Consider the following 1,153,433-nt stretch of genomic DNA (forward strand, 5'->3'; position numbering starts at 1 on the left):
TCAAGAAATTGTTCTACAGATGGAGTGGCCTGTGGAACATGACCAAACACTGGCCAGGCACTGGTTATTTTTATGAAAGATACCTGGCTTTAAAGAACCCTTAGCAACCCGCATGCATTTTCAGCACTTACAGATTTTATCAGCATCTGCTTGAGGACCCGGTTCTAAAAAGTGTCAAGTGCTCCTAATGTGTGTGTGTTGACGTCAGTAGCAGTAGTTGTATGAAAGGATCAATACTTGGATGGGGAAGGCTGGAGCCAGGCAGAACTGTAGCCCTAGCTGGTATGTACAGACATTCACATTAGCTTTTAAGTGTTCCTTTTCCAATCATATTTAGTTTGAAGTCCATTTTGCAAGATATCAGATATATCGGCTGCCTCTGAGAAAATTTGCTATCTTCAGGATCAAGTCCTGGTGGTGCCATGTCCCTCACCTCAAATGCCAACACTCTGGTGTGCTGCACAAATTTTGTCTTGTATTCTCCTGTACTCTCTTGCCTAAATTATCCCTTGATACAATACTACAGGGAGCTGTCAAGAAATACAGTTGTATAGCTTTATCAAATGAACATTCATGAAGGACCAAATTAATTCAAAAGGGGAAATCTTCTGTTCCTGCAAGGCTACTATGGTGCTCACTAACAGCAGAACTAAATGCAAAGTCTAATACTAGATGACTAACCCCATTAGATGCAAAATAAAAAGACTGAGGTTTAACTATATTGCTGGATATCACGAGAACTGATCCTGGAACTCCATATTCTGAAAATGTATTATAAAATACTTTATTTGTGTATTTTTTTAGCATATTATGTTGTCTGAAACACTGGGCAGAAACACTCAAGAAATGGTGCACTGATACATGAAGAGGAATTTTATCTCCTCTTTAGTGGAATGAGAGAGAAGGGAAAAATAGAAAAAGAAGAAAAAAATTAAGACCCAAGGCAATAATTATAGCAGGCAATAATTCCAATTATGTTGTCCCAGAAAGTTCTATAACATGAATTTTTAAACATTTGCTTTCATGCAGTTGTGTTCCTTTAAATATATGGCAAAAGATTAATATATCTTGACTGCAATAATAGCAAAAAAATTTTTTGCAACTGACTTGTGCTCATGTTGTTGATTTTATAATTCCCTCAGGAACCATTATTTTGTGTTTAGCTTCACTAAGTCTCATTCTGAAACGGTGCACCATAATCTGTATCACATCCTTTACATAGTGTGGTAGAGCTGGTTCATAGATCTTGGGATTTATTTTAAGTATTTATCCATTTTAGAAATAAAAAAAAAAAAAAATGAAAACAAAGCTGAAAACTTTGAGAAAAACTTTCTAAAATATTTTCTTAGAGGCTGCAGTCTTCTTTTGTATGGTATAAAAAAAAATTATTATGATTTTATATGGTCCAAACATAGTGATATATTCATATATTCATCTCAGTGATTGCCCAATGCTGTTGTACACTCAGTAGTTTTGGAAAAGGGATTTCAGCTTCTTGAGTAGTGAAGCTTCTGGCACCATTCATGTGCACTACTTTCACACATCATTGCTTCCACCTTAAAGCTGAGAGATAAGCAATAACCTTGCCAATTTCAGTTTGATTTTTATCAGTTCAGGACTAGCCTTTCCCACTTAAAATCCTCTTGATTTTCCACTGAGAAAATGAAAAGGAACATATGGGGAGGGGAGGAGTTTTTTCTAATAGCTAAATTTCCTCTTGCTCTTAATTCCTTTGTGTGAATTCACTGGTTACCAGTAGAGATTAATAAGTCTAACCTTATTTGGCTACTGTAAATTCCTGCCACAAACTGAAAACTAATTTTCTGAATCCCATGCAAATAACATACCTCTAGGCCATCCACTTTTATTATCACCTTTATTTCTTTTATTTTGCTGTTGAAGGTATATTGAGATCTCACATTAAGCCATCTGTCAAATTCAAAAGGTGTTTCTCGTAAGAAAGGATATTGTCTGAGTGTCACATCTAACTAATATTTTTTATCTTTTGGCTTACGTTATTTTACTACCTAAATCAACCAGCTACCCTATGAAGTGTTCTTGAATATGTTTTATACTTCTTTCTCTCATAAGCAGGAAAGAAAACAAACACATATGATTATTATTGTTATGAGCATTATTCTAAATCTTTAAACACAGAAGCAGCTCTAACAGTTTGTTAGAAAAACAGCTACCTGAGGACCTGCTTTCTACAGATAAATATAGATTTTGTAGGCAGACCTATGGGCCTTTTGGGCATTCTAGGCTCTTCCCAAGGGGACACTGCTGTCAATCCATGCAAGTTTTGGTTCAGGGGACATCTAGTGCATCAAAACCACAAACTGTATCCTGGGCTGCATGAAAAGGACTTTGACCAGTAGGTCAAGGAAGGTAATTGCCTGTATTCCACTCTCATAAGACACCACCTGGAATGCTGTGTCCAGGTCTGAGGTCCCCAAGATAAGGAGGATGTGACGTTTTAGAGTCCAGGGGAGAGCCATGAGGATGAGGAGGGGACTGGAGCACCTCTCCTTTGAAGGCAGGCTGAGAGAGTTGGGGTTCTTCAGATGACAAAAAAGTTCCAGGAAGACCTTAGATCAGCCTTCTAGTACATAAAGGGGGCTGACAAGAGATCTGGAGAGGGTCTTCTTGTGAGAGCATGTGGTGAGAGGGCAAGGGACAATAGCTTAAAACGGAAAGAAGGTAGATTTAAATTGGCATTAGGAAGAATTTATTTGGTATGAGAGTGGTGGGGCACCAGAGCAGGTTGCGCAGGGGTCTTCTGTCTGCCCCATTCCTGGAAGTCTTCTAGACTAGGTTGGGTGGTGCTTTAATCTTGTCTTGTGCGTCTCTGCCCATGGGGTTGAAACTAGATGGTCTTTAAGGTGTCTTCCAACTCAAACCATTCTATAATTCTGTGATTCTATGAAAATTGCCTGATTTAGATGTGTACACCAGCTTCATTTTGGTTGTTGACAATTCTCAAGATTCCCTTCTTCCAAAGTTTTGGAAGAAGGAAATCTTGTTTTGCCTGTTTAAACTGTAGCAAATTATTAATCACTGCTTTTTAAACATGAGAAAGTGTACTCATTGTAAATTTATTCATTGTTTTACCAGTAATAATTAAGTCATATGTAAGCAAGAAAAGAGTCCTCATAGCAGGTCCCAAAGTGCCATTTAAACTGGTGATGGTGTGTACTCACTGGAGAAAGACTATCAAAGTCCACTGGAAGACTTGAGGAAATCCTTATCACTGTGAATAAGAATGGATAAGGAATCATCAGTAAGTCACAACAGGTGAAGTGCAGGAAAATAAATATATGTGTGTAGACATAGGTATACATAGACATATACAGACACATCTATCTATCTATCTATCTATCTATCTATCTATCTATCTATCTATCTATCTATCTAACCATGTAACTGTAATGACTGCTGAAAATAGCTCTGGAAACATGCTTGGGAGGGAATAAGAGCAGTTTTTAAACTATCTCCTAAAAACTTAGTTTGGAGCATTCACCATATTACTGTTCTTTTCTGTTGTACACTGCAGGTTTTGTGACTTTGGCAGTAGAGGTGCCAAAGCTTCTTCATTGCAACAGAGGGGAAGTTGTGTGACTCTCAAAATGCAATGTCTATTACACAAATGACTGTGATTTCTGAGGATTGAATTTTTATTGATAGATCCAGCTGAAAAGTGCTTGTTAGTGTAACAACAAGCACTCCTGTTAGTGCAGGAGGTTGGGACTATGGCTGGACAACACAGCAGAACACTTTTTTTGAACTGTAAGTGCATTCTTAAGACTCCATCTGTATTTCATCTGCCTTGTTAAGCTTTCAGTTTAGTGGGAGTCTAAAGGGCTGGAGGGGAACTTACACAGAAGTGTCTGTATGAAAAGCCAGATAATAGTTGTAACTGACTGAGGTCAGAAGTAAATTTCACTACGTCATCTTGACTTGGTTTCTCTTTGTATATGCACATTTGGTCCATATTCAGCATGTTCTGTTATAAAAGGCAAAGTTGCAGCAAGTAGTGGCTCCATCTGAGAACAGTCATATGTTCCTAAAGGCTTTCAGAGGTTTTCAAAGACAGCTTGGATGAACTAAATACAGAGCAAAGATTTGCTGTATTTCACTTCTAGCTGTCTTCTTATGACAAAAACATGTAGCAGATAAAACAGATACAGTAATTATTGAACCAGCTAGCAGAGAAGCTATTTTTGACAAACACATTTAAGTGTGGTAGCTATGCAAAGTATTTCTGTGCCTTCTCCAAAAGATAACCCAGTAATTTTTAGGGATAATGTCTAGCCACCCACTAGATGGTGGCAAGGAGCATAGTTAGGTAAAATTGTATGTACAGCAGTGTGTGAAGTTTCTTCTCAGCAGCAGAATCAGATTAATCTGCCACCAGGTTCTTCCTCATAGGAAGACATAGAGCCAGTCCTGCTGAACAGTAGGAAAGTCTTTGTAATAGTGGTCTGGGATAATAGATTTTCCCAGTTAACTATGCTGTAGAGCACCAAGAAAAAGAATAGTTGGTGGGTGTGGGATGTTAAATGGTACAAACAGTTCTACTGTTGAGATAACTCCAGCAACAGAATTATTTCCCAGTGGTAGCTGTTTCATAGAGCTCCAAAAGTGCACCGATATGTTCAGAAAAACAAAAGAGAAATGACAGCAAATGTTGTTTTTCCTAAGACAGAATAGTCATCCTGGTGAGTTAGAATATCAAAACAAAGGCTGTGTGACAGCTGAAGGGCCTGCATGTGCTTTCCCTCTCTCTGATCTGTGCTGCATCTCATTAGTTCCCTTCTGCAGTGGGAGGTAGGTGCCCCTCACAGGCACACAGTCAGAACGACCAGCAGCCAGTCCAAACAAACTCTTTCCCAGAAGGCATTTTCCACAGTATGCCTAGAACACCACCTTCCTCTTTAGTTACCACAGGGGTGGTGAAGTTAAGGGAAGTAGTAAGCAGGGAAGAATCAGTACCTGACTCTGGAGAGCTGAAACTGAGCACAGAGGGCACCATTACTATCTGCACATGCCCTGTTATAAAAATGAGATAGCTGCCCCAGAAGGATTCCCATGTTCTGTATCATCTGCAAAGGGCTAGTTTGTGTACCTCGCTGACAGACTTGATTGGGAACACAGCTGTGGAACTGATAAGGGATCAGCAGAATTCAACACCAGAATTTTGCTTGCACCTTTAAATTGAGTAGGGGTACCCTTCCCAAATCCTGCCCCACATGGTAGGTGGGTCATAAATAACAAAATAGCATAACAAAGCTGCCTGAGAGTCAGAGTATGTGCGAATGCATTTGGTGAGGACTGGCTGCTGCAGGCACTGGCAGAGGCTGAATATAAGCCAAGCCAGCCTCACACAGTTTAAGGGGAAGGATGTGCATTGGTGGAAGTTTTTTTTGCTATAGTCTACAGGAGGAATAAAATACATAATAATAAATTCATAAATTCAATAAATAATAAATTTATATAAAATTCATAATAAATGAGTATAAGAAAAGATATTGTGCATGAAATACTTAACCCTAAACCAAATGTTTGCTCAAGGTTCCCAGATTTTGGTTCAGTAGAAATGACCACAGTAAACTTTATAGACATGCAAAATTTCCTCATCACTCCAAGAAGTGTAGAAAAGCAAGCTGTCTGAGAATGGTACTTTCTCACTACCAAGTGATTAATTGAATAAGTGAGTTTAATAATGAAAGAAGGGGGAGTATGTTGAACAGAGTAAAAGCAACAGGGAGGTTGTAACAAAGAGGGGAGGATTCTTTTGATTCCGCTTTATGTATTTACATTGCAGCCTGCATCCTCATCTCTCCAGTGAGTGCCTAATAGAAAAGCTGGATTCTACTTTCCTACCATCAGCATATTTTGGCAAGGGTGGAGTAGAGTGTGATTTCACCACTTACCCAATTATAGGGTGCTGAGTAGAGCGCTCTCCTGTCTTCTTCAATCCCATGTTGCAAGCTGCATCTTTACTCTGGATGATTGCCAGGTAACATTGTGCATCCTGACCTTCTTGCTAGACTTGCAATCCCATATTTACCCCAGATTTACAGAATGGCTCTTTTTTTGTTTAGTAGAATTCTTTCAACATTGCACAATAGCTGCTGTAAACTTAGTCTGCTGCAGTCTGTCTGCTTAGTGATTTCTTCCCCTTAAATACCTTGCTAAACTGTAGATGCTAGCAGAGTGACTTCTGTTACAGGCCTTCTTAGCACCAAGCATAGACAGAAATAACCTAGTTTGATTGAAAAAAAATCCTACTTTACTTTGTATAGTTTTTAAACCACCAGTGATGCACAGGGAAAGCAAATAAAAGGCTTTATAGATTGTCTGTCTGGGAATCCGTATGTTCAAAGCTCTTGTGATGTTTTTTCCTAGCACACAATTCAAATACATTAAGAAAGGCTGACACCTGCAGTCACAGATAATTAGATCAAACAAAAACAACTATAGGATGATGAAGAATGAATTAGGAAGGTCTCTGCTTCAATCACAATGGCTGCTTAAAGTCACAAAGGCTATAAATAGCCCTCAATTCCACTCTGCATTAACATCAATCTAGAAAAGTTGCCCATGCCCTTTATTGCATGCTAAATTTAAGATTAAGAAAGCCCAGCTCTCAAAAAAATAATAAAAAAAAACAACCCAAAAAAACAAAAAGGAGAAACAGGAAAGAACAAGTGCTTTTTTGTTCTTATGAGCAACAGAAATGTGACTTTGACAGCACTGCCCACTGCATTGAGAAAACAAGTACTGTGTTGGACTTTCAACCAGACTGTGTATTCTGAATGACCCTTCAGAATCAGACCCTTCTGTGCTCAACTTCACCTCTCCAGAGTCAGGTACTGATTCTTTCCTGCTTACTTCAGTTAAATTTATGCTGCTGACTGAAGTGTATAACATCTTAAGCAAGTCACACTGCTAAGTATGCTGAAAGTTTCAGAAGAGACTAAGGTGTAGATTTGCTATTGCTCTTTGAGTTTGGGTCTGATTTAGATCTAAAGCTTTGGATCAAAATAATTTGTTTCCATACAACTCCTAAAAAGGCTAGGGATTTTCTCTCTGCAGTGGGAATGCTGCCAAGGTAGAATACTTTGGACAGTCATTCATTTTCAGATCATAACCAAGTGTGTCCAAGAGATGCATTGGAAGCAAATCAGTGACTTGAGGGCTATCAAGACTAAATTTATGTGTCAGGCAGACCAGTCTGTCAGTGTGAACTTGGTGGAACATGGCCTGCAGATCATTTAAAAGCCTACATTTTATCTCACATTTGCTTGATCAGTGTACCTGGGGACACATGAGCGCAGGAAGCTATTATGTACACTGTAAATGAATGGAAGGCAGAACACACTGTGCTTACAAGTGTTCTTACACAGCATTAGAGACAACTTTTTCTTCTCTTGCTTAAATTCCACACAAACTCTTCGTTTCACAGTTAGCTGCTGAATGTTCCTTTTGTACCTGTTCTCAAGCTCCAGAGAGGTTTCTGGTTATCAACAGGCTATGTAGAGTAAATACCTGTTTTAAAGTGCCCTATCTTTGGCATAGATTGTACCCCCTAAGGAATTTCCTGCTTAAATATGTTATCCTAATTGTCTCAGAATTTACAATTTCTCAAGCAAAGTAATGTCACTCTGAAAATTTTAGTACCTTATCAGATTGGTAGAATTGCAAATTCTTGCAGAACACAAAATGTCCTGTTCATTCCTTTTCCTCTCTGCTGGAGCTGCTCCTAAAGATGTGGAGTAAAGTTTTGAATGGGATTTATATTTCCCCTTCGAAGAAGACCTTTAGACAACAGACAGAGGTAAATTTACAGCACTTGAAGTGAGGTTGATTTAACTGATCTCATGCAGCTCTTTATCTACATCTGAGCTACTCATTCTGGCTTCTTTATAGTCAACAGGAAGAAAAAAAAGCACGCATAGATCCCCAGTCTTATTTTAGAGATTTGCATTGGCAGAAGCTTAAATGTAATATAACAGCCTGTCTCCTTTGATGCTAGAAACTGTGAGCCATTTTTTGGTCTTGTGATCCTTCCAAAGAGCATTCCAGGAGCCAGCCCCCGATGAATGTCTCTCAGGGTAACAAATATATTTAATTTTTACTAAAGACCTTAAATACATTATAGAATACAATAATGCAGAAGAATACAATGCAGAAAGAACATTAAGAATTCATATCTTCAACAATATGATATATATTATAAATTATTATTACAATAATAACCAAGGGATAAAAACAAACAGAAAGGAGAGATTAGAAGATTGAATTCAAAATTTACATTTTACCCAAAATAGTGTTATTAGGTAGTTAACTTATTTTGGATGAATCTAATTTACCCAAGTTTAAAGATGAAGAACAGCTTCAGATAATCTGCAGATGGAAACCCCAGCATGAGCACTGGCTCAATAGCAAAGTACTCCTGCAAAGCATAACTCTTCTATTATTTTAACTCTGATATAAACCAGTTTAATATATGTAATAATTTCTTATGAATGCTAAATCTATAAAAGGTAGATGAGTGAATTACTGATAATACAAAACTGACTGATTCTTACATGAGGTAAATATTAAAAATTCCATTTGTGAATGAGCTGGCTTCTCTAGCTTTTTTCATAGGAGGCTCTGACACGTCTTGAATATGAATGTTTTCACTAGCATAAAAAGTTTCTATAAAAAAAAAAAGTTTACCATAAAAAGTTTCATCCATGAATTTTTTAAAGGGCTCCTTTTGTTATTAACCCACAGTATTTAATAAACCAGGCTCTGATATGTGAATTAAGATTTATTGGTAGGTCTGTAGAAGCCTCTACATTCTACACGTCACACCTGTTTCTGTAGTGCTTCTGAATAAAACCACAGATCCAAAGCTTTGAGGGCTTTGGGGTTGGTCAGATAGGAAAAAAAAAAAATCCAGAACAACTCTATAGTGTTTTCAAATTTGCAGTTTAGTCTCATCTCTCATTTTAACACCAATTATGTACATGATCTTGAACATAACTTTTCATCTCAAGTCCAAACCTCTGTGGATAATTTCACCTACCTTATTTTTGCAATCCAGCATTGGTCCAAAATACATTGGCTTCAGCAAGAGCTTTTCAACTGACTCTCAAATGAGCTTTGGATCAGTTCCTCACTAAACACAGATCAAATACAGGAAAAAACAGTTTCCTAGAATGTTCTCTGTCAGGATTCTCTGTTTACCATTACATATTATAATGATAGTCTCTTCAGCTTTTTACACAGAAATTGCTTTAGATCAGTTGAAAGACCTTATTCTCTTGTCTATAGAAACAAATTTTAAATATCTCTTGAAATCTGGTCTGCTGACACCAGCTGAAAAATATGCTATTACATTATGCATGATTCTTGACTGTTCAGACTGTGCCCCTCCCTACTATACTCTTTTAATTATTGGAATGTTATGCTAAATGTTTGTGGTTTATTATTTCTTATAAATATGGCAATCAAGTGATGAATATGTGTTGTTAATAGGAATACCTATTTAGTATTAATAAAGCCAAATAGAAATTAATTTACTAAGCATCAGAGAGATCATTTTTGAGTGCATCAGTTTGCAAAGAGGCTTCACAATAAAGAGGATTTAGGGAGTGGAAGTTGTTTACTGCTCTGGTGTTATGTATTTCTAAGTAATTTTACATTCTCCTCCTTCCAAGTTTTCAGATTTTAATAGCTATTGTGATTCACTGGGTGTAAAATTAATGCATAATTGCATTTATAGCCTTTACTAGTTATTTCAAAGCTGGGACTAAAGACACACAACTGAAGAGTTACAAAGGGGGAGTACATCCCTTTGAACCATATCTAGTAGTGAATCTCCTGTGCTCTAAACTTCTGGCATTGCTTGGGATTAACTTTCAGAATATCCAGCACTTTACAAGAAAATGTAAAATATAAGCATAAAGAAAAGAAGTTCAATATTATGTAGTATATAATAATGTATAAATAAATTCATAATATTAAATAAAAATTAATAAAGTAGAAATTGGAGTGAATGCAGAAAAAATCTGCTTTGCAGATTGGAGCAAAACTCCTTGAGGTTAATTGATTTAGGGTGAAAGTATTGAGCAACAACAGACCTCAAATATCATCAAGTATAACACCAAGAGTATGCAAGATAAAGTTATGATGGAAAGAATAATATGACATAAAGGTAAAAGAAAATGGTATAAATTAGAATAAATTTTGTCAAGTGAGACTTATGCCTGAATAACTGAATTAGTTTCTTTAAATAACAGGTTTTATAAAGCAGAAAGACATGAGGGATCAAATTTGTTTAGTAGTGAATGATGGGGTTGATCTGACTAAATGCATGTGTCCAGTCTGGTGACCTCTATTTCTAAACTACTCACCTCATGCTCCCTTTTTTTAGCAGTGCCAAAAACTAGTTCCTTTTAGGGTATGATTCATCCCATCCTGAAATAAATATCTAAAATAAACCAGATGAATCACACCTGTAAGTGCTTATTTCTCTCCATTGACTGCAAAATTAGTCAGGGGTGACTAGCTCAGATGTAACTGACCACTCTAAAGACATCTGAAGCTAAATGGAAGTAGCTCCACTGAGCCAGACTAATTTACCAGCAAAGCACCTGAAATTATGCCTGTAGGGAAGCGCTCATTAATAACACAGAGTTACAAACTTTGAGAGAGTTAGGGAGTTGTTTAAAGTGGAGATGAAAATGAACAATATTGAGAAAAATATGCAATGGGCTGAAGGGAACTACTAGCACCATTTTTCATGGATCAGCCTTGGAGTTCATCTGCGTATTTTCTTTAATAATTTTGGCATGAGAAGTAGGATTGAACTAATGATATCTAGTATGGAACTGGGTCACACTGTTGATATGGAAGACAATAAGGATATATGAAAAATTAGATGAGCTTGATAACAATAAAGTGGGAAAGAGGTAAAATTTAATAAAAGTAAAATATTTTTGAAAAATATGAAAATATTACCTAGGTGCCTAAAGGGTATTTTGAAAAACATAGATATCTAATTATGCAGGAAAATTAAAAAAAAATTAATCTGTTCAACCATCCCTGTAACTAAAAAGCAATATGACCTCCAGAGTTTTTCTATTCTGCATAGTTAAGAATACTGCTACTGTGGCTGAACTGAATATTTGGGAACTTGTTCTCTGCCTGGGTTTCTTTAGGGAGTTGAAGGTCCCTGAGGACTGCATTGTCTCAAAGTTATTTCTAATTATACCTAACAAATTAACAGTCAGTATTGCCACATTTCAAAGTCAGCAGATAGAAACAGAATGGACAAGCCTATTTCCTGGTCAATGGCATAGCTGCTCACATGCCCAAGAGGTATGCAATGCAACCCGAGCAGAACTTAACCATCTGGTTGTGAGAAAGGTACTCTTTATTCTTCAGGGGCAGCAAAGAATTAAAAAGTCAGAGAGGTTAAAAGGGTGTGCTAAGAATGTCTTGCTTGCCAGCAGTGTTTTTTAATGAGGACCAAAGACAGGACCTAGCTCTAACTTTAAGTTTTGTTGCTCTATTTTAATCATGATTGTTTCACTCAGGGAAGTGCTGACAGGAATCCAGATGACTGTAATTCCATTTCAGGTGTATTGCTACTGGCTTGCTCCTATTATTTGCTTGAACTGTGGCCCACCTGTACTAAGAGATGAGAGATTAAAGTTCCCTTCTCTCAGTAGGTTACAAACACAAACACTGGTCGCTGGGGGAAAAATGACTTTCAGGTCTCCTACTGATCTGGTAAATGCTGTAATAATTAATCTCTTCCTGATCTCAGGCAAATTGTTTCATGACTATCTTTTCAACCTAATGGGATGATGAGAGTCATATTTTGAAATGTTGCCCAGAGGCTGCAGATGCCTCATCCTTAGAAATATTCAAGGTCAGTTTGGATGGAGCTCAGAGTAACCTGGTCTACTTGAGGATGTCACTGCTCTCTGCAGGGGGGTTGGAACTAGATGAGTTTTAAAGGTCTATTCCATCCCAAACTGATCTATAATTTTATGGATACAAAATTTAATATCTGAACAGTTACACAGAATCACAGAACATTCTGAGTTGGAAGGGACCCACAAGGATCAATGAGTTCAGCTCTTAAGTGAATGGCCCTAATGAGGATCAAACTGGTGAGCTTGGCATTATTAGTACCATGCTTTAAACAACTGAGCTAATCTGTTGTCTAGAAGCTATCTATAGGAGTGCTGAAAATGTGATTTGTGACTTGGTTTATCTCATGATCGATGCCGAAAAGTAGACAAATTAATCTTTCTGGGAGTGCTCACATCTCTCCCTTGAGAGTAAATGGAACCTGGCTATCTCATCAACATGTAGATTTTATAGGTAAGACATTACAGGTCTGTATATGTGTAACTTTGGTGCTTCAGTCGAAAGATGTTTTTTTTCTCTGAATCCCTTTCACATTCGTTCAATGATTTCATTCCAAATCCAAGTTCTGCAAATTTCCCCATTCCTCTCACTTGGCATTGCTCATGGTGCGGTTTACATATTGTTCCTTTGTGGTTTGGCTGTTACAAAGCTCATACAGACCATATACCTTTTCTACAGACTGCAGACACCTGACTAAGATTTTTGGAGGTCACTCTTGGTGGAAAATTTCCAGGTGATGAAGTGCTGAATATTCTTATTGCTCATAGACAAATGAGGTATCAGGGTGTCTCAGCACTTTTGAAATGCAGGGATCTAGAAACTCAGTCCTGGTGAGAGTTCAGCCAAGAGCAGATGGTGAATATTCCGTACCACTCTGACATAGCATCCTGCTCTGTATATGGCACAGAGGAAAACGTGAAGACATCGGAAACTCAGCTCCTTTGTGAAACTCTCATTCCTGCCTCTCAGAAGTGGAACCCTGCTTTAATGTACAGACTTTTGACACAAAGCATCATTTTTGAAATTGATCCATTAGAATTCTGTGTCCCAAAAGTTAGCGGGGAGGAAGTTAACCTTTTCTTTTTCCACATCAGGCTCTGTTTCCTTCAGCCTTATTCTTCGTCATAATCTCTTCAGTGTCAGAAGTTGTTTATTCCAATCAGTCACCTGCAGGCAGTAGGGCAATGATTTTGTTGTGTGGTGATTTATGAGGGTGAACAAAGAATGACTTGTTTTTTATGGCTTGTATTTCAGAAAATTTTGAAGGATGAAAGTAACCCAAGTGAGCATACAGAAAACAATGGCTCTGGTGTTTAAAACAAAACAAACCAAAACAAATTTTCAACAAATTTAAAAGCAAGTGAAACAAAACTAGCACAGGGTGGCTGATAATTTCTGTGCCTTTCTGAATGGCAATTCATACTCAACCCTGCTGGGTATATATTTTGGAGAAAAATTTAGAATACCTCAAGCTACTTTCCTTTTTTTGCTCACTTCTCATCTACTTTCACCAAACATCCCTACTGTGTATTTGGTTCTGAGGAGAAGGGAATTTTTTAGCTCTAGGTGAATGCCTTGATGGGGTTCAGCCATCATAGCAAGAATAGGAACAGATGATTTTTAATGCCATTTTCTTGTTCTTTTGAACTCCACATCACTCCTGACATTGTTACACTAGAGTTCAGAAAAGCTGTCTGTCTTTTACATGATGGTAGAATGGAAGTCCAGTTAAACTTTTTCTTCTCCACTGTAATTTGCCATTTGCTTTCCTTCTCAAAACTCATCAGCTTTTCAACAAGGTTTAGGTAAAAATTTTAACATACCATTACTCTTATAATGCCTTTTGCAATACCAGCTATTGTCATGAATTCTGAAAATCTGGACTGTCTCCAGAAGAATGGACTGAAGCATTGGAGAAAGTCACTGAAGCATCCTTTTACACTGCTGCACTGACCACAGCAGCTCTGCTCTCACCTTTTCTGTGGTAGCTGCTCTTCGCTGCCCCAAGCCATAGACCTCAAGCTGACAGAGGGAACTGAACCTGTAGAAGAAGGTGAAGACACAAGCTGCCTGCTGCTATCAGCAGCTGTGGGGGAAGCCAAGCTGCTCCCAGCTGTGGGCAGCAGATGCTCATGAAGTTACTGCCAAAACAGTGTTTGGGGAAAGAGTACTTGTGTTACCTGGCACCAGAGTACCAGTGAAGCCAAGAGGTTGCCCACTTTTTCACTCAACACAGTGACATACAGTGAAGTAGAAGGTGCAGCCCCAAAGTCCAGCAGAGGATAAAGACCTAGGAATGATTTCCCAGTCCTGTCAATTGTGTATCCTGTGCAAAAGCTGAGTGGAAATTATTCTAAAATAGTGTACTGCATATATAATGCATGGGAAAAATCCTAAACTGGTAGAGTATATGTAAGAATTACCATTTATCTTCTTGTTAAAAAGAGTGCCCTTTATCCACTTCCCTAGGCTGCCTATATAATTTCTTGCTCTTAAGAACTTTGGCCATCTCAAATGTGTTTTATCCAAGTAGTGAGAAAATTGCTCTGGCTCTGTTCTTTTATTCACATGTGACATGTCAGAATAGAAAGGTGTAACTTGTTTAAGATCTTCTATCAAAATGCTTTTAAAGTGCGCTTGTAAGTAAAAAGGTTCCATTTGGCTTCACTTTTTAAACACCATAATTAAACATAAATAAAAATCAGATGTCCTGTAATATTTAAAGTGCTAATAAAAGCTGGGAAATTCAGAACTAGGATTTAATGCCCAGGGTGAATGCTCCAGAAGTTTCCAAGCACCATCTAATCTTATGTAATAGCTCTGGGGATTTACTTTGTCTCCTAAAGGGAATAAACCCTTCTCATTAAAAACTACATAAATAAAAATAAATAAAATTTGGGATGAACAGTACATTTTTTTAATACCAAGGAAAGTCTAGTTTCATAGTGACACTAAAGGAAATTCCCCATCCATGTCCTTTCTTTTGTCTCTCTACTTGAATGACTGCAAGTCCCTTCTCAACACAGCCTTGAGAGGGCATTGGATGTACTTTTTTGACTCAGCAGTCTGTTTAGACTTCAGTCAAAGGATTTTTCCTTGCTTTTTTAGCTTTTTCCTGGCAACATTTGACCAATGGCAATCATTATCTGGGTGATGGCAAAAAAGTAAGTGTCATCCTAGGGAAGCCCACGTGCCTACCTGACAAACCACAACCTTTCTGAAGCTACCACAGGAGATTTCTTCTAAAATACCCATTGCATTTCTTGCAGCTGTGGTCACTTGGAACTGCACCAGAACCCCAGCATTCCCTCAGTAGTGTAAAATATCTGAATTCTCCTTTAGTAACTATTTAGGGCTTCATAAATGGTGAAAACAGAAAAATGTATTCAAAACAAAATAATGTGCTTTGTTTTAATTTTGACTTGTCACATCTAAGCATGGAGAGAGGAAGTGTCTGCATTAATTCAGAAGAATGGTGTAATTTATTTTGCCAAATTTAAGCCATGGGAAAGAAGGACAATCCCAGGCTGGAAGATCTCATCCCAGTCCCTGGAAAGGTGTTGGAGCAGCTAATCCTGGAAAGCTTTGCCTAATGTAATAAGGACAAGAAAGTGATTTGGTTTAGATGGCAAGGATTTATGAAGGGGAAATCATACATCATAATCCTAAAAGCATTCTGTGATTCCATGACTGGCTTGGAGGGCAAGGAGAAGAGTAGCAGATCTTGAGGTTATGTCCTGGGTTGTAAGATAAGCTTGTATTCCATTTGCCATCTGTCGAAGGCGAACCGGTTGGACAGGTTTTTTGTTATCTCTCTCAGAGACAATGGTTTGTGTATACACCTTTGACTGATTCAATGAAAGGCTGAAAAAATGTAACGCCGTGAGGGGTCCCACCCAGAGGGGGGAAGCAGCTCTCTCACTCTCTCTTCGCGGGATTCCGAGAGAAGCAGCTCTCCCTCTTCTTTGCGGGACTCCGAGAGAAGCAGCTCTCTCTCTCTCTTCGCGGGATTCCCGGGGAAAGCAGCTCTCGCTCTCTCTCTCTTCGGCGGCACTCGCAGCGAAGCAGCCGGCGCGCGCAGAGGCGACGGCAGCGGAGCTCAGAGGCAACCCCGGCGCAGAGGAAGACCGGCCCCCACTGCCACCAGATCTTCAGAGGAAAATTATACCCTTCTAAAGATCACCACTTCAGCTGCAACTCATCAACTATTGCAAGGGAAAGCAATTGTCCCAGCAAAACCTGATACTGGCATTCCTCAGGTTCTAGACTTTTTCTTTCACTAGTTTTGTTTGTACCGATTGCATTTTCCTTTTTAAATTGTTGTCTAGTTTTCTCCTAGTAAAGAATTGTTACTCCCACTCCCATATCTTTGCCTGAGAGCCTTTTAATTTAAAGATCCTCGTAATTCAGAGGGAGGGGGGTTTGCCGTTCTCCATTGCACAGGAGGCTTTGCCCTCTTTCACAGACTCCTGTCTTGTCTAACCAAGACAGAATTTGGCGCATCAACGTGAGGCCCGAGGGCATTGAGAGGGAAAAAGGATTAACAGTTCTTAAGTAATTTGGTTTTGTTGTGTGTAAAAACATCTTCAGCATCACCATGTGGTCTAGTTTACCTTGGTTTGGGTGGCATGTGATCGTAGCTATACTTTTCCCATTTGCAGACCCTTATCTAAAAATGGGTCCTATGACTAAGGCTACGGTGTCTGTTATCAAGTTTGGCTTCTGGGTTAATTGGGTGAGGAATTCATGGATCTTTAATTTCCTCTGGAAGGCAGGTACATGGATTCATAGCTATCACACGTTAACTGTATGTTTTTGGGGTTACTTTAATAACGGTACCTACTGCGAGGAAATAGCACCTGGGCAAACTTTCTCTCAACCTTTTAACCATCTTTTTGGGTCTGTTCCACCAGTTCTCAAAGGGTTAAGATCCTTTATAAGTGCTAATGATACCATACAATGGGTGGTGTTGCTGATAGTCCTGTTATATTTAGCATTCAGAGATAAGGGAAGATTAACCTGGATAACTACCCTCACACCTACACCACAGACTCGAGATGCTGCTGCTCCAGAGCCTGACCCTGCCCCACAGCCCACCTCAGAAATGAACCGCCCAGATTGGGTGAGGGTTCTGGTTAAGGAGATACGAGAGATGCTGAAGGAGTGCATTTCCCCAGCTGGTGAGAAACCGGCCCTTTGCCTTGAGGAGGGACAGTCTAATAGTACAGCTGTGGAACCCACTAATGTTACAACTGTCCAGGTTCCAGCTGAACCACAAGGGCAGTCACGGTCAGCAGCAGTGGCCCCGGTAGAAACAAGGAAGTCTAAGGTGAAAGCAGAGCACCCTGCAGATAGGGACAGGAATGGAGGAACCTCACAACCCACAGGGGAGCCAGAGATTGCTATCATCACCGAGTCCCTGACGTACGAAAGTCTTCGCAATCTGCATAAAGACATTGTGCGACGAGGGCGTGAGGCTTATGCTACCTGGCTACTCCGGGTTTGGGATCTTATGGGTACAGGCGTGCAGCTGGACGGTGGTGAGGCAAGGAACTTGGGACCCTTGACCCAGGACTCGGGTATAAATCAGGTTTTTGTAAGGGAACCAGGGTCCCTTTCTCTCTGGGAGCGGCTCTTAATGAGTGTCAGGGAGAGGTTTATCCACAGAGAGAGAATGCAAGAGCACCATCATAGAATGCGCTGGAAGACCCTCGAGGAAGGGATCCAACAGCTGAGAGAAGTGGCAGTATTGGAGGTACTCTTTGGGAGGGATGGACGACACAATAATGACCCTGACAAGGTCAGGTGTACGGGACAAATGCTGTGGAGTCTGGCAAATCTTGGGCCATCTCAATACGCCACCTTCATTGCAACGATCAATGCTGACACCCACCGGGAGACAATAGGTTCTGTTGCCAACAAACTTAGGAATTATGAGAGTATGATTAATGGCCCAATGCAGGCTCATATCTCAGCTGTGATTAAGGAGTTTAAAGAGGAGATGAGGGAGGAGATAAGGAAGGTTAATACAGCACCCGTGAGAGTCACAGGCCCCAGAATCAGCACCCAACAATCCCCAGCTAGAGAGAGAGGGTACACCCCAAGGGCTAATCTGTGGTTCTTCCTGCGTGACCATGGGGAAGACATGGGGAGGTGGGATGGGAAACCCACCTCTGTCCTGGCAGCACGGGTCCGTCAACTCAAGGAGGGAAACTCTAACCGGGGGAGTTCCACCAAAGTGAAGGTAGCCTCAACCTCCCGTGACCAAGCTTGTGGGTACGATCTGTCAGACCCCCTTGAAGGGACCTCTAGTATGTATGCCCAGGGAAGGAATGATAACCAGTGTTAGAGGGGCCCTGTCTCTAGCCAGGGAGAGGCACGGGAAAACCGGATCTTCTGGACAGTGTGGATCCGATGGCCTGGCACATCAGAGCCACAAAAATATGATGCTTTAGTTGATACTGGTGCACAGTGTACTCTGATACCATCGGGACATGTGGGGGCAGAGCCTGTTTCCATTGCTGGTGTGACAGGGGGATCACAACAATTGACTCTGGTGGAAGCTGAGGTGAGCCTGACTGGGAAGGAGTGGAAGAAACACCCTATAGTGACTGGCCCAGATGCTCCGTGTATCCTAGGTATAGACTTCCTCCGGAACGGATATTACAAAGACCCAAAGGGACTCAGGTGGGCTTTTGGAATAGCCGTTGTAGAGGCAGAAGACATTAAGCAATTGAACACCTTGCCTGGACTGTCAGAAAACCCCTCTGCAGTAGGACTCCTAAGGGTGGAAGAACAACGCGTGCCAATTGCGACCTCGACAGTGCACCGCCGGCAGTATCGGACGGATCGAGATGCCGTGATCCCCATCCACAAAATGATTCGGGAGCTGGAGAGCCAAGGGGTGGTCAGCAAAACCCACTCATCCTTCAACAGCCCCATCTGGCCTGTGCGCAAATCTGACAAAGAATGGAGATTGACTGTGGACTATCGTGGCTTAAATGAAGTGACTCCACCGCTGAGCGCTGCTGTGCCGGACATGCTGGAACTCCAGTACGAGCTGGAGTCCAAGGCAGCAAAGTGGTATGCCACCATTGATATTGCTAATGCGTTTTTCTCCATTCCTCTGGCAGCAGAATGCAGGCCTCAGTTTGCTTTCACCTGGAGGGGCGTGCAGTACACCTGGAACCGACTGCCCCAGGGGTGGAAACACAGCCCCACCATCTGCCATGGACTGATCCAGGCTGCACTAGAAAAGGGTGAGGCTCCAGAACACCTGCAATACATTGATGACATCATTGTGTGGGGGAGCACAGCGGCAGAAGTGTTTGAGAAAGGTGAGAGGATCATCCAGATACTACTAGAAGCTGGCTTTGCCATCAAGAAGAGCAAAGTCAAGGGACCTGCCCGAGAGATCCAGTTCCTGGGAGTGAAATGGCAAGATGGACGGCGCCAGATTCCCACTGAGGTCATCAACAAGATCACAGCTATGTCCCCACCAACCAGCAAAAAGGAAACACAAGCTTTCCTGGGTGCCATAGGTTTCTGGAGAATGCACATTCCTGAGTATAGCCAGATTGTGAGCCCTCTTTATCTGGTTACCCGAAAGAAGAATGATTTCCACTGGGGCCCTGAGCAGCAACAAGCCTTCACCCAGATCAAGCAGGAGATCGCTCATGCTGTAGCCCTTGGCCCAGTCAGAACGGGACCAGAGGTCAAGAATGTGCTCTACTCTGCAGCCGGGAACCATGGGTTGTCTTGGAGCCTTTGGCAGAAAGTGCCTGGGGAGACTCGAGGCCGACCACTGGGATTCTGGAGCCGAAGTTACAGAGGGTCTGAAGCCAACTACACTCCCACAGAGAAGGAAATCTTGGCTGCCTTTGAAGGAGTTCAAGCAGCCTCGGAAGTAATTGGCACAGAAGCACAACTCCTCCTGGCACCCCGACTACCGGTGCTGGGGTGGATGTTTAAAGGAAAGGTTCCTACTACCCACCATGCCACTGACGCCACATGGAGCAAATGGATTGCCCTCATCACTCAACGCGCCCGTATTGGAAACCTGAATCGCCCTGGGATTTTGGAGATAATTACGAACTGGCCAGAAGGTGAAAACTTTGGTCTCACTGATGATGAGGAGCAGGTACAAGTGGCAAGGGCTGAAGAAGCTCCACCATACAACCAACTACCAGCAGAGGAGACCTGCTACGCTCTTTTCACTGACGGTTCCTGTCGCATCGTAGGGATGAACCGGAAGTGGAAAGCAGCCGTATGGAGCCCCACACGCCAAGTTGCACAAGCTACCGAAGGAGAAGGTGGATCGAGCCAACTCGCTGAACTCAAGGCCGTTCAGCTGGCTCTGGACATTGCTGAAAGGGAAAAGTGGCCAAAGCTCTACCTTTATACTGATTCATGGATGGTAGCCAATGCTCTGTGGGGCTGGCTGGGAAGGTGGAGAAAGGCCAACTGGCAACGTAGAGGAAAGCCAATCTGGGCTGCTGATATATGGAAAGACATTGCCTCTCGGGTGGAAAAGCTGACGGTGAAAGTCCGTCATGTAGATGCCCATGTCCCCAAAAGTCGGGCTAATGAGGAGCACCGGAACAACGAGCAGGTAGATCAGGCAGCAAAAATAGAGGTGTCAAAGATAGACTTAGATTGGCACCATAAGGGGGAGTTGTTCCTGGCTCGATGGGCTCATGATGCCTCAGGTCATCAGGGCAGAGATGCCACCTACAAGTGGGCACGAGACCGAGGGGTGGATCTAACCATGGACAGTGTTTCCCAGGTTATCCATGACTGTGAGACGTGTGCTGCCATCAAACAGGCCAAGAGGGTGAAGCCCCTATGGTATGGTGGGCGGTGGTCCAAGTACAAGTATGGGGAGGCCTGGCAGATTGACTACATCACACTGCCCCAGACACGCCAAGGCAAGCGCTACGTGCTGACCATGGTAGAAGCCACCACTGGATGGCTGGAGACTTTCCCTGTACCTCATGCCACTGCCCGGAACACCATCTTAGGCTTGGAAAAACAAGTCCTGTGGAGACACGGCACCCCTGAGAGAATTGAGTCTGACAACGGCACCCATTTCAAGAACAGCCTTATCAACACCTGGGCCAGAGAACATGGTATCGAATGGATATATCATATTCCCTATCATGCTCCAGCTGCCGGCAAAGTTGAACGGTGCAACGGACTCCTTAAGACTACCCTGAAGGCACTCGGTGGGGGAACATTTAGAAACTGGGAAATTAACCTGGCAAAAGCAACCTGGATGGTCAACACCCGGGGGTCTGTCAATCGAGCTGGCCCTGCTCAGTCAGAACCCTTACACGCAGTAGATGGAGATAAGGTCCCTGTAGTACATATGAAAGGTATTTTAGGGAAAACTGTTTGGATTAATCCCACCTCAGGCAAAGACCAACCCATTCGTGGGATTGTCTTTGCTCAAGGACCTGGTTACACTTGGTGGGTAATGCAGGAAGATGGGGAGACCCGCTGTGTACCACAGGGAAACTTAGTCTTAAGAGAGAACTGGGTGTAAGATTTCATGGTGTGCAGATGGAAATAGAATAAGGGGTGGATAATGTCCTGGGTTGTAAGATAAGCTTGTATTCCATTTGCCATCTGTCGAAGGCGAACCGGTTGGACAGGTTTTTTGTTATCTCTCTCAGAGACAATGGTTTGTGTATACACCTTTGACTGATTCAATGAAAGGCTGAAAAAATGTAACGCCGTGAGGGGTCCCACCCAGAGGGGGGAAGCAGCTCTCTCACTCTCTCTTCGCGGGATTCCGAGAGAAGCAGCTCTCCCTCTTCTTTGCGGGACTCCGAGAGAAGCAGCTCTCTCTCTCTCTTCGCGGGATTCCCGGGGAAAGCAGCTCTCGCTCTCTCTCTCTTCGGCGGCACTCGCAGCGAAGCAGCCGGCGCGCGCAGAGGCGACGGCAGCGGAGCTCAGAGGCAACCCCGGCACAGAGGAAGACCGGCCCCCACTGCCACCAGATCTTCAGAGGAAAATTATACCCTTCTAAAGATCACCACTTCAGCTGCAACTCATCAACTATTGCAAGGGAAAGCAATTGTCCCAGCAAAACCTGATACTGGCATTCCTCAGGTTCTAGACTTTTTCTTTCACTAGTTTTGTTTGTACCGATTGCATTTTCCTTTTTAAATTGTTGTCTAGTTTTCTCCTAGTAAAGAATTGTTACTCCCACTCCCATATCTTTGCCTGAGAGCCTTTTAATTTAAAGATCCTCGTAATTCAGAGGGAGGGGGGTTTGCCGTTCTCCATTGCACAGGAGGCTTTGCCCTCTTTCACAGACTCCTGTCTTGTCTAACCAAGACAGGTTAGCAAGGTTTTCAAGCCTGTCTTCTATAAAAGCCTGGCAGAAAAAAATTAAGAAATACAGACTAGATAAAGAAAAAGGTGGGCTGAAACCTGGCTTAAGTATGAGTCTTCAGGGGCTGGGGTCAGCAGCAGCACAGTGTCTGCCTTGAGAAGAGCCATGTACCACCATGGGTACTGGGACCAGTGTTGTTTAACATTAGCATTGATAGTCTGGATGTGGGACAGAGTGCAGCCTCAGCAGATTTGCAGATGATAAAAAGCTTGGAGGATTGGTTATTAGATGTGGTGGTTGTGCTGCCGGTTCATAGGGACCTCAACAGGCAGGAGAATCAGGAATTTCATGAAATTCAGCAAAGGTAAGTGCAGAGTTCTTTGCAGAAAAGGACTTGGGGATCTTCACAGACAATATTTTCTTGCATCAAAGAAAGCCAAAATTTCCCAGGGCTGCATTAGGAAAAGCATTGCCAGCATATCAGAGTAGCTAATCTTTCCCCTCTAGTCAGAATCTGGAGCACTGGGTCCAGTTCTGGGCTCCTCTGTACAAGAGACATATGGACATGCTGGAGTTAGTCTCAAAGATCTCAAAGAGGATTATGGAGTTGGAGCATCTGACGTGTGAGAAGAAGCTGAGAGAACTGTGATTGTTCTGCCTGAAAGATTCAGCTGGGGTCTTATCAACGTGCATAAATACTTGGAGGGTGCAAGGAAATGAGCTGCAGACTCTTCAATGTGGTGTCCAGAGACGACGGACACAAATTAAAACAGAGCAAATTCCATTTAGGCACAAGAAAGCACTAATTTCCTGGGTGGTAAGCCCTGTAAAACATAAGAACAGTTTGCCCAAGTAGTTTGTGGGGTGCCCATTCTTGCAGGCATTAAAATCCTGACTGGGCCTGCTGAAGGGCTTCCACAAGTGGTCACGCATCATAACTTCTTATTCCACCAGTGCCATCTGCTGTATGGGAACTAGAAACAAACACCTCAGGAAAAATGTTAATTTTCAGAAGTACGGTTCTTTGCATATTTACTAAATCATTGGATTCTGACTGGAGGAATTACAAAGAACAGATGCTTACTGATACAGCAGCTCACACCCTACCGAGAGAATAATGTAGCAGTCCTTGCTGTACTTGCTAAAATATATTTAATTTTAAAATGGCTTTGCATAGTTTCATTTCTCTGTGTTATAATGAACATTCATTTCAGTGAATGATCCAATAGAAAAATTGGCTTTAGTTTTTACCCAAATTTCCTGAGGGCTTCAAAACAATAAATGCTTTGGCTACATGTATTGGCATTTACTGCACACCAGGGATATGTTCCTCCCATTCTGCTACACTGAGGAGGAAGAATATTATCACCCACATATCTCATTGTACTTCCATTACAATTGCTCTCCGGTGATGCAATTCAGAAATGAGGCATTTTTCATTAATTTAGTTTACCATGGAAACACATGTGAGATAATCTACTTCTGCTGCGTCTCTTGGTAGTGGAGAGGACTTTTTTCTGAGATATGGCTTCCAATGAAAGAAGAATTTATTCCAACTTCCCTTCCCTTCCCTTCCCTTCCCTTCCCGTCCCCACACTCTTTTGCCAAGTGTTATTTTTGGGCTTTTAAACTGTCTGCAATAAGGCTTAATTTTGAATGACTTTGACCTGGATCAGGATTGGCTAATAAAGGTCTAATGTAATGTAGCCTCCACCTCATCTAGGCCGTGGTTTTCAGGCAAGGTAACTTAAATGAATTAATCCTATTGGATCTCATTGATTATATTTAATTTTTGGCAAGTTCTTATATAACATGTTTTCCTCCATCTACACCAGGGAAAAGGTGAAATTTAAACTAATTCATAACTAGAGAAACTTGGGCTGCCTCTTTACTGGAAACAAAATCAGTGGTGCAGCAGCTGGGAATTTAAACATGGGGTTAGTGCATTTCTTTAATGGCTAACTCATCCTTTTCATATAACAACTGATATCAGAAGATATCTGAATTTAAAGTAAAATATATATAAAAGAACACTGATGTTATATTTCACCTGCTAATGGATAGCAGACAAATTCTGAGAGAACTTCTAAATCTGTCATTGCTGGTTAGAGACAAAGTTTTTCACTGAGTAGTGACACTGGACAAATTAAAAATTAAATATTTGGTATAGCTTTGCACCCTTCATCCCTTCCACTTGGAGCATGCACACCTCTGCAAGTTCCTGTGCCATTCCGTGTGGTGTTGCCCTTCTCCTTTCTGGTTCTCACATTCACAGTATTATAAATATCCTCAGCACCTCCTTTTATGTTCCCTACAGTACTTTATTGTCACCAATAAAAGAAGTACTTATGAAAATTGTGACAAAATGATAATTTTTGATAATAAAGGATATCTTAAAAATATGACAGATAGGTCTATCTGTGGTCTGATACAATAGGGATTGAAATTGTTGCTCAGAAAGGCTGTTCAGAAATGCTGCTTTGTATCTCAGTGTCTGCCTGATGCTGAGACCTGGAAGCTATGACTTCAAATGTACATCTACTTAAATATTTACTTATTGACTTTTTGCATTATATAATTCAGGAAACATACTTCATTATTTCCTAAAATAGAAGCTTAGGAAAAGCTGTTTATAACATATTATTTTGCAATGTTTTATTCAGTCAAACTACAGTTGTCAGGACTTGGAACATTCTCCACAGAAAAATCATGATCTTTGCTCTGGATCAGAGGTTCAGTTCTCCTCACAATAGGCTCTTGTTGATAAATCTTGCCTAAATGGTTTGTAACACATTTGTTTACTTCTCTCTCCACTTCTTGATTATGAAAAAAATGAGGTTGTATTTACTTTTAGGTTGTGAAAAGGTCCCCCACCAAAAAAGACAGAATGATTTTTCTTATTTCTTGGATTTTTCTTTCCTTAGGGAACCAGTAGTTTCCTATGCTTTAATTTTCATTTATTTTACATTTTCTGTGCCCTCACAATGGTCCTCGTGGTACTAATTCACAAACCTTGTGGATGAGAATTCTTGCTGGACAGCTTGCAGTACAAGAACATTATTCAGCCCTCTCCCTTTCATTCTGGTAAGACTCAGCCCCTGGCTGAGCCCCCACACTACACGTATGGTAAGGTATTTCCTTCATTGCTGTGCTGGTACCTTGCCATTGTTGGTCTCATAAAAGAAGGCTAACACTGCAGTTAAAAGGGAAGTAGGAAAAGAGGCAAAATACAGGTTCTTGCATCCAGCCAATTAAAATATATTGCTTCATGTAGCTACAGGATGATGAAAAGAATTAATCTTTCACAAATCACTTTTTCCGTTCCCCTTTTGTGGCCTACATCTTATGCACTCTTGTAATTTCTTTTAATAAAATGATAGTTTAAGTGTCTGGCTTTGCACCGTTTCATTTTTTTTCCCTTCTTGGCATACAACACAAAGATGTTCTCTGGTATCAGAAGAAAGTGGTTTCCTAATTCTGTTCCCGAGATTACTCTTGTTTGCTAGGCAATTTATTAAAAGCACTTATATTCCTATTCTAATTCTCTCATCTCTGGCTGGCAATGAATGCCCACTTTGAACATAGTTATTGATCAAAAAAATGGTTAGCAAATCTAAACAATGACCTTATTAATTTGTCTTGTCAGAATGCAAATAATGAAATGCATTTGACAAAGCAGATAAGTGGTGTGACCCTCACAGAGATTTGAGCCAAAACTAAGGCTGTAACATAAATCTAGAGATCTTGGTTTTGACAAGATAGGCAGGGTCTTTGTTAATCCTTACAATAGAAAGGCTGTAAACAATTCAGACAGCAAAGGGTAAGCAAAATATCAGGGAAAGAGATTTCTAGAGGATAGCAGGGCAATCTCCTGCCTGTGTTTCAGACCAGTAGACAAGTCATACACAGATATTATGCATAGCAATTTTTTTCAGGAAACCAATAAACATGCCATGTTAAAGTATTTTTTCACTCCCTTACAGACAAAAAATAATATAGGATTTAGGAAAGGAAAGATTAAACAGGTCATTTTGTCTCTCTTATTATAACCAAAATCTTCCTTCTACTCAAGCCAATGACTACTCAAGTTTTTGCTTGGGCCAATGACTACTCAAGCTTTTGCACTGGCTCCTCCTAAAATCTTGGTCATCTTGTCCTATACTAAGTGTACCTCTAGCAATAAAACATTTACATGTATATAAGCTTGTTGATGAAAATTAGTGGTAGGATTTCCCTAATTTTCTATATGTAAATTTTTATTATAGAAATGGAAATTAATGAGGTTAAAAAAAGCAAAGAAGCTGGCCATGTGTCTCTAATTTATCAGAACAAGAACACATGAGCTGGAGTATGTTTTTAATTGTTATGCTTTGCATGTATCTCCTGTACGTACATTGGCCTTTTGGCAAGAAACAGCAGAAAACTGGAAGCTACCAAGAAAATTTATTTTTCTCAAAGTCACAACTCCAGTAACACCAGGGTTGGTTCTGGATGGACCTAACTGTCCTGAGCATCCACACCTGAAATCCCCACCTGTGCATCCTCCTTCCCATAGTCCTGGAGCCCTATTTTAACTCAGCTGTGGGCACTTAGCCCTGACCCTAAGCTATACTGTGAGTTTTGGCTTATTGCTTACCTTGTCAGTCCATGAACCCTGTCCCTGGCTCTGGCCTCTGTACTGAGACCCTGTGGGATGGTGCCCACTGGGGAGAGCTCAGTTCTGCTCAGCTGTTGGCTCAGCTCCCACCTGTACTTCTGGTCCCTGACTGCACCCCTAAGAAGAGTGGCTTTAGGATTAGTCGATCCTCTCATCCTTTTTTATGGCATTGTGTGTAGACCCTTTGTTTAGGTCTTTTTTTCCATCAGTGATGCTGGCTATAGGAACAGATTATTATCTCAGTGAGCACTCCAGTGAAGACAACATACAGCTTGGGAAAATATTCTGAGAATTATGAGCAACCAAGTAAGGTGCTTGCCATGTGTTTCTAAATACCTGATGGTTGTTATTGATTTCTGTTTTTGTGCCTGGGTCATCAAATGAAAACACCAGCATCTAGACAGGTTATGGAGATTTCCTCAAATCATACCTTGATTTTCAAGAGAAAATATTTTCCTCTCTCTAGAGAATGTTTCTGGGAAGGTGAATGTTATTAGCTCTGTGCCAGTTTTTCTTTGATGTAACTGAAAAGTAACATAAATTAGTTTTCTAGACTGAGCTGATTTCTTAGGAACTGTTTTTCCTAAACATCACCTTTATCATATAATGTTAATCAAAGAGATCAAACAGTAGACAAGGAGCTCAGAGGTTTATTGCTCTTTGTTCAACACTCTGTGCACTTGGCTAAAACTGAATCAGCTCTCTCAGAACCCAAGTGATTCTCTATGAAAAAGCACAGCAGAACCTACAGGTTAAATGATGGCCCAGATTGTAAAGAACCAGCATGACAGCAACAGAGGAAGCAAAAATTGTAGTTCTCCAGGCATCATTTCTCTGGCTGAAAATAGTCTTTTATTTGCACTGCCAGATTTCATTTTGTGTAGCTTTGTATGAATGGGAGGAATTACCTTCCAAAAGAATAGTATCTTGCAGATTATTATCACTTCAAACTCCAAAAGATATTGGCTGATTTAAAGAAAATAGCGGCTGCCTATAGGGTTTTACTTTTTTCTGTTATATTGTCAGGGTTTTTTTTTAATTTAATTATTTTTAGTGCAAGAAGGTGGCTTTTTTTTTATTATTATTATTGAACTATTTTAAGAATGTGGTTTTGTTTTTGTGTTTGTTTTGTTTTGTTTTCTCATGTGGTAAGTGTACCAAGACAGAACAACATGTAAAAGTGACAGAATCATGGAATCAGTAAGCACATCTCTTCAGATTACACATTTATTTCAAAGGAGGAGGCGTAGGAGGGAGAGAGGGAGGGAGAAGGTAGTGCTCTGTTCTCATCTCCCTGCTACCTGGTGTTCCCATTTCCCCCCTAAGTGATCTGAATTTGGGGATGTGACTTTGGGGCACTAGCAGGAAGAGTACCAGCTGTTTTGTCTGCCTAATATGATCAAGCAAGGTAGGTGGGTGGTAAATATGGATAGGCTGAATTTGTCCTCAAGGTCACACCCTGTGTGGCAGTGTAGAGACAGCATTCAGCCTCTTCTGTTGTAGCTGCTCCAGTTTATGAATTGCATCCATACCTAAATTCAAGCTCTTGCTCCAATTTATATTTAGAATATTGCTGAGGATGCTTAGGTTCATTATCCTCTTCATCATCTCTTGTAAGTAATTTGGATTGCAATGTCTAATCCCATTTGTTTCTTGTTTTGAGGCAGCTTGCCCTTGTAGTAGAGCTCTTGTGAAGGCAGAGGAGCTCCTCCTGGACAGACACACTGCCTCAAGGCTGGCCTGGCCTTGCGGAATGTGTGTGTTACAGCCTTTCATATTTCAGTGTTCCAGCCCCTTTGTAAGTTTCTTAAGCATATAGTTCTTGTTGAATAAGTTTTTAATGCAATAGGTACTGCTTTATGACAAACCTGAATAATGACATATCTTGGAAAGATGTGTATGGCCAATAATGAATCATCTCATCTTTCATGATCATTAATTACTTGCTAAATTCTCAAGGGTCTAACTAAGAAAATACCTAACTGACTGCTATTGCAGTGGCCAGCAGAAAATTCATCATTACTTAAGCATAACACATTGCTCTCTGGAGTATTCTATGAATAGTATATGTCTTCAACATGTTTTTCAAAGAGTATACACAATGGTTTGTTGAAGCAATTAATTTACCATTTATGTTTTGTACCAGAGCAGAATGCTTTTGTACCATATTTTTGCAAATGGAAGTACATAATTTAATCTTGTCCCTTTTGTTAGAATTTAATGATCAAAACAAAGAACAAACTCCAGAGCCCTGGACACCTGTTTATTTTAATGTTTTATATGCCTTAACAACAATGCATCAATGTATATAATGAATAGATGAATGAATAAATTAAGAAAACATACTGTCCTTCTTTATTTCATATTCATTGCAATGATTTATCTCATCTCCATAAAGTGCTGGTTACTGTTGCTGAAAATATTAGTTCTTCACAGAATGAAACATTCAGTTGTTATCATGGCTCCAGGCATTTTTTTCACATCTGAATGCTAGGAAGATGTACACAATTTATTTTATGTATGGGAACACATACCAGAGTCCAGTCACAAGAATACTTTTTGCACCCTGTTATTTCTGCACACATTATATTGCACCTTTTGTATTGAAATTTTTGCTTCTGCACCAAAACATTATTTTTCTTATTTGCTACTTATCTTATATACTGCTGATTAATTGATTCATTTTTTTTCATTCACATTACTGATTTCAATTGCCAGTAGTTAGCTGGTAAACTATCTCAGCCTGCTAAAAAAGTCCTAGGAGTGTACTTCAATTATCAGGGCTATTGAGCATGTCAGAAATTACAAGGGGAAATGAGATTTTTATGGCTCTGGATCTCAACATGACAGGTAATAAAGTTGTTTCTGGGACAGTATCACCTTTCATAACCAGTCAAGTGTGCTGGTTTTGCCTAATTCCCGTAATGGAGGAACTTTTATTGTCTCTTTCTTTTGTACTGCTCTGAATATGTAAGCTATTAATTTTCTGTTGTGAATACTCACATACCATCAAGTGTTTGACCTAAAATATACATTGCACAGCTGCTCAAGGGCATGGAATATTACCCATTTTTTATATTGTATGATAAATGGGAAAATGTTTATAATAATGTACAGAAATCATTACTTACTCTGTCATGACTCAATGAGCCTGGAAACAGAGAAAACCTAAGAGAGAACTTACTCCCGATACTGTTGGAACCAATGGGATATTTCATTAGAGAACGCTTCAAAGATTTTTTTATCTATTAAGGAGACTTCAATTACATGGCAGGAGCTACTAACCAGCTGTGCTATAATATTATGCAAGGTTTTTGATTGCTCAGAGAAGCAATGCCATACACCATATTTAGTTATTTGTGATTTTATGCTAAGTTTTGCAATCTGGTACTGTCATTTGTGTTAATGAATTAAGAATTTGAATATTCATGTTGGCTCATGCAGCTGCAATTTTTGTTTTTCAGATATGATAAATAAAGCCTACTCCCATAAAACTGCATTAACTGTGAGGTAGTGATACTTAGTACACTGCTGAATATCTACCCCCACCACTGACATTTGCTAGGTAACTTAAGAACTCTCTTCCACTATGTGTCATTTAATAGGTGGCATCAGGTGACCTTCTCCAAGAGGAACAGAGGAACAGAATTAGTTGCTAATTATTCATTAGTCTAATGGATAATTGGGATAAGCTTTATGTATTTCATTACAAATAGAAGACTATTTAAACACTGTGGTCATCCCTTGGGCCCTATACATAGATAGTGTGTCTCTCTTGCTTTATTTTTGATTCCAAGTTTTGCCAGAAGAAATTGAGGATGATCTTGTACTGGTTTTGCTCTGTAAGATTTTGGTGCTCATAGGAGCTACTGGATCATTAGCATAAGCTGATATTACAAGTAATCACCAAATCTTTTTTGCAGCTCAGGCTATAGCACAGATTGCTTTGACCATTATCCTGTCCTTACCACTATTTGCCTTGCTTCCAGGTCACCCTTTGTTAGAGTGCATGAGTTAGATCTGGACAGAACTGCTGGACAAAAGCTGCATCACCAAGAAATAATTTTCATTTGCAGAAATATAAACAGATGTTTTATAGAGCTTTTCTACATTCACATCTTTGGAGGAACACAGGCCATGATTAACACCATGAGTTTCTGTGTATAATCTTTCATCCTTTTCCTCTGTGAACTGGGAGGTTTTTATGTGCTTTGCTTTTTATGCTGCATAGTGCCTGCTCCAATGAGTAGATAATGGTTCCACAAGTATCTTACTAGAAGCAGAGGAGACTTGCTTCAGACAAAGTGTGTCAGGTGACTATACACACAACAACAGCTCCTCTGAAAGTCATGGATCTCTCTTTGGTTTAGTCCTAATGCACAGTCTGAAGCTAGCTTGTATGATCATGTGCGAGTACTTACAAATATTTGGGTGTGAGTCTGACCATTTACAGGCAACGCCTTACCTGCTCAGGATCTGTGGAAGCTAATGTTGTATTTCTGTGAAGCAGCGTCATCTGGCAGCATGTCCCAGTGCTATTTGGGATTGCTTACATGAGTCAAAGAGAGTAGGTTTTGATTTATTATATGGCCATGTCTCTTTCATACCTAGCACTGTGCTAGCAGGTTAGCACAGTGCTCTAGCTCAAGTAAGATATGACATGCACTATCTTCATCTTTATACCATATCTTGGACATTGTTTGTCATCAAAGCCTTTGGCACAATCTCCTCTGGCATATTCCTCTGAAAGCTGGCAGTCCACAGCTTGGACAGGGGCACTCTTTCCTGGGTTAAGAACTGTCTGGCCGGGCCCAGAGAGTGGTGGAGCATCCAGCTGGTATCCAGTCACTAGTGGTGTTCCCCAGGGCTCCCAGTTGGCCCAGTCCTATTTAATATCTTTATTGATGATTTGGATGAGGGGATTCAGTCTACGCTTAACAAATTCATGGACAATACTAAGTTGAGTCAGCTTTCGGTCTGCTGCAGGGCAGGAAGACTGCAGAGGGATCTGGAGAGGCTGTCTGGATGGGTTGAGACCGACAGCATGAGGTTCAAAAAGTGCTGAGTCCCCATGCAGCACTATAGTTTGGGGTCAGAATGGTTGGACAGTGGCCAGGCAGGAAAGAACCTGGAGGTGCTGGTCAATAGTGGCTGACCATGAGCCAGTGTGTGGCCATGAACCAGTGGGATCCTGGCCTGTATCAGGAATAGTGTGGCCAGCAGGACCAGAGCTGTGATTATCTCTCTGTACTCAGCACTGCTGAGGCCACACCTTGAATCCTGTGTCAAGTTCTGTGCCCCTGAATTCAGAAAGGACATTGAGGTGCTGGAGTGAGTTCAGAGAAGGGAAGTGGAACTGGAAAAGGATCTGGAGCAAATCCTATAAGGAGAAACTGAGGGAGTGGGGTTGTCTAGCCTGGAGAAAAGGAGTCTCAAGGGAGACTTATTGCTCTCTACAAACACCTGAAAGGAGGTGTAGGCAGGTGGGGGTTGGCCTCTTCTCTTAATTGACATGAGAAGAGGAAACTGCCTCAATCTGCAGTAGGGAAGGCTTATGTTGGACATTGGGAAGAATTTCTTCACAGAAAAAGTGATTAGACATTAAAATGGGCTTCTCAGGGAGTTGATGGAATCACTGTTGATGGAGATGTTTAAGGGTTAAAGACTGGATGTGGCATTTAGTGGCATGGACTAGTTGACATGATGGTGTTTGGTCATAGGTTGGACTTGATGATTTCAGAGATCTCTTCCAATCTGGTTTATTCTGTGACCCTAAGGCATCTTGAGGAGATATTAAGGGTCAAGAAATTCTACCTAGGATAGACATAGCCTAGGATGCCCTAGCTTTTCCTATTATTCACATCTTTCCCTTTTGTTTCATGCAAGGATGGCATAAGGCATAGGCCTAGTATCTGCTATCCTTCTACCTTCATCTACCTTCCATTCCCTCTATAGATCCTTCTGAAGGCAATTGTTCATATTTTTGCTATCTGAAATGTGGGTCATTTGTTTACATTCTGCTGGCATTTTCTGTGACTGCAATTTTGCTAAATTTTTAATTACTTTGTGCTATTTAACATTATGTTAAACAAAGCTATTTCAAATATTGCACACTACTCTGAAAACCAAATTACTAGCACTAATAACTCTAAGGTGGATTGTTGTTTATATGAAGAAAAGTTTTTTTTCAAAGATGGAAGAAACAAGTTTTTGCACATGAAGCTTCTCTTACATTTTTCTACTGAAATGTAGGATGGGTAGAATCTTTGCACTGCTGTTGTGAGATCTTGATTCCATTAATCTAGCTAACTGTGACATCACCATGGATTGGAGCTTTCCATGCTGAAACTCAGGCATCAGTACTAATTTCCTGACACCTTACCTTTCTTTCCTGAAACCAGGTCACTGTGCTGTTATCTCTGATCTTGAAGTGGAAAAGTTTGATTGTTTGACCCAACCAAATAAGATTGCAGTGAATAAACAGAGTTCTCCATAGGAGAACTGGGTCAGATGAAGGCAAGCACAATTAAATCAGATCCCTTAGTCTCAAAGAATGTTTCAATCTTAAAACTTCCTTGTTCACCTACTTCTTTGGCCTCGCAGAACAACTGCTTGCTGAGATATTTGGATAAGAACTTAGTACTTGCATGTGTATGCCACAGGGAGCTCTAATCTTGGTGGTTTATTTCTATTAAACTGGATGTAAGAATCTTTGAATTTAATTTCTATCAAAGAAGAAGGAAGAATGATTTATTTCCTGCATTTGTATTAGAGCTTTTACTGTTTTTTTTTTCCTTACTCCTAGTTTTATGCAGCCTTTCTTTCCTCTATAAATTATTGATTTTTAGACAAATAACTGTTCCACTGCCAGAAGTTGTGTCTTTTTCTGCCAGGCATATGAGCTGGCCCTCAGCTTGAGCTCTGAGATTCAGTCAAGTAGAATTTATGCACAATAGAATTGATAGGCTCTCTTTGCATGACTACTTGCCCATGTGGGTTAAATACCCAGAGAGTAAACTTTGAAATACATGTGTGTGTTGAAACTAAAAAAAAATATAAGTCATCCAAATGCCTTAGCAACTGCTTTTTCCATTAAAACCCCTGCTCCCTGTTGGAGGCTTGGCTGCCTCACTTCAAGTTTCCTGGGGAGCATGCAGATCTCTGAGCAGAGCCCGCTCTTCGCTGTCAGTGTCGCAGGTCGAGTAGCAGTGGTTTGGAGAAGTGAAAAACCCAGAGGGGAAATGAAAAGCAGGGAACCATTAGGGTTAGAGTGACAGGTGGACAAAACCACAGTGACTCCTCTCATATTGCTCCTGTATTTCAGTAGGATATTGTGCACATTTCAGCTTTCAGTGTGGGTAAATCTGGGTCAGGTGGAAAGTGCTCTGTTCAAATAAGGCTCCTCACTCAAAGAGAAAGGCAACAGTATTAAAAGCACAGGCTCACTCACACGTGTGACAGCTGTGGGTAACTGGGAAGATTTCTGATAAGATAGTTTTATTTTACAGCTCACCTGTCGAGGTGTATGTGTAGAGTGAGTAATGCTAGTTGCAGAGAGTTTTCAGTGCTCTAAAACCAGAGGAGGGAATGTAGAATCAATGTGGATACAGATGAGTGGATACAATGTGGATACAGAAATGGGGGAAGAAAGGAAAAGAAAGGAAAAGAAAAGAGAAAAGAGAGAAAAAAAGAAAAGAACCTACAGACTGGGCTGCCTAGAGCCAATTCTTCAGTGGAAATATAATTATGTTGAGGAGTAGAGGAGGTTGTTAAAATCCACCTCCACCTTATATAAATTGGAGAAGTTTCTATCTACTACAATTTTTCCTTTAAATGGTTGGTTTGAATGTGAGAATTTCCTTCAGCTCTTGATCACTTCCAAATTTAAAGTTTCATTTTACCTGCTTTCAGAGGTTTGCTTACTCAAGGTTTTTGTGGCAGCAGCCTCATTTGTAAAGTCCTTCTCCATCTTTCTTGTATATCCATTTAAGCTCTTCTTTGGAATTAATCTGAAAAAATTTCCCTATCTTTCTTGGTTGTGGTACTACTGGGAATGTGGGTCATGTTTGATGTTCCAGGCATCTCCCAGAGTATGGCTCCACAGACGCTGTGCTGATGCACCATGCATGCCTTCATAATTTCAAACAGTGAAATTCACTTCTGTTTTGAGGTTCTGTTGCCATCATTTGTATTAGCTCAGAGTCCTGTTCAGGAGACATTATCCAAATACTGCAGTTGTGTTTGAGTAATTTATCTCAGATCAGGTTGTGAGGAAGTTCAGAGAGCGGGTATCACGAATGAGTGAATGAAAATAACTCGAAATCCATTTTCTGCCTTATTTTCCAGTTACTTCTTCATGTGCCATTTTAGAGAGTAAATTGGCTCAAACTTGTGTACATTTCTCCTATTAATATTCAGATTTCCATGGCATTTTTGAAACATCTCTTCCTTTTATAAATTACTGATCTTGTTGATAACAGACTGTTATCTTGAGAGATATTAAATCTCTGCATTGCAAGAGTCCAAGCTGCTAGACACTTGAGTTGGATATCAGCATGTGCTCAAAGGGTCATGGGGATACAAAAATATTTTTCATCTTGGAAAGCCTACAGAACCACTGGCAGGGGAGAAGAGGAACTAATTTTCTTACTCCAGTGAAAATATCAGCATTCCAGCTGTGGAGGGAGAACAGATCTCAGTTGGTTTTAGTGCAAGACTTTTTTTTCTTAAGTACTGCTGATAAGCACAATGGTGATATAATCATCTGTGATCAGCACCTTGGTATCTTTGGTTAACATTTCCTCCCACTATATTGCTGGACCCTTTGTCTTCATCCATGTGGTGATGCTTGTGACCTTGTAACAAAAAAGAGGAAAGCTGTGCTATCTTCATGTCCAGGAGGATAATTGCCAGCTGACTTGCAACTCTTTCATCAGCTTTCATCATCAATGTTAATTTGATGTGCTCCATTTACAGTCCCTGAAACTGCCCATTGCTCTCTCATGTTTGATAACACTTTCTTAAGTAACTTTCAACACAGCTGTCACTTGAGAGTTCTGCTAAACACACTTGGTTGAATTGCTTGCATTTCATCTGCTGTATATTGTGGGAGAATTTGAGGCTGTACTTGTTACAGTTCAAGGAAACAGTCCAAGAATGATTCTTAGCAGAGATGGAATTCATCTCATCTAATGATGGCCTTCTAAAACCAGGCATGTGCTAGACCTAATTGTCTTGTACCTCCACTGGCAAGATCTGGGATTAAGTTTGTGTTATCTACCTTCCTACAAGCCTATTCCATGCTCAAATTCTTCTAATCACATAATGATTTTTTCTATGGTGCTTTACTGTGAATATGCAAACACCTCAACTGTCTATTAGTATCTCCAAGCTCAGGCAAAAAACTATAATTCTCTGGGTTTTCAAAGTATTTTTCACTTTGAAAGATACGATCCAAACTCCTTTTTCAGCTGTCACCAAAGTCTGTGGAAATAAACGGAAACTGCGCACAAAAGATCATAAGGTAATGTAAAATGGATATGGTATAAAAAGAAGGAGGTGCATAAAGAGACAGGCATGGCTGAAGGAGGGTAAAGGAAGAAAGCAAACTTCCTCCCACATCTGTCTTTTAAGATTTCAATATTTAATTAAACATTGAGTATAATAACCTGTAATAACCATAACTTGGACTAATAAAGTCCTTGTCCTTCAGCCATGGAATCTATTAGTCCAGATTATGCATATTACCTTATAAATAAAATGTACCCTTAAGTTATTATTATAATTGGGTTCTTGAGTTGTTAATTTCCACTATGGAAAAATGAACAGCAGTGTGTTCAGCTAAGTCCAAAAGCTACAAAGTAAGCCAGAATGAGTGAGATGATTAGGACTTTTCAGTATGAAAATGTCCAGGTGGATGCTCTGTCTGTATATAATGTTTTCAGATGTTCAGAGTCAAGCTCTCTTTTCAAAGATACTGGATAACATTTATTCAGTTGGAATGTTGATCTAATGAGTGTGGTTTGTTCTGGCCCTATTTCTCTGAAAACCCTCCAGGTACTTCTGTGTGCTTGGATTGGCATAGTCTTAGGTTTTAGGGCTTAAGTGTACCGCTTGAAATAATCAGAATGGACACTTAAAGTTTCTTTTCTAGTTTCTCTGTCTAGTTTGCCTATCTCGTTATTTAATGTGGGTGTAGAAATGTGATAAAATACCTTCTCTTAAAATGATGCATTTCTTGTATATATATCAATGTTGCTGAGGTCATATATTAACTATAACGAACATTCTTCCTCAATGTCATGTCTGTGTAAAACAAATGAATTTTGGTATTCTTTATTCAAGTGGTTTGCAGCATATTTTCAAATAATAAATATACATTTAATGTCCACTACCCAGGAGGAATATTGACTTCCATCAATTTAGTGTCATAAGTACTGAGTGCCGTGAAATTATTTCTTCTCTGTAGTGATATTTTTTCTGGGTTTAAAAATGTAAAAAATACAAAAAACCTAAAATTTTAAACATAATTAAACTACAATAGAAAATAATTGTTTGTTTGATTGCACGACAGGATGTAATCTCAGTTCTTTTTGACCCAATATTACTACTCTTAACCAGGAGTCCCAACACTGCAAGAAGTATGTTGATTCCTTTTCAAATTATGATACTGGGGATTTGTGGTTGTCATGGTTTGACACTGGCACAATGCCAGTGCCCCCATGAAAATGCAATCTCTCAATTGAATGCTGTGAAGTGGAATCGAGAACAGAGCAAAGCAGGCCCAAGCTTAATAACAGAAAAAAACTTTATTAAGAAAGGAAAAAAACCACACAAAGATCAAAATTAAAACCTTGCAAAGCATTCCTCCTCCCACCACCCAACTCCAACAAACCACAGTGAGACACAATCTGGACCCCAGTCAGGTTTCCACCCCCCAAACAATCAATACTCAGGCCTTCGAGGGAACAGAGTCTCTCCTGTGCCACAGACCCCCCAAGAAAACACAGCTGCCACATCCTGTGCTTCCATGTCACACATGGCACCGCCCGGAGAAAAGTTTGCCATGGTGACCCTTCTTCTTTCCATGCACAGTGCTCCCACCACCAATGCATGGGTGGTCAGACTGCCTTTAGGATTTTTCCTTTCAAGGATGCCCTGCCAAGAGGGGAGAAAACAACAGTTCAGTTTTTCATTTTTGGGACCACAGTTTCCCCTCCCCCCCCCCCCTACCATTTTCCCCCTGGGGCCGAGGGTCCAAGAACAGAGATCTTCTTCTCTTCTCCTTCTTTGGGGACAGGGGGCACCACCACAAACCCCCTAACTTTTCTCTGTTTGCTCCACTTCTGTCTTTTCCCAGCTGAAGCAGGTCTCTTGGTTCACTGGCATCCTCCTAAAATTCAGTCTCTCTTGGAGGAGAAGATTGATTCAGTCTGTGGCTACCAAGGAGAAAGTCCAGCCAAAAGCCACTCCATCATCCTCTCCCATCTAGAATTTCTCCTTCTAACATCCCAGGGTCCAAGCTGTCTTTCTTCCTCTCTTTCAAACTGAGGAGGAGAAAAATTTCACAAGGCTTTCATTTCTCAAGGAAGGGTTAAAAGTCCTGACTCCCAGGGATGGCTCTCTGCCCAGGCTCCAGCTCCCATGGCAGCTGGGCACCTTGCGGCCCCCCCCGCTCTTCTCCTTCCCCGCTGATAAAAACTGCTGCTGTCTCTTTCTCTCTCTCCCGAGAGAGAAACTCTGGGGGAAGAATGGAGACATCCCAGATTTCTCCACCCTTCCATCTGCAGGGGGTTCCAGTCCCTCCACCCTTGGGCCCACCTCAGTCAGGTCATGGGCCACGGCCGGGCAGGGGAGAGGCTGCACTGCAGCTGACCGGAACCAGAGAGAGCGAGTTCCCCTGAGAATTCTGCTTTTAACCCCTCTGTGTTCTCAGAGGCATGTCCACCTTCAATTGGTCAACATCCAAATTGACCTCTTCCTTCCGAGAAAATTATTTTTCCGTGTCAAACCATGACAGTGGTTTTATGTTTCTTTTATATGTTTAAGTGTTTGAGAGTGAAACTGTAGAGATTATTCATTTACTTTGCCCATAACATAGCACAGTATAGCTGAGAAAAACCAAATTCTTAAAAGCATGAAAACCTCATTAAATTCAATAAAAAATAATTTGGTTGAACAAACAATGAATATTTTAGATAAATCCCCTAGCTACAATATTTAAATACAGTAAATGAAGATTGTTCCACTGAGATCATTCTACTGCCAACATTAAAGTGACTTTGGATATAACATTTCAGGCATGTGAAAGAGGATCATCCCTTCACTCAGACTTACCTGAATATGAACAATTGCACACAATATCCTTTGTCTTAATCTTCAAAAAATTTCCATGCACATGTGTACTGTCTATATTTTTTTCCAGGTCTGGAATCTGTCTCTTGAGACTGTAACAACTCTCACAGATACTGTGCTCTGTTGTGGAAATACCACCAGCTACTCTCATGGTTACTCAAAGATTGTTTGCTAATTATTGAACACGAACAGTAAATGTAGTATGAGTAATTTAAATTCCTTCTTACAGTCAAATGCAGTAAATTCTATAGATTGTTTTTCATTATTTGTGATAGTAGAAAGAAATCCAGAAAAATATCTGCTTATTTCTCAGTTCCGGAAGCTTACATTTTCTCATATATTGAATCACAGATATTCTTTGCTTATAACTTTTAAGCAGACAAAGCATATTTTGTTCCTACAAGACTCCCATCTTCCTTTGCTGTTGCATACAACATGTTGGTGCATCTCTTCTACCATCTGCTCTTTTATAAATTCTCTCTTCATTTCTTGCCAAACCGATGGAGAACCAAAGTCTTTTTTGTTGACAATTTGGAATACTTTTCTCCTAGGACAATTTATAGCTTATGTAAATAAAGGACTAATCTGCTTGCCCAACAATTACAGATGAACCAGAATGTACAGTGCAATCTCTGCATACAATTCCATTAATAATCCCTGTAACATTCTATTATATCCCTGACTTTTAGCTTCATGAAACACATATGCTTGCCAAGAAATTTTCAAATGTCTCTATCAGGCACTTCATAAATTGCTGGTTGATAAAAATCAAGTGTAATCTATAAAGGGAAGGCTCCTTCTCTGACACCAGAACGAGAATTCCCAATAATTTAATGCTGTTTGGTTGCTGTTGGTCAAAACTCTGTGGCAGATATCAGGCTTTCTTTTGCAGAATACACTAAGTTGCAAGTTAGCTCTTATACATAAACTCAGCCTACTGGCAAAGAGAACACTGTAAAATTTATCTTCTGTCAGGACATAACCTGATTCTACATTCTTCTGCCAAATTGTGCTGTTATTGACTGAGTGAAATCATTGCTCTTTGCAGCATCAAGTATTCTTCACAAGTACTTCTGTTTGTCTATGCAAGAATAATTTAGCAAATCTATGCATCCCTGAAGATTACTTTGTTCAAATTCAGAAAGTGCTATAAGCAGTGCAAATTCTACTCCCAGCCCCGAGTTGCTAAATTGCATACGCTGCAGTTCTCACCTTGGCCAGTTTTGTGTCCATTTGAGTGCATTCTGCACTGGATCACTTTGTACCAGCACAATTCTGTCAAATATGTGGGAACTTGTGAGGTTGTGCCCTGGGGCACAGCCTGAATAGACTCCTGGATGCACACCTGTGTGTCAAGTGACCTGATGGATGAGCCTCTCCTTGTGTAGTAGCAGAGAACTGAGCTGTAGCATCAAGCTGTTGCAGTTCTTTTCTCAAGGACGCTACGGATTTGATGCAGTTAATTGGAGGGTCCCAGGCCTGGCAGCAACTTTGCACAAGCACCTGCTACTGATGCCACCCCTGGTGTGACCTGCTGCTGCCCTGGTATGTGGCAGTACTCTCTGCTGTGCCTGCACACTGCAGCAGCAGAGCATCATTCAGGGAATGGCATCTCTGCTGCTGCCCCACAAAATATTTTCACAAATTCTTTTCAAGTTAAGGGTGAAAGCATGTCTTATGGTCCATGCAATTTCATTTTCTTGCACTTGTGTGGTACTTCCAAATAAAAACTGGATTGAAATATAATATGGAAGGACTTTGAGCAGCAGATTTTTGCTGTTAAGTAATTTAAAGCTCAGATCTGACTTTTATTTGAAAGTAGCCTTCTTGAAAATAGTGGGTGTAGAATCTTATTTTTATGCACTCACATTAGTGATTATTATTTTTGATGCCTTCCAAAGGTGTATTATGTTTTGTCTAGTTTTAGAAATAATAGCTGTAATGTGTCATAAGTATCACTGAGCTTAAGTGGGTAAAACCAAATACAGTAGAATATTGGGGATGAAAAAATTGAAATATTTATGGAAACTGGAGTTACAAACTCTGAAAGAATATTTTGTCATCTATCCACTAGAAGATCCTGCAAATTAGTACTTGGGTAGGCTGACCCTCTGTGGGGTGGTTGATATTCCCTGGAGATATAATGGCTACAACTAATCTGTAATATGGCTGAGAAAATTAAATATTGATTTAAGGCTAGGTCTGATGTTGTACAGTGTTATTAAATTCAATTCAGTGGTGTTAATTCTACATTTCACACTTTCTCAGATGATTACACCATCATTTTAGTTTCCCCAGCAACATGATCCTTGGATTCTTTTTAATCAGAAAATCTTGTGAAAAAATATGAGTAAATAGAATATATGCACATTTATACGCAAAAACATTTTTCTTTTAAAACTGGTCATATTAGGACTCGTTTTTTCTTTGATTTTCTCATATCAGAGTTACTCTATAATTCCTTACTTATGAATGCTAAAGATTTCTTTCAATCTTTCTTTACAGTTTTTCACTGTTCACAGATAGTTGTGGACTTGTGCTAAATGGGAAATCTGCTTCTAAGCAGATAAAGCTGTTAGTAGTATTTTTGTCTTTAAAAGCTATGTTTAAGGTCTGCTTTCTGCCCTGAAACCTCTGACAGCTACAAGATGCCAGCACACATCATTGGTGAATTACAGTTTGGTTTGGCATCTGTTTGTCCTGTGTCCTTTCACAGGCAGGCACAGAAGTGGGCCCCACATCCTTCTCAAAGTCGGCCCAAATGTAATGAATTTGGCAATTTGGCAATTTATCTGTTCTGGTTTACAGTTATCCCAGTGAACATCAAACAACTAGGTAATAATTAATACTTCAGCCTGCTGGGTTTGCTGTCTGCCAGTGTGATGGGGGACTGGCAGCCCAAAGGGCAGCACCCATTTCGGAGGCTGCTGGTGGCTCCTGCTTCTCCAGGAAGGAAAGTGAAGTGAATGTTGTGAGGAAGAGCTCTGCCTTCCTCCCTGGCTGTGCCCATGCTGCTGATGGTGGGAGGGTGAGGATCATTCCCGTGCCATGCTGCCTCCCCTTGCTTCTCTGGGCAGGGCAGCTGCTTCCTCTCTGTGCTGGAGTTCTTTGCCTTTAGCATGACCCTCCTGAGGTCCTCAAATGCAATAAATATTGGGTCTGCTTTTTCCAATTCAAAGACATAGAAGTAATGTGAGGTTGTGGTATTTTTAGAGCATGAATGTAAGTGTGTATTTTATCTGTTCCAGGATGTGGTGTTAGGATCCTGAGAGTGCAGAGCCTTCTAGGGTAGCAGGAGGCTGCATGGATAGAAGGTGGCAAAGCCAATGTGTATCTTCTTTATAACTACATTGTGAGATCTTGGGGGCATATTATACCCTGAAATGTCCCTGGACATTATCATGATGGCAGTTTTGCATGGTGCCCCAAAACAGAGCCAGTGGAGAGGGAGCCAGAGCCACTCACTGATGGTCCCAAGATCAGTGCTTGAATTTACTCCCTAAAAGAAGATGTGCTTCTGTTCTAACAGGAGGTCAGGCATTAAACTTATATGCTCCCATAGGCTTTTTCCCCTCTTTCTCATATAGAAACAAGAAAAAAGAAATCTTTATTGTGAGAAAGACTCTGGAATTATCTCAGGTTTTCAATACCATGTCTATATAGTTTGAAGTTTTTCTTCCACCACTGTTGCAAGATTTATCTGTTTCTGTAATTCCAAAAGGCAATATAAATTTTGAAAATAGATTTCCCAGCCTCTGAAAACAATTGTTGCCTTGAAAGTGGAGACAACCTTGAATGAAATATATGTGAGGAACAGAGCGAGGGAGAGATAGTGAACTTCATTTTACAATTCGGGCTTCTGCTGTGTGATCTACAGAGATAAGAGTGAGGTGAGAAAAAATAAAATGTATTGTTCTTGCTAAATTACTGACTGAACCACATGTTTTGGTAACAAATAGTAGTATTTTGTTTTGACTAATTTTATGTACACTGGGAGCTGAAATGAGCCCATATGTTTGATGTGTTGTAATAACCTCTTAAAATCTAAGGAATTGATGTTGGATTAAAACACTGTGCTTAAAGAAAGAAATAAATATTTAAGAGAGTGATACTTTAAAAGAGACAGAGAAATTAAAATAGCAACCATTAGAAAAACTGTTACAATATTAAAAGACCCAATTGAACATGTCAGCTGATCTTTTAAATATGGAATGCTAATAAGACCATCCTGTTATTATGAGTGCATGTTATTATGAATGGTATCTGGGTATAAAGAATCCAGTCACATAAGCAAATGTATTTTTAAAAACTACCAGCAATTGCTACAAAGGGAGATGTTATATAATAAATCTTTAATGCAGTATTCACACATTTGTCCCTGTTTTTAAAATACTGCTTTCTATTCATAGACCTCTGGATTCATGGTCATTAATATTTGGTATTTTCACAGAGCTATTTTTGAAAACATAAGAAACTAATCTCTTAAATGTTTTGTTTTCCACCTTGATGTTCCTTTAGGCTGATGTAAATCTGTACTTTTCACCTCACCTCATCTGTGTCTATCACTGACTTGACAGAACAGTGGGTTTACAATCCTAGCTCAGCTGTATTACACTGTAGTTCATGTACCAGAGAGCCATCAGCATGTCCAGCCACACTGAACTGTCATAATTCTCACTCCTAGCCTGGCTACCCTTCGTAGAGCAGCTCTTCAGCTCAGCTTCTTCAGCTTGCTTCTATGATACAGAAATGCTCAGGTATCACTTCCTATAAGGAAAATAACCATCCCAGGTATAGGTAAATTGCTGGTGTTAAACAGCAGATATCAGGCTATAAGGAATCTTTAGCAAAATGGGTCTCCAGGTGGATGTGTGCTGAGTACCTGTTTTTCATAATTTATATGCACATATTTTCTGACAAAATTTCTTAATTTCTGTGTGGTTTATGTTAGTTGTCAAAGACAAATACAGGGGAAAGGGGAGACTTCAATTTATTATTTCTGAAGCTGGAGTTTCTATTTGGGAGTACTGGGAGAGTGGAATAAAAAGGGCAGAATTCATCTGTCCCCAGATGGACATCAAGTGTTAGGGCCAAGATGAGGTTGGCTATTTATCATATCTACACAGTGCTGGTGGATGTGAGAGGTAAGATCCAAGGGGGACCAGTGTCCTTCTGGAGATGTAGATGCAGTGCAGGTGTGATATTACCAGAGTATTGCAAATGGTGCTTTGTTTGGGCAGCTAAATCAGGCCTCAGCAGTGCAGGATTCCTCTAAGTATTTTTTCCTCTCATTCTTGGTTGAAAAGCAGCACTAATGAGACTGAGACTGCTACTTCTCTCTCGCTCTTTTCCTCTCTTGCCTTACTAATGGAGACACTAATGGCGGTTTTAGTCCTGCAGTAATTATTACTCTGACCTGAAGCACAAGCTCATTGAGTGGAGTCAACTGGTAATGACTTTCAGTCACAAGTGATTTGAATGATTTTGAACCAGTGACCCAGCTGCTGAGGTGAAAGTTGCTATAATTATTCCTCTGAGCAATTTTATTTCCTCTGGATTAGTTTGTTTTTCTATTCTTCTCACAGTTTAATGAAAGGAATAAGAGTTGCATGTCTGAAGGCAAGTCTAAATGGATAGTTATTTAATCTCCCCACCTGTGTCTATACATGAAATGGAGATGTCTGGAGATCTGAGACAGTGAATCATTTACTGCAGCACTACATGCAGCTAAACACTTCCCACTACTGAATGTTAGTGAATATGTGCCCAGATCTGCTCTGCTGAGGTCTACAAGAAGTTCAGCTGCAATGTTGCCCCTCACTATTGCAGGTTTTTTCTAGCTCAGGTGTCTCTTCACTATGCTCTCTTTCCCTGTGTGGCTGCATTGCCTGTAATTTTGCCTGTGCTGTCTTATGTCATGAGTCCTGTCCCTCTTTGGACTCCTTCATTTTAGTAATGTATCAGGTCCTTCTGTACAAGATGCAGACTTCTCCTGTTGCCTGGAACCACCTCTGGCATCCTGGTGTCACCTCTTGCTTGCCTGGTTTTGATTGACAAGTTACTTGTCAGCCTGACAATGGCTGTGGTGTTTATGTCCATATGTTTGTGGATGTCTGTGAGGATAGTGTTCAAACACTGAGAACTGCAAACATGAACTTCCCCTAAGATACCTGTTTTCCAAAGATGTGGAAGGCTAGAATTGTAAAGCTGCAGGGTTTTCTTCTAGAAATGCATTATTCTAAAAAGATTTAGGCAAGATTTTAATGCCCACAAGATTGTTTTATTCCCCTTCTCCTTCATCACCTGCAGACAGCACTGGCTAAGAGGTACAGGCTGAAAATTTCATAGATGTTAGGAAATTCACCCACATATAGATGTTCTTCCCTTCAGCATTGCCATGGGAGGCATGGGTTCTTTCTGGCTTGTGAAATTTCTTTTGACACCCTTTCTGGGTTAGGAAGCTGTACAACTGCTTATAATGCATTGTCCTGGATTTCAGAGGAATTTCTCATTGCTCGTTGCAATCAGGTTTTAAACCATTAGTGTAGGAATCTGTCCATGTTCATGTAGTTTTTAGCTGTGGCAAGCTGTACAGGTTTTTCAGTTAAAGCACTGACATTGCAAATGTAGATTCAAATTAAAATTACATTATGTTTATTTGGATATTTCATTATATTGCTTTGCTTTTTTATATTTTTTATTAAATTCAATAATATCTTTGGATATAGCAGTGGCTTTTTTTAAAATTTTTTTTTTTTTACAGTTGGGTGAGCAGACTGATGCATTTAACAAAAAGTGAACTTTAACCACTTGCCAACATGAACAATGAGGGTGTTAATGAGGTCAAATCTACCAACAGCAAAACTGTGGAACCTCAAAAATGCTGTCCAAACAAAGCCAAATCAGTGAACCAGTTTTGTAGTTCATGTTAAAAAAAGCAGTGACTCAGACAAATAAAATGGGAAACGGGATGTGAACCAGAAACTGGAAACCAGGGTTCTTCCACTGGGGCTGAGAATCATGCCCTCTTATTCACTGTCTTTGTCTTGCTAAATTTGAGAGTTTCTTTCTACAAAGTGGAACACTTTCAGTGGCAGAAATAAGGAAAATTTACTGTTTGTTTCCACAGCTCAAAATAATCTGTAGAATTTTGGATGAAGCCTAAAGGACAAGACATATGGAGTTCCTCTATTCAAAACATCTGCTATTGAAGAAGAGGATGGATGTGAGCTGTTACTCCATATGCTAAATGACTGCCCAGAAAAGACGGGTAGTTTGAAAATTAAAGATGCCCTTCATTCAATCTGCTGCCTTTTGGTACTTCACTTGATGTCTTTTCAAATGGAATAATCAAATTTACATACGTACCTGTTTAAGACTGGCTTTCTTGGATTCCAGCTGTATTCTGCACTACCCTATCTCTTAAAAATCTTCTATCTTAAATAATTCATCAAGGATAAGATAAGGTTTTTTTGTGCAAGTAGAGACCGTACACATGTGATGACCAATTGAAACCAGTAACTCATTGAAAAATTACCTATGGAAATTGCTACCTCCAGAAGATCCACTCCAAATGTCTTTGTTTTTAGGATTCTGTTTGAATATCATCTTGTGAAGGACTCTTGATATCTATCTACATTTGATTCCAGGATGAAGGATGGTCTGAAGTGGAAGACATCAAATGCGATATATTTTACAGAGTTTATTCCTGTTGCATGTCTTGCCATCTAGTCTATGACAGCCTGGAAATCTGTGAAGTCTGTAAGTGTAGATTATGAAATAGCCTGCAGCCTGGAAGTCCATGAAAATTATCTGTTAAAAAAAAAAAAAGTGGAATCTTGAAATTACCAAATTTTATTTAATCTGTAATAAATTCCTTCTGTTTTTACAAATTGGGAAAATGAATTTGAGTAAATTGAACACTGTTTGTTTTTCAGGTAAATTACATGTTCCAAGGAATTTTCTCTGAGAATTGAAAAAAACAGTAGTTGACTTTTGTTTCAATAACATCAGGAGCATTTTAGTCTTTTCTTTTACTTTTTCTTTCCAGTAAAGGTATTTGAAACACCCAAGTACCAGAGAAATGTAACCAACATTTCAGGTCCCACAGAGTTTTTGAGTCAATTTCCTGGCTTTGAGGTTTGGCTTTCATATAGGTGTAATTGTGTATTTATATGCATGTGTGCCAGTTCATGCAGACTAGAGTCAGTACATTTCAGAAATAGAGGTTATTTGTCCTTCTCTCACCAGTAGCTGGGAAAAAAATTGTATTAACTTACTCCATTATTGTAGCAAAGGTGTGGCTGTTAAGAGAAATCATGCAGGTCCTCATTGGAAGGGTGGCAGAAAAGAGGGGGACAGAAGTGGTAGAAAATTTTGACTAAGGAAATTCGAAAGCCAAGGGAAAGTATAGAGGTAAAGAAGAGAGTGGCAAAGATGTTTGTGATAAATTTGCATACTCTTATTTTGTATGAGAAGCTGAGTACTGGCACATTAAACATTTTATTTTATACTGCAATTGAATTTTCAGACTTTTTCAGTTCTTATACTTACATAAATATTTTTAAAACTGAAACTTTTAACATTTTGCAGAAAATATATCAGGAACAATTTCTCCAAAGATTTCTTTATGCAGAGTTATTTTACAATTTAATTGTTTCCATGCCTGTGAATTAAGTAGGCCAAGATTCTCCCCAGAGGCGATTTTTATTGTGAATCTGACTGCCTAATCCATTTTAAATTGGCAGTTTATAACTGACACTTCATTAAATTGCAACTTTTGCATGCTGCTACAGTTGGTGCTTCAAGTTGGTTAGTTGGGACCTGGTCCTGTACCCTTGCTTACACAAGTAATATTACAGAGGTATCATCATTCATTGCATAAATGAGGTCTCCAGGTCTACAGAAAAATATATTTTGATTAGTTCAATAATTGCCTGTAAATGTTGCTGGTCTTTTATATGTGACTCTGCTTTTGGATTTAACTGTATAATTTTGCACATGTATTAGTCCTTCATTAACAGTCACAATAAATTGTGCAGCTGGTATGAGATAATTGCATCTTTGGGCCATAGCAACATGCAAGATAGATATGCCAATTCCCTGAGGTTGTGATTAGTCTATAGGAACCATTCTCCCTTGAGTCTTCTTTTGGAATTAGCCTAAATCTTTCTTATAGGAAAGACTCAGCATAATAAAAAAATTTGTAGTTTCAGTTCAAAATTTTTTAAAAAAGTTAGGCAACAAAAGTGGGGGGTGGGGGAGAAGGCAAAATAATTTAACTGCTTACATGTCACATTTCCTTGTACCAGAAAGAAGAACAAAGAAAAATTTGTTCAAATGAAATATCTACTGACTTCTGCTAAGGATGCTATGTGCCTGTGAATGTGCCTATACAGCTTCGAGTCTTCCTACCAAACTGACACTCACGTCCCTCCATCTGAAGATGGGCCATTCTCGCAGGCTAACGTAGAAGAACATTATTCATTTGTTATCAGTGGAAATGCACAGAGGGAAGACAACATTCATCAGAGTAATTTACTGAGTTCAGACATATTTCTGATTACTGTGGAATAGGCTGTGACCCTCATGGATACAGTTTTTATGCCACTTATCCAGATAGACTTACAAATTCTTTACACCATTGTAGCTGTCAGCGATGATGCACAATTAGGGACAAGTTCAAGCAGTCTGGCAGACCAGACTGCACAGAAAGATAATGTGAAGATACTTCCTGGATTCACTTATTTAGGTTTACTGATGATATTGATGACTGAGGACACTCCAGCTCAGAGGATGACTCCACTTCCATCAAATTATCAAATATGTGTGCTCTCTGTATGACATCTGGAAAAATGTATGCCCTAGTCATATACAACAGCTGAGTTACCTATTTTGCAGTAGTGAAAAAATTAAAAACACTGAAAACCAAGAATAAGCAAGGTAATGAGGTCTGCCCTTGTAGTTTTAGTAAACAGGTCTACAGTAGGATATTTTCTTTGTGATTTCCTGAGTGTGCTGGGGTACTTGCCAAAGCTAATGTTTTTTTGGTTTTTTTTTGAAAGCTATGAAAGTCTTTTAATTAAATGTTCAGGTGCCAAAAGATTAGAGCAGAAATGCTCTTTCCTTCCAGATTTTACGATGAAGACAGAGAAGAATCTCATTAATACTACAGGAGTGAAAACTTCTTGAAGGCAGGGATGAAAGTTTGCCTAGCAAATAAAATAATTCCTGAGAGTACAAGAAGCATTTGAATCTTTGAGAAAGTTCTTCATTATTAGGGGAATTTTTATGGACAGAATACTTGGCATCATGTACATAGCAGCTGTATGCTTTACTATTCATGGAAGCCATGTATAAGTCAAGAAAAATATTACCACTTATTTAATCCTTTTACAGCTCCATAAGTGAGTGTCAGATTTGTTGAAAAATATTGAATTTTTTACAGTCTGTTAAAGGATTGAGTCTCACTTTTCTCTGTCTCAGGAAGAATGTTTCACCAGAAAGTCACATTTGTACATATTCAGAGGACAAAGCAAACAAACAGAAGCACAGTTTATACTTGATAATGTAGTCAGGTCAACTGTGTTTGAAGGCCCTTCAGCTGCAGCAATTTTTGACAACCTTCACTGCTAAATTAAGCTGGATTTCTTTTGTTTCTTTTCTTTGGAACCATTAATATATAAACAGCTCTGAAAAGTAGAGCTACAAATGGAAAGTTTCCCTCTTGGCCTCTATGTTGACTTGTGTGAGATCTTACCTTTTGAACTCATGCCTCATTACCTTGGAGGTGCATGAAGCCAAATCACCGAAAGTTTAGGCAGGCACTAGTTTATTCCAGAATCTCTCTCTCTCTCTCATCAACTTCTCACACAATGCACAAAAATTCCCAGAACTGCACAAAACATTCCAGTCAGTGGGAGCTGTTTGACTCAGACACTTTTTTGAGAGGTGGGAGGTGTTGACCTGATATTTGACTGTTTTCTCCTATGCAGACAGCTTCAGTTTCAACTTATGTTCACTGGAGGCTCAAAAAATACCATGTTCTTTACTTCCAAAATATCTAGTTCTCCATTGTTCTCGAGGAATTTCATTCTATTATGTCTATGGTATTTTTTATACCGGTTTCCTGATGATGTTATAAGCAATCTCACATTTATTTTTTGTGAAATTACTTTAAAAACTTGGTCTTTTGATTTTTTCACACATTATTTCACAAAAGCACAGCATAGATTTTAACTTATCTCAGCATAAATGTCAATGCTCCATGTTAGTCTTACTAAAATGAGCAGTTGCAGTTGAGGAAATAGAGAAAGAGAGGGAAATTATAATAACAACTGTACAGATGGCTTGATACTGTGTGGTATCCACCACCACACTTTTAACACTCAGTTTTATCCTCTACTGGTTACCTGCTCTGGGAATGACTGGCAATTTAACTTTGCCTAAAAGTTTTGTCTTCTCAGTTACAAAAAAAAAAAAAAAAAAAAAAAAATTAAGAAAATTATGGAGTTAATTTTGTACTCAGTCTACATAACCACAGGCCTGCATAGTGTTTTTCTATCTGTTAAAAATGTAATAAAATGTATTCTCTTCTCCTTGAGGCAGCACTAGGGAGAAGTCACTTTACTAGGTTCTTTGAAAGTAGGTACCTAAAACTGTAAATTGTTCCTTTCCAAATACTAAGATAGTTCAGTGCCAGAGTTTTTTAGGACATTTCTTACAGAGTTTATTCCTGTTGAGGATGTCTTTTTTGTCTTTTACCAAATTTGTTCATCACTGATACTGATTAGATTTATCTGTGTAGAAACCTCTATGAATAGGGGCAGGAGTGACAAAATCTGGCCTGCAGTGAAGAACAAGTTATTCAGAATTAAAAAAAATCAAGTGGCAAAACTAAGCAGACACAGAGTGTCATTTGTGCTGACAATTGAACATTCAGGCATGAATTATTTATGTCAACCTCATGCAAAATCCTGAGGAACTTGTTATATAACATTAGGTATTTCATTAGCAGTCCAAAGTTTGAGCACTGTGTATATTGCCCATGATAGCTGAACAGCCTCTTCACAACTGAATGTTTATTTGGAAAGTGAAAAGCTTGTTAAAAGCCTCAGAATAAAATAATGCAAACTTTTTGTTATAGATTTTAAAGTCATGATGGTTAACAAATCATTTACCATGTTAATATGTTAGTAATTCCTATCTGAATAGATCTGGCTGAATAATTGTTGCAAGACATCATTCATTTGTATTGCTCCAAAGAGCACACACTGTCTGAATTCTGTTCATTAATTCCTTTCCACTTCACACATAAATATGGTACTTGACATGCTGTCCTTGGTGATGTATAATAGCAATTTGCTTCTGACCTCAAGGTCACTTTCTTTTTGTGTGTGCTACAAGCTGAGATTTTGGGAAGCGCGTATGAATGCTTATAGTAGAACTTGTGCTCTGTAATAACCCCTCTTGCTACGTGATGAACAGTTAATTACTTCTGAGGTGATCTGGTATTCTGAAGATACAGACCTTTTAAAGTTGTGCTTGCTGTGCCTCATGTATGCCAAACTTTATTTCATGGACTGGAAGGAGATATTGACCTACTTCATTCCTTATATACTGAAGCACTTCATACTGAGTTCGAGGTACTCTTTGCAGATTTAAAATTTTTATTACTGTTTGTTTCTTATTCCCCAGAATGAGTGAGTAGGATCAGACTAAGGAACTGCCTGAGAGAGACTGGCTGGAAGGCAAGTGAAACCTCTCCAGTGGGAAGGCATAATTTTTTATCAGAAAATGGACTTTACTGTAACTATTGTAATTTAAAATAGGACTATGGTATACAGCTTTTAACCCACATACTCAAAATTCAGTAAATATTGTAAAACCCTGACATGAATTTGTAAGCTAGAGAGTTTTAAAAGCATGATAGAGAGGAAAAATAAGATGTGTCATGGGGTCTGGAGTGGTGGCTGGCAGCCCTGTCCCAAAGGACGTTCCAGATACAAAGAAGAAAGAGATTAGAAGTGATTGTTGCCTTTCCCAAAGGCTGGCCAGTACACATACTGGTTGAAATTTCTATCTATCCAGAAGAAAAAAGAAATAAACAAGGCAACTGTCTGATGGGAAAACTGAAAGAGCAAGGAACCGTGGGTGATGTTATTAATTATTTGATTGTACAAATATAAAAAATGCTAATAAGTGGGAAAAAATATTTTTTCGCTGAGAATCGCATACATTGACATGTGAGTCTGCTGTGTTTAGAGATGGGCCTGAAATTATAGACAGTAGTTCCAAGAGCTGTCAAAGGAAAACAAAAAAGCTAAAGGAGAAGGCTTCAACAACAGCCTCCAAAAATCTCCTAAAAAAACAAAACCAAAAAGAAAAAACCAAACAAACCCAGCTTTTGGTTTAGGTCATTATGACCTGTTGATCAATTCTTTGCTTCAGTTTTGCTGTTACTCTCTGCCATCCACTCATCACATGTGCCAATGACACTTCCTTAGCCCTTTTGATGGTTTTCCAGAAGTATTTGGAGCAAGGGACTGATGATTTATATAAATTTCAGAAAAGTAAGTTTTCTGTCATCTGAGAAAGACTTTTTAGGGATCAGCTTTGAGTTGGAGCACTCAGGGCACAGAGAAAGTGCACCACAAACTATTAAGAAGTGTGACCTCAACAGACATGCATCTGGCATTAACTTCTGTAGGCTTTGTGATTTTCTTTATAATTGTATAGTTCTTTATAGTATTAAATTAGCATGATTTGAAAGGTTTTAAGCTATGAAACCTCCCACTTTTTATGTGCATTTCTAGTCTTTAATGTTTTCAGATGTTTTCTAAACTGTCTGGTCATCTCAAACGTTTGACTAATGTATGACGGAGGGAAGAGATTATATACACTTGCCTGAAATGAAGGTTAAGTACCTGAAATGGGGGACCACAATTATTAGACTCAAACTTTTCATTTAAGACATTTAATTTCAGATTTTATAAAACTAGGGTCAGGATGCAACTAAACAGATGATGCGTGCAGCCTCTAGTCTGTTTTAAGGATGAATATTAAAAAAAAAAAATCTTCAGGAATTTAAGAATGGTAAGCCATATTGATTAAAAAAATGTAGAAACAGCAGACCAAATAAGGGCAATAGTCTGTGACTGCTTTCCACTCTCGTGGTTCTGATTGACACTGATAAACAGATTTATATTTGTTGCTTATTTGGAAATCTCTAAAAAAAATGGAGAGCAACAGAAAATGGAAGTGTGAAATTCAAAAGAACAGGGAAGAAACAGTATGGTGGCAAGAAAGAAAGTAGTGGGGGCCTTTTCAAAGTGCTTATTCGCCAGCAAGCAGTACTGATCAGGAAGCTGGAGAAGGTTATTCACTTCTGCCTTTTTATTTTTCTTCTCTTTCTTTCACTATGGATTTGCATCTCTCTTGACATTTAAAATCAAAACTGTCTGGCAAATTCAAGCAAAATTCAAGGATTACTTGCTCAATAAAAAAATGCTTCTTGGCAAAATTGTTGGAAGAGAGAAAAAAAATTCCTATGCTCCAGCTCTTAACTGTGCTGCAGCAGCTTAACAGGAGGGTATACGTAATTGGTTGTGTATAATTTATATACAATGTGAATCTGTGTTTCATACAACCACAGGAGCAGACACTACAACTGAACCAAGTATGTTTTAATCATTTTGTCTATGGTTAGAGGGCATCAATTACATTTATAGCTGTAAAGAAAGAGAAGGAAATATGTTTGTTTTCCAACATTATTTACCACACTGAGGCAGGTCCACTTTTTTCTTTTGTCCTGTTGATTTATATAGATGGAATATTAATTCTCATTTTGCAATAAGAACAATCAAATTTTGTATTGTCTATCAAGTGCTAAGGTCTAATATTTAATCCTGCCATGAGTTTTCAAATAATGGAAGAAAGTGTTTCTTTAGGAAAGAAATTACTGCAGTAGTAACTTGCAAGATGACTTTACTGGGAGGATGAGGACTGTTTAGAAGGACCATTACAGTAGAAAAGGTGAATTTGTTTTCCCTGTTCTTGTTTGCATTGTTGGTGTTAAGATACTAAGCTGAATGAAATCAGGTCTTTTTGAGTTTTTTGTGGATTTTTTTTTTTTTTTCTGCCAGACAAGGAGAACCATGTCTCAGCATGGTAAAAGAGAGCTTTTGAAGGAAGAGAAAATTGGTTTTAGTTGCTTATATATTTCCTGGCAACTCTGCCTAAGGAAGCTTGTGCTTTTCGAAGATATCCCTTGACCTGGTCTAAAAAATGTAAGTAATCTTGATATGGAAGATGTGACAACCTGAAAGTGTGAGACTCTTAGTCTTAGAAAAGCTAGTAATCATTTCTGTTCTTTAGTGCCATGGCATGAATAGCCAAGTCACTTTGATGACATCAAGACTCTGCTCTTGCAGATTCAACAGCAGTGAGACTCCTCTTATGAGGGCTTCCTCTTCTGTTAGGAATTTTTCTTTCCCATTGACAGCCCTGAGGAAGTATCTAAACATTTTTCCCATCACTACAAATGAAGACAACTCTTACCTACTGCAGGTCTCTGTAAGACTTAATTAGATACTATTTCCAAAAGATTTGGACAATGCTGTAGTATCACAGAACAAGAGTGGTTTAATCTTCTGTTTCTGAATGCTACCAGGTTAAGGCAGGGGTGATATCTCTGGCATGAGCAGTGGGATGAACAAAGTTGTTCTACTTAGGACTTGCATATCAGTATGTCATACTGCACAAGGCTCCTCTGTGGATGGCACCAGTTTGCTCCTGATGCCATATAGATGTGTAGCCTGTGATTCTATGTAGTAATGCCATCCTTTGTGCATTTTGCATTATACTCTTGATGTTATTTTTGTGCTGATTTCATGTTGCTGTAATTCCATCAATTTCAGCAACACCTCTTTTATAGCAAAAAGTGTAGAGGCTGTGCAGTCCCTGTATATGGTTTGAATTCAGCCTAATAGTCTTAATTTTTTGTCTTTATAAGAGTAAGTCTTTTCTGCTTTCATTTATTCTGTTCAGTGTTACCATGCACAGATTGTTTGATTGTTACTCTTACTATGGTGGATGATAATTGCTATTATTAGTGTTTCTTGCTGGGGTATATGGGAGGAATGCAAATGAAAAAGCCATACTCTGGAAGGCTGAAATGACTGAATTAGTTGTACTTTTAAAGAATGCTTTCAATTTTCCATAGAATCAGATTTTGCTTCTATTTTTATTGTGCTTTCACAGACATACACACATTTTGACCTGTCCCTTAAAACTTTAACAGCACTTACTAAATCCATCAGTCTGCTTGTGCTTTACATCAGTCAAGAAATGTTGAAACTCTGGCAATCTTCACAAATTCCACACCATGTTTGTCCTTGCTCTTGCAGTCTGTGCCAATTCTGGCAATGGCCCCAAAAGCCATCAAAATCACTTTTTCATTTAGATTATTGAAACTATCAAAGATCTCTGCAAATATATCTTGGAGCCCTTTCTTCTGCAAAACCAGACATGGTAAAAAGGCTGAAACAGCTGCCACTTGCTATGAAGTGGATGGAGAAGAAAATTATTAGAAAGCATCAATCCGGTGGTGCATGCATTCAGCCATCTGCTACAGGGACAGGGAGCTTTGCAGGCAGGAAAGGAAGATATTTTCCACTTTCCTTCAGATTCCTGGCTTGCCATAGTGACAGTGCACAATGTTTGGACCTTGCTGTAGCCTTTCTTAGTGATCTTTTTCTGAGCAAAATATGGGATTCTTGTGTTACAAGAAAGAACATTTTAGTATAGTTCCTGAATTCACTAATGATCTGCAAGGATTCAAAACCATGAAGAAAAAACTCCCTGCTCTGCTTCTGCAGGTGCAGAGCAGCATTTCCAATTCTGAGAAGATCAGTTTAGTTAATAATAGAATTTAGGTCAACTAGCAGTTTCTTCAAGTGACACAGAATGTAGTCATTTTTTAATATTCTCTAAGTGGATTCAGTACAGAATAGACAGAACAAAAAAAGTGACCATCAAACTGATGTAAGACATATTCAAACATTCATCATTTTCAAACCTCTCAGTTGTCTTACAACTAAGAAAATCTGCCTTTGCAAAATCTACTTTCCTCTGGTTATGAGCATCATCCTTGCTCGATGCCTTAGTCTTTGAAATGCTTGTGGCTTCTTTCTGCAGCCCTTTATTAGGACTTTTTCTGTTGTAGGTCTCACGCTGTTGTTGTGCTGTTATTTCCACCATGCTACACCTGCAAAACCTCCTGTTCAAGGCATGGTTGGACAGGGCTCTGGGCAACCTGGTCTAGTGGAAGGTGTTCCTGCCCATGGTGGGAAGGTTGGAGTTAGATGATATTTAAGATCCCTTTTATCCCAAACCATTCTAAGAGATTTTATGACTGTTATGACAGATTTTTCATGTGAAGAAATTACTACCTGTGTGGAATTGGCTCCTTTATAGCCACATTCTCATAGTCCTTAATTTGAGGCTTTTCATTTACCTTAGAGGAAATATTAGACTTATTAAGTAATAGTGTAGATAATAATAACAATTAATCAATAAGGATTCCTCAATGATGTGCATGCACAAAGATTGACAACAGATGTCTATGCAACACCTGCAGTTGATCAAAATGTTCACCAGTCAGTGGGAACAGTCAGAAAGAGTTCTAATAAAAAGTATCAGAACTATGGAAAGGACCTGGTGAAAGACCAGGTTTTTTTAACTTTTTTAGTTCTTGGTATCGACCTTGAAGTCAATGGAGGCAATTAGGCAAAGACCCCACAAATGAAAATTTGTACTTACAAGTCTATCTAAACATTCTATTTGTGACATTATAACAATTTATGCCAAGGCAGCATTCAAGCCCAGGATGTTTCATTGATCTGTATGAATAACGCTTCTGTTCAATAAGTCTGACACCATTAAGCCTCAGATACCCCTAATCCTTTAAAACAGGAAGGAGACTCAGCCCAGTAACTGAGCTCATTGCTTCAGACCCACTGGTGCAAAAAGGGAACCACTTTGGTAAAAGAGTAAAAATTGAGTCTGTGGTAGTGCTTGACAATGGTCTGTAGGATAAATGTGATAACATTAGAGAAGAAGGAATAGTACAAGGGAGGGGACATTATAGAGCAGGTAAATTGTATAATCCAACCAAATGAATTCAGAGTGTATTTCCTTTACCTAAAGAAAAAACACCCTCCAGGTAAGTCTCTGGCACTGATAAACAATTCAACATGGTTGATAAATTTAATCAAGGAGGATTTCTCCTTCTTAATTGTAGTTTTCAGAGTGTCAGGTACGTGTATAGCTAGATTTAGAACAAAAGGTGGACCCATTAAAAATCAGCTGGCAGGCCTGCACAGGTATCCCAAGGGACACAGTAAAATAATTGAAGTTCCACTGTAATTTAGACTTGGGAACTCTGTCCTTGTAAATTTTTAGAACTGGATTCTACTTTCCCCCTCAATGTTTGCTAATGTACTAGGCAGAATGGAATTGTGGGGTTTGTATTGATTAGGTCTATTGAAAAGCTTACCAGCTTTCTTCATGATGAAGAACGGTCTGGCTTTGAAATAGGAAAGTATGGACACCCAAATTTCCACAGATATTGAGCATGAGGGGTAGCCGGTTTTGGCTTTGTGAGCCCTGTCACTGTACCCTGCCTACATGTGACTAATAGAATCAACATAGCTGCTGCTTCTATTTCCATGTTGCCACATTAATTTTATTTTGGGGCTGATAACAAACATGTACAGTTGGGTTATCAGTGCTACTTTCCAAATGGTATTAAATGAAGTGATTTTCAATATCCTGGTATAGAATGTGATTGGAATCCCTTTGTGGCTACACTAAAATTTCACTTTACTTCAGATCTGAACATCTTGCACCACCATGCTATGACTAGGAAAGTCATTAAATTAAATGCTGATGTTTAGCTGCTCCTTATTTAAGCAAAGAAAAAGGATGAGTGTCACTTTTGGAGTTACCATCCTTCTGTTTTGATCACTTTAAATGTCTCTTCTTCCCTCAGAATAAAAATTAGGCAGGCAGGCAAGCAAGACACCCAGATGCCAGCTGAGTATCTCTGGGGTTTTTGTTCTTCTAATCTTCTGGTTAGCACAATTGAAAACATAGTTCCCTACAAGTCTCAGTGAAGTGAGCTGAAGTGCTTGGCTTAACACAAGCCTGATACACCACGCTAATAACAGTTGTCTTTTCCCTCCATTGCCATTATTGCAGCATCTTATGCTTTTTAGATACCTTTACTTACAAAATACTGAGTTTCAGTCTTCTGCAAGAAAAAAAGGCAGACAAGACACCAAAATGCAAACTCTGAAAGTAGACTAAATGGGAGAGAGGCAACAGATGTTTCCAAGTATTGGAAAACTTGAATTTTTGTTTCCGTTTGAAGACAAAACAGGAAAATAGCTATTTCTTGTCCTATTTGCACAACTGCTGTCACATTTTGTTTTGCAATCATCAGTGCTAGCTAGAGCATATATTTTTACTCAGTCTAGGGCATTATGATTGCAAATGACTCTTCTTAATTTTATGAAAAGTACTTTGAAATTATTCTGTCTGAAAATTTTGTAAGGCAGGTGTCCTAAAGGCCTCCCTTGTGAACTTCCTCATTCAGTCTATGAGCAGTGTTCCTCTGTAGCTTGTAAAAATAGGATTATCCATTACATTAATGTTTAATTACCTCACAAAACTGGATGCTTTGAATCTGCCCTCTAGGCCATTTGTAACATCTGGGAGACTCACTAAGTAATGTGTCTGAATGACCAGAAAGATTAATACAGGAATATGAAAAGCACCCATAGGCCCTTAGCTTTCTTTATTACAGAATATTATAGACAAAAATTCTGTTGCTGGGAAAAAAAAAAGGTATTTAACTCGACAAGAGTCTGTAATCTCTCTGTCTTTGCAATAAATGCACTTTGCAATTGTCCCAATCTGCAGCAAATAATATATTATTGTCACTCCAGCTGACAGCAGAGGGATGCTGTCTCCAGTAATAACAACTGCCACAGGCCAGGTAGCAACAGTATTGTTATTATTACCCTCCACTGCTATAACTGTGTGAGGATGGGTTGAGGTGTTCTTGATCAAATTTCAGGCTTTAAGATAAGTATGATGATTTTTTTCTATAGGAAGTCAACAGTTCCCCCATTTCATTAAGATTTTTTTGTTTGTTTTTGTTTGTTTTTGTTTTTCCTGAAGAAGACAATACCATAAGGCCAAAAGGAATTTTTTAAATCTGCAAAATTAGTAGCCTAAATAAAGAGAGAGGCCAAGCAGCAAAAGATGAAAAATGTGTGGTAGACCTGGCAAGAAAATAGAGGACCACACTGAATCATTTATCTCTACAAGTTCAGGCACACTGAGTTTTTTGCCAGAACAGCGTGATCCCTTCCTTGTGAAGCTAACAGTCCTAAATGTCCCTTTTAAGGTAAATAGAAACCTGAACAGAAAACTTATTGTATCTTGAAAGAAAAGGTCAAAAAAATTGATTGTTATTTTTTGATTTTTTTCCCTTTAAAATCATGTCTAAATTCAGTCATAATAATAAAAAAGTCCAAACAAATATCAGTCAGCACAGAGCCTGGAGCCATTCTGGACTCAAGTCTTCTGACAGTGTTTCTCATGAATTTCTAGTTTTCATCTGCTAGGAGAGAAAGGATTCCTTAAGCCTTTCTTTTGGATTTTACCCAAATATATAACTTATTATATAACTGCAATCAAATATTGTTTCAAAGTTTCTCTCTTTTAGGAGGAAGAGGGCCACTTTTTCTGTAACTAGACGCCAAAATAAAAAACCTGAGAGAGGCTTACTATGGCAATGGTGGAACTCCTCATCCCAAACCCTCTTGAGAGACCCATGCAAGGCCTCTCATGCTGTTCCTCTCTCCTCACACTTCTGGTGTTCCCTCCTAGTCTGCTTTCCAGTGACCATATGTAACCATAGTCCTTCAGGCATGTTCCTTGATTATGAGATATAGTAAAAAAGGCACCCCCAACTGTGGGAAGAAATGATGTCTGGCTCCAGATCAGAAGGCTGAAGGATAGCTTTATTAAACTTATACTACATCACATTAATATACTATTTAAAGAGAAACTACCCTATTCTACATACATGCTTCTTACTTACTTATCAACTCACTCACTAACTTGTGACTTCTCTGCTGAGAGTCTGAGACACAGCTGGATCTGATTGCTCATTGAACCCAAACAACCTTCACCAGAATCCAACCCAGCAATCACTTCAGGTAAACAATCTCCATACCAAATTCCACATGGGGAAAACAAAGGAGCAGAGGTAAAGATTGTTTTCTCTTCTTCTCTCTGTGCTTTTTATGAGAGACAGAATTATGTCTCTCTGTCCAGAGAATGTGAATGTCACATTGAGACAAGGCAATGCTTTGTCCTAAGCCTGCCTGCATGTTCTGGCAGCAGCAGGCAGTAGGTGGGCACGATCCTCAAAGCTGTGACTTAATTCACAGCTTTTAAATTTGTCAAAGTAACGTTTAGGGCTTTTTTGTCATTTTAAGGAGTTCTACAAGAATTTGGAGGCTGAAATTTTTTTGGCTCTGCCAGTTGAGTCAAAATGATGTAAATTGAAGAAAACATACTAATCGTACCAGGTGTTACTAAACCCCTTCCCTGTCATTTCTGCCATGGAAGTGAGGCAGGGAATAGCTATGGGAAAGGGTGAAGGGACTGGTCTTTCAGCTATCTACTTCTTACCATTTCTACCCCATAAAATGAGCCTTGAGCCTGAACCCATGCAAAGTTAGGATTACCTTGAGCTCCTGTGGACATTTACTCTCTTCTAGTCTGTTTTTACATTCTCACACTGTGATATATGTTATCACAGTGTGAGAATGTAAAAAACATTCTGTGGTGTACCCTCCATTGCATGATGAACCACGGTTCTCCTGTCTGGTCAGTCTGGTCAGCAAATTAATTTATACTCTTATTTTGGGCATACAGCTGCTTACCTATGAGAAGGGAGAGGATGTCTGAGAAGGGCTGTGTGCTTTTCAGTTAGCAAGCACACAGCTGCTGCAGCTGCCTGTCTGGCAATGACTTCCTGGGTAGCCTGAAGGTGGAAATAAACAGTATCTATGAACTGTGCAATGTGGAAGAAAATAAAACTAGTTCAGTTTAAGCTTCTCCTGTATATTCATTCCTCTTTTTGGTCTGTGTCTGAGCAAGGTGGAGCTCAGCATCTGAGTGAGATTGATTTGCAGCTCTGTGAAAGAATCCTGTGCCAAATAAACAAAGCAGCTTCAGAAGTGGGAAGAGCTAATGGCTTCACTTTTCAGAGCAGTCACTACACTGCTTAACAACTACAGTAGAACCTGACAGGGCTGAGAATTTTGCAAAATGAGATCATGACACAAACATAAATGAGTGGATATGAGATGGTTTAGTAATCCATGTATTTCCTTGCTCTCACTGGGCTTCTGATTATTCCTCATCTCTTCTGACAATGTATATTAAAAAAGGTGTTTATTTCAGACTATAGTCCAACAGGGGCATTAATTCATATCTGAAAAGCTTGTATGTGAAAGCCTGAAACGAGGCATTTTCAGAAGAATCTTCTGCCTGTTTTCTGCTACTTTCTGAGACTGAAAATATGAAATGTCATTAATTTTGGTATTTTTTCATATTTCTACCTTTGTCCATCCACATCTAAAAACTGAAAGGATGTGGAAAATAAATGAGGATCAACAGAAGATAAATAAAATTTAATTAAGCCCTATAAAAGGCTTTGTTTACTTGGGGCCAATCAGTATGTTGATTCCAGCTTTTGACCAACCAGACAATGTTGTTTTCTGATTTTCAGACTGTTTATTCTTGTACAAACAGATGAGAAATCCTCGTAGCAGCACTGGGGAGGAGCTGCTAATTGAATCAGTTTATCAGAAACGTGGGAGAACTGCAGCCTGTTTACAAGCCTGTGCCACTGCCTAGCACTATTTAGCACAGTGCTGCATTTTAAGACTCGAAATCAGGAGAAAGAGTGGATTTGTTCCAAAGATTTGCCTCTACCTAGTGTGGCACTACTGAGGTTGGAGATACTCATCTTGTTTCAGCAAAATTACTTGATGCTTTGTCATTCCCAAATGGTGAAGAGCTACTTGTCATCTCCTGCCTGCCAGATGGAGGGCCCTTGGACCCACTGCACTCCTTGTGTTTTTGGTCTCTAATTTATCCTAGACAACATATGCCAGATATCTTAAGCAAATTAACTGCTAGGTCTTTGCTAGTTCAGCTCCTCCTTCCAAAGGGAGCAGATTGGCTCAGCCCTGCATCCTCCATCAAAAAGCAAGGACAACCAACAGAATGTGAACAAGGGAGGGAGAGATCTTCACTCAGCACATCTGGAACCTGCTGAGGATGTGTCACAGGCAAATTCAGATCCTCTTATGGTAGAGGGAAAATATTTCTAGTGTTCCAGAATGAAGATTTCTATCCCTGGGGAGGTGTATGGAAAAAGAAACTTGCAAAAAATACATAGAAATTGTGGAGAAGGAATTATCAGAAATAAGGAATTCTGACTGCTCCAAAATTCTACTGTATTCTTCATATTGCTTTGAAGCTCCTAAAAGATCAAAGTCAGCATTGCTAAAGCTGCTTGGGCATGAACTCTTTCTGTCTCTCTTAGGCCAATAACAGCTACAGGGATCCAACTTATAACTGAGGGTAGATGGGTGGATTTTTCAGGAGATTTTTCTGAAGAAAATGGGGAAAAACTTGTGACATTAATGCACTGAAAAGATAAGAATGGTACCACAGCATATAACCAAAGTTTCAGTTTGGCAGCTCTGGGGCTGGGTTAATAACCTGTCAGAACAGGTTTCCAAACCTCTCTAATCACAGTTTGTGAAGTAAGGTGGACTGTATGTCATGTGTGAAAGGAATACAAAGGACACGTAGCAAACATCTGGAAGAAGAGCTACAAGGAGGCAAAGCCAGACACCAAGGAAAGTATAAACATCAAGAGGTAGAGAGAGGCAAGCCTTTGTCAAGGAGTAAGTTTCAGATACACTGGGGGTAAATGCTCAACATACAGGGAGAAGGCTAAGGACATAAATATGCCAAGAAAAGCCAGTACCCAGCAGAGAATTAGAACAGGAGAAGCAAAGAGCCCATCAAACAAGAGTGACAGAAGGAAATTCTAGCCTATTCTGAAAACACAGGCAACATTAGCAGCCCTGAGGCAGCAGTTTGCTGGGTTTCAGGATCCCATTCATGATACTTCTAGAAAAAGCTCTTCCCCTGCTTAAGTCTGTTGCATTTCATGTGCCCCAAGACCAGCCAGAGAAAATTCTGGATAGCTGTATGGGTGCTGTGGTTACTCAGCACCTCTGGGAAAGCAAGGGGACAAGAAATGCCAAGCCAGGTCAAACTTGCAATCCACCCAACCCTCTGTGCTACCTTTCTCTACTGTCAACATTGGATGCTTCAAAAGGAGACTTGAGATGTGTGGAGCTGACAGCAGGTAATCTCTCCCTCACAATATTGCTGTGAAGGATGACATTATTGCCCTTCTCTTACCAGCAGCAAGAGATTCTAAAATGTCATTTCAATGAAATATAATGTGGCTCATGACATCCACGTTTTAAATGCTGGCATGAATCTCTAGGTGTCTTCCAATGGGACAATAATCCTCAGTGACCTTTCAGCTGAATTATAATACTGACTAAGCAGTGTGGATAGGCAGCACACTAAAATTTTGCTGTTTACTGATTAACATCTATATATAGAGAAGAAGGGACATGAACATATCTGTACTTATCTCACCTGGTATCTGCAGGAATTGAGAGTGTTGTCTCTGGCCTCCAGCCTGCAGGCACCAAGCTTGGGATGGTGTATTCTGAGTATCTCAGCACAGGGCTGGCCTGAAAAAAACCCAACAAAACAGATTTGCTTTTCTTTTTATTTGCACTGGAGATACTGAAATCACTGCTATTTAACAGTAGAGGGTTGAGCAGACTTTTGGAATGAGTGGATGAATTAGAGTGGTCTGAGTCATGGTTAAGTGTTGACGTAAGTACTTTGCCCTCTGTTTCTCTTGACTGATTTTGGTAGTTTTCTTTTTAAAGAGCAGAGAAACCAAAAGAAATGAATGCAAAACTAGGATGCTTAACTCTGAAGAGCTGAGCTGCCATCCTCTGAGTGAGATGAACAGCAGCCAGCTACAGATGTGAGCATATGAAAATGAATCCTGTAAACTCAAAGAACTAAATCTAAGAACTAGGAACTTAATAATTTACAAAGAGTGCTTGTGAATAATTTAAAGGTTACAAGAGAGCCATTCCTTGGCCTGAAATCAGTTAGCCTAGTTACCTTCTCCAGGGTGGAGATTTGGCCACTGTCTTGTTCAGCCCCCAGTGAAGCCCAAGTGTTGGGAGGAAATAAAAATAAGAAATCAATGGGGCCAGCAGCTAAGAAATAGTAACCCCCCAAAATAAAAAGGGAGGTACTTCCCGCTGGTCCAGGGAAGCATAAACCTGTTTGGAGTGAACAATCAGGGCAAGACAAGATTTCTCCACTCATTACATGGCCAAATATTGGGAAAATTTCAGAAAGCAAAAATGTCACTTTGACCCCAATGAGATAATTTCCATGATAATACCAAGCTCTTTTTAAATATCTGGGACACTACACACCATCACAGATTCCTAAAATAAGAAATTAAGGTGGTGTCATCCTTTCTGTCCCCCTGGCTCTTGAGACAGATGGGTGCAATGGGCACTGCCTATGCCATGATGGTCTGTCAACAGAAGTAGGTACTGGGTTGCAAAAAGGCCATCCCAAGAAGTTCAAGTCAGGCAAAGTTTTAAGCAGCCAAAGAATGGGGGAAAAAAAATCAGGGAATCTTGACTTGGACTTTGTTACCAGGACTGCCTATACTCCTATTTCTCTTTCCTCAGAAGATCAGAGGTCACTTTTCTCAAAAACAGGCCTGTCTTTTTTTTTCTTACAGTTACAGGAACACAGCAGTCATTGGACTCAACCCTCTTCCTTCCTTTCCTCCTCATCTTAGCAGTTAGAGAATCACAAAATCCAAGTTTTTGCTTTTCTCAGGAGGTATAAATTCTTCTAAGTCAGCAATGAAAAGAAATCACAGCATGAGAAGAACAAGTGTTCTTTAGTAGAAAATGTTATCTCTTGAATCAAAAGCAAACCCAAAGTTTAAACATTTATGTTTAGGACAGGAGCATGCTGTTAGGAAGTATCCATGGTGTGTCCTGACTTCACAAGTTACACTTTGCCTGGCATTCACAGTTTTGTGCAAGGCTGTCAAATCTTCATGTATGAGCCCATTCCGGTTGCTTCTTTTCCCTGTAAATTACTTCTGGACATCATTGACAGCTTCAGTTGTTTTGCAAAAGGATAAACATTCCAAAGGTCATTGCACTTCTTTGAACATTGTGAGGGTGGATACTGGCTAGAGAAGTCCTCTCGAGGCCCAGACGGTGTGACACTGTGCTTTACTGACACCGTAAAAATTAAACAGGAGAGATGAACTATAAATGTCCCAGTTTTGACAATAGCTCCACTGGTGCTTGCAGCCTCTTAGGGACCAAGATTAGTCAGCTACAATGTTCAAGTCTGACAGTAATCAGACTTTATTAGCATCTCACAGGACCACTTGTTCCTTCCTAATGTCTCCTGAAATCGGAACTTGAAATATTTTGCAGTTGCTGTCCTGAATATTTATGTGCTACTGCTGCCCATGTGTAAACGCAAATAATCTCATGTAAAAATGTCTGCCCTAGTATGTAGATAAAAAGACATCTTTATTGCATATCTGAAAACATAACATGTTTTTGGTATTGTTTGTTATTTAAATGCCACACAAGATCAATATTATTATGGGACAGATGAAAAATATGTGTAGAACTTGTTCATTAGCTGTTGGCAGATAAAAATCAGAGTGGGTGGACATGAAATAGCACCTTCAGATGTTGACTGCTTGATAAATATCAGGATTGTAATTGCATCTCCAGAAATCAACTCTAAAAATAGAGTGAGACAAAAGAAAATGAGATGTGAATAAGAATTTATAATAGTGTTTTGTATAAGGTCTCCTTCATTAGCATCCATCTGGACAGAGCTGATTAAGTCTCTTAGCACACGTCACTAGGCAGGAGAGATGAGGATGAAAGGATATTCAACAGCAGACAGCCACAAAGTTGTACCATCAGTACAATGAATGCATAAACATTGGCAACCTGCAGGCAGGCTGCATTGCATTTCCCCTGCTTTACTTCTCTCTGGTGCTGTGACTTGTGATTCAAAAATGAGGCTTCAACCTGGGCTTGCCCACAATTCCCCTCACTGGGTAATGAATGCAGAGGGCAATGCACACCCTCATCAAAGCTCAAATCCAGGCAGAAGGGCCAAAGTTGACAGAGGTAATTCTAAAAGACTGGGGAAAAATGCATTCTGTACAGACAACAAATAAGAAAAATTGGATATAGTATTCAGGCTGCTGTGACAAGCTGAAAAACAAAAGAGCACAGGATAGATTTTCAGGTAACAGGCAATTCATTATCAAAGAAACATATTTCACATTGAAAAGATTTACTGTCCATAATAATCTTTTTGGATTAATGGCTTTAATTAGCAGAAAAACAGCAGACTCAAGCATGAATCAATCTGCAAAGATCCCCGACTCTCTTTGTTAATGAAACAGTTTTTAACTTTAAAAAGAAATCAGGCATGGAATGAGGCTTTTTTTTTCTTTGCAAAATCTTTCCTTAAAATATCAAATTAAAAATCAAATCATTATAAACTCAAGCAGATCATGCATTCTGAGATATACAGGGTTAGTCAGAAATCAGGTGGAAAATATCTTTTTGTAGGAAGCATTGGGAGAATTACTGTAAAACTACTTAGGTCAGAGGGGGTGTCTATACTTCTAGCATTACTTTCCAAAAGAGCTAAGTCAATGTGAACTCTCTGTGACTGAACTCAACCCAGTGTGAATCCTGAAAGTCTCAAAAGTAATAAAGATCCTGAGTTTCCTCTAAAATAATGCTTTAGCATAATTTCTCTTCTCCCTGGGTAGCTGAGGCACCACCCAGAAGAGATATCTGTTAAGACCTCTAAGAGAGGGAAAAGCTTTGTTTAGAGCTTGGAGTTTCTTGCAATCTAAAAGTGGACGTGAAGGGAAGCCCTGCCTGTGAGGAGGAATCTGTCTGTGCCTCATGATGAGTATCTGCAAATCTACAAAGGGAAAAGTAATTTTGAATGCCAATGATGGGATGGCACAGGAGCCCTTTCCATTCCCCTTTTGGGACAGAGAGCATGTTAGTGAGAACGGCTGATTTCCAGGGCTTCTGCTGCTGGCAGCTGAGCTGAGCCAGAAGGTTTTGGTGTCCCTCTCTGCTTTGCCAACAACTGCTGTGCAGAGTTTTATTAGTCTGGATGGTGTAGCAGAGTTCATCTGCAAATACCTGATCCTGTTTCGGGAGCTCCAGCATGGCTGACCCTATGCCATTCTCCTCTATGCCATCCTTTTCTTAGCAGTCTTGACAGCTTTCCCCATTGGAGGGAGGCTGGCTCGTTCCCAGCTCTTCTCACTCAGGCTGTAGCTGTGCTAACCCACACTTTTTTCCTGAACATTTGTATCTTGATTTCCCATGGAAACAAGCCTGGAATGATCTCTTCTTCTGTCTGCAGGTCTCTCTCTTCACTCTTAATAACTCTTGAACTCAGTAGCTGTTTTCAGCCAGTTTTGACAGAGAGGCAGAGGTCTCAAAAGTAATTATGTTTTTTACCAGTTTTATAAAAATGGGCATTTGGGTGGATGAGAAATGGGAGTATGAACATTTGCAAATTCACCCCTGGCTTTTGTCTGATCCCTCTGGCATCTTGGCATCGCTGAATGTGTCAGACCAAGGATCACTGCCAATGTATTTTGTGGGAAGACTTTGGATGTATTTGTGGTGTTAATGGAAAGTACTTGTGTAATTTGGCAAACACAAATGATATCAGAGGACACAAATAGCAAAAAAATGAGGCTGTGTCACATCAGATGCTCATAGAATTACTTATCCTGCATGAGTGAAAGACCACTTTGCAGCCAACATTAGAAAATATGTATCTGTTCATCAGTTCATCTTTAGTCTTTGAAGCTGTTAATCAAATTGCAGGCCAAGTGAAAGGTTTCATAGCAAAAGTATCACAGAATAAGCTGAGTTGGAAGTGATCCATAAGGATCATTGAGTCCAACTTCTGGCCCTGTACAGGACATCCCCAAGAGTCATCCCATAACACCATGTGTCCAAGGGCATTTTCTAAATGCATTTGAGCCAGTTCCAGTACCCAAACCCCCTCTGGGTGAAGAATAATTTTCTAATATCCAACCTAAACCTCTCCTGACACAACTTCAGGCCATTCCCTTGGGTCCTGTTGGTGGTCATTACAGAGATCAGTGCCTGCCCCTTCTCTTCCCCTCACAAGAAAGTTGCAGACTGCAATGAGGTCTCCCCTCAGTCTCCTCCAGGCTGAACAGACCAAGTGACCTCAGCCTCATATGCTTCCCCTCAGGGTTCTTCACAATCTTCATTGCCCTCCTCTGGATACTTTCTAATAGTTTAATATCTTTCTGATATTGTGGCACCCAAAACTGCACACAGCATTCAAGGTGAGGCCATTGTAGTGCAGAGCAGAGGGGGACAATCCCCTCCCTTGCCCAGATGGAGATGCTGTGCCTGATGCACCCAGGACACACTTGGCCCTCCTGGCTGCCAGGACACTGCTGGCTCATGTTCAACTTGCCATCAACCAGGATCCCAACATCCCTAAAATAATCTGATCAGTGCTGAAATACAAGGCAGGCAAAAATTCAGAGAGCAAAAATAAGGGACTTCTGCATGGTTAATAGTTGATTTAGAACCAAGGGGGAATGGTATATCCTGAACTAGGAAGTGTCACTATTCCATTACTCCTACATCTGCTGTATATAATAAGGATTGATGATCTAATAATGTGTTTTGCAGATAGGTTGCTTATGACACCATCCATCAGAAGAATGAAACCCTTTAGACAACATCACTGTAAATATCTCCCAAGCAGCACCATTCTGCTGATGCTTACTAGAAAATTTGATTGTGTTCAGGATGGGGACCAGACATGTCTGTGAGCAATGAGTGCTCTGAAGCTATCTTTTTCTACATAGAGACCCAGAATTTCTTAGAGAGAGTTACATAAAGAAGCAGCCCATCTATTATCCCCACAGTGAAGCATAGAAGCAAAATCATGCTACTATGTAATGAGCTATTTATGATTACAGATCAAAAGAAAGATCTCTTGTAGTTGAGCTGCAAACCTGCTTAAATGGTGATTATGAGCTTGCAAGTTGGTGTTGCCTACTCTTCTTGTTGAAAATTGCCTGCTATGAAATACAAATATCCTTCCAGCTTTCCCTGTTTCCATGAAAATCTCCAAAGCTCTGAAAACAGAAATGTTGAGAAAGAAATGCTTTATATCATTATAAATTTGCTGACATAAATACGTACTAATCAGAGTGATAAATTTCTGTCTGATCCAAGCAGCAAAATAAAATAAAAAGGACGTATTTGTGCCAGCATATATCAAAACCCCTTGAGCTGTGCTCCTCTGTCAGACTTCATAAATACTGGATCTGTCATCCCAATTCCACTGCAGCACTGCAGACAAGACTGTAGGAATGTATTTATTTGATATGATTATGATATAAACTTCATGTCTGATCCTTCTCTCCCTCATAAAGTGGAATATTAGATTAGACGTTACCATGTGTGCATTGTAATCAGCTGTCTTTTCACTGACTTCTTTTTGATCGATGAGAGAACAATTTTACTTATTTTACTCAAGCCACGAAAAAGCTAATTACATTCTTTTCTGAACAAGTGATGTTATTAAATTGGATAGAATTGGCTCCAAATAAAATACAGAACTTGGAAAAACAATTATTTCTATTATTAGCAACAAGGCACATTCACTCTGCCATAACTGTGGAGGCACTTGAAATAATCTGTCTTCTTGTCATTATTGTGTGAGGCAAAGTGAAAAGCCCCAAATTGCTGCACTTGAGACAGGTGTACTGCATCTCTACCAGCACTGCAACCTGTACACCAGCCACTTGACTTAAGGTAGTTTGGGAGGGAGATCCTCAGAGGAAAGAGAGACAGACAGTTAAAAGGTCTCTCCCTGCATTCACCTCCTTTTATCTCTTCTCTGGTGTCTGTTTTTATCTAATCCCTCCCTTGGCAGTAGGGCAGCATGCTAATGAGCAACTACCTGGTACAGCTGGGGCTGTAATTGGAGAATAATTAATGTTGGTGTCAAAACCCTGTTCTGTGGTTTATCAAGCAATGTGGGGCTATGCATGAGTACATAGGAGCTCATCTACATGGGAGGATCAAGAAAAGAAACTAAATATACTTTTATTTCTCAAGCCCTGTAATGAAACAGTAAACACCTGACATACGGATGTTGATCCGGTTCAGCTCTTTGTCCCTTTCAAAAACTTACTATTAAGTTCAGCTTCTTACAATTACTTCTTTATGTGGTTTTCTATAGAGTAGAACTTTGCATTTGCAGTGGGGATGCAAATTTCTTCTGCTCTCACACCAGAATTTTTTTCAATGTATCCTTCTAGAGAAAGGCAGCGACAATATACTGAAGTGAACAGTCAAAGATATTTAAATTGGCATCCAGATAAATGCAAGCAAATGTCAAGGTCACAGCTTGCTGGTGTTTACAACTTCATCTTCAAGTGTTGAACTATACATTTTATCTATTTATCATGTATTCTTGGGACAGCTTTTAATTTACTACCTGCAATGCAAATGATGTTTTCTATAATATGCAGACAATATGTGTCCTCTTGAACAGCAAACTGAAGTTTACTAGTTTAAACAAATATTTGGCTTTATGTATTCCAATTTTTTTTTTTTTTTTTAGAAAATTGTCCGGGATTCTTTCTCTAGAAATGGGGGTCTTGCCATTAAACAGAAACAGTATTTTAATTTCAATCAACAGAACATTTAAAAATATGATTTTTTCAGAAAATTTATTTTTTATTTGCTACAAATACCTAGGAAATGGTTACTTGACATTATGGACTTGTAAACTCCTTTTTAGCATTTTATATAATGGCATTTCTGAGCTCATCTAAAATATCTGTAGTGGAAACAAAGCCCCTGTACTAAGCTGCATTTGTACCATGAGGAACATCCAGTGTCAAAATGCACAATCTGGACAATGTCATAGCTAGAACAACACGTTCTTATTATAGAGAACCTATTTGCATAAATGAAAATTACATGTGTCCTGGTACAGTACCATTATTTGATATTATATAAATATAGCTTATTCAAATAGGTTTAAGGGCAAGCATGTATGATAACCTCCCACTATTTAATTCCTATAAACAAGCAAGTACTCACACACCCTTACTGGCAGTAATCTGACACAAATTAATAAGGAAAAAAACAATTTTTTTTCTGAAAGATGAATAAAACATGTCACACAGCACACATCATCTACTGTAGCATTAGTTAAAAATTTTGATTAATAACTCAGTGTCAGTGGCCACAGCTATTGTGCACCTTGATTTGGTCAGTAACATGGTGGGTGTTTAGGGGCATATCTGGGTAGTCTAATCAACCATCAGCAAAGGTTTGGATGTATTTAAAAGTCACCCTGCTGGCTGGGTGTAGAAAAGAAGGAGAAAAATTGAAACTAGAGTGGTAATTGTCAGAATGTAGGTTCTCTGTTGGGGGGGAAGGAAAAGAAGTGGGATTTTGAACATGTAGCACATACACTAGAGCAGGGCTATACTGCTTGGTGTTCCCAGCTTGTCTTCCAGGGTTCAAACAGAGGAAGAGTCTTTATGAGGATAAAAGGAAATCAATACATGAGAATTAAACTGCAACAATTGTGTTTTCTTTCCTGTGTGAGCAAAATGGCCAATGTAGTAGTGTCTTACAGTCAAAGCATAGTTTAAATGAAAGCTTTAAGAAGAATTCAAAGCAGGTTACCAGAGGGTAGGAAGGGTTTGCTCATTTTTAGGAACGCCATGTGGAGGCAGAGCATTTGTGCAACCCCTGCATTGGGAAGGGAGAGCTAACAAGTGATGCTGATTTGGTGATTTAGAGGAAATTATTATGGACAGAAGGAGACAGACCTCTGTAGCAGTGGCAGGGCTTGCTGGCATATCCAGCAGCACTGGTGCTGCAGTTCTACTCCTCAGGTCATGGCCAGCAGGTTCCTGAAGCTGCCTTCCCTCTGCTAGATGTTTGCAGGAGCTGCTCTTTCTCTGACCTGATCTTGAACTTAGCTCCTGGCTCAGCCACTGACCAGAGGCTGGGATCTCCCCATGCTTTGCTATTTCAGAGGTGCCATGTCAGAGTCTCTTCTGCTGCCCATCTAGCTTAGCAGCCTCCCTGCAAGAGACCTACACAAATTCCTTGTTGAGGTGTTGGTTCAACTGCTTCTTGGGAGAGATAAAGCAAAGTGGTGCATCAGACCCTGCAGTGGAGGGTGGCAAAAGGGCGGGTGCAGAGGTGAGTGCTGATTTCATCTACCCAAAACACTGTACTTCAGGCCCTTGAGAAAATCCAGTCATGGTGGGTCACTCAGGTGAGGTTATCTTTTCTTCCCATATGTGATGCTTTAATCCTTTACCTGAAGGGCAGAAAGATTTGAGTTAAATACCAACTAATATCAAATTCCTGGCCACTGAGGCACAATTTCTCCAGCCAAACCAGAAAAGCAGCAGAATTCTCCCACTCAGTCAGAAGAGAGGGAGAGAACTAGCAGTCCCTCGCTTTCTTTTATTTCAACCCCTGCCAGGTGGAAGGAGATAAAAAAGAGCAAAACTCAAGTATTTCCTTTCTCCCCTGCCCTTAGTGCTAAACTAAATAGAAAAATAATTTCTTGATAACTAAGCAGAGCCCCAAACTGGCTCTGGCAAGTCATTATAGTATGTAGATTTGTTTTCTTTATACACAAAACTAGAATCAAAATCCCATATAAGCTTCTTTTGGCAGTATCTGAAATTACATGCCTGATCTTTTTATGCAGCAATCCCTCACTGAAAATGGTTCTGCAATTTAAATGCAGTGTGAAGCATTTACTGTTCATACTCTATGCAAAGGTCTGAGGGGGAAAACAGGAATTTATCTTATTGGAGTCATTAATGTGACTGTCTTCAGCTAAGCAGAATAGTACTGTGTTCTGGTTAAACTGGAGGCTCAAACTGTATTTTTTTATGGTCAAATATAAACTGGCCCATAATAGCATATCAATAAACCCCAATTACACTCAGGAAAATACTAAAAGCAAAGCTCAAGTGTAGCTCAATAAAGTCTACAGGCAAATTAGAGCTGTGTGGAAAAGTGACATCCATCTGGTATTTTTCAGTGACTTCTAGTCAATTACTACATTTCATCATATGTAATCCTCTTTTATCTTCTGTTCCTGCTGCTACAGTAATTCTCACACTGCCACATCTGTGGCTTTACTGTGAATTTTTATCACCTATGGGTAAGTGGACCTTTTTTTTTGTTCTTTCCACTAGCAGTTGTGCTGTACATGCTTGGGGAAGAAAAAAAAGAGCAATCAAAATCCAACCCAAGAAAAAGAAGGATTTAATTGCATGAGAAGTGAAACATAAACTTAAAGACTGCAAGGTAAGAACATAAAATAAGTAAATTCAGATATGGTAGATAATATTGAGCATGGCAAAGGTAACTTTCCACTCAGAACATGAATTGTTGAAAACATGGTGTAGATTGAAGTGTCTGGGGTGACATGTATTTTTAACAAGCTTTTATGATTTGATCATATCTGTGACAACCCGTTAAAAAAGAGCATTCTAAAATAAATCATAATTGTATTTTTCTTAGAGAAGGAAGCCTTGGCTGTCATGTTCTCATGGCAAACACTAAATCCAGAAATATATTATTTGTATATGTTGAAAAATAGAAGGTTAAACCTGCAGCAGAAGGTTGATTTTACAGCTCTAGTACTCTGTGCTAGTCTATTAACATGTTAAACCCCAAAAAGGATTTTAGTGATTTCCCTGCAGATGTGGAGCCATTTCACAGCTCTGTGCAAAAGACAGGCATCACATAAACCTTTATATCGGGAGTGACTGTTCTCTTGGGGCTTCAGACAGAGAAACCAGGCTTGATGTAAACGATGAGTTTGTCTGTGGGAATATTGACTGATGCATGGAGCCATCTTCACAGCTGCCTTAAAATCAGGGGACACTTCTAGATAAGTAATCAGCTGAAAGAGTGAAAGTGAGAATAGAGCCACAGAGGAAAAGTATAGGAAAACTAGTGAGGAATGCATAGTATGGATGCATGCCCTGGCACTTTTGCATTCTTGCAAGCACTCATTTTCTTGATATTTTCAGAGGGTTGACACCACTTCTCCAGAAAGGCAAGTGAAAATGTTATCCTGTGGCATGTTTTTTTTCTAGAAAGGTAGCTTTATCTTCCAAGTACAAATTCCCAATGGAGCACAGCTGCTTGTACATTTTTGTTTGGAAGTGATTTGGCTGAATATGAGGTAAAAAAAAACTAGACCTGAGCTTTCTGAGCCAAGTGACACAGAGACTGATTGCTGTTTTCAAGTACCTCAGGGAAAAAGGATTCTGTAAGGCAGAAGACAAGGCAGAGAGCAGAACTAAGAAATAATAGCAGGCTAGTACTATATATCATCTTCAAATTACTAGGTTTCTAAACAGAGGAAGAATGAGAGTCTGGAGCTGTTTCCCCAGGTCTGAAGTTGCTTCCCTATAAGAACAGAAGCTGCAAGAGGCCTGAGTAAATTTAAGATAGAGCACAAACAGCTGAAGAAAGAAATAAAGTGACATGATTGAAAGATGCAACAGGAAACAGGATTTGTTTGTGTAAGAAGTTCTTTTCAAGCCTATGAAAAATGCCTTTTTAACTTTAAAAACAAGAAAAACTGAGTGAAATATTTGACTTTGTCTATATCTCCATTTTGGATGAAAATATCATGTATAATGTCAGAACAAATTACAAATGAGAAATGGTTTAAAATGCATATATTGCTCATATTTTAAGTTCCCAGATTATTCAGGTTCAGGAAAACTTCTCCCCTCCAAATGCCAGCCAAATGAAATGTGGCAGAGGGACACTGCTTCCCCAAGGATGATGGTGCAGCAGTACTTTTGGTGTAAGCAGGACTACTAAAGCCCCAGAAAAATGGCTCCTCTTACCCCTAGAAATCACTCTGAAGAGTCAAATCTATGCCTCTGTTGTGGTTTGCTTGGGGCTGGAACCGAATGTCACCCAGTTGTCATGAATGAGGTGCTAGAGCCTGGAGCTGGCAGGAAGGATGGCAGAGCTCCCCAGAGCTCCTCTCTGCTTGGATGCACTCATTCAAATGTCACTCAGTTCCCACAGTAAGCAAATAAGCAGCTGCCATGAGAGAACTGATAGATGCTTTAAGTCCTGGTTATAGAACTTGTTGTGTATTATTTACTCAGCACTGACAGCTTCTCTGCACTGTGCACACAAAGCAGTGTGCTCTCTGCCTGTGGGAGCTTTTGATCTCAGGGATTAAAAATCCAAAGGTTCAGGAGACATTCTGAATCTGGATTACTGCACCCATCATCCTGGCCTGCTGCTGTCTGGACTGCATATTTCCTCTCCAATGCACAGCTGTTAATTTCCTCTCTGTGGAAACCAAGATGCACCAAGGGATCTTGACCTTTCTGTAGTTGGGACAATGCTGAGGTATGTATCCAAGTACCAGGAAATGGCTCAGATTTTTAATCTATACATAGTCTTAAGCAGCTTTATATCCAATGAAAGCAGAATACCTGGAATAACTGAATCAGTTATTCACAATTTGCATATAACTTTTTACCCACATGTTTCAGTGTTCCTGTGTATTTTTTTTCTCCACAGGTCTAGTTATCCCACAAGAGAATTACAGTGATGTGCACATCAAATGTCTGTCTCAGAGATTGCTCAAATACCTTCACAACATGGTATAATGAAATTTGAAAATATCCAAATTCAGTGTCTCCAAATGACATCAAAACAAGCTGGCACAGAGACCAGGAAAGCCTAAAGTTAGCTGAGAGGATGTGCCAAGAACAGAGATATCTGAATCCCATAATTCTTCAAAACCTTGGTTGCTACTTTTTTTCCTCTTGTCTGGCACCTTATTTCATACAAGAGCATTTGATCAGTGCTTAACCTGGACTAAGATCAAAGGCATTCCTCAGCTGGGGCAATGTCAGATGTACCACCCAGCTGGCTAAACAAGGATCTCAGCACTGTGGCAAAAGCTCTCTTCTGTAGTCCTTGACTGGCTGCATTGCAAAGCAGCCTTGCTAATTTCTAAAGACTGTGGCATGATTCAGCACATGCCACATTCAGGGTCTGAAGGAGGGTGGCCATTCTGTGTACAGAGGGCAATGGATGAAAGAAGTGGAAAAGGAAGAAGGAAAGAAGTTGAAATAACTGATGGAGCACAGGGACAGGAGGGAGAAAAAAAGGAAAGAAGGTGAAAGGAGCTGCAAACAATTTAATTAGTATGCTGACTCTGAAGAGCCCTTTTGAAAATGAGCAAAATCAGTGGGAATTTATATTTTTGCCCTTTTTGTGTGTGTGTGTTTTGGGCACAGTGGCGGTTGCTGGGTCAGCAGGATTGGGATTCAGCTCAACAATAAACTCAAATCCAGGTGTCTGTATGTGTCTCTACTTGTGAGCTGTAAGTACAAGCTCCTGCTACAGCCAGTGAAGGTCTAGGGGAATGATAGTTGCCTATGTGTAGGTGATAGATTAGTGTATTCTGAGATGCTATAGAGTATCCCAGATAATTTGCAGGTATCAGGTGTACCACACAATTTATTACACCTTGAAAATCTGCTCAGTCACCAAGATATCTCAAAATTATTCCAGATACCTAAGTGTGAGCAACTAAATCATGCACCTGATCGACAGAATCTGAGAGATCCAAAAAGGTGTTTTTCTAACCCTTGCAAATGATGCTCAGGGCCTGTCTGGACATGACTGTCCTAGCTGAAGAGGAACTCAATCCATCACATCAACTTAAGCATCACCAGTACCCTGAGGAATCTCTCCTGACATCACTGGGTGCTCAGCAGTCTGTTCTGTTCCTCTTCCTGTTCTGGTTGTTTTAGGTACAGAACAATTTTCAGGTCTTTCTGCTTTCTCAATTGTCAAGAAATAGTTCCAATAATTATGTTGAAACCCTCTGCTATACAACACAATTAATCTTTGTGAAGTTGTAGTTAGAAGGCCTATAGGCATCCATTAGTTGCTGCTGATTGATGTAATTCTCTTTATTTTGACCACCCCGACCTTTATTACAAAATTAGAGATTTTTCAAAATGCTGCAGTCACACAGCCCATGGTCCCAGGTTTAAGTGATGAGATGGTCCTTCGTCTTTACTCTCAAAGTTGGCTTCCCAACCAGTGTTGGGTCAGGTGAGATTAACAGTGCTATAGAGCAGTACAAAATGTGGTGCTCTGATTTCACAGTTTTCACTTTAGTATTTTAGGCCAAAGCATTTTAGGGTTCAGAGCTACAGAACAAGGAAATTCTGCTGCCTTTTTTAAAAGCTATCTCATGTTCTCTAAAAAGATCATCATTCTTCTGTCCTTTTCCATGTCCACTGTCCTTCCATTCACAATTTGCTTTTCTGTGGGGAGCAGAGTTGGTTGTGGTTTCAGCTGAAGATGACACATGTTTTTATTCAAGAGGTGACTAAAGAAAACACAACAAATGAATGCCTTATGTCCTCTGCTGAAATCAAACCTTTGGAAACATAATTGTAAAAAGTGTGGGCTGATCTAAAACAGGCTGTGAAGGAAAGCTGATGTCAGGAGATGGGATCAAAGGCATCTAAGTTGCAAAGGCCAATCTTATTTATGCCACCTTTTTCAGCATTAGACAAACTGCAGCAGACAGGCTAAGCTGACTTTAGCCTTCATTTTGCAAAACCTTTTGATACAGATTTTGTATCAGAACAATATGAATCTAGGTTTGCATTTATTCAGGATGTAAATGTCAGGGTCAGGAAGGGAAAGGGATGCTTGAAAAGACAAAACTAATGTTTTCTTGGTTGATTTCTGCTCTAAGCCTCAAGTATGTGATTAACCTTTGTAATGCTCCTGCCTGATTGTCAAACTATTGAGGAAGCCAGGCACCTTGTTTTCCTCAGTTTTGTATTTAATAAGGTTGTGTACATCTGTTAGAAGTCTCGAATCAGTCAAACTTGAACATATGGTGAAGTAAAGTCAATGAGACTATTTGCAAGCTTACAGATAAGTGTGTGGATGGGAACTTTGCTGAGTCAGGGCCATATTGACTCACAAGGCAAACTGGCACATAGATTGATATTCAGCTGTTGGAGGCAAAAATAATTGCCTGCTTATTCCTAACTTTTTTTTTCCTTTCAGTAAATCTCTTTTATAGGAAAGATGCAAACCTATAAACATGAATACACACACAGGCAAAAGAGAAAGCAAATTCTGTCAAGAATTCCAAGAGAGGAGTAAAACCTAGGGAATTTTATCTGAAACTACTGAGCTGCCATTTGTTCTCAGCTTCCTCTGACAGTTAACTTTCCATATAATGCCTTCCAGAGTGTGCCAATGAAGTCCATGTCTTATAATTTGGTATAATGAGAGTTTTTTTAAAACTTGCACGATGTGTGCAAACTGAATCAGTGGAGTATGGCTGACTTGACATGAACCAACAGTCACTTGGTTGTTGTTTTCATAACCCACACTGGAATTAAGCACTCATACTGAAGATGCAAATATTTGTTCTCAAAGACATGTAGAGAGATGAAGAAAGTGAACAAAAATTAAGTGAGAGAAGCAAAGAATGAACAGTTGGTCAACTTTGAAGTGAACACGTTGGGATAAAAATGTCAGCTCAGCTAAATTAAAGAAACCAGGAATAGGAGAAAGTGATAGCAAAGTAGGGAGTTGAGCCTGGGAGCAGTATTTCTGTCAGAGGAGAGAGTGCTACTGACATCAAAGTAGAGCTTGAAGTACCTGAAATTGTGATGAGAGGGGGTGCTAACTGTATAGCTCTGTATAGGTCTGTCCAAGAATGTAGTGATAAGGGACAGCTGTGGAAGGAAGGTTGTGTGCTCCTTCCCAGTGCAGTCACCTGTGGAGGCCAGGTATTTGGTCAGTTGTTGGAAAGGATGGATAAATATAATTGCCTGGCAGAAGATTCACAATAATACAGCCAGGATGAAAACAATCCCCCCTACTAGCTGGACAATACCCTTACATACAGATAGGTTCAAAAGTCAAATGGACTGCTCTATCTCAACCCAAAAAATGTATGGTTCATCCCACACCTGTAACCCTCCCCTGAAACATCAGGTGTCTGTGACCCCATTGGCCCAAGCCTTGTTCCAGCCCACCTTGAAGCCCCCTGATAAGGGGTCTCTGAGGGTCCAGACGCTCTCTTGGATCTTCCCCCCTCTTGGAACTTCCACCCTCTCCTAGAGCATCCTCTCTACCCCTTGTCTCTCCCCTCCCCCATCCCCTCAGGCCTCGCCACGTGCTGCGTCTGGCAGCTCCAAGCAAGACCTTTCTCCATCCCTAATAAACCTGATATCCTAGGAGCAGCCTTCAGAGATCTCTTGTCTCCATTCACCTAAACTGTCCTGGAGCACAGCTTTCCCTTCAGTCAGTCTAAGGAATTTGCTGCCCAGTGCTTTGTGTATCTAGTCCTAATACCTGTTTCCAAGCCTGGAACCATATTTCAGAAGGGTTGTGTGCACCTGATGAATGGAGAAGGAGGAATTTTGCATTTTGGGTAATGGAGAATTTGAAGAGGTTCAAAGGCATAGTGGTAGATCTGTTCATGAATTGGGAAAACCTTTGGGGAGACTGACTATGGACAAAAAAAGCCTGGTGATTCAAAATGGCAAAGCCCACTTCTCACACCTCTCTATTGAACACCATGATGTTTGGGTTTTGGATGACATTACACTGCTGAGCCACTCTGGGTCTGACAGTGCCATGTTATACTACTGATGTTCTTCTTGACAGAAAATCATGTACATGGCAGCAGCACAGCATTGGAGCCCTGCTGGAGAAAGGGCTGTATTCCTCCTGTTCTGGTTCCTGTCACCACATTCATTTCTTCAGCTCTTGGCTGGACTGGGAAAACTCACCACTGAGGACACAGGGGAAAACTGGATGTCATACCCAAGTGTTATTACAGCAGCAAGTTGCAGTTGATACATTTTATTTTCTGTGTCTTTTACACGTTTGTGTATTGGAGCATGGAATAAGACAGGAAAATTAGTCTCAAAATCTTCTATCAACAAGCAGTTACATTTTAAGTTTTTATGGCCAATCTCATTGATTAACAAACCGAACATGAGCTCCTACTGTGATGTGCTAGCTGAGAATGTAGAGGTAGCCAAGGAGGTGTAAACAGCAGGATGTCATGCAGATATGGAGTGTGTATTTGTCCCCTGCTCTCCCATGCAACAGAAGCAGAATTGTTTGCAGAATACTGTGCCACATGCTAGTAACAGGCTTAAAAAAAAAAAAAAAAAAAAGAAGATGAAAACTGGAGAGATTTTAGAAAATATAATTTTAGGAATCTAAAGGGATTTTAGGAACAAACATCTGAGATTACAAGCATGGAAAATATACTTTGACATAAGGGTCTTGTGGAAGCAGCACCTTTATCCTGAAAAATAAGATTTGAAGCTGAGCTGAGAGCAGCCTTTGAACACCCCTAGAGAGGATGGGAATATCTGACACCAGTGAATTGGTAGCCCTGTGGAAGAAGCAAGAGCCTGTGTATGTGCTTGGATTGCCAGCCAAAGCTTGACATTTTGAGGGGGATTTGCAGTTTTAAGTAGCAAAGGTAATTAATTGTTGGAGTGATCTACCAAGGGATGTATCTTTAATTCAAAAATGATTTGGCTTCAGAAATATACTGTTTAACTCAGACAGGAATTAGCCTACTGTTTTGTAGGAATGTGAGCCATATAATCAGAGCTGCTTTGATGACCTTAAAATCTATTGAACTATTATATTTTTAAATAAACCCAGGTTATCTTTTCTCAAATATTTTAGTTTCTAATGCAATCACCATCTTAGGGGAGTGATTCATAATTATGGAGCAGAGTCTCCTCTCAAGGGGTAAAAGGTAGAGGCAGCGCTTTCTTTCCATTGTTTAAATAAGTCAGAGCTTGGGTAGAGGAGAATGCATAAGAAATAGCAGCTGTATTCAGTGAGGTCAATCTAAAAGGAGCCATAGCATAGCACCAGTTTTAGGAAAACAAAAATTAAATCTGGGGGAGACTCTAGGTTAGTAATGCTTATTTCAAAGAAAGGACAGCAAAAAAACTTATTGCCCTTGTAAAAATGCACAATGCATGTTCTGACTTAAAAAAAAATGAAGACAACAACACAAAACAAGTCAAGTCAAAACAAAACAAACCAGATTTGTTCACATTTTATGTAGAACAGAGACTCCAGAGAAAGATGAGAGATATCATGTGACAGTCATGGCAAAAATAACACACTTTATAGTTCTGAACTCAAAAACAAAGTAATTTATGTCAGAGAAAATAGAGTTCAGTTTGAACTATTTCTGAAGTGGATGTAAGTAATGAAAAAATGTCAGTCTATGAATTCTGCATTTCCAGTTAGAGAGTAGGCAATGGCATAATGTGAATATGTGAATAATAAGATACTACAGACACTTATGGAAGAAGAGGGGAAAGCTGAAAAGTGTTTTTAGATGTGATTCTGAATTTGACTGACTTTTTAACAACATTCACAAAGCCTACCATTTTCATAGTATGCCTAATATTTCATGTCTGGTGCTGAGTTTTACACTGAGATTAATATTAGCAATAATACACATTTGAACTGGAGGAAGTGAAACAAACTATGTGAAGATCACATCTACTGAGGACTCACTTGTCTTATTACTCATCCCAGCTTCCTGTACTCAGACCATTGTTTACGGTTCCCCAATAATTACATATTTCCTGTTTGAAGCAGTAAAAATCTTTCATGAAAAACAAAGCCAAAGCAGCCCCTCCTTCCCCACTTCAAACAGTTGTGAGGTAAAGGTGATGATGCTTCAACCCATTCCTTCTGCAATGCGCAGTCCCTACATTACTTTGCAGTGCATTTGCAAAGCAATACTGATGCACCGAGTAGGTCACAGAGCTTATTGATGCTGTGAGTTGCACTCACACAGTTAGTCATTTTGGTATCAGTGAGATTCCTTGCATGTATAATATCTACTCAGTGGGACTGAGGCTTCCAAGATGGGACTTGGAGGATATAAATGGCTTGTGCCCTACAGCAATAGCTGCAGTGCCCTGGTGTGGATTTGCAAAGTGTGACAGAGACTTCAAATGAGGGACACAAAAAAATTAATTATGCAGACAACTGAAATTGCTGAGGATCCCTTCCTTTAGGGAAAAAATTATTTCTGGTACCAGAGGCTCATGATTATTTATTTCTGCTCATAATTTTCCATTACAAAAGTGTGAAGACACTAATCTGTGTCAAAGGGAGATGGTTTTTGAATTAAAATTGTAAGCATCCTCAGGAGGCGGGTGGATATGTGCTTAAAATGTGGCTTGAGGGACAAAGATAGAAAAGAGTACTTGGGGAAGAAGACTACTCCCTTAGAAGGGGGGTAATAATGAAGAGAGTCAGGATATGTTTAAATAGAAGTGCAAAAGGGAACTGCCCCATGATCAGCTTCCCCAGTCAGTCACATGGGGAAAGCTGCAAGTAACTCTTGCTATTTTCAAAGCTTGCCTTCCTGCAAAAAGCAAGCACAGGGACAGGAGAGACAGTGTCAGGTCAGGTTTTGGTTGCTGCTTCAGCATGCTGCATGACCAGAGTGAGCACCTTGAGCAGGGCTTTGAGCCCCATTGAAACCTGGGGATTGGCCTTCCCCATGCCAGGAGGAAGAGGCAGCAGTCAAATTCTTGCCATAAGTGAACGACTCCAGAATAGTCTGCAAGCTGCCACATGCCCAAAGCATTCCCATGTCTGTATCAAAGATATATAAATGCACAGTGAAGAGGCACCTCACATGAACAGTGCATTACACATATGTACAAACCTAATTAGCTCACCTAGGTTTTAAACCAAGAATACAAAGGATGCTATCAAGAAGGTCTTAATATTTCAAGAGCTAGGGAAGCAAGAGCATGCAGAACAAGTGAGGCTACTTATGAATTCAGTGGTAGAGTGAGTGTTATATAATTCTCTGTATAGGAATATAAAATTGCACTAATTCTTTGATTTAGGTTCCATTATTTTCTGAAACAGAAATGGCTTGCTTGTAGTTTGTTCATGTTGTGAACTGATAGAGAAGCAGATAATTTTGGCCTACCTGAATATATTATCAGGCTTATTCATGTCACTGAAATATTTTGGCTGAATTGGCAATACCTTTGTTTTCTAATTTCAGAAAGATCAGTCTGGCTTAGCATGAGTTGCTTTCCCCATCTTCCTTTACTGAGAGAAAGCCTTTTTGTCTGATTTATAGAAGAAAAAGTCAAAATGCTTCTCATTCTGGGGTTCACCTCCCTTCACGCTTTGCTGGGTTAATTTGTGTAAAGCCAGAAGAAAACTAGATGACACTGGGTTTCCAGGAAGCTTTAAAGCCTGAAACAGGAGCTGAAAGGGAAATGCTGGAGAGCATCAAATACATCAGCTTTGTGTTTGACATCCAGATACCAGCATCAGCTTTAGATACCTGCCCTTAAAGAACATGGTTTGGCTATAAATATTCCAGTGAGAATGAGAGGTAGGACGGATGTGTCACAGCTTTGATCTTCTCTGGGTGAGCTGAAGAAGACAGCTTGACCCTGTGCCTGAGCTCTTTGCTGATGTGTGCTCAGCAGCAAAACACATCTACAGAACCCAGGAGTGAGTGAACAAAACTCACACAGTCAAACTTTCAAGACTTCACTGAGTAAAAAGGAGCAAATATAAAAAAAGAATTTTTTAAATACAATTTAAAGAAATATTATCCTTTAGGCAGAATTGTTCCAGGATTGACAAGTCTCTGTCACACTATCCTGCTGTGAATTTGGAGAGCTGGACTGGAGGGATTTTGGACCTTCCATAGACAATTTAGTAGTGCAAATTATTATTCACAATGATATTACATTGGTACTTAAGCATGCACTGCAAAAGATTGCCTCCATCCCCAGGGAAACGTTGATGTCAAGAGACAGAATAATCACAGAGCTTGAGAGGAGACACAGGCAGGGAGGACGACGTCAGTGGCACAATGCTACACAGCAGCTCAGCAGCAGAGGATCACAAACTTCCAGTCCCTGACCTGGATTGTGCTTCCTACCCAGCTCTCAGCCTTGCAGCAGCAAGAGGTTTTCCACCCTTAGTGTTAAGTCTTAAAATAAACAACATGATAGCATCCCATATGTGGTCCCTGAATTAGTGCATAATGGAAACTGGTTTTACAATCTCTTCCATTGTTACCCTGCTGTTGCTGTCACTTTTCAGCAAGATACCCCAGACAGCAGTCTGGCTCACCAATGACAATTTCAATTAAAAACATTTGTTTTCACATCCTTTTAAGAGTTTCCACATGGTGAGAAGTGCCTCTTCTCCCCATGTGAATTTGGGGTGTAGGACAGTGAACAAAACATATTTCTCTCTTCATTCCATTGTGGCTTCATTTGGCCTTGTGCTGTAGCAGAGCCAGGGTGTTGCACTATTGTGTATCTCACAGTGCTAGTATCAGGGAGTTTATTTTCTCTAAGCAAATATTCTCTGTTTAGCCTTTTTCCAATATAGTAACAAAAGTAACTATCATACAAACAAAAATGAAGTAAGTTTGTTTGCTATGATATCCAGCCTCTAAATATGCTATTACTAGTTTGTAGATCATATTTCTGCAACATGTGGGGTTAAGTACACTTTATGTTGCTGCACACAGATTTAAATAAGTTGAGACATTTTATAGTTAAATGCCCTGACAGTGCAAAGTAAACATATTTTTCTCAGCTATCTAAGAGGGTTTTTTTCCACAATCAGCACGGTAGATTTAAGGAAATATTTGCGATGTGCTGCAAATATATAGATTTTTTAAGGAAAATTATAGGTTTTGTCCATTAGCAACATAATCATCTTCCTCCAAAGAGCCTATTTCTCTGCCAGTACTCAAGTTCACTGTGTTTCACAGAAGTCACAGCAATCAGAAAATAGTCAAGGGATCAGGACCTGCCTTGCATTTGAAAATGATATGCAGATATGTTCATGTTTGATGTGAGAGGCAGGTATGAATAAAACTGTCCTGGCGTTTTTGACCTTGGAGGAAACAATATTTACTAGCAGTGATTAAAACCTATCCTGGGGTGAGACAGCAGGCTGGTCTCTTCCCTTTGCAGAATTGCTTGATACCTTTTTATTTACCTCAGCTCTCTAGATAGCTCTCTACTTAATTTGAAAGGTACTCTGGTGTTTATTATTAATTGTCTCTGAACAGTCTCCCTGAAATTACTGTTTCTTGGGACATGGGTACCTACTTTTTTCCCCTAAAGCTATGTAGCAGGTACTTGCTTAAATTCCTGCAGAATGACAAAAGCCAGGTACATTCAGACTCTACCTGCATCATAACATCTCTCACCCTGCATGCAGAGGCCTAGCAACTGCAGCACTCATCCAGAGTGGGAGAAACTCAAAAGGAATGATCAAAAGGCTGAGGCAAGCTCACCTGAGGGGATGGTCCTCTCCAGCCATCACTGAGACAGACAAGAATCTGGTGAGATAACAACTTACTGCTGACATTGCCTTGGGTCCTTATGTAACTCCTGCATTTCTAATGGAAAATGGCCAATTACAGCTCAGATCTTCCCAGGCCAGCACTAGGGGCTGTTTATTCTCAGGAGGACACATCTGTGACCTGACCAAGAAGCTCAATATTCCTTTTGTTTTCTTGTGCTTTCAATAGAAGCATTAAATATTTACCAGAAAAGGATTTAATGTGTTTTATTTCCTTACATGAGAAATGCATGAAAGTCACTTTCCAAGCGTTCTGGCAGCTACGTTGGGTGGAAAGACCATCCCCTCTCACTGAGTACCAAGAACTTCAGCTACTTCTGAGACATACTTAAGTCAGGCACCAAAACCAAGCAGACTGTGGAAAATCATGTTCTTTCTCTCTATTGCATCAATTACACTGATGTGTTGCCTGTCTGAGTTCAGCAACTGCTGTGGGACTGGAGCCAAGGACCATCCAAGTAAAATGCAGAGACCATATTATTCCATATGGATCCAGGATTTTTGTATAAAGGTGAAAATAGTCTAAATATAGAGGAAGTGATGGGAAGAGGTGCTGGGATCAGTATAATTTTAACTGGACACTTATGTTTAGATATTACAGTCATATAACCAGCTGCCTTCCTTTTTCAGGAGGACACTGAGCCCTGGGCAGAGGACACTGAGCCCTGGGCAGAAAGTAGCTTAGAAAAGGCAAAAACAGGTGACAGAAATGGGATGAGCAAATAGGATATGGAAGATGGCAGAGATTGGTTGTACTTCAAGGAACACTGAAGAGCAGAACCCTTATGGCACAAAGTGGCAGATATAAAAAAGAGAAGAGATGAAGAATTTTATTTAAAAGACAACTCTAGACAAACAGATAAGTGAATGCAGCAAGTCAAGGAAGCCAAATGGATAGTTGTGTTAATATGACATTTCAAACAGTGACAATAAAATTTTAGAAAAATCACCCTGTTTGTCTTATTCAAATGCAGTGGGATTCTGCTGATCTCCATGGGACAAACATCCTGAGGAACTGCTGTTGAATCCTGAGTCTGACCAGGTTTTGTGGCATATGCAAGAGTAAAGGATGTTTCCCAATCAGGAAAGTTAAATTAGGTAATGAGCAAGTTTATTTTTCGTGCTATTTTCAAAGTCCAGTAAATAGTTCTGGAGTTTTCATGTTCAAATGCACACATATTCTATCGGCATGTGGTATTACTTATTTTGTGGGTATTTCTTCATATTTTTCTCTTTCGTCCACTGCAAAATGGGTCAGCTTAAAGTAATACACATATTACAGCACCTGCTATTTCATAGAACATAAAGGTCAGTGTCCCAGAACAAAGAATAAATAAAAGCTTCTTTTTGACCAGCTAAATAATATAATCTGGATTAATTAGCAGTGGAAACAGGATAAAGTGAAAGTGAAAGTGAAACTGTCTGTATGACTGAAGTTTTAGTGTATGTGAACAGTGTATGGCACAGCTGTGGAAGACTTGAGGCTGATTTGACTTTTCATTGACTTCAGTGGCTCCTTGAGAATATCCATTAATCAATAATTGAATAGATTAAAACAAGAGGTCTCCAGAAAACAAATATTAGAAAACTGTCCAGTGTATTGGCAATATAGCGATTTGACCTTGGTATGAGAACAAATATATCTACCAAATGTCTGAGTAAATAAATTTGTTTGTCAGAATTGTTGGTAATTTTACAGAGCTGGGGTCATGGTAAAATCTCCTTATGTGTCCAAGAATAAGGCATGGACTAAACCAGTTAAGAGGGAGATTGAGGTGGATGGCTCCAGGGTTCATCTCAGTTAAGACAAATACTTCAAATGCCTGAGATGAGCAGAAGGACCTGGACATTGAAAGTGCCTGCTCCTTTCTGTTAGATGGTTATCCTTGTCTAGATGTGTAATCAGCAGGCAATCAGAGTTAAATAATGATCTTCACCACTGGTGTTGCTGTTACACAAAGTTCTAGAGGTGGAGGAGAGATACACATCACCCATGACTGGGAGACCTTAGCACCTGCTCAAGTGGGCAGCAGAGAGAAATGATGACAAATATACATGAAGTGACAACTTCTAATGTCCAACAGGCATGAGAACTCCTTTTCCTCACTGGCCACTTGAGGAACTGACATTGGGAGCCCTGGGACTATTCAGCTGAATCATTCTTTGGTCTCTGGAGCTCAGATGTGTTTGCAGTTACCAGGATCATTAATTTAAGTAGTATCAAAATGGCCCCTAAGTAGTCAAAAAATAACAGTTTTCAGATGACAAACAACTGTTTATGTGAATGACATCTCTCAGAATGACATCATCACAGAAATACCCTGTGTTTGTACAAAAAAATCTGGATTGAAGAAGGGCCTAGAATGGAGATGCTACCCTGTACAAGATTGAAATCTCTTTTTTTCTGGTAAATGAGGAATTCCTAGAACTCAAGTTGGTAGCCCACAAAATTCTGGCCAATTTGAATTCTCTCTTAGAGACCTGTGTAGTTAGTTTTTGAGTGTTGATTAGTTTTTGTGGTAGAGAAGATAATTCTCTGGAGAATGGTGATGGTAGAAAATCAGATTTTTTCAGGCTGTTTGTACCAACTTCCTTTTTTGTGTTATCCAAGACTGTGTTACACTGTTAGCACTGCATAACCAAAGAAAGCTTGTGAACTCATTGTCCCCTGGGGCATGCCCATCCTTGACAGAATGATTAATTAATTTCTACTATCACCTGCTGTGCTTGGGAATGTTTATCTTGCTGTAGCTGCACAAGTTAGAGGGAGGCTGGCTTGTCTGGAAGGATCTGAATGGAATTTAAACAGTGATCAAAATCAACATTACCTCTTTCTGTATTGACAGAGAAATGGGGAAAACAATGCTAGAGCTGCTCTCAGCAAAGGCAGGAAAGGGGAACAACTGAATGTACTCTAGATCCATAAGAAACTAGCTCTTACATTCATAGTGTCCCACAGAACTGATGATTTTCCTTCAGTTTTAGAAGTAAGTCAGGCTGAGAAAGCCAGAAAATAACATAATTTGTGATCTTTTATGATGACTGCCTCCTTACCACTCTCATAATGGTACTTGCCGCTCATTTTCCCTTTGTAGTTTGATTTGTGGGGGGTTTTAAAATGTCAAAACACAGTTTACCCACTTTTTATATACTCATATATCCAAATAAATAATAAAATAAAAATTAGGTCATTTATTCAGTCACTTTTCAGTGTAGAATGTCATTTTAAAAATACAGCTCAGCTGCAGGGTAAGCAATCTTTCAGCATTATGTTTCCAATCTGTCAATCTGATCAGAGCTTAAAGGACTCCCATTCTTTCTTTTCCATAGAAAAAAAACACTTGCTCAACAGTAAATATAGTTTAATCTGCCTAACAGACAATATGCATCTCTGCTTCTCCATTGTCATTATCTTGGAAAATTGGCCAGTTGTCAGCTGAATGGACCTTGGTACCAGGCATTTTGAAGGTCATTGAGTGGTTGAGTACAGAGGATTTGGCAGCACAAATATTGACAGATTCTGGAGGAAATATGTGTCAGGGACATATCTCATTCCACTTTTGTGATCATGACAGTCTTCATATATCTGCACAAGTATATAACCCAAAGTTAGATATCCTGAGTTATGACTTAGGCCTCATCTACTTTACAAGATCCCTTTTCAGCGCTGAAGTAGATCAATACATTTAAACTTCCTCACTTTATGGCTAAGGCAGTTCTGTCCTGTTCTACTTTTTGGACTTCATAACACTGGTCTCAAAGCTGGTTCTTTGTTTCAACAATGCTGAAATAAATAACTACAGTGGTGTTATACTACAGAAAGAAAGAACACCAGTGTTGAAATAAAGAACTAGAGTGCTATATTAATTCTTTTTTCATTATCACAGTTTTCTATATCAAATCTCTAAGAGGAAAAACGTCTTGGCTCCAGTTTCTTGAACACTGTGGTTGTAAATAATTAATGACAGGTCGCAAGATTTTAACTTGTCATGATTAGAAATGCATTGTGGATGATCTGTAGTAAGTAGAGTTCTATGAGGCAGCAAACTGTGAGTTGCTTGCTGACCAAAAGAAAATATAATTTCTTAAATCACAACAGCTGAAACAAACCTAAAAAACCTGCAGAAATTCATGCTGCCTAATTTCATTTATTCCAGTGTTTTTGTCTTCTTTTGCTTTGTTAAGTTTTTAGCAGAAAACAGTAAAACTTCAATTCATTTCTAAAACCACATACAGAAGATGTTTCAGCAGAAAGGCCCAGAGTTATTATTTGCCCTGGGAGATGTAAGTCAGATGCCTGGAGAAATAAATATCCTAGCTGCATTCCTCAGAGTAAAGAAATGGTACAATTTATTTATTTTCTGAGTTTGGTATTAGCAATTCATCTGTTATTTCTGGGTGGTCATGAAGTTTATACTGAAAAGATTATTCTATGACTATAAAACAAAGCCAAACCACAAATATTTAAACAGCTAAGAAGATTTTATAGTGAGAGCCACCAAAAAAACCCTATTTTGAAAAGTCTGTCAATGAAGGAGACAGATGAAAAATTTTTGAAAATGCCTCCAGAAAAAGTTTAGACAAAGTCAATGAGAAACTCTCTGCCATCTGATGTACTCAAGGTAATATTTGTAAATGTTATGATTGTAGTTGGATGAGTTTATAGTTTTATCTCGGCATATTTTTTCCTAAAATAACAAGGAGTGCTAGTCACTCCTTTCACACTCCTTTCATACATGACGTTTAAAATTAGCTGATGTTCAGTATAATTTTCCAGCAAAGTGACCTTTTCTAATAATTGATATTTCCTCTTCCATACTTGCTAGTGAAGCCTACCAGGGAACATAATCCTACTGTCCTTACTTAAGGGCTAGGTGCTGAGCAGTACTTAGTAGCACCCAGTACTTCGAAGTTTGCAGTAGCAGAAATTGGCTTAGAATCAGAAGTGCATTTGAGCATCTAGGAGCATCTTTGTCCAGCTCACCCTGGTGTGGAAACAAATCCTTCAGCTGACTTCAAGTGAGCAACCTCCGTGCCGCACGGCTGCGATGCACAGGGACACTGGGCCTGGCTGTGCGTCCCCTGTGGGACCCCAGTGACATCCCTGCTGGGTGCCCATATGGATATAGCAGTTCACCCAGGGCTTGGCTGAAGATCTCTGTTTTCCATCCCATGACAGAAACAGACACTCGTCCTCCATGGTAGGAAAGCACCTGTGATGGATGACAACAGCCATTCCACAATATTGGTGTTGTGTCCTCAGCAACCTCTGGACACAAGCTTATTCAGAGTTAGGCATCCAAATGCGAGTATGAAAGATTAATTTTTAAAAGATACACAAAATTCTCTAGACCTATTTTCTGGCTTGATTTTCAGGAAATTAAAATAATTTTAAACTTTGCTGATTTCAGGGGAAACAACAGTTGAGACTTCACTCCAGAAATGGGGTTCACATAGCTAGGATTAAGTGTGATCTAAATGTGGGTTTATGTCTAGTATTTTTTTCAAGGAAATTATAAAGAAGAGGAGAAGAAATAAAAGCCCAACATTTTAAGGACTTCTGGATCTGTAAATAGGAAAGCTAGTTCATAAAGAACTGGAGAGACTTCAATAAATACCAGTCCAGGACATACATTTTCTTTTGGGCAAATAAGTTTAAAGTGATACAATTTTATATATCACTGGGGCTGTTGGAAAAAAACATGAAACAAACTGTGTCATGTGGAATTTATCTCATCCACCAGGAGACATAGAAAAATTAGATGACTGTTAAGAGCTTATCATTTAGGCTCATGCTGTAGGCAGCAAAGTCATACCTTCCAGAGGACTCCATATCCCCCTGTCTTTGGCACCTATTTTCACATGGGATAGTTTTTTCTCTGAAAGTGTCTTTATTTCTCTTCTGACTATAAGGAAGATTTAAATAACTTGATTTCATTTGAAGCCTGCTGTTTGCCAGTTCTAGACAGACAAAACAAGACTGAAAAATAAAAATGGAAAATATGTAAATACATATAAAAATGATGAAGCTACAAGACAGAAAAGATGAACCCGATGTATATGGTCTTTGTGGAAATAAAACTATTAATTATACTTACATTGAAGGATGAAACCAATAAAAAATAAGTTAACTACAAAAAAAATAAAAACTATCTCTAAATTGCAAGACCTTTACATTTAAGAAATCCACTGGCTTCTCCTTTTATGACCTTCTTCTTAGATAAAGAAAAAGATGGCACATAATTTTAACTATGGCTTTGGTTTATATTTTTGGGTTTGATTTTTTTTTTCTGACCCTGAGTCACTAATTGCGAGTAATCTGCAGCTGGATCAAACAGCATTGTTTCACAGTGGTATTTTCATGGCAACCAAAAAGCCTCTCTGTGCTTTGGAAGAAAGTCTTGGAGCTATATAAAAACACCAGAGCATTCCAATTACCCATCAAATTATGTTTTTTCTTCCTGATCACGCATTAACATAATCTCTGTGACTCGCCCTTCAGTAGATGATGTACATAATCACCTACTTAGGGATGTAGGAATATTAAATATTAGTGTGGTATCTTGGTCTTGTCTTTTTACAAAAGTGTCCTGGTTCTGCATGTGCAATATGGTTCAGCAAGATACCAAGGAAAACTTAATTTCACCATAGCCTGTCACACTGGCTACCTCCACTTCCATGAATCTAAAGAGCAATCTTTTCAGGAAAATCTGCAGAAGTAAAATAAAATCAAAATAGGTGGTGGTCAAGCCACTATATCCCCTTTACAAAAACTGTATTTTGCAGAGAATGAAAGACACAGAAACCATACTGGGCACGAGAGAAGAATTCCTTATGAATATATGAATGTTAGTTATTCAGACAGGGAAAAGCTTGTGTTTAACCACATGATGTAAAGCAAAACATCTGGGGACTTCTGTTTCCTGAATAGCACGCAGATTATGGCGAACTGTAAATAACCATGAACAAAGAATATCTCAGTAGCCAATATTTTTCTCTGTTGGTATCAAATGAAATTCATTTGGTATCAGCTGGAGTTTTTATAGTCCTAATGGAAGTTATTTTCAGTTATCACGTCAGCCCATAAGTATACAAAGGCAGCAATTTTGCTGGTAATCTGGAGATCAGTTTGTATGTAGGGGGTATACTTTAGGCTCTTTCTGCAATGCAGACTTTTATCTTAATAAATGTAGTGAATCATAAATAAAAAGGAAATGATAAAAAAAGAACATTCAGCTGGGGCTAAGGTTGGATTTAGAAGCATTTCATAGCATGAATGTCTGAACTCCTAAACATGTTGTCCAGTAAGCCCTGAGCTCAGTGGAGAACCAAGGTACCTGAGGACTAAATATAACTGATTTTTTCTTTACAATAACTCCTCTGATACTCCTTTAACATATCACACAAGACAAAATCTAATTGAATTCTGTTGGGATGCACAACATACATAAAATTACCATTCTTTTTAATAAACTCATGAATTTTAGCACATAGCAAACTGCCAAAGGATTAAGTAATCCAATAAATAAGGAAGGGTTTAACTCTGTTTTTTTAATAGCTCTGCAAATCCTATCAGCAATGCCAGTCTTTAATTGTGGTATGTTGATTAGTACTTCAGTACTCTTTGTTAAGAGGTAAATTAATTCTCCAAAATTGCACTTTTAGAAGAGCTTTCATATTTCACAGCTCTGTTACTCATTTTCTCTAATGACAATTTTAACAGTAGCTAGTTAAAATTTATCTAGTGTAATTCATACACATTGCTTAGAAGTTACAGAATGTGTTGTTACAGCATGCACAGACAATTTGGCTGTGCAAGAGAGTAGGGCTGGGCTCCCAAGAGGTAAAACAGCTGAATTTTCTCATATTGATTAAAATGTAAGTGACTGTCAATGCTAATGGCCCTTAAAGATGAACTGTAATTTTCTAATGCCCATCAGCCATTACAGCTATGTGAGGAATGGATTGCTGTCTTACACAGTGTTCCCTGGCTCCAGGGATCTGGCTGCTGGATCCAGGAGCTCCAGCTGTCACACTGGGACAATTGTCATGGTACACAAAAATTCCATCCAATCTTGACCACTAAAAGACTTTCCCACTGAAAATAGAGTGAAGTGTGAGAGTACATGATATAGACCAAGTTTAATTTTGTTTCATGGTTGGGTCTCAAGTGGAGTTTCATCAGATGTGGAAGTGGTCCCATACCCCACCCTCTGGCTGCAGGCCTCTGATGCTTGTTGCAACAGCTACTTGCTTATTGCCTATACATTTTTGTGGGGAATATATTTTTATTCACGATATAATTATGTGCACTATTTCTTCTTTATGATGCATGCTATTAATGCTGATAATGTAGCACAGTCTGTCAAAGTGTTTATTGATTTTACATAATTAATGTAGAGCCTGATCAGCTAATGAGAAAAACAAAAGCTACCAGCTGAACACAGACCACATTGCTATGGGCTTTTAACAATGTTAAACTTCAACATTTACCATTTTTTTACTACTTCAGGTAAAATTTGAATCATAAAGAAGGCACACCCTCTAATTTTGTAAAGAATGAAAAGTTCAAGGTAATACAACAGTTCAAATGCTTTCTTTATTTAGTGAAAACCACTCACTACTACTTCAAGCTGAAATGCAAAAAAACCAAAATAACCCAACTGGATAATCCTAACCTGTCACAGATTATCAGTCCTTTTGAATTTGAATCCCAGTAGTGAATCCATTTTTATGTAGTTGTCACAATAGTTACAGGGACATAACTTGTAACCAGCACTAGATTCATAATTTTCTATTTAGGTAACAAACCTTTTTGATGCAATTGCTTAGTTATACCTCTTTATTGGCAACTATCTTTGCCTGTGCAAATGGTTAAATATCAGCCCACATTCTTTTTGCTATTCTAGGGAAACAACTGAGTCATGAAACCTACCTAAACTGACAGACAAAGGCAAACTTTCAGCTGCTGTATGTAACTAAGATGACAAGAACATTTTCCCCAGCACTACTGAGATTTGGATCTTCATTGCCTTTCCCTTCAAGCAGTCAGTTCCACTTTAGAAAAGAAGCTCCAAGACTGTTAAAATCCCAGCATCACCATGACATCCATGCTCACTTTCCATTCATGACTGTAAGGCAGTACAGAATTAGGATTCTTCTGGTGAGTATAGGTGCTCTCATTTCACACTAAGGACCGAAGGGGTGAAGATCAATGTCTGCATTGATATTAAAGCAAAACCACTGAAGTGACATCCTGAACTGCATTAAATACCAAGTTCCTTGGCTAGCAGACAGTCCTATTCTATTCTATTCTATTCTATTCTATTCTATTCTATTCTATTCTATTCTATTCTATTCTATTCTATTCTATTCTATTCTATTCTATTCTATTCTATCCACTCTCCTGTGGTGTGCTGTGCTCTTCTGTCCTGTCCTAGTCTTTATAGTAGTCAAACTATGAAAGGAGGTCCAGCATTTTTTCAGATGTTTATTAAGCACCATACTTAACATCTTTCATGCTGAATTACTTTTTCTTGTATTTTTTTTCTCTGGGAAAAGAATAACATCTGCAGTGGTATGTTTATTTGGGTGGGACACACTTGGAGACTTTCTTCTGCTTTGCAAGTCAGCCTCTATTTGCTCTAAAGAGACATGCAAGATGCAGCAGGTGTTGAGTTCTGTGACAGTCTTTATTTTCCAAGTTAGCTCAGTCTATGTAGTCCTGCATCCTCCAGTCCCTTGAGCAAGTTTCCTGTCTGAAAGAGGAAAGCCATACACTTATAATAGAAAATCCCAGCAGAACAGAATTGTCAGATATGTAGTCAGCCTGAAACAGGCTTAAAGAGAGGAAGCCTTAAAGAAGAAGTGCAAGAACTTGAGCCTTATATGTTTTTTTCTAGGATGACAATCAGAAAGCAGTAAAATGTTATTATATGCTCCCAGGATACTGTATTGCTGAAGTTTACTGCTGAATATTCTGTCCTAGTTGAAGTCTAGGTTATTTTATTGCTTTTGTCCATATGGAAGCAATAAAAGCATTTATAGGAAAGGAAAGATCAGTAGACAAATGACGGGATGCATTCTCATAACCACACAGAACTAACTTGACTTCTTAGGAATGTTACTACAAAAGAGCTTAGTATCTGTAAAGAAAACAGTGTGGGGACCTGAATTAACTTTTGTGGAGGTGAACCCCCTGCTCTGCAAACCTTTCAAAACATTTTGCTTTGCTTTCCTATCCAATTGATTGTTTAGCTAATAGTTCTAAGTAAATGATGAATGTGAAATGAGTAAAAGTAAATATTGCAAGACACTGAAAAGGGAGATGGAGTCTGCTTTTGCTATGCTTCAGGACAGATTTAAACTGATTTAAAAAACCTTTTGAGTCCTACTTTGAGAAGGCATCACCACAGCTCATTCTATGGCCAAATGCTGTAGAGCAATCCCAGCAGATGGGAATAGCATTGAAAGCAGCTGATCAATCACAGGCAGTACTGTAGCTATTCCCACTCTACCTTGTTGCCTGCATCCACAACTGTCTGTTTGCAGGTAATAACTTAAGCTGAGCGTGTAGTTAGCCTTTGCCTCATTTCTGTTTCTGCTTGATTAGTCTGGAGAAGCTGGATGTTGGGCTAACAGCAGGATGAATCAATACCATCTTCTTCAAGGATCATCAAGCAGCTGGTTGTGACAAAGACAAGGTTCTTCTGCAGAAAGTGTTCTGGTCTGACAGCCTAGGCTGGCTGTGGCTCTCTTCCAGCAGCCAAGAGACAGCTCGTGGCTGCCCAGTGAGGTTTCGGTCTCAGCCTGGGGTTGCTTTGTGAATGTGCTGAGCCCTGGCAATGAAAGCAGGATGGGAGCCTGATGGATCCTCAGTAAGAAAAAAGTGACCCATCAAATGTTGTCTTCACCTGACACTTCCATATAGGAATTTACTGTAGTTAACTTGGGGCTCTTCTGTGGTCAGGACAGTTTAAAATAAGCAGGTGATGCACAAGAATAGGAATGGACAGTCATATTACCCTCAATTATAACATTAACCATGTCTTTTAAGACTGTGTTTCAAATATTGATAGACCATGAACAATGCAATAAATGCAATACCATTCTAGTAATTAGTGGCCCCAGGCTATCTTTCAAAGAAAGCTGCATTTAGAGCATTTATGTGTTTGCATTCTGTGAAATTGTACTTGACACAGAATTTCTAAGAAATGTACAAAAGATTGAGACATGATTGAGGAACTCCCCCTTGTCTCCAGTTTCCCTTATAATTGACCTGAACTTCTTTTAAGTTGACAGGAAGGTTGCTGTGATGACACTGAGTATCCTTTAAATCTGAATTATCAATTCCACTGAGATTACTTGCAGATATTAAGGCTGACTAGGTATTTGCAGATATGAGCTGATGTTTATCAAATATAAAACTGCAGTAATTGTTGGAAGCCTAAAAAAATTATGATTCTTTTCCATTGATGAAGAAAAGAACTAATTTTTTATGGGTGATGCAAAGCTTGCAGTGCTCAAACTAAAAAAAAAAAAAAAAATCCAAAGCTGTAGTACAGACACTGAACACATTCCAAAACTATAAAAATAAGCAGAGTAAAACAGTAAATAATGAATATTGTAATTACATCCAGAGTAACAGTAAAATTTGAATTTTTATAGTGTTATTATGCTGAAAAAACAGTTTGAATTATTAGGAAATTACCATATTTTTTCTAAATAGATAAATTGCTGCCTCTACCTCCATCCAATTCTACATTAAAAACCTCATGAATTAAGTAATAAGAAAGGGGAAAAAAAAATCTTTTCTTAACAAGTGTTTTCTGTGCTTTGCAGTAGACATCTGTCATGGCTGAGTATATCTAATAATGAAAAAGGTACAACCACCATACCCAGATGACAGAATTTTATAAACTGTCTGCTGAAAGCTTGGGAAGAACATACAATTATCAGGTTTCCAAAATGAAATTTGGTTTTCCTGTCCTGTTCCATCACCTTTTGTAGAAGTTCAAACTAATTTTCTGTTATCTTATTTAGTTATTGTCAACATATTTAGTTATTTAGTTAAATTATTTAGTTATTGTTTTATATTATCTGTGTCAGCAGCCTTTCCTGTCTTCTAGAGTAGCTTTATCTAATGTTTGCTGAGTGTTTTTTTATTAGCAGTAAACAAAATGTCAAGTTTCACTGATTTCAGAGCTGGATTCTTACTTCTTTTCATTTCCTTAAGAGACCATTGCATTCCTACTGTTTTATTGAAGCACAAATCATGCCCTTTTCTATTCTAGAAGTTGCTTCTTAAAAAAAAAGCAACAACAAAAAATCAAAATACAGCATGATAAAATAATGATCCTAAGCATCAGTATGTCATGAAGACAGCTTGGAAAGAATATCTTGCCTCTGTAACTGAGCTAGCATCTGCAGTGTCTTTCCAATGGAAGTCAACAGAGATATATCAGGCAATTGGTGGTGTTTTTTTTTTGTTTTTTGTTTTTTTTTTTTTTTAATTGACTCAGTTTTGGGGTTTGTTTTACATTTCATCTTTTATGAAAGGAAGAAAGAAACAACTGACACACAGATAAAATGCCTTGGCATTTAAGTATTTAGTAGACAGAGAACAAATCCCATGATCATTTCTTTGATGTTCACTTCCTGATGTTTTGGAGTTCTTCATTCTGCATTCCAGAAGGAATGTTTAAAATAGCCTGTTTATGGACTCTTTATGGACTATTTCAGAAGGAAACCCACTACAGCTCCATTAAAACCAAAATAAATGAATACATTGCAAATGTTTAATCTGTTGGTCTCACAGCAATTCTTTATTGAATTAATGCAACCAACAACTTCTCTAGAACTGATCTTGTAATAAAAATTTCTGGATGACATTAGACACACTGAGGATCAAGGTTTCTAACATATAGGCAAAAAAATCTTAATAGTGGTCTTTGTTTTCACCTTCTCTTCATGTTATAAGTTGAACTGAAGAATTTTTGAAGGGATTCTTCTTATCTCTTTTTGTCTTCCTTTCAAAAGTGACCCATACATTTAAAATAAGTGTTCTGTGAGCATGCTGAGTCTGTAATAAGAAAGAGGCAGCTGTAGCAGATGACATTTCTTGTTCTCAGGTGATTGTCAGGTAGGTAGGATGAGCTGCCCTGGAAAGAAATTTCTTTCTGTGATTTGCCAGATGGGTTTGTAGAGAAGCACTTGTACCATCTTAGCTGAAGCTATTCACACACACACAAAAAGACCCAGACACAGGGTTCAGCATAGGATATCCTGCTGAGGTCTTTGCTTCTGACAGATCTCAACAATAGCAAAAGTATCTGCTTTTCAAATGTCTATAAATATTTTATTTGATCTGCTGTGTTAATAGCCAAGTACAGAACAAGTAAAAAAAAAAAAAAAAGAACATTTGACATAAACACTATAAATATGTTGCAAATAGCTGCATATTTTTTTTTCAGTGTCATTTTGATGTTTTCTCCAAGTGAGAGATTGAGAGATTCAGAAATCACAAAGAATATAGGGGAGAAATGGACCAAAATACTTGTCAATGCTCTGGTGCATATACATCATGTTCTGTGAAACCAGGAGAGACCTGTGGCTATCCCCCAGACTGCTATTCCAACCGGTGCCACTAATTCCAGACCTTTTCTGACAGCTGAAAAGGTGTATTTGATAATGATGTATTCCCAGGTTCTTATTCTGTGGTCTCAGGTGCCAAGAAGATATGTGGTCATTTCAGGGAAATCAATGCAGTCTTCAAGATTATATTTCATAATAGACACTAACCTATTGACCATGACATCAGTTTTAATCAATTTTCATAAGGGTTTTAGTTCACATTTAAGGAACTTGCATGGAGGCAGAAAACTTACTGGAGATTTAGAGAATTATATGATCATGCAATAAAAATGTCAAAATATTAGTAATAAAAAAAATTGATCTCACCTCCTGTTAATATAGGTTGTATTTTTCAGAAGATAGCTGTTTTTAAGGGACTCAGTGCTCACTCAGTCTTCACTACTGTCCTGTGAGACAGGATTAATGGGAAATAGTCACTTCCTATATTGGAGTTACTAGAGACACCTCATGGGTCTTTGAGTTCATTAATATCACTGAAATCCCTTCTGAAATGTAAAGAGTAGCAATGATGTTCTAAAAACCTGAACTTACTTTTGCATTTGGAGGCAGAACACATTCTGTGATTTATTCACTGAATGCTTTATAAATGTAATTACAGAACAGTACAGATCACCTGTCTTCAGTCATTGTCCCCAGTGCTGAAAAAGGCATTGTTTACTCCTCTACTGTGAAGAGTAAGCTTAAGACAAACTCACATCAAGAGAATGATAAAATACACATCCTTTGCATAGAGGAGAACTCATATTTAAGGCAGTGTCAGACGGATAGGTAAAGAACTGTACAGAAAAAGGTTTTTCTGTATTTAAGGCAGTGTCAAAGGTATAGGTAAAAAGCTGTACAGAATTTTTTTTTTTTTTTTTTTTTGTATCACACAGAGACAGTGAACTCTTTCTTATTCTTCTTGGGCAACCCAGACCTGCATCTATCTTAACTCGCATAAAAGTCAACAATATTTTTATGTCTTGATTTTGCATGCTGAAAATAAACACTTGCAACTTTCTGAAGGTATAGAATTCTCTCCTGAGAATAATTTTGAAGGAATGATGTTATTTTGCATATTAAATGTCCACTATTTTGTTGCAGTTTTTGTAGATTAAGAGCATTTAATCTTGAAATGTAAATTAGCCTTTTAAAAGTAAGTCCTATCTTAACGAAAGAAACAGCAAAATTTTTTTCAGTGAGTCCAAAATATTATTCCTACTTCAGCCTTCAATAGAATAGCATCTATGCAGGAATTTGGTTATCATTACAGCTCTGTGAAGTGCAAACATTTAATTGCCTGTGAGGTTACATGACAGAGAAAATAGTATCTTAAATGTTAATTATGGCCTTTTCTTTATTGCAAGTTTTTTTTATCTGAAGAGAAAAATCCCAGTAAAGCTTTTTCATTTAAAATAATTACGTATATTATTAGATCCCCTAATGTCATCTGACGACTCACAATGAAATTTCTCTTCTATGGCCAATTGACACCAAATAGCAAGAACAGACCTCAGGGCAGACTGAGCAGATTACTTATTTTTAGAGCTGAACTCAGGCAGCACACCAGCTGTGTCATTCCACCACATATCCTAACTCCAAGGCAAATCTGAACATACTTTTTTCTGAAGGTATGTAGTGCAGCACTACAAGGCTTTCAGACCTTGGCCCCTGAACCAAAACTGTATGAAGCTTCAGTACTCTGATCATACCTTTAATAAATAAGATATCTGATAAACAGGGGACCCTCTGCACCAACCTTTACACTGTAGAAACAACTCACAGCTTCCTTTCATTTTCTGTGATTGCATTCTGAAGAAAATATGTCTAAAATGGAAATTTTCAGGCAAAAGCATTAAATGAAAGAAATAATCTGTCAATCTAGAAAACTATCCTCAGCTGAGAGTTGGTACCTTCTGCTTGATTAGTTATACCAGTCTCAGTGCAGTCTGTCACTTTAGGAGATTTCCCTCTGCAGAAATCAGAGCACTACATCGCTGGCAGAGTGAATGGCCCCAGCCAGGCCTGCATGAAGATAATCCCTGTGCATTTGCAGAGGTGGCCATCCAGCATAAATCTTTCTCTTCCCAGGCCACAGAGGTTTCATCAGCCAGGATTTAATAACTTCGTATTCAGAATGGTAACCTGGAATTCCCAGTCACATTGCACTTCACTCACACTCACTCTCCAGACAAAACTTCCTAGTGTCTCCTTCCCTGTCCACTCCCAGCCTGTAAATGCACCCACTCATTGGGGTTTGCTTGCAGCTCACGCAAAGTTTCTTCTTTCCAGGCTTCAGAGCTTTCTGTAATGTAGTACATATGCTATTGATTTCAGAGGGATCACTCACGTGATTAAAATGGCCATGTGCTAAATTGCCTACAGCACCAACTTCCACTCTGAGCCATTTTCCATGGCAGCCTGGAGGTTCAGACTCCCACTGCAAGAATATAGGGACCATTCTGGTCCCTATACAGGTTCACTACCTGCACAGAATCTGTGCAGCTATCTATCCTCTCTCTGACTACTGACTTTCTCTGACTACTCTCTCTGACTTTTAGGTGGCTAAATCAGTATTATTTCCTGGTAGAGTATAGGAACATGATGCTTCTCTGAATCCTCTACAAGCCTGTGATTTCTAGGAGCCCAGAGGAGAATTTGAGTGAGTTATAGTTACCAAGAATTTAGTAGCTGTCAGTGGATTTCCTTCCATGACCATAAAAAGTGTCCTGAACTTTTAGTAAGTGCTCCATCCCAGGGCAATGAGTTCTTCCACAGCTCAGTTAGGACCTCTCTTTTTTATGCCTACTCTGCATGAGTGCTGCTCATCACATTTTGTGTAATATAAATTCATTTGAAGTAGTTTTCTAATTTTTTGTAAGGGTATAATGTATAATAATTATAATTAACATGTATTGCATTATAACTGCTGATATTATATTATTTATCATATTTTACTTCAACATAGTGCATTGCATTGCACATTTGGAATTTTTATAACCTACATAACTATGAAAAATAGTAAAGCCAGTTAAGTCAGATAAACTATATACAGTTAGGCCCAAGATAGAACCACAACTACTTTATGAGGTTCCTACACACATCTTACAGTGCTTCAGGGTCTCACATTTTACCATCTTAACTATTTTACCACTGAAGTTATGAGACTTGTCACTGGCTTCCATGGGAGCAGTACTGAGTTACCTATGAACTATTCAAGGTCACATAGGTATAAAGCATCAGGCACAGGAAATGAACCTGTATCTCCTGACTCCTTATGTATTTCTTTAGCCTCAAGGTAAGCCTTTGTTCCCTTGCTTTTATTTAAGAAATATTTTTAGCAAAACATATTAGTTAGTCCATGATATTGCATGAATAATTCCTCTTACAGTAAAACTTGGTTACTTTTCTCATATATTTTTGATCTAGAAAGAAAAATAACATGCAGTAACTTCCAGCTTAATTCTTTGTTGAAAAAATAATGGATTAATTTTGTATTTCCTATTGATCAATCTTCAGGCTTGTAAGCCAAACGCTAGTCTTACAGGAATCAAAATCTAAAATCTTGTTCCGTATTTGCCCACCATTTTGGACACTTTTGCATAAGCTAAGAGTAAAGTGAGGACTACTCCAGGGCCTGGAGGAGTTGAACACAGGCAGAATATATGTTGGCTAGTTAGTTGGTGCCAAACCTTTGCACTCAGTTATGTGCCCTGGAACATGTGGAAAGATTTGATTAAATCCATGATCTCCTGTTCAATTTATGATAACATATTGACAAAAGATGAGAAAAGGGGCTGTGAAAAACACATTTCAGTGACTAAAATACTTCTAAATCCATCCCCCAACACTTTCCCAAACAGCCTCGGCCCTTTGGAAAATGTTTTCCTCATATCTTTGCATTGAAGACTGTAAGGGACAGCCAGCCAGAAACATGGAAGTCTTCTAAGGGCAGAAATACTATTTATAACAGAATGTTCCTATGCTGCCAGATAGGCCAGATTCTATGGCAAGAGAAAAATAACTTAAAAATAAAAGGGCAGTAATCTCCATTTTGATGTTTGTCTCTAAACATTCTCTGAAGACATTTTATAAACCCATTTGCAGGAAATGAATCCATACAAAATATGGGATTAGTGAAAACAGCATAAGCTACTATTTATGTACACTGACCTCAGAAACTATATTAGATTGGCTGTCAGTCTCTGTGGAGTAAGTTGAACAGCCCCTGACAGTGGGGATTTATTCCTTTGCTGGTGCCATTTTGTTCCTGGAGATAGCTGTGGAATTACTTCTGTTTGCTGTCACTTGCAGAAGTGTGGCTATCACCTCGCCAACATCAAGAAAATATTATAAGGAGCTGAATTAATTAAAAAAGAAAAGCAAAAGGGAATGATGAATTTCAATGAGAAGTACTGCTAGCTATGATGTAACATATGTGGGAGGTATAAGATACTACAATTAACATGTGGGATGTGATGTAGTACAGGATTTGCATCACTAGCCAAGCACTTTGCAGGTTTGGACTGTGCCAGGACTGACAGCACAGGTCTGGCACCTTTCTTTGTTGCTGCATTTGCTCTTTGCTGTGGTGCTGGTGGAAAGAGCAGGATATAGAAATGTATTTCTCATGTTGTGTCTGGTACAGGATGAAGCATGTGTTGCTTCTTTCTTGTCAGAGACAGACAATCCTTTTCATGTTCTGTCATTTATCCATAATGTGTTACAGTGACACTCTTCAAATAACTTTGAAATTACTTTCACAGCACTTCCACAGGCAGGCAAGATTATTGCTATATAGAATGTGAACACGTTTGAAATCATTCAGTTACAATGAACAACATTGAAGCATTGGTTATAAGTGTAAACTTTCAACAGAAATAAACACTGAATAGTATCAAACCTTTATAATTGACAATTTTATTTTGATTTTAACATGATAATAATAGTAGTAATTAGGAATTAATATGTTCATAATTATATGCTATTGTGTTCTGTGGATCTAACTCCATCTTATAGAGTTAAAAGAAAAAGTTCTCTTAATTCTTTGCTCGGAGAAGACTGTTATTGAAGCCTTGTTAGCAGTGATATAGATTATTACAGCATTTTCACTTTGTTTCCTTTTCAGTACTGTCAGTCTATGTCTCCAGACTTTCATAAAATGATTTTGCTTCTTAAAACCATAAAAGCTGTCTGAAGATTGAACATTTCTAATGTCCGTGTTTCTACCCTTTGAACAATTTTCATGCTGTTTTTCACAAACTGTCTGACTGCATTTTTTAGGCTTTTAACTAGAATTTTGTCCTAGCTCTGTATCATCTTAATGGTTTATGATCCCATAGTTCAGTGAACTTCTGCATTGTCTTGATTTTACTTCCAAGCCTTGAATCCTGATCTGAGTCTGTCTCCTCTGCTCTGAGTCTTCTAATTGCCTTTTTCTCTAATCCCCATTATACTCTGCTTGGGAACTCCACAAGAAAGACTGTATGTCTAACACTGGAGACATGACTTTGTCATTGCTTCACAAAGGATGCTGAGCCGGGTTCACACGCTGAAAGACTTCTTATCAGAATCTGTAGCTAGAAACATATATAGGCTGTAGTCCTGAAAGTTACTTTGGGGGAAAAATATTAGAAATAGAAGAGAGAGCAAGTAAAAAAAAAAACAGAAAGGCTTTTCTTAGGTCCATCCAGGAGAAAAAGTGATGAGACTCCCTTGTCAAGCACTCTCTGCAGATACCCTTTCCAGTGCATCAGGAAAAGTCCCCCCGAAAAAGTCTCCTAGAGTGACTACATTTTCTTTTTTCAGAACCTGATTAAACTGTCTTTTGTCTTGCTTACAGTGCCATTAGCAGTGATAAGAATACACTTTGATGAGGAGTAGGTGCTGCTCTTGGTTGTAAAGCTCAGTGCACTTGTATTATCACAGAATCATAGAATGTTAAAGGGTTGGAATGGATCTTAAAGAGCATCTAATCCCAGCCTTTCCTGCTATAGCAGGCACACCTCCCACTGGACCAGGATGCTCAAGGCCTGATCCAAACTGGCTCTGAACACTGCCGGGGTTGGTGCTGGGGCATCCACAACCTCCCTGGGCAGCCTGTTCCACTCACTCCTCTTACCACTGTGCGGCTTCTGGGTCTCTGACCACTCTGCTTGTCAGAGAGCCGAGTCCTCGAAAGCCGGATAGCGTAATGAAATCTTCCTCTATGAAGGCGGGACGGCTCACAGGCGGCTTTTTTCCAGGAGCGTTTATTGAGGAACAGCAATTCAGGGAGCGAAGGGAAAACAACCACTCCGGGAGGGAGCTCGCTCTGAGAGCGTCGAACAGGGGGCGGAATCGGGATTATAACTGGGACAAGAGAGGGAGGGTCCAGGCATGAAGCGTTCAGTGAAGGAAGGCTTCGGGGGCAGAGTCAGGGTCGAGTGGCAGGGTTATAACCAATGAGGGTAAGGGGAAGGAGCGGCTTCAGGGAAGGAACCAATGGAGGTATAAAGAACAAAGAATTTTCTAGCACCAAGGGATGACAGACATACTGATTGATAACAGGGGAGGCAGGGAACTACACACCTGTCACCTCCCAGGGTAATTCGGGGGGACAGTTTCCCAAGTCCCCTCCCACATCTCCCCCGTTCTTGTTAATTAAATAAATATTTGCCAAAGTCTTGGTAAGCGTCTTTTTGAAGATGGTTAAGGCAACTGAAATGAGAAGGATAATTATGAAAATCCAAAAGAGTCCTTTTAAAATGGAGGCTGCCCACCCGGGAATGCCCCACTGCATCAATAGTTTGTGGACGGGGTCCACAGCCGAAGTTTCCGTTTTGATGTCCTGTACTTCGGTCCGGATCCGCTGGATGTTGGCTTGGATGGAAGTGCTCCGTGATGTTAAATTGAAGCAACACAATCCTTCGAAGTCCTCGCAGCTGTGGCCATGGGCGAGCAGCAGGAAATCAATTGCCGCTCTGTTTTGTAATGTGGCTTGCCTGGTGGTTTGCTGGTCTGCCAGAAGATCGGAGAGGGCGGCAGACGAGGCGTTGGCATGCTTACTTATCCAACACTCCAGGTGAGAAAGCTCACCGAGGGCCTTAGCTGCTGCATACCATGGTAAAAAGATGGATACAGCGACCCTCTTTGTTTTTCCCCAATCGTAAATTTCGGAGTCACAATTTTCGTCGAATTGAGCATATGATCTTTTGGTGCGTGCCAATTGTCTCTCTTTTTTCCAATCCAGAATTTGAGTTCTGTTTGGAGTGAGGGTAGCAAGCTTGCCAAGGCTGCATGGGCCTCCCTGGAGCCGAGATGGAATTCCTGACCATACTCTGTCCCCACAGATAAGAAACATCCCCCTGGGCAATGTCTTGGGATGAGTGGATGAAACCGAAATCACCTGGCTAGTATAATTGCACCAGGTTTGGCTGTTATATTTTTTACTGATAGGTGTTACATCTTTCCGGTATGTGTCTTTGGCCAAGTCAATTCCGTGCCAATTTTGACTTGGCCTCCTATAATAGAATTTGACACAATATCTAGCTGTGGAGGACCCCAGTAAGTCCAATTCTTGGGGTTCCTCTTTGCTGTTGGGCAAAATTTTGGTCCACTCATCCCAAGTATCGACCGGGTTAGGCCTCCTACCCGTGGTTCGGAGCAGGTCGGAATTGGATACCGGCCAATCATCAGCTACCAAGGGGACCCCTACCAGGCAAGTGGACAGGGGATTGTCCACGTTGCCCATGGCCAGACATAGGTTATCCTGCTGCAAGGACTTTGCCAGCGTGATCCAGACGTTTTCTTTCGGCTGTGGTACCACCCAGCCATCTGCTACATGCAGCCACAGGAGGATGGAAAGCGTGGCTGCAACCAGCTGGGCGCAGTGGGACATCTTCTGTTGTTCCTTTTGGGTGAATGATGTTCTGGCAGCCATCCTAGTACTAAAATTAAACAAAACAATATTACCAACATACATTTGGTTCCCTCCCCTCCCCCAGCTCCCCCTTTTGGGTTAAAATAAAAATAAATTTCAGGACGGAGGGGTAAAGGGATGACGGGTTAGGTATGAGGGTAGAGGGAACGGCACAGGAGGGGATGGGGTGGCGGAAGTTGTTAAGTCTTGCAGAGGTAGGTATGTCCTTGTGATGAGGACCCGGGAGACGATGTTGGGTGGTCTTCCGGTCCTCTTCTTTTTTCTCCGTCGCCACGCCACTGCATTATCTGGTGGTGATTGTGATGGGGTCGCTGGGTTGCTCCTCGCTGGGGGGTCCGTGGTAGTGCTCTCCAGGTACGGTTTGACGTATTTTCCAGGAATCCATTTGGGACCCTGGGCTGTGGAAACACAAGCGTACCCTCTCCCCCACGTTATCAGAGGGTACGGCCCTGAGATGATTTTTGATTCTGGGTCTCTGATGAGGACTGGCGGACGCTCTTTCAAAACTGCTCTGGTGTTATTGCAAAAGTGTCTGAGTGCAGGGGGATTCGGCTTTCGGTCAGAACAATTTAAGAAATTAAGAACATAAAGTGCCTTGCATAATCTTTCAACTGGTGTCATGGCCAGAGCCGAATCGTGTTGTTGTTCTAGCAGCCTTTTTAACTCTTTGTGGGAGCGTTCCACTATTGCCTGTCCTGTGGGGTTATGGGGAATGCCGGTGGAATGGGCAATTCCCCATTGTTGTAGAAATTGTGCGAATCTTGTCGAGGTGAATCCAGGCCCATTGTCCGTTTTGATGGCTTTTGGGACTCCTAATGTGGCAAATGCCATGAATAGATGTTTGATGATATCTTTTGTTTTTTCACCAGTGTGGAGTGACGCGAACACGGCCCCAGAAAATGTGTCTATGGACACATGCAGGTATTTCAGGCGGCCAAAAGGATTATAGTGAGTGATGTCTGTTTGCCACAGCTCCAATGCTGCCAACCCTCGGGGGTTTATCCCCGTTGGCAGCGGTGGAAGGGCGAAGGACTGACAGCTTGGGCATGTGGCTAGTATGGCTTTGGCTTGTTCTTTTGATATTTTAAATTGTCGGGCAAGGGCAGGTGCATTTTGATGGAAAAACGCATGGCTGAGCCTTGCCTGTGCAAAGATGTCTGGTAAGGTTAATGAAAGTGCAGGTGCAGAGTAATGAGATGTCATTGCAAGGAGGTCGGCCATCCGGTTCCCCTCTGCAATAGCTCCTGGCAGGTCTGTGTGAGCCCGGACGTGCATAATATAATAGAGTTGCTCTCGGTGGGAGATCAGCCAGATTAATTCTGTGAGCAAATCGAATAACTGTTTGTTTTGAACTTCTTTGAGCAGGGCGTGTTCTGCCCGTTCTGCTGCCCCGGCAACATAAGCCGAATCTGTTACCAGATTGAAAGGTTGCTGAAATTTTTTGAATGCTCTCACGACCGCAGCAAGTTCTGCGATCTGAGGGGAACCCTCAACCAGTTGGATGTCAGACTCCCACTTCTGACTCTCCGGGTCCTTCCAAGTGATCACCAATTTGTGGGATTTTCCCGACCCATCGGTGAACACCGTGAGAGCACCTTTAATAGGTGTTTTATTTTTGAATGACTTTTGGGCCAAATATAACGTGTCTTTGAATATTTTATGTTTAGGGTAATGAATGGAAATCTGTCCAGGGTAACTGTCTAAAGCAATTTGCAAACTTTCGTTTGTCTGAAGCAGGGATTCCAATTGTTCCAAATTAAGAGGTAAGTAAATGCACGCCGGGTCACACCCTGCGAGGGTCCGGAGGCGTTGTCTGGCCTTTATTATTATCCTAGCCATCAACTCTGCAGGAGTTGAAATAGTTTTCGCTGGCTGGTGCGGGAGAAACAGCCACTCAATGATAAGGAGTGGGTCCTTCCGCCCAGCGTCCCATTGAAAAAGCAGACCATGGAAGTTTGGGCACTTACCCAGTATGGCAAGGGTGACGGGAAGGAGCCGATCCACACGGTGGGCCTGACGGGATCGTATGGCCTCAGCGACTCTCTCCAGGGCTCCTTTGGCGGCAGGTGTTAGCTCGCGAGGGGAAGCTAGGTCGCCATCTCCTCGTAGCAGGTTGAAGAGCGGCGCCAGCTCCTCCGTGGTGAGTCCCAGGAGAGGTCGGATCCACGTGATGGTACCGCAGATCTGCTGGAGATCCCGCAGGGTCCGTGGGTCGTCTTTGACGGTGACAGATTGGGGCGCGACAGTCCTTCCCGTAATGTGAAAGCCCAAATACTTCCATGGCGCTGACAGCTGGATCTTTTCTTCAGCAATTTCAAACCCTGCAGCTTTAATGGCTTTAACAGTTTTGGAAAGTGTGATCTGCAGATAAGCTTGTGTTTCAGCGCAGATCAAGACATCATCCATATAATGCAGGATGATCGCTTCAGGGAACAGCTTTCTGATCGGCGAAAGCACCTGGGCCACAAAAGTTTGGCAGAGCACCGGAGAATTTTTCATTCCCTGGGGCAAAGTGGCCCATTGGTACCTCTTATAAGGCTCCGCCCTATTGATGGAAGGGACAGAGAACGCGAATCTGGGGGCATCTCCGGGATACAATGGGATGTTGAAAAAGCAGTCCTTGATGTCAATGACTGCGAGCTGCCAATCCCGGGGAAGCATGGAGGGTGAGGGAAGGCCAGGCTGCAGGGGGCCCATGTCCTCGATTACCTCATTGACCCTGCGCAGGTCTTGGAGCAGGCGCCATTTGTCTTTGCCAGGTTTTTTAATAACAAAGACAGGAGTGTTCCAGGGGCTGGTGGAGGGTATTAAATGCCCCAGGCGGACCTGCTCCTCTACTAATTCATGGAGCGCTTTTAATTTCTCCTCCACAAGGGGCCACTGATCCACCCACACTGGAACATCGGTCTTCCAATTCAGCGGTGGGGAGGTGCGCTCCGCAGTGGCCCATACTAAAAATCCCATGCAGGGCTAGGGATATCGAGGCGGGCACCCCATTGGGACAAAACGTCCCTGCCTAATAACATGATGTTAGATGAAACAACAAAAGGCCGAATGGTGGCAATCTGTCCCTCAGGGCCCTCCACACTTACCAGGTGTTTGCTGCGCATGGAGTTGACAGCTCCTCCCACTCCGGAGATTGTGCCACAAGGGGGCACCAACTCCCAGTCGCGGGGCCACTTTGACCGGGGAATGATGGTGACGTCTGCCCCGGTGTCTGCCATCAGGTCCAGTTTGATGGACTTTCCCTGAAGCGATAAAACAGTCTCAATCATTGGTCTGGATTTGCAAACATTTTGTGTGAGGAAGACAAAATTGTCTTCCCCGGAGTCATGTCCAGCGAAATAGTCCTGTACTGGTGGATCGGTGAGGTCGGCCACGTCGAGGAGGTACATGGCAGCGAAGGGGAGCCCCTTGGTGATGGTGCAAGGTGGTTGATGGCAGACGACTGAGACGGTGACCTCGGACCCCGGCTGAAAACACACCACTTCAGGAACGACGGTAACACGGTCTGGTGTGAGCCTGCAATCTCCGAGTATTAACACTGTTACCTCACAATTACGGTAAGGGGGTTCCAGGAACCCAGCGGGAACTGTCACCAGGTCCTCATCCTGGAGAGTCACAGTGATGGAGCTTTTGAGGACCCGGTGAGTGTCTGAATTTAAGTTGCGGATTCTACGGAAGAGGCGGAGCCCGTCGTCGTGGCTCCGCCAACCCTCCGGAACTGTCCGCTGGGCCACCGGTCCTCCCGGATGGTGGGGAGGCCTGGGCGCTGTGAGGGGCCACTTGTTGTCCTTGCGCGGCCCCTCCCCGCGCTCCGCGACCCGTTTCCCGCCTGCTGATGGTAGGGCATCGGGTTCCTGGGTATTGGTCTTGGGGAGGGTGTGTACGAGTAGTGTGGTTGCTCCGGGGGCCAGTATGGGCAGTTGGCTTGTATGTGGCCCATCTGGCCACACCCGAAGCACCGGATGGTGTTCATCGTCAACATCGCCTCCCCAATCCCCTTACTTACTGCAAGGGCGACAGTGGTCTCGGTGGAGGCGGCTTTCGTGCAGGCCTCCACCATCTGTGCGATGGTGGGTTCGGGGTCCTGAGGTAAAGTCCTTAATATCTTCTTTGTCTCGGCTGTCGCGTTGGTCATGGCCATCTTTCTCAGGAGCTCTTCCCTCGCTGCAGGATGGTCTATCTGCCGGTCGATGGCCTCCCTCAGCCGGTCCACGAATTTTATGAAAGATTCCTCTGGGCCCTGGGTAATAGCTGAAAAGTTCTGGAGCGGGGTTTTCCCATCGGGGATTTTTAACAGTGCCGCTCGGCCAGCCTCCTTGATGTCATCTAGGACCTCCGTGGGTAACAGTATTTGGTCCTCTGGCTGGCTGAACTCCCCCTCCCCTGCCAGGGCTTCTATGGCTTCCTCTCCCTCTCCAATTGCCTCTGCTAAATTGTGTTTTTTCAGAAGAGGCTTGAGGAGCTTTCTCCATTGAATGTCCCACAATAAAAGCTCGGTGGGAGTGAGCAGGGACTTGGCAATATATTTAACGTCATGCTGGACCAATGTATGGCCCGAGAAAGTGAGGTCCAATACATTCTTAAAGAAAGGAGAGTCTCGACCATAGTCTTTGGCAGCTTTCCTCAGTTCTTTAATCTCCACATATGGGAGTTGCTCCCAGTGTGGCCGCTGCCCCCTGGTCCTCACCACAGGTGCTGCGAACGGCCCCAGATCTCTTGCGAATTCCAAATCCCCATCCTTAATTGCCTCTGCCCTGATCCGGGCCCACCCACCTCCCGGCCTAGGTGTGGGCCGGGGGCTGTCGCTGTCCTCATCCTCATCGGAGGATGAGGCAGGACGGGCAAGGGCTCGGACCTTCCCCTTGGCCGGTGGGCTTCGGTGGCATGAAGCCCGGCAGGCCAAGATGGCCTGCTTCCGGCCAGGCCGACTCCCGGTTCCGGTGGCGTGGGAACCAGAAGGGGCCTGAGGGGAGGCGTGGCCAGGCTCACCCACCGGGGCGTGGCCTTCCGGCAGGGGGTTCCCTCCCGCCGGGGCGTGGCCTTCCTGCAGGCCGGTCCCTCCCGCCGGGGTGTGGCCTTCCTGCAGGCCGGTCCCTCCCGCCGGGGGCCCACCCAGGGGTGTGGCCATGGGGGCTGGAGGGGCGGGTCCCGACGACGTAACAATCGACGCGGTGGTAGGGGCGGGACCCGACGCAGGGGCGGCACTCGACGGAGGTGGAGCCTGAGGGGGACTGGCAGGGGCCCGAAGGGAGTGAGGAGGTGGAGAGGAGGCGCCATTTTGTCCCTCGGTGGCGGGCTGCTCGGCCATGTGGCCGGCGCCATTTTGTGAGGTGTGGTGACAGAGATCAGGAATCGAATAACATGGTTTTAAACTGGGTACAGGGGTTTGAGGGCTTTGGGGAGAGGAAAGAGTCGCACTGGGATGGCCAGTCCCAGGACGAGGAGAGGACAGAGTGAGGCGGGGAGCAGCAGGGAGACGGCAGCAGCCCTGTGCCTGGTTATGGCAGGATCTGCTGCCCGACCCACCCTTAGGGGAAACCGGGTTAGGAGTGGGGGGGGCGGAATGAGGGTTAGGAGAACCGGGGACCCAACTCTCACCCTTTTGTTTAAATAAAGTGTAAATAGAATGAAAAAGTGGAAAAAAATGCCCCACAGAAAAATTCCCCTTTACTTGTAATGCGTATAACAGTTTCCCAATATTTCCCCAGAAAATAAGAGAAGAAAAATCATCCCTGGAGGTGTCAGGGAAGTTATCGAAAATAAGATTAACAAAAGCTTTAAGGTCCCTCTTTTTAAAAGAAATGTTCCCCGAAACAAGGGAGGATTTAACGTGGAGGTAAAAATCCCGCCGGGCAGGAGACAAGCGGTTGCCCATTCTCACTGCAGAAAAAAGGGAAATCCCCAAAGAGACAAAGAGAGAAACGAAAAGGAAAAGAGACAGGGTCGGGTGCCAGACAGGGCACCAGGAACTCACCACAAAAAGACCGCTGTCAAAACGAAAAAGCCTCTGAGGGGGAGAGGAAGCGCTGCAGGTCTCGTCCCGTTCGGAGTCTGCTCCCAAACTCGAAGTCGAACCAGGACGAGGTGTCTGCAGCCCGCGAGGTAGGCGATCTTCTTCAACGAAGAGCAGCCGCTCGTGGAACTGGCGGCGAACGGCGCTTTTCGTCCTCGGGCAGCCGGATCACAGAGCCGATGCAGCCGAGGAGACGCTCTGCGGCTGACTCCTGAGAGGGGCCAGTCTGTTCGGGCGCCAGTTGCGGCTTCTGGGTCTCTGACCACTCTGCTTGTCAGAGAGCCGAGTCCTCGAAAGCCGGATAGCGTAATGAAATCTTCCTCTATGAAGGCGGGACGGCTCACAGGCGGCTTTTTTCCAGGAGCGTTTATTGAGGAACAGCAATTCAGGGAGTGAAGGGAAAACAACCACTCCGGGAGGGAGCTCGCTCTGAGAGCCTCGAACAGGGGGCGGAATCGGGATTATAACTGGGACAAGAGAGGGAGGGTCCAGGCATGAAGCGTTCAGTGAAGGAAGGCTTCGGGGGCAGAGTCAGGGTCGAGTGGCAGGGTTATAACCAATGAGGGTAAGGGGAAGGAGCGGCTTCAGGGAAGGAACCAATGGAGGTATAAAGAACAAAGAATTTTCTAGCACCAAGGGATGACAGACATACTGATTGATAACAGGGGAGGCAGGGAACTACACACCTGTCACCTCCCAGGGTAATTCGGGGGGACAGTTTCCCAAGTCCCCTCCCACACCACTGTGAAGAATTTCTTCCTAATAACTAACCTACATTTCCCCTCTTTCAATTTGCAGCCATTACTTATCATCCTATCACTACAGTTCCTGACAAAGAATCCCTCTTGGGCTTCCCTGCAGGCCCCTTCAGATACTGAAAGCTGCTATGAGGTCTCCACACAACCTTCTCTTCTCCAGCCCCGACTTCCTCAGCCTGCCTTTAATAGGGAAGATGCTCCAGTCCTCTCACCCACTTTGGGGCCCTTCTCTGGGCTTGCTCCACGATTCCATGTCCTTCCTGTGCTGGTGGTACTGGAGCTGGATGCAGTGCTCCAGGGGGAGTCTCCCAAGAACAGAGCAGAGGGGAGAGTCACTTCCTTTGACCCACTGGCCCCACAGGTTTTAATGCAGCCCAGGATTAAGGATTTAATTGTCTTTCTGGGCTGTGGGCTCACACTGCTGGTTTATGCTGGGTTTTTCATCAACCACCAACCCCAAATCTTTCTCTGCAGGGCTGCTCCCAATCACTTCTCTACTCAGTCTGTAGATATGCCTGGGATTACCATGAACCAGGTATAGAACCTTGCACATTGCTTTGTTGAACTTCATGAGTTTTGAATAAACCCACCTCTAAAGTCCCACCTCAAGGCCCCTCTGAATAGCATTATTGTCTCAATGTAAATCAAACACTACAACTAAGGGTAGGAGACGGGGGGAAAGAAGGTGGGATTCTCATGCCAACAACAAAAAGAAGAATCTGTAATACACTTAGCAGAGTTTGGAGATGCAAGGCTTGTGTGAGAATAGCAACATGAGAGCAATAGTATTAGAGCAAAAAGGGAAAAATCCAGCCCTGGAGAATCTGGAAAATGCTGCCTTTTTAGCCTGAGTGAGAGGGTACAGAGCTGGCAGGGAAAGGCAGGCTGCAGAATTGTGACTGCAGCACCCACAGCAATGTAAAAGATATTTTGGGCACTGAACAACCTTATGAAGTCCAAGAGTTTCCCTACATTTTTCACTTCTTATATGGTAATATATTTCAAGTTCCCTTCTTTATAAGATTATGATATAGTTCAAATTTCTTTAATACATCCTGATAATTGTCCTGCTCTTCCTCACTTAACTGCAGTGTGTTAAACGGAGCTTGAGCTTCTGACAGGAAACATTAAAGAATGGCTTTCAAGCATGAGGAAAAGATGGGTTGTTTTTCATTCTTCATGTGCTCTAAAAAGTTGATTAAGAGATAAGTTAAGAACATGTCTGTAAAAGTAGGAGAAGAGCTTGTACTACGAACATCAACTAAGTCTAATAGATCCTGTTCACCCCAGCATGATGGATTTTCTAATAAGCCAAGCCAGGAGGTAACCTACTTTTAATGTTTGCCCTCTCTCTTTGAATATTCTGTCTAGGACCCAAAAGAGGAACTACCTTTTAGATAAATGAAGTCTCAGTAATCTTCGACATCTCAGAAAGTGCAAATCTTGATCTCCAAGGAGAAAAATAAAAATCTATCATTTCTAATTTGGTTGTTAGGTCTTACTTCATGCCTAAACTCCATTTCTTTTTTTGTAAGGAAGAGTCTTTCCCCTTCAAACCTTGCCACTCTTAATTTGATAGATTTGAAAAGGCCCTTAGGTCTATCTCTACATTGCCTCAGCTGCCTTGGTGGACATGGCAGAAATTCCTTTCTGTGTGTCCTGTACCCACCTATTACAAACTCTGACCATTTGAAGGTTGCCTGTTCTTTCCTCAGGAAAGAGAGCAATTTACAGACCTTTGTTGACATCTCACTGAGATAATGGAAATAAACCCGTAGGTATCACATATGTAGCATGGTGCAACACTCTCCAAAAAAGTTTTGAGAGTAACTCCAGGGTACCAAGAGTTTCTTCTCAGGAATGAGAAGGTAATTCAAAATCTTGAGTCCAGATGAAGACACATACAGTGGCCATGATTGCCCCCTGCGGATGGTGGATCTGGCAACACCAGCGGGCTTCATGTCACACACCATAACTTCTTCCACTGAATTATAGCCACCAAATGTAGGAGCAGGTGGTGCAAAATTATCCAGTCCTCTTCAACTCTCTCCTGATGAAGTTGCCTCTGTTCCCACCATTATAAGGAGAGAAGGACAGAGGTGAGCTCTTTACATGTTCTCTGTTGCCCAGTATAGCTGCAATACAGTGGGATAACAAGTGTTGCTAACAGAGCAACAGATCCTAACAGATGAAAGCAGACATTTCCATTTTATGCATTTAAAAATATCCAAGGGAGGCATTTATGTTAGAGGAAACTTTGGGACTACAGACCTGCAAAGCAACACACACGTGTTTCTTAATTTGCTACAGGCAAAATCGGTCAGGTAATCGTCAACCAAAGATTTAAACTGTCTAAGACAATCAGTCTGAGTTTGCTTGAGAAGAATTATGGCACTGTTCCACTGTCACACTGGGCAATGGTTTCTGACAAGGGGTAGCCAGCCACTTTAGAGGTGGATAGGGAAAAGAAAAGCATTCCTGTTGCCTAAAAATGTTTGTACAATTCAGCCTTTGGGAGGTAGTGTCACTTCCAGGCTGATGTCAGAACCTCACTTGTAGCTGTGTTTGGCTGTAGTAAAGGAGGCAAGCTGATGTCAGTTGGAAAATATACATGGCTATGTAGAGATTTCATGGCATTGATATTAGTGTGTGTCTTGGCTTGCTTGCAGTCAGTTCCCTAATAGATTTAGGACACTAATGGAATTCACTAAGGAAGCTTCTAGCATTATTTAAAGCTTCTCCTGAGGTAAAGTACATGGTCCTAAGGGCAACACCAGGCCTTATTATCATCCTGGAACCATCCACCCAGGATCCTGGCCCCCATTTTATCTCAGCCATGTCTCATCCCAGCTCCAGTAAAGCTGCAGGAGTATCTGTACTCAACCCTGCCTCTCTGATAACTCTGGCCAGACTGGGAGCCCAGCTTGTTGCTTCCCAGAAGTGTCAGAGGCTGTTGGTGTCTCTGTTACTGGCCCCAGCTCTACCCAGAACACTCACTCCTGAGGTCCCCACAGCACCGTGCTCCTCAGTTCCATGGGAGCAACCTTCACTGGTGATCTTGGATGTTACGTTTCTTGTGTAAAATAACTCTATCTGCCAACACCAGTTAGCAGGTCTGAAGGATTCTTTCCAAGCCAACTGTGCAGTGCACTGGTTTATACTGAACCCTGTACTGCCATCACACTTGCTCTGCCACTCTGGGTATGAGTCTCACACTTTCAGCTCTTTACATTGGACTGCTTTCCAGAGTCTCATTCCCCAGTCAGTATATACATCCAGGGTATTCCCACCCCAGGTGCAGAATCTGAAACTTTCTCTTGTTAAATTTCGTATGGTTAGTGATTACCTAGGCCTTTAATTTGTCAAAGTCTATCTGCAGGGCCTCTCTGCCTTGGAGGGAGACAACAGCTCCTCCTAAAACAATTGTCTCTGAACTTGTACAAATATCTCCTGCTATTTGTAAAAAAATGTTGTAATTCAGCTGCCAATTACAGAGTAGGCATCCTTTAGACTGCAGTACTTCCTTCAAGGTCCTGACAACACAGATTGTCCATCAAGGTAATACAAGTGTTGTAAGAACACCCTTAGGAATGTCAGTCCCATGCTTTACCTGTACAAGCTCTCTTTCAGTAATGAACACACGTTTTATTTCCTTGTTTAGATACCAGCAGAGAGATGTGGTTTTGCATTTCAGTAAGTGTATGCAATTCCATTAACAGTAAGAGAGATTGAAATGTACAGCAAGAGAGACTATATCCTGAGGCATTCATCTCTCATCTCTGCTGGAGAATTGTGCTGTGTTTATCTAGGAGTACAGAAATTTCATCCTGGTCTTTTTGTGTAAATTCTATATTAACTGATAACTAACTAGTGCCATTTTTTCCCTTGAGATTTTTAAAATGGTATTTTTCTCTGTTTACCAATTGTGGGATATCAACAGGTCATAGATTACCGTAGATTACCTCCAAATTCCAAAGGAATTTATTAGATATGAGAAAAAAAACCCCAAACAATGTGGTTATGACAGAAAGGATATTTTGTCTTACTAATAGATGTGAGATTTGATGGGAAATCACCTACATCTCACTTTACTTGGGTGTGCTTAAAAGTGCTGTAAGAATTCATAAAATGATGAAGAAAAGAAATCTGTGTTAAAATGGAAAAAAATGTATTTTATCTCTATGTGTTTCCACCAAATATTGAAACTTGCAAGCCAGCCTAAAGGTAGGCTTGTAACCAAGTATAGACATTGATGTTTGAATCTGATTTTCAAAGACAAGTTCTATATACACAGTTTTGAAGTATGTGGCTTTTAAGTAAAGGTACATTTTTCTCTTACAAAGCTGGAGAGAGTTATAAAAGTGGGATTTCAAAAATTGGCCACAATCTGTATTTCACATCTATAATCTATGAATGAAATGTCTCGGAAAATGTTTCTGGGAACTCTTTATTCCACTGAGAGAGAGATTAGAGAAAATGAAAAGCTGAAATGGGGCTGCAGGTAAATAGGACTGGCAAATTGTCACTGGTGTGGGACCAGGAGAGCAGAGAGTGACACTGGGGCTGAAACACTGACAAATGTCTTCAGAGTGAAATTAGCAGCCACGTATTTGACAGAAGTGAATTTTCTTCCTTTATTCAATGCTTTTGTGTCAGAAATTGGAAAATGCAATGGTCCAATTATTTCTTTATTGTATTGGTATGCCTTCAATTGACTGCCATTTCATGCTGATTGAAGATTATAGTTGCTAACTATGTTGCTGTAGAAATTGCAGAAGCTTTTCCCCTTCCATCTGAAAATGTTATGCTCAACACAAATAGTCATTCTGTGCTAGGAGTTGCAGTTCAGAAGTTTGTCCCACAGGTTTTCTATTATACTAAAGCAGTGAGATCCAGGAAATAAAGAAAGAATGAAGATACAGAAGAAAATTATTTCCCAGTCTGACCCTTGTGACTAAAACACTGGAACACCTTGTTCAAGTCACTGTGCTCTTTATGCATGTTCAAAAGGAAATAACTTTCCTTTCATTCGCTGTTGAAGTGCCTTATAGTTCACAGTGTTTTAATTGGAAAGAATGACCTACATGCAGTCCAGAGATTCAGTGATGGAAAACAAAATGTCAAAGGCTGAAGTAAAGCTTGTATCATCACTTCACTCTTTTTTTTTCTTTTTTTTTATTATGTGCTAGGAGTATTACAGGCTAGGAGACTTCCTGAAACACTGATTCAAGTGTGAAATAAAATGCAATAATCTGTCATTTTATCAAACTACCCATGCATTGTTAAATGGCTGCTGGGGATGGTAGAGCCTGAATTAATTTATACGTTCATTGGCTACAAAGATCTGAACTACTCTGTACTTCTGCTATAAAATAATTTGCATATGAGTTTAATTAAAGCTTGGTTTTAGAGTTATTCATTATGATGGTTTTAGAGTTATTCTTTATGATTTACCATGCTATTATGGTTAATTGTAGATGTTTCATTTGAAAGGAGTTGACAAATTTGTGTCTGGAAGAGATGGCATTTTTAATTTTGCAGGTGATTAAAAGTATAGGCCAAATTCAGTCCCTAGATTTCACTTAATTCCTCTGGGATAGAGTCTGGCTTTAGTTTACAATAGACTTATGCAAGTCTTCACAGAAAGCTCATTTGCAGTGTTGAAAGGATGATGTTCTACAAGGTATATAAAGCAGTACAGCTTGTCTTTAACAGTAAACAAACTCATGTACGTTCCAGCTAATTACTTTTTGGCACTGAGGGACCTGAAGTCTTAGTTGCTTGTTCTGAGCAGACACTTATAAATTAACTGCCAAAAGACCCCAAACTTGTGTGAGTTCTGTAGCTTATTACTTCAGCCAAAGGCAGCACAAAAGCTTCATATATCAATTTGTAAATACATGTATATTGTCACTTGAACTCTCGGTAAAACCATAATTTGTCTCAAATTAAGTTCACTTTACCCACTTACATTTTTAAAACTTGGTGCTGAGGTACCTAAGCCTAGGCAACTACTGGAAAAACTCCTTAGGCATACATCTTACAAAGTCAGAAACTGCTTAGCTGAGACAATATAACAATTCCTGGTTAGAGAAATGGGTCTCCCATTGACATAAAAATGCTCAGGATTGGACCTTCTGTGAATATATTTGGATTCTTATGGACTTCCACTGCTTTCCCCATACTTGTCTGAATTGTGTTTTCTATGTTACGAAGGGCCTGACTGTAAATCCAGAATAGACCCAGATCATATTTTACTTGACTACACATGAAATGGTTTATGTTGCATTCTAAAACAATATAAATTAAAATAATTTAATTTTGAGGTCTGTTTTTTTTATTTCTCTCATTGATTCCATCCAAATGTTAATCTCTGAATCTATATGTAGACTAAAGAAGAAAGTTTCAAAACCAAGTGACTGGTATTGATTTCAGACGTCTGATCATAGTTAGTCAATTGGAAAGCATTCACCTGAGATACCTTGTACTTTGGAAGATTTCTCATGTAATAACTATTTGAAACCTGATTATGCTTCATTGCAAATGGTGTTATTGACCTGTGTATGGAAAAGACTTTTCTTCAGAGAATTTTTATTTAATATATTCCTCCTCTGCTTTGCTTTGCTTTGGTTTTAAAATGTATCTTTAGGGATTTTCTGAATTGGCTAGTAACTAGAAAAATATTCCTGTGTCTTCTCACATATACAACTGTCTTGCTACTCACTATTATTTGGAATGCAGACAAATGAATTATTAGTGGCAATTGTTCAGTTGATGATTAATGTCTCAGCCTTCAGAAATGGTGGGATAGAGCCAATAACTGTTAAGTTATAAAAGGCATTTCATGAGGCTATGCATGCAGCCTTACAGAAAAGTATTTACTCTTCTCTCTCCTGCTTTAGATCCATGTCTGCTTTTATTTTATCTGCAAGCAGAAAATTGAAAGCTGTTTTGTTGTTTTACTCTCTGTTGTTTGAGGGTGTCACTACTTGATCTGGTGCCAGCATCTGAGCAACTACTAGTCAAACTTGTGTATTCAAGATAGCCTTTTTTTTTTTTTTTTCAGAAAACTCAAATCAAACATGAACGGAGCTTTCTCACTCATTCAGATTCTGGCAGCAGATACTGCAACAGTCTGATTTGTCAAAATTTCAGCACCTTTGTGAATACACATTTATGCCTCTAATATCTAATTTGTGCCTCTAACCATAATAGCAGGGTAATAATTTGAATTTTGCTTGTTCATTTCCTCCATTTCCTTTTTCTCAGTATATGGTTATCTTTTTTCTCAGTCAGTGAATATGCTCTTTGTGATACTATAGTTTAGTCTATGAATGGTAGAGCAGTGTAGAAAAGGAGGATCCTCACAAGAATTCCCACCCACCCCCAAATGAACTAATGTTCCGTTAGGTTTCACTTACCCTAGTGCAACCAAGATATAAACAATCCAAGTGGGTGGAGTTGAGAAAGGGGCATAAGTGAGGTGAGAATCCATCTGAAAGGATTCCATCTGATCTCCATCTTGCTCCATCTGAGCAAGGTGCTTCAGAAATGTCTAAGGTGCATAAATTACTGTGTCCCTGTTTTCAGATTTCTTATGAAAGATCTAATTACAGATCTGATTTGCTTCCATAACAGAACACCAGCTAGAGCTTATGGAAATACATAATTTCTGCAGTCTGCATGTCCAAATCTAATGCTGAAAAGATGCCTCTGTAGCTGTAACTAGTGATCACTGAAGAAAATTTTGTATTAATCAGATTCGAATTATTAAAATAAGGTGCAGGGAATGGGTATATTTTACTTGTAAGACTTTAGTGTGTGTGCAATCCACAAGCAGACAGTTGACTGGGAATTTGCAGTCAACCTGGAGAGCTGAGCATCACTGCATACCTTCCCTGAATGCTGCTGCTGAGCAAACCACAGAGGAGTCCCATTGAAGAAAATGGAAAAAAAGAAAAAGTTAATTCTTTACAGCAGGTAAGCAAATGTTCCCTGGAGCATTCATTTTGCCCCTCCCTGTGGAAAGGTGAACTTCCCTGGGCAAACATGCTGAGAGAACTGGTTTTCTCTCTCAGGGCATCCTCATTTTGATTAAGCCTGGATGAAATTTTTTCAACTAATCTTCACCATCTATGGGTTTAATGCATAAATTTAAACTCCTTTTGAAGTCAGTAGAGAGGAAGAGGCTCTGAAGAAGGTAGCTCATCCCTTCTTTGGACAGTGGTTTGAAAGTGCAGCGTCATGATCAGCCTATGTGAGATGTGATGGTGTTGACATGAGGGGCCCCAAGCCACCTTCTGTCCCCAGCCTAGAACCTGTGCTGCCTTCCCTGCAGTGGGTCTAGACAACCTTCCACAGCTAGGATGAATATCATTCTGGATCCTCCTATCTCTTTCCTGTAACTATCGGAGATGCTTATTCTTAGATGATATAAACTGGGTGAGATGAAACTTCCCCTTTGACTGGGAAAGTAAGAGTAACTTGTTATGGACATACTGCAATTCTTGGCTTAATTTTTGTACAGAAAAGCATCCAAACTACAGTCTGACAGAAGATGTTAATAGCAATAGAGGATTTTGGGGAAGCTATGACTAGCCGCTATGCATTTCTTGGGAATTTATCCAGTATTTGGTTCCAAACTTTCATAGGATTTTCTGGAAGTAAATATAAATTTTTGTCTCTCTCTTCTTCTCTTAATATTTTCATTCACTCCTCATTCTTTACTTTCCTAATCTTCAGCAAACACTTTATAAGATTTTGAATAACAATGCTGTCTTCAGGTGAAACCATCTAGGTGACCTGGGAGCCCAGAAACTGAATCGTCCTTTCGTTATAGATTAGCAGAATCCTGAATATCTTAATTTTTTTTCATGGAAATCTCAAGTGATTAATTCAGGTGCAAACACTTATATTGTAATGTTAAGTCTTCCAAGGCTAAGTTTACTCTCACCTTACTTACTGAAGGTTTATATCCATGACAGATGTCCCATTTTGGAGACAATTTGTCCCTGCTCACCTGAGCCTTTTGCCAAATTACACCTATGTGGTTTCTTTGAGGCCTGCAAATGGAGGAACTTTGGCAGCAGCCTTTCTCTTGCTTTTTATAATTACAGGATTTTCTCCTTTGCTAAGTAGGCTGATTTCACAGAAATTATAACCAACTATAAGAAAGATATGTGTGCAACCTGCAGTTAGGTGGGTTGGATCCCATCTAGACTAGTCATGGAAGATTGCCTCCACAGAAAGCCAGAAAAAAGCTGAAATGGGTCAGGGATTTAAAATAATTGCTATCCCTATGTTAGTCTAAATGAGCATTTAAAAACAATGCTAGAGTTAATTCTGCAGCAGCACAAAGTGCATTAATTGTGTGAGGGGAATACACATTTGAAAATTTCAATTAGACTTCATTGAGGGTTACCAAAAGTTCAATGTGAATTGGAGCCTAAATATTGCAACTGGGCTTTCCTCTTAACTTCATCTCTACAGGATTAAGTCAATGGATGTTATCAATTTGATTACACAACAACTGACTGTTTCACTTAATTACCTGCAGCATTATCCTAGTTGTAAAAGATGCATTAGCAGTACATACTTGCTTCCAAAACAGACAACCCAGTCTCTCTAAAATCACATTGAAACTGGGGTTAAAATACCTTTGTGACACTTTCTCATGGCTCAGTGAACTCAGTAACAAAACAAACCTTATCTCTCATTTTGCCAGTTTGAGTGATGCCTAATAATCAAGAATGTCAAGTTATATCTTGGCACAGGAACAGAACAGGCTGTGTAGTCCTGTTTCTGAAAAGGCATGACCAAATGTACCTACAGCTAACAAAAAACTCAATAATTAAAAAAGCAGGTTTTCTTTTGTCCAGTTCTTCCAGCATAGTTATTAATACACATCCATTTCTCAGTTGTTTCCTGGGAATAGCACAGCAGTTTAAACAAAAATAGCTCCATTATATTTCTGCATTGCTTTTCTTTGTCTTTATTTTGTTCTGGTGACAAGTTCATTTGAAGGTTAAGAAAGTCTAATCACATTAGCTGTAATTGTTAACAGTAAGGAGTAGTTGGATGCAATGATTTTTCTGGTGATAAAGCTGACTAAAGAAATTCCTACCTCCTCTCAAACCCATCAACACATACCTGTCCTCTGGAGGCAAGCTAATCCCCTCTTCTGAATTTTGTCCAGAAAGCTGACATAAATGTATGTTTATGCTCTAAATAGGATGAAGAAAGTGATGTAGATTCTGAAAAAAAATTCAAAAATACATTTGTGGTTTTTTGTTAATTTTTTAAATCTTCACTTGCTCTATGTTTATAGTTAAATAAGAAATTAAGATGTTCAGACCAACCAATTCAAACTCATACACATTCAATGAAATAAAAAACAGGATAAAAGGCAAACCCATAGAAACTTGATATATTTCTGCTTTTTATTAGCTAGGTGAGCCTTGACCTTCATTCATTCAGTTTTTAAAGACAGCACCAATGATTTTTCTTAGCATAAAAAGTTTTCATTTTCACGTTTCTTCATTATAGATATAGAGGATGTTGTGAATTACATTTCTTCAACGCCTCAGTATTTTTCCTGATTGATGCTGAGATTCAGATGATCTTTTAATAACTTCTTGCAGAGAATTTGCTGGGATTAGCAAACCATCACAGAACAGGCATAACCAATAACTTTTATTGGTTAATAAAAGACCAACAGAAGTGGGTGGTCTTTTAGAAACAGTTTTATTTGTCCTGATGGTTATGGAACACAGTGGTGAGGGTCTGGTGAGATTTGACCTCAGCCAGAAGCTCAGGCACTTGCAACCACTCAATCAATGCCTTGGTGGGATGAGGGAGAGAATCAGAAACCACAGAAGAGGTGACACAATTCATGGATTGAGATAAAGGCAGTTCAATAGTTGAAAAAAAAGCTGTGCACACAAGCAAAGCAAAGCAAGGGATTTATTTGCAACTTCCCATGGGCAAGCAGGTCTTCAGGCATCCCCAGGTAAACGGGGCTCCTTTATCTGCAGAGGTGACTTGGGAAGAAAAACAGCATTATTCCAAACATCACCCTTTCTTTTTGCTTCCCCCAGCTCTATATGCTGAGTATGATGCCAAGTGGTTTTGGGATATCCCTCTGGTCAGTTGGGATCAGGTGTCCTGGCTGTGTCCCCTCCTGGCTCCTTGTACACCGTCACTGGTGGGGTGAAAGGCAGAGAAAGCCTGACTCTGTGCAAGCGCTGCTCAGCAACAGCTGAAACATCCCTGAGTTATCAGCACTGTTTGCAGCACAAATCCAAAACAGTCTCATACCAGCTACTGTGAAGAAAATTAACTCTACTCCAGCCCAAACCAGCACAGGATCATATACAACTTGCTGACATTTGATTGCGAGGATTTTCTCAATGCACATCCAACTTCTTTAATCAAAGGTTCCCACTGGTTGAATTCTCTGGCTAGACAGCTGTACTTGACCATAAAGTCTGCTATAAAGAATGTACTTTGTACCTCGTACCCCATAATCAGGTTCAAGGCTCCTCAACAGTTTCAAAGCAACTTCAGTAGTAGCAAATTTCTGCTTACTTTTCATCCAGCTACTCTCAGCAAAGATGTGGTGGGTGGAGCAGTCCTTTGAACTCAGACAGGAAAGCAGGACATATGCAGCAGATTTCCTGCACAAGTGTTTGGTTTATATATCAGCTAGACAGTGCCTATCTTTGCCATTCTTGATACAAGTTTTCAGTCAGCTCCTGCTATGGACAAGATGCCAGAATATATTTCTTTTAGATTAGGTGTTTCATTAGGAAAATCTTGTGTAAGGAGAGGAACCATTTTGTTCCCAAGGATGGTGGTGTGCTGCTTTTGTTTCTTTTTCCTCTTCTGAGAGTGAATAGAACCTCCTAACTTCAATTTATTTGAATTATACAGTAAGGATACAGAAATGATCTGTTCAGATCTGCAACGACTCTAAACCACAATGGCTCAGAGGCTTTGTGGCCACAAGACTTGGCTCAACCAAAATCAATCCGTATCCAATAATTTTGCATTTTAATCAGCATGATCAGAGTGGTCTTCCCCACTGGTCTGTACTGCAAAATATCTATTTGGTGGAAAAAAAGTCATTAAGCACTTAACAGTAGTTCTTATGCTACATGACTCACGTACTTCTGCTCTGTAACTTTTCTGGGGTTGGTAGGTTGTTTTGTCCAAAGCTACATTTGAAAAAAAATTTTAAAGCAATCTCAGGTTGAAGTGAAGACTGGAAGTTTCACTCAAATGAAGTCTCTGATTTACTGTTCTGCCTTAAAAAAGATGAATAGCCACTGGGTTTAATCATGGCCTTGATAAACTCTAGAAGCCTATGGCTCAGACACTGCTGCCTCAATCTTTCTTTGGGATGGCTTTTTGACAAAGAATTAAGTGGAATCAATTTGGTATGTAACAGGCCACAGATAATTTATTTTTCTGGTCTTCAAAAAATAGTCAAATGCAATGAAGATTTACAGTAAGATTAATGCATGTTCTGTTAATGCATCCCTACAGTCTTAATTTCAAAGCTTTCATAGTTCTGTCAGTCAAATTTATTCAACTTCATAATAAAAGTAAGACTAATTTTCCTGGGTTTCAAAACACTTTATGGTCAGCAAATCAAGCTTGCAATAACAAGAATCAGAGTCACAGACTATCAGTGCACAGTAACAAATGAATCTGCCAGGGTAAGTAGTCATCTTTCACAAAGGGTGCACTGATTTATCTTTGATAAGGCATGGAAACCTACCACAACACATCACACTTGACCATTTACATGTCTACCTTCCAATTTATATCTCTGGGTCCCTCCATCAATTAGGACAGATGGATTAACCTCATTTTTTAAAGTTACCAAAGATTTAATTTTGGCTTTTTTTTGATTACTGAAAATTTTCAAATGCTTCTATTTCTAGAAACCCCCTTTAAGAACTCAGTGGAGCATTGCTAAGGGCTTAGGCAAGCATTCCTTTGCAGAATCAGGTAGGTAAAAATAAAAATTACTCAAATATTTCTTTTCTGCCCTAAGGGGGTGGAGCGAGAGAGACAGGCAAAATTGATGAGGCATTTTCAAGTTTGGTGTGATTTAAAAAGAGACCAAGTTTTAAGTGGCTGTATATGAAATTACATGAGATGAGTGAAAGAGCTTGAGGCTGTGCGTGGAATTTGGCAGAGAAAGAGCATTTGCTGAAAAGAAGCAACTATGCTTGTTTTATGAGGAATTGGCTTCATTTGACCAAGCTAAAAGCCTTGTCAAATTATGAGCTGTAGCTGTAAAATATGCAGCTTTTAAAAAGTGCTCAGCTCACATATGCATGGCAAACTTACTACATAATGAAAAGTCTAGTCAGGTAAATTGCTGCAATTCAGAGAACACTCCTTGAAAAAGGTACCTAGCAAGCCTTGTCAGGCACTAAATGACTGCTTGTGCAAGAAAGGGCTCCTGCTGACTTAGTAGGAGATGTTATGCTGCACTTATACCTCCTAAGGATATATTGATTCCTGGCTATTGTCAGGGACAAGACAATGGATGAAATAGGACTTTGGTTTAGTTCTGTGTGGCAACTCCTATATTTCTAAGAATGCAAATTTTACCTAAAACTGAAAATCAAGTATTGCAACCTGGGTTCTTCTAGGCAAAGCTCATTGCATTACAGAATAGAAATAATATTTAGTGTATCAAGTTTTGTCATCAGAGATTTTGCCATGCTGCAAGGAAGCCATGGGGCCAAGATCCCTGTTAATTCTCATAACTATCAGTAATTATGGGCATTTTCCTTTGCAGGCCAAATTCCCAGATGAAGGCTCAAGGATGGCTTTTTCTGCATCTGTATTCTGAGTCTGTGGGCTAAGCTGTCCATACAGCTGCTCAGTACTGCTGCTGCTTAGCACTGTGCATCGGCCTCCACATCAACTATGTAGTGATTTCAGTGTCATTTCTCAAATCTCATCAGAAACAACAGACTGGGCTAAATAAACTTTTGTTTAAAAAAGACAACAGACAATGTCAAATTAAAAAAACACAACTCTGTAGAAGCTTTCTGTAGGAATATGGGTCTTATTATCAAAGGTATTTGGGAGGTCCAACAGAAATAATATCTCAAGTTCCCATTTATTTAATCTGAGGAAAAAAGAAACAGCTTTGTATTAGCATATTAGCTTTATACACTTACCTTCTTTTGGTCTTGATTCTTACTTAAAATAACTCCTTAAAATAACTCCTTAACTGCACTCTACTTCATATTACATATGCTTCCTCTTTAATTGCTTGCCATCAATTCACATGGAAGTTCTATCCAAAACATCTGCTGAAAGTACCTACTCCTGAGAGCACTAATCTCAATATTTACTTAGTTATGCACTCATACTAACCATCCCCAGCTAATACAAAAGGCAATTAGTTTGCTGATTCATGGACTTTTTTACTTCAGTTTCAGCTAGGAGCAATAAAAATTAAGGTTGGATGTGCCTTTGAAAAGGCAGTTTGGTTTACATGAAAACTTTGAGCTGAATGACGATTGATGTTTTGTTCAGTACTGGTGCAGGTTTCTCCTCTGGGCAGCTGTTGAGCTCCTCGAAGAGAGAAAACCATTTAGAAGGGTTGGCCAAGCAAGAACCACAGATCCCAGCAGCCACATTACAACAGGGGAGTACCTGAACCCAAATGCCTACCACACAAAAAAATCCAGCAAACAGCACAGGAGAGCTGGTCCTGGTTTTGAAGGTGACAATTTGGTTAAGAACAGCACCAAGGAATCCTACGATATTCAGCAAGCTGATCATTTATAAAAGAAAAACTTTGAGGAAACAGTCATTTGAGCTGCTGTGTGTTTCAGCTCTTAAAAGCAAGCAGGGCATGATGCCATATTTCCCTCTCTCTGGGACTTGTTTCAGGAGGCTGACTCCTGAAGAGCTGTCAGCCAGCTGTGCTTCTTAGAAATGGTGCTGAAGCATTGACTCAGGAAAGGAGGTAGGAGGCATTTAAATCACTGTCTCAGGCTGCCAAGATCAAAGCAGAAGCTGCACATTTTTAAAAGTGTAATGTGGCAGAACATCTAATAGCTGTAGCATGGCAGTGCAGCCACTGCTAGGAGTGCAACATATGAGTGGCCCTTGCCTGGGACACAGCTGGTGGCACCAGCAGGAGTTGCCTACCCCAGTGGGAGAGTGAAGGGGGAGAGACCCAGAGCCTTCTTCTGGGAGGGCTGCAGCAGGAAAATGAGGTTGACACTGTTCTGCAAAAATAAGTCAAAGAAGAGGAAGAGAAACATCACTCGATCACTCTAAGGACCTGGAGAAGGAGCAAACAGCTCCAGGTTTTGACTTCACAGTGCCATTAGCTCTTTAAGGACCCATGCCCAGAAACTCTCAGTCACCAGAGGGCAAAATAAATAGACTTAGTATGGTGCCCACTCTTAACTCTGTTGTTACAAAATTCAACTGATTGAAATTGCTGCTGACACAGGGAAGAAAGCAGGGTAATTAGGCAGCCATGTCACTACTCTTGTTTAATTTGTATTACCAAAGCAGCCAGAAACAGGAGGCATTTCTCTGTCACTGTGTGTTACACAAATACAGAACAAAGAGATGGTCCCTTCCCTCAAAATCTCAAATTTTAATATCCACAAACAAGAGACCTTAAAGAGACAGCAAAAATACTGAGATACATGAGAGGTAGCAGGCCAAGCATTTTCCCAGGACCTGCTTGTGGTGAGGGAGGGAGGAGGAGGAAGAGGAGGCTGCAGAGGAGGAAGGCATATACTACTTCTGGCTGACACAGCAGAGCTGCTGAAAGGTTTTGTGGGCTGAGTGAAATGGCAAAGTCATGGGGTCAGGGGGAAAAACCTTTGTGGTGATGTGCTGGCCTCACAATAGCACAAGGTGACATTTGTCATTTCTGCGGCAAAATCTGTTGCACTGGCTGAGACAAAGGATTTTAATGCTGAGAGAAAGTCAGGAAAACAGCCAGCACATGTACAAGCACATCCCAAACAGTCTGTGTCACCTCTGAGGAGCAGAAAGCTGGATTGCAGGTAAGGACAATGGGGCTTGGGTAAGTTCATGGGTTTGACAGTCAATTGTAGCCATAAGCATTTCCTTAAAAAACAAACCAAACCAAACCAAAACAAAACAAAAAAAAGCCCACGACAAAAAATACAAACCCAGACAATTCTCTCACTGCTACAGGATTCAGACCTTGCCAAAGATGTCAGTCTGACAGTCCTGGAGCCTGAAAACCCTCTCATTATCCACAGAGCAGGTGCAGCACAGGGAGCAGAAGGACAGGGTTTTTGGTGCTGATCTAAAAAGCCTGCCTTTTGCAGTAAAATGCCGCTTTTCTGTGACAGATAAATTGTTGGTCTCCTGATGGAGTCTGCAATTTGTTGGTAGGAGCAGTGGAGTTCAGAGACTGATTGCGCTCTTATTGAGAGCTGAGGTGAGGCAAACCACCTGCTTTGGATCTCTTGAGTGGGAAGTCTGTTAGGAACAATGCCTTACAGTCAAAAGACATTACAATGTCATTTAAGCCAGCACCTCACAGACGAAAAATTAGAGCTCTACTTAAACATTATGTCTTCGTACCAAAGTTCTTTATGTTGGCTTTCAGACCCTTGAATAATTCAATATCTTCAAAATTCCTCCCTTGGACCTAATTATCCTTCCTGACCTGCCTCAGTAACTAGGCGTATGAAGATTTTAGGAGAAACTATTGAGAAGGGCATGACAGAATTCTGATGTAAAATTAGCAGAGCCACCTCACATGGATGCTGCACCCAATCATATGTCCCTCCACCTGGAAGTGTTTTTCATTGCTTGTCATATGGTAAAATGCACATATGCACCATGGTTCATCTCTCAGGGTCTCCCACACCAGGTAGCTCCTAGAATACCTGAAAAGGGCTTCTTCTTTCTGACTTAGGTATGAGAATGTCTCTTCTCAATGTCATATTTTCCTACAACTCCATTCTCTATTCCTAATCTATCTCCATGGGTAGAGCAGAGTTTATAGATTGTTAAATCATAGGTTTATTCTAAACTAAGGACTTAGCACTTTTAGGGAACTTGGAAAACACTGGTAAATCAAAAACTCCTCATGTCTTAGAAATGTGTGATAGATAGGTACATAAAGATTTTTCGTAATTTTTACTCATGTCTTGAACATTTTTACATCTCCTTCTCAGCCTTTAAATACTTATTGGCAGAGCCCACTGCTAGCCATAGTTTAACTCATGGTTTTAGTTTGTTGTCTTCTGTTTTTAAATCAGTCAAACCAGCTTGTAAACCCCCTGCAGTCACTTACCAGCTGTAATTACTCTGGTTGTTCTCACGAGTTTCACTAGTTTTACCAAGTCCCTGAAGTACGATCAGTATTTTTCAGGATAACTGTACACCTTTTTGACTTACATTTTGATATTCTGAACTGCCACTGCAAATGTCAGTACTTTCCAATATCAGTTCAAAATGAAATGTTAGTTTCAGGAAGGGCCTTCTGTACTTCCTTCTCAGATATAGATTATCTCTCTTTGTGCAACATAAAATGTGAACTTTATAAAATACTTCCCCACCACCCTTTTTGATGTCATAGCAGCATTCTCCATCTGCATTAAATAGGCTGGATACCTCTTCTTGTCTGATTTAAAATGTGGAACAAGATGTAAAATGAATATTTTTATACCATTGCTTTCCATTTTTGTCATTTGCATCTATAATATTTGAAAGAATGCTTGTTTTCTTCTGAGTATTGTCTTCTGTTTTGAATGGCTTTTAGTGCCTTTATCAGTATTGACTACTTTTCTTATCCATATTTGTGGCATTTCATTTAATTCAATCTTTAAACATCTAGTCTATTGATTTACTTAATTTTTTTTTATTAAATATCATTGCTTAACCCTTTTTTCAAAGCAATGGGTTTCTTGCCCAGAAGATTTCTGCAAACTTTATTTTTAGAGCATTTTTGTACCAGATTTAAAATTATAAGCTATGCCAATAGTTGTTTTAATTTTTAGAAAATCTGCTTTCAAAGACATATCTTTATACAGCATCTATGTGTATTCTGTCTGTTTGTACAACACATGTGCAATTAGATCTTTATCACTGCTACCTAGGCAACAGTTAATTTTTGGGTAATTTTGTACTAGTGATTGGCTCATAGAATACTGCATCCCCTGGAAACAGGCATTTACTGCTCTGTGTGAGAAAAAATTCTCTGCTCTAAACAGCAGCTATTTACTGTCAAATGTAAGCAATCGCTGTAAAGTCATATAAAAATATAGAATGCCTTTAAGCAATGGTCCTCAAATTTTCCTAACATGGACTATTCTAGTACCTCAACAAATTACTCATCCAAGTAACTTGGATAACTTCTGAAGTTATCAGTAGCAAATGATCAGCCCCCTAGAGTGGGAAGACAGAAAATGTATCAGCTCAGAATATCTTGTTTTGTGAAGGATTCAGTCCATTTGAGTCACATACACCCTAGGGGAAACACATGGGTTCAGGAACATTCTGTTGTTTCTGGACTGCCAGCTTCAAGACATGCATTTCTCCTCCCTCCTGTGTAAAAGTGAAGTGTTGTCAGATGTGACTAGGACATGAACTCAAGGCTCTGGACTTTGTGGAATATTGGTCTGATCCTGCCTGGCAGTTCTGTTTTTAAGGAGGAACTAAATGAGTGAGCATGATGGCTTCTTATTCTACAGAGCTCTGAAACTAGAGCTTGGAGTCTGCTGAATAGCTGCTGTTCCCTGTTTTGCTCTTTTCTGGATGAGCTGACACCAGCTAACCACTCGTATCATCACTGAGACCATGTCAAACCCTCACAGGAACATTACTGTTGTCCAGGGTGGCAGAGTCTCATTCTGATGTTCTGCATCCAGTGACTGGAAAATCTGCCTCCGTGTACCTTTGGTTTAGGAAGAAGTCATTAGGTCAGATTATATTGCCATTTATTCATCTTTAAGAGAGGAAGATGGGACTTTACATGTTAAAGGACAGAAATTGTACATCTATTTCAGCATTAAGTAGGATAAACCTCCCCAGAGAGATTGTTTACACCCCATTCCGGGAAGTGTTCAAGGCCAGGCTGGATGGGGCTCTGAACAACCTGGTTTAATGGAGAGTGTCCCTGCCCATGGCAGGGGAGTTGGAACTGGATGATCTTTAAGGTCCCTTCTAACCCAAACCAGTCCATGTGGTTCTGTGATTCTATGAAACAGGATATAAATTCCCAACCTTAAATATTTGAAACACTTGGGTAAGATAACCACACAGCTTTTTAAGTGGTTGCCATTGGAGGAAAGAGAAATATTTACCTGCAGTGAAAGAGAACTAAAGCAACTCTTGTGAGGTACTGTTCTGCATTATCTCAGGCACTTCAGTGTCAATGGGGAATCAGGCATGGCAGGCATCCAAATGCTCAGCTTTTTACTACCGGTGATATTCTCTTTAATGTTTTTGTCTTTGAGGGAAATTCATCAGATATAAAACCTGAAGATACATTATACTGTTCTGATCATCCTTCATTATTGTTGTTCCATATGTGTTTTAATACAGCTGACCTCAAATGCTCAGATTTCAAAAATCACACTCCAGTAAGTGATCTTGAATTAGAAGCCAGAAATTTTAAAAACAAAAAACCCTGAAAATCCCTTCCCTTCCCTTCCCTTCCCTTCCCTTCCCTTCCCTTCCCTTCCCTTCCCTTCCCTTCCCTTCCCTTCCCTTCCCTTCCCTTCCCTTCCCTTCCCTTCCCTTCCCTTCCCTTCCCTTCCCTTCCCTTCCCTTCCCTTCCCTTCCCTTCCCTTCCCTTCCCTTCCCTTCCCTTCCCTTCCCTTCCCTTCCCTTCCCTTCCCTTCCCTTCCCTTCCCTTCCCTTCCCTTCCCTTCCCTTCCCTTCCCTTCCCTTCCCTTCCCTTCCCTTCCCTTCCCTTCCCTTCCCTTTTCCCCTTGTTGACAGGGGTCTCAGACTGCTCTTTAGTTGCCTTTTTGAACATTTTCTTTTGAGGAATGATGCTTCTTTTTCTCCTTCCTGATTAAGAGAAGCCCTGGATAAGGAAGATGTCCTGCTCCACTTTATCTGTCTTAGCTTTGTACACTGAGCAGAAAGACTGTGGGCATTTATCATGCCTTGCTTCAGGTCTTTGAAGTAGGGAGGATAATTTTGTATTTAAGGCAAGGCAAATATATGAGAATTTTCTGGCTTCCTGTGAGCCGCATCTTAAAAAATATTATTAAATCTGTTCTTTTTATTAATTTTCTTTTAATGAACACAAAGGACCCTTGACTATTTAACATAACCTTTAAAAAAGCTCTTTTTGGAGGGCTGATCATGGAGGTTAAATTCATTAAATTGAAGTGTCTGTCTGTGCTTCAGTGTCTGCTTATGTACTGTGTGTCAAGCCTCTGTTACAGAGAGAATTCTGGGGGGATTGCCTTGGATAAGAACAGTACATTTTAGTAATTTTATGTCAGACAGTCTCCGGAGTTTCTTCCAGAAAGAGCAGTCTTCCATAAGTTTGAGCTGTGTCTGCCCACCCTGTGTACTTATTTGGGATATTGATGAGCATCCCAGCCCCTTATGGGATCTGGACATCTGCAATTGGTGAGGTGATGTGTGGGTGCCTGATGAATCCCTCTCCACACACCACTTAAGGAGTGGTTTGTTAAGGTGCTCTAAACACAGATGTACCACATCTCTGATGCTCTGAAGTATCTGAGACACCTAAGCTGGACTGACAGAGCTGATGTGATGCTCATTCTTTGAGGTCATGGTGTGGGGGTAGTTGAGATGCCCTAGTGCATCTCCCGTGAAACCAGAGAACAGAACATGGACAAATTAATCTATTTCTAACCTGTTGTCCAGATTTCCATGGAGTTTATTTGGAACTAAGAGATGCAAGCTCACACCTTGAACTGTCTTAAGCTGTGAACAGAATCCATGTTTGGTTGTTACAAGGTGCAAACATGTGCAATTGAAATCTCACATAGGTATTTCATCCAGTGGTATTTGTACTACAAGATGTTACATCTGTACAAACAAAAATGAGACATTCTCCTTTGTGTAAGAAAAAAAAAGGGTAATGATTGCATAAACAATGGCTGGGTTTGTTTTTTGGCTCAGTTTCCAGGTTATTAATTTTTGTCTTTGCATGTCAGTGTTTTCTTTCAGTTCAGTGATGTATTTTGAAATCTGTATTGCACACTTTCTAAATTCTCACATGAATTATTAGAGAAGCACACCAAATTATGGGATTTCAATGGAAAGATGGATATCTGCCTCTTTGCATATGCATTTTATGTAAAAATACTAGCATGCTTCTAATTTGCTCGCTACAGTGTGACCTTTGTATTATGGTTTTGCTATGGGAGTTTCAAAACTTGTTTCAGACCAGTGGATCATGTCTGAAGGAACAAAACAGCAAATATATTGTAGCTTTTTATTAAGGCTAATGCATGCTAATAAATGCTAATGCCATTTTCTAAAGTACCAAATTGTGATATTAGACTCCAGCATGAGAATCTCTGGATTAGTCTCAGGTAGTTGAGAGACGAGAAAGACCTCTAAGCTTAAAGATCATAGTCAGGAAAAATGGAAAACTCAGGCAAGAAAGCATGTATTTTAAAACACTAAAGTCAGACTGCTTTTGTTGATGTGAGTGTCCGTCCAGATCTTTGCTGTTTTTCCATAAGGCTCACTTGTCTGTAAGTCTCGTGCTTCTGCCAGCCCCACAGGATCACATCCAGTGCCTGCTGGTGTGTGAAACAGTGGTAGATGCTTGGTGTGGACAATCAAACTGAAGGTAAAAGCTTGAGGTTTCGCTGTTTGCTGAGATCATTAGGACATATTTGGCTTGGCTATGCTGCTTTTACCCAGTAGACATGTCTGGTGTCCTCCCTGTGCTTTCTGAACATTCCCTCCTGATATTTGAAGGATTCCTCTGCTCCAGAGAGTCCTGGGATATTAAACTTAGGTACCTTTGAGTCTTCCTAGTATCCCTGAAAGAAGCTGTGTCTTCCCCTGTGTAGTTCTGAAGGTCACTCTATTTCATGAGGGAAACACCCTAGTCTAGTCTTCCCAGCACATAGACAGGGAGGGTTTACTCTGCCTTGTAATGATAAAACAGAAATCTGCCCTGATCAAACTGGAATCCCAGAAGTTAAGTATACCTATGAACTAGAGCAAAAGAGATGGGATTTTCTCAGCATGAAGTCAGTCAGCGATGAAAAAAATTCTGCAAAGGATAGAAAAAAATTAATGCCAAGGATTGAGTTGTTAACTGAGGGGCTAGCAGCAATTTCTACCATCTCTGAGGTGAACAACAGAATTGTGAGGGTTTTACAAGTTCTATTCTTCTGGCTGAGCCAGACAACTGGTTGTCACAAGAACTCTTATTTATTATACTCCAGGGTAGAAGTGAATGATGCATGAATATAGTTCTTTCTGTCTGCTGTAATTCTGAGACCTGCCCCAGCAGGCTGTGGCAGCACCTGCCTGCCCACAAACACAGAGCCATGCGACAAGCCTATTGTGAAAAAGATTAATTAATTGGATTAATTGTATGATTACATAGACTCAGAAATAATCACAGGGAAACAGAAATCTCATGACTAGCAATAGCTATTTTTAAAAATTGTCACTTCATGAGTGACAGAGAAGAGAACATAGATTTCCACTGCAGAATTAAAAAAAAACCAAACTATTCAAATATAAACTTTAAAGTTGATGTCTTAGAGGAACTTGGGTGAATCTGAGCCCTGCTCATGCCATGCAGCCAGCAAGTGCAAGCCTTGGCTGCAGAAACCTCTTGTGGTGTAGCCATCAGACACACTGCAAAAGCTGGAAGTGAGATTCACTGAACATTGAAAGAAGGAGCTGTCACTATCTTTCTGTCTCCCTTTATTATTAGTAAAGTATTTGGAAGAGGGGAGTTGCTGTAAGCATTTTCCAGCCTTTTCTTAGCTTTATTACTACCCTTCTGTCCACTTTTAGAGTACAATAACAGCACAGTTGAAGAGACAGGATGTTTTTGGTTCCTTAAAATCAGAGGCTTCCTGTGTCTGGCTAGTATGGCTACTCAGTAGCCAGGGGAAAAGTTGATAGTTTTGCTTGTCTGGTACACTGAAAAATACCTCTTCCAAGAAATTAGAGAAAGAAAGTAATGACTGAACATACAAAATAGCCAACAAGATGACAGCTAGATGATGACAATAATATGTAATCTTCAGAATGAATTTTGTTTGCTAAGTCTGCAGGGATCTCACACTCAGTTGGTAAAACAAGGTCTTTAAAAATGGACAGAAATACTAAAATGGCCATAATACTTGCTTTTGTAACTGATGAAGCAATCATCTTCAAACATTAACCAAGGCTCTGCAATGTGACTTGGGTCTGTGTCTGACAAGGACCTAAAAATATGAGCTCCTTTCAAAAATTATTTTCACTGAAGAGTTCTGGAATAAAATGATGAGAATAAGAGAAACTGAATCTCTCTTTAAATAATACAGAGAAACAGTTGTATTTTTTGTTCTGCTGTTATTAACTGCATTCTGTATGCTATCCACTTTTTAAAATCCTCTGGAGATGCTCTTTTTTCTTATACTGTGTTTCTATTTCTGAAGTGAAAGTCTGGACCCACTGAAATCTACAGAAGTCTTGCCTTGCCTGTTGGCAAGGAGTCATTTGTGGTTCACCTCAGCAGCCCAACAAAAAGCCATGCTTTTTTATATATCCAAGCGCTTTGTTTTTCCAGATAACCCTTATTCATTCCTTTGCTGTCATACTGAGTAAATTTGTTCTCGTTCTTCCATCTTCTCTGATAGTACTGGCAGTAGGGGCAAGAAGGTGCTCAAGGAGCCCAATAACTCTGGCAACAGATGTAATTATCTCTGTTATTGACACTATTGGCAACTGTGTAGTGAGGGTTTATGTGCTATTTGGAATATGATGGAGCTGAATAGCCATGTTTGCAGGCAGAGAAAACTAACTTTATCAATCCACATATTCTCCTTTTTTTTGTATTGAAATGACTTTTTAAGATTTGTCAATAAATGATAGAAACACGTTGAGGGATTCAGTCGTTCATTAGGTTGGAGTGGCATAATTTTATTCATATGAGGTGCCTTTGCACAAATAACAAGAGACAAGAAAACCTGGGTTTATCTTTAATTTATACTTGCAGTAGTTAGATGTTTTTTTGCAAATATGTGGAGTAAGGAAAGCCAATCTTCAAAGAAAATGGACAAATATAGTTATTGCACAAAGACCTGTTAATGAACAGGCTGGGAGAAGGACAAACAAGTTAAATGTTATGGGCAAAAATCAGTCAAGCCTGTGTAAACTCATCAATTAAACCTTGCGGAGTCTGGTGGGGGAGTTTGCATGGGAGCCGTGACCTCTGCTGTTACTGACTGAAACCAGCCTTTTCTAATTAACATGACTCTCCAGGGACCACTGAATTGGTGATGAGTTTTGTGCAGGTACCTGATCACCATTCCAAATAGAAGCTCAGAAATTCAGATTGCAGGTGCTTTGCTCTGTACTGCTGAGATGAATTTTCTCTGTGCATGCAAAATGTGGAGTCCTACAAAACTGTTGCCCAGGCACTGCTCTGAAAATTCAGCCCACAGAACTCAGCTTCTTTTTAATTCAACCTTACTGAGACTGTGACCTTCCCTTTATATGATTTTATTTAAGCGATAAATTGCCTACTCCACGAGAGTGTATTTTCTCATACACTCTTATGATTTCCAATAGTATTTAAATACACCAGAGGTTTTTGCTTTGTCTACTTCTGGTCGGAGGTTGCTGCATATGGGCACTTTTGCCTCAACAGAGGAGAGGAATGCCTTATTAAAACTGATAGTTTCTACTACACAATCTTTTCAAAAAGCATTTTACATTTTACTTAAGATTCTCAAGAATTTGAAAGGCTGTATTCACATTACTTATCTGTTCAATTTAATTTTCTCACTCCTACCTTGAAACATTTAGAAACAGGGCTTCACTCTAGCTTTGAAGAAGAGACTAATTCTTATTGGAATGAAAACAGGACATTCTCAGAAACAACATTATATCCTTACACAATGGACATACAGGTGATGAGCAGTGCCTAAATAATCTGGGCTGCCTTTCCATTATGAAAATTAGAAGTGTCAGAATTTTGGCCTATGCCAGACAACACAGAGGAGATCAGTTTCAACAGCATGGGCTGGCTTCAGGCTTCACGTACTCCCAAGCAAATAGGAGAGTAAATACTCTCATTCTTCTCAATTTTGTGTTGTAATCAAATTTCAAATACCTCTTGGAATAAAATCACAGGTTAAGCACCTCAGCCAAGAAAGCTGTTCAGAAAAGGAAAAGGGTGTTGGAAGTAAAAGGTGTAAAGCTGGAAATTTGTCTTTGTCTTTGCTACAGTAAGGTGAAGTCGGAGATACAAGTGAGGAGATGTCCCGCAACAGCCAGATGAAATCCAAGAGGGAGGGAGCTGGCAAAGGGCTACACAGATCAGGGGTTTCAGCTGCAACAGAAATCACAGGGGAAAAATAAAAATAGAAAAAGAAAGATTATGTCAAAAAGCTTGGACATACAATGGTTTGGTTGTAAAGTTGAGATTCTGTGAGGAGTCCCACTGAATATTAACCCTTGGTGAGGCGTGGAGGTCCTCAGCAGCCTAATTCACATGTTGATGCAAATTTGCTGATATCATTCAAAATGCCTGGTGTTCATTTCTACAATGGCATTACCCCCATTTTCTGAGGAAAGGAGCATGTGGGATGAAGGTAAAGAACAGTGAAAAAAGGGTTAACATCCCTGAGAACTTCAATTTAATGTTTCTTTCTCAGAAGCCCGTTTCTGGTGTCATGCTGGGATGCTAACAGATGAAGCATGTCTGGACCCATGTCCCTTAATATTTCAACCTTTTATCTTCTAGTCCAGTGAAGAAGTGGTGCAGAACTGAAATGCCACCCATACTGTGACAATTCAATTGTTGTTTTATATTTTAAAAATGTCCTGTTGTTCACGGAAATATGACACCAAAAAAAACCCAATAGGAACTAGATGGAATTATTTACTAGCCTAAACCACCAGCTTTATCTGCAGCAAATCTGTGTTTCTTTTGTAAATATTTGCTAGTGATGGGGCCAGCTGGATTAAAATAATTGAGGACTTAAAGTATCAACCCAGGAAAATAGTGCAAGGCCAAAAGGAAGCCATCCAAATAGGTCACCATTGATCCTTAACTTTCATATCTTAGAATACAAAATGACGTTTGACATTAAATGACATGCACTAATCCCAGAAGTTTGTGTACTTATGTTTGTAAAGTTTATCAATTGCATATTTTTCTCTTTTTTTATGATACTGGACTTTTACATTCCCATCTTGGCATTTCAAATATGTTTGCTGCAAGTGGAAGGGATGATGGCAAAACACTTCAGAATTGCTTCCAGTTATATTGACCTTGAATTATAAATCCTTTTCTGGCAGGATAAGTTGGCTACTGCTTCACTTCAACTAGGGCTGGTTGACCAAGAGCTTCTAAACATGAAGGTGAGTAGTAGTGGGTGACATTATCAGTATGTGCATGTACAAGGCTGAACCCACATCTGAATATAATTCAAGAAATATGTGGTTTGGTGTCCTGAGGGATTGTGTATGTCACATGCATTCATTTGATACTGTGAACAAGTAGTAATGGAACCCTAAAAAACCTCTGAAACAAAATAGGAAGAAGTATTTGAAACAAACTTTCCATTTACAGCAATAATTCTGCATCCTTTCCTATGCTATATAAAAAAGAGTTGTATATCAACTATGTCAGAAAGAAAAATTGCTTTTTTATAAAATAACTGATTTTGAAATTGAAGAGCGAGTAAGAACAATGTATGTTTTAAAAATAAATTTGTAATGTAAGTGTTCTCAATAAAAAAGGACTGTTATTTTTTCAATAGGCTTTTATTTCTGGAGTTGCTAAGACCTTTACTACTACATTGCAGAAAGAGAAAGCCAAGTGATTATTGACATATACTCTACTTAATCATTTTCCCCTTCCAGAACTATGTTAGCATCATCATTACTCCTCTTTTAATAACAGAAGATGAAAAAATAGGCATAATTCAAAACTGCTGCTTAGTATAACATGGATGGGGGTTAGAAAACCAGACGAAATCAAGCAGACAAGCAGAAGTAAAATGATTAATGATTTCTTCAAAAAACACCATTGATTTAATAATTTGGGGTTGAATGTGGTGCATTTTGGAAAGCCCAATTAGCTGCTGGTTAGGAGGAGATAACTGTCTGGAATGCCCTTGCTGAGTGCATAAAGACAGTGGTTTCTAAAGGTTAAAAATGGATGTAGGAGAAAATACTTGGAAACAATTCAGGGCTGAACATGCATGAGGTCAAGTGTGAAAACTGCTTCCTGCTTATTCTGTTTTTTATCTCCAAGCAGAGAAGAAATCAATAAACCTGTATAGTGCACACTTCTGAATAAGAACTAGCTACCCCATCCTGAGTAGTCCATTCACATGAGCTCCATGCATTGACAAGAATAAAAAGGGAAAAAAGGACCTTTTTTCTCCATTGCCACAAATTAGGAACAGTATTTTACCTCTTCCCTTTGGTGCTGCTTTAGACACGGGTTAGCTCATGGCCATTGCACACCTGAGAGGGACACAAAAGGTAATGTTCAGCTATTTGGATATAAAATGAAAATACATCACACAAACTGGTTTGACTTAAGCAGACTCTGCAGGTGAAGCTGAAACATCTCAGAATGGACAGAGTACTTACCCTAATTCATGGAGCAGCATTCTACCATCCTCTTATCTTTCTTTCCTTCTTTTTAAACATAGTTGATTGCCTATAGGAGTCAAGGCAGGAACCACAGACCCCATTCCATGAGTCAGTTCCTTTCAGTGCAGGTAATTTTCTTTTCTCCAGCAGCAAACATTGATTTTCCTAGTTTTGTTTCTTTGGACCTATACGCTGCAAGGCTCCACCTGCTCCCATTGTGTTCCTGCAGATCATCAGTAACATAAAGAAAAACTCTGAAAATAATAAAGGCTACATACCTGCTGATTTTGAGCCAGCAGAGAAGGCACAAAAGCACAAAAAGATGCAGAATAAAGATGCTCTGGTGGTTAATACCTTCTTAAAACCTCCCTCTATTGTGGTGCCAGCAGCAAAACTTGACAGTGGTCAGGCTGTGGCTGGGCAGAGACCTCTGCCCGACGCTGTGGTGGAAAGTATAATTTCAGCTGGTGGTCTCTTGTACTTCTCCATCTGATTTGCCCATCACTTGCAAAATATTTTATGTAGGCACCATCTTTTCAACTGCTATGCCACAGGGAAAGGCCACACTGTGCTGTTTAAATCCAATCTAGATAAAAGAGACCTATTTACTTATTATTGACATGTAAGTAACAAGAAACCATTAAAATATCTATTCAAGAAAAATGCAACAGTCAAACCACAGCACTAGATGTTGAAAAAAAACCAAAAACAACAACTTAATGAATGCCCAGAAATATTTGAAGATCTTTCTATAACAAACCCAGGATGTCTTAGTCCCATGCCATCCCTCAGTCCCCACGGTGCAATGTGTGGGTATCTCAGCCTCATGGGTAGCTCTGCTGCTCCCCCCAGCCTGCTGAACCACAACCCCAGGCCCTGGCATTTCCAGAGAGCCATCTCTGCTGTTTAACTTAACCCAGGGTCCTTAAAACATCAGGATGTGATTGTCATACCTGTGTCCTCATGTAACAAGGCTTAACATGTGTGTTATTTTTCTGTGTGCTTTGTAGCCCCCACTGATCAATCCAGAGGTGCTGATGTGCTTGTGCTGGAACTTGGGCTTGGCAACACAGTGGGGGAAAAATTCTGGTTTGATCTCCTGTTTTGCAGGGAGAGCAGAAAATGATTGAACTTTTTATTTTTAATTGAAGTATTTCAGGATTTAGCTACCACTGCTACAACAAAAGGTTTTTGCAGAACCATCCTTTTTCTGAGGCTTAGAAATATATGTTTAATTTCCATCCTAAATTTATTCATGGCCACTTTTTACCCACCAGTGCTTGCACAAGAAATGTTCATTAGTCTGAATAACAGCTATTTCACAGGCTGCAGCACTGGAGGCCTGGTAGGAAGCTCCAACAGCCAGGCAGACTTGTGGGCATCCTAAATCCATTTTTCAAGGAATTCATCAAGGCTGGAGGAACAGCTTGGTGTGATAGCTGCATGGAAGCCAGACTCTCAGCTGGGGAGGAATGCTAGCAACAGTAGGAAATATTTCTGGATGAAAACCAATAAATGCATTGTTACACAGGATTTTACATGCAGTGGGACACAGCTTCATGTGAGAGTAGAAGCCAAATTTTCCTTGGCCACTATCTATCTCCCACACCTGATGCAAAATGACTTCCAAGGGAAGAAAGAAACTCTTCTGAAGGAAGTCAAATCTTCATCTGGATATTTAGCTACACTAACATAGATTTTATTAAAAAAAGGAAGAACAGATTATTGCTTCAGTTTGCATGCAAGAGTGCTTAACTCAGCATGGAACACTTTGCCAGTGTCCATGTGGCATCCCAGGGGAGCCTCTTTGATAGCTCATGTGATAAGTGAAGAAGTAATTTGTGGTTTTGTATCTGTGAACTGGTTGTGCTCATTGATATTCCTGTTGGGAAGTAGCAGCCTCTCTCTCTGAACACAACCTGCTCCTCATTGCTGTGTCTTCTTCTGACCAGGGTCACTTGAGAAGTTTTCAGCGTCCAGATTCTGCAGATGATCAGCAAAACTCCCATGGAGGCAGGGCACCAGCTCTCTCCTCTCAGCGTCTTAATTGGTTCTCAAATGAGGAAAAACATATCTTTTTCATGCATGGCTAAATCATATAATCAAAGACTTCCCTGGCACAAAGAGTGTTGATGCTGTGCTCTGTTTTACTTCCCATAGGCTGGGACATTATCCTGCCTAGGTATCTCCAAAATTTAGTGCAAGATGTCAAAGTTAAGTCACAATTTCTTTTTGCCACTCCTAGAGAAGTCCTGGAACTGCTACTGCTCCTCCTAAACTGCCATAAGCCTGGAGGAGCTTTCATAGACATTCCCTATTCATACTCAATTCATTTCCGTTTTTTAAGTGTTCTCAATTTCTGCATATAGCATCCAGTTTTGACTGTTTGCCTAACAAACAGTCAAACAAACAGTCAACGCATTTTCTTACCTAAGGATAGTGAATCAACTTGCTGTACCTCAGATGGAGAAAATAGTTTCCATAATTTTCATGTCATCACCTTTTCAAAACACATCAAGAAAATAATCTAATTATTTATAATTTTTTTACTATATTTATATAAAGTGCAAACATTCACTGTTAGCTTTAGTTTTAAAATATTGCCTTCTCAGAGTTCACTGATGACTTTCAGATAGTTGGGAGCACATTATGGCTCTGGCAGACATCCTGGGAAATTTATGAGTGCAACAAATCTCCAGTTCTTCAGGGGTCTTTGAATAAACTTACATGCCAGCATAATGAAAACAAGCAGCAAGATGCTGTTGGTAGTAAGGGATTTTATAAGACTGCCCTGGGGTAGGAGGTTCTGTAACTTAGTAACCTTTATACTCTAAGTTCTGCTTTTAAAATGTAGATGCAAATAATTGTGTGTGGATATGAACTGAGATCAAAAAGAATGAACTATGGAAAGAGATTTATGTGTGTGAGTCATTTCTCAGCTTGAGCAGGGCAAGTCAGCTGGATGAGAAGTGGTTTTATTTAAAAGCATATGGCAAATTAGGAAATATTCCTGCTGAAGTTGGACTGACTCGTAACATTTCAGATTAGTTCAGCAGATGATGCAGTGCCAGGGCGGTGTCTTTGAGGAACAGACCACTTAGCTGGAAGTCTAGCTAGTAGTAGGACAGAACTTATGCATGGATGCAAGGCAGTTTTTCTCTGTTCAGAAGCTGATTAAACTGTCATGTTTTCAGGTAGCCACCTATCAGAGACAAACTTCTTTCAAGATGATTTGTGTTGTTTATGCACATTCTGCATGTCAGATGGGGCCCATGCTGGTGTCACACAATGATATTATACTTCCATATGGGATCCTGTGATGATGGGGATTGGAAGTGGATGATATCTAGGGTCCCCTTCCAATCCAGACCATTCTATGGGTTTGTGAGGGTCTGCCTTGGTCTGTTACATAAAGAAGAAGGCCACATGATATTTGGCTGTTGTTGAGAGAGTCAATGTCCAAACTGAGCTTTAAACATGGACCTGTGCCACAGATCCCGGATATTTCTGTGTATGGGAGGACACAGAAGGAGGAAGAGCCCTAGTGGCAGAGGTTTGTGGAGTAGGAAGCACCTGGGTAAGTCTGCCACTCAGCAGTGGCATTGTCTGGTAAATTGAGAACCCCACCCAGTTGAGTTGTGTCAAGTTTACCCCCATAAACTGCAGACTGCAAAGGGACAATCCTCAGCCACTACACAGCCACAGGTACCTTCAGACTTCTGTAAGTGAAAACTTTTCCATAGCTTTTCATAGGCACTTTCTGCAGCCCAGGGATGAGTGCTGAGATGTCTTCCAGTGCTTCAATTTTGCTAAAAGACATTTTTAGTTGATAGTAGGCACAGTGAGCTTTCCTTTGAAGCAGACAGGAACGAGGCAGTAGTGGGGCTGTGAGCATTACCTAACATTTTGACAGGGCAGGAGCACTTCTGCTCAGGGATTTGGGAAAGTTCTCCTAAGCAGCGGTATCACAGAACCCAGTTCCTGGAGAGGCACTAGTCTGTGGAAGCTGAAGAAGCTTTAGAGCCTGGCACACGTGAGCAGGGCATGGGTGTCACTGGGAACCTTGTTTATGGCATGTGTGATCTGCAGCACTGCCTTGTGCCAGTGGCTCTTGCAGGTGTTTCCTCCAGTGCCTGGACACCTGAAAGCTGTGTCCCATGGGCTAGACACCTCTGCAACAGCATTTCAAAAAATGCTCCATTCCTGCTGGTGTTGAGGCTCTCCACGCCTACAGTGGTGTGGCCCCAGGGCTTTCTCCACAGGAATTTAAAGATTCTGAGCCTGAAAGTCCTCTGGGGAAAGATTTCCTCTTTCTATGCATTTTAGAGCATAAAGGAGACCTGAGCTTAGCAGAAGCTGTCAGATAAAAAGCACTGCTTTTGTGTGTCTCCCAGATATATATAGAAGAAAGTACCATTCTTGGCAAGGAGAGCTTTCTCTGAAAACAAGTAGGTGTTAAAATAATTATTATTTGGAGCCTGAAAGGTTTGACTTTGCAAACTCAGAGTAATTTTAAAGCAAATCTACTCTAAGGTTTGTTTTAACTGGGTTCTTTCATCACTTATCTCAGCAAAAGAACAGTGGCCAGGGCTTTCATGTTTGGTAGCTCATATTGCGTTTATTTTTACATGTCCTGCAGTGCCCCTCATCAGTAGGAAACAGTAAAATAAAAAGGAAATAAAAATCTGCTTCTATGATGCCTTGTTTCCTCTGTTGTTACTAACAGAGATTCACAGGATAAGAGTAGCAATTAAAAACTGCTGGAGTGATTTTGGGTCAATTTTTATTATTTGTGACACTAGGAATGAAATGCTAATAACAGGTTGATGTAGCAAAGGTTTACTACTCTTGCCAGAGAAGCCACAGCCATATTTTCACTGAGATCATGCAGTTTGTTGCTTCAGGGAGGCACCATGCCCAAGAGGACAGGCTGCCTCAGGTGAGCACACTAAAGCCACAGGACACATCAGGTATGAAGGTATTTGGGAAAGATAAGGAAGGACCCATTTGTGTTGGTGGTAGCTTGGTCAGAGATGTTTTAGCTAGTGGACAAGAAACATTTGAGACCTTCATAGCACAAACAAATGCAAGAAAGAAACTTGTTGCTGCTCCTCTGTTTGGCAAATGATGAGCCATTGGTATCCTAAATCACCCAACCAGCTTCATGGCAGCTGGCTTGCAAGACTCACAAAACAAGGTGAAGAAAGAGACAAAAAAGCACATTTCTGAAATCAGGAGGCCACACATCCAGTCCCTGAGGAGATCCTGTCAAATGTCTCTGGGAACTGTGCAGTCTTTTTAGGCTTTTTTTTTACGTGTAGATCAGAGATTTCTGTTGGTTAGACCCATCCTTTATTCTGCTCATCTCAGTAAAAAGGGAAAAGGCTTTTCCACAATGTGCCTCATAACACGAGAACTATTGTTCACAATAGTAGTTCACAACAAACTGTACCAGCAAAGGCTTGTCTTCTACTTTATATGGTATTTCAATATATGTTAATTATAGTTCTATGAAATATTGCTATAATATAGTGGAAATTGCAAATACTGCTAGTAGAATAGTTCTGATCAATACTGTTGCATCTCCCTTGCTTACTACTTCAGAAGACCAAAAAAAGGCACAAATACTATTGAAGGATTTTTTTCCACTCAAGTATTTAAAGTTTTTCTTGTAGTTGTCATTACAGACCTAACCATAAAACCAGAAGATTGGCTTCACTGAGCCAATCTAAAGATCCAATATCCTGTCTTTGGCAGAGAGCAATGACAGATGCTTGGAGAAGGAATTTAAGAAATTGCACATTTATAGAGTGATCTTTCCTCTGGTATGCACTCACCGTTCCCAGCAAAAACCATTTAAGAGTTTGCCATGCCAGCTGTGGCATCCAGACCATCCTGTTTAATGAGGAACTCCTCTCACTGGGCTTTCACCAGGTTGTTGTAATTAGGTCCTGAGTAACTCTGTGTCATCTGGAGCTGGGCAGAGTCCAGCTGCCTCCTGAAAAGGGCTCCCAGGTGCAGTCCCTGGGGCAGACCTCCCACCTGGCACCCTCCTGCAGAAGGTGGAGCTGCCACTCATCCACTCCCGGGCCGGCGGCGTGTGCCGAGACCCAGGCCAGCCTCCAACCCCAGGCACAGGTGCTCTGCTATGCAGTGCTGCTCCTTGGGGTGAGGTGGGAATTGAAGAAATAAAGGAAGAAATATGAAACATAAGCCTTTCCAAGAGCCTTCCTGGAAACTTTTACTGCTGGTAAGCTGTAATTGTGCAAGTTTCAGGAAAAAGATGTAAAACTTATATACACTTCCCTTTCCAGGAACAGAACAGCCTTCTTTGTGAAGATGTAAGGAGAAGGCCACATGGTTTGACTGAATGAAGGTGATGGCCTTAAACTGAAAGAGAGTAGGTTTAGATTAGATATCTGGAAGGAATTCAGTCATATAGCACAAGAACAGTTTGCCCAGGGCAGTTGTGGATGCCCCATCCCTGGAAGCGTTCAAGGGTACTTTGATTGACTTTGAGCAACCTGGCCTAATGAAAAATGTTCCTGCCCATGTTCCTTCCAAACCAAACCATTCTATGATTCTATAAGTCTATGATTCTTGTTTCACCTCACTGTGGAAAACAAAGGAGGAAAAATGTATGACACATATAAGAGACAGCAGAAAGCACCTTCAATTAGAAGACTGTCATGCTGGAGAATTGCTGCTTTTGCTTTCAAAATTTTCACCCAATTGCTCTGTAACAGAAAATCTCCAACAGAGACCAACCTCATATTTTCCATTATTTCAACATATCCCAGACTCATCTTCAGTGTTTCTCCTTCTCACCTGACTAATCTCTATGCTGACAAGCTTGTGCAGCTTCAGCCAGATTCCTTTGTTTGAAGGAGAGCACTTTTATTGAAGAGGTTCATACCTGAAATAAAGAAGGGTGTCACAGCTCCAGTAGTGCCTTTGGCTTTCTAGCAGCCTAAGATACCTAATACACCGTCATCTACAAGAGGGAATGTTTTCCCTTTGTTCTCTAAGGAATTCATTCTCCCTCTGATTATTAATTTTGCAGTGTACTATGCACTCACTTGCAGGTGTTAGTGAAGAAAATTTTTGTGCCAATTAAAGCTCTTACTTGGCACAGAAATGATACAGCTTTGCAGGTTGCTTTTCTCCTGCCTGGAGAACATATGTTTCCCTCTTATTTCCACACCTCAGCTTTGGGGACAGCACTGTGATAAACAGTGGCATGACCTGTCTTCCTGAGCTATTCCCTATGACTTTAAACAGAAGTTACTGGAGACACATCTGAGGCAACAGTTATGCCTGATTACCCAGTCTTGCACGGCTGATGTGTGAACTCACCCTCACTACCAGGTGTGACTCTGGTCCCAGAATGGTCCCATGTCCTCTGCAAATAACCCCTAAAGCCCACTGGCTACCACAATGACCCTTGAGTTGGGTACCCCTTTCACAGCTGCACCCCTCACCACCATGACATCCCTGGCACCTTAAGGACCAGCCCTGTGCCAGCTAACTACCAGTTAGTAATGGCAAAGGAACAGCAGGCTCCTGTAAGGCCCTGTCTACTCACTTCTAAAGATGGAAAGAAAACTAAAATCTTCGGAAAATTCTGTAGATTTCCTGAAAAATTATTTTACTCATCTTACATTCTACCTTTGCTTCTGTCCATTGCACAGCTTTAGGACTTGCAGCCATTGCAGGGCTTTCTCAAGTAGAATCACTCAGGAAAAAGTCATCCAGACCCTCCTCATCCTCTTCTTTGTGGGTTGAGGAAGGTGATGCATGGGAACAGGTTGCCCAGAGACACTGTGGATGCCTCATCCCTGGATGTGTTAAAGGCCAAGTGTGATGGGGCTTTGAGCAACCTCATCTAGTGGAAGGTGTCCCTGCCCATGTCTGGTGACATTGGAACTAGATGATCTTTAAGGTTCCTTTCACCCTAAACCATCCTATGATTCCATGACCTTTCTGTCCTTCATCTTTCCTCTGTGCCTTTGCTGCTTCAATCCTCTCACCACTGCACAGCTCTGATTTTGCTGCAGCCTGCTTGCATTTATCAATAGAATAATCACAGAAATTTCCAGCAATTCTTCCACATGGGCTGATCCTCAGCTCCTCCCCAAATAAAATGTTGGAAATGGAAAGAAACAATAGAAGTTTTTACACTGATTTGGGCTCCAGATTACATTTCCTGCTGATAAGTGTCCCAGTACACACAGGGAAGAAAAATCTCTCTCCCTCTCTCGTTGCTTCCCCAGCACACAAAAGCTGAGCAATGCAGGCAGTGTTTAACTGTGATGCCAGATGCAAAAGACAATCATAAGAGCAAACCTGCCTTCGCTGCAAGGTGTCAGTGCCTTGTGTGCTCACAGGTTGTGGGCTGCTTCCTGGGCACCACTTTGCAGTGCTCTTGCAGCAATTTCCAGATGCAGATCTGCACTGGAGTTTTCAATTGAAATTCACACACAGTTCAAGTTGACTAATCTCTTGTTGAGAGTTTACCTGGGAAATGTTTTGATGTGGCAGAAAGTCTTGTGGTTCATGTTAGATGAACCCTTGAGGAGGAAGCCCAGAATGCAATTAGAAGTGAAGATGTGGGAGTGTACCTGAATGTGGGTGAACCACAACTAGAGAAGTCAGTGCACACAGCTGGGAGCTGCACACATGTGGGCATCTGAATTGGAAATGAACCACATTAGTCCAAAGTCCATTGCATCTGTCCATTAGAAGGGACACCATGGGCTGACTGCAGGTGCAGGGAAACTTCATGCTGCTTTTAGTGGACATTGTGCATCATTCTGTGCTTTTCTTCCCCTCTTTTCCTCTTACTGTAAAAATTGTTATGAAAAAAATTACCCCAAGTACTCCCTGTTTTCTTGACAAAGCACAGAAAGCAAGCTGTACTTTCAAATATTTCTCAAAATTATTAACTATCCATCAACAAATATAATCTGTTATGGTATTTCTTGTCTAACCACAGCTTGTAAATGAACATATGTGAATACTTGCAGCCAGGCGGAGAAAATCCAGAAACAAAAGGCAGGCATCATGACAAGCAGGCATCACTGTTCAAATTATTGAGCAGAATTTCTGTGTCCAAGAAGTGAAACATGTTTATTTTGTGGCATAAGGCTTTTGCCATCCTTAGCTTTTTGTTTCTTCAGCTTAAGTATCTGGATTTTGAGAATTGTCTCACTCCTGAATTTTCCTGAGAATTGATATGCAAATTTCAACTGCATGCCATCTGACATGCAAATATCATAGTCACTGGAGATACAGAAAATGGAATGCTGTTGCTAACTCAATCTTCTATTACAACTTCTGTGCAAATCATATACAAGTGGGAATTCAAATGTCATTAGTTTCCCAAAAAGTCATGCTTCCACAAACAAAATCAAGCAGCTTTTCTAGAAGTCCTATAAGGTCAATGAAAGGTCCCTTGCTATATAGTGATGGTAGAAATATCTTGTCACTGCAGTGTCTAAACACTCTACAAACCAAAATAATTAAACCAATATGAAACCACTATGAGGATCAAGCTACTTTATCTTGTGTGAATGTGTGTAGAGACCAATGTAAAGTAATGCCAGTCCTCTAAGAGTGTTAATAAAGAGTTTACATTTGTCATAGTTCTATGATACCTTGGTAGAAGGCTCAGCTATCAGAAATTGTTGAGATGGTCTGTTTTTGGCAACTCTGCCTGTCCATCTCCAGGGGTATATAATGTTTGATTGTGACTGGGGATGATATGATATTAAATTGCTGTAATTAGATTAGCTCAGAAAATAGGTCTTTGAGATTGTACTAAAACCTTTTCCTGATGAAAAGAACTGGTTTACTTAAAAATATAAAGGGTTTGGTGGAAGCAATCTGAACCCAAGTCGACTGTTAGTGTATAGACATGCGCTTTGTTCAGCTCAATCACCTGGGATAAGGCAAGGAACGTATCTCAGCAGCCATAGTGTGAAACTGAGGATGTCCTGCATGCACTGTGCCATGGCAGGAAGGCTTGTAGAAATATTGGGGGTTAGAGAGCTGCTCACACCCCCTCCAAGGACTTCACAAAGTGGAGTGAGTCATACCCAATACAGACTCATTTGAAATTACTCCTCATGGGTGGTTCTTCGTGTAAATTGCCCCAAAATGCCCAGGAAATCAATCTTGTGGCAAATCAGTTGGAGTGTCACCTGGCAGAGCCAGGGCTGCCCTGGCACTGGCTTCCATGGATGCTCAGGCAGCAGGGAGACAACTGCTCCTGAGACAGCTTCGAGTTATCATCTCAGTGGCTGCCAGAGACTATAAGAAGGAACTCTTCTAGCAAAGGACTTAGCACCACATAATTAAAGGTGTGGGTGTTAAGAGGGCTGGAGTGTAGACCTATGGGAGCACTCTTGCCATTAGAATAAAAGTGAGGTTATTTGGGTTTAAACATAGATCAATATAAAAAATCTTTAAACTGAAATAAGCATTTCCACAGGTATTCAAAGTGATTTAGACAAATCAATTTGCAATAACAGGTTAAATTTAAGCTTGTGCAACTTCCTCACATAGATAATCCCTTACAGATACACACTGAATTGATGAATGGATATGAAGCTGAAATACATTTGTAGGCCAGCATCAGATAAATATTCTTGCTGTTGCTGATGCAATTAAGATGAAGGTTTTAATGCCTAGATTTTTAAATCTGGGGCATTTTACAGAGGTCAGAAGAAGCAATTGGGGGAAGAGTAGACTGGTCAAGTTCAGAGTATTGTACTTTCTGGTGGAAGAGCTGGGGCCAGCTACGAACAACTGCATTTGACACCTTCTTAATCACAGCAGCCAATCCTATTACTGGATCACACTCTCAGGATTGTCTGCAGTATAGAAGTGGATCAATGATAGACCTAATATCACTGAACTAAAAGTGTTGGCAAGAAAGCCTAGGCAGGCCTTTCAGTGTCTGTTAGCTGCTCTTGGCTGCCCAAGCACCATGGGGACAGAGGTGACACTCCCCTCGCAGAGCAGCCTGAGGGGACCTTCATCTTCTCAGCCACTGATGACATTTTTAGAGCTTTAACTCCTCTCCACTGTGGGTACAGTGAAAAAACAGAGTTTTGGCCTGGAGGACAGAGGCACAGCTGCATCTACCAGCTTTGAGAAGGAAGTGGTTGTCTCCAACAGCTGGGTGGCCAGGGCCAGCAGCACCAACAAGCAGTTTAAAACTCACCACCAAGTGTCTGGTCACACTGGAGGACTTGGCAGGCAACTGAGAAGGAACTGGGAAGTGATTTGACTTGGAAGGGTCTTAAAAGATGATCTAGTTCAAGCCTCCTGTCATAGGCAGACACCTTCCACTAGACCAAGTTGCTGAAAGCTTGATCCAACCTGGCCTTGAGCACTCAGGGATGGGGAATCCACAACTTCTTGGGCCAACATTTTCCAGTTCCTTACCACCTCAAAATGAATAATTTCTTGCTATATCTAATTTAAATCTACCCACTTTCAGTTTAAGACCATTAACCCTTGTCTTGTCACTACAGGCCTTGATAAAATGTTTCTCTCTGCCTTACTTATCATCCTCCTTTAGGTACTGGAAGGTGCTATAAAGTCTCCCCTGAGTCTTCTCTTCTTCAGGCTGAACAGCCCCAGCTGTTGTCATAGGAGAGGTGCTCCAGCCCTCTGATCCATCTTCATGGCCCTTGTCTGGATTTGCTCCAACAGATCCATGTCTTGTTTGTGTCAGGGGCCCCAGAGCTGGACACAGCACTCCAGGTGGGATCTCACCAGAGCAGGGTGGAGGGGCAGAATCCCCTCCCTCTACCTGCATTTGCTACAGCCCAGGATACCATTTGCTTTCTGGGACGGAAGCTCACATTCTTGGGTCATGACCAGTTTTCAGCCAGAACCATTTCCTGGGGGACTTAAAAAAAAATTGGGTGAGTTTTTATGCATGATAAAAATTGATAGGGAAAATCAGTTTTTCATAACAAAAATATTAGTATTTTTTAGTCAAATACAGGAAATAGGTTTTGATGAGATTTCAAAATTAAAATTAGAGACAAAATGTGAAAGCTCTTAATTTCAAAATAAGTGCATTTGAAAATTGGAGACTTTAAGAAAAAAGTAAAACTTTATTTGTTTTCTTAGATTGGTCAGAACAACCGAGAAGCTTGACTTTTCCAGAAGCAGAGATTTATTTATTTTTAAATAGCTGCTAAAATAAAGAAGGAAAACCCCCAGAAACTAAAACCCAATGCCCAGGTAATGACTTTGTATTTTTTTTTTCTTTTTCTCTTTTTTTTTTCTTTTTCCTGTTTTTTAATATTTTTTCACTTTTATTTCTCTCTGTTTTAAAATGTGCAGTGAACAGATTCCCCAGGCAGTGTGAATTTAGAAGATCTGAGAGGAAAAATTACTTGATCTGTAGAACATGTAGTTCTATAGAATAAGTGCTGAGACAAAAAAGCAATACTTACTACTCTTGTAAACTGGCATCATATACATCATAGTGAAATTTTAACTGTTGAATCTCTCATTTCTTGGGAGGACATGCTGAAAATGGAGAATATGCTTAGATGCTGTCCACCCTACATGAAATTGGACAGCAAAACAAAAAAGGGAACCAGAAAACAGGGCATGAGAGAGGATGTAACATCCAGCTTCTCTGCCAATGAACTCAAGGGCCAACTCTCTACCTTTGGGGGAAGATGTACAGCAATACCACCAGAGTGACTTCCAACATGTGGAAGACCCAGTCAGAACCTGACTGCCTAAGTCTCTGTTAGCTACTGATATAAATCAGTTTGTTTCCAACCTCAGTAAAAGTTCTCCTGAAATAAAGTAACTTCTACTGAGACACTGGAGGCTTCTGCCATGTTTGGTTGATGCCCGAATTCAGAAAGAAGAAAAGGCTAATGTCAGCAGCTCTTCAGGTTGATGGATAGTGTTTGGGGTTTTCTTTTTCCTTTTCTACCTGTACTAAAGACATTTCTTGTGTTTCCAGTAAGACACCCTTGTATGAAACACACTTTTGTAGGTGCTCAGGTAAGTCACCCAAATTCCCCAGGGCAGATATGCAAGTCAGGTAAAAGTATGAAACCAGTAAGGGTACTGGAATAAGTATCTGAGACAGGAACCTGTGGAAAGGGGATAAAGTGCCACTACCCATACACTTAGCTCACTGATGGGTTAATAACTTCATGCTTAGAGGTTCTTCATTGAGAACAATGGGCAACAGCTGCTAATAGGTTCTGACACCAGCGCCCTTGGGATGAAGAGGAAGGTTAATTGAATTCTAGTGAAGCTCCCTTTGTGTTTCAGAGCAATTGAACAAACCAGGGCAGCCAACTTCCCAGCATCAGCCTATGCATTGTGGCAAGTTCATCTGCGGTGTGACTAAATTGCCTTCAATAGCAGGAATGAATTCAGCCTCTGAAAGCCAGATTCAGGGAGAGTGAGATAATCCTATTGGAAATTCTGATTGACAACTCAGACCAGTGTTTGTTTTCGGTTGTGGAAGTATTGCAGAAGGAATGGGCATTTTGGATAGGAGGCTGCTTGCTGGTCCTCCAAATTTCCTCTTACAACAGTGCAAACTCTTCTACTTCAGTTATTCATGGACACTCTAATCTGCATGGGAATGTTGTGAATAAAAGAAGAGAACAAAATAGATGATTCTCACAAAGTTATTCACTTGCTCTTGCCATTTAATCTTCTTTGGCTTCTCAGAAGCTGATACTGATCTTTGAATGCAGACAATACTGAATGTAATGTTATTTTGAAGATGTTTAAGCCTGATTGCTCCACATTAGTTAAAACAAAGATGGTATTTTCAGGTTGTAAACACATACTTTATGTTTTCAGTTCATAATTCAGTTGGATGTCTTCCAAAAGCAGATGGTTTCAGGTTATTAGTTTCTTCATTAAAAAAGTGATTGTCTGAAAGCTGACCTGACTTTGGAATGATATTGACATACATCTTTGCTGTGTGTTCTCAGACTTCCCACAAGCAGATTTCTATTTCAACACTGACAAAAAGCACTACACTTTTTGTCCAACAAAGCCATGAACACTTTTACAACTTGCTTCCTATGAAACAGATATTTCTTAGTGGATGAAAAGAAGTCTAAACAACTTCATTTTTTCATTTGTATAGGGTGACTCTGCAGGTGGTAATATTTCCCGGGCAATTTTTTGTTTACCTTTGCTAAGGATCTATTCCTAAGGCTTTTCTCTAAGGCTATTTGGACTCTCTGACTTCCTGACACACTGTTTCCTCTTTGTGTCTCTCCATTGTTGGTGCAATCTCTTTGAAATCCAGTCATTCTTCAACTCTCTTCTCTGCTTTTCACCTTCATGTGCAAATGTGCATTGGTTTCTCTGCTGCAGAGTAGGACCCTCTTTAGTTATGTTGGCAGTGCTGTGCCAGGTGTGCCTGTGTATATGTTATTTTCATATCTTTGTAACTTCACTTCCTATAACTGCAAAAGTAAAATGGTGCGCGCACACACACACACACACACACTCACATCCAGGCTCTGAAGCAAAGAAATAATGGGTTAAATAAAAATAAAAATAAATAATGAACAGTCCTATTTAGTGCCATCTTTTGACTGAGACCCCTTGTGGCAGTACTGATGAGGTCAGTTGCTGGAGTGAAAAGACCAAAGACCCTCAATTGCAAGAGGTTAAAAGCACCTCTACATAATCATGTACAAATCACAGGGATTGTTACAATGCAGCATTGTCATGGATGAGCCACATACAGCCAATGCAGTTACAATGAAAACCAGAGGGAGGAATATTGCTTAAAGCAACTCACTTTTATTGACAGTATACTGTAAGGCAAGGAAAAAATGTTTGCCAGATTTTTTAAAAAGAAGGTTTGCAGCAGGAGTGATCTGCAGTTCAATGTATTATTGAACTGTCAAGATACTCGCTTTTATAAATCCAATATTTATCATTTTGTTATATATACAAAAGCTCAACTTAAACAAGCACAAAACAGAACAAAGTAATGGATTTGCATATGAAGTTTTGTTGATGGTCCATGATCTAGTAAACAAGAGAATGCACATATTATTTTACTATAGAGTTACAGTTGACCAGATTTAAACTTAATTATACCCCAAAACACATAACCCCCCCGCAAAATACAGATGAGTTCAATATGATTATTTTAGAAAAAAAATCTAAACAATGTTCAACCATACACTGGGAAAAACACATTGACAGATGCCAAGAAAGCTGTATTTCAGAGTCAAAACTAATTTTTCTTTTTTGGTGAAGGCATCTGTGTGTTTTCACTGTTGTATTCTGGCCACTTTAGATTAATATATTGGCCAGCAAAAAATTGCAGAACACTGGCTTTTGTCTGCTTTTGAAAGGATATATTTTTGAAGTGGTGATGTAAATAAACCGTGAGCCTCTTACAAGATCTCACATCAGGCCATGTTAGAGCAAACTATCATTTCCATAGGAAACAACGGTAACAGAAAGGTCCCAGCTCTGCTATAAAACCTAGTCAGGGGCCAAGCAACAAAATCTGCAACCTCTTAGTTCTTCCCTGAGGGAAGGGCATAATTTTACCCCACATTTTTTGGCAGCCTTAGATTCTGAAACTAGCAAACACGGTTGTGTTTTGTGGCTCTCCTTCTCCACCTCCATATCCGTATAGCATTTCACTGGAAAAGCTTTTATGAAAGCGATAGCTGCTTTTTCACTGGCGATAATGTAGTGCTATTGGTGGCTCGTAAAACAAGTGAAGGCTAACATGTCATATATGTGCTTGCATAAAAGTGACAAAGGTACTTAGTCACAGCACAGTGCCTTGCCTTACCTTTGCAGGCCTGCAGCATGAGCAGTACCATGGGTAAGTACAATTCTACCTATGCAGGCAAAACTGAAAGTATTTTTAAAGATGTACAATACTATTTTGTAATTAGAATCCCCAACATGCTAATTTTTATCACAGACAAGAAGAAAACCTTAGGAGTACACAGGAAAAATGGGACCCAATTAAAGGAAGAATAATGACACCACACATATATGTAACCAGTATATGCTGAAAATGAAGCATAAACCCATATTTTTCATGTGAAAGTCTTCTGCTGGATGCTTAAATGCACAGTTTTTAATATATTTTTTCCTCTCCCCACCCATTTTCTCTATGAAAATCAAGCTCTTTATGTAATTAACCAAACTTCAAAAATATTTACATTTTAAAAGCCAATCTTTCACCTTCTAATTTTAAAATGAATAATCCTGTATCTTGCATATTTTAAAAAAAGGTCCAGTGAAAGCTTAGAATTGTAATTCAGTATCACTACTTAGTAAAAATACTTCCCTTGAACATGAAGTCAGTGCTGACCTCTTCAGGTCATTTGTGAATAATAAAATTTTTCTAAAGAAATATTACTAAGTAAGGAAAACCCAACGACAAGAAATACATTACCCCTGGATTGTAAAGTGCTGCCACTTTAAAGCATGGTAAAGGTTGAAGGAAAACACAGAGGTGTGTATATCAAATTTTCACTATAGTTTTACAGAACACATGAAATCTTTCAATGATCTGTCTGCTAAAGGCATTGTAGTCTTCCTGGCTTTGTTAGTACTATAGTATACAAGTTTCTTAGAGTACAGTTAATACCTACAGAAGTGAATTCTAACACAGAAGTGTGGGCTACACTTCATATGGCAGGAGGATAAGCGTAAGAGAAAATTATTACATTTATTTTAAAGAAATCATACATCACAGTATCTTTAATTCTAAACATAGAAAATCCGATTGTGGTATGACTTAAATGTTTCTCAGATATCAAGAAGGTCTTCTCCACTCTCATCACTCTCCACAGTTAATTGTCTTGTCCACCATTTCTTGACTTCTGATCCACAGGAAGCAGCATCAGACATGGGATTCATTTTGCATGCAACAGATTTCATAGTTGAACGTCCACCAAAACGGAGGTTGACTGAAGACACTGAATGGCTTATTGGTTTGGGGGCTAGAAAATGAAACAGAAGGTTCTGACAGTTCTGTATTAGAGTAGATCTGCTTCTTGAACATTTTTGCTTAGAATTCAGGTCTAGAGAACTAGCTAGATTAGGGCACCTTTAAACTGATTTAGTTCAGAAAGGGTAGAGCTTTGTTCTAGTTTGTTTGTTGGTTTGTTTTCACAGCTCCAGATGTTCACACTGCTCCCACTAATCTGCTGGCAGAGCAGTTTAACTGAGCAGTGCCTCATTTCCTTCTGCTGGGATAACTGATGCAAAAGATTTCTTCTTATCCAGCTAATTGCAGCCTAAATGATTTAGGCAGTACTTACATGAGCTAACCTGCTGGCAAAATAGTGAAAGTAGTAAATGTGAGGAAGGGGGGGTGGGGAGGTGCTTTTAGGATTGGCAGCTACATCTAGAAAGGGATACTTTACAATGGCCTAGGGGTTGAAACCAGTACAAGTTGCTGGTATAGCACTAAACCACATGTCCAAGTACATAAGCCCCACAACTGATCTTAATTATGCTATTCATGATCTCAAATACCAGTCTTTGCTGGACTGGAGGCAGAATACTTATGTCTCAGCTATATTGTACAGGGAAATGACCCTCTTTTTTGGGACCATCCACTGAGGAATTTTCAAAGCTGACACAGATCAGCACTGAGAAAGGAAACTCTGGGGCATTAATTCTTTTAAGATTTCTTACTTGAAAAACCTATGCAGTTGACTACAGTAGTATGACTCCTCCTTAGTATGCTTCCTCTCACTCTTTCTCTCTTTTCCAACAAAATGTTGATCTTTACTGCTCAGTGATATTTAAATTGAAATCATGTATTGAAAGCTTTCTATAAAATTATCCAGTTTCTTGGACAAGTACACTGGCAACACGAATAGGGTCAATGGTAGTCAACAGAACAGCATTACTGTCTCTCCTGCTTCCACTTAGATATGATTAGGGTCTGAACAGTGGCAGCCTTTGAGCACTCTGATTCAGAATAGGACTGACTCATGTAAAAGATCCTGAGCAAATGTGTGAAAAAGTAAAAAATGTAACCACTTGCATGGGGCAATGCTTGAGCCCATCTTCCAAACTTCTGAATTGTGAAGAAAAGATAAAACTGCTTTATTCCAACAGGCATGAGGACAGGAAAGCCCTGATGTGGGTGCAAGCAGCAGCCAGGAGGAAGAATTGTGAATCATGAAGCCTTTCTTGGCCTTGTTATTGCACAACAGCAATTTTGCATGTGGGGATAAACCTTTTTCACTTACCTGATGGCAAGCGCCATTGTCCAAATTTCCGCTGAGGTTTCCCAGCATCTCCAGCGTCTTGTCTATAGCCACCTCTGTCAGAAAGTGTTGGGCTAAGGAGCTGCTGCTGGCTACTTGTCTGAACAAAGAAAAAAGAATCTCAGTCATAGCTCCCCTAGGTAACCCTAGGAAGAGATACCTTTCTATTATTTTTTGAGCTTTATCAATGAATATCAACAAAACATATTGCCATTGGTTAGGGCAGCATGCTTTCTGCTCTTTAATACCCCAGAAAACTACTGCTAACAGACAAAAGCAAAAACATCCTGTGTGCTCTCAATGCTATTTGTCCTATTGAAGGGTATGAAATTATTCTCAGCCTACTACAATCATTGTGGAAAGCAGCCCTTATGTTGTGCCTTCTATATTTCCTATCCTGGAAGAGTCCAGGATTGCTTCTCAAAGGTCCCAGCATGCTCAGTGTTCTCTCTCACAGTGTAAGCACCACTTCAGAATGCCTGAACTGGAAAGCTGCACATCCCCAAGCCTGCACACAGCTCATGCAAGAGATGAAAGCTGGGGCTGCCATAGTTGTACAGCTGAGTTTGCCCTTTATGGTGATAGCAAGACAGCTAAATATGTTGGGGAATTTCTGCCTTAGAGCATCTTGCCTTTACATATGATGTCAAAGACTGAAGTAAAACAAGGTATTATTTTAAATTTTTCTTTCAGTTAAAATGATGTTTAAAATAGAACAAATAAGAAACATGGAAGTTTTCTGAATTTGTTATGAGTTGCTGATGTTTTTTCTGGATAACATACCTCTGGCTGTGCACTGTTCTCTTGATTAAGAGCATTCATATCTTCACTTGGCTGTGTTGTCTCAATGCTGGGAGGATTCAGAAATCGGCTCAACTCCTGCTGTTGGCTTTCTCGTAGGCTATGGATAATGCTGCACGACTGCTGCTGTTTCTAGCAAGGTACAGTATGTGTTGAAAAATATGTTTGCATTGCTCTGTCACACCAATGTGTTTGATTTTTTTTTAAAGCATTCCAGATATTTAACTCAACAGTGAGCACCAGCTGTGGATTCCAGGTGCATTGATAAAGATCCATGTATTAGATGTTGCTATTTAAATAAAGTGAATTCCAGCATATTTCTAACCTTTAGGGAATAGAGGATGAAATTTATGAACTACATTAAGTGGAAGGCATGTTGCTCAATTGTTAGTTTAAACCTAGAGTTTAAACACATACAAAGTTTTGAATTTATCAGTTAAAAGTTCTTGCAAAAAAAAGAAACCAGGAAATTTGTAGAGATTCACAGGGAATTACATAGATTCATAGGGAATTACATGAAAGCAATAAAAAAATTATGATTTCTTTCATGGACTTTGAAGAAGGTTGTCAATAAAACTGAATAAAATAGTAGTGAAAACCTTGGGACTAAGTATAGGTTTACAGTACAAATAGAAAAACAAACCTACTACCATTACAATTATACAATCTAATTTGCTTTTAAATTAAAATAAACAGCACTTAGGAAGGGTTTCACTTTCCTGGGTAGTTTTCACATGATCCCTCTAGGGATACTTAGAGAATAACAAGAGAATTTCAAAACATATCTTAACTTCCATAATTACATTCAGTTTATAAAGGTTCATAGAATGCGAAATGATTTGAACCATATTATTAGAGTGAAATGAATAGCATATTTACTTTAATATAGTGTAGTTCAATATCATAATCAAATGAACAACAGAGTTGAAGAAACCCAGAACTGAGAGCTGAGATTAAATTTACTGCCATTATTATAAAAGAGATTAAATCAAAATGAAACTATGTATCATTGAACACTGATGTTTCAGCTGGAATGTACACGATATTCAAAATGTCCAGCTAAGTATTTGTATAAATTTACAAACAGAAAACAGATGACATAACAGATCACTGTGGAACATCTCCTATCATAAGAAGTAATGTTTTATAAAAACAAAAAATATACGTTTCAAAACCTGGAGTCAGACTCATAGTAACTGAAAAATTGGTCAGCAATGCAACCAGGTTGTGACTTGGTACATAAACCTGCTTTCCATGTTAGCCACACTGCTCGTTTGCAAACACAGTAAGTGTAATGGCTTACTCAAATGATTTATCTTAATACGAGCTCCATCTGGAGAGTCATCTACAGGTTTCTCATCTGCCAGCAGAGGCAAGGAAAGGAAGGATTAGGCCTATGAAATTACATCTAATTAAATTATTTTTTTCTTTATTCCTTTGACTTTGGTCTCTGCATATGAACCTTTCTGTTTTATTGGAAAGACAGATAAAGTTTGGACAGGAAGACAGTTTTTGCCTTCAAAAGATGCTTAATTTTGTAGCACTGAAGAGCTGTAATAAACAGCTCTATTTTTGTACAGCTGTAACAAACTTTCTTTTGCTCAGTTAGCAACTGCTACATACTTCAAATAAGTATTATCATAACTCCAAAGTAAATAAAGCATAGGAACACAGATTCCAGCATTGTTGAGCAGTTCAATTTATGCAACCATTTAGAACTGCTTTAGCTTGACTTACTGCTCTGATTCGCTTTAAGCACTTTTTCAGCCACATTCGTATGGTTTGTTTGGCCACCTCCTCTTCTATGGTATATTCCAGTTGCTCCCTGGCAAGTAGCTCTTCCAGTTGAAGACTTTTTCTGATATCAACAGACCTATATGAAAGCATGCTGGAAGAAACACAATTTATTTATTTTTAAATTCTGGTGTGTTTGCATTTTTTAGAGAATCAAAGCTCATACTTAAGATCTTAGTGTGAAAATACATAATTCAGACGTGCACAGTAAATTCACATTTGAAGCTGAAAAAATTGCCCAGATGATTCTAGAAGAGGCTTGCTGTGCTCAAAACAAAGACATTATCACCTACATCCAGCTATCCAATACAGGTGAACTGCTGAACTGTAAGCAATTAGGGCATTTGTGGTGGTTTGGGTTTTTCCCCCTGCTAAGTGTTAACACTTCAATAATGTTCCCACTTCTATTTTATTTCTAGTCAAGCTCACTGTCATGTTGCTACACTTGAAGGTACATTAATTTAGTTGGGATACAAGAACATGTGACTAGTTTGTGACAAGCCTCCTGCAATCAAAATGTTAAAACTACTTAGAGCTGATTCCCTAGGACCTGCGTTTGCCACCATTAATATTTTTGTAGGAAAAAAAGGGGAAATCTAATTTTTGTAAAACATTTAATATTACAGTGCCTCTGTGGCTACCAGTCTCACCTTCTCCTGAGCCTAATGGCTACCTCATAGCCTGGAAAGAAACACTGGCTGTTACACCTGTTCTAAAAATGTGGAGAAAATCTCAGTGTACCTGAGGACGTCATGAAAAGTGACATCGCCACCATTGTGGAGCCGCTCCATTTCATAGCACATGTGCTTGAACAGCAGCTTGTCCTTGTCAAGATCCACCTCCAGCCTGCCTCGCAGAAGCCTCAGCAGGAATTTCACTCGGAAGGTAGGGATTACACCCTGTGTTAAATTGCATAATTGATGGAAATTATTACTGTGAACTAACAACCAACTCAGACATTCAACTTGATCATGAGAGAAAAACTACTTCTCCTAGCATATTTAAGTCACTGTGAACACATTGCTGAAGAATGAGCACATTCAGCCAGTTCTCCAGCAAATTCACAGAAGTCTTTGTGATTATTTGACTCATATACAATGAGAATCTATGCCATTAATTTTGGCAGAATTTTTCAAAATTGCTTGGGGATTTAGTTTCCCCTTTTGCATTCATCTGTAATTAGAATCATGCTCCCAAAGAGCCGCCTTTGTATAATGGAAATTAAACTATAGTTTAAACACTCATAGCCATGTCTATAATTTGTTGTAAACCTGTGCCCTTCTGTGTGCATCTCTGAATGAGCAAGAGAATGTTGACAGTTTACTGGCTTTTTAAAGGTTATCTGCTCTAAGAGGCAGCACATCCTGCACTTTTGGTGACAACAACTTCTATCTGTTGTTACAAAATTAAGACTGTACTTTTCTCTGAAACTGTGGTATTCACAATCTTCAAATATCCACATCAGAGAGATTTTGTCAATGTTGGGCACCATGGATTCAGAACTTTCTACCCTCATGAGTACAGACTGCAGCTTCCCTCTCCAGCATAGTCATGTGCCAACTAGAGACAACCAACTACTTTCACCATAATGCTGTTTGCATTCAAATCTCAGTGATGTCATGAATCATTCAGATGATGATTTAATTTGTGTGGGCATCTGAGCCGCTCAGTCTCCCAGATGTTATTCTCATTTCAGAATCACAGAATGGCTGAGGGTGGAAGGAAACTCTGGACCTCACCTTGTCTCACCCCTCTGCTTAATCAGGGTCTCCTAAATCCAGTTTCCCAGGATCAGGTCCAGATGGCTTTTGAATATTTCCAAGGATGGAGACTCCACAAACTCCCTAGGAAAACCTGTGCCTGTGCTCAGTCATCATCACAGTGACAAACAGTTCTCTCATGTTGAGAGGTAACTCTTGTGTTTCAGGTTGTGCTCATTGCCTCCAGCCCTGTCACTGAGCATCCCTGAGCAGGGCCTGCCTCTGTCCTCTTTGCACCCTCCCTGCAGGCATTTGTATACATGGATGGGATTCCCCTGAGCCTTCTCCAGGCTGAACAGTCACAGCTCTCAGTCCTTCCTCTCAGGAGACTGCTCCAGTCTCTTCATCATCTTTGTGTCCCTTTGCTGGACTCTCTCCAGTATGTCCATGTCTATGTGTACAGAAGAGCCCAGAACCAAACTAGAATTCCAGCTGTGGCCCCACCAGTGCTGAGCAGAGCAAAAGGATTCTCTCTGCCTTGGCCTGCTGGCAATACCCTGTCTAATGCTGCCCAGGATACCATTAGCCTTCTTTTCTAAAAGGGCAATGGTGGCTCATGTTCACCTTGGTGTCCACTGGGGCCCCCAAGTCTTTTACTGCCAAGTTACTTTCCAGCTGGGTGGCCTCAGCACGTACTGTGCCTTGGCTTATTTTTCTCCAAGTACAAGACTTTGTAGTTCTCCTTGCTGAACTTCATGAGGCTTCTGTGAGCCCATTTCTCCAGCCTGTGAGGGTCCCTCTGGATGGCAGCATGACTCTGTGGCATATCTGCCACCCTGTCCAGCTTGGTGTCACCAGCAAATGTGCTGGGGGTGCCCTCTGCCACTCTGTCCGTGTCATTAATGGGGACATTGAACAGGACTGGAGCCAGTATTGACCCCTGGGGCACACAGCGAGTTCCTGGCCTCCCACTAGAACCTGTCCTGCCGACCCTCACCCTCTGGGCCTGCCTATGCAGACAGTTTAGAGTTCACTTCATCTCACCCAGCCCATACTTGATTAGCCTCCCTCTAAGAATTTTGCAGTGCTGAAATCCCAGCAAAGATCTTCTGAAGATCAGGCACAAAAAATGGATATGAATTTGTAGACTTCCAAGGGAACAACTCTCAGGGAGCTGGGAGGAAAGATGCTATTATATTGATCCTATAAATAGGTATGTTTGTTTGCAAAACTGCTATTATAAGCACTTCACAGAATCAGGTTAGTATCTGAAGGGCCATGAACAACATTAGATCATGCTCGCATCTCAAATTTGAACAGTAACTGCTCAGAGAATTTTGTCACACTTTACCCCCCTCATGTTATGTTTCAAGAAAAACTGGAAGTTTACTGTATCTCTTCTTATTACCAAGAAATTATTACTTCTTACCTCTCTTTTGTCATCAACCATGTTCCATATAATTTGAAAATGCCTTAGGTCATTATAACTTAAAAGCTGATCTTCTTCAGTTGAGTAAAACAATGAGAAATTCTCCACAATGATAGCTGAAAACCACAAGAGGAAAATACACCCTAAAGAAAGCCTGTAGTTACATTGTAACATCTAATCCTGTTGTGCAAACTCCACATTAACAAATGCCTGTATGCTAAGACAAGGATTTTGAATGCATAATATACTGTCTTGCCACACCAATATCACCATGCTTTTTAAAGATCGTATCTCAAATGCTGGTGAGATGCCTCATCTAACATCTAAGATCAATTAAGTGAATTCCAATGATATTTGAACAAAGGTTAACTGAAGAAATAAAAGCTTAGAAAACAGTGTTCTGGAGGGCAACTCTACTCTACAAATAGAAAATATCTCCTTGTTCCAAAAGCTTTAATTCCCAAACTTCCTGAGATTTAGCATTCCCATGCCAAAGAAGTATCAAAATCACTACATGCATGCAAGGTAACATTGAAGGTACAAGATAGCCTCATACCTGAACAGCACAACAGACTCACACCTAACATACTACATGCCAAGATGTACCTTGCTGTTGTTATTGTCTATTTTCACTTACCAACAAGCAAATTTAACATGATGTATGCAATGATGACATAGAAAGAGCAGAAATACATAAGGGCACCAGCATAATTTCCACAGTCTGTTTTCCAGTAGGTGCTGTTATCTGGTGTACAAAATGGAGGCTGAACCTTCAAAACAGAAGAAAACAAAGTAAAATAATAATAACAATCAAATAATAATAATAAATATAATATCTAAGACAATTATTTCTTGAAGGCTTCCCAATTAGGAAATGGTACTGTGGGTATTATTGTGGGCAGGTTGTTTTTCTTCCTTTAGTAGACAGAAACCAGGAAAGAAAGAGAGGTATGACAAAAAAGGCTAAGGCATAGATCTTACTACCACACAGAGGAAGCATTGTGCATTATGCCACTGTACAGAAACAAGCTGGTGCTTTGAAGCACAGTGATTTTCAAAACATTTCTTCCCTGCTCATTAATTTTAAAAAGGCAAGGCATATGATCTTCCTTGCAATGTAAAGCACAAACATTTACTTGGGCAAAATATAATGATTCTAAGAGGAATTTTGAGGTCATCAAGACTATCATTCACATGGAATAAACCAAAGTGCAGGAATGAAAGGCAAGGTAAATCTGAAAAGACACCCTGCCCCAGTCAAAGCAGAGATAATAGTGAAAAAGTGAGTTACTGCATTTCTGACTTTGAAATAATCTATTTATTTTTGGTTTTACATCATGTAATGGCCTAGCTCCATGAAATACTATACTGTGAGTATGAGACTGGAACTGCAATTTGTGCATCATTCTGAAGTTTAGTGAACATTATTTTCTTGAAGAGATAAAGGCAAGCTCAACATTCCTTGTACAAAGCTAAGATACTGAAAGCAGTTTAAGATGGAGGGGTATCTCTCATTTCTTGTCTACTTATCTCTGGCAGCATTGTAATTACCATGCAGTCGTGCATAATTTTGTTCCAGTCTTCTCCAGTAACTATTCTGAAGAGTACAGTAATAGCCTTGCCAGCTGATGAAAAATTTGCATGTCTGTTTTAAAGAGGGAGAGAGAAAGATTGAGAGTTAGAGATCATTTCACTTCCCAGAATTAAAACATTGACAAGAAAAAAGACTTCAATTTTCTACTGTTCTTCTATTTTAAAGTAAAAAGGATTACAGTATTATTTGAATGAGCCCATTGAATTATTTATTTAATGACTTAAGATACAATAACTGAACTCTAGCTCAGACAGATGTCTGAGTATTTTAGCTCATTTTATCAGAGAACTAAAGAAAACTCAAGGCCAGATCCCATTTCCTGTCTCCATTTTCTTTGGTAAGACTGACGATGACTGGGAAATCTCCAGCTAACAACCAGTTCAAACAACTGCCTCCTTTCTGTATCAGTCTGGTGGATAGATCCTGTTCCTGGGTGATGCCAGTAAGATACAGTAGGTGCACTGTGTTTCAGCATCTTGTGGGCTAGCACAGTACTGCTTTCAAGCATATTTCAGCTGGCATAATGAAGAACAGTGCTCAGTCTGCTCTGGGTTGGATCAGGTGTCATTTAGTCCAATGCACAAGGACTGGAAAGATGGCTCAGTGTCTCCTATCAGAAATTCTGTTTAGAGCTCTTCAGCCAGACCTGCAGATCTGTCTGTTTTTTACCACAGATAAACTTCTCTAGCAGAATGTGATTTCTTCAGACTGTTTAAAGAACATCCCTGTGAGGTGGGAATTCCACACTGTACCTGTTAATGTTCTCTCCGTATTTCACTGTACCAAATAACACCACTCCAGCAAAAGCATAACAAAGAAGCAGTAAGAACATGCCCACTATGATGAAGAAACTCTTGTACATGCTGACAACCACAGTCAGGAGAAGCATTTTTAGTGTTACCTGGAAAGACAGAGAAAAAGCAATCCATGACAGCATTCAGGAAAGCAACGATAAAACATAAACATGAGTTCTTGGACTTGCCATTTTGACAACAAATCCTTTAGCCACATTCATTAGTGGATGAGCTCAGTAAAATGGTACATTATGAATGTGATTTGAACTGTGTGTGCTTTTTACCTGTTAATGACATCAGCATATCTTCCTCATTTACAAGGAAATCATGATCAAAATGTTGCTTCTCAAAAAGTATACATAGGATAGTTCAGTGTAGGATATTACAGTGATAGTACAGCATAAGCTTAACTGTAATATTCTAGAATCAGTATTGTCCTGAAGTATCAGCATTGGCACTGCATGAACAGTGGTGCAGAAAACTACACTGAGCTTATCTGAAAGTGATCCTAACTGTTAGACAGAAACCACAGCTACTGCAGCCTACCAAAAGGAATACTTTCATGTATAGAGAAAGAGATTTCCTTAAGATCAGGACACCTTCTCTAAGCTCAGTAATTTCTCATGGGAGTTTGTGAAAGACCAGGGACACCTTCCAGAAGCCTTCCAGTACCTAAGTGGGGCTGATAGGAGAGCTGGAGAGGGATTTTTACAAGAGCATGTAGTGACAGAACAAGGGCAAGGGGCTTTAAGAGGCTGAAAGAGGTGAGGTTTAGATTTGGTATTGGGAAGAAATTCTTAATTGTGAGGGTGTCGAGGCACTGGAACAAGTTGCCTAAAGAAGTTGTGAATGCCCCATCCCTGGAAGTGTTCAAGGACAGGTTGAATGGGGTTTTGAGTAACTTGGTCTAGTAGCAGGTGTCTCTGCTCATGGCAGGGGGTTGGAATGAGATGATCTTTAGGGTTCCTTCCAACCCAAACCACTCTGTGAGTCTGTGATTCTGCAAAGTTGGTCAAAGAACACAAAATGAGAGCATAATTTTGAAAATGTCATAGACTGTGGGCCTTGATAATAGATATTTCTTTTCAATGCACATATATTTTACATTTTATTCTTGATAAATTTATTGCCCTAGATTGTCATAACACGTTAAAATAGTTTGGATATGATAAAAAATTGCCTTTAATTGGACTGAGGGTGTTATTTTTCTTTATAATCATGCCAAATTCCTGCTGACCTTTATTCAGCATTTAGACCATTGCATCAGGATGGGTAAATTAGTGAAACTGATACAGCTGGTAACATAAAAGTACAAATGACTAGGTTAAAACATTGAAAAAAACTTTAGAATCAATCAGAAACCTTTGGAGGCAATCACTTGGCCTGGCTGCACAGGAGAAGTAAGGATTTTTCATTTGACTTCCAAGACTCAACAGGCTCTGTGTAGTGTGATCTTTTCTTTAAAAAGATTTAAAATAAATTTTTATCTGAACAAACCCTTTGAATTACTGTTCTTAACCCTGCAACCTAGTACAGCAGTTTTAAAATCACATTTACTTTAATATGTCAGACTTCACGGAAAATATTTGGATAGTCTAAAGAAGTCCTACAGCAAGGGAATGCAGTGTCACCACTTGTTAAATAAATGTGTTTGTTCTCTGCTTATGCTTATTCTGCCAGTATATTCTCAATAACAGCAGAGGAAATCCAAACGCAAAAGAAATGTAAACTTGAGAAGTGACTTGCTTTGTCACCATCTCAGTGTTTCCTGAAGAACATCTTGGTCCAAAATTGTTTTTAAATTGAATATAAATCCTTTATTGTAACAAGATATACATTGTAGAGACAAAAGACACCAACCTGCACTCTGGAAAACGAAACTTTTTAAAGAGAGCACTGTCATAATATGATGCATTCAGCTACCACTACAACAGTCTCAGTGAAAATAAATAAAGAACAGGCCTCACTGAAATGGAAAGGGCTGAAAGTAGCACAGGGTATGTTCAGAGTTGCAGAGAGCATTTTTAAAAGCTGTGGTATAGCAGCTGCACTTTGTTTTCTGAAAAAAATTCAGCTCTTCCAGTAAGCATAGCCCTATTATACAATCTACTTAAAATCCTGACATTTTAAATACTTTAAATACAGCATGTAAAGTTGCAGACTTCTGTTTGGCTTTTTTTTTTTTTTTTTTTTTTTTTTGCCTAGGAAACAGTCTTACAGAATTTGCATGAGAGATGCACAGCATCTAGTCCTTTAATCGATACATGAGTACTGCAGTCATTGTAGTTGCTAATTTATACTTACATGCTTCCCACAAATGGAGAAAAACCTGAAGACAATTACACATGCCCCCATCATGTATGTGTATGCATTCTGGAACAAAAACACAAAAGACTTAAAACATGGTCCCCCAAGAATCTCTTGAACAGATCAGGATAACTGATTTTTTAGTAATATAGGGCAGTCCCCATATTAAATAAATCATAAACTATTAGCAACAATATAAAGATCACAAACCCAATCTCCCCACACATCAAGCAAAAACCCTTCAGTTCTCTATTAATCATGACCATTAAGCCCAGTTTACTTGTCCAGGAAGCTGCTGGATTACAGAAACTCGTCAGGCCTTCCAAGCTACTTAGTAGCAGGGAGAAACTGAATGTCAGGGCAAGATGACTAGTCACATGAAACAAGGTTTTTCTTCAAACAGAACATGGGGCAGACATGAGAAAATCCTGCGACAACTTGTGACTGATAACAAGTATCAACCATCCCTTCTCCTTCCCCTGTAAGTAAAGAAACCAGGAGTGTAGTTAAATTTTAAAAATTGGTGTGAAATGAAGGGAGAGATGATTTCCTCCCCTCTTTCCTTCATGTCTTGAATTAAACACTGCCTCTTATCCAAAACCAGTGGTACGGAATCACTGTTGGGTTTGAGAGGGTTTGTACTGTTCAGCAATTTTGAACCTATGCCTTCTTCCAGTCCTCTGGTCCTGTCTGTATTCTGTATCTTGCCTCTTTCTTCCTTCGTGCTCATAAGACCTTTGTTAGCAAGAGCTCTCACTCTCCTCTGTCTTCTTCCTTTTCTCCCTTACATTCCTCCTAAAGGTTTGTTTCCTACTGTGTTTACAGACTCTAGCTTGCATCTGTAAGACAATTTTGCACTACATGACTGTAGAAGACAATCATTCTTCTTAGGATCAAGCTTAGTTTCTTTCAGACATATTTCAGCCTTATTAAACTCTAAAGATTTACCTGGATATATAGCAGCAATCCTTCTGCTGGAGCCTCGAGATAAAATAATTTTAATCACTGGAATTGCATTTTGTATATCTTACCAGTAAGGCAAAGTGAAGTATGACCCATATAACTCCAAGAGATGTCACCAAGAGATCATACCGGTTTCTTCTGCTTTGCCAGAAGCCAGAAGGTGACATGGCAATAATCTTCATTGTGACCTATGAATAAAAGAACTTCTCACTTGTAATGAAGAAATTATTATTCCTTGCCATGAGATCCTCTTCCATTCCCCAAAATGTTTGATTTGGTTTGTTTTATGAAATAGTTTCAAACAACAAGGGGTGGGTTTCATGTCAGCAAAATATTCCCATGTGGAATAACTGGATAATATTAGCTTCACTTAGGTGGAGGAAAATTGGTACACAGATGACCAAGACCAAAGAATGAATAGCATTCTGAATTGTCCTTCATCAAGTATCAAAGACAGGAGTGCAGCTAAGCACCTCAAACTGAATGTTTAATGTATAGCTTGCTGAGGTGAATGCGGGGTTAAAATAGCTTGAAGTTAAACAAGTCATGTCAATAACATGTAGCCAAAAAGATAGCAGTATCCTATCTAGCTAACTGTCTGTAAGCACACTAAAATCACATAAGCAGGTCTGAACTCAGGAATATAATTGTGTTCTGCAGCACCTAAATATCAAATGTATTAAAAAGATTTTCTATATTGCAAATATTAGTTGCTTTAAGGAATACTCTGTACTCAGCAGCATGAAAGAGAAAAAAGCTAAGAACAGTAATGGCAGTATATTTGACAGTGTACCTGGTAAAAGACAGCTTCCAGAGTGCTTGACATTTCCAATTTAAGTAATAGGAATGCAGATGAGAAGCTCAAGAATAAATACTAATAGTTACAGAAATAGTCATATCAGGTAATGGATACCAAAGTAGAGTGATGCATGTAGAGGGAACACCTAAGAGTTTCTCACACACAAGTTGTATTAAATCTCAGAGCAGGTTATGAGTTAGTTTATAAAGGCTATAAATGTCAGGCATTCATTATGTTATTTTTTCTATCTCACCTTGCAACCCTGCCATTTAACATGTCTGAAAACAAAACCAAATATAAGAGGACACTAGCTTGAGGTGAAAGCCTGATTTTCCAGTTAGCTTTTTGCCTTATAATGTTTTCTGAAGCCTGACTACAAAGTGAACAATATGGTCTCTGAATCTCTAATTGCCATTTGAGTTACTGAGGTATCTTGCCTTCAGTTACCTGAGATGCTCTAGAGAATTGAAGATGGATCGATGGGTCTGGGAGGGATGACATAAGACCTGTAAACATCCCTGTCCTTCTGGAGTGGCTAGTGGAAGTAACTGAATCTCACCCTTCATATCCCTCAATCACAGTAACAGCTTAAACACCTACCTCACATACAGAATTTAAACACCTAGCTTCAGGTGTCCATAATCCTGAACTGAATACCACACCATGGAAATAAAAAAATCACATCTCCCTTTACTCTGTCATCATCAGTGTGGTAACAAAAGTGAGATCTACAAATTCTTCCTATTTTCTATACCACATACATATGATGTAAGCAGTAGAGGTTTAGGGCTGAATCAGAAGTTGTTCGATTAGACATAGGGCCATCAGCTATGCAGACAGCAGACTCTGACCAGACTATGCTGCAGTAAGGGCCATCTTGAGCAGGAAGCTGTTTCCTCTCTCCATAAATTGTGTGCATTCACAGTGTGATAACTTGCCTGTTGAGACAGTCAACAAAATTTTTCCTAGCTCTGACGAAGTTCCTTTGAAATTCTAGAAGTGTATTTGTTTCCCCTGGCAGTACAGGAGAAAAAAGTATTTTGAAAGACATAGTTACTAGGTAAATTAAAACCTGCCCATGTATGACACAAATAAAACTTTTCTCTGTTTGCTCAGCCTCTCCAGACATACTGATTTCTCCTGGGTAGGGAAAAAAAGAAGCAACAACATGGACATACTCTAGCTACAGCTGCTACAAGGTATTCACTTCATTTTTTATTCATCACTACTGGCAAAACCTATCAATGGAACATAGGAACTGTCAGATTGGATTAGAGCAGTGGGAAATGTAGTCTACTATCCTGTTTCTGATAGTGGTCAGTATCAGCTATTCAGAAGGGACTGACAAGAAAAGTAGTCAACCAAAAACTTTAAAGAGTACCATCCCAACCACAGAGGAAACATCTTTAATCTTAAAATGGAAATCCTTATATATTTAAAAAGCATGTGTTTTCCAAAATGTGTTCAAATCATTAGATTCCAGTCTCAAGAAAACAGGCTAAATACACCTTGCAGAATTTGTAATAATATTCTCATAGATAGAGAACTGCTACCACACTGGAGCCAGACTTGTGCAGCAAAAGATAGATGATACTGGAGCTGGGGTGCAGCTTATAAAAAAAGATATTAAAATGAAGTATAATATTTAAAAAAAAACAAAACTGAGAGAGGTTTGATTTTGTCACAGGTACAGAATAGCAGGAATTAACACACCAGGTAAAACATAAACGGATAAAGCAGAACTTCTGTGAGGCAACACAGACCTTTTGTTGTATAGAGGGAATGTAATATGACATTTTCTACAAGAAAAGAGTTCACTGTGTTCACCAAAGCACATTGTTAAATATTCAGCCTTGAATATATATAAAAAGACACAAAGCTCAAGGTTGTAGAGAAGTATGACTGTAACACATTAAAAGTTTCTTCTTACAATACATGTTTAAAAACAAGTGATACGGAGAATCCTGAATGTACACATTCAGAAATAAACACCCTAGCGAAGAATAAGAAACATCCCTAAAGATAAAATGAAATATATAGATACAAGCCTTAATCTCAAGAAATCAAAAAATATATTACTTTACCTCAAGGACAAAAATGAAGGTGAAAACAACAGACATTGTTGCTAAAGGCACAGTTACTGGATCTGCAGCATCCCACTGAAAAGCAAGCATAATCCATTAATAGAAGAATAGATGTTAAACAGAATAACTGTTCTCTTCATTGCCTTAACTTTTCTTAAGGGTTTTGTCAATGACTGAATTTCCCTTTAAAATATACTCAGAAAGGAATGGCATTTTGGTGTACTCTTCTGTCTTAGATTTATACCTTAACTAGAAGTTATAGATAGTGGACCAGACTACAAAAAGGCAGAAACTGAGCTCCACAAGTTACAATTAATCTACAGTGATCTATGCCAACTGATTGCTGTATCTAGAAATCACATTTCCTTGCATTCATCACACTAATGACTCAACTGATCATTAATTGGTGTTAGGAAATGTGCAAACACATGCTGTACTACTACAATGTAGTGCTTAAAAGACACACAATTACCTTAACTGATAACAACACAGACTGGGCAAGAACAAGTACAGCAATAGTTCTCTTAAAAAATGGATGCTGAGTTATATCATACATCTTTGCTCTAAAGCCATCGTTATCTGAAAAAGAAAGAGTTTGAGGAGAGTTAAATACACAGCCATCCTCCCCTGTTTCTTGACATATTTTCAATATTCATTAGAGGTAAAATAATCCTTTCCCATTTTCAAAATAAGTTTCTAATTTTCTGCCACAATTTTCCATCTCAAATAGGGCTTCTGAACATATAGTTTCAAATACTGAACACCAGTGTTGCATTAAAGCTTTAGTACTTTTAGGGCAAGTGCATCATTCAACTGCTGTCAGGTTAATACATTCCATTCATATCATTACAGCCAACTGCAAATATTTTTCATTTAGAAAATAAATTTTTCATTAAGGCTTATCCTAAAACCATTGAAGCACAACCTTTTTAGGGTTGATTTTAATAGCCTTATGGAGAGATCTGTAGTTGGAGCCTGTTTCCACATTAACTTATGCACAACCTCCTAGTGGCCTCACGATTACAGTTTTAATTTGAATTGCAGACTCCTAGGGTGTGGGAACTCAAAATGTCTCTCAGACATTTTTAGAGGTTCCAGGCCTTGGTCAGAAGCATTCTAGACCCTGGCAGACAGCTGAAAAACAACTGTGATTTTGAGTTTGAGCCATGGAATGAATTACCAACTTTGGAGGTGGAACAAGCAATCACAAAAGGTTAGATAGTATAGTATAAGTAGTTACGAAGTAGAGGGGAAATTTTTTTAGTATTGTACAGGGGGGTTTTAGTGCATGTACAGGGGGGTTTTTACTTTGTACATGGGGGTCAGAAGTTCTAAGATGGAGGAAAGTGGGCTGAACCCATCCTTCTTCCTTCTTCTTCCTTACCTCCATGTTCTTGGTGATGTTGGCACTCACAGATTGGTTTAGAGTAGAAAAACACTTGGCAACGTAGGTAGTAGGTATTGGGGAATAATTGTAAACATGTTATACGTAATATATCTTATAAAAGATAGCAGCAACCCTGGGCGGAGAGAGAGACGAAGACAGCAGATAGAGAGGATGTCAGGGTGTGTGTGTGCCTCTACCCAGGCCACTGATCAAATAGCTGCAGTCCAAGAACATAATCTGTTAGATAACTAGCAATAAACTGCCTTGAGACCGAACAGCTAAGCCTGCGGAGTTTTTCTTTGGAAGCACGGGTTGGAGGAGGAATTTCACCACCACATGTGGCCCCAAAACAAGGCTGGGGTTCCCACACTAGGGAATTACGAACGCTACGGCTCAACATGAATAAAATCAAAATATCTTTGATACCCGGACGAGGTGGGAGATGAAGAGGTTGTGCTATCTTCAGTCTGCTTTTCAGATCTTCCCATCGTCTCTGATCTACCGTCAGTAAAGCTGTCCCCTTAATAAACAAAGAGAAGCATATAAAGCTTTTGTCACTTAACAGCACTGCAACATGAAAACAATATTCTCTTTGGTGCCTGAAATAAAGTTACATACACAACTTCCTTTAAATAACACACTGCTTGGGGAAAGGAGTCTGAAGTATCAGCTGTTACTCAAGAGGATTTCTGGGTGCATTAGCTGTGAGTTTCTGGGACTCAACTCAGCAGGCACAGTTGCTGCTCTTTGCAGCAGCAGCCCCGTGTGGGCAATGAAACACTGCAGGAGGTCTTCCATTTGACTGAACACCATTTGTCAGGAAGCAGAGTGGTGGATTTTGTCTGGACTTTGCAGTAGAAAATCCTGTGGCTTACTAGTGCCACTAGTTTCTTCAGGAGACCACTGCTGGTCTCCACAGCTCTTCTGCTTGGACTGTAATTGAAATAAAATAATAGTATGCTATGAATCTACAAGAGCTTTCCACGGAGGAAGAATAGAGAGGTGAAGACACATCTTTAGGGTGCATGGTGGTAGCTGGTAATGTGTATAAATGTCCACATAACATAGAAAACTTCAAACAGAATTGAATGTTATCTAAGATGACCTTCAAAACAAAATTAGTACCTTATGAATTTAGAGAACTGTAAAATCTCACAGAAGGGTTCTAGAGTTACAAAAACAAAGGAGACATTTTCAAGGTAAATGTCAAAATCCTGTCTCCCAGACACTTGGCTCCTGTCCCTGTCAGAAAGGAGCTGCACTGAGCTGGGTGAGGGCTGGCATGATCTTCACCCTTACCTAGGCACTGGCCTGTGTAGATGCTGGAACTGTGCAACTGATAAGGTCAGGATTTCTCCCTCGTAGTGAACATGATCTCTTTATGGAGCTGTGTCCCTAGATGGTACCCTGGGAAGAGGTACCTTCCAACATAATGTGGACGAAGTGAAGATGTAAAGATGCTGACTACTCCTGTCAGACCCAAACAGCACCATTCAGAAACAGATTAAAAGGCAACACATTAATCCCAAGGAATATGCCTGGTTTATATTCTTGGACAGTCTTCACTACAAAGAAGATAAAAGGTGGAAAAAAGGTGGACTTTTGTAAAATCTAGTGGTGCCAAATTACTTTGTTGCTCAGAAACTGCCAGTTCCACAAGCAGGATCACCATAAAGGAACCACAGAGCAGAGCACTGTGAGCAAGTCTAGGGCTGGAGGAGCTGTGCTTGCATTTGGACTTCAGCTCAAAGTGACAGCTAATACTTGAGTCCTTCACATCTTCACTGCTGACTGAACTCCTTCCACTTGGGAGCTGTGACAAGCGGTAGTTGGGGACTGAAATGGGGTTGGGGGTTGGAATAATTTGGGCTATTTCCTTGCCACTGGGACAACCAAGGACAAAGCCCAGAGCTTGCTGTTGTACTTCCCAGTCCAACATTTCCACACTTGCAGTTACAACAACTCACATGAAAAACTAGAGCCTATCTGAAATGATTATAAATTTTTCTTTTTAGAAAATTGTTTGTTCTCATGTAAAATAGCTTGTTCAGTAATTGCCCAACTCTGATCCTCATTAACAACTCCTGTAATTGAGAACTCCTGTTAGAACTCCTGTTCTAACCATATATCAGCCATGAATTTTCTAAAGAAAATATCTATTTTAAACACTAATACCTTGGTCAACTAACTAGTTTTAAGAAAATGTGAGTGAACCTCACACTGTGGATTGTTTTGCTCTCTACTTTCTGGGCTAGTTGCCAGCCATCTCTGTACATATTTTCTTTAGTTTCTGGACATTTCTTCACTCTACTTGAGCATTAATTGGGCTGAAACTCTTTTCCATTTAATTAACATTAATCTTTTCAACTCAAATCTGAAAACATTTTATTTCTCTATAGTAAACACATAAAAAGTAATGAGTACTCAAAGAAAAAGAAAGAAAAACAAATATTACATGCAGGTTACTAAGAAACAACTGAAGAAGATGAACCAGAAGAAATAAAAGATTTATACTTTAAGTATCATGTGAATTCTATAGAAATATTGCCTGATGTGTCTTTTCAATGTAATTTACAGGGAACTGTTACTAGTGAGCAAGGACAGAAAGCATAAAGCTTCCTATATTCATCTGTGTATTGAAAGATTTGAAGGAAAAGTAATATTGCACAGCTGAACAAAAAGTAACAAAAACATTTATAAAAATCCAGTGGAGTTCTCATACTGCAGAAATTTCAGCTTTGTTAATCACAGTCAAAATTTAGTTAATAAGAAAAGAAATTATTTGTACCTTGCTCCTTGTTCTCTAGAACAGATATATTTTAACAGGAAGTACAGCACTTCATCTTACCAAAATTATACCAACGTTTTACAAACATAAAAATGCCTTCAGAACAGTAAAGGTTTTAGGCTATTTATTTGGCTCAAAACATGACTGACCCCACTTCATGATGCCTTGCTTGCCCACATTAATGCACAGTAACATGCTGCTTGGATCCCTTCTTGAAGGAGTTAAGTGGTTTCCCTGATGAACAAACTCAATAGTTGTGTTTGCTACTGGGCTTGGGTCAGGGCCAGAGCCAGCACCCAGCTCCAGAACAAGCACACCAGGGTGTCACACATCTCCATGCCCCAGAGCACGTAATCATCCTTTCCCTTCAGAGCCACGAGTAGTAAAAATATCATATCTCATTATTTTTGTGACTTTGAAGTGAAAGAGGAAAAAATTAATAATTTTGTCTCTATGCCTCAGAGGCACCACAAGAAGCTCAGAAAAACCCCTCAGATTAAGGTTCTGAAGTGTGCATGCAGCACTTCCATCCAGAGGATTCTACCTTTTTACAAGTGTAGACATGAGCTGCTCTGAAGCAATTCCCTTGAGGTCAGGTTTTTCTACTTTTCAGGGTAATCCAAAAAGCCCATGTGAACTTGCCTAGAACAATAGCTACCTTTTTATTTGAGTGATGGGCAATTATTTTTACAATATTCTCAGTGGTTTGTAAAGAAAAAGCCACACAGCTTTACTTTGGATCTGAAATACTGCAATGGCAGGGTTCTTAAGAGACCCCTTCACTGCAACACAGGCAAGCATAATACATCTTTTTATCTACCATCACATGTATACCTACATCAAACTAAGCAGCATCTGTAAATACATGGTGCTTTATGTTCAATCTCCATCTAGCAGCACAGCTGCACTAAAAATAAACTCTAACAGCTTTGATAGAGTGTGTGATGGATTGCTGTCATCACAGGCTTCAATTTTCTAATAAGTATGGCTCAGGTGTATCTGAAGCCATATTTGCAGTCTTGCAAAATGTAAGATTGGGAAGTCAGTACTAAAGGCAGCCTTACCAGGAAATGTAGACAGTGTAATATCAGTTTCAGGTTTCTCAGAGCCAGTTCTACACTCAATAAATCCTCTCACTCAGAATAAACCACCTCACTTAGTACCTTGTTTTCATTAAAATTAGCGATGACAACTCCAACAAAAAGGGTCAGTCCAATCATGCAGCCAAGGAATACAAAAACGTGGATGTAGATTCCATGGATCTGAATAGACAAAAATAAGATTTTTAAGATTTTAAGTTAAAAAAATCCCCATAGTTATTTTTGTGGAATTCAAAGAGTCTGATGTGTTTCCTTACCGGCCCAACACGATGAATGATAACATCTCTGACTTCCACCCAGCCTTTTAAGGACAGAACTTCAAATAGTGCCAGCATTGCATTGCCCACATTATCAAAATTAAAATTCCGAGGATTTGCCCTGAAATGCAGTACACAAATAGGTGTAACCAGCAGTAAAGTTGTTCTATTTGTTACCTTGATTCTTCATAGTTTAACATTTAAATACTTTCCAAAGTTGGGGTGAAAGCCTCTGAAACATATCAAAGCTCCATATCAGGAATAAGAAAACAATAGCAACAGCAATAAATATGTAAACATAATTTTTTAGGTCCCTTTGTGTTTTATTTTGTTACTCAGAATCTGACTCACAACAATAAAGCTTATAATCTGTTCAAGGCCGGGCTGGATGGGGCTTTGAGCAGCCTGGTGTAGTGTGAGGTGTCCCTGCTCATGGCAGGGGGTGGGGCTTGAAACTAGAGAATCTTTAAGATTCTTTCCAAACCCAAAATATTCTATGACTTTATGTTGCTTCATTTTAAAGCTTTTGCCAATGAAATAAGAAAAATACATCATTCATGGAAAAAGTTGATCTGATGGCACTGGTCAGATTCTAAAATAAATTTACCTGCAGGAAATAATTCTCTAACCCACATAAAAGATTTAGACTCTATGGTCAGTGAGATTTAGAAAATGCTGTTCCCTATTTCATTATCATGAAGACCTGATAGCATAAAGCAAAACATACTTAGAGAACAACACATCTTCATGGCTTTCCTATACCATGTGCTCTGATCTTTTTTATCAGCTGAGATTCAAGAGAATGTTTCCAGCTGAATATTAAAAGTGCTCTCTTTGGGCTAGGTTAGCACGTTGCTCTTTCTCTACAATCCAAGCCAGATAATACAGGGAGCCCAATGACTTTTCAGTAGTTTATAAGGTAAATAGTTGTATTCCAGAAGAGTTATTAAGTATTTGGTGCTTCTTGAGTCCAACCATTCAGTGAAAAAAGAGTTCTCAGTTGTATAGTTCTTTTAATGCAGTCCTTATATTGACATCTGGCACTTGAAAATCTGGCCTGACAGCCAAGAGGTGTTAAAAATGCCTTTGTGTTAAAGCATTTTTCTGCAATAACAAAACATTCCCCAAAGTTTACAGTTATGCTGATCAAGACAGTTTTTGCTTATTTCTGGACCAAGCTGAACAGGATTGAATTTGCTTACTTGAGGAAGAATTTCTGTGAAGCATACAGAAACAAAGACTTCTGCAGATGTCAGAGTTTTACTGACTGTTCAAATCACAGCACATTATTTCATTAGTGTAGGGTGGCTCTCAATCTACCACTGCTGGTACATTCTTTATCCACACACATGGCAAATTAAAATAATTGTGGCTGTTAAGCTGAATCTGCAAAATGCCAACCAAATAAAAACTAAAAACAATCAAAAAGAGTGAGTTTTGCCTGTTCAGGTATTGGGAAATATTAAATATATCAGAGTACTAAAAAAATCCATACATTAGCTTTTAAATAAGTTTTATTGCACTTCTGCACCAGATAGACCACAAGGACTCCCTGCACAGGAAAACGAAAGAAATTGCTGGCTGGCATGGTTGATGGCCATAGAAGAGAAAGGCTGTTTTTAGACATGATATAATAATTTGTTTTTATGGATAGCTGTAGGCAGGTTGATTTCTATTTCCTTTCCTTCCCATCTTTTCCTATTTATTCTTAGGTTCTGTTATTGCTTTATGGATCTCAGGTTGCCTTCATAATAGTACTAAAGAATAACTAAGTGATTATACTTTTCAAGAAAATAACTCCCACTGTAATAATAACCAAATCAAATCTAATTCCTATATAGGTTCAGTACCTAGAGGGTTTTTTCCTTCCTTTCTGGTTTATGAAATGGAGTTTAAGTCTGGAAAATTTCATATATCTGGCTTTTTACCAAATATGCCAGAATTTTTACTCTTAGTATCATTTGAATTACAATAAAACCCCTCCATCAGTGATTTAATGTCATCACATTTGAGCCATTTTTTCTACACCAACAGTTGCATTTTTGAAGCATAGGCCAAAGTGTAGCAACTCACCAGACTCGTGGCACCCAAAATCCAGGCTTTTTCTCTCCAGGTCTTAACTTTAAATTGAGATTTTTGGAAACACTTACATTTATTCTAAAGATGCCATGACAATCCTCCTATAGTGAAATAAACCACAGCCTGAGATTAAACAGAAGCCTGTGAGAGATGCCAACACGCCAGCATAAACAGAACATTTGCCATGATGGGAAAGCAATATACAAAGAAATGAAGGATTATTTTAGTCTGTGATTAATAGTTAGTAATAGACCTTTATGCAAATGAAAAATGCATCTTAGTATGTCTTCCATATACCCCTTTCCTTCAGGACTGACAGTGCTTTTCAATTTGCAAGACTGTGTAGCCTTTTACATCTTTCTTAAAGACCGCTGCTCTCTTTAGGTCATGATATTTCTCCAAATGGAGTAAGAAACACAGGTAACTTTCTCCATGTAACCCCCATGGCATCCCCATTGATTTGGACCTCTAGCAATCTAAACTGTTTTTCAGTTGTGGACCTAGGAATGCAAAGGTTATTTTCCATTACTAATTCCATGTGCTATCCAGTCCTTTGAAGGTAACACGACATTAATTTAACAACTTTTTTAAAGACAGTCCTCAGTATTGGCACCTGCTTTAGTTTTTATATGGAAACCCATCCTGACCCTCCTTTGCTGACCTCTTAATCACTTTCCCTCCATCATCCTGCTTCAGAACAAGAAAGTGTCCAATACCTCTGTTTCTCATATGATAGCTCTAATTGCCCCTCTTGCTTTCCCCAGCAGGCAAAAATGGCACTAGATACCATTATTTTGAAGCAGAAAAGCAGTTCTTACCCTAGAGATGATGTGAGGGTCATTGCATTTAGCCAGTTTTCCAGCAAACAGCTGCACTCCAAAGCTTGCAAAAACAAGCATTAACGTCAGCAAAAGAATAGAAACCTGCAAAGATGAAGTTGGACTTGTTAAACTTTTCTTCTGCAGACTTGAAAAAGGGGATCATCTTGCTTGGTGAACTGCAGGGAGGATCATTCTGTGGTATAAACCTGGAGATACGGCTTTGGTGACAGACATTTCTTTCTTTAGGTTCTGGTCCAGTAACCAGGTCCTGTCTTATTTTTAACATAGGATCTAAGAATTGCAGATAAGGATAAAAGCTTTTATGCACTCAGTGTACCATCTCGCTAAATTCTGTATCCATAAGAATTGCCACTCACTTTAAAGGAACTATTTGAGTACTTGCATATGTGCTGCTGCTGTTTTGCTGATTCAGGCTAATTAATCTGATTAAGCCATTGTTAGATATTTAATTCCAGGATAGCTCCAATAAAGATAAGCATGAACAAATGAAGATGTAAAAATCTTTAACAGAATACAGTATTTATGAAATGCCAACTAGCTTTATACTTTTTGTCCTTGCACTATCACTATCTGCAAATATTTATATCTGCAAATGTTTTATAACAACCTGACCTAACAAAGCATTCTGTTAAGGAATAAGATGGCTGTTCCTTAGGCTGACCAATACCACATATGGTCCCAAGACAATAGATTATGTCTGATCAAGCAATCACAGACTTCACTGTTGTTCTTATTACTGTAAGTGTATGGTCATGATCATAATAATAACGATATAAAAATGAGATCCAGATCTGTGATGAACAGCTGTATTGTTTTTGGCTGCCTCTCAAAAAGCTTGAAGGTAGAGACCTGCAGAACAGAAACCAGGTTTACTTTTGTTCTTGCAGAGTTTTCATACACTACTTCTCATATTCCTTGACCAACCAGAACTGTGAAAAAGGGGTAGATTTTATTTCAGTAGTCTTCCTATGTAATTATGACTAAAACTATGCTAAATAAATAGTCATTAGTTCCTTATAGTCATAGTCATTAGTTTCTTAAAGAATTATTACAACAGCTTTACTCAGTATGAGTTACTTATATTCTAATTTTTAGCCTCTTGTGTGATCATCTGCAGTGATACCACAATGAAAAATAAACAGAAAACAATGGTGAAAAGAATAGAAAACATGAATTTTATATCAAAATGTTATCTTATTAATCCTTCATAAATTTTCACAAGAAAAAAAAAATTGGTACATACCAAAAAAATTTCCTTGAAGCCACTAAACAGCTCTCGCACCACTTTCCTCATCTGAGGGACCAGTTTGAAAATTCGAAGAGGTCGGAGGCAGCGGAGCACCATTAAGAGCTGAGCTCCGGATTTGGCAGGGACATTCTGAGGCATCCAGCACAGGAATATCAAACTCACCTGGAGGTGACAGGACAGGAAGAGGCAAAGAAGGGTCAGTCTTACAATGTCTTACTTGGCATAGACACAGCACAGAAGGTCAAAGATGGTCCCTACCTTAAAATTAAAGGAAAGAATAAGGCAAAAGAGCATCTAATTTAGAAAAAGGGCTTAGATCTCTTATGTTCTGGCTTATTGTCCTAACTAATGGGCATCAGCTTATGTTTGTTTTGTCCTTTGACTCAAAATCCATTTTATATGCTTAATTAGATGGAATAGTTCCAAAAGGAGAAATCAATTTGGCTGACTCAAAACAGAGACACAAACTATATTCTTGGAGCAGGCAGCATTATTTCTCTCCTCCTTCTCATTTCAAAGATTCTATGCTGGAACTGAGAAATCCTCACCTGGAAAGTCTGTTAACAGTTTTCCTGACAGTTTTTCCTACCACTTTGTTACAGGCATAAGTGGTTTTGTCACCATGTGGTTTCATTACACAAATGTTGTGTTTTTGGAAGTGTTTTCAAACAGCATAGTTGTGTTGTGTAACCTGAACCATCTCTGACAAATTGTTCTTGATTTAACGTCTCCTAAGTGCTTCTTATTTTTTAAAAGCCAGTGTTATCATAGGGGGACAGAGGTGAGAGTATTATAAAGAAGTAAGTGCACAAAAACTGGAGGATCAAGATGATACCACCAATTATTTAAAACTTGATATAATTTGTTAAAAAGAAAGTGATAAAAGGCAGCCACTGCACCAAAACAAACAGATTTAACAGTCCTTCTGACTTTCTTCCACAATCTTTGAAGACCACTGCAGTCACATTCGGTGGAGTCACCACTCCATGGAATTTGTTCCTTCAGACAAGCAGAGGGATTCAGAGAGATTTCAAGACACTAAAGCACACAGGAATTATGCATACTACAGTAGGAGTTTTGCACAAGTATGCATATTTTTATTTATGCTAACAATGGAATCTTTGATACAAATTGATCGTGACAAATTTTATGCAGCACATCTGCCTGGTGGATTAATCTCTGAAAGATTTAAACTAAATCCATCAAAGCCATTTTTCTCAGTAATTTCTTCAGTAAGAAAATATTTCATATTTTATTATACTGAGCACTGGTTTTGGAACATTCTATGGTGTTTACCGTCATATGTGAAGAGGAAATGGACACCCTACTATTGTACTTTAATAGAATGCAAAAGATTTCCCAGAAACTCTTGAGAACTGTTGAGAAACTTTTTTTTCTGAGAACCACTACTGATAGAGATAGGATATAGGTTTCTTTGTTTCCTTCTATAGCAACACCAGCAATAAAAATGTGCCTTATGTCAAATGGTAAATGGTTTTGAAATACCTACAATAAAGCCAGAATACTCTTGAGAGGGAACAAGCTATTAATATCTATGAAAAAGATAAAATTAAGATTCCCCTGCATAAAAATGCTGCAATGAGCTCAGAGTTCTCAAGTTTACTCTGAAGGAAAATCAGATCTGATACTTAAAACGTATCAACAAATAAAGAATTAAAAGGGGCCATACAACGACCCCACAATAAATTGCCAGGTATTTATCACATCCATGTATCAATATTTGTATCAGGGTATAGAGACAAATTTCTTCACACTACTAACCATTTATATAACCAAATCTATCAGAGTTAAGAATGCCACAAAAACCTTCCATAAATAAAAAACTTACAAGATATATAAATATGTCCATAACTCCTCCAAAGTCCCTAATGACAGCTGTTGGAGTAAAGAACAAGCCATCTGCCATAATCTTCAGATTAAGCTCAATGCTCATGAATATTACAAAAACATATTCAGCAATCTGAAAACAAAAGCAGAGAACAACCATAATTTAGGAACAGGCAGTGGAGAAAAGCAAGGTGACTATGATTCAGTAATTGTAAAATGATTCAGTGACAGTACCTGGAGTGTTGGAGCATGCATAACTCTTCTAAAAGGGGATTCAAACATCATGGAAATGCAGGAGCATATCGTAACAATGATCATGACCCAGTCCAGGTAAGTAACCAAACCCAGCAAGTCACTGCAAATGATACATAAGGAAATGCCATTACAGAAATGTCCATAGCTCTTTGTGCTTGCTTTGTGCCTACACTACAGTTAAGTGCTTTCCTAAGAAAAATAAATTGAGTTGAGAAGTGTCAAAGATTTTAGTATTTAAGAAATGTGTAGTAAAACCAGAGAAGTAGCATGCAAGTGAAGAAGAAAAGTCTGATTAAAAATCCTCTTCCAGTTCATTCTTCTCCCCAGACAACTCCATGGTAAGAAAAAACCTTTTGGGAAAAAAAAAAAAAAAAAAGAAGACATACACATGTGCATGCACATCTACACACATCCATGCACATGTGTGCACACACACTTATACTGCAGGCTTATGAGACCAAGCAATGTTACTTTTCCAGTGCTTACTAAAGCTGATGGTATTTGGTATTTTTCACAGCTCCAGTAACAGGATCTGTTTTAGAACTATAAAAAGAAGAAAAGATACAGTCATTTACATTTTATTTTAGTCAGCATTATAATTATACCATGCATCCATCAACTCCACGTAATTTCTGTCCAAAATCAAGGCTCCACATTTTATTCTGTCTGTATTTTAAATGTCTGTATAAGTTTCATTTAATTCTATGTAACTTCAGTCATATTATCAACACAGCAAGGATCACTTTAACTTATTGTGTACCTGTAATTCCTCTAAGATTCTTTGAACTGAAAAGTGTTTTTGGGTCTTGATTTTGTAAACAAGGACTTAATCTTGTAATTTTCTTGGGAATAAGGGGGATAACCTGCTACTGAATTTTAGGTACCGAAATGCTCTTTACTTCAAAACTTCTTGTACCATGGCTGGGTGAGGGTCTGAGCAACCTGGCCTAGTGAAAGGCATCCCTGTCCAAGGTAGTGGGGTTGGAACTAGATGGTCCTGAAGGCCCCTTGCAACTGAAACCACTCTATGATTCTGTGATCATATGATATCCTCAGTTAACACACACACACACTGACACACAAACACACACACACACACACACTGACAAACAAACACACACACACACACAATGGCTCCACCTGCCATTAGGCAGTCAAAGAGTTACTCTATAAGTAATATGCACATATCTAGGTGACATGAGTTAAGTTCCTGCTGCAGCAATTATTTATCAATTTCCTACAAAGCAGAATGTCTTCTGCGGGAGAAGCTACAAGAATGTTTTCCAGGAAGCCTCCCCTGACCCACTGGTTATAGGCACTTTTACTTATCTTCCAGCTCCTGTAGGAAATCATGCCAAGACAGGATCCGCACTGACATATCCTATATTTCGTCAGAGGGCTCTAGCCATTGGGATGTGAAATTGCCACTAATTCTTTGCTGAGCTTAAAGTGAAAAATGGACTGAAAAGACTTCAGGAATTACCATCAGAGAGATTTCATGGTTATGAATTACAGGAATGCACCAGACATCCAAGGAGAATGAGAAACATATTCCATGGCCAGGTTCACCCTTACACCAGTAAGCACAGAGAACATACTGGATTAGGTGCCTTCCCACTGAAGCCACTGATTTTTGCTTCTTATACTCATACTTCTCCCTGCATTGTACATAGCAGCATTCCTCAGCCTTTTTTTCATTAGAAGAAAATATATATCCTATCAGTTTGAAAAAGATATCTAGAATATCTCACTTGATACACTAGTTGGAACAACAAATAAAGAAGGGAGAATTTAAGTAAATGAAAAAAAAAAGAAGACTGTTCAAGAAAATCAGTTTATTCTTATAATTGCAAACATTTTATTTAAACTGTTTTAATATAAATATCTTGTTACCACTGGGCACTTTGCAATGCTAAAAGGCATCGACAAATACTTGCTAAGTGGATTTGATTGACTCTGTTTTTTTGTTTTTTCTGTTTTAATATGCAACTGCTTCATGGACCAGTGCACCACAATCAAGTTAGCAGTTGCATAGAAAAGTGGGGATGTAGCTCAAGGACATGTCTTTTCTAAGGTGGCAGAAACTTGAATATAGGTATGGTTAAAACTGAGTATCTAACCATCCTGTCATGCCAACTAGAAGTAATTTGTTGAAGGGCACAGAGAAAATCAATGGTAAAGCAGCTGCTGAAACCAGTTCTTCTAAGTGCCAAGCTCATGGCCTTGAGCTATCTTCTGTCATAACACTGCTCTATGCAAGGTGACTTGCATTAACCCTTTAAAATCCTGGTGCCAGCGAGAGACAGAGGTTTAAAAGAAGAGTTGTGAGATGATTTTAAACAAAGCTTCTCCTACATGGATTTCTATCTGCCACACTCACATATACCTACAGCTTAGTTGCTGAGTCTTCCCAGTTTTCATTTGATTTCAGCTTTTCTCCTTTTATCTCCCACAGCTGAACACCTCACCAGCCCATTCTGAGTCCCTTTTTATGGTGAGCAGAGGTGCAATTAATTCCTCTTCACCTTTTTCTGTTTTATGAGTAACTGTTGGTGTATAAAAACTTCTTGCCTTATGATGAGGAATAAGAAGAGAATAGCAAGTTGATTCCCAGATGTCTAAAAGTGGAAAACATTTCCTCTTTGAGCCTTTCCTCTCAGCTCACACCTACAGTTTTCCCACATTCTTGTCCATCTCAGCATCAAGGACTCCTCCAACATGTCTGCCCTAACAGCATTTTATTTCTTCCTTTCATCCAGCAGCAAGACTACACCATAGACACTAGCTGCCAGCTTGTGTGGTGACCACACTATATGCAGTTTTCCTTGGAAAAGGAAAGTTAGAGCTTGGCTGAGGAGATGGAGGTAAGCACGTGTGGAACCAACGCTGCTATGAAATGAACTTACGCATTAAAGCGAGCCCGTACCACCACTCGGCAGAAGTTCCTGAATCTGTGCTCACGGCCAACTATGAAAAGGGGTTTATCGAAATACGGGTGATTCTCTCGCAGCTCCTCCTCCTGGACTTTCCTTTTGAAAGAAAAGAATTTATTCAGTGTTACACTTCCCTGGCAAAAATATCCCTTTCACTTTGTTCTTTTTGTTCATGTTGACTCTTAATACTTTTAACTTCATACAGGGAATAGTTAATACAGAAAATGTACACTCAGACTTTTAATTTTTAAATACCTTTTCATTTCTGCTTGTTCCTTTTTCTCTTGGATCATCTTTATCTCACTGTCTTCTCTCTGTGCATTTCTGTATCTCACTGTGTTGGAATGCTAGAAGCAAAATTATTCCTTTTAATCGAGGTCTAAGGGTTGTTATTCTTTAATGTTTCAGATGAAAGCAAGGTATAGTATTTTAAATAGAAATATACAAATAAAAGATCTTTATTTCCAAATGTACTGCACATCAACTCAGTCAAGCATACTGCACAGTGTTTTCTATCTACAGCAAAGGCTCCTTATTTTCATCAAGGTTAATTTCAGTTCTAATTTCATGCTTGAAGCTCTATCTAATCTAACTTTTAACTTTAAAAACAGAGGTCCTGTAAGACCAGCCAACCTCTCTGAACTGGAATGAATACAATCAAAGTTACTAAGGGCAAAGACTGGGAAAGAAAAGGCTTTAGACACCCTTTCATCTTCTCAAGCCTGCTGCATGGCTGCCAGGCTGCAAGGCATGCAGATCATACAGGTAGTAACTGCTGAGTGCAGGGATGAGGGAGGGAGGGAGAGTAGGAGGAAAGGAGGGAGGGAAGGAGGGAGGCAGGATGCTGTCTGAGCTCATGCAGTGGAGGGAACAATCAGCATGACCATTCTGAATTATGTGAGTCTTTGAAGCACTCCTGGTGGAGTAACCCTGGTGGGGTTATCCTTACTGTTAGCTACAAGGAAAGCCACATCTGCTTTAGTCACCTTTATAGACTGAGATAGTCTTGAAATGGGTGACTAATATTGTATCTTGAAATTTCATTGCCACAGAGATCCACAAAATATCATAAGAATTTGCAGAAATGAAAACGCACTTAACTGCACGAAATTACACCACAGTGAAATCCATGATTACTATTCTCACTTTCAGTCTTTGTCCCTTTGTCTGACAGTTGCTGCTTGGAAAATATTGCTAAATTTCCATCAGAAATTTTGAACTGCTCTTTTCCCAGCTGGAGTGATTTGTATAATTCCAGAGTAACTCTTTTTAAGGTGTACTGGGTAGCATTGCTGTGTTCCTAATGCAGTGTCAACAGATTCAGTGAATCTATCTCAGCAAGTGTTTTATTTTGAGGATAATTCCAATGCAGTTACAGCATTTGTCTTACAACTTCCTTTCAAGATTTGAAAAGACAAATTGCAAGCAAGTTCATAAATAGAATTAGTCTTACACAAGCATTTATTTGATAGTATATATTCTAACTTCTTATGTTCTCAAATTTAAACCAGCATTTCTATGAGGACTTACATCTTGAGTCAATGTTTCAAGAGATTTTCCTCTGCTGATTCTCTGGCTGTTTGAACCATGTCTCAGTGACCTGAAACAATCATAATCAATTTAACAATACATGTCAAGATGCAATTTTGACCTTTATGAGGTGACCATTATAAAGCACTTCTCTCCAGCCACACAGTATCTCTAATTCTTATCATTTTTCTCTTGCTAACATCAGAAGCTTACATGCTCTTCAATTGTTTTCAATCTCATCTAACATAAGCCAATTTCTGTCCTTCTGATCTTTAAATTGATAGCTTTGTAGTTGGCAAAGGAAATTACATTTGAAATAAAAAGGCATTTTTCCATTTATACAGTACAATGAATTTCATTATGGTTACAATGAAGAATGTAGAATTCAGTTCTTTGTACAAGTAAGTAGTTTTGTCTTTTCATGTGTTAGGGGTTGCTCAAATTTAATTCCCTTTATTTTAAGAATATTTTAAAACCATCCTTCCTGTCCATTTTTACCTGCGTTCTTGTCGTATATGATGCTGGACACTAAGTATTGACCTTTCCTTTGCTGGCTGCCCCTCAAATGATCCACTCAGCATGCGCTGTCTAGTGCAGGCCCTACAAAGAAATGTAAAGATGATGACACAGTTTTCCATATAAATGATCATTTCAGAGGTAGCACATTCAGAGAAAGCAGCCTGGCTTTGTGGGGAGCAAGTACTTCAAGAACAATAGAGAATAACAATACAAGAGCAATGGACTTTCCATGAAAATATTTCCCAAGCAATGGACCTCCCCTCTGCAATACAACCTGTCATCCGATGAACCTTCTCCATGCCTTAGCAAGAACCTTCTATGACTTTTTTTTCAGCTTGCTGTAGAATTTTTGGTCCCTCAAGACTTCACAAAGAGTGAAAGGCATCAAGCAATGCACTAACCACCAGTAAAACCAGTTTCTCAGCAATAAAGAAGAAAATTTTAAAGAACAACAATTTTAGTCCCTTTCAGGGCTTGGCATACACACTTAGGATCTAGAACATAACTTGGAGTGTTCAAAATAACTGGAACCGTATCCAGTATGAAATGAAAACCTGCACATTGCTGATATTCTGTAATATGAAATATCTGTTCTCTGGGAATGCAGTCAACTTGCAGCATTTTGTTGTGTGGGTTTTCTCACTTGTTTGCTCATGGTTCATTTTGTTTTTTGCTTGATTTTGGCAAACGCATTTTACACATTTTGGCAAAAAATAGCATTTTTTGGCCAGTAAGTGTGCCACAGCTAAACAGAGCATGTATATCTTTATCTTGATGGCTACAGTGAAATTGATTTGCTTATGAAAAAGACAGGTTTCTACTAAAGAGCTCAGACAGATCCCTATGATGGCTGAGAAATGGAATTTCAACATTGGTAGCATGTTTTAACTTTCCAGAATGGTTCAACTTAAAGTTTCCAGTATGCACTCCTTATTGCTCATTTTGTGTTATGAGATCATTCAGAGAAACACAAGACCCAGATGGTAATATTCCATACTTTTTATTGAACTGAATCGTCTTTTTTTCTGAAAAGATGAAAAAATGATACACCCTTTGTGTAACCACTCTATCTGACAGTCTGTAAGGCTTAGATAAATGCTTTGATAGCATGGGATGATCATGCTTGATGGCAAAAGGTGTCCATGACATGTTCTTTCCCCACCATGGCTTTGTTTTTCACTCTTCTCCACTTTTTCTCCTTCTTTTAGATTTAAACATGTAAATTATACAAGTAGGAATCCCAAGTGATATCTGGAATAAAAATGAGAAGCTTAGAATGCCTGTCAGTGCCACCACTGCCAATCAGATTAGCATGCTAGAAAAATACATTGTGCTACACTTGTTATAGAAAGCATTAGGTTATACTACACTGAACTAAAGCATCATGACATGCAAGAAAATTACTGCATTTCTTATAAAACATAGCTCATCTTAGACAAATCATGAATCTTTTAATACCGAAGGATTTAGTGCATTATATTGTGGAGGATGACACCACATAACACTGTTAGAAAACAACTGAGATGCTTGAGTACCTTTGCAATTTTTGATTGAATAAAGGGGAAAAAAAATATTTCCTAAAAATAAATCCTATCTCACTCCATTAAAATGACAATCCAGTTTTTCCCGGAAGAGACCATGAAAAGTTCTGGGATTTGAGTTCTGTATAGAGTCTTCTTAGAGTGACAAAGAGGCTAACTTATCTCTGTTTTCCCCTCTAGATATAAATTATTATGCTTTGCTTCTAATAGCTAAAAATTATTTTCTTGACATCAAAATGTAACTTGTACATCAACTTATCATGCTTTTTATGTAGCAAATTGAATTCCAAGTCACATAAACACTTAGTATTCATAATAAAAGACAGCTTTAAATGCTCAAGCTATGAATTCTTTACCTGAATAATGAACAAGATGGCTTATTTGATTGTTAATAATATTGTAAAATAGACATAGCCATATACTATGGGCATACTATGGCAGAATGGGCATGCATAAAAAGTAACACCTGCAGAAAGACTTTGTATTGTTCATGATCTCCAAGTTAGATTTCTAAATCTGTATTTAGCCTCTACATCCACTGCCTCATTTTCAATACCTCTGGAAGTCCTGTAGCTCTTGTGAAGTCAACAGAGAAATAATGAAATATCAGTTGTTTAACACAGAGATCAGAAATTTTTATCAGATAATTGCAAAGAAACATTTATGCATCTCCAGAGAAGAAGATCTGCTGAAAAGTCCTTGTCTGCTTTGGACAGCCTCTCTCCTGGCATTTTCCACTTAACGGGAATTACTGCCTTGGGAATTAATCTTCCTTGTATGAACTCTTAGTAAGAGCCATGCTTAGCCTTTTGACTCAGAATCTGGATAGTTTTCAGCTGCTTAGACACCAAGAGTTGCAGATCTTTGGGGACTTTTGAAAAAGATGGCAGGTGCCATGAATTTTTCAGAATTGCAGAGTTGCCAGTTTTAAAGCCTGCAATAGGGTTTGTGTTCTCACCGTAGACATGTACACATATGTGCTTCCTCTCAGTGTCTTCCTGTGAGCCACATATCCAGGCTTTTAGCCAACTCATAGCCAATGGAGATGCAGGACCCAGTTAAATTTGCTGTACAGAGTTGGCCAGAATCACCTGCCACGCCTTGGAGTATTTTGCTTTGCTTCCAGCTGCTGCTACAGCAAGGTACAGTACCCCTAAAAATTTGTATATTACTTGCTATCTTACAGAAGATGTTTTGGACATCCTCTGGCATCTCACTAATTACTATATATGTCCATATGAGAACAACTTCATTGAATGCTTGGTCAATTAATTTAATTAATGATGTTTGGAAGGTATTAAAGTAACCATAAAGTGGGCATCTAAAGACAAAGCACAGTGGCCATTTTTCTTGCCTTGATACATTTTTATGTAACTGTAGCTGGTTAGAACCTTTTGACCTTTCTTCAAACAACAGAGGCAAAATTACCCTTTTTATCTAAAATTACCCTTTTCATCTTCCTATACCACCTTTCTGAAATATTAGATAGGTTTAGTTTCACTTATGGAAGAAGATGGAAGGTATAAAACAAAGAAGAAGAGACAAGAAATATCTCAAGCTTCTGGACTTTGTACTCACCTTGCAGAACTCTGAACATAGTTCAGCAGCTGCTAACCACATGCTCCAAATTTGCCTTGAAAAGTGCAAATATAATAAAATGTCCTGAAAGAGAAAATGCAATTCCTTAGGTAACCAGAAAGCCAGATGAAGATCACATGGAACAAGACAATACTAGGATACCATGCAGTTTGTACCACCTAGTTTGTCTAGTTTGTATTACCTGCAACCAATTAGAGGTCCACATTTTTGAAGTCCTTCAAACTATTTCATGCTTTAGAATTCCTGAAAAACAAGTCATGAACAGAGTGCTCAAGTAGTATTCTTTGACCAAATGTAAAATGTTAAAGGCTTGGATCAATAATTCAAAATACTATACCTTTCATGAATATTCTGAGGTCTCTTGCAGAGGTAAGCATGTGGCTCACACTTGGATTTTTTAGTCAGGCATTCTTTCTGCAACAAGTGCTCACTCATCTTGCATTCCAATATAACAGTGTTTTGGGTTTTTTTTTTCTGTATTTTAATGTGTGAGTATTTATGTAGTAATTATAGCAACTGTATCTATTACTATGTACTTTTGTTGTTCTCTGTGAAACATGCTCACACTGAAGACTTAGTAGTGTGGTGCACTTCAGTGCAGTTACCAGCATAATTCAGCACTGTTTTCACTCTCTATGACTCTATCCTTACTAAATCTTTCTATGCTCACATTATAATTCCACAGAACTTGGAATATATGGTTAACTGTAGCAGCCTAAGATTCCTGGGGAATCCACCTGAGAGGCATTGTAGTGTTTCTTTCTTTAATTTATAAATTTAATTTAATAAGGCACTTTTTGAACAGCCAGCACAATGCACATTTTCATCACATCTACTCTACTGTTCTTTGTAGGAAAAATATACTATTTTCTAAGAAATTTGAATCTGGCTGGTGAAATAAAATGGATTATTAATGGAACTTGGATAACTCAGGCTTTTTTCTTTTCCATGTTTTTTCTTGTTTCCTTCCATATATCTCTAAAGCAAAAAATCAAATAGTCACTAATTTTCTTTAGTGACCACTCAGGCAGGAGCTATGGTAGAAGACTTTCTTTCCTTTGGCAATTTTTATTGTGATTATCATTCTTGCCTTGATGTTTCAGCTTCTCTTCTCACAGATGTTTATATAATAACAATTCTTATTGGAGTGTAGAAGAATCAATAAAAGCAATGCAGAAGAAACCTCAAGTAGTTACCACCTCTCTCAAAATGGATCAATTCCATACCTTCAGTGTTGGAGATCCCATAGCCTCAAAATCTGGCTTCACAACTGTGCTTTGCAGTAATCCATAACAAGGTGTTCATTTGGCACAAGCCCCATGAAACAGAGTAACTTCTTTCCAATGGATATGTGCATTCCAGTATTTCTTTTGGTTTGTCTTTGCATCAGGCAGGTGAAATTCTGTGATGTTGTATACTTGTAGAGATTTAAGTGGTGACTAAGTCTGGATTTTGCATAGATGACAAAAATAATCAATGGAACTTACCTGGAACATTTGTTCTGAGAAATGCATGGGGTCAAAACCTCAAAGTTATGAAGAAAAAAATCATACTCTTAAGAGGGAAAACAAAATATATGTCAAGAAATTTGTTGCAAGTCAGGACCAGCTAATACAAGTCAGTTATTTAACAAAGGCAAATTTTTAATAAAGGGTACCAAAGGTACATCTTCTAGGATTATAGAATCATAGAATCATTTACATTGGAAAATATCTTTGCTCATTCTCTGTATTAATGTTCAGGGAGATTTTATTTAGAGATAAACTTTATAGCTTTCTTAGAAATCACTGTATTTTGCAGAAATACTTGTATGAACAAAGTCTGAATTATCTTCTAGCATATTAACAGACTAGAATAGGATACTTAATTCTTTCTCCCCTTTCTCCCTTCCCCATGTTCCCCCTCCCCCAGCATTCTCAGTTAAGGATAAATGCACTTCCAGGAAGTTGTTTATGAAATGGAATGTTCCACTTAAGCATGAGTTAAGCACTACTCCCTCAGGACCACATCAGACAAATCTTGTCTAGAACAGTGAAAATCTTATTGCACACCCCTAGCATCAGTTGACTATAGGATCAGCTGTAATGAAAAGCAAATAAAATACTGCCTATTTGAAAAAAAAAAAAAAAAAAAAAGGTTTCCAAACTGTCACAATATATATTTTATATATACATTATAGAGTCTCCTTCCCTGGAGATATTCAAAAGGTGTCTGGGTATGGTTCTGGGCAACTTGCTCTGAGTGGTCCTGCTTGAGCAGGAAGGTTGGACCAGATGACTTCCAATCTCAACCATTCTCTAATTCTGTAAAGCATGGTTTAATGCACACCAGAATCAGGTTTTGCACTATTGACACTTTGATTATGTTTTATACTATGTGAGATCACTTTTAATTTGCTCATTTTCCCCACCATTCTGGGCTGTTTACAACTTATCCTCAGCACTGCAGAGAATGTAGTGATTTATATGTGTGTACATTTTGACTGGGCCTGCTCTACTCTCTCTACTTCAGAAAGCCAGTGGGACTAATAAAGACCCCATTCTTAGATAATGATGGAGCAAGGAATGAGGGTCAGGAGAACTACAGGCACAAAACTTGCTTTTAAGAGGAAAAGCAGTGCTTGCATCAACACAGAGTGAGAGAAAAGTGTGAAGCACTGAAGATATGCAGGAGCAAGTAAATTTGTGAGAAGTGGTTATTGCTGCTGAGGGAAATGGACTGTAATTTTCAGAAAGGAATGGAACTGTTTGCAATTCAGAGGCACTAATAAAATGGATCTTGTTTTGAAAAAGTTGTTCTAAAGGTCTCTAACTTGTACTTTATTTCATTTTTCAAGGTTGAAGTCCCCATCTCAGAATGGGTTTATGTGAAGGGTTAAGGCCTTCATGGTCTGCCACGGGCAATGGTGATGCAAAGCACTGATCAGAGTAAAAGTACCAGGATAGTAGTTGCTACATCCTTGACTTGGTTCCCATGTCTAATTGTGCAAAGACCTCAAGGAGGCAAGGTGAAGACTGGCTTCTAAACTAGGATGCTCGGAAATGCTCCCTGGAGGTGTGGTAAGAAAGCTGCAGGAAAACAAAGATACCCAAGACATCAGATTTCCTGTATAATGTAACAGCAGATGAGCAGGTGAGACACCTAGGACCGAGTGCATGAACCATCTCTCTTGGTGGTCAAGGGCTACTGGTGTCCTTCTTCCTCATCTTGGGAAATAAGATGTATAGCTGCAGCTCAGCATATAAAAGGGGAAAAGTTTGGATAGAGAAGGATGCACAAGAGAGACATGAAGGTACCTATGTGTAATACATGGTCCTCCTATAGTTGGTTATACTGAAACATTCATGATTTGATTAAAAAATAATTTGGCAAGGTTTAAAAACTAGGGGGGGGGGAAGGTCAGAGGTGGACTTAAAATTCCCTTTCAGCACAGCAATTTTATCAAGTTGAAGTTGCCCATGGGCAGCTTTACTATATAGAGGTATTGCTTTGGAAAAATGTTTCTTAATTGAGGTAGACAAAAATGAAGATTTTGCTGGAAGCAATCTTTTCAGAAGGGATATTCTGAGTTATCTCTTATTGTTCTTGGCATAAATGCCATTTCTTCTTTTGTAAGATACTTTGAATAGCTGAGAGTCATCCAATTTTATGAAGGAGTTTACAGCATTTACAACTAAAGCATAAATACAAACTAGAATCTCTCATGTGTTGAGAGTTTGAATTCTCCTGTGTTATTTCAACTGAATCTTAAGTTTCAGCTGTAAGTCTTATCACTTCTTTTTCTGTTTGTTAAATTCCCATGCTGTCAACAGTTCTGTCACTGTCATTAACATGGAAACACTGGCAGTGCTCAGGACCAGCCAGCCCATCACTGGCAATCTCTATCAGTTTGCCTACCAGATATGCCATGAACACAATCTTCCCATGCTGGAACAGGTGCATTGCAAGTGTCATAAAATCAGAGCTTATTTCAGAATTTTGAGTTAATAACAAGGAGCAATAAACAGTATTTGTTCTTTTTCTCAGGAGAGAGAAGACTCTTTGTAAGACTCTTTGTAAATTACTTACAAACAGCCCAAGAAAGCATTAGAGGACATGTAATCTGTGTTTTTCTTACTTGACAGAAGTTCCCTCCTTTTCTCTGTGCTCCTCAAAGTTTATTGCTGATGATGCAGGAAATAGATTGGAAAACTCAGTAAATGTAGGTTAAATTATTAGAGTAAATAGATAATTAAAAATAAAATAGTAAATTAGTAAATGAAAACTTTATTCTTCTGCCTCTGAAACTTCAGAGGAATTCAGGTGAACTGATAAGAAGTTTTTTTACGTACAAGACTTTGGCAGAAGCCATGAATTCAGCAGGATTGAAACTGGCAGGACTGCTTCCTGGTTCTGTCCTTGTATCTCTGAGACCTTAGTAAGTCTAAACAATGGCTTGCTTGGATTCTTCTCCTGCTATTTCAGACTTCTCCTGAAAATGAGGAAGTTCCATGCTGATGGAAAAATTATGAATTTCAATTTCCAGAATGGAATTTTCTTCTCCTATCTAAGAAAGAATGGATGATATCAGGGATTAAGAAAAGCAATTGAATATATAAAAGTAGGGTTTTTTCTTTTGTCTATGTTTTTCCTCTGTAGTATAGTGTATGAAATACACTAAGCAAACTGACATTTGTGGAACCCTGGAGGTGTCAATAAGATTTCACAGTTCTCATATAACAACACAGAATTTCATTACAAATGTTTTACTGAAACACTGCCAGGATGCCTGTATCTAAACCTGTATTTTTAGAAGTATTTTCCCTAATCTATCTGTAACATTAATTCCTGTAAAATCAAGGCACACAAGTGAAAGAAATGCTTACAAATAGTGCACTAAACTTTGTTAAGATAGAATACTTACGGTATTGCATTTACATTTATCAATAATATTTTTATAATGAGTATTCATTTGAATTAGTAATTGTTTATGTTGTCATTATATGGGTTTAAAGATAGAAAAAGTTTCAAGTTAAGTTATACAGTTCTCCTGTGCTGTGTTCTTACAGAGCATTAAACAGAACCAGAGCTGCAAAACTTCTCAAGAAACATCATGATCACAAAGAACCCCTAGTTCACTGCTCCTTATAAAACATTTTCTTACTTAATCTGTACTTTTTAGATCAGGATTCCTGTTAATACTGTGTATTTACCTAGGACCTCTCACTGACAAAATGCACACATAAATGTAAAAACTGTGACCTATAAATTGTTTTCGTTATTAATGCACCCTCTGTTGACAATAGTCATTCTGATGTAAAACCAACAGTGGCATGAAAAACTGCAGCATGGAGTTACCTAAATGATAACTTTAGAAATGGGTCTTGGAGACTTAGGCTTGCATTATTCACTTACAGTACTGCGTAGTTACTTGATACAGAAGACCAAAAGGAGTGATCATTATTAAAACATTCAAGAAATCTTTATACAGAAAGAAGTCATGGTTCTGAAATCTTTTTCACTGTCCATTTGGTACTTGGAATATGACTACCTGTAGTCCATGATTTCTAGTGCACTATCCCTGCAAACATTTATGTACAGATATTTGCAAAAAACAAACTAGAATTCTTTAGGCAAAATAACACCCCTTAGGAACACACCACAGTTCATTTAGAAGGAAGAATTTAAAAGAGCTGAAACATGATTTTATTGCATGATACAATTGAAATATATACTGAAGAAGTACAATCCTTGTCTTTTTGCTGTTCAAGCATATAAAATAGCCAAAGAGCAATTTATCTTTGCTAATGAAGGCAATAGATGTACTACAAAGAGATACACTATTATGAATATTATACATCCAGTAACATTAGTAATAAACAAGGTTGTGCAAAATCAGATGACAGTCAAAACATTATCAAATCGCATCTGACACTTACCTTAGAATTTTATTGATTGCTGTCTCTTTTTCCAGAAGGTTTCTTGCTCTGATGCTGAAAACAGATTTGCGGAGCTATAAAATTAAGAAAAAGACAGCATAAATTTTAATTGTCTTAAAATAGAACTTGTATATGTAACAGACCAATTAAATATTACGATGCTGAGTGCATAAAAAGGATGGTGGAAAACAATCAAATGCTTATGTACATCTTTTGGCCTTCCAATTTGACCCAGAAGTAGATTTGCTGGCTAGCACAAAATTGCTTTATTACACATTTCTGCTCCAATTGGCCAAATCACACTGTTTTGCTACTCCTTCTCCACTTTGGATTTTGACTAGATTGGATCATACTCTGCAGATGCCTTGCTTGTATAAAAGAGCCAGCAAACAAAGTTCAGATGTATCATTTCAATGACATTTTTTTCCCCACAGATGCAGAGAAAAAATGTGTTGAGCAAAAAAATGTTTTTGTTTGCCTCTGGTCATGAACAGTGTTTCAGGAATCTTATTGTGAACAGGAGTTCCTGAATGGGAAATGAAAGGACTGAGATACATGAAAAACAAGCAAGTGATTAACAAACATGGTAAATCAAGAAGCAAACTACAGCTGAAGAATTTAGCTCAGGAATTGCACCTGTGATGAACAGAAAGCCTCTGGCACATTGTAAGATTTAAATCTGTCAACTGTTTGGAGATCATTATCTTGAAGAAAATGGTTGAGAGAGATTTGGAAACTCTTAGCAATCTGTGTCCTGGTTTTGATCAATCTGAAATGGAATCTTTAAGCACATTTCTTTACATGTTCTTTAAATTTTCTAAAACACTACCTCAAATCCAGTCATTTGACAAATAATTTTGCCAGAATTTCTCTGAAGACTCATAATGACTATGAGTCATGGCAGATCTTACTTTGTAGATAAACAGAAGCTTAGAAAATTCCTTAAAAACTTGTTAATTACACTGGCTGTACTTAATAAAATGGATTTCACTTTTTAAAGCATAAACAACTGCTACAGCAAGCCACAATCTCTTTCCTACCCCTTGCATTTACAAGTATGGCCCCTTTAACCTTTCTCATGTCTCATCTCTTCTCTATACAGCCTGTAGAAGTAATAACTCAGATGATTTGAAAACATCCCTACTTTGAGAATCTGTGGGCTCCTTAACCAGCAACTTGAAAATGGAAATGAGGTATGCAACATTTCAGAATGTATTTTGGGAAATAAAGTATTGGAATTTCAGTTAAGATTATAGAAAAATTAATAAACTTGTTGAATATTTGAATATAAACAAGAAAAATTTCCATTGCCTGGATATGGTAAACATAAAAATAAACTGAAAATCCTAGTATGAGATATACCTGTTGTGGACTATATCCAGTGCAGGCAGCTGGGTGTGCAGCTGCAGTGTGAGCTGCAGGTTAAGCTCTGGGGGTGCAGGAACCTGAGCCCAAGGCAAGAGGCCATGAACTGATGACCCTTTGCTTAACAAAGGCCACAAAGACACGGCAGGAGCTGACCACCCCAGACTTTTGCTTGTTTAGACTGTGAGGGTACAAATGTCCAGGGTGCCTTTGCTTGGGGGCCTCTCCTTCAAGGCACCCAGCTCAAGCTGCTATTTTGTAATTCAGTTGTTGTACCAAGACTAAATGATTTTAAGAATCTAGATGTCTGGCAGTCTGCTTTGGGAAACCTGGCGTTGAGCTGGTGAGGAAACCTGGTGTGACTGTGTGAGTTTGGGGTGTGTAGCTGGGGAGGGGACTTGGCACCAGCTCAGGTGATGCAAGAGTGACTGCTAAAGTGGCTCCTGGATAGTCAGACAGGCAAGTAATATAGCATTATAATAAATATACTCTAGGTATAAATATGTCATATATTGAAACACATTTGTGTAGGTTTTAACTAATTTCCAGTATCTTGACACAGGTTTGGTGAATTTATCAGGACTGTACATTATTAGAGTTCAAACTTATGGGAATAATGAGGGTGGAAAACCAGAAGTTTGATCTCAGTTCTTTTTTCCTGCTATAAATAAACACTTTAGAATAATTGCAACTACATGAAACATCAGAGGGAAAAAGTGTGCTACCTAGTAATGTGTTTTGTCCATTTATTTCTAGTAACAATTCCTGTTAACATCTTAGAAATTGAAAATATTTAAAATATAGGAAGTATTAATTTTCTACAATTTTTCTATTTTTTGCCCATCTGATTTCAGTAAAAAAATCTGAGTCATATACATTTTTCCTGACAGTTTCAATACAGCTCCTTATCTGTCATAGACCACTTCTTTCCAGTGTTTAAATTAGGTGACAGAACACTTTGGCCTTAAAGGTTGTGGCCCAAACAAGGAAATTCACCCAGGTCATCAACAAGGGAACATGCCCTAGGAAAGCAGGAATGAGGAGTCTATGTATTTCTAAAGACTCCAAAAGGATGTTGAGAAGTCCTTTAGTGCTTCCACAAGCCAAATGTTAAACTACCTAGTGCCAGCAAGAAGAAGAATGTCTGAAGAAATGCTGGCAGGTCTAGGACCAGGGACTGCTGAACCTCGATCTAGGCAGCAAGACTAACAAAGCAGACAGTGGTGTATGTTCTGCATAAAACCCCTGCTAAATCCCTATGCCACCCCAGCTGGAAATGTTTGGCCCCCTGTGCTTGATGCCTTCAATGAACACCGTAGTTGTGCTGATGATGTGCAAGAGCAGTGCTGTACTATGATATTTGGCTGTCACACAGCCAGAGGTGCATCAGCCAGAGAGATGAAGGGAAGCTGTAGGAAGAAGTGCATGTCTGGAGTCACTGAGATGGGAGAGAAAAGACTGGGCATTTTCAAAGCTGTTCATGAATTTTATTTAGTGATGCTTGAACAAATATATAATAGAATTACAGAATCGTGGAATGTGCTGAGTTGGAAGGAACCCAAAGGATCATGAAGTCCAAATCCTGGCTCTGCACAGCACACCCCAAGAATCACACCATGTGCCTCAGAGCATTGTCCTAACATTTCTTGAGCTCTGTCAGGCTGGTGCTGTGACTACTGCCCTGGGGAGCCTGTTCCAGAGCCCAGCCACTCTCTGGGTGAAAAACCTTTTCCTAATATCCAACCTAAACCTCTCCTGACACAACCTAAGGCCATTCCCTCTGATTCTGTCACTGGTCACCACAGAGAAGAGATCACTGCTTGCCCCTCCCCTTCCCCTCATGAGGGAGTTGTAGACTGAGATAAGGTTTCCTCTCACTCTTCTTCTCCAGGCAGAAGAGTGACCCCAAATGCTCCTCATATGGCTTCCTCTCCATGCCTAAGAAGTCACATGAATGGGGAAAGGTATGAGAACATCACATTATTTGTGCAGAGTGTATTTACTTTTCCTTCACACTTTTTCACGACTAGCTGTGAAACTTGCAGAGGAGACAGGACATCCTTGGGCCTAAGCACACCCAATGGACTGCAGCTTAGGTGAAGTTTTGAAGTTTTTTTAACAATCACATCTGTACCTGGACTGTGATGGAATTTAGATTGGAGTCAGGTATCCATTCTTTAATTTAGGAATACATAGGCATATACAAGATCCTAGAGTTTGGTCTCAGTGGTCCAAAATGGAATTCACAAAACAACCTAGGTACTTGCAAGGATTATGACTTTTGAAGACAATGGTCCTCCTTTCTTTTTCTGAAGGAATCAGTAGCCATTCCTTCAGCAGAACACTGGTGAACTTATCTTGAGTTAAAAATATGCAGAAGAAGCAATACATGAAAATACTTTTAGATAAGAACAATTGATCTATTTCTCATATTCAAAGGATCAGTAGTCAGTCAAATAGCAACATACATATGTCAATATGCATGCTGAAGAAAATCAAACACTATAGGTTTTTAAAATATGCATCCTTATTTCTATATTAGATAAATGAACTAAACTACTTCCCATTTAATCTTCCAAATTTGCATAGCACACCAGGCAAATGCAATGGGACTGTACAAACAGAAAAGGGACTGATGATCCATATTTTGTTTAATAATGTGTAGATGCTTCATGCTGGTGTAGAATGAGGCTAGCAATTAAAACTTGTGATACCTGCCGAGTTCTGGAATGTTGCAGAGGAAATTATAAACAGTGTTAACATACAAAAGAGATTACTCAATCAGACAATGTGAAATTAAGTAAGTACAGTACACTCTACTGAGGTTATTTTAGGGTGTATCTGTCTAGCCTGCTGGGTTTTTTTATTACAGATTGTGCTGCACTGTGAGGACACCCTCAGTGTATCTTTATTAGCCTTTATTTATTTATTTACTTCTCTCTACAACCTATAAGTACACTTCATGCAGAAACTACAGTGTCATAAAGCTTTCTGCTAAAGAACATTATTTTTTAGCATATGACACTGTCTCAAAATCACATAACAGCATCCGATTACTCTAAAATATGTTTTCAGAAACACACTTTAAAGAACTCTTGCACTTTAAACTGCAAGGACCTGATGTGGCAGGTCAGCAAATTCCCAGTGCTATTTCCTGAATGGAAAGGTTTTAGATGGCTACAATGTGCTGCTGATAAACCATGAATAAAGCTTGTTCTTTATTGTCTTGGTTCTTACATTTCTTTGAGATTATTTACACAAACCACAGAATTACAAAATCTGCAGGTAGTGCTTCTCTTACACAAGTGTTGATACCCTATGCTGCTGTTGGCAGGACAGACTTTAGGCAGACAAAATAATTCAGTTCAGTCAGAGTGAACTTGGTCTAAATGCTACATCCCATGAAATCCTATTTGTCGACAAGGACAAAGCAACCATTGTAATATAAGCTAAATCACTGAACATTGTTGCTCTGCAAGTGCCACCCGCTGCTGTGAAAAGGTACTGCAGACACTTTCAATAACTTTATTTAGTAGTGTATTTCAAAAATCCAGGCTTTCTACCCTGACAGAAGAAAATCCTTGGCATAAGATCAAAAGCAAAGCAACACAAGAAAATACCTTTGTGAAGTGTCAGGAAATGACTGTGGACCAGTTCTACATACTAGATGTACTGGCACAGCAGTGCTGACTTCAGGGCAATGTTTGCCAACTTACACCAGCTAAGACATAACTGAATGGTTTTATGTTTTGAGAAATGCTGTATATTTTTGTTTGCTAAGGTTTGATGTGTTTCTCTAGAAACATGTTTGTAGTGCCTAGACCTCAGCAAATGCTACATAAAGCAACTATTTTCAACTTGAATTTGATAAAAAATTGTATTATATCAACAGGTAAAATCTGTGGTGATGTGCATAATTTTTGTATCAGACTGCTTCAGAGCTGGCAGAAGAAACAAGTGTTGGTGGTTGTTTAGGAATACAAAGTGACACAAGGTCATACATAAATCATGAAATATCTGAAATGTTTGCTTGACAGTAGAAAAAAAACCAACAGTGCATGCAGTGCATTTCCATAAGGTAACTTCTTAAGTTTTATATGAAAATAAGGAGTTTTGGCCTAGTGCTGTTAATAATGCTCTTACAGGCAACAGCAGGACCATATGGGAATAGTCTGCTGTGCCATGCCAGAAATTCCAAGGAAGGAAAAAAAAACCTCCAAAGCTTCTGTTTTATTTTGGAATTTGTTGTATGCCAATACAATATAGACTTGAATGAACAGATTGTCAGGTACTGTATTGTTATTTAAACATGTACAGCTTCTAGGGAAAATATGAAGAGTTGGTACAAAAAGCAATGTATCAGAATAATTTTTATGAAAGAGCAAGGAAATATTTGAGAAGAATCTGTTCAAAGCTTGAGCATTCCATAAAACATAGGCTACTCCTGTCCCACAGGAATTTGCTGTGTACCCTCTCAAATGCAAATATTTGTTCAACAACATTCTGCATCTTTGGTTTGAAGAGATTGGACTCTTTGAAAATGAGTGTGACAGAAGTCATATGAAGAGTGATGGAAGGCCAGACTGCAAGTTTTTGGTAGGTACCTAACAAAATGTTCACAAAATTTTAAGCAAGTTAAGCGACTATAGAATTTCTTAAGCTCTCTTGAAAAATTTGCATAAAGGCTGAAATGATGAGGGCGCTCTAGAAATCACTAATCCATTTCCCTCTGTCAAAGTAGAACTAAATATCTTCATTTGGACTTTGAAAATCTGGCCCTCTGTGAGGTTGTCCTATGTAAGAAATACGCTCACTACACAGTCAAGAAAGTGGTCTAGCATTAGATAAGTGCCCCAAGAACTGAAAGATTGTCCCTTTGGATTAGATGTCTAGAATGAGAAGTGGCATAATTGCCTTAACTCCTGGGAGTCATTGACCTGAAACAGCCTTGATTCATTTTGTAGCCCTTGATTGCTGCCTCTCCCCTAAGGAAGGTAAAATTCTTTTAATTAGCTGACTACTGTACTGGAAAATCTACACAACTTTTCATAACCAAGAACTTTTTAAAATTAGGTCTGAAAATGTGGACAATGCTAATATTAGCACTCATAAAATCTCGAAAGACCTAATGGGGGGATAGTCCATCTCAGACACATGGAAGAGCAACTCGAGGGAAGGAGAAGGATCCTTCTCTTTTATGCCTTATAGTAACATGGTTGTTTTTTTTCCACTTTGGTATACCTGAGTTTTAAACTTTCATAGGTTTAATGGGTAGATTTTTTGTAAAAATATAGAATGGTTTGGGTTGGAAGGGACCTTGAAAGACCATCTAGTCCAACCCCCTTGCAATGTGCAGGAACATCTTCAACTAGATCAGGTTGCTTAGAGCCTCATCCAACCTGAAACTGAATGTTTTCAGGAATGGGGAACTCACCATCTTGCTGGGCAAATTGTTTCACTGTTTTATCATTGCCATCATAAAAAAGTTTTCCTTATATTTAGCCTGACTCTACCCTTGTTTAGTTTAAAAGCATTACGCCTTGTCCTATGGCTACAGCCCCTTGTAAAAAAAGTCTGTCCTCGTACTATAAGTCCCCTTCAACTACTGAAAGGCTGCTATAAGGTTTCTCCAGAAGTTTCTTTCTCCAGACTGAAAAACCCTCTTTCAGCTTGTTCTCATAGAAGAGACAATCCCTCTGAAATTTTGGGAAGTGCAGCCTTGGACAAGTTTGCTTCCTTTTGTTTTCTGTCTTCTCAGTGCGGGAGTCAGGGAGACCCTGTGAAGAGCTGATAAAGAGCACAGGGTAGATTACTTGTGGCAGCCAACAGCAGATGGAATGAAGGACACCAGGCCAAGCTGATGTAGGGTTTTTATACATTTGGCTGGGTGTACAGTGCTGGAGGAGAAGGCTCCCCTCTGCACTTTGAGCTGGGGATCTTGAAGCTGTAGGGAAGAAGGGACTGTCCGACTGGGCTGGACTGAGAATGGAAGATATGGACAGGGAGCTTCAAGGGAGAGGTAAGGAAAACTATTGCTTCTGGTCGTATAAGCACATGTACTTGCCTATGTTAGAAAGTAGTGATCATTACTGTTATTGATCAGTTCTTGTGAATTAGTCATGGAGGATGCAGGAGGCTGAAGGGCCTGGGAATGGAGATCTGTATTCTTTGGAAGATGCAGGAAAAAGTAATGTAGAAGGTTCAAACAGAAGGGCCTTCCTATAACTCAATTCCTCATTGTCTCTTTCCTCCACACCAAACTAATGTGTGCTCTTTGTTAAAGTACAATTGCACTAAAACATTTTCATGTTTGTATTATGTTTGATTAAAGAAAAAAGAGAAGTATGATCATATAATTGTATTTTAATACATCTTCACAGCCTTTGTATCAAACACTTTAGTGTAAAACTCATGAAATTCAGGAGGAAGTCCTGAATTATGGCTCTTTTTGAAAATGGCAAAGTATCCTTTCCCTGGCCTCCTTTCTTTCAAAATGCAATTGAAAACTGACATTTTTTCAGGCAGACTTTTGAACATACTATGCAGAGGCAAGAGTGACAGAGCAATTTAAAATCATCAGAAGTCAGAGACAGACCACAACAGAACAGTCTTGCTACTGTTGCAGTTGTCTTCTCCACTCTGAAGGCAAACATGCTCAGAGAAGTAAAATATCACCAGCTCAAATGTGTATTTGGTAAAATGCTTAATGAGGAAGAAATCTATAAATTAGTTATTTAGACACAGGGACATTTTTATATATCTATTTTATATGAAAACAAGAAAATCTTTAAAATGCAAAAGAGATAAAGAGGTCAGCTGATTTTCAGTAAACCTGAAATACATCAATGTATTTATGTATATTAACTTCATTAGAAAGAACTGATGAGAACAGATAAGGCACAAAAATCATCTTTGAAAATCATGACTGTAATGAGCAAGAAACTGTTGGATCCATAAGCCAGTATCATTCCAGCAGGTAAATTGTTTTAATGACTTTTCTGAATGTCATAACAAGATAGATTTTGGCATTGTCCTGTGAATGACATAAATAGGTAAGACTTGAAGTACTTGGCTGTGTTTATTTAACAAGTGCTATATGGAAACATAAATTATAGAACAGAATTCAATTCAGACAAACTAAGAAAATTAAGAAAAAGTTTGAATGATTTTTGTTAATATGTATGAAATTCTGTAATAATTGCCTCAGAAAAAATGTAGTATTTAGTAGTATTTAAAAAGAAATAATCCTTTCTATTTGGAACACATGTGCAATTACACTTTATTAGTTTCTGCTATATTCAAAATTAATGTCATCAAATTATTCTTTCAAATTACTTACAGAAAAGAATAATAAGGAACACAACACTATTGTATCTTTTGTGCCAGAATTCTTCTTTTCACAACTGAAAGCCCAAAATAAAGTTCAGAGAGGTTGATTAACTTGGGATATAAGTTTATTACAGTAAGAAAAAGAAATTCTGAACATTGTAATTTGAGTAAATATTCTACCCTTAGTTTTAAGGAAGAAGTACAAATAAAATATATGAGCATGTCTTCGCCCTTGATGGTTTTTTGAAAGGTATCTTGGGACATCCTGTCTTCCATACTAAAATATATGCCTTAGAAAACCTGAAAGGCTATTTCAGCTTTTGCAATTACAAACACCTTTTACAAGGAAAAATCCTTTTGGAATGCTCTCAGAAGTTTGGGGTTTTTTTCCTCAAGAAACAGAATAGTTAAAGAAGCTGAGCACAGGTCAGGAAAAACATAGAACATAGAACATATATCCAAATTAAACAAAAACATCTTATGAAGTATTAGGTGGCATGTCTCAGCAGCTCACAAAAGCAGTATCTATGATATTACCAAAATATGTTAAACACAGATTCCAGCATGAGGTCTGCCGCTGAATATTCACAGTCCTCCATGGTAATGGCTCTGGCTACTTCTGAGATCAGCTCTGACTTCCTGACCACAGCCTCCCTTCACAAAGGTACATTCTGCTGTAAGCAGAAATGGAAATCAGTGGGAGAGCCATATAGTGTGGGAGGTCAAGCTTTCCCAGAAGCTAGACCTTAGTGCTGCACCTGGCTCCCACCAGAGAAAGGAATGGCTACTAACTGCACTGCTTGCAGAACTAAAACCAGAACTCATCAGGGAATCAGCAAAGAAACAGGATGATAGAAGGGAGAGAAAAGAGAAAATATGTTTGCTGCTATCAAATTAATCTTATAAATGGAGAAATAAGGGAGCTGACTTGATTATATTCCTTCAATTAAGTGGGAGATGTTCCAAGCCTGAATTATAAAATACTTGGATGTATTAAATGCTCTCGTGCTTTCATTTGCAATTCACTCCTGCTTTGCCACTGTTGCAGACATGCACATGGGTTGTCTGTACTATCTGTGCATATTGAACCATAAGCATTTTCAAAGTTCATCTCATGAGTCTGTCAGTTTTGAACTCTAATCTAACAGCCATGTGCTGTGTCATATGCCAAGGATAAGTAACCAGTTCAGAAGTGCCCATCCCACAAAAATTTTCTCCAAGGTTTGCTAAAACTTGAATGTCTCTTAGGAAAGCATTTTGAAGGGTTTCTGTGCCCCTCTGATTCCAGTCTTGATGTTAAGAAGGTAAAGCCAATGCTCTACAGCCAACTCAGATATATTTCACTGGACACCTGATTTGTTCTAAATCTCACATTAATTCTTTGTCCCTCTGAAACTTGGTGCAAATATACCTCAGGCTATGTGAAAGTCACAGAGATGTCCGTATTTTCTGCCAACTTCCTTTCTTCTTATCCACCCACTCACACTAAAATTACGTTTCCATACTTCATCCAGTTCTCCCGGCCAAGAATTTACTGAAATATTGGTTATCTAAGGAAATTCCCAGCATACTGTGAATAATTTTCATAAAAGTGTAGAAATATAAAAGAACACTTCCCTCTCTGTCCCTAAAACTCCCCTTGTTCCTCACCTACAATGTACATTTAATACCCAAAATCTCTCCTTTAATCTTGTACTTTTTCCAATAAGTCTTCCTTCTTTCACCAGAAAATAACTTCACAGTGCTTTCTACTACGACAAGGGAAATGCTCACCAATTGGAACAATCCTGGTTTCTCTAATTTGACCATGGGTTCTTCAATTGATGGCCTGCAGACCACATCAGGACAGACTAGATCAGCACACAGGGGGTAGGTCTGTGGCAAGATCACTGAGTTTAAGTCAATTTGCTCTGTAGGACCTCAAGTGGAAAGAAAAAATTAACATCCTGCCTTTCCAGCAGTGTTACATTCAGAGAATCCCAGAGAATCTCAGTTTTAGACACCAAGTGTTACAGATAATAATAAACAACTCAAACAAAGCACAGTGCTAAGCTGCCTATCAAGCATCTGTTTGTGGGAGAGCCCAGGTGTTGCTGTCATTCGATGTAGAAGGAAGAAGATGGTACAATCTGTATCCACACACCTACTCAGATGCCACACATAAAATGTAAAGGGTATTTGGGTATCTAAAAATGATTTTTTAGAGTAGTGTTTGGTTAGTTTATAACTTTCACAACAGTTAAAAAAAATTGGAAGGGAAAAAACCACAGAACTCACAGAATGACTAGAAAAAAGGAGTATAGCAGAGAAATCTGTTTTCCAAAGATGTTCTTTTGATTTGGATAGATGAAAATCATATCAAATGGATTGTAGCCATGGTTACAGTTATTTACACCAAAAATAATTTTCCAATTCTTTTGAGACGGTAGAATACCTTGGGAAAAAAAAAAAAAAGGAAGAATGCACTCCCCCTTTACACCTTAAAAAAACTTTTAAACAAAGTGGCTAATTATAATAATTATAATACTGAAAACACTAATTAAATTCATTCTATGAGAAAACATATATAAAATCTGCTTTATTGATTGGCACAAATAATTGGGCAGATTGATTCTAAACATAAAACCATATAGTGGCAGATTTTTAGAGAAAGAAAAAAAAAGAATATTGCTGAAGTGGAAATAAGGAAAAAGTAGGGGAATGTAAGGGCTTCCTATCAATTAAGTAGGTGTGGAACACAGAGATACTGACTTAAGTCCAGGAGTAACTGGAGGGACTAGCCACAGTTCAGCTGCCACAAGAAGGACAGAGTCAGATCTGCCAGCAGGATCTCAGCTTTTGATTCTACCTTTTAATTCCACTTTTTTCTTAACTACAATGCAAAAGCATCTGAAAAGTTTCTGAAGCCATCCCACTGTTAATAGGAGCAGTGAGAAGGCATCCTGCCAGGCAATGAGATCAGTAAATGTTTTGTCATGTTTCTTTTTTTATAAAGAATAGTAAAGTATGAATATAAGGTTAATACTTAAGCACAACCAGTCATTCTAAACTTGTTTTAAGAAGATCTGATCATACAAAAATGAGGTTGCCTTGGAAACTGTAAATATAGAAAGTTAGAATAATTACTTTCAAAAATCCTTCTTAGCGCTTTCTCCTCTTAATAGGAATGTGTAAATACCCTGTTTTAAGCTAAATTTATCAGAAGTATTACTTATCATTGTTTTTATCCTTAAGGAATTAGAATCCTAAAGTATGTGCCTAAAGCAGGTTAAATAATTCAAAACCAATTTGCAAATGCTTATTTAAATTCAAAAATTAAAGTCAGATAATGCATATTTGCTTTTGAAGGGAAGTAAAAATTTGAAAAGAATGCAGCATTCTCTTTTCATACTGCAAGATCTCATTGAATAAACTGTGCCACGTATTCATCTGTCTTCAAACACAGTAACAATTCTCTTTGGTAAACAGCAAGCAAAAGGAATTAAGATGGAATTTAATTAATTTATCTAAATTATATTCATGTAAACAGATCTACTGAGCCAATGCACAGCTCTGCATTGCATACTGTGGACTTACCTGTGTGGCTGAGACAACTTTAAGGTCTTTGTTCATCTCTTCATTACATGGTAGAAATGTACTCTGATTACCCTGGCATAGTGTTTGAGATCCATTATTAGTAATATTTGGCAGAGTTCTGCTTGCCCTTAGGCTTGTCATTTAATAACTTATCCAGTTTTCCTGCTGTGCTTGTTAAAGCAGATGATGTCCATTTAGGATTCACTCCTTTCTACAGCCTTCTGGGCCAGATATGCCATATTTTGCCACAGTCCTCCCTACCAGGTCAGGCTGTTCAGCTTTGGTTTACTGATGCCATAGAATACATCAATCACAAGAATGGGCTCTTGCACAGAACTAGGGATGGCAATTAACACTGCTTTACAAATTGCCTATTTGCATTCATTATCAGAAGAGAACTCTTTCCCCCAACTTTCCTTTTGCAATTTTGCCTCCCAGCTCTGCAACTCTGCCTGTATGAATGCTGCCCTGGGTTATGGTTGCAAACACACACTAGGAAAGCCAGTTATACTATATAACAACAATGCATAGACTCTTTTTCTTGACTGTGATTCTGTAACTTAAAATATATTTCAAAAACACAGATGTTAATATTCAAAGAGGATTCAACAGTGGACAGTACTCAAACAATACTGAAACATAATAATACTGAAAGTACTTTTCTTTTGTCTATAAAAATGTCACTAAATTATGAAATTTACAAGTGGTCAAGGTCTGATAATTCTGTAGATCCCATTAGAAATCTGGGAAACCACTTATCTTCCATGATACACATGAATATTTTTTTCCACCATTTCAGTTTCAGAAGGTATCAGAAGTCAGATACATCTGCTTATGCTGCTGCATTATCATCATCATCATGGTCATCATTCCAAGCGATGCTAGTATTTTTTCAAATCTAACCATCCATGGGAGACTAGCACCTTTTATCACAATGGGCATCAAATATATCTGTTCAGAGTCTGTTTTCTAGTGATTCCCAGGATTACAGATTGGGTAATATCTTCTAAATAATTAGAGTAATTTTAAAATTTTTACTCATCTTCAGTGATTACACAGAGATATTAATAACTTATACAATTTTTACGCTCTGCTTGTTAAAGTAGATGATGTCCATTTAGGCTCTATTCCTTCCTTCACACTTCCTCCACACTTCCTTCAGTTAAGTGTATTTTAAAGGTTCCAATAGTATCAAGACACTCAAAAATCCAATGTGATATTCAGAAACTAATTCTCCACTAGCTTCTCAGTGATTAACAGCAGAACAGTTTCAAAAAAACTGCTTCAGATGATGCACGCATTAAACAACTAATGTATCAAATATTGAATTTTGAATTCAAAGGAGATGGGAAAATTTAAACCAGAAAAGGATCTGCTATGATGTCTGTTTTAGGCTGAATGAAACATAATTGTTTAGCCTATGTTCAATCATCCTAGCTTCTATTCAGTTTTGATGTTGTTTGACAAACTGAATAATCTGATTCCTTTTCTCACAATACTCTAGGCAAGTTATATATTACCCTATACTCTTGATTTACCTTTTGATCAATATATCTATTTTCTTCAATTGCTGATCTTTTAGAGTGGTCACATGAGGAAGAAGATGCTGAAGGAAGTCTTCGCAGCAAACAGCTGGTATCTTGTTGCTGGCGATCAATAAACTGCTTCATAAAACTTTCCCTTGGGAACAAATAGAGGATATTGACACATTAAAACCCCAAGAAGAGTTAATATTTGGTTTTCCTTCTAACATGTCAAAATCCTTTAGTGCTGAGATGCATAAACTCATGAGAAAAAGTTGTACTGGGGTATAGATGCATAAATGAACAGAGTGCCAGAACAACTGACAACACCTGAATTCATTTATTAAAGAAACCCATAACTGAATTGTGAGTTGGATCCCTTGCATGTAGGTTAAAAAAAAAATTGCTTTTATTATTTATTTATTTACCAATTAAAGTGCTAAATATTTCAAGTGCCTTTTGCAGTTTTCAGCTCTTTTGAGCTCATTAAGCAGCAAGTTGTTACTTCAATGTAAATCAAATGCTGATATAATCCAAAGGAAACATACTCTCTGCATGAAATTTGTTCTTGAAGATTTCAAACAACATCTGTTCATATAACCGCTTTGAATGTCAGTATTAAGGCGCTTCAGCAATTCTGTGCCTCACATATGCCATGTTTAAAAAGCAGAAGCATTTCTGTTCACAACAAATATACATTCATCTTGCCATATTTTAGGTTCAGTAGAGTTGCCTCTTTCAGTGTGAACTATGTCAAAACTAATTTTTCTCTGGAGAGATATTGCTACATAGTACAATAGCTTCAGATTTAAAGATATGATTTGCTAGTGCTTGTTTGAAGTCTGTTTCAGTAGTTAATAGGATCAGGAGTGAGTACAGAATATGCTGGGAAAAACACAACTAGAAAGAAATACCAAAAACTACTAAGACTAGGAGAAAAACACCCTCCATATATAACAAAAGGGTACTTTGATACTAAAACATCTGTGATTATTTTCTTGAGGTCTGGAAGGCTGCTTTTCCTGACCCTTCTGACCAGCATTATTCCTTTTGTTCAGATAAGGTACTACAAACAGGTCAAAGCAATAAACTTAGCTTCCTTGTGAATTTAATCAAAAGAAATGTAACCTTGGTAAACTCAGAACAATGGCAGTGATCCTTCACATCAAACTCTCTTCTGGCATGTGCTTGTTGAGGATATTGACACGGGCATGGAGAGGATCTGTTCAGCCAGCTTGTGGCGTTTCTGCAGACTTTGCAGCCTGTATATGCTAAAGCAGCCCTTGGATTTCTGTCACACTTTTTTGACACTAAGGAAAGGTAACTGTACTCTAACTGATGATCAAAGGTTTACAGAATGGTTTGGTTTGGAAGGGACCTTAGAGTTCATCTTGTTCCACTCTGCCTGCCATGGGCAGGGATACCTTCCACTAGACCAGGTTGTTCAGAGCTTCATCCATCTTGGCCTTGAACACATCCAGGGGTGGACCACCCACACAGCTTCTCTGAGCAACCTGTCCCAGTGCCTCACTACCCTCACAGTAAAGAATGATCTAGCAGATCACTGAGCATCCGATCTTTAGTTAAGGTGAATTTCACAGGAAAGAGGTCACCACACAAATACAAATACGGGACAAGGTCATCACAGGCTAACTGGTATTAGATGGTCTGTTTAATCCTCTCTAACGATTTGCTGCCATTTCACACTGGCTTTAAAAACCTACATGAGAATCCATTAGACTGCTAGTCATCTATTGAGCCATGAAACTAAAATGCAAAGGAAAGACGAGAAACAACACACTTTTCAATTATATTGTACTTGTGTCAGTTCTGATCAATCTAGCTGCTTTCATCAATATGGTATAAGGAATGCTAGGATTGGTTTTCCCCAAATGAGAAAAATGAGGTTTATCCAAAATGCTACATCTTTTGAATGTCTATGTTAATTCTGTTTAATTTTTCATTTTCTGAACTACCTGTCTAACACAATAAAAAAAATGTTAAATATTTTGGGTGTTATGTGACCCCAGAAAACTTTACAGCATGCTAGCAAAGGAAATATTTCAATACCTTATTTTTGGAACTGTAAAATCTGAAGGAAGCTTCGAGATTTTCACCATTTGTGGCCTGTTTGGAAATTTTTCAAAGATGCGTAGACGCAAGGGAAGCTTCTCCTTTGTATCTGCATTAGCTTCACTTTGCTTTAGCTGAAAACAAAGAGATAAACAACAATAACAGAAAGGGAAATTTTGCTCTGTAATATCCCACTCATGTTTCAGAATTCAAATAACAACGGCAATTATTTAAAGGAACAGAAGATGGCAGCAAAGACCTACAGAAGGTAAATTTGATACGTGTTAGTTTCTTGTGCTAGATTACAAATGCCTAACAATACCATGCCTTTAACTGAAAGACATCAAATGGGATGATTACTAATAATTTTAATTTTAAAATAAAAAGCATATTTGTGCCCTATTCAATATGCTTATTTCTATGTTTTCTTCATAGATTCTAACACTTTGCTCAAATAAACACCCAAGACCTTTTTCTTATAAGGCACATCTTTCTGTATATGCTGACAGCTCTCTGATACGCAGAGACAACACAGCACTTTAAAAGGCAAGAAATTTTAAGAGAATCCAGATTCCAGAACACAAAATAACAGGACAATTACATTTAGATGAATATTTAAGTAATGACAAAGAACTCAAAAGAATCCACATACATCAGTGATACTCAGCGACGGCAAATCACATAACAAATAATTACCCAAAACCAGTCATTCAATGGAATATCACTCATCCAAATACAGAAAAGGCAGATACATATATCTACATGGACAAGTGATGGCTAAATAAATAAGATAAATAGATATGATATAGAGATATGATTCCTGAACACTGATTATCTTATGTTGCAATTCAGGCATGTTATTGAAACAAAATACCAAGTTAAAAAGAAGCAGTGAAATTAATTTTCACATTTATTTTAAACTGCATGTGTATTGTATACTATTTCAGCAAGCATCCAAGTGAAATTCCAATTCTTCTTCTCATCCCTGATTGTAAGCAAAGGATTAGAAGCTTAAATTTTAAAAGACATTTTCACCATCAGCATCTGCAGAGGATACTGTTGATAGACATCAGCTACAGATTTTTACCAGGGGCAATTGTCTAGGAATTCAAGTAAAGCTTTAATTCTCACTTGCCCTGCCTAGTGAAATGCATGCTCCCACAGCATGCTATAGAAGAAAAACTGCTCTGCTGCACTGTCATGCTATCAGCCACACCACCACTTCCAGCCACAGGACAGCTTAAACTGAAAATCAACTCATATTCAGTTGGATAGAAGTTGTCACGTGGGCTGAAAAATGCAGAAAACTGAACAGCTACAAACAAAGACTAATGATTAATGGTAAAGCTGATTCAGAATAAAAGGGAAATGTTCCATAAATCTGTATTGTGTCCAGTCCTGTTTCATTGCTCTATTAATGATCCTTAAAAGGAAGAAATTATGACATTAGTGCATATGATATTAAAATGTGAAGAGCTGCAAATGTCACATTGGACAACGAGAGGGACACTTTAGAAACGGGAAATAAGAGACTGAGAAAATTCTAGATAAAGAATAAGATCAGAAACTAAACAAGAACTTGGACTTCAATACAGCATCAAAAGGCCAGTTTGGGCACCAACTGCATTACCAGCCAAAGGTTATGTTCACAACCAAGCTCTGTTGGTTAGATATTACACAGGTATGAAAAATGATACAGAAGTTCCCAGCTTATCGCCGTGCTGCTTGAAGAGAACATATCTGGGTATGCATTAATTTCTAAGTGCTATTTTACTGTTTTTTCACTGACAAGACAAAATAGTGCTGAGGAGAGTCATGAACCAGGGGAGGGTTGTGTTAACCAACTGGGACAAGAGAGAAAAAAGAAGAGAAAGACTAAAGGGTCCTATTATTTACTCCCCATCTACCATAACTGATAAAGTAAGAGCAGGGGTGATGAAGTAAATTTATGTAAGAAATATTTGAAAATAAATTACTTCAAAATACAATAGTGTACACCAAATAAAGGAATGAGAAAATGATATTCAGCCTTATGGTTATATATGTGAGCATTCAGAGAGATCTCCAGAGGGAAGTGCCTTAATCATTTCAAAATCAGACTAGCCAGAACCCCTGAAATGCCAGAGTACTGCCAAAAGAGATCTTTCCCTGAAAAGGAAATTAATTGGATAATCTAACAGGGCTTTTCTGCAACACTGTACTGTTGAAAGCTTTGGGAAGGGATTATTTTTAGAGGAAAAAAAGGTTTCCAGATTCTGATACTTGTTTTTCAATAAGAAAACATTGCATAAATATGCGTATTTTCAGCACAGACAGCTATGAACTCCTGTTTTCATAAGTCAGTGTATACAGAATAGAAAGCACCGCAATGCTGTTTGAAGTCTAAGTGCAGAAACAGAGCACAGAGAGCCTGAAAGCAGAAAACTGTAGTTCAAAAGGTAACGAAGGGGATAGGAGAATGATTTAAGATAGACTTTAAAATAACCTAAAGTCAAGGTAGTTCTATAGAATATCTCCAATTACTCAAGCTGTGCTAATATTACATATTGGTGAGTGTGAGGCATTTAGCTTCCCTGAGTTCTTCTCCGTGCACTTAGGGTGTAATTGTTGCTCCACATGACACACATACTGTTTTGTATTGCTGCTTAGAACCTTTATATTTCAACTTTCTCTAACACCTGACAAACACAGATTTTTAAAGGTACAGGATTACTTGAAATGGGACTATGATGGTGCAGAATGAACAACATTCTAGCAACAGCTAGACCCAAATAACCCAATCAACTCAAATAAAATATCCGGACATTCTTCTCTATGATTTTAATATTTTATTTACTACTTCTACTATTGATAAGGAAATGCACACTGGCGTGATTTGCTCTGCACATCCTCCATCTGCAGCCCAAGAGCCTATTGGAAATGCTCAACAATATTTTGTCAGGCTGGCCTGGCTAAATTCTCCTGTGGATAGTTAAAAAATTTAACATCTGTAAAGCCATTGAAGAAATTTTTGTCTATCTCACTACTTACATGCTGCTTGAGCTCACAAGAGCAGATTTAATGGCACAAAGCATACAGTACGACTGTCCACTCTGAACACATATCAGATGCACTTTTCCAAATATCACCTAAATGGTGAGAAATGTCAGAGAGGATATTTTAATTTTGGATTCCTGTGGTTGTTTGAATAATACTTACAGGTCCCTGAACACCAAGCTCTCCCTGGTCTGTTCACATAATTGTCTTAGATCAATCAAAAAGACAGCTGTGACGAAAAGCTGAAGAGAATGTGAAGAGAATGTTTGTGTGATCCTTTTCTCACAGAAAGGCATTATGGCCATGTCTCCATTTGGTTTGGAGCAGTTTGAAATCTGAATCAACACTTTTTGTTTTCTGGTTGAGTTTATGTGCTGTGCTGGTAAGCAAACCAGATTCTTCTTGGAGGAAGCAAAACCACAGGCTCCACCTTGGTTACACAAAAATGCAGTCTGGGCTTAAGGATCCCAAGCAATGGCTGGTCCTTAGGGTGGCTTCGAATCCCATGTGTGATGGGACAGATAGTCCAGTCTGAGACTGAATCTCTTCCGAAGAAAACCCTTCTGACCTGGACACACTGTGAATGGGGTGGCAACAGACAATGCTTTATTGTCCCAATTCTCCCCAATGGCCCAGGTGTCACGTGGTATAGTCTTACTCATCCTACTTATTGCAGCTTCAGTTGTAAATTTATTTTTGACTTCAAGGCTTCCTTACAAAAATGTGATTGCCAAAGTCACCTTTGGTATAATTAAGATCTGGTCCCTTAGAAATGAAGAGAACTTTTAAGTGGTTGTCCTAAATACACACAGTAGGAGGAGTGGTGGTAAAAGTGGAAGACTGAGAAAGGCAGGGCACCAATAAAGGAGACAGCAGGTAATGACTGTGCATGAGAGAAAAGGTCATCCAAATAGAAATCACTGTAAATGTGGTCAGGGTGAAAGTACTGAGCTCTTTTAAAGTACATACTGCAACTCCTTTAATACCAGAGTTGCTGAAAAATCACTTAGAGAATTGGAATGAGACAATCATCAGGAGCTGATTAGGAGAGCTGCATTTCCATAATCCCTGTGTTTGGCAGAAGAAACATGCCACATTGCATTTCAGATATTCAGGTGAATGCAAGGCAGTGTCACACCACCCCTCCAGCTGGCATCCTCTCTTGTGGAAGTAGGATGTGAAAAGTGTCTACACATTAAGAACTCTCATGATTTTCTCAGGTGGGAGCTGATGGTCTGAAAGGTGGGAGTGCTCTCCAGGGTCTGGTAATATGAACAAGATGACTTGAACAGTTCAAAGAGCAAACTAACATGAGTATTTCTTAATATCACTGATTTGCATTTAGGGACAGAAACAATCTCAAAAGTATTGATCTTTCCAAAACAAACAAAAAGCTCAAATTTAATACAGTCAGTGAGCTTCTAAGATATCAACACTTTGGTAAGAACATACTAAAGGGGATACAGAATTAACCATATGTAAAGGGTAAGATAACTTTTTGTTTTGTTCTCTTTTCATTTAGTTTTCATCATGGAAGAGGAGCAAGTAACGAGCAAAACTGAAAGAGTGAAAGATGCAGTTTTCATATGGTGTATGAGGCAAGTGTATGTGAAATTCACTTAAACGCTCTGTAAGTATTTCAATGAAATCAAATTATTAAAAAAAATACAGCAATGCTCTAATGCTTTCATTTTAGTTGACAGTCTGAAATGAATAATTCCAAATTAAAAGGTTTGCCACTGATGTCCACACAACCTACTTAAAAACTGGCCAGCTGCCCAGAATATTTTCATGGTGACTGAAAAGTTCAAACCTTTAGCCAAAGTTCAGGAGGTTTCACTAGCAGGAGATTTAAAATTAATATTGTTTGGTACATTACAAGGCACTGCTAAATATCAACATTTTTCACTGCAAATCTACTTTAGGGGCTGTATTTGAAGAATAAAATGAATACATCCAGAATAAAACTAATACATCCAGAATACAATACCTACATTGCATGCTTAGCAGGATATCATGTGTTCCAAGACCAGAGACTTTGAGCACAGAGTGCACATTGGTGAAAGATATTACAAACTGATACCAGCATTCAACCAACAGCTTTGCAGAATTATTTATTCATTTATACAAGTTCTCAGATTTACCATCACCTTTGGCTTGTCAAAAGGAGCTTTGAATGAAACCCAAGTTATTAGCATTAAATTACATTAATTAAAAAACTAAAAATCAGAAAAGCAGATTAAACGAGATTCTTTTCTCCTTTCTGTTATTCTGAAATCCTGTGAATCTGGCAGACTTTTGGACATGAATGAGCTATATTAAAAGAAGATATGCATATGGGTAAGCTGTCACATTGCACTCTCAGATTTGGCATCACATTGTAACAACATTTTTGTACTTGCATTTGATTTAAAATTCAACACAAATCATATGTTCAGTTAACGTTATTAGCACCTGCAATTTCTTCATTTACAATGAAGAAAAATGTTGATTTTGTTTTAGCGACCTGCATTATGAAATAAAAGCAAGGTAAAATCAACTTGGAAGTTAATGAAAAAAATTGGATAAATAGAATTTGGGTAAAACTAACATGCACAGTGTCAAAAAGAAGTATTTCTGAAGTGTAGATCTTATTAGTATGTCTACAGTGCTATACAAAAGAATGACAAAAGCCTAACCCTTTGCCTAAAGTCATATGGTGATTTCAAGCCATAATATTTGCCTCTTGGTTCTTCTAGGCCCTGTGTGGTGACCCTGGAGATAATTACACCAGTTATTTTTCTCCAGCTTTTTCAATTCTTCAAGGCATCTGAAACTGTAGTTACATGTAGTTACATGTCACATGTAGTCACATGCAGTTACATGTGAGCTTTTTTGTGGAATTCTGCACAGAACCTCTGTAGGATGACATTGCCTCACTGAGAGGCAGTTTGGCGGCAGGTGGGAGAGCACTACAGATTTGTGTGTCTCAGAATCCAACCTGGTGGAGCCTTGTCTCTTCTTTCTTTGAAAGCAGTCTCTCAATTAAAATACTACTTGAACTATATCAAAGCATTATCTGGAATAAAGTACCAGGAGCTACAGGAGAGAGCCAGCACTGAGGGAAGAGTTTTGCAGTGTGCACAGACAAGGTACGTTTAAGCTTGCTCTCTTGTCCTCTTTTACTGCTTAGATATATCCAGTAGTGAATTTCCCCCTTTGGGTTCACCAAAACAAAGGGGATGTTGCAAGCAGTAAAAAATTCTCCCATGTAGGTATGGTTAAACAAAACCCAAACTGATTTTAACTGTGTTCAGCATTGCCATCAGGAATTTTCAGTGAAATATACCAGAAGCTATGATCACAGTGGTGCTGGCATTCAGAGTAGAGACTGCACTGTTGATAAAATAAGAGTAAAATAAACTGAAAAAGTTCCTGACAGATGGAGGAACCAGACTACATGCATTTCCCATAGGCACAAGATCTGTTTCCTTAATAAACAAATTCTCTCTGCAACAAGGTTTATATGCTATGTGTAGTATGGTTTGGTACTGTAACTGCTATACCCTAGCAAATAATTTAGATAACTTTTCTAAGTTTTGCATTAGGTCTTCCAAATTTAACAGATATTGAGTAAGATTTCACAAATGTGTGATTTTTAATAACTTCCTTCCAATAACTGTAGCTCCTATCAGTTCTTCAGGAAAAAATGCTGCTGACAAGATATGATTCAAATTCAAATAGTGGAAAATTTATCTAGCAAAATTCGGGAAGATATAGTCTGTTTATCTAAAAGAAGACAGGAATCCTAATTTTCATAGTTTCTCTGTGATCAGCTGAGGTAAAGAGGATAAATTTTTCAGAGCTATTACTTCATATCAACTACAGACTACCAAAAATTGTTACATGGTTTACACTTTAGCCTTATTTCCAAATATTTTTGCCTCTGCAGGGGCAAGTATTATACAGTTAAAGGAAAATGGGCAATCCAAGATTCTGTCCAGTCAGAGTTTGTAATCAGGACCCAGGAATAGGCTTACCAGACCAGATTCAACTGGTCAACCAGATTCAACAGGTCAATTTGGCAACCAGATTCTGCCTTTAGACCAAAGTAGCCATCTAAATTCATTTAGTTATGTCTTTTTATAGGCAAAAGTGAAGAAGAGACACTTGTAGAGGTCAGTTCAGATCTTGGGTTGGCTATTTATTTCACATGTTTACTTTGTTTCCATTGACTAAATAGGGAACTTGAATCCAGTATGTTTAAATCAGCTGCCTGAATTCCAGTGTTAGGCAGGATGAATCCAGGCCACAGCATCTATGATGGCATTCATCTCAGCTAATGACAGTCCTCTAGATGGGAAGCAAATGGTACAATCTTCTAGGCACTTCTATGCAGCTGGAAGAGGAGTCTCCAGATATTGGCTCATCCTATACTAACACATACGTGAGAGAAGCCAGATGGACTGTCACCTCAGGGTCACTGCTTCACTGGATACAGGGGCAGGGTACACCTGTGCCAATAGCGTGGGGTATGGGCCTAAGAACTGGAGTGAGATCCCCCACTGTGCTATACTGTTAGCAAGAATGCCTGCACGCTTTTTGCCTTGGCCAGTAGCACTCTCCCTGATCATGTCTGAGTTTGGCACTTATTCCAGCTGGGAATGTTCCCTGTAGGCAGTATGGGCACTTTCATTTAAATGGTAGCTGGTTTTGGGAGAGGAAAATAACTTTGCTGTATGCACAAGCCAGGCTGTGCCAGCTGGCCAGCTATAAGGACAGAGAGCATGTCCTGGACAGCTTTCTCTCTTGATGCAGATTAGCTAAATTACTATCTTTGAGAAGATGCTCTAGTGTAAGGAAGATGAAATAGTTTATAGATTCATAGAATCATTTAGATTGAAAAAGCCCTCAAAGAGCACAGAGTCAAACCATTGACCTAATGCTGTCAACTTTTATCTTATCTTAGATAAGATAAACCACGCCTATATTTTAAAACAGTTTAGGGGTAGGTACAAATTTTGACAAATAGTTTAAAATAGACAATGAAAATGAAACATAAATTTAATGCTAACATGCCTAACTCTTATTTTAATAGCTATTTCACATATAATGCCATAATGAACATGAAAAATAAAATTTTCATATTCACTATTTTTCTCTTGGCATAAGTAGCAGACACATTTTTGTTTCTATCCAAAGGTTAGTGAGTTACCAAAAAATATCCATTATAATAGAAAATGCATTACATGCTCCATTTCACCAGGGGAAACTTGGAACTTCATGTAAACTAGGTATCATTATTTGTTATGAACAATATATGTGATGAAGAACAAGCAACTAAAATATTATCAAGTGAACAAAAGCACAAGATGTATGACTTCTGCTCTGTACAAATGTAAACATTCAATATTGACTAGTTAAAATGTGTTCATCTTCAAAATTCAGGGTAAAATACATTACAGTCTGAAAGGGTGCTTCTGCATGGGAAGCAAACAAATTACTATTACAAGACAACCCAGAGACTCTTGACATTTGCTTTCCTATTCTAGTGTCTACAGAAAGGAAGATCCTAGAGGTAGCTTTGCAAATGGTCCTTACATAAATGTAGCTGAGACACACATCTTCATCTGCCCTGCCAGGTTCACTGGAAGACAGAGCCAATCTGGGAAATGGTAATTTTGGGGGCAGACTTTCAAAGGTTCTCACCACAGCCATCTCCCATTTACGTATAAAAGAGCTGAAGACACTCAGTGAACCAGGTCATGATTGACTGAGGAAGTCATCAACTTGACTTTCTATCAGGATACAGACAGTGAGAGGTATTTAAAATGCTGAAGAGCAGAGAGGTCATAGGGCTAAATGATTCAATCTGCAGAGAATGTGTATGTCCCTGCCCACAGTTTAACATGGAAGATAACTTTTATCTAGGTCTTCTTTGTACCTAAGTATAGAAAGCCTGAAACTTTTCCCATACATGCAAAACTTTTATTCCATGTGATTTGTATAGGCTGCTCTATGCATTGTATGGGGTATTACATGAGCTAGACCATCATTAAACTGGAAGGGACAGAAGGCATATCCAACTTGACTCACTACTTAATTTCATCTGCATGGTAGGAAACACACACTGTGGTTTTGGCTGGGGTAAAGGTAATTTCCTTCATAGTGGCTGACATGGGGCTGTGTTTTGCATCCTCACTGCAAGCAGTGCTGACAACATAGGGATGTTTTCCTTATCACTGTGCAGCACTTCAAAAGAATCAAGGTCTCTTCTGCCTCTCACCCCACTCCACCAGTGAGGAGGCTGGGATGCACAAGAGGTTGGGAGCTGACCCCAGCTGACCAAAGGGATATTTCAAACCATATGGCATCATGCTCAGTATATAAATCTGGGGAAAGAAGAAGAATGGGGGGTTGTTTGGAATGATGGTGTCTTTTTTCCCATGTCACCATTACATGTGATGGAAGATTGCTTTCCTAGGGATGACTGTGCACCTTCCTGCCCATGGGAAATAGTGAATGAATCCTTATTTTGCTTTGCTTGAAAGTTTTTCTTTACCTATTAAACCATCTGTGTCTCATGAATTTTCTCTCTTTTATTCTTCTGATTCTTAAAGTGAAGTAGCAACTGTGTGGCTGGGGTTAAACCTCACCATGTACCTTTGGTATGTGAACATGATTCCGATTTTCAAATTCAACCTACGTGACCCATATGAATTGTGCTGCTTGAGGTGGAAAAAGTTTTGTGTAGATGCTCAAAAATATTTATCACAGACTGTGATTTAGGTGCTTGTGCAGCAGATGACATTTTGTTGGCTGTGGCAATGCAAACCTATGTTTCCTTCTTTTAAGGTGTGCTATAGTGTGTTTGGACACCCTTGTAAATGGATAGCTGGCACAGGCCAATATTACCATATCTTCTTACACACAAATGATCTCTACAAAGACCAAAAAGATAACATACTGTAGTTAGGACAAGAATGTTTCATTTGAAACATAGAACACAATTCAGACGAGACACCAGATAAATATTCCTAAAAACTCACTTACATGAGTTCCAAATGTGATAATGAGTTCATTATTCTTGCTCTTATTCACAAGAGTAAGCAAACATCAACCACAGTGCACAGTACATTTTTAAGACTTTTTTTCCAAGTGCTTTTATTATAAATACCATTATGATGTGCATTTGTTTCCTTAAATGTATTCAGCTAAATATGCATGTAGCTGTACACTTGATCTGATCTCCATGTAATTTGATTTGTTTGGGATTGCCACATTGGAGAGGGTCTGTGGAGGGCCTGAAGAAATTTCTTCTGTAATGTAGTTCTAGAGAATATAAAGGAACACTCTTCACAAAGAGGCCTAGTCACAAGACAGGAAGCAAAGAATAAGTCATTTGCTGACAAGCCAAGGAAATTTTATCACTGGAGATGTCCAGGAGCTTACCTGATAGGACTCAGTGTAACCTCATCTAATGTCCTGTTCTCAAAACAGGTTGGACTAGGCGCTCTTCAGAAATCCCTTCCAGCATAGACTTTTATGTGATTCTATGATTTGCTGATAGCTATGAACTGCGGGACAACAGATAATTATGTTCTTCAGCTTTACTGTTGTGCATAGGTATACATCATCTCTTAATAACTTGTACTTTTTTCCAAATCATTACTGGGTTCTAATAGATTCTCTGAGAAGATAATGAATACAACTTAGATTTGAGTATTTGCCATCCACATAGTGGAGTAATTTTTACAATCAAATATCCTTATTTAGAAAATGCAACTGAAGTTGAGAAAAAATTCACAGAAGTAGCTGAGGCCAAGATCCAGGACATTTCCTTAAACAGGAGAGGCTTTTGTCTTAGCACAAATTAGCTGCCCCTTGCCTTTTTGTGGATGGCTGGTTTGCTCATTTAGAACTAGAGGCAGAACATTTAACTTGACAGAAGTGGCCTGAGTTTTACATACATTACAGTTACACAGTATTTTTCCAGTACAGAAATTCAGATAGAAGATTTATTTTACTAAAGGACATACAGAGACAAACCTATACAAGTGGTAATTGGGAGGTCACAAAGGCTGATTGATCCTAACTACTTCAGAAACCTTGACTGGGCTAGATGAAAACAGAAATAATTTGATATTACTGGCTGCCCTTTCTCCCACACAATTTTGCTGATGAAATTTTAGTCAGGGTCCTGAGTGCTGTTATTCCTGTTCACAAGAGATGGAGGCTCTTTTCTTTGTATTCTTGTGGTTATGGGCTGTTTCTTTAAAGAGAAAAATATGTGTAAGAATTCTCCCTTCATTTCGAAATAGTGCTCCCACTCACTGGATATTATGCAGGAAAACCCTGCAGGCTTCCTCATCTTCTGTCACATTTTTAAAAGAGTAGCTGGTCCATTCTTGAGGAACTATAGAAGGAGAAGTCCTCTGAATTCTAAGTGGAAAAGAAGTGCCTGTCTTAGACTCTGGTTCCAAAAAATGCAGGAAAAAGATAATTAATCAGTCCTTCTAAGCTGCTAGCTCTTTTTAACAAAGCAGGAATTAAATCTCATACAGAGGCCAGGTCGCTACTTTTTTTTCAAGAATGCAGAAGTTAATTACAATGTGTACACAAGTGCATAGATTCACAGGCTCCAATGGGCCTAAAACACAGTTCAGAAAAGGCAATGCAGACCTCTGTGGCACAGAAGGGCACAAAGGCAAACTCAGCATGGATTTTCATGAATCCAACTGCTATAAAATAACTAGCAATTCTACATAAACTTGTCATTCCAAACTGCTGCAGGACTGTACCTTAATTCAGAGGATGGAGCATCTAGAATTACCTACGTGTCCTGACAATCACTTGCATTTTCCTTTGCTATCAACTGATTAAAACAAAAAAATTAAATTAATTCCTGGTGATATAAAAGCTAGGTAAGCATTTTATTCCCTGGTGATATACATGAACTAGCAGAAGCTTACATTTACATTTTTGTTACTGCTATTCCCACATTCACAGCAAACACAACTCCCATCCCTCCTCCTTGAAAAAATGTGTGCTTTGAACATGATCCTTGGCAAGAATATTCAAAGGTCTCTATTTTATACCATTTTATACCATAAAAAATTTCTCCAGGATAATTTTTTGAGTTTTTTTTGGCAGATTGCATATACCAGGAATGAGCAACTTCTGAATTAATACTTAGGTGTTTTTTCACCATTATAAATAAAACATATCACCCAGGATTTGTGATCCATTGATGATGTTTTTTAAAAAGGTGACAGATGAGGTAAGAGGTAGAAAAAAATGCAAACAACACTGGTGTCTTGAAGTTACAGCCATCAAAGGACTTTGAAAACTTTCTTAGTTATTAAAAAAGAAACAGTCTAGCATGAGTAGATTTCCAGATGACCTTATTTTCCAGTCTCGAAAGGCTGACTTATCTTCTAGAAACTGACACAGTCTCTGTAAAGCTTACTACTTTTGAAATAAAGCCTATTTAAATGTTTTTCACATGTCCCAGGAATAGGGGACCAACTTGAATTTTGTGAAAATTGTATCTTCCTTCTATGATGAAAAGAAGAATTTTATGCATTTTATGTAGTACATAAAATTCAATGTGGAACCATTATTGTACTTTTCATTGGTTAATGAAATTTGCTTGACACTTATCTTCCCTGTAACTTGTTATAAATCCATTCACATGGAATCAGATATATTAAAAAGCTAATTTTTCATTTTTATCCTATTTCATAGTTATTTCCCATTTAGAATTACCTCGAGCACTGTTCTCAGAATAAAAATACTCTGGAGGCAAGTAACTCTAACTAGGTTTAAAAAAAGCTCCTTGATTTTCACACACAAATTCACATATATAAAATTCTATGCCAAATGTGTTTAAATTAGATATACCAATTATAACACCTTGTTCACACAATATGTTCATGAAAAATCGCTATGCTGAAACTCCCACTTTAATGCTGAAGCCTCAGCACACAAAATTTGGAAGTGATGCAACTGCTGAAATTGTCAGTGGCATCTTCCTGGATTTTTTGAATGCCTGGAGGTGCTGGGTGAAAGGCACAGGGCTCTGGCAATGTATTCTGACTAAATGTGTTCATCATCCCAAATCTCTTTTCCAGCTCCTCCTCTACTGACAGACAAAATGTCAGTTCTGAGATATCACTCATCATAGCTTTTGAAGCCATGTACCTGAAAAGCCAATTACCACTGTTTGACCTGTCATTGTGGTATCAATTAAAAGCAGTAGTGAACTATGTGCTCTGCTTCTACTTAATAAGAATCAGGGGAGAAGGGAGCAGAGGAGAAGAAAAGCTCCTTCACACTGAAAAGTAAAATTGGGTCATAAAGTGTAAGTACAGTTTTGCTCCTCATTGAATAAAGGAGTTAATAGGTCTGTCAAAATGACATAATTACCAGGATAGTGAAACTCATTGGTATTAACAGAAGCAACATCAGAACTGTCTTCTGAATTAATAAGGACTGTATCTGGATGGCCTGGACTGCTCCTATAAACACCTTGCTTTCAGATACTAAACTGCCTCACCAGAAAAGAGATATGAGGAGAGCAAATAAAGACAAAGGGAAAGCAAAAAAGCAAAAAATTAAGTCCATGAAAAACAGGACCAGTAAAGCATCAGCAAGCTAGCTGCATGCAGAGAGACAGGACTTCCTAGTAATTTTGCTATTATGGACTACGTATTTTGAATTCTTGTCAAAAATAAAACAATAAAACCTTCAAGAAAAGATATTACAGAAATTTTAGACTAGTAATTTCACATGCTGACTTATTTACTTTGAATAAACAACAATAAGAGGGGGTTTGTAAGAAAAATGAAACATGAATTTTTCTAAGATGTGTTACTTTAACAGCCAAATTTTCTTGAAAAAGGAGACCACTGAAAATAGTCACCTAGTGAAAAGAAACTTTGGTCTGATTCTCAAGTTAAATGTACAGGTGCAGAAAGAGAGAAAGCACAGAAAGTAATAACAGGCACTGTAGAAGACAGAGCACTGAAGAAGCATTTGACTGTAATGACTGAACATCACAGGCTAGAGGGCATCAAGTGAAAAATTCAAGTGGAAGGCTCATTAGTTGAAAGAGAAATATCTTTTCACAAGGTGCATTTTGAAATTTATCTTTGCTACTGAAGGCAATAAATGTTAGAATATATACAGATTTGAAAATAGATATAACAGGCAAGAAAAAAATCCATCAAGAACTACTAAACAAAGATACACCACATTGGACACTGGAAAGTGACTATCACTCAAGTATGAAATACCACCAGAGAAAAGAAATACCACTTTGTGATTTCAGTTTTCTTGTGTTAGTTCCTAAACATATTTTTCTGGCCACTGTCAGGAACTAGACATTGATCCAGGAAGACCTTTGCCTTTGTCCAGCAAACCTGTTGGTTTATTCCAAGACAAGAGATTCTTCCTCAGTAAGCTTCATAATAAATTTTTGTCTTGGTATTTTGCACTGGGTTTTTTTAACCAGAAAGGTATATGGTGAAATTCTACCAATCACTGGTCACAAGGAACTGCCAAACAATTGTGAATGCATTGGCTCTACTTTCAGGTGACACTTATAATGATAGAGCACAGTGCCAATAATGCTAAGGTTGCAGGTCAATCCTAGTATGGGCTATTCTCTGTTGGACTTGATGATCCTTGTGAATCCCTTCCAGCTCAGAAGAGCCTGTGATTTAGTGATATAACTGGAGCTATTAGAGAGGCATGAAGCTATGGGTTACTAGGATGTGAGGCTTTCCTCTGATGTCAGTGACCATCATGTTGAATACCAAGCAACACCATACTTAAGGAGAAGTTATTCTAGGGTAGAGGTCTGAAAGGATTTTCATTCAAACAATGTAAATACAATTGTCTGAATGTAAACATTCAAGGTATTAATTGTTTGAATGTTTACAAACAATTAATAAAAAACAATGCCAATACAAACAAGATATATAGTTACTCCGTATCATTACTGAAAATGGATAAAATAATTTTGTGGAATTAAGACACGCTCAATGGGGGGAAAAAGTGCTAAACAGAAGGAAGCTGATTAGAGGCACTACTGAACATGTTGAGGACTTAAGGATTTTGTTTTAATGAAGAATACAAGGCATACACATACATTTTCAAGATCTGAGAATATATTCAGCACTTTCATAAAATTGGAATAATATTAAAGGGGATTTCTTGTTGTTCTGCAAACCGTAAAAATTGATCACTTTGAAAAACTCTGCATATTTGACAAGTTTGTTATGTGTGGGTGCATGTGTGCACACCTGCATTGACGTATGCATGTGTACCAAAAGTATTTGCAGAACCTGAAATGCAGAAAAACTTTAATGATTCTGAAATGGTTTGCACATATGTGTATGTCTGTGTAGTTCCAAAATCACAGGCTGCTTGTATTAGAGAGTAAAAATATATACCATGTTTTTAGGGTAAATAGACCCAAAATAAACATTTAGGGTATGATAATCAGATGCATAGAATAGAAAAACAAGCATCTGCAAGTACACTCAAGAGGTTTAAAATTTCTTATACTCTTTTCAAAGAAAATGGAAACAACTGCAGAAGGAAGAGCTTGTCCTGACATTTTGATCAGAGCCTTTTTGCCCTGAACATAATTGCTTATACTACTGCCTAGAGGGTACCTCATCCTCCCTGAATTCATGTTATTTTTAGTGCAGAATGGAATGTAGCACACTGCAAGCTTTTTAACTACCCCAAGACATGGTCTGTGTAACCAAAATACATATGATTCAGAGTTTTTTTTGTATGTTTTAGAAGATAAATATTAAGACTCTTTACATTTTTACTCAGGCAAGAGTCTTGGACAAGATGATCTTCCAACCAAAATGATTCTCTAGTCTCACTGTGAATGATCTTACAACTTTCTCCTGCCTCTGCTCATGCTTAATCAAAATTGTCACATTATTGTGAGCTTAGGGAGAGCCACGGAAATTTCCACACATAAAAATATGCATTCTCAGCCATACCTTAAAGACAAACAAGTATCTGTTGAAATTCTTGCCATCTCTTACAAATTGCAACTTTCAAAAAGTTTCCACAAGCATTTTTTTCCCACTTTTCTTCACTAATACTTAAATATATTACAGGTTTTCAAGTTAGCTTTTCAGGGCAAACACATTAGAAACAAAAAGAAAATAAGATTGGTGGCAAATATAAATGTAAATCACATTGTGGCTCACATGGAGAAAATCTGCTACAACTCCTGAACTCCTGTAGGAGTTCAGGAGTACAACTCCTGAACTCATCTGCAGTTTCAGCAAATGAGCTCTAAAATTTGATCTTCTAGAACTGAAGCAGAAAATAATTTTCTTCTGATATCAGGAAGGCTTTTTAGAGAAGCTTGATCTGTTGATAAAACAATTCAAAGATTAAAAATAACAGACACCATTAACAGTTTCAGTTCCTAGAGCTATTGCAAACAGCTTGATTATATTTTCTCAACTCTTAAATCCACATTAAGAAAAAGCTTTTATTTTTGTATTGTTTCTGGCAACCCATGATGCCATAATTATACATTCAATTATCCTTCATAGCAGACAAGCTTTCTTCTCCTACCAGAACCAAGGTTAGGTAGAACTTGGCCTCACTCATAGTACTGGAGAACATGGACTCCACTTTGGCAGACAGTCAGATTTTAACTCATCATCTTTCTATGACCAGTTCTGTGGAGGACACATTTCTGTTAGCCCTCATGTCTGCAAGGCTCTCACAGGGGCTTAATTATGAAGACTTCTTGACAAAAACAATGGATGAATGCAGAAATATTTATTCTTAGAAGCTCACAGTTAAAGAAAAATAAGTGGTGCACTTAGTTCAGGTTGCTCCCTTTATTTGTTCTACAGACAGTAATATAAAAAGGCAGCAGCAGGAGCATCTAGCAGAAGCTATAAAAATAGCAGGTATTTTCACTAGAGAAATAAAAAATAGCATGTATTTCCACTTTTTCAGTTGTTTGAACTGCTTTACATGAACATGTTATGAATATCTGAATGGCAAGAGTGTATAGAAACCAATTTTCACAGCTAAGTATCTAGAAATAGTGAAAAAAGCCAACAAAAAATCAAAATGCATAAATATACAGATTGACTGCTTCACCAATCATCATAAATGTATACTCAAGAGGTCTTCTCTTCCTGGTATCTAATTTCAACAGAACAACAGCAAAACCCTCAAACCTCAAAATGAGTTAAAAATCTGCAACCATCCCAAGTACTGAAAGCAGAAAGATGCTATGTGTGCAAGAGACAAAATAGCTAATGGAGGATTATTAGGTTGCAGACCTGACTTCTATATTTCATTCTTGAAAGCATTATTAAAACATTTTTATCTCTTTATCAGCATGACTTTCATGTTGGAAACCTGGTTTGTGTGAAAGCTTTGTCTCACATCATGAATTTCAACAATAGGTATATGCCTGGGACACAAAAACACTTATAAAAGATTATTAGAAGGATGTTTTAGTCCAAAAAAGAGTGGAGTAAACATTCCCAGAGCAAGACCCAACTTGAAAAATGAGAGACACCCTTAAAAGTGAGAGATTCAAGGAAACCAGTGCTGCATCTGTGGAGTTATGGAAGCTCTCCTAAGAAATAGATTATTCTGTTGCGAATCTCCAACAGTGGATGGATGAGTAAATTCCTTTGACAATGACCATGGAGAGGTGATCATTGGCACTACGAAATATATTTTCTAATGTATAGAAAAAGATGGCACTAACTGTTTCTGGATGTGAAAGCGAAAGAGCAGTAGCTGAGAAAATGGGATTCATAATGGTGGTGGTGAGTGGAGAAAGGTGATAGGACATTGGCAAGAATAATACTGGAAAAACATAGTAAATGCAAAAAAAGTAATTCCAATATCTTGGTATTGATGCAGCAACATTTCTTAACATATCATTGAAGAGAATATAAAATGGATATCCTCAACATCATTGGCACAGCAGTGAAAGCCACATTCTCTGGGGAAGCAATTATTTCTATATTTTGTCTTTTAAGACCAAACATAATTATAAAGTCTTAGTAGGATACATTAAAATGTGTGACAGTAACATTTTTGACCAATTCCCATAGCAAATGGTGAATGTCTGGTTTCACACAGACCATGCTGCTTTTGCATCTCAGCATACCTTTTGCTCCACAAGTGAGACAGGGCCTTACTGCTTCTGAACCAACTCAGGTGGAGGTCAGGAACCTCTACAAAGACCCTGTCAAATTTGTGCCACATTCTCTTAAAAAATGAACTGAAGTGCCAATGCCAGGCACCTGCTATTCTATGAACCTAAATTCACAAATCCAGGCTTTGTTTTCTGCTGTGAGTGGAGAGAGATCACCAGCTTTCAATGTTGACTTTTATCCTTCTTTGTTGTCATTATCATCTAAGTCCCTAACCTAAATTAGGACCCCAGCCTAGGCACTTCAGTAAGGTGCCTGCTGTTACACACTATGATTTTTGGCTTCATTAATGTGAAAGCACCCATCTGATTAAGTGCCAATGAAATACAGGTTCCTAATTCATTAAACTTGGGTATTTATGTAGTTTAATGTTATCCACTGAAAATCAGGCATTTTGGCTAATTAACTGTCTAGACTTCCCCTGTAACAGAAAAAAGAGAGCACCCTACTTGGATGGGATGAATCATTCCCTGGAGGGTAACTATGACTACAGGCAAGTGCAGATGACTAGCTTACACTACATGCCTAACTTTTTGCACAGTTAACAAAGTGACATGAATCTTGTCCCTTGACACTTTATAAAATTCCAACCTTTATCTAAATGAATGAGAATTTTTTTCCTTGAATATAAGTCTTCAAAAACTCGAAGATAGTTGGTTCTAAACTCGAGAGCTGGATTAAATATAAAACCACTAAAACTTTTGTTATGATGCTTACTGCATAAGCATAAAGTATTATCTTGCTTCATTTTTTTTTCAGTGTATGTCAGAAGATAATCTTCTTTCTTAAAAATAATTGCATTTAAGTGCATAAAGTTTTTTACTCTTGGGAGATTTCTTTTACATGGATTAAAAATGTGAATCCAATTGCTCTGAATTAGCAATGAAAAACACAGACACTGGAATCAAAGTAATAATTGCAAAATCAACAAATGATTACACATGAATTTAGGATCAAAAGTACAAATTTTGCTTCTTCTCTTCACCTTAGAGACAAACCTGAATACTATAGGAATCACAGTAAGAAACTTTTATGTTTGCTCTGGGGATGTAAGTTTGCATCGTTTGGCATATAAATACTGCTGTAGTTAATAAAAAATCCAACTCTATAAGCAAACAAGTATATGTGAGTTTTCAAAAATTAACAGGATACTGTGATGATCAGCCATGCAACAATAAAAACTATTTTATTCTAATTAATATAAATATTTGATTTGCAAATTCTATTCAAATGCACTTTAGAAAAAAATGTAGCAGGACTTATCACTATCTCTTTAGAGACTGACTTGCTTTGTCTTAACTAAAATGAATCAAAATTCCACTTATGTATTCTTGCATAAAAGGGAAGTAGTGTCAAATTCATATTTAGAATATAGAATACATGTCCCAGAACTATCTTTACCAATGCTCAGAAATCAGATACTCTCCCTTTAGATAGTAGGCCAAAAGTCTTATTATAAATTAGGGATTTTTAAATTTGAGTAGTGAAGAAGAAAAAGTAGCTGTGTAGTGATAACAAAAATGGATTAATTGCTGTGTTTCCCTGACAGCAAGAACAGAAAAAAATAGAGTAGATAAGAGGGATTAACACATAAATATTTATTAGGTTTTTAAAATTCTTTTCAAAGATGTCTATCCTGTGGTGCCATATTCTGGACAATTAGGTGGCAGTAGATTCCAGTATAGACTTCCACATTTCCTCCATCACCATCACCATCACCACCAAAAACTTCTAATCTTTATAGAATGAGACTCCATGATAGCTCTGCCATTTTTTACGACACTCAAATCCTATTCTACTCAAATTTTATTCTACCGTAATTGCTCTTTCTTATGAGACAGATTGCCCAATGGATTCCTTTTATTTCTTTTATGCTTTTGCAGTAAAAGCTCTTCAAAGATCTCTATAGTTTGCTTAACGGTTTCTTTTTTCCAAAGCTTCTAAGCATTTCAAAATGTGACTCTGAACCACTGGCATCAAATTGAAGTGTTCAGACATTAAAAATTGTTGAAAACAAGAATCTATCTTAACAGACAAAAGGAGAAAATAATCTATCATTATCTCCAAGCTTATTTATGAAAATGTCTGTTTTCAACATCAAAGAGTTAAAAGTGAGATTTAAGAGAGAAAATGAACATGGCAAAAATCTGTTACTTTTCAAATACAATTCTAAAGGCAGCTCATTTAAAAAAATATATATGTATACTATATGTAGAAAAAAATACATACCATTATATATAGGTGTATATACCTTCATATACCATCATATATAGGGGTGTGTATGTATATATATATACACCAGGATATATAGGTACATATATACATATATATATATATACACACATACCTGTATCAAAGCATTTGCTGCTTTGATATGGATATAAGAAAAAAAAATATTATATGTATTTCATGGTGTGAACCAGAACTGGAGGGAAAGGAGCATGTACATTTGACAAGTAGCTTCATTGGTGAGTGTGTGAATTTAGTCAAATTAGAAGCAAAATGTCCCTGCTGCATATTGTTGTTTACTCCTCCAAGAATTTCTGTTGCCAGGTAGTAAGTATTTTTTGTAATGGATACTATTTGTACTAAAGTTGTGAGCGTGCACTAGTGAGCACAGACATTACGTGTGTGACATGACAGAAATCTGATCTTAATGGATTTTCTAAGTGCAGAGAACTACACTTAGACTGAGATTTCAACCATTTAAAAGTGGATGTATGTTCCTGATTGACTCAAGGGGCCTAAGACCTAAACCCAGCTTTTTTTGATTCCTCATCATACTGGAAATTTGTGCATGAACCTAGGGATGTCACATCAGCTTTGATTTTCCAGTAGAAAAATAGGGACACAATAATCTTGTCTGACACAAACTCTAAACCCTCCAAAGTTGGTAAGCTGGGTTTATTATCACAAACATAAGGTAAACAAATAAAATTTTAATATTGTTAGAATTATATAATTATATAATTATATAATTTATTTAATATAATTTATTTTATGGTGTAATTCCAGGAAATAGGATTACAGAGGTAAGATTACATGGTCAAGAAATCAAACCGTGGCTCATTCTCAGATGGCTTGAGATGCTAGTTCTTTCCCTTGTAGAATTATAAAACAGTAAAATGACCATGCACATGGTTTTAGCCACCAATGGATTAATCCTTATGGTATTTTCACATTTTTTCTGAAATCCAGTTCAGATTATGAAATACTAGGGGTGTAAGAATGAGTGCACTAGGTTAGATCAAAGGTCCATCTGTCCAGTACCCTTTTGCTGACAAGGACCAGCCAAAGGGTTCTGAGATACAAGAACAGATCAAAGACAGTCTGGTTTTATTTCCCATCTGCTTTCCCAGGAAAGGTGGGATATGCACGTGAGAAGCAATGCCATAAAGGTTTCATTGCTGTAAATCACAGATTATGCTGCAGATGAAGGAAAGATAGTTCATACAATGAGGATGGCTTGGGGCTGGCTTCAAATTTTCCTCTAGCTGCCCTATAAAAAAATGTATGTATCTCAAAATTGCCCTCCAAAAGTACCTGCTACTCTTCAGTGACTAGAGAAGGAAATCCAACTGAATATTTCAAACTGCACATACAATGCTATAATATATTGGTGAAGTGAGATGAATTTTACCCCCATGTTCAAACTTTCATAAAATTTTAAGGAACTTCACTGGCTGCAAAAGCTGTTAAAGAAGCAGGTACTAAAACAGTAGAGTAAGCCCAGAATGGAGGAATCAACAAGGCAAATATGAATTTCTCTGTACAGAATGAAGCTATGGGGAACCTAAAGGTTTATAAAATTCTGATTTAAAACAGAAAAAACGTAAAAAATAAAGCCATATTAAGGAGAGAACATAAAACTAGACAAGAATAATACATATACAGGCTTTTATATTAATAATAAAATTTAGAAACCCTCATAGTTGCATTAGAATTTCTGTTACTAAAAACTCCACAATGCTGACACAAAACACATTTCAGAGGCTTGGCAGAAGTAACAGGCAGTAGAATCCTTCAGAATCAGACTGTGCAGAATAGGTGATGTATTATCCAGGTGGAGAGTACCTGGCAGCAGTGAAAAAACTGATGATACATGTTACAGAAATTCTTCAATCAATGCAGTGAATAAAGTAAATGCATATAAAAGCAGCACAGGATCCACGTGCATTGAAACTGTGTCTCGAACTGGAAGAAATATTCTGCACATGTGTAAATGAGGATTATAAAATAATTTCAAAATGCAAAATAGTATTCAAAGCTGAAAGACAAGCAGTAATAACGCTGGGAAGCCTTTATTTAACCTCATGTATGTTTAGGAAAGGGAAGAAGAAAGTTATTAACTTTTTACTCATAAGTGACTCCTTGCTGACTTACATAGCCAGAGAACAGAACACCTAAGTGAAAAAGTATCTCATGGTTTACTACTGAGCAAGAGCTATTTCATGGCATAAATATCAAAAAGCTCTTCTGTAACAGTGATAAAGATGGTCTTATATTCAGATCTTATTTTACAAGTAGAAGGTCAAATCTATCTATTACACTGACTTTCAATTAAAAAAATATTTTAAATCATAAAACTTTTGAAAATAAATTTAAAGGAATGGACAAATGACAGAAACTGGGAAGGGTGGGGGGTGTATGGAGTAGCTTTAAATATCCTGTTTTATTAGCAGAGATATCATGTTTTATCTACCAGCTACAGAAAAAACTCCAAGAAGGTCAACAAGACCAGCAATGTCTAATTGAGTGCAAATAAGACTTAAAAGTAAATGGATATGTTTCAGAAAAGAAAGACATGTGCTAAGCAAAGAATAGAGAAAAAAAAAAATCCAACATAAATTTTAGTGCTTTCTGGTATAAAAATAATGGCAGATCATGAAAGACTATGAGGGAACAGTTTCTAAAGAAATGAACTCTAACAACAAAGCTTTTAAGGACATAAGGAAAGCAAGAAGTCTAAAAGAGAAACAGACTATTAAGTGATTGTGTTCCAAAAAAATAAAACCAAAGCAAGAAATTAAAAAAAGTGTTGGCCATAGACAGGGTCAAAGAAGGCCCTAAACTGTGCAAAAGACTGATCTACAAAAATGTCGGAAAAAACATAAAAGTTTTTGGAAGATAACTGACACAAGGTCAATTTGTTACTCCCTAACACCTGATAGCACTCTCTTAAGACTTCTAAAGGATCTCAGAGATAGCAAGGCTGACATACATAGATAATTTGTAACCTAAATAAATTCTGGAGTGATAGGAAAGGAAAGTGGCAAATGTGACTAACTTTAAAAGAGGGATTCAGGGTAAAGCATGAAAAGTGAGAACCTAATCAGTCTGACTTCATATCTAGGCAAATTGATAAAATGGAGTCAGTAAATATGTGGAAAATATAAGGGGAAAAGTTCAAACAGCTGCTTCAAGAGAACGTCATACTTCAAGGGTGATGAATTTCTACAAAGAAAATCAATGCTTTATCACAAAAGGCAGAAGACATCAAAGAAATCCTCTCAGTTTCTTTTTAACTTCGGGACAACAGTTTAGGGAGAGTGTGGAGAAGACAGGCATAGATGAGAAAGAAGTCGGGATTGTAGCTGATAGATTTCTTGTGCCTAAATTCGATATAATCCATATAACTGCTGATATAATCCATATAACTGCTGTACTGAATGGCAGAGGAAAGGGCCTCATGGCAAGATGAGCAGGATCAGTGTCATACCTGGAGACTCAGTAGTGTGTTGTTGTCAGTCTGGATCACTGCAAGGGTCAAGTTTATTGTACAGATAGATGGTGACTATGAGCTATAGCACAAACACTTTTCACTTGAGCTATGATGGCAGGCATAGACAAGAGTATGAGATGTGGCAGAGGTTGGGAAATGCACTGCAAATAAATAGAGCTGTAAAGATACAGAGAACGATTCTGTTCTTAAACCAGCTGAACGGTGTACTGGAAAAGCAGATTCTATTCTTCTGTGTACCTGTGCTGTTAAGTAAATCACTTAAATTAATCTTTCACAAGTTTTATGTCTGATCTACATACTTACGAGGGGTACCATAAAAAAACCCAAAAAAACCCAAAAAAAAACCAGAAAGGAGATTAATAGTTTTGTCTTTGTAGTAAAACCTGAATACTGTGCAATAAATAATGTACAGGATCACACAATGTACAATAAATAGACTAGTGGCTTATTAAAATGAGCTCTATCTACTCTTTGCACTGAGTCAAGCCTTTTGGAATTATTATTATGTAATAGGGTAATTAAAAACTGAATTATGATTTATATCCTTAACTAAATTGGTACTGGCATATTTAATTCTAAAGGTTTACTTTCTTTTAAATAAATTATATTATAATCATATTTAGAATCTCCTAGTCTTTTAATGCATTTTGCTTTTGTTTCTTAATATTTAAATACATTTACTGAAGCAACATGAATATCAAGTGTTTACATACTATTTTACATTCTAGAGTACATTGCAAATATTAACTAATTATTCCTTTATTAATAATCTGAAAGTTAAGTAATAAAATCTTTCTTATCAAGTTTCAGGAAAGAAATTAAGTCATAACTAAAAAGAACACAGTTCAAAAGGGATTATTAGGCAGGTGTGATTTCTGGCACAGATATATTCTCCTTCCTTCCTAGAAAATCATTCAGTCTTTCATCATCTGAAAATGCCCTGGGACTTGAGCTTTACAACACATAAAGACAGGAAAAAACATACATCCCCAAGGATGGAGAACATTACAATTTCATCATTTTCAACCAATGAATGTCTTTTACATTAACAGCCTGAAATTTGACTTCTCTCTTAGAACACCATTCTTCAATCTTTTAATTATAGATGTCAAAAATTTTTCAGTGCAGCAATAGATTTATTTTTTAATAGAAATAGTCTTGATTAAAACATAACAATTATCTTGCAATCCTGCTTCCTCTTAAAGTCCATTCTTAAAATTGAAAATTTCAAATATCATTCAATTAAAAACTCCTTTTGTTTTATTTTCTGAGATAAGACAACCAATATTTTAACACAGTAGAGCACAGTTACCATCAGCATTGAACTTGTGATACCATTGTATTTACCCCTCAGGAAATCTCTTCTGTTCTAGACACATAAGCAGCTGTACATTCATTCCAGGAACCTCATATCACTGAGCTCCAGGAACTGACCCCTTGCCTCTTTTCACCTTAGGCATTTTTAAAATATGCAACACTTTGTACAACATTAATTTCTTTGCATAAAATACCAGAAGGGAATGCATTTAATAGAACTGAGTAATGCACTATGAGAAGACACTACTGCTCAAGAAAACTTTTCAAACACATAAGTACAAACGAAACAGTGTCAGCCACTTTGGACATTTTCATGCATCAGAATGGTGTATTATATGAATTATAATGCATGTAGAACCCATATACCATTATGCCAGTCAACCCAGCTGATATTTCCAATGGCAAAGTGCTGTGCTCTGGTTAAATTTCCTCTTGGGCCATGGAGTGGCGTGGTAGCTAGAAGATCTGGTGGCTGAGGCAGCAGTTTTTTTCTGGCCCAGCAACACTCTGATGTAGTTATACTGCTACAGTCTCAAAGATATGAAGTTGAGAGATTTTAAAAAAAGTTATATTAATGTCTCGCATTTATGTGTTCTCCATTACTATAACAGAGACAGAATTCCTACCAGGCTAATAAAATTTCATACTGAAATGTGGCAAGCATTGCTAGTGGTGGTCTCTCATTACTGCTCTTTGTTCAGCACTTCCAAAGCAGGTGGCTGAAGCACAAAGTCATGCTGCTGCCATTTAATAAGCAAAGGTATGGACTTTTAAAGTGGTTTATCAATCAAAGATGTTTCGCGCAAAAGCCACTGGATTTCACATCTCAAGCTCTTCACTTTGGAAAATTGATTTGTGCTCTTAACTCATGCAGATACTATGAAAAATTTCCTATAATGATATGACATTGCTGACCATACATCTGAGCCATTTTCATTTCAGATAATTTTACCTCTTGAGACTAGTAAAGAGAAAAATGAATGCCTTGATTTGGCCTATTCAGTTTGCTTACTCAAGACTGTCCTGCCATCCCAAAATCATCTGTAAGATCTTTCACTTATGTAAACTCATGAACTGAAATCCAGTATTTGTGTTTAATTGTCACAGAAAATACTTGTCCTATAAATTTATTTCAAGTTTGCAATACATATAGATATTTAATACTGCATCAGCAAAAGCAGTATTGGTTTCTGCATTGAATTCTATAATGAAAAAATAAAAGTATATAATATTGTCATGTAGAACTTCAGTGTAAAATATCTCAATTGTCTGGGTGATTATCTTTCAAGAATTGAATGAACAGAATTCTATGGCAATTGCTAATGCACATGAAAGCAGCAAATAATAGCTATAAGCCAAATATTACAGAAGAAGTTCCCATGTGTTAGCTCATGCTATTTCATGAATGAAATAGGAAAATGATGACTTTTCCTCTCTTTGTAGAGATTAAAGTACAGTTATATATTTATTTAAAACTATGGATACCTTCCTCTCTGGTGTGCACAAGGTCAGAAAGGCCAACGTGAATCCTTTACTTACATTTGTTCTATGTGATTGACATTTGGGGTTTCAGGCATGAGAGAATGACTTCTTGCTTCCGAAATGAGGAGAATCAATCAAGCAACCTAACTCTTCCAAGCATCTTTAGCCCTCCCCTAATACATTGACCAGAGTGTGCTCTACTGCTCCCTAACTGGACTCTCCCATTACCCTTCCCTGCAGTAGAGCTGCGCTGTGCTCAGAAAGCATGGGCAGGGATATTTTCACTAGGTCATAAGCAAAAAGATGGCCTAGCTGTGATTTGATTTTTGTTTTAATTGCAAGAGTACCTAAATTGAATTTGGTTGAATACTAAAACAAATTCTTACATCTCTTTTACAATATCTTAATTTTTCCTTAAGGTTGCGTGATAGTACAGAATCTAACAAAATACTGCTATTCACTTCCACATGTACTGTTTTGTTCACTGTGATAAAGGTGTTTCCCATCTTTTACTAGATAAAATACCATTAAAGTAAAATGCCTTGTTGAATCTACTTTCAAGTACAATAAAAACATGTTCTTACTTGTTTAAGTTTCTTTAGATCTTCATCAAGTTCCAAGTTGTCCAAAATAACAGCAACAAACAAGCTGAGTAGAATCTACAAAACATTTGTAAATTATTTGTTAAAGCTTATCTTATTTTTCTTAAGAAATATTATTCAATAACATGGAAAAATGACAGCCCTGCTGATGTAAATAGGATTCTTGCCTTTGACATCTGTTGAACTAATATCACCTGCTACTACATATCTGCTAGCCCTTTTGCAAGTGTAAACTTTTTTTATCTTTACAATTATTATGATTTTAAAAGTGCTAAATTCTAGGTTTTATGACCAATGAATTATATATATTTAAGAATATACTCATTAAAATTTACTTCACGTGAAGAGAAAATTAAATTAATCAGAAATAATAACAACAAACAACAATAATAAGAACAATGATAATAAGAGCAACAACAATAATAAAAGAAATGCAAAGCAAAATCCTAAAACATCTTGTAAAGCTAAGGTGGTTTTCAATTAACGTGTGACATTTTAGTCACCTGACAGTCATTTACTTTATGGCTTTCCTTTATGCTCTGAGTGCTTCTGTGAAAAGTAGCTAACTCCACTTTGGAAGATTTGCATGCATCACATATATAGGAGATTCATGTCACAGAAGAGGAAAATAAAGTGCCTTGATTTACTCAACATTAAATATTATTTAGATATGTTTCTAGGAGGAAGAATCCCAGGGAGAAAAAGAAGTTGTATTAGTATCAGATTATATTTCCCTTGTGTACAGATGCTGAACAGAGGCCAAAGAAGCTGAAAATGTCACTGATACAGCTGAGAAGCAGACAGAACTAGGAGTATGGTGGGTAAGGGAGGATACCACTGTTCAGCATATATTATCAGGCAAATTTTATCTAAGGCTGTACATATATGTACACATGCATAAGTTAACAGCTGCCAGCAACTGCCAAGGTTTTATTCTCTGAAGTTCAATGCAAACATCCTCAAATGCACAGAGCTTCTACAGGCAAGCATGAATTTCTGATATACCAGAGAGGTACCAAAAGGTGTCCTAATTCTTTTTTTAAAAAGAGTTATAGGCCTAGAATTTTTCTGTGGTCTTGGACCACTGAGTGACAACTAGAGCAAACATATCCTTCCACCAGTACTTGTAAATGAAGTGTAAGTTTGCCTGTCACACTGGAAATTTATCCCCTACCTATACAGAAGATGAAATTTAAGTTATTTAATATACCAGACAAGGAGTTTGGAACTTAAACTGCATCTAAGTTGAGCAGACCTTATTCCAAGGCAGGATTTGCTTTCGCTCCATAAACTATAAAGGTACAGAAGACACAGGAAGGACTCAGGCCCATAAATTTTAAAAATGTCATTGCTAAGAAAAAAAAAAGTTCTTTTGACAGAAGTTAGTAACTTTGTGGCTTTAGCAGCACACAGAATTTGCTGCAGCTATTCAAAGCAACATATTGTATGTGCCACATAAACAATACATCATATAATTTTCAGCGATCCTACTATGACACTACTATGAACATTGGAAGTAAAGATGGCATTTAGAATAGCAATGCAAGGCAGAATTCTGATAAAATACATAATACCTAGCACCATGTAGGGCCCAGCGAAGTTGACTTTAGTTTCAGGATAGTCTGTGGTGGTGCACGCCCCCATCCCATTCAGGCCACACTATGATCTGAGAAATGCTCATTAGGCCTCAGCCTGGATGAACTGCACTTGGATTAAGCCCCTCTTGAGCCTATCAGAAACACTGTCTGCTCCCAGGAATTAACAGGTGTCTATCAAGCACCTGATTTTAAGCGAAAACATGGGAAACACATTTTCATTGCCTGCCAAACAACCAAGAGGAATAATATTTCTGTTACTGAATGTTCAAAGAAAGTTTTTCAAATTATGGCCAGCATGGAAAATTACTATGACTGAAGCCCACTCTGTAATGATACTATAAACAGTGGTCCAAAGCAAGACCCATCTGAGCTCTCAATTCTCAGAAGAAAGGGTGAATAAGTGTGTCTCACAAACTGATAACTGGAAGGCTGTGGAGCCAGCCAAGGACTACTAGTAATGACAGGCAAAAATCATTGGTAATAACCAAGAACTATAGGTATTAAAATGCCATGAGTAAGAACAAGGTTTGATGGAGAACAGGTTTGAGGCAGAGATAGGGCAGCATTTTTCCACCAGCTAAAATATGACACAGTACAGTGCAAGCACAAGATTGAGTTGGCATGGACATAGGCATGGCATAGGCATGGACTGTAGGGTGGAATTGACACCACCAAAGACCCCCAGAGCCCTCTAACCCATTTCCAGAAAGTCCTGAAAGAACAGACTATGCATGATAATTAATTAGCATAGAAAGAGAGAAACTTGTCCATAAAAAGGCTCCTCCCTAAGCCCAGGCAGCACCCTCCAGTACCCTGAACATCCCAGTGGCCATACCGACACAGACAGATCAACTCTTACTTGCTGGATAGGCACCCCCAGGATCCTGGACATCCCATGAGCTAGACTGGGGCTGCTGAAACCAGGCTCAGTGTCCCCCCAGCTGGATGAATAATGGAAGCAGCACTATTGATCTCTTTTGCTGTCTTTTTCTGTCTCTCTGTCTTTAATTCATGTATACCTCTTTAATGTCTCTTTTCCCTTTCACCTTACTCCATTATCCAAAACCCACTGCCACAGTAGGTCAGGGGCAAACATTTGGCTAACATGTGAAATGGAACTTTCTGATTGTGGACCCTCTGACTTTTGTCATTCCTTTTGACCAACAAGCATTTATGAAAACTACTTCAATCCCTAGTTGCTAATGAAGAATTTTGCTATAAATTTGTTAAGATTTTACAATATGGTGTTTTGCTTCTTTAGATAACCTGTTCATTCTATGATACTCAATACATGCTGCTCAAAGCATAGCAGTTAAGGAAGTGTACTTCCATGCCACAAAGAAGAACAGTACTCATTAAATCTATCAGCCCTTACCATCTTGCTGATTCATGCACTGACATATATTATGGCAAGACTTTCATTAACTCCCTTTTTGCTTTTTTCCAACAAAAACCAAAGAAAATGCACCACAAAAAAAAACTTAAATGCAAACTTGTTATTTGTTTAACTTCCTCTGCCACCATCTCAACTAATTACAGTCCTTGTTTCCAAGAGAGTGAGTCTTTTTTGAGCTTCAGTTTTTCTTTGCCTTCTTATGTGAAACCTATTAATTTCTTTCCAAGTCTCTACAGTCTGCTATGCCAAATGCCTGCAATTATCATTCTCAATTCTAATTGTCCCCCTTTTTCTGGTTGGTGAAAGTAATTTCTTCATTTGACTTTGCTCTTATTATTCTCTGACGGCTGTTTATTCTTAGAATGCTTCTTTTTGGTTTTAGTAGCAGCCCAACCATTTTCATACTCCTTTACCAGTTCCATGTTATTTTGTTTTAAATTTCTTTTGCCTATAGACAAGTCTGTCCTACATAGTTTCCCTTCTGAAGTTTAAGGAAGATCTTAGAATTGAACCCAAAATTTCATAAGCTCAGATAATTCTGCAAAGTTGTCTTTGCAGAGTTTCTTCATTCATGTAGAATTTGCATAGGTGAATGAGAACAAAAGTGTACCCTTATGGAGCAAAGCAAGGACTGTGTATTTAAATGCAAATTCCCTGCAAAAGGACTGAGGATGGTGTACAGAAAAGTGACTTCCCTCCTAGCAAAATCAGTGCTTTCAGTAAACAAATAGAGAAGTCCCAGATGATTCTTTCAAAATAAGGAACATAAAACAGAATACTAAAATTGCTCTTACATCTAAATTATTTCTCAATTAAGATATGAAAATTTAGCAAAGAGGTCACTTGACACAATTTTCATTTACGGACTTGCTTAATAATCATCTGAGAAGTAAAAATGAATTATGATTACAAAGCACTCTTGAAGAATCAAAAAAACATCAATAAGATTCTCTTACCAGTAAATGCTTTCAAATCTATGACCAAAACCACACCACAATTATAACTTCAATTTCCAAGGAGTTTAAAAAATCACTCCAGCATGAAAAATTGTATTTTCCGTGAGAAAATTACATGTCCTATATATCTTCTGATATATACATTTGTTTGGCTTATACTTTGATGTGATTAAGCAGCTCTAAGAGCAGGAAATGCACTTTATTGCCATTTATAAAATAGTCAAGTTTTGAATCCATATGAAGGAATCCATTGCACCCACAACTGTAGTCCAACTATTCAGTCTTTAGAAGTGAAATGGGATATAGTGTAAAGTAAAAAAAGTAAATGGAAGCTGGCAGAGATTGTAGAAATGCAGTTAGTACCTTATGTAAGTAGACATGTAAGCAAAGAAAGAAAATTGAATGACAAAGTGAAAATAAGACTATGTGCATCAAAACCTGCAGTGAATGGAAAATAAAAAATGAGCAATAGTAGGAGTGAATTAAGGGGGCATAAAATGGTTATTTTCCTGATTGTGGTATTTTCTCTGTGTTAGTATTAAAATAGAGCAACAAGCCCTTATTGATACATGATAATCAAAGAGAGTTTTCCTTCACATTTTCTCTATGAAAGAATGTAATAATCATGTTTGAAATATATACAGAAAAAAAGGTTGATTTTTGGTTTTTATATAATCCACATTTCTGTTTGCATGCAGGAACTGCTGTATTAGTTCTCATAATTTATTGCTTAATATACTATAACATATATTTTCCATGCACTGATTTTGTATCAGGCAACAGGACAGTAGGGATGACTAGTTAAGGGTTTATATTGTAAGGTTTTACACTTCTCACTTTAATTGCTGTTGCAAAGAGAATGCAATGAAAGCTGAGGAGACCACTTCTACATGACAAATAAATAATCACTTAATTCTGAAATCATTAGAGCTGTGAAGGTACAAGGCAGATAACAATTATATTGTTAGCCTGGCAGTGTGACTTGGATCTAAGAAGAACAACACGTCACACCAGAACAAAGGCCACCACCTCATGTCACAAGGCTGAAGGGTAAATTTATTCTACCACATCCGCAAACTAAAATCTTCCTATGCTAAAAATGAGCATCACAATTATTTTTAACTAGTTGAAAACAATAAGTAATACAAGATCTATGAGAGTAGTTCAAAATTAAATGAAGCACAACACATTTGCGACTGAAAACTTACCAGAGTAGCAAAAAGATGATATAGTATAAAATAAATAGCAACCACTGGTGCCCACATATGTCCTACAGCATTCAGTGTCTGATCCATAACATCGACCCACCCTTCCTGTGTGAGAATCTGAAACATTGACATGAATGCCTGCAAGAAATAGAGTTGCAAACATATTAACAAATTATACTGATATGGTTTTATTGACACATTTCTAAAACTGATTTAACAGAGGTGCACACCTGTTTTGGTTAGCTTTTTAAACCTTATCAAATGTGTTTAACTTTTAAAGCCAAGTAGAAGGCTAAAGGAGAAATAAATAGCTTGATCTTTGTCAGAACTGTAATCTTCAATTTTTAACACAACCCTAGCTTCATTAGCATATACAAAGAACCTTTTGGTTTCCTTCATGGCTAAAAAATAGGATAAATATTCTAAGCATCATAGATTATTGTTTTGAATATTATACTGTATTGTAATTTTTTGATTATGTTCTTTCTTCCATGTTTCCTCTCTCTAAATTTATCTATAATAAAGTGCTATAATTAAATGTGACCATAAATTATGTTATCTTAATAGCAGAAGCATCTGAGGCACTCCACAGATGAGACTAACCAACACTTGGCAAGGTCTCTGCACCTGCACTTGATTCAGCCAGTCAGACTTTTCCTCTATATTTTGTGGATAGCATTTTTTGTGGAACTATTCCTGCAACATTTTCAAATTCCTTGAGACCAGGTGCACGTGTCAAAAGCAGAGGAAGTAATGGGCATGGTTCAAACAATTGATTTATTTAGTGATAGGAAAATATTAAATCAGATAAGCCTAGAAGCCAGACACCTTTGAAACGTCAGCTGGAGCCTACAGCACCAACAAGAATTGAAATCAACATGAACAATGTGTAACTACAAGATGTACATCCTACACAGACATTGAGGAATGCACACTGCCTAAGAAAAAGAAGTTTGAGTATAGTATCAAAGTGAAATATCTTGACTGTCTCAATGAGGCCAAACTATTGCACAAGTTTCTTTTGCTTTTGCCTGACATTGAAAGCATTCTCTTTCCAGACAGTAAGGATCAAAGCTGAAGTTTATGCAAAACAAAAAAAGTGTTAGAAACTGGAAACAACAATGCAGCTTACAGCTAACAGGATTCCTAGAATTCAAAATGTTAACACAGTTACAAGGATGTATTACACCTGTGCTCAGTGTGCCCAGCAGCAGCAGATTAATACATTAATGCAATGGCACAAAGAGAAAAGGATTCTTCTTGTCAAACCTGTGAGAAAACAGTATCCAGGCAGCCCTTCACTGCAATTTACCCTAAGCCAAAACCTGTGCTGGAAAAGCTGAAAACACATAGCTATACAAACTAATGTGCTTGGGAAACAATTAAATGGTTCTAATTAATTTTTAAAGATGCTGGCAAAAATAACTGTGTGGGAGACCTCAAATTTATATTATTATTATAAACCACAGGCAAATACTTTGCTTGGGCTCTTTATCAAATTTATAGAGTTTTTCAAACAAAACACTGATTTCTCTAAGATGTTTCTTCCAATAGTTCTTCTAAACCAAACCATTAAGGTTATATCCCCACCCTTAGGGGAGACCACTCCAGATTGTGACTTCTCACCTGCAGTAAAAGCAGATTTACTCTAGAGAAGACTGTCCATGTGCATGCACACAACACTTGGTTTTGCCCCTGTGTAATGTCCCCATGGCTAACAATCATTAATATTTGGTGACAAGAAGCTGGTTCAAACTATATGAAGCAGGATGTGGCATGACTCGTATAATGAAAGCAAATGTATATCAAGGGCTATGTTCTTAAAATTTGACAGGAGGGCCTGCAGTTACAAAGCATACTGAGATGGGGTAGCAGGGCTGGGTAAGGCAGAGACAAGCTAATCCAGTACATCTTGTTATGCAGGCACTGCATAAAAGACTCTGCCTTTCTGGAGTCCTTTCTGGACTCTGCCTTCTCAGTGTGAGAGGACAATTTCCACATCTGTACCTGGGGATTGCCTTGGAGAAATTTCACTGGAACCAGAAAAGAAGTTACAGAAGACACAAAGCAGTATCAGAAGACCACTGATACTGCATGTCCATTCTTTCACTGACCACTGATAAGGATCCTAGCACTAAGGCTTTTTCTCCTCTGTTGGTTTAAATACTACATATCTTAACATGCAGAAAGTGAATCTTGTTGCCTCCAGGTCATAGTCAGAGGAAGAACTATGAGTTTTTACTCTATTACAGAGTTCACAAACATTTAGCTTCTGAGTGTTTTATAAGTCATTTGCCTGATGATTCACACAAAAAAGCCCCTCATCAAAGTCCAACTTGATTTCTTATTGCTTCTGCGTTCTGTGGCACTCTGAAGCAGACAGAAGCACAGACACCCTGCTAGGTTAAGACCAAGAAGTTGAGTATTATTTTTACAGTTGCTTTTCAGAATTAACTCACACTAATCAAATTTTCAGAGATACTTAAACCTACAAGACACAATTGCAAGAAGTGAAGCTGAGATGAACATGGAGCAGACCAAGGCATCCAAATGAGAAATCACACATGTTCAGAGAGAAGTTAAACATCAGAAACATCAGACTTTTATTTCTACACCAGAAACATCCTGACCAAATGTAAAGTCCCAGGCTTTCTTTTGAACACAAAGGACAAAGGCTAGCATGAACTAGAAGCAGCAGAAAAAAATGCTGGCAACTAGTTTTCTGTAAATTCTTTAGGGTGTTTAAAGTCTTTGGTATGCCATATATTTGGAGAGGCCAAGCACAAGGGCTGAAATTTGTACAGTGCCCTATGCTTTATGTTTTTGCCAGTATTTTGGCCTTAACCAGCAGATTGCCAACGTGCAGCCACATTCTCCCTTCAAATGAGTGCCCCCTCCTAGCCATGTGCACTGACTCTACATTGCACAAAAATACAAACTCTTAGTACTAACTCTTCTCCTTATTATAAAATAATTTGCTCCTCATGCAAGACATGGAGAGTAAGAAACATTTGGGATCTTTATCTAGGAAAGGCCTTTTGTAGCCAGCTCAGCATGCATGAAAGAAGCAGAAAATTCAGCCCCCTTTAGATCTACCAGGGGTGCTTTAGGGTGAAGAAGACAAAAACCCCATCAGTGCTCAGCACTGCTTCTCGGGTCTCAGCTTCCCTTTGTGATAGGAAGCTGAAGATAAACCAGGCAGCTGTGATTGCCTGCACTCAGAGCCAGTGGCCATCGTACCTGATTGGTGTGGCACTCCTTGCTGAAGCGTAAGGTGGGCACTACATTAAATAATACACCCCACTGCTGGCTTTAAAAATACCTGAGGGACTGGATAACTGAACTAGTGCAGTATCCTTTCTTTTGAATCACATTTAATTACCACAGCTTACTGCTTAAAAAAAAAAATATATATATTTTACTTAATTCTTCAAGTTTATATTTCTTAATTCCTCAGGTTATAGAAATAGCTTCAGTACTACATTGTGGACTCATCATTAATACAATTAATAATAGATTAATATGGAGAAGATATTAATTTAATATAAAAAAATCTAATCTTCCATCCAAATGTTTGTCAGGAATGCATATAGTTTTATAAAATGGCCTTTCAATATAATTTAAGCATTTTATTATGCCATTAAATTTCAGTATAATTCAAAACATTAGTATTAAGTAAATAAGGCAGTGCACAATGAATATGTGCTTTGCACCAAGCAATCTTATTTGGAGCAAGTTATTTTTAGCTGAAAGGTGTACCTCCCACTGTTTATTTTAAAATTAATTTGAAATGCAACTAGCTGACAGAATCAACATCTGTGAAAACTAGACTTAGATATTTATGCAAATGGTGATTTTCTGAATTAATTTGTGTTATAGAAAAGATTGTTATTTTCTTTGAGTATTTATGTCCTATTACTTAATGAGCTGTTTTGATGATGGAAGTCAAACTACCTTTTTATTTATAGTGAAAGATTGGCAAAGTTTTGGTAGAATAGATGAGCCAAAGTGCCATTTCTGACATCTTGTCCAGCTGTTACAGGGGTGGTGCCACACAAATTGCTACTTACAGTTATAATGTACTTGTCTTGTAACGGATGCTTGTCCACAAAATTTTAAGGACCAAATCCCACTGGCCTAATTCATAGAAGCAGTTCTAAAATCATAGGGATTTCTTCTGCAAATTAAGGTCATGGGATTAAGGACATTGCTGTAACATCCTGCTACCAGCATAAACTTATGTTTTCCTCCTGACACAGTCAAAAGGGCCCAGTAATACCCTGAAAGAAGAGTTGCCATCCTTTAAAAATGTGTCAGTGATACTCTGATCTTAACTGTATCAGAGAATTAAGACTGCATTGCTCATCTTTTTTAATGGGTGTTACTTAGGTTGAATTAATATCTCACATAAGAACCTTTTCTCAAGGTTAAGGCTAGGAGCAAACACTTGGTTTTGTGAAAACTGGGGAATTGTTGTGATCACTTGGGCCTGGATTTCATCTTGGGTTGACCCATTTAAAAGAAGGGCAGCATTATCAACTTTGCCAATGGAGACAGAGCAGTCAGCACATGGCTGCAAACTTCAAAACAAACCAGGGAATGGAAGTCAGAGACAGTAACAATGTGTTTTGTTCTCCATACTGTGAATTTTCTTAGCAACTGCCTTATACCTATACCTTCTTCAGGGGGCCCAGCCACCCCTGTCCTTCCTCATGGCTCAATATGTGCAGCCCAAGAAGACATGCAAAAATAAGAGATAGCAGATGGTTAAAAACAGTAAAGCAAATATCTATATTTTTGTACTTAGTATTAGAGAGAAAGCCAGTCCATTTGGCAAGTTGTAATAGCCAAAAGAAGGGTGAAATTAGTAGCTATGGCAACAGTGAGCTTGTGCCTATTGATTTTCATCAGGAAACCATGTGAAAACATGCAATTTAGAGGCATTAGCAAAAGGAGGAGGTCTATTTGTTCCAAAACCCATACTGTGCCTTCTTATAAAGCACTTAGTTTCAAAATGATTTTAGGTTTTGTCTGTTTCAATGTAGAAAGCACTTTAATGTAGAAACTCAAAATTTAGCCTTTAGTGTCACCATTTTTGTTGTCATGCTTTCCTCCCTGTATTTTTAACTGAAAAAACTCACAGCAACAATCCTGGCTATTTAAGGTTTGCTCTTCTTTGAAGGTAAGCTCCTAATAATTTATCTTACAAATTCTGGTATTGCAGACTTAATATCATCTCATATGTTATATAGCATGTCTTCAGTCATGTTTTGAAAATAATTAGAATTGCATTATTGCAAATTGATTCAGTGTTATTTCTTCAGGGAAGAAAATTTGAGAACTCCCAGACTTTGCTAGGAAGAACCTACTCCTTCAGAGGAATGCCACAATTTCACACCACCAATCACAATTTTGAGTACAAAATTTTCACTGACTTTTAACCTAATAAGAGATGCTTCACTATAAAACTACAAAAAGAAACCACATACTGTAAATGTTACACTTCTGAGCAAATATAACAAGGTGAATATGAACACATGAAAAAATTAATGAACTCATGCTTCTGGCTATCATATGAAAAATATTGAAAACATTTCAATTCAGTATTGCTGGAATGTTAATACTCTTACTCTTAACTCTGCTGTTAACAACTCTTTTATTGTTGTTAACAGCTCTTCTCTTTTTCAAGTACTTAGGTTAGAAACTAGAAGACCAGTAAAGACATGCCCTGTTTGTCAAAACACTGTATAATTTGCTTGAGAAAATATTTTCTCACTCTTAAAACATGTATTTAGTATTTACATATACCTGTTAAAATTCAATATGCTAGAAGCCCTTGTTGAAGTTTAAATGGAAGCAGATTAAAATGCTCAAAATAGTCCAAAATTTTACTAATGTATTGATATAAATTGGCCATTTTTAATTTCAAGTGGATCTTTCTCAGGTACTTATATAACTTTATCTAGTTAAAACGTGAAGCTGATTGCAATCCTATCTTATTTTTACCATACTACAATTATTCTTTCAGGACTTTCACTGACATTTTGCATAAATAATAAAATAATTCTAAACCAAAATTCCATGGTGATTTTAAACCTGAAGTTTTCTTCAGAAGTTGTACATGAGAATTGAGAATAGAATATGGTGGTAATATTACCTGATTTAGAGACTTGACTTAATTAGGAAAGCTTAAGTTTTATTTTATTTCTTTTCTTCACATTTAATGAATGATACTGAATATCTAATCCTAGTGGCTGCTTTTCTAAGAATATTTTCCAAAATAGAAAGCACGGTGTTACACTATTCCCTGTGGGTAGGCATTTTTTTGTCCCAAATTGGATGGCCAGCTTCCCATAGATCCCATAGACCAAGATCAGCTTGATAATTACAAATTGTTGTTTAGGCATTTTCTTTGCTAAATACATGACCCTTGAGGCTGCCTTATTCATTGTTATTTAATTGTTCCATCCAATGCACTTTCACTAAAATAGATACATTGGATAACCAAACTGGAATGACAGAAACAAATAAATTGTCACTGGAAGCAATCCATGTACACTCAGTCTAATCCGCTATTACAGAAATTGCACTATTTTCATTCAGAACAGTGTGCTTCAACAAACATGTTAGCTCCAATTTCCACTGATTTTCAATGTTCTGTTCTGAATTAACATAATGCCCATAAATATCCATTATTTATACCCAAAAAGCAAACACTTATTTTGTCAATGTAGACAGGTTTTATAGCCCTGTGTAAAACAAGCATTCTTGTACAAATCAAGAACAACCACTTTGCTAATATGAAGATATAATAACTTATATATGTTTTATATAAATTCTCAGGCTAATACTCATGCCTGTGGACATGAATCCTCTTCCTGTAACATGACAGAGTAATGTTAAGCCATATGATGTGTTGTGTCATCACCACAATGCATGGGCAAAATTTCTGTGTTCCCTTGACATCAGAAATAGAATACCTACCACAAGGAAAGATGGTTTTCACTACAGAAGGACTACAGGAAGGCTATTACATCCAGAAAATACCTTTTTTAAACTGATACATATGGAGATAAACTGCTTCATGTTTCTAAGAAGGAAAGGAAGACTGCTAATGTAATAAGAAATATGATAGACTCTGTCCTGGTTTGGGCTGGGATAGAAATAATTTTCTTCCTAGTAGCTGGCACAGTGCTATATTTAGGGTTTAAGATGAGAATGATGTTGATAATACCCTGATGTTTTAGTTGGTGCTGAGCAGTGCTTGCACAGTGTCATGGGCTTTCCTGCCTCTCACCCCACCAGTGAACAAGCTGAGGGTGCACAAGAAGTTGTGAGGGGCAGGACAGGTGACCCCAAATGACCAAAGGAATATCCCATACCATATGGCATCATGGTTACCATATAAACTAGGGGAAAGCTGGTTATGGGCTGCAGACTGGAAGCTGGAAGAACATGTACTGAGCAATGGCACTGTGAGGCACTGATTTTGTATATTCTAATTCTTTTCTCACTATTGTCTCTCCTTCTGTTTCTGTCCTACTAAATTTTTTTTATCTCAGCCCAAAAATTTTACGTTTTTCCCCCCTCAATTCTCTCCTCTATCCCACTGCAGGGGGAGGATTGAACAAGTGTCTGTGGAATGTTTAGCTGTACTGGCCAGGTTAAACCACAACAGAATCACAAAATCATTAGGATGGAAAGGACCTTCAAGATCACTCAGTCCAATCATTTACCAAACACCGCCAGTCATTTACAAACACTACCATTAATGGTAAGAAAATATCCATGATAAGAAAATAGTGACAAGCAATAAGTAATCAGTCCTTTTTATACTTGCCCTTGGAAAGGTTGTAAATCTATCCAGTTCTTCCACAAAGCAAAACATCTGTAAACTGATTGCTGACATTACGATCAAAAGGCTGGCAGTAAATACTACCAAACTCCCAAGTTTTTTTCCTGGTCCAAATATCTTATACACAAAATCCTCCAAAGCAGGAGATATCTTTATAAGTCGAACTACTCTGAGAACCTGGAAGAAAGAGAAAAATGCAACTGTATCAATTTTTTGATTATCACATTAATCAAAAACTTTCAAAATACCAGACATTCATGGCCAAAAAGGGACCTACAGTCTTGTAAACCAATAAATATCAAGTTGCCACCACTTGTAATAGATGACAAGTTGTGTGTTAGGTTAAAACCACAAAACCAGAAACATAAACAGCATTGAGGCATACAGGCATGGGAGGGCCCAAGGTCTCCAAGGCTGTAGTCAACTCACCAATCACAAAGAGTCATTACAGAAATGCAATTGGTGAAACTGGCTTTGGGGTAACATCAGGAACAAAAATATAGACAAAACACACCGCAGATATTAAATATGAATGTAATGTGGAATTAAAGATCAAAGTAGTTTTATAGTGTGTTACCAAACATGAGAATGCCCTCAGGCAAGAGACAAGTGCATCAGCCTGAATTTAGCAACTGAGAATCTACTGAAGTACTAGGTAAATGGCTCCAGTTTGATTATCATAATTTGTTTACATTTCATTCTTGTACTAAATGGACAGGGTTTTGAACAGGTTTTGATGAAAGCTCTGCTTTGAGCAGCAGGCTCAATGAGATGGCTTTGAAAGGCCACTTACACTTAGATTTCTCTGATTTTATGATGTTTATTATACCAGGTTACATATTCACACAAAAAAACTGCCAAGTCTTCTTCCACAGATCACCTTTCAATTTCAGTGATCTGAAGCAAAATTATTTGGCATTATGTACCACAATAACCTAGTAAATTTGGTAATGAACATATTTTGCTATTTCATATTATATATAACATAGGAAATTTTGGGTTGTGTTTCTCAGTATCAGAGAAACTCAGTATCTCACAACAGCATTGTTTGCCCCTGACATATCTAACACCTCTCAGTACTGGCAGCAAAACTTTGATCTTGTGTGGAACTCCTGGCCCATTCACTGCTGAGTCTACTTTGAAAGAGCTGCTGACAGCTCTGATTCTCCTATTTCTGCCATTGATGTTGACACAGTGACATGAACATCAGTATCAACAAGAGGCAGTGGCAGCAGCATTAGTTTCTGAAGACAATGGACAGCAGCATATGGGGCAACTGAGAGTCTGCAGTGCTTAGGAATAAAAAAGGCTCTCTATTGCAAGGTATCACTTGGGTTTCCACAAGAAACATTGAAACTGAAAGGTAGGAATTACAGTGCAATTATTGTTTGACCTTATCTATAGGTCAAACTGTTTTTGGAAAGAAAATAAGTTGTTCATACATTGAGCTCACGGTGCCCTGTAGCTTGCTAATAATGTACACCTTTGGATTTTACATGAAGCTCATCTCCCTACCCACTTGTAAGGTATGCAGAATATGCTTGTCATCTAGATTTAACTACCAAAGGAGTGGGGGGAAGAGAGTGAGTCAACTCAAGAGAGCAACTTATTCCAAACATACCAGAGCCCTTACATGAGATGGGATAAGCATCCACTGTCTTCAGCGACAAGGGTCCTGGATTCAGAAGTTACACCAGACAGCTTAACTTTCACAACATTAGCACAAGGTGAGATAAAGTCCTTTCTTTGATATTGGTATAATGACTACATTACATATAACCTGAGTACTGAAACTGGTTACCAAGGCAGATAGTGAGATGAGTGATATTTACAAGTACTATTAAAATGTAAAAATGCTGCCTTCTTACTTACAAGATTTACTCATGGTGTAAATGTTAGCTCTGTTCCCATCAATACTAGTTTCAGCACAGACCCCAGTGGGGAGAAGATTTCATACTAGCTGGTATTCTGAGTGGTGTTTTAGATAAACTCAATTATCTGCCTTACTTTTTTCCCCTTTCTTTGGGGAACTTTAGTTGACCTTTAAGCCACACACTAATCTTATTGATACTATTTGGTTTCTTCATTTATTTTCATTAGGTAACAAATTGAATCTAGCAAAAGTACATTCTAATGAATTTATGCATTTTGTGTAATTGGATTGCAAATTGTATTACATCGAGGAGCTGTAGAAGATGCACTATTTGGATTAAATATAAAAATATATTAGAAACAAATCAAAATTAATAATACAAAAAAAGAACCACCACTTTGTTACAAATAATGGCTGAATCTCCTGCAAGGGATGACAGTTATTCAGAAAATGACCCAGCAGTATTTTCCCCAAGCACAAATACAGTACCATCTCTTCAGTCCAGTAGAGGTTAAATTCTGTTTAAATCTCTCCCTTTTATGCTGGTTCATTACACATCTCTGCAATAATATGCAAAATCTGTAACTTCTCCACTAATTTTATGTCCTACAGATATAGCTATGTAACAGTCCTTTGCTGTAGCCTTTCACAGAGGGCTTGCAAAGCAGCTTGAATGAATGCACAGTGAAAGCAAGGAAGATAGGTGGGAGGGTGGACAGTAGCCAATGTAGTAAAGACTGAGTGATGTGTTGGCAAAAGGTAATGATACAGACCAATGAATAATGCAAACTGAAATGAATGCAAGGAGGACTAGACAACCCAAACAATAATTCTTGCTTGCTATCCTGGAATGTGTCAAGAAGGACTTCTGTTTTCAGTAATCTGTTTTGTTGGCTGACAAGGAACACATTTACCCTGTCATCATGAATATCTAAACGCCTGGAAATCTGCCTAACATTAAGATGCATTCATGTGGAAAAGACATTTTGACCTTGGTTGATTTGAAAATGTACTATCTAGCTTGCCCAGAACTTAAGTGTGGAGGAATATGGTGTGTATCTTACATGGTGACTTCAAAGGTATTCTGCAACCTTCCAATCATTCACCTCCTAGGGTACTTGGATTGCAAAATACAACCCAAATCTTTCAGTGTAGCAGGTATTTCTGCTTGTAAAATGTATGTCTTTCATAGATATATATATAAAAAAAAAAATCACTTCTTGACATTTTCTGTCATAAAAGCTAGCACTGTGTAATTAAAAAAAAACACCACCACCACTGCTCCACTAAACTAATTAAATCCATTAAAAAGAAAATACTTATTTTTTTATTACCAGCACCTGCCTACATTTTAATCAAACTTTCAATCTTATGAGTTAGTGATGATGTCATCTATTTAGTCCAACATTCATAATTTATGCTGAAAATTCTTACAAATAAACCACCAGTTGTAAGAGGACTATGTCCTAATAAATACGAACCAATTATTAACTAAGTTGCTGACTGCTTTAACTGACAGCTCCCAGCTACTTTCTCTGTGCTTTTGACACAAGAGAGCAATTGCATACTCCTGACACATCCTCCTTCCTTGCATCTTAGATGCATCATGCTGCATTGAGTAACAACATTCTACATTTTGGACAGCAAAATCAAAGCTATAATGAGTTAAGAGTCTTCAAATTATATCAGGTGAAAACAAAATATATTTTTTTTCATCCTGAAAGCTTTCTTGAGGAGGTTTGCAGAACCATTTAGAAAAAATAGAGGATGACATTTGCAGAAATCTGAGAAGACCATTATGTTTCAACCCACACTTCGGGAGACTGCTTCGCCCATGCTGTATTCATGTTTACAGTATGTGTCACTCTAACTAATCCCATTTATTGACAGAACACTGTCTGATGATTTATTATTTTCCCTTATTGAGTATTACTTATTCACCATGCTAATCCATTGCTGAATAATGTGCAGATGTGAATTCTTTAATATATATATATTCTTAAAAAACCTCTTTATTTGGCCCTGGGGAACCTAACACATAATGAATACCAGTGCTTTTGCCCAAAACTGGACCAACCAACCCTAAGCACTTGAAGGAAGATGACTGGAAAATTGGTTGGGCTGGCTAACAAGAAGAATCAGCCAGAATGATAAATCAGAATTAGTGTTTTTGCAAGAAGAGCCTCAATAAACACACTCCCTCTAGATAAGGAATGGCTGGACATCTAAAAACCCAAGTCTAAGATTTTTTTTTTTTTTTTTTTTTTTACCTCAGAAGACCCACAGTAACTTAGCTTAGTATGTGACTGCCCCAGAGATGATTTGGAGAAACACCAGCAAGTGAATTAAGGCCTCAGGGAGAGCAGCCAGGAAAGCAGGGGTGGACACTATGGGAAGGTGATGTTGTAAACAGCTGTGTAAAAGGTCAAGGCTCAGTGAATAACAATGAAGAAACAAACCAGAACCTACTGAAGAGTACAGCTCAGATAAGAAATGGGAATTTCTGATAACAGAAAGGACTTCTCAGCAAAATTAGAAACAATATTATTTTTGTATATCCACCCAATGAACACAGTTAAAACTAGATATTTTTTATTTTAAAGTTATTCTCAAAATGAGCCAATACTGTGAGAAAATTGAATTTTGTGTGAAATGTGGTTGGGTAACATTTTAATTTGGTATATAGAGTAAAAAGTAAAAGTGGCTGATCATACCTGAAAATATGTAAATTGAGAGTGATAGAGATCTGGATAAATATGGAGAGTGGTTCCAATTACAAGCAGCAACTCAAACTTGTGAAGAGATGAGCTGATGTATCCTGTGAAACCCAAACACCAGATCTTCAGTAGAGCTTCTAAATCAAACAGAACTGTAAAAGCAACCTAGATGGATATATAAAATAAGAAAGATGCATTCAAAACACTGAGTTAAGTCAGAAGTTTCTTTGTCATGATGTCTATCAGGGCATTGTATGGCAAAAATAAAGATCTTTGTAATACTTAACAAAACCAACCATATTCTAAACAGAATAAACAATAATAGATTTCACTTCATAAAATTTTCTAGACTCAAAAAAGACAGGTAGATTTTATGATTTGGAAAGCATGAAGTAATAAATCTATCCAGACGATCATTCACTTTAAATACATACATAAAAAAGAAAATATGATGACATTACTTTTTCAAAATATGAAGAAACACATATGAGATTTCTGAAGAATTTCAAGAGATCTAAGAAAGACACCACAGTTTGAAAATTGCTACTTCAATTTTCTAAAACATCCATAGTTATATGACAACCAAAACAGGTAGAAAAGAAGTAATGGTTTTTAAGCATCTAAACCAAATTTTAAAAGGAGAGGAAATTTAAAGTCAGTCCAGAATTAATTAATTTTCATAATGATGTTAAAGAACTTGGACATGGTGGGAAGTTACAGGGGAAGAAATCTACTTGTAGGGAATGACTTTGGGATTCTTCCAGAGGCCTTTCTTGAAATATTTGCATAGTAAAATGCATAATGTTCCGTTTGAACAACAGCATAGGTGTACATCTTCAAGATTTATTTTCTCTTATTTCTCTCACTACCAAAAATCATTCTGGCTAGTCACACTTCCTCATGTGCCTTCTCAGTTTACCACTGTATATACAGTAAGATGTTCTTTTCCACAGTTTCCAACAGCCAGGATATGCAATGGAAATGCTTTTCTGTGACTCAGAAATGTTCCTTTCTGACCCTTTACACACACTGAGGTTTAAAAGAGGGCCTACAATAACACTAGGTCATATCTAATTGCAACTAATACTTTCAAAGTGCAGTACAAATAAAGAAAATACAGCTTAAATCTCCTTTGAGGAGAAGCATTATAGGTCTGTTAAGATGAAGAGACGAAGTGACTGTGGGACACTAACTGACTGTGGGACATGTGATCTACTGAATTTGGCAGGCGATAAAAAAGTTAGAGACTAAGATTTTAATCCTGACCCTGACAATGAAAATTTCTGGGATGCTGTCTTAAGTATTTATGTGATTTAAAATTTAAACTCTGCAGTCCATCAAAAATATATTTATCAACATGAAAGATGGAAGTTGTAAGATAGCTAAATAAAATTTTCCATATTTTATGTGTACAGGACTGTTACAAACAGGAGTGGAAATGGAAATTAAACACTGATGTTTATGCCAGACAGCGTAGGGACACATTTATGCTCTTATCCTCAAATGGATCTGGCCAGTTTTACAGCCTGTGTTCCAGGATCTTAAAGAGGTCTAGAACAATGAGCCAGGTTTGAAAAGACTACTTCTTTACATGAAATTCTTTAAGACACAAGAAAAATGTTTTAGCAAAAAATCTTAAAAGTAAAGCTCACTTTTAATGACACAGCATCTACTGAGTCCTAAAAGAAGGCCATTAAATTAGGCAAAATGGAGCAGTGGTTAGAAAGCAGCTGGGATTCAACTCAGAGCAGGTGGAATAACAATGCCATTTAAATACACACATACACACTTCAGAGCACATAGGCTTCCTATTAGAACAAGACTAACAAATATGATGTTAAGTGTATTTTAATTTATTCTAAAAATGTGTGGGCAGGATCATTTGCATTTCACATACTTGTCAAATGAATTCAAACCACTGGCACTTAAAAATGTATCAAATGGTTTGCATAACATCTGATTACATTTATACACCTGTCTTCCTGCTGACAGAGCTTGTATTTTTTTCCTTCCTTGTAATTAATTACAGGAGAAGATTCAGAATATCTGACTAGAACTTTTTGTTAGGTGTGAAATGCAATACAATTTTATAGTTTTGTGGGGTTTTTTTAAAGCTGGAATAATTCCTTTCATTGTGGTAGAGACAAGGCAAAAGCAAACTCATACAAGAAGCCAGAGCAGAAAAAGTAGATATAACACATAATTAGTCACCAAGCAGCCACCCTCGAGGAGCAATGGGCCATTTCCCTGATAGTCATGTCCCTTTTGGTCACCTGGAAGCTTTCTGGTATTAATCCCACCTTCATCAACATTACCTTTTGCTAGTAGCCACTCAACACATTTTTTTTGGCAGAGGCAGAGCTCACTATCAGTCAGCATCCAACAGTGACAGACTCTTTTACTGTGTTTTACTTGAAAGGTTACCAAGCTGCCAAGAAAGATAAGAATTCTTCCAAGAAGGATCAGTGGGATTAAGGGCACAGACCTCTACCACTTCCCTCACTACCAGATGTGACACAGCATTCAATCCTTCCTTCATCCAGTACAGGGCAAAGGCTACTCAAAGGCAGCAGTGCAAGGGGACAAGTTACAAAAGAAATGTAGGAGAAATTATAAAGGAACACCTGGTTTTGAACTCTGGTATTCAGACAGTATTTGTAGGAATTGTATGCATACGACAGCTAGTATGTAACATGTTATAATGGAAGACCCATATGAAAACCAGCATCCATAACTATTCTGTCTAGGTATTGAGCACTTAAAGTCAGCATCCTCATTAAAAATTACCAAAGTGTGTTTGAAGCTCTACTCTTTCCAGGATACTGCACTGAAGTTTTGAGTCATCCTGTTAAACTTCTGGTTTTGCTTAATCTGCAGGACTGATGCATACAGGTTAAAATGCCTATCAGAACCTCTTATTTGCTACTGGGTATACAAAATTATGCAAATAATGGATCTGGGTATAGATTAATTTCTTTTATCTTCTTGTTTAGCCTTTGCCTTCTTGAGTTTGTCTTTTCTTTCCAACAATGAAAATAGGTTTCTTTTCTTAATATGGAGCATCTCAATAAATTCATTTAGATTTGTTCACTGAGTTTAAATGGATGTATTTCTACAATTCTAGGCCACTACAATGTGTGATACATAAGACAGACCAAATGAGATATTTTATGAGACATGTCTTCTCCTAAAGCCAGCAGCTTCCAAGATAACTTCTAGAAAACAGATCAGAAAGCCAGATATACTTGCTGTAGTCTATCTGGCCATTTCCTTTAGCAAACTGAATCCTCACTGCTCTTGGCTGCTCAAGTCAGCTCCCATTGAAGAGAAAGCTTTCTGTAGACTACTCTAATGGAAAAGACAGAGCAACAGCAGTACATCCTGCTCCAACTAGTCTTCTTCACCAAGAAAACAAACATTGTGGAATAACCTGCATTGTCTGAGTATTCAGCTTTTTCAAGGCTTTTAAAAATATTTCCTTTGTACACCCTTTGTGCTACAAAGAGCAAGTTTCACAACAACCAAATAGGAAATTACACCAGCTTATCGACTTTTCCTTTCTCAGGATTTTTTTATTCTTATGCTCCTTGGATACTTTGTTCCTCCTTTTATAACAAACTAGGGTTTTGTTGGTTTGATTTTTATAGTGCCTCTAGTAAAAGCATCACAGGATTAAAAAAAGGAGAATCAAAACTAGAAAATCCAATAAATGGACATAAGAAATGCTTTACAAATAAAAAATCCCACCTTTCATTATCATAGAATACTTTACCTCATATACTTGGAAATGTAAAAAGGTAAACAAATGAGTTTTCTGACAACCTCTCCACTAAGAAATCAATTATCTAAGTTATGCAGAAAGAGAAAAATGTATTGTTAAAGAAAACTGGACATTGCTTATAGGACAGAATTATAATACACTAGTCTACATTATATACTCACCTCAAATAAACACTGGAAAGCATTTCTACCGGAAAAAAAAAAACCAACCCTACAAACTTTATACTTAAAATAAATTTTGAAGAGATTGTTTCTAGCACTGATTAATAAAAACATAATTATACCATATATTCAGAGCCAAAATAGAAATAGGACATGCAATGTTTCCTATTTTGAATATAAATAGAAATAATGTTATTTTGTTAAGAATCCAGTCTCTGCTTGCTGTATTCTGGGCACAAAGCAAGAATGCCTGCTGTGCAGAGTTCATGGCCTCAGGTTTTAATGCTGACTTGATTATTTGTTTCCAGCCAAGGATATTGTACTAGATTTGCCTGTGTCAGGGTTAATTTTCCCCATCATAGTCTGTATGGTGCTATTTGGATTTGTGCCTGACACAGTGTTGGTAACACAGGGATGTTTCAGCTGTTGCTGAGCAGCTCTCAAACAGTCAAGGCTTTTTCTGCCTCCCATCCCACCAGTGATCAGGCTGGGGGTGCAGAAGAAATGGGGAGGGGAAGCAGCCAGGACATATGATCACAACTGAACACAAGGATATCCTATGCCACAGGCATTGTGTCCAGCATATAAGGCTAGAGGTAGCAGAAGGAAGGGGGTGGGGGGGGGCGCATATTTAAAGTGATGCTGTTTGTCTTCCCAAGTTACTGTAATGGCTGATGGAGCCTGGCTTTCCTGGAGATGGTTTCCCTGCCCATTGGAAGTGGTGAATGAATCCCTTGTTCTGCTTTGCTTGTGTATATGACTTTTGCTTTACCTATTAAACTGTTTTTATCTCAACCCATGAGTTGTTTCACTTTTACTCTGACCATTCTCTGCCCCATCCCACTGAGGGAGAGTAAACAAGAGGATGCATTGGGCTGAGCTGCTGGCTGGGGTTAAACCATGATGGAGATCAAAGTGAGTTTCCCTGTCCTCAATTCTACTCTAAGATCTGTGGAGCATTTTGTAAGACAACCCAGTATTTGCTGGTTTTATTCCAATGTCTTATTTTCAGGATAATAATTTTCATATTCATGGTGTTTTTCAAATAGTCCTAGAACTTGAGATAAAACAAAGATATTGCATTTCACAATTATTCTTGTAATTGTTGTCCATGCCAACATTGACTCAATATTCATACAAAATACAGCAATCCCCAGCAACATGAGAGGCAGTGAAGAATGATGCATCCCTGCTGTCTTTATAATTTGCACTTTTTAAAGGTTTGGACTCTGGTGCTGTTTATAACAGGTTTTTTGCTTTTATTTCTGTCCCAGAACTGGTGAACTCTCAGCTTCATATGATTTTAAGATATCAGATACAAATTCAAAAACAAAGATTAAAACCAGATATAAATTCAATCTTAAAAAAAAGGAGATTCATAAAGCATTGTACTGTTATGGACTAAAGTGTTTAAAGTTGGACATGTGACTCTGAATATCAAACATATTTAAACATAGAAAACCACACAACAACCAAAACCAGAGAAACAACCAGGAACATTCTGCTATCATTCCCTCTAGTCTAAGAATGACCCCTCTGGCTCCAAAGGACTGTGTGACTATTGAAGCCAGGGAAACAACAGTAAGCATAAAGTAGGTATGTGCCCAATCCAGGCAAGGTTCTAGGATCTCTAGTGCATGCTTTACATAAGATCCTTGACCGGCTAATGACTCAAACAGGCTCCCTGTCAGAATGTCGCTTGTACCTCCACTTAACTGGTTCAGGAGCACAGACTTCTCCTTTGCAGAATTCATGACTGCATAAATGTTATTTTTTTGTAGTGTGCTCTTGAAATTGCTGAAGCCAGAATATTTGTAACACTATTTTGATTGTGCTTAAGGACCTTCTGTCAGCTAAGTATATATAAAATACAGATTATTTAGGAAGAAGTTCTATATTATATTTTTTAAATATAATGTTTTGTCATCTTTTTAAAGTTAAATTCTTCTGAATGCTACACTTCTGATAGAAAAAGATAGCAACTCAGCAGCAATGCATTGCCTGCAGATGTTATACTTAAGCCTCAGCTCACTACCACTAACATTTTGTTTGAGGAAATTGCCTTTCAAAAGGTTGTAAGATAGGGCTGTCAGCCATTGTCAGACAGAGGAAGTTGAACAAGTTAGCAAAGTATTCTTGGAATGCTTCAGGGAATAAAAAATTACACACTAAAATGTTCTTGACAATCACATTTTTTACTTTAGCTTATCTTGAAAATTACCCAGATAGTTGTTTTACCATACTCACCTCAGCAAGGTAAAATTCATCATATTGTCTCTTGAAATTTTCTCCTTTATAGTAGTTGCTAGCAGCAACAATCACATCGACAGCAACCATACTTAGTATGAACATATGAAATACAGATGATCTCATCATTTTCTACAAAAGAAAAAGTAAATTTTATAATCGAGTCCAACCATGTGCATTTTAAAGTTATTACATTGTCAAAACATAATCAGCTGTAATAATATGCTATTGTAAAGCATCTTTATATTATTTTCATGTATTACTCTTTAAAATAAGTTACTTCAACTGGTTTATATGTGCAGGTTTTGAGATTTCTTTTGTACTCTTAGTTTTTATTTGCCAATTGAGTTCTTACTGAAGGTTTATAATTTAATATGATATTTATTACTTTAGTATGTTTTAAAGCATGAAGAACACCTCTCTAGTCATTTGACCTTGTTTGATACTCCTGCATTATGATTTATTCATGCAAATCTCGATGGCTTATCTATCAGGAAAAAGTTACATCAATTCTATCTTGTGCACTGCTTTTGCTCAAGAAACGTGTTTTATGGTATTTACCTGATGTCAAACTATTGCCTAAATGAATAAAATACATCTACATATAGTAGATATACCCATCTGAGCCTATGACTATGAAGTACCCACAGATAATTCACATATCTGTGTACTTAATGCATTGTGTCACTGCTGCTGTAGCCACACAGAAGAGAGACAGGCACAGAGCAGTGCCCAGAAGTTTACATCTGTGAGATGCCAAAATATTACTGATATGATACATAAGATGTATTCAGAAGTTCAAAGAAGTAACTTGTAAGCACCCATCACAAAGACCATGCACTTATGATTTATCCTAAAAGCTAAACCACCTCCCTCACTGGGTCAGCCACAGTAGAAGCTAGAGTCAAACACAGAACATATTGTTATTGAACATACCGTTCTGTTCAAAAAAGAATATACTGCTATTTTATATTAAAAAAACTTTGAATGAATGGTCACTAATATTGATATTGTTTTATACATTTCCACAAGTAATAGAGTTCAGGTCTTTAATATGAGTAAGTTATGTACCATTATAGCTCCTTGTGTTTGTGTGTAAGTTGTAATTACAGTGGAAAAGGCCATTTTTATTTGTTCCTGAGTTTGTATGTAGAAGTGCCTAACAAAAGTTCAGGAAAAAGAGAACTAAAAATTTAGAAGAACTCTGCCTCCTTTCATCTTTTCCATAAAGATTCTGTGTACCTGTACTAGCTTATGTACACATAATCACACAATTATTTAAGTTGGAAGTGACTTGAGATGCTCTAGTCTGGTGCTGTCTGCTTAGGAAAAGTCAGCTAGAGCAGGTATTCCAGAACTTTGTTCAGTCAGAGTTTGAGTATCTTGACATATGAAGGCTCTGCAACCCATCTGTGCAACCTGTTCCACTATTTGACCACCTTCACAGTGAAAGAGTCTTCAGTTCATCACAGCTCTAGACTTTCTCCCAGAACTCAGGGGCTGGAGATTCCTGAAGGTCAGTCTTACCTACCAAGATGCATGAAAAAGGTCTCAACCATTTCTATGTCGCTGCCTTGCCTTGCAAGGTCTCCTAATCCTTTCAACAGCAGGCTCATATTTCTCTAGTCTTCCTTTTAATTCTCTTATACGTAGAAGCCCTTCTTGTTGCCTTCCATGTCATGGCAAATTCAATCCTATAACTCCGCTCTCAGACTGGGTACTTGTACTCCTCCTGGGCCACTTGGCCCTGATTCCATCTCTTTAATGTTTCCTTTTCAATTCCGAGTTTTTCCCAAAGCTACTGGTTCAATTATGTGGACCTCCTGTCACGTTTGATTGATTTCCTGTACTTTGAAGGAGACCATTATTCAACTTGAAGGAGGAAGATCCTTGAAAACCAACCAGTTCTTCTGGAACATTTAATCTCTATTACTGTCTGCTATGGGATTCTTCCAAGCAGACACCTGAACGTGAAAAAGTCTGAATACCAGGGTTGTGGTCCTATCTTTTGGCATTGTTCCTTCTTTGAAGGTTCCTGAACTCCACATTCTTATGGTCATTGCAAAAAAAGATGGCTCCTGAATCTCACAACCAGACCAATTTCTCCTTCCTGGCAAGTATGATGTCACTCCAGAACACCTGATCTCATCAGTACATGTTTTAGGAAGTTACCACCCCTGCAATGCAGAAATCTGGACTGTTTTCTGCTGTATTGTCCTTCTAGCAGAGTAATTACACTGCCCCAGGAGAACTGAGGCATGTGAAACTCATAGAATCATGGAACTGTTTAGGTTGAAAGGAATCTCAAAGATCATCTACTTCATAAACATGCAAAATTTAAGAAACACATATTTTTAAATTGGTAAGATATTTTAACACATTAGAAAATTCATATACATAGTTGTAAAATACTGTCTCAGTCTTTAAGGAGCTGAGATTGTTATATTCATTAAGAATTGTCAGTATTGACATTTTATGTGTAACCCTGCTTGAAGCTCAGAATCTTAATTAACCCTTCACATAGGGTTGTTGTGTGGCTCTTTTTTTGATGAAATTAGAACATAATATGGGATGTGTTGGAGGCTGGAAGGACTAATATTTGTTCAGCTTTTAGCAAAGCCTTGTGCCTGTCGACTGAAGAATTCATGCCCTCTTGAATTCCACTGGAGTTTAAGATAGCTTGCTTAAATTGAAGATGAATGGAGACTAGACACATATTTACAAGCATACAAGCTGATGGAATTGATTCTTGTCTCTTAATATCTGGATTTTTTTCTGTGAATTACAGGTAGCATTGCAGACAGAAGACAGCTCAAACACTTCTCATGCAAGCTGGCTTCCTTTTGACCTTAGTGACATAAAATGGTTGTACAATCTATTCTAGAAAGGGAGGTTCAGGAGAGAAGTCTTACATTTAGAAATGTACAGAATCAGCAGGGGTTAATAATACCTAAAGCACAGGTAAGTCATCAAAATAGTGGCTAAATAAGGTCTTTGATTTTTAAACCACAAGGCAAGCTATAAGAATACAATAATTAGATCTAGGGCTGCTGGCATCAATCATGCATTTTTTTCAGTGCTGTGATTCAAAACAGGTGTCATTCTATCCTTTACATTTCCATTTCACACAAATTCTAACCAGATAGTTAGTCTCTCTGCATATTTTACACTGTATTTTTAATGGTGTCAAAATTTCCATCATAATAATGAAGTATTCTCAATTGTGAAAGTACTTGCTAAAAGAAACTAGTAAGTGAGGTGGCAAAAGGCACTTTTATCTCCTTTCACAGGGAAGCAAAATGGTAATACAGGAAAAATAAAAATGCATAAACTGTCTTGATATACATCTATATATATGCATCCTTTATCATCTAGTCTGTACCTTCAGAGATTGTGATGATTTAGGAATGCTACTCCTCAATTTAGTGCTGCCACTGATATGCTCCAAACCACACTTGCTCACTCCCCCTTTCCCCCTCCCCTGCTAGTGGCTGGAGAGAAGAATTGAAGGCACAAAAGGTAAAGATCATGGGCTAAGAACAACTTACTGGAAATGGCAATGAGATAAGGAAATGAAGAGTTACAGCAATAACATTAATAACAAGCATACAAAAGGGAGGTGAGTGAACCACACACAAAATGTTCAGAACCAGCATTACCCGAGCACTCTGTCACTCTCTCCAGAAGGAAAGACTCCTTCTTGCTGCAAGAGACTCCTTTCCCCCTGACCCCAGCAATGACATGAGGTGGTATAGAATAGCCTCCAGGTTCTAGCCATGCCCTGTTCTGGCCACTGCAAAGACTAATCTTGTTCTGGCCAGAACCAGAACAGACAGTCATAAAAAGATTTTGCTGTGCACATTTAATCCTGGAAAATAAATAGCAATAACAGAAATAATATCTTAGTCATACTTTGGTTCACAGAATCACGGAATGCCTAAAGTTGGAAAATACTTTTAAGACCATCAAGTCTAACCTAGCACCACCACCATGTTTACCATTAAACTGTGTCCTCAAGTGACATAGCCACATTTTTTTTTTCAAATTCCAGGGATGGTCACTCCACCACTTTCCTGAGCAGTCTATTCCAAAGTTTTACAATCCTTTTCATTAAGCAATTTCTTCTAATATCTAATGTAAACCTCCCATAGTGCAACTTGAATCCATTTCTTTTCACCCTGTTGCTTGTAAGCTGGAGAAGAGAATGATCCCCACCTTACTCAAATCTCCTTCCATATAGCTAGAGAGAGGAATAAGGTCCTCCCTGAGCCTCCTGTTCTTCAGGCTAAACATCCCCAGCTCCCTCAGCTACTCCTCATAAGACTTGTGCTCCAGCCCATTCACCAGGGTCCTTGCCCTTCTCTGGACTCTGCAGCATCTTTTATTTTTCTGTGAGATTCAATAAAGCTTGTTGTCAAGGTCGCCTTCCCAATGAAACAGAAAGGAAACTATACACTAACAGAAAGTATTACACTGGCATAATATGACTCAGAGTTAAGATAATAAGGAAGGAGGCTCAGAGAGGACTCAAGCCAGGCACAGGCAATGTAAAGACAGAAACAGCTAGCTGAGGCAACAAATTAAGAGACAGCTGTGGTGAGGAACAATAAAAGCACCTAGGTGCTGGCAGTGAGACAGAGCACACAGGGCCAGCAAGATGGAGGTATCTGTATAAATACCTCCACTTCACACACAGCAAAAAAGCTATGCTGAGGAGATTAAAAAAAAAAAAATCATTATTTTTAAATCCCAGGTCTGGCCAGTTCATGGGGGCCAGATTGGTATCTGTGTTTCTTAATTTTTTCTATGTCATGTCACAAATGCTGTGCACGATAAGCAGCTTTCCTGTTGGCCTCTTAGACAGATTGCTGTATCTTTAGGAGATCAATCACAGTGCTCTAACCCACACACCTACTGTGCCCAGCTTCTCCCCTACTCTAATCTGCCTTAGTTTGTTCTTTCTGCATCACAGAATTTTAATTTGTATTTGTACCCTTAAAACACTTTAGACACACCTCTGCTGCTATGTTCAACCATGAGAATCTACCATGTCTTTACATTTATCTGTATTTGGAATGAGGACTAAATGAAAGTTGAATTTAGTCCACAGCTCTTGCCCAAGCCTTGAAAGTCATTCTGGATCATAAGATCAGCAGTGTATCATTTGTATTACAGCTCTTTTCAGAGCACATAGGCATGGAAAATTCTCCATGCAAACTTGAAGAGGAGACATAATGCCAATTTTTGTTCTTGTTTAATTTACTGACCTTTTTTTAGCCCTTGGATGTGTGTTTCTTAAGCTGTGTAGGAATGAGATGAAAGAAATGTTCTGTGTTGCTGTCAGCCAGACACATGGTAAATTGTATCTAATATTAAATTGGATTTAAGATTAGCTGTGTTGAAGAAGTCTCAAGTGAAATGCCCTGCTGCTGCCATCGATCAAATATAACAGTGGAGAATTTCTGACATTTACTGTGAATTACCTATAATGCTGGCATCTGACTTCATGCAGGATGCTACTTCTCAGTGTCCAGGACACTGAAGAACCTGCATGGCACAGTGCATTAGAGATGCAGCGGCCATAAAAACAAGTACATGACAAACTGTTAATCATCCAAATTCTTTCATTGTTTAGATATACAAAAAGGAACCAAGGATTTGTTTTGTGCTCAGATGGGAATTTCATGAATACAAAAAAGACTTCTAACATACTACTCATTTATTTAACACTATGCTTGGTGCAGCAGAGGAACTCTGAATGAAAAACTGTATTAAATATCTGGGATTCACTCAAAAACTCAAGTAATGACGCTGCAATTGCTGATAGGTAGAGACTACCTAGTCTTACAGAGCATGGCCTAAAGCAGTCTTTTGTCACTCTAGTAGCAACAGAATGGGGTACATTGCTTAATACTCCTCCCACGTTCCTGCATGGCAGAGGAAGGATGAGTGACACAAATATGCCTTTGCCAGCTCACTGCCCTGGAGAAGATCCACAGCAGCTGCCAGTTTGTACAGCCAGAGCCACAGACACTGGCTCAGGAAAGCAGTGGTCCATGCGAAATGCAGTCACTAAGCAAACTGGAATTACTGAATATGAAATTACCTTTTCCTAATGCTAGATTCCTTTTGGGAGCTTGATATGTACAGCAGGTCACTCTTTGTATCACCATCCTTCATGTAGGATTTTTCTTTCAAGTCCATAATAGATCTTACTTATTAAACAAGATAGTAAATGTTAGCAACTTTTGGATTCTGACAGACTTAATAATTAAAGAACCCATGGGCCATATTATCCTGATAGTACTCAAAACTGACCCAGCTGATAATGTTTAATATTATCATGTGAACATATATCTTTTCACCTTGAAAGAGGTGTCTTCAAAAGGCTCAATGGTTTCAGTTTAGACCTACAGAAATTTAGACTGCATCTGATAATACTAACAGTCTTGTGGTCTAAGAAAACAAAAAACTTGAGGACAAATAGTCTTGAAGAATAAAAAATTACCTACACAGCCATCAAACTTATTAGTTCTGAGCAAGACATGGTAAGGATCTGATAAGCTTTGCTTATTTTGGCTATTTAGCATGTGAAAAGCTTAGAGTGCATAATTGTCAAACTGGCAGGGTAGCTCTTGAAAGTACCAAACCAATTAATAAACAGTGTAAACATCATTTACCTAAAAGACTTTGTTAATCACTACATGGGTAAGCAGGTTTCTTTTCAGATTTTGATACTCTTGAATTGTGTGTTCATCAATGGTAAAAACACAATCATATCTGTATTTCTTTATATTTCATATACACTTTAATACTTCATAAACCAATAGTATGTCCTCCTCTGCGTTATAATGCAATGGCTCTGGCAAGCTTCTTACTCCCTTTTAGCCTTCATTGGATTTTGCTATTTGCATAAGGAAAAGGAAGCTAGATCCTGCTAAGAGACTGGCCAAGCTTCCAGCTATACCTGTTTAAAGACCTTATACTGAATACATGATAATTGTGGTTAAGTTTACCCCTACCATGATAATGCCATATGTTACTTGTACTCCTCTCTATACACACCTACTGCAAGACCATACTTTCTGGTAGTTGGAAAAAAATTTTGATTTGTTAAAGCTGTTTAGATGTGCACAAAATATTTGGGTGATATTATTAACAACAATTGAAAAGTTTACATTTGTGCTAATCCAGTCTTTCTTACTTATGGGCTTATTGGAGCCTAGATCCTACCACTGCAGTGACACGAAGGCTAATGCGAGTCCCAGCTTTATTCCATGCACACAATCACCGCGATGTGTGGAGAAGCACTCTGGAACAGAACTGCAAATCTTACGGTACCCATTCACATCATAAAGCGCAATTACCTGGAGCTATGTGGGAATCACAGAATACAGAAATCTTGTTCAGAAGACCTAACAAAAGCATGACTCAAGTTCATTATAGCAGCTTGGAAAACACTAGGTTAAATAATAATAAAATTAAAGTATTGCAAGTCAATTCTCATTCTTTCTGGACATTTCAGATGTTGGCTCATAACTCCTAAATACATATAAGGGATTTTGGGTTTTATAGAGCAGGGCCAGTTTAAGGTGCATAGAATTTATAGCACAAAGAAAGGAACATGATTGCCAGTCATTTTTGATTAAATGTTGAAATCAGGACACATCAAAAGCCTCAGAAACTATTATAATGTATAAGACTAGAAATAGAAAAATCCCCTTGACTTTAGGATTCTATGACACAAGATTTCTAAGAGTCACTAAGCAAAGATTAAATCCTGGCCTAAAGAAAAGGGCAAGCTTTTTTATCCTATACATGTTTAGTATACTTATGGTGTTTATTTAGTCTGCTTTTTTTTTTTTTTTTTTTTTTTTGTCAAAGTGCTTGAAGATACCTTGAATATGAAAGAAGCTTTAGAAAATCACATTCTATACACTGCTAATCACAGATAATTCATAGTGTGAATAGGATAAATTTGATTTTCTTCTTGTTGGTTAATGGCCATCTGAGCAAGTACAAAATTGTGAAATTGCAGAAATTTTTCCCTTTTGTTTTCAGGACATTGTAGAGCATTTTACAAGCTATGTAACTAATTTTCTATAAACCATTTTGCTTTCAACTTACTTTATGACTGCCTGACAAATATATGCTTGTGAGGATAATTTAGCAATTATTCCCATGCTCTGCAATATGAACACTTATGAAAACTATTAAGCATTAACCAGAAATTTTATGGTAACAAGCTTTTAAAAACCTTATATTGATGCATTTATATATCAGTGTGGTACATTAAGAAACACTGTAAATCTAAGAAAAATCTACTGTATTTGAGAGGAATTTCAATGCTAGCATGAATTCAAATAATGCAACCTCATTGAGTAAGCAAGGTGAAGGATGAGTTTTAAAGATGCTGGAAGAAGTGGCATTTAAATGCTGCAAAGGAAATAAGTCAGAAGCCAAAACTCAGATGTTTGCTGATGTCAAGGGGGCAGTCTTGGCTTTACAGTATGGGCCAATTGTCCCAGTGCAATGAGAGCAGGTGGTTCTTCAGCAATTTTGTCTATAGAGACTTGCTTTAATATTTTTATGACAGTAGAGAAGAAGTTCTTAGGGTAGTGATGTAGTAGAGATGAATGTAAAGACCCTTTAAGGTCCACAGTCCAATGAAAAATCTGCTTAGAAACTCTGTGTTACTTCAGGTCACTTTAGCTCAGAGAACCTCTGTTATCAGCTGCAGGAGATAATTTAGGTGGTATGGTGATAGTCAAGGGAGTTTTTTGTCTCCAAAACACAAACGTCATAACTTTTGCAAGTTTTAGAATATGCATTTGGAAACTTTTCTATAAATGTTTTCTGGCTGCACCAGCAGTAACACTGGCCTAGCAGAAAGAGCACTATAGACAGTAAACTGTCCTGCCTAATAAAATATTCTACAAGTTTCACTTTACCGTGCTTCTCTTTCCACCTTTTACTGCATCTGATTAGGATACAAAACTCAAGGTAGCCACTGTATCTGTGTTTTCACAGGGTCTCCTACCAAGCAACCTCAAAACAAGCTGGAAATGCCTACTGAATAATGGCAACATTTCAGGACATGCAAATATGCTCTCCAACCAGTAAGCATAAGATTCTTTGCTACTACAATAAGGTTTTAAGGCAACAAATGTAATTTTCAGATGACACAGTATAGCTAAAATGATAAAGAAATAAGAACTAGTTAAGATCTTCCGGTATTCTAAATGTGTCTTTAATATTTGAAAATACAGGTGAGTCATTGATTTGTCATATTTACACAGACTCTTCTGCCTTTTAGCATAGCTAATTTTGATTTGAAAATTAAAAGCTACTTAAAAAAAAAGGCAAACTGAATTTTGATCAAAGGAACAAAATACAGCAAATAACAGCAAGAATGAGAAAATATACACTTAGGAAGTAAATAAATAAAAATAACAATAGAAAGCCTAATGAAGAGAAACTAAAAACTCTTATCTTAGAGTTTTTTGAGTAACCAAGCCTTTAAGGCTAAAGTTTCTGTCAGAAATTAGATAATCTTTTCCCTTACATCCTAGATTTGAAAGCCAAATTTCTATTTTTGCTACAAGGGTAAAGAATATGTTGCATATGCCTCTTTCAGACTAGCTGAATCCTGTTAATTCACATCCTGCAAAACAGAATAAAGCAGTAGCAAAGATACATTTCTGTACGCCTCTTACTAACAGCAGCCACTTTTCTCCTCCCACAAACTTCTAACAGAACAGTCAAAAAGAAATGGTGACTCTTCTGCCCTAAAAATACATTAAATAATGGCTTCTTTGAAACTAAACAACCCTCCTCCCCACCAGTTTATAAATCAGCTAACACAGTATGTCATTTTCTTTGCAAGAAAGAGAGGAAGTAACCAGCCTTTCAGCAACTGCAATCTGACTTAGAAAAATTGAGAGCAGCTGCTGCAACATAAAAGAAATCTAAAAATACTAGTTAAGTTGTTCACAATAACAACAATGCATAAAAATTGTTACCTACCTGTCAGATTTTTAGAACTGTTAATAAGTATATCATCACCTCAGCAGTAATTTTCTCTAAAGCTACATAGTATGAAATGCAAAACATAACCCAAATAATATGAAGTTTTATTCTTTTTCCTAAATATAGCCATACAGATCAATTCAGAAAATGTGAGTGAAAATAATTAATGACTAAAATGTGAAATTAAATAGGCAAAATTAATTTTTGTTTTATATCTAGTGACTTCATCAAAGCTGCAAGGTGGACATTCACTCTCTACTAAGGTGTGATTAATCACACCCCTGCCCTATGGGGATTAATACACTACCTAGTCCTAGAGTATTTGCAAAGAGAAAGTGTAAATGCTCTTTTCCTCTGACAATAAAAAATACCAAACTAGCTTAAAGTCAAACTCTAAATGCATTTATTTTTAGTGCATTTTATATATATTAAAAGTCATTTAACCTTGATGCATTTTATGTTAACTTTAATGCAGTTAACCTGTGTGGGTGACCACACACTGAAACAGGTTGCTCAGAGAGGTTGTGCAGTGTCCCTCACTGGAGATATTCGAGAACCCTCTGGATGCAATCCTGTGCAACATGCTCTACTGTGATCCTGCTTAAGTAGGGAGGTTGGACTAGAAGTTCCATTGTGTTGCTTTACAACCTTAGCCAGTCTGTGAACCTCAGGTACAGGAAGAGGTGTAGGCACATTCCCACCTGCTCACACTATGGATAAACTCCACATAACCACATAATTATATAAACAATATATGTATTTACATAAATAGACACTTATAGGCCAGGCCAAATTTATAGCCAGTTGCTGATGCTGTCTTCAGACAATCACTTTATAATGGATGTACTTGAGATTTTTAATCTGTATTTTCTAATTTCTTCTCTGAAAACTCCAGCTGATTCACTATAGGCATTACAGCATTCTGTGTTTACACACTGTTGCCAAATCCTCTAGATATAGTATTCTATTTTATGTATGTCAACAATGTTGACATTTCCTATGTTTTCATATTTATATTTTGAAAATATGTTGACTACAAAAGAAAAAAGTAATAATGCTGGCCTGACTCTGCAGCAAAATAGCTCTATCTCTAATACTAAATCTATTTGCTACTATTTAGAAGCTGTGCCATTTATGACCTGTGATACCTACTATATTGCTCACTCCTTCAGATGCACACTAAACATAATTTTGATATGTAATTGATTATTACAGGGGCTTCCATTTCCCCCCAGATTTCAGGGAAGGTGAGTGGCAATGGAAAGAATGTGGACCCTACCTGTGCTGTAATTTTTTTCAATGCCTTCAAAATTTCTGTAACTTTTACATTTTAGAACTCTAGGAACTTAACTTCCAACAAATTTCAATTAACATTTGTTCCCTGAATTATATGCCTTTGAAGATTTCACCTGAAATTGCTTCAATAGACTTCATTTACCTACATTTCAATACAGGAATCATGTCTCTAAAATGTCATTTTGTAACCAGGTGTGAATCAACCATTTTCACTGCCTCTGTTTTCCTTGGCCTTTTATTTCCCAGTTAATTAGAATAACTTTTATTTTTATGTTATTGCAGTACTGTAGATTTACTAGCTGTTTTATAAATGTGAAGGAAAAGGTTGCTGTTATTATAATGATTAACTTATGAGCTGAAAGAGCGGTAGACCATAACGTAAGCATTGCACCTCATTTTGCAATTAGTACTTAGGATCATCATAAAATCCTTCAGAATTCTTTATATTATTTTTAGGAAATTTCCCATGTACCAAGACAGGTGCAACCATGCTAGAGAGTGGTGAAATACTCTGCCTGCTCATCCCTTTTTTGCCCCCTCACAGTTTAAAGCACATGCTCAAGAATTCAGCGCAGCATCTGTTTCAGCGTGGCCTCGTGGCTGTGTCAGCTCCAGTGAGCGAGCTGCTCTATCAAAGTTGGCATCTCCTGACTCTGCAGAGCTGTGCAGGGGACAAGGCTCAGTGCTGGCCACATGTGCTGGAACCCAGCTCTCCTCACAACAGTGCTCATGTCTCATGGATGTCTTACGTGGGTGCTCTGCTGATAGTATAAAGTGACAGGAGGCAGGAGAGAGCTTACAGAACTCAGAATGTGTTGGAGGACTGAAAATGTAAAACCTGCTGTTAGGAAGACTTTAGGGCATATCTTTTCTTTCAAGCTCATGAAAAAACAACATAGAGAGCAATAAGCAGAGATTGAATTCCTATTTCCCTGCAACCTCTTGTACAATGATGAATCACTATTTTAAATTCCCAACTACTGAGAAAGCACTAACAATCTAACAATTTAACAGAAAAGAAGAACAAGAAAAGAAAAAAAGAGAGATAGGGAACAATTTTCTTTATATTGAAGAAGTGATGGTGAAATAAAATTAAATCCAAATTCTTCAAGGAAGCTTTTGCTTTTCTGACATGGAAACAGCAAACATATGTCCACCTAAATTTCTTCTCTAACTTCAAAATATACATGTGGAAGCACCTAGCTCTGTCATTGGACAACCTGCTGTCAGTGTTTCCAAACAGCATGAGAACCTTGAAAATGCGATTCTAAAAATGCAATTATTCATGAAAGGAAACACTTTTTTAGTGGGTTTTCTTCTTGCTATCATTGTATTTAATGAAAAACACTCTAAGATAAAACCCTCCTTAGTGGAAAAGTTTTATATACAGCTAGAGCTCCTTATATTTGCTTGGTACTTATTCCAGATTTCTATCTTAGTACAATGACTATTATAACATGTGTGCTTTGAAATTCTATAGATGGCTGAGCTAAATTTCAGTGCTTTTTCACAGCTTTGGTATTGTTGAGCTGTTTAAAACTTAGAGAAGTACTTGATCAGCATTAGAAAAATTATAATACTTCAGTTCTTTGATAACTTCCTTCCTGAACTAGAAACTGTCAGATGTGTGCTTTAGGCAATTAAGACAACTCTACCCAGAACTAATGAAACTATTTTCCTGGGTCAGACTGGCCATTTGTATGTACTATTGGTTTCAGCAATTAAGTAATTAAGACAACTCCAATTAACCTGGAATTAATAAAAATCTTTTCCTGGGTCATAATGGTCATTTGTATTGATTATTGACTTCTGATTGCAATGCCTTGCCACACAGAGTAAATTAATCTTGTTGGTTCCTGTATGTACTGCATTTGTCTTGGGAACATGGTGTACAGTGTAGTTCAGACTGTCAATTGCTACCTCCTTTGGAAGCCTATATAAATAAATATCAAACATTCTAATAGAATTTCCACCTTTTGATTAGAACAGTTTTTCCTTGCATTTTCCTTGCATAATTTAATTAGCACACTCTCAAACTCATGATTTACATATAAAAAGCAGAGATTACTTTGAAATAAATCAAATGCGCCATTAAAGAAGTGATCAGATGAATAATTAGAAGCAAAAAACCAATTTTTTGCACTTAGGCTCAAAACCTACTTTCTAGTAAAGTGGCTTCCAATCAAACAAAATTTAATACACAGAGAACCACAGAAGTATTTCTCCCTACCTGAAATAGAATTGAAAACTGTGCACAATTTAGGCACTATTGCCTTGGGCAGAGGGATAGCAGAGCTAATCAGAGATTTTGATTGCCATTTATTCAGAGGGCAAGGGGCAGTGATTGGCTTTACAGTTCCCTTTTTTTTGAAAAGCATCTGGTCTCCAGCTCCATCTGCCAGATTACCTTTACTGCAGCCAAGCTGTGATATCCCTTCTTCCTTCAGTAAGGTAAAACCAGTGGATAGACCGATCTAACCAAAAGGATATGAAAGACTACTCAGTTTAATGTGGCTTGGATGAAACACAGTAGCATCCCAGAATGAAAATACATTGCTTGTTTTTAATTGCTTCCATCGCACAGGTAGTAGTGGAAGAAATTATTTACCTACTTGCTAAAAAAGTCATGTTGGTAAGGTTGTATTTGAACTGGACCACATAGGAACTGTATCTTGTAAATCTCCTGGAAATGCTGGAGTCATAGGACAAAGGAGACTGCAACCTTCTGGTTATAGTCTAGAAATAACCAAAAAACTTCCAGTATTTTTTTCCCCTCTAAATAAGATTAAGAAGACTTCAAAATTTAGACGGCATATAAGAAGAAATAAGCATGATGTGTAGTGTTCATAACTATGGTCATACTTTGAGCATAAAACCAAGCAGGTCCTACAAATGACAAACCAACAGCTGCACGAAATGCAGATCTTCTTTCAAAGGCTGGGAGATGGTGTGTAGAGGGGTACAAGGCAATTTTTGGACTCCTTTCACCATTTCAGCTTCACAGAGCTGTACTAACTTCTGCTCATCTATACTCGGCAAACTAAAAGAACAGTAGTTGCATGTAGAGCTGATTTTTAACACTGAAAGCTTTAATGCTACCTAAAAAAGAGCTGCCTCACTGAATGCTACTAGGGATGGATGGGATTACACAAAATAAATAGGATTGATCAAGCAGTAAAGACAGTAGAGACATATAAGGTAATGTGTGATTTTGGATGAAAATTATAATTTCTGAGGCATGCCCTGAATGACAAAAGACATGGATAGAAAGAAGTTGATTAAGTAAGGGGGAGTAAAGAAAATACATAATTTTCCTTTCCTAAAAATTCCTGAACTCTTAAAAAACCCCAAAACTTCTTCTCTCTATAATTTATCCTTTCAAAATTTATTCCTATATGTCCTTTAATGAATTTTGCCTTCAGAAATACTTTCTTGATGTGAAAGCATATAGGGAGGGATTTAATAAAAGTTCACACCAGGGAAGGACAGAAAAGCAGAATATGAGTAAAGGAGGAAAAATGAGTTTAGTGCCATGGTGAACTTTGTAAGAGTGTTTGACAAAAATGTGGGGGGATCTTGTATGGAAATTGCTGATCATGGGCCTTGAAACTCATTCTACAAAAAGGATTTTTATGAGCCTCACTTCTAGCTCCTGTTCTTCAGCTAGTGAGTGCATTGTCTGCTGAAAACATAGAGCATTAAATCACATCAGGTATTAATAAGAAAGAAAATTAAATAAAAGAAGAAGGCAGGTTAAAAGTTTGCCATCAGCACATATACAGCTGTTTTTAAAAGTTTAATTAATAAAAATTCTATAGTTGTGATTTGATTTTGTTATGTGCTAAATCAAAATGAAGCAGCTAATTAGTAAACTAAATCTCATCTGGTCTGTATGGCAAGAGTTTCTATTGAAGTGAACTTCAAAGGATTTATTTAAAAATACGAGCATCAAACATTTTTTTGAACAACAAAGGAATATCCTTTGAAAGAAAAAATGCTGTTGTCCTATATTTGTAACATATAATTCTTATTTGCTAATTCTCAATGGAATTCTAAGGTATCTCATAATACTTTAGAAAAGTAGAAGTATACTGTAATTAAATGATAAAATAAACTAATAACATGCCTGACAGTATTGGTGCAAGTTCTGCAAATTTAGATGTTTTCTTATTTGAAAATAATTCAGCTTATTTTATTTTTTCCAAAGAAGATCTATAACACTTTTAAAAATTGTCACATTAATATATATCACTGAATAACATTTTCATCTATAGTCATTCCTGAAAAATTGGAAATACAGAAATTCCAGATTTTTTTAAAGTGACAGATTGATATAATTTTGACTATATCAAGTATGAAGAGATTTGTCCTTTTTGAAAACCATCTCTTTAATTATGGAACTGAAATACCTCCAAAACTCAATGCTTCTCATTAGGACCATGACGGCAGTTTAGACCTACAGGAAGGCTTACTGAAAATTCATTGCCACAATATAGTATTCAGTATTTCCACTGTGAATTCAGACGGAATCAACATTTAAATGACCAAGGTTTTGAGTTATCATCAATGACTGTCTTAAAATTCCATGAACCTCTTGTTGATGCCTTCATTTGATTATGAAGCGCCTAAGGTGATCAACTCCCATCAGTACATTTAATTGCAAGAGTCACAAGACTGCCAAATAAATGCCATTCCTTCTATGTCTATGTCCTTCTATACCTATGCATAGCTCTTGCCCTCATTCCCACTCCTAAGGCTTTTAAGTATTTTTTAATTAATTTCTAGTTAATATTACTATCCCACCAGTGCAAAGAGTAAAATCATTAAAATTAAAATGGTATCTATCACTGCCCTACATGCCCTTCTAAGATGCAGTTTTATTCCATTATTCACCCTTTGCACACTGAATCTTACTATTCTTTTAAACAACCAGCAGGATTAACCTTACTGGTTGTATATATAATGATTAATGCTGAACTGAAACAGTGGGTACAGGTTAAACTGCACATTATATTTACAATGTGGGGAGAAGTTTTATGTCAAAAAGAAACTTCATGTAGTTTCCCAAGCAATCTGCAAAAGTAACTACACCAGTTTAGCATCCTATCATTTCAGTGATGATGAAAGTTCATGTTTTTTGTTGAATATGCTTGCATAATCACAATTTAAAAAAATAAATAAGTTTGTGTCATACAACATGAGTTGTACATACACTTACCAGTCTCTATATATAAACTCCTTATTGGTTTATGAAAACACAGCACACTTACATGTTGAAGAGTTTTCTTAGAGGTCAAGAGTTTCAAAGCAGTCAAGTGGATTTAGACATGTAAGTTCCACTTAAGTAACGAAATAATCAAAAAGCAATTCTTGGAATTGCTGAAGCATAGTACATCATTAATTCTGAAAACTAGGCCATATTCTAGAAATGTGTTCCATGTTAGAAATAGGCAGTAAAGTAAATTTAAGGAACTCCCTTTTTTCATTATATTTTTAGCTGGAACAAATAGTTTCTCCCATGCATCCCTAAATCTTCATGTTTTTAAGGAGGAATATTTAGCAAGTGCATGACTCTTTCACATCATGGTTTTTTGACTTTTTTTTTTTTTTGTTGTTTGTTTCAAGACTGTTTGATATGTAACTCTGTTTCAGTCTGCCATTTTTTAATGACTACAAACCCATTAGCCATTATTCTATATTTAAAACAACAGAAATTAAATCCTTCTGCAGAGCAGTCAGTGGCAAAACTCTCACCAAGTTTGATGGTGCAAGGGTTCTATTTCTTCTTTTCTGCGCTTCCCCTAAACAGAATGGGAAAAATATATGGAGGAAGAGTGGAAAAAGCCCTGTGCTAGTCTCATCTCATGCACTTCCCTCATCACCTCCTCTGAGGAACAGGTAGGCAGAAGAAGGTCAAGCATTAGTGTTGGACTCAACTTAGCTCTGCAGTACACTGAGAAACCCCCCTCAATTTCCTCTCAGAAACCCAGTAAAAGAGCAGTGAATCATCCTCTTTTGCAGCTCAGTGAATAATAACCAGCCTCAGAATATTCAGCTGTAAGACTGACAAGGCCAAGTTGGTATTTCTGTATCATACACATACAGAACAGACATACATTTGCACAAGTATTATTGCAGGCAGATCTTTCCTGCAGGTTTGGTTTTAGTTTACTCAGTGGCAGTCTCAGCTATAATAAACTCCACTCAATTTTCTCTATGCTATAGGAAGTTACTCCTATCACTTCTTGAAGGGTGCTACTTACTGCCACCTCTAAGTCTCCTGACATAAACTGGAACATGATAATGTTGTAATACAGTTATACCTTGCCTGACTTCATCCACATCCTGTGCATCCACATCATTTGCAATCTTCATGTGCATATATTCAGTAGTATCCTTGAAAAAGAAACAGTATCTCTTCCCATGGAGATCTTTCTAAACTGGTAGCAGCACAGGAGCCATCATGCTTCCACAAAGCATACAACAGGCAGGAATTCAGCAGAAAAGCAAGACCCCCACCAGAAGAAATGGTTCAGATTATCTTCCAGAGACAGAATATGAGATTGCACACCCATGACAAACTCGCTCAGAGAGCTCTTCCAGTAGTTTGCATTGTTGCTGTCCTGTTTCTATCAGTCCTGTCACTTTATGATATACATAAAGTTGTACAAATGTGTACATGTGTGAGGGGAGGAGCACGTTAAGTTCTGATTAAGTGGCAGCAATTTAAAGGGATGAAGGAGAGTAGTTCTAAGCAGTGGAGGTTATCAGCCTTGGCTAAAGACAGATATCACAGACATCACAGAGTTGCTGAACCCTGTCTAAAGAAAACAGAAATAATAATTTAATGGTCTGTGAATAGATCTTTTGGTAGTGGCTTCTGTACTATGAAGCATTGGGAAATTTTACTTTGGGCAGAGGGTAAAATGGACCTACTGAGTGTAAAAATAGTACGATTTCTCTTGCAAAGAATTATGAATAGTCAGTGGCAGGGAGTTTTTCAGTAAAAGAGAAATGGCTTAAAGGATACTGAAGAAAACAGATATTCGTGATGATAGTTCTGAGCCAACAGAATAACAGACTGGAGAGCAAAGGTTTATGCAGCTAAAGAGAGGATGAGGGATGCACAGTCTGCTTTCACTAATTAGGGTTTCAGTTCTTCTCAGTTATGTAGGATCAGGAAAGCGAAGGCCAGAAATTAAGAAGCAGAGAACATGTACTGCCAACTCCACTATATTAGCAGTCTGTAGTAAAACACCTGAAATCAAGCCCACTAGTGCATATATTTTCTTTCCTCAGCCAAATCTTCTGAAAAGCTTATGACAGAGAAAAGGAAATTATTTATATACACTCTTGGTAATGGGCAATTAATAAAATGTCACCACATATAATATATGCACCAGGTGGCATTAATGGCAAAATAATATGTAGCACTTAAATTATGATATTTCAGGCTACTATTCAAAGGATGAGGTGAAGATTCAATGAAAATAACTGATCATGGAAATTAATTATGAAAGTTCCTTGAACACCACAATTTAAATATGTTGTGGGTCTAGGCCTATCAAAATGGAAATTTTTTTCACAATTATTCCCTTGCCTCTAGTGGTAGTCAGTCTGCATTCTCTGTGTTTCTCATCTTCTGAGTTGGTGAGTTTATGGGGTAGATGGGCCATGAGTTGGTTATCGTGATCTCCCCCTTCAGGAATTACTCTTTACCCAGTCAGAGCTGATTTCAGCACAGTTGCTGAGTTGGCTTTCCTTGTGGTTGCATTTTTATGTACATTATCAGAGATGCATTCTCCTCCCCCAGATTTGTTTACATTCTCCAAGGTTTGAGATTGCACTTGAACAGTAGTACCACCTTTCTCTTATCTCAAACAGCTTGAAGATTTGAATCTACTGTATTGCACTGCAGCCTTCAGCTTGTTAAAATGCATAGGGCAGGTAAAGATGCTTCTCTTCAGCTATTACTTTAAAAATTCACAAAGGATAGAGGATATAGACTTTGACATGTTTGTACAAATACTCTCTGTAAAACAGCTGCATTTATGTGAATGAAATCACTCATAAGAAAATATGATTCTGAAAACTCTAGGTACCTTCTACTGATTTCAGTAGAATTTAATAATTGTAAAATACTTGTGAAAATCCAGTATACATGTTTGCTTACTGGATGCATCTTTAAATACTGGATTTTCTTTAAATCTTCACATCAGAAATATACTATTAAGGCCTACTGAAGACAAAGGAGGTAGACTTTGGCTTTAGTGATTCACACAAAAAACACTGGCACACATGAAACAGGAAGGTAAACACCTGCAGTACAATGCAGTCTGTAGAGTGATGGGCACCACTGGATTTAGATCCTCCACTGCCCTCTGGCAGTGCTCATTGCTCTCCACTGGCTCTGTATCACTATGGTCCTACCACTGGTATCTGCTTGGGGCTTAAGGACACATAAGTGCAGAACACGCTGATTCTCAAAAATCACCTAAGAGACCCCAAGAGTAACAAAAAGATATTACAATGTGATTTGCTTTAAACGGTTTCAAAAATCTAAAAATTACTCTAAATTAAAGAGCAAACTAATAAGCTATAGAGTTGTAGTACAGCATATTCTTTGCAGTCCTAGTGAAAAGAGACCTTTCTTTGTGAAATATTAGAAATATTAAAAATACTGTGGGGTAAAACAGTCTGCATGAAGCATACAAACCAAAAGCCTGTTAGTTCTGTTCTAAGACTCTGCAGTCTTCCACTTTGCTCAAATTTGTTGTCCAAGCTACAGCTCCAAAAGAAGTCATGCTGCTCCCACTGCTGCTCCTAACACTTTGATTGCTCTAATTGTGCTAAACACAGAAAAGCCACATGACGATTTAAATACCTGTTTTCAACTTTATAGGATTTGAAACACTGGACATATTTAACCCCAGAAGTAAGTAAAATTTTCTAAAGAAAACTCAGCTGAACTTCAATTTTAGTGGCATTACTGAATAGCTCCTATAATCCACTGATATACATGTGCCCCAAAATTTCTAAATGAAAATTATGAGTACAATCTGTACTGAAGTCCATTTCTAAAAAGAATGCTAGAAAAATGGCATACTCTGCCTGTTTAGGTCAGAGCAAAAAGATTGAAGTAAAAATAAACAACAAGGAAAACACTTAACTGAAGCAGTCTTTAAAAATATTAATACAATTTGCATATTTTTATTTTGGCTTATTAGTTTGACTATGATGTTGTAAGAACTGAATGTCACTGCCTAATGGGTGAACTGTTGTGGTGGATTGACCCCACCTGAATACCAGATTCCTAGTGACCCACTCTATCACTCCCCTCCTCAGCTGGGAAGAGTGGGGAGAGAAAAAGCTCATTGTTCAAGATAAAGGCAGCTTAATGAAGTACAAGCAAAAGCTGCCTGTGAAGGCAGAGGAAAACAAAAGATGTATTCTCTACTTATCAGCAGGTGAAGTCCAGACACTTCCTGGGAAGCAGAGCTTCAGCACACCTAGCAGTTCCTCTAAAAGACACATTTTGTAATACCAAATATGTGTGTGTCCTCTCCTTTCTCTTTGCATTTATAACTGAGCAGACATCCTATGATATAGAACATCCCTTTGGTCCTCTGGGGTCAGATGTCCTGGTTGTGTACCCTCTCCAGATCTTGCCCAGCCCCAGCCTACTGGTGAGAGGGAGAATGTTAGAGAGAGCCTTTATGCTGTGCAAGCAGTGCCCAGCAGCAGCCAAAACAACTTTCTAACAAAGCACAACACTATGAGAGCTTCTGTGGGGAAAATTGCCTCCATCTCAGCCAGATCCAACATGTCTGTACAGACCTGTACAAAAGAAGGTCAAGACTTATAAAAATTCCTTATATAAAATTTATTTCTTCTGGAGCAGTTTTCTATGGGCCCATTTGGAAATCACGGGCTACACAAAAGGTTCTACTGTAAATTTGTCAAAGTTTACAGTAGAACCCAGGGCTCAGTGCTGGGGCCAGTCCTGTGTAATATTTTGATCGATTAACTAGACAAGGGCATTGAGCAAACCCACAGTCAGCTCACAGAAAACACCAAGTATGGTCGTGTAGATCTGCTGGAGGGCAGGAAGGCTCTGCAGAGAGATCTGAACTGGATGGATCAATGTTCCAAGGCCAATGGCATGAGGTTCAACAAGGCCAACTGCTGGGTCCTGCACTTGGGTGACAACAGCCCCATGTAGCACTACAGGGCTGGGGACAAGTGGCTGGAATATTGCATGGCAGAAAAGGACCTGGGATGCTGGTCCAGAGCTGTTGAACATGAGTCAGGAGTGAGCCCAGTGTCATCCTGGCCTGCATCACCAATAGTGTGGCCAGCAGGACCAGGACAGTGATTGTACTCAGCTGTACTCAGCACTGGAGAGGCTGCGCCTCAAGCCCTGCGCTCAGTTTTGGGCCACTCACTACAGAAAAGACACTGAGGTGCTGGAACACATCCAGAGAAGGGAACAGAACTGGGGAAGGGCTTTATGATCAAAGGCTGAGAGAGCTGGGGTTGTTTCGTCTACCTGAAACAAGGTTGTCATGAGGTGGAGACCAGTCTCTTCTCCAAAGTGACAAGTGACAAGATGAGAAGAAATAGCCTCAAGTTTCATCAGGGGAAGTTTAGACTAGATATTAAGAAAGATTTCTTCACAGAAATGGTTCTTGGTCATTAGAACAGGCTGCCCAAGAGAGCAATGGAATCACCACCCCTAAAAGCATTCAAAAAAAAAAACCCCAAAAAACAGAGGAAGTGAGGGAAATTGCTTAGAGGTGAACACGGCAGTATTGGGTTAATGGTTGGAGTCAATGATCTTAGAGGTCTTCTCCAGCCCTAACAATTCAATGATTATATGATATAACTCTGACTTACAAAGGTTTTTGAAAACCTACTGCCCGAGATAAATTCAAAATACTTGATCCTAAATCTCCCTAGAAGATGCCAAGGACCTGATGTGACCGAGTTTTCTGCTGCAGCAAGCTCTCCTCTAGTAAGAATTATTGCCAAGGAAAACCCACACCCTTTTATAAGCTTAATCATAGTTAAACACCTGTCCATTTTGTCTTTTTGATGTGATTCCAATCTTTCAAGTCTGAAGGAAAATTCCATGCTCAAAGTGAGTAAGTCATGCTTTATTTTTTCAAATGCAAATCAGTGAGAAAAATAACATGTTTTTTTTCTCTTTTTGTTTAGTTTTGGGATGTATATTGCTACAGACTGTAGCTAGTAATTTACTTTGGTTGCAATGAACAAGAACAGACAGTTCAGTAAGTACACAGAAAGCTATGGAGAAGAAACCATGAACTGTGTTTAACTCATTGTTAATGTATGTAATTTGGTATAATAGTTACAAAGAAAAAGACAGGCAGGCAAGAAAGAGGAAGGAGGGTGATTGGGAGGGGGGCTGTATACCTTGCAAACTGGCAATATGCATGCAGTTCTGTATCCCCCTTTTTAAGAAATTACTTTTCTTTTTGATGCATGTATGCAACAGCAGAGAAACAAAAGCATAGACAAAATTACAGTAGGGATGTAATAACTATTAATTAATATTTGTTAATGTCAGAATGTTGTTTATGGGAAGATTTAAAAGTTGTCTTAAAAATGACAGTCCTGTCACCAAATACAAAAATGTCTTTTTATAAAGCTCCTTACAGATATTCAAAGTCTATTTCCCTTTCTGATGTTTCCTCAGCTTTGGGAGTTCTATATTTATACACAGGCACAAACAAAAAGCAGCCATATCCCATGGTGTTTATAGTCCTCAGACACTCCTGCCTGCCCTCTTGTTAGTGATTGCATGTTACAACAGCCTGTGCTCCTGAATGTCAAGTTTTGTTGTTTCAATTCTTTGTTTTATTGAAACTGATCACCCATCTCAAAATTGCAACCAATAATCTTTGCACTGTTTTGTGTTATTTCTGCATAATTTCAGGAAATTTATTTCACTAATCTGGAACTGTAATCAATTAAAAGGCTGCATTGTAACTTTATGTAACTTCCTCCTACAAACAAGTTCTGGAGGCCAAAATGATAAATGGATTAAAAAAAAAAAAAGGCTAGACAAGTAGATAGGTGATAAATTCATCAATAGATACTAAAAATAATGGCCTTAATTTAACATCCACTTCAGAAAGTCCCTAAATGACTTACTGCTGGAGTGCAAGACAGGGAATGAGGGCATAAATGTGTATACAGAAGTTCAGAGAAGGATGAGCTATATATACCTGTTTCTGGGACTGGACAATTTTTAAGACATGGCAAATGCATTGTTTATCTACTAGTTTTACGAGGAATGCAGGGTTTCCAGTAATCTATGACATTGCTGGATATCCATCCAAAAAGAGAATCAAAAGGAAAGCAATGTGTTCAAGCATTATTTTTTTTTTTGGGATAGAACCCTAAATAGGTTTTAATCTTATTAAATATGAATTATTAACCAAAATACTGTGAAAATAAAGCAAAATCTTAAAATCTGGATAAACTCAAACATCTTACTAATCTCGCTGCGAATTATTGTTTCAGTTCTATCAAACCAAACTAAAATGAAATTAGACTTCCTAAAAAAATAATGCACTTAAAGGTTTTGCAATATATTGAAGGCATTCTTTATTTATTAAGACTCTAGTGAGAGATGTGTTAGCTATTTTCAAAGGGTTTGGGTGAGGGTTTTTTTTTGCTCAGGAACATGGTGCATAAATTTGAATCTACGAAAGAGTTAATCAGATTGGAAAATATATATCCTGCCTTTAGGACACATTCAATTAATATGCATTCTTCTGACCTTTCTTAGCTAAGTATATTGTCACTCAATATCCTGTGAAGGACGGAGTTCTTAGTAAAAGATAGTCAAGACTCTCTACTGCCCTGTATAATTTTAATTAAAATTTACAGTAAGTTTGGTTTTATTAATTCTTCTCTGGGCTTTGCAAACATTACTGCTCCAAAAATGAAAGGAAATATTATTAAAAGTTCTGTTTCAACAGTTGCATGAGTCTGGGCCTGTTCTTTGGTGAAATTCTACTTATTCAGTGTACTGAGTTATTTAGAACTCAGTTCCTCAACACACTATATTGTGCATTAGGAGAGAAAATGTCCGAATGGCTAAGGGAATGGAGAGGGACTCTGGAGATCTGGGTTCAGTTTATTACCTAAGCACAAAATTCCTGTAGACCTTGAGGAGACTACTTTATAGGTTTCTTGCTATTCACATTCCTTATTGTGAAAAAAATTATCCCTGTGAGATTTGGCTACTGTGGTATTTAAACATACTAACTACTTGAGAGGCACTTCAATAAAATAGGACTGTGTTGAGTTGGGAAATAGGTATATCCAGCTCTCTAAAGCAGGGAGTGATGGAGGAAAGAATAACTTGATTTATGTGTGGTATGTTTACAAAAAACCTTCCCTAATACATGCTTTAGAAGACACTTAGAATCATAGAATACCTTGAGTTGGAAGGGACCCATAAGCATAATCAAGTCCAGCTACTTCTAGCAACAACCACTTTCCATGGGCTAGCTAGATCTATTGGGTTTTACTAGTTTGGTCTTTGTATAATGATGCTTATTCCCACAGACCAGGGCAGGGTTTCACCTCTCAGGCCTCGCTAGCTGAGGTAGAAGAACATTGCAATGGTGTGTGGAGCAACGCAGGTCTGGTGCTATATCTGAGCAAACAATAATTCAGACAGAGATACCCTACAGGGCTCTGTGCAGAGCCTCTGTAACTCGCTTTGTCTCACAGAAACGTGTGGTGCTCGCACCAAACTGCTCAATTAGGTAAAATAAATGGGGAGGTTAACCATGTCTTTACTTCTGTGGCAGCTGATCTACAAAGAGGTTTTACAAAGGAGTTCCAGAATCCCACCTGGTGAGTAGTGTATAAGTAGTATGTCTAACCTGTTGGGTAGGTGAGTGACACTGGGATTGCCAAGATACCCCTCTTGTTTCTCCCAGGAGCCCACCTGCCTGTCCTCAGGGTGCACTGCACAGGGGCAGAGCAGAACTAACATGCATGGACAGATACGAGGTCTGCAGGGGACTCTTGCATTCAGCAGCATGGTAGCTAACAGTCAATCAGACTAAACCATGACACGAGGGCAAGAAAAATGGGCACTATTATAGTCTTTTGAAGAACTTTAATTCAGTCATCTAAGTTTTCCTTAATTTTACAGAAGTGGCTGGAAGTGACAACATGAAAAATTAGTATGGTTTCTGATTATGACACATCCTAATGCAGGCTGTGGAAGCTTTTATTTTGGTATAATGGGTTTACATTTATTGTATTTTTCTTTTGAGTGTACCCAAAGGTGCTTTGTGGTCTTTTGTTACTTGTTCTCACTGTTCCCTATGACAGGTATTGATTTAAAATATTGATTTTCTTTTCTTACTGAAAAATAATCTTTGTGTTTTCCATTTCAACAAGAATCATTTAGCACAAATGCATGCTGAGGCTCCATGTTGCCACATTATTTCGCTGTTGTTGATATTACTTTAACATATTGTAGTGTGTTAGAACTTCCTGCCTACCTTGAGTTACTCCTACAAACTCAGTAGGAAGTTCTCAGTTCACAAATAAAGAAAAACTGAAGACTAGTTTTTGGAAAAAAAGCCCTGAAAAATTCTTTGAGCAAGTATTTACCCTTTAAAGGCACATTGTATATCTTATTTTTCTTTTCCTATTAATTTTAGAAACTGCTAATAACTTTGTCAGTACTTTTTTTTTTTGCAAAAACTTGTAAAGTACACATACTCATTTAAAGCTGACCTGGAAAGATTCAACTCATATCTTCCATGAAACTGTGGTTGGTATTACTAAAGCCAAATAATGGCATTTTCAGCTTTCACAATACACAGTTTTGTAATGCACAGAAAAATTATGAACAGTTTCCCACTGTGGCTCCTGTGGGAAACAACAAGCCAGACAGCAATTCCCTGTTCACATTAATAGCTTGGGCAAAAGTGAAATGCACAGCTAAGGACAGAATGATACTCAGAAAAAGCTTGAGGACACTGTGTCTGATGTGTCAGCATGAATGGAAGTGGTCACTTACAAACTCTATGTGCACTCTTAACTCTGACAGTGAAATCTTCAACAGATAAAAGATACTATATTCACTTTTATTCATATGTGCTTCACCTAGGAAAGAAATAGAAGGTCACAAAGCTATGATCTGAGCAAGTAAGTTGCATTATTACAGGACTTTTGAACATATGATTAGTGTAAAAAACTTAAGCACATGTTTTTGCATCAAAAAAGGCCAGTCCTTCATGCTACATATTATCTCAATTTGTTAAAGAATTCTGTAAAATCACAAAACTCTAGAGAAACTTGAAGGAGACTAAAAGATGAAAAGCAATGTCCAAAGGCGTAAAAAAACCATAGAGGGTGGAGGAGTCATGGCCAGAGAAGAAAGAATTGAGTGTTTTAGCAGTTTCATGATGGATATATTGAATACGAGAGAAAGACATGAAGCAAAGCAATACTTAGGGATTTTCACTGCAGGAGCAACAGAAAAGAATACACAAGTGGGTTTTCTCTTCTCTTTCATGGAAAATAATTATTGGTGAACAAGAAAAGTTGGAAGTCTATTTATATACTAATTTGATCTTTATTACAACTTAGGAATTGACAGCAGAAGGTGTGCCTACTCTGTCCTATTTCCTTCTTACCTACAGTGGCTTTCATTAAACTATGTACATGTATTTCTTCCAATTAACTGGGATCCTCTCTTACAGTGGAAGAAAAATCTCTTTCAGTTTGCTAAAATTAAGTTTGGAATTGAATGAGTTTATTATTTGAGTACATGAGTTTATTTAGAAGAAGATTAACAGATTCTAAATCCTAAATTCCTGAGGCTGCAATTAAAAAATACTTCATCTTTATGTTATGCCCTGTTCTCATTTAGCAAGCCTAGAAATTGCATCAGTTGACAGAAGCGTGGACACTTTAGTGATGCACTTACCACTTAAACAGTACTGAAAACCAACCATATTAGTTTTACTGAGGAGACTTGGAGCAGAGTATGCCGAGTGTAATGTAATAGCAAACTGGTAGTTTTGGTGAGGTAAAAACAGAAAATTAGGAGGAATGGAAGGCTCCGCAGAGAAACTAAACATGTAGACAACAGAAGAACATACACAATATAGGCCAGCCCCATACCATCTTGGTATCCTCAGTTGTATATGAGGAGATAATAAATGCTAGGCATTATTGGAAGAAAATTGTACATAGAGTATGGGAAGAAATGATGAAAATGTGTTGAATAGTGTGTAAAGGTATGGATACTCCAGTGTCTGGCTAACTCTCACAAACTGGCTGGGGATTCACAAATGATCTGCTGTTTAATATGTGCTCAGTTTTAGCTTTATGCTACTTCAGATGAGGAAGCTAAAGCTGTTACCATCCTCTACTGTTTGCTTGCTTTGTTTTTTCAGAGGCCTGAACCATAGTAGCAGCTGAAACTGAAGGGACAGTATGGGGATTGACTGACAAGGACTTTGCTTATGCCAGCAAAGCAAAGCTCGTTTATTACACAATTTACCAGTATTTATAGGTCAATACATCTGTACAAAATTTTCTACTGATCCTTTTGTCCTGGTCTCCTTTAGAAACACAATCTTTTGATTCTTCTTATGCTAGTAATGTCCTTTGTTACCTCTTTTACTAATAAAGTCTTTGTTAGTGTTAGAGTGTCAGAGTGACCAGACATGATGTCTTCACTTCTGTTCTTGCCTTGAGTTTATCTCTCCTTTGGTTTTCACTGTACCAGGGCCAAAAGGCCTGTGATGCTACCAGTTCAGCTTCTGTAGCTGTCTGATCGCCAACAGGACAGTAAGCTTACTCCTGGGACACCTCAGTTCCCTGTCTTGTGATAATATAAACTGGCATCCACTTCAGTTTATGTTATAAAAGAACTTATGAATTCAGATGGCTGAAATGATTGCAGTTCATTCAACTCGAGGAAAGAGGGGATGGGACAAATACAATGTAAATAAAAGTGGTAAGAACTACTATCCTTTTCTGTTATGAATGAAAAAGATAATCTCATAACACTAGAATACCAAACATATTTTGCCTGTATACTTTTCTTTTTGCATACTGTAATTCACCATTTTTTATTGAAAGAGACCAGAAAAACAGTAAACTCCTCAAACACCTTGGAGCCCCTCTGTTGAACTTGAGTTCAACTTGAGCTGGTTTATCAGTATTCATATTGTACCAGGGGCCCAAAACAGCCACAGTATCTGAGCAACAGGAGGTAACTCCTTGCACACAATGACCGAGGCTCCTGTCAACCTCATCTGTTGCTAGGGAAGGCTGCTGGCTCCTGTTCAGCATGCTGCCTGCCGAGACTCCCAGGGCTTTTCAGCAAAGCCCAGCCTCAGCTTTTGCCACAGCTGGTTCCTCCTGAAGTGCAGCCTGTTATTAGTGAATTTAAGCTAATGTCCCTGCTGGTCCTTTCCCCAGGCCTGCTTACTTCTCAATGAATAGCAGCTCTGCCCTTAACTGTTTCCTTCCCAATCTTGCAGTATGGACAAACATGTTGCATTGTGCCCTCACAGACATTAATCTACCATTTAAAGATGTAAATTTGTGAAGGATTCTTAAATTTTAAATAGATTTGTGGCTTGTCATTTGATACATGTGAAGTAAAGAGCAATCAAAGGTTAGGCAGTGTTTTTCTATCCCAACTGAAGGCTCATTCTTACAGAGAGTGAGGTTATGCATTACTCTGAGATGGGAGGAGAGAGAATGAGACTACCGGAACCTGCCCTTCAGTACATCAGAATCCCTGTCGCAAAAAAAATGTCAACATGAAACATTTGGGATAGAGAAAGGCTGGTGCATGGGGAAGAGTCTGAGCACAGTCCTGCACTTACATGAGCACCAGAAAAAAATGTTATGCATTATTTTTCCCATAAAATTATTACCTAATAGTCACAGATACTATCTCTAGAAAGGTACTAATATGTTCTCATAAAATCAATGAATCACAGAATAGTTAAGTTAGAAGGAGATTGTCCAGTCCAACCCACTTCCAAGTCAGGGTCACCTAGAACATTGACACAGGAATGTGTCCCTTGGGTTTTGAATGTCACCAGAGATGGAGTCTCCATGACCTCCCCAGCAGCCTGTAAAAAATATGTTTTGCAAGTTACCTGTTTTGTCTATGACTTTGGTTCTCAGTCCGTAATGTTACATAACTTATATTAGTAGTCCTGTGGACTTAAATTTTGAATTGGTTTTAATGTCTTTTAAGAGAAAAGAGGATAAGTCTGCTGGGGATTCAACACAGACTTTAAACAAAAAATTTACTGTCAGAATCAGATGTAGGGCAGAACTCAGGGGCCATATCCCACAGCAGTCCAATATAGCCATTAAGACTCTGCAATATCAACATGTTTAAGAAAGGTTTAAGGTTTTATTAAACAAAAAACCCCACCTTCTCTGCTGAATTCAGTGTTATGCTTCTTTATCTTTATTTTTCCATGTACTATACAGTTGCCTACTGAGACAATAATGCACTTTTTTTGTAGCTTGTCGGGATATATACCCTGAAACAATTAAGGAACTAAAGGACACAGGGTTTAGCTGAATTCTTTCACTCCCAAACTTATTAATAATATGTAATTTCTGCCAGAGTTTGGTTTCAAAGATAATATCCTGCCAAAATAAGTGTCATCTTACAACTCTCATAGCTATCTCTTTTGTTTTGCAGATAGTCTTTACATATGTTGCCTGGAAGAAGGTAAGAAGAAACTTCAAATTTGCTTATAACACAGCAAATTTGACAGCCAAAAATCAAGTGCATCAAGCTTTGTCAGCCAGCCTTTGGTATTTATCAGAAATTGTTTGGGTTTTTTTTTCCCAATTACAATCAGGGTCATTCCCTAAGCTCCAAACACATGGAAATATCTACTTGTAGGACCTCCTAACAGAGAGAATTGAATCAATGCTCATGGCATAGCTGATCACCTTCAACACACAAGTTAAGATCAGATGTGGCATTTGCAATTCTCATTTACAATTTCTCTTAGAAATTGTTCTTATTTTCTTTTGTTAAGCAAGAAATGTTTGTTTTCTAATTAGCAGTCTCACCAACATTTTTATGTGTAAAGCAAGCAGTTACTCATCCTAGTAATGCAGTGGAGGAAGGAAAGGTGATGGTAGTCAGTCACAGACTGTACATATGGTTATAAGGTACTGTACTTAGGAGGTAGAAGGCTCCCTACATAATGTCCTTTGTCATCCCACTGGGGATATATTTACACCATTTGTCTTGTCCTGTTTTCTTTCCAAATCACTATTCCTCAGTGTGCCATAACACATCCCTAACTCAGCATCTTCTGGTGGGGAGCCCACAAGAATGGAGGAAGACGGGTTGAAAGAACATACTAGGTACAGTCCACATCTATTCTGCCTATCTGAGGTGAAGTGTGGAACAGTTTTATTCCATGCACCAAAGCCAATCCTCCAATACTGCCTCCAACAGCCCTAAATCTTCCCCATGAATCATACAACCCATGTACATCAGGCTCAGGTCTTCATGCCACCAAAATCACCCAAGTAGGGACACTGAGAGCCAGTTTCCCAGGACAGCTATTAAATATTCCCAAAGATGGAGATTCCACCACTTCCCTGGGCAATCTTGCCGGCACTTAGTCACCCTCAGAGTAAAAAACTGCTTCTTGGTGCTCAGAGAGAACCTCCCACTGTTTAATGCTGTGCCCATTGCTTCTGGTCCTGTCTGTGAAAGAGGATGTTAATGCTTTTGCAGGGCACCAAGGCAATGGAAGTTAGTTTATATATTACATTCCAGTGTCTAACTAAATGGGTAGCACAGGACAGCCCCTGCAAAATCTCTGGTTCATGTCAGGGAAAATATGAGTATGAAATGCAGGAATTGCAGAGATGTCCCCAGCAACTCATTATTAAAGTGCTTGGCACTAGGTAGGTCTTTAATCTCAAATGTGTGAAATATTTTCTCCAGTTAACTTGACAAGTATTTTTCTACTAGAATTTAGCCTGCAAACCCACAAATCTCAGAAGCACAAGCCTTTAAAACTTTGCTGCTTCTATTTAAAACTTTGCTGAGCTGTTGTTTAAATTGTTGCTACATCTATTTAGTTTCTTTACTCAATATTATCAGCTGTTATTACTATACCACTACTACCAGATGACACCTCTGAACCCCATTAGGCTCCTACAGGTAGCTGGAACCTATCCATGGCCATGGAGAAACACATCTCCATACCACCTCTATATTCCACACCTCTGCACCCCATCACTGTCCTACAAATAGTTAGAATGAACCATTAAATGTGTGTGTATACATGTATGGAACATGACATATAAAAATATACATAAATAAAGTGCACCTAAAAATAAATCTGAGAGCTGCACAGAGGAACTTGAGTGGTTGGAGGCCACCAGTGCTGAGTATTTTAGGGGTTTCTAGGAGCTGGCTGCATAGGCTAACAGACCAGTCACCTCTTTGATACTGGCTCAGTACAAAACAAGACGCAAAAAAATTTGATATAACTGATTTTTATAGTAATTTCCATATGTCTTTAAAAAAACCCCTGGATTGAAATTTATTGTAGTCACGCTTTATAGCTCACTGCTGCTGAAGGAAGCAGTTCTCACATTCCTAGACTGCTCCTACTAATGTTCTGGGCCCCTTCTTGTGTCAGAAAAAACATTTATGCAGCTACAGGGAGTCTGATCAATAACAAATTCACTTTTCTCCTCCTGCCAACTTTAACTCCATTCCCTGAACAAATGCATAAATACAGTGCCAGCTCAGGCATGTAGTGATGGGGAAGTATAGCAATGAGGAAGAGTAAGACTATCTTCTTTCTGCAATTCTCACATTGTGATCTGATGCAGAACAAAAAATCCATTTCTCAGAACATTTAAAAATCATTAGATCACCTTAATATGTAGACCAGCAGTTAAAAAAACCACAAAAAGTATTACATCACAAGAATACTTAATGAATGCAGAGGTGTCTAATGCATGGAAAATTCAAATTATACAAAGCAAGTCTTACAGCTCAACTCTTATTTCTTATATCTAAAAGTTAGAGGGTGCATAAGACACATAACACATAGAACAGCAGTCCTGTTTACTGCTTCCATGATGACACCAACTCAACACAGCTTATTAGTCAAGAGAGACAGTAATGCCATGAAGAATAAACTTCCTAATGGAAATTAGACATGGACTTCATATAGTTACTGGACTATTGGACTAATGAAGAGCTAATGGAGTTCATTTAGTTTAATGTCTTAAAATGGGTGCTAAAGCTTTGTTTCAGAGCTTCTCCTATTTCATGAAAGGATGAAGAACAAGAGGAAAACTGCTGGTGTATATAAATATGCAAACATAAAAAGCTGAATGCATGAGATTTATGTCCACTGGAACACAATGTACTGCATTCACATGATTCCTAAAAGGGGCAAAAATGCAATACCACAAAGGTAGACCAGGTAACTCAGATGGTATCTTAATTTTTATCTGAAGTTTTCACTGTGAGTTCAGCTACATTTTATCCACATACCTGACACTGTTACTTGAGAACATCACAAATGATGCTCCTGTTGCTGTCAAAATCAAGAACTAGATTTGGGAATATGAATGATCTGTTAAGACATATGCTATAATAAAATATATGGCAGTAGTTTGGAAAAGAAGAGATATTTGAGAATGAACAGCTTGTGGAGGCGATTGAAGGTGCTTGCCAACTTAGGGTTCAGCAATGTACATGCTGCCAACAAGAACGTGTATTTAGCTTACACAGTCAACCAAACATAACCAAAATTGCCAGAAAATGCTATAGTAGATTTGGCTTTCTATTCTGAAGTTTGTTTTATCTAGAAATTACATTATTTAACTCGCAAATAAAAATTTGAGCTGCTGTACAGTGGTCTGTTCTAAAAACGGTTTTATAAAAATACTACTTAACTTAGTCTGGATTTATTTAAACAATGAGGACAGAGATTTACAAATTAACTTATATCCAAGTAGAAGTATCCAGTCTGGAAGTTTCAAACACTATATGGCTTGTTCCCTACGTACTTCTTCTCCCTTTTTTTGTGAGCCTATTTTCACAAGGGAACAAGAGAAATTAGGTATTTCTGTGTTTATTATGATTAGTAATGCTTCTTGGCATATGTTATTGTATTTTGCATTCAATAAACAAGCATTTATGATGCAAATATCCTAGGAATGGAATATTTTTGTATACAAACCCAGAGCAATAGAACATAATTAACTATTTTGTTTTGTATTTTAAAATCTGAAATCTTTCTCTCATTAGGACACAAAACAGAATCTTATCAGGAATGATTTTTCCAATCTTCTCCCTTTGGATGTGGTACATTTTATTTGTTCATCTGTAATTTTCAAGAAAAATTTATACACGACAGAAAGCAATAGATTAAAAAAATACATTACTAAAACTATGGTAGCTATTTTTCAGCATAATTTTCTTATAGCAACATTTGAGTGATGCTGGTCACACACAGAGATTTATTAAAAAGCAATGTCATACCTGTAGACATGCAGGAGCTCTGCCTTGGGGTTTATTCACATCAACAGCCACAAGCTGCCAACCTCCAGCAGCATCTTCATGAAACATCTTGAAAGGGAAAACTGTTGTCAGAAATGTTTTATGTGGCAATAAATACAAGTGAGATCTAATACATTCCCCTTAGGAACCAGCATGCATTTTCATGATATCTAGTTTAAAATAACAGAGGAATGATTCTTTCTGCTACAGGAAAAAAAGTAACATGCTTTTTCCAACAATTGTCTGAAATTTACTCAGATAACATCAAACAATGTATCTCTATTAGTCCTAATATAGAAAAAAATTCAGTTCTGACCAGCATCATTAGATGGTAGTACCTGTTCAGAATAATTTCCTTACTAAGGTAAGCCTATCCTAAGAAAAAAAATACATTGTGACAAACATAAATAAGCTTCATGGTGCATTTGACAATAGCAGACAACATCATCTTTTTTATGGCAAGGACAACTTTGTTTTTGTTGCACAGATGCATATCAAGAGTAGCTGGACAGTCCTTTTGTATTGTTTCACAGAGATTAAAATTCCTGAAGCAGCTGAATGTTTCCAAGCCCTAATGATGGCAATGGAAAAGGCTCTCTTGACCACAGTGGCATTCACATTTTATCAATAGCCTATGGAAGAGTAAACATAGGCATTCTGTTTTGTTGGGTTTTTTCCTCAGAAATTAGGACACAAAATGATGCAGACTGCTGGACATAAGGAACAGCGAGATACCACATCTGAAAGTGATTAACATTGTCCTTGAAAATGTCCTTGAAAGAAAATGAATGGTTCTAGCATTTCTACTTGCCACCTGCATCTACCATGTAATGAAGTGTGGCAAAGTTCCTACCTCACTCCCACCTTTTCCTTGACACCCAGCACTCAAACGAGTCACCTCAAGAACACAGCCACAGGAGGGGTGGTTGAAGTTAAAAAGTCATCCTGAGAGAAGTGCTCATTAGTCTGGAGACAGTGTCACCCAAATGTGGTTGCAATTCTTTCAAGACTTTATTTAGCATCTCTGCACTGGGAAGAATTGCCAACTAAGATCAGCACAGTTACTCCTCTTTTTACAATGCTTTAAAGTGCTAAAGTGCTTTAGAAGAACCTCCTTTTATCCTTTTCTAGAGACTCCTTCCTAGACTTCAACTCCTGGATACTTGTTTTCTTTTCTATAGGACTAAGTTTGGGAAACACCTTAGCAACGTACGAAGCAGGAAAATTAAGGCATAGCTCTCAAGACTACTTCATCACAAAACATTTTAACTTTAACTTTAAAACCCTTAACAAGTGTTTTAACTTTTGTCTGGTGCTTTGAACAAGAAATCATGAAAGTATTTTCTGGCCTTCTTAATACAGAAAAAGATAAATAATTTTTGCAGTTTGGCAACCTGGACTCTCTTGATATCCTATTTTGTCACTGACTCAAGGAATGAAGCAGTCATGTCTGCATCTAGCAAGTTATTTTTCATTTGCGTGATGCAGATTATATTAAACATGTTCATGTTCTTTGGCATCATGACATTAATTTGGATATTTTAAACGTTTTTAATGTTGGCTGCTTTTTGTGTTTCCCTACATTGAACTCTCTGTTCCATCCACTATCTCAGAGTATGTTGGATAAGACTATATGGCTCAGGATTTGTCCTACGAACATTAAGATCTCAAGGCTAAGCATATGTCATGTAGAAAAGTCCTTTTTTTTTAGACTTTAAATTGATATCACAAAGTCTGCTTTGACAAAGACATATATAGAGTAGAAATTATTGCCAGAAAGTCTATCTGAGGCAAAAAATGTAGCAGCCGGCAGAAAAGGACTAGATTTACATATGGACTACAGAAATATCGAAAAGAATATAAAACATATTCAATAGTTATTTTTGAAAACTTAAATCCTTTGGCTTAGGAAAATAAATAATCTCCAGCTCCATGGTTAGAAAAAGTTCCCTCGTGGGTATGTTTTTCATATCTGTCTTTCTAAGAGCTTTTTGCAGGCAGCTGGTGCTGGTTCTTCTCAGAGACAGCAAACTGCACTATCCTGGAAAAGCCTGGTCTATTGCCCATTTGGGAAAATGGGCAATATAATGAGTGAGGGAATTTAAATCTCAACCCAGTAGCTCTTCTTTTTCCCACTGGGTTCTTTCCCACCACCCAGCCCACCTTTCCTATCACGGCTTCTTCTTACTTGTTATTTCTATTCAGGGGTCTCACTTCCTGCGACTACCCCAGCTGTGAGCATGGCTCTTTCCTTGACCTACAACCTATTTTTCCTTGGTCTCAACACACCCTTCTCAGTTCCAGGACCCTAAACACTTCAGCTTCCCTAAACAATTCAGCTACCCTCTGACCCCTCTTCTTCCAGCTACAACTTTGGGATTTCAGCTCTTATTTTTTAGTACAGAAAGTGATATCCAATAGCAACTCTGACTTCAAACCACATAGTGGTTCAATTACATGATAAAAAAGCATTATCGTACTTTATTAAAAATAATACAAACACAGCAATAGCATACCTAGCCATATAGGAAACTGTATTATGGTCTTCTCTATTATTCCTTTCTAAAAAAGACTAGCTATATAATGCAACCAAGAATTTAATTTTTTATCAAAATGCATATATCACGTTTAGAATACAGTTAGCACCATGCAAAGTCAAATATATCATATATGACAAGAATTTTTTGCTTACTGTTAATTCATAAACTAAACCAAATCAAATCCCCAAAGAATCTTAGAATCTCAAGAGCTTCACCTGGGTGGTGGCAGTTGAAGTAGTACTGCTCCTGGACCCCCACATCTGCTGGAACTGCACTCTAATTTCTGCAAACGTTTCAATGATGACTGCAATAAAAACATTCTGGAGAATGAAAAAGAAAGAATGGCTGACACAAAGCTCAGCAAGCAGAAAAGAGAAGAAATTAATTCTAATATGATTTATATTTCAGACCAATTTAAAAAGACATATTTTTCAGTACCTTAACAAGCCAGGCCAGAAAGAAAATTAAGGTGATGAAATAGAAATATGAACGCCATCGGGGAAAACTGTCAATTGCTCGATACATAAGGAACACCCAGCCTTCCTGGGAAGCAGCTTCATAAACAGTAAATATACTTGTGCCTGTCAGAGGAAAAAATGAAAATGTTTGGCATTACATCTCCATGAAAGTATTCAGTATCAGCAAACAAACTTTTATCTATCCTATTTTTGTTTTCTCTAAAGGGTGTCAGCTCTCCTCTTCTCATTCAAAGTTTTTCAGGTGCATTTCTACATTTCTTCCTTTTGCAATTGAATATTAATTGGTTTTGTATCAGATCAGACTGACTCCATTCCCTCCCTAGACAGACATGTAAAATCCTTTAAAAGAGTTCACCGGCAATATACAAATGTCTCCAAAGGCAAAATTTGCATTCAGCAGCATCCCTGAGAAAAGGCAGATCTAACAAGGATCAACATTCAGTAGGTCAAAGAAATCACTTTTAATATCAGCAACACTGAGCAAGCAGCAATACATCAAGAAGGTGCCCGACACTAGCCAGTACAGGTAAGCATCTACAGCAAACTACTGAACTGTTTTGAAATCCATGTAGTAGCTATGTTAACATACATATGTTACCTTAAGAAAGCATTTTAAAGTTGAACTTGCTACCACTCTGAGGGTGGTAGAGAGAAGATGAAAGGAAAATTATGAGGCCTTTTTGTGCAGAAACCACTTTTGAATAACAGCTATAAAGCTACTAATTTTAAACATAAAGTTGAAACTCAGCCTACTGTCTGAGTGATAATATGCTTTAGCCAGCTTGGCCTTCTTCCTTATCTCTGCAATGAAGGCTTCAAAATATAGACCAGTTATGGCTTGTAAGTCATTCTTGTTTAAAGCAATTTTTTGTTCCAAGAAGAAACACAATTAAACTGTGAAATTAAACTGTGAAATCTCACAAACTGCTGTGAAATCACAGAATTGTCCTATAGCCACCCGCCAGCTCTGCTCCACTACTGCTTCGTTTTACGGAAAGTCTTCGATAAAAGAGAGGGAGTATGAGGAGCAAAACACAGCAGCTGCCAGCAACATAAAGATAGAAAGCTGACTATCTGATCCTTTTCACAAAGAAAGAAGTGGTTCTGGGCAGAAATTTCAGAATCCAGGAGTTTCCCAAAAAATCACAGAAGCCTGTAAGAAGCTCAGTACTACTATTTTCGTGCTGAATTTGCAACATCTATATCCTTTTGTCTGCTAACAGGGACTGGATGAACCTGGAACCAGTTTTGTCTCAGGGTGTCCCTTCTGCAGATAAATCTTCACTGATGAGAGGAGAGAGGAAAAAATTGATTTTTTTCTGTATAACATGTACTTTTGATAGATAGGTGTCAAATGGCTAAGATGGGCATGGTGGGTAGTAAAAACTGTTAGGTTTTTTAGTTATTGAATTCCTTGCTTATTACTGCATATTGTTCTCAGGACCAAGGGAAAGAAATGAAAATAAAAGGAAAGGAAAATCATTCAAGCATAGAAAGCAAAACCTTTAATATCTCTTTAGAAGAAAAGTGGTCTCTATCAATGCTGAAATATTCATCAGAGATTACTTCATGGGTATTTTACATTTCAAAAATTCAAAAAGTAATGGTTCAATTGTCTAATAATATACTGTTGCTGAACTGATTAAATTATTGAACAAAACAGTGCTGTTGAGGACAGGCAGAGATTAAAGGGAAAAAAGAGACTCTATTAAAAGTTGCTGGCTAGGAAACTGCCATTAGTCATTACCAATGGGAAAGTCACAGTGAAGATTAATAAAACAGAGGGGCTGTCATGCAAAGTATTTATAACACATCACTGGGCCATCTGCCACAGTAAAGCAATACTGTGAATGGACAAAAATACACAATTAACCCAATTAAAATGAGTTTGCCTGTGACACTAAAGTAAAAATATCTCTATGGTGTTTAACTGGTAGAGGTACACTTAAGACTGTTTGAAAGCAATCCTTCTTAAGAATATACATTCTTGCTTAACATATGTGACTAGAAAGTAATAAAACTCATTACTGATGCCAGGGACCATGCTGTTCACTGTCTCTTGGAAATCCTCTTTCATACAGAATAAGGGATGCAGAATAAGGGATGTAACACCATAAAAAGTTTTGCCTTCAAAAAGAAGAGTTATTCTTAGTGAACATCAAGCTTACTGCATGTTGTTGCTCTTCAGTTTTTTTCTGATTATTTCTTTCATTTTGGACTACATCTTACTAAAGCCAATGAGTAAGTTATTAAAAGACTGTCCTCTCACAGCAACATACTCTGTTTTTCTCACCATGTTCAAAGCCATATGGACGGTGAGAAAGTATCAAAATTTTAGGTGATGGTAGGATACATCCCAAAAAAAACAGACATGGGAATACTGCCATAAATGAAACCTAACATATGCCCCTCAGATCAAATGGCAAATTTGTTGTTTTCCACAGATGTATGTATTCTATCAGTGACAAAGTGTCTTTTCCTACTAGTTCAAAAGGCTTAAGTAATGACAGCAGAGTGCTGAGAGTCTCATGGTTAAGGCATATGAGCACACAGATCCCTCTGCAGCAGGAATATGGGTGCCACAGGGAATGAGGACTTGAAACCTGCAGGGCCTGGCTACTCAATACACAACAGGCTCCACTACTTCAGAATGCAGTCACCTCTTGTCAAAGTCCTGAATGTTAGGACCATCATTTATGCAATCTAACTGCAGGCATCAGCAAGACTTTTTAGCCATGAAAAAGCTTTGAATAATGAAGAGAATTAAACACATGGTTGTTATGACACTGCGCATCAGGTTAAGCATGTTGGCATGGGCAACTTGCTGAATATGAGATATAAAACTATCTAGGAAATGTTTATGATCATTTTCCTATTTATTTCAGTAAATGGTTAAACACTGAAGGCATTCAATATTAATTTGGGAGGAACTTCCTGATGACAAAAGTGGCAAATAAAGCAACTTGCTTTGAAGTTTTTGTGTTTTGCTTGAACTTGTCTAATAAATTCAATTTTGATGTAATGATAAGACAATTCCTTTAAACACATTGATAGTTAAATAAAAAAAAAGGAAAACATTTCTCAGTAGAGATTAAAACTCAATAAATCAACATCGTAAGCTCTATCAATCTCAAATTACTACTTTTATCTAAGCAAGAAACACCTCTACCATTGGAAATGTACATGGCTAATACCAAAAAGAAAATAAAAAAGTTTAGAAAATGAAATATTTTGTGAAATACTGGGAAAGAGATTGAATCTTGCTCAATTTATGTGACATTTTCACTAGCTCCATACTGTATAGAAGACAAGACAGCAATCAGAGACAGACTGTATCCTTACTGATAGGGTACGTTTAGTATATGGGGATTCAGGATCAGAGTGCAGGGGGCTTATTTCTTCTTCAATACATGTGCCTTTCATATCTAGAAGATGGGAACATTAGTCTGAAGGGGTGTGGAGAAAATAATTGCTTAAACACCTAAATAATTGTAATAAAGTTCTAATGGTATCTGTGCCTAATCAGGAAGCAAAGTAACCTGGCTCTTCCATGCTCTGCTGATGAATAGATTACCAGGGAAGCAAAAAGAATTAGAAGAGCCAGGGAAAAAAGTGATGATTTTTCTTAGGGGAGTTAAATCACCTATCCTGACAAACCCTATATTTTAAATGACTAAGGAATATAGACAGTGTGTATTTTTTAAAAACAAAAGGACTCAAAGTTAACAGAAAAATAGTATTACTATGCAGGGATGGTCTTTAATGTACTGTATTTTATATTTATGCACATTTTGTAAACACACAGGATTTTCTGTTTGTTTCTGTGACTCTGACACCACCATGCTCTGCAACACCATCTCTTTCTACATCCAGTTCATTCTGCAAATGAACATCATGAAAAAGGGAGTACACTGAATAACTCTGTAGTTTTATAACAGCAGAATTAAAGGAGCAGAGAAAAAAGAGCACAAGAAAAATTCACTGAGTTGGGAAACAGAACCCTTTCCTCCTAACTCAATGAAGCATTCTTGCTTCTTGATTCAAAATTCCATATTATCTGAGGAAGAGAATGTATGGTGCTGAGGACTTATTATCTTTGTGCTATGTGTAGCTATTTCAAGTGAGATGCAAAAACTGAAAACTTAAGTCTAGTTATGCATTAACACCAGCAATTTCTGCATGTGTAATTTATGTTTATGGCTTACCATGTTAGGATTTTCTCAGATTTCTTGTGACTGCTGTGGAGCTGCTGAGAAAGAAAATCTACAGGAGGGTCACTTTATGTAAAAAAAAAAAAAAAAAAAAAAAAACAACAAAAAAACCCCAAAAACAAACAAACAAACAAACAAACAAAAAACCCCCAGAAGTTTTATTTCTTAATTTCTTGTTTTTCTTTAATCAGGGATTATTCAGGCAAGTAAAAATCCGTGCGTTGTTAATAAAAGCTTAAGCCACTACCCAGGGCCACGCATGAAACGCACCAGATGCCAGGCAGTGCGGCGCTCCTTTCCCTTACTTTAGAGCAGCCGCTAGATGGGAGTCGTGCACCTCGGGCACATCTGGAACATCAGCCGGCGGAGCGCCCACCCGGAGAGCAGACTGTGTCAACCTCTCGCTGCGCCGGTACAAGGGTTGATTCTCCTATTTGCCGGCAAAACGAAGCCGCCTTCTGGCAGGTGCTGCTGTCTAATTTCGCTCTGTTGTGCTGCACGCTGAAACGCAGCCTTCCGTAACACGGCTCTGGGAGTGACTGCTCATAAAGCAATGAGCTCTGCCCCAGCTATGGAAATGTTATCATGCCTGTTTCTGCCCTGCTTACCTTCACTTATAAAATCACAAAGCTGGATGTTTCGTCAGGGCATGGGTATTTCAATTGATCAGTCGGCTTTTAATTTATCTTTCATTATTAAGGTATTTGTAAAACAGTGCATGTGGTCAGGGTTTTCCAAGTGTTTTACACTATTGCTTCAGTGAAACTAGAAAGGACTAAAAATTGTCCAGAAATGCAAGGACAAAATTGTTACCATCTCTGGGATGCAGCTGGCAGACAGGACTGAAATCAACTAAAAAATCAACTAATCCTGAATGGCTTCATGGGGTTGCTTGCCCCTGAGTGAGCAACCTATTTTACTTTCGCAAACCAACTCTCACCAGCCAGTCTGCCAGCCAGAAAAAATCAGGAGGAAAAGAAAAAAGCCTCAAAACATGCCAATGCTCTTCTTTGTTGAAACCTCAAGCCCCAGGGCCATTTTCCTGATACTAAGCTGCTGAAAAACTGATTTACAACAGCAGAAAAAAAACCCACACTGCCAGTCTGAACAGTCTTTCAATCCTTGCTAAGCATAGTGACTTAAAATATACAGTAGTGATGTGTCACTGATTTTTCATTTTGAAAATCTATTTGCTTAAAAGAAGATGAACATTTTATGTATGAGAAAAGACTATAAACAGAGACTGTACAGATAAAAGCATCAATACGGAAATAAAAGTTCTAGGATCAATGCAATCTGATCTATAGACTTGGTAATGAAAAGACAGAAAATCACAGAATTCACACAATCACTAGGTTGGAAGAGACCTTCACTATCATTGAGTCCAACCCATACCCTAACACCTCAGCTAAACCAGTCAACTTCTGGGAAAAAAAAAATTAACTTGCCTGCACTGCTTGCAGGTATTTTAGAAATGTGTACAATATTCAGAAGTCAGCTTACCAATATGAATGTAGCAATGCTGGCCACATGTATTGACTGCACAGAGTTAAACAGGAGCACGTTTCGGGTAAAGAAGTCCACTCTTAGTTGTACCATTAGCGTCTTACATGTGATAGTACTTAAGTTCCCTGATAATATTTTATGCTTTGAAAAGAGAAATCTGCTTTACATTTTTGAACAAGTCCAGGGTGTAAAGAAAGATGAACATTCTTCAGAATGACTTTATGTGTACTTTGTTTATGGACATTTAGCAGAACAGCATTTATATCTGCTTTTCTGTAATAATTTTTTAATGAAAATAGCTATAGATTCATAAATAACTTAAAAAATAGTAATCCAAAATGTCAGCAGAGCTCATAATCTGTCTTTATGTGCAGAAATACTGTCTGCTTTTTCCTTTTGGCAATTAGACAGCTGTAGGACTGTCTGTCTTACAATCACTTTTGTAAGTGTGGGGAGGCAACTTTACAAATTTAGTGGCAGCTGATGAGAATCAAGTAAATGTTGAGCTGCAGCACACATAGCTAGCTGGAAGCTCTGCAGCACAGTCAAGCCTCCCACCTCTCCTTCGCTCTAGAGAGTATTCTTAAGGACACAACTCTTCTCAGACCTCTGGAGTCTCATCTTCAACAAAATGGGCAGAGCTTCAGGCTGAAGCCTAGAAGCATGACTCCGCCATAGCTGGGCTTTTTCTTATCAAACTGTAAAAATACTCTACAGACCTAGAAACCAAGAATACAGAAATCCTTAGGCCTTGGCTTTGAGTGATGAACACTGTGAAGATGGGCTAGCCACCACCTCAGTCTTTCCAAACGCCTCTGATTTCAAGTACAGTCATAGTGGAGTCAATGCCTGTTACAGTAAATGTTATGACAACACTGTATAATATAAAAAAAGTTCAATGGAGGAATCTCTATAATTTAATAACTTATTCCTTTGAAAATGAACTGTCTTTTTATAAGACTATTACTTCTTTCTTTAAAATGCATTACATATGTAGACACATTTATAGAGTAAAAGTGGCAGCCCGGAAATCAGAATTTAGAAATTCCCCAAGATTGTTACATTTCAAATTTAAGGAACACTTTAAGGGTTATCATATTAAAGAGAAGAGTTTAAGGCAGAGTTCTTAGTACAGATATGATGTATTTGGATTGCCATTCAGCCAAATGCTGGGAATTACTATTAAAAACAAGGTAGTGATAGATTACTTTGTTAGAGAGAAAACAACATATGCAAATCTTTTTTGACATAAAGCATGCAAATTCAGCACTTAATTTTATAGACTGTTAATCAAAACTATTCACTTGTTACATGCTTTCCCAATAGTGACAGACAATCTAATTTATTTTAAATACAATCATGAAACAGCAAAGCTGCTTTGTCCTAAAGCTCTATTTCAGTTTTGTTTGATTCCTCTGGGCATAACCTATGAATTGCAGGTGCTTCTCTGAGGATGTACTTGCTGTCTCAAAATGAAGAGGTCAGCGCCTTTCTTTTGAATGGATAACATTTTCAAAAGCAGGTGCACAATCGGTGGCAAAACTGCTGTCATCTTAAATAATATGCTTTTAAAAATCCCCCCACAAAGAATCAAAATTTGATTTGCTTTAGCTATAGTGCACATCTGAACAAGATTTTATTCTTGTATAAAAGTTTCACCAAAGGGTAACAGTAGAAAATCCCAACTAACAAGACCTGCTGAGCATTCAATGAGCATAAGACAGTAGCAGCACTTAGATCAATGCATTTCTCTAAGAAAAAATAACAGACAATAAAGCTGGTTAAGTAGACATTATAAAAACCGATACATGTTAGAAATCTCATTAGCCTTCATGCATCTGAATAACAGCAGCAAATATACAGTGTCAAATGCATCTTAACATACTAATGCAACTGAAGAGAGACAATAACTTTCCCTCCTAAATGGAAGGAACAAGCTCTATGATTGACTGTTTCAAGAAAACCCAAATGAAATTCATTCAATGACTTGTTTATCTGTTACTAAGTACTCCCTGGTGCCTTTTACATGCCACTAGAAGGAAAATAATTCATCTACTTTGTTGATGTGAGGGACTGGTTTGCCCACTATCCTAATACATGCAGTAAGAGTGTGGAGACACAGACAAATGGTTTAGTGAGCTTATAGCACACTGAATCCCACAGCACCTTTATGAGATAAGCATATTGTCCTGGTTTAGAGATGGCTGTATTAAGTTAGGGACTCTGAGACTCTCCTCAAGCAGTGACACAATCAATGTCTAAGATGAAACTATCTTAAAGATTTCTGATTTTAAAACAGCTGGGTGTCAAAAGACAAAGAACCTGTTTGTTTTTAGTTTTTTTTGTAATAAAAAAGTACATGGATGTCAGCAAAAAGCCATCAACTTTTTTTCCTTTCCTTCAGAAAACAAAATACTAAATTGGAAAGAAAACCAATTCTTGTAACATCTGACTTTTTTTTTTAATTCTGAACTGTCTTAAAGTATTTGCATGACCAGAGATCTACTGATTATCAAAAGAATTCTTGGAAGACTAGCACTAATGGAATAAAGCAGCTGGTAGGTTTATTAGGAGATGAAAATCAAAACCTTTGGCAAGAAAAGCTGTATAAACTGCCAGGTATTTCTTGGGAGAGAGAATTTCCAAAGTTTTAATACACTCTGTTTAAACCTTGTTTTCAGTATTATCTGCTTTTGCAGAACTTCTTTCTGATCTTTATGCACTACTGAAAATAATCCCACACACCCATAACAGAAATTTCTGGGATTTCTCACTGTCAAATCAGTGTGGGTTTTTTTTTTATCAGATAGGCCTTTTTCTTTTTTTTTTCAGCATCAAGTTTACCTGCAAAGATGTTTATTCTTTGAGTAGGTGTGTGTCAACTCTGTGCTTTGACTCAAAGCTGCATTAATTTTCTACAGACCAATGATATTTAACATATTTTTTCTTCAAAGCTTTCTGCTAAAGTGGGAATGTGGCATTTTGTACTGAGACACATGAACAACATGTGGTTTGAGAAGAAAGGCTGTGTATGAAAAAATAAGTTTTGGCATTGCTCATTGAAGCAGTTTCACAAGAAATACACATCAGACCTACTCTGAGTAATTTTTTTATCAAAGGATGAGGTAAAGAGATCTCATTTTCCATATGAAAATAATTTTCAGTGGGTGAAATAAAATCAGAGCTTTTAGATCTGAAGGTGCAAACAAGTACTATGCATAAATTCAGGGCTGATTTTCTTCATGTCATTTACTTCACAGTGACTACCTCTTTGTCTACTCTTCAATTAAAAAAAAAAAAAAAACAATTTTGGAAGTCTGCCCACTCCCTTCACCGAAGTCAAAGGCACCTCTAAAAGCATATATAAAGATATTTGGTGCTGGATGTTATAAACATGTTATTATCCTCAGCAATGTGTCTGCAAATGCTACCATGGCTTGGGTAGAAATTTTGTGTTGTTACATTATGACCCCATATTTTTCATAACAAGAAACAAATCCTAATCCTTGTAAGTTTTGCCAGTATATTTTTGTAATATTTTGGAGAAGAAAATTATGTTCCAAATTTTTCAATCATACTGCCTAAAGTCAGACATGTGAGCTGATATTCAGACAGCTGGATATAGTCAGATTCTTTGGGACATGGAAGGACACAAATTAAAAATTTTCAACCCAGGCCTAAATGCTACTTGAAGCAAAAGAGGAATTTATCATTCCTTTGGTAGAAACAAGGTTAAATTTATGGTTCTGAGATTCTACCCTTTAAATGCCCACAAAACATAAAAGATGCTGGGAAAATGGTATATTTTATCAACATGGTGTTTGCAAAACACTTACTAAATTGCCTGCCACATTAAAAAACCCACAGATTAATAGTATGAGATGCAGTCATGAGGAAAAAAAGCACAACTATTTCCAGACCCATTAATTCTACAACCTCTCGGAAATGGGCTTCCTAAATGAAGAAAAATGTGACACAAGAACCACAAAGAAATATCTGCTTCCAAAACTGACCGTCAGGCAGATCTCTGGTACCCTGGCACTAAAACCCTTGCAAGTTATTTTCCTAAGAAGCTTGCAAAACTACCAACTAAGCGCTGTTAGTAGGATTCATGTGCTCGCGTCAGAGATAACTATAATAGAGAAGAAACAATTGCTAGCAGACAATAACAAGCACTGGAATAACTGAGAGTTTGTCTCCTTGGAATTCTTTAAGAACACATCAGCTAAGCATCTGTAAGGAACAAGAACAGGTGACTCAATCCTGGAGTGGCCTGGCAATGAGCTTGACCTTCAAATAGATATCTTGTTTAGGTTCATACTAATTTTCTCTAATTTTCCAGCAATAAAGAATTCTCTAAAGCCAGTGCAGCAACTTTACTAGTTATTAAAAAAAATATATATATATATATTAACATGGATAAAGTAATCGGTATTTGCTTGGGCTGCACATAGACACTACAAAGAAATGAAGATCAAAATTCAAAAAGCACCTTGCACTAGGGTTTTGCCTGGAAAGTATTGTAGGAGTGGTGGTGCCAATCCAAGTTCCATTGCTTCTGAACTGGTTAAATCATATTTTTCAGCAAATAAAACATTTGTATTTTTCTTCCATAAAGGAAGCATTCATGAGTCATAGGTTGTGGTTCTAACTTCTGTAAAGTAAGAGATGTAAAAAACACTGGGAATAAATAAAATGTCACGCAGGATGTGATTTAATGATAAATTAACTCTGTAATGCTCTGACTACTGTGTTAAATGCACCACAGCCATACAACACAAAGTACTGATTTCCTATAAGCTGAGTCTGCCTCTTAAAATCACCCTTTTGTTGAGGGCTTAATGTTGTAATGATACGTTGAACACCTTAACTGGCATTGCCTGTCTGCACCCTAGCTTGCACCAGAGCTCTTTTATTTCCAGCATAAAGTTGTCCCAAAGGCATTAAGCTGGTATAATTTCATCATTCTGTACCACCCTCAGTGACACTGACAGTAACACATTTATGTGCCCTGCCTCATCCTGAGCAATTGCTGCTTGGGTCTCATCACATGTCAAACCACAGCCTGAGGCTACTCCAAAGCAGCTCTCCTGTGGGCACTTATGGAATGAAACACTGTAGCTACAGCTCCCCGATCTTTGGATGGATGTGCCTGCACCAAGCCCGGCTCCCTCCAACCCGAGCACACACCTTCAGCACTATCCCAAATAGGCTCACATCCTTAGCATCTTGCACTGGCTGACATTCCCACCTGCCATACATTCCTTCTATACTGGGTTATGAAATCACATCCTTGGGATGTGATGCAATGCTCATGGAAACTTTGGACTGAAAAGTCTCATACTTTTGATTTACCTTTAGGGTCACAGGGGTGACTCACAGGGTCAGTGGAGATCAAGACCAACTCCTGTACATATAGATATCAACCATTCAGCTCTAGAATGGACCAGGCTACAGTATTGTAAACACCTGTCAGCTCACACCATAGGGAAAAATAGCACTATGCACTTGTCTCTGGCCATAAAGAAAGGCAAAGGATAATACTGGCATTGAAAAAAGTAGACATGAAATTGAGATAGGCTGAATTCAGGTATTTTCCAATCATCAGAGAAATGAAGTCCTGAAAGAGTTTTTAATCTTGTTTTGCCTCTTTTTCTAAGTCAGGACTTCACACTTCCAAGAAGAATTAATATGACACAGTTCCCTATGGTCACAAGACGGAGTAGACAAAAGCACCATCAAGGCCAAACCAAACCCTAAGTTCAAGAGAGTCCAGTTGTTTTAAATAATACAGGCTGAATCCTCAAGTAGAAAATAGTACAAAAATAAAATTTCATTTTTATTGGCTTCCTGACAGAAGATTTCTAAGAATGCTTCTAATGAAGTTATGAAGGAAGGATTAACACTGTGGTCTGTGCAGGAAGAACTCAGCAATGTGGCTGATTTAATAAAGTACTGCACAACAGCTGGGGAAAGTAATTCTTTAGTACAGTGTCTGGTTTTGCTACAAAATACATGTTTACTTTGAACTAAAACAGAACACTGAAATTCTCCAGTGAAAACTCAGTTCCTGAGTTGCTCCTTCCCCCTTGTGCCTGAGGACACTGTGGACATAGGTCCACTTGTGCATCTGTCTGTGGAAAATGAATTGCATATAAAACTAACACTATCTCTATACTTTGGTCAAAAATGTTCACTGCAGAAGCTCTAACAATTTGAACATTCTAAATACTGCTGCCAGTATAGCAGGTCAAACCTATTTATAATTCTAATATTTAACTGAAATGGAAGACTACTTAAGGACTGATGGAACCAAGCATGTATTTAGAAGGGAGGAAAAAAAAAGAAAAGGAAAAAGAGGTCAAAGCTCTTGAAGATACTAAGAGTCCACAGGTCCATGAAAGCATGTGTGTTGTGGATTTCATTGCATTTCTAAGGAATTAATTAAATCAGAAAACATCTGGAGCATAACATGCAGATAGAGACTTGTTTGTCTGGTATAACATAAAGCATCATATCTGAAAAATTTGGTAAAGTATTTGAGCAGAGAATAGAAACAGACAGGTATAAAGTAACTAAAAGCATTTATTTCACTTAGGTTCAAGACACCTGTGAAACTGCTGTAGAAAACAGGTTAACCACAGTCTGGATAAGTACACGGTAGAAGAAGCGTTCTTCATTGGATAAAATGACCAGGTAAAAGCTTGTAAAGACTAATCTGATTTAGAAAAAAACATACAGACATCTATTAAATTAATCCTACAACCTTCCCAGAGCAACTATTCAAAACCAATGTTCTCCTGTGACACTCCAAAATTTCTTCAGAATTTCTCTTAATGCTCAAATGACTGCAGTCAATATCCTCAGCTATTTCCAGAGCATTTACCATCTTACTTTGTGAATGTCAGTAAAATACATATTCATGGCTATGGTATAATAATGGTAGAGTGCTGAACTTTTAAATGTTTTTCAAAGTATGCAATTTCCATTCATTGCTACTACCCTTCCATGAATCCTCATTATTGCGCCATAGTTTTGTATTTGATAACAAGGACAAAAAGAATATATCCAGGTAATTACAGAATTATGATTCTACATTAAAAAAAAAAAAAGAAAATAGGAGAAAGAAAATGCATATGAACTTTGCTCTAGATTAAACAGTAATTCAACTAAGGCTTTTTGCTTCAAAGAGAAAGGCAGGTAAACATTTAATTAATTGTCATCACTTCAGAATTCTAATTAAAATGCCAAAAAACAGATGTAAATCAGATGTAACACAAATATAAGAATGTTAAAAGTAAATGTAAAAAAATGTTAACATGTACAGTATAGCAATGGCTAATACAGAAGGATATGTAAGTAGTACATATACCAGTATAAAAAACCATGCAAAACCAGCCACAGGCAGGTAATTGGAAGAAAATACCACAGTTTATCAGAAGAGACATACAGAAGTCCTGTTGTGACTAATCTATCTTATTTGAATTTGTCAGCCCCTGGGTAACTTCCAGCTACGTGTAGAGTCAGCTCCTCCAGATATAGAACAGATTTCTGAAGGTTTTATCTTGTACATTTTACCACAGAGTATCTATGCTTCATTAACAGTTAGATGCTCCCTGTTTCAGTCAGGACTGGCAAAATCTTCTGACAGTAGATTTGCTAAGTGTCTTCACTTTTTTGAATTTTATGCAAGAAATAATTTCAATTCTTTCAGTATCATTAATTTAAAATGTGTGCAGCTTAGCTGGAAATGAGCTCAAAGTCATTCAAGTTCACTGTAGCTGTTTAAGTTAAGTGCCAAAATTTGGAGCTTAGTTACTGCAATATTCTTCATATTGGAAAGAAAGGTCATACTGTTGTATGGCTAACTCATTTTCAGATATGAACTGATATACTTAACTTGAGGGTTGACACAACAACGAAATGAGATGAAGTAGTGATCATTATGATACTCTCCACAGCAATATGGCAATAGCACAGATTTGTTGGAAAAGTAGATAATAACCTTCTAAAAGACTTTTTGGATGTGAGTGGAAAAGGCTGACTGTAGTATGGGAGATGTATGTTGACATTTCTCGAGATGGCTAATCAGACCTTCCCTGGAGACAGAATTGCCTATCTTCAAAAAGTCTTAAAATCTGCTCAATATTAAGGAGTACCTACAAAGCAGCTAGAACAATTAAGCAGTCTGTTGACTGAAAATATCTGTAGATATTTTAAGAAAAACAGCAATTATTTGCATAGTGAAACAATTCATAGAACAAAAATGTCCCTATGGCAAAGAGATCAAGATGTATTTCTCAACACTGTGCCCTAAGTATAGAGTAATAGAGAAGTGGTAACTATTTTTAAGATGTGTTTAAAATTTATGAAGCTTTTTTAATAAGTTTAAGAAATATTTCAATATTTCACAGCAGATCCAAAATATTATACTATTCTTTTAGCTTGTACCCTAGATCTTTTCCAGTACCACTCAATGCATACTAGATATTGTGTAAGTTTCTTCACTGGGCAATGTCATGACATTGACAATGGAGTAGAATACAGTAGCTACTGCAAGTCTCTAAGAACAATAGAGAAAAAGCACTTGGGAAAACAAACATTCGATATTTAAATATTTGAGTAATAGAGTAATAAGGTGAGACTGTGCACTATTTACTGAAGAACGAGCATGCCATTACACATTTGCTGCAGGGTAGCAGCATGTATGAAGCCAGTTAGCACAGACAAGCTGATGTGCTGGAGAGTCACACCTAAGCTGCTGCTCTGTGTGTGCTCCCCCCTCTAGAGCAGCCATCTGTGAATTAGATTTTATGGAGTAGCATTATTTCCTCTTATTCCTCAGTAGAAGTGAGAGAGTCAAGCTGGAAGCTGGCCCTGTGTTATCAAATAAAGGTCTTAAATCAAAAATTATTTGGTAAACTGCTCTAGAGTAACAGAGGGCATATTGCATGAGTATTGCACATTGTATTTCTAGCAGTTGTTTTTGCTCATTTTCACCAACTTTATGAAAATGACATCTAGGATAAAATCATCTAATCTCAGGAGACAAGGTAAAACCCACACGTCCCACACATTGCACAAGTGCTGAAGGTCAAAGCCTGCAACTCTTGTCTGAAAGTGAAAATCTTTCACTGTGAAAATAATTACCTCTACTACCTGGTAACTGCAGCTTTCATTATGCAGCACTATATTGTCTTAATGGCACCGACTGATAATTAAACCAATAGGATCTAATTTTCTTGGTATGGAATGACAGGTTTCTAATTGCTTGACTTCATTCTCTGTCTGTTGGCAAAGAGTTTTCTGCTCCTTAGCATGGCTGAAATTAGTCACACCTCGTGTTTCTAGGTTGTTCACACACCTGTCACACCTTTAATTCTTCTTTCTATTTTTCACATTGTTCTTCTTTCCTTGTCAGATTTTGAGTTGTTGAGTAGCTATCCACACAAATAGCTATTGTCTTTGACATAAGCCTTTCTTCAACTCTCATGCAGAGTGAAAACTGGTGGTCTGGGAGGTTGGTTTTGCATGAAGCAGTTCTTTCTATTTGTTGTCTTAGAAAATCCCCATTAAGGAAATTATCTTTGCATTTATTCCCTTTTGACCATGGTATTCCTAGCACATGGTATTCCTGGTTGCTTTACTTAGCCTCTCAAAGTTGTCTGACCCTTTGGTTACCATTCTGCACTAGGGGAAAAAGAAATGTCACTATAGATAATAGACTTGAGTGGTTTATCTTATGCTTTCCATAGGAATTGTAAATAAACTGTAGCAGCAGTACAAAAGCAAATTTCCTCCTCTTCCTTCACAGTCCGTGTACCATAAAATCATGCTGGGAGGCCCAGCTGTGCTAGAGAGGGGGCAGTAGAAAGTAAGCGTGAGAAGGCCACTGTGGAAATACTATTTACACTGCCTGTAACTCACACATGGGCACTGGCAGGTTGAAGGGTTTCCAGGGGATGCAGTGCAAAGGCTGTTCCCAGCTAGGGGTGCCCCCTGAGAGCTTGGATCCTGCAAAGCCAGCTGGAATGTCTTCAGCTCCGCATTTCCCAAAAAGGCTTCAATTCATCTGAGGTGATATAGCTTATAGTTAAAAAAAAACCTAAGATGATGCAAAACTTGCATTTAACCTGCCTTAACTTTTATTTTCTTATACTCTTCTAATAAGTCTGCCATTCTGCCACATTGTGTTCTTTCACCTTTTTCAGCTTATGATCAATGACAGTTTATGGGCCTTTTACCTAACATCAGAAGTATGAATTACTATTTTTTTTAACATTGTCATCTTTTTCATCACTGGAACACAAGTATTTATTAGATAGCGTATTATAAAGGAAACTTCAAAAATAATTACTTTGAAAATTAAATCTAACCAAAATATACTGGTTCAGTGTGCAAAAAAACTCTTTCTGCATTCTCAGGAGCAGATGGAAATGAAAGAGAGATAGAAGGAAGTGCACAGTACAGACATTGGACAGCTGATCAAATTCTGTGCAGCATACCATAACAACACAGGTGATGTATTGAAATAGATATAGTAGCAAAAGATGCCCACCAGGAAAGGTCCACAATTTCAAATAAAATAGAGAACAAAAGAAAATAATGGAATAAAACATTTTTTTATTCCATTATAGAAATTTGTTTTATTCCATTATAGATCCCATTTAGCTTCCATTCCATTTAGCCACCAACAATAACACAGAACACCCTGAAAAAACAGGGGAAAAAATGTTCCACTGAAGATTCTCAGCAGCAGTAAAGTTTTCTGTGACTGTCAATACAACTATACTAATCTATTCACATTAGTTTCACCTGATATTGCCTGGTTTCATGCAAGACTCAATTACTTTGGGATTAACACAGCAATAAATTAAAATTCTGGAGGGCTGCTCAAATTCCTCTAAGTTTCCAAAACTCTACAACTTTCCATACACCATTTGTTAGTGTAAGAGCTAACTCTACAGACATTATTTGTACAATTTTTTCCAAATCCATTGCTTAAAAAGTCTTAATTAACTAGGAAACAATAATGGCTTAACTGAGAAAAATGAAGCCTACAGGAACATCAAATTTTAAGGAAGGGGGTTTTATATTTTTGCTTTGGTAAGGGTTTTTTGTTTATTTGGTAAGGGGTTTTTGTTTATTTGTTTGGGTGTGGGTTTTTGTTTGTTTTGGTTTTTGTTCAGGTTTCTTTGCTTGGCTTTGTTTGTTTGCTTGTTTGTTTTTTAATTCAGGCCACTTCTTCCACTGTCCAAAATCAGAAGTATTGTCTTAGTATCCTCTGTGGGTTTAGGTATCCCTAACAGAAATTCAAAGTGCTCACTGTGACCATGAGTAAAACCCAGGATTTACATATCAGTCATGTCTGTGGACCTACAGAGTACAAGCAGTTTAAGAAGTCAGTGTGTGCTATGGAGTGACAGGATAATGGTGCCTCAGCTGCAGGGAAGTGGGGCAGCAGCTGCCTTCTTGCATGGCTTTCTCCCACAAAAATCAAGCAGGAGTACTGGTATAGGGTCACAACAGTAGGTGGCAACAGACACAGAATAGAGAACCAAGACCTCAGACATGCAAGCTCACCAGCTGAGATATAACCTTTAGTAAAAGCCCACTGCTTTTCCACTTAATATTCAGGGTTGAAACACCTGTTCAGTCCTATAGCAATAATAATCTCGCCATGTGCCACAGAATTTTTGCTAAGCAGAGTTAATTGCCATTCACCTTAAAATTTCTATCAGTGCCACATTGTTTGGTAACTACCATATCACACCTTTAGCAGGAAGAAATAGTGAATCACATGCATTGGCCTGCTTTTTATAAACCTTTTCCATAAAAACTGAGTATGAAAAACTGCATTTTTAAAGTATCTATAGCGATGGTCACTTACATATATAGTTAATGGAGGGTTGTGATCCCTGTCCTGTCCGGCTACATGAGCAAGTGATTTACAAAAGATAAACAATATATATATATATTTATGACCAGTGGAAGTCAGTAAATAAGGGCCAATCAATCCCTCAGTGTCTGCTTAGCAGAAACCTCCATACTGAGGATATCAGCATTTCTAGAACCAGGCTGCTGCTAGTCATTCATCCTGGGAAATGCCTTAAGACACATTAGTGTGATTATAAGGCTTATGAAACCTCAAATAAACTTACATCTAAATGGAGAATACAGGTATAATGAGGACAGAGTCATCACCAAATGAAGAAAAACTTTTGTGGTGTCAACAACCCATTATGAACGTCTTTGGGCCTTGCCAATGTAGCAGCACAAATGTTCTCACAGCACTGTATCTGAATAGACACCTCTATTTGGAGCTGAGTTAAAGTTCATAAAGAAATGAACCATAAGCATTCATTTAAGGGGGTCAAGGATCAAACATAAGGTGGGACATCCTTGCCATAGAAGCAGTGGACCACCACCATCCGATCCCACAACAGCACAGCTGTGGAAACTACAGAACTGATGAGCCACTTGGAAAATTATGTGGCTAATTTTAAAGCTCCTTCTAATATTTCTGACCCAAAAAGTACAGAAATAGGATCAAAACATAATGTCTGTTTTGCAGAATGTGGGGATAGGCTGAGGGAAAAAAATATTGCTGTCTGTTGTCTGTAAGGTATTGGTTTACTAGACCCTGCTTTACCATGCAATACAAGATAGGCACATGCCATGGACACTGCCAAGGCTGGGAATATTTGTGTCCTCTAAGCACACTTTGATAAATTAAGTTTGCCTAGTCTTCATTTTTGTTTCTGCTCATAAGCAATAGTCCTCCCTTGGTGCACCAATTGGAGAATGAAATAATATTCTTTTTCTGCTAAGACAAGTCTGAGTATTCTGTAGTAGCAAAATTAATTTTCTACACACGCATTGCAAGATCTTTGTTTTGTCAGTTCAAGATTATATCAGTTTTATTTTTTTATTTCAAGGTCAAGTAATCAAATAAACTATTGGGCATGTCAGCACTGGGGAAAGGATGGACCAAAATGCTTGAAACTGTTCTAATTGTTCAGTTAGTAAGTTAATGGTATTAAATGCACATGGAGGATAAAAAGGCTTCTCTTTTAAGAGGCCTTCTAGAGGAAAGTAAAAAGTGTTAACTCAGTCACCTAAGATGACATAAAAGCATGACAGACAGCATACTAACAAGGCATCAAAAATGTCATGACTTGGCAAACAGAATAAAAATCTTGAATTTCTAAGAAAAAAATCATCAAGGATATTATATGCTTATTGCTTTGGTTTGTGACAAGCGTACCCGAAATGTTTCTACTTGATGAATCAAGAAACTTCAGTGTGAGAAAAATTTGATCTAAAACATATCCTGTAACCTGTACAAGATTTAACACTAACAAAACCACAATCAAGCATAATGTAAGACGGAGCTTCCAATGCTTTCTGATTCACCTGATGGCAAAAATTACACATTGTACAGAACAGCATAATAGAAAAGGAGCTTTGTAGGTAAAATCCTTATAGAAAGATGGTCTGAAGTTTGTTCAGAAGCTTATCTTTCTGAAGCTAAGCTTCTAAACAAACTGACATTTGGAACCTCATAGGAAAGAATGCCTAAACAGTGAGTGGAGTCAAAGGTGAGCATCAAGATAAGAGAAAATTATCCAAAAATGCAGCCTTTTTGTATTCTGTGAAAACTGCATATATTGTAGATCTGCATTTTTCACTACAGGGAGTGGGTTTCGAATTTTTAAATGTCTGGGGAACAGGAACATATCAAACCAGGCTTAAACACCCCCTGGTCCTTTTCCGCTGTGTCATCTTGTCATACAAGGAGATCAAGTCGGTCAAGCAGGACCTTCCTTGAATTTACATCTCATCCTAAATATATCTGTCCACATTCAACTACCAACCACTGAATTTCATTAGTATCTTTTCTGCCAAATAAAATAAATTCCCAAAGCAAAAACAACTCACATAGCCTTCTGTTACTACAATATTTTTGATGAGAAACTAAACATGGCCTTGTAACCAGGTCCTTAAGGAGCAGAAATCAGTGAAAACAGTATAGTACTTTAAGCCCAAACAGGGATTTGTTAGTTGACTCACTTTCAATTTGTTCATTATCTCCAAGAAACAAAGTGAACTTATTTACCTTATTTACATAACCATGTCACTCCTTACAGCATTTGCATCCATTGTAACTAGAATTACTTCCCAAGATGAATAGTACAATGAGCACTGCAAACTTTTCTCACCTGCACAGGGAATAGAGACTGTTTTCTTTGCGTCTCAGTGCTCACTCTGTATAACCTTCTGAAGGTGCCTACCTAAATATGGTTGTCTTGTGTAAGTTTATTTAGATGTCTTCAGTGAGCACAACTAGTAGGCTTTGGTAGTAGGGGAAACTCCAGAGCAGGGACAACTGTTAAGGAACTGCAGCCCATGGGTAAGTCCACTCTGGAGAAGAGGAAATGTTTAGTAAGGAAGGAGCAGCAGCTGAAAAGAAAGAAAGAAGGGGTTGCAAAAAAAATTTAAGTATTATGTATCTACTCCTGATTCCTGCATCATCCCCCACCTTAGGTGCTGCAAGAGCAGAGGAGTGGGGTCTAGGACATTGGGGGAGATGACTGAAGATGAGACAGGCAAAGGAGGAAAGGTATTTTCCTTCTCTAAGCATCTCATAACTGTTTGCCTTCCTTATTTCTTAATACCCAAATGAGTAATTATACTATGTTAATTGGCAATAAAACAAATAAGTGAAATTCACTGAGTGGAGATTTATCCACAGCAGTGGCTCAGCTGGTGTCAGGACTCTATTGTTCTCTGTCTGCAAGGCCTAGGAAGGAATTCTGGTGGGAAAAAAAAAAATCTATCACCATTTTTGAAATAATGATTTCTAATAGTTTCTCAATCAGTGAACTAATGGGGCATGCTTTAAGTCATTTTGGCTCACATTTAGAAAATATGTGTTTTATTGCTAGACAGTCTGAATGGCTTCCCTAACTACATTCTGACACCTTCACACATTAACATCACTATCACTTCTCATGTTACCACATGATAACTCCGCAGGTTGAAGTCATGGATGAAGGGCTTCCTACCAGACACTGTGCATGAAAGTGCCTGAATCCAAGAGCTGCATTAGTGGAATGAATTAGACCTGTTTATCAAAGTATTTAATACTATTATATACTTGCTAGGATAAACAGAGCAAAAAAGACTCAATACATGTATCAAGCATACATATCATCCATAGATTTTTTTAAAGAGTCTGACTGAAAGTTTTGGTGAAATTACTATTGAAACAATGATTATTTTGTAAGACCTCAACCTTTCAGTCTTTAATGAGTACAATTAAATGGAGGCTCTGACTAAACAATCACATCCCCTCACTGCTTTCTATTATCCCAGACACAAAATGCCTTAGAGCCCAGGGATTCAGGCTGCGGTGGTGATGCTGATCTGCATTTCTGGCCCTCTATGTCTGTGCAAGATGACACCAGCATCATTCAGGAGACATGATTGTGTGAAAGTGCAGTGTAGGGAAGAAGGACTCGTGCTGGGAATCTGATAAAAATGTTGCAATCCTTTTCACTATCAGCTATATCTCCTACTTTGAGCAAATAACCTGCTAACATAAATTTTATTTTATTTATTTATAATTTATTTATTTATTTATAATTTTATTCTGTTCATCAACCCATAATTAACTGCTTTTCATGGATGCTGAAGCCTCAAAACTGGTAAAGAAGTTAGTTGCTTAGGACAATTAATCAATCGTAATCCACCTACCCCTCTTGCATATGCCAGGGACTTGGAGAGACCAAGTGTCTGCTAATACTGTCACCAGGAGCCAAGCTGCCTGGGTCAGGTGGGTAGTGACAGAGGAACTAAAAGGTCAGCTTCTGCCACCAGTGAAGGGCACTTTTCACATCCAGAGGCAGCTGGAATGTCAAGTCAGATTTTCAAGCATTCTCTTTCATCTTGGTATGCCTTGTTAACATTCAGCCTCCTAAATGTTAAAGGTGGCTTCATCCATCTTGGGGTGAGCTGGTCCATGGAGAAAAACTGGAAATAATTTCACAGAGAATGATGAAGAGCAAATCTTTGCAGAACTCCCTATATAAACTGCTTCCAGTTGCTTGCTTTCCTAAGGTGCCTGTAGTGGGAATTCCTGCTGCCACAGACTCAGAGGAAAAAGGAAAGAACCAGGCTCTGCTCAACCTGTGCAGAGAGGTTAGTAGGGCATCCTTCCAGAATGGAGGTCTCTTGCTTCGAGCACTGCACTACTAAATAAAAACATGGGTCACTTCTACTTTAGCTTTAATAATTTGTATCAAATTAATCATACAGATGTCCACATAAACAAGTGGACTTGTAGCTCTGAATGCTTGAAGTTTCTAGGAATACCTAATTTGGCATCTGATTTAGACTCACTTTTCAGCTTTTATTTTAGGCTGGAGTTAGCATTCTCCTTCCTTCTCCAGATTTTTAAAAATGTTTATGACATAACACCACTCAACAAACTCTGTGGGCATTGTGAATTCCAAACCAAGAGCTAGATACCCAATCTCCCGGAAACATTAAAATCTCTCATGGCAAATGTACTTAATGGATTGTGGCAGCTCCAGATTCACAGCACACTAACTTAATCTTAATTCTTTCCTTATGAACAATGGACCTAATGCCACCTAATCTTCCAGTCCAAGAGTAATGCCTTTGCAATGCCAAAGGGTTGCACATGCACAAGTATTTCCCCATGCTATGAGAACTTGTAAGAAATCCAAAGTAACTCTCATGTTTGGATGATAAAATTTAAATTTGTGCATAAACAAAGGGGTTATTTTCATCATTGCATGAGTATTTTATTAAAACAATACCTATAAGTGAATTGAGGAAATTCGACCCCACTGTGAAGTTTCCTTTCACAAACATTAAATTAGGTTCACTTTTAATCTAGCCATGGCAGACATTTTTCTTAGTGATAGATAAACTTTTTTCATATAGTTATTAATTTTAAAAAGGCCCTTATATATAATTTCTGGGTCCCACATTATAAGGAAGACGCCCTTTTAATAAAAGCAGGAAATATTGGAGACCCAAAGCTCTGTTGCTGTTTTACAGGCTATGGCCTGTAAAACCTCAGATGATCAAAAAATCAGATGATTTTGCTGGCTCATTGTGGCAACGAACAGTAGATCTACTGAAAGATGAGTAAGCTTTAACACAGATATAGTCTTTGAATATGGGCTTTGAAGCACTCCTCACCAGCAAAATTAATTTTCTTTGTGATAGAATATGTGTTTATGTCCTATATGAAAAATGGCCATTAATATGGTACTCTTTGTTGAACACTCTTTGCAGGTACAAGAAGTAATTAGTCTCAGTTAATAGGATACTGGCCCTAGCAATTGGTAGATGGATTGATGACAAGGATAGAATTAGATCTTCTCCTTTCAGAACACTCTCTCATCGACTAGAACTTCCCTTGCTTACTTTGTAGAATATTTTTAAACCTTTAGATATCTTTATTCGGGACTTCCTTTCCTTTTGAGACTATTTGAAGCAATATGTAACAGTTTAAATCATGAAAAAACCTTCTCCAGAATTATGTGAAGACTAAAATCAGTGATGTGCTGCAAGTCTACATCTGTAGATGATTGCAGATGATTGCACCCATGAGGCACATGGAATGATTACTAGCTGATATAACAAAAACCTGAATGCAAAAGACTCTGTACTGTGTGGAAAGTGCAGGTAAAGGAGAAAATCTGTACAGGATCCAACAACAGGAGGAATTCTGGATCCAAAAGGCACCCTTTTCAACAACACCCACACAGACAGCTCTGCCAGCATCCTAAGTGTGGCCCTGATAGCAGTTGCTGCCATGCTAAATATTGATTAAAGGTAGATGCACACTCAGATAAACAATGAGATATAAGGTAGAAGTACTTGTCACAGCTCTCCAATTCCCAAGACTTGTATGCTCTAATTTAATTCAACTAATATATTTATGCTTTTTAGGCATATCAGATGCAAATACATAAACAAAAACAATTATATGACTAATAAGTTTTACAATTAGTACAGCCTGTTCACAAAAAAATGTAATTTTTCTCAATATTTAGCTTAACTTTTTTTACACACTTCATAATACTGTCACACTCTCAGCTACACCCTATGTAATTAAACATAGCTAGGAAAAATACAGAGAAGAAGAGAATAAAATCAAAAATAAGAAACAGGCTAGCTGTGAATGTACCAGATGCTCTCAGTGGGAGACAAGGCTGAAGGCTGTTCTAAGATGAAGAAAACATCAACCTTTTTATAGAATCCCAAATCAAAACCGGCTAAGAAGCCTGAGAAAGAGAGAGCTTGACAGTACCATACAGTTATAGACAATAGTAAGGAATTTTGCCACCCACATCCACATAGCCAGCCAAGCCTTTCATTCATATCCTTTCTCCTACTTCCACTCAGCCCCACAGGTAGCATTCAAAAAAATCTTTCAGGCATCTTCAAGAATAAAAGATTCAATTTTATATTAAGGCTCACACTGTGTAAGAACAATGACTACTTAAGAAGTTAAGTTCTGTGTCTAACTATTGGAAAGAGTACTTGGGTTTCCACTGAGTTCATAAGCAATTTACTATAGGAAAGCAGGAAATTTCTGTAGCCTCCCATCAGGTGTAACCTGAAACAGCTGAAGTCAGCTCACCTAGAGGGATGAGCTTTTCTTTCCTTACAATTCCTTCCTCCCATTTCAGAACTTCCTAAACAAAAGCTATGAGGGTCTGTGACCTTAGCTAATAGGCTCATATTTCATTAATTCTTCAGTTTCACAGTTATGAGATAGACCTCTGTGACTTTTGCTTGTAACTTTTTCAGAGGTACTGCCAGACAGAACTTCCCTGGATTTTAGTCACTCACTCTTAGAGATGACACATGCAAAGTTGGCAATACTAATTGGTGTCTATTTAATGCAATCTAGAAATATGTACATTAAAGGACAGCAGCATTAGCTGTAGATATAAGCTGATGTGGCCCACGTCAGAAAAATGATCTTCACAAGTGTCCTGTGTATGTATCATGTAATTAAAGCGTACAGGCACTTGAGAACCTATGGCACAAATCTGCCTGTATCATTGCTGTACAAATGTAGAATGGAGTCAAGTTTTGTAAAGAGAAAGGAAACACTACATATTTTAAAAAGCTTTTAAAGGCTTTTATGACATGACAACACACAGGAATATGGCAAGGTGACATTGCTGTGTGATGGGTGCAAATCCATTTGTTAGGTGTCCTTACAAGCAGCTATTAATGAAACACTGCCAGAAAAGAAGACACTGAAACAAAGTTCCAGAGTCCAATCTTGGTCTGGTTCTATTTAATTTTTCACTCTTGATCAGGTTGATAGAAAATATATACTCATGTAATTTCAGATAAAAGTAAATTAAAAGGTGGTGCAAGTGTCAGGAGGAGAGAATTGAAACACCTGAAGATCTTGCAAATGGAAGAAATAGTCTGGAAAAACAAAAGTAAGTATGCTATTCAACAGAGACAAATGTAAGGCTTTACATTTAAAAAAAATATAAATAAACAAGTAAAAGATGGGAAACAGTGATGGCAGCAGCTCTTTCAGCAGGACACAAGGGCTGTAATAAATTAGAAAAACATGAATCACTCACAACATGCTATTCTGAAAACAGAAAACATCTCACTGGGATGCAGAAATTGTAACAGAGATGAAAAGCACATAAAAGAATGCCTCTGCTGGGGTATTCTGACAGTACAGCATTTCAGCTATGTGCTGGACCAGCCAGAGAAGGTCTAGAGAAGGAGAGTAAAAACAATTTAAGGTATAAAATATAAGTCTTATATTAAAAGTCTGAAACATATAGAGCCATATGGAAGGCACGATGAAAAATGAAGACAAGCCATTTTTTTAGGTTTTGTCTATGCCAATAGTGAATTAGGTCAGAAATTATGATCTTAAATTCCATAAAGAAGAAAGATTCAGGTTATACTTTATTAAAATCTTCCTGAGAGGACAGACAATGAAGAAACACAATAAGTTGTCTGGAAAGATTATGAAGTCTGCTTCTCATCAGAAGGAGATGGCCTAAATCATCTTGACAAGATGACTTCACATTTATCAGTAGTCTATAATTATGTTCTTCCTTAAATATATACACATATAAACATATATATTTGCATGGAAACATACATAAAAGAGATCAATAGAACACCTCAAAATTAAAAATAGAAAACTTAGGAAATAAATATATTTTATTTAAATAAATACCAAAACTTACACTATCATCTTTCCAATCTTCATCCTTTAATGTCAAAGCCAATTGTAAAAATGGGACCAGGGCATGGCCAAAATAAAGGTATTTTCCAAATATGTAGCTATCTAATTGGCATATTCACAATATTAAAAAGTCTAATAACTTTTATCTGATTAGGACAGCTTGGTGTTCACCCAGTAATAAAATTGTAAAAATCCCTCCTTTTTTCTTTCAAGAGAAGAAAAATAACAGAAACTATCAAATTCAAATATTCATAGCTTGTACTTATATGCCATAAACTAAGAGTTACTAATTACACAGTAGCTGCCAAACTGATATGCTTTTGTGATTTTTGTAATGATAGATTTGAGGATCCAACAGGACAGGCTGCATCATAATATCTGCAAATGAAATATCAATGAATGTACCAAAAAATATATAATTACAAGAAAATGCTTATTTAATTACTTACCTGTTAACTACACACAAAGGTGCATAACAAAATGGATATTTAAAAAATATTGATGAATGTGCTGGTTATAATACTGTTTGTAACAATCCTAATTTGAAGAAGCTTATTTAACATTTTTTGGCAAAGTTTCTGTGTCTTACCCAGTATTTTAAAGTTTAGCTATCAGCCTTCAATTGATACTCAATTTAACTTCTGGCTACTGTTCTGAGGGGTGTTGTATCCTGCTTACCTATTTCTAGACAAAAACAACTTATCAATTATAAGTCTTCTAGTCTATTAGCAATCTCTGACCTTTAAAATGCAATACTCAGAAATAAATATTGATAAGGCATAGCACTGTGACTCAGGAGACCAGAGTTTTAATACTGGTTTTTTTTTTAGCTTGTTTTGCAGGCATCCATGGACAAACTATTTCACCTGTCTTTGCCAACCTGCCCCCATCATTAAAAAAAAAAAGCTGATGTCATTTTTTAAGCACTCTGAGTCTCGTTCAACCATTTTACCCATTGAAGCTTATCTAAGACACTGCAACTAGTTTTCCCTGGTGACCAGGTGGGCAGCTGGAACAATACCCTTCAATGCCATTAAATACTTTTCTCATAACAAGAAGGATGATTTCAATCTGAAGCCTAATTATTCTGGCAATACCCCTATCTCATGCTGTCCTCCCAAACTACTTGTAACTACAGAACTTGAATGTGGATGGTTTTAGGTTCTAGTGTGAATTCAGCCCATGTTCATCCAGGAATGACAGTAAATCTGAAGGCTGAGTGAGAGATAAGACAGAATTATCATTTTAGATCTACAGAAGAAAAAAATTATGGAGGATTTGGTATATCTACAGTGTTATCCATCTAACAGTACTGGAACAAATGGTATACTTCTGACTTGCAGATGGAACAGAATGTAGCTTGGCTGAAATCAGGTTTTTCTCCATTTTCACAAGTAAAAAAAAAAGGACATAATTGGCAGTTCTTGTTCAATAATTATTAAATATCCCAGAGTACTTGTAGCAAGATTCTGAGACTTCCTTGAAACCCTGTAGCTCATTGTGCATATCCAGAAACCTGAATATTCAGGAACCAACTGAAGCAATTTCAGCTACAAAGGCTTTCAATACTCAAAAGTTTTTTTGGGGTTTCAGGTCATTAAACCTTTTCATTTCCTTCAAATTTAGCTGAGGCTGGGATAACAGTCTGGACCTCAAGCCAGAAAAATAAAAAAAAACCTTATCAAGAGTCAAAGCCATACATCAGAAAGAATTCAGCCTGTGGGTATGCCCTGTCATTTGAAGGTACTTCCCTACCTGTCCTGAAATGAAAATTTACAGCTGCAGGCTTCTGTTGCACTTTTGTCTGCTCAATAAATGTGAAATAACCACAATGTTTTGACATAGTAACTGAAGATTTTCCATTTGAATGTGGATCTTACCACAGCTGCCCATGCTCTTGCCACCTTTCCTGATTTTGTGTTCTACACTCATTTCCTCATGGGGATGGCACAACACATTGCAGCTGTCAGGCAACATATTCTCCTGGTAACTGCAGTGTTTTGCACAGAACACCTGTATTGCAAAATCTGCCTGACTCTCAATCATTTTTGTACCTGATGTTCTGACTTACACAGTTTGGATCAAGATTGCCACAGATACATTATAGCAGTTTTTCTCATATCTTCTGCTTAGTAACAAGATGATTATCAAAGTAATTCTGGATAAAAAAAAAGACTTTTTTCATGGGGATTACTACTAAAATTAGACAAACAGAAGGGATTTCATGCTCTAAAATGAATCAAAAATAAAACAGAAATTAGTCATCGGATTTGCATACTGGTGATAATCAACTGTTGACTCCTTATAAAGACATGTTTTAAAGGTATTTAAATGCTGGCATTCCAAGAAATGTAAAAATATATAATAACTGCAAAGCAAATAGTACAGCTTCTCTTTCTTGCATGTGCTCTACTTGAGTAGAATACTGACTGCACTTGATGTCTTTTCAGCACACACATGAGCTATCTGTTCCATTCATTTCAAAAACAGTTTTAAATGGATACTGAAATGGATTTTACCAGTAGGACAGACCTATCTCATTAAAGCCACTGTAGCCCAGCTCTTGCCTGCTTAGTCCCAGATCTTCAAGGTCCATGCATTTAAATCCAGGTGGGCACTGGTAACCTTCTTCTAGCTCTCTGGAACAGTGGGTGTCTGGGATAGCTAAATTATTCCAGGTTACATTTCTGTGAAAAATACAAAATTAAGTTGTTACATAAACTCAGTCCATAGAAAAACTAAATATTTGAAAGTGAGAGGACTAAACAGGAAAAGTTCATCAGCTGTTTTTTTTACTATCTGATGTTCTTTGGTATAAACTGTTTTTATTAATTAAGCAATTATTGTAAAGGGCAAGCTAACACACTACTGAAACTTCATCCTTATGTAATGACAATACAAATACTACCAGCAGAAATTTCATACTGATGCCTAGAGACCCCATAAAAATGGAGACTCTCCAAGAAATGGAAGTTAACATTCAGCAGCTCCAGCTGCTCTTTAATGCAAGTTGAAGACCATGTTTCAGGCTGCTTTGCTGATCCCGAGTGTGTTTATCTGTAGTCAGTACTATGACTTTGACTTAAAATGGAATTACCTGTGCTTGCTTTGACACTCCTTAGAAGGATCCTTGTGGATGACTTGTCAGTCACCAGAATATGTATACAGCTTCTTGTAACTTGGTCAGAACAGGTTTCCACCACAGATGAAGGGTCACAGGAAAAAGGTCAAATCACTACATGTGTGGTGCAATTAGTATCTAGGCACTGTTGTGACTGAAACAGATCTCTTTTAGGTCACTCCAGTAATGAATTGGTATAAGAGGTGAAAAAATTTGAACTGGTTTGAATTGGTTCAAGCTGATTTATGTAAGTGACTGTAACATTTTAAAATAGAAAGATCATGAGACAAGGGCCAGTGCCATAACACAATGTCACAGTGTTGGCCATTTTTTATTGTCAGAGGCAACACATCACTTGTTTTTCCAGTTTCTCTGGCAGCTCTGGTTGAGCTACTGGAGGCTTTGTCACACTGGACCACAATTGGAATTTAGGTAGTTGCAGCGCTAAGGGCCATAGAAGCTAAAAGAAGAGGGAGGACAAGTTTGTTGCTCTCTGCTCTATTAAATATATACCTCCTGCATGGACACATAATTATGGGTTATTTAAGTAATCCCAAACTTTGGGAAGGAGAAGCCCAGGCAGTTGATTTCCCCTAATCACTTACAGTGGCTAGTTAATAATCACAATACACACAGGCCTTTGCCACAGACTTATCACTCCATTCTCCCAGAAGTAGTTAAGTGGTAACCTTAGGAAACTACCCCCTCCACCCTGAGCAGTTCCCTGCCAGGGTCTGCAAAGCAACACAGCACAGAAGTGGGGATTCACGTTACTTGAGCTATGGGGCCGCTGGGTAAACCAAAGAGAAGAAAGGTCCAAATAAGGCTCCAACTCTGTTGAATGTGTACACAGCTAAGCAACAACTGTTCTTCTCCCTGCTCGTATTCTCTCATCCAGCAAATGAAAAATCCTGATTTTTGGTTCAGTTCTAGGGTAATTTCAAATCAGACATGAAAAGCTAATCACAGTGATTCTGGTCTGAGAAAAAAAATAGTCAATGGCATTTTCCATTCATGTTCAGGTTGATTTTGACTTCCTGGTTACAGCACAGACTTTTGATATAAAAACACCCAAAATGAATTGCTGGAAGTTATGAAAAAAATGTTGTAGTATTCACTCTGTTATCCTGAGGCATCAACTAGTGTCTTAAAATACATCATTTAAAATCATCTTGCTTGTCTGCAGAAAAGGTGAAACTTTTCAGCCTGCCATTCAATATAATTAGCATCTTATTGTTCTTCTGAAAGTCCTTTTCCTTTAATCTAACTCACAGATGCATTTTGACAACTAAACTGGGTGAACAGAAGCTTTAATTACCTTATTTTTATTGCTTTTATGCACTCCATGGAATAGCATTACATTATTTGAAATCTATCAGTGTAAAACCAAAACACCTTACATTTTTTTTCCTAGGCAATTATAAATGCAGATAAATAATAATTGTGGCATCCATACTGTAATAATTTCTTTATGATACCAGAGAGGTATATATATCTGCATGGATGTGCACACAGACATGTACAATTCCAGATGGAGTTTTAAAGAACACCCTGAAATTTAGCAATGTACATAACTAAAAAGACAGACAAATACATAAGCATATGTGTATTTGTTCCATGTTTGTAAACATGCTCAGCACATGTCACTCAAGCATTTCAAAACTGATCTGTTCACCCTAATTCCTTTAAACTAGATGTTAATTCATACTCAGTTGCAGGCTTTATGTCAGATTTATGATAATGCCACCCAAAAGCTATTATCATATATAGGGTTAACATAAAACAATATTTTACATATATTTTTAGAAACTAAAATTAATTCATTGGCTTAGGCAGATTCAGAAGCCCAGCTACTGGTAGCTAATGAATTACACATTATGGCTTGCATCAGAAAATCCTTCAAATCCCAAGAGGGCAGCAGAGTGAGGGCATTTTATTAAAAGCATTGCTGGCTCTCAATCACTGCAATGCAAAGCCTTCATTTAAATGCTTTATTTAAACTTAGTTAACATTTTGGATTTAACCTCCTCTTGAAGGGAAAAAAAAAAGCTGTCTGCGAGCACTTAGTATGATTTAGACTAAAAATGAAGTCTCTGCTTCTAGTACACCTCTACAGACACAGGCCTTTTTGGATCACTGTCACTTGGCAAATTGTTTTCTGCCTCAATACAGTAAATAAGCATAGAATAGTACACATGGAATATCTAGAGAATATCAGATATCACCAGATGTTTTCAATATAAGATGATTTAAATTTTATTCCTTCATTGACCGTACTCAGTATCAATTAAGGACTGAGATACTGATTCAGCCCATAATTAGTTTAAAGCATCTCAAAAGTTCAATTAGGCAATGTGCTTAAATGTCTTGCTGAACAGGATAAATTGCCTGGATGAATTTATGAACAAGAAATAATTTACCCCTATAGTTCAACAATATTTCTGTGCAGAGTGTTCAATGTCTGTGGAGTGCAGCATCAACCCAACAGATGAGCTGAGAAATTACTTCTCCACAGGAATGCCAAGGATGGGAAGGACATAATTGACTCCACTTCACTTGATAGGCATCCTTCAATAACAAGATTGTTGCAAAAGGTATAGGACTGTTAGTCTAACATGTTTTTAAGTTCCTGAAGAATGTTATGATTACATACATATGTATACCACACGAAGGACACGAATTGATGTCTCTTGGGAGTACAGTGCCTGTTTTCCATGGCATCTGTTACAAAACAGGACTTTCAACCACCATGTACTCATGTGAGAACAATCCCTCTTTTAGCACCTTCTCCTTATTAGGGCAGTTCTTCAAAGAGGGGTTTTCATACCTTAAGACACAAATTACCATGGTAGCTTCTAGCTTCCTGTTTTCTGCTAGCCTGACTTTCTCTGCTGAAAATAAAGATGGGGAAAAAAGGGGATTTTTTAATTCTGGTATTCTACTAATTTTCTAAGATATCACCAGAAAACCATTCCAAAACAGAAAGCTTCTTGTGCAATTTCCAGATCCAGAAAATCTAAAAGAAAAAAACCCAAACCAAAACCTAAGTATTATACTTATTGATAAGGATATAAAAAATAATTTCAAATGGCTGATTAGGTAAAGAAGTTAATAAGTAAGAATTACTTAACTGGAGCTAAAGGATTTTCTGTATTTGTTAAGAGGAACCCTATGTCTGTCCCTGTACAAAACCAGGCACTGCCCAGCTGCTGACTGGAGATCTACTGCATGTTAAAAATACTATAGCAGACCTAAAAAATGGCAGGTAGGTCATGACGTAAATAAATAGCAGTGGTGCAGCTTCCACAGAGGGAGCAATACATTAACTGGGGCTCAGAGGAATTGGCACTGTGTTCTGCACTATCCATTTTCATTACTGACCTGGGGGACCCTATGAACCCAGCTCTTCATCAAAACACACCAAGCATATGATGAAGGATAACAAAAACCTTTGAGAACAGAGGAAGATTATGCAGTTCTGAAGACTTTAAAGGTTACTCTCAATAACTATGATTTAATGTCAAGCAACAAATTCAGGAAGTGATGGAACCTAAACAAAAAATGGACACTGCTGTATAGAAAGTATTAATACAGAAATAAGCTTAGATCATGCGACTGATAAAAGATTTTTCTTTTAGATAAGAATTATAGTTTTTTATTTTGCTAGATGTCAAACTCTGAACATACAATTCTGAAAAAAAAAATCCAATCCTGTAAGTTTTGGAAGAGATGCTTCTGCTTTGCCATATTGCCAGAACACAAGGGAAAAGCATCAAGCTAGTGAGACTCTAGAAAAAAACTTTAAATAAATCCAGAGAAGTCCATGCTACACAGACCTTGTTCCTAAAGCTCAAATTAAATGGATGATGGGCTAGATTCTCTCAATAAATGCTTTCTGATGAAGTAATACTGTGTTTCTACATTGGCTTTAGACAAGTTATCTGATGAATATGAATACACTGCTCTCTTACATATATTGGTCAATGATATCTGATTAATTGGTCTTTATTCTGAAAATCAGGGTGATCTACTACTATAAAACAATTTTCTCTCACCATTCAATACAATTATTATAGTCCACGAACCTATTTTTTAAAACTTTACATTTTATCTTTTATCAGTATTTTATGAAATGAGATGTAATTTACAAGCTGAATTCATACTGGTAAAGTAAGGTCAGCTGTCATAAGCATTCTGTTTTTAACAATGTTTGGGTGCTTTTTGTGAAACAACAAAATATAAAAGCAAAATATTTAGAGATGTATATTAATGGTAGTGGAACCTCTCAGGTCACAAATCTGGTATAGCAAAAGCTAATTTCTAGGGTAGCAAATAAAAACTTCTTTATTACTAATATATTTATAATTCATTAATTCATGCAAAAGAACAGATGCTCACACCAAATGCAGAATAAGTTGTTTAGTCACCAACACTTCACACTATTGATTTAAAGTTCCCTCCCACAATAAGTCCCATGAAAATAGCCAAAATTTGTAACTCAATTTTATTTTCCTCACACTGGTTATTCCTGTCTTGGGGATGCCTCATGGTAGCCCTCAACATTTAGATGGTGATCTAGGAGGTTGCAGGTCTCTGAGAGCCCTGTTTCCTAATTGAACATCTTGGATACCTCAGTGACACCAAATTCCTGCCCCTGGGTAAGTGCATTAAGGTGAAACTCCTTCAAGTTACAAATAAATGAAATTTCCTATGATCAGCCAAGCCATCAGCCTTAGATTGTTTTCCCCCTGTACCTTCAGTCAGTTATAGAGCATATAACCTTGTTTGCCGAACAAAATACTTTCCTTAAGGAAGAGAATTTACAGAGATAAAAAAAAAAAAATACTCATGGCATAACTATAATTAATAGCTGTAATTTTTACCAATAAAAATGAGAAAATCTGTGATTCAGATTTGTATGACAATATTATACAGAAACATTGTGCAGAAAAGAAGTTTTAAATTACCTTTCTAATTAGAACTTATCTTCTTAAAGGCTCAAATCTTTCATAGCAATTGCTATACATTTGATTATCATTAGGTAGTAAAAAATATTTTAATTTTTATTTAATATTCCAAGTTATATTTGTTTTCAGAAACTCTGGGAACTTGAAAGACAGCAAGCCTAGATGGAAAATTGCTTGGTTTTTACCTGATTCCTTGCAAAAAGTAAAATTGAGAAAGGTTAAAGTTTATTTGTTGCATAGTGACCATGAAAACTATCTAAGAAACCTAGGCAAATTTCCTGTGCTTTTCCCTTTTATGTGTGTCTCTTATTCCCAAAGCCATGTCAATTATTTTTCTCCTTCTTCTTTTCCTTCTCTAAGTGGGAAACTGTATATACAACTGCTGTTAAGAGATGGCTCCTATACTACTTCCTTACACTAGAGCTGTTTTTACAGGCCTAACAATAATAACAGCTGGTCTTGCATGATTGTTAGAATAATAATAATAATATCATGCTATAATAATTGTAACAGTTTTATTTCTATCACAAAGTCTTCTGTTTACTATTTTCATAATTATTACCCCATTATGACCTCAGCCTAACAAGGAAAATATTAATAAATAAATCACTAATATTGATATTTCTAAAATTTGCAGTCGTAAATCATTATGACTGAGCATAATTTTTAAAATGTGCACTCAGTGTGAGCAAACTTTCCTGTCACTGTAGTGAGACACATACATAATTGTTAACTTCAGTGAAATGGCCCCATACTGCAGTTGAGTTCTACTGATACACCTTCTAATTTGTGCAGAAAGAGCTGGCAACTTAAAACCATGCTGCTGCTGGAGCCATTACAGGTTCTGGAAAATCCAGTAACTGTCATCCAAAATCACCAGTAAAAGTGAAAAAAATGTCACAGAGTACCTCTCTGGTTTAAGGACTGCAGATTTGTTTGGGCACAATCCTTCCTCTGATGTTTTATAAGCTTAGTATTCCTGAGGGTCATTTTTAAATGTCATGTTTTACTTTTGGTAAAAAGTAAAATCTTTTTACTTTCATGTACCATACTTTCAGAGCCAGTTTCCTGTTTTTAATCCAATAACAAAATCTGTGTTATCTTTTAAACTGTAAGTGCGAAATTTTCATCCATATTTAATGTTTCTCATAATTGTATCTGTAATTATAACTAAAGCTTTCAACTGTTTCTGGTAACAGATTTTCTCTTCTATCTATTCATTACTTTTATCATATTGACAGATAGGGCATGCTTAAGGACTTGTGGCTTTGCAAACAACATAAACACAAAGCTTAAGCTTTGGCAATGTTCCATATTTTAGCTTGGCAAACACAGATTCTACTAATCAAGAATTAGTAACTGAAGAGAATACCAGACAGCATCTGCTAGGGATAATTATATTCAAATCAACAAGCCCAAATAACTGAGGGCATCTCTTCCATTAATTTTTGATAAATCTTGAAATAGCAGGGAAATTCCGGAAGAATGCTAATGTGCCATTAATTTTTACTAAACAAGCAGCCCAAGTGCTTAGCCTAACATCAAGCAAGACAAAAGAAAGAGCAAGCTGATAAAAAGTCTAATTGCCCAAGAGTAAAGAACATTAATGTAATAAATGGCAGCCAGAATGGATTTAGAGAAAATAATTCTCATCATAGTAACATGATTTTTGTATGATTACAGATTTGTCAAATAAAGTTGCCTATCTTGGACTTTGTATAGCAATTCATTTGGTAACACATGACTCATTAAAAAGTTGTCACCATATATTATCTATGAAGTACCAGCTAAATGGGCTAAAAACTGATTAACTGACATGCCAAAAAATACTTCCTAGAGAAATGACCATATTGATCTACTAGAATCAGTGAGGGAGAAACATACAAAATTAAGAATAAGGATAGAAACATAAATAACTATAAGAACAAGGTATTATGACAACTTATCAGAATTACTTGGTTAGCTTCATCAAACAACTCAAAATGTGCTTTAATACAGTCAAATGCAAGGTTATAATGGCAGGATTCCTAAAAAAAAATTTTATGACCTATGGCCTATGGATTAAAAGGGAGAAGAGGATGGAAATACTGTGTTATAGAATATATGTGCCACATAAAAGTTTGAGATGAGGGGATTTAACAAGGCATTCTCTCATAGTCGTCCCAATAACATCATGGAAAAAGAAAACCTGCTTCCTCAGACTGTACACACAAAAGCAATAATGAATTAATTTTCCAATAATGAATTAAATTTCTTTGTGTATGAAATTCATACAAATTATGATTTGTATTACGTACATATTTTTGATCACAGTTTAATATTTTAAAAACTGAGGAAGCCATAGAAAAAAAATGAAAATGATAATACTGAAGATGGTTTGCAGTAGAAGACCTGATGAGCTAAATAATGTTAGTTTATTGAAAAATATATTGAAAGGTGCTTCAATTTTTTGTAAGTGGATTCACACAGAGGAAATACTAGGAATTAAGGTTCTGTGTAATCTGGCATAAAAAAAATATAACAAGAGTAGAAAGCTAATAGTTGAAGCCAGACAAATTAAAATGATGAATTAGGAATTTTTTTTTAGCAGTGAAATAGTTTTTGTAAGAAGCAAGAAGTTCCCTTGCCTACGACTGTTCTTCTGCAAACCAGTCAAGAATAAATACACACTTAGGAGATGCACTGGAGTTAGACACAAGCTATAAAGTGTCATAGAAAGGAAGCAAATTGAAGTCTGACTAGATGATCCAATAGCTACTTTTAATTTTAAATTCAGGACACAGATATTGTAATATTTTACTACTACTAATATATATTCTTTCAGTAATTTTACCCAACATAAATGACTTTTTTAATATCTGGCAATTCAGTTTAGATCTTTTATCCACTATTTATCTGTTCATTTTCAGGTACTGGGGTTTGTTTTCTTTTTTTTTTTTTTTTTTTTTGCCAGTTTTCACAATTTTGTAGTGTTTAAGTTGGAGTTTGTGTATGGAATTGAGATATTCTTACTTTTTTTTTTTTTGCCAATTTTAGAAGAAGAAAATTATTTGCATGTTGATTCAACAAATTAAGAAAAGTAATGGTCTTACACAATTTCTTCTCCTGCCCATATTCAGAAATAAGGCATCATTACATCAGACTGCCTATTATGTGAGGCAGCGATACTGAGTAAAGTTGGGTTTGATTTTGATGGTAGTACTTTTTTCATTTCACATGTGACCTAAGTTAGGATCTAAAAATGTGCCTTTGATGTTCCTTCTATTGCTACTTAATGCACAGAAATTTTGAACAGATTCAATCACCAACCTTATACTTCACGGTGCAAATGTTCAAAGATCCAACATCTCTTTGCTGAACCCCTAGAAGGAGCTACACAAGTAAAGACTGCAGCTCTGATGTCCTGACTTACCCTACTTCATTTTAGGCAAAGAAGACAGAGAGGGAGAAATACATCTCCAGAGGTTCAAGGTCAGTGGGTTCATCCACACTCCTGAGGCATCCTTCTCTCTCTGACAGCTAAGAGAGGAAATTCAGGGTATTTAAATTCCTAGCACAGGTGCTAACATCAAAGTCAGATGATTCTGTCCTCATGGCAGATCACTTATGTTACACAAAGGTAATAGTGTCATGAAATGAAATAAATAAGAGTGTCCAAATGAAAACATGATGTTTGCAGATACTCAACAAATTTGACAATCTATAGGTTTGGTCACTTGTTACTGGCATTAGAGAAAATTAAATTCAACTTAGCCATTACCCTTCAAAGTAATTAACTCACTGAAGCTCACCACAGAAAAATGAGTAAAAGAAGAAATATATCCTATGGAAGGTGTTGAAATGTACATAAAAGCACTAGAAAAAAACCAAGAAAATGTCAGAAGTTCCAGTATGCATTTTTTTATAAAGTAGCATGCACAAACAGTGCTATTTTGAGATTTCATCAAATTCCACATGACATAACAACTCTACGACACTCCATTTTTGTGACTTCAACAGTCAATCCTGAGAGAGCTGAATTCAAATGGCAATTGCATGATATGTATGCTAATGCAAACCTTGTTTCAGAAGAACCAAAACAATATTAATTAATGGCATTTACACAATGAAGGAGGCTGTCCCTCTAATACACAGGATATAAACAGGAAGATTTAAAACCAAATCCAGCTAGCTCGCATGAATCTGCATCTCACTGAGGTATATTAAATTAGACTTATTTTCAAGTTGAAGTGATCTCATACATATAGTACTATTATAATCCAAAACAGCATTTATTTATAGAATTTAAAAGAAAGAGTAAAAAAACACCTCTCTTGTCTTTTAAATTGCAAAGTCATGAACTGAAATTTGTATAACAATCTAAGCTAAAGACTGTATCCAAGTTGATTTTAAAGTATGTTCAGGATCACTTAAAAAAATTCTAAGGTTATATATTGGAGTCCTCTGGATGAAATAGAGAAAAGTATCTTCCAAGTTGCTGTCTAACCACTATGGGGAAAACACAAGGCCTGCACTGTAGGATTTGAAAATACCAAGATTAAAGTTCATCTGTTCATCTGAAGTTCCATCAAATCTTAAAAGAATTTTTAGATGCCTCACCCAATAAGCAGAGTTAGCTACAGCCAATGAGTGGGGAAGTTTTTCCTGACTCTTTCTTTAGACCACTGCAACATGCAATTTTATCTCACTAGACTTTTTCCTTAGGCATCAGATAGGGTTATCTTCGGCATGATAAAAAAATATTGCCCTGAATCCAAATCTGAACTACATGCAAAACTAATTCCTTCCTAAAGGTTGTGTTGCAAAGTGTAAAGACCATATACAGGATGCCTTCATCAAATGCATTTACACACACCAGTCACAAACATCTGAAATGGCAAGAGATATGAGCTAGCCCAGCAGAAGGGGCTGCTACCATTGAGCACATAAGAAAAAAATTTCAACATCATCCAGTCAGCTCAAAAAGGAAACTATTCAGCATTTGGTCACTGCCCATCTGAGGAAGCCCATCTGCCAAAGCTCTCACTTTACCTGGGAGAAAGCACCTTGATATCTCCATTCGATAGCATGACTGGTACTCAAAGTAGGCAGGAAGACTTACTGCCAAAACTGGATTGCTGTTTTATCTGGTGAAAGGGCTTCTCTGTCAGGGCATTGCAGGAACAAGTATCATTAAAATACACAGCTGCAGACCTACAGTAAGCTCAAAGAACAAAGAACTTTTTCAGGGATCTAAAATATTGTTGGGTTTCCAAGAGACCCAAATGTAAATCTCAAACTGGTCTAACCATCAAGCCTACAGGCTACCTCCAGCTCTAAAGAAAAATTAAATGAGGCATTGACAGTCTGTAACCAAAGCTTTGTCCTCAAATAGGAGCTGGAAATTCCTTCCCATTAACCAGCCAGGTAGAAGGTGTACAATAAGTTGGTTTGGAGTGTAACTTTAATACTGCCACTGTGCTATGGCCACAACAATCAAGAAAAGAGGCAGACAGCACAAAAAGCTAAACTGTACCAGGTTTCTGTACTCTTGTTCCTGCTGCCTTGGCAGGTGCCCCTAAGAAGGAGAAGACATGAGGGCTCTAAGCCTTTATTTGAGGCAAACTGGAGATGAAGACAAGGAGCTGAAAGGAAGAAGGTGGCAGTGATGTACGAATTTGTGAAGAAAACTGCTCAAATCACACATCAGTGAACCCAGCACAGCTTGCTATAACAGGGACAAAAGGGTGGCAAGTATTTTAGGCACTGGAAAAGAGCAAATGTACTATACCTTTGTGTCAAGTACAAACAGTGTAGCTCACTAAGTATAAAGGTAGGTCTTCTACACTAAGGAGTGATGTTGGATTTGAGGGCTTTTTTTGAAATTTATTAAACACTCTTCTATCTTACATGAAAGAGGAAGCAGGGGAGTGAGGGGCCAACTATATAAGGGGCTAAAAAAGCAGTGATAGGAGACATAATGTAAAGATTGAATACAAACATATTTTATGTAACTGGAACACTAAAATTAATCATAGCACCTCTGATAGCAAAAAGCATGTTTTGGTGGGAGGTTTGAACATTCCATGTGGGGTAGAAAAAATGAGGTTGGAATATTAATGAATAGGCTTGCACCTAAGTTGGTACACAAAGGAAGAGAAAACAATAACTGTAGGAAGCCACTCTCTCACTTCTGTCCTAATGTACAATGGCTCTGTATCCAATCCTTCTCACTTCCAATGTATCTCCCTTTAAAAGGGATGTAGCAAAGGCAAATAGCTCTTCAGATGCCCAGGATAACAGTACCTGACCTTTTGTTATGTCAAGAAGGACCACATAAAATCACAGAAAAATAAGGTTGGATACAAACACTCAACAGGACATTAAATATAGTTCTCTGCCCCAGTCTATTGCTACTTTTCCCAACAGAAGTTCCCACAGGCTGTTTTAAAGATCCTTGGGAATGAAACTGGGAGCCTGTTTAAGAAATAGGTGCAACTTTATACCTACCACTGCAAACTTTTTTCCTAATGTCCTGTCTAACATGAAATTTTAATACTGAAATTTTGTACATGTACTTTTTATTTTAGTGTATCACAGAAAGAGCGACCAGATTCCCTTACTCTGTGCAAAAGTGCTTATCCATGCAAAACCTGTGACATGTCCACTAATTTTTTAAATTTAGAAAACTGCTGAACACTCTTTATCAGCTCTGCTCTCTCTATATATACATTTGTCTCCTTTAGACTCTCTCCAGACCATGCCTATATGTTGTAAGATACTATAATGTTACGTTTTTGCAAGAGCACAGTACTGTTGATCTCTGTTCTTCCATTATGCTTCTAAAACACTTTATGAAGAGCTACCTTTTCCACATGACTCACAATGCTGTATTTGTACAGCTGGTTTTTCGTAAGTGCAGTATATTGTCCCTGCTGCCTTTCATTCAACTTTTCAGAGCATGTCTTCAACTTTTCAAGACCATTTTTATTCTAATCTTGCTTTCTGAAATGTGTGCAGTCCTTCCCAACCTCACATCATCCCCAGTGCAATGTGTGTTATATGTGCTACCATGCAGGATATTAATGAAACTCCAAAAAGCACATGGCAGACTTATGTGGATCCCTGTTCTTTCTGTTCTGACATTAATAGCATCTCACTGAGCATGTTTTTTAAGCAGTTTTGGACCTATTCTATGATTATCTTCACCTTAACCATGTTTCTACTACCAGTTTACAAAAATGTCCTGTGAGACTGCTACAAAGCCTTTCTAAACTAAAGAAATATGACATTCAATTCACATGGCTGTTATGCTGCCATAGGCAATTATATTTGTTTGACATGGTTTACCATTTAGAAATCCATATTAGCTCCTACTCACTTCCTTGTTTTCTTCCAACTGCTTACACAAGTTTTGTTCATTCACCACAGAATTCTTTCAGGGAAAGAAGTTAAGCCTATAGCATTCCAGATATAATTCCCTGGCTTTTCTTGTCTTGTCTCCTTCCTCCTTTTCTAGACTTCTACTGTTTTCCTGCTTCTCACCCACCCTCCACAAGTTCTCAGAACTAATAAAATAGCTGAGATTACGGCTTCAGTGTGCTCACAAACATCTCGGGATGGATGAATACTCCAGCATTTCCCAGGCCTTACTGAATTGCATTAATCCAAGGGATTGTGAGAGGAATAGTATTTAGGCATCACATTCAGCTTCCAAACAACAATACAAAACTGAAAGCAGTCCCCTGGTTTTCAAAACAGTGTATGAAATAGATCACTCATGGAATGAAATCTGAAACAACATGGAAACAGATTTTCTTTAAAGATTCTTTCTCAGTATTCCTTATAAATTCTTTTTCACTATTCTTTATAAATGCTTGCACATCTAGAAGTGATTCTTTTGCACAGCATTTCAAAATTAAATTAGATGTACTGCTCAGTAATAACTGCTATTTAACCTGTGAATGTCAGGACATCCACAGCCTTCTCTATCAGTTGCCTGGATTCCTCTTGCAATATAAAGAACAGAACTTTCCTAGCTTCTTTTATGGTTAAGAAATCAAACACTACCTGATCACCCATCAGGCAGATTCAATGGAGATCACTCTTGGGATTCCATTTTTCTGGGGATGTCCAGTCTTTCCCTCAATTTTGTGATACACTGGAAGATACTCTGACTTCTTGAATCCTGGTCTCCTGCAGGTTTCCGTGGAAAGCTCAGTACTCACCAGGCCTTATTTCTGTACCGTGATTATCAGATAAAAATCTTATGGCCCAATATAAAACTTTCCCTACAGCAAAGAGGAGATTATGTTATTCAAGTTCTTGTATTTATAGTAAGCCAATTTCCCAATAATGTACAAAATCCACTCCAGTTTACTCAAAAAGATTTATTCTTTAAAAAATCTCATAAAAATTGACAGGCTGAGAAGAAATTCAATCAACTTTGATGTCTACACTGAGACAGAGAATTCTGTAAACTTAAATTGCTCCAAATCTTAATACAGACAAGTACATGTCATTACTGAGCTACTGGGACCTGAAGTAATTGGGTTCTCATCATTCTATCCTAGACCATCACTAAAAGGTCACCTTTTTGTTTTAAATTGAGCTGGAAAAACAAAAACAGTGTAATATCTGTGTTAAATGAATCAACAGTGTAATTACGTTGGATAACTATCTGTATAACAATTCCAATAAAAAATAGAATTTCTGCTCAGAAATCACATGTCCCCTGAAAGTGAAAAGAGCCCAACTCCTGAACACTCTTTCTCCTGGGCACCAATACTGCTCACCACATCAGCACTCTCATCCATTCTGCTGACATGAGTCCATTTAAACTGAATTACTTCCCTTTTTGACAGATGTTGTATTTTAATTTATTTTAGTTGGGGTTTAAAAAAACATCTGGCCTGGAAAACTAAATTTTTCCCATTTCTCTTGTCCCTGAGGAGTTTATACTAGAGCTATGCTACCAGTAAGAGAGATGGAAAGTCCCAAAGACAATATTAAAGAAGATCTTGTTGTTCACTAAGAACAAGAAATTAATATGCTCTGTTAAAGAAGTCCTATTACATTGATTTTTTGAGCTTGAGCTTTGATTTCTTCCCTTTCTCAGAAATCTAATTACTCATTCTTACTTTCCCACTGCTGATGTAAGACAGAATCTCAAATTCCTTTTGTTCTTTTAAATTCTATTTATTTCCTCTATTAGATATTGTGGTGAATGTTCAGCTTCAGTCTTTGAAGCTGTTTTCTGACATTTTCATGGCCTATTCATAGATAGATGGAAAGATGACCAGAAGCCTCTTAGATCTTTCCATTACTCAGTAATTATTTTTCTTATCTGTTTTCCTGGGCATCTCCTGTTTTAAACAAGAAACTTTGCATTTTAAATTGACTTCCATGGTGACAGGCAGACAGGCCTACAGAAATATTCAGCCTATACCTTATCAAAAGTGTTAAAAAAAAAAGGCAGCTTAAAGAATGACTTTGGGAAAATAAATAGGTAAGTACTACAATTGATGGCAGTTACTCATATTAGTTTTTTCTCTTTTGATTATGCTTCCTTTTCCTTAGCTCCAGTGCAGACTAAGATTTACAAAAGGAAAATTTACTGTTGTGGAATACATATAAACTGATCACGTGCTTTGGAATTATTCTTGTGTAGTCAAACATATCTTGGGAGTAAAAATAAAGAAAGCACTAAGTAGCTACAACAATGATTTAGAAAAAAATTTTCTCTCCTGTACTGTGTAAAAGTATCTTTTGTATACTGGAGGATACCAAGAGTAAATGACAGTAAATCTGGGAACACAACTATTTTCCCCTCATATTGTATATCTCTGAAGTTAATCTCAGATATAAGAAAAAAAACCAATCCTGTCAAGCTGTTTATAGTACATCAATTTATCAAGATTGGATTATATATTATATACATTTCAAACACACCATCTTAAAGCAACTAAAGAAGATCCATACTATGGAAATTCACATAATACACCAGTTCTTGACAGGAAAAGATAAATTAGTTGGAGATTTCATCAGGAAAAAGTTTTTACAGCATAGTTGAAAAAGGAAATAGAGTAATAAAATTGTCTAAGAAGAAGACAATGTTCCTTATGGGGAAGACGATTGTAAGAATACAGGAAAAAAAGGATTTATCAATGAAAAATAAACTCTTCAGCCTTTGTAAGCAAGTTAGATTCTGCCAGTTTCTGACAATGAAAACTCAGATTGTCGCTAGCTCACTTTAGTAGTTTTGTTTGTCATAGTTAACGTCAGAAAATTACTCAGGAGGTGGAGAGACAGGTCAGGCAAATGTGGGCATTGAGAAGGATGGGAAGATAAAAGAACTTGCTGCAAAGAGGCAAGAAGTTTCTGATAAGGATACCATGTCCTTTCAAATTAAAAAGAATAGGAAGATTTTAAGACACTATATTCAAAAGAAACTTGACTTCATCATAATAATAATTCATAAGGCAGTAGACTTAAGAGTGATTTCAAAAATGTCAGAAATAGATGAAGTCTTGACCACAAAAGTAAGATTTTACTCTTCCTGCTTGCCATGGAGTTCTGCATAATAAGAGGCAAATCACCTAAAATTAAAGTTCTCATAGGTGGTCCCTAATTGGATGCATTTCAATTTTCTAATCTTGACTTGGGAGCCAGGGATCTGGTTTGATAAAATACTGAAAATTTACATCTGTGGCTCATTAAAGACAGAAGTTATTTAAGGACAAGTACAGCCAACTTTGGCCACTCTCCACTGCCTGGAACTAAGCCACCTGAAACAGAGAGACAGACAGACAGACTCAACCTCTGAGAGGAATGTTTAACCCTCATTATAAAATTGAGAAACTGAACATCAAAGACAAAACTAAAATTTGGCAAGACAACTTTCATACTTCTGTGCTGCATTACATCCCAGCCAATAAACTTTCCTGGATTCAGAAGTGACATGTCCCCTTCTTTCTGACTATATTTTGGACCAATAATAATACATCTGTCCATATTGGGCAGATGTAATTATCCTCTTTTTGCACCAGAACTGTTATTTCTTTCCCTATATTTATTATTCTAGCACATGGTGGGAATTATAAATTCTGGAGCTAATTCCAGGAAAGTCAGTCCTGATCTATATCAGGAAGATACACCCTAACTCCAACCTGACTTTTTGCACTGCAATCCTCAATATTTAAAACATGAACAAATAGGTATAAGTCTTCACAACATATAATGATGAGTGTTATAGACAAGAAGAGGAAATCAGTATTTTCAGAGTAGGAATGAGCAGTATGCCAAAACTGAGGCATACCTCCACTTGTCAATAACAAAGGAAAAAGTATGTTGTTCTTTGGAGGAGCACCATTCATCAGAATAATTGGAGGAACCCTTTCAGGGAAAAAAAGTGGTGTCAAATGTAACTGTAGTCATCATACACAATCATGGGAGTAATTTAACATTATAAGTCTGGCCTGGAGATGGTAAAAGTGATTAACTGCTTACTGAAGGTGCCTATCCCGGGTACCTAAAAAGTAACTTAAATTAGATTTCTAATACCTATACAGCTAAAAACATATACTTGATGATATTGAAAGAAAAAGGTTAAGGCTAGATATTCAACCTCAAGTCTGAAATTCCATTAGTTCTGCATACTTGACTTTTCCAACTTTAACCCTATGTGAGCAGGTTTTAAATTTTATTTTATACACTGGATATTTGTCCCTTTTAAGGTTTTTATGTAATCCAGCCTTTCAAAAACCTAAAAATGAAGGGTTTCTGTATACCATTAAAAAAAAACAAAAACAAAAAAAACACTAATGCCTTATTCAGAGAGCAGCTCAACACATGTAGAAAAAATTAACAATATTTTTATGGGCAGCCCCAAAGATACAAAAATTTCCATATGGCAAACAATGTGACATTTCATCTTTTTCTGCTGATTTCAAGGAAAAGTTATACCATGACACAATTACATGCAATTACATGATGCCAAATCTTTCCTGCATTGTGTATTCCACTTGTTTTTTCAAGCAACATTCTGTAACTCACAGAATTGCAGACTTTCTCATTACCACAACCAAATTTTTTTGCACAGAATTTTTTCCCCATGTCTACAGGAAACTGTCAAAATATCTGTGCTATAAAGATTTACTCTTAAAAAAGAGTGGAACAGTTAGATTGTTAGAGTATATGTGCATGACGTATACAAAGATTAGCTCCATCTTTTACTATATTATTGATTATATAATTAGGAAAATGTCCCAAAGTACTTTTCTTTTTAATTTAACAAAATACCATATTTTGATATTTGGTCTAGCATATTCTCAAATAATTTTATAATTTTTTTTTTGTATCTGCCACTTCTAATTTTATATTTAATAGTTTTTAGATTATATTTTAGAAAAAGCTTTAACACAGAGTTTTGCAATCATCAGAAGTTTTATCCAGCTCACTAGCAGAATAAGTGGTGCTTTGCTTTCTTACAATGCTTACTCTATTAATTTCTTGTTCTGTCAAATTCAAAACAGGAATAAAATGATCCAATTTTGACTAAAATAAAGGCTACAACTCCAGAGCTCACATCTCCATATCAAAAGGAACAGTATCCAAAGGAACAGGGACCAAAGAAACAGAATAGAGTATCACAATGTAATGGTATCCAAGGACACTGTCAAGCCCTCAATGCAAAACAATAGGTAAACATACTATCTGTGATTTTATGAGCCATATCAGTGACTCAAGAGGCTGTACTGTACTTTGAGGTAATCAGGTGGTTAAGTACATGTTGAATCAAGAACATGATGTATACTCAATTACCAGGGTAAAATATTTATCATCAGTATTTTGCAAAGGCTGGGAAATAAAAGGGTGTTTGAATCTGAGCATCAGGTCGCAGAGAATTATTGATTCAGAAAGGGCCTGAGATACTGGAAGAGGTTCCCCAGAGAGGTGGTGGATGCCCCATCCCTGGAAACATGCAAGGTCAGGTTGGACAGGAGCTCTGAGCAAGCTGATCTAGTTGAAGAAGTCTCTGCTCCCTGAAGGAGGTTGAACTAGATGACTGTTAAAGGTCCCTTCCAGCCTGAACTATTCTGTGACTCTATGATTCTAGGGCATCTTTAGGTCTGGCCCCATAAAAAGACATCCTAGGAAAAGACAGAGGAGTGCAAAAGCTGACTAATCATCAGTTACCCAAGTCAGCCACAAGTGGCAACGTTCTTCTTAGAAGTCCCCTCTGCTTTCCTGCTCTGTTACCTCCCTGCCCCACCCAACATAAAGTCATGCAGCCCCCTAAGTCAGACTGTAGCCAAATGCCACAAATTGTAACGTCTCCACAGTTAAAATTTGGATTTCTCATAATTCTTACTATTTTTGTTTCCTCAATTTGCCTTAGTGCATTTTGCTGGACTGCTTTTAATCTATTAAGTCCATTTTACATCTACTGATGCCAACTAAAATAAAACATATGCAATGAAAGAACAGGCCCATGTCACGCCTGCACAGGCGAACTCACCCTGGCTGCGTGTCATCAGTCACACAGTGATATGTAAAAGTTCCAAACATCTGCACTCCCAGGATCCCATACAGGAGAAGAAAGAACAGAAGGAATATTGAAACGCTCCATATTTGCTCTCCAGAACGCCTGACAAAAAGATAAACAGGTCACTGAAAGCACAGGCAATGTGAAGCCTCCTTTGAAAAGAATAGAATCTATGGAATAGAAAATATGCTCATGCAAAGGGAGCAGTATTTCATCCCGCAGAACATTTGTCCTTAAAACTGTTCTCTCACTCTGTGCACAAATAGAAAAGGGGGCTATGATTTATTTCTAAACCAGGGTAATTAAACCAACTGAAAACTGCAAAGGGTGGAAAAAATACCCAAATTAAATGTGTGAAATATGGCTTTTGTAAAATAGTATTTAATAGCTCATACAGACAAGATACAGTAATGAAATAAATTTGATATTGAATAAAGACCAAAAACTCTTTCACATTACCATGACATGTATTTTGTCATTACATCTTGCACCAAGCACAATTACATGTGTTTCTTTGCATCTCTGTATATGCACCAATATAAGCATATTAGTAACTGGAATGGTCAGGGCATATGCTTATGTAATGTTATTTATAAATATTACCCTGCTACGGGTATTCACTTTGATTATTAAATGGCCATATTAATGGAACAGAATTTACTGCCACTAGTTGAAAATTGCTGGCTACATTTATTACTAAAATACTTTAAAATTTATTTAAACATTTGAAAGTTCTGATTGTTCTATAAAACTTGATGATTCCTTAAATATCAGAAACAGCAAGAAGTTTTTGGCCAGAACTAAAACTCAGGAGAAAAATGCCCATTAAGCATGAAGGATCACTGATTAACTACACAGTCAGTTTTCTAAGTCAAAACTTAAATAAGCTCTGTTATTTTTCAGACAAGAGACTTACTTCAAGATATTTGTTATCCTAGTCCTTGGCAGCTCAAAACGAAAATATATTCGGAATGCTCGAATCATAATGAGTGGTCGTGGAATCCGTAACATGCCCCAAGGTGACATTTGGTCAACTATTTCAGCTATTTCAAACACCTAAAATGAAAAGAATCAGTATATTGTCTTGAAGACCCTGTCCTGCACCTGTGTTCACTTCTAGAGCTTTTAAAAGTATTAATACTATACACATTTTTTATTTTAATTTTTCATCTTGGCTTACTTTACACTTTATTTCTACCCCATTTTTAAAAAAGAAAAGTATTTGTAAATACTTTAATTCAGTTCTAAATTACCCTAATGAAAATCACAAAATATACTTTATCCATGTTCATAATGTTTGAGTCTCAAACAACTCAAGAAGACAGTGCAAGCTTGTGCCAGCTGCCTGTTTCTGTGCCAGTCCTACCCCACGTTTCCCACAACATTGTTGGAAGTATTAATATATTTCCAATATGAAAATCAGTATCTGTTAACATTGCACAGCACTAAGGTTTTTACTATGATATAGATGTACATGTACACAGACCGCCTATGAGTTGCAACATGATTATAAATTGTCCATTTAATTCAAAGTGCATGAAAAATTGTACATAATTTCCTAGACTCCATTTACAATATAAGTTTCAGCCAAGGCACAGAACAGGGAACCATTTCCTCAATACACTGACAGGTTATGCAGTCAATAAAGAGTATTTAGCTGAATGATTGGGTGCAAATATCTAGTTTTAATCCTTGTCTCTCACTCTCAGAGAGTAACTGCTTGATTTAATTCTTGCTCAAAGTACTATGAAACTGGAGAGGGAACGTGGCAATGCATAAACTAGGTAATGTACAGTTCTTATCTGTAACAATCAACCTTCATGCTGCCTGTGTACAAGGTGTACTGTACTAAAGTCTCCCCTGTGTAAAAAGCAGAAAATTACAGTGTGTCTTAAATTTGTCAGAAATTTTGTAAGTGCCTAACAGCAATCACTACTGAACTTTTACAATCCTTATGCTATTGTAAACTCAATGTCAGGGTTTTCAAGCTGTGCTTATCCACAAAACCTCCTACAGTTAAGGACTAATTGATTTGCAGGACAAATTTTCACCTATACCTTAACACTGAAATTTTTTTGCAGTATGTCTAAGTTCTCTTCTTTATAAAAAAACCATCAAACTGTTTCCAAATGTTTTGGGTTTTTTTTCATTGTACTTTAACATGAGTTTTAGAAAATGTTTTGTTAGGTATGAGTGATACTGCATGAAACCACTCCACTCACTATATCATTACAACTATAGAATGGCAAACATCTACCATTGGAATAATTCTCCCTTTAGGTGCCTGAGCTAGTCACCATGGCACCCTATTAGACTCACTGGAAGGAAATCAGCACAACTATTATGTGGAGTAAGAGAGAAATGTCTCTCTGAAAATACTCTTTCTCCTTCTGACTGCACAGGGTTTATGCTAACAAACTTTAGATTAAATAAGAAAAAATAATCAAGATAAATTCTACTACTAATGTAGATATGCTGCAATGTGCAATTATAAATCTGTTGAATTCAGCATGGTTTCTTAAAACAATTTTATCCATGGTCAAGTCTACTTCCACAACTCACGTTTATTTGATTGTGCCATGTATTTTTCACAATCAAGGAACTATTCATTGTAAAAGGAAGTGAAACGATTACCTGCAAAACCAGTGACACCCAAAGACAAAAGACCATAAATCCATCAAACACACACCAACGATCTTTTACGTAGGAGCTATCACCCTACAAGAAAGGAAAGATAAGAGGTTAATTTTTGTTTATTGTCAGAATTTACAAACATCATAAGTAAGAACTCTTGGAAGAAGGAGAAGTAGTCTTTCCTCTGCACTTTCAAGACACTACTTTTGAAAGACTCCAAAAGCCTAATATCTGGATTAGAATATGCTGGAAACACATATACTCATTGTGTAGGTAAATAAATACTAACTTAATTCCCGCGTGACATTTCTGTATCCAAAAAAACTTTAAAAAGACTGCTGTAAATCAAAAAACACACAAAAAATGAACACTAGACTTACTTTTCCATTGTATTTCCCATTACAAAATACTTACACAGGAAGATCAGTGTAAAATGCTAGCAATCTATTGTGCTATTCAATTATTTCAGTATTGTTGAACAGCTTCAATTAAATCAGTATCATTTTACATTCATTTCTTCATAAGTTTTCAATCATGTTCTGCACTCTGGAGAAGCCTTGCTATTTCAAAAACACTTGACAGCAACCACTGTAACATCAGAGTATGGTTTTGGTGACAGTCCAATCCAGATATCACTCCTAAAAAGAGCATGGAGAATTCTGCATCCAAGCTCAGCTTTCTTTATTCTGCACTATTCTCAATCTCTGCTCCAGTTTGCATGTTTCAACATCCTCATGTTTCACACCATTCCTGACAACATGCAACACAGGCCCTCTACTGCAAGCTATCAAAACACTTCTTTGTTGGGCTGCTAATGCCTGACACTTCACTTCGAACACTGAACTCAAAAATATGTACATTTATTAGATAGATTATGGCTGAGTGTTAGATAGCTCTGTGTACCTCATGGAGCCCAGTGGAAGTTGGGGAACAAATGCATGTAGAGAGAGATAAAGCTCGTTGAAAGGAAGACTAGACAAAAATACACCTAAGGAAAGTGGATATCCCATTCATGTAGAAACATCTGCAGAGACAATGACAGCACATCTCAGGGCACAGAATTGCACCTTTTTAAATGAAGTTTCCCACATCAGATTTAATATAGCCTTCCCTGCCTTATACACTCTTTGAGTGCTCTTAAGTGATCTCTTGGTGCAAGAGGCAATGTTTGACATCCACTTTTCACAGCTATAATTGGGGAAAAATTACCGTCATGTCTCAAGAATCTTGAAGCCATTGCTGGACTTTGGCCTCATATGTGAGTCCTGCTTTTATAAATATTTTTCTTTATCTCAGCTATAGTTATTTCAATACTTTTTTTAAGTCTAAAAGCACAGACAAGATGTTTTGTTTTAATCTAACATTTTCAGTGACATATACTATCCTAAAAATGATTTATTATTTCTTGCAGTAGGTGACAGCATAATATATTGTGCAAATAGAGACAAAATACTTTTCAAAAATTTATTTCAGTTGCAAAAATTCTTCAGGGTAGAAGTGAACTGTTAGGGAACCAGGAAAATACATTTAGTGATTTTCAAATCAGAAATAGAGGACAGAGAACTTTGGCACTATTTTCAAACAAAGATTTTCTAACACATAAGGATGTTAAAGTTCTCAGTTCAAGAACTATGAGGAGGAAGACTGCAAATCAGGGAAGCAATAGAACAGGAACTTTTGCATCATATTTTTAGCCTGTCCTTCCTGAAGAAAGTAAACTTAGTTCCCCACATAAACTATGAGATAATCAGTAACTCTTCACTCAGGGCTGGGAAAACTCAGCTATTTAGTGGTTATGCTCAGTACCTGTGAAGCATAAACATGTTATTTCCCCACAGAGATTAGCTACTCACACTCTAAATCTCTTACTCCGGAAAAAATCTCCAATGAGATTTGCATAAACATGCTATTTGAGTCCTTCAATTGTGGCTCTGAACAAAAATGCTGATTGGTCTTTCTCTTGCTGAAGAACCCCTTGAAAATTACTTTTCTTCTCTTAAGCACCTTTTGTCTAAACAAAAAGTCTTCCCTGAGTTGTGCTGTGCAGATGCGAGCACGAACTTAGGCAGGAGTTCCTGTATTCATCCTCCTCTGAATAACCCACCAAGTTCTCACTGAAAGCCAAATCTTTTTTCAGAAACTGCTTTTTCTCTCCACAATAGGTGAGATATGATTGAAGCAGCTTTGCTGTTTTCTCTTTACAAAGGAAGACATCATGATCCTTTCCAGTTTTCTCACCAGTCAGGCTGCTGCACCAGCTCACTGCTCTCACTGTCACACCCAGCCTGCTTCCACTGCTACACCCTCCCAGTAAGGGCGGTTTTCAGTGGGTCACCCACAGAAACTCAGTGCACCCGAATTACATCTGAAGAAATTACTCCTTTTAGGGGAGCTTCTGGGCCTTTCCACTTTACATGTGAGAGGCTTTGGCCAAATCCTATTAATGTCATTTGCCATTTGTCTGGCAGTGGATGTGGTGGGGAATCTTCAGTGCTTTTATACTGTCTATTGACATGTGGATGGATGTTAGTTGCTGTTGGAAGCATTTTTAAGGCAGGACCACATTCTGCTTAATGCAAAAATCAGAATATATGTGCTACTTCCATGAAAAATCTAATTCTGGCTAAACACAGGCTAGAACTTCTTATTAATAGCAATGAACAGTGATTTTCATTCACATTTGAAAACATCTTTAGGCTGAAATACCGCACTCAAGGTCAATGACAGCTCACACCTGGAAAGGCAGACAAATAAATGACATTTAAATGCCTTTGGTGACATCGTACCTAAAATAGCTGAAGTCTTGCAATGTGTAAACCCCACAACCTTTTTCCATTGTATCTGCTGAAATCTGAGAATTATTGACGAAGTTTCATTTAGTATTTTTTTCTGAACACTATTTCGGAATATGAAGGATTAGTACTGCAGACAAGAAGACTTGTGCAGAGACTAATCAAAAGCTCTTAAGTCATTAAAATTGCTGACTTCCTACTGCCTACAGTGGATAGGAGATTCTTGATGTGCACAGCAAGTCCTGAAAATTTCTCCAGCAACATGATTTACAGCCTATCTAGACAACAAAATCATTCGCCACTCCTCCAAAACAAAGCACCACAAGGCACCAGAAGTTCCACTTTCTCAATTGTGCTGAGCACATTAAAGATAAAATGCCTATAGCCATTATTAGGTACCCTGAACAATCATTATACAAGTACACAGGGGAAAAAAAAATTAAGACCTAACGCATTGAAAATGTGAGTCAGTACAAAATACAGAGAGAACCACAGACAGAACTAATAACACTTGAGGCAGTCACTCCATGAGAGCCATTACAGTTTGACTCACATGAGAAGGGAAGACTAGACAGACTGCAATTCTTTAATAAATGCTTATTTCATTATCAACCTTGCTGAAAACAAAATACTCTATGAAATTAATCCCCAAATTGCATAAAGCAATCTGTTTGACTGCTAATTTTCTCAAGCAATTTCAGTATCTCAGTGGCAAGGTAGACAGCTTAGCTAGATGACAGCACAGACATCCCCGAGGTCATTTCTGCCCCGCTTGTCTCATAACACCTCAAGAACACCTTGGGATGAACAGAAAGTCCCTGCAAATCAACAGCCTCCTCTGCCTCCTCGCTTGCCTTCAGGAATTTTTCCGTCTTTTTCATCCCTGACTACAACCTGTTCTCTCAACCCTTCCCTCCTGACTCTTTCCAGCTCACTCTGTCTGAAAGCTAAATAAAAGAAGTAATATGATATTTGCCCTGAATAATCAGATTTACCATCATTTGGAAAGGAGTCCTGCAGCACTGGCTCTCTCATTAGAACCCTAGTCTCCCACTTTTCCTCACAGTCTCTGGCAAACAGGATAGCTGAAAAAATTCAGAGACCAGCAAGCTCAGTAACAATAAGCTACTGTGCCATTCTCTCATGATCACTGGTAGTGGTAAACAAAGCACATCATCAACTCTGGTACACCCTTCAGATCATCCTGTGGGCTACTTTATAAAGCACTACAAACAAGCATTAAGGTATGGAGGCTGACATTTATGGAGATTTTAGGAGCAACAAAAAGAGCACAGGTTGAAATAGAAGGAATAGAGGGAATAAGAATTTGCAATTTTTTTTTTTTTCCTCCAGACGCTATGCTCATTATAAAAAAAGCAAGCTAGACGAGAGAGCACAGCTGAGTTAGGGAAACCAACCTTCCCTCCCCTACTCTCTGATTCTGCACAAACACTGCTGGGCACAGAGGCTTGAGTGGGACACAAAATTAAATCAGAGCTCAAGGGAGCACCTTGCCTAACCTCTCTCTCCTTGCATATGCAGATACATATACACACACAGAGGGTATATATCTCCTACCTGGTCACAGACTATGCATACATTTCTTATATTTTTGGTTCATCTTCAAACTTTTCTATTTACTTAAAAACCGTCAGTTTATAGTCTGCTTAATAGCAGAACAATATGGACAATCCTGTCCAGCTCCCAGCCTGACAAACACTTTCAATATTTTACTCACACAGTAAAGACAATGAAGAAATATGGCCTAATCAAGAAGGAAAACTGCATCTGACTGTTCTCAATTTTTCATCCCTGTTCTTTTCCATCCCTCAGAATAAAACTATTTCACTAATGTCCTCATGTGTCAAACAAAGGTTGGAAACAAAGGGCGGGAAACAAAAGAAATTGTGAATTGCTTAGTTAGGACCATGCCAATAGCTAAAGAAAAACGGAAATGTTTTAAATGGGTGGTTCACCTCTAAGTTGTCCTCTACAACAGTGATAGGATCACTTCAAAATAACCCAAAACATATTTACTTTAAAAGTCTGTATTAAAGGGGGAAAAAGAAACAATGTATGTGTGGGAATGACACAACTTTTAATTTTCTGCATGTCTTCTTTATGATAAAGTCTCTTCATTCATAATGAAGGAACTTATTTAAAATAAACTCACATAACAGCAACTGATTTGAAACAGCTAATGGAATTACATTTTCTGTGCAAAACTTAACTCTGAATGGCTACAACGAATATAATATCATCACTTTATTATCATTGAACTAAATAAGTTCAATTTGTAAGTACTCATGCATTGTACTGAACTGCTCCACCATCAGATGCTTTAAGTAACACATTCCATATTACATAATTTGTCTTTTTCTTAACAGATAATGTAATATTGAGAGTACTCTTGCATTCTATCCTAGAAAAACATTGAAAAACCATTAGATGTTACAGCACAAATCTCAAAATTACTCTAATTAATAAAATGAAACACAGCTCTTGCTGGTCCTTTGGGTAGGAGTGATGCCACACATGCTACGGACACACAACAACATAATTTCAATTGATCATTACAAAAAACCCTATAATCACTAAAGAACCACTACTTCATCCTTTGCAATCATTACAATAATTGATTTTGAATTGAATTTGTTGAGATTTTCAGATTGTTTTAAAAAACACCAATAAATGTGCAAAGCTAAAGAATTATTCACTAAAGAACTGCGTTGTTGTGTCTTTAATTTGATATTTGTTTAATATCTGTTTCCCCCCCCCCCATCCCTAAAAACCCCCTCATCTCCAAGTTGCCAATCCTCCCTTTCCCTGCCCCTTTCCCTGGAACCTTCCCTGTCATGTTAGTTCTGCCCTAAACTCCTCCCCTGCTATTCCCTTAGTGGTTACTGTTCCTACACCCCTCCTCCTGAGTTCTGTATAAAACCTCTGCTCCCGCCCCCGAGGGGGTCTTGGGGCTCACTGAATAAAACCATCCCGTTCACCCCCTAAGTCCCGTGTCGCCTTCGTCTGTCCCCGCGCGCCACGAACTGAACTGCAGAGCTTGCAGGGGGAAGCGGCCGCCCGTTCTCTTCCCTCACCGCCCAGCCCGGCACGGCTCGGAGTGCCGCGGCGAGAGGAGCGCATGCCGCGCCACAACATATGGTAGCAAGAGGATGGTTCCCTCCTTCGTCTTGTAGAAAAAACGGGCAAATTCGTGGGGGCGCCCGCCTCACAGAAGAAGAAGGAGGGAAGAGGAAAATCTACGGCCGTAAAAGCTCTGCCGGATGCTATGAGAAGCTGAGCGCCGAGCGAAAAAGATTGAGGCTCCGGGACCTCTTTGTTCTCGCCATATACCCGCCCTGGAGCAGCCGCGCTGCACGGGCAGCCGGGCTGCAGAGCTTTTTGGCGGGCAGACTTACCCGAGGACACAGAGGGCGGTTTTGGCAGCGGCTCGGGGGAGCCTGAAGAAAGGCTGACCGAGAAGAGGTTCCTCGGTCAGCAGCTGCAGTGAGACCACCGGAGGCTGATAGTGGCTGAAACCAAGGCTTTGGGGACAAATCTTGGTTTAACGGGAACACCCAGGCCTCCGGAAGGGCCAAAACCGGGAAGGAACATCCCCAGTTTTTAGCGTGACTTTTCCAGTGAGTCGAAGAGAAGATTCAAGCCATCTCCGTCCGAGCCTGCAAGGTAAGGTAGGCTACACGGCGTGGGGATCGCCCCGACGGGCGGCTGGGTCTGCCACTTTTTTTTTTGCGTTTTAACCCCCGTCTGCGCCCAGTCTGGGGCTGTAGCCTTGCATGTCCCTGGCAGGCGGGTGGGTTTTCCTTTTCTGGGGGAAGCTAGCACTGAGTGCTATTCTTCGCCTAGTCTTCTGTGGGGACCTAGATTGGATCGCTTTTTCTTCTCCTCGAAAATGTTGTCTTCTCTATCCTCCCCTCCCCATTCTGGGCTGGACGGAGGGGGTAGAAAAGACACCAGTAGGGAACAGCTAAGAGGGCGACACGTTAGCTATAGGAGAGTTGTTAAAAGAGACCCTTTACACCCACGCATTGCGCCGACATCCAGCTGCGTTGGGGCCCCCCCCCCCCCATAAATTTCCCCTTTTTGCTTCTGTGAAGCTCCCTATGCCCCCATCCCCTCGGACTTTCCTAAAACCCTTTCCTATCCTCCCTTGGGGATTGCTGTGGCCAAGCCGCCCCAAGTGCCCTGCCGGACACTGCTCAGGCCAAGGGCAGTGTATCTGGCACCCCCTCCCAAGATGGCGCTGGCCACGCCGCTTGGAACCCGCTTTCCCGCCTTGACCCTTCTTTTCCGCCCCTGGTTTCCCGCCAGTCCCATCTCTCTCCCAATGGCCCTGCACCGCCCCTGCACGAGGCTAGTCCCTATTGTGGGGAGGCGGGGTTGGATATTCCCCAATCCTTCTTCTGGCTCTTCCTCCGGGGGGAAGGTCGGGAGGGATCTTCTTCCGAGGAAATGGAGCCGAAACCCGGGACTGAGGATCCGTCATTTTGTCTTCCCCCTGAAATGGCGGCACCCCGGTCCACCCCTTACCGATACCCCCTGTTAATCATGGCAATCACTAATTAAGTGATTGTCTGATTCCCCTATCCTATTCCTTAATGTACCCTACCCAATACTCCTTTTTATTTAACTACGAATTCCTCTTTTTGCTTTTAATTATTTTTTGAATAATCTATTTGTTGAGTTATATTTTATAGAAAGAAATACCATCCCAGTTAATTAATACTCAAGATATTATGCCCACCTCGCAAACAAACATTCAAATTGAACAAACCACATCGCTGTCCGCTGACTCTGCTTTAAGACAAGCGCCGTTATCCGCTGACTCTGCTTTAAGAATTTAAGAAGCTGAACATCGCAAACGCCGTAACGAAGCAAGTTTTAAATCAGATGAAGTCACAAATCCTGCTGTGCTTTGTACCCTTAATTTGGACTTTCGTTTAGGACAATTTTATATATTCCAGATGAAGTTTTTATATGTTTCATATGTTATAATCACAATTAGTTTATCATTTTTTGATGTCTTTCAACTTATGTTTTTTTTTAATAATATGTAATGTTACAATTTGATTTTATATTAAGTTGTTTTGTTATAATTATAATTAATTCAGTCTTTTCTAATATTTTTTGACTTAAAGGCTGTGTTTTTAACCATTATTGCTACAGGAATCGCATAACTAGTATATCGCTTCAGGCTTGCTGCATTGCTGCAAAGTTTAAAAATTTATTAGTTATATTTAGTTGATCTTTTATTATATTTAATTCCAATAATTCCATTTAATTATTTTATTTAAATTAGATAGTTGTAATTTTAATCATTCTAATTAAATTTTTTAGTTTAATTTCTGTCAATTATTTCATTCTATTTCAATAGTTTCAATTATTTACATTGTTTTAGATTGTTACTCAGAGCAGCAAACCAGCAAGTTTTGTACAGTCTTATGTCTGATTTAGGCTGTTACTACTCTTCCTGCCCTATAAATGCAATAATGTGTCTTTCATGTCCTTTAAGTAATTTACAAAGTTATCATATAATTTTATGTTATATTAATTTGTTTAAACCACAGAATTCTCCGTCCTTTTGTACCTTTTGTAAAAGAAAAGAGGGAGATGCGGTGGTGTGTCTTTAATTTGATATTTGTTTAATATCTGTTTCCCCCCCCCCCATCCCTAAAAACCCCCTCATCTCCAAGTTGCCAATCCTCCCTTTCCCTGCCCCTTTCCCTGGAACCTTCCCTGTCATGTTAGTTCTGCCCTAAACTCCTCCCCTGCTATTCCCTTAGTGGTTACTGTTCCTACACCCCTCCTCCTGAGTTCTTGTATAAAACCTTTGCCCCCCCGCCCGCCGGGGTCTTGGGGCTCACTGAATAAAACCATCCTGTTCACCCCCAAGTCCCGTGTCGCCTTCGTCTGTCCCCGCGCGCCACGAACTGAACTGCAGAGCTTGCAGGGGGAAGCGGCCGCCCGTTCTCTTCCCTCACCGCCCAGCCCGGCACGGCTCGGAGTGCCGCGGCGAGAGGAGCGCATGCCGCGCCACAACAAAGAACAGTTTCAAACTTGTTTTTAAGGCAGACTAGATTATTATGTAGATTATAAATACTAAATTTAGTAATTCATGTTTCATATCATATTGGGTGGCTATTAAACTACAGTTTCACATTTCATATGCTGTTTTTAACAGAAAAAAATCAAACAAAAACACTGTAAAGGAAAAATCAATTCTGGTTGTGAAGCAAAACTCAAGACTTTCAGACAGACAAACAAGGACCATTTTACTTGCTAATAATCCTATAGCAGTGTTTTCAGTAAAAAAATGGGGTGGGGGAACTAATAAGAGTTAAAAAAACAGTGTTTTAAACTAAAACTGTTAAGTTAAACAAACAAATAAACAACCCCAACAAAACAAACAAAAAGAAAATCACACAAACCTCCCCCCACAAACCCAAACCAGGGACAAGCATTAAAGTGTTATACAACTCACTTCATCAAGTACGAAACTATTGAAGGGAATAACTGTTTCCACAAACAGTGGAAAGGAATGCCACAACACAACATCTGTGTTGCCCACAACATTGTAGAGTATCTCAGTTCAACCCAGCGTCAAGTACTTTGGATTGACCACAATTGAGAGCCTCCAGGCACAGTCTTCATATCTAGCCCATAGAGAAGAGATGCTGATGCCCAACAAAAATACGGCTCCTAAGCCCTTGAGGAAGGGAGCTTTGCTGCTCTGTTATACAGCTGCTCTCTTGATACACCACCTCACCATTGCAGGTGGGTGCCAGTATGTCCTGCAGAGTTTTTATGGGTTACTGCACTGAAAGCCTGAATTTCATTTCCCTCTCCATCTGCTCATTAGCCATCTGTATTCAGTGCCCCAGGTATTGTCTTACTAGCTGACTTGGCTTCCCTGGATTTGTTAAGGGTTCATCAAATTTAAAGGTGGCTGATCAGGAGGATTAATAGGATTCCCCTACATGTAACAGCACTCACTGTTTCCAGAAAGTGCACAGAAAAATATCTCCACTGTGAGAACAGTCAACCCGATCAAGTTGCCCAGAGAAATGATAGTGTGGGAAGGGTCACACTCCAGCACAGTGTGGGTGGAGGGAGGCAGAGATCTCTGAAGCTTGCTCTTGGGGAAAGAGGTTTATTGGGGGTCCAGGAATGCCCGAGCCTCGTGCTCTCAGGCAGAGCTCGTGGCCGGGCTTAAGAGGACGGGGGAGGGGAGAGACAAACGGAGGGTTTAGGAGAGGGGAAGCCCCAGGAGGGGAGGAAGTCCAAGAGAGGGGGAGAGGTTCCAAGAGAGGGAGGAAGTCCAAGAGAGGGGGGAGAGGTCCAAGAGGGGGAGGAAGTCCAAGAGGGGGGAGAGGTTCCAAGAGGGGGAAGGGTCCAAGAGCAGGGAGAGGTTCCAAGAGGGGGAAGGGTCCAAGAGACCGCATGGCCCCTCGGAGCTCCCTTATCAGGAGCTCCCAGGTGGGCCGGGACAAGGCATGGGCCAATGGGGTTACAGACTCTGATGTTTTAGTGGCAGGTACAGAGGTGCAGGATGAGCCATGCATCCTTTGGGGGTGGGATGGAACAGTCCATTTCACTCCAGGATTCATCCAAGGGCAGAAGTGACATCCAGCTAGCTGAGAGAACAATCATATCTATCTATCATCTGCAATATGATAACATATTTTTTTTCTAGAAATATTTAAGACTCAATATCCTAGAATCCTGGCTTAACAACTCTGAGTCCTGCTTTGAGCAAGAAGTTGGTCCAGACCATCTCTTCAGGTTCCTTCCAACCCAGACTGTTCCCTAGTTGTAGGCATCTAAGTCAATCTCCTCCAAATGCTATTTTTTTGGCGTTAACTCCAGTTCTACATCTAGTTCCACATGTATGGACATCTGCTCATTCTTGGAGGCACTCTGCAGTCTCACAGAGGTGATGTGAAATAGACACTGCTGGGCTTCATTCAGCAGTATTCTGCCCTCTCCTAGCTCCACTGTTTATGGTGGATGCAATGGGCAGACTGGGATCCAAATGTTTCAAGGTGAAAGCTTTTACTTTGCAGTATCAAATATCACCTGGAGGCTGAAGAGGGAGTTTTGATAGGCAAACAGTCTCATCTAACATGACAAAACTCAGATTTATGATTGACACTCAGAGCTTTCATTCAACAGAAGAAAAATCCACAATGATGAGAGTTGGAATACATAAGAAGAAGGCACATTCCAGAAAGAGGATTGTATCATTTGGTAATCGGCATTATAAAATGCCGAAGAATAATTTTTTTTACTACAGAGACCAGAAAAAGTTTATTGAAACAAAAATCCTAGTATTGCTGTGAGAAATCCATATTTATATTAATGGTGGAGAACAAAATACCATGAAATCAAATTTTACATCCACCTTATCTCCTTAAAAACCCCACACAAATTTCATAATTTTCATGAAAATACAGCTGCACAGAAATGCTCTTATTCCCTTCAACAGGGATTTGGATGACATTAAGATTTGTTTATTGTCATGTCTTTTTTGATCCTCTCAAATTAAGAGAGGAGACAACATGGGAGTAAAATAAAATAAAATGGAGTTTTTTAGTTATAGCACACTTCCTTGAAAATGCAAATTTCAACACAGAAAGGCACATTAGGAATTAATTTCCCTCTTTTGCTACCTGAAAACATGTTATCCAGTATGCTGCTTTCACTGCTTTTTACATGATATGTACCATTTTACTCTAACATGAAGTAATATATTTAAAATATCCCTCAATAATAGCTGTTTTTATGAAGAATAACAAGAAAGTAATCCTTTAAAGTGCTATTGGAGAGGAAAAAAATAACATTACCAAAAAAGTAAAGTTTTGTTAATCTAATTGGTCTGTATATTTCTAGCTACCTTATGAAATTCAGTGAGCAGTATAGTTTTTCTTAGTAACTTTTAGTTAAATTTTGATCACTATGGTAAGTCACTAAGTATTTTTTTATATGGGCACATAATTCAATCCATGCCCAGAATAATTTCTCGCTTAAAACTTCCATGACCCCTTGACCAGTTATAATAAATATAATTTTTATTTTAGAAATACTGCTTATGTACTTTCAACCAAATAATTTAAATGCATTTGATTTCCTAATGTGTTAATGCAAAAATGGTGCAAAAAGCCCCACTGTGTAATATGAGTCATTACTTTCCTGTAATAAACACTCCAATAAAACCAGACACAAGTAACCATAGAAACAGGTGCGTATATTCCAGTACCATGGTCTCTAACCTTCCCTGGTCCACAGGCAGTAACACCCAACTAGCAGCATGCTGCAGGCAACTTCCAATTTCTTTTCCTCATGATAATCAGTTTTAATTTCTTTAATTTCCTGTGACTGGAAACAGCATCAGAGCATTTTACAAGCAACTCAATCCCAGTATCCTGAGAACAGATGTCCTTACGATGGTCGTAGACACTTAGCAAAGCAGCAATAAACAGAGGAAAAAGGTGAGACAGAAGAATCAACTTTTGTAGATGCTCATATTCAAATAATGGATATAAATACTTTTTATATTACATAATATTTAAAACTAACAATCACAGCTCCAACACTAAAATATTCCAGTATTAAGTTCTAAAACAGTTTAAAATAACATATTCTTTGCCAACACAGTATAGCATAGAACCTGCAGTACATATCTAGGTCTCCAACACAGTACAAAATTCAATTTTTTAATATAAATATATATATGTATTTTAATATATATCTATTTTTGTAAAATAATTTGTCATAAGAATAAGTAATTTTCATCTTATTATGACAAGGTATAGGGTAAAACAGAAGCTCAAACCTTATGATAAATGGTCTTTTTTGTGTTTGCTCTGTGAGCTTTTTATGACCACAGGCATGTAGTTTTCTCTATTTTTACCCCTTCACTCTGTTTAGTCAAAGCATCTCAAGATTTTCTTATCTGTGCCATTGATTCCACTAGTTATGTCCCTGCCCTCAAGGTCAAGGTTCCCTCTTTTGTTTGTGAATTGCACATCCCGAGACAGAGCTTTCAGCAGAGTTATCATAAGCACATCAGAGCATCTTATTGCTGGATGACAGGAGCCACATATTCTGTTTTATTATCCAACCTTTGAAAATAACACAATTTCTTGATCCTTAATTCATTTATGAACTATGGGTATACAGCACTTCTAAAGTAATGGAGTAAAATTAATTTCAAAATTTCAATCTTCTATTTTCAGTCTGTAATGCAACAGAAACACCCTTGACAAAGTTACCAAAAGCTGGTAAGCCAGTTGACAGTGTTTCACCATAATTTTATTATTTCCATCACTTATCAGAAAGATTAAACTAATTCCGTAATTTCTCCATTCTTGTTTGGTAAAAATGGCATGTTAATTAATATTAAAACTACTGAAAATAACTCAAAAGAGAAACTTGTAATCAAGTGCAGTAACCATCAGTTCTGTAATTGATAAGACAAACTTATAAATTAGGATGATTATGGAAGAAGTTCATTTAAGCATAACTCAGTTAATGTCACAAGTATTAAAAGAGAATTTAGCATCACATTGTGTGCATACTCTACCTGCCTACCTGTCCGCTGACAGTAAATATATGACTTAGAGAAATTGCTGACTGACAGGTGAGGTGTTAGCCTGTGTACTTTAAGCTTTCCTTTCTATCAATGGAAAAAAAACCAAAACAGATCAATTATCCTTTGAAAGAGCCTACTTTAGACATAAACAACTAATTGCAGACCATTGCAGTCCCTCAAGTTAGTGCTGATTAATATTATTTTTCTTCTCCTATTTAAAGTCAAAAAATCTATTTTTTGCATCCTTAATTCTCTCCTCTTGAGCAGACAGACAGCAACTACAGCAACCAAAACACCTATCAGAAAAATAACAAGGAAATTATGAGGAAAATGTTTTCTCTGAACAGCACAAATGCTGCCTGGAAACACCCGACATGCTGGAAAGCCACTGATTTCAGTTAACTAAGTAATTTGTTGTCTTTAGTACTAGACAGAAGCAAGCTAAACTGCTCCCATCTATTTGTGACTGTTTCTGTAGCAGAAGCTTAGTTCCAGTTCCTGTCTAAATTCACCAAGAATGCAGAAAGCTAATTGTGTAACCATTCACTTCTGCGCCTTGCAGGAGTTCTGAAGTCAGTCAAGAGCATGCAGCACTACTGAAATAAGACTGACAAATCCACTCACAACTACTTCAGTAAGTACAAAAGTTTTGCTGTAAATGTAATTGTTTTAACAATGGGAAAATATTAAGGACCATTACATATGACTTTTTGCAATATCCTTTGTTAGCTGACATGTGTCACAACTGCACAGTAAAAAAAAAAAAAGATATTTCTATTAAATTCAGTGTAGTGCTTGTGTTGTATAAAAAAACATTTGCATTTTCAGCATTAAGTGTCAAAGAGGCTTTTTTAACAGACAGGAGAATGAACTCTATCCTCTTTTTTTACAATGTAACTCTCTTAATGGAGGAGTAGGATAAACCATGCCTCCTTTTCACAACATGATTTCAGTGTAGGTTCTCTCATACCATCATGACAGTGATTAGAAGCTGCAAGGAGGATGCAGTCTAATGAAGAAAATTTCATATACCCTAACAGTGTCTGTGCAATGAAATGATATGCACTCATCTTTCATTCCCTCAAGGCCGAATTATCATCTGAGATAACTGCTACTTGGTTTCTTTTTGTTATAATTTTTGGCACACTTTCCTTTTTGATTATTTTATTATACATTATGCCACCAGTGCAACTGTGTCAAAAATAAGCAATTTACCTGGAATATTTCTGTCTCCCCATAAACAAGGTGAAAATAAATACTTCTAATAATGGTAAAAGATACCTTTAAAGTAAGGTATCCTTACCTCAGTCATACCCATGTGAGATGAGCTTCAGGAGATGCATTACTAGAAAGCATAAGGTAATTTTTTCATTCTACTGATTAAAAGAAATAAAGACCTTCTGTCACAGGTTAGGATGCCCTATTTCTTTGAGAAGTCCGATGCCCATCTAGCAGCACATCTGTTCTAGGCTTGAGCATTATCCTTCACTTCTTCAATTCCACCCTAGCTCCTTTTTCAAGGAGGCCATAATTTTGGAAAGTTTCCTTGAATCAGAAAACAGACTTGTGTCAAGCACATACAGTCATGCTCTTAAGTGACATATGAGTGGGCACATCAATGTGAGCTTTGATTCTGAGGGACCGTAAGACTTGTCAGTTAAGTTCCAGGTTGACTCATGAACTATTTTGACAGACCCAAAGAGTAGTTCCTTCATGGTGCTCTCAGAAGCCTGTCAATCAATCACTAAGTTATGCACTAGACAAACTGCATGTAATTTGAAAGGCACTTTAAATTTTATTGATAAAATGAGAGATGAATCTGCTTTCATTTGACAGACAATACTTCCTTAATGCAACTGATTCTTGCAAATCGCCTTCTGACCAAGGAGCATGAAACATGACAGGAATCAGAACCAAAGAGTCACTGAACCCTGTTTACATTCTGGGAACTAAAGAACTTGAGAACAAATATGGGATCAATTGAAGGAAGTGGAATTCTGAACTGAAAAGATCATGAAAATACCAATGTCAAATTTAATTCAGTAAGCTTTAACTATGCACTATTACATTTTTTATTACATTTACTACCCCAAGCCATCATTCATCAATATAAATTTTTTTTAAAATCTTCAATATATAAGATTATTGTTTAGAATGCAAGCATAAGAATATGTCCTAAGAAACAAACTGACATGCTCTAATTCTGTCTCTATCTTGTTGAGTTGTGTTTTCAATGTATATCCCCTCATATTGGTTTATCCCTCCATATCCCCTCTTTGTACCTGTGTAGTCCACCCCAGTTTTCCCCTCCTTTGCCCCCCGAGAGCCACTCCCATGTCCTTCCCCCGTTGGCTGTTCAGTTTTCCCCATCCTCCCTATATCTGGCTGCTCTGGGCGGGGCTCCCTCTCTCGGGAGGGCTTTCAAAGCTACATGTGGCCTGGGAACTCTCTAGGCTCTCATTAAACTTTGGAACTAATCCTGAGGGAGGGCACCTCTTTCCTTTGCTTGTGGGACCAGCTCGTCTTTGGACTCACGAGGGAGCTTCTCCAAGCCCCCCGGGATCCAAGGAGAAGTTCCTTCCCTCTGCCCAACTCGCCCCACTGCCCAGCTGGCCGGGCTCCACAGGCGTTTTGTCCCTGTGGATTTGAGGGAGAGATACAGCACTATCTCATATAAAACTTCACAAATTCTTACTGCTTGTGCATGTATTTTTTACAATGTAGACAGACATTAGCCAGACTGTCCTAGAATGTTGTTTTTAACAATATTTTAATCAGTATGAAATTACAGCCTGAATTTAATTTTTCAGATACAAGTTTCAAAGTAAAGACAGATGTATTAATAGCATTAGCTCACTTGTTCATGACATGTGAAAGCAACTGCATGGGCAGCCCAAAGTTTGGATAGATTTTACTAGCCCAGCAACAATAACCCAGAAGGAAACACGAGTAATAAAAGATACAATACCACTGCAAGATTTCACTTTAACTTTCCTTCTGGGATAAGAAAACATTTAGATGGAGGTATTGGATTCTTTTGTCACTTAGTTTACACAGGGAAAAGGGGCACTTTCTACAGACAAAAGGCTAGCAGTTTCAGAAACTACTTTTCCAAAACACCCTAGAACCCAAAGAAAGTGTATTTTTCGTTTGTCCTCAGAAGGTGTTAATTAGACATTTTCAAAATCTTTCTAGCTCAGCTATACTTACATTGTAATTAATTAGGACTAAAGTGGATGGTGCCTACCTTCTCCATAAATTAGGTTTCTCACTGGACTGTAATTTTGCATTAATTGTAGTTCAAAGTTTTTTTAGCATTTGAATTCCTCAAGTATTTACAGAAATACTGATTCATGGTAAAGTTCAGTAGAACCATATGGCAATGCATTCATTGATAGTATGCTCACTAAAAGACTTGAATTCATTTAAATTACAACATTGCAGTAAAAAATTGCCTTATATAAAGATGTTTCATATACAAACATTTTTAATAAATGCTAACAAGTTTCTAAGCAGTGCCTTATTTACTTCATTTGCCACTATCTTTGGCAGTCCATGGATCAATGCTCTTGGCAAAATTATATTAAACTAATATTTTCCATAGAAACAATAATCCAAAGAATAAGTAAAATAATTAGCTAAAAGATATTATTCACTGAACAGCATTGAAATAAAAATGGAAAATTTTGATTAAGCATTACCAGAAATATTTTTTGCATAAGGTTGGTCAAGCATTGGAATAAGCTCTTTAAAGAACTTGTGGAATCTTCATCCTTGAAGGAGTCTGAGATTTATCTGGACAGCCCAAGCCAATGTCAACATTATCTAACTGGACCTGCTTTGGGCAGCGGGTCAGACCAGGTGACCTCTGGTGGTCCCTTACATCCAAGTTATTCTACAGTTCCCCAAATGGTACCAAAGAAGGTACTCCATTTCAGTGTAATTATATTTACTGATGAATGCTACAAGACATTAGGTATTAAGCAAATCCTCAATTGTAAAAATAACAATAAATGCAGGCATTTTCAACTTAAGCTCTTTGCATAACAGTGGTTATATCTGTTTTACTGTATTTTTATCTAATAAATGAAGAGCAAAATGTCAGTGTGCAAAAGAAATTATCTGTGTTGTTATTTATTCATTTGTAACATGAATTGAGGCAATGGGACCAACTCCAGACAGCTATTAATTCTGTGTACCCAGACTCATCAGACGTGCTTCAAAGACAAGCTCATAATACAACAATCAGAGACAAGTTCATCCTGAGCAGAGCAGCTAAGGACTGTAGGTCAGTCTAGTTCAGAGAACACTCTACAGCTTCCTGAAGGGGGGAAGTGGAGAATGAGGCGCTGACTACCCTGGTACCTTGTGATAGGATGTGTGGGAATGGTTCAAAGCTGTGTCATGGAAGGTTCAGACTGGTAATTAGGAAGCATTTCATAAAAAAAGGTGGTTAAATACTATAACAGACCCCCTAGAGTGATGGTTGATGGCCAAACCCTGTGCTTAAGAGACATTTGGACAGTGCACTTAGCAAAACACTTCTAGTTTTGGTCAGCCCCAAATTGGTCAGGCAGTTGGACTAGACTGTAGCTCCCTTCCAATGGTCTCTTCAAACTATTCTAGTCTAGTCTAGTCTATCACAGAATCAGCTGAGTTGGAAGGGAACCATATAAGGATCACTAAATCCAATTCCCAGTCCTGCACAGGACAGCCCCAAGAGTCATGCCATGTGCCTGAGAACATTGTTCACATTCCTGTTGAACTCTGTCAGGCTGGTGCTAGTGATCACTTCCCTGGGGAGCCTGTTCCAGTGCTCAAACACCCTCTGGGCGATAATATCCAACCTAAGTCACCCCTGACACAACTTCAGGCTATTCCCTCAGGTCTGTCACTAGTTACCAGAGAGAAGAGATCAATGTCTGCCTCTCCTCTTCCCCTTATGAAGAAGTTGTAGACTGCAGTGAGGTCTCCACTCTGTCTCCTCTTCTCTGGGCTGAACACACCAAGTGCCCTCAGCCACTCCTCATCTTCCCCTCCAGGGCCTTCATTATCTTTGTTGTACTCCTTTGGACACTCTCTGTTAGTTTAATATCTTTCCTATAATGTAGCACTCAAAACTGACGCATAAAAATGCTGACTCATATTCAGCTTTCTGTGGACCAGGACGCCCAGGTCCCTTTCCATGGCACTGCTTTCCAGCATCTCATTCCCCAGTCTGTACTGTACATCCAGGGCTGGCCCATACCAGGTACAGAGTCCAGCATTTACCCTTGCTAAATTTCATATGGATTTTTATTGCCCAGCTTCTGATTTAGTTGAGGCCTCTCTGCAGGTCCTCCCTGCTCTCAAGGGAGATAACAGATCCTCCCAGTTCTGTAGTGTCTGTGAACTTGCTCAGTATCCCTTCCAGTCCTGTGTCCAACTCATTAATGAGATGTTGAAGAGCACAGAGCTGAGGAGCCCTCTGGAACCCCACTAGTCACAGGTCACCTGTCTGATGTCACCCCATTCATTGTAACCATTTGTGCCTGACTCATGAGCCAGATGCTCACCCATCACATGATCTGTTTGTCCAGTTGTGTGCTGGCATTTTGTCCAGATGACTCCTGTGAGAGACAGTATTGAAAGCTTTACTGAAATCCAAAAATATTACATTACTGGCTGCCCTTGATCAGCTAGGTGGGTTACCTTTTCATAGAAGGAAATCAGATTTGATAAGCAGGACCTCCTCCTTACAAAGCTGTGCTGACATTGTCTTTCAGGTGTTTTTCAATACCTCTGATCTTCTCCACAACACCAGACACTCAAGTGAATCTGAAAGGTCTGTAGTTTCTGGGATGCCCCTTTTTTGCCCTGTTGAAAATCAGGACAACATTCGCCAGCTTCCAGTCATCTGGGACATCTCCAGATTCCCAAGACCACTCAAAAATCAGAGAGGTTTTGTGATGAAATCAGCAGCTCTTTGAGGATTCTTTAACATATCCCATCAAGCTCCATAGATTTGTACGGATAAAGCTGGAGCAGCAGATCATGAACATTTTCAGGGACAACTGGGAGATGATCATTCTGACAGTCATGGTCTCCAGCTCAGAGGCTGAGATCCCCTTGGTCCATCAACCATGTTGAACACAGAGGCAAAGAATGTGTTAAATGCCTCTGCTTTGTCCATGTCCCTGTTTGTGAGGTGATCCTTCTCATCCTGTTAAGGGCTAATGTTATTTTTACACTTCCTATTGCCATTAATATACTTGAAAAAAAACCTGTCCCCCATAGTTCTGGCAGGTTTAACTCCAGCTGATCTTTGGTCCATAAATTTTCTCCCTAGAGTAACAAGCAGCATCTTCACAACTTCCCTTGTCACCTGACCTTGCTTCCACTGGTCACACATCTTTCTTTTTTCTCTTTATTTCCAAGAGAAGACTTTGTTCAGCCAAGCTGGCTTTCTGCCTTGTCTGCTTGACTTCTGACATTTGGGAATTGCCTGGTCCTGTTCCATTAGGACATGATGTTTAAAAAGTGACCAGAACTGATGGACCTCAGCATCTGCAAAAATCATTTTCCCAGGGGACCTCACTTAGTAATTTTCTGAACATCCTGAAGTCTACTCTTCTCATGTCCAGATCTGAGGTTTTGCTGTCATTTTTCCTCCTGTTAAAAGAAGTTTCAAACTCTTGCCAAGACAGCTGCCAATCTCCACTTCATTCATGAGATTGATTTTGCTGACAACAGTAGATCAAGGAGAGCATCTTTCTGAGTCATCTCCCTTAGGACCTGCTCCACAATGTTGTCATCCAGGATTCCAGGTTGTACCAGCTATATGATGCTCCCAAGTAATTTCTGGCAAGCTGAAATAAGCTGCCCTTATTGTCCATAAGGACAATAGCAATCCTTAACATTCTTTTCTCACAAACCCACAAATTTAGACAACCCAGTAAAGAGAATAGGCTATGCAGCAGCATATCTTTCATGGCCCCTAGCTGTTGACTGTGAGTGAAGTTGGTATTTGCATACACAAAAGCTCAGAAATCAAGCCTCGTAAAAAAGTCACTCTGTTGGGCACCCCTCTCTCTCTTCATTAATATCTACATTTCCTTTTCTCTGCAAAGGTTGTACTGGTTGTAATATTTTTATTCCCACACTGTTCAAATGTTCATGATGGTCACTAAATCCCCATGCATAATCCTGAACAAGAGCTCAGGTATCAGCAAGAAACAGCACTTCACAAAGGATTACTCTGGCTTTACACAGCCCATGACAATTTTCTCAGAATCATCTTATTTCTGTAACTTTTAAAATATTAATATTAATGACAATTAAATTTTCATTATTAATATTCATTAAGTATGATGACACAATACCTCAGTTATTCTGAGTTTGCTATCTGTAAACTTATAAAAAATTAAGAACTTATGTACAGATGTCTCTGGAGTCACCAGACATTTAAGGAGTTAAAAGCAAGGATAACAACACACATTATCTATTATGTGCAGCAGTGCCATAATTGGATTGTCAGTAAGGTCTGCAAATGGATTTTATACATGAAAACCAAATGTGTATGTTTTTGTGGAAGGCGAGAAACAATCAATAAAATAATGGTACCAAATAATAATTACTAAAATACTCTGCAATTTTGCAGCCTCCAATCCACTTACACAAATTAGCCCTGCAACAACATTAGACGTATCATAAGAAAAGTATTTTGTTTACCAACGTGGACTATATCAAGGTAAAAAATATTCAAAGTAAGATCACTTTCTCCACTAGCTCACAGTGACTCATGTTCTTATTTAAGTGAAGTAGCCATACAACAACACACCCAGCCATATGAAATGGAAATCAAAATTCTAAATCCATAAATGGACCAAGAGATTTTTAATGCTATTGTGTATGTAGCTTATTTTTATTTTATTTCTTTATACTAATAAAATGAAACTATCTGTTTTCTCAATAGGAAACCTTTATTATGAATGCTTGCATTATATTTTGAGGGAATTAAATATGCAGTAAAGCTACATCTTTATCCATCTATCTTTTCAGTTTATACACCATGGTGTTGCCTGCAGTTAAAAACAATCATAGCAAGAAGAGATGGCATGCTAAAAAAACAAACACCAAATGTCATTAGCATACATTCAGATCACTGGGAGCATACAGAGAATACTGTTCAAATGCTTACCTTAACTATCCCACGAATATGCATTTTTGCTATCATCTCTGCAGTGTAAAGAAACATCAACAGAGTATCAAGAGCAAATGTCACATACTGGAGAGGCGGATAATGCTCAAAGGTTTTTGGAGTGTTCATACACACAGAAATAACACTGATGATGGCACAAATTCTTAGTAAAGAGTGCACCCACTGGAAAAAAGTAAAAAAAATAAAACAAAAACAAAACCTAAACATGAGAAATTACAAGATTGCTTTGATGTTCAAAAAACCTCAAATATTTACTTTCATAACTTATCCTGGCAGTCTTTTGCAAATGCATGTCTGTGTCCTTTTACATCACAATCCACATATTAAAGGTCTTCAACCAAAAATAAGCACTCCTAAATTACTTATACATATATAGACATGTATATACTTTTATTAGATAGTGAGGTGGTATATGTCAGAAAATACAAATTAAGAGCCATGCAACTTAGAACAAGGATTCTATAATTTCTGTGGCACTTGCAATTCAATTTCTTTTCAAATGACAACCCATCACATTTATGGGTAGACAATAGTCAGAATTAGCTGAAGCTGGGAGGATGGATTAAATAAAATATTTGCGGAAAAATTTAGCTCAACACTTAAGAAGAAATTATTTTTAAATCAGAGTCACGGGATTAAAAACATCCTTCTGATTATGAAAATAATAAATATAAAAAGAATAAATATAAAAGAGACCATGTCACAGACAGCTACTTCTTTCAGGATTCACTTTTGTTCCAATCAAGTTCTGTTGCTATAGGAGAACAGTTCATTTTTATTACTAATTAGGACTCAGTCCCACTCCTCATTGCCAGTCAGAGAGGGAGGTGTAACTGAAAAGCAGAATGTATCAATATAGAGATTTAGGGTTGGATTTTTTCCTTTTAAATCAAAATATGATTGAAACACCTTGAAGTCAGGCAAGTATAATGAATCATAGTTGGTAAGGTCGTACCTTACCTATGTAAGATTGCAACAAAAAAGAAAAGATACTTCAGCAAAAAAAAAAAAAAAAAACTTTAAACAAGAAAACCTGAAGCATATTTATCAACATTTTTCATCTGCGGAAAAATTCTACACTCATTTACAGTAAACCTCAGGCTTTTTGATATCCAAAAGACTCAAGAACAGCCATCTAATTTAATGCTCACTGTTCACTCACTTAAATGTAATGATATCTGTCATGAATTGAATAGTTCTATCATTTGCATACTCTGAGCTCAGATTAATAATTTGGAAGCAGAAGGCACCTTATGAATGATCTCCACCATCCTGTTAACATCCACTTTGTTTTGAACCTTGTTTCAACTGATACAATTAACATAAATATTAAAGTGTGGCTGATACAAAACTTGTTCTCTGACACAGTAAAATGCCAGTACTAAAACACTAAGCAATATACAACTAGTCCATCAGCATGAGAAGAAAAAAATTATTCCATGAAAACCTTATGCATTGTGTGATGAGAAATGCAGGTAAATACCCATCATATATTTCTGCAATGACATTTTGAATTTATTACAGCAACCAATACAAACATTCTACTTAAATAACAGACAGACAACACCCATATATTAACTCATGCTAAATAGTTTTAGGTGTTAAAACTCAGCAGCAAAGCTGAGAGGACCTGGCATCCCTACTACAAATGCAATGATTTTTTCCTTAAATGATTGCAACGCTAAGAACAGGTATTATTTCAGAATATTTTACTTCCTGCTTTCAAAAAGTAAAAAATTATACACTAAAAGAAATGTGAAAATGTCTTCTTTGCAAAACTAGAAATCATTAACAATATTGGAATCCTGAATCCATGCTCACTCCTGAGCAAATAATTCTATCATAGTAACTATATTTACATGGTGAAGACATTTTCTTAATACTGTACAGGCTATTAATAGCTGCACTCCTAATGAAATTTTCCCCAGTTTCAAGTTGCCAGACACTTTTACACCTCTCTTTTTCTCAAGGCAGGTTTTAGGTTAAATGGTATGAGAAAAATGAGACCTGTACTTCAAAATAAACATCGAAAATAACAACACTTTTATATTCATAAATGGATTAAAGGAGAGATTTGAAAATCAAAAGTGCTTATTTATGGCTACCACTTCAGCAACAAAATCCTTCCTTTAACATCCTTTTCAAAAGCTCATTTTATGAACTTGTAATTTCAATGAACAGATTAGAAACCAGAGACCTTGAAAGGATGGCTGTTTTAAAAGAATCAATCAGATGAACTGGTTGGAAAATACTGATTCATCAATCCCATAATTTTGGAACAGCCGAAATAAACAATTTTATTTCGTCTTTGATGTTTTTTCTAAAAATTAACTGGTACACAAGCAACTATAGCTCAAAACTTGTTTCTGACTAACATCTAATTCAGAATTTTTGTTGAAGTCATGTTTCAACAATTCAAGTTATTTAAAATTAGTAATTACATAAAGAGATACCTACTGGTTTGTTAATCCATAGAATATCTGCATTGTCTGACAAAGATTCATCGGGACCAAAATCCGTAACTGGCTGGGCTTCCACCCTTGAACTCTGTTTCCTTTTTAGCATCCTGAACTTAAGTTCTCTTATCTATAATCGTGAAACCTCCTTGAAAAAAAAGACAGAAAACATTAATTCACTTGAGAAATTTTACAATGCATTTTGAACTGTTTTATAAATAACCTAAAGCATTTTGTTTTCATGTGTACTTCTTTTGTACTTACTGATTAATAGGATATTGATATTATTAAATATAAATCACTGACATGACACTTGTTAGTCTACAAAAAAATTGCACAAAGGTATGCAACACAATTACCAAAACCTTAGCAACACTGACAGAAAATTTGTTCTAATCTGCAAAGAATGCTATTGCTGTGAACTTCAACAGAGAATAATCATTGGGCAGATTTCACCTGGAGCCATTTAATTAAATGTTGACATTTCCATTTATTACACTAGGCTAAGATAAATCCCAACATGCCAAAGGCAAAAAGACAATGTTAAGCAGCCAATAGATGCTAATGTTATTTACCGAAATCAGAAGAGCCTTTTTGCTATATACTAGTATCAACATGTATTTTTCTAATACTTTTTTTGATGTTAACAATTATCTATCCAACAGCCAGCCAGCTGGCTGTCTGTTGGGCATGTGTTGGCATATGGAAGGACTGAGGAAAACGTGTTGTTTCCACAAGGTCAGGCTGCATCTGGACAGTCCTGCATGGGTGGCACTGACTGAGCTTTCTGAATGCTCAGCCATGTGAGCCACAACTAGGGCACAGCAGCAAGGTTGAGTTAGATCTTAGTATTGACTTTCCCACAGACAGTTCATGAACCCCAGTGTCTAAAGAAATTAAAACAGTTGAGGAAGATATATTCTCCTGAGAAGTAGCTGTCTGTCCATGAAATACAATTCTATTGTTCATTAATTACAACCCCTTAGAGATTTATTTTTTTTTCAGCAAAGTTGGGGAGGAAGAAAGCAAGATCCTGGGACCTTGTTCTGGACCTTTACTTTGAACCAAGTGTTTGTAGGTGACACTGCCCTATAACAACCAAAAGTTTGTCAAAACTAGCATAAGATAGATTCACAGAATGGTTTGAGTTTGAAGAAACCTTTAAAGATAATCTAACCCAACTTCCATGTCATGGGCAGGGACATCTTTCACTAGATCAGGTTGCTGAAAGCCCTGTCCACTTTTCAATGATAGGGCTATCACAAGTTCTCTGAACAGCCTGTTCATATGTCTTACCACTTTAATTTTAAAGAATTTCTTCCTCGTGTCCAACCTAAATCTTGCTCTTTTCCAGTTTAACTCTGTTGCTCCCTTATGCTGTCACTGCAGCCCCTGGTAACTACAGCCACAAGTATCACAATGACGTTCTCTGACAGGAACACAGGAAACATTGGTCCCGATTAGCTAGAGGCAATAGCAGGCTCAGGACTGCAGAGCTGCCCGTGTGCTTGGTCTCAGCTAGCCTTTTCAATCCCATGGGCTGCTGCTTTATGTCAAAACACTATGCTTGCATCCTTGTCTGCATCTTCTTTTTAGCTGTTATGGCAAATGTAAACCCTTAATCTTATTCCAAGTACCTCAAAGTCTACCCCTCCTCTCTTTTCTCTTTCAGATGCAGGAGGTTGGTTCCTGTCTCTGTAAGACCAAGTCGGAACCATTGGTCTTTGTATAAACCACACAATAACAGGGCTGAGATCTTATACTAATGTTCCCAGCTGGAGGAGCTGACATTATGTAATAAATGATTTTTAAAAACAAACAGGAAGAATCTAAGGGCACAAAATAAGGGACAACTTCTGACACCTATATTCATTTTAAATGGTCATTCACAGCAATCTTAGCACAAGTAAAACTGGTAAGCTGTCACTAAAAATATGCAAATACTTTAAAATGAATATTATATATTAATAAACATTCTCTAGCAAATGAAGAATGAAATAATATCCAGAGAGGCTGCATGCTTTCTCCATGTTCATATTCAAGTTTCATGCTCCCACTTCTGTTTTGTAACTTCCTCCTTTTCAGATTTTTTTTCCCATTTTCTCCCATTTATTTCCCAGTGTAATGGATTGACCTTTTTTCTCTACTTAGACCAAAGCACAACCAGAAATCCATCAAGTCTCAGAGCCGCTAGGGTGCCTTTTGAGGTCATGAAACCTTCAAATGGCTACATTTAGCATAGTGGTAAGAAGTTACTGCAATGCCTTGGGACCTGAATATCTCAAAACCTTACAGGAAAAAAACTACTAAATGTTTCTTACAAGTATGTTCTTTTGTAAATTGTTACTCAAAAGCTAATCAGTGAAATAACAAAATAATTATTTTATGTTTACTATTTCTGGTAATAGCTATTACTGTGCTTTAGTAAGCTTTTAAGAAAAGATGTAGCAGTATACAGAGAATTAATAAGTGCAATCAATAATTATGAGAAAAGGTTAAGGATATGAAAAACTGATATTTATTTAGCCAGTTACTGATTTTTTTTTTTTTTTTTTAATAAATGACGGTTTAAATAACAAGTTATGTCCATTTGGGTAAAAAAACAAATAATTATCAACAGTCTATTAGAAAAACTATGTTGTTTTTATGCTTTTCTCAGTATTGCTTATTTATATATTTGATATGTGGAAGATCAGCCATACCCTTCTAATAAAATTCACACTTCTCCTTTTACCCAGTGCCTCTTTCTTTGTTCTTGGTTCAGGCAAAGAAAGTAACATGCACTTTAGATGTTCATAATAAATGTCCATAATAGATTCAGTTCACATACTTAAATCACAGCAATCACAGAATATTCTGAGTTGGAAGAGACCCAGAAGGATCATCAAGTCCAACTCTTAAGTGAATGGCACATATGGATATCAAACCCACAGCTTTGGCATTACGAGCACCATGCTCTGACCAACTCAGCTAATCAGTGTTGTGACTAAAAAAATTAGAATTCTTGTTTTTGAGATGCAGCCTTGAATAAACAAATTTCCATGTATATAAAACCAAATGGAAGGGAGGAAATGTTATGGAATAAAAGAACTAGTTTGCTTACTTCTCTACTTGAAATGACCAGAAATGCACACAAAATTTCAGAATAAAGATGACAAACCAATATTTTGTAAATGGTCTTTAGCAAGATTATTCAAACTACAGCATAGTTGCTTTCAAGCTTTTATGCAACTATTTTTGCTGTTCTCACTACTTTTAGTTTTTTTCTGTGTGCGGCAATTTTGGAATTCTTCCATGTATGTAAAGAATTTCAACCCTTGGACTACTAATCCCTTCTGCACTTGTTTTTTCAGGGATGAACCAGCTGAAGGATGAAGAGAAGGGGAGCTGTGCACGAACTCCTTCCAGCATGTGACATGCAGCGAGCAGCACACCAAGCTGTGCCAATGGGGAGGATGTAGCCCTCCCTAACCCTGATACAAATCCACCCCTGCAGTTCCTGCGTTGATTCCGACATACGTCATTAGGTCTTTCTTTGATCACAACCTGTTATTAATGTGAAAGGCTTAATACATTTCCAAGGATGTATTTCTAGCTGCAATGCAGGGTGCAGGGCAAAGACAGGTTCTTAAGACAGGAAAATATCATGGAGCTACAACCACTTCATATTTCTTTGCAGTACCTTCTTTATAGCAGCAATGAAAATTCACATTGCAGATGTCAGCCTTTTCAGGGAGCAACGTACTGTCTTTTAAATTTCCCCTCTATTTTTAGAAGAAAAGGCAAATTAAAAGGAATAAAACTAAACATAAAATTACTCACACTCTGAGCCCCTCAGATCCATTAGGGCAGCCTTGTTCTCTTCCTTTCTATCTCTGAACTTGAAGGCATGTTCTGCAACCTCTACACTTTCCAAACCACCCCCATCCACTAAATTTGCAGTTTCTGCTAAAATGAAAGTGTGCCAGGACAATGGTTGGGGTGAACATAAGACCCACTGTGCACTTCGGAAAAAAAAAGGAGTCAGAAGAAGGTATAACCCAGTTTGCAATATTCCCACAAAGTGCAAGACACTCCTGATGGAAATATGCAGTTCCTAAAAAAAAAATCAAAAGACAAATTTTAAAAAGTAGCTGATCCTCCACAGCATCAAAAGCTGAGAAATCTGAGTCTCACTTATAAAGCAAGCTCACTGCATATAGCATAATCTGCTCAAAAGATCTCTATCACAAAGTCAGGAAAACATGCTTATAAAGGCTCTGGCTAACAAAGAAGGCAGCTGAAAAATGACTTCACAGAAATATCAACAGGAAAACAAAGCAGATATTCCTACCTACAACTTACAGAGAGAGAATTCAAAAATCAGATAAATCCTTGGAAGGCCTGGCTTCCAACATACTTTTTTCTCACTGGCTATTGATTTTGTCACCTGAGATCATGTGAGCACTGCCTGAATGTCCTCCAAAGGCAGGCCACCAACAAGCATTCTTTTCAATTTTCTCTTCTTTGAAAATGTCAACTCTGCTTCCAGCTTCTCCCAGAGCACAGACACAGAATGTGGCACATACACTTGAAGACAATAGTTAGAAATGTGAGAGCTAAAATGGGTGACAGGAAGATGATGTGAACACCCATACACACAGCATGATGACAAAACCCCATTTCCATACCATACATTTAAAAAGCCCCAAAGTACAGGCTACCTTAAAGAAAGTGATTGCTCTTAACTTCACTATGCATGACATGGTTATAGAAAAAATTTAAGTTCCCATTCTTTCATCAAGAGCCTTCTCCTTTCCTTTATTGCAAATTGACACTGCCTCTCTATTGCCTTCTCCCTGCATCCACAGATTCTTCCATCCCTGATTTTGGGTATGGGTACAGTTAAATGGCATTTCAGCATTTGTTTTCATGTAGCAAAAATCTAAGTGAGTAAGCTGCATGCATAACAGTATAGATATATTTATTTTAGAAAGGTAAAGACAGTATTCAAGTGGATACGATCACACAGCACATTCCACCACAGATGCTATTAACTCATAACTAATTTCAAGTAAGTGCTTATTTCAGTACTTTTTCTCTGTGTGGTATCATTATTGTATCTGATGAAATATCTGAAAGATAGTTCTGAAAGATCTCTTTGTTATTTAAGCATGATATACTACTAATAACTGACCAAACTTTAGTATTTATTAAAAACAAAGCTGTTTGCTCACAAAGAAGATACACTAAAGGAAATATTCTAAAAATCAGTTACATTCATATTTTCAAATCATTTGGATACATGTAAGAAAGAATGACTGATATCTTGTACTAACAGGATCTCAGACCAAAAATACCAGGACTGAGGTTCACAATTGTGAAAAGTTTAAAAATTTCTTGAGGCTACCAATGTAATAACATCTAGCCTGAAAACAGACAGGTGTTCAGACTTCAGCTCTTCGCTTTCAATGCAATTCTTGTTTTTTCCATTATTGGTGGCTAAGGACAATGCTCTTACAATATTTATTTCTTATATGTAAATTTTTCCTCTCAGATGTCGCCAAAATAATACCCAGCAAGCAGAATCAAATATCTCATTGCATAAAAGGCAGATCTCTTGTGAGTCAGATATACAGTCTACTGCTACCATCACATAATATTGTTCTTTTTACTTTAACCCTTCTAACATCTGCAATATACAATTTTGAAGAAACTACAAATACATGTACATGGTGCAGTGATGATGCCACAAACAAAACTTTTAAATTTTAAATAGAATTGCTTAGCTCTTCCACATTTTTTTAAATTAAGAGATTTAGTTGACTAAAAAAAAAAAAAAAAAAAAAAAAAACAAACCAAAAAGCCAGAATAACTGAAGATGATTTTTTAAATTATGTTTACATCACATTCCACTACACTTCTTTTACATACAAAATAGAGATCCAGGTACACCAAAGTGACCTTTGTAGTAAAGAGCAGTTCACATTTCAAAGTCATAGCTCCCCATGTATCCCAAAGGTGGAACACATCCAAGCATGAAGCAGCTACTTCCTGTACAAGTAGCCAGCTTTTGCTTTTCAGTGGAAACCAAGACTGGTGAGCACCCTCCACCTCCCCCTAACAGGCTGGTTGTTGGCATGACTGGACAACACAACAGCTTTCCAAGTTCTACAATTATACTTTCAGAATGGCTGATATAATGCTAAAATGTAATGATGGCCACTGAATGCACAGTAATCATATGTAGCGAAAATACCAATGGCAATGTATTTCCTTCCCAAATACATTTTTACAGTTTAACAGCTGGTTTACTTTGAAAGTTCACTAGGACTGTGGGCCAGCTCCCCACTATTTTCTCACCTAGGATGTGTCAACTGCAATGTAGTTGATATATGTCAGAGTCCATTGCTAACAAAAAGACACGTAGCAAGGTCCTTAGTAAAAATCATGCTGGATTAAACTGGAGTGTTCTGGAATTTTCTTTTGCAGCATAACCCATGTCCAGGTGGAAAATGTATTTAGTCCTTTATGAACATAAGGGGATAGGCAGTGCCAGGTCATTGATTGAGTGGATTCAGGGAGCAACCTATACTCTCTTTATAATACCCCACATTCAGTAACATGCTCAGAGTACTGTGGATCAATTTTTCAAGGTTTTAAAGGAAGGAATTCCTTCTCAGAATGATACACAGGTGGAAAGGAGCTTCTCTGTAGGCAGATGGATGGCAGCATGCCTGCTTAAGTGATTATTTTAATGTTTCTATGATTTTGTTGTATCATTAATTATACGCTAGTATGCCTACAACCTTGTATATCCATCTTCTCACCATTTAAATACATAAAAATTAAAATAAATGGTGGTCATATTCTTTTAGATTTGTTACAATTTTTGCTAAAATAATTATTAAAGAAACTGAAATATTCTAGATCATCATTCCTTGACAAATTCTTCCTTTTATATCCTTTAAGAAACTGCCAGCAAAAAAGTTAATGCCTATATACCTTAAACTTCGAAGTCCTGAAAACAGAACGAAGACTTTTTCTTTTTTTATCCTCTTACCTTCCCTTTGAAACAAACTTATTGACATGCCTTTGCTGCAGGGCAGTTCCTAGAAGTTGCACCATAACCTCTGGTACTTTATTGTACTGTACGCAAAGGCTTTATTTTGGAGAGAAGATAAAAAAGAAAGGAAAACTTTTTCATAGAATCATAAGTTAGTTCAAGTTGAAAGGACCTCAACTCTGCTCTTGTGAGACCACACCTAGATTCTCCAGGGACCCAGGTCCAGGGCCTGTTGAAATGAGTCCAGAGGAGGCAACAAATATGGGCTGGAGCACGTCTCCTCTGAAGATAGGCTGAGAGAGTTGGAGCTGTTCAGCCTGGAGAAAGCTCCAGGGAGACCTCAGAGAAGTTTTCCAGTATCTAAAGGGGGTTACAGTCCTTGTGGAGGGACTTTTCACAAGTATACATAGCAACAGGACAAGGGCAAATGGCCTTAATATGAAAGAGGGTAAGTTTAGACATTAGAAAGAAATTCTTTACAGTGAGGGTGGTGAGGCACAAAAACAAGTTTTCCAGAGAAGTAGTGCATGTCCCATCCCTGTCAGTATTCAAGGCCAGGCTGGACAGGGCTTTGAGCAATCTTGTCTAGTGGAAGTTGTCCCTGCCCACAGCAGCGGGGCTGGAACTAGATGACCTTTAAGGTCCCTTACAACCCAAACCATTATTTGGTTCTATGATCTCAAAAGGTCTCCAATCGTACCTCCTGCTGAAGCAGTATCAACTCTGGTGACAGCCCAAGCTACTGCAGTTTGCTCAGGTTACTCCAGTCTGGTCTTAAAAACCTCCAGCAAAGGAGGTTTTTTGAGCAATTTGTTTCACTACTTGATTGTCCTCACCATGAAGGGGAAATAAAAAAGTGATAAGAGATGAAAATATCACAGACAATAAAGAAAGGAAAGATAAGTTACCTAGTAGAATCAAGACAATTTGCAACTGTAGTTTAGCAAGATGTTCAGCAGTATTTAACCAATCCAGGAAATTTCCCCTGAAATAAAAGATGCTATGAAGGTAAGGAAAGGGAGAACAGAGAAAGGTTGAAAGGGGAAAAAAATATGATTCAGCCTCTAACACCCACATTAGGCTGACTTTTCTCTTTATCCCCAAAAGATTTTGTGCTCAAAACCTACAGGAGATACAATCATGGAAGCATTCTATTAGTAACACGGTAAAAAATATTTTTGAATGCAATACCTCTAGTTTATTCATAAGCACATCAGAAATCTTATTTGTAACAAACTGAACTCCTAAATACCTAGGCAGGTGGGGAGAAAACCAAACTCTCCAGAAGCCAGAACCAATTCTATCTCATCATGAGGTACTCATGCCTCAAGAAGACATTCTTGTCTTTAGAAGTCTTCTAGGGCTAGGTGCAGCAGCCCAATAGTCCCTACAACACAGTGTGATAGCATTCATCTTCTACTGTGAAGGTTTAAGACACAAAAACTCTTTGACTCAAAGATAGGTTTGGATGAATGCCATACAGATCTACATAGTGCTTATGGTACCAGCAGTGTCCTGGAACTAGAAATAAGTCAAAACAGCTTAAGTTATATTTCCAGGTGGTATAGCTCAATTAAGTGTGATGGACCACATTTCAGATTAAAATAAAACAAATGCACCAAACAAGAAGAAAAAAAGCAGAAATTATATGCCAATTGTTACAGTTTTGAAAGTTACCAAGCTCAGATGGTAAAGCAAAACAAAAAAAAGCCAACGACCCACCAAATGAAAATAAACCCAACTGTTCCTAAAAGTCTCCAAAGGCATATGTATATACTTGAAGACAGCCGGAGACTTCCAGCATCCAGTTAGACCAACTCGAAGAGATGTGGTTTGTCATTCCCTTCCCGAAGTTAAGAAATTTCAGCTTTGTGATTCAAGCACAAGAGCATAGTTCTTTGTTAATATGTATCATTTCTCTATAGATCACTCAAAGGGCAGGTGGAATGGGGCTGCTGCGGAAAGGAACAACGAAATGAACCAGGCAATTGATGTTTAAGATAAACACAAAAGACTCAAATAGCATTTAGTTAGTGTTTTCTGGGTGTAAATATTTGCCTGGATGCAACAACAGTTACCTTACCAAATCATAGATGACTCAAAAGCCACGTTTGCGCATTAAGGCCATCAGAAACCTTGATCCTTTCTAGAAATATGTCTCTGATTTTATTAAGAGTACTAAAATAAATAGATGCCAATAACAAAAAAATATTAGGCATCTCTCTCTGTTCGATGTACGAACCCCTGACACTGCAGGTTGAACAGATGTAGTCCAGGCCTGGGAACATCGCTCCCTCCAACCACGCCAAGCCCGCAGCCCCTGCGAACCAGCTGAACCTCCCTCGGGGAGGGACCGCTCCGCGGCCACCCCCGTCCCCATCCTCGACCACCCCACTAAACGCGCGCCCCCGAAGAGGCCTGCCGGCCCTCGGCCCCGCTCTGCCGCAGCGGCGAGGCTGCGGAGGGCCCCGGGCCGCGGGGAAGGCCCCCGGGGCGCGCCCTCCCTCCGCGGGGCAAGGAGGGCCGGGCCGGGCGATGCGGAGGGCGCCGCCGCCCCTTCCCCTGCCGCGCCGCCGGCCGCGCCCGGCCCTTCCCTGGCAGCCGCGGCGCTCCGGGCACGGCCGCGGCGGCCGCCGGCGCCCGGGGGCCGTGGAGGAGGGCGGGGAGGCGCGGGGCCCCCCGAGCTCCCGGAGCGAGCCGCGCCCGCCGCCTCCGACCTACCGCCAGCATCTCCCTTCATGGCGCGGTCGGGAGCGGCCCCGCGGCTGTGCGGGCGCTGCGCTGCCGTGCCGGCCTCGCACGCCGCCCTCCCCGCGATGGATCGGGGCGGCGGGGCCCGCCCGGCGCCGGCCGCGTTCAGTTTCTCGGCAACGGCGGCGGGGGCGGGCGGGGAGGGAGCAGGTGCGGAGGAGACGGTGCCGGCCGCGCACGGGCGCCTCGGAACTAACAGACCCTCGCCTTGCTCAAGAGCCCGGCTGGGAACAGAGGTGGCTTGGCTCCGCCGCCGGGGGTGATCCCCACGGCGGTCCCGTCTCGCAAAACACCCCCACAGCGGCCTGGAACTGTGCTCGCTGCGCCCCGAAACGCACGAGTGGTCCCGGCCCGGGACGGAGCCGCCGGGCGGTCCCTCGGGCTGAGCCGCGCTGCGCTCTGCCGACAGCAGCGCTGGCCGAGGCAATGCTTGCTGCGGCGGTTTTGTGGGGCTTTACTTCGGGCTTCAGCTTTTTTGGTTCTTGGCTGGTTTGGGGTTTGTTTTTCAATTTCTTCTTTATGTTTTTCAAGTGCTAGGATAGGTTATTTATTTTGGTAAGAAACCACCCTGTTTGTACATCTTAGGGCGTTTTTTAGTGCTGGCGAACTTCTTTGCCCCTGCTTCACTGGGTGGTCTGGTTAATTTTGAAATTGCTGAAGAGCCATGTAAAAACCCAGTCTCGAGCTCCACGGTGAAATAAATTCATAAAAATGTCTTCACTTGTTGGGGTAGATGGTCTTAGGGGTCTTTTCCAGCCTAAATGAGTCTATGAAAGAGATACCTCAAATAAACAGATGAAGAAATACTTGGAAAATTGTTTCTGTAAATCAGGTTGACATGTTCCAATCTGTATTTTATCTTCTTGAACAAATTAAAAAAAAATTTCGTGGGAAATTTATGTTTAAATTAAACTGTATGGTAGGGAATGTGAGCCTATAACTTTCTGGAGATAGTAGATATGTGGAATAGGATTTGAAAGACAAAGCCCTTAGCAAAATACCCCAGAAAGCTGAAGGAAAGTATATGGCATCAATTGTATTAGGTTCCTTTAAATTATATCTATTTGATGCTGGCAACCAAAACTAATAAGCCAGTTAGGGAGTTGGCTTCGGGATTACAGATGCAGTCCTGCCAACACTACTTACATGTATTACCAGCATTAGCAATACCAGTAAATTTAAGCACCTAATTTTAGTGTTTGCAGTTTTTGATAGCAGTCAGATGATGTTTCATGAGAAAAAATTTGTAAAGCAAGACAATTTAAGAATAAATGTGCTTATAAATAATACTCTTCCTATTTTGTCTCTTCCTCCCCACTTAACGTTTCATTACTTGGAATAAGTTGCTAGGCAGCGTTATGCTGTTGGTGATAGCATCTCATAAATGAAAGCTGACAGTTGCAAACAGTGAAACATTGCAGCTATAAGCTAAACAAAAGAAATGAACATTTGCCAGCGGATGTGACTTTGTGTTAACATTTTTCCTATGGATATACTGGCCTCTGAAAAATAACTCTCGATATAACAATTTTCCAGTTGGAAGGGACCTCAGGGGGCCATCTGGTCTGACTGATCTGCTTAAACCAGGCTCAGAGATGAGATCACACCAGCTTGCTCAGGGCTTTATCCGGTTTGGTCTTGAAAACCTCCCAAGACAGAGACTGCACAGCCTCCCTGGTAAACCTTCTGTACTGGACCATCCTTGTGCTCAAAGATTATTTCCTGACGTGCGCTTGGACCCTCCCTTGTCAGCAGTCTCTGCTCCTGCAAGGCACCCTTGGGAATTGCCCAGCGTTGTCCTCTTGACAGCTTCCTCAGAGAATCTCTCAGACTGCTCCTAGGTGTCCCCAAACCCATCCTTCCTTCAGGCTGAAAAAGCCAAGCTCCTTCAGCCTCTCCTCATGGTGCAAGTGCTCCAGTTCCAACTGCCTCGGTGGCCTGACACTGAATTAATGTATTAGCACCTCTCATGTGTTGGAGAGAGGTTCAAAATATGCTGCAGGAATTTAGATATTGTTTAATGAGTTTCTAAAAAGATGGATTTATTTCCTTACTCGTGGTTTGTATTGTATAAAATATGTTTCCTTATGTATTTGGCACTTCTTTTACCTGGTGTTGTATTAGGTAACATATTTTTACTATCTGCCCTTACTCTGTGAAGCATGAGCTGCTAATGGAGACCCACACTTTCAGCAGAAGACTGGATTCTCTCTGACAGCCTGTCTTGAGCAAAACTGGCATCAGATGATGTTAATGCTGGAAGAAGGGATTTAGCCTTTGATACTTTGATGTAGCTGCCTGTGTGCAAAGACAAAACAGTAGTCTTCAATACATAGAATTGTGCAGATTCTGAAGGTCTTCTGTTTGCAAGGAAAAGCCCTTTCTTGCTTTTCTATTTAACCACAAATTTACTTTCAGATGTGGAACATGAAAAATAGAATTTGAGTGGCGTACAGGAGACATGTGAGGACAAAATTTAAATATCTATAAAATTGTTGATATAATTTTGCAAAGAACCTATTAGTCCTTTAAAGTCTGCAACAATGCTTAATATTTACGACTGAAGTATTTTTTAATTCTGATTTAGGAAATTCACACTGACCTACAAAGGTAGCCATAAACATATAGATAAAAACAGAATTTGGGAGTTAATCTTACAATGTTACTTTACAGTAATGTTAAATAGGTCAAAAGAAAATATATTTCTTAATAAAGATTTACCTCTCATCTCTATAAATAAACCTGATAAAGGAATTTCCTTTTTCATCCTTCAAACTTCAACACGTTTGAAATTTGCCATGGCAGAATGTCCATTTAAAAGAAAATTTAAAAAGGAAAATTCAGAAGATTTAAAAAGGAAATTCCAGAAGAGTGGTACTGAGAATTCAAGGGGAAAATTCTCAATCTTACCTATAGCTTTTATTTCTGTAACATAATCTGGAAGCACAACAAAAAAAAAAAAAAAAAAAAAAAAAAAAAAAAAAAAAAAGGGGAATTCAAAGCATCTATTATTCTACATGTTTCCTTAGAGAATTTGTATAGCACTCAATCCTTGGTTTTACTTCTGAATTTATTTGAACTTTATTTGCTTTATTGTCCTTACTTTCCCTAAGTATCTGTTAAATAGTTGAAGAGTAATGTAAACAAAATTAAAAAATATGCCAAAGAGCTGATCTTACCAGGATTGCCATTGTTGGAATTTGATTTACCTCTTATGAAAGAACACAGTGTTTGATCAGATCTCAGACTGTCTATAATGACTAAAAGAATTAATGAAATACTAATTTTGAAATGATGCTTGAGCTTTTAAAAAGGGTCACAAAAATATCATTTAGCAATTCAGAATTAAACTTCAGACCCAAAGGAAGATTTCATAATTTTGGCATAGGATACAAGTCAAAACATGCCAAATTACTGCCTGTTGCTCTTTATCCTCAGGTTGCCCAAGTCCTTAGTCATCTTAATGATGGTTACCACAAAGTTCTGCCATAGTCTGGAGTCCTGCTCTGCACATGCTGAGCAGCTCCCTGGTGTTAGTGGGGCCCCATGTGAGTCAGATGAGCTGAGCAGCTCAGTTTGCTTCCACCTATCTGCCCTTTATGGCCCTGGCTAGTGGTGGTTTCGCTCAGAAGCCTGTAATAAATAACAGAAATGGTCACAGAGCAACATCAGACAAATGACATCAGCAAGAGAAACTCAGTTAACACTCAGGAGTGACTTTGATTGGGATGGGTTAAAAACTGTCATTTTTGAGTGTCTGTGACACTCAAATCAACAATCAATGTGTCAACATTGATCAGCCAGAATAAAGAACATGGAGTATGGTTTTCTTAATTTAACACCTTTGAGGAAAGGCCAAAGTCTGCTGCTAACTGTGTGTAGAATTAGTTTGCTTTCAATAGGTACAGAGTTCTCAGAAGAAGGTCAATAGTGGTGTTTTCCCACACTTCATTTTTCTTAGTTTCTGTCTCTCCTTCATTTTTGTTATAACGGCAAGCAGTGCAAGACAGAGCATTGAAACAAGATGGTTGCTGTTGCCCTGGAGAATCTGGTGTGCATGTGTTCAATTAAGGCACTCAATGTGAGTTATTAGAGTTCTGCCCTGAAGAAGTCAGCAACATCTATTTTTTAAATTTGCTGTCCTTAGGAGCAGCTCTTTGGTCAAAATGATGAAAATGATCCTTCATTGTAACTTATTCAGGTAACTAGTTAAAAAGATCACAAATAAGATAGTCTTTCCCACTATTTTTGATTTTTCAAGATTCCCAGCATCAAGAAACCTTATCCCTTTGAGAAATGAGGCACAAATTGAACAGAAAGTAATAATTTATGGTGAAAAAATTTTTACGCCTTTTATTTCCTTTCTTGGGCTCTTCACTATTACTGTTAGCTTGGCTTATGACAGAGCTTTACCTGCTTTCTGAAATAAATGCTAAATGCATTTTGCATTTACTTGCATCTGAAATAAATGCATTTTAAAACCCAGTCTACTGCATTTTTAACTATTTAGCATTTATTTCAAATGCAGTAGACTGGGTTTTAAAATGCACTATTGTTGCTGGCATTTTGGGCTTTCTTGCAAGACCATGCTTAAATATATTCTGCTTCCTTAAAGCCTCTGCAAAAGTGGGGTATTATTGCTGTGTAGGGGAATTCACTAGCAAACACTGAATAAACAAAAGACCTACCAGCTATTTAAAATTTCAACTGAGGCATGAAGGAGTAAGCTAAGGTTTTACCCTAGAGTATAACAAAATAACATCTTGATTAATGTTGGCCTATGAACTGTTTGGGTATCTAATATTCTGTACTATTCAGGCCAGCTACATTCAGACCAGCTCAGCTTTTATCTTGCTCTAGCCTTGATCTTGTAACTCCAAAAGCTATTTGTATTCTCTGTGTGATACCATCAGCTGTCCCAGATTCCATGTCATGTCAGCAAAATTAACAAGGTTTTCAGATCTGTACAGCTCTGGTGTACTCTGTCTCCTGCCCCCTTCCAGGGATGGCATTGACCAGCACAGTGATGGCTCTCAACAGTTGCACGCAATTCTGAACTGTTCAATTCAGACATATTTTAGTTAACTCAATCAAATAGTTTTTGCTGCATGACTGTTAAAGTGATTTGCATAAGATCTTTACAGCCACCTAGTTTAGTGATTGTATATCTTTCACAGACTAATCACTCAACACTTAAAATTCTCCTTGTTCCACATTTTATGGAGGAGAAATAACTTGCTTGATACATGGGATTTTTAACTTCTGGTTAATTTTAGAAAATTTTAATGTAGCTGAATGCCTCTGCATTTAAATGCTTCAGTCTCCACTCTTACAAACCCATGCTGTTACTGAAATGGCTTCAATGGAAACCCAGGAGGAATATTTGACAGATTTTGATGGTTTACATTTTTTTTTTTTTAAGCTTAGACTGTTCACTTTATGTGCATTTTGATTTATTTTATTAAAAAGAAATTCCATAAGAATGGCATGGAATGTGTTTTGCAAGGCTGATGGCCTTATTAAGTGACAACAAAATTAAAATGTTCACTGTAATGAAGTAGTAGGCAGAGTCCAGCTCCCTCTCCAAACTGAATAAAAGCTTGCTCAAAAGCACATTATGCCATCAGAGTTATAGAATTATGGAATATTTGAGGTTGGAAAGGATCTCTGGAGATGGCCTACTCTAACCCACCTGCCCAGAGCAGGACAGCCTAACGTATGTTGCCCAAACCCTGTCCAGATGGCTTTTGACTATGTCCAAGGGTGAAGATCTCACAACATTGCTGGGCATTCTGCTCCAGCATGAGACCACTCTTAGAGTAAAAGAGCTTTTTTCTTTTTTTTCCTCCTTATTTTTTAATATTGTTCTTATTTATAATGAAAACAATTCTGGAAAAGTTGAAGTTAAGATACTGTTTGCTTTAAAGGAATCTAACCCCAGGCTTGAAGCTTAGTTTTGACACAGTTCACAAGACTATGAAATCACAAAAATAACCTTCACCAGTTTGGATAGGAAATTACCCTACTGGTTCCTCTACAGGTCAATAAAATTGCAGAGAAAAAGTTTATCCCAATGTCTCTACCTAATCCTCCAATCTTTTATCAGGAACAGTAACAGGAACAGACTTGAAAAATGAGGTTCAAGTGTAAGTGTGCTTAACAGCACCTATTTTTTTTTATTCCATGCCCTTATTTGAAGTAATTTTGAGTCTGACAAGTATTTTTCAAGCCTATGCCTATTTTGAAAAGGCAATTTAGTATTAGCAGGTGCGTTCCAGCATCTCCTTCTCATCAGCAATATGTTGACTTTCTCTTTTCAACCTTTATTCTGCAGGAAATGGCATTACCAATTGTAAACTATACATTTACCAAGCACCTACAGGTCTAGAGCCTTAGTCTGAGACTCCAATACATAGGAAAATATGCATTTTACAAGCACTGTGCTTCGTGTAGGTGTATGTTATCCAGCAGAGAACAAAGCTCCTTGGGGTTTTGTACAGGAGTGGCTGAAATGAAGTGAGCAGTTCTCAAGGCAGCATGTCAGGTTCCCCTTTAGAAAGAGACTGACTCCTTTTAAATTGAATTGAATTTACAGCCTGTTTGGAAGCCAATTAGCTCCTGAATACATACACATCAGGTGTGTGTGCATATATATATATATATATATATATATATATATATATTTTTTTTTTTTTTTTTTTTTTTTTTTTTTTACATTCATGTTTATACATGCATGCATACAAACATTCTAGGCTTAAATGATTCAACAATGATCTGATAAAATGTTAAAATCTATTAAGGGAGCACTGAGATATTTTATTAGAGACAGGTACATATTGAGAGCATTTACTAAATTTAAGCTCTGACTGCACATTTCAAATACTGCATCCTTCAACTGTGTAAGTATGCCTTCTCCAAACTCAAAAACTCCACAGCAAAAAGGTGTGTATTTCTTCAAAACATGACAGATGTAAAAAAAAATAAGACAGTGATAAGTTCATCATATCATGGTGAATGTCTTCTTCTCGTACAGTTTGTAGTCCGCTTGAAAGTCTTCTAAATACCCGTCAGCAACAGTCTACTCAGGGAAAAAGGAGGAAGATGAACAGATGGCAGCCTTTAAAGTTGTGGATTAAAGATAAATTTAATGCTAAAAGGGAATTACTATTGTTTAAAATGCAAAGCTTTCTCTTTATTCTTCTCTAAATTGAGACTTCAGGCAGTACAATTTCTGACAATCACATTGTTCTTAAAAGTGCTCCTTTCTGTAATCTAAAGGGTTTTAATTTATGAATATTTTTTACTGCAGCATTATAAATACATTTCAAAAACTATCACACAGCTAGAACACATAGTGCTGCATTAAGTACGGACTTCAAAGTTCAAGGACTGTCAGAAATAAATATTTATTGATTGCCCTGCCAATATTACTTCCCTTTTCACTAGATCCATCAGAGCAAGTCAAACACATGGGGTTAGCAGGACTGTAAACATTCACAGGACTGAAGCCAACATATCACTCAATGCAGGATTTTTATGATTTGCATTGCTTGAGAAAGTATTTTAACACATTTGTAATATGAAATATACTACAAAGGGTGGCAAAACTGGTAAAAAATGGATTTGGTATGCAACAGCTGCATATGGGACTTTTAGATTTTTTTGTGTTCTAATTCTACTTGCTTGTATTGTGTCATAAAGAAGGTAGTACACTATGGGTAGACAGTTGAACTTCGCAACTTCAAGATAACTTACTAAAGTATGACAAAAATCTTGTGTTTTAATGGTCCATTGGAATAATATTTGGGTATTCCTGTATATCTTCAGGGGCTAATAATATATGTTTACAAATATGCTAGAGCAGATTTTGTCCAGTCTTTTCTTTTGATTTTTGATAAAGTTTTATCCTCCAATGAAGTGGGTACATGAATGAAAACAGGCCCCAAACTAGATTTTAAAGGTTCTTTTTTTCATTTATAAGGCCAGCAGAACAATGTGAAATGGTTGATGCTTTTTTTTTTTTTTTCCAGGAATATAACTAGCAGAACTAGTTATGTTAGCAGGAATGCTGTGAATTGTAGCCTTGAGTTCACTATGTAAAATATAAGACACACAAACTCATGGAAAAGGCAGCCTCTGAGTCAGAATTTTAATTAAATCTTAAAATGTTTTCTGGAACAGTATAATCATTGGTGTGTTAAATATTTAGTGTGAAATTAAAACAAGAGTTTTGCATTCTGAGAAAGATACTAAGGGCTTTAATCTCCAATACTGGCTTCAAAACCAGTGAAAGCCTCTTTCAGCTGCCTGCTTAAAAAAATGCATGTGTGTGTGTAGACTAGGACACCTCTAACTTACCATCTTTTGTGGTCAAAGTTTGTTTCTTTAAAAGCTTTCCATCTCAGGGATGTATCAGGCAAGCAGCAATTTCCCAGGACAGCCAGAGAGATCTGAAATTTCCTGCAGCATAAAGAAGTGCAGTGGCCATATCTGCCAAAGTTGATTCATTTGGAGAGGCTATCCTTCCTCTTAGTTTTGTTTTAAAGCAATTCAAAAAGCTCCCACTGCTGAGATGAAGTATTGGACTGTGTTTTGATAAGGCATTAGGAAAAGGCTAACTAATAATATTTTAATGTGCAGTCACTCGTGCTGGTGCAGGTTGGCAGCCTGCAGGGTCGCACGGTGCTGTGACGTGAGCAGGTGACCTCAGGGTAAGGAGGGAAGGGACGGACCTGGGGAGGCAGGCAGGGATGCTGCAGCTGGGGAGCGCCGCTCCTGTCTCCCGGTCGGTCCAAGTTTCACAGATTATCCCAAGCCGCCGTCTGTCAAGGGACAGGGGGATACACATACCTCAAATATTTACAGTGCCTCTACTTTGAGAACGAGACAGTTCGTTCACATCTGTGAACGGGCCACTTTTAAAACATCAAAATAAACCATCTGGCTGCGCAACTGTTTCTAATTACTTCCCTGCCTAGACTGTAAACTTCGGGGTTTGGCACCGGCCTCCTTCCCAGAGTGCTGCCCAAATCCCGCTCCCAGGCAGCTAATCGGAGCCGCTGCAGCACGGGGGGAGCAGCGCTGGAGCCGGGCTTGTCCAGAGCAGCTCTCCGCGTGCCTGCCGGGTCCGCCCGCCCGTCCGCCCGTCTGCAGGAGCGCCCCAGGTGCGGCTCAGCACAGCTCGCACCATGCTCGCCCCGGAGCCGCTGGGGCTGCTGCTGCTGCTGCTGCTGCTGCTGCTGGGCCCCGCGCTGCCGGCCGCGCCCCCGGCCCTGCGGTAAGTGCGGCTCTCATGTCCCACGGGGGGTGCCACTGATTTTCAGGTGCCAGCAGTGTGGGAGCTGGGCTAGCGGAGGGAGCGGTGGAGCACTGAGTTGGCTCTTCCTCTGCCTCCTTCGAGGTGACACTGAGGGAAGCGCTCTGGGTCACTGGGAACCTCGAGGTAGGGGCATGTGCAGACTGCAGAGGTATTTGCAACAATGCATTTGATGCCCAAAATGCAAACTCTGAAAGCACTGAAGGAGGAAGAGCTGGCTAGTTATGACTCTTCACACCCAAACCTCCAGATTCTGCTGCTTGAGTGGAGCAGGCACCTAACCACAGAACCCTGATTATTGCTGCACTTCGGTGCAGTGGCACAGTGAGGTGCACTGCCCTTCACTCTCCACCTCCATCACAGCCAGCAGCTCCTTTGCTCCAGAGCCTTGCAAAATCTATTTGAGAACTGTGGGTTCTATTACTCTACATCTTCAGTATTCCTTAGTGTTGTGGAGACCTGTTTTTGGCCTGAGCAGTCCTTTGTCTTTCTTCCTATGATTCAGCTCCTGATGAGACAAAGTGTGATTTTCCTTGAGTATGTCCTGAAAGTCCTGATCTCCATGTGCTCCCATGCATGGCACAATTGCATGGTACAATTGCAAATCTACAGATCTAGAGCTGGATTCTGTCTTTATTCAAACCACAGCCACAACCTACAGTGTTGCGTGGAAAGCCATAATTACTTTGGTTTCCTTTTCCATTGGAAGCATGGACATAGATGTCTGACAACCAGAAGGATTACTCTGGCAAACATATTTTATTAGAATCAACCTTAAATGTGCTGTATGATATATATTCCTGTTATGCTCCCCAGGTGTTTGGATGTATATGATGTCTCTAAACTTTTTGAAATAATTAAGACCAAAATGTTTCATGATGGATAATCAAACTATAAGTGTCTGTGCATATATATCAGATATGCCTGATGGGAAAGTAGATGAGGCCAGTGTAGTTAAAAAGGTAACTAAAATAAAGTATAAGCATTCTTGTGGGTAGCAATGAGGTTTCAGATGAAAACGAAGAAAACTGGGTGATTTGAGGCAAGTAATAATTTGCAACTGTAGCTGAAGAGGTGGTAAGAAAATATTCTGGGTATTGGCTGAAGCCAATGACAGAGTGGTTTTAAATGAGCCAAGCTCTCATCAGCTCTGAGCTGCAGCCCCTGGCTTGGCTGTTGCTTATTCTGGTTGCTGTCCCCCACAGGAGCGCTTTGGGAATTCCTGCTTCCTGCCGGCTGTCCCGGGCTGAGTCGGAGCTCAGGTGCCGTGTCCCAGGGGGGAAGCTGTGCAATGACAGAGGCAGGTGTGAGTGTGGAGTCTGCATCTGCCAAGTGACTGAGTCTGGCAAATACTACGGTCCGCTCTGCGAGTGCCACGACTGGGTGTGCGAGACCTACGATGGGAAAATCTGTACAGGTAAGGAAGCCCTGATGACGACAGAAGCTAAAAAATTAGGAGTATATATTGAAACCAAGAACACAGCACACTGATAGAGCAGGGACATGATTATATATGGATCCCTGAAATAATGACTCTAAATGGAATTTTGGGTGCATCCAAGGATTTTGCCAGATTAAAGGATGCAAGTTAAATGCACTGTGTCTGCCATAAAATGGGACTTAGCTTAGAGCAAGATTCATCTGCATCAGGGGCAAAAGGAGAAGTTGCTTTGGGCTGGAGGCTCTGCAAACTATGTTTTAAAATATAGGCAATACAACTATGTTATATTGATCACATTTTAATCTATTTTTTTCATTTTAATTGCTTGCCTAATGATGGCTTATGGTATCTACCCTGGCTATGGTATCTACCCTGGAAGTGATCAATTTTGTCCCATGGTTATTATTTTTTTTCTTCTCCAGCTATAAGAAAAAAGACTTACTGTGGTAAGATGTACCACAGTCATATTTACTATTTAAACATGCAAACTCTGTTTTTCTCTAAGTAATGATAATACTTTTCAAATAATGACTTTAAACAATGTAATTGTATTGTGGTTTCAGGGATTTCCCCACTGATATGGTATTTCTTTAATAACATATATTTCTTGGACAAAATTTAGTTCCTGCCAGTTGTTGGAACATGTTGCTTGGTTTACATCTAAACATTATCACTCTTTCATCTTTCCAGCTGTCTTTACTTAAGTTTCTGGGTTATTCTGGGTTATTTTGGTCAGATTTTTTTTTTTTTTAAGCAGCTTAGAATAGGATTTTAGAAAAAAGCAGGGAGAAGAAATGCCATCACATTCCTAAGGGGATTCAGCCTGGAGCTTGATGAAAGGGGCCAGAAGGGCACTTCATTTCTAGTATCCCTGTTTCAAGAACTTTACCAGATTCACAGAAACGTGTCATCTTTTCAGGCCAAAACTTGCATTTAGGTCAATGGGAATGTTACAGAAATTCTTCTAGTAAGAGGACAATACAGATGCATTCCAGCAGATGGTTTGGCAAATTATGTAGGAAAAAAGACCAAACTTACTTTAGCAACAATTTATCCAGGAAGTCCAGTAATAACATGAAAAGACCAAGAATGGGATTATGAGAAAAAGATTTATATTTGGCACCTGTGGCTTAAGAGTTCTGTAGAGAAACTGATTTATAGACTCTGCAGTAAGTAGTGTTAAATCCCCCTACATAAGAAATATCATAGCATTTCACTGCTTTGCTGTCTCAAACATGAATTTTTTTATTAGTAATGTTATTTCAAAGTGCTTGCTGTTGTTGCTGGGTTAATTGCATAAAGGGAAACTGAAAGCTACTTCAATTTTAATAGTCTAATGTAAATTCCACCATCATGTTCCTGTTAATATCATGAACAGTGGCTGCAAGTTTTGTAAGGGCTTTGGTGGTAAAGTAGCACTTCATGCAGCAGTTCAAAGATGTGAATGCTAAGTGATTAAATGTTTTTTTGAAAACAATTTTCTGTACTTGTCACTTTGTCACTCCTGGCTGGAGTATTGAAGCCATGTTACCATGTTACCACTGATATGTGAAATAATTTGAATTCTCTCTTCTGGGAAAAAAGAAAAAAAAAGTAGTAAAAAATTCAGTACAAAATCCTGGGGAGGCAAACAACTGTGAAGGGTACAGGAGTTTCACTTTCTTCATTTGGGTTTATCAACAATTGTGCTAAAAATCCAGCTGACTTTGTTGCAGTCCAGGGCTGCCCAGCAGCCCCAGGTACTCTTTTGGAGCTGGGATCCAGTTGGTGAAACACCTCCTTTCAGGCTGTACTTGTTGCCCTCTTCATTTTTCCCCCATGTTTTTAGTCATTGAAGTTGTGTGTATGTGAGAGGAAGGGAGCATAGAAAAGAAGGTCAGATCTAGGATAACAGTCAGGAGGAGACTGTATGAATATTTTCCCTTACCCAACTATTCAGTAAACTGCATCCAGTGATTTTTCTTAACATTACATCACCAGACCAATTTCCAGTGTATGACATATTTCTCTTTCTTTGCATTTTTTTGGGCCATTTTTTGACTTAATGATGAAGTTGTGTTTCCTCCAAGTGAATTGTCATAATGTCTTAGTGCAGTTCTATTTCTGTTCCTGCTTTAATTTTCTTTTTCATATTTTTATTTTACATTTGCTGTCCCTTTTAATTGCGGATCTCTCCTGACATAGACAACAGCAGTAACTGCTGACTGGTACCACATGGAGAACTTCTAGGCACTCTTTCAACCTCCCTCTAGGAAAGCCATGGTAATTGAGGCTAATGTGGTGTAAAAAAAGCTACTTTTCAAGCAGCCAGAGTGATTCCTTTTTCAAGTGATTGATGTCTCATCACCAGTGATGTTCATATGCAGAGATGGACAGGCAAAGCTGTTTGTGTCACAAATGCCAAAGATAGCTGTGTTTCCCTGCCAGTCAGCTCAGACATACCTCCACTTCCCTTGCCTGTCCCAAGGTAAACAAAAGATTTAGTTGCCCAATATGCAGCTCATTCTCTTAAAGGCACTTTATGTGTCAGATCCACTTTTTGGACCAGTTGTTGAACAATCATATTCTGAAAAGAGAAGGCCTGAAGTGAAAGAAAATATCAGATATCCAGCTGATTGATCTGCTTTTTCTAATAAACCTTTTATAAAAATGGGAAAGAGATTATGCTATGAGTAATGAAGAGCAGATTTAAATGTTGCTGTCCTTTTACTTTCCCTTGAGACTTTGCTGTATTTCTCTCCCATTATGATCCCAGGTGCTTTACAGGGAGTTCCAATAATTTTCTTGCCTTTTATCCCACTGGGATTGATAACAGGTAACAAGTGATCCCTCAAGGAGTCAGAAATAAAGGAGAGAAACCAAGTACTGTGTGTGGTCTGAGTCACTGAGTCTCCTGTCCTCCTGGCCTTTTTATTTGCTTTATTTATCATGGGGTGTAAAGGAAATCAAGTAGATACTGTCCTGTCATTCTCTTTGCAATATCAGGGACATCTTTATTTTATCTTTTGTGTCCAATCTTCAGGGGAATGAGCTAAGAGGAGGAAAACTGAATCAAAACAACCAGATCCCCAAAGGATTTATGCTTCATTCAGAACAGACAATATACTTGTTGCTGTTTATTTGCAGATAGTTGTTCTGACCGCAGACAGTTGCATATTGCCTCAGGCTTTCTTAGCATAAGTGGAGCCCATATTGTGTGCCAGGGAAAGTGGAATAAATAATAAAGTGGAATAAAAATTAATTCCTGTCACATCACTGCTTGATGCCTATTTCTCTGTAGGGTTTTTGCAATATAGTGGAAGATCAATTTTAGTGATTTTTTTGTGGGGTTTGTTTGTTTGTTCATTTGGGTTTTTGTTTGTTGGGTTGGGTTTTTTTATTTAATCTTTTTTGCTGTGTCTGTGGTTAATGGAGATAGAAAAACTAAACTAAGCATAGACTTCCTTGGCCAACTGAAGTGGGAGCACTTTAGATGTTCTTAGAAAATGTACCACAAGAACTGCCAGCTGGGACATCTATGATTGCACTGCTTGGAGTTGGTGAGATCAAAAGACAGATACAATTTGGTGACGACATAGGCAGCAACACATGAAGATTTGTCTTTGCTCAGGTCTTTATTTATCTTATGTTTTTTTAATAATTATTAAGATTTTACAAACCTTTTTCTTCCAAACTGAAGTACCTTTTACACCTACTGAAAAATGGTGAAAATGGTGAAAAACAGTCTGATTTTCCAAAGCAGTTGCTATGGCACTTGCTGCTTTTCATGCCAATAAAAGGTTTTTTCCTGTTTCTTTCTCCAAAGCTGTAGTCGCTGTGGGTGCTGTACCTATTTTAAGACTAGTTCAGCAATATAATACTAGTGTTAGTTGTAGGTATTTGCAGCCAGAGGTGTTACCATACATAGCATGAAAGACAAAAAAATTTAAGTGCCATTATTTCCTGATCTGTAAGGTTTTAAACTATAGAGAACACAACTGAAAAATTAAATTGAGAAGGAGTAGATGTAAAAATAACAAGATAAATCCAAATTAAAGTATTAATGTGATACATGGCTATGCATCCATGGGAGTTTATTGGATGTATGGTACTATATACCAGTTTGAGAGAGTTAGGAATTTGAAGATGGAATTTGGAGAACATTTTGGGATGAGGACTGCTCTTTGCACAAAAGCTGAATAGGCAGAGCTGTTGAAGTTGAGCTAGAAAGGCTCTAACAAATGTGCTTTTGTATTCATACTGAAGGGAGGTCTGACATGCTGATTGTTCATTGAGCAGCAATTCTTGCTAAAAGTGTGAAGAAAAGTCAGCCTGTGACCTGCATTGGTTGCCATTTGATCCAAAGTGAAATTCAAAGCCCTGGATTTTGAGAACAGGTATAAGCCTCTTCTCTGTCAAAGGCCATGTTTGCAAAGATTCAGCTGTGGCACATCTGGCCATTGGAGACAAAGCCTCCTTAAAGACCAAGTTAAAAATAGGACAGGAGGCTACTGATGAAAATGGAGGTTGCAGTTCTGCTCTGACCTAGTTTGCTTTAGTCCGGACTTCAGATCTTGGCATTTTGTGACATTTCCTCCCAGAGCAGGGGTGTGTAGGTGTGATAGTAGCATCCATATTCATCTCAAAACTGGTTCCTCAGGTTCTAGTAGAAGTGAAATCATGATAGCATAGACCTCATTACAGGTTCATTTCTTTGCTAAGTGCTTGAGGTCCCAGCAGACACAAAAAGCACAAGCAAAAGCCTGTATTATTCTCAACTTCGTGCTGTTGGTACCTGATCTAGGTAAAATCAACCAGTCTTTGATACATTGACAATTGCCATTCCAATTGCAGTGTGTGGGTTCATAGCAATGGTGAGTGAGGCAGGAGGAAACTTAGACACAAAAACGGCAGGGGGGATTAATGGAAGGGAAGCATCTTAAAAGTAACTTATTGAATTTTATGTACCTAGTTGCTTAGCCCTCATTTTGAGCACCTTTATTTGTAGATGCTACCAATGGAAGATAAGCGTTAGTTTAAAAAGTAAAAGTGAGTGTGTTGGGCATGTAGAAGTGAAAGACTTTTACAGCACCTAGCAGAGATGGAATGTAGCCCCTCAGACTGTCACCAACAGCAAAACAAAGTGGGGAGCAGCATCTTCTTCACCTTTTGTCCTTCTGTAGTCTGGGGTGACATGCTTAACCATTGCAGAGAAAAAAAAAAACAAAAAACCAAAAACAAAACCTTTGTGCACTTTTGTCAATGCAAATAAGTGTTCTGAAGTGTGTTTGAATTTTTATGATACAGGCTGATAATGAACTGAAATATATTTTTATGTATTTGAAATGAAAATGGAAAGCTCTTTATGAATAGTAAGTTCTTCATAAAAAACTGGCTTACACAGACTGTCCTTCTATTAACATTTGTGTTTCAATATCATTATTATGAAAAAGATATGGTGAATAGAAAGTAGATGATGTATTTAATGTTGCAGAAGTGTTTATTAAATTTTTTACCTGCTTTATCAGTGGATAGGTTTCAGTATGTGTTCTTATGACAGCCTATTTTGGAAAATCTGACTTGGTATAATTTTCTATGCTTTTTGAAAGTTTTATTGTTGGTAGTTGGTCCTGTAAAGAATTTCAAACAATCATCACTTGTGGCACTGCACTGTAGACCTTTCAGTTTTAGTGTTCCCAAGTCTTGGAAAAGAACATGTCACTGATTACAAAAGTTCCTGTGAGCTTTTCTGAGAGGAAAGGACACATTGCTAGAGCTGTCCGGGAAAAAGGGTGATTTCTGCCTAAAAAGTTCTGGAGTTTGACTTTGGCCATGTAAAGAAGGACCCCATAGTATATATGTAGTACCAGAACTTTTCAGTGTTCTAACTGGAGGGGTGTGGTGGTTGAGGCCATGTTATGGTGTGTTCATGGTGTACACAGTTGTACTGCTGGACTCAAATTTCTTTTGAAGATGGAAGGACTAAGAACAGAAAAAAATCTGTTCTTGTTTCAAACACTATTTTAAAAGGTTATTTAGAAACTTCATTCTTAGTGAAGGAGGGTGCAATTTTTACAGATAGGGGTTTGTGTAGATTTCATATATTGGGAGTAGGCTGGAATACCAACTTGAGCAGTTTCATGACCATATTTTTGTATGTAGAAGAATAAGGATCCAAGAGCCTTTAATTGGAGTTGCAGCTGTCCCCTTTCTTGAGAAAGCTGCTTTGCCTTGCTACCTGTCCACCTGAGTAGCATCAGTGATACAATCTGGGACACCTTCTTGTCAGTGACCTAAAGAGTGGCAGTCTGAGCTTTTGGAGTAATTTCTGGGTCATTTTTATGGGGAAGCTCACTGGGAGTGCCAGCTCTGACACTGACAGGAGTGAGCTGAGTACTAACTGTGATTTGGAAAACATCACAGCCAAATGCTGTTGCCTTGGCAGCTCCAAGCAGCAGCAGATGTTCTAACTAGAGGACCTGGTCACAGTGTTTTGTTCCTGGGGTCAACTCTGGGCTGGGGAGATTGTGGAAAGAATCCTCCCATGGCCCAAAGAGACTGCCAAAATCTACCTTTCTCAGGTATGCTTTTTCCAGTTGTCTGCCTCCAGCAGGTCCTGTTCAGTCTTTTCAACCAGGTGATGTCTGTCATTTTAAATATTGGGGATGTTAGCTTTTATAATCCAGAGTTAGAGGCTACTGAATGTAAAAATAGCTCATTTAAGTATTTTTCCTGGTTTTCATATAATTTCCTATCTAATTAAAAAGCTGTATTAAAGTTACTTAAATCCCGAAGCTGTGTGGTTGACAGCTAAGAAATGCTGAATCTATCTACCTTTTGTGAAGAGTCCTGTGCATTTGCAGTATTATGTATCTTTTAATTTTATATTCATTATGGTTTTCTCCAGTGAATTTATGCAGCAACAACAGGAAAATTGTTGCTTCCTGGTATTTTAATTGGTTTAGTTTACAAACTTGGTAATATGTTGAAAGGAAGATAAAATGTTAATAATTTACTTTAGTCCATTCATTTGCCTGAAATGTTGGGAGCACACATGACAAACAGTTTGGTAATACAGCAGTGTCATTTAACACAGGTTTCTTGGCCCCCCATTTCCTTACTTCAAGTGTTTTAAACAATATTTTTGAAAAGTAACTGGATAGTTGCGAAACTCAGTACAAGCTCATTGAGTCTCAGAAGCCAAAAGCCCCTCTTCTTCAAAAAACCCTGTTCCTCTCCACTTCCTGAAATGTCCAGACTAATTTCTCATCTGTCCTTATCCCTTTGGAGATTAGTGGATACAAGGAGAGTTGGTATAAATTTTGAATATATTTTCAGCAGATGAAGATACGGGCATTTTTTAAGAGATGAATAATGAATGGTATTCTGTGAACAAGAGCTAAATTTACATAATCCAAACCATTTCTATGTCTGTATCTCCTGTGAATAATGTGATTCCTTCCCAAAATGCAAGCCCCACTTCAGATGTGGGGAAGATGCCTCATATATGGAACTGAACTGTGATGGTCACAGGATCCAGCTCTCATATCTACCTTTCTTTACAATTCTTGCAATGAATTACTAGATGGTATGTGTTTTTCTCCTGATATTGAAGAGATGGGAAGTTGAGGCTATACCTCCTGATCATCTAAGGCTGATAATGAAACTCAGAAGAGAACCCAAGTGTCTGAGTCCTTCCTAGAGAATCTCAAACCACATGGAGAGTGTAGGAGGTATAGCAGTGGGTACAACTACTTCCCATTTATGTGAGTTTGCCTGCAGTTGGAATTTGTGGAAATCCTTTTGTCCAGCAAACCCAGATAGAGTGAATTTCTTTCTCTTTCTAGAACATTTTCATTTCTCATTCACAGGGCTTTAGGGCATCATCCTACAATGAGAAGTACTGGGATATTTCTTACTGCCTTTTTTTTACCCCCAAGGCCACTTAATTAATCAAAGCCTAGCAGAAAAATGTTAGAGAACATCATTGGCATTGGTCATAAACAGAGAGATTTAAATGTGGCATAGGTTTCTGTATCAAAATAAAAAATAATTGTCTCTTCAAGTTTTATCGTGTTAAACTTCCTACAAGCTTTGTGTAGACATACAACAAAAAATTGATTGGAGATGGGATTGGCAAAATTACCAAACCCCACTCATGTACTTTGTTGGATTTAGGAGTGGATCCTGTCATTCATCTCTACTCTTCAAGTTAAAAATATGTTTTAATAAAAGCAGATGGTGTGGTTGCTTTTTTTTTTTTTTCCCCAAAGCTAAACAGAAACCAGTGTTTTCTGCTGACAAAAGTCTAACGAAATCAATAAAGTTATGCCAACAGAGAATTGGTCTCACAACAATTCTGGTCCTTGCTTGGCCAAAATCTCTGGGTAATAGCAGATGAAATTACAACAGCAAAATACAGAACCTGTCATTTACCTGCAAGTGGTAATGGTAAAACAATAATGACAACAATAACATCTCCAAAATTTTGAATGCTTTTAAGCTTTACAACATTTTACAGTATTTTCTGTTTTATTTTTCTTCTGTGTATTGTGCTACTATAAAGATTAGTGGTAGTTTGACAGGATATTGACCAAATTAATTTTTCTCCAAAGTGTCAGAGTTGGACTTAGCAGGAATGAGAGTTATGTGAGAGAACATTCTGATAAATGAAAATCCATCTTTCAAAGATTTAGACTCAGATGTATAAATGAAGGAATTATTTACACTGAGACATCTATCCCAAATTTTATTAAATGGAGAAATTGTTTACACTGAGACATCTATCCCAAGTTTTATTAAATGGTCTGTTAGTTTGGAAAGTCATAATAAAATTAAGATTTTGTAATTGGATGAGCAGGGCAAGTCTCAACCCCCTCTCTTGTCACCATTCTAAAGCTTTTGTATGTGACTTTTTGTAAATGAGGAAATTCCATTCTAAATGTGTCAACTACTTTAAATGTATGTCTGGTACACTTACATACAGGTTAGAAAAGCTTTTATTTACAGATATTGTCCAGAAAATACAACATGATTTCTCTGTAGGTGGTTTCAAAACGTCATCTCACATGAGAATTTCTGAATTAAGTTCTTGCTGGATAATATCTTAAAGGATAATATTTAAATAGTACAGTGACCACAGACTTCCTTTTATTTCATGGATGCCTATCAAAGGAACTAAGAAGTTTGTAAAACAATCTTATTCTTTTTGGAATGTCATGTATCCAGCTCTTTCAAAAAGATCATAATTCCTCTGCCTTTCATGGGCTTCCAGTTCAATGCATTTTTGCATCTCAAGTGTTGTCTTGGCTTTTCCTCCATCTTTTTCTGCATGAGCCATGGTTACCACTCCTGATTGGTTATATCCTATTGCCAATTTGTTATAATAATTCCATTCCCTCTTGACAGAGTAATTTCTTCCTTTTGGGTGGTCTGTATCTGGCTCAGTTCCTTGGCACTGCTCCTCACAATTGTCCTATTCCATTCCTCTGGCTTATCAAAAAACAGTTGTTTCCACGAGGACCTGGGTGGAAGTCAGATCCACCTGGGCTCTCTTTACACTGCCTGTTGGCTCCACCTCCAACCAAAAACCTCTGCTCTTGTGTCCCAGGAATCTTAAAGGAGACGTCATCAAGAGGAGCTGAACTGCCTTGGATATTCACAGATTTTGTAGAAGTAAACCACAGTTCTGTGTAATCAAACACTCTTTCTTACATCATGCTTTATTCATGCAGGTTGTTCAGTTGTAGGGGAGCTTGTTAGAACATGAATCTAAACCATAGAAACTTTAAAATAGGCATAAATCAGGTGTACACTCCTGTATCATCATTTCTGCTTCCTTCACCCCTTTCTCATCCCTAAGCAGACTGCAATTTTACAGTTTGTTTTAGTTTCTCCAAACAATCTGTTCATTGTGCTTCTTATTCCTAAGAGATGGAATGGTTTTAAGCATAGTAAAAACTTGTCTTAGGGAGACTGTGGAATCTCTGTGGCTTGGTGTTTAAGAACAGATTGGACAAGTCAGGAAGGATCAACACACCTTTGTTTATGAGTCCAGACAAAGAAATGGACTAGATGATCTCTTCCAGAGGTCTCTTTGAGGCTGATTTTATTTGATGCTGCTGTGAAACCAATTCTCAGTTTGATGCTCTGCCTTAGTGGGGAGGAACTGTGGTAGTATAAACACAGTTTGTGTCATGCTATAATGTTTCTAAATGTAATAATTTATTGAAACTGATGCATAACCATTCATTTCATTCTATTAATACTAAAAACTTTCATTTTCTTCAGTGTTTATAATACGTTATAAAATATGAGTGCTTTTCAAGTTCTTACTGACCACGTTTTTAAATGACCACTATGGAGTCTCTAAGTAGGAGTGATTCTGAGAACAAGCATGCTTGTCTGAAGTTTAGACATCTTTTCAATAGAAAGGCATAAATTATTGTTTCTAGATATACGTGGTGGGTGGACTTCTGTAACAAGCTCAGAGTAATGGAAAACATGTTTTATCCAATTCTTGAAATTTGATGGAAAAATGACAGTAAGAGCATTGAACAGAAACTTTTATATTTTTTAATTTGCTTTGTTTTAACAAGTGAATTCTTAGTCAACTACTGACCTTATGGAGTTATGGCAAAGTGAAAGTGAATGGTTGCCCTGCAGTTTGATGTACACCAAAATAGACCATGTTAAAAATTATATTCTAGAAACTCTTAATTCTTGTTGGGTCCATTAAACATCAAATAACATAGTTCCTATTTAAACAGGAACCACATCTGTTCTGCATTTTTCACTGGAAGCAAATAGGTAAAAATGTTTTGTAAGGTAATGAAACAGGGGAAGCAAGTAGTAGTATATTGGCTTTTTTTTAACTGCTGCCATGACAATGTGTATTCCCTATTTTGTCTCAATGAAAAATTATAACTTCTAGAAAGTTAATTATTCTTGAACAGTAATGAACTGAACCCTGTATTGATAGCTGAAAACATTATTTAGATTTATGACAAGTCAAAAGATGTTGCCATTGTTGGGGGACAATACTTCCATTCCTTTAATATCACTTGTCATTGGGAAATTGCCCCTACTATTCCCTTCTTCAGCTAAATCATCCATGTATACACAGGATAATTCTATATACACAGCACACAGCACAGGTCTGGATGAATATTTCTTCTTCCTTCTTTCATTCTCTCGATCTTCCTGCATTCCCTAGGCATATGGTATTCATCACACTTGTGCACATTTGTAGGAAGGAAATGGGGAATTCCACCCACAGAAAGCTTCATCAGTCTTCTCCTTTTCTCCTGTATCCAATGAACATGAAAACATTACTGTCTACCTTCTCCTTTTGCCCAGTGTTCCCCACATCCCTTTGGAAAGCCCTCCCTGGGCTGCGTTCTGATCTGGCTGATACTGTGTCATTCAACTGTTGCTGCTGAGAAGCAATGAAATCAAAAAGTGCTGCAAGGGAAGCATCTGCATTTCTGGGCTGTGAATTCTATAAAACCAAATAACTTTGTGGTGCTTAAAATTTTTTGTTAGGTTAACCCCAGAAGAAAAGCAGTACTTTTAATGGGTGATGCTACTTCATCTGTGCTATGTGACAGAACTGTCACCTCACCAGTGCAGTGACGGAAGCTGATGTTGAGGAGTCCAATTGTCTTCACATAATGCACATTCCCACTGTACCCTCTTGATCTGTCTTCTCTCCCCATGTGAGTCACATAAGTGGTTTTAAATGTCTTTCAGTGAGTCATACAGTTTTGCTAATTTAGTCCCTGCTTTAATGTCACTGTATACAGGGTCACTTCCTTACCTAAACGCTAAAGTTTCATTTGGTCATCTACTTGACACCTTTATAATAAATGCTTGCTTTACTTAAGCAAACTTTTTTTAGTTAGTTTTTTTTTGTTGTTGTTTTTTTTTTTTTTTTTTTTTAATCATAGCGGTGTCAAAACTTGAAGCTCTTGTTTCGATTCTGAACTGTCAGTTTGGATTTTTAAATCCTTTCTCAAAAATGGACCAGACGGAGCATTACATTGGCTACATACCTCCTAACACCTTCTGGCAAGCGTCAGAAGCCAAGAGTTCCACTCTGCTGTGTCTTACTGCTTGGATGAAAAAGAATCAAAATGCACATACAAAAATTTAATGTGGTGAAAGTGAGAAGAAAAGAATCAAAAGCTGGAAACAAATGTAAAAACTTCATATACGATGGGCAGCTGGAATGTATGAAACCTCATGCAGTACAAAATGTTCCTCACAACAGGAAATTGTAGGTCTGTTATAGCAGCAACAGTTTTTAAACGGTAAGTTAAATTTGTGATGGTAACATTCACAAAATTCTTAGCTCAGTGGTTTCATTCTGCCTGCAAATGGAAGAGACAAATGCCTGAAGACATTGTGCATGTGGTATAGAAAAGAGAGACTAAACTGGCAGATGCCAAAAATCAATAGAGAAATACTTATGCCTTTCTAGGCAAACAGCTAGGCTGGGAAATCCTGTTTTAGACATTTGGATAAGCAAGATTTATTTCTCGAAGAAATGCAAGAGAGAGCCAAAAACGATTTTGTTTGACTGCTGTGTTAAAACATATTGTATTGGCATTATATGTTTTAACATTAAAATATAATGAGCAAGGAAATAAGCATAGTTCAATATTTTCATTTCTTTCCCCCAGTACTAGATTCTTCCAAAGCAATGCTTTAATAATTAAAGCATTTTCATACTCTTTATATAATAGAAATGAAATTTAAATTAAGTTTTTTTTCATTCCCCACCCAAAATACTGGAATGTGTCAAATAAACATTTCAAAGTAATACTTGCACCATAGCTTTTGAAACTTACAAGTTTGAAAACTAAACCAGATGCAGTCTGAATGCACTGGAGTGACTTGGTGAGCAGAGCATCACCATCTGAAAACTAAGTCTTTCGTCTGGTTTCTATAGAGACAAATCAGTGAAGTCAGACTTCACTTTTTTTTTTTTGTTGTTTTGAGATGCAAACCTTAAAACAAAGATTTATTGATTTTTAAATGCAATATAGGCATCTTTAATGGCTGTAATGGCCATCTGTTCTGCTATTCTTGCATGCAGTTTTCTGTTGCTGCAGTCTGTACGTTGACCAAACGTACACTTTGATATACCTGGCAAACAGTTCCAAAGGCAAGATTAGTTCTGTCAGGAGCTACTTGGTCTGCAAATGCATCTTGAAACCACTTGGTTTTTTTTTTCTTTTCAAGGTGTTTTTCTACTGATGTGTTAATCAGTTAATCCTTTCTGCTAATTTCCAAACATGTAATAGCAGGATGTGCTACAGAAGGTTCTCTGAAGAGAGTGTATTGCATACCTTTTATATCAGTTCAGCTCTTGAATTGTGTGTTTTCTGTCAAATATATTTCCACCTGTGTTTTAGTATGACTGAGAAATTTGATCACTTTTGCTGTTTTGCAAATAGTGTAAGAATGCTCTCTGATTTACAGATCCTGGGGAATGAAAAGTTATGCAGAGCTGTACAGTCTGCTGAATATATTTGTGGGCTTGTAAATATTTTGAGCTAGTATTGCCACAAAATTTCAAGGTGTATTTTTTGGTTTCTGAGTAATGAGAATTGATCCTCAGAATCTCATAAACAATTGTGCAGTTGGTAAATTAGCAGAGAATTGACATAAACACTGGTATTGGAACAAATTGTATAGAGGATGCCTAGAAGTAATTGTTCATCCTGCAGGATGATCAGGAGGATTTCATCAGATGATGAAAGAGAGAATTTAATCATAGAGAATAAAATGAAGGGGAAGTAGAGAGGAATCAATGCAGCTGTTAATACCTATTAAAAACAACAATAATTTTGCCTCATTGCTCTGCCTGCAAAACTCCGGGTACTTTGCCTGCACTGTTTATAGTGGTCACAGTAAAATTGGCACAAGCAGAAAGGAATTAAATGCAAGTAGTGAAGGGTACATTGGTATTTGTTTTTCAGACAGCAGAAATGGCAGGTTTAGGAAAATTAAACTTCTGCAATATTACTATGAGCTGTGATGAGATGGAATTTTCAGACTCTTCTTCATGCTGCTGTTGGGAGCAGTTGTCTTTGTGTCAAGGTGTTGATTGTGGCACACACTCAATATTATGGGCAAACTAAACTTCACATTCAAAAGAAGAATTTTCATGCTCCCTTCTGAAATTCAGATGTACAGCTCCAGTTTTACTCCCCACCAGGAATCATATCACATCAGAATTAATCACTTGGGTTTTCTTGGTTTTGTTTTTTGTTTGTTTGTTTGTTGTTTGTTTGTTTTGCTTTTGTGTAAAATGCTGGTTCCGATGGTCAAGCAGAAATATTGGCAGGAGAAAAATGGAAAGAAGTATACATGAATCAGAAAGCTCTCTGAAGCAAATATCTTTTTCTATGTATCTTTTATTATAAATGTACAATAATATATTTTTGCAGTACAAAGTAAGCCTTGTCTAGAGATTTTTTTTTGCCATCTTTTTTAGCAGCATTAGGTAAATGGTGAAAACAGAAAGAATGGTCTGGTTTGTAGCCAGTTTACCAGAATAGGATCAGAAAATGATTTAGGAGGAGATTTGTGGAGATTGGCCAGACCAGCCTCCTGCTGAAGGAAGGTTGTCTTCAGAGTTGCTCAGGGTTGTCATACACATGAAGTCAAAGTATGTCTATGTGACAAGAAAAAAAAAATCAGAAGCACAGATTAACTTCTGTTGAAATAATGCTTAATTATCTGACTCATTTGTCAAAAATTAGGAACAGTTAAAAATAATTTTTGACATGAGGAGAGGTGGCTTATGAAACTAAACTGATTTATTTTGCCATTTTAAATGAAAAGTATAATAGTTTTATCCTGAAAGGTTTCTTCTTTTTTTTTCTTCCTTTTTTTTTCTTTTTTTTTTTTTTTTTTAATAAAGTTCTCTATTTTACATCAGGAAAAAAGCAAGCACAGAAAAGGAAAAACTCCTGTGGATTGTCTTTTAAGGAAAATCTGTTAATTAAGGTAGTTCTGCCTACCTCATTGTCACACAATTAGTCCATCTGTCCCAGGTTACTTTGTGTTTCTCATAGTTGTTTGACCTCTCAAGCCACTAGGAGACTTGGCTTTTGCTATTGCATATATGCTAACTGCAGTGATTGTTCCCAGGTTTCTCTGTGGAGTGTGTGATGCACATTTGGGCATTTCCTGTTAGAAGATGAGTGGTAGATGGTATGTGGCACATGATAGAAAGCAGAGGGTTAAACTTGCTTACTGGTGCTAAGCAGTTTTGAAGTTTGAAGATTCTAAGAGTTCATAAATTGTAAATACACTGAAGGGCTGAATGTGAAAATCTCAAATGAAAAAAAAAAATCAAACAAGAACATTTGGGTTTATTGCTTGGGTCCAAATATATCCCTGTTGGCAGAAGATGAAGTCATAAAACTTTGTCCCAAACTTCATGCCTAGTAGGATCATGCCTTTATCAAGCTGGCTTGTCACTGGTCACAAAAGGCTTAAATGACTCCAAGACTTACAGTTTCTGGGAGCTTCAGTCAAAGGTTTTTTCTTAGCACTTGATTACAGCTTAGCAGAGGCAGCTGCTTTGACACTGCTTAAAACATGATTAAGATTTGGAAGGTCTTGTTGCCCCAGCTCAATTTGACTGTGGGAGAGGTTTAGTTAACCTTGTGCCTCATCCTTCCTATTATAAAAGGGACATAATTACCATCCTTCCATTATAAAAACTATTTTGCATGGTGGTTGAAGACTTCCACAGAACTGTTTCATGTTGAAAAAAAAATGCTCAGTCTGGTCCTGTCTGTTAAGCCTGATTTCATGAATAAATCTGCCAGAAAAAAAAAGTTAAATAAAAAGAACCACCTAGGTGACCCTTTGCTCTATTCATCCATCAGCAAGGAAGTAAACAGTTTGTCTATGATTGCCTGTCTCACTTATCTATTACATTCTGTTTGTTCTTCCTACCCTGTAATTACTCCATTGGATCTGCTGAAATATCCTCTGATTCACATTCAAACTATTTTCAGAAACACCCTTTAATTCTGGCGTGATATTTCATTGCTCAGTAAATATGAAGAGGTGCTCAAGATTTGCTTTATTAAAAAGTTCTGGATGGCACTGTGAACTTATTGCTGTGTGAGATTCCAGTTTGGCAGCAACTAAAAACTGATTTCCTGCCTGAATTGGAGGCAGGAAGAGTAGGTGGCACTAACTTGCTCCTCCCCAGTACTAAGAAGCTAAGCCAAGGCAGTGCCCTTTCAGGGGGATGTTCTAGGTGGCTTCCCCAAGTGGACCAGATGTTAAGACTGTGAATAAATTAACACTTCCTGCTGTAAGAAAGTTAATGGAAATAACCAAAAGAATAGGTGATTGTTGGGCTGCATCACACATGCTGAAATGAAGGTGGTGAGCACACAAAGCCACCTTGGGGCATGGAGTTTTTTCCTTTTTTTTCCTACAAAGGCAGCCACCTTGGGGCATAGAGCTTTTTTCCTTTTTTTACTATTTGCATTTATCTTCTAATTCTTTGTTTGATATTTCTGAGATATAGTTCTAAACCTTGCTTTAGCATTATTGGATATATGCTGTCATTTACTATTGGAAATTGACAAGATGCTCCCAGGGATTTCTGTGTACAGGTTTTTGATGTAAAACAGAGTACTGCAAAGTTACGGGATAAAAGTGTAGCAAAACCCTTGCCAAGTCAAGTAGTTACATTTAGGTCCTTCTCTTATCCTTACCCTAATGCCATTTCAAGAAAAGGTTTAAAAAAATGTCTACTTTATATATGAATCAGTTGAATAAAACAAAGGTATGTTTTTCCCAGCTTTGAAGAGGAAAGCAAAAACTGTAGTGCTCAAATATTCAGAAATCTACACTACTTTTAATAACAAAAAGAAAAAAAAGAAAGAAAAAATACTGATATTAACTTTAGAAAAAACAGTAGATTGAGAAAGCCGCAACAGGCTTTACAAAATTATCACTTCAGTTTCTTGAATGTAGTGTAATGAATTTATATGTGGATGTAAGGCACGTATAGCACTTTTGGAAAATGTGTCAGACAGAAAACTGTCAATAAACATTAACAACTTTTTAAAGGAAAACATTTAAAACTTATTAGAAAGCTGGGCTTTACTCTCCTTTAAGTAATGTGTTTTCCTTTGATGCTACTTGGTTTTATTAAACACACTTACAGACCATTTTATTGTCCTCACAGCTGTCAGTCTATTCACATGAAGCATGCATAAATTAAAATTCTGACTCTTGCCAGTTATATCTCACACTTTTCCTGGAAAAAGATAATTTTTACCTTACTTGTTTGAAAGTGAACATACTTTGCATTATTACAGCTAGGGTAATGCAAGGAATTGCATATTATGCCATTTTTTCACTGGATTATGCAAATAAAGACCAGAGAAAAGGCACCTAATTTAGATACTCTAACTTTATAAAGCTTATTTGTTGTTCCTTTTTTTTTTTTTAAGTTGCATTCATAATTCTCTTTTACCTTATTGATTTAAGATTTAATCTACTTTAACACAGATTAAGCCCAGGTTGCTTTTGTTGGTTAAACCTTTCTTCCATTTATTGCCTTGGCTATTACTGTAGACTGAAGTTAAATGTAGTTGTATTTAGAAATATGGCCCTAAAATAGTACTAAAATACTTTCCAGCCAATATGAGATAGCAATAGAACTGAATAAAAAAAGTAAAATTGGTCGACAGTCTAATTAAAATATATGTAGCATTACAGTCTTATTACTATGAAAAAATTTAATACAAAATCATTGGCAAGTATGAGAAAAATAAATTCATAGGTCAAATAGTACCTTGAGAGTGAAAGAAATTTTAACACTCCACTGTTTCCTTTTTCCCTCATCCACTTCTTTCCCTTAAATTAGAAGACATTACTCCTTACCTAATTTAGTCAAGACAGACAAAGATGAAACATAACTACTGAAAGACTTATTGCTTGCAAGTTTAAACAGCTTTGATGTGTTAAATTGTCTACTAACATTAAATCAAAATACTTAAAGTAAAAATAAAGCAGGTAAATAGTACACAAGGCTACAAATTTAAGCAGTTTAATTTATAAGTTGTTTAAAAAATTCCCCACACTACTTTTGATACCAAGAATTGTTCACAGGAAAGAGAGGTAACACCTACTCCTATACAATTTTATGTCGTTTACAAATAATGTATCTGTCCCACTACCGCAGAATAATATATAATTAAATAGAACAATACCACAGTGACCGCCACACTGGGAAACAATTTGAAAATAACACATCTTTCAATTATTAAAAGATTTGTTATTTTTGACTATGGTAGGTAAAAATACATCTTTTTAAGAACACGGTGGCAGTTCTTAGCACTGCTGAGTTCTTTGGAAGAAAAAGCAAATTTGTTCAATGAGTATTAATGTTCTGTATTTGGAAAGAGTGACAAACTATCATATGATGAATAAAAAATACCATTTCAACCCTTTATTATTAAGGGCCAAATTAAACATTTTTTTAGGAAAAAGCATTTTGAGATTAAAATTAAATGCTTTAAAGTTTAAGTGTGAAAACTTGCACACCAGAATTATAAGGCAATGCTCAGTTTACACATTATTTTATTAGAACTAAAGATGATATATAATAGTAATGTTAAAAACTCTAAATTGAATGATCCAGGTGACCTGGGATGAAATAACAGAAGGACTGTTTTGGGACTGGGTTAATAAAGAATTACAAATAAGAGTATAATTTATAATTGTCAACCTGATTTTATGGATTTTTTTTTTAATTAATTTTCTTCAAATTTACTTGACTTCATTCTTTAAAGAAAATACTAGTTTGGTTGTTCAAAGTGATTGTTTAGCTGGGACACCTTAATTTTGTTTTGCATTTGTTTTGTTACTAAAAGTCTTCCAATTTAGATGAAAATTTTATCATCAATAATGTTTACATTAAGCAGTCTCTGAAGCACGTTCTTATTTTTTGAATGGATTCTCATTTTACTGATGTATTTAGAATGAACTTCTACTAACAGTCATCAATTTATTTTCTCAAAGGGACCTGCTGATTTAAAAAGGCATTGGATATTGATTATAATTTACAAGACAGCAAGACTGGCAGAATGGTTGATAAAGATATTTTCTAACATTACTATTAGTACATAATCAGGGAAGCATTAAATAGAATTATAGGAATTCACAATTCAAAAATAATGTGCAGTAAAGCGAGCCTGAGTAGAAGGATCAAGAATGATGCATATGGTGGGGGAAAAATAATGATTCCCTAGATAAAATCAGATTTTATTGAATTAACAAGATAGGAGTTGTTTTTGTTAAAGTGTATTAACAATTAATTAATACCTTTTTAAAGATATTAATTTTAGAGGAGAGATGACCACAGATGCATATTAAAGTCAGCCCTTTGAAGAGCAGAGAGGGTTTTCTTCTTCCAAATGCCACTTTTCTGGTTGAATTGGCTTGAGTCATTGACTCCAGGACTGAGGGAGTATTTTAAGTCAGCACCTGGAAATAAATGTGGAGCTACCTGGGACATGATTGCAGGTTGTGCCTGCACTGCTTTGTTCACCCTTAGATAAAATTGGTATTTGCAGTTGCTATCCTGTCTTTGTCAGTATTGTGCCTAAAATATGTGACATAAAAGTTCCAGTTTCCTTACCTGTGTGTTATAGGAGGCCTCCCTCTACATGCAGTCAGCTCAAAGGACCTTGTCACACAGCACAGCAACTGAAGTGAGCCACTTGTGAAATTATGCATGGTTTTGCTTCTCTTTTTCTTTGGCAGAGGTATATTGGAGGACATAGTGGACACAGTTTTGCCAGTCCAGAATCATGAGTTCCAGCCATCAGCATGGGTATGCCTTAAGCACTCAGGCTTCAGAGGTTATTCTGGCTTAGGTGAAGTGACTCTTCAGTCAAGGATAGGTCCTTGAGTACAGGATCAAGTACATCTGGTCTCTTCAATTCAGGGTTAAAGATCTCCACTGTAAATCTGTGAGTCTACTGAATATACTCCTCTCATAAGGGGAAAGCAGCTTTACAGCATTGCCCTGTAGATAACCAGGGTTCTTTATGTTTTATTTACCCTCAAGAGATCTCTAAGTTTTGTGAGTCAGGATGATCAGGGCATATAACACTAGAATAGTGATATGTCTGACTCACCAAGGATGCTTATGTGATCCATGTTGTGCTCATGGATCTGGTGCTTGATGACTGGGGGAAATAGGTCTAAAGGGCTAGGATGCTCAAGAGTAATAAAAGAAGTGGCAAAAGGACCAGAATTTTTTTTTTCATCACTAAATTTGTAATATTGACTTGGGGTAGGGAGTAGGGAATGTCCAGCTTTAACACCCAGAGTATTCTTTACAGAGGCAGACATAAAATAAAGTCTGTATCTTGCAAGGCTGTCATGGAAAATGGCCAATGTGTGGACATTACTTTCATTAACTCATAAAAGAATCCTTGAAATATTAGTATTTAACAACAATTATTAAAAGAAAGATGATTGCATCCTACTGATATGCTGTCTATGGATTCTTTGAGAAAATTAGTTGGCAGTATGAGCAGAGGGAAAAACACTGATTGAAATTGGCACTGACCATTCACAGTGGACTGTCTGTGTATATCTAGAAAGGTTGCACATTGCAAACTGATTATGAATGTAATGAACTACTGAATATGGAAATTGGAAGTGAATATCTCACTGAATAAAAATGAACAAAACCTAGCCTTAAATTTTATGTCTGAATTGAGAAAATAATAATGCTGTGGTAATATAATTAATTTTTTATGGAAAAAAAATGTGGTTTTGTGATTGTGATTTTGTTATGTAATTTAATTAGTTTGTGATTTTGTTATGTAATTTAATTAGTTTAACAAGGCTAATGAATAAACTTTCAAATTTTTGAGATACTATTCAACTAGATTCCATAGGAACAGTGGAAAAAAAACAGTATGATAGATTATGGAAATATTCAAATATGTTAAATTGATGGATTAATAGATAGGGACTGTTGTTGAATCCTTTGTGAAAAAAAAATTGTAGTAATCTAGAATGAAATATAGTGGCATCTGCTTCTAGATGCTTGTTTCAGAGCCCAAGGGAGAGAATACAAGTGATGTGCTATAGAAGCAAATAATTAAGTTGCAAATGCAGTTAGTGGGAGTGGTGGAAAGAGGGGCAGTAGAAAACACTACCTGGGGAGACATTCTGTGGTAGAAAGCCATCACTTCCCTTCCCAGCCAAGGGAAGGATGGGTGAGGAGCCAGCTTCAGGGAGGAAATATGGCATTTTCAGGCCTGCATCATCCTCATTATTATCTCAGTTTCTCCCATATTTCAGCTCAGAGGTTATTCCTCAGAAGTGACAAAAGTAGGTATATAGTAAAAGTCCCAACCAGTGGCCTTTTCACCAATAGTTGGTGTCCCAGCCTTGCCCCAGGGCCAGTTTGTGCTTTCTAACTGAGATGAAAAGAAAATTAAATCTTGCTTGTGCAAATTGGAATTTCTGGGTTAGAGCAGCACTTGCAGTTCCTAGGGAGGGAGGGAGGAGGTGTGGAAAAAAAAGCGCTCATGGCATTGGTTTTAAAACAGTGGCAAAAGAAGGATTTTGTTTGAGGAAAGTACATGTTGGCTGTTTAGGAGGTGAGCATGTGTTAATGCTTTGCAGACCTATGCCTCCCTTGGCAAATAGATTTACAAGGATATTGGGCAAAGTGTTTCCATGGCAATGCTCAGGCCTTTTGTCAGCATTTTTCAAATGAGGATAGAGAGGTGCAACACTGGGCAGTACAGGGCAAACACTTTTGCTTCCAAGCACCCAGAGGAAACTGACCCTTCTGAACTTCTGTGAGGCATGAAAAGGCAAGAGGCAACAAGGTGTTGGCTGTGGGAGGCTTTTTGTAGCATTGTCTATATATCATTCCAGATAGAAAAAAGCTTGAGACTGCCTTTTCAGGGAGTTCAGACAGAACTTTGATGCTGATGGAAGGAGAGAAGCCACAGAAGGAGAGCTAAAAGCTGCTTCTGCAAAGGACTAGCTGTTTAGACAGTACACAAGAATAATGATTTAGCCAGATGATTACTGGCTGTTGGACTTCAGACCTGAACAAAGTCTGATCCATGGGACTGAAGGGATGATTATATACTCAAGTACATGCAGACAAGCAGATAAATTCTGCTCCTATTTAACTGGTTTTTTTTTTTTTTTTCAGCTGTGAGAAGTAGTAATTCCAGTGCATTTGAATGAAGGATTAATTTTGCTTAGTGTCCTGTCCAGAGTTCTGAGATTTTAATCTTTTTTTAATTTTCTTTTTAAGCCTGAGCTTGGTGGTAGTCCTCTGCCTGATGCAGGCTAAACAAAGGATGTGTCCTGGAAGATGATGGGGAGGAAGGACACCTGAGTCCTCAGTAGAGTCCTCAGTGTTGCACCATAAACAGTTCTGTAGACTTTTGGATTTGCCCAAAAATTCTCACAATGGGCATTGTTGGAATACTGTTACCTGAGAGTATCTTTGTGTGAGTGCTGGACCATGAAAAAGCTTTTAAGTTGGTATATGAAAAAATGTGTGTCTTCTTGATGTCTCTAAATTCACAATTTAGACTCTCTCTTAGCTGAAGAAGTTGATGACATCAGTGGATGCAAACTTGGGGAAGTCACAAGTCAAGCGGGAAAGAACATTTTCACAAAAAAATCTAGTTCTGGATGCTGTGTATATTTTTATATTTATCAGGGATACACTTTACACCACCACCAGCCTCTCAGTAGATATTTGTGTTAGTTTTAGCTAGAATTTATGGATATGCAAATAAATCCCTCACATAAGCTGAGAAAACACTGCAGTAGTAGGTGCTGTCACAGTGGGATGATGGCAGTGAGACTGAAATGAACTAGGGACACCATTTGGAAGAACAAGTTGGGAATCGTGACTTTCTTTTAGGGGCTCACAGGCATTCTACTATGGAGCATACAGGGCATACTCAGTGTTTTCAATGCAGATCATGAATTTATTGATTCACTAATCAACCCACAGGTGAATGATGGTAATAGGACTGCTTCTGCATCAGGCTCAAAATGGTAAGCACACCTTTTTGATGTTAATGAGCTATCAGCAAACTGCAGCAAAACCATGTGCTGGGTGCTGGTGGTGATGCACCACAGGGCTCTGTTGTTATCAGCACTGACTGGAGAAACTATTTCTGGAACATCAGAAGCCTTAGGACAGACAATGGTCCCAAAAGGGACTGCAGTTCTCCAAGTCTGGGGACACGGTGCCCTGAGCCTCTCACTAAGGCAGGGGCTGGGGAGATGGCGCCCTTAGCTGCAGGTGGAGGGTGTCACCAAATAAAGGAGCTGCAGGAGGAGGTCAGTAGCTGTACAGCATCAGAGATGATTAAAGATTAAAAAAAAAAAAAAAAAAAAAAAAAAAAAAAAAAAAAAGGCCAGATCTTAGATCTCTCCCATGCCATGTAGCTACAGGAACCAGGGTGTACAGCTGTACTGAAGGAGACGCAGGCAGAATCTGCATTTTTTTATGACTGGAAAATTATGATAAAGCCCAGAAACGTGTGACTTCTGGCACTCACAGAAGATGATCAGTGCTGTGGTAGCAGATGAGAAGCTGGGAGTTATCTTAAATTACATACTGAGGCACAGCAGCACCAGGAGAGAGTGGCAAGACATCTCTGTGGCAGGGAATGGAGGTCACAGTCTGGTGGCCTAACCTGCTGTCAAGGGTTGTTTGTTGTTGGTCAGAGTTATGGACCTGAGGTGTGGGGAGAGTGCTGAGTCTAGTCCAGCTCTCAAGTTATTGACCCTGCTGCTCTTCCATGTGTAATGGGCAAGACCTGGGGCTCCAGATCTTACTGGTGAAGGATGAATGGCCCTTATTTTTAAACAAAGATCTAAATTAATTTTAAAACCAGATTCAGTTATCCCTCTAGTTTTCATGACCTCTTTAGAAAACTTGTAGAATCTTTGTAACTAGAATAAACTTCAGTAAGTTTTAAGGATCTTTTAAACCTAAGTTTAATGTATACATATAATGTGCAAAAGTACTGCACTCCTAAAAGAAAAGTCCATGTCAATGAAGTTTGAAAATCCATATCTCTTTTCTTTTCCATGCTAGGACATTTTACTCACAAAGGCCTTCAGAGTTTATATGAAAGATTAGGTCTTAATTTTTTTAATGGTCATTGGGGATCCAAATTATTGTTTCTATTTGCTTGAACTCACTTCTGTTGTACTTTATTACCATTATAAGATTTGTCTCTTTTCCCATAGAAAAGTATAACTACTTCAAACATTAAATAAAGAAAAAAGCTCATGATTCATGTTTGGTAATTAGAGGCATAGGAACTCAAGCTAGGTTGTAGGCTGTCTTAGCATTATTAATTATATTTTGCCAACAAAAGATATTCAGCTTGTACTGCTGCAGAGAACAGTGAATGAGTCACACCAATGACCACTACAATCTCTACTATTTCACTGCAGAGAAAAGCAAGAATGAAAATTAAGGGTAGTATTTCTAATTTTGGTTCATTCAGATGGCTGTAGGAACGTGTCCTGGAATTTTATCAAAAAAACAATTCCCATAGATATCACTAAATGCTGTAATTTTGCAAAGACTGTAAAGTCATCCTCTGTCATCAGTCTCTCAACTGATTTTCTAGTTGTCATAGGCAAATGCTGTAGTCTAGAGTTCATTCAATATTCCTGTTACTCTACAGAAAAACTGGTCAACTTTGTTTATTTATTTTTAATATGGTTATTTAGTTATTTTAATTTGATTCATCTCAGAAGTCTTTTTTATGTAGTACAGAAATAGATTTCTGTTTCAATTACTTCTTACTGTGTGACAGTGGTTACAATGAATTAAAGATGCATTTATCAATTAGTTGTTTGGTAACTTTCTTTCTCCTGTGATTATTCTAAACTTTCTTGACATCACTTGGTGAAAATATGGTCTGAAATGAACATTTTTCTCTAGATTAAACATTGATCATTAATTTTGTACTACAGTAAGTTCTGGTAGGATTCCTGTGCTGAGTTTTGGGTGCACTTGTGTAGCAGAAACATCTGGTTATTTGGCAGAATCTTCAGACAAACGTGTTTCCAGCTTCAGAGCTGTCTCCTCATTTGCCTTATGACTTGGCTTTTCTTGGAAGATTGACTCAAATTCCTTAATGCCTTTCTTTTTTCCAATTTTCTTTTTATGGTAGAGGCAATAATTCAAATATTTTAAATCAATATTTGTTCACTGGACGTTCATCTTGTAATATCACTGAAAGAGCACAGGTGACTGGAATGAAAAGTCTGGATGTAGTATAACTTATTCAGTTGAATTAAAGATAAAAATAACTGATTTATGTTTTGCATGTAGCATACAAAATAGCTGAAAATTTTAATCAGTATGATGACATGTGCTCTCCAAACTCTAATAACTGTGATACTTACTGTGCTGAAAGGCATTATGTTCTGACAGTATTTGCACAAAATATATCTCAGTATACTACTGTATGTAAATTCTTGTAATTGCAGCCACCAAGGCCCTTGAGAAAGCCCCAGGACATGTGACAACATTTTTCAATGCATGCTGTATGCTGAAAAAGTAAAGTAGATGTTCAGAAAAAATAACTGGCTGAATGTGAGAAAGTTCTGATAAATAAAGTTCTGTTCTGTTCGAATAAAGCTGATCAAAAACAAATATCATGGTAATATACAATGCCTGGAAACTATACCCAGCTCTGTCAAGAACATTATCTACTCTGAGCACACTGACAAGGAATAATAGATACGTTCATGCATTTTCAACATCACAGATGGTTTCAATTTGCTAATATTTTCCAACCAAGTTCCCTATCAATTGATAATTTCTTATTGACAGAATACTCCATATAATTTTGTTCTGTACACCTACACTGTTCTTTTATATGGCTGTTCCTGGAAAAACACAGGGAGGTGTTCTTGGAAAAGCAAGGGGAGTTGAGTGCCTTATGGCCACATTTGCTTTTACAAATTAGGTTTGTTTATAACGATTATGGCCTTTTAGCCTGTGCTTACTTATTTTTTTATTATGGTTTCTGTAGTGAGTTCTTCTTCCCCCTGACAAAGATGAGTAACATAATGCTGCTGGAGATATAAATTTTGATCTCTTTTGTCTCATTTTTATAAATGCTCTCAGGGAGGGTTATTTGCTTCATATTAGTTTGCTAGAATAAATTTGACTAGCTCCAGAGGCAATATTAATCTCCTCTGATGCAGATTCCTTTTCAAATGCCAAGAGAGGTGGCAAGGCTTGGTATGAATGGGATTATAAGGATTTTAGGTTGTTTCTTCAGCATGAAATTCCTTAGCCTGGTTTAGTACAGCCAGAACATTCATCTGGTTACATCCACTGAACATCCATCTTCATGACTGCGCCTGCTATTTCTCTCCCATTTTGCAGCAGAGTGCATGCAAAGTTCCTTCATGTTTCAGGGCTGAATAGACGCTTCATCTGAGATCCACAAACCATGATTTGCCTGTCCATAAAACTGTTGAGTAGCAGACAATTTCTAAACTGTGATAGCTAAAGATTTATGTAAATGGTACATAGTGAAAAAGCAGGAAGGCTGGAAAAGGTTTTCTGAGGACCTACAGGCTTTTTTCAGATTTTTATAATGAAACTCGATTCAGTGATTTGCAGTTTATCTGCCTTTAAAATTAATTAATATTAATATTTTAAGTTGTTTGAAAGGTATTCTATTTGGACCCAGTGATCCTAGAGACCTTTTTCAACCATAAAAAAAGCTAAGGTTCTATGACTTGGCAGGACTCCCATCTCATCTGTGCATAAATGTGTGCTGTTCTGCAATACTTAGAGAATTATCAATGGATAGAAAAGCAGTGTTGGAGCAGGGTCAGATATATTCAGATTTAGGAAGGATGAAAGAAACCCTGTGTTGCCACTTTTGTTCCTTGTGGTGCTATGAAAATAGTTGTGTCCTTAGCATGACTGCTGCAAAAAGTGATGGACAAGCAGATGCAGCTTTAATTTACTTTTAAAACACTATACAAAAACCTTTATGATAACTTCCTTTTTTTGGACTATTTTATTTTATTTCTTTTTTGAAAAACATCCTCCCTGTTCCACTTCTAGGCATAGGTGCTTCAGTATAAATGAATATTGATGATGAATTAATTCAGTCTACAGTAGATATGCATAGAAACCTAAAAGTAGGTTATTGTAAAAAGCTCCAGTTTCTTGCCAAAGTGATAACTTGGGACCAGAAGAGGTACTAAAGTGGAATGTGACACTAAAAATTAATATGGCTTTTTAAAACTGTCTGTAAAATGTCACTGTAGCATTTTATTTTTATCTCCTATTTGTCTATCACTATCTTGTTTACATATTTTCCATATTTATCTTATTCTCTCACCTTACTATTGCTCTTTAAAGGTATTGACTTTGACTTAATTTTATTCTTTTGAAATAAATTGGGGGTTTTTCTGTCCTCTACATTGGGACAGCTGTAATTTTCTCATACATGCTACTAGAATTGAAGTGAGAGAAATAATTCATCACTGGATTTTGAAAGATACATAAGTATGAGCACTCAGGATTCATGCCTAGTAGGGCAGTGCTGCAGGTATTTATTGGATGGAGTCTCAGACTAAAAGTTAGAGAAAAGTATCATGTTTTGTGGCTTTCAAGGTAATGAATAGGGAGCCAGAACCACAGAGCCACAGCTGTAGAAATATTTTCAGAATCCAAAGAAGCCAGTCTAAGGGACTTCTTATAAACCCAGTTTCTCACTTTTTTGAGAAGAAAAGGTATACATACTTTTTTTTTTTTTCTGTATAATACAGTAATATTAAATAGGTATGTGTGTACTCCAACTTGTAAGAACTGTGTTAACTAATCTGTATCATACTGAAAATGAGGTGCTTCATTCATCTTCCAATATGTGAACCTAAGTAAATTCTAAGTGTTAGAACCAATGGAAAAAGAAAAATACATATTGCGAAATTGTGCCACTGTTTGTGGTAATGTTCACATGTTAAACTTGATATCACTATAACTATTAAATTTTTCTTTGCTGAATCCTTGCAGAAGTTAATTATCCAGTTTGGAAGTTTAAGAAAACCACTGACAGTGAATTTTTCTAGCAGGTTTTCTTAGGTGAGGAAATATGACACCCTCTGCCCTTAGAGGCCAAAAAACCATGGAATACAAACTACAAAAGCTTGACTTGCACAGATTTGTGTAGTCTACCTTACTAATTGCTCGGAAATTCCTCATTGGCTGCTGTATTTTTATAAGATGAAGAGAAAATTAGTGTGCCATTGCAATTTATAAATAATTCTTGCACATTTAACTCGTAATTTTCATCATTATTCAGGAAGCAATTAACATTTTAAATGCTAATTTTTAGACTATTAAAGAAATATCCGCTGATATTAGACTGCTGAGATGGGGGAGTGCCATGGAAGATTATTATAGTTTGAAGACTGTAGAAGAGAATACTATATGTTTCAATTCAGTGTCAGCAGGAAGTCATATGGTGCAATTCTATAGAAATCTGGGAGATTTATTTTAACCTCTGGAGGAAATATAGCAAAGCAGAGTAATATATAAAGCCTTACCTGAGACAAAGATTTAAATGTAAAGCAAAGCAAAAGGCATTTTGTCAGAGTTCTATTTGTTTTTTTTTAAGCAGGACATTTAGATTTGTCCATTTTTGAACATCTAGCATTAGAAATTTTTCCCTTGTAGTCTTTTCCTGTTTTGAACTTACAGAGGTCATGTTAAAGTGATGACATCTGGATATCTTTGACACTCAAGGCTAATAATTAGATGTAAGCAGACATTCCCACTGATGGGACATGCCAAGGACTGGGTTTCCACTTTAATCTCCATATTGCTGTTCATTCCAGTCATCAGAGGAGAAGCTTAGTAGGAAAAAATAAAGTCCAAACCAGTAAAGACAAACATAAACAGCTGGAAGTTTAAAACATTTAAAAAAATACCAATGATGCATTAATTGAAACTCACTTTACTGGAGAAATTGTCCTCTCTAGAACACATCTAATGTTGGATTTACCTGATTTCCACGGCATGTTACAATGGAATTATTTCACTGGTTCAATACTTGGAAAATTAAACATTGTCTAAAATTGCAAATTTATACTAAAAAGATGAGAAAAGCCACTGAAGTGTTGTAGCAGGCATTAGGTTCATATGTGTGGCTGCAAGAGTTTGCAAGGCCAGAAAATTACGAATAGCTGCAGACTCTCGTGCAAAAACTCATGACTGATCCATACAATAAACACCTACCTTAAAATCAAATCATTTTTAAAAAGTCACAAATGCAGATGCCAGGTAAAATCAGTATGTACAGCCCTTCTGCCTTTCTTACTGGTGTAAGCTCACAGTGAGCCCTCACATTTTCATTTGAAACAAAAATTTCTTGACTTTGGCAAAGGAAGAGGCTCCGCAGAATGGCCTGTCCTCTCTTCTAGGAGCCTGTAAAGTTACTATGCATCAATTGACACTCATGACAGTTGCAGACCATCAGATAAGTAAATTCTTGGAAGAGAAATGGAAAGCTAGAATTGTGAGAGATATTTCTGTCCTGGACTAGTGAAATCAGGGTGAAAACTGCTCCTGAAAATAGCATGATTTTTGTTCCCTGGTGTTTTGTCCTTTCTGTCTGCTTCAGAGAGACTGAGCTAGACCAGGACTGAATGTGCTGGGATGTGGGTGACAGAAGATCATAAGGATGATTTCAACAAGACTATTTTTTATTTTGAAAGCTTTCACTGTAAATGAAAGCCATGGCATAGGAAGTATTACTTCACCTTGGCTTTGTAGCTTAATAGCATGTGGGATGTCTCCTGTGTTCAGGTCAGCACAAGATCACGCAGACATCTTTATTCAAGTCCTGGTGTTCCCTTCCTTCTAAGTGGGTTAATATGTTTAGAAGAATTTTCTCACTGATCTATTTTTGCCAGAAATGGTAAAAGGGAGTGATTCTGACTATGCAGTATGGGAGGGGAAAAATGCATTCTGAAACAGCTTAAACAAAAAGAAAAAGGTATTACAACATGATTAAGAATATAGTCTCCATTAGCTGCTACAAATGTATGGAAGAATTTGATTATTGCATCTCAATCACACCTTCATCCCAGTTTGAAACAAGCTGCATATCCAGCTCTGTGCATTCAGCATTCTCCAATTTACAACCTGCAATGTCTTAATGGTATTGCTGTTCTTAAAAAGAGAGAGTATTTTGATACTACTTACTCCTACGCATATTCCCATGTGTAGCCCAACCTAAAACATCCTGACCTGTTATATGTTATTACTGGAAGGTCTGGAGTTATTTTGCAAAACTGCCCATACTAACACAGATGAAAAGCACTTCCAAAAAGTCAAAGAACATGAGAATTCCTTGCCAAGCCACTTTCCAGTGTTTACCAGCAGCCCTGGCTAACCAGGGGGTCCAGGCTGACTGGAACTCAGCAAATGTGATGTCCATCTACCAGAAAGGCTGGAAGGAGGATGTGGAGAACTACAGGCCTGTCAGTCGGACCTCAGGGCTAGGGAAGACCATGAAGCAGATCATCCTGAGTTCCATCACCAGCATGCACAGGACAACCAAGCCAAGCCAGCATGAGTTTAGGAAGGGCAGGTCCTACTTGACCAACTTGATCTCTTTCTATAGCAAGGTAACCCACTGTGTAGATAAGGGAAAAAGGCTGTGGGTATTGACTGTCTGGACTTCAGTAAAGTCTTTGATGTTGTTTCTCACAACATTCTGACTACAATTGCTAGATCAGAAACTCTTGAGTTTTCAATGCAGCTCTCTTTTGGAAAGTGCAGAGACAAAAATCAGTTTAAAATGCAAGTTAACTGATTTGCATGGTTCTTTCAAGGCAGCCATTGTGTGACGAAGGAAGAGAAAATACTTCCTATATTGAATTAATAAATAAAAAAAATATGCATAATAAGATCCTTTTGTCATTCACATTTGATCTCTCAATTTCCTTCCAAAGAAAAGGTAGTTTAAGAAAACTCATTGCAAAAGTGAAAGATTCAAAAAGAATGTGCTGAGGAAGAAACAAAACTCAATTTGGTCTAACTGCTTTTCTTGAAACCTGTTAAAGATTTGTACTGAAAAAATGCCCACTTTTTATTTCAAAAGAATTTTAAGCAGACCCACCACATTTTTCTGCTTTACCCATTATTGATGTTTGGTGGAGGCTTATTTTCCTAATGTATTTTTACAGACCTTTAAAAAACTATTTTGACATTTTATGGCAGCATGTAGAATGGCAAATATGTTTTAGACTTCCAATTTAGTTATTTCCTATTCTTCTTGCAAAACCTTTGCCAAATGTATTTTTTGTGCTAATTAAAGTATATTTATTTTTATAGGTAAATATGTACCTATATTTTATATGTGTGGGGAGATGTACATATCTGTATATGGAAATTATTTGTCTGAAAAAGCATTGGAAAAACTTCTAGGTAACATTTATGACTTGCTTAATGCCAGAAGAACAGTGTGTAATATTTAGCTCTGTCTTCAAAGGCTTTATGAACTGTTCTTTCTTTTAAACATCTGTGGAGAAATTGAACACCAGATACACGTATTAAAATGCTGAATGGGATATTGTGTACTCTCCCTGACAGTGCTTATTTTTATTTAGATTATGAACTTTAATAATATCACAAATTATTATTTCTATTTGTTATAGAAAGTTATCATGAAACAGATATTACCTGAAGAGCAATAAACTCTTAAATTAAGGTTAAATATTTGTGGGGGGCTGGGGATAGGGAATGTGGTTTATTTGTTGCTTTGGAATTTTTTAAACTTCAGAATAATAACATTATTTGGCTGGTGATGAGAAATTCCCACTTGATAGATCTGGAAATGCTCTGTTCAAAATTAGCATCTTCCTCTATCATAGGTCCCAATGGAGATATCATCTCTTAAATTGAAGAGAAATGCCACAGCATTATCTGGGAAAAAAAGATACATTTCAATTCTTTTAGGTAGTTTTATTACCTTTGCTTCCAGATGATATCCCCGATAAAAAGTTATGTATGGATGTGGGAGGATGGATTGTAGGAGAATAGAGATAGTGCTGAAGGCAATCTTTTCCCTGAGGAGTTGCAGCTGAGCTAATTACCAAAGAGTAGGAACAGCCTTGCCCTTAACAGGTCACAGCTGTGTCCAGTAAGGATGGGTGTTATAAAAGAGTGGATTAGCTGGGTGAGTTGGAGTCAGTTGGTTGTGCTGCTGTGAGGAGTAAGTATCAGGGGGTCGTGCTAGGGACACTGAGGGTTAGTATGTCTGCTAGGGACAGGAAGAAGTCAGCTGGCTGTGTGGAAGAAAGAGAAAAGGAGTCACTTCTGCGAGGAGCTGCCTGTGAGTACTTACAGAGAGAAGGTGCAAAAGTTTTGCAGTAAGAAAATAAACTAATGGTGACAGTCAGTTCCTATCCACCAGCAATTGGTGGCCCATATGGAGACAAAGTTATGATGACTTTTGATAACTTAGTAATAGGGAGGAGCACAATCCTGCAGATCTCTTCTGTTTATAACTTACTTCTTTCCTGAGTGTTTTTCCTACATTTTTCTCTATCACCTGGGCAACTTACTTTTCAGTTCATGCAGACACTGAAAAGATACTGAACCACTATGATCTTTCATTCCAAATCACTGAAGAACTAGATACCCACCTACCTAATACAAAGGCTAATATCTAGACCACATGATCCACCTAATTAGATATTTTCTAAATATTGTTTTAGTTTCTTTTTGAATACAGGTGTTTCCAGACCTCTGTTCTTTCAAGATATTGAATTTCATGCAGAATATTAATCCTAAAATATTTTCACATTCTTTGTTTATGATTGATAGTTCCTGTCTTTATTAAGGAATAATCTGCTTTTATACTAAAATTTTTTGGTTTCTGTTACCAGGCATTATTTTTCACCTAGAGTTATCTTCAAACTCTCAGTGCACCAATAAAAATTAGTATTTGGTTAGTTCCCTGCAATATTTATGTATTAGCAATTTTCTACTTTACATTCTGAATTTTCAAATAATTTTTCTGTCTGTTGCAGTTTCCTTGGAATCTAGGTATGTTGGTATATTGGCTTCTCATTCTAAATATGTGTTTTTCTAAGTATTTTTGCTAATATCACAAAACCATAGAATCGCCTAGATTGAAAGGGACATTAAAAACCATCTAGTTCCAGCCCCCCTGCCATGGACAAGGACATCTTCCACTAGATCTGATTGCTCAGAGCTCCATCCAGCCTGGCCTTGGACAATTGCCGGGAAGAAGCATCCACAGCTTCTCTGGACAACCAGTTCCAGTGCCATCACAGTAAAGATTTTTTTCTGAATTTCTAATCTGTCTATTCTCTTTTAGTTTACAGCTGTTGTCTCTTGTCCTATTACTACATGCCATTGAAAAATGTCACTAAGTAATATAAATTTTCCTATGGAAAGCCAAAAGCATTTGGAGAGGAAAAGCAGACCAAAAAACCCTCACATGTTTATCTTTAGAAGCGTTCATCTGTGTAAAGAGATTATATAAAGTATTTGTATGTAATATATTTTGTGCTGAGCAGCTGCTATAATTCCAGCATGCTTAAACCTGAAGCAATTTATGGACCTCTATTGTGTGTGCAGGAAATGGAATGACATCTGGCACTTGTTGCTAGGCAAAATGTGCCTACCAAATAGCACTTAGAAGTAGTCTGGCAGTTTAACTAGCAGGAATGCTAAATTGCTTCCAAGGCAGTTTGCCTGTGATGTATTTCTAAAATGAATATAAACTTCTTTTCCTAACCAATAATTTATGCCCACAAAATGTAAACCCTGCTGCTTATGGGGGCAGATAGCCCCATGTGGGGAAAAAATCCCAGCATCCTGGGGCAACTTTTTTCTGGGATGTACCGAGCACCTGTCAAGAACATTGATTTCAGTTGGAATTAACAAAATACACAATTGCTTTGTAATGTCCAAAATTAGCGTCTTGAAAATCAGCACCTGTACACACTGTGAGGCATGTGGATGTAGGCAAGGAATTTAGCCAGTCTTTTCAATGGGTTCAGCATTTACTTCATCTCTGTTCCATCCCATGGACACCGAAGTGAAAGAGAAATGATTACGTGTTTGTGATGGTGGACTGGAGAAGTCCAGGCAAGGTGTCCTTCAGGGTATTCCTGGCACAATACAAAGTAGCAATAATCTGTAGCAATTGTGTTTGAATATTGCATAAGTAATCAGGTGAGTCATGTAGAAGAAATTAGAAACATGTGTGATAACTTATATCTTTGCCTGATCTTAAAGCCTTTCCAAGATTTAATAAAATATCCACTGTCTAATTGGGTTTAAACCAAGCAGTGTTCGTAACGAATTTCTGAAGCTGCACCTTTTCCAAACAAATCACACTATTATATTTTTTTATTTGAAAAGACTTGTAACAGCAAAAGATTGGCTAACTTACATTCAAATAAAAAATAAAAGTTTATTTCATTAAGATTTAACTTGGTTTTTAGTTATTTTTAGGACTTCTCTATTGTAGATAGGTCCTGAAGACCCCAGTTGAATACATATTGTAGCTTTGATTGGCAGCTGTAGTATGAATGAGATTCTGCTTTGCACAGTGATTGTCATTCACACATTCTTTGCAGAGAACATGAATTTGAACTAATGGCAAGAAAATTAAACAGTTCTTCTATTGATTTGTTAATTCTTCTTGTTAAAAAGGCATTTCCTTTAGGGAAATTGTGTTCTGTTTGGGAATATCTTCTGCAAGGCCTGAATTGATTCTTGATGTGATCACATCTCATCCTTTTGACTGACAAGGTTGAGTCTTTCTACCAAGGTTTTTTATGTTTTTTTTTCTTTGCATTTTTCATGTCATTGCTCTCTTCCTTCTTTCATTTCTTTGAGTATATGTTTTAACAGTTGTCTGTATTTCCTCACCTTTGCCTTTTTTGTTTCTTCTGAATCCTCTCTTCAGTCATGTGGTTTTATTGTCTGTGGTCCACATTATATCCCAGTGTTTTGTACTCACCTGGTATTGCCTCTTTTTCTCTCCTTGGTTTCTTTATTCATTTCCTCATACTCTTTAATTTCTTCATTTGCTTCTAGGTTCCTTACACATGTTCTATTTAATACCCCTACTGCCACAGCCATTTAAAGCAATTGCCATTTTCACCTGGTTTCTATCCCTTCCTCCCCTTTCCAATATTTTGCATTCCCGTTTCAGCCTGTACTTTTGTCTTTTTTCCTATGACTAAAAAAAAAAAAATTAAGAGGGAATATGTTCATCTTAGCTCTTAAAATTTTAAATACTATTTACAAAGTAGTTATGTTGATCTTGTATTCATGTACACATTTTTGTCTAAGCCATCATAGTCAGTCTTAACTTAATCCATATTCATAAGTTTCAGTATTGGCATGAATTTGTTGTCCTTGTCTAATCTATCTTTCAAATTGATCTGCTTCTTAAAACAACTAACATATCCATAGTAAACACACATTATTAATTTCTCTGATAATTGATTTTCCACAGAGTATGAAAGCTAGTGAGGGTTGCACATTGGGGAAGCTCTGGGAAACAAAGCTGTGCTCCACAAAAGGAGAACAGGGGCACTTGGATTTGTTCTTGTTTTTCAAAGTCCTGTTTTAACTGTTATTAATTGCATTATTTTTTTGGTTTTGTGACTTTAGTAAGATTTTTTCAAGTTAAGTTTTTGGTCTCATTAAAAAATTGTATCAATAACCATTTAATTCGCTGACTAGTCGAGGTCTTACCGTAACCAGAATGGGTTTGTGATTATGTCAAGCTTGAAGAGGCAATGAATAACCAGCATGGACAGAAAAATTGAGTGCAGTGCATGTTGTGTTCCTATTGGTGTGTCTCAGTTGGAAGCAAAAATAGCTTGTTTTTATCCTTGATTTCTCAACTGTCTCTACTTGTTCCTTTTAGAGTTTCTAGACCTTTTTACTCCCACCTTCTTCCTCAAAATGTTTTAAAAGTGTAGAAGTCCTAGGGAATAAAAAAATCAATTACTCTTCTATTATCAAGGCAGCTTTGTGAAACTTCTTAAGTGTTTGGCTCCTTTTTTTTTTTTTTTTTTTCTATTGTGTCCTTTAAAATGTTCATTCTCTTAATCTCAAACTCAGAAGAGCAATGAGAGTCTTGTTTACAGAGTCCATAATTTTAGAGGGTTTTTTCCTCTTCTTTTTTTTCATTTATTGCAACAAAAGTTCTTAGGAATTTTATCTTTTGAAAGGTGACAGAGAATCTGCCCTTTTGTCTGTGCATGTAAGAGATTTGTTATCAAAAGGCACCTATCATGCTTTGTTAGAACAGCCTTCCTTTCTTGCTGCTGTGATTGAGCTTTTGAAGATCCTCTGATGGTTTCATTAGATGAGAGGACACCTCTGTCATGAGCAAGAGTGATTAAACTAGAGATTGAAACCAGACATGATAAAATCAATGTGAATTTTCCCATTGCCTTCATCAGGCTAGTCTCTTCTGTATCCTTCTCTGCTTATAGTATAGTACTCATTCTGTATGCTCTCTTCCATTCCTTCCTGGCTACCTATTCTTTAAGAAGGAAATGCATAGTGCAAAGAGTAGGGACAAGCCCACTGAATTCTGTGTTCTGAGTGTAAAGACAGTGACTGGCTTACCTTGAATACCATGGAGAAATTAGCTAAACTCACTTGTTTTACATGTCTTCCAGTATGATGGAGAAATTAGCTAAACTCACTTGTTTGACATGTCTTCCAGTATGTTTTATTCCATATCCATAAAACCTGGGTAATTTTTTTTGCCACAGTTTCTGGGCATGTGAATATAAATGTCCACACAAGTACCTAATTATTGATTGTGATATGCTAAGATAATATGGTAATAGGACTATATAAATATCTGAAATGAAAAGAATTCAGGATTTCACCTGAAATTACTTCAGAAATTTGAGCTTCAAACTTTGTAAGGAATGGAAAATGTCATTCAACTGTTTGGATTTTTTTTTTTAATTCATTACTTATTAGCACTACATTTAAATGTGCATTGAGGAGAATAACAACATAAAGAGACTGAGAAGCTCAATTATACCACCTACACCTGGAAATAATCTTTTTACACTAAGAATCTGGAACAATGTTTTAAAAGCAAATAAAACAATCTGTTCACCTTCTATCCATTATGTTCTTTTAATTGAGAAGATTTCCCTGATTTATTTTGAACCAAGACATAAAAATAGAGTTAATTTCAGTTTGCCATGAATTGCAGTCTCTGGTATTTTAAAAATATATAATACTGTGCTGATTACTTTTTATCTAAAAGGATGGTAATCTGTGCACACTATCACAGTTGGAGCTCTATTCCCACCTGCCAGCTATTTTCTCACCATTTCTCTGGGCAAGGAGGTTTTATTGTGTTGCTTTTAAAGTAATTTGATGCAAAGAGTAAGTAATATAATAGCTCCTACTCTGCAAAAGCCTTTTCCTAAGTTTTCTGACCTTTTACAGAAAGGTCTGAGCTCATTCACCTACCCAATTATGGTGACATACCCAAAGTACTTAAGTTAGTAACCTCTCTGTCTTACTAATATGCCTAAATTGTTTTTCAGACTGTGCTGTGCAGAACTGTGAGGTGCTATGAACCATATATAAAGTTTTCAAAAAGGCAACTGAAGAAATCAGTTCTAATATATATTTCAAAAAATATGAGTTTTCTGAAAATGATCATGTTATCTGGGAAATGTCTAAGGGTCTAAAAAGCAAGAATGTTATATCCTAGTGAAGACTTTTCCCCAAGTGTAAGCTCTAAATCAAACCAAGTTGCTTGTTGGGGCCACTGGCTGTAGTGCTTTAATAATTGTCTCAAAATAAATTATCTATTTTTATGCAATTATATTACTTTAAGTAACTTATTTATATAAATCTATTAGGCAGTGTCATGGTTTGACACTGGCACAATGCCAGTGTCCCCATGAAAATGCAATCTCTCAATTGAATGCTGTGAAATGCGTTAGAGAACAGAGCAAAAGCAGGCTTAAGCTTAATAACAAGGGAAAAAACTTTATTAAGCTACTACTACTATACTACTATAAAAGGAAAAAAAAAGGGAAAAAAATAACCACACAGAATTCAAAATGAAAACCTTCCAAAGCATTCCTCCTCCCACCACCCAACTCCAACAAACCACAGTGAGACACAACCTGGTCCCTAATCAGGTTTCCACCCTCTAGACAATCAATACTCAGTCCATCAAGGGAGAGAGGAGTCCCTTCCATGCCACAGACCCCACAAGAAACACAGCTCCACATCCTGTGCTTCCATGTCACACATGGCACTGCCCGGAGAAAAAGTTTGCCATGGCGACCCTTCTCCTTTCCATACACAGTGCTCTCACCACCAATGCATGGATGGACAGACTGCTTTTAGGATTTTTCCTTCAAAGGATGCCCTGCCAAGAGGGGGAAAAAATAACAGTTCAGTTTTTCGTTTTTGGGACCAAGAACAGAGATCTTCTTCTCTTCCCCTTCTTTGAGGATGGGAGGCACCACCACAAACCCCCTAACCTTTCTCTGTTCACTCAACTTCTGTCTTTTCCCAGCTGAAGCAGGTCTCTTTGGCTCACTGGCATCCTCCTAAAATACAGTCTCTCTTGGAGGAGGAGATCGGTTCAGTCTGTGTCTACCAAGAAAAAGTCCAGCCAAAAGCCACTCCATCAGCTCCTCCCACCTAGAATTTCTCCTTCCAACATCCAGGGTCCAAGCTGTATCTCTTCCTTTCTTTCAAACCGAGGAGAAGAAAAATTTCACAAAGCTTTCATTTTCTCAGGAAGGGTTAAAAGTCTGGACTCCCAGGGATGGCTCTTTGCCCAGGCTCCAGCTCCCATGGTGGCTGGGCACCTTGCGGCCCCCGCTCGCTCTTCTCCTTCCCCTTGGTGACCTGCTGACAAAACTGCTGATGTCTCTTTCTCTTTTGAGAGAGAGAGACTCTGGGGGGGGGGGGGGGAATGGAGACATCCCAAATTTCTCCACCCTTCCATCTGCAGGGGGCCATCCCAGTTCCAGTCCCTCCACCATTGGGCCAACCTCCAAAGGCCACATGGCTTTTCCCCTCTCCCACCCCGCTCGTCGCCGGGCAGGGGAGAGGCTGCACTGCGCGCTGACCGGAACCAAAGAGAGCGAGTTCTCCTGGAATTCTGCTGTTAACCCCTCTGTGTTCTCAGAGGTGTGCCCACCTTCAATTGGTCAATATCCAAATTGACCTCTTCATTCCAAGAAAAATTATTTTTCCGTGTCAAACCATGACAGAAAGTGTCCAAAGAAGGGCCTGGAGGGAAACCAATGTGAGGAGTAGCTGAGGTAATTTGGTTTCTTCATCCTGGAGAAGAGGAGACTGAGGGGAGACCTCACTGCAGTTACAACTTCCTCATGATAGGAGAGGCAGGGCAGGTGCTGATCCTGTTAGTGACAAGAGACAGCACCTAAGGGGATGGTAAGAAGCTGTGTGAGGGGATATGAGAAAAATATCTTCACCCAGATGTGGTTGGACAAGCTCCCAGGGAAGTGGTCACAGCACTAGCCTGACAGAGTTCAAGAAGAATTTGGACAATGCTCTCAGGCACATGGTGTGACTTTTGTGGTGCTCCTGTGCAGAGTCAGGAGCTGATGATCCTTGTCAGTCCTTTCCAACTCAGAATATTCTATCATTCTATGATTCTGTGACCCATCCAGACAAAAAGTAAACTTTTTTTCATCCTTGCTGCCTCCTTCTATCTGGTAGTCTTCCTATTTGTAAAGCAAGTGCAATGAATTATTAAAGAAACCTCTTTTGAATGCCTGATTTCTTTACCATTCCTCCTATTATTGCTGAGCTTTTCTTCTGATGGACTCAACTTGCTAGATGAGCAATATTTTCAGAAGTGAGGATGCTGCCAATCCAGACCTGACCTTTTCTTGAAGACACGCAATTGAAATATATTTTAGCCTCTGTTAGCTCAGGAATTAAATTTCCAAATACCTTAGACCATGTTTTGGAAAGTGAAGTCTATTTTGGTTTCACTGAGGAGCCAGTGCACAACTTGGTGAATTGGTAAGTCTGTACTTTGAAGAATGTGATAACAGGTGCTGCAGGAGTTTTGGCTGCAGAAAAACTGTCAACCTGAGGCATGTTCTAGGAAGCAAGATCCAGCTTTATTTTGCTGAACTTCAGATTCTTCTTAAAACTGATAAAGAAAACACCATAATCTCTGAACAGGGTAAAACTTCACAAATATTTATCTTTTCTAAAAGCATAGGGAAAGAATTTTAGTGTTGAGAGATGATTAGTATTCAAAAAGCAAGGGAAGACCTAGTACCTAGCTGTACAGGGGGGAGGAGAATAGCCAATACAAATACTGAGAAGCATTTATTTAACATTTGGCAGTAGATAAATGAGGGCACAACTTTACTCAGAATTGTATTTAGTTTTTGATCCATGATCTTCATTGAAATATTTAGGTATAACCCTTATATGTGTCAGACATTTTCAGAACTTTTGAAAATGAGATTTTGAGGCACCAATGTTTTTTCCTCTACTAATGATCTATTAAAACTATATGCAATACTCAGTTTCTTTTTAAATTTTAATACAAGCTTGAATACTCTGGTTTTTTACACCTCTTATTTTGTAATGAGTTTTCCCCCTATGCTAGCAAAAGTTTTGGAGACATTAGTGACTCAATTTCAGGATTACTAGGTGGTATTCAACTATTTAAATCTGTGACAAGCTGGTGTTTCCCATTTCTGTTTTCTGTGTTGTGTGTATCTGCATTGTTTTGAAGAGAAAGGGGCCACGTTTCCTGCCAGACACAATTCTAAAGAATGTGGTTAATTATATTTATGATCGTGAGCTATAGGAATGTTCAATCCCTAATTTTCTACATATGTAAAACCACCATTTTTAAACTGTTAAATCAAATTATCAATTTAAAATTAACTAGTTATATTTATCATGAAATTATGGATAAGTTATTTTGTAAAGCATATACAACTTTGATAACAACTATTACTATCTTTAACAGGTAACACTTAATATAATTATTTCAGATAAGAAGACATCATCTAGGAGATCCTGCCTTTGAAAATCAAAGTCTTTGGATCACCAGTCAGTCATTTCTTAATACAATTACTGAATAACAATAACTTTCATGATGGTGATAGATTTATTTGAAGTATAGTCATTGTAGGAGGCTTGTAGTTTTGTGAGGGTATGTCCCCTTCTCTGCCCTCCAGCTCACAATGCAAAGGAGATAGAGCATCAAGTTTTTAGCTTCTGACTCAGTGTTGGCTACCTGGTCATCAAACAGGCCTTGTTCAGTGCAGTGGCTTTAATAAGGTGTAGGTTCTCCTGTGTGCAGCTCAGGACTGTGCCAGACTTGTAATTTGGACACTTTGGCCACTATGTTTGCCATGCTGTAAATAGTATTTGACTCGCTTTTGTACTCTTTGGAGCTGTCTTACCCAGCTGGCTTGCTCCATGTAATATTTCTGTAACTGGCATGTTTAACATGGGCTTTGTTGACCAGCAGATTACCAAAAATGTTAGAATGTCTGGAATTTCAGTAGAGAATGCTAAAGAGAATTGTAACACACCTGTGCTAGAGTTTGTTGTTAATCCTAGTAATAAAGGCTCTCAGGTGCCATAAGGTGTTGTTTAAAATAGCTATTATTGGTGTCTTTAATTGGTGATAACACAAGAAGGGCAAAAAGGAACAGAACAGACCTTACACCTTACATCTCTTTACGTTGTGCAGCATCAGGAGGACTTCTAATCAAGGCATGTCAGGCTGCCTGAATTCTGTCTGCACTGAGGTTCACCAGTGGTGGCCTTCACACCTCATATAGGATATTCTCAGAGGTAACCATTATGGATCACTTTGACTGCCAAACAAAAGGATGGAGTTGTACTGGCTTTTTTGCTTTTGTGAAGATAGATGATTTTCCTTACAGTAGTTGGTGTGTGGCTGTGGTTTGTATCTGTGCTGGAAACAGTGTTGACAGCTCAGGGATGTTTCAGCTGTTGCTGAGCAGAGCTTGCACAGTCAGGCTTTCTCTGCCTCCCACCCCACCAGGGAGCAGGCTGGGGCTGCACAAGGAGCTGGGAATAGGACACAGTCAGGACAGCAGATTCCAGCTGACCACAGAGATGTCCTGTATGGTGTCATGCTCAGCATATAAAGTTTGGGGAAGGAGGAGGGATGTTCAGAGTGATGGTGTTTCTCTTCCCAAATCACTGAAGCAGAGAAGCTTTCTGAAGATGCCTGAACACCTGTCTGCCAGTGGGAAGTGGTGAATTAATTCCTTATGTTGCCATGTTTGTGTGCACAGCTTTTACTTTACCTATTAAACAGTCTTTACCTCAACCCACAAGTTTTCTCACTTTTACCATTCCAGTTCTCTCCCCCATCCCACGATGAGTAGCTTCTCTAAAAGCTATCTCATGAAAAGGAATTGTTCATCCCTCAGGTATAATTTTGTTTGACATATGCAGTATCTGTGTAAAAGTCTACACTGGGACAGTAACATATGGGAAAGAAGTCTTCTAAAAAAGATAAAGAATACTTACTCTGCCTATTTAAAGATCTTCTTACTTAGAAGTTGATTATTTTAGATCCTCAAAAAAGAAAAAAAAAGAGAAACCATTTGGTTAAAAATGAGTAGGAAATCTTTCACAAAAAAATTGAATTATTAATGGAAACCTTGACTCTAGACTGTTTTGATGGATAAAACTAATTTATCTCTGTCTCCCTGAGATATTTATATCATCTGTCTAAACAGCATGAGTCACATTTAAAATGATATCAATTTGTGCCACCTCCAGGATAACAAACTGGAGCTGATTCAGCTGAGTGTTGCTTTCCTTCATTTTAATTATGCAAAATATCAAATTGATTTTATTAAAATTCAGTCAGTTCACTGTACAGGGAATTTGAATCTATAGCCAAGAGGGGAAAAAGAGATGTCACTGATCAGAAGTAAAATTTATGATTTCTTGTCTCTTGTTTTTAATTCTTGAGGTACATGTATGTACATATAGGCACAAACTTTTTAATCCTAAGTACACATGTGTAGTAATAAAACACATAGGATTTTTTTATAAATGCAACAGTGGGTTTTATATACACTTCAAGTAAAAGATTCAAGCTATGTGAAAGACCATTTGGTCTCAAAACACTGTCCAGTACCTGAGTGCTAAAACTATGTATTACCCCCACCATGTATTGCAACTGGAAACAATGAAATTGGAGTAGAAATGTTTGGAAAACTTTTATCTCTTGCCCATTTTTTATTTTTTTTTCCTTAAACAATAATTAAAAAATTATTTTAGAATTTTCCATGAAATTAACCTCTGAAAACTTTTTTTGTCATCTGGAATTCTTTAATATTAAGAAGAATTATTACACATTATGCTTTTATCATATTTATTTGCTGAGAATGTTAGTTTTTAATACCTTGGAAGGCATTTAAGCAGAAGCAGGATGGAGACATAGAAAGGGTTACACAGTTGTATAACCTGACACAGAGCTGTGTGCAGAGAAATTTTAAATTTCACCTATATCTATTTCTTGCCGAGATAGATATTTGAGAGGGGAAAAAAATTCAAAAATTTATATGGAGTAATAGACCATGTAAAAGAGTAAAAATCTTTTCTTGCCTCTCAGAAATTATTGCTCTGAAATACAGGATTAGAGTAGCATATATAAAAACAATTCTATAACCAGTGTATGCAATAAAAATCTTTCATAAGCATTACTTTAATTTAACTTCTAATCTTATCAGTGGAATTGTAATTGTCAGTAGGTATAGTTTTAAATTCCAAGACTAAATAAAATCATTCATGATAGTGGAGAGTAGTCGTACTTTCCAGAGGACCTCATTTTTTTTAAATTTTGGTTTAGTTTTCTAATCTATTTTGGTTTCTAAAGATACTGATTTTAAAGTATTGTTTGATCTTATCCATAGATTGCTATTAATATATTTATCTATGTCCTGTATGATGCTGGTTTAAATTTTAAATGTTTCTTAAAATAACTCTTCTGCAAATGCTAATTTAGCATCTCTGAATTTAGCAATAGTGCTTTTAAATCAGCTTATTTGCACAACTTGTATTCAGAGATGACTGGAATATTTATAAACTTCTGAATTCACATTGACACAAGTCAATATGAAACAAAGATTTTATTGCTGTAAATAATACTTTAGATTATGTATAATAGAAATAGCCACTGTGTCATACCCTCACACCTATCTCTGGTAATTTTTATATATTTTAATGTAGGTTCTGGTTAATTTTTTCATTTTAGAACACTATTTGATATTTGTTTACTAAAAACATTGTTCTAAGCAATCCCTGCAACACATGGCACAAATGCAAGAGGAATTTTTTTTTTTTTTTTGCTTTGCCATAGGAAGTATCTACAGTCATTTGTTTAGATTTAATCCATACCTCTGCTGGAGTTATGATTTAACAAAATTTATGATGTTTTCATTGTCAGAGTGCTTCCAGTAATACCTAGATTAGGATGGTTTGTTGTAGAAAATTTCTGCCTCTCCAGGACGGTGTAGATGAATTGAGACGAGATCTCTCAAGGCTGCTCTTGGGGAATGAGGTTTATTGGGGATGCAGAAAGGTCCTGCCTCGTGCTCCCAGACGCAGCACGTGGCGAGGCTTGGGAGAGGGGAGAGACAAAAGGATGCTCAAGGAGAGGGGAAGCTCCAAGAGAGGGGAGGGAGTTCCAAGAGAGGGAGGAAGTTCCTAGAGACCATGCAGCCCCTGGAAGCCCCCTTTTCAAGGAGCTTCAAGGTGGGCTGGAACAAGGCATGGCCAATGGGGTTACAGGTACTTGATGTTTTAGGGGAGGGACAGAGGTGCGGGGTGAGCCATACATCTTTGGGGGGTGAGATGGAACAGTCCACTTGACCCCAGGACACATCTGTAGGCAGGGGCGTTGTCCGGCTAGCTGGGAGAACTGTTCTCATCCTGGCTGTATTATTTATGGATAATCGTATTTATCTATCTTCTGCAACAGTTTGTCATCAGTTTTCATTTTAACTCTAAAAATCCATTTCAGATAAACTTAAATGCATGTGGGAAATCCAATCACTGCAGAGGCAAACTGTGCTGCAGACCTTGTGCACTCTTGTCAGCGTGACTCAGTTACTCAGGCTCCCCACAGCCCAGTGCTCAGTGGTTTTGTCTCTTACTGTGGGCTACTCCAAGGTCTGGACACCCTAAATAAATGTGGATATGTTTAATGGGAGAGCAGCCAAGTTCCAGTGAAGGGGGTTTTCTTTTAATTTTTAATAGCCTTTTGAGAAATAAATAAGATTAAATTTATTTTCATCCTTAAAGGTCTCTGGACCTACTGTGTTGCTTTTAAAATCTCTGATGAAATTCTTACCAGTACTGTGTTGTTGATAAAGGAGCTTCTGTGACAAAATTGGCTTGAAATGTTCTATTATCATCAGACTGCTTTCCCCTTGAAATTTCCCCCTGGATTTTTTTAGCATTGTTTCTAAATTCCAGCCAGTTCCCTTGGTCAACCCATAGTTTAACCTCATTCTGTCACCACAGGGAGAGTAACAAGTGGTTGTGATGTGAAGGATGATGCAGGATTCTTGTGAAAACCCCGTGTTGCTAAATCTCCTTTCAGCAGGGGCAGAATCCCTATAGATTCCTGCAAAGGTCAAGAAGACTTGGCTTTTGTTGGAGGCAATGCAACATAAACAACCAGACCCCAACCCTAGAAAGAGATTAATTAACATACTGAGACAGAGATAAAAGTAATAATACCACTTATTTTTTCCTCCCTGAAACTGCAACTCTAACAATTCTGAAAAAGGAGATTCAGAGAAACTCTTAATCTGAGTTCAAGTCACAGTTATTGAAAATCTCAAATACAGTTAAATAGAATAGTCCATTTTGCAAATCCTATCTTAGTGTAATCTGAAATGTTTTCACTAGCTTTTCATTGGTGTAGAGTAGTACAATCTATTTCACTAACTACTGGAAAGAAAGTTATCCATTGGGAAAGAAATATTAAAAACATCCTCACTGGGCTGGTCTAGGTTGAAAGAGTAGAACAATGTTTAATTTTTTTCCAAAATTTTCCACTCTTACAATTAAATTATTCTTCCTACCTAATATCCTAATTGGAATTTTGAATCCATAACAAAAAGTTCTTCATATTTTTTCACCCATTTAATGAATTAGTTTTTTCAGGTTTAAAAAGCACTTCAGAAATCATTCAGGAGTTGCTAAAAATGCATAGTAATGTACCAAATTTATTTATCATGCCAGCTGCTGATTTTCTTCTGATTACTAACTTCATGCTTGAGAGAGAAATCCTTATCTTAGCATAAACTTCTCACCTGCCTGTAGAAAATTGATTCCATTACAATTTTAAAATGGGAACTGCCCTCGGTTGTGTTCTTACGTAGAATATTTGGGCTTTTGCTATCAAAAACATGTGGCAGCAAGGACATCTGAGTGTATTTTAGTGTCTGGCCAAACAGCCTGGATCTTTGCACTCAAGTAAGATGCATCTTTTGATGTGAGGGTTACTTTGCTGTTACTAATGTGGCACAACAACATAAATAGGTATTATTCCAAAGCAAATATTTCCATTTGTGTTTACTCAATGAACCAAGAATTTATTTAAAAGCTTTGGCAGTTTAAAAATCACATAGCCATAGTTTCACAGTTCCTTTAGACAGGGAGGGCTCTTGCTGACAAAAATGTTGACTGTAATTTCAAAGGTAGCTTGTTGCCTCATTGGGCTATTTGTTTTTAAACTAGCTATGTCTAGTCACACATAACATCTGAAAGCTCTGAAGTACCAAGATGTTTATCCTTACAAAAATTTATATGACAAAGTCAATTATCAATATTTGCTTTATAAAGAAGAGTTTTTAAGCTCACCACTTGGACTTCTGGTGATTTTGTTTGTGTGGGAGAGGTTATCCAGAAAATTAAAGATACAGGAGTAAAACCTAGTCACCTTTTTTCCAATTCAAGATCTTAGTATCAAATTGTTTTTTCTTACTTTTTCTTTCTATTAAGAAGTCTACATTTTTGTACCCCACCACTGCTCTGTAGAAAAGATAGTCATGGCAGATAAACATGCATAAATTCACACATGCTCTCAGCAAGAGCATGGGAGGTGACAAAACCAAGCAGTTTGTTTTGACTGATTTCATTGCCTATGGAAAGTTTAAGCACAATAATGTAGCACATTTTAGTCACATGTAATAAAAAAAATTAAAGAAAACTGGTACAAAGGTGAATAGAATCTTTTCCAGTAAGATGCACAAAAAACCCCTATAACACTGATGAATGCTGCAATTTCTGCAAGCACATAAAATGAAAGCAATGTTCAAACTTAGTTTCTGGTCCATCCAGTAACTATTTAATATAGTTGTTTTTATAAGGTGATGCAGTTCAACCTGTAACTGAGCTGACATTGTGCTCCTTTTTTATTCAAAATATGTCAGAATATTTAAACCCTGATTTTGAGTATTGTATAGATGAGTGAAGAAAAAGAACATAAATGAATGATCTGTGTTTGCATGCAAAGGTATCTAACGATGCATCAAACTCCAAACTCCCAGCTTCCCAGCAGTTTAGTGAAAAAAGACAACCTCTGAGCTCTGTTCAGCCCACACAGGACCTGAGTCACTCTGCAGAAGTGCCTGTCTCTCATGATGGATTACACACAGAGCTCAGCAAAAGCAGGCTTCCAAACTGATGCCCTGAATACATGCAATGCAGATGTGGATTCAGAACTTTTTATCAGAGATTTTACCTTTGTATCTTTGCTCTTGGACCCATAGGCATGTAAATATATAGTAGAAAAGTATTTTTAGGAGGCACTTAGGTTGCGGTCAAGTGTCTAAGCAGAAAAGTATGTGATCAGAGCCAAATGCTTCTGTTTTAAATTACCGTCTTTCTGCTCAGATGTTTTAATTCCCAGCCACTTGTAAGTCTGCAAGTAGCTAAAATTCTGCAAATGTTTTCCCTGGATAACTTGACTCAGTCTTCCAATGTTTAGAGACTTAATGGTGGTTTTCAAGGATAAACTGGGCTCAGGACCATATCCCATATATTGTGTGAATAATTTCAAATGCAGATTTGTTGCCACTTCCTGTCCCTAGTGATATATCCTCAATGGGTACATCTCAGACACTTGTCAGCTAAAGGCTTAGTCACACCATGTTTTCAGAATTGATGTCAATACGCAGTCACATTCTTCCTCTTTCCAGCTGGGGAGGTATTAGACTATATTTCCTTGTCCCTAGTGTGTAATCTTGTGCTTGTATTTCCAGTTTCAATCCACTTTGACTACTTCAGTCCTTCAGGTTGTCAGTCCAGTTATTTTTGTATGACCTTTCATCTTCACCTCTCTTGTGAGGATTTACAGGTTTGTTATTGCCAAATGTTGTTTTTGTTATTTGAATTTCTTTATCAGAATCAGTAAAACAGAGTTAAACACAGAGAGTTCCAAAAACATAATTTGAAACATAGCCAGACATCATCTTCTATTCCAGTAATATGCCTTTTTGTCCCGATGTTGTTTCCTTCCTTTAAACTATGCTGTGATTCTTTTGCATTTCTAGAGCATTTTGTCCAGAATATTTTTCCTTTCACGGGCTGCATTATGTCCAATATATATGATCCTATCACATGGATTTCCTATGTTATTTTTCTTAAAATATTCATTATCTCAAAAAAGAGATACCAGGTTATTTTGGCATAATGATAGTTATTTTGGGGTAAATCTGTTATTCATTATATTCAATTTTCAGTACTTCAGTGTCTCTATCTATGCAATGTTTCATAGTTTATGTCAAATCCTGGCACAGCTTGAGATCACAGGTATTTGTTTTTATGTTGTCTAAATCATGTACACTCCTTTTGCTTAAAAGAAATAAAAGCTAGGTTTTATTTCAGACATTTGATTGCCTGATAGATTCATTAAAAGTCTTTGTTGCTGAACTGCCTTTTTATGTGCAAGTATTTTAAGTACTCTCAAATGGAGGCCAAAGGGTCTTGCCCTCTTGGTCTAGACACTTTCTTAAAAATAGTGTCATGTCTCTGTTTTCTTCTCATCTTAGATGAGTAATTTTCATTTCCAGAGAGCATGTCATTAGCCACACTGCATTTGCTACTGGTAGTCAACATCCCCATATTTTTTGTAGTTTTGTTTTGTACTGCCTAAAAATCGTCTTTAATCTTAACTGGTTTTTGCTGCTTGAAGCCACTCTTTTTTTTGCTTTCTTTTTATTTGGATGATGAAAGTACATTTTAGTGCTTGAAATTTTGCAGGATCTGACCCTGCCTAACATTTTCTGTTCTCACTTTCTTTATATATTTTGTGACATCTGACAGTTTTCCTAGCATATTAATTTTGTGTTCCACCCTAAAAGCTTCCTGCATAGTCCAGATATACTCTCTGAGGTGATTGCTCATCTAGTTAGAAATTGAGCCCTTTGTTATAAAATGTTTCTCCCAGTGTTTGAAGTTGCAAGTTTTTCATAGTCCTCAGACAGTCTTTTTCTTAAAGGAATTACTACATTTTCTTGAGTCTTCCTTATTTACTTGCTTTCCGGATTTTTTGTTGATTTTTTTTGAGTATGTTTTTTAGTGAACTTCTGATTTATTTGTGTTTAGCATTTATTTGTGTTAGTTATTTTTTAAAAAATGGAATGAGTGTATCATCACTTTGAGATGCAGCTTTCTTGACCAACTATTTAGTGAAGTTTTATTCTTCACTTTTCTTATGTTCTGTGTCACATTCTCAAATACCCGGGTCTACCGTTTATTGCTAAAATTTATTTTATGGGAAGATGCATTCTCACCTCATAGCTTTCATAGTGATAGTTACTCCTTATTTTCTATTTCCTAACATTATTTGCTTTCTAAATAATGCAGAAATTTATACACAACAAATAGGATCCTACAAAAACCTTTCTGAAAAAAATCTAAACCCAGCAGGAAAACTTAGGTGCTTTCCCTAATTTTCTTACAGTTTATCACATACTTGGTTTATACTTTATCACATCTTTTTTTTTGTCACGAGGAAGGCTATAGTGTTGGTACACCTGGGTGTGGGAGAAAAGCAAAAGGATTCCTGTTTCAAACTGACTTGCAGATCAATTGCATCATCCATGTGACAGAGAAGATGCAGGGAGATGCACAAGTTATTGCAGGCAGTTATGGCCTTCTGCATTTCAATATAGACCTTTCACCCAAATTTTTGGGCAGAATATTGCCATTGCTTTGCAATTAAAAATCCAAATGGCAAAATTAATATGTTTTAATTTTGGTGAAAATCATGTGTGCAATCTTACAAATTCATGAGTTAGATTCCTGATAGTTTTTCTGTTGCATGAAAATAATCTTCCATTACTTCTCAAAGCTTTATTAATTACATTATTTTTGTGTTTTCTTGTTAAAGGCGGGAGACTCCTCTGTATAACCTCTCTCTTGAAAACATTTTATTAATTTTCTTTCAACAATGTTGCTTTTTAAGTGAAATTATTTATTTCCTTCATGCATCATGTGTTAGATTAGTGCATTTCTGAGAGAGGTTAGTGCTGGTGGACCATTGCTAATAACTGATATGAAGTGACTTCTGCCTTACTCTGTCATTTAGATATGGGAGTGGGAAAATTAGTCCCACTTTTATTAGAGTATCTTTTCTTCACCAGCAGACATCACACTGTTAAATCACGAGAGTGCCTAACACAGAGAATGCAGTCATAGTGACAAGCAATCCTTCAAAGAAAGGAAAATGGTTATGTTTTTTCTTTACTTTTTTTTTCTAAGCTAACCTAGGATTTACCACCACTTTCTGAAATAGTTTTATGCTGTTGTCTGTCAGTGAAGCAGAATAGTCACTAGAGTAGGTTTTTTATTCTGTATTTTATATCCTTTTTTTTATTGTACTTTACCAATGAAGCAATTCAGCATTTTTTAAGATGGCAACTCATGTTTTAAAACAAGAACTAACATGGTTTCTTATGTTTTTGGTTTATGTTTTTTGTAGCTATTAAACTGTATCTTGCCTTAGGACTATGTTGAAAGGCAAGCAAAGTTTTCTTGAGCAACAAAAAAGACAACCTTTTCTAATTAAAATTGTAATTTACAATACTTATTTAAACTCCTTCTTGCTGGCAGTAGACTGGGCTTGTATTTTTCAGGCAGCTAATTCTAATCACAGGAACAGATGCATTTAAAATAGACTGCAATTAGATTCTGGTTTTAGGATACAGTGATAGGATGGGAATATTCTGTAATCAGATATATATTCAAAAGATATTTATTTTAAAATTTAATTCTCTGTTTAAAAGAGATGCATTTTTTTTTTCACATTTGCTACCTAAAATTGTAAAATGCTAAAGAATGAAGTACTAAAAATTCGCTCCTGGAAGTTAGTGTAAAAAAATGATACTTTGTATGCAACATAAATAGTGAAAATTGTCCAGGTGCTCATCCACCAGCCCTCCCCAAATCCTTTTGGGCAGGGTTGCTCTTGATCTGTTAATCCCCCAGCCTGTGTTGATACTGGGGGTTGCCCCAGCCTAGGAGCAGCACGTTGCATTTGGTCTTGTTAAACCTCATGAGATTCCAAGGGACCTTTCTGAGCCTGTCCATGTCCCTCTGGATGACATCACATCCTTCAGGTGTGTCAACTGCACCACTCAGCTGCAAATTTGCTGCGGATGCACTTGATCCTTTTGCCGTGTCATTAGGAAGACAATCAGTATAACACTGGCTGCAGTACCGGTCCCTGAGGGACTCCAGCTGTCAGTGGTGTGCTCCAGGACTCTGCAGTTGACCACTGGCCTCTTGATGTGACCCAACCAAGTCCTTACACACCTAACAGCTCACCCATCAAACCCATCTCTCCAGTTTAGAGAAGGATGTTGAGGGGGACAGTGTCAAATGCTCTACAGAAGTTCAGATAAATGACATCTGTAGCTCCTCCCTCGTCCACTGATGCAGTCACTCCATCATAGAAAGGCACAGGTTGGTCACGCAGGCCTTGTCCTTGGTGGAGCCATGTGTTGGCTGTCTCCCTGCTATTTTTAATTGCATATGAACTGTGTTAAGTTAATCTGTTAGTCATGTTCATTTAAAAATGTAATTGATGGAATCTATTTTAAAAGCTGGATAAGAAAATACCGCTTTCTGAATGAGAAAAGAAGGGTCTTGACACACTCTTTCCTTCTTTTGCTAGGCCATGGAAAGTGTGACTGTGGGAAGTGCAAATGTGATGAAGGCTGGTATGGTGAAGCTTGTCAGTATCCAACTACTTGCAATCTTACACGGAGGAAAAGCAATGAAATGTGCAAGAATTCTCAAGATATCATCTGTTCTGGTGCAGGTAAGATGTATTTTGTTGCTTTTGATACCTTAGTGCTCTCCCAGTGTTATCTTGAGAATCACTGTGATTTCTAAGTAGTAATTTTGTATAGTATGTTTCAAGAGACTGAGATGTAACTGTAGGCGTACTAAAATGTTTAATTTTTCTATAGGCTTATTTCTGTGTATATAATGTACACTGATTAGGAACACCTACTTTAGTGCTCTGATTTATCTACAGCTGTTTTGCGTTGATGAAACTGCAACTGTGTCATTTATTTTCCTCATCAGAATGTTGTTGTAATGCTACTAACACAGAAAATGATGTGATTTCTATCAAGTGTTTGTGTTTACAGAATGCAGAAATGACACTTTAAAATATTTTTATAAGCATTTATGGACATTTATAAGCTGTGCAACTTCTTGAGACACTTTTGAATTGTACCTGTGATTATTAAAATCAGTTGTAGAAGATGCGTTGAATCATTTAAAGGAGCATTTCCATCTTCACTGTTCTGATTTGGTAATGCTCTCTTCTCTAATTGTTTAGTTTTATGACATCCTAACTTAAATAGGTCTTTTCCTAAAAAAAAAAAAAAATTCAGAGGTAAACCAAATGGCCTTTTAGAAAACCTCATTGAATAATGGTACCATTTTAAAGGGCATTTTCTACCAATTAAGTTTTGAGACCAGAAATTGCCTTCTGGTTTTTCTATTACGTTGACCTCCAAATGGAAAAATGTTTCAAGAATGCCACTTCTGCTTACTATTTCTTTAATTTCTGTTGGAATCCACACAAGTAAATTTCTCACAAATTAATTGCTGACATGAGCAAAGAATCCCAAGGATTTGTGGGACTTGTTGGAGAGAAGGTAGTACAGGGTAAGAAACCAGTTTAACATAAAACTATTAGCACTCAGCATACTGAGTAAATAATATACTCAATTTCTAACAATAGATGTATGAAACTTGCTATTGAGAGAGCCATGAGCGGTAGCTAAATGAGACTCTGACTTTCAAAAATAAGTATAGTTCATTCTACTTAGTCAAAGTTCTTAAAAAAGAGCCCGTTTCTTTCCTTGGTTAGAAGTGGCCCCAGTCTTCCCAGGAGACCACTGACCACAAGGCCCCAGTAATATAATATTGCACAAAGTTCCCACCCTTTCAATTTTATTAAAGGTTGGGACAAGGTTTTTTTTATATCAGTGGCATAGTAATACTTTTGTTTCTAATGTCATTTTAATGCAGTTGTGATTTTCTTTTTTTTTTTTTTGATTGTGGAACTCATTCATACAATTATTTAAGATCTCAGGTTGGATAGACCCTCTGAGGGAAAAGAGGGGATTTTTCTTTCTCAGGGAGCAATAAAAGAATTTCTTCCTATTCAGGAGGGCAGGTCATGGAAGGAGGGAGCCACTGAGCTGAGGGGCAGCTCCCCTCAAAACACCAAGGAGCAAATGTGTGACATGATGAGCAGACATCTGGTTACAAATCCTTTTGCATCCTTTACTGCATTGCCTGAGTGCTCTGGCTTTTCATTATGTCAGAAAGTTTTTTTGGTTTTTTTTTTTGTTTGTTTTTTGTTTTGTTTTTTTGGGGGTTTTTTTTGTGTGTGTGGTTTATTCTGTGAAAAAAAAAAAAAACCAAAAAAAACCCAGTTTTACACTTCCAAGGCACTTGAATGCTCTATCTCTGTACAGCTAAGATTAGGCTTTTTGTTGATATGGATAATTTCTGTGTCTGTCTTTATTTGTGTGGATGATCTTCAGATTACAGCCTTCTCAGAAATAAAATATGAAAATATGTACCATCTCTGACACACTAATGAAATCTTTCTATAATCTGCAATCATTGGGTAATGTTTCTTAAATGTTTACAGGCACATGTCAGTGTGGCAGGTGCCAATGTGCTAACTCAGAAGAAAATGGACTGGTATATGGCAAATTTTGTGAATGTGATGACAGAGAATGCATTGATGATGAAACAGGAGAGATTTGTACAGGTATGTAAGTTAATGCCTGCAAGAAGAGTGAAGATGATTAATATAGATTCTTATTTAATTGCACGGTTCTACAAAATATCTTTACTGAATATATGACTTAAAATAAAAGTAACTCTATTTGCAAGACTTCACGCTGCAAATTCTAAGTGCAAATTTCAGATGCAAAAATGAGCTAACCAAAAGGTTAAAGAATGAATAAATCCTGTGACATTCTCCTCTTTTGGGAAGAACTGCAAAGAGGATTGTACAAGATAATTCACTAAGGTAATTCATAGCTTAGTGTGTCTGTCTTCAATAGACTATATGAGGAATGTGAATGCTTTGTGGCACATATGAGAGAGAGCAGAATTGATATCATATGAAAAAAACCCTAGGAAATAGATTATTAGAAATTTTGTCAAGGAAGCAAAAATTAAAAATACCAGGAATAAATGTAGGATGATAAAAGCAGGAAGATACAAAGAGAAAGGAATGAATAATGAATTTAATCTGTGATAGGAAAGGCAGGAAAATAAGATGGAATGAATTCTGCTGATGGATAGAAAAGAACCAAAATTCAAACTGTTCTTTCATGTCATTATAAGGCAGGAATGTGGCAATTAAATATTGTGCAATACACACCATTTATGGTATTATAAATACTGTTGCCTATGTTGAGAAGGAGGCTTGTCCTTGAGCTGGAAGGTACTACAAACATTGTTCAAGCTACACATATGCAAATTGTGTCCATATGCCGACAAGAGTGTTCCAGTCTTGTTTTTTTTTTACTTCAGTTGAAACTTTATCAGTCAACTAACCATCACTTTTTTTTTTTTGAGGTTGCATACACTTTGGAGTCAAGTTGCAGCTCTTTTTTGAGAGTATAATATCTTCTAGCTAAAATTAAATTCTGGTCCTGATATTTTTCTTAAACTAAAGCTTTTTTACTCTAAGGGAGTGATTTTTTTTCTTCTGCCAAGAGCAAGAGGCAAATTTTATCATTTAAATGATATTTATCTGAGAAATATCAAAGTGTGAGAGAAGAATGAGGTATTGATATTTTAATCTGTGAAAATTGCCTCTAGATTAAATCATTATACTCCTTTAGTATTTTCCCTCCTCTTTTTTGCTACTGTTCATGATCAACCTTTTCAAAATAATTATTTTTGATTCTCTATGTTGTATTATTTAATTAAATTACTTGGTTTTTCACATTTAACCAAATGTAATGAAAATTCCATATATAGATGCAAAAAACAGGAAAAATTGTATTCAATAATTTGCAGTCTTGATAATTAAGACTATAAATTGACCAGATTGTGATAGAGATAGCCAGGTCTACTAAGCTCAAAGGAAGAAAGTACAAGATCCTGATTTCATCCTACTATTAAACAGTTAACTTTTGGCTCTAGGATTAGTAAAAATTGCAACTATTTAATTTAAAAGCTTTTTTCTTTGAAGCACATGGCACATGTGCCTTAGCAGATGAAAATATTCTGGATCTGGTTTCACCCCGATGATGCAACCATCTTTTTTTGGGATATGTATATTTTGTTAAATGAACATCTGAAAGAATAATTTTGAAAAGAAGTCTCCTTGATGAACTGGTTTAGCCATGTTTGAAAATCTTCTTGACAGAGGGGAAGAAGAAGGGAAGCCATATACAACATAGTTGGTGTGTAATAAATCAAGATGTGTTTACTTCAGGTAGCTGAGGAGTCAAGAACACACAAGGTGTTCTTAGACATGCCAAGTATGTGTCCTACCTTGATGTGTAAAGCTATGCTTAAATTTTAACTATTACAGTCTTCAAGAATTACCCATAAAGTAAAAAAAAAAAAAAAGTTTACAGGTATAAAAATTATGTTGTCTATTAGTGTTTCTTGATTAGACTTAATCTATGATTAAAGGAAAATCCCCCTCTAAAATAGAGGGGAAAAGTATAGTTCTGATGTCCTTTGATTTTATGTATTCATACATGATCTATAAATTGTTTCTATTCTGAATCTAGCAGTAAAACTTTTTAAAGGAAAATATTAAAACAGTTACATTGTTAATGCCTTTTAAAAACTTGCTTCTTTCTCACTGTACAAAATTTGTTTTGGCTTAAGGCCACGGAAAGTGTTACTGTGGAAACTGTTACTGTGAGGCTGGTTGGCATGGAGATAAATGTGAATTCCAGTGTGACATCACCCCCTGGGAGATCAAGAAAAGATGCACATCTCCAGATGGCAAAATCTGCAGCAACAGAGGTGTGTCATTTGCATGGACCTTCTACACGTGTTTATAGTTGGCTTTTATTTCACTCTATGCATTCTCTACAGTAGGACATAGACTGTCTTTGCCAAGTTTCTACTTGTTCTCACCTATTTCAGCTCTGGAAATACACTTGCAACTGGGCAGATACCTGTGTTTAGGTATAAACTTACACAAATCCACATCCACTTCTTGATTAAGCAAATTCAATTTGTTCCCATTCTTTATTTTTGTAGTAAACTGAGAAGGATAATTTGTTATTTCGTACATATTTGTTTTGCTAAGAGGCTTAGTTTGCAAAATAAAATATTACCAGATTTTTGACTTTGAATGGACTGGTGCTGTAAGGTCACAGAACTATATGTCAATTCACACAATGGCATTGGGAAAATGAAAACATGAAGCATTTAATTTCTACTACAACCAAAAAAACACCTGTGAAGTATGCAGTAACAATGCTGTGGAATGTATAGAGATGGAAAAGTAGACTTCACACAGTTTCCCTAACTACATAAGGTTTTATCTGCACACAGTTTTGGAATTTGAATTTTACCTTATACTTGTGTCTAATTTTGCCTTTTTGGGAAAAAAAAACAACCATAAAACCCCACAAAATAAGGTTGCCTTTCACTAGCTGCTGTGAACAAGTAGGTAAAAAAAAAAAAAAAAAATAGTGTTTTTTTGGCAATAGACCAGAATAATTACAGTAATACATAAGCAAGAGTCACATAGATACCTCTCCTAAAAACATCTCTACTGAAAAAACATGCTTGCTGTATTGTGAACATCTAGTCGTCAAGAGAGCATTTAGAAAACTCTCTTCTCATAACTAGGCTGAAATTGAAAGTTTGGCTCAAAAGCAGAGATCATGTAGGCTCATTTAGTCGTGGGACTTCAGCATAAAATTTTTGTGTAGTTCTAGAAATAATAGATATCAAAGTATCTTCATATCAGATGCTTTCTTTGTGCTGAGAAAGTAATTTCTTGGCAAAGAATTTCTTGTCAAAGCAAGCTTTTAATCAAATTTGAAATTTTAATGTGCGATTATTTCTTTAAACTGGCATTGCAATAGGAGAAATTGTGTGAATAGCATTGCTGATAGTCTGAGTAGCTGCAACCTCCAATACAAAGGTACATTTGTGTGATACTTCCATGCCTTTAGCTTTTAATGTATTTGTGATTTTATCTTCATAAGAATTTCATAGGCTTCTGATATGGTGAAGTTACTTTCCAACAAAGTATTTCTGCTCCATTTGGTCGTACTTACCCAATTTTCTGTACTTATACATCTTGTGATATAAGTACGGTTCATCTTGTCAGTCTTGAGCCTTCTAAAAATCAAATATCAAGGCAAACCTTGATGCTCACCCTCCTTCAGCTAAGATGGATAAATTGTTCTAATCTTTTCCCCTGGGCTATCTAGTCAACCAGTTTAGAACACATGTGAAAATTTAGATTTTTAAACTTTGGTGGGTTTATGTTCTGCATTCTGACATCCAGGACAGCTGATCTAAATTAACTCTGAAGTTGTTTCTGGGAGGATTAATCACTCTCCAGAGGCATTTCCTGGTTCTGTTTGTTTGTTGTTTTGTTGGTGGAATGGTTTTTTTCTTCTTCAGTAATGTCACTGAATTGTGAAACTATTAAAAATTAGGCACAAATTTCTTGAGGGCTGTCTCAGGATTTTTAACAGACTAGAGGGCAGAAGCTTTTTGTGTTCATATCATGCATGCTGGGTTGTGTAGACCCGCTCCTTTTATTAGAGAATGTGCCTATATCTATGTGTACTGTTTAGGCATCCTGTCCTGGTGTGTCAAATATTATATTATATTGTTTAGAATAACCTAAATAAGATGGCAAAGGTGTTAGCAGAGTAGCAGAAGGTGAAGCCACTCTACAAGAAATGAGCTCTGTGCTTCTACGAGCCTTTAGCATCTCAAAAAAGTAGTGAGTGTGCTCCCTGAAGCATATTTGAATTTCTGAATAGGGAAATATCTTTTTTTCTTTGGTTAGGGGTTTTTGTTCAGATTTTCCTTAATAAGTAGGGTGCATATTCTCTGCATATTAGTAAAATATGCACATTTGTTTTCTGTTATTCACATTTCTTCTTATTGTAAACAATGGGTGTGGTCCTGAATATTGACTTGGGAAAGTGGAGAAGTATCCTTTCATGTAGATCTGTGCTGCTGTTCTTAGGTACAGAATGACCTCCTAGACTTTTTCAGCTGTGTTAGGTTTGGATTCTCTTGTAGTTTAAATGTTTATGCTTTAACAACCATTAATTATCACCTGTGCCCAAGCCCAAGTCATTTAAACAGAATTGATTTTTATTGTCATTACTGACAGGGCAAATTACTGTTGATGTCAAAGATGTACAACTGTTCTGTGAGCTACATTTTTGTTGACTCCTAGCAAGGCTCAACAGCAAAAATAAACATGAGGAAGCCAATTAGTTTGTTTAAATTATTGCTACTAAATAATTAAGAAAGTTTCAAATCATAGAAGATGAGCACACACTCAAGATTATCCCTTGCAAAATTGCATTATCACTTTGAAATTGCATTTCTGTGAGAGCTGAAAATTCACAAGTGTAAATTCCTGTAATCAAAGTTACTCTAAATTACAAAGTTAAACTTCCATCTCTGTGTTTTTTTCTATTTTTTGGTGCTTTTTTAATTGTCTTTTTTTTTTTTTTTTTTTTTTTTACATTTCTAGGCACATGTGTATGTGGGGAATGTACATGCCATGATGTGGACCCAACTGGTGACTGGGGAGATATTCATGGAGATACTTGTGAATGTGATGAAAGAAACTGCAAAGCAGTGTATGACAGATATTCTGATGACTTCTGTTCAGGTAAGATTTGTGTATAAAGGGGTCTTAGGTGTAGTTTTATAAAAAACCTCCAATTGGTCTGATCTTCCTCTTCCCTAGTGCTCCAATTCTCATTTTCCTATCTTAAAACATGCCAAGCTTGGGTGGCAGGAGGAGGCCTTTTAAGTTAAAAACATATTTCTATACTTTTTTTTTCCATACCACGTAACAAAATCCTGTTAAGTATTAGATTCTTTTAGGTGCCCATCTCCCTTCTAATATCCTTGTGTTCAGTGTAACCTAACATGAATTGGATAATGATTGAAAATTAAAAATATACATATATACTTTCTTGGGAAAATTTGATTTTGAAAGTTTTTTAGATCAGCTTATGTTTGTTATTTCATTTTTATATGACAGGGAGATGATAATCAAGAAGAAGAAATTCAAGGAAGAGTAAATAAATGAGTCAATGAAAAACAGTCTCCTGAGAATAAAAATTGACATAAGAACAAGTAGAACATCAATACTTGAAAAATATGAATATGTGGCTCAGCTGCACTTCTGTAGCTGTACCCTCAACTGTACATCTTAGACACATCCATCTTCTTTTTTCTTCTACTTGGACTTGAGAGCATTATACCCAAAATAGTTGACATCCACCAATCCATCAGTCCATGGCTTTGCAGCTTAGATGTTCCATGTACCAGCTAACAAAAGCTGAGATTCTGAGAGAGACCTTGCATGCAATTTTGTGTGGATGCTAATAAAGATGCCAATACTAGGCAGGAGAGAAGGACTTTGTTCAATACAGCATGCAATTAGTACACACAGGAATCCTCCTAAAGCAAATTAATGTGATTTCAAAGGGATTTTACAGATTGGAGGATGTCAGCTTCAATGCATCCTGTAGAAATCTGATCTGGCCTAATTGATAACAGGAAGAATGTAGTCACATCAAGGTGACTAATGATGATGTGGTATATTTTCCTCCTATTCCTAGAGTGAGGTATGTCCCATAGAAAGATCATTGGAGTTGTCTGTAACAGAGAAAGAAAGCTGAAACCAGCATGATAAAGAAAATTTTCAGTCTTTTCTTTGCCTGTTTAAAAAGTGAAAAGTTTCTAAACACTTGTGGATTTTTTGTGTGTTTTTTTTTTTGTTTGTTTGTTTTGTTTTGTTTTTAATAATTTTAGAGGAATTGCTAGCTAATAAAATGGGAAAAGAAGCTTTTCCAAAAACTTAAGTGACTTAATTTGCTAGTTACTGTTCAACCACTTGCAGATATTATATATTTATTTAATGGTTTATTTAATGAGTAAACTAGAATGATGTAGAGCTGTGTGCAGTCACGAAGTCCTGAGAGCAGCAGGAAGATTGACTTTGTTGTCAGTTTTTGAATGTACCACCGTGTTACTATCAGGGTTTTTAGCACTTTGGGACTAATCAAAACATCAGCATCTCCTAAAGAATGTAAAGCTACAAATCAACAAGGTAAATGCATTCTGTAGTTAACAGTGAACACAAGAGTTTAAAACTGAATTAAATTAAAGCATACCTTTGGCATCTACAACTAATGCTGTACAAGAAAAAGTCATGCTTGAATTCCCCCTTTCCCGGACATTACTGCCTTTGCAGCTGCTGCTGCCCAGGTTGGTAATGGTTGTAAGAAAGCAGAGGATAAGAATGTACAGACAGTTACAAAGGAGCTTGGGGGAAGATATTGCCATTTGGCATTGGATTAAGGACTGGTATATTGTTCTCTATTACTCAGACATAACTGTAAATGAGGAAAACTTAGATATAAAAGGAGGGACTTTTATGTCTTTGCTTAATGTGACTAAAACTCAAGTTGAAGTATAGTTTTATTTTTCCATCTACTCATCAAAAATTTTAGTACTAATTATTTTTATCCATTCCCTTTCCATTATGTTTTAGAAAAGTCTAATTTAGTCTTAGCTGGCTATCCAAATATACATTCCTAAAATAGATTGTGCAAAAAAATCTATTTGCACATGAAGCAATGTGAACAATGTCTTCTAGTCCTGCTGTTTAGTCTTGTTTCAGAATGAGAAAAGATGCATAAGTTTTAATTTTGGTTTATTGTGGTAGGCAGAATATGCAATTAACAGAGAAATTGTAGTGGGACAGGTTTTTTAATTGCTTGTATGAAATAAATTTACTTGCTGCACAAAGTGTACATGCATTAGGTGTATCTGCAAAATATCCTCGTTGTTTCTCACAATTATTTGTAAATTGATTTGGGATGAATCCAAGAGTAATTAGTTAGATTAGGGAAAATAATCCATCTCTTAAAACCTTCATCAAACAGAGATGATACAAAATTTTATTTTCTTGTTCTGTCTACCTAATAGGTAGAGACAGGAAACCACTTTGTCCTGAGTCGCATGGAGAAATTATAGGAAATCCTGTTTTCATATAAAGAGTTTTACTGTGACTGAATGAAATTTTATGTTTATTTAATAAAATGCAAATGACAAGAATTGACAGTTCTGATGTGAGGATTTAACATCCACAAGGGCAGCTCCCTCCAGAAGCTTCATACGGCTCGAGGTGACTGTTATTTCACAGTACATCATATTGACAACTGGATGCCTTCTTTTAACACCTGAAGTGCCATTCAGAATATTCCTGAATTATTGTCTTCCAGAAGTCTTCTTGACATTAAAGTGATTATCTTCATTTAAAGAGATAATAGCTTTCAGGACTTGATACAGAAAGAAAACATGCTTCCATTAAGAAAATGTGTATGTTCACACATTTCATTAGCTCCTTTGCTGTGGCTTTAGCAAAGAAACTATTGTATGAAAGTACCTAATCCTCCTGTAAGTATCTGTCTGGGTCAGGGATCATAAATCCAATTCGCAACCTGTCAGCAGGTATACATGAAAGCAAAGGAAAGAATCATGACATCAGATAATGGTTTTTGTTGGAAATAACCTTAAAAATCACCTGGTTCCAACCACTGCCATGGGCAGAGACACCTTCCAGTAGACTGGGTTGCTCAAATCCCCATCCAGGCTTCCCTTGAATATTTCTAGGGGTGGACATCCACAGCTTCTCTAAGGCAACTTGTTCCAGAGCCTCACCATCCCCAGTAAAGAATTCCTACCTATCCAATCGAAACTCATCCGCTAAACAAGAGGAAGCCTGTATGCTTTTCACGGAAAACAAATAACTAATGTAAAGAAAAAGTTATTTTGTGAAATTAATAAGACTTATATTCTGGGAAGTAATCTGATGACACCTAGAATGATTGTTTGCTCCCATTTTCTCATTGTGAACTAATAAATAAATATGTTTTATAAATTGGTACTAAAGGGCAAGTATGCTTAAAAAGAGATATAAAATCTCTTACTATGGTTTTCAGTAAGAACACGGATAGAAATGTGGACATGGGAGCATGCTTTGGTCCTGGGCCCAATGAATGATGACTGTGTGAAAATTGTGAGAGGTCTAAACTGCTGTCTGAGCTCATGAAAATAGATATTTTATTTTGTGGCAAGGAACGTTGTTTTGCTGATTCTCAGGCTTTTCTCAGGTACATTTTGCGTTGTCAGAATCTCAATGCTTTTTACAGAGAGCATAAAGAAAGAGAAGGACAAATGTATTTTTTCCTGGTTTTTCTTGAGAAAAGCTCAAGAAAACTTGCATATGTTTGCATTTATATAGAGGATAAAGATATATAGATACCAAAAACCACATCCAACTGTCCTATTGGAATGAGACTTGATCATGTCCAATATTTCACTGTTTTAGTATTTGTATATCACTGTTTAGTAGAAGGTACTTGTTTGAGGCTTGGAATTGATGTGACAATGCTTGTCTCTAGTGGATCATGTTGATTGCAAGTAGATAAAAAATAGTATTGGTATATTTCTTAGAGAATATGCTGTAACCATGGTAGAAAAAGAACATAAAAATAAATGAAATATTGCCTTATGACATTGCACTTTTCCAAACAGTAGTAAAATGTGTATTTTTAATCTCTGTTCCAACCTTTTGCATTTGATCATGTGTGAAGTGGCTAAACATTCCTTAAGGAAAAAACAGAAAAGGGAATATGGCTTAAATTGAATGGTTTTTCAGAAACAAAAGTAGATATAGTGGATTGGTTGTATTTTTTTGCCAGTATCATTACTGGCAATGAATGAAGCCCCAACTTTGGTAAAGTTCATCCAATTAAGAGTTTTTTATACCTCATCAGAATGGAGGTTAATCTTTAATTGTATTCATTATAAAGGTCATGGACAATGTAATTGTGGAAGATGTGACTGTAAAGAAGGATGGACTGGGAAAAAGTGTGAACATCCACATTCATGTCCAATGTCAGTTGAAGAAAGCACTAAGAAATGCCAAGGAAATTCTGATTTACCTTGCTCTGGAAGAGGTAAGCATATTTCTGGAAGAATTTTCATGTCCTTTAAAGGTACTTCCATTAAAACAATTCTTATAGGTGTCCAGCATCACAAGTACTGAAAAATGTGTTCCTTCTTGGCTTACCATGCATGAATCACACCTGTACAACTTGTGAGTTAGGAGGGAAGAGAATACAAAGGTCACCTATTTTTCGTGCTTTGTGTTTTATTTTAAATGTCTTAACATTTATTTTGGAGGTTTTCAAGGGTGCATTGAAAATTGCTGTAGATATATTAAAAATGTGGATTTATACTGTGTGTTTTTTGACAAAAGCAGCATGAGATTTTTGGCCTGTGTAAAATGTTATGGCACCATTGTGATAAGGGCTGTTTGGATTTACTCTGACTAAGAAACTGTCCATTAAGTGCAGGACTGACTTCTCTAAAATGCAGCTGTGCTTCAGCATAGTTTGCTAGTTGGCCATTGACTTTTAATTTGAAAGCATTTCTTTTTGACACTGTAGCCTTGTCAAGAGCTTTGACTAAAAATATATACTAAGTCACACACACACTTAAAAGATACATTGCAAGCAATTTTTTTTCAGAAGGAAAAGGACCTGCTAATTTGTCACTGAATGAATTGTAGTTTTCTGCAGAGATAAGAGAGAAAAGTAAATACAAGACAGAATATTGCTGGAATAGGTGATTAAAATTGTTATGAATTTTGCCCATTTAAGTGTTTTCTGGGAAAGGCCTAAAGCTTCTCTTGAATTACTGCATTTGATCCTTGATGTCAGTAAATTTGTGATTTATTCTTTCACTAATACTATCTAACATAGTCAAAAATTGTAGGCTGTCCACCCAAGTTATCTCTGTGATAATTGTACTTTTTTCCCTCTGTAGTTGTGTAGCAGCTCATTTACTTCTTAACTGTAGCATTAGGAGTATCTTAAAAAAACAATGTATTAACAGACAGTTGCTTGTTCTTTTCTTAATTAAGATGCAGTTTTCCAGTTAATTGTCTGTCTCTTTTCCTGATAAAATTTTGCAACAGAACTTTTTGCTACAAGTTAATTGGAGAATGGGCATCTGTAAAGAATTAGCTGCATTTTATTTTTTCATGTTTGCAAGAAGGGAGCTTTGACTTTTGATTTAAATTTTTATTAAAAAAAGAAAGGAGCATTTACTTTTGATTTGATTTTTAATTTTTTTAATGCAGGATAATTTTTTTTCCTGTCCTTGAGGGTGCTGAATGTCTCTTTCATCTACATCACTAAAAATTGTGTATCTGGAGAGCTTGGAGTCAGTTCTATGATTTAATTGCATTGCTCCCTATGAGGACAGAGGAAGTATAAAAATCATAAAAACATGTTTAATTTTAATAAATATATAGTATTGAATTTTTAAAATTAAGTATAATAAGAAGAATAAATGTAGTAATTTTTAAATTAATGACAATAATTCTACCCTTTTGGCCTTCTGCATAAATACTTGATGATGTGTTCTCATTAGTGTTCTCCTGTTGAAATCGTGGCAGTGAAATAGGTAATTTTCAGGTGAAATAATTTGACTGAGTTGGTCAAAAATTTGATCTGTTGGTCAAAATTTTCAAAAGCATTATCTATGGGAACAAAAGACTTAATTAATAGTGGCTTTCATTGAACTTTGACTTCCAAACTAGAAGAGATCGCTAAGGTATTCAAGGAGTGAAAAAGGCTCATATGTGGATTTGGGACATAGTGTGACAAACAGCTGGTGTAATGAAGGAACCAGAGATTCTACATTCCCAGCTTAAAAAAAAAAAATCCCCATGAAAACACCCATTTAAAAATGGAAAGCAGTATCTTGCTTTAGTTTTATGAACAATTTTGTTTAAAGCATTGGAAAGATATTTCAGTCTACTCATCTGTGTTTTACTGTTTTTGTTGTTTTTTTTTTTTTCCTTGAACTCCTTGGATTTTCCCTTCTTCCATGATACTTTGGATAAAAAAAAAAAAGTGTAAGCAAGTTTGTGAACTGCCAAACAATCTATTTCAAGTCTGAAGGAGTGGGAAAGGCCATAGGCTTGTAAAAACATCCCCAATTTTTTTGATGTCCTTAGAGAAGATAGTGTGATGAGGAAAGTCTGAAAAGGAAAAGGAGATTTTTTTTTTTTTCCATTTGAAAATGATGGTACAAGAACAGTTTTCCTTGCCCAGGTCAGTAATCCACTGTACTGCCAAAGAAGTGGAGTACTTAATGTCCTTATTTAGTAGGACCTTTTGGTAAAGCAGTTCATGTATGAAATAGGATACACAACAGAATTCTCAGAGATACAGTTGCATGACTTTATGATTTTGCCATGTATTGTTTCCTTAAAGAATATTTTCTGTTCATCTGTACCTTTTGTTTTTAGATTTAGATACTTTTGTTTATAGCAATGGGAACCAGATTTTGAGAATCCTGTATTCCCTTAACTATCAGTTATGAGATCTGAGCAAGAGAAAAAAAAGGTATAGAAAAAAAGAACATGGAAAGAAAGTGGGTTTTTGTAACCTTTAATGTATCAGGGGTATATAAAAGTTGTCTTAAAAATTATAGAGAATTGAAAGAGGTTATGAGGAACACAATTAGATAATCACTCTCTATAAAATGCTATAAATTATGATTTCTCAGTCTATATTGTACTTTTCTGAGGGTAGATGAAACAGTGACCTTTGTTTTCAGATTGTAATTCCATTCCTGATTTTCCCCACTCACAAGAGTAGCAGGCTGTTTCATGGATGCTGCTCAGCATGTGGGGATATCAGAGAGGCTGCCAAAATAGTATTACACCATGGTCTTATATTTCTTAGCTGCTCCAGTAGGTGAAGGAGAGAGAAGGCTTCTATTGACATGCTGAGTAGAAAAGGAAAATGTCTAAATGCTGAAATGGTGGTATAAAGGCAGAGCAATTATGAATTCTTTTGGTTACATCAATCAAGTTGTCTATACCATCAGTAGTTCCTGCTATATATAAGGTGACAGAAAATCATTAGAAAATTTTTGGAATAAAAACACATTAAGTACTTTCCAAAAATTACTTTTCCTACAAAAGTCTTTGGAGGATGAGGAGTATTTCTAGGCATTGTAATTCATGTAAAGTGAAGAATTCCTTGTATACTCTTTTTTAACAAGAGTGTTGCTTCTTTTTTTAACTTGCTTCATGATTTGTAGCTTAGATGTAAAACTTTCACTTTTTTCACAGTGAAAATCAGTTACTTTTAAGGGAACACTGTACATCAAGACCAGTGTGAGACTTAAAGGAAAAGACATACCAAAAGATCATTATGGTTTGAAATAAAGAAGTACTATATTGTTGTCAGGATTAAGAGAAAAGACAAACCAGTTTTCTCTTTAAAATACACATCACTCACTTGAGTTTTGCCTTCAGGTACAAAGCAGATTTAAAAATAATTTTAATAAAAAAGCCTCTAGGTAGATAATTGAAAATTAAAAGAGTACGTTTTGAGAATAATAGATGAGAGGATTTTTAAAAAAATAATCTTGTTTTCCTCACTTACCCTTGGTGAATGCAGCCATTCCATGGCAGATTTATAAAGCCAGATAAATGAGAAATCGTCTTATTATCTTTTAGCATTTAAATATATTTTCTAAAATTGCTTTTATTTATTTGCCACACGGAGAAAATGAAACTATTTCTTTATGGGTGAAATTCCTCCTTAGATTTATGCTCTAGCATGGACTAACAGAAAAATGAAGGTATTTTTTGATTCTGTACTTGAAAAGATTTCTGTTGTTTTTAAAAGGCCCCTAAGCCCCATTTTCAGAACACCAAATCCTTAGTTCAAAATTGTGTGGTATTTTGAAAATTTACCAACAGCAGTAACTTTGCTGTTTTTTCTCTATTTAAAATTATTAGGTTTTGATTGACTTAATGGAAGAACAACAGTGTTCAATGCATTCTTAAAGATTCCTTGTGGTGAACTAAGACAATGTGTTGTAATCCCTTGTGTTCTGAAATGCTGTTGCCTGTCTGGCCAGACACCATCTCCTGAAGTCTGGAAGCAAAGGTCAGTGATGACTCTGAAGAGCAGAGTCACTGGCCACTGCTTCCTGCTAAGTGCTTGCTGCTGTATTGTATGATACACAATTTATGCTGCTCTGAAACATCTCATTGCATACAAATTGTTGTATCAACTGCTGTAGATTTGAGTTGATACAAGGTGGAGAACACAGAAGGAAAGAGAAACACGCATGAGATAATCCTGTCTGTGTAATGACGAAAGTGGATGGAACCTAGAAAAAACCATGTGCTAAATAGCTGCCTGAACCTTTGTGAAGTCTTACATGACTCATAGAAAATATGACACAAAATATTCAGCTTGTAAATAATTTTGGGTTGGATCATTAACTAACATATCTTCATACGAATCTTTGAATGACATCATTCAATATATGTTCAAGATTTTTAAATCTATACAAACTGTAACGTGGTAATCCTGATCTTTTCACCTCTACAGCAGGTAAGTCCCTACAGAGGGGTATGATGCCTTAAAAGGGTAGAAAGGCTGCTGGTAGCATATGTCAAATGATGAGACCTATTTCTGTTCTATTACCACTGGAACCTCCTTGAGTATAGTTCCATAACCTTACAGTTCTGGTTCTTTTCTTCTAAGTGAAGTTATTAGTTAAGGACTTTGGGGTCTCCCTCTAGTACGACATTGCCAAAACTGATAAACAAAAGAAATTTCCTGCTTCTATTAGACACTTATAAAAAAGCATTGCTTCTGAAGCCTATGGCTTATTGACTTAGTAAGGAGAGATGATAGTAGAAGCTGCTATTTGAATAATTCACTATACTTTCTACATGACAGGATGGGGTCAGAGCAGAAAAGTGCAAACAATCCTAAGGTAAAATCTAGGTTACTAGCCCTGCTACTAGCTCTTTACTGCAGCCCCTTATTATGCAAATTGTGCTGTTTAATTGAAGTGTAAATTACTCTAATGTACATCATCTCTGAATTTAGCATGCTGTTTTCATTCATTTTGAATGACCCCTGCATTCTGAAGGAGGTCTTAATTAAAGCACTATAGTCAACAGCCTGGCAGCAAGTAGCATTATTAGCTGGTGTAACAAGAACAGAACACAAATTCAAGTCATGTGTCACATCTCTAGCTTTCATCTCATCAACTTTGAGATCGAGCCCTTCTACATCTGTGTGCTTCAAGCAGAGAGGCACTCTTGCTGTGCTATTATTTTAGTGCTGAACAAGCTGGCATAACAGCATTTGTTATACAATTTGGAATACTCATACGCTGGACTGGCACTCTGCACTTCACTTTTTGTCTGTTGAAGTCTAAGAAAAAAAATAGAAATAAATAGTTTCATGCCACTCCTTTTAGATTTGTGTATCCATATTTTAGATAATTGATTTTAAACAGCTCCTCTGATTCAGGCTCTGTTTGAGCCTTACTCTCTTAATAGAAGCAGGATCCTCTGGAAGCTGTCTTTGTTAGGAAAACTTCCAAATTTTCAGTGTTAATTTTTTCTGGTTGGTTTTTTTTTTTTTTTTTTTTTTTTTTTAATCAGAAAGAGAATCAGGAGCTTATAACTTCAGTTATTCTCTATAGAAAAAGGCACTTATTTGTGACCCACCTACAGCATTCCTTGCTGTTCCTTTTTTTTACCTCATACTGTTGTATTTTTGGGAGACATCAAGTAGGGATGAAGAAACTAAGGGAAGAGCATTTCATTTCTTCAGTGAACCCTTACTTGCACTGCTTATAACTCTGTAGTAAAAAAAAAATGTTCATAAAGTACTTTGTTTCTGCATAAGTGCTTTCTTAATCTCTTCTGGTAGAAGCAGGGTGTGTTAGAAGAGGTCTGTTTCTGAGATATAGGTGATATTCTAAGAGTGTGGTAATTTTCTAATATAATTTTTTTACTGTTCTGAATTCTCTCACTTGTTTTCATGTGAGAATTTTGAGAAGCAGTAAAGAATTGAGGAAAATTAATTTATCTGGTTTAGGATAATACTTATGAGTGAAGGCTGTGGGATAAAAGCTCTGTATAATAAAGGAATCTTTAAATCATGGTATCAGTGGCTGGTAGAGTAACAACCATGGATTCCACCTCACCAGTAATTTAACATGCTCTTTTTCAATACAGCATGTTTTCATTAAAATATATTTCATTTTATTCTCATTATTCTAATGAGAATAAAATATATTATAATTTTATTCTTCATTTATTGCTTTATTCTATTTCATTTACCAGTAAATAAGGCAGTAAAGGACAAAACAAATTCTGATGCTTAAATGAATATGCAAGAGGCCAGATCAATTATTTACATATGCTATATCTGATTATTAATTTGTGATATATTAATTAGTTATTATGAGTGTGGTAGGTGTCTGGTACAGACCATCTGATCAAAAAAGGATGTAAAAGAAGCTTTGCAGTCTTAGAGCTGAAGGAAGCCTCAAGGTTGGAGGCCGTGCTAATCACAGCTGGTTTAGATGGGCTTTTTTCTAACTATCCATATGCCTGTTGGAGTGTGCTTGGAAGCACTGGTTTAGGTAAGGTTAATCTGAAGGGTAAGAATGGTTGGGGTAAAAATGGCAAAAATGTATAAAATAGGAGACTTACTGCTCAAGTGTTTTTGTCATGGCTGTAAGCACTGGCCACGTGAAAGATACCTCTTATTTTCTCAGTCAGTGCCTCTGAAATGCTACCACCTCTGGACACTTTGCAAACTTCTTTTTGTGTGTGATGTCTTCCTCATTCTTGTTTCCTTGATCATAATTCTTTCTCCAGCAAGGACCTCTTTCATCTGTAAAAGACATCTGTGAAAGACCTTGAAGGCCAGGACTTCTTGCTGACAGCTAGTTATCTTCTGTACATAGTGTCTTCCATATCCCAGTCTTTATTAATTCTCTTTACATTTATCTCCCTATTTCAATTAGTGTGACTTTCTGCTCTAAAAGCCAGTATTCAGTGATGGTTAGTGTATCTTTGACATAGTTGACCTTTTTTTCAGGCACCCCTTTTTTTGTTTTTTCAAATTTTTGAATCTGATTTCTTTAGATGAGCAGGGAACATAATACAGAATGCAAAACAAGGGGGAAAAAATAATATTTACCTACTTATTTAATTATATTTACCTATTTTTTATATAATATAAAAGTCTCAATATTGAAATTGTTATCCAGAAAACCAGTATGGGAGAAATAATAGTTTTACCTAATACTATGTGAATTTGAGTTAAATTTTCAATACTTGTTCTATTTGTATTCCAGTGAAATTTATAGCTGTAGATGATGATATTTTAGAAGAATTCACCTATATATTAATATTTGTAATAGATCACTGTCCATAATTAGCAAGCGAAATTATGCTGTTTACAACTGAAAGAACATGGTTAGGATTCAAAATGTTTAGGCATAAGTGGATTCCTGCAAGTGCTACACTTTGCTACAGGCTGGCAATTTTAGAATGTTTTCCAGTAGTGGATTGCTGTAATTATCATAATTGCTATTACCTAATCAAAGACTGGACTGACACTCATTTATGCTAGACTTCCTCTAAATCTGTTTTCTAGTCTGTCTCTTTCATTTGATTAGATAGTGAACTACAGATACACCCACAACACATCAAGGCCTCTGATGAATGGTATGTGCTTGTAAGAGCCTAGAAAACAAATATATTGTTGTCAATTCTGGACAGAGAAACTGCATGCTCTTAAGCACTAAATGCTGACCGTCAGAGATTTGAAGTTTATTTTGTTTCTGCTGAAAGATGCCTAACATACATGAAATATATTTCCTTTTTATACAATAAACTGATTTAAGGAGGTAGAATGTAAGCTGTGCGTTCCAGTCAGTGAAGATATAAATAATTTAAATTAATAATAATTTTTAAAGTAGCTTAGATTTTTGCCATTCCAAATTGTCATCCTGTTTTGGTTCACATCAGAAAGTGATGTCTGACCAGAACTCAGGATTTAGGAATGCCTTGAGTACTTGCAGAGATATGGAAATAATTCACACTGATGAAAAAATTATTCATTGCAATGTGCAAGGGTAGTTGTAAGAAGGAATGATTTTGCAATGCATACAACATGAGACATAGATGCAAGATCATTTTGCATTTGTGCAAATGACACAGCTATTTAAAATGGAAGTACCTTTAAGTACCTTCTCTCTTGACTTTGGTATGTCAAGTATTCTTAGTTTAATCACAGTAACAGACATTCCAAAAGAATCTTTGTTGGTAAAAAGGATCATCTGAGATATGTGCATGTGTTTATGTGAGAGCTGGTTAGATTTCACAGCTTGTTTACTAGAACAAATATCTCCTGTAAAGTCATGAAGTTGTACGATGCAAAACTGAGATTAAGGTCTGTATTGTCCAAAATATTTATTCATCACCATAAGGAATGTATGTGTATTGAAATATTAGTGCATGAGTCAACTTGCATTTAGAAATGAAGAACTGACTTGTGTGTGTGCACAATGGAGTCAAGTCATCATGTTAAATAGATGCTACCTATTGTAAACACAGAAGAATGTTCTGGGTGAGATCCATCTTAAATTTATTTAGACATAAAAATATGATACTTCAGCCTTGGATTTGGTGGAATGATAGTATTTCTAAATCAGAAATTATTTGCCTATTTCTTCTATATTTCTGTGTTACTGTAAGATGAGTTGTCATAATTCATACTTTATCCTACTGTCCTCAAAAGAATTACTATCAGTCTAACCTTTAGATGTCTGCATTTGGGTTCTGTGAATCATAGCAATTTACCAAATTATTTACCCCAAATGTAATGTTTTAATACAGTATAAATAAAGGTAATAGAAGTCTGCTGGAGCAAGGAACCTCTGCTGTTGATACACAGATAAGAGTGCTTTTCCTGAATTCTTGTAGAGAGTGTTTTGAGCTGCCTTGGCAGTGACATCTTTACTAGGAAGTTAAATATTCCTATGGATCACCCCAAGGCACTGAAACATGCTTGTCTAAAGCTGGATTGATAGAACAGCCACTGGGCCACTTTTGCCCTGTGCCAGCTAGTATTCTCTCCAGACAATTCCTGATAGTAGTTCAGGAGTTAGTGTGGGCTAGTTACTGGTCCCAGTAGGCAGTCTGGATGAGGCTGCCTTCATGGAAGACACTTCAATAGTACAGATGCCTTTTCTTCCATGCCACTTGGCCTCAGTGCCAGGGAACTGTCCCAGTCCAATGTAATTCACAAGTAAAGAGACATCTATCAAATACTGTACTGTGGTTATTCTCATGAAGGTTGAATTTCTTTCTGCACTGAGGTTGGTGTGGTATCTAGGAAACCTTTAGGAAAAGATGAAAGAAAAAGTTCCCAGCACACAATGCCAAGGACCCACTGCTTACTCTGAACCTGTTATTTGCTCTGTGCCTCCTTCAAGGCAGCAACTTGTGTAAAATAAATGGATCAGTTCTGACCCAAAATTGATTTTGTATAATGTGATAGATGATTAATCAGTTCCTAGGCTGATTGAGTAATTTGATTTCTGCCTTTATGCTTATGAAAATTTTTACTTAAAATACCTGAAAGATCCTGAAAGTTCAAATAAAACCTATTTTTAAGCTGGAAACTGTTAAGAATTGCAAATATTCAGATTGTTGGTAAATACCATGTTGTGTTCTTCTAGGATTTGCTTTTTGGAAAGGAAGTCTGGACTTGATAGAGTAATTTTGGATGTCCAACTTTCTGTGGGAAAAATGACACACCACCCTTTTTCTTAACTAGATTTAAACCTGACCAGGTTCTAACCTAATCAATGCTTACTTGCTTATCTGTTTCATAATTTCTTGTTTGAGGAGTTCCTTATTTTTTTGTAAGTGTTTTGTTACGTTGTATTTATATTACAAAATAAGTTATTTCACTCCCATGGTGACTGCACATCAATAGGGTATTTGAAGCACATAGGGACAAAGATTAAAAATTTCTTTAAATTATATTTGGAATAGAATGGAAGGCAATAAAAGGCTAAGCCAACTTTATTTTTCTGGTAGTCAAAAACAGACTTGCATGTTTATATTAATAGTTATGTTCTGCTATATTAAATTCTAAGGTGCTTTTAGCCAGCTTTGCATGAAGCACTGACTGGTGCATTAGAGATACAGGTACAGAGTCAGAATACTATAAAGGTGATTTATTAAGGAATTTAATCTCATTTTCAATGTAGTATTTCCTATCAAGAACAAAAGTCCATCTTTCTTTCAGCAAACTTTTAGGAGTTAATAGATTCTGAATTCAAATCAACTGACCTTGATATTTAAGTTAAACTTCTGTATTACTTTCAGAGATTGCTTTTGTGTGAGCATACATAGTGACCAATGTATGATTTATAAGGAAAAAATCCCAATATCTTGCAAAAGCATTTTCTTTTCTGGTAAAACTAAAAAGTAAATGCTGTAAGTTGCTGTTAAGTAAGAATGTCTGTAAAAAGATGTTCTTTAGAGTTTTGGAAGTCCATCAAACACCTATTTAAAAAATTCTGGAACATTTTCTTGTGGATAGTGCTTTAAAGTGTTTTGTTCCCTGTGATTTTGTAAGCATTTGTATCCTTGCTTTGTATAGAAAAACTAAAATGAAAGCATAAGCCCCCTGAGAGAGATATAGATGGAATTGTTTCCCTACTTTTACATGCTTTTAGAGATATTTGTATATAGTGAGACCCGAGTAGAGACTGGACTAAATATTTTAAATGGAAGCAAGGAATATGGAAGGGAGTTGGGGGAAATACTGGCTTTTGATCTCTCATTGAGAGTTTTTTGCAGTTATCAGTGAATAGTGGGACGAATAATTAACAAATAAAAGTGTAATTACTTTTAAAAATATTTGTTAGCTATAAGTCTAAATATTTATATGAAATCTTGGGGAATAACTCTAAGATAAATTTGTTTTCTGCAATTTATGTTTGGAGAGAACTTGTGCAAAATTCAGGGACAATTCAAAGCCAGGAAAAGTCAGGCTGAAAGCTGATCTTCATACTGAGAAATTGCTACCAAAAGTATTCTTCCCAGTCAAAATCTTTGGTCCAGAATTTGTGGTTCTCTTTCTGAGCAGGGTTTTCACAAAGAAGAACTAGAAAATTGCTGTAATACATTATGTAGTTTTGTTTCCTGAATGCCACAGTTCTTTTACAGGAACTGCTGAAGTTTTTCTAGTAGGCCTGTGGGTTCAAATGTTCTGCTCTTTCCTTTCCACCTTCATTTATTTGTCCAGTGCTCAGAATACTTTCAGGAGACAGCTCTGTCAGTTCTGTTAGGAAAATTATTTTTTGGCATACTTGAAGTCAGATATTTGTCTGTGTCTTTGTTCTTTTTAGTTTGTCATCTAAATCACACTTCATAAAGCCAATAAAGGAAGACATGACCCAAAAAATAAGTGCTTCTGATTAAATCATACTTTCAGTAAAATTTATTGTTACCTCAGCTCTCCAGTTCTAAAATTTAAAGTATAGTGTTGGGTAAAACCAAGCAAAACAACTGTCTTACATTACGCAGCTTTCCAGAATGACAGATAAGTATGAGATTCAAGAAGATGCTGTTTCATAAAAATAATATCCTTGCTGAATCTGGTCTGTCTGAGACATAGAAGCAGATAGGGTCAAGAAAATAGATAATAACCATTACTGGCATTATTTGAACCTTTGGATTGTTTGGTTGTTTTGGATTTGTTTGTTTGTTGGTTTGTGTTTTTTTTTTTTTCCTCTCATGAATTATAGTTGTGGTTTTAGAGATCTGAAGATACGCTACTCCTAATTATTTATAAAGTGCAATATGTACACCTTTCTTTCTCACAGGTACTATAATAAGTAATTAGTATCCACTTTAGTTCTTATAAATCAGTCATAGCCTAATTACATGTTTTAAAATGACAGCACTTTAACAATTAATATTTTTGAAAATTTGTGGAACAGAGTATTGAATGTGAAACTATGTGTTGGGTGTGGTCCCTTTATCACTTTACTCAAGAATCTTTTAAAAGCATTTTCTATCTCATTGATGGAAGCCACCACAGGAACTTGGTGTGTTTGGAGTTAATTTGTTAATAACATCCTTTGATTGCTGTACATGTCTCTTCTCATTGTGAGAGGCATCCATTTATTAGCTATGCTGGTACTGTGCATATAAGGCTGTGGGACCACACTCACAAAAAATCCTTCTTGCTGAGTAGATTGTGAACCCAGTCTGTTAATTCCCACTAGGGACTTGTTTCCAAACATAAGGCAATGATTAAGAATAGAGGTTCAAGAGGAACCTGGAACATAACACCTTCTTTCAAATGTAGTGGTTTATTTTTAAAGAAATTACCTTAGGCCTTGTTTGCAGTGTGTGAAAGTAGCAACCTTACCCCACCTAGCAACTCATAAACAGTGCTACTTATTGTTATTGCCGGTAGATGGCATTCTTTATATTAACTAAATAACTAAGTGTTTGAAAGTTTTTTGTCAGAATTTTTTTTTTTTGGGAGGGAGGGTGGATCATAGACATTTGCTTTTCAGGGTATTCATGGAAATCATACATGCCTGCTATTTTGAAATGTCTGTCAGAATTCCTTACTTTAATTCAGCAAAGAAATCTTAGTGTTTTTTGTTTTTTCCAAAATGAAAGTAATTTTGGAATAATGTAATGATACAATTAACTCAGTAATTTTTACTTTTATTTTGGGTGAGGAAGAGGAAAGGGTTTTTCTTTTCCTCTTTTGGGAGCTAGAATATTTAATGGAGAGTTTAGAGTTATATACTTTCATTCTAGACAACTTCAAAGATTTTTTTTTCTCCCCTATTGCTTACTAGGCTTACTGCCTACAACACCTACAGATGACAGACACAACTATTTCTCCTGTCGGAGATCTGTGGAATTGCTGAGGGAGTAACTTGGTGATCCAAGACCAGGTGTAGTTTATAGCTCTTCAAATGTTTGGTGGGTTTTTTCCCTGTTTGAATTCTCAACCCGAAGTCCAGTAAAGTTAACAAGGAGATGTACATTGGCATAAAAATTTTTGTGAAATTCTGTTTCAAAGCATACTGAAATAAGAGGGCTGCTCTCAAAGAAAGGTATGTTGATGGAATCTAACCAGAAGATTTTTCATGCACTAATCATATTGGAATCCATGACTTTTGCAATGAAAAATAAACAACTGGAGTGTAGAAGATATTTTGAGATTCATTGAATTCAAAATGTATTGCATTTTCCAGTACATAATCCAGATATTGATCATTGTGGCTTTTGCATGTGCTGAGTGTTTATTTATTTCACAGGCACCAATGAGTAAATAGAAGCCATACACCCCTGAAGGTGTGTGGACTAAAATTGTTATTTTCCCAGCTGGGATACTGGAATAGAGTACACTTGGTTCAGTTTGCTATCACATGTGGACACATTACATCACTTTATGCATGTAAAAGTGATCTCTACCCAGATGTGAGCTCAAGGTGAGTGTGAGCAGCAGCCTCTCATATTCTGGGCAAATGAGGCTTCTCTGTTTTGAGGAGGTACTGCCAAATGTAGAACACTTTCTAGTTGCTGACTATTAGTGGCAGTGAATATGTATCTATGAAATAATGCGTTCATACCAGCAATGGCTCAGTTTCTAAACCTAGCCTTTGCAGTGACTTTCAGCCCTTAATAATGTACAGCTGAGTCAAACCAAATAATTAAGTTGGAAGACCTTCTGTGTCACCAGGTCAATTGACCTGGACAGCCTTACACCCTCTAACTTGGAAGAAAGAAATTAGACTTTTACTTAACTGCACATTTGTGCTTACTGGAAGAAAAATATGTTATTCCCAAGACTATCAGAAATCCTGTGGGTTGTGACCTGCTTGCAGTGGTGATTCTTGTCATGATGCTGTAGTTAGAGGACCAAATTGAGAGCCAGGGAAGAAGAAAGATATTTTAACTATGTTTAAGATTATGGACAAAATGCCCATGGAAAGAATACTCAGGTCATCAGTAATGCTCTGCTACCTAGGGGTTATTCCATTTACCCAGTCTTCATTGGAAATGGCCTTCAGAAACTGTATTTTCTTAGAGAAAATAGTACCTCAACACACGAGGAATCACATTAATTTTATGTAGAGAAGTAAGGTATTTATCCCCTACTGCACAAAGGTTCTGATTTTTATGTAAAACATGCACTGGAGCATAACTGAAGAGTAGCTCTAAGTGTCTCCCACACTTTAAAACTTCATATAAGCTTTGAATGAATTCTGAAAATAAAGGGTTTTAATATAAGCCAGAAATACCACAAATAAATGCAGACATTTCTAGGTATGTAATGACATACTAGAATTCTCTTTTCTACTTATCTGTTGAATTAGAGGTGCAATTTAATATTTGTCAACTAATTTTGATTTCATATTCTAATCCATGCCTTTGCCAAAAAGCACAGACTAGTAACCTGCTTTATCATTATTGGATTGCTATTTAGCTTGAGTTGGCTTGCAAATGTTATGAATTCTGGATCTTTTATTCAAGTTTTTATGTCTAGTAACAGTTTTTGAGCTTATGCCCAGATGACTAATAGTTTTGTTTTAATAGTTTCAGTATGTTTTAATACATAAAAGCTGTTACCATAAGCAAGAAATATGCTGATCTTTTCCCCTCTTCTGGATGTAGAAAGAATGGGATATCTAATCTGAACTCTCTAAACTTTGTTTGGTATTACCTATCTTCTTGTTGCACATCACAGATTTTGAGATATTTTTTGATACCTCTGTGTGATCTTAGCTGATCCCTTAGCAACTGGAATGTGATGCATCATTGATAATCATATAATGCAGATATTTGCAAGATGTAATCAACTTAGAGGCTTCTTGGTCTTGTATGAATGAAGCAGTCAGTTTGTTTATTGGCTTTCTACACTGACTATTCCTAAGTGACTCATTTTTGACTGGAGATATCATCATAATCTTATGGTCAAGAAAATATTTGTCCAGTTTTTGTGAGGATACAGAGGAATGGTAATTGAATAATAAATATGCAGTCACAACTTTATAAGAATTTTCAGTAACTAACACAGCAAAAATGATAATGGTGAATAAATCATAAGAAGTGTAAATATGGCTCTATAATTTCCTAAGCCTTAAGAGTTCTTTGGTGCCAATGTCAACCAAGAAAGATGCAGGGGAAAAAAAAAAAAAAAAAGATCCAAAAAGACAGAAGGAAGGGCATTACAAATATAAATACAAATGTATTAACTAATAATAACATACATTTTCCAGAGGCCTGAAATTGAGTGTGTTATGATGAACAGTTGCACCTAAATCAAAGAAAGTTGTGCAAAAATCTGTCACCTGTAGAATTATCTCACACACCAAACTTCAGATATTAATTACAGTTCCACTCTTGGGTCATCAGTGAATATATTTACAGTAGGTCACAGGAATTTCAGAGAAAACCTCTCATTCCATTCATGATGTTGAGCACTGTCAAGCTTATGAGTGTCTTGCAGAGATCATCAATCTTCTGGGCAGGGAGCTTGAACATGAATAAACCTGCACATTGTATCAGTTTGTATTAAGATCAGATAGATCATTTATCAGATGATAAACTTTCAAGGATTATCTAATAAGCAGGTCCTCTGTATAAGGAAAAGGATCTATGAGGATTCATTCTGATCAGCAGTTTTCCTTGCTTCTATGCTTAACTTGTAACTACTTAAGGCTATTATCATTGCAGCAAACAGTTATGAAACTTCACGTGATGTTTGGGTTAGGTAGATCTAGCTGCAATGCAAATAGCACATGCAAGCATAGCCAGTGGTAAGCAATATCTTACATGAGATCTGAGGCTCCTTTAAGTGTGAATGATAACTCACACTGAGTAAATGACCTTATAAATAGTGTCCACTGATGTGGAATTGAATGAATGGGCTGTCATTTTGTCATATAACACATATCTGTATTTCTGAAGAGCTTTTTTTTGAGATGCTAAATGTGGTTCTTTCTCAATGGGAATTACTCATATAATATAATCACAAATTTGATATTGTGACATTTTTGGGTATTATTCCATCTTGTCCATCTAGTTTGGTGTTATAGTCTTCAGAGTGTTATACATTGACTGAATCAGCAAGGTGACATAATCTCTTCTAGATTAATGTAAAAGGATTTTGGAGCAATAGATCATTTAGATAATGGAATGCTGTAATGATTTATGCTACTTAAAATCCTGTAAATTAGAAATTTCTGTCCTTAGAGAGGGGTGACTTCTTGACAGCTATCTTTTATGAGCTAGAAAAACACTATATCACCTCCAATACAGCAGGGTTTTTTTGGGCATTAACATGCCTGTATTTCCAATGCTGGAGCATTTAGTCATAGTTAGGGTGGATGACTGTAGGCAGTATAATTTTAAATGTAAATCCTAATTTTTATTTATCTGGCTTGTAACTCTATAAGAATTCATATTTGTGAACAGATGAGTGGAATTATACAGACATTCACAGAATCTCAATATTGCTGCACTTTTATTGTTTTAAATTTAGGACAAAACATGTCTCAGAAATCCAACAGAATGTTTCAGTTTTCTTCCAGAGGCCAGTAAATAAACCAGTCAGGGACCTGATTACAATGTTAACATAAAATTACTTTGTCAGTAAGGATTGTGCAGTGCTAAAGGCAATGAACTCTGCATTATATTACAGAGAACATGTTACGGTTTCTAAACTCTTTGGTCAGAATCCTAAATGTGTTGTGCTCTATTTTTTAGTAATTTTTTGTGAATTTTCATATCAATGATGTGTTTCTAGGATGTGATTTGCTTAATAATGGCAGAAATGTTTCAGTGTAAGGCACTATCATCAATCACAAAAAGTCATGTAATCCATGTATGATGTAAATCTTCACTCAGCTTTTTAAAACTCCTTTGGAGACAGTGGAGGCTGAATGTAGAAACATTTATGAGAAGCTGAAATGTTCCTGCTATATGTGAATATTTACACACAGCTCAGTAGTAAAGCGGTAAAAAAAGGATAAACTCCAAATAATGTAAAATAGACTTTGAAATTGAAATGCAAAAATACTGGGAAAATATCCATTCTCTTTTTCTCCTGTGCTGGTTGCAAATGTCAAAGTGGTGGTGGGGGTTGCAGGTACAGCCTCTGTGAGGTGGGGGTCAGTTCCAGGCAACTCCAGGCAACCCACCTCAGGCCCTCAGACACAGGGGTGGTGCTGCTGGGAAAGTGTATTTAGGAAAAGTCGGAAAATGATGGGCAGGGAAGAGGGAAACAACAAGTGAGGAGCAGCAGTGTGAACACTGTGGTTAGAGAGGGAAGGAGAAGGAGGTGCTCCATGGCAGAACACACATCCACTGAAGCCCATGGAGGATCCACACTGGAGCAGGAAAAAAATGTGAGGAGGAAGGAGGGAGAAATGACCTGACCAGAACTTCGATTGCCCTTTCCCTCATGCCTCTTCTAGCAGGGAAGGAGAGAAGCCTCCTGAGTGCAGTAGTGAAGCTGAACATGGGAAAGGGATAAGATACATTTAGTTTTAATGTTTGCCTTTTTGTTTCCAAGTACTCAAATGCGTAATTAAATATCTATTTATTATTACCAGTTATTAAATATTAATTGGTAATAGATAAATATTTATATTATTTTTATAATGAAAATTTTCTCTAAGTTGGGTCTGTTTTGCCCACTGAATTTCACTTTGAAAAAAGAATTCACAATTCAGAGGTTTGGATTCCATACAGACATATACTAAGGTCATTAGTTTCTGTTTTATTTATGAATGAAGGTGTATGTTCTAGAAAAGTCTATGACTCTCATTTGCAAGGTGAAACCAGCACTTTCTCTGACTGCATTTTGATTTTAAAAGACTTTTCTTATAAACATTTGCAATCAAATTACCTGACAAGACATTGATACTGTTTCCTTTACTCCAAAAAAGAATTAAAAAATAAATAAACATTAATTCTGGGGCTAGCCCACTTGAAAAGAGAAAAAAAGGTTCCTTGTTCCCACAAAATCAATGCAGTTTTAATTGATTCATTTGTAAAATGGTAGTTATCCTTAATCAAGATGAAATTAAGACTAAAAATAATTGCATGAAATTTTGTATACTGGTAGTGATTGCTGTTGTGGACTAAGACTGAATAATGACTACTAATACCTGGTCTGAATGATTCAGGTACAAACTGTCAATACTGTCATGGAATTTCATTACAACTATGTTCTGCATGGACTTGGTGTCACACTAAAAGAAATATCTGGGTATTCAAAGTAAGCAATCTAAAAATCATCATTCAGGAGGTGTGCTTTCAATGCACTGTATATTCATTGCACTTGTTTTTGAGTACTGGCATATTTGAAATCAGGTCAAGTAGTAACAAAGTCGGCATTTCTTTACAATTAGTGCTAAGTAGCTAACAGGATAGGAAAGAATGGTAGATAAAAAAAATAAGGAAAACATTTCTAACAATAGTAAAAGATGATGCTGTACTAAGCATCACTAAGTGATGTGATTAGTGGAACCTGTTCTCCATTCCAAGAGGCCCCAAATAATATTGATTCTAACGATCTGTAGCAAAGTTTGCCATGCAATTTTTACACTTACAATGTATGCAATGCTGTGAATTTCATGAAGAAATACACCACAGGATAGTTTTGTGTTTCGCAGTTAGCTTCAAGGTAACCTCTTGCTTCAGACTGAGTTAGCTAAGATCTCTTTTAAATTTGCTTTCAAAGACATCACATTAGTGTTAAGGAAGGATAAAATACTGCACGGTGAGTCTTTTAAATGTCACTATTTGTGTGAGAGTAGATGCATAATGGCAGGCTAATGTTCTACTCTGTCTATATGTTCAATATACCAAAGTGAGGTTTATATTTAGGCTCTGCATTTAGTCACCAGCTTCATTTCAATTACACAGTCATCATTTGTATTCCCTTAGTACCTCTGCTCTCCACTGGGGAGTTTTAGCAGTATTTTTTTTCAACACTGCAAGCCTATGTGGCAACAAGTGATGACTTCTGTCTGAAGAGGTTTCTTGTGTAAGGAAGGACTGTTCTGTTCCACTGTCAACAATTAAGGGCACATGGGAACAAAAGGGAACATTCCCTTCTCAGGATGAGTGTACCTGGGATTTTAACTGTTCTCTTGTCTTCTGTGTCATAATGTCACTTTCTCTGCTCTGAGATTTGACAAACTATATGTTTTATTGTGAGGCCTGATATTCCCTTGTAAGCAATATATTATCAGATATTTTAAAAAGCACGATGGAATATTTTCAACTTTTAATCTGAAATACTGAGCAACATCTGCTTTCACGGCCCATAATGGGGTTCAAGAACCTTTATAATTGCCTACCATCTTAATGGATCCATGAGGAGCAATTACAGTAATTGATATTTCAAAACAACAGATTAATTAGATTGCACCATACATTTATTGCTAGCTTCATATTTACTCCTTTAGGAATTTTTTTCACTGCTTTTTATTTAGTGTGATTTGGGTTTGTATTTGGTGTCATGAACACTTTTGACAAAGAAATAATGGGCAGTTCTAGTAATGAAGACAGACTTGGTACCTGGATGAAAAATTTCAACATGGTTGTATATTTGATTTTTTAGTTCATGCTTTATAACTTCTGTCAGTTGATTCAATGAGGCTTTTGGATACCATAAGGAACAGCAAAATTTTCAAAACAAAATGAAACCTCTTGTCGAATTATTTTTGAGTGCTATTTGATGGCAACTGAAAGACATATCTTCATTTTATAAGTGCAAAGTGCAAATGCATCAATGGCAATTATGTTTTCAATTTAACCTACAACATCAATGTATGCAAAATCATGTAAGATTACATATTCATAGCTGCATTCAAAACACTGTCCATGATGATGATTGTGTTTCCATTCTTAGGAGTCAATGAGAAATGTCTGCACCTCTTTCAGAGTTTTGACCTTCATTTGAAGGTGTTGAAATGATATTTCTGATTGTTTTTGGAATTCTTTGGGGAGAGATGGAGAAAATTTTGAGGATGGAACAAGGCAAGGAGTGATTACCCCCTGCTCCCCATTTTTTCCCCTTTCAATTTACCTTCATGGAAGCTTACTGCTTTGACACCTGGAAATAAATGGGCATCTTTGTACCTTCAACCAAGCAAGAATGATAATAATTCATGAATTATATGTGCCCATTTCTCATCTGTTTTTTTTTAATAATTATTATGCTTGCTTTGGGATCTATAAGCAATCTTGAAGAGGTCCTGCTCTTTTGTGAGGGATGCATGGTAGGGAGCTGAATTTTGTAATAGAGAGTTTGTCATAACAAACTGAATTATTATGAATCTTCCAAAGCTCTTCATGGTTAGTGAAGGGATACAGAATCAGATACACTAATTTTATGCTGAATCAGAATCTCTGTGTGTTTCTGTAGATTTATTCAAACAAATAACAGATACTCCATGACAGGTGGTATTTCAGCTTCCAATATATAAATGCAAAAGTCTTTCAGTGTCTTCTGTAAATATAAATAGATTATGTCTTCCATCAATATCTATTGTGAGGTTACAGTCAAACTGCTTTGTGTAAATGTGACATCTGAATTACTTCTATGGATAGGGAAAAGAGAAAAAAAAGTGCAAAACATATGCATGTATTCCTCAATCAAGTTGTTGGGTGCAGAAATATCTAAGCCTATTTACTTAGACTTTTTGTTCCTATTGAAACGATTTTTTTTACTGAATCACTGCAAAATCTACATTTTTCTTCTCAACTATTTCAGACACATCCTGCAGATACAGCTAATTAAGAGCCAACCACTAGTTGGAGTTTCCCTCAGAGCTTTCCACTGATTTGTTTTTGTTTATGATGTGCTTTGTTTGCTTCATTTCAGTGATACATTTGTGCAGTCTTATTTAGCCTTTTGAGCATCAAGTTACTGGAGCATCAGTGCACACAGCATGAAAAGAAATGAGTCATTCACCCATTCCCAATCTTTTGTTTCCTCAGCTGATTGAAGGGTTCAATAAATTACTGTGGTTCATAATGACTATAAAAGTTAAACACTATTTTTATCTATTCAGCTGTGTTTTAAATACAGCATTGGGATCTATCATTCTGTCATGGAGAGAGGCTCTGGAAGCATTTGACAACTTATAATCTTTCCTCCTTCACATATTCATGAGACAGAAAAATTATGCATGCAAGCAATAACTTCACACATTAATTATTGAGTCAGATATCAGGAAGACCTTAACTTTATCAAAGACAATGCATAGAAATACTTTGATTTGAAGAAAAGATGAAGTTCAAATTAAAAGATCCCAAGGTTTGAATAACAACAGATAATTTCCTGTCCTTCCTCCTCTACGTTTTATCTAGGCCTTGGGCCAGAATATCTATATTGTGAAATTCCCTAAGGAAGAGCAGAAGTGAGCAGCAGGAGATCCAGCTGTTCACTGGGCTCCTTAATGGGCTTGGGCAATGCCTGACTGGCGCCCATTACGGATGGTGTAATGAGATCCTTCTCCCACTGAATCAGTTGTGTTTCTTAGTGTGCTGCAGGGAGTCAGCAGGGCCATGACACTATCACTTTCTATATTCCTTTCTTCCTGGAAAGAAGATGAAGCCAAACAACTGCTTTGCCCAGACCATGCAGTAAGAGTTGTGGGCTTCTGCCACATCCTTCTGCCCTCTATATTCCCTTATTATTTGGCTTAATGAATCAATGCACCTTTCTCAGTATATTGAACAGTGATAAGGTGATAAGGTAGCTTCCTAATGTGTTCATGACTGTTGGTGATTCATACTACTAATTTCAAGTAATTCAACTAGATGTATTGTGGAAGCCCCTGCACTCATTCTTAGACTGTTACTGGATTTTTTTGATGCTAGCATTTATAATTCATCCTGGTATTATACAGGAATAATTCAATGAAATACTTAGTTCAAAAGAGAGAGAAAAGAACACTTCTATTGCCTTTTAATCTACACACTGCAACACAGAAGCAACACTTAGTAGGAGTTAACCCATGCTCCTGAATAATCTTTTGCAAATTAAAAAATTGCTCAGGTATACTGAGCAATTATTTTCATTCAAGTGACATTTGAATTTGACACTTGCCACAGCCCTTTTTATTCCAATAACATGGGCAGGATATGAAATAAATTTAGTGCAGAATGAAAAATGGCTAATGTCTTTAATTTGCAGAGTCTCATGATAATCTCTATAGATTAGGGTTCTTTGCTTTAAAATAATAAATACTCTGTTTTAGTGATTTTAGTTTTTTTCTATATATTGCTTATGATGAGAACAAAAGATATGCAGTTATCTGTATACTTGTATGTAAGTGAACAAATACAGTGGCAATGACAGTTTGGCATCATTGCACAATTTTTGTGTGTTTAGCTATATATACTGCTATACAAAGCTCAGATAATATCTGAATTTTGTTATTTGGAATTGCTAAGCTTTTGATTTGAGAGACTTTATTCTAGTGTCATGCTTCTCTTGCCAGAACTTGTACTTGTGTCTCCTACAATACACTTTTTTTTTTGTTTTCTTCATTCTGCTGGAAAAATTGGCTGTTCATAACTTGGATGGCTGCACTCTTCACTGAGTGAAAAACTGGCTGAATGGCTGGGCCCAGAGTGTGGTGATGAGTGGAGTTACATCCAGTTGGTAGCTGGTCACCAGGGTTGTTTTCAGTACAGGGTCCATTTAGTCCTGTTCAATATCTTTATTGAGGAGCTGGGTGACGGGATCGAGAGCACACTCAGTCTGTTTCCTGATGATACCAAGTTGAGCAGGAGTGTTGGTTTCTTGGGGGGCTGGAAGACTGCAGAGAGGTCTGGACTGACTGGATTGATGAGCCAAGGTAGGAAGGTCAGCAATTCAAAGTGATGAGTCCTGCCCTTGTGTTCAAAACAACCCCATGCAGTGCTACAGGCTTGGGTAAGAGTGGCTTGAGAGCTGCTCAGCAGAAATGATTTATGGTGGCTGACCATGAGCCAGCAGTGTGCCCAGGTGGCCAAGGACATCAGTGGCATAGTGGCTTGTATCAAGAATAGTATGGCCAGCAGGACCAGGATCATTTCCTTGTACCTGGCAATAGGTGAGGCCACACCACGAGTATTGTGTTCACTTCTGGGCCTCTCTCTTCAGAAGGGACAGGGGGGTGCTGGAGTGTGTCCACAGAAGGGCAACGGAGCTGGCTAAGGGTCTAGAAAACACATGCTGTGATGAGCAGATGAGGAAAGTGATGTTGCTCAGAGAAGGTAAATATTGAGCTCAGAGAGGACCTATTTGCTCTTAAAACTACCTGAAAGGAGGTTGTAGTGAGGTGGGAGTCAAACATCCATCATACATCTCTCAAGTTAAAGGAAAAAAGGAAATTGTATTAAATTGTACCAGGGGAAGAAAAAAAAAAAAAATCTCTGCAAAGTGGTTAGGCATTGGAATAAGTTGATGATGTCACTGCCTCTGAAAATGCTCAGGAGGTATTGGAATGTGGCACCTGGGGATATGGTCTAGGGGGCATAATGGTTGTGCTAAATTGATGGTAGGACAGATGATTTTGAAGGTCTCTTCCAACCTTGATGATTTTGTGATTCTCTGAACTTGTCTTGAGATCCTAGAGTAGAACTTGTGCTAGAGCATAGACAAACCATCAGGTGTTAATTACAGTCAGTGCTACTGACTGACTCAAAATGAGAACACTGAATATCTTTTTATGCAAGCTATTTGATTCTTTGATCAAAGAAAACTGAAAAAAATAAGTTCAAATATCTTTACAGAGCATTTAGGAATATTAATGCTTTCTTAGTTTCATTCTTGGCTAATTTCTGACGGGATGTGTTACAAACTTTCATCTTCCCTAGGAAATATATTTATAGTAAATGTGGAGACCAATTTTGATAAGAGTATTTCTTTCTAGATGGGTGCCATTTCTAACTCTGAGGTTTTTTTTCTGAGGTTCCTATACCCAGTGGGGCAAGAAAAGTAAATTACTTGAAGTGCAAGTATCACTGTTTTAAAGGTAGCTGGCAGAAGCAAACTTCATATAAGCTTTGAATGAATTCTGAAAATAAAGGGTTTTAATATAAGCCAGAAATACTCTTAAGAATTAATTAAGAAACACTCTCAAGAATTAATTTCTGTGTTACTTAGAAGTGAGTAAAATATGTTGCTGTATTGATTCTGGTCCTAATTTATGTATTTGAAAAAAGCATAGCCTCTTATTAGCAAAGAGTATAAAGCCTTTGCAAAACAAATACATAACTTAATTTCCAAAGATTAAAGTAGGGTGGCATATTGAGTTCCATAAAAAATTCAATTTCCCAGATTATTTAATTTTTTTCTTTGATGAACACTTTGAGAAAGTGTTAAATGCAAATGTGTATTGTGTAGTTCCACCACAGCTTTTGGGAAACCTATATTTGTTTTTCCCAAAACTCCCTCAAGGATCACTAATTAATCGATAAACATTTTTTTCTTCACCTCCTATAGGAGAAATATCATAATAACTCATCTTGAAATTCTGTAATTTTCTATGTAATTGAAAGGCATGAATATCTTGGTGCCATGGTAGTCCAGCAGAGGAAAAAAGTTTAAAATTAAAGAAAATGTTTTAGTGTGATCACACACACTGGAAAAGGTTACCTAGAGATTTTATGTGATCTTTGCCTTTGTAGTCGTTCAAAACCAAACTGGACACCATTCTGGGCATCCAGCTGTACGTCACCCTGTGCTGAGGAGGGGCTTTGATTGAATGGTCTCCAGGGGTGACTTCCCACCTCAACTATTTTGTGATCCCTGTTGATGACACTATGACTTAGATTAGCTGAAAAGACTTTCCCACAAGGACACATTAATCTGTTGAATTTTGCAGCATGGCTTCATGGTAACAGTTTCATTTTTCCATTAATACAAATGAATTAATTTCAATTAAAGATAATGTATTGCAGTCCCATAGGAGTAGAATATTTCGTCCATCTCTTTTCTAATTTGAGATGGTGTGAATTCATTTTAATAAGCTAAGATCTCAGGGTTGTTGTTATGTGTGTCAGTGCAAAGGAAGAGCTCAGTGTGTGTATCTCTCTGATTTACATACTTATGCAGATATTACTGTTAATTTATCTTGTGCTGTGTTTCCTTTTTTACTTCTGTAACGAATACATGAAAACTGGACGGTCACTCATCACTTAACCACTCAGGAACTCATCACCACTGCCTGGACCTAACATTCACAGCAAGGGGGGAGTTGAAGTGGGGACTGAAGAGCTGCTCCTTGTTTTTCAGGTTTTGGAAGCATACATCCCTTGATGGTCAGTTTATGGTTACATTAGCCTTTTTACTGCCTAGTGGGGCTCTACTTTGCTGAGATATTTGGAGCCACAGGCATACTTAAATTTGAGTTTATTTTCATTGAGTATCTATATGCAAAAAACAAATATATGAGCTTCCACACAGCTTGAGTTCCAGATACATCTGCCTAGTTACTGCAGACTGCATCTAATCAAAGTCTTTGTATGGTATGTACAGCTGTCTAGGAATTAATATGATTCTTCTGACAAATTTATAATTTCATTAGGAACATAGACAATGAATGGGCTCAAACTCTTCAGTATTGCTAGTAGTTTGTCCATAGGGTTTTCTGCAGAAAGTCCTGAGTTTGTGTTTCCTAGTGTTAGCCATGTCATGCAAGATCCAGCTCCAGAGATGAAACCACATTAGCACAGCATCATGCTTGAGTTGTGGAACTCTGCTAAGCATCTATGTTCATGCTGATAACTTAGTTCTGGATCCAGTTTTGTTCGGAAAGATTGTACAGATCAATCATTATAGCTTTTATATACTTCCAAGCAGAAGCTGAAGGACGAGGTGAAGGCTGACATGGAATTTCTTACACTTTAGTGTCAGGGCTTCCAGGGCCTGTTCTGTGAGAAACTTTTTACAAGAATAGGTAGTGATAGGACAAGGGGAATGGCTTTAAAGTGGAAGAGAGTAAATTTAGATCAGATGTAAGGAAGACTTTCCTGCAAGTGTGGTGATGCACTGGAGCAGGTTGCCCAGAGAAGTTGTGGATGCCCCATCACAGGAAGTGTTCAGGGCCAAGTTGGACAGTGTTCTGAGCACGTGGGTCTAGTGGGAGGTGTCCCTGCTCATGGCAGGGAGGTTGGAACTAGATGCTCCCAACCTGAACGATATTGTGATTCTGTGAAACTCAGAATTGCACCATTTGACTTGTGAGCAGATTTCATAATGTTGCAGATCTGTGTGCAAACACTACTGTATCTACCATTCCAAATTTTTCTCTCTTTGTAAGTTATTTTAATTTGATATTTTTAAATGATGGTGGGGTTATTTTCCTTAGAATTATATTGATCTTCTGTGTCACAAGTCCTGTGATTGTGTGATTTTGATACAGCATGCTGTGAAAGCTCAGCACATTTTCACATTTTTCCTTTAAGAAACACTTGCATGCATGTGGTCTCACATGAGGTTTACATAAAGAAAATACCTGCATACATATGTACTACCAGTTTTCAGATCAAGTTCTTCTGGGGGAAAAATACCTATGAAAATGATTGCATTTGCATTATGGAATCAGAAGCATTGAATCATAGACTCATTTGGGTTGGAAGGGACTTCTAAAGGTCACTTAGTCCAACCGCTTTGCAATGAGCAGAAACATTTTCAACCTGTTCCAATGTTTCAACACCCTCATAATAAAAAATGTCTTCCTTATATCTAATCTGATTCTACCCTCTTTTTGGTTTAAAACCATTTCCCCCTGTCATATCAAAATATTGCACTTGGCTTTTCTCGACATTTGAGATGGGTTTTTTTTGTTTTTTTATACTGATTTTATTGGTCTTCTGAACACTTAACTGCTCTACAGTGGTGGCTTTTTTTGGGTAAGCCTGGGTTGTCTTTCAATTAGATACTAAAATGAGGCAGGATTGTGTGTATGGTTTCATGTGTATTACTTACACTGTGTAAGCTATTCAGATTGTCAATAGTTTTCCATCGTGCCATGAAACTTCTTAGGAAAATACATTTCTTTTTCACTAACTCCAGCTATAAATAAAGTAGTGGAGAAACAGAGATGGGTGTAATATTTCCTGTTGTGATCTTTGAGACAAGATGGATGAATGAGTCATTCATTTAAGTAGCAGTGCTGATAATGAAGGCTTCAGGGAAGATATTAAATTCTGTCATTGTGATCTGCCTGTGCTCAGGCTCTGGATCCTAAAAGTGACACTTCCAGACTGTCCAGGTCTGCTGCAACAAAGCCTGCTCTGGCAGTGGCCTGCCTGTTGACCCCTTTTACCATGAAAGTTTCTGAAAGCCAGACTATGACTGTGCAAAGTGGAGAGTCCTGATGTCTTGGGCAGTGACACTGAAATGCACGCAGCCTCGCTGCTGGGGAGAAGGCAGGGCTGCTGCTCTTGGGAAGGAAGTAGAGACAGGTAGACTTTTTAAAATAAATGCTTCATTTCTGTGTTTGTGTGTGGACTGCAGGAGTTTTGGTGTGTTTTGCATGCTGCTGATGTCACAGTACATGTGGTCGCTGCTTATTTTCAGCTGTCTCCACTGCTCTTTTTCCCTCTCACAACTGAGTATCAGCTTCTGCCCTTGTCTGATCTACAATTTCCACCCCTGTAACTTATGCCTCCCACTATTTCTCACAGAAAAATAATGAGTTCTGCTGATTATTTTCCTTATTTCTTCCCACTTCCTCAGCACCAAGCCTCACTAGCCTTCCCACTCCAGGAATGGGGAAATGAAAATAGCAACAAAATTAGTAATAATTCTGTGCAGACTCTTATTTGATACTGTCAGTGCTCTGCCATAACTCAGATTCCTGGGGAGAAGGGTTAAAATCCAAGCAGTTGCTGGAACCTTACATCTTGCTGCACAGGAATCTAACACACCAGTTTTTCAGTTGCATGGAGCTACTGAGGGGGAGGCTTAAATACAATTTCCTTTTGACTGTATTAGCAAAGAGGAGCCAAACCACATTCTTTGAAGAAACAAATGCCCTTTAGATCATTACTGATTACTGTTATAAACAAACAGAGTAAAACAAAACAAAAATTTATTAGCTTAGACAACCGATTTGTAGAATTAATTGCTTTTTAAATAGAGCATTAAACTGTTGCTTTTATATGCCTGAGTGTCTAGAGTGCTTTTCTCTAGAACAGCAGTAAAAGGAGACCACACATTCATGCTGAATTTAAAGCAATTTTCAGAACTTTGAATTGGTAACATCATGTCCATTTTGTTTCTGTAATAAAATGTTTATAGCAAGTATGGAATACTCCATCGAGGCCTGATTTCCAACTGAAATCAGGTATGACAGAGATTGTCAACCTAATGTGTTCTAACTGGTTAGCTGTAATTTTGGGTAGGTTTTTGGTTGGTTGGTTGGATTTTTTGGTTTCTTGTTTGTTTGTTAGGGTTTTTTGTTCTCTTGTTTGGTTTCAGTTTTTTTGTAAGTTTTTGGTTTTGTTTTTTTTTTTTTTATTGTATTTGCTAAACAGAACACTGGCATTTCCTGGAAGAGGGCCAAAATGAATTTTTGGTAGTCTGTAAAAATCCATATGAGCAAGCATTGGCTTTAGCATTAATTCATGGCATGCCAAACTCAGAGATGTCATCCTAGTGCTGGAACAATGTTTCTAACCACTAGGATTTGCCTCCTGCCTGTTCTTTCATATAATTTCACTCTCTCACAGCGAAAGCCATTAAAAACAAATGCTACTTTACACATGTTGCAAAACTTTGTGGTTCATCTCCAGTGGTTGTTGTGAACTGCAGTCTGGGATTTACAGTTGGGTTGGTCTCCAGGGATAGCTACCTTCCCCTTCCTGGGGGAATGTGGGAATATGGGTTTTTTTCAGAATGCCACTTCACACACTGACTGCTTTTAATACACTGGCTCCAAGTGCTCTGCTTCTCAGGGGCTGTAATCCTGTTTCTTGTGGACAAGTGAGTAGATTGCTAATGATTGCCTGAATTCAGATACAAGGTGGAATTCAGAAGGTGGAACCATGCACCATGATCCTGAGGGTGGCTTGGTGCAAGTATGTAAGAAGTAGAGTGGCCATAGCAGTGACAGAGAAATTGTTCTCAGACAAGAACTGGTAAAGCTGGTAAATTTTTGAAACATGGTGGTGCAGGAAATAGTGTTTCTTTCTGTTGGCTCAATGGTCTATAAAATGATATATTGCTTCATACTTCAGCAAGGAGGATGCCTTGAATAATCTGAGCAGTCTTGATGTGGAAATGGAGTCTGATTATGTATTATGGAAAACATATTGGTTCTTTCTATAGATAAAGTAATTTTGATTTGCAAAGAAGTTATTTTGCTTTTAGAGGATAAGATAGCATTTCACTCTCTTCCTACCACTGTTTGACCTAGCTATTGTGTTTAATTCTCTTTTAATGACACTTTTCTTCAAACTGGAAAAATTTTCCTGAAATCACCTGGGTTTCCATTTGCTGAAACATCTTCTGCAGAATTACTCATCCTCATCCCTTTGGCATACCTTTGTAGTTTTGAGATTAATTCGCCTCATTTTGTGACGTGTCAGTCACATCCTCTCCTTCTTACTTTGTTCTTTCTTTCGGCTGATCGCTTCACTTTCTGTTCTCTCTCCATTACCCATTTATTCTTCTGTGAGCTCTGCTGCTTACCTGCCTCCCTTGCCTGTTCCTCAGGGATGAGAGCAGATCTCATCACTCTCTACAACTAGGAGATTGTAGCAAATTGGTCTATTCTCCCAAGTAACAAGCAGAACAAGAGGAATTGGCCTCAAGTTGCACCAGGGAAAGTTTTAGACAGGATACTAGGAAAAGTGTCTTCACTGAAAGGGCGTTCAGGCTGCCCAGGGAAGTGGTTGAATCATCATCCCTGAAGGTATTTAAAAGACATAAAGCTGTTGCACTTAGAGATGTGTTTTAGTGGTGGCCTTGGCTGTGATGCATTAATGGTTGGACTTGGTGTTCTTAGATATCTTTTCCAACCTAAATGCTTCTGGTAATTCAGTCACTTGCAGGCACTTTTGTTCTTCTTTTCTTCCATTTTGAATCTTAATTTCTCAGGATGTTTGGAGCAATCCAAACTTATCCTTCAAGCTTTATTCCTCTGTGTAGAATGTTTTGCTTTTGTGTCCTGACTTCATGACAAAAAGTTTTCCATTCATTTCATCAAAGTATGCACTGTAAAAATCTTTTTAGCCAGATTTATAAGTTTTGGGTATAATCTAGCCTTAACTCTAGTCTCATATGATTTCATTACTCATCCAAATGAAGCCTTTGTTCTTATCTCTGCCATTAGTCTGGAAATACTTTCTTTGGTGGAACTTAGATTTCATTTCTTACATCTACATATTCCAAAGCATCCTTACGATATGTAAGAGGTTGTTTTAATGGTCTTCTCTTCTTATCATGTCCCATCTTCTGCTCCCTCTGAAACCATTCAGATAACTTTTTCTGCTACTACCTTTAAGTGTAAATGCACTAAAAAATAAAGAAATAGCTCCCAGGAACTTCTCCCACTTTTAAATAGACATCTCCATTGTGTTTCTACTTTGTTGATTTTCACTGCTTTACCAGTGAGCTTTAATTAAAGTTAAAAATGTACTGAAATAAAAATTTTTAGGGTTTATTTCAAAAATGTGAGTTACATGAAGGGTTAACCATTGCTAACCTTAACCCCAACCCTTTCATTCCTCTACCCTGGAATAACCTTGCTCTAAAGTTGTGAAGAGCTGTTCCTAAATAGCTGGAGAGGGTAGGGAGTTGCATTTGCCTTTAGAGTTCTGTAATAGTGACTGCTGTCTCTGGGAACACTATGTTCTCCATACATTCATTAGTGGGAAATAGGCAGATTTAGTTTACAGTTTACTGGACGCACTTAGAAAAAGTACTTTGTGGGAGAAAAGGTACAGAAATTGCTACAGGAGGTAGCTTTGATGCATTCTTTCTCTATGCAGAAAGATGAAAACCTTCAAGGTTCACTGGATGGGCCCAGATTTCTTTGCTCAGTTCTTTGGCTTGGCAAATACTTTTTTGCTAGATTATCACAGTGAATATTACTTTTTCCTTGAAAAGATTGCTTTTTTTTTTTTTCCCTAGCCAGCAATCTCATTTCTGATGAAGTTTTAAATATTTAATAGAGCAATTGGTCTGTGGAAAGAACTATTTACATTGTCTTTGTATTCTTACATGATGACTGAGGAAATTGACAAAGCAGTGCTTTGTGTAGCATCTATACTTATTTCCAAAACAGAAGAGGATAAATGTTTTCAATTTAGCATAGAATTCCCTACAGTACTTATCAGGCTTTACAGTCTTAACATTTTTAATCAGTTGTAAAAGATCATCTTACTCTCTGATTTATGTAATAGACCTTAGTGTTTCTATTTTGACTTCAGAATGTTTCCAATGCTGTAAAAAATTGGCATTTTGTTAATTGTACTTTCATCTTTAATTTTTCCATGTATCAATGTTGATAACAGTATCACTTTTTAAATGGTGACTTTTAAACACAGAAATTATTATTCATAAACTAGAAGAGATACAATATTTAATATCATGCATATGATTGAAATTTTCCTCAACATCTTGTTGACTGAAGTTTTCAAGGGAATAATGACTGGTCCAGGGTTTTGAAATCTCCAGCTGCTGGAGGGCTCTTAATATTTTCTGGGGAACACTGGGGACTCTTCTTTCTCTCTCTTCCCTCTTGAGAGAAGCTATGGGAGGAATTGAGAGTTATATAAAACTTCCCTGCACTCCCAGAAGTTCTTATGTGGTGTCTAACAGTTTCTGCACTAATGGGAAAAATACTTTCTTGCTCCCTGGTTTCCACTCAGTTTCAAGCACCTCTTTTGCCCATTGATGGTGTTTCCTCCTATCCTGTCCAGTGCTGGCACTGGCCAAGGGCTTGAAGCTCTTCCGGACACCACTGTTTTCAGTGGGCTTCCCCACTGAGAACAGACACAGAGCAGCTGGTGGCAGAGTGGGTCAGGACTGAAAGCAGGTGGTAGAGAAGAGACAGGTTGGCTGCAAGATTGCTGAATTTTGCGTCTACAACTCAAACACACAGGTTAATCTGTTGATTGTGACTGACCAGCAAAATAAAGGTCCGTTCCAGACAAGACAGAAATTTTGGCAAGAGCACATCTTCTTTAGCAGTGATCCTTCTAAAAGCTTTAGGGCTAATTCACACTGTAAACCCGAGTTTTTGCTCTCACAATTAGCAAGGCTGAATACAAATACATGGCTCCTAATTATACCTATGCAACTCAGTCTTACCAGTGTTCTTGCCTGCTCATGAGGCTCTCTCTTGACAGGTGAGCAAAGAGGGAATTACTTTCAAGGACTTTAAACAAGTACACACATGTAGAGTGATACATAATGTGCCTGGCTGGTCCTTTGAGAACCTTTGGGTCACTGGTTTGTCATTGCTATGCACTCTTCTTGAAATCTGCAAACCCAGGGTTACTTGCAATGAAGCATTTACTACTAATACTTTAAATCATAGAGTGGGGAAATAAAGGATTGTGTAGTTTTCTGAAGGTAAACTTTGCATTTAAAAAGCTGTTACTCCTTCATTCAAACTCCTTCAAAAGCTGTTATTTCTTCGTTCCATATTGGATACTTCTTCACAGAGCCAGCCTTTTTGGGTGCTGAAAAAGCATTATTTCACAGATGTCATTAAATTTGGGGCAATGATTTTAAAAGCCATAAGACAGTGTCTCTACAGCAGATTAGAGAGCCTTGTAACAAGAGGCTAATGCACAATCTGGCCAGTTGGCAGCAAAAAAGGAAAAATTTGCTTAAGAGTCAGGGTAAGAGCATTTTAGCTTGGAACAACTCAGTAGATGATGCAGTTGCTAGGAAATGTCTTTCATTTCTGGAAAAAGTCTTGAGGTGAAAGCTAATCAATAAGGTAGATACAGTGTGATGTCATTTGTTGCCATGGTTTCTGAACTTAGGAGTCTGTTATCTGCAAATAGTATTGATGGTTGCTATGCAGTTGAATATTTTCAAATTGTTGTTTTACCATTATTAAGCACTTTAATCTTAGCTAAAGCTTCAAAGACCACTTAGGAGTTTAAATATTTTAATAGATAGGCTTCTATTGCAATCCTAAAATATCTTGAATTTTGCTATCTAATAAACAACAGGCTTCAGCAGGAAGTGAACAAGATTAACATTTTGGTGATTAAATTTTGAGAAAGCAGTTGACATTTTCTGGTAAATTAATCTGCAAATTAAATAACTCTGTGGAATTAGTGCTATGACTCTTTATGTGGCAGATCACATAAAAAAAAAGGGGGTAAGCAGTCAGTCCTCTGGATGATAAGGCAGTCAAATGTATGAAGCTCTACATGCCTGAAAAGCTATCATGGCTTCTTGAGCAATGGCCTTGTGTTTCATGTATCTTTCACTATGGGATTTTATGTCTTTACTATGTTTAGCTTTTGCTAGAAAATATTTTGTAGCAGCTTATGCTAAGCATCAGGCAGCTGAATAGGCTGAAAAGGAAACGAGACTTATTTTTCCTGATAGTTGTCAAGGTGAAGAGAAAACATTTTTAGGTCAGATACTTTAAATCAAACATAATTTCATTTTTAATGTTATATGGAGATGTTAGTTTTAGTAGAATGCTTTGTATCATTTGCTTGATTTAGTGGCATCTCTTTGCAGTATTTTTTCTTCATAGTTTGAGTTTTTGGAAGCATTCTGGGGGGAAAGATGAAAATGAGATGAGCAGAGGAAGTGAATTTAAAAATCAGATGATGGCTTGCTGAATTCTGGGGTTTGTACATCTTCAGAATGAAATTTGCCATGCTGTCTATTTTTCTCTTTTTCCCCAATGTATTCCTTCTTCTCCCCTTCAATTTCCACTGCTCTCTGCCTTAACAGCACATTTCTTTAGAAAGCGTTTTGCCACCTTCTTTCTTGTCTTCTTCACACATCTCTCCTCTGTGTGGTGACTTTGACTATCACCTTTCTTTCGAACAGAGGAGTAATTGCCTCCCTAGTCCTACTTGTTCCCTTAATATAGGGAGTGAACTGTCAAGGATGCACCCCAAGTGGGAGAACCTGAGGAAGATGTCATGGGGAAAAGTAATGCTTATGGCTAGAATCCTGCTCCTGCAAAGTGGGCAGGGGTGTTCTGGATGTCTCCTCTCCTGGAACTCCTCTAGAAATTCCCTGTTGGCTGTGCAGAAATACAAAAGGAGCTTTTGAGAGCATCCTCAAAGCAGGGTGACTTGGAGCAGGCAGATGGAGGAGACATGTCAGCTTGATGATGATACCAGATGTCACGCTAACAATCTGAAAAGGAAGCTCACAGTGCCACGGTACCTCTTACCAAAATTTTTAAAGACAGGGAGGGAAAAAAATGAAAAACCAAAAGTAGAAAAAAAAGTAGAAAAAAAAAAAAGAAAAGCAGCATGGTAAAGGACATACAAATCAGTATTGCTGACTGGCAGGAGCTCTGAAAGACTATCTGATGCTAAATCTGTAAAGTGGCACTATTGAGTGGAATTATCTAAAGAAGAATTTCACTATTAAGCTGTCACAAAGGAAAAGCATTTACTTCAGGTGCCAGATGCCAACTGTGCAATCAGACTTCCAGTCATACATCCTGTGTGTTCTAAAGCTGGGGGAAAGGTCTCAGCCGTTTGAAGTCGCTCTTGCATGACACTTGCTTTTACAATACTGGATTCCAGTTGCTTGCACTGTTGTGAAAGTTGTGTTGTTTGGGATAGCATACTTTTATTTCTTGTTATCTTTTTATCTTAGGGTTATTTGGGGTTTTTGTGTTTTGAGGCTTTATACCCTTAAGGACAAACTAAACTGTCAGACCTTTTTTGGTGCTCTTTCACATCATAAAACAATTCAATTTTTAAAAAAACTAAAAGAAACATACTTAATCTGTCTAAGAAAATATGCCTATGGTACCTATTATATAAGGGAAATCTTGTACTTTGTACTAGTGAACAACTTGATAAAACACACAGTAGTGGGAAGTCTCAGACATCTTTAACAAAAGACTTTCTTAATTTGTGAATTTCTGCTGTTTTTCTTAGGCCAAATATTTGCATACATTTATATCTATTTATTTCAGACCTGTTGACAGTGCTGAATGTAGTAGCTGATGCAGTTATTGAAGCTGAGAGGTGACCAGTAAGACTAAGAAAAATACAGATATTTATCCAATTTTATATGTCAGCTACTGTTCATGTATTTATATAAAAATCTCAGAACTTGATGCTAAAAGTTTACTTTAATGCACAAAATTCTTGAAAAAAAAGAGCAGAAAATTCTGAAGTTTAGAAGTTACTTTAGATTTATTAAAGCCATTTTAATTTCATTTTATATTGGTATGATTCAACTAAGCCCTTCTCTGGAGCTTTTATATCTTTAGTTGAGGTCTTGGGTCAGTCATGCTGCAAATAATCTTTTTATGAGTAGACTCAAGGAATGTTTACTTTCTGTACACTGATTTACAAAGAGAAAGCTAGTTCTCAATCCAAACCCAAACAAATAGTCATTCTTGTTATAACTGCTGAATGTTCTTTCCTATGTATGAGGAGATAAATGCATAAATTTATTTTTCATAATGCATTACAGAAAAAAAAAAAAAAGCTTGTTGCTTGAATGTTTTGTGGAAAACCCAATTGTCACCCAATTTTCAAATTATCTTCAAAAACAAGTCCTTCACCCAAAGCAACAAACAGTTTAGTAGAGAAATCCTGTGCAAAAAAAAAGAAATCCTTTGTGGTGGTTCTGTCTTGTACTGATATAAGTTCATAAAGCTTTTTCAGAAGAGGAAATTTTTTTCCATCATAGCTGCAGGTACATGTTTGTATCTTGCTTTCCTGAAGTCCTTATAGGAAACTAATCCCCAGATTTTGATTATTTGGGTGAGATCAGTCAGATATCCATGCATTTAAAGAGATTCTAGGGATACTTTTGTACGTACTCAAGATGCTTCCAAAGGTTCCCTTTTTCTGACACCTTATAAACCCAATGAACCAGATCCAAGAACTGCCAGCATTTTAAAACCCAAGGATCTTTTGATGTATAAGGCAGAATTATTTTTTATCTAGTCAATATTATTTTTATTTTTTAAAGCTATTCTAGATGGGAATTAATTCTGGGCAATTTTTGGAATAGGACATACAAAACACACAGTGCATAGCCACTAAACTCTGTAGCTGTTTCCTGCTTGAGTCTAAATTTCTTCACATTGATCAAGCTCAGCTGGAGTGTGCTGCTCTGAACGCCTCAGACTGAGGAAGGCCCCACCCTATTTTTGGCAAGTGTTGCAATTTTTTTCCAATTTTGTGGTTCTGTTTGTCCCCTTTAGTGGTATTCTATTCCCTCTGCCACTCAATCAGTGGATTTTCTTTTGCCTTACTTGAATCTGCTACCTGCTATTATTTCCTTCAGCCACATCTGCTTCCCCTCACCCTTTATGTCCACTGAAACTTTGTGATCTTCTGTACAAATCTTTCTATCCCCCTTCTTTGATTTGCCATTTCTGAACACTGTTTTAGATCATCTTGCTCACATCCAGCATGAAATGAGTTCTGTTGGCAGAAAGACACAGCAGCTTTATTGAATGTGCTCAGGTTGCTTGAGATTATGTGATAAAAAAGAAATTGCAGTTTCTGATAGGTAATGCTTTCAGATGTTAAGCCTGGGACAGCCATGGGTCAGAAAAGTCCTTACTAAAGGCAGATTCCCTCCTATTTATCAGTAGCCTGAAGCAACATTTTTTTAATATGCCAAATTAACCTGACTTGCTTTTACCGCAGTCTTAGTGCAATTTGGCACTGTCTTCCTTACACAAAAAAAAACAAAAACCCAAAAATAGAAGAAAGGCTTTGTTTATTTGTTTTCATTTAAAAGATAAAAAATAATCATTCTGCACAGAAAAATCCTTTATGTTATAGAATTACAGGTGGGGAAAGACAATGAACTATATCTTATTCTATTCAGTGTTTATTTTTACATTGAAAGCTGTTACTATCTCTTCCTTTGCTGGCAAAAACAGAGTAAAAATGCTTTATTAAATAAAAGTATATACTTCTAGCACAGATTTTTAAAATTACCTCTAAAAAGGAGACTTCCAGTCAATCCATCTAGGCAACTGGAAAATTGTTTGAATGCAAGCAGCTAATTGTCACAGTAATTTGCATGTGAACAGATTTAATGTAAATCTAGAAACTGTTTAGTTATGTTTTTATAAATGTTGGACATGAGGAATAAAAAAAATTCTATAGTAAATGGGGAATAAAATCAAAAGCTAAAAACTTATGGCATTTTTCTTTAGAATTCTAGAGTTAGTTATCTAATGAACTTCTGTTTTGATGAGATGTGGCACTTTAATTCTCTTTAAAAACAAAAAAAAAACCAACCTAAGCTGATCTTTTGTCACTCTTCAAGCACTAACAATTATTAGTGATAAGTTAATACTCCTATTGACATCAATAGGAGGAAGAAGTGTGAAGAAATATTAAGACTGTAGGCAAATAAATGTCTTGTATAATTACTCTATTCTTAGCATCTTGCATTGAGGTAAGTAGCTTAAGCATTTCAATGCTAATAGCTCATGTAACTTCCATCATAAAGCTTCCTTCATCTGAAGCTGTCTGATAATGACATTTACCCTCCCTGTTTAGTGAGGAAGAGTGGAAGCCACTTGCTGTAAAATGTCTGAGAGCAGCTGGTTTCTTTTTACTCATTAAGTATAGCTCTTGCACAGATGGTTGAGAAGGTGCAGAACATTACAGTCATCCAATGTTTAATTGTTTCTATATGCCTTAGAATTTAAAGAAATTTAGCATGTATGGCAGTAGCTTTCCCTGTATAATCAGGTTGCTATGGTAAACCTATTATTCTATACAAAGAAGCAGTATGTTTAGTAAAGTGCTTATCCCTTTTCAGTAAAATGTGAGCTTCAAATTACTTTCAAATGATTGAATTTGTTTGGTATTTTATTACAATAGCTAAGAGGAGATCACAGAATAAGGTGTGGCTTCTGATATTTCAGCAGAAGATACATGCTATATAGTTAGCATGTTCAGAAGCAATAGGATTTTAATTATTTGTTAAATTATCTCCTTTGAGTGAGCCAAATTTACATAATCTAACTAAAATATCACTACTTTTGGAGGTAGACTATTTTTATAGCCAAAACAAAGCGGCAGTTATTTAGCAACACCATTAAATTAATTCCTCATGCTGATCCTGTAACTTTTGTAAAAGTAAAGGAACTAATAATTTGAGTATCAATTCCAGCAGTAGTGTAATAAACTACTGTAATTGTATTTCTGAATATTTAAAGTTAAAGAAATCCTTTTCCAGAGCACTTCCTGACTGAAGTTTCTATTTTCAAGACACTTTCAATTCTGCTGACGTCTGCAATTGGATGATCTAGACCATATTTAGGTGGAATTTAGGTGAGAGCCAGGCAAAAAAAAAAAAAAAAAAAAAAAAAAAAAAAAAGTGAGGCACAGATTGAGAAACTAGGGCCTAAATTCCCTTTGATCTTGTATCTCTTACATGACAAAAATGTGCTCAATCTGTCTAGGGATGGGTTTCCCTCCATTTTTCTGTTGGTGAGACTGTTGCACATTAACTAAAATGAATAAATATTACTTGCAGCAGGGACTGAGAGGAGCCTGTTCCCATTGCAGTGCAAGGAACCAGCCACTGGACTCTGACTTATTAAATTAAGCATTACAGAAGATAATGCTTAGTTACAGAACATGCAGGATCCTTGTTACAGGACCTTCCTTTACTCATTCCTCTTGAGGATTTTCCATTCTCTAAAGACTCCTCTAGTCAAAGCAGTTTGCTTAAAATGATTTTGCCATCTTCAGACATCCTTATTATAGCAAAGGCTGGCCAGGAGGCCACTGCTGAAGATTCTTCTTTTGTTTATGTCACAGTCTCCACAACAGATGGGTCCTGTTCATCAGGTGCCTCTCAGCCTACGGGTTCCTTACTCTTCCTTGGGGCAGGCTGATGTGGCACTTTTGCAAAAGTGACCAGGTTGCCTAAGGTGAATGCATGAAAAGAGACAAATTAGACTCAATAAAATTCTCTGTATATTGAAGCACTAAGGATTTTTCTTTTCTAGCTTCTACTGTGGCTGTCCTTGACAAATAATTAGAACTTAAAGAATGCAGGCAAATATAATAACTTTTTTCTGTGGACAATCATATCTTAAATTTTCACATGATTACTAAACATAACTCTATTTCATGATGTGGTAGATGCACTTCCAATAAAAAGTTTCTTTCTCAAACAAGTATCCTCATACAATTGACAATGAAAGGTTTTTAAACTATGCATATAATAAAGGTATTAAGATGTTTTTACTCTAATTCTCTTTATCACTATGTCTTTTCCAAAATTCTTGCACTTTATGTCCTTCTGGTTTGAATCCTGGTGCATAAAATGTCAGCTCAGAAGTGCAATGTACATTGAGGCTTGGGAAGATAAAGAGTATAGAAGTTATAAAATGAGCTTAGAAATTTTTTTCCAAAAGTAGAAAGATCTCTCCCTATTCCATCTTAACTAGAGTGTTTTCTTTAAAAAAAAACCAAAAAAACTAAAAACCAAAACAAACAAAAAATAAACCCCAAAGCCCCACAAACAAATATAACAAATTAAAGTTAGAAGTTGGAAAAAGAAGTAATCATTTGCCAGTACCTTACCCTAAAGGTTTTTATTCTCCTGACACCTACAGTTAGAAAACCTTTAATGATGTTTCCATTAAAAGTCCTTTCCTGTTCAATAAAATATTTCAGCAAAATCTGGAAAGAATTAGTGCAGTGTGTTGTGAACTGTCTGGTTGCATAATGAAAAGCTGCACTTGGAGGATATTTTTTTACTTTCCAGCAATACTGTAAATTCAGGGATTGCATAGAGCAGTGACCAGGCCCAACGTGAGTTTCAGTGATGCTGTGACTAAATTAAATCAATAAGGGCAGGTTTTCTTCATCCTAGTCCATGTCTCTGGTGGCCACTTTTTACACACAATATCTCTTCCCAAGCCCATCAAATGTGTGAGTTTGGTCTATGGTTTGTGCCATGTTTAGAACGTTCTTTCATCAGCATTGCATAAAATAATTTAAAAACATACAGAAGAAAATTCTTAGATGTTAGGGCCCACTACCTGAATTAAGTTTGTCTCAGATATGTGCAGTGGAGGACTGTCCTGGATATTAATTTTTTCTACATCTGGCCATTTAGTGCTCACTGCTCTTAGGATTCTGGAGTGAAGATCTGTGAGAGCTTGGATAAATCTCTTGTCCCTTTAAGCTCTGGGGAGCTCTCCTGTAAATAGATTGATGGAAGGGGAGACTGTGACAGAGGTTGTGCTTATTTCTTCAGATCTAGACAAGAAAAATTACAGTGATTTTGCTTAAAAAAAGCTTGACAATATTTTAAGAATTGTTTTTCTACATAAATAGAGAGTATCTTAGTTCTGTCATAGACTACTTAATTCTGATCACATTTGCCTTGGTGTTTCTGAGATATGTGCTAAATATTTTAGATTAAGTATATAGGTTAATTATGCAGATAAGCATGGGCTAGCTTAGTTATGCTAAGTTCAGATATGAAAATCCTACAATGCCAGTGATTGCTTATTGTTGCTGTTTCCACTAAGATTATAACAGTGATATACTTTTTATTGGGTTGCCATGGAGGAGGAAGAATAGTTTTTTTTTGCTATGTATTTGTTTGTTTGTTTGTTTTTAATTGTGTTTATGTGCTATACTTTAATCAATGCAGTGTGACTTGTAGTTTATCTTTGGGGTTAGGGTGCAGCATAAACTTGGGGTTTATTTCATTTATTTTACTTTACAGAAATCATGACTCTAGCAATTATTTATTATTACAGGGAGATGTGAATGTGGCCAGTGCACTTGTTTCCCTCCAGGAGACAACAGAGTTCATGGCAAAAACTGTGAATGTGATGATCGACAGTGTGAAAATGCAGATGGTGATGTCTGTGGGGGTATGTATTCACTTAATATCACATAACATAGCAGAATTTAACAGCATAACAGAACTAAATCTTGACAGTACATAGCTTTCTGTTCCCTTTGATTTTATAGTATAATGTCAGTATAGACTATTTATATCATTGATTGATAAAAAGATGGCAGATTTTTGTTAGAAACAAGCACTAGAAGTATTGAACACGTTAGAGAATATTTAAGACTTCAGGAATGCTAACACAAATGGAAGTGCTGTAGTATATCTTAAGTTCCATCAGTATTCATTAAAGAATACAGACACTTAAACAAAAACCTAAAACATTAGGTAACCTTACATTGTATTTAGTTGTGATGCTTTATTGAGAGTGTTGTAATAAACCTAAAGGTACTAATCACCAGCAAAACCTTTAAATATTTTGTATTCACTGACAGTGATATGCCTATTTTCTAAAAAAGTAGCAAAATATGCTATGAAAGAAGGTAAAATTCTTGAGAGACAGTGTCATATTATTTGTAGATACAGATGATTTATTTTAGTGTTGACAGTGAAAACCTTACATTGTGATATTTCAGTAAAGTATGTTGGTGTTTAGCAGTATTTCAGAGTAGTTTTGGATATGTTAGTGCATGCATACCAAATGGTATTTTATAAGCAGGCAAATAATATTTATAATTAATGCTCTCTTTCTCATTTTTATGTGCTTTATCTTTAAAATGAGTCTCATTTTAAATACTAACAAAATTGTTGGTATGAACAATGGCATATTGTATTGTATTCCATATTTCTATGTAGGAAGAAGAATGTATTGCTTCATGATCCTCATGTATGTAAAAAATTCTGACTTCCCTGAAATAGGGAATATTTTTTCAAGGTGTCTGCCATGCAGAATATAGATATATAGAAAATTTTGGTTTCAATGTCTAACCAGCCTTATAAATAATTTACAGCATTCAGAGTAATTCAATTATATGAGTGCGTAGAAAAAAAATAGTTGAAATTTAATTTTGTGTAAAGGACATAAAAACACTCAAAAGCACTGAAAATCTGTTTCATTTTTATTATAAATTAATAGCTGGGACATAAAATTCATCATCATCCATGCTAAAAGTATGTTTGCTGTTTATATCACTTATGTTTTACATTATTACATCTCCCTCTCTTTCTTTTGGTTTTGTCTGTGCTTCTATCCAGCCTGAAATATCTTGCTGAACTGCTTGTTCTTTAATCTTTTCTTGTCCTCTTTTCATTGTTATTTTTCTACCACTATTGCTGCCTAGGCAATCAGAGTAAGGACATAAGCTCTTGCTAGTAAATCTGTCTTCAGAGTATTATAAGCTGGACTGTGTGGGGTCTGACAGTGAGCGCTGAGTGCCTGTAAGCACAAAGAAGGAAGAACAACAGATTAAATGCATGCTGAAATGAGAAATGTGAATGACAACCTAAATGATTTGAATAAGAATTGTTACTGGCCTTCTCCAGCCAGCAGAGACTGATTAATAGCTTGCTTTCCAGAGCAGCTGTCCATGCAACGATAGAAAGACATGAGGTGAAAGCTATGATAAATTAAGGTACAACTGAATGAGATCCCATGGCCATGTTTCTGCATGATTGTAGTGAGTCATTTGCTTAAAAATTCAGCTGTCCATCAATGCAGTACCAAGAATAGAGACTTAATGTCTCGACAAAGACAGAGGTTGCAGGAGGACTCGGCATAGATTTCACAGCACTCTGCTATTAGAAATTGATTCATATAATTATGGAATCACAGAACAGTTTGGGTTGAAAGGCACCTTTAAAGATCATCTAGTCCAACCACCCCTTGACATGGGGCGGGGAACCTTTCACTAAGACTAGGCTGCTCAGAGCCCCATCCAACCTGGTCTTGAAATTTTTGGAGGTGGGGAATCCACAGCTCTTGGCAACCTGTTGAAAGTCTCAACACCCTAATCATAAAAACCTCTCATCCTTATGTCCCAGCTAAACCCATTTTCTTTCAGTTTAAAACCATTACCCCTTGTTCTGTCACTACAGACCTTGGTAAAGAAATCGCTCTTGATCTTTCTTATATTCCCCCTTACAACATTGAAAGGTCACAGTAAGGTATCCCCAGAGCCTTCTCCAGACTAAACAATCTCAATGCTCTCAGCCATTTCTCATAAGAGGAATGATCCTCTGATCATTTTTGGGGATGGTCTCTGGACCTGCTCCAATGGGTTCATGTCTTTCTTGTACTAGGGACTGCAGAGCTGGACACAGTACTCCAGGTGGGGTCTCACCAGTGTGGAGTGGAAGGGGAGACTCACCTGCCTTGACCTGCTTTTCAGGTCTTTCCTGCATGTTCCTTTTTTTGTGTCTCTGTGCATAGACTTAATATGCCAAGACTGGAGAAGGTGTCTCATGCACCTTTCAAGATAGATATGTTCTGCCTAATGGCCCTTCCCTACTGTTCAGGTGTGTCCTAAGCTTTCAGGTGGTATTTGTTTCCTTTCTGTGTCCAGTCATGTTTTACAGTGATTTCATCATTGGCTACTCCACCTCACTGGGCCTACTGTTGTCCATTACAATTTTTTTCTCTTTCAGGATTGAGGGCAGGCAAACTTGTAACAGTTAACTCATAACAAGACTCTTACATATTTCTATGGATGTACCCATTTTGTATTACATCAATATATCATTCTGTGCTTCAAATAGCGGGCCATCAACAAGAACATTAGTTTTGATAAGGCCTTTTAATGTTTGTTCATAAATATTTGCACTGTCTTTAACACTAAGAAACAACTAAGACCAATCATTTCAGTTAACCTGTTCTTTGTCACTTATGGCAGTGGAATACTTTAAGTCTGATTTCTTTATTTTCAAATGAGCAATTCCACTTTGATCACTTTTTAACTAATTGTTTTGGTCAGAGCACATACAAATACAATCCTCACCAAAATGCAATCCTAATGCTGTAGGGAATCTAGGTGTGTCATGCCACATCAAAGAGTAAATGCAGATTATCTTTTTTGTTTGCCTTTCACCATTAGTTATCATTAGTTTGAAATTCTGGTTATACTAAAAAGGCTTCTAGAAGCTGGAGGAGTTCACTTGGAGCGAATGCTGAGATAGTTTTTATTTTCCTCCTTACTCAGATTTGCCTTCAGACCTCTCTCTTCTCTAAGTGTAAGAAAATAGTGCAGCAAAAACTCTGCTAGAGATTTTATGGGAGGGGAAGTTAGTATTTTTTTAGGAAATCCACTGGTAAATTAATTTTCACCACTCAGACACATATTTTGTTGATTTCATCTTATTGCATTCTCATGCCCAAATACAAGAATCCAAGTGTCTTCATGTATAGCTTGGTCAGGATTCCTTGTGTGCAACACAGAACATGGACAAGAGATGCCACCCATCAAGTTTTTGGTAGGTCTTTTTATTTCTTCTTGACTGACAATAACAAACTGGTCTTTAAATACGTCTTTTATGTATTTAGTGCCCAAAAATTAGGGTGATCTTTTTGACTCACAATTTTTATTACTTTAATCTCTGTAAACTTGAGGCAAATCTGGTACCTGTTGTCTGTGCTTCCCAATTTTTGACATCCTTAATTCTTGACATTCTTTGTTTCTGACATGCTGTTCTTGTTGAGATTATGAAGAAAAGAATGACACAAGTTATTTTCTGTGTCTGCATTGACAGCTTTTGTTGTTGAGCATACACACTTCTGTCAATAAGTCATCATGACCTTCATCATATTGTTGTTTTATAAGAGTTTGATAAAACTTCTGATTTTGACAAAATAATACATTTCTTAGTGAATGGGTTGTTTATCAGTGTATATCCTGTGACTGTGTTTTCATTTATCAGTGCATTTGACCTCATTCTGGGATTTCTTCTGGTGCTTACTTACTAATTTTCATTCATGCATTATTTGCACCAGTATTAAGATTTCCAATGTTATTCTCTATGAATCACCAGAGAACAAGGGAAAATCTGGAGTTTGTAAGGTATATGTATACCTTAAGCTACAATTCCCAGCTTTCCAATGATTTAAACCTTTAAAACTGAGACAGAAACTTCCATATCACATTCTTATAGTGATGGATTCTAATATTGCACAGTCATTACCAGGATGTGCAATGGTAAATCTCCCTCTCAAAAGTCTAGTATAAGTTGCCCCTAATTGCTATGTTCCTTTGAATATAAAATTTTCATTACTATCCAGCCAAGCTAAAAAATTGGCTTCAGAGGAAGTATTGCCTTTTTTTTTTTTTTTTTTTTTTAATATAAGTATTTTACAGGAAATGTAAAAGCTTTCTTTTTTATGAAAGTTCTAACTCCAGGCTGCAGAAATCATGAATGACATTTATTTTTGTCATCTGTTTAGTGAAGCAGAAGCATGATATTTTCAGGTAACGTGTTCTTTTGAGGACCAATAAGACCATAACCATAGAAATGAGAGAGCTATGATTAATTATATGCTTCATTAAGCAAAGCTAAGTATGGTACAGTTGCTGTCAGACAATTTTCTCACTTCTTGCACTAATGTTGATCCACAGAAACAGAAGTATATAAGACATTTGTGGAACTCTCTAACATATGTAAAAAATAAATTAGGAAGGGCAAATAATATCTGTCAATCTCCAAAGAAAGACAGGTTTTGTCACTGACTGGTCTGAGAATTCATAAATACAACTCCTGAGTCTACCATGGCTTCTCCAATTGTAGTTGGCACATAGTTTCAAATTCTTCAGCCACCCAAGTTAAAGCAGTTTTTATCACCTGTGATTCCCAAGACTACCCTTGCCTGACCCCAGCTTGGCTCCACAAGGACACAGGAGTGCCTGCCTGGCTGCTGCCATCATGAGGATGTCCTTGATGCCTTAGGGCATGTCCAATGCCACAGGGCATCTGAATTGAACCTCTAATTTTTCTGAGTTTCCAAACATGTTAAAATAAAAGCTTATATTCTACCCAACCACTCTTTCATCTGTTCTAACAAGAAGTGTTTAGAGGAGGGACCATATTCTTTTGATAGAGGAATCTGAAGAACATATAATTGCTGCAGAAATCAGTACTATATATAGATAGTGATTATACTAGATAGATATACTCTATATATATATAATGGCATTCCATATTCTGTATTAAATTAATTTTCTTCTGATTTTTTTAAAATGCACTACAGATTAATGTCCTGGTCACCCAGACATTTGTGTATCTGTATGAAAAGGTAACACTTTACATAGATGCACAGAGAACTTTGTTTAGCTTTTCAGATAGCATGAAATATGATTCAGGTTTGCAAAAAGCATTTTAATTTAATCTTTCTGCTCAAATAAGCAGTAAAGGAATTGCTAGTACATTAACATTTAAGTTGATTAATAGATATTAATTTTGTGACTCCAAAAGGGGCTTTTCCATCGAAATTCTTTTAGTAGGCTATAAATAGCAATTGCACTATTCCCATTCTTCCTCTACATTGAATTCTGTGCACTTTATGTAGAAAAAGCCTGTCTCTGAGCAGGACATGCTCTCAGAATTATTAAGACATGTGTAGCCCATGCCAGCATCACTTGAAAGTTTGTTCCAGTAGTCATCACCCTTGTTTGAAATGCTGGTTCATTTCTTACATGATTTTGTCTGTATCAAGTTTTCTCTCTTGCTTTGCCTTTTTCTGGTAGTTTGAGAATACCTGTTCTGATACCCTCTGAATTCCTCAGAGCTTTTTAGTACCCTTGCAAGTTTTACAAAAAATCTCTTCAAACATGGATATCACAGAGTTGCAGGACTTTAACACCATCTCATCAATGCTCTAATTTTGTTCCTCCTCGCTTTTCTCCAGGTAGGTAGATGTGAGAATGACATTGTCCCTTTTTGCTGCAGTGTTTCACTTGAAGGTGCTACTGAACTGCCTGACTGTTGTGTTACTCAGATTGGAGCCGCAGTCCACCTTCATTAGACTTAGACAAGACTAACTGACCTACTTTGAAAATATAATAAGACAGTCAGTATTTTAATTCACATTTATATTAGGTTTCTCCAGCTGCAGTTGTTAGAACTGTTCTGGTCTTCTGCTATACAACAAAAAATAAAAATCACTGTTCCAAGAACATTTTTAGCAGCTCGTTTAGCATATTTGGGCAGGGTAATGAAGCCTGCTCACCTGGAGATATTTCTTGCAGATATATGTGGTTTAATATTCTCTTCTGTTAATAAAACAATGGAGAGTCCTGTGATTTAGAAGAAAAAATAAAAATGGAAATCCTGTTTCTATTTAAATACAGAGACAAATATTTGTTTCATTTTCTGTGGTGTTCTATATCAGGGATCCTGTGTTATGCTGCAATTTTTCATATTCTTATTACGCTTTTAAAACTTTTTTTATTTTTCATCCATTTAAAACACATTGTATTGTATTGTATTGTGTTAGTTTGAGAAACTTCTGTTCCTGAGGTGCCACATTTTGCTTGGGTCGGGCTTCAGTTTGGCCTTCAGGAGCATCATCTGTTTGTAATAGTCTGTAAATAAGAACCAGCTTCCTCTGTAATGATTACTTCATCTTTTTCATTGTGCTGGTGCTTCCCTGTAGTTGTGCCTTTTGTATTACAAAATGATCCTGAAGGTTTTTGGGGAACACTGACAACAGCTGTATGAGTAATCCTAAACTGAAATTTCCTACAGCAGCACAATTTCAATTCCAGGCATGGCAAGAAATAATTCATCATGGTGCCCAGTTTGGTTAAGGTTGATTTGGGTTATAAGAAGCCTTTGAGAGCAATCTGCTGCAGCTTGCTTTTTTGCTGAATTCATGTTTCACATTTAAATGTTGTGGTTGAGTTGTAATTCTAAGCAAAATGACGGAGTATTTGACACCATCTTTTTTGTCTTTGCCTCTCCCACATCAAAGTATTTATTATTTGAGATTAATTCTTAAAACATTTTTTATTAAGTTTATTAACATAGCTTTTTATGAATAAGCATTTGCAATGCAATTTGTTTGTAATTTTAACTGTTTTCTGTTAGGTCTGAAATATTGATAGACCAACACTTCTCAGTATATCTGCTTAATCTGTATCGTTAAGGGTAAAGAAAAATCTCTAATTGAAGAAGTCCAGCCAAAATTAATTGCTTAACATTATGAAAAATACTGATTTAACTATTCAGATTACCCCTTTCTTCTGTGATTTGCAAAGAGGATATTCACAATTAGACCACATAAAGCAGCTGCTTTCGGGCCACCACACTCACATGAGATAGCTTAACATTAACAAGCAGTGGGCTGAACACTTGTGCACTTGCCACCTCAATGGATGAAGCATTCAAAAAGCTGCAGCTGCCTAAGCTGGTGTCAGATAGGAACAAATATTATTTTTTTTTTAATGGATTATTTGAGACAAAAGAATTCTTTATGCTTTGAGGGTTTATATGGCATAAATGAGGAGAGAAATTGTCTTTAGAGTAAAGTGCAAGTCAAATTTTATGTGGCAAACTGCAAGGTCTGTTTGCTGTAAATTTATAGATTATTCATTACCTTTTTATTTGACTTGTGTAAAGTATTTACAGACATGATCAGCCTCTTCATTCAGTAACACATAATGACTACAAAAAAAAAAGCTTTAAAATTATTTTCTCATTGAAATTGCCATGGATGTCATAATATTCACTGCTAAAAGAATAGAGATGTTTGTATCTTCAGAAATAATTTTCCAGCAGTGACATCTAGTTGTGTATTTTGTTCTTAGTTAGCTGAGCTAACCTGAGTTCTAATCTCTGTGTTACTAACTAAAAAAAAATAAGGCAAATAAAAATGCTCTGACAGAAGCTTAATTTTTGTTCATATAGACAACTGCATGACATTTATCTGGAAGAGGCATATGGGAAATTATATATGCTTGTTTTCTACCTCTTGTAATCACCTCAGTTGTCATATAGTTGTTCTTGTTTTCCAGTCTGACACAAAAGTTCAAGTAGCATCAAACTTCTATCATTGCTAGTTATTGATTTTTAGAAATGGGTAGAAATACTGTCATAATTAGACTGTGTTGTCATTAACTGAGCTTTTAATACGATAAATATAATAAAAAATATAATAGGCATCAATAATATAATATGATTAAAAAACCCCAAATATCAATACAGAGTGTAGAATACAAAACATATTTTGACTTTTTAGATGCTGGAAATTACAGCTCTAAGACTTTGGAGCCCCCACTGTTTTTGTTATTAAAATTTATAAAGTATTTTTCTATCAATAAACTTGAATGAATTTCACCTTCAACAACTAACAGGTTTGTTTTTCCTCTGGCCTTCTACCAGTCTTTCCTCCAAGTTTACTAAATCAAGTTGCACTGGAGGCTCATGAGAAATCCACTAATCAGAAAAACAAAATTGCTGGTTTGCTTCCCTGCATCCTACAGTTTCATGCTTTTCCAGATACTCCTACTGCTTGTCCCCTTCTTCCCAGTCCATGCTCCCAAATTATCTCAGTCCTTTCATTTCTACTGCCTTGCCCTACATAGAAGATAGGATAAGACAAAAGTCGCTGGTACAAATAATTTGCTTCACAGGTAACTAATTAGCTAAGGAATTATTGTCTCTGATGCAGAAATATTATTCAAAACTGAAAAATGTAATTCTAGCTGGGAGACATTTCTTACTTCTTTGATTTCTGTTCTCCATTCCTATATTCTTGTCTATATTTGTTGGCACTTTTCCCTTCTTCCTGGCCAAATTTTCTACTCAGTTTATTATTCAACATATTTTCAATTTTTATTAACATTTTTACAAATAATTTTTAAAAATTCTATGTTATCTTTCCCCTACCTTCTTTAAAGCATGAATTATGGCTTCTAGTATCTATTTCTCACCCATGTTCTAGAGTTTCTTTGACCTATCCCTCCCTTGTTTTCTGCACATCATTAGGGCACCCTTTTTAATAGAAGAAGGAGAGAACTGGAGAAGGCCATTTTGCTGGGAAGCTGTGCTGTCCACGTGTCAGTCTGTCTATCCCATAGCACACACTTCATACTGAAGAGGTCTGAAGGTGTGACTACAGTCATAGACTTCTGTGACCACAGAGACAGCTTTCATCTTGTCTTGCTCATAACCAACCTTGGTTTCATTACAGGCCATGGTATCTGCTCATGTGGCCGGTGCATTTGCCAGGATGGGTGGTTTGGGAAGTTGTGCCAGCACTCAAGGAAGTGCAACATGACGGAGGAGGAGAGCAGAAGTCTCTGCGAGTCAGCGGATGGCATATTGTGCTCCGGGAAGGGTAAGATCTGCCAGCTGAGCTCCCCTGTGCCAGTGCCTGACAGAGGAAAATAATCACGTTCTGGAAGACTAATGTGCATGGCGGGAGGTTGTTGTTCAGTAACCCTCTCTTTCAAAGGCACTCATTATTAAAAGGATGTTAAAGGATGCTCTGTAATGCACTTACATCCATTTTGTCTGACACCCACCCCAGCCGAACACATTCAGCAGTGTTGCTCTCCTATGCAATTTGTTAGTAGCATATAATTTCCTGTATGTCTTTAGCTGATGGTCTGTGTGGAACAGCTGTACATTATAAACAGTTAGTGCTCCTTCCACTTTGGGGGAAAAGGGCACTACCCACAGTAACACTCCAGTGGGGAAGATGGCAAACATAATATATTGGACAACAGTATGTGGGGGAAAGTGTTTAAAAGCAATTTGGTGCCTTTAATCCCTCTACTTCCCAAAACAGCTGTAAGAGAAAAGTAGATGTATGCAACACCCAGAATTGAATTCTACAAACTTTCTCATTTACTAATTTTCATTCAGCTGGTTGCATCAGCTTCAGTTCAGCTTTAAAAAATTACCGCAGGGAAGAATAAAAGTTAGAAAATCTTGATAATTATCTGAAATTATTCTCTGAGGTTCTTACCTTGCAGTCTTTCAGGCTAGGAAATTGCATTAATGGAAAGAGGGCTTTTTAGCTCCCACATAGTGCAAATTGCCTATTTTTGTATATAATATGTCTAAAAAAGGATAGACAAAAAAGAGACTGGTTGGAGGCTAGAATACACTCAATCCAGACTCTGTGTGTCATTTCCTATATTTGTATGTCCCTTGCATAGACAGGAAAGAAGTCTGCCAGCTGGAAAAACCAGTTAGGAACCCTCTGCATCAGGCAGATTTCCAGTTTTCCCTTTGGTAACTTTTATTTCAGTGCAGAGGAAATTTAAATGGGATTTCCAGCCCAGGCTTCATCTATCTGTATTATCACTTACCAGAACTCTCCCTATTGCACCATTTAATTTTGTTTTGGGGCTTTTCCTCCTTCAAGGTGATGCACTGTCATAAAAAATGAGAAAGTTGCACTGTTTCTCTATTTTTTTCCCAGATGGGACTGTCTTTAAATTAGTATATGTTAAGAGTGAGTGACTTACAGAAATGAGAAATGGAAATTACTCTTTTTTACTGCAGAAGTTAACTTTTTTCCTCTTAATGTGTGCCTCACTGAGATTTTTATATAAACTATGAAGGTGAAGGAATATGCTTGGTATCAATAAAATGCACTATGTAAGATTCTGTATAAGTATAAACATGAAAAATTATGTTGATTTTTAAAATATTCATATTATCTGCTATCTTTTGCTAAGGATGGCTGAGAGCTATTTATTGCAGCCTGTGGGTCTTACTGTGAGACCAATTAGCTTTGAGCATGTGTTTCAAGGGTACCATTTACTTTGAGGCTTTGGAAGTAGGAATTTGTAGAGATATCAAGGATTTTTTACCTCTACTGGCTATGCTGCCAGGGTGAGGTTTGAAATATGGTCACTTCCATAATCTGTAGCAGCCTGCAATGTGCTCTAGTGCTGTCCTTTCCAAACTGACCCATTCTGTGATTCTGTGACCATAAATTCATCACAGAAATGTGGGATTTTTTTTTTTTTTTAAATATTGAGCAAACATTAGAGAAATCACCTCCATAAGACATTTTCAGTAGTGTGTGGCCAGTAAGCATCCAAGAAGAAGGCTACAATCTTATGCCTTTTCTCTGAGTAGGATGGGGATCACAGGCAAAGACAGTCTTACAAATTTTGCTGCTATGGTTTTTTTTCCCCTTTATTTTCTTTTAATCTATTCTTGATGCTAAGATATGTGTCTGGAAATCATGTCTTACTGGATATTCTTAGTTTAAAACGCTGGTCATAGATAGTGAAGCACTATCTAGGAACCAAAATGACAAAATTTTCTTTCTAATTCATTACAGTGAGAAAAAAAGTAATGATTACTGGTCAAATAAAAGGGATTTTTAAACCTGTGCATTAATGGTGGCTTTTCCTTTTTTGTTGGAAACCTAACCATGATATGCAAGTGCTAAAATGGAGTGAGGATAGCTTGAGTTTCTGTATGTAGGTTTTAATAGATTGTGAAGAGTCCTGGTTTTCAGCAGATGACTGCTGAACACTATCAGAAAATTGCACTCTGCTAATATAAGCAAAGTTGGCCATCCACATTCCTAGGCTGTTTTCAGAATCTTGGCAAGCTGAATGTACCACCTGTAGCAAAAGCTCTTCCCAAGGAAAACAGCAACACCCACCACGCTGCTGCCTCCCTGGAAGTACAGATAGGGCTGTACATGGTGACTGTAACGGTGCAGGATGTGGGCAAGGTAATGAGCCAAATCCCATCCGAGAGGATCTGGCTGGGATCCCAGGAAACACCCTGCAACTCATTAGACGCAATTAAACTGAGGAGCCTCCCAGAGCAGCATGCCCTGTTCAGGGAAAAGTCTTGATACATTCATTTCCATAACAGATTTTGCATTTTGGAACCTTATCTTCCTTGCTTGACTTGGTGTTAAATTTGCTGTATCTTCTGCAAAGCAGTTTTAAACATTGTGGGCATCCCTCAGTAGCAGGATCAGTGCTCGCTGATGTAGAATCACTTCAGGCTTCTTACAGTGTAATACTCTTAATAACTGCTGTAATTTCACTAAAATCCTCATACTATTACTCATTATTTTTAGATGTCAGTACCTTTCAGTTTGTATAAATAGAGTTGTTTGTTTTAAATTACCCTCAAGTATCTCATAGTGTACCTCATATAGAACAACCCTGTGATATGTCAGCTATCCTCCATTGCCTCCTTATAAAACAGCATTTTAGATCCTTGTAGGGAATATCAATATTTTCTATGCCAGTAGCCCTGTAAGCAATACTCAGAACACACAGAAAAAGTAGATGCTTAATCAAATACTTCCATCCTCAAAAATTCTAATCACTAGCTCTTCCTGAATATATTTACATGTTCCATATGTTACAAGTTAAAGAATTTCCCTAAAATTAAGCAATGTGTTAATTTTTATGAATTTAAAATAAGCATTAAATTACATATTTAATTACAAATTAGATACTCTGCTGAGGCTGTTCTGAAGTTGTCAAGAATTAAGCTTGATTATTTATGGGAAAAGAAATGGAAAATTGGTTTATATCAACAGATGCAACTTTTTTTCTTTAAGTGTATTAGGATTGTTACTATGGATTTTTATTCAGAGGTCACTGAAAGAACTGGAAAGATGGAATAGCACGATTTTATAGGCTTTGGCTCAGGCCCTGTTGAGTAACCCATGAATTCTATTTAGGTTATATTCTCACATAACCAAGCTTCCTTCTATGTATTTTTTCTTTAATAATGCATTCAACACATTGGTGACTTTTTAATAGAATGATTCTGGAAATATTGTAGGAGGCTAGGATTTTCAAGGGAATTTAACTCATCTAAAAGCATCTTCTATCAAAGCTTCTTTGGTGAGATTTTTTTAAGCCCCTCATAGTTGAAAATTTTGCACATATTCTTTGCTATAATTTATCAGGGTTTTTGATTTTTTTTTAACACTGATTTAACATTAATCAAAAGGATTTTTGTTTAGCAGTTAGTAAGATCCCCACTTCAGTGTTTACATGTCTGAAATCTGCAAAGGGCCAGGCTGCTGAAGATGAGATCTGTAAAAGCCAAGTCTCTTCAGCCAGGTACTGGAATCATTCAGGAGGAATTATCATCTGCTTGTGGCATTTCTAGGTGCAGAAAAGCTTCTCCCACACACTTCTCAGGGTAGAGGCTTCCTGACATATGATTGTCCAGAGGTACCTGTCACTTTCCACAATTCAGAGCCTGCGGCTAAGAATGACTTGGAGCCTTCTCTTCAAGGGAGGTTTCTGGTGCCCTGTGGGTTATGGCATCACCTGAATTTGACCACACAGTCCCTGCTTTGCCTGTGAGGGTGTGGCCTGATGTCCTTGAGGAGAAGGAGAGCAGCTTCTCCCAAAAAGAGGCGTTTGGGCACACTGCAGGAACGAGCCAGTGGCTGAGCTGCCATTATGTGCACAAACTCTTTTGGACCTAGAGCAAATGTTCAGTAAGTCCATGGGAGGTGGAGAAGCTTCATTTGCAGTGATGAGGATTTTGGGTGTCTATAGATGTTAGTCTTGGGCACTGTTAAGTCTTTTGTGAGCTCACTCCTAAAAGCTTTAGATGAGGAGGACTATTTTCTTCCTGGATGTTGTTTTACTACCATCAGTAACAATAGGTAGGGAACAATCTGAGCTTTGCTAGTCCAACAGAAAAAAAAAAAAGAAAAGAAAACAAAAATAGAAGTTACTGGGAAGAGAAGCCCTGATTGTAGATCTCTGAAACCAAAACAAAGCTTCAAAATGTGAGTCCTGATTAATTGAAATAGCAGGATCAAAGCTATTAGAAAGCTATTAGCAGTAACATCCCATCATACTCTAACTCATGCCAAAAGAATCCTTTCATTCAAAAGGCTTTTAGTTGATTATTTTCTTTTATGCAACAGCCTCTTAGGCAGCAATTTTGTGCACATGCTCATGTGCGTATGTGTGCATGTGTGTGACTCGGGTTGTCATTTCCTAGTCTGAATGTGCCAGTACTCTTTGACTGTGAGTAATAATTTTTGTGATTTCAGGCTCCTGCCACTGTGGAAAGTGCATCTGTTCACCCCAGGAATGGTACATTTCGGGTGATTTCTGTGAATGCGATGACAGAGACTGTGACAAACACGATGGTCTCATTTGCACAGGTGCAGTACAGGCTAACACTTAATTGCTTCAGGAAACAGAGTTGATGGGAATTATGTTAGACAAAGCCCAGCTTCTCCTTTCCCCACTGATGGAAGAAGCACATTTGCTGGTTATTCAAACCTGCTATAATTGTTTCTTCATGCAGCGCAATGATCACCTTAAGGTCTCAAAACAACAGTTAAAAGCCTGAGTATGAATTTAAGTAAATAAGCTAGCTATGGAATCCATTAACAATTCTCTCTGTAATACACTACAAGTTACTGTTTTTTGGCAAAGAACACAATGTCAGCATTATGATCATGAGGTTTCCTTAGCCTTTGTTCTTTTACTGGACATTCCATGTGTGTAATGCATTTAAGTCGCAGACAAAATTCACTGGTGTTTGGGAGCATAGTTGTGTAGATTAACAGAGCTTCCTAGCAATCAGACAACTTTTGGTGGGAGGCTGGAATAGCTGATAGCTTTTCTTATGATGTGAGGGTAAATGATTCAAGCAGCTTCACCTTAACATTGTCTGAATATGCAGGTGGCAGATGTTGATAGAAGTGGGCAGGCTGCCAACAAACCCTTGTGACAAGAATAGTGACAAGAAGCAGCATGGGAATTACTAAATTAACTCACTGGTTGCTTCCTGTTACAAATCTTAATTTTAGAAAATCTTTGCTGAGCAATTATTAGATGTGGAAGAACTCTGCAAGCCAATTAGAGTGAGAGTGGGAAGGCTTACACTAGTAAATTGTGTCTTCCAGCTAGACCTGTCAGCAAGGGTCATTTTCTGGAAGCAACTAGCATAGCAGGAACAAGAGCCTTATCTGTAGCTCTAATGCCTCATCATGGATCTTCATAAAGTCAGAAGGAAGAGGAGGCCTCAAACTGAGCATCCAAGGGTCATAAAAAAATTTTAAATAAAATTAATAGATGGGTCTCAGTTGTTCCACTGCTGCAAAATAGGGCCAGGACATTTTTCACTTAATAGAGAGTTTGAGATAGGATTTATTTGTCTAGCACTTCTGAGATTTTAGGTTGAAAGATTTTCATGCTCAAAGCCATAGTTTAATTGCTATTCTGTTGATAGCTTTTAATGGCTTTTTCTTTATGAATAATAGTTAATCTTGTTTTTCTTTGTACCTGGAGGCACAGTGTGAACACTTAACCTCACCAGCTGGGTAAAAACACTGGTGTACACAATTACACTTCACCATATACTGTTTCAATATTTGCAATATTGTTGATGGAATTGTTGAGAACATGCTATTAATGCCATTTAAGTATAGGTGTGGGGTGGCTTCTTATGCAATGAATGGTTCAGTAATTGCTTCCTTCCAAAGAAAAAAAGGGGACAGTGAAGGAACAGTGCATCTACTTTAGCATAGTTTTTACTTCTCATAGAACACATTTTGATGTAGTATATTTCAATTATGATAATTGCCCTTTATTCATTCTATTCTAGGTAACGGTATTTGTAGCTGTGGAAACTGTGAGTGCTGGGAAGGATGGAATGGAAATGCTTGTGAAATCTGGCTGGGGAGAGAATACCCTTAATGAAGGATGTCAAAGATTGAGGAAGTGTTTTTTTGTTTGTTTTTCTTTAGGCTGCTAGGACATTTAATTTCCTAAGTGTCTGGGTGTGGGTATGCATGAACGCACACCTACATGGTTGTAAATATCTTAAAACACATTTGAGGATCTGCTCCTTAAAGAAATGCATCAGAAAACTAAACAAGGAGCACGACAGCCCAAGATCTAGAGGGTGAATTCATAAAATACTGGCCCTATGGAACTTCTCCAGAGATTTTTTGTAAATTCAGTGGAACCGATATTATACCTATAATGACTATTTCTTTGAGCAACCTGAGGCAAAGGTATAAAAAGATCCTTATTTTAACATGATTTACTTGTTTGTCATTTCTCCTTGTCAGTATGCAACAATTCACCTGTAGAAGAGTAACACTACTGGAATATTGTCAAATAATTAGTTTGATTTGTTTTATGGTATTTGAAAAATACCATATTATTTGGCCCATTTTTTCTTTCCAACAATCCTGATTATGAACCAACTCATAAATTGAAAAAAAACTGTAAAGAAGCCTATAAAAATAGTAAAAAAATTTTATTTGGTCAAATTATTGTGTAACTGAGGTCAAATCATGTGAAACTTGTAGACTGAAGACCTGAAATATTTGAATGGAACATTTTCCACAGGAGAACTTTTAGTTTCTGTGGTTGATATATCAGTAAGTTGGTTATCTAATCTACATATTACAATACTTTAAAATACATAACCTATAGAAACATATGGAGTGAAACTAATAAAGATATAAAAGTACGACTGCCTATTCTGCATATGTATTCTGCAACTCACATGTACTTCTGTTGTACTGTTCTATATATCTATAGCTGCCTCCTGTAAAGCAAATGAAAATTTTTTATATTAGTAACTTTTAGGATTTTACTCTTAGAATTCACTGTTCAGGAGAGATTGCCCTGTCACACATTGAATTCACTGAATTTAACTGCTTTCATAGAAGTGGAGAACCTGAACATCAATTGACTTTAAATATCATCTGTGCTATGCAGTAGCTTGGTCTCAGCCAAAGATGTTTGGGCAATGTCAACAAAGTAATTCAAGTTTTAATACAGTAAATACAAACAAAGCAGTGGTATGAACAAAAATTTTATTTTTATTTTCCAATGGTGAAATGCTGCTCAGTGTGAAATTCACATTGAGTTATGAACGATGCACAACTATTGGGACTTCCCTAACTTATTTACATGAGTCTCTTTTTTTTTTTTTTTTTTTTTTTTTTTGTACATGTAGATTTGGCAGCCCTTGAATTCTTTAGAGCAAAAAAAAAAAAAAGAAAAAAAAAGAAATATACATTTTAGTTTCAAAAGTGTTTACATTTTGTGAAACCGTGATTGAGCAAGAAATTGATTAAATGGCTCAGAAATACTTCTTTTAGATACCAAACTTTAACATTGTGGTTTAGGTGCCAAGGTCCTGATTTTTGAAAAGGTACATGACTCAGAAATAATGGAAATGTGTATTAACAAAAAAAAAAAATGTTTTTCCATTATTAGTCTAGAAATTACTTTTCTTTTAGAAAGGACAATTTTGAAATAGGAAAATACAATGGTACAGAACATGTAATTGAATGCAAAATTTCAAATGTATTTATTTAACTGCTTTATTATTCCTCTGTTCCATATAGCTTACTCTTTAACTACCACTTTTTTTCCTCTTAACCTGGATTCTTTCTTTCTAAAATTGAAGCTTGTGAAGCCCATGTTCTCAGGGAGTTCCATTACCAAACATCCAACTTATACATAAGCTATGCAGATAAATAACTAGACATACATCCCAAAGCTGCTAACTACTCTCTTATAGAAAACCAATTATCAGATTACCAAAGTATCAGGCAGAGTTCTAAGCTGAATTCATAACGCATGAAGAATCCTCAAAGTAAAATTCATCTTGAAATTTTAATTCATATTTTATACTTAAAACCCTAAAACTCCATGGAGCTCAACAGGAGTATTTTCTCAAGTTTTAGCATATATGCATTTTGCCAACCCTGATGTCTAGAGAGGACAAATTGTTGCTTTTATTTATATTTATGAATAATGAATACCGCTGACCTGAATCATCTCATTATCACTGTTTTTTTTGCATATACATTCATCTGCTGAATCAGAGTGTAAACAATGAAGGATACTAAGTTCTCCTTGCTTTCCTTCTGTTTGTATTTAGTATTGTATAAAGAAAATACTAGATAGTCAAAACTGTTCTGGTGTCAGTAGATGCTTTTGACTTATTTCATGGCATCAAAACATTTATATATACTGTAGATCAGCTGTGGTATTTCAGGTACTCATTTAAATATAAAAGAACAACTCTTTAGGTGGTTCCAGTGTCATATTTGATGCATTTTACTTTGTCATTTCCTTTAATTTTAAATTTATATACTTAAAGAGTATAAAGTAATTTTTATTTCTACTTTGGTTTTTTTTTTTTTTAAACCAATTAGCTCCAACTTTTTTGACTACTGGATGGGTTATGTACCTATAGCATTTCAAAAAGTGTTATCCAAGTTGTTTGTTAACTTACATATTGAAAAAAAAATCAGAATATCTAAGACAGCTACTCTCCATGGATCCTTTAAATGCAATTATCAAACAAAATGGTGCTATAACTATAAACCTTAAAGTATTAACTAAGACTACTAAAAATGTAATGAACACATTAATTATTTTGCAATTTTTCTTCTGTTTCCTATAATGTTGCTTGAACATTTCCCCTGCTCTTCATGCTGAGGTAACTGGTGATGTGACACCCAGTATATCTGTTATGTGGCTCATTTCTTCTCTAGAAAAATGAAATCAGAAGGAATAAGATTATTATTCCACATATTTGAATATAATAGCTATATTAATAAATAGTTATATTTTTCCCTTATCTCCTTCCCTGTGGTGGGAATTCCAGATAGATAAACTGTAAATGCAGGAAGAAGCATAAGGAAGTGAAACTTACTGCTTGATTTTTCATTGCTAGTGACTGTTAAAAACCTGATTCCAGGCCTGTGGCAAAAGGCAAAACCAAACTGGATAAAAGGGGACACTTCACTGATTAGATTGATAAACCTTATAAACAAGAAGATATTATAGCCTTGTTTTCTTCTGATGTGAGAAGGAACACAGTCCAGAAGCTTGCCAGTGTTTCTATAATAAACTTGCAGAATTACACCTATTGTGTTTAACATATCTGTAATATCACCTGTAAAAAAACCTGTGGATTGATTTACTTCTATAATTTATTAACCTGCTTGTCATCCATTTTTTTCCCCACTGGCTATATTCTTTGGATGCATTTACTCATGTATTTGCTGTCCCTTTCTGATATATTGCCCTTGCTTCTTTGCAGAAAGACATCCCACTTTGTAGCTAAATCATACTGGGATGAAAAAAGCTAAGTTGAATATTTCTGTGACTAATTAATTGAACAAAAAAATTATTACATCTTTAAAAATAAGTTATAGCGTTTGCATTAATCATCACAGAAAAGAAAACCCTGTTAAACATTTTAGAATGCAGTGCATGTTTATCTAAAGGGACATTTAAAAGAAAGAGAACCTTCCCATTGAAATGTAGCTGAATAATCTATTCTTTAGAGCAATAAACAGATGGATCATCATGGTACACTTTTACTGCATGGTCCAAACTGTCTGCTTTCATACCTCATTGTGTAAACTAGTTTTAAACCAAGACAAAAATTTTCCCCATAGAGATATATTGTTTCAGGTATATACCATAGGCAAAGTGAATTGCTTTACTTTATATCTAGTGAAGGGGAGGGTCTGGGAGGAGTTTATTAAGAACCAACATTTATGAAAATGACAGTATATTACAAAATCAATTGAGAATGGCTAAAAAACCAGAAAATTAAGCAAAAGCTCTGTTATGTGAACTACAAAGCACTTAAAAGGAGCTAGAGACCTTTCAATAGGCTCTATCATGCGAGCAATCTCATAAGGATTCTTGTGTATTTATAAAATTTTTGAAGTACAGCAAAATGGTGCTTTATTGAAGTAGTTCATATCTCCTCAAAACTGGATCTCTAAAACTGTGCAGGTGTGTCTAATTTTGCCAAATAGAACCGTAGCTGAAATACAGATCAAAAATGAGAAGAAAACGACTTTATGCAGTGTTAACATATAAAATGGCAAGATGAGGTTAGATTTCAGTGTGAACAGTCTCTCAGAGATTAGAGAAGACCCAGAAGAACAAAATACAATGCAAGCATGCAAAAGACCTGGAACGCTGCAGATTCACGGACAGCTGCACATGTAAGTACAAAAACCCCAATCTGTAAATACAAATTGATTCCATCAGGTTTACTATACAGTACTTTAGTAGTAACAGACAATTGAAAACAGCTTTCACTTAACAGCAAAATTAGTTTTAGAGGGAAGTCTCATCCTGGAGAACAGCAAGAGAGGTATTATATTAAGGAGCTGAAATTTTCTTTGGCATGGTAAAGGGGGAGAACTGAGTTTGCCAACCTATTTACATAAGTTTAACCATCTTGTGGCCAGTGCAATGATGCTTTGCACAGTCTATTTCTTACATAAACTTTTTTGTTGGTTTCCAGTATGCCTTCATATAAATGTTTTATTCATAATGTTGAATCTGTGTATACAATAAATAAGAATCAACACAAAATGTACAATGCAGACAAACTCTTTGCATATATGTATGTAAATTTGTAACAGTGGCCAACAGTTCTTTGACAGACACAACCTACAACATGCAGTTAGTTCATCCTTGTACTCTTCCCATGCAACAGATGAGACAAGACAAAATTCAAGGGAGGAAACAAAGCACAAAGATATTTCTGTTATGTTTAAACAGATTGTAGGAAAAAAATTAGGACATTGATTCATTGGATTAAACGCTCATATGAATTTAGCCCACAGAAACAAAACCAGAAAACAATAATTAGAAAAAATAAAAAAAGCTGTATTTCCAATAAGTACTAACTGCTTAAATAAAATAAATCTGGCCTTAATTATAGCCTCCCAAACTGGTTCACAGATCATAGTTGCTCAGGACGAAAAGGTTAATGTTGAAAACAATGTTTATATAGGATCAGGCAATGAACCAGATCCTCCTTGCATGGCTCAGCCAGGTCTCCAGCCCTCTCTCCTCAGGCTCTTACACTGGGTGAATAAAAAGACAGATGAATGGGACATGAACTCATGTATTCCTTCCTGGTGAATCAGCTGAGAGAGAATGTAGCCTTCAGCTGTTTTATCTCACTTGAAATACTGTGATGTTCTCTTACAACTGCAGAAGGCCTGGGGCCCGGGTGGCAGTGCAGCCAAGGCTGCTGCCTCTCCTGGGTCCTGCACTGCAGGACCAGCCCTGGCTCCCATCTGAGCTGCTTTGGTTTGATTTTGTTTTCTCAGGGATGGTGCACAAATCCCACTGGACCAGATGGGATGAGAATGGCACACCGAAGTTTTTAATAAAGTGTTGTTTTCCCTGCTCACACAGATTTAGTGCTAGCAGGCAAGGACACAGTCTTAAGTCAAAGTTTCTTTGCATTTTTATCACAGTTTTAGATTAGGTTTGTGTTTTTTTTTTCTCTACATGGATAGAGGGCTCATGCTTAACTCATTCCCTCCCTAGAAAGACCCAACATTAAGCATTATCTTGCTGTTCTCATATCACACATACAAAAAGAAGTCTGACCTACAGAAAAAAGAAAAAGTTTTTCTAGAATTTAGCAGCTTTACAGTAGCCTCCTTGAAGAGTGCACTAAATGTTGCTTATAAAAACAAAACACATTTGAAAACTAGTATGAAGAGTTCATTCAGACTGAATCAGACTGTTCAGCTGAGCAGACAGGGAGTTTGAAATAATCAGCAGTCTCTGTCAAGGACTTCAGCACAAAGATGTGATAAAACAAATTGCCAGAAATACAGTGCTAAAAAAGGAACGGATGTTTTCCTCTTTTTGTCTTTAAATATCAAGGTAACAGCAAGAGGCCAAGAGAGTGTTGCCACACAGTTTTCCATACTGAGATTCAGTTTGATCTTTGCTGCCATTTTTAAGAAACAAATTCCTTCTTAAGCACACAGAGAGCACCTATATATTTCATCTTCTGAAAGCCTGTGACTAAGTGTGCAAAAACTTCAGTGGCATCTCTGTGGCATTCTCTGAATCTTTCCCCCACCTGCCTTCATCCCCCACAACACTGGCTTAATTGTTCACAAGTGACAAACTCAAAGGTTGATGTTGTTCCTGGTAATATGATCCAAGGATTCAGTTTTAAGATGTTTTTGATTTCTTCTAGGTTCATGTAGGAGAAAGTACAGTATATAGAGATCAAGGCAAGGCACCTTCAATCTAGCAATTTTGTGGGCATGGTATCCTAGGAAGCTGGGTGGAGGTACATACTGGGATATCAGTGAAATACATAGGACTGGACTTTGCATGCTTAGTTAAAAATAAAAATAAAGTTTCGTAATATGTCCAGTTTTAAAACGTCTTTTTTTTTTTTTTAAAACACCAGAAATATTAAACTATAATTTGTAACTACCCTTTGCATTGGTGCTGCAAAAAAGAACACAACAACAACCCTTGCCCATGCTTTGCTAAGTAGGTGTGGGATTCGGCCAAAAATAACAATGGCATTAAGTTCAGTTCCTTAAAAACAGGAAAGGATTATATTTGAAATGGATTTAGGTAGCACAATTCTGATTAGTCTTACTTTTTTATTCTTTTATCGGTGGTGGTTGTTTTTCAAACAATGAAGATTTAGTAGATGAAAAATGAGCCTTAATTCAGGCCTACAAGGCCTACAAAATTCTTTGGACCCACTTTTCCAAAAATTAGTGGGTCTTGCTCGCTGGGCAAGGCAAATGTTACCATTACCAGTAAGCCTGTGATATGTATAAAACACACACACAAAAAGAAACTATAGGGGGATGCCAAACACATGTTTCAGAAAACTCCCCATTGGTTGTGTTTGACGCTCTTCCCTCCATTTTAATGCCAACCTCAGAAGCACAGTATCTGTTACTAAAGAGTATTCACATTTAATCAATATTTTAAGCCAGAGACAATGATCCTATTCTTTATAGATATAATTTTTAATAGTAGATTTTTGAAGGCTTCCTGATTCCCTGATTGCTTTCAAAACTAAGCCACCGGCAACACTTAAGTTATAGAGAAACACAATCCCTGCAAAAGGTCACAAACAGTGGAGCGAGCAGCCTTATAAAAAAGGGAAGAAGAGAAATCCATAATAGCACAGGTTTACAGCATCTAACTAGAAATTACTTGATTATTTGTGTGCTACAAAATAGAACTTAAACACATGGATTTTGCTGAAACTGGACTCAAAAAGGGATTATGGGCAATTGTCAGCAGGCAAGGTATCAAGTGTACTTGTGAAGTATGTCATTCACATGAAGTGTCACAGTCACAGAAAAGATATTAAAAAGGCATTCCAATATCTGGTAGGGCATTCCATGGTCTGAGTTTAGCTGGTTCATCCAGGTGTCTTCTCGTTGTGGTGGAGCTACATGTTGAGATTTATCCACTTGCAACAACTCAGTTCAGAAACAGGAACGGGCAAGCTGGTGACTTGCCACAAGCTGATCCACAACACTGCCGAGGGGAAGTCTGGCAAGGATAAATCACTCAACTGTACTTGGGACTCAGTAAAGTCACAACACCTGCGAGGATCTGGCTATGTCGTCTTGCTCTTGTTCACTGGTTTGCCTCCATTCATTATTGCAGATGCACTTGTGCTTTTACTTGGAGTTACCCCAGCCTTTGGCACTGTTTCTCCAATATCATGCAAAGATGGTTCTCGATACATGGCAACTGAGGGGAAGGAAGAGAAAGGGAGAAGCATTTTTAGCAATGTATCACATATGAGAGTTCATCTCAAATAGGATTAATTTTCTATGTTCCTCTTGCATAACAGGGAAACTGTTTATTTTACAGACGCTGGTTTTGCACCACTGATAGAATTGCTTGACCCTCCAGAATTCTCACTTCTTCTGCATCTGACTTTAAAATGCAGTAGGAAACTGCATTCTTCCCTTGCTTAATGGATACTATAGCTTATTGGAAATTAAAAAACTAGTGTTTTTTCTTTGCATAAGGCACACAAAATTGTCCATGTGTTTACCGATGTATATGTATATACAACCCTTAAATAAACATTAAATAAACATGTGAGCATTTAGAAGTAAAATGTGTTAAGACAGATTGTAATTAAAAACGGGATTATACAATACAGTTGTCTAGACTTAAATGTCCTTTCTTAGTCATAGATTGCAAGACTAGGCTAGGATACAGTTCTACAAAGTTACACGTACATCAGTCTCCCAAATCGGAGGAATTTGGCCATGGTCTTTTCTTCAGGTGTGCCCTGAAGAAATGTTCAGGATATATGGAGAATACAAAAGTTATTTGGGGGTTATTTCCAAAAACATTTGCAGTAGCCACTGATCTCCACTGAATGTAGAAGTGCAGAAAACTCCAAATTACACTATGAACTGAATTCTTAGAGGAATTAGAAGTTTCCCCTGAGCTTCAGTCCCTATCTAACCGCTTCAAATCCTTTGAGGGAAATACATGTATTCAATAACACAGTTCAAGCATTAAGCTGCCTTAATGATTAATGCTCTTGTATAATTCAATTTCATTTTCCATGTCACTCTATCAGGTAATATTTCCACTTATACCTAACTCAGTTGCATTTATTTATATCTGAGCAATGTTAAAAGAGGTGTCACAGCAGTCAAAGGAATTAATCATCGCACTGATTTCCCAACTGGGTGTGTGCTACCACACAGAGCACAATTCCTTCATCCCTTGGCTAATTAGAGTGGGAGGCTGGAGCATCAAAGTACTGACCTTGATCTTCGATGATGTGAAGTTTCATAATAAATGTAAAGGGCCCCATAGCATCATTAACTAATCAAATACTTATTCTAACATTTCCAGTGACACAATCTAAATCCTTTTACAGCTTCTTAAAGATGGAAATTAAATGTCTTCTCTAGAGTACATAAGGTTGGTTATAATCTGTATCTTCAGAGTGGTCCATAAATGTGTTTAGGGCACTTGACCGATTAATTAAAAGAGCTTGGTGAAATAACACTGTGACCTACAAAATTATCACATTGAACGACATGAAATGGAACTATAAAGTAAGGAATTATATAGCAGAGCTGTAATATTTGATGATTTTCATAGCAATGTAAATCAAGTAATTTCTAAGCATTGTCTAATCTAGTTTGATAAGTCTGATCATTCAAACATTTTAAAAAAAGTAACTTCTTTCCTTGTACACAAAAATTTGCATTGCTTTAAAAAAATGCATTGGAGTTCCCTCCCTATAAATCTTTATATAGAAAGATCAAGAGATAAATTATTAGTATTGTTGAGAGCTTATGAAACAACTGCAAACATTCACAAGACAGGTAAAGGCATCAACCTGACTTCAAATAAACATAAGTTTATTTGATTATTTCCTTATGATAAAGTATTTGACAAACTGATCCTTCAATCAAAAATTTTAAGTTAAATATCAAAAGAAATTGGACTGCTAACCAAAGTATTACTCAGGTGTGTGTTTTCAGATAGCAAGAAATGAGGTAACTTGCAGAATATCTGAGGCTATGTGCAGCAATTAGAACAATAAGTAGTGCCATCAGGACAAGAAGCAAAAGCCAGCATAAAAATATATACATATGTATTTATATATAAATACATAAAATAACACAAAAGGTTCAAGATATTATTTGATTTTCAGAGAATGGGACATCATTTTTGGTGTTTAAGGTTACTGTGATTGTTATTTGCTCCTATCTTGGTTTAAAGGCCAATTTACATGAGTTGTGTACATTACATCACTTGGCATAATTAAACATCATGATTTATTTTATAGCGAGACCTTTGTGTTTTGTTAAAATGCTGACATTTCATCCATTCCTTTTATAACTCCCAATGTTCAATATTCATTATCTCATTCTGCCTAATGGAAGGATTATTTTCTCACTGCAAGATTCACAATAGTTTTCACAATGGAACATTTTAAAAGCAGCACAATACTATTCCACAGGAGACTACTTTTCTTGTAGAATGACCACTTAGTCCCTGGAAAACTGTTTTTACATATGCTCTTTGTAACATCAATACACGGAGGCACAAAATGGCTCCATGAAACTTGGGGAGTGGCATTGGGATTGACCCCACATGCACATTCAGTACAGGCAATTTGGAAACCATTCCCTATTCTTGTGAGATGTACAGGAGAGTCTGCCAGAGGCGGACTGAGCCTCACCTTCCAATGGCTTGGGTAGAAAATGAGCTGCTGGTTTTGTTTTCTTCACTCTGTTTCCTTTCATGACCTGCCCTTCTTTGTTCAGCCCCAAGAACCAAGCCCTCCCGGACTCCTGTTGTCTGTAGAGCATGGATGAGTAGATTACATAATAATTTTCAAAAACAGACTCCTTGAATTTGCATTCTGGTGTAAAAAGTTCCTGTGGGAAGAAAAACAAATATTAAATGGTATCTCTAAAGTGCAGGATTTGTTTTGTTAACTTACAAATGCCTCATGATAAGTTTTATATATGATTTAAGACAAGGTTCGGCTTTAAGATCAGGAGTTCTTGTCTTTGTCTGGAAGACCTTCAGTGAACTTAGTTCACTTCCCATGCATGCCTCAGTTTACCCATCTTTGCAACAGAGATAGTATATTTTTGAAGTAAAAAGAAAGCCACACAGGCATAAAAGCACAATTAAAATACAGGCATAATTATTGTTATTATGCTTCTTTCTCTGATAGGAGGACCTTATTAAGATTAAGAAAGTGTATGCAAAAGTAGTATTAGTGAAATAACAGTTGTTCTGTTCTAACTGAATGCAGCAGGCTCCCTCTCATTACAACAATTAATATTCTATGGTTAAAGTGCTGCCACCAACATATTGTAATATATAACAATCCCTGTAGTCCAGGACAATACCACTACAGAGCAATACTGTTCTGATATACAAATTTCTGGACAAAGAATAATAATTTCTATTGGCATCCTCAGCATTCATTCCAAAACTAGAATTCATTTTTCAGAAGTCACATTCAGTAACAGCAGTTGTCTAAAACTCTATATAGGTTTATTTAAGCATAAACTTCTGTAGTCCAGTAGCAAAATAATTTATATTTATATATATATATATATATATATATATATATATATATATATATAACACAAGTAACTAACAAAATAACCAGTGTACATATCCATTGAGATAGAGATTACCAAAATTCTTTGAAAAAACCCAGCAAGTTAATAAGCAAATAAATATACATTTAAAATATCACAAGAAAATAGGATGCCATGTGAATGTGATTTTCCGTCTGTGGACCCATCTGCTGAAGCCTGTAGAAGAAATAAGACATAAAAGGAGGTAGATGTGGGAAAGGGGGAAGTAGCATGCTAAGATTTCAGAGCTCAAAGTCCTCAGCCCTGGAAACTCTTTATACTTCTTTTAGTTATCTTTTCCAAAAAGCAAAAAAAATCTGGAAACTTCACATCTTTTCCCTTTTCTGTTCACACTAATTTTTTTTTCATTTCTTTTTGTTCCTGGCCCCATGCAGTACTGAGTTAAAACCCAGCAGGCAATGTATTTTCAGGGTCTCTATGCCATCCCCAGCTGCCTATATATTGTAAGAATTTCACAGCTGTTTCTGCCACAGATTTACTTTCTGGAAATTAAAGTCCTTAAAGACACAGTTCCCTATACAAAAAAATCACAGATTAAAGACTTTTCTGAATGTACACTGAATGTCACTTGGTGCTCAATCTGGTTCTTCTAATGTAGTGGGGTACATGGTATTTGTACTGCCATGGCTTAAGTTACCACCTTTAAGTAAAGCTGTCTTGATGAACACGTGGTCAAATCTTTGAGCTTCAGATTAAAGAAAAATGTATTTTATGCAGCAAGAAACTAAAAGCAGGGAACAGCTTGGAAATAATTTGTGAGCCTGCCAGAAAATAGGTTGCTTTGGCTGTGTCAGCCAGTACACTTGGTGTCTATAGGTCAGACTCTTACAGGATGCAAAAAAAATTCTGAAATGTGCAATGAGCATCTTTTTGCACTACCACTTTACCCCCTGTGTGTACAACTGCATACCAACTGCATATATCGAGATAGGTGTATATATATATATATGCAAAAATGCAAATAGAGTTTATACGAGAGGCACCAAACACTAATGACAGGAAAACACCTTAACTGCACCATCTCCTTTGCCATGGGGCTTTTTCTCTCTCTGTTCAAAACTTTAAGACATCTGTTGTTTGTGTTACTCTCCTTTCTCCTCCACTGATTTCAAGTCACAGTAGGGCTCAAGGAGACTCAAAATAAAACCAGAAGGCAGGGAGGCATGCTAGAGGGAATGCCTGTTAAAGCCTAGCACAAGCATTTACATGCGAGTCATGTTCCTTGGCTGTTGAAACAGCAGATGCTAATCAGGAAATGCCTACACAGCTCTCCTTATTGCCTACTTCACTGAAAATGCTACCCCCTGTGTTCCCCATGAAGTTTTACTTCCTTATAAAGCTCAATTACCATAAACACTACTTCTTAGCCAATACTCACATTTTTTGTGCTATAAACAAAAGCTGTTTGTCATTCTATGTTCTTCCGTACTAGAGCTGCTTGGCTGCCTCTAAACACTACTTGTATATTTTCCCTAACAATATCCATTATGATACTTAAACAAGGTTCTTTCAGTTCATATATCTTCCCTGAATCAAACCTGTCTTTTTCCTCTTTCATTTCTTTGGCATTGCAGTAGTGTTTCTGACAGTGCACAGTATATGAAGTGGTAGAGATTGACTTTACCAATAAAAAAAAAAAAAAAAAAAAAAAAAAAAAAAAAAAAAAAAGATTATGGCAATGCAATTACTCAGCTACTCCTGGTTGCAGACTAATAGACGGAACAAACTGGCATCGTTACTACTATGTAGTTATAAAAACATAATAATAGTCTGATTTTTTTTTTTGTTGTTGTTGTTGTTTAAGGAAGAGTCAAACCCAAATACTGTATTCTGCCTACTGCAGAAAACTACTGCAGCTATCCTATTTCAGATGTCTGGGTAGGGCAACAGCTTTGGACAGAGTTTGCATTCATCCAGTATATTAGGAGGCTATTCTCCCTGGGTTAAACTCTCAGTCAAAAGATCCCTTAAATATATGTTACTTTAAAACAAACTAATAGTTCCAGCAGTGTGGGGAGTATTAATTAATGAAAATTAGACACCTGATAATTATTATACTGAACTGCAGACACCAGTTCCTCTAAGAAAAGAGTTAATCAGGAGACTTCTGAAATGGCCCCTTCCCTGGGGGTCAGGTGAAATTGAATATTTCTAAGTTAAGAGTGGTGGCTAAAGTCTTGCCTCAGACACCATCTCAGCTGGCTGAAAATCGCTACTGTATTTTCTACAGTAAAGTAGCCGTAACACCTAAGGTGTTATTTTTGCATGTACATAGGTCAAATCTAGATCTGCATATCTTAGACTTAACCCAGTGAGAACTTCTAGAAAATTACAAATGTGCTAACAGCACTGACATAAAAAAAAAAAAAAAAAAAAAAAAATCTATGGGTGACTTTATTTAAACCTATTGTTGGGGGTAGAGGCAGTACAGAGGTGTTTTATAAAGGAAAGTGAGTAGTGAGGACACTCCCCTAGGCTACCTCCATGTCTGTATCCAACTTGAAGGAATTCAAATTTGCATCTGACTGACATGAATAATTTAGATCTTCCCTGCAAGAATGACTTTTTGGGTTTTGATCCCAGGACATTTTTTAAGAAGTGAATGAATAAATTGCAAAACCAGATATGACTTGAAAACAAGAACTTGTGCTCAGAATTTCTCTCTCAAGGTCGGAGCCCAGATTTAACCTGTAGTTTTATATAAAAAGTGGTTTTATCCTGTCAAAGCAACATTTGAGAAGTAAAGTGTATATGGGCTGCCAATTTCCAAAACCCCAGGAAAAGGTTTTGGCTGTGAAGTGCAATCTTCCTGGGTCCCAGAGAAATGAAGGATGCATTAAACTGCACTTTGCTGAGAAGAATTTTCACTTGGATATTTGTCTAGAGTCTCATCAAATTTTTGCTTGATGCGAGTCCTATTTGGAGATATTTTAATTCTAGTTGCAGTAGCATTAATTGCTAATTAAAGATTGTGAGTTCAAACTTGTGGAATCAAAAGCTCTGCCATTGCAGAGTTCTTAGTTTTGGGGGCCCCACCAGCATTGCCAAATCTTAGCATCATAGTATTCAAAATGATGGGGTTTTACCTCATGGAATCATGTGGTTGTATCAGAATCTGCTTTCATATAAGAACAAAACACAAAAGAAATAAAATAAGAAGAGCCATTATCCACTTCTCAAATATGTGACTTTCTGAACAAAAGAGCTCAAGTTACTTGTGGTGTCAACACAAAGATATAAGGGGTTGTTGGAAAGTAATTCAGATGACAACTGAGATGAATTCCCTACCAAGTAATGTCTTCCTGTCAATCAAAAGCTGAGGTCTGACATGATGAAGCTAAGCCTCAATGCCAATCAATAATATGGCACTGTAGCAAGTGGCTATCATTCAAAATCAATTGAGTAATTGAAAATATTTGCATGGATTATCAGTGTAACTTCCCATTGCTGTGATTTCACAATTTAGTTTGTTCAAGTTAGTTAGCTTTAGAGAAGTTACACATATCCATTCTTAGTCATGACCTTTCACTCAAAATAAACCCCACAAAGCACAGCATTTTCCTATTCTAGTTCTTAGAAAGAAAAAATATGCTGTGAACCACAGAGTTACAAACCAAAACTAGCATGACAATACAACTAGCCACATAGCTTCCAGATTATTTTTTAAAAATTAAATGGACACCTGCAGTTTTAAATTATATTTCTGTTCAGTAAATCAGTAATGAACTGTCAGGACTGAACAAAACGTAACCTTTCATTGCACAAAATGAGTAATGATCTCCAATGATCAGCTGTACCAACAATAAGGGCTCCCACAAAAGTTTCCTACCTTCTTGTTCTGAACCTTTAAGCCTCTTTAGTTTTGTGTTTTATTCTGAAATAAATGAAGGAAGGGCATTAGTTACAGCTCACAGAAGTGATAAAGCTAGCATATAGCCTCTTGAATTGTAGTCAGCAGCAAACAAGGAGTTAGTGTACTCCACTGGAGATGGGCACAACAGGATTTGTTAATCTACCAGGCAGCAAAAGCACAGCTGTAGGCTGGACTAGCTGCAGTTTCTCCTCAGTGCCGTGCAGAAAACACAATTGCAATACAAACTCAAAGTGATTGCCAGGTGAGAAACAGCCAGGCTAATCAAGCACTGTAAAAAACCCTGATACTATTCATTACTTGCACCTAAAATGCAGGTTATGGAACAGGACCTCAGAGCTTTTTAAGTACAGGCCAAGTGGAATCTGCCTGATGCAAACACCTCATAATCCAAAACCAACACATCCAATCAATGGTATCGGCACAGTAGGAGGTGGTTTCCATTTTTTTTTTTGGTTTTTGTAGAAATGATGACAAAGGATTCTTAAGGACAGACTGGAGAAAGGGCAACATGTACTTTGTGGAGGCTTATGAGAAATTTCTGCAGAGAGAGAAAAGCAGCACAGAATCAGCACAAAAGTGTTTTTAGAGTTAGAGGCTAGCAACACAGAAATAAAGAAAAGGAAATGACATTTTAATAGCAGATAGAAAGGTTGGAAATGACTCATGAAGACTGGTCTTAAGGTTGAAAAGAAGCAGTCTGCTTAATGAAGAAAATGCACTCAGAAGAGAAATAAGTTAAAATAATCAAGGTGGGAAATGAACTTTGTGGCAGAGTTCTGAACGGAGACTGTGGGGGTAGCACTGTATTCCTCAGTGCAGGAGGGGATGATGCTGCAGTGATCAAAGTGTGAAATGATGAGATCCTAGAAAACACCTGCAGTGGAGTGGAACAGCAAAAGGCTTTGTCACAGACATATTTGTGCAGCAAAAACTCTAAGGTTAGAAGGTTTCTCCTGCACGTGAGACTTGGAATACACTTAAATTGATATTCCAATGACTTGCTGCACATTGAATTAGGTGAGCAAGACTACCTTCTTACAGTAAATCTAATTGACAAATGCTTCTATAGGAAAACAAAAAGTCACTTAATATCTCCTCTCCATAAGACCAAATTTTCTGAATGGTTAAGATGGCTAAGAGTCTGCAGTTTGAAATCATCTTGTGCATGAGCTCCTCTTTGAATAGCAGAAAATACTGTAACACATGGTTACATACCTCATGAATTAAGGAGAAATTGATATTGTATTTCTATTTCTATTCTATTCTCAACTGCAGTTGAAAAGACATTTAGTATATCTGGGCCTAAAAAAACCCCTAATATAAACATAATTTTTAAACATCAGAACAAGAACAAGCAAAGTTGGCAGAATTTTCTATGTGCAAACTGGACAAGTAAGATACCAAGTTAGTAATTTGACTGCAAGCTTTGCAGTCAAATTACTAACTTCAAAAGTAAAGGCAGTAATAGCTGAACATGACAATCCTATAGATGTCCTATGAAAGCAGCAAACACTCATAGCCCCTTTCAAGCACTTTCCACCATTTTCTGACAGAAAATTTCCTCAACAAATTACAACAGCCAGAGAACACCATTACAGTCTCTTCTAAGTTAATACTATTTATATTTATGAAGATTACTATATGTGATCTTTAAAAAAGGAGAAAGTTATAAAAATAGGATTTGCTATCATGCAGGTAAAAATCAGGGATGATTCTCGCTGGTTAAAGAATCACCAAGAATACATTAAAATGTCAGCATGTAAAAGAAAGCTTTTAGCTACAATTTCTGTATCTCATTTTCAAGGTCTTTAAAGACTTGAAGATTTGGCTATAACTGCTTATAAAGAAATCAAACACTTTTGAGTAAATTTAGGCAAAAATAAATGTAAATTAATGTTATTGCAAATATCAGCACTTACTTAACTAGGACCTTAATTAGCGGGGATATGAATGATAACATTGGTCATGTAGCAATTCTTTTATTCATGTACATTCATAAGCACTTAAAACAAGGTAATGAATAAAATTCACATAATATACATATAGATAAGCTAACAAAAAATAGTTTGAACAGATATCTGTGTGTTTAAGAGACTCACAAAAGAGTTAGGGTTGCAAGGGACCTCTGGAGATCGCCTAGTCCAACATCCTTAATGCTGATCAAAGACCAAGTTTGGCTTAATTTTATGTCCAGATTGGAATCAAAGAATCATTAAATTGGGAAAATGCCTCCAAGATCATCAAGTTCAACCTTTGACTGAACACCAACATGTCAACTAAACCACAGCACTAAGTGCCACCTCCTGTCATTTCTTGAACATGTCCAGGGATGGTGACTCTACCTCTTCCCTGGGCAGCCAATTCCAGTGCTTAAGCATCCTTTCAGTGAAGAAATTCTTTCTGATGTCCAGCCTTCCTTGGTGCAGATTAAGGCCATTTCCTCTTGTCTTGTGTCCGTTTGCCTCAGAGAAGAGGCTGACCCTCACCTGCCTACAACCCCCTTTCAGGTAGTTGTAGGGAGTGGATGAGGCAATGACAGAATATCACATCTTGGTTTGCAAAAATTTCCTTACTTCACAACAGATAGGTTACCTCGCTTACAACTAGAAGCTATGGCCATATAATCTATAATTTAATAAAGGCAATAATATATTTTTTATGGAAGGCAGAGCACAGAGCACATGCTCTTTCATAAACTTACTATTTGAAAGATGAAACAATGATGTCAGATAAAAGAATATTTTAAATAATAACTGCAAGAATGATACTAAATTATTACTTACATATACTAGTCAGGAAAAGTAATATATTTCTCTCTCCTTCTTACATATAAGCTACTATTATGTTGCAAGCAGTGCTCTGGTATTATTCTTCTTTTGACCACTATCTACAATTCATAGTCATCAACTCAGTGGGACACAGCCGAGATGGAACAAATTTCCTTGATATGAGCATTTCCGATAAATATTATTTAAAGTTGGACAATTAGACTCAAAAAAATGACTTAATGTTTGTGAAATGCAGCCCATAGTAAAGATCAGAAACATAACCCTTACACTGGGGATGAGTGAGTAGAGGTTGTTTAAACACAAGAGAAAGTTTGAGGCAGCAGCCTGGAAAAGGTAACTAATTTTCAAAACTGTCTTTATGATGCTCATTCCAAAACTAGAAAACTTCACTAAATGCTCAAGAGTTGAACCACTAAAAAAGTTCTGCTTCTTCTGAATAAAAGAAGTAAAAATTATTTTAGAAATATTATTGAAAGCCAAATTTGTACCTATGGGTTTGGTCTGGGAATGGTCTGCAGCCCACCAAGAGCCATCATATGTTATAGCCTATGGTCAAGTATCCTCACAGACACATGAAGGAGAGAGAAGTGATTTTCTGTTTCATTTAAACTCTGAACTTTCACAGAAATGTGTAATTTTTGGCTTGGGTACATCTTTGGCTTTAAAGGAAACTCAGCCAGAATCCTTGTATCACTGAAATGAGATATTTGTTCTTCCAGAGCATAATCTCCTCCCCACCTAATCCTCAGCATCTACCTTCCCTTAAGATTCAAATATGAAGTAAAAATTGCTTGAAGGCTTCAGTTTAAACACCAGCAATAACTCCTTGCTTTATCAACACAGAGAGACATCTTTTATCTCCTGTACAGCATCTGTGATTAAAGTAACCCAGTATCAATAAGAAAGGCAGATGCCCCAAGGCGTGACTAAGACAAATAGCTTGTATTGTAAGAAATATTTTCTTCCAGTATTGTCATGGGGAATTTTGGAGAAGAAGATGAGTAAACCAGCCTATATTTGATGGTCATTTCCACTCAGAACAGCCATAATTCATCAGCTTGTTGACAGCATCAGGTTCTCATCTAGAAAAGGTCAATGCCAAGGGAAAAATGGGACAGCACTAAATTAAGAGACTGAAAGGAGGATTTAACAACATAGCTGTTGAAACAAACCATGATGGGCTGGGGAAGAAATTCTCCTCCAGTTGCCCATCAATTCACCATCCTTTCCCTGGATGAATAATACAGGAGAAATATGGAGACACTCAGTCATAGACCAAACCTTTCCAAATGACAGTGGAATTTTTTGACACAAGTTTATCCAGACACTTGCAGTCATTACTGTAGACAATTTTCTACAATGTAATTGTCTCACATAAAACAAGGTATAAAGAAAAACTCAAAAATAGCTATTGAAATGGCCAAAAAGAAAAAAGGACAATGATTTTTATTTACCACAAGGAAATTTCTGCTCCTCTCTAATACACTAAAATATTGGATAAAGAAAAATGATTAGAGTTTTTGCCACTATTGTGCAACATCAGATGGGATGGTATATTTTCATATACACAGTGTTTTTGTAGACTTCTCTCAGTATGATTGTATACATGTCCATAACTATGTACAAATGCAAAAGTAAACATAAATAGGTGCAAATTTAGAGGTATTTTCAAGGTATAATTTAGGCTCTTTCAGTTCTACATGTTCCTTCCAAAAGATGTGTGAACTTATGAAAGTTCGAAATGGGTGTAATTTACAAGCTGAGAAGCTAGAAAAAGTTGCAAGAACACTCAAGCTGTATGAAGTGGCCTACTTTAGTGTACTCTTTTCTATTTCTTTTTTCTTTATGGTTGTGAGCCTGTTTTTGTGCTTGCAGCCTTTCTTTACAACTTGTCAGTGTATGAATTACACTGTCTAAAAATCAACTATTATAAAAGAAAAGGGCTGTAATAAATGAAAGTCAGGAGGGTAGGCTTTATGAAGTTATAATTATATTATTATTATATGACATTCTTGCTAATGTCTCTTTCTCATCCGTTTGCTCTTTTGTGCTCAGTGTTCATAAGAAGAACATGAAAGGTAAATTCAGAGGAACCTGAGTCTGAGGAGATTTTTGTAAGGCAAAATTATTGTGTAATGAATGTCATCACATCTCTGAGAAAATGCATTAGCTAAGTCTTCTCTTACTTGCACAACTCAATATAAGCTGCAGTCAATCACTAAATGCTGGGAAGTACAGGGAACAGAGACAACTTTAACAACAAACTTTAACTGTTTGTTACTTAATTCTTGTTATACAACAAATATGTGGTTTAGGAGAAGCCACCAATTTCTTCCTTCTTTCACTGTGCATCCTTTTACCCATCTTTTTTCTTCTTCTTTGAAAGCACAACCAAATATTCAACAGGCGTTCTCCATTTCCTTCCAAAGCAGCTTTCACATATGAAAACAAAGGGCTGTAAATCCATTATTTGTTCTTTTTCATTCTCTGCTTTTTAAATGAGAAGATAGAAAATGATGGACATCTAACCAGAAAGACAGCCAAAACCTGACAGGCTGACAAGCTTTTAAATATTCTGTACCATTTCCTGTTTTATGCATTTTCATTCTTTCATAGAGATAGATGCCTACAGCACTGTTCCACTTAAAAATAAAAAGTCTGTGTCCATAAGACGGGACACTCAACAAACTGCTGCCTGCCATGAAATATCTGTCCAGAAAATATAATGCAAGAGCAAACTTGCCTGTCTTGAAATTAATAAATGTAAACAAAAATCTTAGAAGTCTTTCTAGTACAGGAATTATTCATATATCTAAGTATACATAAAATGCAAAAAGCAATGTTTACTTAAAATATTTCAGTTCATCTAGAGGTCTAAAAATATGTTTCTATTATTTTTTAATTTTCACATATCTACATAATTGTTACTTCAAGCATCCATTATCAGAAGAAACTTGAAGTACAGAGACTCACACTCAAACATTCAAAAACTATATCATGAATCAGTTCAAAACAAAATCCACTATGTCTCCTGTTTTAACTATATAAAATGATATAAAATGTCAGCCACTAAAAAGTATTTTTGTGGAATAGCATCATACCATTAACCAGTTGGAAATTGTGAAAAGAAAGAAGCAGACACTTTTGGGCATATGTTTATGTGCTAAAGACCAGAAATTTAATGTATCTCATTAGAAAGGAGATGATTACAAACAACTCCTAACACACAGCAGTGATGCTTGTTTCTGTTATGGATGGATAACTCCAAGGTGGTTGTATCTACATCCTGATATTCAGATAAAATTCCTCTTTCAGCAGCAAACTTTTAAGAGTTGATTATGTACAAGATGAGTATAGATGCTTGGAAGAACCCATAAAGGTACAAAAATCAGAGTGATAGCAAAGGGCTATGGCTTTTTATTTGCTTATTTGCTTCAGTGTTACAATATGCACTGCCGAACAAAAAAAAAAAAAAAAAAAAAAAAAGGAAGTAGTTACATCAAGTGGTTTTCATAACAAGAAACAAAGCAAGATTTTTGTCCTGAGCTGCTGGGCTGCTGGCAACTTACTCAAGGTACTAGAAATCTAATAGTTCCTTAAAAAATCAGTTGTGTCAGTCCACTATGTAACTCATTGTCTATTATAGGCTATTCCTAGAGCCATCCTGAGAAAGTCAGCACTTAGCTTTGCATGGACACAACACATTTATTCCAGAGTAGCTTCAACCTATTAATGAACTATCCTGGTGAATAACGAGATGAAAATATCCAAGTTTTAATCCTTGTAATCGACTCCTGGGGAAGGACATAACAGCTTCTTCAAAGAGGCTCAGCTGCTGTAAATATATTTCCAAGAAAGCAATGAGGTTTTACTTGAGATTACGGTTGCTTTTATGGCTGCTTGGAATTTTATGTACTTCAACCACATTCCTGAAACATGGAGGATCTTCCTCTTCGTCAACATGGCAATAAAAACACATTATCTATAGACTTGAGTAGCTAATTGCAAGGATAAACTGAGCTAGAAAGCATACATTACTATTCAACTGTTTATAAACAGAGTTGTAGGATCAGAGTCAAAACTGTAGCCAAATTAAAACCTTAAGGTGACCTGTAACCTGCCCTCAACTGGTAAAAGGGACACAATGGGTACACATATTAACATAGTCCCTGCTACATCATCTGTAAGAAGAAGGGACAAACTGCTAAATGCAAAGAAAAGACTGTTTTAAGGTCTTAGACACAGCCCTCTGATTTCTAAAGCAAAAAGCATGAAGGTGAGAATATCAGGTATTTTGATTTCCAAGTTTCTTGGAAGTACACTTTTTTACTGGTTCACCAAAGCTGAGCACAGTTTTCATATGTTCCCGTCACAAGAAAAGTGCATCAAGCCATGCTGCACACAAATTCTGAACTTCAAGAAATAATTCAAAAGAGCTGGAAAGAGGCTGAACTTCAGCCACTAACTTAGTGAGCCCCAGCTGATGCCTGGTACTTGATGCCCCTGTAGTCACCCTGATCTCAGCTGCCTCCTGGCTTACAAGATTGTGGGATTTTTTGTCTTTTAGTATTTGTTGAACTCCATTCCCTTAAAGTCTTTCAAGAAACTTTTGAATCTTTCTCCCCCAAAAATCATACCATCAGCATATTAAAATATTGCTACAGGCCAGAAGAACTCCTTGTCCTGAGAATGCCATAGTGATTGCACACCTATTTCTATACCTATATATGCTGAGGAATGTAACTCTTTGACTTAAGTTTTGACTGGCTGCTTATACTTTCATGTTTAGAGCTATAAACATGCAATTTGCTTATCCTCAGTTTTATCTGGGTTTCCAATTTCTCCCCCTGTCCTAAAGGCAAGACATGGCATGATGTTTATAAAATCTATCAAAATTACATATTCTGCTGTTATTCCTATTGGATTATTGCACCAAACTCTTAAAAAAAGTAAAAATGCAGATGAAGGACCTGTGTTTAGACTTAAACTCCTGTTACATTTGCTTACATTTCTCTTAGCTTCTATCTTTTACATTGGCCCAGATAGATTCAAGGAGTCCCTTGTGAGTCTGTGTATAAGAGGCTATTTTTCAATGCTCTACTCATCACAAATGAATTTGGTTCTCATGCTTGTATTAAAGAATTAGATATGGATGTGTTTCTTTCCCCTGAAAACTCCAAGTTCTGTTCCTTTTTATAATCAACAGATTATTTTTGCCTTGCTGCTTGTAATTCCTTACAAAACATGATTTTTTAGATACATGAGCTCCACTGGAGAGGCAACCGAATGTGACCTTTCGGCTGGGATGGAGCAGTTGGTGTGACTCGGTGCCCGTCAGGCTGGTCTCACTGGTGCTGACCCGGTGGCCCCGAGGGACTGCCCGTGCTGTCACATCTCCAGCCGTGCCCTCTGCAGCGCTGGCACACCCCGTGCAAGGGGCGAGCCTGCAGGAGTGGGTAACTCACAAATGAGCAACACACTGGCTGTGTCCATCACCTGCAAGGGCCAAGGTCAGAATGGAACACAGACACAATTTAAAATGCATAAAAACAATGACTTGGGGAAGAGCAAATGAAAGAGTGGACATGGAAAGGAAGCTTTGGAGGATTTGAAAGATTTTCCAAACTATAAATTATTTATAGTTTATATAAATATATATAAACTATACTGTACTGTACTGTGCTGCCCTCTTTTATTTTTTTCTTTGTTTTTCTTTTTTTTTTTACTGTGAGTTTTAACCTACCACTTATAGCAGGGTATTTATTAATGCCACTTCTAGTCTTTTACAAAGACTTCAGACAGCTACTGAAAAAAATCCCACTGAACTTTAGAGACTATTACCTATTATTGTTCTGTTCAATTACCTGATTTCTGTAATGGATAGGGTATAAAGGATGGAAAAATAAGGAGACCAAGTATGCTCATAAAGGGTTGGAGCTGCTGTATTCATGTAACAAAACTGAGATTGCAGAGTCATCACAGAAGGAATCAAACAACTGATCATGTAATCGAGCATCTAAAACTTAGAGCAGGTGGCAGCTCCTCTTCTTTTGCCTCTCTAGTTTGCCTGTCAGGTCTTTTTAATTTTACTTTTGATCTAACTAAGAGCAAATAAACAAGAAAAAAAAAACCAAGCAAGACAAAACATCTAGATATTTTTGAAATGTGGGTAGTATTCTACTGTACAATTTACAACAGCTTGGTACAGATATAACACTTGGATAATTCAAGGTTATTTCTTTATTCACTGAATGTCTCAAACAGCAGAAAGAATAAAATAGACAATTCTTACATGTTAAATTAATAACAATAAATTGGCAGGCCTACCAATGCTTAAAACAATGTGGAAGCAGCAACCGGTTGGGTTTTTTCCAAACAATAACAGTCTTAATATTAAGTAAAAAATAAGCATTTCTCTTTAAATCCAAATTTAGAGCTTGGTTCATGGTACAGTTTGTCTGAGTCTCCGACAGTGTAACATCTCCTTGGCATTTAGACCTGATCCTCTGTACTGACACATCACCTTGCACATTCAGTATTTCACCAAGCATTTCAGAGGTGCCAGCAGGAAGCACCAAGATATTTGGGAAATCTCAGGGTGTGAATCAGGCTGCCAGTAACAGGCTGTGACATTCAAAATGAGACTGCTAAGAAAAAAGGAGAAATCCTCTTCTTCAGGATGTGCACAGACACGATGCTCTAGCATGATTAAGAGATGAGTGCTGCTGCAGGGATCTGCCTCTGCAGTTGTGCTTGCAGGTGTGCCTCCTCTGCTGCTTCTGGAAACTCTTCAGCCTGGGAGCTGAACTTTTCCACAGAAAAAAAGCAGCAACTGAAACAATACTGCCAGTAAACATAAAATCAGAGGCATTAGATATACCTGCCTACACAAGTCACTAATTTCAGTGAATAAACCTCAATTGCCTCATGTACTTGCATGAGCTCAACAATTAGAAAAGAGGGAGTCACCGTGAATAGCACTCACAGTTTCTGCTCAGGCACTCAGTCCCCCGCAGTAACAAGAACATGTTGTTTACATTCTGTGTGATTTACATCCATAACAAAACTGGTATTTCACAAAAAGACAAACAGAAAACTTTTGTATGATTTTCATTTCTGTCAAGCTTTATGTCTTCAAAGGTCTGCACTAGTGTTTCCATCCACCATTGCCAGCAAACAGAATCACAGAGTCATAGAATGATTTGGGTTGAAAGAGACCTTAAAGATCATCTAGCTGCAGCCCCCTTTGCCATGGGCAGGGACACCTTGCATTCAATCAGATTGCTCATAACGTCATCCAACCTGGTCTTGAACACATCCAGGGATGGGGCATCCATGACTTCTCTGGGCAACCTGTTTCTGTGCCTCACCACCCTGAGGGTAAAGAATTTCTTCTGAATATCTGATCTAAATGTACTCCTCTTTAATTTAAAATAAATAAGTTGGGAAAAAGCCTTTGGAGTACATCTAGAAAAATCTGTAAAACTGAGATTAATGCCAGCATTCTCAAAGGTGATCTCTGATTTGAGATTATTTTCTAACAGCAATACCTGGAGGCCAGATGGTCAGCTATGCAGTGCTGGGCAACCTCTCCTTCGCTCTCAGCTGCTCTAGTGCTTCTGAAAATCGGGCCAGGAATTTTGGTGCCCCAAATATAGAGCTGTGAAAATCTACCCAGAAATATTTTTCCCTAAACTCAAAAAATCAGTCCCATTTTTCAATCCAGCTGAAGTCCTCTGCTTGCCAGTGCTAAGCCTCCCCAGGAAGACCCAAGAATGGACAGGAGTGTTTTCACCACTGGTTGTCACTGTTATCCCTACTCTGTCCTGTCTATACCTCACGTACAACAATCAACAAAGAGTTGGATATCTCACTATCAAACTTTAAAAAAAACAGTTCTAGATCAAAACACATAAGCAGATCAAATGCAATTCAGAGCTGTGGTTGCAAATCAACACTCAAACCTATTTAATGTGGGAGTGAATAAATTTTCTATTGCTTTCACCAATGTAGGTGTTTAAAAAAAAGGAAATCCACTAATTGAGTTGAGAGTTAAAAAATAGGTCAGGAGAAGTGCATGGGACAGAGTTGTGCTGTAGGCCAGAGAAAAAGCAGTACAGATGTGCAAGGTCTCAAGTCATAGGAATCAAAAGCAGAGTTCATCTGGGCTGAGACACTGTGGATAAATGAACAGGTAAAAAAATATTGCTCATAGAAACCTCCCATATATACATATTATATATTCATATATTCTTCTCCCATATATTCATTGAAGTGCTAGGATTTGTTTGCAGAGCTTCTTGTGAATTTTATCACTGCAGAATGGCATTTTTAATCATTAAAAAAGTGCCTGGGACTAGCTAAACATATAAGGTGGTCCTCAGATGGGCCTGAGGACATCCTGATACTCAAGTCTGGACATGCTTTAGCTCTGCCTCATTTTTTGGCACGAGGGGAGCACTTTAGCTGTCAAATCTTTGTGCCACTCCTATCTTTTCTAAAACTACTCACCCAGCTTTCTCCATGAGATGCTAGAACAGACACTGACCTCAGGATGGAAAGGCAAGCAGATAATAAGAATCTCCTTGCTTTGTCAGCCTTCCTTCCAAACAGAATCCACCATGCAGTACACTTACCCAGAGCCAGAATGTGAAAGGGTATGTTCATAGGACAGCTAAGTTGCTACAGGTCATAGCCTGACATTGTAAAAGGAGGTAGAATTCTGTATAAAAACATTTTATCAGAGTTCTGAAGCGAGCAGGAAATTCCTGTTGCTCTGAAGTGATATCCAGGGGAGAACAATCCATCCCCTGCCTCAGCTGATCAATTCGTGTTAGCAAAGCTTTTTCAGGAGCTGAAATTAAGTAAATGGAGTCATGCTTACAAATAAAAGGGGACAAAAACCCTCTCTGGTTTATTTTTATAACTTATCACTACCTCCAGAATGCTATTTTCAGTATTTAATTATTTACTCTTATCAATAATAATAAAGTGCTGTGATATTAAAAAAAAAAAATCTCCCTTCTCTACTCACAGAGTATCTATCTCTTGCCTGACACTACTTAGGCTCACAACTTGTGCAACACCCACAGTCTGCATAACTTTTACAAAAAAGTTATCTGGTACTTTAGCTTGTGCATATTAGATATGACTGACTCAAACCCCATCTACATCAGGTCACAAAGCAGAGGTAAAATTTTTAAATATTACAACCTGCAGAAAACTGATACAAAAACACTCAGGGTCTTCACTGGAAGATAAGAATTAATATTTTAAATACTTGGCTCCACATTTCTGATAAAAGTATACTTGATTTTAGTACTAAAGGGGAGTTATTCTCTTTGGATAAATGCTAAATTTTTACATTGAGATTAAAGAAAGAATTTATACAGCTCCCCCTGGCCAGAGAGCTCACGAAATACCAACCAGTAAATACCTAACATTTCTGTCTGGGTGTTCACATCAGCATCACTCCATGCCCACCATCACCTAAAAGTGATAGCCAGCCTGCAGAGTGAGCTTCACAGGCCCTTAATTAAAGCCCTGAGTTTAGGATAGACAGGTCACACCGTGAGAGCACTACAGGGGTGCCATTAAAGGCAATTGCTCCAGGACCAGCCTGGCTCCTGCTGGGGATCCTTGTTCCAGGAAGGGGGAGGCCGGGAGCTGGTGCTGGGGCAGGGAGCAGCCTCTCTCCCTGGCACCCTCCCAGGGCATGCACAGCCAGAGCACAGCCACTGTGGGCTGCTTGGAACTGGCCCCAGGGCACAGCAGCTGGAAACAGGGACCTGAGCCTCCCAGACAGATGGATTGAGCCAAGACAGATGTTCAACATCATCTCCTTTTGGGTTCTTCCAAGCAGTCTATCAGTCAAGGTGGGCAGATGAAGGAACCTGTTCCTGGCTGGCTCATGGCTCAATTTATGAATATTAAAATAGGCTCTCTCTCCCTTCACTGAAACTCAACAGATGCCAGACTTTCATTATCTTGTCCAGTTCTTTATTATGCTTTTATTAGATTCCACTTCTAAAAACATGTCCTCAAGCAATTTAATTTTTACATATTTTTAACTTTTGGGGAGTATATATTTTGTCATAGGTCACTCCTTGTTTAATTCAGGATACAAGCCTTCTGTAGGAATCACCCCATTTAAAAGTAAATAAATGACCCCTTATATTTAATGAAATATATTCTTCTTTTTAAATTCACTGCTCCAAAAGGAAAACCCAAATAGAAAATTAAAGAAAAGGGGAAATAATTTCTTAACAACATTTTGGTTTACATCATTTAAATTAAATGCAAAGCATTGTGCAAAAAGTATAATATTAGCATAATTTTATGTATTTTAATAGCCTGAGTATTTTTCTGACGTGCAGAAACCTCTATCAGGAGTCAATTCTCAGGGCCAATGAACAAAATGGCAAATAGATAGAACCAAATAAAAATATCCTGGAATAATTTATAGTCTTTAATGTGTTTATTTGTGTAAATATAATATTTATATTATTCTCATTTATGAAATTAATTAAAGAAACATAGCATCTTATGAGCTATTTTTATGGTTTTATTATTTTTATTTATATTATTATTTATTATTATTTTTATTAAAATAACAATCAGGAATGCATTACTTATACAGATAGTCTCATCTGAATCTGATCCCTGTTGTTGGACAATCTGATTCTTTCTAAGGCTCAGAAGCTGTAGGTGCATTATTTTCAGAAAAATGTTCATCATGAAGAATAGAGAGGCCTTATCACACTCAGGAGAGTTCTTATTATTTTTATTTTCTATGGATTAAAACAGCAGGATTAAAAAATCTCCAGTGCCTTTATTTTCCAGTGCCTTGGAAAATAAAGACCCAACCTGAAAACATTTGTAAATACAAATAACCCTTATTAGTATTGCTGATGTCAGAAGGACACTCATACATATACATAAAGTACATCAAAAATATAATTATTTGAAGACAGGTACTCTGTGAAGTATTCCATGTATTTATCAATGCTGGTTCACTTAAGCAGTCATGGAAATGGCCTCACCTTTTTCTGATACTGAGAAAGTCACAGTTGAATACTGTGAGGTTTAGAACCTTATCTATGGCAAAATGCCTGGATTAGGATACATTTCTTCCCTATCCTTTCATAATAGATATTTATTCTAAAGTGAAAACTGCTCTCACAAAATATTACTCTGCATGAGTAAGTTAGCTGCACATGATGTGCATGACAGTGAAGGGAACTAGGTCAGCTGTGCTGTTGAAAAAAAAGAAGAAAATAAGAAAATAATAAAAAAAAGAGAGACAGAATACAGCACCAAATCTAAAATAGAACAAATAATGAAGTTAAAAAAAAGTCCTATACTGTTTAAAAATTTTCAATGTCCCTTTCTTTTGTTTTGTTAAATTTGTATTTTTTTTTCTATGTTTCTGTTTTCCTCCTACTTCAAGATGATCTAATCTTTTTCTTGTGAAAGGCCAGATGTCATTTCCTCAGTGGCAAAAAAATGAGCCCTTTTTCCATCACAAAAATAATATATTTCTCAAATACAATCCTTGCTAAAATATTCCCTTCCAAAGCCTCTCTCTTTAACTATTGTAAATGCCAGTCTAGGCAAAACTGAATGGTTTTCTGAGCTCATCTGGAACCTGAATTAAATGACGTTCTTTCTCTGGTGATGAGTAAGTGCCTTACTTCTTGTGTACCTCCTTACAAACCGTCTGAGTGATATTTGGGTTGGGACACAGCTTATTAAGATAGAAATCTAAATATATGAGATATTGTAGGATGTGAGGATATTATTTCAATTATTAAGAAATAATTGATTTTAAGTTCCAGTTCATTAAACTGATTTATAGGAACTTTTTGAAAGATAAATTAAACTCCTGAAGTGGAACAGGCAGTAACTAACACAGAGAACAAACAAAACTATTTCCTATAGTAGCATGAAGTGGTTTAGATGCCCTGAGCAATGCTCTGTTTGGATTCTGAATGCCTCAGCACTTAAACACATCTCTGACATAAAAAGCCAGATCTAATGTAAAAGCAGGAGAAAAATATGCTATTAGTTCTAAATCAGAACATGGCACTCAATTGTCAAAGGTAAGCCCAAAGGTAAGCTATAAGCATCATGCTGTTACTTGGTCACTTGGTGCCCCATTTTCCAGTGTGGGCATCCAAACTCACAGTCATCTCTGCCTTGAGATTAACCTGGTACAGCATTTAAAGACATCACTAAAAATACTTGAGTTCTTTTGTATTTTCCCTTTGTGTTCTGATGTCCTTATTAATTCAGAACAGGTTTCAAGGGTTCCCTTATAGTTGCAAAGAAAAGCTGCAGGATCTCTTGAGATTTTTACTGATAAGCAAATGAGACCTGAATACACAGAGAAGTGATGACCTGTTTGGAGAGGTGAGCTGAATCAGAAAGGCCCTGCAACAGAAGGGGCTGTGTGGAGCAAGAAGAAGAAAGATGAAGGTATGTCTTCTTCCAGTCAACCCTTGATGCTTATTACAGCCACAAGAATAAGAGTGAAATAATGGGTTTCCCCATTCTTCTCATGAGGTGAAGGAGATCCTGCTGTGATTTCCAGAGGTGGAGGCAGGTAAGGGTGGCCACATTGCTTCCATCAGGCTGCTGGCTGGGTTTTGGGCTGGTGAACAGTATTCATGACTTGTCAGGCTCTATTTGGGCTTGTGATAGCCTGCCTGGAGCTTTGCTTGTTTAGCTGTAGCAGCAGGCTTCAGCACAACTAAGGTTAAAAGAGGCTTCAGAAGATCCAACTGGTACTTGAAAGAGTGTCAGATATAAGAGATGCTGCTAATGCTTTTTAAGTTGTGATTAGTTTATCTTCTACATTGTTGACAAGGAAGGAAATAAAAAAATTAAATTAAACTTGATACTTGCTCTCTGTTTTCAGATCTCATAATTTTTAAATCAATGTTTTCCAATTACTTGTGAGGAACAGTACAGTGCTGTAACAACAACAAAATGGTTATGCAATAACAATTTTCTAAGGCATTTCTAACTCAGGCCATATTTAAAACAGCTTTTATCAGATGCTAGTTACTGTACTGTGAAACCAAACTCTTCAAATTCCAAGTGTTAGCTTTAAATATATGAAATTTCCTCCAAAATAAATATCCCATCTTAATGGAATTACCAAGAAAAAAAAGAAAAATAAAAGCTAGTAAGGTCGAGCGGGATCTAAAAATCACAGACATATAATATTAATAGAAGAGAATGCTTACTGAAGTTGATGCCAAACAATAGTAGTTATTCACATAATTTAAAATTACATATTTTAGTGGCAATCCCTACACTCTACATACCTGTTGACATGCCCTCTTTCTGCTTCTGAAGAAAACCAGAAGCAAAATTCTCAGCCATAAAAAGGCATGCCACCGTTTTCTGTTCACATTGTTTTCCTGATTAATTTTATAGCTTTAGAAAAAAAATATTATTAAAAAATATTTCATTTGTGTAAATACCAGTAAATAATTAATTATCTGTACATTGCATTTTTTAAAATTTGTGATAAACTTCTGCAGAGTGTCAGCCTTGATCACCATATTGTTAATAACCTTTATCATACCATAAGAAATAGAAGTAACCTACTGTCCTAATCACTTACCTAATCAACTTTTATGACTGCAGTTGAATGATTATTTGAGAATTCTGTTTGGCAAAATTTAGTTCAGCTTAAAATAATCTTTCCTTTAAATTCTATTAAGATTACATCATTAATATAGCTTGAATATATAGGTGTTATTTTAATGTATTTCAATCATAACTGAGTAACACAAAGGCAGGTATTTGCCTTATATATTTTTAAGTATTTCACAGAAATGAATAAATGCTCCAGTTCCCATCTTCCTGCTGCAACACAAGCAAAGACAGATCCTGAGATTAAAAACCCTGTGAAGTAAAAGCAAAAGCATATTTACATCTTTTAAAAAACCCACTCAGATAAAATCTTTCTAAGCCTGTTTAACACTCTGGGTTTGCCTTATCTTATTTACTCTTTTCTTTACTCTGTGCCACTCTTGCTTCATCTGTGTGCCTGTAGCCCCTTCCTGCTCATCAAATCCCTTTATGTCACTTCCAATGTCCTGCACCTCTCCATGGCTTGGTGAGGGCATCACCTGAGCCTGGAACTACTGGGAAACACAGCCTTTAAAAGCACCCAATCCAACTGGGCCTTGGACTCATCACCCATGTGACAATTTGATTCCAAGATGTTCAGAAAAATTATTTTATTATTAAATACCATCATTTTACCCATAGCAACACTAAAGAATAAAATGGATGGGAAAATACAGACTTGTCTATGCATCACTTTGTTCAGACAGCAGGAAAGACATGGAAATAACAGGATGGAAAAGGGCAGAACCCTTCCTGATGTCTCTTCCACAGCCGAAAAACTAAATGTTTAGTGTGATAATTTTTGTGCCTAGGATATGAAGCCTGACAAGGATTTTGCAGCATATGTGCAGCAGTACATAGAGAAATAAGCTTTGCATTGACTTTCAGTCAGAGACTAGGACTGTAGCCAATCTTTATTATAATTTTTCAGTGCAGAAAAATTACTCTTTTGGAGACAATCACCTCATAATGCTTGAGAGCAGATTTAGCTAACAAAAACTCCACGAAAAAACAAAACAAAGTAGCAAAGTTGTTATTCTGAAAGTGTAGGAGGGAGCAAATGAGCATCTTTTTGTGAAGCACATAAGGAGAAAATTCTCAGATCGGAAGCAAATCAGAGTGCAGGTGTATAAAATTTACAGTTAAAGAAATGAAAGAACAGCAGGCTATTGCAAAAATAGAGCCACTCTTAGACCAAGTATATAAGCAGCAAAGTGAGGTTTCTATCCTGCAATTTTCTGAGCTCTCCTGCCCTAATCCAGAATAAATGTTAAGTGGATAACATGCTATTAACTTTATGAAGACAAAAATTTGATCACTTTCTGGGGTGTTTGGACATTTTCAAAGTGCGTTTTGGGAGAATAACAATTCTGTGTCTCATTCACTGTGTAAAAGATCATTTTAATCTCACTCCTGGCAGACTAGGGTAAATAAATGAAATGAAAATTATTGTTCACACCCCAAGAGTGGCAAACTAACTGCTGTACTACCCAGCAGGTTTACTGATGATCTTAATAAAATAGTTTCACAAATTCAGAATCTTGGCTTTGATTAGGACCAGCATCTTCTCCCTGAACCTCCATCACGGGGCAGATTTGCCTGGCCCTTGGAGGAGCCGCTGTGCTGAGTGCCTGTGTGGCCGCTTGCCAAGCAATACTTTCGTGGAACTCCTGGAGCAAAGCATCACACTCTGACACATTTTGCCAGCTGTCCTATATTCTCAAGTGCTGTGACAAAATAAAACATCTCATTATTTGACTTTTTCCCATGCTAGTCCATGCTGCTTGGCCAACCAGTGTGAAACTAAATAGCTGATGGCATTTTTTAGGGGGAAAAAAGCCCAAATCTAGGGGTTCACAGGACTGTGGAATTACTCCAAGAGGCTTTTTGATAAGTCATTATCCAGCTGTCTAAAGCTTTTAGCAGCAAAGACATTAAAAACATATTACCACTGCACAGCTTTCACTCCAGGTCTTTGCTCCAGATGATTTTTTTGCCTCTATGTACTGCTATTTACATTCTTTGCAGGATATTTAGTAATGTACCGCTAACTACAATTATTGCAGAATATTTACTCACTGAGAATTCTGCTTAAAGCTCAATATTAAAGTGCTGTTGGGTGGCCTTGGATAGTGCTGTTTAGAACAGTGGTTGTAAATCTGTTATCTCAGACTGCATTTGTATCAGCCAAATTTCCATGCTTGTCTCTTTTTCCACAGATGCCCTGAGGAAAAGTTTCATTCTAGGCAATGACCTACATTAGGGCAGGCTTGCTGCTGCAGCCCTGGGGAGCATCTTTCAGTGCTGTTCTGCCTCCCCACTGCTAAGCTCCAACTCCATCTTGTTTTTCTTGCAAAGTATCTTGCTCGGCTTCAGTCTTCTAGGAAATAACCTGAACATCTTAAGAAAAATAATCCACACAACCTATTCAGAAAGGATTTAATTACTTGACACTATCTGTCACTGAAAAAACCCTCTGCTCATGCCAGAGAGATAAAACAAACACCAAGTAAGAATAGAAACACTGAAAGCATCAGGAGAGGTGATTCTTCTCCTCCACTCCACTTTCATGAGTCCCTGCTTGAGTACTGGGATCAGCTTTGGGGTCCCCAGCATAAGAAGGATATGGCCCTCTTAGAGCAAGTCCAGAGGATGTCCATGAAGGTGATCAGAGTGCTGAAGTATCTTTACTACGAAGACAGGAGGCCAAGATAGTTGGGGTTGTTCAGCCTGAAGAAGAGAAGGCTGCAGGGAGACCTTCCAGAGGCCTTGTAGTACCTAAGGCAGGCAATAAAACACATGGAGACCAACATTTTATGATAATATTTAGTGATAGGGCAAGGGAGAATGGCTTTAAACTGAAAGAGAGTAGATTTAGATTAGATATTAGGGAGAAATTCCTTACTGTGAGAGGGATGAGATACAAGAAGTTGACCAGAGACATTGTGGATGCCTCATCCCTAAAAGTGTTCAAGGCCAGGTAGGGCAGGTGTCCCTTCCTGTGGCAGGGGGATTGGAATTAGATAATCTTTAAAGTCCCTTCCAACCCAAATCATTCCATGATTCTATGTCCTGGTCTGTTTAGGGTATAACTACTGTAACTATATCCTCCTGGATCATAGGAAATACTCTCTACACTACAATATATATATATCCAATAGCACTGGATATAAAGCATAACTTTAAATATCAAGTCCTGTGTAGCCTGTTGAGAGACTGATGTACTTCCACAGAGAGACCCCTTGCAACCTATGAGTTGAAGATAAGTAAGGCTAGTTTTCTTGTACTGGTCATAAGGAATGCATAGAAAAATCTCATAGGACAATCATCTCATGCTAATTGCTGAAGTTCAGAAAAAAAAAACCCAAAGCTATTGGGTATGGAAAAAATACTGAATTGTAAATATGTGACCAAGTGTTATAACCATAAGTAGCATGTCCTTGAATAACTGATACAAATTAATGTACAATCTCTCTTATTTTGTGTTTAGTATCACAGGGATCTATACTGCCAGCATTCCATCAGGATCTAGCACAGATACTTCTCTAGAAATAAAAATACTAGGTGAGCACTTAAAAACAATTGACATCGAGGCATCTCAAGGCTTGAAGTGGTGCTGGTGTTTGCTACTCAGCTTCACTGAGTGCACACTGCAACAGAGAAAAACCCAGAAATATCCCTATATGTTAGAATAAAGTAATTATCAAAAAAGTATATGTAACTATTTAAAAAGTATATGAAATAATCATTGGATCATGCTCCAAACTGTGTTGAGATAGAGAGACCATAGGGTCCATAAAACAGGATTTGTCCTCAAACCCTACGAATACAGCCCACAAGGCTTCAATTATAGGATCAGGCATAATACTATTTGTGAAAGAGAAAGAAAAAAAAAAACAACAAATGACAGTTGTTTGGTTTGTGGTAAGTGAAGCTTAAAGATGATTGGCTAGGATTGCTCAGGCAATCTATCTAAATCTCCATACTACATCTATCACCATAGCAACTGCAGCCTTGGAAGTGTTTCCAAGACTCTAAGAGTAATTAATTTTACAGGAGATGTAAAACTGGATTGCTATTCTCTTATAAAGGAGTTAGATGGATCATGCCAAATACCCCAACAGCCTAAATAGAACAGTTATCACAATTGAATTGGTAGGATCATTTACTTACAGTTTAGATTGTTATTTAATAGGACATTAGATGCATGAAATTTTAGGAAGGAGGAGAAGAAGAACACGCTCAGTCCACAAGGACTGGAAACATGTGAGCCAGTCCAAGGCTAATAGGATGGCCTGGGCAGCAGTCTCCTCACTGCTTGCAGGTGACAGGGAATCCAGGCAGCAGGCAGTGTCTGCTCCCTGCAGGACATGCAGCAGCACACAGACTGGGAGAGGCCTGTGCTAACACATCTCTCCTCATCTTCCCAACTTGTAGTACACAAGCTATCTAAAGCAACCATTATTCCATGTAAGCAAAAGCTAGCCCCACAATTCTATGGCATCACTAACACTTTCTCTTATGTGTGGCAGCCAAACAAGAACTGACACCAATTTTTGCTCTGGTCACTGACTTTAATATCAACTGGAACTGTCTCTACTGCTGGAAGAAAACATCCTATTAATCATCCCCCCACACTGCTCAGTATTTCAGAAACCAACACACACAGGCAAGTGTATTGAGAGAGACATGAGATACTGTGATTTAATTGAAAGATAGAGATTCTTTCTGCACATAAAATTTGTCTTCTAGATAGAAGCTTGAATAAAACAATAATTATAAAATAATTTTATTAAGTACATTTTAAAAAATGTGGATTTCTAGAGGTGGAGATCACATGAAATTCCAAGAACAGAAGGAACTCACTCCTCCTCATCACTTCCCTCTTCATTAATGGTGCTCTCTGAGTCCCACCTGTGTACTTATGCATTTTATCATATTATTTATGCTCTTCAGCTCTACCTTGTTTCTGGCTCACAACCACCTAGCTTTGTAAGCAGTGTCACCAGTGAAACTTTAGGCAGAATACTACACTTAAATACCCATTTATTGCAGTAAAACACAGAGAAAAAGGGCAACATTCTTAAAGTCAACTTGTGCACATTTTGGAAGAAGGAGAACTCCCAAAACTCATGTCACTAGCTGGTCCTGGTAACATTTGAGCTGGCACCAGCCCAAAAATTTGCTGCTTTTTCCTCAAACTGCCACTCATCAGCATTGGTCTTCCTGCAACCAGGATTTCACCTGACAGCTCATCATCATTAGTAGCCTTATTTCATTGCTTTCATTACTACTGACTTCCTTTCCTGCCTTGTAGTTTTCAGAGCCATATACTCAGGGAGCTTCTAATTATCATTATTTCCTCTTCATGGATTGGTCCTAAATATATCATAGTGTTCCTCAGTTTGTATTAATTTGCCCTTTTAATCTCTTGGGCAGGCAGTTATCACCACATACCTACTACTTTCCAGTATCAGCAATCTTTTCTTAAATGTTATGCATAAATGTGAAAGTATTGGAAAGGTCATAGCAAGCATAAGAAGCAGAGTGGTGGGGCTACACTGAAGTAGCAATTAAAAAGCCAACTTCAACTGATTATTTATATTTGAAAAATATTCCTGTTCACATCAGCTTTTCATCAAGAAGGGATGAGGTTGGAAAAGATTTTGAACCCAAACCTATAGAAAAGTGTCTGAACCAGGTTCTCAGACCACAAGGTGGTCAAAGCAGCCCAGATACATAAGTCCTCCTGGTCACTGTCCCAGCCTTACCCAGGAAATTCCAGACTAATCTCAACATGGCTTTAGCTGGAAACTTCATCCCTTTTCTGAAACTTTAATGAGCGTGTGCCAGATAAATTAATTGTAAGAGATTTTCCGAGGAGCAGAGAATGCCCCAACTAACCCCAGATCAGCACAGCAATGCTATTTACATTCATATGAGACAAATCATGTCTGCTTTGGATGCTCTCACATATATTGCCCAGGCATGTTGACAAACAGGGGACAATAGTCTCTACAGCATTTTTTTATCACATTATAAAGCCATTTACCCTGAATTAAACAATTTACAGATTCGGCATATTAGATTTTTCTACTGTCAAAAGATATGCTAGATCCCATTTGTTTACTTGCAGTAATTTTCATTTCAGAACAGCACAGTCAAAATTAGCTACTTATTTAAAATAGCTTGACAATTAAACATCTCTAGTCACTAAATAAATAAATAAATAAATAAATAAATGAAACCCTATAACAATTCAGAAGACAGAAAATACTTAGAACTCGTGTCACTACAAACCCCCCAGTCAATAGAAGACCTGAAGGAGGATGTCTGATCTTCCACACTTCAAGTATCTGAATTTGGAGACTTTCTAAAGAACAGTTTAGTTTAAGCTAACATAAATGTTGTCCAGGAACTCTTGAGCTCACTGTCACCACAGCATCTCCTAAAACCACACTGGCCCAGTGACAAAAATGAGAGGCAGGTAGCTGAATGTCAGCTTGATGACAAAAAGTGTTGCTCTTAAGTGAGAAATGCCCAGTTAAATATAAACTTAATTAGCAGACACTGTTTGTCATTACAGTAGAGCAAAAGAGCTCAAGTAGGACCCAAAAATCTTTTCCTGTAAGTGAAATGCCCTGTAATTACTTGAACTAAATTACATTATAATAGCTTGGGACATGCAGTCAATTCCACTCTTTTTTCAGAGAAAGAACTTGGTCTTCCCTCTTCATCTCTCTCACAAATATATTATAACCCAATTAACACTTTATCTAACCTTTATCAGAACCTCCTTCAAACAGGTTCTGAAAAGGAAATGAAAAAATATGTTCAGGTGTGTATAACAAGAAATTCAAATAGTCCCAAGTACTTTTATATAATTAGTGGGAAATAATTGAGAGTTTTAAAAGACTATTTCTCTCCAGATATATCCAGGTAGGTACAAAGAAGAGGAATATTTGTGAAAATAGTACATGCTCATCTCTATACAAATAGAAAAACAATTCTCATGGGAAAACTCTATATTAAAGAATATCCTATATTTTTAAACAGAAGTGTTTTGATCTCCAGTTTGCATGGGCTCCAAAGAATGCACCCAGAAACCCTCCAAAAATTAGTTCTGTACAGAAATGGGGTCTTTGGGGCTAAGTTTTACAGTGATTATCCAAATTTCTGGTGTGCTAATCTTAAGAAATTAATGGAATATGCACTGCAGGGGAACAAGACTACCAAAAATTTAACAAAGCTATTAATTTCATGATTAGAAATCTCTTTACTACCAAAAATTAAATCTATTGCAGCCACGTCTCAGTATTTTTTTTGGTCGGGTAGGTGGCATCCCTGCCCATGGCAGGGGGGTGGAACTGGATGATCTCAAAGATCTTTTCCAACCTATGATTCTATGATTTCCTTTATGTAGCTCAACACTCTTCACTTTAAATTTTTTGCTGACTGACTTTGCAGTTTGCAATAATGCTTTGTAGGTATCCTTGCTTTCAAAGGTGCAGTTCAGGGTACCATGTCAGGCTGATTTTACTCTTGTGCTTTCAGGCATAGTTTTGCTTCAGCAACTGTAGGTTTTAAATATTTCAGGCACCTTGCTATTGTGATCCTCAAAATGCATCAAGAATTCAAATTAAAAAAATATTTTTTGTTTTGATCAAGTGAAAGGGACAAATTTTAAAAATGTAAAACACCTAATTGGCTCGTGAGTCTGAATACAAAAATTGAAAATTGTCTGTGATTGGAAATCATATATATTTGTCTGTAAATTTCTAATGTTGAACAAAATCTTTTTTTCTGTTTGCCAAAGTAAAAACTCAAATATTGTGAACACTGTTACAGAAAGTATCTATCACTAAGCTAAAAGAGTGATGTGCTACTATGATGTTTGCTAAATGGAAGAGTAAACAGAACACTCAACCCAGAAAGGAGTATATGCAAATAATTCAAACAATTACATTTGAAAGATTCCACAATAACATATCAATGCCAGCTTGACAATTTTTTCACCCTTGTCTGGAAATCACAATGGTCCTTTTTTTCATCACTCTACAAAAGTGCCTCAAAAGTAATCTAAGAAATCTGAGAAACATTTGTCTTGATCGATTGAGGACTCTACAGATGAGGCTGAAATCTGTGAATAACCAGAAGATTAAACACAAACAATTAATAAAAAGCAAGTATGCACTCAAATAATAACACGCTCTCCAAAAAGAGCTGCCCAAAGGGTGAGCTTGTGGTCACAAGCAGGATATATAGAGGAAACAGCTGGAAGAGCTGGAAGACCTCTAAGGCATCTTTACCCTGTGTTTACCCTCTCCAGAATGCCATTTCCATCATTTAAAGACACAGTGAAGAGAACAGAAGCCTATTTACTCATTAGATTTCTGGTTGATGAACAAACAAACCTTTCATATTCATAATTAGAAGCACATGGAACCTGTGCATAAACTTTTACCTGTAGACTCTCACTTCACTTTCAGATATCATGGGGTGCCAAAGTGAAGCTGAAATCACCAGCATGTTTTGAATACCACCAGTCTGCAGCTGTAGGTCTGTAATTAAAAGCAATGTTTGACATCTGATTTTAACTGACATCCATATATGTGGCTTTAGGCTGGTCTCCACTCTCATTGTGGTTTGTATAACATTAATTGAAATGCTTCCCTTGAAGGGAAACTTTCTGATGGCCAACCGAGTAAACAGCTTGGGCTCCAATTCCCTTCAATCATCCTACTGATGTGGTCCAGTAGGAAGTGATTCTAAATCCAAACTGTCACTAAAGATCAAAGCTCAAGGTTAAAATGAGAAAGAAACAGATATCTGAATTTTTTCAATGGCAAAAAATTAGATTCAGACAGAACTGTTTTAGAGATGCCAGCTTGGGAACAGACCAAATGAATAACAGCCTGTATGCTACAGAGATGCAAAGTCAGGAAAACCCAGTCAAATACACTGAGGCAACATAAAAATCCCTGTAATGCTCTTCTGACCAAACACATCTATTAAATTATGACTTGTTCTAGTAATTCTGGATTGAAACCACTGTAGATTTGGATAAGAGAGTTTTGGTATTAAACAGATTAGCAAGACCTCTTGCTTATCAAGTCAGAATTTTATATATATATTGAAATTCAGTGACCCTTTTTACAGTCATTGTTACCTAAAAAAAATTCACAAGGTGTTTTCTTGGTACTTAACAGCCTTTTGCATTTCACTGTTTTTATTAAGCAAGAATTGAAAATAATTTGAATGCTGCAACTGGTTTCCAAATCAGAAGATAAGATAGCGTTTTGAGCAGAAGACAATCTGAACTAGCCATAGATGAAATGCAAATGGAAACCCCCTTTTATTCAAAGTATTAATTTCACTGTAATTAAAAATGTGCTTTTTCAGACTATATCTTCAGTGCATGATATGCTGTGAAGTACTTTTAAAGAAACATACACTTCATGTTGAAAGAATTTCATTTGACTGGTGTCTCCATCTACATCGAAAGTACTGGAGCAAGTCAACCACCTCTTTTTCACACATCAGCAAATCAGCCCTGAAGTGCATCTCCCCACAAACTTGCCTACCTGACTGCACTGAAGGATTCACATCCTAATGACAACTGAAGCCAAGAACATCAAACACCATTTTCCCCTTATGTATTGAAAGATATCTATAAAATTAAACTAAACATCCAACTGCACCAATGAAGGGCTAAAATAAACTTTTTTTTTTTTTTTTTTTTAAGATAAGCTTGCACATGTACAAAGGCTTGGACAGAGACAAGATTTTCCCCAAACAACTGCTGACATGTTTCCTCAGACACCTCCACGTAAATGTTTCACTGCACACACGGCTGAAAACACTATTTCCAGCCTTAGGGAACTTCACAGTAAATCTGACAGTTCTCAGCCTTTAACTTGAAAGTATTGTTCATTTTAACCCTGGAAGAGATTGGTCACAAATCACCAGATTTTGAAATGTCTACAAGGGCTTTTTTGTTTTTGTTCAAAGTTTTCCTTCATAACCTATAAAAAGAAATTTCATCATGGACTACTGGAACCAGGGTACTTAGGGAAGCAAGAAAATACACAAACATGAGAGAATGAAAATATACTGCTAATTTCTCAATATTAAATCAATGTTTCTTATTTACTTAGCTCATAATAAAATTCACATGATTCCCAGGATTTGGCTAGAAATTATGGAGACACTGCCTGTTTTGATTTACAATCTGTTGACTCCTTCAGTCACACCACAAAGAGGGACCATAAAGAAGCACTTCTTCACTACTCTGTAGACATTGCCATCTATCTTATCTTAATCACTTTGAGCACTATTTCAGGAATGATGCCTGCCATAACTCAAAAGCCATGCACCAGCACTTCAACCTTTTCAAAGCTTAGACATGATTTCAAATGCTTTTGCATTTCAGAACAAAGATTTCTTACTGGGTGCACAAAAGCATTCAGCAAGGGAGATGTAGAGGTACCACCACTGTTCTTTGTCCTTACTGACCAAGGAAATAATTACTACTGAGAGCTTATGAAGAGACTATTACAGAATGTGAGGCATGAGTGAAAATAAGTGATATATATATATATATATACAATGAAAGCTATTTGAGTTTACATTTCTAGTTGACAGATCATCTATTTGGAAAGGAAGCATATATGGTCTACAAGAAAAATTGCACAGTAACATGCTGTAAAGAATTTGTGTTCAGATGCCTTTCAACATGAGTCATTCAGATGAACAATAATAAAAGTTTCTTTTCATTCTTAAGAGCTTTGTTCAAGACTTGACAATCAAAAAATTGTCCAACAAGTTGCACAGTATAGAATGAATGCAGTTACTGGGATGCTTATTTTATGTATAATAACAGATGCTTTAGTTTCACAATTCATTAAACGTATGTCATATTGCAAAGAAAAGAGATGAGAAATTCTTCACATTATCTTCTCTGTCTTTCCCCTATTCAATGACAAGATTATTAATTGCAGATGGCAAACGAAAATGTCTTCTTTTATGTGCACAGCTGTGGTAGAGATATTCTATGATTCTATGAACTTCAGATACAAAGTAAAATTCAAAATGTCATGAAGCAACCTTCCAATGATTAGAACTGATTTTAAACCACAGAAATGAACACACACAAAAAAATATTAACTTAAAATCATAAATACTTTTCTCTCACTTCAGCACAACACTTGCTGAAATTCCCAGAGTAAGTCTCTTGCACTATAAATTTTACTTCTCTTTCCCCTCATTTTCCATTCACGGGAACCCCTAAAGGGGAAGCCCTGTGAGAAGTGCACTCACTGAAATCCTGCCTGGAATAGAGATTTATGCATCTGGCTGAAATAGCCAACCACTGGATGTCACTCTTACTCCACACAAAGTAAGCAAACACACAATCATAGAGTAGCTGTCTACTGTTAGATCCTTCAGAATACAACAACAGCAATAAAAGCCCTTTTAAAAATGCAGTGAATTTAAAATTTAGGAGGCGTTAAAGGGAAAACCATGCATGGCAAAAAAAGTCTTAGGGAAGCTTCAGTGCAAAGGCTGGTGAATGATAGCCTAAGTGACTGTGCAAAATTTTGTCTTTGAAAGAAACTAAAGGAAAAGTTGGCTTTTCCTTCAGAATGGAAGAACAGTTTCTTCTTCAAGTCCTTAATATTTCTGGCTTCTGGGACTCCAGGCTGTTTCCAATTGCTACCAATTACATATAGCCATTGTTCTGCAAATAATTTTATATTTGGAAGAAGACTGACTGACATGACTTATTTAGGTAGCACTGCAAAGGCGCACATGCACATGTTAAAAACATCCTGTCAGTCCTCAGCTGAGTATCCTTTCCAGAGAATGGCTTTTAGTTCCATTCATTTCCCATGAACAAATTGTTTTTCTGGTGTAAAATGTTATAAGCTGCTTCACATTGGATTGTAAACATAAATTCTTGCAAAGAAAATAAACCAAGAAGCTCATGGTCTCCCTAGAATGAAAAAAACTCCCTTCTTGATCCCAAGTGATTTTCTCTGCACCAGCTTTGAACATGAAACTGCTTCAATCTACTGGATAAGGCAAAAACCTATTTATTTTTCTTTTGTGTATCATGCTTCACCAAGCAATTGTTTTATCCTTATTTTAACCTCCTCACCTGGCTGCCTCTACTATTTCCAGTAGCCCTTGAAAATACAGAAATAACTCAGCATGCCATTTCTCTCATAACCTCCAAAAAGCAGATTGAATTTGAGGCCATAGTATCTGAAAAGAGACCTTACTTCAATTTAATGTGTAACTAATTGTGCTTAACAAAAGGTATGCTTCTAGTAAATGTGAGGTCTGTATAAAAGCAAAAGTAACCCTCATTTTTAAGGGGTTATGATTTGTTATTAATACAATAATGTTATTTTTTTAGAATCATTTCAATTTCCATTAGAATTTCAATCTGATGCCTTTCTCTTTTGAATGAAATATGTTAGGAATGAAAATAAAATCAAGAGTTCATAATGAGAGTTTTGAAATGTGTCTAAAATATGCAGTTATAAATAAGGAAATATTGTACCAAAGTATCAGAATTCATACAGGTTTTTTTCACTATAAAGTGCAGCATTGATTACATATTTTTACATGGCAGAAAAGCAAAAAGAAAAAAAGTGTGGGTCAGGAATTAGAGAAGATTGAACAGTCATGTAAATTCTTTGTGAGTTAATGATCCAGGAAATAAATCGTCAATAAATAAATAAATAAATAAATAAATAAATATATTTCATCAAACATAGCTTTTTAAGTGTTTTTCTAGCTCCACTTGAGAAAAGATGAGAGTTGACCTTTGCTGATTAGCACATCAAACTTGGTTTGTTACTGAAATTGTCAAGACACATGGCCCCAGCACTTCCCAAAATGAACATGCAACCCTCCATGTGACAGCTACAGATTCCGGCTGCCTGTGCTTATGACCAGGATATTGACCACAGTTTAGTAATGAAATTGAATTTTGCCAAAGCATTTGTATTGATGGAAATCATTCACTGGAATAATGGACGGTAAAAGGCACATCACATGTTCCCTGGCCATAAAATAGATTTTTGTCTATAGTTTACAGTTGTTTGACTTCTGTTTTCACTTACTGACTAGCCAAAGGATATGTGGGTCATTCAAAACCACAGTCAGTAACACAGATTCTGCCATCAACTGTGCTTTTAGCTTCAATAGAAAGGCAGAAATTGATCAGAAAAGATTCATAAAGCAGAAGAAAATCTCTCAAAATGTTTTTTTATTGTCTTTACATTGTCATGATGATGAAGCCTAGGCAATAGGAAAAAGGGCTTGAGGGTACCAGGAGAGGAGAAGCCCTGATTACTGGAAGACCTCATACAGTATATTACTAGACTGCAAAATACTGTGCAAATTCCACAGAAAGTACCTTGAGGCATTTCCTGGCCTTAGATAAGTTCTAGTTTGACTTTTTCTTCCTTTAATCTTTTCTCACTGACTTTAAACAATTCCCTCTTCCATGGTGCGTACCTACAGCTCCTGGTGCTGCCTGCCTCAGAGGAGCTCTGACATTGCAAGAGGATTTTCTTTGATGAACTGTAACAAAATCCATGTGAGGCTGCATTCTCTTCACTCTTCATAAAGGGATTGCTCATTAAATGGAAGGTAAACATATTAAGAATGACAATTTCCATCAAATCATTCAATTTAGGAATGGACAGATGCTCTTTTCAAAGTCAAATAGTATGGCAAGGTTATCCCTAATAGGAATTTTACAGTACAGTTGTCAGCATTGAGAGATCATCTGTTTCTCAACAGGTATCACTGTCACTGTCCTTGGGCTTTTCCTGAGGCAGGGGAGAAATGTGACAAATGACAGAAGCATGCACAGGATCTATGGCCTAGTGCATTCAACAGATGTTGATCCTGCAGAGGTGACCACTGCTTTCAGACTCACTTTCAGATGAATCCTTTGTTTATGCAAGAATAAAATAGAAAAGTTCAGTGGCAAAGGTGCCAAAACTGCAGAAACATTTAAATACTGTAGGGGCTGATCTTGATTTGCTTCTGAGCTTGGTGGTTATTACTGTGAATAGTCTTACTAAAATTAATGGAAGTACTCAAGCAAATAGAGCTTCTAATGCCTTAAATTTCCTGAGTCTTGAGGGCCACAGGTGCATAAATGTAGATCATTACACCCACATGGAGTCCCCTGACTTCCCCCAAAAAACCCTTCATTTAGGTGAAATCATCTGCCCACACTGTTCTTTTTTTAAGGATTAGAGATGCAGTTTGTGGCATAACATACCAGGCAATTTTTTTGAACTTTAACAAGAAATTAATTGTTTCTTGTTCAGACTTACAAGGAGAAGCTATTGTAAAGATACAATTTAAGTGTCAAAATAGAATAAAGATTGAAATAAATGTCAATATAAAGACTGTCCAGAACTGGTTTTGCAGTCATAAAGAACCTCTGTTTTCATATGGTCATAAAATCCTCAACAGCAATTCGTAGAGCAGATCTAATTTTTTTAAGGTTTTTCTGCTTTTCATTTGAAAGCTGCATAGTCTTTTGGACATGTTGGTGGTCACTCATGGACATTTGTCTTCAGCTTCCACTTTACAGAGACAGCAAGTACTGAAAGATGCTAGAACACAAAATTTATACCAGTGTATATGTGTGTATATACCAGCGTGACACTGTTTTGTCCCTGCCCTTCTTCTACCTTCCGCCTCTTTCAGGTTCTAGCCAAAGCTTACAGAAATTTCAAAGTAACTAAGCACATGAAAGCTCAGAGAGATGATAATGTGCTAGATCCAATCTTTGTTTGAATAGTTCCTACTGGATATGCAAGTAAAGATGACATCAAACAACTTCTAAGACTCAGTTCCATCATCGAACCAGCCCTAAAAATTCACCTTATGATATTATACAGATTAATTGCAACATAAATTATTATCGATACTGTATTTAGTTAATGGTTTTGTATATTTATTCTAAGAATTTTTCATTTTATCAATTAAGTTAGAACTACTTTGAAGACTGCACGCAATGTTGGATCTGGTAATAGTTCCCCACCTGGAAATCAAATTATACTTCCCTATTGCTTATTGGATATTTAATTCTTCATTTACATTAGACACATTATTGGTACATTGGATTCACTCTGAATCCAAATTTTCTTCTGATTTCTGTAACGTGTGCCAGGCCAATCCGTGAATGGATTACCTGTACCAAACTCTGTACGATACAACTCAAATGTAAAACTTGCTGGACTTTACTGAAAGGGCTCCTTTTCTCAAAAGTCACAACTGCAAAATGAATGCAACTTGTCACACCAAATTAAGTGCATAATAAATGCATAGGAAGCCTGCTCTCATCTAGACATAAAATATACAAGCTCCCAATGGGCTGCTGAGTCTGCTGAATTGCAGCTAGGTAGCAAGCGCGGGCCCACTGACATCCCAACTCCAGAGACACAGAAACCAGACAACAACTCTGGAAACTAAGCCACTCTATAAACTACAAAATGCTAAAAGCCTATACAATTTTCTCAGGGCATGAAACCATGAGGATCATTCCAGGTTTGTTGAAATGGTGCTCAGCATTCAATTTATTTTAACGAGCAGGAGACTTCACTTGTCAATCCCTTTTTTATTTCTCTGGTGAGAATGTAACATCACTGTTTCTCTCCATGGAGAAGAACGGATGTGTTTGTAGGTATGTGCAAATATGTATGACTAACAAATAATGTATTTTGCAAAATCTTTCAAGCAAGAACCATATCCTCTATATTTTGTATCATTTTATAATATCAAACATCACAAAAGTCTTTACAAACACCTGACAGCTTATTTTGCACAAAAGAACTGAACATACATCATCTTTCTAAAAAGTGAAAGAGCTGACTAAGATGAATCTCCAGCAAGCATTTTCATTTTTAATACAAATAGGTATTACTAGGGAAATCCTCATTCTAAAGCTGTGCCAATATTTGATAAGGGTAAATGGACTGACTGCATGTCAGTTAACACAGCAACAATCAGGTGCATCAATCACCAGGCAAGAAAAGAACCAGCCAGAGAAAAAATTGTATTGGATTTAATTAGTAATTAAAACTTAGGCATGTGAGTAGTCAATTCATCATTATGCTATGGAAAATGTTTGGGCTGTTTTCTGAGAAATACCAATTTATTCATTACCTTAAATTTGGTAGCTGACAAAAGAAAAGAGACTATGTCCATACATACCATATTTAAACTTGTAAAAACATCTTACTTGATACTTTACAGAATTTTGACTGAAAAAATTAAGATATGTCTCAGTGAATCTGTCCTGGAAAACACCCTAAATGAGAAAGACAGGTACTGGGTGAACTGCTTGAAAGAGGGGCAAATTGAGACAAAATACGTTAATACAGGCACATGGAGACCCAGCTATTTAGGGAAAAAAAAATGGAAATAAAAATTCTAAAACAAAGATTAAGAATCATATAAAATGCAAACTTTTAACAGGACAGAAGGTCAGTGGAGATGGATTTAGCATGAGTTCTCAGTGCACAGTGCTTTGGCAAGCAGGGCTCACAGCAGTCTGGACTTACTAAACCAAAACCAAGTAGAGTTGGCTTTATCTCTCTACACAACACGATCTGGTCAGTGATGGAAAGGTGTTTTCATTTCTGATGCCCATTCTTTTACCTTTGGAAGCATGGGAAGAAGCAGCTGTGGAGCTGGCCAACATTGCATTTATCTACTCTTCCATCACAGCTCTCTTTGGAAGATGCATATCACATACCTTTGAAGACTGGTTCAATGTTCACTGGTCTGAATGGCTGTCTGAATGGGGCTGAGTTGTGTGTCACAGGCTGTGCCCTATACTTAGAGGAAGTGTTAGTGATCTTCCCTCTGCCCTCCCCTAATATTCATGGTGTTACCACCCCATTATAAAAAGGAGGAACTAATGCAAAATTGATACGTATGCATCCCCTTAACAAAAACTTCAAAGTTTGCTGTATGTGGGTAAGGAAATAAATATTCCTAGCAAAAACACTGAACAACTTTAAAATCAATTCTTCCTTATTTATACTATTATTTTATACAATATCTGAATGTTAAAATAAATACTTTTTATAGTCCATTCTCACTAAATCTCTATTGTATAGTTATGAAGACACCTTAGGCTTCCAGGATAAGAGTGTAAAGCACTCAGATGTAAAAAAGTATTTTTTGAAACTTATATTAACATGATTTATCATCATACGTTATGCTATAAGCTCAGAAAATGTTTCTACAATTTATTGCATGTCCACAGAGAAATACTCTCTGACTAAAACTGTTCAGGCCACAGCAGTATCTGCTCAACCAAGAAAAGAGTCCACATTATAGCTTTGCAAGAAATAACTTGATATGACGGAGTATCTGATAAAAATATACCACTGCAAAAATTCAACAAAATGCTTCAATTTTACTAAATCCCAAAAGGTTGAAAAACCACCAGAAATTGGATATTATTTCTGGTTCTATTATGAGAGGGAAAAAAAGCAAGTTGCAATTGGGATATAACCTCTCCATTCTAACAGAGAGAAGCTTTTCAAGCTAGATTTTATGCTCCAGAGGATGCAGAAGTCTGGGGAGTGAAAAGAAAGAGCACTAGTGCAGATAATTTCTAAACCATTCTGAATTCAGGGTGAAATGCATCCTAAACACCACAAAATCAAAAACTCAGGCTCCCCACTCCATTTCCATCCTAAAACAAGCATAAATCTCATCAAATCTTGGGATGTCCTTATCATTTGCATTTATCTCCTTTTTATTTTTCTATTTTTATTATTCTATATTTTCTATAACCTTTTTCATGAATTTGACATTATTTCTGTATTTGCAGCACCATGTCTGGTTCTACACTGAAAATACCTTCCAAAGTTTCCTTTGTATCACCACAGAGCAAGTCAGAAAAAAATTTCAATAGAAAATGCAAAAAAGAGTTCAAATGTCATTGTTCAAAAATTTTTAAAAGAAAAATAGGTAATTTTGGTCATTCATATAGATTATTCATCATAACAAAAATATAATATATACTCATTTTGAGTGGTCAGGTATTTCTCACCTTCATAGTTAGCATTAATGTTTTTCAGTAGGGAAGTATAGACAAAAGGGCTAATTCAAATTTTAATTAGCAATGTCATAAGTAAACGAAGAGGATAAGAAAACTAATTAAATTCACAGTTTATATTAAATTGAAAGTTTCTGTAAATCTTCATGGGATTTGGGGATATAGTGCAAAGGAACAATAACTTACCAAGAGCAACTCTTCCCCAGAACCTGAGAATTGCCCTATATTGTCCTCTATTAACAGCTAATTAAAAGTTAAGTTTTTAAGTTCTCAATAACACACACTATATTTTATTAAAATGCGCTAACTTTTATATAAGAAAGTAATATTAAAGATACCACACATGGAGCAAATGCAAAATAAAAGCACATGCTTTGGGGAAAGCATCTTGAAACACACAAAATAGATTTTGACAGCACTTCTCCCAGTGCAAGTCCCAAAGGGACTTGGTTGTAGGAACATAAGGAATGTAGAGAGGCATGCGTAGCACAACATTTTATTAAGAATTTGAGATCTATTGCTGTACTCATAGAACTGATTTCTTAAACCACATGTCTTTTTTGTTTATACTCTTGAGAGTATTCTATGCAACTTGAGCTACTCCATGCTGCTAAATGGGAGCAATTCTGGAAGAAATGCACATAGGTAGTTGAAAGGGTTCATTCATTCATTCACACTTTTTAAAACAAATACAGAAAGGTTGATGAGGAGAGGACAAAAATCAAAAATTCCACATCCAAATATATATGTAGAAAAAGGGATGCTCAAGGAGATAGAAACAAATATAATTAAAAATAACAGGATTCACATTTCTAAAATTAAAACCAGATATTGATATATTAGTTGGACTAATGCCTTTTCAACCAACCATTAAATTCTTCTTTATTGTCCAATATTTAATTGCAGACATTGTCTAAGAATTACTATCAGTTAATAGACTTGTTATCTTCCTTATTAGTACTCATTATGCTAAACTACACTGCTGTATTGGACAGCTGCCATTCCTATTTTATTGAAATTTTGAACTCTAAATATATTTAAGCCATTAACTGTGGCCAAACACTAAAAATAAAGGAAAGAAATCTGGGAAAGAAAGTAGAGTTTATATATCTAAATGAACACAATCCATTTAATAAAGCATTATCAAGTAACCAAGAATAAGAATAATCTTATTTGACAAAGGAAAATAGCAGGTGGGATCGGTCTTTTATGTCATAAATATCTATCAAACTGAGTTGATGCCAAATCCATTTTAAAAGGATTTATACTTTAGAGGGCTTTAGAAAATAAAGTATCCCATATCTCACTAGATGCTTAAATGTTTATATCAAGAAAAAGCTGCAATTATGTCAAGACTGGGTTGATATTATAGAGAGGTGTTTTGAAATGGGACTGACAACTAGCTAGAAGACAATGTAGATCTTGCTATTTTCACATAATTTTCTTGCAAATTTTCTATTAGTTCATCAGAAGCATGAATTTTTCTGTTATTAATACATTTGGTTACACATATATTTTTAATTACTTGTGTATTCTGCCTGATTACTTGTAGGTAGATTTGCCATTGCCAATATCTTGTCATAACTTCAGCTTCATGCTTATGCTGAAACTCTGCATTTTGATAAATTTTCTTTAATCCTCATATTGAGACAGTCTAAACAAGTGGACAAAGACTGAGGATCAGTGTGTGAGTACCTGAGCAGCAGTCACTCCTGAGGGTGCTGTACAGTCACCTGGGAGGTGACACTACAAAGGGAGGCAATAGAAGGATGGCTACCTACGGCTCCAGCTTTTCAGAACTTTTTGATCCGGTCAAATCAAATGGCACACAATGGACTGACTGCAATTTTTTCAGTATACAAGAGGGTCAAAGATGAAGCACTAGAAGCCAAGATTATATCTCTTTTGTGTGTGTAACTTACTGAAACTGATAAGTGAATAAAACAAAAAATATATATATTTGAGACATAAGGTATTTTTAAAAATTACTTTTGGAAACAAAATATAATTAATGCTAAACTTTTTGTAGAAGAAATTGATTTCTTTCAAAATTCTTTTAGTTAAATATAAGTCTGAGTTTTGGTTAAATAGATCACAGTTTTAATTTAGAAATTACAAAGTAATTACAACTATTTCTAGAGCATTATTATCCAAATGGATGGTGAAAAAGATGAGCTAGTTGAGTCTGTGTATCTCATCATCTCAGCGCTGATATCCTGCCCTAGCAAAAAGATCCATTATGCTAGAATTCATTGCACCAATGACGTCCAGGTTGGACCCATACTTTGAAGGTTCAGAAACAAACTTAGCCTAAATAAGAGACTTTCTAGTGACTCCTCTATCCTCTGTCTTGCTGAATAAGGTGATAGAAGGACTGAACTTGTGAGTTAAGTGTGCCAATGGCATATCTAAAGTCTGGGCCAAACCTAGGCTGTTTCTCAGTGTAATAAGGCATGACACCCTATTTTGCACAACCACAGGTAAGAAATAACACACTTTACTCACCACTAGCTTTTATCTGAAACCAAGCATGATGGTACCAAGTCAAAGGGATGACAGATTTGAATTCAGATGATGTCCTGCATTATTACATAACTAACCCTTCCTGTCCAGCTCCCATACACAAGGTTTTCCTGTGGTTCCCTTGCACAGCAAGTGCCCAGTTTTAACATCTTAGCAACTAAAGAGATGAAAAGACATACACAATTGGCATTGCCCACTATAGCTTTTATATCACTGTGAATGTAAATAAAGCTGCTAGACTGTCCATAAGCTTCTTGTAGAAATGTTTCAAGTTTTCTGTTTAAACCATTTTCCATCTATTACACCAAGTTCAAGATTTATGAACTGCACTGTCAAAAATCTGTGATCAGGAAGCTCAGTCAAAAGGTGTCTCTGAAATCAGTTGCTGTTTTCTTCTGGGAGTCCAAATTCCCCAAGCACAAAAATAGACAACCAGAAAGCAAGGAAAAGATTCCCTAATTTTTTCTGCAGGACTGGTAATGAATCAACTAGAGAGCAGGGTTTGATCTTTTGGGCAACTTTTTTTAATGTATTTTTAAATTTTAGATTATTATAATAAGCAGTGAAATGGCAAGAGTTTATGTATCAGTCCATATATAGATACCTTCAGCACACTGATTCACAAAAAGTAGCTGGGGGCCACAAGTGTGAGAATACTCCTGGGAAGACCCTTCAGAATATGCAGCTACATTTACAAAACTGTTTACCTCTTTTACAATCAATTGTGTTTACTCTTAATTCTAGCAAAATCATCCACTGCTGAAATTCCTCCAGCTCCTTCCTTCCTAATTTCATCTGCAGTTTTCAAAACCATGGAACATCTGAACTATGAGAACCTCTGCTTCCCACTCAGTGGTGTGAGGACAGACCTGTTTAGCAGAAATAGCAAAGAATGAGAGGGAAAGAAGGACATAAATTTATTTTTTTACTTGCTGCTCTTGTCTAATAGTTTTAGGGATGTATGAGCATAGGCTAATCCCCTCAGATCACTTCCTTTTCACAGAATTTGATATTGCTCAAGCTGAGTTATTTTGAAACATCGTCACTCCCTTTACAGCTCTACTGCAAGGCATGTCACAGTAAGCAGCACTCAAATAAGTAAAACATGACTACACAAATGCTTAAATTATGCAAAATGCTAACAATATTCTAAATACAGGAAAAGTGTTTCTTTAATGCTCTTTTCTAACAGTTCACCACAACTCCATCCATTTCAAAGGCTTCTGCTCCCCACACAGAATTAAATAGCTGCTACAAAGGTCCTTTGAACAAGAGCTGCCATCAGTGGGACAGGAACACAAGCAGCCTGGGGACTGGTATCAAACAGTCTCCCAAAAGAAAGATTATGAAGCAACCAAGGACATCTAAAGAGAGAAATCTAGGCTGAGGAATTATCTTGAGAGAGATTGCTTCCAGAAAATATATCAAATATGGTTTATGCTGTAAAGTATCATCTGTCAGCATGGTCCAGGGCATTCATGTATTCCAGTCTAATTTCAGTCCTGACAGCTGAACTCTGACCTTCTACAAGTAAAGTAATAGTAATCCTTGGAGTTATGTGACCCTTTGATTGACACTTGTGCATTGTGATGGTTTGTGTAGGTGTTTGGCAGCACAAACAGCTCTAATGTGGCAGTGCCATTGTGTCCATAACACTGGTGCTGCTGGCTGGATTTTCTAACTCTGCTACCCAAGGATTAAAGAACTGTACATTCACAAGCTTTAAGATGTCACTCTGTGTTGGAAATGCCCCTTCTTCATGAAGGGAATAATCACAAATAGATGCTACTGCCCTAGAAAAGGAAAGGTATCCTGGCTGATTTTTCAGTCTGAAGATATAATAAAACTGTATAGAAGGTCAGCTGCCAGAAATCAGAGGGAATATCAATATTCCTTTGGATATTTAAAAAAAGACACAAAATCTAATGGACGATGCTCTTCACCACATGGGGAAAGCTCATATCTGAAACAAGAAAACAAAGGACATAAAGAAAGGAGTGCTGGCACAATGCTGTGTAGGGCTTAGTGCCATTTTGTACAGGGATCAGTGACATTCCAGGAATGAGGAATACTCTTGCAACATCCAGGGAAAAGCTACCCAGTATCAAGGCAAGGAAGAGTTCATAGAGTTCATAGCACTCATAGATCTAGGAAACACAGAAAATGCAATAAAGACAACAAAAAAAGTCTGGATTTACAATAAAAACATTTTATCAGAGGCTTATAATGCAGACAAAAGCAAACATGCTCACAAAAAAACAAATATAAATGTATATAGAACATTACTGATTTAAGTTAATGTAAGCATGGTGAAGATCTCGAAGTTTATCAGTAAAGAATTCAGAAACTGGATACTTGGACTATGCCACACTGCAAACATACTAATAAGAACTCCTCAAAAGTAGTGTTTTTACCTAAAAATACAAGTGGTCTTTGTATTCAACAAGACCAAAAGATCAAGTGCAAAGGAAACTGCTTGCATGTTGCACTTTGGTTCAATAATCAGTCAAATTACAGAATGCTATAAGAACAAAACTAGCATATAATAACTAGCAAATGTAGTTCCTCTGAGATTAATTTTAGATTTTTTTATACCAGTGCAGAGCTATTTAAATTTTTCTGGAGTAATGACTGATTTGTTGTGTCATTTTTTTCTGAAAAGAAAATAAATTTTGTCTTACTGTGGGGGAGGAAGGAAAACAAAGACTCTTCTCATGTTCAGATCGTGGTGGAGGAGGAGGTTCTGGCCCAAACCATTGGCCCACATTGTTATGCAATGTCCTCATGCTCCAGTGAGGAAAAATGTGTGTCACAGTGAGTGTGTATCTGCCTTTTTTTGCTGCTCTGCTCCAGCAGGTCATCTCTGAGTAACACATGTAGGCATTGTTAGTTCTATGATTTCTTGCAGCAACAGCAGCAATATTTGGTGAGTTAGAATCTGGATATTGTCCTGTGATACTTCTGCTGCCAAACCACCTTGTGCCTGCTCCAACATTAAATAATTCTGTGTCATCTCTGTTACAGTTTCGTGAGGTAGAGACCAGTCTGGGCCCAAAAGAGTTGCTGTTGGGATAGTAATAGCACTGAGTACTCCTGCTTGGCCTTGAAATTTGCATCTGTGGATGTGGAAATTTGTTTTCTGTGGATGATGAACAAGCTTACCCTGGATTTTCTGATACCAAAATAATTACTGTTGTCCAAATCTAGGCAGGACAGCAAGCTGCATTTCCATCATCAAGCCAGCTCTTGCTCATCTCATAGCTGATGGCATTGCAGGGATAAGAAGAGCATGATGCACAATTTCAGGAGTTATATCCCTCTGTTTGAAAGTTCTGCAATAGCCAAAATGTAGCTGTATTTTCCCACACTTGCTACTGAGTATTTAATAGGCTCACAACTACTCCTCCACCATAAGCAACTCGTATGGCGTAAACACCCCATTTGCTGTCTTCATCATGCATTTCTCAAATTATCTAATTTCCAGCATGATTGACTGCTCTAGCAGTTGCTTTGAATGAAAACAAAATAATTGGTTACACATACTCTAAAACAAAGTAACTTGGTGCATTTTTCTAAAACAGAAGCTTCTGATGAGGAAGTTGTAAAGAGTGAAAGCCAGTTTGAGTAACAGTGGCCAGAAAAGAAGTTGGAGATAGTTGCTGGATGCTTTTTAAAATCCCCACGGAGAAGAGGAAAAAATGAAATTTTAGGAAGTTAGTTCCTCATCACCTACCACACACCCTGAGAGAAGCTCTTTTATAGCAAGACACAATGCTGCATACCTGGAAATATTAGGACAGTAGGGTATGTAGTGCTGCAATTAATTTCTGCCACTGAAAAACATTGTTGTGATGAGTGCCTTAGAAAAAGATTAAAATATAAAAGAAGCAGAAAACCAAAAAAAACTTATAAGCTGTGTGCTACCAGATATTTTACTAGTACAACATTTTACTACACTATACTACATTTTATTACTTGCAAATGGCAGCAGGTGGATTTTGATCTATGCTGGATTAAAAAATAAATAATTCAGGATGTATCTTTTGAAATCCTAGAAGAATGATTGTGAACTCTTCCCTTTATTATGTAACAAGATGCAATAAATAACCTGAAGTAGCATAAAAATGCTTATCACAAAATAAAATACTTTTAAAAGGTATGTTAGTATGTTTGACTCCTACTGATTTAGAAGTCTATTGATTTACTGACTGTTTAGGAATATGAATCAAGACTCTAATATAGACTAATTACTAGGGAACACTATCTTCTACTGAGTGTGCTAAAATATCACACTGTCAGTAATATATGAAAGTAAATCCTACATCTGCAATGGCAGTCCCAAAAAACACTGGCGCACTTGTCAATCAAAAAACTGTATAATCTCCAAATGTAAAGTAATTGAGAAATAATTCTGGATTACAGCTTTTACCCAGTTACACTGTGCATAGGGAAATCCCTGGAGTTACAAGGCTCATTTTATAAACATGTATAGAACAAATAGCACCATATTAATATGTAGTACAAATATTTGGCTCATTGCTTCATGATTCATGAATACTTTACTGATGGGAAATACTCTTCTTTTGTGTTTCATTAACCTTTTCATTATCTTGAGCATAAGTCAATGCTGCTCCTCTGAGAATGAAGGGATAGAAAACAGTGAGAGGAAAAAAATAAAATTCAATGATCTCTACAGTTTAGTCGCATATCCATATCAAATTCAGGACTGATGAACAAGTCCTGATCATATATGTTAAATTACACAGGTATTAATCAATATATTTATACCTTGAAATTGTGTAAGCTGGTATGCATGCATTTTCTTGTGAGGAAGAATATATCAAGAATGTACTAAGGATTGTAAAATGATAATATTAATAGTGTGCTTTTCATCCTTCTGAAGGATGTCTACTATCATTAGTAAAAGGTTAAGCAGGAGCCCTAACACTCTTCTGCTTTTGGAAAAGTATGATATTGAATGCCTTTAAGAGCTAAATTTGATACCGTGATCCAGTGAGAATCTGGAAACTCTCCAATGTCACTCCTCAAAGGCAGTAGACACAATACCTAGAAGCAATGACATTTTAAGGCACAGAAAAACTTCAATTGACCCTAAGGTTATTCCTTATTGCCCTGGGGTACAAGCAAACCTAAATCCATATTTTGGGATATGAGTGGAAAATGCTTCTCTGACAGAATCAAAAAGCAAAATCAAAATGTGCTTGTTCTACATTCTCTCAAGAGATTCCAAATAAATCCACCCAGATTATAATGATAGAAAATAAGTAATGTATATCTCTCTAGTCTGCCACAGTTTTGTTCCAGATGGATGGAGGGAGGAAAGAGAGGAGGAGACTTTATTAATCATGATTCTCTATATAGCTTTAGCTACTTTCTTAGAGAGCTCATTTCAGAAGGCTTTTATGCTGGAGATCTGTGTATTAGAAAAGTTATGTAACAAAAATTCATCAAGACTAGGCAGCCACACCCAAATTTATATGTGTGTTAATTCTTCCCAAGCTGATCTAAAAATTCTAACTATTTTATCAGCCTAAACTGACTTCCAAGAAGAAGAATTTCTCTACTGCTGCATTGGAGACAATTTATAACAGGGTGTGATGTCTTCATTATGAAAAGATGGGCATCAGGGAACCGCACAGAAATTGTTCAGGTGGAACACCACAGCTGAGAATTTCAATGTGCTTTTTTGGAAACCATTGCCATAGCCAGCATCTAAGTAAGCTGCCACTAAACAGATGCAGCTCTGCTTAGAGTGAGTGCAACCAGGAGGCAAAGAAGCTCTGTGTCTGGTCTCCATCACCACTCCATCAGGCAGTGCTGCAATAATGCTGTGGGTGCATGATAGCAAGGAACAACATGTACTGGCAGGTTGGAGAATAAAGAGCTGAAAGTGGTGTTGAATATTTCAAATAATAAAGGTGTTGAATTGTGAACCACCAACATTTTTTTTTTTTTTTTAAATCACCAGGTGCATGACCAGACTAGATCTTGTCCTATATTACATCAATAAAGCAGCAGAGAGAAAATTGAGGTTTGGTGCATGGGAGGTGTTACAAAGGGTCTCTAATCTGGACTAGGATGCCACAGCATACCGTAGGGAATATCCCTCCTCTTGCTTGGGATCCTGTCACCTGTGCAGGTGACACTTAAGGAAGAGCTCTCAGGATTTTTCCAGTTACCTGTAGAGGTTGGTTACTGCACTTCTCAGAGACTTGCTGGATCTGCTTGACTTCCCCTTACTCCAGGGCACATCCTGTTCTTGAGAGTGATGTTTCAATTAGGAACAAATAGAAACAAAACTGTTTCTTATTCCTTAACCTTTTCACCTATAATTTTGCCCTCAAGACTTCATTAAGACCTTTGGCACACCTGCTCCATCTAACTACTTCTCTACAGAACAGCATGTGAAGAGACTTGAGTTGTGAATTTATTCTTCCGATCTGAAATCACCAGGGAATATGCCAGTGCAGATTAGTCATTTGCCTCATGGGATAACATGTCAGAAAGAAAATGGCAAAAATGTATCAGGCAACCTAATGTGTCTGATGCTTTACACAACATATTACAGGAATGAAAGATATTAAGCTTTGATAAAGTCACAAAGCAAAGAAAAAATTCACGTCACTTTAAAGAGAGGTTCACATAGAAGCCCAGTTGCATTTGTGGATAATGAGAGTCTACTGCAGCTTTGTCTTCTGTACAGATTTTTCCTTTACATTTACAAAATCTATACAGAAGACAGACATGTTTAAACAACTTTAAGACTGCAAATATCACCTGTGATGTGCAGGAAAAGTGTAGGTTAGTGGTGACAATTTCAACTTCAGATTGTCTATTTTGGCCTAGATCTCAAGAGAAAAGATCTATTTGAAGCCTTTTCAGTGCACAAAGAATAGCTGAAACAAGGACCATTTTTAACTTCTGTTTTAATTTTGCTCACTTGCCTACTTTGTCTCAGATTTTTGCCTCTAGTCTTCATTACCAAGTTTTTATAATGGCTTCCAGCCCACCAGTTCCCAAGTCTATAAAAAGAGTCATAATGAAAATTATCACAAATATAAAAGAAATTTTAAACAGCCATTTAAACAAACAGACATGTAACCAGTTTTCTTTTGTGATACATTTTTGTTAGGACAAAATGTGTGTTGGACTCCTCCACGCTTAGAGACTAAATTACCTCCTTTTTCACCAGCCTGAATAACACCACAGAATTAAAGAATATGCTGAGTTAGATGGCACCCACAAGGATTGTCGAGTCCAGCTCCTGGCCCTGCACAGCAACATCCAAAAAAAATCACACCCTGTGCCTGAGAGCATTGTCCAAATGCTCCTTGAACTCTGTCAGGCTAGCACTGTGACCACTTCACTGAGGAGAAATGTTATCTCCTTCATATTTACACTGTTTGCATGAATTTCAAAACAAAAACTAATTTAGTTACTACTATTATAACCTAAGAAATTGTCAGTTTTCTTATTCATGAAAGATTCAAGTATAATTTCTTTAATCCACATCACTTATCAATGATCTATAAAACTGAAATTTAAAAATCAGTATGAAAGCCAAACCAGAAAATTTAGGAAAGTATTAAAAATGACAGAATTTTTTTCATGACAAAATAAGAAAAGCAGCTTATTATTTAATATCTCAGAATTTCTTGTGTTTATATTTTTCATTAGTTTCTCTGATGATAAGAAAAATTATATTATCAGACATACAGCCTTGATCTGTGTGCATTGATCAGGATGTAGCAGGGGGCACCTCAGTTAAGTAGGGGACAGGAGAAATTCTAAGATTGAAACATGTCTGTCTCCTCACCATTCCAGCCATGAGGGAGAGGAAAAGCCACACAGCCATGTGCAGTAAACTTGCCTGCTGACATCCCTCAAGCCCTAAGTGCCAGCAAGCCTATTCCTCTTCAATGGCTGGTGTTATAGTACCTGGCACTGAATCAGCGGTGGTCCTGCTGAGGCAGCATGAAAGTTGATAAGAAAGGGCTACAGAAAATGTTTGGTGAGAAGATGTCCCAGTGTGTTATGCCCCAACACCCAGCCCACAGCAGATGCCTCCCCAGCAGGGCTGCACTGCTGCTGCTCATGCCAGCCGTGCCGATCCCTCACAGCAGGCAGCACAGGCAGGCAGCAGAGCAGTCTGACACACCAACACTCAACAGATTTCTTATTTCTTACATCTGAAGGGTAAGGAAGACAGCTAATAAACTCTGTGTAATGATCCCTAGTGGCAAACTGTAAAAAGATTTATTGATTTTTAGCCATTTGTTTCATTCTCTGAAGCAAGCTGTGTTTTGACATGTACAATACAGTATGGCATGGAAAACTCTGAACATATGAAAAAAATATGTAATTTCATCAAGTTCTGGAGATACAGCGATCTGCTTTACAGCAAAATACTATGACATGGCTTAAGAACCAAGTTTTAACACTCTTGAAGAGAATATAGAGAATGTGAAGTTAGCTGAGCCTGAAACAGGAGCAAAGGACACTGTGAGGGAGTGGTAAATGTGACTCAGGGGAGTTTCCCTATCAGGCACGGCCTTGCTATAAGCTGATATTTGGTACCATTTGTTCTGAATGAGCAATGACTGGGAGAGCTGGCTTTGGCTTCACAAGTTAAATCTGCTTCTTGTAGTTGCAATGCTGCTAAGTGCATATTACGAAGCATGTAGAAATTCAGGACACAAAATTATAGTTTAACTGGTCATTAGGAAAATGTATTTTTCCTATTCACATTTCTCTACTTACATTCAATTCTTTCCAAAACTATACAAGAGAAAGACAAAACGTTAGCAAAGAGATGACCTCAAGCTTATCCATGTCCAGGTTTAAGTACAGCCCTGAACTCAACTCCATTCAGCCCTAAAGATGACCACTAGATTAGAGATTTGGTGACCAAAAAAATCCTATTGCTGAATTCAAATACTTGAATTCAAGTGTGTCTCACTAAGAGCTATACTTATCATGCACAAGAGTGTGATTATGAAATTCAGTGAATGCTTCCACAGATAACTCTGTAGATAAGCAACTGTGCTATGAAGCCTCGGCATACCAGATCCCCTACCAGTCAAAAGAGTTCTCTGTAATGTTTTTCTCAATCTAAAGATTAATCGTTGTTTAAGAAGAACTTTTTACAAGACATTTATAAACTAAAATATGAAACTTTACATAAAGATCTCACTGTGTATTTTTTTATTAATTTCAAAATTTGTGCACGCAAATGCTAAAATTTTCTTATCAATTATACACTTAAGTACACTTAAGTACACAGATATTTGTACACCATTAAGTCAATGAAGTTCTGTCTTGTTTTCTTATTGAAGGTGCTGTACATTGAATCAAAACTATTACAAAGGTGCTACTCTTCTTACTGTTTGGAGGAGCCCTTTGCAGGACATATAGTGTATCACTGTAACTCTGTACTGTGAGCAAAACCACAGGAACTTTTTAAGAAACACATTTCTATTTCTAATAGTATATGAAACATGGGAAATAAGGCTGGGCTTGAATTATATTTTGAGTGGAATACAGAAGGAAGTAAAACCATAAGAGAATTTGCATCTGGTCTATTTTGCCACGGAAAGTCTTAAGATCAAATGGGAAGTCAGAGGCAAGAACTGTAACATCACAAAGACTGAGACATGGAGGTCAAATGCCATTATGTCAATAGTATTAGAAGTTGTTTTAATTTGGATCAGTTTTGATCACATGAATGAGAACCAACCTCCTATCTCCTGCAGCCTAAAATAATCTCCCAGATTAATTTCTTTTGTAGTCTGTTCACAAAGAGCAATGGAATAACTTGTCTGAGATGAATTTTTGGAATAAGCTTGTACATCTGCACAATACAGAAGAGCCGAGTGAATCCTACCTCACAACACCTGAGGCTGTGTGGAGACCACCCACTTCTCTGCTATGCTCCACTATGACAGCTCTGAAATCTGGAGTCTCACAGGTCTGGAATCTCAGACCATGAGGATTCTATTTACAGTACTTATTAAACAATGAAGGTGCAAACATCAGTGCTAGAATTGAACAGTTCATGTTTGCAAAGCATACTAGAGAAGTAAAGTAATAGGTTTTGGTATTTTTAATTCTGAAGGATATCCGGTTCATTAAAAGCCATCATTGATGGCAAAAATAGATGCTTTGAAATCCCACAAATCTGTATTTGTCAAGATTTGAATAAAACATCAGATAGAAACAAAATAACTGCTTTGAACAGGGTTAGTTGGCAGGGATTTTTAAATCTTCAAATTTAGTAGTTCATAAAATTAATAAACAAACCATTACAAATAGAATTTGATTTAAATGTTAGTCATGGCAGGGGCAGATGCTTTTCCAGAACAAAAGCAGACACTGAAACCTTCTCCGATATAGAAAAAAGTGAAAAATATACTATCTATTATCTTAGTAAAGCCAAATCTGAACAATCATAGAGTTTGAAAATCAATTTTATCAAACTTGCCAGTCTTCCTTCTAAAAAAGCTCTTGATTACTCATCCCAGTGAAAACTTGAGAGCAAAAAAAAAAAGGAAAAAGGTACCTAATCTACTATGGTAATATGTGAAAACAGGAGATTTAAATCAAATACCAAGATAAGGCATGAAGATAGTGCTAAACAATTTACTTGGGTGCCCTCAAACACACCAAATAATTTAGGTCACCAGTTTTACACCTGTGTATTCTAAAGCATACAAAATCAGTTGTGTCACTACTGTCTAACAGTACTGAAGTGTCACATTAATCTGTTGCTTTACCTTGTGTTTAAGTCTGTTCTGTCTGAAATATGAAAGCATAAATGAAAGAATACCCTTAAGGGTATTTACAACATAAAGCACAGATGCATCCTTGATAGGTGCTGAAAAGAAAAAACCCATATATTTACTATATATTCACTTACACATCATTGCACTATGTACTGTATCTCAGTGTTATAGGAGACAAACAAATCAGCTGTTCAAGTCAAGCACAACAAATAATTTTTACAGCATTGATTTGCAAATTTTGCTTACTGAATTAGATTGCTCTAGCCATTTGAAATTAATGCGACTGTTACCAGCAATAATGGTTTCCTTTACCACCACAAATATTCTCATTAAACCACAAAAAAATCATGAAACTGACCCAGATTCTACAAAATAAATCTGTCCTTTTATTGGAAAGGAAGTATTGCTGAGTCCTTTTAAAGTTAGCTGCATCTGAAAATTTAAACCAAAAGGCAGAAGGACTTTTCTTTATGAAAGACTCATGTAGGGCATAGATTTCTCTGTGCATGAAAAGTAAACATTGATTTTTCATATGTACAAAAAGCCAAATGATTTTTATTAGATCCATAATAATGTGCTGTTGCTTATTCTGAGCTAATGACTTCCTTTTCTTTTTATTGCTTATGTACTCACAAATTGTTGTATACATTATATACGCCCACTGTTGTTCCAATTGTTTTTGCTATTTGAGATAATATTTCACACCAATAAAAGATATTTTAAGATTATATATATTATATAAATGATAATAAATAAAATATATGTTTTATTGCACAACATTTTTTATTTTTGTATGTGGAAAAAAATTATAAGCAAAGTTCCACATCAGATCTTCTGTCCCTGTTTTATGTTTCTAGCCAAGAAAAAAAAAAAAAAATAGGATCAGAACTGAACAAAACTTAACTTTTCCTATTTGACATGTGTCTAGTCTCCCTTATGGTCTGAGTTTTAACAAGTAGCTCTTGTTAAAGAAAATTAAAATAAAATCACAGCCACTATGATTATAAATATAAAATCTAAATATAAAATATAATCACAGTCACTGTGCTACATCAGGACCACTATTCGGTCATGTTTTGAGCTAAAAATGCATCACTCTTAGAAATAAATTACTGTTTCCCTTGCATGGCTGCATGTAAAAAGCCAGGTGTGCCACTCCTAAAATCATGCCAATTTGAACATAGACACAAAAAAATTTGAAAATACTAGTAGGATTTCCTAGAGCTACTGCAGAAAGCTCTCAGTATGTGATATGTGCCATCTATGGTAACGTAGCACTGTCAGCCCTGGCAGCAGTATAATGATTCTTTGGAAGGGGGAGTAAAAAGCAAAATGAGCTGTTTGCATCCTCTGTGGCTGATTGCAGACAGAGGTCACTTGTGTACCTGTCCTCTCAGAAGCAGCCTGGGCTACAAGGACCCACATCCTGAGACCTCAAGGCTTGGAAGTGCACAACAGCAGGTGCCCCATGGGACAGCACAGAGGAACAGTAACCTGTCCGCACATTCCTTGTGGCTCCTGTCCTGTATCACCCTCCTGGAGCAAGGTCTCAGCAAAACAGGTGCTCTGCAAACATGATCACAGATTCTTTACAGGTTGCTTAGGTTAAGCCCTGTGCCCACACCTAGGCCCTACATGCCGACTGTTTTGCAATAATAATGAGTATTGGCAGATCTTTATAAGAGGCAGAAATCTCCCCAGCATCCATCCCTGTCTCCTAGGACTGCTCTGACAATGAGAAAAAAAGAACAGGATCAGAAAGCTCAGGAAACAGTCAAGGTGGCATCACTTTGACACAGGAGGTCTTAAATTGCACACTAATACAGCTCTTGGCTAATTACCATAGAATAAATTAATAACAGAGGCAATGTTTTCTTTCAAGAGCAAAAAAGCACAGGAAGCTGTTGCTCAGTTGAGAGACTGCATAACTCATCTCTTGAAGCTGCAATTTAAATCTTTATATTGAATTCTGTACCTACAAAGTATGGCAAATATCATTGCACCATCAAGGAGTGGTATCTAGCATGTTGCCAGCTGTTGGCTGTTACCAAAAATACAGAATACTGCTTTTGCTGAGATTACAATTAGGGGGAACACAGAAAAACTTCCCAGAGGTACAGCAGATGTGGATGTGGCCTTGAAAAATCTTTAAATACTGCCTTTACTCTGCCTGTTTCATGCTGTGTAGTTAGTAAGCACACAGCAGACAGCAGATTTGCAGCAGTATAAACCTGGCTGCAATCGCACTGAATAAGGCTCCACAGAGTAAGGTCATATTGGAACAAAGTCCATCTAGCCCTATAACACAGGACAGCAGCCAAAATTATATTAATGTAGAAAGAGCAAAAAAAACCCACCCCAAACTTACAACAACAAAACAGAAAACCTCTTTCAGTGAAAAAAACAATGTTTTAGCATGAATAACTTTCTTTATAGAAGATATTGGGCGCTATCTTTATTTGTGACTTGCACAAACTAGATTATTAGTTCTGGATAAAGGATACAGAGCAATAATAATTCTATTATAATTTGGTTCTGGATTTCTAATTGTGGAATTTTCATGTTTTCAGTTTAATGTTTAAATCAGTTTGCTATACACAATGGAGGTAATTTAGTATGCTGATCTACACAGATAGCTACAACCTCTATAAAATTTGTTTCTTTCATGGTCACTACAATTGCAATATAGTGCTCTGACAAAAAAACCCCACATTGAACCCTTCAAAACAATTAGCTATTGCTGTCGTTTATGGCTTAATGAAAACCTTAAATTTATCACTTATCACAATGAACATGCAGTCCTTATGAACTGACTTCACGAGGCAGTCAAGAAAGCACTACCACCATGACACTCAGTAATTCTGTGTAACAAGAACCACTCTTTAGCATATAAGGGATTTGTATTCCAAATAAAACCAAAAGTGAGATCAGATTTATCACTCAACAAAAGACTCACAGTGTAGAAAGAACTACCTGCCCTAGGGTAGACATTCAAATTACAGTATAATTCAGAGAGTTTATTTATCTGGTCAGTAGCCTCTGAATAATTAAGCATTACTTCAGTTTAGTTATCTTCAGTAACATATCTACTAATCTGTGTCAGTTCAGTAGTAATTCTACACTCCAAAAATATCAGGGTCTAGAACTTTCCCTACAGCAAATAAAACCAAGATAAACTTATGCTCTACAATTAAGTTGAAGAAAGTCATCACACATTTAAACACTCTTTCAGTCATAAATTCTTGAACCTGGTCCATGAAAGCTACTGAATATTATCTTATTGTGAAGGAAGTAAGATTAGAGATGAGTGTCTTCACTGCCAGTCTTTATTAGTAAGAGGATGCAGACTTGGTAATAGTTGCATTCCATGCCAGTGCCTATGTAATTTCACTTCTTGAAGTTTTATATGTGCACACAAGTAAGCCAATCTAAAAACATCAAGAAAACTCATAGCATTGGATTACCTCAAATATTTTCTAACCTACTTGTTCTAACAGAAAAAAAACTGGTGCAGTAGCTTTATGTGGCTCGGAAACCTTTGACTGACCATGAACTTCAGCTATTTATCTTTGATTGCATGCATGCAAAATTCAAGCATCTCCTTTACACAGTACTGTTTTGTTCTGAAACATTTTGGTCAATCTAAAAAAAAAGTTCAAACACTCATGCTTTTGTTTTTGTTGTGTAGGCTTTTTAAGTTTTGAAGTCATAACCATCTATCCAATTGCTTCCTAATCTCACTAATATTTCTAAAGTATACTTTACCTTCACAGCAGGCTCAAAGTTGTGCCCTATTGCATGACCATGTCATATTAAACTGCCCTCAAGTGAATTTATAGGCATTTCTAGTTTTTGCTAGAAAATAAATCAGAGGGGAATGAAGTGGTGCACAAAGCAAGCTTAAACTGAAGCTTCTTAGGAAGACACATTTTAGAATGCAATAAAAAGTCACATGGAATGTCACAGAAAAAGTTCCTCAAGGAATATATACTTCTACAGCATGCTAGTGGAATCTCCTGAAATATAGTTTACATCTTGTGACAAAATCTCTCTTATTGACAACTAATGTTTTGACTGTTTTTTTGAAGATCTGAAAAAATGAAAGAGTATGCAGCATCTAAAACTTCATCCATGACTTAGGTGAAATATTTTTCTAATCTTAACACAGTTATCAAAATTGTTTTCCTGTGGTTTTCTAACTTTTTTCCCTTTCAGTAGCATGAAATATTGTACTAGTGGTAGGATGTCATTTCTGAACTGTCATCTGGTCATGCCATTCCCCTTCTGAATGTTATTTGCTCCTTACAGTAAAAACCAACTCAAAGTAAAATGCACTCAGCACAACAAAGAGCAAAGCTACTGGAAATCTTGAAGTAAATATAAAGTATCCCTAAGCACAGAAGGTTAAACTAATATATAAATTTACTCTAAAAGAGCTTGCTGAATTAATAAAGTGTTATTATTTTCTCACTTCATAGAAACATAATCTCTGAAGAATATATTAAAGCTTATCAGATATCACAATCAAACTAATGCCAGAAAAACTGAACTGTATGTGAACTTTTTTTCCAAAGTGCTAGAAGTTCAACTGCTTTTGAGTCTTTTTATGTGGCACCTCATTTTCTGTGATAACTTCATTACACCAGAAGATAGGCAAATGTTTCATAATTCCATTTAATGAAATAGGAAGTATAACTTTCAAACGTATTCACTCTTATCTGGGTTTTACTCCAGTTAAATTTAGTGGGAGTTTTATCTAAAATGAACATATTTATATTTGGGCCACTGGAGTGGCTGAAGGAGGTTCTGAGCTTCCTATATTGTACAAACCTGTACATTTCTACAAACCTGTGCTGCTGATCCGTGAGATTTCAACCAGGAGCTCTTCTGGACATCAAATGAAGGCCATTGCATGCATTGTGTTTTGAGAAATAATTTAGACTAGATAGTTTCATTTCATTTTGTTGTCTCAAAGATAAAAATTAAGGACTAGACCTCCATGGAGAAAAGGACAGCACTGAAGACTACTTTAAAACTACTTAGAACATTTGAGAGTAAAGATTTTTCTGTGCTCATTTTTAGTTTTGCACAGTCAAATAAAAATGGACATTTACTATGACTTTAGCTTTGGACAAGAAACTAGCAAAACAACCAGTAGGAACCACTGAGAAATGCAAATAAAATAAGGCAGGAAGTGGATAAAATATTATTAGAAGGATTTTCTATGCGCTATGTTGCTTACTGGATTTAATTTCTATTTTGAATCATTCCTACTTTCCTTCATATATTCTTCTCTTTGTATGATGATTCAAAATAAGGCTCAAAGATGTATTTTGTAAGGCTTGGGATAAGACATTTGGGGATTGATACTAGTGCTGTAACTACCTCTTTGCAGATATCCAGAGCACTAAGTTTTGTTTATTGACTGAATTCAACAGTTTCCCTTTCATGTAGCAAATGACTTATTTTAAAATAGAATGTATAAATATTACCAATATATTGAGATGTAATGAAAATATTTTTGGATTATAAAATTTGGGATAGAGAGGGAAAGAGAAGAGGAACAGGGAAGGAGGGGACATGAGCCTTACGGATCAGGAGTCCGAAAGAAGGACAACGGGGGCTTGTTCTACTTTTTGGAGCATGAATAACTTCCCTCTCTCACGGATCAGTTCACCCCTAGCTCACTCAGAATCAGAGAATCATAGAAAATCTGGATTTCAAAGAGACCTACAAGGATCACTGGACTCGAACTCCAGGCATTTCACAGGACCATCCCAAAGAGCTACACATGTGTCTTAAAGTCCAATGGCTTCTTCATATCCTTGTTTCCATTTGTTCTACAATTTGTAACAATTTTTAAATTATTAGCATGTGTCATATGAAAATGGACGTATTAAAGAAAATTCACCCAAACTTTATCGTACCAAAAAATTCTTAAAAGATTCCACTAAGTTTTTTTTTCAATGCTCTGAAGCAGACCTTCAAATACCACAAACACATGATGAAACTTTTTTCGAAGGATTTAAATTAGAAAAACATATTTTTAACTGATTAATTTCTACATTAAAAAAGGTTAACCTGAAAGCACACCTAAGAAAGCAATTCAATGGAAAAAAATTTTCTACAGTATGTAAAGAGAAAGGGAAAAACAAAGGAAAAGCTATATTACAGACTAATATGACTCCTATTGATGCTATAGATGGCATTTTTTACATAATAAACCTGTACTCTGCAGGTAAAATTCACAAATTACCTTTCCAATCTCAACAGGAAAAAGGTATGTATTTATTAATATATTTTCACATTATTTACCTCCAGTAACATTTGTTTCTATGATCTTTTTATTCATCAGTCATTCTCATTTCAAAGCTCTCAATTTCTATTAAGTATATATGAGATTTCAGGGGCACTAGTCTGCTTCCTACCTTCTCCTGGCAATTGTCCTGAAAAGCCTCTCAGATTTGGGTGTTAGAAAAATGCATTCTCATTACTATCTTACATTTACAAGTTAACTGAAAAATTTTTATTACAGTACTTTTTTGGTTAAGGTATTTTTATTTTTTATTGAGGTTTTTTACTATGGTAGCCAGCATCAGACTACTGGCTAGATGGTACAGTATCTCCTGAAGGCATTCTCTCAGAAAGAAAGTTTTTCTTTTCCCTGACCACTGTTACAACAGTGTTATTTTGAACAGCAATGAAAATGATTATACCCAATGAAAAATACTTTTAGTTAAGTTTTCCAGCTCCATGTGTATATATATCTGTATTGCATTTATCTTTGTATCTGCCATTCTTATGGTTCAAAAGTTTAGCCACTCTTCACATACACTCCATTTCTTTTCAGAAAGGAAGCAGTAGTCTTGAGGAAAAAAAGTAGAAAATTGGATGCTTCATTACACGTGTACTTTTATTGGAAAATTTTTTGTAGCTGGGTTTTGCACAATACTCGCTGATTTTTAACCCCCTCAGGAATATTGTTTTCAGCCTAATACTCCACTGCACAAAGTATTTTAATGGCAGGAACACTGCAGAATGGATTTTCTCCACAATGCAGGGCTGTTAATTAGGCTTTAATATTGACTTAAAAAAACCAACCAAACAAAAAAAACCCCAAAAAACTAAGGGGTATTTCTGATTTCATTACCGCTTTAGAAATTTGTCAAGCAAGGTAGGGATCAAAAGAAAAAAAAAGAAAACACTCCTATAGGAGTCCTATACTCCTCTTTGCTCCTCAATACTTCTATGCTTTTTATGCAACAAGCATAAGTTGGCTTTGAATATCTTAATGCTACTTTGATTACCAGGCCATTTTAAAGACATTTTAGTGTCTTCTGGACCACTAGAAGACATTCTTTTTCAACAGAAAATTAGTAAAACATCTGAAACTGTTATTTGAAGTAAAAGGAGTGACATACTCAAAATACTTTCATATCCCCTGGCATACAGCATTTGAAAATACAGAAAGGGAAAAAATTACCCAAATGATTATACGAGGATTCAAATAAGTAATGTTGAGATGCATTCTTGAAGCCCAAAGTAAAATGCATATAATACACCATGTACATGGTGAACTACACTTAAGAAAAGCATTCAAGGAGATATCCCTAGGGCCAGAAGTTCTGACAAGAGAGGACAGGTCTCTTGCAATGTCACGCTAACACCTAGCTATGGCTGTTATTTGATATTTTCAGTACCTTAGAAAAAATTCTAAGATAATATTTTTGTTGCATTAGCTTTATTGCACAAAATAGATATAAATCCATTTCAATATAAAAATGAGGAAATATAAGTATCCTTTAGTTTCAACTTTAAATCTTTCATTATTACATTAAGATGAAAGAGAAACTACGAAGTACATCTCATCAAAAAGAAGGAACCCTGTTCAATTTTATTGAACTAACACCTCTCAAATAGAAAAATTTTGCAAGTTATGTCACTGAATTAAGTACAGGGGTCTGAATAAAAGTATAGTTATTTTTCTAAGCATAATTAATGTTTCAAATTACCTTTGATGCTATCAAGGTTAGGTGCCAAGTCTAAAGAACCTTGAATAGAATATGGCCTAGAAAGCTTTTCATCTTATTGCATTTCACTTAATTGCTACCCATGAAATACGGATTTTATATTTCAAATGATGTGATTTTGAAATCATTATGTATTATTCAATGTGTATGCTAAATCTGACATCTGAAATAGTAAGTTATGTTTGATCTGTTCAATATTGCTTTTTTTACTATTCACCACTGTAGAAGTTGCGCCTAGCAGACTAGAAGAGAGTCCTATTTAGGGAAACTTTTCCAAGATTCAGTAGAAAATACCAAAACCTGCTCCTGCTTTGTCTTCATCTACAGCATAGCTAGCACATATCCATGATCAAGACCAAATGAGCCAGATAGTTGAAAGTTTAGTTTTGTCTGCATAGTGATAAGGTGGCTCAGTATAAAATTCCTCTGGAAGAAATGGCAACTTAGTCCCTGAGTTCAGGTAATCCAGTTAGCTAACAAAATAGGCTTGAGGGAAGAAATAGTTACCAGAACTAAAAAATAAAAAAGGGAAGACAAAAAGCTCATTTTTGGACAGCTACTTTGAATATAAGGTTTAAGCCCCTAACAAACAAACTGTTTGAAAAAGATGTTTTCTCACTGTTGTGCTACTGTTCACCATTTTGTTAAAATTATAAAAAGATAGGACTTTTACTGAATCTACTGAAGACACATCTCTCGAGATAGTATGTGGATGCAATTTTGCCATAGTTTAGTGGCAGAAATCAGGGTATTCCACACTGCAGACTACATCAGGCTTGCTGCAGAAATAATTTCACAGTCTTGTTAAAGTCATTCCATCATAAAATTACCTCAAATCATTTGAATCTGTCAATAATTTTTGTAGACATTTTTATGTGACTACTTTCAAACCACATGCTATGGTGCTATATTGAATTTATTATGACTTCCACAATCAAGAAAGCAATGGGAAATTCAGACACCTGCTTCCTAATCCCATCAGAGCCTGGACTGAAACATTTTAGAGAAAGATCTAGAAGCTCTATGCCGACTAGCTTCTACTGTTACATAGTCACATATCTCAAATCTCTGCTTCATAACTCACACTTAATATATACTTCCATTACCATGGTCAATTAAACTCTTCACAATTAAACAGCTTCTGAAGTTTTATAATTTTTTAAAAGGAAGACGTGAAAGTTTACTTGTACAGCACACATGGGACTAACAAAGCTACATTAATTTCTGCATGTCAAATTTTTTTGGGGCCACCAGGCGGAATTTTTCACCAAAAGAAGTTCCTGTCATTATGACATTATGGGCATTTGTCAGCACTGTTAAGGCTCTAGTTTCACTCATGGAAACAACAGAGTTCTCCCCTCACTGGGGCTACCCAAAAGCAGAAAAACTGCTAAAGTATGTGAGAAATCCTTGGCATATTCCTTTATTAGTGCAATATAAGATTAGAATTTTAATAACCTCTCCTAAAAATCCCTGCCTTCCTATCAATATTTCAACACAGATGTTTAGAATGGAATGTGACAAAGAAAAAGGTGTTAATGAAAATAGTTGCTGTTTTTTTTTGTTACATGTTTTACCTAGTCATACCATAGAATAAATAAGTGAATCTATTTATTTGATTGTCTTGTTATAGGTGAAAATAGATATTTACTTCTGAATAAAAGAACAGTATGATACCTTAAGAAGGACTTAGCCAGCAGAGCTGGCTTTCCAAGTCTCTCCAATCACAGAGTGATATCAAGTTGACATTAACAGAAAGACTACTAACAATCTTAAGTATATCTAGAGAACACCCTGCTATCTACCAGTGACAGGAACTGAGCTGCAAACCTTTAGAAAAAGCATCAGGCCATGAAATGCCAAATAAAATTCCTTCTTCCATTCAGAGACAAAGCAAAAACAGTATAGCACTACTTTAATAAATTGGACTTGACAAAAAAAGAGAAAAAATAGATGCGGGTATTTTCCAACATTTCTTGTTTTGACAAAGAGAAGAAATTGAAGAAAAGGAGGTTGTTTCAACTTCTTAGAAAAAAAATTACATATGAACAAACTTATTTACAGAACTTCTGAAGTCCATCTCTTTATGAATTAGTCTAATTATAAATATATGAACATACCCCTTTATGCATATAAAAATTAAGAGCCTTTTAAAATGAACTTGTATTTATTAAGTCCTTTTTTTTTTTTTATTATCTAGAAATTTTACTGAAAATTATGGGAAGATTTCAGCATCCTCTCCATTCCTAAAAATCTTGAAAATTTGGTTGAGTATTTGTTTCTGTTTTCTGCATTTTTGGATTATTTACTTCATTAAAAAAAATAAGTTCCTAGATGAATTTAGAGCATCTCTTTCAAAGTAATTTTAATTTTTATTTAATACCTTGAATGCCTAGAGTGTGAAAGTTCCTTTACATCAGCAATATCTATGTCAACATGGAGTTATTTTTCGACTTTTCAGTTAAACAACAAATCAGCATTTTCTCTATATTTCCATGTGTAATGTTTTATTGTTCAAATTTTTAAATTAAGCTTCTACCACTATAGGCTCACACAAAAATGAGTCTGTGGAAGTCATGAGAATAACAAGGTTATAGGGCAATTTTTAAGACCAGGATTGCGGAACTCCATGGCATATTTCTGACTTTTATGTATCTTCAGACAAATAAAACTGAGCATGCCTCATCACAAGTAATAAAATCTTTGATCTGCCAGAATAAAATATCATTTAGTGTGAATGTTGAATCTTGTCTTTCTCTAACATGGTCCATATCCCTGCACTTCCTATTTGGGTAGCTCCAACAATTTCAAGTGAGGCTATGTTTACCATGGCTAGTTTCTGACAATATTCACTAGTGAGACTGTTTTCAGGTAAGTGAGACTGTTGAGACTGTTTTCACATGATTGGCAGAGTTTGAAGAAAACCTAATATAATCTACCTCTGGATCAACTAATCCTAATTCTTTCTCCTGTCTCCCTCTTTCTCAGTGTCGTACTTGCACATCCAAAGCTGTGAGTTGGACAAAGTAGTTTAGATACTATCTCACTATTCCTCATATTCCTCATATTCCTCATATTCCAGGAGCAGTCACCTCCACATTATTATTCCTGAAAATAAAAAATCAGTCGACATATCTTCTACTCTAACTGTGTCAATTGAAGAAAAGTGACTTTCACAGTTCTGACCACCAGGCAGAATGCTGACACTTGTCAAAGATGACAGTGAAATTTCTCTAAGTATTAAGGGAAATACCAATTTTATCTTTTATTCTGTTTTCAAATGCTATTCTTCAGCCACCTTCAATAGTCAGACGAATGCTAAATGGGTGATAGAATTGCCTCAGCTGATGCTTCCTGAAGTTGTCACTTTCAATGCCTGAAAGGCTGATTCCTTCATCTCCTTTGCTGCTGGTGCCAATAGATACTTGAAAATGAAGAGACAAGGGCACACTCCTGATCTTCAAATGTCATGAAGAAAATAATCAACTCAGTTCTCTTCATGAACAACTAAATGTTGAAACAGAATATTAAATGCTGCATCTTCCTAAGTTACCCTAACCCTTAAGAGAAGTTCTCCAGAGAAAAATGAGCTGGGGGGAGGGAAAGAGGAAAGTACAAGTTTGAAAGCAGGTTGAAATTAAAAATTCAGTTATACTAACAGCATTTGTTAGTATATCATAGATATCAGCACTTGTTAGTAATTATACTGAGTAAAATGAAGGAATTCTCCCTGATATATTCTGTTTATGAAGCTGAAAGAGAAGGATGCTTACACTTATACAAATTCTTCCAGTACCTACTGAAGTATAGATTAATAGCTTCAGACCCCATTGGAACAAATGGAAAAATTTCTACCAAATCAAAAAGTTATCCTATGTCATTGGTTCTCTATTAATTATACTTTACTCTTTTGTTTAACTAGACTATTTTCTCATTATCACACCAACATGTATGTTGTACTTTCCTTGGCAGGGGACATCCAAACCCATCCTGCGGTAAAGAAATAAATGCCAACAAGAATTTTGGAGTGCCGTTAATCCCAGGCAGGTCTACTTTAGATTTAAAATTTAATATTTTTTTTTAATAAACCTATACTCATTCAGTAATACATAACACTGGGGAGAGAAATAGTAGCAATTCTTGGCAAATAGATTAAAAAAAAAAAATCTTATACTTCTACCTTTTCCTAACATAATCTAAGCTGCTTTTAAGAGTAGATCTTTTCATAATTTTATTCTCTTTCATGATGATGATGTGGGCTGTGCTAAGTTATGGCCTGCAGCCTGAACAGCAATGTGAAAGGGCATAACTGCTCAGGGGACATTAGTCACAACACAGAAGTCTGATGCTGGCCAAGAGGGACATGAAAAAGAGAACATATTATGCTTTTGAAATGTTGGCTATATTTTGTTTTGTGCCTGTGGTATAAAACCCTTTCTCCATCTTTTTAAAATTCACCAGCTGTTAGGCAATTCTGCAATAAGTAAACAATTCCATGGTGAATTAGGCAATCACATCTCTTTTGTGGAAAACTTTGTGTCTTCAGCTCTGTATATCTGTGGAGTCACAAAGTACTGGTATTTAATTTTCATGTTGAAACTTCATTTTCAGTTTGCAGACATAATCACTCTAAAGATTAAGCAGTACCATGTAAATGTCTGGTAATGATAAAAAAATCTTATCAGTCTATTAATAAGCCAAAGCCTTCCACAACATGATATGCTATTGGAAAAAGAAAGCTATGGGTGCACAGAAGGAATTAAGCCTTCAGGTTTTTGTTTCACTTACTCAAAGTACAAGGTTTTCTACAAATCCTATTAAGTCCAGGTATACATGGTTTTCCAGGTAGTGGCAACATGTCACTTTTTATTACAAAGGTTTAGTGACAAATATATCAGGAGAACAGAAGGTAGAGACGAGTCACATCTGAATTCAAACACAATGGGGTGACTTGTCTACTCACCCGTACTCCAACATTTTTTGCTGTAGTAAAATTCCAGTTTTAGCTGATTTTTCTACAGATTTATGACTACTTGTGAGACACCCTCGGGGAGAGAAAATATGTCCCCAAGGCTGTATTTTAGTCTGCTAAAAAAAAAAAATCCTTGTCAAATCAACAGAAATCAGTCAAGAGACCTTCTCATCTGACAGTGGATAGAAAATGCTGAATACAGACTGCACAACAAACTCACCAGTTTAACCCTTCCAAGAGGGATTTCTGAAAATGCTCTGTTATGCCAACCCTGATACCTATGAGATCAGCAACTGTAATTAGCATCAGAACTAGGCCAACACTTGGTACTCTGAAAAATCTCATAACCCTTCAATATTTAGGCAGTATTTTAGAAATATAAAATTGGAATTTTGTATTACACTTAGCTGTGGGCAGAAAAGGTCCCACCACTGCTAGGAGTTATTCTGATGCCGTGCCACAAGTAGTGCCTGGTAAAGCAACAAGACAAACGAAGCTCAAACTTTCCTTTGGGATGTGTTTCCACCTAAAACTGCCTCTGACTGAATGGTGTCCCAAATGAGGGAAAGAGGAGAAGGCAGGAAAGAGTCACACCCTCTTCAACTCCTGGCTCTGTATGGGAACGAAGATCTGTGGCATTTGTCTAAATGAGCATAATGAGCATATAAGATCATGCACTATCCATGGGAATACACCAAGGAACTCTGTTAGAAAAGGTTGCTATCAGATAAAGAGGAGGACTGAGGAAGGAGGGAAATCTAGACTTGATGTTAGGTAACTATGTACAAGTCCCTGGATGCTTGCTTTCCTAGTCAGTTTTGTACAGACACATAAATATCAGTGTTAACATGCTTATTTACATAAATTAACCATAATCAACATATAGTTAGTTACAAATTTACCAAAAGGGAAACAAAATGTGGTTCCTAGTTCTCCTTTCTGAGGTTTAGTTCCCTGGGAAGGCTCCAGAGATAATCCCAGCCTTTCTGTTGACATATTCACCTAGAGACTTTCACAGGTCTGAAAAGCTGTACACAAGAGCCTGTCCCTGGTTGCAGAAAATCCCACGGGGAAAGGTGGTGGAGGCAACCCTGTCCCCTGCAGCATGTAGACATAAGAGAGGGGACTATGAACACTCTGGGGCAGGTCCCAGATTAACAAACTCTGCCAACATGTGAGAGGCCAAGGTAAGGGGTCATGAGTCAGGACATGCAGAATCAGCATTTCTGGGGGCCTACCCAGATGGTCAAGCTTGCATATGGGATCCAGCCCATGGCTAAAGCTGCCTTAGAAACAGAAATATCCCAAATTTTTTCACAGGGACACATCGCATATGGGAAGATTACAGGGGATATATATTTATCACTGACCATCATTCACTAAGCTTAGCTACACATTTGCATATTCAAATGAAAAAATGAACGTACTACAACAATAAAATAAATGTATTATGGAAATGTGAAACAAGACCCTTAAAAAAATAAATAATAATAGGAAACCTGCTAAAAAATATAATGGATATTGTGTATAAATCAGTCATCAAATGCATCTGTGGCTTTTGTCAACATCTGATATTTACAGAACTCTATATTTTATACAAGGCCCTGTTGTATAGAGTTGTACATTACAATAAATTGTATATATATATCATCCTTCTTTTGAAGTCTAATCATAAGGACCACATATGATACAGAAGAATTGTGTTGTAAAGATACAATGATAATTTAATACACACATTAAGTCCACAGCATCCCATTATAGCTATGAGGGGTGCCTTAGAAAGTTCCCTGAAATTAGAGGATGCCTGCATAATTTTTTTAAAATACCTAGGTAAATACCATTCTTATCTTTTGTCTTGATATTATCAGATATAAAATGAATATTCTTGTAAAGGTTTTTAAATTTTTTAGAGAAATTTAAAAAAAGACAAAATATGAATTTCACTATTTCATTTCTATAAGATAATGTGGATTTTTTTCTCACATAATGAAAGCAAATTTTTGCTTCAGCATCTGATTGAAGTAATTTTTCAGACAAACAAAAACATTTTTTTGAAAATAGACTAACTATCTAAAAGCTCTCAGTTAAACTCTCTTCATTTATCTTTCTATCCAGACAGGTACCTTTTGGAAATAGCCCTGAATAACGGAAGATGCATTAACTATGCAGTTACAGAAGTGATAGCATCACATGTGTCTAAGTGTTCTACTCCACAGAAAGCTGGGGCTTTTTCTTACCTATACCTCCTGAGGATGCAATAAGAAGTCTTCTCTACCCTGTAAGAACCACACTTATTATGAAATAGATTTCAATTTACCATAAAATCCTCCAAAATTGTCTTTAATATTTTCCATATTCATTAACCATTAACGGAAAGAAGTAGTAGGAGTTTGTTTCGGAAGCATGTTTTTGATAATTGTCTAAAATTTGAGAGATTCCAAGTCCTTGGTTTCCTCCTTCCTTACTTGGATGCAATGAATGATTAAGATTAAATAGCAATGAATGGAAAATTAGAAATTTTGAACACAATCCTTTTTACTTGGGAAGTGACAATTAGAAGGGAAGTAAGTGAACAGAAGGCAAGAGTGGTATGCAACAGAAAGTGAGATGCATTCAACATTTAGAATTATTGACAACCCCCAATTTCTAACAGCAACAAAGCAGAGAATAAAGAAACATCCAGAATAGTGTAGTTGCATTTATGCAATAAAACAAACATTGGCCAAAAATACAGGGACATTACCACGAGAGACAGAATTGCCAGAAGGAGAAATTTGACAGACTTGATTAAGCTGCTGGTCCATCAAGCCTGGCTCAGCCTTCAGCTGTGACCATTGCACAAAAGCTCAGAGACAAACCTCCTTCAGAGCAACTGCACTACATGATGCTGTACACTGGGGAAAGCATTCCTCTCAGTCCCTGTGCCAGTCATCCCACTTCCTGAAGCATGAGATCAGATTACCTCATTTTAGCATACCTACCTACAGTTACTATTCCTTGTCATACAACTATTGAAAAATATCCAGCTACAGCTGCAGACTCTGTGACTGTCCATACTTAGCCAAGTTTGGAGGTGCAACTTTTATTCTTGGGGCACTTATATACATTCTAGAGAGACAGAACACATATGACAGGAGTTTTTTTTTGCACAGTGATATGAGAAATATACATGAGATAGGAAAATGAAAGATTTAAACAAACTTTCTTACAGATAAAAACTCAACTAGATCCTGGATACTGTAGACATTAATGAAACAAACAGAATATACATTTTTGGTTTAAGTAGCAAGAAACAGTGCCACATGTTTTGAGTCAAGTTCTGTTATTACGCTCAGCACAGCATTTAAATTCCAGGAGGAAACTACAGCCATAAAGTAAGAAACCACAATAAAATACTGTATCCTTATATATTCAAAGCAGCATTTTTCATTAAACAATATGGTTTATGAACATATAGTTCAAATAGTAGCCATTTGTGGGTGTGAATAACTCAGAAAGGTAGTAATCAACATAAGCACAAAACTTGAACAATAGTGATATCATCCTAAACATTTCTATCATTATAAGGTTTTCTGCAACACTGCTCTGCTCCACTGTGCTATTTATCTACTTTCTTATATTCCTTCTTATCACAGTCTCCTCATGTCAGTCTCATTCCATTCATCTCTTCCCTTCTCACTTCTCTCTTGCCTTATCAAACTCTCATGTGCCTCTGCATGCCTCCTTTTTCTATTTTATCTTGTGTGTGAAAGCATTGGCTTCAGTACATTCAATCAAAAATGTGCTGAAAATCTAACCCACTGAAAAAAGTCATGGACTTAGTATGTATTTTGTACCCCTTTTCTACTACATGCTGTAGCAGGGGCATTTGACACTCTTTTGTACAATATAGCAGGCCTATGTTATCAGTTGTTCCTTAAGTGCTACCACAGAATAAATAAATTCATTAGTAATTTTCTGCATTTATTTTTGGAAGGCAACCTGAGAGATAAATTATCTACCTCCAAAAAACAGATATAAATAAGCATAAATCATGCAGATGTTTTCCTCCTCCCTGTCAGTGTTTTTCAACTGCTGGAACATGCTGAACTTGTTTACCTTTTGAGAGATGCAGCCCACTTTACAGAGGAACACAGCCCTGAAACATGCTTTATCCCTCTCAAAAAATCTTTTTGAATATGAAGCAAACATAGGTCACTTTCTTACAGATCCAAATTCAATAAAAAAATAACTGGAAATGCAAAAATGGTATACATATGTAAGGAAGCACTTTAGTGGCAAGCCCTTGAAACAAGTGATTTTGCATAAGGTCTGTGCTTATATACTCTTAAAAACATCACACAATCAGTTTTCAAAAGTTCTTACCAAAAGCTGTGATTTTTAAATCATTAAAAATACCCATTTTCCTCTCTCCAAAGTGAGCCAGAATACTTCCAAGATACAGATAATGGCAAGTGAAATAACATCCTATCCTTTTCCTATTATAGCCTGCTGGAAGATAAATGTGTGGGAGCAGGTTGAGACCCTAAGGCATAAATCTGATATAAGAAAGAAAATAATGTTTTCTATTGATAACAATATCATGAGACACTCCACTCTAATATGCTTACATTTACAAAACTACAGTTACCTCAAGAGCAGTGAGATTTACACTTTTCTGATTTTTAGCATACTTTTGACCATTAGAAATAAAAGTCTTCATCTTTTAAATAATAGAGCAAGCTCTATTTGTTACTTTTGCTCTAAACAGATAGATTCCTGACTATTTCTAATATACTTTGCAAGGTGTATACTTTGCCAAAGCATAGGTCAACTACTGTTGTAACAATGTTGTCCTGATGTCAACATTAACCGCTTTTTGATTATTCTTGTAAAAAATTTAAAATTTTAAAATATCACATTTCCTCTTTGGTTTTATCTTGTTTAAACTTCCTTCTACTCTGTTTATTATAAGGTTTTATTCACCTCTGAACCTTCAAAGTACTGCACATGCTAAGCTTTGCTATTCCAAAGCATAAAGTGAGGTTCTATGAAAAGCTAGACAAAATATATTTTTCATTTGACTTTGATATGAATATTAGAAATACAGACTACTTCAGTTCTCACTCTTTTCCAGGCTTCACTGAAGGTGCTCCTATGTTCTTCCTTGAGGCTGAATTTTGTTCTCCTCAGAGAGGTCAATTATGTGGGCTTAAAGAAGTGACAGAAATAATGGCATTGGGAAGCCACTGAAATGTCAGGAGAAATCCTCAAAGGCTTTTTTTCAGGTGAGAGTTGCCAGCGTGATAGAACAAATACACTGCTCAGCAACAGATACTGATGTTCTCTCTTTCATGAAGGCCGTGACACACACTGATCTCTTACTGCAACAGAAACACTGCCCCAACCAACATCCTTCCAACACCCTCAACACTGTGTACTGTGGCAGAGCAAAAAAACAAACCCCCACCTCAGAAGAAGTTTATTCTGTTGAGTTAGTGTGACATTCATAATTCTGAAATACTTTAAAAACAGTTGGTAAAACCTCACCGAAATGTAGCCATGTCTCTCCAGTACTTTCTACATCCCTCCAGCGAGGTTCCCACTACCCCATACCCAGAAGAGGACCTCTGAAGCCACAGTGAACAGTGATGGAGGAGGGGACCAGAGAGGTCAGACCTGGCCCTGCAGGCTCACTCATCTTTTAAAGCATCAGTCTTAAACCATGCAGTGAATCCCCATGACTTTGATACCGGCTGCTGGACAGTATCACAGGTGTACTCTTTCCTCTCTGGTTTAGTTCACATCTCTGATCTCAGAAAACTGGCAGAAGAAATGGTGAAATAGGAAACACAAAAAAGAAAATACAAGCAGGTTAAGATGTCCTAGACAGGATTTTTCCTTGTCTACATTTTGGATTTTCCTTTTTCTTTTACTCTACCCAACAACGACAGGTAGTACAGTAACAAACAGCTCCTGTGATGAAAAAGGGAACCAGTGGCCCTTCCAAACACTCCCAGATATATCAAATAATTCTGAGGAAAAATCCATTGATGTAAACTCAGAAGTCTCTCATATCCTCATCACAGGAAAATAGGAATCATAAAATGGACTAACATACCTCTGTTTTACCTCTGAATTTATCCTGCTAAGATAGCAGGAAATCCTAGGAGCAAAACAAAACCTGCAGCCCCCTGGAAGTTGAACTAATGAACCACTTGCAAAGGGAGTTGATCAAAATTAACATCAAACCCAAGAAAATCTCTGCCAAGTACTGCACTGCCATCTTCCTGCTGCAGGCAATACCTGTTCCCCATGGAGAATCCCTGCAGCTGTGCTCCCATTTTCAGTGCATGGAGCTGGTTTAATTCCTTTTGATTTTGACAAGACAAAATCTGGAAATGAAACCTCATCTTGCTCACCTTTTCAAAAGACACGAATAAGGCATAATTTTTGACTTTAACATATGAAGTTCAAAACTATAATTTCAAAAATCTTGCTAGTAACTGAGATGGCTTTTTGGGGAAAAATTCAGATTCTCCAACTAGCTTTCACAGTTATTTAGTCAGTCATAAATATTAAATTATTCACAGTTCATTAAGCCATCTAAAATAAATTTCAACTCACTTTTATAATTCTCATTGCTCATTGTTAAAAGAACAAAGAAAAACACATGAAAAGGCTCTTGTTCTCAATTTCATATTATAGAAAATAATTAATTATGGTATTAAAATAATTACTTAAAATGCATAGAAAAAATCAGGTTATGATTTTGGTAAAAAAATTGGAAAATTTCTCTCAGGACTTTTGCAAAACCCTATCAAACTCCAAAGGTTCTTTTTTTCCTTCATTTGTCAAGACATTGATAGTGTATGTTAGAGAACCTGTCTCAAAAAATTCTCAAAGGACAGAATACAAATCTCAAGTGCTGCAGCAGGCAAAATAGGTATGAAAACCTCTTGAGACTGATCTGCCTACACAATTTGCTGTCCTCCTGTTTCTGTTCCAAGAAATACTGACATAGCACTCTTCTATGAAGTTTCTGCACATTTTTCTAGTTCTAATTCTGAGAAATAGTTGAATAAATCTTAAATATAGCAGTATAAAGGGAAAAAAAAAGAACGGATCTCAAACTGATGCAAGCAATCATTAAAAAAAGGATTTTTAAAAAGCCAAGAAACAATGTAAATTTTCATTTGACAATCTGTTTGCAAAACTAGTCTGTCATTGTACCTTTGTTTTCTTCTTAAAGAACACACAGCAGCTTTACACATAATACCTTCCCTGTCAGTGCTGTTGCTTAATTAGTCAATGTGATGTTGAACCTTATGATAAAAATAATTGAGTTGGGGCCTTCAGTCTCAGAAGAGAGGCATCAACATGTAGGGCATTCTCATAAGATACAGCTTCCTTATACTGTGAATATGAATGTGATGGGAAGAAGGGACACCCAGCTATTGTGTAGAGAAGGACTACACAGAACTTCAGTCTCAACTTAGACTAAAAATGCTACTTAGTCTACAGGGCATGCTTACATTTTTTAAATCTTTGTAAGAAATTTGAAATAAATATAAATAAATATATGTACATTTTAACTAGCATTCCCATTATGCAGCAGTTTTTTTCAGTGACTGCAGTTGGCATATGAAACTTATAAAACTTTTTTCTCTCATTCTCTCCTAAACAGTCAAGGGAAAAACATGTGACATGTAATACAGAACTTCTGCATTTAGGTGCAAAATATACACAGATGTGAAAAAGAGTCAAAAAGTCCACCAAGACAGTAATAGAAAGTGATTGTTAAAAAATATTTTCTACAAATGGTGATATATAATTCTACATACAGTATATCTTGATCCTCAGGAAAAGACAGACTTCTCTCTGATGCTTTGTCATTTTATATTCAAATGGAGTAGTCTTTAAGGTGAAAGCAGGGAATTGATGAGACAAAAATATATTACCAGTGTTGTCAATACATTAATATGAAACAAACAAACAAACAGCACTGATGTTTTGAAACCAAGGCCTTTAAATGTTTGATCAAATGTTATTTGTTTCCTTCTTGACAGAAATATAAATTGAAAATAATTTTGTAGACATAACAAAGTCTTCTACTGTGTTTTGTAATGTGTCAGTTCTGTAATTTAGTGGGCCACTCATCTTTCATTCTCTGCACAAGGAAGAGTAAGCAGTACATTATAAAAACACTCACTTCCTTGCCTCACTTAACTTCATTTAACTTGAATCATTTCCAGAATAATACACAAAAACAGTGCCTACCACAATTTGTACATGCGAGGTCCCAGTACAGAATTAACTATCAGGAAACGGCACATTTTCTGAAATTTGTATTTCTTTCTGTATTTCTGGAGGACTGAGAACTCACTTCAGGAACAGTGCTGGGCAAGAATGTACTCTTCACTGTGTCAACACATTAAAAAAAATGCTCTTCATGCCATGATCCAGAAATTACCTTCCCCCACAATTTGATGGAACTTGAAAATCACTAAGTAATTTTCTCTAAGTTTTTTCTTCAAGTTTTTTTCCTTCTGATAGCAAATATTGCATGTTTTCCTGTGATAGAATTTTTATTTTGAACAGATGTAAAAAAACAGTAGACAATACTGCTGGAGTTTCTAGCAGGCATTTTATGAGAAGGAATTTTCTCTTTGTCTTGACATTGGCATTCAAGACGAGTTCCATTTTTTCTTCCTAATTAGCTTTTGCAAGACAATTGTGTGTTTGAAACAAACAGAATACTTTCCCTCAGGGCATCAGAAACTTAATCTTTCCAATTTCCTTTCAATGGACATTGAAAACAAAGCAGTGTATTGTATCTCAGTTGGGAATTAAGAACTATGTGACGCAAAAAATGGAAAAAACACTATGTAAATAAATTTAACATAGATGTCAATAAAAATATAGTCATGAAAAATCCTTTAAGCCACCTTGTTAATACCTGACAGAATTGCCTGTTCACAATAAAGGCTGTCCATCTTTCAAAGGAAGTTAAGACCCAAAATTTATACAGAATTGAGGAATTTTATATTCACAACATACTGAGTAATTGATCAGCATCAAATCATAAACAATGAGGCCTTTCCAATCATTTTATCCAGCAGTCTTCTTTGTGACTCAAAAGACTTTTTTTAAACTTTGATCATTCTACAGATGTAATAGTCCCTCACAGAACTCTTTATTTTTCTTATATCTGATACAGAAAATCAATAATGTTAAGCATGCAGTTACAAGATTACGGTGATAAACCATAAGACTGTTAATGATCTTTTAGGTGGAAGTTCCACTCATAAATTTTATTAATAAAAATAATGGTTGGAGCAGTTTTTGGATTCTGATCAACAAGTCTCTAAGAAATAATTGCAGGTCCTTATTTTAAGGTTTTCAAGAACTGAATTGAAAGTTATAATCTTTGTGGCATATGGCACTCTACCATGACAGTCTGTCAGGAAAAAAGGTCTGTGGTATATTTTTTTAGGATTGCTAACATTCAGACTTTTATATGCAGTACACAGTAATTTCTACTGTGTCCCATTTATGCTACACACAAGCATGATATGTGCAACAGACATTACAGAAATTCTTAAAAGTGTACAGAAGTCTCATTCCTGTGGAGATTTCAGCTTCAGCTGTGCCTCCTAAACAGAGTTCAGCAAGGTACTTACTGATGTGTAGAGGAAACCTTCTCCATTTAGGGCTATATACAACCCAGTCTTTACACCCTGGATAGCGACAACTCGAAGTCCCACTGGTATAAGGTTGAACAATGCTGAGAAGAAAAAACATGACCAGATATAAATATGCTACAGTTAATAAAATAATCTAATAAACATCATTAGCAGAAAAGAAAGATAAACAGTTCCTGTATAATTTTTTATGCTTCTAAAATTAGACTAATGTGGAAAATCTTGCTTCTTTGATTCTGTCAAATAGCTCTTTATTTTCCTGGGCGTTTTTATGCCTTCCAACTAAAAGGTGCCCTCATTAAAGACTGATGTCAAGAGATCTGTGATTTTTTTTTTTTTTTTTGCTTTTGTGAATGATACATTTGATACAAACAGTAAGACACTGGTGTCATGTAATGACAGAGGCTTATCACAGTTCATAAAAGCACTGAAATATGTGCTTGACTCTAAATGTGCATAAATGTTATTGAACAGAATATAGAACTCGGTGTAATAATTAGAAAATAATTAGAAAACCACCTAATAACAAATACCCTAGAAATCCTGTATACCTCTGTAGTAATCCAAACAGCCACAATTTTAATTACTGTCTGAAGAAAAGACCAGTGTGAAGAGTGGGAGTTTACCAGCCTCACCACAGAAAAACACAGGTTGTATAAGTAGGTGGCATGAACCAGCTCTTCTAAAACTTATGCCAGCACACACCTATATTACATTGAATGACTCATACTAGAAAATTAGATGCAAAGCACACATCAGTTTTGGAAAAAAAGATCTGGATGAGACAGAGTTTATGCTAAATGTTTTTCCACTGTGGATAAGCCACAGATTCCCAAGTCTTTGGATGAAAACCAAAAGCCCAACCTGTGTATCCAACATATGCAGTGGGGACTATGTTTCTACCAAGTCAGGTGTCAGGAACACAGTAACACCTACAGTGAGTTACTCAAAATTTAAGGACATCCATAGGTGTGACCAAAAAGTGTACTGGATGAGGCTACCTATAAGCTAAAGCCCAAATCAAGAGAAAAAGGATCATGTAATTGCAGTGGATAAATACATTTCTCAAGGTGTGAAAATTCCTGCTTGGGCAAAGGACAAAAATCCATCCAGTTTGTTTATGAAGAATATGATAAAGTCTTTACAACTGAGGAAAAAAAATAGGTAGACTACTAGAAATATAGGCATGTATAAAAAAAATATACACCTTTCCTTCGAAATTGTCATGCAGAAAAATAATGTGTAACATCGGATAATTTTAGAAAAACACAAAGCCAATATAAAGCTTTTGGAATTGTGGAAGAGTTCTTCCTAGAGTGGTAGAAAGAAAAATATATTGAAAAAGAGCTCTAGAAGAACTGAAAACAATTTGGCAGGTTTACAAAGAAAATAAAAAAGATTACAAGAATAAGCACAAATAAATAGCATTTTAATTTCTGTCATTTCCAAAATTCTCCATTATGCTAGGATATTACAGTGCTGTTAAATAAAAAAAAAATAAAATGGTACAGATGCTGCAGATAAGGTTCCCTCTCTAATAAATGTAAACCAGTGAAATATGGCACTCACAGAAAAGATATCCTGAGAGTATATAGGCTAAAGACTGCATGGTTTGAGGGATTTTAGTTCAATGTAATTTGGAAGTCAAAAATTAGTTACAAATTCCTCATTATCCATTAATTTCATTATCCTCAAATGAAACAATGTCAAAACCAGCAAAATCACTGTTGTGGGTTGTGGATGGGGAGTCTATCACAGCAAAACAAAGTATCAGATGGCAACTGAATTTGGATTTTTTCCTAGAAGAAAAGAAATTGCAGAAGCAAACCATGCTAAAGGGACTGAAGAAACAATTGAAGGGACACAAAGAAGGAAAAACAAACAATACTTATATAAAGAAAAGAGGTCAACACAAAAGACAAGTCAGCCATGAGAAGCCATCTAATGAAAAATAACTTGTATACATAGTAGTTCAGTCAAAACTTCTGAAATGTAGATATTATTAACCATATTAGCAATAAAATTAAAGCACCAAAGCTAGAAAAAAAAAATTCCAACCACCACTGAACAAGAATTACAGGCCTGTAACACAGCAGTGTTTTGTGCAGCCTGTAAAGTTACTGAAGTGGCTTATAATTGCTGGTGAATTCAGAAAGAACTGTAGAAGACACATAATGCATCTTTTACTGCCACCAAATTTTAATTGGAGATTTTCAGAGAGCCTGCAATTAGTCTAAACCCTTACAATTTTAGAGTGTGACCTGAAATGCTGAAATTCTGCACAGTCAGAATATTCAATAAGCTTCACAGAATCCTTCAGACTTCAGGGAAACTAGGGAAGCCAGTCTACATTCAGCTATTGATTGACAAATGTTCAGCAATGTGTTTCATACTCGGGACAGCAAAACATGCACCAATAAGGCACAGCGTGTGGTTTTAATGCATTTTGAAGCAGGCCAAAAGAAATTCGATTTCCTTCAGAACCTGACTGGGCAGTACTCTTCACTGAGCAAGACTTTTGTGTTCAATTACACATTTCAAACATTCCTAGGATTCCCCTGTGCTATATCTCACTTTAGTATAAACTTGCTCTGAGAAAAGCAAAAAGCCTTCTAGAGTCTGCTGGCATTCCAGCTCTGCACAGCCAAAGATATGCTTTTATCTGAGGGGGGTGCTAAAAAGAGCCACATCCCTCTCTTCCTTCTCTCTTTAAGAAAATGGTCTGAAACCAAAACCTGGGGAGTGAGGTCCCTGAACGTTTTTATGTGCCTGAAGCCAGTTCAGTGAGTCCACATATGAGCTGAGAGGGGGGACACCCTCCAGCAGCCCAGGAAATACAGCGGTGCCGGGTGCTCAATGTTCCCATGCTGCAGGCTTAAGGAGAAAGCCTGGCAATTCCAAATATAAGTAGAACGTGGGAACATCAGGGAAGACAAGGGAACTGATTGGCAAAAATTGTGCAAGTAAAACCCTTTCTCCTTGTCAATGCTAAGACTGCACACTCCCTTAGCTTTGCTTTGTATCCTATCTAAATCACAGCTATAAAGCATTTGTGCTCTCTGCGTTTTTCTAAGGCAAGAGAAGAGACCTTTTCCTGCAAGCCTACTCCCACCACAAAAAAAGATCAGAAAATGGGGGTGGGGACACTTAGCAGGAACAACTGGCATGAAAAAAGGTTATTTTTTTATGTTTCATGGTGGATACTTGCAGGAACTCCAAATCTGAGTTGGATTCTAATCCTCAAAAAGTTTTAGCAAAAGTTTGAGTTCATTTTTTTTCATAAGCAATCACTCCTTTCTTGAGCAAAACACAAAACCTCTGTATAACTTTTTCCTTCTTTTATGTTATACCAACACAGTCCATTAACTTGAAATCTGAAATGCCTGAAATCAGATATTTCCATATAGTTGTGAAAGTTTATTTAGGTACAACTGACTTGTAGCTACCAGAAAATTGCTATTACAGATCACTGTTTTCCTCAAGAATCTTGGGGCCTCTTCTGCATGCACACTGCCCTCATGGCAGTTAACAAAACTTTCCACACTACCAAATCTCCAATCAGATCAAGGCAACTTCCTCAATTTATTTGCGGGCCCACGGGCAAAAATGACAACTCTATCAAAACATCTCTTAGATTGGCAATGACTGCAAGGAGTTTGGTGTATATAGAGATTTGTCCATCCATTTCTTATGGAGCAAACCAGTTCTATCTGCCCAATCTCACAGAAAACATAATTAATTTTTTTTCTAAGTATGACTGAACATTTACCTGTCAGACTAAGATTATCCCACTGGGAGAAACAGGCTTACCTAACTCCCAGAGGTGGTGTAAGTAGATGAGTAAATGCCTGTATAATTCTTTGAAGACAAACTTCAGTGCAAGCATCAAAACAGTGCAAAAAACCAGTGCAAGCATCAGGCTGCAGATATTTTAGTGCAGTAATCCAAAATTAACATTCATTAATCCAAATTTAACAGCACTGCAGGTGTTTTTTTCCTAATCTTTATGTGCTTTATTTCTATGTAATTATCTCCTTTACCTTACAAGGGTGCTGTAAAGGTTATTTTATGAGTTATGAGGTTATTTTATGATAGTGGTAGGTATTTTATAAAGACATTAAAAAGCTAATACTTCCATATTTGGAAGATATAAATAGAAGTATGTATTAAAAGATGAAAATAAAGGAATGTTAAATGGTTGCAGGATTTCTTGAAGAGCAACTCTACCAGGCACCAAGCACCACAAAGGAAGTAAAGCATTCTGCAGCATAATAAAAGATGTGCACAGCACAGCCAATTAACATTGTCTTGGATAATCACTTTTTCATTTATCAGTTTATGAGATAAGACTACCAATAGGTAATGCTCTTTTAATCAGAGAATATTATAAACATGTTATAAACAAAACTGTAATGTCATAAGGGGTACAAATTGCAACATTTGAGTCTATCACCTATAAAGGAAAGTATCATCATTTATGTTGCACTTTTTCAGTGGTTGTTGGCTGAGATACACTCTAGGTGAGTTAAAACCAGCTGTAGAGCTGAAAGATTCAGGGTTTCAATCTCAGAAATTAAAAAGTTGAAATTGTCTGTTTCTCAAATTAATTAGACTTCCTACTAAGCCTACCCTTCATTCATGAGACAAAACGTTGAAGATAGACCAAAGCCTAAAGATGAGCTGGTTTAGGTGAGTAGGACAGGAGGAGAATGTAATGCAAGTTACTACAAGCACACGTGGAAAGCATTTCTATCTTTTTATGATTTCTGTGCAGGAGCTTGTTTTTCCTAATTAATAATGATGAGGCCAGTGAAGCAAGCTGTATTTGCACCTGTGAAATCCAGGAACATTAGAGTAAGTGTGATAGCTACACTGAGTAGGACCTCAGTAACCAAAGCTACAGCTTTAACCACAGTCACTCCTGCCTCTGATACAAGCAAGACACAAAAGAAGACTAGAAACCGAAAGGTATTAGAGAAATTAAATGTAAAAAAAATATAGCTAAAACAATATATTAAAGACTGGGGCAAAAAAAATATTACAGACTGTACACCCAAGATTGTTTGGCTAACAGCCTTAATTTGGGAAAATGATTTAAGGAAACTCAGCACCATTAACCAACAGGTGCATTAATTACCATTGTTTTATGAAACGTCATTATCTTGGAAAAGTTATACAACAAATTTACAACAATGAACTGAAACCTGTTGGTCTGTTTAGGTTGGGTTCTAATATCATGGCCATCAACATGAGTAGACGAAAGTACATTCATGCAATTGCATATCACGTCTTCCTCCCTTTTTCAAGTTTCTTGCACACAGTGATACACTAAAAATCCTGTCATCTCTCTCTGCAGTCTCTAGCCTATACTCAAACTAGGACAATGAGTAGCTGATTAAAACAGCTGGTACTACTCATTTTGATTTCAAATAGAAGCAAATCTTAATCTTAGTTTGAGCTATCTTTCTATAACACTGTGACTCCAAAAGTGTGTAAAGTTATGTTTACTGATATACTTGTAAAATAAGTACAAATTTATATAGGTACTTGAGGGAATTTTACCTTAAAGTACTTCTCTAACTGCTTGACACAGAATACATAGCAACAGCACAAAAAGTAGCAGCATGACTAAGCTTCAAACAGTTTCCTTGCTGAAGACAAAAAAGAAACTGCATCTTTTTTCTCTCACTCACTCCTTGCTCCCTCTGGCTTCACTGACACCCAGTTACTCAGTGGGCTCTCTTCAGGGACAGTGAATAGTGCAGAAGACAGGTGGAAGGCTGGCAGAGATGCACACCCTTTGGCAGTCTATATTTCCTTTTTTTTATGAAACACACTTTGAATGGAAGTCATCCTCACTATCCAGGTAAGCATTCTATCTGTCCTATGGACAGCTGATACATGTCCATCCCTTCACCCACTGGGCACATTAAATGGGCAGCCTGCAAGCAACACAGTCAGAAGCAGGATTTTCTCCCTTGGGCAGCCAAAAGTTATTCACTTGTAAGCCTCAGACAGAAATTATCATGCTAAGGAGCTCAAAAAATAAAATATCAAAACACTAGAAATTCTACCTATTAGAAAATTATTGTTTTAAGGTGAAAGAGAGAAGGAAAAACAAAATATACTACAATAAAAAAGCAGTAGGAAAAAGATTTCAATAGGAAATGAAAGGCAACAAAATGGAAAGGGAAAAAACTAAGACTGGCAGCACAAGAGAAACAAACACATATTCATACAATAATGAATATACCAAATAGGTAAACATTTTCAGCTCTTAATATAGTGTTGATACATATATGCAAACAAAATTTCAGATGTAGACTGTAGGCCTTCCTGGCAAGCACATTAATTTTTCAATCTTCTGTTCTAAACTGTCTTTACGAAAAATATTGGAAAACGGGAGTAGTTAGGAAAAAAAAAAATTCCACCAGTTAAAGACAGAAAAAAATGCTTTTGTGGAAAAAAACTTCCACAACTTTTTAGGCAAGAAAAATAATTTTGGAGTAAAGCAAATGATCTAACAATATTTATGCAAAATGCACAATTCTTCTATATGGTATTTGGTTGAGTTTGGAGAAGTTCAACATTTCAGAATATTTATAATATAGAATATCCATTCCACATATTGGAAAAAGAAGAATAAGGGAGATGGGCAGAGAGCTGGAAAATCAGAAATGCACAGAAGAGGGGAAAGAGTGAAAAAAAAAGAGGATGATTTGTGAATCTGACAACATCAAAAAGAGAAACGTAAGACACTGTGGTCTAGCTTTGAAAAGGCTCCACATCCATAGAGATTTAAGAGTTAAAAAACCTCTCAGAAATAACAATAAAACATTGCAAAATTGTTGCAGTCATACACACCTTCTTGCTGAAGCTGAAAATAAGAGCTGGGCAGAGGGAGAGAGATCTGCACTTATACCCTAAGACAGCTCTTAGAACTCATCTAGGCAAAGCTTCTATAAAAAGTGAGAGTAATCCTGCCTTGTTTCAGGTCTTAGTATGTACTCCAGTACTGAAGTGGGTATGAGAGATGGACACATGGAGGGAAGAAAAGAAACAAAGATGGGGGTGGGACACAGAGGGCATGGAAGGGGAACAAAAACACCTGGACAGATACACATAAAAATATATTAAACAATTTTTCTCAATTAAAAAAACCTCCAAAACAAACCATAAAAGATGATCATCCTATCTGCTGATGAAAGGTGTTATAAATGACAGCTGTGCATCAATTAAAACAAGGATTTTACCAATGTAAGGCAGAAATCCCAAATACCTTAATTTCTGCAGCCTAATTTCAACATTTTTAAGGAAACTAAGGGGTTATTTATGTATGCATAATAAGAAGATAAATCTTGTGCATTAAATGTGCTTAAAATAAAATTCAAGATGACACAGAAATGTTACTTAAATTTGTCATGATAATTAAAAGAAACAAATCAAAAAACAACTGTTTCTCGAGTAAGAATAGGTTTAATTATCATTTGCAGCTGAAATTGTCAAACATATATATATATATATATATATATATAGGCTCATTGAATGAAAATAGGTAGCAGTATCATAGGAAAAGCACACCAAAGCAGCAACCCACACGGCCTTTCAAGACCGCTTTTGTTTGGAATATTTTTTAAGAACTGCCACTTTTGCCATCTCTACAGTGGCAAAAAAAATCTTTTAACATCATTGGAATTCTGGCTGGCGTAGGATTTTTAGCCCTAAAATTTTTAGTACCTTCAGCAAGGTAATTTAGCTTGTGTTTTATGAAGGTCTTTGATAGTTTAGCATACATTTACTTGCTTGTAAATTCAGATTTTTCCGGGAAATTAGTTTCCATGTCTTGTTATTTCTTTGTTACTTATTGGAAAATAAGAATTTTTTGTTAGATAAAGAGTTTTTATTAAAAAATTATTTTAATATAATTTTACCACTTTTATAAAATTATCAGAAGACATTCATTGGCCTAAATATCTCCCTCCTAAGGTCCATGAGCACTTACGCCTTCCCCTTCGGAGGCAACACACTTAGGCCAATGTCCTGCACGAGCCATGCTGGTGGTCACCAGGTTTCGAAGGGACAGAACCCTCCTCCTTGGGATAACACACATTCAGAAACCCTCCAAAGGCAGGCAGGCAGGCAGGCAGGCAGTACCACGGTGCCTGTGCATACACATTCGAGCGACGCGGTCTGCGTGTGCGATTACGACATTCCCCTGGGGCAGTCACTTACTAGAATTACTGCTGTCATCCTTGGTTCCATCGAGACTTCCATCGGGGTGCATTTGCAAGTAGTAGCCTTGCCTGCAATATAACCTGGTCACTATACCCTTGAGCTGGGGATCTGAAAGACAAACATATTTTGTCACTAGCCTCAAAACTTTTTCCAAGAGTTATCCCTACTTCTCTCACTTAGGAGGATGTTTGGTGAAGCAGCAATGCTGTCTTAAAAGTAAGTATTACAACAGGATGTGTGCTGATGGAGATGGAGAAAAATCGCTCTGCAGAGTGTTGTTAGGTCAGTTCTATGTCCTGTTCTCTACCTCCAAAATCCTTCATTATAATTAATACAGGTAAAACAGAGAAAAAAGGAACACCCAAAATATCCACAGTCAAAAGCTTAAACCATATTAAGCCCTGCAAAAAATTAGAGACTACAGCAACAAGTATAGACCATTATAGAAACTAACAAGACATTTGAAAAAATTTTTGAAAAAAAACCTACTGCTTTTTCAAATATATTATATTTAAAATACAGCAACTTATTGTACTGCACATAAGTTTTAAGGAAACTGTGAAGAAAAGGTTTGTTTCATTTCCTATCAAAAGTGGTAAACTTATCAGGTGCAATTTGTAATAGTATCATCAGAAGTTCCCAGATTACTTTAACCAAGCAAGAAGCAGATCCAACTCACCTGCCCTCTCCCACCCCCCAGGGAATAACACTCACAATCAGGGCAAGACATAAACTTTGTTCATCAGAAAGAAAAAGCTGAAAAAGCTCTCAGTAAGATAAAGCTACGGCAAATCCGGGTAGCTTGGAACAACGAAGGTTTTCCATTTAATACTCTGCATTTATGAAAACTGCCAAGAATCAGGCATGAAGTGCTGAGCCACAAATTCTTTGATTCAAAGCACAGATGTTGCCTTACCAAACCACAAACTGAGCTGTTCCAAAATTATTTCAGAGAAAGAAGGCATTGCATCTTTAAAAAATTCAACAGAACTACCTCCATGTTGTATCAGTATTAATATTGCTAAACATTAACTGTTAGGCCCAGTTCCAGGCAGCCAGTACATAAATTTGGACGAACACTGGCATTAAAATATCTATATCATATCATGCGTAGCTGTGCAATAATGAATTAAATTCATAAATACTTTGATACATATATATAATAAAATAAACATGTGAACTTCAAAGGAAGACAGAAAGCATTTTCATGCAAGCCTGTGGGCAGAATACAAAATTTGTATATAATTGCTCTCACAATTAATCATGCTGGGTTACTTAGAGTATCCTAAGGGGATGTAAAAACAAACAGTGGTAAACAAAACTGCCTCTAAATGGTATGTACTGAAATTTCTGTAGAGGCTCAGTTCTATGAAATTATCCAGTAAATGTTTTTATTGAATATCCAAATTACAAAGACATATTAAACAATAAGACCATCTGAATTAAAAATACAAGTTAAACTGTAAATATAATGAAAAACTGTTACTATAAATAGTAACACTGTAAGACTGCTGAGGCATGGAAATAAATAATATGGACAATGAAAGATCAACATATAAGCATATGCAACTTTAATTCAAAATGAAAATTTTGCTTTCTGTAAATTTTTACATTATGAAAAGTTTGTCTTTCTATATGAATACTCAGAAACAAATATTTTAAAAAATTTAAACATAGTAAACTGTAATTTATTTGAATGTACTCTTTCCATCAATTTCATCAGGTGATTCAAAAGTATTTTCATAATTTAAAAATGAAAATTGAGCTCCTTTTACACAGGCACTATTCCTGACAATGTATGCTTTCAATGTATACTTCAAATTGACACTTTTAAACATGTTTGCTTAACACTCATTAAAAAGGCATCTTTAAAGACTAAATAAAAGTATAATAAAAATATTATTAAAACCAGATCTTTAAAAATTATTTACAGGAAAAGTATCAGCATTTTGAAAAACACTTTCTATACCCTAAAGAAAAATGAATAAATGAATTTTTATCAAAATTTTCTAGTGCAAAGATATTTCATAGGAAGGCAAAGTACAGTCAACTCTCTGTCACCAGCTGATTACATCTACTACTTCAAGGGAAAAATCTCAAACTTAGAAGTTACTCTCAAAGTTGTTTTTTATACTCATTCTATTCAGTTTTCTAAATTGGCAAATTAAATATAGTTTCTAATAATAATTAATCTGTTTTAATCAAATGCATTATTTAAAATATACCCTGCTTTACCAGCTATCCAAAATTATATCTGAATGAGAGTGAAATGACACATCAATCTTGATTCAAGTCATAATAAGCAATAGTCACAAAGACTACTCCATACATCTTCAAGGTAAATATCTCCAAGATGAAGCAGACAATCCTGTCAGGCAAGAAGTTTATCTCTACTCCTTGCAGAAAGATAAGTTACCCTTTCATGTCCTTTTTGAGACATCTGAGCAGCAAGCAGAGAAGAGAAATCTGCTTGTCCCTGTATTTCTGTAGCATTTTATCTGCCCTTTGTCTCTTAATAATATTACAGGAACAGTCTTAGCTTCAGGTGATTTACAAATGAGTTTCTCAAATCCTTGTTGGCCACACTTTTTAATTTAATTTGTTTTGGCTGTCTGCTAGACAGCAGGACTTAGCAACAATGCCCAGAAACAACAGCAGAAGACTGGGGCTACCTGTCCACAGGTGTACTGGGTGTGTCACCTTTTTTAACTCTTACCAGGGTGACAAAGACAGACAGAGCAGCATTTATCCTTACCCTTTAACACCCACACTCGCTTTTATCTTCCTACATATAAGAGAAAGAGAATGGCAAGAAAATACAGCAAAAAATAAAGCAGAAACAGGATGAGAGGAGACAACCTGACCAAAGAGCTCCCAGTTCTCATGATTTTATCATAGAAATTTTGCTACTAGTTCTCTTTAAGTCCTAGCTGTCAGAGTGAGGCATTTATAATTTCTATTTAAATAATATAATTTCTATTTAAACACCTTGATTTCAGGGGAAATGAAACTAAAAAAAAAAGCAAACTTCACCATGCATCAAAAATTATGGAAGAGTTTGACATCTCCTAATGGTTTTTATAAATTTTTTTCCACCTTGTTCCAAGGCTGAACAGTTCAGCATGACATGTCAGCAATGCTCTATGTTGGGAAAAATTATTCTGACTTGTCATTATTAGAGGTTGTCTCTTAAAATTCAAAGCTCTACTGAATGGACAAAGCAACACCTCCTCAAGCCTCTCTTTCACAGCAATCTATGTGACAGAAGCCACTTGCAGCCCACTTTTCTTGCTTTTTTTTCTTGTCAGTGGTGATGGCAGGATGCATGATTGCAGTTAGCATGAACACTCTGTCAGTATCTTTTTGATGTCCTCAACAAAGGCACAGTTTAATTAAGATGTCTTCTCTCTCAAATAGTGGCTACAAAAATGACTTTGGCATTAACTCATGATGGGCTGAGTGCAGTCCTTGCTTTAGCAGAATTATGACACTTTATGTTTTGAATAGTGAATATTTTCTGTTCACACAGAGAATGGCTTTCACATGTACTTCCCCACTCCAACACACTGCCAGGACAGATGTATTTAGAATCTTTATAGACTTAAATAAACTAGGGAAAAAAACCTTATTAAATATGAGTGTTAAAACATAGATGAATTTAAAATGCTAAAAGAACAGTGGTGAATATGCCTATTGTATATTTTAAAAATTAGTCCCTTAGCGTCCATTTGAGTTTTAATTGTTAGTTTTTACCAGAGTAAAGCTTTTTTTTTTTTTTTTTTTTTTTTTTTTTTTTTTAGTGTCATTATTTATTTCCTCCCTCTTTTGTGCAAAGGCACTAAATAAATGTCTGCTGACAAGCAAATGCTTGATGGGAGGGGTAGTCTCACATCTTATGGAGAATAAACTGTCTCACATTCTTATGGAGAACAAACTTCACTATCCAGTCAGCTACCAGTCTGCCACAAAATGAGTCACTCAGTGAGCCAAGTAAAAGCCAGTATTTAGAGGTACATTCTGTTCAGATAGCAGAGCATCAAACTCATGATAACAGCTCCAGGTAATTCTTATTTTACTCGTCCTTTATTCTTTGCATTCTATTCAGTAGTTTTCACTTGTGTATACTCTAGTACCAAAAGTACCACTCATATTGAGCCAGAAATAAAAATACAAAACAAACAAAAAACCAGAGTATTTTTTATTTATGGTTTATGGTACTCTGACATGACTTGGCTGTCATGTCTTGCTTGCTGATGTTATGGTCAGCATTTGTTAGGAATCTTCTCCCTCATCTATTAAACTTTATTGAAATATAATAAAACCACATATTCTGTATTAGATATTTTTAAAAAGTCAATCCCCCAGAAACCTGCAACCACAAAATTCCTTTTGTACCTGGGAAGTAAAATACCCACCCAAAGTCCAGAGTGTCTCATCCACTCCAGGTACATCTCCCTATTATTCTATAAAAGTCCCTTTTCCTGACTTCTCACACAAAAGTACTCTAACAGTAGTGTGTGTATAGGGTGTGTTGGACTGGAATTCTTGCCATCTCTCTTGCTGAAGTGTCTCTACTTTGTATAAAAAATAATTAACCCTCTTCAGGCAGGTTAGACCCCATCCACTATACCACAGTCCTAGACATCTTCAACCCCTCACCGACTTCTGCACAGAAACTTTTTGTTGCTTGAGATTAATGTCTGGATAGTTTTTAAAAGTTAAAAAATGTCTCTGTGGTGCTTAGTATTTTAGAAACTTTCCACTAAGCAATTCAACAGTGGAAGCAGGGAAAAAGTTCCATATAAAAATTACATTTTCTTTTTTCGATTCTCATTTCAGGTATTTCGATTCCTGCTGTAATGCTTTTCCAAGTTTTCAAAAGCCATCTTCTTCTCAAGTGTACTGCTTCTGCTATATTGCAACAGTACTCAAACAGGTACAGTTATTAAGATGATCACATTGCATTTTGCCTTGTTTATGCCAAGCCTTGCATTGTCATTGCAACACATAAAAGTGCAGGGTCCTCTGAAATGTGCGTTATACAATCATAACGACAAGCTTCCTGAAGCAAGTACATTGCCAATGGGGAATTCAAAATGCAGAACTTTGTACTTCATTTAAAGGTGATAAAATCCTAAGTAGGCATCTAAGACCATCCTTCATTATTAAAGTCTTCAGGTGTTCCAGTGATACACCTCTTGCATTCAAAAGCTTTATACACTCATAACTTCTTTAGTAGGCTGCACTATCACCTGGTGTCTCAATGTTTCCAAGTTTCTGATAGTTTTTTACTTCCATTGTTAACAGGAAATAATAAAATTTGAACATTTATTTTATATGCTAGTGCTCTCTCATTTTAATAATATCTTTTTCAGTATTTCACAATATGCATTAGAAAACTAAACTTCTTAATTAAAAACTTAAGAGAAAAATGTTTCTGAAAGAAAGTTTTGTTCTATTCAGGGCAATAGGGAAAAGCACATAATGTGAACTCAGAAAAGCAATAGCTTCCATTATTCCCTGTTCCCATAAGTAATAATAGTCCTTGTTCTGAAACGAGGTGGCTTTCTTTTTGCTCACTTATTTTTCCGTTCTCATGATGATTACAGGGCACTCAACTTTGGTGTTTATTTTTAACTCTACTTTTTGTCCGTTTATGTCTCACATCACAAGTTCATCTCCTGCAGAACCCCGCTTTGAGAGCACAGTTAAGAGACAGAGAGTCCTCCCACGTTCCTGTGCTGCCATTGTCATTGGCACTTCCACAGCATTTATGAAATTTCCTGGTAAACTATGAAAGCAGGCTGGAGTTCTGCAAAATGGTTGCTTTTCTTAAAAGCCCCCTTTGTGCTGGCATCCTTGTCTTTGTGTTGCTAATGTTTTTATGTTAACAGCAAAATGTGCTCCCATTCCATTCGTGGGTGCTGACATTTTGTCTTTGAGTTTTACAGTGCATTTCAAACTACATAAGCCTTGTTTCTTGCTTTATGGCTTTGCTCAAACAAATTTCATCATCAACAGAATTACAGGAACTTGGCTGCTAGCTGGGATCATTTACATCTGTACAGATTTACAAGTTGATTGGATTTAATTGATTTGTCTACAGCATAACAATTAAGAGACTCCTTTAACAGACATATTATTCTTGGAGGGTATTTGTTGGAAAGGAAAGAAGATAAGATAGTTCAGAAAACACTTTGTTCCAAAATCAAAAATTTACATGAGCATGGTATTGAATTTTAGTCAATTCACTTAATAATTTGCATTTTTCTTCCTACTGGACTATACTGTATAAATCTAATGGTTCTGATCTTGCAACACATGGATTTATTGGAAAATTCCTACCTAAACACTTCCTTCCACTTTTGACCCATGTTTCTTCTACTACACTAAAATTCAAAGGTCTCAAATTCCTTAATATCTAAATGATATCTTAGTTTATGTTATACAAAGGAATATTGAGAAGAAGCTGGTCTCTCCTGCCAAGCTTACTTAGATAGCACCAGTCACAGTTTAATATATTTAACTAAAAAGCATCATATACCACTAATGAAAAAGCCCCATCTCAGCAACTCTATCCATTTTCTCAATTTATTTTGAAACACTACTGTCTAAATTCCATGTAAGAGAAGCCTTGCTATTATAGTTTTTATTTGTTCTTTTCATTTCACATAAGCCTAAAAAATACTCAATATGTCTTACTGAACCTTATTAATGCAGATAAAATAACATTCTAGTATTATGTTTTGGAGCTGTTCCTGTACCTGACCATCTTAGCTCTACCTAGCATATTCTTGATTTTAAATTCCAATGGCAAAACATTAGCATTATAAAAAATACTGTTTAATGTTTATCTTGAAAAGAAAAAAGCATCAAGCAATAGATCCCAGAAATAAGTAATTTGTGTCTTCAATTTGCAATAATCTCTTCTTTACTATCTTTCCAAGAAAAGCCTTTGTCAAACACTAAATGTAATTTTGCTCACACTCAAAAAAATACCAAAGCAAAATAACATGACAGTTTCTATTACTATTTAACCTACATATAAAAATTGACTAATTCACTGCCCCTGGAATCAGTATATAAATGGGATTTAAGAATGAGATTTCTCAGAAGATGTCACTGAATGTTGAAAGCGCAATAGGATGGGCATAGTTAACCTTTACATATGTAACTGAATTTATTTCATGTAGCACCTAACTCACCAAAGAATGAATTTGATACTCCCCTTCCTAAATAATTTCTGGTTTTAGAAGTCAACGTTTAAACATTGCATTTATTTTCACAAGGTTTATTACTTCACTCCTTGCATGCTGCATTACTAAGCAATGAAATATCTGAAGTCAGCTGCTATTTCTTTCACCAACTGACTTAGAAATAATTTTCAAAGTGCCCAAACAGTCTATTTTACAAGTATTCAAAGCCATCAGGATAACTGTTAATGGAGAGAGGGTAGCAGGATAATTTTAATGCAAAGTATTGAATCCTACACGACATTCCATTGCAGGAAGTTTCCATAGTACCAAGTGGCAGGGGTCTTTAACTTGTTATTAACTTCATTTAGTTCTTGACAGAATACATAAAAGTCCACAAAAGGAAGTATATTCCCTCTGCTTAGATATGCAAAACCATCACATCTGAAGTATGCTTGTCAAGAATATATTTAGTTCTATGTTCTTGCCAATGGCTCAAAATATTGAAATAATCCATTCACATTAAATTCCAGAAATTTTAGTTTACTGACTAGTCTGAAATTGGAGAAAAACAGAAGATGCACTGCCAATGAATGGAAACAAATAAGATTTTTTCCTAGTTAGGAAGTGAAAATTGAAAATTGCACAATATAGAATCATAGAAGTCATTTAGTTTGGAAAGACCTTTCAGATGTGAAGTCTTACTCTTAACCCAGCACTGCCATGTCCACCACCATGTTCCTTAGTGCCACGTCTATATATGGAAATCTTTTATATACTTCCAGGGATGATGACTCCACCACTTCCTGGGGCAGCCTGTTTCAATGCTTTCACCCTTCCAGTGAAGAAATTTTTTTCTAATATCCAACCTAAACCTTCCCTGGGTACAACTTAAGGCCATTTTCTCTTGTCCTGCTGCTCATTACCTGGGAGAAGAGGCTGACTCCCATCTGGTTGCAGAGTCCTTTCAGGCAGTTGTAGAAAGTGATAAGGTTCTCCCTGAGCCTCCTTTTCTCCAGTCTAAACAACCCCTGCTCCCTCAGCCACTCCCTATAAGATTTTTTCTCATAAGATGTGTCAGAGACATATTGCAAAGATTCAATTTTCTTCGACAGCTGAAGAACTTAAAAGCTTTCCTGATTCCAGGTGCAGCAGATTTCAAATATATCCTAATGCAGCACTCTCATTTTTTTAGTGCCACCACAGATGGCAGTACTACATTTTATACTTTTATACAATTACAACATTTTATAAAATTACAATAATCAAAAATTGTCATTTCCACATGACAGTTTGTTGAGTTGAGTAGAATGAGTAGAGATTTTTGCAGGTTTAAATATATAAATCAGAAAGGTAAAAGAAACAGGAATTAGTCTTTTTTCAGTACTAACAATATAGTACACAAATGTAAACTCCTGATATACAAAATAAAAGCATTAAGTAGTAACCAAAGATAAATAAATCTGTTTCAAATTTTAAAAACTCATTACATGAAAATAAAGGTGTTGATAAAACAATTACATTTTAATTTTGTGTTCAATAATGTAAAAAACAAAAAGATTTCTTCTTTATATCAGACAGGAAAACACTTACTGTGAAAAATTTGGATCAATAAGCTGACTTACAACCTTTAAAAAAGTAGAAAAGTAATTTTACTTGGAAGAACACTATGTATATTTATAAATTATTATTTATTCCTTATGCTTTAACATAAATCCTCATTGTCAAATCATGTCATTCACCAACACTGTCTGTACAGATTTGTTTACAAAGGCAAAATTTGTTTACAAAGAAATCACAGCAAAATGAGATCTGTTAAGTGAAAATTGCATTTCAGTCCTCTCCATGAAGAAGCAATATTACTAGAGATGCAGGAATCCAAAGAAATATTGATTGAGAAATGGATAATCCCACTGTGAAAAGGGAATAAATATATTTCCATATTTGTTATTAGTTAAGAACATTGTTTCTGTATAAAGCAAGATTACAGAGGTCCCATCAGACAAGGGGAAGTTTGTGCTGTTATAATGCCTTATTTACTTAGAAAAATATTTCTTTGTCTAGGAAAGCATGAATGCACTGGCATTAATTCTAATAGAAGAGCTACAGAAGAATTTTTAATATCATTACACATACAGTGTCATTAACAATTCTTTTAACATTTTAAATAGCATTACATTTGTCTTTCACAAAGGGTTGCTGTTTTCCCTTATAAACTCCAAAACCATCAACAGCAACAGAAGTGAAAAGGAGGCAGCATTACCAAAAAAAGTATAATTCAGGGTGTTCTACTTTTTCATTTATTTTTTAAGAAATTATATATGCGAGAAATGTGATGAGTTATCAAAAGCAGATTAGTAAGAATTAATTGAACCAGAAATAGCAAGTCATATTAAAGATGAAGTTATTTCTCTTTTTTTCAGTGTAACAAATTGTTGCCTGGGAATTCTGTCTAACCAGAGAAGAAATAGCAGGGTATTTCCTATATTTTATTTGACTATATGCACAAGCACCTGCATGTTTTTGAGAATACAGCAAGATGGAGAGACAAAAAGAGAAGCAATGCATGGCTGCTTTGGTTTCCTGAGATAATTTTTTTCCAAATTATCCCTGTGAGAAAGAGAAAAGTCCATTCAGCCTGCAGATTGCAAGGCTTTGTAATCTGTGGTATTAAATACTATTCAGAAATCCTAAGAGTAGCAGCTTGAAAAACTGATTTTCAAACTGAGACAAGAAAATAATCCCCTGCACTTGAAGAACAGAGTCTAAATCTTTTTGAATTCTGAAAAAAAGTAATTTCTTTATCATTGGTATGACAAAACCATGCAGCTTTACTGAAGCTACTCTCTGCTAATTTTTTGAGTTTGAGGTTAACTTGGGCCACACCTTCAAGGCTTTTTTGTCTTCTCCTCATCTCTGCTACCCAAGAAAACTTGGAATACAAAGTAAGGAAACAAACTATTATGAATTTACCCCAGGATGAATGACCTCAGGATGTGGGCTTTAAGGAAATCAGCAGAATTGACACTAATGATACAGGACAATCATAGGAAACTGTGACAGGCAATCACTCAGCTTAAACCTCTTTGAGGGACTTAAGCAAAACAACTTTGCTTCTCTAGAACTTCTCTTTTTTCAAGACTGACTCTAGCAAGAACAAAAAGATATGGCTAAAACTGGCAAACTCCATTTATTCTACCTAATGGTCTGGAGGTAAAAAAAAACAAACCAAAAACCCCAAACTAAATCAAACAGTTTATCCTACTTAGCTTACCCTGTTTTGGAAACACTATTTAGTCCAGATATTTAGCTACTAACCAGAAAGTAATCAGAACTATACTCATAGCATCTATGAGAAAATCTGCAGAATCAGTTCAGATCAACTTGATTATTCACTATTAAGGAGTAAATCTCCTAGTTCTGAATCTTTTGTTAATATAGTGGTGACACACTGAGCAGAGACTACCCAGCCATTCACTGCCACCTACAGAAAATGAAAGTATTCTATAATGTACCACAAGATTAAAAATACCTGCTAGGTTTTGGAGGTATTGGTTGGTTCATGTTTTGATGATGCCCAAAAATACCTCAAAAACATTGATAGATCTAAATTTTATTACAAGACAGACCAGAACATTTTAAATATATAATCTGAAAATGGAAAAAAAAAAAAAAAAAAGAGATTTATGAGGAATCTTCCATCCTATCGAGTGAAATTTTGCAGTGATTTAGTGATCTGGTTTTTTTACATCCTGCTTTGACTCCAGTGCAGCTCTCTCATAATGGACAACTGGCTATGCATCTACCATGCATACTTCCTTAAAGTGTTCAGATTGCAAGTCTTCTTCCAGAATGTTTCTCACATCCTGTCTTTCACTCCCTACCTATTGTACTCTCATTCCTTTATTGTTTCTCAGCTGCATAACTTTATTTTTTTCCAGCTGTGCATGCCCAAGAATAGTGACTATTCAAGAGGACATATAAAGATAACCCTCTAGCCTGCTGCCCAATCACATCTTAACTTCAATAACAAAATAGATTTGTAGCTTAAACAAATAAAATAAATTTGCCTTCAGTCAGTCACATATGTCCTTCTTTATAAATTTATAGAAACAGATTCTCTTCAGGCTGTGAACTTAACAGCTACACCTTGTAGCTACCAGGAAATGCAGTGCCATCTACAATTTCAGGTTGTACCACAGAGGTATATCAGCACAAAGATCCAAACCCACCAGCAACTTCTTCAGCCACCCAGCCATCAAGTGTGTTTTGCAGAGTAGTGAGCCAGACTGAAGAACCATGGCAGTTTCAAATGTGTATTTTTTTTCTCAAGATGTGTAACACAAAACTGACAAAAAAAACCAAACCAAAATACATTCCTCAAGGCTGCTGAGTCACAACACTTCCATGACTACGGCTTCTTTCTTCACTGTCTGCTTGGCTAAAAGAGTTAAAAACATCATAATTCCTTGTTAAATCTCTCATAATCTCTTAATTTCTTACAGATGTCCAATTATGTGTGAAGATATTATACGAGGCAAGTTCCAGACCTCCATTTTTGGTGTCTCTCAATAAAGTAACAGGTGACATTCCTCTAACCATGTATGGACATCTCCCCTGAGCTAGTGATCTTTAACTCATTCAAGATGGAGTGGTGAGAAACTGGTAGCTCATTCTGAAGGACAGGCCAAAAATGCACTGAATTACCTACACCTGAGAGAGCACCGAAAACATCTATCATGTGCCCTTTAGACCTTTTCACACTGTGGAGACACTAATGCTCTCTACGCTTTGGACAAGTCTTCCCCTCCAGACTCAACCCCAGCCCTGCCAGACTATTCTGGTTGGACTAGAATTATGGCTAGCTCCAGACAGCTGCTCATTCACTCTTACGTTGTGTTAGGAAACCTACCTATACTGCAAACCTGCAACCATATGGGCACAACTAAATTTAAACTAGCTTGCTTAGCATCCTCAACTATCAGCTGAGGATTTTTCTCACACCAGGACTTCCACTCCACCCTTCAATGTGAAGCTTGTCCTGAAAACCACTTTACAGAACATACAAGTTTAAATAGCATGTTTTAAACAGAAATAAAAAGCAATTTCATTCTCCAGATTCATGTGCTACTGTATCAATAACTTGTGAGAGCCAGTCAAGGCTGAGCCAGTCAAGGCTCTCCTAAATGCTCTTTCATCAGCATTCAGGAAAGCCAACAGGTATGCTTCTAGACAAAAAATTACAACATTTCTTGAGTATTAATATTAAACCCTCTTTAAATCTCTTATATTTCCTGTACATTTATTATACCAACTTACATGCTATTAGAAGCTGAAAGATTGCAGATATTGAAAAGTAGGAAATTTGTCCCTGGGATTTCCACAGCAACTTCTGCCTGTGCCTAGTGATGCTGTAGTGACAGCCCTGCTATTGGCCCATAGCACAGAGCAGTTGCAACAAGGACCATGAATTTTACTCTGTCATAATGTCCTAAAGACAGCTCTCAACTTAATGTTTCAGATTTCTTTAGCTTCCCAGTGCTGGGCCTGAACTGCCTGCCCTTCCTTCATTTTCTAACCCTCACATGCCCTTACTCAGGCTGTCCAGTGAGCAGTCCTAGGACTGATCCTCTGTACCATAGCAGAGATGTTGCCAGTGCTTCACCTGTAATACAGCAGGTGAAATGCCACGTGCCTTTGTAGCCTAACATCTCCAGTGCAGATTTACACACAGTTCAAGAGCAGCATAGCATAGCTAAAACACCTAGCACTTCTACTTTTTATCAGGACATAAATTCAAGCTTCTCCAGCTCCCATGGGCAATTAGGAAGAACAAAGAAACAGGACATTACTAATTTTGAAAACTATCTGAAATTAATCTACTTCCTATTCAATGAAGCTCAGTTCATAGCAGAAGTCTTGTTTGTTTTTCAGAGACCTTTGATATAGTTCTCTGTTTCTCAACTCAAATACAGCAGAAGCATTCAACATTGCCCCTTAGATTTGACACACAAGCCCAACTCCTTTCTCTACACAAAGTGAGGATTAAGCCTTCATTATGCCTAATTAGATTCCTCACTACAGTCTGTGGCAGCAGCCTCATCAAGTGGGTGACATCTTATATTTCTAATTATTTCTACCTGTATGCAATGTGTGGCTTCACCAGAGAAGGAAGAGGAAGAAAAGGGGAAAGAAAAAGTAAAAGCTCCCAGGACTCTGACTCATGTACTTGTCAGCTTTGTGCTGCCACAAAACATACCTACCATATTTTTTCCTGTGTATTTTGCAGAAAAACACATCTGGTCACACCAAAACAAACAAAATCACCATAAACTCAAAGTTTCCTAACAAATGAAAGTTTGTTCAATATAAAAACAGTTAAAATTATAAAGTTCAACTGATTAACAATATGAATAAAAGGCCTGCTTCAAAACTGGGGAAAAAATTCAAAACTGAGAAATATCTATCTGAAAATAAAAGCTTTCCTTCAGACCGTTCCCAGGTTCACACCTTTTCCCTACAAGGAGAACCATGGTTAAAGTCTGTGAGGACTCTATTGTTACTTTGAGTTCTACATTGCAAAGAAAAGTACCTTGAAACATAGTCATGTCCTACCAAATAATCTAGCTAAAGCAGAGGCACATAAATCTTTTCCACCTGAATCAATAGGATTGATTCTGAGGCTTCTGGTTCCAGCCTAGTTCTGATGTATAAGAAAGGACCTGAAATCTAAAGAATTTGTGATAGGTATATGCCAAATTTGGAAATACAGAGACACCAAGGAAGCAGAATATTACGACCAGATTCAGATTCTCATAAGAACAGGACCTATACCCTCTCACTGGGAAAGTGCTGTGTCTTGAGAGAGGATAAGTGCCTTCCATTGAATTTGCCTGGCTGCCTCCTGAAATCTCCAGATGTCCAGCTGCAATGCAAACAAAATCAAAGCTAGCTTTTAACTTCTGCCTAAAACTGCATCAAAAGTTTCCTCTGTTTTTCTATTTAGCATTCTTTAACTTCAGAACAGGGTTAGCCTTGATTATTTTGAAATATATATTTTAAAGGCCATAGGGCCATAATTTAAATTATTGTTCAAGTTCAAAGACAAGCTTCTTCCATGATATTTAGGTTAAAAAAACCTGTAGTATCTACAAGATTTTTAATGTGCCTTATTAACTACAGCATTCTGTAGACTGTAGTGAATATGTTACTTGGACTCCAGCAGTATGAAGATGGTGAGGATAGCACTGTGGGCAAAGCAGAGGGGGCTCACTCAGGAGAGGAGTGTGGATCAGGCTCCACTTTGGAGGGGACTGGGCTGGTCCAGAGTACAGGGACATGTTCCTGGAGGACCATAAGCACTGGCCTAAACACAAGGGATTAGAATCACCCTCACTTTACAGACAACAAAATAAAAGAACTAAGAGGATGAACAGTTTATCCAATGCAGCAGTACAAACGTGGTTTTCTGCTTCCTATTTCCTAGTTCAGTGCGGAGATGTCCCTGCCAGGCTATACAGAAGAACTTAATATATATATAGAATAATACAGAAGGACTGGAAAAGACACAATTAATAACTGGGTAGACAGAAAGCACTATTTACAAGTATGTCAGAGGCCCTGAGTTATACATTGCTTGTGTTTGTTCCTGTAAAGCAGTATTAATCCCACTGTTGAGGCAAATGGAAGGATTTTAAAAAGAGGAATTTAAAGTAGAGGGAAGTGAAGGAAAAGGCTTGCCACTCTTAATAGAATAAAAAGATGTCAGTGGAAATAGCCATCATTTATTAGAAATCTCCTATCTGAGTAGCAAAATGTCATCTACGGATGAATGCAGCTTGAAGGGCAGAATAAAAATAAAAATAAACCCTTGTCAACAGTTTCCAAACAATTTCAAATCAAACAATTTTCTTCTAAAATTATGGTTTGGTTAATTCATGTTAACTACTGGATATGTGTTGTTCAGAATACATAATTTCTCAGTGGAATTACCTCCTCTGAAAAGTCACAAATTATTTTAATGACAGTTTTTTCAAACCATAAATAGCTCTAAGACTTTTCCAAAAGTCCCGAAACATTTCACATAATCATAGAATTGCTTGGATTAGAAAGGAGTTTAAAGATCATGTAGTTCCAATCCCACTGCCATAGGCAGGGGACACCTTCTACTACATTGATGTTGCTCAAAACCCCATCCAACCTGGCCTTGAACAGTGCCAGGGATGGGCCACCCACAATTTTTGTGGGCAACCTAAATTTAAAGATGAGTAAATTGGAAATTTGTATGCAAATTACTTTACATATTATTGAGACAACAGGAAAAATCTAAAATGTTGAAGTTCTCAAAATCTCCTAAATAATCAAATATGCTTCTGGTTTATATCACAGAAATGTCTATACTCCAGGCATGATAAAAGACAATAAATTTTAGTGACAAGAGCTATAATTAAGATAATCAGAATATTTTGAATGATAGAAATTGAAGGGAGATAACCCCAGGTAGGAAATGGTAGGAAATGTTAGATTTCAAAATCCTCCTTGTTCTTAAGAAATCTGTCTTCTCTGTAAGAGAAGAATCCAGTTTTCTCCTCAGCTCTGCTGCCACTGCAGAGCAAGGCAAGACTTCCAAAGTTTCAGGCTCCCAGCTCCATCAGGTAGCCTGCTGTCTGTCCAGGCACTGGAAACTGGGAGGCTGTAAAGAGGAATATAGCATTGTTTTGGTATCTACAGTAATATTGTGGGTCTCAGCTGTCCTCAGACCTGCTGTGCAGCATTTCAGGGACCAGAAAAACACTACTTCTAGAGTAGACTCCATGACTAGAGTCATTAGGACTTCTATATCTGATGCAATCCTCCTTGGCTCCCTTCACAGCTAGTGGACCCATCTATTTCAGGGTGTCACAAATTATTTCTTAGAAATAAATATTTTTAATTAATTGCATGTCAGTCAAAATATGAACATATAAACCCAAGTTTTGGTATCTCCATAGAAAGAATTTTCATTCAATTAGGTGAATGTAATCCCAAGGGTCTAGAGTACTTCCATGGCCACTTATTCGCTAGTTGGAAAACATACTTTGTTTTTTCTGGAGCTTCAGCAGAATCAAAATATCCTAGAAGAACATTCAGATTCAATGGCAAATGACCACAATGAATAATCAATGATGTAACAGATGATTGTAAAGAAACTTGTCTGAGAAGGGCTGTGAGTCATCTGAATCCAGCCAATATGGAAACTCTTTGAAATGTCATCCTTAAGGTGGAAATTTTTCAAAACTGAACTAATAGGAAAATACTTCCTAGCAGGAAGAACAGGAAAAGGTGCTAAACAACTCTTTCTCTCCAAATAAATTAAAATTACTACCTTAAAGTCAGGATTCCACACAAATATGTGATAATGGTCAAACCTCCCCAAATGACACACCTGAAGGGGAACAGCCCCTCTGCCTTTGTGACACTCACCCACAGCATTCCATCATCCCATCCTACGTGACACCTGTCTTATGCAATCCCTTGAAGAAACAAGTTTATGAGATCTTTCAACAACAAAACATGTATTGCATAAAGATCTAGCTCCCATTTATAGCATACAGGTAACAATAGTGAACATGTGCCATAGGTATTAAAATAAAAAACTGGTGTCTAAAATCACCATGTGAATTTGGGAAAATGCATAAAACCAACTTCAAGGGGGTTAAATTTTATGACTTTGTTTAACAGAAAAATGGTTCTAAGACATTGAAGCGATTCCTTTTTGCTTTATCTGCCTACAACTACTATTGCTCTACACCACCAAACCCTTTCTGATAATGTCCTGGCATTTGTAATAAACATCAGTCACCTGTTATCTATGTCAATGTATTTTGAAAAAGCTTTCCAGACAGAACTAAGCAGAAAATAATGCTCCCATTGTAAAATACTTTTCCAGGATAAAGCCCATAATAAAGTTTTCTTTAAAAAAAAAAATGGAAAGGAAAAAATATTTCCATGGTTACCCACACAGGAATAACTATCAGCTTGGCAACCAATGCAGGTTCAGGTTAAAGTCTTTTTATCTGAATTAAAGTAGGAACTCAAGACTTGAAATGTCCATGTGACAGAAAACCGTTCAAGCTGCAGAGCTGCTTTTTATGCCCATGAGTTTAAAAAAAAAGTAATTCTCCAGCCTTAAGACTGGCAGAAATTTTAACAAAGCTCTCCTATTTTGATGGAAGCTTGGCATTGTGCTTAACCTGATGGATTAATAAAATAGTTTCAGGAAAAAGCAAAATATCAATTCAAAAACATCTACCAGACGGCCAGAAAAAAAATGTTACTCATTTGCCTAGGAAGAAGGAATCATGTGTGACAATTTCACTTTACTTGCTCACCATAAAATATCTGGTTAATTATCTTCTCCTTTCCTTGATGATGATATAGAGCCCTAAAGAACAACTCCATTTTTGTGGTCTTTTTGGGTTTTTGTTTTATTTCTTTAAAGCAATTATAGTTACAAGCAAAAAAAGAAAAAAAAAAAAAAAAAACCAAAGCAAAATGCAAAACTAAACATAGTGCAACAGAAGGTCACTTGAAGAAGTCACAAAATAAATTACTCAGATCTCATACTCATTAGGGCAGAGTTTCATTACTGCCACAACAGCAGCAGACAATCTCAAAATTAGCACAAACGTGTGCACATTCTACCCTCTCCAGCACGGGTGACTTACCATTGTCATCACTCCTTTGTTACTATGTGAAAGCACAAACCCTTACAAAGCTTATGTTTGGCTGCTAAAAATAAAGCCTACATAAATGAAGCCAATTTCTTAAAACATACTCTTATCTCAGTTTGCTAAACCAAGGACCATACAAGTCTCGGCTTCCCTATAATAATGGCTGGAACTTTCTAACATACACAGCTCTTGATATTAGACTTCACATGTTGCTGTACTTCCATATCTGAAGTTTGGCATACATTACATTTGACAGTGCAGCTCCCCCAAGAATGCAAGCTAGAAGACCAATGACATGTACTGAAACCTATCTGGATGTCAAAGATGACTCATTTTAGTAACCACTCAGTAACATTTCCATCAACAAAATAATTTTAGTTATATTTTAAATTAATTCTGATTCTTTATGAGACAAATAATAGCTTGATCCTTGTTTTGGCTCGGGGTTGGGGGTGGGGAGGAGGGAGGGTTGTTTTTTAAAAGCTTCCATTAATTTAAAACCTTTAAATGAAACAGCATTTATGTCTAATAGGCCACAACATTTTAATGAATCCACAGGAGTATTTCCCTATATTCAAAGTGAACATGAACATAAAGGAAAATATTTTTTGATTCATATATGTACCACTTCCAGGACTACTTCTGATGGACTTTTGGTCTGGTCTCACAGTCTTGCTTGTTAGTTTCAGTGGTGAACTCAGAATGAGGAGCAACTTCTGCCGCTTCATGTGCTAAAATGAAAAACTCAGTCTTGAAAGATGTATATAACTTCTGCACTTACAGAAATTAGCAAAATGGAATAAAAATCTCTGTTTTTGTTTACCAAAAGCTGTATAAAAGTTTGGTGAGGTCATTAGCAGATTCCAAAATTTCAGTCTGACAACAAACCGGTTATATTTTATTTTCCCTTTACAGTATTGAAATGAATTCCAAGTATATCCCTATTTTAGTAATAGGAAGCTTTATGAAAAATAAGCTCAGTGAAATATACTGGGGATACAGGGATGGGCCTGAAGTTCAGCCACAGTACAGCTGGACTTCACTGTCAATCCCACTGCACTGACTGAAATTACATCAATTGCTACCAGTTAGTTGGCTGTCACAAAACAACTGTTACTCCCCTTGGTCATGTTTTTTATCCATGACACTGCAGGATCAGGGCAGACACGAGGCACTACAGAACAAATAAAACAAAAATTAAAGCCTGAATAAGTCATATAACTACTCTTCGAACAAGTCTGGTATATCCACCATAGTTTTTTAAATGGAACAAGATATGAATGGCACATTTGCCAGTTTTCCCCCCATTCCATCCCCCTCCTTGGGTAATCAGGTGTTTTACCAATATGGTAAATCAGGATGTGTCTGTCAAAACAGGCTTTGACTGGAAATGCTGTTCTGACAAAATAGAAAACACAGCATGCTTTGCAGTGAAAAACTGCACAAACCTAAATGTCAGTTTGCTTTCCCAGATGACAGAACAGTCATTTTCTGAACAGCTTTGTTTAATAAGTTGTTGGTATTGCTACTATGCTGATTTTCAAGCTGAAGTTTTTCAGAATCCAGAGCAGTTTCTAATGCACTACATCCTTCTGTTTGGAGCTTCTAAGGGAGAAGACCACAAAAGGCTACTACTCTATTTTTGGGTTTTGACTAGTCTCAATGTGTGGACTTAAGGCATCACACCTTGCAGTAGTCTAAGCTTTGTCACAGCATAGATAACAATAACTATGGCTTCATCTACATCAGAATGTCATATTCTTCTATTCAAGAGTCCAAGTGCTCATGGAAACAATATTACCACCTTAACTACTTGCCACAGCAGTTCTGTAAATACCCAGAGCATTAATACCCAGCAACCTTAACATTTAATAGCATAAGTCACCTGAATGTGTGATGCATCTCCAGCTCCATCCAATTGGTATGATAGTCAAAAGAAGTTCTTCCCTTTTACTGTTTTGGTTTTTTTTGGTTTTTTTGGGTTTTTTTTTCTAATGTAATTTGAGGGCGCATAGTTACCCAAGTGTCATATAATCTCTAGGGTATTTTTTTCACTGCTCCCTTGGAACAAGATGTGAGATCCAGTGCTGATTGATTTTACTTTAATGACTGAGCAACAGCTTCATGGCAAATCTTATTTCAGCCTTATCTTCACAATGAAGAAGGGTGGGAACACAGTCCCTGGAATTCTAAATGGCAGGACTGTGCAACTGTATGTTGGGATGGTTGGAAAACAATCCTGTTCTCTTTCAAAAGCATCTCTGCTGAAGTTTACATGTAAAGGTGGTGGCAAAGGGCTTTCAGAGCAATAGAAATCCATATTTCTTCTTCCTCCGCAGGAATGTGAATAGGAAAATTTCTGTCTTACTCTAAATACAGTCTGAATGAGCCCAATTAAGAAAATCTACTAAATTTTTTCATCTTCCTCTAAAGAGAAGCTTAGATACAAGTTAACATCAACATAAAAACTAGTGCCATTGAGAATCAGCTCACTGACGAACAGCCTCACAGTACTTTATGAAACACTGATCCAATGCCTCCCTACAAAGAGAGAAGAATAAACATAATTACCCATACAATCAAAATGTGGAAAACCCAACTACATCCAGTGTACAAAAAGGTCAAGGTCCAATTCATAATGAAAATATTCTCCCAAAGCTCAACTAAAGATACAAAAATAATAATACTGGTATTTCAATAATTTTCTACCAAAGATACTTTTCTGTTTCCATGGCAGTAGCCAGTAAAGTCCAAAACTGTATAATTTTAATGTAACTTTAAAAAAAGTAAAAATAAAAAAATAAAAAAATAAAAAAGCCTTCTCAGAGATAAAAATTAAACCAAATAACCAAATGGAGGCACTCAGGACTCACAGAGCTGTCAACATACTAAAGCCACTGTGCAAGACATTGCTGATATTATGGCAGAAGTGAAGAAACATTTTTGCACTTCCTACACAGCTATGACATATCCCTAAAAAAGAACTCAGTATGCCACAATCTATTGGACTCAGGATGTGAGTTGTGCCATTAGTCTTCTGGTGTCACATCTGAACAGCCCTGGAAAATCAACAGCAAACACCTAAACTGTCCCTATTTAATAACACACATCTATTTGGAAATCTGTTGGAACAAACACCATTATGCATGTAAATATTGTACAATCAATAACTAAATAGAGTAAGTAGGAAAAAAAAAATATATAGCAAGTAGTTAAAGACTGTTTCTACGTCAGATCATGTTCATTGTAGTTTGGGTCATTCTTGAGCAGCTGATTGCAACAAAAATACCTCAGAGTAGCAAAACCTTTTTGTTGCTTTAGGCTCCAAATATAGCTGGTATCCCCACTATAACTAGAAAATAAAGTTCTGAAGTTATCATACTACTTATATTCAAAGTTCATTCAATTCAAAGACAGTGCTTCAATTATGCCCTGGATGGATGCTAATAGCAGGATAGAAATAATAAAAAACCCTGAAAATTACCTTGTCTTTACAAGGCTGTTTAATCTAGAAGTACTAAGATCTCTAACCAGGTTGCTCAGGTACATATAACTTTCCCTTTACATAACTTAACGTGATTGAAACTTCTGAAAATTTAGCCAAAATTTTCAGTCAATATTTTTGTAAAAATATCAGCAGAAATTTGCCACTAGTTCATTCCCCATAACTACTTGTCTTCAAGCCATGTACTATTTACACCTAAACACTCAGCAAAGAGTAGAAAACAGGCTGATCTTCCTTGCATCTCTCCCTATATTTGAAGCAAATGCAAACTGTGAAAACCAAAATAACAATACTGTGTGAAGCTGGTAACGAGCTGACAGAACTATAGTTAAGAGCCACTGAGCATAAACAATTTTTAAGATGAGATTCACTATGGTCTCCACAGTTCTGCCACTGAGGCTGCTTAAAGCATTTTTAGCTGTTTTTATTTAAACTCTGAAAGTGGAGAGTTTTAGTTACTGAGATCTTGAATTGTTGACTGTTTATCCCTGACAAACCTGCTCACTAATATCCATTGACCTAAAACCATACACCAGTAATTCAACAGAACTGTTTGCTTACGGTGCCAGTTAATTTTAACCATTATGTTTGCAACATAAACCACTGGTAAACAGGATGATGATTGATAGATTGAATTATACTGAATATGATAAGTGGCCCTGAGATGGTTATTGGCTTGATCAAATCACTTTGTCATCACAACAAGGAGATAGAAGTGACTACTCATATCTTGGTTTAATTGCAACAAGATTATTCAGACTTAACCTGCATTGATTTCTGTAACTTTTTACTTTATGAACATCTGATGAGTCTGTCTCTTGTTAGAGAAAACCATTTAAAAAAAAACAAACCAAAAACCTCTGAGAGTGCTGATAAACCTTCTAAAATAGAGAACTAGAGAGTATGGTTAATGGGAATGGTTTAGTTTTTTTCCTTTCTGTGGTTTGGATTCAATTATCTCTACTGTGATATTCACTGTTTCCAAAGCAAGATGGCTACTTATTATTAGCATTCAGGGTTTTCAAAGTGTTATAATGTAAATAAATCTGAGCCATCCACTCATTTTGATTCATTTACATGCATATTTTTCTACTCGTTTTACATAGAACTTGCAACAGAATATTTTTTATTCAGAGCAGTACACATTGATTTTGCAAATATTCCACAAATCATGTCCATTACATAAAAAGACCTGGTTTTAGGGTAATAACATCACAATCTCACAGTTGTTTAGCACATATAAGCAACTTAGACAACATAATTTAATTAATTAATTTACATATACCAAAATGCTAAAATGCTATAGTTCTCAGTTGTACATAAACTGCAAATTTGGGAACATCTGACTCGAGAGCTGAAATTAAAAATCTTTTATCTCTTTTCCTGTAAATATTTCCTCAAAAAGTCATTACTGATGCTCCATGGAAGCAGGTCTGTCATTTGTTTAGTAAAAGTCTGTGGATACATAAACTAGAATGACTGATATTTCTACTTTGTCAGAAAACTAAAATATAACTGGAAACAGTAATGAAGTTTGATTTATCAATCTAATGCCTTGAAGAGTTCAGCCATACACTAATCTCTGCAGAAAATAAGAAAACAAAACAAACTTCCCCCTCCACATACACAAAAACCCCTGTTCTCAGAATTCATACTTATTTTAGCCCAAGCTATGTTAATAAGGAGGTTAAGACTACTTGATTTTTTTTTTTTTTTTGTGAAAGATGCGTAAGTAATATGTGCAGTCTCTGGAGCTTGCAATAAACACAAAATTTGACTACCAAAAGTAAGAACAAAAGAAAGTAAATACAAAGACCCAAAGAATTAAAGTGTTCAGATGAACAACTTCTTACAGCTAAGTTCTTGCTTGGTAGTAAGAACTGATGATGATGATGATGTATATTGTTCACTATCAATAATTTTCTAATGAGTAACTTAGGAGGAACATATAAATTTTCAAATCCTTAAGACACACAAGCTAAGTTCAATAACACTTGCTAGAAGCAAAAAAAAATGTTGGCTTTTCTTCAGATTGCCTATATCAGCAGAGATCAATCTCTCAATTTTTCAGCTTCAGGAATAGTTTTCTATTAACAATTTCTAAAGTACCCTGTCCTATTTTATAATTATTCCTACTTCTTGGCACAGTCATGATACCAGATAATTTATAAGATGATGAAAAGGAATTACTAGGAGGAGGAATTAATCATTAATTTATTTGTGTCCTTACACAACCATACTTAGGTCTTCATCTTGTAACCAGACCTCTACTTGCCTGATGGCAAGCATGGTTAGCCCTCAGGGCTGATGCCAGAAGTAAGTGTACTTCCAAGTACAAGCCTGGACAGACCTCTGATAAGACAAAACTTGCTCTGGACACATGGGGAGGCTTGCTAAATTTTGCTGCTGTAAAGCCCTTCCTACCATGCGAGTTTCTTTCTAATGCCATAGGAAGAGATTCAACAGTTCATGGAATCTTACTTTTGTTGGTCTTAATAATGGAGTTTAAAATGCTGTTTGGAACAAAATATTACACATTTCATGTGTACTTGCTTTGATTACATAGAAGGAACTGTTCTGATTACACAGCGAGAAAAGTGAAAGAAGAAAATAGAGCAATGAAGTTTAAGAGTTCATTTATTTAGTAGTTGCTGGTATACAGATTACAGTAGCATATTTTTCAACTCATCAGAATTTCATATGAAGAGCAACAAATCACTATTTAAGGTAGAGGAATTCAAGTCTCAGTTATACATAAACTACATAGATGAAAATGAGAGGAGCATCTGCTCAAGTTGGAATGTTCACAATGCATAAAGCAGTAAGTATGTGAACAGCTAAACACTCAGTAAACGTTGAAAGATATTGAGAGTTACTATAAACCATCAACTACAGTTACAAGGAGGAGTGGCTGGAAAAAGTTCTTACTTCACCACATTTCTGAACATACAAATTTGTTATAAGATTGTTCTTCAAAACAAAGCAAAGAAGATTTAATCAAGGATTAAAACAAAAACAAATGTAAACACTTACTTTATATTCTAGCAAATAGGCTGCTCTGTATGAATTATGAATAGGCTTCACACACACCATTTTAATCAAAAAAGTTAAGTCTGCTGTTGTATGAAAAACTCAGCTTCAAATTTGGAAAGAAATCATAATAACCTTCACTTAGTAGAAATGCTCTTTTTCAGAAAGAGCATTTTCATTATCTAAGAATTATATATATGTAACACTTTTACATAAGTAGGTATATAAGCCATAAATTTAATACTTGCGATCACAGATTCTGAAATAGTTACCTTTCACAGAAAATCCTCTTTTACACTACAGTAAATACTGAAATAAAAGCATAGTAAATTTCCAAAAACAAATTCCCAACCGTTGCTCTAGTTTTAAATGATAAGTAAGTAAGTCTCTCTATCTGTCTCTCTCTCTCTCCCCCTCTCTCTCTCTCTGTGTGTGTGTCTCTCTCTTTCCACCACTCAGGGAGTGCAAATGCTCAACAAAATCAAACAAGAAACACCTATAACTCAGTATTGCATTAAGGGAGACCCTAGTTCCAGCTCCCACCCCTAGGCCCATAGTTTCACAAGAATCTTTACTGCAAATAAACCTGCTGACCTTTTCTTAAGCCTGACATATTTGCTGTGTGCTGAGTGACTTTGAAATTCAGTAATAAAAATGCCTTGAGGCTTGAAAAGTCCCTTTTTATTAGGACATGAAATTCCACTTATATTCACCTGTAAAAAGAACCATTAAAATGCAGATTAATTTAAAACTAATTTCCTTCCTTCCTTCCTTCCTTCCTTCCTTCCTTCCTTCCTTCCTTCCTTCCAGCAAAATGCTTGATTAATTATTTTTTAAAAATGCTGAGTTCAATCATTTATTTTTGCAGATTACTGCCAATCAGCTGTCCAGTCTTGGTTCAATTTACAGTAGTTTTATAGCACAGTAACTCCAATGCCTTTCAAAAGTTCTACACCTGGGTAAGGGATTAGAATCAAGATCACAGATGTAATTAAATTGTTTAATTTAGTTACATCCCAGGGATTATACTTTATATCCCAGAAAAAGGATATTCTTCACATTCCTATTTCAGTCACCTGTCTCTAGCTTCATTTATGAGAATCTGACTGAACATCCAATATCATGCTTATTAGCTTCTACTGACCACTTTACAAAATAGCAACCATAACAGCTGGGAATCCTGTAAACCTTGTAGAAACAAGATTTCTGTAATTTTTTTCATCACAGTCCATCTATCTAAATTTCATATGAAGCTTTTACCATTTAAACATTCCAATCTTATATTAGCTTTCATTTGAATTACAAATATTTTCAATATTTTTGGTTATGTATTGATTTACAGCAATATAAATTTAGGTAAGTTTAGGTAATTATTGCTGAAAACAGCTATAGTTTATAACATAGAATCAGAATTTGGTAGTCCTGGACTCAACTCTTGCCCATCTCTAACTTAATGCAAATATATATTCCTAAATCCTGGCATCAAATGCAGCTAGATTCTTCCTTGGAGCCAAGAAAGCATATGTTCCTTGATTTTCAGTCCTTTAGGAAAATAAATTGGAATATCTACACTCGACCTCAGCAGGTCATCTTATTTATATAATTGAAATGACAAACTAAACCCCTAAAGTACAGAAATGTTACTGTGTACAATATAATGATAGCATGTTGCTGATTCTTGACCATAATAAAAGAAATGTAAATCTTTATGAATTTTTTCATCCTTACATATGACCAAGTCAGACAGATCTCTGTTTACCCACTGTGAAAAATGGGGATACACAGTTGTGTATCTTCAAAACTATGCTTAGAGTCTAAATAAAAAAAAAATTTAACAGAAAAATGTTCTGTAATAAACTTTTTGAATGTTATCTCTATATTGAAATTAATTACTTCTGTTTGTAAGCTCCTGACTTGAAAACTCATCATTCAAAACAAACCTTAAGTTCTGGATTTTTCTTAATCTAAATCAGAGCCTGAATCAATAAAAAATTATGTCTGATAATATATTGTTTAAAGATAGGATTCTGTTTTCCAATACAGTATAGAAACCTGACCTCACCTGTAACATTTCTATTGGTACATCACCATGAATCAGAAACCACCTGTACTGCAATCTCCCTTATTCTCCATAATAATCAGATAATTTAGTTCTACAATACATTTAATAGACAAAATAAGGCATATTCTTTACAAGACTGAAACTGTCTGAACTTTAGAGATCCAGAAGATCACTCAAGCTTGAAGAGTTCATTTTCTAATGAAGAGTTAAATTGCCAATTACTGTGAAGACATTCAAAAGGAATATTAGTACATGAAAGATATTCTGAAATTTCACTGCTACAGCACTATCTGTACATTAAATGCCCACTATTCTATCACCCCTGATTGAGACTTTTCTAAAAATCAATAGTCTCTAAAATTATGTTACCATTTTCAAGCTATTTTTTCCCATTTGTTCTCAAAGCCAACTCATTCATCACATTTAGACCTACCAGTACCAGCTTAGAATAAAAATTTCATCCCAGCCATTACTGTATTTCTTTTAAAAGCTTCAGTTAGCAAACAAGGGTTTATGTGAAATAGTGAATGCATGAGAAAGAAAGCTTGAGACTGAGTCTAGAAAGTCATGTTTTTAAAAATATTTTAAGTATGCTTAGAATATTTTACATTAAATGTAGCATATTTACACAGTTTCAGTTTGTGAATATCATGCAGTCCTTTGAACAGGTTAACAGCAATGAAGGAAAAAGGTAATGATTTCTTAAATAGACTGTTAAGACTGTGTTTATATTCCCAAAAGGATTGTGGGTTAATCAATTTGATTTGTAGAAAAGTAATGAAAAACAAGAATATCAGTTCAATACCCAAAGTGATTTCTGAAAAATAGACAGCCTTGCACCTAGACAATGCAGGACCCGTGGACTTCCCTGAACTGCCAAGAAGAATTAATTCTGAGGACAATATCATAGGAAAGCACAGACACGTGTCTTGGTCTGCTGAAACTCTGAGCAAGGCAGATCATCCAGTGCTGGAGCTTACTGGTGGGAGTTTGTCCTGGGTTGACTGTATGATGCTTTTAACCCCAGTCATCTGTTCTGTTTATGCTGAATAATACATTTTGCACCTTTAAGGCTTGTTCCAGGAGTGAAGTGGGAGGAGAAGAAGCACAGAGTTTGTTTTCAGAAAGTGCACTCGCTCCACATTCCTGCTCCTGGACTGTGTTTGCGGACGGACAGACAGCGCGACAGAGCTCTCCTTTGCTTTTAGTTAGTTTTAGCTAGCTGAGGCAGAGAAGTTCCCTGGTCTGTGGCTTTTCCTTGTCTCCGGACCTGCTCTGGATGAACCCCAGAGCAGCAGCAGCAGCACCCGTGGCCAGCGGGCCGGGCCTGGGCAGCGGCATTGCCAGCGCCGGAGGGACTGAGCAGAGACTGAGCGAGCCCAGCTGCAGCCCGGGGAGGGGGAATTTTCTGAGTTTGTCTTCTCTTTTAGAACTGCAAGAGGTTTTATTGTTTAATATTGTTTAGGTTTTCTTGTTTAATAAATGTTTTTTTTCCACTTTTCTCCAAGGAGGTATTTTTCCTGAACCAGCTTGGGGGAGGGGCTGATTGAATCTGCTTCCCAGAGGAACCCCTTGGGGGGTCGCTCCCAAATTTGCCCTGAACCAGGACAGATTGATGTGGTTTCTTAAGGTTTGGGAAACAAGTCCTTTATACAAGCACAGATCTCCATTTCAGTTCCACTGTGTTCCACAAGTAGGAGATCTAGAAATGACTTTGGGCACTAGGTATATTAGGAATTATATCTGAGATTATGGGCCACTCCCACATCTGCCAAAAATCATTAGCTGATCTACTGATGGGTATTCAAAAAATGCTTTCTTTGGAGAATTAAATTACCTCTGTAGATGCAGTAAAATCTAATCAGTGCATTTTCTGAACACGTTCCCTAGGTCTCTGTTTCTTATAAATATTAATGTACAAAATCAGGGGCCAAGCCATCCCAAGATTCATACACCCTATGCATAAATTTAGAAGTCTTAATGTGGTATTAGCACACAGAAACAGTAAACATCACACTTGGTTTTTAATACATTTAAATGCTGAGTATTTTTCAGTAGAATACTCCCAAGGGACCTAATTAACCAAATGAAGATTTTTCAGATTAGCAAAGCAGCTAGATATATAGATGAAAATACAGGCTAAGAAGTTTGAATTTGCACCAGTGACAAGCATATGTTTTAATCTCTGTGCTTTGTAGATGCATAAGGTGAAATGACATTTATTTTCTTCTTTTCATTAGATAGCCCCAGGTTAGATAAGGTTATTTCACATAAAACAAAATATCTGTCAATCTTTCCATTTGTTATTATATTAGCATAAATTAAACATTAAACTATCATAACTAAATAACCTTCAATGCAAGAGAGGATGATTCAAAATTGATTGATGTCTGGCATCAGATAGACAAGATCTTTTCTTCACAGTTATGAGGAAATTAATGATAGTGATTTGTTTATCAGATGACAGGTAGAACAAAATAAAAATTAAATTTGAAATATCATAATACTAAACAATACAAATCAAAGATGTCCAGTAAATGAAAATGGCTTCATCCACTTAGTAGATTAGCAGATAAGTCTTTCACAGAAATCGCTTTGGCAGTTTAATTCATTTATCAAAGTCTTAGAAAGGCTGTTTAAAACTACTGTGGCATCTATCATTGGAGAAAATATTTCAGTAAATACAAATACTACTCTTTATTCCAAGTGAGCTCATGGATATATCCTTAGTGCTACCATTTCTAAATGTTAGTCACCCAAAGCACACTTCTGTTGATATTTAATATGCCCCTAAAGGAAGGACCATGAACAGAGAATTTGCCACAATGACAAAAAAAAAAAAAAAAAAAAAAAAAAAATCAAATCAGGGTATACACATGATTGAAGCATTTTATGCATTCATAATAACTTCACTTTTTTCTAAAATAAATCCCACTGAGCAACAACAGTACTAACAGGCATTTTCAAAGAAGAATTTAAAAATCAAGAATATTTTTCAATGTTTGCTGACGTGTTGGTATGTGTGCATATATTGTGTATATCTATTTACCTAATTCACATTAGTACCTATCTGTAAAAGGTTAAATGTGTGTTTTTAATTTAAAAACAAGTATCACTAGTTTTTTCTGCCTCCTGTTTCAAAGATGGGAAGACAATTCCTTTTCGTATGTAAGTACAAAGCAAAACACATATTTATTCCAAGACAAACAATCTTGCTTTTACTGCTCTGCATTAAAATTTTGTACATATAATTCTACTCTTCCATTGAATTGCACAAGACTGATACAGATGGTTTGTCACATCTCTATTAGCTCATTTTTCACAATGCTCTTGTGATACTCTGTATCATTTACACAAGGTTTATTTGTCAAAATCCCATAGCACCTTTCTGACAACAGATGTTTTGAAATTCATCCTATTTTGCTTGGCAAAGACTTATTTTAATGGATTTGACAGTATGATTTCAGTGACAAATTCACTGGTTATTTAACTCAGTTTGGAAAACCTAAAACCAGACTCTGATAAATGTTCATTTTGTAACTCTTATAATGTATTTTAAAGCAATTACCCTTATAAAATGTGGTTTGTTTGGGTTCTTTTCACAAATGATTATTCACTCAAAACTATCCGGCATAAGATGTTTAAGTAACAACTTTGGCTTGATTGTTTCTTCAGTTTCTCTCTTAAATAGAATGCAACTTTAAATCCACAGGTATTCCATGTATCACTTTGTGCATCAGGAACGTAGATAGTAAAAGCTACTACAGTATTTTTTTCAGCAGGAATTCTTACAGATGAGCAGTAATTCTGAGACCTTAACGTAAACCAATGCATAAATATCCCATGTCTCATCATGAAGGAAGATAAACTCAGGGTCTGATACTGCAGATTTTACTGGTGAATAACCCTTGTTCTGATTGTTCTTGCTGAAATGTTCTGTGTCAGTGGTACAGGTTAACAGCGGAGTTATCTTCTAATTCAGTTCTCTTTTTCAGTAATGTGACAAGGTGCCTTATAAAAAATGAATTAATGAAAAAGGATTAATTCAAAAGTCTCTTTAAAGCCCCTTCTCACCTAAAAAAGTGTTTGGCATATCAGTGCTGCAAGGTAGTCCTCTCCTTCTCAAATGGTAATATTGTTAAATACATAGTTTTCTCCCAGAAAAGACTGCACAGGTGGTCAAGCACAATTGCTATTAACAATCCCTACACTTGTTTTCCTGAAGAGTATCACTTTTTAAAAAACACCATCATAAACCAGATACTCTAATCTTTTAAAATACACACAAACTGCTTTGAAAAAAAAAAGCCACCATAGATTTTGCCACTGACATTTTCCTGCTCATCTTCGCTGTATCCTTGTACTATCTAAAAATGGCAAGATTTGGCTTGCATTAGGAGTTTCAACAAACAATTTTACCGCAAGAAAGCAATATAAAAATAAAATTGTGTGGACTTTGTTGATTTATACTTTTTCAAATGTGAGCCATGGAAAAGAAGGAGGAAGCATCAATCAGGAGAGTTCCCTAATTATGCTTAAAATGATCTTCCGACCCAACCTAAAGAGGAGCTGTAGTATACATACCAAACCACAACACATGATGGCATTCTGTATCATGTAACAGAAGGTGGTTTGTACTTTATCATTGACTGGTAGGTATTAGCCATGTTTCAAGTGATACTTAACATTTTCATTCTTCACAATATAATGCATTTTTTATAAAATTACTTGTTTCCTGAGGACATAGAGTAAGTCATCACCATTTCTGAATGCTGTTGAATACCACAATTTTTAAAAAAAATTAGCAAGTCACTGCAACACCATTTTACTCCTTTTATTTCTAGGGTTCTAATACAAAGTCCTGGATAGAATGCAATCACCAAGGTACCAGTTTTCTCCATTGACTCCTGGTCATCTACCCTGAAGAGCTGCCTGCAAAACCGGCTGGTCTGCAGGTCAAGGCCCTGGCTGGGAACGGGCAACAGGCACCTGGGTACCCACAGGGATGCCGAGCTCTCCCACAGCTGCCGGATGTGCCTCACCTCTCACTGTGCAGCCTGGGAAGTCACCGAGCAGTGGGGAGGAACCCCTTCACTACAGCCAGGCTGCACCTGCCAAAACCACATTGGTGGCTCAGGGAAGGGGCTGGCTACCGACGGCCACCGGACACCCGAAGCGCTGTGCGCTCTTTGTCCTTCAGAGAAGCACAAGCGAGACGGGGAGGTGCGGGGCGGCGGGCACGGCTCCCCGAGGGGTTTGCTGCCCACAGCACACCTGTCGTGACCCGCTCCGGAGCTCCGGAGCAGCCAGCCGGGCAGCAAGGCTGGCCCCGGGGGTCTCGACAGAAGGTCGAGCCCTCCGCCCGCTGGCGGGGAGCCGGGAGCCTCCGGCTGGCAGGAGCCGGGGCGGCGCCCGGCCCGGGAAGTTTCTCGCCACAGGTTGCCCCCTCCCGCCCGCCCCCCGGGAGCCCGCGGGCGGGCCCGGCCACAGGGACGCACCTTGGCGCCGCAACCGCCGCTTCTTGAGCCCGAAGATGCGGACCTTGGAGAAGATGTCCACCAGGTTGCCATTGCAGAGCCCGCGGTTCTTGTTGGGGCTGTTCCGCCTCCTGCTGGCCGAGGGCCGGTCCCAGTGCTGCTCCCTCGCCTGCCGCTTCTGGCGGATCAAGCCGCTGGCGATGGCCGCTGCCATGGCTGCTCGCCGGCTCGCCCACGCCGGGCAGGGAGGAGGGAGGCGGCGAGGTGCTCAGCCCCGGCGGGAACCCATCCCGAGCCCGGGCGAGGGCGAGCGGGAGCCTCCTCCGGCCCGAGGCGCGGCTGCGGAGGGGCACCGCGCCGTGCGGCCGCGGGAGCTGCCGCCGCCGGGGGTCACCGCATGGGTGCCCCGCCGTCCCCCCCCGCCGTGTCCCGGCGCAGGGCACCTGCTCGGGCGGGTGTGTGCCGGCGGGCTGGCGGAGCGGCGCGGCTCGCAGCGAGCGGGACTCGGGGCAGAGCCGCGCCCGGTCGGCTCCGCTCGGGTCGCGTCGATCGGGTCGGGTCCGCCAGGCAGCGTCGCCTCCCGGGGCTGCCCCTCAGCCCCGAGCCGCCGCCGCCCGCTCGCCCGGCGCTGCCATCGCCACGGCCGGGGCGGCTACCGCCGCCTCTTCCTGGCTCCCGCCTGATGATTGCCAAGTGCTTCAGAAATCAGCATCTGGAGAGAGCAATCTTCTTCTCCGGGGAGAGCTGTAATCACGGCTCCTCGGTCCCACCCCGCTCCTGCCTCCCCTACACACGCACGCACACACACACATACACACACACACACACACACACACAGAGGCACGCACCGCTGGAGCTTTTTTTGTCCTCCCCAAGGCGAGGGGCGGTGAGGGTGCAAGCGGTGGAGGGGGGGGGAATGGGGAAAGACAGAATCAAAAAGCACAGGGGGAGAGAGGCGGAGGGACGGGGTGGTGCTGATATGGTTTTCTGGTGGGAACCGGGAGGTTCCCGGTGGATCCGCCGCCAGCTGCCTCTGCCCCCCGTTAGGTTTCCAGGTGGCTTCGTGCGGGGCTCCCTTCCCGGGGAAAGAAGGAGGGCCCTGCGCGCTGCCAGAGGGGCGTATGGCCCTCCCCGTTCTCCTTCGCCCCCCCGGCACACCGAGGATCCCTCGCACGCACTCTCTCTCCAGCTCCCCGGCGGCGGCTCCCAGCCGGCCGCCCCCGCCGCCCCCAGCGGTGACACCGGCACCTGTCCCCGTCCCCAGGCGGGGAAGCCTGAGCCAGGGCAGGCGGCTGAGCGACACCGCGCCAAGGGCGCCCTGCCCGCGCAGTCCCTCCGCCCGCCGGCCGGCCCGCCCGCCCTGGGCAGGGGCGCCCGCCGCTCCTCGGCCCGCAACCCAGGCACGCACCGAGCAGCAGGGCAAGGCTGGAGGGAGACGGGGTTCTGCTTCATGGGAAGGTTTCGGAGCCGTGAGCTGAGGGGCTGAGGGGACCTTCAACTCAAATACCGAAGGGATTACATGGGGCACCCACAAACAGCCACAGCAGGTGGATTTACTAATCATCAGCACCGTGTAAAATTACAGGCTATGTCTTGGAGCACTTAAGGAAGCTCCAGCCAAGCTCACTAGGCACAAAAGACCTGAGTATCTGCTTCGATAAGTTCACAAGTCACTGCAAATAGTAAATACTATGTAAAATAAGACATCTCACTTCTTTCCTTCCATCTTTTCCTGTTGGCTCGTCTCCCTTTTTAAATAATGGCCCAAAGTTTTTTGGATTTACTTTATGCAAGCCTAATGGTTAAACTTCCTGAAGCTGTAGCTAGCCAGAGGAAAGTAGAGGAAGAAAGCAAACAGCTACACAGAAAAATATTGTTAGCATATAAGGAAGGGCAGATGTTTGCACAGGCAATTATCATGTAATATCAATTTTTATACTGCTTTCAAAGTACTCTTATCTCTTGTTAGATAGTTTTGTGGGTGTCTTTTTTGTTTTGTTTTGGTTTATTTTTGTTTTATTTGTTTGATTTTTTTTTTAAACAGGCTTGGAAGTGTAAATATCCACCCAGAAAAATTCACTGTTTTGCAATACAGAAAACAGTGTAACTGTTCTAAAAACTATTCTATGCAAGAATAGTTTCTTGTTTCAGCAGAGGCTTCAGCTCCTTTGATATTGACCATTTCCCCCCCTAAATCCTTTAATCTAAAAAGCGCTATTTTTATACAGAGGGCAAAAGTGTATGGTGGGAACTCCAGTATACAGGGATTTTGTATTAATACTAGACCAACTAGGAACAGAACATGCACAATCGGATCTGGATAATACATTTTAATTCTATTTAAAAGTGTCTCTAAAGAGATTCAGCTAAGACTCATTGGATTTTCTATCTGGCAATTTTTACAGAGCAGCAATTTCCTTACAACGGTTACAATTGCCTTAACTAATGCAATTAGACAGGTGGTTATTAAAAAAAAAAAAAAAAAAATCAGTGTAGTATTTTTGCATACTGCTTTCTTTTTCCTTCCTCCTCACAAGTGGACAAGACACGTAGTAGTCTTCCTTAAGACCTCTCAAGAGGGAAGCTCTCCTCTGAGAGCCGCCCCACCGGTCCTGCCCGTGCCCGGTTCCCTCCCGCTCTGTTTCTGCCCGCAGCACCACGGACAGCGGGGCAGCGCCCGGCCGCCGCACACGGACACCCCGTCCCCACCGCGGGGAGCAGCCCAAAGTCAGCTCGGCTTGGCCGCTGCCTGCAAACAAAGGAATGAATGAGAGGGAGTAGAGTGAAATAGAGGCCAGCCTCCCACTGTCTCCCATTTTCTCAGGAATGCAGAGGTATAATACATACGTATAACCCTAACGTTTGCATGAGAAACGCTCTCCAAAAAGGTGTGTGTCTCAAGCTCCTCTTAACAGCATCAAATGATGCTAAGCATTATATACTATCTACTACTATTGTTCCCTTCTATATTTTCCTTCAAATACTAGGCCTTTGACAAAACACTCTGACATTTCCCAACAACATGATGCTCAGGATGATGGTAAAGAAAAGCAAGAGAGAAGGTTGAAATGTGTGGTATCCTATAGACCTATAGACAAAGAGAAAATGTGTTTCTTACTCCAGAGATTAAAAAAAAAAAAAAAAAAAAAAAAAAAAAGCTTTGTACTCACATCTTAGAAATGCAGAGCAGTTGTTTACATCTTGGGATTTTACAAAGAAAACTCAAGAGAGCCATCTGGTGTCCTAACCTGTGATAAAATGTGTACAATTCTAGTCAAAGTGAAGGTTCTGCTAACAGATGGATTGGACAAGTATGAACATACCAGTTACCTTAAGGACTAGGAACTGCACGAGTATATGCATTTAGAAAAAATGGACGTGTCTTAGTTATGACATTTTCTACATTAAAACAGAGCTTTATTTCTGATTCACAAAACTCTGGATATGAAAACAAATTAGTAAAAGCCAAAGATGGGAAGAAAAGATTTTCATTGCTTTCTACTCTCCCATCTATTCATTTCTAACTAGTATTTTATTATGGATTTCAGGAGTATTCTAAATAAAAACATTATAGAATCAGTACAATTGCTTTATTGGATTAATTTTATAGTAAAAAATTCAAAGTATATAAAGTGTGTATAAAATACTTGCTTTATTATATGTTAGTGTATGAAACATTATTATTCCTTTATTTTTTTCTGTTTTACTGGGAACAGACCATATTCCATTTTAGCTAATTTAACATGTAAATTGCAGTTTGAAATTGAAAGTTGCTGTTGCTTACATCAAAGTTCAGTATTAAAATAGACACCATTATTATTTACGTATGTGCATGTAGTAGATATACATAAAATGCTTTTATGAGAAATTTAGTTAGGAAAAATGGTATTCAATGCTTTGTAGTCTATCCCACCTAGATGCATAGGCTTCAAAATGTATAGAACTTAAAATATCATCTTTACACATTATGGAGTGTGAGTTTTTTCTTATTTATTTATTTATTTTTAACTTATTATATGCTTTTCAATAACTTGGATAATGTTACAAGCTGCAGAGTAATATCTGTTCAATGTAGTCATGAAAACTCTACAGAGATCTTCCTTAATAAACCATTTCAATATAAACAAAAATATCTTTCTACAGGTATGTAGTCATCTGTGCACACTCCACCCAAATTTTCTCCTCCTAGATATCCTGAAACCACTCTTGATATCAAAACCAAAACAAAATTAATCAAATAAAGTCCAAATTTCTTACAAGCATATATTTTCTACAAGTGCAGAATGTCAGAATATTACATTACTACTAAACATGTTTAAGTTTCATGAGCTGTGAAGTTTTTATTGCACTTCCTTGTGAAGAGTAGGGCATGCACATCTCACTTGTCCAGTTAAATACACTAGAAGACGATGAGGTAAATTCAGCTTACATTCTAGAAGTCATTTAATACAGTATAGTGAATTTAGATGTTCTTTCAGACTCTACATAGTTGAAGATTGTTTTGTGTCTTTGCAAATGTTTGGTTTTTTCCTTTGGAGGATGTTGTGTTCTACAGTACCAAAAGTATTAGCACATAACTCCTTATACCATTCAAAACAGGAAGGATGATCTAGGCATAAAAGTACCAACTTAAGCCTAACAATTGAAAGGCGTGCATAAAAGTACATTTAAACCACTGGGAGAATTTATTATTCCAAGAAGAGACATTTCAGGAATGCAGAAATTACTTGTTTCTAAATTGTGATGGATTTATTTAATCACCTTTGTGGTGCTTCTGATCAGACTGCAGACTGATTGCCAAAGTGCTGTTTCCAGCTGAAGTTGTGATTCTAATTTGTTGCTTTGGAGTAAACAAAAAAAAAAAAATATTGAAGGTTGCTGGTAGTTTTGGTGGACTATAGTTAAAGTGTCTAAATTCAATGTACATACTAAGACCCTTCCACTCCCCCAAATATCATAAGAAAATGTGATACAGTCCTACAAATATGATTATTCATGAAATTGAGAACTGATATCTTCCCAAGACACGCTGTGTGCATGTAGAGCAGGGATGGGTGCTGATAAGCAACAGCAACTTTCAATTCTTGATTTAATTTTCTTGGGGAAAAAGATGGAGCAAGAGAAATAATGCCTTGAACAAGGTGAATCATAACCTATGGCTTATTCTATGGGTTGGTAAGTGTTTGATTGTACAAAAATTAGTAAGATCGAAAAACATTTGTCAACTAAAAAGATCACATCTTTCATGAACAGACCAGTATGAACATCCTAAAACAGATAAGAATTCCCTTTTCATATAGCTTATGTGTATTCCATGTTTATAAGAAGAGTAGTATGGTATGTTTGTGAAATGAGCTGTTAACAGTTTAAATTAGGTCAGTTTTATATGTTCTTGTCTATTAATCTGGATATAATTCTCCTTATAAATTATTGTTAATTTCCCAAAAGGCAATGTACTATGAAGCACTGAAATTTAAAATCCTTAACACCCTGAACACTTGATGTTCATTGATAAGACTTCAAAGATCATTAATAACAAAATTTGTTTAACATGATAATATGTTTCACAGAATTTGGATTTCTATCCTTTCACACTTGTTCATGTCAAAAGCACTCAGCTTTCAGTCTTAGCATTCACAACGTGCTCAAGGAGCCAAAATCATACCTATTAAAATTTTCTAAATACACAGAAGGTCCTATGGAGTCACTTGTTTAAATAGGTCAGGTGAATCCATTTAATTAAGACAAAAGTAAGCTTCCAATATATTGTTCAAAGGACTGTACATATTTTAGCTAGCTTCTTCACAGGATTTGGCCTATGTACTCAGCTCATAAGAAAAACATTAAAACGTAATTCCTGTATAAGCAAGAATAAATTAATGCAAGGAAGTCTAGCATTAGATGACTGGTTATGCAGAGGATTATCAAAACATTCTATTCAAATACATAACACTCTTCAAATACATAACACCTACAATGCTGCCTATAGCAGCTCAAGTACAATATTTCTTCTGCATTGACCATTCACTTCTTTCACATATTGCACTCATTTCTTTCACATATTTCCTGAGATACATCCACAACTGAAAGGACTGAATACCTCTACGCTAGATATTGACTTACTTTTTAGACATAAAATAATTCTTAGATTGCTTGGGTTTACTTTTGCTTTTTTGACTTTGCTGTCCCCTTTCCCTTTCCAACGCTAAATTGCACAGATTATCCTGCAGTAAGGAGTCTTATGAATAGTCCTATGACTAGATATAGTCTTATGAATAGTGTCAAGTAAAATACCTGCTATAATTCAAAGTTTCATTTTTTATTTAATGGGCTAACTCTTCATCCTTCAACTGGGGAAAAAGGTGGATGATGATTCTTAATGCTATTTTTAAAAATTGATCTATCAGCCAGATAAGGTGTATGATTACACCTGCTAACTTTTAGCAAGGCTTCTGTGACATCTTTCATGACTCCTTCTGTGTTTAACTCTATCTTTCATTTACTTCTGATACCCCTTCTTTTGAGACCAGGTGAACAAAAGAAACCAGCTGGGTTGACAGTATCTGTGTAGCACACAGATCATATAAGGATCGCCAAAATAGTTCACCCAGGTCCAAAACTTAAACCCAGTAAGTCTCTTTTAAACAGTTAAAAACAGTGAAGGAAGAAAAACATTTAAAAGACACGAGATCATGTTCAGTATATAATCCAAAAAAGTAATTAAAATTAAATACATTGTGGCTTCTGCAGTGACATATATAATATTTTATCTTTACAAATGAAATAATCTCTTTAAAGAGAGATTCGTAATAACTAATAACAGATACACATTACCATTAATTTTGTTCTTACTAAAGCTAATAGTATATCTACCACAAGACTGCTTCAAACAAGGCTCTGGTGACACAGGCAAGAAAAAGGACTTTCATTAAAGAAAACCAAACACAAACACCACCTCCCCCCCACCACCCCCCACCCCCATCTTTAGTCCACACAGCTGCAGAGAGCAGTTTAAGATTTAGAGGCCTAAAAACAGCATGGAGAGCTTCTTCATTAATATGCACAGCTTAAGCCAACATCTGTTGCATTTACTTATCTAGGCACAGCAGGACTTGTCTGCTTTGCCTGACTTCTGAAACATGAAACAGACTTTGCTGTTATTCTCTCAAGTAATTGAAAGTCCCTGTAAGATAAGTCTGCTTAATTTTAGTCTACAGAAACAAAGGAAACACTGTCCCTAAGAAATTCAGTCTCTACAGTGAATTTGCTCTGGAGTCAGTACAGCTGGCAGAGCATGTAAGCTGCTCTACCTGTTTCATGATACTCTTCAGTGAGGATTTCCCTCACCTAGAATAATTTGCAAATTGATTTATTGCTTTCCATGGAACAAATATGAAAACACATGACAATATGCGGAAAAAAAGTGCAATATTTCAGAACCCTTAGAACAAGGAAGATGTTGGATTTTGACCGTACCACAGATATCCAGGAGAAAAAGCACTTTATATCCATTAAAATAAAATACTGAACAGAAAAGATAGTATGAACGGAGATGTAGATAAATGGCTATCTTGAGAAGCAGAAGAATGATTCCCCTCAAAATGCATCCAATAATCTTTTAAGTATAAAAAGTGATTTTTAGCAGTGACAGGAAGAACTGCAGCATGTCTGCCCATGTGCATGAATGCACACATGCACACACAAAAGCATCCACAACATTACTTTGTTTCTTGGAAGAAAGCATGAAAAAAACTCCCTGCAAAATAATTTAGGAAAAAATGGTCTTATTTTATGCTATGCAACCTAAAACTGACAGTGTGATTATCTTCACAAAATAACTTTCAGATAGTCATCTTTGTTTGCAATTATTCTACCATTTACATTTGAATAACTTTTGATTTACTTTGATACTATTTTTAAGACATTTACAAGGAAAAAAGACCAAAACATAACTAGCATCCTGTTCTTTTCTTGTTCAAGAGGGAAGGTTATGCAGTATTTCTCTGGGTACTGCAGGGAGAAAATGTAGATATAGAACAATTCTGGCTAATGCTACATTCATCCAAAGGGTAAGCCTTGATTCCCTCTCAAATCTAATCACACAGACATGACCCTTCCTTTGGGGTTCAGACAAAACCAATATTCTCTAAAAAAAGTCCCATACTGTGTTCCCCTCTCCAAACAAACAGAAAATTCAGTGCATTGTCTAATACTTTCATTGAATGGAATAAATTGATGACAGACATAAATCTCTGAAAAACAAGTATGGCTAACTTCTTTTTAGTTAATCTAGATTTTCAGAAGTATCTGTCCAGCTAATATAGTTTATATTAGCATAGGAACAGATTTTTCCTTTTTCCCCCTCAATGTTTCTCTCACTTTATATTAATTTTCTTGATGGAAATATTTTATTTGCATTGACACACTCACAGAAACCAAAAAAAATGCCAGGAGGAAACTTTTTCAGGAGGAAATATCAGCCTTTTCTTCTTACTTTGATAATCAGTTTAATTAATCTCTAGCTTCATCAGCAGCAGTGGTACTCGCTGTATCCGCATTTCCATTTTACTTCTTTCAAAACAGAAACATTGACTTCTTCTATACTTCTTTATGTCTTTAAAAAAGCCTAGCAACATCAGTAATGAATATTTTGGCCTAAGGAGAAGAAAAGGAATTTAAGGAGTTCTGCTTGCCCATTTTGTTACTTATATGATCTAATACAAGACAAATTTCACAGACTTTTGCTATCTTTTTATTTATTTTGTAGACATGATAGATGGAATATAACGAATACTAGAATTATTTTAAAATCCTGAAAATATTGGAGTACTTGTTCATGTTACTGTGATGATATTCCTCATTATTAGTTCAAGTACCATAGCATTTATTATTAGTGCTAAAGCATGAATACTTCTAATACAGTGACCTGATTTCACAAACCAGTCTTACAAAGTCAATACAAAATATCTGACATTTAAGACTTAACTGATCAAAACATTTCCACATCATATCTCTCTGAAGTGTAGTGCAATTATCTGATTTGCCAGCAGTGGACACTGTTTGTCTAGTTATTCACAGATATATTGACTGAGGAATATCTTGCAACATACAGCCATGTTTTTCTTTTATTCCTTGCATTGCAAGTAATTAAATAAAAAAATTTGAGTTATTTGTACCAGATACAAGCTGAGTAAAAATTGTGTAGTAGAAATATTTTTCAATATCTGTGTAATAGCATACTGTGCCTTAAAAAGAAAAAAAAATAAGTAACTTTAGGAAAACCAAATATAGACTTATTTACATGGGGTTGATTTTTATCTTAATCATAATAATTTCAAGTTTCAGAAGATATTCTGATGCAAAAAATAAACAATTATTTGCTTGTATTTTTAACAGAGTGATATTTATGAGATTGAAACTGCACCGACTTTGCATTTTTCTATTAAATTCTTGTAAATAATTACACAAGCAAGCTAAAAAATCCTAAGAAGAATATTTACTTCAGTATCCTGTACCATTCGTTGAATAATACAATTTTTCAAGCTCTGCAAAGGATATGCTTTACCCACTGATATTTTTACAGGGACTTTGAGGTTAAGCTGAAGAATAGGTTTTTTGTTAGGATGAAAGAAAGCTATAAGACCAACACAAAGAGTTGCAAAAGGTTTAGTAGAAATCAGCCTAGCTAGTTGGAAGACAGTTTACATTAATCTTAAAAATAGAAAGTAAGTCTAAGCACTTTAAAAAGCCATGCACAGGTTTAATCACATATATTATCTAAGGCACTATTACAAAAGGTACAGCACTCACCTACTTATCTCAGTATTCAAATAAATCATTAAGTTCCTCCTAAAATGCCTATCAGTCTAACCCTTAAATAAATACAGTTGTCATGTAAGAATGTCCAGTATCTTAATAGCATAATTAGCTCATTTTCTGCCTAATGCAGCTGAAACCTCATAAACAGGCCCCAACAGCCTGCTACCAGTACGTTTACACAGGACACCCACAGTGTCTATCAGAACCAATGCTTTTTGTCATATGAAAACACAGCTGTATTTAGTGGCAGTGATGCCTTAAGTTTTAGATTTCATGTTTTCCAGATTCTGTACTCATTTGTGTATAACTCTGAACTTCATATAAAGAGTTTGCAAGTTCTCTTCACAGTTCAGTTAGACAACACTAAACTTTTCCAACCCAAGAACCAAGGACACCAGTGCACTTCAGGCCCAAAAAATATCAACAACAGTGAATTGAGAAGAGCAATCTGGGAGGATTTGACCTCATAACCTCAAGCTGTAATTGAACAATTTACCCCAATATGTAAATGGACCAAAACTTATAAAAGTGTGTAAACTTGTGACCCAGCATCCATCTTGGCTGGAGCCACAGCCAGGACCTTGTACTGCCCAAGGCATATATTTCGAAGGCCTTTCAATAAGTACTTACCTTACTTCCTTTCACCCTGTCTAGCCTCTGTTCCACGTAGCCTCTCAAGGCATCAGTAGAACCATTTGAGATCTGCCTAAAACTAGTGTGAAATTGCCTCCCAGAAAGCTGGAAACTTCAGACACTGGTGTGAGATCTAGTTTCTAGTAGGCTGCATTCCAGTCTCTGAGAACCTGGAGAATCCATTTGGTCAATGACTTTTTCAGTCTTTTATTTTATGTAGGAGAGTTACTTAGAAGCCATCGGTCAGTGCACAAACAGGCAACACAGAACACTTGGACTGGACTCAGAGACTGCTAAAACTTCCTTCCAGTCACATCAGCTCTTCAGCCTTTGACAGAACACTTAAACAGAACACTGTCCCTTCCCAAACCTCACTTGTCCCAAGCCATCCGCCTTAAAATTGAACTCGCTACTGATGGACTAGGTTTCTCTTCAAACTCAATCCCCTGGGACACATTTATTACCAAAAATCTGTAAGCATCCCTTGTATTGCTTCTGTGTTCAGGTAGGCCTTGTATTTACAGAGACAAACGTAAATTAAAATTTATCACCCCAAGTCTCAAGGCTTTTTTCACTTATTTCCAGACTTAGCTTAAACTCTATGGAAACTTGATTTAGCTACAGATGTAGGGAGGAAGAGCTAAATTAATAGCAGGAAACAGCTTGGTGAGTGGAAGCTGTCTTTGATGCAATCCAAACTGTGCTCTGTAAATAATAAGTGAGAGGTTCTGGCTATGCTAGACTGACAAGGAAGAACAGAAGCCATTAGAAATAGAACAATCTGGCAGCCAGATTGCTGTGAACCTTAGCTCCTTTGCTAATATTCTCACTGGAGACAAAGCCATCCTTTCTGGGCCTTAAAGCTTGAAGAAAAACAATGTACATATCATAACTTATTGTGAAGAAAAGAGAAAAGATTTAAATTACCATGCAGTTTTACACATGTGGAATAGGGTACTATACCACTCTCTTAAGTATGACTCACATCAGTAAGGTTGTGGTGATTTTGTTTGTTATTGTGTCATACAAAATAATAGTGCTTTGATGCTACTTGCAATTTTTAAATTAACTTCTAAAACTTTGGATACAGGCAGATCAACTTTGCATTGAATCAATTTTTTAAATAAATGCCCTAATTAAAAAAAAAAAAAAAGAAAAAAAGATGACCAACAGCAGCAGACCTGGATCTGAACAACATATAGATATTTCTAAATATAATGGTTGTCCTTTTCCCAAGACAGAAAAACATTTACATTTTACAACAGGATCTTTTAACTGAAAATGTATGCAAAAAGGGACTAAAAATATTTTATCTGATAAGGTGCCTGATAAAGTGCCTGAGCACAATTTGCTGAAATTATTTATGATTATAAGTCAGCACATTTAAACAAGTGGAACTGTTGGCAATTTAAGCCTTGACTGCTTCTTACATTCTTCACAAGACATGGGATTTTCTGAAGCACAAATAATCTTTACAACTTCTAGTATATTTTCAAAATATTATTTTCTGATGCCCTTGATTTATGAACTGCAACATTCAAACTTTCCCTCTACAAGAAATTAATCAACACAGGCTCAAATATGAATATCAGCAGTTGTCTGACAAAGTTTAAGCAATTTGGCTTTCAGACTCAAAAATTTTCTCCAAAGACCATCACAGGATGTAATTTCTTGCAGTTTGACTTAAAATATTTATTTAATAATTATGCTTTAGAAAGCATATGAAACACACAGAGAGCACACAATTTTCCCACTGCCAAAGGTGAAATGCAAGACTGAGTCTAGAAAATAAAACTTCAGATAGACTGTCAGGAGTGAATCTAAATGAAAAAATAGGTACAAGATGGAAGGGCATAAGAAAATGTGTCTTTAAAAGTCCTCAGAATTTTTTTACAAGGAAAAGGGAATTAAGGTTTTATACATGTATACTGACACATGTGAAAACATACAAATGAGAGAGAGACTAGAAAATAATATAAATAAAGTTGTTGTTCAAAGAAATCTGTGACCAATTTAGTGATCTAAGCAAATTTCAAATCTATCATTACTAAATTAAGACTATTTTCTTTATTCTAAGTATTCTAGAAAACAAATGAAGCTACAGAAAAGCCTTTTTGAACTGAAAGAACAGATCTCTTTTGCAGAGTGAAATATAAATTGGCCTTTCTTAAAATAAAAATAATAGTAAATGACAAAAATGTCCACAATAATTGTACTTATTTATTTTAAAAAAGAAAAAAAACAACCCTGCAGAATATCATATTCTTACCTATCAACAAATCTGATCTTACTGAAATGGAAATCTATATTATAGCTTATGATATGCAGCAAAGTTAGAGAAAATATTTGAACAATTTCAGTCATCACTAACTACTTGGCAATAGATACGAAGGATTAGTATAATATCTCAGGAAAGACAGAGTGATTATTCATGGAGAAGCCTTGCTGTGCCTTTTTCTGATTCTCTCCAAATAACAGCTAGGACCTTTTCTTGTCATACAAAAATTAAGGCAGAGTAGTGGATTTTCTGAGAAAAATCTGTTCATAAGACAGTTACTTTAACAAGAGTTGTCCCAGGGTTTCAGTTAACAGTGGTATTCAGTACCCTACAGGTACAGGAATTTTTCAATAAAGATTCTAAACTGCAGAATGCAAGACCCCATTCCTCCTCTGTTGGCCTTAAAAGTAGCTTTTGGATTTAGATTCCTAAGCCTGATTTTGCTTCTGAAATATATCTCTGATGTGTCAAACATAATGAAATATTTAAGTACCTATAGGTGTTTATACCAACAAAAAAAGTTTGAGATAAGCTTTCTAGAAAAGAAATTTTCAAAGTTATATAAAAAGTTATCCATTTTCTGTAGCTAATAAGTGGCTGTTTGAAATAGGATTTCTGTATTCCAGCATAAGCTGAAATATCCTGGATTTCCATTTTTTTCTGCTTATAGAGCTCATGCCCATCAGAAATCTTTAGGCCATTTAAATTTTCTTACAAAAGCCAGTAAGGGTGCTAATTAAAAGATTATGTAAAACAGTTATAATGTGAGGCACTGTAACAATATAAATTATCAGGGATTATAACTCATCAACTGTGCACCTTTCATGCACTCAGTTATATATGCCGAAACTTTTATATTTTATACTGTAGCTCTGATCATTTCTCCTGGTTATTCAGTGATGCCTGAACACATCCCAAGACAGATCTTCTTTCTCTTCTGACTATACTTAATCAAAATTCTAACATATTAACAAAATCTGGTGTACATGTACTTTTTTGCACACAGTTGGTCCCATAGTGACCTTAAAGCTGAGAGGAAAGTAATTGCAGATTTATTATCCAGCTAGCAGAAATTAATAGTACTGTGAGCATCTATTCTCTGTGATAAGAGCTAGCTATCTCCCCACTATTTCTCTGCAGATAAGTGGCAAGATATTTGTAAATGCTTCCAGCTTTTGGGCTGGAAGTGAGGAAGTGAAGTGAAAGCATTAGATGAAAATCTGGTATGCTCTATGTTGTAAAGCCCTCCCAGCTTCCAGTACTATTCATGTCATGTTTAAGTTTCATGAGCTGTGAAGTTTTTATTGCACTTCCTTGTGAAGAGTAGGGCACACACATCTCACTTGCCCAGTTAAATACACTAGAAGATGATGAGGTAAATTCAGCTTACATTCTAGAAGTCATTAATACAGTATAGTGAATTTAGATGTTCTTTCAGACTCTACATAGTTGAAGATTGTTTTGTGTCTTTGCAAATGTTTGGTTTTTTCCTTTGGAGGATGTTGTGTCCTACAGTACCAAAAGTATTAGCACATTACTCCTTATACTATTCAAAACAGGAAGGATGATCTAGGCATAAAAGTACCAACTTAAGCCTAACAATTGAAAGGCGTGCATAAAAGTACATTTAAACCACTGGGAGAATTTATTATTCCAAGAAGAGACATTTCAGGAATGCAGAAAAAAAAAGAAAAGCATTAGCCATTTTCACACACACTGGGTTGGAAAGAATATTTCCATTTTAAAGCTTCTTACATTAAAATAATATATAATCCTTTGGCTTTTTATATGAGCTTAATGTTAATTTTGTTCAGTCAACTAAGTCAGCTATTAAAATATATCCTTGATGCTGTTCTGCCATAAAACTAAACACTATACCTTATTTAGCTAAGACACAATACATGAGTTTACTCATTCTAACCATTAGCACATGTTGACATTGTCTTGGGAAAATAAATTTTAGCTTCATTTGAATTTAAAGGCAGGATAGAGATAATGCCCTGCTCTGTGTTGCTCTGCTTAGATAAACACAGAAGCATAAGCAAAAAAAGCCCCTCTATTTTTCCAAGATCTCCTTGTGGATACTTAATTTTCAAGTGCGTATTAATGACAACAAACTGACTTTTCCTAAAATGTATTTTCTCTGTCCCTTTTCTCTGTTTGGCAGACAGCACCAGTAATCCTCATGTTTCTCTGTTTCTTTACTTTGACTTTGTTAACTTTATATTGTCACCAAAAAACCTCAACCTTTGCACATTGTCAAGATTCAGTCTGTGCTACTTTTGAATTGTTAATTACTTTGTTAATTTTTGTTAATTACTTAGTTAATTTTCCTTATAATCAGATCTTATTCTCTCCTTTGTGGCAGAGCTTTCCTTTACAAACCTCTGAAGTACCCCCAAAGTGTTATATTGCTCTTACATGTGATATCTCCTGTAAGGACTGAGCTGCTCTGACAGCTGGGACAAGACAAATCCTGCAGCCCACTGGTGATCTCCACATGCTAAACATTTCTGGTTTCATCACCTATCCATCCCACTAATGGCTTTCTCCCACAATACAAAATATAAGAGGAAATCAGTGCTGCTGCCAGCATCAGAATATTTGTAAAGTTTTGATGTAGAGCACAAAGCTGTATATCCTTTAATGTAAATTAAGCTATATAGACGACAACTTTAGTATAAATATGGCAATATTCTCAGTGGTGTTCATATAATCTTAGTTTTTTGGTAATTACAATTATTAATACAGGAAAGAAAATGAACTCTGAAGAACAGTAGGTAGATTTTAAAAGACAAAGAACAGTTTTTTCTCTGATACACTCAATATTACCGTCAATTAGAGGCAATTTCCTTGCTTATCCTCTCCCCACATAACATGGCAAATAAAGTAATGAACACCCTAAACCACACATTTAGAAAATTAAAAATTTTAGAGTAAAAAAAACAAAAAAACCCCAACAAAAAAACCCCAAACCAAACCAGTATGTGTTCTTTAAAAGCCAAGATCATAGAGGCTCAGAACAGTCTAATTAACTTGTAATGTTGCCTTAATTGATAAAGTGACAATTGAAATTACTTGTTATTTTATGAGAAACAATGAACACAAAAACCAGGTAATGCAATCTCATTCAGAAACTGAACATTAGAGTGAGAGAAATGTTGCCCTATTCCCCTTTGCCTACTCTCTCACCAGCAGGTGGCACAAAGAGCAACAAAACATATTGCTGTGTTCTACAGGTTCCTCACTACAAGATCAAAGATAATTCCTTTATTCTTTGTATAATACTGATTCAACTTAAGCTCCAAACAATGCTAATATTACTCAATTTTTTGAAAAAACCCTCATGTTTATTATGACTCCTTAATAAATCTTCAGATAATCAAAAAAACATTGCTAAGGTAACACTGGGAATCTGAAGGGGAGATCACACAAAAATGTGTATATAACACATTCAAGCATAGAGAACTCTTTGAGGATTCAGATTTGCAGTTGATACAGATTTATAATAACAGAAGATGCAAACAACTAGACTGAGGTCACCTCAACTTCATCACTAGAAGTTTGAAATTTAGGCTCCCTCTACATGGATCAACTTGTCCAAAGGAGAAAAACACCCACTGAGCCTTGGAAAATCTCACCATCCTCTACTGATTATGAATAAATCTGTGCTCCTAAGAATTAGTTGAAATGAGAGAGGGAAGCATTCAACAGCTTTGGTACAACAGCAACTTTTTTTGCATCCAGCTTCTTCAAAGGAGCTCTCTCATTTAGGTTCAATATGTGTCCATATTTCAAAGTCCACATCAAGATTTTAGAAGCCTATTTTGTCCAACCTGCAGATAGGTTAACTTCATTCTTTCAATCCTGCATTTTGCTAACTATTCCTTCTCTTCTTTTCTGAAGATCTGTCTCTCTCCCCACATATGAGAGACGTACTGCAGAAGCTGCTCTTTCTCTGCTGAAGACCAGGTTCAGACCAGAATCAGAGAAGACATGAAGCAGGGTGAAGCTGCTTTGCCTTGGAGCATTCCTGTTGTGTCAAGCTGCAGTTGGCATAGTGCCATTTGTGTGCTGAATCATAGAACTGCTTAGGTCGAAAAAGACCTATAAGACCACCAACCTGGTATGAAACAGGAGAGGGAACATTGATATGCTTAGCACAGTCAACTTGTCTTTATATGGTCACAAATGTCACAACTTCCTGTAGAATAGGAAGATATTAAAATGAAAAGTGTGGAGAGAAATGAAAGTTCATTAGCTGCATCTATTTTAGCTAAATAATTTCCCATGGAAATAATTTAATTCAAATCTTGCAAGAATAATTTTCAGTCGAACATCTGGAATGCTAGATTCATTATAAGAAGATCTCAGGGATTAAGGGACAATACTAATGAATTATTTTTATTTTATTTTCTTTTACTATCCTGAGCAGTAAGAATGATAAACATCCTCTGAGGATTATTATGCTCACAGTTAATTTGGTAACACTTTTTTAATAACCTGAGCTATTAATCTTTGTGAAGCAGACATGCTTCCGGTACTTAACAGTGGCAGAAATTACTGAATGTGTTTTCTGTCTCTCTACCTTCTGCCTCCAATTTTTTGCCCTCTCTTGCTTTTTCCCTCCACCCACAATCTTTGCCTTTCCCTTCAGAATTCTAAATCCTGTAAATTATTCACCCATCCTCTAAGGGATTTTTAGACAAAGCGTTAACTGGGCAGGGTAAAGAACTGCCCTACCAATAGGAAATGAAAGCCAGGAAACCTCTCTTTTGTTACAAGGCTACCAACTTACCTGCTGCTCCCTTCTCTTAGAAAGTACTTGTTGCACAGGGCTACAGCCTGAGCAGAAGAAAGAGATGGTCCCTTCTCATTGCCTGGTTTGTAAACTGCCATTCCCAAACCCCTCCTGTTTGAAAAAGACATGTAGCTAAGATCTCTTTATCTATACAGACATCTATATATTTCTACCCAGAGTCCAAACCAATAAAATCTATAACTGCTATAGATATCTATATCATAAAAAAAATATCTACAATATTTTTGGATGCAGAAGGAATTGTCTTTTGACATTATTCCCCTGTTGTTTTGGAAAGCTGATGTTTCTCTGGTTTAAACAAAATTTTATTTGAATGCAGAGTTTAATATGTTAGTATATAAAAGGATTATATTCTAGTTAGAAGAAAACCAGCAAATCTTTTTTTTGCTTTTTGTGACATAGCTTAAAGCAAAAGGTGTAAATTCAAGGAATGCTGTCAGATGCTAGTATTAGAAGCTGTTTAATGAGAAGGATTCATAGCAGGTGTCTTAACCATTAACAAACCCAAGAGCTACAAATTAAAGGTTGACAGGCAATTTGGGAACATCTAGTGATTCCTCACTTCTTGCATATAGTGGTGCAGTGGAAGCAAAATTAATTGCCATGCCGATGTCAGCAAGATACACAAAAGAAATGTCGATGATTAGTCAGTGAATGTTCCCACCAAGACACTGAATATGTTCAGACAACCTCTCCCCTCTTATGCAACTTATCCTCAGCTTTGAAATTCTGGAAGGGGTAATAAACAATTCTGGAAGCTCAGCAATGAAGTGCCAAGGATAGGGATCCATCTCTTGTTTTGAAAGTGATTAGAGGTATAGAAATTCATCTTCCTGGTCACAGAAGATATGGTCAGTCTGTGGAGATGAAAGGTCTTAGCCAAGGTCACATTTCTCTTTGCACTTGCTTTGTGTCTGTTTAGAGAGATATTCATCTCCTGAACAAAATGCAGTTTTATTTTACATTGATTTATCCACTAGTCTCCAGCTCCCTTAGGTGAGCACTGCTTCCCTCTTCCAGTGACCAAGTTTTAGGGGGATTAAGAGCAGCTCATACATCCAGTAGGAAAAACTGCATTAGTTTTAGCAGGTTAATCTGCTGGATATTCATGCTGATCCTGCTTGCTGTGTAGTCACAGTGCTAGAGGGCAGAGAAGAGAAATGTGAGACCATAAAGAACCTAAGTCCTCACAGATTAACAGCTTTATAAAAGCTTGGCATATTTTCTTAGAATGTCTAGTGCTCTGTAAGAGGTGGTTGCCTTGCATGCCTGAACTTCTGAAGTTAGTCTGGCAACTGTTAGTGGAAGTGTTACTGCTACTGGAAGTCTATGACTGCAATATTCCATCACAAGGACTTCATAAACATTTAAAATAATTGAGGTGCATTTTTTAAATCAACGGAAAGCGACTTTAATGAATGTTGCTGAGGTTTTTTGTAAAGGGACAGTATGTCATGCAAATAGTTGGGCTATTTCAAGGTCAATGCCATGGACATATGATGATTTAAAGAGTTTCTATATTGAGAGAAAGGAGATGCTGTGGGCTCATGGAATTTTCAGACTATTGTGTTATGTTCACAAATGACCTTCTATAGTTCAGCATGGTGATTACTAGATCAGCTACTAATTTACCTTTATAAAACAAAGCTACAGAATAAATGTTAAAGCAAATTGTTTTGATTTAACCTGTATGTGGTCTCAGCTTTCTGAGAAAATAAAGAGCAGTCTGCCCAAGTCTCAGTCATGACTTCTGTATTACAGTGCTTTTAAGGTTTGACCTCTGATACTTGGCACAAAAACTGTCATTCCACAGGACAAGTCCTGAAGGTCTGTGGTTCTGTGGTGCTATCTTGGCTTTCCCTGTGTAGCAAGTGACTGGGTTTAGTAACCTACTTATGAATTAAAATAATTTATAGGAGCTTGCAGAAAGGTGGGGTTTGGCATCTTCTCCGAAGGCACAAGTGACAGGACAAGAAGAAATGGCCTCAAGCTGTGCCACAGGAAGTTCAGGTTAGACATCAGGAAGAATTTCTTCACTGAAATGAAGCATAGTAATGGCCTGGCAAAAGGAAGTGATAGAGGCATCATCCCTGGAAGTATTCATAAAACAACTGGACGTGCCCCTTAGTTCTGTGGTGTAGTTGATGTGGTGGTGTTCGGTCAGAGGTTGAACTCAATGACCTTGGAGGCCTTTCCCAACCTTTATGATTCAATGATTGTGTAAAATTGTTCACTGACCTGTTTCCCCAATTATTTCAAACATGCAGATTCAATGAGTGGGTTGTGTGAGACACAGAAACTGCATATTTCTATTTGTTATAATGCTGAAAATCTATTTCATTCCAGCCCACTCATAAGAAGCGCTTATTTTTATTACAGTGATAGTACTAATGAAGTGACTTTTCATGGAATCAATAGCAAAATGTCAATGATTTTGATAGATCAGACCCAAAATAGCTGCCAATTACAGTACTCCAAAATTATTTTGAATTTGTTTAAAAATGTTTATCTCTGTTTAGGCAGTTGGGGAAGAGCTGCTTGCTATTTCAGCTCAAAAATTTATTTGTGCTGAAATATGAAGAAAAACAGGAAATATGAGAAAAGGATAATAAAATACTGCATTATACATGGTTTCTGCTTTTCTATTGTGGTGGGTCAGGGCACATTACATGGTTAGTTCAACAAAAAACATTAGAAATTTGTGTCCTCTCCTTTATAAGAAAAGGCTTCAATGTTGAGAAAATTTGTGGTATCTCCTCAAAAAAGGTGTAATTTTAAATGCCTGGACCCCAAGCGCCAGCCTGGTATGAAGTAGTACTACTGAATTTGTCTTAAGTAGGGCAAAAATAGGCTGGAAGCTTGCAAATTAACTTCATTTTTAAAAATATATTTTGGACAGAAATCATACTCAGCTTGCTCTGATCAATAATTCCTGAAGCAATTTAAAGGAAGTTTCCAAAGAAACTCCTCAACTCTTCTGTCACATAAACAAGAAGCTCACTTTCCTAGCAAATGGCCAGGTGTTTATCACCCCAGTTTTGAGCCTTTCAACTATGGTCAAGGTTTTCAAAAGCAGGCTCCTGAAAGCAATGCTTTTGGGGCAACAGCCTACCCACCAACACTTGAAAAGGTGATAATCTCCAATTTGCACAATCCTTGCACAAGGTTAATAATGTTAGTCATGCTACAGAACAGTAAAAACCACTGAGTCCTTTTCCTTTTGCTGTACCCACAAAAATTCCCAGTGTTTCATAAATAAATCATACATAAACTAGTAGTCAATGGCTTATACATAATTTCTAAAATAACCTCATGTTTTGAAAATTGAAATAAGAATGACTGAAATGAGCACTGAGGAAGATAGCCGCAACAACTGACATTTAACGGAATAGTTGCCTATGTAAATTAGCTCATAAGGAAGATGTAAAAAAACATTTTGAACAACCTAAGTTCAGCAAAATATTTATTTATAAATATTATATATTTGTTGAAAAAGCTGTCTTTAAAAAATATGTCCTCACTTTTTATTATCCATCTATTTTGCCATAATGTTAATACTTGAGAACAAGTAAATGGAACAAAACTACAAATAGAAGCCAAAAATACCCCCAAAAAACTGAGGGGGTGGGGGTTGGTACTTTAAATTATTATTTGTGGCAGTGGAATACATATGGTAAAAACTAAATTTAGATTGGCTGTGATCCCACATATCCCATTAATTCTGGCTTTCAGACACGGAAAGACTGTCTGGAACAGCCTCAGCACAGTGGGGTCCTGGCCCAAGACACAGAGGTATCAGATGAGAAGAGTAACCATGCGTAAATATTCATACATATATATAAAGCAGACAGGAAGCAATGCATATAATAATCCACATATCCATTCTCCAATGTCCCTGGAATGTCTCTCATTTCAGGGAGAGAAGATCAGATATTTGTCCTCAATCACAACATTTTATTGTCTAATCAGGCAGACTCCACTGCTGACAGGGAATAAATCTGTACATGAAATATTAAAATTAGTGTGAACAAAATGAATGGAAGGGTGATTTTGTATAGAAATGAAGGAGGGAAAGAGAATGTGCAGGTATGCAAGGGAGCAATCTTTGATTTACAGGATATAGATTTCAGCTTCAGAGAAAGAGTTAGTCAAGGGCATCCATAAATTGTAGTCAGATCCTAACTGGAAAACATGCTCAAAGAAATCTGTCTGCAAATTTTGCAGAAATCTGAACTTTTTTAATTCCAGGGATTGATCTGTAGACTCAGTCCTCATTACACCACTTCTCACCTTACACATTTCTCATCAAACCAAAATCTTGAATTTTTGTATGACAAATTTTCCATTTAAAAACTAGCAACGCAAGACTTTACTTATTTTCACATGGCATTTCATGACTGTGCCCCCAGTTGCTTCAGTAGCCTGATTGGCAACATGGGTGCTGAAGACCCATATCCTGGAAAATCTGTGTAGAGAGAAAAGTTTCCCCAAAAAAGGAAACCTGGGAACCCAGGATTCAAATTCCCCTGTTAAAGAAAAGCTATTGCAACCCAGATCTAGAATTAGAAAAAAATCTGTACTTTATCACCTATCACCTTGCATCTGTGTCCCAAACTGGGAGTCACAGTGCCAACTGAAGTGTCCCATGCTGTATTTGTCTGTGTACTAAACTGACATGACCTGACAATGAGAAAACTGTACCTGCTTTACATCCTACAGGCCTATCCCACTTAAGTCTGTGTTCAGATATAAATAAGCACTATTGGAATTGTTCCATATGATCTTACATTTTAAAAAAATTCAGATGAAATGATTCAGACTAAATCGATTATCCTTCCTAGTTTTCTTTGTTTCTGAAAAGTTGCCTAAACCAAGTCTGTTATTGAAGGTGTGCTTATCATTCTTGTCATTCTGAAGAGAGATTTTACTTGGGAAGGTGATAGTACTGAGAATAGGAAAAATAAAGAAGCAGCAAAAACACAGCTATACTGTTTTTTTTTTTTTCCTACCCTAGTTGCTTTCTATTTTAATTTGTTGTATCCCACAACTTGATAAAAAGATTAAATTAAGGACAGTATTTAAAATTAAAATATGAATGAACTGCTTCATTAGGGTTTGCAGGTTCCATTTCAGAGTAAAATACACAACTGAGGTTTGACAAGCTGTGTTTAGGGCACAGTAAAAACCACAGTAATATTTCAAGTGTAATATTGCAAACTACTAAAAGTCAGCTGGAACACATTAGCTGTTTCTGACTGTCAAAACAAGACAAGCTATGATTCAAAGAAAAAATAGCTATTTTTACTACTAAAGTTCTGCAGTTGGCCCTAAGTTACAGGTGAGGGCACTATAAGCAAAAATAAAACCTTGGTACTGGCTAAATGCAGATCCTTTTAAAGTGAAATCTTTAAAAGGCACAATAAAAACATCCTCACTGATGTTTCAAATCAAACACCAGTAAATCTCAAACTGAAAGGGGTTTTATATTTGGTATTTAAATAACATTATTTAGAGAACAATTGAAGCTTTTTGTTGTAAAATACATGCTATATACATATGCGTATAGACATTTGAAGATAATTACCCAAACTCAAAATTCATATAACTAAACTGATGAAAAGTTAAATCTTCTGCCCAGTGCACCTAATTAGGGAATGATCTAAGGTAAAACTGTACAGAAATAGAAATGAAGATACTAATTCAGATATTTTCCTCTATGATTATCAAACCTTACTTGATAATTTTGCAGGAGACCTAATATTCTAAGGTAGCTCTGTTTTTACTAAATAAATGAGACTACAGAGCATTTCTATACTTTTTTCCAAATAGGTTTCTGACATAACAAAATACATCACACACTCAGAATTATTTGAAGTTTAAATGTTAGTATTTTCTTTTCTAATTTGCTAAATATGGTTTTAATATTAGAAACTACTATCTTTCTGGTATTAATTTTATTTTCCAAATATGAAAGGCATTTTGAAAGACAGCTACCATGACTTTTTCCATTAAATTTCAGATCAAAATACTTAATTGAATTGAGCAGGAAAAAAGGCCACGTTTAGTCACTGATGTAAATGAGATGATTTTAAAGAACACTCGGCATCAAACTGTTCCTCTGATAGTGAAGCATATTTTCTATTTAATTCACTAAGCACATTTAAAGGTCAGCAAGAAATGAATAGAGTCTTTATTTAAAAGTTTTGAATATGGTTTGAATCTTGACCTCATAATAATTTTTTACAGTCTGAGATATGGAATAATGTAAAAGTAAGACAATTTTTTTAGAATGACTGATAGAAAAAAATGCCAACTGGGTTGTCTGAAAACCAGTGTAAGAGAACTGAAGATGCTGGCATGTGCATGTATAAGAGTGAAGTCTAATATATTTGCCCCCTTTGAGTAAAATTCAAAAAATATATAAAGAAAAAACCTTCAAGAATTTTAAGAATATGAAGAAAGAAGAAAAAAGAAGTAAAGAAAAAAAAATACCTTCATTCTCTGGGATTTTAAAACTCATGAGACTTCCAAGAATTTGCAACCTTGAGCTATTACTGCAATGCTTTAATGACACTATGTAAGCAGAAATACACTGTAATGAAGAACTTCATGCAGAGAAGACAAATAGAAACATTTGACTCATTTAGCAGAAGTCTGCTGTCTTTTGTGAAGCACTTCGACATTAGGTCCAAACCCTAAGTTATTAAAATTTTTAACTAATCCAAGTTCTGTAGGCTCTTTGACACTGGACTATCAAATGCCTAAATGTTTGGATCTGGCCCCACACTTAAAATTATTGGATACAAACATAAACAAAGTCAGCTTGGCAAACAGAGGGATTCCCAGTGGGCCTGAGTGCTGAAACTTGGGAATTTCAGGCTGATTTTCCTATGCAGCTTTACACTGCAAAAGCCAGTCAGCTCAAATTCTAGTAGGTCAAAATTCTAGCTAGGCCAAAAGGACACACTGTGTGCCTAAGTGGTTTGCTCAATGCTTCCTTTGTTCACAGCAACACTGGCAGAACTGTCCAAGCCCAGGATGGTCCTCAGGATCCCAAGACAGGGAGCAAAGTTGTCTGTAAGACACATGGCAGGGTTGAGGAACAAAGATGATGATGAGGAGGATGATGATGCAGTCAGCTACTCCCAGAACATTGCAAGGAGACACTTTTCTTCAGGGAATGCACTTTTCTAACATTTTGAAAGCTTAAGTACCTATAATGAGCTTGATGACAAAATAAAGCCAAAGATGTCACAAGGAGGAAAATACAATTTTTCTTTCAACTCAAGGAAATCAGGCTATCACCTCATGTTTCACATTTTGAGAGAAAGTGAGCACTACTTTCATACACAAATATTTTAGGTTAAACCTCTACCACTTAGTAAGACTTTGATAATGCTACATTTGATCAGCAACAGTTAAAACAGAACTACAAAAATAACAAAGTAGTGCCTTGTTCTTACACTAGCAACAGCACATGCAATAAAGAAAATCACAAGTTGTCACATAAATTTCATCATTTAACAAAAACATATTTTCTTTCTTTTTTTCTAAATAGAAACAGAATTAATATTGATATTTATCTGATCTATATTCCTTTCAGAAAAGTAAGTTTTACTGAATCTTCTATGCAAATGAAATTAAACAGTTGGTATTTATCAAACAAATTATGAGAATGCTGTCTGGTAAAACACAAATTAAAATCTATTGCTGAAGTTAAAAATATCTATAAAAATTATGACTGCACCTACCTATATTATTTAATAGTCTAAGTTCACCCAACAAAGCAAATAAGCCTGCTTTCCCACATTCCTTCTTCTTCCACTATTCTTGCTACCACTAAGCTGTCAGTGATGTAAGTGTCCTGCAGATCATATACTTTCTAGGGCCCTCAAATATGTCCATATATTACTAATCATCATTTTCCCAGTTTTAACTTTTTTTTACTCCAAAGTGGTAAAACTGTGATTTTTAAGTAATAATTTTAGATAATGCAATCTAACTTTGACAATTTGTGATGGATGAAACTTAATTTTCATTCCAAGCCATTTTAATCACGTATATAACACCAAACAGAAAATCACCTATGTTGTGTAAAACATCAAAAATTTTCCATCAGAATACAACTAAATAAACTGTCTCCAACCAGGTTCAGAAATTTGGTATCAAAATGTGTTAGAAATAATTTATTTAATGGGGACACAAAAATACTGACAGTGGGAAAATTGCCTAGACAGTTGAGGCTTTCAGCAATGCTCTGCCAATATCAATGGCAAAGGGAGGAGAGCCTTGAGGTATAAGGACTGCTATGCCTCAGTTAAGAAACCAAATATTTTTGGAGATCATGAGCCACTGAAGAAAGTAATTACACCCAAGGAAGGAAGTAAGTACACCCAAGAAATGTCTGTACTTATAATTTGGATGTCTAAGTACTTCAGGGGAGACATCTTTTTCCAGTCTGCACACAATACTGGAGTCAGCAGCAATATTTACCTAATACCGATGTAGATTTATGGCCAATGATCAAAAAGAAAAATTACATTTTCATGCTCCAGTATCTATTTCCAAAACCCTCCTGATACTGGTTCAGTCAGATTTACCTTATTAAATTTGTTTGGGATTGCAGGCCTGCATGACAAATAAAACTGAATTAATTGGTTGTCTCTTGCAAAGAAGAAAGCTACATGTGTAAGAAGAGAATATTTTTTTTTATTAATCCAAAGCACTATCTTAGCAAGACTAAGTATGCATGTCATAATAACCCAATATTCATGCCAATTAGTGTCTGAAAAGAATGCCTGATTTTTAGGCTAAGGCAAATGCATTCTCACACATTTCTACATTACATAAATTACTTTATTAAATTGCTAAAATATCAATGTGTTTATATATCATGACTTATATTTTTTTTAAAAAATTAATTACCTTGTTTCCTCTGGTTTTTACTCTTGCCCTAGTTGGAAATATAATTGAAATATTTGGCTTAACCTATTTAATGCAAACACAGAAAATGAGGTACCTACTATTGCAAAGAAGACAAGACAAGTAATAAGTAATTAAAGGTCAAATGTTTGAAGGCTGCATCCCAAATAATGACCAAGCAAGCAAAGCAGCAAGCAAAAAAAGCTAGAATAGGTTTGTATATCATTAAGGAACTGCATTACATATTTTTAAAACGTGTGTATGTGGGTGCATACTGCAGACAGATGACAAATCAATTCTTCAGGACAACTACGCATTATGATTCTTAAATGCCAGCAAATTCAAACAGTCAAGTACCACATTCACTCAAGATATGATGCTGATATCCCACAGATGAAAAAATATTAGTAAATTTTGTATCTGCACTTCCATAAAGAAGGTTAGAGGTTGCATTTAAGATAACTGAATATAACATATTAAATATCAGCAGTTTCTTAATGGATTAAATGTATTACATCGAAAGAAAAGACAAACCCAAGAAGAGGGGGAATATTTTCATATATACTGAGTGAAGCTTCATCAGATTATTCTTTGGTACTTCTATATTGAAATTAGTGTTTCCTCTAAAATAGTGCTAGTCTTAACAAGTGATGTCAACTTTAAAACATGCCTGAAGAACAGAATGAGGCCTGGTGGTGAAACAATTTATGAAATGATGCATAAATAGCCTGTGCAGTTTCCCTGTGAGACTTGACAAAACATACTGGTCTCTATCCAAACATCAAAATGTAATTAAGTATGATTTATTATGTATATTCATGGATTATTCACGTCTGAACACTTTGCTTGCTCCAACTGCAGCAGAGTATTTGGCCCTGATCTAAAAAATATTTTAAGTGAAAAATGAAATTAGAGCAAGTTTTCCTGGAGGAAATAATTTTTTCTTTGTCTTTCTCTACACATCAAGAGTAATTAATAGTTTGAGACATTGGATTAGTGTTAGACCATTAATATAAATATTTAAAATAGAGACAGATGGTGCCAATACAACACACAGTGTGATCCTGTAGGAAAGAGAGCCTAACTATGGGAGCAACACCAATATTCCATATGTTCAGGCTGGTGGAAAACACATTAAACAGAAAATTATTTGGTCCCAGCAGCAACAGAATTGCCACTCTTCCTACATGAACCAACAAGCTGTCAAACCAGTTCAAGAACCACACCATGCCAAATCCCTACGTTTTCATGCCTTTGTCAGGACACTTTTCAAATACACCAAGAAATGTCTCCACTGAGTGAAGAGAAGCTCCATTTCCACTCATTTCTAAAGATGACAAATCTCTTACTTCCAAAATCCTGCCATGTTAGCCTTAGCCTGTTTTGTTCTTGATATAGTGGATTTAAATTTTTGTTTAAAGAAGTGGTATATGAAGATTAAGAAAGGAAGATGTGAATTCTCCCCTTTCTCTTCTGGGGATTTGTCAATGCTCTGCAAATTGCAGTGTGGCTTAAACAACTTTTACAAGACTTCAAGAAAGAACACAACTACCACAGCCCATCCTTCCAGCACTAAAGGCATCATTGGCCATGTGCCTGACAAACACATCACTACTATTTCCTTTTTTTAAAGTACGCCTGCTTCAACATTCCTGTGCACCACAAACTCTTCTGTCCTCCAAGGTTTCATTTGACCCTCCTTTTGGTGGGCCAAATCACCAAATTTAAGACCCACACTTCTGTGAAATTCTATATGGTAACTAGCACAGTGGGAGGGCAATCACTGGCTGAGGCCACTGAGAAGCTCTTACAACACTAATATTTTGCTGCTTGTCATATCCTGCTACAAACCCAAATAGAGGTGTTTGCAAATCCTATGGACTGTTTAGCTCTAAAAATGTCTTGGAAGAATGCAGAGAGGAAAGGGACTAAATAAAAGAATTTGTTCTGGAATAAAAATAAATACAAATGAGCAGGATATTTAGGTTGAAATAAACACACCTAGTCAGCAAGAAAGTGTTATAACAAAGTCTTCAGCAAAATGAAGAAAAAAAACACCCCTATTTCCAAAAGGAAAAAATAATGCAAATTTTTTTGTTTTAGGCATTGTGCTATCTAAAGAATACTGTCTAATTTTATTGATTGATTTATTTATTTATTTGAAAATGCTTAGCATCCTGTTGCTATGGCAACAATTTGCTTTGCTGAGTGCATCTTTGTTAACATTCACTTGCTGTAGTAATGTTTCCATCACCATCTGGCAGTGACAATTTTTTTTGCTTGAGTGAAAATTCCTCCCAAGTATAAAAATCAGGCCAGTTATTTTTAGAAAGCTGACTGCCCCAGCTCTTACCAACTTTGCAGAGTTCCAGTCAGAACCTCTGTAAATTCAGTCATGTGATATTGATAACTTAAAGAAGGGGATAAGCAACCGTGTGAAGAATGAGTTACAAAGCTGACCAGTTGCCCTTTTGCTTTTGACAGAGAATGTTTATTTTTCAAATTTTTCAAGAAGTTATACTTTAAAAACCACATACCCCATAGTGAAGCTCCTTTGCTTCACTAAAATTCATTGATATTAAGCAGATGGAAAAATGAACTTCATTATTGGTAAGATGCATTCCAAGAATTTTGCATGAAGACTGGGAAACCCTCAGTTTCCATGGTAAATCATTTGACTCTAATATATTTAATAAGCATATTAACATTCCATACTCTGTGGGTCAAATTGAAATAATGTAATAACAGTTATTAAGCCAAATAAATATGTAAGAACTCAGAGGAACAGCAAAAACTGGGTATGGACTAACCATGATCCAGTCTGGACAAATATAGGAGCAAGAGTCCTTTCAAACATAGGCCTCCTTTATGTCTGCATTTTGACATTTCAGTAACTTTTTTAAATTTCTCTCTAACCCAGAGAACAGTATAATTGCATCATAAGTATAAAATCAGTATTATTTTTCTGTTAGAAATTATCTAAGTGCTACCAAATATTTAATTACAACAAACTCTTTGGTCATGCTTCTCTTTTGCAAATCTGGTTACTTGGTGAACATGAAGAGTGTACATGAAGATTTTTTTCCAGATAACTCATCCAAGCAACTGCCACAGTTGATTTCTCCCTTCAAAATCCAGAGCATAAGACCAGAGAGTTCTGTTCATCTCTCTGCAGTGAACATATAAGATAGGCTCTTTCATATGGAAAACATTTGCTTTCCATGTGTGCTGATATACAGACAAATCTCTACCTCAGTGATGGTCTTGGGGCCTGAAAGTAAATGCTTTCAGCAAAAAAAAAAAAAAAAAAGAAAAGAAATTGATAGCATGTGATAGGCTGACATTTGGAAACAGAGGAGGCAGCAGCATGTAGCTTGGCTAGAAACATTGATGGAAGAAATATATTGACTGTCACAAAGGGAGAGTGGAGAAGCTGCAATGACTTTTAAAATCTAGGCTAGTTCCATAGGGTTTGAAAGCTTTGTAGAATGCATATGTTTAAAACTGAGAATATTTAATGTGGAAACTTGAGAAAGAATCTGAAAAAGAAACCCAAAATATTGAGTTATATGCTGCACAGTATTAAATTATTCATATTTTTCAGAGAGAACTCTGTAAGTTACCTTAGAGAAATTACTAAATGTATGGTTATCTTTAATGATTCAACATTTCTCAGGGTTGGTAACTCAAAACAACTCCAAAACAGCAATTTTATAAAATGTAGGTGGGTTTTTCATTTTTGTTTTGGTTTGTTTTGATTGGTTGGTTGGTTGGTTGGTTGTTTTCTAACATTGTTGCAAGCTTCCCCTCCTTTACAATAGACTATTTTTTGGGTTAGTTTTAGTTTTTTAATATTGTTGAAGAAATATGCTGTCAAACGTGAGATGAGCTATTTTTTAAAAAGACTGAGAAGAAAATTAACTATTAAATATATAGTTTCACTTTTCAGAAGAGGTTAGCATATGTAAGATAACTTCAGAAAGGTCATAGTCTAGACCATTACCGATTTCCTAACCAGAAAACAGAATGATAGCTTGGAGTTCCTTAGACAAAAGGATAAAGTTTTTATTTTCTTCCTTATAAGGTAAAGAAATCTAACTTATATTGAAGATCATTAGTTCTTCTTTGGGTTACATACCATTATAAAGTGCATAACAAGTTTGCCTCAAAATCAGGAAAGCTAATATTTTGCTAACTCTCCTTTCTTGGGAAGTAGTTACAAAAGAAGACTGCTTCTTCTTTTTGTCTGATGTCTATTTTGTTTGGACATCAAGTCCATTACTAACAATTTGCTCTTCACAGTATCTCCAGAATCCCACCTCAGAGTTTAACAAGAGAAATCTCTTCTCTTACTACTGCTAATGAAAGTTATAAATAGCTTGAAAAAGGCAGGAAAAAAGTGGATGGGCATATTTACAAACTTGTTATAGTTATTTTAAACTAAAATGTATGAAGCAGAGGGCTGAAAATTATTTTAAAGGCAACAATCACATTGTAAAATAAACATAATATATTTAGCATAAGGTAAGAAAATTTTAAGCTATGGGTCAAAGTCAACCAAAAAGTACATATCAGCTGCAAAATAAATAGACATCAGCATAGGACTCCTATTAATCTGATTTGTTATACCGAAATAGCAGTTTTCAGGTACCAATGCAATTCAAACCACAACTTCCTAATTTACACTGTAAAAATTCAATATGACTGAAGAACTAGAATTTACTTTTAAAATGAACTTCATACTGTAAGTATTCAGTCTCAAAACCTACCCCTCAGTATTCTTAAGTGTTCTATTTCATTACTTATAACAGAAAAATTATGAGAATCTAGTAAATGGTAGAAAATACACCCACACACCTGCTACTAAGTATTTATTTATGCCCACAGGAAAGCATTGCTTAAAAAGGTTTTTTTATTCTTAGCAAAATATGTATCTAATCCACCACATTAGGAGCATTATTGCAAAAATTTTTATGCAGAAAACAACAAATACAAGACTGACATGCTGCAACATATATTTTTCGTTTGCAAATCAGAAAAATTGGATACTGGTGTCTTCGCTGCTAGCACAGATTTCTAGGTGATGCCGAGTTACCAAGGATTCTCTACAAGTCCCCAAGTACTACTATTCCTCTTCACTGCAAGTGGTAAAAGAATCACTGCTCCACACCTGTTCCCATTACAATATTTTTCATCCACATGACAAGATAAAGATATTATGTGCCAGTATAATCTGGAGGTGGTGACCCCCTCCACTCTAGTCCAAGAACAATTCTTGAAATTTGAATGGACAATATTTTAGTCTGCATGTACAGATGATTTTTTGATTATGCAGATGAATTACAATCCCATTTAAAAAAACCAAGGCAAAAACCCAACCCCTCTGCACCCAGCTCAAATATAACTTAATTCACAGTAATTATTCATCCTTTTGAAACTTTTAAAGTGCCATTATTGTTGACATCTTAGTAGCCTATGCATTTTCTATCAAACAGACAGCTCTTTTCAATATGTGTCATAACTAGGCAATAAAGTTATCATGAAAATTAATAATAATGTTATGAACCTCAGAATAAAAGCAATTAACTTTTTTTTTCCAAATGCCAATGGTACAATACTTCTAGATCTTAATTAGCTCTTTATCATCTTATTTCATATTTTTCCAGAATATACAGTTATTATTTAAATGAAATACACTTTGGGGACTCATTTTCCATCATGATGGAGTAGTTTTGCTCCATGTTGACAATGTCAGTTTAGGTTTTGCCCTAGTCTGGGAAGACTAGGGAAGACAGGGAAGAATATCTCCACTGAAAGTCTGAATTTATTTTTATTGGGTTTGTGTGGCCAGGTTTTAGCAGCTGGGAAACACATGGGTGGTTTCTGTAAGGAGCTGCCAGAAGTTTTCTCCATGTCCAGCAGAGCCAATGCCAGCCGACTCCAGGATGGACCTGCTGCTGGCCAAGGCTGAGCCCATCAGGAATGATAGTAATGCCTCTGTGATAAAATATTTAAGAAGGGAAAAAAGTACTGTGGAGAGATAATTTCTCTCTGAGAAGAGAGAAGGAGAGGAACAACCCTGCAAACACCAAGGTCAGTGAAGAAGGAAGGGGAGGAGGTGCTCCAGGTGCTGGAGCTGAGATTCCCATGCAGCCCATGGTGAACACCATGGTGGGGAAGCTGTGGTCCTGCAGCCCATGGTGAGATGTAAGAGATCATACAAAATCTCTTCTTTTCAAGTTTCACAGCAGAAAGAAAATAATTATCTTGATCACAGACATTGTGTCAGTCCATAAACAATAACAACATGCTGAGGATTAAAGTAATCCATTATAACATGTTTTTCTCACAGGAAAAAAAATGTTTATTTTACTGAGTATCAGACAGATAAAATTTCATCTACCTTTTCCATTTAGTTTTTTGACACGTGATCTGTGCAGATCAGTTAATGTACAGGATTTGATCCCTCATGTGCTGTTACCAAGAGAAGTGTTCTGTGTTCTGTTCTTATTTTCAAATGAAATGGAAAAGCTTTCCTATCATCATGGCGAATACAAATGCAACTCTTGTTTCCTAATTATCACAGCTATTCAGACCTTGAAAATATGACTTGTTTTTGCTGTAGCTGTACTGTGCAGATCTTAGGGGTGTCATAGAAACAAGAAATAATTCACTGAGAAGACATGCTCCTTCTCAGTCAATAGTGAACCAACAATCCAGAACAACGCAAAGAAAAATTGCTCATGTGAAGATTGTATCTTCCTTGAAACAAGTTTTTGACACATCATTTGGTTTTCTCTATTCCTTTTGATAACTAAATTCAATAAAGTATTTTCTCCATATTTTTTTTTGCTACAGATCTGATCTTTTATGCATCTCTGTGATAAACAACTTGTACCTTTTTAATGAGAGGGCAGAAATTAAAATTAAAAATTAAAAAATCTCACCAAAACCTACATCAAAAGACAATTACTTTTGAGTAACTTCTTCATTTTTGAGTGAAATGTTCAAACACTACAGAACACAGTACTTTTTAAAGTGTAGAAATAGAAATAATACAATTTCTCTGCCTTATAGGAATCTTCCCCTTTATTTTACAGAAATGATGCCTTTACCTATAGATAATCTGTATTATTCTATCTGAGTACCATCTCCCTGTGTCATTCAAAGATTCTGCAAATAGAATTTAAGTTTACAACATTTTGATTAAACTTGAACCAGAAAATCAGGAAGTTCTCTATCAACTCTATAGCATTCAAAAAGATAGCACAGTCTATGCATGTAGCTGACTTTAATTTAAATGGGATGATTACTCTTTCCCCATCACATCTGTTTTCTCTAAAATCCCCATATACAGTAGCCTGTTAAATCTTTTTAAAGATACTGGATGACTAGAAGACTTAGAACCTGGTCAGTTTAAGTTCAGTCAATTTGTGTCCAAGAGTAAGCACAATCTTTGTGTTGTACAGAATATTTCATTGGCATTCGTTCTTAAAACGCTGCAGGCACTTAACTAACAAAAACTGGGAAGATGTGTTTTTATAAATAGAAAATATCGTACAAGGTATCTCCATGTGATTGAGAAAATTCTGCTAAGATTGGTAAGTAGGGAGAGACAAAGGAGAAAGGGAAAATTACATACCACTATTTGTGTTTGTTGTAGTCCTCCCTCTTCTTCCACCCTACAAAACAAGATCCCATACAGCAAGCGTTATCTACCTACTAGGAAGCAGGAAGCAAAAAGACTATCAATCACAGGGGTATTACATAGAGTAAACTTCTACCTTTCTCCCCTTTGCAGTCCATAAAAAATATGAAAAATTTTGTAGAATAAGGAAATATTCTATTAAAGAGAAAGCATAATATAAAAAAGGGAAAGAGGGAGGAAGATAGGATGGCGGAAAACAAGACTATGACAAAGACAATTACTAGTATGTAATTTAGACCTTTGTAATTTCTGTCTCCTCCCATCCTACAAAACAAGATTCCATACAACAAGCAGAAGTGGTAAGAAATGAAACTGGGAGATAGGATCATCTAAATTCCCAGACTGAAGAATTCTTCAACCAAATTACATCTTAAGCACCAAGTCTTGATAACAACAGTGGCAAGAAATGTATGATCAAATCTCAGCTTTGCATATAACAAATATTGCTATCTCAGCCCTTGGTCTTGACGATTAAAATACTTCCAGTGGGCTACTTATGGACAGGTACCCAATTGAGTATCTTCATAGCACTGCTTATTTCTAGCATTACTAAAAGCTTTCTTCCTCATGGAATGAAAACAGACCTCTGCTTCAAATGAGTGACCTAGGTCAGGGGTGATGCAAGAACATCTGATGGCTCTTAAGTGACCAAGAAGTAAAGCAGTTAATATGTAATGCTGAAAATTGAAGGAGAAAAACACACACAGTTCATCTGAGTGTAGTTCATTCAGAAAAATAATGAATTCTGACTCCAATGGCAGTTTGTGTAGAAGGAAATTATAGGGTTCAAAGAAACTTCTTTATGTTGAACACTTTGGAATATACATATTTTGAAATAAGGAATATCCTTGCTTACTGTCAAGGTTGTATCTTGAATGCAGCAGGCACAGAAATTTCTTGAGCATTAAAAAGAGTTTTTTGATGATCTTACTGGAAGAAGGAATTAACGCCCAATCAGAGATCACTCGATAACAAAACCGTCCTAAAATAAGAGATCTCAACAGATGTAAAACAGTGTCAGTACTTAAAAATATAAAGAGAAACAGATGCTGCAACTATAAGATAAATGGATAAAGGATGTAATTATTACCAGAATTGTAGGTAAGTTCAAGGAGATTGAAAGAATATTTTTTGAAATACATTAATTTCTACAGCAGGTTATGGCACTGCTTTTATACATATTTAAGTAGGCAACAAAGCCAAGAGAGGAGGAGAGGGAAAATTAGATACTCATGCAATCACTGGTCAAATATTACAAGAGGACAAGCATTAGAAATCAAGTTTCCTGACATGTTAAATAAATGCATCTTCTAACTGCTAGTTCTGGATCATAAATTACCTGGCTTCAAGAAAATCAGAAACCATTCTTCTATATCACTTCCCATAGGAGTAACAGTTTGTTCACTAAGCCATTGAAACTGGAGTATAGTTAAGCTGTACACTTTGAAATGTTACAGTACTGGGAAGCTTGCAAACTTTAGAGACTGATCTTTTTCTTAAATGACCTTTATAAAAATTTTACCTACATAAGATGCAAAGGTCTGAACATAAAAAATTAAAATTCTTTAACTCTTTATGAAACAACCTAACTCTTTAGAACAACATAATTAAGTCGCATGGGATAGACAGAGCAAGAGGGAACAGCAGTATGATGGAAGAAGGAAAATCCAAGGGAAGACAACATAAGTTGGTTCTTCTCAATAGTAAACCCAACAGAAGAAAACCTTGAGACTGAAGATTAAATAACCCAATCTAAAAAAAAAAAAAAAAAGAATCAACTTAGAGTTAGAGAAACTGTGTGACAACAGAAATGTATTGCCATTCCTGGAGAACAGAGGAATTAAACTAGGAAACTAAGTAAATTACATATTTGCCTTATGGTAGCTACAAAACAATCTGTAAACTTCCATTTCCATGTAGCAAAGAGAAGATACTTGTTGATGACAGTCAAGAAAACTGGAAAGCTACAGGTCACAAGAGAACAAAAGAATCCAGCACTACCAGATGACCCACTGGGTTAGGAAATACAAGGCAAACTGGGTCCAATAGATGGTACAAGTAGCAGGCAAATGATACAGGTACTGTAACACCCAGCAATTTCTGGCTGCCCAAATATGCTATTCATGTCTTCTTCACCTGAACCAGAACCATCAACCATGCTCAAATGATCTTTTCACAAGGGCAGGCAACTGAAAACTGGCAGGTTTAAATTTCACATTAGGAAGAAATATTTCATTGTGAGAGTGGTGAGGTGCTGGGATGAATTGCTCAGAGAATTTGTAGATGCCTCATTCTAAATAGTGTTCAAGGCCAAGCTGGATAAGGCTTTGAGCAGCCTGGTCTGCAGAAGGAGTACCTGACTCTGTCAGGGGTGTTGGAGCTAAAGAATCTTTAAGCTCCCTTCCAACCCAAACTATTCTATTACTCTGTGATTCTGTGGTGATATAGATTGCTATAGAGATCCAGAGGACACAACACCTCTGCCCTTGTACCTACAGAATTTTTTTTCCAGAGAAGAAAGGCAGAAATTCAAATAAGGAGTTTGAATGAAACCCAAAGCATGGGGTTGCACTTCTGACTTTTTGTCAGTGGAAGCTGTTTTGACCCTACAGGCACCTGGAGTTCCAGTCAAGTCCTGCTTATGCACATCAGCCACTGAAGACAGAAGATAGCAGGCTTGGATTTCCCTTGGGAGTTAAAGCTTTGCTCCTTCAAACACTTTTTATTCAGCAGCAATATCCTTGTAGACCCAGCAGTCAGATTGCATCATCTTTATATGCAGTTTGCTGTCAGGCACACACTGCCTGTTCAGATTAACTGGAGTAAAGCCTGCACAGAGTACCTAAGGAGGCCCAAATCTCACAGCACAGAGCTGGTAATATGAGCATAATGCTCTTAAGCCTGTAAACTCTGCACTTAGTCATCTTCATTCCAAGTAACACATATGATTTTCCCATCAGAAAAATGTTAATGGACATGAAAACACAGAGAGCACATTAAGAGATGTTGTTCCCTTGTGATATCTGTAAGACCCTTTGGAATGAAAAGTTTGCCAAAAAATATACAAGCAATTCCTACATGGAAAATTTTTACTTTAGCAAAAGTCATCAACGTGTTGATTTCAATTAAACATATTTTAACTGTCATGAAATACAGAATTTCTAATCTTCTTTCTCCTTCAGAAAAAATTCTTGATCTTAAGCAGCTTTACTGAAGTTGCAGAACTTTCACTGGTTGCAGTGATTTCCTCATACAAAAGATGTAACATTGGAAATACCTGCTGAAACACTGTACTCAATCAAAATCTGAAATGGCCATTTTTTGGTGCTAAATATCATAACCTGGAGAGTTTTGAAAATTCATCTAGAAATCTGTGGAAAGATTTTTGTTTTTCTTAGAAGAAAACTATCCCATTTGTAAGTTCCCCTACCAATCTGCAAAGCAATTTTTTTTGGTAGTTATTTTTATCTGTGTAAATCTAATTATTTGAAGAACAGATCCCACTGGTCTGCATAGCATCCAGCCACATTGCTGGATCAGAAGCAGGCAGTACAGACACAAAAAGCAAGGAATCTATTTCTGTAGGAGGTTCAGTCTTTTCTAGGTGGGACATGCTCTGTTTAGCAAGTGGTGAATGTGCACAGAATAAAGAGTATAAAGTGAATGCCTATTTTAAAAAAAGAATGACTAAATAATAAGAACAGTTACAAAAAGACCACCTTTTGGGCAGCGGAGATGAAGGACAGTTATATCAATTTTAAAGAACACATCAGCTGCCAGAATACTTGGAGGGGGGAGAAATACAAAGTAAAAGACACCAGGATCATAAAAGGACAAAAAAAAAGGCTGTTGACAGATCATTCTATGACCAAAAAAAAAAAAAAAACCAAAAAAAAAACCACCAAAAAAAAACAAAAATGGAAATTTCTCACAAAATATGAAAAGACATTGTGCTCAGCTATATCCGCAGCCTGAATTTTAGCATAAGTATGACCAGAAGACACAAATCTGAAAATAGCATTCAAATCCTGTTTTCCTTGATAGTCTCTTTGGGAGAGAAGGAGAAAAGATTTTTAAAAATAGAAAACAAAAAAGAAAAATTTACCAAAAAACTAAACAATGAACCCAGGAACATGAGGTAGAATAGAAGGAGAATAAGGAAATGAGACAGCTCCTACTAAACTGACCACTCTGCCAAGAGGTCAGTGATATCAGATTTCTGAGGCAACATGCAGTGCTCAGAGATAGAACAATGTAATTTCCACACTACTGCGAGGGACAGGCAACCTGTGACACATGAGCCAATAATGTTGACAAAGTTTCAATATGATTTTTTTTTTCCCCTCAGGTATCTTTGAGGCATGTACAAGGAGAGATACACCTCATGCCTGAGAACCCTGTTGTCTTTTGAAAGCCAAAGCCTTTAGCTCAGAAGCCCAAGTGTTAAGAGAGCCAGTGGGCTAATGTAGCAAGCAACTGAATTGTTTGCACCTCCCACTATTCAATTTCTCTTTCTGTTTCCTCATTTCAAATTGGTGGAGCTGTCTTGCTTGTTGTGAGGAAAGTTATTTTGTGAGCCAAGGTAGGAAGCAACGTATGAAAATAAAAATAAGATAAAGTCTGAAAAATAGGACAGAAAATTTCTTTGGGTAAGGTACAGATATCTCTGAAAGATGAGCATAGAGTTCAATTACCACACAACAGCAGCATATTAGATGTAAGAAAGGAAGGGGGAAAAAAGGGAGAGAATACATACTATATGAGAATATGGAGTTTGGTTTTCAGGTCTTTACTCCTAACAATATTACTCAGAAAGTAAAAAAAAATTGTAAATCTACAATAATAGTAACATTTACTAAATCAAAGAGACCAGACATTTTTCAGACACATTTTAGATGGGCTTCATGAGACCACATATTGTGTTTCTCCACAGTCTTTTCATTTTTCAATTGTTAACTTTACAGTGAAAGTAAGGTTTAATAGATTCTAGACTGGGTGTGTACTTGTGAGCTCACTATAAACACACATATTGGAGTTTACAGTGAACTGTAGACATTTCATATTTTTTTGGAAGTAACTAACCTCCTCTGGCTCAACAGCCCCCACAGCACAACCAAAATTATCATGTATGCACATAACAGCTCAAAAATTGCAATATAAATAACAATTATTGTCTAGTCACCACAGTTAATCACTCATGTACTGTGGACAGGCAATGTATCAAGCAAATACCAGCTGTAAAAATCCAGCAATATAATTAAATTAGTTGATTTCATTTGTAAATGAGCACCTTTTGCTCTCCCACATTTGCTTCATGAACAATTACAGTTTGATAATGCCATGTTTATTGTTTCAAGCCATTTTTACATGAAGACAATTACATACAAAATGTCTTGGGAAAGAAAAAAAGATAGAATGAATTTCTAGGATATAAGCACTGTAGTTAAATGCAGATCTTATGGGATATGGCTATGTGGACCAAAGGAAAGCCAGAAACTCAGAAAAGAAATAATACTCCACTAGGTTCATACAGTAAATGCTAGAACAACACCATATTGCAACTAACGTTCATTATATTTCCTACACTGATGTATTTAAGAGAGATGCTGCTTCAAGGAAGGATGTCATACCCCAGTTGTATGGAGCATGACAACTCACTTTGCTTGCTTTTACAGCACACAGTGCATTTCTGGACTGGAACTGGGCCTTTGTGGTACTACTATAGTACAAGTAGCATGTCTAACTGTACAATCTTTGTGCAGAGTTATTCAGCTGTGACTCTTTGTCCATCATTTATTGGAAAGATTACTTCAGTTTTTAATTCCACATCAAGACAAAAACACTTGTAATACTTTGACTTTCCAGCAATATTAACATACTTTTTGTGTTTGAGAATATGCAATGAATGATACGTTTTCTAATGTAAAGCAATAATCTAAGTGTGAATCTGATAAAAAAAAATTATAATACCACCCCCAAATTTCAGTGAATAATATAGAATGGCCATCATAAATGACAAGAGAAAATCCTTTATAGAAAAGATGCAAAAGCCACTATAAAACAGAAAAGCAGGAACATGTGATGGGAAGATAAAGAGCTACATGTTGTTTTTACATGAAAGTCAGAAATGTTAATTAAAAGATACCTAACCTGGAGGAGAAATTCTTATTCCCAGCTACACAAGCCCAACCCCCACATGAACAGAGGCAGGAATTACATTTGGAGGAGAGAAAAGAATTTGAGACAACAGAATAAGAGAAAGTGTGCGTGGGGTGTGTGTGTGTGCATGCTGTATGTGTCAGGGGGAGACTAACATCAGAAGAAACTAAAATAGAAGACAATTAGCAGATGAGGGAAGAAGGCATTTAAAAGAGCTGAAAATAGATTTCAAGAAACTATAATTAGTTGCAAAAAGAAGAAATACATGAAAGAAACATCTCCACTTTAAGTAGAAAGCAGAGAAATAAATGACACCTCACCATCTTTCTAGAAATCTCAGTTTTCTGTAAGTCTCACTAGCACACGATTCTGACTGCTAAAAATAGTTTTAAAACCTATAAAAATACATCTATGTGTTTAGACACACAATTAAATGTCTAAGGTTGTAGAACTGCATTTGAATACTGAGGTCTTTCTGTATGCTTTGATAATTCACTCTAACATGTAAGAACTGGGCTGGTTTTTTTTAACTTGTAACTCCTCCCAAGCACTAGAATATGAGCTAAATTGATTAATATCAATTGTAGAAATGTTCACTATGTCCCCTCAGTACATTGCTTGCTTACTTTTTCTTTAATTATATTGTGTATATTATAAAGTAAAGTATATTATGTGCTGAAGTAATAAGAACACAATGTGTTGGTCTGTAACAGCTTGAATCCAGGGCTGGCATTTTGTCCAGTCTGCAGATCAGACAGCTGTGGAGTGGTACCCAACCTGCATCAGCAATTATTATGTGTCCAACACATTGTGCACAACGACAATCATCTGGTTTATTTCCTAATCTATTTTGTAAAAATTCTTTGTTCTTCTACCAAAAAAAATCTCAAGAATGAAGTCAAAATGAAAGCAACTGTAAACTCCATGGAAAATTACATATTTACATGCCATTTGTGCATTTTAAAGCCTCTTCACTCTAAGTATTATCACATTTTGTAAGTTGTTGTAACTTGCCACATAGACTACTGATTACAGATTAGTTTTGTGCACATTCACTTTGTCCTGTTATAGTTCTCCAATAAGTGAATAAATGAATACTGAACTATCTCCTCCACATGATAGTCTTAAAAAAAAAAAGTCATTAAGAAATTCTCTGTGCATGATTTTTGTAATTGTCCAGCTTCCATTATGGTACCAAAATAAGATTTTCCAAAATGCTTAGCAACAGACATATTTAGCATATTTCAAAAAAGCTAATGTCTTATTTTGCTAGCTGTATAAGATTGGAGTATTTTGCCAGTGTTTTAGAAAAAGAAAAACCTAGTTTAGGAAACCTAATCTTCTTCCATTGACACCAAAAGAAAATAACCTTAACAGTACTGTAGTTACTTTGGACTTGAAAAATATTTCTAGCATGATGTCCAGCTCTGCAAAAAAGACAAGTGGCAAAAAAGCCTGCTACACACATTCTTGCCTTTGTGAAATAATAAGGAAGGACAGTACAAGACTTAATCAAATTAAGATGCAAAGCAAGAACCTGTTCACCTAAATGTACTCAGGGCTTCTGAAACAGAAGGTATATTTACCAAGCTAATAAAGCATGATAGTTCCTAATATGTACAACAAAAGAATCATCTGGGTTAAATACTTTATTACCCTAGTCTGATGGAAGATTTTAATTTCCTTTCCAGATGTCCTTTAAAAGAGTTAATTTGATCTGGCTTCATATCCCACTATTGAATATTTCACAGAAAAAGTTTTGAATGGATTTCCACCTCAAAGAATCCCAAAATTTCTCAGCAAATAAGGCAAACATGACAGAATTTCACTTCATATCAGTCAACATGGTAATCATATACATTATATACTTTTTGCAGCAGAACTGCCTAAAGAAAGACCATCTATATTCTCACAAATGAGCTCCGAGATACATGTGAGTCTCCCTGTCCTGGAACACTGTTCCTGCTATGGGTCATTAAGCAATGGATAACATCTGCAAACACCTGGGAGTGGTGGAGTCCAGCACCCCTATGTGTGTGCAGTGTGTCCTTTCCCTCCTACTTCTCACACATGAGCACTGTTTACAGAGCAGGCACATGAACAGAGCCTGGTGACATGCAGCAGCGTAGGAAACGGGCCCTGTCACATCAGAGTGTGTGAAGCTGGCAGTGTCTTCCCACCAATCCATCTGTGGAGGTCCCTCAGAGGAACAGAGGACAGACATTCTTAAGGATGACAGTAATCTCCATTCTTGACCTCTGCAACAGTTGACAGTCAGGGAGATCTCAGGCAAAACTGTCCAGTCTCCTTCAAATTTCTGCAGCAGACTGATATTCAATTGGCCAGGGAAAAAATCTGCTCAAATATTCAGATTTCTGATGTTTTCCCAAGATCCTTGTGGAATATTCTGACTGTGGCAAGGACTCAGAGCTTCATTTAATCCAACATGATGCAATCACCAGAGAGGAAAATGAAACCCTGAACAAACAGTTCAAGGGAAGCAGGACTGGGTATTGCAAGGAAGAGAATATGCATTTTGTAGCTGAAGAAGTCAGCAAATTGAAAGAGTTGGAAATTGAAGAGTTCCCTGCAATATCTGTAGGGCTCTTAGCACTTCTCAAGATGAGTTTGGGGGGGGGGGGTCGTAAATTTAAAGAAACCTCTGAGAGTCTTAGTGGGTTTAGAAAACAACATTCCTTGTTTTGTTTTGCCGTTTTCATCTCAAAAGATGTAAAGTAACCTGGAAAAAAATTATACCATCAAAAAAAGAAAAATACCTAATTTAATAACACCATTTCAGTCTGGAATACTGTAGCTAAAAAATCATAAATCAAAGTCTTCCATTTTAAAGGTGAATAAAAACATAAAAACTAAAAGTTTTGTACATAAATACAGATGAACACTTACTTCAATCCAAGAAAGAAATCGGGTTGTAGCCAATCAATCACACACACATCCATTAGAACTAGGAGCTTGTTTCTGTAGCGTGAAGACAAACTAAATCCAGCACTTAGGGGAAGAGTAATATTGACACTGAAGTACAGCTGAGAACTTTAGCTAACATCTCAAATGTTAAATCTCACCACCACCATCCCCTGCTGATGCAAAGGAACCTCTTCTGTACTTACACAGATGCAAGGAGTTACAGTTCGATATAGTTTGCTGAAGGTTCAAATTACAAATCCTGCAAATGCTCACTATGTATCATCACACTTAACCCCTAATTAATACATAAATCAAGTGGATGAGCACCAGACAATGATGAAGGAATTACATATAAATTTTAGGGGTTTAACCATGATATTTAACATCAAATTTAGATCTATAAACAAATTGGGTTTTTTATCAACAGTATTTTATATTAATCAATATCTTGCACAACAAGGCAGAGTTTCAGCACATTTTCTTGATTTCAGCACCTTTAAAAATGCAGTGTAAAATATAGTTAAATTATTGTCTTGTAAACTACTATCTTTGCCTCTATGGAACAGAAAGCTCTATCTAGTTAAAAAGTTTTCACTAAGTTCTACACAAAAATAAGCTTTCTAAATATTACTGAAATTTTCTCATACTACTAGGACATTCTTTGACAATATTAAAGAGTTTTACTAAAAAAAAAAAAAAAAAAAAAAAGAGAGAAATAAAGAAGATAAAAGCTATAAAATTTTTCTCTTCCCAGAGAAAATGTCCTTCTCAGCTGGCAGCAGGAAGAGTGACAAATACACTGTTCCTGAACTGAGACAAGAGGAAATCAGCTGTTATTGACATAGAGGGATGATGCTGCCACACTTCAAGGAGACTCTATGTGCAAGAACACCAAACCTTCTGGACATGGTGTCCTCACATGGGACAAACTCAGCCCACTGTGAAACTACCACATGTTAAGCCACTTGAAGCATGCAAATGCAACTTTTTCAGCCTCATAATGCCTCTTATATGAGATTTCTGAAGTAGAACTTCAACAGCCTGCCAGATAATTTTTTTTGTTTGTTTTGTTTGGATTTTTTTTGGTTGGGTTTCCTTATTTTGTTGGGGTTTTTTTTGTTTTGGTTTGCTTTGGGTTTTTTTTGTGGTTTGTTTTGTTTTGGTTTTTTGGGGTTTTTTTTTTGTTTGTTTGTTTTGGGGTTTTTTTTTTTTTTGTTTTTTTTTTTTTCGTATTAGTAATTGGGAGAACTTGCTGTATTTGGAGAATTTGACTATTGGCCATGTTTATCACTGTGCTAAGCACAGCTTACAGTTCAATGCCAAAGAGCAGTCACAAAATATTTTTTTTCTGTGCACACACCTTCAGCTTTCATAACTGCTTTCTTTCTCACTCAGGCTCAAATTCATCCTAGCAAGATACTCTAAGAAAATCTACCCAAATGAAGACTGGAAGTGATAGCTCTTTATATTTTGATTTAGAACACCTCTCAATCCCACTTCCTTAAAATTCTAACTAAACAAAACCCATGAGATTGTATGATTTGTAAAATTCTTACCAGTGATTGAGGTTTAAAGAATTATTCTTTCTATGAAGAGCAAAATTACAAGGTATTTATAAAGCTTAAAATAATATGTAATTTTACTATAAAGAGAACCAATTTACTACAGAGTGAAAGTTACCTAGGTGTTATAAATTTACTATTATCAGAAGAAAGGGAACAAAAATATTTAGCTATTCATTCTGGTCAAACCATGTAATAGAAACAAAACGTCTACAACTATGCTATCCCTACTCACATGAAAAATAGAAACCAAGAGAAAGTAGAAGAAACTAAAAATTTTCTTCTCATAAGAACATTTACTTTATATGCTATAAAGACATACAATTTGGTCAAATTCCAAAATGGACATTGAGTGTTCATCATCCAAAGTAATTCAAGAGAAAATGCATGAATATCATGTCTGAAATTAAGAGGATGTAAGAGTTCAAGGGATGCAATCAGTCACATATATTTCTGTACAGAATTGACAACAAGCAGTATTCCTGAGCACCTTCCAAAATATAAAATAATTAAGCATTATTAATCAGATTAAATTTTGCATCCCTGTAAATTCCTTAAAAGCCTTGCCTACAAAATCCAGTATGAATCAACTACCTTGCAGCTGGGGATATCAGTCTAAAAGCCACCTTCACAGCAAAAAAAATCTGAGTTCACCTTCATCCTCCAGAGCTCCAGTAATTTTCATCCACACCTCCTTCATCCTCTTGTTGGATCAGGAGTTATCAGAAGGCTTAGCTCTCCCTGCAATTTGCCCTTAGGGGTACTTAGGGGTCAGGTAAAAAAGTAGCAAGAGGTACTAGGACAACAGAAATCAGACCCATCAGCATCAGCTAAATCTGGGATCTTCTACACAGCTGTTATGAACATCACTGTCAGGATTTTCCCCCTCTGCAGTGATCAAGAGTTAACAGATATGCAGGAATAGCATCTTTGTTAACAAGTATTTGTTAATAATGACAAACGGTACAAGATAAATGACATAATAAAACTTTTTACTCAGTTTTCTCTGGATTTTTTTGTGATGGGGAGTTGGTATGACTGCTGTAATTCTTGCTGTCTCCATAAAGCCCTTTTCTTTCATCCTTCCATCCTTTTACAGCTATTCTATCTTGTTGTTTAAGCTCAGCAGCCTATTTCTTATTCTCCTTTCTCCCCTCCCACAGATGTGGATTTTTTCAGTCTTTAAATCTCTCCTAGAAACCAGACTGGGAAGGCAAATCTAAAGATGCCCAGCAAGCTCAGTCAAAGCAGCAGCACTGACTTGATAGCTTTGGTCCACCAAAAGACTTCACAAAGGACATTCATGTTCAAGCAAAAATTTAAGTTAGATATTATTGCAAAGACAGAAGATACGCTCTTTGTTTTGGGCTGTAACTCTGTGTTGTACCATGAATTGCACCCTAAAGGTGAGAAGCCTGAACATTTATATCGAATACAAAATAAAAAATTAATTTGAGACTTTATTTTTAAATTAAAATCAAATGAGAGTTTATTTACTCTTCCAGTAAACAAGGACTTCATTTCATGAAAAAATTGACTATTCAAAAGTATTTGAAGATTTAAACATTCCTTTAAATTATAATATAATAAAATTACAACATAATTAGCTGAAGAATATGTGAATGTTAGTTATGGAGGAGCAAATGAATTGTGGAAAAAAAAGCTCCCAACCTTTTAAATATCATTTAAATGATATTTTAGAACATCTTACTCAGAAGAGTAGTGGAAAAGAAGAAAAAATATCCATATCTGACATGGAAAAATTGAAAATGAATAGCTGTGTTGCCTGCAATAATGAGAGGGTAAAACTCTGCACAAGTTTCTCAGTCATTGTATTCTTAAATTCCTGACAATTATGACCAAACAAAATGATATTCAGATTTGAGCAAAGTCAAAATAGTAAAATTTTGCAAATAATTTAGGAAACATAAAAAGGTGAAAATTGTGGTAACTTTTTAAGGTGAATGAGAGGGAAGAAAGTACAGGAAGATGATTATAACAAAGCTATTTGTTTCAGTTACTTGTATGCAGCAGGAACCTGAAAGGGCAGGAAGTTAATTATACTCTGTAAATAACATTTTCATGAGAACACCTTTGGTAAGTATAACATGTTCTCTGAAGCTGCAACCATTATTTATTGCACCCATCTGCTCAGAAACACTTACTAGCTGCAATGTTTATGGAGAAAGTGACACATACTGAATTTAAACAAAAGTCTCAATGCCTAGGTAATATCAGAAATTCCCACATGCAATTTTATCTATATTTCTAAGATTCCTTGCCTTCAGTTCTGTGACTCAATATTATTATTATTATTATTATTATTATTATTATTATCGTTAGAAAACCGCAAGATGCAGCTATTCCCCACAATGAGTGAAGGCACCGTTGCACGCAGCAGTAAATCACTGTTTGTCTACCACAGCAAGTGCGTCTTTTATACACCATTCATGTGGGGTTTGGTTACACCATTCAGAAAAGCACTGTAAGCAATATTATAAATTCAGCACTGCCAGCATGGTGCTTACATTTTCACATTAACTGATGCTTTTGTCCCTGATAAGTAGAGATACGGTTTCTGATATCAGATAAACTTGGAAACACTAAAATGAATGTCCCGTTGATAAAGGGGTTTGGAATAAATCACTCTTATCTGGCCAGGGAAGTGCCAACGATAAATTCCAGAGAATAGGAATGGTGATGGGCTGTGCAAAGCACGGGGCTGTTCCGTGCTCTCTCCAGCCTCCTCTTTGACTGCATCCACCCAGCTTCATACGCCCCCTCGCCTGGTGCCTCTGCTCAGGAAGCAGGGAGAAGACCACGTGCAAGGAGCAGGAGACTTGCACATCATGATGGTAGGAAAACACAAACCATGTCACAAGTCAAATTTATGTATGTAAACATGCATAACTTTCTCTGCACTGATCTATGGAATTTACTGCCTCAGAATTTTGTCTTGCTACATATACAGTATGAGATTACAAGGAATAGATGTGAAATATCTACTTTAACACTGGAGCAAAAATTTAGAGATGATGATTTACATATTTAAGGGGATTAATTTTAGTTAATAAAAATTTTGAACAACCTCAATACAAGTTATTAAAGAGAAATGATTGAGTGTTTGTAGGAAAACTATAAAAAGTTTGTTAAAAACACTTGTGACCCTGTTTTCGGTCATGTAATTGAAATATTATGCAGTTAAACACTTCATTTAAATGTATATAGAGCTGAATGAAAAAAAAATGTAGTAATTCAAACTTGCAGCTACTTATCTATATTCAATAATATGTGAAAAACTAGAGAGAAAAATCGGAGAGGTCAATCTCATATAGGTCATACAGTCGTGCAGCTACTGTGTGAAGCCAGTAGGGTTGTAATATAGCTGGATTTTGTTCATGAGAATACAACACTTAATATTTTAAACTTAAAAGAAAAAAAAAAAACAAAAACATTTTCAGTTAATTTCTGGATGTGCCTTTGGAAATTGCAAACTTTTCTGCCAGCTGTTGGCTCATAAAACCAATTTTCAATATCCAATGGTCTGGCATTTTTTCCTGTGAATAAATCCCAAAATAATGCCAATGATAAAAATTAAAATTGTTTTCCATCGAACATTCTTAGAGCTTGGTTTGATGCCTCATCTCCACTAACCCACTATGATTCAGGAGAGGTGTGTGTGGGCAAAGCCACCTATTAAAACAATGAAACAAAGCACACACACTCCATCTCCACTGTATTGCTTCACCATCTTTTTGTTATTTTCCACATTTTGTCCCACTCAACTTAATTTGCTCTGACAGTGGCATTATGGTTTTATCACTACAGCCAAAGTTTTAAATTCTCCTAGGTAATTTTGAATAAGAAACATAACTAAGACTAAAGGAGTTGCTCAATAAGCTATTCTGGCTTTCTTCTGAATGCACTAGCAAAATAAGAACCCTGTAAACACCCTAAGGTAGGCAATGATTGCACCTTTTCAATTACATTTACAGAATGTTATGACACAAAAGAGAGCTCTGAGAAAGATTCAATAATCAGGAACAGAAGATATATTATTGTTACTACCATAAAACTGTAACAATCCTGATCAATACATAACATTCTTTTTTTGTTAAAAAGGAAATAGAACTCACCAATACTCCTTTTATTTACTTACAGTTGAAGAAATTTAATTTGGAAAGAAAAACAAGGACCCCACACTACACTCATAAAAGTCAGTAAATTGTAAGATCAGCCATTTTCAGGTTATTACATAATATATAACACTGCTGAATCATTTTTGTAAAAAAGTATTATTGGCTAGACAGTCCACATAAAACAATGACCTTTAAAAATATATCAGAAATAAAGAAAAAACTGGAACATAAAAAGGAAAAATGTAATTTACTTTGCACAATTTTCTGTCTTCTTCCTGTATACAGATTAATTAACACAAATTCTGTTAATCTAACTCATGCATCATTGAATTAACTTGGATGCAAGTAGTTGTATCTGCTTAACTTCACAAATTTTCAAGGTAAATCGGTGCATCACAGTTATTTATTTCCATAATGCTTCATTCTTTGTTTTACTTCAGCTTGTATCGAAACAAGAAATTAGAAAAATAAGGCAATATACTGAGACAAGAAATCCAACTGCTATTAGACCACTGAGATATATCCTATTTGAAGACTTGAAACCACCCATCACTAATTATCACAAAAAGCTTTTCCTCCTGTTGACAAGACAAAAACTAATGAGCTAGAGGAGAATTATCTGAAACAAGAATAATGGAAAGAACATCATGAAGGGCATGAAATCAGAAGGCATAAGGCTCAGAGTTCCAGTCTCAGTTTGTGATTCCTTACAAATTATTTGTAATTATTAGGACATGTAAAGGAAAGGCTTGATAGGTTTGGGATGGGTAGGAAAAGAATCCTACAGCTTTATAGAGATAATTCAAGTGAAGACAAATATGTTCAGATTCCAGACAGGTAGCAAATAATGGAGGCAATATTTTTTGTTTTTATCTCGTCTTTTCATCTAATTAAAACTTGGAAAAGGATGCTGAAGAAAATGCAAAAAAGGGCAAAAATGTGAAAAGATTAAAATGGAAATTATATGTGATTCATTTGGTTGTTTATTTTTTCTGGTGCTGAAGAAGAGTTATTACCTAAGTAGAGGGGTAAGACAGAGACTAACGTTTTTCAAGACCTGGATTTAGTTTATCCTTTAGAAATAAAGTCACAGGCTTTCTGTAGTTCAGATGCTGAATTGCATCTATAACTGCCAGGAATTCCATGTTTTATTCACGTGCATGTTCTTCTTTCATTATCTTAGCTTCTCTTTTGCAAGTGCTAGGAAAATTTAAATTTCCCAGTTGGATAACTTATTGAATTTATTATAACAAATTCAAAAAGGAACGAACAGGCCAAAATTAATATGACCTTCTTTTAAGAGTTCTTATATTAAATTCCAGCTGCAAATGTCAAAGTTTTCATGAAACAATTTCAGAAAGAAAAAGTGTTTATAGGGGAAGGAATAGGTGTAAAGATGGCTTTGTCAGATTTTGGCTGCTTTGTCCTGTCTCTAAAGGTTACATATATCAGATTTGATGTTAAAATCAGTAAAGAGAGTTGATGGAGAATGAAAAAAAAATTAATAAAATTATTTACCATAAATTGACTTGCAAAACACTTGTCTGCTATGATGACTTTACACTCCTTATTTTTGTTTATTTAAACTATTTTAGCTCCTGTTCAGAAATGTTAATAGAAATTAGGAGTTCTCTCCTACTACCTGTGTATTTCACTTAGTGGTTAAAAAGCAACCTATCAGCAATTTCTTCATGAAGTGACAGGTGATATTTTCTTTTTAAAACTTAATTTTAAAATAGAGAGAGATATGGAGCAGATGTCAAAAGATGTCAAAATAATAATTTGCCAAATCTAAATATTTGGCTGGAATATATTTTTCACTTTTCACAATAATGGATTTTTTTTTTTTTAATGGGAAATGGAAACAAAAAAAAATGGGGAAAAAAAGGTAGCCTGGAGAAGTAATATTTAAATCGCATCTCCAGTAAGTGCAACATTTGTTATATGGAGACCCCATATAAAATCCACTTGATGCAAAACCTTTTAAACTTGATCTCCATACCACAGTGAATTTTGATTACCAGGCTTTTTTTGGTCCAATGACTAAATATAGTAAAATGGCAAACAAATTGTTGTTAGGTGTTAACTGGATGATTAGCTATTCTGAGACATGTGCACGTGCCTGTTAGCTCATCTCCAGTCATTCAGCTCGCTGCAGAACAGAATGAATTTAAATTCTGACATGTCCTATGGACAGGGAAACCACCCCTCCCAACTGTCCTTACATACCACTTATACTTCAAAGGATTTTACACCAAGGATGGTCAGAAGACTGGGAAGCCTGCCATATGAGGAAAGGCTGAGAGAGCTGGGGTTGCTCAGCCTTGAGAAAGAAATGCTTAGGGGACACCTCATTACCATGTTACATTATTTAAAGGATAACTAAAAGGAAGGTGGAGACTCCCTTTTTGCAAATAGTCACATGAAAAAGCTGAAGGGGAATGGGTACAATTTACCCTCGAGGAGATTCCAATTGGATGAAAGAAGAACATTTTTGACATTGAGAATAATCAGCAATTGGAACATTTTCTCTAGGGAAGTGGTGGATTCCTAGATTTGCCTGGACAGGGTCCTAGGCCATCTTGTCTAGACTGTGATTTCACCAAGAAATTTGGACCCGATGATCTGTAAGGTTCCTTCCAACTTGCTATTCTATGATACTATGAGATCCTTCCTTTTACACAGTGGCATTAAAAATGCCACAAATCATCCAGTGGACAACAAAAAAACCCATCTTCTTTTAAGTGTATTCACTCAAACATACATCCTACTTCTTAACATTTTAATTTTCAGAAAATTCATGTAATTAAAATTATTATAAAATAAGTAGGATGACTTTATTCAACAAAAGTCAAAGTATGACTCACTCAAAACTGTTTTCCATAGCAACTGCTGAAAAAAACTGTTATTATTCATGCACTCTCATACATACATGTAGAAATATAAAAGTAAAGCAAATATTTTTTTTTTTTTTCCTAATGATGCGTCCAAAACTTTAGATCCCATGCAAGGAAAATAACATTTAGGAAGATTTTCTTGGAATGGATAGCTAATTTTCTTTTTTTGGGGGGTAGGGAGGGTAGGGGTCAAGTAGGGTGGGGCTGGTGGAATATGATGATGCTTGTGTTTTTTCTTTTAAAGAAAATACATTAGTCAGATACAGGAAACAGCCAATACAGGCAAGGGTAAAAAAAAAAAAAAAATTCCCAATTCTTGCTTCCATTCCCATAACAAGTTCTGGATTTTAGGTAAAAGTTCAGAATAGATTCTGTTAAAAAATATTGGGAAATGTTAGGAAAAAACGCAGAATTTGAATTGCTTTACCTAGAAGTGTTGCACAAACTAGGATCAGCATTGAGAGCAATACTGTGTCACTGGGGAGGATAAGAGTTTTCTGTAAATTCAGAAGTGCCACAGAGAACATACAAAGAGAGCAAGTGCATGAGAACTCTGACACCAGCTGAAGCTGTGAGAGAAAAGGCATGAAAGAAACAAAATCTCAGGGTCAAGCTCTTTGTCACTGGATGCTGTAGATGAATCAAGGCATCAACAGACTTGAAAATTGATTTGACCAGCTCTTGGGCAAAATTTCTGAGTCAAATTAATAAAAGTATACTGCCTGTGACTCAGGAAGCACCTAAACTTCCTCTTAGGGGAAAACTACTACTTTGGAAAAAGAATCCCACCTGCTCACCCTGTACTTACTGTTTTTCAATTATCTATTATTGGGTGATGGCAAACAGAGTTGGGTGGAGCTTTGGTTTGAACGTGCTGCATACTGCTGCCTACATACCTGCCTTCAGATCACCATATCAATGTAATCAAGAGAACCAATCCAAACAGTGAATTCCCCATGTAGGAGAAAAAGTGACCACGGCTCTGGTCTCTGCTGAAGCCATCACTGTGCTACATGGCAGGAGCCTGGGTGCCATGGGTGGCCCAGCCTGCCTCTCCCTCCTCCTCTCAGCTCCAGTCTGAACGAGGAAGCACCAGGAGCACACACGAAGGACAATCACGCTCCCACACTGTGCCAGCAATGAGCATCCTGCAGCTGATCATACGCCAGAACATGTTAAGGTCCATTAGGAACCTTTTTACAAGAGATATTTGCTTTAGAATAGCAAAAGTCAGTGCTGCTTCTAGCAAAACAGACCAAGTCAACTCAATAGAAATAATCAAATAAAAAACTAAACAAACACAAAAAAAACCCCACCATAAAACCCTGGTCACAAAGAATACAACACTGGTAAAGCCCAGTGTGCTGAACCAAAACTAATACTGGAAGGATCCAAAAACACTCAAATGAGCTTTAGAGAAAAGTCTGCACATGTAAAGCTTTGCAGTTCTTCCCTATTGTCTGGCCATAGATGCTTCTCTTCTCTCAAAACAAAACACAACAAACAAAAAAAACCCACCAATAACACCCCCAAGATGACAAAATCTGATCAAAATGCAACAAAATGAGGTGCTTGAAATGTATTATTTTTAAATGAGCAGATGTTATTTGAGGTATTTTTCCTTTAAATCACTTACTGGATGCTAGTAGAAATTTTGATGAATAATGTTAGCTTGGTATTAATACTCGAGACACTAAATATGCTTTACAACAATTTCCTTTAAAGAGATATACAAGTTCCAGAAGGTGAGGGTGAAAACTGTGGAACACATCCTAAAATAAGATAAACAGCAGAGGGAAGAAGCAAATGCCTTCAAATAAAATCACCCTATTTTTAAACTAGTCCCATTTTTGTGTTTTTTACATACATATTTCATTTTTCTCCTATGATAGAGAAAATGCAACAGTCTTTTATTAATTGTTCACATTTCTAGGCTCAATTTCCCTATGGCATACAGCTCATTAGAAAATGTATTAATAATAAATAACCTTTTTCTTCCAATATATCCTGCCATTGAGTAGAGGGTTATTACTGCCTTATAAATACATACTGCTTTATCACCAGAAAACCTGGAACTGGGGCAAAAGAAAGCTTCACCATAAAAAAAATAGAATTTTTTTTTTTTTTTTTCAGTGGAGGCCTTACTGCTGACACTTTGACCTTTATTCTCACTGATTACAAATTTGCACTCTCAGTTGTTTAATTAAAATGCATGATGATTCTGTGTTACTATGACAGAATTCTTCATCAGGAAAGAGAGAAATACAATCAATTGTTAATAATGAGAGCTGGAAATGTTTTTCATTCCCTTGAAAATTTGACTTCAAGTAGTATTTGGATTAAAATATTACAGCTGTTCCTGTAATTTGCAATGGGCTGGTGTTAGTTATGCCACAGGCTTCTGTAACACCATGAGATTTCATGACAAAATTCTGCTGGCTGAACAATTCATTCTGCTGGGAAATGAAATGCTCTGGTGACCATTAGAGGAAGTTTCACATGACTCTCAGCAGCCAGGACAACAGATATGTCACTGGAGACAGAGGGCCCTGGATGTTGCAGGAAGCAGATACTCATGAGGATTTCTTACTGCTACACAGAAGTAATTGCAGCATTCACGCTGCACTGGTTCTGCAATGTGTCATTAGGAACTCCATGGCTACTCCTCCTACTCCTCCATCTCTGTCTAGGAGCTGTGAGCATGTCCCAGTGCCTCACAGTCTTGCAGTCAAACTCAAATTGGCTCTTGTGATACAGTGCCCCAGACACTAAATGTGCCTGGCTAGGTAATCCTGAAGAATTCACTGTTGGTGCTTTTTTGGAGGAGTGGTGACCAACCAGTAGCCACCCAAGACCTCTTTCCTGAAGCAGGGGTGCCTAGGAATAAATCACGTCAATGAGACATACTAAAGCAGCAGGAGGGCTATGTTGGTATCTGTTTGCAGTGTGCAGCTGGAGACATGGCTGCAAGAGACACTCTGTAAGACTTTTACAGGACAATCCCAACTGAGGTCAGCAGTGGCAAAAACAGATTTCAGCTCTAAACAGATGCTGTCAATACCAGTTAAAAATAAGTAAGAAAAAATAAAATAACAAACAAACAAAACCCCACAAAAGTACCAGACTCCATGCCCTCTTGATATCAATGACCCAAAGAAACCTCTGCAACACTATAAATTTTTCCTTTACTCATTATACCAGTACTTTCAAATTACTTCAGTCTCAGTAGTGACTTGGGGATTTGAAATAAGAAAACAGCTACAATCTCTTTTTAAAATTTTACCAGCAAGGAAAAAGCCTCCCCATTCATTCTCTTCTCAAAGAAAAGAAGCTGAGAGGCTTTGACTGTGCTTAAGCTTTGGACTTAGAATAGTTAACTGACACAGGTATTGGAAAAATTAATTTCTTTATTGCTAAACAACACACAAAGGGAAGTCAAATGCTCTTAATTGTTCCCTGAAGTACTTTTCTGTGCTGGAAGCACAAGATGGAAAGAGGGAAATAGGGATAGCCTACCAATAAAAATAAATAAATATACCTTTAATAGACACAAGTAAGAAGAAGTATCTTTATCTTCTTTTTCCCTATCCCAATTCCACATCAAGATCATATTATCAAGTTATAACCTCCAATAACTATGCACAAGATTGCATTCAAATCCATAATTTTCAAACACATTTGCCACCAACATTTTCTTTATCCCTCCCAGATATTTGTATTCCCTAAAGCACAGTATTTTTAAGATTGTTACAAATTTAAAATGCTTCAGAATATTTAAACAACTCCCTATTCCCTTCACATCTTGATGGAAATCTCTGTTTTGAGTAGAAGAATAGCATAATTTACAACTTGAACCTCACCATTTATTCAACTTTGCAGCAGTGTGCTTTCAGATAGCTTATCCGAGGAATCACACATTAAATGCAGGTTTTTTAGCTTTTTATATGCAATACGATGCAGTCTGGCAAGGCCATGAAAGCAGCAAAACAAGATTAGTCTGCGTTCTGTCTCCTAGTAAAATTCAAAATTTTGAATGTGAACCAAACCTAGCCTCAAAAAGGAGGCAGTAGTACAGCCCTGGACCCTGCCCTGCTCCAGCCTCTCCACCTCTGGGCATCAGAAATAATTTCTGGGCATCCCTTTCCATGATTCAATCACAGCTTTACACGATCTGTGTCATGAGTGCAGACAACAGCATGATCAGTGAGACAAAAATGAGTTGGAACAGCAGAGACACAGAAGCTGTAGCTCCTGGTCCCTCCTGCCAGGCAGGATTTGGCCCCTCCTGGCCAGTGAAGAAGCACAAGCAGAGGGAGCAGAGGCTTGCTCTGGCACAGGCTGCTTTGTGCCAAGGTCTGTGAGCAGATTCAGTCCTGAACAGTCCGACTGAGGAACTTAGAAGCCTGCAGAAGCCAGAGACATCTGTTCACCCTGTGTCTTTTCACTGATCTCCCCAAGAGAAAGCACTGCCGATGTGTTTTCTGCCGCTCTCCATATGCACATAAAGCCTCTGCTCTCACCAGCAATTTATCACAGAGCTTTCCTGGCTCTCCGGGGCTGACACCCATCATTTCTCTGCTGTAAATAAAAAAAACAGATCCCTGTACACTATCCTATGAATTTTAAAAGTTGTTTGAGCCTGTAGGCAATGGTACTTTGGAGAGCATGTATATGAACACTACATTAGAGGCACAGGAGCTACCACAGATCATTCTCTCTTTGATGAACCCTGTGTGCTGCAGTGCCAGCCATACCAAATACAAACACTTGTGTGCTTATCCCCAGCAAACATCACCTTCTGGAAAAAAGCTGAACATAACATCACTTCAGCCTTAGTAATCTACACACGCTGCAGCACAGCATAAAGCAGCTGAGGAATTTTTGACAATTTGTTTCTCTAAGATTAGCGAAAAGTCCTCCTATTTCAGAAAAAGACTTTTCAACAAGAAAATTTAAAATGTGACTCTCAGAGGACAGAAAGTGAGATGCTGTTACAGAATAAGACATCTGATCCTTGTTTTTAGCAAAAATCTAACATCACTTTAAAATTTAGACTATAATTGCAGAATAGAAAACAGGGGTTCAATTTTGTTTAAAGGTCCTACATGTTTCTAGTAAAATGAACACATTATTCACTCTTAAGTGGAGCAGCAAGTGGGAAGAAATGTTATGAGAGATTTCCAGGAGAGAAGCAATAGAGTGAAAAAAAACCAACCCTGTACTGAATAGAAAACCTGAATTTCCTAAGTATCATACTGTGGTGATAAGCAATACCCTGATACAGCTGTTACTGCTTTGGACCCTCTCTCCAAACTTTCAGAGAAGTACTGCAATGGGAAAGAAAGAAAGTGAGGTGGGGCTGACCCTGGAATCCCTGTGCTCAAATTCAAACATATCTTTTTTCATATATTTTCTCATAGCTTCTTTTCAGGTGTAGTGAGAGGAGACAACATACCTACACAAGGGAGAAACACTTCAGTGATAATTCTTCCAAGTTATAGAAAGCATTTTTCACAGGAGGCAGGGAAAACATAGTGGTGCTACTAGCACTGCTGGTAGGTTTGTCATTTAAAGATTGAGTAATTGTGGTGAACCATCATATCAGCCCCAGCCTCCCTCTGCCTGGGGGCCAGGCTCGTGTCATTCTGCGTTCATGGGGAAGTGACTGGTCACGGGGTAGGGAACATCCTCCAAAGTTCTTTTGAGCAATGAACTAATTTAATGCAGGCATTGGTATTTCACTTCTACATCACACTCTCATAATTAACTTTCTGTAATCTTTGCATAAATCCCTTAAGGATTGTTCCCATATTTGAAAGTAATTATGACGCTGACAATTGTGCTGGTTTTATTCCCCTTATTCAGCTGTTTTGTAGTTAAAATAAGTTACTGTCTTTAAGAAAGGCCTAGTGGTCAACAAATACATTTTTTTTTTAGCCTTGTTTTAAGTGGTGTACTAATTTTTTCTCTTGGTACTAACATATTTGGTTTTTCTTTCAAGGTGGTTATGCCTATAGAATATTGTCTCTAGGTTTTGGCCTGAGTAAACTTTTGTGAAATTCATGAAAACTTAACTCCAAAGAGAGCTAAGCACTGAGAGTGAAAACAAAAGCATTCCATAAGGGTGCTGGCAGTTTTATGAATGATAAGCAATCTTTTTTAACATTCTTTGGTTTTTTTGTTTTGGCTTTTTGTGATGTGATTTAAAGAGTTTTTATCACTTTACAAGAATACCATCTCCAACATCATAATTAATAAACTGAGATATATACCCTGTTTCAAAGGCATTGATGGGCAGGCTTCTCTGGTCTCTCAAAAACGTGTGGATAAAAATCAAGAGGCCATAGTGCTTTTTAATCTACAAGTTTTTGTAAAATATACAAGAGAAGTGAAGCTTCACTGAGGCACTCAGTTCCAAGGCTAAACTTTCAGTATGGTTTTAACTGGGGTGATAGGCCAGAGTTCTGCAAAAGCATCTGAGTTTACTTTACCCAAATGCACCATCACACAATCTCAAATACCAGTACCTTCATACTTGAAGATTATTAGCAGGAGATATGATATGGGAGAAAGGTGTTTAAAACACATTTACATAAATAAAATTCAAGAATAGCAGTGCTGCTTCTAGCAGCATTCATTACAGGCTGCTGAAAATGAGTCTGTTACCACAGTAACCAAGCTAATATTGGCTTTCCAGCTTGCAGACATTAAATCCCTTAAATACAGGTGCAAAGGATGAATTCAGAGTTTTGGAGTGGGTAAATTTTCTCTGCCACAAATGTCAGAATGGAAGGAAGAAGATACTATACATTTTTATGGTAAAGACATAGTTAATCAGTTACCCAAGAAGAAAAGTGAAGAAGTTTGAAGTAGCAATGAAATTTGGACTGGATGGAGCACAAACCCTGTGCACCATAATATTGTTTTTACTCTGAAATAATGGGCATTATTTGAAGAGCTATTCTGGTGATGTGTAAGGTGAACTAGAATTCATTTCAATCCCTTTACAGAGTAAAAATAGACATCAGTTTTTTGGTCAAGTGAGTGAGGTCATGAATACAAGCAAGGAGGTTGAAACAGAGCACCATTCCCACATGTTTTTCTGAAGTAAAAAACTCCTCATATATATTATACTCTGAAGGAATTGTACTGGGCTAGCCTCTCCTGCCAAACAGGTGTTACAAATAGGCTGCACCTGGTTGCAAGTCATAGATATCTAATTTTTCCCAACTTAATGATTAGTACTGAATTCCAGGAGAACATTCACTGCTAACTCTTTCTAGAAATATTTTAAAGACACACATTTTAACAGGGTTGGATTATTTTATTTATGCATATATTGCTCTTTAATTTTGTACGTTAATTGCATCCAAAGAAAAAAAAAGATCCTTACAAACTAGACATTTTAATTATCATAAGAAGAATCTACATATTCCAATGAAATTCTGAATTTAACATTGAGTAGTTTAAAATAGAACTGCACTCTGGAATTCAATTGTTATTACATCATGCATTTAAAATAGATAAATATATGCATCTTAATACAACATCTGAGTCTACTAACTAGCATCATCTCCTGAGAAATCTCTGCAAGTTAAAGAACATGAATGTTTGGGGAACAGAGGCCAAAAGACGCCTGTCAGCCTCAGGGGCTGTGGATGACACCAGGGTGCCCTAACCTCTCAAAAGGACTGCGTGCTTGAGGTGAGATTCATGAGTCACTTCTTTCTCTCACCCTCTGACTGACTCAAGCACTTCAAGAAAGCAGGACAGAGCCAGGCACTGACAAAAGCCACTCTGGCACTCTGGGAGCAGCTGGGGCAGGCTGGACCTGCTTAGGAGACCCTCCTACAGTGCATAAGCTCCCTCAAGGAGCTCCAGATTGTAAGATCCACATGTGACCAAGGTGACATTTTCCAACCCATCTGTGATTTTATAAAAATTATTTCAAATGTTTACTAAATACTAGAAATGAACAGCAAAAGAATGAAAGAAGAGCTAAATAACCTTGTTTCAATTCCTGTGGGTTTAATCAGAAATTTTACTTAGCAATTCACTCAAGAGATTTTAATAAATCTTTCTTTTCTGAAGTTTGACTGTCAGAGATGACATTTCAGATTCCAGAAATCTCTGAAGCACATTAGATAGCACTGTTGAAACTTTCTATTTTCAGTGAGCAAAGGAGAAGCCCAACAGATCACAAATGTTGGTACAATGTTCTTGTTCAGTTTTAATAAGAGTTGTTGTCTTCCTACTGTTATTCTTCAGTATCATGTGCTTTTAAGAATCTGTGGTGGTCCACAGGAGGTTTAAATCTATATTAAATCTTACACCTTGTCAATAAAAAGGAAAGTTAGATTACTGAACTACTAAATAACAGACACATTACTGAATGATGTCACTATCCTGAAATCTGTCTTTACCTTTTGCATAGGATAGTAACACCTTGAAGACTAAGCAGCATGATAAAGTCACTGTTTTACAAATCAACACAGATCAGGCAGACCTTTATAAATCCTGCCAGCTGGTGTACTAAAAACAAGAATCTATACTGATTGTTTGTTATTCAGTTCCTAAATATATGTAAAATTGATGTATGTAAAATAAAAATATTCTAGTATGGATGTAAAATAAAAATATTCTAAGATGACTGATGTATGGGGAAAAGAAATACAATAGGCCACTCTTGCATAGAAAATGCTGAGAAAAAAAATGTTTTTTCTACACTGATCTATTTTTTTCAGAAAAATGTATCCTATAAATGAATGTGTCTCAACCTGTCAATAAGCCATATAAAGTATGTTTTCATTTTATTCTCTCACTTTCAATCTTATACCAGAAACATGCAAAGTTTGCAATTTCTGACCATCCAGGCTCCCAAGCAGTGGTTCAGTGTGTGGGAAAACACCAAGAGTCAAGCACTTAGTGTCACTTACTGACCTCTGTGTTTTTTTTCCTGTAAGGAAGGGAAGGATGTTCTCTGTACTGCTTGTCCTCCATTCACAGTCTAGACACTTGTGTCAACACACCAAGGATGTTAAGAGTGTTCACTTGACAAAGTACATCCAAATGTCAACTCTTGTGGTTTGCAATGAAAGGTATGTCAATATAACAGGTATTTTGACAAATAGAAGAAAGTCTTAAATAAGTCTTCACTTAAGATATCTGGTTGACTTAATGTCTAATAGGGATTTTTGACCAGAATGCAAAACTGAAACTAAGAACTGATTTCCATAAAATCTCTAATATTTATTCCCACTTATATAATATCAATATTATCTAACATAATATTGCAATGTTGCAAAACCTTGAATTTCTTTCCTTTAATATTTAATTACAAATTGATATAAAATATAATCCATCAGCTTCAGGCTTTCAAAAAATGTTGATTAAGTGCAGAAAGATTCCAAGTTTTTGAAGCTTCTGTTTCTCTGCCTCAGGGGCCCCAATATTAAACTCTGTCATTAAAGGAAAACTAGCTGAGGTTGTAATAATGAGTTTAAGCATTGTAGAAAATATGCACTATATTTTTAAGAAGGCTCATTAAATTACAAGTCTTAATAAGGGGACTGAGACATTGCATCATGGGACTTTTAAAATCCAAATACAGGTGATACTGAATCAAGAGCCTTACAAAAATGCTGAAATACTGTCAGCAGGCAGCATTGTCATATCTGCATGACATGGTATCACTGATGTTTTTGTGACAGGTCCCATTCTTCATAAAATTATGCTTACTAACTCAAGTAAATTTTCTCCTCTGATACTTTAGTCACTGCCTCTCCTGTGGTGTCTTCAAGCTCTGATAACAAACTAACCTGGTTGCAGTGTTCTCTATCAGACTACTCTTACTTTAAAAAGAAACAAAATGTACTGACCCATTGCATTTTCCAGCTGTCATATATGCATAATTAGTATCAGAATTTTTTAAGCTTGTCACTGACTCAGAACTTTTTGGTTAGTTTTTCTGAACATCTTCAGTATAAGGTACCAAATATGCAGGTAGAAAAATATTCTTTGGTTTTTAGCTGATGTTTAATGTCCCTCTTCAATAGGTAATGTGGCACTAGTGCTCTCATGTTTTCACAGGTTTCCTTAAAGCAAAGTCATAATTTCTGTCTTTTCTCCATCATGCTTTATAACTTCATAATTCAAACTGATATCAGTGCAGAAATTCTGATATGTCAGAGAGCATATGTTAACTGAACTACTTGCTATGCGCATGATCTTTACTAGTGTCTAACTGCTCCAGTCAGTCACTCTTCCTAAATTAAGTTATTCTCATTATTTAATATTCCTTAAGAGTTTGGGTAATGTCAGTCACATCAGCTATCACTTGTACATAGAATATATTCTATCAAATTATTGAAATGTATACTAACAACATTGCATATAAAGAAGTACTTTAAATTTCAGAACTTTGCCATTTTCCATCTACTTTTAGGAAAATAAAACAGCCTTTCAGAATTTCAGTGCAGTTATGATTTTTTTCAAAAATCTGAAGTATTCTGGAAGATTTGACAGGTATATGCTGGTTTAACACTTGCAAGATAAATAAATAGCCTGGCCCAGACACTAATGTCTGACTGTCAATTTTACCATTTGAGAAACAGTCACATAATATACCAACATAGCATAAAGGACTCAATCTTGCAATTTTGCAAGCTGCCATATAAGACAGTGAAGTGTCCCAACAGTGCTTCAAGTAAAGATGATGTATTCTTGCTATGATGAAGAAAATATTAACATTTGAGTAAGACAACTGCTGTTTACCAGCGACCCCCAAACACACACTTAGTTTATTTTCCATTTCCTCAAAAGCTCTGCCTGTTTTCAGGGCTTCCTGCAACATATCTCCATTGGTATAATTTCCTTTAACAAAACTAGTCATAGTGTCAATGGCATATAATGGTATATTAGTTGTATCTCTTTCAAAAGCAACCACATTTGCCTTGTCACCTTCACATTCAGTTTAATTTCTCGTAATATGGTAGCTTATAGACTTTTTGACATTACAGAGCATGTTGTTGTATTATGGAATTATTTCCTTACTCTAGAGACAGCTTGAAAAGCCAATTTGTTTTAAAAGAAAATCCATATTGAAATTCCCTAGCTAAACTAATTTATCAGTTTGGCTTCTAGTGGGGAAGAATTTTATATTTTTTTCAAGAGATTAAGTATACAACACAAAAGGAAAATATAATACTGTAAGACTAAACAATTTTTTTAAATGATGGGATACAAAGATATTATTTTTATAAAAGTAAGAAGCTTCATTCCCTCAAGAGATTGTCATTGAACTGAGCTAAAAACAGACAGGAGGATAGCAGCACACAGCCCACAAGAGCTACGCCCTCCAAAGCTTCTGTCATATTTTCCTAACCTCCTCCTTCCCATTGAAAAAATGTGTGCCAATCATCATTCATGCATCTTCAGACCCAGCTGAAGTTAGCAGCTCCCCAGTTTCAAGAAGTGAGATAAAAGAAGTGAGAAAACCCACAGACTGCTGCTCTGGGCGTCCATAATCTATAAGTGGCTTGAGACAAGCTGCAGCCCAGAGGAGAAAGATATTGCATAAACAGGCTAATTGGTCAGGTTAATTTTCTTTTCTGGAAACCATCAAAATGACCCTTGTACCTTCACATCTATTATTTCATTTTATAGTTCTTTAACTGAAGAGTCATACTGATTTCTTTTGGAACAACTTGTTTGTAGGGTATCTATATAAAATATTGGTACAAATTAAGCAGAAATATTGGTTTGCTGGGTTTTCTTTTTAAATAACTGTGATCTTCAAGTAAATTCTACTACTTTAGTATTATGGTCAAAATTCTGGTGTCATTTGAAATGGCACAGGATCCAGCAGAATACTTTTCTTTTCACCATGTAGCTTTGGATTGAAGAGTTTTTCCTTGTCCTATCACAAAAGACAAATTATCTAATTTCTACACATTCTAATGCAAATATTTTCAGCAAGAAAAGAACTGAATGGCAGAAAAATTTAATTGTTTAAGGAAAAAAATAACACAAAGAGGCTGTTTGGCTGTTTTATACCTGCAAAGTTGCAGGAACAAATAAGGGGGGTAACCCAGAGGTGTCCTGCTCTGTCCAGTGAGGAGATGCCTGTCTTTGGCCTAGAGAGAAAAGAAAAACCAGCAGGGCCAACACCCTTCTTGCTGCAGCCTTCTGTATGGGGTGCTCAGTACATGCTCATGCTCTCTCAACATCCCCAAAATGCTGCTGTGGGTGTTGCAAAGCATCCTCTAACAACGCATGACTGAAACAGGTATTTCCTTTGAGAGAAGGTAATCGCTGAGATCGAGCTGGATTTGTTTTTTGCATATAATGAAAGCATAAGTAAAACTGACATCTTTGTAGGAAATTCAGTTCTAATGGAAATGATCAGCATCTGTGTCAAAGAGAAAAAAAGGCGCTTGAAAACTGTAATATAGTAAAATTTTAGCTGTGCTCTGATCTGTACATTGAATATCTCTTGTTCCCCTGCTGACACCCTGCCAGTGAAAGAAACCTTGGAGGAAAAAAAAGTAGCAATGCTTCACTGAAAACACTATTTGTTGATTTAACTCTAGCACCAGAGCACAGTGGTTTGTTAATTTAGACTTTTGCAGTTCTGCTAAACTGAGTAAATTATGTCATCAAGCCCAGAAGCAACTCTAGAAACAGTTGCACAATTCCTTTTCAGCTAATAAAATCATCTGAAGGACACAGGCAGAGCTGGATGAAAAATAATAATAATAAAAAAAAACCACAAAATGTTTTGAAAGCTTTTTCCTTCAACTTTTTAGAGTTTTCACATCTCGTGAAAAAGCCTCCTCTCCACCAAAAGCACATGAGCCAGAGAGGCACTGCACCAGTGTGCACCCAACACAAACACATGTGCCTAGGTTCCTCACATATCAAAGAAATAGCCTGAACTCTGAAATGCCACTTATTCCAAGAGAGATTGGTCTCATTTTAAAAAATAAATTACGTCCTAGAAAACCCTGTCAAAAATTTGGAGACATGATTTTGATAAAATGTGATGGTTTTTGACAGGGGCAAGTGAGATACTGGAGCAAGAGATAATTAGAAATAATTCCTGCCTTCAATACTTGATCTGAGTACAAGCACTAGGGCAGGTTTCTGGGGTTCAGACAGTAAAATTGTAGCAAAACCTGGCTGCTTGTGAATAAAACTGCAGTCCCACAAGCTGTGCTCAGGCAGATTGGCTTCTCTATGTCCCTGATCAAAATAGCCAAGAATCAGTGCAAATCTTATTTAAAGAAAATAAAATTAGAAGTTAAAAAAAAAACAGCTCAGAAGGCATTGGTGTTTACCCTCTGGTTTCTGTAGCATAATTCCTTGGGATTATACTTCACCTCCCACTGAAAACTCCCAATGTTAGCATCAACCAGTAAACCTGTCTGAAGTAGTGCTGACATCCTAAATGATTTAAACAAGAAATTGTTCATAATAAGGTGTTTTTCAAAGCAGAAGAGAATTATTTTTGCTGCTGTTCTGAAGTGAAGCTAAGAAGTGAGAAAGTAAAAGCTTTCCCCAAACATGCTGCAGATGATATCAACACCAGGGGCCATCAGTGGGGGGTGAACCTTCTTCCCTAAGAAAAGGCTTCCATACCTTTTAAAGGAGAAATACAGGGGGAGTTGGAGGGACAGGGCTGGGAAACCCTTTCTCTACTGTTCTTTCTTAGCTTGGAGTATATTCTTATTAACTAGTTCCAGCTCAGTCACTAATACCCTTGAGGTTTTTTGCCCTGACCCCAGTAAATTAGAAGTGTAAGATAAGGAGGCACAAGGTACAGCCTAGGGATACTGACCCTATTGCTGCAGTGCCTTACAAATGTGAAAATAAGCATGCCAAATACTGATTTGTATCTATGCCACCAACTCTACTCCCCCTCTCAAACCTGCTCTCTGGTCTCCCCCTCCTTTCCCTTCTGAAGCTCTGGGCTGGGTGGCTGAAGCCCAGGGGAGCAGCGGCACCTGGAGCGTAACCTCTGCTGCTGGGATGGCAGCAGCTGGGGCCAGCTGATCCCAGCCTTGGGATGGAAAGTGCAAGAAGGAAATATTTCTGCACTGTTAAGCCACACTTTAATGCATGCAGTCAAGCAAGAGACTCTACCAGTCACCCACTGACTGGGTTGTGGTATGGTTTGTGACGTGGTATCGTTTCCATGTTGAGCACTGCTTTTTTCCCTAAAGAGCAATAACTTCTCTATGCAGTGAGATGCACTGTTATATACAGCTCTGCTCCCCCCCAGAAAGGGGTGGTGCAGAAGTACTGCAAATCACAAAATCAGACAAGAGAAAAATCTGGTCAGAACATATGCCTCTTCATGCATGAGACAAAAGTGAACAATGAATGACATCATCTGCTACTTTGTTAACCCACTTTCAGGAATCTAGGGTCTCTTGATGGTTGAATTTAGAAAGACAACTAGTTTTTGCAAGTAATAAACCAAGTTACTCCCGTGTTTTGTTTCTTCTGGCATCTTGTTTAGCTTTTCTGCAAATAATATAATTTATTTGAACCTTTTGCAACATTAAACATGGAACTGAGAAGAGAACTTGCAGGACTAAACTACAACCATATGAGAATGAGATGGTTTCCAAAGATAGTTACATTAAGCTTACATTTGCAGAATAAATAATTCAATCCTCATGCTTCACATTTAAATATTTATACAAATACACTGCTTGTCACAATTAGTTTGATTAAGCTGTTAAGAAAAAGGAACTGTGCAAGAAATGAGACTTCGTCCAGGAGTAGAAGCTATTTATGTTGAAATAAATCATGTGAAATTACTGAAGCAGTAGCAGGTCAGGAAGCAATCCTCCAATCCATACAAAGATTTGACCCCTAGTTCAGTTTGGAAAGGTTTCTCCCAACCTTTTTTTTTTTTTTTTTTTAATTTAGCAAACAAGGCCATGAGCTTATTTTTCTCTTTGTCTCATGGAATCATGAGACATGCTTTTCTATTTCCCCCATGAAAAACCTTATTTATAGACTGAAAACACACTGTTATTTTACAGACTATTTTTCTGCATCATTTTCCTTTACAATGTGCTCAGGAGAAATTATTTGCTTTCACAGCACACTCGCCACTGTTCCTTAAAGTAGGAAGGGAAACGCTAAAGGAAAACTTTGTCCCTTTAGTCTCAAGGGCATTTCACAGGAAACTTCAAAAATCCTAAACAGCCTCAGAGATAAGCCTGAATATGCAATCCTGTTTATAGATCAAAATAGGGATCACTCTCATCTGTGTGAGGTCTGGTGCTACAAATTATAGGGCAACTGAATGAGGCTCTCTCTCTAGGAGGAAGTAATCATCTCACTGGCACTAGTTTGGATATGACTGAGAGTAACCCAGAGCTTCACAGCACATTCGATAATATTACTAGGAATTCAAGCCCTGACTGTATGTGCAATACTGCAGTCTGCTGCAACAGGACAGGAATAGACAAGTGGGTCACCTTGGTCTGAGACAATTCATTCTTTTTTTTTGCAGTAATCAAAGGAAAAAGAGGACGATGAGTCTATTCCATCACTGACCAACTTCAAGTTGTAAGTTCACACAGTATCATCACATAAGAGCATTTACTGTGTAACCCAATCAGCTGATGGGAGGGACTATGCAGGACAAGCCAGACTGTCAAACCAGCCTCCAGTTCAAGCTCATAAAGGATCTGCCCTCCCATCAAAGGGCACTGACTAGACACTTTGTCCAGAGGACAAATAAATATTATTCTTGTTTCTATCTATTTATTTGAATACCTTTTCTGGAATAAGCCTATGGGAGCCAGATTAGGAATGCTGCAAAACTTCATAAATGTTGCAAAAATTCACAAATGCCTGTTGCACCTTCGGTGGTGATTGGTGGTGCAAGAGCACGAAGAGTGGGAAAGAAAGCGTGGGACACTGCCGTTAACTGCCAAGAACCTGCCAAAGAGGTTTATTTATTTTGTGATTCAATGAGACCAAAGAATTTTGTTGTTGTATCTATGAAGCAAGCTAGATTCCTAAATATAAATGACATTTGGCTTTTTTTATTATATACTTTGTTGATGTTTCATCACATTCCATTTTCTCCTACTTTACCCTTCAAGTAAAACTCTTTTCTTTTCCTATTTCTGCACATTAACGAATACATTAGCTAGCTTCAAATGAAAGTGAGACACTCAAAGAGGTTTTGTTTTAATTCCCAGTACCAAAAATGAGCACAGGCAGGTTTGACTATTTTTCCAAAGCCTGTCAAAGAAGGAGAGAAACAGGTGGACTCTACAGAAAATCCTGCTTCCCTACTATACAAGCAAAAGTTAAATATGCAACTATAGTCCTCAAGAAATAAAAAGATAGTCAGCTGTATTCATACCAGGAATTGATGTAGAACTTATACTACTGAGAAAAGCTGCCAGCACATCACAGATCTGATCTCCTACAGTTAAGTAGGAGAAGCAAGAGGCATCATGTGCTTCACTTTTGTGCAAAAGTATGAGGGGAAAGTTAATATCCATTATGTGGATATTTATCAGTTTGACTTTATCAGTAAATGGATTACTAGAACCCTTTGCTTTTTATTTATTTCTTTATTTTTTTTTTTTTATTTCACTTTTTATTTTGCTTTTTATTTCTGTCACCAAAACAGAGCAAAAAATAATATCTCTGTGTCAGTGACAGCAGCCATCAGGAACTTTATTATTATATTTATTACTACCTAGAGAAATTTCCTCCCCAACAGTCCTCAATGCTGGCAACCTGCTGAGAGAAAGAAAAGCAGAGTGCTTTAGCTCTTTGCTGTACCTGCCAACAATTTCCTGACATTTTAAAGCAGCTGGGAAAAGGCTTCATTTTCACATTGATGATGCAGCAATTCAGTAAAGAAAGATTCCCATCAGGATCTTTGTAAAGAGACTTCTACAAACCAGAACTTAACATAGGACCTGTGTGACAAGGGAGTTTTTGTTTTTGTTTTTTTTTTTTTTTTCTTGACTGTTAATAGTTTAATGAAATTTAATGAAGTACTTTAACCGGGAACACTTCACATGTTTTAACCTGGACCTGTCAGTCCCACCAGATTGTTTGTAACCTGAAAAAATTCTCCAGCTCTGTATACTGCTCAAAGATTTATGCCAGTCCAAGGCTCTCACTAGAAGATGTAGGAGCAAAGGACCATCCTCTGGGCTTTCTGTTAGAAGTAGAGCTGATAATAACATTCAGGAAATGATGACAAAAAGTTTGGGGTGTGGGAAAGGTTTGCAATTATTTTTTATCCCTTCTGGTATAGCCTGGGCCAAGATATAAAACTGCTATTTCTCCCAGATGACACACATATGTTCAATGTCTCATAGGATTTAAAGTTACAAAAGCATACAGGTTAGTGGTGGGTGTTAAGTATCAGCCCTAAAAAGTTTTTCTTCAAAGAACTATGCAGTACTGGAACCTGAGAAGCAGCCCTTGCCTTACCTCTCCACCGCCTCCTGGTTTTTCCTTTAGTTTGTACTTAGACATGATCATGCCACTTCCCAACAGTCACACAGTCAAAGCACATTTCATTCCATCAGTAATGCAAGAAATCATTTAGAAAAACATTATTCACTGCCAGCCGAGTCTGACTCAGGAAAGAAAATGTCCAGAGGTTGTAGAAGACATTGAACTTTTAACCATACAACTAATTACCCTGATCTCACTATGTGCTACTTTCTAGTCATTATTCCTGGAATATGAAGTTTCAGAAAAACAATGTAAAAGCAAATCCATTATTAAGCAGGAGGGAATGATAACACTAACCAATAATCTCTTCTCTGTAATAAAGAAGAAAAAGCAATTATAGTGGCAAAACACTTAGTTTTTGTTTTCAGAGTGGCAGTACATCTACTATACAACTAATTAGATTTTATCATTCTATTGCAGATACAATAGGTATTTTACTTCATACCTTCATCATCACATGCAGTTGCTCACTACATATAAGAAGAATTTGTTTTCTTGTAAATAAGACACTTTGATTAACATATTTGCACTAGCACAAGTAAAAGCATAATCAGGACCCATTTCTGATTTGGGATTGAACAAAAAGTTGAAGAGAAGGTTAACAATAATTTTTAAAAATCAACAAAAAATAAAGACCTGTTTTATGGAAGATGCTAATAGCATATTTCTTTTTGACATTCTTAGAAAGAAAAGCATCTCCTCTTCACACTTCAGAGAGAAGAGTTTCAGTACCCATGTGGGTAAGATATCTGACTTCCTTTGATTTTGCATCCCAAATAAAGTTTATCTCCAATCCTTCTAACAAAATGCAACTTCCTTCACATGGCAGTGAAGGACCTTTTGCCTTGTGATACAGCAAAATATGCCTAATTGCTCATTGGACCTTTTCCCTTGTTCGTTCAGATGGCCTTAGATCACCTTTATCAGATTCAGTTCCATTTTCTCAGGTGGAAATGGTAAGCCATTTAATATACAGGCTTCCCAATATTTTAAGGATACTGTCCAGGAAAGGGAAGGTCTGAAGGAAAAAACCTGTTGATCACAAATTCCCACTGCTTTCTACAAATATAGGGAGTTTTATGAGATTCAAAGTGTTAACATTAAAGATTCAATTGTGATAGGACACTTATTCACAGAGTATGAGGTCAAAGCTTCTTAGAAAGCTGAGATAAAACTCTGCATATGTAGTAGAAACATACTGTAATTTTGGCTTATGGTCTCAAAAATATTGTACATTTTGTGACTGACATAAGGCAGGGCTCCGAAATTAAAAAAAAAAAATCCAACCCATAATAATTCTACAAGTTGTTCTGACATGCAGGTGTTCAGCTGAGATGCCAGGTCTGATAGACCCCTGAGCAAACAGGATGGAGGGCAAACAGGATAAGGCTGGTGATCTAATGAGACCATGGATCCCACACTTTCATGAGTTAATAACCCACAAGAGAAATCAATATGACTTTTCTGCATGCTGCACAAGTGCAATGGGGACTGAAGCTGCAAGTCCCTGAGGGTGCAAGTGAGGGGTTAGACCCACAGTTAAATTTAATCAGCTGTAAAAAGAAACTGCACCCCAAAAACCTGAAAACCACTTTGGCAAGGCACTGGTTGGTCATGAAAATAATGAAAATAATTTGGATAATCTTGTACATAAATACTGTCACATAACTATTGATTTTTAGTTTATCCTCATAGTCAGACTACTGATGCAACCAGCTTGGCTAAATAGATATCCAATCCTAGTTTCAGAAACACAACATGAAGAAACCTGATTAATTGCAAAGTAGTGCACTGACATTCATCAGTTGAACAAGCAGAGCAACACAGAAAACCATATGCCACAAGAAAGAGTCCATGATTAAAGTCCTAGCCTAGGATGCAGACACAATTTTTCACTCTCCCATAAACATCTCAAGATAATTTATTGCTATTAAATGTACAGAATGGCTGAGAATATTCCAACACCAGACATCAGAAGATCAAAACTTAAAAATGTCTATGCTGAATCCATAAAAGGACTTAAAAAATAAACCACTGAAGGGAACAGCTGCCTTCAACTAGGCATATCTAAATGGCAATGTCTAAATATTGTATAATTTTTTAAATCTTGTTCAAAAAGCATATAGAAAACTCAGAGCCAGACTGAGAGCATACATAAAATGCCCAAGGAGAATTAGATATAAAGCAAGAGATTCATACTCCAAATGCAACTCATAAAAAACTATGCATTAAGGGAAATACCAATAAGAGAAATACCATTAACAAGAGACATGAGCTCATATTCCTTGGAGCTTCCTTCAGCTTGGAACCTGCAGTCCCAAATTCAGTATGCCAAGCAGTGACACAACTCATCTTTCCAAGGAATAAAAGGCAGGGAAGGGCATGTTGTTTCCTTGTGCTCCAGAATTCAAGTATTTTCTCTTCAGGGTTTCAATGCATTCTATGAACCAAGGACCAGAGACACAGCACAGACTGAGAATGGGCTGCACCATGCAGCCTGTCTCCCCTGAAGTCCTGCCAGAGGAGACACTGATGCAGCTGCATAACATCTGGCCATACCCCAAAGACTGACTTTTAGGTCCTGTTGCCTGAGACCATTGCTACAGCTTCCAGGAAATAGTCATCATATTAAATGGGCAAATTTTATCTTTTATCAGTGCAGACAGTAGTGCTACAAGTATAAAATAATCAAACATAATTGCAAGAAAAATATTTAGGAAATTGAAAATTAAAACCTAAAGAGTGGGTGTTGTTTTACCATCAAGCTCAATGCATGTTTCAGAACATAAAACAAGTGCAAAACTTTTCTACCTTTCCTAATCCTTTTCCAAGCTGTTTTACAGCAAGGACAGCCTTGGGGTTAAGGTTCTCAAGCAAAAGCCTGTAGCCACACTGTGAGAAGTCTCCGTAAGGATAAATTTAGCAGTTTCAACAGGTAAAAGGATTTCTTCTTTTACCCTATTCTTACTCTTGACTATTTCATGCATCTGGCAGAGGTTTTACAACATATGCTCAGCAGGTTTTTCTTTTCCTTCTTTAGTAAAGAAAAACCAACCAAATAGAAAATGAACATCTGAGGGGCAGAGGAAAAAAAAAAACAACTTGTGTACTTCCAAAAGAAAGAAAAAAAAACAAAACAAAAAAAAGAAACTGTGCTCTTTCTGTTTGTTGTGTCTCACCACAGAAGCACTAGTTTGAATTTAGATTGACTAGGTTGAAATAGTGTCTTTTAAGTACTTCAGAAAGCATAGAATAATAACATCAAAATTTTAAAGCTCCCATTTATTGAAAAAAAAATGCTTTCACCAAAACCCTCCCCAGTCTAAGAATAAGGCATTGTTTTGGTTTTGACAACACAGTTGGAATTACAATAAAAGGCAGATCTGGGAATGCATGCCAGAAGTCAAGGTCACACTGAAGATACTCAATCAACTAGGAGAAAAGTTTGGGAAACCACATCATTGCTAAACACAGGAGTATTTGTAAAGGAGCTAGTCAGGGCACCAAGCTTAGTACAATAAGAAACTGAGGAGGACTTTTGGCTCTAAACTCTATCAAAGGTAAAATTCATATTAATTAATTTCACATTGCTTAAAGATATGCCTCAAAAATAGATAAAATTCTGTGTAATCTAAAACTTTGCTCAGGTTATGCACCAGCCCGATGTGCTACAAGAATAAGCCTAGAAACAAAACTGCTTGAATGTCTTCTGCCTCAGTAAATAATGCTGAAATAAATTTCAACACAAATTGCTTCCTACAACTATCATTTAATTATTGCCTCAAAGAACTAAAGACTCCAGAAATGCTGATTCATAATAAAGCTTATTTTCACTTATGCTTGCCCAAATAAGAGAGTTTACAGAGCCCTCTGGAGTCACTGGAACCTCAGTTTAGTACAAGGTGACAGACTTCAAGAGACCTCATGTCCCTCGGTCACTGTGACTGTCAGTGTCAAGCAGTCACTTCCAGAACAAGGGTGACAAAGGGCACAAGCCATATGCTGTTTGTATTGCAACAGCCTCCTGAAAAAAAAGCTCTGTCTACAACTTACATGTGTGAAACTGTTACTCATTTAAATTTCAAATTGGCAGTGCAAAAAATACATACTGTGGCACTTGGTTGGGAATCCACCTTGAGTTTAAATATGGGTCTTCTCTAGTTTCCTTAAGGATCCTCCACACTAACTATAAATATGTGTCTATAATGCCAAGAACACCATGCATCTCCAACAGGAGATTACAGGCCTCAATTTCCTTTACATGGGACTCAGAAGAATATTGGTTTTGTCAGAATAATTTGGAAATGGGTCCGTACTTTGGTCTTGTTATTGTGGACATAAATTTATTTGTTCCTCCTTCCTAAATTAAAAAAAAAAAAACAACCCAACAAAAAAACCCCACCAAAATAAATAGAGAGCACAATCTAAAACAATCTTAAAACTTATCATTTTACCTTGCATTGCATTTTATGATACTCTGATATTACTTATTTTCTTTATCTCCTTACTGCCCTTCCTGTCCTTTCCTTAGGAAAGCTGATTTCTAAAACATAAATTTGTTTCGAACCATTACCTTCACTTGCCTCTCACTCTACCTGGGAGCTAACTAATTTCTTATACTCCTGGATCCAACAGAGCAAGAAAAAGGGAAATGCCTGCTCTAATCCTAGAGTAGGCTCTCATTGTCTTTTAAATCCATTTTCACAAGAGATGCAAATGTAGGTGTTCAAAACATCAATGGCATCCCTTTGAAACAGAAAGCTCAGTTTTTGGGGAGAGATATCATCCCCTGTCAGTGTGAAAGCTTTATGCTTTCAACACTCCCTCTACAGAAAAGAACATTTTAGGCATAATGACAGTGAGATTTTAAGAGGAAAATTACATTTCCATTGGGTATTGCAAGCATAAGGCTTCTCTGTGTCTGAAGATAACACAATTTTACCAATTCTTCTAATTTACCTTCAGACACATTCATTATTTGCTTCTGAAATAGTAAATTCTGTCATATGAACAATGTTAATCCTTAGAGTTCAGTCTTTTATATATGCTCCTTCTAGCACAGATCTCACAGAAAGAAACATTTCTTCATTAAAAGCAGTTAAATTCAAGAAGTGTTATACCTTACAACAGTTATTTTTCTTAATTATTTCTCCAAGCATTTGACCAATAATTACAGAAGGCAGACTAAAGAATTCTAAAGACAATAGTGTAGAAAGCACTAATAACAATTTCACTTATATCTTCACCCAACAAAGTTTCAATTTTATACATTTTAGGTTTTTTGCAGTTAGAATTCTTGACAATTTTATTCATAATATATACTAAAATATTAGACTGAATTAATTCCCTCGCTTACAGGACGTCTTCTTTATTGCTTAGCGATCTCGCTAAGATATATGACCTGAATAAATGACAGGACCCAAGAGGCTCTGGAGTAGAGATCCAAACCTAACCACTGAGAAAGAAATTGGGAAAGCCCAACCAAGCCTGCACACACACGCACTGCAAAGCCCAGTACTATCCTCTGCTCTAAATGCAAGGCAAAGCTGATGCCATGGATGGATTTACAGCACAGATTTTACTGCTCACGCAGAGATTTATTGAGCTGTAACAAATTACAAGACACCCTGGAAACAGGTTGCTAGTGCTCATCCTGTGAGATTGCAGAACTCCACTGACAGACTGGCTGAGATGAGGGCAGTGCCTCTGGGCTAAATTTTTACAGTAGCTGCCAGGAGACACACACCACAGATTTAACACGTCATGTTACTTGAAACTATGTACACATGCACACACACAAAAAAAAAAAACCTGAAAAGTGTAATTCTGGTATGAAGCTGAACATATCAGCAAATAACAGTTTCAATTCCAAACTCTCACCCTTCCAAACCCTCCCCCTGCCAATTCTGCAGAAGTGTGAGATTATTTTGATAGCAAGTTATCTATGACAATAATACAAATATGCTCATTTCCCACAAAAAAAGAACATAATACATGACTCAATAAGCCTGTAATAAAAAAAATTCCCACAGGGTACAGATATTCGATGAAAACAGAGATCCAAACCAATTCTACATCATCCATTTTAAGACTGCATGAAGGAGTTATGTCCATTCATCATACTTGCTGAACCATTGAGGAAAGATGGGAACCACACAATCCATCAAATGAAAACATTGTTCATTCCATGATCTTTTTCAAAAAATGAGTTTTAAACAGTATCAAAGTAATAAAAACAGTCTAGAATAACCACACACTGAATAAGGACTGAATTCAAAGCAGCAAGTCCTTTCAAAAGACCCGTTCAACTCAGATCCTCCTTTACTTCTCATCCCAACAATTTCAAACACAAAGTCCACAAAATAGGCTCAGGGAAAAATATTAAGTACCAAATCTAGTTGTTTTTTTAAATTTCTGTTGGGGAAAAAAAAGCAGTCTTTTTCAAATTCTGCCGTTTCATTAACATTATTTAATAATGATATTACTTCTCTTACTGCTTATATTGTCTCTTTAGTGCAACAGTCAAAAAATACTCAAATTTACTCTATAAAGATATGCTTTATATTTACACAATTTTGATTTTTTTTTTTTTTTTTAGAATTACTTGCCAAGTGTTTGGGAGAAGAATTACAAAAAGGCCACAGTTTGCTGCACACATTTTGTGAGTTATTAGATTTTACATGAGAACAGTGGTACTCCTGTATGCCTTATGTTTCCAAAAACAAATCACTGAGGGAATGTATTCCTGTAGCCAAATACTACTTCAACAGTGGTAGCTGTCCAGTATCTTACCAATAATGCTGTTTTAGCACAGACCATTAAAGAAACTAAAGCTGCAATCCTGGGATATCAGATCATCCCTCAGTCAACTGGATCTGGGAATTGGGGATATACCTCGCCCTACTGGAAGTGAGACCTCCTCCACTCTTTTATAAAGGATATTTGGTTTAGAAAAGTGGTAGGACAAAGGGAGTTTTGACAAGCATTGTGTTAAGAAATAATCAGTATGCACAGGGAAAAGGAACAAGCATGTCTCCCTCTCATATTTGGCTGAAGAGAGAAACTATTCCACAGGACACCAAAAAAAATAATCATCTGTGCTTTAATGGTGCAGCATCTCTTCAAAAAGAGATACAATATTATTTCCCCATCATAGCTGGGGAAAAAAGGCAGAGATGTGAGTCTATTCAATAGAGTATTAGAAGATAACATGGCTTTCTAAAAGTTGCTAATGTATTAAGTGGAACTGAAATGAAAAAAGGCTGAAAACATTGCACTCAGGAGAGATAACGGGGAGGAAAGGAAAGTATCTTTCAAATTACAGGCACTGGTAAACCAAATGGCTCATGAAAGATGTATTTCACCAGCACAGCTAGCACAGTTGTGACAGACAACATACATCTGGTTAAAATCAGTTTTTCTTAATTTAACTTATATCAAATGATGCAGCAGAGAGGGAGACACAATTCTGTCTAAAGCTGCCCAGCTTCATCCCCAGAGCAAATAAGTCATTGTTACAGCAAGAAAAATATGATCTCACCCCTGACTTTATTCGATGTGTTTTGACAAATAACTGAAGAACTCCAATTCTTCAGAACTACATCTATTAAAGAATATTTATAGGCTCTCTCTACATGCAAATCCCCTCCTTTTTACTAAAAACCACATCTCCAAGAATGACTAATTGGAAAGGGTAATACAGGTATCCTTATTAGTAATTACAGCTGCAGCAGAGTGCCATCCCCATGGCCTTGCATCTTCCTCTACAGCTCCAGGCATCACAAAAGAGACACCGAAGCTGAAGAAAGCTACTGTGGGGCAATTACCATTTTATCTCAAATTCCATTGTGTTATCCAGAGGCTGATGACTGAATAAAAAGCTGAAATGAGATGCTGGAAGGTTGAAAAGGAGGTAGGTAGACCTGGGTGTGGAATCTTCCCATAGAACGTGAGGAAAGGCTCTGAGCCCATATACTGCAGTAAAAAGTTATCAAACAAGTTCTAAAATCCCCATGAGGAAAACATCATTACAACTTAGCACATTCTGCTTCCACAGCTTGTTCTTTTACTTATCTAAAGCAACAACTTTTTGACCAGTGACAGACTTTCTAAAATAAAACTAAAGTTAAAACTTACCTTGCTAGAATAAATGCAGTCCTTGGTATGTATTTAATTTACCTTTGTGTGTTAGGATGAACAGATGAGCCTTCAATTATATGAGACACTTGAGTATGTTTCTTTACACCCTATGGTATGCACTTCCTATTAAACTTTATGTAATAGCACAGCATTAAACCAAGGATACAAATTTTTAAAAGGGACATTATACTACTAGTGCAACTTCTTATTTCGCATTTGATTTCTGCTAAGAAGAATTTCCAAAGAAAAAAACACTTCATGATAAAGATTCAACAAACAATCTTATTTTTTTGTGTATTAGTGATAAAAATTCAACAGAAGAAACAGGTCTCTGCAAGTGTCCTGCCTCTGAAGAGCTTGAGATTTGATTTTTTCACCACTATCTGCTTAAGAAAATATAAGCCTATTATAAACCAAGTCAAAGAAATTAAAAGGTGAACTGAAGGCCAAAAAATTTGCTAGCAAAGTGATGCTATAAACATTGTATGTTTAACCATACAATGAAACTAGAATACATGCTGCTTGCTTAGAGACAAGGTAGAGGGATGACAAATGCCTGTACCCAGAGATGACAGGAGCAGCAGCTCCTGCAAAAGCAGCCAGCAACTATTTCTGCAGTAGCATCCCCTGACAGGAGCACACAGGTGGTAAAGCTCTTTCAGATTGTTTTCTATGGAATAGATTCTCCATTATGTTTCCTGCATCTCTCAGCTCTGGCTGGCACAAAATGTTAACAGATATGTATATACCAAGCATTTCAAAGTTAGGAAGTCTCTTTCTTGATTGTTACCTGTCCATAAATGTTTACAGGGGTGGTGGGGGAATCTTGTAATTAAGTCTATACAGACTGAAGAAAAGCTCCAAAGGTAGTATACCACCATGAAAAATGTGGCTTTTCAGTTTGTGTTATGGTATATTATCACAAGTGAAATTGTGAGACACATGAGTCACTTCAGATATTGCACATGACTGGGCATTTTAGCAGCTTTTACAAATAATGCTTTTGACAACCAGTAGAGCTAGTACTTCTAACAAGAATAAAAATATTTTTTAAAAAGCCAATAAGATCCCAGTAACTTTTCAAATGCAAAATTTAACCTGACAGCAATCTTACAGAAAGGCTGGTAATTTCAGAATTTCCTACCAAGACTCAAACAGAAATCAAACCATTTTGGGAGTAGAAGCATTGATGCATGGGTAAGCAAGGACAGTTCTCAAACTTTTTAGAAAATTATTTTGTACACATTTCATTTGTATGAGAACTTGAGCAAAGTAACTGAATGCATAATAAATAAATTATAACTTTTTAAAAATTAGCACTGTTTATTCACCTTAAAGGTTTCATTACTGACAAATGGATCTTAAAAGAAAGGAGAAAAAATCCAAATTATTTATATTAGACAAATGATAGAACATGATGGTTCATTTATTCAAAGAAATTAAATTCCTTCATGTAAGAACATCAATATATCAGACAGATCTTACAAATTTACCAAGCTAACATATGTCTACTTTTGATCCACTATAAGCATTTAGTTAATTTTTTTTTGCAACAGCCTCATCTTGCAAAGATTTATAGCTCTTTAATTTTTACGCTGCAATGTACTCCCAGATCTCAGTGGAGCTACTCACGTCATTTAATGTAGAGAATACACATACATCTTTTGCAAGAGTAGGGCCCAATTCTCAGACCAAGCTCCAGATTCAAGTAATAAGTCAATATTTAAGCAGAGGAAAAGACTGCCAATTGCCTACATCATTCATCCAGTTAGCAGAATATATGCTAAAGAGGAAAGAAGGAAAACCCCCTCCCTGCTAGCAGAGCATGTAGGCAAACCATTCAAGGGAAGATGTAGTCTGGGTAACAATTGACAAGTTTCAAGTCTGTGGAAATTTTAAAAATGAATATGTAAAAGAATGTCTGCTTATTTTAAGGTAACACATACTTTCACTTCAAAACCTGAAAATACAGACTTTTGTTCTGTGACTATTTTTTTCCCCTTTTGTAGTTATAGGGATATTATTAATTCAATGGAAATGCAGTGAAATGTTAAAGCAGAGAAATGAGAAGACCTAAATCTTGGAGAAGCAAAAGCCTGAGCTAGGAATAAAGAAAAAGTCTTTTATTGTTCTTCTATGCCTATATTTACTCTAATATGCTTCTGTAATTTAGAAGTTAGGCATGTATGCTGGATTACAGTTCTTGATTCACATGCCTGACTTTGGATTCCTGTAGTCCCTTTGCAATCATGCAAGACCTAGTCAGTGCCAGTGTCTAGTCAGTGTCTCCAACAGAGAGAGAAGGAGAGTCATCTCACCATGAGCAGCCATCAGTTCTGGCCATCTGAACAGCAGCCTCTGCTCCACCAGGCATACTTACTGCTTCTCCACTGACTCAAACAGGTGCCCAGGCACTTGATTCTGTTGGCATCTTCTTGAACGTCTCAGTTTGGACCTGAACCACAACCCTCATGAGCGTCAGTATTTCAGGGTTTCTTCAACACCCAGAGAGAAAAAATAATCCACTCTCAGAGAAAGTTCATCCCCTCCAAAGCAGGTGCAGAACAGTTTGGATATACTCACTTCCAGCAGTGCCTGCCCTGCTCCCAGCACCATCAGGCAAAATTATTGGCTTACTTTGGACCAGATGTACTGAAGGACACTCATCACACTTAAAAATAGGTGGTGTTCTCACTTAAACTTCAGATGAGTGAAATAAATCCCACTTCCAGGACTCCCTGGAAAAGCTATCGGTATATGTTTGCTCATTCAGGCAAGCCCACAGGAGCCTGACTGAATGGCAAGATGAGCAGTGGACATGCAAGCTTGGCTTATGTTGGTGGCCATCAGAAGCCCATTTGTTCTTAGGGAAACCCATAATTTTTACCCACGCTCCATCTCTGAACATGACAATTTAGTAACTTTACTATAAAATGAATGAACTTAATTTCAATTTTCTGAAACTTTTGCTTCACCCTCATTGCTATTAACCTCTGCTACTATTTGACTTCAGCCAAACAGTGTTTGTTTCTCTTTATTACTATTTAGTTTTGTACATGCTTTCTCTCCTCAGTTTCACTGTACTACTGGGTTCCCCATCTTGCTCTGGCTCTGTAACTAGCATCTATTTCAACAAATCTGGTTCCCCACCATTCCACTTCTTTTATGGGCTTTGATAATAGTCACTGAGATACTTTCCCTCTCACTGATTACAGCTGCCCTATTTTCTTTTCTCCACCTCCCTAGATGTACTGTCCATATAACTGATGTCACTATGGGGCCATTTTTCCACCTCATGTAAAATCTCCTTCCCCATGCCCTACCCTTTCACTGGTTTTACAGCTGCACAGAAACAGCTGGGGTTTTTTTAATGTCTCAAATCCCAAAATAGTGCTTCAGATTACGTACTTAGAAACTAGGAAGGAATATTGGATTCAATCTCCAAGCTGCAAAGCTAATAGACCCTGAGGATCAAATTCCTCCAGAACAGATATAAAAAAACTGATGGAAAACAAAGATTTTGCTGCTTAGGCGTGCTGCAGACAAAAGGGGGTGATCTGTCTTGTCTGCCTACAACTAATCTTGTCATGAAATCATAGAATTGTAGAATGGCTCGGGTTGGAAGGGGCCTAAAGGTCATCTCTTTCCAATCCCCTGTCATGATCAGGTGCACCTTTCAATAGACCAGGATGCTCAAGGACTTATCCAACCCAGGTGAAGGACCTTGCACTTGGTCTTGTTAAACCCTAGGAGATTCCCATAGGCCTACTTCTCGAGCTTGTCCACATCCCTCTGGATGACATCCTGTCCTTGAGGTGTGTCCACAGCACCACTCAGCTTGGTGACATCCACAAATTTGCTGAGGGTGCATTCAACTCCTTTGCTTATGTCATTTATGAAGATGATAAGTAACACTGGTCCAAATTCAGACCTCTGACAGTCATTGGGACTATGAGCCATAGACCACCACCCTCTGGATGCAACTGTCGGACCAATTCCTAATCCAGCCAACAGTCCACCCATCAAATCCGTCTCTCTCCAATTTAGAGAAGGATGTTGAGGGGGACAGTGTCAAATGCTTTAGAGAAGTTCAGATAAATGACATCTGTAGCTCTTCCCCTGTCCACTGATGCAGTCACTCCATCATAGAAGGCCACTGGGTTGGACAGGCAGAACTTGCCCTTGTGAAGCTGTGCTGGCTGTCTCCAATCACCTCCCTGTTCTCCACATGCCTTAGCACAGAGTCCAGGAGGGATCTGTTCCATGCCACAGAGGCTGAGACTGACAGGGTGATAGTTCCCTGGGTCCTCCTTTCTACCCTTTTTAAAGATCATACATTTAAAGTTTCACTTTTTCCAGTTATCCTAGACTTTACTTGACTGGCTGAGTTACATCAGCCTCTACTTAATAATGGTTTATAATGGTTTCATTTTGCTAAATAACTATAACTGCTTTGATAAAATTGTATTGATATAGTGCCCTATACAATATACTATACACTGCTAGTAGTTTCAGCTTTTATGCTGAGAGGTAAATAATTCTTATTGAGATATTTTGTATAGTCATTTGTCATGATAAAAATTAATTTTATATAAATATATCTGATTTACCATCTTTAATCCTGCAGGACAAAGTTCCTTAAACCATTGACAGTCTGTGGCTGATTGGACCCAGGCTCCTCTCTCAGGATTTAAGAAGGCAAAGGGCTTCTTTCTGCACCTCATGATTCAATAATAGGGCTTCTCTAACTTTGTCTGAAGCTCCCACTCCTACCCATGACAAAGGCCAAGAAGACCTTTTCATGACTTGTCAGTGGATTTTCAGGAAGAAGGGTCGCTACATTTTGGAATAATAAAGTCTTGTTTCCAATTATTGAAATCTGAGCAGAAATAAGTGCAAGGAGACACTGCTGCACTGTGACTCAAGCTGTGCTGAACATCACATCTCACCATCTGTCTTCATCTCCACACCTGTTCTTGAGAAGAGGGACTTTGTAATGAACCATGAACAAGAAAAAGGGCACACATAAAACTGGATGAGTGTGGCTAGATCCTGCAGCTAAGCCCTTAAACCTTTATGGCATGTCACTTAACCCTGAGCAAGCCCCCTTCAAAAAGAAAAATGGTTCAAAGCAAGTAGTATCTGAACTTCTTCTGCAGCCATCAGTGCCAGAGGCATACTTCAACAGTCCATATCTTTGCCTGCACTGCTGGCAAAGATATGAATTTGTGGTGTCACACTTAAAAGAGAGAGGCTGAAACTAAGGAGATATTTTTGGTATTCCAGAGTTAGAAAGAAGTTTTCAGGTCTTTCAAAGTCTTCGCAGTTTATTATCACTTACTGATTAATAAACTAGCAGTTATATAAATGACCAGCCAGTCAAGTAGATAACTTGGAATATATTTAGTAAAGTAGGAGTTACACCTATCCCCTGTACACAGTTTCAGAAGTTTGAGGTAAAGTCCTGGGTCCACTGAATTAATAGAAATTTTATAATTGATCACTGTAGTGCATGATTTCACCAGCTGTTCTGTTTGTTCATACATGTATTGAATTCTTGACTTTGAACATATGTTTTTCCATACTAGTTTAGGAGTGTTTTAAGTGCACATAAAAACCTGAAAAAAAGGAATGTCCACTGCAAGCATCTACAGCAAGGTCAATTACAGCAGGGCAAGTATATAATTTTCAGAAATACTAAATATCCCTTTCTAATACTGAACAAACAGAAAATGCATACTAGTGGTAGAATTAGAGTACATCCCTGTCTCCTGAAAACTGCTTCCAAGCATGGAAATTATTTTTTTTTGTCATTATCATTCTTATCATTTTAAAAATGCAATATCTCTGCATCTGCCAAAGTCAAAAGGTAGAAAACCCATTTTACAATAATGCAAACAGCAGATTCTGCCATTTGAACTCTCATATACAACTAGAATTTATTTAAAGGAAAAGGACAGACTGATATTATGGATTTACATATAGGCAATTTGTGATGTCTTAAGAGTTCAAGTAGATATAATGTCAACAGAAGTTGAATATTAATGTAGCTTTTTTTAATTGCATTTTCCAATAATAATTACAATAAACTTACACTGACTGTAAAAAAAATAATCTTCGTGACTTTTACATGGCACATTAGTGCTGCTTAGTTGGCAGGCAGTAATTTGTTAATCCAAGATGGTCAAATTATTGTGATTTATGTAACTGTACTCTTTTCATGTAACCACTGTTGAATATCAATTACTTCATAACTGATAGTTAAGTTTAAACTTGGGACAAGCCATCTCTCCCACATGGAAAAAATGTGGCTCAAAATGCCTGCATAACTTGATTTTTCTGATTCCTGCATCTCTTATTTGGGGCAAATCGCCATTTCAAGCAATTTTTATGAAGCACTGTTTGCAAATGTGAGGTGCTTTGAACTGACAGTGATAAGTGCCTCTAGCATTCTGAAATTAAAGATTAGACAAAGATCTGTCATAAGTCTTCATAAATGTACTCTTCCTTATCTCAACTTAGATAAAAGTGGCTACTACCAAGACAAACAGGAATTTGTTGGATGCTTTTTACTATATCCTTGAAAAATCACAGTAAGTGCAAGGATTGCCTGCTGTACATGGATGAAGATTACTACTTTTAGCAAATTACAAGAATTTGGAATAACAAAAGAGCTGAATTCAGGACTTCAAGTCTTACATACTTTAGTGAGACTTTCCACAGATTGAGAGGAACTGACTATTTGGGTTACAAATAGCACTAATTAATAACAATATTTCCCATCTGTGACTTTGCACCAAAGCAGCAGGTCTTACTTTTTATGCTATGTTTCCATCACTGGCAGCCATGCAAACTCTGAGATTCCCTAAGTTATACCATAACTGCAGTGCTGGCTCAGAAAAAGCTCCTCACACACCCACCTCTCCACAGCCACAGCTGGCTTCCCAGGGGCAGAACAAGAGGGTTGGCAGGAGAAGAGAAGAGGAAAGAAGCAGGAAAGCATCCTCCATGAACCCCAAGGTGCTGCCTGGGTGTAGCTGGGAAGCGCCCCCGGAGTTCTGATGAACCTCAGTACAAAGAACAGATGCCCCCTAAGTCCTGATGAACACTAAAACATTTAAAAACACATCGGCTCTGTAAAACTCCACGTGCTGCTGAGAGCATAGGTTCAGAAGTGACAAGGGTACAGAACTGAGCCCTAGGGACAGCTCAGTGCCATTGCCATTACTGGTGTCTGTATTGCAGAGGCAATATTGACAGCGATCAGATCGGATCCCTTGCACTGCACTGCGTGTGGATACACAAGATGGCACTTTTCCACCCAGGAAGGTTTTGTGTTCTAAATTTAAATGAGATCTCATTTATAAATAGCAACAGAACAATGTCGTTAAATAGCCTCCTTTGCCAGCGTCATGATGATTCCAAATTGCATCAATGGAAGCAGAGAAAATTAACAGCTTTGCCTTAATCCTTTGTATGTTATGTTGGGGAACTTGTCAATATGACTCCATTCCCAGCACTTCTATTCCTGTAATTTGAAGTAATAAAACCCTCACAAAATAGAATGTCCACAAAGACAAACTATCTAAACCAGAAATGGCAAGGGAATTAAGGTAAAAAGTTCAAAGTTGATGGTACTGCCCACAGCAACTGCTGAGATTGACTGTGCTTCTTGGAAATAAACAAAAAAATAAACAAAATTATGTGCTTCTTGAAAATAAACAAAAAAAAACCCCAAACAAACCAGAAAGCTAGGAATCACACAAGGCAAAAGAATTGACTATCTTATTTTGTAGTGGGAGTCCCTACAGTTAGATATTGACTCCTTTTCTTTGACAGTTGGATACAGCATGTTACACAACTTGGTTTCAGTTGTACATGCAGCACTTCCACCATAAAGTTTTGGTCTCCATTATATTACTGAAGCTTACAAAGACATACTTAAATGCCATGTAAATAACAAAACACAGCACATTTTACTAGATGGCTGCACAAATTTCTTTGTAGGCACCCAGGAAATCTACACACACAGCATTCAGAATGTCAGGCGTTACTAAGTGCACCACTAGGAGCAGCATCAACAGCATTGCAGGAAAACAACTAAAAAGAGAATAGTTCTGATGTATTACTGCACTGCCCAAGTTTCACATGACTCTTACACCAGCAATTTTCCCAGGAATCTGTCCAATCCATTTTGCTGGACAGAGTTAGAGCAGCTTTATGCAGAGTAACACAGCAATGAATCAAATTATCTAAAAACTCCCATATAGATTTCTCCCTGTCAGAAACCAGGAGGAAATATGAGATATCTTCAAAAATAACTGCAAAGAGGTATCTTCACAGTGATCATACATTAAGAAAGAGCAGAAAAATGCTTACTAAGGCAAAAAAAAAAAAAAAAAAAAGTTGAAAAAAGTTACTTTCACTGCCAAAGTTGTGACATGTAGTAGAGATTTGAGAAGATAAAGCATTTCCTTGCAAATTAACTATATGCATATATTCTGAGAACATGACTACTCAGATGCAGAGGTGGACTCTTCTGCAGCCTCCATGAGGCAGAGCTGCACTATATATTAATATTATAAAAGGACTCACAACCCAATCCAATATGCCATGCAGGTTGTAAGCTGCCACAGACCCGGACTTGCTGGGAAGGCTAAGCACAAACACAGGATCAGGTTGTTGCCCGCCCAATGAGGCTGCTGTCCTCAATGTCAACAGCTTTTCAGAAGGCACCTCTGGGAAAGAATAAGATTTGCATTCTTGTTCCCATGGGGTTTTTTTGTGTGTTTGTTTTGGGTTTTTGTTTTGATTTTTTGCTTTCTGTTTTTTGTTGTAGTTGTTTGTTTTGTTGTTGCTGTTGTGCTAGTAGTTTTTGTTTGTTTTTCTTTTTTTCTTAATTTAGTTTACTACAAATACTATGTATCTAGATATGAGAGAGGAATATATAATAGTTTATTTCTAGCCAGTAATGGTAAAAAAATCTTATTTCTAAAGCATTCTGGTGAAAACAAGTAAAGGCAAATATCAGAGCATAAAGAAAAAATATCATACATAGGAAGGGTTGTAAGGGAATTTCTGACTTGAAATCAAAGCCAAAGGAAAAAATATGCTGAAAGATGCAGAGCTGTGATGACCTCACATTCAAAAGAAGAGGACTTCTGATAATGGAGAATAGGAGTGAGACTCAAAAAAAGGGGATTCAATATTATCACCCATACCACTAAATTTATTAGGGTCAACAGAATGGTATAAATGTGAATATAAAATGGGAGACCCTAGAATGGAGAGAAAGATGGGAGGAGAGAGTCAGGCTAACTAAATAAGGCAAACTTTAATAAAAGGGAAATACTGTAGATGGGGGTTCAGAGAAAATAATTCTAGAATTTGGATGAATGAAGTGTCATATTTGAAGCAGGTGACATTTCGAGGGATCTGGTTGGGTCGCCATCCACCTGCCCAGCCTAAAAAAATAAAATTACAGCTAAACTCTTGGTTCACAGCTGTACACATTCTGAACATAGCCTGTGTGGTTTTAGATGTTTTGGGGTTTTCTGATGTTAAGCCTTAACCAGGGTTTTTCAGTTTCTTGTTCTGGGCTTCTGTTTGCCCAGACAATATACATCATTATCTAGAGAACCTCTAGAATAAGGGCAATAGCTAGATCCCTTGAAATGGAATGAAATAAAGAGTTATTGCAGTTTGGGAGGAGTGTGCATGCTGGGAAAATCCCAAGGGCTTGCAGGGAAAATGAACACTGTCAGAGTTTCTATCTGCAACCAGAATTTCTTCTTACATCTCCAATTAAGTACACTCAAGTAGTTTCTTGAATCTCTCTTTTTTTTTTAAGGTGAACCCCTAGGAATTTGTGGGTATCACGTAAAAGTCCTGATGAACCAGTAACCTTTGCTGTCGATGCAAGGAAACATTGAGGATGTTTGCCAATGCAAAAGAAGAAACAAATTAACTTAAAAATGAAACCAAGCAAAACCAAAACAGAGAAAGTGTGGGGTTTAAGGTTATTAAAAAGAAATACAATCAAATAAGCTGTTAGAAGAGTTCAAATTAGTGCTTATATTAAGTCAATAATGGCAGCACACTCAATGAATAGAAGTACATTTAATGCATGTACAGCAGAATATTTTATAAATTGCTAGCATATATCCTTGCTGTAAGAGAATATTCTAATTGTGAAACAAAACAAAATTTTTGAGAATTGTTGGCTAACACAACCAGGAAACATATGCTCTTTTTGTCCATAAGGAAAGATGATGCAAATGCTATCTGAAATTCACACACTTCTGATCATGACTTCTGGTATTCTGCCTTTTTTACAAGTTTTTTGTTTGTTTGTTTGTTTGAAGGAATAATCTATAAAATTTTAATAGCAAGCTTCAGTTTTCAGGACACAGACCCTGCTGCACCCTTTGAATCATTAGTTTTTTAGGCAGATGCATAATGAATGGATATCTTTTGTTTTCAGAAAGTTATCCAAAATTAAACAGGACTATAAGGTGCAAACTAATCCAGGCTTGACTTCTCAGCGTCAATACTCATTTGTGTATCATGTTTAAAATGTATGAGTTGGAGAGAGAATGAAACAGATTTCAGACATGTTGCTAGACACATGTGTGATTATGCATATGATAAAACCCCCAAAATTCAAAGCCACATTCAAATAAAAGTCATGAATGCAAACCATGCAACCCATATGTGAATCTCTTCCCACAAAATGACAGAAAATAAATGAAAAAAGTAATTAAACCTCTTCTAGTTCTTGTGACATCTTTGTGCCCATTCATATGGCTCCTTTTAACTTTTGATATTAACCTCTATAAGGAAACCACAGAAGGAAAAGGCATTCTGTCTTGAGCAGCAGGGATATAAAGACAAGGAGCACAGGGAATTCTTAAGGAATGAGCTATGCTAACCTTCCCTATCTCTAGTCTTTCTATTTTCTCTCAAAAGAAAGGAGGAGATTCTAGGTTAACAACTTCTCCATTGTCAGTACAACATCATTTCTGACCCTAAGCATTTTAAAAGTCCACTCTCACAGATTAGCCAGTATTAAAGAGTTAAGGAGTAAACCACACTAATTTCCATGCTAATATGTGCAATTTTTTTATTGTCATTTTCGTCAACAATATCTTCCCTTTTCTATTTTTTTTTTAATTTGTGGCTGGTTAAAATGACCAAGTTTTCTGATTTGTAGCAATTCCTCTATTACTTTGGAATTCCCAAATCAAATTGTGTTAACTGGTGAACCTTAACCACCATAAATCAGAAAGCTCTGGTAACTGACATGCATTGCAGTTTCTTCCACCCACAAATACCAGTAAGACTCCTGGGGGTCCTACAAAGCAAACCTGCAAGGAATAATCTCTGGTGATTTACTCCCAGTATTTTAGTTTCAAGTGGGAAAACGGTGTGGAATAGTCGTAGGCTTCCAGAATTGCACATTTGTCAATTAAAAAAAATTAAAAATAGGAAAAAAAGGAGATCAGTTTGGCTGACCAAAGCAAATTCAGTGTAAAACTAGTTAAAACTAGCAGCAAGACACCACAAAACACTGTATTAACAATTTTAGGTCTATTAGGAGGAGTTAAATACCAGCACATTACATTTCCAAAGATGATTGTGATGGCAAGCAATAAAAAAACTGAAACCGCTTCCATACATGGGGAATTATGTTCAATTCCATAGGTTTGCTCAATCTTGATAAAACTGAATGGGAAACAGCAGACAAGATAAAAAACATGATGACATTTACTTTCATGAAGCAATGCTCATACGAAGGCACCCTGTAGAGCTGGTTATAGGACAAACAATCAATAGACAGCCCCCCTCCAGGTTCATTAAAGCCTCACAACAGAACTTCAAGTAAACCCAACTTTTTCTTATTACTTCAGAACCATTTTACTTGCAGTTTCCATCCCATGCTTCTCCCTGCTGAAGAAAGAATTAATGAAACTCTGTAATAATGTCATGACAGATTTGTTAATATTCAAAAGCTTTAAATGAGAAATGCAATTACAGTTCTTATGATGCAGCTAAAAGTGTCTATAAACCAATTCCACTTAATTTTTGCAAGTGGACAATGTCCAGCACAGGAAATCCTGGTTGCTGCTTCTGGCCACGACTGTTTCCACTGCAGAATGCAGCTGCTATGGGTTCTTGGGGTCTTAAAGGATTAGTGGAACTAAATGCTTTGAGATAGGAGTAGGTTCAAAAGTTGCTGCAAAAGTAGGGCCACCTTACAAAACAACATTTCACCAATACATAATATAGTTGTGTACACATAACTATATGAAAAGTGAATTGTGCTAAAAGATCAGCTTGATTAGACCACATAAAGAGGGTTTTCCTGTGAAACAGAATAATATAAAGAGCAATATGAAGATACAATAGCATATAGACACCACAATGAACACCGTACAGAAGAATCCACCTACCATGTGAGATTCCAGTTGCAAATTGTTTCTTCTTTAATCGCCTCCTCCCTGAGGCTTTGTGCATATTGAAACACATTAATGTAACCCCCCAAAAAGGCCTAGCACAACACAAATGCTAGTAATTATCTGTTTCTTTCAATTTTGTTTAGTAACAGAAGTAAAAAACCAGTCCTGTTCTTTTTCACCCACTCTGCACCAGATGAGTCCTGCAAACACCAACAGGCCTCTCTTGTCATGTAACAAGTTGGTAGAGAATGTGGAGAACTCAACAACCAAGGCTGTAAGAGCAAGAATGTGGGAGCCTGAGTGGAGCAGAAATAGAAATTGTATCACTGTCACACACAGGAAACAAGAACACTCAAATACCAAGTTGGCAAAAAGGTCATAACCCATGCCATGTATGCCAAGCAGGACTGTGAAGGACTTTTCAAATCCAGCAGAGGGTACAACCATGACCTTTGAAGGAGAGAGACTACCATGGCTTCTGTGGTAGATGAACAGGCAGTACATTTGTATCCCCATGCCTAGACATATGAAGCTTTTTAAGAGTCTTTTAAGTAAAGCTGTGTAAGTTTCTGAGAGTCTTGGGAGGAGTGGATTGTTTATGGGGAGGGAGGAGTTAACAGGGAGGGTGGTCTGGGCTGGAGGAATGCTGGGCAGCTAGTGAGAGCAATGTGAAGATAAGAGCAGGGCATTAGGGCAGGAAAAAAATGCTGTGGGGATCATGCTGAGGAATACAAGTCTAGGGAATGTAACTTTGCTGCAGAAGAGCTAAAACCTACTCCTGCTACGAGAGGATGGGGAGGGTGGAAGGAAACACCAAAGAAAGAAGTCTCAGATATCACACAATGTGAGAGAAAAAAAGAAAGTTGAGTTGGCTAAGGCTAAGGTAACTGTTACAAGTGGTGCTGGATAAAACAGAGTGGATAGGAGACAGGGAAGTGAGGATCACAACTCTCACAGGAGGATAACTGAGAAGCTTACACAAAATTACAGTTAAAATGGGTAGAGCAATACAAACCAGAGGACAGCTAGCAGGGTCTTGATGCCTGGCACACAGGGGTTTGGAATTATCCCTGTCTACCTAGTACTGCTCCTTGTGAAAACAAGTCACCCCCAGGTGACTAATGCAGATCAAAATCACCTGCCTGAAACAGCCTGTGCGGCCACAAAATGTTTCATGTGCAGCCCACAAGAAACACCAGCCACGGTGAATTAACTGTGCATACAGCCTGAGATGAGATGTGTTAAAGCAGCTGGAAATGGTGTCTGCAGGGCTTCTTTTGTAAGAACAAAAGCCATATGGGTCCAGAGTCACGTTAAATGCAACTGCTGTCTGTGGTTATTAGATGGGTGCCAGAGGGAGATGCAGTCCAGTTAGGGTGAGCTAACTTTCAAAACAGCAGTGCTGGAGGATTCACTCATCCCTTGCACATGATTATGGGTCCTTTGTACCCTGCTAACATAAACAGTCTGGATTCAGAAGGGCAGGATGGCAGGGCTGAGAATACTCTCCAGGAGGGAACAGACCCCAAGGAACCAAATAAACAGGAGAAGGCAAATATGTACAAAAGTAAAAGATACAAGCAATTTTAATGCTTGTTAATACAGGCCCTGAAGATACATACACAAGCAAATGGAAAGTAAAAATAAAATGGACCCCTGCAGTTTTGTATATGGGGCTTGACTGCAGGATAGCACAGAGGGTTTTTTATATATTTATTTTCCCAAGAATTCTGCATGAGTCATGAAGATGGCATTGGAATTAGAATAATTGCATTTCAAATTAAGAATTGAATACCAAGGAGAAAATACAGACAAATGGAATAAGAAATAAAGAAACAAAGAACAACCTTAACGCACAAGTTGGCAAAACTGTATGCTAGGAATCAAAGAGAAGATGTCAAGAGCCAAGTGTTGAAACCAAGAGCAGGTGATCTCCAGCAATAAGAAAGCAACACTGGCAGCTCCACTATCTGAGGAATATTTAGACTTTAAGATTGGGCAGAATCACTTGCTCAACCCTTTGGGAGACAGCAGATTCAGGTATAAATAGCCAGGAGATACTTACAGTACCAATCCTACTGTAGGTATAAGGAGTGGTTCTAGCTTGTTGAGAGAGTTTGCTGCTGTTATTGATGTCTTGAAACACACTGGGTGCCTGACACAATACAGCTTGATAAGTCTTTGGGTAGGGATGATGGTATTGCATTCAGCAAGACAGGAGAAAAATGACAGTTTAAGTAATGATCTCTGGCTGAGAAAATTATCTTAGTCTGGATCTCAGTAATAATTGTTTGTGCAGGGGTAATGCAGCAACGGAAAGCCCTGCAGCAATCTTGGTTACATGGTGGTGAGTGGCAGTGAAAGCACCAGCAGAAACACCTCAGGGATGAGTGGCAAGAGAAGTTGGCACACACATGCTCAAGATCAGTTGCTGTAGAAGGATTAATACATTTATGTTCAGGTCCAAAACCACAGAAATTACATGAATGTCCAAGTGAGGCTAAGAAAGGGTTGTGACCCACTATTATTAGCACAGTGGTTATGGAGTACTAGTTCAATGACCCAGCTTATGTAATTAAGCAGTGTATCAAAGAGTGATGAAAGGATCTGGAGTCTGGTTTTCAGGGCAGTAAACACTGCCACTCCACAAACAGCACCTTGTGCTGTTAGACTGCCAAAACCCATGGCCACAGAATTACAAGGACAAAAGCAGCTTTCAGTCATGGACATATAAATCTATATTTTTTAACTAGTCTGTTATTGAGGGTGCAAGTTTTTTTTTTTCCTTTTCCATAGAAAGTAGGGCTGGTATAAGTTTGTTTCTGTATTTCAAGGGAAGCAATATGATTTAATGCAAATTCCTTGAGTTTCATAATGATATTTCAGTATGCCAAGACATTCACACCACCAGAATGAGTGAAAAATTAATACATGAGTGAAATAAATTTTACATTTCTTATAACTAAGAATGTTCATATATCATTCATACACACAAAATTATGTGTTAAGGTAGTAAGGAAAAAGAGATAGAGCATTCTGCACTGCCAATAATTCCTGTGACTGCTAAAGGAGTTTAGTGTATGATTTATATGAGGAATAAAAACCCTTAACATCATTAGAAATATACTGATTTAAATATCTGAAATATCTCTCAAAAAACTCTTCTGTTTATAAGAGCAGGAAGAAAATTTTATACAGTAAATTCTTTAAAACTAATTTCCTCAAAGTACATACACCATGAAAAAGAAATCCATCTTTCCATATATTTTTTTAGTATAAAGATCATCAGCCTTGGATGACTTTTTATTACTCGATGTTGCAACAAGGTAACATAGTCTGCAGGAGTTAGTTATTGAAAATAACAATTTGGTTTTTTTGTAAAGCAGTTGATACTGCAGTTATGTGAATGGCTGCTTGATAGGAACTGCTTTCAACCTACCCTGGTTTCTGCTTTTCCAGGACTGATTCTTGTGGAGTTACAATCCAAACTTCATCTCAATGGTAAAATTAGACTAGAATATTTTAAGAATTGCAATGTTACTGTAACTGAACAGCTTAAAAAATCAGTAATAGCACCTGAAATTTAGCATTTGAAGATACTAAGAGTTTTTAAAATAGCACAGAAAAAAAGCCAGCTTAAATGAGGCAAGCTAGTAGTAATATTAGAGTGTCAGTTGAACTTAAATTGCTGGTTTCCCCCTGTATTTTCATTAAAATTGATAATCTTCCTCAAAGGCTCTGTAAAATGCTGGACCACAGAAGGTACAAGGACAGCAGTGAAAAGCTGAGCCTGCCTGTGTAAAGATGATCCTGTGTTGAACAAACGGTGACCAACCAGCTGCCAGCTGCAGCTTCTCCTTTGGGCTGACCCCACCCATTATTTCCTGCTCTTTTACAGATGACTTTGACACTGACTTCTTTAAGAGAGCCATAACAGAGCCAGGAATACACAGCTGCAGTGAGATGGCACCACAGCATCCCCGTGGCTGCGCCATGGATGATGTTTGCCCCGTGCAGGCTGGGCAGAAGAGGAGAGACACGGGTGCCCATGCTGGGGCTCGGGGCTCTTGCAGGAGCTGGACACTGGGCTGCAAGCAGAGTCTTTGCCCCCAGCACAGCACAACCTCATGGGCTGTGGGCAGCTTTCTGAAAGCCCCTGTGCTGCCCTGGGCTTGCCTCACTGCCCCAGCCTGGGGGACACAGTGAAACGGGAGGATGGCAGACAACTAGCTAAAAAGCTGCTTATTCAAAAAAGCACATGCATATTTAGGGTAAACTTTAGCGACCAAGGTTTTTCCCTTTATGCCATTTTTCTTTCCATGCTAAGCTGAAAGACAAGGGTGTCGCTGCTAAGAAGTGAAGGAAGCTGGGTATGGCTGGGGAAGAGAGGTCACTCTCTGCACTACCCTGCAGCAGCAGGTAAGAGGGCTTTCAAATGTCAGTATTCTTATCCTTAATGACAGCAGCCTCTTTGAAAGTCTCTTTGACAGCGGCTTGATGCCAAGTGAGGATTCTTTCCTATTCACCCAACACTTTACAGTACCATGCTTTGTGAAAGCTGAAAATACTTTTCAGTTACAAAATATTTTTTCTGTGTTTTTCCAAATCATAGACAAAGGGAAATTAATAAGATAGACTTAATATTCTCCACATTATACATGGAAAAATTTATCTTACAATGTAAAGGCCACTGGTAATTTCAACAGTTGATCTGTGATGAGGTACAGAATGTTGGGCCAGTGTTTCTTCACCCCTCATGTAATTTTAATAGCAATGACAAAGACACTGAACTTTAATGCTGTCTTGGTGATGAAAGAAATGAAAAGAATTGCCAGCAAAATCTGCATCTTCTATTCTAGGGACACCTTGTTTCTTCAGTGGTTTTAGAACTCAATTTTTAAATGCATTAAGTTTAATCTAATCTGTAAAACAGCACTTCCAAGAACAAAGTTTATACTGGAAAAGAAAGCAGCCTAATCTTTTCCAAATACATTAAACGCAAACCACTGTGGAAGATTATAGCAACCATGAGCCTAAACAATCTGTCTGCTCAATAAATATCCTTGAAGTCTACAATCCAGAAATTTTCAAGCTCTTCCATCCCATTCAAAATACTGCTTTAAGGTACTGAAGGAGAAAAAATGGTTTAAATGAACTTTCATTAAAATCTTAATTACTTAAAATACATTTAATTTTTGTGAATTGTCATTAATTTTCTCTGTTAACTATTATTAATGCTTATTCTTAATTATATTCAATTTTTTTCTATTGCTTCATATGCTGTCCTGATTAATTCACTTTGTGGTGCTTATAGGTTTAAGTGCAGGCTTCATCACAGGACCATATCAGTTGTGAATCCCATTCTCAAATGCATCACCAACTAGCAGTGTAAGGGCAGCTCCAGATATCTTCATTCACAGAGTAGAAAGCATTTGATAAACTCAAGATACTTCCACTTAGTCTCTGATCTTGAATCTTCATATTGTGCGTGTGCACAATGTAAGCTTTTATGTCAGACAATGATAAAGATGTTCAATAGGTTCCTGTTTTAATAGAAGTTCAAGTCCCACACCAGCAGCAGAAGTATAAAGTCCAGTGTAATGTTATGGCAAAATCCATTATTTAAACTTAGGATTTATATACTTCACCACTTGAGCTTTACCATTGCAGTCTATAAGGTAATAATAGTAATTTCAGTGAAATTGCAGCCTTGCAAAGCTCTGCCACAAACACAGTCTTCTTCACTGTAACACAAGATTTAGGAGGCAATATATAGAACTGAAACATTTTAAAACCCGATGAGGATGTTTGAGGCAACAGAGCACTTTACAATAGTTAATGGTAGCAGATGGATGACAAAAATGAGTCATGATAATATGAGTTTTCTGCAGAGGTGTGGACAAAAGAGATGTTCAGTCTCTTTTTTCTTAATGCTCAAACAGATATTTTTTCCCAGTTTATTCTTTAACCCAGATCTCTTTCCAGTACAAATTCCCTTTGTTCTTGCTGCTCTCTGCACTCTGCTCTCTCTGGGTTTCTTATGGGTTTGCAGGTCTCCACATGCACACAGGTTGCCCAGCATAGAAGCAACAGCTTATGGTGTTGACCCAAACCATGTGTCATGCTTTTTTGTCCTTTCCTGCTCTCACAGCCCGAATATTTAAGAGGAAAAATGAAAACACTGTCCTGGTCCACCAGGAGCCAAGGAACAGCTGCCTAGTGGTGTCACAAGCCACCTCACCAGATCTCCCTCCCTTTCTCTTTCAGATGCTTTATCTTATCAAAGAAGCAAAGAAGGTCTGCTCTCTTTGTTCTGTAATATACTCTACAAGTTAATACTCACAAGCCACCCTTAGATCAGCAATGAAAAGAAACAATCTAACAATGAAGTATGGAAACAATTTAAAAATGAAGAAATGACTGATCCAAATTGTCAAATTGTCACATTCTCCTTAAGGACAGTGGGTTCTGTACCTTATTGTTTCAGTTTGTTTGTTTGTTTGTTTTGGGGGTTTAGTTTTTTAGTTGGGTTTTTTTTTTTCCTTTTTTTTTTTTTTTTTTTTTTTTTTTTTGGTTTGCATTGTTTTGCCTCTGGAGCAAAGCCCATATTTTGTATTCCTCATGTCTGATGTGAAGTAGCAGTAACTTGATATGAAGGACATCTTGAAATATTCTGCCTTTGTGAATATGAATGTAGGAATCTGCAGAAACTGTGAATGAACATTTACAACAAACTGTGAGCCTCCTACTGATGCACTCAAATACAAAACAGGAGGCGAGAGAGAGAAGGAAAAGAGATGAATTTGTTTTCCTAGCAAACAGCTGCCTTCTTTAACAGAAGAAACTAAAAAGAAAACAGTGTGTGAAGAGGCCAAAAGTTGCATTAATTACACTATTTTTAGATGCTACAAGCACAATTTTGATAAACACTCTAAACTGTGAAAAAAATGTACTGTCAATGCAATTAAGTCTTTTTCATGGTGCAGCATCATCAATGCATGTGCCTGCTGAGAATATATTGTAGGCTGTGCAATGCAGTTTCCCTTTGATTAATGATTCAAGGCAATCAGTAGGGACCATACCAACTCCTGGGGGATGCCACAGCAAGCAAGCACAATGTCATCATTTAATTTCTTCTCTTGACCTACATTACAGAATGAAGACTCAGTCACTATTAAGGGCCAAATTCCATCCATGGTTACAGAAAAGCAACTCTCACAGGGTTAGGACTAACACATGCACAGCTAAGGAGAAAAATCTCTGCTGGAAGGTAATTCTTAGATACTTGGAGGGATGTCATTTATTTGTTTATTTAGATCAAGTGCAGGATATCAGAAGGTGACAGGCTAATCCTTAAGCTATTTTTTAATGGCCAGGCTGCTGTGAGTTACTCATACCAGAAAAGCAATTCCTCCAGCCAGGAAACAGCTAGATTTTATTTCTTAGCTAGTTAATATTTCTATTTAGCCAAAGGACGGCATTAGAGCTGGTGTTCTCTCAGGACAGACCTAGAAGTCAGCCTGAAATAATCCTTTTTGCTGGAGGCAGCCAGTAGTGACATCAGTCTGTCAGCTGCATTGCCCTCCTTCAGTGACATGAAGTCCTCCATTTCATGCCAGTGGGCAGTGACCATATTATCTCATGAAGAATTCAGAGCTGAGTGAGGTAACAGTGCAGATTTGGTTTCATAGCCTTCAGCACTTAGAAAACACTAGGAAGCGCAAAATCCTATAGCACCACCTTCAAACATCATTTTCTACTGTTTGGAAGCAAAACTGCCCTCTGCTTCCTGAACTAGCTCTCTGTAAAGTATTTATTCTTTTGCAAGGACCCAGTTATTGTCTTCAAGTACATCATTGTTTCAAGCAAGGATAAGTGAAAGGCCAACATTAGCAATGTTGTCAAAAGCAGTGCTACTCTGATATGCTGGAATTTTCTACAGTGAGGATAAAGCTCATCTGCACTAGAGACATCATTTTCTCCAGGGCTAACTGTTTGGAACACATTTCCTGAATAACAAAAGGGCATCTCAATGTGCAAAAGCTATTTTCAGCTTTGATTTCATTTATAAACTCAAAACATTTCCACTATTTTCATTTTTCCCATAAGTAATAGATACAAGAATAGATATGATGGATGCTAGTCACAATACTTTCTGAACTCCAGAAAGCTGCCCAGACATTTCAGAATGAAAATTTACATGATATGAAATGGAACAAAAGAATATAAATGCCTTGATATATGAGATTGCAGATGAGAATAATTCTAGCTGTAGTGCAAGTTATCAGTTTAAGCAGTGTCACCAGGTTTTCAAACAGAAACACATCTACCAGTGGAAGCTTAATATTTTTGCTAAGTAAAAGTAGTATAAAACTTTCTACTTTTCCTATCTTTAAAGGTAATAATTTAAATCCCTTGATGTTGCTTTTGAAATGTCCACAGAGTCATGTACACTGAAAACTGACTTCAAATTTGTGAATTGCCACCCATTAAGTGCTTCCTCTGAGTACGGTCATAAAAAAGATCCAGAACAAAACAGCACACTCTGTTCTTATGAAGCCCACAAGGAGCTACTTCTAGCCTAGCATAAAACAATTGAGGCAGTACTACTAATACCCTGAGGAATGTCTACTAAATTTGAAATTGACCAAAACTTGCAAAGACATGTATTATTTGGAACATTAAAAAAAATATTTGTACTTTCAACTTTTAATGCACAAGAAAGTTGATTTTAAATTTGCTACGTCACAGCATCCTTTATGTACTGTTCATAGGCTGTTCATCATCTATCATGGGCTACCATGATTTTCCTTACCTTCAAACCAGAGATGGTTTAGTGCCTGCACGCTTCCAAATGGAGTGGCACACAAAGCTCACTGTCTCACAGAAAGAGTTTTGAATTAATATCTTTTTAAGCATATAACATGCTTATATGCTTAAATAAACCCAGTTATATGAACCCAGTTATTTCTGTTGCTGAATCCATATAACTGGTATGTACTTCTTAAATTACTAACTCTTCTGAGCTACTTAAGGGGAATTAAGTCCTTTTATAAACACAAGGCATAAAACTACAACTTTCATTCTATTTTCCCATCCTCACGTATCTCCTATCTCCCTCTCTTTATGTAAAGAAGTGTTCCGTTATCCCTGAAAACAATAAAACTTTAAGCCCTCAAAATCTAGATTTCAAAACCCTTCAAGCACCTGGAACTGTGCTTCTAAGTTTAAGCAGTACTGGTGTAAGACTGAGAGAGATGAGAAGCAAAGTTAATTTACTGACAGACAATCTTTATTCCAAGGGTTTCAATTACTCATTAATTACTTTATATAAAAATAGATCCTTAGACCAAGCATGAGAACCAATGTATCCCACTTGTTGCCCTCCCCTTGTGAGCCCTACCAGCTAAGGACCTCTGTCCTCAACAATTACAAGATTTAATTGGACCACTTTCAGCAGGAGAAAGGAGAGCAAACCAATCAGTCTACATCACAGACCTCTATTCCCTGAAAACATACCTTAGGCACTTAAATCCCTCATTAGCAAGATATCAAATGTATATTTTGCCATTGGAAAAATGACTAAGAAGCAGCCAATCTAAGTTTAAGAATAAATTTGCTACTCTTATTTTAAAGAACGTAAGACTAAATGTTCTTTAGAAGAGCTCCTCTTGTGTCTCTGACTGTAGAGAAAATCTGGGCATGTTACTGGAGCAACAACCCCTTTCCCTAAACTCTGTTGCTGCTGCCTTCCTGTCTCACATTCTCATGTTTACATTCATCCTCCCCAGTCACTGGATTGGAGAAGCACAATTTGATAAAAATCAAAACTGACAAACTATCTACCGATCAAGTGCTTTGATGTCCGTAGAGACCAAAATTCAAGGACTAAATAGGAAGAACATAAGACTTTAGTGACCACATAGATATGATGGCAGCACTAACAGCTACCCATGGGAGGTTGGAAGCAGAAAGGACAGAAAATGAAAGAACAGTAATTATCCTTATGAAGATTCACATTGGTATGCCACACAGAGATCACATTTTTACAAGGCCATTGATAAGCACATCCGGAAGCAGCTGTGAAAGCAGCCCACAGACCGGGACATTTCTCTTAACCTTGTCCTTACTATCACATGTGACTTGGCTCAAAGCTGCACATGTGAATCAAGATAGATAAACTCAGCCCTTACAGGAGCAACAAAAGACAAAGGGAAACACAACACTTTTGCTCTGTTTCAGGAGGTAGAGCCACACAAGGACAAAGAAACTTGTTTAAAATGAGCAGCTAAGGGAATTAAAACCTGACAGTCAGTGTGGAGATTGTTGAAGGAGCAACACTGATGAATGCATACCACCGATTTTTTTGAAAGTATTTTTAGAAAGGGTAAAAAACTCATGATGACTGAACAGCAGGTTAGGGAGGTAATTAGAAACAAGAAGTTTCTAATTTGATAAAGCTGTGTCAAACCTAAGAAAAATGAAGTTATCAGGAACCCTGGCAGATTAACTATAAAAACATAACCAAGAAGGGCCAAAATAGGGATTGAAGAGCAACTGTGAAAAGGAAGGAAACTAAATATAAAATCTTTCTTTAAGCACATCAGTAGCAAGAAGTTTGTCGAAGTCTGTAAGGCAAATAGTTGATCAAAGTACTCAAGAGCAACATGACAAAGGACAGAATTACAAAAAATAAAGTAAATTCTTTGTATTATATCCATGTAAAAAAAAAAAAAAAAACAACAACAAAAAAAACCCAAAAACTGGGCAGAATTTCATGCTGAAATTCTTATTTTGGGTGGACTCTGTAAAGGTTACCTCTGAATTCTGTTGTATTTTACAGTTACTTTAAAGCAATGAGTAGTAAACTGCAAAAACCCTCTAGCATACAAGAAGCAGTTCAAAGAGAAATCAGGGATGAAATCAGTATTTACCAGCAGTAGTGAGTAACCTTTCCATACAAAGCTGTCAAAATACTTGGAAAAGGTAAATGCAAAATGAGTTTTTCAAAGCTGGTTGGGTGATAATTAGATTTGCATACCAAAAGAAAAACAACAGAGGTGGTAAAGTGTAGGGAGTGCTGTGCTCCAGGACGGTTTGGGTGAATGGAGACGAGAGATCTCTGAAGGCTGCTCTTGGGATATCAGGTTTATTAGGGATGCAGAAAGGTCCTGCTTCGAGCTGCCAGATGCAGCATGCGGTGAGGCTTGAGGGGATGGGGGAAGGGAGAGACAAGAGGATGCTCTAGGAAGGGGTGGAGGTTCTAAGAGGGTGGAAGATCCAAGAGCGGGGAAGTTCTAAGAGGAGGGGGAGTTCCAAGAGGGCATCTGGCCCCTCGAAGCCCACTTGATGAGACTGAAAACAGGGACAGCCACATAGAACCATAAGAATAGTGTGGGTTGGAAGGAACCTTTATATACCATCTAATAAAACTCTGTCATGGGCAGGGACAGCTTTCACTAGATCACTAGATCAGGTTGCTCAGAGCCCCATCTATAACCTTACCTGAACAAGACTCTTCTGAGCACCTTCCTAGCTTCCAGATGTTTTCCACTGGGATAATTTATGGAGACTGGTGTGATTTCTGGGTTACTAACCCCAACAGAAGCTTCTTCCAAGCACTTATCCATTTCCTCCTAGAGACCATGTAACCTTCAATTACTCACAACATTGCTTATCAGCAAGCTCCTCAGTTCTGATTCCAATCCCATGAAAAAAAAATCAGTTTTTTCTGTTTTGTAATGGGCTTCTCAGATTAATTACATATCCCTAGTTCTTCTATTTGAAGAGGCAGCATGCAGTGTCTCCTTTTGCCATGGTATTCTTGATTTTAGAATTATTATATGCCTATCTCCTCCATGTCCATCATCTCTATGTCATCTATTTGTGTCATCTGTTGTGGGTTAACCTTGGCTGGCTGTTGGGTGCTTGCCAAGCTGCTCTATCATTTCCCACTCTGTAAAAAGGACAGGGGACAAAATTGGAAAAAGAAAAAAAAAAGCTTATGGGTATAAATAAGGACAGGGAGAGATCACACTTCAGTTTTTCTTGTGGAAGAAACTTGACTTAGGGAAATTAATTTAATTTATTGACAATTAAACACAGTAAGATAGAGAGAAATAAGATAAAATCTAAAAACTTCTTCTCCCCCTCTCCCTTTTCTTCCCAGGCTTAGCTTGCCTCCAGAAATCTCTACCTTTTTCCCTGTGAGCAGAATAGGAGGATGAGGAATGAGGATTTCAGTCAACTCCTTGTGCATTTTCACTGTTGCTCCTTCCTCCTCACACTCTTCAAGCATGGGATCACTCTCACAGTATACAGTCCTTCATGAACTGCTCCCCACAGGCTGCAGTTCTTAGCAAACCCCTTCCACTGGGTGCAGTCCTTCAGGAACAGGCTGCCCCAGTGAGGGACCCTGCCAGGACCCTGCTCTAGCATGATCTTCCCAAGAGTCATAGTCTCCTTTGGGTGTCCTCCCTGCTCTGGCATGGGGTCATCCAGATATCTGCTCCACCATGGACCTCCCTGGAGTCTAGGGGCTCACCATGGGCTGCAGGGGAGTCTTTGCTCTGGTGCCTGCAGCACTTCCTTCCTCACATTCTTCATGTATTCACAGCTGCTTCTCTCCCATATTTTCACAGTTCTCTCCCAGACTCTGTTTCCCAGTAGTTTTGGCCCTTTCTGAAATACATTATCCCAGAAACACTACCATCATCACAAGAGGGCTTGGCCTCCAGTGGAAGGTCTGTCTTGGAGCCAGGTGAAATTGGTTTCATCAGACACAGGGGAAGCTCCTCTGCAGTACACCCTGCTACCAAAACTTTGCAGTGGGAGCCCAATACATAGGGACAGCCCTTCAAGTCACAGCTTGTGTAGAAGCTGTTCCCTGCCTTTGATTGTTCGTTGGTTTTTCCTGAATATTTCCTTTTCTGCAACATGACCATTTTGAGAAGATAGAATATGAAAAATACTGTCTTCAAGATATGGATGAACCACAGACCAGCAAATATACACTTTGTTCTTTTATAGTTTTCTGTTATTTTCTTATAAATTCCTAGGACTTGATTCTTTCTGGTTGTTACTGAGATAGTAGGTCTATAAAAATAACTGTCATAATCAATAATGCCTCTGTGAAATTATTGGTTTTCCAAAACAGAGCAGTTTTTCCAGTCTTCTTTGCTAAAATTGCCCATTTTCTATACCTATCTTTCTATACCTCTGGTTTTGATTAAACATACTGAATATTTGGGATGAAAATTAGTCTTAGTAAAAGGCTGAAAATAACAAAAATGTTAAAACCATTTGCATGTATTTTGCTTGGGTAAACAAGACCTACAAGTAAAGCGTTACTTTTCTTTCCCTCATGAATTAATTCAACTTTTATTACACAGTAAAAGGGAGAAAGGCAAGAAATTCTCATAAAAAATAAGGAAAACATTTCTTTCTCTATGACCAAGCCAAATACTTGCCTAGCACCCAGATTAGGATACATTTACTGCGACCCTGAACCTATAAGAAACACTCAGCAAACCAAGTGATGCTTGGTATGCCAACCAGCTGGGTCTAGGCATGCTATAATGAGTCTGAAGTTTTAATTTTCTCTAGGGAAATATAAATCCTGCATGCATTCAACTGCTGTATTTCTGATACACGTGTTTGCATAAAGAAGATAATGAGATATTTATAAGTGGCATGATACATTACCCCATAAAATTGATGAGCGATCCATGCATCACACTCTAAGGGAATCAAGAAATTAATCAGTCACAAACTATCCCTTGCTTCTGAATTCTAATTTCTTAGAGGAACTGTGGAGACTGTAAACTATTAAGTCAAAAGTTAACATTCTTCAGTAACACATTATTTATCCATCTGATTTGAAAACTACCTAATAGAAAGATTTAAGTGATTATCTCTTTCATGAAATAACACAGGTGAATGATGCAGTCAGAGCTGAAAAAATAAAAAAGAAAGAAAAAAATCCACAAAAATGCCATATTCGTGAGGTTTTGGAAGGAAGAGCTATCCAAATCCATGAATATACATATACAGCCTAGGAAGGAAGCCTTTCATTGTGAATGATACAGGCTATGGGATTATCTTTCAGAAGTGTCTTTCAATAACTTGTGAAGAACTGTTCAAGGGCTGGAATAGGTGGATGACTGGAGAAAGCACACCTCCACCATTACAATATAATAGCCAAGAGTCTTTGAGCATGAGAGTTCATTTCACTTTTGGGCTGTTCTAGAGGAAATATAAGTATTACCTGTTCCTTGCCTGGAGCTGGCTATAATTCAGTCTTAGACAAGATGTCCTTAGAAAAGAGGTGTGTTTCAGAACCCTGCAAAGTTCAGAAATATTCACAACAGAGTTACTCCACACTGATGCAATGCCCACTTTAAATCTATCATTTATCTGCAAAAAATCCCCACAGATATTTCTAGTGAGAGACATGATATTGAAGAGTCTGTTCTTCAATTCATTGATTCTGCTAGATTTTTGGTGGGCTGTAATCCTTAAACACTGAGTAATGTCATAAATGGAAGGATTAATTGTGTGAGATAAGACTGAGATACTTGGTTCATAAGGAAAAAACGACAAAGTAAAAACAAGAAAAACCATGTTCAACTGAACACACTGAGATTGTCTGTTTTTTTTCTCTTATACCCTTTACAAAGATACTTGCTTCCATCTCCTTTATCTCTGTTATTTCATCCTTTCTTTTGAAATTTTGGACTAAATTACTATTGAAAATCTTAGCAAATATGTCCTAAGATTTTTGAAATTTTTGTTTTCAAAGGAAAAGTCATGGCTTGACCAGTTTATTTTGGCTTGAAAAATAAGAAATGTTCAATACTGTCAAGACAGGAAAAATATTTTAAAAATTAAAATAAATTTCTTAGAAGCAAGCATCATCTATATAAAAGACAGGTGACAAAAACTTGAGCAAATTACTGTCAGGCACAATGTTCATCTGAATAGTCATGGATTTAAATATTTTTTAAAAGTTTTACTGTCCCTCCTGACCCCTGAGCTGGAGAATAAAAACAGGATCCAACGTTTACTGAACCTCTCCACTTACACTGCTGGTACATTTGAAGATATGTGCATTGCAATACCTCTGCCCAGAGGGACAAGGACTGCCTGTGAAATTTGAATGGCATCACTATGGGCAAGGCGAAAGAAAAAGAAAGAAAGAAAGAAAGAAAGAAAGAAAGAAAGAAAGAAAGAAAGAAAGAAAGAAAGAAAGAAAGAAAGAAAGAAAGAAAGAAAGAAAGAAAGAAAGAAAGAAAGAAAGAAAGAAAGAAAGAAAGAAAGAAAGAAAGAAAGAAAAGATAGAAAGAAAGAAAGAAAGAAAGAAAGAAAGAAACAAACAAACAAACAAACAAACAAACAAACATGTCCAACCAAAAACTTTGCTTTCAATCAGCACCATTTTCTCTTCTTCCATCTGACCTTTTCAAAATCAAGACAATGATTCCTTTAAATGAGGTGTATAAAACTACAAACACTAGCTAGTTGCCCTAGTAGTTTCCTTTGGGGAACACTTCTATTTGAAAGAAGTGAGTCATTAGTTTCTGAGCTTTCCAAATGACAAAAATGCCTTCACTGCACTTCCCTCAAGCACTGCTCTTCTTACCTTCTGTAGCATTGGATTCTTGTTGGCATCAGTAGCTAGGTTTTGCTTCAGGACTGGATTATCCTGTGAGACCGCTACTCTCTCTGAAAATGGGAATCAAGTTCCATGGAGAAAATACAAAAGCATAAATAGATTTATTTCTATAAACCACAGCAAAATAGCATATTTCTGGAAAGTACTAAAATAAGATGACAAAGCCAAGAAATTAAAAGCAGAACCAGTTTTGCTGGTTTTGAAATAACTGGGCAGCTAAGCAAACTCCTGAAACTGAAGATTTGCTCAAGCCACCACACTTGCACCTGGGCAAGCTGCAGATACTGGGTTCCCTAAGACAGTCCAGAGGGAGTAGGCACCTCATACACTTATCCTTCAGTCAGAGGTAACACAGTGGGGTCCAAAAGGGACTACAAGAACCAGGAAACCTGAATTTGGATTCTCACTCTTCAAATAATACCAGCCCTTGCTGAAGTGAATGAAACAGAGTCCAGTTTTAGGAGACCTGTGTGCAAACCAATAAAGTGAACAGAAAGAACAACCAGAATGTACAGGAACAAGATACTGCTGTGGAATTACTGCACCTGCACCAGTGGCGAGCTGTGTTAATGTTCAACCCTGCCTACAGCTGCTAACTCTAGTGTGAAGACACCTAAGCCCTTATTAATGCACAGCAGTTTGGGGACATCCTGTGTGCCAGGAACAATGGCTGATCACAACCAGACTCCCTGTCTAATCAGAGCCTTTGTCAGCCTCCCATGGGCTTCTTTGCACATGAAGAGCATGCCTGCCATGCAGGCTGCTGCTGGGGCAGCAGTGAGTCACTGCACTCCTGCCAAAGTACTCAGGACTTTGCCATGGAAAGAGCCACCATGCAACCTTCACTCCTGGCTGCTCCTCACAATTTCCCCTTGAACCTTTGTCACAGACTTTATTTCTCCATGCTCTGCAGAAAGTTCTTTCTGACACTTTCATGCCCTGAATTGAGAACACTCAAATCAGCTTCCTCATGTGTTTTTAGCAGTGCTTGCACTGAGTTTCTACTTCGAATGTGAGAACAGGATGCCTTGACAAAACAGTTCCACATCCCAAGCCCAAGTGTGCAGTCTGCCACCATAAATGTTCTGATTAAAATAGAAAGCATTACCGAATGTAGACAAAAAAGGCCATGAAGTACAGATTGCTAAGGTCAGAAGGATTCTGCAAATGGGTCATGACTTACAGCACAATCATTTACATTTACAGTATTGACACTAAAACCAGTGCTCCAAGTGCAATATCAGTGTGCTTTTCAATGCTTTTTAAAGAAAGGGTTTTTTTCCAAAATGCTCAGAAGAAGGTGAATTCTCAGCATGGGCTAATATGCTCAGAAACCTCACTGAAAGACTTCCCAAACATACAAAGTAATACTAAGCATCACAGATCTACTGGAATTTAATGGTGTAGTTATAATTAGAGCTTAACATTTATTTTCAAATGAAAATGAAGCCTTTTAATAGCTACTCTTTCCTAAATAAAAACTTTTATTTCATGAATACAAGCCTTGGACCCTTCCATCAGGATTTTCTCAACCTACTTAGAGCACCTACAAACTTCCAGGCTTTTAAATTAGGATATAAGGTTTTATAGGATAAATTAGGATATAAGGTTTTATCAATTTTACATATATATACTTTTTTTTTTTTCAAAAAAAGGAAGCTTTTCCAGAAATGAAAGAAAGTTCTAAATAAATTATTGAAAACAGTAGCTTTACTGATCAATATTGCTAGGTGAGAGAAACAGTCTCCCCATATTTCTGTTTTCCTTTGAGACAAGGATATGGTTATAAATAAGAGAAAGCAGAAGTCTTCCAAGCTGCCAAAATATTTGGACATCATATAATTTTCCCCATGATAATATAATAATCTGCTGCATCTGCTTGTCTTTACTGAAGTATATGTGGGAAATTTCTTTCTCAAGTTAACAGCTGTGTCTTGGAATAGTGGGATACTGCCCACAAGGCAGTGTTTTACAGTTTCATCTGACCTCTCAATTTTCCTTCATGATGTATACTTTCTACCACTACTGCTTTCCAAGAACTTGGAGGAAAGGTCAGAACACTTGTCTAGAAGTGAGCAAATGAATAATTACTTTATAGGTATTTAGTACTTTAAGAAATGCCTAATGATTTTGTCCAAATATAAACTAATATTATGCATGGACATGTTAATGTTAATGTTAATCTTGATTTCTGGATATGAGTTCCACAGAGCTACCTCTTAAATTATTGTCCTAAAATTTATTTGTTATCTTGAAATGACAACCCAGTTAGCAACAAATTAATTCACATCACTGAAAACCAATATATACATAGTGTTATAAGGTGAGGGCTAGAAACACAGTGATTGAAAATGCCACGACAAAGCTCTTTTGACCCACATCTCACTCTCAAGTGGAGGAAATGAAGTCCATGCTTGACTCTTATCAGCACTCCTTGGAATGTGGCAGCACAAGAGTGTAATCACGCAGCAGTGCCGCAGTGTCAGCGCCCTGTCACCAGGGCCTTGCAACCACAGAACAGAGCCCTTGTCTGCCCAGGCACAATATCTAAAGTAGGCTCAGCAAAGCAAAAATGAAGGGCTAATAATCTCTGCCCTAGAGAGTACACCCTTTGGCAGTTTGATGCTGCACTGAAATTCATAAGTACAGCTCTTTGGTCATTGCCAACCCCCTGAATTATCCATAAAACTCTGCATAGTCTATTGCTTCTGCTCATGAAACTGAAAAAGACTTGGTTCATTAAAAGAAAAGCTACAGATAAAAAAATGTCAGGGTGGGAGAAATGCAAGCAAATAAGTTCAGGTGTTTAATTTTTTATTTATTTATTTATAATGCCTATTTTTTTCTTTTCCTTCTTCATCATCATTTTTTCTAAGATGATGAATAGGCCTTCGGCTCTGGGTTTCATTTCTCCATCTGATTCATCCCACCTAGGATCTATGAAGTTGGCAGCATGCTGTACAATTTCTCTCTGCTCATTTCTTCCCCCTACAGGTTTACAATAGTGAATTTACTGCAGTAGAGAAAATATCATTCTGATCAAATTTTGAAAAATGTTTCTATATACTTTTTAATGAGGTGATAGATTTATTTTTAGTCTGTAATTTTTCTTATGATGCTTCAATAAATCCATTATCTAGCAAATCAAGGAAATTATAGGGAGAAATGTCTTAATGCACTAAGGAGCACATTCTTATTTTAACGTTTGGGTATTATAAAGAGCTGTGACTGCCTCCAAAAAAATTCTATCAAGGGGACACAATGGTACAGTTTTTTAAATGGTACACACTAGCTCATTCTCAAAGCATCCTTGCTGGTTGCTCTCTTCCTGTCCTCTCTTTGTACAGGAGGTTCATTGAATCTCAGCTTTTCTGCCTGGCTGAGTTTCACCCACTCGTTATCAGGAATGAATCACATCTCCGTAGCATCTCTGCTCCTCCCAGCCAGTCTCCAAACAGAAGAATCAGCCCACAGATCAGCTCCTGATTTCAGTCATGTGAGCAATTCTCCCACCCCAGCGGATGTGGGCGACCACCTGTGGTGTGTGCACAGCTCGGCACTGGCTGGGTGGGTACAGCTGGGCACCGGGGCTGCACAGCACCAGGGATGCCAGGGGAGCCCAGTCCCAAGCAGTGGAAAGTCGTAAACTTACAAGAACTACCACAGTACCTGCTGAAAAGTCTTTTTCCTTCCCATGCTGTTTCTCCTTACTTCTGAAATGACCCCACTACTCCTCTTACCTCCAAGGACATGGTTCTAAGTCAAAGTTTCTAACCCACATTTTATTGGCACCACCCAGAAAGCTGTTGCAGTTGTCACTGTATTCACTTATACTGCAGGTATGCTTTAACCCCATTCCTGAAAGGGACTTGGATTATCAACTGATATATGGTTCAAAAATAGCTGGTCTATCTTTTTCATTTTTTTTTTTTTTTTTTTTTTTCCCGAAACTTGTAAAAGCAGCTGACAACCTAGGGTTCAGATTGTCCCATATTTCAAAAGAGAAATAGATGTTCTACTCATATAGAAATTACTGACTATTGTACTCCTGAAGTCCTGGAGTTGAGTTAAGCTTTCCCACCAAAGATAAAATAAATACATTCACACTAACAGCTTCTTTTGACGGTTTTTGTTATTTTTACTTTATACACATTTTTTTAAAAAGAGGCTTTATTGCCCAGAGCTTTCTTTCCAGAGACCATTCTTCATTGTATCATATCAAATAAAGCAACAGAAAGAACCCAATGGGACAGGAGGGCAGAAGTGGAGTGGGAAAGAGCAAGTAGAGAAAAAAATGAGGCTTGGGAACACAGTGTCATGTTCAAATCATGTCAATACTGATGGTTGACCTTCCCTTGAGGAGAGAGGCAGGAGAAGTGAGAGCAGTTGACAGACTGGAGTTTGGAAAGAAATGATTATACCAACTAGCTTTGAGATTCTAAGTGCCTCACTATGAATATGTCATTTTGTTGTGCTTTTTATTAATTCAAGGATAATTCAGAAATCCTCCACATTCAGGGTTCATCTTTGCTGCCCAAAAAGCTGTAGTGTTTCCCCATATGTATCCCTATAACTAGGTGACCTGGCTATCCCAGCTGAGATATTCACATCCTTAAAGTTAAAAATACTATTTCAAAGGACTGGCCACTAAAACTTTACAAGACACCTAGTTAATATAAGCAACACCATATTATATAAGAGTATGTATTATTCAGATTGCACTCTTGAAAACTGTGTGAAGACTCATAATGCATCCCAACATCCTGATGTTACTAGATTAAGGCACAAAAGTGGAACAGGACAGCAGATCTAATCCGAAAAAAAATATTTCCTTTGACAAAAAGAATAAAAATTGTGACAGGTGAGTAAAGGAACAACAATAAAGGATCCAAAATAAAATAAATTTTATCATATTTTTGACTAATTTATCACTGGTTTGAGGTTCAGAGGAGAGGTGGAAGAAGATTACATGGGAAGGAAAACTATGGAAGAAAGTAAACTAACACTCTTCACTACTACCCCCTTCATCCTTTCCCAGAGCCACAGACCCATTAGGACAGTGAGGAATCTCCTACTTTTTGAGTGCTGTCCCAGTAAGACTTGGCAGAGAGGTGGAATGTAGATTTACTACCACACACATGACCTTTGGCCAAATCCTGAGCAAGTCCTGGAAGATACCTGGTTTGTACTGCTGCCTGTTTCTCTCCTATCTGGGAGTCTCATGCAAGGCCATCTCTTTTACAAGACAACATTTTTGTGAACTTGTGACAAATGAGGTAACTCAATAATAGTCTCAACAGCCCAATGCTGCTACAGGTTCACCACATCACAGAGCAGCTGATGAGACCATGTGTTCTGCCTACATCTTTCCAGCACCTGAGACAAGAATGGCTTTTTCTATTTTTGCTGCTTTCTTCTAGTACATTTTGTCTTAAGGAAAAGAAAAACTTTAGACCACCAGTCCATCTCAACTAACCTTTTCTCCTCCATCCCTTCCCCAGTACCTAAGGGAATGGTCAAATGGTCATTAGTTCTAAATAGAGTAAAAGGTACTCAAGCAGGACTTTTACCCATTAAAAACAACAGCAAAAACCAAATCCAGAACACAACAAAATCAAACCACATATTTCTAGAAAAAATAAAAGTAAGTTTAAAAGGAGCACAAAACCACAAAAATTGAGTCAGTTTCTGTTCAACACTCCCATTGCTTGTCTTTACCTGTCCCCCTCTTTCTCATCTGTCCTACACAGATGAAGATGTGCTAATATGAAAGAAGCCCACAGTACCCATTGACATCTACAGTAGCATGTATCCCCCTGTAATAAGAACAGATCTGCAGAACAGAGAAGCCACCTTTAGGGACTTGACATCCACTAAAAAACTGATATAGGTGCTCTCTCAGTTATTCAAAACTGGAAATGTTCTTTGAATTCCTTACCAACAATGAGAAAGGCACTTTAAATGCCTTTAATTCTCTATGCTTATTTATAGAAACACAATGTAATGCTGTTTCTTCCCCTATGTAAGAAAGTGTTACAGTGTTATTAGTAACACCAAACATTATATGGATTTCAGAGTTATCCATTTGATCAGTGAAATTGCCAAGGTAATGAAGTAATATTTATAATCCTATATAGGCCTTCTCATTATTACAGTATATTCAGAGAAGACACTGATGCTCAACTACTTCTGCTTAGCAAAAGCTCACACATCAGCTGTTTTGTTGGGGTGGAATCTGACTGTAGCTTCTTCTTCAAGATATCTTTGCCTACACTTTGTTCCTGGATCAGTGTTTCACTTCCATGTTTGCTGGGTACACACTTTTATTTCATTTTCCATTGGTGCATTCCAAAATATTAATGTGTTTCAAAAAAAAATCCCATTCTTTAATATATATAGAAAACAATTAAAGAGGAATTTAAATTAAGGTGTTTGTGTCAATGGGCATTTTGTAACTGGCAAAGCCAGCTACTGCAATCAGTATACCTTTGCAAACATGCCATACCTTGCTTGTTTTGGGCCTCCATATTTCAGTGGAATTGAAGATTCAGACTTCTAAGTCAACTTTAACATTCAGGAGAAAATGGCAAAAGTGAAAGAATAAATTAATTTTCAAAAAAATACAGCAGAAGGAAGAAATGGCCAGCTGGGTAAACAAAATTTTCATGACCAATCTTTACATGGAACTAGAACCCACTTGGAAATCACCTCTCTCCAGGCTTGCCATCACTGGTGTGGAATTTTTCTTACTAAAATAAGTTAGGTTTCTTCCAAGCTTTCATGTTGTTTTGCCTAAAGTTCAAGAAATACAAACCAAAACTGTCTCTAGAGGGAGATCTGGTTTTATGCTCTCTCAATCTGCACTATACATTTGTAACCAATCTACAGTATAAAACAAAGATCCGCCCAAATCTTAAAAAAAAACATTATATAGGTATGCTAAAGTCTCAAATAACAAATATTTGAAAGTGAGAGTATTCCAAAAGGAAACTTGTCTATAAAATCACAATTCAGTGTTTTCTTGGCAGGCAAAATATATCAGTCATTAATTGCAATTTAATTTCCACACATTGAAATTGGTACTTACTATTAGAAAAATTATTTTAAAAAAAAAGGCTGGGAAGAAAACCCACCCTGTGCTACTCCCATGTAGGGGCATCACAAGAACAGGAGGAGGAAGACAGGCGAAAAAAGGAAGATGTAGAACACATAAGCCAGTAACTACCCAACCCCTATTCCTGTGTGAGATTTGAGTTATGTGAAAGAATTGCAGTGTTGTCCAAGTGAGCACATTGTCACCTGGTTGCCATGATGTTGGGATAATGGTGCCAGTAACCTGGATTTAGAGGTTAAGTTAGCCAAGCAGGCTAACATTTTTCTCGATCCCCTTGGTAGCAGAACGCAGGACAAAATTGTCTTTAATTTGGATGGGTGCCCAGTGCACCTGTAACTGACTGTTCCAGGGGTGGAAATACAGCCTTATCATCTGTCATGGGCTGAATCCAGAATTTAATGGAATAGGGTGAAGCTCTGAAATTCATGCATTACGTGGATGTTCTTATTGTGTGGGGCAACACATCAAAACAAGTTTTTGAGAAGGGGAAGACCATAGTCCAAATCTTTCTCAAAGCTAATTTGATCACAAAACAAAGATCAATCGACTTGAACAAGGCATTCAGTTTTTCGGAATAAAATGGCAAGATGGAGGTCACCACATCCCAGTGGATGAAACTAACAAGATAACAGCAATGTCTCCACAAACAAGCAAAAAGGCAACACAAGCTTTCTAAGGCATTGTGGGTTTTTGGACACTGTGCTGAAGGGCCCCCACTGTATCATGAATTACCATGAAATAAAAAGCAATATGCCCAATTCACTGATGTGTTATATTGTAGGAGGATATTAAAGGTAGAAAGCTATTGTGTGGAGTACACATGACAAGTCACAAAAACTGATGAAGGACAAGGTGAATTGATTCAGTTTGTAGAGTTGAAAGCCATCAATCTGGCTGTAGACACTGCTGAATGATAAAAATGGCCAATACTTTATAATGAGTCATGGACAGTGGCAAATGTCCTGTGAGAGTGGCTACAGGAATGGAAGCAGGGCAACTGACAGCATGTGTGGCTGAATTATGGCTGCTTTTGATAGTAAAATATATCATGTAGATGCTTCCATACCCAAGAGCTGGGCCACCCAAGAGCTGGCCACTGAAAATCAGCAGGTGGGTCAGGCTGCTGTGATTGAAGTGGCTCGATCAAATCTGAGCTGGCAAGGGATTAATTAGAGCCCAATGGGCTCATGACACCTCAGGCCATCAAGGAAGAGTTGCAACATATAGATGAGCCTATATATGGTTTGGACTGAACCACTGACACTATTGCACAGGCTATTCATCAATGTGAAATGTGCTGCAATCAAGCAGGCCAAGCACTCAAAACCTCTCTGGTATGGATGAGGATGGCTGAAATAAAAACATGGGGAGGTCTGGCAGATTGACTACATCACACTTCCTCAAACCCTTCCAGACAAGCAGCATGCGCTTACAAATGATGGAAGAAATCACCAGATGGCTGGTGCCCCACACCACCACCAAGGACACTATCTTGGGCCTTAAAAAGCAAGTTATATGGTGACACAGCATCCCAAAAAGGATTGATTCAGACAAGGGTACTCAATTCCAAAACAACCTCATAGACACCTGGACCAAAGAGGATGGCACTGAGTGGGTAAATCACATCCCCCATCATGCATCAGTCTCTGGGGAAATTGAAACTTACAATGGACTTTAAAGACAACACTGAGAGAAATGGGTGGTGGAACCTTCAAATACTGTGGTATACATTAAGAAAAAGCCACCTGGTAAGTTAACTCTAAGGAATCTGCCAATTGAGGGGCCTTGCTGAGTCAAAACCTTAATATACACTGGAAGAGGATAAAGTCACTGTAGTGCACATAAAAAATATGCTGCAGAAGACAGTTTAGATTACCTCTGCTTCAGGAAATGGCAAACACATTTGTGAGACAGATTTTCTCAAGGACCTGGATGCACTTGGTAGGTAGTGAGGAAGGATGGGGAAGTCTGACCTGCACCTCAGTGAGATTTGATTTCAGGTAATAGCCAGTGATTTGAATTACATTATGTTAACTGCTATATAATATTGTATGTCCCACTACAACAGTTCCTATAAGTTCATGCCAATGATATGACAGGAATAATTGTCCAGGTTAGTGAAGAATGAATTTTGATGAATCTGGGCAGAGTATAATAATGATAGACCTGGAAAAACACAGAAATGATGGAACCAGAACTCACTTCAGCATGCAGCAATCCAATACAAGAAACAACTTCCTGCCATGAAGGACTGCTGTGACGGATACAGCTCAAAGTCATGGACTAAAGTATCTCAGTGGACACTTCAGAGGAATTGCCCATAGACTAAGGAAATTATATGTGCATGTATAGATCAAAAGACAGGAAAGAATGTGTTGGAAATATTGGGACCTGGCCATGATGGAAATGGTACAGAATTATTGTCATGGTTTCAGCTGGAAGGGAGTTTTTGGGGTTTTTTTCTAGTAGGTGGTACAGTGCTCTGTTTTGGATTTAGGATGAGAATAATGTTGATAACATACTGATGCTTTAGCTGTTGCTAAGAAGTTTCTACATAAAGACAAGGCCTTTTCTGCCTCTCAAACCATCCCATCAGTGAGCAGTCTAGGGGTGAACAAGAACCATTTCTAGACTATTAAATTGTCTCTATCTAAGTTCAAGAGTTTTACTTTTTGTTTCTCACTCATTCCACTTGGGTGGTGAGTGAGAGAGCAACTGTGTGGTGTTTAGCCACCTGATGGGTTAAAACATTACACCATTCCAGCTCTAGGATGACTCACATTCAGCTATGGATCATATAATTTGAAATTCCTCAGAATTTTATGTCTTTTGCTTCCCTTCAACATACATCCTTCTGGTTTGAAAAAAAAAAATCTAAGCAAACAAGATATTCTGAGGTAAGGACTCATTATTGATAGTTTCACTTCTATATTTAAATTTGCTAAACTTTTAAACAACTGAAAATGGCACCTTCCAATGCAAAAACAAAGATAAGAAAAGAAATCCTTACTTGGTATCTCCTAAAAATACAAAAATCATAAAATAATAACTTGAAGTGTGGCTTGCAATGCGCCACCTACCAGAAAGATGGGGAGAGGATATTTTCAATAATATGTAGTGAGATGACATAGGGGAATAGATTCAAACTGAGAGAGTAGATTTATATTTAGGAAGAAATTCTTTACTGTGAGGGTGGTGAGGCACTGGAAAAGGTTTCCAGGAGAAGTTGTGGATGCCCCATCCCTGGCAGTGTTCAAGATCAGGCTGGACAGGGCTCTGAATAACCTGGTCTAGTGAAAGGTGTCCCTGTTTTGGCAGGAGGGGTTGAACTATATGATCTTTAGGGTCCTTTCCAACCCAAGCCATTCTCTGTAATTTTCATTTAAATAATCTTTTAAAAGTGTCTGCCTGCCTTGTGTAGAAAGATCCTACCTGAAACAGTTCTGATGCCTGTGAATACTCTTCAAGATCTTGTGGAAGTGTGTGGGGCTCTGTGGCCTCAGCTGAGGCTCCCTTTGAAATACAGAAGCATCTTCTGTATGGAGGTACAGAAATCTCACTGGTCCACTCTTGTGTCCACTCCTGTTTCTGTAAGAGACTTACAATGCTGTTTAAATTTGTACCACCTCATCATATCCTTCACCTCTTAGGGAAGAGTGACTGGCATGCATTGCTGGCTTTCCATCTCTTCTAGAGGTGAAGTGTGCTACATGATCCACCATAAAAAATGCAGGGAAGAAAATAATGGAATAGTCTTTGCTGCATGTAATAAGTGGTTTATTCATACAGTTATGGAAAACATTTTGAAACAGCTAAGATTATACACCACAGGAAGCTGCTGAGGTACATTATTTATCAATATGATCTGTACTAGTATTTGGCTCCCTCATCCTGCAAGTAATTTCCACTATGCAGTGCTTTACCAGGCACTAATTGGTAGCTCTGTAGGTACTCTTACAGTATATTTTCCTTTGCCTTCAAAAGTCAAACAGTGAAAAATAATGTTCTAGGCTGATATTTTAACCCATTTTTTTATTCCTTTAAAGAAAGACTACGGTAAAAACTGCTAACATTTGAAACATGGCACGTAGTCCTAATAGACTACTAATTTTGGATTTTACTTCATATTATAAGAAGATAGGTTTTCATGTGAATAAAGAGGGTCACTGCTTTTGCAAGTGTAGCAGAAAATTTGTTTTAACATTTAGGGCAATATGCTTTGAATTTGGCTTTACAAGCATTTTAATGTTGCAGTAAATTTAGAGACATTTTTCTGTAACTTAATGCTTGCCTGTCAAATTATCAGTGATTACTCACTCATTTCAGGTGTGATTCACAACCAACAAGAAAAATTTCCTTGCAACATGATATCTTCAGACAGCATCTATTAACAGCACAAATGTGCTGCTGTTCGAAGGTGATGAAAACACTTGTGTCCTATAAATGTCTATGTTAATAATTTTCATACCTTGAAGAAAACAAATTTTAGACTTTTTAAGAAGGTCATCCTGATGAACAGTAAGGGAAGAGATGCTCCATAGGTTACAACAATAAAACTTCTCTGGAATTTATTGAGGTTTCTTTTGTCAGCAGACCTATGATCTGTTGCTTACATAAAGTCTGGGAAGCAAAGAATTTTGTGATTAAGTGTTGTAAGAAGCAATTATGGGATGACTTCCAGTAACACAACCATCCAAAGTTATTGCTTTGCTTTGGTGTTTTAATTCATTTCCAACATCTCAAGGTTAGAAAATCTGTTACACAAAAAAGTGTTTGTTTGCCAACAAGTGGTATACAACAGCTCAGTTTTCACTGTTACTTCTCCTGCTCAGAAAAGGATGTAAAACTTAGAATAATAGAATCATAGAATCATTAAGGTTAGAAGAGATCTCCAAGACCACTGAATGCATTCAGCTGTCTAAGATTTGGTGTTGTCTATAGTAATTCTGAAGTTGAGAACTGAATGTTAAGCTACTTTGAGGTGAAAAAAGCAAATTAAGGTAGAAGTTTGCGAATTTGGAAGGGATGCTAACATCATCTCAGACCACAATCTTATACTATAGGTTGAGTAGAGTTCCCCCAAGAACCATAGACCTGAATATTTGTAGGAGTCCTTGCTTTCCCTCCACTTTGTCAAAATCCATGCTGAACATGAGGCAAGACCTTGCAGATGTAAAGCATAGATGGATGCACTAGTTGCTTTCACTTCTAGACTCAATGGCTCAACTGAAGTTACAACTAAAGACTTGATCCTTACATTTTAAAATCAGGCTCATTTATTTACAACTGTCCAAAATCTAATAGAAATTATATTATAGGAAAAGAAAAACTAGTAATATATAGTTATTATGTATACCAAATCCCATTCTTTTTAGTTTATTCATTCCCAAACACAATTTCTAAAAGAAGAAATTACAAATACACAATAATGACCTGAATTTATTTTCTCCTCATTCATCTGTGTAGGAGATGATAGAACAACTATGTCACAAGATGTGATATTCCTCTCTAGACATTCGGTACAGCAAAAAGCTTATTTTGATGATACCTTCTCAAAACCTAATGCCCAAAAGACCATTTCTTGTACTCAACAGACTCTTGATTGGCTGCATCAGCTGTATACAAGGGCAGGGATGGGGACAGAGGAGGTAGCACATGCCTCAACACCCACCAGCTGGCACTTACAAGCTCTTGTCCTCACTCATTGTGTGTCTAGCACAGTGTCAACTCAAGGCTAACAGCTTTTCCAGCATTTCCTTTCCTTTTTATGCCTTCTTTCTCCTTGCCCATACCCTCACCTGTAGGATGTCAAGACACACGCACATTAGAGGCACCTTAATTCCCTACAGTGTATTCATTCTTTAATTCAGTCAAGACCACAAACGTGCATGCTAATGTAAGCTGTGCCAAGGGTACTTGAAAAGGTGATTGAGCCTCTGGCCCTGCTCCAGGAGATGAGATATGTGAGCATGTCCTTCGAAGCACAGAGCAGTCCTACGCCTGTAGAATGCTGCTACGCTTCAGCATTTCTGTACTTCGCAATGTTTGTAGGAAAACGTTCCCTTCAAGCATTAGCCATCTGGTAACGTTTGCTTATCAAATCTTTCTGCATGCCTCAAGGGACAGCTGTGGGCAGATCTAAGGCAGTAACAAATACACCAGATTAGGCCCTTGGTCTTTAAAAATTGTGTCTATTTTAGTAGAGACTAAAGAGAAGGGGAATGTTCATCATGATGCTTATATAGTCTTTATAACTACTACATATTTTAGTAGCATGTACCTTTCCTATACAAAAAAACAGTCCATGCTTTCAAAACACTCAAAGAGCTAAACTATGTATAATTACAACTGGAATATTTAAATCAACTTGATATATCTTAAATTGTTCATTACATCATAGCTAAACATAACACCTGAGAATAAGGTGCTGACTTACTTGAGGAATACTTGTATGACTAACCAACCATGTGCTTGAATTCAAGTTTCAGAATCAAGTCAATAGCTGGTAATTTATTCTAGTTCACAGGTTCTTGTATTTGCAAAACACAAATTTGTAAATTTTTTTCTTCATCCTTCAAAAGATATAAATTCACTCAAAATGAATTGATGTCAGGCTTAAGGGAAGAAAAGCAACCCAGTAGTGGATTTATGATTTTGTTGTTTGGAAGGCTGCTAACTCAAGCTCCCTGCCTGCCTTTTTATTTTTATATGAGTACATAAGGAATTTCTGTCAGAACAATCAGAGAAACATTAAACACTATACTCGATGGAATACATCCAGTAAATAATCACACTGGAAACAGTTTATCTTCAAGAAATTGAAGTGTATGGGCTCCAGCTCTTAAGTAAAATACTTGCTTATGATTGAAATGAAGACACGACGAATTCAGAAGATAAATCTCTCTCTTTTCCTCTATTCTGCCTCTGCATACCCAGTACTTAATACTGATGCTGAAACTCTGGAAAGACCACACTTTACAGATTAAGTCAGTTCAGTCTCTCACTTCCCAATTTAAAAATCTTGTCTGAACACACAAAAATCAATATATTACCTTACATTCTGTGAAAGCTAAATATAATTGTACTTCTGTTCATTCATGGAATCACTCAGGTTGGAAGAGACATCAGAAGGCTTGTAGTCCAACATCCTGCTCATATGAGAGTGAACTCTGAGGTACAACAGGTCACTTAGGGCTTTACTATATTATATATTGAAACCCTGCAAGAATGATGCTACACAATCTCTATGGGCCTGTCCTGTCCCACTGCCCAAGTGGCCTCCTGAGAAGGACATAGGATACACCCCTATAACAGGATGTCACTTTTCCCATTTTTCTGTCTGTGGCCACTGCCTCAGAGACCAGCTCAAATTCCTCAGTTCCCTCCCTGTAGGCACAATATCTCTGTGGTTAAGTCCTCTGAAGCTATTATTAATTAATTCTGTAATATACTTTTATATATATATCTATCCTTAAACACTAAGCACAGGATTTGGGAAGTCAAAACAAAAAATTATATTTCAAGTAAATCCTTTCTTATATGCTCAGACTGTGTCTGAATTCAACAATCATTTCAACTAGCATAAATTTAATCTGAATTCTCTGTTAGAACAAATGTTGTATGTTACTTTGCATATGTCTATCTTCACTGCAATCAATAAACACCTGTATGGTAAAAAGGGAATAGGGGACAATTTATTCCTTAGTTGTCCTCTGGAAAAAAGAGTTAATATAAAGGAACAGTGTAGGCAGTTTTACTGACTGCTGTGAAAGGGAGTCTATAACAGACTAATCCTTTACATGCACATTTTAAACTTGCACTAAACAGTACACAAGCCAAAAAGAATAATGTTAAGAAATTAGAGATTCTTCAAGCAGACAGATGCAGAGATCAAAGAGAGTAAAAGGGTAATCAGAGTTCAATGCTGCAAAATACTCAGTATTGTAAACAGAAAAGAATGTCAGCAGCTCTTTCAAGATATGAGAATGTCATAGGATCACTTCACACCCTGGAGAATAAATGTAGCAAATATTGATTTGAGCAAAACAGTTTGTAGAAGAGTGTGATCTGTAAAACAAAAAAAAATGTTCCAAACAAACAAAGCATGATACACATTAATTCAAAAAGAAATCATTTTTTAGCTGAGAATTTACAAAGAAATGGGACAAATATAGAGTATGTATTTTTCATAGTTGAGTAATACTCTGATCAACTATGTGCTTTGTAAACACCTGCCTGCATGTCAGGTCAGATGAATCAATCCCATCTGAGTTCCTTCTTCTTCAAATACAGTTATTTTCCTCTTCTAGACAATGATAAACCTCCTTGGAGGTGATTCATGTACATGGCTGAATTTTTATGATGTGAAACTTATTTTGCTAAGGACAACATTTTGTTTGACAAGAAGCAGCCAAAGAACTCCACCTTACAAATGTGTGCCTAGTCTCTGAGTACACAGTGGTCACTATAAAAACACTCAGACAACGTACAACCACATCAATGCAAGGGCAAGCCTTGGGTCAGCCTTGCTGATTTATGCAGACCTTAGAAAGCAGTGGGTGAAGCACTCAGGGAGACCTCCATGAGCAGAACAGCCCTGTTGCAAGCCCTACTACCAGGTAATGCCCTGAAGATCTGCTGGCTTCTTTTATTTAGATGAGTACAGAAAGAAATCTAAGGGCTACATGAGAACACACTATCAGAATCACTAGATTTGTGCATTCCTGGACACCACTACACTAAGCAATTCTTGGCTGTTAGGTTTTTCTTACTACTATTGTCACTACTTCGTGTTGAGAATTCAACTCTTAAACAAAGTGATATAAGAATAATTTCAGGTTTAGATAAGTTGAAATCTTGAGCTAAAAAATTTAATGTTTTATTGACTAACAGCAAGAAGGAAGCATCTAACTCAAAACCTAGACCCTAAGAGGACACAAAGCACACTTTTAAAAGATGTCACTCAGACTGAATTTTCGGCAACCCCTTTGGTCACACTTGGTAGGTGCAGAAGGGTCACAGACCAGGTCTGACCCCTTCTCCTGAAGGATAGTGCTTTCTATATAATTATTATTGGTAGAACTGTTTCACACAAAGTGCAAAACAGCTGTTCCAGCACAGGTTTCAATTCATTTTGGCCTGGGGCTCAAGGAATTGTGGTGTTGTTTTGGTGGAATAACATGCATTGCTGCCTCTCAGTAATCCTTGAGCACTGAGACAGGGATTCAAGGTAGGTGTGAGAAATGCCAGCACCCTAAGTAGCTTCCAGGTATTGAAAAATGGGTGAAAAAGCAAGGTACATTTCTTCATCAACCTTGTGTTCATGGCAGAAATAATTAAACTGACACACAACTAATAAAATCAGTTCTAGAAAAAGTAAGAGGTGCAAGAGGTACATTTTACCTTCTGAGTTATTAGACACAGATTTGATAAGTATAGCATCATACTAAACCTCAATTCACTAAGACATTAATATCCTCCCAGCCTGTCAAAATGTTTATATCAGGATAAAAATTCTTTGTTTTTCTTTAGAGAATCTCTATTTTAACAACTTTTTACTTCATGTTTCAATCAAAAAAAATAGTTTAAGCATTATTATTCAATAAATGAATATAAAACCCAAAACCTTTCTCAGCTTGGCCAAATACGAAAATATTATTTGGTGACTAAAATTTGTTCCTTTCTTAGGACATTCAATCTCCTATTAAAGGAACAGTGAGGTGACACCCGAGAGCTCAAGGTTTCCTTGCAACTGGACCTTCATATGGAGGTGTAATATCTGCACTATGCAATCCCCATACAGAGATACTGTGGAGGAGGAGCATGATTTGAACACCTTTCTTGAAATCTCAATCTAAAATGAAAATAAAGTAGAATTAAAAATTAGTCATTTTCTCCTTTAAAAACTTTTTAAATCTCTTCCCCCCAAAAAGGTTTGCTTAGCATCTTATTTGTAATTGGTTTCCTATTTTGGCAAATCAAATTGTTTACCCTGATTGACACTATGAAAAACACTGGAATGAGAAAAAAAAAAAATTAGGGGATGATTTTCATGAAGAGTTTAATCTTCCTTCATTTGTTCTTTTTTTTCATGTGATATTTCTCAGATTCATTATGACTTTACATGTGTTCATCAGTACTGTACTTACAAATCAGGAAAATTTCCCTTTTCAGATTATCACCTTGTCAAAAAAAAAAAAAAAAAAATTATTGCACCAAAACCTTACTAACCCATCATCCTATCAATGTGAACAAAATTTAAGTACAAGTAAATGTACAGATGAAATCAATCAGGGAAAATCTATTATTTTGTATTGTCTTCACCTATGACAAGAAATCCTATGACTCTTGATGCAAATATCAAATTAACAGGCAAACCATTTAAAATGCAGGCTTGGGAAAGAAGAAAACAATAGTTATAGCAGAAGGAAAGTAATACAATTTTGTTTAATGCAATTAAATAGTAGGTGAAAACATCAGCCTGCAGCTGACAAAACAGATACTCCCAGGTGGTGCTATTCTACAAAGCTTTATGCCTCATCCTAAGAAAGAGCTTGAATCTCCATACCAGCAACCACCCATGGGGTCACAAAAAGAAAAGGATAGCATGTCTTTTTTATTCCTGTCAGTTCCCTTTACATATTGTTGCAACTGACACTTTTTAAAATATTAAACATCATGAAAGAAACAGAGCCTGAGATTTGAAAGAAAGAGCCATAAGGTGAGTTCACCAAGCAAGTGATAATCACTAGAGCTTGCATTCACCCCACCTGCCTGCCAGTTTAAAGATCATGTATACTCGATGGAGGTGGAAACCCAAGTGAATTAGGGCATTACTCTTTACAAATAACTTCAATATTAACAAGGATTTGACTTTACAAATAATAAAAATCTGTAAATTGTAATAACTCTTATTGGAGTAACAGTCAATTCTCACATCAATTCCCACCTTCCTCGAATTTTCAGTTTTATAATCAACAAGATTTTTTGTGGATTTAATATTTACTTTTCATCCAGGATCCAAAAGCCTTTTGAGGTGTAAACTTACAAAACTAAAGCATGCATTGTTCTGCCCACTCACAAAAAAAAATAAAATAAAATAAAAATAGGTGTTGTATCAAGCTGGAAGTCTTGTCTACAAAAGTGTGCTGATAAGGCTGAATTTACAGCTGTTTTGTGGCAGCTGAAATGCTCATATCTCGAAGACACAAGCGCTGTGCCCATGCCAGGAGATGCTGGCAGGTGGGGTGGTCGTGTCAACACAGTGCCTTTGGCAGCAGTGTGATTTAGAAACACTTAAACTGATGGGAATTACATCTTACTCCATTATAGCACATTTCATGGTAATTTCTCTGTGTTACAGACTCGGTGCAACTTGTCCAAACTCAAAAATAAATTTGTTTCTATGCAGATACTTTACCAAGAAAAGCAGAGGAGTAGCAAAGTCAGGTCCAGACAAAAATGGAAGGACTTCAAGGCTAAATGAATTAACTCCAGGTATGATCTGATGACAACTCAAACTAATCTGTGATGGAGCTGTCACACATTTCCTTCAGCCTTAAACCTAAACTCAAAAAACCTTAGTGGAAAGCAGGGCTCCACAGCTCCAGCTGAGGCTACTTGATGCAGCCCTGATAAGAAAGATCTGAGTGTGTCAGCTGACAAGAAGCTCAAAATGAGCTGACAATGTGCACTTGCAGCCAGGATGCCAAGTGTATGCAAAGAGCAGAAAACAGTCCAGGGAGATGATTCTGCCTTGTGAGACCCCAAGTGGACTCCTGCATTCAGCTCTGGGGGATGCAGCATAAAAAGGGCATGACCTTGTCAGAGCAAGTCCAGAAGAGGGCTATGAAGATGATCAGAGGGCTGGAATACCTCTGCTATGAAGACAGTCTGAGATGATTGAGGTTGTTCAGCCTTGAGAACGCTCTGGGAGACCTTTCAGCAGCATTCCAGTACCCAAAGGGGGCCTACAAGCAGCTGGAAGGGCACTTTTTACAAAGGCATGTAGTGATAGGACAAAGGGGAATGGCTTTGAAGTGAAGAAGGGGAAGTTAAGATTAGATAAAAAGAAGAAATCATGTGTGTAGTGAGGCACTGGAACAGGTTGCCCACAGAAGCTGTGAACGCCCCATCCCTGGAAGTGTTCAAGGCCAGGTTGGGAAAGGTTTTGAGCAAGGTTTTCATGGCAAGGAAGCTTTCCTGCCCATGGCACAGAGGTTGCCACTAGATGATTGGTAAGATCCCTTACAAGCCAAACTGTTCTGTGATGATTGTATGTTTCTACCTTATTCTATCACTAATATTGAAGCTCCAGGGTATTTGCAATATGTAGCCAAATGACAGATCTTCCTGTGCTTCATTGCAGCACAGATACAAAACACTTGGTTCTTCCCCACACCAATTTTATAACTCAGGTAACATTAACATGTGGCCTGTACAAGATGTATTGCCTACACTGGGCTCTAGAGTTCTGGGCATATAAATGTGGAATAAAACCCAGGAAACTTTCCCAGCAGTACAAGGAACCCAAAATCTGTATTCATTATTGCTGCTATACAGCTTACTTCTTTGAAGGGTGTGGTAGGTGGAAAAAAGGCTTTGTTAAAATGCTACAGATCCGCACTTGATCCTGGTGTTTCTTTACAACCTCAGTATTGTCTGGCTGTGTATGATTACCCATACAAGTCTTTCATTCATCCATTAAAACCGAATGCCCTACTAGAAATAAGAGACCAACTTCAGCAATAAATTCGTTCAGAGCAGAGAAGTTTCATTACTGAAAATTAACCATTTCCTATAAATTTAATTGATTTGTACTCAGCAAAATCTCTTATGCTCAGATTAAGCTGATGAGTTGCATTTTGTGAATGCAATGGCAGATATCCAAAAACCGCTTCAGCTTCTTGTAGGAAAATTAATTTACTAATTTTGGGTAAGGTGATTGATCCCTTTTTTTTTCCCTCTGTACACCACAGCATTTCTGAACACAACAGCAGATAGCTGTTCCATCTGGATTCTCACTAATTAGTGAAATGCCAGCTGATCCTGTCGTTTCCCACCAAACATTCTTCCCAGATGCAGTCTGACTGTCACCCTCTAAGTTTTCTTCTAGTGGGGTCTTCTCAATTTAAAATTAACTCTAGTACTTTCATTACCTTTTTCTACTCCAACACACTAAAAACTATTAAAAGTGTAATTAGGTTATAAAAGTGATAGATATCTAATAACTAATATATTTATTTTCTCATATATATCACAAGAAAAAATATATTAACTATATTTGTTTTTCTCTTCAGCTTTTACTTCAGTAGTGTAGGTAGAATACACAGGCCAGCTACACTGCTTTTAGCACTGCAATAAATTAAAATATATTGGAATAATCAGCAGCCTGCATTTGTAGGAAAATTATGACAGCTTTCATACCAATTATTATCTAAGTATTTACAAGGGGAGATTTAGGTAAGCATGCCATTGAAAAGAACAAGCTGCCAAATATTCAACTCACAGATTTTTTTTTTAATTTGTATATGGTAACTCTGTTTTTTTTCCATTCATATTATGTAAATATTCTTCTCATCCTCTTATACAATGCTACTTATTACATGTTTGTCTTTATCTTTCTACAGTGACCATGACTATATCTGATTTTCAGAAACTAAATGGCATTTTAAAATTAAATTTAATTTTATAAAGAATATTGTTTATGTTATACATTAGATTTGTATAATCACTTGTCAAATACTAACATGAAATCCTTTGTATATGTATTTGAAACTTAAACTTCAGATTAGACTTCTCAACACAATAAATCTGAAGGAGAAGTGTGATCTTCAGGTAAAGGCTATGGACTTGCACTTCAAGAACTTCTGTCAGGATGAAAAACCTTTGTAATTTTCCTGCATCTTGTAACTCCATTAACAAAATGTAAATAGCAACTATATGACTATATAGGTTAGTGGAGCATAATGAAAATACAAATAAGAATTATACAGAATCACAGAATGATAGAGCCACATGGGTTTTTAGGTTGTAAAAGACCTTTACAGTCATCAAGCCCAAATGTTAACATAGTAGTGCCAAGTTAACCACTAAACCATGTCTCCAAGTGCTGTATCTACACATCTTTTAATACTTGCAGAAATGTTGACCCAAACACTCCCCTGGGCAGCCTGTTCCAATGCTTGACAACCCTCTCCGTGAAAAACTTTTCCTAACATTCAATCCAAACCTCACTTGGTGCAACCTGAGGCCATTCCCCTTTGTCCTATTACTTGTTGGGAGAAGAGACCATGTCTCCCCTTCCTGCCTCATAGCTGTAGGAAGTGATAAAGTCTCCTGAGTGTCTTCTTGTCCAGGGTAAACACCCCGAGCTCCCTCAGCAGCTCTTCACAGGACTTGTGCTCCAGAACCTTCAGCAGCTTCACCAGCCCTTCTCTGGACACGCTCCACCGTGTCGATGTCCTTCTTGCCATGAGGGACCCAAAACTGAACTCAGGATTTAAGGTGCAGCCTCACTAATGCTGAGCTGGGGGAATGGATCACGGACCCAATCCTGCTGGTCATACTATTGCTGACACAGGCACAAATTATTGCAGACAACAGCAGAAATAGGTAAAAAACTTTAGTGGTGTTCTCAAAAATAAGGAGCAAAAGGGCTTTAACATGAGAGGAACAGGAGGATGTTCCCTCCTGGTAATGAGCCGCATCTTTACTGGGGTCATACCTGAATGTGGCCCAAAAAGCCAGTCAGGAATATGAAAAGCACAGAAATTGCTTCATGGAAGAGGGATAATTTAGCACAGCTCTGCCTCCTAATCACCCAGAAGCCAGGGTATGAAGAGGGCAAGCAGAGATGAACAACCACTCAGCCTTTTTTCATATTCACCTGAAATATCATGACAGCACTGTTGAAGAAAGGTGAAACAGCTTCTGTGAAATGCGGATTCTTCAAGAGTACTTATCTGCTGTCTAGTAAAAACCTGCTCTGAAAGCAAGCTGGAGGCCATCTTGATGTCCTTATATGAAAACATTCCCTTCAAAATAGACAAGTTTACCTTGCCTACTACCCATAGTTACCTGTTGACCTCACTAGCCATTTTTAACTCCTTGCCTTGAGTTTGGAATATGTATAAAGCTGGCTGGATATCAAGGAAAAATAATGAAAAAGAAAGAAGAAGAAAGAAAAAGAAAGAAAAAGAAAGAAAAACAAAGAAGAAGCCTGCTGTCTTTGTGCATTACCTTCCTGGTTAATGCATGTTCACTCTGCCTGATTTTGAAAATTGTGTTAAAATTTACATTTGTATGGAAGAAATTATTTATATATGAGTGGGGAAAGTAACCATATGCTATATATAAGTCTGCATATAATAAGACAGAGAAAACAATTTATCAACTGAAAATAGCATATGCAGAAAAACTTACAGCCCTGAGAATACAGCAGTGAAATTGAAAAACATATCTCATTCTAATTTTCCTGAGACACAACAAATACTGTTGTATTTGTATATTAATCTTTTTTGGAAAATAATTAAAGAAACAATAAACTATTTTTTAAGGCACTAGATATTGGAACAACACATAAATGCTAGTATAACACTAGTCTCCAGGACTGTTTATTCCCAGATGCTGAACTTAGGAATGTTAAGAAGCAGTTTCTGTTGCCTAGGAGAAAATCTATTTTCTTTCAAGTTTTCAGGGTGTATTCTGTTCTGACCCTTAGCAATTGCTTTGTCACTTTGAAAGTATGAAAGGAAAGACTCCTAAATTTTGACTATTTAAATTTGGGATAGTTAATGAAAAGAAAGTTCATAGTATGCTTGTCCTGTCTCCAGCAGCTGCTGCAGCTGACCATCACAGACATGATACTGTGGAAGATGACACATTGTATAGATTTGCTTGTTACCAAATCTCTCCAAGTATGCCTTCCACTCCCAAAAAATCCCAAATACCCCAAAGTGAAAACATGGATTCCCTCCTAATAAATGTTGTAACTCATAGGTAGGATTCATTACTAAAGACAAGAAGTTGTTTTTCTTTAAATCAGAAGAAATCTTCTAAAGTGTAATTTACGGGGAAAAAAATCAGTAAATCCTCAAAACAAGCTGAAATTAGAAAACATAAACATGACCAGCAAGTTTAAAAATAATGTTATGAGACCAGCTTTATAATTCAATCTGTATACACACACACAAAAAAGAAATTCCCGCTGGCTAGTCTCTAAATTTCCTCCAGAATTTATGGTTCAGTCTTGCTCTCATGGTAATGAGTTATAAATCTTTAACTGAAATGAAAGCTTATGAGTCTTTTAATTTTATTTGAGGACATATGGATCTTCCACTCAAGGAAATTTATTGCTGAGATCTTAGTATTTTTTCTCAAAAGTACAATATTATTACTTTCTAATTGTTCAAGATTTTTCATTTTGACACTGATTTACAATACCTGTTAATAACAGTACTGCTTCTATTTCCTGGAACCAATATAGCCAAGGGTGACCTGGCTGCCTAAAGTTCCTTTGGTGATGATGCTGCACATGCATATGTGAATCATGCATTTCTAGCAATTAAATGCTCCCACTGGTTGTCCTGTTTCAACAATGTAAAGGCTAATCTTCCCCAAACAGAAATATTTTCAGTTTTCTTACAGTTAGGAAATATCTATTTCCCTTTGTTATTAATTTGTAGATGGCTGCAGTTCACTGAATGCTGAAAATTATGCAAATAGTGTCATACAGGTTCAGGTTAGAGACATTATGCACACACTCCTTTAAAAAAATCAGATCAAGTTTGGTCATTTTTAAAATCTCTGAATTAGCTTATGTACATGGGGTTAATCTCTGCAGACTTTATCAAAATAAGGTTTAGTCTTCTGGTTATAAAAGATTGAAATGTAATTTCTATGTTTCTCTGTTCCTTAATAAAAACTTCTTTCCGATTATTCAAAAATTATTATTCAAAAATTCTGACATCTTTGGGAACTACTTGGCTAGGAGCATATTAAAATCTATGTATTTGAAAGAAGGAAATAAAATGAGACTTATTCTGTAGGAATAAGTATAAATTGGAGAAATCCCACCATAAAAGGATGCTTTGTCAATTAATGGAAGAGTGTTATCTGTATAATATTATTGTTACACAAGTTTGTGATCAAATATGCAGAACTAAAAATATTTCTTTCTATCTTTTGATTGTTCAGAGTAGGATTTCTAATTTGGATTTGGATAATTTGTACTCTCGTAAACTCCCTCTGCGTTGTTCCCATTGATTTTAACCTAACATGACACTTTTAGAAAGGGTTTATTTATTTCCACATTGAAGCTGAAAAGTGCAATGTCAATTCTTTCTCTTTGAAAGATGCAAATCAAAACAGCTATAGGTGCCAGTTCTCTGTGCCTCTTAACTCCCCACACTTTCCATTCAATGCAAGTAACAGGAGATGTAGTCTAGAAAACAATTCAGTGACCCATCCAGAACAAGACAACTGGAACAAACAGAAGATAATGAATCTGGGTGCTGCTTGTATGAAGCAAGGAATGTGTGGCATGGCAAAGGCTGGCACAGCAATTAAAAGAGAAACCACCCAAAACCATCCAGATGTTCAGCTGAACAACGTGAAGGTAAGGAACACTGAGGCAGTCTCATGAGCAAGGCAGCAATTCAAACTGCTTCTTTTGTGTGTTCTCTCTGCTGGTACCGTGTACTGGAGGCTACAAAAAGAAATTCAGTTTAGGATGAGACTAGAGTGGGACAAGACAACTGTATGACTTGGAGTCAATCAGGTACTTTTAATTTGGGCACAGTTTAGAGTGTTGAATGGATACAATTAGCTCTGCCATGGTACCACATGAAGATTTGAATAGAGAATCCCATAAAGCACATGGCACGACCCTTTGATGAAAAAAATTGTCTCAGTGCCATAGAAATTTCTCATTACCACTGTAGAGATGTTTGTTTTGGGTATAGGATAGAGGGAGGAGGGTCTATTCCACAACACCTATCACAGATAAAACACCTATCACAGTATAAAACACCTCTCATAGAAACATCTAAAGACATTTTATAAATACTGATGAAGTCCCCTGAGACCCCGACAATTTTCAGAAATAATATGCTTGTCTTGTGGAAAGTTACTCTGCTGTCTGGAGGAGTTATCAAATTGCACAAGACCATAAATGTGTAACAAAGCTCTCACTAAATGTAGGTTATTACGGAACTGTAAGAAAATATTGTGGCATAAAGATGGGGTGGGAAGGAGGGGAGCTGATTTCTCCACATTTCTACTCCTGAGAGTGATTCTCCACATTTCTACTTCCAGATGTTTACAGCTACTGCCTGTCACCAGCCTGCCACCGAGGACACACCACCCTTCTTGCAGGACAGGCTCAGGCCTCACTGCTATTTAAGCCTTTTATTTCAGAGTATGTGGGACAGTCACTTATCTTAATTCCCCTTTGCTACAGCTCAGGGCCTTGCTGGACTACAGCAGTGATGGCAGGAGAGATGATTACTTTGCTTCACCATCTCTGTGATAAATTTATGTCTCAAAAGACATGCAGCTGAAAGTGTCTTTATTTCTTAAGCACACAATTTCCTGCCCCCAAATACACTCATCTTAATATGCCTGTAATCTTGTTAGTAGACAAGTACTTGGAAGCAAACTGCAAAAAGTTCATTAAGTGTTGTGAGCACTCTCAGCCTAGGTGCCCATTTTAATTTAACTAATGTTCTTTAATAACAAAGCACCTAACAGGAAAAAGTATTTCTGTTCAAGAAAAGGTGCATGAGAAATTTCATTGACTATTAACTTTGTGAATACATAACATTAAGCAAATTACATTATTAAAAATTAGTTTCTTAGACACAAGATCCAGTTGCTAAAACAATACCTCTCAGCACTAATAGCATTCTGACTTTTACACCTATAAAACTATTATTATACACTTATTGCACTACAGTGATGATAGTGCTTCCTCTCACAACCAAAAAGGGAAACATTTTCAAGCAACTAAGAAACAAAAAAGAAAAAGAAAAAGATAAAGAATGGAACTATCCCAACACATCACAAAAAGGCATTTAAGTCTTAGGCTTTTTTTCTAAGACTTAGGCTTTTTTTCATAACTTGCTAAAGTAATGTATATTTTATTAATTCAGTTCTCAGTTTGGCCATTTACAATGGAAAAAAAGAGGCCTGGCCACCTATCAGTGCCAAGTCAGATCACTGATTACAATCTGCATGATCACCAGTACTTATTATCACAGTTACTCCTCCTGTGCTCCCAGGTCACAAGGACAAGTGATGGGTACAGCTGCTGGCTTCCAGAGAGAGTTAAAACTTGAACTGCCTTCCAACTCACCAAACTCACCATGCTGAATATATAAGTAGTTTGTTCTTGACCACCACAAGCACCTCAAGTACTTTTTAAGCATCAAAAAAAATGCATTTATCTGGCTGGAACTGCAGAAGGGAGAGTGGATGTTTACCATACAAAAATGCCCTTATACTCTATATTTAATTGGCAATGAAATCACAAAAAAAATTAGTTGTGATTGGACTTCAGGTGAACAGCCTGAAGGTGGACAGTGACTGACTTAAGCTGTTTTGCCTGTCCTTAGTGATATGAAAATTGCCGCACTAAAAAAAATAACAAGAGAGTTTATAAAGGCTTTGGCAGACTAGAATGCAAATTATTAAGACTATCTCCAAACTTTCAAGAGTTTTAGGTATTACTTTATTTTTTCTCTCTCCTTGAAGTTTTTCTACTCCCTCAGCTTCCTAAGTCTTATGCAGCTGTTGTGATCATGAAACACTCAGAATATATTTCTCAAGTTAGTGTTTAAGAGTTTATGTCAGTCCTGTTTATCAAATACAGGGCAGACATATGCTACTGCTTCCTTCTGGGAAAAAGCTAATTGGCAATTGCAAGAAGTCATCTGTGTGGACTAAGTTCACTAGATACCAAAGATGAAGACCCTTTTCTGATACAGCTTTGCAAAATCCCAGCAAGGGGAAATACAAATTTGATATTGAAAATTAAAGAAGTATTAACAGTGACCAAAAGTTTCATGTCGAAAAAAAATTATTATGTAAGTATGTATATAGGTTTATTTACATCCACATTTCTTAATGCAGACAGTTCACTAGGATTGAATTACAACTATTTGTTCCAACAAATTCATGGGAAATTGTCATTTCCCCTATTTTACACATTCAAATCATATAGTAAAAAATTAGCAAAAAATTAGTCTGCCTCAGATATTTCTTTAATTTAGTCAGAAACAGTATTATCGATGAATAGTATTTAGTAACAGTAAAAATACACAAGTACAATGTGTGCAGCTAGAGAGTCAGAAACCTCTATTAACAAAGAACAAGCTGATATTTTTCTTTCAAAAAGGCTCATCCACATATCTTTGATATTCTTCTTTTAAACCAACCCTTCAAATAATAGATTTTAAACCAATATATCAAATGTGGTTAACAACTCAGAGTGTATATATAAATGTAGATGCCTTAAAAAGGCACTGTTAGCTTTCTTAGCAGCACTCCTGGCTTTACCTTTTATTCATGCAAAAGAGAAATAAATTAAACAATCTGAGACAGTTTTAACTGAAGCTTTAGGCAGCCTTGCTAAACTACTTGAGAGCTCTCCTTTCCATGAACCTTTTCATCAAATAAACTCATCTGTTTTACCTGGCTTCTGTAGAGACACATGCCTTGTAATTTGGGAATTTTCATATTTTATTTATAAAAAATACATACTATCCTAATATTCCTTTCTTTTTAAAGCTAAACTTCAGGGGCTTTCATTCAATATTGGAATGTAAAGAGAAATGTATATGTATGGCAAATGCAATCAGCAATTAATTTACTTTTGGATCATCCTAAAATTTTCTTGTCAGGTTTTCCTCCACTTCTGTTACTAGAATAGGACGTTGGATGTATACCCTTTTAGCTGTAAGAAAGCTTCAGCATCCACAGAATTATAGTAAGAAAAGAGACCTCATTTGTGCCACTTCCGTTCTCTTCTCCCCTTATGTGTGAGTATCATCAAACATAGGACTAGAAGGTTCATTAAAGACCATATAGTCAAACTTGAAGCACTCAGAGAGCATAAAATATACACAGGAAAATGCAAGTAAGATGATAATCTAAATCTGCCATTAAGGACAATGTTCTTTTAAATTCCAGGAGAATGCATAGTGTGTTGACAAAAATATTTCCTGATTTGAATTCATTTCTTAAGGCAAATTCTTAAAACATGCTTGTGTACTTCTCATTAAGCAAAGACTTAATTCTCCTTGAGTCATTTGAATTGCCTATGAAGGAAAAGCACAGTACCTTAAAATGTGCAAAATACAGACTGAAAACCAAAGAATATGGAAAGATGAAGGACTTGCTTATTTGTGCTAAAGTTTGTTAAAGATGAGGTTTAATGAAAAATGATGATATTGAAAAGTTATTTTTCTGTACTTTGGGTATAAAATAATTGGATAATTAATATGAAAAATAGGCAGAACTTTTTCTAAACTATAAAATAATTAAGAATTAATCCCATTAATTTTTAAATTCAAATATTGCCATTTTTAAAGTCACTGATGATATAATCTCACTGTAAATGTAAAGAATAAATATAGACTACAGATATGTATTTTAACCTAAATTTACTTCCTCTAGCCAAGTCTATTGTGTTGATAAATATCCAAGCTGTAGAAAAAGGAGATATGCCAAACTTGGTGTGTGATGGGCTTAAAGAGAAATTGCAATAATTTTAAGCTTGTGCTTGATCAAAACAGAAGGTATTTCCCTTCTTAACACAAATATTATAAACAGAATCACAGCCTCCAGCTTCTGTTTCTAGAGATTATATATACACACTATAATTACTAAGAACTTAAAAAACCTTATTTTTAGGGTATTTTGATAATTCACATACATTTTTAATTTAAAGAATCACAGAATCACCCAATGGGTAGGGTTGGAAGGGACCACAGTGGGTCATCTAGTCCAACCTTGCTGCTCAAGCAGGGTCATTGCAGAGTACACGGCACAAGATTGTGTCCAGGAGGTTCTTCAATCTCCAGTGAGGGAAGCTTCACAACCTCTCTGGACAACCTCTTCCATTGCACAATCACTCACAAAGTAAAGTTCATCCTCACATTCAGGTGGAACTTCCTGTGCATCAGTCTCTGCCCATTGTCTTCAGTCCTATTGCTTGGCAGAAACAAGCAGAGCCTGGCTCCACCCTTCAATGCTTACAGACATTGATGAGGTCCCCCTTTCTCAAGGCTGAACAGGTGCATCTTCCTCAGCCTTTACCCATAAAAGAGATGGTCCCGTCCCTTCATCATCATCTTTGTCACCCTCCAGTGGACCCAATCCAGGAGCTCCTGTCTTTCCTGTACTGAGAGGCCTGGACACAGCACTCCAGATCTGGCCTCACCAGGGCTGAGCAGATGGGAAGGATCACCTCCCTCAACTTCATGGCAATGCTCTTCCTGAAGAGCCCTGCTGGTTCATAAGCATCTTGTTGCCCACCACGACTCCCAGGTCATTCTCTGCAGAGCTGCCTTCCAGCAAGCTGACCCCCAGCCTGCCCTGGTGCCTGGGGTTATTCTTCTGCAGGTTCAGGACTCTGCATTTGCCTCTGTTGAATTTCAGATTGTTCTTTTTGCCCATGTCTCAAACCTGTTGAGGCCATTCTGAAGGGCTGCACAGTTCTCTGGAGTATTGGCCACACCTCCCAGTCTTGTGTCATCCGTGGACTGGCTGAGAAAGTATCTGTCCCTTCATCCAAGCCATTGATGAACAAGGTAAACAACCCTGGGCCCAGTACTGAACCTTGGAGGGGAACTGATAGTGACAGGCCTCCAACAACACCCTGTGCCTCTGAATACAACCCTCTGGGATCTGCAGTTCAGCTAGTTTTTAACCCACCTCACTGTCCACTCATCCAGTCCACACTTCCTGAGTTTGCCTATGAGGATCTTGTGAGAGACAGTGTCGAAATCCTTGCTGAACTCAAGGAGACAATGTCCACTGCTACCCCTCATCCATCCAGGGAGCTTTCATCAAATAACATTATTATGGTTACAAAGTCACTTATTCATTCAGCCTTTAGGAAATGCTGAAGAATTAGGAGGGCCCATTCTTTAGGATATGCTAGACTTAGGAGAGCCCATTCTTCAAAATGTTTTTTCCACAATGCCTTTGTAAATACGTCAGCTTAATGGTGTAAATTTGATGAACTTTTGATGAACATTTATGACACATTTAATTAATGTTGGATGCTTAGCCCAATGTCTTATTTATTAAAAATTATTAAAACCCTAGTTTGAAAGAACTATCACTAATTTCCTCATGGGTTTTTTTGAGGGCTGACATAATATACACTAAACAAATGTTTCAGGACAATTCATCTTTGCAAGTGAGGGTTAGAGTAGCAATCTTGATTTCCCAGCTAGAAATCTGATACAGTGACATCATGTGGGACATGTCCACAAATACCAAGTCAAATTTAGGCAAACTGAGGTACATGGAAGCTTGCCATTCAGACAGAACTGAGCATATCTTAGTGGGAAAAATAGATGATGACCTTATCTTTCCCATGTAAAAAATCTCACTTCAAGATAACCTTGTCCCTTCCATAGCAAAATTTCACAATCTTCCTCCTAATTAGTGCAGTGCAGGAGCACTAAAAATGGTGCTGTGAGATAGTCTCGCACATAGAAAAACCTGGTAGGCTTGACAAATTTCAGTTAGGAAGGACCTGGGGTGTTTTGTGTTTTTTCCCTCTCTCTCTCTCTTCTTTGTGATTTCTCCCCAAAGATATAAGTTAAGCAATTCCTACAAATCAGCAGAGCTTTGGGGCAATTGGCAGAGCCATAGTTTCTGCAGCAGCCATCAGAACTCAGCATACATCCAGTGGCAAAAGATGGCTGTGTCACCAACTCCCACTGCCCATATCCTGTATAGAAACAAAGCAGTGGAGTTTAAGGTAAATCCTGAGAAACTTCTGTAGTGCTCATGCTCTACAGCTGTCACAATGATGACATCCAAACATTAGCTTCTGAATTTACACAGTATTCTTTGGGACCATTTATATCTCTCCAAGCCAAGATATATATTATATAGGCATTTAAATCTCAGTTAGTTGCCCTAGGCTCTCTTTTTAATCAATAGACAGAAACAGTTCTAGGGTATGATTCAACTCCTCCTAAGGCAGGTGTTCAAAATAGGTCAGATGAATCATGCCCTAAAAGCATCTGTTTCTTTCCATTGACAGTGAAGAGGTGTCTTGGTTTAGGGCAAATTTGAGTGGAAATTCTAAAAGGGGTTTTTCTAGAAAAGCAGATTTAAATGTTTTTTCTCCTAACTGGTTTGGGAACCAATTTTTTTGGAGAAAAGTGGAAAAACCTGTTTATTTAACAAGCAAAGTATCCAGAAGCATAGAAAATTAATATTAAACAATAAAACTTCTCACTGTTCTGAAGAGGTGACATATTCAGAAAGTCCTTGTTGTGGGGTGTTACTTGGCTTGCTCAGTTTCTTATCAGTCCCTCCTGTGCTGGAAAATGCATCCCAGGCCCCAGTGGGCCAAAGGCATGAGTTCCCAGTGTTCTTTCGGGTTTTTAGTTTAGAACAGGTTTGAATAGCTCTAACAAAAAAAAAAGAAAAAAAAAAAAAAAGAAAAAAAAAAAAAAAAAGGGAACTTTTCTGCCTTAGCTAGCTAAAAGCTAATTACAAGCAAAGGAGAACTTTCTTCTGCTGTCTGTGCAGCAGACAGTACAGTCTGTAAGAAGGAATGCAGAGGAGTGAATGCAGTTTCTGAAAACAAACTGTGTGCTTCTTTTTCCTCTCCTTTGCTCTTTGAATCAGTCTTGAAGGTGCAGAACTTAATATCCAGCATAAATAGAACAGACAACTGGGGATACAAGCATCATAAAGTCACCCAAGGACATTCGGCCAACACCAACAAGCTCAAATGCAAACTTGTGTCACATAAAACACTTTTGAAGTTTGGGGAGCTGAACTGTTCTTACAAACAGGTTGACTACTGGGACTCATCCCTGCCAGGCACAGCCTTGCTAGGGAAAAAAAGGTTCCCAAAAGTGCATCTTTATTTTTTCCCCCTCCACATAGCTGTTTTCCTGTTCCCTAATTTCAGAGGCTCGTGTCACCTTGAGCCTCACAGCTTGCCCTTCTACCAGCCCTCCTCTAAGTGCTCTCCCTACTTCCTTAGGCACTTCTCCTCCTCTGCAGACTTCTCCTGAGTGCATTTATCCCTTGCAGCTGCATTTCATCATCCGATCTGCTGTCTTGCCAGTGCTTATGTTAACCATTTCTCTGCTTGAAAGAGCTTGTAAACCCTACCCCACACCACGACTTCAGATATTTATCTGTACTGTGCACACTGAAAAGCATGTTAGCTTGTTGTGTTGGAGGAAATGATCTGGAGAAGTGACAAAATGTAACATAAAGATTTAACACTTCTGGCTACTTTTGAAACAAGAATAAATTTGTGGGGTTATTCCCCCTCAAAAAATATTCTAGTCTTCTAGAACCCTGCTGTAATACTGAAAATATTACAGCAACATAGTAATGGTGATTCTATAGTTCAACCATAATTTAAATGAAGCATGCAAGTTTACAGAAGGAAGTTACATGAATGAAGAAATTGCATCTTTTTTCCTTCCAAGAGCAACCACAGTCTACACACTTCAGGCAAGAAAAAATGCCATTAGTGTTTCACAAGTTAGAGGTTACAGTACCATGCACCAATACAAAACAGCAGCAGCAGCAGACAACACCACAAGAAAAAAAAAAAAAAAAGAGATAAAGACAGTGTTTCGTGAATTCTTAATTCATTAAGGAATGAACACACTCCTACAATCTGTAAAGGAATAAATTATTCTGAAGAACAAGGAAATTTAGGGAAAGGAAGAGTATCTAATCACTTTCCTTTTGATCTGAAAATACATATTTTAAGTTTCACTATGTGTGGCTGAAAGAACAAGAAATGAAGGTAAAAATAAAACTATAAATATTAAAAATACTGCATGAAATCCTAATCTCTGTGAAGTTTTCCATAGTGCCTAAACAGTAGCTACCATAAAAAAGACTGAAAAGCATACAATAAACAGAATAAAATATGATTTTAAAATATGATTGTTTTTTCCATTTTTAAGCCTTATTTTTCCAATTCCAAGTCATTAACTCATCCAGGCCTGAGGAAAAACAAAAGCACATAGTAGTCCTCAATTTTAACCATACAAAATGGAAATCCTCTGGAAGAGTTCAATGACCTCGATGGGGCTCTGAACAACCTGCTCTGATGGAAGGGCCTCTGCCCATGGCAAAGGGGTTGGAACTAGTTGAACTTTAAGATCCCTTCCAACCCAAACCATTCCAGTTTGTACATCTATGAAAAAAAAGATGTTATTTTAATTTTATGTACATGAAAAGTATTACTGAATTAAATGGAACTATTCATTTACATTCAGTTACATGCATGCTTGCTTACAGCCTATTTCATGGCTAAGTATATTTCAAAATCTACAACTCCAATGAATTTTCCTATCATTTTATCATTTTTGTGTTGTTCAAAGGAGACATAAAAGTATGAATATAAGGTAGCAAAAATTATTATCATTTGGTCTAACATTCTTTTTCTTTTCTTGATGAAGGAGAAGAAAGTGTCAGATACGTGAATGGAACAATAATTTCAATGGAGTAAGAATGCTTCAGTGTGGCTCCATGGTGAAATTTTTTTTTTAACTTAACAGTCTCTGTATAGTTTTATTATTCAGCACTAAAGAACATTAGTGCTGCCAGTCATTTCAATGATCAATAAAAAGAAATGTGTCCAAAACAAACATTAAAAGACTTCATTAAAAACCTGTTATTGGCATACTGGGGCTGCTTCAAATCTCTGCCCTTTGTTTAGGTAAGAAAACCAGAGGGAAAGACATTTGACTTCCTGAACTTAAAGGATAGGTACTAGGCACTGTTTTTACCTTTCATAGAGTGGCTGCCTCTAGAAAAATTAAATTGAAACTCAACTTCACACCACTTCTAAAAACCTGACTGTTAAGACATTTTTAAGCTGGTGTAACTCAGGGTCTCTCACTGAAAAACAAAAAGTAAAAGGACTTCCAACAGACATCTTACATTAATCAAATTTATCCATCAGGAGAAGTATCTACTATCACTCATGCTATAATACAATAACTCTGTGTCACAGTCAGCATCTTCTTTTGCAATCTGGTGGAATAGGACCGGCCTGGAGATCAGTCAAGCCATGAAGGAAAAAAAAGTTTGAAATTGCCAAAAATTTCTGAGTAGATAATTCATTTCTACTAGATTTTTGAGTTTGCAGGACAGCCTTGTTTTGTTAAGTGGGGAATTGAATAAAGAATGAACTGGAAGGATATTATTTTGCAAGAGATTGCTTAGATGAGATTTGTTGAGGAGATTGACATCTATAACAATAAAATCTATTTATGGTTCATGCAGCCAACAGAAAGAAAAATATGAGATTGCAGCTGTTCTAAGTTGGCCAAATGCATCTTTGGGAAATAAAACAAACGGCATCTTTGTATCAGCATGCAACTAACAGGACTTGGAGCAAACTGATACTGTTAAGTGCCCTCCAATGGCCAGGTGCCAATACTGTTATCCTGTCTCTAGCTATCTGCTAAAGTCATCTGCTATGCTGGTTCTGACTGTGGGAGAGTTAGTTTTCTTCACAGTAGCTGGTATGGAGCTGTGTTTTGGATTTGTTCTGCAAACAGTTGATAACTCAAGGATGTTTCAGCTGTTGCTGAGCAGGGCTTGTACAGAGCTTTTCTGCCTCTCATCCCACCAGCAAGCAGGTGCACAAGGAGCTGGGAGGGGACTCAGCCAGGACAGCTCATCAGAGGGATGTCCCAAACCCTATGGTGTCATGGTCAGCATATAAAGCTGGGGAAAGAAGGAAGAAGAGGTTTGGAATTATGGTGTTTGTCTTCCTAAAACACCATGAGGCATGATGGAAGCCAGATTTCCTGGAAATAGAAACACTTGCCTATCCATGGGAAGCAGTGAATGAATTCCTTGCTTTGCTTGTGTGCATGGATTTTGTTTTCCCTACTGAACTGCCTTTATCTCGCCCTGTGAGTTTTCTCACTTTTACTCTTCCAATTCTCTCCCACATCCTGACGCAGGGACAGTGAGTGAGTGGCTGTGTGGGGTTTAGCTGCACAAAATTTGCCCAGAAGGAATAAAAGCAATGATTTTCCGAGTCTATTTTGATTGTCTTCTCAAGTACTACCTTGTTAAAGAAATCAAGTTATCTTCCTTCAACCTTTTTAGCCAGTACTTTTGGTTAATATTCTTTGGTCTTAACTGTCAGGAATAGAAATGTACATTAGTTATTATATATATATTGCTGTGAATGATCATCTCTCTCAGATTTCTCCATGAGTTTCTCAAGTCTGTTTGTTCACATGTGCAAGAATCAACACAATCAAGTAACTTAAATAACTATTTCTGTGCTTCATCTCCTCATTCTGAAGCTATACTAAGAGTATGAAATCTCCAGTCAATCTCAGTATGAAATATCAACCAGCAAGAGCAGAGTAAAAAAAATTCAACAATTAAAAATTATTTTTAATTTTCCCTATTGATTATGAATGGGTTTGGGAATTGGGGCAGGTATTAAAGATTTCTAGCCAATACATTTCTCTCCAATGCCACTATGGCACCACTATGCAGAAAGCCCTAGGACCAATGATAGTTCCTTCACTACTTTTTATTTTTGTTTCTCCTTTTAATTTATCCCACTGAAAAAGCAGTGGAGCTTTTTCATTCTTTCTATAGCATTATAGTCTCAGTTACCTACCCAATATCAGCAGCTGCCCCACCCCTGTGGTACAGTTTTCTTTATTTCTGAAAGCCCAAGAATCTCCCACAATATTCACATTATTCCTGGTTCCATAATTCTTGAACCAGTTCCCCCCGCCCCCCCATACTTTTAGGAAGAGTTTAGGTGGGAGAATTTGGGTGCTTTTTGTTTTTTGAACATTTAAACAGCACGCTTGAATAATTTCCTTACTTTTCTCTTGCAGGCCCTAGAGGTAAGAATATACTAAATACTTTAAGTGAATTTCTGATTTTATACTGCTTTAAGAACTAGAACCTTAATAAAATTTTCCTAATCAGTGCTAGATTCAATGCCTATGAGCAGCATAGTCCTTTTAAGTCTATCTAGAGAAGTTCTTTCACTGTGTACCATAACCCAAGAGGCTTTTTACCTGGCATTTACAAAACAAGATAATTAAACAAAAAATGCATTAAGCTTAATTTACATTGAAATTAATCTCTGCAGAGCAAATATTTGTTGATCATGAAACAGCAGCTCAGAATCAAGAGTGTTATTTTCTGGTGGTAACTACTTGCAACAATAATTGACATTTCTCATTTAAGCAAAAGTTCTTCTGACCAACATGTCAATACACAGTTGACAAACACTGGAGATAAACAGTTGCAGAAGGGTAAAAGATTGTACCTGCTACTGTGAACACATGTGAAAGCACATGTGCATGCATCTCCAGTTAGAGTTTTATTCTTTCAGCTGTTATTCCAAAAGTAATGGACTGGCTATAAAATGGCAGGCTTTTCTTCTTTGGATACATGCCAGAAAGCAATTTTCAAGCTTAACTGAAAGACTTGTTTAAATTGTCTTCACAGTTTTCCACACTTAAATATTATCTCTTGTACCACTCTTTAAATATGCATTTAGCTTAGCCAAGCTGTAAAAAAAAAAAAAAAAAAAAAAAAGGCTCTGAAATTCAAGTGAAAACAAAGAAAATCCCATTTGCTCTCTGACAAGGAAATTTAATTCCTCACCCAATGACTTCATAGGGCAGTCTGCTCTGCTTTCTCAACACAGGTGCTTGGGCCATGTACAATTCTTAAACCATGGAAGAGACAGTGTAGGCTGAGCTGGAGCTGAGCACAAATCTTGGGCAACCTACAGAACAACTTCACATCCATTTTGCAAAGAAAATGACACTGCTCTTAAGCAAGATTTGTGCCTGTCTTGAGCCTTGTTGGCACAATCTGCCAGACTCCAGCAGATAATTTACACTCAAACTTTAGGTGGTGAAGCCATTAACTAAGGAAATAATAAAGTTCCTCATATTGCAAATGAAGAACAGGAAATGCCTGCAGAAGAATAACACATCAGTCTAAGAAAAACACACAGCTTACAGCAAAATGTTGTATACTTCTAGGGTATCCAACTCTTTTCACTTGTATTTCTATGAAAATAGTTTAGCAGATTAAATTAAGGGAATCAGTAACCTAAAATTGAAGATAATGTTAGGTAAAAGTCCTCTCTATTAAGCTCTGTTTGGTGACAACACCTATTTGCAACAAATTCTGACACCTCAATCTCATATACTGCTATTAATTAAATATTTATGGAGTTCTGTGATGTTAATGCATTCAGTTATGGATGCACAGTTGAGCAGAAAATTTAGACAGAAGTATTCTGGTATTCATGAGAAACCTGGTGACGAGAGTCTCGCACTAATGGACCAGTAAACCTGAATGAAAATCAGCAGAAAAAAAGAGAAAGACAAGAAAAAATACATGAGTTATAGTGTATGTTTTTATGGTATTCTTTTCTCATTCCACAGAGGTTAAGAGGAACAGGAGCTTTTGTAAATGTTAAACTGACAAACTAAAAAAAAAATTAAGATATTAGTAAATTAAAAGAGAGATTAAATTAATTATTTCAATAACAATTGTGATTCTGGCATCTCTTTCCAAATGCACCTTTAGGAATATAAATAAAAAATGTCTGAATAAATAAAGCAGAGACGACATTGCAATAAAAACTACTGAGAAGATGGAGACCAAAGAAGGAACGCTACTTTGGATGAAGCCCATCATACTGTGCAACTGTCTTGGAAAAGCCACAGGCAAGTAAGTGCTGGAAAACTAAGATCATGCAACTGCCTTAGACAGGAAAAGAAGGATAGCATTTTTCAAATGCATTATTCATTATAAGTACTCATGGTCTTTTATTAGACCAAGTATGAAGGGTAAAACAGGTACAGCAGTACCAGTAAAAGATACATGTGGATATAAAATGCCAGTAATGTCCCAATAACATTTTATTAACATTTTTAAAATGCTAAAGCACAAGAGATTTTGTAACTGAATGCTTCCACTACATGTATTTCCTAGGTAATACAAAGGATTTTATTATGTATTTAAGCTTTGTTATTTGTTCTTTTTTTGGTTTGTTTAGGGTTGGTTTTTTTCTACTTAGATAAATTGTGATTTTTTTTTCTACACCCTGGTCTTGAAAAAGATATCTGAAGCTCTTTAAATGAGAAGACTCTACTAAAACTATGTTTGCAAGGACTTAAGACATGCCCCTATTTCTTCTCCAAGCAAAATTAAAAAAAATACCAAAACACCATGGACAAGTCAAAATACCAACACAAATCCCATCTTATCTCTATAAATTCATACAGAAAGGAGCAAAAAATGTTTTTAATTTACCTTTGATAGCAACTTTAAAGAAAAATGCATGCTCAGAAGAGATGGACAACAGTCCTGGTAAATAGAAGGAAAAACTTACAATAGACCTTGTTCACAGCCATATAAGCTTTGACTGCTACTGAGTGTCTTTAAATGTCAAAGCATATAAGCATTTATTTAATATGTTCATATTTATAGCTTTCCCTGTCTATTTCCATGAGCACACTTAGAATAATGTTCTCGTGCTTCTGAAGCAGGGGAAAAAACTCCCACTGGTGAGGTAAGAACTGAACCACACACTGGAGACTGCAGAACCTCTTAGAGCCTTGCTCTGATACAACTGATGTTCCTATAGTGTAGTTAGCATAGAGGTGTGCAAGGAGAATTATTCTGGCATATCAATAAAGGGCTATTTTGAGCAGTGGAGATGGACAGATTAAAGTATGAACTTCAGAGAAGGATGGCACAAAGATGAGTTTCTTTTCATTTTGAAATTTTCAGAAGACACTAATGTCTGCTTCCAGCATGAATTTGGTCTTTTTTATGTCAAGCCAGTATTGCAAGCCAGTACTATAGCTGAGGAAGAATAGAACTTCAAAATGAAAACTGGTTTCAGCTTCAGGCTGCAGTTCAGTAAATGTAACTCTAGCTAAATATAGCTTTTCCGTTTTTATAAAACCCAAAACCTGTGCAATGCTATCAAAGTAGTTGGACCAATTTTTTTTATTTGATGGCAAATGATGCTGGTGCCAGGTAAAAGAAGTTAATGCTTCACTGCTGAACTAAGAACATGCTTTTTAATGGAACTAAGAAGAAGTAGAAGAGTGTTGTGGAAAAGCAGATTGAAAAGTTGTAGGTTGCAAGAGTGTAAAAGGTAGCTGCTGAAGACACAGAAAGTTCTAAAAAGAGAGAAAAATGAGGATATTTTACAATCATGAGAGAAGGAATATGTTTTTGTAATTATCTGGAATGCATTAATTTCTTTTTATTTATTTACTTTATTAAAATTCAATTGGATTGAAGTTTGGGCTCCAGGTAAGTTAACCCAAAAAATCACCTGAAACTTCAGATTCTTAACCTATATTTTTAACTCGCACACCACTGTTGTCAAAAAGACCTTGTAAAACTATTCCATACATTGACAGATGCAGTTTGTTAAAAGCATGACATTCTATACTGCAGCAAATGATGCAGGAAATACAAGATTGTAAGGTGTGGAGATTGCCATTAATAACAGAGCAGCAAGAATAGTATTTTTAGTATTGACAATTTTTAATATCTTGGTTTATTTGTTTTTGCCAGTACTTTAGTATGTAGAAAAAAAATTTTACTGTCTAAAATTAAATTAATATGATTTGATGCAATGTATGTGCTTTGATATGTACGTGACTTCAAAAGTGGTCAATCTTTAAAAGCTCCCATTGTGTCAGATTCTGGATTCACTGTCTGAGACACACAGCACAACTCTGAGCACCATGAAGTGTCCTGTCTAACCAGCACTCCAGAGAGTTTCCTAAAAGCCTTCCTTTATATTAGCCAGCAGTACATTTAATGGTAATGGCACTTCACACCTATATTGTTCCTGTCTGAAATAATTAACTTTCAGAATTAAATGCCTACAGATATGTCTGAACCGTATTAATAGCACTTACTGCACACCTTGGAAAATGCTATATATATATATATGTCTGAAAATGAGATTATGACATAATTGAGTAAAAATCTGTTACCAGCATTTTTGTTGACAAAGGCCCCAGCTCTCTGGATCCCACACAAAAAGATGCTTTTGCAGAACTAGAATATGACAAAGATAAACTTTGTGTTTCTCCCTTTTAGTGTAACTGTATCCAAGGAAATATGCAGTCAAATTTTAGGAATATCTATCCTATAACACTATAACGGATTTTTAAATTATTATTATTTTTATAGTAACCTGTAATAAAGAGGATGACACATTATTGAAAGTTTTTCCTTAAAAACAGTCAAATGCTTAAATCTTGACATCTTAAAATTTATATTTTTTACTACCATCCATTGTCATCACTGTGTTCAACTAATTTGTGTCAGCTAGTTTGCAAGCAAATAATTAAAAGCAAAGGGTAATGCTAAGAAGGTGGGAAGAAATGAAATTAAACTATTCACAGAAACTTTAACACCATCTGCTAAGGTACATAAAGTCTCAAAAAACAGTATAAGCTAGCCAAAAATTAATCATGATGCATAAAATTCAGAACTGTGTTGTATTTTTTGTTAAATGCAGTAACAGGCAAGTATACAAGGTTAGTATTAAAGCAGGTGAAAAATTACATAGGTTTCCATGTTCAGTATTATTTAAGTATTATTTTTGGAGGTCTAAGCAGCTTTTTTGGAAGGAGAAGTTCAGACAGCCTTGCCTCAGTACCCAGCACCGGCAGTTACACAAAGAGGTGCTGGAGCATAAGCCAACATCTATTTTTAGTACAATTTCACTGAAGAAGGACTTCACTAAAAGGAAGAAAGGAAGCCCAGAAAAGAAGTCCAGAAGAAGCTACAGATGAGGAGTCAACAAGTCATGCTTTGGGTTTCACCAGGAAGAATTTGAATGGGTGGGCAAAATTTTTGATCACCAATAAGGGTCCCTTACTTAGCATCTAGAGCATACTTGGGCAGGGTAAAAGGTTAGAAGAGGAGCCTGTCCAAGTCACATAGGTTAAAAGTCAGTCTTGAAACTTAAGTGAGCATTTTTGTTGCCCTGTGTGCTTTATGGTGCTGAGCAACCATGTACTCCATGGGCAACTTTGCTTAGGATCTTTTGCAGAGGCATGGAAGGAGCTGTGGGATGGGCACACCTCCTAATGCCCAGGGCCACAGAAGAGACCTTCAGCATGAGAATAAAGCCACTACAGACAATACTGCTTATCTGGAAGGTAGCAGGTCTACAGCCAGCTTGCATCTTCCTACTAGTCAGACCATTGCTAAGCAGTACTTGAATATGAAGAGAGTGGGACAATCAGAGAAAACCATTACATGCTTATGTACACCCTCCCACAAGAATAACCAAAACTAATTTTTTAAGTTCCAACCTCTTCCCCAACGTCAAACAGAAACAGTTCTCCTGCTGAACTGGACAGAAGCATAACTGAGATGCAGAAAATTTATGATGAGTTGTATGCAAACCCAGTGAAAGAAGATTGTTCTTCAAGGGCAAACATTAATTTCCTTTCTCCACATCCAGCACTTTTCCACTTCTCTGCTCTTCAGAATAAAAGGGAAATGGTCCCAGTACTGTGATTACCCAAGTACTGCTATCATTTTCATATAACTGTATTGTTATTATGCATTATTGTAATAAGAAAACTTGGACAGCACGCTTGCATGAAGTGCTTGAATCAGCTTATAAATGTTACTGTGTTACACAAAAATTGCATGGCCTCCATCAAATCAAACACATTGAAGTCTACATTAAGCCTCAATTCTCTGCCTAACAGCTATCTAATAATCACTAAGCACTCCAATTGCACAAAATGTAAAGTCCATTTCAGATGCTTATTAAGTTTAGAAACCTTCCATCACCAAATTTAAATAGAGTTCCCCCTTCAAAGGGGTCTCAACTATATGTCCAGTTTGATATTACTTTGCCACCAAGCTCACTGGAAGGTTTATAAGCAAAGTTTTCTTGTGAAGTACTCCAGTGAAAGAAAGTGAAGAAAATGCTAATACATTTCTTAGATTCCTTTATGAGTTATGCAGTAGAATGTACTAGTCTGTGTGATCCTGATTTTTCAAGGTTAAAGAGAGATGGTTTGAGCATGACAGTATTTGGGAGGAAATGTGGTGATTATCTGTTCCATGGTGTAAAGTGGCAGAAACTGCTGTGCAGCATTGCCAGGCATCCAGCAACTCGCTGCAACTGCAGATTGCAGCATCAAACAGGAGGCCAACTAGCATCCCTTCTGGGTGAACACCTGCAGTGTAAACAGAAGAGTTGTGCTAACGGAAACATCTAAAAACTCACTGTAACATCTATTCAGTCATGGGTCTAAAAATCCATGATAGACAGGAAGTAATTTCAATTTTTTATAGCCTTGTTATTTGCAAAACCAGAGGACTGTAGCAAGAAAACAGGAATACAGGTAGCAATGAAGGGAGGGTGTTTCCTATCAAATTCCAGGTACTGTTAAGAAACTCTCAGTTTTTTCTTCAATATGTCGAGGTGTTTACCAAAGAACTTCCCATACCTCCAAAGTTTTGATAAAAAGAGTTTCCTAATGACCTTCTAATCGACCAAATTTGGGCAGTAATCCAAACATGCCTCCTGAGGTTGAGCACTGAGCTCTGCTCCAAAAGAGAGCAGCTGTCTGCAGATCTCAACTATCAGAAGTGGTCCAAATCTAACTATGAAATCTTTCTGGTACAGAAATAGTGGCCATTTTAGAGCATTTCTGTAGGCAAGGCCTCCCTCGTAACAACTGATCTGTGGTAGCACAGCTGTAATGATTTCACCAGAATAAGCAGAATAAATTCTTAAACTGTACTATCAGCACAAATTCATCAGTTTTTTTGGACCAATCTAGCTGCAAAGCCACAAAAGGCTCACAGGGTCTAAAATATTCAGCATTGCCTCATCTAGTAGAGACAGAAGCTTTTAGGAAGAAAACTGGCACATCCAAGACTTCACTGAGATGTAAATCTTCCAAAGTTAAAACTGAAGATGAAGCCTGGAGTTAGTTGATGCCATGGCAGTGACAAAAGCTGTTGTGCTAGATTAGGTGATATTGTCTCATGGGTTTGGAGAAAGGCTTATCATCAGCCTTATGAGCCCTATAGGAAATTAGGAATTTATGAGTCCTCTGCTCTTACCATGGCATGTTGGGGTTCAAATGTACTCCTTTCCTCCACATGAGTGGGAACAACTGTCACATTCAGAAACAAGGAAAAGACAGTACTGAGGATAGAAAGTGATACTGCCATTTCAGGTCAGACTGAAAAGAGTTCTGACTCAAATTATGGGTGGCTGGAAATAACAGAAATATGCTTGTTTCTATTTGTGATCACCTCAAGAACAGGCTGACTGCTTCAGCATCTGGATTTCAGCATTTCTTGTGCTCTGGTGGCAGAGCAGAGCTCAGAGCAGTAAGAGATATATTGCCCAGGATGTTGGATAAAGTGTTTTGGTATCTAAAAGCCAGATGCCTTTCTAAGGCATCAGCAGATATGTGTGACTAGGAGAGATTAGGCATGCTTCACACAATTTCTCTTACTACCACAGCTGCCTATCTCGTGCCGATGCAAAGAAAATCCTCCCAGCCTTGACCCTTAGTCTCCTGCAATGAGAGGATCAAACAAGGTGATGAGCAAGACCTACTGCCTGGTTCGGCAGGAAGCACATCAAAAGCTTATGGTGCCTGCGCTCGCCCTGGAGAAAGCACAGCCCAGAATTTCATTTGGGGTTTGGGACCTAATTCCAGTCCCCTGGCAGGGTTGGAGGGATGAGCATGTGCTGCCTACTGCCCCTCATGGGACCACCCTGTGTGATGTTGCTTTGCGGGGAGCTTTGTTCTTGGATAGATGAAGAGCCACAGGCCATCCGTGAAAGCCCCAGGCCCCTTGCTTTGGGGCAAGTGGGCGTCACCTTGTGTTTAATACTCACCCCTCCTGCACGCCCTGCTGGGGGACACAGCTGTGAACGTGGGCCCCAGCACCCAGGGGCTCCACAGAGCCACCTCTGCTGCAAAAACAAGAGTGCAGCAGCTCTTACATAAAGGGCTGGAGATGGGCGGCGGAGGAGGGACAGAGGTGTCTTCCCATAATATCCTGTCTCAGGGAGGCTGCCAGGAGACAAAGAAGGCTCTCTGGAAGCAGTTCAGCTTCCTGCGTTGTTGAATAGGTCTGAACCTACTGTGTTCCTACTGTCTCTCTTTAGACTTGAGAATTATTGGGTATGGAACAATGAAATTTTTCCCAAATGAAGTCTGCTGTGCAGATTTGCAGGAGGAAGTGCACCTTTATCTATTGTCATAAGAAAAAAATCCAGATCAAATAATCTCGCTAAATGAGATAACAGTCTTTGGCACACCTTCAAGAGATGCACAGTACCTGAAAGACACCACTTTAAAGGGATTTATCCTTTCTCCTGCTCCACAACAAGGCTCAGATTATAGATAGCTGAGTGCGCAGCTTTCATTTAAACCAATGCTGGGCCTTCACTCACAAACAACCTTTTTGGGGTTCAGCCTGTGACTCAGCAACAAAGAGAACAACCAGCTGATCACTGATCGTTTATTTAGTTATTCTGAATTTTAAAATAATTTCTTTTTTACACTGCTTTTAATTTGCCAATTTCTTTTTATGAAATTTCTTTTGGTGAAAAAGAAAGCACCCTACAAATTCTCCAGGCATTGAGTAGCTACTGAGCATAAACGAGCCCTGGAAGAACCACTCTGTACAGTTATTTACAGGGAAAAAACCTAATAACCTGAATAAACTTGAACATACCAACCTGAACAGCTAAGTTTCATTGCTTCAGAACAGTTGAACCTCTTAAAATCTTTGAAAGGATGTCAGAATTACAGCGGCTTTTATTACCAGATCAGTTTTAATAACCAGTGTGTAAGAGCTACTTCTCAAAATTGAAGGGGCACTAACAGCAGAATTGCTTTTCCTTTTTGGACAGCAATAATATATTGGCAGGGCAACCACTGTCAAAACACAATGGGCCTGTTCTAAATAAATGTAGGAAATTAAGGATGGGGGGGAAAAAAGTAGTTTACTCATGGAATTTTTTTTCTCATTTTTTCTAATTGCATGTTTATCTTTATCTTATGGTTCTTACACTGAAAAAAGTTGGAGCATGAATCTGAGCTTCAAAATATCTCACCAATTTTTCTCTTACACTATTCAGGCCCGGGTCCTATTACATGGCACAAACATTTAATGACACAAATATTGCTTGTCATGAAGAATTATTTCCAGACAAAAAGCTATTACAAGAATCCATCTAATGATATGAGTAATGTGACACACAGTGACACCATTCCTTTGAGGCTTTTTTTCTGTATTACTGGCTTTCCCAACTGGCTTTTAAGAGCATGATGAGCCACTTACTGATTATGAGCAATCTCATCAGCACTAACAACGTCCTCGAGACTCAGTGCTATGTCTCCTTTGAAATACTTCTATCAATAGCCAAGGATCACATTGTAATTACCAAAGGCATCAGAGGTAATTCAAACTATTTTGTAGCCTATTACAAGTACTTTGGATATATTGCATCCTTTCCTGGTTGCAGATGACCCAGATGTGCCCTAAATGCTTCAAATTTAACACCTCTGACCTGTACAACATTTGCTTATAATGCAAAGTGGGACACCTGTTTTATGGCTGTCCTGGTTTCATCTAGGATAGAGTTAATTTCTTCCCAGTGCTGTGTTTTTGGATACAGAATGAGAATGACAATGATAACACTCTGATACCTTTGGTTTTTATAAGTTGAGTTCATAGTAAACTGAGGACTTTTTCTTTTTGGCTCTCCTGCTCTGGCATTGAGGAAGTCCACAGGAAAAAAAAAAACCAAAAACTCAATAAGAGGGATCATAGCTAGGACAGGTGACCTGAGCTGGCCAAGGGTCCACACCATGTAACACCATGCCCAGTATATTAACTGGCAGAGTTACATGGAAGAGGGGCTAATCTGGGTTCAGAAATAGGGCGTGCATCAGCCAGTAGTTCATGAGCAATTGTATTGTGCATCACGCATTTGGATTTTCCCTTTCACTTTTTATTACCTTTATTAAAATTATTTACTATTATTATTTTATTTTACTTTGCTTTCAATCATTAAACTATTCTTACCTAAATCCTCAAGTTTTATCTTTGATTCTCCTCCCCTGTCTATCAGGGCAAGGGGTGAAGAGAAGGATGTTGAGTTAGTGGCTGATGGTGCTTAGTTGCCAGCTGGGCTTAAAACACATTAAAAGCTTATATATTCCTAGAAAGAACCTATCCCATCACCCACAGCAGCTGAAGTTAAGCACTAGATGGTGTTTTCTTCTCTTTAAATTTCTATCCATGGAGTTTCTTTGCAAGCACATTATATCCATGGAGTTTCTTTGCAAGTACTGAGAGTTATCTGTTTCTCTGAGGAATGACTGTGACCTTGAGAAAATGATTGTCATATTCCCCACAACTGCACAGCCATAAACAGATGCCCTTTGCAGTAGTCCACCAACATGATGTAGTCATGACTACTTTTAGGACGCCAGTTCTTTCTCTAAATCATACTTTGAACATTAATTGTTAATTAATGAAAAAGTAAGTAGGCATCTTTCTAGTGAAAGCTGCATACAAATTAACACAGTTTCACTAAGATGTTGGATAAATTACTTAGATTTTTGGACAGCATTAAATGTCCTGAATTGGGCAGCATGTACAAGAAGTTTTCAAACATCATTACTATTCCTAACAAACTACCAAGCCTCCCAGATGACTTAAAATGTATACTCTTGATTTTACTTGAAAAAGAGCGTATTTAAAATTAAGATTTTTTGCTATTTCACAGGTCAGAAATTACTTGAACTCTACAGACTGCTTATGAGAGGATAAGCTTAAATTGAACCACTTTCCTGTCTCCCATCTTCTTTACATGCATCCAAAAAATGCTTTCCTAAGACCACCACCTCTTAGCAAGAACATACCTCTAACAAACTTCAGAGGCTACTTTTCAAAAAGAAGAAAAAGGGAGTTTAAGCTCTTATCAAGATCCAACCCCCAAGTTCCTCATATCGTTCCTTGTTCCTCATCATCTCCCTTCCCTGCCACAGTCCTGGCAGCCCACAGGGAGAAGCATCAGAGCCACTCCACAGCCAGGGTTGGGATTACATGTGCATGGGCACATGTACACACCTGCTCTGGCCCAGGAGCACGTCGTGTCAAACCAAAAATCTTGATGAGACCCAGCTAACTCCATTATGTGACAATTAAAGTTGGACCTGCTCACAGATATGAAAAGAAAAAATGAAATATCTCCCAAAGCAGGCCCTGAACACATGCTGCTTGCTCTCTGCATCTTCATTGACTATGTGCCTCATTTGTCACCCAGTTCAGTGTGGGGAAGCTGAACCACATGCTCTGTGACCATTAGTAAACCCATAGCACTTGTCCGCAGGAAAAATTCTGTGGGAATACTCATGAAATCTAACATTTTCTCCCAAGAAACCTCATTTATGCTACTGCACTGGGTATGGGGAGAAACATTTGATAAACAAAACACCCTTCTATGATCCTAGACCCATTGAAAACTGACTAATCCAGCACTCGGTGAGAGGAGGCTGCACAGGAAAGGGACCACAACACCAAATCATTACGAATAATTTACCAGCTGCCAGAATACCACATCCCTTTTCTCACATACATCCATTTCATTGTCTTCGGATCAATACCCTCATGCTTCCGGACTGAGGAACTCTGCACTGTCATCAGGCACTGCTTTAAGCAGCTGAGACTTTTAAAGCAGGGACAAACACCACAGAACAGCTATGCTGTACCTTTCTGTTACTATTATTTGTTTTCTCAGTATGCTTCCCAAGGGATAGAAGTGCACTCCACAGTGTACAAACAACATCAAACCATTATCTTCAAAGCATGATAAAGACACCAAAGTGAAACACAATTCGGAGGATGACCTTTATGTGCTGTTATCTGCAGTGCAGTAATTAATTTTATCTGCTATGCATAAATGAAATGAATGGAGTCTTTTCAAAATATGTGAATGAATAGATGAACAAATGAATAAATAAATAAATGGAAACCATGAGAAGCTTCTTTCAATAAATCTCCCTTTGTTTCACTTTGTAAAGCTGTACACAGGGGCAAAAAAAAATGAAAGACAACCCTATGTCTGTGTTTTGAAGTGCACACTTATTCACTGTGAAGTGCTACAAAGAATATTTTGGCTTCAGATGCCAAGAAAACCTTTTAACAAATGGGACTTGATTCAATCTGTCAGGTAACATCAGGGAACAAAACAACCCTGATGTCATTCATGCTTTCAGACACCAGCAAAAACTCCACCTGGACTTGGTGGTCCAGATATTTCCTGGGTAAGGGTAGGCTTGGTGGACTGCACCACTTGTCATCTGTGGGTGACAGGTCTAGCTTGTCATGGAGGTAGCTGGGAAGTCAGGGAAGATGGTTCTGCACAACTATTGTAAGGCTGTAAAGTAAGCAGCTCAAACAACTGCTTAAAATGTAAAGTTTCTAACAAGGCAAACCACAATTTTACATAGTACACAGCCTAGCTATTCTTAAAATAGACCATCACAGGCAGATGTCACAGACAAAAACCAAACTGGCATTCTTGCATGCATTTTAAAAAGTGTTTTCCTATCCCTCCTCCCCAAATTTTAGTAACAGAAATGCTCCTGACCTCAATCCAATGTTATCAGGCCTTGTATTTCCCTAAATAAGTCCTAGAAAATAATTAAGCAGAGCCAAGAGATTCATTTGGCTTTAGCTTTGCAAATACCTGGGCTGTGCCCCCTGAAGAATACTAGTCATCTATACCCGTGAACAGTTTTAAGGTAATAGTCTACCAAATAACTACAGATGCTCAGAGAATTTTTTTTCCATCAGAAGGATAAACACTTTTTCATATGCTACAAATAAACAAATTTAATGTTACCTCCCCTCTCCCCTTTCCAGTAAAATAAGTATCGTAAAGAGGCTGAGATTCCCCAGAGAAAGGAACGGTTCACTTCAAAAATGTCATTTTAACTTTTGCAATGGTAAACAATAATGACTGAGGTCGCTTTTCATCTTATTTCTGCTGATGCATTCATAGATAGGAGTGAGACACCGTGAAGTGCTCTGGGCACACTCAAGTCCTCTCTACTGTTCTTAACTGCAGGACAACTATTTTTAACCCCAGGGCTCAGCCACATAGTGCTACATAGTGCTAACTCCACACTCTGAAGTCATTAAAAATTTTGAGGATCTAGTTTGGGGATTGTCTGCACATTAGGTCAATGGCCCCCGTTGGTATCTAATTTGCACAGATCACTCAATCATGTAAAGCTGTATGTTAATCAGGCCAATAACTGAAACATATTGTGAGAAGATTCAAGCTTTGCAAAGCTGACAAAGATTACTGAAGACAAAAGAAGAATGAAAGATCCCATTTCAGTCGGATGATTAATTGTATAAATTATGTTTTTAAACAATAGATTTTGATTTTTAATCCTTAATTGAAAAAGTAAGTTAGATGCCAGAACAGAGAAAGCTCTTTACTCCTCTACTACGACAAACAGTGGCAGCTCCTGAAGCCAGAAATGCCATTGCAAACCAGTAATAAAGGAGCACAATTGTTCCTTACTTTATAAAAATTCTTGCCGTACTTTGGAGTTTTTTTTCCTTTAAATTTTGAAATTAGAAGAGTACATTACAATGAAAGCTTTTTATTAAAAAAATTATAATGAATGTGTAGTCTTCATGTTCATGATGAAAAGCTTGAAAATGCCACAGGAAAAAGGGGTAAAAAGAAGTTATCAAAAAAAATTATTTTCACTGCAAGATAATACATATATTTGAGAGGTATTTTATACTTTTTTAAGGAAATATATAAAAGAGGGCTTGGGTGCCTTTTCATTGCTTATAAATTTTCCATCCTTTAAACTCTTTATAGGTAAGATTCCACTTACTTTGCAGGTGGAAAGAGGCATAAAACAATTTCAGAGCCAGGGCTTGGAAATGTTCGGTAGCCTTGTTTTCTTCCCCATTGTGTAACCAAAATGAGTTACTCTGGACTGCATTTTGAGGTTTTGAAGATAATTACTCTCGCTGATGTTTTTTCAGGTTTTTCAGTACAGAAAAAAAGAAATGCTACCAGGACATTTTTTCTTTTTAAAATTGATCCATAACTTGGGAATTGACTCAATACGTTGTCCCAGAAATCCCTAAATGGATGGTATGCTGCAGACATGTTTAAGCTCATCTCCTTTGAAGAAATTTGCTGATTTTATGTGCTGCATCTTCCAAAGGACATTATGTTTAGAATTCTCACATTCTTGGGAGAATAGGCATCACTTTATCCTGTAAGTGATCTCAGGGATTACAGTGAGAATTTTAAAGGATAAGAGACATTACTTGAGTAAAGGAAGAAAAATCTGGCTAAACTTAAACATGAGATTTTCAGGGATTTTACAAGTCTCAGAAGGATTACTGAGTTAAATAATGCTTTATTTGAAAAATTTCTGTTATAGTCTACACAAGAAAACATGGGTTATACCCTAGCAAGGAAGCTGTGCTAACACAAAAATCTCACCATTAACAATCCTCAGCTGTATTTTAAGCCCATTTGGGGTTTTTAGTTCATGTTGATATTTTGCAGTTTTAAATTAACACATTGTGTAAGCCTGTCATTTCTTTTTTTTTCCACCAGCAGGTAGACACAAAGTTGATTGCCTCATAAAACAGCAATGCTACAAGAAACAAATTAGCACCAAACCTCTTTAGAAGAAAATTTCATAAAGGCATAAATAATCAGTTAATAAAATAATAGAAGTCAAATGAATCAGCTTACAAAGAAGTGATGCATTCCAGCATGATGTCATCCCAAGGATACATTCTTTCAAAGAAGTCTTTTATTTCTACAGCCAACATTTACATTTTACATTTTGTTTTTAAGTTGCTATGAAATAAATGAGAATTTATCATTAAAATTAATAATTTATTTCCTTTTACCATCTTAATGCTGTATATCTGCATTTTGCATGCTGTATATCTGATGAGTTCCTTTAGTCCATGGTTTAATTTTGTTTTTATTGGAGAAAAAAACCCAAAACCTTAACGTATTTTGCTTTTAAATATCAGTTTCTATCATTGCCAGAAGATGTTTATTGCAGCTAGTCAAGCCTGAGGAAGATTTTCCTACTGATTACTGGATTTTACCCAGTATAATAATTTACCACTAAGTCTTATTTTGATAAGGTCAGACTGGAGGCAAAATATTCCTTGGATAGAAAAAAGACAATCTGTCCAAGAAATGCCATATAACATGTATTTTTCCTGAAATGTACACTTCTAAACCTTTCAAACAAAGAGTTCAATAATTAAAAATAAATAATTTTATTACTTAAAGTAGCACTTATCATTTTAAATTTTTTTCATACATCTTTCTTCATTCACAGAACTCTCAGTATGAAAAACTGAACTTTAATTGGGAGCTCAGGATTAACAGAATTAATATTCAGCAGGTTGTGCAATCTGTCCAGATCTCTTTAGATAACTTTCCACTGCTGTGTTTGAGGCAAGACTGAACATCACGATTTCAGAATGACTAAAATCAAGACAACAGCAAATCAAGTTAAGGTAAATTTTCTTGTTGAAATTACAGTTTGGAGGCAGATGTTTATGTGCTGATACACTGCAGAATTGAAGTCTCTTTGTATTGCTGCTTCACAAGAGTATATACTGAAAAAATAATAACCAGAATTTTTTCTTCAGGAAGGACTTACTATCACTGACTCTTTGGGTAACTATATTATGTCAGAAACTTTGTAACGTATAAAATAGGGGTGTTTTATCTAGCTTTCAAATTCTTTCATAAAAACTTTAAATATACCATGGCAGAAATAGAAATTAGTATTTTGTCATTGGCAGCATCTCTTCATCTCTGTCTTTCATTAAGAACTTTAAAACTGCTGTCTTTACACAAAGTAGAAAGCAACTTAAACTACTTGGAAAATATTTTGATATACTTTTGACTGTGGGCTGAAGAGTGTGACAGAGGCCAGAGGAAATTTAATTGAATATTAACAGGTCTGACTCTTTTTGAGTTGATAACAAGAAGGAAATAAAAATTTTTACTACACAGCTTTCAATTGATGATATTTGGCTTTGCTGAATGCTGCAGCAGAAAAGCTGGTAAGTACATGGAAATAAATGCTCATCCTAAATTTCATTTATCTCTAGACAAGATAGTGCCTACAAATAGAAGTATTCTTAGCTGCAGATGAAGATACCCTGTCAAAACTGAAAGCAGTTTATACAGTATGCATTCTTATATTTTAAGATATTCCTAATTCTTTTAAAATATAACCAAGGAAACAACAGACTCTTTTCACTGAGATTATGAAATAACAAATATTTTAAAAACATTTTGGTATTTCCTTGGTCTGAGGCATCAGTGGTCACAGAGAAAAATATATCCTTTCAAACAAGTAATTAATTTCAAGAAATGTTACATTATTGACTATTCATAAAATTCTATCCTACTGTGTGGCAAACAGCAGTACTTTATTTTTTACCATAGTTAATTCATCTACTGAATTATGAATAATTACGCATAATATGTAGTGAACCAATATGCTTACTCCAGAATCTTCTTTATTACATACTGTATTTTATTATTTTATAATGTTATTACTGCAAAAGTTTCAAGAATTCTGTTCTTGAGCTATGTTGGGGTTGGGTTTGTGATCTGCTTGTTTTATGCTGCCCTACATCTGACAGTCATTCGTAAGCGATTGAGAAATTTATTCTGCACAAACTCCAGCAAGTCATACTGCTATCTCTGCAGATGCATGAAAACTGCTCTCCTACTCACTTCTGAAAAAGTAAAGCTTCTCTTTTTGTACTTTGACTCACCAGTGTGATGTTACCACCATGGTAGCACTGAATATAAATATGAACAGATTGACTAAGAATATTTTTGTAATATCAAAATGTAGACTTTAATAATTTTGGATGTTCTTTCTTTCATCCCTCACGTTCAACAGACTTGAGATTCTGCACCCTGAAAATGTTGCATTCACCTCTGTAATCTACCTGCCTTTAAAACTGAATATGTTTAATTTTTATTTATCTTTTAATATTTAAGTAATCTGCTCATAAATCTGAAGAAGAAATTTAAGCTGTTTTAGGGTATTTTAAAATTCCTATATAGATCTAATTATACAATACCCAATACCATATTTATTTCAAATTAAATATACACTGCTCAACTTTGAATAGCAGGGTATTTTGGGGAAAAGAAAGAAAGGCTGTCCAAAATAAAAATATAAATCCTAATTCAAATTTGGGGCACAAACATCTGTGGTTTCTTCAGAATTTACTATCTTTTTTTTGTTAGGTTATTCAGCATCCAAACTGTAGTCCCATTTTTAGAAGTAAGGGAGATGTTTAGTAGCAGTCTTTCACCTCAGTTCTGCTACAAAACTGAAATTCAGCCCATACCCATTGGGGTGCCCATTTTGCTTACTGATTTGGCACCTTCATTCCAGCATCTTCTTAGTAACTAAGAAAAACGCAGCACCAGAGTACAAATTATTTTCCCATACTCCTGCACATGGCCTGCTGAGACTGGATGAAAATTTCTTGAGAGTGCTAATGAAGGAAGAAAAATACAGATTTTACTAGACAGAGTTGTTCATTCCCTTTGTTTCACAGTTCTGTCACATTTCAGAGCAAAATGAGGGAGGAGAGCCTCTCTTCATTAAAAATTTGTAGCTGATTTTTATCCAAAACATTCCTCTCAGGCTGCATTTTACCTTGAAGAGAAGATTCATTCAATGCTTGAACTGCTTCATGTTGTCCTACAAAGGTTTGATAGACTGAGTCTTCCAAACGGTCATAGGACAAATGAATAAGAAAATCTCTGACCACTCTAATTAGAGAAGCATTTCTCTCTCAGAAATAAATTGAAGAATTGCTATCATAACATACCAGAGGTATATTCTCTGAAAGTCCCCAAATCTTTAGCCATGTTTAGCTGACACTGAACAAAAGCAAAGATGAACTGTGTCTCAGAGACCTGAAGCCTTACTCTCACCAAAATACTGCTGGAAGTTTGGCCAAGATCAGACAGTGGAGGAGTCATCTAGTTTTCATACGACACATCTCAATTTCTTAGTTAATAGTAAAGGGTTTTTTCTTCTTAACCATCATATCAGTCTGTCTGCCATGACCTAATTAATATTAAGTCTTTGCTGTGTGCTACAAAAAAAGACAACCACAAAAAAGGGCCATCAGATGCCAAACATTTAAACCTTGAAAACCTCAAAGGGAACAAAGAAGATATTTAGTAATGCAAAAGTCTTCCTAAAATTAATTCCTTTAAGAGACACAGGAAAAAAAATTGCTATTTCTTCAGAGGATGACAAAATTCCTTAAGAGAGCTTGAGAAGGAAAAAGATATATAATACTGCTACTGAGAAATGCAGAGGTTGAGAAACATGTGAATTCAACCTTTAGAAATTACAAGCAATTGGGAAGAGATCTTAGAGAAGCTGAGAGTTTTCTTTCTAAACATCTAGCATCACTTTTCTGAATGGCAGTGTGATGTAAGTGCACTTAGCTCACACTTTTGGGGGTTGTGGCTGCATCAGCTGGGTCCTTCCTCTGGAACTAACAAGCATAATACCTTCAAAGGTGGCATTCCAAGCAAGGAGCCATTTGAATAATTAGCAGCTCTTCCCAAGCCTTTGTATTTAAGGCTGATAACATTTAGAAGTTTTCTGAATATCAGACAGATTCTATTTATTTCACACAGCCTTTTTTCAGCACAAACCCACCTGTATTTTTCTGGTAACTACCTCTGAGATGAAGTGCTGGTGAAGACTAGACTCCAGTAGTTTTAAAAATATTTATGACTTCCAGGCTCCACCCTAATCTATCCTTTGATCTGTATTCTATCTGGGAGGTATAAAACCCCCTCATGTTCACTAGGGCTCTGCAGTATCTTAGCTAAAGAAAGCATGCAGCCTTCATCCTGTGGTGAACATATCCAAGTACAGTTGAGAAAAAAGTACTTTTCTAACGGAGCAGAGACTTACCTTAAATTCATTATCCTTTACACACAGTGTTAAAATTGCTAGAAATATAAGGCATGTCCATTAAAAAAAAAAAAAAAAGTTTCAATGAAAACTTTGAGAATAAGAAACTATCAAAAATAGAGATTAGAGGTTGGAGAGGAATTTCAATGGTTTTTTCTTCATTGCCACTGCCTGCCATGTCCTTTGAGAAATGCTGATTTTTGCTCTCTGTACAGGGCAGTCAAAGCTTCTTTTTACAATGAATGCAACATGACTGTAACTAGTCTCTAATTCCAGTTTTCAGACGTTTATTGGGGGAGGAAAAAAAAGTAAGAAAGAAAGGAGGTGGCAAATGTACTAGGAGGCAGAGGAGAGAAATTGTGCATGTATGTGTGTGGGAGAGCAGAATGAGTTCAGAAGAAAAAAGTCAGCTTTAAATCTTTCTGCCTTAGCCCAGATGTCTTTGCATCATCAGATTTTGGTGCAGCATCTAACATCAAGACTCATTTTCTGCTGGAAAACTAATTTACAGGAATCATTTAAGAATGAGCTTCCTTTAGTATAAACTACGTAACAATGAACTGAATCAGAAATTGCTGCTCTTGCAGTTAGGAAACTGAAAGAAGCAGATTACGATTTGAAATAATAAATGGATTTTTTTTTTTTTAAGAGAGAAGGAAATTGAAAAAAAGAAGAGAGGAGGCTGACAAAGTGATTGAAAATATGTAACGGCATATATAAAATACCATATAGCGATATATTCAACACACCAGAAAGATCCTACCTGACCCATTTCTCTTTCTCCTGCCAATCATTTGACATCATAAAATACTGGCAGACCTAAAATTTTGTTATTGAAAGGTATTTGAATCTTATGATTGGTAAATTGTATTTTTTGAGCTAATAAATTACTGCATCACTGTTACCCTCCTAAGAGCTGCAGAATAATCACAGTGTGCATAAACAGCCTAGCAACAAGATCCATGAGATTTATTGTCATAAAGCACTTTTATTTTGTTGCAGTATATTTACATTTAAAAGATGCAGTTTCATTAATGATCATAGCAAGAACTGAAGGAAATAAGAAAGGTGACTGCTGACTGTGATTTAGGTGCATTAATTCTGAAATAAACCTGATACAAAAAAAAAAAAAACCTAAAACAAAAAACAAAACTTTATTCTGCCTGTACAAAAAATTTTAAATGAAATAATTCATCATTTTTAATCCTCAGTTATGAAAAAGATGACTTCATTCCAAAAAAATAAGGGTAGAATTGGCAGATAAAAAAAATATCTTTCAGGAGAAGCAGCCATCTAAATTAGATTGCCCCTTTATGAGTAAGCAGAAAAGATTACTATAAGACTAAGCAGATCTACAGATAAAGGCCTGGAAAAATACATCATTACTACAGAAAAAAATCTCAAAGAAGAAAAAAATCTCAAAGCTAAAGACTTCTACTCTTTTAAGAACTTCAGATTCCAAAATTCAAAAATTTGGTTGTGGAGTCCTATTACACTAAAACAAATGCAAGTGAGAAAATATCAGACCTGATAGCAAAAGGAAAATGTGTTACATGTATGTTTCCAAAGATTTTAGATAAAGCAAAGTATACATATTAGTACTGCAAGAACTACCAGCTCTGGGGATTTTGATAATTCTTGACAATGAATGGATCTGACCCTAAAACTGTTTTTTTTTTTAAGAATATCAAACTGAGAGAAGCACAGAAGCATCCCACTGTCTATTCCTTACTTATACAGGACTGAAACAGGACTTAGACACATGATTTCCCAGGGTTATCCCAAAGTTTACTAAAAACTCTCTAACCCTCTTGACAAAAATCAAACCCCAGCAAATGGTGGGCTTGCTGGTAGCAGCATTGTACTGGAACTCATTTGTTAAGCTACAATTTTATTTTTAAGAAAAGAAGACATGGGGTAGAGAAACAGAAAAGAAAGGCAAAACACTGGATGCTTTCCATTTCTCTAAGTTAAGATCCAAATGTAACATCAAGATGATGCTAATATTATACAAGCTTGCTGCACTGCACCAAACTCACAGAACATACTGCACTACTTAAAACACTGCCACACTCTCTACAAGCAGGCTGACATAAAAAAGCCTCCTAAGTTATTTCTAGCATTAAGCTGCTCGTCAGTCAGAGAAGACATTAATTTAATCATCTTAAAAGGGTGTAATATTTTGCTGTGTTATTCATTCATTGTTATATATTCAACATTATGTGATATGCAGAAGAAAAATCCAAACCAATTGTGGTTTTCCACTGCACAGAAGCTTCCTTTTGTGAGCAAAAAGACAATTTCTTCACCTGTATCATTGACATTAGGCCCACAAGGACTTTCTATTATAGAGGATCACGCAGTTTTACAAGGTGTAGGACCACTTGGACAATAAATAGTATAAATGTCATGTTACTCTGCAGGAACAAAAGAAAAAAGTGTTGAAATATTAATAATACATATATCAACCTTTGTGCAGTTAAAACATAGAAATCTGATTAATTCTACAAGAACTTTAGTAACATAACTCACAGAGAAGCTTCTTTACTGAATAAACATGTAACATTTGCCACCCCCACCAGCTTAAATTTTATCAGCCATGCTAATCCCAGCATCTAATATTCAAATCCCAATTCAAAATACTTCCAAAGGATGTAAGATATCAAGGAGGTCTATTCCTATACCACATACACACCCTACATTGCACCTGTGGGTTATTACACCTTTTATCTGTCCATTTGTCCTTATGTTTATATTAGCATTCTCCAAATCCTTAATACAGAACAAACAGATCTCGTCAGATACATTTTGCATGTTAGCTGGCTAATGAACACCACTAGGAAAGGTCCAGAGACTTTGGTTAAATAAATAAATCTTTGGTTAAATAAATCTTTCTTAAATAATCTTTCAGAGTATTAAAATATTAAAGCTATTTCTTACAAGTTTTTAGCTAGGTGTGTGTAGCCTTGTTTTAAAAAGGAAGAGCATCACCCAAAGGATGCAAGGCAAGCTGTACAAGCTGGCTTCATGGCCAGAGGCCATCTCCTTGTTCATTTTATTTACCAGTAAAGACATAAGAAGTTCAATGTACAAAGAGGCTGAGAAGTCACTTGCTATATGTAGAGAACAGGAGATTTTAATACTTTTGCGATGGCAAGTAGCCAGTCAGTTAGAAGAACCAAGATTATTTCAGCTGCTGACCTGTGGTCTGTGCTGCAGAATCCCCAAGGTCTATGCTTCTCAAAGCTGGGATAGTCAGCTTGTGCACTCTGAGTCTTTATAGGGATATAGCTTCTCATAATTTCTACTTAGAGGAAGACTGTAAGACTTTTTTTTTTTTCTTTCAAATAAATGCCCTCTGGTTTCCTGTTTTCCTTACTAACAAAGACTCTGTCAGGAATAACAGACACCCTCAGGAAAGGTAATGCAGACCACAGCAGAACTGCTTGAGGCACTGATTTTTCCACAGACTATCACAAATCTCCATTTTAAGATTTAAAACTGAGGACAGATGCCAGGCCAGATCGCTCTCCCTCAGGTGCACTGGGGTAAGTGCCAGGGTCAGATAATTTTGTGCTAGAAGCTGGACAAGGCACATGACCTAATTCCAGCACATGTACACTTCTCATGCCAGAAGTACCTCCAGTGGTGTTACTAGCAGTGTCCCATATGGCCTATTTCTGCTCTCCTTTTGATACCAAAACACTGCTCATTACTTATACACCACCATCAATCCAGTGGTTTTACTGGTTCTGTGACTTCTACCAGACTTCTATCAGGAAATCTAAACAAATAAAATTGAATAACCTGCAGAGCACCAATGGCATTATTATACATAAGCCAGACTTATTGCTAGTGATTTTCCATAACTAAAGAAAATAAATTCTTTTTCTCCTTTGACAGAACTCTGAATTTTTCTGCTTATAAATCTTTGATGAAGAATATACATAGACATTGGAAGTATTTCACAGACTATGCCATGACAATGAATTTGTACTCATAAAAGTACTTCTAGCACTTAGGGAAAGAGGATACCTGAAGATATGGTAGAACAGTGAAAAAGAATAGGGGGGGGATTACAAACCAGAGAAATGCAAGAAATAAAAGTAAGAGTAAAGGAAAGAAAGATGAAGAAAATGAGAATGCCATGCTGTAGTTGTACTGAGGTATCTGCAAGTCTTAAATACTTGTCACTCACATAGGAGAGGAGAAATAAGTCAAAAATATATTATCTACAGGAAGTGTATTTTTATATTTAAAACCATCTGTCTTACAAAAGTTCAGGTCGCATCATTGAGTTAGATAATTATAAGCCCTTCCAAAGACCCAGTTTTAGTAGAAAATGCTAACTTCATATGAGTTTCTGGCCTGAAATAGCTGTAGGCTTCGCTCATGCATGACAGAGGCAAAATGGTTGTGGTCAAAAATCCTTCCAGCTTTAGAAATTCCTGCTTCCTAAGGGAAGGTAGAGTTGAAATTGTAAGATTGCTCCAAGTCACCGGGACCCCGAGACATGGGGATCCATGACTCAGAGTGCAATGACAGATCAGCATCCTCCGCATCCCCTGAGGATTTGGATGCTGAGGTTTAGTTAACATCCAGTGAGACAAGAATTTTACTCTACTTGACTATGAGGCACTGATACCTCCACTGCCCCCATTGCCCCCACTGCCATGGATACTAGACCTTGCTATCTGTTTCCAACAGGAATATTGTTGCTGGTTCAGGACAGTCAGGCAGGAAGTCAAGTTAGTTCCTACCATGTCACTGCTCACCATGATCCATGCTGGCTGCTACAAGACAAGGTACCTGGGTGTCCCCTGGCATCCATTTCCAGTTGGGTCTTTGCAAAATCTTTGGTCTTTGGGATCGCTTCCATGATCTTTCTTCCTACCAGGTTCTTCCCTTTACCTTTCCAGGCTCCTTTCTTATTTCAGAGATGTGTTTCTTTTCAGAAACATTTATTGACATCACCTCTTCTTTGCAGCACTCCAAGACTTGAGTTTTCCTGATCTAGTCTACATGCAGAAGTGTGTGATCAGACACCTAATTATTGTTTATGGCTCATGTTTCTCTTAGCTGAAGAACTGAGGAAAGACACTTTTGCTTAGTCCAGATGTTACCAAAGTTTACAAGCAACTTACAGTGGTTACAGCCAGCAAGTAGCAGGTTTCTGCTTGAGAGTTCAGTGGCTCAGCTTGAGACACTCACCCACACACGAGTGCATCCTCTTATCTGCCCCCTCATGGCATTCACAGTTCAATCCATTTTTTCATCTATGTCAGTTATTCTACCTCATACCAGGCAATGACACCTAAAACCTAGAAACACAGTATTTTATAGATGCAATACACACCAGAAAGAGTGAAAATGCCAGATCCTGCTCCAAAGATTAATTTTAATGATTTAATTTTAATTTTAGATGAACATTTCTCAGTTCAGTCTGGGACCACAGTAGTTCCTTCTCAAATGGTAGTGAGCTTCCATGGAGACAGGAAGTCAGAAGGAAGAGAAGCATCCTTCTCCTTACAGAGCTATTCCTACTAAGTGGTACTGGCAATTTCCTGGGAGCTGGAAGGTTTGGCTCAGTAGGAAAATGAACCAACATTTGCTCCTTGCTGCCTGAGTGGCTCAGTGTGTTCAGATCAGATTAGCAGTGCTCCAGAGGGTAAAGGAAAAGCAGCTTTGGATCCAAATGATGCTTAAGTGCAAGATATTTGATCATATCAAGATTCATAGAGCCTTTACCAAGAAATTCTGAAGTCCAAGACAGTAGAACTCATACTGCCCTTCCTAGGGTAGGGAGCAGAGGAACAGTAGTTTTCCACATCACAACTTTGTGCACTGACTGCTGAATTCTGCGTGAGACACATTTAGATTCTCAGAAAATCCTTTTGGGTCCAGACTTTTCTGTTTCAGTCAGATTCCTGGAATGTGCTTGGTACTATCATTAAAAAGCCTCAGCCACAAAGCCAATGATTGATGTGATCAAACAAGGCATCCATATGACTTGCCAGATATAATACTGTTATACATTCCTCACTCTTGCACAGATGCCAGCACAAGCCTGGCTTTCTCCTTTGCAATAACAAGGGAGACAGGCAACAGAAGTCACTTTACAGAGGCGAAAGCAGCAACAGGAGTTGCTACCTATTATGATACAGTGCAACAGGGTGAGATAAAGAAAGTATACAGGATTCAAAAGGATCTTGAAATATAGGGATTTCTGTTAGGAAATAAAGGCTAACAAGAAATTCTTACAGTCTCTCATATTCTTCTTTCAAAATATTCTTAAATGTTACATTAATGTTGCAGTATAAATTGCCAATCTTTCCATAAGAATTAGACTCAGAGAGAAAATAATTCATGCTCAATCCTTTTCCAAAGCAAGGCAACCTGACAGGCTACAAAGAACTTGTCAGGTTGTCTCATGGAGGCCAGTTGTTTCAACATTCTCCTCCTTGTAAAATGGCTGGTGAGGTCAGCGAGCACTATCAATCTTCTCAGAGAACAATGAGCATTAATAGGATGCTTACACTTGATTGTGAAGCTCAAAGTCTGCCCAAACGCGTCCTGTCCCAAAATGCTCCAGACGTTTTTGACTGTGAACTGTCATTAAACGTTCCATCAAGGTTAATGACATAATCTTTCAAGGTGCCAAGGCAAACCAAACAAGAGTTAAACTTCCCTTTGTTTTCAGAATTTTGGCTGCTTGGAATGACAGAGAGGAACACAGCCCACAGATTCCACTGCAATCATCCACTTTCAAGGCAGACTTAGAGGACTAAAAGCCAATGCCACACAGGTATTACCAAGAATCAGTGCATAACTTTTATACATAGTTCATACCTTAGTGCTGCTTTATCTCAAGGCATCACACTAATTTTGACTAAAATATCTATGTTTTGGGAGTGCAGCTGAAATAATAAGCTTGTTACAACACTAAAGCTTTGTGCATGTTTTCTATATTTTAAAGGAAAGGGAGGAAATCGGAAAATTAAGGATTTTCTGAATAGCAAACTGTCCTAAACATGAAACCAAAAATGCAATGCAAGTAGCTATTAATACCACCTCTATGCATATATGTAGTCATATTCTTTTTATAGCTTTTTAGAATGGCAGCCTCTATGTTCTGCCTCAGCAAATTCTATTCAAAGGGACTGGAGAGTGGATCCACTCTGAAGCTGCAGACAGCTGTGAGGATTTCCCATAGTTCTGTATTAGTCTTCACATTTCCAGCATCTGCTGAAGACTGACACCAAGAGTAAGGACAGGAGAAATGTAAACCAGAAACTCGCCAAATATAAAGTAGGTCCTTGTAATACGACAAGCCAAAAGGCAAGGTGGTTTTCCACTACAGATAATGCTACATGTTGTCAAGGGAAAATATTTAATATTGATGGTCTGCTGAGTATTACTATTTTTATTACCACAACAGCATCAAAGTCAACATCAAAACCCCGTGTTTCTGTCTTACAACATTCAGTTCAAATATTTCTGTTATGAAGTTAAAGTTCTTGACATCTCAAGGCACCACAACAGACCAAATGATGGAGATTATAATCAGATCATATTCTCTATACAGTAGCCATCTGACTTTGCTCAATCTTGTAAGATACAGAAAAAGGCATCTGCATTAGATCTCACATTACTGCCTACTATACAGACAGATAACAAAGGAAAGACTAATACTGAGAAACAACTTCCTCCAGAGGAATAATCTTCATTCCTCTGTGCCAAAAAGTCACAAGAGATGACAGCCTTACCCTCTACCTTTAATGCAAGTCACCTCACAGTAGGAGAAACAGAATTGTTCAGCCTATAAAAATGACACAACCAGTAACAATTGTACAATATCTGTGTAATCATCATGCTTTAACTGCATAACACAAAGCCAAGAAAACTATTTTCCTTTCTGTATAAGTGATTGCAAAGGACAGCTGCTCTGCCTAAAGGTGAGGCAGAATGATGATACAAAACACTTTTCCTTTCCTAAGAGTAGTTGCTAAGAGGGGTTATGGGGTGATAATTGTGTTATGACTTCTGAGCTCCTTAAAGCAGGGAGTTTAAAGAGGAGATGTGAAAGGCTGGAGGGAAGTAAAGGAAAGAAAATTAACTTTAAAATATCTCATTACTGTCACGGTCCCATCATCTTCTTCTCATGCCTCTCATGTACACGTTGAAGTTTCTTCTGAAGAGACTTGGAAATGAATGCACAACTTTTGCCAAGAATAGCACAAAAATTCGCACACAGGAGGGAGCGGGATTACTGAGCCTGAGTCGAGAGATCTGTGTGTTTGCATTATGGCTAATGAGAACCAACTGCACAAATAGTGGTAATTTGGTCAGCCAATAATGGCTGTTTCCAGGGACAGTTTAAGTGTCTGTATACTGCACTTTCTCTGGCCAAATCTGTACAACACAGGCAGAAGTCAAGCTCAGGTGCTGATAATGCTCAAGTACAGTAATAAGACTGTTGTTGGTAACAAGATTGTAGCTGTGTATCTGTGCTTCTGCAGCTCCCAGTCACATTCACGTGAACACTAGTTTAGGAATATCTGAACCTGCTCTGATAATATTTTTCTTATTTAACAATTATCAAAGCTATATGCATGTTGTGAAAAGCAAGCAGGAGGCAGGAATCTGGTCTCTCTAACTTGCACCTATGCTTTAAAGCACTGCTAAAGCTTCACAACTGAAGTGTCAAAGAGGCTGATACATTCAATGGAGTAAGTGCTTTTAAAAATCCCCAAGTGAGATTTACCAGGTTGACCCTTTTTACATAGACAAATTTAATACCTTCCTGTGGCCAGCTACTGCCTTCTAAACTTGCATTTGTAAATGTTGTTTGGCAAACAAATAAAATATGGTGCAAATATAAATGGAAATAAAAATATTTATAATTAACAGCACATAGGCATAAAGTTTCATTCTTCTTCCATGTTATTTGTGACTAATTAAACAACCTCCGTAATATCAACATCCTGTGATCCTGAATCAGATGCTCAGAGTGCAAGGGTTACATTGTGAGGAAAAATATTTATTCCTCTACACTGATAATTGCACAGCATTCCTGTCCTGTCTGGGACTTTTGATCTGCTGGGTTTTTTGGCTTCAACAGCATATCTTCTGGTGTCAACAAAAAAAGACATTCTTCGAACCAGTGGAATTGATTTCAGCTGGAACCAAAGTCAGTTGTACCAAAGCACGGAGCTGTTTTGCTTGTCTATCTGGTTACTCTGGTACTGGCAACATGAGGGCTCAGACTGGTAAAAAACAAAAAAATAAAAGTCCAAAATCCATGGCTTCTTACAGCTGAAAAAGGTCACTGGAAGTAAAGGGCAATACTTTCAGTGACAGTAGGTAATTTTGGAGCCTACATATCATCCTCATACAGCATTTAAAAAGACAAGGCCAGACTGCACACAAAAGTGCCTGAGGCAAAGGGAGCCTCTATATGAATTCCAGCTGTACCCAGGGACTGAAATCATATTAATTTGAGCTTGTTCAGACCTGTCAATGGACTGGTCATCCTCTGCAGTAAACACTTGCTGTACAATGGCTGAACCTCAGGAAATTCCCTGTTTTAACACAGGTTATTGGCAAAATCATTTTTACTAGACTTTATGAATACCACAGTTGCTCTCTTTCTGTAACTGCCTGAATCCCTCTGCTGATAATTTATTAGGTTTCTCTGTTTGAAAAGCTGTAGGTGGTAATAGAATATCCAGAAATTTAAGACATGTTCACAGTTTGATGTGGTGGAGTTTATAAAATATAATTACTGTGAGGTCATATGAGCACTATATTATGAAGGTGTGAAAACAAGTCTGATTTTATGAACTCCCCGTGTATACCTTTGTTAAATGACTGCTTAAATTTTAATTTTTATAATAATCTGACATATCTATTATTATTTTTACTTCCATTTATATATGAAATCTAAGGCAGTGTTGTCATCACTAAGTAATGGATATTCTTGAATATTGAAAATCTTCTGTTTAATAAGAAACCATCCAATAAGATGTTTAGGTCAGGAAAGTGAAGCTAGGTAGTTTAAAAATAAAAAGTAAATCATTATGAGACAAGGAACATCATCCAGCTATCAAGATCTCCTACTGAACTAAACTAGAAAAGAGTTGAATTTTTTACAGATAGACTCTCTTCTATCTCTGGTTAGAGGAAGGAGGAGATTTCAGCACACACAGCAGTAAACCAGATCCTGGGTCTACAGCTTTTTGTACTAAATGAAAGTTTGGACTTCCTGAAAAGGGGGTGCTGGGTGTCTCCAGCATCTCAGGAAGCCACAGGAAAACCCAGGCCCCTGCAGGGTACCACTTTGGCCCAACTGTGCACTCACAGGACCCCAGCTCACCCTGCTCATTAGACAGCCCAAACTACAGGGTCATGCTGAAGTCATTAAGAGACCACACACCATTTTTTGTTTTCAAAGACAAAACAAGAAAGAATGCCAGAACTGGAGTGTTCCCAAATTAAAAGAAATTTAAGGAAAGTGTGGTTTTGTTTGCAGAGTACCATATGGCAGAAAAACATCCCTCTGCAACACTATTTATGATCACTATATTAACTAGGGATGCATTGTGAAGGGGTTCAATTTTATATTTACCCTCTTTTGTTATTGATGGCTGTTGTTTTGGAATACAATGTCCTACATGAAGAACGTGTCCTGGTAATTAATTTACTTTTATCTAGCTCTTAATTGAGAGATTGCAGCAAACCACACACAAGGAAATAAGATGCATGAGCAGTTGTCACTTCTGTATTCATTTGACATGAAATACATTTTATTATTCAGCATATCTGTCATCCTCATCCCCTCTCTTAGCTCTAGAAATTCCAGCTATATTGTAAATCATGTGTATAAACTCTGATATTCCCAGCATATCAAAATATATCTCTTCCATATGTCTTAGTGTATCCTGCATTATTTGAGGTTTGAAACATGCAGGAGAGAACCAATTTGTCTTTTCATTAAATCAAGCCCTTAAAGAAAAAGAAAGAAAAGAAACAGAGATCCACTGTGAAAGGAACAAAAAAATTTCAGCAAAAAGCATAGCCTAAGTAATGAATAATTTCATCTCAATAAATTATATCTGTAAGGAACAAGTCAAACTCACTCTTTCCTCAAAGGCAATAGTAAATTCTAATATTTCACTTATGTATTTTTTTCTCCCAATTCTCCTAAGCATTTAGGGCAGACACTTGATAGAGTGTCAGCATAATACTGGGAGAAAAGAAACACACAAATGAACAGATCCTCAATATGAGTCAGCCAGATCCAGTATTACATCTATGAACCTTTTTGTACTGTTCTACTATTTGTAAAGGTTCACCCCGAGTCCTCTTGTTGATTGAATGCACCATTCTCATTTGGACAGGCAGCTGGCAAGGACAATGCTATTTATGATGTCTGGTAAATGAAATACTAAATCTATATAAGTTGAGAATTGACATCTATACTTTGGACTTCTCTGCTACCTGACACTGCCTTGGATGTCAAGTTAGACAATGTGGATGGAATAATCCACATTAAAGTAAAAAGTCCATATCAGATGGTCAAATAGTCATTTACTGTTCTGTAATTTCCATTAGGAGCACAAAACCCCCTGAGTATGCTACCAAGTGAATTCATTGCCAGGAACCATAGTTTCCTCATTACCTAACAGGGTCTGTCTGAAGAATTGAAACATTTAAAGTGGTTGCTTAACTCAGTGACTGCAGAGATACTTTGCAGGAGACCATGAGGGGCACCCTTTGATACCTGCTGGACCATTCACTCTGGAAGGAAGACAATCTTGGAAAATACTTGACCTCTAAAATCCAAACCTCTGACCAAAACTACCTGACTAGGGGTCATATATGCAACCTGGAAGAGCTGACAGAATCATGTCAGGAAAGGCATCTGTAAGGACTCAGTGGTGACTACTGAGCTTTTGGAAGAAGTGGGGGTGGGGAGAGCAATTTAGCTGCAGCAGCACTGCCTGAAAGATTTCCTAGAATTATAGAATATAAAGCACTAGACCAGGTTGCTCAAAGCCCCATCCAACCTGATCTTAAACATTTCCAGAGATAGGGCATCCAGAATTGCTCTGGGCAACCTGTTTCAGTGCCTCACCACCCTCACAGTAAAGAACTTCTTCCTAATATCTAAACTTACCCTCTTTTACTTTGAAGCCACATTCCCCTTGTCTTGTCACTACATGCCTTCATAAAAAGCTCCTCTCCATCCTTCTTGTAGGCTCCCTTCGAGTACTGGAAGGCAGCCATTAGCTTGCCCCAAATTCTTCTTTTCTCCAGGCTGAATAATCCAAATTCCCTCAGCCATTCCTCACAGTAGAGGTGCTTCATGCCTGTATTCATCTTGGTGTCCTCCACCAAGTCCTCCTTTGGACTGGCTCCAACAATATCCTTCCTGTGCTGGGGCCACCAGAGCTGGATGCAGCCCTACAGGTGGAGTCTCAACAGACTGGAGTAGAGGCGCAAAATCACCTACCTTGACCTGCAGGTCTCAGTGCTTTTGGTGCCATCCAGGATATGATTGGTTTCCTGGGCTGTGAATGCACATGGCCAGGTCATAGCCAGGCTCTCACCCACCAGCACCCCAGCTGTCCATCCCCCAGCCTGTGTCAGTACCGGGGTTGCCCCAGCCCACGTGCAGAACCTTGCCCTTGGTCTTGTTAAACTTCATGAGCTTCCCTTGGGCGCACTTCTCAATGTCCAGATCAAGACATCAAGCTAGCTAGTGAAATCCCCTTGCTGTTTTTCAGAAGATCAAGAATGAAAGATTGAGATTGGCAAAATTGCATGAGAAAAACTCCCTTTAGAGAGAAAGTGGCTTAGAAAATTCTGCCTTCCCAGATCAGACTACAGTGAAAGGTTGTTTAGCCACAAACTATGTGGCAGATTTGAGGTTATCAGAGGATACAATATCCCTTGGGGGGAAGGGAGGGGGGTGCTGGAAAAGGGTGCTTTGTGGGCTTACAAGAATGTTAAAATCAAACAAACAAGCCAATTCAAACATAAACCCCTCAAACATAAATCCCTAGTAGTTCTGGACTGATTATGAAGCTCCTGTTATACTGGAGCATGATATACCATTACATTAATTTGAAAATATTCTCTCTATTCCCATTCCTAATCAAGCTGGACAATCATCTTCAAGCTTTATTATTGCTCCACAGTTTGTCTAAAGATGAAGACTACAAAATCCTGATTAAGTATATGGAAGAATGAACTATAGCTCAGGATGAGAGCAATTAGTAGACACCCCTTACACACTGATCTTGCTGCAACAGCCTTTTTTTGGTTCATTTTAAGATGACAAATTAACAGGAAAGCTAAAATTTCTTGAAGCTTTCTATTTTATACTACAAAGTTTGTCCATCAAATAATTAATCTTTATTCTTCTACTGAACCATTTCTTTCAGACAGAATAAGTTGCTAAACTATAATTGTCAAAACTATTGTTCATTCTACAGCATTTGACTCATCTTAGGAAGCAAATAAATACTGGGCAGAGTGGTCATAAGCCAGCTGAACCTTTTCTTTAAGAAGCCTTTCAGATGCCTTGATAACAGGGACCAAGAGAGCCTCTTCTCAGTATTGATTGTGTACTCTGATTCCTTTGAAAGGGTTACAGCCTTAGTATATTTTAATCTACATACACAATTAAGGTTTATATTTCACCCATTATCAATTCTAGTAGCTGTGAATGGGAAATTAGGAAAAGACATCAAGAACCTCGAGAAATCACCTTCTACCCTTGAAAGAAAACAAGAGAGATGTATGTTAAGAGCAGGATATCTCTTAATGTATAAACCCAGAATTTTCCACACATTTCCACTTTCTGAGGGATAGCAACAAAAACAACTTTATTTTTTCATTTCACATTCTATATATTATGGCAGAAAGCAAAAGAAAAGCTGTCCCGGCAGAAAAATTGTAATGACTGTTTTACAAGTCTCTCTTAAAGGTCAGTGGAAGTCAGAGACTGTAGTGTAACAAGGCTCAAAGCTCACTGTAAGAATTTTAGACATCAGAAATCACTATACATGGCTGGAAAGCCCTTGGCTGTAACAGTTACATATCATCTACTTATTCTTACCGAGATAAAGTTTGCAAGGGACTCAAAATCCAGAGAGATAAGTGAAAGACAAAATTAAACTTTCTCAAACTGCTTGGATATCCTGATTTGACTTTCTTCTTCATCATAACAAAGTTTGAAAGGTTGCACAAATAAGAAAAGCCTAGGACTGAAGGTAAACAGTAGGAAGTATATACTGCACATCATCCCAAGTGGGGATGCAACATATACAGGAGGCACAGACAGAGACAGGCTATTCAAAAGACTAGATGAAAGCCCCAGAGTGGGAAAATGGTCAAGGGAAGAACAAGCCATAAGTACTACAGGTTATGACTTGTAGGAAGTTGTGATGGTGCTTAGGGCAGCAAGAAGGGGCCTTGGCAAAGACTACCCCAGCAACAGTAACCAAACAGGCATGTCTATGTGGCATCGTTTGGATTTAAGAAGCAGTACAGTCATGTTAATGTGAACTTCTCCCAGATACTTTTCATGCAACAAAATTTAAAAATCTCAAGAGCCCACATCGCCACCTCAACCACACAGCTCAAAGGGAGCCTTTGAACGTTGTATCGCAACTTGCCAGATTGTTATGGCACACCTAAACAGAAGTTTTCCTATCACTTATTTGATATTTCATCACACAATTGAATCCTGGATTTACTATCCTCTCTAAAAACCCCTAGTTACTCTTCTGTGGACATTTTATAAAGTACAAACTGTGGCAAATGGCAGTGGAAACAAAGACCATGTGGTGTGCTCCAACTATGTCCCAAGTTCTGCAGGGTTAAGCACACGCTCCTTAGGCAGGGATTGCAGCAGCCTGAGTATCACACATCAAAATGCTGCTCTGAAAGGCAGCCACACATTTCCACACAGGGCCCAGAGAAAAACCAATAACAGGTATCATGCTGTTACCAGCCAGCCAGCCAGCTCTGGAGAAGCTAATCCTAAAAAAGTGCTTATCAAGATCCTCGGTGTTCTTTTATTTAGCAGTAGATGTAGCCTTAATGTCTAAAAAAAAAAAGGTATAGAAAGTCTTGGAGACAGCACTTTGAGGATATAGACCCTTGATGCAGAAGGAAATACAGAGAAGCAGAGGGTTTTGACCTATAACAAAGGGGCACCCCCAAAAATGAATTGAAAGTCCTTGAATTCTGTTGCCAAATTATGTAGGAGGATTGAGAAACTTACAAGCTAGAAGATGTTATTTCCTGGAAAAGGTTTCTCTATGCTTAGGTCTCATTTTGCTTATTTGATGGACTTTATAACCAAGCTGGGCAGGTCTGGATAGAAGTTAATTAGGGGTCCTGCTGAGTCAGCTGCTTGGAGGCCTAAATATGCTACAGTAGTTTTGATGAGCCTCAGTAAGGGAGTCTCTAAAACCCTTAGAAGGGTGGAGTATTCCCAACAGGATCCTCAGAAGTTGGTGACTACTACCCTGTAGGCTATGTATGGACATTCTTTGTGACAGCTCCTTTGCCTGACTCCTCATCTTTCACATCAAGGGACTTACATTTGCAGCCTTTAGGCTATTAAACTGATTAAAATACACAGTGCTCAGGATGGAAAGGCTGCTGATCTGGCTTCTGTAAAGAAGTCAAAAAAAAAAAAATTACCTTTCCTCTGAGTCTGAATAAAATCAAATTATACACAGAGTAGATTAGATTAGAGAAGATCTGTTTCTTAAAGTACCTTATCTGTTCTTTTCTCATGCTATTCAGTCAAAGCAAGGCAGATTCACTGAATGGTGTTTATATCTCTGAGCCTCATGCTTGTATAGGGATCAAATTCTGATCCTGTAAATGTTTTACTCATTACAACAACGATATGTATAATCTTCATCTGGCTCCAAAGCGGAGGATTTTAGCAAAAAGAGCAAGTAAACTGGGATGGATGTAAAAGTGCCTTAATGGCTCCTGCTAAATCTCAGTGAGCCTCTTACAGGTACACAGGCTATAAAGGAGCACAAGTAGACAAGGTAATGCAAAGTGCTTCCTGCACAGCTCACCCTAATGGCAGAACAGAAACAGTGCTCACTGACAGGATCAGGGAACTGAGCCTTTCTCAAAAATGCCTTAGTGGCTCAGAAGCTGCCACGGTTCTAGTGAGTATGAGTGAGATGAAAGCTCATGTTCAGAGGAGCTCAGTGCTGGAGGGCTCTCTAAAAAGGAAATGTGAGGAAGCATCCAGCCCTGTTCCCAGCCCAAAGGCAGGAGCAGCTACACTTCCACACCATGTGAGAACCACTCAGTTCCCAGAGAACCACTCTGGGAACAGGCAGTGCATTTTATCTCTCACCTGAGAGTCAGTCAGAGGCCACAGGTGAGCTTTTAGTCTCACACACGAGGGTGAAGGGTGCACGTGGGTTCACTGCTCTTTTCTGAATATCTGGGTTGGGTTGACATTACTCCGAAGTGAGCATCCCTTGTATCATTAAGCAGTCACTGCTATTACAGCAGCAGTGCTATGCATGTCATCCTATCTTTTACTGTTTTATGACATCTGTGGGGTTATATTTCCAGGATGTGTTGTCATATGGTGGAAACACAGCACGGGAAGTTATGAAACTCTCGAATAAGACATTCTCATGCCACTGGAAAGAGCAAACCCAAGAATATTAAATAAAAAAATAGTTCATCCTTGCCCTTTTGATAGAAAGTCTGTCAAAGAATTTTTCAACTTTTCAAGAAGTCAAAGTCTAGGCAAGTGTTATTGTGTTATCTCCTGTTTAAGAGGCAGCTTACAAACCATCTCAAGCAGCCTGTAAATTGAAAATATTACAAGTAAATCAAAATTACATCACTTTTCCATGTAGCAATTTACCACTTTTTTATCTTTCTACATGCACACACACACAGAGGGGTTCCTCATTGTCCTGCATTCACTTAGTTCTTCAAATTTTCTGGTTAACTAGAAAAGCATTTGAGTATAAAATAGAGACAATAAATATTAAACAATAGGGACTCAGTTGTTTTGTTCCTTTATAAATTGTTATATTGCCTTAGCTTTATAAGATGTGTTTTTATCATTCTACTAGATTGGGTATGTTTGCTTGGAGACAGCTATTGTTATTGAGCTTTCTTCCATTAATTTCTGAAAATTAGATGCATTTAATAGTTTGTGTAAGCATTTCTAAAATTACTGTGTTTATTTCTAAACTGTGTTTATGACATGTTTTTTTTAAAGAAGCTCCTTCTGTCAAAATAATTTCAAATGCATAATATTGAGAGGTAGCCCTATGTCGCGGAAGATAGGTAAATATGATTATCCATAAATAACACAGCAAGGATGAGAACAGTTCTCCCAGCTAGCCGGACAATGCCCCTGCCTACAGATGTGTCCTGGGGTCAAGTGGACTGTTCCATCTCACCCCCAAAAGATGCATGGCTCACCCAGCACCTGTACCCTCCCCTAAAAACATCAAGTGCCTGTAACCCCATTGGCCATGCCTTGTTCCAGCCCACCTTGAAGCTCCTTGAAAAGGAGACTTCGAGGGCCCGCACGGTCTCTTGGAACCTCCTCCCTCCTCTTGGAATCTCTTCCTCTCTCTTGGAGCTTCCCCTCTCCTTGAGCATCCTTTTGTCTCTCCCCTCTTCCACCCTCTCAAGCCCTGCCACGTGCTGCATCTGGGAGCACGAGGCAGGACACTTCTGCATCCCCAATAAACCTCATTCCCCAAGAGCAAACTTCAGAGACCTCTTGCCTCTATCCACCTACACTGTACTGGAGCCTGTTATTTTCTACAGCCCTATATAGTCACACATAGAAAAATTCACTTATAAAAATGTCACAGCTTTTACATGTACTATATTTCTGATAGCAGGCTTCTAATTAGGTAATATTTGCTATGCATGTGTCTAAGACCTTTCAGAATTATAAACAAAACCTTTACTGCTGTAGGACCAAATATTTTACACTCACTCATGGAATTTGCACATCACTTGAAAATGCAGTGGGTGGCTGCATGTTTTGTACTGAAGTACCAAAAATTGCCAGAAGCAAGCAAATTATTTGTAGCAGTGTGTATTTTATTCAAGGTCAGCCACCTGAAGCAGCTGGGGGGTTAAGAAAACTGATGTCCCTGACAGGAACATATTAGTGAACATTCAACAGTGTTTAAGTACAATTCATCTGCTTCCCTTGAATCCTACCTTATCAGCTCCACAGCTGCTGGATGCTCACAAAACACTCACCTAACTTCCACATAAACAGTGTTCATGTCTGCTGCCTGTGTTTGTGTTTAAGTTTACTTTAATAATAGGAAATTCTTCCCTCTATGATGGGGAAAAGACAGTAAGATAAGATAACAAACTCAATGCATGAAGGACAGAAAGATGGAAGAAAGGGATAAATGTCAGAAATGCCACTTTGTTGTATTCTGAGGAGTCATGAGCATCTGATGTTAGCTCAGAGATAAATAACCACCTCAAGGCTACCTAATTTGTCAGCAATATTTGGCACTTTGCACAGGCCTTAAGAACAGTGAAATCAGCTAACTCCATGATAAATTTGAGTGGTGAGGATGAATACATGTTTGATTTCCTTAGCACTATATTTCCTTGAATTTATCTAGTCTATATATGTATATCAGAACAGTATAGAGTGATGAGACCTCTTCTTCTTCTTAGTCCCTCTTAATGTAAAATTCATTTTAATGCCAGAGGAAAATTTGTCTAGATTTCTGAAAATGTGAGAAGGGAACGAAAGCCATACAAAGTCATGCAATTATAACAGTAAGCATCTAAAACACTGAAAAAAAATTACTATGAGTCATCAACTTGAATCCAAGAAAAGAAAAGGAAACCTTAACTTTTAGGAATTGGCATTACAGCAACTTGTAGACACCTCTGCAATGGTATGGAATTGTATCAGGCTCCTGTGAAGACTGAAGAAATGCAACACATGATAGCAGTCCATGTCAACTCACTGCAAAGCTCAAAATTACCTCATAAAATAGCATTAGCATTTCTGCAGACAAACCTGGCAGGCAACTTAGATAAACATTTTCACTGGTTCAAAAACATTTTCAGCAAATGTTCCTCAAAACAATTTTTTCATTAGAAAGCAAAAAATTTGAAGTATTTTTCCCTTGAAGATAACATTGCATAAGACTCAGTTTGTAATCCTCTCTGAATCCTGCCTGCAGGGTGAGAACCCACAGTGCTAAGGAGTCACATCAGATGTCCAGTGTCACACAACATACATTTGAATAAACTAAGCCTTGGGACAACTTAAAACTACAGAGCAGTGGAATCAATGAGAAGAAAGCTGATTTATTCTGACTGTAAGGCAGGAATAAGTTGACTGATCATAGAGGGTGACTGATCCCTCCTGGTTTCCTTTGGAGCACCATCTTTCATGTGATGTTCAGATGCCAACTATGACCACTGCCACTAGTATGAAAAAATTCACTCTCTTCATAAAGCCTAATACACAAACTATAAAATTTCTCACTGTATTACTTATTTTTTAATAACGTCCTTTTTACAAAATATATCTTAAAAGCAACAGACAAGGCACACTGTCTTTGTGTAAAATCTCTGGTCAGATACTCCCTTAAAGGTAGTGTTCTATTGCAGCCTCCAAGTAAATATATTACAAAGATAAATCAAGTAGCATAATTTAACAATCCAGTAATCTCATTTGTACTTTGATTTGGCCAGATCATTCATTTTTACTGTAACTGCATATTGAAGCTCTTAAACTACAGAGACACTTCGCAGCTCTTCTCTTTGCTGCCTCATCTGATTTAAAAGGTGCCCTAAGCCATGTCCCTGGGCTCTGGCAGGCAGACCACTTCAGCTCCTGCACTAGACTAATTTCTGTGCTGGCCCAAAGGGGCAGAGATTGGGCAGCAATGTTGTTGGGTGTGCAACCAAACACAGCCTTCCCTTCAGAGCTGTATGGGGAAGGTACTGCTGTTGCCTTCTCCTCATCTTGCTGTACAGAGGGTGCATATGTGTTTTCTTTTCCCCTCCCCACTCCTGCTTTGGCACCATTTAAAATTCTGAATAGTTGATGCAAGCTCAGGTCAATCCAAGGCAACATAGTCTTTTGCACTGCCCTCCCCAGTCCTCCTGCCCAACACAGACTGGAAGAGCCAGTGGCAGTACAGGAGCTCTGGGGACACAGACACACTGGTAATGAAAAGAAACCCTCAGATTAAATGTTGATTTATATTCCAGTAGTAATGAAGGGCTAATTTAGACAAGTTCACATTTCTCTTCATTATGTCACCATTTCCTTTGTAGGCATTCATTTCTTTCTCTCTGGATCTGCAAAGCAAGTCAGACCTGCACAGCAAAGAGCCGCTGCACGCACCTGAACCCTTTAAGGACCATGCAATCTGGAAAGTCAGATTTTTCTCTATCAGCACTTAAGGCTATTTCTTTCCTATAATAAGATTACAAAGACTCCATGGCATGAGTTAAAAATGTTTTAACATTTTCTTACCATTAGTTTTATAGGAAAATAGGAGACAATCAAATGCGCAAACAGTTTAATTTTAAATGGATACTACAAAAGAATTTCCTTTATCCACATGCCAGGCACTAATACCTTATGAAAATCAAACTGTATGTCAGACTCTAAGCAAAGATCTGCCTATGTCAAACACTAACTTTAGCTTAGGTTTAACTTTGGCAGGCAGGGATTCCAAACGGAACGTTTCTCAGGCATTATGTATTTGTTACAACATTCTTAATTTGAATTTGTATTTCCTTGAAACTGTTTTTTGATTTTTTAGGTAACAACAACAAAATACAACTTTCCACAGTAAAATTACACTCTTTAAAAAACTATAGTGCATCCTGACCTTGCAAACCCCTGCCTGATGCACTGCCTCAGCAACAAACTGCACAAAGATAAACAAACTTTATCAGTTAAAGGGTCAGTTTTGAACTTTACCCACTGAAGGCAAAATGCTATTGAACACTTCACATGGGTGCTACTGAACTAGAAGTACAGTTTCCTGACTTAGGTTAAAATACATCTAACTTAGCTTAGGTGTTTAAAATGAAAGCATTCATATTCTTGCATCAAATATTAATTATTCATTTGGCAAAACATAGTTTTTGGTATGGCAAGTACCACCTTCTAGAGTTGTCTTTTTCTCTTTAGTGACTTAAAATGGCTTAGGAGAAATATTTCACATTCAGCATTACAGATTTCAAAAATCAAGAAAAAGGGATTCCACTCATAGGGCTTATGTTTTCTTCAAGCTGCAGAACAAACCCAGGTAACAAAAACACTTCCCCTTTGCTTCACCAAATTTCAGCTTGTCTACATTGGAATTTAGGATACTAAAAGGCACAAGAGCAAAATAAACATCTCAAGTGTCTCCCTTACTATTGTTATACCAACGGAAAAAAATATTTTCAGGATTTTTTACCAATTTTGAATGATGCCCTTCTATGGATAGGATTCTTCAGGAAACCAATAAACACTGAATTTTCTCAGCATTTTGGTAAAATACAAGGAAAACCACAAAAAAGCAAACTCCCCTGGAGTTCAGTTTTTATGCAACACCTGATAAGTTTCATTTTTACAACCCTCATAGGATTATTTGAAGTAATTTTTTGATAACATTTTTATATTCTTGCAAAGTTTTCAGTTTACACAAAGAAAATAATGAAATATTTTATATACCCCACAAGAAGTTATATGTATATTTACTTAAATGTACTTATTTAGTGTTCTCTTGTACATGTAAATCTAAAATACCCAGCTCATCTGGGAACCAAGGGCATGAAAAATTTAGGAACTGGCCCCATCGTATCTATTTGCTATTGAATACAGACATAAACAGGCTTTGAATAACTAACTGGAACAGAGACTCTTCTTTCTTAGAGCTAGAATAATGACTATTTTTTATTTTAGAAAAAAAAGCAAGTCTTAGAAAAAATCAAGTTCTTGTTTGAAGAAGTGATTCTATCACTACAGCAAGAACAGATACACCAGTACATGTGATACATTATAGGCAGAAATGTGAAAACCTCCCCAGAAGCACTGATAATCTATCTCACCAATGGCTCAGATAAAATATTTCTGAGAACAAACTCACTCACTCACCACATCAGTCTTATCCTTGGCCTCAGCATGTGAGAGCAGATGCAGAGTTTTATACATCTATAACCAAAGAGTACCAATTAGGGTCCAAGTTTAAAAATTCAGGATTGACTAACTAGGGGAAACAAAATAACTCTGGTGCAACTGAGTTCTTAAAAACATCAGATTTTCAGAGTGAATTAGTTAATTTTAAAGTTTTGATATCATCAAAACAGAGTTGTACCAAGTCTAAAAATCTCCTACTTATTTGCAGGAAGCTGTTCACTTTCTGACCCACCATAAGAATGGCAGTTTCAGCACTGTTGCTCCCTGTCCAGATGCTAAACAAAACTGGCAATTTTCTGTCTGGCTCACCTCAAGCACTGTCCTGCAAGACACAAAACAAATATCACAGAGTACATCTGCTCTGCATACACCTCTCTTTCTACCTAGACTTTACAGTAATACAAGAGCCAAATGAGAGGAGTCTGAGTGTTTCCCAGGTTGGTCAGTACAGTAGCAGAAGCCCTGTCCGCATTGAAACATGTTCAGTAAACCATAGGCAAATGTCCATTACATAAATATAGATCAGACCCACAGTGCACAAGCCTAGTCTTTCCTTCCTGAGATGCCTGTCTATGTACTGAACAGGCTGTTTGCTTTGGGATGTGGCAAAATTGATGTATTTTTTGAGTATCTGACATTCTACTCATGCCCAGATCAACTAAATGGCATATACATAGTTACTGTTATCCCAGATTAAACAGGCTCATTCTGCAAAGGACTAGCATATGCTCTTGAATTTATGGCACCTCTATATTTTCAGTTCTCTGCAGTGCAAAAATGGACCTTGACATAATTTTATGCTGTTTTAAGCCACAGCATTACTTCTGCTGTTTATAATGCTGAGGATCTTATCCTTTCCACCAGGAAGAGGAAGAAAGGACCATGGAGTTTTTGCTCTAGGACTCCCATACAGTACCCTTTGCAATCTTGTTCTGGTGATAAAATCTGCTGTGGAGCTAGTGAAAATACTAGGCAAAAATCACTCCTGATTCAGATCCAAAATACATATTTTCTAATTTTAACTACATTCTTCCAAACTAAGTATCAGATAGAGAAAAAAAAAATTGAAATACTGAGGATTTACATAAGATACATGCAGCACTTAGGAGCTTGTGAATTAATAGATAAAAGCAAGAAACTATTCCAAAACATTGTTTATTTTTTAAAAATTAAAAATTTTAAACAATATGGAATTTGCTATATCTTTAGTGTTGTTGCACCTCATCAGAGAGTGACATTCCATAAAAATAAATTTGCAAATTATCTGTAGGAAAAAAAAAAACATAACATTTGAACTTTTAGTAGGGGTATTAAAAGAAAGGAGATATAAACAATCTTGCAAGCTTACTGCAGAAATGAAAGGTGTATGTAACTTTCAACTCAGCCTCTCCTGAATTTTGAAGAGCATAAAAAAATAAAGTTGTTTACTGACTCTGAACTTAAAGTTAGTAAAGTAAAAGATGATTCCTTTCAGGGTTTTCTTGATGACTGAATCACTTCGTATGCTTTTGAAACACATTCTTTAGCAATTGGCGAGTGTCTTGCTTTAGCACTTGAATGTAACTACCTTTGAATCATCAGATTCAATTAGTGGCAACATGTTACCTAAAGAGCAAAGCTAAATCAGATCAAGAGGATAAGAGGGAGCACAAAGTGGTTTAGAGTGAAAAAGGGTTAGATGCATTCACTATAAAATAGCTGCTTCTCTTGGAGAGTACGTCAGTGTCCTACTAAAGCCATTTTTGGGAAAAGAGTTGATTTAAGACACAATGAAAAAAATTTAAATTAAATGTTCAGATTAAATCAGGAATAAGCACATGTACATATCTTTTCAGATAAAGCACCCTGCACCCAAGTATAAAGTAGTCTGGCAGGAGAAAAAGTAAAACACTCTTTTTCTTAGGGTTTGAAAATAAAAATCACTGTTATTTCATTAATATAATAATAATAAAGTAATTCCCTATGGAAATAAAGCAAATGATCTTTTGTTTCCAGGAGGCAAGTGTGATAGAGGCTCCCATCCTTCAGCCACAGTAGAATGCTATTCTGTGTGATGGGACCGTCTCCTCCTACCTATGCTGTTTGACAAAGGCAGAAATACCAGAGATTGGTGCAAGTCATACTTTTCTCACCTTTACACTTCTTCCAGAAATTCTGGTACCTGAAATTACAGTGTTTATTGCTTCCTTCTATGCCAGACCTACTTGGGGACACCTAAACACATGGCTTTTGTAAGGAATGGCTTTGTTGTGGTTTCACATCCACACAGCACAAGGAAGCACAGGAAGACCATGGTAGGCAATGCCCTACCTTAACAATCAGGAGGTAAACATGCCTCTTTGCAGTCTTTTTTATTGAACAATGCAATTATCATTGCACAGGTTACCTAGGTACAGTCTCCCATAACTTTATGACATGGAATGAGGTCAACTGAGTGATCATGACTATTATTTGTCTGTTAATCTCTTGTCAGTCAACACAATATTGCAATATATGAGCTAATAGAGTCTTCAAACTTCATATATATGCCTCAGTTATCTCAGAAGATGATAAATTATATGGTATCCATTCAATTATTTACTTGACAAAAACACTAAGCTTCTAACAGTTTCAACAGAGATTAATGTGAAAAAAATTAGTATTTCTGAAAAGCTGCTCTGTTCATAACTGTAATCTTAGTGTTATCTGCAGATCATAGACGCAGAAAGGGCCAGTAAAAAGTTATCTTTTCCTTCTTTCCCTGTAAGTCCAAAGTGTTTTGGCATAAAGATCAAGTAGTTCAGTGTACCTTTTCCATAATTACAAAATGACTTTTTGTTAGGCAACCACAGCAAACATTTTAAACCTCTATACTTATTTATTTACATAGAAGTCAACAGATGGAAAGGATAGCTCTGGTGGCCTCATGGTGCTTTGGAGTGCATGAACAAATATCTGAGCTGCTCCCTTACAAAACAGAGGAGAGGACTCGGCTGTAGGACTCATCGCGCACGGTCAGCGGAGCAGATGCGCCAAGCACGGAAGTCAACAACACAGCAGGACTTTCCCTGTGCTTGGTAGGCAGAACCAAACAAAACTAAGCTTTCAAGTGCATTGAAATAGGATTGCTGGAAGCTTTTGCTTCAACAATTTGCTTGCTAAACGGTGCTAAACTTTCAGTTTGCACTATGGTTTCTAGTAACATTTTCTGGAGTTATCTCTCCAGGAGTATTTAAGGCCCTCCACTGTCACAGAATTACTGTGTTGATTGCTGTCAGCACTGCTACCAGCCTTGTTGCATTGCCAGATTTGGAATCCTTCAAAATATCTTCTGAGATGATGAAAATCATGTGGAAGAACAAGATGAGAAACATTACCTGAATGTACAGGTAGGCATTTTCCCAGAATCAATTTATTTCCAAACTTCCTTTGCTTCCAGACCTGTCCATTTTTCCCAGAGGTAAGTGAATGCTTCCAGTATCACATTATATAAGAAAACAAATGGGTACAAAAGGATTTGGAAATGGACAGAACCACTTTCACATCACCAATTCTTTTTTCTACTCTTTTAAATGCCTTCTGTCAAAGTGTCACAAAATTATTATTATAAATCCATTGTGTCTCCTTTCTCCCTACCATTTACACATCACCGTCTCACATACATAAAACTGTACAGCTCAGCCAGTCTGCACCAATGTCATGGTTTGACACTGGCACCATGCCAGCGCCCCCATGAAAATGCAACCTATCAATTGAATGCTGAAATGCAATTGAGAACAGAGCAAAGCAGGCCAAACTTAATAACAAGGGAAAAACTTTATTTCACTACTACTACTACTATAAAAGAAAAAAAGAAGAGGAAAAAAACCACACACAAAATTCAAAATGAAAACTTTTCAAAACATTCCTCCTCCCACCACCCAACTCCAACAAAATCACACCGAGACACATTTGGACCCTTAATCAAGTCTTCACCCTTCCACATAATCAGTACTGAGTCCATCAGGGGAGAGAGGAGTCTCCCTTGCATCATAGACCCCCATGAAACACAGCGAGACACCTCTTGTGTTTCCATGTCACACATGGCACCGCCCAGACACACCGGCCAGTGTGACACTCTCCTCTCCATGTCACAGTGCTCTCACCACTGTGCATGGACAGAGACTGTTTATAGGGCCCCTTTAAGGATGCCTTGCCAAGGACCAACAGGAACAACAGTCCAGTGTCTCATTTTGGGACCACAGTCCCCCCCATTTTCCCCTGGGGCTGAGGGTCTAAGAACAGAGATCGCCTTCTCTTCTTCTCTGAAGATGGAGGGCATCCTCACACCCTCCTCCGCTGACCTCTGTTCATTCCTGAACTGGCAGTTGCTGAAGGAGTCTCTTGGCTCACCACTGCATCCCCCTAAAATGCAGTCTCTCTTGGAGGAAGGATTGGTTCAGTCTATGGCTGATAAAAAAAGTCCAGCCAAAAGCCACTCCATCATCTCCCCCCAACCTTCTTTCCGTAACACCTGAGGTCCCAGGCTGTCTCTCTTTCCTTCAAATTGAGGAGGAGTAATATTTCACAAAGCCTTCATTTCCCAGGAAAGGGTTAAAATTCCCAGACTCCCCGGACGGCTGAAATCTCGGCCCAGGACTCCGTCTCCCAGTCTTCCACACTGGGCATCTTCCCCCCACTCCCTTCTCCTTCTCTGCTTCCCAGGTGTCTGCAGGCTCTCTATCTCTTTTCCCTCTAGGTTGGGGGGGGGGGGGGGGGGGGGGGAAACAAAGACATTTCAGACGTTCTCCACCCTTCCATCCGCAGGAACTGGCCCAGTTCAGTTCCCAATCCTTCACCCCTGGCCTACCTCCCCAGGCCACATTGATGTCCTCCCGCACCCATCCCAGGCTGGGCAGGGGAGGTCTGCACCCTCCGATGACCGGAACCAAAGAGAGCGAGTTCTCCTGGGAGTTCTGCTTTTAACCTCTCTGTAGTCTCAGAGGCGTGTCCACCTTCAAATAGTCACCCCAAGTGTCAGTATCCAAACCTGAGCCCTGACTGGATTGACCTCTTCCTTCCGAGAAAATTCTTTTCCCGTGTCAAACCATGACAACCAATTCTTGTACAAGCCTGATCTTTCAGAAGCTAGTACATCCCATTGTATTTAACATTTGGTTTCTTCAATATACATTTTAACACCAAAGAAATATTATTTTTGTAAGATTGTGAAGCCATTCAAGTATTATGTGTGGGAACCCCAGCCTTGTTTTGGGGCCACATGTGGTGGTGAAATTCCTCCTCCAACCCGTGCTTCCAAAGAAAAACTCCGCAGGCTTAGCTGTTCGGTCTCAAGGCAGTTTATTGCTAGTTATCTAACAGATTATGTTCTTGGACTGCAGCTATTTGATCAGTGGCCTGGGTAGAGGCACACACACACCCTGACATCCTCTCTATCTGCTGTCTTCTTCGTCTCTCCCTCCGCCCAGGGTTGCTGCTATCTTTTATAAGATATATTACGTATAACATGTTTACAATTATTCCCCAATACCTACTACCTACGTTGCCAAGTGTTTTTCTACTCTAAACCAATCTGTGAGTGCCAACATCACCAAGAACATGGAGGCAAGGAAGAAGAAGGAAGAAGGATGGGTTCAGCCCACTTTCCTCCATCTTAGAACTTCTGACCCCCATGTACAAAGTGAAAACCCCCCTGTACATGTGTTAAAACCCCCCTGTACAATACTAAAAAAATTTCCCCTCTACTTTGTGACTACTTATACTATACTATCTAACCTTTTGTGATTGCTTGTTCCACCTCCAAAGTTGGTAATTCATTCCATGGCTCAAACTCAGAATCACAGTTGTTTTTCAGCTGTCTGCCAGGGTCTAGAATGCTTCTGACCAAGGCCTGGAACCTCTAAAAATGTCTGAGAGACATTTTGAGTTCCCACATTATGGAAAATACAAAAGGACCTTGAAATGTTAAAACATCCTGTGAAGAAATAAAGGTAAAATGATAAGAAAACATAAAGAAAAATAAAATTCCATGTAGAAAATAACCCAATAGAAATATTCAACAATACAGTTCTGACACTTTTATTTGACCAGATAATATGCTTTACCAGATGTTAGGAATAATTCTTCCATCCTACACCTCAGGTAGCCAAGGTATTAAAGTATTATGATAAAACAAAGAGTGAAGAAAAATGTGGATACTAGGAGATATGCAGGCTGTCTGTGGTGTTATGTGCCTGGTCACAGGATGAAGCTCAGGGTCTGAGGAAGGAGTGGGAATATTTTTGTTGTGGTAGGATTCTTTTCCACCTACCACTTTTAAAATTGTTCCCCGTCATAACCAGTTATTTTGTTTCTTTGTTGGTTTATTTTCTGGATTTAGGTAAACTTGTGACAGACTTTGTTCCCATGCAAGGGAATAAAAGCAGAAATCTCCCATTACCACCTTAATGCCAATGTCTGTTCCTTGCATTTACCTTCTCTTGGGTCTAGGGAGGAAAACCAGTGATGCAAACACAACCTCATCTTCTCTGGAGATAATAAGAAACCTCTGGGCTTATGTGATAAAAGGTTTTTCTTCTACTCTGAGATTGTGTTTGCTTTAAAAAAAAAATACAAACACACACACAAAAAAAAAACCACCACCCCCCCCAAAAAAAAAAAAAAAAAAACACAAAACAAAACAAAATAAAAACCCACCCAAGCCCAAAATATCCAAGCCCACATTTTTTGAAACATCTCTTTTTTTGGTTTGAGTTTTAGGGCAGTTGGTGGAGATTATCTTTATGGATTCACCCCGCTTCTTTTTCTTCTTTCTGGGCTCTTTCTGCTACTCCATTTAAAGAGTAGGTATAAATGTAATGTATACAAGACATCATCAGTGAGACAGAGGATAAGCATACATTTAGAATTTTGCTGAGCTAATAGTCAGTACCAGGGTAAGAAACAACTCAAATGCCCGGAGGACTGTGTGTTTATGTAGGCTATTACTGTTTCAGTCAAAGCTCAATTTTAGGAAGCACTAACCCCTAGTGTATGGAGAAAAGGTTCTGTCTTGCTACTTCCTTCACTTGTTAATAATTATCATAATTCCAAGCAAGCTCCTAATTAGTGTGAGCTAAATATTCAACCCTTCCCTTCACAGTTTCCTAAATGAGAATCTCTTAGTCTAAATAAACATAATACTTAGTTTCATTTAAATGAAGATGAGATTCAGTGCTTACTTTTTAAATTATTTCTAGAGATACTGTTCATGCCGGATCTTTATCTAGCTATTATAAAAGAGGTGTTTTAAAAAGAAACACATCTCTCTTCCATGAGATCTTGTTTAGTTTATTTTTTTAAATAAAGTGTTATAGGGAGAGTGTGGAGAGCTTTTAAACTGATTATATAACCCACAGAAAGATCCATTCACTCCTTAGTCATCACTAACACTATTAAGCGAGCAGCTGCAAGCCACACACCCATTTTTGCTTTTATCATGAAAACAGAATGAAATTTATCAGTTATCAAACACAATGCCTTCTCTGTATGAATAAATTATCTTGCAGTTATAACTTACAAAATGTTCCCATCTCTATTCATACCAAATGCATCAAGTCATTCGGATGACAGAAGGCTACAAAAATTATCTGAACTGTCAGGAAGCTGTGATGACTTATTGTATAAAAATTATTCCAATTTTTACCAGCTCAAAACAGAAGCAAAATGGGAAAAAAGAGAAGCCTTTCAAGAATATTGGTCATATATAGTTCAGAGTGAATCATCACTGACTAAATCACGTTTGTCCTTTCTAAGGAATCAATGATTTACATCTTAACGACACTTGACAGGGAAGTCATGATCCCTTCTTTCAAACAAATCTCCCCCCAAAAAGCAGTGTATGAAATTCTGAAAGTATCCATAACTTTAACTAATGAACTTATGGTAACAAGTATCTTCTTACATTTTGCACTCAGATAACGTCACACATGAAATGACGGAAAGCCTGAATGATTAAAGTCACGTGATTATTTTTGCTTGTCATTTTTGCTTTGTGTCTGACAAGCTACACTCCAGCTGAAAGGAGCTACATGAGTGAGAGAGAGGTATACTGAGCTTTCTGATAGATCTAGAAACTAGAAGAGGTATTTAACCTGTTTTATATGATTCTGCAACTGAAATCCGGTCATGTGTGTTTGATAAATATTTACATAACTGAAAAGAATGTCTAAATCTGTAAAAGAAAACACCTTTTTTGGTCCATTTTAGTGATTATAAAGCCAGTTCAAGGTTCACACAGATTAGCCTAAGTCTTTTCAAAAAGACTTTTCATAAAATAAAAATGCCATTTCTTAAATCTGTAAAAGAAGGTTAAAAATAACCTTTTTCTTTTTCTTTTTTGGAGACAGCAACTTCTTCCTTGTCAACTGCAAAAACTTCAAGCAGTTTTCACTTGAGCTGAGTCAACACAGATTGAGCTGAAGCATCTGGTCCTATAAAAGCTGCTGTGAGAGTTTGCAGAATTTTAAATCCTATTTCAGGAGCATCATGGTGACACTGTAATTATCACACTGCACTAAATAGGTTTGAGCTCCATTTTAAACACACAGAGCTTGTGCTCCAGCACAGCCCAGAAACAGTAACATAGGCCTGTCTGGTGGTGTGACTATTCCAGGAACGTCTCCTACAGCAGCACCCGCAGAACTCTTCAGTTAATGACAAAAGATATCATGAAATAGGCAATTATTAAATTAGTCTTATGTGGAAAAAATAATTTTTTTCTAATCCCTCAGCAATAATTACAGTTTGGCTTATGCCTCCAAGTGTTGAGATATGGAATTTTCCAGTCACAGAGGTGGATTCCCAGCATGTAGGCTACTGTCACAGCACTGAAGGCCATGGCTGAGGTACCAGCCCAGTTATTGGTGTTTCTTTCTAATATCTGCTGATTGTCTGATTGCTTTATAGTTTGTATAAACCTTTTAACCCTAATTTATTTCACTACTGATATCCATTTGAATTGTTGATCTACAGGAGTTTTTCGCAGGACAAATATTTAATTTGCTTTTCTTTTAGTTGTCCTTTAGTTTGCTTGGCCCTGCATCTCTGACTAATCAGAGATTTCAATTTACCTTTTTCATCCCTTTGCATTCTTTAATCTCCATATCCTTTCTGAACTGAGTGGTAACAATCTTTTAAATAATTTTTCTCCCTTTATGACTTCTCCACATTGTTCCCAGGGAGAAAGAAAAAAAAAGGCTTCACTGATTTGCCCCACATGCAACAAGGTCCCACATACCACATACCCCCTCTTTGAGGCTCCACATAAGGAAGCTGGCCTGAAATGGAAATGCACAGAGAAAGTATGGGACCTTTGTACACCTCTGTGTGGCACCAGCTGACTGAGAAGTTTCAACTTTGTTGCATGCATGCTACACAAACTGCAGCCTTTGCATTTTACTTATAAATGTTAAAATAAAAATACTAACCAAATGTGTTAAAATTGGAAGGAATTCACTCCAATGCCTTTGACCTTGTGATCCATGACACACATCACCTATTATCAAATTACAAGATGTACTCATTCCGCCTATAATTTCCTAAGTAACATCTTGAAGCATCATCTTTTTGATGTGAACTTACAACATGAACTTTATTCCCTTAATGCCCCAGGAATTTTCTAGGGACAGCAGCAAACAGAACATAGTGCTGACAGCAAAAGGAACAATATTTGCCCTTTCTGTTGTTATTAATAAACAAACAGCATGCCATTTCCTCAGCATAGCCCACTGAAAGAAAAGATCTTTCTGTGCCATACACTGCCCTTTCCAAAGCCCGCTCTTCCTTCCTTCCTTCCTTCCTTCCTTCCTTCCTTCCTGACTTCCTTCCTGACTTCCTTCCTTCCTTTTTTCAAGTGACTTCTATCCTGTTTGTCATGTGCTTGTATGTGTAATTCCATCTTGTACCTATATAATTCCATTTTGTATCTGTATAATTCCCCATTAGCTTATTCCAGGGCATATTTAAGAATCTGTGGCTGTGCTGCTGTTGCACCAATTATTTTAAAACTCTAATTTGCCAAGCACACCTCATTTTCCTTATACTCTAACATATTTCTGAAGTGATGCTCTCCTGAGTAATCCAGAATTACCTAAAGGAGTGTTTCTTCTGCACCAGCTTTAACCCTGTTTCCTTTGATCAGACATTATCCAAACTAAAAATAAGACAGCTAAAAATCCTTTCAGATGATCACAGACAACATACAATACTGGGCCTTACAAAATGACAGACAAAACTTTAATGGGTCTACTCTGTCTGTGTATAGATAAGTCAGCTGAGAGGAAGGAGGTAAAGCGAGGCATCACCTGGACCTCTGCTACTCTAGTATATGGTTTATCCATGAAAAAAACAGGAGCACATTGCCCTGATAGTGGAAAAGAAAGGTGGTAAATTCCTTTGATTCACTGAGGTTAAAGATGTCCTCAGAAAAAGATGCTCTGCAATGCCAATTTGTGCAAAAGAAAAACTTTTCCATTAAACATCTTCATTTGTCTGCTAATATATAAAAGGAGTTCAAATGTTGAACCAGATGGCCCAGAGAGATTATTGGCATCCTTGAGAATATTCAACATTGACCCTGAGGAACGTTATCTGGTCAGACCCACTTTGAGCAGGAATTGAACCAAATGAATTCCAGAGGCCCCATCAAACCTAAATTACCCCATGACTCTGTATCTTAAATGCTTAATTTTGGATGTATTGAAAGGCAAGTCTGCCTCAGACTTTCTCCCTAAAAGGAATCAAGTATCAGTGTACATAGGGACCTTATAGAAGCCATGGACTCAAATCAAAGACACAGAGTCTATAAATCCGGCAAGGCCACTGTGATTAGGAAATACTCAAATGCAAGTGTTTTTTGTTCCTTGATCCTACCACTTGCTCACAGGAAAACAGGAGATCTGTAAATTTATAATGAGAAGGAGCTATTGAAAAAATACTCCTTGTTTTCAGATTTGGACAATCTCAATCTTTCTTAAATTTCAAAATAATATCTTCTTATTGTCTGTATGAGTTTGTTTTGTAATTCCCATTGGAAGCATTTAAACATCTGACCATCTTTCATGCGATATCAACTCAGCAAAGCTTGAACTCACAGAAGCCTTTGCTAAACTGAGACATCTTTTAAGTATGGAGACAGAAAAGATGAGAATCCCTAATGGCTAAAAGATTACTTGAAAGAAAAATAGATCTGGTATTCATTTGTAAAGGAGAAAGGAGAACTGAGTTTTTAAAACCTAAGACTAAATAAGGCTAATTCAGAATTATGAATTTCATATTCAAAGAGAAATCTAAAAAACTATGCCAAGACTCAAAGAAATTAAGGCATTAGATTTTAATGTGACCAGGCCTGTCTAAACATTCATTGGTTACAGCCAGAAAGAATTTGCATAAGCCATTGCAACATGAGCCTACATGCAAAATGCAAAATGCAAATAGTAAGAGTTGACATTAATTACTTTTCATGCAACTGGCAAGGCCACCTAGATACAGGAGACACCTATGGCAAACACTATTACTATGAAGTTTTAAAAAAGTGAAGTAAGGAGGCTTTTAGTCAAGCAAATGCCACCCCCTAAATCTGTCTATAACAAGGACTGATTTCTCCTCTATGTTTCTCATCAGAGCATACATTAGTGGGAAGAAATTACAGTACTGTGCAGATGGTTCCTCCCTACCAAAATGAAGGCATTTAGGGGAGAAGAAAATAGAAGTTGCCTACTAAGACATTTGTTTCCTTCTAGTAGTTTTGGGTAAAAGTGGGAAAAAAATACTTATATAACAGATAATCCACCAAGAAAAGTACAAAGCACAGGTACAGCCCCCCTCTGGTACTCTAATGCATTAAAACACCCAAAAGCAAAATTTGTTAACACAAATTTCATGTTGTGTTTTTAATTAGAGGTGATAACACAGTCAAAACCTGTTTTAATGATTGAGACAAAAAGCTTCCTGGATGTGAGTGTTGTAGTCTAAAGTGATGACAGCACTAAAGTGATGAGCTCATCTACCCAGCTGATAAACATGAAAGGAACCAAGATGGGTTTATTTTCCCTAGAAATGTCTGCAAAGGAATGGTTTTCTGACAAGTCCTTTATCAACTTTCTTATACAGGAAATCACAAAGACCCCAAAATTAAATAAGGATATATTCTAGAAGTGAGGTCAGAAGAAATATGAGCGTCTGTTGAAGAGCTTACAGGGAAATGTCACATAGCATGTATGATACATTAAACAAGATGAAAGGCAACAAATGTGTTTAATTTTAATGTGCCTAATCTTTGAGGCCAAAAAGCCTACTTCAGCTTCCAGGGTGGGTTTTCTGTTATGTGTGTGGGCAGAAATATCAGCCATATATCAGCGCTGGGGAAAAAAAAGACAAAAACATAAAGAAAAATCAAATCACTCTCATAGCTTCTAATTCAAAAATATAATTGAAGCAAAGCTTTGAATTTAAATAAAGCTAATTTTGGGAAATCTGCATTTCCAAATCAGAATGTAGGGTAAATTCTGAGGTTACTGATGTCCAAAAGGAAAAGGGGAATTACAGAAGCGGAGGTAGGCTATACGAGAGGAAAATTCCTCTGTAACTAGTATCAATTCCTTCCTTTCAATTACTAAAGCTATGGCAATGTATAAATTCTTATGGTAGGGTACCAGCCTAGGGAAAAATAAAAAACATAGAGACCCTCTGCCTAGTGTGGACAAAGATAAAACAATCCTTTTTCTGTGCTTTAAGATGTGTCTGGTGACCCAAGAAGTATTCCACTTTCAAAAAGTTACCGCGTTAAGTAATTTGGTTTTATCCTATGCATATTTTCCAGAAAGATACTGTGTCTAGATCTGAAGACATAAGGAAGCAGAAAATAGAGTACTTGATAATTTGTTCCATCTATCAGGCATTTTGTCCATTAACAAAATGATACCTACTTTGGACCTTGTCCAGCTTCAGCCAACAGATATTACTTTGAATCATAGCAAAAAATCATAGAATTGTTTGGGTTGGAAGGGATTGGGTTGACAAAGTTCATCTAGTCCCAACCTCACTGACAGGGATACCTTCTGCTAGACCAGTTTGCTCAACCTGGCCTTGAACACTTCAAAGATTCAGCATCCAAAATTTCTCTGGACAACCTGTTTCAGTGTCTTACTACTCTCACAGGAAAGATTTTTTCCCTAATATCTGATCTACTGCCTTTCAGTTTAAAACCATTCTCATTGTTCTATCACCACATACCCTTGGAAAAAGTTCCTCTCCATCTGTCTTGCAGGCTCCCTTCAGGTACTGGAAGGTTGCAATTAGGTCACTTCAAAATCTTTTCCAGGATGAACAATCCAAATCCTTTCAACCTTTCCTTATGGGAGAGAGGTTCCATCCCTCTAATCATCTTGGTGGCCTCCTCTGGACTTTCTCCAGCAGCTCCATGTCCTTCCCGTGCTGGGAAGCCCAGACCTGGGCACAGCACCGCAGGTGGGGTCTCACCAGAGCAGAGCAGAGGGGCAGAATCCCCACCCTTGCCCTGCTGCCCATGCTGCTTTTGAAGACCTGCCTTCCTGCAGAGTCCTCCTTTTTGCAAATATGGTCTCCATCCTATGTCCCAGTGTATATTTGCTCTAACAGACAGATCTTCCAAACAATCTAAGTCATGCCCTGTGACCATGCTTCCCAGAAGGCGCAGCTCTCCCTACGTGACCTGTTTATTTTTGTTTGTATTAAATCAACAGTAACTTTCACGTTTAATCTTGGAAGTTTATGAAAACAAAACAAGAAACTTCTCAGGTCTCAATATCCTTTGAACAATCTATTTTTCCTGAATTATGATAACAATTTTATGTTTTTCATTCCATGTTGGATTGACATTTTTGCCACCATTTCTTTAGTTCTTGATCTATTACATGGAAAATAAATGCCCCACCACTTAGAAACACACAATCCTATGAGGACAGATGAGATTCATTGCAGGGTACTAAGGGAGCTGGTGGAAGGGCTCACCAAGCCATTTTCCATCATTTACCAGCAGTCCTCGTTCACTTTTAGTACTCACATTCCAAGAGCCAGTGACCAAGAGAAGGTACTTAATTTCATAAAGTTAAGGGATATAAAAGAAAAAGCTTCAAATATCAAGTGTTTGTAAGATATTTCAGCTACATATGCAAGATATGTGACATACGCTTAATCTCTAAAATTATTAGAGATTACATAATTCTCTTCTGAAAAGCTTCTTTCACAGTATGCAGGACCTGGAGCTATTCTCAGGTTTCTCCTCTTAAAGACGCTGAAATCAGTTTAAGAAATAACTACAAGTCATTAAGTAACAGTGACAAGAAACAATTAAGTTTAATTTCCTCCATAGAATAATCATAGCATAAAAGGACATTGTTGCACCAGTCTTCTCAGCAGAGTATTTTTTAAAAACAAAAGTGAAGAAATTAATAAAAAAAGACATAGAAGAAGAGTGAATACACTAATAACCACAGTATGAAGACAACTCGGGATTCTTAAATAGTTTAGGTGGTAAAATGCCAATATTTAAATCTTTAAATAGTATCAAAGGAGAAAGAAAAGAGAAATGGGAAAGGAGTGAGCATTTCTATGCTTTAGAGAATAGGTACTTAATTTTAGACAATAGAAATAAGTAATGAATAAGAAGAAATTATTGCAGATAAAACATTCATGAGAGAAGAACATGGACATCTTCCTGCAGAAGAGTTCAGTGAAGACACCTGCTCACCCTGCAAATCAAAAGAAACAAGCAATGCTGGGGTACAATCTGAACAAAAAGTAATTTTGGATTTGATTATAAAGCTTGTGCATGAACCAGTACGGCCTTAATTGGAACACAATGTCTTGTTCTCTGAAAGGGAAGAAGACCAACAGAGAGTGAAGGTAATTCACCCCCCATGTCTTTAGAGCAATAGAAAATCCAAAAATATATGGTGAATAAAGATATTAACATAAAAGTGGGAGATACTTCAATGAGGTAGACAAAAAAAAAAAACAAACAAAAAATGCTAAACAAATATTTAAAAGTGAGAGAATGCATGAGAAAGCAAATCTTATATCCACTTTTCTATTCATAGTGATAAAGGGTGATAAAAAATACTGAATAGCCATAAAATTAAAAGAAAACTTTGAATTAAATGTTGTATAAATCCATAGTTCACTCTTCAGATGTAGAGGCTAGAATTTATAGGTACAGACAAAAAGTACTTTTTTAGAGAGGACTTCAATTGTACTCATAAAGGTTCATAAAGAGTTTTGAAAAAGTTTATGCAGTAGTAATTCCTAGAATAAGGGGCACAGTCAAAAATGCTTGTTTAATAATTAGAAAATAGAAGATATAGTTGAGCATTCTGGGCCAACTGGGTCTTAGCAGTAAATAACAGATAGTGCAGAGCTTTGTGCAGGAAGGTAAAGGATGCCACAGAGAGATGAAGAGTCCAGGAATACAGACCAAATCAGAAAAAAAAAAAAAAGATATTAAAAAAGTTATTAGAAAAATAACTTTGTGGCAGGTAAATGCATGCATGTACTCTGCAAGGCCTCCCTCTTGTCTTCCCCACACTTCCCAGAGGGAGCTACAAATACAGGTGAATGAGAAGGAGAAAGCCTCAAGAGACAAAACAGCAAATAAGATCATCAAGGTCACACTGTGCCCAAATAATTGCAATATACAATCAGAACACATAACTTTGTGTTGTGGGACAATGTATCCTCTCTACAATATATTCCATTGACAATTCATTAAACATGTTTAAATCTCAGCAAAAAACCTAACATTTCAGGTAAAAACTGGAATTTGATAGCTGCATTTTATATATATATATATATATATATATATATATATAAAATGCATATATATATATAATATATATATATATAATATATATACATATATATATATGTATATATGGGAAAAGTCTTCTGCTGCTTCCAGAGTGTTAGGATTTAAGTTTTGGTGCAGGTATAACATTGAACACTGTGCAGTATTCCTTAGATGTCCCTCTGCATTAGATATCCTAGTTTCTCATGAAAACCTGTTTCCCAGGGGCCAAGACTCCAGGTATGAATTTAATTACTCTTCAGAGGAAACAGCCCATGGTGCCACAAAGTGTGCTCATAAAGCTGTGTGTAGGAAACAGGTAAGTCTGAGAATGTGGCACAGGAAAACTCTGCCCAGCCTCCAGTAGTCCTGTGTGGCAGCCTGTCATAGTGCTGCACGTGAACCAAAATTGCTCACTAAGTTGGTACTATTCTGCCTCAACTCATTAATGAGGATCTGTTGAGAAATAACCACTTTAGAGAATGAGATCTCACATTTCCTGATGGACTGAATGGAAACAATGTTTCCTTTTTAGTGATTGTCTCTCTTTTTGTCTTTTTCTTTTAAATCTGCTTTTTTTTGCCCTTTTTTTTTTTTTTTTTTTTTTTCCCTTGGAAACAGTCTGCCTTTGAGAATGAGGCAGGAAAATATTGACTGGTCCTTCTTGTGTTGAGTCACACAGTCACTGCAGATAAAGTAGAATGAAATTATCATGATAAAACACATTTCTTGATCAAGACATTGATCAGCTTTCCTACCCCCTACAATCCAGGTGAAATTCACACGGTCTAACATAGAAATATGATATTACACATCAAGGTCTGAGCAAATCAGCGTGATCACTCCTTATCCAATGGAAATAAACCAGCATTTGCAAAGAGGAATCCAGCTCAGCCCAAACAATGTGTCTAAAAATGGCCAAATGAAACAGTTTCTGAAATTGCCCATTTCCCTCCATCAGCTATGAAACTAAATTAGGACTACCAAACCAAATTTAGAGGTTTAATTCTATCATGTCTAGACCAAGAAAAGAGAAAACCTCCTTCTTGTTTCTATATGTCTACCCAGAATATTCTAACATACGCTTAAACTTCTTCCTTCCCATCAGCTTTTTAAAGCTTGTTATTCTGGGTGCATGATAATTGTCATAGAACTGGTCCAAACTCAGCAAGGGAGTGGGAAAAGGAGCACACTGAACATCCATCTGCTTACCCCTTGCAGATCTTTGTAGGATGTCCTGACACTGAATAAAATTTTTGGCTCCAAAGCCTTTGAAATTTCCAAAACCAAATACCAAGATTGGATCCCACCTTCTTATGCCCACACCCTGATGCATATTTCTCCTAAAAAAATGCATGCTGCATTAATTTATCCTTTTCTTGTCATCTGACAATATACAAAAAGGTCTCATTTCAGTCACTTTCAAGTCAGCTTCTACAAAACATGTTTTTAAACAAAAAACACTTCATTTGTATCACCTTACTTAGAATTCAAGTAGTGTATAGTGTAGTCCTCAGATGAGCCAGCTCATGGAGCCCAGAACCTCTTGAATCAAGGCTTGAGCTCCAATACATTTTCATAGGAGCAGAGCAAGACAGCCCAGCTCTGAACTGAGGACCTGCCTCACAACAACCTGTGTCACAGATGCACCAGCCCATCTCCCGTGGAAGCCCAACACCCCAGTTCAAATGGCAAAATTAAAAAGCATTTCTTTGCCAACAGGGTGGTTGAAAATTGAAACAACTTCCTGTAGAGGTGGTTGATTCCCAGTGTCTGTCAGTGTAAGAGACATTTGGACAATGCCCTTAGTAACGCCCTTTAACTTTTGGTCATCTCTGAATCGGCCAAGCAGTTGAACTAGATGATTGCTGTAGGTCCCTTCCAACTGAAACATTCTATTCTATTCTATTCTATTCTATTCTATTCTATTCTATTCTATTCTGTTGTATTCAAAATATCCCTTTGCTTTGCTGATATAAACTGTACTTACACTCCTAAGGTGTATATGTTTATTATTCCCAGGACATTCTGTGGAATCTTTTTACTACCAGAAATTAAGTCAAAAGAGATACAACCCAATTTATTCTTCCCTTCCCTTGCCTCCATAAAAAAAGGCATAAGTAGGGAAAAAAAAACCTTCAGAGTGGTGATAGATTATAAAAACCTGCATTGAAAGCAGAACAAGCTGCATGGCCACAAGACCAATCTGTAGTGCTGTGCTGCTGGCTCAGCCCCAGTCCTTTTGTGGAAAAACCAGTTTCCCCACACTGTTCCTATGGCTTTCCTATGGTCCCAATTTGGGCTACTCCCTGGGGGCTCCCCTGATGGGGGAAAACCTCCTGGAGCAGTTCTGTGTCAGGAAAAGGAGATGTGCAGGACTTTTTCAGTCTTCAATCAAAAAGCAAGTTGCCCAATTGAGAAATGACACCTAGATTATTTTTCCTTTTAACCCAATAACTGACCCCTCAAGACCTACAATGCAGATTTTTCTATCCAACTAAAGATACCACCCAAATCCATGAAGAAGGAAGAAAAAGGGAAAACAAAAGGAAGAAAAAGGAAAAAAGGAAGAAAAAGGAAGAAAAAGGTTAAAAAAAGGAACTAGAGACAACACCCTATACCCTCCATCTTGTTCCCATCTACAACATACTAAAAATCCTAAAACCTAAATTTCTCACCCAAGTGACATACTATATTACTCTTTATAATCTATTTCACACTTTTGTGGTCTCTAGTTTCTCTTGAAGTTTTGAAAGCTTTCACCAGGAATGAGGGTCAAAGTCAGTGCTTCTCTGGGGGTCAGAACCCCTCAGAGCAGACAGAGAAATATTCCCTGTGCTCTGGGTTTCCACATGTTCCATCATTGTTTTACATGCTGTACCAGGAAATCCTCTTTACTTCAGGGAAAAAATATCTCCTCCATGTTTCTTGTGTATCTCCTGAAGCAACGCAAATAATAGGAGGGAAGAAGGTCTGGATAAACTTCATTAATAATTCACAGCCTTTCAGATGGCCACTGGGAGCAAGAAATATTTTTGGCAGACACTGGACAAACAGCAATGCAAATTCTTCTGCTTTCCACACAGCTCTATGCAGCCAAGACAGAGAAAAGGCAGATTTTCTCAAGATTACTCTACTGGCCTAGACATCAGCCATCAGCCAGGCAGTCAGCTGAAGGCTGCTGGTAAGATGATGGGAGGTGAAAAACTGAGCTTATAAATGTACCCTCTTCAATCACATCAATGCCTCAAACTCCTGTTCTCACTCCCCAAATATTATTCTAGTGGCCCTTGCCTTTTGGCAGTTAATAGCTGTTTTCCCATCACACCCCTGTTCAAAGGCAAGACTTACAAAATGGCATTAAAAATAGTTTTCTTATTTTGATTTTAGTACACCTCTAAAGTCTTTGCCAAATAAACAATTGCTGGCTGCTTCTTTTGTTCATAGTTGGGCACTAAAAAAATCAGCTATTCAACTATTTAACACTAGATTAATTCTTAAACTGATTTCAATTTTGAACATTAACATACTTTCCTGCTGAAGTCCAAACTAATTTATAAATACATTGCATGTTTGCTTTTTGGAGAAAACCTTCCTACTTAGAGAAACTCCTGGTAAAGCAGTGTTAGTGCAGCCAGGGGGTGGCAGCCATGATTTGGCATTGTTGGATTTTCACAGTCCTCGGTATGTGCAGACTATGATAGTGTGACAACCAACAATCTTCTAATGAAGAAAGGTTTCATTCCACCTGGAGTGAGAGCAGTGGGAGTTAATTCCTGAAGAGAAAGAATTATAGGCATCAGACAGCCTTTAAAAAAATGCCTGAAATATCAATGCCAGAGTCAAATGTCCTGTTTCATTTATTTCTCTTTTAAGGAACTGAAATTTTGGTATGGAATTTCTAGATTAATTCTGTAATTGCTTGAGAACAACATTTCCTCACATAACTTATATTTTATTAAAAAAAAAAGTCTCTCTCCCCTTCCTTTTCAGGTAAGTGCTTTGGAAAGTCATCAAGAATGTCACATATTATTTTATTTTATTTTATTATGATTTAATTTAGACTTCATTGCAAAAATTTGTTTATTGCTTACGGGATTAACTTTTAATTGTTTCCAGTAAACGTTATGAAGTTTCTTCTAGGACCGAAACTTCATTATGTGTAACATCATATAAATTTCGATACCTTATTACAAATATTAGAAAATGTCCATAGCTAGAATTTTATTATATTGCTTACACCCCTGAAAAACAAAACATAATGGTGAAGCAAGATGATAATCACTGTATCTATCATCTCCCAATGAGTAAAAACTTGAATAGCTGAGTCCCATTTCTATTTCCATTTAAACTAACAGAAGCAAAACCATAGATGAATAATGCATGAGAAATCAGAGATTTCATTGTAAATAAAATAAGATTCATTTATACTGTATCTTGGTATAAACCTTAATTTCCCTGACAAAACAAGAGAGAACCTGAGAGGGGGAAAAACCCAACTACATAAAGATGGACTGAAAAAGTTTGAAAATTTCCTTCAAAGATGCAGAAGATATAAAACACATTTGCATGAAACAAACAAAGACATCACAACGTGTTGAGTCCATTCATTTCCTGACTGTGAAGTTGTTTACATGGCCAGGTTGCCTGCATTTGGGGGGAAAAAAAAATCCCAAAACCGAACTTGCTATCTCTAGTACATCAAATAATTTTAAATACTTCATGAAAATTTGTACTAACAGGCAATGCACAAATTCAGGGCTAACAAAGATTTCTTTTTTCCTGCAAAATTGTCTTCTATCGACAGTTGCCTTTTCTATAATATATTTAGCTCCCAACCCCTAAGTTATCCCATTTCCAAAGACATGTGTACACAATTACTGCATTTTAACATGAGGCATCCCCTTTGAAACCAAAAAAGCACACAATACACAGTGCAATAAATCTCGTAAAACACTTATTTTAAGAGCCTCTTCTGGTATTAACCATTTCTAGTAGACTTACTCATCTCTGACAATATAAAAGACTATGTACCAGTGATGCAAGGACAGAACTGTAGATAACAAAGAAGAACAGGAAGTCTCTTCATCACTTAAACTACATTTATGTGAGTTTAAATAGATGTGTATGTGTGTCCACTATACACAGTCACTTCTGTCACTAGAATCTATATTCAAATGTGGCTTTAAATTTGAAAATAATATGCAGTTGGAAAGCTTAACCTCTGGCAAGCATACTAATGAAACCCCAGACTTAAAGTACTGCTTTGTGTCTCTCTGACACCATAACTTGATCTTAAAAATATTTACCTGGCCTGAACATTGATAGATACAAGAAACAGAAAAAATATTCTCTCAAAATCTAAAGATTATTTAAACTTAATTAATCATTACAAAGAAATTAATTAAATTTGCAAGGCTAATCAGAAAAACATATTAAATATTGCATGCAGTGTTTTTACTCTCTCTTTGTTGAGCAGCAAATGAAGGACCTCCTCTAAAGTGCCAGAAAGGCCCTGCTGTTCTGAAGCCCACAGCCAATCTTTGTTCACACAGACTAGGAGCACAGAGTGGAGAGAAGAGCTAATAGTCAAAATTTCATAGTACTACTGTCAGTTTGGGTTTTTTCCATATTTGCTTTGTTCACTGTTATAAACTAAAAATATCACATCTTCAGTATTTCATATATTGGGGATTTAAGTTCAGCTAATCAGAAAAAATCTACAAACATGAGTAGCTTGATATCAAATGATCAGAAACAATTCCATTCAGAATTGTTTCTCAAGTGACTTACATTTGTGACTCTCTGTAAATCTCATGAAATCATGCTATCTCACAGTATTTAAAACCATTGTTTTCACTTTCCAGATGACAATGGATCTTGGTAATTTTTCTAATCAAGTATCAGCATCTAGATATCACAGTGAGAAACACTTTTAAAAAACACTTTATTAACAACTAAGATAGATATTTCTTTTCCATTAACACAGTCAGTAGGGAGGTTTTGAGGCAGATTTTTAAGAAATTGTAAGGATTTCAAATGGGACATTATTTTCTATCTGTGAAATTGATAAAAAGTAAATGCAAGGAAGGAAAACCACAGAGGGGAATTAATTTTACCATTCTCTCTATCAACACATGCTTCAGGTGACCAAAACAAAATATGAGGGTGATATATTACTTTTGCCTAGTGATCTCTTGCCATCAGCCTGCACAAAAATCTGCTATAAGTCTGCATCTGATCTGAGAATACAGAGCAGAAAACAATGTCTAAAAGCTGAATGTCTTTGCATTTCTTCTCCTTCTTTTTATGGTGAAATACAGATGCTGTGTTCCTATTATTAATGATTCTACCACAAATACAATTTAATTTTGTCTTAATATATGAGATGTTTTATTCATTCTCTTTTAAGGAAAAAATAGGCAAAAATAGAGGTTAAATTTTACACATGAAGGAACTGTTTTAGAAACCAGACAATGCTGCTATAAATATTCAACAATCCCCAGAGAAAAACAAACAGCAATATAGAAAAGGTTATCTCAGCTTTTTCACTTCCTTCATCCAGGAAGCTATTCTTAAAAAACTATGTATATGTCACTGTAATAGTATCTCGGAAGATGATTAATATTATTTTGACCTATTTTGACATTAGTAGTTCCAGAATACAAAGTCCTACTTTAAAGGAAACAATGAATGGAAAGGTCTCAAGGACAGATATTGAAGCGCAAGTCCAAACAGAAGAAAAAAAATATGATCAGAGATGGGAAAAGTTCTTATTAAACAAATGTTTTACATTATTATGAAAAAAAAATTATAGGAACATTTTGCCAAAGATTTTTCTTTCCCTGGGTAGCAGCATTAAGTCCTACTACTTCCTACCACCCCACATTCTCTTTAAAAACACTGGTTTCCACTTTCCACAAAGTGGAACACTTTGAAGCTCGCTAGAAAGCCTCAAAGAAGGATGTGTGGGGGAAAACCATGCTGCTCAGGCAAGTGCAGTTTGGATGTGCAGAGCAGAAGGGCTGGTCCTACCTGCCAAAGGGAGGTCCCCCCAAATACTATGCTTTGGGGAGCACAGTAGAAGGGGTGGTAGGGAAATGTACAGTCCCTGCATTACCACATGGGGGGCATTCATGTGTGCTTGTGAGTGTATCTTTCCGTCAGGACATAGTTTCACAAACACTTGTTCACAGATGCAAAGTCATTTTAAGAAATGCCAAAGCCTACTTTGGCTTTATGTCCCTGTATATCTGCCACAGATCTTAGATGCATCAGTTGTGCACCTTTTCTGAAAAATTATCTTTAACACAGAATATTTCCCAGCCTTAGTGTGCAGAATGGATCCACAGACTAAGAGTACCCGAACAACCACAAGCTGAGGTGGGAAGGTGGGAATTGGAAGCCAAGTCCAGAGACTTTCTCAGCCACCTTCACATGTGCAAATAGGTTGAGAAAGTGCACAGGTGTGTCCTCTTCAAACTCCTCTGAGTGATTTTTTACTCAGACTATAAGAAAAGAATTAAAAAGAAATGAGGTCAAAGCTACCAGTGACGCCTGCTGCTCATTGTTTCAGCTTCTCACCTTCCAGTAACACCATTAGATCAACAGCTACTGTGTAAAAATGAGTGTAGCCAGGTCTACACAAGAAAATTAAAAAGTTAGAACAAGGAGAGAACAGAACAGTGAAGGAAAGGCGATGAAAGGAAAGAAACAGAAAGATGCAACCTTTGAGAAAAGAAAATCAATCAAAGCCAAGCCTAGCGTCCCACAAATTAAGAAGGATGTGAAGGCCACAGAATGCTTCCAAGGGAGGACAATAAAGCTGGAGAAACAGGGCTGGAAGGCGAAAGCCCTCATAAGCTGGTCTACTTTGGAGAAAAGGAGGCTGAAGGAAGACTTCATTGCTCACTACAGTTTCCCGTTGAAGGGAAATGGAGTGGGAGGTGTTGATCTCTTCTCCCTGGCACTCAGTAACAGGACATGTGGGAATGGTTCCCAGCTGCACATGTGGAAGTTTGGACTGGACACTAGGAAGCAGTTCTTTACTGACAAGGTGCTCAGACTCTGGAACGGGACTCCCAGAGAGGTGGTTGATGCCCCAAGACTCTCAGCATTTAAGAGACATTTGAATGCACTTGACAACATGCTTCAGCTTTTGATTACCCCAAATTGGTCAGGCAGCAGGACTACATAGATGGTGGCTGTAGGTCTCTTTCAACTGAAATAGCCTATTCCACTGATCCTTTTGACCCTCTCTATTATATTCTAGTCTATAAATTACAGAGAAGAAAGCATGTGATGTATAGTTTGCTTTTCCTACATTCATATGCCATATGGAGACTCTAGTAAAGTAGGGCTGTGTGATTAAGCAATCCCAGCTGCTAAAATGATAAAACAAGTAAAACATCCAAGGATTTCTCCTTTTTTTCCCTCAAGAAAAGGAAAACCACTAAAATTTGACATATCTATTCAATTTAACTGACACTTCATTTTGGTCATTTATATGAAAAACAAAAGGAGTCAGGCCTTAAAGGGAAGTTGAACCAGCAATCTCCATAGCATCTTACATTGCGCTGGTGTGTCTTTTCTTTAATTTGATATTTGTTCAATATCTGTTCCCCCCACCATCCCTAATCTCCACCTCTCCCCAGTTGTCAGTCTTCCCTAGCTCTTCCCTAATCCCCTCATCTCCAAATTGTCAATCCTCCCTTTCCTTGCCCCTTTCCCTGGAACCTTCCCTGTCATTTCTCCTAGCCCTCTCCTCTGCTTCTAGAACATTCCCTGTCTATTTAGTGAGGCTCGAAATCCTATTGCTTATTTTGTGTTATTCCACTCCCCTGCTTCCCCCGATAGGTTTGTGATGGGTTAATTCTGCCCTAAACTCCTCCCCTGCTGTTCCCTCATTGGTTGCTGTTCCTACACCCGTCTCTCTGAATTCTTGTATAAAAGCTCTGCTCCCCCTGCCAAGGGGGTCTTGGGGCTCACTGAATAAACCATCCTGTTCACCCCCAAGTCCCGTGTCGCCTTCGTCTGTCCCCGCACCACCAACTGGGACAGCAGAGCTTCTCAGGGGGAGCGGCCACCCGTTCTCTTCCCTCTCGCCTGGCACGCTTCCGCTCGGGTATCGCGGCGAGGGGAGCGCATGCCGCGATACAACATTACATGGCAGGTCAAACTCTTATATATACAATTCCTTACATATGGACAGGATCCCCCTTAAAAATTTGAATAAAATAAGCACAAGCATGCTCCTCTTGTTTCCTTTACTTCTTCAAAATGCTTGTACAGGATGACTTTCTAATTTTTAGTTTCTAAGAGTAGAAATAATTAAAGACTTTGAAGCACTACTTCAGGCAGAAATTAACCATATAATGTCCTTCTCTTAAGCACATTCAACCACTATGTGCTTGTTAGGCTCATTTCCTCAGCCACAGCAAACCAAGTCCAACAGTCAGCAATCACATTAAGCAGATGGACTTTTCATGTTGAGTTACCTTGCCTTTACTTCTGGCATATTCTGTCAGCTTTCACTACTCTGCCTGACTCAATATTTCTAAAGCAATGTTCCCACACCTTCCTACATACACTTGGCACAGCCCTTTGACCTGCTTCAGCACTACAAACCTGAATAGCTAGCACTTGCAGAGAAGGAGCTTAAGAAGGCTATGAAAAAACTTTTTTTTAAGTCTAACTAGCAGTTCCTAACCAGTCTGGGCAAAAGAATTGCTGTGAAACCTTGACATTTCTCCTGAACCACTGAGAAGAGTGAGGGAGGAGAGACACACTGAGTTATAGGCAGAAGAGAAGTGATGACTCTCAAATGAGAGCAAAGTAAAACTATTCATCAAATGAGTTCTGGAATTAAATGAAGCAATCCAAGAAAACTATTACCTAAAACATTAATTGCAGAATAGGGCAAATAAACCAAAGTCATGTAATGCAAGCACTGAAGGAAAGACATGAGATGTCTAAATTTATTAACTTATCAAAAGGGTAGCATTTATACAAGCTGAAAGATGTCAATAAACTTTAGCAAGCAGTCAGCTCTCTTCGTGTTAAACCTTCCTTAGCTTCTCTAAAGATGCCACTTCTGGGATGAAGACGGTGTCCTTTGTGCCTGCATCTGGGAACTGAGGGTGAGTCATTGCCAGAAGAACACTGCTGAAGGACAAAGCCCATATTTTAACACCTAATCATGAAAATTAAGCTGTTTTACCATAATTATGATATGTTGTTGTAATTAGAATGTCACTGTGTTTCCAGGTAGATATGGTCTAAGCTGAAATCTCATTTTTACAGCCTGTGGTTCCCTGAATGATGATCTTATTTGCTAGCTTGTGAGACTTGTGAAAGCATAAAGTTATTCTACCACTTTGTACCTGTGACTATTTAATTTGACTTTTCTTCCCTTGATATCTCTTTCTGTTCCATCCTATTGAAATGCAAAAAACCAGCAGCTTTCACAGAGTGCTATGAGAAGTCTCCAAAAGTCATTGCCAGACTCTTTTAAGCATATTTTGATCTTACTCTTTGTCTTTCTTGCCTCTATGACTTACTCCATGTTTGTTTCATTTCAGCCAGCAGCACAACAGAGTTTGAGGCTTCGGGGTACCACTTAAGACCTAAATTGTCTGCTGTGCTATATTAGAGCCAGTGGAGATGTCAGCAAAGACAAATCTGATTGCTTCCACAGGACAGCTTTGTAGCATTTAATGTAGCCTCTAAGGCTTCCTGAGATCTGCTGACAACTATTCGAAGACCCCTTGATCCAAGCAAATTAGCATGTATCAGCATCTAGAAAATTAGTAAACTTCCTCATTTTTATCTTGAACCCAGCTCAGAATTGTGTTACTGAAATTTCTCAACCTCTCTCTTTAACTTCTTTGTCCCCAGATAGCATTACTTTCATTGCCAATCTGCATTCAGCTGCTGAGACTTCCCATTTTAAAACTGTGTCAAGACACTGATGATGTTTTGACAGAGCAGGTTGTAATGTAGAACATTTGACACAGCTTGGAAAGAGGTAGAAGAAAATCTATTTCAAGTGTAGGAGCATCCAGTTTCTTAATGTTTAAAAACAAAACAAAAAAAAAAAACAAAAAAACAACAACAACAACAAAAAAGACAGGCCATTGCAACAAAAAAAGAGCCATAGACAAATACATGCTTGCTGGTAGAGTAGATTATCTTAAGATGTTGTCTTCTTGACACAGGAGCTCTGAATTACACATTATTACACACTAAAGTTCCAATATTTAAAATGTGATGTTCAGAGTCACCTTCCTAAATCAAATTAAGTGCTATATTTCCAAAAGTGATGAAAACTAAGTCCTGGGGCAATGGCTTCTACTTTTCTAGTGTGCTGAATATAGTATGATGACTATTTTGATAAAGCCAATCTGTTTATTTAGATGTCTAAATAAGGGCTGAGCTGAGCTAGCACACCAAATTTCAGACAGATGAAAATTATTTGCCATCAAAACATGAAATGTCTCTGCAGTGAAAATTCTGACACATTCTTAACAGTAATACCAAGTAAAAATCCTAGAATAGATTACGTGTTCTTGAAAAAGAGTTAAAAAGCCACTATGCGTGCCATTCAAATCCCTCCCACAGGAGGTCTGTGCCTTGGCAAGCAGGAGGGGTTTGTAAATGCATGTGTACAGTTGCTGGTCAATGAATAGATAATAGACATTTTTTTTAGAAGCAGCTCATGGCCAGAGGATGCCCTTAGAGCAGTAAAATCATAAAGGTTTGTGAGTCCAAGAGAGAAGTCCAGGTTTCTGACATTCGTTCAAGCCATCCACATCTTCAGCATATTGCCAGGGGCAAGGCCTAACAAATGTCTAGTTCTTTTTTTTTTATTTTAAGAAATAAATACAAGACACAAAACCTGTATGTTACTAAACCAACCATGGTCTAGAATAGGGACATATTTTGAAGCACAAAAAATGTGCACATTTTTAACTGGCTCCTGATGCTTAACTTATTGCTTTCCATACTTAGCCTTTGATTTTTCTCCTGCTGTTGATGGTGACTCCTTGGACACCCTCTGCACTAGGTTGCACTTTGTTCTTATTCCAGTATGAAACACTGGGTTGCAATAAGCAAAATGCCAGAAATGGATTCTTAGCCAGGTGGTATTCAAAATAAGAAGGTACCATACCACCTGTGCTTTTACAAAATGTTGTGTCACATTGTCATGAGGTAACCATCATGTTGCTGTGACTCAGTGAAGTTCTTTGTTGCAACATACTCTCTGATCCAAAGACATAGACATAAACAATAAAAGGGAAAGAATGTGATGTTTTTTTTTCTGACTAGCCATGGTGGATTGAAAATAAAACAGCAAAGCTGTGGCTGCTACAATTATTTGTTATGAGAAAGCAAACATTCCAAGGCTGTAAGAAGAATCAGACAGATGATAAATTAATTCAGAATTCTTAATTCAGCCAACCTTGTCATGCTTATGATTATTTTGCATATGCCCTCAGTACATATGAAACGCATCCACAGCATTGCTTAAATTCTTCACTCTGCATTCAAGAATTTCGTGCTTCTTTGGCAGTACGCATACGGAATGAAGCAACATTTAACAGGGGAGTTGAACAGTAACCATGGATTTGGTGCAAATAGCTTCTGCACTAGTCTGTCTTCAGCCTTCAGTGGCATGCCAGGAGTTTGCCAGAGTAGGAGATCTACAGTAAGCACTTTATTACAGCTCAGGGGCTATCATTAATTGAGTGGGAGAGATAAACTCCCTTCAGGTCCCTCACTAAACCAAAATGCATTCTCCTGTCAAGAATAATACAATAAATATAAGCCTCCTAATGGAGTATTACTTGCCTCTCTTTTAGTTCATCCACATGAAAACCTAGAAAGAGGATGCTGCACTGCAAAATTATCCATGATTGCAATGTCTCCATTCCTACTGGAAACTCTTGCATTTGCCAGGCTGAGGCAACCAGCCTTCCTGATTATGAAACATTGTCTCCAAAACATACACATGAATAAAGCCTAGCATGGTTTACAGAAACCTGCAAAAAATTGTATCCTGGTCAATATACTTTGAACTGCTAGTTTAGTCTTCTGAAGAACTGAATCTTAGGAAGATTAAAATTATGCTAGCAAGGAGAAAAGCAGATGGAAGTGCACAAATTCTTCGATAATAGCACTCTTCACAATGAGTATCTGCCCTGAGATCATTAAGACCTTCAGTAACTGGGCTGGTGACTTGAATTTATGTCTGCTTCTGAAAATCTAACTGGAACCACTACGAGAAAAACACCTTCCACTTTCCTGGATTTAAAGAAGGTTGGACTTCTTAATCTCGTCAAATGAAAGCTGAGCTCTAATGCCCTCAAATGTAAAGCCCCCAGTTATTCACACAGCTATAGTTTTCAGTAGCCTTTAAAATCCACCTGTCTATTTATGATGCTTCTAATATTTAAAGGAACTAATTCAGTCAGAACAGAGAAATCAATAGCATGTGATTAAGTGTATCACTACCTGCCTGCCCTGTTAAATGATGAGTTAGATTCCATAGTATCAAAATCTCTTCTCTTTAAAAGCTGAGTGTCATGAAATAGACTTCATGTGATCCTCCAGAACACCTGTATCCCACTACAGCAACAGGGCTGCCATTTTGTGCAGTGAAATTCATAAAAGCATTAGAACTCTTTATTGATATCACACTCAGGGCTGGAACTAACTCCTAGAAGAGAAAAAAAAATTATCAACCTTCACAGAAAATTGTAAAAGCTACTGTCCCCAAGGAAATCAAAAGAATTGTATAGGTCTGTTACTATTTAGAAGGTAGAGACAGTCATTGTCACTGACATGCACTTTTTATGTTGTGTGATTGTCATGGTTTGACACTGGCACCATGCCAGCGCCCCCATGAAAATGCAACCTATCAATTGAATGCTGAAATGCAATTGAGAACAGAGCAAAGCAGGCCAAACTTAATAACAAGGGAAAAACTTTATTTCACTACTACTACTACTATAAAAGAAAAAAAGAAGAGGAAAAAAACCACACACAAAATTCAAAATGAAAACTTTTCAAAACATTCCTCCTTCCACCACCCAACTCCAACAAACCACAAACACTGGACCCTTAATCAAGTCTTCACCCTTCCACATAATCAATACTGAGTCCATCAGGGGAGAGAGGAGTCTCCCTTGCACCATAGACCCCCACGAAACACAGCGAGACACCTCTTGTGTTTCCATGTCACACATGGCACCGCCCAGACACACCGGCCAGTGTGACACTCTCCTCTCCATGTCACAGTGCTCTCACCACCGTGCATGGACAGAGACTGCTTATAGGGCCCCTTTAAGGATGCCTTGCCAAGGACCATCAGGAACAACAGTCCAGTGTCTCATTTTGGGACCACAGTCCCCCCATTTTCCCCTGGGGCTGAGGGTCCAAGAACAGAGATCGCTTTCTTTTCTTCTCTGAAGATGGAGGGCATCCTCACACCCTCCTCCGCTGACCTCTGTTCATTCCTGAACTGGCAGTTGCTGAAGGAGTCTCTTGGCTCACCACTGCATCCCCCTAAAATGCAGTCTCTCTTGGAGGAAGGATTGGTTCAGTCTATGGCTGATAAAAAAAGTCCAGCCAAAAGCCACTCCATCATCTCCCCCCAACCTTCTTTCCATAACACCTGAGGTCCCAGGCTGTCTCTCTTTCCTTCAAATTGAGGAGGAGTAATATTTCACAAAGTCTTCATTTCCCAGGAAACGGTTAAAATTCCCAGACTCCCTGGACGGCTGAAATCTCGGCCCAGGACTCCGTCTCCCAGTCTCCCAACTCCCACACTGGGCATCTTCCATCTTACCCCCCCTCCTCCTTCTCCTCTGCTGGCAAACTCCCAGGTGTCTACAGGCTCTCTATCTCTTTTCCCTCTAGGTTGTGGTGGGGGAACAAAGACATTTCAGACGTTCTCCACCCTTCCATCCGCAGGAACTGGCCCAGTTCAGTTCCCAATCCTTCACCCCCTGGCCTACCTCCCCAGGCCACATTGATGTCCTCCTGCACCCATCCCAGGCTGGGCAGGGGAGGTCTGCACCCTCCGATGACCGGAACCAAAGAGAGCGAGTTCTCCTGGGAGTTCTGCTTTTAACCCCGCTGTAGTCTCAGAGTCGTGTCCACCTTCAATTGGTCACCCCAAGTGTCAGTATCCAAAACTGAGCCCTGACTGGATTGACCTCTTCCTTCTGAAAAAAATTATTTTTCCGTGTCAAACCACGACAGTGAATGTACCTGAGTAATACTGAAATGAAGCCATAGGCAGAGAAAGATCCACCTTTGCTCTTCTTTCTGAGCGCTCTGGCTCTACAGATCAAAGCATAATTACATTACATTACTTGTTCTGATTACCTACAAGGGAAGAAGGAAGCTCATAAATTGATGCCTATGAATGCTGAGATAGGCAAAAAGCAGGAAGACAGAAAAAATCCTCTTGGCATTATTGATCCTCACCAATGGACACACAAACCAAAGCCAGTTATTAAGCTCAAGTTACTTTTGTGATTTCTTTGTTTCTCTTTTCCCTGCTGTGCAAGGTACAAATCACATGTGTCGTCATATTTCTTGTCAGAGTCCAAATCAGGAAAATAGCTATGAGTTTTCTCTCTTTTTTTTTTTTTTTTTTAGAAATTATAGCTGTAGAAATGAAGCTGTTACACAAAAAAGCAGTTTCCTAAAAGCCACCAAAAGGCCCCTTTAATTTAGAATTGTTTTGATCCAAAGCAACCATTGCTATTGCAGTTGCAGACTCCAAAACGGTCTTTTTAATCTTTAACACAGATTTATGCCTCCATAGTTCTATAACTTTCCGTGAAGACATCACAATCTTCAGTCGTATTACTATCAGGGTTTCTATGGAAAATTCTTTTCTTCTTTGGAAACAAATGACAGATTCAAGATTTTATATACACCCACATGGACAAAAACACATTTTTTGGTTTACCGGATATATTCGCCTCCTCTCTGAAAAAAATATTTTAAAAGCCTGAGTGTGGGAAGTCTGTGAGAACAGAGAAGGGGCTTCCAGGCCTCATAAACCAGGTATTATGTTACCTGCATGTTTCCAAACACTTCTTGGCACTCCTGTCACCCTTTAGAGAAATACATTCAGGTTTCCATATGTAGAGGTGATACAGCAGCCTGAGCTATGCTAGCTTTGAGCCCACTGAAGATCTTCAGCTCTACATTCCACCTGTGTGGCCCCACCAAAATCAATGCTCGTGCACCTGCTAATTGCTGGTCATTTCCTCAAAAGCAAGCAGCATTCACCCAACAGCAGATACTTGTTTGATCTTTCTCTCCAGTCACTGGGGAAGATGGAAACACACCTAGTTTTCAGCCTTTTTCAAAAGAATGGGGATGAATGATAGACACAGCAACAAGTGGATAAAGAAAAGAGGCTGCAATTTTTCATGGATAATAAACTAATGAACGAGTGAGGAATACTGTTTAAGTATACAGTTGTAAAAGATTGCTAGCAACAAAGCCTGACTTTGACCAGACATCCCAATACAAATGATAATATTTTAAAAAGGAACAGTAGCACCTACGGCAATAGGAAAGATGAAAATCAGAAATACATTGTCTTCCAGAAAGGAAATTGTGACTGAAACTAAATAAGCAGAGTAATACACATGCTTTGTTCGGTGGCCTGCTGTGTAAGTCACTGCTTCAGCAGCATGGAATTATTAACTTAAAGAGTTCCTTTGCATTGTTCAACCCTGCGTAAGGATCCAATATTTAGCATTACTCCAAACGTTAACAAAGCAACGGAAAGGAATGAGCTAAAAATAAGAATTTAAATTGTATAAGTATTTAGAAAAATATATGTCAGTTAGAAACAAAAAACTCCTAGTAATTGTAAAATGTTGGTTACTGAATATATATGTTAAACAGCAATAATAAGAAACACATTTAATGGTGGAAGCCTTTAAATAGCTGAAAAGAAATAACAGTTTACTAAGCATTATGCCACTTTAAAGAAGAGTGGGTATTATATGCCTTCCATGAGTTTTGAATATGTCATAGAATGCTAGGAATTACACATTTAGAATCATGAGCATTTGGTTAATGCCACTGAAATAGATTATAAGGAAGAATCTTTAAACATAAATGGAATATATGTAATCAAATAAATTCTGATGTTTACAGCTTTGCATGATCTTAAGGAAATGCAGGCAAAGTACCTGCAATGCACCTGAAATCTGCTGTACCTGTCAATAAATTTTAAGATGGCATGGGCACTAAGAAACATTCAGAGACATTCAGAGCCTGAAACAACTGGAAGAAGGCATTGGAAAAAATATATTTATATATATACCATTTTCAGACTTTCCTTCTTATCCCTGTAAAGACTGTTGGCAATGTTCAGTTATGAGGTTTAAATTAGAGAGAATGATGAACATAACACTAATAAATTATAACACATGTAATGCTTTGGCTGTGAGTGAACCCTGTATACAAGTGTATACAATGCCATTTCATTTCTTCAGAGATTGTGACATTTATAAATTACTCTTTTATAAAATGAGATTAAGGTTGCTAAATGACCCGCGTAGGCACATTTTACACCAAAATGAGATCCATAACTCATAACGTGATATTGGTATAGGGATATCCATACAATACTCTGATCTTTTACACTCCAGTGGGTTTCCAATAGCAGTGCTAACTTCTGTCATGTTTTCTTTGTACACTTCTTTAGTCACAGAAATATAGCACAGCAGTAGTTCCAGAAACAGATTTCACAAAACACACATGTGATGCACAGAAACCCCTGAGGCATTGTTCCTGCTTGTCAAGCAATCAATGTGGCTCCCAACCACAAGTTATTTCACAGCTGTGGCAATATTTTTTTTTAATATGCACACTCTGGTGTGAAGGCAAGAAGCTGAAGTCCTCAAAAAACTGTACCCAAACTCATGTACTTCAATAAATTATTAGCATTTGTCTGTGTTAGAATGGCACTATCCTACCCAAGTCAAAAGCAAAAGACTTTGCAAAAGTCACGGTATAAAAACAGCAAAATGTTGCAACACTTCTGAGCACATCATCCACCACATATTTATCCTTTTAATATCACTCTGAGGTAGAAAGGTGTCCTCCTCATATTGTTGTGGAAGCTTTAAGAGAGATGCTTTGTTTATCCCAACTCTCCAGAAAATCTACAGAAGAGAAAAACACTTTATCTCTGCTGTGCTAGATACCATCCTTCATGTTACATCCAGCATGATTTCTGATGTTTAAATTAGAAAATTTTGTACAAACCATATAGCAATCCACACTAACAGTATTGGATTGGTGGTAATTCACCTTTTTGTCTGCTTTTTTACAAGGATTTTCTGAACAGCTGGATGTACTGTACACTTCAGTACAGAAAATACTGTGTTCCCCTAATCTCTGAATTTTTTTTTTTTTGTCTGTGCACGCAGGTTAGGCCTCAGAGTTATCAGAAAGCGGCTTTTGGGGGGCTAGTTGTAGTTTGAATTTATTTTTTATTATTTTGATTCGAATGTATAATTCAACACAATAACAAAACTTCACAAATATCAAACACCAAAATACTCCACTCTGCAACACTAAGAATTATAGTATTTGATCTATATTTGGCTCGCACAATTCAGATAAAGACATTTACAAAATTATGGTATGACTTATGGAGTGTTTCAAATTTTAAAATAAAATGTAAGTTCTATTAGTTAAGGTGTTAAATGAGTATTTTGCTATTACAACACTACAGAATACTTATATTGGGAAATATCCACAAGCTTCAAGAAGCTAGTAAATATGCATCCCAAAAGGATACTGTAAATATTGCCTATTGTTTGAGAATGTCATGTACCAGTTGTAGTACACAGTACATCACACTGCAATTATACCTAATTAAGACCACGGACTTCTACATACTGTATTCCCAACCCTGACTTTCTTATCCTGATTAACTTCTGTGACAACACCGTACTAGTCCTTTAAATTTAAATCCTTCAATCTCTAAAGGAAACATATGCAGTGATGATCCCAAGTCTAATATTTTTCAGCCTGGTCATGAAGACTGCTAGACAACTTAGTCAAGCAGTAAGTATCTGACAAGAAGGAAAGTATTTGCCAGTGAGAATTGCCATTCTTTGGACAACTTTATCATCAGAACTACTAACAGCTGTGCTTGAAACCAAGCTTTGGCTTCATTGCATTAATCTTTGCTCACCACTCCTCTTTCCAACTCAAGAACTGGTAATGGCATACACTGTTTAAATCCTCTTCAACTTATCCTGTCATATTTTATTCCAACAACATAAACTGTGATATTGCAAGATACTGAGTGTTATGAAGTACTGAGTGACTTTTACTCCTATGAATGTCAGTAAGAGTTCAGTTTCTTACAAAACTGGGCTGATATTCCCTATCTTCTGTGAACAAATAATCCATGAAAACAAACAAAACAATCTAACATGCTGCATTAAGTATATTTCCATGGCAAAGTATCAAAGTGTTCTTGCAGACATTGGCAATTTCTGTAAATATTTTGCCAACCATAAAGTGAAAGCTATTAGCAGATTACAGACCTGAAATTCAACATGCAAATCCCCAGATCTAGTGTATTACTTATGGTTCACAAGCTTGAAGTGAAATCCAGAGAAATTTTAAGGATCTGTTATAAATGCTAGCAGACTTTGTACGTGGTGCTGCACAGAATGAACCTTCTGCAGATCACCTTCTTGTGATGTGAAGATGTCACCAAGTTTGCAATACCCTTTGTCCTTTAGGATCTCTCCCCTTATACTTCAGCTATACTGAAGTGGACATAAATGCAAAGTTACTGTTATCTATACTTCCCAATACTTTTAAACAATTTAATGTTATATTTTCAAATACATCTGATTTTCCAATGAGCACACCATCAGTACATGGTGTGCCTTAAACTGTTGCTATCTGCATCCATATCATCTAAATACCAGCCTGGAAGATTTCTGCTTATAGGTATGCATTGAACCTGTCTGTATGAGGCTGGATATCTCACTTATTTGAAACAAACTACTGTGCTGAGAAACAAAAAGGAAATTTGTATTTATAAAAATTTAAGCACAGAAGAATACTATTATGTGCTAAAAAAGAAAGACTTTCATACAAAATTGTTGGTATTCAAGTAAGAAAGTGCTTTCATTCTATTACCTACAACATCATGCCATTTAAAAAAAAAAGTGGTGATGGCAATGTAGCTACTTCATAGAATCTGATATGTAGACGATGTTTTAAAGCAAATTAAGGCAAAATACTTCTTGCACAATTTAACTGAACTTAGGAATTCTCTGTAAAGTGAAAAAGGGAAACTTCAGTGGGCTTCATGAAAGGAAGAGAATCTTATCACCCGAATGCCACCTGATCCCTAAATGTAAATTTAAAAAATGACCTATGTTTGGCAGTGCCTTATTTAAATAAATAATGTTTTTATTTGCTTTGTGCCTGATGGCCAAAACTGTCAGCAACTATTGATATGTCTACCTGTTGAATTATTTATATTGTAAGTGTAATATTATAAAAAACAGAGCCTGAGGCAAAGAACACTTTGCAACAGAACCATATTTATATTCATCTGAGAGCCAAGTGGAAAAACCACCCTTGAATATTTATTTCAAACAAAATACAATTTAAATTAACTCAATGGGGAACAATATCTATGCCTGATAGTTAAAAAAATAGTTTCAGTGCAACCAGTTAGATTTGATTAACATAATGCAGTAATAACCAATGTGAGAGTTTTCTAGTTGAAATATAGAACAAATTGTGTCCTACTGTTTCCAATTATTAAGAATGGGATAAAAAAAAAAAAAAAAAAGAAAAAAAAAAAAAGTAAAAAATAACATTCCAGCACTGTTTATTGGGAAAAATGACCTGTCAGATCTATGACGCTCTGGCAGCATTTTGGAAAATCCTGAGATTTGTCCAACTCTTGCTAAGATACAGCTCATTTCTCAGCAGCATAGTGCCAACACCAACCATTTAGTATAAGGAAGAGGCTGTATTTAAGTTGAAATTCCCATTGGATTGGTGGTGTGCTCCACACTCCCAGCAGTCCCATGGCTGAAGCAGTGTGCCAGGATATCACTGGAGAACCCCTCAGACTGTGGGAACACAGGGTCCAGCCCACAGGGAGGAGACTGTGCCCCTGCCCCAGGACAGCTGAGCAGCAATCAGCTGCTGCTCACTAAACAGGAGCATAGCACAATTCGGACTGGAAGGCACCTCAGAAGGTTTCTGGTCTAACTTTCCCCACACAGCAGGCTCAGCTCCAAGATCAGGCCAGGTTTCTCAGAGCATTGTCCAGCTATATTTAGAATACCTCCGAGGATGGAGCCTGCATAACCTCCAGGGGCAGCCTGTGAGCTCAGCACACAGTGAGTACCTACAACCAGCAACTGGCCTGAGCTTCATTGCCCACATACACATCACATGCACTTGGAGTCCTCAAAAAAAAAAAAAATTAATTGGCCTTGTCCTGCCCCCTCCACACTGTGCCAGTCAGTAATCACAGAATCACAGGATCACAGAATAAGCTGAGTTGGAAGGCACCCACAAGGATCATCGAGTCCAGCTCCTGGCCCTGCACAGCACCATCCCCAAGAGTCACACCATGAATCACAGCTTATGAATCTCACCTCCCCCTCAGATGTAGTAAATGCAGCTCTTCTGCAGCACCAGAACTGCCTTCTGACAGAAGTACCCTATTAGCTGTAACTTCAGGAGAAAGGGATATCTTGAACATACCTGAGTTACACATTCATATACTAAAAAAAGCCTGAAATCAATATTAATCATGTCTTTGAGCCTGTCCTCCAGTGAGCAACTTTTAAAGCAGCTTCCATGGATGATTTCACATGTGTAGGTGTGGCTCTTTAGGTTTCACTCTCTCAGGAACTCGTTATTTTCACCATCTCTCAGAGAATTAAATCAGCAAGAGACAATGGCAGATTCCTTATTTACAAAATAATCCATAAAAGCTGCTGTTAATATAAAAGCAAACAGGACTTGTTGTGAACTTGACTACATAACAATGTTTTCTAACGAATAAAGCAAAGGAAATACACAATATTGCATTTTCATAATGCATCTAAAATATTAGCATGCTACATATTTTTATACGAATCATTTAAGGGACATAAGGTTAAGGCATTAGCAGAGAAATCATTTCATCTGTGGTTAAGGGTTCCAACCCACGGTCTGAAAGGTCTCTTTGCTTATGTCAGCTGCATGTCGCTCTAACAGTCGTGACTCCTCTCTGATTTAGACTATTTATTCCAGATTATATTAAATCAAAGTCAAATTCTTGGCACACTGCCCATCAAGATCCCTACATTTAAAAAAAATTGATGCTTTTGAACCTCAAAATTAGAGCTTCAACCTTTTTGATAACTGTATATTGTAATCCTATTCATTTGTTTTCTATAATTGTCTCAGCTACAGAGGGATGCTTCTCTGTTCTATGACTTTTCACCTAGGCATATAAAGAAGACATCTTTTCCAACAATTAATGCAAAATGAAAGGCAGACAAAAAGGAAAAGTCTGCCATGTAGGCTACATGCAACTGTAATTAAGCTGGGGAGTTAAAATAGGGATTTCAGTTTCTCCCTAAGGAAGCCATTCTTCAAGAAAGACTCACACAAAGGTTAGCCTTCTTTTTCTAATTGCATGAACAGAAAATATTATAGAAAGACCATTTTAATTATAACTAAATTCATTTCTATCAAATCTGCAGTTGTACACATTTATAAATGTAAATTTAATAAGTCTCACCCTCCTTTTTCAATTCTTATGAACAGCTAATCTGAAAGCTCACCTTTTAATTGCACCTCTTGACATGTCAAACCATGTACAGGTATTGTGTTCAAAGGCACCAGTGCATAATCAAGCTGTAGAGCACCATAAAAACTACCTCCTGCCATAAAGCTCTACATATGCACAGGTGATGGCACATAGAATCTCATTACATTCTTCATATTGCTTTCCAGCCTGGCTGTGAAGAGATGATGCACATATAAATACATGTATATCTTTACATGTGGGTGAGCCTGTGTGGACACAAACACACAGACCAGCAGCACAAAGGACTGCATATCAGTCTGTCTGGAGAAATGATGACAGTAGACTTCACTTGATTTCCCTCACTACAATGAAACTGATTCATTTACTTCTCAGCCAGTGAGGCCTGCACTTCCCTAGAATGTTTGCACTTCCATCACCACTCAGCTGCAGATCAGCAACTTAATCTCTACAGAAGAGTGAATAGAGTGAATAGCAGGTGAGACAGCTTAATGCAGCACATCTCCATACCCATCTTAATGATCATATTTGGTTTTGGATTACATGCATTTTCCATGCAATATCATGTTCAAGGCCCTAATCCCTATTTTTAAAGATGTCAATGACTGAACACCAAGATATCTCATAGTTTGGATATTGCAAGGATTTGGCAAATAATTTGATCCTTCTGACAGAATATTCTACAGCAAAGTTCTTCTCAGTGAATTGCGTCAACACCAGAGATGGGGTTCACCTTCCACTTCAAGTCACATTTCTTTCCATCTTCTCTAGCAACCCATATGCCTGTTTCTGAGAAATCATAACAGATAGCTGAGCAATATAAAATTCGTATTTTAGAAAAAAAGATGACATGGCTAATATTATAATTGTAATGTATAGTTTATAATGTTATATGTCATAATTATATTATTAACACATTTGTTTATTAAGATGTCACATTAAACATTAATAATCTTGAATGCATTTCATGTTGGAAAGAGCAACAATGAAAGGTAAGATTGTGGTCAGTCACCTTTCCTTAGTCCACAAATGCAGTGCTTTGCAGTACAATAACTGATAAATGTTATTTTTCTATGGGAGGAACATATAAATGAGCCACAGGTATTGTATGCAACTACAGCATACAACACAGCAACAATATTGTATGCTGTAGTTGCATGCAATACCTGTGTATTGGTAGCTGCAGTTGTATTGGTAGCTGCAGTTGCAACTACAACTTTTCTGTCTCTTGTGCATGCCCATGACCACAGACCAAAGAACTAGCAAAGCAGTGGGAGATGTACTCACTACCTAAATACAGCCTCATTTTTTTACCATGCCTATCCAGCCAGACTAATCGTAGTTAGACCTAATGATCACTGCCCAGCTAGAGCTGGATCAAATGAGGTGTCCTGGGTAAAAACCCAGAGCAAGAGTCACCCTCTCACTGCTGGTTGCACATACTGACTGCACTGCTCCATCTAATCTCATACCATTATATACAGTTTATATACATACCTTTATATACAATCTCATACAATATATTACAGTTTCTGCTCTTCAGAAAAGTCTTACCAAGATATTTTGAATTCACCTCATTTTTACACAGTGGATTAGAAAACTTTTCTCTGAACAAAATGAAATAAATCATCCTTGCTATTTCACTGTCTTTTCATTTAATCCTCAATTCACAAAACTGGGTCATTTTCAATGGTTTTACCACATGAAACAGTAAGGAATAATAATAGCCAGCAATTAAGTCAAATTTAGCACTTATTACTCAACAAGAATTGCCTAGGAACAGAACATGTTTTCCATAAATGCATTCATTGTTCAAAATTCTTTTAAGCATGTTTTATGCATTTGCATCCTCTCCTACAGATATTTAATAAGCTGCTCATTGCAAGAATATATCAGAAGTTGAATACTCACAATTCAAAATTAAAGTTAATTTGACAGAGCTTAAACTGAATGCCTTTCGCTGATTACACAAGCATAGCTCACCTGATCAGCAGTATGTCCATTCATGAGTCTAAATTCCATATTTATTTTTCATTATTATTCCCTAATAATCATTAAAAACAATAGGTTTTTTTAACTACTTCTACAAGTAACCATGTTCTGAAAAGATTCAAGCTACCTACAGCAGGAGATAAAACAGCTTCACTGAGCTCTGTTCTGTCCTTGAGCACAAATGCAAATGGCTATATACAAATGAAATCAGACTATAAAGTTCTAAAGTTGAAAAATATGGTGTTTGACATGAACTTAAAATAATTCTACTTGTCTTTTGTATGTGTAAAGGAAAAATACGAGCTACTGTCTTGACATGACACACACTTACTGTCAAACATTAATGATTTCATAGCAAATACATAAGTGGTCCATTTTGTATTCATCAGCTTTGATATGCTGTCTGGCCTCAAAGATCCCTCTAAAATATGTACAAAGGCTGCAGTACCAGACACGATTTTTGGACCATTATCTTTTCCAAGCCATAATATAACCACTCATCTACTACAAAGTTGAGGTTTTACATCTCTTTGCTTTTAATTTCAATTATAACTTGCGAAAGAAGTCAACATTCCCTTACAATACAAATCACTCAGGTTGAATACTCATTATGTGATCAAAATAGAGAGCGAGGAGTTAGAAAAGGCACACTGTATTTATTACATCCTTTGACTATATCCATCTTTAGTTTCCTAGCACAGAGAATCAAGTCTTTAAGTTAAAAATAGTCTTCAAATCTTTGGTCTTTTAGTTAAAATTAGTGCTTCAAAACATTCACACTTTGGGAATTATAGCTCGAGCAACAAATCTCACCATTTCAGTTACAACATGTGACAACGCTCCCCTGCAACACCCAAAAAGCTTCACATAATGGGATGTTCCCTGGTAGGCAGAGACTCAGGAGGCACAGCAGCTCCAGGTTGGGCGTAACGTGGGCTCTGAGCCTGGAGCTGGAGCACAGTGCCACAGACACCGTACTGCACATCCAGCCTCCATCCCACGGACCTGGGGAATGGACTCGTCACCGTGTTGAAGGTGACACTGCCGCATGGCAATAAAGCAAATCTGCTTCAGGTCCTGTGGCACATGCCCAGCCCACACATTGTTTCAGTTGCCAGTCCTCATCCCATGACTCGTGCAATTCACAACTGTGCAAAAGGCAGACAGATCAGATTTGGTATTTGTGCTTTGCACAACTGCAGGAGGCCTGAAACTGTGCACAGCAGTAAAGGAGTCACCCTAGCACTCATTACTCCAGGTTGCTTAGCACCTAGCTCTCACTCTCCTTTATTTGCAGACTGGTAAAAATCAACGAGATTTTTCATTTCAGCTAGTTGTCTAACATGTTGTACACTTATAAATGTAAATTCAATAAGGCTCACCCTCCTTTTTCAATTCTTATGAACAGCTAATCTGAAAGCTCACCTTTTAATTGCACTCTTGATGTGTCAAACCACGTATAGGTATTGTGTTCAAAGTCACTAGTGCATAAGCAAGCTGTAGAGCACCATAGAAACTACCTCCTGCCATAAAGCTCTACATATGCACAGATGATGGCACATAGAATCTCATTACAGTCTTCATATTTGAATTTCCCAGTCTGACCACGGAGCCAAGTGGAACCCTGTAATTAGACAAGTGAGGCCATGAAGGTCTGTCTTCCAGCCATTGGCACAAACCAAACCACTGTATTCACCAAATCTCTGTACCGACTTTGTTGGCTTACATACCCATTCATCAGAACTTACTACAGGTAATAATACTGGATAACTAAGATTTGTTCCTGTCTTGAAATAAACAAGAGCATATGTCAGAATATAACAGAAAAATGAACTACACCATATCTCTCTTCTAAATGCAATAAACTTGTGCATAAGATTTTCAATATCAATAGACTGATATTTAGAAGTGGTAATTGGGTATTTTGTACAAGATTCAAATAAATAGGGACCAAATTAATAAAAGTATAGCTTCCTCTTCAGCACTTAAATATCATAGTAATGAAAAAATACTCTTTATTGCCTCCCATTTTCTTTGAAGTTGCAAATTTTATCAAATTATACAAGGCGTCTATATCTATACACGCACAAAGCTTTGCCAAGATTATAACCCACAAACAAAATTAATATTATTACAAATTTTATTTCCAAACTGTTCTTACCCCTTTCCTCACCTCAGCTTTTTCCCTCTGGGATCTGATTCCATGCAAATAGAGGGTCAAATGGGGAAATACAGAGATTCTGGGCACCTACTACACTTTCTCCTTTGCTTTTCTTTCCCTCACTTCACCCTATGTAAAGGGGAAGGACGGGTGAGGAGATGCAGCAGGCTTCTTGGTTTGCCACACAGGTTGTCACTCCTGGGACAGCAGAAACTGGTGCAGGCTGTGCAACACCTGCCTCCACTGGAAGCATCCTGCATGCCAGTCCAAAGCCATCTTCCACTTTCCTGCACTGGCAGCCATCCCACCCTCTGCAGCCAGCACTGAAGCAGAACTGCTGAGCTGTCAGCAACTTCTCACAAGAGGCCAATTTTTACGCCGCATAATTGTAGCAAAAAAAAAAAAAAAAAAAAAGAAAAGAAAAAATTCATGAGAGTTGGCAACCCATGTTAAATTTGCATGCATATCTGATTAGCTGTCTCTTTAGAAAACACAGTCTTACAAAATATTGCAAAATTATTCATTTTATTTTTTTAAAGTCTGGATTGATTTCTGTCAAAATATAAAGCCTGTTTTCTTCTTCCTTCCCTCCCTCCAAGTGAGTATAATCCAATTTTCCTTTGAAACAGTAACATTTTATTTCACATTGCTTGGGAGTTTTGAGCAAAAAGAGAAAAACAGTAATAGGAGTGAAAAAAGAATTTGCCAGCTTCATCTTTATTTAAGCAGCCAGAGAATGAAATAGAACACTTCCCCACTGCTAGTCCTCTTCTTCCACCCACTTCCCCAGAAAATATCTAGAAAATAAGGCTCCAAACTGGTTAATCAAAGCTTATGGAAGTCATTCTCAGGGGCAGTTTTATATATCCCCTACATGCCCTTAGCCTGAGTTCAAACTACTGAGCTGACGATAGAGGAAGGGAGCCAGGATGTTACAGATCTAGGCACAGATGGGAGACCTGCTCTGGCTCACCTACACAGCTGGTGTCACAAGGCCAAAAATGTAATTGCCATCCAGGCTAGAGTGTAAGAGCTACAGTGAACTCAAACAAGATTTTCACGTTTAAAAATCTGGCTGGTTCATATTTTCTGACACTGGAAACTGGGCATTGCAGGAAGACTGAAGTAGGAGAGTTGAGGTCACATTTTCTGACCCTGGAGAAGAATTTGGTTCTCACATGCTGTTGTTTCACCTTTACCTGTGAAACAAATGAACCTTGAGCTTGAATGACAAATGCTGTGTTTCAGACTGTGACTGGGTCTGCCAAATGTCCATTTCATGTGGCAGTCTCAGCTCACAGCTTGGCCCCTTTCACCCAGCAGCCACATGAGACCACCCCAACCCATCCCTTCTCCCCAGTGAATTCAGAGTAAGAACAAACACTTTCAACATGAGAGGAAGGACCCAGTCTGCATTTTTACCTGCCAAGACAATGCCTTTCCAACCTACCATCCCCTTCTCAAACCTGCATCAGAGCTTTCTTCCCAGTCAAGCATGAGTCAGCCCACTTGAGCCATCTTCGCAGTCACTGAGCCCTCACAACTATCAGAAACTTCCAGCAAAAGACAAAACCACCTGGTTTCCAAGATCAAACCACCTGCCTTCATCTCACCTTCCCTACACCTTCCTCAGTGTCTTCCTGGCACCCACAGCTCAAGGAGCAAACTCATTAGCACATGTCCCCAATGCACAGCTCTGGCACTCAGGCAAAGCTCAGTGCTCAGACAGTGAAGACAAAGAATAAAAAACAATAGGGAAGCAACACAATATATATATATATATTATATATATATATATATATATATATATATATATATATAAAATATATATATATATATTATATATATATATGAATATATATTCATGTGTGAGGCAAAACTAAAACCTCTCTTTTCCCTTCTCCTGTGGTTCCAGAGGCATGTATTCTTTCTTCCATAAATGTACATTGTGCAAACTGCCAAACACTGCCATGAAAAAAGCTGTATCACATTGGTTACATTTTCTTTACAATAATTCAGGCAGAATTTTAAATGCTGTATTTTGCTCAAAATGAAATATCTGAGGACTGAATCCATTTTTTAAAAGCAGTAGTTTAAAAAAAATCAGATTTAATTTCAGGACTTCCATATAATGTCCCGGGTATGCTTGTGTAATACTTCTGAAAAGACCGAGAGAGGAAAAACCAGTCTTCATTTCAGAAAGTGCACAAAGGGAAACACTGCTGTGGTTACACTGATTTTTTTCCCAGTACTTTGATACATAGATGCTTTTGCACATTTGACAAACACTAAGCGATTAGATACTAAGCTATTAGTGTCCAAAGCAGGGCCACAGGGATGGCAAAGGGTCTGGAGAAGATGCCTTACAAGGAACAGCTGAGGTCTCTTCACTTGTTCAGCCAGGAGGAGACGAGGGGAGGGGAGACCTGCAGTCCACAACTTCCTCAAAAAGGGAAGCAGAGGGGTAGGTACAGATCTCTTTACTATCCTAGCCAGGGACAGGACTCAACCAAATGGCATGAAGCTGAGTCAGGGAAAGTTTAGGTTTGATATCAGAGAGAGCTTTTTCACCCAGAGAGTGATGGGGCACTGGAACAGGCTCCTCAGGGAAGTGGTCAGAGCATCAGCACTCAAAAGGTGTTTGGACAATGCTCTCAGGCACATGGTGTGTCCCTTGGGGATGGTGCTGTGCAGGCCCAGCAGTTGGACTTGATCCTGAAGGATCCCTTCCAACTCAGCATATTCTATGATTCTATGATAAAAATAAGCCTTCCATAAAGACTTCCTATTAGGGGGTAGAAAGCACAAACTAATAATCCATTCCCAGTGTCATAAATAAATCCATTTGCTTCTGCAGCGAAACAGGACCTTTCATTTTTTATTATCCTCTTATAGCTTTAAATAGTGTGGTCACCATAGTTCATTTTCTTTGCGGTGAAACTTTATGCTTTAGTTCATAAAAACAGAGCATAAAGTTTTGCCACTAATACTGTGCCTGCTAATGTTGACAAATGAGTGATAAAGCAGGAAACAACTGAAAAATAAAGAAAATCTGGGAAGAAATTAACTATGTATACTTGTATAACTTTAAAACAGTAGCTATAAATTCAACTGCAACTATTTCTCTTGTCAAAGCCCTCAGAGCCTCTGTAGTTAAGGAGGTGGCAGTCCTCAACCCTGAAAAGGGCTTGAACACTGAAATCCTGATAATGAAATGGCACCTCCATTAACTACTTTCTGCATGTGGAAAGTTATCTCAGCAGTGAAAAGATGGCATCAGTTTCCATTCATCAGGAGTTTTTTAGCTCCAGATGAGCACCAGTTTCAGAAGGTCTAGACAGCTTTGGTGGTAGCCACTTGGATGTTTATGTATTGCACTCTTCAGTATACTATGTAATAGGAAACATTATTCACTTGGCCACGGTGCAGCACAAGTACACAGAGACAGCTTGATTTCTAATCACACCTGAGCTAATAAGTCCTCCTGAGACTTATTATTCTCAGCTTGAGCTGTCTAGAAACAACTTGCCCATATTTAAAAAAACTCTCAGTCAATCCTCGAAAAAAGGTCTAGTGCATCCAGATGCCTGTAAAAGCACCACAGAAAACCTCAGACTGTGTTTCTCTAATAGACTTACTAGAATTTAGCAGCTAAAATCTCTGGCTGTGCTGTGCATGCTTCAGCCCAGGATTTTGATTGGTGAGTAAGAAGGATTTTCTCTCTGGTTGCTGCTCCTAACCCCTTTCCCAAGCTGCTTGTGAGGTACTCCCTACTGTGTGGCTCCAGAGCTCAGGCAAAGCTCTATGCTCAGGCAGTGAAGATAAAGAAAACAGCCAATAGGCAATCAAGCAATTAAAGCTCTACTAGAACAAAACTAACACATTTAATGGAGGTTAGTTAAGAAAAGTTAACCACTCTACACACCTGAGGTTGCTTTATACCCAGGCCTCTTACTCCTCCCTGATACAATGCCCTTCAAAACTACAGGATTTAATCCTGCTGACGCAGTTAAAGCATTACAGCTTTCCAAAGTCAATTAGACCTAACATTTGAATGCTTGATTTTGCAGCTCCTTTTAATGAATTTTAATTTATTTGTTTTTTTTAATGATGTATTGACAAATATCATCAAACAGCAACAAAATCAAGCTGAAAACAAGCACTATGCCTACATGCATCAGGTTTAACTTGCCTCATATCACTGGGAGCTGTTTACATTTTTTTTCAGATATCTGAATGCCAGTGAGCAATGAATGGTTTTAAGGTTAAGCCATTGAGAAATAAGTTTGTGTTCTTAGAAAGAGTATTACACAAAAATGTTAAATCATTATGCTTTGCTAGTCCTTCTTTTCTTATTTTGACATAGAAGTTAGTAAGACTACTTTAGTCCACAGAAATTTTGGACATAATAAATAGCACCTGCATAATAATTTATGATCAGGGATGGATACAACAAATTAAAGCAATTAATTTTTATTGGCTGTATTTTCTACAGTGCAACTAAAAAAAACCCTGCATGTTGCAAACTGAAATTTCTGTATACTACACAGCAACCAAAGGAATACAAAGCTCCTGGTGCATGCCCTGTCCTCTCAGAGGCTTCAGCACACCACTTAATGAATGCATTTAAATAGACCTAATTTTAAAGGGTGGTAAAAAAGTAAAACTACTATGCATCTTATAGTTTCCATAGCACTAATTACCTTTACACTTTTTCCCCTCTCCAAAATATCAAAATGCTTGGAATTATCAATGAAACCTGCTAAAACCTTCTACCCTTTTCTCCTTAAAATCACTACAGTTGCAAAATATTCCTGAGTTCTTTTGATTACTTCTATTCATACAGAAAAAAAAAAGGCAATGCACTTGTTTCAGATATTATATTATGTGGCAGTCCTTCTAGGAAGTAAGTGCTGTTGTGACAGAAGGAAATCTCCACAGCATCACTGATGTGAAAGAAACCCTTTCACTTTTCATCAACGGAGACACTCTCTATGGTGAGGATGTGGCTAATTTTTCTCCTGAGGCTGTTGATGTCTTGCTGCAGATCCAGGAGCTTAAACATAGGAGAATTGTCAACATTGTCCCCACATCAGATGGGGACATAAAAACAAACATTTATGACTCCTGGGCAATTTTATTTCATATGCTCATAGAGGGAAGGTTGCAGCCAAAGGAACTGGGGCATGACTTCTTTTCTTTGTTCTCCCACTGCCATTTCAGCCATCCAGACAAGGAATGCATGCATGTCTGCAGTGAAGATGTTTATTTACATCATATGCCTATGCATTAGCTTTGTGCCATAGCCATAGTCAAGGAATCTTTTTTTCAAGATCTGAAAAAAAAATACCAGAAATACTAGAAAAATGAGTGATCTCAACTCTGCAACAGGGAGGAGGTGGTTCCTTGTTTCCCCACTTTGTTGATTTCCGAAGTTGCCCTCACTCAGCATAAACAGCTGAAAACACCTGCCGGTCTTTCTGTCTACATTGCACATGCTGTGTTCAAGTCATTCGGATATCAACCACATCCATCTTTGAACAGATGCTCAGAGTGCAGTAGGACAGGTAATATTGCTTTCACTTGTGTAAATATTGTATGTTAGCAACTCCATATGAATTACAGCCCAAATTCTGAAAGATGCTAAAATCATTCACCATTCATTTACCTGCTTAAACCCACAAGCAGGGGCCATTGGAAGTCACTAGTTATCAAATATTTTAAACAACATCCTGTAACTTGTTATTTTAATTTCTGCAACATTTGACAGTAGTGTACATTGTCAACTGAGCAGAGGAAATGAGGGAAACAGGAAACTTTATTTACCATTTAAGTAGAACTCGTCATTACAGCACAGGGACAAATGAATGAGGAGCAGAAAGTGTCTAATAACACTTTGAAAAATACTACAAAAAATTAGGCTGAGTTGTCAACTTTAATTGCTATCCATATTAAAGGAGAGTACTGGCTTTGCAGTTGTGTCCCACATGCCATTAGGAATCTGTGAATTAGGTGCTTTTTTAATCAGCAGAATTGCAGCACTCCATGTGACACCAGAGATGGATTTGTTCTAACTGGAAGAACTGCAGTATTATTCTACATCCTGCAGCCCATGACTCTGCCTCTAGCCTTCTGGCTGCTGCAGAGGCAGCAGAGACATGGCTTTTCCCACCTTGTCAAAAATCAACCTCCTGGACATCTCTCTATGCCCGGAATAGAAGAAATAAGTTTGTGCCAGCTCCTCTGCAGGAAGATGAGGTAGAAAATGAGCTAAGCACTACTTTGTCCTTGGCATGCCAAGTGCAGAAATAAAGTATAATCTCAGCTTTACCATATGAATAGCACAACTTGAATGAGTGCACATTATTGTACAGGGATTTTCTTCGGATGTATCTGGCACAGTCAGCATGTAATTTTTGTGCTTTTTTTTCATGACCATGGCAACACTCTGCCAAAGCAGCAGACTCAATAATAAAATCTTACCCTTTGTCACTGCATTTGGGAGAACCTGAATTTGGACTGAAAGCAGTAAGTACTGTGGGGTGCTCAGATGAAGTGACCATCTAAAACTCTATTTTAATTGTATAATGACATTTTTCTAAATCATTTTTGTCCCAGAAAAAGTATTCTAAGCAAGACAGGTTTTCAGTTTTGGTTCTAAAAGTGAAGAGATATATGACCACAACTCTAGTCCCTCCACTCCTATAGGTATTGTGACCTACTTAGTTTATAAGAGAGAACAAGCCACTGATAAGACAAATGAAGAATTACCTTCCTGTTATCTCTGGAACATTTACAAAGACTGATGAAAAATAACATAGAAATTTACATAAGATCAAGGTTAGCTAGAGTAAATAGTGAGTAATTTCTAGCTTTTAAAAGACTTTGCTAAGATGAAATACTTTCCTTATCTCCTACTGAGGTATTTTCTTGTTTATGTAAGTAAAAAATGGTAGGTGAAAATAGAAATAAATTAAATAGAATAGAATAGAATAGAATAGAATTAGCACAGATACAATAATTTTTCTGTTTCCCAAGGATAAAATAACTTTATCAATCAATAATAATAATAAATAATCAATAACTGGATTAATAATTAATAATCAAATAACTGGATTATTCGCAGGAACAATTAATCTCAAAAATAGTGAATTTGTAGTTAGCATATTCATTAGCTAAAGTTTGAGACTCAGACAGGCCTTGAGCCTGCTATTATTGACAATATATTTGAATGACTGAACTCATCATTAAACTCTCAACATACTGAAAAGCACTGATAAAACTATACAGTTGGGAAAGGCTGGTTAAGAAACTGAATGGTAATACAAACCATAAAAACAAAATAGGCAAGTTGCATCTTCTATTTCATATTCTTGCTAACTGAATAGATCCCATTCATTAAATAATCATAGGGAAATTTTCTCCCCAAGACTCAACCAATTCAAGGAGAATGTTCACACTTATTGAAAAGACCTGAAAGTCTGAAGCTGAAAGTTCCCAAACAAATGGAAATTTTTATAACACACTTGATATTCCTTGATACACCAACTAGCCCATGAGCCTTATCCCACCATTACACCATACCTTTAAGAACATTTTGAGATCTGTTAATAACAGAATGAGCATTTGTATAATGTATTAATCTATTTATTTCTCAGATTATCACTAGAATCTTTGAAATAAAAATTGCCTCCAAAAACCCCAAGATCTAATTGAACCAGCATCCACTGAAAAAGTCTCCAAGCTTTTTTATACATGCCAAACTATGAAATATCAGGGAAGTAATATCAAAATTGTTCTCTGAGAGCTCTTTGTACAGCCATCGTAAATATGACTAGTTGGCTTCTGTTTAGATATTATCTTCTTAAACCTTCATTACAGTATTGCCAAAACTGAAGCAAAGTTGAGTGGACACAACTGAAATGGCTGCTGCATGATGAAAAAGAACCAAAAAAAATATTCTTTAGTAAGTATTAACAGTCTCATGAGCAGAGAAGAGCAGGAAGGAAGAGGAATATACAGTGAATACTCTCAGTATAATATAGAGAAGAGAAGGGTTCTTTATAATAAAACAAAAACAAATTCTTTTTATCACACTTCGAAAAAGAGAACTTCCAGCAATAAGACCCAGAAATTTTGATTCTCAGCCACAAAATGTGAAGCTCCTTTGCTGAACATCTGCCTACCAGTGGATTTACAGGCTTTGTTCTTTCCTCCCTCTACTCCACTCACACAGATCCCTCTGCACACAGGCACTGAGCAGATCTTGTGACCTCTCTAGAGAAACTTCAGGAGCCTTTTTCCTCCCCATCTGTTATTCAAATACACCCTAATTTGTTTTGAGTGGATCTTGCTCTCAGAAGGGCAGTATTTGCCGCAGAGTACCATAAACTCAAAGTTCAAAATCTCTTCGTTCCTAAGGAAGAGGCTTCTCCTGTGAGGAAACATCTCCATGCTGACACTCATCGGGTGATGGGGCCACACACTGTGCTCAAAAGATGGTCACTGCCACTAAGGTGCTGAAAGCTGCCACTGGTTACTTCTTCTCAGCACTGGAGGAAAACAGGAGCAAAACCATGAGCTCTCTTCTGGAACACAGCAGAAGTGTCCAAGCTCTCAGGCCTCTTTAAATCCATTACAGTTTAAAATACAGGGAAATACACAGTGCTGCTGAGGCTCTGCACTACAGCAAAGGATGTGAACTGACTGTGAGCTTTGTACTGTACCCACAGAAGCAGAGAGAGTGGTGAGGAAACTTTGCTATAAATCCCATCCGCAGGTGGAAAAATCCCCACTCTGCTGTAAAGCAGGATTTTCACTCCTTCTCTAATAAATTTGTTAGAAAGGAGGATGGGGAGACAGACTAAAGCAGAAGGAGAGGAATAAGTAGATGGACTCCAGTAGAGATCATGGTGCTGGCAAAAATAATTTTCCTATGCTCATGTCTCCATCTCTGGAGGTATTCAAAACCTGCCTGGACATGATTCTGTGCAATCCACTCTAAAAGACCCTGTTTTAGCAGGGGAGTTAGATGATCTCCAGAGGTCCCTTCCAACCCAAACTGTTCTGTGATTCTATGTTCTCTGTGGGCTAAGAAAAGGAAATACAGCTTAAAGTGCTGTGTGACAGGATAATCTCTAATTAGGTAACTGCATCTAGGGGCAAGAACAATCTGCCCAGTCATTAGCCATGGGATATTCTGACAGAAAAGGTGCCTTTTAATGGGGCTATTACAGGAAATACGGGAGCAACAGCTAATTAATTATCTTGTAGAAAGAGTGTAACAATTTGCCCAGAACAAAACAGAAAAAAAATAAGAGCTTGTAAAAGTATCTGAGCAGAAGAGATTCAGCTCCATCCTCTTGCTATGAAAGCACTGGGTATGTTGAAAGTGCAGAAACGAGTATGCAAAGTGCCACATTCCAGACACTCCTACTTACTAGCACTAAGACAATGGTTAATGTAGAACTGCTCACCACTAATTTAAACAAATTCCATATAATTGGTTCCTATTAACACTCCAGAAAACAGTTTCACTACCCCAGCTGCATGTCTGAGTGTATTCGCAGTTCAAAAGGCTTAGCACACACTTGCAGAGGGTACCACATTAAGATAATGGAGTTTTTTGGCTTAATTGCCCTCCTAGGTAAATATCTATGAACTTAAGAATTGCTATATTTTGTTTCAGTAATGGACCTTTGTGTCATAATTATTGAGTATTGCAGTTTACAGGGCAGCATTTTACATACTGGCCTTTCCACTGGTACTCTTTCAGAAGCTCTGTATACTCACCACTATATCTAACCTCAAAAGAACGAATATTTGAAAAACTATTCTTCAAAAAGTGCAGCTAAGACCTACCAATGTCACATATTTCTATACTAGACAGATTTTTCTGTGCTGAATTAAAAACAAACAAACAAACAAACAAAACCCAAAAACCAAAACCAAGCAAACAAAAAAAAAAAATTAAAATGGTAGCACTCTGTCATGGGCTTAGGGTACTGTACATACCCCTGAAGGAGAAAATATTAGTGCCATCTACCAGGACAAGGAGACTACCAGGTGACTTGCTTACTAATTTGTATACTGCAATGTAGGCAGTTTGAACCTTCATTCTCTGATATTCCTTTTTTAGAAGTATTTTTCAAAAGGATTAGAACTTCCTGCCAAAACAGCCTTTCATTTAATAAATTTGCTTAGAGGTCCTTCATTGAAGACACATTAAGATTTCTGAAATTTATTTGTGTAACCTCCAGTTTGTTCTGGTTTTCGCTATTGCCTGTACCTAACTGGGCAATGACAAAACCAAGAACTTTAGGATCCTGAGAAAAAGCTCAGTTCCCTCTAGAGGAAAACCCAAGAGAACCATGCCCACGTGGAAAGGAATTGTTGTTCAGTCTCGCTGTTCATTTGCTGCTTGTTCTATTTGTTTTCTCTAGACCTAGATTGGTTTGTTAACTAGATTAGTTAATGCCCTTGAGCACAGACAGGGGAAGGTATTCTTGTTCTGCAAATTAGTCACTGTAAGATAAAATGACAAGAAGATGGAGCAGACTGAAGCTAATGTCATAAGAATTATTCAAGTAATAGCAGATTAAGGATGGAACTATTTACTCTGTACAAGAAAATTTTTGTCTTCCACAGAAACAGGAACCTTTCCTTAGAAAAGCCATGGAGTGGTGAATTTGCGAGAAAGGATTTGAGTATTTAAATCTAGCTAGATTTTAAAATCCCAAAGCAGTGTGCCAGGGCCAAAAAAACCTCTCATTTTTTTATACCTTTTTTTTATTTGTTTGGTTGGTTTTTTTTTTTTTTTTTTTTTTGTGAGAGCAAAGATAATTGACGACCAGAAGAATGGTCCCATGTTCTGGCCATGGAGAGAATGCTTCCTTTTTCCTGCTGTAAAACGCATCTTTGGAAGTCTTTGATGAACTGAATACGACAGTGGAGCACTGCCATGTAAAGCAAATAGCAAGAAACTTCCTAGAAGAAGGATTAAAGATGATGCTTTCAATTAGCATGATAAAAGGGAAAAGCACTATAGATGCAGAGACACCAAAAAACTTAATTTCTCCAGCCTAGAAATAGGACTGAAAATAAAGTACTTTCACTCTTGTAAAGAATCTCAATGCAGTTAGTTTGGCCCAAACTGTCTTAATTGCCAAGCCATATGAAAAGTCCTAGACATGCTACATTAATGTTCTACTAACTGAAGAAACTGATTCCAAGATACCTAATACACTGAGAAGTGTTTATACTGAAAGTCTTTTATTACTCTTCTAAGCCAGTGAAGACTTCACTGGCTTAGAAGACTTGACTTGACTTCTAAATTCAGGGTTTTTAGAAGAGTTGCAGAAATCCCAGCTTTTTCTAACAAGCCAACAGGCTGGATACAGCCCCCCACTGTGTCTTATTTTAATGCAAAACATAATTGTGTCCCATCATAAGAACTTTTCATAACTGCTTTTATTGTAAGCAATGGAAACATAAAAATCTCTGTTAAATGCAACACCCTTCTTAGCCCCAGAAAAGCAGTGATACTTGGGCCTTTCCAGATATTCAACTTGTAAAGGAACAGTTACCTTAAGGGGTTTTCAAGGGATTGATGAAAAAAGAAAAATTTACTGCTTACATTCATTCTTTTCACATTTAGCATTAAATGCAAGAGTAAATATACCCTATGCATCCTCACAGAGAAGAATCAAAGGATTCCAAGTGCCACAAACTGATTTTCCCTAAACTATTTTAAAAAAACTCCACCCAACAAAAGACCAAATGCAAAATGCTTTATGATGTCCAAATTTCATTACTTTAAGAAAAAACACAGAAATATTCTGGACCACATTTCAGACTATAAGCCAAACCCTTTAAACTGACAGACTGTGACCAGATTTAGTCTGACAACATATTTAAAGCTTCAATAATCAGAAAAAAACTATTTCTTTACTCATCTCCTCACAACTATATAAGGGAAGAGAGCAACTAGTGGCCATGTAGGGAGAAATACATATCCTTTAAAGGAAGATCAAGAAGTACATGTAGCAACAATTCAGGTTGATGCCTGTGTAGCTCAGGAAATAGAAAGTGGGTGCGCAGTAAAACAACAGGTTACTGAAATGACTGAAAGTGCTGACAAGTTTTGTTGCACATGCTCACACAAATGAAGGGATGATCCCAAATAAGGCCAGTAAGAAAGAAAGGAAGTACGAGACAGTGAAGCAGAAGAAAAAAGATTTTATTCAGAAATAGAGAAAATCTCCTGTCCTTCAGCTCTTCCTTACCCTATAACTCCTTCTTGTGAAAGAGGGAAAAAACAGGAGATATGTTCCTTTCCCAAGCAAGACTGAGCTTTCCTTCCTGTCTGGTTCATCCTCCTCAGAGACTCATTATGATTCATCCCCTGCAGACTCAGGTCTCTGCTGCTCAGCTGCCAGACTTGCTTGGAAGCAGGTATACTCTGCTCTCCTTCCTCCACCAGCTTTGCACAAGGTTAACCAAGGAAGCCCCTTTCATAGGTACTCCTAACATAGGAATCTCCTTTCTAGGTACTCCTTCCTCAAAGGATGAACCTGAGATTCACCCACTTTAGAGAAGCTTTAATAACCCCTTAGCTGGTCCAGGATGGTTTTATGCTGTTATTAGTCCAGGTACAGTTTCTCTCTGAAGTTGGGGGCACGAGTAAAGCAGAGCAGAGCTTACTTTCACTTTCCTTACTGGGAATGAAAGGCTTTTTCTGATTCTCTTTGTCTGTGTCCATATTGTTAAATTAAAGAAGTGCTAGAGCCCTAGACATCCACACGCTTCCTTAAGATCCAGGAACCACCTCAGCAAGCTCTCTCCAATCTCATCTGCCAGGCAGGGTAGTAACTGTAAGTGGTGTGGACATGAGCCAGCCAGAGGCATTTGGACTTGGATCAATCCCTGGCCCTTTTAATTAAGCAATATAAATTCAGTCTTATGTTCCTGAACAACTAGGAGGAGTTTCAGGTGGGAGAATGATATCAATGCCAAACTGAAGGTGGACAGTTCTTACTCACAATTCTGATTTGCCATCTGTTGATCAGAAGAAGAGACTGGCTTTCCCTTTGAAGTTACTTGAAGATCTCCTGTGTAGGCTTTTTGATGCAGATTTATGGTCATCTTCAAAGATTGAATGGCACCCAGCATTCTTACCTGTTTGACTGTGAACTTAATGAACTATTGGAAGAAAAATGCAAATTCATACTGAACCTGTAGTGCCTTCTTCTATAGTTCGCACTGCCCAGGACATGCTATCCTGCACAAAGATTTACACAGCATAAGATCCATGGAAGTACATATTCTGCATTTTAAAAGTTGTGCTGTAAAACAGTTTGGAGGGGGATAATACATTTACTCTCCCCAGCAGTTGCTGTGGCAACTACACAGGCTGTTTCAGTTTAGCTTGAGGGCCACCCTCATAGCCGACTCCCATGCCATCATCTCTCCTGTGCCATCATCTCTCCTGTGCCATCATCTCCCCTGCAGGGGAGCCAGCAGTGTTAGCCCAGGCAGCTGCAGCACACGCAGGACTCCACAAGCCCATGCAGGTCCAAAGCATCGAGGGCTGCCAGACAGGAGGTTCTCAGGGCATCCACCTGACAGCAGGAAGGCAGGAGGCCCTGGACACATGGCCTAAGGTCATCCTGGAGGCCACTCTTCCAGAGCTGGGCAATGACAGCTGGTAGACTCAGGGGAGTGTGGGAGCACCTTCATTTATAATAGCAAAGTAATGTTTACAAGGATATCTCACCTTTAGCAAGATAGCTATAAATGGAATAAATTGAGTGAAGGTAGACTCTCAAATATAAAACTCTCTCTATGTCCTTGGAAAGAAACACTTCTAGAAATAGATGTTTTCCATGAAAAAGACCTTAAATTTCAGCTCTATTTGCTCTTCAATTGATAAAGAGCTTCAACAACTTCTAAATTCTGCATGCCTGTAGGACTCTATTACTAACCTGTCTAAATTACTAGAGACTCCTTTAATCCCTTCATTACTTACTTTATATTTCTTTTGTCATTCTTGTTTTTCATCTCCCTCTGAGAATAAGTGGGAGAGAGAGCATCCCACACTATTCATGTATCATCCACATAGCCCCTGATAAAAACTCTAGCTATCTAATGTACTAACATCACATTCTGGCTTACTTTTGTTCTAACTTCAGCAAGTTCCACCCCCAAATTCCTAACCTACATATATGACTACAAGGGCTTAGTATTTATCTTCTCCTCATCTTCAGTCTTAAATCTATTAGCAGGTGTTCTTTTTGGCAGCCACCCAAGACCATAGTTACTCCAGACAGCCACTGAAATCCAAGGAAAAGGAGCTCCAGAAAACATAACAAGCTCTTGTTTTGCTGTTACTCCTGATACTTTTTGAAAAAATATTTTAACCCAGACTGCACAATGTACAGCTTACTTCTACTTTCATTATAAGGTTCAAAACTTCAACCTCCACTTTCGTGCAATGGCAGCTGGCCACAACTGGAATAAAATTATTCTCATCCAGCATCTAAGAGAAACTTAATAACCCTACACTTGAAACTACTCTCCTTTATATAGTTAAGTTCAATTTTTTTTCTCATTTTGCTTAAAGATATATTTTTTAATGAGAGCACCATATTTATGTAACTACTTGAGGAACCCCTTAGAGAGTGTTTTTATCAGTGGTGTATGGAAATGGACAAAATCAAAATCCATGATGTTGAAGTGCTAAGAAAGCTGATGTCTTCAAAGACATGCTTTGACAGAAAACTTTCAGTAAGGAGAGAACATCTTACTGTGGCACAAAAATCACTGGATTCATCTCCACTTCAAGTCAGTAATGCTTCAGATACATAATTTCATATAAACTGCAAAGACAAATCAAAATGAGAAAAGACAGTAGAACAGAAAATCACAATTCCTCTGTTCTCACTTCTTTGGTTCAAATTTTTCCTATTTCTTAAATTTCTCCTCAAATTTCTCCACGAGTAAACTTATTTCTTTTACCCAGATATGTATTACATAGGAAACTACAACAGTTTTTTTTCTCCTATATTTTCACTGTTCCAAAAATATTTCTGAAATTTCTCTATGAGTAAATTTATTTATTTTACACAGATATGTATTATATAGGAAACTACAACAGTTTGTTTTTTTCTCCTATATTTTCACTCTTCTACAAATATTATCTGAGTTTAAGGCCCAGTTTGAAAACAAAGTAAGATCACCTTCAAAAAATGTAGTTCTTCCATACATACACTACATAATGACTTATTTGCTCTAAAATAATCTCATACTGCTTTCAGATACCCTGTTCCATAGAAGAAACCATGCCACAAGTTTCAAAGGTAGGAGAACTCATCTGTGCCATGTTTCAAAACTTTGTGCATATAGCCAGAGCTCAACAGTTCAGAACACAGAGTTTAGTGACACATAGTCACTGGCTCTGCTACTAATGTCCCTGGTCAGCAGAAACCCTGGAGCATGTAGCACTGAAGGGGCATGTTACAATCCTCTCATAGAATAATGTCTCTAAACCAGACTATCAAAAGTGAGCTCAAAGGTTAACAAGGTGAATCAAAAGGGAGCAAGATCCAAACCACAGGTTTACTCTGTCTGTACCCTGTGGAGGGTATGGATATATGGAGCATGCCTTGCATCCACACAGGTTTCGCAGTTCTCTGGGATCTCTTCTGCTTGTGCCATGGCCAAAAGCTTCAAGGAGATATATAGCACCTAAGTGAACAGACAAAGCCAGGATCTGGAACCAACTCCCTACCAACACAAGTAAATGCTCAGCAAAAATATTCAAAAAATTTCCCTGGCTGCTGAGGAGTTCTGCTTTAACAGCAAAATCTCACACAAACCATTTTATCCTCAAGCAAGTATTATCCTCAAATGATCCTCAAAATAAATTAAATGGATAACATTTGTTATTAGGTCTTCTAAATCCTCTTGCTGATTTTACTGTCTTTTCCTAATCAATCACAGTTGCTTTATGACCTCTGCATTTCTTTACTTCTACTATTGTTCTGTTATTGTAAATTAGCAGCAAGTGGGAAAACAACAATGCATACAGCTCATGCCCAATAAAAAAAAAAGTCTTGTCCATCAGCCTACCCTTCATCCATCCAAAAATAAGCCTGTGCAGTTGTTCTGCTCATGGTCACTAGCTAATTATTTGAAGTGGTGGAGAGGACTTAAAATATCTGAAAGAAATACAATTAAGGGCTAATTTTCCTCAAAGACCTTATCCAAAGTAAAAAGGTGAGATGCTTCCACAAGGAGAAGGTGAAAAAACTCAAAGACATGTGAGAGGCTATAATAGAGATGACAGAGTTTGGGATGGATCAAGGTCATATTCATAGAGATAATAAATGTCTGAGTAAAGCCAGGAGACTAGCAAATGTTGGTTATGAAACTCTGTGTAACCAGATTTTTTGAAGCAGAAAGTCTCCTTCACACAGAGACAAACACAAACAAAGAAAAAAAGGATTTAAAACAGCAAGTGACTAGGAAGAACTCTCTCAGGGGTGCAAATCTTTACAAATTTTAATCCACCTGTTAGTGCTACTTTAAAATATGGATTTTAGTGAAAGAGTCCAAGCGACAAAATTGCACCTGGGTTTTAGACATTCTAAAGGTAGTTCACATTTGCGATCTTTGGTTCATCTCCTTGTGAGATAATCTGCCTATCACATTTAGGTTCAGTTTCTCAGGAACTATTAGTTGCCTGGGTTTGACTTGCAATTTCCAGGTCAAAGAAAATCAGAACTGTAAAGTGGCTCTTTATGTCATAAGTACTGCAAATTAATAGTGACTATTATTTATTTAATCCTCATTAAGATATTCCTGATAGATTACTAGATTACTCTACAAGATACTACTGTATTAATGATTTACCTGATTTTTTTTAAGCATTTCCCTGAGCTATAATTTTTCCACATCTTTTTTTTTTTTTTTTTTTTTTTTTTTTAATGTATTTTCCACTATGTTTTGCACTGGTAGTTCCTCTTCCTCTCATTCATCATCAATAAATGTACCTATTAGAAAAGAGTGATATGTGTAGAAACCACTGAGCAATTGCAGTACTCTATAGTACACTTCTTTAATGAGAAGCATGAACTGGGAACTGTTTAATCTGCACATTTTGTTTGACTGTAGAGGGACATGCTTAGAAATACATTTACTGAAAGAGTAACAAGTCGGGCAAACTTTCCTTCTTTAAATTAGCATTTTAGTCTCAGACTTCATTAAAGGGCAATGAAATTCCTGTATACTTCCTTTGCTAGCATTGGTGAGAAGCAAGAGATTTATATATAAACAGAAGTCTGCTTTTATATGCAAGCCGTCTCTCCTGTTCAAACCATTCAGCAATGCTATGAAATTCTAGTTTTCAGTCACACTAGAGCTTAATTCTTTAAAAACTTCTTTAAGATAGTAATATTTCACTTGTTCCCTCAAGAGAAAGGACATTGTGAAAACATGCCCTTTTCAGGAGATACTTCCTTATCCCTTAGGCCTAGAAAATCCATAGAAATTAACTTCTTTTAGCTGGACAAAACCAGCACATGCAAAGGATGTGTCAGCTGCTACCTTATTTTTGTCCTCCTAAGCCAAAGATATCCTATACCCTCAGCAAAGACAAGTTATACTGTATAGTAACCATGATGATAGAAATGTCCAGGATTTCAGGACAGTTAAGGAAGGAAAAGGCACCATGGAAGAAGTGCTCTTCACCTGAAAAGCCCTCCATTATCAGTAATCACAAATATGGCACAGAAATAGCAATGTTACTCTCTGTTTTTCAACAGAACAACCAAGGAATACCCACAGAAAGTGCAAACCCCCCCACATCCTTTCCACACAGCACGTGGTTATGTAGAGCTCAGTGCCATGCAAAGTTTTTTGATGCCCAAAATAGAAATGCTGTTTGATAACTGAAGTTGCGTAGCTCTTTCAGAAGCTACTACACACAGTGACCTGAATACAAGCTCCAACTTCACAGTCCAGTGACAGCTGAAAACTGAGAGGACAGATGAGGGGAAGGATCAAATCCAAAGATTTGCCCATGTCTTGCATTTTTTCTTACACCACCTAATGCCCAGAGATGGAGACAGGACAAGATCAACAGCTCAGGCACAAATCCTGCACATTCTGTATCCTTACTATGTTCTTATCTTTATAGATGACAAAGCCATATACAAAAAACCATGGATGACACAATAAATTTCACTGAAAAGTGAAGTATATTGTTCTCTCAGCTCACAAAATACAGGCCTTTTGGGAATCTCTATAGAACAATGTTTTCATAGAGGATTACAGTTTATTTGTATCACTGTCCTGAAGCAAAAGACAAAAAATTCCAGTGGAATTAAAATATTTAACCTTAACTTGATTCTACCTTCTGATAGGACCAGGTTCATTTTAGTGCCACAAAAAGATTAAGCGAAGTAATTTCCAAGACAGTGCCTACTGTATGCAAGTGCTAAACTTGTTCAGTGCAATTCCTTATGCTGTTTTCGGTTAAAAGACAAATAAGCAGGTGTCAGAGTGAAAAGAAAAAACACAAATATTAAAATTAGACTATCAATTTCTGCCAGCAACTATGTGCTACTTTGACCCACACAACCATTCAATATTAACTCAGAAACTACTAAAATGTTGATTATAGTCACCCCAGTATGGTACCTAAATTAATCATTGAATTTTACTGCAGAAGGTGCTATTAATCTGGCTTGTGCACTGAATGTTACTACAGATATTATTATTCTGACTTCTCGATGCAGTTTCATCAGCAACTGTTTACTTTCCTTGCTACTATTTAACATGAATGCTTCTAACATATGCTACAAATACACCAAACCTGCATTCCATTTATCCATTAAATACATTTCACTTAATGATTTTTGAGGTTTTGGCCTCAAAAAGTTCTTCTTCAGAGTCAGTATGCTTCTGTTTTGGATAACAGCTTTGCTAATTATTCACACGCTATTTTTCTTTGCTGCAGATTATTTTAAAAAGATTACATCACTTACATTTTTCTTGCTATTTGATCAGTCCATCATAGTGCCAAACACCATCAGTTCCCTTCGGAATTATTATTTTCAGTACTTCTGTATGGATCTATTTAAAGGATCCACTTCAAGAACACAATAAATATATTTTTTTATAGCCAGTCTGAAGATGAATATACTGTTTTAAGCACTTTATTATATGGTGTCCAATGAAAATATTTTCTTCCAGGCTGTGACAATAGAAGCGCACTGTGCAAGAAGGGTGCTCTTCCTGAACTAAACTGGGGTGCTGTCTGACAAAGTTTATTCCCAAGTAAACTGTTCTGCCACTCTATGCACATATAAACTCTTTCTGTACAGTGGCAAGTAGCTCTTGGATATATTAGTTGTACATCAAGCCACATGCTACATCGCCTCAATTTTTTTTCACAACAGAGATTGTAAAGTTTTATGATCGCTCGATGTTTTGTTACTCAGTGAGTTGTTCAGTAAACTAGTAATTTATCTTTGAAGAGCTATCCTTCACTGAAATGTGAAAAACAAACAAAAGGACCAACAGCACACTTGTGCAACATTCAGACATTGCCTGCAACTTCTAACAAGCAGGAAGGGAAGGCATAGGTAAGTATTAGTGTGTCCAAAATCACAAAAGCCATCTAAACCAGAACTAAGTATAGAAACAAATCACTGCTCCCCAAGCAACGAGATCTTCCTTGACTGAGTGAAACATGCTCCAGCAGGATTCACTGTTGAGAGGCATGTTTGGCAAACATCTGTAAATACTCAGTGTAATCTGCACAAAACTGCTTCGTTTATCCATTTGCAACCAAACTCAGAGGATTTTATCCTAAATGTTGACTGTTCCTGTGAAAATCTCAGTAGTGACCCCACCAGCTGCAAAATGCACCCTCAGAGCCAGTGTAAGGGCCCAATTCCCATTTCTTTAGATTTATGAAGTCCTCTTGAAAAACTGGTTTCCAATTTCAAGCAATTGCCTCATCTCCAGATTATATTTTTACAGGCATTTATTGGACAGAAAATCTTTACAAAGGGACAAATTTTGAATGCCTATATCACTCATTTTTTAGATTTGAAGTCAATAGGAATTTTAGCTAAAATTAATATACTTAATATAATCCAACAAGATTAAGTAGAATAAACATCAAGCTCAAATGAAAAATGCATACACGTAAATATTTAAACCAATGATATCTGTAAATACATTTTTTTGTATTTTCCTTAAGCCTAAGTCATCCTTTTTATATTTGAATTCATTTATAAATGGCCTGTCATTAGCAGACATTGAACATTTTATTACAGTAGGGAGACACATGAGCAGGCATAAATTTCACCCCTTAATGAGTAGAGTATGCAATTTAATTTGATCAAGAATAATTAAATTTGTATAAATTCAGGAAATGTATTCCAGAGAGGACAAAACTTCAATAGGTGCAATACATGTAAATAGGCAGTTTTACATTGAGCAAGAGAAACAGACCATGCCTCAATTCCCACTACAGGAATTACGGTATTTAAGCAGTCAAAGCTGCTTTTCGGACCTACATGAAAGAAACTTCAAGGACCTGATCCCACAACTCTTACTGTCTTTGTCTTTTGGTAGGATGTTTGCTTTCTGTGAGTAAAGAAAGAGGTGGGGAGGCCAAATTTTTTCAGATTTCACATAAAGACACATACCTACTATGTATTTTATGGGCAGGACACAAGCTGCCATTTCAAACAGATCCTCACATGGCTGTGCTTAGAAACTTTTTCAAAATTATTAGCAACCAGGAAATACCAGACAAGCAATTTTATGGAGTAGGAAATTAACATGGAACTATGCAAAGATTCCAGTTCAGCTGCAACCTGGATTTCAGACTTACTGCTTTTAAAACAGGTTTTGTATTTGAGATTGATGTGCGATTGATACTAATTTTCTAAATTAAATCCTCCATCAGTAATGTATTTATAGTAATGTCAATTGCCATCTACTCTCCTGTCAACATCCCTGACTGTGCTGGAGATGCTTCTCCTTGGAAGTGAATGGAGAGGAAACCTGATCCATCCTCTGTCTGTTGGGTTGCCACCAGGAGTGAAATGTGATAGCAATTCCCGCCATGGGGGCATCTAGTACTCCAGCCAACACAGCTCCCGTGGGCACCCAAACAGTTGTCATTAGGTAAAAAAAATCTATTCACTTGCTGGACTTGCTTCAAAAAGCAACCAGAGATAATCTCCTTTCCCACTTCTCCTCAGGCCCCAAATTCTCCCCATGACTTTGCCATTCCCTAGCTGAAAATACCCAGTTTGGAGGCTGGGGATGGTGGTGGGAAAGCCAGGAGGACAGTATCTTATTAGAACAAGCCTTAGTTTGGAACTTACGGTTTGGAGCAGTTTTTAACTATTTGTGAGAAAAAGTCCCTTTGGTCTTGCACTTTTTAAAGTCCTCTCTGTGTGTATGACAAGCAGGAAGGGCAGAGTTAGACACAAATAATTGCAAAGGCAGGTGAGGCCCAGGGAACCTGACACAAGGCAATCATTTTCATGAGAGACAGGACACTGCAGATATGAGGGGCTTCATTGATTGTAGCACCATTAAACAGAGGAACATTTAAAAATATTCAGTAGCTGAAAACACAGCCACACCTATTGATTCACAAAGTTTTTCTCTTCATGAAGAAATGTGAAGAGGTAAATAATTGCAGCAAACGCAGCTCCTCTATCGAGGAGATCAAATCTGAAACCAAGGGGTTTCAGCCAATCATAAAACCAAAGCCTCCTGATGCAACCCTGCCAGAGATTACACACAGCCCTTCGGACTCCCCATCCCTCCCTGCCGCACTTGCCCCCCGTCTCTGGAGCTCCAACCAGTGCCGGTTACCGGTGCCGGTGGGGCGAGGCCCCCGGGGACGGCAGGGGAGCCCGGGAGGGGGTCTGCACATGGAGGGGGGGCTGCAGCTAGCGGTGGGGAGGAAAGGCAAAGCAGAGAACATTTGGAAAGAAGCCACCCAGTCCCGTTTCTGAAAATAGACCAGCTCTCGGAAGGGACCAAAAAAAAAAAAAGAAAAAAAGTACAGCAGGCCGAAAATAGCTAAATAAACTGCAATTAAAGTCAGCGTTAGTTGCCTAACCTGCTGGATTTTCTGCACGGTTGGATCAGCGGCAGATGCTCGCTCATTTGATGACTTTTGAGACTGAAAAACCCAGCGGCTCCCGAAAAGTTTAGCGGACAAAGGGGCCGGGGGCGGTAGCGGCGCCCCGTGCCGCAGAGGGATGGGGGTCTGCCGCAGAGGGGGAGCCCCACGGCCCGGGGGCACCCGGCGAGGATGGGCATCGCAGCACCGGCTCCCTGCGCTCCCGCGGGCGACCCCAGCCTGAGTGGAGATGATCTGCCGTCAGAGCAACAGCGCCCGTGACCGAGCTACCAGCTAATCCGGCCAAGCGGATTATTAGCCTCCTCAGACAGCCGCAGTCCGGCGCTCCCGGAGCGGAGCGCCAGGACGGGCCGTGCGGGTCGCCCGGGCTCGGCGTCCCGGCTGCTCTGACGGGATCAAGTCGGAACAGAGCAGCGCAGCGCAGCGCAGACTTGGGGCGAGCAGCGAGACCGCGGACCTGGCCAGAGCGGTAGCACCCGCCAGGGCCCCACTCCGCGCACCTAGCCCGCTCCCACCCCCGCCCACCTCGCCCACCTCGCTGGCTTAGACGTGCTCCCCCCACTCCTTCAGAGAAGGGGGTCAGCCCCCCTCGGGCCAGCGCAGGGGGTGGCAGGGGTGGTGCGGGGGGTGGTGCCGCTCCTGCCAGCCAAATCCACTCGTCCCATGCAGAGGGAGTAGGTAAGTGCGGCAAAGTCCCCGGGGAGGTGGAAAGCTGTGCCGCGGTTGCCTGGCGCTCCGGGAGACACAACTCGGCTTCAGGGACCGATGTCTTGACAGCCTGCCCTCCGCAAGGAAAGGACACGAATCTTTAGGGGTGGACCGGGGTGTGTGTGTGCAGGGGCATACATCTCGCCCCCCGGTATGCAAACTGAAAGGCCTAGAAACCACCAGCCCTCTTCCTCCCGCTGCCAGCCCCTTCCAAATCCCCTCCTCAGGAGCATCGCCTCTTGCCCAGGGCACCACGGCGCTGGAGCCGGCCACCTCCAGGGGCTGGGGAGCGACGGCAGCGGGCAGGGCAGGCAGGGCCACGCCGCCGCTCTGCTCTCTCCCCGTGGTCTCCTCGCTCTCTCACCCACGGCCCCTGCGTGGGTGGCCCGGGCGGGCGGAGAGGGGCATTCCCAGAGGCTGCGAGAAGGTGGTCGGCCGTCCTGACTCTGTCTGGCCCATCCCGCCCGGGGGGGCACACGGCTGGGAAGTGGCCCCCGGCTGGCTGCAGTACTAAGGGACGAGTGAAGCGAAGGGCACTTTGCGGAAGGCTGAGCGCAGCCTCCGGCGGGGCATTTCAGCCTCTTTGGTATGCTAAGTGGCTGTTTTTCACTGCTGCGGCAGCGGCGGGGGGGAAAGGGGCGAGACGAGCTGGCAAACGGAAGCCGGGGGCGGGGAAGGGTAAATCCGCCGAGGTGCCCACCTCGACTCTGCATCGGACCTGGGCTGAGCAAAGCAGCCGGCAGCCTCGATGCCTTTAAGGAGAGGGGTGCGGGCTGCCAGGGCTGCTGCTTGTTGATGTTGGGGTGTCAGGCAACGAGAGCCTATGATCTACTACACTGCAGTGCCAGCGTCAGGAGCCTCCTGCTCGGGAGCTGCCACTGCAGGGCAGCCGGCACACACACGCCAGCGCGCACACACGGCATCCCTCCCCTCGCAGCCCGGGCTCCGGCGGCTCTCGCCTCCCCAGGCACGCAAGTGCTTGCAGACAACCTGCCGGCCGGGCTGAGCGAGCAAAGCGGCGTGGGGGACCAGAGGCCGGCGGGAAGGGCCGGTATTTCCCTACAAAAGCTCCCGGCTCCCACGCCCGCCGAGCATCCCTTCTCGCCCACCTTGCTGGCCAAGCCGGGGGCTTGGCCGCACGGATGCCCCGAGCAAGAGGGATGCAACAGCAGCAGCGTGACCCCCAGGGACCAGGCGGCCCAGAGCACCTGCATTTGCATTTCTTATGTAATGTACTGCAAGTTTCCCCCTCGGAGCCGGGCTGAACCGAAGCGCATGATCCCGGCTGCCAGGCAGACATAGAGACGGACGCAGAGACACCGGTGTGTGGCACAGAGGGGTCATCCCGGCAGCGAGAGGCGGAGGAGCGGCACAGCCAACCCGGCGGTGCTGCTGCTGCCACTCGGTATAGCTGGCCGAGTTGCCGTCTGGGCACAAGCCCCAAGAAAGTGTCCATCCCCTTTCCTCACCACCTTCCACCCTCCTGGCCTTGAGTGCCGAGGGTGTGTGATAACGGGGAGCCCCTAGGCCGCGGGAGGGGGTGTCTGGCTTGACTTTAGAAAGCCGAGCGAGGCGGTGGGTGGGTGTGTGTGCGTGTGGGGTGACATACTGCAAGCTATTCAGAAAGTGCTGTGCAGGACCCGAGCCCCGGCACACTCATCCACCGCAAGCAGGGCCGGCTAACACCAGCACAGGAGAGCCAGTCTCCTCTTCCCAAAACTGCCTGGGGGGCTCCCGCAGTCGGGAGTGGGGGGCTACACCGCCTTCCCCACAAGAAGGGTACTGATGTAAAAGTTTCCTCCTTGGAAATAGCACATAGGAACTAGGAGATGCCGGCTGGGCGAGGGTCGCCTTTGATTTTATTTTTTTACCCCTTTTCGGTGGTGACAGGGGCTGAAGCTAATACAAACCGCTCCTTGCTTATTCATACACGTATGCACATGCATGTCCGTGCTGGCCTCGATATATCCCCCCTTCTCCCCTCAGCAGGATTGCAGATCTACCTCGGCGAGCAACAGACAGGGTAGCATTAAAGAAAAACAACGCATTGCAATGGATTGCTTACCAGTTGGGTTCTTGTTTTTCTTAAGACTCTTGCCACAAAGACACTGCAGCATATGCGATCCTTTGCTGAAAATGTTCCAAAGAAACCACATTGATTTGGGCGAAAAGCAATCCAGCAGCTTATACACCCTGAGAAAGAAGAGATCCTTGTGGTTGCATAATAATAAATTGAGATCAGTTCTCCTGAAGAGGGGCACCAGTTTTATCATAGAAAAAGCGATTATATTCCGATCTTCTCCCAGTTTTTTTTCCTCACGTGGTATATTTCTTTGAGACTTTTCAACGGATGCTTTTTTTTCAGCCAGGCTGAACGGTTGTTCCCCCTAGACCAACAGTGGATTATAACCAAAAGCGTGCAGAGCAAATATAAGGAATCCCTTTTTTCAGCGTGAAGCCAAACGAAAAGTAAGGTAGTGAAATCCCAGCCGAGGCCAAAACCTCATCGGAGATACCGGCAAAACGCGGAAGAAGGATCCCCAGAGAGAAAACCATAGCCTGGTACTTGACTGCTAGGAGGATGGGTGGATCTGCAGAACAAAAGCCACGGCAGGATCCATCCTACTGAACGACTGCCATTGTGCAGCCCCGCGGCGGGAGAGCGCACCGCCAGCACCCGGCGAAGCCCGGCTGAGGCGCAGAGACCGCTGCCGGCCGCGGGCGCGGACCCCGCCCGCAGCCCCCGCCGCTGCCCCGCAGCCCCCGCCGCCGCCCCGCGACGCCGCCCGCCCTCGCCCGCGCGGGCCGCTCGCCTCCGGCCCCGGTGCCGCTGCGCCCGCTCCGCCGCGCAGGAGGCAGCACCCCCGCCCCGCGCCGCCCGCCGCAGCCTCGGCGCCCAGTCGCCGGCGGGCGCCGGGGGAGGAGGAGCCGCCGAGCCCCGCCGGCCCCGATCGCCGTCACGTAGCCACGTGCGGCCCGGCCCGGCCCGGCGCCGCCCGCGGGCAGCACGGGTGGGCTGCCCCGGGGCTGGCCGCCGGGCGCGTACCCCTGCCCCCCGCGCCCGAAGCGCCCTGGCCCCCGAAATCTGCCTCTCCCCCGAGTGTGGCTTTTGCCCGTCTCGGCCGTGCCGTGGTCTCAATGGTCGGGAATGACCAACGCAGTCGCGAACTGAATAAATCAGCCCGAGAGGGGTGTTTCTTTCTGCAACCTGCTGGCAGCAGACCTAGAGAGTGTTCTGGTGAGATCTGGGGGCTGCCCCAGCAGAGGCAAGCACCGTGTGTCTCATCGTGTGATGATGCCATGAGCGGTGGAGTCCTGGGCCGGGAGTGGGGTTCCCGAGTACCACAAACCCCCAGAGGCAGGGCTAACGCGGCCCCACAAAGCACCTGCTGCACAGCCGAGTTGACAACACGGCCATGGGAGACGGATCGGCTCCTGAGCAGCGCCAGTCCGTGCCCTCCATCGGCCCACCCAGGGAGCGCTGCCCTTTCACCAGCCCTCCCTGGCATCTGCCGGCGGGCTGCGCCAGCCGAGCCCAGAGCTGTTGCACCCACGCGTGGCAGTAGCGGCACTAGAAGAGCTGGAAGTTGATGCCCATGTTCTCTCTCTCTCCGCTTCAGAAGCTCTGTCGACTGTTTGGATACTGGAAGATGTTGAGAGATAGGACAGAGAGAATGAACAAATGAAGGAAAATACTATGAGGTAGTAGTGAAAATATGAGCTGCTGAGAAGAGGGTGGAAAGAGAAAGCAAGTGGGGGAACACAGGACAGTGAACAGCTCCCTCTCCCTTTCCCTCTCCTGCTCCCTCTCCCACTCCCTCTTCTGCTCCTCTGTCTCTCTCTCTCTCTCCTTCATAGCCAAAGTAATCCATATCTTCATGATCATCTTCACCTCTTTGAAGAAAGGTTTGCTCTTTGACCATTCACTTTTTCCATATTCAGAATACAAACTCAAAGTACCAGGACACTGTTTTCATATATGGAATCTCTAATATTACTCACATTCTTTTAGACATGGACAGATGTTGGTGTTTTTTCCTGAATCCATGGGAGCTCAAGGAAGCGTAAGACTAAAATATGAAAAATGCAGAGGTTTGTGTGTGTGCCTTTTCTGCCTTGCCAGGATCTGTTGTTAATCGACAGGGAGAAATGCTCATAGTAGACATTTGGTCAGCACACCAAGAAAGCCCACCAGGAAAGAGAACTTTTCCAACAGTTTTAATTTCAATAAGATTCTGGATTTGTACATAGAGATGAGATGCTTGGTTACTAGATCCTCATCTACATTACATTTATGTATCATTACCCTATTTACAAAGATTAAGAATTACACATAGGAATGAAGTGTTATATTGTGAGAAACGGCCCATGGAGTTTGCAGAACTTTGAAGAGTTCCTACCTCTGAGCATCCAAGTTTGTAAAAATAAAAAGAAACAAAGATCAATAGATTAAATATAAGAAAAATTAAGAGTGAGGCAAAGGTCACAGAGGTGATACTGCTTGTTGCAAATAGGAGGCTTGGTCTCTTGTTCTATCACCTTGGCTGTGCTGCCTGTTGAGCTAATGCACTGTCCTGCCTGGCGTGTGGATGTTCCACAGGCTGCAGGGAAGAGAAGCTGGCTCAGCCACCTTGCAGCCAGCTGGCTGGGAGTTCACAACAGCCTTTGTGCTATTCATGGTAGCTCATATGTCACAACTCTCCACAAACATAAAACTGATCTAGAGTATTCCCAAAATATCTGAGGTCTGTGTCTGTCTTCCCTTGACCGCAGAAGCCAACAATATGTAGCTGGGCGCAGTCTGTGATCTGTGGAAAACAAAAAGTTATTTACCAGCTTCCCACCCAAGTAATTGGTATATATGTCCCTCAGGATAGCTTGAAACTGCTGACTTTTTAAATGAGAGTAAAACTTCTCTGTGGCATCTCATCGTTGTTCAGTTCTGGCTCCAAAACCCAAGGGGGCTCGTTCTGATGGTGGCAACATGATTTTAAGGTTTATCAGAATTATAACAGAAGCAGAAATTTCCTATCTCAATTGAGACAACAAATACACACCTTGCCTGTCTGATAATTTAATGCCCTTGAAAAGGTCCCCAAAGCATGGCAGGCCTGCAAAGAAATACCTGAGCAAGAGCACAAATTTATTCAGGATTCCTCTTTAATGTAAAGTCAAAGTAATGGAAAGATTAGCCCTTTGAAAAAAGAGTTGACTTAACATTAAAAAAAATACAAAAAACCAACCAAACAAAAAACCCCACAAAAATCCACAAAAAAAACCAAACCAAAACAAAACAAAACAAAACAAAACAAAAAAAAAAAAAAAAAAAACCAACCAAAATAACTTAGAAATCTAGAGACATCTGAGATGTTCTAGGATATTTTGCAAATTCAGGCATGGATGATCTGATTCTGGACCTAAGCAAGACCAAGGCTGCACGGAGCTGCAGGTGGAGACCACACAGTACATCCTAGAGAATCTCAAAAGGACAATGATAGCTACCTATGCGTAAGCTATTTTTTGGAGCTTCTAAATCCTTATTGATTGCACATGGGCTTAGATACTCAGCTCATACACAGTTCAGTTTAGGCATCTTGCCTACAAGCTGTACCCCAAACTAAATGTTTATACCTGTAGACTCTTGCTATCCTTGGAGACAACTAGTTTTGAACACCTTTACATCTTCCTCTTCTAGGGGCAGTGTCTGGAGGAGAAAGGGAGGATGAAACCATCATATCTCATAGTAGAGTTTTTTGACTATTCCACAAAGAAAACATCAGAAAAAAGTCCCCAAATACCAAGAGCGAGAAAGATAAAGGTACTGAGCCTTTTTGGAAATGTCACCTTTTTCCTAGTGGTAAAGGGAATGAGGAGGGATTGTCAGTCTCCCTTGATTCAACATACAGGTGCACTTGCCCTGAGTGAATGAAGAGTATGTGTGAGAACAACTTTGGACATGCTGATCCACCAGTTCCAGCTCAGTACCAATTTCTGCAGGACTAGAAGGGTGACATTTCTTATCTGAGAAAGGAAGAGAGAAAATGGGGAATAGACCATATTCTTACAAGCAAATGTTGTCCAAGTCCATTGTTCTATATATAGAAAAAGAAGTTACCAAATATCAGGATTTTCCTGTTGTTCCACACTGGTGAAAGAACTGCAGGGAGTTCTTGTGGCAGCTTAGGGGAACTGTGCCCTGAACTGGTGATGCACTGGTGTCCTGTAGGGTGATGTCTCATTGAGTAGCCTGGGTAAAGATGAATATACACAGAGGGCCTGGGATTATTTCAGTTTGCTAAAGCAAGTGGATATTTTCATGAGCATGAGCGCTGTGCTCAATTGCCTGACTCTGTCCTACAGCTCATGACAGCATTGCTTGTGTGGGAAAGAACAAGCTAAGTGAATGGGAGAAAAAGCCTGGAGCTGCCTGCTCAGTAGAGGCCTAAGGTCCGATGTTCAGCAGGAACATTGTGGAAGGAATCCTACTGTTTCCATAGAGAATAGTAAGATTTTATGTGGCATTTACCAGATGGTGGATGGGATATGAGTGTGATGTGGATCTAGTGATACATGAAATGGTCAGAAATCTGGATCAGAAGCCCTGGCCTGTTACTTTGTTTTGGACTAGAAGCTCCATGAGAGGCTTTACATGGAGGTGCCAAGTTTGCTTTACTGAACAATTTGTTGATTTTGATGTAGCAGTGTGAAAAAGGAGCTTTATTCAAGGGTCAGGACTCTGACTTGTTGGGTCTGGTAAAACATAAAAACTGTGCCTAGAGTAGATCTATTTTTGTAGGGGAGAATAAAAGAACTAAATTGGAAGTAGCAGCCAGATTAAGACAGCTCAGATACTGTCCCACATTAGACAAAATGTAATCCATTCATTAGTCTGTAAAACACTTAAGCAATGTTCAAAGGAATGGAAATGGTCCTGCATGCCTTAACTGCATGAACATATTTCCTAGCAAATTATAAGGTCCAGTGGCCACAAACACATATCAGTCCACTTGGATGTGTACCACCCCTGCTTCCCCCAAGGGAGAAGCTAAGTGCAGGCAGCCTGGCAGAGTGCAGTGTCAGCAAGCAGGGCAGCATATGATGCCATGCAGGTTTGCATGTAGGAAGCCCATTAACCCCAAATTCCTCCCATCAGACATGGAGCAAAGTTGCCAAAGCAGGTTGTGGTAGCCATACTTGCCTCTGTCTAACCTGCAGCACCCACCCAGTGACTGCCTTTATTAGGGCACTGGACAGGAGCTAGAAAGTGGTGAGGGCTTTGCTGATTGAGTTTTTCAGCCTGCAGCCATGTCTTGGCTATTCTGGCTGTGCTGCTAGGGGCTGTCTTGGTACCAACTCCAAATGGTTGGCAAATGAGCACAGAGCCTCCTCAACAGACCAAAACTTTGAGAGCAGAGCCCTGGCTACTCCATGATATACAAGCAGCTGTATGGCAGGAAGCTGGGCAGCATCCCTGTTTAGATTGCAAGGCTAATTCCTCAGTGTTTTGCTCTGTGGAAACACAGATCTGTCATTGCAGAGATCATAAACTGTAGGAAATCTGAGATCGTTGTGGTCATTCAAATAAAATACAACTATGGGTAATAGAGCAGAAGGAATTAATTTTTAAACAAACCTGGTCGAGGCACTGCTTTCAAAGGAAGATTGAGCCTCTTTTCCTTCAATAACAGGAATTTCATAAAGTGCAGCAGCATGTAGTACAGGGCAGAGCATAGTAATTTGAGAAATATAAAAACATTGAGGAAGCAGGTACAGTTAAAATAAATATACTGCAAGAAATGTCTCATGGGCTTAAGGACAATGGCATTGAAGAAGCAGTTAACTGTGGAACTAAGCAAATATTGCAGGTTTTAGGACAGAAGAAAGACTTAAAATAGCTTAGTCTAAGTTGTTTAGATGATACAATGGTTTGGTATCTGTAGTTGCTTGATTTAATTTCAGATATGTGTAATTGCTATGAAGACTGACTAGTGAAACTTTTATAGTTCCTGAAGGGCAAAGCATTTGTGTTACAGTTCTGTGGCCAAATTAAAAATGGTGTCAGTGAAGGACAGCAAAATGCTTTAAGTGTTTAAGTGGAAGAAAATAATTCTACTTCAGCAGAGTTTATTGTCTCAGTTTATTGTATTTGAAAGATATGAAGAAATCAAACTGTTTGGGAAAGGAGAAGATACTGCAGTGGTTTTTTCACTGACCTGAGCAGTAGAAGCAACAAAGTCTCTGGAAGATCCTTCAAACAGGTAGACAGCACACACTGATGAAAACATAAGGATAGCATGATACCTTGACCTTCATGATCCAACAAGGAAGTATAAAGGATACTCTCAATCTGAATGAGAGTGTTATTGATACAGAAAGCAGAGACTTGGTTTCTGCAGAGGTAGAAAGAAGTACAGTGGTGACAAGCTTGAACACATTTGCAGATTGTTTTTCTTTGCCTTGGCACCATTTAGTAGAGCACCCTAAGACAGCAGCTGTGCCAGTTAAAGTGGTGGGCATGAAAGGTGGTGTGGTGGGCTGCCAGGCTATTTAAACAAAGCGTGGTGAGGCATGGAGACAATGCAGCACTCTGGCTATGGGAATGGGTCACCAAAGAACGGAAGAAATCTGTTTGTCATCAAAGCAGACTGGGGGAATTTGCAAACATCTACCTGCTGGACACAGGATTTTTTTCCTGAAGTGTTTTAATCTGCAGTATTTTCTTGTCAAGACATATTCTCTGAAACAACCATCATCATCCACAAGAGGAAATCAGAGTCCCCTAAAGGAATAGAATCCAAACCATTCATAATCTTAATCAAGTACATGTGTCTTTCTTTAGAACAAATTATTTTCTAGGCTTGACTTGATTATGTAGTGCATCAAACTCAGCCAGTGATGTCAAGCTGCCATAAAATAAAGAGTATCCTTCAAATAGATAAGTAAGAAATAGCTGGAGATAGAAGTCAACTCACCTATGCCTGACATAGAAAATTATCTCACTGAAAAATTAAAGACTTGGCCATGAAAGACAAGAGGGGAAATCCTACCTGAATAGCTTTATGCAGAGAACTGAATCCAGCCCATCTGCAAAATTAACCAGTGCCCAAAGTTGTAGAGCTGGAAGTAAGGGGCTCTCTTCACAATAAAGAGAGTGATAATCTAATCCCTATGACCTGTCACAGCCATTATCTGTAACAACAGTCCAGTGTAGCAAAGCACGCATGGGCCAGGCATTGCCTGGAGCTTTTTCTTTCTTCTGTGTTATGCATATGTCTGATGTCATGACACAAAAATTTGTGAATTGCCCAGGTAAATAAGACCAAAAAATCTACAAAGAAGATAAAAGAATTAAAGAGTTTAGTAAGCAGAGTCAATGTCAAGAGTTGTCATTTGAATTTTTTTCAGTGAGAATTCTCTACATGCCAAATTTTATTATCGCTAATCATTTCCAGAGCTGAAGCAATCAAGAGGAATAAAGATACTTATTCACTTATTCTCTTTTTTCTTTTCTCTTGACCATAAAAGGATCCAAGACTTAGCCAAGACAGAACTAATTCAAATTTAGCTTGCGTACATTGACAGGCAATTTTGCTGTACCACTGAGACACAACTGAGATTTGGAAATCTATCTCCACAGCCGATCCATTTTTGCATTTTCTTCCTGCATAAATAAAGAAAACTCTTTTCTTGGTAAAAACTACAACAGGAAAGCTATCCATTCTTTGGCTCCAAAGCTGTGCTTTTTACTGTGAAATTGTTCTATATGTTCTAGTTTTGAGAGCATGTTAACATATGATCATTGGTGGGAACAGATGTAATAAGAATTTTTTTTTTTTTAACATCTAGGAATACAATTATTTCACAATGGTTGTATAAAGAGACTATTCAAGACTGAAATAAAACTTTTATGCCTGATGGTATTGATAGTGAGTGGATTTTAGCTCCCAGTTTAAAATGCCTAAATGTAAGATGTCTGCATGTATTTGCACATAATATATATACATCTATATATGAGATGGCAGTCTCTGTTCCCACGGTAGTCAATGAGATTTCCTCAGCACAGTGAATGGAGTGTCAAGAATTTAGAGTAGACTGTAGTTTAGCATTTTTCTGCTCCTCTCAAAACAGACACCAGGTCTGCTTTGCACTGCATCAGCTGAAAACCACTATTGATTTCACTGACCCTGCTGACTAGCTTTCCATAATAGAGATTATGTTTAAAAGCCTTAATCTGTAAATTGAGTCCAATCCTTTGTTGCATATAGGTGATATGCCAGTGAACAGAGAATGAAAACGAGCTGGGTTAAGTTCAGAAGTTATCAAACTGGCAATCAAATTAATAAAATAATAGGCAGACAGACATTGATTCCTAAACATTACCCAGGCGTGCTGGTTTCTGCACGTGCAAGTTAGGCCACATCAGTTTCACTTTCTGCTATTATCACCTCCCACATAAACAGCTTGATCTTCTGAGGTGCTGAGAATTCATATTTTCTGGAGCATAGAAAAGCTGCAACAGTACATAAAATCTGAAAATTGGGACATTTATTTAGATTGCTATGTGGCAATGTTGAGGTGAGTATCCAGCTTGAAAATGTTAGCACAGCTTCTTCAGTGAGATAAGGAAGCAGGTCCTATGATCATTATTCCTTGTTCTTCCAGTCAACATCTTCTAGGTAGAATTTTTGGTTTTTTCTAGGTTTGTTTCTTTTATTTTTTTTTCTCCTACGGATTCTGGCATTACAGTCTGCTGATTGATTTCAGTGATGGTCCCTCTTTGACACTTGTCCTTTCCAGATCTTTTCTCAATACTGTTACTGTTGAAGTTAGAGATTTGCTCCACACAGAATTCAAGTCCCCCCCTTGCTTTTCTCCTTGTGTTGTCACATACAGAGAGAGTTGTAAATGATTGGGTAAGTCCAGCCCTTGGATTTATCATTATGTTACCTTTCTTCTGCTTAGGGATAAGTGGCAATAGAAGTGGTGTAAATTGGTGACTACAGCACAATGGAAAGCAAGGTTTCTCCAAAGACATTTGCTATCCTGATTTGCAGTCAGTCATTCTCATTTGTCTCTCTAATGTATGAAAGGTTTTAATCTGGAAGGAATTCACTCTAACATTTTCTGTTCTGCAAGAACAAAGTAGCATGGTCTATCTATAAATGAGAATTACATCTCAAGTCCTTTTCTTTGGCAATATATATTTTGTGGTAAAATAAAAGGGTCTAGAATGGATTTAATTCTGTTGTTCCAAAATAAATAAAAAAGCAACTCCAATAAAAATTATTAAGGCATAATAAATCCAATCTTACCTTAGAATGGAAGGGGCAAATGAAACACACACAAATTCTTTCTTCATGTCTTTCTCATTTAGTAGATATTTGTGTTGAAAAAGCTCTTAATCTAGAGCATCTTTCTAAAGAACTTTAAATTTTATTTTTCCTAAAGAAAAAATATTTCCTTTGAGTTATTCTCACGTTTTTCATTTTTTTTCCCAAGAAAATTATTCGTTTCAGATCTGATCTGGGCAATTTACAGCTTTTCAGTTACATTAATTTTTTTTTTTTTTTTGAGTAGCTGCTTGTACTGCACAAACTTTGCACAGAAATCACCAAAAATTTTTTGCTTAAAAGCTTTCTTTTGTACTTGGAGTATGGGCCTTAGAGGTAACAGTCTACTCTTTAATAAATTAAAACATATAGTGATGTACTTTTGAACTGCAAATGAATGAGAACAGATTGTAAATAATAAATTATAAGAGAGGCTGACAATGTATCTACTGCACCTCTTAGATCTTACATTTATGTTACACTAAATGACTATTCCATGCCTTGTGTCACAGAACCATAGAAAAAGATACCTCAAAATGAGGTTTGATAAAATGTGAGTGTTGTGGGAAAACAAAGCCCAAGTTTGTTTCACATATGCATCCTTAATAATCGCGAATCACTGTCAAATCATTGGAGTTGTTATTCCCTATTAGGGATGTAAGTTAAGACCAGAAGATGACTTAGAATAATGGTCTTACCATCCTCTGTAGGGACATCTGAGCCATTCTGCTACCATTATTTAAAGGAAAAAAATGTACTGCTCAGTAGCAGTGGTTCATTGACTTTCATTTAAAAGATAAAGCAACAAAGCATTAAAAACCAGAATTAAAGCAATTTGCTTAACCCCATTTATGCATCTGAAGTCACATCTAGACCAGCAAAATCAAGAAGCACAGAAATCAGCTTAACCAATATTAATATATGTTCGGATGTTGCAGCAGCTGCAAAAATTCTGCTATTAGTTCTTCCAGTAAGGCTCATTTTCACATTGAATGGTGGCAAGATAAAGTTAGTAGAAGTCATTTAAGAGTGAATAGATCAGTGATTTTGTTTATTAATCCCACCTCCAACATGTATTAGTTTTCAATGGAGCTCTAGAAAGAATCCAATTTAAGTGACAGATGGCAAGGATGAAAATACTGCTGTGGAAAACCAGGCAAAGCAGAAGACAGTTGTGCTTTTTAGTAAATAACCTAGGGTTCCATATATATGGGTTTTCTTATGTGCATTCTAAATCCCATCTCAGGACTGCCTGAATCTGGACAGGAGAGAACATTTTCCAGACTTTCCAGTCAGCAGGGGTGGAGGCTGGGGAAGCATCTTCTGAGAAAAAGACCATAGGAAATAACAGACTTATCTAGATATCTAGACATCTAGGATTTTACTATCCCTGGAATGTATTGGAATGACACAGAGGAAAGTAAATAGTCAGCACAGGTTGATTCAATCGTTTCCTACCCTGGTTTATATTAATCTCTCTACACCATTCACAAATGCTCATGGAGCCATAGAACAATGTACAGAGTACTACATATATGGGAAAATTTCAGTTTGCTTGATTTACAAGTATGTACATAAACCTTTTATTAAAAAGAAATAAAATTTCATTAGGACTGATGAGAGACCAAGGACAAAAAAACAGAGCCTCGCTGCAATTTGCCCAGATCTGGTTATAGGCATATTGCCATTTGAAAATGGAAGGAGTTTAGTTTAGGAATGAGGGCCCCATTTCTTCCTTCTTAAAACATGATTTGTAAGGAAGCAAGAACAAGAAATATGGTTTGATTAAAAAAATGTTTAGGTCATCCTTGATCTAGGCAGAGAAAGAACCCATAATATCTCTTTGGATTCCATTTGAAAGAGACAGGAAGTTAAAACATATTAGACAACTGAAAACATGTTAGACCTGAAAATCTTTAACAAAAATACCTACTGAAATTATAATTTTTATCACTATTTAGGCAGCAAATTTAAGTGTCACTGTGTTATTTCCAAGTTAGCTGCCACAAGGTATCATAAAAGTGTAAGACTTCATTGCTTTTCTGAGGTAAGCCTATTTATCAGGCATCAACTGACAAATAGGGCTAAAATATGGAGAGAAGATGAAAAACAGAACAAAACTTTCAGTTCCTCCCTCTAGACACACTCAATTCTAAATGCACTGCTTTTTGTCGTTGTCCATCAACAGGAGTAAAAGATAACATTCTACACAGCATTAAAAAAGTACACCATCAGCCTAGCTTTAATAAATTAAATCAAAATCTAATAAAGCTACTTTCTCAAAAGGGCACCTGCCTCTGAGATCATTTCCTTTATATTCTTTCTCATTATTTAAACTAATTTTATCTAATTTAATTTTTTTATTACTTTTCCATTGTCTGCTGCTGTGAGACCATGAGACAATTTCTTCCCTGTACACAGATGCAAGCAGCTTGCAAAGATTCGTCTCAGGATGTCTGCAAGTAGGACCAAAATTTCAGGGCCCCTTTATTCACCCACCTGTTCATTCTGTCTCCTCTTCCTTAACCTCAAGCTGAATGACTGAATGAGGCAATATTGGAAAAACACATGACCAAAAATGCACTTGGGCATACAGCATTGCCATCTTGACTCTCACCTCACAACTCTGCATTCAACAGCTCAACCTCAGGCATGGTTTTACTCAATGTGATCATTATTTGGATCCCATAAAATGATCTGCTTCAATTACCTTGTTCTTTACAAAATCTAAGTTAATTTTTTAGAGGTGATTAATTTTTTAATCAGAGCTATCCAAATAATGCACTAAACATCTTATTCCCAGACCTACAGAATTCAGAACCTAGCACACCAGATCAAGTATTTAATTCTCCATGGCAGCTTGGCAGTTATTCCGTGGGTTTCCTTATATGCTTTAGGCAGGTAGAAAAGGAAAGCGCCTCCTCACATCCATTGGAAAAGTGATGTCTCCAGTCTGACTCTGCCTGTTCCCACTTCTTTCTCAGAGCCTCACAAAGTCTGACCATGCGCTACTGAGACAGGGAGCAGCTTCTTAGATAAACATTCCATCCCTAGCATCTGCAGGGATTCAGATGAGAGAAATAGTACTACTCACAAGCTGCTACATGGACCTACACATTTTCTGAACACTCAGAAAACATTTACAGATTAACTGACCTTAGTGAATAATATTTTGCTACTATCATCTTGCTAAGCTCTGCAACTTAAAGCTCAGATGATTTAAATTTAAGCAGCCATATTTAGAAGGTCTAGGTTTTCATCCTAGAGGAAACATGACTATTGAATTCTCATTTCTCTTTTCGTTGAACTTGGGCATGACTCTGACCACTGACACTCACTTCATATGCAAAGAAACAAATTGGAAATAACCTCTCTCCAACTGAACAGTTCTGGTAGCACAGGCTGCATTTTCTGAAAGTGGTATTTCAAAGAACATAGGCAGTGCTCTGCAGAAAGCTGGACAGTGGCACTTGTGGCAATAATGCTTGTCTCCAAAACTAACCCCATCAAGAAAGCTAAATACCATTTTGGCATAATTTCCTGGTATTGTTACCTATTCCATGTAAAGAGTTTTTGGTCATAGCCATAAAAACATAAAAGCTTTGGAAAATAGCCCTGCAGTGGTACAAACCAGATAGCTAAATTTTCCACAACCTCGCAGTGTTTCTCTGTTCCTTGCTGCCTGGTGGTGGCCAGCTAGCCCCAGCAGGCTGTACCACTCACCCTCACCTCTCACCTGAGACAGCTGATGGCATTTGCATGCACAGGTGCAATGAGCAGATCAGTCTGAGTAACTCACAGTGCTGACCCTCACAAAACACTCGGCTTCCCACTTGCCCTCCTGGGAGAGAGGCCAGATTTCATGGGCTTTGCTTATACTCACACCTCTTTGTTGTTTCTGTTGCCTTCCTGTCTGATGGAGTCTTGGGTTTTGCAGCCATTTCACTTTTCTGCCTTTCTGTCCAATTTTCATTTCTAAAGAAGGGAATATTGTTTTATAATCTGTTACTCATTTTGTATCCTGGAAAATGGATACATCTTTTCTTTGTACAGTGCCTCCTGACTTGAAAGTGTGAACTTAATCTGCTTCCAGCAGATCTGTTCTCAATGCTAATTTAGTTACTGTTAGTTTAGTTACTGTTGTGCTTTAACCACCAAAACCAAGAGAGTTCACAGAATCACAGAATAACAGAAAAAGCTGAGTTGGAAGGCAGGCACCAGGATCATCAAGTCTAACTCCTGGCCCTGCACAGCACCATCCCCAAGAGTTGCACCATGTGCCCAAGGGTATTGTCCAAAGGCTCCTTGAAATCCATCAGGCCGGTGCTGTGACCACTTCTCTGGGGAGCCTGTTGCAGTGCCAAACCACCATTTGGATAAAGAACCATTTTCTAATATCCAGCCTAAACTTTCCTTGACACAAGTTCAGGCTGTTTTCTCAGGCTCCTGTCACTGGTAATCACAGAGAAAAGTACCTTTCCCTCCTCTTCCCTTCTTGAGGAAGTTGTAAACTGCAATGAGATCTCCCAGAATAATCTTCTCCATAACTTTACCAGGCACTGAAGTGAGGCTAACAGGCATGTAATTTCCAGAGTTCTCTTCCTTGCCCTGTTGAAAATCAGGACAACATTCACCAGCTTCCAGTCAGCTGGGACATCTCCAGATTCCCAAGACAACTTTTAAGTCATTATTTGAGGTTTTGTGGTGACATCAGCTGCTCTTTGAGAATTCTTGGATGTATCTTGTCAGCACCATCAATTTGTAGGGATCTCGCTGGAGCAGCAGATCCCTCATAATTTCAGGGTCACCTGGGAGTTGATCATTCCCACAGTCATGGTCCTCCAGTTCAGGGCTGGAGACACCTTTGGTCCATCATCAGTGTTGAAGACAGAGGCAAACAATGTGTTAAACACCTCTGCCTTGTCCATGTTCCTGTTTGTGAGGCCACCATCCTCATCCTGTAATGGGCCTTACATAAAGCCGTCAGGTCAAAAGGGAGGGCTTGTAAGCTCTCTGGTGATGTTGGCAATGCAGGCCAGGTGTGACCACAAAGGAACATGGCTTTTACCAGTTTTAAGCTCCTGGCAGTTTAGAAGACAATTCAGTGGCATCCAGGAACATCTAAACAAGACAATGAAACTGAAAAAAATAGCTATTGCTGATGGAGGCTGTTTCCAAAGTTGTCTCTATCTACCAAAGAAACATGGCATAGATGGCAAGTGCACTTTGGTTATAAAGCAACACATGTGGAAAAAACCATTAAAGAACAATAAAAATTAGAATCCCATGAAGCCAGTGTACATGATGATCCCTTATCAGAACATAGTTCTATTTTAACATATGGCCTGTAAAAAATGTTAATCAGTATATTTTAAAACCTAAAAGAATGACCTTTTTAATTGCTAATGAAATTGGCTTGCTCCCCAGGCAGTCCAGTTTTGATGCAGCTACAGAGGAATTAACTGTTTTGTGACAAAAAATTAAAAATGCATAACTTATATTTCCAGAAAATACCACAGATTAAAAAAGAAACTTAGAAATATGGTGTGTCTTTTAATTATAGTTTTTTTTAATATTCATAGTGAGAAGAAGTAGAAATCAAAGTTACCACAAGCTACCATTATAAGTATTAATTCAACTGATTAAAATTATATAAATAATTTAGCCAGTTTTAATAATAGAATAACAGACTAGGTTTGATGAGCTAATAATAAAAAGATTTATCTACAGACAGAAACACATTATGCACAGGGTACATAATTTCTCATATCCATCGAAGATCCATTTCTCTTACAATGAAAATATTGTGAGATTTGATCTCCTGAAGTATCATAGGATACCCTAGTGTGACTGATGTAAACCTATCAGGGGAGCTATGCCAGGAATGTTGATTCTTATCTTATTTTAACCCTGTTACTTTTCAAATAGTCATTTGTGCAGCATGACATGGGGTTCAATGCTGCTCTTTTGAAATCTTTTTTCTTTTATTAAATGCCATAAAAGCATTTTCTTGTGAAGTCATAGCTCATTTTATAGTTCTCTTAACAGCATTTACTTAACGACTTCACCACTTCGGAGTTACAGCTGGGACTGACTCATAAGATATTTATATAAAGGACTATTTTATCTTGTAGCTAAATTCCCATATACAGACAAACTCTAACCAGAGATAGAGCAGGACAAGATTGGTACCAAGGAATGTGGATTTATATTTAGGATTGCTGAAGACTCAATTTTACAAAAGGCCTCCGAAGTGATCTCACTATTTATTCATTTCCTAATAGACTAACCTGAGTTTATTTCCATGCAGAAAGTGCCTGTGAATCTTACAGAAAAAAAAGAAGCTTTCACAATCCATCTGCTGCCCCCTTCTACCCAGAACATGTGGGCAGTTGCACAGCTGTATCAATTTGTTCCTATTGTAGTAGGCTCAAGGAGGCCTCTCAGTTATTTCCTAACAGAGCTGACAGGTGTTGGTTCTTTTCAGATATGCTCTCTGTTTAAATTGAAGGGGAATTTTTTTATTTATCCCTGAAAAACAAAACAAGAACATTTAATGCTTTGACAAGATGCCTTTTCTTCCCAGCATCTACAGCTTTTCCAGTGAAGCAAGAAAAGAAGAATAACAATAATTTTAAATTACTGAAAACTCCAAATGATAGCCAAGACAGCCTTAAAAGTGAAAAAAAAAAAGAGTAATTTGGAGGGGGAAAAGGATAGTTTTTAGTATAAAATAGGCTGGAAGTTTTGAACATTCCTCTACTGCCAAATCAGGGGAGATGCAGACCCCTGCTAGTATCTGATATTCAGTATAACTGAAGCCATTACTCTTAATAGAGGCAGACTATTACAATTATCCATTGGCCCTGGCTCTGAGGGCTCTGGGGTCAGCCTGGCTTGGTGCTCTCTGAGGCTCCCAGCCCCATGGGGGGTGTATGTTTGATCACAGCCTTTGCAGGGAGATAGCCTTGCCCTTTGAGACACCTCACCCACTTCTGAGGATGGTGCCCATGGGCAACCACTGTCAAATTCCACTGACTTGTGGTGTTATGAGTTTATTCATTCTCATGGGCTTGGAGAGGGACTGGGAGATGCTCCCTTTCAGCTCCATTGCCTGCCTTCAAATGGCTGTTTTCAGTAACTCTTTCTCCATCCATGTCCATGTGTCCCTGTAGAGCCCATTTGTTGCAGAGGATAGATAGATATGATTGTTATCTTAGCTAGCCGAATGTCACTTCTGCCCTTAGATGTGTCCTGGAGTGAAATGGACTGTTCCATCCCACCCCGCAAGAGATTGTGGTTCATCCCGCACCTCTGTACCTGCCCCTAAAACATCAGAGTCTGTAACCCCATTGGCCCATGCCTTGTCCCAGCCCACCTGGGAGCCCCTGATAAGGGGGCTTCGAGGGGCCATGCGCTCTCTTGGCTCTCTCCTCCTCTCTTGGAGTTCCTCCCCTCTTCCCCCCTTCGGGCTTCCCCTCTCCTAAACCCTCCGTTTCTCTCGCCCCTCCCCTGTTCTCCTAAGCCCGGCCACGTGCTACGCCTGAGAGCACAAGGCTCGGGCATTCCTGGATCTCCAATAAACCTCTCCCCTCAAGAGCAAGCTTCAGAGATCTCTGCCTCCCTCCACCCACACCATGCAGGAGCATAATCTTCCCACAACTGGTGCCCAATGTGGGGCGTAATCTTCCCACACCCATTGATGCAAATTTACACACAGGAGACTTTTATGATAAACTGGATTTCATTTTTGACATCAGGAGAAGGAAGGGAGGAATGACCCTCCTAACCTACAATCTTAAAATGATAGTTGTATTTTTCTCCTTTGCAAAAATAGCTCTGGTTCTCTGCTTGATCTTGTTCACCACTGAGTTGCCGTGGAAAATGTTGTTTTAGGAACACCTCAGATATTATGATAGATATGTGTTTTTATTCCTGATAGTTGGAAAGGCTTGAAGAAAACTTGCAGATAACATCACTACAAAGGGAAGAACAGCAGTCACTGTAAGGTAAGTTAGCTACCTCAGTTAGACCCATGTTTTGGTTGCACAGACTCTCCTTCCACAGAACTTTTTATAATAAGTATTTTAAAACTCCCAGAATGGTAAAACCACTCTGTGTCACATCAGATGGTATATGTGTTTATATATATATATATATATATATATATATCTGTATATATTCTTTCACGATACAGTGAAATGATTTGTTGACTTCCAAGGAATCTAGGAACCAACATCACTGTCCACTCTCTGTACTTTCTTTGGCCTATTTGTACAGCACAAAGTAAATATAGAGCACTATCTACCAGACTCCCTGGCTTTTTAAAGCTAATGCTCAAAGAATTATAAGTGTCTGTGACATGGCAGTATTTTATTCAGTGTTCTACCTGCTCTAGCTCAAAGCAATCTTGGGCAGGGTGTGGAGTTCTAGGATGCTATGACTTATGGGATTGTGTATGAGGGACTTCTTTTTAATCTCAAGATGTCTTTTTTTTTTTTTCACCCTGCCTGAAAAGTCTATTCCAAGAGGATTTATCTTGGATCAAGTTTTGAAGGCATGACTAAAAACAAGGAGTGAAATTTTGGCCTTCTGGGAAAATAGATGGAAAGTAAGGTCCCAAGGTAAGGGTGTGGATCATCCAGATAAAACAGGTTCTGGTAGAGGTGAATCTGATGTGTTGGACAACTGTACTAGTTCTGGGGAGAAATGGTAAAGCAGATCTCGTTACCAATTGTTAAGTTTTCTGATACAGACATTCTAAAGGTGCTTGACACCTCTTCTCTGTGTAAGAAGGATTGTTCCTGTGATTGCTTGTATCTTCTCCATTTATCTTTGCTTTATGAATGTATTTATAGTTGCCAGAAGCTCCTTTTCTTGGAACCATGAGGACAGGCACTCAGAGCCTCTTAGCTACTGGGCTCTTACTGTTTACTGTAGAATGATAGAATATGCTGAGTTAAAAGGGACCCAAAAGGATCATTTAGCCAACTCCTGGCCCTGCACAGGACAGTCCCAAGATCCACACCATGTGCCTGAGAGCATTGGCCAAATGCTTCTTGAATTCTGTAAGGCTTGGGGAGCCATTCCAATGCCCAACCACTCTCTGGGTGAAAAATCTTCTAACATCTTTTTCTAAACCACCCTGACACAGCTTCCTGTCAGTCCTTTTGGTCCTGTCACTACAACAAAGAGATCAATGTCTGCCCTCTTCTTCCCCTCTTAAGGAAGTTGCAGACTGCAATGAGGTCTCCCCTCAGTCTCCTCTTCTCCAGGCTGAACAGACCCAGTGACCCCAGCCACTCCTCATAAGGTTTTTCTTCAAGGCCCTTCACCAAATTTGTTGCCTTCTCTGGACACTTTCTAATAGGTTCATGTCTTTCTTCCATTGTGGCACCCAAAAATGCACACAATATTCAAGGTGAGGCCATTGTAGTGCAGAGCAGAGGGGGACAATCCCCTACTTGGTCTGGCTGGTGCTGCTGAGCCGGATGCCCCAGGATATGCTTGTCCCTCCTTGGCTGCCAGGGCACTGCTGATTCATGTTCAAGTTGCCATTGACCAAGATTCCCAGGGCCCTTTCCATGGCACTGCTTTCCAGCATCTCATTCCCCAGTCTGTACCTCCAGGGCGGTCCCATCCCAGGTGGCTGGTGATTGCCCAACCCTCAACTATTTCAAGGTCTCTCTGCAGAGCCCCTCTGCTTTCAAAGGGGTCAGCAGCTCCTCCCAATCACAGACAGACTTAGTAAGTCCCGTAAAATGTGGCACCTTTTTCCTGGTCATAGCTCAGAGTCTAAACCTTTTGGCTTCTGGTAGAGACACCAGTTTTGGAAAGATTTTGGGATCTTGTATGCTATATCCAGATGATGTAGAAATCACATGTTGCTTAGTGCACCAGTTCCCTGCTCCTGGCTGAGACACCCACAGAGGAAGCAGTGAGGAAGCAGGGCAGAGTCAGGCTGCCCATCCACTCTGGGAGGGTGCACACATTGTAGCAGAAACTGAAAGGAGATGGGATTAAGAAGGGCCAAAAAGGCTCTCAGTAAGCAAAAACATTTATAACAATGGATAAAGCATGGATAACAAATGACACCAGATAGCTGGATTTGATGCTGTATTTATGAGGGAGATCAATTAAGAGAAGTAGTGATTCCACCATTTCATGGAGTATGTCATCTTCAGAGGCCAGAGATGACTGTTAAATTACTTAAACTGATTTCTCATCTATTAAAGGCTTGTAAATGTCATCCACACATTCCATTCTGAACACAATGACTTTAATTAGACTTAAATATTTCAATCCTCAAGCTACTAAACCCTTTGATACCACAGAGTGGAAACAGACAAGATTGATGCACCAGTCTACAGCGAAGGGAATCTACTACATCTGAAAGGACCTCTTTTACTTAAATTGCATAAAATGCCATGAGTCTTTCCAGTATGAATATATTTTTCTTTCCAGAAGCATTTTTTTATAATCCCAAATATGATGTTCATTTTGACTTTAAGAAAATGTCAATCATCCATCTTTTGACAGGTGCATTTCAGAATGCCATTTCATCTGTTGTCCTGCTCCAGTCAAAGTCTGATGTCTTAGAATAAGGGAGAAAAATGAAGAAAACAAAATTTGGCCTGTTGTTGATCTTACTGAAATGAGAAGCCTTGGGAACAGATTACAGCCATTTATTGCAGACCTGCCACTTCTGTGGCACTGCACAGGCAAGACACTTGTACCTTTCTTGCCCTAGGAATATGTGGCTGAAAGTGGATGGCAGAGTGGTATTTAAAGCCACAAGATCCAAGGTACGAAGGACCACAACCTCTTAGGCTTACTTTGGTACCTGCCTGTGTTATCTTCATGCTCTCAGAAGCTGGATCAAATCCTATCTTTAGGACAGCAACTGACGTCACCTTCCAATTATAGTGACTCCACCACCCTCCAAAATCAGTGTTAATTTATCATCTACCCTGTTAGAAAACTGCATCGTATGTCAAGGTGAATTTTCCTGACTTCTGCTCATTGGATCTTGTTGTCTCATCTTATATAATACTGAATAGACTTCCAGTTTTACTTTCTTTCCTAAAAGCCAGAACTACACACTTGTAAGATCTTTTTTCCCCTACATGTATGAGTAGCTACGCAAGATGTTATCTCAGCCTCCTTTTTATAAGCTGAATAGGAACAGCTTCTCATCTGAAGAGTTATTTTTAGCAATTTCATTTTATGACTCTTCCTCTGGAAGTGAGGATAGCAGAGCTGCTATGGTAGTCCAGCATCTTACAGTAGCACAGCACATTACTGCAGCACAGAAGTACAGCTATTGTAGAACTATTACTGTGGCATGTTTCTCCTTTGTGCAAAGGCAATATTGAATCTCTCCCCTGCACTTTGACGCTCTCTCGTTTTTCCTCATTTAAGGAGGAGCATCACCTTTATCAAGGGTGATGCTGATATCTCTAAGGGCAGTGTGACATTGAAAGCTGAAAGAAAGATGATGAAGATAGCCATTGAATAAACAAAAAAAAAATATTTCTGAGTTCTGGAAAAAAATTTCTTGAAATATTTGGGGGCAAGGGGAAGAAATTCCATTTGTAGTCATTGTGAAAGTGGAGAGTTATGGTATTTGTATATCATATTTTTAAAAGAATCCAGAATGAACTACTACATGTCATCGTTAACCTATTACAACTTCTCCAAAAAGAAATTACAACATTTAAAGATTCAAGGACAGGTCAAGGAGAACATCAAACAGAGAAAAAATATTGACTGCCTCCTCTCTTTCTTAGAGCTCGGCTCAGAACCAAAAGGAAGAAAAAAGATGAATACATGCCATGTTTGATAGCAAAGAATTTGCCAGAGGTAGTTTTGAAAACACATTTGAAACCTGTAAAGTGCACTACTTACAGGGAAATGTGTTTAACTCCCTGATGAAGTAGGTGACTTAAAATTTAGATGCAAGGTTCAAAAAAGTTTCTGTGTGTTCAAAACATATCACTTCCAAATGGTTTGAAGAAAACCAGATTTATGTTGCTAGAGATATTTCTCAAGATAATTTATAAAATTATAGTTTTATAGTAAGTAGTTATGTAAGAATAGAGTAAAATATTTTTAAATGTATGTAGTTAATAAAGCAAGCTTATTTGAGCTATGTGATAAAATGGATTTATTTTACCAGCAAGAAAAACACAGAAAATAATTGGACACTTCTTTTCCAGAAAAGAAGAAAAATTAAAACTCAGACAGCCATTTATGATATACATTTCAGAACATATTTATCATCACATGTTCATGAACACCTATATGATATGTAAAAAACGTTTCTCTTCTTTAACAATCAGCAGCAACTACATGAAAAGACTACTTCTAGATTTAAAAAATAAAATAGCCATATATATATAAGTTACAACTATTTCAGGTTTCAGTACGTTTGCCTAAGGAGATAATGAAAATTGTTCATTTATGCTGCTAAATTGAATAACTGAATACTCTTTGAAGAGAAAAATTTCATAAGATACAAATGCTAGTTAGACACATGATTTCCACCATACCTCAACAGAAAATAGGTCCTTAATAATGTGATTTTTTTCACACTTAAAAATCTTTCCTGCAATCATATGATCCTAAAAGGGTGTTTTTCTTTTAGAAGAATGTATATTCATTCTACCAAGTTATCAGTGGGGAGTGTAGCTCCACAGGATTTTCACTTCTAATTATTTTTTTCAGTTCTAAGGGATGGGTCCATATCGAAAACTCTCAGAAAGAAAACTTATAATCTCAAAAGGATCTGATCTCTGAAAACAAATAAAAGCAAGACAAAACAAAATGATAGAGTTGCCTCTACTATTCAAATTTGAAGCTGAAGTATTATAATTGTGTTCTGACTTATTTGAGAAGGTTAAAGCAGAAGTTACAGAACTGCAGAATCTGGCAGAATGGTTTGGGCTGGAAAGAACTTCTAAAGATCTTTGAGTCCAACCTCACTGCCAAGGGCAGGGACCCCTTCCAGTAGATCTGGTGCTCTAAGCCTCATCCAGCCTGGCCTCAAAAACTTCCAGGAACAGGTCACCACTTCTCTGGCAAATCCTAAGGGATAAAGTAACCCAGGTGATTAATATTGTGGAGAAGGTGTCCAGCTATAGATGCTGAGAGTTGAAACACTGCTGTGAGTTGGTTGTGACTAAGCTGGATCTGGATCTCTTCCTTGTGACTTCAGTATTCTAAGCTCACTGGGTATATTCCTTTGAAGTAGAGGGTTTGCCTTTGAAATTTTCCAATCTGTATAGCATGATTACTCTTGATTCTTTCTGGTTTTCCCTCCCCACAAGCATGTCACAGGCTCTGCTATCCTGACACTGTAGCCATTCACATAAATTGAATTTCTCATTATTATGTAGAAATCTAAAAATTGGTGGAGAAATAGACTACATAATTAAATATATTTATTCTTACCACAAATCCTAACACCATTTAGCCACACATTTTTCCAGCTACATGGATATTGTGCAGCTTTGCTTCAGAGAAACTAAATTGATTTTTTTCTTCATGGTCACTTGGATAAGCAGCAAAAAGATATATGACAGCAGTCTGTGTTTTAGCCATGGAGACAATCTCCTGTGATACCAGCAAAGCTGACAAGCCTGACCCTGAAGGTTATTCCAGTCCCAGCAGACCCTGGAGAAGGTCGATGTGCTATCTTTGGCTTTCAGCTAGTGCCAGGAAGACAAGCTACACTTACTGTTTACCAATCTGGTATCTTACAGAAGAAAAGATAGGTCAGAAATTCAATTTTTTTCTGTCTACGCTCTATTTTTGTCTTGTTGAAGAATGCCATTCTCCTCTTCCTTATTTTCTCCTTGCTTTTGTGCAGGGGCTTTTTTGTCTCAGCCATTTCTGACACCGTAGGGACCTATACAAGAGTAACTAAAATTATGTATCTTCAGTATTCCTTGAGCTGCAAAAATTTTCCTCTAGTTCATCTTTCTGAAAAGCTCAAAAAGTAGAATCAAATTTTAATTTTTAAATTACTAAAATGTATACTTTTGTGCAATGGTTCCTTTAGAAGTTGAGCTCAATCAGAGATAAATCCAAAGAACCCTTAGTACGTCATTTTGGTTCAAACCTGTCTTTCCTCTGGTCATCTTTCCACTGAAGAAAGTGTGTACTTCAGTGGAGGAATCTGCCCTGACTGCCCCCAGCTTCTTGCCTCTTTCACTATAGGATCTTCACTCCTAACCCTCTGCTTCTACGTAAAAAATCTTTTTCCTTGAACAGTTTTCCAGATTATTTCTGAAAACTGAGTTTGTTTCTGTTACATGCTGCTGTGCCATATGGACACCAGGAAATGTTCAGAGTAGCTGGGTTCCTAAGAGCCTAAAGGTATTCTGGCTTATGCTGGTAAATCATCTGCTGGTAGTGTCTAGGATTTGCTTAGGGAAAATGGTATGTACAGTCCCACAAATGAAACTCATGCACCATTTGCTCCTCTGCTACTGATGCTGGAGTGCAATTTAAGAAACTACAGGACACAGAACTTCTGAATCTGTTCTGGAGGGTTTGGGACCTCTTCAGCTCTCCACCACCTTCTGAGGAGTGAAAGAAAATTCATGTAAATAAAAGGAGATAATGGTGCTGTTGCAAGAAGTCTCATTTGATCATGTGGATTTTCCATTCTTCTTGCCAGGACCATTGGCTTGAATTGCCTGATACAGGAAGGTGTAGCAAATTGCCAGGTGTCACTGCAGCTGGTATTATTTGATACTTTCCATCCTTAATTGCTCTGATAGTCAGTTCAACAAGCATCAGCAAGATGTAAAATGAGTAGTACTAAAATTGTGAATATTTTCATATTTACATGTATTTTTGTTTTTAAGCAGTAGTTGAAATGAAAATAAGATATATTTAGGAAGGTTAGAGCTTAAACAAAGTACAATTAAGGAGTTACAAATGGCTTAAATTAAACTAATGGCATTAATGAACAGTAGGAAATTATGTTTTCTTTGAATGAATTATCACTGCTTCCCACTGTTTGCCTTTGGACTAAATGTGTGTGTGTGTGCATGTGTGTATTTGGGAATGACACCATCTTCCATATTGTAGCTACTTGCAGGAGCATCAAGTCACACATGTCCATGAATTTAACAGAAGTGACAACACCAATTGTCACACAGCATTCCCAAGGTGGATGGTGGGTAGGAGAAGGCATAGTAGGACACAGGTGAGTGATTTTGCTCTATTTTGCTAATGAAAACTACATTTCCTTCTTCACAGATGCCCTTTATTTGGAGCAGGAGTGGAAATTCATAATTTTCAAATGTGATTTTCATCTGCCTCTAGTGGAATTAACACAGCAAGTTGAGTCTTCCAATCACTGTGGCTAAAAAGAATTCTTTTTAAATTTGTTCTTATATTGAGTCAATATAATAATATATTCATTCTCATTTTGCTTATTCTTTGAAAAGTAAACTAAGTCTGCAAATGTTTGATATTGATGTTGGGTCAGACTTCAGGTTTTGATATTTATCATTTGTTAAATGAAATGGAACTTTTTAAAGACAGTTTATAAATCACTTTGTCAGCTAAAAAGTGAACCACCAGAAAAAGAATGGAAGTCGTAAAAGGGCTTTTAAAAATATCTTACACATAGTCTGTGACTTCCCGTGAAAACTGTGGAAGGAACCTTTTCAGTCAGTTTCCTTCAATCCATTCCTGACTGCTCCCTGAAAATTTTTATGCAGGGTCTAGCATGAAGCACGTGTGCACATGCCAAGGTGAAAGATAAATGTAGCTCTTTGTTCTCACTGTTTCCTCTGGATAAATCCAGTATATTGTAATGAAAATACCTGCAGGACCTGCAGCTCACCTCTACAGGCTGCTGTGAAAAGACATATATATCAGAAACTACCAAAACCAATGTGACATTTCTAAAAATAGACTAACACCAGCAATTGACAAGTGATGTTGTCGGTGAGGCAATTAAATGCCCATTTCACTTGAGAATTGTTCTAAATGATGGTTCAAAGCATGAAGTTACCTGACTTGTGCAGTAGGAAGAAAGGGAGCTTCCCTGCGATGGGCAGAGCTCATCTGGGCCCTGTGGGAAGGTGATGGAATGCCACCAGGGCAAGGACGGGCCAGGACCCCTGAGCTGAGGGCTACGACTGAATCCTTTCAGCTGGGCACACCCTCGTTCTTGTGTGGCCAACTCTGAGGGCTCCTACACTATCAAAGTGTGAACTGAATCTTTGACTAAAGTTTAAATACAGATTCCACTACCCCAGGTATGAATTTGCTCAACTTCTGCCTACTAATAAGTATACAGTAATATAGTGTATCAGGAAAACCTTGAAAACTTATTTCTAAATTTGCATCTCTTCCCCATGTAAAAGACCTCATCTGTGAAAGGGCTTAGTGTGAATTCAATGTTATTACTTAAATTCCCATATATGATCAAAAAATGAAAGTTGAACAGATGTAGAAAACTCAGACAGAGACTGGAATGTCTTTAATGACTGTTATTAAAATAAATAATTATATTCTGCAGCAAAATCGATTTATTCAACATTTGCATCTTTTGTTCATGTCAGTGGCACCTTTAGTAATCAATTTTTTTAATGTCAGTGACTTTTTCGGAGCATGTGATTGAGTGTGCAATATTCATGTCACAATTTTCAGCTATTTTCTCCAAAGCTTGGTGATTGTTATTTTGTAATAGTTGAAAAAGCAATTTCACTTTACTGGAATCTGTCATTGGACTGCTTTGACAATTACAGGATGTCCAACACATGCAGGATAAAGACAGGACAAAATTAGAATTGCTGCCCTTCTATCAGTTGTGCTGTCATCAATATTTAGGACTTCAGGCAGTAGGACATTGTGATTTTCATGGCTCTTGTATTTCAATGCCTTCATAAAGCCAGAACTGAACATTTAAAACCTGAAGGAGAGCTGATATACAGAACCAACATGAGGAAGTTTTTAAGATGTTATCAATGCCTTCATGACTGATGATGTTACCCTAATTAAAGGAGGTTAACTCCACTTATATGTGCTACTTCAAGAATCTATTTCGGACCATAACAAGCAGCAATGGGTCAGCTAGTCTTCTTGAAATATGGGGCCTAAAGCCATCCTGGCAGAGGTGTGTGTTTGCTTCATTCCTTTGAGGAAAGTGCTGCAGGAGAATGTAGATGCTCACAGTCTAATTCTCATTTACAACAGCACGCACTCACACTGACCTAGCTGTTAATACAGGGGCTTTAGAACTTGATGAAGGCAGAGCCACACTTATTTTTATTCTGCCATACCACGAAAATGGAGTTTACAGATTCTTACCCTGATGGGCTGATGAGGGCAGATAGTGTTCACCTCGCTTGCACAACTAGCCTCATCTATACAGCTTCATGCCATGATTAGAGGGAAAGGATGGCTTTTAAATTTTATTAACTCAATATAAAGGACTCTGTAAAAGATAAAAACCAAGGTTCTGGTCCTGCAAACATTTTCTCCTTTGGGACATTTTACTCTATTTTTTCCCTTGTATTCCTCCTTTGCTAAACCATCTTCTTAGGGTGTTGTCAAACATTGATCTCTCAAGAGAAGTGCAGCATCCCTGCCAGGACCTTGTCTTTGGGATTGCCCATCTCTCACATCCTCCCATGCAATGAGCCTCGACAGACATCTACCTTTATCTTTCTCAAAGGTCCTTGAGAAAGAAAACTAATGAGTGTTTCTGCTCACTTATATAACATGGTTCGCTGCCGCGCTCCCGCCCCAGATCCCTTTCTCCGCAACTCCACAGTTCTTGTATGTTCTTATTATGATTCTTATGGCATTTTATTCTTTCTCTCCTTGTTCCCCTCTATTTGTTACCAATGAGAATCATTGATTAGTTATCCAGTTAGGATGTAAGCTCTCCCAAGCATGTGCCATCCTTTGTGTTTGTATAACACTTGATTCCAGGATGCTAAATGGATGCCAAATCCATATTAGGGCTGTTCCTATGTGCCACAGACAATCACAACAATCCCATTAGTAATAAGAACATATAACTAATGCTGCATTTTTATGTGTATAACCATAAATTACTTGACTGTGTGTTTTTTCTATGAAAAATGCCCTGTGATTTCAGCAGCAGTGTAGGCTGATTTCATGAGCAGGTAGTACAAGAAAAATTTACCTCTAAATTCTGATCATCCAGCAAACCTTTTGCTTTTGATTCTCATTACATGATTCCTTTGTGAGGATATGAATTCTCTGAATACTTATTTTCAAGGAATAACTCCTTTCACTGGGTTGCAGATGATGTGAAAATATAATAATACATTATTCCAACACAAAGCCTCAGTTAGGTTTTCAAGAGAACTATATAACTTTGATTTCAGTTGCTTCAGTTCATTCTGTATTTCTTGAGGCTCTGTATTGTCCAAAAAGCTTCCTCCAACCAAAGAAGAATAAAACCATTTCCATTTGGCATTAGTTGTTCTATTTCTTTTCAAAAAACAGCAGCAGCTTGATAGTGTTCATGCTCTGCTATTAAGGGTAAGAAACCTTTTCCTTAATTATATTTTTGCAGACAGTGCCTTCATTTCACCTTCCCAAGGCAGATAATGCCATGCTGCAACACATCAGTTCCTGGTACACCAACCATACACCTCATTATCCCAGGTCATGGGATGGAATACAACAAGCCTGGTATAAATGGATGTCATGAAGCACAATGTAGGATGTCAGGAGTCCTTGACATGCAGCTCTTCTCTGCAAAATGTAGCGTGATGAAAGAGTGTCTTTTCTTCACTCTCCAGCAGCTGAGGGCAACAAACTGAAAGTGTATGCAAGAGCATAAAGAACTCCAGAGCTTGCTAAAATGTTTTTTAAAATCTTCTAAACAGAGGTGATTATCTAGTTAGAGTTGCAAGCAAAAATGTTCCAATATAATAGGATCTCATACAATAGGAGTCTCTCCCTGCTTTTCATCTTTTAGCATCCAGGCCATTCAGCTCTGGGAGACAGCATCTCTCTCCCTCTGGAAATCATAAAAGTCAATGACGCATCTTAATTATCTATACAAGAAACTTTGTCACTTGTATGAAGATGTATGCACAAGAAAATTGCTAAATTATGCTGACTTGATACAATCCTCCCTTTTATTTCTTGTGTTAGAAATATACAAGCCTCATTAATGGCTTATTTATTAAATGTATGGAAATAATTTACAGTTTAAAAAAATAATTACAACTCCTAAGAATTATTTTTTATTATGTAAGAACAGAATCCAATGATTTTAAGAGACTAATCAAGGTATTTATGTTAATCATTTATTTTAAAAATGTAGCTAAAACTTCCTGTAATCTGAATGAAAGCAGGAATTAATTTTTGCAACCAGAATCCATTTTAAGCACTACACATCCTGTAACCAGTATGGGCATGGTATGCATAACAGAGGGACTGAACTGTAAAAAGTGAAAATAACTTATTCTTGGGGAAAAAATAAAGGAAAATATATCAGCTTTCCCAGGAAGGAAAAAAAAGAAGAAATCAACAGAGCAGTGCTCCTCCACCTCATGTTCTATTCATCAGCTTTTCATTACCTCTGGCATTCTTGGGGCATATTTCCATGGTGTTGTCTCCAGACTTGAAATGCATGGTAATATTTTGATGGCATGTGTAGTGTTCTGAATCCTGCAAGCAGCATTTGTTCTCTGAAGGTGATGCAGCTTGGAGGCAGAAGAGTTTGCTATTTGTAGCAACAAAATTGAAGAAGGAAAGGATCACTCAGAACAGTCTACTCTGAGAGTAAAAGTATTTTGTGCAAGAACCCCCAAAATTGTCCTCTTTCAGCTTGAATGGGCCTGTATTTCTAAGCTGTTTCACTGAAGCCTAAAGGACACAAATGGAAGCAAATTTTAAAACACTTTTGCTTTCTGGGATTTTTTTTGCAGCTATTATATGAATTATTTAAATCTATCAGATAAAATGTAGTAGAGTGAAGAGAGTTCACTTGCTGTTCAGTGCTCTTCATTGAAAGGAGTTAAAACTCCCTCCCAAAACAAAAGCGCAGTTCTTTTTCAGGTGTGTTTTTCAGAGGAGTGTAAAGCTCAGTAAAAGCTTCAGTTACGTGCCCATTTGCACACTGTTTTCTCCTGGAAGAAAAATGTTTGGGCTACAGTTCTTGGTTTTATAAGCCTGCTTCATTTCTCAAGGCCAGAATCATCCAGTGATGCTCTTGCAAAACACCCAGCATAGCCTGGTGCCACCATCTCCTCCTGCTCTGCATGCAAGAAGGGCAACTTGCCTTGTGCTTGGCTCCTCCCAGGCTCCTTTCTGAGGGCTGATGCATTGTCAAAGTTGCTGTGAGAGCATCCCTGAGCACTAGAAGTCTCCTGAGTTCTCTCTTCATGCAACACTGAGTCAGGCACTTCAGGATTATTGAGTATTATATCAATAGAAGAGGTCTGTGTGCACACAGTATGAGTCTGTTTGTCTTCCCTAAAATTTACTGGTGTGACTCATGACTGGCTTTCTTTTTGCTGTTAATGGCATAATTGAAATACTTTTAGAGTGGTCAATTTAACATGCTTTAAACCCAACAGTAAAAAGAGAGGAATGGCAATTACAATCCCACACATATTTTGAAATTTTTAATATCCATGGGCTGAGTAGAATATATTCTCATTTGCTAAAGGTCTGGCAGATTGCTGGTGTGCACCACATCACTACACCCTCCTCACGAGTCATGCAGGATTTCAGTGGGCTATGTGCTCTGGCTGGAATGGGATCAAGTGTGTCTATGTGTTCTCAAGCCAAGATGGAACAAAGGGAACGTAAAAGCAAGGTTAAAGTAAGGTAAAAGCAAGGCAAGGTAAGGTAAAAGCAAGGCAAGGTAAGGTAAAAGCAAAGCAAGGGGAGGCAAGGCAAGGGGAGGCAAGGCAAGGGGAGGCAAGGCAAGGCAAGGCAAGGTAAGCTAAGGTAAGCTAAGGTAAAGTAAGGTAAGGTAAGAAAGAGCAACAAAATAATATGAAGGGACACATGGAGAAGAAATGCTAGTAATAACAAAGCAAGAGAAAAATACTTAGGGAAAGTGCAGAATAGATAGATGGAAAAGTGCTGATCCTGTGCAGAGGGATAAATGAGGAGGACAGGCAGTTGAAGTGAGAGACAGTGAAGTAAATAATTCAGGTTGGTACAGAGAAGGGTTGCAGGAGTGTTGTGAAGCAATTGCTGTATGGAAATGAGAGACTGAAGGTGTCCCACTGCCTTTCATTACATGACAGCATTTGCTGGTTGCAGAGGAGCAGCCTCATAGAGAATGCACGTATTAGCTCTCTCCCCAGAGCTAGCCAGCCCTAGGCAGAGCTACAGGCATTTCACACAGCGCAGCTGTACTCATTGTATTGGTCAGAGGTCTCAGCAGACACATCTGTAGTGGTGACACTACACCCAGAGGTCAGTCAGCCTTGTCACACGGGTAATGCTCCTGATGATTGAGCTGTTGGGTTTGGGGCTTGCCAAGAATGTAGAAGTTGCAAACCATCACACGGATTGTCTGAATAGTAACTCTTTGAGACAATAACCTCTCTTTCTGCAGCAGGAACATTTCTGTGACACCATCTATGGATGAAAACATTTAAAATACACATATTTCAGGGATGAATTCTCTCCCTGGGGCTCACTGACTAAGTGACAAATGCTGCAGCATATAAAGTATTTTTCTGATGCAATTTGGTGCAAGATTCTGCAAAAAGAGAGACTTTAATTGCACATGATTCCTTAGGGCTGCTGGCAAATTAGCCAATTCTGGACTTCCATTTTTCTGCAGGTTTCCAACATTGCTCAGTGCAATCACACACACAAATGTTGGAGACCCCTCTCAAACTGTTATTTGGGTGCAGAAAATGGTAGTTTATGCTAGTGGGAGATGTGCAGGTATAGTCATACACCTTTAGTTTGCATGTGAGTCTATTCAGGCCCAGATTCAGACTCTATGTAGGACAAACTTTATTTGACTCCCAAAATTTCCTCCTGTGTCAGTGAGGTTCATGTGAAGAATAAATGTTAATGGAAGCTTTATACAGAAGGTTTGATGGGTAAAGAACTTCACCTAGTGATATTATGGTAGTTTCTTGGTTATGTATTAAAATGAGGACAGAAGATGTTGTATTTTAAAAGGTGAATATTAATATACTTTGAAATATATTGGAAAGTATTTTTATAGCTAGATGGAGTGATTATAGCACTTTAAAAATCAATCACTGTTCCCCTTTTAAAAGGTTCTTTGCATTTACCAAACTGATGAATAGCCTAATTAAATTCAAAGGAGTTAAAAAAAACAAGTTCATAAACTGAAGCATGCTGAAGTGCTATTTTGGGGAACACAAAATATGACTATGTCAAAAGCCTGTTTGGTGAAGCAGCATGTGATGAAAACTGTCTTACTCAATTGCTCCCTTCATGTCTCTGATAAAGCTTTTGAATGAAGAATGGCAGTGCTGTTCTTTGAGGATCAGAGTTCCAGTTTCAACCTCACCTTTTTCACTTCCAGTAGTGATGTGAAACAGGAGGAAATTATAAATGCAGTACTGTAAATTACTGCTCTCCATTTTTATTCTTTGTGGAATTATGGATGCACAGTCATTTTATTTCTTATTTTAGTGTCCAGGCACAGCAGAATTCTGTTGCATGAGGCACTGTGCAAGCATAAAGTGGGACAAGTTACTTTAATGTAAAACAGCCATGAAAGCTAAAAAAAATATTCTCCTCTCTTGAATTGGGAGATTTAAAGCATAGGATTGCACTGCTAAAACTAAAATAATTTAAATTTTGTATGCTTTTATATAACTAATGTATAGTTAATTATAATTTATTTATACTTGGAGTTTCTTTTATCAATTTATGATCTATATTGAATTTATGTCTACCTTCTTCCTAAAACTTCAGCAAAGTGAAACAGAAGACTGCTACAGACATTTATATTTGCTTGCTCTACATTTCTACTGAAGTCTTTTTAGTTTCTCAGGCTTGTTTGATTTTCAAATACAGCAGCAGGAGTCAGAATTTCCTTTAAAATGGTCAGGAGATCTCCTATATGAGAATTTAGCTAATCTGGCACTTGGATACTAAAGAAACAAACTGTCTTTTCTGCACATGGATTGGTTGCTTCCCCACCTAACAGGCAACACTTGTAGGAACCTGCTGTCTTCAAAATTTTGAACAGTTATTCACTTTAAATTAAGTGAAAGAAAAAAATGGGAGAAAGAGTATTAAGGGTATCAATTTCTATCCCAAATTTGAAAAGATTTAGCTGCAGAAGTAGAGAAATAGGTAGATAAAATATCAGAGAAGAAAATATTATTGAGATTAGAAAAAATGTACTGAAAAGAAAATAGAAATAAAGAGAAAGACCAGAAACAAACTTGATGGGTAGGTGAGAGATGAAGTTGAACTAGGGCTGACACTCAGCACAAAAAAAACCAGCAGTGTAACAAGGGAGGGAAGTCAAAGGACTAGAAAAAAATGAGAACTGCAGACCAAGTGTGAAATCTTAGCAACATAGAGAAGGAAAGAGAGAAAAGGCCTTATTAGACCAGTCTAGTGAGAGAGAAAGAAAGATATAGTAGGCATGGAAGAATAACATACAGCTGAAGTGTGGAGCACCACAGCTCAAAACAGTGGTCAGGTGTCAGCTAATGGGTGGAAAGGGACAAAGCATTTTCCTACAGTGATGGATCTGAGGGTTTTAAACACTGTGCTCAGTGAGATGTCAGTGGGCTTTTCTTCAAATTTTCAGCTTTTGAGTCATGTTAAGGATTACCCTTTGCCTTGGAGAAGACAGAACAAGAGCTTACTCTGATTTTCTAGTTGTAACTCAATGATTTAGCAGAATAAATAGAACTTCAAGGGAAAACAAAACTACCAGCAGCTTCTTTTCCTGTTTGGATTTCTTTTTGCTAGCATATACTGGAGTTTGACATTACTTTCTCTTTGCTCCCAGATGCATTAGCACACACTATTCTACAAGAAGAGTGTCACTGACAAGTTTAGATGGACTTCTGCCACTGACTGATTTAGAAAGTGAGGCTTTCTGGAAGAGATAAGCTTATAAGTAGCTCCATAAAATTTCTACTTTTCTCATTTTTTATATTGTGTGGCGGTTATCAGGCAGTCAAAGTTCAGTCACTCTCAAGTGCAGTTCATGGCTCAGGAGCATACAGGTGACAGGCGAATTTATTGCAGAGTGACACAGTCTGAGTTCAGCATGTGAATAGTCCCTCTGATGAAAGCATATAGAATTTGGAATTCCAAGAAGCATTTCACAATGAAGAGCTGAAACCTGTGACAAACTTAATGGTGTTTGCTAACTTCTTGATTTTGTAAAATTCTTTTGTCTGGAGAAAAAAATCAATCTCTAACTATTTTATTTAGACATTAAAGCTGTTAGTCAGATCCTTTTTTTTTTTTTTTCTCTTCTTTTCTTCACTATTTACACTTGCACTTCAGTAGACTAGAGCTAGTATCTATAGCTAGTATGAACAATACCTGCTACCAGTAGCTGCTGGCAAATATCTGATGTGTCTCCATTGATTAGTGAGTATAGCTGCACATTTTGTCAGATGCATTTTGGAAATTTGTAAAGTCTTTTTTCACATTTGCTATGCTGTACTTGCAAAGCTCTGTGAGGGTAACCACGTTAACAGAATTATTATCATTGTCTGCTACTGCTTTGTGCTGATCCCACAGGGTGTCCTGGTAATATCTATGTGCAAACAAGGCAGACATTATTGTTAAGATCTGAATAGTGAAAGATATTGCAGCCCAAATTAAGGCACAAATGAGACCATATGCTGAAATCAATAGTAGAGATCTTATTTACAATAAATGTGAGGTAGAGAGAGGGAAATAGAAAACAGAGGGGAGGGAGAGGGGAGAGAGAGAGAAGAAGAAGAGGGAGGATGAGGAGAAAGAGGAGGAGAGGGGGAAGAAGGAGGAGGAGAGGGGGAAGAAGGAGGAGGAGAGGGGGAAGAAGGAGGAGGAGAGGGAGAAGGAGGAGGAGAGGGGGAAGGAGAAGGAGAAGGAGAAGGAGAAGGAGAAGGAGAAGGAGAAGGAGAAGGAGAAGGAGAAGGAGAAGGAGAAGGAGAAGGAGAAGGAGAAGGAGAAGGAGAAGGAGAAGGAGAAGGAGAAGGAGAAGGAGAAGGAGAAGGAGAAGGAGAAGGAGAAGGAGAAGGAGGAAAAAAATTAGCACCTATGGATCCAGTGGCATCCCACTGGTTCCTCTTCACCCTGGGCTTCTTGGTGCTGGGCCACCCAATGTAATTCAAAATTTTTCACTATTTATATGATTTAGCAAACAGAGGAACTAATGCTCATTGGGTGCATAGTTCTTTTATTCTACTTGTTAAATTATTCCCTCACTTCTAATGCTAATTCTCACATTCTAATGCTAATTAGTCCCCACACTCAGTATTTATCTTCTTTTGGGTCTTTCTTTGGTTTATGGGCTGTGAGTCACTGGTCACAATCTTCCCCAGAATTAACTTTTATCCATAAGAACTGATTTTAACACATTTATTGAGTTGGCTTTCCTTGAGGCTCATAAATTCTGAAATCTTTGTGTCCATTATCAGTGATAGATTCTTCTCCACAAGCTTTGTGAACCTCCCACTAAGTCTGGGTCAATACCTGGACAATAGTACCACATTGTTTCTTATCTCAAGTTCTTGCTGTGACTTAACTTACAGCCTGAGTTCCAGGTAGCCACAGAAGCATATTCTGGGGGACTTTGGAGGTCATTGGTGGTTTCAGATGTCATCTATCTGTCCCATAACTTGTGGTGATCTTTATTTGATCAGTGATATGTGTATGAGCCATTGCTTCTTTACATACTTTGCCACAGTGGATTTTGTTTGTCCAGATGTGTTAACCAGGATAAGCTGACCAGATCTCACTTTCACCAGGCTTGGAGCTAAGCTATCCTGTTGCTTCATTCTCTGCTTATCTCATGTCAAACTCCTTCTGTGGTCTTAACAGTGTTTGAGACAGGCAACTGTGCTGTTTAAGTCCTTACAATTAATGTTTTTCCATATTTAATTTTAAAAGGTATGTGCTGGTAGACAAAACTGCTTCTGTGTTCCTTTATTTTTCTTTCAGCTTGCTTCACTTGTAAAGCCTATGCTCTCTCTGTGCCTATAGGGTTTAAGTCATCTCTAAGTTTAGTTTCAGATGTCTGAGGATCCCCTGGAAGGTGTCCAGTTTCATTATGCAGCTCTTGTGTGGAAAGAGCCTCAATCCCTCTTGACTCTCCCAAACTCCACACTTGTGGGTGAAACAGCAGTGAACTGCAATGGCAAATTCCATTGGATTCTTGTCCAGATATTTGGACTTTTAGTATGTTCAGTACTACCTTCTCTTGTGTGACAGAAGTTGGTTTTTTTCTAAATCTATGTTGTGTTTAAAGATCATTATTGCTGCCAACCAACCATCTTGATGTGGATGGGAGAGTTTATGTGCTAATGGCATGTGCTGCTATTTACATCAGACCATGATCTGTGCCAGGGAACAAGCAGGACAGGTGCTGCCCTCGCAGGCAGGGAGCTGGGGGCAAAAGATGGCAATGAGACAGGACTGTGACCCACCTGGTGGAGACCCAAGCACTCATAGAGGAGCAGAGCCCCAGAATAGTCACCCAGGTCAGACAAGAGTTCAGACAGCCCAGACAGTTCACTGCAACAAGGCAGGGTCAAAGTTAGTCTAGGAAGATAAATCAGCACAGCAAGGCCAGGCCTTATGTGGTACCAGAGCGAGCACTGCCTTTCCTGTTGTGTAGTTCAGTTAGGAAAAGGTTCAGTTAACTCTGGGCTTAAAAGCAGATAGCAAGTTAAGGGATGGGTAGGAACTCTCTATAGCCTACCTCCTTCCCAGCCACCTGCTCCCAGATGACAGAGCTGGGCAACACCACAACTGGCTTGAGCACGTACAGCCAAAATCAAGAGAGGTGAGAAGACAAAGTGGAAGAAGCTTCAGAGTCTATTTGCACATGCAGGGACATGAAGCATATAAAGATTCAGATAAGTTCCCAGTTCTGCTTCCCAATCATCATATCAAACTACTGAGTATCCTATGGTTCCTACCCTACCCTTTCTTCTACAGAAAGAAGCTCTGTGGGCAGGGAATGGAGGAAACACATGCAGAGATCTTAATTTAAAGGCCAGACATTTCTGGATATGAATCTTCCACCTGAAGCTGGAGGGAAATCTGGCCTTTATTGTTCAGACATAGATATCCAGGGGTAAAGTGGTATCAGCACCATTGATTTTGGTGCTCAGTCTGATAAAATCAGATTATGGTATTTCAAGTTACAGTTATAGTTTTGCAGGCCATGACATGCAGGTATTGGGGCCAACTTCATAAAAGTTAATGTGAGAGACTACTGAAACAAGCCTGGAGTGCTAGCCAGAGAGTACTTTTCATAAAAGCACCACAGTGCTTGCCTTGGATTCTCAATCCAGCATCTGTTTCTATAGTGAAGCCACAACGCCCATTTGGTGGGATGCAGAGAACATTGTAGATCCATCTATCCAGTGCATTGTACAGGTAACAACTTCAGCCACTGCAATGATAAAATTCTATAGCCTTACTACCAAATAAGTATGTTTGGTAATTTTATAAATGTTTAAATTTGTATAGATCCTTATGGGAGAGAAAACACATTTTGCCAACAAACTTGAAGGTTCTTCTTCAAGGTAGGAAAATTAATAAACCCTTCACAAGTATAATTTTAATAGCAAAAAGACAAAGAGCCTCTCCCTAAGGTTGTTCTTACATAAAATCTTGTAAAAAACTACAAATTCACAGCCTGAGGAAAACGTTAATCCAGAACTTTGGTTAATCTTTGGTAACATTTTAAGTAACTGGAAACAGAATCTTCTAAAGGAATGTGTCAGGAAAATTGAACTGTAGGAGGGACTGTCAGCTATATTTCTTATATACATCTCCTATTGGTGATAACCCTATATAAAAATCTTAAAATGGTTAGTATGAGCACTGCACTTTCCTAATAGTTTTCCTTATTTGAGTCTGATAATTGTCCATTAGATCATCGTTACTGCAGTTAATCATACCTGCATTTCTTGGCAAGGTTTGCTTTCTTTGGAATTAAGTTTTATCTCAAATTACAGTTCCTTTTAGTATTGTCTTTAAGGTCTGGAAACAGCCTACACCTTGTTTCTTGTGTCTGGGTACATGCAGATAATATTTGTCTTGAACTAAATCCAGGAGGAAATGCAATTGAGACATTTTATCACTACCTGAGTGACCCTTCTGCACATGTCTAGATTTTGAGTGTCGGAATTTAGGCAAAATTAATTCTATTCCAACTAGAGTTATTTGCTATTACCCTCCTCCTTATTAGATGAAGGACAAAGAAACATGAGCAATTCCAAAAATATTCACCTTCATTTGCAGGTGTCATCTGATACTTTAATGTCATTCTGCAAGAATAATGAGGATACTATGATGAATCTGAATTTATAGTAGGTAAATCCAAACCTATACAAACAAATAAACAAAAGGTTAATAGTCCATTCACATCTGCCAACTCCATAGACTAGGCTAAAATTTTCTCATTTTTCTCACTTTGTATAAAACTGACTCAAAACAAAAGTTTCTATTGGTCTGAGGGAATATCAGGTCTCCCCTCCTTAACATGTAACACATGGATTCTTAAGAAGCTGTTGGTTTTTGTCACTGCTGGAGAAACCCTTCATTTGCATTTTTCAGTAAGAGTCTGATAAATAACAGAAAGTCCTTCTTTCCCGTCAGCTCTCCCAACTGCTTCCAGCCAGATGGAGTGTTCTCTTTCTGCTTCTCCCACCTTTGGTTTTGGAAATGCAAAACTATTTATTGTTCAGCCGGAAGCCACAGCTTGTCTCTCTCTTCCCATCCTATTTTGTATCTTCTGCTGCTGTAAATAGTTCCAGACTGTGACTCTTCTTCAAAGCTCCTCCAAGCTGTTGGAGGATGATTCTGACCCAAGTTTTCTCAGTTGCTCAGTTGTCCCCAGCGATCGCAGCATTGGCCCCGTCCACAGTAATCCTGGCAGCACCAATTCATCTATTCTAAAACAGACATCAAGGACAGACAAAAGTGTCAGGGACCTCATCCAACAACAACCCTTGGGAAAGCTAGAAGCTGCAACAGAAGCATGGGCAGCTGTGTGCTTGTAACCTCAAGGAAGACAGCATTGCTCTGGTCATTCCTGCTTCATGTAAAGAGGGTTTTCATCTAAATTACACAGGCTTGAACATGTTTATTTCCATACTGATATTTAAATAAAGTTAAAATTCTGCAGGATTTGATAACACTTGTTTAGGAGAATTGAGGTTAGAGAGGAGCTGTTTCGTCAAGTCTTACATATTTAGTAGCTGACATCTTCTACTATATTTAGCTTGTGTACTGAAGAGCAGATAGCTGATTATGCAACAAATTGAACTTTTTCCGGCCTCTTTGCAATGAGCAGGGCATTTAGCAACCTGATTACAACTGTAAACAGTTAATAATTATTGTAATAAGGACTGTTAGCATTAATTTAACATTAAACTTCTGATCTTTTCAAAGCATTTTACAAAATACTGGAGACTTGTAACATTCCTGTGAGTTAATTAAGACCTGACATTCTTCTTGCTTTGGGAGGGATCTCAGGATTAAAGGTCCCATCTGGAATGAAATGGAGATGATATCAACTCAGGTTTCAGTTTTAACATTAATAATACTGATAATATTTAATTGAATGTTTAAACTCATGTAACTTATGTGCCTTAACACAGAAACTGTAAAATTATACTAAGATACTGCTGGCCCAACTTTTACAGAAGTTTCTCTTGCTAGTTATAATGAAGGCACAATTAAGCCCTCTGTTAATGAACTTATAAATTCTGCTACTGCAACATTTGTTAAATGTGTGAGGAAAAAGAGGAAGTCTGGAAGAAAATTCACACAGCAGAAAGTCATTCAAGTTTTTTTTTAATCCCTAGCTAATGGTGAATTAACTATGTAAGTATCAGACATAAGGAATTTTTTTAAAGAACAGTATTTTTGTCAGTGTTTAATTTCATGTAGTCGGCACTTTCCAAAGATTACTGAGGAAATGGGTGGCATCAAGACTCTGAGATATGAAGAAATTTCCCCAAATATCCAGGCCTTTCATCTCTCAGTACTCTCCTCTAAAAATTAAATCCACATCCCTCAATGAAAAAAATGAAACCGATTTCTGAAGCATCATTAGTGTGCTTTAAAAATCCACAGGTAAATCAGAAAAGATGCTTCACAAAAAACAAAAATCTTAAACACTTTGGTTTCTCACAAAGTGCTAATTATTAGTACCATGCTGTATTATGATTCTTTTGATGATCAAATTTCTAATTATTTAATAAAACACCATGGTAAAAGAATGATTTTGACAGGTTAACTGTGCAGTAAAATGGCTGTTATTAGTCAGCAACATTTCATAATATTAAGTTTGTGCATATAGTTCTAGGTAAATTGTCAAAGTAGTGTAACACATCAATAAGGAAACCTGCAGTTCTTCTTAATTTCACCAAAAAAATTTCATGATTGAAATTTAAAAATAAACCAAACAAAAACAAAAACAAAAAAAAACAAAAACAAACCAACAAAAAAAAATCAAAATACCCAAAAAACCAAAACCAACCAACCAACCAACCAGCCTAAAAAAACCTAACCAAAACAAAACCTCTGTAGCTGATTTTATTGACTTACTGTTGCCTGATTCCTTCACGCTTATAGGTGAGGGCCTACCCATGGTAAACCTTCCAATGTTCACCCATTTAGAGACTGCAAAAGTCTTGTTGATTAAGTAATGTACATTTCATCATCTGCCAAAGTGCCAGCCCTGGGGAGATGGATGAATTCATATTCTGTATTCCCTATGGAACCACACATTACCTGTGCATTACCACACATTGGAGACAACAAGAAAGATGTGTTTTATCTGAAACAAGCTATATTTTCCAAGATAGTAGCATTTTCTGTTTAAATTAATATATGCTAATATGTTACTGCATGCAAAATTAATAGATTACATTTGTTTTTCTTCTAATAAAACTACAAAGTCTCACTTTCCTTATTTGATTTTTTGACATTTTGATGTAAATTTTAATATGCTATCATATATGTTCCCCTTTTAGTAAATCAACTGCCCTTATATTTTGACATTCTGCTTAACCACGGTAAAAAGTAACCACAGATTCAATAGAACTTCAAGTGTTCTCCTTTAAACATTGACATTCCATGATTTTGTGCAAGCCACTCTCTCTTCAATAGGAAAATCTGTCAGACCTAGAGAGGCAAATAGAATTGCCCATTTTTCATGTGATACCATCCTAACCATTTAATATCACCTATCAGGCTGTAAGGAGGCAAAAGCATGGCCCTCCAAACTAATGATAAAACACTACAAAACTCCTGCCCCTTCAGCTTTCCAGTCTCATTCAGTCTCAAAGGAAAAGAAGTTTTTTGCTCTTTTCTTTTTCCATCCTTAGATATGTCTAGAGTTTTGTGGGTTTGGTGGGGGTATTTTTTCCCTAATAGCAACTCTTGGGATTTGGAAAGTATGAAGTAATTTGCTGATAAGTTTCCTCAACTTTGAAATCTGTGATTTTTCTGACTCGATACAATGACCTCCTGAGTGTTTTGTGACATTAACTGGGGAGCTGACACAAAGCATCAGCTCAGACTAGAAGCAAGTGTGGAAGTGCCAGTGCCTGAGCTCAGCCACAGCCACTGGAACAGCCACAAGGCTGAGCTGACAAACGTGTCCCTGCTCAAGACAAGTGTATTCAATGGAGCTCACTGTGAGGAAGGATGGCAGCAAGTAGCTTCCCACACATTGCCATGGTCTAGGAATGTGTGCACCAGTGTCACTTGCATCTCAGCCGACACGTGCTAACATTGTACCCTGCAGCAGTCTGGTCGTGTATCTGAGCCTCATGCAGGAGGCAGTGAAGAAAGTGCCAGCTTAGAAAAGTTCAGCTACAGGTTGCTGACAAAGGAAGAGAGAATATTTGTCATAGTCACAATGTGATTGAAGTATTGTCAAAGGTGCTTGTCATACCTCATGTGTCTTCTGATGCATACTTTCCCAGTTGTGCTCAAAGGCTTAAAAGTTTTGATTAAAGGCTTTTATTGAAATTACTGAGCATTCAAATTTTTCTGGGGGACAACTCTATTACTTATGACAGAGTACTTAGTTATTTGTAAGTGAAAACATTAAATTTATATGACACCAGTGTATAAATTAGCTAGAAAACCATGGAACCCCTTGTGAAGTCACTATCTCAGAAGTCTGCTGAAATGAAAACTCAGGTTTGTGTTAACACTGGATACATAAACACTAACAGGTCCAGAAAATTTACTCCTTTCAGGATTACTGTTACTAGTCAGTTTTTGGTCTGTTACAAGGACCTCAACACACACTTTAACCAACACAGATTACCACAGTTTAGTATCTTCTTGTTCATCATTCCATTTTTCAGCCAGTACATCTGTTATGAAAAGTGCTATATTACTTTTCATCTTTTGTGCTATTTTAACCTAGCACAACCCACTGCCTTTTGTTCACATATGTGGCAGAATGTCACTATGGTAATAACTGTGCTATTTTTTTCAGCTGTTTTAATGGTATGACAACATTGCTTGGAAACAAGAGATTTGCTGGGGTACTATTTCTCACATCTGGAGCATATTGCCTACTGAGGTTTGTTCTGTTGATTCAATTTCTGATTATAAATCTAGGCCTAAATTTTATTTGTTCTCCTTGGCTTCCACTCAATGATCTAAATTTGTGGGTTTTTACTCTTTATGTGTAGTTTTCCTTAAGACATCCTGTGAAAATCACTATGCAAGCACAATTCATGCTGCATGGTGTTATTAAGTATTCTCTTTTGAGTTGTACAGTGAAAGAACTGTATAATTCATTTTGTTGTTGCTTCCCAAAGAAATATATTTAGCTAAAATATTTTTGATTAAAAATTGATGTGTCATATAGTCACTTCCCACTGATTTTAAGTGAACACAAATGGGATAGACTTAGGAGGTTTTATGAAAAGTGTGGTGATCTCATGTATTTTCTTCAGGTTGAATCTAAAAAAGCTTCCACTGATAAAATACTATTTCAAAATTATCACAACTAATTTCTTATCACAATGTTCCTCTGGAGATCAAGATTTTAGAGCAAAATAATCAATAACAGGATAAGTACTTCATAGCTGGGGCATATGAATCAATCTTCTTTTCTCACACTTTGAATTTTAGTATTACAGATCATAGCATGGAGAACCATGATATGCAGTACTGCTTAAAATATTCTGCTGGTGAGAAGACAGTGTGAGAACTGTTATTTTAAATTTAAAAATCCCATTTTTACGTCAGAGCAGGATGTGATTATACACTGCTACTTTGCAGTTCACCATAACAGTAGTGAATAGTGAAAACTGCTGTGGAAACATGGCTGACTGACTTTCTCAACAGGTTTTAACCAAACTCCACTTCCACAGAAACCATCTCTGATGCATGAGCCTTCTAACAGGTTTTTTTTGTGGAATAAAAAAAATTGCTTTCTTTGGAGAATAGTTCTTAGAGAAATTGTCTTTGATTATTTGCAGAGGGGTAGCTTTGTCTACAGAATTGCAACCAAATTTTACTCTACAATCTATATGATCAGCTTTCATTTATCTTCATATTATTGACAAATGTATACATGAGCTGGTCTAATTTTTCTGTGCTCTATCTTATGTTGACAAAATAAGTTCCAATTCAAATAAATCCTATACATCTCCTTCTTTAACAAGCATTAAATGTGAATCAAAATGCCATTAAAAATTAGAATTTTCTCCAGATCTCAATATGCACTGGAGTTCCACTAAAAGTAATAGTGGTGCTGAATCAAACCCGAAGGGAAATACCCTTCAAAGTGGGCAAGGGAAATTTAGAACTGGATCTGAGTTTATGTAACTCAAACCTGTCTTTAATAGTTGAATTACAAGTTACAACCATTCCTTGCTTAACTGATATATACAGAACACAAAAAACTTGGGATCCTCTGCTAAACTCTACTGTAGTCCAATTTTGACTTGTTTTTGAAGGCATGGTTATCCTTTTGAGTAACTGAGGTACAAAAGTATCCCTTCTGCTCTTGTCACTGACTCCTTTCATCAGCTTCTCTTTCACCACTCCTCAATGTTATATCCTGTCTGCTCTGCAGTCTTTCTATTCCTCAGTCAGCACACTGCTGCATGTATTTTTAATTCTTATTTTGTAGAATCTTGCTTCATAGAACTATGTCTACTCCTCTGCCCAAATACTGGGGGAAAGTGGAGTAGGACGAGGTGCACAGATCTAGACTGAATAACTCAGAAACCAGATTTTTGCCTCAATTTTTTGTTCCTAGCTCATCAGTTCTTGTAAATTGTATGTCTTCTGTATATCTAGTGGAGTGAAGAGTGTACTTTTAAAAGCCTTCAAGAGAAAGCCCTATATGCCAAAATTTTAAATGCAAGATAAAAGCCTGCATTAGGTACATGGTTTGTCATACTCTGTGACCCTCTCAATGGAGACATGGGAATATTACTTAGGCCTGTACTTCCTTAGCTTAATACAACTAAAATTGAATTTTCTTTCTTCCCATTCCTCTTTTATGTAATTGCCACAAGCATTTCAGATGTATTTCCAGTAATTCAAATTTCCAGCTGTGCAGTTCTCTGACCTGTCTTAGGCTTCCCATGGTCAACTTTACTTTTGCAGCATCTTTCAAAATCCATCCTTTTCTTTACACTTCTACTAGAAAAACTTCATTTCATTTTTCCTTCTTTTGCTTTTTTCCCAAAGTAACAGTCTCTCGTCTCTCTCACTAAATATTTTCTTCTTACAATTGTTCATCTTGAAACATTAATTCAATTCTGCTCCAAACTACAGTTAACATGAGATCTGAGATCCTCAACTGGGTCCTTATCTCTTGCAGGATAAAGCATTAACTCTGTCTTCTTCTAGAGAGAAGCAAAACCATGTTGTTGTGTAACCGTGGGTCTTCTCCTCATTCAAGTGCCCTTCTGGCTTGTACACCCTCTCTATTGCTCTCCATCCATTTTCTTATTTTTTAAGTTTCTTTGCCTTTCTTCCCCTTTTGGAAGTTTTTCATGTATCTCTTAGCTTAAGGAAGTGGAGGTGTGGACAATGCAGGATACATGATGGCAGGTTCCTGTTCTCAGCTGGCCTGGCAGGACACTCCTCCTCTCTCCACTGACTATGAAAGGAAGCAAAGACAGCAACCACTGTTGGGCCAGCCACCTGCTGTGTTTCCTTCTATACTCTTCCCTCTGCTTAGTGATTTTCTTAGAGTGCATTAAGGAACACGTCTCCCTTCAGCTTTCCAGTCCAATAATGATTCCCTGGGTCATTGCCTAGTGGATAGGAGCGATGGTATTTTCAGGCTATATTGCTGTGGAGAGAAATTTATCCTTGTAAATCTGGAGGATATTGGTAATTCTGGCACTTGTACAAAATGGTTTTATGTGTTTGCTTCAAATTTTTTTGCTTCAAATTGTATTTTTAATATAGTTTTTATTTCTTCAAGTAATATTTATTTTTAATATCAAGGCATTCATGTCATGAGATGGTTTTTAACCTTCCTTAGTTCTGTGTTTAAACTTCAGTGAGAAAAATATTTTGATTAAAATATTTGTCTTAGACTTAAATAACAGAGCAAATATTAATGAGTGATTCTGCACTACAAGAGCTGCAGAGAATGAAACAATCCTTACAAAACAATTTTTTTTTTTTTCTCACTTGAACATGGCATGACTATTCTACCTTCCTGGGAACAGCACTTTTTGTCCTAGTTTCCAGAAGGGAGTCATACAAGACAGAAAACACCCATCCATTTGTCTGTTCTAGTGGACTTCATCCACATGAAATAGCTTGAGCTGATCAGTTGTTTTCCCCCATAAATTCACTGCACTTCCATGCATCTACTACCATGTCTCACTGACCAAAAATTCTCACCTTGTTGAATTGTGTTCTGTCTAGAATAGTATTTACAGGAAAAAGCAGTAGAATATTTCGGTCACCCTTATGTTCCTTTTCATTCACAAAAAGTCACCCTTCTTTCTTCACTAGCTCAATATGGGGAGAGGAGTCCATCTAGTATTCAAGGTTAAGGATTAATTAAGAATTACAAGATTTACTATACTGTCTTTTAATCTTATTTTTCTGCCACTGCAGAACTTTATTGCTGCCACACAAAACTTGTGGTGCTTGCGCTGTCTGACTTTATATGATAGATTACTGAGAATGAAAAATTATTCAGTGGTAACACCTCACATCACTCCAGTGCAATCTCACATGATGATAAATGCTTCAAGTTCTCTGAGCTCAGACTTGTAGAATGGAGAATTGAAGATGTTCAACAAAAACAAAAGCCCATATGAATGGGCTTTCAAGGAAAGATGAGAGCAGACATATAAAATAAGATGTTACAGTTCTCTGATAGAGGAGACAAAGCCACATATGTGTCTGATTGGTGGTGCCTGCAGTCTGGGAATGAAAGGAGAAGAAACTTGACGATAAGACAATTTTATTTGAGGAATGAAGTAAAGTAAAACTAAATACTAGCTATCCCATTCCCTGGCAGAGGCTAACAGGACTGACATAACCAACTTCCTTAAGACCTCTTCAGCAATTAATGTAAAGTTTCCTTTACATTAATAACTTCCAATAGAGACTTTTCATGTTTGCTCCACTGATGTCAAAAATCTTGACCTTACAAACAAGTAATTGAGCCTAGGATTTACAATGTCTCCTGAGGTACCTTCTGCTTCACTGACTGGTCTGGGACATCTAATGGTAGAAGGGGCATGACCAATAAATCTGGCTCAGTTTTCTGCAGTGTTTCAGGTGATAACTTTAGAGGCATCTCTCAAAAATGCAGCAACAAAGGTGGGAAGTAGGTTGCAGGGGTCAGGAAATGTGTACCCCAAAAAGCTGTCTGAAAGTTAACGCTCCGAAGTAGGTTCTTCTCCAAACATTTCTCTGCACACAGAAGTTTCATAGGTTTAGCAGCTTATGTGTCTAAAAGGAACTAGAATTTGGCACAGCTGTGAGCACTTATGGACACAGAAGCGTCTGAGCACTCCATCAATAGGAGAGCTTCCTTGCACAAACAGCACCACAGGCTCCATCAGGGCTGTGCATGACTCCACAATGCCTACAAAGTTTTCACTCAGCTGTGAGCTAGGAGGTGAGGAGGCCTTTGAAGACATCCCAGAAGGGAGTGGGAAAACCTTGAGTGATCAGTAATTATGGGCGCTGTTCATACTGCCATTTTGTCATGAGGTCTCTCTGACCCTATATGAGGCAGCCCCATAGAGTTTTCCCCATATGAAGAGAGGCTTCACTTTCTATGACTTGGGCTTTGCAGGGACTGAAGCATGCATGAAAGCTGGGCTGTAGGACTAGAGGAATCTATCAGAAATCTGGGAGGTGGCCAAGGAAGTTAGTGCATGGCAAAAGTAGGGGGGGTCTGAAAGTATCACATGCTGACTGCCCCTAGCGTGGCCATTCCATGTCATGCAGCTCTCTCTGAACAATGTTTCACAAACATTTGACAATGAATGAGTCCATCATGAGTGAGGCTCTGGCTGCTGAAGTGGTCTGTGTTGTCCAGCATCAAAAATTCTGTGCAGCAGGGAAGGGAAGGAGTCCCTCCTGGCAGTTTATCCTTGAATCAACATCCCTAGAACCCAGAAATGGAAAAGCTGCATCTTGCCCTTTGGCCATTTTAAAGGGATTCTGTGCATGAGGGTGTGGTGGGCCCTGAGCTACATCAAACCCCAGAAGTTCATGAGGACCACCTGTGGGCGTGGGAAGCTCCACAATACATTGTTGTGAGAACTTGAGGGAAAGCCAGAGACCAGATACCCAACTGTACAAAAGCAGCCACTCTTCAACACTCCTACCTCTACACAAGACAGTCTCCAGACAAACACAAGCTGCATGTCATCGTGTCCTGAAGACGATCTTAGAAATTCTCCTACCAGATGTCTCATAGCCCATATAGTCCATCTCCAGTATAAAAAAGAAGTTCAAATCCTGCCATACAGGATTGTTTCAGGTGTTAAACAGCAATCAGTAATCAGTTACTCAGTTACTGCTCTCCACTAAGAGTACTTATGGTTGATGAAATTTTAACCTTAGGCTTCATACTTAAAATAAATAAAAAGTTAACATTGATATCTCAATTTAGTTTTGCAATAAGTAAATTTTAAAATATCTAAACTGACATCAAAATTTTTTACACGGGGAACTGATTGTCAGATCCAGCTATATAAAAAATTTAAAACTGACAGAAAAGTTTGTTATACTTGTATTTTATGACATGCTAGAGTAAACAGGGTTTTCCCTGACAGCTTCTCAGACAGGCAATCTTACTATCATTTTATTGTGAGAAATATATTAACAGTAGAGCACTGTAAGGGGTATATGCTAATATGCAACAAAACCTGGGCAGAATTTTTGATGCCACTTGAAAATATGTGATGTAAAGACATCTTCAGTTTTTTTATGGTAGACTTACAAGAGCATTAGAAAAAACAGATAAACTGCTTAGAGTATCTAAATTCCTGAAACTATAATAACCTCTTCCTGAAGTTATATTTTTATTATTTTTGCTACTTTTCAGGTTATCTCTTTGATTTTGCAACATTTTTTGAAGCATCATCTCATTTTTTCTGTTTTGTTGTCACTCTTTGAATTGTTTGTACTTCAGATACATCTAATAGTATGTCTTAGTTACAATGAGAAGGCCAGAATTCATCCCAGTATTTATGTTAGCAACTTCCTAATATTCAATAGAATGCATTTTTTAATACATACATTCCAGTCTTCCTTTAGAGAATGGTACTTTCAGCTCTACACAGGTAAGTTAGGCTTGTCCCTGTACTGTACTCTGCAAAATGACAAATTATTGGACATCTCTATCCATCACCAAAGCGTCACTACTCTAATACATAGGTTCTGTAGTTTAATGTAATTATATTATGCATTATTGATGTGTCTCTGCAAAAAAAAGAAGCAGCTAAAATGTACTTTTGTCATCAGTATAATTCTAAATACAATGATATCTGTCATTATTCTTTTTACCTAGTATCTTACAGGAGATAATTAACTATTTCTAATTAACTATAATTAACTAACTTTTAATTAACTATTGGGGTAGTTTTTTCCTCTGTTCATTAAACAGCTTTCTCTGGTTTCCCTATCAGAATAACTCTGTTCACTTTTCTCATTAATCTCCCTTCACATCTGATAGCAACTTTATTTTCTTTCCCTGAGTTACCTCAGTCTTTCTTCATTTAAACTTAGCTCTGCTCCCTAATTCTTCCCCTTTATTCTTCTCTATGCACGCCTAAATATAATTTCCTTAAAACCATGTTCCTGTTTTTCCAGCTGCTATGACTTTGATGTTTCCAAAATCTCTTCCTTATGAAATGTCTGGAACATTAGGTAATTCTGTATTTGAGGACCCCCATCTATGAATGCTCTCTCTGCATTCTCAAGTGCTCCAGGACTACCTAGGAGACTCTGCAGGGCTCAAGGCTCATGACAATGCATGATCTATGAGAAATATAAATGTCACAGTACACATGAGGAGTACTGCCTTTCACTGAAGAACTGAGATGCAGAGATGACAGCCTGCCCATGCAAGTTCATGGCAGAATTTGGAGATAGTGGGCAATTTAATGTCTTTATTACCAAACCACCTCATCCTTGTCACTGGTAAAACTGAGTCATGGTTATCAGTCACAGATGAGTACAGATGATTCAGAGGTTCATTAATGAAGCACTCTTTGATGTTGTTCGAGGCTGAACTAATTAGGTTTGGAGATACAGCCAGAATATTCAAGAATCTTATTGTTTCCCTTTGTTTGCTTGTAATTGCTGTTCTGCAGTACAGCAGTTTTCTGTGCTAGGAGATTTATTTCTAATTTCTACAGAGTATTACATTACCCTTTAATGTAACTCCCTGGTGACATTTTTTAAATGATTCATGCACACTTCATATGTACCAATTTATTTTTAAATGGAAGGTGCAGAGGAAAATCTTACAAGACACACATCTGTAAAGGGAGCTTTGCTGAAGACCTTGCATTCAAGGAGTCACTGATCCTGGATAGGTCTCATCTGCTCTGTTAGGGCTCATATTTAGGGCTTGAGAAGCCTTCGTGATCGCAGGACCTGCCTGGTCTTGACTTCATCTAAAAATAAGGGTAGAGAGAAGTTAATGTGTGAGCATCCTGTAGGATACAGTAGTTTTCTTGTATACAGTACAATTATTGTATTATAGAATTGCACAAATGGCCTAAAAGGGAGACCTTCCCTCCACAGACATGACCAGCTCTGCAAAAGTGCTGATGGGGAAATTCCATTCAGTCCTAGGTCTGATGCTGTATGAACACCTGTGCCCTCCATCTGAAAGAATATGACATCTAGTCACTACATATATTTCTTTCTAGTCTGTCTTATAAAAGCAATTATATTATTGATACTTTTGTTGTCAGGCCCTTTTTATTGAGGTTCAGGAAGAGACCTGCAAGGGCTTGTTCCCTCTCTTACCCTCCCCCAGAACAACCTCTCAATCACTCTTACTCAGTACAAAGTCACTAAGGACCTTAAATAAACATTATTCTGATTTTAAAGTATAGCTAAAGAGGAAGAGCTGAAAGACAAGGAAAAGCTTCTGGTAACCAAATTCAGGATTTGTCTCTGATATTAATTGTTTTGTGTGGTCACTCTTTATGAACAGAACATATTAATTCATGTAACTTAGTAATGGGGGACAAATCATCATAGGGGAGGAAATAAAATCCAGGGCATACTTATACTTATTTCTAAAATACTATTCTCAGCTTGGAAAGCCAGCACCTAAGGACTTTTGATGCTTAGGCAAGAAACTTAGTGGGATTGCTCTACACTTAGAATAATAGTTAAATTTCTCAGTCAGAAAGTCAGATGATGATATGATTAAATCATGGGAGCATAAATCAGGATTCTCATCCAGGTGACTTTCATGAGAAACTTTAATTAAACTTTGATTAGGTGTAGATTGGAGAGGAGAAGTATTTTTGTCTTGCCTATCCACCTCTGTGTTCACCTCTCTGTTTGTTCACTGTCTTATAATTTTTGAAGCTACCAGTCAATCTTAATTCATTATGAAAGATTAGGTGAAATCTTAAATATATCAAACACCAGGCAAACCAGAACCAAACAGTACTGCTGCTTGAAGAACTATTTCCTATTTCCTTTTTTTTTATCTTTATATTGTATAAGAGATGGAAATATTTCTGTCCTTTTTGATCAGTCCATAGAATCAGCCTGTATCCTATTTCTAGCAGTAACTGGTACAAGAAAAGCATTTGTACAAGTACAGAATTACCTGTCCACAATAGAGTGGTCCTCCACAGTGGGATTTCTATTCCCATGACCTCTTAGTTGGAGCTTGGACTGAACAGCATTTTGTATCCCTTCTCTTTCCTAGGTTGGTTTTCTGAAGGCATCCAGGTGTGTCACACTATCATCAAAAACCACTGAACCCACTGGGCATTTTTAGCAAAACATAAATAAAAAAGAAAAATCCGGTAAACCATATGAAAATTGGTGGTTTTGGAAAGGGGCTTACATTAATGTTCCCACTCAAAAACATCTGGCAAAATTCAGCTGCAATAGACCTGGTTTGGTGATAGCTTGGGAGCCAGCCTTCAGACAGAGAGCCTAAAGCAGTGTTGCCTCTGGCAAATGAACATTGAGGCCTGGGGAATGAGAGCTAGGACATGTGGGGGGAAAGCAGATGAGGGGACAAGGCCTACAGTAAATCAGTTGGACTACTGTTTACAGACAACTTGCTTCAGACACTGTTGCTTCTGTAATAAGAAAGAAAAGGATGCCAATTTTCACTTCAGGACCTTCATGTTATTCTGGAGGAAAGGGGGAAAAAAACAAAGGTTCCCTGCCACCATGAGAAAGTTGTAGAGTGTTTGCAGGGACTGACTCCATTGTACTAGTAAATTTAACTGAGTGAAGTGTTTATGAATTTTTTAATCAATGTAAACCAGAGTAGTTTAATTACATGTAAAAAAGGTATTGCATAACCTCTGTGAGGTGTTGAATATTTCATCTCAGCCTAAGGATGCAGCATGTTCCATTAGTTGAAAAACCCTTGAGGATGTGTGAAAGCACTGGATGAGAGTGTCTCTACATTAGATAGGAAAGCATGCATACATGTATGTGTATATCCATAGGTGAGAAGAGAAAATAGCTATGGGCAATGTATTATTGTGAGCAGTAGAATGTATCTCATTGAGAGGAAGCAGGTATTATACAGAAAGATACAAGCATCTTTCATTATAAAATCCAATTTTACTAGTATAATAATTTTGACTTGAAGCCTCATTTTGCTTTGAGATGTGCCTTTGATTTTCTTTAAAGAGCAAAGAGAATGCTTATGTAGAGTCTGAATCACATTCATATACTCTTATCTGAGTATCAGGATGTTAAATGATACCTTGATTGTAATATTTGGCATCTGTCTAAGATGTCTTTGTTTTTTATGCAATCAGCTTGCTGCTGAATGTTCACACTCCTTGACGTTATTTGAAGAAAATAAGATTTAATTTAGCAAGATATTTATTGTTAATTTGTTAGATAATTTGGTCTCTGACATAAAGAGACTTCGTTCATTCAGTCATTTATTTCACTCGTGGCTTCAGCAGAAGCACACCATAAAACATATGATTTCCCCTATTTGCAGCTCAGAGATGGCATACACTACATTCTCTGCAGCTCAGGTTGACATCTTTTGAAGAGCAGGGATCTGCAATGAGTTCAGAGTCCATAGTGGATAGATGTAAGTTTGGCTGTGCAGCCATGCTTGGTTAAGCAAGAACATCCCTCTCTAAGTAGGTACTGAAAACTGCAGCTAAAACTTTAGTTTTATTCATCTGTCCTTGCCATGTCTCCTAGATTAACCCACTAATAGCATGTAACAGTTTAATAATTTACAGCTGTTCCATACTTAGCTCTTAAAAACATAAAAACTTGGCTTTTCTCATCTGTCACAGACCTGAAGCCCAGGTCAGCTCTGAGTTAGATAATAGCAATTTAGAAAGGTCCAGAAACAAGGACAACATTGATCTGTAGGTGCCTGACCCAGAAGGTGAGGCAGACCTTGCTGGGACACAAGGATCACTTCTGTGATGTGGCTGATGGGAGCAGGACAGGAAAAAGTTGAGCAAGTGCTGTTGGTGCTTACAAGGTATGTTTAACTAAAGGTCTGTAAATGTCCAGGGAAAGGCTTGGGGTAATAAACAGCTGGTCTTCACCATTTCCTTGTGAACATAAAGAGCTGTGACAAGCAGTCACTCCCTTCCACTGATGGCAAAGCAGATTGTTGGGCAAAGCAGATTGCTGCTTTGCTGTCTCCTCTTTGATTTAGTCCAAGTTGTCTACAGTGAACCTCAGCCCACGTTTCATTCCAGTCTGCTGTCATGATTTAACCTCAGCAAGCAGCTCAGCCCCATGTAACTGCTGCTCACTCTCCCACAGAGGGAAGGGGGAGACAATGAGAAGAGTAGAAGTGAGAAAGAGTTTAATGGGTAAAAGAAAAGCCACCCACACAAGCAAAGCAAAACAAGAAATCCATTCATTGTCCATTGCATGGGCAGGCAGGTACTCAGCCATACCCAGGAAAGATGGGCTTCATCATGTGCAATGTGACTTGGAAAGACAAACACCATCACTCCAAAATTCCCCGTTTCCTTCTTGCCCCAGTTTTATATCTTGGGCACAATGTCCTATGGTATGGAACATCCCTGTGGTCAGATGGGCTCAGATGTCCTGGGTATGTCTCATCCAAACTCCTTGTGCACCCCAACCTACTCCCTGGTGGGGAGAGAGGGAGAAAAGGCCTTGGCTCTGGGCAAGCACTGCTCAGCAACAGCTGAAATATCCCTGAGTTGTCAATACTGTTTCCAGGACAAATAAAAACCAGGCCATACCAGATACTGTGAAGAACACTATCTCTATTCCAGCCCAAATCAGCACACAGTGCCACAAGATGGAGGTTGCATTGGGCTATTCCCCAGGAAGACCTGGGTGGACCGGTCTGCTCTGTGTCCATGTGACCCTTCCTCTAGTGTGGGTGGGATGACCAGCAAACCCAGCTGAGCCCACCAAGCCCATACCTTTAATGCTGCAGAAAAGGCAAAGCCCATGCTGAAGGGGCCTGAGCTTTCCCCTTTAACAAATCCCAAAGCTATTTAAAACCCTAAGCCTTCAAGTCATGTTGGGTTGTTGCAGGTGCCAGACAGGCTTGGGTCCAAAAAGATGAGGGTCTTAAATGTCAACTAAATTTTTTTGACCAGTATAAAACTCAGGGTCTTATTCCACTTGACAAGTTTAAACAAGGTTTTTAATGAACTTTGGCATGGGACTCAATCACAGAGGCAAGCTTTTTTGACATGAGCCTGGGAAATGCCATCAGTGCACCCACATGACAGAAACTCTCTTCTCTCTCTTCATGGGGGGTTGGGAGTTGTAGCTCTCAGTGCTCCCAGTCAGCACCTGCCATTTAAACACACTCAGCAACAACTATGTCTCACTGGATTTCAGGGGTTCATCCCCCCTTACAGCCTGCTGCCCTCATTAATGGCTTCTCACCATCAAAAAGGTTGGTGGATTTGCTGTTCTGTCCTGCTCCCTTCCCATAATAAAATAGAACAAAGTCCAAACAAACAACAAGCAAACAAAGAAAGAAAAGAAAAATCCTGTTGATTCACGCTGCTGTTACATAATAAATTTTATTTCCAAAAGCTCAGCAGGAGTAGCACACATGCTGGAGAAGGCAACAAGGCAGACTGAAAAGGAAGCAAGATCTCTCAGTCAGCAGTGGTGGCTTTAAATGTGTTCACCCCATCCTGTGAAAACTAAGTTAAGAGTGTGGATATTGACTGGCTTCTAGCCTAGTGGCTTTAATACCTAACTGAAATCCAAGGCAATTTAACCACAGCAATTCAGTGCATTCATTCAAAAAAAGCAGAGAGATTCTTCTTGAGATTGCTGAAGGCGAAGTACATCCATGTTTTAGGATTGTTTTGACAGAGTCTCACACAGTCCACATAAGGAACACCCCAAATCCCATTTCTCCAAAATGGGTGATTTTAACTCTCATTTTGTCTTTGAAAAATGTCTATCACTCCTGGTTATTACCTGGAAGATATAACTTCACTCAATGGATTTTCACTGTTCCCATAACTCCTCCAGGCATATTTCAAGAGATGGCTCAGCTTTAATTCTCTCACTGTCCTCTTTCCCCTAATACTTTTCCTTAATGCTATATAATCAGGCAACACACTATCAGTTAGTCAAATTAGAGCACAGATGACATGCCATCAGCCAGAAGGAAGGAGAGGGATTAGAGGTTGGTTCAGACACATGGCAATATCTAATTAGTTGACATATTGTGAAATCCTGTGAGATTTTTGGAGAGTGGTGGTAAGCAGTAGAAGAGCTGCTAATAGTTGATGGTGATATTTTTTCCCATAGTCTCCAAAGAAAGTGATTGATTACTCTGAATATTTTGAAAATTGACATGGGCAGAGCATTTTTCTATATCTTAACAATTCATTTGGGCCTTTTAATACTGTTCATAGATAGGAAGATGGGTCATTTACAGTAGGACTGCAAAGAGTTTAGTAACCGGACTGAGAAAAAATATGGGGAGTGCTGAGATTTTAGCCATTGGTCTTGCTGTCAGGAAGGGAAAAAAAAATCCCAAACTGGTGACTCAGCAGGCTTCACAGTACACAAGGCTGGAAGATCCCCAGTGGGACACTTGAAACTTTAAGCTAACCAAAGAGAGCTGAAAGGTAACCTTCCCTGCAAGATGTCAGACTACAGGCTTACAGCCATGTCAGAAACAGAGACCAATATTTTGTTGTTTGAAACCCAGGGACTGCCAATAAAGTTTGAAACTTGTATTAAAGCTGTAATGGAACTGGCACTGCAAATGTTCATCTCCCATAGCAGTGAGAAAAATGAGATCTACATTTGTTTTGTATTTTCATTTTCTTTTTATTAACTAACCTGTTACACTAACAATTACTAACCTGTCATTGACACCAGCCTGTCACAATCTGTTACAGTAATTTCTATTTGCAGTATTAATGTGACAGAACTCCAGTTGCACTTCATTTCATACTGAATTACATAAGTGACAAAAAAAACCTTTCAGTTTGGACATCAGTAAGAATTTCTTCACTGAAAGACTTGTCAGGCATTAAAATGGACTGTCCAGGAAAGTGGTGGAGTCACCATTCTTGGAAGTGTTCAAGAAACAACTGGACATGGCACTTTGTGCTCTGGTTTAGGTGGCAAAATGGTGTTCAGTCCAAAGTTGGAACTGGGGTCTTGGAGCTCTTTTCCAGCTTTAATGATCCTATGACTCTATTCTATTCTATTCTATTCTATTCTATTCTATTCTATTCTATTCTATTTTTATTCTTGTCTAGTCTAGTCTAGTCTAGTCTATTCTACATTAGAATAATTTTACCACAGGCACGAACAACAAAAACATATCTTAAATCAAAAGCTTGGGAAAACACGAGTATTTCTCATGAGCAAAAGTAGTTATTTGCTCATAAAATAACATAAGATTTAATATTTGGCTTATATTTAATCTGGAAAAACTGAAATACAAGACAATTATGAGACAAAACCCCGATAATCATAACATCTCACAAAAATCTGAAAAGGAATGACATCCTTAGGACAGCAGACAATAAGAGTTCTGAAATGTGAGGGCATGCAGAGGTAAAGATTAGATAATACTGCAAAAAAATTTAAGACAAAGAAACAAAACTAGTGTGAACATGTGGAATATTCCTTTTTAAAGGACAAATTGAACCTTCTAAGAAAAAGATATAAATTCTTTGACTGCTGACTCAAAGCACTAAAAGGGAAGAACTGGATCAAAGAGTGATTTCCAACTGATAGACCAAACCCCTCTTTTTTTTGTGGCTAACCAGTGAATTTACATAAGGGGTTTTGCAAACCATCTTGGAAGCCATGTTCCAGTACATAGTCTGTACTCATAATTTTAATTGTAAGGCAGCCAGTAGTTAATCCTCACTTAGGATTTTGAAAATTATTAAGAAATATAATTTTAATTAGTTATTACTTGTCTTTATGACAATATATTATATACTATTTTTAATATGGATTTTTATTGTACAATTTTGTTGCAGTTTTTTTTTTTTTCTTATAATACCATTTTACAGAGACTTCAATAGTCAGGTAAGAGATAAACTTCTGAATTTGCATGAAGCAGTCTTTACAGAAGTCCCTCTTCATTCCTTCATATTATACTTCTTTTTTTTAAAGTGATGAAATAACAGGAGCCATGCTGGCTCACACTGGAGGTCCCTTTAGCCCAGTAAATTGTCCTTGTCAGTAAACAACGAGGGATGCCCAAGGAATTAAGAAAGAACAGGATGAATGTATAGGATGTTTCACCTGTACAATAAACTCCACCAAATTTTTGTGGCCTGTGTACACTCAGCAGTTTATAGGCATTAATAACTGCTACTTGACTAAGAACCATGAGGTCTCTGATCTCTTACATTTTTAATAGCCACAAAATAGCACAAAAATTGATTCTGTGTGCAAAGATGTACATCCAATTTTATTTGCTGCATGCCAGGTTTTGTACTGGGGGATACAAAACAGAATCCACTCCTATTCACTTTCAGTACACTACTTATCTGATTAGACTTCTCCTTTATGCCCCACATTTCTCTCTTTTCCAGACTACTTCAAACATCTCAGTTTACTGAGTAATCAATGAACTTGATAGTCTTTGTAGATCTTCTCTGAAGCTTCCTCCACTTCTGTCTTCTTATTTTTCCTCTCTGGACATTTTATTTTATTCTTCCCTTTTTGAGATGAAGCAAGCAGAACTATATGTAATGAACCATACAGCCATGAAATAATGATATTCTGCATCACTCTCTGCGTCTTCTGCCAACAATTTAATATTTAGGTTTTTGACCTCTGTCAGGCATTGATTAAGTGTTTTCATCAATGCAGCCAAAACTTTTCAAAATGGCACTTCTATGTAGATATAAATACATACATGTATAATGCTGCATTTTATATATTGTATACTTTTCTTTGCCCTCATTCCCCTGAAGGATTTATGTATAACACACTCTTCCTTCATATCCCTCAAGGACTAGTTATTATCTGAAAATTCTTACTTTGCCACTTCCCTTCTCCAGGTGCATGTACATGTTTCACACAGATCCATGCAGAACTCACTAATTCTAAAAATCAAAAGAGCTGAGAACTTATTCCTATGCTGTATTTTTTATTCCAACCAATTACTTGAACAGTAACCACCAGCATCCCCTTGGCAGGGGAGACTGCCAAAGGCATATGGGGCTGCATCCCTGGAGCACAGCCAGGAGATCAGGGAGGCATTGGCTGTCCCCTTCTGCTCAGCACTCACTAGCTACATCTAGATAGCAGTCTCTGACACAGGAAAGACATCAAGAAACTGCAGCAAGTTCAGTGATGGTCAGGGCTGGAGCAGTGTCCCTGAGGCAGGGGGCTTGTCCATCCTGGGACAGAGATGGCTTTGGGAACACTGCACAGATACCCCAGTGTCTATAGGAGGCTTGAGGAGATGGGAGTCAGACTATCCAATCTGATGTGCAGTGGGAGGATAAGAGACAATAGGCCTGAATTTAATCTTCTCTGAAGTTTCACCTCTGCTATTAACAAAAAAATATTTTAAAACCTGTGTACTGTCTGCAGTGACTTAAAAATCAACATGTAATGCCTATGCTTCACAATCTCTTGAAGCTCATGTAAAGTAGCTCCTTTATTTTTGAGAATTCTAAAGTTGTTGAGTCATATTCTGAACTGGTTTTTACCTCATAATGATTTGCAATTTCCCTTTGTGATTCCTCTTCACTGACCATATATGTATTCTTCACTAATTCATGGGCAGGAATAAATAGAAGACTGACTCCAGGAGACATTTTGGACTAGTTATCTAGAAATGACAAATAGGCATGTTATTGGTGTGATGGAAAAAAAAAAAAATTATTGAATGTGTTTTTAATTAGCCCTAAGGGTTATTTTTGAGTCAGAGGAAATAAATTAGCATATGAAAAGACATGTTTTTCACTTTTCTGTTATATCTAAACTGTAAAATATTTTGAGCATCTAATCAAATCAAAGAATGAAAAACCATCTACCACATCTTCCATGCAAAAATTTTCTAATTGATTAATCATTTTATTTTCCTAGAAATAATATATTTATTCTAATGTAAATGTCTAATGGTTAAGACTTCAAAACAATTAAATAATGTATTTTCATTGCTTTACAAATTCTAAGGTGTAATTGCTAAGAGATATGGTGAATACTCAGTGTATAGAATTTAGGACAGAGCGCTAGAAAGCTGTAGAGTTACAGCACAGATTTTTTTTAGGGGACTACAATTTAGAGAACTGAGTGAGGCTTCAGTCACGTATACACAGAGCAACCCTGACATCTAGTGGCCGTACAGTTAATTATTTTTATAGATGTTGCATGGATAATCTGATACTTTTTTAATTTATTGAGTATCAAATGCTATTATTTTCTATTTACATTGTATGCACATTAATAAAAATTGAAATATCCATATAAGAAAGGCACACATATTTCTTAGCAAAAATCAATACTTTATAATTCTGAATTATGTTAGAGCAAAAAATGCTACAACACTAGTGGAGATAAGAAAAAATGTCAGAAAAAAAATGTCAGAAATCACTTAAAATACTAATATGGGTACAGAAAACATTTTGATTTTGGCCTGGTACAATGTAATTTATTAATATAGTCAACTGAAACATGTAAAATAGTAATATAGCCAGAATAATCAAAGATTTGAGGGTTTTATATCCTTGAAAGCAGGGGCTTGCCATATATTGCAGCAAGCAGGCACACACAATAATTCCTTAAACTAAGTCTTCAGGGCATGTTAGAGCATAGGGATAAACATCTTGATTAATCTGTATAAGTTGTTCTTCTGTCAAAAGAGGGATCTACCTAGACAAGGAAAGGGAAAAAGAAACCTTTCCAGGGATCACACAGGGGCCCCATGGTCAGCATTCTGAAGGATTTCACGCAGGCAAAACTGATTTCCCCAGCTTTCCCAGCATAGTCAAATACTACAGTACGTGGCCTTCTGACTGCTCCAGGTCTATCAGTGCCTTAATTTGCAATGAAGAATGACCAGCAGCATCCAGTCCTTCAGTTCCTCAACAAAAGGAATGCATGGACAAGGGATGGTATGGTGGGGCTCCCCAGTCCAGCCCTATGCAGGATGAAGTGATAATCCATCCAATCCTGATCTTGCCCTCTGGCCTCTCTTCAAGGCAGAGGCAAGAGAAGGCTCCGTATGATGGAGGCTAAGCTCTCTCACCAGCCTAGATGCAGTTCACCCTGCATACCATACAGAATAACCTGCAAAGTAAGTTTCCTTCACAAGCCTTCATGGACATTCAACACCCACTGCCTTTCACTTCATTCACAAGGAGTTTTATTCCTTTGGCCCACACGATATTCCTTTCAGATCCTTCCCCCTGATTTTCTCTGTGTTATCATGAACTCTATCACAATGAGTGAAGAATTCAAATACATGTAACCTTCTTGGGGATTTGAGTTATGGGATTTGGATAGCACATCCAGAGTATGCATTCTTGCTACAAGACTGCACAGAATATGATTTAAAAACAGAAGTTCAGCAAGGCATATATCACAGTGTGAGTCTGTTGTAGACCACCCAACCAGACTGATGAGGCATTCTACAGGTGGCTGCCAGAAGTCTCATGATTGCTGGTCCTGGTACTCGTGGAAACACATTTGCCAGATGTCTACTAAGAACACAACACAGCAGAGAGGAAGTAGTCTAAGAGGTACCTGGGGTGTGTGGGAGAGAATTTCCCAATACAACTGGTGAATGAGATTACTAGCACAGGTACTCTGCTAGACCTTTGTGAACCAAGAAGGACTAGTGGGTGATGTGGTGGTCACTGGGCATCTTGGTCATAATGACCATGAAACGTGTTTTAACATGAGTTTTCTGTAAGGGGTGAAATAAGGAGAAGCACCAGCAGAACTTCCACTTTGGACCTCCAGCAGGCAGACTGTGGCCTGGTCAGGACATTGATTGACAGAACCCTTTGGGAGTCAGTCCTGAAGAGCAAAGGTGTTCAGGAAGGCTGGATATACTTTTTAAAAGAATTGTTTAACATTCAGAAGCAGGCCATCCCCACATGTGGAAAGATAAGTCATTGGAGGAAAAGGCTGATCTAGTTTAACAGAGAACTTAGGCTGGAACTTATGGATAGCAGGGATGAGTTGACAGTTGGACTTGATGATCATAAGGATCTCTTCCGGCCTTGATGATTCTATGATTCTACATGTTTCTACTTGGTTACTCTTTTCACAGCTGGCTTATAAGGTAGAGTCTTGATTTCATATGCTACATTTTTCACTTAAACTTTCAGGCTTTGTACCAGAATTGTAGATCCGTAAATTAATCTCTCTCTAAACCATGAGAGCCAAGGGGCAAGCTAACTCTAGTCTATTTCAAATCCAGGATATTCTTTACCACACCATTAAAAAACATGAACGACTTCTAGTTCTGAATATTTGCTGCCCTCAAGAGGAGAACTTTAACAAAGATCTAAGTCATTACGTTACTCAAAAACAGTGACTGAGGGGATGTTTTCATGTTTTGCAAAACAGAAACACAACCCAGCCATGAAACCTCCAGACAACTATGTTGTTGAAGAGATTGCAGTCTGAAAAACTTAGAGTTATTAAGATTTTAAAATCAGATACAAATTAAAAACACACACTAGATAGCTGTCACCTCACCACTGTCAACATAACAGTTCAAGTCAGAGACTTCCTATGACCCTGAATAGAGACAGCAATATCCCCACTGAGGACTAGTAATGTGTTCAAGTAGTTACTAAAAAAAAATAGGGAAATTACTTGCCAATGTAAAATGTTGCTGCATGTTGTAACTAGTTTGTATAAAATTAATAGCTGCCTCTACTTTAAAAGAAAGATAAACTGTCATTGAGTATTTGAGCTAGCACATGATGTACAACAACAAAGAAAGATTTAAGAGGGTCTTAGGGACACCACTATAATCAAGGAAAGAGCTGCTGCCATTTGGAGAGATTTCTGACAAAAGACACCATTTATATTATAAGGAATTCATGGTAACTTCTGTTACCATGATGCAGATTTCTTTTTCTTTTATTTCAGGGTATGTTAGTCCTTAAGTACATTCCTTAATCCTGACTACCAAAATCCAACAGCTGCTGCCCATTTCCTATATAAGTAAGCCAAAGAAAGACATTTGATATTCAAAGTTATCCTTTAGAGATAAGAAGTAGAACTTTAGATCTCAGATTTTGTTTCCATTTTTGTGTAGGCTCACCAACTAAAAGAAAAAAACAAACAAAAACATTGCCAAAAATACTGTAAAAGTGCTTAGGAAAATCTGGAAATATTCCTAGTTGCCATATTGTGTAGTTTCTGACTAAGAAAACAACTTCAAATGTCTCCTATATTTACTTCCAAATGTATACAGCATTTTTCAGACAAAAGCTCCTGAGTTCCATTATAGGAAATATGTACACATTTCATATATTTATGCAGATACGTGATGTGGTTTTCAGCCTTTCTAAGGTGGGGTTTTGGAATTTAAACAGACATAGGAAATCTTGAGAAGGAGCTCATAAGGATTTACATTCCATCATAAATAACCATTAATTGTTGTACTTAAATTTGTAAAAGTCTGCTGGTTTTGGTTCATGTAGAGTTAATTTTCTTTCTAGTAGCTGCTATGGGGCTATATTTTAGATTTATGCTGAACACAGTGTTGATAATACAAGGACATACCTGTTACTGCTGGGCAGTGGTTACACAGATTCAAGCCTTTTTGGGGGGATTGTCCTGTGCAGGATCAGAGTTCTTGTGGATTCCATCCAACTCAGGAGAGACTGTGAGTCTATAAAGCCTTTTCTGCCTCTCACCCTACCCCACCAGCAAGCAGGCTGGGGGTGCACAAGAAGCTGGGAGGGAACACAGCCAGGACAGATGATCCAAACTGACCACAGGGATATCCCATACTGTCTGGTGTCTTGCTCAGTATACAAAGCCAGGGAAGAAGGAGGAAGGGGGGGACATTTGGAGTGATGGTGTTTGTTTTCCCAAGTCCTCATTGTGTGTGATGCCTGGCTTTCACCTGCTTGCCCATGGGAAGTAGTGAATGAATGCCTTGTTCTTCTTTGCTTGTGTGCATGGCTTTTGCTCTACCTATTAAACTGTTTTTATCTCAACACACAAGCTTTCTCAATTTTACCTTTCTGATTCTTTCCCCTACCCCACCAGTGAGGAGTGAGCAAGAGTCTGCATATGGCTGTCAGCTGGGGTTAAACAATGACATCATTTTGTCTTCACAAGTGTATTTGTATTTCATAAATTTAAAAAAAAATGCAGTTGTGGCGTCTTAGGAAATCCAACTAATTAAACACCTAAAAACTCAAAGTGGCTTTCACACAAGAGAATAGCACTTGAAATACCAACTACTTTGGCAATCACCCTATTAGTACAGTATTCCTGACACTGCAAAAATTTAAAACAACAAGTGTGAAACCAGCTGGAGGAAGAAGATGCTACCTACATTAAACAAAACTAATTTTGATTGTTTATATTCATTATAGATTGTTCTCCTGCATTCTCATGTTCACTTGCACCAAGATGTGTGTTCCAGTGATCTGGCCAATTTCACTTTTACACAGGGACAAAGGACATTAGCTATCAACTACTAATTAAACCTCTTGGATTCCTCTTGCTGACAATGGGGGTTACACATAATTTTAATTCACTTTATGAGTTAGCCACTATGGCATAAACCTATGCTTCAGAATCTTGTTTAAAGATTTCTCCATATACTTTTTGGAAGATTAATACCTATGTATTGTGTATCCTCATTTGGGCATCTTTGTGGCTGCAACCTTACTGTCATCCTCCTGTTAGCAGAGTTTGAGTCTTCTACTTAAGTGTTGTCATGCTGTGGCCCCATGAAAACTCAGGCCTTCTGATCTTGCTGCAAACAATGGACTCCTTGTTGTTCACTCCTTTGATGCTAACTGTGTCCTTGGTTATCAGCATATGACATTCTTAACTTTTGTTTGATATTGTTTCTTTTATACACATACAATGCCATCCGTAATTCTACTAATCTTTGTATTTCTATCACAAATCTCTGCAAGCTATAAAAGGTCAAGTCTGGGAAAAAGACTGAACTCTGTTTTAAGCTTCAGAGAAACATGGAAAATGAATATGCATGCTTAGCTCTAGAAATAACAAGTATGCATTTATAGTCAGTAATTTTTTTGCTCATTTCTGCAGCACAGTTAAAGGAGTGACTGTTCTCAAAGAAATACATTTTTAAAATGCAACCCTACTAACAACTTTGCCACAGAAGACCACTAAATGTTTGAGGCTCAACTGGTACTGAACTGCAGCTGCAGCTTTTTGCTGAGGCCAGTGCTAAATTAATCCTACCTTCTTGAATTTTCAGGACTAATAATTTCTTTGAGCAGCATTATTGAGAAAGTGTTTAAAGCAATATATTAACTTATCCTTATTATTATATCCTCTTATTATATCCTGTCCATATGGATATAATTTCAGACAATTTTAAACAAGTTTGTAAATGAAAGCACACCCTAAAGACATTAGCTAGGCCACAAGTCTGTGACAGAGAACAATAAGAATTCATTCTTATTTGAAATATTATTTGAAATATGATTATGTTGGAGATTAACACCAGCTGTGGTTCACTAATGATCTCATAATTTTATATGTATGCAATGATCTTTTATATTTATCAAGGGAAGGGCATGGCAAATTGAGCCAACCAAGTAAATAACTTCCTGAAGACAAAGTTAAATATACACTGTCCATTAAGGAAGGTTAGATATCAAAACTAAAATATGAGTAAATGTTTTCACTCTGTGAAGAAAAAGCATTGAAAGGTTCAATCTGCAGATTTGATACTCTTGTCCATGCTAAACTGTTCAGTAGTAAATAAGGGAAAAATAACTGGGATGAGGCCTTCTTTGAAAGCCTTTATTAGATACACACAAAAAAATTTACATAGGCTCATAGCTGTGCAGGCACTTTACAGAAGGCTCAGTACAGAACCTGGTAAAAAAAAAAAAACCAAAACCCCAAATCCTCTAAACCCAGTTTCCCTGACAGAGAGTGCAGTGGCAAAGTTCCCTCATATAATGCCTTAGTTCCATGGTGTGTTTGACTAAGGAGTACTGTGATGGATCATCCCTACTCTGCACCAGCATAAGCATGGTACAGGAGCCTGTCTCAAGTATCAGCTCCCAACCACTTATGTGGGATAGTTTTCAGACAGATTTATTCCTTTACCAGTTCCATCAAGAAGTCACAACAGCACAAGTAACTTGGGGAGCAGAAGAACAAGAGTGAATGGCCAAGCTTCAGGCTGAGTTGGAAACTGCTTCTTATGGAGGATTTGTGTTGTTTTATGCTTACACAACAATAGCAAGAGGCAATGGGAAAGGGAGACAGAGGCAATGGCAGGAATTAAATCATATCTTGACATCCACCTCATTCAAGGATCATCTCTTCCCATTATTCCCTGAAGCCAGTCCTCCCTCATAAAGGGGGAATAAGGAAGAGTATCTACTGGGACCCTTGGTAATTAATGACCTCACTCAAACCACTGAAGTGCTTGGCTAATACAATTTAATCAAACACATCCTCTCACCGCCTAACTGGTAGAATGATTCCTCCTCTCCACATGTTGTAACTCAGGCAGGTTTGAAAGAAAGAGTGGGTGAAATGTGAAACACAGTGACTAAGGTAATTGTTGCAACTGAAATTTAAACAGCTCGTGCGCAACTCCAATTGATACTTTGAATAGAATAATTTAACATTAATTGGAGAAAGAACAAACAGCCCAGTACTTCTACGTTCATGTCAATGCCTGTACTAGAAAGATATTAGGTCATGTTGTTTCGGGTTCGCTTTGGGATGTTTCCATGCAAAACAGAACTGTCTGACTCAGAGAGAACCTTGCAGCAGCTAGAGCATTTCATTTGCAGAAAGATGCATGCTCAGACAGAAAAGAGATGTTAAGACCAGAATGGGACTTCTGGGTGTAACATCAGGCAGAAGATGCAGCAGGTGCCCTCAGCCTTCTCATCCACTGTGCATTAGGCTGCACATGAAATCAAAGGTGATCACCGGCCAGCTCCATATCCTGGCACATCTGACACGTGGGCAATATGAGGAATCACTCATGGCTGTCAAGACCAGAACAGCTTTGCCAGGTCTCAGATGCAGACCTAGGAGCACATCCATATTGGGAGTATTCAGAGCAGAATCTGTTGGAGCATCACATGTCCATGTAAATCTAGCTAACTGGTCAGAGGTTCATAGAATCACAGAATGGTTTGGGTTGGAAGAGACCTTGAAATGCCATCTAGTCCAATCTCCCTGCAATGAGCAGGGACATCTTCAACTAGATCAGTTTGCTCAGAGCCCCATCCAACCTAACCTTCAATGTTTCCAGGGATGGGGCATCCACACCTCTTGTGGGCAAGCTGTTACAGTGTTTCCCTACTCTCCTTATAAAACAAACTTTTCCTTACATTTAGTCTGAATCTATTCTCTTTTAGTCACCCTATTACTGCTACAGGTCCTGATTTAAAAGTTTTTCCCCATCTGGAACATGCTGCCCATGATAGAAGGGGTTGAGTCACCATCACTGGAAGTATTTGAATAGATTCAGATGTGGTGCTTAAAGACATGATTTAGTGGAGGACTTGGGAATGTTAGTCAACCCTTAACCTAGCACACTAAACATAAGAAGCCTGAGAAGTGCAGGATTAAGTTTAAAATTCAAAAAAAATCTCAGTATGCTCAGGATCTGCAAAGTCTCAGTAAGATGCACAACTTTATCCTTAAACTCATGTCCTAACACTATAGTTATAATTATACAATTAATAAAATAGCTACTTTTTGAAGATTGCCACCAAAATTGTTTTTCTTTTCATGGTATCACTTTCAAGTCAGCTAAAGGTTGATTAGCACACCTTCCCCAAATCCTGGGTTCTCCTGCAGAACCTGCCCTGCCACTTGGCAGTGCACATAAATTATACATACCTGAACAATATGTACCTGCTAATTAGATGAGTTGTTTGTGGTACTTTGAGACCAAGGCAAGTGAACAGGGAAGAAATTCTCAGGGCTATAACAAATGTTTCTAAATTATAACATACAGTTTTTCCATTGAATGGGATGTGAAATATTTTGAGAATTTGTTGTAGTTTAATGTCTCAAACTATGGGGCATATGAGACTTCTGTTCACGTCAACATGCTGCCAGAAATACAAGCTTCTCCCATTGAAATGCACTAGCTATGATAGACAGAAGGAAAACCAAACTCAAATGGACAGTGAATTAGGTATTAAACAAGTGAACAATCACCTTGTCAAAATAATTCTCTCCACCATAGTAAAATCAGTCAAAGTTTTACATAATATATATTTTTAAAAATCTGGTTATGGCAGTCAGACATCATCAGCATGCTAAGAAAATTAAGTACATGGTATCTTGACATCAAAATGTAAAATTTTGATTTATAATTGAAAAGCAAAGTGGGAAGCAGATTGATTTACATGCTACGTTCATACCGTACAGCTTTCACTTTTTTAATACTGTGTATTTTTAAGGCAGTGCTCTTCAGGTTTATTTTAGTACTTGTATAAAAATCATATGGATCTCTAAAGGCATTAGTGAGCTAGAAGACAATGCTGACAGTAGCTGACAAAATGGGGGAAAAAAATGAAGTACACCTATTTGCTAGCAACCCTCCCCCATTACTTCAAGAGAAGGAACAAATGCCTGCTCCATTTCAATGAAGATTAATGTCTCACAAACATTCAATAATTATCTCATCAGACCTGTGAAACAAAAAAAGATAAACAGAAGAACTCTCAGAAGTCAAAATCCCCACTGCTTTACAGTGAATTCACTAACACATTTGTCTGCCAAGGTGTCTCTAAATAGAAACTTTCCTGAAGAAAGCAAAGTGATCCTCCAGAAATCTACCAGGTTTATGTTTATTACCACCTAAAATGGCTGAAGGGGCATGTGTCAGACACTAACAAGGCATGATCCCAAAAGACATTCTGTGTGTGTTTTCTAGGACTCCATAGTTCAGGTTCTTTAGCAAGTTTGTATGTGAGCATGAAAGCTAGAAAAATACCTTTTGAAACCTCTGACCTCTGTTCAAAGTTGAGATTTTCCCTTAACAACATCACCAAAACTTTTATTTTGAGCTTCCAATAGCCTTTAGGTAGTCCTTTCAGCTTGTTTTGGGGTTTTCCCCCCTTTAGATAGTCTTCTGGGTTTGTTTGTTGTTGTTGTTGTTGGAGGTTTTTTGGTTTGTTGTTGTTGGGTTTTTTTTGTTAGGGTTTTTTTGGCTTTCCTTGTTTTGTTTTTGTTTGCTTGTTTTGTGTGGTTGGGGGTTTGTTGTTTGGTTGGGGTTTTTTGGTTGGTTGGTTTTTGGTTTTGGGGGGTTTTACCTGCTCTTTGCTAAACAGTTGCACTGATATTGCCACTGCGGGACCTATTTATCCTGAACAATGAATCAGCAGACAAAAAAAAAAAAAAAAAAAAAAAGAAAAAAAATCATTAAGTATATGTTTGCACATCGGTTATTTGAGTAAAGGAGGCTCAAAGGAGACCTTACTGCTCGCTACAACCACCTGACAGGAGGGTGCAGCCAGGCGGGGGTCGGCCTCTTCTCCCTGGCAGCCAGTGGCAGCCTCAGAGGAAATGGAGAGGAAATGGCCTCAAGGCGTGCGACAGAGGAGGTTCACTTTAGACACCAGGAAGAAATTCGTCATAGAAAGCGTGATTAGATATTGGAATGGGCTGCCCGGGGAGATGGTGCAGTCACAGTCCCTGGGGGTGTTTAAGGAAAGGCTGGACTTGGCACTCGGTGCCACGGTCTGGTAGACACTCAGTGCCATTGCGTTCGGTCATAGTTTAAACTTGATGATCTCAGCGGTCTTTTCCAACCTAAGCGATTCCGCGATACCGTTTTCGGTCAGGAGGACGCCGGACACCCCCGCCCCACAGCCGGGCCGGGCGCGGCGCGGGAAGGTGCCCTCGGCTCCCGCCGCCGCCCTACGTGGCCGCCACAGCCCCGGCGCGTGGAACGCGTCCCTCCCGTGATTGGCTGCCTCCACAGCAGGCCCCGCTCGCCTCGGCTCCCCATTGGTCAGTTTAGCTCCGGCGCTGCTCGCGCCTCGGGCCGCCAGGGGGTGCGCGTCCCCGCGGGCCGGCGGGGTGGCACCGCGCATGCGCCGCCGCCCCGTGGCCTCTCGCAGCCTGTCCCCGCCGGCCCCGCAGCCCGGTCTCGCGCCATGGCGGCCGCCGCCGAGGAGCCGTTCCCGTTCCACGGGCTCCTGCCCAAGAAGGAGACCGGCGCCGCCGCCTTCCTCGCCCGCTTCCCCGACTTCGACGGGCGGGGGGTGCTTCTGGCCGTGCTGGACACCGGCGTTGACCCCGGGGCGCCGGGCATGCAGGTAGAGCAGGGCGGCGGCGGCGCTGGGTCATGGCCGCGGCTCGCAGGGAGCTCCCGAGTCCCGCCGGACCGACCCCGGCAGGACGGGGACGAGCACGGAGCCGGCGCTGGCGCTCGGGCGGCCCGGGGCAGCGGCGGCGAGAGCAGGGGAGGCCCCGGAGGGCTGTCCCGGGCACTGTCCCTGTCCCGGGGACTCGTGGCTGGGTGTCCGCTCCCGGTTCGCGCCCGGCGTGAGCGGGGCTCGGGTGCGGAGGGCGGGAGATGCCGTAGCCGTGGGCTCCGCGCCGGTCACTCCGGGTGCTGCGGTGAGGATCCTCCTCCTCCTAAGCCGTCCACGGGCGTGTTATGGCACTTAAGTCTAATGCATTGGCTGCCTTCTCTCACGCAGAGCTCATTATAAAAGAACGCTTTGTGTTTTTGTTAAACCTTAGCGTTACTTCGGCAGTAGGTAGCTCGAGGCTACACGTAGCCGCCTAGGTCTTTTACATGAAAAGTGCATTTCTGGCACAATTTGCATACCCTTCTCATTTTATTTCTCGTGAGTTTTATTGCAGTAACAGTCTGTATCAAATTCGATTCTGCCAACTTTTTTTTTTTTTTTTTTTTTTTTTTGATCTGCCAACTTTGTGTTTCCATGTCGGTTTTGTGAATTTCTGTGTGTGATGTTAGTTTGGGCATTTCTCAGCACTTATTTCTTGTAACCCTTGTCTCTTAACATTTCTTTAGCTTGTAAGTTTGCATGTGGCCTTTTGTGTCACTGCTGCTTTTGATTTTTCTCAACATGTTTTCTCTGAGTGATGACAGAAGAGTCCGTGGAAGAATGATTCGGAGTTGTATGCAACTCACTCGGACTCTGAATCCTTTATTTTGTTTTGACTAAGCACGGCTTGTGTTGATTTCTATCTTTTCTTTGGTGTGGAATTAACTCCTTAGTGACTTCATTCAGGGACCTGACCGTGGCAGATCGTTAGTTCCGTGTTCTGAAATTACTCCTTTTGGGATGCAGTGAAGCTAGAGGATGAGGTAAGGGGACAATTTGGGTGGAAGGAAGGACAGCTGTAACTTTGATTGATTTAAGCTAAAATGAAGCTGGTGCTTTTGGCAAGAAGTTTTGGGTAAGTGGGAGAGTAATTGGAAAGCTTAATGAAAGCTAGCAAAAAGGAAAGCATGATAATATCATGGGCAGAGCAGAAGGTAATGGAAGACAATTAAGAAGGTGTGAATATAAATGGAATAATGTGCATAGTTCTGAAGTTTCACATATAAAAGCAAAAAGCCCTTAAGTTTCTAGACATTATGAATGAGTATCATTCTGTATGAATGGTCAATAACAAAACCTCAATATGAATTTATTGACAGTAGTGGGAAGCTTTGTTCTGATATAGGTAACCCAAGGCTCGTTAAGGGGTATTTATGAAGCATCTTGATTTCCGTGTTGACTACATCAGTTTTCTCCAACTTATTTTCTTTTCACACAGGATAAAATTTCAGGTAGTGCAGTAAAAGATTTTTTAGCTGCTAGGTTTCAGCTAGGAGGCAGAGGGCCATAGAGTGTAGAAGTAAAAGATTCAGCGAGGAGGGTGTGGAATTCATGTTGCAGTGGGTGAGTGTAAGTTTGCAGGGTTGTTAGAAAAACTTGTAAAGAAGTGTGATCTTTCCACACTGCCACTTAATAGACCTGGCTTAAGGGGCTTGCTAAAATACAGCCTGGGGAGACTTACTGCACAGGGAGTTATAAAGGAGGCATAGCCAGCACCCAGACTAGAATAGCTTTGTAGGTGTTTTCTTCAGCAAAAGCATGTTATCAGTCTCCAGAGTATTTTTTTTTTTTTTTTTTTTCACCCCTGTCTTTGCTGCTGCTTTTTCTTACTGTCAGATCCTGGCATAGAGTTAGATCTAGGAGATGTTGAATCAGTTGCAAACCTATAGCAAGATTAATTAGTATTACAACTTTGAGTTCTGGTTAATGACAATAATTATTACAGGCTAAAATGAACTACCCTGATTTGAATATAGTGGAGTTCTTAGTCAGAACAAAACAGTTAATTTCTTTGCTGCTCCCTTGTGTTTCATTCCTGAGTAGGGTTCCTTTGTTTGTTGATTCTCTGACTTGGTTTGTAAACATTGATGGCACTGGCACTGTTTGTTCCCTTTTTGAGGGACAGAGTTTAACAGGGAAATATCATTATGTTTCTATTCTTCCCTGGATGCTTGCTGCTGTAGAGAGAATAATTAACAAAACCTTCTTAGGCCTGTTGTCGGTTGGTTGTCTTTCTTTAACGCATAAAATGTTAATCTAGCTTGTACTTACTTTCCTTTTCTTTATGAATTTTTTGTAACCCTAGAGAATTTCCCTAGGGAACCCAGTGCCCCCTAGGGAATTCCTTCTACCTCCTCTTCCATTGCTTTTCCACCAGTTGGCACCAACTGTAAAGTTTTGCTTGCCTGCTTCTTTCATATGAGATTTTCTCCTTTCAGTCCTCTTGGTAGAATGTATTTCCTACTGTCTGCCGAGTCATTGTTTGTAATTACTTATTAAGGCACAGTGACTGATTAAATTTTAGGTGCATTTAATGGAGTGTTGTGGTTGTATATGTATAATCTTTGTTCAGCCCTTCCCTGTGCTTTTCCCTTTCCTTGTTCCTATTGTGGTTTCTTATGTTTTATGATAGGTAAGTCAATTCATTTAGCTTCTTGCAAATTTGTTTATTTTGTGAAGTGGCATTTAGAATTATTAATTACTACCATTAACTTATACTTTTATGTGACAACTTTTTAGCAGTAGCAGCTAGTTTGGTTTTACATGCTTTTCAGCACTGAGTTAAAAAAAATTGCTTGGAATTTATTTTATTTATGATGATGATGATCAGCTGTCCCGTGACCAAAGTGCTGAAGAACTTGTTCACCTCTTGTGACTGCGGTAGCTGTCAGTTGGAGTCAGTGATTCTATGGGCTGGCAAAAACATGCTAAAATGCTTCTGGCTTTCCTTTTTCTTGTGTTGTGATTGTGATAGATACTGGTGCTCCTCTACTTCTATTATAACTTGCATCAGTTGCCAGGATTATGCACATAGATTAATTTTAGTGTTCTCAGTTTACTAATATATCTTCTTTACAAAGTCAGAACTAACATGTAAGTAGGATTTTAAAACTTCAAGCAGAAATGTATAACAGTAAAGTAGTTTTCAGTTTTAAACTACTAATTTGTTTTACAAATGCCTATAGGCAAGCCATAATAATTAAGGCAGGATTAGGGTTTTTTTTCTAAACACAGTATAAAATATTTTTAATTGAATAAAAATTCTTTTTTTTTTAATTTTAATGCAAAATGTACTAGAATGTACCTTCTGTCTGTAATCAATTGATTACTTCAGGATTCTTCTGTTCGCATAAGAAAATTGATCAAGGTCACTTGACTTTTTTTTATTATAATTTTAACTCAGAATTAAAAGATTTGCAAAAGAAAACTGAGCTGAACTCTTAAGTTTCACTCTGGCCTTGCTGCTGGTGGGCAGTGTGCCGAAGAGCAGTTCATGGCAGCAGGAGCTGCTGTATCGGTTACTTGCACTGAATTACCGTGAACCTGTCTGGATTGCTGCTGTGAGGAATTGAGCCTTAGACCAGCTGAAACTCTGAGTTTCTTGTGTCTGACTGAAAGACTGATCTGTTGGTTCTGACAGTACAAACTCACATGCATGTGTGGGCCTGCTAGGTTTCAGCTAGGAGGCAGAGAGCCATAGAATGTAGGAGTTGCACCTTGTCTTTCGGGCTAGGAAACAACTTCTAAAACTACCCAAGCTTTCTGCAGCATAAATCTGTGTTCTGGCCGCCTGTTGTTGTACAACTTGCCTCCTTCAAGCAAGTCACCTTGGATTACATTTTCATTCTTGTTTCCTTGTACTTTGATGACTGAGTAGTTGGATTTGAGTAGAGGCATACTGAAGAATGTCCAGTGCTGCTAATATCAGGATTGGCTTGTAGTTGCTTTAGTATTGCAGCAGCTCTTTTGTGTTAATTGTGGTCAACATTGAAGATATTAATTACAAATGTTTGAAAAGTGTATAATTTAGTGTCTACACACTGTTCCCCAAGTAAATTTTCACTGCTGTGTAGCTATCGTTCAGTTGATGTTTTACCAGATTAAGATACTCTAAAGATTTTCTCCAGTGAACTTGAATTTCTATGAACAGAGTGTTGGTTTCTGCCATGAAAGTTCATCCCTAGCAAGCCTATTCAAAAGCAGTATTTGTTAGCTTCTGGGAAATTAAATTGATGCTGTTTTTGTGGTTGCTATGGGGTTGGAATATTTATTTTTAAGCTGTTTAAGCCTGTTTTCATTGGGGATGTTGCTTGTTATTTTTCTGCGTTGGTTTTTTGTTGTTGAGTTTCTAGGAGGTTGTTTTTTGGGTTGTATGGGTTTTGGTTAGGCTTATGTTTGTTGTTTGTCTTTTTTTAAGCTATGAATTTGAGGCCATGGAAGTATCTATCCTTGTTTGCTGAGATGTGATAAGAGTCTGACTCTTGTCCTTTTGGCAGCAGCAGAGTGACTCTTATGAAACAGTTTGAATATGTCAGTAGCTTCCAGTAGCTGAATTCACAATTCCAGAACATTATTGGAACAAAACAACCTTCCATACATTATGTCTAACTTCAAAATTATTGATAGAGAATAAAGGCAAAAATGCCATATATTTAAATGGTAGAAAACAACAAATGTTGCTGCTTTTCTGAATATGAAGCTTTTTTCACCTTCAGTGTAGTTCATGTATAGGGAATACTAGGAAAATGATTGAATCATCATTTTTTAAATCAGTCTTTGATAAAGAACTGTAAAAACATGTGTATATGATGCTCATTTCATAGAATTGTAGAATGGTTTGGATTGGAAGGGACTTTGAAAGGCCACCTAGTCCAACCTCCCTTCAGGGAGCAAGGACATCTTCAACTAGATCACATTGCTCAGAACCCCATCCAACCTGACCTTGAATGTTTCCAGGCATGGGGCATCCACTGCCTCTCTGGGCAACCTGTTCCAGTGTTTCAATGTTCTTACAGTGAAAAATTTCTTCCTTATAACTAGTCTGATAGTCTCCTTTAGTTTAAAGCCATTCTTCCTTGTCCTACCACTACCTGTGTCATGTAAAAAGTTGCTTCCAGATTTCTTATAGGCTCTCTTTAGGTTCTGGGAGGCTTCTGTAACATCTTTCCAGACTCCTTATAGAAGTATTAGGTGTATGTAGCTGTAGCTACTAACAGTTCAAGTGGATTAAAACACATAGAAGAATCTTTGAAACAGGAAAAATAAGGTAATAGTAACTTGTGTCCCTTTTGGGTTCCTTTAAGCTCAATTAAGAGATTCCAGTTTGTGAGAGTTTGTACTTCAGTACCTGTCATTTTCTTACTGGTGCACTCATTGCTATAAAATTTATCCAGAATGAGGCGTCACAAATAACACAGCAAATAATATGAAAACAAATAGTAATTCTTGCAAATATAGTTTTTGCAAATTTAGGCTTGGTTTTAAATTGAGGCTGCCTGTGCTTTGTTGATACACTGTTTTTACTTTTTTTCTCTTCTAAATCTTTGTTAGAAATTTTGTATGAACCAGAAAGAAGGACATGTTGGTCTTAGTTCTTTGAAAATTTATCTTGTGTTCAAGTTGATTTTATTTTCTTCAGTTAAAGATTGGGTGTCTGAAAAAGCTAGTTGATATTTTTAACGACAAAACTTTCCTGGTTTGTGTGCTAAAAGGTAATCAAGTGCATTTTCCAATTTTTCTGTGCTCATATTTTCAGATTACAACTGATGGGAAACCGAAGATAATTGATATAATTGACACTACAGGCAGTGGTGATGTAACTACATGTACCATTGCAGAACCTAAAGATGGAGAAATTATTGGTCTTTCTGGAAGAACTTTAAAAGTGAGTATTTGGTGGTACAGAGAAACCACTGAAGATCTTCTTTGGTTAACAGCAAATTTAGCATCTGTTTTGGTTTTTACTGAAGGTACTTCCTTTTAATCAGATGTTGTGGTTTAAACTCTACTGGCAGCTAAGCACCATAGAGCTTCTCACTCAGCCTTCCCCTGACAGTATGGGGAGAAGAGACTCAGAGGGTGAAATTGAGAAAACTTACATGTTGAGATAAAGACAGTTTAATAGGTAAAACAAAAGCCTTGCATGCAAGCAAAGGAAAACAAGGGATCCATTCACCACTTCCCTTGGGCAGGCAGGTGTTCAGCCATCTGCAGGAAAGCTGGTCTCCACACAAATGGTGACTTGAATATAAATGCCATCACTCTGAATGACTCCCCTTCTTCCTTCTTTCCCCAACTCTATATACTGATCATGATGCCTGTGGTCAAGTAGGGATCAGTTGTCCCAGCTATGTCCCCTCCTAAATCCTTGTTCATCTCCAGCCTGCTCACTGTTTGGGATGGGTGAGAGAAAAAGGCTTGACTCTGTGCAAGCACTTCCCAGCAACAGCTAAAACATCCCTGAGTTATTAAGGGTGTCCAGCACAAATCCAAAACAGCTCCATATCAGCTACTGTGAGGAAAATCACCGCTAGCCCAACTGGAACCTGCTAACCTGATCTTACCCAAACCTAATGATTTATTTGCTCATTTTCATGCAGATTGCTTAGTGGTTTTTACACTTTTTATTTCTAATATGTTCTGTAGCTGAATAGGGGTGTGTACAGGGCTTTTTGGGGGGCTTGGTAATCATTCAACTATTTGTTCAAAACAGTATCTGATACAGCTTTGGAAATTGGCTGAAGAAAATGTGCTAGTGTGCTTTAAAAATATCAGATATGGTAGTGTCTTTAAAAGTGCTAGTATTTTCCACATTTGTGTAAGCTACAAGAGTAATTGTGTTAAGCTCGTGGTGAATGGATTTAGAGACTGAAAAATCTGTGAAGACCTAGCTGTAGACTCACTGAATTCTCACTATGCATAGAACAGAAATGCTGTAGGGCTTCCAGAAAGGACATGAAATCCAGTAGACGTCTTGAGTACACAGAACTAATGTTGCTAACATGTTCTTGATTTCCTGATTGGATTTGTGATGTAATATGGGGGCATCACATCTTTCTGTCTATCCATGCTGTCAGCTTTCTTCTTAATTTTGCACAGAAGATGATTGTAAGGCTGAATCTGTTGCTCTAGTGGATGAGTGGATCCTGATATACAGAGTCTAAATTGTATCAATTGTGAAATGAGATGTTCAGATGTATGCCATGGCTTCCAACCATACTCGCTCATATTAGGTTTCACTTGCAGTACTGTAATTTCCCCAGACCTCTGCCCAGCAAATTTAATGAAGCTGGGGCTTTGTGTTTTAAAAGTAGATTATCAGAGCAACTAATGCTTAAAGATGTTCAATGGCAGTGTCACATGAACTGATACTGATTTTTTGGGAGCTGGATTGAAAATGCCATGCCATGTTGTTGGAAGAGTGCAGTATTTACTGTTATGGAGACAGGGAATTAAATTGACAATATTTGCAGATTTGTTCTGCTAAGCTCTCTTACACAGTGTGGGGCTTTTTTGTTTGAGGAGTTGTTTTAATGCCATTAGGTAACCTATTTCTAAATGTACTTTTCTATAGATTCCAGCAAACTGGATAAATCCTTCAGGCAAATATCACATTGGCATAAAAAATGGCTATGATATCTATCCTAAAGCTCTTAAGGAGAGGATTCAGGTAAGGGTTAATTATCTTTTCTTTCTGGTATATAGTAGTATTTTACAGTTCTGTTTCTTAATTTTGTTAGAATACTGCAGCATGTGATTTGCTAACATACTTGGACTGCTAACCAGCACTTGAACACTATTCTCACTGATTTTTATTCATTCCATTTCTTTTGTGATTTTTTTTCAGAGCAATAGGGGGTGGCTTAGGAGTCTTCCTCACAGTAGTCCTTTGAGGCAAGAAGTGCAGAAATTACTGATACCCCTTTTTTTTTATTGTGTGGCACTTTATGCTTATTTATACTATTGTATGGAACTTTTTTAGCCTTCGTCTCAAATCAGAATTTTCAAATTATCTTTATAGACTTCAACTTTGACATACGTTACTCAGTATGTTGGGGAACATCTGTTTTATTTTGCAGAAAGAGCGCAAGGAAAAACTCTGGGATCCTGTTCATAGGCTAGCTCTAGCAGAGGCCTGTAGGAAACAAGAAGAATTCGATGCTGCTCATAGCTCTCCCTCACAGGTTTGCTTCAAGTCTAAATTTATGAACTTGTTCTTTACAATAGTTTGTTACTGGTTGACAGGATTAAAATGTTTAATTATATGCGTGAAGGAAAGGTACTTTTGAGTATTTTGGCAGATAATTTACCAATCAGTATATCTTCTGATTAATTTTATAAGTCTTTATATTCATGGTTGTTTGGTTTGCTTAGTGTTGCTCACTTTTGAGAGTTAGTGTCAAATATGAAAATGGTATTGCTTCAAAAAATTTGTTGGGTATTTTCAGTAATTTTTATTTTTAATTTCATGTGCTATGTTTTGAGGCCACCATCCTTTCCATGTTCAAAACTTGAATTTTCTAAACATATTCTTACCTTTGTAAATGATATACTATTTCAATGAAGTACCAGAAATGCCTCAGATACTACTTCATCATTTAACAGTCTTTAAGAAAATAATGACTTTAAATGTTACATTTACAGAAATTAGAAGTAGTTGTATATAAAAGGCCATGAATAAATAGTGCACTGTTGAAAGCCATTGAACTTCTAGATGTTTGTGACTCCTAGGATAGTCTAACATTCCTGAGAAGGTAGTGGAAAAAATGTATAGCAGTAGAAAGAATACAAGATTACCTATCTTGTAATAATTTTTGAAATAATCTGGATTTATTTTTGCCTTATTAGGTAAATAAGCTAATAAAGGAAGAACTTCAAAATCAAGTGGAATTGTTGAATTCTTTTGAGAAGAAATACAGTGATCCGGGCCCAGTGTATGATTGTGTAGTGTGGTATGATGGTGAGACTTGGAGGTAAATGGCTAAACTTGTCTAAAATGTCTTGTTCTTTACATAAAACAGTAGTTTGCACTGAAGACTTGTTACCTTTTATATCTACCCTCTTTATAGAGGTCTTAAGTATTTTTCACTTTAAAATAATCCTGCTGTATCAGTTGAATTTCTTGACAAAATTTTGGTCTCAAATGAAGATGGGACAGAATAAAGTCTTATTGAAGACAGTGCGATATGAGTGTAAGTTTACAGGATTTCTCTTCTGAAGCAGAATAAAACTGTTTTGACTATCTAGTGGTGATGTAAATTAAACAAAACAGGTGTCTGTGCACAGACTTCAGGATGTAACATGGCACATTTCTTTACTGATAATGTGCTTCGTACAAAACAGAAAACTTCAAATGTTTGTGTACCAGCACTGAGCATGGACGTTTAGAAAAATTTCTTCCTTGACCTTGCATAAATTTTCATACTCCTGCTTTTCAAATACAGATTTATTTGAATTTAGTAGTATTTGAAAATTATTTTGTTTAGAAAACTTCATAGTTTCTGAATCTTAAGCATAAAAAACCAGGTTTTAAAGTAGTTGCTTAAAGAACTATTTAAAGATATCATAAACACAGAACCAAACTTCTTAAAGTCTTTTTGCTATGCTCAGCTAGAGAGGGTAGGTAACCAAACATTTGCAGCAGCTGGGACATTGTCTGTTTGTTTTTGTCAACAGAGCCTGCATAGATACCAGTGAGAGTGGTGATTTAACTAACTGTACAGTGCTGAGAACCTACAAAGAGGCTCAGGAATATGGATCTTTTGGGACATCTGAGATGTTGAATTATTCTGTGAATATATATGATGATGGAAATCTCCTTTCCATTGTGACAAGTGGAGGTAAATGAAAATAATCTTAAAAACATTTTGCTGCTAAGTAGGTATCATGAGAAACAGTAATTTGTATTGAGTCCTGTTTCTGATACTTGGGATGGCTTGAGGCAGCTGTCATAGTACAGCATTTGTTATTATGACTTTTAAGATCAATACTTATATTTTCTGAACTAAATTTATAATTGCAGCTCATTACCAAACTTGCTTGCATTTTTGTATGAAGTATTGTCAACTTTATGCACATAAGCTTGTATACATAGAACATGCATACTTGTACATGCATCTTAAAGCCTAAACTAAAGAGAATCTTTTTTTAAAAGACCTTTTTTGTTTTGTTTGTTAAATATAGTGTGATGATTGATTTATTTGTAGATGCTCTCCTTTGTACTTTTATACTTTAAGAGTCTTAACTATAGTATCCATGAACAAAATGGCTATTATCTTAATTTAGGTTAATGCAAACTTTTTTGTTACGTCAGGTGTCACTATAGCTGTAGCTCCAACCACTCTGAACCTGTTTTAGAGTGTTCTTTAAATAATCATGGTTTGTTCTGGAAGCAGACAGAGTGGTTGGGATGGTATGGATGCATTTGCTTTGAAAAATGCTCCTAATTCCTCATGAAACTATCCCATCTCAGTAGAGCTACATAACCTGTTCAGGTTTCTAAATAGATGGCAACTTTTCTGAAATGTTCCTTTTTATGTTTCTGTACAGTTCTCTCTTCTGTTCTTAATCCTTCCTACCTGAGTTGTCTCAGGTGTAGTATTCATAACTTTGAGTAGGAAGTGTTAGCCTTCAAAGTAACTTTAGTTAGTGTAATTAAGTTAATTCTTTATTCCTCTCTTCCTGCTGCCTCCTTTCTCTCCTTAAAAATACAATTTGCCTCACCCTATTGATCCAGCCTGTCCAGATCCCTTTGTAGAGCCTTCCTGTATTCCAGCTGATCAGCACTCTTGCCCAGTCTGTTGTTGTCTGCACAGTGACTGAGGATGTTCTCAATCCCCTTGTCCAGGTCATCAAAAAATATTAAACAGGGTTGGCTCCACTGATGAGTCTTGGTGAACACTGTCACCCTTTTGGTATCAGTAGCACTGGTGACTGGCTACTGACTGGATTTATGTGCTTACAGCTCAATAAGTTAAAATTAATTGAACTGTAGCATATTGAATTCTTACAGATTAAGTCCACTAAAAATACATACTTTTCATTTGCACAGGAGCACATGGAACGCATGTGGCTAGTATTGCAGCTGGATACTTTCCAGAAGAACCAGAACGAAATGGTGTGGCTCCTGGAGCTCAGATTCTTGCAATCAAGATTGGTGATACAAGACTAAGTACAATGGAAACTGGCACTGGTCTAATAAGAGCTGTGGGTATTTCACTGACTGATTAATCTCAGTAGTGTGTCTTAAGTATAGAATATTGTGAAACTTCATGCCCTGCTTTTTTATAGGCTTATGGTTTTACAGTATTTCCAGCAAAAATACCAAAAAATGAAAAAACAACAATGCCATCCCCCCAAAAAAAACCAAAAAGCCTTCAAGCAATAAATAACACAGCCAAACCCCCTAAAAATAACTAGAAATGTGTTTTAAAGCATATTGTAATACTAGTGTTTTAATTTAAAACAAAACTTACATTGCGTAGAACACTTGGAGATCTCCAGGCTAACAGACTTGCAGTGTCTGACTGGCTTGATGCATGACAGAAGTTACTTCCAACTTGCTTAAAGTTCTTTGTGTTTTCAATGCATCTTTTATAGTTACTCAGATAACTATAGAAGACAAGTATCTACCTATGTTGCTGTATTTGTGTTAACTTTTTTTCTTAAGAGTGAGGAAAAATATAATTCCTTTTAGTGATGAAAGACCAAGAGCTTTTCTGTATAATGAGTTGATAAGGAAAAATTTTACACAAGAAAAGGGTATAAAAATAGAGGACTATGTTTGTGATCCATAGGATATTTTGCTGTAGCAACATGAACAATAATTTTTTTGCAACTTTTTGGAGTTCAGGCAAACTGCACAGGAAAGGAGAATTTTGTGTTCTTGAGATAATGCTGGTGCTGTCTGCAGTTTTCTCTTAGGGCAATGTCTTGATTTATAACTGGGAACATGGCAAGAATAAGGCTTTTCAGGGAAGAGGTTTCTTAGTTCTTAGGGAAATTAGCACTTATCTGGCTGCAGTAAATTATTTTCTAGATTCAAGAGATTTATCTGTCTTTCTTAGATATGTAGCAAATAAATTTAAGCAGATGCTTTCTGGCATTCCTGAAGTCACTTTAATTCTTTGACAAGCATATATTTTGACTTCCATTTTTACTTTATCAGATGATAGAAACAATAAAATACAAATGTGATCTTGTCAACTACAGCTATGGAGAAGCAACACACTGGCCAAATTCTGGGTGAGTAGTACTGTGATTAAAGTATTTTAATTTCACAGAGGTGGAATTGTGTTTGTTGAGTTTTCTGTAAGTCAGCTAGTAGCTATCATCCAAGCTCACATGATTCATAAGTTAGAAACTGTGCACTATAAATTTTAAACTGGCTTTGAAAGAAGTAAACCCATTGAAAAAGCTTTTAATTTATAATATGTATACAGATATATTATACATGGATTTATAACACATATTCAAATAATATTTTAGCATAAGAAAGAACTTTTATAGTTGCAACACCACATGATGTGTGGGGTATTTTTTTTAAGACCTAGGATCACTACATAGTTTTCTCTCCTTTTTGAAACCAGAAGATATTTTTGTGGTCAGCTTCTTTACTGGAACCGCCTCTGCTAGGTATGGGAAGCAGGCTGCATAAGCTTCCTTGTTTGGTGGATGGTCAAAGGTTGTACTAAAAATGGGAGCTTTGTCCTGTGGAAGAAAGCAATATTGTTGGGTAAATGATTGATTTCTTTCTCTTACTTCAGGAGAATTTGTGAAGTGATTAATGAAGCAGTGTGGAAACACAATGTAATCTATGTTTCAAGTGCAGGAAATAATGGTCCTTGCCTTTCTACAGTTGGATGTCCTGGTGGAACTACGTCTAGTGTAATAGGTAAATAATTAATTTAGAATTTTTTTTGACAGTATTCAGCTTCTGCCTGTTCAAACTTTGTACTTCTGTTGCATTTTTGATTGCTGAACTAAATCTAAAAAATTGCCTGCTGAGCTGCAAGGTTAATTCTGAGAGAGACACTTGCTCTATGCTTAGGTATACAAATTTAGATTGTTATCTTCTTACAATTCAAAACCTTACATATGTAGAAAAGTAGTAGGAGGCAAATGGTCTTGATTTAACTTGGCTTTGTGTAAAATTTGCAAAAGAAATCTTTGGTTTGACTTATTTGAATATTTCAAGAATACTTTTTCAACTGTAATTGTCTAAGCATGCTGCTTTGCTCCAACAAATAGCTGCTGGTAAATGCAACATATGAAAATATGATTCTAAGTTGGATTCTAAGAAGTCTTCTGGAAAGTATTGCAATGCATTTTAAATTGTCAGAATTACAGTTTTTTTTCATCTGTCTTCATCAGATACTCTTATTTTTAATGAAGCAAATGTTTTTAATTTGGATAGAAAATAATCCCATGCTAGGATCTAGACAAGTCCTTGTAGGGGAGGCATTTTTCCAGCTGCAGTACCACTGCTGTGCAAGTCTATTATTGTCATTAAAATTCTTTTTCTGTTGGACTAATATATTGGTTTTGATATTTTAGTGAAAGATTGAGTTATAAGATTCAGCAAAATGTCCAGCATGCGGGGGTAGCTTCCTTAGTCTTAATTTTTATATAAATCCTTTATTGTCTCACTACTGCATTACAGAGGATGCTTATTAAGCATCAGAATTCTTATGCAAGGAGACCAGTGTTTAAGGAGACTAGCATGAAGCCTTGGAAGCTGGAGAGATGCTATTCCAGGGCAGCTAGTAGAATTAATGCTGATTACTTTCTGAAAGTTAATCTGCTGTTAATTCACTATTGAGATTGGGGGTTGGAACTGGAACTAACAAGCTCTTTTCAGGTCTGCAGTGGCTTTACTCTTACAGTGCATCTACTCTGTCAATTCAACTTCATTGTGTCACTCTAAAGACTGGGTGATTATTCACTCTGCAAGCCAAGTAGTTTGCTGCCGTCCTCCATCTGGAGTGAACCAGATAGTTTTTGGTTTTTGAGGGTAAAGCAAAATACAGCTGATGGGTCGGCTTAGTTCACACAGACAGACATGGACCTTGCCAAATTTGTCAGCTTGGTTATGGTAGTTTTGTACCACAGCGGTAGTGCTTGTGCTGTAAACAAAATCATGGTTGCACTGTGCATCCTTGGCATTCTCTTCTACAAATGCTTTTTTATTGGGCTTTGATGTAGACATTTACAAACTCTGTGCACTTGGAACTGATATCCAGTAAAGACTGTCTCTTGACTGAGATGTGTGGATATGGCCATTTGCTCCAGGGAGTGTAAATGGGAGCCATGTGAACATGAGCCAATTCACATGGATTGCTCTGACGTGCAGTTGGTAGTTTGTGGCAGAGCAGTGTAAACAGAGGAAAGGGGTGCAGGAGAGAGAGAAGACACATACAAGTTACCTGTTGTGAGAAGGTTATATTCCAGTGGAATAAAAGTGAAACTTGGAGTTTGCATCATATTTTACTGTTATGCAATGTGCCCATCAGCATTGTTACTGCATAACATGATGCTTTGCACTTGGCTTGCAAAAATAACTGGATTTAATGAGATGGAAAATGTGTATTACCATTTTAAATGTCAAGCAAGAATTCTTCTCATAAAGAAGCACTTTGCTTTAGTTCTTAATAAAACTTCATATTACATCTAAAACATTTGAATGTTTTTTGCAGGTGTTGGTGCCTACGTGTCACCTGACATGATGGTTGCTGAATACTCTTTGAGAGAAAAACTGCCAGCCAATCAGTACACTTGGTCATCCAGAGGGCCTAGGTAGGTTATATTCCAAGAACAATTGATTACTTTGTAGTTCAGGTGATAAAACTCAAAATCTAAAATTGGTCACTAATAGCAAAATGAAAGTATTTCTTTCCTGTGAAAAGAGCATAACTAGCCTGCTCTTCTAGTTACACCTTTGTATGTTGGGATCTAGAACTGATGGAGTAGAGGGAATAGCATGGAGCTGCCTCAGCACAGCCTGTATTTTTCAGAAAAGTATTTGGGTGTAGATCTAGTCAAAGATTATAAAAGTTACGGAAAGGTTGTTTGGGAATTTGTGTTTTTTTAATTTACTTTTTTCTATAGCATTTATTTAATTGAGTTAGTGTGGTGAAGTTAAATGTGCTATAAGTGATGAAGATTAAAATAAACACTGTTACTGCAGTGGTGTTACTTCTGGCTTCAGTAACATTGCTGTGACGGTATAATTTGGGGGTTTTGTTTTGAGTTCAGTAGAGGTGTGAGTAGGCAGAAAAAATTGCTTTCTACCTTATATTACAGAAAATTTTCTGAAATGTGTTAAAGAAATTTTAAGGACAATGTAAACTCCAAATTTTATTTCATTTCTCAGAATCATCTGATAGTAATGTGATAGACAAATAAAAAAAATAGCAACATCTCTTCTTGAGTTCTTGCCTGTGTTCAGACTTGGGAATTGTTCTCTAGCTGTTCTGGTGTTTGTATGTTTACAGGCAAATATATTGTTTCAAGAATCTTACTATGAAGGATTGTCATGTTTTGTGTAGAGAAAAGAGAAATGTGCTCTCTGCTTTCAGCTGAGGAAGGGAGATTGATTTGTAATAAATTTTGATAGACACACACACGCACACATATATAGATCACTTTTTGTGTGCTTAGTCACTGTGCTGTGTAAAATAATCAGCTGAAAGACCAAGTCTGGCCAAAGGAGGATTCTCCTTGTTTAGGGTGCAATATGCAGATGATTAGAGAGTTCCTAAAGTTTGCTAGAGTAGTCTTGATGCAGGGATCAGTCTATCCCAGAAAGCAGTAGAGGCTTTCAGGCAGTGGTGTGCACTGCTTGTCCAGAGGTGTTGGGCTGCAGAACCTTTTTATGGGTTTATATACGGCTGTCATAAAATATGTCCAAATGTCACATTGCAGTATCATACTTAGAATATGCTGAGTTCAGACAGATTTTAGACATATGAAGCTCTTACTGTGGGATATAAGTACCCTAAAATATCCTGCTTTTCTACAGAACTTAATAACTCTGACACAGGGATATCCTCATTTAAGTAGTGCAATTTTTGTCTATCCAGAGCAAGAAAGATGGAGCATATCTGGCTCACAGAGTTGAAAACTAGGTGCTACTAACTCTGCCATAGGCACACAGTTGCTCTGTTCTTAAATATGCTTGTGGAGTTTAGGGATCAGGCCCAGCTGATCCTGGCCTACTTCTTGACATTACTCTTTATATGTTCTCCCCTTGTCCTCTTGTCACAGGCTTGTCAATTCAAAACTTGACCTGGTAGTGAACTGTCAGCATGAAAAATTAGAAGTCTAGGTTTTGGATCTTTTCTAGCCTTCCTCCCCCTTTTACTATTTTTCTTTAGAAGTAATAACCATTGAATAGGCTACATGGAATGCTAATTTATTTGTTGAAGTGTTTAACAGGTTGGTTCATGTGCATTTTGTAATTCAAATCCCAGGAAGTATTCTGCTGGGTAAACTCAAGCCTGGTGGAAAATACTGAAGGAGTAAAAATTAAGAAACCTCTCACTGTAAAACAGGCACTGCTGATTAACATGACATTTTAAATTCTTAGTTGGTGGCATGCTTATTCTTGGGTTTAATGGGTTAATGGATTTAGTGAAGTAAAATATAGTGAGAATTTTCTAAAGCAAATTTGTTTTAAAAAAGTACTGACAACTTTATCTTAAATTGTGTAAAAAAAAAAAAAAATTGGTGTTTTAACCATTGCTTTTTAATGCTAGCACTGATGGAGCCCTTGGAGTAAGTATCAGTGCCCCAGGAGGTGCTATTGCTTCTGTTCCAAACTGGACTCTGCGAGGAACACAACTCATGAATGGCACATCCATGTCTTCTCCCAATGCATGTGGAGGCATTGCATTAGTATTGTCAGGTAAAGTGCTACAATGTTAAACATTGATGCATCATTTAAAAGATGTTAGATACTTCTTCCTCTTAAAAAAATGCTGTCACTTTCAAATATTTTCTTATATTCAGTAACACTCTTAATTTTAATTTCAGGACTCAAAGCTAATAATGTTCATTACACTGTTCATTCTGTTAGAAGAGCATTGGAAAATACTGCAGTGAAAGCTGAAAACATAGAAGTATTTGCACAAGGACATGGTATTATTCAGGTACTTGAAAGCAAAAAAAAAAAAAAAAAACAACCCAGTATAATATAAATAACTGCTGGTGAAAAACTAACCCACAAAACAGCTTTTGAGGTGATCTCACTCAGTTTGTTGCATACTACTTGATTCTCAAATCTCACTGCGGGAGAGGAAGGGAATGTAGTGAGAGCGGAGGAAGAATGAGAAGGTTCTTCCAGTTTCAGCATGCAGTTACTATAAAATAAATGTGATAACCGGACACATTCTTAGGCTGATCAAAAAGATACATGGCCATAAAAATAGGATGTACGTTTTTATCATCTGCATGTGAATTTAGGCATCACATGGGCACCTAAATTCTGTCCTAATGTCCACAAGGGTTTTTCAGTATTATCAGAGACAGCTGAACTTAATCTGTCCAGACAAAACCTGTAAATTCTGGGCAGTGAAAACAGCTGGTACAGCTGCAGTTGTACAGGGACTTTGCTGCAGGCCTGCACTAAACAGTCTGAGTGCTCTTTGTTTCCTGTGGATGTCAGAGTAGTTTGGAAATCTGTGATGTAATCCTCTGTATGATAAAGGCTTACTGAGTGTCTCTCTATCCATATGTTCTTAGAGAGCTGGCCGTGGTTTTTTCCTACAGTCACTCCTGTTCTAGTCTAATAGAAGTACTAAGATTTTTCTCTTGTGCTTCAAAATGCCAGATATTAAATGCTTAACCCAAAATTCATGTTCTGGAGATGCTAGAACCTAGTAGGCAATGCCTGTTAAGCACATCTGTAATGCTGAGTTTGATAAAGAAAGCCGCAATAGTGGTAGCCATATCAAAGGAAAAATAAAATACAGCAATCATACTTGATTTTTTAGTAGCTTGTGACTAAATCATGTGTTAAAATGTGGTTATAATTGATCTTGGAGATGAGGAATTTGTCCACTTTTCTCAAAGGAGAGTGCCCTAATCTTCACTGGTGAAAGTACCTTGCTATCAAGTAGAAGAGAATTTTAAGATATTTGTAGTCAGTAAAATAGCAAGTGAGGTGGAAAGGGTGTCTTTTTAAAACAAGAAGGTGAATTTGTTATGTGAATTTATTGTGGCACCTCATGTACTTAGACCCAGAACTGGATTTCATGACCAGATTCTTTTACTTCATATCAATATATGAGACTTGTACGGGTATTCCATTGCCTGTCTCCTTTGAATTGCTCAACCTCTTATCGTATAAGAGTTTTAAATGTTTTAACTAGTGTTGCTCCACCTGTGAAAAAGTCACCTAAATTAGAATAGTAGGTTGGGCCTTGAAGTCCTCTTCTTCAAAGTCATGTCTGAATAGGAATCTTTTTATGGATTTATAGCAGAAGAAGCTCAGCCTTGTTTGTTTTTTCAAATGTTCTTGGCTTTCTGGTTTCTCAGTGGCTATTGCAGACTGTGAAAATTGTGTAATTTTCTGAGTATCATGCAATCACATGTTGCTCAGTTAGCATGTGAGGTACTTCATTGTTTCTTGCTGTGCTAGCTAAATACTTCATATTGAAGAAAATATGCATAAATTGCTATTAAGTTGAAATTTGTTAATTTTGAACTTGCTCTTTCTAACATAGGTTGATAAAGCCTATGACTACCTCATTCAGAATTCATCATTCACAAGTAACATCGGCTTCACAGTTACTGTCGGCAGCAACCGTGGAATCTACCTCAGAGATCCAGCCCAGATAGTGGCACCATCTGATCATGGGGTTGGCATAGAACCTGTCTTTCCTGAGAATACAGGTAGGAAAGAGCTTTTATAGGTGGAGATGCAGAGAAATACAAATGTCAACTTGAAACAGAAAGCCATAATAACTTGTGCAGATGAAAATAAGGTTAACTTTTTTTCCCACAAACCCTTTTGCCCTGCTTCATTTAATAAAAATTGGAACTCACTGAGAGACTGAGTTATGTTGTATTCAAAAAGGGAGCCATATGAGAGCTTGTTATAAGTTTATTCCTTTCCTAAACCAGTGGTCATCAAGAAGGTTGGCATGTGACAAAGGTATGAGTTTATTTAGGGGCAGAAGGGATATGAATTGGGGCAGGTTATTGACCCTAAATAACTTACTTGCTTGACTTTGCATTACATTGCTGTCGGTGCATTTTAAACTTAACATGTGGCACAAAATAATTGTTCACTAGACTTTTATAGGAAATAAGCAATCTAAAAACAGGCATTTGCAATGAATTACTGGCTCATAGGTGTTTCTGTAGTTTTTCCTGGTGCTTTGTCTGGTTATTTCTGTGCTTTGTCTGGTGTCTTCAACAAAACTGAGTTTGAGAAACTCTACGTATGAGTTTAGGGAGTCTGCGCAGTTTGTCTGTTGAAGCTTGCTTCAAGTTTTTATTTCTTCTGTACTTATAATAGAGGTTTCTTTGCTTAATCTAGATGTGATGAAATGTCTGAAAATTAACATAAGCTTAATTAGAATTAAAATTAAATTTCAAAGTTTCATTAATCTTTTGGGCAGGAGGAAGCTCCTAGTAACTAAAACATTTCAACTGCTCTTGTTGCTTTTCTGGAAGCTGTGCCTTAATGTATAGCATTTTTGGCATAAAAACTAATTTATAGAATATGCCAGACTGCTTGCAAAATTTGACTAGATTATCATAGTAATTTTAATAGACTTTACCTCTTGCTTAGTATGCTTTATAATGTAGTTTGGTAATTAGCATAGCATTCAGAATCAATGTGATTTCTTTTTATTGTATTTCTCTGCGTTAGGCAACACTTTATCTGTAGAAGGAAGTTTATACCTGCTTCCAGACTATGTTGTGGGTAACTGAAGCCTTGCTTACCTGCCTTCCTTTGGCTTTGTCAGATTTGACTGTTTCAGGGGAGAGGAATTTCAAAGTTGGATACCACCTTTATTTTACTGCCTACTGCTGCTATTCTTTTTTTGTCAAGTTAAAAGAATATAGAACACTCCCTTTGTGCAGAATGTGAGATCCAGGGGCCTTAAGGAATTGATTCCTATTATATTTTCTCAATATGTGCATTTTAATGGCAAATACTGTTACAGTGAACTATGTGCACATGTTTGTGTTACTGAATTATTTTTTATAATTTGTTTCCTGACAGAAAACACTGAAAGAATATCTCTCCAGCTTCATTTAGCTTTAACTTCAAATGCACCATGGGTCCAGTGTCCTAGTCATTTAGAACTCATGAACCAGTGTCGACACATAAATATTCGTGTAGATCCACGTGGCCTGAGTGGAGGAGTACATTATACAGAGGTATGGAAGTACTGGTGTTATGAGTAAGATTTTGTGCCCATGTGTGTTCTTATGGGGTCTTTTATCAACTTTTTATAGAAATAATATTTAAAGAAATAAAACCTTTGAGCTTTACAGAGCAGAAAGTAATGCCACAATGTATTTCTGTCTATACAGAATGAAGCCAGGGTTCAGCAATAGTTGGGCTATACAATGTTGTATAGCACATGCCTGTAGCAGCATATAGAAAGCATAAGCCAAATAAATGACCATTAAGTTATTTTTCCTCTGGTGAAATTAGTCAAAATGGGAAAATAACTTTTCTTTTTCCTCAGTGATTGTTAGTGTTTTACTGTTTCTAGGGTGACAGTGCTCAAATGACCTTTTCTCCTCAGCGACAACTACAAAGATTCAAAATACTCTGCAACTGGTTTAAGTTGAATGTTGTCTTCTATAGTTTGATTTCGACTAAAGATTTTGAGTTGTTATATTTTATTTTGTTAGGTGTGTGGATATGATACAGCAATGCCTAATGCAGGCCCTTTGTTCAGAGTTCCAATCACTGTTGTTATACCGACAAGGTAAGTAAATCCAGAATTCTTCAGAGTTCCTGAACTTTCTACAAACACCTTAAAAGATTCTTACAGCAGGCCTATGCAGTTGTGACATTTTTTTATAGTTTTGGTCATGACAGCAGTGTGTCCTGGTAGGCTTAACCGCAGTGGCAGCAGTTTCCTGGTCCATGAGCACAAAGGTGACTTCTGGCTTGTTGACCAAAGTACTGTTCATATGTGTAGGTCAGCTGGAGTTTGGGTTTTCATTTCTGCCTGGCGAAGTAAAGTACATAGAGCTAGAGGGCATTATTTGGCCATTGTATACACTGGGAGAAGCTTTGATCATGACTTCAATACAGTGAGTTTAGAGTTGGTATTGTGCCCATCGTTGGTTTAAGCATAAGACTTAAATTATGTTGATAAGGAAGGAGAATATTTTATTCTCTTTGGTGGACAATCTACCCTCAGGGGGAAAGACAAAGTAGCTGTTCCAAATTTGTTTATGGAAATATTGCTACTTCTGTACCATACCTCACTTCTTGGCAATTTACTTGGCCAGGAAAAACAGATCCACTGAAAATGAGGATTTTGTGATTTTTCTGTTTAGGCACTGTAATTTTGGGGAAGGTATTTACACAGTGTGGTGGAGCTAACATTTTAAATCTTTTAGATACCTTGTGCTGTCAGATTCTATATTAGTAGGATTAATATAATTGATGTTAAAGACTAAATATCCTCATTGTACATATATTAGGGTATTTTTTCATTTAAAAATGCTTCAAAAATTGGCTTTGCAATTTTGTTTGACTAATATTTGTGTTTTACTTTTGACATACAGAGTAGATGAATCATCAAGCTATGACCTGACATACACAGATGTTCATTTTAAACCTGGTCAGATCCGAAGGCACTTCATTGATGTTCCCCAGGGAGCTACATGGGCGGGTAAGGAAAATAGCCACATTAACTAAATTGCATCTGTCAGACTTGACAAAGTTAGTTTTAAATAATTTTGAGTTCTGCCTGAATAAATACTGAAGGTTTTGGGCCATGAATATGTAAATATTTGTTTGATTTTTAAGCTCTTAGATGAGCGATTTTGAGTTACTTCATGGTTTTTGGTATAATAGGATCTTGATTCTGTCTTAAAGAAAACAGCCAATAACAATCTGCAGTGGTTGCATCTACCTGGAGAAATGCCCCATGTTTATGGAGAAGTATCACTGTCTGAGGCTTGCATAGTTTTCAAGGTGTTTGAATGTAGTGTTGAAAGAAGTAATAATTGAAGAAAAGTGATTTTCACAATAGGTAAAAAGCTCATAATTCTGTGAGAAGGAAAAAAAGGGTTTTTTTCCTTGTCTCTCTTTGTGAGATTGCTAAACAATAGTCCTTTCAAAAATCTTTTATTCAGACTGAAGTTAGTGATAAAACTCTTAATTTGCAATTCAGCAGTCTGGCCTATACAGATGATACATCTGTACTGTCTGATTAATTTTGACCATTTAATTAAGATGTATTTCTCTGTAACCATCCTTTTGAACTTAGCTGGTTTTCCTTGCCACTTGGAGTACTGCATGACTTCTTAAATTACAAATTGCTTGTGAAATTAGTGTTTCTCTGGTGAATTTCTGCTTTTCTTCTAAAATACTTCTGTCTTCAGACTAAGTTTCTTTTTCTTCAATCTAGAAGTGACAGTGTGTTCATGTTCAGCTGATGTGACCGCCAAGTTTGTGCTTCATGCTGTTCAGCTTGTAAAGCAAAAAGCATATAGAAGTCATGAGTTCTACAAATTTTCATCCTTACCAGAAAAAGGCTCAGTGATTGAAGCATTTCCTGTCTTAGTAAGTTTCCTTAGGGTGGGGTAAATAAAATAATCTATCATTACAGTATAACATAACTTACTTGATTTTTTTTTCCTTAGAAAAACCCCAAACTTAAGACTTTGTGTGTTTGTTACATTAGTCAATGCACCTGATTTTCAGTTTTGAAAAGACCTCTAATAGCTTGCTGATGTTTCTGAGCTATTTAGTAATATAATACATGTTAATCTCTGCAATTTGTTTTTGCTTGTTTATACAGAGAAGCTTGTTTCCCTTTCAAATAGGAGCTATGCCTTGTTGCATAATTCAGCATATTTTGCCTTCAGTCGTTAATGCAATAGTCTGGGATATTGTCATCTTTGAAGCCGGGGTAACTGACTGGCTCACATTCATACATCCTAGGCACAGGTGTCCTAGCTTGGATAATGCAAGCTCAAGAGTCCAAAACAATCAGGGAATGAACTAGCAGTTCAGGGGTGTAAATAATAGAGCCTCCTTCTCAAGTTTGTTCCCTGCTTTGCTCAGTTTAGTTGTATAGCTTTAATGCCAAAGAGTACTTATAATTTCTGTACAATTCAGTGCCTTACCCTCTGTAGAAATATCAGGTGGGGGACAATAAGCTATGTTGGTCCCATTGGCACATTGTTTTGTCATGTTATTTAAAAACTGAAACAAGAAAAACCCAGAAAACCCCGCCAACCAGGCAAAAACAAAACTAACCAAACCCCTCGAGTTTTGTGTTATCTTACTTAGGGAGAGAGTGAGATCTCTTTTTCTAATACATTGAACTGATCTGTGAACTAACCTGTCTGCCTAGTTTGAGGAATAAGAATGGAAGACAGAACATTTAAAAGCAGTACCTTTCTGCAGGGTATACCTCAGCACTCCTTGTTTTGAAGCGTTTGTCAGTAATGCTGTTTTATTGGAATTGTCTTTTGTTTTCTGTCTTACTTGGTCCTGTAAAAATCTGTACAATTGAAGTAAACAGGACATAAGAGGTCTTTCTTGAGTTGTGCTCCAGTCTTTTTTTTTTTGTTTGGTTTAGGGAGGCTGGGGTCAGTAGAAGAGGAAGATGGGAGCTGGAGTCTAACTTTGTGCTTTTGTTACCCAGGCTGGAAAAACCATTGAATTTTGTGTTGCTCGGTGGTGGGCAAGCCTTAGTGATGTTAGCATTAATTACACAATTTCTTTCCATGGTGTACTTTGTGGTGCTCCTCAGCTAAACATGGTAAGTTTTCCAGAGTGCTTATATTGAATTACTGTGAAATCCTATGATTTCTCATGTTGACATGTTCTCATGTTGAAAGACATGTTGTCTTTCTTCTTACTTGAATTTAGAAACAATGAAAGTACTTCTGTACATGAGACTTCCATGTTCTCTCTTAAAAATTGTTAAACTGGAGTTCAGTCCCAGAGAAATGTCAGTTACCATTATGACATACCATTAATGACTTTTTTCTATGCCTTTTCATTACAAACCAGTAGTGGAAAAAAAAAAAAAAAAAAACTAAGCCAGTACATAAAACATACTAAAAGGCTGAAAATATAAATATGCTTATGGTATCAAGTGTTTTATGTAAATAAACTTGCTGGGACCACTGTTCTTGTACTTAAATACCTAGACTACCATTGCTAAAACAACAGCACTGTGAATACCATATTCAGAGTAAAATTTCCTTAAAATTTATTTTCTCTTCAGTGTTCTATTGAGATGTCGTGATTGGCTTGAGATTTATCATTTAGGGCAGTTGAAGATATGGTAGGTGGGGCAGTGTCATGATTCCTGATGGTCTGTGATGCTAAAAGATTGAAAAAGTCGCTTAAAACATTAGTGTGATGTCTACAGTACTTTGTCTTGGTCCTGTGTTCTTTGCTGTCCTATACAACCTGGTTTAGCTTGACACTGCCTCCCTCAGGAGAGAACTGTTTGAGAGCTAGTGCCTACAAGAGCAGCAGCGTGCTAATACTTTTTTTTCAGCTGAAGGCCAGAACAAATTGTAGCTCTCCCATGGGTGAATTTCGATGTATTCAGGCCATAAGAGCTCAATAAACTGGGGAAGAAAGAGTGGGTACTGTGTTAAGGCACCAGGTCTTGAACTGGTAGAACAGAAAAAGAAAGAGCTGTTGGTGATGGTGCACACAGAAGCTGCCCCCAGCCCAACAGGATTATACCAAATGAACAATGTACAGTGAAAAATAAGAGAATACAAAGAGTCGTGCCCTTCCTTTTTGGGCATCAGAACTTTCATAAAATAAATTTCAATGGTGCTCATATACTAGTGTCTTTGTCATGGGATGCTGCTAGAAATATACTTATTGAATTATTTTGCCCATCACCAAGTCTGTATACAGTATTGTTTCTCTTTTGCAGAGTTACTCTATTCTGTAATACTAGGCCTAGAAAGCACCATAAAATACTTGTTTTAGTATTCTGTATTGTATATATTGAATTACATATTTAAAGTAAATCATCCTAAATGCACAAACAAATGCAGTCCTGCCTGTAGTATGACTTACCAGTTCTGTACTAAGTATTTAAATTAGGAAGGGAAAGAATTAGCAACTGGAGCTTAAGTTTTATTTATATAAGTTTTGCAAGTCCCAGTATTATGTGCTGTTGTAAAATAGAGATGAACTTGTGACACTTTCAAAATTACACAGTATGACTTGTTAAAGTTTAAATAATTACAGCTTATATTGCATTTTTGAGGGTTGTAATAGGTGGTCCCCATGTGATGCTATAAGTGCACAGAAGCATAATTTTTCTACACTCTTCTTCCAGCACGCTTCAGAAGGCATCGTACGGTTTGATGTTCAGTCCCTGTTGAAATACGAAGATATTGCTCCATGCATAAATCTGAAAAGCTGGGTTCAAACGCTCAGGTAGAGTTTCTGGGGAACTGTTTTGGAATACTGGGAAGACTGCTCATATATAGAGTCAAAACTGTAACACATTAGCAGTGAAATTCAGGATTACAAAAATATTGTTGTTAAATTCAAACTGGCTTCAGAAGCATCAGTTAATTTGTCAGCATTTTCTTCTTTTTGGTGATTTTTTCAAGACAAATAACCTTCCTTAAGCTAATTTGAAAGATGAAAAAATTGCAAAATTTTTCCACTGCTTCCAGACACTTAGAGGTAAAAGGTTCTTTAAAATCTAAAGAAAAAATTTCTAGAGCTATTGAAGTTATTATGCGCTATTGTTTGTTGTTCTGGTTTCTTTGTTTTGGTTTTTTTGGTGTTTTTTGGGTTTTTTTTTTTTTTTGCCTGTTTGTTTTTTGGGTTTTTTTTTCTTTTTCCTAAAAAACTGCTTGGGATCCTGCCAAATTTTGGCCTGGGAAAACTGTCCTCTTTCTCTTGCTTGATTTAAAAGTGTTTTTGTAGAATCTGGTGCAGATTTTTTTTGGGGAAAGGTGTGTTTACCTTGTTAGTTTAACACATGCTGATTTGGGGAAAGAACTTTGCTGGAAAATTTCTAAACCGTGCAGCAGTGATTAAAGCTGGTCACTTCAGAAGGATAAAGAAATGCCGTGTGGTTCAAATGGTACTTTTGAGATGTGGGACAATTTCACAGTGGTCAGTAATCTAAAGTTTTCCATTATTTGGGCCTGTGAGTGGAGACTTCGGGTTCTGTCTGGGGCTTTTGGGTACTTGTAACTGGAATTGACTAATTGGAATTGCCAGGAGTTTAATGAACGTATCACTTAATGTTAGATTCAGAAATAATCCATTTGATGTGCCGTAATAAAACAGTGCCTTAAATATTTGCCTCATTCTTAGTTGGAAAAATGGACATGCTCTTTACTCCTTGTAAGGCACTCACCTGACAGTAAATGAACTGCAATTAAGTAAACTATGGAGAAATATTTATGTATTTAAATTATGGCAGGAATAGTATCTCTTGAATGAACTAATGAGTCATGACACAGAGAGAGAATTACTGAATGACTTCTCATTCTGTCTCTTGTTTCAAATGCTTGGAGTCAGGGTAAATGTTAGGGAGGAATATCATATCATGTGTGGATTACTCAGTTCTTAAGTCTTCTGTCAGTAGTCTATCCAGTGTCTGCCAGACTAGGAAACTGGGGTTGAACAAACCTGTGGTCTGACCCAGCACCCATATCTTTCTGGGTGACTAGTCTGTGCCCTTGACAATGAAAGAGCTGGCAAACCTTAGAGACAAATTCTGATCATGTTGTTAGAAGCTATCTGATTTAATGAATGAAAGGTAAACTTAAATGATGCCAGACCACCCTGATTCTGCTGTTCTTTATTTCTGAAGCTTAGATTTTTCCTATAACTTTATTACTTTTTTTATATTCTTTGAGGTCTAAAATGTTTGGCTGCCCTGTACATTGGCTGCTTTTCCCAACTGTGTGTGAATTAACATACACATCTGTAGCGTACATTCTTCTGTGTTACTGCTCAGATTACTGTAAGGCTTCTTACATTCTCTGAAGATACAACCTTCTATAACAAGGAATTATCAATTGTTGTGTCTTCTAATTGCAGTGCCATTAATCTTCCAGTTATGAATACACGTGTTGATTTCAGCATGGATACTCCAAATGTAACCTGATTTTTTTTTTTTCCTTAAACTTTTAATGGCCTTTAATTTTGGGCATTTAGACATGCTTACTACATTGTCTTCTTTTTTTTTTTTTTGGCAGCATCTGTAGTGTCACTAAACCTTGTTTTTGGACTGATATTAATTTTAACTGAGGAATTTATGCTGCTTGGATAGTTACAATATATGAGATGTTATGGCATGGGCTGAATTCAGTTGTATCTCAGAACATGCTTCTACCTAAGCAAGTCAAATTATGATAGAGGATACATGTTTCTCAAGAGAACCTTTTGTTGTTTAACTGCAGACCAGTGAGTGCAAAAATAAAGCCTTTGGGATCCAGAGATATTTTACCAAATAATCGTCAACTGTATGAGATGATTTTGACCTATAACTTCCATCAGGTAAGGGTTACATTAGTTGGGTTTTTTTAAGTTGTTAATAAACACATCATGTTTTCTTTAACCAGGTCTTAATTTTAACTAGCTTTCTCTTAGAAAGGAGGTCTAGAGTCACGCTCTAGGCTCCCTACACTCAAGTCTGATTTGGTCCACTTTAATAGCTAGTGTTATTTGAAACATGCTACAGTTCAGTTCTCTTTTTGAGTATGTATGTAAGGATTGTACTTGTTTTATTCTGTAGTAGACTAAATGTTTTTACCTTTCTTTTAATAGCCTAAGAGTGGAGAAGTAACTCCAAGCTGTCCACTTCTTTGTGAATTGTTGTATGAATCTGAATTTGATAGTCAGCTCTGGATTATTTTTGACCAGAACAAAAGACAAATGGGTTCAGGAGATGCCTATCCACACCAGGTACAGAGTAATGTATTTATTTTACCTTCTTTTTGCTGAAGATTGTGAAAAGGTTCATTTTTTTTTTTACTTCTTAGGACTCCTTTTAGCTCTTTGTTTCCTGATGCATAATTTTAATGTTCTTATATATTCACAAGAAGTCATACAATGTTCAATGGTGATGTGTTTGTATCAAAAAAAAAGTATGTGTCAATGAAGCAGAACGTTATTTTTTTTTTTTCTCTCCTGAAGAAGGAGAAGGAGGAAAGGCTGTTAACTTCTGATTTCTTGTGATTTTGCTTCGTGCTTTTCAAGAAATGAGCTCAAAATTGTGTTGTTCTTTGTTTTGCTTTTTTACAAAGACAGTACCTTAAACCTTTCTATGCAAGGTGGAAAGGTCTGACTTGTGTGCTGATAGAGTAGAGGTATTCATGAGTGCTGTCCTCAATGCTGTTGATATCTTCAAACAGCTTTTTTAATGCTTCAGCTTTTTTTGCTTCCCGTTGTCATCTTTGAAAGAGAATTTTTTTGTACAACACTTGTAGATTCTCTACCCTCTGCAGGAATCTCTTTCTTCCTTAACAGATTGTCTTAATCATGGTGGAAGTAGAAAAGTAAAAAAAACTAAAAAAGGAAAAAAGTCATGAAAGAAACATAATGAATATTTTTTTTGTTTGAAACTATATTTTACCAATATAAAATCACAGTTGAACATCATCAGTGTAATGTTAATTTTGATAGATTGATTATTCTGGAAGTGTACAAAAGACAGTTTCAAGAGACATCCTTTACAGTTTCTAAATTATTTTCAGAAATTGCGTTGTGTGTAAGCTTCTATTCCTTAACCTGCATTTTTAAGACACTATAAGATCTAAACATCACCCTAGTGCTTTTTTACTTAGACCTGGTGGACTATCATGCTGTAAGTCTGTGGTGTTGTGCATCATAGGACGATTCTAAAACGATTCTAAATTATTTAATCCAAAAGAAATACCAACAGGAAGCATGACTCCCTAACCTAGGAGAGGGAGATTCTAGGAGCAGGGTAGTTGTTTGTTGTTGTTCCTTGCTACTTGGGGCTACTTTCTATTTCACTGCAGCAGTATCAAAAAGGAAACTTAGCATACTATTGCTCAAAACAGCTGTGTGTTTCCCTGTCAGGTTGATAAAAATGAAAGAATGCTTTCAAAACATGACAATCTTATTTCTGGGGTTTGGAGGGTTTTTTTATGAATGATAAAATGTTGAGTCTTGGCACTTACGAGAACTTCTTTCTTTCAGTATTCTGTGAAACTGGAGAAAGGAGATTACACTATTCGGTTACAAATTCGTCATGAGCAGAACAGTGAGCTGGACCGCATCAAAGACCTGCCATTTATTGTTTCTCATAGGCTGTCTAGTACCTTGAGCTTAGATATTTATGAAAACCATAGCCTTGCTCTCTTAGGGAAGAAGAAATCCAACAGTTTGACATTACCACCAAAACATAGTCAGCCATTCTTTGTTACATCCCTGCCAGATGACAAGTAAGTTACGACATGTTGTTTTTCTCATCTGCATCTAAGCACCTGTCTCTGCACCTCACTAAAATAATACTTTAATAGTGTCTGCCTGTCCAGTCTTGGTTATTCCTCGTGTTGCTCTTTCCCTGTTTGACTTCTTTATTGTAGTTTGCATGGAACCTTAGTGAACCTGGTTTTAACACTGAACTTACTTTCTTTGAACAGAATACCTAAAGGAGCAGGACCAGGATGTTATCTTGCAGGAAGTCTTACTCTGTCTAAAACAGAACTTGGAAAGAAAGCAGTGAGTATATGGAATGGATGACACGGGGTTTTTCTGAAATTTTTTCTAGCAATCAAATTGCATGCCAGGAAGTGCTGTATTGTATGAGGTTAGTACTTTAAAGAGCATTAGGTTTGGTAACATAATACATTTTAGAAGCAGTTGTTTCATTATAAAATCAGCATAACTTCTGAGTAGTTCTATTATTATTTTCACCTTCTAGTTTCAAATTTAATTGTATTTTTTAAATTTTGAGTTTTAATTCTTTTGCTCTGAAATAGTTTATATCTAGAAGCAACTGCTTTCTTGTTGGTGTGGAAGCTTTAAAATTGAGCTTATGTAACTCCCTAATTTAATGTAATTTTTGAATGAAAAATACGTGCATATAGTGTTATGTGCATGTTGGTTCTCTAATACTCTTCATCATATGCATGCAATATTCAGCAGAAACATGTGCTTTCTAAATACATAAACATGTTACTGTTACCAAGTAGTAGGTAACATTTTGCTGACTCAAATACATAAACAGATTTTCTTACCTGCTACACACTTGTTGTCAACCACTAGTATGATTGTATGCTTCGACAGAATGGTATAAGATCTCTGTGCGTGAGGCTAGAAAAAAAAAGATGAAGGATTTTTTTTGCTCATAACACCGCATCCTGTAAAAAATGTTTTTCAACTTGTATGACTATAATTCGATAGTGATTATAGTAACTGTCACTTTTCTGTGTATCTGGTGCTACAGTGTTTAGAAGATTCCCTTAGCTGTTTTTAAACAGATGGTAAGCGACTAAATTTTAGTCAATCCTGATGATTGTTAGTACTCAGAGGTAGTTGATCTATGTGCATATACCACTAGATATGACTGAACAACACGTAGAAAACTAGAGTGTGCCTTCATATAAAATAAGTTTCTGGGACTAGGTTGGTATGTACCTTTAGATCTTGTTAAGCATAAAAGTTTAGTTAATTCAATCTGAATGGTTGTACTTCTGGGGCAGATTGCATGTAACTGCAGGTGAGAAGGTATCAGGAGAATTTATTTATCAGTGAGGAAAAACCCAGTAACTAGGAGCTCTAAAATACCTAGTTTAATATTTCTTTGTTATACCTGCAGGGTCATAAGTGTGATTTTATGAAATCCATGATAAATCCATTACACTAATGTAATTTAGTTTACCTAGCTAGAATTGTGCACTTCCATTATCTATTGGTTGCAACCTTGCATGTTTAATTTTAAAACCAGACTAAGTGGCTATATACAATGGTTTCTGGGATAGGAAGCAGGAGATAGGTAGATGCTGCCTGTCAAATTTCATATGATGGAGAATACTTAAGACCTTACACTGAAAGAGATTCTATTTGAGATGTTCCTCATATCATAGCCAAAGACATTACTTATGGTCATATTTCAGTGGAAAAAGGACGGTATCAAGTAGCATCTGATACTTTCTGCTGCCTTTAGTGAACATCAATAGGTACCAAGGGACAAAAAAGGAGGACTAGGCAGCAAAGTTGTCTCTTAAGTCAGTGGGTGGATGCAAGGTAAGGGAAGATGTATCTAATTTGTCAGTATTTATTATGAAAGAGAACAATGCCACTAAACAGTCAAAAATCTAAAATTCTGAGGCTGAATTTCTGTAATTTATTAATTGAAGCTAAGTGGTTAACAACACTTGCTTATATTGCAGGAATAATGGATTGTATATACAGTGATGCATTGGTTTATTAATTTTAAAAACCTGAAAGAGCATGCTTTAAGAGCATGTTTGATCATACATGTGACACTCTAAAAGTTGGAAATCTGTAGGTTGGAAGTATAACTATAATTGTACAGAGGAGGTGTCTCCATCCTGTGTGGTGTGTGCATGTTTTCTTACAGTATGTTATTCTAACTCCCAGGGGCAGTCTGCAGCAAAGCGACAAGGAAAATTTAAAAAGGTACTGAATGTTAGTTTTTGAAAAAGATATACTGAAATCTTTTTGCATATGACTTAAAGAATTTGTCTACCAGTCTTGGTTTTTAATTTGTCTCCTTCATCTACCTGCTTAGACCTGAGTTATTTACATCAGCACCTTAAGTATGTTTACTGGTAGAATGAAAAACACTGCTGTAACACATAGCTGAGAGGCACATGAGCATCTGTGTACTTTTGCAATAAGTGCTGTAAAAATGCATGTGTTGTTAGTGGTCTGAAATTTTTCTTGTTCTTAAATACTTAGGAATGTTCAGTGTTTGTGGTCAAGATTTTTTGTGGCAAGTGTTTCTGCCTATTCTGTCTGCAGATTGAAAATCAAATATGAACCTAATACTTTGAATTGAATAATTGAATATCTAACTGTATTCCCAGTCTACTAAATTGTGAGTTGTCTTCTTTACAGTCATAAAAAACATACAAGGAAGCTGGAGTTTATACAGTCATACAGCAGGTAGTAGTATTCACAGAGTGAATTTTGGAGCATGTATCAGATAGTTTAGAAAGGGAATGACTTTCAGTGTAACAGTGTTTAATATTGTGCTTTCTTGTATTTTCACATCAGGTAATACAATATTTTACCAGGAGTCAGTGTAAAACAGTTTGTTTAAAAAAATGCAAAAATATATTTAATTAAACTACCTACATAAGGTTACTGGGTTTTTTCTTGTTCTTAAGTTGTAAAGGTATTTACTTTCTGTTGATTTCAAGATACTTTGTTCTGGAGTGACATGCAGATTAGCCAGGATTCTTGTTGAGAGCCATGAATGACATAGTTCCTAGTCATACTCTGTTATTTTGTGAATAGTAAGCTGGAACACAAACCTGCTAACGTACTCTTGTCTTGGTGTAATAACAATGAGAAATGAGATTAGGCTTTCCAAGAAGGATTTTAGTGTGTATTACTGAGTTTTATTTTCATACCTGAAAATCACGTTGATCGCTTTTAGAAAGATAATTTAAAATTCCATATGAATGCATGACTTCTTGGTAAATAGGGTATAAGATCTTCACTAAGTGAATCTCTAACAAGGGAATTAAACTATAATAATAATACAATTTGAATAAAAAAACCTGTTAAACAGATTCCAGAGGTTGTGGGGTTTGGGTTTGGGTTTTTTTGGTGGTTTTTTTGTTTGTTTGTTTGGGGTTTTTTGTGGTTTTGGTTTTTTTTTTGTTTGTTTGGTTGGGTTTTTTTGTTTGTTTGTTTTTATGGGGTTTTTTTTGTTTGTTTTGGTTTTGGGTTTTTTGTTGGTTTATTTTTTTCTCTTTGGTTTTAGAACAGAGATTTGTTTTCAGATCTGAGCACTAAAACCACCAAAGCCAAAAAGAACTGTCCTTCTTGTTACTTCCCTCTATTACTCATTGGTGTACTAGAAGCAAATAAACTAGTAAACTAGTGGATTTCTTCAGGGCTCCATCTTCAGGTCTGTGCTCTTCAGCATCTTCATAATGACTTGGACACAGAACTGGAAGGGATACTAAGCAAGTCCACAGACGATACTAAATTGGGAGGAGCTGATGACTCCATTGAAGGCAAGGAGGCCTTGCAGAGAGACCTTGACAGAACAGGGGGCTGGGCAATCACAACCCATATGAAACTCAGCAAGGGAGAGTGCTGGATTCTACATCTGGGATGGGCCAGCCCTTGGATGTACAGTACAGACTGGGGAATGAGAGGCTGGAAAGCAGTGCCATGGAAAGGGGCCTGGGGGTCTGGTCCACAGAAAGTTGAACGTGAGTCAGTAGTGCCCTGGCAGCCAGGAGGTCTAAATGTGTCCTGGGAGACATCAGGCACAGCTGCACCAGTGGGATTGTCCTGCTCTGCATCACACTGGGGTGGCCTCACCTTGAATACTGTGTGCAGTTTTGGGTGCCACAATATCAGAAAGATATTAAACTATTAGAGAGTGTCCAGAGGAGAGTAACGAAGATTATGAAGGGCCTTGAGGGGTAGCTTATGAGGAGTGGCTGAGGTCACTTGGTCTGTTTAGCCTGGAGGAGACTGAGGGGAGACCTCATTGCAGTCTGCAACTTTCTTGTGAGGGGACGTGGAACCACAGGTACTGGTCTCTTCTCTATGGTGACCAGGACCTGAAGTAGCCTGAAGTTGTGTCAGGGGAGGTTTAGGTTGGATATTAGAAGATGATTCTTCGTCCACAGGATGGTTGGGCATTGGAACAGGTTCCCCAGAGAAGTCACAGCATCAGCCTGACAAAGTTCAAGAAGTGTTTGGACAATACTCTTGGGCACATGTTGTGACTCTTTGAGATAGTGCTGTGCAGGGCCAGAAGCTGGACTGGATGATCTTTTGGTCCCTTCCAACTCAGCATATTCTGTGAAATTCAACACAGTGTATTTCAGGGCATTGTTCCATAAGAGCTCCGTTTAATGCATTTTGCTGAGAATGCAACTCAGAGGCCTTCCTAGTTTAAAAATTTTGTTATTTACTCTGCCCTGTCATAAGTTTACATGCAGTTAAGATGTTTTCCAGCACAGAAAACTTGTTTGTATATTTTTTCAGTGACGCAGTCAGTCAAAAAAGTGTGTGTAGATTTTTCATATTTTTCAAAGATAGATCCAGGTCCTTGTAAGATTAATAGCCCTCTTTGCCACAAGGGCACACTGCTGATTCATTTTCAACCGGTGTCCACCAGGATGCCAAGCTGCTTTCCTATTGTATGGTCCCCAGCATGTAGTGTACCTGGATTTATTCTTTTCCAGTTCTTGCACTTCTCTTTGTTGAACTTCATGAGGCTCCTGTTCAGCCCATTTCTGCAGCCTTTTGAGATCCCTCTGGATGGCAGCAGACTCCCTGGCATCTCAGCCACTCCTAGTTTGGTGTCACTAGCAAATGTGCTGAGGGTGTCTTCTGCCTCCCTCATCCAGGTAACTGATGATGACATCAGACACACTTCAATCCAGAATTGACTCTTGGGGTGCACAATTAGTTACTGACCTCCGTGTGTCACCGACCACCCTCTGGGCCCGGATATTCAGCAGGTTTCAATCCACCTGACTGCACTTCTGTTTTTCATAAAAGCAGTTTGTGATTATGCGAGGAAATAGCAGCCTGGGTTTCCAAAGATAGTTAATTCTTTTATACTGTACAAAAATGTCAAGGAGTTCTTGCCACATAATAAACTGGTGTCTTTGTTTTCATTTGTAACACAGTTAAAATCTGATTACTTTTTCCCCTTGTCTCCAAGCTTTGTCCAGAACATAGTTAGAATGAAAATTGGCTTTTTTGGGTCTGTAAGAATGATTTTTTTTTGTTGGTTTACCTGATGTGGCTTTTGTAACAATTAGCCAAGGGATGGAAAGTTTCTACATCTTTTTCCCTATTCTGCTATCCTTTCTTCCAATTTAAAGCAAGAAATGCATTACGCAAATATTGATAAGTACTAGTGGAAGACTAATAAATAGCACTGTGAAGACAAATGTAAAAGGGTGACTTTTTTTAGGCATTAAGATACTAGCCCTGTTTAACCATGAGGCATTCAAAAATAGGATGAAGTGTGTGTCTGCAATTTTGTGTAAGCCTGGTGACTCCAAGAAACTTAATTAATTTTCCATTAAATGAGAGTTGCCATCAAAATAAGCAACACTGCACAAATTGTATGCATCTTAAAACAGATTCAAATTCCATATGTATATTCATCTGTATGTGCAGATAGGCATTAATATGAAGACACTTAAATGGAAAATGAGACCTGGGGCATGTTCCTAGAAGGAGCTTTTTTTCCTTCGGTTAGCTTTGCTGTGAATGCTTTGAAGTACAAATAACAATCGTTTTATGTGTGTTTTACATATAAAGTACTAGATGTTAAAACACCAGACAGAAATCTCAATTGAAATCTTGAAGCCAAATTAACTGTTAATTAAGCTCTTTCAAGAGGTGACTGTTTTGATGGCACTGTGCTTGTTTATGTGTGTAGTTTGAGGCTTGTGAGACTCCACAGAGTATGTTGACTGAAGTGTGTATCCTGTATGCTTCCCAATTTCTCAATGCTGCATATGTTCGTAGAAGATAAATTTGAAAGCTCCCTTAAAGTAATTTTTTTCAGTGGACAATATGCTCACTTGCTGTCTTTCTCTGTCTATAGCTCTTTATCTTTTTATAGGTATATATAAAATTAAATCCAGTACACTACTCTAGGAATTCTGTTCCTGTCAGAGAGAAATTTGAACAAGAAAACAGATTGGAGTGTTGAATTGTGAGGAGCTGCCTTTGTTCTCCTTATTCTCTAATGATGAATGTTTCTGTAATGGCCGTGACAGTGACATTCTGAGATCCTCTGGTACCTAAGGAGTTGCCAAGTGTTATAAATTATCCTATTGTTTGCATATAAAATAAATAAGCCTTCAGTCCCTCTTAATGCCCTATAATAGTTAAATGTGATGATAACCTAAACTTTATTTATCCCATGAAATAATTTTGAGGTCTGTAGAGAAGTCTCCTCTGTAAGCTTTTTTGAGAGGAGGGTGCCTGTGGCTGAAGCTCATTGTTTTCCTTTCAGTGGCCATAGCTTGTAATGCTTGCAGAACCTCATGAGACCAAAAGTACCTATGTGAGAGAACAGGGAAATGACATTTTACTGTTGATGGTTTAGCTACATAGAGTTAGTTTCTCAAAATGCAAATGTTCATTCACCTAAGCAAGATTTTGTTAATCCAGTTATGTGTGGTTTGAAGCTTAAACCAGAGTTGTAGAGCCTTCTCATATAGACAAGGCTTGAGAATGCTGAGGTCATCTAGATATATAACTCCAAAAATATGCTGCCAAGTGAAAGGAAAATGGACTTTGAAAAAGGAAGTCCTCAACTCTTGGAAGACTATTTCTTAGAAAGGCAGGTTTCTTTCCTAGGAAAATATTAGTCTTGATAGAAGACATTGTAAATTAAGATTTTTGTGCTGAACTAGCTTCTTAGACTTCTTAAAATATTTTGTTTCCTTTAGATACGTCTGTATCTTCCTGTATGTACTTCCATGACCTGTTTTGTCATGCTCTGGCCTAGGTCTTGCTGGAGGCTCATTTGGGTGTAGTGTCTGGTTGTGCACTTCATACTTGCAATGCATTTGTGTAGGATAGTTCCTGTGAAAGCTACACTTTAATGCATATTAGTTATCTCAACTAGTTTTCAAAAAAAGTATTTAAATGTCCATGTTGTGATTCTGTGATTACATATTAAGTAGCTGGAAAAAAATTTAAAGGAATATTGAAGTAACTTTTACCAGTATTGTATTCAGTAACCCACGGCAAGATGCTGGTCTGTCTGAGCTGCAATTTCAAATGTTTTTTGAATGTTTCAGAAGTATAGTGTTAAAGTCCATTATTGCAGTTTCTGTCATCATTTTACTTGCTATTTAAGTAACTTTAACGCCATCTTAATACACAAGGGTTAATTTTACTATACAACACTGACCTGGTTTATGGGAAGCATTCCCACAAGTGTATTCTGGAATAATTGGTAAGAATAATTAAGTTGCCACAGTAATTGAGCATGCAACTCAGTATTTTGCAGCATGTTGCAACAGAGTAGTGGTATCTGGAGGATTTAAACTAATGGGATCTTCTCTGTGAAATAGCCTGTATATAAAGTAGTGGGACATGTGCCCTCACTGTTAGAGAGAGGCTTGTTTAAAGATTGCAACATTAAATCCAAAAGGAGCAAATGGCCTCACCCAGCAGTTTGACGTTGCAGAAGCAGTGGATGAAATCTAACTCTACTTGCAAACTTACATGTAAATTGTCAGGAAATGGACTTCAAGGACATGGTCTGAGTTAGGATTTTCCTTTTTAATAGCTGTAACTGATTTTCTCATGCTGGTTATTGATTAGTGTAGCACGAATGCAAACTATAGTCTTATTTCTACCATTTAAGATTTAAAAAAAAAAATCTTGCTGTTGTGTCTACTTAATTAGAACTGAGATTCAGGTGAAACTGGAAAGTCTGCAGTAGCAAAATGGATATCAGTTGACTCTGGATGCATCAGCTAATTCAGTATGCACATGGAAGAAATAGTATCTTGGGAGTAATAAACATATCCTGTTACATATTTATCCTACTGTGGTAATATTTTTTAGAATTCAGCCATCTTTATTCATTTGCTTATCGCCATATTTGGAGGATAGGATCTCTGTCTTTTTTCCCTTATCCTTTTAACCAAGTTATTTGATTTTTATCAGCAAACAAACAGAAAACCACCTACCTTATTCCTTAACTAATATTATGTAAAATTATGTGAATGTAAAAATATCAAATTAGCTAAATTTTAGGCTTTCTTTTCTTATACCTAGTGTGCTGTTTTAATATTTACATCCTTGCATTGCTTAGAATAAAAACTTAAAGTAGTTCCTGAATTTTTACTGTCTAATATCTTTTCTCTCAGAATCCTTACTCACTGTATGTGTAGCTCAGAGTAGTTGCTGGCTATGATTTAGCTTTCATTGATGTAAAAAACCACTGTACTGTATCACTCTGAGTATGTGTCTCTTTTCCCACCTCCAGGATGTCCTTACTGTTCATTATCATTTGATACCATCACCATCAAAGAGTAAAAATGGCAGCAAAGAGAAAGAAAAAGAACAGGAAAAAGAAAAAGATGCAAAAGAAGAATTTGCTGAAGCTTTAAGAGACCTAAAAATACAGTGGATGACCAAGTATGTCTGCTGTCATTACTACACAAGCTTGAAGTTCAGAAAAATATTCAGAATCTGTTCTTTCATGCTATATGGTCCTCTCTTCTAGGCTGGATACGACAGATATGTACAGTGAGTTGAAAGAAGCATTTCCTAATCATCTTCCTCTATATGTTGCAAGACTTCATCAGCTGGATTCTGAAAAGGTTATTTAACACTTCTTAAACTTGATTTGTCTCAAAACACCCATGTAGCCTAAACAAATAAGTCTTTCTTTGTATACATTTGAACTTGAAGTGACTGTACACAGTATTAAAAAGCAGAAATTTCTAATTAAAGTGACAGGTACCTCCCTTGACTGTAATTTACCCAATTCCACAGCAGAATGAAAGAAAGTATGGCTAACCAAAGTGTGTTTGCTCATCAAGTTATGCCTTGTTCAATTAAACACATTTTAATTTTTCATACTTATGTAGTCCACAACAGTTTTATTCTGAATGGTGTCTACTGAGACAAATACACATCTTATTTTGTTTTTCTTCTGGACTGGTAATTTCTCCTAGCAGCGTGTCTCAGACAGCTGAGGACAGTAACCCTCTAAAGTGGCACAGCTAAATCTAGCTTCCATTACTGTCCTCAAAAATGGTAGCTGTCAACAGAAGAGTTTGTGTGTGGTTTTTTTTCATCTTGAAGACAAACACCTTTGTGCCACTAGCTTGAATAGTTTTCTTTTCATTCTGATTTTATATTTATTTCTGAATTGAAATAACTGTTACATTATACAAAAGTACTGATTTGTACTGAAAGGTGTTTCTCTTTCTGTAAACTCTGGATTTTGCATATTGCAACCTCCAACCATATTTCACAGTTTTCAATTAAATGGACTAAGTGTTTTTAGCAAAATTTAAACAAAATGGAGAAAAGAACATGTTGAATGATCAGGTGTTTTTTCTGCATAGTGTTGCAATCACCCTAATGTTAGTAGAATCAACAATGAAGTGATTTTGTAGTGCTGAACGTCTTTATATTCTTGTTTTAGGAACGAATGAAAAGGCTTGATGAAATCGTTGAAGCTGCAAATACAGTAATCTCTCATATTGATCAAACAGCATTAGCAGTATATTTTGCCATGAAGACTGATCCCAGGCCTGATGCAACTACTATAAAAAAGTACCTACCCAGTAAATAATTTTCCTGCATCCTATTTCTGTAGTCTATGTACTTTGTCTCTGCATGTAAGAAATGGAATGACTGAAACTTTTTTTGATAACTTGTATTATTTTTTTGTGGCACACGCAATTTAAAATATGATGACATAATTGTTGTGTTCTCTTATTATATCTCCAGAATGCAGGGACACTGAAACTTCCAATTTTTTATTTATTCAATAAAATAAACAACAGTTCTTTCAGGATTTAAATGTATCAGAAGAATAGGATTTTAAGTTGTTGTATCAAGCTTAGTTTAAGCTCAGGGGGGACCACTAAGAGTATTAGTAGAAGTATCTGTTTTGAATGCTACTTGCCTTTCCTTTATATTTTGCAATCTTTCTCATCTGTATTTGAGGACAAAATTTATATTGGCCGAAGAAGTAACTGCTTGCATGCAAGAGATTTCATTTCTGAAAAGTGTGATGACCAAGCTTCAGAGTATTTGAGACCCATTGTTGTTCTTTAGTTTTAGCTTGTCCCTGTGTACTATCAGTATGTATATCATTAGGAAGATAGTATTTTGAAGGTGACACCTTAGTCTGGAGAATAAGTAATGAATTTTGCTGTGTGTAACATGGTGCTGTTTTAGTAAAAGAACAGCAGATCTGAATATTAGGCCCTTCAAATGGGAGATGCATCTTTGTTGATTATCTAAAAAAATACCGTATTTCAATTGTAAAGCTAGTTGGTCTGTTCTAGCTATCCTGAATTCAGATTTGTGTGTAATTCTAGAATTGCTGATATAAAAGCAAAGCCTTGACATAATAAACTTAATTCTAAATATCTCTTGGTAAGTTGACCCATTACATCATGTGTTTTGAATATAACATCTGAAATTGAACACCAAATTAAATGGTGCTTTAAATGGATGCAATTCCTTTGAAGTCAGCAGAATTATATCTGTTTATGTTAGTGGTGGACTCAACTCTCTGTTTATAATGCCAGGAACTATAAAGCTGTATTTCTAGATTCTGACTTACTTTTAGAATGCTAAGTTGCCCTTGCCTTAAGTCATCTAAGGCATTTCATACTTAGAAGAATGATTGAGTATCTTTAATGCAGAGTGTCTTTGGGTAATCTTATATAGTTAGTTTAATTTATAGTAAATAGCCTTGTGTGTACTAATGACTGTAAACTTTTTTTCTTAAACTGATTTAGCACTGTTTCTGTTCTTAAGGATGTATCTACAAAAGAGTCTAAATATTTTTCATACTGTTTTTTTATCTCCCTAGTGAAATGGAAAAACAAAAGAGTACTTTAGTGGATGCACTTTGTCGAAAGGGAAGTGCACTGGCTGACCAACTTCTTCATCTGCAGACCCAAGAAGGGGCTGCTTCCAGTGATGCAGAAGGCAAAGATGAGGATCATGAAAGCTGCTCAGAAGCTTTGACAGAGACATTCTGGGAAACAACAAAATGGACTGATCTTTCTGACAGCAAGGTAAGAGACCAGAGCATGTTTGGGTTTTTTTATTTGCATATTGGGTTTTCCGATGGTTTCTTCTGGAATTATGCACTGCCTTTGTTGTACATTCCTCCCTTCTACTTCACCATGATGTCCCCCCCGTACATTGTGCTTCCTTTGTTACCTTTTTCCACAGAGATTTTGCCAAGCTTGTCAAACCCATGGCAAGCCTATCTCTGTTGAAGTGAAGGTAGATATTAAAGGAAGGTTGTAAGATAGTACCAGATTTCCACAAAAAAAGCTGCTTCCTTTACTGAATTACTACTTTCTGTACTTTCCAGGGAATATTTTTGATTAACATCTGCGCTCTTGTACACACAGAGGTGCAGCATCCCCACCCTGTTCAGTCCTGCATGCTGTAGCCTCTTCCACATTATGGACAAGAGAAGTTTTGTGTTTTGATGTCAGTAATGTCTGTAGAGGTAAAGGAAGAAACCCTTGAAAATATTTACACTTACATATTTATTAGCACAGACTTCCCTGACATTTTAGAGTTCCTGATCCTGAGAGCTGAATTTTTTCCCCTTCATTCAAGACAGCAATTCCAGAAGGGAAAAAAAAATCATTGTAGTGATTAGTTACATAGCTTTTAATTTAGAGAGATTATGACTTTGTATTTTTAACTTCTGAGCTACTGGTGTTAATTAGTTTCTGAACTTAACTGTCACATATGGCTGTGTCTTAGTGCAAGTTGGAATGACCAGGGTATTTGTTGATAATTATGTAAAATTACCAAAGCATTTCAGATAGTTGCATAAGAAAAACTTTTATAAGAGTAGAGGAAAAAAAAAGAAAAAAAAAAAATAAAGCATTTAACTTCTTTGACAGTAGATAAACTTTCTGTAAGATTAGGTGGAGGCCTGGTCAAGAAGGTTGATGGTGTTTACCCTCTTCACTTTAATGTATATGTCCTTGTACACATACATCTTTTCAGCATATCTCCTCTAATTGTTGAGTGATGATAATATTGTGTGGTAGCAGATTTTTGTTTCAATCATATTGTTTGGTACATGATTTTCTTGCTGTCTGTTTGTAAATGCAGTACTTTGTTCCAGCATAGTAACCCTTGGTTTATTTCTGTCTCCTGTTCTTTATTTTTTAAAGCTGATGGGAATAATTTCAGTGGAAGAATGCCAATATAGACATTTTTTTGAGAGTTTCACTATTTGGCTTTTATTTCAAGACAGATAGCTTTGCTAAGCAGTTTGCTTTGGGCCTGGAATAAGTAACTCTGATTAGAGTTCTATGGATTAGGAACCTCTCTCTCCGATTGTCTTAACCATGGATTTGTCAAAGTGTATAGTCAGATTTTTCTCTGAAAATTGATTCTTCTGTATTGTTAAATTGGTACTAAAAGATCAAAACTTCTCTAGATTTTTGTAGCATTTCACATGGAAATAACTTCTATCCTGTTCATGTAGTATGTTTCTCTTCTTTTTCCTACTTTTTTGAGTTTTATTACTCAAATTGAAATCTAAACTGATGGACTGTTATAAGACCTACAGAGCTACTTATAGGGTACAAAAACAGTTGGTAAAACAAAAGCCTTCCACACAAGCAAAACAAAACAGGGAATTCATTTACCTCTTCCCATGGGCTGGAAGGTGTTCAGCTATCCCCACGAAAGCCAGGCATGATTTGGGAAGACAAACACCATCTCTCTAAACTTCAGCCTTTTCTCCTTCTTACCCTGCTCTATATGCTGAATATGGTGCGGGATATCCCTTTGGTCAGCTGGGGTCAGCTGTCCTGGCTGTATCCACTCCCACCTCCTTGTGTACCACTAGCCTTCTCCCTGGGTGGAGTGGGATGAGATGCAGAAAAGGTCTGGACTCCGAAGCACTGCTCAGCAACAGCTAAAACATTTCTGAGTTATCAACCCTTTTTGCAGCACAAATTAAAAACAAAGCCTTGTACTGGCTGCTGTGAAGAAAATAAATTAGCCCATCCTAAAGCAGCACAGATTGAAAGTGGAGCAGTCAAGTCAGATAGAGGATGGAACTTATGTGAAAGTCCTTCAAAGGAGAGTTGTTAAGAGACAGACAGCTTATTCTGAAGCAGTGTGTTGGAGATTAAAATGTAGAGCTCTTCTTTTATCTAGACATGGCTGTGTAATTTTGGCACTTGAAAGATGGAACATCTGGGTGAGAAAGGATGGAAATCAGGCATTTAAGTACTGCACTGATCATTCACTTATATATATATGACTTAAGATAGAAGCATTGCTCTAAGTGTGTTCAGGTCTAAGCTTCCTGTAGAGTTCATGCAGCTGTCAGTAATTAAAAGGCTAAGTAAATTCTTGGAAACTGAGAGATGCCATGTCAGAAGCATCATCACTTTTCTGTGTGTTTCTTCTCACCTTCTAGTAAGTAAAGGGCTGTCCTTTGTTTCACCTCTCCTCTGCAGATGTAGCACCTGGGCATCACAGGGCATTTTGTAGTTCCTTTGAATTGTCTGTTTGTCATTGAAGTAACTTGCTTGTCACCATATTGTACCACATATGTAGGGAAGTAACTTCAATTTTGATAGTAAATGCATTTCTTCATACTTCCAGCTAGTGCCTGAAGGTTCATTTTAAACTAAACATGAGAGAAAATATTTGTCCCTTGTGTACACAAAAGCATTTGAAATAAGCTCCAGTTAAGACAGCTTTATGCAGCAAGTATTTGATAGATTATGCAAAAATGGTTATGATAGCACTTTATTTTTTTTCCTAAACATGGCTTTAACTTTTGTAGGCCAAAATCCTCAGTTTAAACACAACCACAACAGGAGAGTAGTAGTATGTTGTGTGTTTGCTATTGGGAATGGCTAATCTGTAGAATGTAATGCCCCTCAACTTTTATTAGCCATGGGGGAAAAGCAAAAAGTCACACTTAAAAATAAGTTTAAAAAAAAGTAAAAGGCCCATACCTTTCCATCTTATCTTTTAAACATTTTAGCCTGGATTGTTTTTCCTGATACTGTGTGTATTGTCAGATGCAGTTGTCTCTTGCAGCTTTATTCAGTCACTGCTAAAAATGTGTTTCTGGGTATTTGATTCCTTTACCTCTCCTTGCTTCTGTAAAAATGAGTAATTTTTTTTATTAATGTAGTTTTTATTTGTAACAGGGCAGTTAACAGAGCAGAGAAAAATCAACAAATGTAGCTAAGAAAGCAGAGTTCATAATTATAGATGTATATGAACCTGATAAAGCTCGTTTGTTGGGAATTGTAAACATTACCACTTCAGTGTTCTTAAAATAGCTGGAGTATGTTACCTAGAGATTGTATTGTTTAACCTAGTTTTTTAACTAGAGGTAAAGGTAGGTATATTTTAATCAGCTTTTTCAATGATTAATTAATTGATTATACAAGTCTGTTTCCATAGGGTAACAACATTAGGTACTAGAAGTTTCACTAGGCATTTTAGTATTGCTGGATTCAAACATATTTTTTTAAAGAATGTTTTCTAGCTTTTAAATACTTCAATCCCACAAATGTCTTCAGAGAGATCATTTCAGCATTTTATTGTCCTATATATGCATCTTTATAGCCAGTGGCTAGTTAGGAGGTGATCATCCAAATACTTTCATGGGTGCGGTTCCTAGCACATATAATCCAGGCCATTAGCCTGGGGAATAAAATTTCTTAACAGTGATTTTTTTCCCCCCCAGTATCCTAGAAGTATGCATTGCCTTTTCTCTATACCCTTTTATTGCTCTTTGTACAATTTCTGGCCCATATTGCTTGTTATGCAAAAGCTGGCCTTCATTATATTTATTATATAATTTATTATTTCGTTATAGAGTTATGAAATAATATCAAATACTTTGAAGCCACTGCTATTCTTTCATCTAGCAATTTGGTTTTGGATACTACAAATAGGTTTCTTTGATGGTTTTATGCATTCAGGTAGCAGCTGTTTTCTCTGTTATATCTTAATAGCACTCCACATTTTCCTTACATATCAAGGAATCATAACCTTTACTTCTTTATAAAGCTTGCAGTATTTTATCTATAAGGCTTTATTTGGCCAGTATGTGTACATATTTCTAATCTAACATCTTTTGTTTCTAAACAAATTCTGGTTTTAAAGCAACTCATGCATTGTTTATAACTTATAAAGTGCTAATGAATTTTTAGTAGTTGTGCTGAACTTCTAAACAGTTGATTTGGGGTTTTTTCCAAACACTAAGACAGAAATTATTGTCTTGTGTCAAGAGCTCTTGGAGCATTGTTTTCAACCTTTTGGTTCAGCAGAGAACCTTTTTCTCATTTAGAAATACCCAACCTTTTATTTGGCCGGAGCAAGGGTATTTCGTAAAATGCTTTGTTTTCTTGCCACAAAACCTCTAGGAAGCCCTGTTACGAAAGAAATGCTGTCAAGTGGCTTTCCTCCTGCCTTTATCACTGATGTTCAATAACCATTCAAAACTTACAGGGTCAGGTAAGAGCTTTCTTCATAGAGCAGTGACATGATTTCTGATTAGCCTCAGAAATGTTATATTTGCTGAGAGCTCCAATGCATTTTTAATTTGATATTTTTTTGTTTGTTTTTTTTTTCTCTTTTTTGTTTTGTTTTGTTTTGTGGTTCTATCATCTTTTACAAAAGGGAATTTTTAAGTTTAGTTTAGCCAACTAAGTCTGCTAATAGATCCACTGAGCAGTTACTCAGAAGCGTTTGCTAATGTGTTTTGCTTTAGGAAAATATCCAAAATAATTGGATTGAGAATGCAGCATGCAGAGTATTTTTCCAATAGCAATATTTGGAAAATTGTATATGTGAATGGTGCTGTATGCTCATTGTTGCATATATGTGTGTGTTGTAAGCTACAACAGCCAAGTGAATATTTCAAAACAGCAAAATAAGTATTTGGAGATAGAAGAAGAATAAGCAACTCTTGAATACTTTGGCATAGTATCTTGAAGCTTTAAAATTACACCTTGACTTGCTTATTAAGTTTATTTCTTTTTTATATTTTAACTATTTATTGATCCTGCAAAGACTTGTGCATTGATTAACATTGTGGAAGTGTTCAGGCTTCTAAAACTAGACAGGTTCTTTACCCCTTTCACGATTCAGATCTCTGATTCCCTGATGTTTATGTGTTTGAGAAATACTGATTTTTTTTCTGAAATGGTGTCATGGTTTGACACTGGCACAATGCCAGTGCCCCCATGAAAATGTAACCTCTCCATTGAATGCTGTGAAGTGGAATCGAGAACAGAACAAAGCAGGCCCAAGCTTAATAACAGGAAAAAAAACTTTATTAAGCTACTCCTACAAAAGGGGAAAAAAGAAAGGAAAAAGGGGGGAAAAAAGCACACAAAGATCAAAATGAAAACTTTGCAAAGCATTCCTCCTCCCACCACCCAACTCCAACAAACCACAGTGAGACACAATCTGGACCCCAATCAGGTTTCCACCCTTCAAACAACCGATGCTCAGTCCATCGAGGGAACAGAGTCTCTCCTGTGCCACAGACTCCCCAAGAAACACAGCTCCACATCCTGTATTTCCATGTCACACATGGCACTGCCCGGAGAAAAAGTTTGCCATGGTGACCCTTCTCCTTTCCATGCACAGTGCTCTCACCACAATGCATGGATGGTCAGACTGCCTTTAGGATTTTTCCTTTCAAGGATGCCCTGCCAAGAGGGGAGAAAACAGCAGTTCAGTTTTTCATTTTCTTGGGACCACAATCCCCCCCGTTTTTGCATTTTTTCCCTGGGGCCAAGGGTCCAAGAACAGAGATCTTCTCCTTCTTTGAGGACAGGGGGCACCACCACAAACCCCCTAACTTTTTCTCTGTTCACTCCACTTCTGTCTTTTCCCAGCTGAAGCAGGTCTCTTGGTTCACTGGCATCCTCCCAAAACACAGTCCCTCTTGGAGGAGAAGATTGTTTCAGTTGGTGGCCAACACAGAAAAGTCCAGCTAAAAGCCACTCCTTGTCCCCCTCCCACCTAGAATTTCTCCTTCTAACATCCCAGGTTCCAAAGTGTCCCTCTTCCTCTCTTTCAAACCGAGGAGGGGAAAGGAAATTTCACAAAGCTTTCATTTCTCAAGGAAGGGTTAAAAGTCTGAACTCCCAGGATGGCTCGATGCCCAGACTCTGGCAGCTCCCATGCGACTGGGCACCTTGCGGCCCCCCCCACCCCCCGCTCTTCTCCTTCCCCACGGTGGAATTACTGACAAACGGCTGCTGTCTCTTTCTCTCTCCCTCTCAGGAGAGAAACTGGGGGGGGGGAATGGAGACATCCCAGATTTCTCCACCCTTCCATCTGCAGGGGGTTCCAGTCCCTCCACCCTTGGGCCTAGCTTAGTCAGGCCATGGGCCACGGCCGGGCAGGGGAGAGTCCTGCACTGCAGCTGACCGGAACCAAAGAGAGCGAGTTCTCCTGGGAATTCTGCTTTTAACCCCTCTGTGTTCTCAGAGGCGTGTCCACCTTCAATTGGTCAATATCCAAATTGACCTCTTCCTTCCAGAAAAATTATTTTTCTGTGTCAAACCACGACAAATGGAAAGCGTGTTTCTGAACATCCTTGAAGGGTTTCTGTTAGCTTTTCTTAATGGGATATTTTAAGTGGGAAATCTTCAACCTTTAGTGTAGAGTCAGAGCAGAGGAAAAATGTTGTAGTGAATGAGGGGAAATGAATAGCAAGCTCTAATAAAAGACTTCATAAACATTGCCAACAACAGACACACCACCATATTCACCAATTTTACTGCTATATCACTCTTCAGTAAAAAATACCTTGTTTTTACTGTGAGTGTTCCAAAGGGAATATATTAAAGTGTCTTGATTGTTCTATTCCTTAGTGCTGCAGCTGGTGAAATGGTTAAACCATCTTGCCACACCCTGAACGCCATCAGTAGTCGGGTGTTAAGAACCAATTTTATTATACATTAGGTCTTAGGCAGACATATTCATTTGCTCACATGAACTGCTGCACTGGTAAGGATTGTAAGCTGAGCTTTTAGAAATAGTATTATCAAGAGGGAGTTTTTTTATCATCTCTTCTTAAAAGTTACCAATAGTGAGAAGCTGACCTAAAACCTGAAGCTTGTCTTCATGCTTACCTGTCTTCATTGCTTGTTTATAATTATGTCCATTTCTCTGTCTTTGTCTGTATATATATCATTCACTGTGTACATTCATACTTGTTTCTGCAGTAAGTTTGTGACTACCTAGGAATTAAAGTTCTCAATTTGGTTTTTGCTTCTCTGGGTCAAAAATACACCTGCCTGGTTGGTGATTCTTTAATTATCTTTCTAATACACCTTACAGTCGCCTATATAGAATGAAAATCCAAAGGAGCTAGAAATGTGACAAAAAATTAAAATAGTGACATCTATGTTACATAAGTTCTGAAGTCAAATATGTTTGTGAAGTCAGAAATAGTCTCTAGGAAGTTCATGTTTATGACAACTACTGTGAATCATCTGTTATATTGCAAATATCTTATGTAAATGTTTACATTTAATCACTTCTGCTACCTGAACAGAATTTGATCTTACTTGTTCAATCTTGTAAGATATTAAAATACCTAATTTGCTTTGGTTTTTTAAATTTGTATTGTAGGTTTTGACTTTTGCCTATAAGCACGCATTGGTAAATAAAATGTATGGAAGAGGGCTCAAGTTTGCCACAAAACTTGCAGAAGAAAAGCCAACAAAGGACAACTTAAAAAACTGCATTCAGGTAAGGAGTGTTTGCTGAAATAATGGGACTGCGTTCGTGCTGTGTAAGCTTTCAGAAGTAAGATATATCTTCTGGAATTTTTTGTACTCTTCTCATTTTAGAAAGCACTAAATGTAATATTTTCAATTTGTCCAGGTTTTGTGACTCAGCTTTCATTTGAAACAGTGATTTAAGATTAAATTCTTGTGCATTACATTGAAAGAATGTGGATCATATAGAATGGGGTCCCATTTTCAGGACTGAGGAATTCAAAGCTTACCATATTTCCAATCTGTTGTCTTTCTGACCATAGACATTTTTAGTAAAGTGTTCATATCAGTGCAGTGTTTGTTTAGATTTAGATGTTAAAAAGAGTAAGACTAACTTTTTTAATGTGTGCTTTTTTTTCCTTCAGCTAATGAAGTTGCTTGGATGGACTCATTGTGCAACTTTCACTGCAAACTGGCTTCCTGTCATGTATCCACCTGATTACTGTGTATTCTAGAGAATCAGCAATTGTAAAATTAAAATGATTTTATATGGGACAGGATAGGAAAAGAGAAGTTTGACTTTTTGTTTGAGCGCATGTTTTCGTTACTGAATGCTGATTATTAAATTGTGTGTATTTATCAGTAAAGGCACCTGGGTATGGCTTAATACCTGTTAACCTAACTCCTGTCATCAGGGAGTTTCCTTATTGTGCATCCCATTGCTGGCAATGGATGTGCCAGAACTGCCAACATCAAGGATTTGGAATTAGTTTGGAAAGAATTACTGCATGCATGTTATGTTCTGAATTGTTACTTTAAACTGCGAACCTGTAAAAGTTCTGTATTTTTTATGGTACACTGAATTTTAACATGTTTGATCTTAATTTCAATTGTATGAAGGCCTTAAAGCTACTTCAAGAGTAGCTAAAATCTTACTTATTAGATGAAAATAATGGACACCTGTATTGTTTGCAAGAGTTTACATTTAATGTTTTTAAGAAAAATTCAACCTCTCAAATGGTTACATTGTTTCTTGGAATTGCTGATGCATAGGTACTCTTGTAAATTTTCAAAACTCATCATTTTGGAGTGATTTCAGGCAAACTCAGAAATCTTGGTGAAGCTGTGTATCAGGACAGGCTGATCCATGTATAAAAGTGCCAGACAGTTACATATTGATCAGATATTGTAAAGCTATACATAGATGTTTATTAATAACACAGCAGAATAAATGTGCAAACTTGGAGATCAAAATACCACCATGTTCACTCTGATACTTTAAAAGATTTTTATAATTAATAAAAATACTGAAGCTAAAAATTGCATTGGTTTCTGGATGAGTACCTAAATAAAACTTGCTGAAAGAAAGCAGCTTACAAACAGCAGAGGTTCAGTGCAGCCCAGAAGATCAATGCTTTTTGATAAAGCCTTCTTACTAACATTGTTCCTTCAATGGAGCGGGAGTTGGTCAGTTTGAACAGGTCATATTTATCAACCAGAGATAAACTGCTATATCTTTTGCTGGTTTTTTTTATACTTGCAATGCAAAACTTAGATGCCACTTTACAACCATAAATGCTCAGAAGGTGTAACAGTGTAACATAATCTTGGAAAGCATTCCAATCTGTGAGGTGCTGCCACTAAATCAAAATCAGTAATAGTTTTAATTCTTTCTTACTGTGGCTTTAAGCAGTTTGACATTAGAGTCTGGAAATTCTGCTAGAATGGTTGTGTTAAATATATTGCAAACTTTTTCCAAAAATTCGTAGTCTGTACTGAATCTGAATTTATTTGCCCATAGCAATACTGTTCCTGGCTTACAAAAGTACACCATTGTTGCTAGCAGGGGGTCTAGAGCTCCATGATGGTACACAACATCAGTTGCCAGTACGAAATCATAATGGTATGTTGATACAGGAAAGTCTTCGTTGAGGCCTTCTCCCCACACCAGTTTTCTCACTTCAGGCTTGTGCATATTCAAGTTCTGTGTATTTCTCGAAATATTATATGAGAGATTTTCAAGAACTTCAGGCAAATCAGTAGCTGTAACATGAGCTCCTAAAGAAAACATGAGTTTGTTTCAAGTCACAGAATCACTAAGGTTTGAAGAGACCTTCAAGATCATCTGTCCAACCATGAACCCAGCACTACCATAATTGACCCTAAACCATATCCCCAAGTCCCACATCCAGACACCTCTTGGATGCTTCCAGAGTCAGTGACTCCACCACCTCCCTGGCCAGCTTATTCCAAGACTACCTAAACACCCTTTCTGTAAAATAAAAAAAAATCCTAATACCAAATCTGAGCTCCCCTGTAAAACTTGGGGCTGTTTCCTCTCTCACTTGAGACAGGGCAAAATTCATAGGTATGTAGTTGAACATGTATAAAGTTTTATCTGTAACTGGTCCAGCCTCCCCCTCCCCCAAAACTAGGGTCATTTAGTTAACAAAATAGTATTTTACATTGTTTTTCATTTAAAAAAACAGCGGCAACAAAAAAAACCTGAACAGTGACAAAGTTTACTTCAACTGTTGTTTCATTGCCTTAAAGTGACAATGGCAGAGCTAGATCATCGTTTACTAGAAATTCAAAAGGAAATAAAAAATTACTAACCTAAGATACAAGCCACAATAGAAAGCAAACCTGTTCCAGCACCAATTTCCAAAACTTTTTTGTCTTTGAGGTTGAATTGTTCTTGATTTGATTCCAGATACTGAGATAAAGCCAGTGCCTGAAATGGTTAACACATATCTGTAAGAGGGTAACAGCTAAGTTGCACAAAAATTCATTAGATGTTTTTATACAAGGGTGTTGTGTTTTTTTAGTATAATGAGAAACACTGAAGGGTATAACAAAAAAAAATGTAAGATGGGAAGAATTGTGATGTATCCTGTTTTTTTATATGAAAAAACCTAAAGCAGTTTATTTTTAGTTTTATGTGATACTGATTTCCTACACACTTCTACATGAGTCCTCTTTGACAGCTCAAGACAGAATCACAGAATGAGCTGAGTTGAAAGGGACCCACAAGGATAGTCAGTGTTAGGATGTGAACCATACAGTCATAACAACAGAGTTTTAACAATATGTAGGAGTAATGTTCTGGTTTATTATCATCAATGTTATGCTATACTACCGCTATCATAAAGTAAATTTAGGCTTCAGCAGAGATTTTTGAATTTTTTTTTGTCTCAATTTTTTTAGCAAAGAAAATACTGAAAATCAGTTATTTACAAACTTGACACTTGTTTATTGATAATAGTATAAGCTTTGAAAAAAACAAAACAGCACTGTATGAAAATATTATCAGGCCTTTGTAAAGATTTTGTCAGTAGAATATAAGTGGGCTGTTTATTAACAACATAAACTGATGCCAAAGAAACTGTCTTCCCCTTTTTGCTTCTCTTCTTTAGGATTGTGTTACTGTTTTAACTCTTGTGCTTTTCATTATGCAACACTGTCTACCTGCTCTGGGAAAGCTGACAGCTAATGAATCACTGGTCCAATTTGTGCAACCTCTCAATTTTCTTGGAGAGTTTTACCATCTGCATTCTGACACTTGATTAATGTGCAAATTGATGATCTGACATTTCAGAATAAGATCCTGTTTCACCCGCCCATATGCTCTCTCTATTGTTTTGAAATTGTCTGCCATTTTCTTGTGAGCTTTTTAAATAAATGTGGATCTGAAAAATTTTAAAATCCTGATTTTATTGTCTTTGTCAGTTGACTCTTCACACAAAGGCAGTTTTCTTAGTATGTGTGAAACTCTGTTTTTAAGAGTAGGAGAAGCAGAGACTGGAGAAGTGCTTACAAGTATGATTTTCCATACTGTAATGAAACTCTTCCAGCCTTTTCTTTAAAAGAAGGATATTTAGTCATTTTAATGTACTTTATTTATTTAATCTCTTGCAGTTTTGTTTTTCAGCCTTCTTTTTGTGTTGCTGATTATTTACTTCTCAGCAGTGACTGATTGGAAGCCTGAAGTAAGCTGTTTCTTCCTGAGTTCCCTTACTGATTTTTTTTTCAGTCCCTACATCCCATGTACAAATGATTTGGTGCCATAGTCCTTTTGGCATGAACTGGCAAATTACCCTAAGGCAGAGCTTTCTGCTGAAGGACTTCATTCTGCCTAGGGAAACTTCCATTGTCAGAAGTGTCATCTAAGAAAGCTTCCTTAATATTGGTGTGCTGCTGTCCTGGTTTGCTCTTGTGTCACATGAGCTTTCTGCATGTGGTCTCGTGTACTTACCCCTGGCCATACCACGGCTCCAAAGTGTTCTATGGATTCCTGAATAACAATCTGGTGACCAGCATATGTATAGTGCTCTTTATCAAAGTAGTGTGAAACTCTAGGAACCCAGTTCTGCAGGATTTTAAGAGTTACTGGTGAGCCTGTGAGAGAAAAGTTGAAATTTCATGGTGTATGTGCAACTTGTTAAAGGGTAAAAAGTATTTTACAAAAACAGTATGTGGGCACATGGGCTAGGAAAGCTCTGAGGACATTGGTCTTGAATCATAGAATCATTAAGGTTGGGGAAGATCATTAAATCCAGCCATTAATCAACCCAGCATGTTCATGGCTAAAACATCTCCAAATGCTACATCTACACATATTTTGAGGATTTCTCTGGGTGATGATTCTACCACTTCCCTGAGCAGCCTGTTCCAATGCCTGACCACCCCTTCAGTGAAGACCAGTGTTGTCCAAAACCAGACAGGTGGCTGGTGGGGAGTGAAGGGAACAATGGTCATTTCCTGCCATTCTAGGTATTCACATGAGCAGTTTAGAGATAGAAATGAGCCTTTTAGGAAAAGCTACCAATTCAAATATAAAACTCTGCTAATAATTTCTAGAAGACTTTCAGGACCAAGTTAGCTTGTATTTTGGTGTTTGTGCTGTAGATTTCATTTGTAAGGTCAGCAGCTCTATAACAGCAAGTTGCTTTTTATATAAGGACTTAGGATTTAAATCCTACATTGAAGAAAACCTGACTCTTAGTTGTTTTTTAAGGTGGTTTTTTAAGCATCCTTCCACAGAAGGAGGGTTGTAAGATGCTTTTTATGTTAGCATACACAATGTAGTTCAGCAAATCAGTGCTACAGTTGTCCTAAGGGTGTCTCATCATAGCAAGGAGGCTCATGGCTGATGTTTTTCAGATCTGTGCTGAGGCTGTTCCATCTGATCTCACTGAAAACAAGGACACTATTCTGAATGACTGAACTTCTGTTGCAAGGATATATGTAGAATCAGCTGCAAGGGAGAAATTTGCTCAGGCCTACAGGGATTTTAACTGATGCCTGCCTGGAATCCTTTGTAGCTGTTGGAGCAGTTTAGCCTGTTGAAATCTGTAGTAACACGGCTTCAACAGTGCCAGCCCAATCAATGGTTATATTATAGCCATATCTCTTTTGTGAGAGATTGTAATTGAGAAATAATCTTTAGATATCTAAATAAAATCCAGAGACCTTTTTAAATATATTTCTTAATTATGGAGATAGAGGGGTATTTCTTGTATATTTAATCTGATAATATATTCAAACATAAACAAACAATGGGGGAAATGGGATATCAAAGGAAAAGTTGCATGATGACATCTACTATTTGAAGACTGACAAAATCAAAGTATGATATGCTAGCATGCCATAGCAATTGCAGTATTTAAATTGGACTAAACCTGTGTCAGATTCTGCATGCTCAGAGCTGCAAGTGCAGTTTTCAGGGTCATACTGGTCTTCACAGGTTTCTTCCTCGGACTGGCAGTCCATTGTTCTTTGAATTTTATTGGGGAATGGTGGCTGTTGTGCAGAGATCATGGCAAAAGAGCTGAAACAGAAGGGGAAAAATAATGTTATAAAATCTTGCAGGCACTCTCTTCATATGAAATACGACTGGAAAAAGACAGTGAGTAGTTAAGGTAGCCTTTGGTGGCCTTTTGGAGTTTTTTTCAGTGATGAAACTGAAGGAACAAGATGAGATGGGATATATCCACTCCACTGCCTGTATGAATTATTTCTGGGAATGTAGTAATGCTGTCAGAATTTTTATTTTCTCTCATTTATCATTTTTATCATTGTGTTTATTTTATAATCATTTATGCATAAGCTTAGAATTATGTCACTGAATTGATACTCCTGGTCAGCTGAGCTACTCTTATAAGTTGAAGCAATAGCTGAGGAAGATAACTGTCTTAATATCTGTGACTTCTTGTCTGTCTAATTTACTATTTTCAAAAAACTTGGGACTTACGATTCCAGAGATAAAACTATTTAATTTGCTGCAGTCAGTGGTCTTGATTTTGTCTCCTTGCACAGAGTTGCCATCTCTTCCCTGTCTTTTCCTGCTGAACAGCTAACCCAATTACTGAAATGCAGTCAACTGCAGATTATGCATGGGGCAGTCAGAAAATCATTGCAGTGAGAAGATTGAATCCATAAGGCTTTTTGGATAACTCTCTGTGTGCATCCCCAGGGTACAGGGCAGCACCCAATCTTAGAAGGAACTGATTGATACCAGCTGGCACCAATAAAAGCAGGAATAGAAATTAATATAGATTTGTTTGGAGAGACATAGGTCAATGAATTTCCTTGCTTGACTAGCATTTTCTTCAGTGAAGCATGTATGTATATGCATACATCTGTAAGTGTGTGAAAATATATAGATGTAGATTATAGATATATAGATAGATATATAATAGATATAGCTATAAATATATACACAACACATCTATATGTAAAGAGCAAAAGGTTTATAACTCTGGCCAGAGCCAGAGGCTGTACATGTTCACCTTTCCCACACAACATGATGGCTGGAGTGAGCTGTGTTTTTATCCATGATAAAAACATTTATCCACTCTGTTCATTTTTGAGATTGCATATATGCTCTCTCCAGCCACAGGCACTGCAGACAAAGTGTTGTATCATTTGAGTTGCATCATACTACAGGAGGCTGTTTTACATATCCTCACTGGAAGGGGCAAATCTCGCAGTGGCCAAGATGTTTAGCAATGCCTGCAGGTATTTTTTAAGGAGCAGTGTGACTGCTGACTTATGTGAGTGATTTAATTTGCACATGATATTGACACCATTGCAATTCTACTGATACCTGATATATACCTTATTGCTGCTCTGTTTATTCACAAGGACAGGATTTCTGTTCTAATACCTCTAACACTGCATTTGCTCTGTCTTGGCTGTGATTTTGTACTGCAACAGAAAAGAGTGTTTTAAAGTGCTTTAAATCGATTTCTGTGTATTTGTTTGTTTGTTTGTTTGTTTTTTCTTCAGAGGAACCTCCATCTGGCTAGTAACAAGATCTGTCTTTCCCCCATGGTGTGTGATTTAAGGTATGAAGAAGGTAGGTAAGAGACTGAAATTAATGATGCAGTCACTGCATTCCCTGACATGATGTTCACATTCCACATGTTACAATGTGCCTGCTTCCAACAGCAATGGTTTTTTTCATTTACTCAAAAATAGGCTTCTGGATTTGAGCAATGTCTCCTTTTCATGTCTTAAGCTAGAATAAAATCTGCTCATGTTTTAATGTTTTAGGAAATGTCTATGAAAAATATTTTCAGACTTGTGCAATTGGGAAGGTACATAATGAGAAGAGAAGAATCTGTCAGAACTGGAAATGGCTACAGCCAGAAAACATTAGTTGGAAGACACAGTCTTCTGAACATTTTATGTTGAAACCTGCAGAGCACTGCATTCTCATATTTGGGAGTTTTGGGGTGAGTGTTTGTTTTGATTTTTTTTTTTTTTTTTTTTTTTTTTTGTATGGTTCTTGAAGCATGATTGGTGCTATTTCAGATAAAAACCAATCCTGAAACTAAACATGCAGGAGAAAACTTTACCTTGTCCAGTATTCTACTATGTATAAAACCACAAGGCTTGTTGAATGAATAAACTGTTAATTTGTCCGTTTGGGTGGAAAGTGATCCCCCTGTATTTTTTTCCTTGCTTAAGGAAGCTCTTACAGGCCAAAATTTCAGTTGGCTGTGGGTGGCAGTGAAATACAAATTTGTTGATCAGCTATTAAGTACCTGCAGCAAATAAATTTGTATCTCTGATCCTGATATATATCTATACCCTATTTATCACTCATTCAGACTGAGCTCTAACTCTATTAGACATGTTATGTTACATTTTCAAAATAAAAATTGTTATGCTTTCCCTCACTTGTCCTTTGAGTTCCTCTAAAATGGGAGTCTGCTGGTTTTACTAAATTCATTAAAATGATCAGGAGGCCTAAAATCCACACCAGTGGTTACCCTGCTGCTGGTGTGGTCCTTAAGTCCATAAGTTGCCTGAGCTCCTAGGTGGTGATTTGGGGGGATAAACACTCTGCACTCACTGTTTGTATGTCCCCTGACACACTGGGCTCTGGTTTTTGGCTGGAGCTTCTGGATGTTATACTAATACCTCGTAGTGGTGTAGCTTTTGCTATACACAGAAATATGACTGTGTATATACGTATATATCCGCATGTTCATTCTCTTGCTATAATTATTCAATGACATATTTCATAGGAGTTAAAAGTAGTCTTTTTTTAGCTGCAAACTATGGGACAGTTTTAGTCTTGTAAATTCAAGAATTCAAGTATATTAGTATTTTGGCCTTAATGATGCACAGCTTTATTTGTCATTTCAAATGACAAACTCTTCCTGAAGGCTAGAGGCACAAGTGAATATTGAGAGGCTGTTTGCAAATAGGTGGTGTTTGCATTATTGCATTCTCTATGTGTATTAGTTCAAGTTGCTGCTGTGCTCACAGAATTACAAAAAGTAATATTTCTCACTGTTTTGACATTTTTCTGATCCATACTTTACTAAAAATTATATATCTCTAAAAGAATTTTGGTTTGATAATTTTGCAAGCAAAATCTGTTCCCTTAGAAAATGTTGGCACTTTCTGAATGTTAGCAGCCAGGGTTTTTTCCAAATTAGTCTTTTTGGGAAATAATTATCTAAATTCTTTCCGAGTTTTTAAGCCAATATTGACTTCATGAATAGTCTTAAGCTGTTGTGAACAAAACAAAATTAAATCACATTAGATTTCTTCAGAACATAAGGAAGGAAGAATGAATAATTCACAAAACTCTCTCTATTTGATTAACAAGGTAACACTTAGGGGCAAATTGTAAGATGATGATAAACCTTAAGGTAAAAGTTTATTCCCTATAATAATAAACTTTGTGCCTCTTAAACTGCTGAAATCAATTCCTTAGAAAGAGCTTTTAATATCCAGTTACGTGGCCAAAAAATAGGTTATTGAGCAGTGCTGTGTCACTGAGTCTTCAGCTGTAAACACAACTCTGCTGAAATGTGTTTCATCTCAGCACAGAATTGCTCAGTGTAGTCTGTGTTAGCTGAAATACTTGTGCAAAAGCCAGTTTCATTTGCTCACATGTGCAGTCTGTTCTTTGCAAGTGCAGTCTGTTCTTTTCAAGATCAAGTTTAACCATACTTGTACCATACATTAACATCTGTTTCTTGGAGCTCATGCAATTTTCTCATGTTACCATGCACTAAATTTAAAAAAATAAACACCAACAATACAAATGCTAGGAAATAAAGGAGATGTCAGCCTTAGGAATATCGCTGTAGTAAATCTATGTCATGTTTGAAGCTACAAGGTAAACACACCCAAATACCGCAGTGACCGTCACTCCACACAGAGCAGAGAGCTGGATTCTGTTGGCTCACAAAGCTGACCTGAAATACAAGAATTCACACAAAGGTGTTCCTGTTGTTAGTTAGCAGGGAACACAAAGGCACGTCAGAGGAGGTTAGCTGGGCAGCTGTGTGGGTACCTGATGTGACAGAAGGCGTGGGAGGTTTCCTGTGGGTAGATGCACACTCCAGAGGTATTTTATACAGGCGTGCACCTGAAAAGAATAACTTTCCCCTCCAGCCAGTCGGGTTGCAGGTTATTTAGAGTAACGTTACCAGGCAGCACTCGAAGAACTTACACTTACCATGTTACACTTAAGTCTTCCACATGTGCAGTACAAAATCAAAAACCCTCTTAGACTTTGAAGCCCCAAGCATACAAATCTTCCTTGGCTCCTCCAGACTCTCGTTCTGTTTTTGCAGACGACACTGTTCCCTGTGTTTGCCTTACGTCAGTGGAGCTGAACCAAGCCAGCAACTTACTGTGGGCAAACGAGCACATAAATAATGAGTGTGGCAACTTGGCAGCAGCCCAAGCACAGGGAAAAGTTCATGAAGCTCCCACTACCAGGAAAAGGTCAGGTCTTCCTTGCCCTGCTTAGCATCTGGCTGGGGAAGCTCTGGGTACCCTCCCTGCTATGGGTCACAGACAGTGTGGGGAAGTGTCAGTCCTGAGGAAAAAACAACTTTCTCATCATCTTCATTGCAGGACATAACCATAGGAAATATTGTATGGACTGAAAGAGGATGGAAAACAAATTAAAATAATGAAAATCCTGCTGATTATTTTAAAACAGATGGATGTCATAGGTATTGAAGACGAACCAGATGTATATTCCTTACACATTTCAAGGATTGGAGAATTTATTCCTTTGCTGCTCTTTTGCCCTCCCTTCTCCTTCTTTGCAAATATACTGCCAAAAGAAATTCAATTCCATTGGAAAACAGAAAAATTTTAAAGCTACTTTGAAAGTCATAAAGCTAGAAAATAACCCCTGGCTAATTAATGAATGGGTAAAGGCTGGTGAAATAAGTGGGAGAGGCAGAGGAAATGTGGGTTTTAAACTCAATTTATAGGCATTTTCATTTTGGGGTGAAAAGCTTCTGAATTTCGGTAATGCTCTCCTGAAGAGTGGCAAAGTGAAAAAAATGAACCTTTTTTGTCACAGCAGCTGCTCCATGTGTGGGCTGCTGCATGTCTCTAGGAGTGACACCAAGGATAGGAAACACTTGTCTCCACGTTAAAATGCTCACCAGCTTCTTTCCTCTGAAATGTGATAGTTAAAAGATACTTCTTAATTTATACTTGGGAACTAGTATTAAGATATTAACTGTATTAAGTTGATATTGTAAACTTTGCATTCCACTGACCTGACAGATTTTACAAGTAGTGCAAATGAGTGGTCCTGAGGCAGGTGAGTAGCTGCTATTGGAAATGAAAATAGGCTGCTGTTAGAATGACTGCCATGGATTTTTTTAAAATGAGGTCCTTTTAGCAGGCACATTCCTGCTGTCATCTTTATTGTGTTTGTCACCAGGGGTGAATTCAACTCAGACTGGTGCTGCTGTCAGAGCTCTGTCCTAAGCTTTGGAATGGGACTGATGCTGGACATAAACAGTTTATTTGTTAAATGAAATCAAAGGAATTGGCTTACTCTGTAATGCATCTCTTGTAGCAAGGGTGGAAACTGTAGAGACACTATTACTGTTTATTTATGAATCATGAAGCATGGCTCAATTTCTTGTTTATAACTCGTGGAGGAATCAGCACTGATGCTCTGAGATGTAGCTTTTGTTGACATAATTTTGTTATAGACTTTCTATAAATACTTATTTTTCCACACTCAATCTCCAAGTATTTCTTGCTTAACATTGAAAATGGTGTTGTCTGGAGGGGTAGCCCCATGGAATTACCATTTCTCCAGACTTCTGTGAATGGGCAGGCTGAGGGCAATACAGCACCTCAGTTCTACATGTAAAAGGGCATTTTTCAGTTAGCAATTCAACATCCAATTCCACAAAGCTCTGAATTATTTGGTTGGCTTTTCTGTTTCTCTAAATACTCATGGGAATTTTGCCATCTACACCATTGGTGGAAGACAAAATGCAGCATGCTGCTAAATGTGATGAAGTAAAGCAAACTTCAAATATTGTTAGAATGTATTGATTTTAATGTGAATTTTGTAGGTTTGGGGGCGTTAGGTCTGGTAATGTGAAACCTAATTGGTAGTGTGGATCTTTTTCCCATTTAGTGCTGTTAAACTATCAGGAAAGCTGGGAAGAGTTTTTTCCTGACTGTGTCACTGAACTCAGCAGTAGCATTCTCTTCCATGTACAGGCAGAGAAAAGCTATATTCCTATTATTGGATTATAGATTACAGTGTTTCAATTTTAAAACAAATTTAAAAGTTTGTCTGCTGTTAATAGTACCAATTATATCATAAAAATGAGGTAAATTTATCAAAACTTTAAAAGGCTGTGATAAACAGGAATGAAAATATTACAGCCATTATACCCATCAGGAGCAAGAAGCCTGCCAGATTTGTGCCGAAGGGCAGCAGAGTTAAACCTGAAAAGTTAAATTATATTCTTGTCAATTAAATCAATAACCACAGATGAACAGGACCAGATGGTAATTACTCAGAACTCCACAGTGGTATTTCCAGCTCCAGGCCAATGTGTGGTGCCTGCATCTAAAAGTAGGCTTGATAGCCAAGCACAGGAAATTGTACAAATGTCAGTGATATTTCTAAGGGAGTCTTGGACACATGTAGGTTACAGTGGGGCAAGTCTGACAGTGCTGGTTAAACTGAGAGGAACAGCAGAGCTGGTGATAAACAAGAGGTTTAGAAACAAAGAGGATAAAACAAAGAAGGTTTTGTGTGTTCTTTGGCAGTGTCTGCAAGCATGTCATGAATGGTCCTCCAGTTTACAGCGTACATGGTTTTCCACAAGCTTTTCATAGGTCACTCACTAAAGATCCTTACAGAAATTGAGTTTTGTTGGATTAAGGAGTTTATATTTTGTTTTAATAATTTAACAGGAAAGAGACCATAAATGGTCAGGTTTTCAGTGACCCAGAAGAACCAGTGCTGCTGAGTGTATTCCTGAAATGTAGTGGAAATAATGTGATGACAATGCAGAATTATTCAAGACAGTGAAAAGAAAAATAAGCTGCAAAGTTCCAGAAGGATCTCTGGCATGTTATGAGAGGTGATAATATGATAAATGAAATTCAGTGCTGACAAGTACCACATAATACATAGTCTCTAACTCAGTAGCACCTAGGAAAGAGATCTTCATGAAGACAGAGACAACTATGTACCTCCAAAACCATATCACTAATCAAAAACACAAAGAGATTGTTGCATTTTAATAAGGAAATGGAAAAAATCCATCCAACCAACCAAAAACTGGAAAAGGAACATTGTTTTTTCCACTACAGGAATTCAGATATTATCTCATATTTTCAGTGTGTGCCTCGAATCTTTGATTAAAACATTCATGGTCTTGGAGCTGCTGCAGGATTTGCTGGAGAGCCTGGGTGACCTGGTGAATGACTGATGAAAAATGGCAGAGTCATTCTTCTACAGCAGATTCTCCTCATTCTTTTTGCTGGAGACATCTGTCAGCAGCCAGCTAAATGTCTACAGCATGGTCTTGGCATAGTCTGCTGAAGTATAAACAACTGCAAGGTGAATTTGTTCTCAGCTGACATCCCTTACAGGGAAACACCAGTGAAATATCTCACAGAAATGAAGGAATGTTTCTCTAGGAAGATGACACAGTTGACAGTTCAGCTGAGGTGCCTTTACACCAAGGCAGGCAACATGGGAAACAGACAGGAGTTGGAAGCCACTGTGCTGCTGGAAATCTATGTCCTAGCTGCCACTACTGAACTTGGTGGGATGAATCCCATGACTGGAGTGTGACTGTCGATGGCTACAGGCTGCTTAGAAGGGACAGGGAGAAAGGAGAGGTGGTGGAGCTGTCCTCTACACCAAGAGCTGGAGTGAGTGTGGAGAGTTGTTTCTTAAGAACAGACATGAGCAGGTCAAGAGCCTGGGACAAGAACCAGAGACCAAGGCAGCAAGAGAAACTTGTGTTGGTGCCTACAGGCCCTGGATCAAGGGGAGCCTACTGATGAAGCCTTCTTGCTCCAGCTACAGGAGGCATTGTGCTCACAGGCTATTGTCCTGCAGGGAGACTTGAACTGCTCTGAAATCTGCTGGAAAAGTAGCATGATGGCTGTAGGCAATCCAGGAGACTCCTGGAATGTGTGCAGGATAACTTCCTGACCCATGTAATAGCAAGCCCTACCAGAGGAGATGAGATATTAGACCTGGTGGTCACCCACACAAGCAGGTTATTTTGGGATGTCAGTATAGGAGGCAGCCTCAGCTGCAGTGATTATAGGCTGGTGAAGTTTGCAGTCCTGAGAGATATGGGTCAAATCAGCAGTGGAGTTAGGTCCCTCAACTTTAGGAAAGCAAACTTCAGGAAAGCCAACTTTCAGTGCTTCAAGGAATTAGTAAATAGACCCTCTGTGAAAGTGCCCTCAGGGACAAGGAAGCAGTACAGACCTGGTAGATCTTTAGTGAAACCTTCCACAGAGTGGAAGAGACTGAGTTTCCCAGGAGCAAGAAATTGGGCAAAGAAGACAAGAGAGTGGCTTGGTTGAGCTGGGGCATGCTGGTTAAACTGAATGGCAAGAAGGAAATTCATGGGCAGTGGAAGCAATGGCAGGTGTCCTGGAAAGAGTACAGGGGTATCCAATCTGGCTGTATAGGGATGAGGTGAGGAAGGCTGAGGCAAAGCTGGAGCCCAGGTTTGTAAGGGATGCGCAGAACAAGAAGGGCCCCTGTAGATATTTCATCCAGAAAAGGAAGGTCAAAGCAAGGCTGACACACTGGTAACAGCAGCTGAAGAGAAGGCTGAGGTACTTGGCAGCATTTCTGCCTCAGTCTTCACTGACAGCTTTTCCTCCTACACCTCTCGAGTGAGTGGACCACAAGACAGGAACTGGAGAGCAGCATGCTCTCTGGTTCCTACTCATGCTCTAGTTCGCTCATGCACTGTTAGCAAGATCAGGTTTGTGATCACATGAGGAATCTGATTGTGCATGAGTTCATGGGATCCCAGGAGATGCATCCCAGAGTCCTGATGGAATTGGCTGATGAAGTTGCCAAGCCAGACCCTGTGATACTTGAAAAGTCATGTGAAATTCCAGGTGACTGGGAAAAGGGAAATACAGTATCCATCTTTAAAAAGGGTAGAAAGGAGGATCCTGGAAACTCAGCCTCACCTCTGTGCCTGGGAAAATCATGGAGCAGATTGTCCTAGAAGCTCTGCTAAGGCACATGGAGAACAGGGAGGTGATTTGAAACAGCCAGCACAGCTTTGCCAAGGGCAAGTCCTACCTCATCCACCCAGTGGCCTTCTATGATGGAATGAGTACATGGTGGACAAGGGAAGGGCTACTGATGTCATTTATCAGGACTATTGTAAAGTCTCTGACAGGATCCTCAACAACAACCTTTTCTGAATTGGAGAGAGATGGATTTGGTGGATGAACTGTTCTGTGGCTAAGGAATTGGTTGGATGGTCACATCCACAGGGTAATGGTCAATGGCTCAATGGACATTGGTGACAAGTGGAGTCCCTCAGAGGTCCATGTTGGGACCACTGTTATTTAACGTCTTCTTAATGACATAGACAAAGGAATCGAGTGCACCCTCAGCAAATTTGCAGATGTCACCAAGCTGAGTGGTGCAGCTGACACACCTGAAGGATGTGATGCCATCCAGAGGGACATGGACAAGCTTGAGAAGTAGTCCCATGGGAATATCCCAAGATTTAACAAGACCAAGTGAAAGATGTTGCACCTGGATTGGGACAACCCCAGGTGCCAATACATGCTGGGGGACAGACAGATCCTCATCCATGGAAACATTCAAGGTCAGGTTGGACAGAGCTCTCAGCAACCTGATCTAGTTCAAGATGTCCCTGCTCATTGCAGGAGGGATTGCACTGGATGACCTTTAAAGATCCCGTCCAACCCAAAGCATGATCTTCAGTGTTTGGCATTTTTTTTTCCAATTCATTATGGCTGTGGAATGAATTCTCAGCTTAAGGTCACTAATACTTGAAGTTAATTCTGGTGGCCTTCCTGAATAAGGGCAGTGAAAGGTGTAGGATAACACTCAATATGAACCTCAAACCAAACACACTGTTTTCATTATTTTTAGAATAAGAAATTCATTCTCCTTGCTAGATCCTTCTGCTTGCCTGGCTCAGGGATGGTGACTCAGCCACTTCACTGAGCAGCCTGCTTCAGTGCTTGACAAAAATTTGATATTTTTTCTTTAGTTGATTCAATGTTACATGTTAATCAGGCTTAACTTTATTTGCACGTACAATGAGATGGCACACATCTCAAAGGGAGCAAAGCTGAGTGTTGCTAGGTAAGAAACCTGGAACAAATTGCCCAGAGAAGCTGTGGATGCCCCACCCCTGAAGGTGTTCAAGGCCGGCATGGATGGGGCTCTGAGCAATGTGGTCTAGTGAAAGGTGTCCCTGCCCATGGCAGCAGAGCTGGAACTATATGCTCTTTGTGTCCCTTCCAACCCAAGCCATTCTGAGATTCTAAGTAATAATTTTAAATTGTGTGATATGTAGGGGATCTTTATGTTCAGGAGCATGAAGGAATGAAGAAATGCTCCAAGATTTATGCTGAGAAGAGGGACACCAGACTGCGCCCACCTTGTCACCAGCTTCTGGCTGCTGTCAGCTGTGTATAGTGCATTTAATGTCTGTTCTGTCCTTCCTTGGCAGTGCAAGCACTGCAGCTCATTAGCAAAGCTGTTGGGGAAACCAGTGCTACATCACTTGTACTTATCACAAAAGCCAAGATGGTGAGGAATGGGACTCTAAACTGAGTGTTTATTTCCATAATCTAACCTTCCTGTGTAATTTAGGCTGCTCTGGATTAACCTGAAGATCTTCATTCATGTGATGATAGGTGTGTTCTGTGCCATCTGTGCCCATCTATGTTGTCTGTTAAACCAAGATGTCTTCTTGTCTTGCAAGAAAAACAAGGGGACGGGTGAGTCAAAAATTTTTGGTGGGCTGAGCAGGACCTTCTTTCAATTTTCTTTAAGTTAAGAGCCCTGGAGTATTATTTAAGCACACATTGTAATACCAGAATTAACAAGTTGTTAGGGGTTTTTTAACTAGTAATTTCCTTGTTAAGGTTTTTGCCCAGCTTCTCTAAGTGTCTCTTATCATGGTCAAGGCCATTTAGATGCCATGCACTTGCACAAAGAAATTGGCTAGAGAGAAGAACTGCAGGGAAGAAACAGAGAGGCACAGCCTCTGACACTGCTGGATGTGGAAAGTGCATTTGACTGCATGAAGTGATGGGTAAATCAGATCTTTTGCCCTCACTTTTATACCTTGACAGCAGAGGCAACATAACTCATCCATGGATTTCTTTTTTTATTTGACACTGATTAATTCCTGTTTAATTATCAAGTCACACACTTCTGCTTCCCTCAGCAATGAGTTTTGAGGATATATTCAAGCCTTCTGTAGTTAATTTTTCAAAATCTGAAGCTGTTTGCCTTATTGTTTTAGTTTGAATTTTATCATTAATCTCAGTTTGTCTGTTTTCAATAGGGACAGATTTTTCCCTTTGGTGCCACCTCTTTCTCATCTGCTTATTTATCCCACCTGTTTGGAGAGCTGCTGCTCCCTGCAGAGAGAAGTCACTAAAGCTGAACTTTTGTCTGAACTCTCTGAAAGCTCTTCACAGAGGAGCCCCCTACCTTGCCATGGGGTGTTGTCTTACCTCCTGTGGTCACTCTACCATTTCTCAGCCAGTTGTTTGGAGAAGGACTCAATGTCATCTGCTGTTGTTTCCTAATGGCAAGGAAAGATCTTGAACCAATTCCATGTGGCTTTTTATTGAGCTAAGATTGTATCTTGATATACTGAACTGGAAGTTTAACAGCAGGGGCTGCCCTCACTCGATCTGTTTGGGGCTGGTTGCTACACACACAAATAAGGGACCAACTGAAGCTAGCTGTGTCAAGGATGAACACTCTCAGGACTACAGGCTTTGGCTTACTTTTTAGGTTTTGTTGGATTGTTTGATCTTTTTCTTTTGTTGGGTTTTGGGGTTTTTCTCTGGTTTTGTTGTTGTTTTTGTTGTTTTGGGGTTTTTTTTGTGGGATATATATGTAACAACATTTGCCAAGCAATAAATTCTTCAAGTTCTTGTTCAGGTAAAGCTACTGAAGCCAGTGGGGATTTTGTCAAGGTGAGGGTTGATTAAATGGCTGAATAACATGAATGCAGGTCTGAGTAATGGTACCCCACTGAAGAAACTCCTTGCTTCTCTCCCACTTGTGAAAAATGTGGTGTTTCTCTAGAAGGAAAATAGAAGTGTATTTAAAGTAATTTCAAATGAATGACTAATGAGTAGCCCAAGCAATCTTATAATGAAGCAATTGGTTTTGTAACAGGAATAAGCATTCATAAATCAGACTTTGCAGACTAATATTAGAAGTATTTAAAAAATTAGATGGAAGAATGTCTATTGACTTAGAATCCTGGAATCATTAAGGCTGGAAAGGACCTCCAAGATTGGCTCCAACTGTTAACCCAGCACTGCCAACCCCACCATTAATCCCTGTGATTTTTAACAAACCTGGACTTGTATGAGCTACACTATACAGATGCACAATATAAATACAGAATGTGTTTCCTTAACTACTGTGTGTCCAAATCAAAAAATCTGATGCAACTCAAAGCAGCTCTGTGCCTGGATTAGTCCTCAGACTCTTGATAACATTATTGAAACCATAGTGGAAATGTCAGATGATTACCATAAGGTAAATTTCTATGTCACTGGAGATAGTGGATTTTTTTGCCTTGGACTGCAAAAAATATATTTCATCTTTTTTTCTCAAGTTTATCTATAAAGATAAGTTTATCCTCAGCTAAACCATGGCACCTAGTGCCACATCCAATCTTTTCTTAAACACATCCAGGGATGATGACCCCACCACCTCCCCAGGCAGACCATTCCAGTACTTCATCACTCTTTCCATAAAAAACTTTTTCCTAATATCCAGCCTATACCTTCCCTGATACAGCTTAAGACTGTGTCCTCTTATCCTGGAGAAAGAGACTGACTACAGCCACCCTTCAGGAAGTTGCAGAGAGTGATAAGGTCACCCCTGAGTCTCCTTTTCTCCAGGCTAAACACCCCCAGCTCCCTCAGTCGTTCCTCACAGGGTTTGTGTTCCAAGCCCCTCACCAGCCTTGTTGCCTCCTCTGGACATGCTCAAGCATCTCAACATCCTTCCTAAATTGAGGGGCCAGAACTGGACACAGCACTCAAGGTCTGCCCTCACCAGTGCCAGGTACAGGGGGAGAATGGCCTTCCTGCTCCTGCTGGCCACACCATTCCTGACACAGGCCAGGATGCCACTGGCCTTCTTGGACACCAGGGCACATTGTTGGCTCATGTTCAGCTGGCTGTTGACCAGCACCCCCAGGTCCCTTTCCTCCTGGGCACTGTCCCCAGCCTATAATGCTGCAGGGGGTTATTGTGGCCAAAATGCAGACTTGGCACTTGGACTTACTAAATTTCATCTTATTGGACTCTGCCCAACCGTTCCAGGTCTCTCTGCAGAGACATCCTACCTTCCAACACATCAACACATGCTCCCAGCTTAGGGTCATCTACAGATTTACTAATGAAAGACTAACTTGTATTCTATTCTGTATAACTGATGAATCTAGAAATAATTAAACTCTCTAAACCCAGGATTCAGTAGCCTAAAAGCAAGTGTCTAATACTATTTTAGGTGTTGTGAAGTATCCTGGTTGGCATCCAGTTGCTTCATCAGAAAGAATGTGGGCTTTCTCCATCTTACATCACGTCTACTAGCCTTGTGCAGATGTCTCATCTGCCCTGGAGTGTCAAATGGCCGGGGGAGCCAACATTAAAGAGCTGAAGCCCATCTGTTCTGGCAGGGCATCTGCTTCTTCCTCCAGGCTCCCTCGTCTGCACCAAACTGATCTCTGCTGATTAAAGAAGGAGCCAAAATACTAAATTTTGAGATAAGATATAAGCCTGACTCCCCAAAATAAAGCTATCTCACTGGAAAAATAACAAAATTTGGGAACTGAAAGTGACAACTAGATGATTTATGGGTGCAACTGTCTCTGTTCCATTCTTCTCTTACCACCCCAAATGGCAATCCAGTTTACAGGGTAATGATTATTTTTAAATCAGTTTTTCACAGTCTCTCTTGTTGTAACTGCACCCCAATGTGAAACTGGCTTGAGAGTCCCTTGTCACCTAGACAAGGATGCCAACTAGGGATTCAGAAGTAAAGTATGACAGAAGTCAAGAAGTAGGCTTAAAATTAAGTCTTTCTTTTGCAAGGTGAAAAAGGTAGAAAAGTGTCTCTGGGAAATTCACCAAAGATTTTTTTTTTTTTGTACTCAGACAAAAACATTTGGATTTGACAAATTGCATCTATGGCCAGCATCTGATGAGATGGAAATTGTACCACAGAAACAGAGCTACAGGGCAGATTTAGCCAGAGACAAGCAACAGCTTAGGGTGGGAGTTCACAAGATTGACATTGAACTTGGCTGCCCAAGAGGCTTACGACTACCTTTTTTTGATCTAGACTTTTTTTCTGTCTGTGTCAACACTTGAGAGAAGTGACAGGTAAAATGGGATGGAAAGTATGTCCTCTAATCTATAAGCTGAAAAGCATTCTCTTTCCAACAGGAACATTCTCTTTCCCACAGTGTCCTCCTCTTTGAAGTGATGCCTAAGTAAAGTCAGAAAGGTTTAACAGCTACAGAAAAATATGAATAATTAAGATTTATTTTAATTCTGGCCACTAGCTAGTAGCTGTAGTTGTCATCCATCTAATAATCTAACTATCAGGTGGTATAATTTCCTAGAAATTTCAGAAAAGTGGGTTGCAATTGCTTGTGAAAGGCCATTCTTCCAATCCAAGGCAGGAGAAAGTACACCTGAGCCATTCCTAGCAGACATTTGACTAATCTGCTTTTCAAGACCAGCCAAGAGGTGCATTCTTCATTTTAGTGAGGTCTGTGAGGAGCAGAATGTCACAGGTGCTGGGTGCAAGGGTGAAAGCAGGTTTGCACAGTTTGCTTTTGTGCAGCCTCTGGTTGAAGCTCCAAGTCAGATGATTGCACAGCCATAGCACAAACACTGGGGACATTCCAAATCCCATTAAACCAAATAAAATTAAATTGAAAAATATATGCAAGCTCATTGCTGAATGACAACCACAACTGTGTTTGAGCATGAGGTGGCATTACTTGACACCTTTCCATATCCTTGGTACCTCACTAGACTGAGACTTACATGGCAAGAAGTTGCTCCAACCCCTTATGAGCCAACAAGTTCCACAGTTGAGTGCCCTCTGAGTTAAACTGTGCTTCCTAGCAAGATTAAAGGGCAAGTGCTCATTTAAAGAGAAGAAATAGCATAGGTAGCCAAACACCCTACTCCCATCCCTACAACATTTCAAAACGTTTGTAAACTGAAAGGTTTGAGTGTGTGATTCACTTGGCAGGCACAGAACTTGCAGCCATCTGTGCTGAAGGAGGACCACATGGAAGAGAACTGCTTTGGCATGGTTTTTTTTCCAAACTATATCACTATGAAGACCGGACAAGAATGTACTTACTCCTCAAAACTGGAATGAGAGCCTGCAAACAGAGCTATATCTAGCAAAGTTTTATAGACTCAGAATTATCTCCAGCATCTGTGCTGGAAACATGAGAAAGGACATTCATGCAGTGATTTAAGATGTTGCTAATGAGGATAAGGTTGCCTCTACCAACTCTTTTCAGCTTCCCCATGCACATTCAAGCTATTCCATAATTTTAAGCCCTTATTTTGAACACCAAACTGCTATGGGCTCTCTTCTAAGGGCTATGACCCAATGGGTCTCATGAGCTCTGATACACCTGTACAAGCAGGAAGACTTGTCTAAGAGCATCCTCTTAGAGTGGCCACTCTTCTGCAGAAAGCCATGTCCCTGGTTTGTGTGTGGTCTGACTAGAAAAACATTCCTCTGCTGCTCGACTGATGGGAGAATTCAGGACCAGATAGTCATTCTCTTAGTTCCCAGTGGCAAAACACATCTTCCTAAGAGCAGTGCTGCTGGCGTGACTATCTTGAGCCTTGCAGCACAGCTCCTTAAAGTCAGCTGCTTCCTAGAACCAGGACAGCAATAGCTAAAGCAGTATAAAATCCCTTTAAAAGAATAGCACTTTCAATTTTTCAAATTATTATTTTTTATGACAAAATAAATATAACCTCGGTTGTCAAGGGGTTGTCAAGTTGAAAGGGACAATTTCTACAAAAGCACTTCTTATCTTGCAGTGTTTTAAAGGTTTTCTCCTGCGCTTCTAGCTTAAGATCTGGCTATGCTGCTCTGAATAGAAGCTCCTTTAATAAGGATCTTTGATTTGTTAGTTCTTAAGTACAGCTTTGAAAATACCAGCATTCTTATCTGCTGCTTTGGAAATACATAATAAACAACAGAAGCAAAACCTGCATAGAACTAGGCTTGTAACATTTATCTTTTCATTTAAATTCAGCAGTGAGTAATAGTACCATATTACTTAGGAGAATGCCTTGCCAGTGTTTGCTAATCACTCTTCCTAAGTGTAACAGATATCCATGGTCCAACAGATATGTATGGTCCAACAAATTGTAAGTCAATCTTCAGGTTCAGTGAAAGGCAATATCCTGAAAGAAAAATCACTTTGGCAGTTTGTGATCAGCAACTTGAGCTACAGTCTTGGTACTCTCAGCAGCACACTTTTTCATTTAAGAAACACGAACACATATTTTTGAAGTGAGGTCTGGTTTTTTATTTCATTGCAGAAGCCAAGCTAAAAATCATAAAGATAGCAAGACAACAACAGCCTGCCTCATCCATAGGAGGAAAAATCAGAACATAGCTGTTAAATACAATGAAACAAGTATATTTAATATATATAATGGTTTATATAATATATATAATAACAATTATAGCATCAGGCTTATGGTTGTTTAATAAGAGACTTCTGTACTCATTCCATTGCTCTTATCTCTGGATACAAATGTGGTATTGTTTTTTTCCATTGTAAGTATCAACTTATCAGAATCTTTGAAATGCCTGATATTCCCTGCCTCTGGAAACATCCCTTTCCTATACTTAGGGCTCTAAAGCATTGCTGAAATGTGGGACAGAAGTGAAGCAAAGGCCAGGGGCTGTCTCACTTTGTGTCTTCCCCAGGGACAGGAAGAAAGAGGTGGTGGCCTGCAGGTTATGCCCTTGCTGCCAGAGCTGGCTTGGCTGAGTACCCAGGATTAACCCAAACAGTGCCAGCAGGTGCAGGGAGAACCTGCTCTGGTTTTTAATCTACGAGATCAATGACAGCAGTTGAACACAAAACAACAGGCCTTTTGGCAGAGCCAAAATAACTCAGGAAAAAGCATTTAGAAAATCCTTTATCCCTCACCCCTCAGCAGGCAAGGCAGGGCTGGGCTGGAGCCCAGACACACCTCACGGCGTGTGCCAGGAGAGAGCACAGAATGGGAGAGATGAGCTTTCCTCATCTTTTCCCACCATGACACCCAGAGCCAGACAGGTTATTTCTGAACTGCTGTCTTCAGGGACCAATTAGCTCAGGCTTAGTTTCAAATGAGCCATGAGGCCCTCTTAACTCAAGCATCAAAATTCCAATCACTCCATCCTAGGTCTGACCTACTCAGCTCTCCTGAGATAGGAGAGGACAGACGGAATGGGCACCTGGGATAATTCCCACTGGCTCAAGGATTTTTCCACAACATGGAGCCATCAGCAATCCAGGTCTTAGGGAGCTTAGCAGAGCAGCACCCATCTATTCACCCAACTCCACATCAAAAAGTGGATGCCCTTGGTTCTTCCAGCATTGCAAGCAGAAAGTTTTGCTCCCCACGGCTGTGCCTGCCTTCCCAGCCACCTCCCAGCCTTTAGGTGGCTCTGGCACTCACTGGCTGTGACATCACTGAGCTTGGTAAGCCTCTCCCTGCAGGAGAGGGGTCTTCTCCTGGGAGTGCTTGTGTGTGCCACAGTGGCCAACCAGCACTCAAGGGCAAGGAAAAGTTCACTGGCAGCTTTTCATGAGCAATGACTCCTTCCACAGGAACAGCAGCTTTTCTAATCTTACATCTCCCTGCTTTAAAGGCCTGCATTTTGAACTCTGACCAGGTGCCTAATCTTTTGCCATGTCTATTATGGCATTTCTAGTGCAAGAGGACAGTGACTAAGTCAGGCTGTCTTTTCTGCTGGGCTGCTGGTACTAGACATACCACCTCACCCAGGTGGCTTGAGACTCCAGGCACTAGGATTACTGGTTCTCTATGGAAAGAGAACTGTAGTTTCCTGATGGAAAGCCATGACGAAAACTTGTCAAAATGTAATTTAAAATAAACCTGAAAGGGCACTACTTATTTTATCTACAATGCAATCTGGCCTCAGCAGACCAGATACTCTGGCTTTCCCAAGCCTGCTGAATTGTTACTTCAGCAACTGCACATTCATTTTCACTTTCTACTGTAAATGACTTCTTACTGCATCACATAGTGTTTAGTTTTCCTCAGTAGTGACCGTGTCTGTTTGCCCGTAAAGCACTCAGTAAACTGAGCTTGCCACAGCTAAGTGTCCTTTCATCCCATGCAGCTGTCACATCTGGACAGGGATTTCCTCCTTCACATATGGGCAAGGAGGGAAGCATTGAATCATTTCAATTACAGACTTTAATATACACATGCTGTAACACCTCTGATTAAAGCCTCCTGGGCAGCAGGGACATGTCTGTGCTGGAATGGAAATGCAGTCCTGTTAGAATAAAGCTCATTATACCAACAAAGCCACCTAATGCCATTATTTTATTTCACTAAGCCAGCACCCCAAGTTCTCACAGTGGTACACATGCAGGCCATGACTCAAGCATGGGTAGCCATAACCATTAAGTAATGCCCGGCATGTTCAAGTTATGAATGTGCCTACAAGCTTATGTTTGATCTTGGCCCCTAGATGTGAACTCTTTTGGATCTGATCTAGATGTCATGTAAGTAGTTCCTTCTTCAGGTAAATATGTCCTGGAAAGCAGCTTTTCAATAAACTGCAGATGCATTTATGGGTCTTCACATTTAAGGTTATTTCTTATTTTAAAAGAGCCTGTAAGTGTTTATTTCTACCACAGGGTACAACTCTTCCCAGGTAAATATTCTTGAATCCTGGGGCTTCCCAGCCTCCCTCAGGAACTTCTCCTAAAATCAATTGACTTTACTGTACAGAAGAATCCTGAAAGTGTTGGGAATAACGTGTTTCCTTATCTCAGTGTGCTTCACATGCATAACCATATGGAATAGCCCCACTGTCCCATTCGGTGACTGTTCATACACCTAAAAGAAACCAAGTTTAGACTGAAATACATATATCCATATGAGTGTACATGGACTCCACACACACATATACACACACACATTTCTTTCAAAAAGGCCTTTGCAAAGTCTTTGACACTCATGAAGGAACACCACGAAGCTGTGTCAGGAGGGGTTTAGGTTGAACATTAAAAATGGGTTTTGTGTTGAACATTAAAAATGGATTTTTCATGGCACCAAGCCTGCCAATATTTCAAGTGTTGGGACAATACACTCAGGCACATGGTGTGACTCCTGGGGCTGTCCTGTGCAGGGCTAGCAGTAGGAATTCAATGATCTTTGTGGGTTCCTTGCAGATCAGGATATTCTATGATATCTCACTACAAGCACTCCCAGATATCTGTATCTTTTAACTGTGACACTGCATCCCTGTGGTACTCGGAAATACACTGCAGCTGGACACCTGACACAGCCAGGCACACTCCTGATGCTGCTCCCACACCTCTGAGGAAAGAGGGAATACCCTGGCATGGGCCTCCCCTGGGAAACTGAAACCTGAAGTCAGAAGCACTTTTCAGCCCTGTCATGAGCTCAACTACCAACCTGCCTGTTCAGTGCCAGAGTGTTTGTTGCCTTTGATATCAGTAAGTGGCAGAGGAGTTAATATCCAATTATAGCAAAAAATGAGCTTTGCAACCAAGGAAAAACTGATGTTGCCTTTTCATAAGCTGGGAAATCTTTGTTCCTGGGAGAAAGCGTTTTTTTAAATCAACTGTGAAATATATGAAATCACTGTGAGATGTGTTTTTATTAAATTGAAAATGAGGGCTTTTTTTAATGCATTGCTATTCTCCCAAAGTAAAAGAGACATTATACACAGAAAGAATTTTTCTAATATATGAGTGGGGAAATTAAACTCTCTAGCACTGTCAAAGACTAAAGTTATCTTGATCAATATCTGACACCTCACTAAGTTTCAGAAACACAATTTACCTTACTCCATTTTTATTTCACTTTACACATCCATTGTCAAGGCTTTTTATGGTTGGTTTTTTTCAGTCTGTGGCAAGCTGCTGAGTGAGTTAAAAAGGCTGACATGAAGAATGGCAGCAGAATTACCCTCTGCACCTCAGTACATGGGATCCCCCTGCCTCTGTGAGGATTATATTACTGCTGAGTGAGAAGGCCTGCATGGTCAAAAATAATCTCAGAACAGTCCACTTCCTGACTTCCCATAATAAGCAGCAACAAAACAATATCTGCCATGTGTAGCTGTGGACAGTGCCTTTCTCTTTACACTGTCACACAGATTTGGGGTGCCACTGCCTCAGCGAGCTGGGGGGTTTTCACTCACCCAGGAGGAATGGCTGGACCCCAGGAGAGTGGAGGCAGAATGTCCTTCTTCTCCAGCAACTGAAACAGAGGTGAAACCAGCCATCATCTCTTCCTTCACAGCCATCACAGAGGCCCCAGCACTCTGGGTCTGCCTCCTGCCACCAAGAGATTTGCCACCTCTCCTGATTGACTGGTAATGGTACGCAGGCAGCAGTGCCCACTTGCCCAAAAAAGGAGAGTTCAGCCAGGGAATGGGAACTGTGGGGTCAGATCCAGTCAGACTTTTCCAGGTGCCACTCTGCTGCCTGGAGACATTCCTATTCAACCATAGCCATGATGGTAGAGGTCACCTCATGCTTTTGGCAACCTCCCACAGCTGTTCCCAGCATTGCTTTCCTTGGCTTTCCTGCAAGCATATGGAAATTTATTAATCATATCCTGGCATCATTTCAAATCCTTCTAGGTCAGGCAGCCTGAAATTACTGTTTGGAACATGGTGTCAGTCAGGTGGGGTGCTCCTCCAGAGTTACACATAGCAAGCCTTAGGGAAGAGGATACTGAGAAGGGCTTTGTGCTACACTCAGGGCACTTCTATCTCAAATATGTCCTATGACACAGTCTTGTATCAGCAGAGAGAGCTCCCTCACTTGCTGACCTCTTGCTCACAGAGCCGCCTCACAAGCTGCTTACCAACACTATGTATTTCAAGCATGGCCTCAGAAACATCTCTGAAAAATCCCATTCCCTAGAGACATTGATCTTGCAGCATCTGTATGCTTAAAGGAAGGAGGGCACTGCTGCTGGTGAGCATGGCCTTGCCCAGGTGCAGCATTTTCTAGACTTATCCATAAACCCTGTGGGGCACACGGAGCAGTGCTGTCCTCACCTCCACAGCACTTTTGCCTAAGCTGCAGACCAGATGCCTTTCATAAAGGTAGTGTCCCGCACACAAATACTTTTTTATTTATATATTCCTGACTGAAAGGATGTCGCTCTCTTGTCAGGTGTTTCTGCCCCGTGGATGTACCTTCCAGCTCATTCCCCTAAGCACTGGGAACAAGATTCCCCCAGGAGCCTGGGGTGCAACCTAAACTTCAGACCCTACCTCAGAGATGAACTGAGTGGCTCAAGCTGAGCTCCAGCACTACAACATTTTAGTGGGTTGATGTTACTGACCTAGCAGTGCTTTTCACAGGCTCATCTGAAATGAGGGCACTCCCCAGGCTGTTTACATAGTGCCGCTGCTCTTTCCCTTCTGACGGGTGTTTTGATGGGGATTTCTGCCATCCAGAGAATATCTGGGGAGGAATTTTCTGAAGGGAGCAGCTGACTGGCAAGGGATCCAGCCATCTTCAAAGCTGTCATGTGAGATTTTTCACAGGATGCCAGAGAGGGCACTGAAATCATCAAGATCACAGGTTTTCCAGGCATGGATCATCCTACCTCTAACTATTAACACAAGCATTACTTCACAGTGAATGAACTCTACCCACTCCCCTTGCAGAGATGTGGCATGAGGCTCCTGCAACACTTAATGCTATTTAACCTCTCAGACTGGGGCTTTAATGAAACCTAAATGCTGAGTTTGTGCTAGACTGTCCAGAGGAAGCTTTGCTTCATCCTGTAGGCTATGAACTTGGAAAAATTCTGGTATAAGCTCAAAAACAAACATTTCTTTTTTGCATATGCATCAGAATACCTGCATATTTTTGTGGGTATTCCCTTGTGCTGGTATTTGAAAAAGCACCCCATTAAGTTTTTGACCGAAGATTAAATGGTATAACTATAAATATGAGAAGGGATGTTTGGTTTTGGGTTTCTTCCTACTGTATTTTATTGGTTGCACAACATTAATACTGCAAATGAAGAATGGGAAGTTCCAAGACTGTGAACATATCTCACCAGTGTGCACATATTGCAAGTGTCCATTTGTGCCTCCTCTGCAAAGAACAGAACACATTAAGGATGATCCCTGTGGTCCCTTGAGGCTCAAGATGCTCTAATCAGTCCTTGTGGCTTGGAAAATCCTTTTATCAATTGCCTGAAGATTAATTAAAAGGCCTAATATGACAAAGATGTGGTCTTATTTTCACAGTTGGTTAGGGACTGGAAGGAGTAAACTGGGAAATAGAAAAACTTCTGGATTAATATTTCAGTCATTTTCTTCTCTTGATTTTTCTCATCAGTTTCTCAACATCTATAAGATGCAGAAGGAGGAATCCTACACTTATTACATTCCTGCAATTCTGGCTAGGAGAAAAACCATGAAGACCATGCACTTCAGGATGTAGGGCCAGCAATAGGCCATCCATGCAGTGAACGCCTGACTTCAGCATGTGTTAGCTTTACCAATACAGCTACTACTGGGGTTGCTTTGGTGCTTCTGCTGAACCAATAACCCACAGAATGAGCAGGAATAGTGCAGTATAAATTGCCTGCACTTAGCATGGGAAACTGTCAGCACAATTAGCACATGACAAAACCTTCTTCAAGGTGATAAAAAAAAAGCTACTGGCACAGAAGAATTCAAGGCTCCTTAAAAAGAAAAAAAGAAAGAAAGAAAGATAGTTGAGGTGAGTGTCCTTGGAAAGCTAAAGAAAAGGATGTAACAACTGGAAGAGGCAAATCAACACTTGAATATTAGAGGTCTTATCGGCTTCAAACAATAAATTTGAAAACTTGTGAAAAGAGGTCAGAACAAAAATCTATAGGCACAGGATTTTAAAGGTTAGATCTGAATGAAATTATGAATTCTCTGCCTTCAGATTGCCCAGAATCTGAGGCTCTTGGCAAGGTCTGCAGGTGAAACCCCTTGGTCTCACACAGAGCACAGTAGAGCAGGCTGGCAGAAGAGATGCTTTGCTGCTAATCATTTGCTTTCCAACTATCCAATTTCACTTCTTTGGTAGCAAACAATGTTGAGACATATTTAAGAGATGACAATGTGACATTTCCGACTGCACTGCTACTCCAAAATATGGAGATGTGTCTGCAACTGTCAAGGAATGGTAGAGTAGCAGAAATCGAACTCCTCTCTACAATGCTCCACTGAAAAAAATCAGAAAGAGGACAGAGAGAGATCAGATCATGAAAGACAAGAACTCAAAATGGCATGCTGCATCCTTCAGCTTCTCCTTGAATGATTTGGCTGGAATTACCTGAGGGCCCTGCCTGGTCAAAATTCAGCGCACCCTGCTCAGGTCAGGCCATTTGACCTGAGCCCACTGTGTGTGCCAGTCTGCAGAAAACTTGCCTGTCCTGCCAAACAAAAGGAGGAATGCTCTTGAGAGCTGAATAAAAACACTGTGAAACTCTAAGCACAGGTCTGTATTAAAGCTTGTGAGCCAGCATTCATTACTATGTAGGTGAGATCTGGGACTGGGACCTTGCACATAAACACTTTGTCATATGAACATTAAACATGCACTGCCCTACCCTGATTGTGCAAAGAGAAAACAAGCAATCCATTTCGTAAGACAGCATTTGGTTGGTTGCACACTTCTCTAGACAGAGAGGGAGAAGACAAAGACCTGATGTTAATGATACTCTGATATAAGCATAAACTTACAGGAGTGAGAGAGCTGCAGGGACCAAAGAGAATTATCTACTGTGCCTGTACTGGCACAGCCTCTTCCACCCCCTCTGTGGTCTGGGTCACTGCAAACACAAGGGCTGCTGCCATAACGTGGTCTTAAAAGTTCCTGACACAGCAAATGTCATATAATGTTGCACAGGCAGGGATAGGGGTAGATGGCATAGCTGGATTGTCTCATTTTTGCAGTCCTAGGAAAATGCCTTGCCACATAAAAAACATTTAAATGCAGTCATGTCAAAGCATCTACTGAGATATGTTTCTGCTGCATTTTATTTCCACTAGTAAATATTGAAAGGAACATTTTAAGAATTCTAACAGAGTGATGCAAAACCATTATTTTCTTCCAACTCTTCTTTGACAAATCAACAGACCTACCTCACTGATTAATTGATCCAACTCCTTTTTTACAGATACAAATTAATTCCTGACCACATGAGGGCTATAACCTCAGCTCAGCATTTAAACAAAGCCAAGAGCTCAAAGTGAACAGAGCATTTAAGAGAATGACAAGTTCATAGACATAGTTTGCCACCACTGGGTCTTAAGCCTGATTTGGATACAGTTCTACTCTGGGCTAAATCTGATCTTGATCCAAACTGAGGGCTTAGAAATCTTCCCTAGCCTGGAAATGGCTCATTTTCTTAAGGGTCAATATTCTAAACTCACTGGCTGTAAATCAGAACTTGCAGTTATTTTCTTTGAGGAAAAACAACAAGAACAACAACCACCAATAAATAAACAAAACCCAAAACAAAACAAAAGAAAACCCACTAAAACCAAACAGAAACCCACAGACCCAAGATCAAAGTAAAACCCGCAGGGAGCATATAAAATTGGAAGGATTGAAAGCAGCAATTAAACCACAAAATAAATAGCACCATAAATTTCATCCTGCACATGACCTTTCCCTGGGTCATCTTTTCACCACCCCTTTCATTAGCTCTGTACCTGTCCATCGTGCTATCAAGCACAAGGCCAAAACCTTGCTGTGCCCTGGCACAAGCTGGCATGAGCATAATGCAGTTTGCCAAGTCTGCCTCCTTCTGACTTTATCACCAACTTGCCTCTTGACTCCACAGTGTGCCTGATGTCATTGCTCAGATATCCTCTGTGTGATTTGCTGCAATTGGCAAAGACCTATGAATTCCCCGTGAAAACAAGTCCTCCAGCTTGTGAGTGTAATGTTACTATCCTTAGTGTCTTCCCAGAATGCTGCAGTGTAATGATCTTCTTTTTTTGTATTTGTTTTTCAGTTAATGAGATTAATTGTGGAACAGACATTTGAGAGATCTGTGTTTTTAGATCCAATCTGCAAAGGGCTTTGCTTGCTGAAGTATTCAGGTGGTCAAGTCAAGGCTGCATGTCCAGAAGTTCAAAGGTTAACCCTAGGATGACCAATCCCACATAAATAAAAGTCTTGTAATGCTACAGGGTCTTAGGAGTACTCACAGTGGATGAAATCCTGCGCTTCATCTTTCTTCTTGTCATCTTCTTGAACTTATTCATGTCATACAATCTATTGCTTTATAAGAGCTGAGGAGAAGAGCCAAACACGTCTGGGGCTGAAAGCTGTCATGTGGACTTCAGCAATCTGTTGCCCTTGCAGCATCTCATGAAAAATCTTCCACTTGGCAATCAAAGTCCCCATGTAAAAGAAGTGTACACTTTATGGACATGCAACACAACTTCAAGTGGAGGTCAGATACCTGACATGGTTAACTTCACCCAGCAAGAAATTCTCAGAGGAGAAATAGGTCAGGACACTCTTAATGGTATATCAGAGGCTTATAAGACTCAACTTTGTTTAAATTATGTATTTTAAATGAATCCAGGTACAATATGTGTGTTACTACCTGCACCATTCCTGAGTCTTCTCTTCCAGCCTATCCAGGCCTTTGCAGTGGCTGCAAGAGCCGTAACCATACAGTTTTACAGCTTTGATCCATTAATTACCAGTGAGTTACAGCTGAGCAACTGCAGGGCACAAAAACCCCAGTTTAGTCAGAGCAAAGAGCATTCTTAGCTTTGTCACCATTTCATGCTATAGTTTTCATGCATCTCTGTTGAAAATTTTACAACCAAAACTGCAGAGCATGAAGAGGTGGGGGAGAGATCACTCAGACCATACTTAATTATTACTTTTCAGGAAGCTGTAGAAGATGTGAAGAAATTCTTATATTTTGAGAACAGAGGTGAGAATACACTTGATCAGGACTGAAAGGTCCTGAAATATGTTTCTGGCTTGCCTTTCCTTGGGAAGGAGATTGCAGATAAGAAAGAAGGGTGGTCAAATATCATCTCCCCAGGTGTGCTCAAATTGGTTTTAGATATGGCACAAAATGCAAGACTTAAAAGCACCCATTTACCTGGATTTGCAAGGGCGTATAGCAATAGGACAAAGGGCAATAGCTTTGAGATGAAGGAGCCTAGGTTTAGATTGGCTATTAGGAAAAAATTCTTCACTGTGAGGGTAGTGAGGCACTGGGACAGGTTGCCCAGAGAAGCTGTGGATGTTCCATCACTGGAAGTGTTGAAGGCCAGGTCAGATGGGGCTCTGAACAACCTGGTCTAGTGGACAGTGTCCCTGCCCTTGGCAAGGGGGCTGGAACTGGATCATCTGTAAAGTCCCTTCCAACCCAAGCCATTCTATGATTCTGTGATTACCAAGTGCATCAAGATGCTAACAACTCAACCACTGATGTATGGAGCACAGGAACTGAAATGAAATCACTAGTTGGTTGAGCACTGAGTGCAGCTTTGCATGAAACCAGGATTTAAAATAGTTGGCAACAGCCTTGCAAGCATTACTCTACCTAAGACTCCTTGAGCATTAGAGGATGTATAAACTGTCCTATGAACACACAATGAGCTAGAAGACTGCTCTGAGAAGTAACAGTTCTTTAAAAATTCTGCTTGGGGCCACCCACAGCCGTGTGTCAGTCTTCAGGCTCATTTCCTTGCATGCTAATATTCTGGTGTGCATGTATATAAGTATGGATGTTTATATTCAAAAGTATATAGCTGGTAGAAAACTAGATCCGATTACACATGTTAAATTCATGACAGTGTGCAAGATAAAAGGGGAAAATAAGGTAACAATTAGACCTTTCAGTTTGACTTCAGTTCTATGCACTAAGAAAATACACACTCTCTGTGTACACGAAAATCTTCTAACAACTGAACAATATCCAGACTGGATTTGATAAATTGTGTGAAACCAAATAATTTCTCCACCTACTCCAGAGTAGTAGATTTTGTGAACAGCAGTATATGTTGACTTTATTACACTTTTCCACTGCTTCTTTCTATCAGACTAGAGAGTCATAGCATAAATTAACTTTCAGCAGCACACATGCAATACCAGAAAACATTTCTGAGTAATGCAACTGAGATTGATATTCTGTTGGAACAGAAGAATAAATCAGAGAGAGTTCCTTGCACTCTTTTCTTGAGCTCCCTATGTTTAGAAATATCTTGGACTCCAGAGTAGATAAGGTACTTCTTAATTATACAGGTAATGTGAGACTAAAAGGAGTTCCTGGAATGCTTTGGAAAAGTGAGTTAGAAACATCATAAGTTAATTTTATGAGGAACAGCTAAGGGAGTTGGGGTTGCTTAGCCTGCAGAGAAGGAGGCTCAGAGGGGACCTTGCTCTCTAAAACCACATGACAGGAGGATGTAGCCAAATGTGGGTTGGTTGGCAACCAGTGACAGGATGAGAGGACACAGCCTCAAGCTGAATCAGGGGAGGTTCAGATTGGATGTGTGAAAGAATTCTTCACTGAAAGGGTGGCTAAACATTGGAATAAGCTGCTCAGGTAGGTGGTGGAGTTCATCATCCCTGAAATTCTTCAAGTGAATGTGGCACTGAGTGCCATGGTCTAGTTGACATGATGGTGTTCAGCCAAATGTTGGACTCAATGGTCTCAGAGATCATTTCCAGCCTAAATGACTCTGTGGTTCTGTAATTCTGTCTTAAATGAAAGAAGTGACCTGGAGGAATGATAATTGAAGAAGGCAAAACACCTATCTGCAGAGACTGCAGCTACTCATTCTGACAACTTCTGGATAAACAAAGGGCTTAATTTTCTGTCAACCTATGTGGGAATTAAAGGCAAAGGAAAGTGCAATGTCACTTCCTGCATCTCATAATAATCATATTAACAGAAGTGAAAATGGCCTAGGATCTTGCAGCAAGATGCAAAATGTACACAGTGCCCATATTTAGGGGCTGTAGCATGATGTTTATAATTATAACTATCAATAACTCCAGATAAGTAACTTACTTGAGTGATTGATGACACAGCTGAAGAGGGTATCTGATTTTTGAACTGAGAATTAAATGTTAAAGAGATTTAAATCTTAAAACAGTGTTCACAGCAAAAGAAACCCTAGCAGCAGCAATGATGTTCGTTACCATCCCTAACCATGCTAATCTTTTAAAAAAGCAACATGGAATTGAGCTCAGCATTCAAAGATTGTATAAACATGCCAAAACTATTATTTCTTTCCTTTCAGAATTGAGAATAGAAAGGTTTGTTCCACTGGCTCCTGGCCAGGTCAGTTCACCATCAGCCAAGGGGAGAGAATAATGAGAGCGAGCCTCTGCCAGCAGTGCCCCGTGCAGTCCCAGCACATGCAAGAACTGTAACAGCTGCCACTGGAAAACAAAGTGGTTGCATTTATCAAGAACAATGAGGGAATTATAAATCCCTAACAAAGACTCTGAGAAATGTATAGCATTCAAATTTGCCATGCAGAAGCATGTGTTATGATGACACCTTCCTTAATTAAAAAACTTCCATTTAGCACCACAACTACAAAGCCAGAAATGTTCCCAGAGAGACTCGTGCACAGAAGAGAAGCTATTATGCACTGCACATTTGTCACCTGACGTTATCTCTGCTCCCAGAGTTTGTGACCTATATAATACTACAAAAGGCACCATGTACATGACAATTTCATAAAAATAGGTGCCTAGCACATACACATTATATATTTATGATATACTATACATTGTATATCAGTAACACACTTACATAGTAAATCTGAATAGTCTAAAAACAGGTGGGCTTACTCCTTCATCCTTCCTGGAAAAAGTGGTTCTGCTTATTGCCTGCCTATCACTTCCTCTTTCACGGAGGACCTCAAAACTTCTTCAGACCCTCAAGAAGTATGATGCAATAGCTAAAAATTAAGCAGTGTTATGGATATCACCACTTTTAAACACAGGAAACTATACTGCCTAATCAGGTAATAGTTGGCTGATCACTTTCAGAAAATTATTAAAGGTTACTTTTGATACCTGTGAACAAAGCATGTCCATGTGCTGTGTTTATCTGTCTCCTCAGGGTAAAAAAAAAAAAAAAAAAAAAAAAAAAGAAGGCTCTTGCTCAAAAGTCAAATTTGTAATTTTGTAATTTAGAGAGAGAGTTGAACTTTTAGAACAAATATGTATCTCCAGCCTAAAACAAACAAACAATTTTTTTATGATCTTCTATTTAAAAATTTAGGAAAAGAAAAAAAATGTTTCTGATCCTAATATCCTTAAGCTGTTATTTATTTACACTGAAATAAATATCCCCCCAACATATGTTTTTTATACCTTTATAATTATTTTATACATTTCTCTAAACAAATATATTACAACAAAAGATTAATGCAAAAGGTTATCTCTGTTGTTCCTATTGTGTGTTAATCTAAGTCTCTGGTATGAAATGCTGTACTTATAATCCAAAGAAAAGAACAGGGATTGTCTGATGTGCTACTGAAAGTTATCAGGTTCCAAGTTTAGACCAGGGATAATGTCATTCTTTGGTAAACAGCCACTGTTTCTTCAAACCCAGCTGCCTTTGGCATATCAGACCTGTCAGAGGTGCTTACAGCAGTGCATAGGTTATTATAATGCTTGACATATATTCCCACTGAGAAATGGCAAATCACATACCTTAAATGAATTTCATATTTTGTGACAGACTTAGATTATTATGTACTATGTTGTTTCCAGAATAAACTTCTATTTCTTGGAGTGATGTAAGGTTAAAGTTATGAAATGATGCCATGCTCCTAAGAAACTATGTTTTCTTAGATGTTAAATTAAAAACATTGATTCAGAAATCCAGAATATATTCATAATTGGGTTTTTGGGGGAGCTTTAACTTACAGTATTAATTAATATTTAAGTGTGTTAAAAAAAAAAAAGGATTTTCAATACTCCCAGAGAGGAATACAACTGGATTTCAAAATAGTTACTCAGCACACTTGAAAATCAAAAAGAATCTATCTAAATGTCCTCCTAACCCAGAAAGACCTAATTTGAAATAGTTTGATATGAGAATTGCTTTATGATGCCAAATTAAAAAAAATATAATTTGCATGTTAATTAATGCATTTTATTAGATATGCAGAACTCAATAAAACCCAGAATTTATCCATCATAAATAATTTGCCCATGATTTGGCATCTAATATATGTATTTATAATTCAATTGCATTTGACATACTAGCAATACTTGGGGTCATTATCTTCCAGAAAGAAAGTTACAGCAGGAAAAGTGTGGCAAAAATGTACTGGTCCAACCCTATTGCCATGGACCAGAGGATTAAAGAATGACAGAGTCTCTCCTTCCTCACACATTCTCATCTTCACAGAATGACAGAACAGGGTTGGAAGGGACCTTAAGGTCACCCAGTTCCAGCCTTTCTGCTGTGAGGAGGGACACCTTCTGCTAGACCAGGTTGCTCAGGGCCCCATCCAGCCTGGCATTTGTGATGTTCTCAACTCTGCTGGGTATTAGCTACCCTACCTCAAAGACTGTGCTTATACACAGAAGACTTTCAAGTGTTGAAAAGAGACTGGAGGCAAGAAAATGAACCAATAAAATAGGAAGTAAACTGGTAGCAGCTTGCTGTAATGCAGAAAGCATAAGAAAGTAGTTCTCCAGTGGGAAGGGGTTACACATGGGTAGATTTAATGGGATACATGTTCCTCAAGGACTGCTTTGGAGACACTATGTGAGTACAACAGGATGAATACAGCACAGGTGGACTGAAGAGGGAGGAAAAAATTAAAAAAGAAAAAGAATGCAAAAAGCAGACCAAGAAAGGAGCAAAACAGCACTAAAAATATAAACTACAGCAGAGTACAAAACCACCCAGTACATATAGAAATAAAAGCAGTAATGAAAAAACCCAGATATAAATATGAAGGAAGATTTTCTTAACCTTCCTCTTGCATGCTTGTTTTCTAGGTTGAGGTTGTAACTACTTTGGGACAACAAATCTTCTCAGTCCACTTTGCCAAGTATCTTATTTACAAAGGCTTAACTGGTGTGAATTACTAATTAGAATAGTGTGATCTCCAATCAAGACAAATTAATCTGACATTTCCCTAGTCTGCTGGACTCCCCAGATGTGAGCTATGGCTCTAGGAGCAGCTGCCTGGATACCATCTATGGTTCAGCTCAGTGGAAGGTACACAACTCACACAGGCTGTGCCTGACTTTCACTCAGCTTAATGCTTCTGCATCTCACTTTAGCTTGACATCTTTTAGGCAAGGTAGAAATCCAGACCAATAAATCTCCCTGTAAATCTCCTAGGTTCTCCCCTTCTGTCATTCACACTTATTACGATAATGCCTGGACTGGGAATTGGTCTGTGAGGTGGCAGGATGGTCACTGAGACAGCAGCTCAGAACCTGAGCTACCCTGTCAGGTTCACTTCTCAGAGGGTTGTAATATTTCAATCCCAGTGTTTGACAATGTCCAGCTGGCAAGCTGACAGTGAGATACTCAGAGCACAAGCCAGAGTGAGCTTATTTTCCAGCAGGAGAACATATGAAAAACAAAGTTCTGCTTGGTGATGACATTTTCAATCAACTAAGTAATAGGGCACCTTAATTGATATGAGTGAGCTTCATACACTGATACTGGAAGAAAACATGAACTCTGGTTAAATACCTTGAAATAGAGGATTTTGGAATTTTTTTTGGCCTGTGAAATACTCAATATACAAATATGGCAAGCACTGTTGTACACTGCTGGTGCTGTCTTCCACCAGTTTAAGGCTGTGTTTTGAATACAGTAGGTCATTTACTGTACAACAGAGCACAGCCTTGGGGACAGATGTGTAGAAAACCAGACACTGAGTGTCTCTCCCCTGTTTGTCAACGTTACATAGATCGAGTGTGCTGACAGCTGCCAGAATAATTGCCTGATGTCACTCTGGACATCTAACCTTTCCCTCTGTGCTTGGCTCTGCCTATTCCACACGCTGAATCCTGTGTCCCATTCTAGGCCCTTACTTCCACACAGACATTGAGGTGCATGACCAAGTCCAGAAAAGAGCAATGGAGCTGGTGAAGGGTCTGGAGCACAAGTCTTACAAGGAGCAGCTGAGGGAGATGGAGGCGGGGAAAAGGAGGTTTGGGGTGAGCTTATCACTCTCTACAACCACCTGAAAGAGGCTGTAGCTAGGTGGAGGGTGGTCTCTTCTCCCAAGCAACCAGCAACAGGACAAGAGAAAATGGCCTCAAGCCAGGGGAGGTATGTACAAACCAGGGGAGGTTCATATCACTGGCCAGGGGCTATGTACAAATCATGAACAGGATGGGACTGCTGTGGAATGCGTCTTAAGCTGTTTATTTTTTAGCATCAGTCTCATTACATGGTTGTGACAATGGGAAGATGCCAGCAGCTCACATCCCAGGCAGCAGACCAAGAACTTAATGTTACAACTTACTTTAAAAGCTTTTTGACCAATCACACAAAGCAAAAGCATATTGACAGTACTTCTATCCAATCACTATAAATACATGTACCTGTGGTTAAAACAGTGCTTGCTTATTTCAAATACAATCCCTGCTTGTAAGCCTTTAGATACAATGCACAGAGCTCCACTATTAAGCTTAGAATTTCCTAATATCTTACCAGATATACTTTTCTGCAACTTAGGGAGTTATTCTACCCAAGCGTTAATACACAGACCATTGCTCTATTTGTCCTCTCTTTCTACTTCTTGTATAATTTTTCTGCTGACAAATCTTATAGCTACTGCTTAGCTCTAATCACCATCCTGCTGTCTCTGAGGCCTGCCTTTTGCAACGTGCCCAAAACCCTCTGATTTTAAGGAATCCCACAGTTCAGGTTGGATGTCAGGAACAATTTCTTCATGGAAAGGGTTTCTAGACATTGCAATGGACTGCCCAAGGAAGATGATGGAGTCGACATCCCTGGAAGATGTTCAAGAAATGACTGGATGTGGCACTTAGTGCTGTGGTCTGTTGAAAGGGCGGTGTTCAGTCATAGGTGTGACTCGATGGTCTCAGGAGTCATTTCCATCCTAAATGATTCTGTAACTCATCATAAACAGCTCATCTGTCCGTAAGAAGCCAGTAAGCACCTGACTTTCCAATCAATCCCTACGCAATTGGCTTTATTTGTGCTGAATTACCACCTAGCAGTCCGTGGAGTTTTCGGGCGCGTGCGTGAAGATAAACAATTTAGGCGGGGCTCTATTAATTTCCGGGTGTTTCGTGTATTTAACAGGGCCCAGTGCCCGCCCGCCGGGCGGGGCCAGGCCTGGCGGGGCCATGAGCGGGCGGGCGGAGGTACGGCGGGGCGGGGTGGGCTCGGCTCGGCGGGCTCCTGCAGCCCGGGGCGGCTGCCCTTCCCTCTGAGGCGGCCCGGGCGTGGGCTCGGCGGGCTCCTGCAGCCCGGGGCAGCTGCCCTTCCCCCTGAGGCGGCCCGGGCGTGGGCTCGGCGGGCTCCTGCAGCCCGGGGCAGCTGCCCTTCCCCCTGAGGCGGCCCTGCCCCTGGGCACGGGGCCGGGGCGGGTGCGCTGCCGCCTCGGCCATCCCGGGAGCGCTGTGTCCGTGGCCGGTGGCGCTGCAGCTCCGTCCCTCCCCCGGGGCTGCGGGGGCCGCAGCTCGGCCGGGCCGCTGAGCGCTCCCTCGGCCTGGGCGGCTCCTCTGCCGAGCAATGCCGAGGATCGCCTTCGGGCACTGGGTTTATCCCAGCCTCGGGGCGGCCTTCTTGCCCCAGAAGCCACCACAGGGGCGCTCGTGCTGCCCGGTCCCCGTTCATTCCGCAGAACATGAGCAGATCTTGCGTCTGGATCAGCTCCTCCGGCTGTCTGTGCTGCTGGAGGCCGTGTCCCCCTGGAGCTTTGCCGAACCTGTGCTGTCCCCTGTCCCTAGGGAAGGTTCAGTCCTTGTCTCTGTGCAGGCTGCTGCTTCACTCAGTGCTTACCGCTGTGTGATTTCAAAATGTTTGCTAGGCTGTGTCTCAGTGTCAGCTTGTTAGGTCTGGAAAAGCTAGACATAGCTATATAGAGAATTTCTGCTTTGAAGCTTCATTCTCTAAATGCAGAGCATAAGGTGTGGAGTCATGAAGTGACTTGCCCATTATTGTATGGAAAATCTTTGAACCAGAGGTGCAGTTACTCATTCTATACTTCTAAACAGTAGAAATAAAAACAAGCTTGCAATTTGGGTTTATTTCTTAAGTGTCTGGTATTTTTTTATAGTAATTTGTAGATGTGTAAATGTATAGACTGGGGACACTTCCTCTTGGGTTTTATCTAGGATTTTTTTTTGGGGGGGGGGGGGTTTGTTGTTTTTGGTTTTTTGTTGTTTGTTTTGGGTTTTCTTTGTTTTATTTTAAATAATGATATTGGGGTTTGTTTCATTTCTAGGTTAAAGTGAAAATACCTTTTGGAAACAAATACCTTGATGCTATCTTTTCTGTCCCAGAGAAGAAACCAACATATGGAGTGATTCTTACTCATGGAGCTGGAGGAGACATGAATTTCCCTCACTTAGTGTCCTTAGCAGCCTATCTTGCATCCCATGGAGTTCTGTGTCTGCGGTTTACTTGTAAAGGCCTTAATGTTGCCTACAGGACTAAGGCTTTCAAAGCAGTTGTGGTAAGGAGTGACCAAATTCTTAGACCAAAGCTTAGATCTGGGGGTGCTGTCTTCCAGGTTTCTTAAATTACGTCCAGAGATTAGGCAAGCAACAGTGGGAAAATTAGAACCAATGTTTAGGTAAATGGAGCACTGTGTGTGAACAGAAACAGCAGAAGCAGTTCTTAGATGGCAACAGCTGGAACAGCTGCCACAAATGTGTGGGTTTGAGTTCGGGGAAAAAGAAAAGCCTGACGAAAAGCAAGGGTATTTCACGGGAAAACTTACAGCTTGCAAAAAGTGGAAGAATTTAGGATGGAAACAAGCTGGGTGAAGAATTTAGGTTGGGCGATCTGTGTGCATTGAGCAGGAGGCATTTTTATAGGGGAACAAAGTCCAGTTGTAAAGGAATTTTGTATGATGTGATTGCAATTATATGTACATTAATTTGAAGTCAGAGTTTACTGTCTTTAATGGGCATCTCCAGTTTTTATGGAAGAAACATAATGTTGTTAGTGCATTTATGTTATTATGCTGCTATGTAAAGGTAATTTTAAGGCATCTGCTAAGACAGCATCTGATTAGTTATCTCCTAAAACCTGAAAATATGTTGCTGAATTTTATCTTTTCTGTCGGACTTAACTGGTCATGTCACAAATACATAACCTTAATGAAGGGCATTTTTGCAAACATGCTATTCCTTTTGATGGGCCAAGGGGATACATGGGGTCTGTTACTATAACTCAGGTGATACATATAATCACTTGTTTTGGTAACCTTATAGGGCATCTGATATTTTAGACTTGCTAAGAGCCAATGTGAAGTTGATTATGTTAATGTTGTTGCTGCAAAATGTTATGAAAGCATTTATGTGATAAAACCCAAGACAGCACCTTGTATATATCTGTTCTTTAATCTGCAGTGCTGAGCTTCCCATTTTCTGTGTAGTAGGTACAAACAGAAGAGATCCCCAGCTTCCCAACTGTCTTAATTCTGACTTGTAATGCTTCTCTTTCTCTTATTTCTTTAGGAATACTTAAAACTTTGTGAAGATTATAAACTTTCTGGTGTTTTCCTTGCAGGTATTGTTTTTATTATCAATAATTTTCTCTCTTATGCCGTCTCTAGTAATAGCAATCTGTAAGTATTACAAGTCTTTCCCACTTTGGTGAGAAGTGAATGAACCCTCCTTATGATACCATAGATCTCGCTGCAGAAGAGGAAAGAAAGAGCAATAGATTGCATTTTCCAGGTAGTTTAGGAGAAAATTTCCTTGTCAGTTAGAATTTACAGGACATGAGTTTTCTGATTATCCATGTCTACTTTTTAATTGCAGGTGTTGAAGAATTCTGGTTACTGATAAATTGAAAATAGTTTTTCCAAAACAGGTTTTGGTAATTAAAATTTAGTGGCAGATAAAAAAAGTTCAGCTGTGTTTTGTGAAAAGGGGAATAGATGGGGGTGGTTAGGAATATCTTGATAGGAGAAATTCTAAATTTTCTCTTAAGTGAAACCAAATCTGTGCTCCTGTAAGAACTAGCGAATTGTAACACTCAATTACAGTGCATTGCCAGCTCATAGGCTTCCTCTTTGAGGAGATACTTTGATATTTCCTTGCTGTTACTGACTGACCTCATGTTCCAAGTTCACACTCTTTTCCCTCCCTTCTACTTTTACTTTTAGGCTGAAGTTCAAGGTGTGCATAAACACTTGCTGCATTTGTTTTGTGAGCCAAGTGAAATCAAACACAGAATTTTGTTTTGAATTTGAGTAAATTGAGGTTGCATGAAAATGATACAGGATACTATCATGGCTATCTCACATTTCCAGGCTCTGGAGTGTAGGACCAGTTCCTCTCTTCCCAGGATGGGCTGTTGTTCCTTCTAGTATTGCAAGGGTTCCCCATCAATTTGTTTTCTTTCTTTTCCCCTTCTTTTTTAAACAGGGAAGTAGATGTTGCAGCTAGACAAATATCCTAGCAGAAAAACATTGAAATTAGGATTAATGTTTTTCATGAAGTAGAACATCCCTAGCATTTTGTGACAGTGAAATACACTCAGTTGGATTGGTTTTGGGAGTTGTTTACTAAACCAGAACACTGATGACATGACAGCAGATAATGTTTTTCCTTTATTTCTGCATGGGAGAAAGGCCGTTCCATGGGCTCACGAGCTGCTGCCTCTGTGATACATCAGCTGAGCCAGGGTGATGATGATGATGGCTTCATTCAAGGTCTCCTGTGTTTATCCTACCCATTGCATCGACCAAAACTGCAGTCCAAGCTTCGGGATGAGGATTTATTACTGATCACGTGTCCGGTGCTGTTTATCTCAGGATCGGCAGATGAGATGTGTGAAAAAGTGAGTACCCTTGTAAATCCTGCTATGAAAGTCTGGAGGAGCAGCAATGAGCCTCGGTGATGTCTGTATTTCACCTGATTAACAGTCTTGCCTAAATAGGTGTCTTCTGAAGGAAGCCTTGGATAGAAAACTTCATTAGACACAAGGAAGTCTGGCAGTGCTTCCTTTTGCTGCTTAAAACTTCCACTTCAGCAAGCTCATCTTTGGGTCAATGAAATACCCCTGATTTAAAGGGTTTCAATAGGATTGCACAAATTAAAAGTGGTCTATGGAAGGAGTGAGTTGTTTGCTATTTTGTTTTAACCATTTCAAGTTACAAAACCTGTGTGGTGCCACCAAATGTCACACTGGTCACATTTGCATGGCAAATTCTTCTAGCAAAGGAGTTCTACCTCCAAGTCAGGGTTCTGTGGTAGAAATTTATATTTTTGTAGAGATGAAGAGCAGGTGTACAAAGGCAGGGAAACAGTGCTTTTCTGCCATGTTTTCTTGCAAACAGGTATGCTGTTGTTTTGAGCAGGTCAGTGTGAATTTGGGGCTATGTGCAATTGGCATTTTTCATGCTTGGAGAGTTTCTAAGGAGTCATAATGCTTCCATGAGGAATTGTCACCAAAATAAGTCAGGCTAGTGACCAGCAGATCTTTGGAGTACCTTCTTAATGGGGGAATCTTTGACTTTGTGAACTGGTTCTTCGATCTGTTTACTGAGAAATTTCAACAGTGTCAAAGCTAGTCCCTAAGGCATTAGGTTGCTACTCAGCCTCTGCAGACAAATCTGACTTCAATTCTATCATTTTTTTGCCAGTACTACCCTCTGACAGTAAAAATTGACTCCTTTGAAGTTCTAAATTGCTGCTATTCTGAGTGAGGGTGATGCTTTGAGCAGATCCCAGTATTCAAATCCTGACTAGAGAATACATCCCGTTTTCCTAGCAAGGTGTTTTTCATGTGCACACAGATCCATCTATCTGTTTTTAAGGAGCTGCCTATTTTGCATTACACAGGCAAAGTAAGAGACGTCTAGGAGTTCCAGAGTTTGTAGCAGCCAATTCTCTAATATTTGCATTTGTGTTTTCTCCATAGCAATTGCTAGAAGGTGTGGTGAGAAAAATGAAAGCCCCTAAAAAAATCCATTGGATTGATAAAGCAAACCATGGGATGGCGGTCAAAGGACGAACAGCAGATGATGTCATGGAAGAAGTAAATGCACAAGTTTTTTCTTGGCTTAGAGAGATCGTTCAACTGCAGCACAAATAATTTGCAGTGTTTGAGCAATATCTTCATTTAGTTTTTCCTAAATGTGGCAAATAAGGTGTTTGTTATTTTTTAGAGGCATATTTTTTTAAAAAATTATGTTCTCAGGTCTAAGTGCAAATGCAAATAAAGCTTAAAGAAATAAAAAAATGCAAAACAATAAAAAAATGCAAAAAAAATAAAAAAATGCAAAACAATAAAGAAATACCTGAAGGACAGAAAATACATCATGGCAGCATTGTTCTCTGTATTTCTATGCAAATATCCATATACAACACTTGGGAATGCAGAGGATTAAGTAATGCTTTTGACTAATATTTGAAGTAATATACTGGAAAAAATCTACTTAGCATATCTTTAGGGTTCCTCAATTTTTGATGCTGTACTCACTTGCAATTAAAACCTACTGCTTTGTAGGCTTCTGCCAGCACATCCCCTGAGGCTGGCGAGCCTGGTGTACAAATATGTACTTTGCCTTGGTTCTATGTGCTGGCCTTCCCAGGTGCTTCCAAACCTGTGAGGCACGGAGAGGAATCTCTGGTCAGTCACGGTGTTTGTCACCTTAGGGAGCCAGATTCTGCCTGTGTGGGGAGGAGGAGGAGGTAATGCAGGCACAGCTGGACAGGTGGAGCAAAGAACATGGCTCAGTTTTAAGAAGTCCCCTTTGCCAGTGTCCTTTGTGTAAAGGACTGATCACAGAGGCCTTCTGATAAATAAAAACTGATAGATAAATTGTGTTCTGTGATGGAGGAACTCCTGGAGCAGGAACCAGTTCTGCATCCATTGTGACAGGAGAAACTCGGGTGTCTGTCTGAGCACTGACACTGGAGAGTGGATTAAATCACTGTATGTGTACTGGCAGCTGCAGCCTTTCTCATTACGGCCTGTGAGTAATCTGTTGGTAAACCAAGCCTACAGCAATACTGGAATTGTGGTTTTCCTTCAGGTTAACAAGATTTATTATGGACCCCACAGCATTATCTTTGAGATTCTCTCAGAAGGGGCAAAGTTATGGTCTGAAAAATTATGCCTTTGGATGGATAGAGTGAGTGAGTAGGGGAGAAGATGTACAATCCTCATCTGCCCTTATTTGCAGAACAGTTTCATGTTTGTGAAAAGATTTACAAGCATGAGCAAAAAGTATCTGCATTTCCAGGGTAACTCAGGACAGGAACACATGACTGATACAAACATGATTTTTATTTAAAAAAAAAATTATAAAAATGTGTTTGAATAAGGCTCTGCCACCACTGCATGATAAAAAGGAAACCAGGGGTGCTTTGTTTTCTTCCATATATAGATCATGAAATGGTAAACTTTAAAATATCCATTGACATTATCCATAGGCATACTAAACCAGATTTTTGTTCTTTCTTTAAGAAGACAGCCTGAATTTAGGTAAATACTGAAAAAAAATTATTTACTTGTCAGAGTTCATCTTTGGCCTGCAGTGAAAAAAGAAGAAACATATTTTAGTTAACTGGAAGCCTATTTTTCACTGTCTAGTCCTGCAAGTACATTAAGAAGTGTTTCTAAGTTCGATAGGTGTTAATGGCTTGGCCTGATAACTGATACTGTGGGGCACTGAGCAGCCCTGCTGCAGCGGGGCTGAGCAGGAACTGAAGACACTCAGCACTTTACACTTAACTCTGCATGGGCTGTACCTTTTTTCGGTGGCAAGTGCATGGGAAAAGGTCATCATCGGGCTGCTGCACCTTCTCCATCCCATCTCTGATTTTTGGTTCACTCACTTGCAAGCCAGCATATTCCTAGTTTTAAGAAAAGGAAGGTTTTGTTAATCCATAATCTTTTTAGATTGTACATCTAGTTGCCAATATTGTACCAAATCAGCTAAGCAATTCTGTAAAAACTCTGGGGCTACACAATCTGTTCCTTCAGACTATCACAGACAGAGTGAGGGAACACTCAGCTGCAGTTGGGAGCCCCTTCGGGTGCCTCCCTGGAGTTCGGTATCTTGGTGCTAATGCACAGATATTTTCAGCTGTGGTTCACAGGGTGTGCATCTGATGTGGAATTCTTTGATCATTGTGGGCAACATATTCTGACAGATTAGATCAAGATTTATGGGATCCCACTGCCTTTCAAAGACCCAGTGTAGTCTTAAAGGGGTTTCATAGGATATAATGGAATACAATATTTGTAAACTAAATGAAGACTAATTACTGCTGCTTGTTTCATGGCTTCAAGTACCAGACTGGCCAATTTCCAGCAGCTCTGCTGCCCTAAATTCTTGTTCTGTGATTTCTATTTCTGTGCCAGTGGCCAAAAATATACTGACCTGGAAAAGTTTGAAATAGTAACAAAAAATGTGGTCTCCCATGAGATTGTTTCTTGCAAATTCTTGTCCAGATATTGCAATATTTTTTGCCTGTCAAAGAAAATGAAAGTTTGGTTTATTTTTTTATTGCTCAGAACTAGTATTAATTTCAGGGTGCTCCTGTTGGTTGTGGAGTTACCAATGAAGTTGACAGTTTAGGATAACTCAAATAAAACATTCTTTTTAAAAGTTAAGGCATTGTTAGGACGATATTTTTTTTTCCTGAAGTTCAATTTGATTTCAAATTAAAGACAATATTATGCATTTTTGAGTGTTTTTCTTATTTGTAGAGTTGATGAAAATAAATTTCAAGTTCTCCTAGTATTTTTTTTGCTTTATTTTTAAGAAATTCAGTATTTGTTCTCTTCTAGAAACATTACTGCATACTTCTAAATGCATATTTTACCTCTTCATCATGATCTTTTGCCCACTGTAGTTTTTCTAGCAGATCACTCAGGTCACTTTTAAACGGGATGTAATGTTTCCATGGCTGCAGCTCATTATAAAAGTGCTCATAGTAGATGGAGTCTTGCTTTAGCACCACACTGTTTCCTGCTAGTAGATAAGGCAATCTGTATGCTGCCACTGTGCCATCAATATTAATTTGATATTTATACTGGAAAGAAAAAGACCAGAAGTTATTGAAAACCACAAGATCCCTGTGGCTTGGTCAGGTTATATTCTGAGGGCACTGGTGTTACTGACTTGCCGATATTGAGACAGGTAGGACTGGCTAGGCAAGCATCCATTGATGCTCTAAGAAGCTTTTATTATCTAGTTTGGAATTCATCACAGTGCAGGGTACACAGAGCTTCATCAATTAAGTTCTCCAGGAATTCTTAGGTGCTCATCCTTGGATGTGAGGGTAGATGTGCCACTTCATCCACAGATTTTCCCACTATGTTAGTTATGTTAGTAGTCCTGATCGCTGAATCAGGAAAAAGAAATAAAAAGGAACTTGAAGTTATGTAGATTACACAAGGTTCTACAGAACCTTTAGATGTAAATCAGACATTACTATCCTGAGGGTAAGAGCTACATAGCAGTTAATCCTACTGGAGGGATATCTAGTCATGCTTGTTACTTGTGGTGTCCTGAAAAAATAAAAATCATTCCATTTTCAGTAATTTATAATAAGTTATTTGATAATGGGAAACAGTGAGAACTGAGTTCTATGAAAAATGATTAGTAGCTTACCTTAAAAAAATCGAAAAATGAAATGTGCTTAACAATAGGGCCATAGAGGCTTTCATCATGTTTAAAGAAAAAAAAGTTTGTGAAAGCAGCATCTATGATCTCTGGATATTTCCTGCTGAGTTTTACAAGCTCAAGCCTCTCTTTGCGGCTGTCACGTCCTCTCCAGAAGGCTGTGGTATTCTTGTCTTCCCACGATGGGCCAGTGTTTGCTTGGACTGACATCATATCCAGGCTGACTCTGCAGGAGAAAGAAGTGATTTAATAGTGAAGCCTACTGGAAAGTTTTTAAAGTGCAGTTACTTAAAAGAGCTCACAGTATCAAAAATGAAGGCAAGTCATGAGCAAACCATCATGTGTTACTGTATCAGTCATTTGCAGCAATAGGAACAGATAATGAATGTTAAGTTCACAGGTGTGTGGCATGCCAGCATCATTCAACAACATGGCATGTGGAAACAATACCTGTCAGCTGCCATGGAAAAAATAGGTAAAAGTGGATATGGTTGCCAGAGAAGGTTGATCTAAGGTAGTGTAACTTGCTTTATAAAACATACTGTACGTCCTTAAAAATGTTAAGAAATTAAACACATAAATTGGGAGGGCAAGGGATAGAAAATTTACAAAAAGTATTGACAAAAAAAAGGAACCTGAACTAAATGCAGTGAAATGATAAACAAGTTCAAGATGGATTACAAAGATTTCTTAGAAGCAAGCTGTCTTTGTAGTGTTTCAAGACAGAACAGAGCAGTTGCCAAGGCTAGTTATCGTCAGTAATCAAAGTGGGAGATGGTAGTTCCTAGTTTGAAAATTCCCAATAGCTATGTTAGGATTTGAAAGGTACACAAAAACCAAATTCTAACAAAATCAGGAAAGAAAGACACCTGGCCAGTTGTCAACAAGTTCATGGGGGGAAAAACAAATCAAATGCCTAGCCTTGAAACACTCTTAAGTGCTGTTTTCAGTGATTTGACCATGTTTAGATAAATTTAGATTTTTGAAATGAAACAGTGTAGTATAATATTAATATATTGATTACACAGTCACTGCCTACCTAGGGTGCCAGTGTCTCATAAATGAAAATAAAATACTGTTAGTACAGATCTCTATGGAAGATCATTAATTGTGAATATTTAAGTTTAAAAGTTTAAGGTATTTCTTACCGTCCCATAGTCTCCAAAACTGAGTCTGTTAAGTCGTATGTTGGCATGACAATGTCTTTTGACTCACTGGATCCACACCACGAGAAGATCGGGTGCAAGTTCTGTGGGGGCTTCCTTTTTTCCAGAGGCCAGTCTCCCAAATTAACAAAAAATTCTACATCTGGCATTTTCACCTAAACAGAAGCAAATGCATTTTAGAACAAACAGCATTCTGCTGGCATCTTGCATTTTGAAAAGAACCTCACTAAGAGGAAAAATAGCCAGGTGTCTAACATACTTAATGTTCCTGTAATAAATTATTGACATTTAGGAACCTGTTAGAAGTACTGAGACCACATAGTAAAGCCTACAAAACAGTATTTTTTTTAATAAAAGCTTTGTACAAAGTCACATAAGACATAGGAGTACCCTTTTTAGAGTATGGTTTCCTGTTATACTTTACATGATTGGCTACACAATCTTTTTATCAGGCTAGCACTGGGACCTAGTCAGAAATTGTATAGTTCCAAGGTAAGTTGGATCACTGTGTTACTACATGGAAAATTCATGCTGGCTGGTAAATCAGTTTTCTGTCACATCAGTGATCTGATTCACCCTGTGTCTGCAGGATGCCTAAATCTAACAGAAGAGAAGAAACAGAAATATACAGCCATGATGGGAAGACCAGATTTCTGGTGCTTTGGTTAATTATTAAGCATAACATCATTACTTATTTAAAATATTTGGTAGTGTGGAACCACACCTGAAATCACTGTCCCAGCCAAAAGGCAAGAAAAATACTGTTGATGGCCAGGAAGCACGACAGAGGGCATAATTTTGCTGCTTTATGCAACTGTGATGCACCCCTATATTAAACACTGCGTGTGATTTGGGTGTTTTCAAGTGAAGCAAGAAAAGGTACAAAAAAAGGCAGCTTTGTAGTTTTCCACAGAAAGAGCCAGCTGCCTTGTAAGGAAACACTAAAAATGGTGGGACAGTTCAATTTGGAGAGCAAAAGGCAAAAATGACATATGGCTGCGTTTTACAGAACCCTGAAGGCACATACAAGGTCACAGCAGAACTACTGTAGTATCTCAGTTCACTCTCTTAATTTCATTTCATTTTTAAAAAAACATACATCTCCAATACATCCCCCTCAATTACCCCTTTCAAAGCAAAAAAAATAATTTGCTAAATACCAACACTTCTAAGTGGTGGAAGATATTCTTTCCCTTTCAAAGGGTTTTTGCAGCACATTCTAATACTCAGCACTAGACTTCATTACTACGGTGCCATCTAATGGCTGTGATGGGTATAAACCCTACAAATTGTATTTCCTACACATCCTCAGCAGCTGAATCAATCAGCAGCTTAAATCTTCTTCTCCAACCATCTACTGTCACTCAGTGACACTATCCTAATAAAAGTTCTTATTTAATGGTATTTAACGGAAATGAGACAAACTGTGTTTTCTAGATTTGTAAACAGTTTCTAGTTTTGGAGTTAGCAATCCTTTTTCAACTTTTAGTCTAAAGTCCTTAGATGCAATTTAACTCCATTATTTCTTGTCTAACACTACTGACACAAAGAACGGTTTACTTCCATCTTCCAGAGAACAATCTTTTAGGTAATTGTAGTCTACATTCATGTCTTCCCTTAGACATCATGTCCTGCTGTAGATAGTGTTAGATGAAACAATCCCCAGTTAAATTAATGTTCATTTGTACATTTAGTCATTTGTCCCATTTTCCTGTGCAATGTTGGCTCAGCAGTGTTAGCAGCTGAGCAATCCTTAAAACATGACACCCAAAGGCAGACAGAGTAGCATAACTGATCCATTACTAATCCTGAGGATAGTGGAAAGGTTACTTAATATTTCTTTAACATGTTATGTTAACTTGTGTTCAGCTTTTTGCAGCAATGTACCTGCAGAGATAGATTTTTCTGTTAGATGCTACAGGATGATTTAATTATTCTACAAAAAAAAAAACCCCAAACCAATAAACCTTGTCCTGACTTATCAAAATCACCTATAAAAGCCTACTTATTCATTTTCGTGATACTCAATCAGATGGCATTCTAGAACACGACAGCTTCAAACAAGGAAAATCCATAACATTTCCATAATTAATCAATGATTTGACTTTTTTCAAGAGTTTTTTAACAGAAACAGCAATAAATACACTGATGTGTATTTAAGCCCAGGTTTCTATCAATTAGAGCATGCAGAGTAAGTGGCTGTACAGATGTACTCACTTTTCTGGTCAAAGACAGCAGTATGGCATCCATGAAAATTCTGAAGCCAACATGTTCCCCATATGTCTTTATATAAACCTGAAAATAAACAAAGGTTTTACTGGGTGATTTCATTTTAGAGAATGGCTGGCACAATTCAGAGCTCTTTTAATTGCATAGCATCTAGTCAGACAGATTAAATGGCCGTATAGATTTATGAATCAGCTGAGAAGCAACAGAAATCTCAGCACAGGAAAGTGATAAAAAATAACAATATTTGCTTGCTTTTGCAGATGTTTGAGGTCTGTTTAATAAAAGCAGAAACTGTTGCCTATTTCTGTGGTGTTCCATTCTTCTAATTTCCATATAGAACTTCACTGAGATAATACAGTATATACAATTCTTTGTTATAAAGAATTGTAGCTCTGATCCTCAGTTCAGCTAAAAGTGGTATCTCAGAATTATGCATGATATCATTTATTGAGGTACTTCAAATTAGATGATTGTGACACATCACAGCAGTATTGTTCAGAGAAGAGGAAACTGAATTAGCATTTAGGAGACTTGGGTGTGTGCCCAGTACTCATATTGATTGCCTGGAAAGTAATTTGCTTTCACTGTGTTTCAGCTGCTATGTGGACAAAAAAGCACTTACAAAGTAGGACAGACATTGCTGAGATACATAAACTACAAAGTATTCAAGCAAGCAAAGTCCTGTTCTTAAAGAACATGCTACAAGAAGCTTTTACAACTCAGAACAACCAGCTGTCCATGTCTTGCCACCCACTTCCAATATGAACTTCAGATCAACAAGATTTCATACCTCATTGTTTTTGATGGTGTAGTGACACAAACTCTGTCTTTGTCCAAACCTCTGTGGAATTTCTTTTGCAATCTTATCTGGGTCAACAATGGGAAAATTTGCTAGGTCTCTCTGAATCTGTGGAATAGTTTGAGGGCAGTTCATCTCTTCCAGCCATGCACTGCTGTTCTCATGAGGACAGTCACAGTTTTCATGGTAAATAGGTCCTATTGGGAACACAATTATTATTTTACTTTTGATGAGTCATAATATTGAGCTGTTGAGATCACAGAACAGGGTCAGGCACTGAACATTCATTTCTTAGGCCAAAACTTCAGCAACTCTAAATAGACATGTCTGATTTTTTTTTTTTAACTGTAATGGAGTCATGTCAACCTACAGCAGCTAATGTGTGAGCCCTCTACCTGTATTTATTAGGCAACAGCTTTGCAGCACTTGCTTCCTTTTATTATTTTGAATACTATGCGTAGGATGCATAAAATGAATCCATAATTCCAATGGGATTTGATAGTCCCAGAGAAGTACTAAGGTCTCAAAGAATCCTACGCTTCTAGTAGAAGACATTCTGGGACACACTTTGTGAGGAAACCTGTGTGTAGTGGTGCCTCCTACCTTTTAAAATATATGGAGAATCTGCAACATGCTTATCTCCAGTTTTGACGTCTATCCTCAGGCTTTTGTAGCTTGCATACATCCTGTACCTCACGAGGAAGGAACCATCTTTCCTGTCCAATACTTGTACACCAACACGAGTGAACTGTTCTTCAGGAGCAGTGACCTTCACCTGGAATGCATTTTCACCTGGTGATGAAGTGAACCTACCCAGAGAATAAGTGGGAGCTTAATGAACAAAGGAAACATACAACAGATTTCTTAGTCTGGTCCATTCCTTTGCAAGTCAACAGATTTCCAGCGAGCCATGTTAGCCATGATTTCCTCTGAGCCATGTTAGGCCTCCACAAGCACATCTGAACGTTCACTTTAACAGGTCAGTAAGTCTATTGTTTTACATTCAGAAGCAAAATGTTTTCAGATTATCTTATTTTCTAGGTATTATTTAAGGAAATAAAGAACAAAGTTACACTTCTCAATCATTATTGTAGCTTATATGGGGGAAAAAACAGGGAAAAAATTATAGAGGGATCACATAATTCAATGTATAAATGAGATATTTTGGTATAATTCACCATACACCAAACAGAAAAACCACCATAAACTCAAATAAAATAATCTGAATAATAATGAAGTTATCATATATCATTGAGGTATTAACAAACTTGGTACAGTCAAAATGCTGTCAACTTCCTTCCACCTTTCTTCCAGGTAGTGACCAGGCTCTTGGGCTGTATCTCCTTAGTTCAGCTACTCTCACCACCTTTCCTAAAACTTGTCCAGACATACTCAGGAGCTGCCAGTTCAATTAAATGCAAGAAATACTTATTATCCAAGTTAAGGTGAATTGGCAGCTTCCATACTCACACAAGCCATAGTGCACCTAATCTGGATGACCCTGATGGAGCATTCTGACCACCTATCTAGGTTTCATGACCAGGTTTCCTAAATAAATGGAAAGCAATGAGTATCCTCTGAAAAAATCAGAGAATCACAGAGTTGTTAGGGTTGGAAAGGACCACCGGAGATCATCTAGTCCAATCCCCCTGCCAAAGCAGGGTCACCTGTAGCAGATGACAGGACCGTGCCCAGGGGAGTTTGAAATGTCTCCAGAGAGGGAGACTCCACAGCCTCCCTGGGCAGTGTGTTCCAGTCCTTTGCCACCCTCAGGGGAAAGCTTTTCCTCAGTGAGGTGAAATTTCCTGTATTTTAGTTTATGGCCATCCTATTTCATATACCTAAGAAGTTTACCTATTGGCCTATAGAGTAATTTGTAAATTATTCTACTTATCTTATGCCTTGGCACGTAGGAGAAATACTAATGTTCCCAGCAGTGGAAACAAGCAGGATGCCCAAACCTAACCAATTAAATGTATTAGTCACTGCTAAAGTTTTGACAAAGGCGAATAAATAATGAATTTTTCCACTGAGTAACATGTTTTGCTGCTGAACGTTTTCATCCTCTTATCTCATCCCCTTACGCCGTTATTTGATACTTCTTGTACAGATTACTTAGCCCTTACCAAGTGATACGCAGAAAGAGTTACGTAGAGAGCTTTTCGCCTGCCCCTTGTACGGGCATATGGCAAGCCTGTCGGTTTGCCCCGCCCAGCCTCTCCCCAAGAGCCGCCGCCGCCTCACCTGAGCCCTCGGGCGTCCACGGCCTGCACGTAGAAGTAGCGCGCGGGGAGCGCGGCCGCGGCGCGCAGCCCGGGCCCCCACACGGCGCTGCGCTCCGCGCTCGGCCGCGCGGCCCTGCCCGCCGCCGCCGCGGCTCCCAGGGCGAGGCACAGCGGCCACAGCGCACGCATCGGCAGCGCTGCCCCCGAAGGGCGAACACCGCCGGCACCGGCCTGCCGCCCTCGGCCCGCCGCCGGGCAGTCCCGCCCCCGGCGCGGCTCCATGGGGCGGTGCCGCGGCATCGCGGGCGGTGCTGCGGGAGGCGCCGGCCCATTGGGAGGCGCCGGCCGAGCCCCCGGGAGTCGCTGGGACCCGGCGTGGGAAGCGCTGGGCGCTGCTGGCGGCCCGGGGCCCGTCTCTGAGCCGCTGCTCAACCCGTGCCATGAGCTGATGCTCTTCCTCCCGCCCCACAGCCGCCCTTCACTCCCTTCCCAAACATTAGGGTGGGAAATGGAATTTACAATCAGGAAAATGTGTTTTCAAAATCCTTCCCAGAGCAGCTGGAGATGAAGAGCTTCTTTGCACTGATGGTGGCAAAGCCCTGGAACAGGCTGCCCATGGAGGCCGTGGAGTCTTCCTCTCTGGAGACATTCCAAACCCACTGTGTTCCCATGCCAGGGGACCCTGCCTTGGCAGGGCAGTTGGATTAGGTGATCTCCCAAGGCCCCTTCCTCCTTTAACAGGTTTGTGACTCTGTGATGTGTGGCTGCCGGCAGTGCAGGTCTGGGATTCTCTGGAGCAGAGGTGAGAGGGCGCCTCACCCACTGCCACCAAGGCAACTGCCCAGTGCGGGCCTTTGGTGATTCCATGGCCCTTTGTCTGTCAAGTAATCCAGCCTCCGATTGCAGAGAGCTAGTCCCAAACACTAATGCCATTCTTAACTACATACAGAATCATCTAGGTTGGAAAAGACCTCTAAGATACTTTCAACTTGGCTCCTTACTGCTTCTCTCTTGTTAAGGCAAACAATAAAGAACATTGAAACTCATCAGCAAGGACCCATGAATTTCAAAAAGATTTTGTATTTCTCATTTTGAAATACTGCAAATATGATTTTAGAAAAAAGCACACAAAAATCCCTTGTTTGAAGAAAATTTCAAGTTCAGAAATGACAACTTGGGTTGATGAAGAGTCTTTTCTAACTAACAATGTCATTACAAAATGCCTTAAATATTACCAAGCTCCAGCTTTTAAAGACATAGTTTTTGCCCTGTTATGTTCTCATTGACACGAGTTTTCAGGACATTCAGCAGTTAGAAGACTTAAAATTTCCTGTCTAAAAATTCATACATGGATATTGTATATCCATGACCCTTTAGCTTCTCTCCTTTCCCCACCTTTACTCTCCTGATGTGTTTTACAGGCAGAAAGCACACTCCTTCTCAGCTTATATTTTGCTGTATGAGAGAAGCCAGTCTCCTCTAGTGGAAGAGAACTTTAAAGATGTTTTTAATTTAAAAGAAATTTGATAGCTGTAGAATTCACAGATCATGCTTCCTCCTCTCAGCAGGATGGCACTGACATGTTAAAAAAAGCACAGCAGCAATGAAGTAAAGGTGACACACTTCCACCCTCCTTCAGCTTTTTTTCCCCCCACATAAGTGCAGTTCAGGGAATCCATGCAGAGATTTGGCACTATTTGTCAGCACCCAAACAAGTTATAAGATAAATCATGAAACCTAATTTTAGTCTTGGCTTGCAAAGCCAACATCGCTGCTATCCTAATGCCTATAATTTGGCTCAGATAAAAACGCTTTGGAGGCAGAATTATTTAATTATATCAAAGGCTTTTGGCCGACTAAGGCTCAACAGGCTTCCAGCTGGCAAAGGCATTAGGGATGCTCTCCTTTACAAGGGGCAGGTTGCCTCAGGATGAAGCCACATAAACTACAGAATGTGATCTAGGTCTTCTCATGTTCAGGGGATGGCAAACATGGCTGTGCCCACAATTGCTTGAGCACTTTGGCAATTCACCTCTGCCTAACCACTGAGAACAATCAAATAACACTAACATTTCAGGAGATATGAGATTCTGGGTTTTTTCCGTTAATTGCAGCACCTCTCACAGAAAGTATTGCTGGGAGTAGAGGCTCCGTGGACTGAAGACCATGTCATAATTGCCAGGAGTGGGTCTTCTGTCAGCAGGACATTGTACAAGTTCTTGATATTTTATTTAAAATTTTATAACGACTTTGTCATAAAATCAATCGGAATATTTAAAAATGAATTAACTTTACATATTTGTGGCTGTAGCAGAACAGCTCCAGTTGCATCTTCAGTGTCACTGTGTTTGTTCATGTTGACTTCAGAGAAGGATGAGATGACAAATATTGACAGTGGTTCCAGACAGTGTTACCTGAAATAAACTTTTGTTCCTTCATACATTTTTACAGGAGCATTGTTGTTACACGTGTTCTTACTACTGTGAGGGGAACTGAGAGAACCCTGGTGCAAATATAAGTTATCCGGTACAAGCTCCCCGCCCAGGCAGGATCAGCCCAGAACACATTGCACAGGATTGCATCCAGACGGTTCTTCAGTATCGCCAGTGAGGGAGACTCCACAACCTCTCTGGCCATCTGTTCCAATGCTTGGTCACAAGCACAGTTAATAAGTTCTTCCTCATATTCAGGTCGAATTTCCTGCGCATCGGTCTCTTCCCGTTGCCTCTCGTTCTATTGCTCCCCACCACCGAGCAGAACCTGGCTCCATCCTTATGGCACCCTTCCTTCCATACTTATTGATGAGATCCCTTCTCAGCCGCCTCTTCTCGGGGCTGAGCAGGCCCACGGCCCTCAGCCTGTTTCTCACTATTCTGCGCCGAGCCCTCACACAGGCGGCGCTTCCCTCCCCCGCCATCCCCGACCTGCTCCTCCCCTCCCTCGCCCGCCCGCGGGGCACCAGCGGGCGAGACCATGAGGGCGCCCGTGGGGGGAGGGCGACCGAAGAGGCGCCGCTCACGGCGCCGAGGCGCAGCCGCGGCCCAGCCGGGAGGCGCTCGCCGCGGGTTCCTCCGAGGCGCCGTGAGGGCCCGCAGCGGGGCCGCGGCCGCCGGGCACTCCGCGCCTGCCCGGTCCCCGTGCGGCGGCGGGAGTTGGTGCGGGCCGGCGGCGGAGGAGGCGGGGGGCGGCGGGGGCGCGCAGGTGAGCGCGCGGCTGTGTCTGCTTCCGGCGCGCCCGCGGCCCCGCTCCGCCGCGCCGGGGAGGCGACGCTGGCGAGCCGCGCTCCGCGCAGGTAACACGGGCCGGGGGCAGCCCCGCCGCCCCTGCCGCCGCCGCCCCTCGCAGGCGCTCGGTGGGGAGCGAGCCCGGGGACCCCTTCTCCCAGCCCGCGGCTGTTCACTCCGGAGCCGACCGGCGGCAGCGCGGGGGGAGGGGCGGGCGCCTGGATGTGTCGGTGCGCTCCGCCAGGCGGAACCGGGCGGGCCGCGGGGGACAGGGGCGCTCCCGGGGCGCTGCAGCTGCGGGGCAGCGGCCCGAAGCCAGGGTTGCAGGAGGAGGCTGTGGAGCGGAATTCCTGCCTCCCATCTGCGGCGCGTGTCTGCAGACGTGCGAGCTGCTGAGATGACAGATAACACACACGCTGTCAGCTTGCCCTTTAAAAATGCTCGTTTAGAGCAAGCCAGCCAGCCGTCTAAATTTGTTTTTGGTAATTCTTGGCTTCCATAAACAAAACCTGCTTTTTTTCTCACGTCTTGAAGAATAAGAGGCACGTAAAAATAAAAGGGAACCTTTAACAGCTATAGGAGGAAAGCACTGGAACAGATTGAGGATGGTGTTGTCAATTTACAATCGATAAGGTTATAGTTACTGTAATTGTATGCTTGAATTACACTTGCAGTAAAAGTTTGCAGGATTCAGCACAATTAATACCTTAAATTTCTGTATGATGATTTATTAATTTGTATAAATTATTCTGTACTCCACAGTGTAATGTGACTGTAAGGGATAGAAGAGAGCAACCACAATCAAGAACATGTAGAAAGCTTTTAATTTTTAAATTTTTTTTTATTCGTGTGCTGATTTATAAGTCTATTTATTGTGTCCTCATCATCTCACTGTGGTGTATACTGTTGGCACCTCACAAATGATAAAAAGTGTATGTAAAAATTGTAGAGTTCTAGAGATGCTTAGGGAAAGATACCAGGTAGGTTGTGGTATCTTGAAGGGTATTTCAGCTCTTACTGGCTATGAGTTCAAAGATAAGCTTTGTGTATATTTTATGCTGATTGAGACACCTGTACTAACGTTACATTTTTTTTCAGGTACCTCGTTGATACCTTGCAGAGGCAATGGAAGCAATGATGAAAACCCTGTTGTAATTAAAACATTAAAAAAAGTATTCTTTGCTGTGCAATACTCTTAGTATCATTCAATGCCTACTATTTCAGAAGATGAAAAAGAAAATGGTTCTGGAAGTAATGGAAACACTGAAAACAGACCTGGGAAAGAATCCCCGGAAGCTTCTCTTCACGATCCTGTGAAGCCGTACTGCATGTCAGACGCCTCCACTGCGTCCTTGGTGTCTAGAGAAGATGGGCATTATCCATGGGGATGTCCTGTGACTCATACAAGAGAGAAATTTTATACCATCTGCTCAGACTATGCTTTTTTAAACAGAGTAACATCTATTTGTAAAAGTCCAAGTGCTTCAGTTAGTGCCTGCCTATCAAGTAGTTCTGCCTTAAATGTTGGAAATAACACACCTAATTTACTCAGCATTCAAACTGGTGCTTCAGAAATTATCTACAATGAAGATGCTAATTTGGAAAGCCTGCCTGGCAATCTTGGAAAGCTTCCACTGGCATGGGAAATTGACAAATCTGAGTTCAATGGCGTGAACTCAAATCTGAAGAACAAAGCAGGTGAGGTGGTGAAGTTTTGATGTGAAAGAAAAAGGCTTCATGTTTCTGGCTTGTTTGTGAAGGGAGCTGGTCAACACGTGTCCTGTGAGGAAGTTCCATAGAAGAGCCTGTACTTTGTTTCAAGGAACTTGCTCATCAGGACAGGAGAGAGTGAGAGAGAGGAGTGAAAAGTCAAGTGTAACTGCCGGGGAAGTGAATCCAAAGCAAGGCTGATTTCTACTTAACTGTGTAGTATTTGGTGTGGTTTCTGGTATCCTCATCCCACAGCCCTCTCCCTGTGTTGTTGGAGTGTTTTTTTTTTTTCTTGTTTTAGTAGGACCTAGTATATTATGCATCTGGATGTATGACTTCAAAGGAGGACAAAAATATTTCTGCTGTAGCACATGGCCCCGCTCTCCATTTTCTACTGTCACAGTGGCTTATAAAAAGGAAAAGACCTTGGGTGTATATAATTATTAATGGATTTGCATTTAAGTTTTTATCAGAAGCTGTAGCTGGTTGCAAGGCTAGCAGTGAAAAACAAGCATTTCATTATGTTCCCTGCCTTCATAATGTTAGGAGATGGGAGGTCCATGTTGGTCTGAGAGTCTATTTCTGGGATGGGTGATTTAATGCATTAGAGTAATCAGATTGACTTATCTCTCTAAACAGTTGGGCAGGTCATCATTAATTCTATCCATGATCTAAACACCATGTTGGTTACAGAGCTAATAGCAAGCAGCTTTACAAAGCTGCTTTAGACAATTAGACTATTGACAATTTAGATTATGTATTTGAGTTTTCTCCTTTCAATTAATGTTTAGTCCCAGTTTATGCTTACTAACACAACCGGTGTCTCTATTTGAGCTGTATACTATTACTAAAAGTATTCAAGAAGAAAGCTGCGGATGGCAAACTAGACATTCATTTGATTCTGAAATTTGATTTGCAGGCAACATGAAGAAACAAGGGACAAAGAAAAAATCCGTGGACAAAAAAAGCAAACAATACAGGGAGTGTCCTCAGCGTTCAGCTCTTGAAGACGTGAAGGAGAGAAAAGTATTGGACCTTCGGAGATGGTATATTTATGAACTCCTTTATGAAGTTATGAATTTTTGAACTACACTAACCATGTAGTTTCTCAGTAAACACTGTTGCTAGTTACCTGATTTCAAACTTCTCAGTAATGTCTTTGTAATTTTAGTAGAGATGTTAAACATACACACACTGTCTCATACATTCCAGAAGAAAAATTAGAGCTTCCCTCACATCCGTTGAAATTCTCAAAACATTTTTTTCTAAACATTCCTTTTACTTTCAGCAAAGGGAAAAACTTACGTGGGGATTCATTGCAAAACAAAATACAAGTTCAGTAGCATGGATAGGCAGAAAGTAACCTTAAATGTACCACTATTATGTTTTACTTCTGATTTTACTTTTTATTGGGAAATACTTGCTCAGAATGTCATTTCTATGCAACCATTACTGTATTAATATAGCTCACTAATTCAATTAGTTTAATGCATCTGTCTGATTCTAACTTTACATCTGTGGCACCAGAAAGTTGGAGTTAACCTAGGGAATCTGTGGCCCAGAATTGCATTCATTAGTAAATTGGTAGAAATGCGGTTTGCCACAAGTGTGTGTGTTAGAAGGGACTGGATAAAACCATTTTTGTATTAGTACAGAATCATACTTTCCTACAGGATCATTTGTACAGAACTCCCATGGGGCTGTTATAAATTTGATTTATATGAGATAGGGTAGTGCCGTCTGGCAAAGAAATAAATTAACATATTTGCTTAATTTTTGTTTTTAAGGATAGAGTTGTTTCGGATGTTTTGTTTGCTTTTTATTTTAATACAGGTGATACAGAAAATCAAAATAACATGGCACTTTAGTGACATGGCACACAAAAAAGTAATTCAGGTTTGTCATATACATGAGTCAAAATTACGTTACTAATATGTTTGAGGTTTTTTGTTTAAGGTATTGTGTTAGCCGACCTCAATACAAGACTTCCTGTGGAATTTCATCCTTAGTGTCTTGCTGGAATTTCTTATATAGTACACTAGGAGCTGGAAGGTAAAGTCACACATAGACTGCTTTGCTTTGCCTCTAGAGTGTCAAAACTATGTTTCTGATCACAGCACTTTTTTTTTTTTTTTTAAGTTTACCCCCCATCACTCAAGAAGAAGCCTTGCATATACTGGGCTTTCAGCCCCCATTTGAGGAGATTAGGTTTGGTCCCTTCACTGGAAATACAACTCTAATGAGGTATGTTTGGGTCTTTTGATGCAGCTAAGAGATAGAACCTTTAAAAATTCAGGAGTAGTTCATGAATTTAAAAACAAAGCAGCTGACACATTAATCATCTTAAGTTTTAGAATAAAGAAGCATACCTGAGAACTCTGACAATGAAATTTCTTAAAGAGTTGTTTGCACTGGCCAATTTGAATGGTGTGATGTTGTTACACAGGTCAGGTCAATGTGAAACTCTGTTTGATTTTTGGTTCAGTTTGTGTAATTGTTATATAATACTCTAATTCTAGTCTCCTGATTAGGAAACTTTCTCTTTACACTTATTTTCCTATTTTTGAAAGTGCATGTTAAATGCTTGCTAATATGACTGAAATGGCCTGAAAAGACAATTGCTACACTGTTTGCATAATATAAAATGTAATTTAAGAATTGAAAATGAGATAGTGCTGAATCCTTGCTGCAATGGAGCTGTTCAGGAACACAAACATGGGCCTGGAGTCAGAGAACACTTTGAAATTTTTTATAACTTCTGCTCCACTGTTTCCTGATACTTAAAGGTTGGACGTAAATTCTTCATTTAGGTTTATTTTTGTGGTATTAAATTAATAAGACATTCGAGGATTAAACAGAGCCAAGAAGCATATTGTACTTGAGTGCTGAACATTTTGACAGGGCTTTGGAGTGTTACCTTTTGGTGAGATTAAAAACTTTTGCAGTATTCTTTCTTGCTTCATGGGTTATATTCGGTTTAGTTAATTTTTTTAGGGCAGTATAAAGTGCTTGGCAGATGGGGAAACAGGGCTGGGAGCTTTATGACTGAGATATTATCTTCAAACATGTGAATTTGAATCTTCTAACGTGGAAAAATTGCTGGCCTGTCCTCACTTAGTGCTGCAGTGGGGAGTTTCAGTATGAGGCTCCTGTAATGCTCAGGCTTCGTTAAGTTTAGGTGAGAGAAATCCAACAGGATAAGCAGCAAGTCTCACTTGAAGTGTCCTGTCTGTTGTCTTTGATTTCATTTATGTACCCTACAAGTCACGGTTGAAGTTTGGTACCTCAGAATTTATGTGTCTTTCTAAAGGCTGAGTAATTGAACATTAGAAGTGACTGGGCTAAATACAATAGGACTAACATTTCACATCCCGATCTTTGGTTATTGTGTATCTATGTCAAGTCTGGAAAAGCAAAAGGAAGGAAAAGGCTCTGTGTATTTATTTCTCTGTCTAGGATATGTTAAGTTTTATATTGGGTGCTGTGGTCATCTACAATCTAAATATTAGTGAGGTAGGTACTTAGTAGCACACTAAGACTTTTTTTCCTAAACTGTCAAAGCACAGGAAAAGTGTGAGAAATGAAATTGCATTTAATAACTCTTGAGTTACTACAACCTTTAAGCTTATTGTTTCAGATGGTTTAGGCAAATAAATGATCACTTCCATATCAAAGGATGCTCATATGTTCTGTATAAGCCTCATGGGAAGAACAAGACAGCTGGAGAAACTGGTACGTAGCTAATGCTAAAGTATTCATCTTAAAGTGTATAAATTGAAAAAACCTGCAGTGTGTAGCATTTGGCAGGACGAAGTCTGTAAGTAGTACTTCCAGTCCAGTATAAGGTATCAAATAGCTCCAAGTTGACTGGTTTTTCTGGTTTTACTTTTTTCTCTTATTTAGCTAAAAATTTCATTTATACTTTTGTTATGATAGAATGCATTCTGCTATGTATTCAGCTGTCACAGAATTGGAATTTTAAGATAGCCGGGAAAGCAACTGCATTTCCAGTTCCATGTTGTGGTGTGTGGGAAGATTTCTTTGCTGTCATCCACTGGGAGGACAAAAAGAATTTGTCCTTACTTAATATTTTATGCTTTTAAAATCCCAGTTTTAAAGGTAATTAACTTACCTGTTCTGTCTGGCTGTAGCTAACATCTCTCTCTAAAGCTAGGTGATTATTCTCAATTAGCGTATGAAGCTGCATTTTTGTCTACTTTCTAGGTGTGCTGTTTAAAAAATTTTACTTTCATGCGCACTTTATTAGCCTACAGTATGGTCTGGATAATTACCTTCTAACTGAAAGGTTCTTTGAAAGCACAAAATCACACTAAAAAGTTTTAGATATTATTAAATTGGATTTTTTTTTCTTGCATGCCTCTATATGTTCCTGAGACTAGGACACTCCAAGAGGCTCAAGATACCAAAATGTTTGAGTGTTTTCAGTATTATCATCAATGTGTGCCACATCTGACTTAGGGCAGCTAGGACTGCATTGTGTTGCAGTGTGTATTTCCTAGGTTAAGAGATACTTTTGGTTCTTTTTTTAAATTTGATTTTGATCTAAACACAAAGCACACTTTATATTGCATTTCCCTGGTACACACTGTGCAGCAGATAGTGTTTAATTTCCTGCCTGATACAAAAAAGTAATAAGTTTGAAATCAAAAGTGCATTTTGTGCATGCCTGTCAGGTCATGTCCTCCCACTTAAAAAGCAGTGTAACTACTTTGTTGTCAAATAGGTCTTTTTTTCTGCTGACTGTGTTACACAAGATCCAAGCACCCTGGCCTGTAATCTGATCTTTCTGTGTAGCTGCAGGGGCTCTAGCAAAGCTAACACGTGGACTGAAAGACGAATCAATGGCCTACATCTACCATTGCCAAAACCATTATTTTTGCCCAATTGGATTTGAAGCAACCCCAGTAAAAGCTAGTAAAGCCTATAGGTAAGATACTGTGTTTATGCTTATTTTAGTGGAAGAAACACAAAAACTTACTGCAAATTGATACAGTTTTTCTCCATAAATAATGGTTCTGTTTGTATCATATATAGCCTATAGGTAAGATACTGTGTTTATGCTTATTTTAGTGGAAGAAACTCAAAAACCTACTGCAAATTGATACAATTTTTCTCCATAAATAATGGTTCAGTTTGTGTCCTATAGCACCTGTCTGAGCTAGAAAAACACTACAATGTGCTTTGACAGGACTGACTTAAAATGAAACATAACTAAACAGACTACACTGAGAGAACTTAAAACAGAAAACTCTTAAGTGGTATTAAGAAATTGGTTTTTTAAGACCTTCTAGCCATGTAGAGAGAAGGTGGTTATTTTATTGAAGGACGAGTGAAGGTAACTAATCTGAAAAATAAAAATATATGGGCTGAAAAAAGGCCAGATGGGGGTTTTTTTAAGGCTAAACAATAAAAAGCCAGCTAATTATAGGGAGAATCTGTTCCTAGAGAGCTTGGAAGGGAAAATAAAGTGTGTGTATATTGCAATTTTCCTTTATAAACTAGAAGCAAAAAGTCTACAGTGATATTAATCCTTCATGAGGTGGATGTGATGAAATTTACGTTTAGAAACTAGTGCTTGTTATGGCAAGATCAGGGGTTGTGTAGATATCACAGGATGGTGGTTATGTAATTTTGTTGCATTGATGTTGACTAATGGTGATGGTAAACTCCAACTACTGGCACATAAAGCATAGAAAATAAAGATGTGTGAAGAATTTGTTACCAGGAATTGAGAGGGAACGGGGGGAGAAAAGCCGGAACAGATCTTTGTGCTAAGACATTAGGTCTGTTTTTTTTAACAGTGCTTGAAATGCTGGAGTACTTCTATAAGCTTAATATGCCAGTTATTTTAGAATAAAAATACAGTTCCCTGTATACTAATTTCAGATTTGTCAGAGTGACACTACTAGGATAATATAATGCAATAGTTGATATAGTTTTCAATTAAAAGCAGATGTTAAAAAAAGGTAATAGCATTAATATTCATATGGAATTTAGGGAGAGTCTTGCATTAAACCCACAAATTTTAACTTTGCAAATATTAATTATTGAGATATGTATTAGCTTTTGTAAGGCATTTACCTTGCTGCTTGATGTAGAGTGCTATATTTGTAGAGTACTCTATGGACTCTCTTGAGGAGAGTAGTTTGTTTTACCTCATTCACCAAGTCATATTAAGCTGTTTTTCCTCTCTCAAAGTAGTTGCAAACCTGGTATGTGTTAAAGGATTCTTTGGACTTTCTCTGTGTTCAGCCATTGGTCAGAATTTATTCGTGTTATCATAGAGTGTAAGTAGTCAGTCCCTGAGGAAATTAACAGATAGCAGAACTGGGGAATGTTAAATGATGAAAAGCATACGTCAGTAGTATAAGGTGAACTTCTGCCTATTTGCTTGCTGAGCAGTCTTGACTTTGACTTTGTTGAAGTAGGGTCACATCGAGGAAGAGAGAATGCTAGCTCTACTTTTAGAGTTCAAAATGATCGTTGATTGGGGTGATAAAGCATAATCATCTGAATCTGACTGGTTGCCAGTGTGAAGCTTATGATAAAGTTAATGAAAGCTTTTAAAATATGAACAAAAAAATACAGTTTTTTTATTGAGACTGAGTTCACTGACTTGCCAGGTTTGTGAGAAGAGTGTAAAAAAAATGGTCCCCAAGTAGCAATCCAACACATCAGTCTACTTGAGTTTACCAAAATGTTAATCTTGTGCTTACTCAATCAGTTAGGAAGAATCTGCACTAAAAGACCAAAGTGAAAAAAAAATTTACTAGATCCAATCTGAGGAATAATATGGTCCAATGTGTGGAAGCATAACATGCCTTTTAACTAATATAAATTTATATTAGTTAATAATGAGTGAGAACAACTTTCATTCTTTACCCATGGCTGAAATGGATTCTTAGTCACTAGTGATGTTATTTTTAAGTTAATATTAGCTTTCTTTCTTAACAACAGTTCTCTTCTAAAAATGTAACATGAAATAATAAGTTGAAGAAGCTTTTATAGCCTTACTTTAGGCTGGAGGTCAGACCAGATGAGCATCCTGATTTCTTTGTATTTTCTGCTCCTACTGAGGAAAAAAAAAGTTTTGTTTTCAGAAGGACTAGCATTAGATTTTGGAACAGTTCTTGTTTATCTGGTTTTGCACTCTACTTACTAAGTAAAGTTTTTATTTAAAAATCAAGCTAAGAAACATTTTAGGTCCCAAAAGAAGTGGTGGATAGGTTGCTAGGCTGAGCTTAGAGACAGTTCTTAGGTCACCCACAGACTTCCTGTATGATCTTAGGTTGCTGGATTTGGACTCGGGAGACCTGGGTTCAGTTCCCAGTTCAACCACAGACTTCCAATGTGACTTTAGGTAAGTCAATCAATCTATCCTGTGTCTTGGTTTCCCATCTTTGCACTGATGGAATACAGTGTTATTTTACAGGAAATTTTATGTAAGTAAACAAATTGTTCCAAGCAATAAGACCATGTGCTGTCTAATACCCTAGGCAGAAAAATGTCAGGTTTTGTCACAGTTGAAATTGATGTAGTTTTTCATCAGATAATTATACACAGGAAGTCACAGAGCAGTCCAGTGTATCTTGTCAGTTCTGCCCTAATACCTGTCAAAAATTTTCCTTGACAAGGTTACTGCAAGCTTTGAGCTTCTTGGAAGTTGATTGCAAAGTAGTATTAATTCAAAGGTTTGGAGTTTAGTACCTGGTATTGGATATTTAGAAGGAAGCACTTGAAGTTGTCGGTTTTGTTCTTACAGGCTACCCTACAGCTCTCAGTAACAGCTATCAGCCAAGGTATAGTTTAAAAATAATGGAAAGGACTCTCATGACTGTTAGACATCACAGTTAGGGAGGAAGCTGTTTATACCACGTTTATGTGGCATTCCACAACTCTTATTTCTGTTGTTTCCTATATACTTAGATTTGCATCATGTTACCAGACTGTCTTTCATCCAAATAAAACTGCTTTTAGTGAAAGTCTGTCTTCCTCCCAAATAACCTGTAGAAGTATCTCCAAAGTTTGCTTTCAGGCCTTGAAACAAAAGGTTCCCTCTATGCAATTGCAAGCACTATAGCAATGGAGCTGGTTTTTAGTTTGGCTGGGGAAACAATTTTAAATGTTAGAAAATCCTAAAAAGAAGAAGGAACTGTTAATATCTTTTTCTTTTTAGTATGCACAATAAATCTTACTAGAATTTATCTTCTATTGAACAGGGGTCGTGTCTTGCAGCAAGAAGTAGAATATTGGATCTTAATTGGCGAGCCCAGCAGAAAGCATCCAACAATACATTGTAAAAGGTATGTTACTTGGTAAGAATGTCAAACAATGTTTTCTTTCAAAACAGTATGTAGTTCTCTATTCAGAGTCACTGAGTGACTTTTTACTTCTTTTTAATGAATATAAACATGTGCATATATATGTATCTAATAGAAACAGATGCTGCTTTAGTGAGTTTGACCTCAAGGCTGACCCTGAAGTTATGTTACCTGTCAGAACATATGTGGGCTGCTGAGAGTCAAAGCCCATATCTCTTGTTTGAGTGTGACACAGCTCATATTAGTCAGGAAGAAAGGGCAGTCTCAGCTGTCTGCTGTCGTGCCAGTTGTGACTTAGAGACTGCATGGCCCTTGGAGGAGTTTACATTGGAGCTGAGGACATTCACAGGTTATGTCTGGGCTGTGCATAGAATGTTCTGCTGCTGCTGAGATACCCTAGCTCGGGTGCAGGTGCAGCCTGTACTCTGTTGTGTTATTTGCTTATCTGTGCATTCAAACAGTACATTTATGATGAGGTTTGACACAAACAAATTGTTGCCTAAATTAGATATACAGACTAGGTGGACAAGAGGGTGCTTTGTAGAAATATCATGGATTACTTATATTTAATAATCTTTTTTGTCAGTGATATGGGCTTGTCAGTAACTTCAAACGCCTGGGTATTCTGGACCACAAGATTAAGTGCAACAAAATTAAAATCACATTATGCATCTGATTAATGAGAAATGGCATATTGTAGGTCCCAAGGGTAGAACTTTGTTGTGTGGTATATTAGCTACAGATGGCACAGGAAGAGGTTTCTGAATATGTAATAAAACCCTTCGTAATACTAATTTTGATTGTCAAGAAATTCTTCCTCCTTCTGCACTGCCAGTGAGAGCTGGCAGAAAGTCCTGTGCTTAAGGAGAGGGGGGAAAAGGTTTGAGTAGTAATACATTTTCTGAACTTGGAGAAACAGGTAGTTAGACCTTGATAGAAATGAAAAAGTGATGTGCAGGTTTAAAGAGCTCTGGAATATAAAAATATTTATTTCAGTTAGGCTGGAAGTAATTATGAATCTTTGAAAAGCTGAGTGAATGGGGAGTGATTGAATTGATAGTTTAGAATTAAATAAAGTGGAGGAGTGAGTTGTGATGGGAGCTGTCTGGTAAAAGCACATTTAGTGTGTGAAAGAATCCAAGGAACTGAACAAAATAATACGAAAGGGTAGGAGAGGTTTAAATTTAAAAAAGGCTCATGTTTTTCCTTGCCTAAACCACACTTATCCTCTTTCTTTCCCAAACTGATGAATTGGTAAGCGTAATGAATGTAATTATGACTCATGGTGCTCTTACTTGTTTTGGAAGGTGTTTCCCAAGAGCAACAATAATCAATGTGAATGCTTTGATTAAAAGCAACACTTTTACATCTAGCTTGATGTTTTTAATTATGATGCCTTTGTAACTTTACACATTCATTTATCTTTAAATCACTGATAAGACTATTTGTGTGTATGTGTAGGTGAATCTTTGTGCTGCTGAGGTTTCATAAATATCAGCTGAGTAGTAATGCTTTTATTCTGTAGGTGGACAGATATTGTCACTGACCTAAACACTCAAAATCCAGAATATCTAGATATTCGACACCTAGAGAGAGGATTGCAACATCGAAAAACAAAGAAGGTAAGGTAAACTCACAAAGATGGCAGGAAACTCATCGTAGGTTTTTGCAAATTTACTCATACTTCAGCAGTATCAGATAACTTCACTAAAGGAATTTATTCTGTTATGAAGTGTTGCTGAAGACAAAGGTATAATGTGGGTTCTTGCATACCAGAGTCATTTAGATTTACTTGATGGACAAGATAAATATCACTAGCTTGGTGTATGCTAGGGTGAACCAGGATATCTGTGTATACAGAATGTATTTGGTCAGAATATTCAACTTGGTAGGTTTAAAAAGTAGCTGCAGCAAAAATGTTCTGCAGAGAAATTACAGACCCTTTGGGGTATGACCCTCCAATGACATTTAAGTGGGAAAGAAAGTACAGTTGAGTAGGATCATGCATAAAAGAATGTGTGCATCTCCCTTGTATGAAGTTACTGTCAATGCATGGGGCTTTCTTTCCTTTAGATAGGGTTATATCTCATGGGTGGAGGATGTTTTTGTGGTTTGCAGATTAAAACTCTCTGAGAAATAATAGAGGAGATGATTTCAGGTGTGAAGACTCTATGGAAGACTGTGTCAGCAAGATGAGAATGGACTAGAAGAGATAATTGCTGAGAAGGTAGCTAGAAAGTAGAAAAACACTAGCAGAAAACAAGTAGTACTGCCCCATTAAGGATATAATTGATAGCTCAAAAATATGAATAAAAAAGCAGTAATTTAATCTGGAAAATAATCAGAACTGATTGATGCAAGCTGTATATTTTTGTATATGATTTTGTGCTGTTTTGTTGTTTGTTGGATTTTTTTCCCCCTGGCTTGTATGTTGTGGCACTTCTTGTTTGTTTTCTGTTTGAAGGTATCATGTTACTTGCTAAAATGTTGATGTCAAATATCTATGTATGTTAGAAATGTACCTGTGGTATGCATTTAACAAAGAACCTTTTTTACTTTGATTAGGTTGGAGGAAATCTTCATTGCATCATTGCCTTTCAGAGACTTAACTGGCAAAGATTTGGTCCTTGGAATTTTCCATTTGGGAATGTGAGACAGAATAAACAATCCCAAACACAGGGACAAGGAATTTCCAAATCTGAGAGTGAAGACAATATATCTAAGAAACAACATGGGCGACTGGGTCGGTCTTTCAGTGCTAGCTTTCATCAAGAATCTATGTGGAAGAAATCTAATCTTCGGGAGAGGAGAAACAGTGGATATCAAAGTTACAATGATTATGATGGAAATGATTAAAATTAACTTTAGATTATAGAGTTGATACCTTAAAGTTAGTTTTAATCAAAACATATTAGGGATTTATTAGTCCTAGAACACATAAGAATAGAAATTATGGTATAAGATACAGCTTCATAATTATTAAATAAATATGTTGATATGGTTGCAATAGACGAGATCTGATGTATAAAGTAACAGATAAGCACAGATTATTGTAATTTTGCAATCAAAGGTGAATATGATAGCAAAATCAATAATTTCTTTTGAAATAATTGTACTGTGTCCTGATCTGTGAAAACAAAAGAGCAGGTTGAAATCAGTCGATGTAATAAACAGACTTCATTGAATATATTTATTGTTCAAAAGCATGAAAAATTATAACATTATAAAAAAGGGTTATTCTGCAAATGGTGTAAGGATAAAAGAAAACATTGCCTTTATTTTTAGCACTTCATTTTAGTAAGGCTGCCCATATCCAGTGCAAATGGAAAAAAAAAAAAACATCACATAGGTTAGAAAACCTTGGATTTACAAAGAGAATGTAGATTCTCGGTTTAAGTCCTATTTGACTTCTGTCAGTCAGATAATCATATCTTGTCAAGAAGGTCTCAGTTTCTTTTCCCTTATCTGGTTGCCTGTTTTTGACTGTGAGGAATCACCTGTTTGGGGACAGAAATTCTCTATTATTTTTGCTCTGTGGGTAAAGGGGCTGAATTCTTACCCTGGAGCCTCCTGAGAGCATGGACTCAACATAAGCTTATGAAATTCAGTATTAAAAGCTGCATTTAGCATTAGCCAAATAAGCTAGCTGAACACTGAGTTCTGTTGGCAGTTCTTTTCCTTATTCAGTCTTGCAATCTCTGTCCTTTGCTGCTTTTTTCATTTTGTGTGAAGGGGATGCAAGTGCTGAAAATTGCTGGCTACCCTGATGATATACCTCTCAGCCAGCACACAATTCAAGCTTTTTCAGGTGTCCCAGGTGCATTCTTTTTCCCTGATAAATCCAGTTGTTTGCCCAAACACATCTCAACAGTTGTGTTGTTCTGTGTACAAATGTTCATACCTGCTCAAGGATTAATTTTTTGACATAAAAAGATTTGTCATGGAATGCAGGGGTTTTGTAGGTTGCTGCTTTTGTTAACCAAAAATGGGAGACTTTTAGACTTTTGTTCATTCAATAAAATTTGTTTTCTATCTTGTTGTTTGCTTTTAATTTGTTTCGGAAATGATGGCCCTACATTTAGTAGAGGTCTTCAGCAAAATAGGTAAGTGACAGATCAGAGTTGCAACTACTGCTTAGCAAAGTAGGTAGGATTTCTTTGGTCATAAAAAGTGATGCTCATTGCAACCACTGTGACTTCTATTATTTAATTTCTCAAAGCCTGCAGCCTCATGACTAAACAAAACCCATAGGTTTTGAAATTTTATTTTCTGTGGGAACTATTTTCAGAGCCTGTTTTTGCAAGCTGAGTTTGGGCTGAGGGCTCAGCTTTTATTGGAGTACTTGAGCTATGTTCTTTAGGGGATTCAGGACTTACATAGCCAGAGTTACATGTGTGTCTCATAACTTTTGCTTAATAATGATAGTGGCACTGAGAAACAGGGTCTCCTCTGATGGTACTGGCTGTTCTGCTTAAGTAGATTGGGATGAAATTCTGGTTTTACAGTTATTTTGCTCTTGGGTTGGAGACTGTCACACTTTATCCACAGAGTATGTAGTATAGGGATTCTTCTATTATCAGCAGAAGCCAAGTTCATGTCCTTGGGGTTGTGCTGCAGGGAGCTTTCCTTAGGGATTTCCGGTGGTGGGATGCCTGTAGTGGGGGAACTGGAGCTGTGGTTGAGGCAGAACAGGGAGAGCGCAGGCTGCAGGGGAAATAATTTTTGGGAGTTGGAAAAATAGGACTACTTTTGGTCTGCATTGTGGGATTTTGTTCTAGGACAGGAGACTTTTCATTTTGCTACCAGAGAAGGGGAATAGAGCTGGTAAAGGCTCTGGAGCATAAGTCCTGTGAGGGGCAGCTGAGAGAGCTGGGGTTATTTAGCCTGGAGCAGAGGAGGCTCGGGATTGACCTTATCACTCTCAACCACCTGAACGGAGGGTGTGTAACCACGGAGGGGGCGGCCTCTTCTCCCAGGTAACAAGTGACAGGACTAGAGGAAATGCCCTCACGCTGCACCGGGTGAGGTTTAGGCTGGACATAAGGGAATTTCTTCACAGAAAGGGTGATCAGATGTGGGACTGCCCAGGGAGCTGATGCAGTTACCGCTCCGGAGTGTTTAGACTGGACGTGGCACTTAGATCACGGTCCGGTTGACAAGGGGCGTTCGGTCACGGGTCGGACTCGAGATCTTTCCCAACATGACTGATTCTTTCTCTGCTGTTAGGTGCTAGGCTCTCCTCCAGGCAGCCGAGGAGCCTAGCTGCCTCAGCAGCCGGAGCTGAAGAGGCGCTGGGAGCCGCCTGCCCCGGTGTGCGGGGCGGGCTGTGGGCGCGGCCCCGCCCCGCGCACGGCGATTCCGGCGGCCCCGCCCCGCGCACGGCGATTCCCGGCGGCCCCGCCCCGCGCACGGCGATTCCCGGCGGCCCCGCCCCGCGCACGGCGATTCCCGGCGGCCCCGCCCCGCGCACGGCGATTCCCGGCGGCCCGCGGGGCCGCGCCGGGCGGGGCTGCGCTCCGTAAGCCGGGAGCCCGCGGGCGGCGGGGCCCGGGCCCTGCCGCGTCCCTGCCGTGTCCCTGCGCCGGGATCCGCTCCCTGCCGCAGCTCCGGGATCGCCACCCCCGCCCGCCTCTGTCCCTGCCGTGTCCCTGCGCCGGGATCCGCTCCCTGCCGCAGCTCCGGCATCGCCACCCCCGCCCGCCGCTGTCCCGGCCTGCTGTCCCTGCGCCGGGATCCACTTCCCGCCGCAGCTCCGGGATCGCCACCCCCGCCCGCCACTGTCCCGGCCCGCTGTCCCTGCCCGCTGTCCCGGCCCGAGCGGCTGCTTCGTTATTTCCGTTTGAATTGATAAAGCAGTTACGGGCCGCATAATCTTTGGGTTATTCCTTCTTCCGTGCCTTATAGATTTTCTCTCAAAGCAGCTAAGGAAGGACAATGGGAGTTCAAGGACTTTGGAAGCTGCTTGAATGCACCGGGAGACCCATAAACCCAGAAACGCTGGAAGGGAAAATTCTTGCTGTTGGTATCCTTTAAAAGTAAAGCTGGGTAACCGAAATTGCAAGGGTGATTGTCTTAACTATTCCCTTATTTACAAGATATATTATTATTATTATTGCATTTAAATTGCATTTTGGTAAGTAGAAGGTTTGCTTTACAATTGTAAAATACTAAGCTCTTTTATTTTCATTGTTTAAAAAATAGACTCTTTTTAATAGGTTCCTTATACAAGTGTTGGACTACAGAATTTTACACTTTATAAATAAATGTGCTGCTCTCTGTAGGACTACAAGATGAAGAAGTTTTATGCTTGTGCATCTGCTTTCCTGTCCTGTATACTTGATTCAATGCTGGGAAGATGTGGAAGGAAGTTACCCATCATTTATCTGTAACAATAACTGGGGAGGTATTTGCTGTGCTTTTGCTTTCACTCTATTTTTTGTGCAGGGCAATAGGGACAATGATTTATTCTTCTTCCAAGCTCATAGCTGTTTGGATATTCTTGGTTTTGGTAAGACAAACTTGGAGCCATGGGCAAAAGCCACTCAGTCAAATCTGTGCACTTTATAGGAACTCCTAATGTGGTATATGTGTAAAAAGAGCACGCTTTTTCCTCTCAACGGTTCTTTAAGATATCAGTATTTGGTTGAACCAAGCAATAAAGGGAGCCAGAGATCGTGGTGGTATTTCTGTACGGAATGCTCACCTCCTCACTCTGTTTCATCGACTCTGCAAGTTACTATTTTTCCGGATTCGACCGGTCTTTGTTTTTGATGGAGAGGCACCTCTTCTGAAGAGACAAACCTTGGTAAGTACCTTTGTGAGTTACTGCAATGTAAAAGAGGCTGTATGTCTTGCTGATGGTAAGCAGCCGTTTTCAATTTCCTCCTGTTCTGCTTATGTTTCTGAGCTGTAGGGATGGAGGATTGAAGTCTACTGCTCTGCCGGTGTCCTTTGCAGTCCCAGCCTGAGTTAGCTCTTGGAGCATGCAGCAGCTCTTTAATCTAGGCAGGTTTGATTTGCATTGGAGCCAGGTTGCAGAGAAGTGGATGCAGAGAAGCCTGGCATGTATTCCAGAATGGACCTGAATGCAGCTCTGCAGGCATTTATACCCAGAAGCTGAAAGCTGTTCCTGAGTCCCACAGAGGAAATGGACATAGATTTAGAGGCTCTGAAGGCTCTGTCCCTCTTGGGGTAGAATGAGTTAGGAGTAGCTCATAGGCTCAGCACATAGAATTTTAATAGGGATTCACTGAATGTGCATCTTCAGCATCCAGGAAAATCTTGTTGGTGTTAATCTTATTTTCATAGGCCAAGCGAAGACAAAGAAAGGAAAATGCCATCAATGATTCCAGGAAAACTACAGAGAAACTCTTGAAAACACTTTTGAAGAGACATGTTATCAAAACTGCTATTACAGGCAAAAGGCAAGACTAAAAATCATTTTTCCATTTTTATAGGTGACAGTAATTCTTTCTGAAGCTGTTAATTGCTTTTTTTTTTTTTTTTCCCTAAGCAATGAAGCTTTGCCCAGTATTACACAAGTTCGCAGAGAAGGAATTGATGATATGTATGTATTGCCTGCTTTAGAGGATGAAGAGAAGAATAGGTAGGTAGAATTAAGAAAAATAGCTTAAATGGTTTTTAATAAACTTGGGTAAAAGTATAAACCTATGAGACACTGTAATATATATATAAAAAGTATAGTTCTTTAATTTATATTTTATTTCAGTTTCTTTTTGAGTATAGAAACCTCCTAGTTATTTATGGTAAAGTAACAGAAGTTTTCAGCCCACAGATTGATTTTCTACACTGGATTCATGTATAAGGATGAAAGTTCTACCTCAGTCTCTATGGCCATGTCCATATAAGTAAATGGGACTAATCAAGCTTGGGTGTGGCTGGTTAATTCTGTTTTGTGTTGGCATGTTCAGCAGAGGCAGGCTTTGTCTGTGCTTGTCATACCTGTCTCATCTTCTTAAATAACACTAAGTGAGAATGTGAAGCTGCCCTTTGCACATCTGTACTTTTATATACTTCAAATGCTGACCAAGTAAGAACTGTGTCATGATCTAAACAGCAGCAGTTGTCTCCATCTGGTTTTAACTGACATGAGTTTGCCTTCTTACTTTCTGTTCTGATCTTTACAACTTGTGTGCATATTTATATATTTATATATATAAATATGTATCTAAATATATATATGTGTGTGTGTTTGATGCTGCAAATTTTTATGCTTGACCAGCGAAGGCATCTTTTTGCTTAAAATAGAAACTCTCTTTTCCTGGGTAAATATCTGCACATTTGTTTTCTCTTTGTGATTTTTAGCTCAGAGGAGGAGGAAGAAAAAGAATGGCAAATGAGAATGAGCCAAAAACAGATGTTGCAAGTAAGTGCAACCTAGTTGCCTTGTTACTGTGGTCAATCGTATCATTCATTTGCTGTGCTTAAAAGATAAACAAAAAGCTTAGAAAATCCAATTATTTGGAGACAAAAGTCTTATTATACCATTACTTATAAGAAAACAAGTTAATTTTCAGTACTCCAAGAATTCCTATTAGTGAGGAAATATTAATATGATTTCTCCATTAGAATACAGCAGAACAGAAAAGTCTTGTGGTAGCCTTTCTTTTTCTTTTTACTACTTCCTTTGAACATATGGAGAAGACATTGGTTTTTGTAACAATGTAGGAGAAATGCATGCATTTGTGCATGTGTATGTACATAAATAACAGCATATCTAACAAAATTCCTGTGCTTCTCCAAATGTGAACTCAAGTTGTGTGAGAACCCCAGCCTTGTTTTGGGGCCATATGTGGTGGTGAAATTCCTCCTCCAACCTGTGCTTCCAAAGAAAAACTCCGCAGACTTAGCTGTTCGGTCTCAAGGCAGTTTATTGCTAGTTATCTAACAGATTATGTTCTTGGACTGCGGCTGTTTGATCAGCGGCCTGGGTAGAGGCACACACACCCTGACATCCTCTCTATCTGCTGTCTTCTTCGTCTCCCTCCCCGCCCAGGGTTGCTGCTATCTTTTATAAGATATATTACGTATAACATGTTTACAATTATTCCCCAATACCTACTACCTACGTTGCCAAGTGTTTTTCTACTCTAAACCAATCTGTGAGTGCCAACATCACCAAGAACATGGAGGTAAGGAAGAAGAAGGAAGAAGGATGGGTTCAGCCCACTTTCCTCCATCTTAGAACTTCTGACCCCCATGTACAAAGCGAAAACCCCCCTGTACATGTGCTAAAACCCCCCTGTACAATACTAAAAAAATTTCCCCTCTACTTCGTAACTACTTATACTATACTATCTAACCTTTTGTGATTGCTTGTTCCATCTCCAAAGTTGGTAATTCATTCCATGGCTCAAACTCAAAATCACAGTTGTTTTTCAGCTGTCTGCCAGGGTCTAGAATGCTTCTGACCAAGGCCTGGAACCTCTAAAAATGTCTGAGAGACATTTTGAGTTCCCACAAAGTTGAAGCACTTAAGTCCTTGTGTTTTCAGAGATAAATTGTGTATTTGCTTCTGATCTGCTGATCTGATTGGAAGAGGAAAAGAGAAATGCATAACCTAAGAAGAAGACATAATAAATATTAAAATTATCTCTGCTTACGTCAATAGGAAAAAAAAAACAAACACTCTTGGAAAGATTGTTTCTTTGAAGCAGTTCTCATTCAGGAGGAGAACCTCTTTAGAAGGACAAAATCTGAGTAGTTAAGGCTATATGACCTGGTTCTGTGTTTTATACTAAATATCTTTTTGTAAAAAGAATAAAACCAAGTTTTTCTGTATAGTGTACATCAATAATGAGGTACTTAGCATTATTTTATTACACAGTGGTTACTTTCTTTTTCTTGTTTTCACTATGTGGGAAGTAGCAACAAAGTTCTTGAGGGGTTGGGTTTTTTTGTCTTGCTTGGAACAATGTTCGAAACATTTAATTATTTTTGTTCTGCTCTAATATAAAATATGTATTCTTGTTTTCCATTGTTATAGGAACAATTATGTGAAAATCCTTATTCTGTAGATATTGAATCAGAAGATTTCCACAAGCTGCCTCCAGAAATAAAACATGAGATCTTGACTGATATTAAAGAACTTACAAAGCGAAGAAGAACGTTATTTGAAGCAATGCCAGAGGTAATATTTAAAATAGCTTTCAAGGCATTGGAATGGAGCTATTGCCATTAATGCAAATGAAGAAAGAGTACTATATCTGGAAAACTTTACACCCTGGACTGTTTAATAAGAGATGTTACCGAGGAGAAAAAAATCCAATGAGATAATGACTCTTCACAGCCTTATCTCTTGATTTCCATTAACATTAGCAGAGCTAATTCATTTTGGCAAAAATGTTAAAAATTGTGCTGTGTTTCGTGCCTCATCAGCATTATGTCAAAGATTGCATAACATGCTACTTGTGTGGATGATCCTGGCAGGATGAACACAGCTTGGATTCCAAACCCTGAGGTTGTTAGAGGAGCTGGCAGCTGGGAAAAGACTTTTTTAACTTCAGGCAGATGTGTTGAAGCTGTTCAACACATCTGAATACAATATGAATGGGGAATCCTATAGTACCACTTCTACACTGAGGTTTTGAAAGTACAGTATACATCAGATTAAATTACTGTTTATGTCCAAGTGTAACCTAAGAACAATAATTTTAAAATGATCCATGTGTGGATTCGCTTTTAATGGCTTTTCTTTTTAAGAATGGGATGAGCTCTGATAACCAAAATTAAGATGTTCTCTGGCACTGAGAACTACTGATACCTTTCAGAATAATTGTATGTTGCCAGGATAGTATTGCGAGTGCAGCAACCAGTTAGCTGCTTAAAGGAACACCTGAAAGAATTCCCACAATCTTCCAGAATGTGGGAAATTAATTTGCTTAAAAGGGGTGTTTTATTTCAATTGATTTGTTTGTTTTGTTTTTTGTTTTGTTTTTTTGAGGACTCCAATGACTTTTCCCAATACCAGCTTAGGGGTTTGCTTAAAAAGAGCAACCTCAATCGGTGCATAGAAAATGTACAAAAAGAAATGAGCCAACAGCATTCGGGTGAAATCCAAACACAATATGAAAATGAAGGTGGTTTTGTGAAAGAAGTGGAATCAAGGAGGGTGGTCTCTGAAGAGACTTCTCACTATATTCTGATAAAGGGTATGTTGGGTCTTATTTTTGTAAAACCTGTTTGGAGTGTGCACACTTAAACCCGACAGTTTAAAGACAAACCTGAATATTGTATATTGGTGCACGTAGCCAGTACTTTATATGAAATGTGCTTTACTGGTATACTTCATTAACTGTGATCTGTAAACCTTCAGAAAAATGGTTTAATAATCTCTATATAATGATGTTCATTATGTAAAATGGAATCTTTTTATAAAGCAGTATTTTTCCACACAAAACTTACTTTCAGGTATTCAAGCAAAAGAGTCTATGAGTAGAGAGTTGGAAACTACTGCAGGACCCTCATCAAAAATGCATGAATTGACTAAATTAAATAAAATCAATGAATCTCCTGCTAAGGCAAAGCAGGAAGATGACAATGTAGTGGCAGCACCGCCCTCGCCTCGAACTTTGCTTGCTATCCAGGCAGCCATGGTAGAAAGCAGCTCAGAAGAAGAACTGGATGCAGGACAATTGAACATGGACCGATTTGTGTCAGAGGAAGGCAGTGTGTCTCCAAGAACACTGCGGGCAATTCAGCAAGCTCTGAGTGAAGATGATAAAGGGGAGGAAGTTGCTACTGCTGCAACTGATGGAGTGCTGTTAGAAAGACCAGAAGGGAAGGATTTTCTGCTTACTAGCTCAGATGAGGAAGAACAGATTCCTGAAGTTAAGGAAGGAGAAAACATTCCTACAGCTACAATTCATTCATCAATCCAAGTGACTGTACAAGATGCTAAATTTAAACAGAAGACTCAGGAGTTGGAAAAAAGTGATACTACATCCAAAGACACTGGTATATTCAGAGATGAAAATTATTCTGCTATTGAAAATACTAGAAAAGGCAAAGAAGATATAGACAAAGAAGAAAATTATTCAGAAAATCATATTGCACCCAAGGACACCAGTATATCCATAGCTGAAAATTATTCTTATATTAACAATACTAGAAAAGATAAAGAAGACTTTGACAAAGAAAAAAATGGTTCTAAAATGGACTTAAAGTCTCTGGGAGATAAGAATATGAATTTGTGTTTGCAGAAGCCAAGCTGTTCCCCTGTGCAAACCAATATAGGTCCTTTGATTCACACTGAGACAACAGACCTTTCTAAAAATGAGGAAAACTTGAAAATTTCTGAAAACACACAGGAAGTAATTTCACAAACAAAGGAGAATCTATCTGTGGATACTAGATTTTTTCAAGAAGCAAGAGATCCTGAGGCGGAAAGAGAAAGGATGTCACAGTCCGAAGACAGTGATTCTGATGGTATGTGCTTTTTGATTGTGTAAAAGGATAAGAAAATAGGACAGTATATTCGTAGTCAGTCGAAGGTAACCTTTTCTCTTAGTCAGCAATCCTTAAAAATGCATCCACTCCCACATATATAGGAGGCAGGAAGAAAATTTGAGCTGTGTTTTTTCACCTGGTGTCACACTTTATCATTGAAACCTGTGTGTAGAATATGGAGAATCGGGAAAGCATGTTGTGTACATTGAATTTAACTGGTGTTATTAACCAGTCAGCCACTTGGTTTGTGTAATTTCACAATCCTTATATATATCTGCTGCATATAGGAAAAATAAAAAAACACTGCACAAGTTAAAAATGTGTACAAGTCTCTGTTTTCCTTTGATAGGAAGCTTCATTGAAGTGGATGCTGAGGTCAGTAATGATGCTGAGTTTCCTACTAAATATGATGAAGAAATGAGTGATGAACCGACACGTGCAGAAGTGGAGACAGACAGACCGGATGTTTTCACACTGGACTTGCTGAAAGAATCTGATGAGGTGCAGTTGGGAAACACTCAGAATGTTGAAAGAAATGCTGATGGTAAAGCTGCAGTGGAAGAGTGGCAAGACATCAGTTTGGTAACTTATTGTTTCTTGTTTTGAGCTTGTAATGGAGTGCTTTGTCTCCAAATAGTTGTTAAGGAAAACTCTTGATCAGCTTCTTATTATTTCATTGCTTTCTCACATAGCTATCTAATTGTATGGGAACTGATTTTTCTTTAAAGGTGGTTAATTATAATCTCCCTGAAATCAGAGGAAAACTTCAACGTAAATTCATGACTCGACCATCTCTGGTCTTACAGCTTGCTGCATTAGAGAAGCTGTAACAGCTTCCTAGTGTGAATTAATGGAACATGTGCTACTAGAATAATTGTAGTTGGAGACTTTGTGCTTTGCTTTCCTAAGTGTACCTGAATTATTGAAATAATAAAAAACTTTGGTTTATATTTTCAGGAAGAACTAGAAGAATTAGAAAAGGACCTTTCTGCTGAACAAAATACACTTCAGTCTCAAAAACAGCAGCAGGAACGTGTTGCCGCTTCTGTAACAGGACAGATGTTCTTGGAAAGCCAGGTAGTATTTGTTGAGTCATTTTGATTTGTTTCCTTCCTCTATCCCAGTCATTTACTCAAAAGCTGTTAGTAATTTTGTTTAGTTATAGGTCACCTTTTTCCCCTCTTAGGAGCTTGTTTTCTTCAGTTTGCTTGTTTTAAAATATTGAAAGTGTTGAGATAATCTTGAATCCCAACTATTTTAAGTAAGTGTAATAACATTATAAAATAATAATGTAATTATGGATAAATCAGTATATCTTTTAAGCACCAACTTCTGAAGGTTGGGGCAGTTTGATCTTGGCCTGTTTTTGTGAAAGGTGCAAAATAAACAAAAAATATTCGGAAGCTATGTACAGCAGCAAAGAATTGATGCAGTCTGTGTGTTAGGTAAACTGTGATTTCCCCTAGGGATTAAAAGGTTAAAAAATTACAAGAAGTCTGTGTAGTTTATGCCCTGAGTAAGCAATCTGAGGGAATCTCACCAGTAATGATTGAATGAGCCTGTTACTTCTGTGTCAGTGTTTCAAGGTTTAATACAATGTGTTTGGGTTAACAAACCCAGTAACAGTAACACAGTAGACTAGTGATAGTGTCTGTGATGTAATAAACTTATGCTAACAAATTAATTCTGAGAAATATGTAAATGTGTGTATTTTTTTTTCTTAATGGGACAGTTTAAGCAGTTTTAAAATGATACTTAGTCTTGGTTAAATATTTGCATGTACTTGTTTCTTCATTTGATTTTTTAAAGGCCAGTAGATTGCTTTTGTAGTATTATGTGCCATGTAATCATGGGCACACCATTATAGTTGTGCCTATGATTACATAGGCACAACTTTTGATCTGTGCTTTTATTCTTAATTACAGTAAAGATTTAGTCTTGAGGCTGATTCTATCAAGCCTCAAAAGCCATCTGGTGAAGAACATAATCCAGGCCCATGTAATTAGCACAAGCCTCTAAACCTAGTGCGTGTGGGATATTTAACTGAGGTTGTGTAATATATGCCATAAAAGCAAAAATGCATCAAAATAGAGGCATATCAAAACAATATCCAGGGAACAATTAGTCTTCCCACTGTTGTTTCCTGCTTGATATGACCATTTTTCATATGCTTGCATGCTACTTTCTTAGATGAAGCGGTGACCAAATTTATTTTTAGATATGTTTTATTTTTATCTTTTATATTTTACCTGCATCTTTGTTTTGCTGAGCCCACATAATTGTAATGCATGGAGTTTTCTCTTTGCTGTGCAAAACAATCCTTAAGTATGCTTGTGTATTTAAGTTCTCAAACTGTGTGGTAAAAGTGTGCTCAAGTAGTGCTTGACTTACATGGCACTGTCTGCTTGAGAGGAGTTGAGTGGGGACTCCCCCTTGACTTAACTGAACTTGGTACTTTTTACCAGAGTTTATTGTCAGATATTAAACAAATCCCAAGTGTGAATCTAGCACTTCTGAGTCAAGCAGAAGTGTATTAGAAATTAACTCTTTAGATGAATTATTAACTGTTTTCTTTCCATCCTCCAGGAGCTCCTCCGTCTGTTTGGCATTCCATATATCGAAGCTCCGACAGAGGCTGAGGCACAGTGTGCCATATTGGACCTTACTGATCAGACCTCTGGGACAATCACCGATGACAGTGATGTTTGGTTGTTTGGTGGACGACATGTTTATAAAAATTTCTTCAGTCAGAACAAATACATAGAATATTATCAGTATGTTGACTTTCAGAACGAGCTAGGTAAGCCTCAGGTATTGGTTTGTTAAAAACAGTCTTTAATAAAACATCTATGTCATCTGTCTCTGTATTTTCTACAGAATTTTCTGTATCTTATTCAATGTCTGTTCTTTGGAGAGTCTCTGAAGCCATTCAGTTAGGTTACTGTTTTACTGCCAGATTACCCCCCTGAATTTGCAGACCACCTGCATTTAATATACTGAGATAGTGTAATGATAATCAAGGCTGGAGATATGAACTATTATACCAGTTTCTGGGTAAATTTTTAGCATGACTTTTCTGATGTGGTGGGAAAAGGATATTCTGATGTCATCAGATTTTTAGTCTTCTGGAAATAGAAATTAGTTTTGGACATACTGAGATGTAATATATTAAAAGCGGAGCTGGAATATGTGTAAAACATTAATCATATGGTCGACACTGAAAGATTTTTTTTCTTCTATCTGATTGCTCTTGAGCTAGTCTAATCAAATTGTTGCCAATTTTGTTGAACTACTAAGCTTCAGTGTCACATAAAGTATTGGGCAAAATACGAGCCAATTTAAACTTGTTATGTCTTGAGCAGAACTGTTTTAAAATCAGTTTTGACATTTTCAATTTGAGATGCTACAGACTTTGAAATAGTAGTATGTAAAATTTCATAACATTTTTATGTGGTGAAAAATGTAGCTTTGGTTTCTTCCAGCAAATTGAATGAAATTTTTCCCTACTTAAGTATCCTTTTGTAGCTTAATTGGAAAGAATTGCTGTAAAAACATGTCTGTGATTTTTAACTGGTTTTAATGTGATAAGCCAAATATTTATTTATTTATTGGGAAAAAATAGTCATCATCAGTCTTTATGTCACATTCCTTTGCAGTCTTGTGCTTCTCCTTTCCCATGCATTGCAGAAATTCTTCTGTCTGAACAGCTGATGAATATCGTGACTAGCATGATAATGGTCTTGCTTTGTGAGTTTAGACTCACGTCCCTTCTTTTCTGCATGGGATTTAAAAAAATTTTCAAATCCAAACCTTTGAAGCTGGTCACTAAAAATCAGTCTGGTTGCCTCAGACTTTATAGCCTATCAAATAGAAGTGGTCAGCTGAGTTCTTCTTTCTGGCTGTTTCACAGGCTCTGCTTGGTAACTGTACTAGCACAGAGCAAAAGGCTTCCAGTTGAGGAACACTTCTAGGAAGCAGAGGCATTGGTATTATGGCCTAGAATTCAAACAGAATGTTTTTATTTGATTCTGGCATTACTTAATTCAGGTCAGCATTAGATGAAATCAGAACATTAACTGGATGTAATAAATGTAAAAAAATACCTTGTAACAACCCCAAATTTTGAAATTACATAATCAAATAATTATTTAGGTTGGAAAAATATCTCTGAGAAAAGAAAGGGTCTCTGAGATCAAGTCCAATGTTTATCTGATCACCACCTTGTCAACTAGACTATGGCACTGAGTACCACATCCAGTTATTTCTTGAACATTTCCAGGGATAGTGACTCCACCACCTCACTGCACAGTCCATTCTAATGTTTAACAATAATTTCCATGAAAAAAAATCCTCCTGATGTCCATTGTAACATTTTCATTTTGGCAGGATATATTTGCCAAATTAGCACAATTATTAGTGCTGGAGCTAGCAGTTGTATATTGATACTGCTCCAGAATAGAACATAGGAGATTCTGATGTTGAATTAAATATAATTGTATGGAGTTAATGCCTTTGTATTCCTTTGCCTTTCTGATAGTATTTTTTATTTTGTAAGATAATAAATGCTGAATCCATACACTTTCTTTTTCAGGGTTGGATAGAAGCAAGCTAATTAATTTGGCATACTTGCTTGGAAGTGACTACACTGAGGGCATCCCAAATGTTGGCTTTGTAACAGCAATGGAGATTTTAAATGAATTTCCTGGGCATGGCTTGGAACCTCTCTTAAAATTCGCGTATGCTTCATTATGATTTGCTTTTTTGTATTTCCATATTGTGATTATTAGTAAATATGCTTTTCTGATGCTTAAATATGCAGCAAAACGTAAGGCCATCACTGATTGATGGGACCATCATTAATGGGACTAAGTAGGCTGTAAAACATGACTCCATTATCACTATTTGGAATGAGAGGTAGATAAGGTGTCAAGTTGATACAGCAATCACAGTGAGACAAAGACAGCAGAACAGCTGTAGAATTGTGCATCTGCCTCAGAGTTTATTGGAGAGCTGGATCCATAGTGCAGCAGAGGTTCATTCTCCCTGGATTGGTGAGAGGTTGCTGTAATTTTCTCACAGAGAAAGGGGACTTGATTGAGGAATGGATGACCTGGAAGGAGTCAGGCAGGTAGGGTGTGGGCAAGAACAAGATCTGAAGAGGGCTAAGGCAGCTGTATTGGCAATAGTAAAGATGTTTGGAAGTCTTTTTTTTTCCTTTCTTTTCCTTGCATATTAAAAAACCTCCAGCAATAATCATTGTGTGTGGAACATCCTCTGCAAGTGAGGCTAACACTGGAGCTTATGGGGAATCCAGGTGATATTTGCCACTTTGGCTTATAGTAGCTACATTTAATGTGTATGTTTTTTCTTTTCTGCTGCTAAGATTTTTTGTCCCTTTGGCTTTCTTTCATTTGGACATTTTCTACATCATCTCTTGTAGTAATTGCAGTAAGGAGACTAAGGCTATTGAAATTAGCATGGTGGCTCTTGATATGTCAAATTTTATTTCATGAGGCAAATTAATAATTTCTCTGTTTTTTAGTGAGTGGTGGAATGAGGCTCAGAAGAATAAGAAAGTGATGCCTAATCCACATGACACTAAAGTCAAGAAGAAACTGCGGGAGCTACAGCTTTATTCAGGTTTCCCAAATCCAGCAGTGGCAGAAGCATACCTGAAACCTGTGGTGGATGAGTCAAGGGGTTCATTTACCTGGGGAAAGCCTGATGTAGAGCAGATCAGAGAATATCCTTTTGTTTGTTAGGTGAAAGTACTCAAAGTTCATGAGTCAGTAATGGAGTGTCAAGTTTTTAACATCCCTCTGTTGTGAAGGGCCCAAAGCCCTACCTGCATGTTCTCCCCTAAAATGATACCAGCTCTGGGATAGAAGGGAATGCAGCCATGTATGTGTGGCAGTCAGGCTGCTCTGCCCTCCTGAGAGAGTGGACTGTCTCACTTTGCATGCAAAGAGAATCTTGTAGCTGAACTGACTAATTTGTTGAGATATTGTATTTCTGTAACTGTCCTGTGCCTGTTTCTGCTCTTGAAGTGGGATTGCTCGAGCACTCCCTCTGTATGTTTGCCTTTTTCACAAATAAATCTTGAAGTCTAGATAGAAATGGTGTTTCAACATGCACTTTATCCCTAATTATTCCCTGCATTTCTTCCAATAATGTCTACTTTTTGCTTCAGTTGCAGTCTAATCTGCAATGAACTATTGAAAAGTACATGGCAATAAATGCAGAGCTAATAGTGTTTTAAACAGGAAATGAAACTTCCAGTAGGTACAAATGTAAAAATAAGGTTTGCTTATAGGCATTTTGTTATGGCAATACCATTTAACCAAAATGAGTTCTGTCTTCACTGAGCCATGCTTTTGGAAATGTTGATCTTAGAGCAAAAGTTCTGCAACTAATGGAGATGCAGCAGTGTGACTGTGATATGTTGTTTTAACCAAGAGTCTTTTGTCTGATTTTGTAGTAGAAATGCTTTGAAGTGGAGCAACTTTCCTCCAGACATTTTTTACTCCAGGAAGTTTCATTTTATGTGTTTACAAAATACCAGTAATAGCCATTTTGTAAAGTTCCTTAACTATCTGCACATTCTGCAAGGATCACTTTGGCTGGACTAGGACGAAGATAGATGGAATCCTTTTGCCTGTGATGAAACAACTGAACTTACAGCAGGTGAAAATCTACCTACTGTAGTTTAAGGGTAACTGGAAAATGGTGAGAGAAGCATTTTGAAAAGAACAGCAAGGCTTTGAAGTAAAATATCTTCCTCAGAAGCTTGGCTTTGGGTTTTAATCTTTTTATGTATTTTTTTTTAAAGTCGCTAAGCTTGCTTCTCTAGACTTCATTTCTGTATGATTTGAGTGTGCTTTGAGGGGACTCTACATAATTTCAGACATTGGTTTCAAGTTTCCTTACCTATCAAGCACCTATCTTAAGTCCAGGCTGCTGTTTTTTTCTGGACATGGTCAAGCTACAGGTACCTCAAGCAACTTCAGTACTTCTAGAGCACAGTGTTCCATAAACACTTTATAAAGTATATATAAAAGTGCCCCTGAGATTTTGGTGGAGTGATACTGCCCACTTGATACTATACCCATCCTTTGAGCACGAGTGCAGACTGAACTGTTGAGCCTATTAATAATACTACTCTCATTTCCAAGATAATGTTCTGTCAACTCTATTAACGCTTGAAAGTGAATGGTGATGCCTGCTTGGTAGCTGTCAAAGTAGGTTGGAAAATTTATCTCCACTGTGAAATTCTTTTTTCCTTTTGCCTTACACAAGATAGATGCATTGTCTAAACCAGTGTTCTAGGTTCTCTGTATCACTGAGTGGAGTGAAAGCTCCGTAGTTATATACATATTCATTCAGACTGATTGCAATGTCCTTTGGAAGAGTCTGTCTCAGACAATGTTAGAGAAAAAGCAGAGGACTGGCTGGGCCTATACAAAAAGCCTAGCTGTCGTTGAAGAGCACAAATCCACACTGTGTGAGGACTCTTAGTTCTCCTTTCAGTCTTTATACTGTAGCAGCATGTGGTGCAATGAACTGGAGACAAATGCCTGCATGTTCTTGCACTTGGAGGCACAAATGCAAAGTGCACTTACAGCATTTACTTAGTAAACATTCTGCTTTCACAGCTGGAAGCTAAGGATGTGTTTGTAAGGACATACTTAAGAGCACTACAGAGATTCTCTATATTAGGGTTGACAATAGCAACATATGTCTAACCACTAGCAGTGCAATATTTATGAAATCTCACTGCGAGTTTGCTAATTATTAATTTCTGTAAAGGTTCTTGTTGCCTAATTTATTATAAAGTATGGGTATTACTGTAATGATGTATCTTATTGTTCACATCTGTGTGCATATGTATTAATTTCATTACTTCTTTGTCCTGCTTTAGTTTCAGATGTTTTATAATATAGCTAACAACTGAATTCCCACAAAGACATTCAACTGTGTTTCTGTTTTATTTTTGCTAGACTCAGCTTCGAATTGATTCATTCTTCAGACTAGAACAGCATGAGAAACAAGCTATTAAAAGCCAGAGACTGCTCAGAGCTGTGACTTGTCTCAAGAGAAAGGAAAAGGAAGAAGACAATGAAATTCAGGAGGCCGCTGCTGTCACAGAGATGAAACTTAAACAGTCCGGAAAAACGAAAGGGGAAGGTACCACAGGTGACACAAATCAAGCTGCAGCAACAAAACAGAGTGGAAAGAGAAGAAAACATTCAGATTCCAGAAAAGAATTTTTATATGGAGGTGGTTTTGTTGGAAATTTGAATCTTTCAGAAACTTCTAGTGACTCCTCAGTGGAGGAATCCAAAGGTAGAGATTTAGGCAAGAGCAAAAGGAAGAAAAACACGTCTGCAACAGAGACAGCAGACCATAAAGAGAAAAAAGGGTGCAGTAGCTCAAGTAGTGAAGATGAAGACCTGGGAAATGTAGTCATGGTGACTGCCAAACCTGTGTTTGAAGGCAGAAAAAAGAAATCACGAAGCAAGAGAGGAATAAGAAAGAAAATATCTTAAATATAATAATTATTTAAAAAGACTGATTTTTGTGACTTGAGCTTTGTAAATATTATAATGAATTCTTTTTAAAATATAATAAATTATCCTTATTTGTACTGCATTTTGTCATGCATTTGTCATGTTCTGCTGTCAAGAACTTAAATAGAAGTGATTTCAAACAAAACACTAATTTTAGCACACTTACTCACAAAGACCTAGATTTCACTTGATAGAAGTTTCCAGGCTTCAGATTTTAATATTGAGCCAAAACATGTTGTCCATTTATTTGCATTCTAATTGAGTTGGTAGAGCTCTTAAAACCATCTGCAATCAGTTGCTTCCTTAACTTCAAATTTAAATGAAATTCTGAAGATTTCTTGGGTTCTTTCTAGGTGTTGGGAGAAGTAAAATAGGTTACATTTTTTGCTTTTCTTCTTCCCAAAGCCTGTCTTGAAAGTATTATGCCCAAAGTAATATTTTTCATTGAAGAGAGATGATGCAAACCCTCAAAAAATCCCGAGGAAAAACATTCAGAACAGTAAGTCCCTCTATAATCTGATGGGCAGTAATTGTCCATATTCTGAATGTAAAAGACATGTTTCTAGATTTGGAGTTACATGTTACAAACTCTTATTTGGAGTTTGGCTGTGTCCAAAGACTATTTATGGTGTTCAGAGGTATCTACTTGTTGCAGCACTCGCACTGGATTAATTTGTGTGGGATGGTGTGAAGCTCAGACTTCTCTGAGCTTCTCTTCTCTGAATGTAAAATTTATTTCCACCTCCTGGCTGTAAAGAAGGGAAAGCACGGAATTCTACCCATCTTACTTGTGTTCTTACATTACATTTTAGTCCTTCTTGCTTTTTTTGAGTTCTCATTTGATATGTCTACTGCATTTCTCATTGTTTCATTATTTCAAATTCAAGACCATATGTTAAAGTTTTGTATAAGACATTGTCCTCCCCTGAATGGGCGAGGGGCTGAGGTGAACTGGATGGGATTTGGCTCTTAAAATTGCAGAGAGTCTAATACTTCATGTACAGTTTATACTGGGTGAAAATAATTCCTTTTGATACTACTTTTAGAAAAGATTGTAATATTTTAAGCAAATTATCAGTCTATCCAGTCAGTTTACAGCACTATTTTATAAATCACTCATCAGCATTACTGACTATTACTTTAAAAGTATGTATCAGGTCCTGGTGCATTTTTCATAAAAGTAGAAGAGCTCCCTTTATTTCTTTTGCTAACTATGGTACAGAGACTGTCACTTCTCTGTAGGGCTTGTTTAGTATTTTGGTACAATAATTTATTATTTTTTGGTAACACCTAGAAAATCCAGTTGAGGTTGAAGTCTAATTTTTCTAAAAGTTGTGTAAAGTGAGAGATCCTTCTGTCCTGAATTGATTACAATCTAAAAAAGAGAAGTCTTAAGATACCTGTATTGGGTCCCATGACAGTGTTTGCGATCTGTTGATGGAATGGACACCCTGGATACGGAGGGGTGGTGTGTTTGTATTAGTGCAGGCTGACAGCTGTGTCGTGGGGTTAGGGTTTTGGGGATTGTGTACCTTGTTACAGTTCTGCATTCTTGTACCGCAGCTGCAAAAGCACCCCTTCCCCTTGGTGAATTTTTGTCTCCAAAGGAAGAGCCTTTTGGCTCTGAAGAATGGCTTTATGCTCTTTGCCTACTTTTTAGTAGCAGCGAGGAGTCGCTAACACCCTGCCACTATTTATTTTGTAAGCAGTGCTCCAAGTTGGTTACTTTGTGGTTGCAGCTCCCTTGAGCGGGGTGTCTCCTGCTGGTACAAAATTGCTCCCTTACATAAGGGCTGCGTGATGCCCTCTTTGTGCTCGGGCTGCAGCTGTCGGGGTTTGTGATTGCTGCCGGCCGGGGGATGTTGGCAACGTGTGACACCGGCTTCGGAACACGCCTTTGCCTGCGCCTGTCCTGGGGGGAAGCCGCCGGCAAGATAAGGACTTTGCTGCTGGAGCACCATCTTTGGAAAGCTGGGAGAGATTCAGGTAGTGTTGACCAAAATGCCGTGGATGCCGGTGGTATTTCGCTTGACTCTGTCTTTTGTGCTAAATTAGTTTGTATCATTTGCTTTAAACAGTGTAACTGAGCTGTTCTGCACTGTTTAGTTGCTTGGAGCACTCCTGAATGTCCATGTTGGACTATTTTAGGTTGCTGTGTAGTTCAGTGCACCTCAGGATATTTTTAGAATGACAAAAAAAATGTAGAGGACCACAACATACAAAGGCTTTGTCCTGTAGGGTGATTTTACCTTTTATTTTGTCTTCTAATGGGAAGAAAATCTGTCATTTTTAATACTTCTGATATAGCCAACAAGCTGATGAGTGTGTGTAACATTTTCTGCTTAATATCCCTGTAGTTTCCTATGCCACTTGTTATTCTGAAGATGCATATAAAGACTTTGAATCCCACTGAGTCTCTTTTCTGTTTCCTATCTAATGATGTTGCTATTGCTAAGTTCATGTATAGACATAAATATAATGGCAATATTTTTGTTCTGTGTGCCATGGTGACATGTAGGAAGCCTTTATTTATTTTCACCTTCAAGCAGCATAATGGCTGCTGGTATTTTAGTAGTAAATTTAAACATTTAAATCTGTGTGCCTTTTGTGGTGTGAAGTCAAGAGAGTAAGGTGCATCCTCTCAAACAGGAGAGGGCTGTTTCATACTGTCCTCTTGATCCTGAAGTTTTGAGAAAAAATCCTGCCTAAGATTTTGCACTGTGAGGACAATTTGATATTCAGAATATATTTTTATTTTGAATGAATTTTCTTTTTCTTTTTTTTTTTTTTTTTTTTTTTTTTTTTTTTTTCCCTTTTTATTGTTTGGTCCCACTATGGAGAGATACTCTTTTAGTCATTGCCTTATTTAATTGCATCCCTATTGGGTGTTTAGACATCTGTAGATTACTAACTGTAACCACCCTGGAAAAAAACCAGTAAAATTTCCACATAAGAGTGGACAAAATATCAAAAATAATCAAAGAACTGTGTGGTGGGTTTCTTGTTGTTTGTTTCTTTTTTTGTTCCTGTGAACTCAGTGTTCTTTCTGATTGTAAAATACCAAGAATTGGAGACTACTGGTTGTCTGTCTGCTTTTCTGCAGACAGCTGAAAATTGTATTGTCCTCGGTCCGACTGTTCCTACTACTTTTTTTCTCCAGCATGCTCTTTATCTGTTCATATAGGCACATATGTTTTCTGTTCAGCACATTATTTGTAGATCCTGCTCCTTTATACTCATGTGCAGCATTTACTATTAGACTGTTTCCTTCCCTTCCAAGCCAGTTAATTCAAACAAGATTAGATCATATTGGTGCAATTTTTCTTCTCATTCAGTAATTTGTTTCTACCTTTCCTTTCAATTCTTTATAAGCCTACAAAACTTGATTTTGATTTATTCTAACTTTAAAATTTCATAAAATAGATCTAAACATTAATCAAAACTTTTTTTTAATCTATTCTTTTTAATCTGTAATAATATAACAGTTGAACTAGTTTGCTGTGTCTTGTACTTTTATGCCTTGAATATTGATACTTATGTTTCTTCATGTCTTTACTATCAATAGAAGTCAATTGTAGCATAATACCTGTAATTTTTTTTTTTTTTAATGAAGCTTATGTGTGAAAGAAGAAATAAAGTATTTTTATTGAGATAGACTTTTGTTTCTCGGTTCTAGGGCTTGTGCCATAGTATGGATTTGACAACATCACAGCATAATCATCTACAGAATCAAGGGGTCAGAGAATTCAAAAGACAAGAGGGTAAAATGTTTCTTATTTCACTATGTTTCCTTGTTGCACTTAAGAATAGTATTAGGGAATAAAGTGTCTTGCTAACAATGATCTATCTTCTAATTAATTTTTTTCTGAAGAACTGTGTTTATGGCATTTGTACAGAAAATGCAACAGATAACACGGTTGTAGTATGCTAGCAATGCACGAGGTATTTCAAGTATGTTATACCTGCATACTCTTGTCCTGGCAGCTTCCTGCTGGTGCCTGGCATCTGTCCTCCAGTTACTTGCCTGTGTCTGGTTCCAAGGAATGAAGCTGTGATTATGATCAAGCTTTTCAGACAGATTTGTTTACAGGCTGTCAGTTAGGAGAATTGGTTATTACAGCCTGATTTGTGTCTAGACAGCCTCAGACCCTGCCCTAAATACCTTCAGGGGCTGTTGGCAATGGTTTCTATTAAGTGCTTTCATGGCTGCACATCTTTGAGGACTCTAAAACTTCATAAATAGTCCCCTTTTTAGTGGTTATCAGGAGTAGACAAGGTATTAGGACAAATGTATATGTTTTGTGATGGGGTCTAGTTATGTTCTACAACTGAGTGCAAAAAGAGGACATTTGAAAAATTATTTTATTTTTCATAATATTTTTGTGTAAAATCTCAGCTGAGTTGTAGTCTGTGTAGGGCCAGGTAGTTCTTTTCCATGTCTATAAACATTAATCTAAGAGAATGAGGAGACATGAATTGGACATCTTTACAGACTTTGCCATCTTAAATTCTGTGCCTGGTTCTGGAGGTGTAAAAGTGCTGAATCTGATGCATGGAGATTCACCTGCTAAATTACTTTGAGCCTGTGTCTTGTTCCCATCCTTTTTCTCTACTGCTTTCCCCATTCCTATTTCATTATTTAACATGCCAGTCTCAGTATCTGTTTCTCAGGGTTCTTATTCCAGTTTGGTTTCTTTCCAAGTTTCAGTCATAGAATCATAGACTCACAAAATAATTTGGGTTTGAAAGGACCTTAAAGACCATCTAGTTCTAAACCCCCTGCCATGGGTAGGGACACTTTCCACTAGACCAGGTTGCTCAAAGCCCCATCCAACCTGGCCTTGAATACTCCCAGGGGTGGAGCATCCATAATTTCTCTGGGCAACTTCTTCCAGTGTTATACCACCCTCACAGTCTGAGCTCTTTATATTTGGTGCCTTACCATTTGCTTATTAATTTACTTGTCATACATTCTCCAGTTTAAAACTACTTATTTTTGTTCATGATTCCCATTACTACTGGTTCTCAGTTTACAGATCAGTCCTCACCCAGTCTGAGCATTCCTTTTATGGCTTTAAACAATCAGTTCTCCACACCTGCGTTGTTAGATGTCTCTCTTTCCTCACATGATTTCTCTTATTAGCTTTAACTCTCCTTGGCTAAATGTTTCTCAGACCAGATGCTACCACTCCTGTCTTAATTTCTTGGGAAACTAAATTACTTTACTCTAGTTGCATTATGTAAATTCACCCCAGATTACTTTTATCTCTGAGACAAAAGGAGAAGAACAATTTTGCAAGGTGTACATGTCCTTAGCAGTCCATCATCCAACTTCACTTGGCCATGGCTCAGTTTTTAATCCATCAATATCTGAGAAAATGCTGACCTAGTAACCTTCTCGTAACTCCTGACATTTAAAAAGGGACACACTCCTTCTACTTGCCCTGCCTGACAGGTGTCCGAATTGATGGCAATTCCTGCCAGCATATAAAACATCTTGGTGGAGTCCAGAGCAGTGCCTTAAATGGGACATTCATGGAATGGAGCCAAGTGAGAAGCATCCTAACCCTGTAACTTACAATTTAAGGTAATTCAGCTGAGAGGAGGTAGTGATGTAGCACCTCATTCATATTTCCTGGGTTACTTCTAATGATACTTCTTATCTCTCCCATTATCTTCTGCACTGATGCTTTTTCACTGGCTTCAAAAGCTTTGTTGTAAAATGTGAAAAACATCCTAGGACCTGAGTATGGACCCCAAGTCTGCCTCTTCACAGCTGAGTGCCTGATTTGTAGTTGGACTTTCCCTTGCTTTCCCCATCCTTCCAGCATGATCTTTGCAATCCTGGTTTCCTGTTGGCTTATTTTATTAATTTAACACTTCCCTGTTGTCTTTCTCTCCCCTCAGTAAGTAGACACACTTAACAATGTCTTTGCTTAAGACATTGCTAAACTCAAGTGAAAACTTGTTGTGTATGGGTAGAACAGAGGCTGGAGGCAACACTCAAATAATCAAGGCATACGTGACCTTTGTAGGGAAGTCTGTGACTTATTCTTCCCTCTCAGCCATGTGCACATCTTTCCTATTTTCACTTATTTAGTCTTTACAGTAGCTGCATTTTGACAATAAATAATATATCTCAACTTCCACATAAGAAAAGGGGTATGACTGCATAGGTTGGTGTTGTTAGGTTACTTTCTAGTCCTTTATGCATAGGAATATTTTAGAAATCAAGAATTATTGGTAGGTGAATACTGACAGCATTTTTTAAGGTCTCTTCCTATCTGTCAGGAAGTTAGCTGCCTTTTATAATGTATATTAGACCATCTAATTTAAGAACAGAGTCTGCTTTGTAGTCAAAGGGAAATAATTTAGTTATTTTTAGAAAGTAAATAGCTTCTGAGCCTAGACTTGGAGATGTTTTCAACGACAGACAAACATGATGAAGTAAAAAGGGAAGTACTTGGCAAACTTGAATTCATTATGTGTTCAGGAGATAAAATGACTACAGTACTTCTATTTTCAGCCATTTAATGTTTCTAGATGGCCTTTGACTTGGATAGGGCTGGGATATCAGTGTTGTAAATTTGAAATCAAAACCATACCTCTCAAGCCTGGGTAAATACATTGACTGGATGCTTCTCTTGTTCTTGTTCTTGTGTCCTTATTCTCTGGGCTAAGTGCATCTTGTCTCTTGGCTGAGAAGAGGCTGCCTGTGTGTTGCAGTTTTGCATTTCAAAGTTTAAAGTTTCAAGCATTTTGTTACCCTGACATGCAATCTGAGATTGATCAATATAATACACACCTTCATTGCCATCACTTCAGCAGACTGTGCTTCTAATGAATGTAGTGGAATGCCTACACTTATGTGATGATATCCCTTTTTTGTAGGTAGGGATGAAGTAGGGAAAAATTAACTGCAGTTTAGACATACTGGAATGGTATGCTTTATATTCTTAGAAAGGTGTAGGTTACATCTGACTTCTGTGAAGTCAGGAGCACGATTAGCTTTCCCTCCTAACACCTTCCTGTGAGAGCCCTTATGCTGAAATGGAATAAAATAGAAATAAGTGGAAGGAAATAAAGATACTAAAGTGATGCTACCTGAAATTTAGGGCCTACATTGTGATTCAGGATTGTGTATGTTTCCATGGAGCAATCTGTAGTGCTTGTAGGACTAGGGCTCTGATTCTGACATGTCAGTAGCTCAGTAAAAATTCTGAGACTCCAGAGTCCCTTTCTATTGTGATCTTTATGTAGTTTTAGGATAAATTTGATGTGAGCCATTGGAAATCCCCATTTGGATTTATCGGGATACCTTTGGATAATTTCTATCAGTGGAGTAATGTAACTTGTCTCCAGTCATCTCTTACAGTCACAGAACTGGTTGCAGGTTTGCTCCCTTACTGATCTTTTTGCAGGTATCCTCTTGACTCTGGGATATATAGATAGCAACAATATTTTTGCTTATATTTTTAATATAAGCAATATGTATTATATCTATTATTTCCACATTATGTATTATATCTATTATTTCCACATTATATAAATAAAATGCATATTAAATATTTAGTTTGGATAACTTCACTCCTGTGTGTCCAGAGTGGGGGGTGATCTGAAGAGTCCTGGATTTCTTGGAATATCTTAGGAACTGTCTAGTGTCGCTCAATCAGTAAAACAGCACAGGTAGTCTTCTTTTGTGGAGGCAGTTGCTGAGAAGTCATAGTGGGACCATCTTCACAGCTGTTGGTGCATGGTATTAAAATATTTGTTAGAACAAGTCTAAATGGTAAACTTTAAATCTAAACTCTGTATGTGAGAGTACACTGCTTCTGAAGATGGGAGAATATGTTGCTGTAGGGCTAAACTTTGTCAGGGCAAGTTCATGCTAAAGTTTTAGATTTCATTCCTTTTGCCAGTTGGAGAAAATCCATCAAAGCAGGAGAGAAGCAGATGACTGGATCTTATTTCCTTATGACATTGGGCTGTGACACCATTTGACCTCCTGAGATCAGAGTCAGGCCAACACTCGAAAGAGAGTAATATTTTTTCTTCCCTGTAGGCTGTTCCCATTAATCAATGGGTGATTTTTTTTTTTTTTTAATGAATGCTTCTTCTAATCCACTAGCAAAGTACTTGGAGTATGTTTTGTTACTTTAAATGTGTCTTAAATTGGAGATGTGCTAGTGGTAGTGCTAGTATATTCTTCATATTTCATGGTGGAAGGATCCTTTTACTTTTTTAGCTGTGTTAGTTCAGGTATCTAGATTTTTTGTGACAAGTGGTGTAAATAGCTGATCATGTAGCTTGTTTCTAAACAGGTAATATTTCTACTAAGTCTAAGCACAATTGTGCACATAAAGATTGTCCTCATTTTTATAGAAAAAAGATGCTGCAGTTTGCAATATTTTCCATTCTGACCTGGTCTGTTTCCTGTTATTTTCTTTCTAACTTCCCTTTCCTACTTGAAGGACTTCTCTAGCAGAACTCACATAATTTTGTTTCTTTAGGCTTTTGTTCTAACATATAATATTTTGACATTTGTTTAACATGACACATGAATATGTCAGCAAAATCCTCTGGTTCCCTACACAGGATTTTGCAGCTTGGCACACATTTAACTAACCTGCCACTGACTTCACAACTCCAGTTTTCCACATGATTAGTATGTCTGTCTGGAGAACTTTGCATTTTAGTTACTTTGCCTTTGTGAATGATGTTTAGGCTCATTTGACATAGTTGATTCAGTGCAAGATGTGTCAACAGTACATGAGGTTTTCTCTCAGTCCTGATATTAATGTAAAATAAAGTGAGCTCATGGAACATGCTCCAAAGATGTTAGGCTTCTATGATAAGCAATACTTTATCTAAAATATTCCAAAGAACAGTGTAAGTAATTAACCTATTAGGCAAAAGTCTAAAGAAGCTTAAAGATATTCTTGAAGAATTTGGAGCATCTATAGAGATAAGTTTTTGTACACAAGTTCAAGACGAAGGAGTTTACTCTGTTTCACTAAGAAAAATCATCTCAATTTCTATATGTTACCTCGACTGGATCAAACTGCTTCATCTTATTGTAAATAAGGTTCTGTCACTAGAAACTCCAGTGGTTTCTGTGTTCACTCATGCAAATAGATAAATAGGCTGAAGAAAACAGTTCTGTGTGCATACCTCTTCCACACTTCTCCACATCAAAGAACAGGGTTGAGGGCTGAACACAACCTCTGTGTTTGTCTTCTTCTGTCTCTGTGAAGAAGGGAAAAGCCAATCCTGGCAGACTTTTAAGTTCTAATGGTTCAGTACCTGTGCTCCACTAGTATTGCTGGAAATACCCATTATGCACTTCCATTCTTACAAGAATTGATAGCCAGGTCAGTCAAACCTCCTCTTCTCTTATCCTACCCTATTCTACTGATGAGTTATCTCTTTCTGTTTAAAATGTCATTAGAGTCCGTTCATTGACTCATAATTTCAGGGCTTTTTTTTTTTTTCTGTACAAGAGAATATTCACTAATACAGAGGTAAACACTTCCAGGAGAATAGTCCCCTTTCAGCTTTTTACACCTGTTATCATAGAACTGGTTTGATCAAAGCACCAGCAAAATTTCCTTAATGTTTTCAGATATTAAAAGAGTTTGTCTCACTTGGATTTTACTTACTCTTACAACAATTTTTTTGTCACTTGAAAGATTTCCCACTTGTTCTTTATTCTTCTATTCTCAGTGCTTTGAGGGCAGTTACAGAAAAAAAAAACTTATGCACTTTTGTGCACTCCCACAAGAAGTTGTTCTGAAAGATAAGAAGCAGCAAACAGGTGTGTTTTTTGCTGTTCAAAGGGAAACTTGTATGAAATAAGTGAATCTGACTAAAATTCGGCACTCCTTGTTTGTCAGCACTCTTTGTCAGGATAATTGACATCCTGGTTCTGATAAAGTTTCTCCTTTGGATCTTGTCTAACATATGATAACTCTGATGAAACAGGTATTATTTTTGATTCTTCACAATAGTAAGTGTTTTCTTAAAGGGAAAAGAAAAAAAAAAAGCTTCTCCAGATAAGCCACCTGGAAGATTACTAAAAGGATAAGATGGGCAAAAATTCAAGAGGTGCTATTGTTCAGCAGATTTGGGATTCTTCTTTCAGGGGTACAGACAGTGCTCAGGAAGAGAGCAGTGGCTTACAAACTCTATTAGTGTAGTGCGATGCAAACCTGAAGTAGAAAGTTTGCTAATCCTGTAGGGAATAGGTGGGAAATGTTTATTGAGTGCTAGAGGGGCAGCTGTAATACTGCTAAACTTTTATAGATCTTCTCACAGGAGCTTTATAAGTTAAGACCTAATAAGTTACCAGTTTCTCAACAAAATTGGATCCAAAACAGATGTCAAGTGAGGAAAATCAAGAAAAATGGTTGTAATTGAAAGGTAATAGAAAGAATAGCTTTTACTTCCACAGCTAGTAATGATCACAGAACAAGATCAGACTGCTCTAAGCAATCAGAGAAGATAAAAAGTAGGCTATATCTGGTATGTTTGGAAACAGGATGATCTATTAAATACACTTATGATATGCGTATGATTTTTATTATTTCTTTCATAAGAGAAAGATTAATTTTGCCCTGAAGCAGCATTTCCCTGGCACTTAGCTCATGTTTGTCAAGAGCTCCCTAATTACAAGCACAGTGATGCATGTGTTTTCTCCCAGCTTAACATTAGAGGCTTCAAGAGGCTGACACATACTGCTTGTTTCCCGATATCTTAAAATACCATCATTTCAGTGTCGGGCATTTTATTTTAGTTATATTAATAAAATTTCTGAAAACTCTTTTCCCCCAGTAGTATATGCATGATATGATATTTAATTTTATATTTAATCCCATGATTAGGGATCTTTTCCCCTGCAATAAATTCTACAAGTACTGTGGTTGGTTAGTTTTTATTGGGTTTTTGTGTCTTAGTGCCAACATAACAAATTCAAATATTTTTGGTTTTTCTTCCTTGTTTGCTGCTATTCTCTATTTTCCTGTGATGCTGAAATTTGAGTTATGAGCTTAAAGCACTGGCTAATAAGTTTGAGCAGCTTCATGATGTCTTTTTCTCTGGTATCATCTTTTTCTTTGTTCACCCTTGCTTTTGTTCCTTAGACCTTGTATCACAAGGAAGGAAGGGAGACTTTGTCCATAAGTTATTACAATAAAAATACTGAGGCATATGGCAATATAAATAACAACACCTGGGGCCATTATGGCCTGTGACAGCAATGATTCAAGGGGGAAGAAAATGTGAAGAATCCTCAGTAGAACAAAGTCTTTTATGTTGATGAAAGAATAAATGGTTTCATTTTCCAGAGGGAGCAGATCCCAAAATTAATATCTGTGATTTTGATGGGAACTGCATGCTTGATACAGAAACTCTGCTTTGGACAAGGTGGTAACTGAGTTGTCTAAATCTCTAGCATGCTTTCTAAAAGGTGTAGCCTGTAAACATGTTTTTCTTTCATTGGTTGCCAACAGATCATAGTTGGCTATGAAAGCAAAATTCCCATGAAAACTTGGAACGAATCTAAGAAAACCTTTCCTAAGGAAATGTTCTAGACAGCATCACTTACATATTTTTTTTCTGACATTGTGGTTCAGTTTTTTGTGATGATGGCAAAACTGAAACTAGCATGTTATTCTGCTAAAAAGGAATGAAGCCTCTTCTGTTAGAATGGTTATCCAGGATTTTGTTAGTTATCATAAATATTCTTTGCTTAGCAACAGGGATGGCATTCAGGATATCAAGCCAACTGGAAAGAATCCCTCTGACAGGGCTCTGTTGGGGTGGGTGGATAAGCTTTCCTGACAACACAAGTGCTTTCACTCCTGTCTGTCATAATTTGTGTTGCTAGGATCTGTTTCACAAGTTTTGTGACAGACTTATACATGATATTCTGGCTCCTTTTGTTTACTGTCAAAAAGAACCAGAATATGGGGAAAGTGAACAGTAAAAGGATATGGCGAATAATGAAAAATATGGGTGCATAAGGCTGTGAGTGTCTTTACTAGGGCAGCTGTTCTTGAAGGGAAAAAAGAGTTTAAAAATTTCCTTTGGGTTGCTGAAATGGAAAGCATTGTATGCTAACATTCCCCTTCTTTACTTTTTAGGAACTTGGCTGCTTCAGTGAAACATTAAAAAATTTATTTATTCACACACTGAAAATTTCAATTAGAATTCAGGAGAATAGCCATGTACCATGCTAACAATTTATGGTGAAATGTATTTTATTCACAGATATAAATTATATTCTTGTTTCCAAATCAGCTTTTCAATATGAATTGGTAGTTTTATTATCAGTCCACTCAGCCTCTTTGACATTTTATGTTTTTGCTTCCAGGGGAAAAAGAAGATGAACAGATAGTTGCAAAAATCATGGAGAGGCGTTTTTTTCCTGATCATATAGCTTATAAGACCTGGGAAGGCTTTCACTTTGCCGGCCATGAGATAAGAATTACAGAAGCCACTGATTGTTACGGGGCAGTCGTCTGGCCATCGGTAGAATATTTTTGCAGTATAGTTATTTTTCATTTGTGGACCTATCTAGCATTTTAAGATTTGTTTTGTATCATAAATATACTTTTTTATATGTTATAAACCCAAGGAAATAATTCTGTGCTTCTCTGTCTCTGTTCTACAAATCCCAAACCTGAATTTAACCTGGTTTTGTGTGGACTTATGTTTCTCAAAGCTTACTTGGTATTTCTTGTGCATGCCCAAATCACCCAAGATGTATGGTCTTGTGTCTCCCCCTTGCTTGCCAGTAGCTTTTAATCTTATTTCCCAATTACGAACATACTTTGAAAGAAATATGGCAGTTTTTTGATGATTGCATTTCTATACGTTTTATAAATACAGATGGCTGCGTAGCAGGCAGATCCAGGTTGCGGAAACAACAGTGATACAAGCTCACAAGGTGTTAGCACTCATAGAAGCTATTCAACCTACTCATGTAAGGAACAAATTTACCTCGTTAATACATAGACATGGGAAAATGTTCAGCTGGAGCTTTCAGTTTCTTAAACAGCTGGAAATCTAGTTGGAGAGAACCATTGAGAGAACCATTGTCTTTGGCTCTTGATATAAGAACCATCAACACATTCACCATACAAGTAGTCTTCTTCAGGTTTTGAATCCATACAGTGCAGCAAACTTACTGTTTTGAAATAATTAAGACTGAAAGAAATCTCCAGGGAGGTGCCACAATACATGATTAAATTTTTGTCCCTAAAGGAGAGACCCAGGATGCTCCATTTCTTTCCCAGCTGCCCTAGCCTCCTAGGATCATACTGTTTTTTAGAAGTATGACCACAGTACAGCTGAGGATAGCTGTCCTACTCTTCTGCTTTGAAATCCAAATGATATTCCTGGTTTTAGGAAACCAGGACCAGTCATCTGTACTATATGTTTTGATGACCTCAGTGTATGTCTTCATGGAAAGTTTGGCTGACTACCAATTATTCACACAAAATCATGGACTTCACTGAAAAACATATTTTTTTTTCTGGAAGGGCTTAGCCAGTTTTGTTGTGGAAGGAAGATAACCCTTCAATCTCAGTCTCTTGATGTTCTCCCTTCCACTTCCATCTTGCTGTACTTGAAATCTTATGAAAAATGTCTGCCAAATTTTCAAGAGTGCAGAAACTTTAAGGAAAGTAAAGTTTCTTCATGCTTCATGGAAAGGAATGCAGATTTCAAAGTTTCCCTGATTTAACTCTCAGAAAATTTGATTATGCCAGTCAGTTTCTATAATAGAATACAGCAAAATCCTGAGGGAAGGAATTATAGGAATTAATATGACTAGGAGGAAATCCTAATATAAGGTCAATTATAATGTCAATATAATGTCAAATATCAGACCCAGTCTTTAGGAACCTGACTTCAATTATTCCTGGTTCTCACAGGCTGATTTCTATATCAAAGTGCTGTTGATTAAATGATATATGTAAGTTCGGACTGCCTTCTCTTCTGTGCTCTGAATTAAGAGGTAGAAAAAAAACCCCTTTGTTTTACTTTCTAGCATGTTATCATTGGGCCAGCAGTCCTCCTCATTCATAATTAGTTAAAAGCAAAACTAATTTTGCTGTGCCAGAGCAGGCCCGCTAATGATTGCCTTTTGAAATGGTCATCTGTATTGTGAGAGGATATAGCAATCATCTTATTTGTCAATGGAGATTCTACAGTTATCAAAGTCCGAGAAAAATATGGAAGTAAATATGGAAACTATCTTTATGAGAGAAATAAAATTAGCAAATTCTATTTCAACAGGGAACTAAAACTCACTGGTCAGTGTGAGATAGGGCAGAAAAGCTGAAGATTCTTAATCACTTTAAGATTAAGAATCAGTTTATATATAAACTGATTGGTTTATATATACATGTGTAAATTTACAGTTAACCAGTTTATATATACATTACTTATATAATCAGTTTATATATACGTGTGTAAGGAGTCTGTTGTAGATGCTCTTTGTGAGTATATTTACTATGAAAGTTTGCTAAGCTTGACAAGATAAGTAAATAGAAACTACAAAAAAACTGAACCAGAAGAAAAGGGGGTAAATCTATTTGTCCCATTTGAACCCTCACAATAATTGATTATTGTCAGCAATAATTGACTACTGGAAGAACTTAACAAGGGTTCTTGTGGATTTTCTCTCAGAAATAGTCTTTATATCAAGACGTTTTTGTGAAGGACTGGTTTTTATCTCAACCAGAAGTAAGTCCAGTTACAAGCAGGAATTGGCAGGAAGTAAGTCCAGTTATAAGCAGGAATTGGTGACTGGAATTTTACAACTCATGTCATATGTTGTGACAGATTATCTACTTATAGTTGCTCCTTCTGTCTGTAATAATTCACAGACTTATATGGATTTTGGATATGAAAATGCATTTTGTAGCATTTATTTTGTGGCCTATAGAGCCCAAAGAACATAGTGAGCTGTGGTTCTTTAGGGATAGTGCTTGAATAAATATTGCTCATTTGAACAGACAACAATTTTTTTGCATGCTTTTAACTGGCAATTCATATTTAGTCAAGGGATTTAGTTCATTATTTTGTTCAGTATGTGAATTAATTTCCTCCCCTACAGGCTCTTGTTCTGTGTTATTTTTTGGAAACTAATTCTAAACAATGCAATTTGGTTGACAAAAATGTGATTGAAATTGGAGCTGGAACTGGTTTGGTCTCCATAGTAGCCAGTTTGCTGGGTGAGTATATGATATTTCTCTTATGTTCTTGGAAACACCTCTCAGATAAATAATAGAGGACAAATAATGTGGCTTGGTTCTTCTCGGAGGCCATTGTATGAAAGCTTCCAAGAGCAAGAAACAAATTCTAAAAGGCTTGTTTGGAAACATGCTTTGGTGGCTTTTTTTTCTGGGAGTGTATTGATACAATAAAGGAGGTCTCAGTAGATATGTTGTCATTAGCTATGTTAAACTGGGGGTCAAAATAAGAAATCAGTGGCTTTGCAGGGTGTCCGTGGCAAACAGGTTGAGCCAAATGTAGGTATGACCAGTGCATCCTCTTCCTTTGACCAAACCAATTTTGGATGCCAGGTCACCTTCTATCCATTTGTGTTTCAATATTATCCTTTAGCAACTTGATCTTTTTGCTCTAGACATTGTTGTGTTTTCTCTCATGGCACCCTATTCATCTTCAAGAGTAATCCAGGTCAGTGGGTACTGAATTTTAACAGAACTTTAGCTTTTGGTAGTCTGAAAAAGCTTCTTCTTGTGTGAGAAGGGAAGAACCTGAGGTAATGCTTAAATCTCATGCTAACTTCTTGGATTCAGTAATTGGTATTCATCAATCCCTAGTCAGCCACTGTACTTTTAACCAGTGAGATATCAAGATAGAGTAAGTATCTGATTTCTCCCCAGCAGTTGCATTTAGATGTCAATCTGTAGAGTAGAGCTACAAGGAAGCAAATATTTATTTTAAGCATAATATTTAAGAGTTATTGGGAGCATCTACAATTTTTTATTGCCCTCAGTGAGAGTTATCTGATAAAACCAGTTTATTGTGCAGTGGCTTTTGTGAATGGGCTTTTACTCAAGTGTTGATGTATGTTCAAATACTGTATTTGTTTTCTCTGTGTCACAGGTGCCTTTGTGACTGCCACAGATTTGCCAGAACTACTGGGAAACCTTCAGTACAACATTCTCCAAAATACAAAGCAAAAATGCAAACACCAGCCTTGTGTTAAGGAGTTGTCTTGGGGAATTGATATGGAAAAGAACTTTCCTAGGTCTTCCTGTCACTTTGACTACATTATGGCTGCTGATGTAGTTTACCACCATCCATTCCTGGATGAACTCCTCCTAACTTTTGATCACTTGTGCAAGCATGATACTGTTATTCTGTGGGCCATGAAATTTAGGCTGGAGGAAGAGAACCGATTTGTGGACAGATTTCAGACACTGTTTGACTTAGAGATGATTTCTAATTTTCCCAGTTTGAACATAGCCTTGTATAAAGCAATGAGGAAAGGCAGGATGAAAGCCAGACCTTCCAAACTGGAGGTCTGAAGGAGAGATATGGTGAGGTGACAGTTGCAGCTGTTCTGCAGCTTTTTCTCTCTTTAATAATTTCCATTTTAGTAGCTGTTGACACTTACATGAGTGACATTTCTAGAGATAGGTAAAATAAATCATCAAATTCCTAGTGCATTCCTATAAATTCCTAAATTCAATTTGCCAATAGTGATATACACAGAAGAGATACATCTGTGAAATTGTCTTGACTTTTATGTGCTAAGCTGACAACTCTAATAATTTTTACAAGTCTTACCATGATTGTTATGGGTCATATAATGAATATTTCCAGAAGTTTTCAATTACAGCTTTGAACAGTCTCTTATAAGTTTGAACAATTATTTAAAAATTTTAGACTATAAATCTTTGTATTTAAAAGTTTTGGTGTTAAATCTGATATTTCCCCATTTTCACTATCATGTTAATCCTTCCTTTGAATACTCTTAATAGGACATTAAATTAGCTGAAAAAACCTCACCACCTGAAAAACACACTTTTTGTGATAAAGGGAGAGAATACATTAATTACTCTTAATGTAATGTTTATGCTTTCATTTTTCTATTTAAATTTAGGGATTCTTCAACACAAAGAGCACATGAAGCAAGAAGGATTTAAATGTTTTGCTTGTTGCTTGAACAAAGGTCATGTATTAGAAGCATACAACAACCAGCTGCCGTTTACAAAGACTTTTAACTCTTGGTCTGGAGTTCTGCTCCTCCAAAAATAGACGGTTATCTGAACCTGATGGAGCAACAATGGAAAAAGGACAGTGACCATCAAGAAAGGAGCTGTGCACTGCTGGCTGCTGGTGGCTGGAGGCAGAAAACTAAACCAGCCTGTCATGGTGTGGCTGAAGCATGGATAGAATTAGATATTTGTTTGGTTTTTTTAGTATGGGCAAACAAAATACTTTCTTCCTAACCACTCAGTACTGCATGCTCCTGTTTTCAGTGGCCTATCCAAGAGTTTTCTTTTGGGGAGGTTAATAAAATTATTCTTTCCACACACATTTTCTAATTCTGTTTGTAGTTGATTTTGAGGCCTTCAAGTCTCTTTCAGGCTAGAGAAGAGAGCTTTATCACCTCTACTGTAGCAGGCAACTGCCCTAGTAGTGTGGAGGCTCTGGGGACTGTCAGTATTTATCTTTTAACTCCTATTTGTATTCTCTCAGGGAGTTTTATTTTTTATTGTTGACTTCTTGAACATACTTTTATTTTTATCTTTGATTGTAGCAGATGCATGTTACTTATTTACTCTGGCACAAGTCTGGGGCAGAACTGTGGTAAATGTGATGTGGAATGTACTTTTTGCCCCAGCTGAACATTGGTGTCTGATGTTAGAGGTGAAGTGGTGCAGAGAGGAGAGGCTGATCTGCAAAACTTTGCCAGTGGGAGCTGGATATCCTAGGGCATCCTTGCTGAAACACAAAGGGTGACCCTAGGATAAAACTAAAGCAAATAGCATGTCTTAGCCCAGAAGCAAAATTAAAATAAAGGAAGTTAAGTCTATTTTTTACCTGCTGCTGAGGAATCACATGTGAGATTTTGGCTTGGAGGTTATTAGACAAAAATCTAATCCTCATCAGTAAATTTCCTGTGACAAATTTTGTAGAGGTAGAATCCTTTATTGGATCAATCAGTATAGCTAGAAAATTAGACTCTATACCAGCTGACAGGGAGTATTACCCCTCCTTACAGAAGTTAATGTGCCTATGTCCTTAGATAATTACAGCTGTAGAAAAACAGGCTGCAGAATGGAAATATTTGGAAATAATTTTCTTTCTACACTGTGTAATAGAAATAGTTTGATTTTCTCTCCCTGCTTCCTTACTCTTAACTTGCTTGCAATCATTGAATCGACTGCAATTGTAACCATAATCTTTGTATCTGAAATGGCATCTCAGTCTACAAATGTTTAATGGATAAATGGATTGGCACTATAATTAGTGAAATGACCTTGTGGACTCCAAAATGATGAAGGCAAAAGAGGAAGACTACTGCAAAGCCATTAAGTGTGATCACTTTTAAATAGCTATCCTGCTGACTTGCCCTCCTGTTTGAACCACAGACTGATCCCTGCTGAGCTTCTGCCGAATTCAACAGGAGATGTGTTTGTCAAATGGAGTCAGGATTCAGCACTTCAGGCCCAACAGCTTGTTAATATGTACTGGAATGCAACATCAGCTCTCTTTCTCACAAGTCTGCCTAGCACTGCTGTGTGAAGCTTCTTGGGAAATCTCTAGTGACTGGCTGCTCTATTGTACAGCCACCTTTTGTCCTCTGGTGTGATGGGCAGGTTATTAGCCATGACCAGTGGAGGGTGAGCTTGTATTTGGCATTTGCCTGTGGAGTTTATTCCTGCTCTCTGAGAATAAGTCTCACATAAATGTCGAGTATTACTGACCCCTGAAGTCAGTCATAATTTTAATAACCACTTATTCTTTGTTCTAATAGCTCAGATAAAGGATCAAACTGCCAATCAGTGCATTATATTACTAATACAGATGGCATTTGTAGCTGTAGTTTCTGAAAGGCGGCGGGCAAGAAGGTCAGTTAAATTTGTGGGTGAAAGAGCTCCACTTTTAAAGAATGCCAAAGGAGGATCTGCCTGTGCTGGTAGGCTTTTACAGTCTCCTATAGGGTGTTATGAAAATCAAACTCATTTAAGAGATAAATTTGGATATATGGTATAGGTTCAATCCATTCAACGGGTTTTATATCTTTCAACCTAAGAGCAGCAGTATATTTAAGTAACTTGATGGTATTTACTAAATTTTCCACAAACAATATGTTTTTCAAGTACTAATACTTTCAGGAAGGGTTCTTTTTGAATAAAGTGTATGTAGAATTATTACAGTGATTAACTTTGCTGCTTATATTTTCATCAAGGTTTTTTATGAATCTTTGCCTTTTCCTTCTCAGAATTAAAGAAACAAACATTTTCAACATCGTAGAGTTTCCATATGGTCATATTTTGGTTTTGTCTCTCTCTTGCTGAATTTCAGTTTTGCAGCTCTGAGTTATTTGGTTTTGTTTGCATTATTACACCCACCCATTTGGGCTTTTACCTCTTATAACAACTGTAAGAAAAAACTGTAGCTGCTGAAAATTTAGGAAAAACATGTTCAAATGGCAGTACAGATGTACTGTGCAAATCTAATTTTCATTTAGAAGCAGTAATGGAGCCCCAGCCTAAGAAATAAAACTGCTAAAAACACCCAAATAACTACCCCTAGCCCAAACAGTAGCTGAATGATGCACAACTTATATTGGCCATTATACAAGCACTAGTCAGTGCTAGGTGAGCAAAAAAGACCAAAGAATAGCACGTGTCTTCCTGAATGAATCTTCATTGCCAGTCACACTGAGTATGTCAGGTGACTCAGTCATCTGAAGAAATAGTACATGTACCAAACAACCCAGGACCTTGAAACCTAAATGGATTTAGAAGTCACCAATTTAGAAGTCACCAATTCAGCCAACACCCTTTGAAATATGGAGACCTGAATGGACTTTTCCCTATTCAGCCACTGCTACTGCACTGGAAACCTTAAGGTGATCTCAAGATAAGTTCAGTGGCAAAGAAAGAAGGAGCTGTCAAGATGTCATTGCTCCATTAAGAAATGGACATGTTCATTCTTATAATAGGTCTGTGACTTCAGGGAAATGTTGTTACATACGTGTAAAGCAAAGAGGAAACTGAGCTAAATGTCAGGGGATTTACACCTAACTAACAGGGGAAAGTCCAGTATCACAGTAAAAATAACATTTCCTATGCTCTACCTTGTTTAAATTTTTTACATTAAGAAAAAAAAAGTAAATAAATTTTATTATTGCATAAAAACAAATACTTCTGTGCCACTCTAGATAAATTATAAACACCCTAAAATTATAAGCACTCAGCAATAGGTCAGAAGAAAATAACAATTTTTCCTTTTGCATAGTTAATCCATCCAAACACATAATACACAGTATGTATTGGATAGTCTGGAGTTTCAGAACGATTCAGGTTGGACGACACCTCTGAAGGCTGTCTAGTCCTACCTTCTGCTCACATCTGGGCTATATTCAAAGTCTGAACAGGTTGCTCAGTTTCTCCAGTAGTGCATGAAAATCTTGAAGAAAGAAGATTCCACAATGCACCTGAGCAGCCTGTTAATTTCTTCCCCCCCACCTCACATATCCAACTGGAATTTCTCTTGCTGCAACTGGACATCTTTCTACTGTCATTTTGCAATGGACCTGTGGGTTCATCATCTCTATAACCCTCTTTTTATGCAGCAGAAGACAGCTATGAGATCCACCACTCATGTTGAAGAAACCTAGCACCCTCAGCCCTTTGCTTCCTCCTGCCCATTAACCCTTTCAGTCCTCCCTGGCATTCTCTTTAGTTTGTTAAGATTCCCATTACTAGTGGCTCCACAAGTTGACACAGTCCTGCAGACAGGGCACCATTATGCCACATAGAAGGGTAATAACCACTTTGAATGATCTGCTGGCCACAGTCTTGCCAGTGCTGTTAACTTACATCAACTGCAAGGCTACAGCACTGTCTTTGTTCCTGTTCCATCAAGATATCCTGTTCCTCTTCTGCAGATCCAGTCTCTAGGTTGTCAGATCATGAGCTGGCATGAGTTAAAGCCTGCGCTTTTACCTTCTGCTACTCTGTTGGACCTTATGTGGATTTTATTGGCCTATTCCTTCCATCTGCCAAAGTCCCTCTGAGCAGCACCTCTGTTCTTCCCCTGTTTGGTGTCTTGGTAACATTTAAATTCAGTTTACATGGACCATTGTCCAGGTCACTGATGGAAATTAACAACATCAGTCCCTGCCACAACCCCACCTGCATCACTCCTACAGACTGCTTGCTTGGGCTTTATTTTGTTCACTAGTTTTGAGTTAAAAGGCCCATTCAGTTTTTAACCACTCATCCATCTGCATCTCTACAACTGAGCTACAAAGCCTCTATAGAAAAAAAATGTGATAAAGGGATGCAAGAAAAAGCACTGTGCTCTGCTTTTCCACAGGAACAGTCATAGACAGCAGTTAGTTTGTTCAGATCCTTAGCAAATTTGTATTGGTTGTTTGCAAACATATGTGCTTGGAAATGTCTTCCAGAAGCATTTCTTGCATAGTCTGCCTGGAGATGGGATGATACAGACTGGACTGTGGTCTTCTTGAGCCTCCCTCTAGTTTTTTTTTGAGTATGGACTAATATTTGCTTTTGTTCTCAGAGACTGGGAGCTGCCTCTGTCACCTTTCAGAGTTTAAAGCACTCTTACAAGTGACACCAGCCAGCTTCCTTGGCATCCTAAAGACACTGCCTTGTCCCATGGATTTCTGTGTGCCCAGAGGGCTTAAGTGGACCCTAGCTTGGCTGCTCCTATGCCTACTGCTTCCACTAAATTCTGTCACTAAACAGGAAAACAGATACAGAAATCTTTAGAGCTGGCTTTGCCAGTAAAGACCAAGGAATGGATTAGCTCAGCCTTTGTCATGCCCTTTTGTATATGCTACCCCACTCAGCAGTAAAGTAATACTTTCAGTTGTCTTCCTTCTGCTGTTCCTGTGTAAAACCCTTCACGTCCATATCTTCTTATCCAGTCTCAGCTTTCCCAACTCCTGCACTGCCTGTTTGAGCAATGGCTTTTATTCCTCCTTGGTAGCCTATCCATATTACCACTTTTTGGGTATTTATTATTTTTTCCATTTTAGCTCAGTTGGAATATATTCCTTTTCATATATGCTATTTTTTTTTTTTTTTTTTGCAGAGTTCTCTCAGCTTTCCACATGGTAGGATAGACCAAACATCAGTGAGGAAGTTGCTCCTGAATATTAGTTAATCTCTTGATATTTTTGCTCTTCAGGATTGTCTGCAATGAGATCTCATCTACTCATTTCTTGAAGTCTTCTCTTGGGAAATCTAATTCTTTAGAATATATTTTAATGTCATGGAGTCAAAGTCTTTATTTTGATACTTGCCTTCTTCTTCTCTTTTCTCAGACCCTACAACTCCCATTTCAGTCAATGCGGCTACAGGCTCTACTCATTTATGAGACCATTATTATGGGTAGAATATCCAGCAGAGCACTTTCCCTGTCAGGCCAGTCCAGCATCTGCTTGAAAAAAAATTGATTTTTGACCTTGAAGCTCTCCAGAAACATCTTGAATTGCTTGGAGTGTTGCAAGTTACTTTTCCAAGATACATCAGGGACGATTAAAGTCCTTGTGAGAACCAGGGACCACTATCCTGATGCTTCCTCAGACTGTTTAAAGAAGGCTTGCCCACCACCTTTTCTCTACGGGATGGTCTATAGCAGATGTCTGTGTTGGTCTTCTGTCTGATCTTACTCATAAGCTTTTGGCTCACCCATTGTCTAATCAATAGCAGGGTGTGATTTATTTGAATTTCTTCTCATAGAGTGCAAATCCAGTCCTGTGTTTTGTGGGAGGATGAATTGTGAGAGAATGGAGATAGTGCTGAAGGCAATCTTGCCCCTGAGGAGTTGCATCTGAGCTAATTACCAAAGAGTAGGAACAGCCTTGCCCTTAACAGGTCACAGCTGTGTCCAGTAAGGATGGGTGTTATAAAAGAGTGGATTAGCTGGTTGAGGGGAGAGTTAGAGTCAGTTGGCTGTGCTGCTGTGAGGAGTAAGGATCAGGTGGTCATGCAAGGGACCATAAGGGTTATATATGCTGTGAGGGACAGGAAGAAGTCAGCCGGCCATGTGGAAGGAAGAGAAAAGGAGAAAATGTTGCTGCCTGTGAGAACTCACAGAGAGAAGGTATGAAAGTTTTACAGTATGGTGACATTCAATTCCCATCCACCATTGACTGGTGCCAAGCACCAATGCCTACAGATTTTGTCCTCTTTTCCTGTACTTCTTAAAGACCTGTGGATCACGGCATAGCAGTCATGCCATTTACCTGAAATACAAGAGCTTAAAATATACCAGTGTGATTATGATTACTTCTGAGGAAGAAAGGTAATTGGAAATCAAGAGAAAAGTAAATCAAGATTACTTAAGAAATGCTGCAGTCTTAGGGACTATCCAGGCATCAAGTCCAAATGCATTGAAATCTTGAATGCTTATGTCATAAAAGGTCCATAATTGGATAAGTTTTCTAGAGAAATTAGTTGATTTTTAGAGAGTATTAACCTTGAGTATGAAATGATTACTTTATTGGATTACCCAGATTATGTATTATCAGATGATTATTATAACAAATTAGCTATAGGCCATCTATCCTCCATGTTCTTGACCCTACTCAAGCTTGAAAGCAGTTTATGTAAACACAAAATGTTGTTGCTTAGGGGATGCCTGTGATTATTACACACCTGTGTGTGGCCATGACTGTTGCACTCCAAGGGGCTCAGCCTTGGCAGCAGAGTAGAAGGGACATACAATTTTGGCTGTGTTCCTGCCAACACTCAAGCAGTACCGTATAAACTGGTAAAAGTGTATGAACACTCTGGGTAACTGTGCAGATTTCTTCATGGTAGGAACCATCTTTGTTCACACCCAATTCCTGGGGACCTCTGTTAGTGCTTTGTCTCCCAGAATGGGCAGAACACAGTGCTCCGAGACAAGTGCCTGAAAGACTTTGGCTCAGATGAAATGTTGGATGCAGACTCTTCAACTTTTGAAATCTGTTTTTCCTAGAAGCACAAAACCCAAATAACTTCAGTCAAAGTGTGTTTGTTGAAACTAATGTGTGCTGTTAAACTCACTGTTTTATACTGCAAATGAACTTTGTCTATAGTGTCCCAGCAAATTCTAATCAGGAAAATGCAGTGGGGAAAAATTTTGTTAAATGAGCTGTGCAAAAGATTGCAGAGATAAGAAGTCATTTGCAAATTATTGCTGAGCTATGTAAAATAGCTCAGCTTTATTCAATGTTTGTTTGCAGTCCAGTGTCCGTTTTTCGGTAACCTCATAGCAGATAGCCCATATAGTATCCCTAAGCAACAGAATAATAGGCTCAGGAAAATGTTTTAGAACACAAATTGTCTGCCACAGTCTGTGAAGAGAAATCTTTTATTTAGTATGTAAGGAAACCCAGTTGTAATCTCAGCACTACCAGAAGTTGTGATAGCTGTGGGAAAAAAAGGATGTCAGAATATAGAAAGAAGAGGAAAGAATAGATCTGGGTTTCTTTTCCATGTGTGTGCCCTCATCCATTTTTTCCTGTCTCATAGAAATTTGATGTAAAACGTATATTCAGTTTAGAGTCATTTGGAAACTCCTTGCTGCATCTTTCCACTTGAAAGGGCTTTGTCATTTGTTGTGCAGGGCTAAGTTTAGCCTTGGGTCTCTGGTGTCTGACCCCATAACTCCTACCTTCCTGGATGCAGAGCAGTCCAGATGCAGAACCAAAGAAGAGAGTGTTCCCATCTAATTCCAGGATGAGAAGGTACTGAACTTCAGTCTTTATCTTCTTGAGTAAGTGCCATAATCACTAGACAAATACGTAAAATCCTGCACCACTACTTTCCAGTCTGGATCAAGAGACACTTGCGCTTTCTTTTGGTGGAAGAAAGAGATCTATAATTTAAGAAAACTAGATCATTACCACAGTGTTTAAATTCTGTGTAAAACAAATGGAGATATGGGGACACTGATGAAAAGTAAATTTGAAGACTCGGCATACCTCTTGAGGCATTGTTTCTCTGCTAAATGTCTAAGGAGTATCAGAAATAATACTGAAGGGTCTAGATATATCCTTGCAGCCCCAAGCAAACACCTAATATTTCACCAAGATAATATTGAAGACAAGCATGCAAATTAAAAATATATTTTTTGTGTATATTACATTTCTTTTAGTCATTAGAAGAATTTACTCAACCACTTATTTAGATAATTAGTACTTTCTTCCAAGAAGATCTTTTCTCCAGCTAAGCAATTCAGAGATAAGCCTATGGTATTAGACAGAGAGTTCAGTCAGTATGTTCCATAAGTCCGATACCAGATGTCTACAGGAAATATGGATTCCTTATTTGTATGAAACAGATCTCAGAAGCTTGAAGTGTCCATTACAGATAGATGCAGACACCGTGAAGTTCCCACGGAGACTCAAATTTGTATATTGCCCGAGGAACAGGTAATCTGAGTCAAAGCAAGCACTTGAATATATCGAGCTTCAATATATCAAGGGTCCTCTCCCCTCCCCCTATGCCATTTGTGTCTCTGCTGAAACACAAACCCTATTTTTTAGTCTCTTTTTACAGGGTTTCTTCTTTTGAGGATCATTGCAACAGGAGATAGTACCGCTGTTGCTATGCACGAAGTCTCACTTGACCTTGGCTTAGCATTTGGAGTTCATGCCACCCTTCTGCTGTTTCTTGCAATTCAGGTTGACAGTGGCAGGTGTCTCCTCCTTCAGCCAGAAAGTTCTTTCCAACAAGCTAACAGCCTGTTCTGTGAAATGCAATCCCCACACAAATGTGCTGATGCTCTGAGAAGTTAGAAAGGAATCACATCACTTTTTTTGCCACTTTGTGCCTGTAGAGAGGCACAGGACCACCGTGGGCTGAGGCTTCAGTGATCAGGGATCTGTTCATACAGGAGACCAACACACTGAGTAATGGGTATGTCTCTTGTCAGTGCATTTTCCCAAAGCTCAGCTGTAGCTGAGCTGAATGATGAACAGAACGACTGTGATGAGATTTTAATAAAATTGGATGTAAAGATGGGTTTTAAATAGCTTGAGAACATGACTGTTCAGGAAGCCTCTGGTTGTATCTGTCTACAGCTGAAAGACCTAGAAGCCTTGCCATCTTGAGACAAAGATGGGACAAGGCATTATGATAATTCAAAGTAGATTCTGTCAGTGTTTAAGTGACTCTCCTGCCTCCCTTTTGGGTATTATGGGATGCTACTTGAAGTTTTATTATATTACTGGGACATGCCAGTTTGATGACACCTCTGTTTCATTGTCCTTCAGTCTTTTTTCAAGCAAGACCCTCTCATCTCTTGGGGGGATGTGTTGATGTGAGTCACCTGCACTGTGAATGAATCTGTAGGGAAGCTCTTGACACAAAAAGAAGGAATACCTATGCCTTTTAAATATGTAACTTCTGTAGGTACTTTAACACTTGTCCTGTCAAGGCCTAGAGTGTTTTCCTGGAAATCTGGTGTTGAGATGGAGGGACATGAAAAAATGCAGGTAGTTGTGTGCAGGGGAGTGGGAACCTGTGTATGCAGAAGAGAAAAATTGTTGTGCTACCACTGGTGATGAATGCATGTGTAAATTCCATAGCACCACTTGGAAAAGGATCAGTAAGAATTGCTTTTCCATTATTTGAACTTCTCAAACCCAGGCTTTTTTTCATTTACGCCTACTAACAATCAGGCTACTGACTGCATCAGTATTTATCCTCAGAAACCATGGGAGTACTTTGGTAACCTAGAAACCATAATGAAGAACGTCCCTTGCAAACATGAGTGGTGGACAAGATGATATCTCCCACCTCAGGCTGTGTCTGAGGAGGTTGAGTGTGCTGGCTGGAAAATCTGTCTGCACTCTGTGGCAGGGGCTACTGACAGAATAAGATTTAACAGACTGTGGGCTATATCAGGGGCTACACCACTACAGACCTTCTCCCATGACAGTTCCTCGGTCCAGCATGGGACTGAACAAAGCTGTTGCACACATCTGAAGCTGAAATAGATAAAGTTGTTGAAGTACAGAAAGCAGTTAATGCTTAGTATATGTGTTTCTGCACTTTTCTCTCACACTTTAGCTGTTCATTCTTGTGACTTGGAATTTGCTTTTCCATACTTTACAATATTTGATGGGTTTTTTTACTGCTTGGGTTCATGTTTGATGAGAAGGCATGAAATTTATTCCTCTGAAACGAAACTCTAAATGCAGAGATGCTGCTAGAAGGATTTATAGATAGATAAACTCTGTTTAATTAAAAGCATACCAGCTAAAGAAATGTCTAGATAATGAATACTTTAAACATTTCTCCTGTTACTTAATTCAAGATAACGATGATAGTTGGTCTTCAACTTTGATCCAGAAGTATAGGGATCCAGTTTCGATCTCCATTTCCAGACCCACCTGTTTAGATAATAATCAGGGATAGTTTATCCTTTCCTAAAGTAAGTCTAGGAGCGTGAAAGGCTTATTTTGGCCACTGGAGGTCACTGTAGCTCTACAGGAAAGAAAAAACCACCCCACACAACAAAAAACCCAGCCAAAACCACCCCCACCAAAAGCCAAAACAAAAATCCAACCCCCTAAAAAACATTAATTAACAACTGACCAGGGAAAGGTTTGAAGATTGAGTGTTCTGAGGCTTTCTTTACTGTGTTTACAGTGTGAAAACTGTGGAATATAAAACAAAAACAAAACCCACTGAAAAATGTGACATATTTTTGCACCTTTTTCTTTTTTTTTCAAATTGTGCATGTTTAGGATATATTTTGAGCAAATAGTGTAGGAATCCACTTCCCACGTGCTCCTCTACATGCCGAGAAGATTTCAAGTGCTCAGTGTGAGATAGAAGGCACTAAGCTAATGCTCATTCTCTCATCTTTACATAGGAAAGGATTTTTTCTACCCCGATTTTTTTCCAGCCTCATGTGACTGTTATCTGAAGTATCTGCATCCCTTTGCTGGCCACCTCTTCAGGAGATCTAATCCCTGAGGATACAGGAAGCATAATAACTGGGGTTTTGTGGTTTCTCAGAATTTTACCTTTGTCCTTCTTTGCCCCACCAGATGGTAAAAGTGCAACATCTGCCTCCCAGCAGTTAGATGAAATGCTCAGCCACAGCAAGCCCTGGTGCACCAGGACCTAAACCCAGCTCTCATTACTCCTGATTACTGATGCATATGCAAGCACTGTAACTGGCACTCTAACGAGCACTGAGCTGCCTTCACTGAAACTTGTTACCTGCTGCATGTGTAGCAGTGACACCAAAAAAGGCTGCAAAATCTATGTGAAAAGGTGGTTAGACTTCATGGCTTTTATCCTGCCCTGAGCTCTGTGCTGCTGCAGCAGTTCTGCCATCAGCTGTCAAGCCATCCAGTTTAAAGTCAGCTCGGGAAGAATGAAATTTGGCAGTAATACACAAAATGGTTTCCTGCGGCAGAGCATTTTAACATATGCTCAGTCAGTCCCTGACTTCAAATGGTGCATAAGAATATGGTTGAAGAATGCAAAAACTTTTAAAAATACTCAGAATTTGTTAAGTTCTTGTACCAGAATGGTTTCCTGCCACTTGTACTCCAATAGATGCAGCTCGGAAATCTGTCACTAGAAGTCATAGATCTTGTCCCAAAAACAGCTTCTAGCTAAAGGCAGTCAATCAACAGTTAATATGAAAAATAGAAGTGAGGAAAAATACAGGGAGACTCAAGATCTGCTTCAGTAGATTGACATCTACTAAAATCACTGAAGCCTATGTTCTTCCTATGCAAGGCACAAGCCTCAGTTTCCTTTATGTTTTAGCTCTGAGGGGATTCCTCCTCTCTGCCTCCTTTCAATTGTGCAGAAGAAAGCATATGAGTGAATGAGGGTTGGCACCTCCCAGTCCACCTTTAGGTGACAGTCTTGCCCTGTGGTGAGTAAGATGAGCTGTGCTATCAGGAAACATCAGAGACGTGGCTTGGAGCAATCTGCCTGTTTCCCTGGGAAGATGCTCATTGTAAGCGAGGTGAGCTGGCAACTGAATGGCAGAAAAGGTCGCAAATGTGCATTTCAAAGAGAAGCTGTGTTCACTCACATCTCTTTCTTTGCAGTTACAACAAGCCAATTTAATAGAAAATTCATGTATGCTTAAGTGTTTGTTGTTTATTACATGTATTGACATCTGATACTTAGTGCAAATAACCTTTTAGCACATATCTGGACACTGATGATGCAAAATGTGGCTAATAGGCTTGCAAGAAAAGTGTGTGGTGGATTAAGAGTAAAGATGACCAAATCATGGAGAGGAATCCCCTGGATTCATCTATCTGCATATATACTTACACTGCAGTCTGCAGGCCGTGTCTGCCATTGGCTTGTGCAGAGGACAGCAGCTCTGCAAGGTGCTGGATGGGGCATGCAGCACTGCAGCTGCATGATGTCTGTATTTCAACACAAATGCAACAAATTTGGGAAGGGCTTAAGACTCTGATGTGGAAAAGTGCACTCAATACATCATTAGGACTGAGTCCTGAGATCGAGTTGGAGGGCAACAGAGAAATGCTATTCCAGGGCAATTTGTTGCCTCTCTGCCATGCACAAAAAGTGTGTAAGGTAAAAATTCCAGTGAGAACGTGTGGAGAAGTGGGGAAATAGGGGAATAAGTTCACAGCTGGTCTTGCAGTTAGACATTGGTACCATAAGAGGTACAGTCCCTCTGACACAAAGGTGTTACTTAAATCCTTTCCTGTCACAGACTTGTCTCACAGCATTATAGACAGAAGGGAGAGGCTGGTATAAAGGACGCCATGTGAGGGTCAAGGTATGTGCTCTACTGCTTCCAGCTGGCAGAAATTTGAGACATTTAGAATGCTGACCTTGGATTTTCATCTGATTTACTAGCCTTCTGGGCTATTTTCTTTGGAAGTTAAGTGTAGGAAAAGACCTTATTTGAGGTCTACAATTTTCCCTGTACTGTGTGAGTCTGTGCTTGAGTCACATCTGAGAGAAGCAGAGAGCAGTAGCACAAGTTTTGCTCAGAAAGGCCTGATGAGGGCTGCCAGGAAAAAGGGCTGAGTGCAGAATGTGAGCTAAATCTGGGTGCTGTTCCTGTAGAAGAAGGGATGGGAAGTCTCCAGGTGCAGCAGTTATCCCTAGAGGGGGGAGAAATATGTGTGGATGGGTCTGGAGGCATGCACAGAAGGGATAACCCCAAGTGCAGGTGGCCACTGCTGCTCCTACTCACTATTGAGAAACCACCTTCATTCTTTTTCAAAGTGAGAATAGAAATCAGATATTTAACACCTCACCAACCAACTCTGTTGCTTTCAAAATGGTTTGTGTTTACTTCCTTTCTCTACCATTCAGTTTGAATATCAGACCCAAAGAAGCATTTCAGAGGAAGAGAAGGTAGTTTCTAAGGGCTTTGCATCAAGAATTTCACTGTAGGAGCGCTCAAATAGAATTTTTTTAGAAAAGTTAACATTTGATACTAACCTGTAATCTAATTTGGAAAATCAGCTTTTTAGCTCCTGATTAAAAACTGTGGCTGACAACTCTACAAAAACCAGCCATGCTTTAAACAGGAGACCTGGCATCTGAAAGACATTATCCATCAGTTTGTCCTTCATACTACATCAGCGTCTTTGGGAGAAGCAGGACCAAACACAGGGCTATGTACTTGAAGCTCAACTTTGCTAATTATCTGTAACTGCCTGAGTGATTTTGGGCAAGCCTCTGCACTCCTGCCACTGTTTTCTTGTCAGTCAAATATGGTTTTCCTGCTGACTGCTATGAAGTCTGCATTTTCTCAGGCACTCCAATGTTTCCAGTCTGTTTACCAGTTCCTCCCTGTTTTTCCAGGACTGTTGCTTGGCCTATTACCCTGTGTTTGACAGGGATATCAGACAGCTATGGGATAAGCTGCCTTCATCTCCTAGCTCTCCCTAAGGAGCCTAAAATGCAGGTCAGTCTCCACTAAGGCTGTGTGGCACTCCCCATCTCGTGCTGACCTATGTCCACCTCAGTGGCATATCTGAGAACAATAACCAAAACCTGCTGGGTCAGTGAGGTTTCAGCTCGCTCATGGGCTTCCTATCAGTATCAGTCCTAACAAAATGGTAACAGAATCATCTACCCAACTTCTAGATAGTGGGGATGAGCAGGTTAAAGCAAGTCTTTGTGTACACTGCTGAGTCTGGTTCAGTGCTAAGTTTGCACTATTGTGCATCGTGAAACATAAGTGAGGGGTGGTAGTGATAGCTGGATGTGTCAGTCTGTGCCAGCAGTTTTACCAAGTCCTTTCTTGGCTCCTGCAGGGCAGGTTGCCTTTGAAAGAACAATTCAGTCTCTCACTTTCTCTTCCCCCTTAGTAAGCTCAGTCCTGGTAACCTGTTTTGTTGTTTCCCTTTTATTCCTCTGCACTTTCTGAGAATATGTTGTCTCTGCTGGGGTGATTTTGAAGTGCAGGCAGGTTGTGCAGGTGTCACTGTCATGTGAGCTGTGGTCAGAGCCCTGCTCAGCTTCAGGACTCAGGCACATCAGTCATACAGGCTGCACAAAATCCTTTGCCTATGAGAGAAGGTGAGCCTTGTCTTCTGGCTGCTGCAAGGCTCAAAACATTGCCAGCAAAGTCAGGAATTCTGTAATGGTGTTTGTCAGGACATTTCCATGGTAAAAATGAATCTGTTTCCATGCTTCATGCTCACACAGAGATAGAAGTACTGCCCTCAGGATCTATCACAGCAGCTCTAAACAAGACAAGGGAAGAAGAAACTGCCTCTGCTCTCTAATTAGGATTGGCTCCCTTTCTTCTACGACAGAAATGCCAGGACAGACTACCAGCCTTCCTGTTCTCCCCCTTTTCCCTGCCTGCTGGTGCTGTCCTGCGAGTCTTTTCTCCAGCCAGCAAGTGCTGTATTGCATTTGTACCTTACTTTGCTGGAACTTGTTTCTGCTGGGAGTTTGGAGATTTGTCCATCCTATGAGGCAACTTGCACATTCCTATTTTTAACATTATAAACTGAAACAAAAAAAAAACAAACCTTCAAATGAACAGTTTGTCAGGTCTGAGCAATCCACCAGTGAGGATGAATTGTCCTCCCAAGCCACTTTGACAAGATTTGACCATGTAACAGTGGGTGTGGCAAAGACTCAGAAAGAGGGTGCAGATGGACACATACACACAATCATTCACAGGCTTACGCTGTACCATTGCTTCCATAGAAGTTCTTGTCCCTTCTTTACTTGCTTTGCATGGGCAGTGAAGACATTTTCTCTGGTTGCTCTTGATGTTGCATTCCTGAGTCACTGAGGGTGTGCAATTAACAGGGCTTGTTTCTACTATTGGGATTTTGGTTGCTACATGCACAATTTTGGATCGGTGCTTCTGAATGATCCCTTCTTAGTATGAAAAGATCACAAAGGATTTTCATCTTTTATTTTTTATTCCTTCTCAAAAACAAGGAGAGATCTTGCCATGTTTGCTGAAAAATTGTTAAGAGGTGTATCCTGAACTGCTGAAATTGAACTTTTCAATTCCCCCAGGGAATTACTGCAGTAATGCATGATCATACATATCCAGCCAATCTTTCACTACACATTGTACATGGTGAATAATAATGTCTGACTGTGGGCCACAGTTTAGAGAACATAAAATTGGGCAATTTGCAGTAAAATTTGGATTTAGACACATTACTGTTAGTCTCCATCATTTCCAATATAACAGACGGTGGAAAAAGGCATTAAAATAATAAATTGTCCACTGAAAAAGCTGTAAATCCAGACTGTGCTATGAATTTAGCACCGCAGAACCGCCTTAATGAGCCATGGGCTGCCACCTACTGACATCCTGTTCAGCAGGAGACTGAAAGCAAGACAGCACTAATGTTAGAAATAGTACAGGATTCACTGACAAGCTGCAGAGGTATGAAGAAAGAGGTGAGGAGGCAAATCATTAGTCTGCTCGTGTTTGGAGTAGGAAATAACAGCTGCAGCTCAGGGAGGTGGTGTTGTCATACTGTAACTGCTTAAACATCACATAACTCTGTGGTAAGATTTTTTTCTTCTTGGGATTTATTTGCCACTGCCCTTCACCCTGCAAAATGAGCATGATATTTGGTCAGTGCAGGCACACCAGAGAGGTGGGTACTGCAAAGAATGGAGGCAGAAAGGCGTTCATTTAATCCAGTACAACTTAAAGGAGTTTGAACCTGTGTCAATCAGCTCAAAAGCAGAAAAGAAAGACGACTACTTCTGGGTTTCAGACAAGTCTCAAGATTGTTAGGATTTTATTTAGCACTGCTGAAATCTTCAAATTATCAATGGTGTGACTATCTGAGCCAATGAGATGCAAAAAAAATTATTTAAGAAATTGCAAACTAAGCTGGAAATCAGATTTTTATATTACTAAGGGTATTATTACATTACTAATATAATACCTGAATAAAATAACAGCTATTGAATATAAAATACAATTTTGTTATCAAGAAGCATTTAGATTTTAATACTTAGATATGAAGAGAAATGCAAAACTCTGTTGTTGAATGGGCAGTGTAATTCCCCCCTCTGTGAGAATTCAGCTTCTGCAAAAAAGAACCAAAGCTTTAAACAGCACAGAAAAGAGATTTTAAATGAAAGCAAATGCAAATTATTTTCACTTCCACTTTGTGTCTGTCATTATGAAAGATGCCAATGAAAGTATATTTCCCAAAACATTAGCACAATGTATGCAGGGAAGGTTTAGATCATTATCTCTAGACTCTGGAGTGGGACTTAACATTGCATAATTTCAGACACTTACATTGTCTTTTTGTATATTTTCTGCTAGATAGAAGACTTCCTGAGAACCTTTGAAATTCACAAAATGTGCTTCACCTCTTCTGCTTTAAATGTCTACCTGAGGATGAGATGGGTTGTGTTCCTTGCTGCTGGTGGTGAAGGGAGCTGACAGAACAAGTTCAGAGAAGCCCATGCCATCACTCATCTGGTTACTGGGAGAGTGGAGACAGCTGGAAATAGCAGGACATTTCTGAAATCCCTTACCACTGCCTCCTGCCCTTGATTTAGAATAGCTATGCAGAAGTGGAGAAAAGGAGAGTCAGCTTCTCTAACCATGTCTCTACATGATCTCTGAGAAGCAGCTGTGAGAGCATCTGCCAGCACAAGGTGCCAATTGCTGCCCAAAGCTTTGCAGACAGCTCCTTGGGGTGGTGGGGATTGATCTCACGGTCTGCACTCCTCATGGGGTGCTCCCAGGCAGCACTGGCCATCTCACAAACACTGTGCAGACTATTTCTCCTTTCAGTTCTTGCCTTTTCTGTTGTCAGAAGAATCAAAAAGATGAAATGTGTGATAGTTCTTGTGAGGAGGACATGCAATCACCAAGATCCCGACTGAAAAAAGCAATTACTTCCCAGGTGAGAACATTTCAATGACAGGCTGCCTTAGGATGAGAGAAGAACAGGAACTGAGTGGGGGACTCAGTTTGTCTGCATGACAGCATGCTTCAGGAACTTGCAAATTTAAATGAAAAACTAATGAAAATGTAGGTTTAACTTTTTTCCCTATAACTGACCTTACATCTCACAGCTGATTGATAATTTGGTTTGACATCTGAGTTGCAAAAAAGAAGAGAGAAAAAGGGAAAATCATGGCAATATGCCGCCTAATTATAGCTACAACACAAAATCACTACTTCAGCTGTATCTGACAAACATCAGGGAAGCTTTAAATCTAGCTATGCATGAAATTTCTAACAGACTTACGCCTTGTGAAAATTGTCTGCAAAACATTGAAAAGGATAAATTCTGCTCTTATTGTGTTCTGATTAAATAGACAATGAGGCACCATATCTGGATTTTTTTTTTTTTTTTTTGAGCCTTGGATACTTCATATCTCATTATAATAATTAACAATACCACTGCAAGTGAAAATCAGTTTTGTGGGAGCTGATGTCCAACTCGTCATGAAAGAGAATAGTGAGGAGAATTGCTTTTACTTGGAGAAAATCAAGCTGTGAGATTTCAAAAATAATTATCATGACTGTGAAAAATCTGCTTGGCAGCTCATTTAATTTGCATCTCAGGGTTGCCATTCTTTCTTTTCAATGATTTCTTGCTAGGTCTAAATACAGACCTCTAGTCTGAAGTTAATTCCCCACTTCAACTTCTAAACTCACTTTTGAAGAGAAGAATTATGTTTGGTGACTTCTATGATATTTGGCGTTAAACTGCACCTCATTTTCGCTCCTGGATATAGACTTCAAAGTGCCACAGAGCTATTAATCCATCCTCCAGTGTTTGTCATTTACTCCTACCTAAGTTCTTATTCTGCTGTGGTTGGCATCAGAAAATGCAGGCTAACCTTAACAGGGACACCAGCAGTGTGTCCAAGGACTTCACACTCTGGAGTCTTGCTTTTGTGACTGTGCAAATGCTTGCTTGCTTTCACTCTCCTTAGTAGTCTGAATGTATGAATCACAGTATATTAATTAAAAAGGGTGAATGAGGAACCCTTATAAACAGTTTCAAATGTTAAGCTTTGTTGTAAAGAATCCCTTGATGATTTACAATGTAGAAACAGTACTCTGTTGATCACATGGGGCTGGCCTAGTTTGGTTTTAATGCACTGCTGTGGGAAGTGTCAAGGATAACACTATAGGGGAAACTGGAATGAGCAGTGCTTATTATGGGCTCCTGTTAGCTAGCTCTGTACGTGAAATAGAACTGGACTATGCTCTAGTAAATTATGTCTGAGCACTGACCCCTGGAAAATTAAAAAGAACCTAAAACCACAGAGGGTTATAATCTAAAAATGAATGGGCTTGAATGAAGATCTTGGTGATACTTTCCTAATCTTTTTAAAAATATAATATTCTGTAAAAGACATGGCGTTAAGCAAAATTTTTTCTCCATTGCTGCCTATTTTGCCTGCAAAGGGTACCTTTTAAAAGGTAATTCTTGAGGCCAAGTCTCTTCTGAAACATGCTGTAAACTGTGCACAGCTAGGATTGTGGGAAAACATGGCAAAAGCAAGCCCAGGTAGATGGAGAAGGATTCCTGGATGCAGCAGGAATTCTGTCTTAATTTGAAAAGACATATAAAAATTTTACACATATATCTGCAGGTATTGTATAATGAAAAATTTGAGAGTCACTGTGAAAATCTCTTTTGTTTATAAGGCTTCTTACATCTGTTGACCAGATTAGATAAATTAGATTTTGTTTATATTTGCATGGATTTATGCGGTATGCTTTGAAGGGCTTTTTCAAGAGATGCGACATTACTCTTGCTATCTCTGCTTTGGGAGAATTTCTCTCCAAAAGCACTAATGTGGGAAAATGCTCATTTTTTCCATGTCTAACTCGAAGAACTGGGAAGATAAAACTCTGAACCCTTGGGCCTGGAGGCAAAATACCCTGCATATTAGGCAAGTGCTCAGAAAGGTGGGGCAGTGACACAACATTTTTTACCCCTTTTTTTGCCCTTGCACTGTTACTGAGGGGCTCTGGACTGCTGTCATGGGAAGTCTATGGTTTTCCCTTCTTGGATGAGTGGTCCAAATTCCTCCTGGCTATTCCAGGACTGTCTTGCACCTAGTATGTGGATGGTGACAGCTTCTGGTTTGAAGCAGACCAGGTTAAATGCCACAGAGAACAAAACATTCTTTAGCAAACCCTTTTTATTCCAGGAATGCATCCTAATCACTCGTTAGTGGACATTTGAAGGAGGAGGCAATTCCTGGTGCTCAAACTGAAAGCTGTTTTCCTTGCTTACAGATCTGACAGCTCTCCTCTCCTGCAGCTGTATTTATTGGTTAACTGAGACTAGTCTAATATTTAGCAAAGCAACCTAGGAGGCAATTTTTAATTAAAAAATCTATACAAAATAAACTTTACTGTATTATAAAGCTGCATGTCGCAACTTGAATGTTACTATTGGCAAACCAACAGCAAAACCCACATGATAATTTGTGCATTCTGTTCTTACTGTCAGAAAGGAATTTTGTTCTCAAAGTGTTATATACTAGTATTTTTTCCTCATCACAAGCTAGATGAAAGTGGAGGAAAGACACTGCCATTTATTTTCCTGGACACTGGAGAAAGATCTGTGTACCTCTGCACTTCAGTGCAAACCATGTGTTCAGGTATTTATGGCCTAGTTGGATGATGCTGACTGATTCCTCAATGACTGACTCTCCATTTGTGGGAAGTAATGTTATCTTTGTCACTCCATTCCTCCTGCTGTAGCTGTGGCTCACCTTTGATTTAGATTATTTTCACTCCATGCTAATCACCAGATTTGTTTATGGAATTCGCTCATTTCAGTAAGTTGGGGAAAACTTTAAAATGATGGATAAGCTACTGAAATGTGTATGTACAAGAAACACATTTCTGATTTCAGCTGTTTTGAACATGTCTTTTATCAGCAAAAATGAAATGACATTTCTATGATTGATTACAATAATTAGTGATAATTTAACAAAAATTTTGCAACCCTGTAAAAATTGGAAGCAGAAATAGATTTTTATATATGACTTTCAAAATAAGTATGCATCTTAGGGTAAGACAAAAAAGCTTTTCATATATTGCTGAAAAAAAAAACTTGAAAGACCCTGTTTGAACTTTATAGCACAAGGCTTTTATTTTCCTTACAAGACTTTTTAAGGAAAATAGGCCTTGTGTGAATGCTAAGTATCCACTCATTACTTTTGTTTCCCCTGTTTTGCTGCATCTGGGTGGATACTGCAACCCCTGCTTCTGCTGCCTCAGCTGCTGCTCTGAGCACAGAGTGCTGCTGAGCCCTGGGCCAGCTCTCAGCAAGCTGGCTGCACTGGCATTTTACCCACTGTATGGCTCCCCTGGGACTTTCTCAGATCCTTCAGCTCTGCTCCTCAGCTTCTGGTGTCTGGAGTTTAAGCATTTGCATTTCACATGCACTGTCTTCAAATCCTTACAGAAATGGGACGAACAGATACATAGTTTGGTCCTGAATTTGTGTCTGAAATGATTTTAGCTATAAATCCTTGGGCTGGTGAAAGGAGAGTTTATCAGGGAAGAGATTAAGTTTAAACCCAACGTTTCCACATTGATAACAGCATTATTATTGTCATCAAGCATATGCACTGCCTATCTCGCTATTAAATAACTCTGGTGTATCACTCAGCTTCAAGGTCTGTTCAGAGGATTTTTTTTGTTGGGCTCTTGTTAGCTTTGGATTGACCTTGTTTCGTCCCCCTTAAGTTTTTGTTTGTCTGAGGAACAAGTTTTAGAGAAATTTTATAATAATTTATAAAGGCAAAACTAAATCCACTCAGGTTATCTTGTCATGGGGCACAAATGCTATGACTAAAAAAAGTTAATATAAGTAATGACTAAAGTAATGACTAAAAGAGTTAATGTAGAGTTTTTAAGTGTATGCTATTCAGCAGGTTAATATTTAATACTTGATTTATTTTACTTATATGTGGCTGTTGCAAGGGGAAGAGCGTCAGTGTTCCTTCATTGCAAGCAGATACTTACACATTCTTTTATACTTTCTTTTAGCTTCTGCAGTTCACCTGATCCAATTGCTTGTGGTGCTTCTTGGAGGCCAGCCAAGGTCCTGGGGCATGCAGCTGGGCTTGTGTCCAATGTCCTTGGATGATTTGTGGGTGCCCATGGAAAGAATATCTGCAAAACCTTTCTTTTTTTTACAGTATACAGTCTGACATCTTCAAGGGTTTTCATCATGTCCTCTTCTTTGGCTTCCAACAGCAGTGCTCCTGTGACTTCTCAAGTGTCTCTGTCCTTCATTCTCATCAAAGGTGACACTCTTTCTTAGTTCTACCAGCAACATCTCTGTTGTTTAAGAACAATTCTGCATGTAGCTGTTTATCTTATGCCAACCTGAAGGCTGAAAAGGCCAGACCTCTACAAAGCTGTTGTTGGGTAGTTCTGCAGATTGTGCCTGGTCAATGTCATGTGTGAACAGTCTTCCTTCCACTTTTCAGTGTGATGGACAAACAATCATCTCTGTACCTTGTAGTCAAAGCACAGTTACCTTCATCAGACACACAGTGGTCCTAACAAGTTGAGCATGCTGGAGCATTTGTGAATAATGAAGTTGGTTTAAATATAATATCTGAGTGGTGTTTTGGTGTTCCTGAACATAGAGGACCAACACACTAATATATTTACTTTAAACAAATGAATGAAAGTCTTTGCAGTCCATTTTCCTACTTCTGTGTCAGTCTTTGTTGGTCTACAAGTATTTCAGTTTTAACATTCCATCCACCTCTCTATTGGTCTCAGAATTACACAAAATGGGGGTTATTTCAGGACCTGACTTGAGATATCTCCTATAGGTGCCCAAATAAAAATCAGCATAGGCAGAGTTCAGATGCTGCTTCTCTGTGCAGACAGCATAGATTTCCATCTCAGGAACCTGCCTTAGGATCCTTGAGTTGGTTAATGCTGTAGCAGGATAGGACTGTGCCTTTGTATGCTCTGAAATTCCCCAGTGTATACTATACATCACTACCTACTGACTGTAAATATGGTGAACAGTTTTCAGTCATGCATAGTGAAATATCTTGCACATTTGTTTAAATAAAATCTGCAATTAGCCTGGAAGACTGTTGCATTTTGCTTGGCAAAATATCAGTGACAGTCTTTGGTGGCCAGTGTTACAAATATCACTGTAGTCATATAGAATCATAAATTTCTGTTGAATTAAAACTACATGTGCCTAAAGATTTTTCTTCAATGCATGGGACTTCAGATGGTTTGAAAAATGGACTGAAATTTCTCTTAATTGCACAAAAACATTGATCCTCATAAGATGGAAAACCTCTCATATCTCCTTTTAAAAGTTTAGTGTGTTGCTGCAAAATGAATTTCTTCACATGAACATCTTACTTCTATGATTAATGATAAAGCTGAAGGTGTTTCTTTTTTTTTAGATACACGAAAATATTAGCTTTATCCAAAAGGGAACACCAAAAAGGCAAATGGCATGCTCATCAGGCAAGAAAATTTGACAAAGAAGAATTTAGAGGTGGCCAAAGGTTGGAGTTTTGAACGTTCTGGCTTTTTCTTTGTTTCTTTCTCTTTAAATGCTGTTTCTATAACTGTGGTAATGTCAATAGGTGTAGAATAAAAATTGTTGCAGGAAAATGGGACGTGTGTTTATATGTGTCTGATGGTTTCATGACTTGGTATGAGTTGGGAGTGGATTCAGGCAGAGTTTGACATGTAACCTTTATAAACCCGGTGTCACAGCAGTCCCTCGCTGCACAGGAGCGCCTCACTCAAGAACATACAACTCCATGCTCTCGGCTCATCCTTGTTCCTTGACTCTCTCTTAGCCAAGCCATACTCCTTCAGCTTTTGATATTCTTCACTCAAGCCTATAGCAGTGTCCCAGTGGCCCAGGCTCACGACTGATGACTTCAGGCCCTACCCAAGTCATGCAGAAGTAGCTATGGTGCAGCTCATGGTTTGCCATTTGGGATTCTCCAGGGTACCTGAGACACCTTCCTGGGCCAGGCAGATATACCATGAGACTAAGGGTAGACTGTGCTCTTCCAAAGGGGCAGGTGCAGGCTGGGTGGATACTCTGTGCTATCCAAAACAGTGTTGGCTACAAGTACTTATGCAAATAAATCACACTCTCAGACCCCTTCTGTAGTCAAGGAGGAGCAATAATAATTTCTAGAGGATTGTTCAAGATACTAGGTACGTTGAATCATGCTGCTATTTCTTTTTTTTTGTTGACTGCAGAAGACTCTTCAGATGATAATGCTCCCAATGTTAAGCATCCCAGTTTGATTAGATCTGGGTTTGTACATCTCGTGTTTCAGATGACACAGTAACGGCGCAGAAAAGCATATGCTGATTCTAATTAGTTTCTGATTAGACCTAGGCAAAGTGTTTTTCTCTGAATAACATATTTACAAAAAAGCCCTTACTGTTTCAAGGTGGCTGATAATAATTCATGATATTTGTCTCAGTTTTGCTGAAAGGCTGGGTTACATAAAAATGACAGCATGCTGCAAGGAAAAGTTAGATGAGTTTACTTTGATCTTTTTTGAAATGGTTTTTCCCACATTTGTCTTCAGGGTGAAGTTCTTATAATGACAAGAGAAAAAAGGGCAGATACCATATTGACAAAAGAGGAGAAATGTGCTGCCTCTTATTCCTCAGACCTTTGTGGTTCAATGTCTTATCCTTTTTATTTTTCAAATTCTGACTGGAAGCCTGTTAGTCTTTAAAAGTGGTGGGTTGGTTGGTAGACTGAGACTGTGTTACATCATGTCACTTACCTCTGCTTCTCTTTGCTGCTGGATTGTTTTTATCCACTCTTTGCCTCAGAGCAGCTGCCAGCTTGCTGGAGGCAGGGCTGGCCTCCCTGTCCTGGGGCTACACCTCTGCCTCGCTCAGGCTGTTGCAGTCAAAGGCTTTTCTTCTTCTCCTGCTTAAGATCATTCTGGTCTTTCCCAGGGATGTGGGGTGAACACACATGTCCTCTGACAACATTGCCTCAGCCACTTCTGCTGACACTTATCTTGGCTTTGTAAATATAAGCCAAGAATGAACTGGCTTAGGAAGGGGACTGGGGCTTAAGTTTCTCTCTTACTGACTCATTCTCATTCTGCTTCAGAATATTATACAAAACAGAGAGGCATCAAGGGGAGGGATTATAACACCATCAAAGAGCAGCCCACAGCTTGGTTGTTGTGAAGTTCTTCTGGAACAGGGACATCCCTTAGGTGGGTCCCACACATGCATAATGTGCATGCTGTAACTGTCAGACTGCTGCCCACAACCTGTGCTGCTCCTTCAGCAGGCTTTTGAGACTAGCCTTTTGTTTCCATTGCCTTTCCCATTTTTCTTTTTCCCCTCTAGAGAGCAAATGTCAGGATGACAGTACATTTTTCAGGCTTATTTTGACAAGGATTGGCACATAGCACAGCTCCATCCCTGTGAATGCGTTTGTGTGACATAATGAGCATTCCAACTCATCACAGAAAAGGCAGGGGAAACCTGAGATAACTCAGCCTAAGCAGCCAGGATTTCTGAGGCTTTTTTAAACACCTCAATTTCTCCATCAGCTAAAGAAGAAATAAACAAGTCAAAGTGGGAAGAGCTGCTCCCCTCAGTGCTGCTCCCCTCAGTGCTGCTCATATCGAGCTGCAAGACAAACATCTGAGGGAGGGCCAAAAGCTCTCCCTCTATCTTCACTGGATGCATTGGCAAAGAATATTAAAAGCAGTTGCAATGACATTAGAATATAGTAATAAAGAATTAGTAAGACATCTTGGAAATTCTGTTCATTTCAAGTCATGAATAAATTGCCTTTTAAAGGTTTTCTGTGTATCGGGATTTCTGTAGAAGAGATGTTTAATTTATTTACTTGCTGTAATAAATTAGATAATTTACAGAAATTATCAGTCATAAATTGGTCATGGAGTGAATCAGTCTGATCTCTATCAATTAATTTATCTGTGACCTGTTTTAAGATACTTGATAAGATTTAGATGCAGAATTAATTAATTATTTAATTAAACAGGGCAAATGTTGTCATTCTGAATGAGATTCTAGCTCACTCATCTTACGAATCATAGCTATAAGAGTTCACCTCATTGGCCATGCATTACTACATGATATATTCCTCATCTGAAAGACTTCTACCTCAAAAAAATTATAAAATATGCTATTTGATACCCATTGACCTGATTTGCTAATTTCTATACTGCTGAACTCATTTCTTCTGAGGTAACTGAGTCAATCGGTTTCTCATTATTTAGCAGATCAGCTTTGGCATTTTAATTTTAGGTATTCAATAATTTCTAGTCTGTCAGCTTCTTTGATGTACACATCCCTTTATTACTGTATTTTAACAATTTCCTTATTATTAAATTTGATGCAGTTGATATTTAATTACTAAGAAACACCTATTACTTTTGAATTGCTCTTGATTTTGAATTATTTTTATAATGTTTGTATTATTAATTCACTATTAATTTCTCTTGGTTTTGAATGATTTTATAGTGTTTTTATTAATGTACATATATATAACCTGAAATGGCAAATAGATGTACAGACTTATATGTATAATTATGGACGGTAAAACTCAATTTTTTGGAAAGTTGAAAAACCTATTTGGGGCTTTTTATAGCTGATGAATAATCTGATATTTAAATGTCTAAAGTAAAATGATATTTACCAAATTATATGTAGTGTTAACACATGTATTCAGCAACTGGGAGAGGGACAGATACTTAATAGTAAGGGGAGTCAAATAAGATGTAGAATATTTGATGCATAATTTCAGACATAAATTGATAAGCATATGTAAGAAGTTGATGTGAGAGAGAAGTTTGAAGAGAAAAACACTGCTACCACACAGTGTCCTCATTTTTCAAAATATGTTATTTTTCTTAAGGAAGTTGTTCTGCTTCTCTTTTTCCTCTGCATTTCATTGTGGAAACTTCCAGCAGCTGTTCAGAAAGTTCTTTGCTTGCAGCAAGTCTAGAATGCCACGTTTGACACTTTAACCCACTTTTCTTCAAGGTTGTGGCTGGGATAAAACAATGCTGAAAAGATAACATTCAAGGCAACCTTGAGCTAATGCGAGCTCACTAACTTGGGCTCTGAAGATCTCCTTTAGCTGGAGTTGTAAGGTGTTGGTGAACTCTGATTAGGAGCTGTTTCATGGTGACCCATGATATAAACATATTTTTCTTTAAACACTTTCATCAGGCTGTTTCCTGTGTTTGTGGTGTCATTAGCCAACATGTGGTTTTGTTATATCCTGATTGCACAGTGATTGATGGGCATATGCAAACGAATGCTCCTTTACCATGGTGTCCTGGAAAAGGAAAACTCTTCTTGTGTTCCAGCAAGCAGCATATTTGTGAACTGCAGTGTTCTGGAGGCCGAGCTTTTTCCTGGCCGGACGTGATCCTGGGATGAAAGGTGTTACAACAGGCATTGCCTGCTGGGATTCTGTTTACATGGCTGGCTTTTGTTGCTGAATCACAAGCATTTATTGACTTTACCTGACAAACTGATGCTTATGCTTTACCTTGCTGAATGCTAAGATGCTGCTTGTGAATTTAATGCAGTGTGTGAGTCTGCTGCTGGTGCCAGAAATGTGGGGAAAAACACATCTGCAGCATGAAAAACTAGAAAATCAAGGAGGTAGTGACAACAGGCCAGGCACAAGTCAAGGCAGCTTCTGGGAAAGGTCAGTCCTGTGCACACAAGAGGGGAAAAAACCTTGGGCTAATGAACTTGCATAAATTAACTTTTGGCACTCCCTTCCCTCTTGGGAGTCTAGACACAGTAACACTAGCAAAATGCAGACAGATGCTTCAGTTCATAGTCTTTTCATTAAATTAGAAAATGCCTCCAAACAAAAAGCCAAGCAAAAACATGAAAAAAAGGGGAATAGCAAAATAGGCTACTTGGAGTGTGTAAAAGGAGAATGACTGCTGAGGAACCCTTTCCTCTGTCTCACTGCTTCATGTTTGGAAATTTCATCCCAGCAAGCCATACTTTCTTGTCTAAGACTTTGCTTTGCTTCGATTCACCCCCACAAATACAGGCTCTATGGGCAATAACAAAGTCCCAGACAAAATCTCCACTGTCATACTCCAGACTTAACAACATGACCTTTTAACATGATCAGACCTTTCCAAGATTCTTCTCAGAGAAATTTCTAAGAGGATCTTGCAAAATGCCACTTATTTTCCATCTCTCTGATCTGGGTAAAGCAGTTGTTACTTTCTCTGGTTTTCTGCAGTTGTCATCTGCAGCAAGTAGAACCTAGGCAGGAGTACTACTAGTGACACCAGTAAGTAGGACCAGTAGTAGCAAGTACCTAGGATGGAGGTAAGTAATGAGCTTCATGTCAACAATACAATTCTTGGAGCTTGGAAGCTCTGAGTGCCAACACTAATTCCAGAAACCAGCCAGTCCGTTGCTCTGTGCATTCTTGGTTTTGTTGGTGAACATACAATGTGTCAATTAGCAGGCACTTCCAAAGTGTTTTTTTCCTACCTTGTTCCCGTGTTAAGGAACAAGGCAAATTAGAAGTTAAATTTTGCTTTGTGTATTGTGGATTGATAGATTAATTCTCACCTAGTCCCAGTGGAAGAGACAGCACACAGTTTGCTAATGTGTTTGCAATATTAGACAGCCCTCAAAATGTGACACTGTATTTAAAAATTACCTAAAAGCCACTTAAAGAAAACATGGGATAAAAATTCTGATGAAGTGTTTATAAATATTTATGTATTAACATGAAACTCAACACTAATTTTAGCACCGTGGTAACACCAAAGAGGGCAGGATAATTTTATGTCTATTCTGGACTTCAGTTTGTGTGAACATGTGGGGGACATCACCGAGCTCCAGGTCTTCTACTGTCCATGGAGGGCAAAGCTGATATCTGTCACCCTGTAAACTACTCCGTACTGACAGACTGTGTCGCTGGCAAATTGTCACCCATGACCCAAGATTAAATATCTTCCCAAATTCCTGTTTTTTTCTGTGCCTTTCAAGAACACTGCTGGGAGAAGGTAAGAATAACAAATCGCAATGTGCAGAGTAACCTAAATTCAGCATCAGTAAAGGACTGGGTGTATGTGTAATGCAGAGACATCTTTGGATGGATTGCTCTTCAACTTCCTTTATAGAACACAGGGAGGAACACACATCTCCAGTCTAAACAAGGGACAAACCAGCACCTCCCATCCTAAATATGAAGTTAAGTTTAAATGGACAAACAGGGTGAAAATACACCCTGTAACCGGGCCCTTGAGATGACTAACTTAGATGTAGATAGTAGGCATCAAAGCATCAGGTAAGGGTGAATCCCTCTGTGTCTGAATCCTCATTTTTCAGAGAAAGTATATTATGGCAACATTTATTGCCCTAGGTGCTTTTGATCAGTCCCAAAAGTTATTTGCTTCTGGCTCTGTATTTTCTGCTGAGGTAAGCATGCATGTAGCTTTGCTGTTCTGAGTCTACTTTAAATAGATAAATGTTGCACCATCCCAGTGTTGTCCCTTACTGCATTCAAATTTTTCATTTTCCTTCAGGAGAGAACTGAGCATACAGTGTAGATTTTCGTTTCATGACACTTCTAGATGTGTGTATCAGCAAAAACTTGTTTTACAGAGCATACTTTATGCAGAGTTGAAGGTCATGAAATATGTGATGATTTAGCATTTAGATGGAAACCATATACCACATTTGCTGTCTTTATGCTGTTGAAGGAGAAAAAGAGAAATTAGTTTACTTACCTTATTATTTTTCAGGTACCCAAATGCTATACTGATTACTGCTTTGTTGAGCTGGATATGCATTTCTACATATTTAGAGGGAAAAAAATGTCTGAAGATTACTGAGACTTCTTAGCTTCTCAAGTCAAGTGAAATGTGGTTTGTGGAAAGCTACAGGAATATTATTAGAGGAGGCATTATGCAACCCTATCAGAAGGTTTAGACCCTTCTTCTACAAAGACATGCATTTTTTTGTTACAATACAGAAATCTCTTTGTAATGAAAACAGAGTGGTCTCAAAACAGTTCAGAAGCATTTCTCAAGAAATGATAAAAAGATCATATGGCTCAATAATTTTTTTTGCATACAGGATATCATGACATTTTCAGCTAATAGGAAATAATTTTGTTTCATGCTGTTTGTTACCAGTCCCATGAAATCTGTCAGTCTCAGTGTCTCATATTTTTCAGCTCCAATTATGCGAGGACTCCAAAGCTCAAGTGTCCAGTATTTCCCAGAAGGAAAAATTTGACGACAAGATGAAGAGATCCATCATATGCCTGAGCAGCTCACTCTGGTTCCTGCATTATCCTGCACTTAAACAGTGGCCTTGAACTCCCGACAGCATTATGAAGCAATGTTCATCAGTCCTTTGCTTTGGGAAGCACTTGTTTTGCCAACTTGAATCACCTCAAAGTTAAGTGCCTGAATTCTTTTTCCAGTTAATGAAGAGAAATTGCCACTTTCACAGTGTAATTCATCTCTGCTGGTTTAGATATCTCGGCTGGTGCTTGCGCTCCAACCTCATGTTTCTGTGGGATCTCTGACTAAGTAAAAGTCATCAATGTACTCACCTGTATGGGTGACTTCTTTTTAGCCTTTCATAAAGAAGATATGTTCATAACAAAAATAAGAGAAGTAGAGAAATTCTATTACTTCAGTGAGAGAAAAATTTCATCCTTTCCAATGGTGGGGAAAAAGATGTATGAGAATCAGTATGTGAGAGAAAGATAGAAGATGGGTAAAGTGAAGGAAAAGTGACTATTTCCAAACATATTAGACAGCAAACTTACTCTGGATCTGCTTTCATTTAATTTAATGGTAACAATTCTGCCTTCTTCAAGGTATGGGATAAAGCCAGACAGCACTGCAAATGAACACAAACCCATTAGGAAATTAATGGTCACTATGATAGGAATGTTTGGAAGGCTGAAAAATTAGGTCAGCTTTAAACATTGAAATTTAACTTCACTAAATTAATTGCTTAACATCATACTTCTTGATAATGGCTAAATCTTACAGGATATTAATCATCAGTGTTTTGTACAGAAACCTGTTAGTCCTTAACACTTATCCTGAATTAGCTGTGAGTATGTAATATCGAGTAGCTGATACTGTGTCTAAAAGAATACACACAACAAATGTTAGTTTTTATCCCAGGGGCTCATGCATCAAGTTCCAGATCTCATGGGTATGAAAGCCAAAAAATGATGTAGGACTGTTCTTTTGAAGTAGCTCATTTGAAGTACTTTTTGATGAGGTTAAGACACTGTGGTGCTGCGTTTGTAACCAGGGGATGCGCAGTGAAGCTAAATTAAGTTTCACATTCCTTTTAACTTCTGGCCACTGAGAACAGTACAGACAGATACAGTCCATAGGATCTTTGTTTGAGTCAAAGGCAATGCTTGTAATGTGTCTGAGAATGTAAACCTCGGACAGTTCTGACCTCTAAATTCTCTAAATTCCAATGAACAGTAGCTATAGTACTATTTTATGCATTTATCAGTGAATATCTTGAACTTTATCCTGCTTTAATTTTATAGAGTTAACAGCTGATGAAATCAGGATAGCACAGTGCAGGCTGTATTGCTGAAACTTGTGTAATGATTAGCTTGACAACATATCCTTCAAGTGAACAAAATAAATTTACCCCATTTTTTTTCTTTCTTCATGTATCCATGAGAGGATGAAGTAGAAAGTAAATAATTATTCAGTGAAATGAAACTTTAAATTAATTCTATACTTTCTCTTTATATTTTCTCACTGGGTTCTGAAAACCTCTCTTGAAGCTCAGGGGTAGTTCACATGTTCTGACTTTAGGTGCTAAAACTTTAGGTGCTCAATCTAGCTTAAGAAGTAGTCTCCCTCTTAGTCTAAATATAGACTCCCTTTAGAGAGAGAGGCTAGGGAGTGATTGAAGGCAGAAATATAATTTTGAGTGCTCTGAGGCTGCATACAGTAATACACCTGTCTTGCGGTATCTTGCCATGGCTTGTTTCCTCAGCAGGAGGGACATTCAGCATGAACAAAAGCAAAGCCTGTGTCAGTCAGCAGTGCAGGTATTACTCCCACTGACTGGGGCTCTGGAGTGAAGCTGGATGAGTAGTGATAATTTTATTATATTATAAATGTAATAATTTCATCCCCTTATATATAAAGGGAGCTTAGAAAAAACAGGCTTATTTGAAATACTGAGTGCCTAAAAGCAGGTGATGGGAAAACTCTCCACCATGTTCATTGTTGGTCAATGATTTTACAGAATGACAAGGAAAATGTTGGTACCATATCTGTTTTGCTAATATCTGATGTTTCATGCATCCCTGTATATGTTTTAAAAGGAGTAACAATATTTACTGAGTGAAACTGCAGCCTTTGCAATCACCTTTCCTTCTGTTTCTGTAGAAAACTAGATGTATACATCAAAAGATCCATCTCTGTCTTGTGGAATATTTTGGGGGATGATGTAAACTGCTACAGTTACTGTGAGACAGAGGTATAGCAGATGAAGGTTTTAGTGTTATCAGTTACAGAGGTTTCTCTCTCATACCAGTAGGAGATCAAGATTCAATCTGGCATGCTTTCTCTACATTAATACTGCTATTCAATTTTCCTTTTCTTGGAACACATGCATATACTAATAGTGCACTAAAAGTCTTTAGCCCTTTTATATTTCATTTGAAAGTGGATATGTTTTCAGAAAATGAT

At 37.9% G+C, this 1,153,433-nt stretch overlaps 10 protein-coding genes and 1 long non-coding RNA gene across 23 annotated transcripts; 6 read left to right on the forward strand and 5 right to left on the reverse strand.

Annotated features, from left to right (window-relative positions):
* Nucleotides 1–157,125: 157,125 nt before the first annotated feature.
* On the reverse strand, nt 157,126–388,898 carry NALCN (sodium leak channel, non-selective). Of its 5 annotated transcripts, none has more exons than XM_021530245.2 (46): nt 388,782–388,898; nt 386,969–387,045; nt 379,017–379,163; nt 376,539–376,721; nt 354,959–355,042; nt 353,241–353,380; nt 352,298–352,426; nt 333,244–333,398; nt 304,673–304,815; nt 304,450–304,554; nt 301,677–301,763; nt 267,767–267,898; nt 261,575–261,742; nt 256,973–257,164; nt 249,133–249,270; nt 243,957–244,031; nt 216,580–216,716; nt 214,525–214,666; nt 212,987–213,058; nt 200,717–200,790; nt 191,638–191,739; nt 191,140–191,209; nt 189,865–189,956; nt 189,583–189,705; nt 187,163–187,219; nt 186,656–186,776; nt 186,423–186,554; nt 184,568–184,735; nt 183,301–183,405; nt 182,477–182,583; nt 180,404–180,524; nt 180,210–180,308; nt 176,685–176,778; nt 175,344–175,450; nt 174,872–174,946; nt 172,057–172,176; nt 171,023–171,091; nt 168,677–168,825; nt 167,882–167,975; nt 166,968–167,100; nt 166,331–166,446; nt 163,943–164,100; nt 163,145–163,295; nt 161,390–161,539; nt 160,589–160,706; nt 157,126–159,325 (listed from the first exon to the last, which is right to left on the reverse strand). In XM_021530245.2, the coding sequence occupies exons 3-46, from the start codon at nt 379,122–379,124 to the stop codon at nt 159,132–159,134; spliced, it is 5,289 nt and encodes a 1,762-aa protein (XP_021385920.2). In that variant the 5' UTR covers nt 379,125–379,163; nt 386,969–387,045; nt 388,782–388,898; the 3' UTR covers nt 157,126–159,131. The 5 variants fall into 5 exon arrangements, with proteins under 5 accessions (XP_021385920.2, XP_021385921.2, XP_021385919.2 ...); XM_021530246.2 differs by having other exon boundaries at nt 386,969–387,060; XM_021530244.2 differs by lacking the exon at nt 386,969–387,045.
* Nucleotides 192,642–196,911, reverse strand: LOC110470538 (uncharacterized). The gene is made up of 3 exons (XR_004147985.2): nt 194,980–196,911; nt 194,778–194,861; nt 192,642–192,909 (listed from the first exon to the last, which is right to left on the reverse strand). It is a non-coding gene; the product is annotated as an uncharacterized LOC110470538 (long non-coding RNA).
* Nucleotides 388,899–397,814: 8,916 nt separating the features above from the next.
* Nucleotides 397,815–520,111, forward strand: ITGBL1 (integrin subunit beta like 1). The gene is made up of 11 exons (XM_077781506.1): nt 397,815–398,088; nt 399,333–399,544; nt 451,906–452,052; nt 453,910–454,032; nt 456,123–456,263; nt 458,983–459,123; nt 463,346–463,492; nt 504,399–504,515; nt 513,609–513,755; nt 518,436–518,549; nt 520,001–520,111. The coding sequence occupies exons 1-11, from the start codon at nt 398,000–398,002 to the stop codon at nt 520,090–520,092; spliced, it is 1,470 nt and encodes a 489-aa protein (XP_077637632.1). The 5' UTR covers nt 397,815–397,999; the 3' UTR covers nt 520,093–520,111.
* Nucleotides 520,112–521,211: 1,100 nt separating this feature from the next.
* FGF14 (fibroblast growth factor 14) lies at nt 521,212–897,790 on the reverse strand. Of its 5 annotated transcripts, none has more exons than XM_021530237.2 (5): nt 897,112–897,790; nt 614,018–614,128; nt 605,765–605,868; nt 530,417–530,615; nt 521,212–527,943 (listed from the first exon to the last, which is right to left on the reverse strand). In XM_021530237.2, the coding sequence occupies exons 1-5, from the start codon at nt 897,317–897,319 to the stop codon at nt 527,807–527,809; spliced, it is 759 nt and encodes a 252-aa protein (XP_021385912.1). In that variant the 5' UTR covers nt 897,320–897,790; the 3' UTR covers nt 521,212–527,806. The 5 variants fall into 5 exon arrangements, with proteins under 5 accessions (XP_021385912.1, XP_021385915.1, XP_021385916.1 ...); XM_021530240.3 differs by lacking the exon at nt 897,112–897,790 and adding an exon at nt 647,408–647,481; XM_021530241.3 differs by lacking the exon at nt 897,112–897,790 and adding an exon at nt 646,848–646,867.
* A 68,183-nt stretch (nt 897,791–965,973) lies between these two features.
* Nucleotides 965,974–1,018,794, forward strand: TPP2 (tripeptidyl peptidase 2). Of its 2 annotated transcripts, XM_021530234.3 has the most exons (30): nt 965,974–966,204; nt 971,999–972,127; nt 973,817–973,912; nt 974,322–974,426; nt 975,091–975,215; nt 975,919–976,082; nt 977,294–977,448; nt 978,410–978,486; nt 979,008–979,135; nt 980,937–981,036; nt 982,998–983,146; nt 983,275–983,390; nt 984,966–985,134; nt 986,477–986,634; nt 987,118–987,194; nt 988,006–988,112; nt 988,854–989,008; nt 990,099–990,215; nt 991,770–991,870; nt 993,862–993,958; nt 994,229–994,366; nt 995,627–995,871; nt 996,073–996,151; nt 998,036–998,074; nt 1,004,622–1,004,773; nt 1,004,862–1,004,958; nt 1,005,792–1,005,922; nt 1,007,196–1,007,403; nt 1,014,995–1,015,114; nt 1,015,509–1,018,794. In XM_021530234.3, exons 1-30 carry the CDS (start codon nt 966,043–966,045, stop codon nt 1,015,596–1,015,598), a joined length of 3,786 nt encoding a protein of 1,261 aa, XP_021385909.2. In that variant the 5' UTR covers nt 965,974–966,042; the 3' UTR covers nt 1,015,599–1,018,794. The 2 variants fall into 2 exon arrangements, with proteins under 2 accessions (XP_021385909.2, XP_021385910.2); XM_021530235.3 differs by lacking the exon at nt 998,036–998,074 and having other exon boundaries at nt 965,975–966,204.
* Nucleotides 1,016,747–1,025,242, reverse strand: LOC110470569 (methyltransferase 21C, AARS1 lysine). The gene is given in 9 exon segments (XM_077790884.1): nt 1,016,747–1,017,141; nt 1,017,700–1,017,817; nt 1,019,339–1,019,481; nt 1,020,765–1,020,961; nt 1,024,558–1,024,618; nt 1,024,745–1,024,805; nt 1,024,904–1,024,978; nt 1,025,069–1,025,110; nt 1,025,112–1,025,242. Coding segments are annotated over 9 exon segments (1,122 nt in total). The 5' UTR covers nt 1,025,142–1,025,242.
* Nucleotides 1,025,243–1,054,751: 29,509 nt separating this feature from the next.
* Nucleotides 1,054,752–1,059,853, forward strand: TEX30 (testis expressed 30). Its single transcript, XM_021530233.3, has 5 exons — nt 1,054,752–1,054,784; nt 1,055,870–1,056,100; nt 1,057,110–1,057,161; nt 1,058,231–1,058,439; nt 1,059,523–1,059,853. The coding sequence occupies exons 1-5, from the start codon at nt 1,054,767–1,054,769 to the stop codon at nt 1,059,694–1,059,696; spliced, it is 684 nt and encodes a 227-aa protein (XP_021385908.1). The 5' UTR covers nt 1,054,752–1,054,766; the 3' UTR covers nt 1,059,697–1,059,853.
* A 1,020-nt stretch (nt 1,059,854–1,060,873) lies between these two features.
* POGLUT2 (protein O-glucosyltransferase 2) lies at nt 1,060,874–1,069,848 on the reverse strand. 2 transcript variants are annotated; one of them, XM_021530231.2, is made up of 10 exons: nt 1,069,679–1,069,848; nt 1,068,038–1,068,243; nt 1,067,426–1,067,631; nt 1,066,624–1,066,701; nt 1,064,389–1,064,561; nt 1,063,229–1,063,466; nt 1,062,438–1,062,647; nt 1,061,993–1,062,082; nt 1,061,358–1,061,462; nt 1,060,874–1,061,138 (listed from the first exon to the last, which is right to left on the reverse strand). In XM_021530231.2, the coding sequence occupies exons 1-10, from the start codon at nt 1,069,846–1,069,848 to the stop codon at nt 1,061,121–1,061,123; spliced, it is 1,494 nt and encodes a 497-aa protein (XP_021385906.2). In that variant the 3' UTR covers nt 1,060,874–1,061,120. The 2 variants fall into 2 exon arrangements, with proteins under 2 accessions (XP_021385906.2, XP_077637634.1); XM_077781508.1 differs by having other exon boundaries at nt 1,060,874–1,061,462.
* A 2,992-nt stretch (nt 1,069,849–1,072,840) lies between these two features.
* BIVM (basic, immunoglobulin-like variable motif containing) lies at nt 1,072,841–1,086,967 on the forward strand. 2 transcript variants are annotated; one of them, XM_021530226.3, is made up of 11 exons: nt 1,072,841–1,072,951; nt 1,073,982–1,074,581; nt 1,075,513–1,075,639; nt 1,076,550–1,076,645; nt 1,076,733–1,076,837; nt 1,078,231–1,078,325; nt 1,079,409–1,079,541; nt 1,081,903–1,081,974; nt 1,082,834–1,082,917; nt 1,084,461–1,084,557; nt 1,085,501–1,086,967. In XM_021530226.3, exons 2-11 carry the CDS (start codon nt 1,074,092–1,074,094, stop codon nt 1,085,789–1,085,791), a joined length of 1,590 nt encoding a protein of 529 aa, XP_021385901.1. In that variant the 5' UTR covers nt 1,072,841–1,072,951; nt 1,073,982–1,074,091; the 3' UTR covers nt 1,085,792–1,086,967. The 2 variants fall into 2 exon arrangements, with proteins under 2 accessions (XP_021385901.1, XP_021385902.1); XM_021530227.3 differs by lacking the exon at nt 1,081,903–1,081,974.
* A 1,697-nt stretch (nt 1,086,968–1,088,664) lies between these two features.
* Nucleotides 1,088,665–1,104,052, forward strand: ERCC5 (ERCC excision repair 5, endonuclease). The gene is made up of 15 exons (XM_021530225.3): nt 1,088,665–1,088,957; nt 1,089,565–1,089,740; nt 1,090,244–1,090,359; nt 1,090,449–1,090,541; nt 1,091,261–1,091,321; nt 1,092,942–1,093,085; nt 1,093,899–1,094,106; nt 1,094,366–1,095,382; nt 1,095,753–1,095,985; nt 1,096,361–1,096,480; nt 1,097,990–1,098,203; nt 1,099,995–1,100,139; nt 1,100,946–1,101,146; nt 1,102,003–1,102,087; nt 1,103,401–1,104,052. The coding sequence occupies exons 1-15, from the start codon at nt 1,088,870–1,088,872 to the stop codon at nt 1,103,947–1,103,949; spliced, it is 3,450 nt and encodes a 1,149-aa protein (XP_021385900.2). The 5' UTR covers nt 1,088,665–1,088,869; the 3' UTR covers nt 1,103,950–1,104,052.
* Nucleotides 1,104,053–1,104,917: 865 nt separating this feature from the next.
* Nucleotides 1,104,918–1,121,547, forward strand: LOC110470529 (protein-lysine methyltransferase METTL21E). 2 transcript variants are annotated; one of them, XM_021530228.2, is made up of 5 exons: nt 1,104,918–1,105,956; nt 1,107,647–1,107,731; nt 1,116,341–1,116,498; nt 1,119,092–1,119,209; nt 1,120,108–1,121,547. In XM_021530228.2, exons 2-5 carry the CDS (start codon nt 1,107,662–1,107,664, stop codon nt 1,120,530–1,120,532), a joined length of 771 nt encoding a protein of 256 aa, XP_021385903.2. In that variant the 5' UTR covers nt 1,104,918–1,105,956; nt 1,107,647–1,107,661; the 3' UTR covers nt 1,120,533–1,121,547. The 2 variants fall into 2 exon arrangements, with proteins under 2 accessions (XP_021385903.2, XP_021385904.2); XM_021530229.2 differs by lacking the exons at nt 1,104,918–1,105,956; nt 1,107,647–1,107,731 and adding an exon at nt 1,109,279–1,109,557.
* Nucleotides 1,121,548–1,153,433: the final 31,886 nt, after the last annotated feature.

The sequence above is a fragment of the Lonchura striata genome, chromosome 2 (genome assembly GCF_046129695.1).
Source record: "Lonchura striata isolate bLonStr1 chromosome 2, bLonStr1.mat, whole genome shotgun sequence".
Taxonomy (NCBI): Eukaryota; Metazoa; Chordata; class Aves; order Passeriformes; family Estrildidae; genus Lonchura; species Lonchura striata.

Bases quoted from the DNA above. Each gene is read 5' to 3' on its own strand.
- NALCN (XM_021530244.2), bottom strand. From the start codon at position 379,124: ATGCTAAAAAGGAAACAGAGTTCAAGGGTGGAAGCCCAGCCAGTTACG. The intron at 216,717-243,956 runs GTAAGAACATGT...CTTTGTTTTCAG, and splicing joins ATCTAAAGAAACTTAAACAA to CTAAAGCAAAGTGAAGCTAA. The intron at 167,101-167,881 runs GTAATTACAATG...TCTGTTTTGAAG, and splicing joins AAATTATGCACGACTGCATG to GTTCAGCCTCCATTTTGTAC.
- ITGBL1 (XM_077781506.1), top strand. From the start codon at position 398,000: ATGCTCGCCCCGGAGCCGCTGGGGCTGCTGCTGCTGCTGCTGCTGCTG. The intron at 398,089-399,332 runs GTAAGTGCGGCT...TGTCCCCCACAG, and splicing joins GCCGCGCCCCCGGCCCTGCG to GAGCGCTTTGGGAATTCCTG. The intron at 459,124-463,345 runs GTAAGATTTGTG...TTCATTATAAAG, and splicing joins TTCTGATGACTTCTGTTCAG to GTCATGGACAATGTAATTGT.
- FGF14 (XM_021530237.2), bottom strand. From the start codon at position 897,319: ATGATAAAACTGGTGCCCCTCTTCAGGAGAACTGATCTCAATTTATTA. The intron at 614,129-897,111 runs GTAAGCAATCCA...TTTGTCTTTCAG, and splicing joins GAAAAACAAGAACCCAACTG to ATCCCCAGCTCAAGGGTATA. The intron at 527,944-530,416 runs GTGAGGCTCAGT...CCTTCCCCTCAG, and splicing joins TCTACCCAAGCCATTGGAAG to TTGCCATGTATCGAGAACCA.
- TPP2 (XM_021530234.3), top strand. From the start codon at position 966,043: ATGGCGGCCGCCGCCGAGGAGCCGTTCCCGTTCCACGGGCTCCTGCCC. The intron at 973,913-974,321 runs GTAAGGGTTAAT...TTTATTTTGCAG, and splicing joins CTCTTAAGGAGAGGATTCAG to AAAGAGCGCAAGGAAAAACT. The intron at 991,871-993,861 runs GTAGAGTTTCTG...GTTTAACTGCAG, and splicing joins AGCTGGGTTCAAACGCTCAG to ACCAGTGAGTGCAAAAATAA.
- TEX30 (XM_021530233.3), top strand. The intron at 1,056,101-1,057,109 runs GTAAGGAGTGAC...TTATTTCTTTAG, and splicing joins AGGCTTTCAAAGCAGTTGTG to GAATACTTAAAACTTTGTGA. The intron at 1,057,162-1,058,230 runs GTATTGTTTTTA...CATGGGAGAAAG, and splicing joins TTCTGGTGTTTTCCTTGCAG to GCCGTTCCATGGGCTCACGA.
- POGLUT2 (XM_077781508.1), bottom strand. From the start codon at position 1,069,848: ATGCGTGCGCTGTGGCCGCTGTGCCTCGCCCTGGGAGCCGCGGCGGCG. The intron at 1,063,467-1,064,388 runs GTAAGAAATACC...TTTCTCCTGCAG, and splicing joins GTTTTGGAGACTATGGGACG to AGTCAGCCTGGATATGATGT. The intron at 1,062,648-1,063,228 runs GTAAGCTACTAA...TTTTCTTTCCAG, and splicing joins CATTTTTCGATTTTTTTAAG to TATAAATATCAAATTAATAT.
- BIVM (XM_021530226.3), top strand. From the start codon at position 1,074,092: ATGCCTACTATTTCAGAAGATGAAAAAGAAAATGGTTCTGGAAGTAAT. The intron at 1,082,918-1,084,460 runs GTATGTTACTTG...TTTATTCTGTAG, and splicing joins CCAACAATACATTGTAAAAG to GTGGACAGATATTGTCACTG. The intron at 1,084,558-1,085,500 runs GTAAGGTAAACT...TACTTTGATTAG, and splicing joins AACATCGAAAAACAAAGAAG to GTTGGAGGAAATCTTCATTG.
- ERCC5 (XM_021530225.3), top strand. From the start codon at position 1,088,870: ATGGGAGTTCAAGGACTTTGGAAGCTGCTTGAATGCACCGGGAGACCC. The intron at 1,095,383-1,095,752 runs GTATGTGCTTTT...TTCCTTTGATAG, and splicing joins CGAAGACAGTGATTCTGATG to GAAGCTTCATTGAAGTGGAT. The intron at 1,098,204-1,099,994 runs GTAAGCCTCAGG...TTTCTTTTTCAG, and splicing joins TGACTTTCAGAACGAGCTAG to GGTTGGATAGAAGCAAGCTA.
- LOC110470529 (XM_021530228.2), top strand. From the start codon at position 1,107,662: ATGGATTTGACAACATCACAGCATAATCATCTACAGAATCAAGGGGTC. The intron at 1,107,732-1,116,340 runs GTAAAATGTTTC...TTTTGCTTCCAG, and splicing joins AGAATTCAAAAGACAAGAGG to GGGAAAAAGAAGATGAACAG. The intron at 1,119,210-1,120,107 runs GTGAGTATATGA...TCTGTGTCACAG, and splicing joins CATAGTAGCCAGTTTGCTGG to GTGCCTTTGTGACTGCCACA.